The sequence below is a fragment of the Leucopleurus acutus genome (assembly GCF_964270905.1).
Source record: "Leucopleurus acutus genome assembly, chromosome: 15".
Taxonomy (NCBI): domain Eukaryota; kingdom Metazoa; phylum Chordata; class Mammalia; order Artiodactyla; family Delphinidae; genus Leucopleurus; species Leucopleurus acutus.
This window is the reverse complement of record NC_139157.1, coordinates 33,696,062-34,849,494: the sequence shown is the minus strand read 5'-3', so window position 1 is coordinate 34,849,494 and position 1,153,433 is coordinate 33,696,062. Positions and strand designations below refer to the sequence as shown.

The following is a 1,153,433-nucleotide window of genomic DNA, read 5'->3' as shown; positions in this document are numbered from 1 at the left end:
GAGAATAGAGCTTAATTTGTATCCATATAATCCAATCAAATGCGAAATGCTACGATTTATAGAAAGGAAGAGATCATTAGAATGTGCTGCTCCAGGTCTCCAGATTTTTCAAATTTATTATGAAAATTGTCCTTTCCACAATCATCAAAATAGATTGTTTGGTCACAGCCATTCCTGCAGGCCAAAGCAATTTGAAATTCAGGGCCAGTATCAATTTCCTTGCCTCTACCACCCCGCGCTTAACAACCAGTCAATTAGATAATAAATAAATTAAGACTAAATTAACAAAGAATAATTAAAAATTAATAAGTTTAAAGAAAAATTATTGTAGAAAAGCATCAATTGTTTCAGGTCTTAGTCCATTTGGACTGCTATAACAAAATAGCAGAGTCTAGTAGCTTATAGATAACAGTTCTGGAGGCTAGGAGTTCAAGATGAAGGCCCTGGCAGATTTTGTGTCTAGTGAGGGCCCGCTTTGTGGTTAATAGATGGAAACTTCTTGTTGGGTCCTCACATGGTGGAACAAGCTAGGGATCTTTCTGGAGCCTCTTTTACAAGGGCACTAATCCCAATCATGACGGCTCCACCCACATGACCTAATAACCCTGTCTCCTAATACCATTACAGCAGGCATTAGGATTTCAAGATATGAATTTGGAGGGGGACACATTCAGACCATAGCACCATCCACTAATTAGGTATCATTTAAATGAATAGTCAAATGATAGATTCCACCATCCTTATTGTATTGCTAATTAGCAACAGTGCTTTGAGGGGCCAATAGAGCTACCCAATTAGATTTAGTATTTCCATGTGTATAGGTTACATATTCTCTTAAAATTTTCTGTCAGATCTCCAGGTAGAGGTTAAAGCCTTATATTATTTTGTAATAATTGCTCTACAATCCCTGGCATCTATAGTAAACATTAATGTTTTCCAGCCTGTAAAAATGATAAGAAACATATTATTGCTTTTGTAGTTATATAACTTTATAAGTTTTGATACAAAAAAAAAGAAAATTTGAAAATACAGAACTCTAACTTTGCAAAGAAAGTGATTTAATTATGAGTTTGAAGGAAAAGTCTTTATCTATGAAAATAAGACTGAACTACCGAACTAGCTAGCAAAACTAAGCACTATCCAAGCAGTGCTTCAAAAGATTGAAAAAAATAAAATACACCTTTGAGTAGCATTTCAAATGGAGAAGTAGGTGGGTGTAAGATTATTTTGGACCCTCAAAGTAGCATATTGTCCTGCTTTTCCTTGTGTCACTTAATACACTATACAAAACTCAAATATTAAGTTAAAAGTGAATTGAGAAGACAAATTCATTCCCAAATCACTTCTTAAAGCTTGGAAAGAAAAATAATGCTAAAGTAGAAGAAAATAATTAAAAGTGGAATCCCCTGTACATTCTAATTTGCAAGATGAAACTTCAGTTTTACTACAAAATGCTGCATTATGATTCTAAAGACACCTCACCAGCCCTAATCCATAACTGTCCTCAGTGCTTCCCCAGCCTTCATTGGATACCACATTCCCAGCTGCTTCTTTGCACGGCGTCCAACCTGTACTCCCAGAAACTCAGTGCTAGATTTCCCAATAGAAAGTCTAAGGGATTTGCAAAGCAGAGGTAAAGAAAAGCAATCTTTGAAAAAAAATTGCTGTTTTATATTGCAAAACAATTTTTGAAGGAAAAATGCTATTCAATATTACCGAAGTGGCTGTGAAGTAGTCACAATGAGAAAAATGAGAACTTTGTGGAAATTTCTCACCCCTGTTTTACAGTTTAATATTGTTTTACTTTGCAACACATAAAGGAAAGGAATGACAGCATCGTTCAGCACAGGAAGCCTCCACAACCTTGATCCAGCCCGACTGCACAGTCATAACCACCTACTGCCCACCCTCCTCCACAACTCCCTGGTCCTAAGCCTGGTTTGAGAAGCACCAGTGATGCTATCCAAACACGAGGAACTGCTCTCCATCCTGGGTGCCTTGGGAAAATCTCCAGCTATTCCAGTTTCAACCTGGATAGGAGCCAGATTTGTAAGCAAATCCTCGAAGTCCCAGTCACCCCTTCTGCCTTGTGTTTCTTTCATTTCCTCTGCAGGATAACTGGTCCAGAAGCTCAGCTTTTCCTCCCAGGATGAATCATGTAAAACCTTACAGGACTGGAAAAGATAAGGAAAAGAAAGAAAAAACGGAAAAGAAAATTCCAGAGTCCCCATAATGAAAGAACATGAGAGGAATGAGAGAGAACATACTAGAGGTTACCAGACGCCCCCATTCTTTCTAGTGCTGGGTAGCTTTAACCCACACCCACATCAATTGTCTTTACTTCAAGAAGCTCTCTCTCTATAAATAAACTGACCAATGTATCTTTAAAACACAAATGGCTTGGACTGTAAAAATAAACTTTGCAAAATAAATACCAAATAACATCTGGAGGCACAGCTTTGGAGGGGATGGGGTGAGAGAGAGTGCTGACTTTTCTTAGTTCTATTACTAAAGTATGGGCTTCATTTTTTAAACTTAGGACATGCTTTCCATTATTAACCAAACACAAACCAAAAATGTACTAATTTTACTTTAAAATCCCAAATAATGTAATACTGTCTGTAATTATGTCTTTGAGCTGATCTTAGTGATATTTTAACTCTCTTGTTTTTTACTATCTGAAACTAAGTGTTCAGTTACTAAGCCACTTCATTTAGATATGAAAATGGTTTGTATTTAGCTCTAATTATTATTGGTGCTGGTAGACAAGAAAAATACCCCCTTTTGCCTTGGGAAACTAAAATCTCCAATGTAATGTACTAGGAAGATGCAACATTTCCATCCTAAAAGAATACAATAGTTATTATTACATTAAATTATTTCTCCTTGCAATGACAAGCAAAAAGACCATGTTCCGTCTGCTTCTCATATGCATCCAACTTGTGGGTAGTGATCCCATTCAGTTAATATTGATAAAGACAGCAACTGGTCAGACGCTCTTCATATGCAAGATAATTAAAAGGAATGCTTGAGTCTCTCCTACTGAATTTAAGGGTTATCGTGTGGATACTTGCCCCAGAGTCACTCTGCTTATTTTGTGTAAAGCTCTCATAAAATTTTTGTAGGTGCCATAGGCATTGTATGTCCAATGCCAAAGAAAAAAAACATTAGAAACTTCTGTAATTTTGTAAGTAAATTGTAAGACCTCCAAAAACTATATATCTTCATGCCTAATTTATAGTGAATAATAATCATCAGCTTAATCATTCCGAACGTATATACCCTCAGTTATTTCTTCTTCCTAGTTCATAAATCTTGATTTTTTTAAAATAATGAAACAAACCTGTTCATTACTAGTGGGATAATAAATATTTCTCATTAGTCAAATAAATATGTAAGGATGTTTAATCTCACATAAGAGTTTTTTAAAAGTGCACTCATTTCTCTTTCCATAGGGACTAGAGCTTGGCAGAGGATGTTGTTGAGATATGGCCTGAGATATCATCTCATCTGCGAACAGTCTGCTCCTGATGACACATATTCTATTTTTCACATATGGCCTAAACTATACCAGCAAAATGGGGAACTCAGTTTTCCTATCTAAAAAAAAAGACCCCATTTGACTGCATCACGAAACACTCCAAATGCACTTCAGAAGAAACAGCCAAGATGAATAGTTAGATGGACTCGCTGGAGAACACTGGGCGATAAGTCATCAGACATTTCATTACTTTTTTTTTCTTTCTTTTTCTGATTAACCAAAATGCCAGTTTTAGGCAGGCTGCGTAAAGGACGTTTTAAATTCCAGTCTCTTCTATCAGGAACTGTAAATGTTGGCAGTAGGTCAAATTTACCCAGGCTACAAGTTGTAATAAATTTAAAAGACTCTTCCTCAGCTTTGATGATTAACCATTTCCTCTCTTTCAACAAACAAAACTTCAGCAAACAAAAATAAAAAGGTATTCATACTGCAAGTTTCAAAAAGAGCATTTGCTTTTCATTCTACAAGTTTTTAAATGTCACAAAGTAAAACATATTTAAGCAAAAACAAATATCCCATAGCTCCACAGAAGGGAAGAGGAAGTGCAAACATGGGGGGCACAGTGCTGGCCATTTTTCCATCTGTCTACATCCACTGCCCCTTGACTGCCCTCTTCAGTGACTCCTGGCTCCTGTTTCTCTCCCGATCAATAGACATCCACTTGTTGGCATCAAGAAACAATCCAAATCTGCTTCAGAAGAAAAAGCCAAGAAGAATAGTTAGATGGAATCATTGGCGAACACTAGGAAATAAATCTGGGGTTACCTTTTTGAGTGAAAGTTAATGGAAAGGGCACAGTCTTTGGAGAGTGGAAGAGTTACCATTAAATCCCTCCATCACAGACTAACTGTGCAATCCTGGAAAAATAATAATTTAAGTTCTTTCATTCTCATTATCCTCTTGTATAAAATGAATATATTATTCCAGACTATACAGACTTGTTGTGAGGATTAAAGGAAGCAAAGTATATGGCTTGCAAAATAAATAAATGAATTAAAATAAAGTTTTAAAAAAGTATATGACTTGCCAGGCACATAGTGGGTACTCAGTAAGTTGTTGCTGTTATTGTAAGATCTTATATATGCTTTGTTTAAAATATTTAGAATTTCCAAATCACTCGAAACGGAAGTTCTTATATATACAGGCATGTTCTATTGCACTTTGCTTCACTGCAGTTCACAGGTATTGCGTTTTTGGTTTTTTTTTTTTGTGGTGGCCTCTCACCGCTGTGGCCTCTCCCACTGCGGAGCACAGGCTCTGGACGCGCAGGCTCAGCGGCCATGGCTCACGGGCCCAGCCGTTCTGCGGCATGTGGGATCCTCCCGGACCAGGGCATGAACCCGTGTCCCCTGCATCGGCAGGCGGACTCTCAACCACTGCGCCACCAGGGAAGCCCAGATATTGCGTTTTTGACAAACAAGGTTTGTGGCAACCCTACTTTGTCAGATGATGGTTAGCATTTTTTAGTAATAAGATATTTTTGTTTTGTAGATATCAGCAATGTATTTCTAAATATTCTTTTATTTTATTTTTTTATTGAAGTATAGTTGATTTACAATGTGTTAGTTTCAGGGGTACAGCAAAGTGATTCAGTTATACGTATATATATATTATTTTTCAGATTTTTTCCTTTATAGGTTATTACAAAATATTGAGTAGAGTTCCCTGTGCTATACAGTAGGTCCTTATTGGCTATCTATTTTATGTGTAGTAGTGTGTATACATTAATCCCAAACTCCTAATTTATCCCTCCTCCCTTTCCTCTTTGGTAATTGGTAACCATAAGTTTGTTTTCTATGTCTGTGGGTCTATTTCTGTTTTGTATATAAGTTCATTTGTATCTTTTTTTTTTTTTAGATTCCACATATAAGCGATACCATATGATACCTCTGTCTTGGTATCACAGTGCTTATGTTCAAGTCACCCTTATTGTACTTAATAACAGCCCCGCAGCACAAGAGTAGTGATGCTGGCAATTCAGATACACCAAAGAGAAGCCGTAAAGTGCTTCCTTTAAGTGAAAAGGTGACAGTTCTCAATAAGGAAAGAAAAAACATTGTATGCTGAGGTTGCTCACTTCTATGGTAAGAACAAATCTTCTACCTGTGAAATTGTGCAGAAGGAAAAAGAAATTCGTGTTAGTTTTGCTGTCCCACCTCAAACTACAAAAGTTATAGGCACAGTGGGTAATAAGTGCTTAGTTAAGATAAAAAAGGCATTAAGTTTGCACAAGATAAAAAAGGCATTAAGTTTGCACAATAAGATGTTCAGAGAGAAAGAGGGAATAATCACATTCATTTAACTTTTATTACAGTATATTGTTACAATTATTTGACTTTATTATGTTATTGCTTTTAATCTCTTACTGTGCCTAATTTATAGATTAAACTTTATCATAGGTATGTATGTATAGGAAAAAAACATAGTATATATAGGGTTTGGTACTATCTGCAGTTTCAGGCATCCCCTGTGAATAAGGGGAGACTACTGTAGTTCTTTGCCAGTGAAACAAGGTAGGAGAGAAGTGATGGAGTCACAGGCCATGAGAAGAGTCTGGCATAAAAGAGCATACCTATGCTGTTTGCAGAAATCCAAGTAGCTCTTGTGTTCCCTGGCAAGAGATTTGGTGGGTGTGTGGGCAGGGAACAGGTGACAAATGGCCTTATAAGCTATGTGAAAGACTTAGGACTTTATCTTGAAAAGAGTGATGAGTCTGGGAAGGGTTGTAAGAAGGGCAATGGAATGATTCTATTTGGCTTACAAAGATGCCTTTGGTGACAAAGAAAGGATGAACTTTTTAAAAGAATGAACAAAAGAAGACTCAGATGAGCCGCAGTTTTAAGTATGGGGTATAAAATTATATTACTGAACTCAAAAATAAATAGAGCCTGAATTAATGAAGAGAGAAAGGTGAAGGAGAGTAGGGAATAGATATCAAATATCATTTGAAAGTAGGAGCTACAAAATGCAGTGACCAGTAGGGAGAAGCTGGTGAGTGAAGTGAATCCCATGTTTCTCTTGGTGTGTCTGAGGATAGAGGTGTCACTGCCCAGAGAATTGATCACAGGTAAAAGTGGATTGCTTCTTTGCCTTGTTGATTTTGAGATGTGTGAGGCATTCAATAGGGATGAACTCAAGGTAGTCTGAAATACAGGTCTGTCTCATTAAAATGTATAAAATGTAGAATTATCGAATTAGGAGTAATTATCAAATAAATAAACCAGAGGGCATGAGTGAGTGGATCTGAGCAGAATACATTAAAAGAAAAGAAAAAAGATTGAACACACTCAGCAATATTTAAAGAGTGAGTAGAGAAAAGGGAAGTTATGAAGGGAACTGTGAAAGTCAGTCTGTGAGGTAAATAAAGAACAAAGAAAGTGACAACACAGAAACATTTAGGGGTGGAAATCAAAAGAAGCTGTGATAATATCAAACGCTGCAACAAAATCAGTTAATCTAAAGGCCCCATGTTGCCAGGGATTGCAAATCTGGTAATCTTTCAACTTGTTTCCTCAAAGTTGCACGGACAGAATTCAGATTCCAATGTGTTGAGAACAGAATGGGAAGTAGGGAACCGCAGATGTGGAAGCAAAGCAGTGGGGAAGCTCTCCTCTTGGTGGATGAGAAAGGGAACCCAGAGTAGGGCCCACACAGAGTCAAGTTATCTTTTACTTGGGTCTGCTTTCAAAGAAAGAAATTGGACTAGAGCATGTTCACCTGCTAAAGCAAAGGAGAAAAAGGGTTTTCCTGGCTTAACAGACAAGGAGTACAATTATGCTAACCTGTAATAAAAGTAAAAGTGCAACAAAAGATATTGTAATAAGCATGGAGGACAAATAGCAATTTAAACAGTATTTCCATTTTAACATCCTTCTCCCAACACATCTTCCAACTCTCTCTCAAATCCCCATATCACTTTGTAATTCTCAGCAAGATCTTTTTTTTTTTTTTGTCTTCTCCTTTGTCTCTTTTTCCACAAAAATGCATTTGGTAATGCTATTTCACCTTAACTGATTTTTCTATCCAAAATCAATCTATATCACTGCCCTCCTTAACACCCAGGTCAAGTTTCTCAACTTTTAGACAATATTGCCTACTCAAGTTTTTGCCCAAAACTTGTATATACTATATCAATTTCTATTTTTTGTATGTTACTTTATAAATGAATTACAAGTAAAATCAAAAAAGCATGAGTCCTTTTAAAAATATAAAAGACTGCAAAACTTAAAGTATAATAATAAAGTATAATATATTATTAGTATCACTTTAAGGATGCCATATCTCCTCCTCCATCAAATCGTAAGTCAGTGTTTGAATCATGAGTACAAGTCATTGACAAGAAGGAAAGCTGTCCAAGTCAACTTACCACTACCTAGTAGAAAATCTTTACAAAGAAAAGTTTAAACCTACTAGGTATAATATATAGTCTACGAAGCATAAATTTTTGGCTCTATATTTGCTTTCCTTTTTTCAAATACATGCAGCAGCAGTCCAACGTATGCAATCCTGTTTAATGAAACCAGTTATATTTTGTTGCAGTTTGTAACTGTCTTTCACATATTGGCACAGTTTCATCTATTCAATTAAAAATTAGATGTTTTACTCATGTGCTTAGTTGCTGAGAGGAAGCATCTTGTGCTCAGCATATGCAGCAAAAAATCGGGCTAAATTGTCTCCATTAACTTATTTGATGTCTAGCAGCAGAAACCTAATGTAATGCTTATTGTATAGATCCAATGGTAAGTACAGAATTCTAGTTTTCTGCCTGATAGAAACTCAGATAGCCAGTAAAAATCACATATCTTCACAGCTCCTCCTAAATAAAAAAGAGAAAAACTTGCTTTCAAGTCAGATTTTAAGAATTTTCTTAAATCTGTTGTACATTCTTTTGAAAAACAACATCAATTATGTTTTATCACCTCCTCAAAACAGCTCATTTTTAAAAATTACTTTATTTTCAAAACATATTTTCTTTTGCCTAAATAACAGGGCCTGCCCTGAGGAACAAATGTAGATTCTGAAGACTACACCAAAGTCATGCGTTTATATCTAACAAGATTATAAAACTCATGTTAAGCTATTGACGCAGAAGCAAGAAGACCAGACATTACTTTCAGGGGAGACTGTACAGGCCACCGAGGAATTACCACAGCTCCCAGACATCAGGCTCTGCCTTACAAATCACACTTTTCCTTTCCTGTCATGTTTTATAGTGTAGGAGATTTTGGGGGGTTTTGTTTTGTTTTGTTTTTAGAGTTTATAAAGTAATAAATTAGGGAAATTTCAAACACTGTCTTGAATTTCAACAGAGTTTCTCTGGATATTTTCATGAATAAATTTACAGAAGTGGCTACAATTAGATGGACCCATATCTAGCTGAGCAACGTTATAGAAGGAATATTGGTAAAATTCTCTGTGCCAACCTGCAGTTTCTACGATGGTGCACCAAATCTTTATCCTTCATCATTTACTGTTATTTCATCTCAGTTGGATGAAGCTAAAGAAATTTGAAAAAAAATATAAGAGAATGCTGGGAGAAATAACTGATGCTTCGGATGAGAAAATAAGAATTGGAAAACAGCCAAATAAACTGCTATGTCAGTCTGGCACCAAAATGATAAAATCAAGAAGAAAAGAAAGCACAGACCTACATTAAAGTACAACAAACTAAAAAGGAGCAAGGGAATTAATAGCCATTGGCATGGAAAAAATCAACCCATAGAGGTTCTAGTTGACCACAAGCTTCATAGGGCTAAGGGTTTGATATGGTATGTAAAGGAGCTAATGAAGGATGGTACTGTGGACCAGCCATCCCTCAGGGCTGCTGCTATTTCCACCTCAAGGGCAGGTCCTGGGAATTAGCCAATCTGAGTGTCTGCACACCTGGACTAGAATGTCTTCAGAGACCCACAATAAAATCCCCTTATCAGTTAGCTTAGAATCTTGAAAAGTGACATTTCACTCATGTCCTCAAGCCACTGCCTGTTCAAGTTCACCCCTGAGCTCTGTGGGGAAATGGGAGGTCAGCGAATCCCAGAACATAGGTGGGACTTTCTCAGGAGGGGAGAGGATTCAGGTTTGCCTGATTAAATACCAACTCTCTCTCTCTCTCCAGGCCACCCCTGTCTTTGAGAAAATTAGTCAGATTTCAGCTAAAGCAAAGAAATGGAGAGCTCAATTTATGAAGAATTTGGTAACATGTTGCATTCTAAGTATGGGGTTGGGAGCGATGAAAGGGAGGAGTGGATAATTCAGACTTGAAGCAACATAGATTATACAGAGAAAGGATCCAGTTTGGGGGAGGTGACCAAGGATAAGAGGGATGTGCATGAAGGAGAAGAGCCAGAAAAATGAGATTTCCTGTTACTTTTTTTTTTTTTGCGGTACGCGGGCCTTTCACTGCTGTGGCCTCTCCCGCCGCGGAGCACAGGCTCCGGACTCGCAGGCTCAGTGGCCATGGCTCACGGGCCCAGTCGCTCTGCGGCACGTGGGATCTTCGCGGGCCGGGGCACGAACCCGCGTTCCCTGCATCGGCAGGCGGACTCTCAACCACTGCGCCACCAGGGAAGCCCCCCATCCATTTTTTAAAGTCAGAAATGGCATTCAACCTTCACATTTATCCAATGATTAAGTCCTCTCAATTTTTTTCTTAATGTTCCTTAAAGCCATAACTTTGTTATTATTATTACTCCATGATTACTGTCAAACACTGGCCTTCCATGTGGTTTTCTACAAGATGTTCCTCATCATTTCTGCTGAAACTCACTGGAGCCATATTCAAATAAATATTGCTATTTATCCTTTCTTACTTTTCTAAGTAAGTAGTTCTGGGCCCCTTTGCCCAGAAGCCTCTGGAGAGTCTCATCGTGTGAGAGACTTCCCTTCTCATGCAACCCTGTCCAAGCACTGCCTAATAAATCTTGCCCTGTGTTACTGTCTCTCGTGAACATAGTTTTTTCCTTGATGAGCGCTAAATTCATTTAACCTGGGCAATGGCCATATTATACTTCTTTTAGGATAAAACCCAATATTTTTAGCAGAGCATATCAGAGAACTCACCATCTGGTCTATTTCTCCCGCCTCACTTCTTGCAGATACTTTTCTTTGTACCTGCTACAATCCAACAGTACCTTATTAACTGCATTTCCTCAAATGGCTGTATTCTGTCTCATGTTGGTTCTATGATAAATTCTTTATTGGGATAATAAAATAATACCCAAATATCAGTAGAAAAATTTAAATCAACCAAGGTTAATAAAAGGTTAGTTAACTGTTTATGCTGTATTCTTCAGAGGCTCAAGTCAACAATCATTCATTTATTCCTTCAACAAATATTTAGCATATACGTACCCTGTGCTTGGCATTCTTCTAGGTACTCAAGGTAGATCAGTGAATAAAATGGACACACACACACACACACCGATACCTGTGAAGCTTCATTCCAGAGGGGGATATGGTGAGTTGGCAATTTTAAATAGATTTCAGAGATTTCAGGGCGGAGACACATGAATGAGTTTGGGATTTTACTCTAGGATGAATGGAGAGCCAATGGAGGGAGTGAGCAGATACGTGCCATGATCTGACCAAAATTTCAACAGAATAACTCTAGCTTCTAGGTTAAGAATAGAGTTAGACGATAAAGAACAAGGGAAGCAGCTGAGAAATGATGGTGTCCTAGAACAGGGTGATACCCATGGAGCTGGTGATAGAAGGACAGATTCTAGAGTATTTTGAAAACAGAGCTACCAGATTTGCTCATAGGTTATAAGTAGGGTGTGAAAGAAACAAAGGAGTTAAGAATGACTCCAATATGTTTTGGTCTCAGCATCTAGAAAGATGGAGTGGCCATTAACTGTGATAGGGAAGACTTTAGGTAAGGTCTTAGCATTTATTCTTTCTCTTCAAGCTTAACCTTTCTCCTCAATGAACAGTAATTGTTATTGTGTACCAAAGCTTTGAAAACATACCTTGATCCCCGCAGAAAAAATAATCCAAACCAAGCATCTCAAATTATACAGTGAAATAATTACAAGTTGGGTGGATCAGTGTGTTCTAGATACTCTGATATTCCATATGGTCTAAAGCACAGTACAATCCAAATTGCATCCATAATAATGAGTCACAAACAGGAACTGTTTAAGACTTGGAAAAAATAAAATATAAATACCAGAGTGGATTTTGAGATTTATTGTGAAAAATCCATTTTTCTTTAATTTTGTTTTATAACCTTCTTTTTCCTCCTCATCCTCTCTTCTATTACCTTCTACTTTGTTATTCTTTTCTCCTTTCTAAAATTGCATTTTTTTCTTGGATTCTCTTTGATATATTAAATTTTCAAGGCATTGGTTTTATACTTAAGTTAAAATGTGATTTCTGAAACATGTGTGGATTAGAGTTCATCCAAATCATCATGTTTTATTTTCATCAGCCTCTTTCTGTTAGCGATACAAAAAGACCCAAATCTACTACAAAGCCTAACTGGTAACAGAGGGGCACTGATGATTCTTTTCATTGAGAGTAAGCAGAATATGTACTTGCTTTATTATTTGCTCAAGCAAAATACACACACTGCTTTAAAAATAGAAAGTCCCAGGATGAGGATAATCAAATATTGATGTCAGTCTGGAAAAAAAAAAGCATAAATTTTAAAGTCAGAAGACTTGGGAACTGCACATTATATCTTGTAACCTAACTTTGGGCAAGTCATTTAACCTCTCTGAGTCATAGCTTCCTCAGCTACAAGGCATCATTCTATAGTTTTTGTCTTTTTTTCCTTCCTGTTTATCTTATTTATTTCTTCCATTCATCTTTACTTTCTTTCACTTCCTCTCTCCACCTCTTCTCTTTCTCTCTCCCTTCCTTCCTTCCTTCTTTCTTTCTTCTTTTCCTGCTTCTTTTCTTCCTATTATACTTCATACTATATAGAATTTGAGAGAGATTTCAATAAAAACATGCCCAATAAAAAATAGAAAAATGAAAATAGGAATAGGAAGCCAAGAGTACAAATAAGTAACCTAAAAAGCACCAACAGAGCTGTAATAGTTGATCTCTAAGCAATTAAAATTGAAAAGATTTAGCTTAGGTTACTATGCTTCGATTAGAATAAAGATATTCAATCAACACTGTCAGCTGGAGAGAAGCAACTACACCACTTTATGGAGGTGTTTGCAGCCTCAGTTCTCAGTCTACTCCATCACTTGCACACATGATGTAAGTGCTTGTTTCCATTCCTAATATGGTCTTTCTAAAACTCTCCCTATCCTTCCACACACTTATGAGGTCGGTAAACATTAAGTTGTTTAACCTCTCTGAAATCAGTTTCATTATCTGTAAACACTAAAATAAAAACATAAATCTGGGCATTTCTACAAGAATGAAATAACAGATGTGAAAGTGTTTGTAATAGTTCTCTATTACTATATAACCATATCGCCACAAACCTAGAGGCTTAAAACAACCCAAATTTATTATCTCAAATTCTCCAGGGTGAAGTGTCTGGGCATAGCTTAACTGGATCCACTGCTCAGGGTCTCATAAAACTGTAATCAAGGTGCTGGTCATGATGCTGTTCTCATTTGGAGCTCAGGGTTCTCTTCCAAGCTTAGTCATTGATGAGAGAATTCAGCTCCTTGCAGTTGTAGGACTGAGGTACCCATTTTCTTTCTAGCTATTGGCTGGTAATCAAAAGCCACTCGAAGTTCCTTGCCATGTGGCTCCCATAGTCAGTTCACAGCACAGAAGTTTGCTTTCTTCTAAGTCAGTAGGAGTGTATTTGCTGATGCTTCTTATCTCTTTTATGAGCTCACTCAGTTAGGTCAAGCTCACTGAGGATAATCTCCATTTGAGATTGATCAGTCAACTAGTTAATAACCTTATCATAGGAGTGATACCCCATCATATCCACAGCTTCACCCACACTCATGACCCATGACGATACAAAGTCATGGGTCATTGGGGATTAGCCTAGAACTCTGCCTGTTGTACGTAACATATCATAACACCCACTCCCCACATATAAAACAATTAAAACAAGTTTTTATAAAAAGTGCAACTTGGTTTAATCTTTTGGCACACCAGATCTTGACTGGTTCAGTCTGGGTACCACTATAGAACAATATTACCTTAAGGATTTCTCCAATTCCTGAATTTTTTGCTTTCTTCATTCATCTCTGTCATTCATTTAGCAAATAATTGTTGACTATCTACTATATGCTATGCACAGTGCTAGGCACTGGTGTCATAGTAAGACAGGCATAGTCTCAGCCATCACGGAGCTTATACTTAGTCCTGAAAGAATAAAACAAATAAACAAAACAAACAAACAAATAAGGAAACAAATAGATACAATCTTTGCAAATTATGGTAAGAGCTTTCAGTCATTAAAGGGATTTTAGCAGAAAAGTGACGTTATTCAGATGGCATTTTTGGAAAATGACACTGAACATTATTGAGATTAATGTTTATTGAGATTGACTGGACCCATTCATGAAATGAGAATTTGGGATTATTTACCCCAAATAAACATAAATATGTTGGCCTTAGGGAGAACTCAAGACTCTTGCATAAGCCTACCTTAAATTCTACTCACAATGAAGAATAACTCTAGTCTAATTTTATTCAAGCCTCAGAGCACTGAGCTTGGGCCACAGTCCTAGTAAGGGGATTAAGACGTGTCTGCCCCAGTCTAGTCACTCAAGTCCCTTCTTTAATCTCTGTATATTTTTGCCAGTAAATGTGATCTCAATTAGAATTTTCTCCAACTGCAATGGCTCATCATTTAGGATTAGTTTGGCTGCATATAACATAATAATATTGACTTAAAAAAGAAATACATTTATTTCTATCCTGTTTTTAAAAAAGCCTGAAGATATGTGCTCCAGGGCTGATACGGAGCTCCATGATATCATAGACCCAGGTTTCATCAACTTCAGCTCATGCCTTCCACCTCATGGTCCAAGGGAATGAGTCAAATTCCCTGGGAATTGGTACAAGGGAACAGCCAGTTGAGAAGAAGGAGGCATGAAGAAGAAATGGGCAAAGAGCACATGCCAGCTGATCGTGAAAGAAGGTTTTTGAGAAGCTGTAAAAACAAAAACAAACAAACCAAAAAACCTTCTGCTTACATACCATTTACCTCAATTGCATGCCATACCTAGCTGCGGGGAAGATTAGAAAATGGAGCCTTTTTTTCCAGGCAGTCATATTTCTAAATAAAATCCAGGGTTTCCATCACAGGAAGAAAAGGGAAATGAAAACTGGAGTAGGCAACTAGCAGTCTCTGCCATGTGGTCTAATCCAAGACATGAATTTGAGTGGAACAGGCAAAGTCCTCTGCTTTGGGCCAGTTTTATTTTGGGCCACTCAGGCTAACTCAGTCTAGACAAAAGGGGTGCTCTACCTGGGCCAGCCCCATCAACTAGCATTCTCAATATAGAATTTGAAGTTGAAGCCCAACTAGGACTGATAGAGCAACTTTTTATGTAAAAAAAAATAGAGCAATTGAAAGTCTTGATGTATTAGTCAGGATTCTATCACATATAAGTGACAGAAACCCACCTTGAACTAGCTTAAGCAGAAGGGGAAGTTTTATTGGAAAGATATTTGTCTAATGTTAGGAACTTAGAAAAATACCAAACAACCTAGACTTTGGAAGAATAAGGGTTGAACTTGCCTCAGGAATAAACCAGATACTGGAGGACTCTTCTGTATATGGTAATATTCTCAAGACATTCTCCCTACTTCTCACCTCTATTTTAGGGGGTGGGAATTAGCTTTATTTTCCTGGGTTTCTCATTATGATCAATATGTAGAATGCCTCCTGACTATTCAGTCACATCCTACAGTTTCTGACTAGAGAGGAGATAGAAAGAGATTAAATTCCTAGAAAGAGCTTCTGATTTGCCCAGTTTGGGAAATATTCCCATCCATGGACCAATCACTCTCAGCCCCCAAGTGAACCAGGTAGATGAAAACAGGAATGAATGGGTGCTTTACATGAAGAAGGAGGAAAGCAACAGAGCAAATAAACTCAACAAAGGTCTGCTGGACTTGGAGCTGATATACTAAAGTTTTGGAAGTCCTGAACATCAGTTCAGGCAAAAAGAGGCAAAAAGAGAATAGATGTTTCTGTATATAGTTTAGAATTTTAATATTTCTTCAGGAGTAAATCAAGAGTAAGACCTATTTAAGGGACTTTTCATTTCTCTGTGGGAACAAAGGGTGTTCTTCATTAAGAGAAGAAGTTCATTTTGCTTAGTCTTATAGAAAGAAAACAGTTTTCAGACACTTTATATTTCTGGCCTCATGTAACTGAAATAAATTAGGCTTTTATCTGGTGTATGCTGCCTAACTGGTTAGTTCTTCCACCCAGCTGCATAAGAAAAACCAAGGAAGGGATCTTCCTTGAGTTCCTCTCCCAGCCAACCCAAAATAATGCAGAGGGAGGGAATGCAACCAGCTCTGCCCTAGGCCTTGGGCCAAACATTTTCTTGGCTTTTGCGCTTTCTTCCTGTTTGTTGCTTGACGGTATGCTTTCCTGGACTCAGAGTGCTGACATTCAGAATTCAGATCTGAACTTTGGAGTAGAAGCAAAGAAAACAAGTAGGTCTTCTGCTGGACTTCGTCACTGAGGACCAATTAACCAAGTGCAAAGAATTAGAGTATGGTCTAGGCTAGCCCAGCCACTGAAGCTCTACATGGGAGTTTGGAATCAACACCAGATAGCAATAAAGTGTTCCTTTGTTTGTTTGTTTCTGTGCTCGATTTTTCATTTGTTTGTTTTTGTTTTGTGAGTATGGGTACCTGTTAAGAATAGAATCAAAGCGCTTGCAATGCTCTGTCATGGCTAACCTTATCTCTTTCCATAAAAGTTGCAGTTCACACATACGTATATTATGCACACTCACACACTCATATACCTTTTTACAACTATATGTATGCATACATATGGGATTCTGATATACTAATATAGTAAAGTTCTAAACTAGACGTTTAATTCCTTTTTACTAAGGAGCTTATGAGAGCCCTTTAGCCAGTGTAGATGAGAATATACAGTATATGTACTGCTTCAATCTGGAATCCTCTTATATTCTCTTCTACAGCTGTGATAGTTTTTATCAGGCCACCTACATTGGGATTTGTGTTTTTCTTATTTAAAAGCCCTCATTACTATTTTCAGAGTATCCTTTTTTATATATATCTACATGCTCACATTTTACTACCAGTTGATTTCTATGGAGAGTTGATTCCTCTAATTTGTTCCATAAAATACTTTCAGCCTGTTTTACTTCTTAACCTTGAAATGCTCCCTCTCTCCCTCCCTCTCCCTCTCTCTCTGTCTCTTTTTTGGATGGATGAATGGATGGCTCGTGGATGGATAAGAAGAAAGGGAGGAAAGGAGGGAGGGAGAAAGAGAGAGAAAGAAAGAAAGAATGAAAGAAAGAAAGAAAGGAAGGAAGGAAGAAAGGAAGAGAAAGGAAGGAAGGAAGGGAAGGAAGAAGGAAGGAAGGGAACAAAGACAGTAACAAAGAAAGAGAAAGTTCTCGGAAAGCACTGGTATTATGTTCCAAAGACATTGGTAAGAAGGGTTATCTCCAGATGGGTTGATAACAACTTTGATATTGACTAAAACATGAATATCATATATGACATGTCCTATGTCAACATGGACTACAGATTTGAGCATGTGTCTATTTAACAATTTCACATACAACACTATACAGGTTAAACATAGTTAATACTCAGTTTCCTTCTCTGTTGGTTGAGGATAAACACAAAGGTGATAGATTCACAGGAGCCCCAGCAGTGGCAAAAAGAGGCTCAGAAAAAGAGACTGAGGCTGCTGAGTACAAACTTTACTGCCTCACTACTTGGCCTTTTCAGGACCTTAGGAATGAGTCGGGGAAAGGCTTTGCAGGACCTAGGAGTGAATTTAATGGTCCATTTGGCACCTTTGAAATCAGGGAATCAGTAAGAGATGGCGTCTCCCTTAACTTCCATTGTTTCATGGTGGCCTGGGTCATGTCAGCAATCCTAACACAGTGAGAACAAGTTAGCTATTGCCCGCTCATTTAGAAGTCTTCTTGACCTGAAAATGTCAATGAGCCTGTGATATGTGTTAACCTTGGAAAACCTCTTCTCTTTATTACATCATTATTACTCGTGCCAACTTGTAAGTATAATTAGAATGTAAGAAAAATGAGATTGAATTAAGTTGCAGGCAGACAATAGCTACTATTCTTAAAAAAATGGACAAACTAGTGTCTAATCTAGTTACATATAAACTGTGTCGTCATGACACAAGAAGTAGAGCAAACAGATGTGGAAAATGCCACCTGCTATCTGTTAAAGCACCAACACCTATGAGGGACTAAAATTTAAATGTAAATTTGAACCAATTCAAATTTTATTCCTAAAATGTTATCACTCCCATTTCCTGCATTTTGATATGTGCAGGGCTGGGGACACGCTCAGTGTTCTGCCCAGAGCGCCTTGGATTCCCCATTACCTGCCCTCTGCCAGTTTCCTGTCTGTACCTCAACCTCTTTTGGAAACTGCCTAAGGCCAACTGAAGCTGCTTTGCCCACAGACTTGGAGCAAAGGAGCTGAAGGTGCCTGAGAGCTTATGTACCTCTCACAGCCCCAGCCCTTGGCCATTTACTTACTGACACAGCACTGTGAAGGCCTAGCTCTTTCCCCTTCCAGTCAGGACATATGTCGAGGTGAATTTCACCTTCCAGAGAATTTGACATTCCCCCAGATCAGGCTAAGGCCCCTCCCTGGCTTCTTTTGCTTCCCTGTCCTGCTAGCCTGACTCTCTTCCCAGTGTCTCCTGAGCACTTCCTGTACAAATCACATGGCTGGGGCTGCTATACTTCAGAGAAACCTAGCCTTAGACAATATGCCGTCTTGAATAGAAGAGAAAATGATAAACATGGAGATGGTCTGTCAGAAACTGCACAGGGCTCCAAGTTCACCCACAGAACCGTCCTTCATAGAAATGCCATCTGTTAGATGTGTCACTCCAAAAAAAAGGGTTGAAATCCCTCCACAAATTAAGCCTGGTTGAGGAATCTTTTTATATATTCAGTCTTTGTGCCTCAGAAGAGACAAAAAAAGTTAGTGTCCATATGAGCTTAAAGATTCTTATATCAATTGAATTTTTGAAATTTTGAAGAGAGAAAAATGTATCACAATCTACTTATCTTTTAAAATTATTAATGGGAATGTTGAATTCTATGGATTTATTCTGAAAATAATTAAATTTCCACTTCAGTTACTTTCTAGAGAAAGGTGAAAAACAGAGGAGGAAAAGAGCAGAATACAGGGAATGCAGACAAGGAGACACAGTGAGAAACAAAACTTATAATCCTGCCTATGCTTAGAGAGTGCTTCTTGGGGACCAATTATCATTTGCATATGCACACACATTTGTATGTGTACACAGACACACATATACTTATACATATGTATGTGTGTAGGTACATATTTATCCTCCCAACAATTCTTTGATTGGGCACTATTATCATCTTCATACTTCAAATGGGAAAACTGTAACTCTGAGATGTGAAGTTATTTGTCCAAGGTCATCGCTCAGTATAAGGCAGAGCTGAGGTCTGGTCCCAGGCAATCTGGCTCCAATGGCTGTACTTTAATCTGCTATTCTGTACTACCTGTCCTGGGAGAGAGTGAGAGAAGTAAGTAGAAAGTGGCAGAGACAGAAAAGGAAAAATGGAAAGTTAATTAAACATGTAAAAATTGACCCATACATAAAGGATTGTGCAGAAAAGTATCAACAGAGAGAAACACACACACACATCCCACAGAGGCAATGGGAAATTGATATAAAAAGATTCATACTGTAACACAATCACAGAGAGAGATCCATACACACAAAAAAGGCATGCAGACTTTATAAAGACAGACCAATACACAAACCAAGGGGGAAAAGGCATGCATATAAATAAGCAGGACTCAGGAAGAATGGGATGGACCAGCTGAAGGAGACTGGGAACTGGAATTCAGGCAGAGAGACCTTTACCCATTGCAGGAATGGCTTTGTTGGCGTGATTTGAAGGGAATCATCCATCTTCCTGGATAGAGAGAGGAGAAGAACTGATATTAACTATCCTAAAAAGGAAAATTAAGTCCAAGATTCAGAATATCCATTATCTACTGCTGTGTTAAAAATGACTCTGAAACTTAATGGCTTAAACAATAACCACGTTGTTACATGTCATCATTTTGTGAGTCAGGAATTTGCATACACTCAGCTGAGCAATTGTTTTGCTCCACAGGGTGCTGACTCACGGGTTTTCACCTGGTGCTGTGCTGGGCTGTGCTGGAAGGTCTAAGGTAGCTTCACTGTCACTCTTAACATCTTGCCACAGTCAATGGGAGGGCTGGGCTCAGCTAGACCCCTCTGTCCCTCTCCTTGCATTCACAGGTTTCGCCATGTGGTCTCTCCAGCAGTGTAGTCTGACTTCTTATTTTGTGGTCTGGGGCTTCAGGAAACCAAAGCAGAAGCTGCTAGCCTCCTAAAAACAAGGTCTAGAATGGCCATAGTCTCTCACTGAAGACTGTTAGTCAAAATAACCTCATGCCAGCCCAGATTCAAGAAGAGGGCAAGTAGAGCCTATCTCGTGATAGAAGGAGGGTCAAAAATTTTGTGGCTGTCATTCATCTGTCACACCATCCAAGCAGAAACAGGCTAGTGATGCACAGGTGTCGGAGAAACCAGCAAAAGCTGAAGCCTTGGACATTTTGCAGAAGGAAGTGTCATGGGAAGCTAGAGTTTAAGAGCAGAAAATGTCTCTGAGGCAAACTGAGGGTTGGATAATTATGAAAAAAGAAAGAAAAAGAAAGAAAGAAAATGACAGACTATGTGGTTACAGTCCCATACTTCATCTAGAACTAGCTAAACATGCTGCATTACTTGGCCCAAAAGGTTGTCTTCAGGTCCTAAATCACATGTTTACATTGTGCGTATTGGCTTGACTCCCTACATAGCTTTCTCATTCAGACTTTACAGCCATGTTTTTAAGATTGTCAGTTCTGGTATGTTTCATCGTCCTTTGTATTTCTGATACATCTTCATTCTGTAAATATATCTGGACCCATGCGATTCATACTAGTACATAGCACCATCACGAGAAGACACACACAAAGCAAGGAGTGGATACGTGCCTGGTAACAGGACTGACCGATAAGTAATTAAATGAGCAGAATTTTCTTCTTCCAAGGCAAAACCAGAATAGGTCGAAATAAAGTAATTGATGTGGGCAAAGTACTCACTCTGGTGTCAATTATAAATCTACCACACCCTTTGAAAGGTGACTTGTTTATTCCATATTTAATATGACGTTAGTACTGCTTATTTTCTAGGATTGTTGGGATTATTCAAGAAAACATATATTATGTGGATAGCACATAATAGTCATTCAACAAATTATAGCAATCATTATGAATATCACCACAATTTTTAAGATCATAAAGCAAGTAGAGAACTAGAATAAAAGAATAGGGGCTTCCCTGGTGGCGCAGTGGTTGAGAGTCCACCTGCCGATGCAGGGGACACGGGTTCGTGCCCCGGTCCAGGAAGATCCCACATGCCGCGGAGCGGCTGGGCCCGTGAGCCATGGCCACTGAGCCTGCGCATCCGGAGCCTGTGCTCCGCAACGGGAGAGGCCACAACAGTGAGAGGCCCGCGTACCGCAAAAAAAAAAAAAAAAAAAAAAAAAAAAAAAAGAATAAAACTCATAGGTGCAGCCCTAGGATCTGGTTGAACCTCTTTGCCCCTAGAACCTTAATTTCTAAGTATTTTATTTATTTTATGTGTGTAACTCATATAATTACACAGATATTATGTGAATAGTTTATATGTATAACTCATATGACTATGTATTATATTAAATCAGAAAATATATGTTACCTTGTAGTGTTTACCAAAATTTATTTTTAGAAATATCGTTCATTCTACTGTAAATTTGATTTGGCCAGTGTCTGAGTTGACTAATTATGTTTGCTTATCCTCTTCATGAACACGAAAATTTAGAAGATATTATTGTTAATGATTTAAAATCTTTAAATCTTTGTAATAGATTTAAAAGTGACTTTTTATGACCGCAATGACTGCTTGGTGTTATTTCTTAATTTTTCCTAGTGTATTTAAAAGTAGTACACTTGAAAAATGCATGTAGTGCTGCAAAAGAAAGTTCCAAATATATTAGTTGTCTTCTAATATAGAAGAGAATTTAAAATAGGTCCCCATATCTATTATATAGGTTCCCTTAGTCTGGCAGCTCCTATTTTCTTTATTAACAGAGTCTGGTCATCAGGTCATAACATATTATTTGTTTCCTCCTCTCTGTACCCTCCAGTTAGAATTAATCTCTCCTTCATTCTCCCTTGTTTGTAAGGGGGGGTTATGTTGTGTTTTCTTAAGAACTATTTTGACATCTTAATTTGATGCTTTATTTAAAGTTGTTTGTGTTTTTGCCTGCCTTCCCCACTTGCTAATGAATTCATGAAAGATAGAAGACCCTTAACCTATGTTCAAAATACAAACCAAAATACAAATCAAAAGACTTTGTATATAAAAGTTATTCAATAAAAGAGATTAATTTTGCTAACACATACAAATAAACCAATCATGTACTTCATTAACCAGACAAAACCAGATGATAATATAAAACAATAAATACTGATTTTTTATAGCAACAGAAATATTTCTTTATGATGGACTATTTAAAACACATATCCTTACTAAAGTATTTCTGACTAGTTTTAATCCAAAAATATATCATCTAGTGTCTTGAAACAGAATTGCAACTAGTATAATTTCTAGAGTTTAGACAAGAGTTACTTCAAGTGTAGTCTGAAGACCAGCAATAACATCATGACCTCAGAACTTGTCAGAAATACAAAGTATCTGACTTCACCACAGATCTACTTAATCAGAATGTCTGTATGCAGGAATCAGGAATCTGTGTACAAATTCACTGGGTGATTTTGAGGCATGCTAAAGTATGAGAGATACTGTTCTAAGTACTTATTAAAACAAAACAAACAAAAAAACAAAAAAACACCTCTAACCTGGAAGAGAATTAGAGGGTCTTTTAGTCTAGCCCTTTACTTATTTGTTGGGTGAGAAATTGAGGCCAAGAAGGGATAAGGTAATTGCCTAAATGGTGGAACCAAGACCACAATCAGAACTTTTGATTCCAGACCAGTGTTTTATTATTTTTTTCATGGTAACCTCCTTAAAAAAAAATCATTTTCTCTTAAAACAAAACACATAGGCTTTGGGATAATACTACATGGAATTTGAATCAATGCTAGGTAGAATTTGGGATACAAAATATATTCATCATTTGTTACAAATTGTCAAGTTAACCAAAAGTTATTAAATAAAGAGAAGCATGGAAAGGTTGTATTCCTTTTTTACATATATACATCTTTATTGGAGTATAATTGCTTCACAATGCAGTGTTAGTTTCTGTTGTACAACAAAGTGAATCAGCCATATGCATACATATATCCCCATATCCCTCCCTCTTGCATCTCCCTCCCACCCTCCCTATCCCACCCCTCTAGGTCATCCATCGCAAAGCACCAAGCTGATCTCCCTGTGCTATGCTGTTGCTTCCCACTAGCTATCTATTTTACATTTGGTAGTGTATATATGTCCATGCCACTCTCTCACTTCGTCCCAGCTTCCCCTTTCCCACCACCCGTGTCCTCAAGTCCATTCTCCATGTCTACGTCTTTATTCCTGCCCTGCCACTAGGTTCATCAATACAGTGTTTTTTTTAGATTCCCTATATATGTGTTAGCATACGGTATTCATTTTTCTCTTTCTGACTTACTTCACTCTGTATGACAGTCTCCAGGTCCATCCACCTCACTACAAATAACTCAATTTTGTTTCTTTTTATGACTGAGTAATATTCCATTGTATATATGTGCCACATCTCATTATCCATTCATCTGTTGATGGATATTTAGGTTGGTTCCATGTCCTGGCTATTGTAAATAGTGCTGCAAAGAACATTATGATACATATCTCTTTTTGAATTATGGTTTTCTCAGGGTATGGGATATGGCAGTATGTGACCTTTCTATTCATTCTATCACTGAGCAATAAACAATTAGGCACTTGCATGTGCTCTCACAGTTATAAATGAGGGAAATTTCACTCCAGATATGCAACTCTGTCATGATGTAGCCCTTCCTCCCAATGATGGATTTAGGAAGAGCCAATATTTATGTCTTGTTTCTGACTTTAGAGGGAAAACATTTGTTCTTTTACCATTAAGTATTATGTCAGCTGTATGTTTTTATGGATTTCCTTTTCAGGCTCTGGGAGTATGCTAGTGTTATTTCTTTGCTGAGTATTTTTATCAGGAATAGATGTCGAATTTTGTCAAGTGCTTTTTCCATTTGTTTAGGTGTTTTCGATATGAGTTTTCTTTTTTATCTTGTAATTTAGTGAATACATTGATTTATTTTCTGTTAAACCAGCTTTATATTCCTGGGATAAAGCCCACTTGATTATGATGTATTACCCATTTAATATATTTAGGGGCTCAATTTGCTAAAATTTTGTTTGGATTTTTTGTATAGATGCTTATGAGGCATATTGATGAGTGTTTTTTCTTATTTGCTTTGGTTTTGGTATCACTTTAATGCACAAGTTGGAAAGTATTCCTTACTCATTAATTTTTGGAATAGTTTGTGTAGATTAATGTTGTTTTTCCCTCACCAGGTAAGCAAGATGAGGCTGGAATTATCTTTGTGGGAAGTGTTATAACTACAATCTGTCTCCTTAACAGATACAGAGGTATTCAAATTTATTCCTGCTTGAGTGAGCTTTGGTAATTAATGTCTTTCAATTTAAAAATTTCCTCCCTTCTTCATGGCCTGGAAACTGCTCCCCCCAGCCCTTTGGGGTTACTTTGTCCCCAGGCTCAGCCCCCATGTGTCCCTGCATGGCATATGGTGTCCACTCCCAAGCTGTGAGTATACGTGGCCAATAAACCTCTGCCAGTCTCCTCTGTCCATTGTTGAGTGCCATGTGTTTGGCTACCTCATACTATTTAGAGTGAAGGATACTGTTGAACAGTGTCCAAAGCAGCCTTCAGTCTAGGGCTAATGTAGTCCCACTAAGGTGATACTCTTCTGAGAATTCTTTCTGATGAACTCTGGGTTGTATGGTGTTTACATGTTTGTTGATATGAACATGAACAGTTCCCAACCCTGAATGATTTCTAGGAATTATTCTGCCTACTCCTTCATGGTGGTTCTCTCTATGTTCCTCAGATAGTTTTTCTCTGAGAATCACTTCTCAGCTAAAGACTCAAGAGATCCCTCTGAAAACCTCTGGAACTCTTTTTGCAGTTTTTTTCTCTTCAGAAATTTCACGAGCAAATTCTAGCCAACTCAGCCCCCCAAACTTTTACTTTTTTTCTCTTCAATTTAGCAAGACACTTAGGCTGTTCAGGTTCCTATAACTTTATTGCAGCATGAAACTGTCTCTGGGCAATAAGCTGGTAAAAACATAAGTCTTGCACTGCTTATTTCCCTTCTCTCAGGGGTCATAGTCCTGTGCTATTTGCTATCCAATGTTCAAAAACTTACATTTCCTGTGTGTCTCTTTTTGTAGTTGTTTAAGACAATAGATGTGGGTAAAATCTGGCCTCTATTAGTTCATCTTGACAAGAAGAGGAACTTCTAGTTAAAAATTTTAAAGTGTATTTTTAAACAAATAATTATGTGCTCATAAACTTTTAAAAACATAAATAAAAGCTAATTTCCCCTTTTAAAATTCTGAGAATTTATAGACACATGAAGGACTTAGCTTTTAAACATTTACTTTGAAACTCTGAAAACTGTTAATTTTCACCAAGATGTATGTGATATTACATTTGCAAACAAAGCAAATGACAAGGGATCAATCTCCAAGTGTACAAACAGCTTATGTAGCTCAATATCAAAAGAAACAAACAACCCAATCAAAAAATGGGTGGAAGATCTAAATAGACATTTTTCCAAAGAAGACATACAGATGGTTAAAAAGCACATGAAAAGATGCTCAACATCACTAATTATTAGAGAAATGTAAATCAAAACTGCAATGAGGTATCACCTCACACTGGTCAGAATGGCCATCATCAAAAAATCTACTAAGAATAAATAAATGTATGGAGAAAAGGGAACCCTCCTACACTGTTGGTGGGAATGTAAACTGGTACAGCCACTATGGATAACAGTATGAGGTTCCTTAAAAAACTAAAAATAGAACTACCACACGACCCAGCAATCCCACGCCTTGGCATGTATCTGGAGAATACCATAATTCGAAAAGACACATACATCCCAACGTTCACTACAGCATTATTTACAATAGCCAGGACATGGAAGAAACCTAAATGTCCATCAACAGAGGAATGGAAGAAGATGTGGTACATATATACAATGGAATATTACTCAGCCATAAAAAAACAAAATAATGCCATTTGCAGCAACATGGATGGACCCTAGAGATTGTCATACTGAGTGAAGTAAGTCAGACAGAGAAAGACAAATATCATATGATATCGCTTATATGTGTAATCTAAAAAAAAGCTACAAATGAATGTATCTACATAACAGAAATAGAATTGCAGATGTAGAAAATAAACTTATGGTTACCAGGGGGTAAGGCGGGGGAGGGATAAATTGGAAGATTGGGATTGACACATACACACTACTACATATAAAATAGATAACTAATAAGGACCTACTGTATAGCACAGGGAACTCTACTCAATACTTTGTAATGGCCTATATGGGGAAAGAATCTAAAAAAGAGTGGATATATGTATAACAGATTCACTTTGCTGTACACCTGAAGCTAACACAACATTGTAACTATACCCTTATAAAATTTCTTTTTAAAAAAGATGTATGTGATATTTCTTGGCAGTGTTTCCTTTTTCTCAATTCTGCCTTGCAGCTCTCTTGTCATCATATACCTCTAGATTAAAAAAACAGATACAGAAGAACAGACAAAGAGCAATGTTACAAATGGAAACTAAGAAAATGATATTCAAGACATATACCTCTCCTTAAAAAATTCCTCATAGGGAAATCAAAACTCTTGAGTGTTTTCACAAAATTAGTACAAAATAATGACAAGAAGATAAGGGTCCAATCCAAGAGATTAGAAAAAAGAATATAGTAAATGAAAATAAGATACAGAGGAAAGGAATTAATAAAGATAAAAGTTGGAACTTTTATCTTAGTTAAAAGAAATTCAAGGCAGAGTTGGAAAGCAGAAGAGCATGAACAAACACGGTGAACTGAGCTGGCACAGATGGCTTCCCTCTGACTATAAAGAAAATTCTGAATGAAATATTTTTTAAATCGCTTAACACGACTCTCAGCTTGAAAGGAAGACAAGAAGACTCCAGGAGCCATAAACATAGAACTAAAGCAATAGTAGAGAGGGAAGTTGAAGCTAGGTCTTTGCCCATGGAGTATTCAACGAGATATATCATAGGGGCTGGGATTTGAAGGCAAAGAGGAAGATTGAAGTGTGACAAAGTGTTTCACAGTGGAAAATTTTAACACCCTCCTCCCAGAAACTGACAGTTAATGCATAGTTACTGATAGTTAATGTTAAAACATTTTTTAAAGTGAACAACATTAATAATTTAGACGACAATTAGGGAATGCACATTCTTTTTAAGCTCTAATAAGACATTTTCAAAGGTTGATTAGGCTTCAGACAACCAAGTATTCTCAACAAATGCCCCCAAAATGAATAACATATACCACATTCCATAACTACTCTGCTACAAAATGAAAAACCAACAATGTATACCCTAAAAAATAAACAAACAAATCAAAATCATAGTAGCAAATATCTGGACATTTAAGCGAGCACAATTGTAGATAAGTCATGAGTCAAAGAAGAAATAATAACGGACAGTATTTATTATTAAGTATTAAGTCATGAATTACAACTAGACTCCCATATAGCAAAACTTGTGCAATCAAAACAGTTTTCAGAGGAAAATGTATAGGCTTAAAATGTATATATTACAAAACAAGAAAAACTAAGAATTAATGAGCCTGTCATCCTTCCAAGAACAGAAAAATAATAACAGGATAAGTCCTAGAAATAGATAAGGAGAATAATACAACTAAGATCAAATATCTATTAATATAAGAAACAAAAATACAAACCAGAGAATCAAATAATTCAAAAAATTATTTTTTGATAAAACTAATAAAATAGAAAAATATATAACAAGTTTGATGGAAGAGAGAGAGGACAAGAGGGAAAAAGGGAGAGAAGGGAGTGGAGAGAGAGAGAAAGAAAGAAAGAGAGAGGGAAGGAGTTATGCTGGTAAATCAGCTCTCTCTGGGGTGGAGGTAGGCGCTAATTTGTAAGATTTCTGATTTCCATAGTTTAAATATTCCCACTATTTCTGATTTTAATCTACAGACATGATGTCACAGTGCACATGTTGGGAAGAGGTGCACATGTTGGGAAGAGATACACAGAGTTGGCTCTGGGAAGCTGGTACAATCCAGCTCCAGCACACCACTGGAGAGAAGTCACAAACAAATAATATTAGAATTGAAAAACAGAGCACAATGTACTAAAGATTTAAAACATTGTAAGAGAATATCCTGAATAATTCTGTCAACATAAGTGAAAATGTGGACAATTTCTTAGAGAACTATAACTTACCAAATCTACCCAAAAGGAAACTAGACTAGAATTAGGTCATTAAGATAGTGAATTAATATTGATAGTTTCAAATTCACCCATTACTTAAGAAAATAAAATGAAACAAACAACTTGGTCCATGAGATTTTATAAATTTTACCAAATACTTAAAGCAGTAGTTTTTAAAGTCGAGCCCTCAGAACATAAGCATCAGCGTCACCTGAGAACTTGTTAGAACTGCAAATTCTCAAGTTCCACTTCATACCCACTAAATTAGCAATCCTGGGTAGGAACCGATGAATCTGTATGTGATGCATGCTGAAGTTTGAGAATTTTGTTTCAAGGAAAAGATCAACCTAAAATTATACAAACTATTTTAGAGGACAGTAAAAACAGAAATTCCTCTCTAGTGATTTCATTTTATAAAGCCAATAATGCCTTCACTCCAAAATCAGATATAAACACTACAAGAAAGAACAATTATAAGCTAATGTCACATGGGATAAAAACTCTCTAAACAAACTATTAACAAATGGAATCCACCAATGTTTGTGTGTGTTTGTTTCTGTGTGTGCCTTGACTAAGTTGAGAATATGAGGAAATCTGTTACTCTATTTGCCACACTGATGAATTAAAGGAGGAAAGTACCATATGATGATCTCTATAGGTACAGAATGTATTTTTGATAAGTTTAAATATCCACTCATGATAATAATAATTAACTCTTAACAAAGTAGAAATAGAAAATTTTTAACCTGATAAGAATTATCTATTAAAAATCTTCAATAAACATAATAGATTGATAAAATTATAGATTTTAAAATATCAGGAACAAGATAAAAATACCTGCTATTGCCACTTCTACTCAGCTTTGTATTGGAGATCCTATCTATGCAGTAAAATAATAAAAGAAATAAAAGGATATGGATTAGAAAGAAAGAAATAAAGCTCATTCTTTTTAAGTGATGTTATTGTAAATACAAAAATTCAGGATACTTTATAGACAAGTTAATTAATAAAGTTCAACAAGGGTGCTAAATATGAGATCACTACACAAAAATCAATAGGATTCCTCTGCAATGACAAATTTTCTCGTTTACAATAACTTAAAAATGTTTAACTCACTTAGGAATAAATCTAACACGATAAGCCAGATATACAACCCTAATGATTTAGTGATATAAACACTAAATAGATGGAGAGGATAGAGTGTTTGTTAAAAGGATGACAATATTTAAAGATATCATTTCTTCCCAAATTAGGTTGCCAGAGTTATCAAATTAAAATAGAAAATAATTAAACTTCAATTTCAAATAAATAATTTAAAAAACTCTTTTGTATAAGTATGTCCCAAATATTGTATGGGATGCATTCACACCAAAAAAATTATCACATATATATAATAATTATACAAATATATATATTTGTTGATTATCTGAAGTTCAAATTTACTTGGCATCTTGGATTTTATTGGGTAACCCTATGCTATTGATGCAGTATAATACAAACAACCCCAACAGGTTTTTAATGGAATTTAGAAATAATCCTAAAAATCATATGGAAGAGTAAAACATGCGATATATAAATATGAAAATGGCTTTTCCAAGAATAATGGGTAATATAAAGAAAACCTATATTACCCCTGTGTTTCTCCTTTACTCTCACATTACTATCAGACTCACAATACTTCTGACATCAGCTATGGGGGGGTTTCCACACACCAAGCAATTCTGTGACACCAGCTGGGTGTCCTACAATTTAACTCAATTCTGACACTATCTACTAAGAGATAGCATCTTACGCCACAGGTTAAAGGCTCAGTCTCACAAGGCTGCCCCCATCCTCAGAGGCCAATAGCAAGTCTAGGATACAGGTTGTTACCTGTACTTCTGACTGATCAGCTGTAAACTGGAGTTCCCATAACCACCTCCTCAGGTTCAATTAATTTTCTACAGCTGTTCACAGAATTCAGGAAAACAGTTTACTTACTGTTTACCAATTTATTATAAAAGAATATGACAAAGAATACAGATGAACAGCCAGATGGAAGAGATGCATAAGGAAAGGTATGTGGGAAGGATTGCGGGGTTTCCAAGCCCTCTGCGGGCACACCATTCTCCCAGCACCTCCACTTTGTTTAACATTCCGGAAGCTCCTTGAACCTGGTACCTTTGGGATTTTTATGGAGGCTTCATCATGCAGACGCGATTATCATCGACTCAATTCCAGCCCCTCTCCCCTTCCTGGAAGATAGAAGGTGAGGCTGAAAATTCTAAACTTCTAATCACGTCTTGGTCTTTCCAGTGACCAGCCCACGTTAGGCAGTCCACCAAGAGTCACTGCATTAGAATAAAAGACACTGCTATCACCCAGGAAATTCCAAGGGATTTAGGAACTCTGTGTCAGGAATAGGGTCAAACACCAAATATTAGACAAAAGGACACTCCTAGTTCTTTTAACTCTTAGGAAGTTCTAAGAATTTTAGGAGATTTGTGCCAGGAATCCAGGGCAGATATATACATATGTGTGTGTATATATATATATATATATATATATATACACACACATATATATAATTTTTTTCTATTGTCTCACAGGCAGCTTTCTGCTTTAGACCTATGGTTAAAGAGATTAAAGAAATACTTAAAGAGACAGTTTTAAGAAGCCTAACACAAAACAAGGGAGTGTCTTTCCCAAAGATAAACTCAACTTTTCACCCAGAAGTAATAAACCTCAGCCCTGATTATACCTGCATTGGCCTATTCCTTCCTGCCAGGTGGCAAGGACAGGGGAAAGGAGACCCTCCACATCACTGGTCATTACTTTCATTCATTTTCTTCTCTTTTCTTTAGGGACTCAAAGAGTGCATTTGATTTGAGGCAATGAAAAAGCAAAAAAACTATTATCATTTGAAAATGAGTCATGACAACTATTTCACCTCAATAACCACATTCCAGGCATGATCTGATCTTAGCCTCATCCTGGGATAGATCCAGCATCTCAAGAGAAAGTAGACCAGATCAGTGAATGGTGTTGGTAAGATCAATGCAGGATTCTATCCTGGTAGATAGATGCAACTGAGTAACAGGAAATGTAGAGAAAAAGTACACTTACATAAAAATGTTATCATGAGTAGAACTTGTATCACTTAGACTTTTAGGTGCAAGAAACAAAAATCAACCCAGCCTAACAAGCACAGGGGGATATATTGGAGGATGGAAGAACATGGGACATCTTTACACAAACTGAGTCAGTCTTGGAAAAGTCAAAAGCCAAGGTTTCTATGGGGAAAATGAAAAGGTATGGACAGTCACAGCCAGATGGAGTTGATCCACTCCAACTGCTTTTTCTACCTTTTCCCACATTCCACATGAGCTTCAAATTCCAAGGAGAGGAAAGGATCTGATTGGTATAGCTTGGGTCACATGTCCATCCCTTGGCCAGGGGAAATAGGGACATCTTGATTGATAGTTCCGTGGTTGCATCCAATAGTGAAGGAGTAGTTTTCCCAATGTAAATTCAGGGTACCATTTCAAAAGACGGGGAAGTAGATTTTTGGCAGCCTTATACAATAGATGTCCAGTGAATGACTGAATAACACAGGTTTTGAGAAATGTACCAATGTAGAACAGCACTGTGATTACAAGTTGAATCTTGGTGCAAGACCATGATTTTTTAGCAAGAGAAAGGATTTTCTCAAGATCAGTCATTCTAGGAAGTGGTTAATGCTAGAGGAGGAAATGAGATAGGCCTCTGTCTGGAAGAGGAAGGGTCTTCACTCTCTGGAGCTGCAGGCATCATGCTGATGCCAAGATGTTATCCTAGAACTACTCCTGCCTGTGGTGGCTTCAGGGAATCTCTGTGTGCTATGCGAGGTGCAATAGCAACAATGAAGAAAGATAAGCTACTTTCTGGAGCTTCCTGTATCCGTGACAGTGGTTGTGGAGTCCTTTCATTTCATGGATGGTACCTCTGAGTGAGTGGTGCATAATTGGTGCATGGTAAAAAACCAAAAAACAAAACAACCCTCCCCCCAAAAAAACTGCCCTCCCCAACAACAAAACAAAAAAAAACCCAGTTATTTGGACTGCAGGAGTTTCTTCTTTGCTTAAGATCAGGATGGGGTTTCCTCAATAGTGACCAATAGAGGGTCTGTGGCCAGCAGAGTAACACTCAAGAGAATCAGCAGCGGCAACATAGCATAGAAGCCAGATGAGAATGCTGGAGTGAAAGAAACAGCTTAGTCCAAAGCAAGCATTTAGTGAAAATCCATGTAACCATATCTTGCATAATGAGATTCATATAAAAAGACAAAGAGGAAGCTAGAAACACACACATATATATGTAATACATATAAATGTGTACATTTATGTATGTATAATAAACACAATACATATTTCACTTAGGAAATAACTACTCTAATATTTCCAACAGTTTTCATTCCCCTCTTAATTTATGGTATTTTTGATGTACAGAAACTTGTCATTTTTATGGTATCAGATGCCTTCCTTTTCCACTGTAATTTCTTCCATTTCTTTTATGCTTGGAAAGTGCTTTTCTGCAAAATGCCAGTGTTGTGGTATCTATAGTTCACTTTAAAGAACTTGAGCATAGACAGTGTGCTACAATGTATGTGCTACTTAGCTTAAACTACTTGTTATGTGTAGCTATTTGCCCTAATTAGAATTTCCCATCCAAAGGGTGATCAGCTAGCACTCAGTCAGAAAGGCCACACCCCAAAGAACCCCAATGCTTCAGCTAGCTTGTCTCTAATCACCACCAGAACTTTTGCTAATCGATCTACAAATGGTAGAAAAGGATTTTTGTTGGGGAGATGAGTTCTTATTGGTGAAGCTAATGGCATTTGAGATATGTATGTTGGATAAAAAATTTCAGAGACACTTCCTACCCTTTCTTAAATAGTATGTAAGAATTTAGGGAGCCCTATATCCTGTTTGCTTAGGGATGACACCAAAACTTGATCCCTGAGATGTTTTGCCTACTTTCTAATAAAAATTGGATAAATGGCTGCTTGTGGGGAAGAATTTGGTCTGAGACTTGCTTTCTCTATAATGTGATAGAGGGGTTGTGACGAAATAGTTAACCTTCACTTACCTCTAACCCTTGGAGGTTACCGTTCTTTAACAAAAATAACCCAAGAGTTAGGCCAACTCACAAGAACCAGTTAAATATCCACCTGTGTTTTCTTTTAATTTATTTCATGGTTTTATCTTTTATATCTAACTCTTGATCCATCCAGAGTATTTCATCTCAAATGGCTACAGGACTGGAGCCACTCGTCTAAATGCATGAGGCAAGCTGGCATAAAATGGGAGGCAGGGGATTCACTGGTGGCACAGTGGTTGAGAGTCCACCTGCCGATGCAGGGGACACGGGTTCGTGCCCCGGTCCGGGAAGATCCCACATGCCGCAGAGCGGCTGGGCCCGTGAGCCATGGCCGCTGAGCCTGTGCGTCCGGGGCCTGTGCTCCGCAACGGGAGAGGCCGCAACAGTGAGAGGCCCGCATACCGCAAAAAAAAGAAAAAAATAAATAAAAATAAAATAATAAATGACTTTGCCAATAAATAAAATAGAGCATTTATTCAATACAACGCTCAATGAAGTCATGTCCAATGAAACAAGCATGGACTTTGGAAATAATATAATAGCTAATATTGTCAATATAAGACATCTAAAAATCAATACATACATTCATGTACAGATACAAAAAGGGTTAGGAAAGGCGTGCTTGCCTTTACAAACTATAAAATCTGACTCAGTGACTGTTTCGTGTTGGGCTATTTCCCAGGCATACAATTGTCATAACTCAGTTGTAACTTCCACGGCTGCTGTAGAAGCACTAAGAATGAGCCAAAGAGAGAGAACTGATTATCACATTAGGTGAAGGACGAGCACCAGCAAAACTGTCTAGTCTACTACTATTTACAAAGGAATTCTAGTAGAAAAGTACATATTTTTGATAACTGAAGAACATGTCAAATGGTAGGACAGAGAGCAAGATATATATCAGCTCTTGGAGCAAAATCTTCAACTGAAATGGAAAAGTTTGCTTTCTAAAACTTCCCCTTGGCTTTATTTCTATTCATCTGCTAGCTATAATGACTAGTACATTCCTGAATCTGGTTTGTTCTGTTTCCAGAAACATGAGAAAGTTGTGTCCACAGTTATCAGATGACTGCTGGCATGTGGGAAGAAATCTAGCTCAGGGTTGGTGCACAAAATAGTCCCAGTCTATTTTACATTACACTAGAACTAGTGTTCTGAAAGTTCTTGGTCTTGGGACCCCTTTATACTCTTAAAACCTATAGAAGGCTCAGAAGAAGTATTGTTTATATATGTTAATTTATCAATATTTACCAAACTAAAACTGAGAACTGTTTAAAATATTTATTAATTCATTAAAATTAATTCATCAATTAAAATTAATTCATTAAAAATAACCCCATTAATGTTAACATTAATAACCCCATAAATATTTCCTGATAAATAACTATTTTTAAAACCAAAGTTAACTTAGTGAGAAGGGCAGTATTATTTTATGTTTTGCAAATTTATTTAATCCCTGGCCTAATTAATACAGCCAAATTCTAGAATCTGCTTCTACATTCAACCTGTTGTTACGTCACATATCATGTGGCCTCTGGAAAACTCCACTGTACTAAAGTGAAAGGGGGTGGAGGAGAAACAAGGCAGCTAGAGTCTTTGTATATATTATTATCCAAATAATTTTTACCTCTAGGATCCTCTGAAAGGATCTCAAGGACCCCCAGGGAACACTGGAAAACACTCTGAAAACCACTGCCCTAGACTAGCCATATCAATTGTTTTCAAAACATTTTCCACTGTGACACATACAATTTTCTCATGCATGTTTTCATGGATGTCTTCAGATGTTAACTAAACAGAATATTTTGACCATTAAACTAACAACATCAAACATTTTTATATGTTGGGGGGGATAGTATAGGGAGGAGGGGGTACCTGAGACATGTGGTATTCATGAACACATTTTATATGCTTGTGGGAAATAGACAGTCAGTTATGAATAATGAGCAATTCCTAGCAGTCTTTTGCAACTTCTTGATTCAATGAAGCAAAATAGAATGAAAATGATAACATTATTACAGAGATACCTTGAATCTGTTGGGCTCTGATTTATTTCTTTATGTAAACCATTTGAAAGTTTGGGCATCTTGACAATTACTGGAAACCAATTACTTTTCAAATAATTCTGTCCATGTTGAGAGGTGCCCTCCTGTATTACTCATAGAGAGAAACTCATACTCTTTCAGGTGTGGTGAAGGTGGGGTGCATAACATTCCATACACTCAATTTTCCTCTCTATATACACCCGCTGACAAATAAGTTTTTATTCATTTATATATTATTTAGTATATAAATGTGTGTGCACATATTCATTCAATCATTCAACATATATTTCCAGAGAGCCTCTCTAAGTGTGTTAGGTACTATTCCTGGCAGTTAGAATACAAAATAGAACACAAATTCTTGACCCCGAGAGACTTATGTTCTAGTGTGCAGAGACACACAGTAGAGATAAACAGGTAAACTAAGTCATCCTTTACATTGTGCCAAGTATTAGAGAGAAAAAGGTGAGAGGAATAAGAAATATTGGGAATGGGGGAATGTCACGATTTAAAATAGTTTGGCAAGTAGAGGCCTGACTGAAAAGATGGCATTTGAGCCCAGACAGAGGGAGAAAGCCACTATGGTGAAGAGTTTTCCAAGCAGAGGAAAGAGCAGCTGCAGAGACCGAGGTTCAGAGACTTTGTAGAATCTTCTTGGAACTCAAAGCTAAACAAGCAGTTTGTGAGGTCAGGGAGGTAATGAGGGGAGAGTCTTAGCACCACTATTAAGGACTTTGGTTTTTACTTTGTTTGGGGAAGCTAGGGGAGACTTCCAACAAAGATGTGGTATGACTGGCTTCCTTTTTAATAAGTTTACTGTGGCCTCTGGGTGGAGAACAGACTCAAAGGAAAGCAAGGACAGAAGTAAGAAAACCAGTCCCTGGTCTAAGAGATAATGTAGGTTGTAGTAGAGGCGGTCAGTAGTCCAATTCAAAACGTGTTTCGAACGAAGAGCCAGCAGGTTATTTGAAAAGTGGATATGGGGCATGAGAGAAAGAGAGAAAGTACAGATAGGTGTGAGCAAGGAAAGATGATGTGAGCAAGAGCTATTCACTGAAATGACTAAGACTATGGCTGTGGCTGAGAGTTTGAAGCCTGTAATGGCGTTTTAGTGAGACTCCTGTTGATTAATTCCTTTCTTGCACGCAGATGGATAGACAAGACAGATCAGCAGATAGGTAGACAGACAGAATAAAAGAAAATACACATATATATAAACTCTGAAAAATTTCCAACCTTGAAAATTAACCATAAACAGTTAATGAGAGTTCAAAATGCAACAGCATTGCAAATTAAGAAGATGCTGGCAAGGAATGTTGAAACATATATTCTTTTAAAAATAAAATAGCATGCTCTTCCACCTTTTTCATTTTACTACAAATTAAGAAAATACAATCAGTTCCAAAAAAAGATGATGTATATGCTAAATTGAAATGGAGGGTACTGCCAGGATTCTGATGTTTGAAGCCAAACACGTGCAATAAAATAAAGCCATTTCTTTAGTTTTAGATTCTTATGCTGATTAATCTCTTCCTCCAGCTTCCTGCGCCCTGGTCTAAGAAAAATGAGCCCAAAGGAAAGTAAGATTTTTTTTTCCTATTAAATTGCTCAGTGGTTCAAAAGATGAATAAATTGGAACTTCCTTTTTTTGAAAGAGAACAAGTAGTTTTGCCAAGGACTCTTCACCCCCAAATCCAGCAAGGCGCCCAAAGGGCTTCTCCTGGATCTCGAAGCTGGGTTTCTGAGCAGCACCACCTGCTGGTTCTACACGTGTCTTACTTCCTCGGCCCCAAATCTCTCTCTGGTGGACTTGCATTCTTTCAGAATTCTTCGGCACCTAACTACAAGTAAAGCAAAATATAAAGCAGTTAGAAGCGGCGAAACTGCAGCTCCCCAAAGATAGGAGAAGGTAGGCAACCTGCGGCGTGCGTCAGGAACGGGGCGTGGGGAACCAGGGCGGAGCTGGGCTTGAGCGAGCTCACGGGTGCGCGGCGCTGCTTCCGCATCGCGCGGCCCCGCCCCCCGCGACGCTACCGGCGGTCACGTGACGGCCGCGCGCGCGTCCGCGGCCGCTGCGGGCCCCGAGGCCGAAGAGAAAAGACTGCGAAGCGACCGCGGCTGTGGCCACAGAGGTGCGAGTAAGGGCGAAGCCCACTTGAGGGGCAGGGTGAAAGTTAGCCGCTCCGGGATCCTAACTTGGGGAGAGAAGTGATGGCCCGCGGTGTCACCTCCAACGGCGACACGCTCTGGGTCGGCCCTGCGCTCCGGGCCTGAGAGGGGCGGCGGCGGCGGGGTCAGGGGCCGGTACGTAGGTGGACGCCCTTGGGCCGGGGGGACCGCGGCTGTTGCGCCGAGCCGGGGTGGGACAGCTCAGCCCTTTCCGTCCCTCCCAGCTTGGCTGCTGTCACAGGCAAGAAGACGGTGACGGGCTCTGCGTTGCCTGGGGCCGCCGCAGCCCCTGCCCTGGGCGACAGCCTGGAGCTGGTCACGGTCCGGGTGCGAGAGGCGGAGCAGCGGCCATTACTGTGCAGCCTCTTCCGCCGGGGTCCTCGTCGCTGCCTTTGGTGGCAGCCAGGTCCCTCTCCTTTCCCCTCATCGGTGGTGTCAGGCCTCTACACGGGGACTTTGGGCCTCAAGATTTAGGGGCGGCAATGGTTTGAGGGGTATCCTACTCCCAATTTCCCGTGCGGAGGCTTCTACCCGGGCCTTGGGTCAGGGCGTAGAGTTACTGCATTTTGTCTTTTTCCGGAGTGTCTTTGGCTTCTTTCTCTTCCCTCTTTCCCTCCTTCTCCGGTTCAGTTTCTGGGTATTGCCTAATATGACGAGCAGTCCCTCGCCTTGCTCTCGTTAAGCCCAGCGCTGTTATTAAAGCATCAGAATCATTAAGAGATTTCTCAATACCCGTTGAGCCTCCAAAAACCTCGGTGCATCTTAACAGCGGAGGCTGTTGCTTTGTTCTTCTGGTTGCTGGGTGCGGAATTCTCTCCCTACCCCCCATCCCGACTGAAAGAGTACGGGTCTTATATTGTTGCCGCTGTTTTATTTTCCGTGGGCATCTAGAGAAAGGCTGAAAAATTGTTTTGAGTTTACACACACTTCTGGCAACTAGACCTTTTCCGCTTGATATCGCTTTTAATATGTTTTTCTTTTTTCTAAGTGCCATTTTAGTGAGCACTTATTTCTCAAGTTTCTAAAGTACGTACATTTTGTTTGTTAAGTAATATTTTGTTTATTAAGTAGTATTAAAACTGGAATTGAGAGAAGAAGGCCAAGAAATGATAGAAAAACGCGTTGTCTTTGGATGATTGACATTTCAGGTACCCCTCCAATGTGTGTACTTTTAAAATAGAATTTGAAAGTATGACATTGGCGTTAAAAGCAGTATATACTTACGGAAACTGGAAGACTTAAAACTGTTTTTGTTTTTTTAATAAGTGAATCTATATTTAGACCTTGAAAAGACGTGGCATATAAGACCCAGGAGGAAAATGACCTGCACAAATAACAGGATTTATGATGTTGGCTTTGCTGTTTTTGTGACCAGCAAATACTGTTGGTGTTGAATGTCTGGGAGTGCTCTAAAAATCATGAAAATACGTCAAGTAATCCAATTTTAAAGAGCAAACCGGAAAAGTGAAAAACCACTTTAGAAATAGATTTTGGATGTTTGTTTTAGCTTGTACATCTTAAATTGGAGCATTTTGTTAAGCCGAATCTTTGATTTAGAATTTATGTTTCAAGTGGGCCAGTGTAAATTGTGGGCAAAATGAAAATAATGGTAAGCATTTGTAGGATTTTGTTATTTACTCGGTTGTTAAAAACTTGGTAGAATTATAATCATCAGGAAAACTGTTTTTCCAAATAGCTGATCATGAGACAAGAGGAAGAAAAAAAGAATTTTTTTTTTTTTTGTAGGAGACATGTGTCAACTGGTAAAGTATTTTGTTTTTGAGTTGTCGCAAGGATAGGGCAGATTTTTTTTTTTTTTTGAAAAGATCTAAAAATGATTTCTTGACTTAGTAGAAGAAAAATATAGTATTAAATTTTTTCTTTTCACAATATTGATCTGCATAGAGAATATTATCTCATGTATTAGCAATTTACTAGCATAAAACACCTGACACACTGTCAGTTGGGTATTTGAATGCTTTTTTTCCCCCAGTGTTAGTAACAGAAGGTGAACCTTTTCCATCCTCTTGCCTGGTTTTTGATTGTGCCCAAGGAACCTGATTTTGTGCGACCAGCTGGATTAGAAACAGTCTTTGTGGGTATGGAATCCATCTTATTTACATTCTGCTACAACCACCTGTGCAATTTATGGACTGTTGAGTGGTCATGGCTTATTACCCTTTGAGTTAGTTAAAACCCGTTGTTAAATCGTATTAATTAAAGTATTTAGAATTATGGAAGTGTAGAGTAGGGTGAAATAACAAAGACATGGGAGTTGTGACTTGACCAAGGTCACACAGATAATTAGCAGCAGAGCTTTTCTTATTTACAAAATGGTTGCAGGCTATGCAACTTCTGGTTTATGTGATTAAAAGACAGTATTTGTTCACATTCACATTTAATGTTTTGTTAAAATAAAATGGAAAGCCCACCTTTTTGGGTGGAAAATATAAAGATTTAATTCTTGGGTATGAAGATTGTGAAGGCCGGAGGTTGTCATACAGTAATGTTTTTTATGGGAAGTGTTAAACGCAGTGGTGGAAATAATTCTTTAACATAGAGTACTGTAAAATATTGGACCCCATTTAGTTGAAATGAGTTTTGACCGAAGACTTTTGTCTCCCAGTATGACGTGTGCTTTCAGTAAGCTGAGTTTTAGCAGGAGATGAGAAGGAGGCTAAAAATGGAAACATTAGGGCATTTAGTTACATCTCTCAATTTGGGACTCTTTCTTAAGAAATATTAAGATGTATCTGCTGAATTACACCCGATCTCTCTCTCTCTGTTCCTTCTTTTACTGGTTCTTGCTTTTTGTTCTTTTTTCTTTTTTGACTTTGTATACCAAAAGTTGTAAGATTTGTAGTATTTTTCTTTTCTGTCACTGATACCTTTTATATAGAACATTTCCTGTTTTGTGTATTTTGAATAAAGAGTAAGAACTGTTTTATTAAACATTAGCTGTTAGTATAATTGGAAAAATACAGGAAATCTTCAGATCTTTGTAATTTGATATTTTAACTGTTACATGCTTATCTTTTTCTTTGATGAGTTCTTTAAAAAAAGATCATCATTTATTTGAATCTATAATCTAAAAAAAACTTTTTTTTGACTCCATGACTGACTTGAAAAGTAGACTTGTAATTAAGCCTGTTTTCAGAGAAAATAACAGTAGGTGCAAATAATAGCATGAATTTGTTGAGTGGTCACAAATTATAAATAATACAATATTCATTTTCAGTTATACTTAATTGGTTGAATGGGTAGATGATTTAAATTAACTGATACTCTCTAATCTCTTTTATATATTTTTAAATTCAGTCTGCCACTTTTTTTCTTTAGAATTGTTAAGGGGCAGAAATATCTCATTTAGTTTCATATGTTTTCTCTTTCTATGTTACCCTCCTAATGGTTCATTTCTGTATAAGTTTGCACCTTAAGAAGGAACCTTAACCCATTAGCTAATTGGTATTTGCATGTCAAAATAGTGTGGCAAATTTTACTGTAATAATTCATAAATTGTGTTGACTTTGGTCATAATTTACAAATCATTCGTTGCAGAAGGAATTATGTATGTTTGCCAAATTAATTCTGGCCTGTAGTTAGAATTATACTATTCTTTTATCTTTAGTTGAAAGTAAAAGCCTCCCCCTCCTTCCATTAAAGAAAAAATATTTGGTTTCAAATGTAGAAGTTTTCTGAGGGCTACTTTACATGACTGTTCTGAATATTACTGATACATGCCATACCCTATGTTGTGCCCAATTGGCATTGTAATTCTCAGAGGCTAGAGTTGATGGATCTATTTGGTAGAATTGAGACTAGCTAAACCAGTCAGTTTTGATCACAGCAAAATATGCAATTTTCTTTTTCATCTGTGCCAGCAAAGGTGTGAGTAAAGTAACATGGAGTTCATTTTCTTTATTCAACAATTCTTGTACTAAATTGCCAGTTTTGTGTTGGAAAAAACCTGTTGGTATGCAAGACATTCTAAACCTGCTTTGCCAGTAGCCACTAGCCACATGGAGCTATTGAGCAGACTGTGTGGCTAGTCTGAATTGAGTTGTGCTATAAGTAAAATACACACTAGATTTCAAAGAGTGGACACACACACACATGAGTGTAAAATATCACATTAATAATTAATTTATATTAAATACCAGTGGAAATGGTAATGTTTAGAATATATTGGGTTAAATAAAATATATTCTTTAAATTAAATCTACCTGTTTTCTTATTATTATTGTTAATGTGGCTAATAGAAAATGTGAAATTACATATGTGGCTTGCATCATCTTTCTATTAGACAATGCTATTCTAGACCTTTTCTTTGAGATACAGCACATTGAGGAAAATATTTTTTTTTAAGATATACTTGAGCTTGAATCTCATCTCCCAGTATTGATAGTTTCATGATTTGCGGTTAAATCCTTGTGGGCTTGGGTTTCCTCGTTTATAAAATTTCTCACAGAGTCATTTTGAGGATTCAATGACATAATGGGTCTACTAGTGCTTCCTGAACTTTAATATGCATATGAAATACCTGAGATCTGATTCTCTTGGTAGGGAGTGGGGCTTCAGATATTTTGTTTGTAAGGAACTCCCAGGTAATGCTGATGTTGCTAGTTGAGGACCACAGTTGTCATAGCTAGGATCTAGATGACTACATAGGTTTTAGTTCATTTTCCTCCCCTCAACCATTATCCATTTAGAGTCAGCTTTGAAATTTAGCTGTGGGATACAGGAATTGGAAAAGTCCCCGTAGCTTGCAAGATTTACTAAAATTGGTTTTATTCCTAGATTTTTATCTGCATTCTGTAGAATTCATTGCCAGCAAATAAAGCTGGATAAATGATGTACTTGTCAAAAGATATAAAGATGGCATGAATTTTATATTTGTAAATGTAGTAACTCCCTCTGTTAGATTTTAAGTTGTTTAAAGAAAGGATTAGAGCTTAGATATCTTTATGTCTTTTGTGGTTGGGTGCCTATTCACAATTAGAATGCAAATGTTGTGTTATGTTAGTAAATAAATTTAGTTTTTCATTCATCCAAGAAATACCAGTTCAAGTTGTCAACAACTGATTGGCAGTTTACTGGCCGCTTAGAGATATAAATTGTCCTTGTCTTCAGGGGGCTCATGGTTTACTAGAAGAGTCAGAAGCGAACAGATGATTGCAGTGCATATGATAAATTCAGTAATAGAAGAATTACAAAATAGAGGGGAGGGAACAGTTTTTTGGAGGTAGTCAGAGAAAGGTAGTAGCATTCTTTTTAGCCTTAAAAGAGGGAGACTGTACCAGGCAGGAGGAAATACAGAACTACAAAGGGAAGTTTGGAGAACTGAGTAATTAGGTGTAAGTAGAGTATTAATTTGTGAGAGAGAGAGATAAGACTAGAGAGTTATTTAGGTTTCAGGTCTTTAAGACTTGAATATTGTTCTAAGGAGCTTTACCGTTGTTGTATAGGCTGGAGAGCCCATATAGGGCTTCGTGTATGGAAGGCTTCATTTTTCTTTTTAAGTCTATCACACTCAGAGACTTGGTGAATAAATTTAAGGGGTGATATTGAAGCAAGATAATCAGGCTGAACAGTAGTCCAGGAGAGAGAGGATAAAATTCTAAACTAGGGGACTAGCAATGGCAAGAGAATGGAGGATAGATTCCAAAGGTGTTAGGGATGAAAGTTGACAGAATTTGGTGTGATGTGTTAGGAGGGGAGTGAGAAAAAGAATTTTGTTTTTCTCTGTCAGCACTCATTGGTTAAGGCATGGAAGCTGAGATGTCACATTGTTAGATATATGCAGAGATGGGGGTGTGTAGAGTATGTGTAGATGAGAGACAGAGATATGAGAGAACCAAGCATTCTCTTAAGAAGTTAAAATGGTTGGGCTCCAGATTGGGCAGGAAAGGAAATGAGATCAGGTATTGGAGAAAGGAAAGGAGGTGGTCAAGAGACTGGAGGGCCCCTTGAAATTAAAGAGTGGGTGTGGGAATGAATAAGTGAGCTGAAAGGACCGGAGCTTGTGATCTGAGAGTGAGATTAAGATTTTATAGAGGCAGTAGTTTTAGGAGGCATCTAGTTCCAAATGTGGCCATCATATTTTTTTTGGGGGGAGAGGGGTGATGAAGTTCATTGAATTTAGGATTTTAGGAATTGAAAAACAAGGACAGTGTTTCTCAAATTGTATTCGATGGACTACCTGCATCAGCATCACTTGAGGTGAGATTCCTGGGCTGAAACCCATCTCTACTGGCCTACAGTATCTCGGGTTAGAGCCTGAGAATGTGTATTTCTAACAAGCCACCTCTGTGGGGCAAGTTCAGGAACCTCTGAGTTAGGTGTTGAGTGGTTTATTCTCAAGGATATTTAAATAGGTTCATAGTGAGATGTCAGGAGATAAGATGAATAGGATGACCAGTAGTGAGTAGATTAAGTCAGTACCTTAAGGGTTAAGAGAGAACAGCTATAGGGGATTATAGCCAATGGTTGGAGACTTCAAAGAATAAGTGGGGTTTTTTTGTTTGTTTTTAAGAGTAATGATGTTACAATAGTAGAGTGTTTCCTGCTGTCCTGTGTGTGAAACTGGACAGTTTCAATTTTGAGAAGGCTACAGGAGGGAAGTGAATGATGGAGTATTCTTTGGTGCCATTGAAGTTGTAGGCTCTTGGAGGGTAAAGTGAAAGCGCTGTGGGGAAAAGTCAGGACAGTGGAGTCCTTATCATGTAAAGACTAAGTTCTAAAGTCAGAGTAAAACAAAAAGTCATGTTGTTTAGAAACCCTTTCTAGTCAGTTACTTTTGAAAGTTCTCCAGTTTTGAAACAGATTGCATACTGTTTGGTCTGTTAAACATTTGGTGAGATAGGCTGGCTTGTATTCAAAGGCCATATATCGTCTTAAATACTAAAATTACAAATATTTTAGGGAGATGGATTCCCACACTGAGCGGCACATGGAACTGAAAGAGTATTTGTCTCTCCTGTCTTGTGGTTATTGTGAAGCCCGTCATCTCTTTAGTCATCATGTATGCTTGATTCTAATTTCTGTGTGGTAAAATGAGCCTCGCACAGTGGGCATGATGAAGTGGAAGGAGGAAATACTAAATGGAAAGAAAGAGGATTAATGGCTGAGATGATGCTTTAGTTGGTGACTCTGGACTTCCTGGACAACAGGCATCTTGAGAGAAGGTTGGCTTAAACTTGGACATACATATAAATACCAGGAGGTCCTAGTTAATGTGATGATGACCTTGCCTTCCCATACATTACCTTCTTGTAGGAAGGCAGTGGCTATGGAATACATTCCATGTGGGCTACTTTGTCCATGATATTTCTGGACTCTCTCTTCTGTTGGTATCTTTGTCTGTCCTTATGCCAGTACCACCCTGTCTTGATTACTATAGCTTTGTAGTAAGTTTTGAAATCGAGAAGCTTGAACTCACCAACTTTGTTCTTTTTCAAGATTATTTTTGGCTATTTGGGGCCCCTCACAATTCCATATGAATTTGAGGATTTGTTTCTTCATTTCTGAAAAAAAGGCTCTTGGAATTTTGATAAGAATTATGTTTAATCTGTAGATCACTTTGGATAGTTTTGTCATCTTCATAGTCTTCCAATCCATGAACACCAGTTGTCTTTCCATTATTTAACTCTTCTTTAATTTCTTTCAGCAGTGCTTGTAGTTTTCAATGTACAAGTCTTTCACCTCCTTGGTTAAGTTGATTTCTAGGTATTTCATTCTTTTAGATGCTATTATAAATGGAATTGCTTTCTTGATTTCCTGTTTGAATTGTTGACTGCTAGATACAGAACTGACTTTTTCGTGCATTGAACTTATAATAAACTACAGTTTTGCTGAATTTATTAGCTTTAGTAGCTTTCTTGGGGATTCTCCAGAATTTTCTATATAGAGAATAGAGAAAATTTTACTGTCTCTGCAAATAGTTAATGGCTTTACTTCTTCCTTACCAATTTGTATGCTTTTCATCTCTTTTTCTGGTCTAATTGCTCTGGCTAGAACTTCCAGTAAAGTGTTGAATAGCAGTGGAGAAAGCAGGCATCCTTGTCTTGAAATTTTTCCACTTTTGAGATAAAATTTGCCAGTGAATTTTGTTAAATGAAGAATCATACATAATTGACTGAAATTAATTTTTAATGTTGTTGATCTTAGTCTGTAGAGAAGTTGATGTTGAAATTTTTCTTTTGCAGCACAGGATGATCCAGCAATGGAGGAGAAAATACTGCAAACTGGCTGATTGCTCGTGAAGAAGATGTTTTATTTTTGTGACAGTCATCTGTGGGATCTGTAGTAGAAATGTAAGTATGGCATCATGTTTGTTCCAAAGCTGCAGTAAATTAAGTGGACTGGTATAAAATGTAATAAATCAAGTATCTGTCATAGTTAGTTTTAATTATACAAAATGAGCATTTTATATAGACTTTTAGATCTTTGAGTTGACAATTTTATTCACATTAAATTATTATTAATGTAGATTTCCAAAAAAAAATCTCTTCATAGGGAAAAATCTCTATTAAAAAGTGGAACTGAAGACAGAGAAATTTGCTCATAGAAGGCTAAAAAAAAAACTGGAAAGATCTCCAGGTCTTCTAGGTTCTACTTTTTCTTTACATAATAATTTACTTAAATAACCAAGCTAAGGAGATAATATCAGGCTTTATAAATAAGAAAGACTTATGGGTTATAAAATACTAGTTATTAAAAACATGTTTCAGTAAAATAAATAGGTTTTTTTAATTAATTGGTTCTTTTAACAAGTTAGTACATGCATTTTAATTCCTATTGGAGTCACTGTAGTCCCCAGTTTTACCAGTTCTGTTTTCCTGTCAGTTTCTCTTTGTGAAGTATGCTTTAAAATGTTACTACTACCTTGATCTTGCCCATATTGAACTTCATTCTGTTATTGATGAAACTTTTTCACACAATGAACATCATATTTCTGTCTTCCAAGTTGATATGAAAAATATCCAACTTGAGTCATTCATGAAAAATGCAGTGAACACTTTACTTTTACAGTTTTGGTGATAACAGTGTTTAATATACTTGCAGAGAGTGACCCTTGTAGGTACTATTTCATATGTTCTCCCAGTTTGACATAACTATTGTTATCTACTTTTCCAATATGGTGCTTTGATTATATATTCCCATATATATTCCCATATATATATTCCCATTAAAAGTATGGGAATATATATATTATATATTCCCATATATATTCCCATATATATATTCCCATTAAAAGTATGACCATATCATTCTTAGTCAATTTGATAAATTTGATAAAAGACAGTTGAAACCAGTAAGCATTTTTCTTTAAAATTGGGACAAATATATTTTTTATTTAACCTTGTTCGTGTATTGTCTATCTATATACATATGTATATTTTTTAATCCTGTAGGTCAGATAGTCTGACCATCAGACTATCATGGCCATCAAGGAACTAGACTGTGGTGTAGTCAGTAAGACACATATGTAATTAATAATTATATAGTGGAAGAAATACTGTATTGAGGCAACAATAAAATGCTTTCAGAACTGAGAGGATTTATTCCATCTGAAGGGTTCAGAGTGAACAGGGAACTTTTGGTTTGGTCTTAAAGAATGAATAGAATTTTAACAATCTGAGAAAACTAGGAATTATTTTTTAAGCCAAGGGAATGGGGAAGGGCACAGCTGCCTAAATATCAAGGTATCTTAGGGGAGTCGGGAGCAGTCCTATGTGTGAAGGTGGAGTGGGAAATAGAGACTTCACAGGGAATGAGTGTTTATTTAGTGCCTACTTATTGCCAGGTGCTTACTGGGTATTTTACTTGGATTACTGAATTCAGTCACAAGATGGTAGTAGCCTTATTTACTGATGAAGAAACAGAGATGAAGTCATTTTCCCTGGGTCAGTGTTTACCAAATATCTCTGAGAATAATCTACTAGGGCACTTGTTGAAAACTGAGTTTTAGACTCTAACCCAGATGTGTCCAGATTTCCAGGGGAGAGCACACCAGCTAATTCTTATCTTTAGAGAAGTTTGGGAAACACTGTTCTAGGTCAACGGTAAGAATAAATGATAGATTTTAACTAAGTCTGTTACACTCTGAAGGATATGTCAGTGTAATTGAAAGCCAGTGTTTAGGAATTTCTGTGGGATTATGTAGGCAATAGAAAACTATTGAAGATTGAGTGGGGGGGAGACTAATTAGACATAATTGAACTGAGGAAAGATGAAGAAGAAAGGACTGAGGTCAGGAAGGCCACTTGGGAGGTCAGTATTTTGTACAAGAGTGTGTCCAAGAGGCCAGAATTAAGGTCACAGCTTTAAAGGGAACACATTCTAAAGAAGTTTCTGTTGCAGAAAAGCAAAGTGGCCAAGGAATAGGGGAGCACTGAGGATGACTCCCAAGTTTTATCCAAGATAGAGACCAAAGGAAGAGGGTGTAGGTTTAGGGGAGCAGATAATTTTGGTTTTATTAATGTTTGGTTTCAGGTGACTGGAGATACTGAGGTAGACTTTTTGAATACAGAATTGGAAATACAGATTTTAGGTATCCAGAACAGTTCTGGATATTAGATTTGGGGACTCATGGGGGTTTATATATATATACTATATATCTACTGAGTATTCCAAACTAATACATATATATAAGTTTGGAATATTCAGTAGATTGTCTAGGCGTGGAATGTAGTATGAAAATTTGGTCACCCACAGAGCCCCTGTGAGGAATACTGGTATTTAAGGGAAGCTAAAGAAGGTAGAAAAAAAATGATACAGAACGGAGAATTAGGAGAGAGTACCATCATGGAAATGAATAATATAAATTTTTAGAAAAAGAGTCGATGGTTAATAATATCATTTGGTTCAATGGGATCGAATAGATCAGACTGAAAGAGGTCATTAGACTTAGCATATTAGTTGATTTTGAAATTTAGGGATGGAGAATATTAATCGAAATCTTGGAGGAATTGGGATGGTTTAGCTTTGAAAACTAGCAGTACCCCATCCTGAGCCAAGAGGAATGATGATAAGGTAGAATGAAGATAAAAATAAATTTTGAGGCGTCATTCATACCTAATTTCTTAATAAGGGAGTCCAGAATATCTCTTTACTAAGAGGTTGGAGAAGTTTTGTAATAGTCTTTGTGGGAATAGGGAAAGAAAGATGTCTTAGCTGAGTAAAAAGTAATTGATAGCAGGCTTGATGGATTCTGGGAATCAAAATAGCTAATCAGTGTATGGTGCTCACAATTTTTGCACCATATATTTCACTACAAATATGGAAATTTTCATAAGTTGAAGAGTAACTTTTATAAGTTCTCTCCTTGCTTGACCCTTCTTTTTTGCAAATATCTCCCCTTGTGGCTTTCGGGGTGGCAGTCTTACTTTATTCCCCATTCCTCTCTGACCATTCCTCCCATCCTTTGCCTCACTTACAAATGTTGGAGTAATCCAAGATTCTATCGCTGGCCCTTTTGTGTGCTCTCTTTAACAGGTTTAATTTGGGCATTCGTACATTTTCATGTCCCAAGAACCGTGTATGTGTTGGTGACTCATGAGACTTCTTTCTGCTTAGATTTCTTCAGAGCACCTACCTAGTAAACTCAACTGTCATCTACCTGTCTTCATCTGAAGATATAAATATCTCAAAGTCATTATGTCAGAACTCGCCTCAAGTTCCGAATCTTGATGAATGATGCCATCATCCACCAGTAACTAAATGCTTTCATTTCTGTTTCCTTAGTATTTCTTATATTCTATTGTTGGAACCTTACATTTGTCCCCCCCCCAATTATCTTATACCTGGATTACTCTAAATTTTAGTTTCCTTTTAGCCCCATGACACCAAGTCTTCCTCTAAACTCCTGTCTAAATGGTCTTGATAAACTACTAAACTGTAACTTCCTAACATAAAACCTTTCAATGAATTCCTGTTGCCTCCTTAAGGGTTCATATATGGACCAGCTTCATAGAGATCCTTGAACTCCTTGATGTTATATGTAAGATTTCCTTAATAAGACTGTGACCTAAAAATGTTTAAGAACCATTTGTATTTAAAATAAGTGTTTAAACTTACTAAGATAGCGTAATGTACAAGGTCTTTGCAATACTTCCTGCATAGTACATTTCATCCATTCAAAATGTATCTTTCCCGTCCCTGCTAGTTACTGGGGAGTACAAAGGAAGAAATGGTATCTGTTACACTTATCAGAAACCATTAGGTAATGTAGTGTTCTTCAACTTAACTTTGATGGCAGTTTTATTATCCATTTCTCTGCTAGCGCCATGGGCATGGTAGATGCTCAGACACTTTCTCTGTTCAAAACTGAAAAGGAGTAAGGAGAAATACGTGACAGCTCTTGCAGCAGGTGATAAAAATGTCATTCCTTTATCAGTCTGTGAAATTTCTTAGTAACTTCCTGAAGTCTTTCCTAAAATTATTGATGGTGGTTCTTATATTTGGATAGTCATGATTATTTTAGAGGCATTCTGTAACAGTTAAGGGTAAAGACTATGAAGTCAGATCACCTGGATTATGAAACCTAGATTTGAGGCTGGCTCCATCACTTAATGAACTTTGGGTATTTCTTCACCTGAACTTTCTGTACCTCAGTTTCCTCATCTGTAAAATAAGGAAAATAGTGGACCCATTTCGTAGGGTGATAAGAGGATTAGATATAAAGTGCTTCGCAAAGTATCTGCCACATATTATGCAATCAGTAAATGTTAGTTGTTATATTTTAATGTAATGAGATATGCATCAACAGACATCCAACAGAAATTAAACACCCACCAATTACAACACACTGTACAATAGGAAAAGTTAAGAATTTTGTCTTAAGGACTTAGGAATGGTCATTGTTAAAATTAAAATTTTAATGTTATATTTTTAACTTGTATTAAACCTCAAACTCTTTATATTCCCGCAGAACTAAAGATTTGAGGATTTTTTTTTTTTTTTTTTTTTTTTTTGCCGTACGCAGGCCTTTCACTGTTGTGGCCTCTCCTGTTGCGGAGCACAGGTTCCATATGCGCAGGCTCAGCAGCCATAGCTCACGGGCTTAGCCGCTCTGCGGCATGTGGGATCTTCCTGGACCGGGTCACGAACCCGTGTCCCCTGCATCGGCAGGCGGACTCTCAACCACTGCGCCACCAGGGAAGCCCTTGAGGAATTTTTTTTCTTTTAAAAAATAGTCAGGGCTTCCCTGGTGGCACAGTGGTTGGGAGTCTGCCTGCCGATGCAGGGGACGCGGGTTCGGGCCCTGGCCCGGGAGGATCCCGCGTGCCGCGGAGCGGCTGGGCCCGTGAGCCGTGGCTGCTGAGGCTGCGCGTCCGGAGCCTGTGCTCCGCGACGGGAGAGGCCACGGCAGTGAGAGGCCCGCGTACCGCAAAAAAAAAAAAAAAAATAGTCAAAGTTTTGGGAAGGAAGATGACATTCTTTTTTGGTAGGTCTGCGCAAAAGATGTTGCAGTACCTTATTCTTTATTCCCTTTTTTATGTTTTTAATTGGATTCTGAGCCCAGAATTAAAAACCTGACTTTTAATATTTGTAGTTTTTAATTGCTGGCAGAAATTTCTTCAATACTATGTAAGCTAAAGGTCTTTTTCATTTATAGTAATTTTACCTTTCTTTTGACTAATGAAATGTTTTTAAGAAGATTAAACAAAATCTGAATACTTGGAGATTTCCACTGAATCTGCCCATATCCCTCTATATTTGGTCTTGTTGAAGAGAGAAGCCTTACTAGCATTAATAGATGTTTATTTGTCTTCCGGAAATATTTTACATAGTTTAGACGAAGAATGGGATTTATGCTTAAAAGTCATACCACACTAAGAGTTCAGTTAGTAAGAAAGTCTTGGAAAATGAGTGAAAGAAACATTTACTATGTTCTTCAGCAGAGTTGGACTAACGTCATTCCAAATTTCTACATATTATTCTTAATTTAGTAACCAGGAAATAAATTCCCTTTTTCAAAATGATCTCTGAAGTTTCCTGAGACATTTACTAGTTAGGGAATACTACTCTTTGATTAGCATTCTCTTTATCAAATCCTTGCTCTACAAAAAGGAAAGGAAAAAAAGCATTTCTTACACACCAGTATGATCCTCTGAACATACTCAGTCTCCAGCCTATTTGAAGATCATTGAAACTATGCAAAGAAAAAAAATCTGTTTTGTAGAGTAGATTAAAATGGTAATGAAAATTACCTTGAAGTATGTCTATAGATAGGCAGGCTGGTGGGTTGCTTTGTCTTTATCTTGTTAAATATCTTAATGGTATCTTGTCCACTGTGTGTGCCTCATCCAGAGCTATGTAAAAAGTATTTATAAGTTCTCTCCGTTTCTTAGTTGGTGATAGACTAGGAGTGTACTTGGTGAGCTAAACAGAATCAGAATTTGATGTTTGCTATGGCAAATTGATAGTTTAAAGTGCTTTAGGTGAATGAAACTTTAACTATCTCGTGTCTCTCTGTTTTCTGATGAAGTTTATCCAATTTTACTTCATTCTAATGAGGGAACCAAAATACCTGCCCCAAAAGAATTGTTTTGCCTTTCTAAATAAGCATGTTGCTTTCACAGTTCATGTCTTCCCCTGGGATGGCTGTAATTGCTTTTTTTAGTTTGTTAATTATATGTTTATGTTTATTTGTGCATGCAAGAGTAAGAGTCATATAAAATATTGATCATGTTAAACAGGATGGAGAGTAATGTTTTTAGGTTGAAAACTTTCTTTTTGTAGATAACTGCATCTAATGGAAGATCGACTTTTGGGTTAATTTTACTTAAATACAACAGGGTTTGGGATTATGTATCTTTTAAAAGTATGGCATTCATCCAGGTTACACTGTTGGATATTTTATTTACATTTTACTAGACATTTTCTTTTTAAAATTTAAAATTTATTGGCCTGTCCTTTGCCCAGAGGGTACCTAGATAGTTTAGGATATGGACTTATTGTATATGAGATGTTGCTATTGTTTTTTCAAAGTACTGATGAGCATTAGCCCATTTCAACATTTTGTCTTCCGAATAGAATCAAACATCTGTCTTACTCAGTTAAATGATTACTTGTGGATGAAGGGCGTCCTTATTTTCTTTTTCTTACTTGGGCTTCAAATAAATATGGAGATTTAAAAAAAGATTTTCAAGAATTTCATTGACAACTGATTTCTTTAACTTAAATTGAAAGGGATGAAAGAATATATGTACTAATTGTTCACCCTTTCTACAGCTGATTTTAGTTCTTTTTGTTATGAAAATGTTTAAAGTTATCCTGAGATTTAAATGTAGCGATAGGACCTGATGAATTAAAACTAGGTAGCCAGTGCCTTACAACTGTTTTCAGAGTTCTTTTCCTGAGCACGGCCTATATATAGCTTTTGCCAACAAACAGAAAAGTGAGAAGCTAAATTCAGTTAGCAAGTATTTATTATGTGTGATGAGCATGTATTAGATATCTTAGAAAACGGAATTTTGAGTCAAAACATGAATTTTTCCTGTTTTACTGATGAGAAAACTGAAGTCCCAGAAGCATGGTGTGAGATATTTTTTCTTTTAAATCTCTTAAAGGTACATTGGGCACTGAGTATAGTATTTGGCCAAATTGAAAGTAGTGTACATAAACTGTTACCACAGTGTAAGACTACCTGGGGCAGACAAAAGTATTCTGAATCGTTTGCTAAATGACAAATGAAATATGTGGTATTCTGTCTCTTGCCATTTTGGAAAGTAGTTAGATTTTGTATTCAAGAAATACATACGAGTTTTTGAGAGCCTAACAAAATATTCTGTGTACAGCCAGTTCATTTTAGGGGAAATAGGTGGGGGATATTAATTGACCGGTTGAGAAGCATGTGCTTTCACTTATAACTCAGATTGTTAAATTACAACATCTTTGAAGGCATAAGTGTATCTCAGAATACTCTGAAGCTCCTGTAGTGCCTAATAACACATATTAAGAGGTCATATTTGGTTGACTTAGAATTTACCATAGGTTAGGAAAAAGTTGTATTTTACTAGGTTCTGTAACTTAGAATTTCTGGTAAAGGAGTTGATTGGAAGTGAAATTAAAGGTTGAAAAAAAAGATTGGAAATTAAGCATTTCATGGAGATCAGTTCTTTCCCTTGAGACTGTGTGTTGCTTCCTTTTCTAGATAAGTGCAGTCTTTTCAAAAACTTACTATCATTTTGAACCTTGCCTGTTGAGGAACCAAGGACACAGAAAAAGCAGTAAGAGAATGTATTTTTGTTTGATTAGATGTACTGTGATGAAAGCCTAAGAGATAAGTGTAAACATTTTTACTGACTATACCTTTTGTAACCATTGAACCCATTTTTGAGAACTTGATCTTGGGAAAAAAGCACATATCCTTATGGTGATTAAATTCTAAATATTCCGTATTTAAAATGGTAGAACCAAATAGTAGAGAGAGATTGCCACTCACTTTAAGCAGCAGTTAATTAAGGGTTGCTAGTCTCTGTAAGGTCTTCACCTCCATTTCTCAGTCTTTCACTTATCACTCATATACACCCTCTTATCATTTTCTCCCCCTTTAAAATATCTGTGGTTTCCTATTACTATGGGATTAAACCAAATCAGATGTTTCTTTAGCAGGGCACAATAAGGTTTTCAGGTTGGGCATCTGGTTACCTTTTCAGCTTAATTTCCTGCTGCTCCATTGCTTATGACTCAGTGCTTTGCACATGTCTCTGCCTTGAATCTCTTCCACTCCCCAGCCTCCTGCACCCCAAATTTTCTAACCTATGTCTATCCTCTCATCTCTCTTATCATTGTTAACTTTTAATAAGTATCCTAACACATTTCAGTTATTGCAGGAATCAGGTCACATTGTGAATATCTGCTTGTTTGCATGTACGTTTCTATTTAACAGAGTAGGTATGTGTCTTATTCATCTTTAGATCCATCAATACTCAGAATTGTATACGGACCATAGTAGTAGTTTAATAAATGTTTATCTGAATCAGTAAGGTGGAAATTCCAAATTTTATACCAGTGTTTAAGCTTTATACATCCAGTTTGACAAATCTTTTTTATTTTTTAATTTTTTAAAATTTTTATTGGAGTATAGTTGATTTACAGTGTTGTGTTAGTTTCAGGTGCATAACAAAGTGAATCAGTTATACATACACATATATCCACTATTTTTTTTTTTAGATTTTTTTCTCATATAGGCCCTTACAGAGCATTGAGTGGAGTTCCCTGTGCTCTACAGCAGATTCCTATTAGTTACCTATTTTATATATAGTAGTGTGTATATGTCAGTCCCAGTCTCCTAATTTATCCCTCAAACTTATGGTACCTTATCCCCTGGTAACCATAAGTTTGTTTTCTACATCTGTGACTCTACTTCTGTTTTGTAAATAAGTTCATTTGTACCCCTTTTTTTTTTGGATTCCACCTATAAGTGATATCATATGATATTTGTCTTTGACTTCACTCAGTATGACAACTCTAGGTCCATCCATTTTACCACAAATGGCATTATTTTGTTCTTTTTTATGGCTAATATTCCATTGTATATATGTACCATATCTTCTTTATACATTCCTCTGTTGATGGACACTTAGGTTGCTTCCATGTCCTGGCTGTTGTAAATAGTGCTGCAGTGAACATCAGGGTGCATGTATCTTTTTGAATTACGGTTTTCTCAGGGTATATGCCCAGTAGTGGGATTGCTGGGTCGTGTGGTAGTTGTATTTTTAGTTTTTTAAGGAACCTCCATACTGTTTTCCATAGTGGCTGCACCAGTTTACATTCCCACCAACAGTGTAGGAGGGTTCCCTTTTCTCCACACCCTTTCCAGCATTTATTGTTTGTAGATAGTTTGACAAATCTTTGGGTTTTTTTCCTCTCTCCTTCCTCTTCAGGGCAACTTCAGTATTCATGTCATTTTCTCCCATGGTCTTATATGATTGTAACATTTGTTGAGCTTTGTTTTTTTTTTTTTTTTGGTGGGGTGGTTTCCCACCTAAGTTTCATGAATTCATGGAGGCTTTCTCAAGAGAGATATAAGATGGGTAGTAGTTTGTCCATGGGGGGGCATGAGAGGCAAGAAATGAAGAAATATTCCGTATAGAGAAAACCTATTATTGGAGGGAGTAGCCACTGTGGCTGGAAGCCTGATCAAGGGGAAGTTTGATGTGAGATGAGGCTGGCGTGGGAGCTGGCATCCAGACCATGCAGGGCATATAGATCCTGGTCTTTAACCTAAAATCAACCTTTTAAAAAGGGGTAAGGCTGGACCCATTAAAAGGCATATGCAGTAATTTAATAAATAGTGTTTGCTTGGTGACTAGGGAAGGGTAGAGGTGGATAGTAGATGGATTTAGGGGATATTTAGGAGATAAAATATAAAACTTGCTGATGTTTTGGTTGGGGAGGGGTTAGGAGAAGGACAGCTTCAAGGATGGATTTCTGGCTTGAAAAGCAGATGAATAGAGGTGTCTCCAGAGGGGCATTTAGGGAGTGAGTAAATAAGGAGGAAGCAGATCATAAATTCAGTTTTTGTGCCTTCAAGACATCCAAGAAGAGATCTAAAATAGGCAATTAAAAGTATAGGTATAGGGCTGAAAGGAGAGACCTGGGCTGGTGATTGTCAACTTATGAGTCGGTAACAGTTGAAGCCATGAATATAGATGAGATTATCTTGAAAGAGTATAGCAAGAAGAGCATATATATGGTTTAGAAAGAGGCAGCAACAACAGAAAAGGTCATAAGAAGAGAGTGTTTCACAGAGGGGGGATGAAATGACTGGTTTAACCAGTGTTTTTAGATTATACAGCAGAGAAAGGGAATTTCTAGAATTTAAATTCTGGTATTGATTTCATATGGTCTCCTTGTCAAGTACCAAAAGTACATTAATACATGGCAATATTTGCAAAACTGCACCTAGTAGTATCCTAAAAGGCTACAAAATTTGTTACTTTCTGCAATTGTAACCTGAATTACTTTTAGCGATTTTCTGTTTCTCTACTTTACAGACTGATTGTAAAAGTCTAGATGGGTTGTATTGATACATTTTAAAATCTTTGCATTTAGTTCTATCTTGTAAGTTCTGTGAATAAACAGAAATGGTGTATTTATTTGAAATCTGTACTTTGGTTGTATGTTTTTATTCTTAGCTTAACATTTGTGTGCCTCATTGCCACCCACAAGTAAAAATTAATACAAATCAAAAAGATTTTTCTGTACAAGTTAGAGTTTTTTCCTCTACTTTCATTTTTGTATCCCCATTGTCTAGGATGTGGCTTGCATGTAACAGGTACTTAATGTTTTCTGAATTGTTGAATTAAGATATTGGAAGAGTTAAAACAAGATTTTAATACTATATATATTTTCTCTCATTTTCTCAGGATGGCTGGCTGTGGTGAAATTGATCACTCAATAAATATGCTTCCTACGAACAGGAAAGCAAATGAGTCCTGTTCTAATACTGCACCTTCTCTAACTGTCCCTGAATGTGCCATTTGTCTGCAAACATGTGTTCACCCAGTCAGTCTGCCTTGCAAGCATGTTTTCTGCTATCTGTGTGTGAAGGGAGCGTCATGGCTTGGAAAGCGATGTGCCCTCTGTCGACAAGAAATTCCCGAGGATTTCCTTGATAAGCCAACCTTATTGTCACCAGAAGAACTCAAGGCAGCAAGTAGAGGAAATGGTGAATATGCATGGTATTATGAAGGAAGAAATGGGTGGTGGCAGTATGATGAGCGCACTAGTAGAGAGCTGGAAGATGCTTTTTCCAAAGGTAAAAAGAGCACCGAAATGTTAATTGCCGGGTTTCTGTATGTTGCCGATCTTGAAAATATGGTTCAATATAGGAGAAATGAACATGGACGTCGCAGGAAGATTAAGCGGGATATAATAGATATACCAAAGAAGGGAGTAGCCGGACTTAGGCTGGACTGTGATGCTAATACCGTAAACCTAGCAAGAGAGAGCTCTGCTGATGGAGCGGACAGTGTATCAGCACAGAGTGGAGCTTCTGTTCAGCCTCTAGTGTCTTCTTCTGTAAGGCCCCTGACGTCAGTAGATGGTCAGTTAACAAGCCCTGCAACACCATCCCCTGATGCAAGCACTTCTCTGGAAGACTCTTTTGCACATTTACAACTTGGTGGAGACAGCATAGCTGAAAGGAGTCATAGGGGGGAAGGAGAAGAAGATCATGAGTCACCATCTTCAGGCAGGGTACCAGCACCAGACACTTCCATTGAAGAAACCGAATCAGATGCCAGTAGTGATAGTGAGGATGGATCTGCGCTTGTTGCGCAACACTCCTTGACCCAACAGAGACTTTTGGTTCCTAATCCCAACCAGACAGTATCTGATCGATCTGATCTATCAGGAACTGATCGATCTGTGGCAGGGGGTGGAACAGTGGGTGTCAGTGTCAGATCCAGAAGGCCTGATGGACAGTGCACAGTAACTGAAGTTTAAGTAAAAAAGTTTTCAGATCCATGCTCAAGGTAAAAATGGTTATCTGTAAATTTCTGCCCACATAACATTATACTCATCCCTAGTAGTGCATTTTGGGAGTTGGGGTGGGAAGGGGTATGGTAAGCATAGACCTGTAATTAAAATGTCTAACATGTCTCTGTTGAGAAATTTATTTAATATAAGGAACTTGGGTGTTAATAGTTGAGAGCTGTTTAGTAGTAACCCAGTTTTCTTGAGGTCTGTTTATAGTTTTTTTAAATATCTTCAGTTCTTTTGGCCAGCGTGTATTATTTGTGCATTAACGATCCTCATCTGACTCTTGCATTGTCATATTTTTCTGCATGGAATGACATAAAACCATTACTAAATTTGGCACCTATGAGATGTCTGGGATCAGTATGAACAAGCAGCTTAATTAATGTGAGCATAGATGTGAATTTGGGGTTTTAAAATAGATGAATAACAACTATTTAATAGTAAAGTTACTGAAATGGAAATGTAAAGAAAACAGCTTATAACTTATGTTTCAGAATCTCGTCTGTAACACACTTCATGGCGTTCCCATAGGCTTTGCAGTCTAGTCCTTGTAGTTTGAGGTGTCTTGATCCACATTTTTCTTTTTGATTACAGACTTTATAATTTAATAAATACTAGAGTTTATCAAAATTAATCTGTCTCTTGTTTGAGTCTGGAAGGGGATGGAAACATTTTGACATCTGTGGCCAAAAGGTCAGTAAAAAGGGGGTGATTTGAATTGGTGGTGTATTCAGCTTACATAGTCACCTGCTCAGAAAAGTTTGATTTCTTCATAGAGAATATTTAAACAGAGTCTACAGGGAATGTTCATGGAATAAATATGTATGGAAATAAACCTAAAGCCTGTCAGACTTAAAGGCCTTAAATAACTGATAGTAGAGACCGTGTATATATATTAGATTTTCTTTGCCAGTATTCATTAATGGCTAACCCTAATCTGAATTAAATGGTAGGCCTATTTTTAAACAGCATTAGTAGACACAACGTGATTCAACACAAAATGTTGTACAATCTGTATAGCAAGGTAGAAAGCATTGGGTTAACTTGGTAATCCAGAATTTGATTCTGAAGAAAAGTAACGTGTTTCCCTTCTGTATTTTCCTAAGTAAAACAGTAGGATCACAAAGCATACACAAGTTGTCTTTAATATGATTTTTCAAAGGTGAATTGAATGTTACAGTAGCAAATATAAATTGTCATTTATTTTTTTACATATTTATTGGAGTATAATTGCTTTCAATGTTGTTAGTTTCTGCTGTACAACAAAGTGAATCAGCTATATGTATACATATATCCCCACATCCCCTCCCTCTTAAGCCTCCCTCCCACCCTCCCTATCCCACCCCTCTAGGTGGTCACAAAGCATTGAGCTGATCTCCCTGTGCTATGCAGCAGCTTCCCACTAGCTGTCTGTTTTACATTTGGTAGTGTATATATGTCAGTGCTACTCTCTTTGTCCCAGCTTCCCCTTCCCCCACTGCATCCTCAAGTCCATTCTCTACATCTGCATCTTTACACCTGCCCTGTCCCTAGGTTCGTCAGAACCATTTTTTTTTTTTGTAGATTCCATGTATATGTGTTAGCATACATATACAAATGTGTTAGTATTTGCTTTTTCTCTTTCTGACTTACTTCACTCTGTATGACAGACTCTAGGTCCATCCTTTTACCTCTTGTTGTGACAGGTTAGAATTAGGAATTAATTCTTTGACTTATGTTTTTTAAAGTCTGTATTACTGAGATCATAAAAGTTTGAGTTGCACATTATTAACTTTACTTTTAAAAGACAGCTAGTTACAAAAGAAGAAACGCTAGCTACTTTTCAGAAAAAAATAGAAATCTGATGTAAAACGCAAATGTATGTTACAGGATGCTTCCTCACTCTCTGCAGTCTTTGGCAGTTTTGATCAAAGTTCAATTTGATTACTACGTAAACTACAGTACTTCTTAACTATTGGTTTGGAAATTCTGGAGCACACAAATGAATTGGCCAATTTTGTAGTTAGTAGACTTTCTTTATGGTGGCTATCACTGTTTCGTAGATAATTTAAAATAGAAATCTAATAATTATTTAAAAGATCAAATAAGGTCCAGATTTGTAGAGAGTTGAGGTGAGGAGCATCTTTATTTAAAAGAAGGGCTGTTACCCATGACTTCTTTACTGCAGCTGCTTGGAGCAGAAGAGGACTAATCATACCTTTGCGTATTTTCCTGTCCCTGACCCCTCTCCACTTTTGCTAAGTTTCATTAAGCTATTTTTGTAAATAATTTACAGGTAAGGCAAGACAAAGACTTTATGAAAAATAACACAAGAGATTTTGTGTAGTTTTTTCTTTTAAAAACTGGTCTTTGGTTATAGCCTAAGAACTAATATGGGAATTTGGGAATTGCTAATAATTTTTAAGCTGAAAGTGTTGCATATTTTAGTCAGATGTTCAAAATTACTTGGTAAGTACCCAGATAGACTGAAAACTAGGCCAGTGAGTTCAGGTATTCAAACAGTTGTTTAAAACTGAAATACTAATAGTAGCCTTCAAAGTAGTTCTGACATTCATATTTAATATCATTTAACTTTTATACATATTAATCATTGGAGTTTTACCTGTAGTACATATTTTTTTAAACTATTTATTAAACTTTCCTTTCCTAGCAATAGCCTCTAAATTTGCGGGTCCACCCCAAACTGTTCCTAAAAGATCTCTTTCAGTCTGTAATGCCTCCTCTAAACAAAGCTCTTTGCTTGAAGAAACAGATTTTTTCAAAGCTCTAATTACTTCTGGTGGCCCTTTGATAAACTGCTGCAGCCACTCTTGTGCCTCTCTGAGACATTCGGTTTCATCTGAAGACTGCAAGACCTCCTCAACCATTCCTATTTGTAAAGCCTTTTTTGAATCCAGCTTAAGGGCCCCACTTAACACTTTGAGGGCTTGTCTACTGCCAATTATTTCAACTAGCCGGGTAGCGCCTCCCCAGCTTGGTATTACACCCATCTCCTTGTGGACAAATCTGATCTCACTCTCGGTAGTCATTAATCTGCAGAAGAAAAAAGAAAAAACTTAATTGAAACTATATATGCTTTAGTCACAAAGTACTACCTATTCATATCTGATCTGAAATCTCCATAGATCTTTACAGGTAGATGTGTTGTATTAAAAACAATGTTCAAAAAATCTGGCTACGTATAGAATTCAATTTATTGCACAGTATTTAGCACTTCCCTTTGAAAACATGGTCAACATTCTTGTGCTCGCTTATCTTTTACTTTGCATATAAGAATCTAATCTTTATGTTTACTTCTAAAAGCCCAAAGTGTATCTTTCTCGAGTGGTGGCCTACTGAGAAAACCTGGATTAAAGTGAAAATATGGGAGTAAGGAATGTTAGGTGCATACCATGAAAAAAAATGCATAGTAAGTTAAACTCAGTAGTCCTCAGGGGAAAAAAAAATGTTTGGTTTTTTCTTAACTCGATTGAGCCACTCCTCCAACAGATATTTCCTAAGCACTACCAACGCTAGATGCGGAACTACAGGAATGACCAAAATAAAATCCCTGTGCTGAGTGTACATTCCTGTTAGGAGAGACACTGGACAATATAATGTCAGTGGTGATAAATGCTATAAAGAAAATGAGGCAAGGAACTAGAGAATGAGGCAATGTGTGTTGGGTGTGTGCTATTTTAGATGGAGCCCTCTGAATATTTGAGCAGCTACCCAAGTGAGTGAGCGATGCAAAATTCTGGGAGGGAATTCCAGGAAGAGGGAATTGCAAGTGCAAAGGCCTTGAAGTAGAACTGCTTAGTATCTCTGGGGAACAGGCTAATGTAGCTTGAATAGAGCCAACAGAGAGTAATGGGGGATGAAATCAGACAGGTAAGCTTATAGGCACTCAGGAGGTCAGGTTTTATTTTTTAAGTGTGAAGCTCTTTAGGAGGAGGCTGACCAAAGGAGTAGTATCTGATTTGTTTTGTAAGAGTAGCCTATTTAGCATTTAATAGCACACCAACTATTTAAGGAACTTTATGTTAACTAATCCTCAGAACAACCATATGAGGTACAGTAATATGCTCATTTTACAGAGGGAAACAGAGGCAACAGCGATTAAATAAATAGCACACCCAAGGCCATGCAGCTATAGCAGGACCAGAATGTTAAATCCAAGTAAGTTAGCTTCATTATGTGTGCTCTTAACCTCACAGTACATAAAATAGTTAACTAGATGAGTGGAAGCAGGGATACCATTAAAGTTGACAGTGGCTTGGGTTGGACTTGAGTGATTTCCTATAGCAGGGATTCATTTCCCCCAAATCTTGGGACTTTTATGAGTAGGGGGATGATTAATCAAGTGGAACAATAAAAGGGAATAAACACAAAGAGATTAGTGGGCACAGTAGTCACATTTGCCAGTTAAATATGTGTATAGTATTAATAGGCTGCATAAAGCTATACTGTTTAGAGAATGCAGTGTATGAGTTTTATTTGGACTGCATTCTTCAATGCATTCACTATGTTAAAATCTCTAATTTGGACCAAAAGTCATGTCTGAATTTTAATTTTTTAAGAAAAATTATTGCTTTCAAACTACTCATTACAAAAACGAAGACTTTAAGATAGTTCTGGTTTTCCAAAGAGTTCAATGCTTAGCTGCAGGTGGTTTGGTTCTTTTAGTACCAAGAACAATAGACTTTCAGTCTCTGACCCTTTAATCAAGAGAAATATTCCAGTAGAGAATTCTCACAAAAGCCTATTTACTAACCCACTGGGAAAGAGAACTTTCTCTTCACAGCTGTGAGTTCCTGTAAGAGAAAATCTGCCTCTATTACGGACAACTGCTATTAGAAGCAAATAGCCATGAAAATAGTAGTTTTCAATAAATTATTTTTAAATGGGAGGGAAGAAAGAACAAGTGTCTTAATCTGAATCTAGCCCCAAGTTGTGAGAGGAGTACTGTCTTATAATAAACAGAAATCAAGGTCAAAAGTTAAGAAAGTAGACTAGACATTACAATAATGTCTAATAGACTTGGAAATAGGAATATTGTTAATATTGAAAATCCTATAAAGCTTTTCACAAAATAAATGTGTCACAGTTCCTCATTATATACTGGAATTGACACTGATGGCTCAGATCTATGCCTACAGTACAGAAAAGGATTATGTCAGGGAAAAATTCATTTAAAATCAGCTGAACATAAAAGTTGGTTAAAGTTCTAGATGTTGGGATAATGTAGATGAACTTATGACAACAAAAGTTATTATATATGTAAGCATATTTATATTTGGAATTATTTGCTTCTAAAGAAGAATGTTTATTACCATCTTTATACCATGTCTGGTTTTTCCCTTTTGCCTTATTTTATAAGGTGAGGTATGATTTTTTGAATCATATTTTATAACTCTAACAAATCCTGAGGTGATCTTTATAAAAATACCTATTGTGATCAAACTCTGACATCCATTCTTTACATGTCATGCCTAGGGTGTACTTGTGTACTGATGTACATATTATCAATACATTAGAAAATATGACCAAAAAATGTATTAGTGACAAAAGAACACAAAGTAGTTCAGTCTAACAATGAAAGAAATATGGAACATTCAGATGATAACCTTCCACAATACTCTTTATTAACCTAAAAGTTAAATATAAAATCTTCAATGGTGATAACCAGAATTTATGAAGAAAACGTCATATCAGCAAGATGCATCCAAAAACAGAAACTGCTTCCATCGGCCTTATAGGATTATACACTAATTACTGCTAGAGTTTAGATGCAGTTACCTGTATGTAATGTAATTTATTGCAAGGGATAATCTATTAATCTATGTAGAAAACTGGAAGACCTGAATCTTAAGATTCTGAAGCCTTATAGCCCGACTCATTTATAAAACCATATTAAACTCTCTTATTTTGAAAAGTAAAAGAATTGTAAGTATCTGTTTATTAGTGTCATTATTATTAGCAAAGTTGAAAATTTCCTGTGACACCTTGGGAGAGGGGAGATGAGGAAATTTAATCAAATATGGATATATCTGGTGTTACAGTATGGATGCATCAGTGTTATAGGAAAAACTACCCATAACTTGAGGAAGAGTATCACCTTTGACAGGTGTTGCAAAGTCAATGTTGATACCTGAAAGGACTGTTCATTGTGCTACTACTTTCTGATGAGTTAGCTATAAGTTGCAGGACTTTGGACAAATGTATTCAAGAAAAACAATTTTAAAACAATTACCAAATTTTACTAAAACAGGAAGATTTTTAGTAAAAGTTATAAAAAAGTTTTTAAAAAATGTTTATTATTAAAGAAAGGTACTTTTAACTGATCTCTGTGGCAAAGAGTTAGAAACACATAAATAACTGCATTGGGATAGAGTAGGAGCTTTGATGTGAAGTGCATAAATGTAAACCAGACTGACTGCCTGGCTTGGCCACTAGACCGGCTGCATTTTACACCTCATAAAATACAGCAAAGAAAAAAGACACATGGTATAAAGAGGATGAGGAAGAGTAGATTACTTAACATCCCTGGGCCTCAGTGTGCTTGTTTATAAAATAGATATAACAATAGTACTTATGCCATAGAATTACCATGAGTATTAAATGGTTAATATATGAAAGTTACTTAGAACATACATACACCACAATTCTTTTAAACAGAATCTTAGAGGAATTGTGTTTATATATGTTTAAAAAAAAATTAGTGTGAAATTTTCTGTCTGAGCCACATCTATAGAACACAGTATTATTTATACTTTTATTTGGAATATAAAAATTGTATGTATTTTGTAGCCTCACAGTGTACATATTAAACTGTGTACTAGCTTTTATTATTATCAAGTTGGTTACATTAATAGATAAGTCACTACAAATACAGCAGTGTTTCTGCTAGAAAGACATCATAAAGTTGTTTCCTGGACTAAACTCACTCAGTCCCTAAAGTAAGAGCTATACTCGCACTGAAGCCCAGCAAATAATGATATACTACCTTTCCTCAATATCTGTTAATGGAGAATACAAAATATATACAATTTTTGATTTCCAAATAAAGGTAGAAATAATACTGTGTTCTGTTATAGATATGGCTGAAGCAGAAGATTCCAAGGTGATTTAAAAAAAGAAAAATAGACATATCTCTCTCTAAGACTAACTTAAGGAATATCATACAATATAAGTAAAAGCTGAAATATTTAAAAATTTTAAAGAAGGCAGTCCTGTTACAAAATTAAATCACGTAATATAAATTTGAAGTCTGAAATCATTGATTTAAATAAACTGTAGGGCCAGAAATTGCTGGTCCTTTTACATGGTATTAAGAACGAACCAGGCTTCCCTGGTGGCGCAGTGGTTGAGAATCTGCCTGCCAATGCAGGGGACACGGGTTTGAGCCCTGGTCTGGGAAGATCCCAAATGCTGTGGAGCAACTAGGCCCGTGAGCCACAACTACTGAGCCTGCGCGTCTCGAGCCTGTGCTCCGCAACAAGAGAGGCCGCGACAGTGAGACGCCCGCGCACCGCGATGAGGAGTGGCCCCTGCTCGCCGCAACTAGAGAAAGCCCTCGCACAGAAACGAAGACCCAAATACAACAAAGCAAACTGGTGATATGGGGAAATATGGCACATAAAATTATATAATAGCAACAACATATCTGACCACAAACAATACTTTAAAATCATGCTTTGAACACTTATTTGTTTGTGCATGTACTTTCCTGGCACCTCCTTCCTCATGTTTTCTACCTGCCATCACAACATAAGACAAATTATGGAAAACAGAAGGAAAGACTCCAAAGATTCTCCCCATAGCTCACTGTTCTGATTTCCTGCTCTCAGCTGATTGTTCTCATGAGGCTCTGTGTATTTTATGCAAAGAGACTGCTTGACTAAGAGGGTATGTGGTTGAATGAGTGAATATTGTGTGTGTGTGTGTGGTGGTACAGTGAGATAGAAACAGACAGTAAAATGTTTTGGGAATATAGTCTGATTTTAATACTCAGTAATCCTAGCATGCTCAGAGGTGCATTTTCTTGATATCACAGGCTCTAAAGTCTTTCCGCATAATAGTGATAACTACAAAACAAAGCAACATGCGTGGGCAGCGTGACTGCTTCCTAAGGTGGACAGCTCATATTTAGAGAACAGGCACTGCCGCAGCAAAAATGAAATTTGTGGGCTTCCCTGGTGGTGCAGTGGTTGAGAGTCCGCCTGCCGATGCAGGGAACGCGGGTTCGTGCCCCGGTCCGGGAAGATCCCACATGCCGTGGAGCGGCTGGGCCCGTGAGCCATGGCCGCTGAGCCTGCGCGTCCGGAGCCTGTGCTCCGCAACGGGAGAGGCCACAACAGTGAGAGGCCCGCGTACAGGAAAAAAAAAAAAAAAAAAGGAATTTCTTTTCTAATGACTCTGGGATGTGCTGGTTGGTGTGTGTGTGCACGTGCACATTTGTGCAAGTGTGTATGTGTATTTTGTGTTTTACTTATTAAGTTAGTATTTTAAGAAAAGAGCTACCTACAGTAGCTCCCTTGGGACAAGGCTGTTTATAGCTCCCTTTCTTTGTAATATACTTTGAACTAATGGGTAGCAGCTGGAAATGCTAATACCTTTGGCTGAGAGTTATTTATATTCATGAAAGCAATGTTAGAGATTGAAAACAAATTAGATAGGCAGGCTCTAAACTGCATAATTGAGAATCTTATTTCTCTAGGGAGATGAAGGAATAAAAATGTTTTTCATCCAGTGTATAAACAGCTAAATCTTGGATACTCCAAAGAGCAAAAAGAAAATGCAGACAATTCACACACACACACACACACAGATACACATCAATGAACATGTGAAAATTTATGCCTCACTGAAACCTTTAAAAATTGCAAATTAAAATAAAATTTAATTTTTGATTATCAAAATTAGAAAAGATCTTTTAAAAGAGTAATACTCATTGTAAGAAAGGATGCTCTCAGACAGACACTCATATACTGCTGGTAGTTGTATAAATTGGCAGAATCTTTCCTGGAGGATAACTTGGCACCATATATCAAACACCTTAAACATTTTCACATCCCTTGACTAAGTACTTGAAGTACTTAATAAGTACTAGGATTTATTCTAAGGAAATAATCCAAAAGGACAAAGCCTTATTTATAAGGCAGTTATCACAGCATTAATCATAATAGAGAAAAATTAGGAACAACCAAAGGAGGATATTTTAGTAATCCAAACTGATGGAATATTTTAAATTTATTAAATTCATGTTTTCCAAGTACATTAAATATAAACTATATGTCATATGATCCTAATTTTTAAAAAATAGTTATACATCTGTTTTAAAAAGATGTGAAGAAAGCACACCACAGTGCTAATGCTAATTATCTTTGAATGGCAACAACTTTAATTTTTAGTCTATAACTGTACATTAAAAAAATTTTTTTACTGTACAGTAAGGTATATTTTACAATATGTAAAATATTTTTGAAATAAGTGTTTTCAAAATAATCTAGAACCTTGTTATTCAATGTGTGGTCTGTGGACCAGCAACATCAGCATCACCTCAGGCTTCACCCCTGAGATGAAATCAGAACTGCATATTAATAAAATCCCCAGGTGATTCATATTCACCAGCATGCACACATATCCTTTTACAACCAGAAAGCACAATAAACATTTTAAAACTATCATCACCTGTATTATTTACTATTGATGTTATAACACAAACTTATTGGCTTAAAAATAAATTATCTCAAAAATAAATAAATAAATAAATAATCTCAGTTCTGAATGTAAAGAACTCTGACAACTAAGTGCAGTACATGATCTCACAGTGGAGGAAAAGTCCAGGAGTGCTATACTGGGTATTACTGCTGAATCGACACGACTGGAATATGGATAGTATGTGAGATAAAAGTATGGCACTGATGTTAAATTTCCTGCATTTGACAACTGTGCTGTGGTTAAATAAGGAAATACTCTAGTTCTTAAAAAATAATACATATTTATGTGAGTAATGTGTGTTTAAAGGAGTAAAAGGGCAAGATGTTTGCAACCTACTCAAATTTCTCAGAAAAAAATTATATATATATATAAAACATACGTATACACACACACACACACACACACACACACGAGGTGAAAAACAAAACAGCAAAGTGTTAAAAATCGGTAAATTTAAGTGATAATATGTTATAGGAAAATTCTCTGTTCATTCCACGATTGGTTCCGGGACTCCCCACATATATCAAATCCTCAGATGCTCAATTTCTTCATATAAAATAGTGTAGTATTTTCATGTAACCTACACACATCCTCCCATATACTTTAAATCATCTCTAGATTATTTATAGCTAATACAATGTAAATGCTATGTCAACAGCTGCAAGTACGTGGCAAATTGAAGTTTTGCTTTTTCAAACATTCTGGATGTTTTTCCAGAATATTTTCAATCCTTGGTTGAATCCTTGAATTTGGAACCCGCAGATACAGAGGGCTGACTATATTTCCAAACAAAAAATGCAATTCCAGTTTCTCTCTTATACCAAATTAAGTAGCAAAAACTAAATATTAGACATGTAATTAAACTGTTTACATGCTTTTGACTGCCAAAAGTTGATGCTGAAAAGCCAAGCAGTCTGAGTTTGTCATTTTCTATTTTCTAGGGTAGTTCTGAGAGATTTTCTTTTCTCTCCCCTTTGTCCCACCCCGACCCCCTTTTTCTGAATGATATGGAATAAGACAGAAAGCAGAATCAAGGAATGAGTGTTCTAAGTACCTCCTAAAATACATTCTGGAAACTTGAGGTTGAAACCAATCTAAGACACCATACTATAGTTACACTTAAAATAATGTTTATATCAACGAACCTTTATTAATTTGGTGTATATAGGAACTCTTATTAATGTTGTCTAAAAAGTACCTAAATAAAAGTTTAGAAAGAGTTACAAAGGTAGCTTAGAGTAACAAAGTTACCAATTTTAATTGGTGATCAAATAGGAATATAAAAGCAAAAAATCTGGCAATATTCTCTATGCCAAGCCCATTCGATGTAGGTAGAATGGTCCCACAAAGATGTCCGGGGCCCTAATCCCTGGAAGCTGTGCATAGTAAACATAGTAAAAGGGACTGTGCAAATGTAATTAAGGTTATATACACCAAAATAGGGGCATTATCCTTGATTACCTGAGTGGGCCTAATCTAACCACATGAGCTCTTAAAAGCAGAAAACTTTCTCCAACTGGAGTCAGAGAGATGCAGCAGAGGGGAAAGTGAGAAAGATTCAAAGTATGAAAGGAACTTAACCCACCACTGCTGAAGGGGGGCCACATGGAAAACATGAGAAGGAATGCAGGCATCCTCCAAGAGCAAAGACTGGCCCCTGGCTGACAGGCTGACAGAAAAACAGGGACCTCAGTCTTACAAGTGCATGGGGCTGAATTCTGCCAGCTGTAACCAGGATGGACCTGGAAGTAGATGATCCCTCAGAGCCCAGTCCAGCCAACATATTGATTTGGGCCTTGTGTGACCAGGTTTAGAGAACCCAGTTGAGCCCAGTCAGATTTCCAACCTATACATCTGTGAGATAAACTGATGTTGTTATAAGCCACTAAATTTGTGGTAATTTGTTACGGCTGCAATAGAAAACTAATACTCAAATATTTTCTTAATTTATATTTCATTCTAGATATTTTAATTAATCAAGACAAATTTAAAAATTTGAAGCAAATGATTTTAATACAATTCTAGCTTTTTATTTCCTCATCAATTTTGTCACTAAAGGGAAAGATAATGTTAGAGTGACGAGATTGTGAGCACTGTAGAATGTCATTTTTTAATTCATAAGTTAATGTTTTGCTTTAGAAAATGTTTTTAAAAAGCCATTTTCTCTAAGAAAGTTTAAATGAAAATTATGACTCAATTGAAGGCAATTTAGTATGAGGGTTTATATATGCCATGTAGACCTGTTTCTGACATATTAATTCATTACATGTATTATCAGCTGGTGCTTAAAGGGTTTGGGGGCAGCGAGTAGGATAATGCTAGAATGGTGCATGAGCTCAATTCTTTGGAATATTCATATTAAGATTATTTCTCTTCTTCTTCTGTCAGTTGAGTGAATTCCAGGCAACTCTCCAAGGTAAGAAAGTTAAGCTAAAAAGAGCCAACCTACGGAAGGAACTTATCTTTTTAGCAGAATGCTATGAAAGCTTTTGGTGTTTTTTTAATAACAAGTAGGTATTTTTATAATATAATTTGTCATAGAAGATAACTGACAGGGTACTGATCAAGTTGGGGGGAAAATCAGCTAGAGTAATTTGTATTGATTTATCACTACCTTGCAACTGTGGCTAGTAATGTACTTCACTATACAACCCTCTCTATTAGCCTTTATCTTTTAAGAACTCTTGCATTTAGTAAAAAGATTTAAACGGGCTGAATAGTCTAGGACAGTGCTTTTCACACTTCTATTGTGAAGGATCAGTTTTTTTTTTAATTTCTTATCAGTTGTGAATCAGAAATTTTATAAAATGTAATAAAACTGTATTACTAGAAAAACTAAACAAGAACCCAAAACATACAAGTTTCTTAAATGGCAGTGCCTAGATAGCCATGGTGCTAAACTATGTTTAATGAATGACTCTACTGAATGCAATTTAATATGAGGGTCTGTATATGCCAAGTAGTTGGTCCACAAATGAATATGTCTTCATTGGAAAAGTGACTGTATCTGGTTATGTTACTGAATATATCTGATGAGGGCAGTACCCTCAGACAACTCATAATCAAAAAAACTAAATATTTTATGAGGCTCTAGGAACACATGACACTTCATTTAGAGAATAACATAGCAAGGTAAATTAGCAGTATTAAAGGACTAAATAATCTCTATTTTTTCTGTGATTTTGCCTTTTGGCCTAAACCCTAACTACACCCAAACACAGGTCAGGAATGAATATAAAGGATGATGCAAAAGTCTAATAAATGCTTAAAGATGAACACCAGACTATGTTAGAGGGTACACTTTCTCCAGAGTGCATCTATAAAGTTTTAACTTGCACTTACTTTTATGCAAAGAATGTTTTTTTTTATGTAGAGAATTTTTAAGTGTAATAATGTATACTCACATATACCTTAGGATTCTTTAAATATATTAAATTATACTTAAATATATACTTTATATCTTATATATATTATATAATTATATATTTAAATGTTATATTCCACAAGTACCTGTGTTTCAGGGTAAAGTGAGAAAGCATTTAATCCTTTCACACACAGAGCATTTATATTTAGTCTCATACTGTCCATGAAGCCAATAACTGCTTCCTCCTCACAGAATGAAATGTAGCTTCCTGATGCAATCTGCACTGATGACAGCAGGGGTCACTGTCATGTGAAATCGCCATTTTTCGTTGTGTACAAGAATCCTCCCCAGTTAGTAAGTACTAGTTTTCAGAGAGACTGGGATCTTTGTAAATTGTCTTATACACCAAAACTATTTTAAAATCCCGACTTATGTGAATACAAAGTGATATATTTCAACTTACAAATTGAAACCTGTCATAAACTTTAAAAAGAAAAATTAATATATCAATAAAATGTTACTACTTTGCATGAATTAGCTTACTGAATCTTTCCTCATAGTATTTCTATTAGTATATGATGCCATTTATATTAAGTTCAAAAAGAAAAAATAATAGAATATATTGGTTACGGAATAGTTAACTTATAAAACTATACAGGAAAGTAAGAATGTAATTATCATAAATTACAGGGTAATAGTTTCCTATAGATGGAAATGAAGGGTCTATGACTTAGAAGGTGCATGTATGGGGGTTCAGGAGTGCCGGTAATCTTTCAATTTTTTTTTTTTTTTTTTTTTGTTTGCGGTAGGCGGGCCTCTCACTGTTGGGGCCTCTCCCGTTGCGGAGTACAGGCTCTGGACGCGCAGGCTCAGCGGCCATGGCTCATGGGCCCAACCGCTCCGCGGCATGTGGGATCTTCCCAGACCGGGGCACGAACCCGTGTCTCCTGCATCGGCAGGCGGACTCTCAACCACTGCGCCACCAGGGAAGCCCCAATCTTTCAATTCTTGACCTATAATATGGTTACATAGGCTCCTATTTTGTAGCAAGTCATTAAACTGAACATTTATGTTTTATACACACAAAACCAAAATATAGAAGGCCTTATCAAAATTGTGTCATTCCTATAAAGTACAGCTAGCCAATACTAAAAAGAATTCTAAGGATTGAAAGGTTAATTGGTCCCGAATAACTTTCTCTAATTGAATTCCCTAATCAGCCCAAAATCTCCACAAAGTTACTACAAATCACAGTAAAGATAGGAAATAGTTCTCAGAAAACCTCCTGTTATTTGTAAGAGGAAGACTTAAGCAGTCTCTTTCTCTATTCTCTTTACTTTATTTCTCTGGGTTTTTTTAGTTCTTTACTTTTCTTGTATAATTCTTGGGAATCTTAAAGTTTCATATATTTTCTTGGTTTCCTTCCCCAGGGACTTTGCTAATATGGATGTGATTTATTCAAATCCTTTTGTTAACTTTTTGAAATGCACAGTAATGAAATATTTATGGAGTTATACTAGACTGACTAAAATTATCTACTTGAATGATTGGCAAAAAGAAAATATTCACAAACTGATTATCCTCTTTAAGAATAAATAAAATATTGATATTCAGGCAAAAAATGAATTTGAGCATGTTAATTACACCTGTGCAAGGAGTCATACAATTCTTACCCTACCTGAAATCACATGCTGTAGTAACCTCTGCTCCTCCACCCAGGGCCCGACCTTGAACTAGTGCAACACTTATTAAAGGAAGTCTGTATATTGAAGGAAAAAGGAAAAATGGATGTTAATATTTTTAATTTTGATATTAATTTACAAATACTTTTAAAACTTAAGATGCAGTAGAAACAAAATTACTGAACTATGTTTATAAAAATAATCACACCTCAAAGTATAGGACTATTAGCCAATGTATCATGAGCAAAACAGTATAATAATGAAGATAAAATAATTCATACTAAATGCTACGTAAGCTTATCAAAATACCTCCCTAAATCATTATATATTTTTAAACTATAGACATATCAACTTTCTTCCAAATAAATGGATGTTTTTGTATAATGCAGGCACTCCTCATTTCATTGTGCTTCGCTTTATTGCATTGGATTAGGCTTTGGCTAACAGTTAGCCAAGTTGTGAATACAGAGGAAAAGTTCTTGAAGGAAATTAAAAGGACTACTCCAGTGAATATATGAATGATAAGAAAGCAAAACAACCTTACTGCTGATAGGAAGAGAGTTTTATTGGTCTAGATAGAAGATCAAATCAGCCACATTTCCTTACGTCAAAGCCTAATCCAGAGCAAGGTCCTCACTCTGTTCAATTCTATGAAGACTGAGAGAGGTGAGGCAGATACAGAAGGAAAGTGTGATGCTAGCAGAGGTTGGTTCATGAGAATTCAGGAAAGAAGCCATTTCCGTAACATAAATGTGCCAGATAAAACAGCAAGTGCTGATGCAGAAGCTGCAGCAAGTTATCCAGAAGATCTAACTAAGATAATTCATGAAGGTGGCTACACCAAACAACAGATTTTCAATGTAGACAAAACAACCTTATATTAGAAGAAGATGCCATCTAAGACATTCATGGCTAGAGAGAAGTCAATGCCTGGCTTCAAAGTTTCAAAGGACAGGCTGACTCTCTTGTCAGGGGCTAATGCAGCTGGTGACTACTAGTTGAAGCTAATGTTTATTTACCGTTCTGAAAATCTTAGGGCTTTTGAGAATTATGCTCAATCTACTCTGTGCTCTATAAATGGAACAACAAAGCCTGGGTGACAGCACATCTGTTTACAACATGTTTTACTGAATATTTTAAGCCCACTGCTGATTTACTGCTCAGAAAAAAAAGATTCCTTTCAAACTATTACTGCCCAGGGCTTCCCTGGTGGCACAGTGGTTAAGAACCCACCTGCCAATGCAGGGGGCGTGGGTTCAAGCCCTGATCCAGGTAGATCCCACATGCCGCAGAGCAACTAAGCCCGTGTGCCACAACTACTGGGCCTGCTCTCTAGAGCCCGCAAGCCACAACTACTGAGCCCACACGCCATAACTACTGAAGCCCGCGCACCTAGAGCCTGTGCTCCGCAACAGGAGAAGCCACTGCAATAAGACAGCGCACCACGACAAAGAGTAGCCCCTGCTCACTGCAACTATAGAAAGCCCGCACACAGCAACAAAGGCCCAATGCAGCCAAAAATAAATAAATAAATTTATAAAAACCAAACTATTACCGCCCACTGACAATGCACCTGGTCACCCACGAGCTCTGATGAAAGCATGCAATGAAATTAATGCTGTTTTCATGCCTGCTAACACAACATCCATTCTGCAGTCTGTGGATCTAGTAGTAATTTTGACTTGCAAGTCTCATTATTTAAGAAATACATTTCATAAGGTTATAGCTGCCATAGACAGTGATTCCTCTGATGGACCTAGGCAAAGTCACTTGAAAACCTTCCAGAAAGGATTCACCATTCTAGATGCCATTAAGAACATTTGCGATTTATGGGAAGAGGTCAAAATATCAACATTAACATGAGTTTGAAGAAGATGATTCCAAATCTCTTGGATGACTTTGAGGGGTTTAAGACATCAGTGGAGGAAGTAACTGCAGATGTGGTGGAAACAGCAAGAGAACTAGAACTGAAGCCTGAAATGTGACTGAGTTGCTGCAATCTCATGATAAACTTTAACAGATGAGGAGTTACTTCTCATGGATGAGCAAAGAAGGTGGTTTCTTGAGATGGAATCTACCCTGGTGAAGATGTTGTGAAGACTGTTGAAATGACAACAAAGGATTTAAAATGTTAAATAAACTTATTTGATAAAGAGCGGCAAGGTTTGAGAGGACTGACTCCAATTTTGAAAGAAGTTCCTCTATGGGTAAAATGCTATCAAACAGCACTGTATGTTACAGAGAAATCATTCATGAAAGGAAGAGTCAACTGATGCAGGAAACTTCACTGGTGTCTTGTTTTAAGAAATTACCGCAGCCATCCCAGCCCTCAGCAGCCACCACCCTGATCAGTAAGCCACCGTCAACACTGAGACAAGACCTTCCACCAGCAAAAAGTTTACGATTCACTGAAGGCTCAGATGATGGTTAGCATTTTTTAGCAATAAAGTATTTTTAAATTAAGGTATGTACATTTTTTTAGACATAATGCTATCGCATACTTTAATAGACTATGGTAGAGTGTAAACATAACTTTTATATGCACTGGGAAACCAAAAACTTCTTGTGACTTGCTTTATTTCGATATCGCTTTATGCAGTGGTCTGGAACCTAACCTGCAATATCTCTGAGGTAGGCCTGGATACAGCTCCTGGAACTTTTCAGCAGCTGGCAATCGGGAATAATTCAATGTGATACTGTCTTAGTCCATTTTTATTGGTATCAAATTATGGATTGGAAAATTAAGGCTGTATCCAAAAGGAAGAATTGTGGTACAGAAGATTGAGCTCCAGAACTGTTATTGAAGGTTCCTATCAAAAATGTTTTCATTACTCACTAAAATGATCCAGAGACTGATCCTATATAAAAGAATGGTTCTGAAGTAAAAATACGTCTTGGGCTTCCCTGGTGGCACAGTGGTTGAGAGTCCGCCTGCCAATGCAGGGGACACGGGTTCGTGCCCCGGTCTGGGAAGATCCCACATGCCGCAGAGCGGCTGGGCCCGTGAGCCATGGCCGCTGAGCCTGCGCGTCCGGAGCCTGTGCTCCGCGACGGGAGAGGCCACAACAGTGAGAGGCCCGCGTACCATGAAAAAAAAAAAAAAAAAAAAGTCTTAACCTTTTGTGTTTGCAAAGACCCACTTTGCAAAGTGTGTATTTAAAAGGTGAATTTAAAATGTTTTGAAAGTACAGAATTTTTTGTAGGTCTAACCAAAATGAAAAGGTGCAGGTCTAAAGTAATGGCAAATTTCTTAACACACACTGCTTCCAAATAAAAAGGATTTTTTTGGGCTTCCCTGGTGGCGCAGTGGTTGAGAGTCCACCTGCCGATGCAGGGGACACGAGTTCGTGCCCCGGTCTGGGAAGACCCCACATGCTGCAGAGCGGCTGGGCCCGTGAGCCATGGCCGCTGAGCCTGCGCGTCTGGCGCCTATGCTCCGCAATGGGAGAGGCCACAACAGTGAGAGGCCCGTGTACCGCAAAGAAAAAAAAAAAAAGGATTTTTTTCTTTTTGGCTGCATCAGGTCTTACTGGCGGCATGCACGATCTTCGTTGAGGCATGCAGGATCTTTCGTTGCAGCATGCGGGCTCTTCCTGGCAGGGCACGGGCTTCTATTTGTGGCATGTGGGTTTTTTTCTCTCTCTAGTTGTGGCACACGGGCTCCACAGCACGTGGGCTCTGTAGTTTGCGGCACGCAGGTTCTCTAGTTGAGGTGCGTGAGTTCAGTAGTTGTGGCACATGGGCTTAGTTACCCTGCAGCATGTGGGATCTTAGTTCCCTGACCAGGGATAGAACCCACGTCCTCTGCATTGTAAGGTGGATTCTTTACCACTGGACCACCAGGGAAGTCCCTAAAACGGATTATTTAAAAAAAAAAAAACCCAAGTTTTAAGATTTATTTAAGAAAAAGTCAAATGTAATAGGGAGAAGTAGGTGAATAGGAGCTAAGACAATGAAGAAGGTATTTTAAACAGTAATGTTGATTCCACTTTTCTTTCTAGACTCACATACAAAGAGTACCAAAAATACAGTGATGTCCAATAAACAAGTATGCTAAATAAATAAGAATTTCCTTAGTTATAATTATATTTAAATTGTTTACATTCAGAATATAGAAGTAGAAAGCTAATCAGCCCAATCATTTCACAGTTTGTAACCCCAAATACAAAATGACAGGCCCAAAATTTTCTCATTTTTCTTCCTCATCTAGGTGCAAAGTGAATCCATCTTCCTCAGAAATCTGTAAAAGCCTTCTCCAATTGGGAACTCTTTTTCTATCTCCTTGCGGATACAGACCATTTCACTATACATTCTACTAATTTTGAATATTAGGTAATCTTTATGTGTCATCTCTTGACCAGTGTCTATTCTGCTCTAGTAACAGTATTTAACCTTCCCATGTCTATACCTAAATATAACCAGATTATACCTAAATATCAGCTCTTTAGGGAAAAGTGCTGTCTTTAATTCTTTTTATCTCTCATCTCTTATTTTTTAAGAGACATACTTGTATGTCCTTCAGTAACATTTAATTATATGACAATCCTTGATGGCACAAATAGTTCATCATTAGAATAAATATGGTTAGAAAGTCAGTGACTGCTTTTTATCTACTGCAAATCACAGAATGAAGAGCTATTTTTGGTTTATTAGAAATTATATTTTAAAAACAAAGATACATTACCTCATAAATCTTGTTAAGGTGTTTTGCATGAACATGCATACGGCCATTCCATCCTTTAAGTAAGAATAAGCACAAAGATACAATGCAAATGTATTATATAAGAAATTATTAAAAAACACTTTCAGGATTTAGAAAGTAATAAAGCCAAAAATATACCAAACTTTATAAAATGAGGTTATCATTTAAAACTCTTTGAAGCTGTCTGAAATGCAAATGATGCAGTATTTAGCTGTGTAGATCTTCTAGGGTTCCCTGAGCTCAGCTTTGCATGCGCTATTAGTAAAGACTTAGGTGTGAGAGAGAGAGAGTAACTCTCACACCTAAGTCATATACCCCAGAAAAGAGGGTAGTTCTACTCAGGGTAATTTGGAGGGAAGAGGCATAAGACAAACCCACCTATTATCCCAAACTCTGATCCCCTAAGAATATAAACATAAAAAACAAGTTTCCTAATAGTAGTGTAAACTCACTGCCCCTTCTTTTTTCCCTCATATACTTTCTTCAACTAGTATAATGTGGTCTTCAGCCTTCTCTCAAAAGATTCTCCTCAAAGGTTTCTAATAATCTCCTAATTGTTAAATTAAATGGCTTTTCCTTATCCTCATCTTCCTCTGTGTCTCCGTAGTATACATAGCATCTTGCTTTGACCAGTTTCTGCATTTTGATATTCTCAGTTTCTAGCAACATCTTCCACTCCTGATCCCCTTCCTATTTCTTTGATTGTTATTTTCCAGTTTTCTTCTTTCTCTCTTTTTATTCAGCTAAATGCTATTACCAAAGATCCAATCCATGATTCTCTTTCTCTCCTTTATCTACAATTTTTCCCTTGGAAGTCTCAACCATTCCCATTGCTTCAACTACTGTTTTCATGTAGAGTCCCAAAACCTGCTAGAAATTTCACATTCTGCTAATACTTCAAATTCAGCATGGCAAAACCAACTGGTTGTGAAAAAGCTGGGTTTTAATCCTAGCACTGCCACATAATAATAACATAAACGTGAGCAGGTCATAACTATGAACTTCGGTTTTCTCATCCATAAGGAAGGAATGAAAATTTTAAAAACCTGTTCTATTTGACTTAAAGAATGGTTGGAAAGATGAAAATGTACCTAGATACTCTGTAAAAGATCACAGAGTGAGTTCTGAGTTAATAGGAAAGGTTTTCTGGTCCAAAAGGCTCAGAATTTTGGTATTATCTTTAACTCTTCCATTTCACAGTTCTCCCATGCTCGATGAGTTAACAAGCATGTCCCCTCAATCCTTCCTCTGAAATATTTCCAATGCAAATCCCTTCTTTTTCTATTTTCTCTGCCGCAACACTAGTTCAGACTTGTGTTACTCATGCTTAGATTATTACCAACAGCCTTGATTCCTAACTGGTCTCTCTATATTTAATTTCCTTTTCCTCTGTGATATATCTTGCATCCTGCCTGAAAAACCTCCCTGTAGGATGATAATTTCATATCACCAATAAAATGAAGTCTAAATTCCTTGGGAAGGATTAATCCCAAACTACTTTACCAACTTTATTGACTACTGCACCCCTCATCCAAGCATCTTAACTTCTGCAACGACAAACTATTTGTCTTTCTTTTAACACCTTGCAGTTACGGTTGTTCCTGTGTCTTTGCTTACATCATTCCCACTATTTGGAACAGCCTGTCCTTTTCTCTACCTATTTCAAGGAATGCCCGGATCAAATATTTTTCCATCAGGAGTTTCTAAATCCCACAGTAATAGTTTTCTCCTTTGTGTTTCTGCAGTATTTTTATTTTTCTAACTTAACTACAGAATTTATAGATTGTATACACTGTGTTTGGATTTATTATCAGTCACATCATCTCTACAAAATAAGGATAGGGAACATAATCAGTAGAATGTGGTCCCAGTTCCCAGTCCTCAAAAATCTTGTGAGAAATAAAGAAATGCAACATGCATCAAGGTATAGTATAAGTATTTTAAGAAATGCTTGAACAAGCTGAGAACAGTGGCAAATAGGAAACAATTCATTTCAACTGGGTTGGGGTAGTTGAGAAGGTTTTATAGAGGAGAAGGGGAGATGGCATTTGCTAGGCCTAGATAATAAAGTCTTTGAGGCTAACAAAATGCCTTCTTTATCCTCAGAAGCTAGTAGTACAATGTTCTGCATATAGTATGTGCTTGCTGAAGTTAACTGACTCAGATGAATTTAAGATGGAGAACTATGTTGATTCATAAAACAAAGGCAGTCAATGAGTGGTAAAAACCAGTATGATACAAATTTCCTAACTGAAAGCCTTTATCAGGAAGGTCAGTCTATACAATAAAGTGATGAGAAAATTAACACAAGCACAAAGAGCTAGAAGGTTTAAAACTAGAATAGTTTATATTCTATTAAAAATCTGTCCTATAAAGCCTGTTAAATTATCTCAACAAAGTAATTTTAATAGGCTTATTTTCTATTACTAGATTTTAGAGTACTTAAAATACTGATGGAATTATTTAGAATTGGTAGAAATAAAAGTGAAGCGGGTATTAACCTATGTACTATTATGCTTCTCATTCAAAAGATAAAAGTCACACTAAAAATGTTTAAAAGCAATATGGAATAATAGATAACAACACAGACTCTAGAGCTAAACTGCCTAGGTTTGAATCTGGGCTCTACCACTTAATAGCTAGTTTGAATTTTGGCAAGATACTTAACCTCTCTGTGCCTCAGTCTCCTCACCTGTAAAATGGTGCTAGTAATAGTACCTATATCTCATTAGGGGAATTAGTAATAAATAAGTTACAACACAGAAGAGCTTAGAACAGTGCCTGACATACAGTACCAGAACAAGAATGTTATCTATCATCATTATAATTAATATCAGTAATAGCAATCAGATAATAAGGTATGCTTTGGCTTTAAATGTATCATAGAGATTACACTGCACTAGCCAACATGACCTAGGGAGAAGAAATATTTAATTTATTAAATTTATTCCCCAAAGCTATTGAGCCAACAATGACTAAATGTTCAGGCTTCTTCCTAGGGTACAGGATGAAAATAAGCCAGTGACAGAGAAACCCTGACTTGTGATAGAATAAACTGAAAGAAAGGAACCAATGAAAATCTAGACCTACTCTGATGAATGAAAGTTGGGAGCCTGGAACTTAAACTTAATAAAGGTTTTCAGAGCTGCTGCAGAAGGGGATACTTCCATCCTATCTGGATGATACCCTGAGACCCAACCCTCCTCCTCCAGCTCCTCCTAGAATTAACAAAGATGAGACGCACAATGCCCAGCCTAAGTGCCAAAGGGAACTATCAACGTCATATTTACTCTAAACCACATGTATACTGAGTGGAAAAATGCCCAGCCTGTAAACATATCTTATCCTAGAACTGTTTGGGAACCACTGACAGAAATCATCTGCCCTGGCCAGGCAGGGTAATAATTGCTTGAATGAATTATCTCACAACAGGAGGTCCTGATAAGGAAAACAGAACTGACAAGCTACCACCAGCCGGAAGAGAGGCCAAAATGAGGGAGGAGATGCCAGCCCATAATATGTCCTGCCAACCTCCCAGAAATCCTCACGCTGGAAACCATCTTGACTGAGAGATGTATGAGCTGCCAGGAAGTGGGCCAAATATGGGCACAAGCAAGACGATCATCCAGAGACAACCTGGAAAGCTAACCCCATTACCATAAAACCTGAGATTACAAGCCACGTGGCAGAGCAGTTCTCCTGGGTTCCTTATACCTGGCTGTTCTCTGCCCAGGCACCCCTTCCTAGTAAAGTCTTTTGCTTTGTCAGTACAGGTGTCTCCTTGGACAATTCAATTCCGAGTGTTAGACAAGAGTCCACTCTTGGGCCCTGGAAGGGGTGCCCCTTACAGTAACATAACCATAAATGAGCCTCTTTTTTTTTCCCTAAGCGCTTGTTGTATATATTAATTTCCTCAAAATACATGGAAGGGTTTCAAGAAAATTATAATAGCTTGTCTACAAATTAATAAGGCTACAATGGAACTGTACAACAGTCATAGCAAAAGCAAAGAAGTTAGACAAGAACTTTGAGGTCGCTGTGGAAATTTAAGCAACAGAGAAATAGGGGGCAACAGACTGGTAGAAAAGTAACAAGGGAGGTCAGCGGACAAAGGAGGATATTATCTTCCAGCTAGATTAAGAGTATAAAGGTTTCTAAAACGCCAGACTTTTCCTTGAGGCATTAAACCCATTCACTGCAGAGTAAGCAGGTTTTTATTACCCCAAATCTTGAAGCTTCTAATTGGATTTTGATTATTTCTGCCCTCTGAAAAAAGACTTCTTTTAGTCTGCAGAACATTGATAGTATCAGTTCAAATCTTATAAATGGGTTAATACTTACACTAGATTTTTTCCTATTTTATTCTTTTTTTCTGTCCCATAACTTTTCAGGGCTAACGCTTGTGTTATGCTAATTCATCTCCCTGCCTGGACCTTCTCAACCAAGGATTAACTGCCTAATAGGAACAATTAGAGCTCTTTTCCTGCTCATTAAACAAAGGGTACCAATATGAAACCAACCTCTTAGGAGACCACATACATAAAGAAAAAAAAACTAGAATGACAGATAAGCAAATATAATGTTGATGACTGTTGATACTATTATGAGTACATGAGGGTTTCAACGTATTAGTCTGAGAAGAAAAATATTGCCTGTCATATCACTAAACAAAGGATGTCACAGCCATCAGTCACAGCAGCCACTGCTGATGGTGAACCCTGAGGGAACTCGGGATGGAAACAAGGAATGCCCCCCATCTAGCAGTCATTAGACTGCAGCCACCCCAACACTGCAGATTTAAGGAAACTCAGGATGAGAAAACACAGAACACTGGCCCCAGATAGCTGAAGTGCCTATCAAAGGAATGATTTCAATGAGCCTAGACTCTTGCACCTCCCTATACATAGAAAAGCAGTAAATTCCTTAACTTGAGATATCTGGTTTTCTTTAATTAACAATAAACTTTTGACATTCCGACTACCTGCCCTTTGCTGCAAATACTCCTATATATTCCGGTTCCCCCTCACCTCCTCGGAGCAGTTTCTCAGGGTTATTTGAGATGCTGTCTCCAGGCTTGAAGTCCTAAGAATGTCGGCTGAAAAATACATAACTCTCAACTTTTAGGTCATGCACTTTTTTTCAGTCGACATGTCTACTTTTGTTTATATTTGGTAATTTTCATTAATAAAATATTTTTTTCAAAACTGAAAACATACAGTGGCAAAAACATCAACATAATTATCTTTTTTAAAAAAGCCATTTAATAATCACTTTCATGTATCTTATTATAATGAGAAGGGAAAGTAACCCAATTACTAAAATCATCTATTCTACTTATCTCATCATCCTCAGAAGAGCAAATTCACCAAATAAGCAGATGCAATGACGCATTTGCAACAACAAAGAGTAAGTATATTAGATAAAGAAGAGCTTTGTTGAGAGAAAGGCTGTTTATACTTAAAGTCATGTTAAGCATCTCAGAATCTCTCAGCTGTGAGGGACAGATGCGTTTATACGTGCAGCTGCAATTCACAAACATGCATGAGCCTCAAAAGTCCCAAGGCCATTGAAAATTTCAGTTTTACACACATTTATAGTTACTTCTCAGGCATACAGGAATATGTTCTATATGAGAAATGGAAACAGTTAACAGGAACTTCATGTAAACTGCTTCCACTTATTAATTTTAAAAATCATCATGTGACAAATACACCATACTTTATAAATATTACTGTATTTCTTAATATTATCCATAAAGAGAATTTACTCAAATTGTTTATTTCCATGCTATATATTTCCTATAACTATGACTAAGAACGTTTCATAAAAGTACAATACAGGAACCATCTACACAAAAAAATGCTTTAAATAAAATAAGGTATTTTAAATACCAATCTGGGCTTGAAGCATACACACTGTAAAGCAGAATCACAATTCCAGATTTTTTTTTCTAATGAGACTGGCAGATGTGCAGCTACAAGGGACGAACACCGGCAGTGTTATTTAAGCATTGGGGTAACACCACCCGAGTTCTCAGCTGTTGATCAAAAGTCAATCTTACTCTACTGCAGGCGTTCAAGACAGCAGATTACTTGGAGAATGTCCTTACTGGAAAGAATAAACTTTATTTAGTGATCCCTTACCTGAAGTCTGAAAAAAAAGGATACATATTTTTCTACATGATTTACATCAGGCTGGCTACATATATGTGAAACAATTAGCATGTCTCCACTTTTAGTTTTTACATTTATAGGGGAAAAATTCCTGGCCACATGATCTAGTTAGACAGCAACAACCTTCTAACTAGAAGAAAGCAAAATAACCTTTCACATTTTTAGGGGTGTTTTCCTATCTGACTGGAAGGTCAGGCCACTCAAGATGGCTGTTCTCTGGCTCTCTATACATTCCCTGCTCCACCAGTGCCTGTTTTACCTACACCCTACTCACATGACTGACCTTCCTACATACCTGCCCCAGGCCCCAGCTAGTGACTGTTCTTAACAAAGGGGTGGTGAGGGGCGTGCCCCTCTGCTAGTTTCCCTGGTAACCAATGAGCCAACCTGAGGTTAATTCCCCTTAAAACTGGCAATCTCCCATCTCCCCTTGCCCTTGGAGTGAAGACTGTCCTGCCCTGTCCTACCCGCCATCTGCTGCAGATGGTGAGGTGTTGCTCCAGGACCTTGCTTCAGACGCTCCCCCTATCCACTGAACCACTGATGTCTCTGTCACTGACTCGGGGCTCTTTCTTAGGTCTTAAAGCTGGGCAAATACAGGCCTTGCAGGCCTGCAGGGTGCAGCCCAACGCTGACAACACACCAGACCCACAGTAATCTATTATCTCATTCTACAATATCTTTATAGTATCTTTTGTGAACAAAGTAAAGTGCTTAGCAATACAATTATTCTAGAAATGAAAAATTATAATCAAATGACTTGCAGGTCACATAGTTAATTATCAGTAACGCCTGGGCAAGAATCCATATATTCAGATCCGCAGCTTAGTGCTCTTGATAGGGACAGATTAAAGGGACAAAGTAGGTGATTAAATAGTTAATCCCACTAGGAGATTGTAAGTAAAGACAAAGCATGGGAGACCCTGTAAGGTAATGATCACTCAAGAAAGCAGGTTTGCTTCACCACAAAACCAAGCAGGCTTGCTTAGCAACAAAATCATGCAACAGAAGCATGAGACATGCCCCAAACAATAAAATAATGGTGGATTGAGACCCACATCCTGTCCAGTGAGGTCAGTAAGTTAATGATTTCTAGGACATGCTTCTCTGCATACACTGAAAATAAAAATATAAGGAAAAGGTGACATTATACTGAAAGCTGAGATGATTTATCATATTTTAGTATATGTTACCACCTTTTTGCTCATTTCCATTACACTATGACAGCCCCAGTTTGACCATGTAGGGACAAGAAAAATCCCCCACCCAACATGGAGGAGGAACCAATGTTGGAAGTGTGATGTCTACTCAAGAATGAGGAAGAAGGCGGTCTTCTCCCCCTCCCCACTTTTCCTTTGATTATAAAACTGTAGCCTACTAAGTTCTCAGGGCAGCACCCTCCTGCCTGCCTGCTTGTAAACCTATAAGCATCCTATTCTAATAAATCATTTCTTATCTATCACTTTGCCTCTTGCTGAATTCTTTCCAATCTGAGACATAAAGAACCAGAGCTCCTCGGAGCCCCCCGCCCCGAGATGCATTTCTGCAGTTTCACTCTAACCGTTCAGAGGCATTACAAATTTAAGGCTAGTGCTGCTACAAATTACGGATCATTATGGATGACGATCTTTGAAATAAAAATAATAGCTACCTTTTTCAGACACCATGCTAGTAGGCACTTTATATATATTATCTTAAATCCTCACGATAGCTCTGTGAAATATACAATTCTTATTTATAGATTAGGAAAATAAGACTTAGAAAGAGTAAGTGATTTACCCAATCACTTAGCCAGAAAATGTTGAAACCAGCATTCAAATACAAATCTATCAAAATTTCCAAAAGAGAGATCCTTCCTCATATATTATGCAAATAGAGATCATTATACTACATAGAGTGGTATGAGAGTTGTGCAATAATATTAAAACATTATTACCTACGTACAGCTCACATCTATAATTAAATGGCAACAGATACCTTTTTTTCTTTTTCTTCTCTCTCTCTCTCCTCTCTCTCTCTCTCTCTCTCTCTCTCTCTCTCACTCTCACTCTCTCTCTTTTTTTTTTTTCCTGCCTAGGGGATGTTAGTGGACAGCTGAATTCAAGAAAAACAGGTTGCTCGGAGGACAGATAATGAGAGATGATTCGGATTCCTTTTCTGTAATCATAATTCAAAAGAAAATTTTTTAACTGTTAGCATTTTTTGAAGTCTACCATGTGCCAAAGCTATGCTAGGTACCTCATGGAAAACTCCTTATCATGAGATGCTAAGGGACTTCCACTTAAAAAATTAAAATCCTTGCTGGCTTTAATAATGAACTTTTTATTGCTAGTCTTCCTGTCCTTCATTTTATTCCTCATTACTTCACACTATTACAAGCTAATCTTTACTTTAAGAAGCAAAACAAAAACTCGGATCCTTGGAAAGCTATTAAAGAAAAGCTGTCATGATAATAACCATATAAGTAGAACATAAGTATCTTAGCCCAGATGTCTGACAAACATGTAGAACCTATTGCATAATTCATACAATACTTGCCTCTGGAGTTCCTAGTGCTTTCACAGCATTCAGATCAGATCCTGAGGAGAAAGTATTTTTTGCTCCGTGGACAATGAGACCTTTCCCCTCTGTCCAATTTTCCAACTCAATCACTTTTTCCAGAAGTTGTAGCATCATAACACCTGCCAGAGGGGAGAGGGAGTCAAAAACACATAAAATATTGGACAAATAGAAATAATTCAGAAACTGTAAGGTGTCAAACAAGACTCTTAGGTCACAAATTTTACAAATATTTACTGAATGTCTATCAAATGCCTATCATGTTGGTACTAAGGAGTATATACAAAAGAGGCAAGCATGACAGTCTCTGCTTTAAAAGTTTACAACTTGATAGTGACCTCTTTCTCTCTCTCTCTCCCTTAATTAAGAAGTCACATAAATATGTGGTTAGGTAGAAAAAATAATGCTGGCCCTAAGTATGAGAAATCTGTACCAGTAGTTAAAATAATCTTTTTGACTTTGTAAAATAAACGTAAGAGTTGAAACAGACCTTAAAGAGTATCTGGTTGGCTGCATTTTCAAACAAGGGCCTTGAGAGTTGTGTGGTGTGGGGCTAATTCATCATCTCACAACCCAACCCAACCCAACCCAACCACCATCATCCAAATCAAAGCAGTTCTGCTTGTATTAGTTTTAAATATTAGGCATCAAATTAATACTTGTTTCCGTTTGAATAAGAAGTTTTACTAATATAAATTATAAATTGTAGCTATTCAGTAGTAAGTTAAAACAAGTATTTATCTAGTCTAAATCCCTAGAGCAGTCTTACCTTTCTAATTTTATTTTTCCTAGGCTAATATAAAAACTGGCTTTTATTCTCTGAACCAGTTGAGGGTATGCAGCTGCACTGTCCAGTAAAGTAGCCACCACGCACATGTAGTCATTGAGCACTTGAAACATGGCTAGCCTAAACTGAGATGTGCAGTAGTGTGAACAGCTTTGGGCAGGAAAGGCCTCTTTGCAGGAAAGAGCTCTCTACAGGAGGCCCCTTTTGTCTTGTCACTAACCTTAAGCCAGGCACCCCCATCCTCTACTCATCTCTGGCCCTAGCACAACTTTCAGATCTTTTGATCACACAATACGTTGCCTAACCTGTTGGCTCTTTCCGTAGATCAAAGAAGTAGAAATGAAGAATAAGTAATTAAGACATGACCAGATCTCTTCCCTAGCTTCCCCTTCAGAAATCTCGAGAACAAATCTGTGTGAACAAGATAGCATCTAAAGAAAAATCACAAGAAGTCAACAAGCCTGCACACACTCGGGGATGGCGACGATTCTGACCCCTTATCTCAACGACTGAGATTACTTCCCCTTTTCCCTTTAAAACTTTCATGGCTGAGCAGAATCTTCAGAGCTGGTTTTGGGGGGACAACTGAATCCAACATCTCCCCAGATTGCCAGCATTCTGATTAAAAGCTACTTTCCTTTCTACCAACATCTGTCTCTTGAGTATTGATTTTTGAGTGGCAAGCAACCAGACCTGATTTGGTAACAGTAGTGTAAAATACATAACAGATTTCAGAGAATTGGTATGAAAAAAGAAAAGAGGAAAATACCTCATTAATAATTTTTGTATCAGTCATTTGTTGAAATATTTTGAGTACACTGGGTTAAATAAAATATGTTATTAAAATTAATTTTACCTTTCTTTTTCCTTTTTAAAAATATGGCTACTAGGAAATTTTAAATTACATATGTAGCTGACACTTGTGTCCTGCATTATACTTCTATTGGTTAACATTAATAGAGACATCTCTGAATTCTGCTGACTGTAAAGAAAAGTCATCTTGTGTTTAAAGACCCACCACTAATAATTTACAAAGTTTACCGTCTACTGAGTTATGTGTATAAGTAGGATTATATATAGACACAAGAAACTTTACTGGGATATTTTTGAACCCAATATTTCAAATGCTACTATAAAATATAATTCGCTCCCCCCACAATAAGTATGTAACTAACAAACAGAGATTGCCAAAATCACCTGGAAACACAAGTGCTGGGTAGTCAGGAAGGTAACTCATGAGCTCTTGTATAACCTCATGGTAGGATAATTCAAATTTGAGCTTTGGCAAAAAATTACAAATTATCACAGGTCCTGGACCTTGAGGTCTCTTAAATATAAAATTCTTATATGCCAAGAGTGCTGCCTAGTAAATAAAAGGTATTTACCTGTATCTCAGAGCTAGAAAGGGGCAACAAGTAGGCAAGTGCAGTGTTCTCAGTGATTATTGGAACTACATGGTTAAAATGACAGTCTTATTTCAGTTCATAGAAAAAAAAATTTAAGCTAAATAATTTTTTTCTCATTTTAGGCTTTTCTCTTTAGGTTGTAAAATCTTTGAAACATCCTTCCCTTTGTCTCCCAGTGACGTTAGCTGAACACAAACAAATGAAGTTATTAAGCACTTAAAATTTCAATGGAAAAAAAAATCAAGATTAATTTGATGGTTTCCTTTTTACCAACATCCATACTCACGGATTTTTTAAAAACATTAAAATATTCACAATTAGTAAAAGAGTTCCTGGTTCAGGTGATTGTTTTGTTTTGTTTTCTCATGTTCTACAAAGAGTACCATGACTTTCAAGAATTCTTCAACAGATTTAAGGATAAAAGCATGGGACAGCAGGTTAGATTTAGTGTCATTTTTTAACTAACAAAAGAAAGCTCTCTATACCTGAGAAGGCATTCATTTTACTTGGATTGTTCAGAGTAAGAATGCCAATGCCACTGTCTTCCTTCTGAAGGTCAATGGATCCACCAGGAAACTGCTCAAGTGTTCTTTTCACTTCTTCCTCATGGAAGCCATGAGAGGTACTATAAAGTGACAATCCTATTTGATGTAGCAATTTTGTCTTCATAGGGATAGGTGATGTCTTCAAAACATGTCTTGCCATTTCTGGAAAAGAAAGATAAGTATGCAGCAGTCTGGATAAACAGACACTTTTAGAATATTATACATTAATAGGCTTTAGTGAGAGACCTTTCTGTTTATTGGGAGGACTTCCCTACTTCTCAAAACACTCTCTGAGAAGTGTATAGGATTGCTTCCCTTCCCCCCCGCTTCTCAAACCAAAGGATATAAGTTACATTATTTCAGTATATCATCAGGAGATGATGACGTAGTTATAGGGCATTTACTGAGATCCAACACACTAGGAGGATTTAGAAAAATGTTGCTGTTCTGTAGTTAGCACCATCTCCTGCCTTCAGGGAGTCTTCCTCATGACAGCAGTTCTTCTTCCTTTAACTCTAAATCTAAGAATAAATTCAGTCCAGAAGTTCCCCTGGAAACAATCTCTATGCAGAAATGCTACAGAGCAGTTCCAGTCTCTAACAGAAAATTTATTTTTAGCATTATCCTTACCTTATGTAATGCTTTATAGAAAAAGCTGGAATGGGTCCTGAGGAAAGTGGGCAAAGAAATAGGAATGTATGTGTGTGGTTTCTGTATTCCCCAAACTTCTGTCACTCTTCTCACTTTATATATCTCATCTCTGGGTAATCTCCTATCTGCCCAAATGCTTTTTTGCCCTATGTAAGTACTTTTGTTCACATAAAAAAATACGTTCAGAAAATTATACAAATCATAGGTTACAGTTCAATGAATTTTCACAAGGTAAATACATTCAAGTAAATAGCACTCAGATCAAGAAACTGAACATGACTCCAAATAAAAATAACAACTATCTTGACTTCTAATAACCAACATTAGCTTGCCTGCTACTGAACTTTATATAAATTGAAAAATATAGTAAATATTCTTTTGTGTCTGGTTTCAACTACGTTTGTGACACCCATTACTATTATTATGTGTACTTAGATTCTAAATAGTCCATTCTTTTCATTGTTGTATTTTATTATATGAATATATCACAATTCATCTATTCTAATGTAAATAGTCATCTGGGTTGTTTCTGGGTTTTGGCATTACAAGTAGAGCTGCTGTGAACATTTTAGTATCTGTCTTTTGGGTCAACAAGTATGCCTTTCTGCTGGCTATATCTAGAAATGGGATTAGTGGGTCAGGCAGCAGCTGGCTAAAACTGCTTGTTAAACACTGAAGAATTTTGCAAGTTGCTTTTTAAACCATAGGTAGCTTGAAATTAACCATGGTGAGAGTATTAGCAAACTCTACATATCAATCTCTCCCCGCCCCCCCAACAGCCATTTTCCGGGTACACCACTGGTCATAATGATCACATCTGTTCATTTATTTCACTTTAAAAGATACTGCCTAAGAGTTTTCACATCCACAGCTAGCGAACGTTCCAGTTGTTCCACAACCCTGTTATCACTTGCCAATGTCTTTTTTTTCCTTTCTTTCCATTTTAGGCATTCTAGAGAGTGGTATATCATTGTGGTATCACTTTGCATTTCTATGATGTCTCATGAAGTCAAGCTCCATTTTCATATGCTTGTTATTTGCATATCATCTTTTATAAAGTGCCTCTTCAAGTTTTCTTGCTCATTTTTTTGCCTTTTTAGTACTAATTTGTTGGAATTCTTTTATTCATTTGCCTACAGTTTTTATTAAAACTCGTAAGACAACAAATTCTACATTTCCATCTCTAGTTGAGACCTTATGCCCAAGTCCTCCTAAATCAAACAAAAATCTACTTCCTTACTCCTCACCTCTAGATGTACCACAGGTTTCTCAAAAATCACTGTTTAAACCTAACTCACACTTTTAAAACCTGTAACTACTTTATTCCTTCCCTAGTATCCTCAACCCAGAAAGCCACAGCGGAAAACCCAATCTCCTTCCCCACCTTCATTCCTCATATGCAACCTTTTGTATTTTTCTCATCCTTTACTTCTTCTATGACTAACATAGTTCAAACCTATGTACCTGGATGAATACAGTGGTCACCAATCAGTTGTATACTACATCTTAAGATCAGAGCTATCTTTCTACTGTATGCCCCCAGAAGTACAAATCTTCATATACATTTTCAAAGAAATTGAAAAGATTTAAAATTAGTCCTTCTCAGGACTTGAGCATGAACCTAAAAAATGAACCTGAAGGGGAAATAAAGTGATTAAGGTGGGAAAATTTAGGTCTATGGGAAATGAAAGGGATGGGGGGGGGAAATACAATGTTTTTACTAATTAAAAAGTACGAAAGAGTTATGAAAAAACACAAGGATTTTGGAGGCTTCCTAAATTATCAACTAAATATAAGTATCAAGTTCTCTCAAGATTCTCTTAGCTAGCAGAGGAAATCTACACTCAAAATTTCAGGAGTTATTGAGAAATTACAAGCAATGGGGCTAGAAATAAATTAAATTAGCAAAACTTATATTCTCAGGACAAGATATATATGTATATTTATATGTATGCTCACGACTCCAGCAATGTGCAAAAAAGCCCTCTCACCCCCAACCACTGTTCTTTCTTTTTCATCTCCCCTTTCACTATCCCTAGATTCAAGTTCAGTGATCAAAGTCTGTGGGAAAAATAAGGTCAAAATATATCATTCAAAATGAGCTTGGAAGCCTTCCTTGCTTTTTAAAAGACAAATTGCAAAAAACATACATAATAACTAGATTAGCAATTAAGATAAATCTTTTAAAACAGGACAGTATTCTTTCTTGGATTATTTAAAGTAAATAGCTTCATTCTAAGAATAAAAAATGGTTGAATAGTTTCTTTGCATAAAAGCCATTAAGTAAATTACACCATGTGTATATAGGTTTTTATAGCCAAGAAGTTCAAAGGACTGGGATCCTAGTATATAAACATACATGCATATGATAAGAGCATTTGGTAAGATATAATTGGTAACAATTCAATTGGTATTTATTGAGTTCCTATTTAGTGATCTCCCCTTTGCTAACTAGCTATTTCAGAGAGAAAAAAAAAGTATTTTTAGTTTTATCAAAGAAACAAAATACATACACACTCAGCAATAATATTCAACTCTCTAGTTGAAAATAGAACAAAATACCTCCTTTTATTAAGCTCTATTAGAGACCTGCATCAAATTTAAAATATAGCCATAACTTCATAAAAGGATTTTTTTCTCTTCACCAATAAACTTTTATCATGAAGTCTAAGAATTTTCTATAGGCAGAAATGGATCCAAAGACATTAAATCAGTGCATGGGATTATACTTTATTTCCCTTCATTCTTTCCAAGTTTTAACATTCTAAGCAGAAGTAGAACAAAAATCAAGCAACATTCTAGTTCTGCTGGGGAGTAACCAAAGAAAGAAGTAAACTCAGATCAGCTCTTTTTTTGCAGTGTCTTGTGGCCAAAATATTGGCAGAGGGCTCTACTTTCAAAATACTATCATCTTACATATTTCCAGAGTATCAGTTCTTCACCTGATTACGTTAGCACTAATATATTAGAATGAAAATTATATAGTCCCACTACCCTCACAAAACAAATCTAGAAAACAGACAAACAGAAAATAGGGCCCACATTTCCATTTTACAAGTAATGAAAGCTTACCTTTATGTGAAGCTTTCCTCTAGAGAGTGACCTGCTTGCTGTCAAATTCTGAAACAACAGGAAAGCTCTTGAAGTTCTCACTCTGCTTTTTCTCCAAATAAATACATGTCATTTTTTAAAACAAATTATCAATTTATAAAAACCTTTAAAACTTGAGACACTATTTTAGGTAACTAAATAGCCGCCTAGAATCACAAGTCTTTTGAATAGACAAGAACATACTTTACATAAAGGCTATCGGATGAAATTAAAACATTTATGAGGTTATATGAAACTGTGTGACACTACTATTCATGTATTACTTCTATAAAAGATTGCTTTCATTTACTTACTTTGAAATCAGGTTGTATTACAGTTAGCCAGAATGAAAATAAATGTAGACATGAAGAATGAAGAAAGCTAACCTAACATACTTTTGAAAAAGTAAGGTTTCAGAATGAATGTGTTGTAGTTCTTAACCTAAGTAATGGATACACAGGTATTTCTTTTTGTTGTTGCCTTTCTTTAAACTCTTCTTATGCTCTTTTCACTATATGCATGTATGCTACATTTCTCACTAAACATTTTTTTAACTGAAGGATATCATTCCAAATTTAGAGGGGATGGTCTCTACCTTTGCTAGTAATCTCTCCCAACCTTCTAAACTGCCAATTTCAAGACTAGTTTTCTAAGTACTCTGTTTTTTGCATAGAAGATATTTAATAAAGAACACAGATATTGCCATTGGTGGCCACATAGGTGTCTGAAGGTTCTGGCAGGTCTGACAACTGAGCAAGTGTCCTTATTAAAGGTAATGATATTTCTTAAAAATTGATGTACAGCCAGAAACCAGATAAGAACGAATTAGAGATGAAGCTCCTGCCTCCAGTAAATTCAAAAACTCTTACGGGTAGGGACCACATCTTATTCATGGCTTTAGCATACAGAGCTTTACATTTAATATTTGCGGTACTAAATGATACCTAACGTGGTTATTACCATACAGGGATTACTGTACCTAACCATCATTCCCCAAACTAAATAAAAGATCTCTATTTGCCATATAGAAAAAGTTTATTCCATTGTTGGAATTCTAGGAAATGCAAGTCCAGGATATGTAGCTACAAGTGCTCAAGGGTATTACAGTCAGCCAGAGGAGATCTCCTTTTCACTGGCCCCTGGTCAGTTTGATCCAGGACCACGACTCCACCGTCAGTCCTAGCTTAGGAGCCCCTGCTCCTTTTCACAAAACAGACAAGAGCTTTGGGTCTGATATTTTTTTTCTTTTCATGTTTACAAATTGGGTTTGCATACAACACAATCTCTATTGGATCATTAATGAAAATACTAACACTTTTTAAGAAATGATGGTAAGTAATAGATAACAAAACATCGCTCTACCTATTTATAATGTCTGTAGTTGGTAATACATATTTTACAAGGGTCTGGTTAGTAGTATTCTTCATACTTTAACTATATAACCAGATTTCCCTCACAAGGGTTAGGACTAGCCTGTTACATTCTCTAACTTCCTAGGAATGAAAGGCAATTTACCCAGTGAGTACTGAGGTTAAGACCATGTCACAACTAAGACCCGGTGCAACCAAAATAAATAAAAATTAATTAATTTTAAAGAAGACCTAGTAACTGTTCGTGGCAAATTTAAATGGGGAACCCATGACTTGACCTATTTTGCCCTACCTTCCCCACTCCTCCTTCAAAGGAAGATGCTATCGGTTTTGAGCCAACGACATTCAAAGTACCACAGCTTTCTGTAGAAGGCAACAGAGTGAAACTGTTTCCGTTGGCACTGCCGCCACTTTGGATTTCTTTGTTCTCATCTCCCTCCTTTCCTCCTTTTCCTCTCTACTGGGTTCTCTCTCTCCTCTCCTCTCTTTCTTTTTCAGCTTGTGTGGTACATGGAAGCAGGGGCTGCCTTTATCTTTGGAAGGCATCTGAAGAAGGTTAAAGGCAGTAGGCTCAGGGTTCCTTAGGCCTGCTTCTAGTCTAAGAAAAATAAGCTCTCAAGGTCACCTGCCAGATCAGTTCACAAAACTGAGAGGTCTACATAGAGGGTCAGAGCAAAACACAATATGACCAAGCTTGCTTTCGCCTAGAATATGCTCTATGCATGTTTTGCCCCTGGGGATGAGTCATATATAGAAGAGACCACTCAATGGAAAATTCAGTTGGGGCAGAGGTCTCTTCCACATTGACCATGACTTCAGTATAAAAGAATTGTGCCAAAGAAACTTGATGAGAACTTAAATGGCTATTTAAAAAAATAAATAAATTTCCCTGTTTTCCATAGTATTCTGTTTAGGGAAAGAATAAGGAGTTAAACTAGAAAATAAGAAGGGGTAAGGTTTATAAAATCATTAGCATTTTTAAGTATTATGAAGGGATAATAGATTCAATAAACGTTATCTTCTTTCATTGTAAGGAGTCTGTCTGTTCTGTCTTCACACACTTCCCTACCTCCAATAACCAAAACAAGGGCAATTAGTATAGACATCATCAGATCTGTATCTCCTCATACTTAAATCATTACAAATTTAAATATTCATGTTACTAACATTTTTGCCTCATTGGATAACTCTGATATGCTGATTTTTCCATGGAAACCTTATAATAAAAACCTCATTATCCTTTTTTCTCTATTGATTCCATATTTTTTTTCTTTTCCCCCCTCACTCTTGTCCCCCTTGCACTAACTCTCCTTTGTTTTCTCTCCTCCCCTCATAACCCCTTGTCTGTGCCACACACTAGTACCAGAGAAACTCAAGGGCACTGCTTAAGCCCATTAGATTTGCTGATCTCAAGTTTAGGGATCCAGTTCTTGACATTTGAAATAGCCTATTATGGATACTTTCATCCCAATTCTAAACTCAGAGATTAAATTAGACAATAGTTCAGTACTTAGAAGATGACAAGGTGTAAACCACTATTAAACTACCATATTATCTGAAAGTATAAGTGAACAAACAAGGGCTGAGATTCTGGTCTTTTATAAGCATGTAGTTAAGCAATCGGCATTTTGGATTTGTCCCAGGATCAGAGGCAACGAAAAGGTTCGGAGGCATTTTTGATTTTATAAATTTTCTTCAGGACAAAAAGTATGTTTAAAACTCATCCTGCAGGATGCTTTGCTGTCCTACCACAAGCAGATTCAGCCCAGCTGAACAAGCTCACAACCATACCATGGGAAAAGGAAAAGAGAAGAGAGCCCTGTGTACATCTGAGATCAAAGGTTTCACTTTCTCCACTTTTGTTTTAAAGTTCTTCAAAGGTGATCAAATAGCTCCCTTCCCTGCACAGGATCTAAGCTAGCTGTTCTCTTAGAAGGCATAACCCGTTTTACCTTGTGTTGAAACTGCTAAATCTAGACAATAAACACAAATGCATACTTAATAAGAAAACAATTAGCTTAACGCAGGGAGTAAACAAAAAATCAAAACTATTCTACTTTAGACTGTCAGTATATGACCCGTTTCTCGTATTTTAGTTTGGTTTTAGGCTGTCATTTATTATCCTACCTTTCAAGGTTAATTACGTGCCACACATACCCTGCTTCCTCTCAGCCAACATGAACTTCTTGCAGTTTTTCAAATCCTGCAGGTGTTCTCTTCATTCCAAGCCTCTGAATATGTGCTTCCCCCACCCATCACACTCTTTTCTTCCTCAGACTCCAAGTCATCTCCTTTAATACTCTAAACTATACCAAATACTTTTACTCTCTGTTCTCACAATATTTATATCCTTTATTAACCCTCACTCACGCTTTCCTGTAATTACTTCTTTAACCAAATCTTCCCACTAGATTTAGCTGTAAGAAGGCACTTGCAGTGCCTAGTACAGTACTTGACAAATACTATTCACCAGTAATAATTTGGCACACAATGCTTGAGAATCCATAATGCCATACAAGGCTTAAGAAGCTGTCCACAAACCAACTCTACCTACCCTGTTTATTATTCCCACCATTCACCCTGTTTCGGTTCCATTCTTCCTTGCAAGCTGGTCTCTCTTCTTGGAATGCTGATCACTGCCTGTGCCCCAACTAACTGAGATCTGCTCATCTTTCAGATCAGACCAATAAAATATCAAGAAAAGATCCTCTGTTTTATTGCCATGCTCCTCGCTCCCCCAGCAGATTTTGCAGTTATATGTGTGTGTAGCATTAAAAGGATTAATGAGGCTCAAAAGAATTCTAGAATGAAAGAACATTTACCAAAAATGAGTTAGTCATTTTTGCTGTTGTCGAAAAGTTGGCTGCCTGAAACGAAGGATGCAAATTTTACTTAAGCAAGATAATTTAATACAGGTAGTGAGAAGGACAATTACAGAGTTCCCACGGAACATTACCTACTGTTGAAATCAATTTCTAGGCCCAAAATAGAGCTGTTCCTGCCATGGGTCCCAAATCAGCAAACCAAAACTTAGACAACCTCCATTAGATAACTTTCTGTATAAAGGCTTTATCCTTCCTGTGAGCACTCACTCACTCAGCATTTAGCCCAACTCGTTTGGAATCAGGCTGTTCCTATTGGAACTGTGCTGGTATTTGACCTGCAGACTGTTTAGGAATTTTCTTTTGCTCTAGGAAAAAAACCTGAGAAATGGGATCCCAGTAATCTACATGTTGGAGTTCACCCCCTGCCCTTTCAGGGACTCCGGACAGTACTACATTTAAAAATTGCAGTCCTACCTCATGCACGTTTCAAATGAAGAAAGAAAGACGTGTCCTCTGAGGTCTCTCTCTCCCCTCCTCCAATTTTCTTTGTCTCAGGCCCTGCCTCCAGTGCCAGCTTCCTCCTTCCCTTCTCCAAGACGGGTACTAACACGGTTCAGATAGTGGGAGTCTCTGCAACAGGCCTTTTTTTAGGCCTTTTGAGAGATACCCACTCTTCCCTCCTTAACTTCCTCTGCCCCCTATTCATTTACTAGGCCAAGACTTTTTAGAAAAGTATCATGCTGGGATTTCTTTCTCCCCAAAAAGGAAATAATAATTCTAGAATTTGACAGTAGATAAATAAGCCTTCAAAGCAATTAACTCATTCCTTGTAATACCCCTAGTTTACCTGTGAGAAAACCCGAGGCCAGGGATGGAGCTTTGTCCAGAACCTCTGAACAATAAATAACACCGTTATTCCTCAGTACCCTATTGTTCCTAATCCCTACAAGCTACTGACATCCATTCCTACTGAGATCTAATTTTTCGATAAACTCTTCTATTCTCTACTTTGTTATACTATGTAGATAATCTGTTTCTCTGCCCCCCTTCTCAAATTTCTTCACAGAAAAACAGCATCCACCTGTTAAAATGTTTGACCTTAAGGGGATGTAATGTCTCCAAAGAAAAACTGCAGTTTGCTCAAACCCAGGTTCAATATTTAGGACACCTGATCTCGAGGACAGTGGAATGCATTCTTTAATAGGTATGCAGAAATTTCTAAAAAGACAAGAGGACTCCGAAAAGACAGCTCTAAGAGAATCCTTACAGTATGCAATTAAACAGGTTAACTTAGTCCATCTGCCAGAGATACAATTTGGATCCAAATATTCTCTTTGAGTTTTGTACCAGGCTATAAGATCTCTGTGTCTGTCTGTATGTTATGTGTGTCCATATATGTGTTATAGATATGTGTTCTTTTTATACCTCCAGATGGTACTGCCAAAATTAATTTATAAAAACAGTTCTATTTAACTGGCCTAAAAAAATTAAGTACTTATATAAATTAAATTATCAGAAATATAAGAGAAACTCAAACAGATGCTTTTGTGGTTCATGTGATCTGGGAAAATATCGGGCATTAAAGCTAGTTTAAATTTGTTAGTCTAATTGAAACAGGCATGTCTTTAGAGTTATCAGCATTAAATATTATACTTTTATTCTACTTGGGTTTACTAGTCAAATAAGTTCATGTTATCTCTGTTGCAAGTTTGTTAGAAAAAAAATTTGCTTGAGTTGATGGCTGACTTTGTCTAATGTCTCATGAAGTTTTTGTGAGTAATTTAAACATAAATGCTGGGAATAGATAATTCAGATAGATGAAAATGGGGTAAGAGTGTTTAGGTGCAACAATTATGTTTTATGATATGTGTCCTTAAAAAAAAATAGCATACTCAAATCTTTATTGAATGTCTGGATCATTCTCCAAACATGATAAATTACTAAAACATTAATTACCGAACACAGATCTATTGCTTTTGGCTTTCTATTTTAGAGAAACCAAAGATAAATTTTTGTCTTTTAGTAACCATGTCTTGTGTCACACTGAAAGACTATTTAAAATGGCATATACCTTTGGAAACTAGAAAATACATTTATAAATTTGCTACTCTAAAATTGCTTACTTCTTAGTTTTCACTAGAAATCAAAGTTTCTAAGGGTTATATATTCTGATTAATAAATATGATTAAAGCTACTAGAAATGATAAGGAAAACATCACTGTATGCAAAGGAAGTAGTTCTGTCGTGAAGTAAAATAGTTGCCAGAATAAAAAGGTAAGGATAAGACAAAATCTGAATGTAAATAGAAAACTGTAGAAGGGTTTGTGAAACAAGAATCTTTTGAAAGAAATTTTATATGCAATAAAGTAGGATAAGATTAAATATACTTGCTATAAGGGTTTCAAAAGTAAGCTTTAATATCAATAGTGTACTTATGTAAAACTGGAACTTAATTTTCTTTCAGCTGCTAAAAGGACACAGTTTGCTTGGGCTATTGGTCTGCTCCTGATAAGAGATTGCGAAAGGTTTTTCCTTACTTTTTTGTGTTTTATCAAAATTATTTCCTGTGCTTTTCTAAAAAGCTGTCTTTTTTATAAAGAAGAGCTAAGGGTTTGGTTTGTTTTTTTTTGTTTTGCAGCTATGTAACCTTCTCTATTTGTCTTTTGAAATCTTTTTGTCATTTTGATTAAATAGATACTTGGTGTTTTGTAATCTTCAGTAATCTTATTTGGTCAAATGTCCAAAACCTTTTGATATTTTTGAAACACTTCCCCAAAATCAAACTCTAAATTAAGTCGTTTTGACCTGAAAATAACTTTGGGAATCTCCAGACGGCCCCTGGGACTTCTCAGAGGACTTGTTCTCTCTTCTTATAAAAAGGGAGATGTTAATCAGGTTTATCTGATATGTCAGATTATATGGGAAGCTTTGTCAAATAAATGATGATAAACTTTCTTAGGTTATGTTGTATACGTGAATGTTATTAAATGTTCTAGAGATTGTATGAAAATTCCTATGATTCTGATGTGTCCTGGCATAATGTTATCAGCCATGATTTTAAAGATGTAGTCATAGAAATAACCAAATTGACTTGTCAACTACATCATAATGAACCTTCATCAGATCTTTAATCATTACTATTTTTAAGTCTTTTGTCAGTTATAGACAGTTGTTGTTTTACTCTGGTGCTTTTGCAAATATCATGTCTAGTACCTTTCATCGCAGAAAAGATCCTGACAAATACTCTAGAAGGCAGGTGTTAGATAACTGTAAGATACTACACAGAACTAGATTTAAAGGACCTTTTTCTTCCTCTCCTTTAAGAAAATGTATCTTTGGGCTTCCCTGGTGGCGCAGTGGTTGAGAGTCCGCCTGCGGATGCAGGGGACACGGGTTCGTGCCCTGGTCCGGGAAGATCCCACGTGCCGCGGAGCGGCTGGGCCTGTGAGCCATGGCCGCTGAGCCTGCGCATACGGAGCCTGTACTCCTCAACGGGAGAGGCCACAGCAGTGAGAGGCCCGTGTACCGCATAAAAAAAAAAAAAAGAAAGAAAACGTATCTTTGTAACAAAGGTTAAAATATTTATTTTTTTTCTCCCGTCCTGATCCCTCCAGAATTCAAAAACTTAAGTATGTTTTTCATGACAATATGTGTACTTGCATAAATTCAATGAGAATCTGTTCTCCTCATAACAAGACACAACTGGAAATACTGGCTATATCACCAAGGCTTTGGCTGGATTATCATATTCAAGAAAGACGTACATAGACAGATATGACCAGACAGCTTTAAGGAACTTCTCAAAAATAATAAATAAATCAGCCTGGTACCTTGCTTACAAGATTCCAGCAAAACAATTTTGAAAAAGAGCTTATATGGTCAATCACCATTCTTGCTGCATTTATGTATATAATCAAACCAAGTTTAATACCAACAAATTAGTTTTACTATGATTATCTTTGATAAAAGTGAGGACAATCATAGAGAGAAAAATCATGTTTGCACTTACGTAGCTATCAATTATCTCCAAGGTTTTGTCATATACCTGCACACTGGACTGGATCCTAAATTCTTCTAGTCTCCAATAATGTCTGGCTACTCCTCTCCAGACTAATGTTTTCAATTTTCTTCCACTCTTCTGATTTGAAATCAGTAAGAACAAAGACTGCCTTGAATCCTCTTGGAAGGGACTATACCAGGTCCTCCTCACTACCTAGAAGGCAGCCAAACTTCAGCGACTCGAACCTTGAGTACACATCTCACAGCTAGAGAAGACCGCACCTGACATGTGGTCCTACACAAACACTGGAAACCTCCAAATCCAAATGACTAGGAAGAGAAGCAGCTGACAACGGAGGCATACAGCTTTCCAAAGATGACCTGACCAGGCCTGTATACCCTTTTTCTCACTGTTGCTTTTTTTTTACTCTCTCTCTCTTTCACAGAAAGACAATGCCCTTGTTTGTATCTCCCAAATCCTCTTCTTTTGATTATGGCCTTTCAGAAACTACCTCATCATGACCCCATAACAAATTAGTCTTTTCACCTGCATTTTGGTTTTTTTTTTAAGAGTTAGAAGGTTCAGAATTCACTGAAGTCTTTCTTTCATCTGGACTATTAACTGTTTCGGGATTCTTACCTAGATTCACGGTCTTTGAATTTGCAACCTTACAGGCTATCTTACTGGATAACACACTTGGTTCTAAACAGCTCTTTTGGGATAACAATACTGTTTTAATACGTCTTTGAAGTTCTGCTGTTTTTGCAAAGAGCTCATAAGCTATTGCTCCATACTTATTCCTGCCCTGTCTTCCCAACATGCTCAGTTAATTCTTTCAGTTTGTGCTGTTGCTGTATTCACTGTTCTATTTTCTCTTCAATACAAAACAGAAGCCTCCCATTGATCCATTTTACTAAGCCTTCATGGCCACCTTGAGTGGGAACTTCCAGGACGCATACATGACTCCATGTCTGCCTCTGTAGGAAGGGCCTTTTTTCCCTCAGGTCCGAGTAAGTGCCAAAGAAAACATGATTAGAGCAGCAGAAACTCAACTGCATGGAAGAATTGAGGAGAAAGAGCACTGGATGCAACAAGTCTCACCTGACCCTCCATGATTTGTTCAGCTGGCTACCCGCAGGCCTAACGTCCTAGTTTAGACCATCATAAAATTTGGAGTTATGTTACTTTTTTTTTTTTTTTTTTGGCAGTACGCAGGCCTCTCTCTCACTGCTGTGGCCTCTCCCGTTGCAGAGCACAGGCTCCGGACATGCAGGCTCAGCGGCCATGGCTCACGGGCCCAGCCGCTCCGCGGCATGTGGGATCTTCCCGGACCGGGGCACGAACCCGCGTCCCCTGCATCGGCAGGCGGACTCTCAACCACTGTGCCACCAGGGAAGCCCTGGAGTTATGTTACTTTTAATTCCGGTTTGTATAACTATTTTAAGTTCTGTAGTTTCTTTCCTGTAACACCTTTGTAAAACTGATGTGTCCAACAGGTAATGCTGGCTCAACATTTCAAAATGATCAGAATGGTCTGCAACGCTTATGACCTTAAGAAGACACAGACTTTAGATGGTAAATGCCTGAGATTTCTCCCTCCTACTCCTCGTTACTTGAACATGACCTCAGTCGTTTCCAATCTGTGCACTTTCCCTTTAAGGTGGGACACAACACCCAGGAAAAGTCCTGGCACCAAGGGACAAAGGCCACTGAAGATGGAAAACCTGACTCTTGATCAGCGATGCTTTCAGAGAAAAGCAGAAAATGTCAAATTGAATAGAGGAAACCTCATTTAAAATAGCTGGGAGTCCAGAAGGGGGAACCCTCACACACTACCACAAGAAGCATCAACTACTCCCGTTAATTACATACTCCAACAGCAAAGCATCATTCACAGACCTACTAGGAGGGAAGATTTCCTGTTCACCCAGAAAATTTGCCTAGGAGGAACCATCACCACCTGAACTCTCACTTTCTACCAGGGGACTTTCTTCAGAACAACCCCTCCCAATTTCCCCCTTTTTCTCTGTAACAGAATGGGCCTCTCCTTTGTTTGCTGAACTCATCTATGGCTTTTCCTCTAGTTCGCTTGTCTCGAATTGCAATTCCTCTGCTATTCCCAAATAAGCCCATTTTGCTGGTAAAATAAACGGCTGTTTTATTTTTACCTTAAAAGCTTCATGCCTTCCACCTTATTTTGCATGTCTCCAAAAGGAGACTGCCCACTTCATGTCAATGTGAACTTAAACTGTATCACCTAAATTATTTTCTTTAGTCGTTTTTTTTTTAACACTGCTGAGAAGAGGGCCTGGAAAGTATTCAGCATTTAAATTAGTGCACTGAAATCAGGTCTCCCTATTCTTTTGAAAACGTTTACGTCAGCTGTTTCTCCACTCTCCCAGGAAAGTTCGACTCGTCTTTTCCTATCACCCTCCGCTCACCTGGCAAAGGCCTCTGCGTCGCTGTGCGCTGCGTCCCCACGCCCAGCAGAGGGCAGCGGGCCTGCGGGGCGGCTTCACACGGACCGCGCCGCCGAACCCCCGCGGCTCGCCGTCTGGAATCCCTGTGGAGAAACACTAAAGTCCGTTACGCAGAGACAGCTAGAGTCCTCGCCTAGACGGTACTTACTTAAAGTGAAGCTCCTACGGCCACAAGGTCCCGCAGCTCCCAGAAGCGCCGACTTCCTCTTCCGCTCCGCCGCGCCTCCATTCCGCTCCGCCCAGATCCTCTTCCGTTTCCCCGCCCCCGACCTGCAGCGCCCGCTGCCCTCTGATCTTCCGCGGCCCGTTACCTATATTACGCGTCGGCTCTTTCTCCCGGCGATCCTGTGCCGCTCCAGGGCAGGCACCCCAGACCCAGAAGACCCCGTTGTTGGCCGGGTGCTCGTGTCGTGAGTGAGCCCTGAAAGCGGGCTCCTATCTGCCGAGCTTCGCGACGCAGGGCCGGGGCTGGTGCCCGGAAGCCCCGAAGTCCTGCGCTGTTTCAGGCTCCTGTGTAAACGTGGAAAGAGTGAAGGAGAAGGACCAATTTAGGAGAACTTCGAAACGGGAGGGGAGAGGAAGTTATCTAGGCTGTGCCTTCTTACACATGTCATCTGTGTTATTGAGTGGAGAGAAGGCATTTTTGTGTTTTTTGTTTTTGCCAGAAAGCATATGCACCGCGTGTAATAGCGTCATTGTAACGCTCAACAAGCTTAAAATTATTTGTCAATCCGAAGTGCTTTGGAAGGTAGCTGAAAAGGTGCTCAGGAGTTTGGAGGAAGGGGAACAAGTTTGGCAGCTAGTGAAGATTCATGGAAGGTAGCACAGAAGATGACAGTTATGCATTTAAGTACAGTGACTGATACGCTGGTAGACCAGTATTTCTTTTCTGTAATCGCACTTCACCCACAGACGTGCCTCTTCACCCACAGCTATGGGCATATAGTTAGAGTAGATGGGAATCTGCAATGACGTGTCAGTGGTGGTAGGCAGTGGGCCTAAATAACGAATTCTATTGATATTTACTTGAATTTCATGTTGAAATTCCCTCACACCCCCTGCACACACACACACACACACACACACACACACACACACACACACACGTGTACATTTGTAATTAGCCTTGATAAATTGGAATCTACTATGAGGCTAAGCCACAAAAAGTTTATTTATTTAAGTGTCCTGAGAGGACAGGAAGGTGGGAGCTGGGAGGGCTGAGACCAGGATATCTGATACTTGCTTCCCATATCCTGTAGAAAAAGTTTTCTATTAAAAGAGCTAGTCTTTCACATTTTTTTAATTTTCCAGTAGTGTTCTGGTTGCCCATCTGTATGAATAGCATTTCAGTGTATATTTACATACAACTTAGTGTAAAAATACCGTTTACTACAATAACCGTTGTGCCGAACTACAAAGTTAATGTGCTGTAATATTAGCATGTCAGTGCCTAGTCTAACTGCTGGCTCAATCTGCAAATATTGGATGGCCATTTCTTTAATCATTTGAGTTTTCATAAAATACATATCCAGTTATTCTTCCCCTCCTTCACTTGACTTGCTGTTAAACTGCGTTTCTTCCTTTTACTCCATCTCATGTTCTACAGTCAAGACTTTTCAGTATCTACTCTTCTGAGAGATTGGCTCAAAATAGCTTTCAGTCTTGAGGCACATAAAATTTTCTATGTCACAATTAGTTTTTTTCTGCATTTTTATAACAATTCCAAAAGACTTTTTGGACCTTAAAAAGTATTATGACCCAACTTTATATCTGGATAGGTCACCATTCATCCCTTTCTAAAGAGTTTGGATGTCCAAGAAAAACCCAATTGAGAGATAAAAGTAGATATTTTTATCAAATATGAAAAGCATCAAGTGACTATAACTTCTGTTTCTTTGCGATTTTCTTCTCTCCTCTGTCTCTTCCATGCCTTTCCCCTCTCCCTCTCTCTTTCCGACACTTCCTCACTTCCTAGATAGTAAGAGATATTCCCTCCCATCTATTTTTAAAAGAGTGTAATTCTCTGTTGGCATTAGAAAAAAATATGTTTTTTCTATTTAGGAATATAATGTTACTGTGCACATATGAAAATTTTAAAGAACAACAAAAACCTTCCCTAGTCCCATTCACAGAGATAACTGCTAATATTTGAATATATATTCTAAAAATATAAATTGATATAGTCTATCTATAGCAATATCTATATCTGATGGCCATATATATATATATATATATATATATATATATAAAGGAATGTTATTCAGCCATAAGAAAGAAGGGAAGTCCTGCCATTTGCTACAATATGAATGGATCTTGAGGGCATTACAGTAAGTGAAATAAGTCAGAGAAAGATAAATACTCTATGATATCACTTATTTGTGAAATCTAAAAAAGCCAAAGTCATAGAAAAAAAGCCAAAGTCATAGAAACTGAGACCAGAAAGGTGGTTACAAGGGGCTGGGGGATGGGGAAAATGGGGAGATATTGGTCAAAAGGTACAAAATTTAAATTACATAGGATGAATAAGTCCTGGAGATCTAATGTATAACATGATGACTATGGCTAGTAATACTGTGTTGTATACTTGAAATTTGCTAAGAGAGTAGATCTTAAGTGTTCTCACCACACACACACACACACACACACACACACACAAGGTAACTGTTAAGTGATGGATGTTAATTAGCTTGATTGTGGTAGTCATATCACAATGTATACATATATTAAAGCATCACATTGTATACATTAAGTATATACAATTTTATTTGTCAGTTATACTTCCATGAAGTTGGGGGGGGGAAGGAAATAGGTTAATGACACCTTCAACTGTTGCTGTTGAATTGTGTTTTTCTAAGTCTGTTTCTCCCTTCAATTTTGTAAATTCTTCCTGTATTTTCTGGCTCTAACTTTAGGTAAACATGTGGTTATGAATGTTTTATCCTCCTAAGGGTGACACTGTTATCATTTTTAAAGTCCCTCTTTGTCTCTTGTAACATTTTTTAAAAGTCCAATTTGCTTTATATCAGCATACACATTCCAGCTTTCTTATTGTTACTATTTACATGATATATATTTTTCCATCTTATTACCTTCAACCTATTTGTATCTATAAATACAAATTTGTCCACTCTCACAACATATACTTGGTTCTTGTTTTTTTTTTTAACCAGTGTCACAATCTCTGTCTTTTTACTGGATTGTTTAATTCACTCACATTTAATGTTATTATTAATATAGTTGATTTACACCTGCCATTTTACCTTTTTTTTTTCTGTCTCATTTCTTTCTTTCCTTTATTTTTCCTTCACTTCTTAGTTTTGCATTAATGATTGTTTTCTCTTGTTACATTTTTTTTTCCTTTTACAGTTTTTCATTATCTGGGGGTTATTTTCTTAGTGGTTGTTCTGGGTTTTGCCATATACATCTTACCTTATCAGAGTCTACTTCAGATTTATACTAACTTAATTCCAGTAACATATAGAAATGTTACTCCTATAGAGTTCTTTTTTCTGCCTTTTGGTGCCATTATTATTATACATACTGCATTTATAAATGTTACAAACTGCACAGTACATTGTTATAAGTGTTAATTTATATAGTTGTATATCTTTTAAAAAAACTGAGAGAAGAAAAGAGCAAATGTATATTTATAGCATTTATTATATTAACCTTATTTATCATTTATGGTTCTCTTTAAGATTTGAGTTACCATCTAGTATCATAGCCTTATTCCAATACAGCTTTGCTCCCACCAATCTCCTCTGTGCTATTATTGGCAAATACATTACATTTCTATATGTTATAGACCTACTTCTATACATGCTGTTTTACATAATTGCTTTTTAAATCAACTAAGAGAAGAAAGGAGAAGCAATACACATGCAATGTTTTATCATTACATAATTATTTTATCAGTATCTTTTTTCTTTTTTTCATATGGTTTCCAACTACTGTCTGAGGTCACTTGCTTTCAGCCTGAAGAGGTTCTCCTAGTATTTCTTGTTAGTTGGATTCACTTACAATGAATTTTTTTTCAGTTTTTGTTTACCTGACATTGTCTTTATTACAGCTCCATTGTGCTGCTTTCAAATTTTTCTCTTTAGACAAAGATGTCTTTAGACAAAAATGTCTTTGAACATTTAACTATCATGTTGCTGGGTAGCTCTCTTTGTGTTTTTCCTACTTGTAGTTTGTTGAGCCTCTTGGATGTGTAGATTAATGTTTTTTATCAAATATGAGAAAGTTTCATGATTTCTTTGAATAAGTTTTTGCAGTTTTGTTTGCTTGTTTCTTTCTCTCTCCTTTCTCTGCTCTGGTAATCCTATTACGTGTATGTTGGTGAGCTTAGTGATGTTATGCATTTCTCTTAGGCTCTGTTCATTTTTCCTTCATTCTTTTTGTCCTCTCTATTTTTTTGGATTGTATACTCTCTATCAACCTTTCTTTATATTTGCTAATTTTTTCTTCTGCCAGTTCAATTCTACGGTTGAGCCCTGTAGTGATTTTTCTTTTTTTGGTTATTGTATTTTCAATTTTAGAATTTCTATTTGTTTCTTTTTTGTAATTTCTCCTTTTTGATATTCTCTCTTTGGTGAGGCGTTATCATTGTACCTTCCTTTAATTCTTTAAGCATGATTTCCTTTGATTCTTTGAAGATATTTGTGAGAGCTGCTTTGAAGTCTGCTATGGTCAACATCTGGGCCCCCTCAAATAAAGTTTCTATTGCCTGCTTTAAAAAAAAAAAACTGTGTATGTGTCACCGTTTCCCATTTCTTGCGTGTCTCCTTTTTTTTAACTTTACATTTTAGATAATATATTGTAGTAACTCTGCATATGATTCTCCCCCACCCATTTGGTGCTTATCATTGTTTACTTGTTTATTTCTTTAGCTACTGGTGCTGCTATCTTAGTTTGAAGGCTCTGATGTTGCTCCTGAGAGAGTACTGCAAAGATTCCTGGGATGATAGTGGTTTTCGCAGGGCTTTCTTTGTTTCTTTCCCTGATCACACCCAGATGTTAGACTCCTTCAATTTCTGGCTGATCTGCTGTATTGTTTTATAGTGCCCTTGGGCATAAATTGCTCCACAGTTTGATGCAATTAAATTTGGGCCTCATTTTAGGGGTAGTGTCTGAAGCCAGTGTATGAAGATTGCTCTGACTCCAGGAGTGATTTTCTTGGGCATATCTTTCCCTGTTTCCCTCTAGCAAACTTGCTGGCCAGCCTTTTAGCTTGGCATTCTCACTCCCAACAAACAGTTCCATTGTTTCTAAGAGCACCCTTAGGTTTGACCTTTCCCACACTCTGTTTCATATAAAGTTAGATCATCTGGTAGAGCTTCAGAAATTTCTGTTCTAAAGGGCCATCTGTCCTCCTGAGGAAAAAAAATCTCTGACTTCTCTATGTATGGTATCTTTCCCTCAGGAGGAAGGCGCTAAGTGTAGGCAGTAGCCTCTGGTCCTCTTGGCTTGCCTCTCCTATAGTGAAACCTCCACCTCGAAATGAGCTAGCTTGAGAGAAATCAAGGGCCCAGTCTTCTCAGCCTACCGCACTTGTGGTAGAGCCTCTGGCCTATGAATTGAGGCTGGGTGAAAGAAGAGAGCCTCTGACCTCTACTGCAGTCACCTGGAATTTAGCCTCTGCAAAATGTAGCTGGGGTATTTGATAAACACTGGCAGCCTGTCCCTTGCACAGCACTTAAGAGGAGAGGGAACCCTATGTTCTTGGTTGCACTTGTCTGGAATGAACTTTCTTTCATGCTGATGTGGAGCAAGGGACAGAGGGAACAGGTTGTGATTCAAATGGCCCAGATTCTCACTGTTCTTACTGAGTTTTAGTAGATTTTCTTGAATAAATGTTTGTTGTATGTCCTTATGCCAATTTCCATATACATTAAAACGTCATGTTTTTTTAAAAATAAGTTTTACTATTTATGCTTATTTGGTTGGGGACTGGGTCCATGGAACTCCTCATGCTGCCATTCCAGAGGTGGGACTCCTGAAATAGGTCACCTTTGAGAGAGCAGCTTTAATTAAGGTGGGAAGAAGCAGTGCAAATAATTAAAAACTCAAAGGATGGTAATGAAGTGAAGGCAAAGGCTGGCTAGCAACTACTCTTTTAGATGTTTTGATGCAAGGTAGGGTAGCTATAAAATCATAGACAAGAAGTACAAGGGTGGAGAGGTTTCTTTTTGTTGTTTTTTTTTTTTAATAAAGGCAATCTCTTAATAGTGGATTTTAGTGTTGAAAGTAGATAAGAAGTAACATGGCTTGACAAGGAGAAAAGACAGCTTTTCTCCCAGGTCAACAAGAGTGGAAAAGTTAATTGTGGAGGTTACTGAATATTTTTTGATGAGGGGAGTCGTGTGGCAATGTGTCTTGAGATGAAAAACAGGAAAGATAAAATAAATTGATGAGAGCTGGGTTTGATCTTCTCACTAAGGCACTGATTCCCAAAAGTGTATGCACTTTAGAATTTCCTAGTGTCTTCTTTTGCCTCCATCAGAAGCATACCTTAACCCAAGGATTCACGTGCAAGCAGTTTATTGAAAGTAGCCAGGAACACAGGTGAGGTGATAACAGAGAATTGAAGGAGGAGTAATTAAGCATGATACCACAGTGGGGGAAATGGAGCCTAATCCCCAGGGAAGCTCTAGAAGACAGTGTAAAACACGTGTGCAAAATTGTCCCATCCAGGGAATGTTGAGAGCTGGAGTATATGTATTCCCACACCAGCGAGTCATTTTCCTGGCGCTTCCGGCCTGCTGTGATCTCCAGCAAAGTGAGTTCAGGCAGCCCAAGATGTTGGAAGCAATCATGGTATGCATGGAAGTTATGGATATTGATAGTGCCTCCTACACTAGGGAGTTTTTCAAACAAACCAGCCTGTGCCCTCTCTTCCCTTCACGCACCACCTTGCATTCTGACTACTCTTGTATACGGCACAATTGGGAGAGGTGCATGTAAATGCGTCTCCTTCGTAAAGATGTCCCAGTGATTAATAGCCTAAACTTATTGGTTCAAGACCATAGAAATTAAATGAGAAAAAGCTTCCATTGAGACTGAACAAGGCCGTGGTGGGACTGGGAGACAAGGGGGGAGAGAAAAATACTCTCTCAGAAATATGATTCTGAATCCACAAGAAATGAATTAAAAGATTTCTGGGGGCTTCCCTGGTGGCGCAGTGGTTGAGAGTCCGCCTGCCGATGCAGGGGACACGGGTTCGTGCCCTGGTCCGGGAAGATCCCACATGCCGTGGAGCGGCTGGGCCCGTGAGCCATTGCCACTGAGCCTGCGCATCCAGAGCTTGTGCTCCGCAACGGGAGAGGCCGCAACAGTGAGGGGCCCGCGTACCACAAAAAAAAAAAAAAGAAAAAAGATTTCTGGGGGACTTCTCTGGTGGCCCAGTGGTTAAGACTCCATGCTCCCAATGCAGGGGGCACGGGTTCGATCCCTGGTCAGGGAACTAAGATCCCACACGCTAAGATCCTGCATGCCACACCGCACGGCCAAAATAAACAAATAAAAAATAAATTTAAAAAAAAAACAGCAAAAGATTCCTGGAATTGAGGTAAAAATTGCAAGAATTCATATGATTCAGGATCATATTTGACATACAGGAACATTAGGCATTCTAAGGAAAAGAAGGGGATGAGTGTAGCAGTTACCAAGGTTTATGACCTGATTTTGTAAGTTGGTGGAAGGTTAGAGTCTAGGGACTCAAAAGTGCTGGGAAAAAAGGGCAGAGTTGAGATGTGCAAGCATGGAATTAGGCTAAATAGAAAAGTAAGAGAAGCCAAAAGGAGCTCTAATGTACTGAAAAGATACAGAAGGGGAAAGGACACCAGAGGTCTTCCTGAAGAGTAAATGCAACAACTATGAGAGGAAACAGAGCAGGAGGAAAGGATTAGATAGAAGTGGAGTCTTGAGATTTAATCTTCGAAGGGGAGCAATTCAGAGCTGTAAGACTGACTGAAATGAAGTGGAGATAAAAGGTTTTGGAAATATGGAGCTTGAGAAATTATGAGGCTAGACTTTCTGATGAGTCATTTATATACATATATAACAGCAGGAGATGAAAGGAAAAAGAAAGTTCTCAGCCTAGTATTAAAGGTGTGAAAGGAGATGATGTGGGATGTTGGGATGTTTCATAACCAGGAGATGTTGCAAAAAGATTCAGAAAATTATGCATCACATATCAAAATTATTTTGATATTTGACACAGAGACATAATCTGTCTTATTTAGTATTACCCACAACATTAGTCTTTCTGATTCACACAGAAGAAATTCAACCAAGAATAAATTCTTTAGTTTCAACCATTGTTTTAAGATTTACTAATTGGAATAATAACTTTTTGAATTTTATAGTCGGCTCCCATAAAGCATTTGCTCTGATATGGAAACAGTAGGTTCAGTCTTCAAACTGTGAAGGCATGTCGGGAAGTGATCTTTAAATTTCAGTGGTTGCTTTCAACAACCTAATTATTTCAGAATTACCAGTTAAGCAATCAATTACTAAAGTGGAGCCTGCATACCAACATGATTTCAGGACCTTTCACGTCCTAAGAGGCCTTGTTCTAGGCACTGAAGATCAAATAGTGAACAAGATAGACATGGTGTATAGGAGGAGAAGGCGATGACATTGAAAGAAGAAATAGGAGTTTCTTTCTATAGAAGTTTCTACATCGGTTTATTCCAAATGGCTGTAAAAAGATGAACACGAAGATTGAGATGAGAAAATAAATAATTTTCCTTTCAACACCTACCTGAATTCCAAATGAATAAACTACACACAAAGTTTTACTTAATGATTTATAAACATAATAAAAGTCACTTTTTATTGAGCACCTACTATGTATCCAAGAGATTAACATGGCATTAACTAATTGGTGGCAGTATCAAAGTGGGCAATTGCTGCTTTCTGTGCAAACATGAGTTTAGCTCTCATTCTCCCACCCCCAACCAGCTTGCCACCCCTACGTCTGATATATGGAAATCCTTGCAGCAACCACTCAAGGTAAGTATTGATATTATTAACTTCATTTTATAGATGAAGAAACTGAGGTCAAATTGGTTAAATAAACTGCCGAAGGGCTCATGGCTTGTAATTGCAAAAGATATAATTTGAACCCAAATCTTGCGGAGGGTTTTCTTTATAGTGCTTCAATAATGACTACGTTTCTCCTTTGTATCTATACTGAGCTGCATATATATAAAACTCCCCCTCCATTTGGTCTCTTATACCATTTTTAGAGCTTCCTCCACCTCCTTTTTCTCCTTTCCTCAGATCTATGTCTGAGTAAGTAGAAGGAAGAGAATTTTAAGACTGGCAGTGAACATTTCTGATTGTGTGGCTACATAGCCAGGCTGATGTAGAGGTAGGAAGTGAGTAGAGGGTTCAAAGCTGATATCACCAGTACTACATTAGATATTTCTAATTCTCTATATTCTCTGTGCAGGTCCTGGGTCAATTTGTCCTCAAATCTCCTTCTTGGTCTGCTCTATTTAGCAAAAAGATAAACTCCCATGCCAGTTTGTTTACTGCCAACGATGACTACTGTAGAGAAACTGAAGGGTGGGAGGAAAAGGAAAGCCATGGCGTTTCCACATCTCCTGGCCCGTGGTGTCATAATTGATGGAAGTTGTGTTTCCTAACGTGGCTCCAGTTCCCACCAGGTGACCCTGGCCCCTGTGCTCTCATAATGCCACCTCTGCCTTTTGTCCTTTCAGACTGAAGTGAGGAGATAATGGGTCCCTATTGTTGCCAGCCTCTAGATAGCCTCAGGGTCCTCTGTTGGACTTCTCAGTTTTTCATCACCTGTGTCACCATTGCTTTGCAATAAATTTCTGCTGTTTTAAATACTCAGTGGTTTTTGTTTTCATGATCAGCTCCTCACACACACCCAGTATACTTTATACTTTATTCTAAGGTTCAGTGTGCATGTGAATATATATTTAATAAATGTCTTCTTAGCCAAACTCTAAGTTTCATGAGGACAGAGACCATTACTATCTCCTTTAGCTCTGAATTGCCATGATTACCATATGAGAGGTGCCGGATAATTATTTTTGAATGAACGAGTGGACGAATAAGATGCGCAGTAGTTTTTCTCTCCTCAAACTATCTCCGTCACCTCCTCATTTCTTATTCTTGCCTTGGAAAAATGAGGTAAAATAACAGACAAAGCAAAGTTCTTCTTGTTCTGTACTTGCTGACACTTCCTCATGTCTTTCAAGCACCTAGCAAAGTCAACTCACACACAAAAATCAAGTAACATCTGCCCAAATAATTAAAATAAGAGTGGACTGTTTGAATGTACCAAAGGAAAAACTTTATGAAACTCACTTGAGAAACACAGAGAGAGAAAGCTTAAGGATGTAGCTTTATAGAACCAGAAGAAAACCCAGTGAGCACTGCACTAGTTTTATTTTAACATGGAACTGGTTTCTTCCTGTCATTTTTACCTGTCAAATAATTTGGATTTGAATGAGTCATACCAGTGATTCAAACAGTTTGAAACGATATTACTATTTACGGAATTTAGTAGGAAAGAGGGGAGAATTTATTTTGAAATTTCAGAAATCTTAAAATATGTTTTACTTGGTCAGAGTGCAAAGTCATGAGTTCTGCAGAAGTTGCAGTTTGGACAGTGCTTGTGGATTTTTCAGATCTGTTTTCATCTCAGCAGAGATCACTGTGTATCCTCCTGACATTTTTGGAGGACCTTCTATCCTCCCTTCTTTTCCTTCTTTATGAGAACAGCAGGAGGGGATCATGGTGGGAGGAGAAATGTAGTTGTCAGTCAGTCTTTTTCTTGCCATGATTTAGAGAAAGTAACCCAGTTCCTGCAAAAATTAAGTGGCAGAAAGTGAAGCAGTACTCAAAGTAAGCAAAACTCATTTGGTCAATGTCAAAAACAACGAGCTGAAAATGTTCTTTGTGTAAAGAAATTGCATGTTAAATATCCCTCTGGAATTCAAATTCTCTTATGTCAGTGATATGTCTGAAATGCTACTCTTGGTGTTCTTATGCTCGACTTAGGGAGAGGTAAAGAGAACTTCCAACTGTTGTCTAAATGTAAAATACAGGCATATCGAGAGAGTGGTTCAAGATGGCAGAGTAGAAGGATGTACGTTTACTAACTGCTGAACATTCATTGAGAGGAAGACACTGAAGCTCACCAAAAAAGATACCCCACATCCAAAGACAAAGGAGAAACCACAATGAGACAGTAGGAGGGGCGCAATCACAATAAAATCAAATCCCATAACTGCTGGGTGGGTGACTCACAGACTGGACAACACTTATTCCACACAAGTCCACCCACTGGAGTGAAGGTTCTGAGCCCCATGTCAAGCTTCCCAACCTGGGGGTCTGGCAATGGGAGGAGGAATTCCCAGAGAATCAGACTTTGAAGGCTAGTGGGATTTGATTACAAGACTTCAACAGGACTTGGGGGGACAGAGACTCCACTCTTGGAGGGCACACACAAAGTAGTGTGCGCATCAGGACCCATGGGAAGGAGCAGTGACCCCACAGGAGATTGATCCAGACCTACCTGCTAGTGTTGGAGGGTCTCCTGTAGAGGTGGGGGGTGGCTGTGGCTCACTGCAGGGACAAGGAAACTGACAGCAGAAGTTCTGGGAAGGACTCCTTGGCGTGAGCCCTCTTGGAGTCCACCATTAGCCCCACCAAAGAGCCCGGGTAGGCTCCAGTGCTGGGTCGCCTCAGGCCAAACAACCAACAGGGAGGGAACTCAGCCCCACCCATCAACAGACAAGCAGATTAAAGTTTTACTGAGCTCTGCCCACCAGAGCAACACCCAGCTCTACCCACCACCAGACCCTCCCATCAGGAAGCTTGCACAAACCTCTTAGATAGCCTCATGCACCAGAGGGCAGACAGCAGAAGCAAGAAGAACTACAATCCTGCAGGCTGTGGAATGAAAACCACATTCACAGAAAGATAGACAAAATGAAGAGGCAGAGGACTATGTACCCGATGAAGGAACAAGATAAAACCTCAGAAAAACAACTAATTGAAGTGGAGATAGGCAAGCTTCCAGAAAAAGAATTCAGAATAATGACAGTGAAGATGATCCAGGACCTCGGAAAAAGAATGGAGGCAAAGGTCGAGAAGATGCAAAAAATGCTTAAAAAAGACCTAGAAGAATTAAAGAACAAAACAACAGTGATGAACAATATAATAACTGAAATGAAAAATACACTAGAAAGAATCAATAGCAGAATAACTGAGGCAGAAGAACGGATAAGTGAACTGGAAGACAGAATGGTGAAATTCACTATCACGGAACAGAAAAAAGAATGAAGACAACATTTTTCTGAGGAGAGCCCTTCAAGATGGCGAAGGAGTAAGACGTGGAGATCACCTTCCTCCTGATAAATACATCAGAAATACATCTACATGTGGAACAACTCCTACACACATACTGAACACTGGCAGAAGCCCTCAGCCTTCCCAAAAGGCAAGAAAATCCCCACATACCTGGGTAGGGCAAAAGAAAAAAGAAAAAACAGAGACAAAAGAATAGGGACAGGACCTGCACCTCTGGGAGGTACCTGTGAAGGAGGAAAAGTTTCCACACACTAGGGAGCCCCCTCACTGGGGGGGATGGGGGTTGGGGGGGGGAAGCTTTGGAGCCACAGAGGAGAGTGCAGCAACAGAAGTGCAGAGGGCAAAGTGGAGAGATTCCCGCACAAAGGATGGGTGCCAACCAGCACTCACCAGCCTGAGAGGCTTGTATGCTCACTGGCTGGGGCAGGTGGGGGCTATGAGCTGAGGCTCGGGCTTCGGAGGTCAGACCCCAGGGAGAGGAAAGAGGTTGGCTGCATGAAGACAGCCTGAAGGGGACTAGTGCACCACAGCTAGCTGGGAAGGAGTCCAGGAAAACGTCTGGACCTGCTGGAGAGGCAAGAGACCTTTGTTTCAGGGTGCGTGAGGAGAGGGTATTCCTTTCCAGTGTGCCCACAGAAGACAGAGCACTGCCTAAGAGAGCTCCAGAGACGGGTGCGAGCGGCAGCTATCAGCTCAGACCCCAGGGACAGTCATGAACCACTAACACTGCTGCTGCTGCCACCAAGAATCCTGTGTGCAAGTGCAGGTCACTATCCACACCTCACTGGGAGCCTGTGCAACACGCCACTGCCAGGGTCCCATGATACAGGGACACGTTCCCTGGGAAAACACACGGCATGCCTCGGGCTATTGCAACATCACACCAGCCTCTGCTGCCTCAGGCTCTCCCCACATTCCAATTCTGACTACTGATCCTGCGGCCTGAGTGAGCAAGAGAGCCCTAATCGTTGCTGAATGAACCCCTTCCTCTCTGGGCAAGGAACAGACTCCTGAGGGCAGCCTACATGCAGAGTCAGGGCCAAAACCAAAGCTGAACCCCAGGAGCTGTGTGAACAAAGAAGAGAAAGGGAAATTTCTCCCAGCAGCCTCAGGAGCAGTGGATTAAATCCCCACAGTCAACTTGATAAACCCTGCATCTGAAGAACACTGAATAGACAACAAATGTTCCCAAAATTCAGGTGGTGGACTTTGGGAGCAACTGTAGACTTGGGGTTTGCTTTCTGTGTCTAATTTGTTTCAGATTTTATGTTTATCTTGGTGTAGTATTTAGTGCTTATTATCATTGGTGGATTTGTTTATTGGTTTGGTTGCTCTCTCCTTTTTGGTTTTTTTTTTTTTTGCCATATGCGGGCCTCTCACTGTTGTGGCCTCTCCCGTTGCGGAGCACAGGCTCCGGACGCGCAGGCTCAGCGGCCATGGCTCACGGGCCCAGTCACTCTGCGGCATGTGAGATCTTCCTGGACCAGGGCACGATCCTGTGTCCCCTGCATCAGCAGGCAGACTCTAAACCACTGAGTCACCAGGGAAGCCCTCCTTTTTATATATACATATATATATTTTTTCCTTTTTATCTTTTTGTGAGAGTGTGTGTATATGCTTCTTTGTGTGATTCTGTCTGTATAGGTTTGCTTTTACCATTTATTCTAGATTTCTCTCTGTTCATTTTTTTTTTTTAATCTGTTCTTTGTTTTTGTTTTTGTTTTCTCTCTCTCTTCCATTTCTTCTGAGCTGTGTGGCTGGCAGGGTCTTGGTGATCCAGATGGGTGTCAGGCCTGAGACTCCGAGGTGGAAAGGGCCGAGTCCAGGATACTGGACCACCGGAACCCTCCCAGCCCCATGTAATATCAGTCGGCAAGAGCTCTCCCAGAGAAATTCATCTCAACACTAAGAACCAGCTCCACCCAACGGCCAGCAAGCTCCAGTGCTGGATGCCACATGCCAAACAACTAGCAAGACAGGAATACAACCCCACCCATTAGCAGAGAGCCACCTAAAGTCATAATAAGTCCACAGACACCCCAAAACACACCACCAGACGTGGACCTGCCCACCAGAAGGACAAGATACAGCCCCACCAACCAGAACACAGGCACCAGTCCCCTGCACAAGGAAGCCTACACAACCCACTGAACCAATCTCACCTACTGGGGGCAGACACCAAAAATAACAGGAACTACGAACCTGCAGCCTGTGAAAAGGAGACCCCAGACACAGTAAGTTAAACAAAATGGGAAGACAGAGAAATATGCAGCAGATGAAGGAGCAAGGTGAAAACCCACCAGACCAAACAAATGAAGAGGAAATAGGCAGCCTACGTGAAAAAGAATTCAGAGTAGTGATAGTAGAGATGATCCAAAATCTTGGAAATAGAATGGAGAAAATACAAGAAACGTTAAACAAGGACCTAGAAGAACTAAAGAGCAAACGAACAATGATGAACAGCACAATAAATGAGATTAAAAATACTCTAGAAGGAATCAATAGCAGAATAACTGAGGCAGAAGAACAGATAAGTGACCTGGAGGATAAAATAGTGGAAATAACTGTCACAGAGCAGAATAAAGAGTGAAAAGAATTGAGGACAGTCTCAGAGATCTCTGGGACAACTTTAAATGCACCAACATTTGAATTATAGGGGTCCCAGAGGAAGAGAAAAAGAAAGGGTCTGAGAAAATATTTGAAGAGATTATAGTTGAAAACTTCCCTAAAATGGCAAAGGAAATAGTCAATCAAGTCCAGGAAGCGCAGAGAGTCCCATACAGGATAAATCCAAGGAGAAACATGCCAAGATACATATTAATCAAACTATCAAAAATTGGGCTTCCCTGGTGGCGCAGTGGTTGAGAGTTCGCCTGCCGATGCAGGGGACATGGGTTCACACCCTGGTCCAGGAAGATCCCACATGCCGCGGAGCGGCTGGGCCTGTGAGCCATGACTGCTGAGCCTGCGCGTCCGGAGCCTGTGCTCCGCAGTGGGAAAGGCCACAGCAGTGAGAGGCCCTCGTACCACAAAAAAAAAAAAAAAGTCACATGTACTGCAATGTTCATTGCAGCACTATTTACAATAGCCAAGACATGAAAACAACCTAAATGTCCAGCGACAGATGAATGGATAAAGAAGATGTGGTACATATATATAATGGAATATTACTCAGCCATAAAAAGGAACAAAATTGGGTTATTTGTAGAGATGTGGATAGACCTAGAGTCTGTCATACGGAGTGAAGTAAGTCAGAAGGAGAAAAACAAATACCTTATGCTAATACATATATATAGAATCTAGAAAAATGGTACAGATGAACCTGTTTGTCGTTCAGGAATAAAGATGCAGAGGTAGAGAACGGACATGTGGACACAAGGGGGGAAGGGGAGGGTAGGATGAATTGGGAGATTGAGTTTGACATAAATACACTACCATGTTTAAAATAGGCAGCTAGTGGGAACCTGCTGTATAGCACAGGGAACTCAGCTCGGTGCTCTGTGATGACCTAGACGGGTGAGATGGGTGGGGGAGGGAGGTCGAAGAGGGAGGGGATATATGTATACATATAGCTGATTCACTTTATTGTACAGCAGAAACTAAAACAAAATTGTAAAAGCAACTATACCCCAATTTTTAAAAATTTAAAACAAAAACTGTTTTAACTTCGAGAGTTTTGTAATTATGAGGTGTGAGGTCATGTTACCCTGACTTTATCTGCTTGACTTTTGGATTTCTGAGAATCCAAGGTTTAACCCACAAATCTGGATTAAATTTATGCCCTTAGGGAGTATGTTCTGCCAGACACCCAGGGCTCTGCCAATGAGGACCAGTGCAAGTATATTTCTCAGCTTGGCACTTAACCACCCAGGAGGTTTAAAATAAAACCCTAAGACTATGCCTGTGTTACAAATTCTCAAGGGAGATTTCTTTCCTCACTCATAGCTCAAGTTAAGTCAGACACATTTTCTGGTTGTATAGATTTTGCCTCATTTATCATTTTTCAGAAGGCACAGCCCTTCAAAGGTCACACCTTTGTGCAGGGGTGGGAGGGCAGGACTCAGTTTAACTCTCCACCTGGAATGGCCCCAAGGTCTTATTTCTTTTTTGGCTCCTGAATTTAGAACACAATTAGAACACAAACTTCTAGATAACCTAGATCAGAAAATACCCTGAAGGCCACTTTAACTCACCATTGTAAAGCACACAGAACAGTAACCAGCAGATAGAAAGCATTGTATATAAATAGAATTAAGTAAATAAATAGAAAATATCATGTAGGAAATCTTTGATGGTATCAGGAATAGGTAACATGGAGAAGTTGTGACATTTTGTCAGGATTGGGAAGGAGTGGACAGATCATCTGACAGCTCTCTCTACCTAGTTTCGAATATTTGAAAGGTGAAGAAGTTGAAATACATTTGTTCTATGTGACTTAAATGAGCAGGATTAAGACTGACCCCCCATTGAATATTACAGCTATTGTTGCCTGGCAGTGGAAAATATAAAGAACTGAAATATTATCATTTGATTTACTTTCTTTTTTACAAACTTTAAGGGTCACATATGTAAAATTTTACTCATGAAATTGCAAAAAAATTAACATTAAATCATAAACCTTTAAAAATAATACTAAGTCTTCAAAACATGGTTATGGGCTCCACAATATTACATAATGTGGAAATGGCATGATTTGTTTAACCATTCCCTTGTTGTAGAGTTAATTTTTGCTCTTAAGAAGAGTACTGTGCAAAACGTCATATTCCCTTTTTAAAAGATCACTGACAAATTCCTTAGATAGATTGCTAGAAGTGTTAAAATGTCATGAATAAGTTTTAAAGGCATTTGATATTTGATTCCAATTTGTTTTCTAGAAAGGTTAGACCAATTTACTCTTCCACCAGCAGTACATGATCATGTTTGTCTCATTTCTGTAATTTCTGGGTGCATTTACTTCAATTTTAAAAACAGAAACTCATGTTTGCAACCTGTAATACTTAAAGTACAGGTGTTGCTCATAAAATATACACTAGATTTGTGTTGTAACAAGACACTAAGATAGTTGCCAAATTGATGGACATGCACGTGTTATTGTTTTAATAACTTCCCATGTCCTCATTCTGCTGTTTCTGTTGAATTATCCCCTCATTTCTTTTGCCTGGAGGAGACTACTCACAGTTCCAGATGGTATCTGTTTGAAAGCTGTGTGGTTTTTAGATGCCAACTGTAACTGTCTTTTGCAGCAATAGACATAGAATCTAAAAGTAAATCCATTTTAGATTCTTTCTCATGTGACATTTTCTCTTCCTAAAATAGCATGAAGTCCTTGATATCTAAGAAATAGTGCTTATTAAAGATCAGAGACTATACTCTTTAGAACTGGAAATTTTTTTTTTTTTTAAGTTTGAAGGCCTTGGGTTACAATTTAAATTTTACTCAAAACACAGATTCTGTTGTTTTGGGTGGTAGGAAAATCTGAAGCTGCATTTGCTAATGTATCTTCAATAAGTTATTTAGATAAATAAATAAGTGATCCAGAGTGTTTACCGCTATTCCACACTGTACAGAGTATATAGATATACTATGCAAACTTACCCTGGGCAAAGAGAGCTGTGATATGTGGTCAAATTATCTCATTAGATCAAAAGTGAGTATTCATGAGACTGGCATGACTGAATCAACCTCATTCATTTATATCTTCAAGCAAATGTAAACCAACTCCTTATATTGCACAGAGTATCTTCACTTAAAAGTCCTCTTTTTAGAGAGAATGAAAAGACATCAGAAGTCAGTCTATAGACAGGGGAGTTGTTTTGAGGGACAGGTACCTTTTCTGTTATCCCTGAAGGAACATTGCCTAGGCAGCCCCTGACTCTTCAGACAAGTAAGGGTGGCTTTGACATCATGGCCTCTTGACCTCATGGCTAGAACACTTTTGGACACACAAGCCATATCCCACTGGAACTCATTTGCTCTTACAGTTAAGTTCAGTAATCAGTATGCTTTTTTTTTTCTCTACTGCAGTCATCATTTACATTTTAGAAATGCTTCCTTTGAGATCTTTAAAAATTGAATTTCAGGAAAGAAAATGTCACAACTGGAAAACAACCATACTTGTAGGGAAAAATATTTGCTCCATCTGTCTTTAAATTGATCACCAACTGTTTGTGTTTAGGTGAATGTAGCAATTTATATTTTAGAAGACGGCAAGACAAACAGAAAATATAACTACCACCCACTTTGAAATTTAATTAATTGAAATATTATCCTTTATGATCTTTCAGAAGTGCCAGCCTAAAGTTTAAGTCCTCAGTTCATCAGCCTCCGAGACTCTATCTCAAGTTACATGGCTGTAGAACTGGGGCTATTACCCACTGTGCTGTGCTCCTGTCCACTCTGCCTCCCCCTTGCCTGGCTTACAATGGCCTGTGATTCCTTGTTCCCTGATATACTTCTCAGAGAGACTACTTTCCTTCTTCTCTCTCCCCTGTATATTCTCTGTTCATCCTGTTCTCCCAACCAGAGAAGTCTCCCATCTTTTTACTATCAATTAAAATGCGACACTGTCTGACTAATGCCAAGTTATCCATTAACATTTTACTTGATGTGTCCGGAAACATACCTCTCTATCTTGCTTATATCATATAACTTCACCTTTAGAATTATATTCAGGTTGTTTATTTTTGTATACTTTTCATCTGTATTGTTTTGAACTTATCTATTTATTGCTTTATTAAATTTCATAATATCTAGTACAGATATGGATACAATAGGCCTTTAACAAATACTAGTGATTTAGAAATAAATAATTTTAGTTCATTCTAAAATATATACATTTTGCAATGATCAAAGAGTTGAAATGTTATCAAGATAAAAGATTACAAATGGGATAATAATGACAACAACAAAAAGCATAATTTTCTTTCTTGGCTTTTGGCAACATTTGAGAATTTTTTTTCAACAAAGATTAAATAAAAGATGGTAATGCACACCCTTTGGGTCTAATTTTTCAAGGGTGGATACATATAACTGTGCAAATATAGGGGGGGATGGTAGGTGGTGAAAAGAAGGTTCCTTGCTACCTGTAATGTTTAATGTCTGAGCCTAAGAGAAACACAGTAAACCACACTTCTGTTGGGAAGTAAGTTGATCACATAAGTTGTCTGCAAACTCCTCAAAGACTGAGCCACTGTTATAGTCAACTAAAGGCTGAAGATGGCTTCTGAAACAAAAAATAATAATTTTGACTGAACTAAACTGAACTTGCCATTAATGTTGAGGCAATGAATATTTCTCATACCTACCACATTAATTTGAGTTTTTAAAGATATCTTGCCTACATTATAAAAATATTTGAAACTCTTTAAAAGTTAAAGGAAATATAAAAGTAAAAGAATTAAAACAGTGCAAAAAACACTTGACAAAAGCAAATTGATATTTATTACCAGGCATCTGACTATAGTTTATTATGGCAGGTAGATATTCTGTTTTACTTTGAGATTTCTGACAGATAAGATACAGAGGAAATCAGATGAGGTGTTATAATTCTAGTGACCTTATAGCAGAAAGCGTGTCATTTGGATTATAGTGACAACCTTTTTCTTACGCTGCATTTAAAGAGAAATTTTCAAGTCAGTTGTTATGTAAGGGAAATTAGGTACTATTCTGGTAAATAATTTCATGCTTTGTTCAAATCCTTTTGGAATTTCGATTGAGCAATCCTGAATTTGAATCCTGGGTCCTGCTAGTTGTATAACTGTTACACACATTCTTTAAGTTTGAGTTTTCGCATATGTAAAATAAGAATAATACCAGCACCTATCTTGTAAAATAGCTTTGAATCAATATATAGGATATAGAAAGTGATAAATAAATGATAGAAATATAACACTGCTATGGTTTCACTGAGGGCTAATTTATAATATAGATGCAGACTAGAGATATTAGAGGATTTGGAAAATGAGCAGGCCCACTACACTCCCTTTGCAATTTCAGATATCCCAAATAATCTTGTGATAAGTGTCGAATCGCAGTCAAGTTGGGGTGATTTTTATGCTATACTTCAAGTGTTGGTATTTCACATTTCTCATCACAAATACAGCTAACTATGAGAAATCACATTGATATCCCATTGTAAAATTTTAAGAACAAAGCTTATTCTTACACAAGATAAGCAAGCAATAAAAATCTATCAAGAATAAACAATATTTGGAAAACAGAGGTAAGTGAAGCTTTCAGAAGCAAAAAAATGTATTTGTTAAAATAAAACCGAAATGGATAAACAGTAAATTAGAAGAGAATTGCTTAAATGGAATTTATAACTGAAAAAAAAATTATGGACTATAGGATAAAGGGAAAACAAATAAAGAGTTTTTAAAAGAAATGCATGAAAATGTCTAACTTTCATCTAATTGAAGAGCTAGAAAAGATAGACTTGATAGACTGGAGGAATAACAATGTTCAATGAGATAACGACTGAAAACATTCCAGAACTATTGAAAAATATGAATCTACAGATCCTGGAAGCAAAAAAAAATTCAAGATATACAGTAATTTATAAAAAATAAATGCATACATAGCAAACCATTGTGAAACTGCATAACACCAAAGTCAGGGGGAGTTCTTAAATTAGTTGAAGAGGAAGAACAGATACCTGTGCATAATCACAGACTCAAACTGTTTAACAGACTCACACAAAACACTGAAGTGTATTCAACATCAATATCCAGGAGACCCCAAACTGTCAGACCCCATTTTCAGAATCCCTTTCCCTCACCAGTATGTGGTTGCTTTTAGAGTGTTGAGAACTGAGTATGGGCCAAGTTAGCACAGGAAAGCCACTGTACACACCTTCCATTCTTCAGTGCAATGGCAGTATATAAATAGCAGGTTATTTACAGTGACCAATCTGCATGGAACAGATCCGCCATGCTAAAAGCATTCCTAGCTCTGTAATCAGCACATCGAAACCCCTGCATAACCCTCATGTATTTCTTAGTCAGTAAATTCCACCAGTTAACATTTGCAAGGAGTTCTGCTCAGGGTCAAGCTTGCCTCTGGTGTCCTTGTGGAGCAAGGAATGGCTTCCAGACCCATTGTTATTCTTTCCATTCCAAACTACAGAGGAGTCACGACAATAATAGGATTACAGCAAACTTTTCAACAGCAACAATGAAATCTAGAAGAGAGCGGAATAACATCTTCAAATTATTGAGAGAAAATAACTCTCAATTAGAATTGCATGTTCAGCAAAACCTTTTAGAATGAAAGGAAAATAAAAATATTTACAAGTAAAAAACTGAGTTTACTACCTTCCCAGAGTCCACCATAAAGCAGCATTTAAAGACACACTTCAGAAGAAGTAAGCTCATCTTAGATGGTCTGGAATGCAAAAGGCTTGCTGAACTAATAAAATGGTAAGTTTTATTATGTGAAAATTATATAAATTAATATGACATTTTTCAAAAAGCAAAGCAAAGAAGAATGTCTGACAGAAAGATAGACAAAGACTGTTCTAGTATGTTTCCCTTCAAAAAAGTGATATGGAAATATTCAGTACCACTTGAATCCAGAAGAAGAAAGCCCAAGTTTCAGTGGCAAGAAATGGGCATTTTAAAGGAGTTTCAAGACGCTGTTAGAGCAGAGCATGGATTACACGGTATGTCAGAAATGAGTGTAGAGAGACACAAAGGGGCCCCGTGACTGAGGTCTTGTGGCTTATACCAAGCTGTGTGGATCTTATGCTTTTTATATGCCATCACTGCTTCTAATATCCACTTCCATAATTGTACTTATACCAGATTATGGTCATTTATTTACTTATCTTTCCTGCTATAATGTGAAGCCCTCTAGAAGTATCTGCCTTTGTATGATCAAATGCTTAGCAGTTCCTGGTAATAATCATTGCTAAAAGCATGCCCATTAAATGACTAAATAGTTAATATTATTTTCCTTTGCCTCCTCACATAGATTTAAGTACTTTCTTGTTTGTGCCCCCATATAGCCTGTACATACCTCTAATATTACCTGTTATTGTTAAAAAATTTGTCTCTGTTAAACTATTAACCCTTAGAGGGTAGAGTTAGTCTTTGTATCTCCCATTTCTGTCACAAGACACTTCATAAGTGTTAGTTTAGTAAATGAATATAAGTATGCATGTGTCAGTTAATGAAACCAAACACCATAACGGACTGAGGTGTGTGATAAACACCCTCCAAGGAAGAGGATTAGTGGTGTGTTGGAGTTTACCTATACCAGCTCATGAGAGTCAACTGATAAATATTCAGGAATTTTGTGAGCTACTTGATATCACACTGGTACCTGGAAATTGGCCATGTTAGAAGCAATGTACACCGTGGAAATCAGCAAACGCTACAATCACCGCGTTTTTTGTTTACTTTTCCCCCCCAGAAAACCAGTTGTAAAACATTTACCAGCACCCACGTTCGGAACCCTAACTCTTAGGTCAGATGTTTATACATGTTATATCCTGGAAGGAAGGAAAATTTTGTAAATAGGCAGGATCTAGTTGCTCTGCAGCTGTTTTGATCTAGACTCAGATCGCTCACCAGACAATAACCTCCCTCACTCCTTTCAGCTAAGCCCAGGATGTGAGGTTTCTGCTTCTAATGCTTTGTAAACTGCATTAGCTTCACTGGATGCCCACCAGCCCACCAACAGATGACTGACTTTCCACTGAACAAGAGAATCAGATGGAGAGGGACCTCTCTTCTTTCTTACATGAATGAACGGATCAGAAAGAATAATCTGTTGGGTCAGCTGTTTGTAGTTCCTTGCAAGTACATTTTTTTTTTTTTTTTTTTTTAGTCAGCACTTCATCTTCATCATTTTTCATGTTTGAAACTCAGTTTCTGAGTAAAGTCATGATCTTACACTCATGAGTTGAGGATGAACATAACTCTATAAAACAAAGGAATTGACCTAGGTTTAAGATTTAGTAGTAGAAGAAAACTGTATGCCAATATAAACGGAAGCCCTGCAATAAAAGAACATAGTATTAACAATTATATGGTGGTAATAAAAAATGAGCTTAGCCAATTTTGCCAAATGGACCATGGCAAGGATGATAAGGTGCCTAGATCATTAAGAGTTTCACTCAATAATATTGGCACGACTATGAAATGTCAGGCCCTGTGCTAAGTGCATGGGATTCATTAATGTGCAGGTCACTAATGTTCCCTTCCTTTGTGAAGCTTACAGTCTAGTGGAGAATCTAACAATGAAGCAGGCAATCCAAGTATAGAGTATGGTTAGGTGCTCTGATGGGGCAGCACACAATCACTGGCACAAGCTTCCACTGAAAACCAGAGAATACCAATTCTTCCATGCAATCTCCTAGGAATGTGCCTTTCTTGAACTTCAAGTCATCTCTATTTTAAGAGCATTCATTACATTCTTTTGGTTGGGAGCAGTAGGAACCAATTCTGACTAGCATAAGCAAAAACAGGGAATTTGTTGGAAGACAGACATATCTCACAAAATCAAAAGAAAAATGAAGATGCAAGAAAGGAAGGAAGAAGGCAGATCCAGAAACCCAGTAGCAGGAGACTGTAAACATTGTGGTCCAGACTCTCCCTGCCATTTAAAGAACTCAGCTCAACTAACTCCCAGGCTCTCTAATCTTTCTTCTGATTGACCAGTTGTTTTGTGCCGATCCCAGCCTGTCAACAACCAATGTTGTGGCTGGATCAGCCCTGTGGTTCTTATTATTATTGCAAGATGCCTTTCAGCAATAACCATCAGGAAACTTTGAAAAAAAAAAGAAAAAAGGTTTATTACCCACAGGTCCTGGAAAGCACATGGCACACCTGGGGCCTAATGGTGAGGTTGTTTGGGGGCGGCGGGGGAGAGAGAGAGAGAGAACAGGCCTGGAGTTCTGCTTTCACTGGAGTCAAGGATGGGGGCCTAGGGTTTCAGGGGTGCACTCTACTCTTTCTTGGTGAATTTAAAGTATAGGAGCTGGAATTTAAAGTTTGGGAAGAGAAAAAACAAGTGGTCCAACTGGTCAGTTATTGAAATCAACAAAGGTCTCTAAAACAAAGGGGTCTCAGTGGGAGAAGGTGACCTGGCTCTTTATCTAGTCCTATGGCTGGCAAATTTATTCTAGAAAGCCATCTTTGAAGTGGATGCCTCTTTAAAGTAGATGCCTCAGCGATCCAAGCTTAACTCAGGCAGTTGTATTAAAAAAAAAGGAAAAAAAAAAGTCAGGTTTTACAGGACATTCCAGATAGCTCTGGAATCCATCCTTGGATCAAATAGCTATGGCTATGTTGACAATGATATTTTCCACAGATAAGGGTCCTTAGGAACCCTTACTTCCTGGTGTTGGGGTTGGTTCCCTGAGAAAGGTGGGTTTTATTTAACCACAGAAAGTGCCAAAAGTACCAATGCTACTAGAAATGCATGTAGCAAAGAGGCAGATAAACCGATAAGCTAGTAGAGGTTGAAGCAGCAGAGTAAAAGTAAAGGGCTCCATGACCAGCACTCTCATTCCTAACCCCCCCAGAAGGATCTATTAATTAGCCACATTCAAGGACTTTGTTACTGAGGCTTTACTTTCTGATGCCATTTTTTTTGGAATCAGGATGCAGCATAAGCTTACAGAGTTTACTGTGTCTTCTCCTTAATAGCAGTTGCGTTCTTTAGAATTCAGTTCATTCGGTCAATTCTTTTTTTTTTTTTTTTTTTTTTACAGGCTAGTGTAGTTCACACCAGAAAAGAATGCTTGAAGAGAAGAAAATAATAAAGACAACAACTTTGTGTAGAACACAGGACTCATGTCTGTTAATAGATTAAACCCAAGTGGACCATGGGGTGTGAATTATTTGAATCTGCTGTAAAGACCTTTGCCTGTGCTGTCATTCTAGATAGTGCAGTGGGCCAGCTAGTGACCACTCAGCTAATACCCAAGTCCTTTCGTCTGCGTCGTGTTGAGGGTCAGAAAAATTCCTCAGACAATCAGGGGTAGTGTGAAACTTTATCTCTTCTTCCTCTCAGAACTCCTTTCTTCCTAATATTCCCTATATCCTTCCAATGGAAGTTGGGTTCTATTCTCCCCATTGTGAAACTGTCCTTACTAATTGCTAAATTTCTTTTGGGTGCAACTCTTCCACAAGGCTCCATTACTAGTTCTCTCCACCTTCACCCTGCTCCCTTTTTTTAAATACCATCTCTTTCTAGGCAGTTTTACCTGCAACATTTTATCTTCAACATTTGTAGATTATTTATAAATATTCTCACCTCTGTACTTGTAGTTCAGACATCTCACCTTAGTTCCAAAGAGCCTATTAAATATGTCTTCCTGTCTGTTTGCCCCAACATTTAAATGTAATATTTCCAGATGAAATTTCATCTTGCCTTGAAAATCTACTTCACCTATTTTCTTCTCCAAATCTGCTCTTGAGTAAACATTCGTCATCTGTAGTTGGCCAACTCCTTTGAATACCTCCGTTTATTTTTGTAATTCCTCACACTATGAGTCCTGCCTTCTGAAGGTAGAAGTCAGAAAATTCACACCCACAAACTCCTTTGTATCTACAGTACAGGCATATGAACTAGGTTGGACCAATCAGATTTTATGCATTTTATTTTATATATAAAATAACAGAAACGTTGGGGATGTCTACAGAACTGATTATCCCTTGTTAAAATAGTCAGATATCAGATCTGTCATGTCAGATCTACACTGTGATACTTAGTTGTGTCTCCAAAGGCTCTCTGCTCCCCTCAGGATAACGTACAGTGTCACTAACATAGACTTTATTTAATCCGGGCTTACTAGTCTATTTAACTCAGGGTTGCATCAGTCCACTTACCAAGAGCAAGGAAATATTATCTTGCATATAATGCTCACGTGTTAAGAAAAATCTCAAGATACATCACTCAAAGGCAGGAAACATTTTCAACATTTACCCTTATTAAATTAAATATAAATAATTACCTTAATTTTTTAGCATGTCCTATTCCTTAGGTACAGGTTAGTTATGATTTGACAGAAAACTGAAATCACCATATTTCCATATATGTTTTATATCACATACGCATATTTTTGGATTTACAAAATTTTATTTTCTATCCTCATTTAATAGACATAAATATATTTTAAAGAGAATTTAGCTGAGACAAGTTAGAGCTCCCCCTGTTATTCAGGAGACAATCAGAAAGTTTGGGCGTTTAATTGTGAAGTGCAGAGAGAGCTCTTGCTTCCTGGGTTGAGTTAATGAATTACCGCATCAGCTGGGCATGACTTGCATCAAGAATAGTGGTAACAGGGAATTCCCTGGCGGTCCAGTGGTTATGACTCTGCACTTCCACTGCAGGGAGTGCATATTCGATCCCTGGTCAGGACACTAAGATCCCACATGCTGCAAGATGAGGCCCCAAAAAAAAGCAATAGTGGTAACAGCAGAAGAAGCAGGAATAGTCTCTCTTCCTACCATTACCTACACACTCTATCCAAATGGTCACTAATCTTTCCCTGTAGAGCTGAGTATATCTGTGTCGACAAATAATATCCTTCATATTCTATCATCCCCAGGTCAGAGCTGGATTGAGAGCAGAATTGTATAAAGAACACATTGTATGGAAGGTTGAATGAATAGCTTTTGAAAGAGATTCTCACTTAATAAGGTAATTAAATCATAAGAAAATGGCTTCACAGAGCTGTTGGCCAGAAACCATAACAACAGCAACTTTTTAGGGAAAGCCTCTTATTGTACAGCTGCACATCGGGACTGTGCAACTCTAAGAATCCCTAGCTTCATCTCCATTTATGAACTGGTACAGAGCAAGTTCTCCACAGAATGGTGACCCAGTGTTCTCTAGGCTCAACTGCTTGGCACCTACTCCAAACCAATTTCTTCTGTGAAGCATTTTGGAGCTGAATAAAATAATAGGTACAGTCTAGAAACAATTAATATGCTACTGCATGTAGAATTTAAAGGGATAGAAGGTTTGTTTTTTTCTTAATAAAATCTAATGTTACTAAGAAGGAAGGAGTAGTAGATGGGGAACTAACATTTACTGGTGGCTAGTCTGTGACTCACTGTGCTAGGGGCTGGACAGGTTATCACATTCAATTTTCAAAAAGATATTTCCCAAAGTATTTTCTTATTTCAAAGGTGAGGGAACAGACATTCAATTCTTCCCATTGCACAGAACTAGTAAGCAGCAAACTTAGAATTCAAAGCTAGAGATGTCTGGTTTTAAAATCATGGTCTTTCTATCATATGCTTTTCTTACAACATTTCTGTCTTAGTTCTGGTTTTAGTTTCTTTCAAAATCTAAAAAACTCACTTAAAATGAATCTCCAGGGTTCATAAGTTACCAATTCACTGGTAATTCCCTATATGAGGCAAATGCAAATTAATAAAGCAATATTTTTAAGAGCTGCATTTTGAAGCCATCAGTGGCATAAATTAATAAAAATAAAGAAGAAAACTTCAACCAGTTTTTTAAAGATGTTGAAGAAAGAGATATATGGCATCCTAATTTATTTAATATTTCCATTACATAAAAATGTACTAATAACACTTCCCTTAGAATTTAATTCAGCATATCAGACAGATTTTGATATTCTATTCTTTACTAGAACTAATAAAATAAATGAACTCAGAGTACCTTTTGTGAGAAGAGGACAGAGACAAGCCAGAAATTGTGTCTGGATGAGAACACACAGTTTATGAGGCCAAGAAAACTCTGGGCACTTTAATGTGACTGAATAAGACCAGAAGACACTAACTATAGTGTGGGGTAGAGAGTATCACGCATTTTTGCAATGCTGTAGCTATTTCCATGACTAAGAATGCAATGTCTTGGAGTCATCGTGCACTTGGCAGGACAAGTGTGCACTGCATTGCAGTGGCTGCCTGATGTAAGCTAAATGAAAACTTCATAGCAATAGGGTATGTATAAACAATGCGACCAGCTCAGACAACACATTCACCACCCTGTCTCCCAAAGCTCATAATTTTCTGAGCGGTTCACCTCTGACAAAGCCTGAGGCCACATCTGTGTAATGTCAAGAATGATCTGTGTGGATCTGTAATATTCCATCACATTATAAGCTATTTTGCCTGTATAACATCAAGCTGATAGGCATTCATTCATTTTCCCATTCATTTATCACACAAAGATTGCTTTTCTTATTTGGATGCGTGATATCATTTAAATATGGTCCAGGACTTATTCAGGAATTAAAAAACATTCTTTTCTTATACAACTAAAATGACAAACATGATATTATGGCCCAGCTATAAATAACGGGCATATCAATTATCCTGTTGCCTCCCTCAGGCCAGGTGGATGACAAACTCCTACCCCATCTCTACAGTGGAAGCATGTGTTTTGGTATTTCCAGTTTATGGTTTATAAAAGACCTAATACACAATGTTCTTCTATTTTTACATCTACAAAAACAGAGCCTAGGAGACCCAGGAGCTATTTAGGATTTTTAGCTCTGCTCACCACGTGGACTCAAGGACATCTGAGAGGCTAGTCTTCTGTAGTTAAAGCTCAGCACACTGTTGGTGACGCAGCTGCCTACCTAGGCCAGGTGGCTCACTAGGAGGGTGGCTTCTCTCAGCTCAACCACTGCAAAAGTCTCCTTGAGTTATTATGTCACTCTCAACCTCAGAGCCTTCACCCATGGGATGGACTAGTGATTTTCAGCTGGCAACATACCAGATAACCTGTGTTACTAGTATAACCTGATATTATCATTAGAATCACACAATTTTCGACCTAGAAGGAAGCTTCTGGACTAGTAGAGTTCCTCTCCCTTATTTGGATAGGAGGAAGCTGAGGCCAGGCCGGGTGTTGGTGAGTTACAAGACTATCCCATGAACCAAGGTGAAGTCGTAGGGTTTTATACAGAACAAGGCCATGTAGTTCTTAGGTACATGACTCAGAGTAGTAGACAAAGAATGATAAAGACAGAGAGATGACTTGCCCCATAAAAATGCATGAAGACTAAGAATCGTCACAGGCCAAAAGACAGCTCACAGCAATTTGCTGTGCAAGAGGGGTGTCATCCTTGAGAGGAAGGCCTTTCCTGCTCCTGCCCGGACATGATTGGCAGATTTCACCTTGTCGTGAACCAAGACTCTCAGCCCATTTTTCTGCCATTGCTTTGAGTCGTTTCCAAGTTTGATCTAAGAACTCTTCTTTTGGACCCCAGAGAACTTCCATTCAAAAAAATGCAATATACATATGACCAGACACATATGTATATTGATATTCTGTAAATTCAAATGACTGAACATTCCTAGCTCTTTATTTCCTAAAACGTCTTACCTCTTCCCTGCTTCCCCCAGAGATGTTAGCTTTTTAATTTCATTCTATTGTTATTCATCCATTTGTTTTTTATTTATTCTTACATTCATTCATTTCACATTTGTTGAATACTTGCTTTTTATGATGCACATTCCACATCCTGAATGAGATATAAAGATGTATAAGAGATGTTCCTTATTCTGAAGGATTTCATAGTCTCCTGTGTCAGACAGGCCTGTAAACACATAAATTAAAATACCAGAATACCACAAAAATGATAGAATTGCTACTGGAGCGCAGGGGAGGGCGCTGCTTAGCATGCTTGGGGACATTTGAGACAGAACACGAAGGATGAGAAAAGTTGGGCAGACAGAAAGAACAATACTTCCTTGCAAGTAACAGCATGTACAAAAGCACAAAGTTCTAACAGGAACTTGTGATGTTTGGGAAATGATGAGCAGTTTCATGTGGGCAGAATAAAGAGATACATCTGATGTAACCAAGAGATTTGACTGGATGGATGTTGGATAAAGAAGCTCCAAGTTTTCTAGCTCAGGAAATAGAATAAATACTGCATATAGTAGAAATGTGTTAAACAAGTCTAAGAATACACATAGAGTTCAGTTTCGGACATCTGAGACTGTATAAAACCCTGAGGTCACTTGTAGAACAATTATTATTCTGCCTTTCCAGTAGTTAAAAAGTTTTCACTAGTATAGATGGTCTTGCTTTGCTCTCAATAATCAGCAAATAAAAGAATAGGTAAATATAGTGACAGCTACTAGCTTTAAAAAAAAAGACTTTATTTCCTGCTATTGATAATATTGGAAAACTGGACCATATTTCTACTGCACTTATTTAATTAACCCAGGGGGCTTAAATAGAATTGTGGTCCAGCTTTCCTGTATTATCTATTTTTCATTACTTGAAACAGTAACACAGATAACTTGCAATGCTAGTTACTAAAATAATTGAAATTAGAATGGATGCAGATGGATAGGACCAGAACAAAGTTGTAATGTACATATTGAAAATAAATTAGACCCTCTTACACTGTTGGTGGGAATGTAAATTGATACAGCCACTATGGAGAACAGTAGGGAGCTTCCTTAAAAAACTAAAAATAGAACTACCATATGACCCAGCAATTCCACTGCTGGGCATATACCCTGAGAAAATCATAATTCAAAGAGTCATGTACCACAATGTTCACTGCAGCACTATTTACAATAGCCAGGACATGGAAGCAACCTAAGTGTCCATTGACAGATGAATGGATAAAGAAGATGTGGCACATATATACAGTGGAATATTACTCAGGCATAAAAAGAAACGAAATCGAGTTATTTGTAGTGAGGTGGATGGACCTAGAGTCTGTCATACAGAGTGAAGTAAAAAAGAAAGAGAAAAACAAATACCGTATGCTAACACACATATATGGAACCCCCCCCCCAAAAAAAAAAGGTTCTGAAGAATCTAGGGGCAGGACAGAAATAAAGACAGACGTAGAGAATGGACTTGAGGACACGGGGAGGGGGAAGGGTAAGCTGGGACGAAGTGAGAGAGTAACATTGACATATATACACTGCCAGTGTAAAGTAGATAGCTAATGGGAAGCAGCTGCATCGCACAGGGAGATCAGCTCAGGGCTGTGTGACCGCCTAGAGGGGTGGGATAGGGAGAGTGGGAGGGAGATGCAAGAGGGAGGGTATATGGGGATATATGTATATGTATAGCTGCTTCACTTTGTTATACAGCAGAAACTAACACACCATTGTAAAGCAATTATACTCCAATAAAGATGTTAAAAAAATAAATTAGATCGTGATGGGGGAGATAAATCCATTATATATATTAAAAAGTTAACTGATTTACACCACAAATTTGGTTTTCTGCTAATTTGGTGTAAATATGTTTGTTTTATATATGTATCTACATGAAGTAATCTATTATAAAGTACTATGAACTATTGGAATAGAATAATATAACACATTTCTTATATTTTTCTTTTTTTCAAAATTTTATTTTAAAATAGTTTCAAATTATAGGAAAGTTACAAGAAAAATTTGAATAACTTACACTACTGCAATATCGCACTCAGTAAGTTTAGCATTGATACAATAGCTTTATCAAATCAACAATTTATATTACCATTTGGACAATTTTATCATAATGTTTATGTAGTCTTTTTTTTCCATATAAAACTAGTCTAGGCTCACACATTGCAGGAAGTTGTCACGTCTCTGTATTCAATCATCTGAAATAGTTCACCAGCCTATGAGGTTGATATTTTGGAGACTATGATCAAGTTATTTCATAGAATATTCCTGAATATTTATTTGTCTGATGTTTTTTTCATAGTTAGTTACAGGTAGTGCCTTCCTGGCCAGAATGCTACAAAAGTGATGTTGTGTTCTTTTTAGGGTGTCATATCTGGAGTCACAAGATATCCACCAACCCTTTCTTGGTGATGTTAATTTTGATCACTGGTCAGTATGTTGTCTGGTTTCTCCACTGTATCCTTGTTAACTTCCTCCTTGAAACTGATAAATAGTCTATGGGGTTAAAACAATTCTGCTATTCAACAAACTCATCAAACTTAACCCTAGCCCCTGCCTTCATATCCATCTATTGACTATTCTTCCCCAAATCAATATTTACTATAATGGAGGCAAAATGATTTCACAGCTCCAGTGCTCGTTCCACGTGTATTAGTTGTCATTCTACTCTAAGTAAGGGCTTCGCCTCTCCTCTATTTATCTATCTGTAATGTGGACTCATGGATTCCTATTTTATTTGATGATATTACCATCTTTATGTATTGGAATAATTAAAATGTCTCAGATTGCCAAAGTGGAGACACTTCAGGCTGTCTTCTGTATTACTTATTTATGCCCCCATTGTGGGTTTTTTTTGTTTTGTTTTGTTTCCTTTCTGATGAGTACTTCCTTAATTTCTGGCACAACAATGGGTTCCAGGCTCATCTTGTACCTTCCTTGCCCCAACTCTGGAATCAATCATCTTATTTTATCAGCTTTATGGAGCCATTTAAAACATTTTACTTTTTAACATTTAAAACATAAACCAAAGATTTACTCTGGCATTCTGGATCTATTCCTCATTATTGCTTACTAGGAAGAATATTAAAAATGTTCTCTTTTTAATAGATGTGCAGCTCATTTAAAAATATAATCACACTTCTGTGGATTAAAAATATCAACACTAAGAAATCTCTGCTAGAACTTGTAAATCAGAGAATATCATGCTGGATTAGAATATTTTCCTTGGCCTCTAGGGCATGTTAACAAGGACTGGAGGTGCTAATCACACAATTAAGTATTGCTCAAATGATGGGAGCAACTGTGGAATCTATGTTTGTCTGCCCGACATCTGTTGCTTGTTAGCCCGGTACATCTATCAGTTCTGGTGATGCAGCTCTTTGCATTCTGCCAAAACTGTCAGCAGTAAAAATTTGCTTTCATGACTAATTTTTAAACAATTTGAAGCACCACCTGTTATTTTTCTTAATATGATCTTTTTATCACATGATCCAATAATGACTTTCTGCTTCTCAAAATGAAATACTGTATATTCATCGATCAAAAATATCTCAGTTAAGTAACATTAGAATACAAAGATGGGGTAAATTTGGGAATAGAGTAATAGACCCTGATTCTAAGACAAGCTATTGCACAATGAAATGAAATTGCAATCTGACCCATTTCATTTCTTTAGTGCATTATGCAAGTTATAGAAATCATACGCTAGTACTTTAAGTAATGCAACTTATATAATGTGGGATGCACATCTGAATAAAACCTTACTGCAGACAAAGGAAGAATTTTGAAATTAGTGTTCTTGGGCTTTTCTGTGAGTACTATTTTTTTGGGAGGGGTACGCGGGCCTCTCACTGTTGTGGCCTCTCCCGTTGCGGAGCACAGGCTTCGGACGCGCAGGCTCAGCGGCCATGGCTCACGGACCCAGCCGCTCCGCGGCATGTGGGATCCTTCCGGACCGGGGCACGAACCCGTGTCCCCTGCATCGGCAGGCGGGCTCTCAACCACTGCGCCACCAGGGAAGCCCTGTGAGTACTACTTTTCCTTCTAGAAGCTTTTTTATATTTCTGGACCTGTTTGAGAGACAGCAAAGACAAAGAATTATCCTATTATTTTTTTCATTTTTAGTATTTTAACCAATATTTCTAAAGGGGAGAATATGATATGGTATGATATTATATGATATGAGAAATATTTGATAACTTTTCTGTGAGTACTATTTTTTTTTGGGGGGGGGGTACGCGGGCCTCTCACTGTTGTGGCCTCTCCCGTTGCAGAGCACAGGCTCCGGACGCGGCTTAGAAGGCTTTTTCTAAGCTTTTGATGTGGCATCAGCAACTTTGGGGATAGAAGACCCAAAGTTTCCATTTCATCAGTTGAATTAAAAGTTGAGCAAGGCTTGACTGACTGCGTATACAGTGGTTTTCAGCGTTGCCTTCCTAAAGATTACTCCCAACATGTGAGACACTTGTTCTGTGATAGCAGAGGGTATGCCAGCATGTAGTTGTCAGAAAGCATGAGACTGGGAGCCAAATGGGTCTCTATTTGAGTGGTGACCACTTCAAAGCTGTGTGAATTTACAAAGGACACTAACACTCACAGATTTCACTCTACAAATCTATTGAGTGGGTGATGACAGTAACCATTTCATAGGATTATGTGAAGTTTAGGTGAGATAAACTAATAAAAGTGTTTTGAATATTTTGAATTGTTCCTTCTTCTTCTTCATGTTAACATTGTAGGCTTGTCTTCATCTTCTCTGGATTGTCAATAAATTTGGAAACAATGCACTTGGACAAATACTAAACATATGAAAACCATAGTAAAACACCTCTACTGAGAATTTTTATTACATCAAGCACTATCAAAATACTTTTATAAATACTCATTTATTCTTAAATATCCTATAAATTATAACTTACTTCCATTTTGCAAATGAGAAAAATGAAGAATGGAAATGTAGATAATGTGCCATAGGTCTTTAAGTGACAAAGGTGGTGTTTGAACTTAGACCTGCTGGACTTCTGTCTTCAATTTCTATATTCAGTGTTAACTTTGTTATGTGTCTTGCTAATTTTCATTCACAATCAGAAGAAAGATGAGATGTTATAAGAGGAAAGAAATTTCCATGGGCTGTAATGAACTCTGAGTGGGACTGGGAGTGCTCATCTGTGAAATTCATTGAAAACAACCAAGAATATCATCAGAGAACATCACTATTAAAAATGAAAGGCAAAGGAGAGCCAGAAAGAGAAAATTTGCTTTCTGTTTCTTCAGATGGTAGACTTCATCCAAGAAAGAACTGTGAGAAGAAGCTCTGTAAAATGTTTTTTATACATCGGCGAGGAAGAGAAGCTTTTTTTTTTAAATTTTGTAAATTAAAACAAAAGAGACGCATCAACCAACAACAAAACCTAGAATCAAACAGGTACGAGTTACTCTGAGAACAAAAGAAGCGGAGTACCTGAAATCTAAAGTACGGTTCCTCCTAAGAGAATGAATCACAAAAGGAGATTAAGAGGTTAATTCAGAATTGGCTTACTTTCACATACTATCTTGTCTTAAAGAACACTTATCAGATCAAACGAGGAAGAGAGACAACATACATGGTTATGGTTGAATTTGCTTGACTTGCTTTTTTCATTTTTATTTCTTATGCTTAAAATGTTAATTTACCGATTATATATGTTGGATTTCACCTCATGGCACACTACACCAAAACTTAGCTCCATGAAGCAACAAACATTTATTTGGCTCATGAAATTTTGTTTGGCCTGGGCTCCACTGGTCTGAGTCTGCAGGTCTTTTTTGATGTGTCTGCAGTCAGCCCAGGTTGGCTGGCGGTTGGTCTGGGAGGCCTCAGCTGGTATGGCTTGTGTCTTCTTTATGCGATCTGTCATCCTTGTCTTGACTAGCCATGTGTGCTTGTTCACATGGTCAAGCTCTAATGTGCAGCTGCTTGTCAAGCTTCTGCTGCTCGTGTCTCCTTTGCTAATGTCCAAATCAAAGGTGAAAAGATGCCACCTATTAATGGGAGGACCTGTAAAGTCATATTGTAAAGACATGGGTTCAGGGAGAGAAAGAGTTTGTGGCCACTTTTAGAATTCATCACGTTGGTCTACATTTTAATATGAATCATATAAAATTATAAATAAATTATTAATTATAAATAATTATTCTTTTACATAAATACAGATAATACTTCCATACTGTTCTAAGTTTTCAAGAAGTGAAGCCTCTTTGTACCTATACCTTGTTGTCTATTATAGCAGTTAATTAAAGGAAGAGACACTGCATCATGGTAAAGTGAACACAGTTGTTCTGCCGTTTCTGTGGGGAATTGGTTCCAGGACCTACCACCCTCCTTCCCCACCCCACCCCGGGCCCACAGATACCAAAATTTGAGGATACTCAAGTTCCCTATATAAAATGACATAGTATTTGCATATGTCTCATGTACATTCTCCTGTACATGTTAAATCATCCCTAGATTACTTATAATACAATGCAAATGCTAGTTAAACAGTTGCCAGCATGTGGGCAATTTCAAGTTTTGCTTTTGGAAATTTCCTGGAATTTTTTTTCTGAATATTTTTGATCTGTGTTTGGTTGAATCAGAGGATGTGGAACCTGTGGATATGGAGAGTCAACTGTGTGTTGGACATCTGTTATTTATTGCAGATGTTCCCGTGTCAGCTGTTCTGGTGCCTGTTAATAGCACCTCACTTTTCCTTTTGGAAGTTGTCCCTCCCTCATTCCAGATTCAAAGGGGTAGAGGGCAAGCAATGCATGTATTCCAATCTGTGCTAATTGTCATCTCCTAAAAATCTCAATCTGAAGTGAAGCCACACAAACACAGAAGGCAGGGCCCTAAAAAGACCATCTGAGAGTTTCCATGGCTGAGATCCCCAGTTACCCTGGTTCCTATACTTCTTGGAATCTGATTGTTCAGCATTTCCTTCAAATCTGTGAGTTTGTATATTTAAAAATGTTCTGCTTTGCATAAATATATATTTAATACATATGTATAATTTACTATATTATATATAAACTATATGTGAAGTAGGACATTTATGAAGATCTCAACATATAAACCTTAGACAAATATGTATATTTGCTGTATTTTGCCAGAATTTTTTTTTCAGGCAAAGTAGGCTTAATAATAAATTAATATAACAATTCCAGAACGACTATTACAAATCCTGAATCCCAAAACCTTACTGAGGGCAGTACATTCTTTCATTTAACAACTATTTACTGAGCACCAGCTATGGCCAGGTCCTATTTTATGTGATAGGGATAGATCAGTAAAGTCAGCAGATAGTAATTCCTGTCCTCCTGAAGCTACTGTTCTGACAGGGAATGACAAGGCTGCAATGGCCCTAAGAACTCACAGAACTGTAAATCACTGAGCCCTGAAATGCTCAAAGAAGGCTTCATGGAAGTAAAGGCGAGCTGTGCATTCAATGGTGTGGGATTTAGATAACCAGAAAGAAAAACCCAAAAGTAATGTATTCTTGGAATTTAATATGCATTTTATGGGTTAAAATAGTAGTGTTTTAGTTGGTGCTGGTAACAAAAAATCTGAAATCTACATTTAAAAACAATGCAGATAAGGCCAATCGATTTAAATCCTTCAGTGGCTTTCCATTGCTCCCACAGGATAAGATCATAGGATAAGACCAGGCTCCTCCAAGATCTGGTCCCAGCATACCTATGAAGCTCCTTCTTTACCCTTTCTTCTCCTTGGTCAATAAACTCTAGCCACACCGACCTACTTTCAATTTTCATAGCTTTCAAATTTCATGCCAGGCTTTATGATCACTTTGCCTACAAGGCCCTTTGCCCATCAGTTTAACTAACTCCTACTTATCCTCCACCTCTCAATTAACTGACATTTTCTCAGGGAAGGCTTTTCTAATGCTGTAGTTTAGGCAAGGTCTCCTGTTATATACTCCCAACATCCTGTATCTTTCCTTCAGAGCATTTAATAGAATATAATTAATGATCTGTGTAATTACTGGCTTAATATGTTTCCTCCCTATTGACTGTAAACATTTTTGAGGACATTCGACATTTGTTAAATAAATTAAGGAATAACACGAAGGTATTGTACCTATTGAGACCCTTTCCTGATCCAGTAACTGTTTACTGCAGGTACTACTCATGTCTGGGAACAGATGACCCTAGATTTCCTCACAGTTGGATTTGCTAACAATGAACTTTCCAGCAGAGAGTATAACCTCTACCATCTCCCTTGTCAAGAACAGGTTAGAGACTGAAAAAGAGATTGTTTTTATTTTTTTTATTTTTTAATTTTTTGTGGTACGCGGGCCTCTCACTGTTATGGCCTCTCCCGTTGCGGAGCACAGGCTCCGGACGCGCAGGCTCAGCGGCCATGGCTCATGGGCCCAGCCACTCCGCGGCATGTGGGATCTTCCCGGACCGGGGCACGAACCCATGTCTCCTGCATTGGCAGGCGGACTCTCAACCACTGCGCCACCAGGGAAGCCTGAGAGATTGTTTCTAGAGCACCAGGAGAAAGAGCCAACCTTTGAGAGGAGGAGGGAGTGATGGTGTGATGTGGAGAAAGGTGACACTGTTCTTGCAGAATGATTTCTATTTTTCTTTTCTTTCAGTTAAAAATAAGATAAACTGTTGAAAACAAGGAAGAAATATGAAATAGAGGGTTGTGGGAAAATGTAGGACTGAAATACCCATAAGGCAGTAGGAGAGAGATGGCTTGGGAAAAATAAAAGAGCGGCAGGCACTGAGGCCCTGATAAGCTTGACGGTTGCCCCTTGTGGCGACATACTAACTTTCAGAGGTGTAGGATTTCCTCTAGTTTGCTCAGTAGATGAGAGAAAAGAAACCAACAGGTTGATATAAATCGGAGATTTTCCTAGGTGAATGTCATGGCTAGGTGCAAGAACCTCCCCGTCCTCCTAATATGTGTTATTTAAATCATAGAAGAAAGTCTAAAATTTAGAAAGCAGAGGAACGAGGGAAGAACACACCTCATCGCATGAACACACATACCAGTAGCACTTTAGTATAATTATTTACGCCCTTCGAATACATGGTTTTATTGTTTATATAACGAAAATCAATGAATCTATAAAAAGGTATATTTTTTTCATATGTAAGATAACCTTTACAATAATAAAACTATGTCTCAGGCATGTGGAAAATTTAGATTTACAATACTTTAGTGAAAATGATTGGTAGGTGCCCCTGATCCCTTCCCTCCTTTTGATAATATGCAGAATGCCCTGTCTTCTTAACCTCATTCCTCTCTTGCAGCCAGTTTGAAAATTATCAAGTATCTTTGGCCCAGATATGATCTTGTAAGTAAATGCTTTTAGCACAGTTTTCAAAATTGCCCTGTTGGACTGGAAGAAAAAGCAGAGTAAATATTCTCCATGTTCAAAGCTTACAACGTGCTCATTCAAATATCACCTCTTTGAGAAATGTTTAATTAGAAGAATTATTTTAAAATTATGCCATAAAAAGATATGAGTCCAAAAATTAGAAAGTTTCTTGTTTTCGTTTTTCACTGTGAGCTAAACCAGAAGAAAAAGACCAGTGAATATTTGTCGAATAAATAATGAAAAAAGGCAAATATCAACATAGCTTAAAGATGCAAAACCCATCTGACAGACTATAAGTCACTTACAACTACTTTTCAATTTCAAGGTTATTTCTGGGAACTTCCTAAGTCCTTGATTTCACAGATACTCTTTGACTTACATAAAACATGAAATACAGTTTTCTGGGAGGTAGTTTGGATGCTATCCCCTTCCTCCTGCGACTTTAGAAAGAAATTCTTTCCAGGATTTCAAGTTTCGGTGAGGAAGGAGGTTTTTCTGGCTATGGTTTTCTGGGAGCTGTGAGAGCATGCCGTCCTCCAGGTGCTGCAGATTCTTCCTGTTCACAGAGCCGATATTGTTCAGTCCTCTCCACCTTCCCTCTGCACTAATGATCAGACTCATAGTTACTCTCTTGTAACAAGGCACAGCATGGCCAAAGGTGGACTTGGGCTGAGTCAGGTTCTTGAGCTCCAGCCCTTGTTCCTGCCGTGTTCTTCTTATGTCTGTTCAAGGAAAGGATTGAAGGAGCAATGATCACTATCATCTTCCCTGCCTCAGAAATAAAATGAAAGGGGACTTATCCCAAATTAGCGTTAGACTGCTCAGTGCCTAGTTTTATCAAAAACATTTGAAAGTCAATACGTACTATATATATATATATTTTTTTTTAAAATTTCAATAGTGTTTTACTTAATCCAATTTTTACAAAATATTATATCAATATTTAATCCATACAAAAATTAATGAGATATTTTACATTCTTTTTCTGGGGTAGCAAGTCTTCAAATTCTGTGTGTATTTTATACTTCTAGCACAGCATTAGTGGTTTTCTCAAAATGAAGACAAGAAAAATAAATTTAATGGAATATATTAAGTTATTCATTAATTATGCTTGCCTTTGTTTTATTACTCATCACACCACCAGTCTATAAATAGAATCCTGGACATGTGTAACAGTAATTGAATTCAGCCAACTTTGGTGCCTCTCAGATTTTCAAGTTATATGAAAACCATAGTTTTACAGGTATTTTGCAATTTTGTTGTTATGAAGGTATGTGACACACAGAATATGGGTTTCCATTTTGTACAATTGCCCCAGGCCCCATGAGGGTTAGGGGTGGGACTATTTTCTCTCCACCATATGACTAGGTGCAGTGGAGGAGAACATCCTTAGGCAGCCATAGACCCCCTCTGTGACAGCACTTATCACTGAGCTTTCTTATTCCTAAATTCTTCCTACATTCCCTCTATTCTCTTCAATCTGTCCCCTTCAATGAAATAAATATTTATTGACTAAATAAATTCATGGGATGTTTTTATTTTGTAATCTATAAGGACTTTCACATATATCATCTAGTTGGCATATAACACACTATGTGAGGCAAATAAGGAAATGGGCTGAGGAAGTTTAAGAGACGGGGATCAAAGTTTAATAGTTAGTCACCCAGGCTCCTCATTTTAAGTTCTTGCTCTTTCAACTTCATTTTGTAGCTTCATTTTGGATCAGGAGAAGTGGGAGTTGGGGAAGCTTTTCGGGCAGAGCAAATAACATGAGCAAAGGAGCAGAAAATGGCTGTTTGGTTTGGCTAACGCTCACTGTGTGTGTTCAGAAAAGATAGAAGATGGGAGACAGAGCAGGGCTGTGGTGATGAGGCCTTGGATGTCAGGTTTGGTATTTTGCATTTTACTCCGAGGATTGTGTGCTGTATATATATTTTTCGAGAAAGTAATTGAAGTTAAGAAACCTTATTTTTATCAGTAAAAATGCTGTTACTTTGCTCTTGAGATTAAGCTGATTTTCATCTTAGTAGGAACAGGAGGAGAGAGAGAAGTCGTTCACTTTGCACTTGCCAATGATAAGCTCCCAAGGCCCACGCCTTCCTTCATTCCCTGTGTGGGAGGAAGCACCTAATCCTGGCCAGCTGGCTCCTCTGTGTGCACTGGGCAGGAGAGTGACAGGCTTAGACAGGGTGGATGCATCAGCTCCAACTTTACCACCATTTTTCTGCCAAATGCCCAAACGAAGGATCCACATCTTTGTGCAAAGGACAAGGCATTTCTTTTTTCGATCGATAGATACTTCTATGGACTCCTTGTTTTCAAGGCAAAGGAGAATTATTTGTTTAGTTTTTTCTTTTAAATTCTCAGCAGAGCATCAGAGCCATGCCTTTAAAACACGTGTAAGATCATGTCGTTCCTTTGCTTAAAGTCCTGCCAGGGCTTTCTATTTTGCTTGGAGTGGAAGTGTAAGCCTTTAAAACATCTCAGGCGGCCTTACACAACCTGGCTCCCCATGACCTTTCCGGTCTCTTCTATTTTTCTCTCTCTTGCTCGCTCTTCTCCAGCCACACTGGCCTCTTTACTGGGTCTCTCACTCACCAGACACTCTGCTGCCTCAGGACATTTGGTCTCGTTATTCCTTCTACCTAGAACACATTTCCCCCAGATACCTACAGAGTTCACTCCCTTGCCTTCTTATGATCCTGGCTCAAATATCCTCTTCCCAATGAGCCCTCATTAATCACTCTGTTTAAATTGAATCCCCATTCCAGCACATTCTGTCTTCTTTCCAGTTCATTTCCCAACATCTTACTTCCCACCTGGCATCCAAAATCTTTTCTCTGTATGTTTTTTCTTGGTTTTTCTTCCTTCATTAAACTGTAAGCGCCAAGGGAAGGGATTTTATCAGCTTGTATTCACCCAGACCCACAACAATGCCTAATACGTAAAGGTGCTTGATAAATATTTGTTGATCGAAATAAATGAGATCTTTTATTCTCTGAATATCGTGCATAGCATTTCTTTGGGTCTTCTAGCTTATTAAAATGACCTCTAATCTTCTTATGGATTTCTATGAATCTAGAGGAATTTCTTCATCCCCCTGCGTATTTTGGGTTACAGTGTTAGAAGCTTCATTCTTGTTTTATATTCAGGACTGGCAATGTCATCAGGGTTTTAATCAGATGGAACAAAGATGACCTATTTTATGTAGGTCATAGAATGGGGTTTGGCAAATCCTGGGAACTTGAAAAAAAGTCTCCATCTGCTGAGTGGGACAGAGGCACCATATGTGGTCAGAAATACTATTACTCAATCTGTCTAGTTTGTCAGAAATATTATTACTCTGTCTAGTCTGTCATTTCTACATGTACGCATTTAATTTGTGCTATTACAGTATTGTTTTATGCTTACTGACTGCTAACTTTGGAAATGCTTCAAAGCATGTCTGTTTTTCTCTATAACCATGTTTTAATACTTGAGGGCAAAGGCCCAGGTTACTATGATGTCTAAAATGGTGGTGTGTGCAGAGGCTCAATAAAATATAGGTTAACCCATATTTATGGTTCAGTGATGACTGTCTTTTAATTCTGAGAGTCAAATAATGCCATAAAAATTATAATCATATTCCATGGGTATCAATTATGCCAAGCTATTCAAGACATACATAAGAACAAATAAATCTTGCATGTTTTTAAAATATCAAGATATGTGGAATCAGGGAATAGAAGAAAAAGAATAAGTGAAAGAATAACTTTCCCTTATGTTGCTTCAACTTTTATCTCCAATTATTTAAGCATTGAGAACATTTTCAGAACGCTAATTAATCTTATCCATCCTGGTGTGTCTTGTTTCCATATAGTGTTATAAAATTAACAGGCATAGTATTCATAAGAACAATTTTAGTGAATCCTTCAGACTCATAGATTCTCCCTATGCTTCACTGACAAAGAGTTTTAGAAGAGGGACAAAGTTGTGTTTGAGAAAGAACCAGTGTTATACACCTTTATTCTATTGCGAGATGGAAGCTAGTCAGCTCTGACCTGGAAAAGAAAGACAAAGAAGCAATGTCCCCTAACCCCAGACTGGAATCTATTGGCTGTCTTAAAGCCTCACCCAGTAGACTCCAAACCCATGTCACTGTTGTGCCATTCACTTCCTCTCTGCCATGCCTCTTCCCAGTTTCCTGGAATCTCAAGGATTGAGAATCAACACTGCCTCAAAATATGTTCAAAGTCCCTGAAAACAAAGTCTATTTATTAAGATAACAATGACCTAAGTTTCTTAACCAGAAAAATGGTCCTCAGAATCTTGGGGCATTTCTACAAAGAAACAGTTGACATGAATGGATATCCTTTAGCTACTATCAAATACAATAGGAGCATCTGGGAAGGGATTTTGACAGTTGATACCTATAACTTTTTTGCCAAGTTTAGTGGTCCGAAAATATATACTGGCATAGTATGGCAGTCCCGAGTTCCTAGAAGAAATTTCTTAAAAATATAAAGAACTTTTTTTACTCATATACTTTATTGAAGCCTACTGTCATTTTCTTCAAAGATAAAATGTCACTGGCTTCTTTCAAAATTTTCATTAGTACCCATTGGTTTACTTAATAAAGTATAAACATTTTAGCCTTATTATTCCAGTCTCTCCTGAAGCCTCCCCTCCAGGCAACCTGGTCCACTCACTGTTTTCCAAATTCCAGTGGAGGCCTCAGGAATTCCATTTGTCATGCCTTTGCCAACAAAGTTGTCTTTCACTTAACATGACCTATGTGCTTAGGTCCAGTCAAATCCAGCATCTGTCATAAATGCTCCCCTCCAATTTTGATTTTCTAGACATTTAATTGCCTAGAATATTCAGAATCATGAATTTGATGTCAGACTTTATCTCTTACTAGAATTGAAATCTTAGGCAGGTTCCTGTCTCCCTAAATCCCAATTCCTTCATCCATTGTATGGTGGTAATAATAACAAATTCAGAGTTTTAGTGAAGGCCAAACTTTGTACACTTTAATAAATTATAGAAATATTGAGTATATCATAATTTTTGTTTAATACCATGTATTGTTTTAGTTATAATTTTATGTATTGTATTTTTGTATTGTATTGTATTGTATTTTTTCCTCCATCTACATCCTGAATTCTTGAGAATGCTGTATAGTTCTTATACTTTGTCTTCTCAATACTCCTGGCCAAGTACTTTTCTGTTCTATATAAACAAAGATATTTGTCAACTAATGGGGTGGATTTGATATGGTGATAAAATGCTTCCAGAGTATCTCATGTTAAATATCTTATTAGTTGGTTAGCAATATGTGAAAATAGCGCTTAATTCTTTGTTGTTAGTTACAGGGGACGTGGGGTAATTTAAAACAGAATTGTGACAAAGAGGAGCTAAGTTCTGTATATTAATTAAAAAATTATATATCTCTCCATTTTATCTCTCTGCCTGAAAACCGATGCTGAATTTGATCAAATGTAACTTATTACTCACTGTTTTAACTTTAAAAGCTAGAACACTGACTTGAATCTCTGACTACAGAATGACTTGTAATTCAACCTGCTGGGGGCTGGCTGTGTATCAAAACACAGTGGCTTTAATTAGATCTTTCAAACAGCTGACAAAAGTGGAAAAGCTGGGGGTGGGGTAGGGAGAGAGAAAAGATGCTTTGTTTTAGGGACCTATTTTTTTTTAATCCATTGATCAAAGGACCTCAGTGGCTGCTTCAGAGACTCAAGTCAGTGGAGTCTCCAGGGTTTACTTTAGTCGGTCTCTAGGGTAAACAGGACAGCCTGCAGCAGAGAAAGAAAAATATGTAATGCAGCCAAATAGATTATTCCAAAGTCACCTTTCAGTTATTAATTTGAAGTTGAGCAATCTGTTTTTCTATATGAGGATACAATTATCACAAGTGTTCATTAAGGCTTCAAACCATGGTCAAAGGTAACGTGAGATTCATCCAGTATTCCTTCTCCTCTTATCTTCGGTAGCTTCTATTGACTTGTCAGAGATGGCTCACTGTCAAGTGATGGCTTCCAATGAGGGCAAAACGTGTGGGCTCTCTCTATAAAGAGGGAAAAACATAACAGGACTATTTTTTTCATGATTCCCAGTAGTTCTAAATGCGTTAGAGGATTTAATTGGATTAAGGAGAAGGAATTGTTCAAGTCACTTTAAAAATCATAGGAACTGCGCAGTTAGTTGCTTGAAGAATGAGGGAGAGAAAAACTACTGGATTAAACATACTGTGTTATTTAGAAAAGTAATTTTTAGCAATTCAGCAACATCTATCAAAAGATTTAAAAGGTTCATTCTTATTTACTTAGAAATCTTATTCCTAATAATCTTTCTTTTTAAAAAATATTTATTTATTTATTTAGGCTGCGCTGGGTGTTAGTTGTGGCACGCAGGATCTTCGTTGCAGCATGTAGGATCTTTTAGTTGCAGCATGCAGTCTTAGTTGGGGCATGCGGACTCTTAGTTGCGACATGCATGCTGGATCTAGTTCCCCGACCAGAGATTGAACCCGGGCCTCCTGCACTGGGAGTGCAGAGTCTTACTACTAGACCACCAGGGAAGTTCCTCTGATAATCTTTCAAAAGAAAATAATGTTAAATATGCAGGAATAAAAGTTTTATCCACCAAAATATTAACTGCTGTATAAAATGAACCATAATGTAACAATTAAAATATTACCATTAAAAGCGATACTTGTAAATAACATACGATAACGTTAAGAGAAAAAAGTCAGACACAAAATTATGTTTATATGGTACAATTAAAGCTATAGAAACAAAGTGACGTATAAAATATTATAAAAGAAAATATACCAAAACGCTAAAGGGATTATATCTACGTATAGGTAGTATCAAGATACCTCCTTAACTTTTCTTATAATATTTAAGGGAAAATACAATTTAAAAATAAGAGGCTTATTTCTTTTTGTTGAAAATAAGGGAAGAAATCTTCCTCTCTTCCTTTTTCTCAGAGCATTTACTTTAGAAAACTTGTAACTGTAATTCCTCCTCTTTTTGAAATATATGTAAATCCTTTTGGAGACTAGATAGTCCTTTGTAAGCTTTATGAACCAGGAATGTATTCTAGCAAAGATCTGGGAACCATCTCTTTGAAATGTAAACATCAAACTTTTCTGCCCTGTGAGGACACAGTGAACAGAATGAACCTGGAAGTCTATGAACCAGGAAGGGTCCTCACGAGATACCAAACCTGTCCAATCTGTCGGCCGCCTTGATTTTGGACTTCCTAGCCTCCAGAGCTATGAAAAGTAAATGTTTTAAGTCTTCCTGCCCCCTCCACCGCCCCCATCACACACAACAGGAAACATAAACATTGAGGAAGACAGCATCCCTATCTCCCAGTCTCTGTGGATGGGCAGGAGCCTAACTTTAGTGGGCACCTGGCTCCAAGTTGCAAAACTACCTTCTGTCATAAGAACGTGAGAAGTTTGTTTTCCCTCTGGATAAGTCAGTTAGCTAACACAGATGGCCACCCCCAATTACCAGGTGAATTTAGGATGAACTCTACGTGCCAGGCGGTGCCGCCCGGTCCTCCCTTTGAGGATTAGTTATTATTACCTTGAAAATAGATGTTCTAGAGTCTGTCATACAGAGTGAAGTAAGTCAGAAAGAGAAAAACAAATACCGTATGCTAACACATATATATGGGATCTAAAAAAAAAATTAGTTTTGAAGAACCTCGGGGCAGGACAGGAATAAAGACGCAGACGTAGAGAATGGACTTGAGGATGCGGGGAGGGGGAAGGGGAAGCTGGGACGAAGTGAGAGAGTGGCATGGACATATGTACACTGCCAAATGTAAAATAGATAGTGGGAAGCAGCCACATAGCACAGGGAGATCAGCTTGGTGTTTTTGACCACCTGGAGGGGTGGGATAGGGAGGGTGGGAGGGAGAGGCAAGGGGGAGGGGATATGGGGAGATATATATATATATATATATATATATATATATGTATAGCTGATTCACTTTGTTATAAAGCAGAAACTAACACACCATTGTAAAGCAATTATACTCCAATAAAGATGTAAAAAAAAAAAAAAAGAAAATAGGTGTGCAATGGACTGTATCAGCTTGGCTATATAAGAGGGTAAGACTCCTTTCTGTCTTCGCAATCTCTTAGCAGGTTACCTGTGATGTGCATTATAGTCTGGTTTAACACCTATTCAAAAACAAAAGTGCTGTCTTTCTCTATTACTTTTTTGGGTTGGGAAAACATAGTGTTTTTAATTATATTTCTCTAACAATTTCAAATTTTATATAATAAGCATTATTATGAATACAATGGAAAAAATAGTTTATTTTGTAATTAGCTTCTATTTTATAATTGATTTCTTAATCTTTTTGTTAACAGTTTATAACTACTTTATTAGTGGATCCTACTCTAAGCTATAAACTCCTTTTAGCTCCAGACTGACTTTTCCAAGTCAAAAGAATTCTTTTGATTGTTCCATTTTCTTCTGAGCTGCATGTTGTAGGGTTTTAAGCTTGAGAAATACATATCTTGCAGCAACTAGGAGCTCCACCAGTCTCCCATGGAGATCAACTTAAAACCTCCTCTGCTTTTCAAAGCAACCAGTTTATTGTTAGTCTGGTTAGCCCTTCCCTTGGTCTCTGCTTTCTGGTTTAAAAATATTTCTTTTTTCTTTCTTTCCTCTATTGAGAATCAGAAAACAACAAGAAATGTTTTAGCATGTGTGTCCCAAATATTGTGTTCTATCTATCTATCTACCTACCATCGTCATCCATCATCTATTTATCTATCTTTGTGTTAACAATCGGTTCAGAGTAGAATAAACCAATAAGGTGATTATGAACCGATTGTTGTTGATCTGAAGTTCAAATTTAATTGGGCATTCTGTATTTATAATTGTTAAGTATAGCAACCCCACATGTATGGTCATCATAAATATGCTTATTGGAACAGTTTTCCTCAGGATGGTAATTTCTTAACCCGGGTAAGGGTCATTAACTCAGTATTTTATAGTCTATTATTTAAAATAAGTTAATAGATTAAACACAATTCAGCTAACAGATAATGCTTATATAATTTAAATGAATACAAAGTGATTTATTTATAAGATAAAAATATTTTTTCTTATACTTTAGGGGAAAATTAAGTTAATTTTCTAATTAGGACACTAGAAGATAAAAATCATTTGAAAGACTAAATAAAATAAATCATATTTTGTTTATATATTTTAAAATTTGTTTCTCTTTACACATATCTGTTTCTATAAAATTTTGAGTAGAAAATACAAAGGTATTTGTTATATATAAGTGAAATCCCATTACATTTTTCCATTCTACAGTATAACAACATTTTTTCCTACAGTCAAAAGATTAAGTGCCTATTTGCTACTAAGTCCTCTAAACTTCTCTAAATTTTTCTTTCTCTTTCCCTGGCTGCTACAGTTCACAATTATAAGGAGAGACACCTTGAGATGGCTGGTGTCAGTAGCTCATTTCCTCCCCCTTTTGGTAGCTAGCTAGATTCTGGTCTGAGTCAGCCTGATGAAAGAACAAGCTGACAGCAGTGCCTGAGCTCTGGGGCTCCGCCTTTCCCACAAGGCTGTTTTTAATGTCCCATGACATTATTAAAATAAGCTCCCCTTGTTACACTTTCAAAATCAAGTGGCCATTTCCTACCCCTCTTTCTCTATTAATATGTAGAATAGTAGTATCATGTGAGGTCTTTCTCCTAGAGCCCTTTCTATGATGAGAGAGTCCTGCTCTGCCCTCCTCAGCTTGCCTCTGTGAGCTACGCAGGGTATGCAGGTCAATGGGATCGAGTGTGCCTTGCTGTTGTTGAGTGTGCCTGACTGTATGTTTCCCCAGGACAACCACTTTACCTTTATACCTCTGGTTGCTAATGTTGTGTGTGTCTGTGCCCCCATTGCATGACATGCACTGCCTGAATTTGGGGACAGTAACAGTCATGTGATTTAGAACCAGATCTGTCTTTTCATTTAAATAATTATGGAAGTTTTGTTTAATAAGCCATGAACATTTTAGAGTGTAAATTACAGAGTTGGAGAAGAGATACCAGGTGAATGAATATATTTTCAGGTTTTGTAAATTAAATTAGGATGACCTGGGTAAGAGGTGCTTGCTTAGGGCACAAATGTGAAATGCAGTTTAAAGGCTGATCCTCAGTGATTTATTAATCTTCTCTTTTTTTGAATGGATTAAATACTTTTATGGTGTTCAATACCATAAAAGAAGAGCAGACTTATTCCTTGCTCTTCTCCTTCACACAAACAAGTTAATATCCTGAGTACAATTTGGGAAAACCCCCCACAAATTTCTTTGTTCTCTTACTAGCAGTTTGAAATTTCTATGTGGTACTCTGCGCCAATTTAAGCCTATAAACCCTCTTTGTCACTTTTACTAAAACCTATAAGTAAATGATCCTGCTACATATTGGTGATAATTTCATTTTGCTCTAAAATATTGGGGTTAAAAAATAAAGTTTCCCGACAGGTGCCATGTACTATCATTTTTCCTGTTAAGGTACTTTAAATCAAATGTTTAATTTTATAATAAGTTCTGCAGAAGCATTTTGGATTTTCCCACTTGCCTTTGTACACTCTGCTGTGTATGGTCAGGGCTGGGAGACTACACATCTTAAGCTCCTTTGATACTGGCAGGAGATCAGGATGATAAAGGGAAAGAGAAGCTTCTAGCTCCCACCCAGTGGTAACTGCTGGTGTCATTGTAATGGTAGTGGAGGTGAGGTGATTTCAGACTCGACAGTCCAAATGGAAGCTGCACTTTTCTATATGAAATGGTCCTTATTTAACATCCTAGAATCAGCCCTGACAGAGCTTCCAACAGCAACAGCGCAGCATCAAGTGTGTGCTCCAGGCTAGGAACATTAGCTCTTAATCTCTAGATATTACATCTCCTTTCTTGCTCCTCTAGGCCCCATCATCAGTTGTTCTTCCAGAAATGCCAGTACCTTTGTTATCAATTTCCTGTTCTTTTGTGTTTAGATTCCTACCATTTTTTCTGTTTTCCTGACTGGCCCCTGACTGATAAAGTACTGATACAAGCCACTAGAAATCCTACACTACAAAGAGGACATCTGTCTTTGACACCAGAATGAAGAGGTACCTTAAGAATTATGCTCTTTTCATAGCAAGGTATATGGTTTTACAAAAGAATGATAAAGTACATTCATGCTTTGGAAATGTAAATAGAAGTTTATATTATAAACTCAACACAGCTTACTGGAATGTATATTTACTTTGAGATTTGTGTTTAAAAAGACAATATTTTCTTCAAGCTTAAAAGTTTTGGGCAGAAAATTTTATTAGTGAATTCTACCAAACACTTGAAGAAAAATTAATACCAATCCTTCACAAACTCTCCAAAAAATAAAAGGAGGAGAAACACTTCACATCACATTCTATGAGGCCAGTATTACCAATATTACCCTCATACCAAAACAATGTATAAAGATATCACAAAACATCTACAGACCAATATCCATTATGAATATAGATGCAAAAACCTTCAATGACAAAATACTAGCAAACTGAAGCCAGTAACATATAAAAGGGATTAAACACCATGACCAAGTAGGACTTATTACAGGACTTCAAGTTTGGTTTAGCATATCAACTCAATCGATGTAGTCCACCATATCAATTGAATAAAAGACAAAAATCACATGATTATTTCAACAGATGCAGAAGAATCATTCAGCAAAAGCCAAACCCCTTTCATGATTAAAAAACAAAACAAAACACTCACCTAACAACAACAAAAAAACCCACTCAACTAAGAAATAGAAGGAAATTTTTTCAAACTGATAATGAAGAACTGTGACAAGCCTATAGCTAACATCATACTTAGTAATGAAAGACTGAGGCTTTCCCCCTAAGATTAGAATAAAACAAGGCTGTCCACTCTTGCTGCTTCTATTTAACATTGTTCTGGATATTCTATCCCAGTCAATTGGTGAAGAAAAAGAAATGAAAGACTTCCTGATTAGAATGGAGGAAGTATAACTATGTCTATTTGCAGATGCTATGATCTTGTATGTAGAAAATCCTAAGGAAACACCCCACCATACACACACAAATATTAGCACTAACAAATGAATTCAGCAAGATTGCCAGACACAGGATCAATATATAAAAATAAATTGTATTTCTATACACTATTAATGAGCAATCTGAAAATAAAAAGAAACAATTCCATGTACAATAGCATCAGAAAGAATAAAATGATTAAACCTGATTTTAACAAAATAAGTGCAAAACTCATACCCTGGAAATTACAAAACATTATGGAGAGAAATTAAAGAAGATAGAAATAAATGAAAAGATATCACATGTTTGTGGATCAGAAGACATAATAAAGGTGGCAATAGTCTCCATATTGATCTACAGATTGAATATAGTCCCTACCCAAAACCCGGCTGCATTCTTCTGTTGCAGAAAGTGATAAGTTGATCCTAAAATTTATATGGGAATGTAAGGAGCCCAGAAACTTACTCTAAAGCTACAGTAATCAAGACAATACTGTACTTGCATCAAGATAGACATACAGATTAGTGGAATAGAACTGAGAGTCCTGAAATAAATCATTTATTTTTATCAGTTATGCTGGGGAAATTGGGTATCCACATCCAAAATAATATAGTTAGAGCCTTGCTTCATGTCATATACAAAAATTGACTAAAAATCGATCATAAAACTAAAAGTAAGCTAAAAAGCAACATACTTCTAGAAATATAGAAATGAATCTTGATAACCTTGCATTAGGCAATGGTTTTTTAGATATTACACCAAACGTGCAAGTGACAAAAGAAAAAATAGATAAATTGGACTTCATCAAAATTAAGAACTTTTATGCTTCAAAGGATGCCATTAAGAAAATTAAAAAAAAAAACAGAATAGTAGAAAATATTTGCAAATCATGTATCTGATAAGGAACTTGTGTCCAGAATATGTAAAAAATTTCTAAAAGTCAACAAACTTAAACATTGGGAAAGAATTTGAATAGATAGTTCTCCAATGAAGACAAACACATAGCCAATAAGCACACATAAAGATGCTTAACATCATTCATCATAAGGGAGATGCAAATCAAACACACGGAGATACCACTTCACATTCAGCAGGACAGCTAACATAAAAAATCCTGACAATATAAAGTGTTACCAAGGATGTGAAGATATTGGAACCCTCGTACATTGCTAGTGAGATTGTAAAATGGAGAAGCCACTTTGGAAAAATATTTGGTAGCTCCTCAAAATGTTAAACGTAGACTTACCACGTGAGTCAGAAATTCCATACGTAGCTATCTGATCAAGAGAAATGAAGCATATATTCTCACAAAAACCTGTACCTGAATGTTCTGAGCAGCATTATTTATAATAGCCCACAAACTGAAACAACCCAAAAGTCTATCAACTAATGAATGGTTCTACATTGGTTACAATGTAACCAATGAATGGTTCTACATATGGTTAGAACACAAAATGTGTTCTAACCATACAATGGAATATTACTGGGAAACAAAAGAAGTGAAGCACTTATGCATGCTACAATGTGAAGGAACCTTGAGAAAATTATGCTAGGTAAAAGAAACCAGTTATAAAACGCCATATATCATATGATTCCATTTATATGAAATTTCCAGAAAGCCAAATCCATAAAGAAATTAGATTAGTAGTTGCCATGGGCTTGTGTGGGGCGGGGGAGGGGAAAGGGGAGTGTAGGGGATGAAATGGAGAGTAACTATTACTAGTACAGGATTTCTTTTTGGGGTGATGAAAATGTTCTACAATCAGATGGTGGTGATGGCTGTATAATTCTGATAATAAACTAAAACCCACTGCATTATGCACATTAAAATGATGAACTTTATGGCTTATGAATTACATCTCAATAAAGCTTTTACAAAAAGAAATTGCTTGGGGAAGACTTCTTGTTCTAGCCAACGTGAAGTAGCCCAATTCTTCCCAGGTCGTTTTTCTTTAAACACACTGGACATAACACAGTAAACAAACATGAGAAGTCTCTGAAAGCTGGGATAAAGATGGAAGAGGGACCAGTTACCCCAGGATGTGAGGCATGGCGCGGGATTCAGTTCCTTGGTTTTTCTTTTGGCCTTTCATATAACTCAGACAGGGCACCGGGGAAGCCTGCAACCTGGACCACCAACAGGCACAGGCAAAACGAACTCCAAGCAAAGCCTATTTGTTCTGGTCAAAGGACCAGGAAAAAGGCAGCCTAACAGAACATAAAAGCTTCTTGACAATACCAACTGTACTCCAGCAAAATACCACTACAGTACAATACACTGTCCACCTCACTGACTGCACACCCTCCGTGGTTTTGGCAAAGATAAGTGGGGAGCCAATCTACCTCTTACTCAGTAGAGGAAGGTGGCAATCCTCTGGTGTTTCTTCCTGGGTAGTAGTGTTAGTGGAGTCCAGCTGGAAGCTGAGCCTCTACCCCACTACGGCATCAATGAAGTAGAATGAGGAGGTGCAAGGTGCGCTAGTCTTTAGTCTGCATACCTGTTGTCTCCAGGGCCAAGTGGAGAGCCAAGTCTCCATCCTTGTCTGGCATCAAGATGGACAGGTGGTATGAAGTGGGCTGGATGGCACTCTGGTTTCCTCCACTCTGGTGGAGGAAAATGCAAACAAAAACCACAGGGAAATGCAAACAAAAACCACAATGAGATATTACTACCTATTAGAACATTTAAAATAAAAAATATAATAATAACAAACATTGGGGAGGGTGAAGAGAAACTGGATTTTGGATACATTGTTTTTGGGAATGTAAAACAGTACATCCACTCTGGAAAATGGTTTTCCGTATTTTATAAAACTAAAAATACACTATTGTACTACCCAGCAATTGTACTCTTTTTGGGCATTTACCCCAGTGAAATGAAAACTTATTTCACACAAAAACCTGTGAATGTTTAGATCAGTTTATATAGCATAATACTGAAAACTACTCAATGTCTTTAAGTTGATGTATGGTTGAACAAACTCTGGTACATCCATGCAGTGGAATACTACTCAGCAATAAAAAGTAGTGAACTAATGATATATGCAACAAACCAAATGGACCCCCAAGGACATTACGTTTAGTGAAAGAAGTTAATTTCACAACATTTCATTGTATATGATTCCATTCATATAGTGTCTTTGAACTGATAAAACTAGAGAAATGGAGAACAGGTTAGTGGCTGCCAGGGCACAAGGATGGGTGTAGTGCAGGAAGGAGGGAGACACAAACATGCAGAGGCAGCAAAGGATGTTCTTTTGTGATGATAGAACAAGCAATTATTTTGATTGTGGTGGTAATTATACAAATTTATACATGAAAAAAGTGCATAAAACTACACACACACACACACAAATGAACGCAGGTTTTAAAACGGTAATATCCTAATGTCAATTTCCTGGTTTGATTTTACACTAGAGTTTTATAAGATATCATCATCAGGGGAGGCTGGGTAAAAAAGGATGCATGGGGGATTCTTTGTTCTATTTTCTCAACTGCCTATGAGTCTATTATTACTTCAAAGTAAAAGTGTAAAAAGCTGTGTTTAGTACATGCCAACTCAATGAAAAGTAGATAATCTGATTTTCTTTGTTGGTGAATATTTCGCTGCTTTTATGTAAGCCTAGAAAGCATAACCTGCTTAGGCACGATTGTTGACTGGAAAATTTGGTACTCCCGTGCTGAGGGAATAAAGGGCTGACAACATTACCGTCCCAAGAAATTAATCTGAACATGCTACTAGGGGAAGAACAGAGTGTGCTAAGGCACTGGCTGCTAGAGCGGAAAAGATGAAAAGCGAGATTTCGTCACGTGTCTTCAGAGACCTGCACAGCCAGTCTTTAGAGAAATTATTTAGTTACTGCAAGAGTCAGTGTTTTCAAACTTTAGATTACATGCCATGTAAAGTCATTGATTCCAAAATGGAATTTAAGAAGTTCTAACAATTACTGTCATTGTGTATTTTGTTTACAAGTGCTTGATTCCTTCTAAGTTCTACTTCCTGCCAATAGCAAATATATATACTAAAAAAATCTGTACTGTGTGTTCTCATGTTTTCACTTATACATTTAAAATGTAGTAATTTTAAAATTGTATTCCCTACAGGAAATACACTTTGTGATTTAATACAGGAAGTTTGGATCACAAGCTGAATATTGAGTAAAATAAAACAGATGATTTAAAATTTTTAGTACATCCAGAAATCACCAAAGTTCAGATAGATGAGTTTTTCCAGTGAAAATGATGGTGAAAAGGTCATAGACCATTCTCTTTACTGCTGAACTAGTACTAGGTAGCTGCCATCTAAAAATAGTAGGATGTACTTAGAGGCACATTTGAAATAGGAGCTATAATATCGTGGACCTGCCAAAGGTCTAGTCCTTTATATCTTTCAGTGGATAAAACCCTGAGAATAATTGCATAAACCATCACTGTTCTTGTGGTTAATATTAAAATGAACTGTTCAAACAACCAGAAAATGTCACACCAACAGAGAAAAAAAGTATTAGGTAGGAATGAAAAGCACAATTGAAAAGTCAAGATTTCCTGATGATTAAAGTCTATTTAAAGAAAAATATCCCCAACCTTGGTGAAGCTCCATGCTATAGCTATGGTTATACCTGTTTGGGGCTTAAAAAGAAACTGACAAGGTGAAAAAGATACAATTATTAAATGATGTTCAATAGTCCTAACACACCAGAAGTATATCCTGGAATGACTGATTGAGAGACGAACATTAACTTTGCTCTTTATTTTAACTGAAATCATGGACACTAATAATTTGGCAATTTAATTAATCCTTGCCCATTAATTTTATATGGATGATTTAGAGTAGAATAACAGTAAAAATAAATTTTAAACTATATATGAGATTTATTTTTAATGAATGAAAATACACATTGATGAGTGTAAGCAGAGAAACGAATCTATGATGTTGACATTGATGGGGAAGGTCACTTTTTATATCCTGCATGAATCAGCAGCCCTGAAGCCGTGCATCAATAATACCTCCTTTCAAAGAGTTTGTTTTCTTTGTGTATTAGTGGGTTGGGAATAAATGCTGAATTTTGTTGAAAATTAACAAAACTAATTATTTAGATGCTTATCTTTTAGATAAATTTATAAGGAAATGGGAAATGAGTCTGAAAATGCACTTTGACATGTATATGTGCTGGTTTAGACAGAGAAAAATGCTGATCAGATTTTCAATTTAGTAGAATTACTCTTTTTTAAATGGAGAATTAAAAACTTGTAAAAATGGCTAAAATATGGGTTAAAATGATGAATCACTGCTTTGGCTAATGATAAACAGCAGTTCTCAGAGTTGGCTTATTTAGCAAAAACTTGTTAAGACTGAATTCTTTGTGCAAGTGAAATTGTGAAAGCTTTCACTGGGCGTGATAAGACTGCAGCAGAATTAAAGTGTGAGAGTTGTAAAGAGTTGACCTTATCGACAATGAAATTTTGGAAATTTTAATTCAATGACCTGTGATAAAAGTTAGTCCATATACTGTTTTTTTTTTTCCTTCACAAAGGCCCTTCAACTGTTTTTCTCCTAAGACAATAAAAGAGACAGCCTTACAATATTTCATATAACATGTCAACTTTTCAGCTAAAAGATACTTAAAATTTCTACCAGTAGTCAATTCAAACATAGAGGAATACTATCTCTTTGGTAGTGATTTTGTATCTTGCCTCAGTGATTATGCTTATAAAGTTTACAGAAGAGTGAAAAAAATGATCTCAATTTGTATGCACATTTTAAGTGCTAAAAATATGGTGACACTATGACAAGAAGAGAAATGAATATACAATGTAAATTCAGGTGGCTTAATTTTAGGAAATAAATAAATTCAGTCCAGTGGTAATTAAATAAGGAAGCAGACAGGAAAACCTATTTTGAAGTTCCTGATAGGAGGTGATTAAAACACTTCATTCTGTTATTGTTAAACAGTTAACAAAAATTTTTTGTTAATTTATTCAACAAACATTTATCGAGCTTACTCTCTGCTGGCACCTTCCTAAGCGCTTGGCAAAGGCAAGCAAACAAAATTCCTGTTTGCTTAAGGACTGTAAAAATTTTCAAGTTACAACCCCCCAAATTAAAGAATTTTAGACAACGTCAGAGACCTTTGGGTAGTGATTTCTTTTCTCTGCTCTTAGAGAAGACTTCCTGGAAATAGTCAAAGAACACCAGTCTAGATGCTCTCTTACTTCTCTCAATATCTAGGTCGTTAATTTGAGAATCAGAAGGGTGCTTGAGTTAGTGTGGAAAAGTGAGCTGATGGCATTGGGTGACCTCGTGGCACAGATCAGTGTGTGGGAACCTCTTCCTCCCGAGACAGAATGGAATAATCCTGTGGTCAGAAACTTCATGTTCTCAGACCCCGGCCTTTTTTTTTAACTGGACAGCAGTTGATCAACACTGGATACTCTTGCTCTCAGGTACCTTTGCCTCTGCTCCATGAAATCTACCTCCTTTCCATTCAGAGAGAGCTCAGAGAAGTTGATTACGTTTCACCTTCTTTAGTTATAACAACATTGCATTTCTTTTTCTCCAAGACTGTATTCTATTCTCAGATGCAATCTGGGTGTTACCTATGCTGATCCACTTCATATATACAGTAATTTTCTAAGAAGTTCTTCTAAAAATGGTGGGACTCTTTGATGATGTGCCTATTTTTATTTTTTATTGAAGAAAAATGTCACTTTCAATTTCTGGGGTACCTAGTTTTGCTCTTATGGTCTATCATGTGAAGATACAGATGGCTTATTTTATTTATGAGATTATCTAGGTAAATTTTTAGATTCTGGCAGCAGAGTCACAGGAAAATGACAATAAAAGGAAGGTGAAAAGAAGAGAACATCAGTCCATACCTCATCACCTTCACTTGTCTTGCAAAATCAGAGCTCAAGTTGCATTGATCCTCCATTTATTTTAGTTTCTGGTGGTTACACTCTTAATTCCCTACAAATGGGTCCTTCACTTGCTACGCAAGTCTTCTTGGCTCCCAACTTCGGTAAAGATCTGGTACACTGGTGAAAACCTCTCCGTTCTTATTTCCATGGAAATTTCCCTCCAAACATCTAGTTTTATCTCTCAAATTTCCTACATGCTGGTTCCCAGGACTAGGCTTCTTGATCTAGTATCTTGCTCTTGCTATTTGCCTTCTCTGGACACTTCATTCCTACCCTGGCCCTGGACTCAGTGTCAGGTCTCTGATGCTTTATGAGGAATCTCCATGAAGATGAACACCTGTCTGACTCCTGAGCACATCCACCCTGGAGTCCTTGATATTGTACTTTTCCCAGGCCCTCAGTTTGCCTGGGAAAGCCTAGTGGTTGCTTTTGCTGTGTTGAAAATGTCATGAGTTCATTTAGCTTTGGCTCACTGGGCTTCACCACTACCAGTTTCCGTCATAATGAAATGGTGACAAGCCTGGTCTCAGCTCCTCTCTCCTTGCCTGGGATTTCCCTGGAAGAATCTTTATTCTCAATGATTTACCTCCTGAATTTAAACGTATAAGAGACGGAATATTGTCCCCTTTTACTCCTTTATATAACTTCCTTTTAAAAATAAGTTTTTCTGGCTTTCATTGCAACTTAACTCTTCTACTCTAGGTATCATTAACTCAGAGAATGCTTTACTGGGTTAGTTTTAACACAAAAATTTCTTGCAAAGACTGAAATAAAAAATTTTATAGTTCAGGTTGTATAATTTGGTGCTACTTTGAGGCTGAATAGCATTATGGGGAAAAAAAATGCAGATCCCAAATAGCTGGATTAAATTTGTTGTGATTTTTATAAAATTACATGAGTAAATAATTTAATTGGAGAATAAGGCCTCAAAAAGAAATTGATGGGACACAAGTAATTTTAGAGTGAAATTATAAATTGGAAATAACTCCATGCAGCAAGGGAAATGCGTGCATTTATTCTGGAGTACACATAAGTCATGTAGAGTGAACATTTTCTGTGATTCTTTTGAAGATTGAAGAGGTCAGGATTCAATTGCTGCTATAGATGAGAATTGCTTTGGATAGTTATTGGGATACTTACTGGTTTTTACCTTTAACATTTTGACTTACATACAAAAGTTATACAATATCAGAGCATAAGAATCAAAAGTTAAATTATTTTCATAAAGTGAGATTTCATGACCTCTTGAATAATATCTCTTGGAAGAACTGAAATCATACATATCATGAATGATGAATTTTGGTTAAGATCACTGGAAAACAAAATTAAGAGAAATTCTCAGTCACAATTAAAATCCAAAAGGAGGGGTTTCAGAGAGCTTCCAGATTGGTGCAGCAGAATGCCTCCACAGGCCACAATTCTGGGCTCCAAACTACAAGAGGACTGAAGTTTCTTTTTTCTCGACCTCACCCTATGAATCTCTTCATCTGGCTGTTGGTTCCTGTGCTTCGGTATCCTCGGTAATAAACCATTCATCTGCCGTGTGGTTGACAGGGCCTTGGTACTCTGGCCGGGTGTCAGGCCTATGCCTCTGAGGTGGGAGAGCCGAGTTCAGGACATTGGTCCACCAGAGACCTCCTGGCTCCATGAAATATCAAACAGCGAAAGTTCTCCCAGAGATCTCCATCTAAATGCTAAGACCCAACTTCACTCAACAACCAGCAAGCTCCAGTGCTGGACACCCTATGCCAAACAACTAGCAAGACAGGAACACAACCCCATCCATTAGCAGAGAGGCTGCCTAAAATCATACTAAGTTCACAAACACCCCAAAACACACCACTGGATGCAGTCCTGCCCACCAGAAAGACAAGATCCAGCCTCATCAACTAGAACACAGGCACCAGTCGCCTCCACCAGGAAGCCTACACAACCCACTGAACCAAACTTACCCACTGGGGGTAGACACCAAAAACAATGCGAACTACGAACCTGCAGCCTGCGAAAAGGAGACTCCAAACACAGTAAATTAAGCAAAATGAGAAGACAGAGAAATACACAGCAGATGAAGGAGCAAGGTAAAAACATACCAGACCAAACAAATGAAGAGAAAAGAGGCAGTCTACCTGAAAAAGAATTCAGAGTAATAATAGTAAAGATGATCCAAAATCTTGGAAATAGAATGGAGAAACATTTAACAAGGATCTAGAAGAACTAAAGAGCAAACAAACAGTGATGAACAACACAATAAATGAAATTAAAAATACTCCAGAAGGAATCAATAGCAGAATAACTGAGGCAGAAGAACGGATATGTGACCTGGAAGGTAAAATAGTGGAAATAACTACCACAGAGTAGAATAAACAAAAAAGAACGAAAATAATTGAGGACAGTCTCAGAGACCTCTGAGACAGCATTAAATACACCAACATTCGAATTATAGGGGTCCCAGAAGAAGAAGAGAAAAAAAAAAGGGATGAGAAATTATTTGAAGAGATTATAGTTTAAAACTTCCCTAATATGGGTAAGGAAATAGTCAGTCAAGTCCAAGAAGTGCAGAGAGTCCCATACAGGATAAATCCAAGGAGAAACATGTCAAGACACATACTAATCAGACTATGAAAAATTAAATACAAAGAAAACATATTAAAAGCAGCAAAGGAAAAACAACAAATAACATACAAGGGAATACCCATAAGGTTAACAGCTGATCTTTCAGCAGAAACTCTGCAAGCCAGAAGGGAGTGGCAGGACATATTTAGAGTGATAAAAGGGAAAAACCTACAACCAAGATTACTCTACGCAGCAAGGAACTCATTCAGATTCGACAGAGAAATTAAAACCTCTACAGACAAGCAAAAGCTAAGAGAATTCAGCACCACCAAACCAGCTTTACAACAAATGCTAAAGGAACTTCTTTAGGCAGGAAACACAAGAGAAGGAAAAGGCTTACAATAACAAACCCAAAACAATTAAGAAAATGGTAATAGGAACATACATATTGATAACTACCTTAAATGTAAATGGATTAAATGCTCCAACCAAAAGACATAGACTGGCTGAATGGATACAAAATCAAGACCCGTATATATGGTGTCTACAAGAGACCCACTTTAGACCTAGGGACACATATAGACTGAAAGTGAGGGGAAGGAAAAAGATATTCAATGCAAACGGAAATCAAAAGATAGCTAGAGTGGCAATTCTCGTATCAGACAAAATAGACTTTAAAATAAAGACTATTACAAGAGACAAAGAAGGACACTACATAATGATCAAGGGATCAATCCAGAAGAAGATATAGCAATTCTAAATATTTATGCACAATATCAAAATAGGAGCACCTCAGTACATAAGGCAAATGCTAACAGCCATAAAAGAGGAAATCGACAGTAACACAATCATAGTGGGGGACTTTAACACCCCAGTCTCACCAATGGACAGATCATCCAAAATGAAAATAAATAAGGAAACAGAAGCTTTAAATGATACATTAAACAAGATGGGCTTAATTGATATTTATAGGACATTCCATCCAAAAACAACAGAATACACTTTCTTCTTAAGTGCTCGAGGAACATTGTCCAGGATAGATCATATCTTGGCTCACAAAACAAGCCTTGGTAAATTTAAGAAAATTGAAATCGTATCAAGTACCTTTTCCAATCACAAAACTATGAGACTAGACATCAACTACCGGAAAAACAATCTGTAAAAACTACAAACACATGGAGGCTAAACAATACACTACTAAATAACCAAGAGATCACTGAAGAAATCAAAGAGGATATCAAAAAATACCTAGAAACAAATGACAATGAAAACACGACGACCCAAACCTATGGGATGCAGAAAAAGCAGTTCTAAGAGGGAAGTTTATAGCAGTACAAACCTACCTCAACAAACAAGAAAAATCTCAAATAACCAACCTAACCTTACATCTAAAGCAATTAGAGAAAGAAGAACAAAAAACCCCAAAGTTAGCAGAAGGAAAGAAATCATAAATATCAGATCAGAAATAGATGAAAAAGAAATGAAGGAAATGATAGCAAAAATCAATAAAACTAAAAGCCGGTTCTTTGAGAAGATAAACAAAATTGATAAACCATTAGCCAGACTCATCAAGAAAAAACAGTAGAAGACTCAAATCAATAGAATTAGAAATGAAAAAGGAGAAGTAACAAATGACACTGCAGAAATACAAAGGATCATGAGAGATTACTACAAGCAGCTATATGCCAATAAAATGGACAACCTGGAAAAAATGGACAAATTCTTAGAAAAGCACAACCTTCCAAGACTGAACCAGGAAGAAATAGAAAATATAAACAGACCAATCACAAGCACTGAAATTGAAACTGTGATTAAAAATCTTCCAACAAACAAAAGCCCAGGACCAGATGGCTTCACAGACGAATTCTATCAAACATTTAGAGAAGAGCGAGCACGTATCCTTCTCAAACTCTTCCAAAATATAGCAGAGGGAGGAACACTCCCAAACTCATTCTACGAGGCCACCGTCACCCTGATACCAAAACCAGACAATGATGTCACAAAGAAAGAAAACTACAGGCCAATATCACTGATGAACATAAATGCATAAATCCTCAATAAAATACTAGCAAACAGAATCGAACAGCACATGAAAAGGATCATACACCATGGTCAAATGGGGTTTATCCCAGGAGTGCAAGGATCCTACAATATGTGCAAATCAATCAATGTTATAAATCATATTAACAAATTGAAGAAGAAAAGCCATATGATCATCTCAATAGATGCAGAAAAAGCTTTCCACAAAATTCGGCACCCATTTATGATAAAAACTCTCCAGAAAGTAGGCATAGAGGGAACTTACCTCAACATAATAAAGGCCATATATGACAAAGCCACAGCCAACATTGTTCTCAATGGTGAAAAACTGAAACCATTTCCACTAAGATCAGGAACAAGACAAGGTTGCCCACTCTCACCACTATTATTCAACATAGTTTTGGTAGTTTTAGCCACAGCAATTAGAGAAGAAAAAGAAATAAAAGGAATACAAATTGGAAAAGAAGAGTAAAACTGTCACTGTTCGCAGATGACATGGTAACTATACATACAGAATCCTAAAGATGCTACCAGAAAACTACCAGAGCTAATCAATGAATTTGGTAAAGTAGCAGGTTACAAAATTAATGCACAGAAATCTCTTGTATTCCTATACACTAATGATGAAAGATCTGAAAGAGAAATTAAGGAAACACTCCCATTTACCATTGCAACAAAATAAAATACCTAGGAATAAACCTACATAAGGAGACAAAAGACCTGTATGCAGAAAACTATAGGACACTGATGAAAGAAAGTAAAGATGATACAAACAGATGGAGAGATATACCATGTTCTTAGAGTGGAAGAATCAGCATTGTGAAAATGACTATACTACCCAACGCAATCTACAGATTCAGTGCCATCTCTATCAAACTACCAATGGCATTTTTCACAGAACTAGAACAAAAAATTTCACAATTTATATGGAAACACAAAAGACCCCAAATAGCCAAAGCAATCTTGAGAAAGAAAAATGGAGCTGGAAGTTCAGGCTCCCGGACTTCACACTATACTACAAAACAACAGTAATCAAGATAGTATGGCACTGGCACAAAAACAGAAATATAGATCAATGGAACAGGATAGAAAGCCCAGAGATAAACCCAAGCACATATGGTCACCTTATCTTTAATAAAGCAGGGAAGAATGTACAATGGAGAAAAGACAGCCTCTTCAATACGTGGTGCTGGGAAAACTGGACAGCTACATGTAAAAGAATGAAATTAGAACACTCCCTAACACCATACACAAAAATAAACTCAAAATGGATTAGACCTAAATGTAAGGCCAGACACTATAAAACTCTTAGAGGAAAACATAGGCAGAACACTCTATGACATAAATCACAGCAAGATCCTTTTTGACCCACCTCCTGGAGAAATGGAAATAAAAACAAAAATAAACAAATGGGACCTAATGAAACTTCAAAACTTTTGCACAGCAAAGGAAAACATAAATGAGACGAAAAGACAACCCTCAGAATGGGAGAAAATATTTGCAAATGAAGCAACTGACAAAGGATTAATCTCCAAAGTATACACGCAGCTCATGCAGGTCAATATCAGAAAAACAAACAATCCAATCCAAAACTGGGCAGCAGACCTAAATAGACATTTCTCCAAAGAAGGTATAGAGATTGCCAACCAACACATGAAAGGATGCTCAACATCACTAATCATCAGAGAAATGCAAGTCAAAACTACAATGAGGTATCACCTCACACTGGTCAGAATGGCCATCATCAAAAAATCTACAAACAATAAACACTGGAGAGGGTGTGGAGAAAAGGGAACCCTCTTGCACTGTTGGTGGAAATGTAAATTGATACAGCCACTATGGACAACAGTAAGGAGGTTCCTTAAAAAACTAAAAATAGGGCTTCCCTGGTGGCGCAGTTGTTGAGAGTCCGCTTGCCAATGCAGGGGACACGGGTTCGTGCCCCGGTCCGGGAAGATCCCACATGCCCCAGAGCGGCTGGGCCCATGAGCCATGGCCGCTGAGGCTGCGCGTCCGGAGCCTGTGCTCCGCAACGGGAGAGGCCACAACAGTGAGAGGCCCACGTACCACAAAAAAAAAAAAAAAAAAAACTAAAAATAGAACTACCATACGACCCATCAATCCCACTACTGGACATATACCCTGAGAAAACCATAATTCAAAAACAGTCATGTACCATAATGCTCATTGCAGCTCTATTTACGATAGCCAGGACATGGAAGCAATTTAAATGTCCATCGACAGATGAATGGATAAAGAAGGTGAGGCACATATATACAATGGAATATTACTCAGCCATAAAAAGAAATTAAACTGAGTTATTTGTAGTGATGTGGAGGGACCTAGAGACTGTCATACAGAGTGAATTAAGTCAGAAAGAGAAAAACAAATACCGTATGCTAACACATATATGTAGAATCTAACAAACAAACAAAAATGGTTCTGAAGAACCTAGGGGCAGGATCAGAATAAAGGCACAGAAGTAGAGAAGGGACTTGAGGACACGGGGAGGGGGAAGGGTAAGCTGGGACAAAGTGAGAGACGGGCATGGAAATATATACACTACCAAATATAAAATAGCTAGCTAGTGGGAAGTAGCCGCATAGCACAGGGAGATCAGCTCGGTGCTTTGTGAACACCTAGAGGGGTGGGATAGGGAAGGTGGGAGGGAAACGCAAGAAGGAGGAGATATGGGTATATATGTATATGTATAGCTGATTCACTTTGTTATAAAGCTGAAACTAACAGACCCTTGTAAAGCAATTATACTCCGATAAAGATGTTAATAAAAAATTAAGAGAAATTCTCAATGAAAGCAAAATAAACAATTCCATTGTCATGCATAAAACATAAGTGAAAAGGAACTATTCACTCTTTGCCTTCCTCTTCTCTTCTTTGGGAAAAGAATCTGAACTAAGAGTCGAAGAGCCACCTATTTATTTCTAAACATTATCTTGGGAAATATTTATTCTATTATCTTGGCTATTTAATTTTTCCTTCTGTAATGAGAAATCACAATGGCTGCCTTGAAGCTTGTTGTTAAGAAGTAAATAAGTCAAGGCATATGAATGTGCTTTGCAAACCATCAAGTCCCAGATGCACATGGGTGTACAAGGAGGCAAACCACTGGTGTTTGAATCTGGCTGGGTTCCTGGTCCTATAACCCTGGCAGCCATGGAGACCTCTCCAAGTTTCGGGGTTCTCTCCTCTAGATGAGAATGCTCTGTGTGGTTTCTAAGGTCCTTCCTATTCTAGATTCTTCTCTCATTTCTAGACTCCATCACAGCTTCATATAAGCAGAATTTTTTTTTTCAGAATTTGCTGGTCTTACCTGTTGGATTCATGAGATCATTGTAATATATGTCGGATTTTAAGTCTTATGATTTTTTTTCCCACTGAGACAAAGATGAAAAAATGTTGAGTAGACACTTGCCTTAAAACTCCTCCCCCAAGTTTTTTTTCTTTGCTTTGATTTTTTTGCTTCATGAAGCTCATTTTTTGAAGGAGCATATCTTCTGAGCTATAGTAAAATGAGTATAAGTCATGGTTCTAGATTCTGATAAAGGTACTTGTTATTTAAGAAGAAATGTGCAGAATTTGAAGTAAAATCGTACTATATTAGAAATTGTAATATGCCTAAAAATAATTTAACTAATTTCATCATGTAAAAGAAAATTTCAGAGGAGTATTCCTTTTTCAAACAAAACTTAATCGGATTCAATAAGCAGAAAAATGGGCAGAAAATGGTATCAGTACATGAGAAACTAGATGTGTTGGCCTACGGCCGGGTGTCGGAATCAGGCAGGCTTTGTCTTTAGACTCTACTATCTAGAAACATTTTAGGAGAAGCTAGGTTGAACTGTGTACATATTTGAAATTAGACTTTAAAAAACTCTCAGCTGGAGTTTCACCAGAAAAGGAGGAAAATAAAAATGTTCCTCACGTACACCGATGCCACAGCAAGTGTTTCCCCACCTATTTTACTTGATAGCTTCCAATGACTGAAGAGATTTTATTATCAAGTAGTTGTTTGTCAGCGAGTGTGCCTCAAAATAATTTAAAAAATCTTTGTAGGAAAGCAGATTCTCCTTTTTTAGGTCCAGATGTTTTCTCAGGATGACATGGAGTCTGGCTAAATCCTCTATGTAGAGGTAAATCACGTTTTGTGCATGTTAATATCTCATCATCTTTGTTGTCTATGTAAAAATAAATGAAAGTTACAGATAATTTTTGATAAAATGAATTATGCAACATCATTTATATTTGGCTTCGGGCATAAGGGAATATGGAGAACTCGGGCAAGGGTTGTGCACGCGTGTGCACACATGCACACCCACAGAAACTCAAGCACTCTTCTCTGCCTCATTCTTATTCCTTTCTGAGATCAACCTATAATATCAATAACCCTCTATTGAAATAATATAAGATATCCCACCCCCAAAAAGTCTGCCAGGGAAAACTTCTAATCAAGTGCTCCTGAAATGCTTACAAATCCCTTAAATCCAGCAATGATGGCATAATAAAGGGTATGTTGGGAAGAAAGTGCCCATCCAAAGTAGAAAAACTACTGGTTAAAAATCATGATACATCAAACATGTATTTTCGAGGATAATTTCCATTTAACTCTTAGGTTTTTCCATAAAAATTGTAAAATATTTAAAGAGAGAAAACAGAACATTCAAATAATCTTTGTTTTAGTTTTTCTGTCTTTACAATCAAGGAGTTGGACTAGATGCTAAGTTTTTTTCGGCTCTAATATTCTATGATTTTTGTCAACACAAGATGTTAAAACATGTTCCCCTCTTTCATTCAAATGGTTAGAACAAGTGGCATAAAATTGTGATGCCTGACAATATTACCCTTTTAATTTACAGATAACAAAGGCAAGTTCCAGAGAAGTAACATGACTACCTAATGGTGCCCATCCACTGGGGTATGAATCAATGTCACTGCTTCCAAATCTCCCTAATCATCAAATATTTTGCTTTGTTTCATTAAGGACTCAAGATTCCCTCCCCACCCTTGGAAATTCTGCTTTAGTAATTATGGGGTGAGGTCAGGATCTAATTTAAAAAACAATCTTCAATATTCTGACTTGTAATTCAAGTTAGGAACCACAGATCCACATCAGACTACCTGGAATGCAGTGAAGGAGAGGAGCAGCTATGTCACACAGCCCTTGGGCAGGCTCTCCAGTGTTACACAGCAGAATCTTCCTACCAGGTCCATCATTTTATGCCATAGGCTACCACCTCCCCAGTGTTTTCTCCCTTCTAGATGAAAAGCATATTATATGAGTGACATCATTTGATGTCTAGGTTACTTTTCTCTGATAGTCTTCCTATGGAAAAGGATATTCCTGAAAGAAACAAGAATTAAAAGACTGGATCTATAGCCTTTACTTATCATCTGCTCCAACCTCACATTCTAGAAGTTTAATTCTGCTCAACTCCTGGAAGCTCTCCTATTGGTAAGTATGAATCTGTCCATCACCATGCAACAGTCTTGAGCCTTTAAGGCAGTCTGGGATTTGAAAATTAATTACTTTACCTCAAGTCATGGTATAATGAAGTGAATCTCTCTAAATTGTTAGAATGTATCACAAGGAGAAGGTTCTTTGAATACTTTTGCCATAAGAATTCCTTAACCTTTTTGCTAGTAAAAGAAAAGCTTAAATAGAATTACTATCTAATAATGTAGCTGGTTTTACATAGAGACAATGGAGAGCAAAGTTGCTTCTAAGATCTTTCATGTAGAATTCCAAGCACCTCAACATTCATATTTCTGTCAGTTCTCAATATAGATATAATATGCTCACTGTTCATGAACTGTGGCCCAAAAAAAGTTTCTGCCCCTTATGCTGCCCCATGGATGCCAAAGGTTAGTTTAAGGCTTTTTTAATGTAGTACACTATAAGAAATATAATTCAGCTCTCAATGAAATATCATTCCTGATTTTCTTTGTTAATAAAAAATTGAATTAGTCTCTTATCTACTAATTTTAGGGGAAAGGTTAGAAAAAGGAAAAAGTGAATAACTTACCTCTCAATATGTAGGACTCCAAATAAAGTAGCTGAACAAAAATTTACTATAATTTTACCAAAGAGTAGAATTCAGCATAATTGAATTTCTTTTTATATCCTATTTAAGGTATTTTGTTACTGAAGTTGCCAAAATGAATTCATGGTTTAGTCACGTCGTTTATAAAGCAGTCTTAGGATGCTGGCTCTGAGGATCAAGTATACAGGGAAAGCCGCAACAGACTGCTGAATGATATATCAAAGCTTTTGTGAACATTTTATGTTTGCTTTAGAGGCTAATCTGTTTAAACCTGTGACACTTTTATTTATTTAAAAGAGTAAACAAGGAGATCAATGGTATTAGTCTATCTTTATATGGGTTAAGGAACTATGAGTCGTCTGTAGAAATCTACTAACGTTAGATATATGTATAATTAGTTTTGTATGTAGTTGAGACCAAGGAAGTGGTTAGTTAATATAGGTACCTCAAGAGCCTTAAGTGGATACCTATTAAAAGGTATAAAAAATATAAATAATACTGTATATTTTTAAAAATTTTAAATAAACACAAAGAATATATAGGTATACATGTTATAATTTCAAAGTCAACACTAGCACATAAGTTTTTCTTATCTAAATACATACTGATACTTCCTATATCAACACATGCACCTACAAAACACACGGCCATGCAAATAACCTTGCTTTCTGCCACTTGCAAGAAAGTTGGAATATACAATATAGTACATTGTTTCAACTTAAATCATATTGGCAAATTAATGCGGATGGCATTAAAAAATTCTGATCTAAAAAATCAAAATACAGGAGGATAACTGTTCCATAGATTAAAAACACTGAAGACTGATGGGAAGTTAAGATTTCAATTGTCCCAGTAATCTTGAAAAATACAGAAGAGACAGAATTGGTTGTAAACACTCAGAATACTCTGTTTGGCAACTGGGACTTTTGTAATCCAGCAATCCAGGCCAGAGACTCAGACCATCGACGCTTCTGATCGCAGAGAAATGGGAAAGTTGTGGACAGTTCTCCGCAAGGCAGGGGGTGCCGATGGAGATCTGGATGCCCACCTGGATGGGAGACGGCGATTTGCTGGTCTAGCAGGTCGGGAAAATCCTTTTCCATGTGAGCATTTCACTGCCACGGATTCCTTAAGACACAAATGAAGACATTCATCTCACTATTCAGGCACCAACAATGAGCTTGATATATTATGGATCCCAACTACAGGATTAATGTATTGTATTACCGTGTTTACAAGCAAGAAAAAGCATTGAAAATTAAAGAAGCTATTCCTGGTCTTGAATGTTTTAATCAAAACAATTCACTTTTAGTATGAATATGGCATTTGATAATCTTGTAGATCTCCACACTGACAAGTTTTAATACAACCGATTTCTTTTTAGAACTAACTATGAGTTAATGTTATGTTAGAACTCAAAGGTTCATGTTAGATAAAATTGATATGATAGAACTAAAGTTTTCCTTAGTGGAGTGTTAGGATATTTTACTGGGTTTTTTTTAAAGATAATAATTTAAAGAAGCATTAATTTATGTCCAGTTATTTTATGTCAAGTTGATACTTTTAGAGATCATAAGCAAGAGACACACAAACCATCAGATGATTTGTCTGATGCTATCTTTTTTTTCCACTAAGAACCACTGTTACTATCTCTAAAAACTTTCAAAATTATCATCAAAATACTTTAAAATATAACTTCATTCTATTTGCTAAGAAAGAGTTGCGATCTATCTTGGGTATCTTCCGAAGACTGAAAACTTTTCCCTTCTCTTCCCTTCGCTTTCTTTCATTTCTTCCTACTTCTCTTTCTATTTTAATGGAAGAAAAGCATTCTAGGACTCTTGCCATTAAGAAACAGTTAAAAAGCTTTCATGACACATTTTGTACTTTGATTCTTATTGACCTTCTTAACAAAGCCTGTGCTCTTTCACCTGAGACGGGCAGTAAGGACAACCTTTATTTCTATGAAAGTAACCTGCATTTGCTTTTTCTCTCCTTGGAGTGTTATTTTTGTAAACCTGCTCCTATCGACAGCAGAGGACCCTTCCCAAACCTCCTATCAGTACAAAAATAGGAGATATTTAGTAATATTTGTTCATGAGAATTTTGGCTGATGATTTTATATGTGCTTTCCTTTCCCATCTGAAGCCACAGGACCTTACAGGTATTTATGGGCTCAACTAAAAAAAACAGAAATAGAAAAGCAGGATTAATTATTTGTACTTTGGGCAAACAGGCAAAGTTTCTGATAAACTATATGTAAACTGATACTTTTGTAGGGCTTGAAAGCCTCATAAAAATAATTTCTTACACAAGAAGGAGGCAACCTGCCTCGTTTAAAACAATGGTGCATATACATCGCACTATGTAAAACCAGGATTTTCAAAGCATTGGCTAATTATAACAGTATGTCACCTTGTAACTTTTTATAAATTATGCATAAAATGTGCTGATGGATAGCTCTTCATTGTAAATACAAATCTCTTCAACCTCTTTTTCTCCTCTAAAATTATACTCTTTTGCAAGCAAACTGGAATAAAGAAAGGATAACAGTTTATTTAAATACCCATTTTTTTGGGGGGCAGGCAATTTCCACACAAAGAATTTATACAAATAATAATGACCTTAAATTTTTTTACGCTATACTATCATTTTTCTTTTCACATACTGCCTTTTAGCTCCACAATAAGAGAACTGCATAAGGCACTATTTTAAATGATTTTTTTTTCACCCAAACTCATATTCATGTGACTAATCCCCTGAGGAAGAACACGAATCAAATTCTGGGAATGACTGAACCAACCATAGCTAATAACCGAAAAGTGCAGGTTATTTATAAATACCTCCCATGTACTTTTAAAAATATAAACACTTTAACAGGATAAGATTCTATAAATGAACAGATGCACATTCAGAATGTTTTTTCAAGAAAGAAACACAGCAAACATTTGATCTTTTTGAGGTTCTTAAGAATTTAATTTATTAGATTGCGTTGTGCCATTTCAGAATTTAAATAAAAGTTATAATGTGCTAAACCCAGACTTAAAAACTATGCTTTTAAAAGTTCATGTTGAGTTACAACTCTAAGGTTTATATTTATTCATAAATGAAGGGTCAAGGAACTAAGAAGATGTCAAAACACGTGCCTACCTTCTATTTATATGAATGGGCAACTGACTGAACTCTGAGCCATTGCTAAATATGGATGCAGTTCTACCAAAATATGTTACATTTCTTTCTCACCTCAGTTACCTTTTTCCGATCTGCTCCTTGCTTCGCTTGCTGTGCTCCACACATAGCTGGCTTTTGCTGAAGCTCTTGTTCTATTTGGAGCTTTTTAAAATGCTGACTTAATGTGGCTCCACCACTGACATCAGAATTACATTTGGTCCAATTAGCCTGGAAGCATTTAGAATTTTGCAATGCGGACCCCGCTGATGTCTCATAGGTTTTCAGCAGCTTTTCCACCACACCATAATTTGACCTGGGATCAGCTGACCTTGGTCGGCCAGACAAGTTACTTGGTCTCCAGTCATGCTCGTGGAGCATATTCCGGTAACTGCTAGGGCTTATGTGTTCCTGCATTTGTCTGAATAGGCCTGTTGTGGGTTTTTTGGTGGAATTATCATGCACATTTTCCCTGGGCACAGGCATGGGGGCACTGGTTTTCAGAATGTCAGAAACACTGTCACTTTCTGAGATGTTATCTGTGCAAGAAATTAAAGTATCACAGGGCTGAAGATCTTCAGATGGTTCTGAGTAGCTTTGACTTTGCTGTACTGCATGACAATTTCTATTTGTTCTAAATACGATTCTGTTAAATTCATCAGTCTTTGCTGCCAGCTTTTCATTCCTAGTAGTCCTTTCAAAGCCACAACTGAAACTTCTCAGCGGGCTGCTGCTCTGTGTCACCAAGGAGCTACAGACATTGCTTACGTGAAGGTCAGGATGAGATTTAGCAGGGTGATCTGGAATCACCTTTTCATATTTTGGCTTATTGGGAATAGAGCAGGTTTTCTGAAACCATGGTGTAGAGGGGCTATTTTTTGCACCAATCCCAGTGTCGCATGACCACACGGTAAGTCCAACATTTTCATTACATGAAGGCTTTTTATCTATTTTGGTTTCTGGTGCCAAAGAAGAAACTGTGATACCATCTTTCAAAGTCTTCCTTTCATTTAGACACAGCGTAGGCATCTCGTCGTGCCTCCACAGGAAATGAGGGTTGCAGTTCTTTTTGCCTTGACCTTCTTGGGCCACCCAGCCATTGTGGTCTGAACTTTCCTTCAGACTTTCATGGGCTTGTGCAGAACATGAGCTGGGAAAATTTCGAGATGTACTTCTTGGAGGAGGAACTGGTGGGGTTTCATTTCTTTGCAGATCAGTTTTATCAATTCCACCTTTTTTCTTAGAATTGTTTTGGAAAACATCAGTACAGCTCAGATTCTTTCTATTTTTCTTTTTCTCTTTTTCTAAACTGGTTGGAGTAATGCACTGGTTGTTGTTGATTGTGTGATCTCCATAAGGCATATTAGTTACAACTGGTGTTTCCTGGAGAAAAGAATCTGACTTCATCCTAGACAATTATAAAACAGGGTATATTAGTGATGACTTTATTTATGCTAAGCTTTTTTTTTTTTTTTTTTGCAGTACGCGGGCCTCTCACTGTTGTGGCCTCTCCCTTTGCGGAGCACAGGCTCCGGACGCGCAGGCTCAGCGGCCATGGCTCACGGGCCCAGCCACTCCACGGCATGTGGGATCTTCCCGGACCGGGGCACGAACCCGCGTCCCCTGCATCGGCAGGCGGACTCTCAACCACTGCGCCACCAGGGAAGCCCTATGATAAACTCTTAAAAGACACTGGGGCTAAAGCAATGGATTCTGTTATAGGAAAAGGAGTCACAACTTCCTTAAACATTATTTTTATATAAATCCCATAGTACAAAACTTCAAGTCCCTTTACTGCAGCATAAAGGCCACCTCTCAGTGTTGTATTCAACACTATATACATAGTCTGACCCAAGCTACCTTTTTAACTGTGTCTCTCATTTTTTTCTATTACCTAAACTTCACCTACACTCAGACTCGACTGTGTGTAGTCTCTTGGGTGTCTGCTATTGGCGTTCCCACTTCTATAGGTTTTCTCTTGCCATTTCCTTATATCCACTTTGCCTACTGAATTCCTATTTATAACGTCTTCTGAGCTCAAACTCCTCCCCTTGAATTTGAAATAACATTCTAAGTAGTGTGACAGAAATCTGAATCAAAGTGCAAACAGACATGAGCAATACCAAATGGAAGGTGTTATTTGGGCATAAAAGAAAAGTGATCATCTTTTTAAAAATTTTATAAAGGACATATAAGCAAAAGAGAGCTACAGTACAAATAGTGTGGCTATTCAAGGAACAGTGAGTACTCTGGTGTGGATGGAATATAAAAAAGTGGGAAAGATGACGGCAAATAAAAGAGAAATATTAGGTCAAACTGTAATGACTTTGAATTACATACTAAGGATTTTGAGCTTTTCTTGAAAGGCAATAAGTGGCAGTGAGAACTTTATACCAGGTGTGGTTTGTAAAAACAAATTGGCAAGTAAGAACTATTGAAACAAAAACCTAAATATTGCAAGAATGTGGGTTCACAAATTAACATTAATTAATCATATTGATACATATAAATCATATTTATATCTCTTCAATTTATATTACGAGATAGCTTACAATAAAGTGCAGACAAATACCCATTAGCAGAGAGTAGTAGGCAAAAGCTCAGTGGAAAAGTGGAAGGCAAAATTATGTAAAAATCATGGTTGGGTAAGAAAATCTGTTGCAAGTCAGTACAAAAATTCTCTCTGAGCTTCCAAAACGCTAAAGAAAAATAAGGGTCCACATTCCTATAGCTTCTAAGAGAAGTATACTGCCCCACTAGGAGATAAACGGTGATCTTAGAACAATCCATCTTTACTTAACTTGTAGAGAATTCCAATTTATTTTTCAATTTGGCTAAAACCTACCCTTACAGTTATAAGGGTGCTTCTGAACTGAAAGAGCATGTTTTACAGCACAGTATAAATATGTATGTGTGTACATATTTATAATATGTTATTCTGAAAATTATGAATGCTTCCATTATATATATAATAATGTAGAAAAATAAATGGCTCAAAATGTTTCAGTAGAACATCATTATATAATTAAAACACCATTGTTAAATTTGACATAGTTTAAAGATGTATTTAGCTAGATTAAGCCAGTATACTCTTCCACTGGCCAAATACTCAAAATAAAAAAGAACTCCATTGGAGTATACTTGTTAATTTATTATGGTTAGTATAACTTCACTAAACACCAAAAAAGTAAAGTATGCCTAAGAGTCAAACTACAAAGAGAACTAGAAGATTTGCTTTAAGAATTAGTGAACAGAGAAACATACAATTTAAGTTTTTATCTCCTAAGATAACGTATTTTAACAGCATTATTAATTCTCACTAACAAAGTGTTAGATGCTAAAGGAAGTTTGGATTCATTAACTAAAAACAACATTCTTTTTGATTTTCCAACATAAAAATCATCATAGATGTACCAGCCTACCTTCTGTGGTTAGAACGCTTTCGAATTTCCTCTTGAAAGCTGCATAATTCTTCACTAACTTTGGCAAGTTCTTCAAGAGCCTTTATACATATAAGCAATAGCATGTTAGCCCTTTGAAATGTAAATATGTCTTTAGAAACAGTTCTACGCCAATCCTGGCTTACTTACTGTGTTGAGGGCACCAGAGCACCTCTTGTTCTCTTCCTCAGAAGTCCTCAGGTCAGGCGGGGTCTCACATTCCTTTTGGTTGTCTGTGGCCACAGAATCCATTAACCCTACTTTTGATTTTTTGATTGTTTTTTGTTCCTTACACATTTGATTTCTTTCACTGAGTAAGCTCTGCTCTGTTTTACCTTTCTTCCCCAGACCATCCCTGTGATTCATCCCTGTAAATTCACATTGTCTTGAATTGGGATAATTTGGAGAAGATTCCGTCATTTTGTCTTGAATGGCCTTTTCACGATCAAGATCAATAATCGCACGTTCACTCATGTTGATTTTCCTCCGAAGCTTTACTTCATGGCAGAGCTGTAAAGAAAACAAAGATAAAAATTTCCCCCTAATCCACTTTCTCAATATTTTTGATACTAAGCATACTGTTCTGAGTTCTCTTTGCCATATTACTATATACTACCCCATGGTATTAATGCTTATGCTTCCAAATAACATTTCTAAAGTCTGGATTAGCAGGAACAACTTTGAGGAACCATAAAGACTACTTTCAGTAGGTCAAAGCATGGATGGTAATTTCTATTCTTCTGAGTAGAAATCAACCCATTCAAAAATGAAACAAACCTGTGTTTATATATAGATATCATGATGATACAGAAGCACTGTTAACAAAATTGGAATGACTCGAATCAATTACTGGCAATGCTCTCTAACTGCTTTCAGAGAGAAGCAAGAGTTTACCTAACATTAAGGTCATATTTTAAAAATATATGATCCTATATGCCAACATTTAACTATCTAAATAGGTGACAATCTCATACAGTAACTCAGCTAATTCTGTCCCTAAGTAGACATTTTGCAATCAAAATATGTTACTTTTGGAAGTTACATTGTTGAGGGACAGGTAATTCTGAGACTTTTTTTTTTTTTTGGAAGGCTACATACATTCAAAAAATGTTTCCTGTCGTAATTAAAACAAATGTGACCCTGTCCTAGGTAATACAATAGAACTCTAAGGCGTTGATCATCTATTAGTCTATGCTAAAGTGGGCCCCAAATTAGTTCTTGAGAGTTCAGTTTAACATGCAGGCTATTACTGGCTTTCTCTTCAGGCTTGTGTTCTGGGAAAGCTTGTCAAATTCCAAAGACATTCAGAGAACTATTAAAGCAAATGACTCTACGTTTTACAGTCACAATGTATATCTGCACTACATCTATTATTCAAAGAATAACAGAGAACTTCTGCTCCCAGATCCTTATCCTGGCCGTGAGCCCCAGCCGAGCCCTAGCCACCCCCCACCTCTGCAGGAGACCCTCCAGCACTAGCAGCTGAGTGGCTTACAGGGTCTTGGTGCTCCGGCCAGGTGTCAGGTCTGAGCCCCTGAGGTGGGAGAGCCGAGTTCAGGACATTGGTCCACCAGAGACCTCCCGGCTCCATGAAATATCGAACAGCGACAGCTCTCCCAGAGATCTCCATCGCAACACTAAGACCCAGCTCCACTCAACAACCAGCAAGATACTGTGCTGGACACTCCATTCCAAACAACTAGCAAGACAGGAACACAACCCCACCCATTAGCAGAGAGGCTGCCTAAAATCATACTAAGTTCACAGACACCCTAAAACACACCACCAGATGCGGTCCTGCCCACCAGAAAAACAAGATCCAGCATCATCCATCAAAACACAGGCACCAGTCGCCTCCACCAGGAAGCCTACACAACCCACTGAACCAAACTTACCCACTGTGGGGAGACACCAAAAACAATGCGAACTACGAACCTGCAGCCTGTGAAAGGGAGACTCTAAACACAGTAAATTAAGCAAAATGAGATGACAGAGAAATACACAGCAGATGAAGGAGCAAGGTAAAAACCCACCACATCAAACAAATGAAGAGGAAATAGGCAGTCTACCTGAAAAAGAATGCAGAGTAATAATAGTAAAGATGATCCAAAATCGTGGAAATAGAATGGAGAAAATACAAGAAACATTTAACAAGGACCTAGAAGAACTAAAGACCAAACAAACAATGATGAACAACACAATAAATGAAATTAAAAATTCTCTGTAAGGAACCAATACCAGAATAACTGAGGCAGAAGAATGGATAAGTGACCTGGAAGGTAAAATAGTGGAGATAACTACCACAGAGCAGAAAAAAGAAAAAAGAATGAAAAGAATTGAGGACAGTCTCAGAGACCTCTGAGACAATATTAAACACACCAACATGAGAATTGTAGGGGTCCCAGAAGGAGAAGAGAAAAAGAAAGGGACTGAGAACATATTTGAAGAGATTGTTTCCTATATTCCTCCCCTAATATAGGAAAGGAAATAGTCAGTCAAGTCCAGGAAGGGCAGAGAGTGCCATACAGGATAAATCCAAGGAGAAACATGCCAGGACACATATTAATCAAACTATCAAAAATTAAATACAAAGAAAAAATATTAAAAGCAGCAAGGGAAAAACAACAAATAAAATACAAGGGAATCCCTATAAGTTTAACAGGTAATCTTTCAGCAGAAACTCTGCAAGCCAGAAGGGAGTGGAAGGGCATATTTAAAGTGATGAAAGGGAAAAACCTACAACCAAGATTACCCAGCAAGGATGTCATTCAGGTTCCACGGAGAAATTAAAACTTCTACAGACAAGCAAAAGCTAAGAGAATTCAGCACCACCAAACCCGCTTTACAACAAATACTACAGGAACTTCTTTAGGCAGGAAACACAAGAGAAGGAAAAGGCTTACAATAACAAACCCAAAACAATTAAGAAAATGGTAATAGGAACATACATATTGATAACTACCTTAAATGTAAATGGATTAAATGCTCCAACCAAAAGACATAGACTGGCTGAATGGATACGAAAACAAGACCCGCATATATGCTGTTTACAAGAGACCCACTTTAGACCTAGGGACACATACAGACTGAAAGTGAGGGGATGGAAAAAGATATTCCATGTAAATGGAAATCAAAAGATAGCTAGAATGGCAATTCTCGTATCAGACAAAATAGACTTTAAAATAAAGACTATTACAAGAGACAAAGAAGGACACTACAAAATGATCAAGGGATCAACCAAAGAATAAGATATAGCAATTGTAAATATTTATGCATCCAAAATAGGAGCACCTCAGTACATAAGGCAATGCTAACAGCCATAAAAGGGGAAATTGACAGTAACACAATCATAAAAGGGGACTTTAACACCCTACTTTCACCAATGGACAGATCATCCAAAATGAAAGTAAATAAGGAAATACAAGCTTTAAATGATACATTAAACAAGATGGACTTAATTGATATTTATAGGACATTCCATCCAAAAACAGAATACACTTTCTTCTTAAGTGCTCGAGGAACATTGTCCAGGATAGATCATATCTTGGGTCACAAATCAAGCCTTCGTAAATTTAAGAAAATTGAAATCATATCAAGTATCTTTTCTGACAATGCTATGAGCCTAGATATCAATTATAGGAAAAAATTTGTAAAAAATACAAACACAGGGAGGCTAAACAATACACTACTAAATAACCAAGAGATCACTGAAGAAATCAAAGAGGAAATCAAAAAATACCTAGAAACAAATGACAATGAAAACATGACAAAGTTTATAGCAATACAATCTTACCTCAAGAAACAAGAGAAATCTCAAATAAACAACCTAACCTTACACCTAAAGCAATTAGAGAAAGAAGAACAAAATAACCCCAAAGTTAGCAGAAGGAAAGAAATCATAAAGATCAGATCAGAAATAGATGAAAAAGAAATGAAGGAAATGATAGAAAAGCTGGTTCTTTGAGAAGATAAACAAAATTGATAAACCATTAGCCAGGCTCATCAAGAAAAAAAGGGGAAGACTCAAATCACTAGAATTAGAAATGAAAAAGGAGAAGTAACAACTGACACTGCAGACATACGAAGGATCATGAGAGATTACTACAAGCAACTATATGGCAATAAAATGGACAACCTGGAAGAAATGGACAAATTCTTAGAAAAGCACAACCTTCCGTGACTGAACCAGGAAGAAATAGAAAATATAAACAGACCAATCACAAGCACTGAAATTGAAACTGTGATTAAAAATCTTCCAACAAACAAAAGCTCAGGATCAGATGGCTTCACAGGTGAATTCTATCAAACATCTAGAGAAGAGCTAGCACCTATCCTTCTGAAACTCTTCCAAAATATGGCAGAGGGAGGAACACTCCCAAACTCATTCTACGAGGCCACCATCACCCTGATACCAAAATCAGACAAACGTATCACAAAGAAAGAAAACTACAGGTCAATATCACTGATGAACATAGATGCAAAAATCCTCAACAAAATACTAGCAAACAGAATCCAACAGCACGTTAAAAGGAACATATGGGGCTTCCCTGGTGGCACAGTGGTTGAGAGTCCGCCTGCCGATGCAGGAGACACGGGTTCATGCCCCAGTCCAGGAAGATCCCATATGCTGCGGACGGGCTGGGCCTGTGAGCCATGGCCATTCAGCCTGCGCGTCCGGAGCCTGTGCTCTGCAATGGGAGAGGCCACAACAGTGAGAGGTCCGCGTACCACGAGAAAAAAAAAAAGGGAACATACACCATGATCAAGTGGGGTTTATCCCAGGAATGCAAGGATTCTTCAATATATGCAAATCAATCAATGTGATACACCATATTAACAAATTGAAGAATAAAAATCATATGATCCTCTCAATAGATGTAGAAAAAGCTTTTGACAAAATTCATCACCCATTTTGATAAAAACCCTCCAGAAAGTAGGCATAGAGGGAACTTACCTCAACATAATAAAGGCCATATATGACAAAGCCACAGCCAACATTGTTCTCAATGGTGAAAAACTGAAACCATTTCCACTAAGATCAGGAACAAAACAAGGTTGCCCACTCTCACCACTCTTATTCAACATAGTTTTGGAACTTTTAGCCACAGCCATCAGAGAAGAAAAAAAACAAAAGGAATCCAAATTGGAAAAGAAGAGTAAAACTGTCACTGTTTGCAGATGACATGATACTATACATAGGGAATCCTAAAGATGCTACCAGAAAACTACCAGAGCTAATCAATGAATTTGGTAGTGTAGCAGGATACAAACTTAATGCACAGAAATCTCTTGCATTCCTATACACTAATGATGAAACATCTGAAAGAGAAATTAAGGAAACACTCCCATTTACCATTGCAACAAAAAGAATAAAATATCTAGGAATACACCGACCTAAGGAGACAAAAGACCTGTATGCAGAAAACTATAAGACACTGATGAAAGAAATTAAAGATGATGCAAACAGATGGAGAGATATACCATGTACTTGCATTGGAACAATCAACATTGTGAAAATGACTATACTACCCAAAGCAATCTACAGATTCCATGCAAACTACTCTCAAACTGCCAATGGCATTTTTCACAGAACTAGAACAAAAAATTTCACAATTTGTATGGAAACACAAAAGACCCCGAATAGCCAAAGCAATCTTGAGAAAGAAAAACTGATGGTGGAGGAATCAGGCTCCAGGACTTCACACTATACTACAAAGCTACAGTAATCAAGACAGTATGGTACTGGCACAAAAACAGAAATATAGATCAACGGAACAGGATAGAAAGCCCAGAGATAAACCCACGCACATATGGTCACCTTATCTTTGATAAAGGAAGCAAGAATGTACAATGGAGAAAAGACAGCCTCTTCAATAAGTGGTGCTGGGAAAACTGGACAGCTACATGTATAAGAATGAAATTAGAACACTCCCTAACACCATACACAAAAATAAACTCAAAATGGATTAAAGACCTAAATGTAAGGCCAGACACTATAAAACTGTTAGAGGAAAACACAGGCAGAACACTCTATGACATAAATCAAAAGCAAGATCCTTTTTGCCCCACCTCCTAGAGAAATGGAAATAAAAACAAAAATAAACAAATGGGACCTAATGAAACTTACAAGCTTTTGCACAGCAAAGGAAACCATAAAAGATACGAGAAGACAACCCTCAGAATGGGAGAAAATATTTACAAACAAAGGAACTAGCAAAGGATTAATCTCCAAAATTTACAAGCAGCTCATGCAGCTCAATATCAGAAAGACAAACAACCCAATCCAAAAATGGGCAGAAGACCTAAATAGACATTTCTCCAAAGAAGATATACAGATTGCCAACAAACACATGAAAGGATGCTCAAAATCACTAATCATTAGAGAAATGCAAATCAAAACTACAATGAGGTTATCAACTCACACCAGTCAGAATGGCCATCATCAAAAAATCTACAAACAATAAATGCTGGAGAGGGTGTGGAGAAAAGGGAACCCTCTTGCACTGTTGGTGGGAATGTAAATTAATTCAGCCACTATGGAGAACAGTATGGAGTCTCCTTAAAAAACTAAAAATAGAAGTATCATACGACCCAGCAATCCCACTACTGGGCATATACCCTGAGAAAACCATAATTCAAAAAGAGTCGTGCCCCACAATGTTCATTGCAGCTCTATTTACAGTAGCCAGGACATGGAAGCAACCTAAGTGTCCATCAACAGGTGAATGGATAAAGAAGGTGTGGCACATATATACAATGGAATATTACTCAGCCATAAAAAGAAATGAAATTGAGTCATTTGTAGTGAGCTGGATGGACCTAGAGACTGTCATACAGAGCGAAGTAAGTCAGAAAGAGAAAAACAAGTACTGTATGCTAACAGATATACATGGAATCTAAAAATATATATATATATATATATATATATAGTTCTGAAAAACCTAGGGGCAGGACCAGAATAAAGACACAGACATAGAGAATGGACTTGAGGACACAGGGAGGGGGAAGGGCAAGCTGGGATGAAGTGAGAGAGTGGCATGGACATATATACACTACCAAACGTAAAATAGATAGCTAGTGGGAAGCAGCCGCATAGCACAGGGAGATCAGCTCAGTGCTTTGTGTCCACCTAGAGGGGTGGGATAGGGAAGGTGGGAGGGAGACACAAGAGGGAGGAGATATGGGGATATATGTATACGTATAGCTGATTCACTTTGTTATACAGGAGAAACTAACACACCATTGTGAAGCAATTATACTCCAATAAAGATGTTAAAGGAAAAAAAAAAGAATAACAGATCTACTGCTGCTCGATACTTACCCAAATCTCAGATGAGTGAAGCACTATAACATAGTTAATGCCTGAAGGATATGCCATGCATTTATGCCCTAAATACTTATAAATCTGTAGTTGGATGAAGTCAGGATAGCATCAAATTGCAGCCATGAATCAACTGCTTTGGCCCCTGTAAAATTATCTGTACTGAACAGTTGTGGCCATTATAATTTTGGCTGAATTTGAGGGACATTATAAGAAGCAACCCTCAAAACACCATGCTAAATCTAAGGATGCTATTGGTAGCACTGTCCTCTTTTAGAGGAGTCATGGGTGGAAACAAAATTGCTTTAGTTGCAAAATCAGGGACAAAAGTGTTATTTCTGGGAAATAGGTTTGCTTTTGTTTTCTGAATACTGAGAAATATGCATTTGATCATTTTTTGTTACTTACTAGAAAGACAGATTTGCTGCATGCATTTCACAAAGGATCCTTCCTCTTGTCTTCATCTCATCTTTCTCTTCTAGTTTTGGAATACTTTACCTTACATAGAATTTTATCTGACATCCTAAATTCTCTTCGGGACTTAGGTGAAGTATGAATAAACAAATATCATTATATTATTGATGGAAAACCATTTATTTTATAAAAGGAAATCTGTGTTACTTGGTACCTAGCTGTTTTCAATGGTTATCTGATCAATGGAGACAATCAGGAAAGATGGCAATGTGATAAAAAAAAAATTGCCAGGCATCTATTAACTCTATTAAGGGTATCTATCTGGATTAGTCTAGGTTTCAAAGATCCAAGTACGTACATCTTTGTTTTGTAATAGCAAATGCAATGATTGTGGATAGTCGCTGAACAAAGAATCATTAGCATCTTAATACCCAGCACTGATCCTCTCACTAAGGACATTTTTACTTGGAATCACAGAAGTTATATGCATGCACCGGGAAATGTATAATTTTCTAATATATGGCTTAATAAGTTGTGTCTGATTTAATACACAGAGCTTAGTGATAGATACGAAAGAAATACAGTCTATTATGCTTGTGGCATGTTACATTTTTTCCAAGTGTTGATTTTTAATTTTAGTTAAAAATATTGTCTTGATTTTCTGTGATATGTGAAGACAATGTCCTCCTGTTCTCTACTCCCAGCTTTGTAGCCTCTAAGAAGGTACATTCTTACAGGTACAAAGCTGGGAGTGGGAAAAAATACATACATACCATGCCATTTTATATAAGAAACTTGAGAGCATCCATGAATTTTGGTATCTACGGGGGCTCCTGGAACCAATCTCCCATGTATACTGAGCGGCAACTATATTAGTATGATAAGGGGAGCACAGTGCTAGTATTCAGGTATTGAACAGCATCATCTCTGGGTGGGTAGTTTGGGTAAGCACATTATCTAAACATATTCCCAGGTATGGTGTTGTATACTGCAGGCAGAATGACATAAACAGCAGCACAGCTACTATCCAAGATAAAGAAAAAAATATTCCAGCCCTTCTGTCAGTATTTCTATGGACTATCACCTATGTTTAACGCCTGCTAATTGATAAGGCTAATATTTTCCATAGATGGAATCTACAGAGCTGTCAGAATAATTATTTGACAATAACAAAGTTAACCAGACAGCAGAACATCTTAGCTACATGGCTTAAACAACTGGCTAGACTAATCCTGACTCCCTTAATTATTTTGCTTGGATGCTAGAATTATCTGAGATTGTTACTAACTGGACCTTCCAAACCTTTGGAAGCCAATGAGTTCAGGTTTCGAATTGAAGTTGTGGATTTTGATTTGACCTAGCCATCTCCCTGTTGATCCAATCTGAGCCTCTGGGTGGAGGAGTTAAGAGAGCAAGCAAAACGCATTTTCCAAACTATAGAAGGATGAGAAGTAAATTCTCCTTTCAATCTGTAATCATCTGCTACAGGCCTGCCTTCTCAGCTCTATTTTAGAATAGTCACATGGCTATCCTTTTTTGTTTTTCCTTTTAGCATGCCAATTTGTATTTTATTTATAACCAATTATAGGGCTGTTAATAAGAAAAATATTTGCACTATAAACACATAAAGCACCAGCTTTGATTGTCTGTGAATAAAGGCCAAGGAGTCTGTTAAAACAACTGCCTTGGCAATGTGCACAAAACCATGTAAGTCAACAGCAGGGAATGTTACAAGAAAGCAAGATAAGTATAAATAATTTTCAGTTGGAACAAGCTTGAATATACATCAATGCAGATACTTAAAGGAAATATTCTGGGCCAAACAGCGTGAAGGAATAAAATTATTATTTGTATCAGAGTCTCGGCATGTCATTTTTTATAAATTCTTTCCAAATAAATGTGCCAATAAATGTGTCACACCTTGCCAGGATAAATACCATGTCCACCTCCATTTTCTTTTTGATATATGATGCTCTTTTTGATTATACTGAATTATCTAATACATAACTGCCTTTAGTAGACATTATTCATAAGTCATCTCTGAAAAGATCTGTGTTTTAATGCCCAGTTATAATTTTACTAAAACATGTTCCACCAATTATGTTTTTCTTCTGTTTTCATCCTGGGCCCGGAATTTGAAAACTTATGCAAAATACATACCTCACTTTTGATACCACAGCACTCTAGTCAGAAAATAATAAATTGATACACTTTAGAAAGACATTTCAAGTTCCAATTTGCATGCAAAGCTATAAATTAGCATAGTCTCTACGGTAACATTGGGTTAGGTTATGCTATTTTTGGTCTAGTAAATATCACTGAGACATGCATCTTTTAGGTGAAATTGGAAAGTAAAAATAGTTTCCAATACAAAACAAACCAACAGAATTTTCATTCTGAGTTTTAAGTTTCCAGTGCATTCAAAACAAATCAACCTGTACCTCTTCTATCTTCTTCTGCATGATCTTCCATTGACTTTCCCATTCCTTTCTTTCATTGTCAAACTGGTCCAGTAATTCCATCTTTTCCTTGCGCCAGTTAGTCTCTGTGTTCTCCCACTGCTTATGTAGGTCCATGGCAACCGTGTGAGTGTTAGTGAAGGGGTGTTTCTGCCCGTCTCTGCCTTCTCTTAACTGTTTCTTGGAAGCTTGGAGTTGTTTTATTTGAAGCAGTCTCACTTGCCTTTAAAACAAAGCCTAATATAAACATAACAAGAGAGAGTTCCAAATCCATGTGCTTTCTGGAAACATTTTATCAGTTTGTCAAGAGCCATTGACATAAACAAACTTTAGGAAAATTGGACTCAAAAGAAGAGATGACAAAAATATCTGCCTAAGGAGAAACTAACAGTCAAAGAAAAAAGTATCATCCAAACTTTTTTTCTGCCCCTTTCTGAGACCAGACAGTAAAATTACAGTGGACAGGATGGTTAAATGCATGTGTGAGATAGTTTTCCTTTAACTAACCACCTTATCTAAACATAGAATTTTTCATGAATATGTAAGAGTGGACGTATGAAATTCAACTGTTTAGTCACGTCTACACAACTGTGGTAGATTCTGCTGCAATGGAATTACTCCTTCTGTTCTGATGCAACCAGATTATACATTTCTGTGACTTAAAGTCCTGAGGTGGTATTGGGCTACAATCTCAATTTTACACTCATAGAGTTCAAGCTTGTGGCAAACATGATTACTGTATCAATAAGACCCCAATGTTGGTAGTAAGTCTGGGACTGATGTATCAGTAAGAAACCAAACTAAAGCATAAAAAAAAATTGTCATTATTTTATTTCATCAAGTAAAATGTAAAAGCAGCAAAATTATCCTGAAAGCCATATGTTAACACTTATCCATGCTCTTTTTTCCTTCTAATAGACTATATATCAGAACCTATCTTCTGATACTGAATACAGAGAAATGAAAAAAATGTTTTCATCAGTTTGCAGGGAAATTCTTGATCATATTAAGGAGTGACTGAAATAATTAGATTTCTAGCATTTAGGGCATGTGTTCATTCAGGATCTGAAGATGCACTTTAAAATACCTGATTGGTAACTCTGTTATAAATCACCTAAAATTTCTGAGATTTATTTATATTAAAATGGGGGATATCCACAGGGTTATTACGAAGATTAAATGACATATGGACTGCAAATTGGTTTGAGAAATATAAAATTTCCCCTATTTTTTGCTTTAAAAAATCTTGTGCTGACATCCACTGAAAATATTTTTATTACTAAAGTCAGATACATTTTTTAATGGGTAGAAAAGCACATTTAAAATGTTTGAATCTCCTTCTAAGATAATCACGCCTATAAGAAGTCTTAACTCTTTAGCTTTTAAAAAGCTGAAGAGTTGGCCAAAAAAAAGCCAATTTGGCCATGACCAAAATGCCTTAACTTACCAGGTGGTAGCTGATGCTAATTTTGAGCAAAGTTCTCGAGACTCAGTAGCTGCCTGGGTTCTGGGATTGTCTAATGAAGCCCACATAACCAGGAAGCAAGCCCCATGCTGCAGGCATAGAAGACGGCCGCATATTTTATATCCCAAATATGATAAACATAGAAGACATTCGATTTTTGTCAGACTGCTCTGAACATGCATATCCAAGTGGTAAACTGTTCCAAACATGTATTTTTGAGTTGCAATCTATTCATGAATTATAATAGACTAATAAGGATTTTAAAATGTCAGTGCTATGCAGGGCTCCACCCTCAAAAACACCCTAATATTGGGATCTATATGGTTACTCTTCTCTCAAAAATTTTGCTACAGATACTTTGATCATCCTTACCTATTTCTTTGGCACTCACAAAACTATGACTAATTCAGCCAAGAAAAACAAGTCATTTCAGATTTAGCCATTAAAAACACTATCACGTCTCATTTTATCCACTCAGCCATGTCTTTTTTCTAATCTCATTTTCCATCCTCTGTCATCCTTCCTTCCTTTTGCTACCCTCCAATCCTGTGAGACAGTGACCACAAGTACCTGCCACAGCAAATGCAAGTTGCCCCCAAATAAATGTGTCGATGGAGACATAACAAAATGAAGATTGTAAAGAATGTACAGAATTTTGTGTTTTGGTGAATCTGTTATTGATCTTGATTACCTATTAATTTCTAGGTTCATCTAATAACTATTCACAGGAAATGCAGACGGTGCTAATTTTCAGAGACTGTAGACTGCTTTAAACTATATGTAATTAACTGAGCTGAATCTATCTTGCTGACTAGCAGGTATTTAACATTGAAACTTCTTAGGAAGAGTGAAGTGGTTTAAGACATCAGGAGGTAGTTGCAGATAACAAAGGGCGTTACAGAAAGAGAGCAGACTAATTTCAAGCTACCTGGAGAAGAGGTGCTATGATACTCCATGTTTCATTCTGTCTTTAAACACTGTAAATGTTCAGAAATCATCATGAAGTTTCTCCTACAATTATGTAGCAAAGGGCTCCAATTTTTCTTTTTATTTCTAACTCTTCTTGAACCACTTCCAGGTCCGGGTGAAAGGGCACCAGACCCTTTTCTTTTTTACCTACCTGAAGAATATCATTCAGGAAAACCCTCAATCAGGCTTGCTCCTGGTAACAGGACTATACCTGAACCCAGATAATGTTCCCGAAGCAGACAGAATCCTGCACTTAATTGCAAAGCGCCAAATTCATCACTTAATACGGAAAAGGGCCAATCTACAGGGCTTCCCCTTTCCAGGACCAGAGCAATATCTAGTGCCTTAAAATGTAATGGTTATGGATAAAAAACAAGCCTTGGAAAGAAAATTCCTATAGGGCAATATCTGTGCCAATTTCTGTGGGAGGGTTTATTTCACCTTTCTAGTATCTATGTCTTGTCATAAATGTCAAATGTAATACGGTTGAATATATTGCTTTCTCCTCTAAAAATAAAGTGGGGTCCATAGAGTTCTGGGAGAATTAAATGTGCACGAAAGAGAATGCTTAATCCAAGCGACTAACACTGTTTTGGATCATAATGCTCAGTAAATGCCTGTTTCTTGGTTTCTTCCTTCTGTCCTTGTCTCCCTCCCGTTTTCTGTTCCCCCTACCCTCCTTCCTTTTATTTTGTGTTCCCCCTACCCTCCTTCGTTTTATTTATCTTCCTCTAGAATAAAACTGATTTTGATTTCATTAGAAAATTCATAGAAGCAAGTGTAATTGTGTGAACTCATATTTTTAACAGTTTTCCTTTGCCCTCAGTATTTTTCAAGTATTTTAAGAATACAAGGCAGGTTAAATATTTAGGAAATGTTTTTATTGTTAGCAAAAATTTGAATAGACAAATCTTATATAAAACTGTTTTTGTTATAATTCTCCCTAAATGTTAAAAAAAATCCAACTAATAGAGCAATCTTGTAGGGACATAACGTTCTGTAATGAAAAGTTATGGGGTAAAATGGCTCAGCCGTTCAAAAACTCAATTTCAGTGCTTTCTGCTGAGGCAAATATAAAAGTTCTCTTTGTTCCTAGTTGTCACTTGTTTTCGCCCACAGATATTGGTATCTCTGTGGGAGATAAGGAAGAATTTCTGCAATCTGCACCCTTCACTCTCCATTTCATTTCACTCCCTCCAGAATTTCATTCAGAATAAAATTTGATTAGAGCAAATATAAAAGGACAGAGGGAGCTGCACTACTTAGTCATGCACACGTTCTTCCCCCAACAACTCTAAGTGAGCATTACATAATCCATTTTAACCTACTTCCCCCTCCCCAAGGCCGGAAGCCAGAATTGTAGAGGGTTGTGAGTGGGTTGCATAAGTACGGTGATGGGAGGAAAACAGTTCTGCTAACCTTCCGGCCCTACTAGGAAGCAAAATTTAAGATTAACACAGGAGTTTCACAATAAATCATTTCTATTTCCCATGTTAGCCTCAAGTAGGTCATGGTAACACTTCTTCGTCTGAGGGGTGCTCCCTTCTTACTACACCTTGGTTGTTACCATTTCAACCTTCATCTCCCCCACTGAAAACTGGACTTTAGCCAAACAAATGAAACAGCGTTAGGGGAGTTGACTCGATTGCAACTTCTCTCTTCTGAGAGTTTTGTTCAGAGTGTTTGTTTCTTGCTCTCTGCTTTCCTTTTTACAAACATACTGCTTTTCATATAATTGAAAAATGTTCACTTGTAGGAGGTTACATATTCCAATAGGAATGCCACACACAGTAGGTACTGCCAATCTCACAATTCCTAGAACCATCATTTGCCTTGGAGATGCTTTGCTTCCTCTTAACTTTGAAGAATTAGGAATTCCCAGGTCTATACCCATCAAAGTTATGCACCATTTGCCTCCAAGATTCTCTAGCCCTTTCTCTAGGCTATTATGAATCACTTGCATCATTTCAACTGATTATAAGACCTTATTCCTCCCCTACTGTTCACTGGCGAATGCATTTTTGCAAAGAAAACTATGACTTGATTTTGTTACAAAGCAAAAGGGAATTTTGAGAAATTGCTACTTCTTGCTACTTCAGCATCGTTCCTCATGTTCCAATAAGGTCAAAGGAATACTACCACGTGCAATTCTGAAGAAATCAATTTTGCCTTTTCATTTTATTATCTTCTCCTTGTTTTCTCTCCAGTTATATATTCAAACTAGAAAATATCCAACATACAGGGGCACCGATTTTACTTCTCTTAGCTCATAAAAGCTTTGAAAGACGCATTTGGCTTGGATAAACAAACACCTAAACTTAACCAGCTTAAACAGTAGAAGCTGTATTGCTAAGGTTCCCTCCTAATTGCCGATTAACCCATTATGAATGGCATGCACTTCAACTCAAACCACAGAAACACTTATCATGCAGTAAGCAAACCATCAACTTGGATGAAATTTCACTGACTTATTTTTCACTGCAATTTTTAAATACCAGCAATTTCAAAGTAAATTTCATTTACTTTGCAAATGTTAAAAAGTCTTCATCCTAATGAAAATAGTGTTCTAAAAAATAAATTCAGTGAAATCTTATGGTAGGGAAAGTGGTGTTCAAAGTACTGAGAAGCAGTGTTTCAAAAACAGTCTCAGAGAGCATATGGTACCATCAGTCCGGAGTCAGGAAATCCACTCACAGCAGCTGGACCTTCTCTTCCATGGGAGTCAGTAAAATCCGTTACACACCCTGCCCCACTGTTTTTAAGCCAAGACACAGACACTGAATCAGGCAGATGTTGAAATCACCCTCTACTTAAACAAGTATCTACAGTTTCAAATATGTCAACAGCGGCCCCTCTATATTTTGCCACAATTAGTCACTTGCTTTCAAACTGCCAGAAAGAAACATACCTTTTTGCTCCGGGGAGAAATCCTATGGATGTCCGACCACTGGTCAATCTAGCAATGGGAGGACAGCCGGTTGTTTTAAAAGAGAAAAGTCTCAGCACGGTGACTCTTGCTTCTTTGCACAAAATGGGGATGCAAAATGAGTCCAACCATTCAACAGAGAGATACTGACAAGTCCCTTTGAAACCTCCACCATCTCACAGATCAAAAAGCTGCTCAGCTAATGTCACAGCAGCAGCTGAGGCTACTGTGACGTCAGTTTCTCGGAGGCGGCCTTCAAGCCATCTCTTCCAACCAGAGCTCTGTAACTTTAGAGCAGCTCCCACTCTGGGTAAACAACTCCAGGTCCAGGACATTTTTAACTTTTATAAGGGAGCCCAGTATTTCCAAACTTGCCAAAAGAGCTGGTGTTAATATCACACAATGACAATGGCCAATTTTACATTCCATTTATTTGGAAAAGTTAACTCCTTTTTTACAGGCAAGAATCATCTCTTTGCCTACCTCTCTCTTTCCCCTTTTCAAAATGTACTTTGCGGTGCCTTTGGAAGTTGGTCTCTGGATGTGGCAGAATATGTGTAGAAATTTTATGTATATAATCGCAAAAGATTTGTGAAAAGGTATCAAACTTCTGTCTTGAAATAAAGTAGAAATGGCATATATGAAGACCAGCCTTCTAGTTCTTTGTGATTCTGTGGCAGTTTGCTGCTTGTATCTATAGTGATGGTGATGTCTTTCTGCTAGTGGAAATCAGAGCCCGTGGGAAAGGATGATACGTATTGTGGTAAGGAAAAAACCAATGAGATACCCATGTACTTGTTTTCAATGAAGGTGTGCTGCAACCTAATTCAGCAAATAAGCTACATAAAAGTTTAAATAATAAGGCTTATCCTCAACTCTAAAGTCTGTGTGGTCATTAAAGCATTTAATAATCCCTGTCACATTATTTTTGCCTGCTTCCAGATTCCAGATAAATATTTCATGGGGAGTTAAAAAGTTTACTAAGAATAACCTGCTCATAGTAGGACTTTAGTACATGTAGGACAATTGAATGAAATCATACTCTGTGTTTTGAAAGCCTGGCATCAAAAGCAAAAAAAAAAAAAAAAAAAAAAAGCAACCCCCACCCCCCATCCCCAAATCTCAAAAGCAATAACAACAACAATAATAGGGTAATAATAGTGATGACTCATGGAGAGACAGCTCTCTGCAAGGTTCTGTGCTAAGTACTTCTAATATCTAATGTATCTTTATCTTAGCTCACTCTCACAGAAAATGTGTCTGTAGATATTAACCCAAGTTTACTGATAAAACCAAGGTTCAAAGAGGCAGAGTATCTTGCCAAAATTCACAGAAACTTGACCACGCAGAGAAGTAGGTCTTGGAACCGGTTTCTCTAACTGAAGACCCTGGAATTTTGTCACAGAGATATTGGTTTCAAATTATTGCCACTACTTATCAGTGTGAACTTCGAGTTTGTTACTTCTGTAAGGGGATAATTATATTTACTTTGTAAGGATGTTGTAAGAGTATGAGGGGGTACTTACAGTGCCAGGCACTTAAGAAATGTTAGTTCATTCTGCCTTTGCCCTTATCAGGACACTCCGGACCTCTCTTCCGCTCCAGACCTCTTAATTTCCATGTGTCATTGGTAAATCAAATTAAGACTGTTTTCTACACCCCATCAGAACTTCAGATAATCTGTAGCTAATTACAGGAGGAATTACGCTGTGCTATCCTCTATACTATCCCTCAATAGTACCTGTTTCAATGCCCTTTTTCATGGATGTCCCAGTAATTATTTATTGCAGGTGCTTCATCTGCTTCTTGTCATGGTAAAGTTGACCTCAAATTATATCAAAAATAGAATAAAAAACTAGGCACAAAAAACTTTGACAGAATTTCTCCCAAGTCTACCATTAACTGTAGTTACCAACCCTTTCTGTTGAATAATTTTTATGTATATTAGCTAAAATTTCCATGCTATATTTCATACCCCAGAGAAATAAAGCAATGCAATTAGATGACTGCATACAAAGGCAATAAATACTCAGCTCAGGTATTTCTGAACCTTTCCACTAAAAACTTCTAAGAAAGCTTTGTTTTAAAAAGTTCCTGCTGTTATGTACATAAAACGAATGGATTTTGAAAACAGATGCTGGTATACCCAGCCCTATAGTGATATTCAGACATCTTGAAGCGCCTGACATTTTCAAGCAGGTGTCAAATGGCTGAAAGCCTTATGGTAAAAAATGCAATTTGTTGCACAATCCAGGTCACTTTTAATCCATTTAAATATTTAAACCTTCAAATATGAAAGTGACTCAAATTATTGCTCTATATATTAGAGAGAATTTGGAGGAATCATTCATATCTGATGTCATACTAATCCTATTTCAGTGTATAACAAATATGTAAAGAAATGCATGTAACAATTCTTAATGTAAAGTAAATGTAGAAACACGAGCTGCTATCAAGAAACAAAAAAAGAAAATCCTGGAAAGGGTTTGAAAAGATCTATATAAATGATGCTATTAAGCCACAAACTAAAACATTTTGGAAAGGGGGAAAGAGCAATGAGTGCATAAATGTCACTAGCAGGTGTTTCCAGACTTACAGAATTTTAGAGCCAGAAAGAACGCCTGAAATCATCTAGCCACGCTTCTAATTTTACAGCTGAGGAAAGAGGCCCTGATGTTAAGCCATTTGCTCAAGGTCACAAAGGCACTAACTAGCAATGCCAGGAATAGAATCCAGGTCTTCTAATTCTTGGAGGAGTGCCTTAAAGTTTAAAATTCCAAGGAGCTCAAGGAAGGGAATAGAACCCAGGGATAAGAGTTTGGGGCGTGAGACATTTATTTCTGGCTTTATTAAATCTTAAATTCAGTTCTCTTCTAAGTCCCAAATGAGGGAGCTAATACTTCATCTTCCAAGTATAACATAGGAGTCATATAACAGAGTATTTATCTTCATGGCCATTTATTTAAAGAGGTTTGTATCCTTCAATAATGTAAATCCTCGGTCGGAATACGAAGACAAAAGAATTTTAAATTAGTGATGGAAGAAAATCTAGGGATAAATGCACCAACTTTGCCTTTAGTATCCCACTGCACATTTAATTTACAGTTTTCTGTCTGAAGGATGATCTTGAAGCACAACGAAGCAGTTATTTATTTAATCTCTTTACACTGGGTGGCTTCTGATTTCTTGCTTGTATAGTTTTTCAGCCCCTTCTTCTTTTACTCTTTAAACATATTTACCAGTTAAAGGGGTATTGTATTTCTATTTTCATTGTAAACGATATGGAAAAAATTGGAAAAGAGATTACTTTGAAAAATGGAACTCATTCTTATAGCATATTATAATTTAGAAGCTAGGGGACTTCGCTGGTGGCGCAGTGGTTAAGAATCGCCTGCCACTGCAGGGGACATGGGTTTGATCCCTGGTCCGGGAAGATCCCACATGCTGAGGAGCAGCTAAGTCCGTGTGCCACAACTACCACGCCCGTGCGTTCTAGGGCCCGTGCTCCGCAATGAGAAGCCACTGCAGAGAAGCCCGCGCACCGCAACAAAGGGTAGCCCCTGCTCGCTGCAACTAGAGAAAGCCCGTGCAGCAACGAAGACCCAACACAGCCAAAAAGAAGAAGCTATTACATGTGGCATTTACAATTTTCAAAGCGCTTTACGATACATCTCAGTTGTTTAGCAGAACTCTCTTGAACATTAAACGATCTTCCATTCTTAGGGAGAGGTCTTGGGCATTCCAATTAACATTCCACTTAACAAATATTTGTGAGCACCAGCTCTGGGCCAGCTGTAGCGTTAGATCCTGAGGACCGTTAGAAGAATAAGACAAATCTTTGATCTCAACAAGCTCCATCAACTCTGAAGATCCCTGAAATGTGACCTGCAGCATGACTGTCCACTTCCTGAGTATTCCTTGAAACAAATTTATATGCAAATGTGGGGTGCTTCTCCTGGTAATCTCCATAGCGTTCCACCAACGGGACCACAGTTCCGTGCTGTGTTACTCTCAGGCCTTGCTGCACCCTGCAATCGCTCAAAGAATTATTTAAAAGTTCCTAAAGCTGGAACTTTCCTCCACTTTCTGAACTGGACCATCCAGGGGTGAGGCCCAGTTTTCTTAATTTTTATAAAGTTCTACAGCTGAGTCTGTGAAACTTGGTCCTGTGTTATTTGTGTCCTAGAATGACAGAGTTCGGACTCTGTGTTAGTAAAAGAAATAGGTTGACACTTATCAGAATCTTTTAGATTATAAAATGATGAGAGTCACACACAAAGTATTTATTATCCATGGAAGTTACATGCTTAGGTTGTTGTGTTTCAGCTAACGTGCTATTTTCCCAGTGCTGAATGTTTTTCCCTAGAATCACGGGATGCTGGCTGTCTCTCCTATTCTGAGGGATGGTGACAAGTCAACAGATTTTTTAGCCAAGCAAATCTGTCATGGGGATTATGTACAGGCATTTCCAGATGACAGAAATATTCAAAAGAAACAGTTTCAAACTATCTGTTTTATTTTATTTTTTAAAGTACTGGTCTATATTTTGAAGAAACAAAACAATAAAACATTTTTTAAACGTGAGCTATTTAAGACTAGAGACAGATCTTCCTTACAGTTTTCAAATTTGTTTTTAGCATCTCACTATATTATTTCCAGATTCCTTACTTGGGAGATATTGATAATGATGACAACAAAAGCTAAGTGATACAGGAACTGTTCTAGGGCTACCTCTCATTTCATTCCAGAAAAGGGCCTTGGGAATGCCTTTCCACCACAAGAGGGCCACCCTGAGTCACTTCTGTTAGGAAGTTCTAGCAGGAGAGCAGGGCTGAGAGAGGCCATTTAGGGAGTATAATTTGAAGGACAAAGGAACTGATCTGTATTCTCCCCGTCCTGCCCCATCCCAGGGTGTTGCTACCCCACCTATATCTTCTACCAGAAATAGGAGACAGCATTATATTTTTAGTAATTGTCTAATCAAATGCCATTGACAAAGGAAGCGATTACTGGCTAGTCACAACTTTGCTCAGAAAAGGAGAGCTGCTACTCCCAATTAAAAGAACAAGAGAAATCCCCTGAAAGAACAAACAGTGAAACATCTCTCCAGACTACTAGACCCCTAGTTCAAAGAGGAGGTAATAAAAATGCTAAAGGAGTAAGAAAGATGATTGATAGAAGTGCAGAGCAGTGTAACAAGGAACTAGAAACTCTAAAGAGGAACCAATCGAAGTTTAGATAACTCAACTGCTGTGATTACAAACCCATCTAAAAGAAAAAAAGGAACAGCTAACACACAAAAGGGCTGGAAGGAACAGTCAATATAGGTAAGTAGTCTTTTTCATTCGTGGGCCGTGGAGCAGGGAGAGAGACGGAAGATCAAAAAGAGGAACTGTATGAGTGGTGCTAGATTTTGAGGGGCTAATGTGAGAGGTCTTGGTGCCCAGGTGCAAAGGAATATGGCATCATGATGTGAGAAGGCTACGGTAAAGGATCTGGAGATGAGGGTCCAGGAAGGGAGGCCCACAGTCACACTTCAGTGTAGCCTTGGGTCCACTCCAATCAGAGGACTTCTGCAGAGACAGCTGGACCCACTCTCTACACCAAGATCTCTTAGTTAAGTCCACAGAGACTCTAACAATGCCCTGACGCCTATGCTTGGCCCTTACACTATATTCTTTTGTTGTTGTTGCCACTGAAATATTTTGCACAGTAAGATTCTTTCATTCTTTCTTTTCCAATTATTTTGCATCTACCCTACTGTTTTTAATCCATCTACTTTCCACAAATGTGAGTCCTTCAAACAAACAGCTACTTGGGAATAAATCACATTCCCTCGAAAGTGACAAGTGTGACCAGAGGCATGAGTTTCTCTTCCTGGAGAGCTTTCTCACTCCAAGATTTGAAGGTCCATTGCTGGGGGATCCTCATTTTCCTTCAACTACCTCCTCTGGCTGCTTTCCTGGGGCTTTTTCCACTACATGGAGTCTAAGCAGGTAGAATAATGCTAAGACCTTCCATACAGTGGTTCTGGTGCTTCTGCAGATACACATTTCCTTTCAGGTAAAGGAGCTCAGATTCCAAAATCCAGAATAAATTAATTTTGCTGACTCATTATGTTAACCACCATCCCCTCCCCCCTTCAAAGTTCTAAACAACTGATCTAGGCTGACACATAGGATGTCTATTTAAATAGTCTAAGTCTGTTTTATCTGTCCAGGAGTTAATAATACAGAGGGAATGACAAAGGGAATGGATTGTACAAAAATCGCACATGTTCATGAAAAAGAAGGGAATTACAAACTAGATGCTAAACTGAGTTTTCTGACATTAACAAGTAAAAGACACTATAAGGTATTTTTTTTTAAAAAAGCTCTTAAATTCTCTTTCCTTACTAAGCCATTTGAGGCAAGTGGACAAACGGATGAGCTTCTCTCTGCCCCTCAGACTCTTTAAATTTTCAAACATGTAGGTTAAGGCAGGAACTTTCAACATGAACTCAAAGAGCTGACTTGCTGACTTCACAGGTACATTATGAAGAATCTCAGAAAGGAACAAATGTTTGTCAGCCTTCGATGATCACTTATGCCTCTTGCTTGTTAACACAGATTTTATAAGCAGCTCAACCCAAAACACTCAGAAGAGACTACAGAAAAAAAACATGTAAAGACACTTTTTCAGAATCAATGATTTCCAGAGTTCCATCTTTGGAGTCGGCAGTATAACAAAGCTCCCGAAATAGTCATCTAATTCCTCAATACTTCAGGGTCCCTTCCCATTTTGTGAAATGAGTAACTCTTCTAAACGTTTCTGAAAGGCTCTAGTTTTTCAATTAGTGCAATTCTCCAACATACTGTTTATTTAATATCTATCTTGGTACAAGATAAAACTTTTAAATTATTTACCTAATATGCCTAAAAATGTTCTGATAATTTAAAAGAAAAAGAATCAAAACAAAAGCAAAATATTATGAACTGAACTTGAAATACCCTAAACAGAAATTTTGGTTTAGACAACATTCAAAGAAATATTCTCATCCACAAGTCAAAACAGTTACATGAATATTTTTTGAAAGGCTGAAAAACTGCTGAACACCACTGATTATATACTCTTATAGTAAATTTTATGAATTTATAAAATCTTACAATTTTATCTTCAGATGTTGGATTTTCATGGTATTTGATTTAGCTATAGGAAAACTCAGATAACTATGAACTAAAAAAACCTTTTATAATTGTAACAATGAAATTGAATAATCAAGAAATGTCACATTTAAGCTTAGTAAACATAAACATCTGAGTCATAAGATAAGGTGAGGTTCTTTGAGACATCACAGCCTGGTCTGACAGTGGAAAGTGAAAGGTGGAGATTTTTCCTTATTTTTAACAGGCAAGTGTTGCCTTTGCTGCTCCTGTTCTCTGATCAAGCGAGATGATAACAGCACTCTACTTGAAAGTGGTTCCTGAAAGTGCTGTCAACTTTTCCCACTTTCTGATATTACCCTCTACCACTTTCTCTTCAATCCTTATATTCAATTAGAGCACCTCACCCAAAGCATGACTCTACCAGAGGAAAGTGGGCTGTGGTTCTACAAGAATATAGCTACCAACACTGCATGAATATTTAGAGTTAAGGCTTAGCTACCAAACTGACATTCCAAACTTCATCGGCAGCTGATGAAATAACCACATCCCACTCTACCACACAGATTGAAATGAAGGCTGGAGAATGCAAGCCAATACACATTCCAGGCTGAGCACTGGATTTTCCCTTGTTTTATGAGTTTGAGCCTGTTCTGCTTAAAAGTAGCCAATTGAATTTTTTTTCCTTAAATCTAGGCCAAATTACCAAAGACACTCCTTCCTACACCCAAGAATGTGCACACAAAGGAATTTTTTGTTTGTTTGAACTTATTTTCAGTGTGATGTTTAAATAGCACAGATTCAAAGCTGCAAATATGAGAAGATTCCTTGTCTCAATAATTGGAGGATTTTGTTTTCTTCATGAACAAAGAAGCCTGGGTGTTCCTCTTTTAGAGCTAGCTGTATACAACGAAGATAATGCAAGGAACAGGATCAAAGGGGAGGGGAAGGAGATATTGGGGACTCTCTTTCTGAGGTCTTGGGTGCCATCTTTGTTAACTTTTCTTCCCGTGACTATGCCCTGTGGTGTAAGGGAGAGATGCACCCTAGATCCTTGGTGCTCACACAACAGCCTGAAGTGCCAGGGAGAAGAAAGCAAGGGACAAGGTCACCTTGTGCCCGCTGGCAGTCTGCTGAGACCACCTTCCAACTACCGGCCCCTAGCAGGCCCCTAAGATAGATGCAGGTCTGAATTCTCTGACACTAGGTGCATTTCCTATTGTACACCACAGTGTGTAGAGGTGTGTGCACACACACAGGCACAAACTGAGAAGCCGGCTTTGCAGTGGGTAGAGCACAGTTGGAAAGAGCCTCCAAGTCTGTCCTGTTTCCCCTCATCATTATCTTACTGGGGTTGCATATATATGAAGAGCCTGGATGGAATTCAAAATTGTCATGAAATTCTTCTTTAAAGTCAATGCCTTAGGAAGCCATAGGTAAGATTAATACCCTTGTTGCCAGGATGACTTTAATTCCTCACAAGAGATCTGAGGGCAAGGCTGGTGTTTTGGTTAGCCCAGCCATCCCTCGGTTAGCATCTCCTTTCTTGTCCAGGTCACAAGATATTGTTGAGGTATATGTACCAGCCCTGCATTGATTTATGGTATTATTCCATCCAAGAATGCCTAGGGATTTTATTGTGCTCTCTTAGGGAAATCTAACATGCTCTCAGGTATGCAATGAACAATAAATTGCAACCACAAACCTTTTCTTGCACTTCAATAATAGTACCTGTCAGAGTTAGCTGTTTACATGTCTGTCCTGGTCAATCAATCAATTGAAAGCTGTGAAAAAGTAGAAACTGAACCTCAATTTCCTCTATACCTAACATAGGGACACTTCAAAATGTTTGTTAAGTAGGGGCTTTCCTGGTGGCGCAGTGGTTGAGAGTCCGCCTGCCGATGCAGGGGACGCGGGTTCGTGCCCCGGTCCGGGAAGATCCCACATGCTGCGGAGCGGCTGGGCCCGTGAGCCATGGCCGCTGAGCCTGTGCATCCGGAGCCTGTGCTCTGCAAGGGGAGAGGCCATAACAGTGAGGGGCCCGCATACCGCAAAAAAAAAAAAATGTTTGTTAAGTAGACAAAGGATCCATGCTCTATCTTTTTGCTCCGTTCTCACATCTCTTTGTGTATGCTTTCTCGTCTGGGTTTGGAGGGCAGAATCAGTTGGCATCCATCATTCTTGCTGGGACACCATATCCTCTCTGTGGATCACACGGGGAAGCTTTGTAGCAGAGATGACTGTATAATGACAAAGTGGTGGTTTGTTAGGGTGTGTGTGAGATCATCTTGAGGCTTTAATTCAGCATTCACATGTGTCTGTATCTCCGAGTGTGTGTGTGACCCTGCACATACACAATATTGACCTCGGTTCTCCTTTCTGTCATGTATTATTCCTATTTGTCTTCTCTGATATTGTTTGCTTTAAACACCTGTATGAATTAAAGGGGAGTTTTCTAACACTATCACCAGTGTGGAAAGAGAACTGCTTTGTCATTAGAGGACTTGTGGCAAAGGCCATATGACAAAGGTGGAAATGCCCTAGAGAGGATGTGGATATCCAATGAATGCCTGGAACTTTAAGGTCTACTAAAACCTAGACAACTGATGATTCTATACAGCTATTATCACATGGTTTACTATATAACCTTGGTATAAGCTGTATCTACATATTTTTGATAATTCAAACAACTTAAGAATTAGTTCTTGGGAGTTAAAAAATATATATATAAATGCTTGGGCTCATACATTCAGTTTCAATTAGTGTGAAGTAGGGTCTCAATTCTAAAAGCATGCCAGGAATTCTGATGCATGGCTAAGGTTGAAAACCACTGATCTAGATATTTAGTTCTTGATTCTCCTTGTGGTAAAGAAAGTTTCAATTCTAAAGCCAGTTTCTTAAAGCCACACAGGGTACTGAACATCCACGATCCTTCTGAAGTGAACAAGCGCACCGCATGCCACGCTTCCCCACAGGGATAATGTTAGGAATCTGGGAAGGACAATTATTTGAAATTCTGACCCCTTTCCTCTAAATGCCAACAAGCTTCCAGTCATTGTGACTGGAACTGGCAACACCTCCATAAGCTACCAAATCCTCCATAGGTAGCTGAGAGTCATTGCTTAGCTGGCTGTATCTGGCTCCCAAGGCAATCAATATTTCAGATAAATTTCAGTCTCAAACATTTACCTTCAGTTCCACTTCCATTGCCAAAATGGTTCCTCTGAGATGGTGGTCTAGGGGTTGACCAAGGATCTAACAGACAAATTTTGATTTTTAAAGTGGTTGCTTTTCCTAAGATGAAAATTTTTAAAATGTAACACTTGAATAATTAAGTATAGCATTTATGTTATTTCATTTGTTCTTGTCATGACGTTCTATCTAGCCATTTGAATCTCTAAGACAGAAAGCCGCAAGTATGTAGTGACAGATTTGAACTGTTGGTCAACCACTCCTCACTCCCGGTCTCTCCTCCCCTCAAAACAAAACAAAATGAAAACCAAAATTAAACTGAAAACCATGGAGATTAAGAGCAGGTATTATAAACTAAATTTTAAACTATTATGTAGTTTTTCTTTTTATTAAATTAATACTCAAAGGGAAACTGACGTGCTGGGGGATGAGGACTCAAAAGACTGTTGCCAGTACCAAATTTTGTATTAGAGCAAAGATTTTCCATATATTATTTTTTATGCTGAGGGCAAGATACTTCACTTTACTACAGATTTGCATATCCACCAACCAACATACAAGTGTCTCTACGTCTGTGACGTCAACGAGTGCTAGTATTTCTGAATCTTGGTGACAGTAGTGCAGTCCAGCTTTCCACTCTGTAAATTGCCAATGAGGTTGACAGAATGGGACCTTCTGGGTACAGGAAACCTATCCAGGCCACTTTAGGTAGGAGGAGAAAGGGTAATGTTGAGGTTCACCAAAGTAAGTTTGTCTAGAGAGCAACTCCCACTGGAACTATGCTACTGGCTTTGGACTGTGATTTAATGAAATTCTACAGAATGACTATTCTTTTCCCTACTCAAAATATTTAATATACTGTATTTCTAGCATATTTCCTGCCCCAGAAGCAGTTCTGTGTGGTAACCTATTATAGAGGACAGGACTCCAGGCAAAACCTTGATTGGCAATATATGGCTCCAGGTATAACAGGTAAATGCAGAAGTGGTTGGTTTGGTTGGAATGGTTGAAGCTGGTCAAATGTAGTAGGATGAAGATAATTACTTTCTCAATGGACTAAGGCCTAATCCACTCTCATGCTTCCAAACACATCTTTTTAGACAGAACACCATCAGTATCACAATAAATAGTTTAGTTCCCATGATGGTCACATTTCATTTGTTCACCATAATTTTCATTGGTATTTATTGGTTATCAAAATTATGTTGTTAGTCTGTTGCAACCTAGCAAAAGTACTTTATAAGTCTATATATTTTCTAAGATGTGACCAACTTGTGAATGTCCAGCTTTTGAATTATCATAGTAGTCAAATACTGAGAAATAATTGAGAGACCTAGGCAATTTTTACAGTCATTCTTACAGTGATTTAAGAAGAGTGCAAATCAAGATGTAAAAGAAAGAAGTAAAAATTAAAATGATTTATAAAAAGAGAAGTCATACTTACTCCCTTACCTGAAACATTTAATGCTCAGGCTTCTTATTGAATTTAGTAGTGGTAAGATGTGTCTTTTTAAAGAAACAAGCAGTCTTCAGTGTTTTTACAGCATTGGTTACTACAGAAATTATACTTCTTTTACTTCTTGTCTTGAAGGGTGAACAAAACAAACAAACTGAAAATACTACAATGAATGGTAAATGATGAGAGATTTACAGTACAAAAAACAGTGTAAAAAGGAAGACAAGTTTAAATATTGTTGTGTAAGAAAGTGATGAAAATAATACAAGAATGAGAATAAGTAAAATGATAGGCTGGAACATCTGGGAAGGTAAATGCAAAGACAAAAAGAAGAATTCATTAATAATAATTTTTAAAACTTAAGTTTATATCAACTAATCTAAGCATTCATTCAACTTACAATAGAGAACCCTCCCTTATATACATTTACAAAGTCTGAAAACCTACTATTATGTACGGTACTTTCTCTCACTCTGATTTCTCTCTCTTCACCCTGAGAGTATAATTGAAAAGCCACATACTCAAAGTATTCAAAAATCTGAAACTAGGAAATTAAAAACCAGCTATGTGATATAATACATAGAGGGAAAAAATCTTTAATATTTTGAAATTCAACAAGTTTTATTATAAAAGTTTGTTTGTTTTTTTTAAATAGCAAAGCAAAGCAGCATGCGAGATAAATAAGCGATAGGGTTGCAATTTTTCTAGTTGTGACTAACAGGCAGTTAATCTAATATCATGCTTCTGTGTATAAACTGATTTTTAAGTTTAACCCTCTTGCGTGTCTTAAAAGCCATGCATGCTGTTGTTCTTCCGTGGGTTCTCCAACGGATACAAGATACCAGCCTTGCTAGAGGAGTAGCACTGCCTGTTTGTTTTATAAACTCCCTTCCGTGCTTAACCCTGACAAAATGCATCAGTCTTTGGCCACCATACCTGGCTAGAGCAGATCAGTCCAACTCATCGGGTGTGCCTCTACAATTAGGATGAAGGAAAAATCCTGGTTTTCCCTGTTCGGGAATAGTTATTACTATTTCTCTGAATTAGTGTTGCCTTAAAGCTAAGGTATAACACTCCTTCCCCAGTCCTGAGATTCTCCGTTATGGAGCCGACAGTGATTTTCTCTAGAAATAAAGATCATGTTACTTCGACGTGTGGTAGGTACATCAGCGGCTCCTATTTGCTCCTCTTGGTAGGGATCCAGACACAATATCACCTCTCTTTACCTCTGGTTTCTACATTCTTTCCAGGAGTTATGCATCAATCCTGATCATTTAGTGATTTGAAAATATTTTAAGCTTAATTTGAATCTCGGCTCGAAAACCACAGATGAGCAATTGAAGATTTCTATTCGGAATCTTCTTGCAGCTCAATCTAATAGAATCAGTAGAGTAATATTGAAAATGTCGACCTTTAATAATCATATATTTTAGAAATCCTTTCATCTTGACACAAAAACTGGGGGTGGGGGGTGGAGAGAGGGGGAGGCGGGTAAATTTCCCTTTTAAGCAAAACAGAGGGAGAATAGTTGCTAAGTGATTGGATTACGAAAACCTCAGGCCTGAAGAAGGACAGTGTGAAAGAACAAGTGCGCCATGGGGCTTCCAAGCCCAGAGAGGCTCTGAGCTGGGACTTCCCTAAAGCGGGGCTTGGAGGTCGGTGCGCGGAGTCGCCCCTCCAGGGACCGCGGCTCCGCGGACCAGCCTCGCCATCGCCGTGGCTCGCAATAGGCAGAACTGTACCTGACTCACGGATATGGGCTCCTCGGCGCCGGCGTCGTCCGTGGACTTGGGCACCTCGAGGCGGTCGATGAAGGTCTGCAGCTCCTTGCGGAAGGCCTTCATCTGCGCGTTGATGCGGTAGAGCAGCTCGTGCTCGCGGATGCGGCTGCCATCGTCCTCCTCGTCCATCAGTCCGAACAGGTCCCCATTGGCCACGTAGATGCGCGCCTCGGTGATGATGGTGCTGGTGTCAGCGATAAGTCGGTCGATGGTCTTGCCCAGGCGCTCGGCCTCCGAGCGGATGTCCTTCATCTGCTGCCGGTCTGAGAAGCTCTTGGGCCAGGGCCCGGGCGCGGGGTAGAAGGAGCGGGTGGGCGTGAGGCAGCGGATGTTGCGCACCTCCTCCGAGTCGCTCTCGCCGCCGATGGGCCCTTCGCGCTTGCGGTGTGGCGGCCGCGAGTCGTCGTCGCTCTCCTTCTTGCCCGCATCGCTCTCGGCGTCGCTGTCGCGGGGGCTGCCGCGGATACCCAGGTGCGAGGCCAGGTCGTAGCGCTGCATGTTGGACATGAGCACGCGGTTCTCGTACTGCAGCTGCATGACCTTGCCGCTGAGCTCGTTGATCTGCAGGCGAGCCGCCTTCAGCTCCTCCTGCAGGGCCTCGGTCTTGGCACTGTCGTGGTGCCGCGCGCTCTCGTGGCCGCCCGACTTGTACTTGTACTTGTTGAGCTCCGCCGTGATGCGCTTGTTCTGCTCCTCCAGGTCGGCCACGTTCCTCCGCAGCAGCTCCGTCTCGTCTTCCACCAGCTGCAGGTGCTGCCGCAGCTCCGACAGGGATTCGCTCTGCTCCCGCAGGAGGGGGTTGGCCGAGCCGTTAAAGTCATCGCCCTTCAGGTCATCCAGTTCCGCCTTCAGGCCTCTGTTCTCCACCTCCAGTTCGACGATTTTTCTGCCGAGGATGTTGGCTTCTTCCTCCACCAGCCTCAGCCGCAGCTTGAGCTCAGCCTCTCTGGTGCTGGGAGGCCCCCCGGCTTCTCCTTTAGGCAAAGGACTGTCCAGATCCCCATAAAAGGATCTGTACTTCTGGAGCTCGTGTTCGAATCTGTCCTTTTCTTTATCAATCTTGGCCATTTTCTTTCTCATCAAAGCAGCTTCTTCCTTCACGAACTGCAGCTGGCATTTCAGATCTTCATTATCCTCCTCATTTGGGGGAAAAAAAAAAAAGGGAAGCGGACAGGAGATCATTTTTATGTAAATAAAACAACCAAAAAGGGACACCTGCAAAAATAACTCCTTTTTCTTGTAAATAAGATTTAATGAGACAGAGAGACAGAGAAGTAGATGCTGTACATTTTTTCCAAATCATTTAAATTCTTTGGCAGAGAAAAGACTAGGACAATATTACATCCTGGAAACCAAAAGAGAAGGGAATATAAAAAGAAAAACTGTGGTCATCACTATTCAGAGAATTATACGTTCTCACTGCATACAACTGTTTGGCTGTCATTTTCAACAATGTGCATTTTGTTTGTTTTGTTTTTCTCATGGTTTGAGTTCCCCTGACTGTAGTAAATATGAAACCTCTTCCCTGGAAGGAACATGTGGCTTAATATGTACTCACTGCCATTTATTGCTCTGACTCTCAGCCAGATACTGTAAAGTTCTTCACACATATGACCTAATTTAACGTGCAGAGTAAGCTTATGAGTAGGTATTAAAATTCCTGGTTTAAAGATGTTCGATAGCTTGTTCAAGGTTACATAGCTCATAAGTGGCATAGGACAAAGATGAAACTGGAATTCGGTTCTGACACTAAAGCTTAGTTTGGTACATGATCACTCGGCCATACAGCAAGCAATCTGTCCCCCATCTTTATTCAAGGGAGAATTGTTTTTAAAGGGCTTTAAAGTAGGGAAAGTTTAACACTGGAACGGTCCATCCAAGAAGAAATTGGTAAGTGTTCCATCTAGATCACTTTTAAAATTGGATTTATTTCCATCAGTCTGAAATGGATAGAACTGGTTCTGCCTGGTAAAAGGATGATGGCGTAGACCCTGTAGAAGTTCTTCTCACACATTCTTAGGACAACCTTCAAACCCTAATCATTAACTAAACGGAAAACTACAAACAGAAAAATGGAAATCGACTCTTTCTCAGAGAGCTAATATAAAAACACATTATTATATCCAAGGACATATTTCCCAAAGACAATTTCCCAAAACTCTCTTTAAAGTATGCACTTTGGGCATACCATGTAACTTCTGTGGACTTTGGTTTCCTCATTTTAAAAAATGGGAAGGAATAAAAATGCCTTTCTTTTCCAGCACTGAGTCAGCTGTGTTTGAGATGAATTCTGGTAAAAAAGTAGCAACCACTGATGGTGAAGGTGAGGAGAATAATGAGCTCCTGCCAGAGATGCTCAATAAATGTGGCCCAGAGCTTTTGCGAGAGAAGAGATGGAGAGCAGGGCACTGGGCTCCTATGCTCCCATCCACTAATAAGAATTAGATGGGGACTCCTATGCTCCCATCCACTAATAAGAATTAGTATGAGAGTTGCTGAGTGTGCAGAGCCTGAATATCACATTCCTTATATCATTATATCCTCACATGAGCCCCACGAGGAAGATGATATACTATGTCTACTTTGCAGATAAGGCAGCTACATGGTAGAGTGCAAATTAATGTGATAGAGCACATCTGTATTCAGATGGATTCCAAAAATCATATTTTTTCCACTGCACATGTTGCATGAAAAGATGCATGAGAGGAAAAAAGTAGGGCAATGAGGTCAAATAACAAAATCAGATGTGCTGGCTTGTATGCTTCCCTTTAGAAGGGGTTTAGAAGAAAAGAGAGAAGCACAGAGAACTGAGAGAACTCCAGGAGCATAGTGAAAAAGGATAAGAATGTATGTCACAGATAGATTCGATGTGAGAATCCATTTCACGAGCAAAGAAAGAAGCTGCCCTGCAAGAGACTATGTGTTCGGGTCCCTGAACTAATTCTGTGAGGATGAAACCAAGGACGTATTACAATGTCTAATATCACATCAGCAGAAGAGTCAAAGATAACCCCAATGTTTTGAGCTTGGGTGTCTTGATGGATGTGTTGCCAATGATAGGGACAGAGACTGAACAAAGAGGATCAAGTTTTATGGGAAGAATATGGATTTAAGTACATTAAAATGCTGCCTTTGAGGTGTGTCGGTGGAGGGATACCCAGTGGAAACATCTATCAACAGGCATGTGGAATCTCAGGCCCAAGGTTACCAAGATTACAGCGCTGGACCTAGAGGACAGCTCAGGCCCAGAGGGGAGGACATGAGGATGAGATGCATAGAGGTGATGATTGAAGCTATTGCAATGGCTTCAGAGGCAATCAAAGAGGAGAAAAAAAGAAAGGGAGACTGAGAAGAAATGATTAAAAGTTGGAGCACAGAGCAGGAGAGTCAAAGGTCACTAAAGCCAGAATTAGAAATCATGTTTGAATAGAAAGTTGACCAACAATATGCATATCAAATATGCTTTTATCTAGACTAGGCTCTGTTGGGAAGTAAGAGCAGGTGAGACTGGGAAGCTAGCTGGGCTGCATGTTCTATCAAAGTCCTTGATCGCAAGGCAAGGCCTTTATTTGCTAGTAAGAAGAAAAAATGTTATAATACTGCACTTTGAATCTAACCAAAATGGCAACGGATGTGATATAAATCACAGACTGGAACAGAATAACACTTCGCTGGACTATGTGAAGCAAATATAAAAGAGGAGGATATTTGATTTGTGTATGTGTAAGCTCTCCTGCCCAAAGGGATGAAAACATGACAAGTATTTTAAGAGTTGGACCTATATTGCATGTAACAAAGTCATGATAAAGAAGGAAGGAGAATGATGGGCATGATGATTATTTTATTTATTTTAAGAGAAGTCTTTTCAAGGTACCACGTATGGTAGTTTCTGCAATGACCAAGGTTTAAGAATCCTGTATGCCAATGTGCCTTGCATCCTCATCCTATAACCTAACTATTGTAGGTTCCGTTTGGAACTGGGCAGGGAAATCCCATATATAAATGTGAAATCATTAAAATCAGAGATTGTATGGAAAGTGCCTGGTTGAAATGTAACTGATCAGAAACGCTTGCTCCTGTTTTCACAGTGAATGCCAGTCAAGAAACATAACAAAGCTTTGAGATGTGAAGCAAGCTGTCTCTTATTTTTGTGTATGTTAAAGACTCAGTCTTGAGAAGATACAGATGACGTAAGAGGAAGGGGAACATAAAGATGATGAGGGCCCAAAGAAGTGAACTGAGTTTGGCTTTAACCTAGCCACTACTGGAAGCTAAGTTGCACTCTGATAAATTACATATACTAACTCATTTAATCTGTACAACTCTCTATTATGACCCCATTTTAAGGATGAGGAAACAGCTTGTCTAAGGCCATGCAGCTGGTATGTGGCAGAGATTTCCATGTAGGCAACCTGACCCTAAAGTTACTGTTTTTAACTGCTATGCAATACCATTTCTCAGTATATAAAGTCACTGTGCTGCTGGAGGAACATGTGAGGAATACATAGAAGAAACTGAACAAAATGAAATAAAAAGCCATATAAATAATAGCAGGTTGAACCATATGAAATTGCCATTCGTAGAGGTCAGAACAACAGCATGTTGGCAATTTCATATGGCTCATCTAGAAAAGGGGGACATGGGAGTATTCGAAAGTGCATACTGATCCCGCTGCAGAGTGCCAGACGCTAGACACTGATGATTGCAAGCTGGATAAGATGGCCCCTGCCTACAATATGCCCTGGCTAAGCACGGGAGATGAATATGTAAATATGAATTACAACAATATAGGATGCTTGCCCTAACGTAAGTATGTGACTCAATGGTCCTCAACCTTGACTGAGCAATAGAATCAACTATGGACTATTTTATAATTGAGATCTCCCATCTGAGACAGTCCAGTCAATCTTCTGGGGTGGGTTTTTGAAAAAAGACAGGTAATAACCTCTGAAAATAAATGAATTGAAAATGATAGCAGGGACTTCAAAGGCCATAATAGCGTCCTTGTAAATTTCCCAGGACATTTATGTGCATGAAATAAAAACTGGTGGATTGCAACATGTCTTGACTGTTTTAAGACCCCAGGTCCCACTGAGAAGTTGATGAAAGCTGCATATGCCTTTTGCAGAAAAGTGCCCCTGTACACATGGAGTGGGGGTCCACAGAGCCAGGAACAAACAGTTAAGAATTCCTGGATTAGAGAATGTTGTTGAAAAAAATAAATAAGCTTTACCATGGGAAGTATAAGAATAGGACAAACATGAGTTAAAAAAAATAAACTGTTGATTAAAGCTGACTTAAGATTTTTAGAACAGGGAGCATATAGCACCTCTCCCTCAGTGAGGTGGGGAAGAGAACTGATGCATAACATTATGGCAAAGACACAGTGGGAGAGTTGTGGTGACAGAGCATATATGAACTTATTAAGGGGATGATGAGAAAGGTGCAAAAAGGAGATGATTTTGGTAGGAGACTCTGGGATTCTAGAACTGCTATGGCCTATAAATGTTCATGTCCAGCACCAGGGGAAAAACTAACCAAGGACAGGGCAGGGAGAGGAGGAAAAGGAAAATGAACAATTAATATGTTATGCTTTTAAAAAAATGAGTGAGATCAACTTTTTCCAATTTTGAATATTTAAGTATTGCTTTAGTTAAAATTATTATCTAATGAGAAAACCCCTTGTAAGAATAAAAAAAAGTACATATGCTACAGTCCTATAGATCCCAACTTACACATTTAAAAATCAATATCTAGCCAAGTATTTTTTTTTTTTTTTTTGCGGTACATGGGCCTCTCACTGTTGTGGCCTCTCCCGTTGCGGAGCACAGGCTCCGGACGCGCAGGCTCAGCGGCCATGGCTCACGGGCCCAGCCGCTCCGCGGCATGTGGGATCTTCCCGGACCGGGGCACGAACCCGTGTCCCCTGCATCGGCAGGCGGACTCTCAACCACTGCGCCAACAGGGAAGCCCTAGCCAAGTATTTTTAACGAGCCATGATATCATAGCTGTCCCTAAATATTTCCTCTTCTGTTTTAAAATCTCCTTTATTACTTCCACCAGCACCTCTGCTCACCCTAAAAGTAGACCTAGTCTTTACTGTGGCTGTGTTTCTAAGTCTCTTAACAAGCCCATGTTGAAGACATGTTTTAAGTTTTATTTTTATTCCTTAATTTCCTTTCTTTTGCTTCCCCAGTCATTGGTAGAGAGAACTACTTCATTCTAGGACTCTCCAAAGCCATCAGGAGTCTCTCTCTCTCCCCTCTGCCACCCTTCCTACAACATTCCTTTCTTTACTCTCTCCTGATACTATAGGAATAGCTATTCTATTGTCCTTATTAATTATGAGTGAACAAGATCAGCACCATGGGTACAGTTCTTAAATGTAGCAACACATAAAGTACTAATGACATTCTGCTGTGTGCTTACAATGCAAAAGCAATAACAACAGGGATGTTAGCGCTAGCTTTTAAAAAAAAGATACTGAATGCTTTATATTGTCTCCTGAATCTACAGCTACATAATTGATATGCATAATTTAACTCTCTTTTACATGAGTGTATCTGGTTACTATGTCTACTTATAGATGTAGCTTATTATTATATACATTTAGAGATGTTTGATGTACTAGCTGAAATTTTATTTCCACATACCTCTGTGGGAGTCTGTTGAGCCTTCTTTTCAGATTTTGGCAAATCTTTGCTTCCTCTTCTCTTTAAAGATAGCTGAAATAAAGCATGAATAGATTTAGTTTGGTAAACTACAATTTTAATTCAATTTTATATTTTTAAGTATCCTAATTTCCTACGATAAAACCAAGCCAAATGAAAAGTGTTAGTTTAATAGCCATAAGGGAGGGAAAAAAAAACCAAACCAGATAGATTTAGATATATTTTACTTTGGATGGGGATACATATCACAATAGAAGAGTAGCTGGCAATTGTCAAGGTGATTTGAGAAATACAGGAAACCTACTATAAAAACGCAGAAAAGCAATTTGGAGAAAATTTAGATCGATAACTCAATATATTATATTATTCAAATGAAAGAAATCCTTGTTAGCATTCTACATCATTAAAGAAAAGAAAGGAATACGGTATTATTTGCAGTTGGACTTAGGTTGTTATAAGCTTATAAAGACAAACTTTCAGTGGATTTATGTAGAATTCGAAGAATTTCCTCACCACATATGCATGTAGACAAACATGATACACATGTTCATATACACTCTTCCACACACATGTAATACAGCAGGGAATAGTAGGGGTTATAGTAAAATGGAGATGGCATGCTCCATCTAAAGGAGCCGGCTGAGAGGGAATTAGGAATGTAGGCTTTTTCAAAAGAAGCCGGAGATCTGGATTTTTATGTAAAATCTCCCCCATTTTATTGGCTGGCTCTAATTGAAATTCAAACAAATAACACTTTGTAGGTCAAAAAATACACATCTAGTGTCAAATCCTTTCATGGACCAGCAGTATTGATCTCTGGTGCTCAGTTCCATTTCTCACCACCGTTAAAATAAAGTTCCTCTGTATGAACAGTAACTGTATGTATGAATATCTACCATGTACCAAATACTGAGCTGGATACACAATTAAATAATGTACCTACCATTAGTAAGCTCACAATTTAGCGTGGGAGACAGGGATGCAAACAAAGTACAAGTTGGCAAATGCCGTGCTTTAGGTTCTGTAAAGAAGCGACTTTGTCCTAGTGTGGCATCACCACCATGAGAGTAAGAGCTGCCACACAGCAGACGTTGAAAACAATATTTGCTGAACTAATGAGTGAATATGAAATATGAGATTCTGAGGTCAAAGAGGAGGACGGCGGTACAGGCTGACAGGAAAAGGAGGCACGGTTTCTCTAAAGAGCAGGCTTCATGAATTTGCCAAGAACTGCAAATTAAATTCTTCACATGTTAATTTCTACCCCAGTTCCAGTGTTAAAGGCTGGCATACGTTCGTGCTGCAACTGCTTTCATTCAGCATAAAAAGGAAACTACAGAGCCAAATGAATAGTCTACGTGGTTATTTATTTCTAGTTCACAGACATTCTCCATGTTGCTTGTATAATTTTCTTAGAAACAGAAGCTGTGGGGACTGATTCACCATAACCAAAAGTGATTTAGGAACCAAGCAGTAAAAACAGTCTCAAGAAAACCAAGAATATAGTGAGAGCTGAACTAGGGAATCCTGGAACATTCTGTATAGGGGCTACCTACAAAGAACCACCTAAGTTTATTTTGTTAAATATTTATGGAATGCTCTTACTTTGAATTTATCCATTATATGTTTATTTAGCACTTACTAATGCACTTCATAAGGTACCATAATAAAAACAGCACAGTCTCTGCTCATTATGAGGTTCCTGATTTACTTGGCAAATGGTCACTTCAGTGGGCAATTTAATACAGTGCGATGAAAGCAATGATAATGCAGAAGCAATATTAACTGGCATTGATTGAGGACTAATTCATGTCAAACACTTTATATACATTATCCCAACTAATTCTTAAAACACCCTTTTAGGCTCCTTTTGCAGATGGTAACACTAAAGCTTAGAGAGGTTAACTAGATTATTTAAATCAGTGGTTCTCAAAGTATGATCCCCAGAACAACATCATCAGTGTCACTTGGTAACTTGTGATAAATGCAAATTCTCGGGACCCATCCCAGAACTACTGAATCAGAAACTCTGGAGATGGGGCCTAGTGACCCACAATTTAACCAGCTCTCCGGGTGATTCTGATGCATGATAAACTGTGAGAAGCACTGGTCTAAAGTCACTGCTTGGTAAGTAGCAAAGTCAGATCTTGACCCAAGGCTTTCTGATCTTTATTATTTACTAGATCACAAAGAAGAAAGGCTTAATCCAGTCTGGGGCTGGAGATGGTATGGGGAACTAGAGATGATTTCCAGAAAGAAGTAACAGCTTATCTTGAATCTGGCAGACGAGGACTAACACAGCTAAAGATGGAGAGGAGGGCGAAGGGAAGAACAAAGCATTCCACGTAGAAAGACCATTTCTGGAACACAAAGAAATTTGGGATGGCTGTAACAAAGTGTGAGGAGAGGGTGACATGGGATTTACTATCAGATCTTGAAGGACATTGAATAAAGTTTGGATTTTATCTCATCAAGTCAAATTATTGTCCTAAGGTCAATTAGAAGTATTAAGAGGTTTAATTACTAAATTATTAATTTACTAAATTTAACTATCCAATTAATTAGAATAATTAAATCATAATGATTAAATTACATTATTAGATTAAATTTAATTATTAAATTAAGTTATTATTAAAGGAGTATCCATAATCAGATTGCCATAGAAGAAATACAAAGACACAAAGGTGGCAGTCCAAATGTCCATGAGGTAAAGGGATGACACGCAAGTGAAATGAGGGAAAGTGTGCTCTGGTTCTGAGAACTTTTGGGGGGGGGTTGTTTTTCATTCATTCCACATATATTTGTTGAGTTCTGGCATATATACGGTACAGTATGGTTATACAAATATGAGAAATATTTTACTCTCCTCCCAAAGAGCTAACTGTTTATGATGGTAAAAAGAATGCAGGTAATTAGTTAAAAGGGTAGACAGAATTAACTGCATTTATGAATAAAGAACAAACAAACGACTGCGAGAGCAAAGAAACAGCTATGGTTCCAGATGTGGGGAAATCAGAGAAAATCACCCAAGAGCGCTGACCTCTGAAGGACGTGCAACATTTCAACAGAAATAAAACCAAGTCAACAGCAAGGGCAAAGGTGTGGAGGAATAAGCATGCCTTACAGATGAATGGAGACAGAGACACTATAGAGACGAGATAGAAGAAGATGCTTCAGGGACTGAGGTCAGCTTGTGGAGATGAGAAATTTAGAAGTTATCCTGTGGGCAATGTAAAAATGAGTCCTCTAAATTAATACAGGAGAAATGCTGAAACTAGGCCATCCTTTCTTAAGAGGCATTTTCTATTTTACTTTTATTTAAACATCACTTAAGTGGTGGGTCAAACTCAAATAAAGCTCTGAGAGAAGGTTTCCCCCTAAATAAAAATATATTGCCTTTAAGGAACCCCCAGGACTACCTGTACCTTTAAGTATCACATTTAAATTTTCAATAAATATTTAATCATCTTTTCGTATTCCTGTAAGTTTTTATTAACTTTCTGACCCCAATGAAACAAAGATGAGAGATTCATTTGGGAAGAGAAAGCTGGAGAAATAAGGTAAGTCTAAACAGTCTCTCTTTCCCATGAGGATAAAATGTTGTCACCGCCCCCCCCAATCATACCATCCCACATTCATGCACTAAATCTAGGAACCTCTATGAGGGGACCAGTTTAGGAGGCTAGAACTAAATCTCACACTTTCATCTTTGTTCTCAAAGTAGGCGCTTCAGGTGGCTCTCTAGATAAATATGTTGAAAACATGTCTTGTCCACATCTTAATCCTTTGCATTCCCATCCTCAGCTATCCAAAAGAGACTGCTGTTCTTTTTATCCACGTGAAGGCCAGGAATTAGAAAGTTTTACCAAAAATTGTTTGCACAGCAATTATATAAATTGGATTTGTGTTCTAAAATGTTTTGAGACTGACTTTCTTCCTCAATTAAAATTTGGTACACTTCTTAATATGTGATCTCTTTGTGTTTTTAGCAATTAAACAACAGAGAAGAACCTGTCTAAAATGTTATTTTTATACATATTATTTGTACAAAAATCTCCTATGTTTTTAATAAAATTAAAGAGGGACCCATTTGTACGGTGATTAAATCAAGTAGGAAACTATAACTGTATTAATATAGGATTTATGGAGCACTAAATGTGTGCCATGTACTTCCCTAAGTACTTAATATGTATCCATTCATTTAATCTTACCAGTCTTAGGAGTTTGCCACCATTATCCAAAGCACACAAAGGATAAACCACTTAGCTAGCAAGTGTTAGAGCCAGGATGTAAGTTATCCAGCTTCACAGCTTTTGCTCTGAACAATTACATCCCACTGCTACTCCAAAAGAAGTAAAGTAGAGGGTTATATTATTTCTGGGCATATTCTTCTGTATGCTATTACATCATAGCTGCATGGGTTTGAGGCACTAGTTTACATATATTACACATGAGCAATGTATTTTTCTATTGTCAACAGAGAAGTCAGCAGAAGTGACATATACACTCACTGGTTCTCACAGTCATCCTGTGAATGCTTGTGACTTCAGGGTGACATTGGAAGTGACGCATGGGGATTTCTGACTGAAGGCTGGAGGAAAACTGAAAGAGCCAGGAACTCTGGCTCTGCTACCGTCTGAATGTTTGTGTCTCCTCAAAGTTCGTATGTTGAAATCCTAATGCCTAAGATGGTGGTAACAGGAGGTAGGACCTTTGGGAGGTGCCGAGATCATGAGAGTGGAGCCCTCAACAATGGGATTAGCGCCCTTTTAAAAGAGACCCCACGGAGCTCTTGAGCCTCTTCTGCCATATAAGTATACAAGTTTGTGACCTGGAAGAGGGCTCTCACTTGGCCATGCTGGCATGCTGAGCTGGGACTTCCCAAACTGTGAGAAATAAATTTCTGTTGTTTATAAGCCAACCAGTCGGTGGGATTTTGTTATAGTAACCCAGTTTGAAAGGGAACAGGAGAGGCTCTTGTCCCTAGAAGTCCTCCTCCTTGCCTTGTGTGTTATATCCTTGACACCTGGCAGAGGAGGGGCAGGTAAGAGCACCCAGAGATCTTGCCCACAACCACATTCTCCACTCTCTCCCCTCAACGTATGAGGCAGGGTCCCAAGCTTTATACAAGACATGACCTTGAGAAGCAAAGGGAATGTGGGTGAAGGAGGCATGCTAGGATGATCAGGTCTTGTTACTCTTCTCTGGCAAATCTTCCAGTGGTTTTCCAGCTCGCTCAGTCAGAGCCATGCTTTACTAAGGCACAGGAGACCTTGACTACACACTGGATTTGTCCTGGTAACATTTTAAAAAGACATGACCAGGCTTCAACCCAGACAAATTTCAATAGATTCTGGGGTTGGGATCAGGAATTTCTTTCAAGCTCCCACAGTGGGTAAAATGTACAGCTGGCTCTGAACCACAACCCTGCGCTATGTGGTCAGCCCTGCCCCCCACCCCAAACAAGCTCTCCAACCTCATCCCCACCTCACTCCTCCTCTGCTTTCCCGGCTCCAGTGTCACCAACATCCCTGTGGTTCCTCAAACATGCCAAGCATGCTCCAGGTTGGGCCTTTCCTCTGCCTGCGACACTCTTCCTTCATACACTCTCACCACCCACTCCCATAGCTCATTCAGGGTCCCTAATTAGAGAGGCCTTCCCAGACCACTTGGTATAAAAAAACAGGGAAGCCCCTATAAAATACCTCCTCTACTCTCTTCTCCACACATTCCTTGTCTTCCTAACTCCGCTTTATTTTTCTCCAGACCTCCTCTCACCCTCTGACGTGTGTATCTGTTTCATGTCTGTCTCATTCTGGGATGTGAGTTCCACCCACGCAGGGCCTTTGTAATGTTCTGTGACAGCTCTGGCTCTTAGAAATATACCTGGCACAAAGTAGTTGCTCAGACAATGTCAGTTGAATGAGAAAATAGCTACTTCGACCTTATTTTTTACGTAGCTTTGTTTTTGAAGCATCCTAATCCAAGAAATTGGTAGGCTAAAACAAACAAGTCCATTTTAAAAGTTCCATTTAAAGCTTAGAAAAACAAAGTGTCTCAACCTTTTCAACAAAAAGACTAAAGAGTAAAAAATGTATGAGCTGAAAAGTATTTAAAATGGGACATATGATACACCTTTGTTCTGTTATAATACTTTTTTTGATTTTTACAAATTCACTTTCCCAGCGTGATAAGATTCTAGGTCTCAAAATCATTTTGTAAAGGATATTTGGTACCAACACTCTTTGATGGCCTATCTGCCTTTGTGGCTTCTTCTCATCAGCACCTCTACAACAGTTTCTCTTCTGCCCCTGGCCCTGGAAGTCTACAGAGTCTCTGCTTCTCTTCCTGCCCTCAAGCCCGGATCAAGACACTCTACACCAAAGTGCATTCTTAAGTGACCTCTTCTTAGCTCTCAGTCGTGGAAGGAACCAAGTCAATGACTCTCCATACTCTTTCACTTTCCTTAGCCTTGGAGAAACATCAATGTGATAATTCTTATGTGAACTAAGTTACTTTCCATGTAATATAATTCACCAAGGATTTACAAAACATAATCTGGAAATTATGGGCATAAAGGAACCTAACCTTTGGGTTCCTACCAGTGTCTCTTATACATTAGACTTAAGACTTTATTAGTGATAAAGGCTTTCCACAGTAAAACTGTTTACAAAACTGGCTGTATTTTTCCCCTCCCAGTAAATAGTCCATTTACAATGTGCCCCATTAAGAGGCAGAGTCTTTTTCTGCACCTCTTCAAACTGGGCTGGCCTTCTGACCAATAAATACAGTAGGAGTAAAATGTGGTAGGAAAGATGACATGCTAGTTCTGACTCTATCCTCAAGAGATTGTGCAGATTTCTGCTCATTCCCTCTTGGAAACATGCTGCCCCGCGTGACAAGTCTGGGATAGCCTGCTTGATGAAAAGAGTCACATGGCCTAGTTATTCCCATTGTCCTAGCCAACAGCCAGCCAACTCCCAGAAGTAGAGCTTCCCAACTGACTGTCAGCTGACCACAAATATATTCGGGGACCCAACTGAGACCAGAATAATCCATACAGAGGGCAAAAGAATTAGGCAAATAAATGATAGTTTAATGCCACTAAGTTTTGTGATAGTTTGTTGCACATAAACAGCTATTACATTTACCAAATATTTTTCATCATTGAGTTTGAAAAATATTCAGTTGATATTTATTTTAAAAAATCCTTTATTCAAATCCCAGAAAAACAAAAGACATACATAAAAGGCTAGTAGAAGAGCTGAAGGGAGGATCAAAAAACATAGGAAAAAAAGAAAATCAATGTACTTTCTTTGTTTTTATTTTTCCCCTACTTTTGTCAATATTTTGATTCCATAAAATATTTTTTTAATAAAACTGAGCTTTAAGTAAGTTATCATAAAAGCTTACCTTTCAGTTCTAAAAGGTAGATGCTTCTCTTAAGATACTTCTTTTAATAGAAGAAGGTGTTTAATTAGCACCGAAGGCGTGATACAAGTTAAATGCTAATAAAGTTCATCCTAACAGTCAAGCTTAATACAGGGTCTGGCTCAGCACATTTTTGAAGTACTACTATTTGAACTTAGCTTTTATTCTTCCCTTTTCAGAAGAAGTGATGTATACATCTTTACAGTGCTTCCCTCGATCTAGGTTTCTAATTTATATCTGTCAATTTTATTTGTCCTTTTGTTTCTATAGTTTTCTTAGGCAAGGGAAGAAAAATAATTTTACAAAACTTCCTAATTAAGTCAATTTACAGAGTTGAAACATAAAAAATTCAAAGAAAGCTGTATTGAGAAAATTCTCAATTGCATTTTAAGGACTAGATTTCCCAAACTCCTACTGCTTGTTAGTTTAAAAGGCCAGAATTTAGAAAAGAATATTATAGAGAAGAGAGGAAAAGAAAGTTGTCATTAATAAATCTGTTCCAAGAAACAACTTTGGAAGATTTGGGGAAGAAAATTAATCAACAATTTAAATCTGGGATTTGTTCCCAGAAAATACTAATATTTATTAGTATTTATTTAAAAAACTGCATTTTTCACTCTTGGGGAGGATGGGGATCCCCTTCTGAATATTCTTACAGAGGTACATGTCACACACGGAGAGGTGTATCTGGCATACAGAGTGTGTGTCATGGAGGTGGAGACCCACATCTGCAAGAATAAATCAACCCTCTTCTGCCAGAAGGTTATCTTCTCCTTCTGTCCCATAAGCCCAGGCCCCTTCTGAGTTATGAGCCTTCAAAACTTATTTTTTCTTACCTACAGTGAATGCCTAAGTAAACACTTTTAAAAGCTGGAAAAGCTAGATTTCTGCTCTACTTCGAACCAATGCCAAATTGAAATAGCTGGGATCATATTCTTTGTTATTTAAAGGGTTTTTTTAAAATAAAAGAATCCTATGAATTTTCCTTTTCTTGGCTCCTTCATCCTTCTCCCTTTGTGCTGATGTACATATCCACAGCAGAGGTCAGACTGAATATAGAGTTGTATAAATTCTTTATTGCTAAAGAATATTAATATGTGAATTCTGTAGAGCATGCTATCAAACCAAACCACCAATGAAAGAGAAAACATTAGAACTTTTGCTTATGTGGGAGTCAGGATTATCTCCTCAGGGCCACATGGCTTTGAATGGCTCTAGAGTTGCATAGAGTCTTTCCTTTTTAAAAGTCATTCTTTGGTGCCAATCATTATTTTAGATCTCTTCTGCTCTCTTCCTAGAATATTACTTGTTACTAGTGCTTAAATGTTGTTAGATTGGAACTCATTTTCCATAATTAGTACAGTGAAATTTAGGTAAGCCAGAAACTTGAAAAGCAAAATACTGAACTTAACTCCAGAAAATCTAAAAGGTCTGAAGGACCATGTGATGTCAGAAGGGAAAAAAATGAAGGTTTCTCCCATCAGTGGGATGTGGTTGCTATAGAACTAGAGGAAATGAAATTGGGAGGAAACTGGAGATAATACTATAATAGTTGGGGCTTATAAAATCTTTGTAAAAGACATCCCTTTTAAAAGTTAGGTTTGGACCCAATAATTCCCTGCCTTCCATTGTGTGCCTTATACTATACGACCAAACACCTCCTGTTCCTTAGACAGAATTAGTCTCTGTATTCTCTAAGCTACTTGAAGATATTCAAAGGGTTCAAGGCTACTGGTGAGAGAGTTTCTGATACAAGAATCTCTTACATCATTTTAGAAATCCTCTATTGGAGTAGGGTGTAGGTTGTTAGAAGGTCTTCCAAATTATCAATAATAAACTGATCCCCAAACAAGACCACCTTGCTTTAAAAAAGCAAAGGCAACATGATAAGAGTGCTTCTCTGATATTCATATCACATATTACACTTGGATAGGTATATCCTGAAAAGGCCTCAGAAAGTCCCACACAAATGAATAGATACAGGACTGGAAGCTTTCTCAGTTGAGACTATTTTTTTTAAACCTGAGAGCCTGGTTAATGACTTTTGAAGTAATAATCATTAAAAAATTATTTTATGTCTTAGATACTTGATCCACAGTAAATGTATGCTTACTAAGCGATGAATGTCATCGGCAAATGCGGAGATTTACATTCCCTTCTAATTTGCTCTAGTTAATGAATTGAGTTCTAAGCACCACTGCATTTAGTAATTAAAATGCATTTAGAAATTAAAATGCATTTAGAAAATTACGGCTGGGCAGTGAAAGCAGTTTCTTATGGCTTTTCTCTATAATAAGGCAAAGAAAAAAATCGCAGCCAGCATTTGTACGTTAAAATAATGATTTGTCCAGTTTTTATATTGTGTATCGACCAGCTTCTACTTAATTAATGCAGTGATATTAACATCATTTTTGTATCAACTTTAGAATCTTGTAAGAAATAGGTTTGAAGTGCCATTAAAGATAACAAGATGCTAAGGGGTGGGTATTACAGGTGCTTTAAAATTATTCTTTACACAGTCACACATTTAGATATTTCGTGATAAAATTTCAAAGGTCAGAGTATTCAGTAATTCCCAAAATGCACTTCGGAGGCGGGGGAGTAGAAGCAAGTTTCTGGGATAATTCCTAAACTAAGTTAAAAAGTGATAGCCCATAATTGTGCTTTAAAAATTTTGGAATTAGTTGCTAAATTTTAAAATGTGGACAGTTTACGTTTTAAAAATTAAGATTTCTAGTTTCAGTTGAAAAACTGGAAGACCTGGGAAAGTTGGGTCCTGATTATGGCGTGGCAACCTTAGATTGGAACTGACTACTGAGACATACACAATATCCACTTAGCCCCATCACTCAACACAGATAGCCTCACTCATTCATATAACCTGTTTGACCCCTGAGTGACAGCAGAATGATCAAACTCTGCTCTGGACTGCTAAGGTCACATATATGGAAGGAGCCCAGGAAACTCAATCTTCCATTCAGTACCTTACAGGAATGCTTTCTATACCACCTAGACCCTGCCTGTGCTCTTCCAGGAGCTTGCTTCAATAGGAGGCAGGCAATACAATCCCTTTACAAATGGCTCTAATGGATAAAATGTCTTTATTTTCATCTCAGATTCACTTAAAGTAGAAATCACTTAAAGTGATTCAAAGAATAAATCTACTTTATCTTCTATATTAAATCCTTTCATTTAGAAGGGAGTGATCACATCTGTATATAATACCCAGTACTTTTAAGCATTCATCATGTGACATGGTTTCATGTCTAGCTTACAGTCAACTTAACTCCCTAAGCCTATTTTGTGTAAATAGCTATGAATATATTTCTCTCCTTTTTGTATTTCTGTAAATTTTAAAAACTTAAATTGTAAGACATCACATTTATTCATATTAAATTTCATTATTAATTTGGGTTTACTGGTCTAGTATGCTAACAATTTCTTTTGTTCTGTCCTTGCCTGTATTTTTCTTGATTGCTACAAGAAGATTCTGCCTACATATTCTTTTATTAGAGTATAATAGGTATGTACTAGACATGTAGTTGAAATAACATGAAAACATTTATAAATACAGCATGCCAATCAAAATCTCTGTAACCTCAATACATGCATCAAGTAAAATTCATGAATAAAGTATAATCATAGAATATTTTCTCACAACTCTTAAATGGATTGGAAAAAAATCTTGTTTCCATGGTTTAATTCAATGATAATCAACTTATTCCTGGGAAATTGGCCTTTTACCATTTTTAAAGATAGAGAAAGTAGAGGCAGAAGTAATTGGTTTTAAAAAAATTCACAGAGTATATTTAAAAGCACAAAGAACTAAATCCAAACTTTTAAAAGCAAATAATACATCCACAGACTGTGTTTTGTTTGCATGTATATATGCACATTCATAGAGCAAGTGAGTATGAGTGTATGTCTATGTGCATACATGCATATGTAAATATGTGTGTGTATGCATCGGACCGTGTGAGAGTATGTGCATGTGTACACATGTATGTGTTTTAGGTCCTGGAAAGAATTTCTACACATCTTAAAAATTGCTCAGTGAATTCTAAAACACAAAGATAGTCAGAATCTCTGTAACCTCTATCCATATACCAAACACATAGTTTGAAGTCTATTAGAGATATGAGAACACATGCTCACTGAAATAAGTTATAATCTTATTTTACTTTATATTAAGGGATATCTTGATATCCTTTGGAAGTGTACTGTTTTTGATCAAATCAGCTCATTTCAAAGTTACTTTGGAATAAATGGAAAATCACTAAATTTCTGAAATTTTAATTTGAACAAAAACAAGTACCATATTTTAGGCTAAATAAATTTACTTAATTCCTTAATACAATGTTAAAGAATGCACACATATTCACACACATCTTCTTTAGACATGAGAGCAACTTAACAGCTACACATACATTAGTCCCTTTATAAATAATAAGTAAGTACCTGGAAGATACATGCGTGAACATAGAGCACGAGCTATCACCGGAATAGGAAGAAAATATTCCATATATTAAGGAAGTTATGGAAAGTAATCACAGATGAACCAGATTCATTTCCTAACTTATTATTTTTTAAAGAAAATCTACCCTGTTCACATTGTTACTCTAATTAAAAGAATTTGGGATAACATGACACGAAGCTATCTCTTTCTTCCTATTAAAATATACTTGAAGGCAAAGATTAAAATGTACATGCAGTAAGACTGGAAACTAAGATTAATGGTCAAGCATTTGTCAGAATCTGAGAAAATTTTCCTTCAGTGATAGCATCAGTGGAATTCAACAAAGAAATACTGTATCTTATATGTAGCCTTTACGGTCTGAAACAAAAGAATTGGAGCTGCAAATGAATCAGGACTAGACATCCCTGTTTCTTAAAAGTTAAACACAAATTTGCCATATGGCTCAGCAATTCCACTCTTGAGTATATATCCAAGAAAAATGAAAACTTATATTCACCAAGGACTTGCACAAGAATATTGTTAAGCATTATTCATAATAGCTCAAATGGGAACAACCTAGATGTCCACCTACTGATGAGTAGATACATAAAGTGTAGTATCCATGTAATAGAATACTATTCAGCAATAAAAAATGAACTACTGATACATGATATGACACAGATGAGCCTCAAAAACATTATGTTAAGTGAAAGAAGCCAGGCAGAAATCATACACTGTATGATTTCGTTTATATGAAATGTCTAGAAAAGGGAAGTCAATAGATACAGAAAGTAGTTTAGTGGTTGGGGATTAACAGTAAATGGGCATGTGGGATCTTACCGAGGTGATAAAACTGTTCTAACACCGATTTATTGTAATAATTGTACAACTTGGAAAATTTGCTAAAGAAAAAAACATTGAATTGTACAGCTGTAACGGGTTAATTATATCAGGGGTCCCCAATACCCGGGCCACAGACTGATACAGGTCTGTAGCCTGTTAGGAACCGGGCTGCACAGCAGGAGGTGGGCAGCAGACAAGAGAGCGAAGCTTCATCTGTATTTACAGCCGCTCCCCATCGCTCGCATTACCGCCTGAGCTCCACCTCCTGTCAGATCAGTGGGGGCATTAGATTCTCATAGGGGCGCGAACCCTACTGCGAACTGTGCATGCGAGGGATCTAGGTTGCACGCTCCTTAAGAGAATCTAATGCCTGATGATCTGAGGTGGAGCTGAGGCAGTGACGCTAGCACTGGGGAGCAGATGCAAATACAGGTTATCATTAGCAGAGAGGTTTGACCGCACAGAGACCATAATAAATCAGCTGTTCGCAGACTCATATCAAAGCCCTAACAGTGAGTGGCAAGTGACAATGAAGCTGCATCTTACGGAGTAGATTGGACATAAGCAACATGCTTTGGGTGTCACTGTCTCCCATCACCCCCAGATGGGACCATCTAGTTGCAGGAAAACAAGCTCAGGGTTCCCACTGATTCTGCATTATGATGAGTTATATAATTATTTCATTATATATTACAAGGTAATAATAATAGAAATAAAGTGCACAATAAATGTAATGTGCTTGAATCATCCCAAAACCATCCCCCCCAACCCGGGTCCATGGAAAAATTGTCTTCCACGAAACCGGTCCCTGGTGCCAAAAAGGTTAGGGACCACTGAACTATACGATATATAAAACATACCTCAATAAAGTTATTTAAAAAAACCCAAACAACTAGGCAGCCAACACTTCTACATCCCTACTTTCCCCAATACATGCAAAAATATTGCACAAGCTCTACTTTACCATGTATCTGGAGAAATGGCCTGGCCCCTTTGCAATCAGCAGCTCTCTGGTTATTAAAACTCCAAAACAAGTAGGAACCAAGTAGGGAGGGAGTTAGATAATTAATTGTGCAATGAATCAAGAGATATACTCTTTCCTTATCCAGGGCATCATGGGTAGAAGCATAGACAGAAAAGCCTTGGGGGCACCTATATTGGGGTTTATTGTTTTTCTTATACTAAAGTAGGCAAAGAACAACTATAAGCTGCTTCAAATGTTTCTAAGATTCAAATTTTCCTCATGGTCAGTGTGCCTGAGTGCTGCAGTAGTAGACTTTCCTATGTTCTTTCAGAATAGGCCAAAAAGATGAATGTCTACTAGCCAACAGAAATTGGGTTGGAGTTGTGCATATCAAGTTGCGCCACAGCTTTGGATCTGAGAACAGGCACCAGGGGGACTAAGAAAAAGTTACACAGTGAGTGTCTTGAGCCAAGATTGAATTTAAAAAGAAAATCTGACATTCAATGATAACAGTTTCTAAAAAGAAACAAAAATTAGAAAAAGAGACGAAAGTGCATTGGACAAAGACACTTCAACAGGGAAAGGATAGTCTTTTCCCCAAATGGTGCTGGGGCAACTGGAACTCCACATGCAAAAAGATGAATTTAGAAACCTAACTCACACCATACATATAAGTTAATTCAAAACTGATCGTAGACCTGAGTGTAATTTCTAAAACTAGGAAACTCTTAGAAAAAAAAAACAGAATGATTTTCCGGTGGGTTAGGTGAAGATGTCTTAGATGTGACACCAAAAGCACAAGTGATAAAAGAAAATACTTTTATAAATCGGACTTCATCAAAATGTAAAACTTTTGTATTTTAAAAAGCACCATTAAAAAAGTGAAGACAATCCACAGAAGAAAACACTGCAAATCATACATCTGATAAAAGGCTTGTATCCAGAATATATAAAGAGCTTAAATTCGAACTGAAGAATATGTAGACTAATAATCCAATTCAAAATAAGCAGAAAACTGAATAGACATTGCACAAAAGATATATGAATGGAAAATAAGCACATGAAAAGATGTTCAGCATCATTGGGGAAACACAAATTTAAACCACAAAGGTATCTCGCTCAACGTTCAATAAAATAGCTATAATAAAAAAGGTAGGTAATAAGTGTTGACAAGGATGTTGATAAATTGGAACCCTCCTCCATTGCCGATGAGAATGTAAAGTGGCTGGTACAGACACTTTGAAAAGAAGTTTGGCAGCTTCTTTAAAAAGTTAAACATAAATACATCATATGACCCATAAATTCTACTCTTAGATATCTATTTAAAGATATTGAAACACAGGTCCACACAAAAACTTATATGTGAAGGCTCATAGCAGCATTATTAATAAAAATGGAAAAAAATCCAATGTCCATCAACTAATGAATGGGTAAACAATGTGATGTATATATATATATATATACACACACACACACACACACACAATTGAGTATTATTTGGAAATAAAAAGGAATGAAGTATTGATACACGCTACAACAAGAATCAAGCTCAAAAACATTAGGCTAATTTGCAGCAACATGGATGGACCTAGAGATTAGCATACTATGTGAAGTAAGTCAGAAAGACAAAGACAAATGCCATGTGATATCACTTATATGTGGAATATAAAATATGAAACAAATGAACTATTTAAGAAACAGAAACAGACTTAGGGTTACCAAAGAGAAAAGGGGTGGGGGAGGGATAAATTAGGAGTTTGGGATTAGCAGATACAAACTACTATAGATAAACAAGGTCCTACTGTATTGCACAGGGAACTATATTCAATATCCTGTAATAAACCACAATGGAAAAGAATATGTATATATATGTATAACTGAATCACTTTGCTGTACAGCAGAAACTAACACATTGTAAATAAACTACACTTTAATAAAAAATAAAACAAATCAAAACATTAGGCTAAGTGAAAGGAGCCAGATGCAAAAGGCCACATATGGTATGATTACAATTATATGAAATATTCAGAAAATACAAAGCTATAGATGTAGAAAACATATTAGTGCTCGACTGAGGTCAGGGGTGAGAAGAGAAGGTGGCTGCAAATGGCCACTAGGAATCTCTGTACAGTGATAGAAATATTCAAAAATTGATTAAGGAGATGGTTGCACAATTCTGCACATTTACTAAAAAACATTAAATTGTACACTTAAAACAAGCGAATTTATGATATGTAAATTACACCTTAATAAAGCTGTTAAAATAAAATGTATTGGGTCAATTTTAAACAACTATTCAGGGAATTCCCTGGCGGTCCAGTGGTTAAGACTCAGTGCTTTCACTGCTATGGGCCTGGGTTCCATCCCTGGTGGGGAACTAAGATCCTGGAAGCCATGCGGCATGGCCAAAAATAAAGAAAGAAAGAAAGAAAAGAAAAGAAAAAGTTCAGATAAAAAGAAAGGAAAAAAACATAAAAAGGTCTGAATATTATTTTGAAATAATTTTCAAAGTACAGAAAGCAGCTTTGAAAACTGCTTAATATGATAATAAATTCTTAATAATCTTACTCTTAATAAGATAATAAATATGGCCTCTATGAACCAAAAATAGAACGTCAGAGAAGAGATTAATCTCTGAAATAGGGAACTGTTGGGAATAAGAAAATTCACAAAGGACACTAAAATTCAATGCAAAAATTAAATTTTGCACTGGAATCTTTAAAGAGCATGACGTGACGAACACAGCAATTAACTCAGTGATATTAAGAACAAACTTGAGAAATCATCTGACACAGGTGAAAAGGATAAAAAAGGTGAAAGGATGAGAAAAATAGGTATAAGAAGTACAAAGTGAAGAAAATCCTAGGGAAAAAATAGAGCATATGTGATTATCAAGCCTAGACTACAAGAAAGTTCCTCTGAAATAATTAATAAATAGATGTTAATTTTCCAATTAAAGGGTCTATACATTTTGGGTATATTACAAAGACCATCACCTAGATATATGCCCTGGCAGTGTTTTTAAACTGGTTATTCTCCTTCAGCTGTCCAGATTCATTCTTGCCCCTTCTCTGCCCTGCTCTGTACTTTGAGAAGTTGACCTTTGCAGACCATTTTACCCAGGCTCCCTCCCCTATTAATCACCTTCTATTTGGGTTTGGCCAATTGAAGGCACTGGCAGAAATGCTGAGGGATAGAGGGCAGGAAGACAGAGTTCAGGGGGATTCTCCTCGCTCCCTCACTTTTTTCAACACCACATCTTAGTAGTAGATAAGACCCCTCCAGATGACAGCTCCCACTAGGTGGATCCTCTCCACAGTTCCAGCTTTCACTGGTCCCTGTAACACTATTTCCTCAGCAATGTCCTCATCTCTAGAGGTACTGATGGCTTCCAAGTGTTGTCGCTAGTCTTCTCTGAATGCCTCATCAGCTCAAATTAAGAGTTTGTTCCCTTAATCCTACCTACACCACTGTGAATAATCCTATTCATTTGAGCCATCTAGGGTGAATTTTACTTCCTACTGAAGGACACTGATTTATACAAAGGGTAAAGAAAAGTAAACATGCAGAGAGAAAATAATTTGATATACAAAGGACTCAAAGTCAGACCAATCACACGCTTCTCCACTGCAAACAAGTGCCAGAAGCTAATGGAAAAAATATATATAATATGAGAAGAAAAACTTTGACTCAAAAATTTCATTCTGCGTTCCTATGTGAAGTCAACCAAATGCTAACTGGTTGTATTAAAGCTGTTTGCTATGTATTAAAAAACAAAAAACAAAACTCAAAGTTAACACTAGTAGAATTAAAAATGTCTTTAAAACTTTTTAAAGATTTATCTTCTGAATCACTGTAGAACATAATTATTCTAATTTAGCCTTATCGCTAAGTAAATGAATTTGATAATTGCATTTTATCCTTGAAGGACAATACTTTCCATATAACAGATCCTCCTAAATACAAACAGATGGCTACCGTTTCATACAGTTCTATGAAAACCCTTTTTCCATGTGCAAGGAGGCGGTGGATATAATCACATACCAACATATTAGTCACTCATTATGCACTTGAATGCAATAATCAGTTGGGTTGTCTAATTATTTCTACTATTATTCAAGGCTCTTGGCCAATGTAAGAATGCTTACTTTGTGAAGGAAAGAAAAAATAATGTACTTAATTTTATTTACCACTATGATTGATGGGCTAGACAAATTAGAAATAACTGAGCTAGTCAGAAGATGAATATAGAACACTTTGAATTTTTAAGCGCTTCTGAGTTGTCATGCTCAATATGGATGGCTCCATTAAGTAAAATATATAAGTATAAAATGGAAAATGTCAGGAGAGCAGCTAAATGACATCCTTAAATGTCATCTTCAAATGTCATTTACCATCTGGATAAAGATCACTTTAACTGACCCTGAAATGTAAAAATCAGAATCAGAACAGACATCAAATAAGTGACTGTATTTCCATTAAAATGCAATCATGTATAAAATATTCAATATATGACTGAATTTTAAATTTGGAAAATACTTCCTAATATACAGTGAAATTGCATGTTATATTTACTCAAACATAACACAAGTATTGGAAAACAGAGGAACCAAGTAAATTCTAACTTTAGGAGCTAAAGCTGGGCTCTTCTGACAGCAATCATGTCTTCTGAAACACTGCTTCTCTTGCCTGTGCATTTATTGATAGCTTTTGTATGTTTAACGGTGTGTGTGTGTGAATTAAATGAAATAGGGTTCTTAAATTCAGAGAGCATAGAATTTAGCTGTGGAGTCAACAAAAGCTACAAAACAATCTAAAGTATCTTGTGCTTGAATACAAGAGCCCTCTACTCCCTGCTAAGATGTTTCTTTTTAAGAAGAATGTTTATAGGGCAGCAAAGGTAGGAGAGAAACATTTATCCAGACAAATTAGTGCTGTGAGCCCCTTTGATGGATGCAGGGGCAGACAGTGCAGCCTTGTTGTAAGCATGTCCCCAAAACCATTGCAAATGTGAGCTAATGGGTGGTGAAGCAGCAAGGACTCAGGACATGCCCCATGCCTCATACCTCAGGACAGACAGAAGTTAGAATGGTTCCATAGTGAAGCTAGATGTAAGGGGGAACTTCAGAAAGTAGCAGACATTCATGGGAAAAGAGAAAGCAAAAGTGTTGCAAAGGCCTGTATAAAAGAACAAGCACCCTAGATAGATCTAAAGTTTCAACCTCATGGACTTAAAATTTCTTTCTAGGAGCTGTCTTAATCAGCTAATCTAGAGCTATGTGATAATAATAACATTATTAACACATATTACATTCTTATACTAACAACAACACAATCTGATGTCTATATCATACCTTACAGTTTTTCAAGCACTTTCACCCATGTTACCTCCTGTTATCCTTGTGAATAGACTGGATAGGGAAAATACTTATTTTCCTTTAAGAGGTGATTAAATTGAGAATCAGCCATTAAATAATCTATCTGAAGTAACACAGGTATTAAATCTGTAAAAAGAAGAGCCAGGATCAACAGACATGAAAACATTTTTCTAGCTTTATGTTCTTAGTTATTTGTTTTTTTTTCCTCCAAAGACTCCCTTTTTGTGAGATAAAATAGATTTTTCCTATAGACACACCTTGGAAGTATTCTCTCAAAGCCTGCCCAGAGCAATCCCTAAATGTGTGCTACAGGTACAGAACTTAAAGATTCTAGGAGTACTGAGGTCCCTACCGAGGGCAGGTCATGTGTGGGTCAGGAAGAAGACGGAAGGGGCAGCCTGAGTCTGCAGTGAGGCCAAGCTGGCTAGTGGAGACCATGGGCTTGGAGGCAGATGGACTAGTGTGGACCTGGCCTGCTTTCTGAGCATTGAGTGTTCAGCTCTAAAATGAAACTATTAACAACACAATGATACATAAAGTGATTGGCTTATAATTAGTACTCAACACTGGCAGCTATTGAACAACTGCAGCCCTGGGGTAATTTTCCACATCTCCCCAGCCAAATTAACTGCTGAATTGACTGTCCCAAACATTGAAAATTGAAAGCAAATTTAGACAGTTTTTGGGAGTGAAAGGATCTGCAGCCTTCTCCCATTCTCTAAACATGCAGTTCACACTTTCTCACCAGAGAACACAGAAGTTAAACTGCAGAACTGATACCCCGGATATCAGAGTCATCCTCTTGTTTTTGAACTCCCGTCCTCATTCCCCCTCCCAAGAAGCCTATGAGATCTTGTTTCAGGGAAGAGTTGCTGCTTCTGGAGAATAACTGGGGTTTGCGAGAAGCAAGGTAGAAGCCTGGAAATTTCTAGGAGGTAGCAAAAATCTCAAGAGACCTCTAATTCTGGAAGTGGGGTGAGGCTGGAGTTAGTCATCTGCTTCCTTCTCATCTTATTTGTATAGCCTCAGCACCATGGAAAGAGCCCTGATTCTGAGTCACATTTTTTGTTCTCTCTGCAAAATAGGGCCTGAAACACCTCTCCTAATTTCCATTCACTCTCTCATTCAAAATTATTTATTGTTTGTCAAATTTTGTCAACAACTTCTGGTTGTTGTGGATACAATGATGAATAAGACAGATTTAGTCCTTAACCTCAGGGAATTTACACTCTAGTGCAGGAAAAAGTTCTAGACAAATTCAATATGAAATAGAAGTTGTTATAATATTACAGAATATATGGTCTAACTGACTACAAGCCAGGCACTGAACTGGATGCTGAAGGTGCCACAGTGATCAAAATAGGTAGGGCCCTGTCTTCACAGTGTTCACCACACTGAGACAATGAACATCAAAGTATTCAGTACTCAGTATTCAGTATTCAGCAACTACTTTGCTGTCAAATACAACCTCTACAAGGTTGTCTTTTCTATCAGAAAGTAATTAACTTTCTGATAGGAAAGACTACTACTCTCATGGCGACATTAACTGTTATTCCCTTACACACACTATACACATACTCAGTAAATGTTTGTTTAAAAATATTTGCTAAACTAAAGTCAGATCAAAGTCTTGGGATTTTAGCCTCATGGAAAAGGCTGAGACAGAGAGTAGATGCTATTTTCTGCCACTGCTAGAGGCAGGGCCGTTCTCAGGCAGCCAAGGGTGGCCGTGGGTAGAGGACAGTGGTAGAGAACAGTGTTGATAATTACTGCCCCAAAGCCTAAAAGCACCACAGGGACAAGTTAGGTCACAACTACACCCCTGAGTAAGGAAGGGACTAGGTTGTTTAATGGGGGCTGGTTCTACATGAGGTTTTTGTCTGTCATACACACAACAAAGGCCAAAGGACCTCAAAAAGATTCTTATTATGCTCTTGGAAACATAAAGACTTTCACCTTCAAAAAACATCAGAGAAGTCTCATATTATTTTAATAATAGCTAAAGACAAATGTTTGGATGTTTAACTGATGACCAGCACTCATTAACTTGTGCCACACACCATAGGGTGAGAACCTGGCAGCCTTCCGGTGGCAGATTTCACTGCAGAGAATTACACGTTTAAAGAACTAACCTCAGAGACTTTCCACACAACTTAGAATGTCTAGGTACCATCATTCAATACTCTGGTTTATTTCTTATTGGAAAAGATGGTGAATTCTTTGGTCATCATGATGTCTTATTGGCCTCCTGGGTTGGAGAACTAAGACTACATACAAAGTAGGGCTCAGATTATTCAGAAAGCTTCACTTATTCTCAGCCCTGTACATCGGGTCTTCAGTTCTGATTTCGACACTAAACCAGGTCCTTGAATGCTGAATAGTAGCAACAACCAGAGAGAGTGTTGTAGGTCTTGGTCTCTGTGGTTGAAAACCCTTCAGCAGAGCCCTCAGTGAGTGCAAACTCTCAGTTAAATGCAACATTCTGATATCTCTGTGTGTGTGTGTGTGTGTGTGTGTGTGTGTGTGTATGTGTATATATACTGCCCAGTGTATATATTCTGCCCAGTGTATATATTGCACTGCAGTGGAAGCACAGAGTCTTAACCACTGGACCACCAAGGAAATCCCCTGATATCTGTATATTTGTAGCCTCCATGGTATCCATACGGCCACATTCTAGCAGATAATAAATTACTGTTCAATAAATACCTGTTGATTGAATATACAAAAAATTACAGTAATAAAATAATAGTAGTGATATGAAGTGGCATCCTGACTATGAACAGAACTTTCAGGAAGCACAGAGATGGATAACTGATAATGTCGAAAATGACATTTTCATAGAGACCTTTGAGAGCATTCAGTTTAATTTCTGCATTTATGGATAAAGAAACTGAGGCCTAAAAATTTCAAATTATTTGCTCAACATAACAGGGAATGAGAGGTGAGACTTCAAAGCCAGTTTCTAGACTCCATGACATACGTGATTTTTAATGTCACCCTCAAATTCACAGCTAATGACAAAATGTCTTAACTTTATTTTCTGCAAAATTTGAATTCCTAATTTATTAAGTGTATAGGTGAGAACTGACAATTTTTACAAAGGCTCATCCATCCATTGGTTGCCATCCATCATCACATAAAGTCTGTTTAAAATTGTCAACATTCTGCTGTACTGTAATTGATTTTCTTCATGGTTATTCTGGAGACCTCTCATGAAACCTGGTGTTACCTCCATATTAGGTCACAGCTAGGTAAGAATTTCATTCAATATTTCTCTCCCTGACTTGACTGCTACTAAACTTAGATTAACAGTGTACATCCCCTGGACTAAGTTTTCCTTCATGTTCCCAGAATTCTTCTGTGACCAAAGTTTTAAACCCTTATTTCAATGGTTATGATTTACTAAGAACCATTTCAAACCCCTTTTTAAAGTAGGTTGGAGGGCTTCCCTGGTGGCACAGTGGTTGAGAGTCCGCCTGCCGATGCAGGGAACACGGGTTCGTGCCCCGGTCCGGGAAGATCCCACATGCTGTGGAGCGGCTGGGCCCGTGAGCCATGGCCGCTGAGCCTGCGCGTCCGGAGGCTGTGCTCCGCAACGGGAGAGGCCACAACAGGGAGAGTCCCGCGAACCACAAGCCACAACAGGGAGAGGCCCGAGTACCACAAAAATAAATAAATAAATAAAGTAGGTTGGATAGAGAAGTCAGAGAAGTAAACAACTCTTCAATAACTATGTGGCAACATGCTTCCACGAAGATACCGAAACACAGGTCAGCTGCTCAGTTTTCAGAGGCAGATCACTCAAAGTTCGGCCTACAGCCCCAGGTTCTCTGTTAAACTGGCAGAGTCCAGGGTGAGAAACTTAGCGCCCATGGATATGGTTTATCAGCAAGTGCAACAACCATTTCAAAATACATTTATCATTTATTAAACAATTTCTATGAAGCCATGGGAACTGCATGTGTACTCAATGGGAAGTGCTTAGTCCATTATTGTAAGAGTTCATCATTTGTACAGTGCCTTACTGTTTCAAGAATATAAAGTTTGAAATTCCAGCCAAGAAAAGAACTGAAATCTGATCCATTGTACAGGGTGTGTAATGCTGATGTGTACTTTTATGTAAAACAAAACCCAGAAATTTGAGGTTTATAATAAAAAAATCAATATTTTTCACAAAATAAGCCACCAACAGGGATTTTCTGGTCTGTGCACTACTTCACTTTTACTGAGAACTCGGCATCAGGGTAAAAGAAAAGTGCCATTTACCCAAATGAGTCTTGGGACTCACTTCAAAGTGCATATAATTGCATATGTAATTTCGTTTAAAAAATCCAATAAGGTTTATAATTCCGAAATCAATATATCTTTAAAAATGCAACAATCGGTAAAACCTGGAAGACAAGCTTTTCTATGCTTACCTGGAACATTATTCTTTGCTTTTAATTTAGTTTCTTTTATTCCTGCCTATGTTATTCAACAAACTACTGCCTCTGAGAAGATGTGACTAAAGTCATAGTGTTTAATTGATGCATTTCAAAATATTTACAGTAATTTCATCAAAAATATCAATGATTACTGTTCCATTTTTTCAAATTATAAGTTAACTACCAGAACCAGGGGAAAATACTTGAATGCCAAAGAAATTCCCCATTTAAACTGTCTTTTGGGCTGCTTCTTTGCTGATTTATCACTCAGTATTTCTTTTTGCACTTTATAACTTAAACATGCCCTATCAAAACCAAGTATGGTTACAATCAGTTCTTTATTTTATATAAGAAAATAAGTAGGGTGGGAGGGAGGGAGACGTAAGAGGGAAGAGATATGGGAACATATGTATATGTGTAACTGATTCACTTTGTTATAAAGCAGAAACTAACACACCATTGTAAAGCAATTATACCCCAATAAAGATGTTAAAAAAAAAAAGAAAAGAAAAGAAGTAGGTAGTTGTAAACAGTCAGGACGAGCATTTGTTTATTAAAGTGTTCTGCCTGTACAGAGTCTGAGTAAACAGATATATTCTCTATGTACTCGATAAATTTTTTTTTAAAACAGAGGCACTACTGTTGAAATTTATAGTACTAATTATTTTTGTGTTCTAGAATGAAAGTTCATTGTAATAGATAGGATATATTAACCAAGTGCACAGAAAATAGAAGTCCCAAGATACATGGTGCTATTGCAGTAGGCCAGTTAACAGCCCCCTAGAGCAGAGGCCAGTAAAGGCTAAGAAAATTATTTTCTTTTAAGATTCTTGGGTCGGGGTGAGGGATGAGACGACACAAAGAGATTCTGAACTGAAAAAGATCTAACAAAGAGTTCTCATCATCATCATCTCAGTTACTGTTACTCTTTTTTCCTTTTCCATCTTTAAAGACCCTCTGTTGGTTCATTCTTTTCTCAAATATCTGTCAGCAGTGCTTCTCCAAGTACCAGACTTTAAAGGTGACATGAGAAGACACCTTCCTCCTGAAGAGCACAGGGCTTTCAAAGCTTTGAAAATAAAGGTTGTTCCCACAGCAGTAGGACTTCAGAAAGGGCAGTGATCCTCAATTAACTGTAGCAGAGACTCACCCCTCACAGAACCTCCTCCATACTGTATATAGCCTACTCTATATTCTCACTATGTGTGCATTAACCCATCCTGGCATTCAAAGAGCTAGTTGTAGTTTCCATAAAATAACTTTTACAAAAACCTCTGTCTCACTGTTTGTGATGCTGAAAGATAGAAAAGCATTTTTCCCAGGTTACATAAAGGTAAAGGCATTTTTCTACTGCAAGAAAGCATAATGCCAGTAGTAATCAATGTTTTATAAGTGGGATGAGAATGCCATTAAGGTTCTAAGGCAGCATCCTAAGAGATCCCTCTTGTTTACAGGTGGCAGAACATCAGCTGTTCAACACAAGCAATGAGTAGTAGTAGAGTCAACTAATTACCTCCATCCTGCCTCTGCTCAACTCTTCTTTCCCCCAGTACCGACCCCCTACTCTCAGGGGGAGAAGATAAGCAGATGGATGTGAGCAGGTGCACAGGACCTTGTGCAGCCACCAGCCCTGAGAGCAACTGGGCAACACCCTTGAAGCCAGTTAAACTCTTAGAAAATGGTTTCCAAACTCCAGCAGATGGCCTACTGTTCCCAGTTGTGCTGTTCTACATCTATATGACTCCATACAGGAAACTAAAATCTGCGAGTTGGAGGATTGCTTCTCTGTAGTGTATTCTATTGGGCATTTTATGATTTTACTCCATAACTAGTGCATTTTCTTCATAATGGAAAGCTTGGCCTGGTTATGTTTTCTCCACTGGTGGAACGCCTCAAAGTGATAAAAGTTGTGTGGTTAACACTCACCAAGGACTTGAATATATTTTCATTTTACAAACAAGAAAGCAGATGATTAACTGAAGTTGTTGAAGTTAGATGGGGACAAGTCAGGCTTCAAACTCACAACCTCTACCGCACAAAGTAAGCCAGTTATGATTGCAATTCAGTTTTTATATTTATTTTTTTGGAGAATAACAAAATCACCATTACAAAAATCTTAATTTTAATGAAACATTTCTGATTTCTAAACTACTTTTAAACTACTTTTTCTATTTCTGACACTCTTCTGAACACTATGAAGGTCAACCTCTAGTGAATGATTATGGAACTTTTCTGCCAAAATATATTTCATTTTCTTTTTATTGTACCATTTAGAATCCTTCAGATATTTAACTTCTGCTTTCTCTCCCTTCTTCTCTATTTCCATTTCTTTTCCCTATCACCACTCACCTACTCAAACTGTGAATGCTATTTTAGAGTCCATTTTAAAAATAAAAGGTCACTTTTAAAAGCCAATGTCCTGCATACCTGCTCCTAAATTTTTTACACTTTTATTGTTGTAGTCTCTAATTAGGGATTGGAGTTTGGCTTTTGTAAGTCCAAGGAGGATGAGAATTTCTTCTTTGGCATGAACATATACCCACACTGCCTAATGCAGCAAGAGTATCTTCCTAATTCAGAGTTAGAACACTGATGGGGGAAACAGTTACAAGAAAAAGTGTGGAAAACAAATGGAAATGCATTTTTACAATGATTCTCCTGAGGACATCCCCAGATTCCAGTCATTTTTTTCTAGTAGCCAGATTATCTTGGCTTTTATTTTAAGATGGGAAAAGTCTCATCTCTCTGGCTAATGGACAGCCAGTCTATAGGAATTTCCCCCTTTCCTGGACACAGGATGAAAATCAGAAAGCTCTTATGCCATTCTTAAATCCAACTTTCCAGATATCCACTTGAAAAACATTGATATAATGCCAAATCACGAGGCATTTTTTTACCCCTTATAATCAGTGAAGTTTGTTTTTACTTGAATTTTTTTTTTTTTTTTGCGGTGCGCGGGCCTCTCACCGCTGTGGCCTCCCCAGTTGCGGAGTACAAGCTCCGGACGTGCAGGCTCAGCGGCCATGGCTCACGGGCCCAGCCGCTCCGCGGCATGTGGGATCTTCCCAGACTGGGGCACGAACCCGCGTCCCCTGCATCGGCAGGCGGACTCTCAACCACCGCGCCACCAGGGAAGCCCTGAATATTTTTAATTGGATAAACAAAGAGTATGGAAGAAGGCAAGTGAGGTCTGAATATGGAATGGAGCCTTATGGAACTGACAATGAGCTTTCTTTTTGCTTGTCCATAAGAAGGTATTTAAGAGCTATTCTTATAGGTTGAATTGTGCCCCTGCCCCAATTTACATGTTGAAGTCCTAACACCAAGCAAGTACCTCAGAATGTGACCTTATTTGGAGAGAGGGTCTTTACTGAGACAATCAAGCTACAATAAAGCCATTACAGCAGGTCCTAATCTAATTTGACTGGTGTCTTACAAGAAGGGGAAATTTGGTCATAGACAGCTATGGGGAGAATGCCATGTGAGTGTGAAGATGCATATACATAAGCCAGGAGAGAGGCCTGGAATAGATCCTTCCTTCACAGCTCTCAGAAGAAACCAACCCTGCCAACACCTTGATTTTGGACTTTTAGCCTCCAGAACTGTGAGAAAATAAACTTCTATTGTTTAAGCCACTCAGTTTGTAGTACTTTCTTATGACAGCCCCATCAAATAACAGCTACCTACTTAATTTTTTCAAACTTTCAATTTTTCACAAACTTCAACTGTACATTATTATCGAAGAAACCTATCCTTATATTGATATTAATTTAATATTTGATCTCTCAACTTTAGAATAAAATCTATGCTGTTCTTTAATGGTAATGTCCTGGACTTCATGATAAAAGTCATGATAGCTGCAAGACGTACGGAGATTCATTGAAAATAACATTTTATAACTGAATACACTGAGGCAAGCAGAAGTTAGAGGACTTTTAAGTCAGCCGATTAGTTACTGGTGAAGATAGTCCCACGGCTCCCAGTCGCCATGTTTTTCTGCTGTAGCACACAGCCACCCTTAGGTATTAGCTAAGAATCACCTATCAGTACAATGATTTTTTTTTTTTTTGGCGGTATGCGGGCCTCTCACTGCTGTGGCCCTCTCCTGTTGCGGAGCACAGGCTCCGGACGCGAAGGCCCAGCGGCCATGGCTCGTGGGCCCAGCCGCTCCGTGGCATGTGGGATCTTCCCAGACCGGGGCACGAACCCGTGTCCCCAGCATCGGCAGGCGGACTCCCAACCACTGCGCCACCAGGGAAGCCCCAGTACAATGATTCTGCCCTAATTTGTCATGTTAAAAATGTTTAAATTCAGGATAATATAAGCAGAAACTTAGATTACAAAACAGGTTACCCCACTGAAACAGTGTTCTACAAATTCCTGCCACACATTCTTAATTGACAACTGATATTTTCACTGTTACACGGTAGTTATATTTTTATACCATTTCGAGATAAACACAGCAATGGAACATGCCAATATCTCAGTTAGTCTATGGGAAGATTAGGATTTTCATTTAAATTCTGCATATTTAAGCAGAGGAAGTGTTCAGAGGACCACATGTGTATTTGCTAATTCTCAATAATGGTTTTCACAAGTTGCTCTGTACATTTTCAGGCAGTTTTCAAGGAAGAATATTATTTCAATTCAAACTGTTACTTATCACAAAGCTATTTCTTTTTTTTTTTTTAAACATCTTTATTGGAGTACAATTGCTCTACAATGGTGTGTTAGTTCTAATTATTTCTTGATACATCTTTCTGTTTCTTTTATTCTCATTATTTTCTTTGATACTGATTTTGTGCTTTGAGAAGATTCAGGGGAAACATGGTAGGAATTTTCTAATAGCTGATGTGGAAGAGAACTCTGACTGTTGTACTCGAAAGGGTAGGACTGAGATGAATTTATTAAAGTTACAAGTAGATAGATTTCAACTCAAAACAAAGAAAACCTTAAACAGAGCTATGCTGTGATAAAATTGGCTGCTGGAGACGATCTTAAGGGCTAGTCACTGGTGAAGTTCTAAGTATTAGACCATTTGGGGGGGCTTTGTTATAAGAAGGAATCAAGCAATGATTAGATTAGATTGAATGGCCTTTATGGTCTTTTTCATCCTAAAAGTCTGTGCTTCTATGAACTCAGTAGTAATCTCACAGGATTAGCACTTCCCCTCAACTAACAGAAGGCTTATTCCTTCATATTCTTGATATCCTTTGTGTTTGGTATAGCTGTGTAATTTATTTAATTAACATCCATTTAGATATCACACACGAAGCATCCGTCACAGCCCATATATGTCAAGTCAGAGGCAGGGTAGAGGTCAGAATTTCTTCTTTGCTACTTATTTATTAGTATGAAATCATGTATCTGTTACTATATTGGGTGAGAACAACAAACTGTCCTATAATGATAAAAAATTTAATTATTTTAACAGTCATATTAGTCTTTGGTACGCTCTATAAAGAGCTAAATATATATAGCACGCCATGAGATAACTGATTACTAACCTCCTTCATTTTTTCCAGTTCATTCTGCAGAGCTTGCTTTGCTATCTCAACTTCTATAAGCTGTTGCCTCAGTTTCTCATTTTCATCTTCTGTTGTTGTTCGCTTTTCTTCCACATTTTCCAATTCATGGTGAAGTCTCACAGATACATCCTTTGCTACCTAAATTAAAGTGTTTTTAACAATAAAATGTAATTAAAGACAATACAACAAATGGGCTAAAGTTATATTAAAAGTACTAGAACCAATATGTATATAGTGTCTACCATATGCCAGACATCATTCCAGATGCATTACATATAAGCCATTTCACATACATAAACGATTTAACTCTCTCAACAATCCCATGAAATAGATCCTATTATTATTCCTGTTTTATAGATGAGGAAAACTGAGTCTCGTGGAGGTAAAGTAATATGCTCAAGGTGACACAGCTAACAAGTGGCTAGGTAGTCTGGCTCTCCACTCTGTTCCCTTAATGTCTACATGACATCATGGTTATAAATGTTCAATTGTGTTTTATCATGTGTAGAGATTTCACAAGTCTCTAATTCCACAACAAAACTATGAGGTAGATGCCTCCATTATCACTTATTTTAAAGACTAGAAAATAAAATATTCCCAGGTAGGGTCTGGGGCTTGAATTTTCATCCTAACATTCCAGGTGCTTAGTTTTAAGAAATATTTTAGTCTTTGAGAATTTTGTTTGTTTGTTTAAATTAGTGTGTGCATTTTTGCCTCCTGTTTTAAGATTACCTCAGAAATTTTAGGGTTTGGAAGAAAAGTGGGGCAGTCTGGTGCTGTAGCTCAGGACACAGGCTGTGGTTTTGGACTAAGTGGGGAGCCAGCCTGACCAACTGCTAGCCAAGTTCCAGGGCTAGGGGCTGGGCACTTAACTTTCATAAAAGGTTCATTGTGGGCACCTGTAAAATGATGCTATTGATAATCCCTTCCTTACAGGTTTTTCTCCTTGAGACCTAAATGAAATAATAACATGAGTAACAATGGTTGCCACAGTGCCTGGTGCCTAGTCACTTGACAAATGTCAGAAAAAGGAAAAAAAGAGAAATGATACAACAGCTTTCATAAAATGTTTTCCCATGGCTTTCTTTTTAAAAAAAATACAAGATAATTACACTCGGCTTTTAAATCTTCATGAAATTAATACAATTAAAATTATATTTCGTTTGCTGTCCCAGACCATGAAGGTAACATCTGATTTGCGTTGTCAGTGAATCTGCCTACAGTAAAAGCGAACGAACAGACCACACCTATCTAAAAAACGCACTTCAAAGTTGAAATTTCTCCACTGGGGAAGACTCTGAAGAAGCAACCTCCCTAAGAACATGGTTCTTTCATTTAGCGCCCTCTCCCTTTACTTTTCCAAAAGGGACCACAAGCTGGACAGTTTTCCTTTCTGGGAGTTATCTAAGTGGTAATTACAGAAAGGAAGGAGTTCTGGAAGAAGGCGTTGGGGACGGGGGCGGCTTTCAGAGAGAAATCTTAACTCTAATATCTTTCCAGTGCTGTTCCTATTCTGGGCTTCAACTCCACTGAAGGAGTCTTCACCGCGCTGCTCCAGAGGGCCTGACTCCATCTGGCCTGCGCTTGGAGGACAGTCTCTGGAAGTCAGATCAAGGCCTGCGCTCGGCCACGCCGTTTCCGCCGCGTAAGGAGGCGCCCTCCTCCCACCACCTCTGTAATCGTCACCGTGGCTCCCAGGGCAGCCCGCAGAGCTCGCTCTCTGCAAGACCCTCCCCCCACACAGGACTCTTCAGACCCACCTGTCCGTTTTTCCTCTTCCCTTTCCGGGACCTTGACATTCTGTGATTGGCGCTGCGAAACTCCGTGTCCCTAGAGCTCTTTGCCAATCACCACTGAAGGCCTTTCAACGCAAAGCGCCCGTGACCTGAGTCCCCACCCACTGCCCCTGCCGCGCGCCCCCCGGGCCCCGGCGCCGCAGACCTTGAGGTCCTGCTCCAGGCTGCGCAACAGCTCCCCGTCGATCTCCCCGGTCTGCGCGTAGCGGAGCCTTTTGCGCTCGGCTTTGCGGAGGCGGTACTGCAGGATCCGGCAGTTTTTGTTGGCTCTCTCCAACTCGTGGCGCATTTCCTGCAGTTGGCAGGCATCCTCCTCGAAGAAAGTGTCCCTCATCTCGTCCATCTCGGTCCTCAGTTCATCGATCTCGTTCTGAGGTGGTGACAGGCCGCGGGTCAAAATTAGCTTCGCCTCCCACCCCTCGGACATACACCGTCTACACCCCATCCCAGCTCCAATTCTCAGCTTTACTGCTCCCTCTCCATGAGACAGGAATGACCCGGAGCTGAATGAACAAGAAGAAACTAGAAAAAACGGGCCCTCTTTAGGTCTTCCCTCGCTCTCCTACTCCAGCTCTGTCCGTGAAAAAGTGAGCCAAACCATAATAATCGGAGAAACGAAGGCCCAGATTTGGATCTAAATAAAAACCTAACGCTGCTGATCGCAAAGCCCTTTTGGATCCGGAAAGGGCCTAAGGACCCCCTCCCCTCATTTCCTGTTCCCCTCCCTCTTGAAGGCTCCCTAACAGGTTAGCAGCCTCTCACTCCCGCCAGGACACGCCCTAATGCTCCGAGGCCCACACCTCCCCTCCTCCAACCCGTCCCCCACACCCTCCTCACCTTGAGAGTCTCGTTTTCCTCCCGCAGCTTCTCCATCTCCTCCTGCATTTCCTCCTGCTCCTGGAGCTGCTGCGGGTGCGGCTGCGACGAAGGGGGCGCCGCTGCCTGCATGCCGCCGCCGCCGCTCGCGCTGCCCTCTGCGCCCTGTTGGGGGCCCTCTGCTGCCGCCGCCATTGGGGAGGTGGGAGGGACTGCGAGGGGCTCACAAATGGCAGGGGCGCCAGCGACCGGAGAGCTGCGGTTGCTGCCGCCGCCGCCGTTCTTACTGTGCATCTGAGCCGCGGCCGCCGCCGCCGCCGCCCGCTCTTTCTTGAGATGGAACTGGATGAGCTCAGACTGCAGACATCCTTCCTTCCAGTAGCTCCCTCCGCCACCGCTGCCAGGCCCCACAACGCCAATCCCAGAGTTTCTGCTGCCGGAGCCTGGGGTTTTGCCCGCAGAGGAGGTGGATGGCGAGGGGGAGGCCCCCTCCGCGCCGCTGCCGCCCCTCGGCTGAGCGCGTACGCTTTTCCCTCGCCAGCCCCTGGGCGGCGGCGGCGGCTGCGGAGCGCCCCCCTCCCTTTCCCCAGAGCCGCTGCCGGCTCCTCCTCCTTCCCCACCCCCTCCTCCTCCTTCTCCGAGAGGAGGGGGTTCCCCGAGTTTAGAGGACGCGGGCTCTAGCTCCCGGGGCGGCTCCTCAGACGCGCCAGGCCTCCTGACACCCGCCGGGGCCAGGGTCGCCACGGGGGCCACTTCAGCACCAGCCAAGGACTGGACAGCTCCCGGCGCGGCCCCCTTGGGCGCCAGGGGCGCGGCCTTCTCCGCCCCTCCTCCGCTTCCTCGGGCGCTGGCCGGAGGCGCCGTGCGGCTCCCGGTCTTGTTGCCCTGCTGCTGCTGCAGCTGCTGCTGTCGAATAGAATTGAGTTTAGTGCCAGCCCCTACCGGGGACCGGGTGGCCGCGGTGGTCTGTCGGACCGAATTGTCTCTCGGTCTAGCGGGTGACTGAGCACGCTGCTGCTTTCTGCTGCTGCCCTCCGGGTGCAAGCGAGCCTCAGTGGCAGCTGTGGCGGCAGAAGCTGCGGCTGTGGCAGGGGCAGCGCCCCCCGTCGGTGGCTGACTCATTGCGGTCTAGGAAGAATCTATCAGAGGCGATTTACAATAGTCTATCACCAGGTCACTCTCTTCCCTCCTCACTGCCAGCAACCTTCCTTTCTAATCTGGGACAGAAACAAAAGAAGGAAAGCACACAGCGTGTCTGCATTGTTACAGAGCAAAGAGTGATTTTCCGTAACAAGAAAAGCCCTAGAAAATGAGATTTGGACGGCGCTTAATAGAAGACTAGACTTTAGAACTAGGATGTAGAATTGTCAATTCTCATTTTGCCCAGGGAGGCGCTATCTCCATCTCACGCCACCTCAGTAAAATGAAGATCTGAAAGCCGCTGAACCTCCCATTCTCACGGTAGCAGGTTATGGCAAGGATGGAATCAGAAAGGAACTGATGGGAAGGGAGTTTTTTGTTTGTTTGTTTGTTTAAGAAGATAAGGTCAAGAAGCCTCAGAAGGAAAAGAAGTCCAAAGGCTAGAACTGTCAATACGCTGATTTTTCAGCTTTGGTTTCCTCACTATCAAATCTGCGTTTCAAAGCCTAATTTCATGGAGAAAGTTTTAATTGATATTCCCAAGTGTCAATTAGATGAAAAGAGTTATGAAAGGGTTTTTCTTAGAGAACACGTGTTATGGATAAATGATATTTTTCTCAAACAGCTCTAGCCCTTAATGTTGCATTTTGTGAGAGAAATACACCCAATTTCCTATAGACTAGAATTAAAAGAAAATATAAATAATGAATGACTTTAAGCCAACTTCAGTTTCAAGAAAATATGGCATTAAAAATCATCTATGTGGTTTAGTCATTAGCAGCGCTGAAGGGATTTTTCTTTTTCTTTTAATTTATTTATTTTTTAGTTTTGAGAAATAAATTAAAAATCATTTGGAAAAATTTATTGGTGGCTCTGCACAATTTCTTAAATTACAGGTGATAACTTTTTCTACACTTATCTAAATTTCAATGTTCTTGTGAATTGCTTTAGTTTTAAGTGTAATTGCTAAACAAAGTATTTTCATTTATTAAGCACCTTCTCAGATGGTACATAACAGGCAAAGGTGTACTTTTAAAGTGCCCAGTCCTTTCCATGAAGCCAAATGCTAAAACAGAATGACCCTGCACCCAAGAAGGCTGGTGCATCCTCACTCACGGTGGTAAGATCAACTTCTGTTTTGTATTTTTTCCAAGATAAATCCATCACTGGCTTTTAAAATCTGGAAAATAGCAACTCAAAACCCACTGCCTCCTGGTTTTTTCTCCCTAGTGATCCAGCTGCTTAGCTAGTCAGTTAGGTGCGTTTTCCTTGAAATATAATTTCTCTCTAAAGGGCATGACTGAAAAGGGCATGACTAGGCAGAAAGTTCTGCTTAAAAAAAAAATCCTCCTATTAGGGAGGGAGATACTTGCTAGTTACTTTACTAGCATTAGTCCTGTTATTGTCTAAGTATCATAGCTTAGTCAATGTGTAGTAACCCCTCATTTTATAAAGAAATATTACTGGCAGGCTCCTCCACCTCCCTTTCTCTTTCTGGGATCTCCTTCCAACTCAATTTGGAAAATAACAGTGAACAAAGAAGACATGGGGAGGGAGAGGGAGGAGTCATCCATCAACTTATTTTCTACGTGTTCTCCCAGAGCAACATGCTCCTAGAATATTTGGTCTAGTTCACTAGTAGGTCACACTAACCGGCATCACCCAAATAAGTTATATTGCCAATGCAAACTTATTTTTGTTTCGAATTAGGCAGAACCACTCTGAAGCTGAGAGCCACCAGAGAACGCTTAATTCGGCCCCCATACAGCTCTATCGCAAGAGAAAGCTCGAGTTCCAGGAACTCGGCTCCCACAATCAAAGGTACCTGGCTGCTGTCACGTGGTTCTCACAAAGTACCAGGATGCTGTGTCTCTTTGAGGCTTCTCCTATGAAATTCGCCAACCCAGCAACCCCAGCACGGCCTAAACCAACAATTTTAATCTCAAGTTTTATCTGCCCACTCACCCTCCCCATCCCTTTAGAAAATCCAGAACTGCTCACTTCTTGGCAGAGGCGATGTTTTGAGGCTGGAGCAAATCAACAGCGCTTTCCTTCTGATCTTCCGGGGACCTCAGGGTTCTTACTGTGTCTTTTCGGAGACGAGGAGAGTTTAACTTCGTAGTTTTATATATGCGACTATCTGGCTGAGCACTTTTGACTTTGGACCGGTTCGCCCCAGTTCCACACCCACTCTGTTTCTCCAAACAATGGCGTTAACGTGGAGGCTCAACGGCCGGAAGAGCGGATTACTCCTTGGCGGCCCGTGGCTGGGCTGGAGATGCGGCTCTGAGCAGGCGAACACGCAAGGTACCAAGCCGTGCCAGACGCTCCCCGGGAAGTGCACTGATATTCGTGAGCTGGCCTCACCGGACTGGGCAGGGGAGGGGGCGGGATTGCAAGGGAGGACTGCGTAGAAGTAACCAAAGAGAGGCTACTTTCAAAAGGGAAGAGAAGAAGGCGGAGTGCGGAGGCGGAGGGGCGGGCGGCAAGAAGACAAAAAGGTCAGAGCCACGCCCGCGATGGAAGACCGGTAGCCAAGCTCACAGTCCTCGCTGCACTCGCATACCCCTTACTCGGCGGAAGATTCCCAAACCGCTCGAAATCGGATGCACTGGCTTTCCTCAAAGCTTTGTCCTGGACCGCGTCAATCGCCATCAATTATTTACTTGAGCTTTTCGCAGGGAGGTGGATTCCAACAGCCTTCCGGACTTGACTGACGTCTCCTGATGCAGCGGCAAGGCGCTGGTGGGCGGCTGCTGGGAGTTCTCTTTGTTCGCTCCCTTTAATTCTCAGTCGAGCTCTCCACGCGGCGCGCCTTCCCCACCCCCAGCCCGGGCGGAGTCTTCAGACGTCTTTTCCACGGGTAGATAATGGTTGCCAGACCAACGGTCCCACAGACAAAGGGTTCTTGTCATGCCACGACTAATTTAGTACAAACCGAATAAATACCGTTTACAGCGATCCTTTACAGATGGGTTTGCCTTCGGTACATTTTCTTCTCTCCTTTATTAAGTTCCAGTTTCCACTGTGAATACAAGGAACAATTACCAGGATCCATAATCTTTATAGTAGTGCATGCGGGTAACAGGAATCATCTAATATATTTATTATAAGATAGGCATTTAAAGGAAATTCAGGGGGAAAAGGGAATTCAGAATATGTGCCTTTACGATGTACAAGAATCCATAATACTTCCCAGTAATAGTATTTTTAAATGACCAGAAAATTCTCTTTTCCCTTCTAGTTTTGTTTATTTTTATTTTTTGGTGGTGATGGGAGGGGGAGTGGTGTGGAGGAAAGTATGAAGTTCTTCTTACCTTTAAGAATTCCTTGGTGAACTTGAAGACAAGAATGAAAATAAACACTGTTTTAGAAAGGGCATTTTATTTATTTTAAATTTCTCTTACATTAATATTGTGGTTTTGTATGTAAAATGAGGTCAATATCTTGAATAATTTTTAATATTAATATGAATTTTAGTGTAACAGATTTTATTTTCCAAGTGTAATATCTTGCATTAAAAATGAAATAACACAATTTAGGAGTGTTTTGCATTCAAACAATATCATTACAGCAAAATAAAAAGATGTTCAAGCCCTGGTGATTAGTATCTCCAGCAATATATAAGACAAATATAGCAGCAGGACAAAATCATTCACGTATTCATCTGCTCCCAAATAGATAAATGCCTAGTTTATGCCTGGCACTGTCCAAGGTCCTGGGTATGCAAAGATAAGAAATAGTTCCTGTCTGGGAAGGCTTAAGCATATTGATGAGAATTGGGATAATTTCCATATAATCCTTTAAATACTTTTGGAAGGTGGAAATGTGATGTCTGTGACTCTATAATGAATAGCTCAGACTTTGGCTAGCATACCAAAAATACAGAGAAAAAGGCAAAGTAAAATGTAATCACAATTTACTTGGAATTTATGCTAAATAATAAATTGTCATTATGTACTCAAATTTGAGTTGCAATTTCCTTAAGAAATACTAAGATTCATTTAACCAAAATGGATAAAAAATTTTTCAGGTTAATCTTTACAAATCAAATATTATAAACATAGTCTGTGGACAGAAAACCTACCTGGTCCTGCTTCTTTAAGAACTTGTACTCTGTTCAGGCATCTATGTTTCAATTTTTCCTAAGGCAGTATTATTTATTTCAATGCAATTAGTAACTTTAAGTCTAATAAAAATCAAGAATTCATTATCATGCATTCTTAAGCACATTCTTAAGCACATTATCATGTGCTTAAGTGTGTCATTTTATAATATAATATTATGCAATTTCAAGGTTTAAAACTTTTTAATAATAAAGATTAAGTATGAGCAATATTTAGGATGCTTCTTTACTCATGTAAATATGCCATAAGAAGAACTTTTGAATTGGAAATTTATCTGATTTATTTTATTTTCTAGTTAAAATTATATTTCTCCAATTAAGCAAGCACCAAAGATGATTATTCAAAGATTTTGTCAGAATTTAGAAAGGCTTAGGTATTATTTTTACTGTGTTTCAGAAGCAGACTGGCCAACTGACCTTTTAATGTGTGTAATAATAAATCATCCACTCTGTAGCACAGTAATGTGGATCTTTGATCAAGGGAAGGCTAAGGTCTCAACTTCGAAGCCCTTAAGAAATACGTAGCTTAAAATATCTACCTTTTGATTCTCATGACTTTAACTATATAACAGCTCTTTACCTACATAGCTTTAGTTTGCAAGGGCATTTCACTTTGTATGCTCAAAATACTGTGAAGTAAATACTATTTTCTCCATTTAAAACCTGGAGTAACTGAGTTTCAGTGATGTTAAGTGACTTACTCAAGTTCAGTTTCACAATCAGAACTTGAACTTAGGTCCTCTTCCATTGTCTCCTTTTTCATATTTTTCCCACATGTTTTTCATACCATAACTTAAAAATCTTAATCTCTAAGCCTGATTTTTCACCGGTATCCTAGTCTGATCTTTTCACGTATGCACAGGCTCTCTACATGTGGAAATAATACTATCACCTCAAATGTCATGTGAATTTTTCCTCTTTCCCCTAACTAGCATCGATTTCTATTCTATTTTTCTTTTAGTTGAGAAAAACTGTATTCTATATCTTTTTTTCTTTTAGTGAAATCATCATTTTATATACTTTCCCACTAAACACTGAGTTCTTCATTGCTTAATATTTTTCCTTTGCTTCTATATCCATTTTTTTCTTTCAAACTATTTCCTAGGCTTATCTTTTTAATTAAACTTCCTGTGCAATCACTATCAAAACCCAGATCCTAAACTACTGCAAATACTTTCAATATTAGATAGATTCTTTTTTTTTTTTCCGGTACACGGGCCTCTCACTGTTGTGGCCTCTCCCATTGCAGAGCACAGGCTCCGGACGCGCAGGCTCTGCGGCCACGGCTCACGGGCCCAGCCGCTCTGCGGCATGTGGGATCTTCCCGGACCGGGGCACGAACCCGTGTCCCCTGTATCGGCAGGCGGACTCTCAACCTCTGCACCACCAGGGAAGCCCTAGATAGATTCTTTCTGCTAAATCCACACTGTCCAATGCTGCCAGTTTACACCTTTATTAAACAAAATTTTCCTCATGTCACTCTTATAGTCACTGCATCATGTTCAAACTCTTCTTCTAAGACTTTAAGGGGCTGCACTGTCCCCATCCTATGCCAAAATGTATTCCCTAATACATATTCTCTGTCTTCTTAGACTTATTGTCTCTTTTCCCCATAAGTATGTGGTCTTGTTTTGCTTGTGTACTTTTCCTCTTGTCATTTTCCATACTTGGTATGTCTGTCTTCCTTTCCTGTCCAAAAGTTACCCATGTTTTAAGGTTTAGTTTAAGTTTCAAATCCTTCTTTCATATGAATTTAGGCAAGTTATTTAAAATTTCTGAACCTCAGTTTTTTTCACACTAACTCATTCATTCATCTATTTATAAATTTAACATATATTATTGAATTTATTTTAATAGACCTAATTTATGTGATAATTAATACAATGGTGAAAGTAATTCATATCGCAGTGCATGAAACATGCACTAATTATAGCTAATGATCAGTGATAATTACTATGTGCCTGGCACTGTAAGCTATCAATAAATGTTAGCTATTATTGTCAATTAATACTTTAGGAATATAATTATATTATACCAAATTCTACTATTCTTGAATTTCCACAGAACTAATAAACAGTGTGACACTGTTAGAAACGCTTGGTTAATCTTGGATTATTTTATAATTGTCCACTCAGATAGTAAATATCTTAAAATTATACTCTTGTTTCCCTCATTGTCTTCAGCAGAGAGCTGGGCACATTGAGGCTGGTTAGTATAGAGATTGGATTGGTTGGTAAATTTCTAGTGACGGAGAAAAGCTGATATTTTCAGATCCATCCTCTGTTTTTGGAGAGTAATTTAGCTTGGATATATGCCATTGTCTTGACCTTTACTGACATAGGTATGCAGCCACCTACCACATTTGTTATCTGGATTACATTTTAGATAATAATTTAAGAATCATAGACTCTTTGGGTTGTAAACACCATGATTTATCTTTTTATCTCTAAGCAGGCTACCCACACCATATAATACTTTGGGTTTAGCCTAATTTCAGCCCTCTCAATAAAGTCTGTTCTACAATCTCTTGGACTAAATATACACATATTTTAATTTAACATTAGGACCAAAAACCTATGGTTTAATTCGTATACTGGATTAAGATTGCTACTTGTGAATGGCAGAAATTGCTACTCTACCACAGAGGTTTTATTCACTCTTGCTTTTTGCTGTTGTGGAAGTTTGCAGTTGGGTATTGCATAGCCAAACTTCTGTTGCATTACTTCTATAAATGCTCATGAATATCAACCCTTGATAATTCAATTTAATGTCATTATAGCCAAAGTATTATCAGGCATCTGATTTCAATCCCATTCCATATTCAGTCTTAATCTTAGTGGAGATTTTTAACAAGTCTAGTAGTTATTATGTAAATGTTATACACATTTAAGTTTGTTATTAAATTTCCCCTAATTCTACTAGTTTAATAGCTCAGAACTGTCAAATTTCATATAGCAGTGCTTTAATAAATTTTTATCTTCTTACCCTAAATCCTCCTTCATCAATAATTAAATTTCCCTAATATGAATATAGTAGCCATCCTAAGTTACTCTATACTTCACTGGGAAATCTTAGTACAACTTTTTCTATATTCTATTTGTAAAGATTGTCTCCAGAATGTCTTTTGCCTTTTGACTTTATGGTGTTTTGCACAAAATTTTTAATTAATATGTGGATACATTTTTCAATCATTATATTTATAGCTGTTAGTCTTTATATCTAGCTTAGAAAGGCCTTCCCATTACAAAATTATAATTATATCTTATGCATAGCTTTAATTCAGATATCATTTAAAAAATTTTAAAAATTAGTTGTTTCAAATAAATCTGGAAATTATTTTTGTGAATGATGTGATATAGTAATTTAAGTCTGGTTTAAGTAAACGAATAATCAGTTATCCTTTCTCCACTGATAATCATACTAGTTGTTGTTCTTTGTCTTACTGTGATGATGAATGTTATAAATAACATCTTTTGATTGCTGATGAAGGTAGTCCAACCTTTCAAGTATTTTATATGATTTATCAATTTAATCCTAAAAATACATAGGTACTGATACTACCCCCATTTTATACATTAGGATATCAAGGTTCAGTGAGATTAAATAATTTTCCCAAGGTCACAGTTTAGTGTCAGACTCAGACTTGAAACCAGCCATGCTAGCTCCAGAATGCATGCTGTTAATTATCATACTATTTTTATAATATTCTATATTCCGATAATAATGTTGTCTTTTCTGCATACCCAGTCTGTTCATTGATCTATTTCTATGCTGATATATGCTACTTTAATTATAATAAATTCATAAACCATGTTGCTTTCTGGTAGGGCTTGTCCCCTCTTATTCGTTTAAATCTTTTCTTGTTTCCTTATTTCCATTTTCTCTCTCATGTGAACTTTAGAATTAGCTTATCAAGTTTTATGGAAATCCTGCTGTGATTATCTAGCTTTATACATTTACTTGGGAAAATTCATGTCTTTATAATATTAGAGTATTTTTGCTAGGAACATAATCTACCTGTTGATTTTGATTATTTTAAGTGGTCCTTAATAATGTTTCTTTTTTGTCGTTGTTATATAGTCTTGCACTTATGTATTGGCCTTATTTTCAGGTATTCCAAAATATCTGTTTCAATTGTAAACAGGATATTTCTCAACTATATTTTCCAATTATTTGTTGCTATGTATGAAAACTATAATTAGTTGATTTTTGTCTCTGCCATGTAGCTGAATGATGTTGTAAATTTCGTTTTTCATTCACTATTTTAAATGTTTTGTAGAAATGAAGAATATGAAAACCTTTTGAATTGCCTTTAGAAATGAAGAATGTAAAATCGTTACACAAACGAATAAACATTCCCTGAATCTACCCACTAAAAGTCAGTAAATTTTATGGATTTTGAGCTAGTCGATGTGCGTGTGAACAAATTTTCTTCACTTGAATGATTTTTTCTTTGCTGTCTTTTTTTTTCACTTTTTGTTTTTCTTTTGCATAAAGAAGTCTAAGAAAAAATGATATGCCTGTTTACATTATTAAGATAATCTCAAGTCTTGCTTAACCAACTACAGAGTGCTTGACAAAGTGAAAATATCAGTATTGTGCAGTGATTTCTTTCACTACGTTTTGTCAATCTCAGCACTTTTAAAAGGCAAAAACTTCATACTATGAAGGTCATTGATGGTCTGAGACAACCTGAAGAAAATTTTGTTTAAAGAACAAACACACACACACACACCACATAAAAGTATACACCTCTGAAGTGTAAAAAAAATCATCAACGCAACAAACTAGTGTCAACCATTCTAGATGAAACTCCCCATTTGGACCAAAAGCATCTTGCCAAAGATGGACAGAACTAGCATAATAGCAGGTTTTAGTAGTTTAGAAAAATATGCTACCTTTACAGAATGCTTCAAACTCTATAGTGTTTCCATACATTATTTCTTTATCACAAAGTAATAGTGCTTTAAATCAGAAATATTTCAGAGGAAGTTAAAGTAACATGCAATGCCTGATGAAAGGAACCTTTAAATCACACATCTCATGATTGATAGCAATTGTACGGAATATGTGGAAATAGTGCAGTTGCTTGATTTAAAGTCTAAGAACTAAAATTAGGGAACAAGCATTGTACTAAGTCTTTCAACATTTAGTGGATTCCTGTTTGGGATGATATATATATATTAGTATATATAGACAAATATATATATATATATTCAAAAGGTGGAAGTTTTCTGGACTTTTGGGAAGACTCTCCTACCCTTCCACACTCCTTTTCCAAAAGCATTTTAAAGCAATATAAGACATTTTATAATATTCAGGTATATTTTGTAATGTTTTTACAATATTTAGTGTTCACAAATTTCAAAGGAAACTAAATAAGATGAAGTTCCTGCTTTCATGTTTACATTCAAGAGTATAACTTATGGATACTTCTAAGAAAATATAAACCTAAGCGAAAATCGATGAGTGCTGATTTTATGTAGGTGTTCAGGAAACTTATTGGAGAGACATTTAGTTAGGGAAAACCTCATGGAAGGATAAAACTCAAGCTGGCCTTGAGAGAACTGCAGGTTTGACCCATTTACTGAATTCCCCTGGCTGACAGTGATCTATTTCTGCCTTAATTCTGTTTCATTCTTTCCATATTTTTCATTGAACTTTCACTGAACTTTCAGCATATGTTATAAGCTTCTTGAAAACGGGGGCCATGTCTTGCTCATAGTTACATCCCTACTGCATATGTACCTATTCACTGTTCTTTGCTCACAGAAGTTTATTTATCCATAAAAATGTGAATATTTGAATGATATTGCTGTATTATCACAAATGCATGTAATATTCCTCTCATATAGATTGGGATGTGTGAAGCCACATCTTACATATTTTATACCCTTCCCAGCTTTTAGACCAGGGTTTGGCCAATTATGAGTGCTTCACAAATATTCTCAATTGAATGGGAATGTTGCGAAAGGGAAGAGGAATCTAAGCAAAGGAAATGAAACATATAGACTAAGGCAAGGAAGGAGGCCAAAGTGAAAGATGTAGAATCTTCCTGTCAATGACTACTCAGGTATCTTCAGCAGTTTTCCAACAACAGTAATAACTCCACCTTTCCAGTTATTTAATTCAAAATTCTTGACTCCTTTCTTCTTCCCTACACAACCCCTTAAGCAATCAGGTAGTCTCGTCAGCTGTAAATACAAAATAATTTCCATATAGTCTCATTTCTCACTATTCTCACTGCTACCCCCACGGTCCAAAGGAAAACGATCACTTCCCTAAGAGCATCTCCCTGCTTCTACACTTGCTCTCTTTCCTATGTAAGTAATGTCCACAGGGTGACCAGAGTGATATTTTCAACTGCATGTCAGAACATGTTGCTCTTCTTCTCAAACCTTAAAACGACTTGCCATCTCTCCCAGGGCAAAACCTACGGTACACGTATGGCTCACGGAGGCCAGGGGGTCTGGCTCCCTCACTCTCTCTGCCCTGGTCCTGTCCCACTCTCCCCTTTCACACTGGACTCCTTGCTTTTTCCTCAAACACTACATGCACACTCATGACTCAGGATTTTTGAAGCATTGTTTCCCTTCCGTTAAGAATGTTCTTCTCTAAAATAGTCACTTGCCTCACCTCCACACCTCCTCTGGTCTTTTTTCAAATGTCACCTTCTCTGACTGTCCCAATACCGTAATTTCTTTGTACAAACTTGTGCCCATTCAACAATCTCTATCTTCCTTACCATGCTTTTTTCCCCCTTCATAGCACTTATCTGCATTTAACATACTCTATAGTAATTGATTTTTCCTGTCTAAAATGGGAGCTACAAGACGGTAGAGCTTTGGGTTTTTTCACCGCTCTATCTCTAGGACCCCAAACACAGGACATTAGTAAGCACTCAAAAATGTTTTTATTTATTTGAACAAATGAACGAATAAATACAAAGTCAGTGCGTAAGTAAATAAGAATTCATGGAGGTTTCAAATGTCAAAACAGAGTTTTGCTTTGATATACAAAGAAACAGAGATATACTATGGATACTAGAAGAAAAGATTAAAGATTACTTGCAGTCAGAGAGAGAATAAATCTCAGGAAGACAGAGTAAGGAAGAGATTACTGTAATTCAATCTGAGATCGCTGGAATGTGGTTTAGGAATGGTTATAGAACTGGAGCAAAAGTAATGAATTCAAAAGGGACAAGAAGTGAACTGGTTGAAATAACTACAGTGGGTGGAGGGAAGTGGCATTTCACAGATATTCTTAATAATACTGTGATCTTCAAGAGCTGGAAACTGTTGGGCCACTTTCAACAAGAAAGAAGGTGGGAAGGTTTGGAAGAATGACACTGCTGTTACAGAGGAAGAGTGATGGTTTATTGAGTTTTTTTTTTTTAATCGTTTTGAACCCACAGTGTTCTTTATTGCAATGATGTAGAGGATGAATGAAAACAAACTTTTTAAAGTCATAAAACACTTTTTTAAAAGCATGTTTTTACTTTTTATGTTTTACATTGCTCCTCCATACATCAGACAGCTGTATTTGACCTGCATACTAATCAACAGAGGAGTGATTCTGTACTGCTCCAAGTTAATTTAGGGTATGTTCCTGCTGGGTCTGAAAAAGGCATGAAACAATAGATGAGTCCCCAGGTTCTTTCTGATCCTGTCCCCCAGCAGTGTCCCCATCTTAAGACTCTGCTTTCAAAGACATTAATAGATCGCAAGATACTACATTCTTTTGCCGAGACAGAGAGAGCTGGAGAAAAAGGGAGAGGGAGACGAAAGAAAGAGAAAGACAGAGAGATCTACATTGGTTTATTGCTTTGAGGTTCTGCACCAGAACCCTAGTACCTTCTACTATTTCCTTTAGTCTTGAATTTCTGTGAATGTAAGTACTGCGAAATATATATTTATTCCATTAGTTTTTAAGAGTAGAATCAGGACCACTATAAGTTAACAGAATAAAGTTATGCCACTTACCTACCCTCCAAAACTATTGATCTTCCCAGTAGCAGAATATTTGGGAAAGCTGAGCCATTCAGGCTTTTAGGACTGAAGTGATGGTTGTAAGAGTTAACATCCATTTGCAAAGTGCTTGGTATTTCTGGGGAGGCACTTCCTTTCAAGGTTCTACTCATATCTAATGGGTCACAAGTTTGGAACTTATTCTCCTTATTTTGCCTTTTGCCGTCTTTGCACTTTTTCTCTTTTGGTTTTATTAAATACGATGGGAGTTAGACTTGAACAGATTATGGGGTTCTTAAGGACTTAAACTGCTTGCTATACTTTTTTTTTTTTTTTTTCTGCGGTACGCGGGCCTCTCACTGCTGTGGCCTCTCCCGTTGCAGAGCACAGGGTCTGGACGCGCAGGCTCAGCGGCCATGGCTCACGGGCCCAGCTGCTCCACGGCATGGGGATCTTCCCCGACCGGGGCACGAACCCGTGTCCCCTGCATCGGCAGGCGGACTCTCAACCACTGCGCCACCAGGGAAGCCCTCGCTATACTTTTTAATGAACAGAATGAGTGACCACCTGGATTAGTAAGAATTCCTCTGGCTAAAGTGATGATAACCCAAATCAAACTTCCAAGGAGGCACTGGCTGGCTTTTCCTAATTCTAGTTTGAAAAAAACCCAGGGAAGGATTCTGAATCACTCTTTTTAGGTCATAGGCTCACCCTTGGTGTATTCTGCCACGACCAAGAGGCCATGACGTGGGGTCCTGCACGAGGAAAGACTCTTCTGCCCATTTCATGGATGAGGAAACTGAGGCACAGGGAGGATAACTGACTTGTCCAAGGTCATTCAACTAGTACAATGCCATTTGATCACTATCTATAGAAGTCGTTAAATAAATATTAGTTAAAATTGGACTTGCAATCATTAAAAAGCCATCTGGAAGGAGCCTAAAACAGAGAACGGTGAAAACAAGGTGGTAGGCTATATTTAATAGGTTATATAGCACCATCTAGTGGTTATCCAGAGAATTTCATTATTCACATTTCACTGTAATAACTGAGGAAGTTTTGTTTACTGTCATCTTTAAAATGGGATAATAAATTAGAAATATATTTACATTCACAAATTTACATACTTTATGGGCCTAGTCATAAAACAGTGCACATTTAAAGGATCATTCCAATTAATATTTAAGAAACCAGTCTTGTAATGCTGATGTTAACAATAACTTTGAATTGAAAAACAAATTAGAATGAATTCTCTTTCAGAAAATAGTCATTTGTTATCAAATGCAGTCTAAAATGAGTCAGATTTCAAGGCTGGCAACCAACAGTCTAGTAAAACAGATAGTCTTCTTTCTGGGAAACAAACAGTTGCTACTATGAATGAAGTTGAAAAGTAAGTGCTAGAGGCCTTTCCGGAGATGTGCCTGCTTATCCTAGAAGCGAGCACTGGCCCTGCTCTACAGTTTGCTGCTAGGATAGGAGAGAAGGAGCTGTAGGGTGCTGAGCTGGCCAGTCAGCCAGGTTCTGAATCCATGTATCCACTCCGGTGCAACCAAATATGTGATTTACAAGAGCAGGATTCTAGCATTTATCATTTCTACATAGTACAGCACAATTTTTAGGTAAGGGAAAAGTGATTTCCTTACACAAAAAAACTGACCACTTGACCGAATATTTTTAAGGTTACATTTAATTCAACATCATTTGATAATTTTTTAGTATAAACTCACATTTCTATTGCAGAAATGATATTTCATACTGTTGCCGAAATACCAGCTTTCCTGTGCACCAAGGCCAAACAGAAATACGGAGACAGGGATTTTGGAAGAAGAGAGAGATACCATGCTCTATAAGACTGGAATCAGGCTAATATTTATAACCCTCCAGTTATTTGATGAGGTCGTTCAGATTATGATATGATCCACAAAGGGAAAAGAAAAAATCATGAGTAAGAGGTAACTTGAACGTGATATTTTCTTCCCTTGAGGCAACTAGATTTCATGATGTGTGGAAACATCACTCCATCCTTCCCTTAGGTAAAAAAAGAGCTGCCATTCCAGCTTGTTAATTAGTCTAATTTTCAATTTCTGTATCTACTGCCATCATGGGAGCAGTTTCCAGGGCCCTGGTATACTAAGGTTTGGGCAAATGCAAGGAATTGAGGAGTAAGATATAAAACTAGATACGTTTTGCATATAGATCTCTTTTATGTAGAAGCAAAGTTGTCTTTCCTTTTTAACGGAGTCTTAAAATAATAAAATATATATCTGTAGTCATTACTATATTTTATTTGGAATTAATGAGTGGGTAATTTTTTTTTTTTTTTTTTTTTTGCTGTACGCGGGCCTCTCACTGTTGTGGCCTCTCCCGTTGCGGAGCACAGGCTCCGGACGGGCAGGCTCAGCGGCCATGGCTCACGGGCCCAGCCACTCCGCGGCATGTGGGACCTTCCCGGACCGGGGCACGAACCCATGTCCCCTGCATCGGCAGGCGGACTCTCAACCACTGCGCCACCAGGGAAGCCCGGGGATAATATATTTTACTAAGTATATCTGGAATATTTATTGAAACCATCTGGATTCCTAGTAGTTATTTTAAGTATCATGTTAACCACAATTTAAAAAATGTTTTACAAAGCTATAGAAAGCAGCATGTCCTGCAGTAGCTCCCCCTCTACCTCATTCCTTCCTTGTAGAGAAATTTGGAGGTGACATAGGAATTGCCTGGGATTCCTCCGGAATCAACACTGGTATACACGCTCAGGGCTCAGAACCTCGGGGATCGGCATTCGGTCATGTTCCCAGACTGGGAAAGTGTACTGGGGAGCATTTCTGTATCCAAGCAGGATGCAGGATTCCTGGCCATCCTCTAGGCATGGTCCACAGCCCTGCACATTAAAACGAAGCGAACGCTATTAATCACCAATTCTCCATGATAAGACATAACTTAGCCTGTTCTTGGCAGTGACCAGGAACAGTTTTGCAAATTATTCAGTGACACTAAGAGACAAGTCAGGTCAGGTGTGGCTAGAATGGGATCCAGGCAGGTGTGTTTAAGGGCTAGGGAGTGTCTGCGCATCTTCAGCACACTGTCGGAGGTCCTTCTCCAAGGCCTAGTGCAGTGGACTTGTCCTTGCCTGGGTTGGCTGTGCCTGGACCTGCCTCTAACCTGACCTAAGGATTTAGAAGCACAACTGCCTCCATGACTCTTCCTAAGGTCAATCTTTTTTTTTTTTAAGAAGATGTTGGGGGTAGGAGTTTATTAATTAATTAATTAATTAATTTTGCTGTGTTGGGTCTTCGTTTCTGTGCGAGGGCTTTCTCTAGTTATGGCAAGTGGGGGCCACTCTTCATCGCGGTGCGCGGGCCTCTCACTATCGCGGCCTCTCTTGTTGCGGGGCACAGGCTCCAGAGGCGCAGGCTCGGTAGTTGTGGCTCACGGGCCTAGTTGCTCCACGGCATGTGGGATCTTCCCAGACCAGGGCTCGAACCCGTGTCCCCTGCACTAGCAGGCAGACTCTCAACCACTGCGCCACCAGGGAAGCCCCTAAGGTCAATCTTTAAAAGGAGAGGTTCGTTGGGCCCATCACTAATGCTGACAGGACTTCAGGCTTTAGCTGAGTTGGTTTATGATGGAAACCAGATGAAAAAAGAAGTCTCTTCCCTGGAGCCTCTGAAGGATTATTCAAAGAGGGGGAATGGGGCTCCAAAGAAGGTGTGTTTTAATCGATTTTGTGACCAAGTCTCTGGTTCCATGTGGTCTTTTTAGCCCCTCCAGGTAGGACCATCCCAAGTGAGCTGATTCTCAAAATGGGTCCCTTCCGATGAGGGCCCTAATATTGATGAAATCCTTCCCCTTCCTTCCGTGGGCCTTGAATGAGAATCAACTCCAAATTGCTATGTTCTCTACAAATATTTCCCACATTCTCCTCAGTCCTCAGTTTCCTGCTGGAAACTCACAGGTCCAAAACCCCCAGGAGAACTTGCAAATATTCTTTTGCCTACATCCGCCATGATTCCTGCAGGCCCACAATTTTCTATCCCACATCACTACTCATTTCCCCTCTTCCCTCATATTAGGCACCTGGGTGCCTTTCTAAGCATACCATTTACCAAGGGGTGGGAAACTTTTCCTCACCCAGGGGGTGTGCAATAGGGAGGCCAGCCCTCTATTAGACTGTTGTTCTCACTCCCTGAGCCTGAGATTGGGGCTTTTGCAACAGTTGGCGACCATGGTTCCTATACCTACCCTTCTTTCCAGGACAAAGTATGAGGCAAATCTTGGATACAAAGTCACCTTTTGGAAATGCAATGTAAAGTAAGGGAAGGGGGAGAGACAAATTCAGCAAAATAATCCTAAGGAGACATGCAAGGAAGGGGCCCTTCTTGGTTCTTAAATGCTTCCCACTGCTCCACTCATTACTCCAGGTCCTTAGAAATGGATGAAACGGAGGACGTGACAACCTGTACCAGGGCAGGATGAAGAGAAGAGGCATGAACCTAGGTGAGAGCAAAAGGATCCCCCCTCCTACCTTTTTCCTTCTTTTATTTCCTTCTTCCTTCTTTTCTGTCCTTCCTTTCTTTCTCCCTTCCTCCTTCCTTCCTGATTGTGTTTTCAGATCTTTCTGAAAACTGTCCGTCGACTCTCCAGGTAAGCTAGAGAACTGCTGGGTGGTTTGTCTTCACCAAGTTCAATCTCACTGTAATCATGTCTTCCAGAAATTGCTGGAAGTTATTTTACTCTGATTGCTCTTAATTTAAAAAAAAAATTTCTTTACAATGTCAATGGGTATAATGTAAATAAATCAGCTCAGCCAACAAACTTGAAATGGTAAATGGCTCTTTCAAAAATAAAATCTACTATTTTCAATTCTTAAGTGTCAAAATGTAAGTGAATCTTTCTTTAAGTATTAAAGACGGATGGAAATAATATATTAAAACTCAGCTCCAACCATACACCAGTGGTGGTAGCTGTCTAAAAAGTGTTATCCTGGGCTTCCCTGGTGGCGCAGTGGTTGAGAGTCCGCCTGCCGATGCAGGGGACACGGGTTCGTGCCCCGGTCCGGGAAGATCCCACATGCCGCGGAGCGGCTGGGCCCATGAGCCATGGCCGCTGAGCCTGCGCGTCCGGAACCTGTGCTCCGCAACGGGAGAGGCCACAACAGTGAGAAGCCTGTGTACCGCAAAATAATAATAATAATAATAAAATAAAAAGTGTTATCCTGATTAACTTAATTAACACTGCATTAAGAACTGTGGTTCCAAAGTGAAAATATGAATATAAATAGGTGTCTCTTTCCAAAAGAAGTGAAAACTAAGCACATGTGTTGAAAACATGTTTTTTATTTAAATTATTCTATGAAATATTTTCCTTTTTTATATTGGCAAAGAACCTTCATAGGAAATAAGGCTGAATTTTAGATCAACACTGTGTACTAATCAGGGGAAAAAAAACCTACTCTCTTATTATTCTCTCTGAATAACAAGTATTTTTCCAGTGGGGCCACTATAGGTTTGAGCATATCAATGCCTGATTTTTCAAAAGACTTACTACTCCAATCAGTTGATCGATGTTTTTTGCAGTGGTAGGTTTTATTGCGTCTTTCACAGTGAAATGTCGTCATTGTTTGAATCACACTTTTTGGCAGGATGGTGTTCTGTTACAGTCCATGGGGAAAAAAACCTTCTGTGGTATATATATATACACAATGGAAGATAATTCAGCCATAAAAAAAAGAATGAAAGAATGCCATTTGCAGCAACATTGATGGACCTAGAGATTATCATACTAAGGGAAGTAAGTCAGAAGGAGAAAGACAAATACCATAGGATATCACTTATGTGTGGAATCTAAACTACAACACAAATGAACCTATCTACAAGACGAAAACGGACTCACAGACGTAGAGAACAGAATTGTGGTTGTCAAGGGGGAGGGGGGTGGGGTAGGGAAAGACTGGAAGTTTGGGATTAACAGATGCAAACTATTATATAGAGAATGGATAGAAAACAAGGTCCTACTGTATAGCACAGGGAACTATATTCAATATCCTGGGCTAAACCACAATGGAAAAAAATATGATAAAGAGTATATATGTGTAACTGAACCACTTTGCTGTACAGCAGAAATTAACACAACATTGTAAATCACCTATACTTCAATTAAAAAAAAACTTCTGTGATGCTTGATTTAAAAAATTAGTTTCTTGCAACAAAGGGATGCCACTTAACACCAAAGCCCTTTTCTCAGTTGTTTGTATGCTTTTAAACTTAGTTCACAATTCAGAAGGAGTGTTAGTGCCGCCTCCAGTCTATGCCACTATACCTCACCTTCATTCTCATACCCAGACATCTTCAGACAATTTACATCCTCATTTTATTTCCTCAGTGGAAAACAGCACTTTGGTCCCAAATCAAACCTGTTCTCTCTGTCCGCACTCCATGCTTGGGATCTCTTCTGTTTCTTTATTTAACTCAACTAGATCTCTGACATCTATAATCCAGTTCGCTGGCTGATCTGTCAAACTAATTCTAAATCTAGCCGTAGTTGTCTTCATTTTCTCTAAGATGTAATCTCATATTAACTCATTATTGTGACTCTATTAAAGATACCATAGGACCAAGGGCTTGTGTTATTTTTTTCAGGGACTGAATACTTGGCTTGACAACTCTCTGCCCTCAGCCTGGATATTTACAATAATTCCCATGCTCTCAATCATACTGAAGCTGATCCACAACTAAGGTGTCCTTAAAAAAAATGTCATCTCACTCTTCCATAGCTGTCAGATTGACATAAGTTAACATCTCAAAATTCTACAAAGTCCCGAAACAAGTTGTCTTCAATGACACAAACTGTGGATGGTAAGATTTATCTTCTTGGTAACTTCTTAGGAGGATTGAAATTTTTTTCAAGAAGGTGGCTGTGTGCCCCTTGCTGGAAAGCTGTCTCCTTGGTATGGCAACCCTGCGGAAACGCTCCCCTGTTCCCAAGAACTGTTTGTTCTTCCATATGGCCAGAATCATCTCCAGCTCACTCTCTTGACTGGTCCATTGTTACAACCTTCGAAAGGTAGGGCACACCTCTTGCAAATAAATGTGCCAGATGGAAGAATTGTAACAGCTGGGTTGTAGGCCTGTTTCTATTCCTGATGCAATACGTGATTTGGGACAAATCAATGTCTCTGGACTGGACCTCAGTTCCTTAGGACATAAAATGAGTGTTTTGGATTTTATGATTTTTCATGTTTCTTCCTGTTCTAAAGTTTAAAACTCTCACTCATCTCAAGGTGCCACCCCTACTTATTTATTACTTACTATCACGGTCCACTGGCTCCTGAGAGGGAGAATGAGGCAGGTATGGTAATTGTTAACTCAAAATTGCTAGGAAATTAAATCCTAGCCCATACATGTGTTTTATTTTTCTCTTCTATAGACCTTATAATTTATCGCCACATCGTAGTTAAAAGTTAAAATAGAGATCCATCCTTCCTTCAAGAGGATTTTATTAATCAAACCCAAATGATAAATTTCCCTAAGAGAAATGATACACGATCTATGCGTGTTTCCTAACATCAGATTCTGGATGGTGGTTAGCACGTTTGAACCGTAGGACCATCCTCTTCTTATTGATCCTGCATGGGAACAAGGCCTGGAGTTACCAGTGAACCTGTTGGCTTTCCTTCATCTAGATCAGGGTTTCTCAACCTTGGCATTAATTTACATTTCTGGCCACATAATTATTGAAGTGGCTGGCATGTGCGTTGTGGGATTCGTAGCAGCATGTCTGGCCTCTGCCCACTAGATGTCAGTAGCATGCTCTCTTCCAGGTATGACAACCAAAAATGTTTCCAGACAGTGCCAAATGTCCCCCAGTTGGCAAAATCGCACCCAGTTGAGAACCACTGGTTTAGATCAACACAGGGCCTGAAGCGCTCGTGATCGGATCTCTTGAGTCTATGTTCCTGGGGAACACAGTGGTGAGTAACTATGACAGCACAGTATTTAATGCTCTTACTGGTTTTTGGTTTGTGTCCTGGCCAGCAATCTTCTGTGAATGGCACATAATGTCACTATGTTGTGACTTTAGAGTTTGTTGATGGAACACCCATCGTTGGTTTATGGTCTGTTTGTCCATTAAATTTCTACAAAGAGAAGTGTTTGTCACCAGGATTTGGAATACATCATTAGTGCCTCGTCTATTTGCTCTTTGTATCTTCTCCCTATCTCCTTCACCATATAGACCATCATTAGCCAAAACATCGACCAAAACTCTGTTGCCCTGTGTCATTCCTTGTATATTACCCTTGTTATATTTTGCTACTCTCCTCTTGATTCTGTTAAACAGGGTTTCCCTGAGTTTGAGAGTCAACAATCCCTTGAAGGAAATCCCAGTTCCTAAGAGCAATATGTATTGTAATTTTAATTTCTGTGCTGATACTTCTATTTCTCCCTCAGCAGCAAGTAACCTTTTCCTGGGACCTTTTCCTGGAACCAGGAAACAACAGGTTTTTCTGTCCTCCTGAAGCATCAGAGAGCTTTTTGTTTCATATGAGAGAATGGTCCAAATATTGCACCTGTCTCTTAGCAGCAATCATCTATGGAGGGAACTCCTGCAGGTCTCCTGACCTGTACCAGATCTTTTTCATGAGCCACATGATGCAGCTCAGGAAGAAGAGCTGCTGAGTAAATCTGTATTCCTATTATGTCTTGGGATCCCAGGGATTCTAAACTGTCATATTAGCCCACACACAGCTTTTAAGAATTTGTTAGAATTTCAGTTGCTTTCCTCTTACCCATATTATGGCTGCCACCTCTTTCCCTGTGCTTTGCCAAAAGCAAAACTTCTCAGGGCTCATCTCTCTTGGAAGGGCTTGATGTTCTCTAGAATTCAGCTCACCTTTTTGCCTTTGATTGCATTTCTCCACGGGCTGAAATAAATTTATGATTTTGAATATTACATGACTTTTTTTTTCTCAGTATGAGAGTGATATTCTCCCACGGCTTCTGCTTAAGCAGAACTCCTTCATTTTTATATACGAAGTGCCTTGATCACTTCTGTTCATTGAGTTGCTAAGTAGTGTAGAAAGGACACCTCTTTTGCCATGTTATCTAGGATATAACAGCACACAATGTAGAAAAAGTAAAAATCCTGTAGGCTTTTTTTTTACTTACCCCAATGTGTGTTTGGAAAAGAAAAGCATAGCAATAGGAAGTCATATGCCCTAATTCTTGTTTTCCCTAACTTTTATGTTTTTAAGGTCTACTGAAATATTCAATAGACCTGGGCAACCAAAGAAACTCAGAAGGAGAGCCCTCTCTAACACTTCAGGAAAACTGACTGCAAGTTCTGGAGGAAACCTCATCAAGGGCCCTTCCAACATGGTGTGGTGTGAACGAGGCTAAAGACATGAGCCTGAGGCAGCAGTCATGCTTCCCACTGGGAACAGAAAGAACGATTACTGGATGAGGAGACATCCAGCAATAAGATAAATCATCCATAGTATGGAATTACATAACTCCTAAAGGTCAGACAGCTTCCTGGCATTCACTGATATGGAAAGGAAGGCCTGCTGGCTACTCTGGCAGAACCAATGACTATCTCTGGGCAAGTAGAGAGGTGAGGACCCTTTGCCATCCTACTTCTTTCAAGAAAGAAGAGTGTAATTTCAAATAGATGCTAACAGCTTATTTCTCTACAAAATACTTTATTTTCTGATTCATAGGTAGGTGTAGTAAGGTCCAAAAAAATGTCTCACAGCTGTAATAATTTTAAAATAAAGGCATTCTTACTTAGGCTTTATGCATGAAAAAGGCATTTTGGGCAGGATTTAGTTGAAATAAGTACCCTCTACAGATGGAGTAATTTGAAACTATTTTGAGACCTTGGGTAATTCAGAGCAAATAGCACACTCTTTTACTGATGCATAAGCTGAAAAATAATCACTTCTAAAATAAGCTCATGCACATATTCAGACCTCTACCAGACATCAATGACATTGTGCTCTCAATATTATTTATGACCCACAATATAGTCTTCTGAGTTTGAGCAGTAATGACAGTAGGAAAAATGAGAAAATAAACCAAAGGCTGTAGAGAAGTTACTGAACCAGAAACAGAGATGGCTCTTTTTGGCAGATTTTATATAAAAACTGAGCCCCACTGAAGCTGAAGAACAGGTGGGATGACTTTAAAAAAGGAAACCATCAATACGATAAAGAAACAAACATAGAGTGGTATATTTTAAAATGAGAGTTTAAGTGTAGTGCCAGCTTATAGTAGAAGTGAGAAAAAAATTAAAAATAATAAATACAGTACAGCTGAGAGAGGACAGCTGATAATCAGAGGTGATACAAAGTGGGGGTCTGAGGATGCACAAAGGATAAGGACTCAGAGTAACATAGCAGCCTGGGTGTAATCAGTGAAAGATCTGAAAAGTTTGTCATAACATTTAAATAGTCCTGGTCTGAAAATGTGCCATCACTACCCCATGCTTGAGGCATCAGTAAGCAAGCAGAATAAATTGTTCTCCATATAATAGTTCCTCACATCAACAAGGTATTTCAGGTAGTGCAGGCTATGAAACTGTGAACACTACAACAGGCCATGGAAGCATTTCCTGTGACATAAGGAAAATAGGACAAAATACAATGAGGCACTGTTGCCTGGGCAGTAGGGTGTATAGAAAATGATAGAACATAATAATGTAAGGTAAAGTTACAATTAACTTAAGCAAGAGAAAAAAAATCTATGCTCAATTTCAAAGTCAAGCAGAGAATATTTCCAACGGGTCAATTCATATATTTTTTATAAATGAAGACTTAATAGGGTATCTGGTAAAATCTATTTATAGAACATGAACAAATGTTTTAAAAAGAGAAAATATTAAAAAAACATTAAAAAATATGTTTCTATTTAAGATGAAGGACATTTCAAAGTATTAGACATTCTCGATGTTGCCATATGTATTTTGCTGCTAGAGAGTTGTAGAGATATATCTGAAGAAGCAGAGAAATTATCAAGTAATATTACTACTTTTAAATTTATTAATTAGAAATTAATATTAATTAATTCATAAATTAATACTATTAATTCAATAAGAAAAAGGTAATACACCCAAAGAAAAAGTGGGCAAAAGATGTGATGGGAAAATGCAATAATAAAGAAATACAGATGGCTAATAAATTTATAAAAATATTTACCAGCACAAAGATAAAGCTTAAAATTAAAACTATGACTTATCAAATCAGAAAAAAAAATGTAGATACTATCAGTCCAGTGTTAGCCCTAGACGGAAAATAGACTCTCATTAGCAGCTATATCATAAATTATTGTAAATTTTTCATCGCCATTTGGCAGTATGTATCAAAAGTCTTAAAAATGTTCATATCCCTGGGTTCAGAAATCCCAATTATAAAAATATATTTAAGAAACATAATTGAGCAAGAGTGGTAATATAGAATGACATGGAGGAAAACTGGAGAAAGTTCCAATTGGATTTCAGTTTTGTTTCCTCTTTCTATCAAAATGCCGATTTAGAATAATTCCTGATTCCCTCCTCCAAGATTAGCCCATAGGAAAAGTACCAAGAAAAAAAACAGAAAATTACAGAAATCCCTGAAGTGACTGTGTGAAGATGGTGGTGGCTTTCACCTGGAACAGGATGCAGCCAGGCAGTGAGAAAAAATAAATAAATAAAACGACCGCATTTCCTGCTGCTTTTAAAGGAAGAAAATCAGGGCAGTATAAAAGACCCCTGTTTAGAAGTAGCTAAAGAAAACAGGAGATGAATTAACTTCTGGAAGTCACATCCTCACCTTTCCTCTTCCAAACTACCAGGGTTGATGAACTACAATTGCCCATTTGGAAGGTTGGTGTCCCAACCAGTCTTAACCTACTCAAGCTCAAACTGGACACAGCTGATTCCAAGTTCCTGAAAAACAGCTCAGATAAACATCTTACTGTTTAGGCTGTGAGATGCTTGGAGGACATCTAAGTTTTTGTAAAAACAATAAGAGTGAGCTTGATCAGTGAAAGCAAGTTACAGTTCATTATCTATTAAGCAAGTCATAGCTGAATGGATCTAACTGATGACTACCCTCGATTTTACAATACATGTACTTTATATTTGGTATTCTTCTAAGACGAAAAGAAATTTTATCAAGGTGTTTAGTTTTATTCATTTGACTGCATAAACTTCATAGATCTCTTGCAAGATCTCGTAGACTTCTTTCTCTTGTTTAGAATACTTCATTCAAAACTCATTCAGTCTTCTGAAATCTAAGGCCTCAGGTTGCAGTGAATAAACTTTAATGTGTTTGATTATGGGATTTGGTTCAGACTCTACTTGAGGTTATTTAATGCATATATTTTCTTATGTCCTGAAACGTAAATGACAGTTTGATAGGATATAAAATCCTCGGATCTAAGGTTTTTTTCCTTCAATGCTTTGAAAATTCTACTCCATTGTCTTTTTGCAGTTATTGGTGGAATATCTAAGTCATTTGATTATTATGTTTCTCTCTGCAAGTTTTTAGAATGTATCATGATTTTTTATATTCTCAAACTTACTTACCTTTCTAAAACCTGAAAAACTTTTGCATTCTAAATTACTAGTGTATCTGTATCAGTTGTCTATTTGCTATGCTACAAATCACCCCCAAACTTAGCAGCTTATAACAACATTCATGCATGAACTCACCGTCTGTGGGTCAGCAATTTGGGTTAGGCTCTGCTGGCAGATTTTCTGTTGCTCTTGCCTTGGCTCACTAATGTGATTTTTTAGTAATCTCGGGGCTGGATTGAAGCTGTATGATATAGAACAACCTCAACTTTGGTGATTGGCTTCCTGTCATCTGATTCTCCACCATGTACCTCTTCAGCAAGCTAGATGGAGCTTGTTCACATGGTGTGTGCTTTCTAAAAGGGCAAGGGCTTCCCTGGTGGTGCAGTGGTTGAGAGTCCACCTGCCGAAGCGGGGGACACGGGTTCGTGCCCCGGTCCGGGAAGATCCCACATGCCGCGAGGCGGCTGGGCGCGTGAGCCATGGCCGCTGAGCCTGCGCGTCCGGAGCCTGTGCTCCGCAACGGGAGAGGCCACAACAGTGAGAGGCCCGCGTGCCGCAAAAAAAAAAATTACTAAAAGGGCAAGGGCAGAAACAGCAAGGCATCTTAACGTCTAGGCTGGCAAGTTGCTCAGCATCACTTTCACTGCATTCTATGGGCAAAGCAAATCAGCAATCATCTCAGTTGAAGTGGAGAAATACACTCTATCCCTTCATGGGTGGAACTGCACAGATTTTGTGGCCATTATATCTAACACAGTGATATTATCCATACAGGATTATGGACCTACTTTATCACAAGAGGGTGAGTGTCAAAACTATCAAGGAAAATATTCCTGTTTCTACTGGAGTGTCTAATTCTGAGAATTCATTTTGACATAATGAATGATAGAAAATAAGGAGAAACACAACAGGTAAGGTTTTAAATAGAACATTTAAACAAGGAAGAATTATTGTTAAAAATCCACAGCAGTCACCAAAAGAATGGAGAAATGGAAGTGAAAGTAAATGAAATGATGATGTTATAGGAATGTGTCAGTATGGTGTTCAGTGGGGTAGTTTCCATCTTGGTGACTCTGCCTGGTAGTTACGAGCTGTAAGTGAATAAGGATGCCCAGGAACTATTCTCCACGGAAGACAAGTGTCGAAGGAAAGACAAGTGCCAGTAAAGACAAAGCAATGGAAATGGAGGGAATGTCTATGAAGGGAGTGAGGATTATATTTGTCAATTATTTAAAATGGAGCAACTACCAAATGTAAAATAGATGCTAGTGGGAAGCAGCCGCATAGCACAGGGAGATCAGCTCGGTGCTTTGTGACCACCTAGAGGGGTGGGATAGGGAGGGTGGGAGGGAGACGCAAGAGGGAGGGGATATGGGGACATATGTATGCATATGGCTGATTCACTTTGTTATACAGCAGCAACTAATACAACAATGTAAAGCAATTATACTCCAATAAAGATATTAAAAAATAAATAAATAAAATAAAATAAAATGGAGCAGAGGACACAATGGAAAAAGCTCAAAGAGGATTCAGTGTAGCAAAAGAAAGGTGAGCCTAGGTTCAAGTATTTTGAAGGAAACTGTTTGTGCTTGAGAATATTTGCTACAGTTATCCCCCCAAAATCTCATTTTTCTGACAGAATGACATGTCTCTAGCTGTTGATTGTGATCAACAAAGGATGTGAAGGCCTGGGGAAAAATTTTTATTTGGATAATAAAGAAAGGACAGTCAAAGCATCACTGTACATAAATAAATCAACTCAATGACCTGGCAACTTAGAACTGGCAACATATCAAAAAGGAATAATAAATATTAATCTATCTTTGTACAAAGATGAGTTGCATTGAATTCTGAGTTATTGTGGTTTAGGTAATCTCAAGGCAAGAACACACTGAAGCTGGAAAAAGACTTAAGCTCAAGTCTTCCATTCCAAGGGTGAGTCTGGAAAGAGTTAAACCTCTTGCCTAAGACTGGATGGATATACAGTGGCCTTGGGGATTCTACCCGTATGTGTCTCAGGCCAAGCCAAATATCTGGGAGTCACCCTTCAGATTCCTCTTTCCTTTCACATCCCATGCTCTTCAGCAAAAAACAATATTATTTATTACAAGGAAGACCACAGAGAGTCTTGAGAAAGGTTCCTCCATGTGCAAACAGAGAGGGGGAGTAGCTGCTTCTGGAGAAGGGACAAAAAAACTCCTTTTGGCCCCTTCTCTCTTATTATTTCATGGAACAAAAGCCCTAATCTCTGTGTGTGGGAATAATATGTCAACAAACTGTCACTCTGAGAACACTGGGAGAAGGTAAGATATAAACTGTGTAAACATGGGGAAAGGGGAATACATGGCAGAAGGCCTAAAACTAGAATGAGAGAAGGGTGAATAGCACTTTTCCACCTAGATGACCTAAGTTCCAATAGCTCAGAATTCAATGTAGCCTGTCTTTGTACAAAAATAAATTAATATTTATTATTCCTCTTTGGTACGTTGCCATGTTCAAAAAATTTTTTGAAGCATATGAAGTCAAAGAAATGCATGTACTTCCAAGCTGGAAAGAAATTAGCACCAGACTCAGATATCGAAGATTGATATGTTAAAGTCCCTAATGGAAGAGGTGGTCAACATACAAGATCATACAGCTAATTTCAGCAAAGGGATAGAAACCTTAAGAAATAAGAAATGGAAATGTTAACAGAGATGAGGAATGTCTATGAAAGGTATATCAATATCTCATTAATATACCTTGCTGAGGCAAAAAAATATTGGTGAACTTGAAAATAGGCGAATAGAAATTACCAAAACATAAATGAATAAAAGATAGGGAAAAATAGAAAAGAAAAAAGAGAATGGGCAGAAGAAATATTTGAAATATTAATGACTCAGAATTTTCCAAAATTAATGACACACATAAAACTACAAACCCATGAAGTACAGAAAACACCAAACAGGATGCATAAATTTAAAACAATAATTAGCATATTATATGCAAACAGCTGAAAACAAAGAAAACTCCTGAAAGTATCCAGAGGAAAAAAAGAAACATTTCGTACTGTACTCTTCAGAGTAACTGAACTCTTTTTACATTGGCCTATTCAGAATATATTCAGAATACATCTCATTTCTTAAAGGCAAATGAAATTAAGTCCACTGAAAGTATATCTATTGCATGCAAAGCAAGTTGCTGAATCATGGAAGATTTGTGAGAATAGAACTTGAGATGATTGAGTTAGGTAATCAAAATCATGTGTAGATGTGATTTATCTCGCACTTTCTTCTCTTCTGGGGTTTCAAACAGGGTGTCTAGTGATATTCTCCTCTTGTGGCTCTAGATCTCACAAGAAGTTAATGTTTAACCTGCATACCAGGTCAAGGAGTTCAGGGTACATCTTTGTTTTAAATATGTTTCTAGTGTATAATTTTCAAGTATATCCATGTCCTTGTTCCAATGAAGATGCAGTTTTGGTGTTTGTTTTTTTTTTATTTTGGTTTTGGTTTTTGCTTTTTTCCCTTTATATTTCATTCCATAGTAGAGGGAATAAAGATAATTTTACAAAGGAGTTAATGATAATCCATTTTAGACAAAAAGTATAACCGAGGAATATTTAATCAGGAAAAATATAGCCTATCTGCTATACTATTACACTTGTATAAATATATCACCTGTAATTAAAATATTAACTATAAAAGTATTTTACATGCTCTTAAGTATAAACCAGTTAAATATTTAGGGATACCTTATTTTATTTGTTTTTTAAAATTAATTTTTATTGGAGTAGGGATAGTTTATTTTAGAAACCTTGACTATACCTTCTGTTTCTGACAGCTCAAAAAATTTTATTGATTACTAGGACTCTTCATTTGTGAGCATAAAGCCATGTGCTTTGCATACAAAAAAACTCTAAATCTTTTTACTCTTCGACCAAGGGTGGGGAATAGAAGAAGGATGAAAGTATGGCTCCATAATTCTCTGGCATCCAGCTTTGCATTCTACCATTCCCAAGATAGTATCATTGTCCTTAAGTGTCGAGATGGAATTTTAGCCATCACTTTCACAATCCAAACCACAACACAGATGAAGGGATAAGGAAGTGGCATGTCCTCTTCTTGTAAGGGACATGTGGGCACCATTTCCATTTATGTTCCAGTGGCCAGCAATTAGTAACGTGGTTGCTTGGGCCAGGGATACTGGAAATGTAGTCTTAATTCTGGTTGTCCATGTTCCTAACTAAAATTCTAAGGAAGAGGAAAATTGGAAATTAACTAGGAATTTTTGCCAACAAACTGGCTTGGTCTGTTGGATACACAGGCACACTTCAAGCTTCTCCCTTGCAACAGAAACTTCTATTAAGTGGATCTTTCATATATTTTTCATAAATTCTAGTATATCAACATTCATATTTACTGTGCAATATATTAAAGCTTTTTTTTTGAGAAGGAAGTACTCTAATATCATATGTGATATATTTTTAAATCATAATTTAGGCTTGGGAACTCCTGGAAGGTGTCTGTAGCTTTATCTATAATATTATAGGCCATCCTAACCTAAGCTATTCTTTAGGTTCTGATGCAGGAGTTCCAAAATTCAACTATTTTATATGTTAGCCAATATATCAATTTCACGTACTTTACCCCCGCCCCCGCCAGCAAACACTAGTTGAATAGCTTTTGCATGGAGAAAACTCAGCCCTTTTAGAGGATTCCATTCCTTTATAACGAAATTGTAGTTACCAGGAATTTTTTTTTATATTAGTTGAAAATTACACCTGAAATTAGAATCGGTTAGACTTTGTCTTTCCCTCTGGAATCTAGAGATATGTGATTCAGTATGGGAGCTAGTAGTTTTCATATTCAATAAATATACGAACTAAATGTATAAAAAGTTTTTTCTTAGTCTTTGGTGAGAGATAAACTAATGGGCATCTGAAGGTTTTCCATCAGGGACCTATAATCAAACATTCTCTAGAAGTACTCACAGGACTCAGCATGTAGTTATACTCATAGATAAGATTCTCTACAGTGATGTAGTAGGATATGCAGCAGAACCCTAAGGGAAAAGATGCAGGCAGAGTCTAGAGGAATGCATGTGTAGGTTTCCAGATATGCTCTCTCCCTCCCATGAGAAGTCACACAGGGCACACTTTCTCCACAGCAACAAACGTGCAGCAACATATGTGTGATGTTTCCACCCAGGGATGCCCATTAAAAGCTCAGTGCCCAAGATGTTTATGGGGGGCTAGTCATACAGGCATCCTCTGGTTTACTAGGGGCCTGGTCACATATGAAAATTCCAGACTCTACTAGGAAGCAGGTGTTTCACACATACCTCATTGTTTGCACAGTCTAGGTAGAGTTAATCAGCTTGTCACTTAGCTGTAGATTGGGAACTTTGAGAGCTAAGTACACAAATGCCAGCCAAGGTCAACCTTGCCAGCAGGTTTTTCTTATAATAGCAATCTCAGGTTTGCTATGTAAACTCTTTTCTGCAAAGGTAAGTAAATTCCATGTCTTTATATTTCCAGATGAATAAGGTCAAGACAGATGTGTAGGAGTGTGCTTAACTTCATAGGCATTAAAGGACAATGTAAATATAGTAGCAGTTTCCTAAAAGTGTTTAAAATATTGACTCATTCAACATTAAAATTTTCAACAGCTTTTTTCAACTGTCATGTGAATAATATATTGATGATGTTATTAAACAAGGGAAGCCCCCGATTTGCTTCATTTCCTTTTTTTAAATTGAAGTATAGTTGATGTACAATGTTATATTAGTTTCAGGTATACAACATAGTGATTCAACATTTTTATAGATTATACTCAATTTAAATTTATTACAAAATAATAGCTATATGTATATTGTGCTGTAAAATATGATCTTGTTGATTATTTATTTTATACATAGTAGTTTGTATCTCTTAATTCCCTACCTCCAACTGCCCCCTCTCTCTTCTGGTATCGTCTCGTTTGTTCTCTTTACCTGGGGAAGCAACCTGTTTTCACTGGTAAGACTTTCCCAGGGAAGGACTGTGATCTCTGGGAAAAAGAACAGAGATTTGATATGCTAGGATGTAAGCAAATACCATGACACCTTCCTCCACTTCCCAATAAAAGCTCTGCCACAATCTCCACCCCCAGCTCGGGAGTGATGGCTTTCCTTCCTCCTTGGGCCTGTGCACTAGTTGGTTGCATTTCTGTTTCTTTAGCAGGAGCTTTCAGTCTCTCAGATCTGTATCCCCCGCTGTGGAATGAGAGTCCTGGTCAGTTCAGTGACTACGGGGTGGAGAATGGAAAGTATGTTATTGATCCCTGGGTATACTCTAAGAGAATGGGGATGTATAAAATCCTCATGAACAAAACAGCCAGTTATTTTGAAAAATTTGCACCAGATAATGAACAAAATTTTTTATGGGGATTGCCTTTACAGCATGGCTGGCAATATACTACAGGTAAGAATGACCCTTGTTTTTATTCTAATGATCTTCCAATCTAACCATGTTGTAATTGGGAAGTGGAACTCTGTATACACCAAAGCATGTCTTTGAAAATTGATTCTTTTATTTTTCCTCTTTTCCCCTCATAACTATTATTTTTCTACTGCTTTTCCTTCTCCTCCATCAATCTTTCTGTGTTGCCTGATTTGACTAGAAACTGCAATGGGGCATATGGCGTAGTTGCCAAACACAAAAAGACTTCATATCCAACCTATTGGCCATTCTACAAATATTTATTGAAGTCCTACTAGGTGCCAGACTCTATTTTAAGCACTGGGATGAACAAAACAGTCAAGGAGATATGGACTAAAAGCAGAAGGTGATGTCAAATTAGTTTGAATTTCGTAAAGTTCTAACTATGATAACCTATATATGGAGATGGAGAGAACAGGAGTGGCACCTTGTTCATGAGGATGTTTCTCTGCAAAAGATTGATTCCTTTCAAAAATAAAATACATTCTAGTGTTTAGTTAGAAGATATGTTTGGGCCAAAGACTCACAAATGATAAGATATTTTGGCTGACGGAGAAGCTCATGAAACAGAGTGGGTGCTTCCTTCACTCCATACTGATAACACCACCAATAAGGAAATTTGTTCTGTTCTGATGGAAAAAATATAGAGAGAAGAAAAATATAGAGAGAAGATTAAGGTTTATCTAAGATCTGAGGAGGAGTCACATACAGGAGCTACCGAAGTTGGCAATTCATGCACCTTTGTCAGGTGATGTCTTGAGACTCAAACCAACTCCTATTTATCTGGCTTTCCTCAGAGTCCAAAAGATAGAGATCCAGGAGAAATTATTAGCACGTAGTCCACCATGGGAGGCATGCCAGACTCCGGGGCCTCGGGGGCCAGCGGTAGATGGAGGCTGAATGCTTTTCTTATTCTTTCATTACATTCACATATTATGATCAAGCCTGACTAAACTCATCCAATGATGGGCTTATATGTCTCCAGCATTTTCTAAAAGCAGCTGTGGGGTGCAGGTAAGTAAGTATTGCAGACAGTTTCCCTGCCGTCAAAGACCTTACAACACAATTGAAACAGGAAAGGTATTAGAAATTAAACAGAGAACAATAAATAACAACTCTTTGTTAAAAATTAAAGTGCAAAACAAGGGACACAGTGGAGTCAGCTGGAGTAATCAGAAGAAAAAAATGCATTTGAACTGAGATTTGAAATGTGGACAGAATTCCACTGTGGAAAAAGAAACAAAATCTACTAGGGAATAAAAGAATGAACAAAAGCAGAGGTTCTCGCGTGTAGCTGCACGTTGAAAACAAATACCTAGTTTTTAAAAATATCAATGCCTAGGTCCACCACCAGAAATTCTATTCTGATTTAATAATATGGAAAATTAAGCTACAGAACAGAGCCTGGAAATAGCATGGCATAGGTATACGTGACTGAGTGCAGGTGTGTGTGCACGCTCACGTGCGTGTGCAGTCTGAGGAATAATCAATTAGGAAAACTCACACTTGTAATATTCATGCAGGTTAACAGCATTAACAAGTTCTTTATCAATCATTGCTTTGAGAAGGATTACGTTAGGAAAAGGAGAATAATTACAAAAGCAAATAATATTCAAAACAGATAATCCAAAAGTGGAATACTGCGGTGATGTTAGATCAAGGAATAGAAATTGGTTCTGAGATGGGAAATGAAGGGTAAAGAGCGATAGGAAGATAAACACAAGTCATCAACAGAGAAATGTTTGTGCATCTTTGCAAACAAACTGCGCCAGTAAGAAACAATTATTACCAGCTTCAAAATGTGCATAATAAATAATCCGTGCATCCTCTCTCTTCTAGGCAGATTAGTTGATCCCAGCCGAAGGACAGACTGTGGCTATGAATATGGAGATCGTTTGTGCATCTCTGTGGACAGCTGGTGGGCTGGTATGTTCATTTAATAGAAAAATAGGTAATAACCTTGCCGCAAAGAAAATATTCAACCTAAAATCTGAGGGACAGAGACAAAACAAAAACAGCACTATTCCTCTGTAAAAAGGAATTTACTTCATCATGTACCTTGTGGCCTTTATGTCACATTCTAGGATTTATGGCCACAATTTTAATAATGATTCCTTAGGACATATTTCACATGGGGACTGAACTGAGGAACAGCAAAGGACGATGGCCTTTGAATGACCAGCATTGGCAGTTAGATGGGAGGTTCCACTAGCCAGAGGGTCTCCAAGGACGAGGAAGGATGAGAAAGGAGAGGACAAGAAAATAATGCTTTCTTCTCATTTTGCTCAGATAAAATGTGTTTAACTTTGAAACTCATAAAAATGTCAGAGATTAATCTACCACAAATTGTTCTATCAATCAGTAATCTAAGGCCTCTGTCGGATATTTAATACTAAAATAATTAGAAGGTAGTTTCTAATTCTCTAGCTTTATTTTGTATTTTAGTAGTGAAATTAATTTACACTCACTTTCTTAGAGATATTTCCCAATAATTAGAAACAAGGTCACATTAAATTTCACTTTCTTGCAGTGACACACATCATATACACCTTTACCTATTTTTCTCATAGGATACCAATGGAGTCTTTTCAAAGACTCACAAATAGTCATGACTAGAGATCTAGAATTCAGGCTTCTTTTGTCTCACATGGACTCCATAGTTTGGAGTATAAGCCTGCTACCCTGGGGCGTAGGACTGCATTCAAAATACATGTCTATGATGAAAAATGTTCTGCATCACCAGTGGGAATCAGTACAACAAGCTTTACAGTCAACTATATCATGATGTCTAAATTTGCTGGAATAGGTTCCATTTAGAGAGAAATTTTAAAAATCTTAATTCAGTGTTAATTTAATTATCCAAAGATCTATTGCCAACACTGACCCAACATTTTTGCTTTAAAGACCTAATGTAAGACAAAGACTTTGTGATGTCATGGTTGCACATTAAACTTGGTTAAATAAAATACAAAATATCAATACTATAACCATATTAAGATAATTTAGGAAAAAATCACATTTCATGGTAAAACCCCAGCTAGAGGTGTTGTATCATTCTTTGCACAAGTAGATATCTTTCTTTCATTTTTACATAATGCTTTGAAAAATGAATGGTACCAAATTCATGAAAATTACTTTTTGTTTTAAAATATTGTAGTCAACTATTTTAACCCATATTCATTTCTAATTGTAGGGTTATTAACAGAAACATGTTAAAGTTATGTATAGGATCCTTAGGGAGATTTTCAATATTTTGCAGTGACTTCTTTTCACGTTCCTGGATCTGTGAGTTTTTGCTTAATGGTTTACAGATTACTTTAAAATATCCTCTATCACATTTATTAGTGCTTGTGGTAATAACAAGTACTTTGCAATTACAGATATAAATTACTTTCTATGTGCACTACCCTTCCTTGCTGCGGTTGATTCTGGCATAATGGGGATATCATCAGATCAAGTCCTGCTTTTGCCACCACCCAAGGACCAGACAAAGTTTTGTCTTAATATTTCTAGTTGTCAGTCATCCTTTCCTAAGACGATGAAGAAGTGGAATGCCCTTTACAAGGTGCCTTTATTAAGTTTTATAATTTATTCTCTTAGGAGGTGGTAAGGTAATTTCTTTTCTTTTTTTTTTTTTTGTATAATGCTTTCTGTTTAGGTTTTTGTGTGCATTATATGCTATAAAAATGTAAAATTTTATGCCAGCTATACTAATGTCATTACATTACAGCAGGGCATTACATGTCATTTACATCCTCTGAACCAATGCAGCATTAACAGAAAATCTATCCACTCTTCTCACCCTAAATAAGCCATACATAAATGTGAGAGCACATGGGATATCTCACTGAATGAAAGGATTATTCTGGTAAATTGAACCTTCAAGTCAACTGAGCAATAACACTTGGGAGAAATATGATTATGGAGTTGGTTTTAGAATAGTCAATTAACTTACTTCAAGTGATTTGATAAGCGGTCACAAATAGGTATATCTAAACAATTACGTGGCAATCAAAACCAAATATTCAGTGACCAAAATAAAATACATTGGTTAAGCACACTCATGAACCAAAATCAATGCTAAAAGATAGATTTACTAGTTCTATAGATTATTAGTTCATTTTTAAAGATGTGATTAAATTAAATATTCTGGTAACTTCCCCCTTTTCTTAATGTTAAACTTTTGTGGTAATTTCAACTATGGTAGAAGAAAAACAACTGCTAATCAAAAAGTAAAGTTCTCTAGGTCAGTATAAAATGCTGACTTTCGGGAAAACACATGCAGTTCATCTCTTATAGATGCACTCAATATTACTACTACTAATAGATAATTATTATAGTCTTTACAGAGTGTTAGTCACTAATGGCTTACACAAATTAATCCATAGAAATAAAATTTTCCTGTCATGTAGAATATTGCTAAATTGTAAATGTGAACAAAATTAAATTGTAGAGAATTGTTATAGTTGCTCAAATATGAATAAATTTCTTCTCTTTACTATAGCGTTTGCAGTCACCTTCTAGTAGCTTTGATGACTTGTTGAAGTACTTGTGGGATGCACATCTCTCATCCTTGAAAGATGCTTACAAAATTTTTGAAGATAGGTAAGAATGGATCCCAAGTTATTTCTACTTAATACGGCAAATAATTTTTCATCTTATTTATGCCTTTTTATTCGTTTTCTAATATAAATCTTCCTATTAAATGTTATATTTAATCATTGGGGATTTTAATGATGATGTGTGATTATTTTAGTATGATCAGGCTTAAAAATTGTTTTATGAAGAAGGGGCAAAAATTTGAGAAAAAAAATCTTGTACCAACCAACCAACCAACCACCAGCTAACCAACCAACCAACCAAAAAAACATACAACAAATTTCTCTCTATTAAAAAAAAAAGAAAAGAAATTATCACTGTTTTTTTTAATCATAGGCACATAATATGGTGGCTACATACTTGGGGAAGAAAATTCAGTAGCATCAGGGTTTGCATACTAAATAGCCTAGAAGATTATCAAGCCACTCCACAGGTACACTTAGAAGTATTATACACCTAGATTTGAGAGTGTAAGAATGATTTGTGTTAAGATGTGAATAGCACTGTATTAGTTAGTGTTTTCCACAGAGACAGACCCAATAGGAGATGATAGATTTATAGATAGATGATAGATAGATATAGATTTTTTGTAAGGAACTGGCTCCTATGACTATGGAGGGTGGCAAATCTATAATTTGCAAAGCCAACGTCCAGTTCAAGTAAAAAGGCTGCAGCTGCTATAGAACCAGGAAGAGCCTATGTCTCAGTTTGAAGGCCATCAGCCAAGAGAATTCTCTTACTCACTGAAAGATTAATTTTTGTTCTAGACAGGCTTTCAACTGATTGGAGGAAGCTTATCCACATTATAGAGGGCAAGTTGCTTTACTCCGTCTACAGATTTATATGGTAATATCTTCCAAAAATCCCCTCACAGAAATACCCAAAATAATGTTTGACCAAATATCTGGGCACCCTGTGGCCCAGTCAAGTTGGTGCATAAAATCAATGATTACAGATACTACTTAGGGGGTGGAGTCAATCCCCAAGAGTGAAGTATGGGCTAGAAATCTGGGTATAGTATAAAACAGGAACAACAACCACCACCAAAATCAGGGCTCATTGGCATTATACAAGCAAATTTGTAAATCCACGCAAGAACGTTGGGTACCTCATATTCCACTGGTTGTTGTCTGTCTCATGAACTCCATCATCCAGTAAGGTAAATAAATCACCCGATTAGCAGATTCACAGCATATGTCCTTCTTTACCTATTGGTTTCAACAACTAGGTATTAAATTGGGCAATCCAAACAGTGATAAACTCAGTTTTCTCAACTTTGAACTTGTAATAATAACAGTACATACTACATAGGGTAATTTTGGGGATTAAATCTATCTATGCATCATGCTTAACTATCATCATCACAAGAGGCAGTAGAGGGCAGTTGTAAAGAACATGAACTTTAAAGCCAAGTTGCTAGGGTTTCAGTCCTGACTCTGCAATTAATTAGATGTGAGGCCCTGTATTGCATCCAGTTTTTCTCACACGAATGTGAGGCACAATCAACAGCCATTAACCCTCAGCGTCACATGACAGTAAGTGTTGATTGCTCACGTGCCTGAGGTTTAGCCGGGCAGCTCTGCGGATCTTTCCTGGGCTCATGTCATGTTGGCTGATTTTTACCGGCCTCACAGGGGCGAGTGGGAAAGCTCAGCTCTGCTCCACTTGTCTCTCGTTCTCCATCAGGCAAGCCTGGGTGTTCTTCACTGTGATGACAGAATAGCAAGAGAGAGAAACCAAGTGTGAAAATGCATTTTAAGCTTACGCTGTGTCAAGTGGGCTAATATTTAATTTTTAATTGAAGTATAGTTGATTGACAATATTGTGTTAGTTTTAGGTATACAGCAAGGTAATTTGGTTTTATAATATATGTATATAAATATATATATTTATATACATGTATATATACCTACATATGTATCTATATTATTTTCCATTATAGTTTATTACAAGATATTGAATATAGTCCCCTGTGCTATACAGTACATCCTTATTTATCTATTTTATACATGGTAGTGTGTATCTGGGGAAGGGGCACTGGAAAATGACAAGCCAAAAAACAGGGACATAGAGAGTATTGAAGAATTGAGGCCATGTTTACAATCTGTACAGCCTGGGAACTTCCTTAAAACCTCATGAGTTACTTTCTTTAGGTAAAAATAAATACTAGTTGTTTCTTTACATGAGACAATACTGAACCCTGTGTAGTCTACATATACTTAAATAAAACTGTGGTCCTGGATCCGCAGATTGGCTGGTACATGTATATATTTTATGTTTTAAAATATATTTTAAATTAAAATGAGCCTTTTAAGGTGTATTTTTCTTTTTGCTTGGACATATTTTAACTGACTTATTGGTTCAGTTGTTCAATCGCACATTCAATAGAATAATGTGAAAGGCTTCCATTGAATTTCACTTGTGCTCCTATGGCCTCTGTGTCTTGATCTGGTGCCCACATCCCTTTCCCCCTTTCCTAGTGTTGCTGACTCCCCTGCAATTTGTTTAACCCATTGTTACTAGGGACATGTGGCTATTGGTCAAAATCCGTATGAATTAACATTTCCTTTAATCCTTACTTCATAATCAGCTGTGATGTGACTAAAAATTGTCAACTGTGAATCTAAACCAAACTCTTCTCTCATTAAGAGTCCACTGTATGCAGTCTTCCACTTCTGGGTGTTAGAGGCAGGGAGGAGCCTGTATGCATGTGAATGAAACACAGCAAGGTTTCTTCTCTGGGCTATGTCATGATTTGCTTAACATTGACAAACATGATGCAAATGTTTTCTGTTTAATAGACCCTACATATGTACTTTGGAAACAGAAAAATTAGGATATAACCTAATTACTAGAAAATTGAATATAATCTAACGAGAAAACATACTTTTAAATATATGAGTAGTATAGTGCTTTGGGAATATAGTGGAGTAGGAAATAGTTGATTCCACCTCAGGTGGGATGGCAAACTTTGTGAAGGAGGTGACACCTATGATGAGACTTAAAAGAGAATGTAGCTGGTGAGCAAAGCAGGGAGTAGACAGTGTTTCAGGGGGAACAACTTCGTTCAAAACCTGCAAGTTGTTCAGCAGTGGGTGGGGACAGGAGCCATGAATTATATCGTTATAAAACTAATTACTACACCCTAACCTTTCCACTGTAATAACTTGTTCCCCAAATAGCTGAGAGTTTGGTTTCCCAGAAGATTTCCTCCACTAGAATAAAACCCACGTATTCAGAAAATCAGACCAGAAAATCAGACATCTGTCTCTCTAGGGTGCTCAGTGTTTTAGGGGTCTCCTGACGCTAGGAAATCAACAGTTTTACTAAGGCTGTCTGAGTCTAGCAGAGATTTTACCTTGGAAACTTTTATTTTTATCTGCACATTTCTACTACTTAGTCATAGTCTAACACCTGGTTATATGATTCCCAAGGTATAAGGTATCTGGTTAATAGAGATAAAAAACTCAAAATAAAATATAAACAACTGATGGGATGGTCCTTTCCAAATTTAAAATTTTAACTAGTTATATCTTCAAAGGCAGGCACTCAAGCCATCACATTCTAAAACTAAAAACTACATTCTTAGTTTGTTGGCAGAAGGTGATCTTTCCTAGAAAATGACGAGGCTGAAATTCTGAGTGGAGTAATTATAATTGTACATGTTTCCACTTGTCTTTTAGGTTAGAATATTATTCTAAACCAGAAGCAGATTTTGGAAGAGATTGGTGTGTGGCTTTGGACTATTTAGCTGCAGCCAGCTTTCCTACAACCTTTATTCAAGTATCTGGGTTCCAGAAGGGCCTGCCACCACGAGTGCTTGTTGATGGGGATAAAGCCCCCTTCATCAGTGACTTTACTGACTTTCAGAACACAGTCCTGCTTGGTCTAAATCTTCTTCACCAAGTGGATAACGCTACAGGTAAAGGCCTTATAAACAATTCCTTAAAGAAAATCAATATTGTGTTGAATAGATAAAGGAAGAAATAATGATTATCAGAGATATATGTTGTTAAAGCACATACTCTGAAAGAAAGTCATGTTTCTTAAGGGTATCCATTACACACATTTTGGTCCTTGCATTCATGGCTTGTCCTTTCTTATGGGTCCTGTTAGACTGCACCCCACAGTCCTGCAATCCTTGCAACAGCCCAGCCATGTCAGCTACAGAGACTTCAGCCATTTACCGGACAGGAAATCTTACAAAGTCAGAGGGAAAGGGCCTGGAGCGACACCCCACGGTGGTACAGCCAATAGCCGGCAGGACACAGTAACAACCTTCGCTACACAGGGGAGGAGGAGGCTATCAGTTATAAGGGACGTGACATCAGAAGGGCTCCTTGGTTTCCAGGGGGATTGTTGGAATATGCCTCCCCTCAGCTCTTTGGGTTAGAAACTTGCATGGGCCACTGTTTCCTGTTGAGTACCCAACATACTGGAGCCGTTTGGTCCGAGGACTAGAACAATCATTAGCTGAGGGTTGAGCTGATCATGAAGGTAGCTACTGATTAAAGTTTCACCTTAGGAGGGGGAGGCAATCATGCGCATAAATTAAGGGTAAGGCAGTGCCGGGTGGAGTAAGGCATATACAGACAGCAAGAGAGCAGCCATCTTATGGGGCCTGACCATACAGGTCCTTATTTACCCATGAAGCTACCAGACTACTTCGTGTACTTTATTCATCTACAAACACAGATATATTCTTTTTTTGTTGTTGTTGTTATAGTATTTTTTTTAAAGAAAATCCTTAATATCACTCTCAGATTTAGGAAAAAGAAAAAAGAAAACCTGCCGTGATTAATGAGAAAACTAGCAAACTGACTTACGTGAGTTCCCTCCATCCAGCCTTACTAGTCATGGCAGAAGTATTCTGCTTCAGCCCCTCAGTTGTAGGGTTTCCTCGCAGAGTGAAAACCAGAAGAAATCTTTAATTGCAAGTTTGACTCACTACATCATCCTAATTTTCCAGACATGCTCTTATGCAGTGAACTAAACTTAAAACATAATTAAAATATTAGTATTTTAAAAACAAAAAAATGAATCTGAAAGATTTAAAAGACATAAAAGCAAAGAAAACATTAAACTATAAGTTTTTGAACTCTTATTTGCATTAAGTAGAGTAAAAAACCCAAATGTCTTAGGGGCTTCACACAACTGAAGTCTTTTCTTGCTCCAGTAATGGTTCCAGGGCAGTGTTCTCAGTCCGTGGCAGCTTTCCTTCACACAATGAGTAGCAGACTGAACATCCTTACATCTGTGGTTCTTCCAGCCTCTGGCCTCTATATTATTCACATTTCACCAGCAGAAAGACACTATAGTGTTGGAGAAAGCCTGGATATTTCTCTCACTTCATCTCATACTCTATTGGTATGAAATAGTCACATTGTCCCATATCTGGACACAAAGGGGGCTAAGGAATTAAATTGTTGCCCAGGAACCACTGTTGTGTGACAAATCTACACCATGAAAGGAGATGCATGAATTTTAGGAGTCGCCTAGCCATCTTTGCCAAATTATTACATAGTATAATTGCATTCTAGGCCTGGATGGTATAAGCTGGCTCTTACCTGTTAACATGTAAAGGGTAAAGAATTGAGTCAAGAGTTCAAAGTCCTTGAAAGCTTGGAAGGCCCATACTACAATATTTTATTACAAGATTCAATTTTATTGAAATTTAGCTTTGGATTTAATATGTGGTTTTGAGTTACTCTCACAAGAAAATAATTGGTGATTAAATATTGAAAACTACTGATTTAAAAAAATAAACCTTGATAGCATAATTGTTTAGATATCACATAATAAGGCATTTATTATTATCTATCCATTATTCTCATGGCCAACCACTCTCCACATTCCCACTGACACTCAGACTTCAGGAACAGTGCCAAAGGCCTTGGAATTTCCAAATAAGCAGAGGATAGGGAAAACATATACTAAAAGCAAAGCATAATTAAAATACAAATAGTGCCATTTAAAAATGAACATTTTAAATTAATTCAATAGAAATACATATTTACATTCACAAAAATACTTTCAAAGTATCATTTAACACTTTTTAGTCTCCAGAAGTATTTTATGATGTTCTTCACAAGGAACCTGAGTTAAATTCATTTGAATAAATAAGTAAAATCAAACATTTCAGGCCTCAAGTTAGCTCTTTAACATTTTCACTGATGATAAGAATTGGCATGGAGGAGTTTTTTTATTTCTAATTATGTAAAATTCTCAACAACCTCTCCATCTTCAGTGGCAACAGCTTTTAATCCTTGACTACACATATTCTAACACTAGAGAACTCATATTAAAGCTGAGAAATAATATTAGGTAATAAATAAGTAGTAAGAAAAGAAAGCTTGCATAGGTTTTTTGTTTTTTTCATGGTGATATTGAAAATAAACAATGAAGACTGAGTGAAGGTTCAAAACTGTCAGAAGCTAGATTCAAGGTAATGAAATTCAAAGTGCTTTAAAAACTTATTAAACTTTACGTTTCAAGGCTGAGGCCAGCTGACCCCTTCACTGCCCCCATCCTGACCAAGAAGGTCATTGCCTCATCCTCCTTTCTTTGAATGGGGACAACTGTTTGCTGAAGTGTGATGCGTGAAGAAGTGGGAGAAAATGAGCTTGGGCATCTCAAAAGCTTCGATTCAGATAGCAACATAGGAGGCTCCTGAGCTTACCTCTTTCAATAGACACACCTAATCTAGGGCTACATACAAAACAATTCCTTCTGGAAAGAATCCAGAAACTAGCTGAGTGACTCCTACACATCAGGCGAATGAGAAAAAAAATCCCGCATTGAAACAGGAAGGAGGATCTGTGCTATAAACCCCCCCACCCCCACCCCGGCACAGTGACACATGCCTCCGAGGAATCTTACAACTCTCAGATTCTCCCTGAGTAGTGAAGGGTTTGGATCTGCCATCTCCGCTTTTAAGACTTCTACCTGAGAGACGGGCCGCCAAAACATCTAGCTTTGAAAGGCAACAGGGATGGCATCCGTGAGACCCAGGAGGCTAAAGTAAATGAGAGATACTTCTCAAAGGGCTTGTGCAAACTCACTGTGGCAAGCCCCTCAGAGCCCAAAGCAGAGGCAGCAGACTGAAATGGGCCCAGTCTTTCCATGAAAGAGGCCTATTTGCTTATCTTAATAGCTGCAGACTGAACGGCAGTCTTGTAATTTAATGCACATCAAGGGGCTGGCTACAATATTCTCCAGAGACTGGAATCCCATTGGTGCCATATGCACGCTCTTCCTCTGTCTCTCTCCAGATTGCTGATATATCCTGGAAAGGAAATTGTGCACACATTTGGTGCCCCACTTTTTTACAGCTACCATGCTAGGGGATACCCCTTGAGTGCCTGGCTGCAGTCTCCAGCAGAGTTTAAGTTCATGGGTTCCACAGGACTGTAACAAACAAAAGCTATTGCCTGAGGATCCAGCTTACAATCAGCCTACATCTAGGTGCTACCTGAGATCCTCCCCTTTGGGACACTGACAGGTCTTGGCACACCCTCAATTACTGGAAGACACTAAGAACAAAACAAAAAAATTGCTTAGACAATCACAAAGATTGAGAAACAACCAAGAACTGGGTCAGGGTTAAATGATAAATTTCATGTCCTATACAAGGCCACTCCTTCAAGACAGGGAGGGATGGCTGTTTGATACAATGCATAGAAATCAACACAGAAAGTCAAGAAATGTGAAGAAAAAAGGAATATGTTCCAAATGAAAGAACAAGATAACACCTCAGAAGAAAACCCTAATGAAACAGAGGTAAGTGATTACCTGATAAAGAGTTCAAAATATTGGTCATGAAATGCTCACTGGGGTCAGGAGAACAATGCATGAACACTGTAAAGTAAGAAAGTAAAAGTAAAAAAATTTGACGCAGAGAAGATACCAGATAGAAATCGCAGAGCTGAAGAATACAATAGCTGAACCAAAAAATTCAATAGAGGGGCTCAGCCACAGACTGTTGAAGTGGAAGAAAGGATCAACGAACTCAAAGACAAGGCAATGAAATTCATCCAACTAAAGAAGCATGGAATTCCCTGGTAGTCCAGGGGTTAGGACTCTGCGCTTCCACTGAACTGCTGGGGGCATGGATTCGACGCCTGGTCGGAGAACTAAGATCCCAGTGTGACCAAAAAAAAAAAAAAAAAAAATTAAACAGAGTAAAGATAGCTTAAGTTCCACATAAAATGAACCTAAGGAGACCCACACCAAGACACATTATAATTAAATTATTCAAAAGTTAAAGACAAGGAGAGACTCTTAAAAATAACAGAAGAAAAACAACTTATTATGTAGAAGGGAACATCCATAAGACTGTCAGCAAGTTTTTCAGCAGGAGCTTTGCAGGCCAGAGGGAGTGGCACAATATATTCAAAGCACTTGAAAGAAAACCCTGCCAGACAAGAGTGGCAAAGCAAAGCTGTTTGTCAGAATTGAAGGCAGATTTTTGAAGAAAAGCAAAAGCTGGAGTTCATCACCATGAAGCAGCCTTATAAGAAATGTTAAAGGGACTTTTTAAAGCTGAAACAAAAGGGTGCTAATTAGTAACAGGAAAACATATAAAATATGTCTCATTGATAAAGGTAAAATACAGTTAAATTCAGAATAATCTAATGTTGTAATGGTGGTGGGTTAATCATTTATGAATCTAGTATGAAGATTAAAAGACTAAAGAGTAAAAATAACTATAACTACAATTACTTGTTAATGGGTACATAAGACAAGAGATGTCAATTGTGACACTGAGAACATAAAACTTGGGGGGTGGGGCGTGAGAGTAAAAATGCAGAACTTTAGAATGTCTTCAAACTTAAGTTGTAGGCTTAAAGTAGACTGTTATAAATATAACATATTTTATGTTAAGTCTCATGGTAACCACAAAGCAAAACTCTATAGTAGTTACAAAAAAAGGTAAAGAGAAAGGAATCTAAGCATATTCTACAGAAAATCATCAGTCACATAGAAAGAGAGCAAGAAAAGAAGAAAAGCACAAAGGAATTATAAAACAACCAGAAACAACGAACAAAATGGCAATAAGTCCATACCTATCAATAATTACTTTAACTGTCAATGGACTAAATTCTCCAATCAAAAGACATAGAATGGCTGAGTGGATAAAAGGTAAGACTCAACTGCATGCTGCCTACAAGAGACTCACCTCAGCTTTAAGGAAACTCAGACTGAAAGTGAAGGGTTGGAAAAAGATATCCCATGCAAATGGAAACCAAAAGAAAGCTCAGGTAGCTATACTTATATCAGAAAAAATAGACTTTAAGACAAACATTGTAAGAAGAGACAAAGAGGATCAGTATATAATAATAAAGGTTCAATTCCACAGGAGGATACAACATCTGTAAATATTTATGCACTCAACATAGGAGGACCTAAATATATAAAGCATGTATTAACAGTTCTGAAGGGAGAAATAAATAGCAAAAAAATAATACTAGGGGACTTCAACATATCAATAGATAGATCATCCAGGGAGAAAATCAATAAGGAAACATCTAGGATTGAAGAGTATTTTGGCGATTATTAGAGTTTGCAAACCACTGGCCCAATAATGGATCAAGGCATTTTCGTTTGGTCTACAAATATAAATATTTAAAATATCAAATTATTTGTGAAAACATAATAATGATAAATTTCATGAAAAGAATCTAAATTTCTGAGACTCTCCTAAAAACATTATAATGCAGGGTATGGTGGGCCCATATTTCTGCATGTCACCAAGTTCCTGAAGTTGAGTAGGAACTGCCTCTCCTTGAAATAGTTTTTATAGCTACCATCACTACTAATTTTCTTTTTTATTTTCTCTTTATTATTCTCCCTCTTTATTTCCACCCCAGATTTATCTTAAGGTGAAATTCCAGGATCCCTGAATTCCCTCCATGGGTTTTCACATGGCTAGGTCTGCAAACATCTGGCCCCAGTGAACAGCGTCCCATGGACACAGCAATCCTTGGGTGCACAGCTAGCTGCACAGTGCACAACTCCCACTACTAATTTTCTATATTTATCTAATCTCAAACATTTATGTTACCTTCCTAGTCTCTGTGGACATTAGCTTTTGCAGCCTGCAATATAAGTAATGACTAGTGTTATATATATGAGTTAAATCCCTCAAGGAATGAGTACTGGTAATTGTGCAGTATCAATAGATCACATTTTTTTTGCCCCTATGCAAAATCAAAACCAGTTGAGACAAGCAAAGGAATGAGTGAATGGAACCTCAGCTTTAATGCTGGAAAACAATTGAGGAATATGATTTAGGCATGCAGCAACAATGTTCTTCCTACTACATACCCTTACTCTAGACCTGGGAAAGGGCACCCAAAGGAAAGTTTGCAGAATAGGTCAGTATCCTAGTATCACTTCCTCACTAGTCTAGATAGGAAAAAGAGAAAAAGAGCTATTCCTGGATCTTAGGACTTAATAGATTAGCTCTAGCCAATTGAAAAGCATGAACTGAAGGCTCACACCCATTAATCAGGTAACATGCTTTATCTCCATGGAAAGGAGCAAAGGATGTTCATGAAAATAGCTCTTAATGGAAATTAAGCATTATCCTCCTATCCCCAAAGAGCCTAGGAAAAAAAAGAAGTATACCTGGGACCAAGTATTCTGGATACTGCCAAACTGTTACCTCTTATACAGTAACAGATCTAACCTAAAATATTTCTTCTTTTCAAAAACTGTTTTTAAAACTCTAACTTATTTTCTCTTTAGTTAAAATGCACTTTAATTGCTGTACATTTTACTGATTTATTTTTAAGTATATGTAATATATTAAAACTTAAAAAGTCTAAGTGACACATCAAATGAAAACAAAGTCTTCTTTACCATCTTTCTTCACTTGTATCTCTTGGTCTTCCACCTAATTTTAAAAAATCAGTCCTTGGTGCAAATTTATTGAATTTTAAAAAATACTTAAAACAGTGCAAATAAATGAATAAATAAAACCTATGTTGTCTGTAAGAATGAAATTATACTCACTGCTCTGCACTATACTTTTTACTAAAAAATCTTCATGGAGCTTTTTCTGTATCAGGACATATTGATCCAACCCACTCTGTTTAAATGATATGTAGTGTTTCATTTAATGAATATACCATAACTGTGGACATTATTTTCCGTTATAAGCTGGTAGCAATAATGTAACAATGGCATTTTATGTATACATTTCTTGCCATAATTTATTATTTTACCAATAAATGTGTAGAAAGGAACTGTATTCAATTTGATGGGTCATATATTGCCAAATGGTATTCAAAAAAATTTTCAGGAGTTTACATTTTTGTTATAAAACTATGAATTAAGGTTCTTATTTTCTCCAACCTACTATCATATAGCAATTTCTATAATTTGTGTGTAATGTAGAAAGTGCTACTTCACTCATATGAATTTACAATTCTTTGACTGTGTTTGTGTGCTTTTCCCAGTTTTCTGGTTAATTGCTTATATTTCTTACTGATTTTTGTATGAAGATCTGGTCAATTAATTTTAAATTAAAAAACTTTATCTGTATAATTATCATGTAATGTACATATATATTTGTATCCAAAATACATAGAATTAAAAAAAAATAAACATTTTAGCAAATGCATATACATTTAAATTTACATATAATTATTTTATATTTTTCCCAGATTCACTATCTTTGACTATATGGAAAATTTTAATGAAGACACAGGTTGCAAAGAAGCTAGCTCAAGAGATTTCTGAAGCAATCCTTGCAATCTTTAATCCAACGTTTCTGGAAATGATTAATGAATTAAAATGAACAATTCTAACAAATTGAACAACAGTAATTTCAAAATTTAACACAATCATAATCATACAGTTTTCTTGTTTTTGGTGTTTTTGACTTATGCTCATTTGTTAGGATTTTGTCCATGCATTCCTAACTTTAAATTCAACTTAATGCAATGATTATTTTGCTCAATTAATAATTCTTGATTTTTGAATTCATTAACGCTTAAAATGTTTAGGATCTAAAGAAAATTGTATTAAGCTATCACAAATCACTAAGAAATTAATAAACAGACAATAAACTTGTATGGCTCTTCTGTTGTTATCCTATGTAACCCGATTTCATGAAATTTAGAGCAATGTCTTGCTGATTTATAACCAAAGTCCAGAACATTTTAAAATGAAGTACTGACATTCAATTAAAGTTTTAAAACTCATAAAACTGACCTGGCAAATAGAATATATAATTAGTTTGTTAGGGTTTTTTTGTGTGTGTTTTCACTGACAACAAGTGTACAGCAATTAGGTAAGTTTCCCCTCCTTTGGTTCACAATTGATAATGACTGCTTAAGGATAAAATTTCTCAAGGTTGCTCTCGTAGGACAGTATCCACTGGCTAGGAGGTGGTGACTTATAGAGCCCCATGAAGCTTTCATATAAAGGTTTTCCCAGTGATAGGGACAGAGTAAAGGAACAAAGTAGGTCAGTTTCAGGGGGCTCCAAGGAGCTCCAGTTCTTTATGGCTCAGCGAAGAAAGAATTCGGTGAGAGGCAAAGTGATAAATAAGAAGTGATTTATTAGAATAGGACACTTCTGAGGCTTTCAGGCAGGCTAGCAAAAGGGTGCTGTGCCCTGAGAACTTAGTGGGCTACACTTCTATAATCAAAGGAAAAGCGGGGAAGGGAAAAAGACCACCTTCTTCCTCATTCTTTTTTTTTTTTTTTTCCCCGGTACGCGGGCCTCTCACTGTTGTGGCCTCTCCCATTGCGGAGCACAGGCTCCGGACACGCAGGCCCAGCGGCCATAGCTCACAGGCCTAGCCGCTCCGCGGCATGTAGGATCTTCCCGGACCGGGGCACGAACCTGTGTCCCCTGCATTGGCAGGCGGACTCTCAACCACTGCACCACCAGGGAAGCTCTATCTCTTCTTAAAGGAGAGAAATGTTGCCCTCTGTGACCCTGAAGTATTCCATAAAAATGAAGTATCCCATAAAATATGAACTAAAAATTTCTGAACATAATTTTTAAATTTTTTCAGAGAGAACATTGCTAAATCAGGTAATACATTCTAAACCAATAGTTCATTTTTAAGCATTTTAGAAATTCAAATTCACTATTCAGATTTTCATTTAAAATATTCTGCCTCTTGACTACTGTCCATGAAAATCTGTTCCTCTAAATTTCATGAAATTAATTTAAGTAGAATAATATCCCAAAAGTCCAATCAGCGTTTTATTACCTTTATTAACTTACCAGCATTTGCCAGTTATTCAACTGAATCTATACTGGACAGTTAACATTTTAGTTATTATTGGAGAACACTGTTCCTTGAAAATTTATCATTGTGGATTTTTATTTTATTATACATTTCCAGGAGTATTTAGTTAAAACAATGAAGAATGAATTCCAAAATCTCTAGAAACAGTTTTCTTGTAACTTCATTAAATTTTTCCATATAACGAGAGACAGTTTTCCTAGAAAATTTAAAGACATTTAAAAGTTGTAGGTAAAATTTTAACTTTGATCCCAAAAGATGAAATTATTTAAAACAAAATTCAATTTAACAAAATTAATTTCAATTAGTATAAAATTAGCATGTTTTCATATACATTTTAAAATAAAACATGTTTTGCTCTTTAAAATTATGTTATGCCTTAATATTCAAATTTATAAGATACGTAAGTAACTGAAGAGAATAGTGGATACAGCAGTGATTAAAAGAATAAGACCCATAAAAAGTGAAGTGATATTTTTTGCATATTAGACTATTGCAAATTTTAAAGTTTGCTAATACTCATTTTTGGTGTCTATGCAGAATTATGAATCTTAATAAACAGTTTGTGTGGGGTTTTTTTGTGTGTGTGTCTTTATTTTGATAAGAACATAATCTATACCACACTCTTTCACTGCCATTTGGCAATACCTGATCATACATTCATTCCCAGCAATTTAATCTGTCACCATTCCAACAAATTAAATTAATGAAAGTAGACATCAAATGTCGCTTTGCATTGCTTAAAACTGGAAAGAATATAAGTCCATTCAGTGGAAAGTTATGTATTATTTAAAGAGAATGATGTCTGTTAATATTTGTTAACTTGCTAATATCTAAAATATACATGATTAGTTAAAAATATATAGCATAGAACAGTTCCATTCATATAATCTCTTTTATGCAAATACAGAGTTTTTATCAAATAATTTATTCATTTATTTATATTCACTAGTTCATATAATTATTTTTGTAGAAGTGGGCCCAAAACTTAAATATATGTAAGTATATATATCAGGCAAGAAATCATGGTATGGAGGTTAAGTGATGATGATGGAGAAGGTAAGTTTTATTTGCATTTAATAACTTTCTGTAGTGTTTGAATTTTAAATAACAGACATGTTGAATATATTTTAAAAATAAGGAAAATAATAGTCATAAAATGAAATGTTATTAGGAAATAGAAAAAAAGTAGTAATGGTTGTGAATTTTGGGTGGACCAAATATGTCAGAATGGATTGATCAGTTAATGAACAAGAAAGAGGATACAGAAGACTTGAGCTTGAGCTACTGCCCTTTTTTCTTCTACTAGTTCTCTGTTGGGAAAATCATATTTATTTCCCATTACTTTATTTTATGAGCAGTTATTTCCATTAACATCCCTGGACTCTTGCTCTACCCCTAATTCTTCTACAGGAGGTCCTTGACTGGGATTGGTTAGAACTTACACATCAAAGTCTCAGGAGTCAGGAATCACTCTTTTCCCCGTATTTTTCCACACTAAGAGTGAGGCAGGAAAAAAAAAAAAAGAGTGAGGCAGGGCAGCCACACAAGCAAGTGGTATAATCTGCAGACTATACTTTCCCTTGCATGACTTTTCCCAAGTTTGGTTAAGATAAATAAATAATTTTTTTTAAATGCCAAAGTAATGGAGACTTGAAGTCACAAAAATATCATGGCATAAAGGCTAAAATACAAGAAAATTTACTGCAGTTGCTAGTGTAAAGAAAAATCTTAAATTTTTTTATATCAAAAATGTAGTTGAATATAACGTTAAAAAGTTTAATATATGTTAACTATGAACCAGACATGTTCAACTGTAAAAATATTTTGATTAATGATATTCTATTTATTATTATTTTGTCTATACTTGAATTAACTAAAAACATCTGCCAGGGTTTTCAGCACGGTTTCTGAATTCTGAGCAGCAGCGGGAGCACGCAATCACTAGAGGAAGTGAGGAAGCTAGGTAACTCGTTTAACTATGTTCCAATTTACTCTTTCTTTTCTGCATCTTTTTCTTTTTTATTGTAGCCTACAGTGAATTCAAAACTCCTTACTAAATCCAAAGCTAATTTTAGTAAAAGTAGAGCTTACAAAAATTTAGAAATTTTATAATTTTTAAATGAAATAAACTCTAACCATTCATCTCATCCCTCATTCTTTACATACTGGGAAGTTCAACTTTGTTAAATCATCTTGGCCTAGATTTTACTTTCTGTATCTGACAATGTGGCAAAGATGACTGGCAATTCAACAGATTTTGTGATTCCCCTATCAGTGGGGCTCAGACAAGAATGAACTTTCCCAAGTCCCTCCCGTCCTCCATCCAGTGGGGCTGTATTTTTGCCAAAGTTATGTGAGATAAAGTTATGCTTATCTCTTCTAGTCCTAGGCCTTTAAAAGGGGGTCTCTCTTTAAGCTCTCTAATTCTTTTGATTTTTGTACTGAGCATACAATGGTGAAGCTGTAAAGATTGACGGAGCCACAGATTAAAGGATCCTAAGTCCCTGAATTACCATGGAAGAAAGCCTCCTTTCAATTGAGTAAACATCCTGAATCATTATGCGAGGGAGAAATAGAATCCTATTGAGTTTTGCCTTTATAATTCAAAGTTTATTTATTCAAATATCGTGTTACCCTAAGTAAGGCATACACAATTTTAAATTTACAATGCATTCATTTTTATTTTCACTCATCTTATTTCTGAATTTGGCTTTAGGGAATAGAAATTATATATATATATATATATAAATATATAAAAAAATATATATATTTTTTTCCTCAATAGAACAAGGGTAAATGGTAAATAGTATCTGGGAAATTGAATGATACAGTAATTTTCAAATTTACCATTATGTGATTTCTTCTGTTTTCCACTATTAGTAAGCCTAGGATTTGGAAATTTTGGAGAAATATACCTCCTCCAAAACCAGAAATTTAGGGGATCAGATTTTTTTCTTTATGTCTATAATCTGTAGAACTGGCTGAAGAAAGTTCACATAAAATTATTTCATGGTTCTGTTAGTCATGGCAAGTATCATTATTATATTTTTCATTTTAAAACAAAGTAAAATAAAACAAAATAGCAAAACTTATCCAAGAAATAAATAGAGGTTTCTCTTATCTCCTTGTCAAACTAAAATGTGGTGGTACTGATCTGCTGTTTTTGTGCGAAGACCCCAGAAGAGAGGACATGCTAAGTAAGGGAGGGCCTATAATATGTCCCATTAAATGAAACCCATCATAAGCCCACAAAGAGGACTTCCCTGGTGGCTCAGTGGTTAAGAATCTGCCTGCCAATGCAGGGGACCCAGGTTCGATCCCTGGTCCAGGACGATCCCACATGCCATGGAGCAACTAAGTCTGTGCACCACAACTACTGAGCCCACGTGCCACAATTACTGAAGTCCGCATGCCCTAGAGCCCGTGCGCTGCAACTACTGAGCCTGCGTGCTGTAACTACTGAAGCCCATGCGCCTAGAGCCCGTGCTACACAACAAGAGAAGCCAACGCACTGAGAAGCCTGTGCACCGCAACGAAGAGTAGCCCCTTCTCGCCACAACTAGAGAAAGTCTGCAAGCAGCAACGAAGACCCAACACAGCCAAGAATAAATTAAAAAACAAAGCCTACAAAGGTTATTGTGAAAACTTTGAAACAGATACGTACAGGAAGTCAACATTTCTTTCTTTAGACGATCTGTTGTAGTGATTCATAATTATGATTCTAATGATATTTCATTACCTATGAAATCAACACAACATATAGAATTTACAAAAAAATAAAGTCTTTGTGTCACTTCTCTGTATACTTATACACTTTGTGGAGAAAATTTACACCAAGCAGGACTGTGTTCTGAAAGCCTGTAAAGTCACTGATGAAGGGGGCTTTATTCCCACTAACAAGCATTTGTGTTGGCAGGCCCTTCTGGAGTCCATATGTTCTAATCAAAGCTGAAGGGAAGAGGGGTAGAGCTAAATAATCCACAAACAAAGCCCTGCTGCTTTCAAACTCTGCTTCTTGTTTAGAGTAATGTTGTAACCTAATAGACAAGTGAGGGGGAGTATGCATTTAGAATTAGTGAACTCAGAACTTTGCCAACTGAACTTACAAAACAGCTAATTTCTTCAAAACTACATTATTCTACTTTTTAGATTACAGACTGTAAAAACATGGTATTGATTTAGCCCCTAGATTTGAAACTTTGAAGAGATGTTCTTAGAATTTAAATCTAGAAATTATCATCCCAGAAAATATGTACTTTTAGTCAAATGTTTTGCCTTCTTCATAAAACATGCTCTACTTGTATAAACTCTGGAATGTGACCAACTCTCATTGTTTCAAAATGTAAAGATATAAATCAAAGAGGATTAGCAATTTCAATTTCTGCTGGATTTGGATATCTCTTTAAGAACACATGATTTTCATTTCAGGTAACCACTGAAAAATGAAATAACCTATAGAGAATTTTTCCTGATTTTCAGGTAGTTTGATATTTTTTCCTAATGATATATACAAGACAGACAATTTTTCTCTTTTTTTTAGTTGTACAACATAATGATTTGATATTTGTGTATATTGCAAGATGATCACCACAAGTCTAGTTAACATTAGTCACCCTACACAGTTACAAATTTTTTCTTGTGATGAGAACTTTTAATATCTACTCTCCTAGAAACTTTCATATTTGCAATACAATACCATTAACTATAGTCACCATGCTGTACATTATGTCTTCATGACATTTATTTTATAACTAGAATTTGTACATTTTGACCCCTTTCCCGCATTTCACCTACCTCCCACCTCTGGCAACCACCAATCTGTTCTTTGTGTCTATGAGCTTGGTTTTTGTTTTTTTGGGGTTTTGTTTTTGTTTTGTTTTGTTTTAACGATTCTACATATAAGTGAGGTCACACAGTATTTGTCTTTCTCTGTCTGACTTATTTCACTTAGAGTAATGCCCTCAAAGTCCATCCATGTTATTGCAAATGGCAAAATTTCCTTCATCTTTATGGCTGAATAATATCCCACCGTGTATATATACCACATTTTCTTTATCCATTCATCTGTCGGTGGACACTTGTTTCCATGTCTTGGCTAGTGTAAATAATGCTGCAATGAACATGAGGGGTGCATATATTTTTTTCAAATCAGTGTTTTCATTTTTTTTTTCAGAAAAATACCCAGCAGTGAAATTGCTGGATCATATGGTAGTTCTATTTTTAATATTTTGAGGACTCTCCATACTGTTTTCAATTTACATTCCATTTTCTCTTCTTATTGACAAAGAAATTTTCATTTTTAATTTGTAATGAATAATGTTATATCTGTATTATCTGTATCACCTGGTCTGGAAATATACCTACTTATAAAATACTTTCAAGTTTTATCCAGTAAAATTTTTTCTTATCAGTTTTATCTTTATCATAATACTTCCTGATGGTTGACATATAGGTAAATTGAAAAACATTTCAGTGAAAAAGATAGTGTAAGATAGAAAGATAGTGTAAGATTAAAAAAATAACTTTAGATCCATTCTTACCTACTAGGAAGTCAACATTTCTTTTTTTAGACGATCTGTTGTAGTGATTCATAATTATGATTCTAATGATATTTCATTACCTATGAAATCAACACAACATATAGAATTTACAAAAAAATAAAGTCTTTGTGTCACTTCTCTGTATACTTATACACTTTGTGGAGAAAATTTACACCAAGCAGGACTGTGCTCTGAAAGCCTGTAAAGTCACTGATGAAGGGGGCTTTATTCCCACTAACAAGCATTTGTGTTAGAAATTTTTCATGAACAACCTTCAGGGATGAGACATGTGCAACCCATAAGTACTTCAAGAGGTCATCAAAGTTTCTAGAATACGACTTTACCTGCTATCCAAGAAGGAAAATGTTATTAATATTTACGCAATTATAACAATCTCTCTTTCTGAAAATCAATTCTATTTATAAATATAATTTTTCAATATTCTAAATGAGGGGAGAACATTTAAGAGTTAAAGTATAAAAAACTTAATGCTTAATTCTCCCCAAAGAGCTTAATATTAGCTATAATAATTACATTACTGAATCCATTTGAAAGAAATAAACCATATGGTTTCGAAATGCTCAGAAGTTTATAATGTAGTATTTCATTTATTTGTTTTTCTCTTGCCGTGCAATGAACTTTCCACAAAGTTTTAAAAGTCAGAAATGGGAGGAGGTATAAGAGTATTTTCACCTAATCATATGCAGTATAATGAACAAGTTCTCTAAAGGGAAACCTGATCTTTGGTCATTTACTCTCTCACCCGTGACACTTCACTTTGGACATCAACATTTGATTCTGATTGTCAGATTACCATTTTAGTCAGCGCAGGTGATGGTTTATAAAGTGAGTTGAAATAAGCTGATCAAATTCACCGCAATCTATTCCCTAGTAGTATTTATAGAGTTTACTGCTCACTTGACCTGAAAATGTGATGAACATGCACTATGAAGACATAATTTCTACAGGTTTTGAATATAATTTATTTGGTGTGAAAAGAATGGATAGGGCAGTCTTCATAATAATGTGGGTGCTAATGAGATATGATGTCATGCAGTAATCTACTCATATGAATATTGTTGTCATCCTAATAAAGATTTAGATACTAGAACTTTATTCCTTAGGAACATACTGTTCGATGCATAAAAAATCTTACATTAAATATTATTCAAAATTTACTTGACTACTCTCGAAGAGTATTACTTAAAACCCTAAAAAAAATCCCGCCAAAACCTGGTAAAATTTATTTCATTTTTTCATTGTATCTGGAAAGGATGAATAACAGCTAGAAACATTATAACAAAAATTCATCTGATCCTTGGATGGTGGCAGAAAGGTGACACTGCCTGATGATATTCCCATTATGCCAGAATCAACCATAGCAAGGAAGGGTATTGCAGAGAGATAATAATTAAGGTCTGTATAAACAAAAAGTTATTAATGTATTACAAATTCCTACTTTTGTCCTATGTATTTAAAGCAAGTTTTGAGGTTACTAGTTTTCTCTAATTGATATTTTCATAATTGGATAAATTAACTACTAATTTTTAAAATAGTGTCTAAAACCTCATGTCAAAACATTCACAATATTTGGGTCAAAGAGATTTTTCCTTTTTTTTTTTGTAAAAGCAGTAGTTCTCATTTCTATTTTTGTTTCTATAATTGGGATTCTAGATTGAATTGATTCTTTGAGGAAAGGTCATCAATTTGAGTTTTGATTGTTACCTTAAACTCACCAGCCCACCAACTGTCCACAGAGATACATAGATGATCCCCAGATTCATGGCCACAGTCTGCCCTTTGGGTGGGATCAGCTAAAGAGAAATGATCAAGGGCTGGGTCTACAAGGCTCATTTTTAAGTTGTAGATATACTAGATACATTAGGTTTACAGAAATGCACAAAATATTTTTCTTTTAAAGAATTGTGTCAGCCTTCCCATCACTGTTGTAAAAAAATTAATAAACAGAAACCCAGGGCTTCCCTAGTGACGCAGTGGTTGAGAATCTGCCTGCCAATGCAGGGGACGTGGGGTCGAGCCCTGGTCCAGGAAGATCCCACATGCCACTGAGCAACTAAGCCCAAGCGCCACAACTACTGAGCCTGCACTCTAGAGCCCGCAAGCCACAACTACAGAAGCCCGCGTGCCTAGAGCCCATGTTCCACAACAAGAGAAGCCACTGCAATGAGAAGCCCGCGCACCGCAACGAAGAGTAGCCCCTGCTCACTGCCACTAGAGAAAAGCCCGTGCGCAGCAACAAATACAAACGCAACACAGCCAACAATAAATAAATAAATTTATTTATTAAAAAAAAACCCAGAAACCCAAATTAAATTAAATTAAAATTTGGGAGACCAGAATGGAGAGCTCTCACACCTTGCAATGTTAGCAGATCCCAACAGGAAGAAGAAAAACTCCTTTTCTTTCCTCACAAGGATTCAGCCAATGAAAAGCCATGGATTCTTTGCTTACTATAGCCCTCCCAACTTCCTTTTTCTTCTATAAAAGTGTGCTCCTTCCCTTGCCATGCAGGCACTTGCATGTTGTTTTGCATGGTTGCAGACCCTGAACTGCAATTCTCTGCTGATCCTGAAAAAACCCATATTCCCTAGAGAAATATTTGGCTGTCTATTTATTTGTTTATTTGGTCAACACCTTGGCGGTCCATGCAGGGACCAGAGAAGATCCTCAAAGGCTCTGGGCTTGCGAGCAAACAGGTGTGGTACACACAACTGACCCCATTATCACTCACTGCTTTCTCAGTGACCCTGGAGTTTGAAGGTATGTCTTTCTTCTAGATCTGAGCTCATGCTCTCTTTGCATTTGATGCTCTGTAGACTTTATTTGGGATCTATTTTAAGTTTCGTCTTTCTGGGTAAGTCCTTGTTCTATATGAAAGTACCTGTTTGGAATTTTGGTCTGATTTTGAGATTAGACTGTTTCAACTGAAGCAGGCTGAAATGCCTTAGACCCATTCTTTTGGGACAGGGGAAAGAATCCCTTGCTTCACTGAAATCGTGTTGGTTTTTTAGCCTTTGACTTATTCCTTTGGAAGGGGTTATTTTCTGGAAATTGGCTGAAAAGACTTTTAGCCTGGCTTCTCTGGGACCAAGCTGTTTTTTAACATTGGCTGGTATTAGGCTTGTAAGTTGTTTGAGCTGTAAGCTCTTCAAGCTGCTTGAAAATTGTTCTTTGATCTCAGAGAGACAGCAGTTACTGGTCTTGAAACAAGATCTTAGTTCCCTGCTCAGGAATTGAACCTGAGTAGCCTGGATGAAAACCAGGAATCCCATCTGCTAGACCACCAGGGGCTAGAGGCTAGAAGCAAAGTTGCCCTGGCTCTTGCCCCCATTTGAAAGCAAGAATATTTCAAGGAGGCAAAAACTGCAAAAACAGGTACAAAGTTTATTAATAGAGACACAGCACAACATGTGGGAGAGCACACAGAGAAAGAGTTTATTTAGACAGAAGCAAAACAGGAATACACACCTGGAGAGGAATGGCGTGGGTGTCCTCCTTAATGAGGAGAAGTACAGTAAAGAGAAAGTCAAATCATTTATATAGGGGCAGTTCTTCTGAGTCTTTGTTCTCCTCTGGCCAATTATCTCATTTCTTTTCTCATAGCTGACCTATCTTAGGGCCCTAACCAATATTTGCATGCATCTTTTTGCCAAGATGGATCCCAGCGGAGGCTTACGGGAGGCTTTAAAACACCTACTATGGGATGGTGCTCCCTCCGTTTCTGACCCCCCAAGGAGCCTTCCTGTACATGTGCAGTTGGGGAGGTTTCCTTGACCTCAGGAGTGATAGATGTGGTCGTCTTATCTCTTTACTCCAGCAGGGCTCAGCTCCTGCTACTAATTTTGTCCTTGGAGTGTCAGGGAAAACAAAGCTCCGATTTACTCCACTTGACAAACCCCAGCTGCTCAGCCCTGGGGCCCATCTACCTCCTACCTCACTTTCACTCTAAAGAAAAACATCTGAGAAATGGGATACCAGTTACCTAAGAATTTTAAGAGTACCCTCCGCCCTCCGCCCGGACTCCAGCCAATTTTATATTTAAAAACAGTGGTCCTTCCTCGTGCACATTTGCAACTAAATGGATCAATCTGGCCAAACAACAATTAAAAATATCAATGTCCGGGGCTTCCCTGGTGGCGCAGCGGTTGAGAGTCCGCCTGCCAATGCAGGGGACATGGGTTCGGGCCCCGGCCCGGGAAGATCCCACATGCAGCGGAGCGCCTAGGCCCGTGAGCCATGGCCGCTGAGCCTGCGCGTCCGGAGCCTGTGCTCCGCAACGGGAGAGGCCACAACAGTGAGAGGCCCGCGTACCACAAAAAAAAAAAAGAAAAAAAAATATCAATGGCCATTATGGGGAATTTTTGAAATCTCCAAACAATTTTCTTAAAACCAAATTGGACTACAATAGCTTAAAAATTTCCAGAACTGAGTGAAATGCTTATTTCAATTGGTATTTTGAGGCTTCCCAATATTATTGGGAGTCTAAAATTGTATCTCTGCAAATTAAGATTTTAAGATGAACTGAGACAAACAATTAAAAAAAGATAAAATGTCTCCCAAAGCCTCATGCTCTTCTCCCTTGGTTCCTCCTTCAGCACCACCTGTCTCTTTCCCCAGCTCTCCCTGTCCAGACTCCACCTCTGAAGCCATCATCCCCCTTCCTTCTACACCACCCACACCTCCTCTATACCCTCAATTCCCCCATGATAAGACTCTCACCCAACTTCCCCTTTCTCTGAAATTCTCCCCATTCCCTTTTCCTCTGAACTTGTCAGAATCTGTCCCTTTATTTATTTATATTTTTTATTTTTTTAACATCTTTATTGGAGTATAATTGCTTTACAATGGTGTGTTAGTTTCTGCTTTACAACAAAATGAATCAGTTATATATATACATATGTTCCAATATCTCTTCCCTCTTGCGTCTCCCTCCCTCCCACCCTCCCTATCCCACCCCTCCAGGCGGTCACAAAGCACCGAGCTGATCTCCCTGTGCTATGCGGCTGCTTCCCACTAGCTATCTACCTTACGTTTGATAGTGTATATATGTCCATGCCTCTCTCTCGCTTTGTCACAGCTTTCCCTTCCCCCTCCCCATATCCTCAAGTTCATTCTCTAGTAGGTCTGTGTCTTTATTCCTGTCTTACCCTTAGGTTCTTCATGACAATTTTTTCTTAAATTCCATATATATGTGTTAGCATACGGTATTTGTCTCTCTCTTTCTGACTTACTTTACTCTGCATGACAGACTCTAGGTCTATCCACCTCATTACAAATAGCTCAATTTCGTTTCTTTTTATGGCTGAGTAATATTCCATTGTATATATGTGCCACATCTTCTTTATCCATTCATCCGATGATGGACACTTAGTTTTTGCATCTATGTTCATCACGGATATTGGCCTGTAGTTTTCTTTCTTTGTGACATCCTTGTCTGGTTTTGGTATCAGGGTGATGGTGGCCTCATAGAATGAGTTTGGGAGTGTTCCTCCCTCTGCCATATTTTGGAAGAGTGTGAGAAGAACAGGTGTTAGCTCTTCTCTAAATGTTTGATAGAATTCGCCTGTGAAGCCATCTGGTCCTGGGATTTTGTTTGTTGGAAGATTTTTACTCACAGTTTCAATTTCAGTGCTTCTGATTGGTCTGTTCATATTTTCTACTTCTTCCTGGTTCAGTCTTGGCAGGTTGTGCATTTCTAAGAATTTGTCCATTTCTTCCACGTTGTCCATTTTATTCGCATAGAGTTGCTTGTAATAATCTCTCATGATCCTTTGCATCTCTGCAGTGTCAGTTGTTACCTCTCCTTTTTCATTTCTAACTCTATTGATTTGAGTCTTCTCCCTTTTTTTCTTCATGAGTCTGGCTAATGGTTTATCAATTTTGTTTATCTTCTCAAAGAACCAGCTTTTAGTTTTATTGATCTTTGCTATCATTTCCTTCATTTCTTTTTCATTTATTTCTGGTCCGATTGTTATGATTTCTTTCCTTCTGCTAACTTTGAGGTTTTTTTGTTCTTCTTTCTCTAATTGCTTTAGGTGCAAGGTTAGGTTGTTTAATCGAGATGTTTCCTGTTTCTTAAGGTAGGATTGTATTGATATAAACTTCCCTCAGAATTGTTTTTGCTGCATCCCATAGATTTTGGGTCATCGTGTCTCCATTGTCATTTGTTTCTAGGTATTTTAAAATTTCCTCTTTGATTTCTTCAGTTATTAAAGTATTATTAAATACTTCATTATTAAGTAGTGTATTGTTTAGCCTCCATGTGTTTGTATTTTTTACAGATCTTTTCCTGTAATCGATATCTAGTCTCATACTGTTGTGGTTGGAAAAAAATACTTGATACAATTTTGATTTTCTTAAATTTACCAAGGCTTGATTTGTGACCCAAGATATGATCTGTCCTGGAGAGTGTTCTATGAGCACTAGAGAAAAATGTGTATTCTGTTGTTTTTGGATGGAATGTCCTATAAATATCGATTAAGTCCATCTTGTTTAAAGTATCATTTAAAGCTTGTGTTTCCTTATTTATTTTCATTTTGGATGATCTGTCCATTGGTGAAAGTGGGGTGTTAAAGTCCCCTACTATGAATGTGTTGCTGTCGATTTCCTCTTTTATGCCTGTTAGTATTTGCCTTATGTATTGAGGTGCTCCTATGTTGGGTGCATAAATATTTACGATTGTTATATCTTCTTCTTGGATCGATCCCTTGATCATTATGCAGTGTCCTTCTTTGTCTCTTCTAATAGTCTTTATTTTAAAGTCTATTTTTTCTGATATGAGAATTGCTACTCCAGCTTTCTTTTGGTTTCTATTTGCATGAAATATCTTTTTCCGTCCCCTACTTTCAGTCTGTATGTGTCTCTAGGTCTGAAGTGGGTCTCTTGTAGACAGCAAATATATGGGTCTTGTTTTTGTATCCATTCAGCCAATCTGTGTCTTTTGGTGGGAGCATTTAGTCCATTTACATTTAAGGTAATTATCGATATGTATGTTCCTATTCCCATTTTCTTAATTGTTTTGGGTTCGTTATTGTAGATATTTTCCTTCTCTTGTGTTTCTTGCCTAGAGAAGTTCCTTTAGCAGTTGTTGTAGAGCTGGTTTGGTAGTGCTGAACCCTCTCAGCTTTTGCTTGTCTGTAAAGGTTTTAATTTCTCCATCAAAACTGAATGAGATCCTTGCTGGGTAGAGTAATCTTTGTTGCAGGTTTTTCTCCTTCATCACTTTAAATATGTCCTGCCACTCCCTTCTGGCTTGCAGAGTTTCTGCTGAAAGATCAGCTGTTATCCTTATGGGGATTCCCTTGTATGTTATTTGTTGTTTTTCCCTTGCTGCTTTTAATATGTTTTCTTTGTATTTAATTTTTGACAGTTTGATTAATATGTATCTTGGCGTATTTCTCCTTGGACTGATTCTGTATGGGACTCTCTGTGCTTCTTGGACTTGATTAACTATTTCCGTTCCCATATTAGGGAAGTTTTCAACTATAATCTCTTCAAATATTTTCTCAGTCCCTTTCTTTTTCTCCTTGTCTTCTGGAACCCCTATAATTCGAATGTTGGTGCGTTTAATGTTTTCCCAGAGGTCTCTGAGACTGTCCTCAGTTCTTTTCATTCTTTTTTCTTTATTCTGCTCTGCAGTAGTTATTTCCACTATTTTATCTTCCAGGTCACTTATCCGTTCTTCTGCTTCAGTTATTCTGCTATTGATCCCATCTAGAGTATTTTTAATTTCATTTATTGTGCTGTTCATCATTGTTTGTTTCATCTTTAGTTCTTCTAGGTCCTTGTTAAATGTTTCTTGCATTTTGTCTATTCTGTTTCCAAGATTTTGGATCATCTTTACTATCATTATTCTGAATTCTTTTTCAGGTAGACTGCCTATTTCCTCTTCATTTGTTAGGTCTGGTGGGTTTTTATCTTGCTCCTTCATCTGTGTGTTTTTCTGTCTTCTCATTTTGTTTATCTTACTGTGCTTGGGGTCTCCTTTTTGCAGGCTGCAGGTTCGTAGTTCCCGTTGTTTTTGGTGTCTGTCCCAGTGGCTAAGGTTGGTTCAGTGGGTTGTGTAGGCTTCCTGGTGGAGGGGACTAGTGTCTGTGTTCTGGTGGATGAGGCTGGATCTTGTCTTTCTGGTGGGCAGGTCCATGTCTGGTGGTGTGTTTTGAGGGGTCTGTGGACTTATTATGATTTTAGGCAGCCTCTCTGCTAATGGGTGGGGTTGTGTTCCTGTCTTGCTACTTGTTTGGCATAGGATGTTCAGCACTGTAGCGTGCTGGTCGTTGAGTGAAGCTGGGTGCTGGTGTTGAGATGGAGATCTCTGGGAGATTTTCGCTGTTTGATATTATGTGGAGCTGGGAGGTCTCTTGTGGACCAGTGTCCTGAAGTTGGCTCTCCCACCTCAGAGGCACAGCACTGACTCCTGGCTGCAGCACCAAGAGCCTTTCATCCACACGGAAAAAAAGGAAAAGGGAAAAAATCATAAATCTTGCTTTCAAAGTCCACCTCCTTAATTTGGGATGATTCGTTGGCTATTCATGTATTCCACAGATGCAGTGTACATCAAGTTGACTGTGGAGCTTTAATCGCGGCTTCTGAGGCTGCTGGGAGAGATTTCCCTTTCTCTTCTTTATTCTCACAGCTCCCGGGGCTCAGCTTTGGATTGGGCCCCGCCTCTGCGTGTAGGTCGCTGGAGAGCGTCTGTTCTTCGCTCAGACAGGACGGGGTTAAAGGAGCCGCTGATTCAGGGGCTCTGGCTCACTCAGGCCGGGGGGGGGGGGGGGAGGGAGGGGCACGGAGTGCGGGGCGGGCCTGCGGCGCCAGAGGCCGGCATGACGTTGCACCAGCCTGAGGGGCGCCGTGCGTTCTCCCATGGAAGTTGTCCCTGGATCCCGGGACCCTGGCAGTGGCGAGCTGCACAGACTCCCTGGAAGGGGGGTGTTGATAGTGACCTGTGCTCGCACACAGGCTTCTTGGTGGCAGCAGCAGCAGCCTTAGGGTTTCATGCCTGACTCTGGGGTCCGCGCTTTTAGCCAAGGCTCGCGCCCGTCTCCGGAGCTCCTTTAAGCAGCGCTCTTAATCGCCTCTCCTCGCGCACCAGGAAACAAAGAGGAAAGAAAAAGTCTCTTGCCTCTTCGGCAGGTCTAGACTTTTCCCCGGACTCCCTCCCGGCCAGCCGTGACGCACTAACCCCCTGCAGGCTGTGTTCACGCCGCCAACCCCAGTCCTCTCCCGGCGCTCCCACCGAAGCCCGAGCCTCAGCTCCCAGCCCCTCCCGCCCCGGCGGGTGAGCAGACAAGCCTCTCGGCCGGTGAGTGCTGGTCGGCCCTGATCCTCTGCGCGGGAATCTCCCCGCTTTGCCCTCCGCACCCCTGTTGCTGTGCTCTCCTCCGCGGCTCCCAAGCTCCCCCCCCTCCGCCACCCGCAGTCTCCGCCCGCAAAGGGGCTTCCTAGTGTGTGGACACCTTTCCTCCTTCACAGCTCCCTCCCGCTGGTGCAGGTCCCGTCCCTATCCTTTTGTCTCTGTTTATTCTTTTTTCTTTTGCCCTACCCAGGTACATGGGGGGTTTCTTGCCTTTTGGGAGGTCTGAGGTGGTCTTCTGCCAGCGTTCAGTAGGTGTTCTGTAGGAGTTGTTCCACGTGTAGATGTATTTCTGGTGTATCTGTGGGGAGGAAGGTGATCTCCGCGTCTTACTCTTCCGCCATCTTCCCGGAAGCCCCTCTGTCCCTTTAAAATTAAGCCTTCGGAGGATCCAGAGAGCAAACCCTTAATTTCTTATATTCCCTGCACTAAATTTGAACTGCAAGTCATTGTCAAAGATTTTCCCCAAATAACTGAAGATCCTCACAGATTTGCTAAGGAATTTAATATTGTCATTCAAACTTACCAAACTGGTTTCTCTGACTTACATTAGCTAGTTCATATGCTTGCTGGTGAAGGCCAGGCTCAGCATTGCATAAAACCTGCTAATAGGGAAATCCTGAAAGATCTCTAGAATGACATCTGGGAGATCAGCCCACTAACTTACTATATGATCAGGCTCAAGCTATCTCTAGGTGACTTCATCAAGCGATTTCTAGGGTTTTTCCAAAGCCTGTTGATGGGAACAAAATTCAGGCTTGCACACAAAAATCTGATGAACATGTTTATGACAATTACAACCAACTTCAGGTTGATTTTAAAGAAAATTCTGGCCTTCCTTTAGATGTTGATTCCACCTAGGTAGTTTTTAACTCTATGTTTATTCATGAGTTGAACTGGGACCTTTCCCTTATAGTAAAAAGGACCAGGATGGAATAGGAAACTAGGTCTACTCTAGAGTCAGTTAATCTGGCAAACCAGCTGTCTCATACTCTAGATGAATCACCTCAAAGGAAGACTGCCGAAATTCTTAATCTTCAACTCCAGGAAATGAAGCCTCTTAAATGAAACAAAATCCTCCCAGTTTCATTTATTATTGCAATAAGCCAGGATATTGGAAAGAGATTATTATAAATTTAAGTGTTTTATGAGCCTTCAGTCTTCTAATTATGCTTTCCAGTGTCCTTCTGATTCTCAGTGATGGGGCTTTGAGGAATTACATTCTGTGGAAAGAAAATTTAAAATGGCCCCTATATTCAGTAATTATTGAATGCAATACTTTTACCTGCAACTTTAGCTATTATTAAGATTCCAGGGCATTCTAAACTTGATTCTGTTAGCTAAGTAAAATCACCCTGCCAATATTTCCACAAGGAATACTGCCCTTAAAGGTAGCATTAGCAGCCAAACCTCTGTCATGTTCCAAAGGCCCCCAAATGGTAACTTAGAAAAACTGGCTAGAGAAGCCCAACAGTTGGCCTCAGGAAAGGAAAAACAAGATTGTAAATTTAACAGTTGTTGGTTTGGTAAAAAAAAAAGAAAGCTCTGGGTTGACCAAACAACAACCCAGTCCCACTGGAGACTCTAAAATTCCCACCCTTCACCACTGTCAAAATGATAGCCTTCATGAATCAATATTGGGGGAGAAACATTAATAAGGCCACAAAAAGTGCCTGTCTTACTTGTCCCACTTATCTGAAGTACAACACAGAGAAGCCTGCTCGTACTGCTCCTAGACATTTTAAACTGCCCAACGGACCAAAGTCTAGAAAATGGATTTCATATAGCTTCCTTTGTCTCACGGGTAAAAATGTTTTAGTTACAATCTGTATATTTTCACATCAGACTGAATCCCTCCCTTGTAAACAGCCTACTGCCTCTTCCGTGGTAAAAGTCCTTCTGGAAAAGATTATCCCTACCTGGGGAACTCCTCTAAAACTTCATAGTGATTGAAGAACTCATTTTACTGGCCAAGTACTTTAAGTTTGTGCTGTTTGGCCAGTTTTATAACTATTTCACTGCACTTATCATCTTTAACCCTCTGGTTTAGTTGAATGCACTAATGCATTATTATTATTTCTTTTTTTTTTTTTTTTTGCGGTACGTGGGCCTCTCACTGTTGTGGCCTCTCCCGTTGCAGAGTACAGGCTCCGGACGCGCAGGCTCAGTAGCCATGGCTCACGTGCCCAGCCGCTCCACGGCATGCGGGATCCTCCCGGACCGGGGCACGAACCCGTGTCCCATGCATCAGCAGGCGGACTCTCAACCACTGCGCCACCGCATTATTATTATTTTTAAAATTTATTTATTTATTTTTCGCCACATTGGGTCTTTGTTGCTGTGTGTGGGCTTTCTCTAGTTGTGGCGAGCTGGGGGCTCTTCATTGCGGTCTGTGGGTTTCTCATTGTGGTGGCTTCTCTTGTTGTGGAGCACGGGCTCTAGGCACGCAGGCTTCAGTAGTCGTGGTGCGTGGGCTCAGTAGTTGTGGCTCGCGGGCTCTAGAGTGCAGGCTCAGTAGTTGTGGTGTATGGGCTTAGTTGTTCTGAGGCATGTGGGATCTTCGCGGACCAGGGCTCGAACCCGTGTCCCCTGCATTGGCAGGTGGATTCTTAACCACTACGCCACCAGGGAAGTCTCCACTTATGCATTATTAAGACTCAATTGGCGAAATTTGTAGATGCCCTCCAAATACCTTGGCCAAAAGCATTGCTGTGAGATCCTTTTGGAACTCACAAACTCTCAACTTTTGAGATAGTCGTGGGATACCCAACACACTTGATTCCTGTTTCTTTTGGCCCATAGCTGATGAAAAGGGAAACACTTATATATTGCAAAGGTGTAATTGTTTCTATTAAAAATAACGATGGGGCTTCCCTGGTGGCACAGTGGTTGAGAGTCTGCCTGCCAATGCAGGCGACACGGGTTCGTGCCCCGGTCCGGGAAGATCCCACATGCTGCGGAGCGGCTAGGCCCGTGAGCCATGGCCGCTGAGCCTGCGCATCCGGAGCCTGTGCTCCGCAACGGGAGAGGCCACAACAGTGAGAGGCCCGCGTACCGCAAAAAAAAAAAAAAATTAACAATGCTTCGGTAGAGCAATCTTCTCACAGTGTGCTCTTGGGAGATGAAGGCATTAAGAGTTACACTTTGCTACCAGGAAATTTTGTCTATTTGGAAAAGACACTTCTAGAAGAACTCTCTTCAGCCTCACTGAAGAGACCCCTGTCAGGTACTGTTAACCAAGAAAGTTTGGCTATCAACTGTTAACCACTTCTAATTTATGCAAAAATTTAATATAACCTGGAAGTGAAATCCACTGAAAGTTTATTTGACAATATTTTTTCTTGGTTAACTATCAGTAAACATGCATTAAATATTTTCACCCACATTTTCTTTGCTAAATCCAATGTGTCTTCTATCATTTAATCTGTTGAACTGTCTTCAAATTTACCTGAGAAAATAAACTTGGTGCTTTGTATAAAGGGATGACACAGTGATCTAAATGTGTGCTGACACTGAAACAGAAGTAGCCGAAAAATTACTTAAGGACATCATTTATAATCTTCCAGGACATGAGGTGGTTTACTACATCACAGATTGCAGGCACAAAATTAGGATTCTTGCACTTTAGTTATCATCTCTGATGTAAAATTGAATAAAGATAATATAAAAACTGTAATTAACCTGCTTCTCTTGGTGTAAAATTCTAGCGGTGTAATCAAAGGCAATATTTGTATGTGTGAAGCCTGAGTATGTGTTACCGTTTTGATATGTTATTAGGTTAATTTGTATATGTTAGGATTCAGTCTTTTGTTTTTAACCTGTCTTCATTTAATTTTATTTTTAACATAGGTTATTAACATTTTAAATATCAAAACTTTGAGAAAATATATATGCAAATTTTTATTTCTTTCCCTACCCCTTCCCAACCCATTTTTGCTCACACATCATGGGTAACCAATTAAGTAGTTTCTGGTTTATCCTTTCTCTGTGTTTTTTTTAAATGAATATATCTATATTACATCTATATTTATCTGTCTATTTACCTATCTCCATATTATTGTATCTATCTCTTATTTATTCCATACTTCTACACAATGTAGAATATTATGTTTATTCTTTGGTTTCCTGATCTTTTTCACTTAGTTTTTTTCCCTGGGAAATTACTCTATATGTCCTCATAGAGATCTTTTTTATTTAATTTTTTTTGCTAACTACTTAGCATTGCTCTGTGCAGATGTTCAATATTTTTTCAACAAATATCCTATGAGTGGTCATTTCGATTTTTTTGGCCAAAGTGGCAGGAGGCAATTCCATTCCATTTCAATTTCCGCTCCACAGCCAAGGCATGAATGTACAGTCCTACCCTCCAAAAGGACAGTAGCATGAAGCCCTGTGTCTCTATGCCTCCACACCTGCAGTTTCTGGCCCCACCTAGATGGTCACCTACAGGTGCCTCAGGGAAGTGACCTCTACCTTACAGATAGCACCAGCAGAGATTGAATGGGAGCCCAACAGCACCAGAATAACCACCAGACCAGAATATCATTGTAAGAGCTGAGAAAAATGTCATTAAGATTAAAGACTACAAGAGTAGACAAGATTCATATGCTTAACCTAAACAGGGCTATTCCCTGCTAAAATGGAAGATTTATATAGGCCTTAGAATCTTCTAACATAATAACCAAAATGTCTAAGACACAGTAGAAATCACCAGATATGCTAAGAACCAGAAAAACCACTATTTTCATGAGAAATTACAATCAATGTCAATACCAAGGCAAATCAGATGTTGGAATTATCTGTCAAAGATTTTAAAACAGCCAACATATAAATGCTTTAGGATCTAATAGACATTTATAGTACATTCCACCCAATAGCAGCAACATACAGATTATTTTCAAGTGCCTGTGGAAGAGTCACAAAATAGAACACATCCTGAACATAAAATAAACCTTAACAAACTTAAAAGAATTGAAATCATAGAGAGTATGGTTTTTGACCACAGTGAAATCAAGCTAGAAATTAATAACAGAAGGACAACAAGAAAATTACCCAGGATACAAGATTAACAAACAAAAATCAATAGCATTTCTATATATTAATAAGTGGAAACCAATTTTTTTAAGTACCATTTACAATCGCTCCAAAGAAAATGAAATACTTAGGTTTGAATCTAAGAAAACATGTAAAAAAATCTACATGATGAAAGAAATCAAAGAAAACCTAAATGCTTGTGGAGACATATCATGTTTGTGGTTTGGAAAACTCAATGTAGTAAAGATGTCAGTTTTTCCTAAATTTATCTGTAAGTTTAATATAATTGTTACTAACATATCAAAATGTAGTTTTTTTAAAATAGCTATAAGCAATCTTACTCTAAAATTTTTACAGAAAGGGAAAGACCCTATAATAGCTAAAAGCTATTTTGAACTAGAAGAATAAAGTGGGAACAATCATTCTTCTTGGCTTCCTACATAGCCACAGGAATCATGACAGTGTGGTACTGCTGGTAGAATAGACACATAAATCAATGGGACAGAATAGGGAGACTAGAAATAAATCTACACAAATTATGCACATTTTTTGACAAAGTTACAAAAGCAATGTAATAAAGGAGGTATAGTTTTTGAATAAATGGTGCTGGAAAAACTGGACATCCACAGACAAATAAATAAACCTTGATTTAGTCTACACACCTTCCACAAAAAATCTACTCAAAAGTATATCAGGGACATAAATGTAAAACATAAAACTATAAAGCTTCTAGAAAAACATAGGATAAAATATTTGGGATCTGGGACTAGGCAGAAGTTCTTAGACTTGACTTCAAAAGCACTTAAAAGTGAAAATTCATAAAAGGAAATTCGATAAATTGGACTCAGCAAAAACCCCACAAATGTCCTCTGAAAGATTCTGTTGAGAGAATGAATAAGTCTTAAAGGGAAAATTGAAAAATTGAACATAAAAATTTCAAATTTTTCTCTGTGAAAGATTCTATTATGAAGACAAGATAAGCTACAGACTGAGAGAAAATATCTGCAAACCACATATCTAAAAAGGAATTATATCTAGACTATATAAAGAATTCTCAAAACAACAAACACATCCAGTTAAAAATGGTCAAAAGAAGCACTATTTACAATAGCCAAGACATGGAAACAACCTAAATGTCCATCAACAGATGAAAGGATAAAAAAGATGTGGTACATACATGAAATGGAATACTACTCAGCCATAAAAAAGAACAAAATAATGCCATTTGCAGCAACATGGATGCAACTAGAGATTATCATATTAAGTGGAGTAAGTCAGAAAGAGAAAAACAAATACCATATGATGTCGTGGAATCTAAAGTATGACACAAATGAGCTTATCTATGAAACAGAAACAGAATCACTGGACATAGAGAACAGACTGGTGGTTGCCAAGGGGGGAGGGGGTTGGGGTGAGTAGATGTAATCTTTTATATGTAGAATGGATAAACAACAAGGTCTTACTGTATAGCACAGGGAACTATATTCAATATCCTATGATAAAGGATAGTAGAAAAGAATATATATAAAAAAAGAATGTATATACCATGTATAACTGAATCACATTGCTGTACAGCAGTAATTAACACAACATTGTAAATCAACTCTACTTCAAAAATATTTTTTTTTAATTTTAAAAAATGGGCAAAAGGCATAAAAGGACATTTTAGGTAAGAAGAGATATGGATGTCAAATAAGCACATGAAAAAATGTTTAACATCATTAGCTATTGAGGAAATTGAAATTAAAAACACAATAAGATATCGTTACATGCCTATCAAAATGGCTAAAATAAAAAGTGGTGATAACACAAATTCTAGTTAGGATGTTAGAATTGGATCATTCATATGTTGCTGACAGGAATGTAAAATGGCAAAACCACTCTGGAAAATAGTTTGACCGTTCCTTTTAATACTAAAAATGGATTTACCATACGACTCAGCAATTAACCTCTTAGGTATACATCCCAGGGAAATGATAACTTATTTTCATACAGAAAATTTGTACACAGATATTTATTGCAGCTTTATTTGTAACAGCCAGAAACCCAAGTAGCATTAGCGGATAGATGTATAAACAAACTGTACATCTATGTCAAAGAATACTATTCAGCAATAAAAAGGAACAAACTACTGATGAACAAGCAACTTGAATGAGTCTCAAGAAAATTATTCTGAGTAAAAAAGCTAGTATCAAAGAAAACGTATTACATGGTTCCATTTATATATTGATAATATTTGTGAAATAACATAAGTATAGTCATGAAGAAAGGGTTGGTCATTGCCAAGGGTTTGGGCAGGAGAAAGGATAGGGTGAGTGAAGATGTAAAGAGGTAGAAGGACGGAGTCTTGTGATAATGGTACAGTTAAGTATATTAATTGTGGTAGTAATTGCACAAAGCTACACATGTGATAAATTTGCAGAGATACACACACATGCAGGTACACAAATGGGTACGGCTGTAACTGATGAAATCTGAACAAGCTGTATGGATTGAAACAATATTAATATCCTGGTTTTGATAATGTAAAATCTTAACATTGAGGGAGTTTAGGTGATGGGTGCCTGAGACCTCCCTGTACATTTTTTTGCACTTTCCTATGAATCTATAATCATAGCCAAATAAAAAGGCTTTTTTAAAGTGAGGATAAATGTTGCTTTGTTATATATGGCCAGATTCTTCTGTGAGTCTTGTACTGCTTTGCCCTGCTACTGCTACTAAAGATTTCATGTTTTCTCACTTTGCTAATTTCGGAGTAGAGAAATGGTGTGCCAGTATGTATTTAATTTGCATTTCTCTTATTATGAATGTGTTAACACAAAGAATATAACTGTCAAAGCAGATTCACATGAATTGTAAATCTTTCCTAACCCCAAACTTAATTAATGATTTTAAGGATATAAGTAAGAAGCAGACAGAGACAGAATTTATTTTTGGAGGGCAAGAAATCTTCAGACACTGCATGCTAATTGTCTTTTTCTCCTGCACTAATGTGCAATTCAAATTCAGATTAACAGATGTATTCTGAAAAATGTATGCAAATACACTGTTCTCAAAGGCAGTGGTTTCAGTTTGCGGGCTCCCCAGTTTTATGCTGTTACTTACGCAGATAAAAAAATGCCTACAAGATTAAGTTCCATCACTAGTTCTGCCCTATAAATCAAAATAATTTATTTTCAATAAGTGATCAATAAGCAGGGACCCCTGCCTGAGCTGTTGGGGTAATGTTGACCCTCCAGAGAGTCCAGAGGGCAAAGAATCAAATCAAAAAGCATTAAAATTTCATGTTGTTTGCCCTTTTAGGTTTTAGGCTTTGGACTTACTTGGGACAAGTTACCACTTTCTTTTTCCTATTTCTCCCTTTTGGAATAGAAATGCCTATTTTATGCTTGTTCTGTCTTAGAAGATACATCATTTCTTTGGTTTCATAGGTTCATAGCTAGAGAAGAAGTTGCCTCAGGATGAATCATACCTTGAGTCCCATCCGTATTGGATTTAAATGAGACTTTGGACTTAGACTTTAGAACGATGTTGAAATGAGTTAAGACTTTTGGGGCTGTTGGAATGGAATGAATACAATTTTCATGTAAGAAGGACATAAATTTGGGAGGCCAGGGGTGAAATGTTATGGACTGAAAGTTTGTGTCCCCCCGTCCCCAAATTCATATGTTGAAATCTTAATCCCCAGTTTGATGATAATAGGAAGAGAGGGCCCTGTGAGATGTTTAGGTCATGAGAGTGGAATCATCATGAATAAGATTAGTGCCCTTATAAAAGAGACCCCAGGGAGCTCTCTTGTCCCTTCTTCCTCCTTTTGCCATGTGTGGACACAGAGAGAAGATGGCCTTCTATGAACCAGGTAGCTGATTCTCACTAGACACTGAATCTCTCAGCACCCTGAGGTTGGACTTCCCAGCCTCCAAAACTGAGAAGTAAATGCTTGTTTAAGTCAGTAAGTCTATGGCATTTTTGTTATAGCAGCCTGGAAGGACGAAGGCAACCAGTAAAGCCATCTATCCTGTTTGGGGAAGTTATTACATCAAGCATTCAAAATTTTTAATAAATAATAGTGTTATTCATTTTTCTACGTCTGCTCAATCAGTTTTGGTAAATGGTTTCTTTTCATGAATCTATTTGATTTAGGTTGTCAAATTTATTAGCATCACTTTGCTCATAATATTTCCTTATTATCTTTTTAACGTCTATAGGGTATGTAGTGATGTTCCTTCATAAAATTTTGATATTGATAATTTATGTCTTCTTTGTTTATCTGTCTAGCTAGATCAATTTTACTCATATTTTTAAAAAACTTGATACTGGCTTTGTTGATCTTTATTCTTTTTTTCTATTTTCTATTTCCTTGATTTCCATTCATTATTTTCTTCCTCTCATTGTACTTTGAGTTTATTTTTGTCTTCTTTTTCTTGATTCTTAACGTTGAAAATGATTAGTGCTTTTGACCCTATTTCTTTTTCCAATATAACTATTAAAAAGTATAAATTTCCTTTGAAGCACTGCTTTAGCAGCATTCCACTAATTTTGGACTGTCAACTTTTAATTTTCATTTAGTAAATTAAAAAAAATGTTCTTTGTCATATCTTCCTTTATTCATGAATTATTTGTTCTTTTATTGTTTAATTTCCAAATATTTGTGAATTTTACAGATACAGTTTTGATATTCCTTTCAAATTTCTTTCTTTTTATTTTTGATGAAACATAGTTGATGTACAATATTATGTTAGTTTCAGCTGTACAACACAGTGATTCACCATTTAAATACATTATGAAATGGTCACCATGATAACTCTAGTAACAATCTGTTTCCATACAAAGTTTTTACAATATTATTGGCCATATTCCTTATGCGATGTATTACATCCCTGTGACTTATTTATTTCATAACGGGAAGTTTGAACCTCTTAATCCCCTTTATCTATTTCACACAATCCCCTACACTCTCCTCTCTGGCAGATACCAATTTGCTCTCTGTACCTATGAGTGTGTTTTCATTTTGTTTTGTTTGTTCATTTGTTTTGTTTTTAGGATCCATATAAAAGTGAGATCATACAGTATTTGTCTTTCTCTGACTCGTTAAGCTTAACAGGATGCCCTCTAGTCCATCCATTTTGTTGCAAACGGCAAGATTTCATTCTTTTTTATGGCTAATATTTCTGTGTGTGTGTGTGTGTCTTTCTTTTTTGTGTATTTATCTGTCAATGGACACTAAGGTTGCTTCCATGTCTTGGCTATTGTAAATAATGCTGAAATAAACACTGAAGTGCATATATCTTTTTGAATTGTTTTTGTTTTCTTTGGGTAAATACCCAGAAGTGAAATTGCTGGATCACATGTCAGTTCTACTTTTAATTTTTTGAGAAGGCTCTATACTGTTTTCCACAGACTCATAGATACAGGGAACAGATGATTGCTGGGGGTGGGGTGGGCAAAATAGGTGAAGGGGATTAGAGGTACAAACTTCCAGTTATAAAATAAATATGCCATGAGGATATAACATACAGCATAAAAATATGGTCAATAATATTGTAGTAACTTTGTATGAGAACAGATGTTTACTAGACTTATTGTGGTGATCATTTCATAATGTATACAAATGTCAAATCACTATGTAATCCACCTGAGACTAACCTAATATTGTATGTCAACTATTTTCAATTTAAAAAAAACAGTTTTTCTGGGAACAATTCTAGAGCCACCTTTACTTGGGACTAGTTATCCTTACTACTAAAAACACATTTATGAGGTGTCTAATGAATGTTCTTCTTATTTAACAAGATCTCTTCCATATGGTTGGAGGAAACTTGAGTGAATGCTGTCCTTCTATGAACTTGGGGAATTTGAAGGCTTAAGCACCCCCAGTAATTGTTTTTTCTTTGGCCTTTTAGAGTTTCATTCTATACACACGCAGATTGCTATTTAACTTAAAGATTGGAGGAGAACTCTGCAAATTTCTGGAGTTCTTTCTATGCATGCTTCCCTTTTTTCCTGGCATTATACTTTGCAAATTCTGATAGCTTCAACTTCCCTAAAGTCCAATCTTTTTCTCCTCAAGACAACATAAACTCTGGAGTCTTTGGGGTTTTTCTTCCTGAACTTACCAAATGGCAGAAAACCATGGCTATTGTAGGGCTCATTAGATTTGTTTCCTTTTCTCTAAATCATTACTGCCCTCTTCTGATTACTTTCCCATGTCTGGAAATAAATTTTATATATTTTATCCTAGTTTTCAGTTATTTATGCAAGTGGCAGTCCAGTTGGACTATCTTTGTAACAGACAGAAGCAGAATTTCTGAAACCTATAAGATTTGAACATCTGGAATAGAGTTTCCAAGTACTTTATTCTCAGGGACTGTGGTGACAGATTTTGGTATAACAATATTCATAAAAGAGGCAAGTTTTTAGTGTTTGGGTACTATCGGTAGCATTTTTATCTTAAAACGCTAGCTCTGAATTATTCAAGAGCAAAAGGCCCCAACCCATAAATCTTTCTTGCTGGACTTGAAACCAACAACTCCTATAGGGACAGTCAGGAGGGTAATTGTTTTCCTTTATCAGGACACTGCCAACGTTAAGAAAAACAGTATGGCAGACAAAGTGGATATTCTGAAGCCTACTTAAAAGAAGACTTTGGCGCATAAAAGATATTCTAGATAGAGATGAAGCGGATGATATAAAATCTTGATGGTTAAGAGAGAGATATGGAAAGAAAGTGATAACTTTTCTAACTGCTTTAAACATGAATCACATGATCTACAAAACTTTAGCAATTACAAGTCCATAAATGTTGCCGAAGTCCAAAAATCTAACTAAGAAAGAGAGAAATTTTCAGAAACAAATGAGATTGACTTATACACGGGACCTCTATCCCTTGTTAAGCATACGCTTAAAGCTGCTGATGGAGCCCCTTTAACAAGTGAGCTCCCAATTTTGGAACACTAAATGCTTGCCAGAAAAGTGTTAAGGAATGGCAAGGAATTCTGCGTAGGTTAGTACAAAATATTTAAAGTAATACTAGGTGAATTTTGAAATGATGCCATTATTTATAAATGGGAATTCTTGTATCATTATGTTGCCATTTGATTTTTTGTATAGTCCCTGTTGAGCTTTATTGGTCAATTAGTTAGAAATGAGGAAGTAGATAGACTAGGTTTGTGAATTTCAGCCTAAAGGGCAATGAGGCCTTTGCGTTCTTTCACCCCATATACTGTTTAGATCCCTTTTAGAGTTTTCTGGGGCCATGACTCTATTTCTTAGTAGTGTTTCCACAGAATGGGCTCTTGAAGATGAAAACAAGGACTCCAGTGGATTCTGGTCTTCTCCCTCAAGAATAGAGTCCAAATTCCCTTACTGAACATAAGCAGAATTTTTAAGACTGGCTGGTTAAGTGAACAAAAAATGTTATTATTATGTGATATTTATATAATATAAATTTTTAAATATTCATGTTAAAAATATTATCCACAACCCACCACTATCCCCATTTATATTTCACTTTCCTGATATTTCTTATCTGTTTTACGTCTTTTATATACAGTTTGATTTTTTAGGATTTCTCAATTTACACTGGGGAAAGCCATATATAGATGCCTATCTTTGGATATGTATTTCAGTGCAACACATTTATGGAGCCAACCATACCTGTAAATTGGCTTCCAATTTTTCTGTAAAGACTTAAGGAATAAAAGAACTGATTATAAGAGTAGCATTAGTTCAGTGGAACAGAACATATACATACCATTTTATGGAAAAATAAAAGAACTAGTGAATACATTTTGATGTCAACCACAAGGAAAGGAAAAACATATACTTATTATTTGACCAATTTCATTTACTTTTCTTCTAATCTGTAGACTGTATCAAATTACGTTAAATACTAAAAATTGTCTGCTGGTCATATGTCTTCTTGCTCCAACTATATTTCCTCACTAGTTTGTACTGTTAAGTTCAATTTTCTAAAAAAGATTATAATGTCACAAAAGCATTTCAGAAGTGCTTTTTCCCGTATGCTGAAGTTACTTGTGAGAACATTATGATCTTGATCTGTGAGCGACCTATATGGGAAACCCACTAGGAATTCTGTTGAACTTTCAAAGTATGGGCAATATAACGCTGCCTCACAAAATTCTATGCCAAGTAGAAAGTCCACGGAGAAGTCTCGTTCAGTTTCAGAAGAATAGAATGATCTAAAGGAGGGACACAAAATTAGCAGCATGAGTTACAAAATATTTCATTTTAAATACAAATTAAAGTCCAAATGTGTGTTTTCTCCCATGTTCCTTAGGGTTTTTATGCAATTTACTAAACAGTTGACTCACCAGAATCTACAATTTCAGTATAGCATAATTAATCCTCACAATATCTTCTACATTGTGCCTGGCTAAAGAATCTCTTACATAGCAACAGAGAAGGCAAAACTTTGAATTAAAATTTTTTAAAATTGTAGCATACTAACCAACCCCTCTCTTACCTCTACCAGATTTATTCTTTGTGATTTCTCATCGTATTTCTCCTATACCTAATTTCTATGCCACTAACATCTAGCATGAGCTGTTTTCCACAAACACGGTTCAGGACTGGGTACTATGAACCAGCATAATGAACAGAAGGTTACCTAAATAGCAATTTCTGAGAATTCTTCAACAACATACATATTTGACTCTGATGTTTATTGCCTGTATATGCTTACCTAATTTTTTTTTTTTTTTTTTTTTTTTTGGTGGTACGCGGGCCTCTCACTGTTGTGGCCCCTCCCATTGCGGAGCACAGGCTCCGGACGCGCAGGCTCAGCAGCCATGGCTCACGGGCCCAACCGCTCCGCGGCATGTGGGATCTTCCTGGACCGGGGCACAAACCGTGTCCCCCGCATCGGCAGGCGGACTCTCAAACACTGCGCTACCAGGGAAGCCCTGCTTACCTAATTTTTTAATTCATAGTAAATTAGAAATGGACTAGGAATTTGACATAGTAATCAAATCACTTCTTGAACACAACAGGGCCTAAGGCCAAGGAAACAAACATATGATCAAGGTTTCTTTTGAGTTCATCTAATTTAAAGACTTAAATGGAAGCCTCAATTCTTTCTTGCAGAGAATATAAAAACTGAATGAAATATTAAAAACATGTTCTATAACATCAGAGAGTGGACAGCAATTTTGAAAAATTGTGAGATCAAAATCCAAGAAAAAAATTCAGTATTATGGACTGAAAATTTACATATTGAAGTTCATATTAAAGAGGAAGAGGGGGCTTCCCTCGTGGCGCGATGGTTGAGAGTCCGCCTGCTGAAGCAGGGGACACGGGTTCGTGCCCCGGTCCGGGAAGATCTCACATGCCGCGGAGCGGCTGGGCCCGTGAGCCATGGCCGCTGAGCCTGCGCGTCCGGAGCCTGTGCTCTGCAATGGGAGAGGCTACAACAGTGAGAGGCCCACATACCGCAAAAAAACAAAAAAAAAAACAAAAAAAAAAGAGGAAGAGGGACCAGAGCGCTCTCTCTCTGTCTCTCTCTCTCTCCAGAATTGTGATAAAATGAATCTCTGTGATTTAAGCCACCCAATTTTTGGTATTTTGTTATGGCAGCCCAGGTTTAGTAATAAGAAGGGAAGACATATGGTAAGTATGATATATGAGGACAGTTTTCCACTCAAGGCAACAGATGATTTTGAAAGCTATTGCTCTAATGTTGACACGATGAGAAGAGTCTTTGATAAAATTGTGGAGCTGAGGGAAGAAAAATTGCAGTTAATGACTAACTAAATAGGGGTCTACACACACACAAGCATACATGAAAATGCCTAGCAATTGAAGATCATGGGGTAGAATTTGTTTTAAAAACCAGAAAAAAAGGATTAAATAGTAAAGGGAAAAAAATTGAGAAATTGATCTACACTAAAAATTTTCTACATTAAGAAGACTTCATTAAAGGAGAGAACTGACAAGCATAAACTAAGAAAAGATACATTCAAGATATATAACTGACAAAGGGTTAATATTGAAAAGATATAGTTTCCTACAGATCAATAAATGAAAGATAGGCATTTCAATAAAAACCTTAAGTAGGAACTTCACAAAAGAGGACACCCATATATTTTGCTAATATCGAAAAATTTGCCACCTCATTTAGTAATCTAGTATTTGTAAGAGATACTACTCAAAAGAATGGATAAAAGCATGAAAAGTGACCATTACCAAGTATAAGAAAGAATTTGATGCAAAGGAACCTATCGACACTGCTGGAATGAATATTAATTTCTGTAAAAATACAAATTATTTTGTATATATCCACTTGGACCCAGAAAATCTCTTCATTGGAAACTTAGACATACGCTTGCTGAAAGACAAGAATGAGAATGTTGCGACAAGTATTTGTGATAGTCAAGTATTAGAAATAACACACTAGTCCTTTTACAGTAGAATGGTTAATTAAGCTGTTATATACTAATCTGTCATTATTATATGAAAAAGACAAAACTGTTGCTGCACACAACAGCAACATGGATGATTCAAGCAATTAAAAGTTGAATGGAAGAAGCCAAAAACAGTTACTGTGTTATTCCATTCATACAAAGCTTAAAAACAAGCAAAATAATCTATGGTGTTACAACAGTAGTTACCTTTGGGTAGAAGGGAAAGAATAGCAAATAAAATGAGGACAGTGGTCCCTGGAGTGATGGTTAGATTCTGTTTCTTGCCCTGGGGATTGGTAGCATGGGGCATTTATGGGGTTCAGCTTTGCTTTTGGCCCCACCTCTGTATAAAGGTCGCCGTCAGCATCTCTTTCCTCCCAGACAGGATTGGGTTAAAGCAGCGGCTGATTAGGGAGCTCTTGCTCATTCAGGCCAGGGGAAGGGAGGGCTATGGTAGTTATAATTGGAATATGGGGCCCTCCTGCGGTGGCAGAGGCCGCCATGATGTTGCAACAGCCTGAGGTGCTCATTGTGTTCTCCCGAGGAAGTTGTCCCTCGATCACGGGACCCCGGCAGTGGCGGGCTGCAGAGGTTCCTGGGAGGGGAGGTGTGGATAGTGACCTGTGCTTGCACACAGGCTTCTTGGTGACTGCAACAGCAGCCTTAGTGTTTCATGCCTGTCGCTGGTGTCCGCGCTGATAGCTGCGGCTCACGCGCGTCTCTGGAGCTCATTTAGGAGATGCTCTGAATCCCCTCTCCTTGCACACCCCGAAACAATGGTCTCTTGCCCCTTAGGCAGTTCCAGACTTTCTCCCGGACTGCCTCCCAGCTAGCTGTGGTTCACAAGGCCCCTTCAGGCTGTGTGTTCATGCAGCCAAACCCAGTCCTCTCCCTGGGATCTGACCTCCGAAGCCCGAGCCTCAGCTCTCAGCCCCGCCCGCCCCGGCGGGTGAGCAGACAGGCCTCTCGGGCTGGTGAATGCTGGTCGGCACCGAACCTCTATGCGGGAATCTGTCTGCTTTGCCCTCTGCCCCCCTGTTGCTGTGCTCTCCTCCGTGGGTCTGAAGCGTCCCCCCTGCCCACCCCCATCTCCCCCAGTGAAGGGGCTTCCTATTGTGTGGAAACATTTCCTCCTTCACAGCTCCCTCCCAGAGGTGCAGGTCCCGTCCCTATTCTTTTTTCTCTGTTTATTCTATTTTCTTTTGCCCTCCCCAGGTACGTGGGGAGTTTCTTGCCTTTTGGGAAGTCTGAGGTCTTCTGCCAGCGTTCAGTAGGTGTTCTGTAGGAGTTGTTCCACGTGTAGATGTATTTCTGGTGCATCTGTGGGGAGGAAGGTGATCTCCGCGTCTTACTCGTCACCATCTTGAAGGTACCCCTCCAATGATAAATAACTTATATACATCAGATCTCTATTTGGGGAGGTCATCCTAAAATTTTGGAAAGTCCTACCACCTCAAAAAGTGTACAATATATAATTAATTAAGACATGCCAGAAATAAAAAGAAAGCTTATGACACTTTGAAGAATTGTGTTAACAGAAGAAGCTGTATTTAGAATAATTCTGAAAAAAGAAATCAGTATGTCTCCTGTTCTAAAAAGACCAGAGGGAAATGTCATAATCTTCTTATTAATTGATCATTAAGGAAATGAGAATGCATCAGAATACCCTAGTTTAATCATACAAACCTGTGGGTTCAAGCCATTTATTTGTCCAGGTTCTCTGTCCCTGAAGGAGTTTGACTTCCTCTGGAGAGTTCTCTGCAGGGACAAAAGGTCACGCCTAAAGAGCATGAATATACAGCCATGCTGGCTTATCTGTTGTAAATATATAAATCAATCCTGTGTTTAAAATAAAGTTTTGTTTTGTTTGGCTTGATTAATGTGAACCAAGTGCCTAAGTTCAATCAATGCTGGGCATAAAAACAAAGTAAATTTTGTGTCCACAAAGAGGAACAGCAAATCCTGGGCAAGGACTAAGGAGTCTTTGCCTGAGGAACCGGCCAAGATCACTTCCATCCATTGGTTTTTAAATGTTTCCATCTGTTCAATTTCCAGTAATTAAGCAAAAATTTATTGAGTGTTTAATATGAGCTAGGTACTGTGTACGTGACTGGGAACAAAAAATTGAAAAAGGCATAGTTCCTACTATGGTGGAACTTTGTCCAGTTTAGGAAAGTGGATAAATGAACAAGGCTCATGTTGTAAATGCTTACATACATGTGAGTACAGAGTCTTCTGATAATACAGAGTAAAGGCATCTTAGTAGGAGAGGAAAGTCAATAGTTATTCTCAATTTATATCTACATAGGTTTGAAAGGAAGGGGTCCTTGCTGAGGGTGCTTCTCTTCCCTAGGGTGGGATGCTAATGTCATTCAGTATGGAGGGAAGGGTGAAAGACTTCCAGACACACAGAGGGAAATCACACACACACAAAAATGATCCTACATCCATACTCAGCTAAGTACTCATGTAGCTGAAAATAGGCAATTCTGAGCCTAGCTCTTTTTTTTTTAAATTGAAGTATAATTGATTTACAATGTTGTGTTAATTACTGCTGTACAGCAAAGTGATTCAGTTATACATATATATACCATCTTTTTTTACATATTCTTTTTTATTATGGTTTATCATAGGATATTGGATATGGTTCTCTGTGCTATACAGTAGGACCTTGTTTTTTATCCATTATATATATAAAAGCTTACATCTGCTAACCCCAAACTCCCACTTCATCCCTCCACCAAACGCGTCCTTCTTGGCAACCAATAGTCTGTTCTCTATGTCTATGATTCTATTTCTGTTTTATAGGTAGGTTCATTTGTGTCATATTTTAGATTCCACATATAAGTGATATCATATGGTATCTGTCTTTCTCTTTCTGACTTACTTCACTTAGTATGATAAACTCTAGTTGCACCCATGTTGCTGCAAATGGCATCATTTTGTTCTTTTTTATGGCTGAGTAGTACTCCATTGTATATATGTACCACATCTTCTTTATCCATTGCTCTTACAATGGACATTTAGGTTGTTTCCATATCTTGGCTATTGTGAATAGTGCTGCTATGAACATAGGGGTGTATATAACTTTTTGAATTACAGCTTTGTCTGGATATATGCCCAGAAGTGGGATTGTTAGATCATACAGTAATTCTAGTTTTAGTTTTCTGAGAAACTTCCATACTGTTTTCCAGAGTGGATGGGCCTAGATCTTAATTCCATTAAATAGAAATGATCTGTTGTACATTAAATATTCATTTTGTTTTCTGTAAGTGCCACTATGAGGTAATTCAAGAGAAGGTTGTTACAATATGTTGTTGAGTGATGAGTTTTTATAATGTTGGAAAAAGAAATCGCTGATAGAAAAGCCATTGATGGCATTTTTACTTCTAGTACAAATATATATATGGGTATATGGGTCTGCATTTATAGCTGTCATATTAAGATGATTTTATTTAAAGTAAGTGGTGTGATTGTGCTTCAGCACTGACATATTAAAATACATTTATTTATATTTCTTTTGATTTCCTTTTCATGTTTCCTGAGTTTAGAGAGTAATTGTCTATATATATAAAATATTTTTGTACTTTAAAAATGTGCTTAATTTTCCAAAAGTATAATGACCACACATTTCAAAGGAAAAATGTGTATACTTTTGTTCAGAATTGTATATTTTTATCATTTTGGAAAATGATGTCACCAAAGGCAATGCTTCCCATGCTATTTCAGTTTTTAGGAAAATACTCATTTATCAGGTTTCATTAGTAGTTTTCACAGTCATGTGATTTGTCGTACAAGTGCAAATATCTAACTATTTCAATATAATTTCTTTAATAGTTGTGTCCAGCATTTTTAAATCCAGCAATGGCAGGTGGAGTCCTTTTCATTGTGCAACCCTCTGATCCTTCCTCTGTCCTCACATCTCTCTCTAACCCAGCCAGGAAAGGTTCTCTGATTTTAAAACCTCATGTGGTTAGATTGGACCCACTGGGATAATTCAGAATAATATCCCCGTCTGGAGATCTGTCCCCTTACTTCCATCTGAAATCTTAATTTTTATGGCATACGAGGTAATATATTCACAGGTTTCATGGATTAGGGTGTGGACATCTTTGGGGGCCATTATTCAGGGTCCAGGAAGCACAACCTCAAGGTCCAATGATCAGGAGGATGCAAATATAAAAATGCCCCCTATGACCTAAGGTAACTTTTGATATTGAAATAAGTTTTTCATCGGAGAATTCCCAGAGTCTGATGCAGACCTCATCAGCAACCTGCCCGAATATCTGCCCACATCTGTAAGAGAAGAATGAGGGCTGCTGCTGCTTCTCTTCCACCTTACAAATCCTGCACGAGTACCTCTTCATGAGGTAATTGTATCCAGAACTTCCTTCACACGTGAATCAAGGAAATGTCTTCCCCTTTCAGTCGAAGGGATTAAAGATGATGATGAACTAACAACAGGGAACATATTTGTACAGTCCATACATTTGTCAACTCAGCATATGTAAGCATAATCCTATCCTTTCAAATACCCATAAAAACATCATGTTCCATCAAACATGACGGTGCCAACCTTCTCACAAAAGAATATAGGTTCTTCCTCTCTCCAGAAGGTAGGTAACCCAAGTTTTGTCATTCAATCTCTGTACCCATTTCTGATTAATGATCCTTCCCCTTCTAGTTCAATCAAACTCCTCCTTCGACATTCTATAACACAACCACTAGTATTTTAGGTCAAACTTGCACAAAATAATATGAGAGGGAATAGGGAAGAAGCCAGTTAAAATATATAAATATATAAATTATCAAGAAAGAAAAAAATATGCCTGGTTTCTATAGTAGCCATTATTACAAGTGGTCATGGGAAAGTTAAAATTTGATTTTTCCATAATCATTCAAAGTTCTGGTCTTGGTTGTTTAACTTATGGAATAACTCAAACCTGTATTCTTGAAATCTCTGAAATATAGTAGTCCTGCTCATTTTGGTTTGCAGAACTCTCCTATTAATTTTTATCACTAGTTATAAAAGTACTAAAAAGTTAACTAGATAGTAACTTGGAAAACAGACCGATTTCTCCTCATTCCCTGTGTATACCAGCAATCCTAATTCCCTTGGATAATGAACATCAGTCACCTAAGAAATACAAAATCTGTGGGGTTTTTTTGTGATTAAAAAATATAGGAGCCCAAAATGACTGGGTAGCGGTACTTCTTCTGGTTCAATATAGTTTTAAAAGACAGAAGACAGTTAAATCAGTAGAGCACAAAATTGAAGGCATGAGAACAGGAGAATGTGTGTGTGGCCCATTAGAGGAAAAGTTAAGTGGTTAATTTAAAAGTGAGTCACTTTCATTCTCCACTGCTTGGTTCACAAGTTGAGAATTCTGATGGGAGAAAAGTCACCACGTATTAAAATTGGTTCATGTTATATACCGAACCTCCTCGGATATCACCCTAACTGTATGAGATAAGGTTTAAATGGGATATACGTTCTTTCACTCTTATATCATGTCTGTTACTTCCAGTGATGGGTGTGTAGTAAATACAGTGAGTACCCTGGATATGTACTGGTGAAACGAACACCTTGATCAGAAACAATGCAATGTGAAACGTTATAACAATAATTAGGGCATGCAGCAAGTCTACAAAGTTGGTATGGCAGAAGATTTTAATTGGGGAAAGCAAATGCACTTACAGAATATGGTTCTATTTCAATCAGTAGTAACTCCTGCACCTTCCATGTTGGAGGGAAAGTACTACAAATCACTTGCTACCAGGAAGGCTGGTGATACTCTGAGGGAGTATTACCCTGTTGGGGGCTTAGAAATGTCTGCTTTTTGCTGTTTGATCTTTCAACCAGAGTAATATTCAAATTAGCTTTGTTTAGAGGAAACTTAAATTGTTGAAATCTTTGCATGATTTCCCCCAAGCCACCTTCACCACCACTGCCCTTTTTAAGTGTCTAACCACTGACAAGGAACTAGTGTAGATCTGTACCTCTGGCCATCTCTCCCTCCAAGCAAAGTGAAGAAGCAGATGCATTATTTAAAGTTCTTCCCACTGGAATATTTTCCACCCCTATTTTCCATCAGGCCCACACCTGACGATTACAGAGGTCTGTTTCTGGTTTTTGTCAGCACAACATGCAAAACTATCAGGTACTCAGTCAATGTAGAAAGATGTTTTCCCCTCTTTCTACATCAGTCTGAAATGGGAGACTCTCCATGAGGCCAGGGGTATGGGCTGGAGGAGAAGTAGTCATGCAGCAGGAATAGGTGGTTCGAACTTCTTCTTTCCCATGGTGGTTTCCACTATGACTAAATGACTTTAGAAGAAAAAAAATACAAATTAGAGTTATCACTAGGGAAACCCAGGTATATTGGTCAACAAGATGTCCACATTCAATTTCATAGGAAAGATTTTCCCAGTTATTCTCACCTCATAAATAGTCATCTCCACTAATTCATTCTCAATACTACAGTAGTGTGTCTCATTCAGATGGCCTTGTTTCAATAAGGATTGAATTAAAAGTTATTGTAGTATTACTCCACTATGCTCACCCAGAGGAATCTTTCAATATATAAATATTTTAGTATATATATATATATATATATACATATATATATCAGTAACACATAGATGCTATGTATATATTATATATATATATATATATATATATATCTTGCAGGTAAATAAATGATATCAGATATACACAGTACAACTTCCTAGATTGTCAGCATTCTTTAATATATGCCAAGATTTATGCTGCTCTTTACGATATTCAATAATACCATATAACAGTTTTTGCTACTACAAAGTGTTGCAAAAAACACCATCTTTCATGTTGCATTTCTATACTCTAACAACAAAAGATCAGAGAGAGAAATTAAGGAAACAATCCCATTTACCATCACATCAAAAAGAATAAAATACCTAGGCATAAGCCTACCTAAGGAGGCAACAAGACCTGTGCTCTGAAAACTATAAGATGCTGATGAAAGCAATTGAAGATGACACAAACAGATGGAAAGATATATGGTGTTCTGAGATTGGAAGAATCCATATTGTCAAAACGACTATACTACCCAAGGCAATCTACAGATTCAATGCAGTCCCTATTAAAATACCCAAGGCATTTTTCACAGAACTACAATAAATAATCCTAAAATTTGTATGGAACCAAAAAAGACCCCAGATAGACAAAGCAACCTTGAGAAAGAAGAACAAAGGTGCTCCCTGTTTTCAAACTATACCACAAAGCTACAGTCATCAAAACTGTATGGTACTGACCCAAAAACTGATATCAAGGTCAATGTAACAAACTAGAGAACCCACAAATAAATCCACACTCATATGTCACTTAATCTATGATAAAAGAGGCAAGATTACACAATGGGGAAAAGACAGCCTCTTCAAAAAATGGTGTTTGAAAAACTGAATAGCTTCATGCAAAAGAATGAAACTCCACAAAAGTGTACACTATATAATTATGTCAAAAATAAAAAGAAATTTTATCATACTTTGAAGTATTATGTTAACAGAACATGGAACTTTTCCCATTCCATCCATAGTATAATTCCATAAAATACCTTTAGAAAAGGAAGAAAAAAATAGTGTGTTTCTTATTCCAAATAAGACCAGAGAAATGTAATAAGAAATGTTTCTTATTAATGTATCTTCAAAGACTTGATGCATCGGAATGACCCAAGCCTCTAAGACCAAACAGTTAACTTAATTATCCAAGCCCCTAAGCCCAAATTGTTGACTCCTTCTGCCCAGATTTTATGTTTGTTGAGCAATTTGGTTTCTTCAGTAGAGTCCTCTGCAGGGACAAAATGCCATGTCCCGAGAGCATGAGTATACAGCCATGTTATCTATTTAACGAAAACTCTTCCTTCTTTTAAATGAGTTTCTCTTTGACTTGGTTAATGTAAGTGAACTGCTGGAGTTCTGCCAATGTGGTGCACAGAAACAAAATTAACTTTCTGTGTCTACAAAGATGAACACCAGAACCTGGACAGGATGAGTTAGTTGAGGAACACCCACATGAGGACTTGACCAACTTCACTTCTAACACAGTATGTTGTAACTTCTTCTTATTCATTATGTTTTCCAATAAGTCAGCTGACACTTTCTGAGAGCTATTAAGAGCTAGGCATTGTGCTAGACACTAGGACTGTAAAATTAAAAAAGACATTTTTCCTGCTACCTGGAGCTCATTCTGTGTAGAAATACTGATAAGCTGATAAGTGAACATGGCTTATACAATGAATGCTATCATCAGCACAGAGTACTATGGGAACACAGAGGAAAAACACAGCAGGAAAGGAGAGTCAGGCAGTACTTCTCACATAGAGCCACATAGTTTTGAAAGGACTTCATTCCTCACTTAGATGCTAATATTCCCTAGGACAGGGCACTAATAACATTTAGTGTGTGTGTGTTGAGGGGTGGGGGAGACCAATGTGAAAGTCTTCCAGACAAATTAGAGGAATGTTAACCACAAACAAAAAAAGTCATATATCTATGTCCTGTTGACAACTTATGTGGTTGAGAAATCTGTTTATAATTATCTGAGCCTAGATCTTAATTCCATTTTATTTCTAACCAGAATATTTTTGCATTTTTAATATTCACTGAATTTCTAGAAATATCACTATGAGGTAACTCCAGGGAAGACTGCTGTGATATTTTGTTAGGTGATTAATAGTTTATCATGTTGGAGAATGACATCATTAATGGGAAAACCATTCATTTTTTTTTTCCTGCTTTAAAAACATACAAGTGAGTCTACACTTGTAGCTGCCTTATTTAGATTATTCCACTTATAGGAATAGTGCAGTTGACCATTTATATATTAAAATACATGTTTCATTAATATTCGTTTACTTCCATTTCTCTTTCATGTTTCAGTCGGAGCATCCTGTTGTTTTTAAATTTGTATGTAGGTAGTTTATATTTTCTGTGATTTTCAATTTCTATTTATAAAGTAGGTATCATCAAGTATTTAATGTTAAAAGAGGGTCATGTTTGATATGAGAGGTATAAGAGACTACAACTCTGCTATAGGAAGCACTCTCTGCCTTGAATTTATAATAGAAAGTGACCAAAACTCAGGTAATTTGGGACCTTTCCATGCTTTCATTTTCAGAAGGAAAGTTTTAAATTAGTTATGCTTTTTCTATTGTATACGTTGTATTACGCAGTAGGAACAGAAAAAAATTTTTTTTTATTTATCATCAATTCTACTATGAGGAGTTCACCTGGATCATATTGGCAGGACCACACAGCACTCAAAAATTGTGAACACGGGTTAACAAGGTTTTAGAAGGATTTTGAGGTTGACTTCCTTGGAGAGGGAAATGGCAAGAATGTTAGACTTGTGGGGAAAGGATAGACAAAAATATTTGAGTGGATAGGAGTACAGTCGGTGGCAAAGACCTCTAGCTGCCCTCCATGTTCACTTCCCCATTATCTCACAGCAATATAACTCAATAAAGTTTTACACATAATACTGCATCGTTTTCCCCTCCATACACACACCTTGAACAAAGATTACATTTTCCAGCATCCCTTTCAGGTAGATATGGCCCTGTGACATGTGGAGTGGGACATGAGCAGAGTCACGTGTAGAATTTCCAAACGTGGAATTTTAGGGACCACTCCTTCATTCCTGTCAACTGGAATGTAAATGTAAATATTGGATGAGTGAAAGTCATCTTGTATCATGTGGATGAGTGCTAGACTGGGGGGATGAAGAGCAGCAAGATATAAGAAACCTTATTTTTATTGCAAATCTTACATACTGTGCACTGTGCCCCAACACTTGAAAAACTATGAGGGCTGTCTTACACCAGAGTTACACAACAATACCAATTGTTCTGTTTTCTTTCTTTCATACTTATATTGAAATCATTCTGTGTAAGAATAATTTTGAATAACACTTCACTTAACATCTATTTATTATCTTATCATAAAATAGTATTAATTTGATCATTATTTGTTTCTAACAGGGGATTTTGTTAAAACACAAACATAACTGACATTAAAGTTAAGATTTATGATTTAAAACTGATTATCTCAACATTTAACTGAGACGAAAACTGTGCTGAATAAAAACAATTAACACTTTAAATAGCATAAATATATATTTTTATATAACATAAAGTTATACATACATATACAAGTGAGTACTGTTCTCTAAAAATGTGGGCTGCATGCTTGTGGCAGAATATAATCTGGAACGTGTGTCTGTCAATCATAAATTGGTCAGCAAAACAGTAATCACTCTAGATGTTGCAGGCAGAAATATTAACACTAAAAATTAGTTGATTGCAGAATTATTGTTAGGGCTGGAGGAACAAAGCTCAAGGAAAGCTGCCACTGAATCCAGCAGATAAGGAGGCTGAAATATAGAGTATTTTTCTATATTTTTAGTACTCTCAGATACCTTCTTTTTTTATTAATTTAATTTATTTTTTTTGAAGCAGATTTTTCATAGGCTAATTCCCAGAGTCTGATGCAGACCTCATCTGCAACCTGCCTGGATATCTGCCCACGTCTGTCAGAGAATAACTAGGGCTGCTTCTTCTCTTCCACCTTACAAATCCTGCAATTGTATCCAGAACTTTCCTTCACACGTAAATCAAGGAAATGTCTTCCCCGTCAGTCCAAGGGATTAAAGATGATGATGAACTAACAATAGGCAAATTGTCACAGTCCACACTTCTGTTAACTCAGCATATGTAAACATCCTTCTAGCCTTATTTAATTTTCAAATGCCAACAATAAAATCAACCTCATGTTCCATCAAACGTGACAGCACCATCCTTCCTACAAATGAATACAGGTTCTTCCTCTATCCAGAAAGTGGGGAACACAAGTTTTGTCATTTACTCTCTGTATCCATCATGATCATTTCCCTTCCCTTCTAGGTTCAATCAAATTTCCCTTGGACATTCTGTAACCCAACAGTAAAATTTTAGGGTCAAATTTATATTAAAGTATAGGGAATAGAAAAGAAGCCACTTGAAAGATACAAATATATAAATAATCAAACAAGGAAGAAAATAAACCTATCCTCAATAGTAGCCATTATTGGAACTGGTTGGGGGAAAATTGTGACTTACCTCTTCTAAACCTAATCAAAATTCTTGTCCTTGTGGAATGACCCAAGACTTTAATCCTGAAGTGTCTAAGCCTATAATAGCCCTGCATGTATTGAGTTGCTGCAGAAGTCCACTTTTGACTGTTATCATCATATCTTGCAGAAAGGTCAATTAACTCAGCCCATTTTTCTTTATCTACCAATCTGAAATAGGAAACTCCTTGAAGCCATAAGCGATGATGGAAGAAGAGATAGCAGTGCAGTATAATTAGGTGTTTCTAATGACTACTTCCAAGAGTTGTTACCAGTATGATTAAACAGCTTTCAGAGAAAAAAAAATACTACTTACAACAAAAGTTATTGCAAGGGTAACCCAAGAACATTTGTCAACAAGAGGTACACATTTGATGAGTTTTTTAGCACAAGGATAAGAAATATTTGTCTATTTATTGCCCATCTCATAAACAGCCACCTCCGTTGATTCATACTTGACAGTACAGCGTCATGGCTCATGTAGATGTACCTTATTTATTTGTTCTAGCCAAGGTTGGGTTGAAAAGAAGTAGTAATATTACCTCACTATGAGCACCCACAGTGATCTTTGTAATGTATAATTCAAACCAAGTTTCCCTCTTGTTTTCAGTCTACTTTAACTTTGAATTCTGTAGAAGACTACTTAAAAAAGTTTCAACATTAGTAAATCTATAAAGGTATTAGTGACCTGCTTCTCAAATGAAAATACATATGGGTGTGTGTGTGTGTGTGTGTATGCATATATTGCAGGGAAATAGGCCATGAAATACATATTTTAAAAACATTTTTGTGACTGTAATGAACATTTAATAATGTTGTATCCACTTTTTGGCACCACAGGTCTGTAATAAATATCCTCTTTCTTACAGCTTTAGCTTTGAATATTTTAGAATGAGCTTCACTTCAGCATTCCTAGCTAAAATAGTTTGTTTTTTCTTAATATTATCTACATATTACCTGAATAGATGAGTGTAATGCATCATAATTTTTTCCCCAACTAGTTATTTCTTTTAACTTTATTTTTTCTGGTGAGTGAATTAATGGTATTTCATTGGGTTTCTTAAATTTGCATTTTCCATTGGTGTGGTTGGACATGTTTTCATATATGTACTTATTTATATGTACTAAAATTTGGGTATCATCATCTATGAACTTACTGTTTGTATTATTTACCAATTTGGGATATCTGATTGGTGAAAAAATGTCACCCCATTGCTTTTTTACTTATAATTTACATTTCCCTGACTACAAGTGAGGTTGAATACATTTTCATGTGTTTATTGACAAATTTTATCTCATTTGCTGTGATTTGACTGTTTTTGCCAATTTTCATTTTCTCCTCAAGTTATAATGTCACTTTGCATTTTTCTATACAAACTTCATTTTCTATGTGACAAAGAATTTTTAATTTTTTCTCTTTCTTTTTGACTTTTGAAATAGTGACTTTTAAAAGCAAATTTCTTTCACTTTAGTTTTTTTAACTTTTTAAAAAATTGAATTAAAGGTACTTCAAGTTCTATAGTGCTTTACAATTTTCAAAAATTTCATACACATTATTTCATATAATTCTGTAATGACCCTTTTTTTAATCCCCTACCTCTATATTGCTCCTTCCCCTTCCCTATCCCCACTGGTAACCACCAGTTTTTTCTCCATGTCTGTTAGTCTGCTTCTTTTTTATTTTATTCACTAGTTTGCTGTATTTTTTAGATTCCACATATAAGTGATATTATACAGTATTTGTCTTTCGCTGTCTGACTTATTTCACCTAGCATAATGCCCTCCAAAGTCTATTCATGTTGATGCAAATGAAATAGTGACTTTTGCCATGCACTTACCCATTTTTCAGTTTGTGAAATCTGAATATACATCCTTGATTTCAAAATTCTCTCTCACATCAATTTTATGCAGATTCACATAAGTCGTATTCTGATCATTTTACTCTTATTTTCACCACATGGTCTTTTAATCAACTAAATCATGTTCTTTACAGTTTGATCCAAGATATTAATATCATTATATTTATTAAAAAATAAAAAAAAGCATACTTTTAAAAATTTAGCCAAGAGAAAAAATAAGCTTTTTATTTTATACTAATAGCTGGGAAATTATACTTTTTAAAAAATAATTTAATCTATGAGGAGTCTATGAATACAAATTGTATGCATTTTCAACCAACATGTTCTGGTGATTACATCCTCTTTCATTTTAAATCAAGTCCATAACACTGATGGAAGAAATTTTCATGTATTGAGGTATGGGGAAGTCATTCTGGCTTATACATGATTTGGCTTGAACTTTATGTTAGCTAGGCAGCCTGTCGTATGGCCTGTCAAACATGCATTGTACATCTGCTTTAACCATTAAAGAAAAGAAGGCATTTAAAAATCAAAATGGAGTAAGAGTGGTCCAGGCCTTCAAAATGGAGGCAGGTGGCCATTATGGATATGGTTTCAGACATGTTCTTGCATCACTGAGAACTTAACTTTCCTGAACTCTGTCAAACTCATGGACACCACCAGCTGTTTTCAAAACAACATCTGCTAGCAGCTGCCAGCTGCAACCTTATGGTCCCAAAGTCTCCCGTTGCATTTATGTAACAATTTTGGACCCCAACCAATCCTTGCTTAACAAATATCCTTACTTCTAATCCTAATTCTTAACAATTTATGTAACTTTGCATTTTTGCCTTTATAAGCCTCCCCATTTTGTGGTCCCTTGGAGCACAATTTAGGTGCTTCTTGAATCTGTATTTCCGAGGCTGTGGTGCTCAGTTTGGCTCAAATAAAACTCTCTTCTATTTCTTATTATAGATTGTTTATTGATTATTTGCTTCAACACCACTATTCTATTTTTCGTTTAATCCAAGAGGACTTGATGTGTCCTTTTTAAATGCTACTGTAAATCATACAGATCAGCTCAGACTATTTTATCTTCAAATTACAATACAGTAAAATTGACTTTTTTTCCTTTTGGTACACAGTTCTATAAATTTTGAGACTTGTATAGAGTAATATAAACACGAACTATAGTCAGGACACAAAAGAGTTTCATCACTCCCAGGACTCTTTCATGATATCCCTTTATAATGACCACATCCCCCATCTCTATCTCTGGCAACCACTGATCTGTACTTCATGACTATAGTTTTATTTTTCTGAGAAAATCCAATAGACAGTATCATACAGCATGATATTTTGATACTGGCTCTTTCACTCAGGCTTTGTAGTTCACTAAATTCTTTGAGGAGTTTTGTTGTTGTTGAGTTTTTTTGTTCTGCTTGTGTTTTACTATTTTTTTGCTGAGTAGTATTCCATTGTATGGATGTGCCAGTTTGTTTATCCATTCACTCACTGAAAGATATTTGGGTTCTTTCCAGGTTTTGGCAATTATAGATTGAACTGTTATAAATAATCATCCATTGTATGATTGTTATAAACAATCATAACGTACGTGTAAACATACATTTTCATTTCTCTAGGGTAGATGCCCAGGAGTGGGATTGTAATATCAATGGCAAGTATCTGTGTAATTTTATAAGAAATTGTCCAGGTGTTTTTTAGAGTGGCTGTTTTAGTTTACTAGGGCTGTTGTAACAAAGTGCCACCAACTGGGTGGCTTAAACAACAGAAATAATTGTCTCACAATTCTGAAGGCTGGAAGTTCACAATCAAGGTGTCAACAGGGTTGGTTCCTTCTGAAGCTGTGAAGAAGAATCTGTTTCGTGCCTCTCTCTCCTAGCTTCTGGAGGTTTGCTGGCAATCTTTTGTGTTCCTTGGCTTATAGATGCATCACCTCGTCTCTCATGTTCACTTGATGTTCTCCATGTGCGCATAACTGTGTCCAAATTTCTTCTTCTTACACTGATACCAGCCATATTGGGTTAAGGGCTCACCCTAGTCCAGTAAGACATCATTTTAACTAATTACATTTGCAATAACCCTATTTCAAATAAGGTCAACTTCAGAGGTACTGAGGGTTAAGACACAATTCAACCCATAGCAGTAGCTATGTTATTTGGTATCCTCACCACAGAGTTCCAGTTCCTCTACATCCTCATCCACACTTGATATTGTCAGTAATTTAGCCATCCTAATAAGTGTATAGTGGTATTTATCATAGTTTTTATTTTCATTTTCTTAATGGAAAATTGTATTGAATATATTTTTATGTGCTTATTTCCCATCTTTATATCCCTCTTTGGATGGAACTGTCTCAAGTTCTTTACCCATTTTCAATTGGGTTGTTTTCTAAATGTTGAGCTTAGAGAGTTTATTATATATGATGGGTACAAGTACATTTTAGATACATGATTTGCCATCATTTCTTCCTAGCCTTCCTTTTCATTTTCTTAATTCCATCTTTTGGAAGGTAAACCTTTTTAATTTTGATGAGATCTAATTTATTATCATTTTATTTTATGAATTATGATTTTGGTGTCAAGTCTAATATTGTTGTCTACCTCCAGGTTACAAAGATTTTCTCCTACATTTTTTCTTTTGAAAGTTTTATAATTTTACATTTTACTTTTAAGTCTATGGTTTTCTTTGAGTTAATATTTATATAAGTTGTCATGTCAAGGTTTGATTTTTAACATACAGATGTTCAATTTTCCCAACACATTTGTTTAAAAGATTATCCTTTGACCACAGTATTTCTTTGGCTCTTTTGTCAAAAATCAGCTGGCTTTATTGGGTCTATTCTAGAGTCAGTGGGTCTGTTTCTGGAAACTCTGTTCCATCCACTGTCTACCCTTTCACCTATATCACACTGTCCTAATAACTGTAACTTTGTAATACTAAGTCTTAAAACTAGGTAATGTTATTCCTTTACATATATTCTTCTTTTACAAAATTGTTTAGTTATTCAACTCCCCTTGACATTCTCTTTGCTATTCCATGTAAATTTGTGAATCAACTTGTCTATATATTAAAAATCCTGCTGAGATTTCAATTGCATTGTGTTAAATTTTTATATAAATTGGGGAGAATTTAAGTGCTTACAAAAATGACTCTTTCAACAATAAACACAGCATGACTCTATGGTTTCTAATCTTTTGATTTTTTTTGGTTAGAATTTAAAATTTTCAGTATGAAGACCTATACATGTTTGTTAGAATTGTATCTTAATATTTTATCTGGAATAAAATATTTTCAGTCATATTAATTTTTTTTCTAATTTTTGTTTCCAATCTTACTTTGATAATATAGAGACATAAGATTAATTTTGATGTGTAGACTTGTATACTGCAATCTTACTAAGCTGACTTAATTCTTAGATTTGTTTGTAGATTCTCTGAGAATTTCTATGTAGACAAGCATGTTGTCTGTGAAGAGAAATATTTCATTTCTTTTTCTGAAAAGTATGCCTTTTGTTTCTTTTTCTTGCTCTATTGCACTAAGCATTCTGTACAATTTTGAATGGGAGTGGTGAGAGTGAACTTCCTTACCTTGTCCCCAGTCATAGGAGGAAATCTTTCAATCTTTCATCATGAAGTATGACATTAACTGTAGGGTTTCTGTAATGTCTTTTAGTCAGATTGAGGAAATTCCCAACTCTTCCTAGTTTTCTCAGAGTTTTTAACCATGAATAGAATTTGTATTTTGTCAAGTGCTTATTTTGCATTGATATAATCTTACAGATTTTATTTTTTATATTGTTAAGAATGCAGACTACATCCACTGATTTTTAAATCAGTTTTGTATGATCAGGATAAACTCCGCTTTGTAGAGGTGCATTACTCATTTTATATATTGCTGAACTTGATTTGCCGATATTTTATTAATGATTTTTCTATCAAAATTCATGAGAAATATTGGTCTCTGTGTTTGTTTTACTATCAGGGTAATAATAAACTTATAAAATGGGTTGGAAAGTGTTTACCTCTCTTCTATTTTCTGGAAGAGATATACAGAATTTTCAATCTCTTTTCTATTATTCATATGGTTAATTTCCATTGCTCTACCTTTCTTCTCTCAATTCCATTCAGCTACTGAGTTCATCTACCATGTATTTTATTTTTATATATTTCTGTGTTAAAATTTCTATTTATACATATCTTCTATTGTTTTAGTACTTTAAAAAATTTCCATTTGTTTCAAGAATGTTCATGATTACATGTTTGAGCAATTTTATGATAGCTGCTTTAGAGTTTCTGTCAAACAACTCCAACATGTATATCATCTCATCCTAAGCTTCTGTAAATTGTCTTTTTCCATGAAAATTGACATTTTCATCTCTCTTCATAAGCCAAGTAATTTTGGATTGTGTCCTGGACATCTTGACTGTTTCATTACGAGACTCTGGGCATTGTTTAAATCTCCTGGAGAATGGTGACATTTTTGTTTTAGCAGATATTCTACCCAGTAAAGTTCACACTGTGAATTTCTACCCATCTTTTGTAGGCTATGGTTTCAATGTCAGCTCGGTTTTTGAAGCCTTGCAATGCCACAGCACTACTGGATATGTGCCCTATTTAGCGGTCAGTCTGGGATCTGGGAAATTCGATGTACTTATTACTCAGTTCTCAAAATCTTATGCTAATTTGAAATAGATCTATGCATATGCAAGTCGAAGTAAGCTCAGAAGTTCTTAATTTGTGGATGGCCTTTCTGAGCTCTTCCTTCTCCATGAATCTGGAGATAGCTTGTGCTTATCAGCTGACAGTTGATGTACTCTTAGATTCATCTGAATAATAAAATACCCAACTAAAATCCTATTACAAAGACTGTTCAACTGAGAAAACTGTTAAAAAACGAAAGAAAACAAACAAATACAACACTTTCTAAAAACCAAACTGCCATATAGTTTATTCCTATGTCATATCACCACCCGGTGGTCTTTATATCCTAGGACTTAGCAACACCACAAATCAAGTTTTCCTTTAGGATATTTCCTAGTTTTCCTTAAAAGTGGTCTGTGAAACTGCACAAGATAACAGGACTCTGCAAAACTGCCAGAAAGGTGCTTTGAACCACAAGGTATATGGAACCTCTTAGATAAAGAATTATATGGAATGAGGAGAAAATTATTAGTTAGCCCATATCTAGAATGGAGACTCAATTTTCAGGTTAGCTTGATTTTTATGAACTATTTCAGATCCTTAAGTCCCTGTCTTTAGTCATGGAAATACACTCAGAAATGATAAAATCAGCTATGTGTATCTATAGTAAAAAATATTCTGAAATACCTATGAAAATCAATAGAAACATAATATCCAACTTACCCCAAATAATGGATGTTCTAAACTGGGCTATCTTTAAGTGGATATTTTAAAAATTAAATTTTGTGAATATCAAGTTCAATTATTCACAAATTATTGACAGTAATTTTATCATACAAAATTAAGCATAAAATATGAAGAAACTGTTTTACCATGTTGATAGATTAAATTTAACTAAACAAAGCACCATCCTTCAAAAAATCCTCAGTTTTACATAGAAAAGTATAAATTATAGTAATGGCTGTCATTGCTTTTACAATTATGAATTCTTATCTATTTGAATTACCCTTCCTTGTTTCAGTTGATTCTGACATAAAGAGATATTCTCAGACCAATGGGCAATTTTGATCAAGGGATCAGCTAAATTTTAGTGTGTATAACAAAACAAAATTATATGTATACAACAAAATTATAACAAAAGTTAGCTGCCATTCATCTTTCCCAACAGCAGTAAAAAATCAAAATGCATTTTAACTATTTTGGGGTATAAAAGGACAATTTTTTGTATTTAAAAATAGGTAAAGTATTTGGTGTGTTGGACTTTACATTTTTCTAAGAATTGAGATTCTTACAATGAAAATGTAAATTATTATTGTAGTAGTAATGTTACTGTAGTATGATATATCTTTATCAATTCTCTTCAACAAAGTATTGACAGGTACTCATCTATTCCTTTCTTTACAAACAAAATTAAAGATATAGTCACAACATCTTGAAGGATGGAGAAGGAGGGGTTTAGTTAACTGAAATTTCAAATCTACCAAAACTAACTCTTTGTATGGATATAATTGTGGAAATGGTCTTTACAGAGTTGATCAGGAACAATTTTGTACTTAAAACTGAGCATTTGTTGGCCAAAAGTAAGGCTTATTGTAGAAAGCAGACATGGTCTAAGTTTGATTATGGAAAACATAGGTTTACTACACTTTTATAAAACCAGGTTTTTAAAGATGTTATTAGATTAAATGTTGTATTTTTTCCTCAGTTCTCACAATTGTTAACATTCTAACAGGAAAACACATAAGCATATACCCCAAATCTGATTCTAGCCATTATGAATATGATACACTTTGAAAGCATTTCAGATCATTCCAGATGCATATCTAATACTACGTAAGCTTTTTCCTGTGTTTTAAGCATAAAAGGCTTTACATATATATAATAACCACAAATGGTGTTCCTCCCTCATTTATAAGACTGTAAAATTATATGCATAAATAAAATTGATTTTCAGTTAAAGTGATTTTACTGTTGCCTAAATATTAATAAGATCCTCCCCCTTAGGTTAGCATTCACAGGCATCTTCCAGTAATTTTGTTGGCCTATTGAAGAACTGATGGGCTGCGTATAGCTTGTCCCTGACAGTTACTGACAACATTTTAAATGATGAGTAACGTTAGATTCTTATTACTTCAAATCATCATTTCTTGATGTAAAAACACATTTTCGGTCTCATATTTTTCCTCCAGAAATATCATTAAATTTTTAAATTTATTAATATAATAATTGTTGAGGAAGCAAAACCCAGAAAATATTATATTGTGTTTATAAATTAAAATAGGCAGAAAATACTGTGTGAAAAAGCAATCATGTACCCTCCCTCCCAAAGCAAAAAATTACAATGACATTTTCTAAAAGTTCACTTATTACCAATTTCTGCTTATAACTCTTTTTTTTTTTTATTTGGGGTATAGTTGCTTTACAATGTTGTTTTAGTTTCTGCTATACAATGAAGTGAACCAGCTATGTAATGGGGAGTAAATATTTTCATATCTGAATATTTAGATCACAGAACTATACATGATCACAGCACTCTTGAATAAAAACAACTAGCAGTATGATATGACAAATGAGGCAATGCACAAGAGTGAAACAAGGTTAACTAGAAGATCACCCCCTAACGTTCAGTATATAAACAAAACATAAAGCTGCCTGTTAACATATAACACCAGAAATGTGTGTGCTATCAAAACTGGGTGTTAATAAGTGACATAATCTAAAGCCATCAACTATCCAGAGTGAGATCGATGTGTGTTAGAAATAGTGTATCCCTACATTCTTGCCTGATAAGAAGTTTGCCTGCACTTGGCTCAGTGGCAGATACTATCGAATCGTCTCCTTGACAATTAGGGAAGGTGAGAGACTCAGAGAAAACTCGATAAGTCTGCATTTACTCCTACAATTTTTTTTTAAAGTTTTGAATATTATGAAGCAAAATTTGCAAAAAGCTGGGTTTCCTTTGTGGAGTGCAGCCCTCATTCCTACAATCTTGATAAGAAATCTTTTTCTAAAGGATCTATCACAGTGGATTCTTATTACTGGAGATTAACAGCCCTTCATAGTGACTTTGCTAACTTATAGGACAGTGTTGCCTGATTTAAGTTTTCTCCACAAAGCACCTTATTCTACAGGTTCTACGAATTCTTTGATATATCTTACATTGTATGGCATGGATAGGAAAAGAATTAGAAGTTCAATCATAGATGTGTCATTACAATGCATGATCAAAAAACGAAGTGTGACTTCTAGATATCATCCAATGTTTTTGCAACATTTGCTGGGCACCTTTATGGCTCTCCCACAGTTCGCCTGCCCTCTCCATGGGGTCCTCAGATAAGAGATCCTTTGCAACATGCCCTTTGACTGACCTGGAGGCAATGTGAAGCCTCTCTGTTCCTTTCCCGGGTCTCACTACTTTTGCTTCCTTCAGTGCTCTTGAACAGAAAAAAAAACAAAAACAAAACTACAACAACAACAAAAAACATTAAACATGAAAACCTGCCCAACTAATGGAAACAATAATTAAAACTGCCTTACCAGAATTTTGCCTATCCAGTTCTGCAGTTTTCAGACATAACCGAAAATTCTTTCCCCGAATCCTAGTGTTCTGCTCCAGGCCTTCCCCAACTCCTAGGTTATATCGCAAAAGAAACAGTCTATAATTGAAAATTTGACAGTTACTCTTTCAGTCTAGCTCCAGAATAAGTGTGCCTTGTTGGACCAAATTTTACCATAACTGAATCATTTGTAGTCATTACAGTAAAAATATCTAAATTAATATGGGCATGGAAGGAGGCAGCTTATGCATTTTTAATTATATTAAGAATAACTTTTTAGATATTATAACTAAATTCTAGGTTTGGAAGGTATAACTATCTCTTACCTTTTAGAATATAAAGAAAAAAAGATTGAGTGGAGAGTTAGAAGCATTTTTTTAAAAACTTGGATGTCACAAATTTTAGCTTTTGATAAACTCCAATTTTACTGACAGTCAGCATGGGATTAGATATTGTGTTTGGAAAACATTGGTGAAGATAAGGGAGAAGCAAACTTTTGAGAAAATGGCTGCTTAGATTTATAAACTAGACAACTAGCAACATCTAGTGGTCATCCGTATGATCAACCCTTCTCTTCATTTCCATTGTTGCTTAGAATTCAGTCACATGCCAAAATTCTTGGTAGGTATTTTGAATTAGGTTAAAATAAAATAAAATAAATATAGAAAACAATATAATCTGAAATCTAAGCATCAGTTCTAATGTATAGATAATATAAAAATACGATACACATATTATTATTCACAACTGTTTGGTGTATGAGCAATAGGATTTAATACATTGAGCATTAAACAGTGTTCAGCTGATCTACTTGTCATAAGAAGGGCTAAAATTTTGCTATAAAAAGCAGACAGGACTTAATTTTACCAACTTTAACCCTAAAAGTTAAATTAATATTTAAAAACTCCTGTTATAGATAACTATTATTTTAACTGATAGAACTGGCATGGATTTTGAACCATTATTTATTTTACTCAACGGTTTGAAATAAGACAATAAGAACAACAGGTTTTAATCCTTGAATATACATACAGTGATAGTGAGGGCTCATACATATGTAAAGAAATAATAGCTAATAGTTACTTGGGTCAAAAGAAAGCTTCTTGGGGTTTTTATATTTTTCATGGCCAGGCTATAAATAAATAAGAGTTGAATACAGGTTAAAAACTCTCAGAAAATCTATGATTCCTTGGGAGAAAATATTTACAAATGATGCAACTGACAGGGGCTTAATTTCCAAAATATACAAACAGGTCATGCAGTTCAATATCCAAAAAAAAAAAAAAAAAAAAATCAAAATCAGGCAGCAGACCTAAATAAACATTTCTCCAAAGAAGACATACAGATGACCAAGAGGCACATGAAAAATGCTCAACATCGCTAACTATTTGAGAAATGCAAATCAAAATTACAATGACATGTCACTTCACACCAGTCAGAATTGCCATCATCAAAAAGTCTACAAATAATAAATGCTGGAGAGGGTGTGGAGAAAAGGGAACCCTCTTACACTGTTGGTGGGAATGTAAATTGGTGCAGCCACTATGGAGGTTCCTTAAAAACTAGAAATAGAGTTACCACATGATCCAGCAATCCCATTCCTGGGCATATATCCAGAGAAAACAGTAATTCGAAAAGATATATGCACCCCAATGTTCATGGAAGCACCATTTACAATAGCCAAGATACGAAAGCAACCTAAGTGTCCATCAACAGATGAATGGATAAAGAAGAGTGGTACATATATACAATGGAATATTACTCAGTCATAAAAAAGAATGAAATAATGTCATTTGCAGCAACATAGATGGACCTAGAGATTATCATACTAAGTGAAGTATGTCAGACAAAGACAAGTATCATATGATATCACTTACATGAATCTAAAAAATGATACAAATGAACTTATTTACAAAACAGAAATAGACTCACAGACATAGAAAACAAACTTATGGTTACCAAAGGGGAAATGGGGGGAGGGATAAATTAGGAGCTTGGAATTAACAGATACACACTACTATAAATAAAATATATAAACAACAAGGTCCTGCTGCATAGCACTGGGAACTATATTCAACATCTTGTAATAACCTATAATTGAAAAGAATCTGAAAAAGCATATATATATACACACATACATATATATATATCTGAATCACTTTGGTGTACACCAGAATCTAACACATTGTAAATCAACTATACTTCAATTTAAAAAAAGAAAATAGATAATTCCTATTAACATAATTCAAACTCTCAAAAAGATTATTTCAAAAATTGATAATATAACATATAGTATGGATACTGAAAACATAAACAGGATTGCAATCTAAAAAGAGAGGGAAGAAATAGAGGAAAGAGATTAATGTTTATTTATGCACATTGCAAGTGCCAGACACTGGGTAGTACTTCATGTGCATCTGTCATCGTAATTCATCTCCATGGTAATTCTGGAGACAGATGTCATTGGCTGCCCCCCTCCACCCTATTATATAAATAAAGAAATGAAGTTCCACTTCTGTGATCATTCAACCAGTAAGTGATGAATCTAGGTTTGAATTCAGGTCAACCTGACTCCAAAATCAGTGCTCTCAAAGTTTTACATATGATATCAGCATTTATTTTTTAGTTTTCTAAATGTTTTGCAAGCCCAGGAGAGAAATGGCTCCAGGGTCACACATGTTGTCTTGAAAGATACCCCACTGGTCAAGTGTCTCTTTTATTCATCATTGAACAAAGTCTTTCATTTCATGCTTTCATTTAACTATTATGCATTCATGATACTAGAGAAAGCTTAAAATAACAATCTATGTTGAAGGCAGCATAGTAAATTAAATTTACACAACATTAAAAATTTATTCATTTAAAAATTATGTATGACATACCTACAATGTGTCACTGCAAATACAAAGACAAATGACACAAACCGCCTGAATACCAGGAACTCAGTGAAAATATATTCAAACAAGTATTCACAACATTGAACATATGTTGTTGTATGCTATGTACTGTAGTAGTAGAGGAGAAGTGGGGATGATAGTGTCTGCTTGAATGAATCTTGCAGAATTCACAGAGGAGATGTTTGAACGCTGCAGTTCACTAGCCTGATTGAGGTGGGATAGAAGATCATGCCAGTTAGAAAAAGGAGTCCATGTAAAGGCAAGAAAGAGATGGATAGAAGTAGATGGATGTGAGACACATTTAGAAAGTAATAATACATCAAGGATAATGACTCCCCATGGCCTTAGAATAATGGGAAATATACATCATAACCAGGATGCAGGAGAGCCTGGTGTGATGCCCTGACACCGTTCCCAACAGTCACTAATTATTCATTTCCTATTTTGGTATCACTTACTATATAATATAGTTGTAACATTTTCTCTTAGTTATTTTAAAAACTGTAGTACATTTATTGCCAAAAAGTCCAACTATATACTTCCATAATTTAGCCCTCACTCCTTGCTTTACATGGTAGTAAGTAAGGGACCATAAAAATGACTGTGCAAACTGAATCTGTGCAAAGTGCTCTTAATAGTCAATGAGAACAATTAAAATTGTTCCATGACCTTTAAAAATTTTGTCTAGACATTAAATAATCATAGTCATTTATAAATGTACAAGCAAATAAAAAAGAATAGTAAAACTAATATTTATCTAGTACACTATAATTTAAAATGGAAACATTGAGAATTGAAGTGTCATGTTTCTTTGTAAAACACATCAGAAATAGTGTGAACAGTCCCTGCCTTCTTTTTCTCATGTATCTCTTACAATACAGAGCAAGCACACCTTCATGAATTGTCATACTTCTTTCTAAGTTTGGATCCAACATTGTATCCCTTCAAAGTTGTGAAATATCTCAGAGGGTTCCTGTAATATGTAAGTTTGTGCTGTTGCTACCTCTTCTGAGACGAATTCATCCTTTTTGCGACACCCACTTTCCTCATTTATGCCTTCAAGTTCCTCTGGCTGCATACTTCAACTCTCTCAAACGGCAGCATTGCCAACATTCTCACAGTGAGCTGTTCTTCCACAGCTCCATTCTCGTTTGATTTGAGTTTCACTGTCAGTGTTCTCACGTTTCTTTTATTTGCTACACTTTCATTTTGGTTGGCTTCTTTGAAACCCTCTTTGGATTATCCAATTGTGTAAAACGTCAGGTGAACTTATCACTGGGAGACAAAGAAGCAATACAACTACATTCCTTGCTGTTCTTGTGTGAACTGGGTAATAGATGTGCAGTAAGTGCCCAGTTACCAATATACTTTAAAAGAATCGATGTGATTTGTCACTGATCAATATGTACATGTGTTATTTACTCAGGGATTTGTGAACTGAAGAGCTAGAAGCCATGTTTGCTCTTTGTGAAACTGAAATTTGAACTGTGTTGTTGGGGGACTGGTGTTATTTAACTAAACCATAGACTGAAAATTGTGCATGTTGGAACTGTGCAAGGCAAGAACTGCCTGTACACACATGCACATGTGCACGCACACACACACACACACACACACACACACACACATTGGACTTACCACACCAAGAGTGTGGAACAACCGAAAATTTCATACACTGCTGATTGAAATGAAAAAATAGGACTATCATGGGAGTCATTTTGGTAGTTTCTTAAAAAGTTAAACACATACCCACTATATGACCCAAACATTTCACTCCTAGATACTTACCCAAGAGAAGTAGAAGCATCTCTCCATAGAAGGATTAGTACAGAATTGTTCATCGCACATTATTTCTATAGCCCAAAACCTGGAAACAATTTAAATGTCCAAAGACAGGTGAGTGGATAAACAACTTGTGGTCTATCCATACAATGAAACAGTACTCAGCAAAATAAAGAATAAACAATTTTATATGCAATATAACATGTATGACGCTCAGAATAATTACACTAAATATAAGAAGGCAGACAAAAAATTATATACTACATAATTCCACTTCTAAAAAGTCTGGAAAATGCAAACTAATTTACAATGATAGAAAGAAGATGGAAAGTAGTGACATAAGGACAGGGAAGAAAGACAAAGAAAAGTAAGAGGAATGGCATGTTGTTCATTATGTTGATTGAGGTGATGGTTTTATGTCTATAAATATATGTCCAAATTTATCCAATTTTCCATTGTGATTATGTGCAGTTTATTGTGTGTCAATTATACCTTAATAAAGTTGTTATAAATATTAAAATATATTTCATTTTTCTTTGTCTTTTTTTTACTGTTATTAACTTTGTATATACTTAAAATTTGTATTGCTTTACACTTGTTCAATGGTAATATAAATTAATTAAAATAAATTTGGTTTAATCTTTTTTCAAAAATTTGTTCTGACCTTTATAACATGACAAGAATTTTGACTAATTATTGACAAGATATCATTAAAGTTCTATGTCATTCTTATTGTCCAGAAAATTTCTAAAAATAGATAATGAAATCTAAAAGGTTTTTAGACTTTTTACCTTAATTATATGACTAATAGATCAGTCACATAAAAGTGACTGATTTTTTCATTAAAAGTACTTAGCATGGCTGCCAGCTGTTGGAATATGGAGGTAATTGGTCACAGAAACATTTGAAAATAGAAATTGTATTTTTTTCTTCCAATGAGTACATTTTTCAATAAATTTAGAAAAAAATAAATTAGGATAATTCAAAATATTGAATTCAATCCTGGGCATATCCTGGGCAATCCTGAATTTCAATCCTGGGCATATATTCAATATAAAAGTGTATTTTTAAAAAAATTTACTGAAATTCCTATCTATGTTGGGTTTAAATATACTCTGTAGAAATAACATAACAAATGGTTGGTATCCTAAAATGAATTTATGGAGCAAGACATTTGAAATAATATTTTAAAATATTAATAAGTTTATAGTTGCAGAAATCATGGGAAATCATAGGCCTTCTCCTTCCTTCTTCATAACTTAAACTTATGTTTTGACATTAATTGAGTCAAACTTCACGGTGGATAGGTCTATGAATCAGAACAGGAGCTTGTAGGAGAGAAGCACCACAATCTAATTGTTCATTCTTTCTTGTTGCTGTTGCCATGTTGTAACTGGGTATTTGTGGCCCCAGCTGCTGCTAATAGTGAGGTATTCTTGCAAATAAAATTAAAATTAACAAGTTTACATGCATAGTTTACTTCATACAAATTGATGAATAGTGTTCCCCAGACTATCAAGTTTCAGAAGCAAAAGAGCCATTAGTTTGGCAATTTGGACCCTTCACTCTGTGAAGTACTGTTAAGCTTGCTCAGAGGTTGGAATGCTACAGTATCCTAGTAATGTTGCCTGGCATTTCCAGTGATGAATTATTTGCTCTAGGCTGTAGCTCTTTGTAACTACTTTAACAGAAGAAATGCAAAGAGAAGAAAATAGGAATGCTGTTGTTAAATACTCTGACATGAAATCAGGAACTGACCTAAAATCTAATATAGCCTAAGCAGTATTGATTTCAATGGCAAAATCAAAATCAAGCAGACAAAATATTTTTATTGTTAAAATGGAAATGAGTCTATGGGAAATAACATGTACATTAATACCCAAACTTAATAATTCAACCAACATGAATGCAATATTTTCTACGCCTGAAATATTTTCTCAAAACAAAGATCAAGATTATGGATTGGGACAATTACTGCTTCATGTGTTGTAAAATTTCATATTAAAAATAATAACTTTTAAATAATAAATAATTGTGTTATTATCATTTAATTTTTAATGATTTTAAGATTTATTTTGTTAATATTCCCTTCTTTAAATGTTTTATAATATCAAATACCTACTTCAGTAAACAACATTTTTACATCTTATCACAATTTATTATTTCTTAAGAGAAAAACATGCATTTATTACCATATTTTATTTCTTAACTGAAAACCTCTGATGCTAAAATTCTGCGGCACAAAACGATCCACTGTTTACTATTATGGGCACTCATTATTATTTTAAAAAACATAAATAAATTATTATTTTAAAATATAAGAAAAACCTACAATTTGGAGAATTCCCCAGTTTCCCATGAATTCTAATTACCTATTCTCAAATCCCCAGTATTAATATCTATAGGGAATTTGAAAAGACCCTGTTAGCAGTTTTATTTAATTCCCACTCTAACAGTCCTGATTACAGATTTATTTAAAATCTACCTTTACCTCTAATTTCCACAGCTTGGGGTATGAGCCCTGGAATTAGATTGTTCTTGCCTACCAAGTTGTCCAGGATTTTATAAACCCATGTCCAAAATTTCACTTCTCCATGACTTTGTTGTGAGAATGGAAAGTAGTAGTATTTTGAGTACATCTTTCTATACCAAAATGATATACCAAATATATACCAAATATACAAAAATGAAATATATACCAAATATATACCAAATATACCAAAATGAAATAATTAACTCATTCATACACAAACCATGACAACAAAAACCACCGAAAGTCATATGAAACAAAATATATGGTCAAATTCCCACTCTCCTAAGGGAAACACTGATAAAGCTAATTTACATTTTAGACTTTTAGTATCTAAATGAGAAATATATATGGATACCTTTTATCTTTTAACACTTCTAATATATAATCCAGTAATCCAGATAAAGTTATTATCAGGCAATTATTTCCATGTAATGAGAAGAGAGAAATGATATAGCTTTTCTCCTCCAATAGCATACTATTGAGACAGAGGGAAGGGGGCAGGGCACAACCCTTAAAGAATGACACAGCCATTGAGAAAAAAATATGACAAAAACTGGTTAGAACCTGTTAGGCCTAAGATGGTGGAAGATTTGACTTCCAGTAGACCTTGAGAGCCTTATTATGTGCTTAATGTAATAAGCATATGTAATATGCATATGCTAAATGACACACCCACAGGTGCCATGACAGTTCCTCCTCCTGGCATTACCAACCCAAGTGCAAACAACACACTTCCTTCCATTAACATAAAGGAGTGTTGCCAGCTCTTAAATTTAATATAAAAGAAATCATGCAGCATATACTATTTCTGTGTCTGAATTCTATCATTCAGTGTTATGGCTTTGAAATATATTCACATTGTTGCCTGTATCATCACACTCATGTTGCTGTAGCTTTTTCCACAATCTAGTTGTCTATTCTATGGCTCATTGGCATGGATTATGCCCAGTTTGTATAAGGCTGCTACAAACATCTTTGTACATGTCCTATTCGTAGGTTAATGCACTCAGTTTTGTTTCATTTACACGTAGGAGTGGAAATTCTGAGTCATAGAGCAGTTATTTGTTTGGCTTTGGTAGATACTGTAGTTTTCCAAAGTAGATGTATCAGTTTAAACTCCCACCAGCAATATGTGTGAGTTCTGATTGCTCCACACTTTCTTCAAAACTTGTTCTTGTCATTTAAAAAAAAAAATCTTAGCCATCTGGTGGATTTGTAATGTTATATGTCATCATGGCGCTAATTTGCATTTTCCTAAAGATTGCTGTGATTTTGAGCACATTTACATATGCTCATTATCCATTTGGATATCTTTGTTTATGAAATGCCTGCTGAAGCCCTCTATCCTTTCTTAAAATTAGGTCCTCTGCATTTTACTTAATAATTTGTAGGAGTTATTTATATATTCTGGATATAATTCTTTTGTTGGATGTGTATACAGCAAGTACAGTTTCCCATTCTTTGAATTCTCTTTTAACGTACCATTCTTTCTTGATTCTCAGATCCTTGTTTCTGGATTTATTTTCTTTCTTAGAGTACATCCTTTATACAGTCTTGTGCTGATAATTCAATTGATTGTAAGTCCTCTCTGTTTTTGTTAACCTGTAAAGGTCTTTTATTCTTATTTTTAAAAATTATGTTGTTTCACAGTTCTTAAGAGTGTTTCCCCCAGTGCCCTGGCTTCTGGCTTCTGTCTTGGCCTTGGTAAAGTTTACTGTTGCCCCAGTTGATGTCCCAGCCTTATCTTTGTAGACATCTTCTCAAATTTCACTATTATATGATGTGTTGGGAAATTAGTTTTTATCCTTCTTGAGATATTCTGTATTTTTTAAATCTGAGAAATTGGTATAATTTATTAATTCTAGAAAGTTCTCTGGTATCATCTCTTTGAATATTGCCTCACCTCAGCCTTGCACCAGTCTCCCAATTTCTCTTGCTCTAACTCTAATTAAATAAATATTATGCCTTCTTAAACTGATCTGAATGTCTTTTAACATCTCTTTTATGCTTCCTATTGTCTTTTTTTGCTGCATTCTGGGTGATGACTTAAGAACTACTATCCCCACAATTTTTTCTTCTGCTGTGCTTAAACATTTTAAAATTATTACTTCTTTTCTAATATTTTTATGTTTGTTTTGTATTCTTACAAGGACAAGACCATTAGAATAAGTTTCCGTTTCAGATTGTCAATCAATATACAAGACACATTAGGCTTACCCAGTACCAAGTTTGCTTACCTTAGTAAAGAGTAAAAAGTAGGAAGAACCAGGTGGGGTTGGGGTCCCAGTCTGAGGTAGTGTGGTCAGGGCAGGTATTTGTATGAAACCTGAATGAAATGAGGGACTGACCTGTGTAGGTATTTGAGCAAAAAGCTTTTCCTGGTGGAGAGAAACCAAGGCAAAGGCCTGGAGGCAAGACCGTCCTGTCCTGTCTGATGAACAGTGAGGAGGCCAGCACGACTTTCGCATGCTGAGAAAGGGGATAAGAGGTCAGAGAAGTAACATGAACAGATCCTGTAGGGCTTTGTAGATCACATTAGGAATTTTGGCTTTTACTCTGAGTGAGATGGGAAGCAACTGTGGTGTGAAATAATATACGTTTTAATGGATCTTTCTGACTGACTACTGTGTTAAAAATAAACTGATTGGTAGCAAGAGCAGGAATGGGGAGAATGGTTACAGGGTTACTGCAGAAACCCAAGAAGAGATGATGGAACTTGGGTCACACTGGTAGCCCAGTAGAAAGCAGTAACAAGTGGTAAAACTGTGCAAATATTTTGATGGTAAAATCAAAAGAGTACTTTCATTCTGTTAGACTCAGTTTCTAGTATTCCAGCCTATCAGGATATATTCAGATCCTAATTCTGACTTTTCCTTCCCAGGAATTTTACATACCCTTTTCCTTTTAGAAGTAACTTGTAACTTAAGACTTTGGATAAACATCCAGAAGTTTCATTAATGTTGACTTTGATCTTAAAACAAAAACTTTTTAATATTAAAGTCTTGGTTTATAAGAGCCAAACACACCTCAAAGAACACTCCTTTCTTCATTTCTCACTCCCTTTCCATCCCCTTCCCAAAACTGTTTGATTCAGTTAGGAAGCGGGCAGCATTGATCATTGGAGGCCTTGGCATCTAGCTATGCAGCCCCATCATCCTGTGAAATCTGGTCATTGTGCTCAGCACTGTAGGTCCCTGGCTGCAGGGAACAGGGTGAGGAGGTAAAGAGGCCTCTTCTCCTGGCTTCTTTAACACAGGTAGCCTCTTCCCTAATAGTTAAGAATTCATTTCAATCCTAGCTAAAGAATATCTTAGCTGTTACAGGAAGATAGTTATTAAACATGACAGAGAACATATGCACACGCGAAAGAAAATTTATTTTCAACCTCCCAAAATCTTCCATAGATGAACATGAAGTTTATTACACCTTTCAAATTCAAGAGAGCTGGAAGCACAGTACATAAGAGGAATTACATTGTTAGAAATGTTATATATAATTTCCACTAGAAAGCTCTGGATGATTTACGACCAAACTAAGACATACATTCTCTAGATTTTCTAATCAAAGAACTGTACCTACTAAAAGCACAGATTTAATTGTTCTCATATGCCAAATAAAAATACTAGGCTTTCATTATTATTTGAAAAATAACAAACTGGCCAATGAGTTCTATGAGTTTGCCAAGGTTGTTGAGAAAGGATTCTCAGTGGACTTCAATAATCAAATATGGGGACATAAACTTTTAAAAGTTTTTGTACTTATGGGTGCAAACAAGCAAAATAGATAAAAGTTAAACCATCTCAGAAAATTTTAGAAATCATAAATAACAATATATTACCACATCAAATCCCTAAATAATCCTTAGGGTATTGGAAATCAGGGTTCATTTCCACTGAAAAAGGAAGAAAAAAAAGATACAAAAAGTAAGCTAAATCAGAAATATAAACATTGTATGAAAGATTTCTAACTGTAATTTTTTTCTGTTGAAAAGTTTTTCATGATTTGTTATCTTCAGAAACTCTTTAGTACTAAACCAATGAATAATTTCTATACATAATGTAAAATAATTATGAGATATGAGATTACGTAAATTTTTGTATAGAGTACAACCTGTGAACCAAGTCCAAAGTTGGCAATTAAATTCCTGTATAATTCTCTGTCTCTTCATTTTGTTAGAGGCAAAATAATGTTGTACCTGTATACTTAATACATAAATAATAAATAAATGAAATGGCTTTCCTACTATCCTAATAAACATTTATCTAAAGAGTTATCTAGTGTACAGTACATAAAATAATAAGGCATATTATCAGATCTTCGGTGATATTGCAGTAATGAACTCTGGTTATTAGGGGACAGGGGAGAAAGTAATGGAAAATTCCTGTAACTAACAATGGCTTTGGCTGTCAAGTCTCAAACACACTTACTCACCATGTATTTCTAAAACAAAATGAAAATGTGAAGTCACTCATTTCCACAGCTCCAAGGGAATCAGATAAGAAACCTGATTATTTTAGATCATTCTCAGATCTAATTATTTTTTTGTTATTTTTAACAGTAACGATGGTAACACTAAAAAGAGGTAAAACAAATTGAGAAAAATGAAAATATTTGGTAAGCTTTTATTTTCAACTGGTTTTACTCGGAAACTAAAATATAAAATTAATTTCCAATTGCTTAATTGTCAGCAGTGGGAATGAGAACCACAAAAAGTGTGCACATTAAATAAACATGTCCTAAGTAACAATAAAACAATGCACATAGCTTTTGGCACAGCAGAATAGACTATGTGAATTCCATATCACAGGTTGCTCTTTAAGTTTTACCTGTTAAAACTTTTAAGGTTGTTTTCTCCTTTGCAGTGGCCAGTCAAGTTTCTTCTGGGGCTCACTGGGGAATAGCCGCTTTTTCAGCTAGAAGGCTAGGCTTGCTTTTCCATTGTGAACATTTATGTTCACTGCCCAAGTGGCTTCAGTCACATCTCATTATTTTTGACGTTTTTCAGTTTTGAAAATTTCTGTAAGAAAAAAAGATTAAGCTCGGTCCATCAGAAATATGCATTAGAAATAGGAAAGACACTACTTGCTTTCAAACACTGTCTGTAGGAAACTCACATGCATATATGGTTTTTTTGGACAACTAATTGAGAACAAAATAAGAAGAGCCAAAAAAAACAAAAAACCACAAAAACCCCAAGGAACTAATGCAAACCCTTCAGAAACAAAGTAGATATTTCTGAGAGATAATACCTTAAATTTATAAAGTGTTTTTCAGTTTACAAAATGCTTTTCTTTGCATTTTAGTTTATCCTTATAAAAACTCTATTTTCTAGGTAATGTAAGGTAAAAAAACTGAACTTGAGGTGTAGTTAAGAGACTTGCTGAGCAATCACACAGCTAGTAAGAGGCTGGAGCTTGATTGTGTTCTAAAAAATGTCTGATTGCAGACCCATTACCTCAGCTGTGACACAATGGCTATGGAATGAAGCCCAAACCTAGTGGAGTTCTAAAGATGGCAGATGAGAAAAGGGTACCTATAACGTTAAACTGAAGAAAAGCAACAGGCCTCGAGCATAAGTTGTACGATCTCTAGCTTCTAATGAACATATACACAGACTTGACATTAACACATCATGTCACACTTGCAAGGAAAGCAAGCTACATTGCAGAGAGGAATTCTGTCTGTGTTCAGGGCAGACAGACATTTCTTTCCATTATGGCTTTGTGGAGCATGGGTGGTTTAAGAAAAGAACTCTAATAGCATGAACTATAATGGTCAAGAGGTACAGAAGACTGATCATTTCTTTCACTCGCCCACACCTCATTGTACTAGTGATATGTTAAGTGCTAGCCACGAGGACCTGGAGAGGAGCCCTCTGAGGCTCACACCCTTGAGCGCTCATTAGCCTATGACTTCCTCCCTGCCTCCCTCCCTTCTCCTCTTCTTCCTTCCTTTCTTCCTCCCTTCCTCTCTTCTTTTCCTCCCTCTTCCTCTTCTTCCCTTCCTTCCTTCCTTCCTTTTCTACTACACACTGGCTCTATATAACCTTAAGGAAGTTAACTAACTTTTACGTACCTTATTTCCTCATCTTTGAAAACAAGAGGGGCGAAGGGATAATAATGCTTATTTTATAGGGTTATGACAAAGATTAAATGAGTCAATAAATGTAAAGAGTTTTATATTTTACAATAAAGAGGTTTACTGTCTCACCAACTGTTAGCTATTTTTACTATATGTGTGAAATATAAAGACAAAATATACAGTTTCGTGACCTCTGAGGAGCTCATAGAATAACTGGGAAAGAAGAAAGGGGATGTCAAAGCAGAAAGAAGTAGAACTTCTCAGCACATCATGTTAATTCCCCTAAACAGCCTGAATTTACTTTCCTCTGTTAACATCTCCCCTCAGTGCTAAGTGGTGCTGGGGGCTGGGAGGTGGGGTCCAATGAGAGGAAGATCGCCTGGATCCCATGCTTTCCTTGATTTCATTCTCTCTCCTCATCATCCGCTATCCCCAACTGTTGCCTTTAGATTTTCAGGTCTTTCTTTTATCACAAACAGCAATAAAACTACACACTGTAGAATGTATATTACAGCTGAAAGAACACAGGACTTTTAGGCAGTATGCCCAGATTTAATTCCCACTTCTACCATTTACTATCTTTGTGCCTTTATCTGCATAAAGGGATAACAACCGAATTTTCCCCTCACAGCGTTGCTTTTCCTGAGGGGAGAGGTGGGGAGGGCAAATGAAATAGATATATTGTAGTACAGAAACACAATCTGAAGAACTCCATCTGACTCCTGATTCTAAGACACACTCGCTGCGCATCTTGAGGAATCTCTGAATTCCATTTTCTTACCAATGAACGAGCTTTGGTAGTAATAACTGAATCACAGAGTTGAGGAAACATCAAATGAAATAAAGGACCTGCAAGTGCTTTGTAAAACGTAAAGTGCAACAGAAATATTACTTGCTATTACTAGCTCATATTCACATAAAACTATTATAAGCCTGTAGTTTGAAAGTTCAATCTGTCATCTTGACAGTTATTAGTCTCACTCTCCCTTGTCAATAAACTGATTTAAGATAGTACAGGGTTAAGCAGAAAAATGGGAGGTGAGGGAGTAGAATAATTAGATTATCTCAATATAAAATAATAGGATTTAAACAATCTTAGTTTTGGAAGGGACCTTATAAGTTGCCTCTCCCTGCCTGATCTAGCCCAATCTTCTACCCAGGTTAGGGATCCCCTAAATAACGCCTGTGCTTTAGTGGTCAGCAAAGCTGACTTCACATTGCATAGAAACTTTGTTCTTTATTGCATTAACTTTCAAGAAATCTCAAAATGTGAAAGAACTGATTTCTCTGACAATTATTTAGGTTTTAAAATTCAAATTGATTTAAAGCCCTCAAATCTTTTGGCATTCATCGACCACTCCTTTGGAAATGTCACAAACTTAATTTGGAGGTGATGTTTCTTACTTTGAATTGAATATTGACTGATTACTTTTGAATATTCATAGTTACTTAGATGATCATATTAACTGAGGGACATGGAATCATGTACACTCAGTTCCCTGGAGATCAAGCCAAATACTTCAAAGAAGAACAGATAGAGAATGAAGTTTTATTTTGTTTCATTTTGTTTTTCTCTCTAAAATGTATTCTTTGATAGTAAAAATGTCCTTCCATAGTCAAAATCTATATCTTTGTAAGAACAGACTACTGTTTAATCCACAAAATTAAGCTTTAAAAATACCATAAAATTAGATGAGTAATTTTTTGAATGAGAGTATTAAGTCAAAGAAAATCTCCGTTTCATCTTATTTTTGAGGAATCCAGTTCAGCTATATCTAAAAATGCTTTACATTCTCTTATAAAGCTGGTGTTTCCTAAACAGTTACTTGAACCAAGACTAGTCACACCCTACATTTTCCCTTTTGGGAACTTTGAGTGCCACTGTCCTCAAATTGCTCAACCTGATGGTGAACAGTAAAACTTGCAGTAAGCACATCTACCTGCTTTAGGAAGCAGCTTGTTTGTGAAACTTCCTGAAATCTCTTCCAAACATTTTCAACTGAATTTTCATCCATGTACCCATTTTAATATTTGTACCCATCCTCTACTTTCTTTCCCTTAGCATCTTTTGTAACTTAGTTATTGGTTGAGATTGAAAAAACAAATGATACAAGTTAATAGCTGCTTTATTCTTCTTCTCATCTGTGGTGGTTACAAGACATTACATCATTTTTCAAAGATGACTCATATATTTATACCCCTGGCAACTGTTTTTGCATGTTTGATAAGTGTCATACATTATCTGTCCAGTACAGAATGGGAGTTTGGGGTTCATTTCGCTATTCAAGAAATATTTATTGAGAACCCACAGTAAGCCAGGAACTCTTTTAAATCTAAAGATAGAGCAAATGGATAAAAATTCCTGTCCTCATGGTGCCCTCATGTGGGGAAAGTGGCTCACAATCAAAATAAAGAAGCGAAGTGTGTAGCATGTTAGCTGGCATAAGGGAGATTGGTAGTCCCAGATAAAGAGATTACAATTTTAAATAAGGTGTGTATGGAAGGAATCGCCGAGAAGGTAATGGCTAAGGAAAGACCTAAATGAGACAAAGATAAAAGCCATGTAGATCTCTGGGGGGAAGACTATACCACTTAGAGAAAATAGCCTGTGTTGGTGTTGAAGATGGAGCACCCCTAGCATTTCTGAGGAACAGTGGGAAGCCAACGTAGCTAGAATAGAGAGAAAAGAGAAGTAGAGAGACCACTGGAGGACTTTGAAGAAAAGAGTTACATGACATGACTAAGGTTTTAACACATTCACTCTGGCTGTCATGTTGAGAATGGACAATACTGAGGCAAGGGCAGAAGAAGATTGACTGGTTAGAAAGCCAATAACAAGAATCCAGATGAAAAATGAGGATGGCTTGGACTAGGTTGATAGCAGTGAACAAGGTAAAAAATAGACAAATTCTAGATACTGTTTGAGGATAAAGCCAATAGGGTTTGCTGATGGAGTGGGTGTGATGAAGAGAAAGGGAGAAGAAGAGACAGGTTGTTCACAATTCTTCTACTGCATTACCTTTCAAAGTGTCGTCAAAGATCCCTGTATCACAATCACCCAAAAAACACATTGAAAGCAAGTCCTAGTTCCTTTCTCGGAACTTCTGAATCAGATTCTCTAGAGCAGAGGTTAGCAAACTTGTCCTCTAGAGGGTCAGACAGTAAAAATTTTAGGCTTTGCATATGGTCTCTGTCAAAACTACTCAGTTCTGCTGATACAGCACACAAGCAGCCACAGGCAATGTGTAAATGAGTAAGCATGGCTGTGGTCCAATCAAACTTTATGTAAACATTGAAATTTGAATTTCAAATAATTTTCATGTGTCAGAAAATATTCTTTTTTTTTTTTCAACTTTAAAAAAAACACAAATATTTTTAGCTTGGGGGCAGTACAATAACAGGCACTGGGACAGATTTGACCCACCACCAGCGATTGCCAACCCCACTCTAGAGAGCACATCCCAAGAATATGTATTTTTAACATACTCATTAAGTGAATTTTTATGTACAAGAACTTAGAGACTCACTGAGATAAATTTTGCAAGTCATCAGTTCCTTTTTGCTTTGCTTAATTCATTGGTCAAAATAAAGATGGGTCTCATGAATGAAGTAAGAACCAGAATTGACTGAAATAATGGATTAAAAAAAAGATTGTCACTTGCCAATAAGAAAAAAGTTTAGAAAAAAAAAGGGAAAGGAAATTTAAAATGATAACATTGAAGTTATTAATAAGGAAAATTAGGAAATTGGGGAGAGGCTCAAGAACTTATTATTTATAGGAAAACTCTACAGTTTCAAAAAATACGTTTACCATTAAAAAGGATCAATCAATGATTTGCACGTGACTCCATAAAGGTGAAAGACAGAGGTCACCATATCGATCCAATCCCTTGTTCTACCCAAGTTAAGATACTGTCACTGGTCTTAAGAAAAATATTATTTTGCCATGTGAAAGAATAGTACCTATCGTAATTTGCACTCCATGCACAGAGCTCCTGTCTCCTGCAGGAGCCCTGTATCAGGTCTCAGTTGTTATGGGTTTACACCATGACATCTCTTTTTCTGTTTTATCATCTAATGCTTCAATTGCTTTTCTTTCTAGTATTGCACACAAATCATAAAATCACATGGGAGAAATAAGATATTTACTTAAACAGACTTGTTAATCATAATCATACTACTGAAATAATGATCATTCTGGGCTTAAAATAATTGATTTTGTTTCTTCATTTGGTTATCTCTCAACTTTATCTCTACTTTGCTGCCACAATCTTTGCTGACAATCTTCTTTGTCTCAAGATTTAACTCACCAAAGTTTTATTTCTGAGACTGAATCAAAGAGAAATTGACAATTTTTATTTTAGAGAAAATAATTTTTAATAAACTCAAATGCAGTTTCAAGTCTGAATAGATAGACCTAAAACTATTAGCAAATAGCTTTTGAAGTTTTTAAAGAATTTATTGGTGAAAAAAATAATTTCATAAGTATCTAGCGAGCATTATGAAAAACATGAGTAGTTATGAGAAGAGAAAGGAAATGAAGGGTAAGACAAGACTTCAACTAGGCTACCTCAATAAGGTGTCTTGGTCTCATATGCCTAACTCCTAAAGCTGAAAGATATATTTCTTCAAATTTCTAATAGATTCCTTTATAAACTAATATGAGACATGGTTAATATTATGCCACAGCAATCAATATGCAGTAGGTGCTAAATGAAGGCTATAATAATAATACGAATAATTTTCTAGTGTCTACACTGTGCCAGTCTCATTATAAAATTTCATGTGAGGCAGGTATTTTTATCTTTATTTTACAGATAAAGAAACAAAATCCCAAAGAAATTCAACATTCTTTGAATTAGAGTTTGGTCTTGGGTCTGTCTGGTGGCAAAGCCTGCACATTTCCTCTATACCCCGCCATCTCGCCAAATGTTTCCCTAGGGGATAATGTTCTTGTCCAGCCACAGACTGAGGAGAGAACGAAGTGGAAAGAAAAGAAAAGAAAAAGGTTGCATTGCCTGGAGAGTTGTTTTTCCCTTTCAATGTGGTATATTGTTTTGATTTTATAATTAACATTCTGCTGATGAGATCTCCCATTGGTGAAGGCTGACGAGTCAGATTTTCCAAGAAAAGCAAGCACTGCAGGAAATAAATTAATCTCTAGGGAAGATGAGGGGCAAGGTTGTCAGTACTCACACAACTGCCTAATAGGAAATGATATTTCAGAATTGTTCAAAGAATGAAATGACTATGGTTCTTCTTCCAGCATATTCTTAAACATTTAAGCCTTCCAAAAGGAGGGAAATAGGTTGCTATAAAATGAAGAGCAATCTTATAACGTTTTACTTTAGGCTGTCAGTATTTCTAAACTGAAAACAGTATTCCTTGGAAATGTAAGGGAAATTCTACTGGTGTCATTATTTTGTTTACATTATGAAAAATCTGCATTGATGTTAGGTAGAAGAACAAAAGATATACCAGATTTTAGGATTACCAGTTTGAAATTATCCAATATCTTAAACAGTGATTTATTTAGTCCTTAGGAGTAAAAGTAATTATTGTGCTTAGAATTACACATTATCTAGAATAACAGTGAATTACTGAAGTCCACATTTTTTTAAATTGAGAAACAAGTATACATTTTATTATTTCTAAAGTACCAAACTCTTTTTTTTTTGCGGTACGTGGGCCTCTCACTGTTGTGGCCTCTCCCGTTGCGGAGCACAGGCCCCGGACGTGCAGGCCCAGCGGCCATGGCCTACGGGCCCAGCCGCTCCACGGCATGTGGGATCCTCCCGGACCGGGGCACGAACCCGTATCCCCTGCATCGGCAGGTGGACTCTCAACCAGTGCGCCACCAGGGAAGCCCTAAAGTATCAAACTCTTGATAACACATATTCAGTCATTCAGTCAAGGTCTTTAAAATAGAATATTGTCTAATTCTGAAAATAGTTTTAATAGAGAAGTGCCGTATGCTTTGTTTCCCATCATAAAGGAAAATCTGAGGTTTAAACATTAAGATTGAGAGTGCCCTTGTCCCTGTGGTGAGCCACAGCCACCCTCTGACTCTGCAGGAGATCCTCCAACACTAGCAGAAAGCAATAGATCTGATTCAGCTGAGAATCACCAGCAAAAATAGAAGCATTTAGCAGAAGAAGCTATTAAACACTGCCCTAGAGAAGGCACTAGTTAAACTAGCGTTAAAAAGAAGCCTGGGAGAAACCTTCAAGATGGCGGAGGAGTAAGACGTGGAAATCACCTGCCTGCCCACAAACACATCAGAAATACATCTACATGTGGAACAACTCCTACAGAACATGTACTGAAAGCTGGCAGAAGACCTCAGACTTCCCAAAAGATTTTTTTTTTTTCCTTTTTCTCTTTCTGTGAGTGTGTATGTGTATGATTCTTTGTGTGATTTTGTCTGTATAGCTTTGCCTTTACCATTTGTCCTAGGGTTCTGTCTGTCCTTTTTTTTTTCAGTATAGTTTTTAGTGCTTGTTATAATTGGTGGATTTGTTTTTTGGTTTGGTGGCTCTCTTCTTTCTTTCCTTTTTTTAAAATTACATTTTAATTTTTTTATTTTTAATAATTTTTTTTATTTTAATAAATTTATTTTCTTTCTTTCTTTCTTTTTTTCTCACTTTTCTTCTGAGCTGTGTGGCTGACAGGGTCTTGATGCTCTGGCCAGGTGTCAGGCCTATGCCTCTGAGGTGGGAGAGCTGAATTCAGGACACTGGTCCACCAGAGACCTCCCAGCTCCACGTAATACCAAACAGCAAAAGCTCTCCCACAGATCTCCAGCTCAGCACTAAGCCCCAGCTCCATTCAACGACCAGCAAGCTACACTGCTGGACACACTATGCCAAAAAACTAGCAAGACAGGAGCACAACCCCTCCCGTTAGCAGAGAGGCTGCCTAAAATCATAAAAAGGTCACAGACATCCCAAAACACACCACCAGATGTGATCCTACCCACCAGAAAGACAAGATCCAGCCTCATCAATCAGAACACAGGCACTAGTCCCCTCCATCAGGAAGCCTACACAACCCACTGAAACAACCTTAGCCACTGGGGCAGACACCAAAAACAATGGGAACTACAAACCTGCACCTGCAAAAAGGAGACCCCAAACACAGTAATTTAAACAAAATGAGAAGACAGAGAAACACACAGCAGATGAAGGAACAAGGAAAAAACCCACCAGACCAAACAAATGAAGACGAAATAGGCAGTCTACCTGAAAAAGAATTCATAGTAATGATAGTAAAGATGATGCAAAATCTTGGAAATAGAATGGAGAAAATACAAGAAATGTTTAACAAGGATCTACAAGAACTAAAGAGCAAACAAACAATGATGAACAACACAATAAATGAACTTAAAAATTCCCTAGAAGGAATCAATAGCAGAATAACTGAGGCAGAAAATGGATAAGTGACCTGGAAGATAAAATAGTGGAAATAACTACTACAGAGCAGAATAAAGAAAAAAGAATGAAAAGAACTGAGAACAGTCTTAGAGACCTCTGGGACAACATTAAAGGAATAAATATTCGAATTATAGGGGTCTCAGAAAAAGAAGAGAAAAAGAAAGGGACTGAGAAAATATTTGAAGAGATTATTTCCTATATTCCTGCCCTTATATAGGAAAGGAAATAGTCAATAAAGTCCAGAAAGGGCAGAGAGTCCTATACAGGATAAATCCAAGGGGAAACATGCCAAGACACATATTAATCAAACTATCAAAAATTAAATACAAAGAAAAAATATTAAAAGCAGCAAGGGAAAAACAACAAATAACATACCAGGGAATCCCCATAAGGTTAACAGCTGATCTTTCAGCAGAAACTCTGCAAGTCAGAAGAGAGGGGCAGAACATATTTAAAGTGATGAAAGGGAAAAACCTACAACCAATATAACTCTATCCAGGAAGGATCTCATGCAGATTCAACAGAGAAATTAAAACCTTTACAGAAAAGCAAAAGTTAAAAGAATTAAGCACCACCAAACCAGCTTTACAACAAATGCTAAAGGAACTTCTCTGGGCAGGAAACACAACAGAAGGAAACGACCTACAATAACAAACCCAAAACAAGTAAGAAAATGGTAATAGGAACATACATATCAATAATTACCTTAAATGTAAATGGATTAAATGCTCCAACCAAAAGACATAGACTGGCTGAATGGATACAAAAACAAGAGCTGAATATATGCTGTCTACAAGAGACCCAGTTCAGACCTAGGGACACATACAGACTGAAAGTGAGGGGATGGAAAAAGATATTCCATGCAAATGGAAATCAAAAGAAAGCTGGAGTAGCAATTCTCATATCAGACAAAATAGAGTATAAAATAAAGACTATTACAAGGGACAAAGAAGGACACTGCATAATGATCAAGGGATCAATCCAAGAAGATATAACAATTGTAAATATTTATGCACCCAACATAGGAGCACCTCAACACATAAGGCAAAGGCTAACAGCCATAAAAGGGGAAAACAACAGTAACAGAATCATAGTAGGGGACTTTAACACCCAATTTCACCAATGGACAGATCATCCAAAATGAAAATACATAAGGAAACACAAGCTTTAAATGATACATTAAAAAAGATGGACGTAATTGATATTTATAGGACATTCTATCCAAAAACAACAGAATACACTCTCTTCTCAAGTGCTCATAGAATATTCTCCAGGATAGATGATATCTTGGGTCACAAATCAAGCCTTGGTAAATTTAAGAATATTGAAATCATATCAAGTATCTTTTCTGACCACAACACTATGAGAAGAGATATCAATTACAGGAAAAAATCTGTAAAAAATACAAACACATGGAGGCTAAATAATACACTACTAAATAACCAAGAGATCACTGAAGAAATAAAAGAGGAAATCAAAAAATACCTAGACACAAATGACAATGAAAACACAATGACCCGAAACCTATGGGAGGCAGCAAAAGCAGTTTTAAGAGGGAAGTTTATAGCAATACAATCGTACCTCAAGAAACAAGATATTTCTCAAATAAACACCCTAACCTTACACCTAAAACAATCAGAGAAAGAAGGGTAACAACAACAACAAAAAAAACCCAAAGTGAGCAGAAGGAAAGAAATCATAAATATCAGATGAGAAATAGATGAAAAAAATGATGGAAACAATAGCAAAGATCAATAAAACTAAAAGCTGGTTCTTTAAGAAGATAAACAAAATTGATAAACCATTAGCCAGACTCATCAAGAAAAAAAGGGAGAAGACTCAGATCAATAGAATTAGAAAGGAAAAAGGAAAAGTAACAACTACCACTGCAGAAATACAAAGGATCATGAGAGATTACTACAAGCAATGATATGCCAATAAAATGGACAACCTGGAAGAAATGGACAAATTCTTAGAAATGCACAACATGCCAAGACTGAATCAGGAAGAAATAGAAAATATGAACAGACCAATCACAAGCACTGAAATTGAAACTGTGATTAAAAATCTTCCAACAAACAAAAGCCCAGGACCAGATGGCTTCACAGGCGAATTCTATCAAACATTTAGAGAAGAACTAACACTGATCCTTCTCAAACTCTTCCAAAATATAGCAGAGGGAGGAACACTCCCAAACTCATTCTACGAGGCCACCATCACCCTGATACCAAAACCAGACAAAGATGTCACCAAAAAAGAAAACTACAGGCCAATATCACTAATGAACATTGATGCAAAAATCCTCAACAAAATACTAGCAAACAGAATCCAACAGCACATTAAAAGGATCAGACAACATGATCAAGTGGGGTTTATCCCAGGATGCAAGGATTCTTCAATATACGCAAACCAATCAATGTGATACACCATATTAACTAACTGAAGAATAAAAACCATAAGATCATCTCAATAGAGGCAGAAAAAGCTTTCAACAAAATTCAACAGTCATTTATGATAAAAAACCCTCCAGAAAGTAGGCATAGAGGGAACTTACCTCAACATAATAAAGGTCATAGATGACAAACCCACAGCCAGCATCATTCTCAATGGTGAAAAACTGAAACCATTTCCTCTAAGATCAGAAACAAGACAAGGTTGCCCACTCTCACCACTCTTATTCAACATAGTTTTGGAAGTTTTAGCCACAGCAATTAGAGAAGAAAAAGAAATAAAAGGAATCCAAATCAGAAAAGTAGAAGTAAAGCTGTCACTGTTTGCAGATGACATGATACTATACATAGAGAATCCTAAAGACACTACCAGAAAACTACTAGAGCTAATCAATGAATTTGGTAAAGTAGCAGGATACATAATTAATGCACAGAAATCTCTTGCATTCCTATATACTAATGATGAAAAATCTGAAAGAGAAATTAAGGAAACACTCTCATTTACCATTGCAACAAAAAGAATAAAATACCTTTTGTCTACCTAAGGAGACAAAAGACCTGTATGCAGAAAACTGTAAGACACTGATGAAAGAAATTAAAGACCATACAAAGAGATGGAGAGATATACCATGTTCTTGGATTGGAAGAATCAACACTGTGAAAATGACTATACTACCCAAAGCAATCTACAGATTCAATGCAATCCCTAGCAAACTACTAATGGCATTTTTCACAGATCTAGAACAAAAAATTTCACAATTTGTATGGAAACACAAAAGACCACGAATAGCCAAAGCAATCTTGAGAAAGAAAAATGGAGCTGGAGGAATCAGGCTCCCAGACTTCAGACTATACTACAAGGCTATGGTAATCAAGACAGTATGGTACTGGCACAAAAACAGAAATATATATCAATGAAAGGATATATAGGATAGGATAGAAAGGATAGAAAGCCCAGAGATAAACCCATGCACATATGGTTACCTTATGTTTGATAAAGGAAGCAAGAATATACAATGGAGAAAAGACAGCCTCTTCAATACGTGGTGCTGGGAAAACTGGACAGCTACATGTAAAAGTATGAAATTAGAACACTCCCTAACACCATACACAAAAATAAACTCAAAATGGATTAAAGACCTAAATGTAAGACTAGACACTATAAAACTCTTAGAGGAAAACATAGGCAGAACACTCTTTGACATAAATCACAGCAAGATCCTTTGTGACCCACCTCCTAGAGAAAGGGAAATAAAAACAAAAATAAACAAATGGGACCTAATGAAACTTAAAAGCTTTTGCACAGCAAAGGAAAATATAAATGAGACGAAAATACAACCCTCAAAACAGGAGAAAATATTTGCAAATGAAGCAACTGACAAAGGATTAATCTCCAAAATATACACGCAGCTCATGCAGCTCAATATCAGAAAAATAAACAACCCAATCCAAAAATGGGCAGAAGTCCTAAATAGACGTTTCTCCAAAGAAGGTATAGAGATTGCCAACAAACACATGAAAGGATGCTCAACATCACTAATCATCAGAGAAATGCAAGTCAAAACTACAATGAGGTATCACCTCACACCAGTCGGAATGGCCATCATCAAAAAATCTACAAACAATAAACACTGAAGAGGGTGTGGAGAAAAGGGAACCCTCTTGCACTGTTGGTGGGAATGTAAATTGATACAGCCACTATGGAGAACATTATGGAGGTTCCTCAATAAACTAAAAATAGAACTACCATATGACCCAGCAATCCCACTACTGGGCATATACTCTGAGAAAACATAATTCAAAAGGAGTCATGTACCACAATGTTCATTGCAGCACTATTTACAATAGCCAGGACATGGAAGCAACCTAAGTGTCCATTGACAGATGAATGGATAAAGAAGATGTGACACATATATACAATGGAATATTACTCAGCCATAAAAAGAAATAAAATTGAGTTATATGTAGTGAGGTGGATGGAGCTAGAGTCTGTCATACGGAATGAAGTAAGTCAGAAAGAGAAAAACAAATACCGTATGCTAACACATATATATGGAATCGAAAAGAAAAAAATGTTTCTGAAGAACCTAGGGGCAGGACAGGAATAAAGATGAAGATGTACAGAATGGACTTGAGGACACGGGGAGGGGAAAGGGGAAGCTGGGATGAAGTGAGAGATTGGTATGGACTTATATATACTACCAAATGTAAAATAGCTAGTGGGAAGCAGCTGCATAGCACAGGGAGATCAACTCGGTGCTTTGTGACCACCTAGAGGGATGGGATAGGGAGGGTAGGAGGGAGATGCAAGAGGGTGGAGATATGGGATATATGTATATGTATAGCTGATTCACTTTGTTATAAAGCAGAAACTAACACACCATTGTAAAGCAATTATACTCCAATAAAGATGTTAAAAAATAAAAATAAGATTGAATTAAAGCTCAGTATGAAGACTTCTTTACCTTCCTATAAATGCATTCTTTCTTTCTAGCTTCCATCTTGACCTCGGTGAAGAGCTTTTCCATGGAACTTGTTTCCTGTTACCTGTTTAATTTACCATAATAAGAATGTCCCTAAATGTCGTGAATCATTTCTATGTGGGTCTTACAGGTGAACAACAGCGCCATGACTCTATGATATGAGAATAGGCCATGTAATCACATGCTTTCAGAATTGACAGGGCACAAAAATTTCCTGGAGTACCTCTTATTTTGATGAGGGAAATATAACTCAGAAAAATAAAATGGCCTGTGAAAGACTGCACATCTAGGATGTACAGAGCTGGGACTAGACCTTATGGTACCTGCTTTTGTTTTCTGGCCCAGGGGTCTTCTCACTACTTGACAGGTCTAATTAATGGAGGATGAGTCTAAAGATGTAAGAATAATTAGAATATAGTGGAAGCTTCAAAAGCAAGGAAATTCCATTAGAGAATGTTGATCAGGAGAGTATAAAATTTACTAAGTAGAGAACATTTATTTAGAGTAAAACCAAATAGGTATATTTTAAAAGATTATCCTTTCTGGCAAAGATCGCAGTTTCTAGATAGACACATAAAGAGGAAAAGAGAAAACGGCCTTCTATTTAGCCAGTCAGATCACCAGAAGCAATCTCTGCAATTAATGTGTGACCTACATAATAACCAGATCCTTCTCACAACTAAATGATAATCCTCTGATACCAAATGACTTTGCCCTGGGCTAAAGGAAGTCACCTTGCCCACAGTCATGCCCCCTTCTCAAAGGCAGCTGCTTCCAATGATCGACTGAAGCAGGGGCTATAAAAACCTGGTCCCCTCGCCTTAATACAAGACAACTCTGAAGAGCCACGCCAGCTCCAGAGCTCCCTGTGTGATCAGCTGAGGTCTTTCTTGTGACTCTATTATGATTTCACTTCTCCCTCTGTTCAGACCTGCTTTCGTTCCTCTGCCTTATGTGTTGTTCCTGAGAGTACTTCTCAATAAACTTTCCACTTGCAAGTTCATCCTGGGAACTGGACATAAAACAAACAGCTTAAAACAAACATTTGCACTTAACACAACATCTACCAACAATACCACTGTCACTGATTAAACAGGGAAGCTCTATGCTCTTCCTGAGCTACCGCAGCTGAGTTAAGGAGGGGAAGGGGTCCATTAGGGAGGCTCAGGGCTTCCATGTCTCTGCACAATAGTATTGTTTCTTAGACTCAGAGGACTCAGTGACTCATCTCCAAAAGATTTCTAATCACTTCCCATATCCATAGAATTCATAAAGGCCATGAAATTCCCAAGAGGATACAGTTCTCAAAGGAAAAAAGTACAGACAGAAACTCAGAGACTGCAAGAGCCACATCAGGTGGTCACAGCCAGCACTCTGCAAAATATACTGTCAGGAAGCACATTTTTCCTTGGCCATCAACTCATAAATATGCAGAAGTTAATTAGCATAGCTATGATTCAACTGGAGCTTATTACGTACTATACTAACTTTAACCTATTTTATCTAATGTAGTTGTCAAAATAGCCTATGGTGTAGCGCTATTACTAACCCAAGTTTACAAATAAAGAGATAGAGACATGGTACACAGCTGGCGAGTAGAGGAGCCAAGGTTTAAACCCAGCAGTCTTAAGTTCAGACTCCAAAAGTTAACCACTTAATCATTCTACTTTTAAAGAACTGTTCTTTTAGTAATTTATGGACAAAACAACGTGCAGACTTAATAACAATGTTCCCCAAATAAGACATGGGCCTGTTGAGCAACCAGAGTGAATCAGGGACCCAGAGAGGAAGGTCACCCATGAGATCTGGTGAAGCATTTTCACCAGCTTCTTAACTGAAGAGGAGCTGGGACTGACAGCACCAATCCTGAGGTAGAGTTTCCTGTGCTCCTGGCTTCAACAGAGCAAACTCTCATTAGATAACATGTGTTCAGCCATTTACAGCGAATCTTCTAGTTGTCTACGGTGAATTTCAAAATGAAGAATTCCCTTTAGTATAATTATTAGATACATATCTGAAATGGTTCCACTTCATCTAACTGAAAGAATAAGGTCTGGGTGTCTAGAAGGAGCAAAACTGGAGATGCAGCTCCCCTGTCTTAATACGGTTTTCTTGTTTTGTTTTGCTTTGTTTTCTCTGTGATACGCCACAGAGCCTCTAAAACTGCCATTTTCATCCAAAGAGAATTTAGGAAATGACTGACTTATGTCTCAAATTTAAAAAGAGGAGAAAGCTCAGAAAGAGTATGATTTGCTTATCCTGAACTCCAAGGTGGTTGATGAATATTCACAGATGAGCTATCCATTCCAAGTACAGTAAATGTTAAGCACAGATCAAAAGAGGCTTTTTTTAATGAAGAAAATATATAATATTTCACAAGAAAAAAATGAATTTTGAAGAATTATATTTCTGCTTTACTTTTGTATTTTTATGTATGGAATTGTCATTCAATTATAACTCATAATGAAGATAGACTCTATAATTTATTGTAATTTCAAATGGGGAAGCAAGTGAAAATATTGCCCAGATCCACATACTAGGTAATTTTTAAATAAATGCATGTTGAAATTAATGTAAGAAAGGAGATTTCACTTTACTCTCTTGAGTAAAGTTAGTAAGTCTTACTACTAACCATCACTACTAAGTGATGGTTACTAGAACCATCACTTTAATTTCAGGTCCTCTTTTTTTCTTAAACCATCACTAATAGGCAATAGGTTCAAAGCAGTTTCTGCCCTGGTCTGTAACATACTCTGCACTATTCATTCAGAGCACAAACTTGGGGCTGTCACATAGCATCCCAGGAAGATGCACACACAGGGGAAGATCAGATAATAAGTTTTTCTATGATTGAAACAAAAACTTTGATCTCCGCAATTGTATTATCTGGTACCTTTTAGGATCCATAATCTTAAGGAAAAAATAGTTTCCAATGAATTAATAATAGCCTGAGACTCAACACAGTGCAGTAATTTTCACTGCAGTAGTTGTTTCTTGTATAGTCACACTTGGTTAGTATTTGAAATTTGGAGGAATTGCAATGTGCATGGTTTTCAAAGCCCTTTACAGAATTTCATTTTTATCATTCAGAAAGAGTCAATGAAAAGGTAATAAGAAAAGCTCTATGGGATATTTTTATAGGAGTGTCAGAAGCCAGTAAGTTAACTACATGAAAGAACCCAAATTGTACAGTTTCAGCAGAAACACTTCAGAGACTTTATATGTAGTATTTTAACTTTTACATGCCCTGGGAGGACAAAAGAGTGCTGGCTACAAAATCAAATAAGGAGGGGAAAAGAACAAATCATATGCTTAAGAATAATTACAGTTTCAACTTATCTACAAATGAAATGTGAAGTTTTAAAGATAAAGTATAATGATATTGAGCTTCTTTGGTGTGTTTAAAATATTGCCAAGAAAGAAAATTCTCATTTCCTGTGCTAACTCATCCAAGATTTCCACAATATGGAAGTTAGTCTGGGTAGCTTAATTGAATGATATCAACTTCTCCACAAGTCCATTTTCTCTTGTTTTGCTTTTAGTAGAGATGAAAAATATCAGATCGCCATCTCTATAAACTAAACTATTATAATTCAAGTCTGCATTAGGTCACTCATCTGACACTTTTAAAATTAAAAGCATCTCAATTATTTTGACCTCTTCTCAAGCCATTAAACCTTCTCGTTAATTTTAGCAAACATTTAAACATATTATTGTCATGATAATAAAAGCAATATTAAAATAGAACACTTCCTTGGCCATGAAAACCATAAATGAGAAGAAAAATCTAATAACAGCAAACAATGAACAGACCTATCATCAATATGAGTGCTTAATACTATGCTTCACTTAAAACTAAATTTCAGTGAGATTCGCAGGTCAGGTCCAACATTTTGACTAAGTCATATATTCCAAATAAAATGGCAGTAAGAAGCTGTACATTGTGCATCTGTCATAAAGACAGTTAAAACCAATATCATGTGGCTTAACGGACCTGTGGTTGCACTGGTGCCTGCTACTGCAGTTTTCCCAGTCTTTCTCTTCTCTTTCTCCAGATCAGCCAAATCATTTTGACAACCAACTGGTACTTTGGAATCCAGGCCAGCTTGACTTGAGTGCAGTTTCTTGGATCTGTCTACATGGAGACTCTGAAATGACATAGGCCGGGTGATTGATTTCACAAGTAAATTATCAGTCCAAACTAAATGTTTCCCAGAGGTAGGACAAGGATAAACATTTATCATATGGCAAGTTATTTCTGTATATCTGAAACAGAACATTCTATATGTCAGAGTGAGTTACAGATTATATCTTCATCAACCTATTTTGGTAATCTAGGTGTTGAATTTTTTAGGCAATTTAAGTGACTAAAGTAAGAAGTCATCTCAGACACAGAATATCATCTTCAGAGACCATTTGTGTATATTACTTTCTTCTTGTGGAGCTTATAAAATATTTTTATTTACAACTTTTTCACTCAGTTTTTATTCTTATAGTTTAGTAATCCAGCATTTCATTACATATTACATAATTATTTATTATACAATGAACAGGATTCATTTTGTATTATCTGTACTTTTTATATTATAAAACTAATTATAATATTTACTTTAAAATAACCCACATTTTTACCAGCATTATCCAAATTTGATAAAGCTCCTCTAGTCAATTTTAGAATGATAATTCATCCTAACTATGAATTATTAAGGCAAAACATCAATGGACTCTAAAACACATCTCACATATAAGAAATGTCATAGTGTTTGATGTAGTACTGACATATTGTATTCTTCAAAAGAATCATCAGATAGGAGCAAACACTAAAGACGTAAAAAGGAAATTGAACTTTCAGCACATTGCTTCATAGCGAAATTCAGAATAGAAGTTTTTCAGTTTGAATCTGATTACAAAATATTCAGATTCATAGAGTCAAAAGTAGCCAGTGAATTTTGGCCATCCACACTAGCCATTTTGGTTCACTGAAGGATAGCATAATGAACAACTTTCCTTAAGTTTCCCTTATAGACTGTGTACAGCATTAAATTCATTAAATATTCATTAAAAGCTTGAATCAAAGGCTTTTAAAGCTTGGAAAGAGCCAATAAGGAAATTAGGGTCCAGAATGATTAAACAATTTACCCAAATTAACAGAATGAACAGTGCCACGCCTCAGGGATATGTCTCCCATCCCTTAGTCCAGTGCTCTTCCTATCACTCTGTGATCCATTTGTTCATTTATTCATTCAATGTGGTGGACCAGTTGCACCCATGGCCCCAATTCTTCACTTCTCTCTGTATACATGTCCTTTCTGTGTAATCTTGCAGTACCCTCCTACTGTGACTTTTGACTTGTCCATGTGACTTTTTCTGGACCAACGGAATATTGACACATGTGACACAGAGAGTTGAAAGATGCTTGCATAATTGGTTTTGCTCATTCTTGTCCTTCCCTGTGCCATGAGAACATGCCTAGACTAGTCTTCTGGAGGTTGAGCAGGACAGAAAACAGAATCATGTTACCCTAGTCATCCAAGCTAAGACAACCAACAGCCAGAAGAGACTCAGATATTTGGGCAAACCCAACCCAGATCAGCTAAAACTAATTCAGGTCAGCTGAACCCCAGAGCCTCATGAAAAATGTGTTTTTTACTGGGTGCCACTAAGTTTTTCTGCTGAGTATGCAGCATTGCATGGCGATAGATAACTGGCACATCCAACAACCATTTATATATAGTATCCCAGATACTAGAAGTATTGTGAGAATACAAACATAAATATAACTTAGTCTCTAAATTGTTCAACTACAATTTCTTAAACCGTTTAAGCAGAGAATTAAGAGTGTGGTAAGTCATTTGTAGATAATTCTCAAATTCCTTCTTAAATGACAAAAGATGGAATCTTGATGGTACTACCAGGGACAACTCAAAAGATCAGTTTGAATGTTGATATTAACTAGAACTAACCCACTACACTTGTTTACATTTGACTCATCCACAGCCCACAGAAAGCTAAGTCCATCACTTGATATGAATTTTTAAATTTATTGTCAAGCATGTGCTACCATATAGCTTTGAAAAAAAATACTTTTCCTGATTTTGAATTAGATACTTCGGAAAAAGTATTATTATTTCAAGTTAGTAGATGAGTATTAAATCATAGTTTCTCAATACTGAGCAATAAACTAGATTAAAGAAGGAATGTAGCTTCCTGCTTTTTCATACCAAATTCAATTGATGATATTAAGTGAGGAATTGAATGATATTAAGTGTGGAATTGAAATGTTAGAAAAAGTTCATGCAAATTATGTAATTTATAGTATATCCCAGACTTCAGAGAAGAAACGCAGAATTTAAATAAAATTGTTAAACCTGAAAGCTTAACATGAAAGGTTGAGGAGAGAAAATGAACTCTTGGGTCAGAATGGATCAAGTATTGCAAAGGCCTGGTGCTTCTTGGTGCAAACCTCTGGCAGGTTGGACATTTTATTTATTTATTTTTTCTCTCCTTTTTTTTTTTTTCTTTTTAACATGTTTATTGGAGTATAATTGCTTTACAATGGTGTGTTAGTTTCTGCTTTATAACAAAGTGAATCAGCTATACATATACATATATCCTCATATCTCCTCCCTCTTGTGTCTCCCTCCCACTCTCCCTATCCCACCCCTCTAGGTGGACACAAAGGACCGAACTGATCTCCCTGTGCTATGTGGCTGCTTCCCACTAGCTATTTTACATTTGGTAGTGTATATATGTCCATGCCACTCTCTCACTTTGTCCCAGCTTACTCTTCCCCCTCCCCGTGTCCTCATCTCCATTCTCTATGCCTGTGTCTTTATTCCTGTCCTGCACCTAGGGTCTTCAGAACCATTTTTGGTTTTAGATTCCATATATATGTGTTAGCATACGGTATTTGTTTTTCTCTTTCTGACTTACTTCATTCTTTATGACAGACTCTAGGTCCATCCACCTCACTACAAATAACTCAATTTCATTTCTTTTTATGGCTGAGTAATATTCCATTGTATATATGTGCCACATCTTCTTTATCCATTCATCTGTCAATGGACACTTAGGTTGCTTCCATGAGGTTGGACATTTTATAATATTAGCATTTAATGCTAATATTAGCCTATTAGCATTTCAACAATTAAAAATCCCACTTTGCTAGAGGTAGTCCCCACATTTTGGTCTCCTCTAGTGAAGCTCTGTCAGGCTTTCCAGGCTCTTCTTTGCTTTAGTTATTACAGCCAAGCTCCTGTTCCCAGGCCCCAGTGAGGCAGTCATCTCTTAAGCTACTAACCCTGACACGTTCTCTAATCCTTATTTCCTTAGCCCTTCCCTCCAGGTCCCTGAGTCTTCAAACCATCTCCAGGTATTGATTTTCTGCTACAATAAAATTCCCATATGCTCCATGTTTTACTGCCAATTGCTCTCCACTGAGCACCAGTTCCCCACCCCACCCCACCTCCCACTCTGCCCTCGTCTCTCTCTCCCTCTCTTCTCTCCTATCTCTCAGATTCTTCCACGGTGCCTTTGGAAATTTCACCGCATACTTAACTTTCTTTCAGAACATTTCCTCTACCTTCCAACCTTGACTAAAATTCCACTCTCCACTGAGGACAGCACTTCTGTCGCAAATGAAGATGGCTGCTCATTCCTCAACACCCTAGATACCCTCAGGCTGATGATACTCTGGCACCTACTGCTGTCCATTGCATCCTTAACTCCTTTCAAAAAATCCCTGCTGCTTTGACATTCTTGCCATCTAGCTATGCACTATCTCCTTTATTGTTGGTATCACTTACCTACTAATCTCTAGTCACAATTCATCCTTCATAAAAAGACTGGATTATTGTTTTCTCTTCTAGCCCCATGATCCTGAATGATGTTCACATCTACACAAACATTCCATTCAACACCTTGACTGGATCTCCTTATTACAAATGAACTTTCATTTCTCTACCTTAGGCTTTCACGCCCAGAGTCAAGTCTGAAACCTAACATAACCTGAACATTTTCCACTTTCAAAATCACTAAATGTCCTCCTCTCTCACCTAATCTCCTGTCCTCAAGTAGAGTGTCTCTCTCTCTACTACAGCGAATGCTCTCACTTCCTAGAGTGCTTTCACCAAGACTCTACTTGGATCTCATTAGGACCTCAGATCCACTAGTGTTCTAGAATCTTTTCCTATTTTTCTCTACATAGCATCCATCCTAGTTCTAAAACTTAAGTCTGGTCTGTAATCTGTCAGACTTTACCTTTTTCCCATCAGCAGTATATGCTGTGTCTAGTCACCTCCCTATGCTTGACTTCTGACCAATCATTCTTAGTCTTTTTTGCTGGTTCAACCTCCTTTACCTAAACATTGACTGTAAAAGTTTCTCAAGGTTTTGTTACTGACCCAGCTTTCTTTTTACCACCCCTAGGTAATCCCAACAATCACGTGGCTTAATTTACCATCTACTGTGTATGTTTATGATTCCAGGGGTGGGTGGGGAGAGATTTATGAAATGGGATGAGGCAGGGGTTTGTATGCCATGACAAGCACTCTGGACTCCAATTCTAATGTCCTTTAGCTCTACAATCCCACCCCTCTCCCCTCCTGTCTTGTGGCTCAGCTATTTCATTTGCCTAGAACATTGTTCACTAACTCTTCTTCCTTAATTTTACTAAGTCCGGGGCTCCTACAAGTTTCTCCTCAGCAATTTTCACAAATGCAATTAAATAATACCTGGTTTAATGTTTAGTGTCTATCTTCTGATTAAAATAGAAATCCACTGAAAATAAAGACTATGTCTTTCCTATTCACCATTCTTAGTCCTTATTTCAGCATTTAAATATAGTAAATATTAAATAGCTATATATTAAATGAATGAAGAAATGCATGAATAATATACAGACTTAATTTTTATGACTTTTAAAGAAAAAGAGGCCAGCTTATCAATGACCAATACATAGTCACATGTTCACATGTTAGGAGTGATAGCCACTCACTCCTAACAGTAAAACTTATTATATAGTCGAAAGGCACACACATTTTTAACTTCTTTTATCCATTAAAAAAACACATCACAAATCCCATGCTTTTAAATGAACTCATTGCTGCAACCATTGCAAACACTATGGTTATGTAATATCCCATACATATGTCTGATTCAAGTTAGACTGGTCACTATCTATGGAAATTATAAATCAAATAATGGTGATGCCAGGGAAAGTGAGGACTTAAGAACAGAGTGTGTATACACATATTCCTGAGGCATGAGATTGTGGCCTGATAATAATAGAAGCAATAAAACCCTCTGTCAGGCACTGCTGCAGTGATGTCAAGCTTTCAACCTGAAGATCAAGTCCATAGAAAAATGAGAAAAATAAGATGTGTGCAAAGAATAGAGAGGAACACAGATAAATTTGAACTGGCAGGCCTCCGACCTTTGTGACCACTCTATAGTACTTGAAAAATAGATCCTGTTCATTTTGTGTAATTTCCATTTAACTTGTCATTAGAAATGAGTCATTAACATCCTGTCTGCTAATATAAAATGACTATTAAATTATTTTTCATGTTATTCTTGGCTTGGAGTTTGAGTACGGCTTTTAGTGTTCCTGCTGAAAGCAATGATCCAATTACAAGGTACTGGATATTTTCCTCATGTACAAAGAAAGGAACAAATAAACACTGCCCCAAAAAAGTCAACCCAGATGTCTACGAAAAACATTGAAAGACTTTTTCAAATCTATCTTTCATCTCATACCTCAGGCCATGTTGTTGGGTAAAAATTACCCTTTTCCAAACAATTTATTGAGATTCCCAGTTCATGATTACATTCACTTTGTGTCTTTTCTCCCCAAGGGCAAATAAGGTTTGCTTTTCAAACTTAGAAAGCCATATAGGGACTGTCTTGGCCCAGGGACTAAACATCATCCTCATTTAAAACAACATGAAGTATCCCAGATAATGTACTTTACTTTTTACTTTGCAAAAAGTCAATCACTCTCCTAACAGACTAAAAAAAGTGACCTCCTTCTCTGCTTATATAAACAACTGCTCCTTTCCACTGCCTGTACTTTTTCATTTCAGAGTAGTGAACTCAAGGGATAGCTGAGAAGAAATTTCAAATGATATTCAGGAAAAAATTTCTCATGAACTTTCTTCCTCAGAATTAAATTCTACTTAAGACAAAAACAATAGTAACAATAATTCAGAGCCTATACATTAAAATAAAGGATCAAAATCCAAACACAAGAAATACAGGTATGCTGTGCACAATCAAATTATCATTCCGGGAGAACATGTAATCCTCTATATAGTCTTTCTAATGTGTGTGTGTGTGTGTGTGTGTGTGTGTGTGTGTGTGCATGCATGTGTGTGTTTGCATGTGTTTTCTGTTTTGTTCGTTATATGGTTGAATCACCATAAATAATTTAGAAGGTTATCAAGTGGTTTAGAAAAAGTAATAAATTCGCATTGTGCACTATACAGATTCAATTAAATGGAGACAAATGTTTGGGTTTTTTTCCTGAGGAAAATATTTAAACAAGCAAGACTATAAACTGCAAAGTAATCTAAAATGGATCAATCCATATAAATAGTCCTCTCTTTCAGACAATAATCTGAGGTTTCACACAATTAGCCATGTATACAAATTAACTGTCTTTTCTGCAAACAAAACATTCTTCATACCAACTGAAAGAGACTGCTTTTGAGCTTCTTCCGCCCAATTCCAAAGACAAGCCACCTTTGACACCGTTCCTGTCCCATCCAGCCTTAGGTTGTTTGCGGGCAGTGGGTGGGAGGGCATGGGGGTTGCCCAGGCCTGTAGTAGGCAGGCCTCATTTCTTCAGCCCATCAGAAGCCCATCTCCACCTTTCCCATTCCCAGAGCTTCAGGCTGTGGTCTTCCTGGGTGAGACCCTTTGCTGGCATCACTTATGCTCCTCAGCCAGGGCTCTTCCCCCCTCAACCATGCACACCTTCTTCTTCCATTGGGATCACACTGGCCAGGCTCTGAGCTGGCGACTGACTGGGGGCCTCAGCAACAGTCCCAGGTGCATGCATGTGGCTTGACACTTAGATGCTCTTGCACCTAATTGTGATTACCAGGTGGGACCAAGCCCCCTTTTTCCAGCCTGCTGCATGTATCATCAGAAGCTCAGACATTTATAAGAGTTGGGGTTTTCTATTTGCCTTGCCCTTTCCTTTGGGTCAGAGAAGAGACAATTGGCCCACGGAAAAGAAAGATGCCTGTATCTGCTTCCCTAGTTGCCCTGATAAGAGATGAGAATCTTCCATCTCTGCCCTTCAAGGACCTCCTCTTCCTGATGGACTTGCTGGGACCAGATCCAAAGAAGACTATCCCTTTTGGAACTGTGATTAGAGATCTTATCACCCATCATACATCATACATCACAGATTATACGATGTTTTCTGGGAAAGAAGCCCTTCATTTACTATTAAGCCTACTTTCAACCTTTAAGCCTACTTTCAAAGACCTGTTTCCAGAACATATTATGTACTAAAGGAAGATATTATAACTACTCACATACTTCAGTTGCACCGTTCTCTCTTTGCTGAAAACTGGCAACTAGACAATTTGACATCTAGAAGTCCCACCATCCTGATGTGATGTTGATTTGGCCACTGCCTTGGGAAAAATCAAATCCTAGCTTCAAATGCAAGAAGAACTCAATATAATCACACACCTTGATTGAAAGAAATTTAAGAATTTTCCTCCAGACTCTCAGGGCAGAGAACCTCTTTACACTGTTCTGTAAAGCTCAATTCAATCTACTTCTTGCCACTCTAATATTCTATGAATTTAGCCAAAGATGAAATGGACACTTGAGGTAAATGCTTAACCAACATATCTTTATTTTAAAATAAGGTCAGAAGAGACAGCTAACCTATACATTTGTTATTCTTAAGGAAATAAATGAGAAGTCTGGCTGCCCTCAATGATGTTTGCCTCATTAGATAATGGACAAGTGTGCAAAACCGTGTGCTATTTTAGAGCTGCTGTGACAAGTGCATCCCCTACAAAATACCAAGGTTGCCTTACTTATAGCGTTGCTGTTATGAACACTGGAATAGCTCTTTGTGTATAAATAAATTTTCTTCTTTTTCTTTATTTTGCCCTCCTGAAAATTTTAAAAGTATTAATTCACATGGTTATTATTTATAACTTTCATGGCTCCTATCTTAATTGGAAAATCTTAACTCTTAGACTCTGTAAGGGTAATTTGTAGCCAAAGGGCAGGAAAATTAATCTTAATTTGAATTGGAGAACAGAAATTCCAGCAACATAAATTATGTGACACACTTTTTTTGTTTAGATTAGTTTTTGGTGAAATTAGTTTTGAATCAGTAGACATATGAATAGCATTTGAAAAATGTCCAGCAGAGCAATGCTTGCTGCAGATGGCAGATGGGAACTGCAGTGTACCATATAATAGTTCTGTGTCTATAAAAAGAATTCTAAATTCATTTCTTAAAAATTACATTTGAAATCTTTTTAACCTTCTGGGTGTTAGAATACAGACTTTCACATGAGTCTTTGAAAGGCATCCATCCTGGCAACCTGATTTAAAGCATTGCTATACTATTATTTGAGCTAGCAACAATTTTGTTGAGTACAATTTACTATTTCTTCAGCTATTTGCATTATATGAAATGTTAAATGGCATTCTTGCCATCAAAGTGTTGCTAAAATGTAAAAATCCCCTGCTATCGTGAACAAGAGACCAACACAGGATGTAGTCCTCGAAGGCTGCTTCCCACCTCCTCACCTCAAGCCTGGCAACATTCCTTTGAAACCCTTTCCCATGAAGGCTGCCTTTCTGACCTCTTTCTACTCACACACCCTACTCCCCAACCCCTTTATAAAGCATTGTCTGGCACCACCATCCAACAACTTCTCTAAATTTCTACACAATCCTGGCATGACCCTTCCATCATCTCCAGGATCCTCTCCCACTTTGCTCACAATGCCCTCTTCGGCTCCTGTCCTGCTCTTTGCCATCCCTCTACCAGCATGATGTCAGAGGACTTTCATGCTCACACCTCTGTGGAACTTTATTTTCTACTCTTTTTTAACCTCTTGTAAGTACAGTCAGAACTTGGACTTCATTGTTCCTCAGAATTTCTCCATCATCAAGATCTTGAGTTCTAGCACTCTCTTCTGTGCTCACACTTGCTTAGTTAGCCCTGTTCTTTCCTCTCAGTCTTCAAGTCACTTCACTCTATCAGCCTACTCCTTGTCTCACTTGTTTTCCTACCCAAGGGGTCCTTAGAACCCACATGTTAATAGTTTTCTCACTGTGGTGTGAGATTCTCATTTTCCATTCCACTCTCTTTGCCAATCCCTAATAGTCACTTTCTGTTCTCTCACTCACAAAGAGGTAGCTCATTGCTGGTTTAAAAAAAAAGTCTTATAATTTTCCTATTTGTCTCTGATGTAAGTTCATGTTGCCTGGTGACATCGGGTCCTCAGTGTTGCTCAGTAATCTGAGGATCTCTGCTTCAGTTCCTTGTGAGGCATCCATAGATGATGTTCCAAAATATTTTCCTCCTTTATCAAGCTCACAGTTGCAACCTGGCATTCCTCAATCATAGGACGTTATGTAATCACTTAATTTATTGATATCATGGCCATCTGAAATCAATTTCCACAGCTTTCTTGTCTTTTCTTAGAAAGTCACTTAATCTCTTCTTCTTTCTGACTTACAAAGCATCCTGCCCTCTTTATAAAGTAAGTGCCTCTTCCTCTGACTGTGACCCTTTCTCTCCCACTTTGCCCTTGACTCAATTACTCTGCCCACTTCTACTGTATTCTCTGACTCTGCCTCTCCATTTCTTCATTCATTTTCTGCCAAACTTTAGTGAGACTGATCTATTCTTACTGCTCCTTTTCCTTCCCTCCCACTTACGTATTAACTGGTATTTACTGCATGGAATCTGGTTTCTGTTCCTACCACTTGATTTAAAATATTTTCACTAATAACTTTCTAATCATCAGTCATAAATCCCATGGCCTTTATTCAGACCTCGTGGTTCCTGAGCTTTTGGCTGCACATAACTGTTAACCACCTCACATTTTTTTTTAATACGTTTTCCCCTCAGTCTCCAGAAACACTGTACTCTCTTGGATCCTCGTTCACTCATCTCTTTCTCCATCTTTTCTCTTTCCTACCAGCCTCTAAATCAGTGATCTCTAAACCATTCTGATCACGTGTTCATAACAAAAAAATTTAAGTATAAAACATAAATTTGATGCATGTGCCAATACATAAAAGTACATATAGTTATGTGTATTTACTCTACTAATTCATCATATGCATTATAAAACTCAAAGTAGAAACTTTAAAAATAATAAAGTTGAAATAAAAATATTTTAAGCAAAATTTTATTTCATTTATTAATAATACTGAGAAAAATGATTGAATAGTTTTCATTATTTTCTAAATCTTGGTTTAACACTTTGTGTTATAGCAATTCAATTGTTTCCTTCACAATCCAGTTGATTTATAAACTGAGTTTAAATGGTTAAACTGAATATAAACCACAGAAAATGATGCTTCACAAAAATACATGGATCCGAATGGGAAAAGTACATTGTTAATCGCTCTCACTAACTCATGAGGCATATTTTTCAACAATGTCTACTAATTTTGCAAAGATAATGTTGAAGTTAGCTAGTAACACCCTATCTTCCCTAATGTAAAACTGTTTTTTAAAAACTAAACAGATTTGAGTTGATAGTTAATTAATATTTTAACTACTGTGTTCAAAACCCACTGAAATTCTTTGGAAGAATTAGTAAATGGTTAAAAATTTTGTTTCTAAGTTTTTAAAGTTTGTAAGATGAGAGGTTTTATATGTTGCACATTGTTTTCAGGAATGAAAGCACATAGCATTCAGAAATATTTCAAAACAATACATTTTTAAAATCTTCATTATAGATGATTCTTTTATGACAATTATTTTTTGTCCTTTTAATTGAAGGGCCAGCTCAATTGTGAACGTGTGTGTGTATTCCTCTAGGTTACAGATAACCGACAGGCACTTGGAGTCATGGATTAGGTAGGTGAATTTGAACACTTGACTTTTGTAAAATAAATCTTAATACTAATAATCTTCAATTTTGGAAAAAATAATTTGTCATAATTTATAAATAAATCTTTATATGGCACAAGAGAATGTCATAATCATTCCCCACCTCACAAAGTTTAATGAGGATACTACTATATTTTTTACTTTTGTTTCTATAAATTAACCATATTCAAAACATCCTGCAGGACTTTGTAAACTTTTGGCTACAGTTTCTTTGCTATAGTAACTTGCGTATAATGACACTGGGAATGCATTTCATATGTGGATTCATCACTCTAACCTTCCTGTAGGATCACTTTTAAAACTTCTAGACAAGGCAGCTCCTCTATCAACTAGTTGGACTTTGTTCACCCATAAATCAATGCTTTCACTAAAGAAATTATTAAGGTATAGAATCATGGCTTCTCCAATGCATCAAAAAATACTTTATGGGTTTTATTACTGAAGCACTATCTAGCAAATATAATAAACATGCATGTCAGGAAAAAACTGAACTCTCTTCTAACTTTATAGAAAATCTCCCTCACTGAGTCATTTGTTTGTACAAATAATAATAATAGCTAACATTTATTTTGTGCTTACTAAGTGTCAGGCACTATTCTATGCCTGTTACATGTATTAGCATATTGAAATCTTCAGCATTTTTTGTTTATACATCTTCTAAGAGTATTTTCATAAAATGAAATGGTTTTAATTTGTCACCATATTGTTTCTTTGTATTACATTAGTCATTTTTAGGAAGAACTAGTTTACACAGTAATATGTAATTCTTTTCTTTACTACTATTGGAAAAACTCAAAAGAGTTAATATTAGTTTTAGTGAACTTTAAATATAAGGAAGTACTGGATTTAGAATAACATAATTATAAACAGCACTGACTACAGACAATTGTCTTCATATTCTTACTGCTTAGTTTTAAAATATATTGTTAATCACTAAGGTTTCATTTTCTCAGTTGCTAATGTCACATAACACAGTACAAAATATGGTGAAGTTCGTTGTTGCTTAGAGTGGTTGTAAATCCTTATTTCAATCTTTTTGATAATTTCAATTTTTTGGCTGACATCTTGATGGGGATGATTAATTCATCTTCTTTTTTTTTTTTCCTTTCAATGTGGCTGATGGAGAGATATTAGAAGTGTGAAAATTGTCAGGTCTATTTTTTGTTTTGCTTACATTATAAGTACAATATTTTAATAAATTTATTTACTAAGGTATATAATAGTCTCAGAAAAATGCACACATAATGACAGCTCAATGACTTGATACAGATTGGATGCACCTATGTAACCACTACCACCTATGTAAGATCTGAAAATAGAATGTTAATAGCACCTCAGCAGCTCCTTCATGCCCCAACCCACTCACATTTCCAATTCCTCTTCTCCAAAGCTAAACACTATCTTGACTTCTAATATCATAGATTAGTTTTCTTTCTTGTTTGGAAACTTTATATACTGTGAATAACAGAGTATATCCTCTTTTGTGGCTGGATTCTTTCTTTTTATCCATAACTTCACAGAGTATACTGTTGTATGAATATACCAAAATTTATTTATGTACTCTACTATTGAAGAACATTAGAGCTGTTTCCAGTTTTTAGCTATTACAAATAATACTGCTATAAATATTCCAATGCATGTCTTTTTGTGCACATATATACACGTTCCTTCTGGGTGCACATATACATACATTTCTGTAGGCACATAATTGTTAGGTCATAGAGGGTGCGTATGCCCAGCTTTAGTAAGTAGATCTTGCAAAATGATTTCCCACATTCTATTCTTATAAGGAGTATATGAGTTTCAGTTTCTCCATATTTTTGCTAAGATTTGGTACTGTCAGTTTTTTTTACCACTCTGTGATTCTGTAGTGTTATCTTACAGTGGTTTTAATTTACATTTCCCAGATGACTAATGAGATTAAACTGTTCTTCAGTGTTATATTGGTCATTGTGAAGTACCTATTTTGTGAAGTAAACATTCAAGTGTTTTGCCCATTTTCTCTATTGTGCTGTCTGTATTTTTGTCATCGATTGGTAAAAGTTTTTTATATACTCTGAATACAAGTCTTTTTTACTATCCCTTATTTATTTTATAAATAGACTTCCTCACTCTGTAGCTTATCTTTTCACTCTTTTAATGGTGCCCTTAGTAGTATAATCTTTAATCTACAGTATTTTTTCTGTAATTTAAAAAAATTGTCCATTTTGTGAGATTTGGTTTTGTTTAAACTGGAAAATACAGTTTTCAAATACCTTGACCAGGTTTATCAAATCTGCAGTGTAGTGCAATTTCCTGAAATCAAGGGTGCCACTGTGTACCTAGGCAGGGTCCCATCTTAGGGATACCCACTCTCTGGAAACAGAAACAAGATCCAGTGGCCAGAACTGCTCTATAATTTGAGTTAACAATGATCATCTACAGCTGCTAACTTTATAAAAACAAAACAAAACAAAACAAACCCCCCCAAAACAAAAGACAACCAGATGTTATGTATCTCTTGCTAGAAATACGTAGCACTTTTTATAGAGTAGTCTTTCCAAAAACTCAAATCTGTATCTTTCGAGCTTCAAGATTCAACTATCAATGCACAAGAAAACACATCAGAACATCTTGAAAGGAAGCCCACTCACAGGCAAAGCAATCTTAGAATGTATGACATCTAGAACATATTTCATCTAGAATATATCACATGTGGTAGATCAGGAAAAAAAACAAACTGATATACAGAAATCCTAAGTGAAGTGTAAGAAATCTAAAAATAGAAGGTTTTGGAAAACAACAAAGGGCCCTAAAATATCACAGTTGATTCCAGTTTCTACACAAGTTGCTCTATGTAACTGGCAAAAGAAAAAGCATTTCCACTCCTGCTTCCCAGCAACCACAGGGAAACAATCAGCAAACTTCATGCTGTGGAAAACTATAGAACTAACCCAGTTTCTCCAACAAGTTGAGAAAAAAACAGGAAGAAATCTATAGATTAAAAGAGACTTGAAAACATGTCATTCAATTGCAATGTATACACCTTATTTAGATCCTGATTCAAACTGTAAGAAAACATTTATGAGACAACCAGGCAAATTTGAATTCTAACTTGATATTTTATAACATTAAGGAGTTATTGCTAATGTTTTCAGGTATGACAACGATATTGTTTGTTCTAAGAATTCCTACATTTTAGAGATATCCACTGAAGTATTTGCTGATGAAATTAAGTAAAATTATTTTTTTCCCCTCTCCAAAATATCAGTGGGGCTGAAGAGTGAGGGATATAGGTGAAAAAAGTTTTGTCTTGAGTTGGTAGTTGATGAAGCTGGGTGAGGGATACTGGGAAGTTTATTATGCTCTTCTTTCTATGTTTGCATGTACTTGAAATTTTCCAGAATAAAAAGTTAAAAAGTAGTTTGGCCTAACTTGAGATCAGGACAATAATAAACTCATGTACAATGTGAGGACACATGAAAAATATAGTGAATTTCAGAAAATAGGCTATAGTTTCTTAAATCTTCTTATCTCTCTAAAGTTGAGGTTGGTGGTTAGTTCTTGGCCAGGATGATATAGATAGGTCTCCTACAGTCTCAGAGGAGGAGAATTTCAGAGACCTGACTCTACTGCTCTAGGAGCTACACAAGAACTTGCAGTTTGGACAATGTTGCAGGGAGTGGGGGAGGGGTCAGGGAGCAAGGCTGCAATCTAACAAGGCGGAGCGAAGGAATAAAAATAGGCTGCCTGGTGGCGTGTTCAAAGTCGACAATGGGGATCATGAGAGGCACCTCGAAGAACAAAAGCTAGCCAGACAACTTCTGAATCAGGCGACACTGCGTTCAAGAGGCCCTGTGCTGTAGACCAGGGACAATCTGCCTTGCATATTGAGAGCCTCAGAAAGCCCTAAATGACAGTCACCAGGGCAGCTCCTCTGAATGGTAGGCATTAACAGGTGATGAAGCTGTTTCTTACATGGGCAACTCTGTGTCGCCTGCTCTAAGATGTGGAACATAGAGATGTATTTATTTCATGATGGTCAGTGTTTCTCCCAAGGGACTCCAGGAAAATCAGCTAGTATGCATTCTTCTTGAAGATTTTGGGGGCACTAATCTTCTAGACATTCATCAAACTGCATACAACCTTGGTTAATGAAAGAATCAGTTAGTCCAATCATATAGCTCTGGACCACCCCCGGAGGATTTGTTAGTAACGCAGACCAGATCCTCCAATATGGCCAGTTCACCATTCGTGACGGCATTTGTTCTTGGCTAATTATAGTGAATAAAGAGAGAAGAGAAGGATGTTTGGATCCAGGTGCTTTTCTACCTATATCTGAAATTCTCACTTAAAAAAACCCCTAATTTAGACATATCTCTTTTGATATTTCAGTAATTCTTGTCTAAAGTATTATACTGAGAGGAAATTAATTTTACTATGTATAATTTTTACACTGAGTGGAGAGACCTTAATTTCATACAAAGAAAATATTGAATATGGAGTACAGCTAACATACACACACCCATACATGCATACATATGTACCATTTGAAATTCTACAGAAAATGCTTCAATTCACTTTCACATTACTCTGAAGAAAGAGAAATTCAGTAGAGAGTAAAATTGATGACAAGGGATATTTAAGAACGATGTATTGATATGAGCTTTATAAAACAAAAATCTAGACCCAGCGTCATATAAGCACTTTTAAAATCTCTACACAAGTACATGATTTGTCATTATCGTGTCAAGTTGAAGCTCAGTTGAAAGAGAAGCCATGAACCAAAACTGATAAATGAAACTCAAGTACCAAAAGATTACACAATAGCCTCAAAAGCAAACAAGACAAGAGAGTCTAGGCTAAAGGCTCATCATTATGATTCAGACCTATGTTTTATTACTTGCTTTTTATTTATTCCTCTGTATTCTTCTTGATCTCTAATGCAATTGTAGTTGTGTATTATATCACCCTTATTGTCATTAGAAGGTTTGTTTCAGTTTCTGAAAATCAGAAAATGATGAGTAGGGAAAACTGAATAACCAAATGGGATAAAAGAAAAATATCTATCAGTGCCTTACTTTTTCATGTCAGAGAAAAAGTAAAAGAGGAGAACAAAAAACAGCAAGGGACTCGCAAAACAATAATAGTGTTTTGGTTATTAATTAAAACACTGCTCAGGGGGTGTTTGATTTAAAATATCATTTTACTCTTTGCCTTACTTCACTCAGTATGACAAGTCAGACAGAGAAAGACAAATATCATATGATATCGCTTATATGTGAAATCTAAAAAAAGGGTACAAATGAACTTACCTACAAAACAGAAATAGAGTTACAGATGTAGAAAACAAATTTATGGTTACCAGGGGCGTAAGGGGTGGGGGAAGGATAAATTGGGAGACTGGGACTGACATATACACACTACTACATATAAAATAGATAACTAAAAAGGACCTACTGTATAGCACAGGGTACTCTACTCAATACTCTGTAACGGTCTATATGGGAAAAGAATCTAAAAGAGTGGAGATATGTATATATATATAACCGAGTCATTTGTTGTACACTTGAAACTAACACAACATTGTAAATTAACTATACTCCAATAAAAATTTGAAAAAAAGAGCCTTAAAATTTTAACTCTTGAAAAAAATTTAAAAATAAAATAAAATATCATTTCACTCTTGCTTTAAAAGTTAGGTTGTAGGCAAATATTGATAAAGCAACAGGGAGGGAGGTTATGACTGTGTTTTAGTAGTAATTTTATATTCCCACCAGATGGCAGTCTTCCCTGACTCTTCGCAGCTACCTTCCAGAATCTAGCTGTTCATTGCTGACCAAGCAATGACATTACATCTATGTACTCGGATGGAATATGGGAAATCTGCCAGAACTCCGTGGCTCCAAGATTAAATGTCTCATTTGAAGAGAGACTTCCATGGGCAGAGGTTTTTAGTTTTTCAAGTGATATGTATATCTTCAGGACAAAGGGTAGTTACATAAACTCTAGGCTTACATTGAGTTTCTCAGGATCACAGTTGGCACCTTTTCTTGATGTTCAGGATGCCAAGAGGCTGGTAAATGCACTAGTGAAGGTTTCAGAGTATTGTATTTCTCAAAGCGGAGCCAAGTAAGAAGTGTTCAAATGCCACGCATATCTCAAGTATTCTCATCTAATCTCAGCTCCTATAGTGTTTACTTAAAACATTTTCATTTCCTTGGCAAGGAGCTATGTAAATACGTTCAATTTTACCTCTTTTATACATATGTCCCTGAGACATTTTGACTAATGTGTTAGGTTGGAGAATTTTACTCTCTACATGTGCATGAATATATCATAAACTAATTCTAGAATAAAAGGCTTATCTCAATGATCAGTGACATTTGCATTCAGAAATTATAGCAATTGAGAATTTAACCATTCTTTGCATTGCTAGCGAGAACCTTATTGCATTTTCAAACTTAATTATTTTTTATTTGTACCTATAACAAATTCACATCCCTGACAGGGATCAGTATTAGTGGACTACTTTTTCAATACGGGAATTCTCACAACCCCTATACTTTATATAGGGAATAGATTAGGAATATTCTCACAGGGGCCTTGGGAAAAGAATCTTTTCAGTCAAGGGCATGATGGTGACTGGAGAGAGCAAATCTGAGGTCGGGCTCTGTCCTTTTCTCCTTGGGTCTTTCCTACTGAAGGTAGCAGAACATGTAAATTAAATATATGACTGTAGGAGTTCAGGACATGCCACCCCAAAATATGTTGCTTTGGTATATTGATTATTTTGATCTGTGGGCACTTGAAAAGTAGCAAATGCAGGGAGAGACTGTCTCTGGACTGCCCTTACCTGACTAATAGACAGATCCTCCAAAAGGAACTCAATTGTCATAGATTTCCCTCCCTAGGAGTTTCATCAACCAGGTCGGGATTGGCTCTTATCACAGAAGAGACCAGAAGTCGACAACACATTCAGAAAAACTTTGTCACAAACTGTAATTGCTCCCATCTATTCTTCTTTCCTAAAAATCATTTACTCTCCCCTAAGGGGCCTTCATCTTTCCTAAAAATCATTTATTCTCCCCTAAAGGGCCTATGTTGCCCTCCCCTTTCCTGATTAAGATGCTATTTAAACATAAATTCTAAAGCTACCTCTTTGGGATACTGAGCTACCCTGGGTATCTCCTATGTACACATGAGGTCTACATGTTAATAAACTTCTGTTTGCTTTCCTCTTGTTGACCTGCCTTTTATTACAAGGGTCTCAGCTGAGAACCCAGAAAGTAGAGGGAAAAATATTTTTCCTCCCCTACACTATTCACACCAACAGAGAAAAGTTCAACTACTGAACAAAGCTATGGGTAAGTCCCACCCTTGCCCAGATTCTCATTCTCTCCCCGTCACCCCACTTCATACAACACAGTCTGCTGCACATCTAGAGAATTTAAATTATTTTTCATATACATAATATAAAGTAAATGTTAGATTTCAGTATAAATTTAAGTAAAAAAAAAATTCATTATCCAGAACTAATTCACAGTCATCCACAGAGAATGGGATTGTAATCAATTGCCAAACAATGTAGCATATGTGGATACTGTCATGCATAGAAAAGTCAAATTTCCTCTGCATGGGGAATTGGAGACCAAATCAAACAGGGAAACAGTGCAACGAGGAGAGGCTCTGGTATTGTTCATGAGGGTTGAAAACAGAGATATTTCTATTTTATTCAACAGTGAAGAGTCATAGGTTTCTCATATAAAATTAGAGTTTTCAATTTAACTTCTCTGGTATTTAAAATTCCTCTATAAGCGCTATTCTATAGCCCAAAGGACAAATTCCAGACTACTTTCTGTGACCTTTAAGGTTATTTCTCAGCCCCATTTCATGCCTCCTCTTCTGTGCTTTGCTTTGTCATTGCACTAGCAGGCCCTGACTTTGCTTATTTTTGAGTGCACCCTGCTACATAGTGTGCTGCTGCCAGTCTCTCTGCTTGTTCACCTTTGAAATTTCCAGTGAGTTCTTAATACATATGTGATGGATTAGTTAATCAATTAATTAACTCATGGTTGGTTTTCTGACTAGCCTATTTCTGCAAAATTCTAAAAAGCCTGGGAAATAAATGCCTATTCATTGCTCCCTGAGAAGCCCTGAGATACCTGGGTCTGATATTCATTCCGAAGCTCTGCTGTAGCAAATTTCCACAAACTGGGTGGCTTAAAACAGCAGAAATTATTTTCTGAAAGTTCTGGAGGTCAGAAGTTTGAAATCAAGGTGTCAGCAAGGCCATGTTCTCTTCAGGGACTCTGGAGGAGGGGCCTTTTTTGACAGCTGCTGGGGTTGTTGATATTCCTTGGTGTTTCTTGGCTCACAGCTGCTTCATTTCAGCACCTGCCTCCATCTTCACATTGCCTTTTCCACTGTGGTTCTGTGTGTCTAAAGTTCCTCGCTTGCCCTCTTATAAGATATGTGTGATGTCATTTATGGTTTACCTGTTAATCCAGGATAACCTCCTCCTCTCAAGATCCTTAACTTGACCACATCATTGCCATACAAAGAAATATTCATTCTTTTGTCATACAGAGTAAGAGTTAAATTATCATGTGACTGAAATGTAGACATTTTTAGGGACCACGTGTAGCCCACCAAAACCTGAGAGCAAACGGTTAACCATATGAGGACACTAAGTCCAAACTGGGTTCAGGGTATCTGTCACTAACACAATATTTTCTTGGTTACACCTAAGCCTAGATGTTTCTATAGCTCTGAAGAATAACTTTTACATATAGTACCCAGATGAATTGCTGTTGCTAAGTGAACTACAAATGAACTGACACCTCCTAGAGAACAAGAGGATGCAGAGACAGAAGTGAAGACCCTGGTGATAGAAGAGTAACTCGGGAGACAGATCTGATCGATGCCTTCTGGTCCTGTATATTGGACAGGCCAGTGCTGTGAACACCTGGGGATGGAGACCTCAAAACATGCAGACCAAAGAGAAGCATTTGGGAGCTAGATCCAAAAGGTGGATAAGAAGCCCAAGACAAAAAACAAATTTTCATTTCCATGGAACAAAGGAGTTGAAATAGCAAGTGTGAGCAAACTGTGGGACAAAAATAAATGAAAGTTACTTCCAACTAACTCCAAAGGCTAAGAATAAAGAAAAAAACAGCCAGTGGGAAGGAGGAGGTGGAATGTGAAACAGGGAGGGCCTGGGCAGCCTACTTAATGCTGTAAACCTAACAAGTTGTTCCAAACTAAAATGAGGCTTTGTATAAATCTGCAGTCTGCCACTTTGCCAATATTCTTGTACTTTATGATTCTGTTATACTAATTGTTAAAAACATAAAGTAGCTTCAATATCATTAATTGAAGCGCTCACATTCAGCTGATGTGCACTGGTACCAAGCAGATGAGCATCTCTTTTCAAGTAAGACATGGTCTGAATGGCCAGTGCCCGTGTCCATTTTCTCCAGTATCATCTCATTGTATGCATGGTCATGTCAGGACAGGGCTGGAAAAAGAATCACTGGAGAAGGGATCCTTGGACCTTGAGGCAGAGATTCTCCCCTGACTCCTTCAGGGGAAGAAATAGAAAAATAATTAGAGCTTTGGCAATAGGAACCTAATTAGGTTTTTTTTTTTTCTGCTTAATGGGTCTTTTCTGGGAAGCTGGGAATATCTTATCACAAAGGACATCTTAAAATACCCATGAAATTAGGTGCTAGAAGCTCAAACACCTTCAGAGCCCATAAAGCAGGGCTGAAGATGAACAATGGGAGAAAAAAGTAAGGACCGTATTTGTGACCGACTCCAGAGCTGAAGTTACCAGTTTGTGACCCTGTTTAATGACAGTATCTTGTCAGACAAATACTACTGAAGTTTGGAAGCCTCTAGTGAATTTGAACATTGCTAAAACTTTTCATTGGATGTAAATTTCAAGTTGTTCATAGTCATACCCCAGTGGTTAGAAAACTAGAACAAAAGAGATTAATAAGGTTATTTATTATAACCTTATTATTAATAAAGTTATTTATTATAACCTTATTATTAATAAAACCCAATTGCACAGCCAATCCAATTAATTCTCCCCAAAGTGTCTCTTAATTGGCCTAAAACCTCCCAATGGAATTTTAAAATGTTGATCATATGTAAGACCTGCCTCATTTTGCTGCATTGCTATATAAAGATATGAAGGCATAAACAACCTGACCATTTTTTTTCTTTTGCTATTTAAAAAGAGAGCTAGTATGGTTACAAATGGCTGTGGAGAAGGGGAGGAATTATTTATTGAAGCAATCTGTGATGGACATAGCATTAGACCTCCAGAGAGCATTTATGAGTTACTAGGATTCCAAAATGCAACTATAAACCATTTCCTGCAATATTTTTTAAGAAATTCTAATAAGAATTTAGGAGGTATTTTATGATATATACATGTGTATATATATATATATATATATATAAATCAAAAGCTTTAAAACATTTTTGCCTTTGTAATCATGTTTGAAAATATTTTCACCTTCTTTTCCCCTTCATTGTATATATAGACATTTGCACATATTTGCTTGCCCACACCTAAAAAGTACTGAAATTTTATAGATACTATCTATAAGAATCAATAAAACCCTACAAATACTGTAACTCTGTAGGAAAGTGAGCTTTAAATCTGCAAATATACTATCTAACCTCACTATTTTCAACAAACATGTGTTTAATGGAACAGCAAAAGATAACAGTCCACAATACATAAATTATAAACATATGGATAAGCTTACCATTTCCTTTAAACTTTGCTATTAATTTTTCTGGTGTGTTTTCAGTACTTTTAAAGGTCAAATAATCTACAGCTCATTTAAATATAAAATCATGGTTTTTATTTCTTTTGATATTTCTTCTGATCTTGAAAATAGCTCCTAGAATACCATTGTTTGCTGTTGCTTATCAAATTGCATTTGCAACATTATAGACTTAGAATCATAGAGGGAGGAAGAATCTCCCAGACATATTATGCACTCTTTTCCATAACAAAACAAAAATGCAAAATGGAGCGAATGAGGAGGATAGGCCACAAAGGATTTACAACTGTTCTAGAATAAAATTTTATGGCTTAAAGCATACAAAAATCTAGAGACACAGCAGAGAGTATTCAGCTAGGAATTTAGAAACTGATTTTACAACCAGCTTCTCCAATTCCCTAAGTGACCTGTGGAAGTCGTTTATGGTTACTCTGCCTTTCAGTTAATCCTTTGCTATGCCAATTCATTCTCATAACAGACCTGCTCATCTAGTCAATTTCTCAATCTGCAAAATAGGAATAACAGTCACTGGCTGACCAAGATAAGGGTCAAGGTTACACGAGGCTGCTCAGGGTCAATGGAACACAGAAGAAATCATTGGAACACAGATACTTTCCCATCAGGAGACAGTTGATTCCCAAGCAAATAATAAACTGACACCAGTGAAAAATGCCAAAAGAAGTGGTTGCTGCAGAACAAGTAAATGAAAACAATTTAAAGAAGTTCTTTGCAGAGAAGCCAAGAGAATTACATGAAATAGAGGGGAGAAAAGTATATGGATCACTGTGGAAAACAGCAGTTCCTGAAGAAATTAAACACAGAATTACTATATGACCTAGCAATGCAACTTCTAGATATACATCCAAAAGAACAGACAGCAGGGACTCAAATAGATGATTGTATATCAATGGTCATAGTAGCATTATTCACAGTAGCCAAAGGTGGAAGCAAGCCAAATGTCCATTGACAGAAGAACGGATAAACAAAATGTAGAATATTATTCAACCTTAAAAAAGAAATTCTGATACGTGCTACAACATGAATGAATTTTAAAGTTATTATGTAAGTGAAGTAAGCCAGACACAAAAGAACAAATATAGTATGATTTCTTATATGAGGCACCTAGAGTAGTCAAATTCACAGAGGTGGAAAGTAGAATGGTAGTTGCCAGGGTCTGGTGACAGTGGCGGGGGATAATGGGGAGTTATTATTTCATGGGTACAAAGTTTCAGTTTGGGAATATGAAAAAGTTCCTAAGATGGATTGTGGTGATGGCTGCACAACAATATGAATACACTTAATCTCATTGAATTGTCTTCCTAAAAGTCAATTAAAGTGGTAAATGTACTTCATGTATATTTCATCACAATAAAAAAATGACATGAAGAATATTTCTTCCTAAGTTAAAAAAATCATTTATTAAAAAGGCTAACAAATAAAAGATCAAATTACTCTTAAAATAATATACAGTGTGTGAAAAGATGATTCACAAAAGAAAGGAGAAAGAGAAAGTGGCTACTCTCTTGAGGAAGGTCAGCATCCTAATAAGTGGTCCAGAGGAGACTGAAGGGCAAGAAGCACCCGTAGGTGACTGTCTTCTCTAGGTTAAAATAATGATATCTCAGCTCTGGTGCTAGTTTTGCATTAGAGCCTCTTAACTTCAAGTTTGTCACTTGTATGCTAATCTGGGCACCAAACACTCCAGATATGAAGTCTAAGACTGAGAAAATGTCATCACCCTCAATTTTTCTCTTATCCAAAGTTAAATTAAATAGAAAAGTCAGCTTAACATTTAGAAATTCATGGATGTGAATGGAATGAAAGAAAGAAATTCATGTTAGAAATATGCTTGGTGTTTAAGAGGATTTAAAGAATGAGATATCTGGGAAAAGAATAGGGCAGAACTGTAATGTTCAGAGGATGAGCTATTCAGTCTTTAAAGGTAGTGGGGATGGAGTATAAAGGTTTCTCAAGATAGACTCTCTTAAGAAAGATGCAGAAGCATTTTCTAGTTGCCTTGGTAATTAGCTTTGTGGACAGATGCTGAATTCAAACAAAACTACAGACATCTTATTGTGTCCCAGGCTGCTTGACATATGTGTGATGATGAAGATGAAGATGATTAACTCAATTTCTTTCATAAATCTTAACCCAAATTTCTCAGGTACACAATGTATCATAAAAGCAAATCTTGCACTTAGAATAAGTTATGTTGAAAATATGAATAAATAGTGAAAAGTAGTGTATGTTAATTATTCTAGTCATTTCTGTATTATGCCTACAAGTGTTTCCTTAGGTAAAAGCACAACAGCTCGCTAGGCTTTACTTTTTTTTTTTTTTTTGCAGTGCACGGGCCTCTCACTACTGTGGCCTCTCCCGTTGCGGAGCACAGGCTCGGGACACGCAGGCCCAGGGGCCATGGCTCACAAGCCCAGCAGCTCCTCAGCACGTGGAATCCTCCCGGACCGGGGCACGAACCCATGTCTCCTGCATCGGCAGGCGGACTCCCAAACAGTGCGCCACCAGGGAAGCCCTAGGCTTTACTTTTAACAATTTAATATGTTACCCTTTGAAAATTGCTTTTGGCACAGAAAAAAAACCTAGATAGTAAAGATAAATAACTGAGATCTGGAAATAAAGCTTTTATTAAATCATTAAAATTGACCAACTCTCCAAAATCTGATATCAGATACAATAATCAGAGTTGCCCCTAGAACAGACTTTTCATTGCCTGCTCCTGGCAATTATTCTTCAATAAGTTACAGAAGCTGAAAATGCCTTTATTGGATTTTCGAGAATCATCTGCTCACTGACCTCAGAAAGTTAAACAGTGGTTGATCCTTCGGAAATTTTCAGCAGAAACAAAATTTGTCTTTAGTACTCTCTTTTTGCTCATTCTTCCTCCTTCAATTTCCCAACTCCCCTTAATATCCTTATATTACTCCAGATCCTTCATATTGTATTAAATGTATAACTGAAAAGTATGGGGAAAAGACTAACAGAAAGAAATAAAACACAGTGGAACTTATGCCAAGATGGCCCCTGAGCTTTAGAGATATTTAAACATAGTCCTCTAACTTCACAAAGCAATCAAGCAAGGTGACCAAAAAAGCACTCTCACACATACTAACTTGAGAGAGCTTAAATTATTCCCCAGCTCTTATGGAAAGTGATTTGGAAATAGGTATCAAGGCTTTTAAATATTACTATACCCTTGACCCATAATTCTACTTGTGGGAAATAAGCCTAAGAACTAATCTTAGATACAAAATGTTTTATAGAGAAAAATTAGAAACAACCATTCAAATGACAATTAAAATTCCAAATAATGCAGAATAACTAGAGAAACTGTGGTGACTCCATAAGGTAGATATTTAAAGTCATTTAAAAAGATGGCCTATAATACTTATAAATATCTTTACGCTATAATTTTGTATGGAAAAAACAACAGTGCAGCAGGTATGTTATACAATGAACTTGCACTACTGTGTCAAACTATAAGTACTTAAAGGTATTATGTTAAGTGAAATAAGTCAGATAGAAAAAAATACAAATATTATATGGTCTCAGCTCTAAAAAACAAAACAAAAACAAACAAACAAAAAACACCACTAAGTTCATAGATACAGAGAACAAATTGGTGGTTGCCAGAGGTGGGGTGTTACAAGTGGTTAAAATGGGCGAAGGGGGTCAAAAGGTATAAACTTCCAAGTATAATATAAATAAGACATAATTATGTAATATACAGCATGGTGACTATAGTTAATAATACTATGTCACATATTTGAAAGTTGCTAAGAGGGTAAATCTTAAAAGTTCTTATTGCAAGAAAAAAAGTTTTTAACTATGTACTGTAACAGATGTTAACTAGACTTAATGTGTTGATCATTTCACAAAATACACAAATATAGAATTACTATGCTGTACACCTGAAACTAATGCAATGGTGTATGTCAATTATACATCGATTTTTAAAAAAGAAACAAGGATGTTAATGTCAGTTCTGTTACTACTACATAACATCTAGAAAGTCACAATTTCTCAGAAACTCATTTTCCATGTTACCCTATAATAATATAATTATGAAATGCTTTACTTAATTAAACTTTGATATTCATACCTCAAATTATTTCATAGTGAAAGCAGCCTGAATTGAAAGCCAGGAGATTAAATGTCCATTCTCAGTTCGACTCCTAACTTTTTTATTGATTCCAGGCTAGACAATGTATTAGGAGCAAATAGCATATCTGTATATGAAGGAGTAGCATAAGATGAACTTTAAGGTCTCACTCAGTTTAACATTCCATGATTCTTTCAGTATGGCCTCTATAACAATTTCATATGTCAGAATATTGCCATTGGTAAAAAATTTCCTCATATGTAAAACTTGATCCAGCCCTGAGGATGTTATACCTCGTTGAATCTAGAGCTCGCTGCAGGGTGAAAGCTATCTTTCCTTTATCTGGAAAAGCACGTAATTATTCAGTCTATGCCCCTCACAGTGTGAGCAACTTCTTTAGTCTCCATTGTTCAGATATGACAAGAACATAAGGATATGTGGTGATTATAAACTGACTGCAAGCAAAGCAACTGAACTCGATATTTATTCCAACCCCAGGATTGATGCTCTCTATGTCAAGTTAATGGGGAAGAAAAGTCTTCATGAAACTAGATATGAAGCAATGCACATCAGCAGCTTACTTTGAAAGAATATTTGAAACACAAAAGAATGATTTATATTCATAAAAGGGATGTATCACATTTTCACTTCTCCCTCAGGATTTTTGCTTCATGTCCTATATGCCTTCACAGGAAGGGCATCACTAAGGTAGCAGTAAACTTAACAGGTGAGTCTGAAATAGATGCCTTGATAGGACCAGAGATTTTTTTAGAGAATTTTTGAAAGGAGGTTAAGACTCCAGTTAAGCAATCTTATTCTATAAGACCCCGACAAAGCATTACCAGGCCATAGGGTTAAAAGTTCCTGGACCTTACTAGATTGAAGATGAAGTTTAAGCTATAAAATAGGCCTTATCCCCTGGAGTGATAGCTGAACTGGAAGTTCATTAGAGCATAATACCTCATGGAGAATTGCAGCCAGCTCTCTGACCATAAAAACACCATGTTCTGAGTATTACAGAATATAGAAATAGATTTGGAATTTTGGGTAGATCAAGGTATTAATAAAAAAGCACTTTGCTTGATCTTTTCTGGGATACTAATAAAAAGCCATTCCTAACCTCTGCTCATTTCTTTATAAAATGGGAGCACTATCTCCCAGAGCACTTGGAAATACTTGTCAAAAATGTTTACACAGATAAAGTGTCATTGGCCTCATTATAAACATTGTTATTAGGAGATATTACCACACTTCTGTCCAGGTCTCAGTCAACTAACTCCATGGGACCTGGGTTGTAATGAGAAAGCTGTCCTTGCAGGGGAGAGAAGAAATTATTGGTATCCTTTCCTAAGTAATAGCATATTCTGATCACCTGCAGCTGAAAAAAAATTTTCTCTTGAGAGAAATGACATATTATGGTTTATATATCATCTTTTTGAAAAGATGAAACCATAGTTTTTCATCATAGCCTTGACCTACATGGAAAGTATCACCTCATATATATTTCAAGTACTGATTTTGTTTATATAGTCAATCTGAAAAAGAAAACACAAAACAACTCATTAATTGTAGGCACAATTTTATTTGTGCCTAATCACAAATCCTAAATCAGGATGTCAATGCATCATTAATATAAGAGCTATTCTCTTAGTAAATGTTTGGATTTAGATTCTCAAATGGTAGCACAAAACATGGTCAGACTCAATCTTTTTATCTGATTCAAGGCAGGAAAAATCTGTTTGTTCCAAGACTGGATAATTACTGACACGATTTTAAGTTAATGGTTGAAATTTATGGGAAAGTTAAAATATGATAAAGAGGCAACTTAATATTCATTGCACATTACTTAAATGCTTTACAAGGCATAGATTACACAAGCAGTCCCCATCCTACAAAAGGGTTGTATTCCTACACTTGGGTAAGTGATTCAGAGAATTTTTCTATAAAAGTATTCTTAACCATATGCCTAGACTTCTGGACTTTCTCATAACAGTTGTTTTAATGCAGCTGAACTTTAATACAAGTGATATTTTCAAACTGATATTTAATACATAATTTTTACAGTGAAATGTGTATGAAGTTGCAACTCATGATGCTGTGGCTCAGTGATGCTGTTATGGACCCAGATTCTTGCTTCTCTGCCATTCTTAGCATGTTAATTCTTCCACTGTCCAACTCTGGTCATAGTCACAAGATAACTACTAGCAGCAACTCCACAAAATGCTTCTTTGTTCACATCCACTGTAAGACAGAGACACCTCTCCCTCAACTAAGGAATATAATTTCCTCTCTTTGGTCTCACTGGGCAACCTTGAATCATGTGCCCATCTCCTGACCAATAATGGTTGATAGGAAAATTGCTTTAAATGAATCATAAAATAACCTTGGAGCTTGGAATAGAAGTTTTAAAAAGAGGGTTATATTAGGAAGAAGGAAGATAGCAATGCATTCTGGACATTCAGAATGCTGCTTTAGGGATTTGGGAAAGACAACCCTGGAGATAACAAAAACAGATGAGGAAAGAATGGCGAATTATGGCAACTGTTCAAATTAGTGAATTGTTTATAAATTACCTACTGACAATTTGGGGAATTTTCATAATGTTCATAATGAAATATGTATGTAGGGCTATGCTTCTAGCAAATATTGTAACTACCTGGAAAAATTTCCCAAGAAATCAGGTTAAGTGTTACCTTAAAACTTCATCACATTCATTCTTTTCAAAAGACCTCCTTAAAAAACTGTATGACAGCTTGTTATTTTGGTAATAGATTCTTTAAAGAAAAGTCTTGGTCTGCTGGTATGCGAGTCCTCTTTCTTCTAAAACTGCCAGCGTGTACAGAACACATTTCTTTCAGGAACACATGATGCTCCCAAACTATATCTGGCATTAGCATCATCATCACCAATTAGATGCAGGCAACACAATTCAAGGTTATAGCACATGAGAGGCATTAACTCCCTAAATGAAAAAGACCTAAATACTTTTCAAATTAAATGTTATTCTAAGAGATTGGTTAGTTCGACTTCCTAGTCTAAGCAAGTTTGGGATTTATACTGAGACAGCTATTGAGATGTCAAGGAACAAGAATTGTGAGTTTTCCAATAAAATGTTTAACATTTCATGTTGTGATCCAAAATAAACATTTTTTTCCAACACCCTACAGAATGCTGGAAGAAACCATCTGGTATATCAAGATACCATTAAAAATTTTTTCTTACTTTGATATCAACTGACTCTAACTTTTAATTGTGCATTGTACCAACAATATCCACAATCAAAGTAGCAGCAGTTAATCAGCAACATTCTCATCCTACATGTCATGCTTTAGCAATCAATAGTCAACACTAACTCATCCAAGTACAGAAAAGGATTCATGGTATGTAACTAAGGTATGTCATTAAATTATCTTCCTTTTTTGAAAAAAGAAAGACTTTATCATCGTTATCTTTAAAAAATTAGGAATTTCATTTCAATCCTGTTCAATGTAACCTCTTAAAAATCTACATATAAAACTACCAATATGCAAGCAGGTACTCATCTGTATGACTTTGTAAGAACAACTGTACAGGGCGGCTTGTCAGGTTAAAAAGGTAGCACACAAAAATCTCATTAACTTGCAGATCAATGCCACAAAGCAACTGTGAAATCCTGGACACATTTTACTATACATAATGTTATTACTAATCAGTTTCACTTTTAGAAGCACAAAAGATGGAAACTATTGTGACATTTTCTAACAGAATATTTCCATGACGAAATTCAATTTTATTCAACATGGCTGAATGCCCATTGCCTCTAATGGCTACTTTTGACAAGATGATAATAAAAATAATAAGATGAGAATGATCAGTATACAGAACATTTCAGAAAGCATTCTGGCACTTTTAAATGAAGCTTTTGGCTTTTTCCTCTGACTCCCTTAACTGTCACTCAAATGCATCATCTAGTATTTTTCACTAATTATTAACTGTTTACTAAAATGACAGCTACTTCATTTAGCTGAAGAAATAAAGTCTAGAGTGATAGCGTATTTTGTAGTATTTTAATACACTCGTCAAATTAATTCTAAAAGTGAGTTTCATCAGAGTGGCTCACTATTTAGCTCTAATAGGGGGAGTGGTAATGTCACTTTGAACTCTGAAATATGCCTGCTCTGCAGTCCAATTATTTATATCCTAACAGAAAATGCCATAAAAATTTATCTTGGGTTTTTCATCTATTAAGTGGACAACATATAATGACTTTTCATTCAGACATTTCCTCATTAAAATGCTTCTGCCAATTTGTGATATTTTGTGGCAAAAATAATAATAAAACAGTGCCATGATCAAAAAATTGTCACCACTTTACTTAGAAGGAAAAGTAGGAAATCAAAAATATCTGTACTGCAAGTAAAAAGAACATTCTTTTATTCTGTAATAGAACTTTCCAACAGAACTTTCTGGGATGACAATAATGTTCTATATCTGTGCTATCCATTACACTAGTCACTAGCCACATGTGGCTATTTGAGCACTTGAAATGTGATTAGTTGAACTAAGAAACTCTATTTTTAATTTTAGTTAATTTAAATTTAAACAGCCCCACATGGCTAGTGGCCATATTAGCTATGATGTATGGTATAATATGTTACTTGTTTCTACAATTATACTTGGAGTTACTGATGATGTATCTAGACCTTAGAAAAAATACATAAATTTATATTTTTGAATAGACAAAAATATACTTAAAATGTAATAATCTCTAAAGGCACTAATATGTTTAGGTACTTTATATGTAAAGAGAAATCAATTCCCTTATCACATAGACAGATAACAGATAAGATACACACACATACATGCATGTGTGTATGTATATATATATATGCGTAAAGTGTATTAGCTTAAATTAGTTAGTTGTGGTATCAACAATCACCAACTCTTAGTGGGTTACAATACAGGTTTATTTGTTATTCCTGTTATATGCTTTTCATGGTTCAGCTGTAGCTAAGCTCTGAGACCAAGGTGATGAGTGGCTACTACCTAGGACTTACTAATTTCTTGGCAGAGGGAACAGAACAATGGTGGAACCAAGTACAGGCTCTAAAAGCTTTTGCTTGGAAGTGGCATATGTCACATGTGTCACATTTCATCAACCAAGTCAAGACACTTGGACCAGTCTGATACCAGTGGTACCGAGAATATTATCTTCCTTCAGTAATAACCTGGTAAAGAACAATCAGATAGAGAAGGGCAGTAAATATTTTGACGATAATACAACTTATTCTCCATAGATACATATAGATGTAGTTATAGATATAGCCACAATATGTGCATGTATATACCTAAGCATATATGTATATATACATATATACTTGGCTTCATCACAAAAGAGATCTGAATTGATTACAATTATATATGAAACCAACAGAATACAAAAAATTAAGAATTGAGAATACAACAAAATTAGAGTCAAAAAAGAGTATACAAACATCAAATCATAGGTCCTCTACAGTTGAGAGAGTTGGATTGTAAAAAAGATTCTGAACTTCCTAGTATACTAAATGAGGGCAACATTATCAATTCTAACACTTATATTAATCTTAAGATAAAAATAAATCAATTTCTTAGAGAAATATATGAAAATTCTATATGACAATGAAAGAAACTAATTCCTTAACAATTACCTCGAAATAAATACATATTTTAAATATATATCACTACAATAAATAAAGAACTCAGAGCCTAGCAGGCTTTCAACAGATATTTATTGAATTTTAAAAATAACAGGAATGTCGAGTTTCCTACAGCAGCAACACAAAAAGTCACTTAATGTGTAAAAAAGCTCAATAAAGTAGAATATATTTTACAAGAAAGCAAGTATATGAATATTTGTGTGACTTGATACAAAGAAAAAGTTTAGAGTATATCAAAGAATGAATGGACTACAGATCACTTAGGTAATCATTCTTAACAGAAAGTATTACTGGATCATTTTATGAAAAATGAAACTGGCTCTTTACTGGTAACATGATCAAATTATAATAAAAGTTTACAAGACTTTTTAGTCTAAATTTTATACTTTTAAGCAGATACTTAGGTAGTTGGTGCAATTCTATGCACAATTTAAGGACGTATAAAATACTTAACTAACAAAAGAACTCAATGCTAGAGATTCAAGGAGTCTTGAAAAAGATATACTAAAAGCCTGAAGTCATATTAGGTATTCTCTTTTAAAATGACTATGTGGGGACTTCCCTGGTGGTGCAGTGGTTAAAGAATCCGCCTGCCAATGCAGGGAACATGGGTTTGATCGCTGGTCTGGGAAGATCCCACATGCCTCAACTTAGCCCGTGTGCCACAACTACTGAGCCTGTGCTCTAGAGCCCACGAGCCACAACTACTGAAGCCCGTGCGCCTAGAGCCCGTGCTCTGCAACAAGAGAAGCCACCGCAATGAGAAGCCCACGCACCGCAACGAAGAGTAGCCCCCGATCGCCGCAACTAGAGAAAGCCCACGCACAGCAGCAAAGACCCAATGCAGCCAAAAATAAATAAATAAATTTATAAAATGACTATGTGTTACTCACAGAAAATGGTTATATTTTCAGAATTTAGGAAGAGTGCCTTCATTTCAATTAGTTAAAAAAAGAAGTTTGGGCTTCCCTGGTGGCACAGTGGTTGAGAGTCCGCCTGCCAATGCAGGGGACACGGGTTCGTGCCCCGGTCCGGGAAGATGCCACATGCCGCGAAGCGGCTGGGCCCGTGAGCCACGGCTGCTGAGCCTGCGCGTCCGGAGCCTGTGCTCCGCAACGGGAGAGGCCACAACAGTGAGAGGCCCGCGTACCGCACAAAAAAAAAAAAAAAAAAAAAAAAAGTTTAATATTTAAGTATAACTTGACATAGGGTAATTAAATTAACACTTTAAAATAAAGGGATGTGATTGCAAAGAAATTTCTTTTTATCATTATTAAATAGAACATAGCACAGTACTCTCATAAATGTTAATCAAATTAATCAATGAATAATATTTATAAATAAATTTTGGGATTTGCTCAGTCACACATATATAGACTGAAGACACTCAAAATTACATCTCCAACTGTAATCTCTTCCCTAATCACTGGACTTAAATACATAATATATATTCAACTATCCTCCAATGGGTATAGTTGTATGTCCAAGGCATTTTAAACTTATATCTGAAACTTAACTGCTCCCCTCCTCTTAAACATGTTTCCTTACCAATCTTCTCTATCTCAGTAACTGGCAAGTTCTTTCTTCCAACTGCTCAAATTAACAACCTTGGAGTCATCCTTGACTCTGTCTCATATATATCAATGAATTATGATGGCTCTATCTTCAAATATATCCAGCATCTAACCACGTCTCATCACAGTCATCCCTACATCTCTGCTCCAAGCCACCATTACCTATTCTCAGGACTATTTAAAAGACTTTAAAAAATTTTTGTCTTTACCTTTTATGATCTCCTCTTCACAGAACAGCTAAAAGGATCATTTCAAAATGTAAATTAGATCATGTTACTTCCCTATTCAAAACCCTCTGTTAGCATCCTGTCTTATTCAGAATAGAAATCTAAACTTATTATCATTGCCTACATGATCTGGCTCCCTGCTAAACTTCAAACTTAGTATTCTACCTCTTATATTTACTCCAACCATAATAAGGACTTTATCATCTCAAGGCCTTTGCATTGTCTGTTCCCTTGGCCTGTTCTTCTCCCAGAAATACACGATTGCTCACTTCATTCCCTAACTACTCTAATTAATTAAAATAGCTGCACCCACCCTCCCACATCATTTTTCTCTACCCTATCTAAACAGTTTTCAATATTTATCAATCACTGAAAATTGTATTTGGCATTGACCTTTGACCTTGCTAAGTTAATCATTTCTATCATCCTTTCTACATTATCTCTTCTTCCTGCTGTTTCTCTCTTTAAGCATTTTTAGGCTAAATAAACAGAAGTAGGACATACAGTGTTGTCCATCAAACTTACCAAAATCATAACTATCAAAGAAAAACCTAATAGGCTCTTTATTGCACTGAAAAAAAAGGGATAGATAACTTCTAATGATTAGATAATCATAGAGTCCTAGAAAAGTTTGAAATATCTAAGTTGGAGGATAGGTCTTTGGTCCTAGCTTTGCTACTCTCCCTACCCATCATGACCCGTGAAAAAAAATTAGCTCATTCACTTGCAAATAATTGAAAATACATAATTAAGAGATGACTTACTTCAGCTTAGTTTATTCTGTCTTTATATACATCTGCATCATCCAATATGTAACTAATAGTCTTATTGGCTATTGAATGCTTGAAATATGACTAGTATGAACCGAGATGTGTGTAAATGTAATATACACACTAGATTTTTGAACTTAAAAAATGTAAATGATCTCAATAATCTTATATGATTACATATAAATCAATGAAATTAATATTCTGTAAGTACTGGGTTAAAGTATATAAATGAAATTAATTTCACTTTTTTATTTTTGTTCTTTTTTGGTATGGTTACTACAAAATTTAAAATGGCATATATGGCTCATATTTGTAGTTCACATTATATCACTACTGGACAGACAATTCTTAGAGGGAACATAACAGATAAATCTTATCATTCCTAAAAGCTGGCTTAATTAGATTTAATTAAGAAAGATAAATGAGAGCATAAAGTTATCAATCACCAGTTTAGAGAAACACAGAAAGGGGTGTAACATAATCTGTATCCTAAGATTGGCTGATAAAGGCGATTGCTAACACTGAGTGCTTACTAGGTGCCTGGGATTGTGTAAGCTTTATCTCATTTAATACTCACAAAACCGCTCAGGACCAAAGTTATTTGCTGCATATTTTCCCATTTGGCATATTTGTCACTTGCCAAATATTAGCTTGACTTTCTCTTTCATGTGGCTGTAGTCTACAAACTTGGGGATTTTTTACTCTAGTAGCTTCCCTTTCGTTTTGAGTAGAATTAATATTAAATAAATGTTAAAACATTAAAAAGTAAAAGTGGTTATGAAATGTATGTGTGCAGGAGAATACCGTGATCAACAAGATTAAAGTATAAAATAAACTGCTCATTAAGTGTGTACAGAGATATCACAGCCTCAATGAGGGACTGAATGGGACTCTAGTTCATTAACACCTTCCCTTGTCTTCACCTTGACTACTTAAGGCTTTATTGTCTAAAATAATGCCCTTGGTAAGGAGCCAGGACAGACACCCTCTGTCTGGCTCTACATGCTGGCTCTACCCTAAGGCAATGGCGATCATTGGTAATCACACCGTGACTCAGTAACAGCTTGTGTATTGTCTTATTCCGTACATTCTCTCATTTGATTTCTGAATATCTATATTTTCTTACTTCTTACTTAAAATCCAGAAACTGTTCCAACACTGCTTTTCCTTACGAGATGAATATAAATGTTATTGTTTGTTTTGTCCTCTCTCTTTCCTTCCACATTATAATAAAATTAGACACCCCCCGACTGCAGTAGGAATTTATACTTCATTTTGTTCTGACATCTCCATTTGTATGGGCCACCATGTGGAGGGGAAAGGGGGAACCTCATTAACTTTGAATTTCAAAGCTTCATGTAAACTACAAGTGTCCTATAAATCTATTCCTGCTACAGGAGACCCTAGCATACTCAAGGGATACTCCCTGAGACTTTCAAGAATTTTCAAAGTCAAGAATACTATTATAGTACATAATTACTTCTTTCAAAATTCAGTAATACAGAATGAAAAAAAAAAAGAAAAGTGGTTTCTTCAGACTCTTAACGGTCCTACAAACACAAGGCCAAAATCATGCATAAAGCTATTTGAGGGTTAAGAATTGCTACTTTCTTAGGTCTCTTTACTACTCACCAACATTATCAGTTGGCTATTTTCTGGGAAATATTTCACAGAGCAACAAAGTTTTCATCATGGAGTGTAGCTGTGTAGAAGATGATGAAGAGAGAACAATAAAAGCCCAAATTGAGATGGATGGTGAAGCTAAGTACAGCACACTAGCTTCAAAACATAAGAGATTCAATTTCAGTTGTGGTAAATTGCAAATTGTTAAATATTATTGTGCCTAAAGATTGTTAGCAAAATAATGAAGAGACTTTTGTAATGCCAAATAAAAGAATTACAAAAGCAGTTTAATCAAAAGTAGACTGAGTATATTTGAATGCTAACTGACCATTACAGTATTCCTTAAAAAAAATTGTAATTATCCTTAAATAAATCCTTATTGATACACAATCTAGAGCAAGGTTTTATTGAGGTGCTAATGTAGATGAAAATGGATCAAAATTTAGCCTGCAAAATTCAGAGCATCTGCCCTCATGACTTTCAATTTGTGGGACCCATCTGAAATCACTGTTTAATTTTCTCTGTCCATGGCACCTTAACATGAGAATTCTAACAAACTCTGTATCATCATCCAGTGGGCCCATTACATTGCAGTCTTAGCTCTTCTTAAGAGCGTATATCTTTATGACGCCCACCAGGAATCCCCTAAGTGAATTTCATACATTCCATATAGCTTTTATTTCTCTGATACAGTAACGAATAATTTTATTGCATGTAACATAAACCATGAATTGAGTTGTATTTGGAAATCTTTGTTGTAAAAAATGTTTAATTTATACTATTGGTAAAAATAGTAGTTATTCGATACACAGTTAGCCTCTTTTCTATTCTACTTCCAGAAATAAGAGAATTCCCTTTCTCAGGTAAGTAAAAATGTAAAATGTATTCAACAGGTCCAATAAATTGGTGAGTTATTTATTAATGGTTTATGATAGAACCCCCAAAGGTCCATAAATACATCTTCCTATTTCCTCTTACAATCTCTTTCTCTGAGCACATGAACACAAACACACAAATTGTCTATTTAGTTCTGAGTTTAGCTACTTAATGATTTTTCCATTCATACAGATTATAAATTGGTAGAGGAATATGATGCTTCTTTCATTTAATTAAAGAAGTGTACTTTCAGAGCAAAATAAATGTTAACTAACATTATTTGTATTCCAGGGATTCATCTTCCATCCCTTCTAACTAACTTAAATGCCATGCTGTGTTTCTGGATTCATTAACAACTCCAGGCACATTTCTCTCCACTTGCCTCTGTCAACCCAGCAAGCTGTTCCTTCTGACTTTAAAGTGTGAATATTTTTGCTTCATCATCAGTTTTGTAGTCTGAAGGGAGACTTGGCTTACCTAAAAAGAATCCATACTTTCCAATGAAGACAACAGAATAGGGATGCTAATCACCACTTCCTTTTAAAATATGAGTATGCCTCATCCTCCAAAAAGAAAAAAGACAAGGGAACTTTCTTTTTTTGAAGGAATAAAGGCAAAATGTGAAAGAGATCTTCAAGTAGTATTAATTACATTTTTTAAGTTCAGAATATTAAAATTACACACTATTATCAGCTGAATTATTTATGCATTCAGACAATTATTCAGATCAGAAATTTAACAGTTCCAGTAATATTATCATGTTTCTAAGCAAAAGTTCCCAAGTTAGTCATCGTTTCTACAAAGTTACTTAGATAAAGCTCAATGTTGAGTGTAGAAGTATCACTTTGTGCTCCTCTTATTGGCTTTGCTTTCTAACAGGTTCTAATAGTTTTGGCAGTCCTGGTCTTACTTAGCTCCTGTGGCACAGAATCAGTCTTTCTTGCTTATCATATGGCTAACCCTGAAGAATCTTTTAACCTTAAACCATACAAAGTTGAGCTCAATTTAAAATGCAAGTATTACAGTGTTTCAAACATATCGCAAGACAACGTTCATTTCTAATTCACTTTGCAGACCCTCCTTTACCAGGTGCCATTCTGAATTCTGGTCAGCTTATGGCTCTACAGGGACATGGAAACATTTACTTATATTTAGAAGAATTATTTGATTTGCTAAAGCTACATTTCAAGTGAAAAGTTTAATGAGGAAAGAAATAGAGTGGAATAAAACTAACGTTTTTAAGGATTCTGTTAAATTGGGTTAATCATTTGAGTTAGTGCTCCCTGGCTTTCTTCACTTTGTTCTAATCAGTGACTGAAGATGTTGTTTTAAATTTCTAAGTTTGTTTTATTTATTATGAATAAATTAAAATAGGTATAAATTTCTGAGGACTTAGGTGCTTGGCAGCATATGAAATATTTTCCTACAATATCTTCTTTGATCTCCCCTAGGAACTTACTAGGTCCATTTTACAAGTGAGGAAAGAGAGGAACAGAGGTGAAGCAACATGTTCAGTGTCACTAAGTCCATACACTCAGGCTTTGCTGTCTATTGTCTATCATGCTTATTGTTCTGGATTACAAAGATTTTATTTATACCCCACTAGATAATGGACCTTAAAAATTACATTTATATTCCATAGCAATCACTAACCTCACTTTGAAAGTTGGAATTATGAAAGTATTTGATTATTGATTGTTTACCTAAACATAGTTTAAAACCAAAAAAGGGATTCTTTCAAGTTGCACCTTAAATTTTTCCCATTTTTTATTTCTGTGTAATTACAGAATAAATATATGCAGAGCCCTTACGTCATTATTTTTCCCTCCTCCTGCCCCAGGGTCACTATACTCAGCATGGCATGCTAGTGAAGTAAGCCAGACAGAGAAAGACAAATATCATATGATATCGCTTATATGTGGACTCTAAAAAAAATGATACAAACGAATTTATATACAAAACAGAAATAGACCCACAGACATAGAAAACCAACTTATGGTTACCAAAGGGGAAAGGTGGGGGAGGGGTAAATTAGGAATTGGGGATTAACATATACACACTACCATATATAAAATAGATTACCAGCAAGGAAGTTATAGCACAGGGAACTATACTCAATATTTTGTAATAATCTATAAGGGAAAAGAATCCGAAAAAATAGATATATATGTATGTATAACTGAATCACTTTGTTATACACCTGAAATTAGCACAACATTGTAAATCAACTATGCTTCAATAAAAAAATTAAAAAGTAAAAAATAAATAAAATAAAACGCATTATGGATATTCTTAGATTATATAATCATCTCCTATTAATAGATATCTATATTGCTTCCATATGTTCATTATTTGAAACAATGCAACAATTTTTATACTTATGAATGCACATACGGAGGAATTTCTAGGCCAGATAATGGTAAGTGGAATTGCCAGGTCAAAAAGTATTCATACAGGGTATAAGAGAACCTGTTTCCTCACACTTTTTGATTAACTTATTATCTTTCTTTTTTTCCCCATTTTTGCCCCAGTGAATTAAAATATCGTATTTTTAAAGTTGCATATTTGTGATTTTTAGTGAGATTAAGAAGTGTTTCACATATTTTTTTGTCATTTGTATTTCTGTAAATTTGCTATTCATATCATTTGCCCACTTTTCAGAGAGAGTGTTTACCTGTTCACTAGGTATTTTTAAGGAAGAGTCCTTATATCTGAGCTTAAAAACAAATGTTTCTTTATAATTTAATTGCCTAAAGATTAAGCTCTAGAGGTTATCCTCTGGAAAAAACTTGGATGTGATAGTTTGTTTCTGTATAGCCAGAATCACTCAAATATTTTCCTGTTTCTGTCATTCCATTCTTCTCTTTAGTAAGTATACTTGCCAACAGATTCTAATTCATAAGGCTTTTTCCTGGAAACAACCGCAATAACTTTTAAATCTAATGTCATTATGATGTGTACACTCTCAGAGAAGTCTAAAAATGTAAAAAGTTCTAGTGAATAATTTAGAAGTCCAATCTTTTCATTTAGGTAGCTCACTTAAGGTGGGGGGGAGGTTGGAGAATACTCAGCCTCCAAGGAATTCTTGTTCTATAAAAAGTAAAATTTGTTTATTACACTTCTCTTGGCTCTTCCAGTCATGAGCTACTTAGCATAAAAATGAAGTTATGCTAAATCAAGTTGATAGTACTGGATAAATTCCAGAGTTCAATGTCTGTGTGTGTATAAAGATATGTTGATTCAAACTAAATACCAAAAGCCTCTAAGTTACTTTTTGCATGGTTTTGAGGATGAAAAATAATTAAAAAGCTAGAGGTAATCCCAAGATTTTGCTGATAAGAGAATAAAACTTTGGCCTGAAATGCAGCTCCTTGAGGAATAAAGCAAAGAATGTAGCTTTTTGTAATGGCCACCTATAATTAAGCTAATGTGGAAGCATTGAGACCTATCAGAATGTTTTTGGAGTACCAACTTATTAAAGAATCGCTGTTTCTGATCATCACACATAGTCCTAATATATTTCAGCATGACTAGTATGCCAAGTTCTAAGCTAGAAATTTTCAAAAGATTAATTTACATTTTTAGAACATGCTTGAGTCTCTTTATCCCATTTTCCATCATTAAAACAAAAACACTATTAAAAATACTTAGAGATCTCTTTAAAATACTTTATGCATTAAAAAAAACTATCTGCTTTCCTGTGACTGATAGCAGATACAAATCTAAACTTCCACTAAAGGATGTTAAAAGATTTTTTTAAAGACAACAGAAAGATTATGAATATTTTCATCACATATGTGACATCTGGTATCGTCTTCATTCCAAGATCTATAAATGGCTTAAACTTTCATTTAACTTTGTAAAAAGCAACCTTAAGAAAGAAGCTAAACAACCAAAAGCATAATAGTTAATACAGCAACAGCTGTACAAGACCCAGTGGCCATGTAATTATATACCAGAGAAAAAGAGTTAACCTTAACTCAAGTTCAAAGTGAGAAAATCATAATTAGCCAATTTATTCATTTTTATTCTATAAAATCTTATCTTTAGTGGCTTGTATGAGTATCTCAGTTATCTATTACTGCACAACAAATCGCCCCAAGATTTAGTGGTTTAAAACAACACCATTTTATTATCTTCACCATTCTGCAAATCAACTAAGCTCAGCTCTATGGGATGTCATCTGGGTCTACAGCATCCAAGGTGGCACACTATGTGTCTGACACTTTGGTGGAGAATGCTGGGCTCTGCTGGGATGCTATGATGATTGAGCATCCCAATGGGCTCTTCAACAAGACAGCCAATTTTTGTACCTGGCAGCTCAGGGCTCTCCTAAAAAGCAAGGCAGAACCTCCGAAGACTTCTTCAGACTTAGACCAGGAATTGGCTCAATGACACCTGTACTACATTTAGTTGGTTAAAGCAAATCACAAGGAGAGTGCAGATCCAGTGTGACAGAGAACTACAGAGAGACTTGAAGACCAGGATGTGTGCTTCATTGGGGGCTGTTAAGAGTATAGCTAAACGACTCCATGGTATTGTTGTCTTGGCCTCCATTTTGTTTGGCCAAGCAGCCTGTGAGGGGCTTAAACTAACATCAGCCCTTCATGTAAGCACGTGTCCTAGATGACAGCCTTCAGAGTCCCAAGCAAATGTAAGTTCCTGATATGACTTCCTCAAAGGCCCTTGTGATAAAGTCTCCTTTGCCTCCTAGGTCTTTCCCTTATGCACCCCACAGATAAGACCCCCATGGAGCTTACCAAACTTCCCTTTTTTCATTTGACCAATCCAGGATTAGATCAGAAACCCCAAAGCACCCCACTGGGACCCCAATAAAGGCATGTGCCCCAGTTCCTGCCAGGTCTCTCTGCTGCATCCTGCCTTGACCTCGCTATGTGGTCCCCCCAGGCTTGCCATGTACTTTCTCCAGGACCTGTGAGTAATAAATTTCTCAGTCTTAATTCTCTTGCAATCTTTTGTTGAACCTCAGCTCACCATCCAACTAGTTGAGACTCTACTTAACAAATGTTTATTTAATAAAGTCACAACAGGGGACATTTTGGAAAGTAGCTACCACTGTTATTCCTCTGGCCAAAGATAATGCACATTCCTCCTGCTTTCAAAAAACACTCACAAAACTCCCTAAACCCTCAAAGTTGTGTTCCATTTCAACATCAGGATCACACTTTAAATCCAGGATCACATAATGTAAATCAGACCCAGGTGCAATTGACGTTAGTCATGGGTACCTCTTCTTGATCTGTAGATCATGAAGTAAACAAGCTATATGACCCCCACATACCCAACATACAATGGGGAGACAGGATCAGGAGAACTATAGTAGATACTTCCACTCAAAAAGAGGAGGAAAAATGGGAATAACATAGGGGTCACTGGTCTGAAAAAATTCTGAGATCCAGGTGAGCACAGGTGCCATTTCACTTTGCTCAGAAGGCAAATATGTTGATTAGGACCCAAATATGTTCCCTGGTGGTGGTCTTCTTGACTACTGGCCCCATGCTCAGGACTCATGACACTACCCTCTGAGACATCGTCTTTCCTTAAGAAATGGTTCATGTTTGTCGCTGAGTAGTGTTCTCAGGCTCTTTCCTGCCAGGACAAAGTTTGAGGGCTCAAAAGCTTTTTTTGTTTTGAATAATTTGTTCCTTTCAGTCTAAGCTGGTATAATTCTTTTCAAAACCTGTGGGTTTGTTATGTATAAATTATAATCAAATTCATTAGACAAAAATGATACTCATATACTTTCTAGGTGGGATCTTTATTTTGGATCAATTATGAGGATGCAGAGGCTCACAGCAGAGAGGGTCAAAGAGGCATGTCCTCAAGATTCTTAGAAGTAATTTCTACTGAGAGGAAAACTGAGACACTCTTTTACAATTTCCTGAAGTCTCAAGAGAATTACAGTCACACCTTTGGTCTGATCTTGAACTGGAGGCCACAATACTTTACTAGCAGCACTCTGGGTTTGCCATTTTTCCCCTAAGAAAACAAAACTTTTAAGAATATTCTATCACCCCCCCAAATTATTTCACGCCTCTTTTTCAGTGAATGTCTCCCACCCCTGACAACATATGATCTGCTCTGTTCTGATAGATCAGTTTTCCCTTTCTAGAATTTTATATAAATTGGAATCATATTTACTCTCTAATGTCTGTCTTCTTTGGCTCAGTATAATGCTTTCGACATTCATTCACGCCTTTGCATTCCTTTTCATTGCTGAGTAAGGTTTCATGGTGTGACTATACACCAATGTGTTTATCCATGCATCTGTGAAATAACATTAGATTGTTTCCAGTTCGGAGTTACAGTAAATAAAGACTCTATAAATATTCTTATACATATCTTTGTGTGGATATATATGTTTTCATTTCTTTTTGGTAAGTACCTTAAAATGGAACGGTTAAGTCTTATGGAAGATTTATATATAATTTTTTAAAAACATCTGTCATATAGTTTTCTAAAAAAGTTGTTTCACTTAATTCCCATCAGTAGTGTATGAGAGTTCCAGTTCCTCCACAAGCACATTAAAACTTGATATCATTAGTCTTTCTAACTTTAGCCATTTGGAAATTCATAGTGATTTAACTATTAATAATGATGATTTTAAATGTAGAGCATTTTTTCATATATTTATCGACCATTTAAATGACTTCTTTTGTAAAATGTCTGGTCAAATCTTTTTTCTCTCTCTTTATTTTCAATTGTGTTTGTGTGTTTTATTGTTGAGTTGTAACTTTTTGGAATGTAAAACAGATACGAACACTTTGTCAGCTATAAGAATCTCTAATATTTTCTTTCGGACTGGGGTTTTTCTTTTCATTTTCAATAGAGTATCTTTAAAGGAGAAGAAAATTTTAAATCTGAAGATTTTTTCCTTAAAATACAAAACAGAGAAAAGATATATGATAGCATAACCTAATAAGGACTAAATCATCATGCAAATAAATATGTTTTTAATAAAAATAATAAAAAACAATTTTGGCTCTTTCGAGAATAGCATGTTAATTTTCTTTTAGACTATGAAAATTTATTTAGTGCTGGATCAAGAACTAGAAGGTAAGTGCTGCTTACCAGATGATGGATAAACACCACTGTGCTAGGGCTATGCTCTGTTACCCACAGATTCTTTGATATCATGTATTCAATTAATAATTATTTACATGATAAAAGGGCTGGCTTTTTAAAAATATTACTTGAACTTTCTGAGTAGGATAATTCATTAAAAATTTCTCTTTTACTGTAGAGCATATGTGGAAAGGACACAGACATCCATGAGTTTTGCAATTGTCTCTGGAGGAGCAACTAGGTTTCCTAACATATTAATTATCAGAATCTATTTGTCATGAAATCAAGACTGTAGGAATGCTGTTTAATTTACTGTTACAGAGGTGGGAACTTGACAAATACACAAATGCAAACACACTAATGGGGTGCTTTCCAGAATTTTGTTGAGTATGTACCTACACTGAATGTAGAAATTTCAATGCATTCTTAATGCTGGAGGAATTATTGAGGGAGTAAAATAATAATATATGTAATATATAATATATGTAAAAATAATTGAAATAATAATAATATAAGCTAATGATCCAAAGCAGCAAATCAGTTGGCACTATATAACAAACAGAAGCAAATATAAAAGAAAAATGCTTTCTCACAATTTTCCCTATAGCACAGAATATAGGAAATGAATTTGAGACTAAATTAAGATTTAGAAATGAGAGCACTTTCCCTTTTTTAACTGCTTCTCACTCCCAATGATGGATATTTGTATAACCAATGAATACATATTTCCATTCTTCTACTTTCAACCTGAGTTATTATATTTAAAATATATTTTCCGTAGATAATAGTTGGGTCTTTATTTTTTATTGTCTGAGAATTTCTGCCTTTTATTGGCATGTATACCCATTTACATTTAATATGTTTATTGATTATCATCTCTTTCTAGGAATCTAATTATCAGATAAAATTTGAAAATTTCTTACATGTTTAAACTTTTAAAATTTGCCAGCACCTTTACATAGAACAGGCAGAACGCTAAAGGTATACCAAGACAGTGATCTTTTTTGTCTTATATAAATCATTTTTTCTTTCAAACAAAATCACCAGAGTATAAGGTTTCACATTCTATATTGTACAGAGCATGCAGTTGCATTTTATTTTTAGTAAGTTACAGAAGGCAGTACTTCATCTAACCAGATTAGTTTTTTCTTTCTTTCTTTCTTTCTTTTTTGCTTCTCTCCACCTTTATTAAAGTATAATTGGTATACAAAAAGCTGCACATAATCAATACATACAACTTGATGAGTGTGACATAGGTATACACTCGTGTTACTATTACCACAATGACGGTAGTAAACATATTCATCATCTCTGAAAGTTTCCTTGTGACCCTTTGTTTTTGTTGCTGTTTTGTGTTAAGAACACTTAACATGATATCTACCCTCTTAACACATTTTTAAGTAAACAATACCTTATTAACTATAGGCACTATGTTGTACATTAATCTCTGGAGTTTGCTCATCTGTTTTAACATTTATCCATTGAGCAACTCCCTATATCCCCCTCCCCCATCACTGGGTAACTACTGTTCTATTATCTACTTCTATATACTTAACTACTTTAGATGCCTCAATAAGAGAAATCAAGAGTATTTGTCCTTCTGTGACTCACTTATTTCACTTTGTATGTCTTTCAGGTCCATCCATGTTGTCACAAATTCATGTATTTCCTTCTATTTTAAGGCTGAATAATATTTCATGGTATGTATGTATCTTCTTTATCCATTCATCTGTCAATGGATATTTGGATTGTTTCCACATCATGGTTATTAAGATTGCAACAAAAATGGGAATGCACATATCTCTGTAACAGCCTGATTTCATTTTCTTTGGATATATACCCAGAAGTGAAATTCCTGGATCATATGGTAGTTCTATTTTCAATTTTCTGAGGAAACTCCATAATGTTTTCCATAGCAGCTACATTTTCACTGTAATGTACAAGGGCTCCAATGTCTCCACAACTTCAACAATATGTAATATTTTTTCTTTTTTATAATAGTCATCCTAATAAGTGTGAGATGATATCCCATTGTAATTTTGATTGGCATTTTCATGATGATCAGTGATGTGAGCACCTTTTTGTATACCTATTGACCATTTGTATGTCTTCTGTGGAAAAATGTCTACTCAAGTCCTTTGCCCATTTTTTAAATCATCTTTTTTTTTTTTTTTAACTATTGAGTTGTTGGAGTTCCTTATATATTTTGGAAATTAAGCTCTTATCAGATATATAGCTTGCAAACATTTTCTCCCATTCCATAAGTTGCCTCTTCACTATGTAGAAAGTCTCACTTTTTTGTGTGTCTATTTTTGCTTTTGTTGCCTTTCGTATCGTATCTAAGAAATCATTGCCAAGACTAATGTCAAGAAGCTTTTCCTCCATGCTTTCTCTTTGGAGTTTCACATCTTACATGTAAGTCTTTAATCCAGTTTGAGTTAATTTTTGTGTATGGTAAAAGCTAAGAGTCCAATTTAATTTTTGCATGTAGATACACAGTTTTCCCAGCACCATTTATTGACAAGTAGGCAACCTTGCCCACTTTCCAGATCTCGGAGAAAAAGCTTTCAGTTTTCACCACTGAGTATGTTAGCTATGGGCTTTTCATTTATGGTCTTTTTTGTGTTAAGTTCTGACTATACTTAATTTTTTGAGAATTTTGTCATAAAAGGGTCTTGAATATCGCCAATGCTTTTTCTGCAACAACTGATACGATTATGCAATTTTTCTCCTTCATTTTGTTAATATGGTGTATCACATTGATTGGTTTGCATATGTTGACCCATTCTGGCATTCCAGGGATAAATCCCACTTGGTCATGGTACATGACCCTTTTAAAGTGCTGTTTAATTTGGTGTGCTAATACTTTATTGAGGCTTTTGGCATTCATGTTCATCAGGGATATTTGCCTGTAGTTTTCTTTTCTTGTGGTATCTTTGTCTGGCTTTAGTATCATGGTGATGCTGGCCTCATACAATGTGTTTGGAGGTGTTCTCTCTTCTATTTTTTGGAAGAGTTTAAGAAGGATTAGTATGAATACTTCTTTATTTATTTATTTTTAATTAATTAAATGTATTTATTTATTTTTGGCTGCATTGGGTCTTTGTTGCTGTGTGCAGGCTTTCTCTAGCTGCGGCGAGTGGGGGCTACTCTTCGTTGCGGTGCACGGACTTCTCATTGCGGTGGCTTATCTTGTTGCAGAGCACAGGCTCTAGGCACACGGGCTTCAGTAGTTGTAGCACACGGGCTCAGTAGTTGTAGCACACGGGCTCAGTAGTTGTGGCTCACAGGCTTAGTTGTTCTGTGGCATGTGGGATCTTCCCAGACCAGGGCTTGAGCCTGTGTCCCCTGCATTAGCAGGCAGATTCTTAACCACTGTGCCGTCAGGGAAGCCCCCAATACTTCTTTAAATGTTTGGTAAATTCACCTGCAAAGCCATCCTTGGCTAGTCCTTGCTTTTCTTTGTTGGGAGGTTTTTGATTACTGATGCAATCTCCTTATTTGTTATTGGGTTGTTCAGGCTTTCTATTTGTTTTGATTCAGTGTTAGTAGGTTGTATGTTTCTAGGAATTTAATTGCCCAATTTGTTGGTTTATAATTGCTCATAATAGTCCCTTATGATATTTTTATTTCAGTGGCATCATTTGTAATATCTTCTCTTTTATTTCTGATTTTACTTGAGCAATCACTCATGTTTTCTTAATCTAGATAAGGGTTCATCAATTTTGTTTATCTTTTCAAAAAACCAATTCTTAGTTTTATTGATTTTTTGTATGTCTTCCTATTCTCTGTTTAATTTATTTCTGCTCTAATCTTTATTATTTTCTTCTTTGTGCTAATTTTGGCTTAGTTGGTCCTTTTTATAGTTTCTTGAGGTATAAAATTGAGTGGTTTATTTGAGATTTTCCTTTTTTAGCGTAGGTGTTTTTAAACTTCCCTCTCAGTATTGCTTTTGCTGTATCTCATTTTGGTGTGCTTTCATTTTTGTTTGTCTAAAATATTTTCTAATTTCTCTTTTAATTTATTTTTGACCCAATAGTTGTTCAAGAGTATATTGCTTAATGTCCACTAATTTGTGAGATTTTCCAATTTCCTTTTGTTATTGATTTCCAGTTTATTTCCATTGTGATAAGAAAATATACTTGAGATAATTTCAATCTTCTTAAATTTGTTAAGACTTGCTTTGCGACCTAGCATGTGATCTTTCTTAGAGAATGTTCCATGTGCATTTGAAAAGAATGTGTAGTCTACTTGCTGTTGGGTGAAAAGTTCTGTGTATGTCTGTTAGGTCCATTTGGTGTTTAGTGGTGTTCAAGGCCTGTTTCTGTGATTTTCTAGTGATTTTCTGCCTGGGTAATCTATCTATTATTGAAAGTGGGTTATTTAAGTCTCCTATTATCATTGTATTGCTGTCTATTGCTACTGTCAGATCTGCCAATGTTTGCTTTATATATTTAGATGCTCTGATGTTGGGTATATATATATATATATATATATTTAAAATTGTTTTGTCTTCTTGTTTAACTGATCTTTTTATCATTACGTAATGATCTTCTTTGTCTCTCTTGTGACAATCGTTTACTTAATGTCTAATTTTTTGATATATAAGCTCAGAGAAATATATCTATCTGATATAAATATAGTCACCTCTGCTCTCTTTGGTTCCAATTTGCATGGAATATCTTTTTCCATCCCTTCATTTTTAGTGTGCCCCTCTGATGGCTGCAAAGTGACTGATTTTTAAGTCAACCACAGAGATGAGGAGAGGAGAAAGGGACTAAAGCCAGTTTGGGATGAATTTTTTGGTACTAACAACTAAAGGAGTCTAATTATCATAGGGTTTACCTATGAAAGCATTTTTCTTTCCAAACCATCAAATAGCAAAGGCAGTCACACAATATCAACATATATATAAAATATCCATGGTACACATGAAAAGATTACATGAAATTAAAAATGATTATATTAAAAATGTTGATTCTTAAGAAATAAATTTTTTTTCAGAATGATATATAATTAGAAAGTTTTGTGTGAAGTGTATTTATCTCCCCTAGATCTGATTTGATGTAATCTTTAACATATAAAAATACTTCAAAAATTTAATAAGTAAAATATCTCAGTTGAGTCTTAAAGATGAAGAACATCTGGTAAACAAACATAGGCATCTTTGCTTGCTTATTCAAAAATCAGAGCCTTGAGAATACTGACTAAAAATGTACATCCCAAAGGAAAACATGAAATGAATATTTACATGACTATTATGCTCAATATATTTATAAAATAGAGAGCAACTAACTGATGATTTTTCATAGATAATTATTATTGCTAAATATTCCAAATTATCCATTTTGATTGTATATTAAACCCACTCATGTAATTCGAATTTACTTTCTCTGACAGGCTCAAGTTTGCTGACATTTAAGTCACTGAAAGAGCCCCATCTTCTAACATCTACTCACCCTTGGGAGGAGATCTCTTAAGGAAGCATCTTTGTTTGTCATTAAAATATTTCATAAAAACTTAATGACTTGATAAGCTAGGTGTCTCATAAAATATTATAAATTTTATATTTTCATCTTGAGACAATCCTCTCAAAAAGTACAATTTTGTAAATCACATTGGAAAAACGTACATAAATAAATGTAACAGGCTTATTTTTCTGAAGTAACAAAAGGCGTAAGTACCCTGTTTTAGTGTGATTTTTCAGCCTACATATTTGAACAGTAAGTATAATCATAATATCTCCAACAGGTTGGCCATCTATTATTGTTTCAAAAAGCTTTAGGGAATATTCAATGTAATGGAATGTAAAACATTAGCAACTGCTGTGGTCTGAAACTTTGTATAATATAATCTATAAATCTATCTACCCAGATAAACGAATTCAGAAAAAATAAAATGTGATTATATTGTAAATATAAAACCAAAATTTTAAAAAGGATAAGTTTGTTAATATCTGAACTTATGTATTTAAAATGAATGTAACTGATCTTGTTGGTCAGTGTTTATTGGGTGTTATGTGCCAAGTACTATTCTCAGTGCTTTTCCTCAATGGATTTGCCTAATACTCACAACAACTTTTCTGAGGCATGTTATTATCCCTGTTTCACAAATGTGAAAACTGAGGGGAAAATGATATTAACTAATTTGCCCAAGATCAACAGTTAGGAATTGTGGACTAAGGACCTCCAAACTGCACTCATCCAAAAAAGCAATGAACACTGGCAAAAATCATCAGAATCAACTTTCTAAGAACTCTAGAGATTAATTAAATATTTTGCAAGAATCCAAGAAGTCATTATTCAAGAAAAATGACTGAATCTTGATGAGAACAGTGTGCTTTGTAGGGTCTTGACTTGCTTTAGTCCTATTTCTCTCTCCCCAGCTCTGTTGTAGCCTTGAAAACCCAGCAGCCTTGCAATCACAGTAGATGTGAAAGCCAGCAACCTTACAGCCAGCAGAGTGGCACACTGGGTTTTGAGTTCCTCAAAAAATTAAAAATAGAACTACCATATGATCCAGTAATACCACTTATAGATATTTATCCAAAAGAATTGAAATCAGGATCTCAAAGAGATATATGCACTCACATATCCATTGTAACACTATTCATAATAGCCAAGATGTGAAAACAAGCTAAATGCCCAATGATAGATGAATGGATAAAGAAAATATGGTCTATACATAGAGCGGAATACTGTTCAGCCTTAAAAAAGAAGGAAATCCTATGAAATTGTGACAACATGGTGGACCTGAGAAACATTATGCTTAGGGAAATGTCAGGCACAGAAGGATATGCACCTCATTATTCTACGTTTATGAAGTATCTGAAGTAATCAAATTCATAGAATCAGAGTGGAAAGGTGGTTGCTAGTGGAAGGAGGGGGAAATGGGAATTACTAATCAATGGACATAAGTTTCAGTTAAGCAAGATGAATTAGTTCTGGAGATCTGCTGTATGATATAGCACCTATATTCAACCATTTTGTATTATACACTTAAAAATATGTTAATAGGAAGCCCTCTTAAGTTTTCTTTCCACAATAAAGCAATTTTTTTTTAAAAAAAGAAAAAGCCTCATTCTTAGAGCATTACCACTATTACACCAATCTGGCAGCTCTCTGGAAAAGCTCCTTTTGTAGGACTTGCCATTCTTTGACCTGACTCCACACACTCTCTAGGAATAGCCCTATCACTAGGACTTTTATTGAAAACAACCATCAGCAATTATTCAGCATTGCATCTTCTTGAAGCTGTGATACCCGCTGTGGCAATCAAAATATAAGATATCAGGTTATCCCTTTCATATTCTAAATCTCCTACCTTTCTTGTTTAATTTACCTCTGGCTCTCTCCATCACCCTTGCATGCAGATACACACACATACACACAAACACATGTATACCATACATACAACATCACCTTCTTTTAACCAGAAAGCAAAAACCTTGCATAGTTACTCATGCAAAAAAAAAAAAAGCTCCAGAGATCACCAATCCACCGAGTATGCCAGCAAGACACTCTGATGCACTCATGTCACCATGTTCTTTATATGACATCATATCTATACTTAAACATATTATGTTTCAGTGAAATTTAAACTCATCATCACAGCCAGGGAAATGTTTTCACCTATCCATCTGAACAGTCCTGCAAGTGTGTGTGTGTGAAGAACTCGATATGTATACACACATTATTTCTGGGAGCACTTTTTTGAATGTATCATAGAGAACAAATGACACAGAATATCTTGACAACTAATATCATAAAATGACTCTCATTCCTCATCAATACAAACATCACTATGGCATGAGCCTCATGAAGGGAACACATCAGTGTTTAATCTGAAATTGTGATGGGTCTGAGACATTACTTATAAGATGAGAAGTCAGACTACCAATGTGATAGGTGGGTAGATAGGTAAATGGTAAGTAAATGGATAGATAGGTAGGGAGGTAGATAGATCAATCAATTGATCGATCAATAGATAGATAGATAGATAGACAGATAGATAGACAGATATCCTGACAGGAAATACAAAGTCTACGGATCAGAGCATCTTAGTACTGGCAAGGCTATGGCAACATGATATTACCCTACACATACAGAGGGATTGTACCACAGACTCACAAAAGCGTGACACTCAGAGATTTGGCTGGCACAGTGGTCCATCCTCCCCTCTGAATAGGGAGAGACTTTTACTCTGGGATATAAGCGAATATGTACAGGAAAGAGAAGTCTCATAATCCCTCTGAAGCAATATACTACCTCTATATTCCAGGACATGGTTGTTCTTCAATTATCCTTTAACCAAGTTTGCCATTGGTCTTTCCTCAGAAAGTCTGGACCCTGTGGTAGCACAATAGCATTCACAGAGAATTGCCTTCCAGTAATCAGATCTAGGGATTGAGGCTAAACAGTCTAGCGACCTTTCCTGATTTATTCTACAACTCTCTATTATTGAATAATAAAAGTTTAGGAGACTAATGTAAAGGGAAAAAAGGTAAAATGCTGTCTTCATCATTATTGACAATTTCATGAAAGAAATCAGTGATATTCATAATTATTGTCTTAGTCTGAACTACATGAACTTTTTTGAGAGTAATCATTTACTGGCAGTAACATGGTACTAAAATGTATTTTTAGACTGTAGTATCCTAATTGAAAATAAGTTCTTTTTGCATTTTATTCCTATGTCTCTTCTTGAAAAGATACAACAAAAATGATCACGTCAGCAGAGAGTCTCCCTTTTTATCACTGAATAGACAATACATTTTTGTATGTTATAAATTCTGTTCAGACAAGGCTACCTCACTTAATCCTCATTACCCTCTACATGCTTGCCCAGAATATGACAAAATATTAGAGAAATAAAATTGACTTTATTTATTTTGATATAGTAAAAATATTTTCAAATAAATTTCAAAAGTATAATTAAATGGTCATAATATCTAGGTCACACTGTAGAAACAAAGCTTTGGTATCTTGAGCATTGCTGATGTTAATAATTTGGGCCCACTCAGGGCCATAGTGATTCTTTTAAAGCATAAGTCATATCATACCACATCTCTGCTCCAAACCCTTTGGTGGTTCCCTATCTCAGTCACAGGAAAAAAAAGAGTCTTTTCGATAGCCTGTAATAACCTACATGGCCTGACCATCCTGGGTTACGGTTGTTTTTGTTTGTTTGTTGTTTGTTTTATTTTGTTTTGTTATACCTACATATTCCAACTGATAGACAGTTTGATAAATAATTGAGTATGATTAGCATGTAGTTTAGAAATAAGTCCTAAAGTTATTTAGTTTTGCACTGAAACTACATGAGTTCTGTATATAATTCAAGTGTTTTTCTCTGGTAGATATTTCAAGTGCCTTGAAAATTTGTTCTCTTGTTCAACCCTAGACAAAGACTTATTTAGCATCTTTTGAGGACAGTCATACACTCATTTGAATTATGGCATTTGGTGCACAGACTATGCCAGTCTAACAAAGGAGATATGTATATCAATATTAATTTTAGCAAGTAAAGTAGTAAAATAAAAAATAAAATGCTAAGGAATTCCAAGGAAACTATGGCCAAGATAACTTCATTACTTGGTCTGAACTGGAAAATTCTCCTAAGTAAAGTGAGGAATACCCAGAAACTTAGATCTGCTCTCTCTCAGAGGAAGATAGAACAGAATTAGAGAGTCATTAATCTTATAAAGTTCAAAGAAAAGTTGGTAGCAACGCCAATATACAATCCAAGTGTATTGGCTTACCACAGTCTTTGTTCTTCTAGTTAGCACACAGAACTACAGAAACAGTGCAGATCCAAAGAGGAAAATGGTTTACAACATCCCTCTCTCCAACAATGTGTAGCAACAGCATTTTTATATAAAAACAAATATGTGCTTGCTTCTAAATTTAAGTTACTGATGTACCTCATCACAATGCCTTTTACCTAAAGGAAATAACTTTATTTCAAATCATGAAATTTGCATATAAAACAACTGAAATTGAGCTTTTAGGTGAGGCCATAGTAAGTCCCTTTCGATATGTTAATTTTTAGACATGTGTTATTTTTTAGGATTTTGTCGTTACAATCACCCTGCGATGAAGGTACTATTGCTCTGTTTTGCCAATGATGGAAAAATCAACATGGATTCCATGCAAGGAACAATACAGCAAAAAACTGATAGAGGCATTCATACACTACCTTTCCAGGAGGCATCATGGGAACATAAGAAGCACAGGGGCTCTGCTGACAGGAGAGCAGGAAGAAAGGCTCACCCTGACACTGACTGCAAACTGGGAACCTTGGGCAAGTCTCCTTAGCTATAAAATGGTGATAATGGTACCTATATCACAAAGTTGTGTTATAGGGGTCAAATGAGATGGAATACACAAAACCACTTTGTGTTATTATTATAGTTGCTAGGAAAGACACAACTTGAAAGTTATGTAACATATTTATCGATAACCTAATGTTAGGAAAATTTTGAGAATCATCATTTTGAATTCTTTCTGGCTCTCTCAAAATGCTTCTCATTCTGAACTATTCCCTGAAAAGCCTATGTTGCCAATCAAATCCGAATTACTGCTTACCTCTACAGACCACTCTCTTGAACACTGATTACCTTTTAACCATGACTCAAGATTTAGTTTTCATAATAGGAAATAACAGTTGTACAGAGTGGTCTGGCAGGGCTTTATAGGACAGCTTCAATCAGGCTGACATGTGCTTTTGTTAACCATATTTCCTGTAGCTGCACAGACAATGAGAAATCCACTTCTGTGAGCTGAACCAATTATAACTAAGCAAGTATACTTTTCCCCTGCCCTGGTCATGATGTTAAATGTTTGATTAGGAAGGTCTTGTGCTTTTAGCTAAATGGGAGTAAATTTCTTTCCATCTGCAAGAACAAGCTATTTCTGCCTTTCATTCCATAGCCTCTTAGTGTCTTAATTCTGGTCTCTCAATGCCAAATAAAGTCACAAATGTAACACCCTTGAGATGGGGAAAACAATATTGTTATATTCCTTTGAAAACAAATTAAGTTAGCATCTGGAAGGACTAGGCTGCACCATTGCACAGAAGCAGATGCACTGCATGACCTAGGTGAGAACAAAGACAAGTTACACACAAAGAATGGGTTCTAGTGGGCAACATGGGGATGGAATTGGTAGCCCTAGAAAGGAATCTCAAGAAGGGTGTCAAATACAGGGAAACTTTAAGATGAAGCAGATAAAAAGGTGATGGAGATATTGCTGTATGAATGTCTAATGGAGTGACACAACCACAATAAAACAGGTTTTGGAAGTGCAGGACTGAAATAGGGAAGGGTGGTTCTGAAAAAGGCAGTTCCTGGGAAAATCTTCCCAGAGAAGTACAAAAAGAGAAAAGAGAAAACAGGGGCCAAATCTTACTAAATGCAGAATTAATAAGCCCAAACAGGCCCCATTAAATCAAGCATTCCAGATAAGGGCTTCTCTTATAGGCAATGTCACCAGGGAGACCACCATTCCCCCAAAATACCATAAGCTTATTTTTGGATACTTCAGTTTCTTCTCTTTAAAATTATTTACGAATGGCAAAGCAACCTGTTGATATTTCATGGAACTCAAATGAAGATTTTCAGTTACTTTTAACTCTTTACTGACCAGTGTATAAATATGGAATCAGAGATTTGTAGAATACTTCAGCTCAAAGAAATGGTACTGATTATTTGCTCCAACCTTATTGTACAGTCAAGGATGCTAAGATTATCCCAGATCACATGACAAATTAGTAACAGAGCCAGGACAAAAATCATGTTCTCCTAATTTCCAGATTTTTTTTTGTTTTTTTAAATCATAGCCATCTAAGATTAAATTTTCAATATTTTAAAAAGAGAATTATGCCCATATAAAGTCCAAGAGAAGAAAATTATGTTATTAAGAGAACCCAGGTAGAAATAAGCTAAATTTAAAAGGTCAGCAGTAGAGAAGTTATAAGATGAAGATTCCTTATTGAAAGTAAGAGGGAAAAATGCAACCCAGAAACATATTTTTGGCTTTGCACTCGAAATACTTCTAGAACTCACCATTTCTTATTACCTCCATTGCTACCACCCTGGTTCAGGACAGCATTATGGAGGCATGTCCCCCAGTTGCTCTCCCTGCTTCCATCCTTGCTCCCTTACTGTCTAACAGCATCACAAAAGTCAGAATGAGTTTAAAATGTTGTCAGTTTATGTCATTCCCCTACTCAATCCTCCAATTGTATCATGTCCCATGAAAAGTTAAGTGAAAAATTGCTTTATTGTGGTAAGAACACTTAACAAGAGGGCTACCTATTAACATATTTTTAAGTGTATAATACAAAATTGTTGAATATAGGTGCTACATCATACAGCAGATCTCCAGAACTAATTCATCTTGCTTAACTGAAACTTATGTCCATTGATTAGTAATTCCCATTTTCCCCTCCTTCCACTAGCAACCACCATTCCACTCTTTGATTCTATGAATTTGATTACTTCAGATACTTCATAAATGTAGAATAATGAGGTGCATGTCCTTCTGTGCCTGACATTTCCCTAAGCATAACATTTTTCAGGTCCATCCATGGGCAGTTATTCTCTGAGTTTCAGTTTCCTTGTCTATAAATTAGGAATAAGAGTAACACTCATAGGGACACTTAAAGGATTTAATGAGAATTAATTAGCTATTTGGAATTTAGTAAGTCCCCAATGAATAGTTGTTAAAAAAATAAAAATAATAAAATTCCATTTTCAAAGATTGGGAACTCAGGAAAGAATCAAGTCTTTGCAAACTACAAATTCAGTATGGCTGAAGTGTAAATGTGAGGCAAGGTACGGAGAGGAGGAAGGCTTTAGAAATAAAGATGATAAAAAATTCAAAGGAAAACCACAGAGAGCAGAAGAGTTACTCAGTAAGATTTTCCCTTTACAGTGATCAGTATATCAGTGATTTGTATAATATATTTGAATATAGTGTGACCAGAAATAAAGGTTACTATATTTACTGTAAAAAAAATCTGCATACAAGTGGATGCACTCAATTCAAACCTGTGTTGTTCGAGAATCAAATGTAGTTAAAAGATGGTCTCAATAATCCATACAAGAAATGATGAAGACCTGAAGTAAGGCGATATTTGTTTAAGAGATATTAAAGAAGTAGAATCTATAAAGTTAATGATTGAAAAGTGGGAAGATGAAAAAAAACAATTGTTCCTAGGTGTCTGGTTTAGGCTACTCAGTAGATGGTAGTGGCATTTGGAAAGATAAGAAATACAGAAGGAGGATTAAATGTGATTAATGTTTTTAAAGACAGTATAGTAGTCATTGTATTGTTCACTAGTATCAGGTTTCCTTCTACTTCCAAGAATAAGGGAAGGTTACACTTTCTCACCCCAATTAGACATGGACTATACTTTTCTTTGGCTAATTAAGTGTGTGCAGTGGATAGAGCTAGAGCTAGAGATCTCTCATCAGTGCCTTATTCCCAGGTCACCATTCTCTAGCTTCCTTTATTTACACAGTGACAACCCGCCATGTTCCAGGAAAGGAGCCTCCATCAGGGAGGTTCCTTAACAGAGGATGCCGTGTTTCAGAAAATTTGCCTTTGACAATTTGCAATCCCATGAAACTCTAAGTTATGTACAAATTAAGTACATGGATGATTTCTACAATTTTTTGTGAAGAAAAATAAAAGCATCAATCAGTCGTGGTTTGAATTTTGATTCTAAAATCAGAAGTACTTTCAATGGCATTGAGTCTCTTTAAATATTGTTCATTATTTCTACCTGAAGGGTAATAATCCATGCTTTTGGTCTTGGAAAGTTACACAGTGTTGATGAGCCTTCATCACCTGTAGAATTGAGATAATAATTTGGGGACTACCTTCACTGGATTTTTGTGAGAATTAAATGAGTCCATACAATGTAAAAAAGTTCAGAATGGTGACTAATTCATTGTAAGCATTTAGTTAATAAAGTTCTCCAATTGTTCATTTTTATGCTTTTTATGTACTGCTTTTGTCCCTTATATGCTGGACTTCCTCACAGAAGTCCATTTTTTTCCTCATGACCTACACACTCTCCAGCTTCATATAATCCTCTCACAGAACTTCATTTACCATTTATATTTGCTGACACTTGAATCAACGTCAGCCTGGAATTCTTTCCCAAGCTACAGACCGTTGTTAACTTCACACCAGACACCTCATCTCAGACATCTCACAGATATTTCTAACTGAGCATACTTTAAGATAAACTCTCACCTTTTCCCTGCAAAACCATCCTTCTACCTATGTCCTGTGTTCCTGAGTTAATGAATTTCATCACCATCCACTCTGATGCGTATGTCAGAAGTCTGGATATTTTCCTTACACAGTGCCTTTCTTATTCCCTACATTTCAACAATCACACATCTTACAGATAGCATCGCCTAAAATTCTCTTGAATATTTCTCTTTCAATCACAGAGGCAATCATCTTCTATCTCTTATATTAGTACTTTAGCTTTCTAAATGGTCTCCCTGCTTCTATTTGATTGGATTATTTGCTTTATAGTTAGAGTGTTTTTCTAAAATAGACATTTGAATAACTTTATTGAGGTATAATTGATGTTGTCGCCATTATAAGTGTACAATTCAAAGAATTTAATAAATTTATAGTTGTGCAACTATTGCCACAATCCAGTTTTAGAACTTTTTCATCACCCAGAAAGTTCCCCCATGCTGCCTGTTTGCATTTCATCACTACTCCTACCCCCCATCCTAGGCAACCACTTCTCTGTTTTCTGTCTCTATAAACTTGCCTTTTCTAGATGTTTTGTATCTAAAATAGAAATTTTATTGTATTTCCCAACTGGAAACCCTACAATAGCCTCCATTTTTTCTCTTTAGAATGTCCAAATTCCTTAAAAAACAGAGCAGTTTAGAAAGGACCAGTCTTTTTTTCTTAAATATGGAATACAACTGATTTTGTTTTTCTTCATTTTTTGGTATACTAAAACAATGAAATGCAGTATTTCTTTTTAACAGTTAGAAGGATAAGGAGAAAATGAGTACTAGTTTGTTTCAAGTGCTAAGATAAACATTTAAGCTGTGGGTTTCATGGGGCACCAAAGTTTATTGTCAAAGAAGAGGTGAAAGTAACAAAAAAAGTACCTCTTGGAAAAACAGAAAAAAATAAATGATTAAAGGGAGGAAAAATCAGGAATGGTGGGTGACATCTCCAAGAACATGGTAACAAGCCTTAGGAAATTAGCTAAGAAGAGAGAGGTCCACAATCATGTAATCACCTGATGGTGGAACCAGGTAATAGATAGGTCTAGTAACATGAAAACTGAGTTCTGTCCATTGGGAAAGCATGGTGTGGCAGGAAAACTAATAAGTCGGTATAGAGAAAGTCTCATTCTCCATCTGAAACAGAGTGATTAAGAAGTGAACTGAACAAATTGTGAACCCTGAGCTAAGAAATTAGGTAATGATCCACCTTTTACGTCTGACCCTCTTTGGTCTTCTACCCTCATATTAATCACTTTTTTGCTACAGCCATTTTAAGCATCTCCTAGATCCTGATAAGGTTATGTCTCCATACTATTGCCAACACAGGATGTTCCTTCTGGCTAGATCACACTAAACATCACTTTACATCTGACTATTCCTACTTGTCTAAACTTACATATTTCAACCCAGACATTAAATATCATTTTCTGAGCTCAATCCCACATTTCAATAGGAAATCTTAATAAGCTGTCTTCCAAATCCCTATACTGGCCCCCTAATAGGACTCTTCTCTCCAGTTTCCATACTGTAATTGTCTGTTTTCCTGTGTCTAATACATTAGACAGAAAGTCCACTGAGCACAGATACTGCATTTCATTCACCTAATGTGGCCCCAGTGCTTATCACAGCAAATGGCACATAACTATGGCTTTGTATCTATGGAACTAAAATAAGTATAAACAATTACAATAATTATTTTTAACATTTAAAAATAATTATTGATATAAATAATTTAAAAGCATTGTATGTACAATGCACAATTAGAGTAACATTTAAAGAAATGCAAGCCAATAGATTTTTAAATCTTTCTCCTCGATCTTTTATTGCAATTATATAGTTCTAGTTTTCCTCTATGTATCAGTAATGTGCTTTGATTTTTCTTGGCTTATTAAGAATGTTTCCATTATTCTGAGATCCTTTACCCATTAATCCTTATTAGCCTTTTTCCTTTTATAGGTCCATAGCTCCCTTAATGAAGAAAAGGCTTCTTGCTCTCTCTGGATCTGTGTTATCATTGACTTGATGGGAAATTTCAAAATTACTAGTCCTAGACCTAGTCTTAGTTCTAGTTCCTGAAGTTTATTTCAGTTCTAGTTCCTGAAGTTTATTTCAGTCTTAGTTCTAGTTCCTGAAGTCAGTGTTATCACTGACTTGATGGGAAATTTCAGAATTACTAGTCCTAGTCCTAGTTTTAGTTCTAGTTCCTGAAGTTTATTTCAGCTAAACCTGAATTGTTACTGAAGAACATTCTGCTGATGCTGGAAATGGCCTTAGACCTTCCCTAAAATTCTAACTTCTCAGATAATTCAAGGTATTCTCCAGCTTTTTCCCATTACTGGATCAGAAAAAAAAAAAAAAATCCTGAGCGCAATAAACCCACATTTACAAGAATAACATGCTAGAAGGAACCGTCTTTTTTTATGTCATCACTTTCCTGACATTTGACATCTTCTAGAGTATGTGAAAAGTGTTAACTGCTATAGACCAGACACACTGTTATAGGCTGGCATCTCTCAAAGACTGAACTTTCCTTAAAAGATGACATCCAAGCACATTTAAATAGATTTTTTAAAAAACAGATCATTTCCAGTTGCTTTCCTTAATAAATCCTTATACATGACTAATTCTACTGAGCATTCTATATGTATAAAATGAGAAATTTGTGAGTATAGATGGGAACTTAAAAAGTGAGCATGGATAGAGAAGAGGTTAAGGATTGTGTTCCAAGGCACTTGAACATTTAGATATGAGGAAGAACAGAGGAAGAAGCAGCAAGAAGTTCAAAAGAAAATTCAACCAGTGCAGCATAAGGAAACCAGGAGGGCATGATTTTCCAGAAGACAAAGAAACAATTTCATAAAGTAGGGGGTATCCAACTGTGCCATTTACTGCTTAGTATCTAAATAATATGAGAACTAAGGATTGACCATAAAATTTGGCAACCCAAGTGTCACTTGTAACCACGACAATTACATACTTCTCAGCCTCAATTACCTCCCCTGCAAAAAATAACAGGACCCATTTCATGAAGCAGTGTGAAGGATTAAATAAGACAATAATACCTGTAAGCACCTAGCATAATATCAGCAACAGAAGAAGAGCTCAGTAATGGGCAGGAGGGTTTTAAATTACTGATACAGCCCGAAGCTGTCTGTATCATAGACCTTGCAAAATTTTATTGAACACAGGATGCCTGACAACCCTGTGAGAGAGAATTTGGCTGGAGAAGAGTCCAGTGTGAATGGAAAAAGCAGAAATGATTACAGCTCAGGGAAGAAGCTGGAACCAGAGACAATGAGGAGAAAAATAGCTTGTGTAGGGCAATTCCTATCCTTGGACAGCAAATAAAGGAACACACCTCTTATGACTTTGTGTTTTATCCTATCTCACAACTGGTAATTGCATACCTTTTAAACATTAGTTAATATTTGGAAAACATTTGAAAACAACAAACTTCCCTTAAGGACAAACGGTATGTAAAGCTTAGTCATCTAAATAAGCACAATATCACAAGTTAAAATTCCATTCTTATCTCTTACACTATATATTGTCTACCTCCATAATTTTACAATCAGCCCTTTTACATTTTGTATCTGCATAAATAATGATAGACTTATTATACAGTTCTTGTGGTCTTTGATATATAAAATTATTCTATTTTGGCTAATTTTTTTAGTCAATGGCCTTCTGATTTTATAAGATTTCTCCTCATTTTTTCCTCTCCTCATCAGATTTAAAATTAGCTATGTACTTGGTTCATAGTAAAAGTCGTAAGCGATGGCATGTCTTACAAAATAACTAAAAGCAATTTGCGTTATTAGAAGTGTTTTTCATCATGATCAGCATGACCAGGACATCATGATCATATTAAAGTTAGAGTCTGGATGAGGTATAATGAAAAATAATTTAATGCTGTAAAAGGCTGGTTGAAAGTTTGCCCTCAAATAATGCATTTGTGTGAATGATTTCTTTCTCTATAAATTTTTTGAAAAAAATACTAATTTTTGGAAGCTTATCTTACGCATTCTTTCAGAACCATCTTACGCTCATTTTCTATCTTAACATTTACACAGGAAATTTGGTTTGCAGAGCAAAGCATATGTTCTCATTTATGTAGGTCTGACATCAGTGATTAAAAGTCATGGTTGACTTGCAAGAAACATATTTGCTCAAATATATAGCTTATGTCTTCTTAATTTATTTCGAGGCAAGGTTTTTATTCTAAAATAAATTCAGAACTGATAAGTATAGTAATGAAAAACTCAGATAAATCAGTTTTGGAAACTGCAAAACCAGTTGGAACTTACCTTCTCTAGCTTTCTCCAATTACTCTTTGGATTTTTAAAAAAATTTTAAAGAAAATGAAGGTAGTGAGCTCAAAAAACAGCAGTTAAATATCTAGTGAGCCCACACTCATCTCAAAGATTCTAGACACTAAAATCACTATAGGGATTATAGGAAGTTGGAAAGTCAAATGCCCTCCTTTCATACATACTGTGCAACGAACATTCCAAACTGCTGAGTCTTCTGTTATGGCTGCTCATTTCTAAACAGGTTATGGACATTTAAGAAAGTGAAAACTATTCTAACCTTTGTAAAGGCCAAAAATTAAATGTGAAATGATTTACTCCAAATTTCATTCAATGATTTTGCAAATCCACTGGAAAAATAAATACTTTTTAATTTACATTTTTTGTGGAGCCAAAAAGTAATACTAACACTGAAAATATAATAATCACATATTTGGTGGTATTTTAGTTCTTGACTCCAAAGATGGGAGAGAGAAGCAAGGAACAATATTAACTAATGTTTTTCATCAGCCCTTCCTCACTCCCCCAGTGAGAGCATTCTCAGTTGGTAAAAAGCTCAAAGACGGGTAAATTCTTGATTCATTCAAGTATTTCCAAGCAGGAGTGTATTTCAACCACCCCAGAATGGAAACAATGTTCTCTGGACAAAAGCTCTTTAGAGAAAATAAATTTTTTATAAGTTTGATAGCTTGTTCACTTAATGCTTGTAATTCCCTTAAAATCAGGCAATATTTTCTAATGTCTTACTTTAACCAATTATTTTTCATTTAAAACTCATCTAAACCATTCTTCGGCTATTCAGCTAGAAGTATTAAGGTAGTACATGTCATAACTAGAGTAAAAGTTTGAAAGTTCTGATTACCTTCCCACTTCCAAAAGCACAAAAAGAACTTATAAATATTCTGTGTTTCCCATTGGGCACAGATTTCTACCTGCAAGGTTTCAGTTGGAACTTGAGTTTGGCTAATTTTCAACTCAGCACTTCCTTTATTTATCCTTTGCCTGTTTCTCCCATCTTTTTCATTTCTTCCTACTATAGCTGGCTGTTTACAAGCTAATGCCATTTACTAGACCACAAGCCACAGGCAATTCAAAAATCATGATGTAGTAATTTGCCTTAAGAACAGCTTAAATATCTGCTAAAGTATGCTAAAATTGTATCTCAAAGTTAAAATTTGTCTTTTTAAAGTAAGATCATAGATTCCCTTAACTTTCCTTGTTATTTGGATTTAAACCCCCAATTTTTTAAGTATGTCTATGTTTCACATTCTTTGCCTTTGGTCTTTGAAAATGGCTGAAATGTTAATTTTCTCTATTCACAGGGAAACAGACTTTCAGCTTCTATGTTAGACCAAGAGGACACACCAAGAATAGACCGGCATCAGCCTTCAGAATTGCAAAGTTGGTAACAAATCCAAACATGCTTAATGTCTTTACACCACATCAGGTTAACAGAAACAAAAACAAATCACACCCTTTGGGACTATATGCTATAGACAACAAATGAGTGGATGTCTCTAAAGATCTAGATTTAGCCTAGGAGTGTGGGTATCTTTACCACTTTTCAGCCACTCTGTCACACCAGATCAGAAATGAGTCTTAGCACCCAGCAGCAGCTGCTGAAGTGTTCTCTCTCTGCACTTTCCAGAAACTATTGCTTTCCTTCTGCCTTTTTCAGCTCTCACTCTAATTCTGGTACAAGGTTTGTTTTCTGCTCAATTCACAGTACCTTCCCATAACTGCCTCCCATGCTCTTTGCCTTAATGTCTCCCATGGGTGTTCTTCTCCGACAAAATCTAGAAATTCCGGCAGCAAAGTGGACACCTGGGCATTAAATGGCCAGAGTTAGTGAAATGCAAGATTTCTGGTCCCAGATGCAGTCTCCGAAGGAGTGGAATATCTCATCTTTCAACCAAAGGTTTGTTTTTCTATCTGGTTATAGACTTTTTCATGAGAATGCGGAAGTTACATTTCTCCTGTGTGGCACTCAGAAGTCATAGCCATATATATCCACGACAGGCAAAAACCCCAGCGAGAATATGCTCTTTCAAACTATCTGAAACTAATTCTGACACAGAAACAAACCACCAGGGAAGGAGTGTTTACCCCACAACATTGCTATTTAGAACAGAATTTTAGGCCCAGCCTCATTTATTTAGTCACTTTATAATATTGTTTTCATCTGATCAAGTATCAGAATGCACAAATCTTAAAGGTACTATTTTTACATTGTTATAAGCCTAAGAGGAAATTTGAAGGGTCTCTTGGTACATTCTCATCCCTTTTTTTTAGACTGCATACATTATTTTCCCAAACCGTTAACGAGCACATTTACAAGAATAAAATCCCTCAATGTCAAACTTCATGGGCCTGGAAGTGTGCAGTCAATTCTGTTGAAATCCATCCCCCATCTCATCTGCCCCTGCTTATATCCAAACCACAATTCTCAAATTTCTACTACAGTTGTCTTTTTCTTATTTAGGTATTAGAGAACAGTTGACAATCTTACCTTGGAAAACAATTCTTTCTATTTATCCTAGTTCCAATAACCTGTCCTCAGATAGTCTTAATTTCTAAACTTCTTAGGTGAATGTGTAGGGCTCATAACCGACAATGGATACCTACTACAAGTGAATTTGTCTAACACTGAGTACATTTAGTTTCTTAATTAGACAGCCCGTACAACTATCCAGTTGTGAAATGCAAGAAATGATCTAGTAAAGCTAATGACACTAGGAAGACAAAAGTAAACTACATAATGAAGTATCTGATATTCTTCTCTACATATGTAATAAGGTATTTTAATAAGCTAAGTCAGTTTGAATAGTTAAACCCTGAATAACCCTCACAAATTGTTCTCTGAATTTAAAGCAATATTCCATATACAATCCAAAACCTTAGAGGCTGGTTTTCAGTGGCTGCTTCCTGCCTGCAAAGTGCTAAAAAAAAGTCTTATCCAACCACTTTCAAACGCATACATAAATAGAAGAGCTTTAATGTAGATATCAGAAGAAATATAAAAGAAATATATAAAAGGATGACATTGTGATCATAAGAAATGGTTGGTTGCAAGACTTTTTGAGTACACTATGCAGAAACTGACAGGGCATCTGTTTAAATTTCAAAAACGATCTACTAAGTGGAGTCCTACCTTCATGGTGAGAAAAATTGTTGAAAATAAGGAGGTCAGTAGGTCTGCACACAGGTAAATTATAGCATCCTCTGACATTTTGAACTGATTTCAGAGAAAATATAGCTCTTTATCGACCACACCAGAAATTATGAAACTTATCATAAACAAAGAATCATAGATTCTCAATCAATTGATAAACTTTTAACCAAGCAGGAACCTCCTGACACCATTACTGGCCTAGGGTTTCCTAGCTTCTGCTGAACCCTCTTCAGGGAAAAGAAATAAGTTCCAACATATTACTCCAAAATTGTCCTCCCTTTCACTCTCAGCTAGTGTTGTAATGGAAAATAAGAATGCAATCTTTGCCACAAAATAGCTCTTTAAATGTATAAAATAACTAATATCATCTAGTACCAAGTCATTCAAGTTTAGACTCTCACTCAGTTCCCTAAACCATTTACAGAAGGAAATGGCTCCTGGACTTTTTAACGTCTTAACAAACAACTCTTAATATCTTAACAAAGTTCAGGTAATCAATATTCTTTAGGAGTGGGACGCAGAGCTATACACAAGAATCCATACAGGGCCTGAAAAATAAACAAGTAGTTCGGAATTATTAAGTTGATCTGGAATCCTACATGTATGAATTTAGTCAAAGATTGCATTTGTTTTCTTTTAGTAGCTGGAGATAATAGGAAATATATGTATTGGTCTCTGGCCCTGGTTCCTGGCACCGTGCTACTGAAGCCCTTGTAACTTCCTAAATGATAAGAGCACTAGGAACATCTTCTTTTTTAATATTTGGTCTTTGACCCCAGCTTCTAATACAGGGCTCCTAAATCTCCTGGAATTTCCTGGGTGATAGGAGTGTCTTTTGTTCTAACAAGGCGACTCTGGGTGGGCTCCCGGATGGCTCCTGGATTGGGGCTGGTCACCAGAAACACTAAGCCATAATTAGAAGCTTGGAATTTTCAGCCCCAATCCCCATTCTCCAGAGAGGGGAGAAGGACTGGAAAAGGAGTTAATAATCGATCATGCTTACATGAGGAAACTTCCATAAAACTCCCAGAAGTACACAGTTCAGAGAACTTTCAGGTTAGTGGACACATCCACACACCAGGGGGGTGGTGTATCCTAACTCTATGGGACAGAAGTTCCTGAGCTCTCGGGACCCTTCCAGACCTCACCCTTCAAGTCTCTTTATCTGACTGTTCATCTGTATTCTGTATCATATCCTTTAACTGGTAAATGTAAGTAGGTGTTTCCCTGAGTTCTGGGAGCCACTCTAGCAAATTAATGGAACCTGAGGAGGGGGTCCTGGGGACCTCTGATTTGCAGCCAAGTCAGACAGAGGCTGTCGGTAACCTGAGGACCTACTACTTGCAATTGGCATCTGAAGTGGGGAGCAGTCGTGCGGGACTGAGCTCTTAACCTGTGGGACTGAGCTCTTAACCTGTGGGATCTGATGTTATCTCCAGGTAGATAGCGTCTGAATTGAGTTAAGTAACTGCAGGACACCCACCTGGTGTCAAAGAATCGCTTGCTGAGGGAAAATTTCCATGCATCTGGTGTCGGAGGTGTTGTGAGTGTGGCAGTAGCGTGAGAGTAAAGGAGAAACATAGGAGGAGGACTGAAGGTTTTTCCAAGCAGTAACCTAGATGAAACGTTGCTGTTTTGTGAGTTTCTCTAATAAAACGCGTAGATCATTTTCATTTGACATTCTTTCAAAGGGCATTTTAAATTTATTAAATTTATTGTTTTCTACAAATGGTTTCTTAGAAGTTTAGGATTTTTGATCTATTCCTTTCTGATTGTAACAGGCATCTACTTTTTTATATCTCCAGACCTTCACATACTGTTATTTGAGACATATTTCTATTATTTGAGACAACTAGTCCTTATTCCCTTCCCCACCAATCCTGGCTGTAGCTGGGGCAGCCAATGAATTGATTGAACCAAGAGATGGGCATGTGATCCAAAGTCCTTCCCTTTTTAAAAATTGGAACTAAACAAAGAGATTATGTTCTTCTCTAGTGATGAAACTACAAGATGCAGGAACTGTCAGAAGTAATGTCCAATGTGTGATGAAAAGGAAGACCCACTCTGTCTGTGTTCTAGATCCTGTTTCCAGTTGTCCCTGAAGCCTAGCTGTATACCCTGAGGTTCTCCAAGGGTACCTGAGCTACTACTTTCATTAAAAGGAAAAACGGAAAAAGAGCCACTTTGCCAGCAAAACAAGTCCTAACTTAAATACAGATTTTTCTATCTAAAGTTTTTATTTATTCCTCCCTCCCAATTTTATGTCCTATGTTAGCTTTCTACTGTTGCTGTAACATAAACTTGGTGCCTTAAACAATATGAATTTATTGTCTTGGAGTTTTATAAGTCAGAAATTCAACAGGAGTCTCATTGACTAAAAGTAAGGTGTTAGCAGAGCTGTGCTCCTTTCTGGAGGCTCTAGGGAAGAAAGCTTCCTTGTCTTTCTAGCTACTAGAGACCATCTTCATTCCTTGGCTCAATGATCCTTTCCTCCATCTTCAAAGGTAGCAATGCTGCATCTCTTTAAAATTCTTCTGTAGTCACATCTTTCTCTGACCCTGACCTTAAGTGAGAAAGATATTTTAAGGACTCTTGTGATTAACTTGGACCTACCTGAATAATCCAGGATAATCTCATCTCAAGGTCCTTAATTTTAAGTACATGTGCAAAGTCTCTTTTACTAACCAATGTAGCATATTCACAGTTCTGGAGGCTTAGGTATAGACACCTTGGGTGGGGGTGAGAGGATGGGGGTAGAGGGATGGGACATTATTCTGCTTCCCACTAAAAATGACAACAGCACTCCATCTCTCACATCATTCAATTCAGTAATAAAAATATATTAAACAGGAGAAGCCAGGCACTCTGCATATTAATAGCAGCCTGTTAATCAACATTATTTGGAAACAGTTGTTTAGTTTAGTTTCAAAATGACTCCTTCAAAATTGATTTTTCTGGAAAGGAAATTTCTGCTGGTTTTATCTTTTCCTGAGATTGAGTTTGAAGATGTTTACTGGATTTCCCCAGCATACAATCAGAATTCAATCTTTGAAATGTAGAATTAAATGTATTTCCATACCCACATCCTTGAAGCCTGAGGCTGCTATCATTCCTGAGTATAGAGAGTAAACACAGCATCTCTCTTTGTTTTACTAATTGCTTTGTTTCCCCAAGCTGCTCGCACAACATCTGCCAGGGCAGAATGCACTATTTCCACACACCAGAGAACCACTGCCTTCCAGATAAACTACTTAAGCTCCGTGGTGTAAGGGCAAGTGCTTTCCAGGCACTCAGCAGGGAGTTTTCAAGAGGCAAAAACTTTAAGCAGAAATGAAGCTGAAACGCCTCCCCTCCCATCTTTAGAGTGGTTATGGAGTTGTGGATTCTGCGATGATCTCATACTGCCTGCAATTTTATTGATTTTGTTTTTCAATAGAACTGTTAAAGATGACAGTTCTCAGACAGGCAGAATGTGGGCAGATGCCCATGTTCTCACACAGTTCTGCCAAGATATTTTTACATCTTTCCACACATAAAACGAAATGAAGACATGTGTTATAGATGCATGCTCCTGGTACCCCCGCCCCCAGAAGAAGGGAGTTGATTGTGTGCTTGTTTCCTGGATGAAGTATTAAAACAACTCTACCTAGAAAAAAGTGAACAGCACTTCCAAAACAAAAGAGGTTTGCTTCTGAGGCACCTTATAAGCCATTCCTAATTACCAAAACACACTGAAACAGCAGTTTGTAATCATGTGTCATCCCTGCTAGTTCTAATTCCTAAACTTCTTGTCACATCTACTGGTTAAGCATCAAAATACAAAACGCTGTAACAGCTTAGGCTCTGTTAATGTTCAATCATCTACTGTGCACCAGAAAGGCTCATTTCAAACATGGCATGAAAGGAAGAAAAGTAAGCAAAAACCAGACTCAGAAGAGACTTGAAATAACTTGCCCCCAGAAAAACACTCAAGGGGAAAAACTGCAAAATCATAGCCTTACCTTGGGAGACTTGGGCAGACCCACTGTCTTTTCTTCTGCTAAGTTGAGCAGGCTTAACTTTGTTTCCTCCACGGAGGGATGTTTGGGAGGGCGAGGTGGGGGGTACGAGAAAGAGTTTTCATATCTCCGCATCATATAATACTGTTCTTCAGGGATCTCTTCAACCAGAGTCTTGACTAGAAATGATCCTGGATCCCCAGACAAATTATTAACTAACTGAACAGTCATATTCACGCGGCCAGCAGGAATTTCCCAGCACTCCTTGGGGTTGGCAAAGTCACTTATGAGTAGATAAGAGTCTGTGATAGCTTCCTCCAGCCGTAATCCTGGTGTAGCGGCCAAAATGTCTTCTTCAGTGAAAAGATCTCTCACAGAAACCTTCACATTGAAGGGCAAGTGGAACTGTGCACAGAGCTCAGAAATCTGGTACTGCTTCTTATCATGAATCACTTCTACAAAACCTCCTTCCATGTACAAAGGGAGCAGTGCTGCCTCATAGGATTTTTTGAGGATTTTTTCACAAGCCAGAACGTTCACCACTTTTTTGATCCCTTCACAGAGGACTTCCGTCGTCTGTGAGTGTTGCACTAGAAACTGGTCCCCGGCAGATACAGATGACAGCTCGTCATGGGGGGAATGAAAGGCTTTGGTGGCCACCACGTGGAGAGGCTCCTTTTCACTCTTTGCTATCCCAAGGTCATAGGGGGTTGGGAACTCCCGAGGTCGCCGCTTGAATTTGCCTTTATAGCTAGGGGGGATCAAGAAGTGTCTTTTAGGAAAATTGCTTCTAATTTCTGAAGCTAAGATCCTTGATGCCTGGCACTTTTTGTGGATCACAATGGTTTTCCCAGGTTGTAAAACGTTTCTGGGTAGCTGGTTTCCTTGGGGCGCTTCTATGACTTCAGCCACTACGGGGAACTCTTTACTGGTCATTTCAAAAAGATCTTGTGTAGATAACAGCTGAAGAAACCAGTTGGAATCATAACTGTCTGTAATGTCTTTGACTTCAACATCTAAACTGGGGAGGATACGGACTATATCCTTTCTAACTGGAAAACAAAAAGACATTTTGTGTATCAAAATGTTGCTCTGAAGTAGTATTAAAATCACTCCAGGGGTACCATAAATAAATTTCATTAAAAAAAATCTCAGATGCTCATGATATAACATTTCTTATGTATGACTTTCCTTTTTTAAATTTAAAAATGAAATAGATGGTAAATAAAAACAATACCCATAAATCTGCCTACTTTTAGAAATAGACATTAACCAGTATCTTGGAGCCCCACAAACCTCACCAAAATCACATCCTCCTCACTGCAACCTAAGAGTAATCATTCTCCTGATTTTGGTGTTAACCATTCCCTTGCTTTTCTTTGTAGTTTTATCACACATAACATACAAGAATATATGTGCACGTGTTTAAATGTATATGTGTGTGTTTTTCCAGAAAATTTATTATATCATTTTAGGTCATGCTTTTGAGGTCCAGATATTGTACATAAAATTATCTTAGAAGAAAGTTTGGGTACTCCAAGTAAGATTCTTCCTGCATAAGGCCCAAGACACATTCTATATACAAATTCTATCCTGTGGGATATAACCGTATTGCAAAATCTTGGGATATAAAGTACTCAAGATTAATATATGGAAATGGATATCAAAATGCAGTCTTTTTCCAATGTGAAAACTATTTCTTTCTCTGCTGGTGCTATATTAACATCTAGTTAGAAAAGGAGTGGCATAGGATGGGTTACAGTCAAAGGAGCCACTCAGGAGCCCTAGATTTGCTGGTAGAGTGCTTACCAATGTATTCTTTGCCTAATGTGTCCCTGGGGACTAATGAATCTCTGTATTCTTTCCAAGAGCCCACTGTCTCAGAAGTCTTTCTTTGAGACTACAGAGACACTTAAAATATTGTCCTGAAATCCTCTGCTCTCCATATACTGTCCCACATAGTATCCTTATAAATGGTCTTGCATTTAAAAATAAAGTTATATGTTAATATCAACAGGATTTTATAATGGTTTATATTTTCTTGACATTTTCCTAACACTTAATGTTTTATAGCCTTTTCACAATCTACCATTGTTTCCCAGTACATCTAGCCACCCGTCTGTCAATATTCTTTCTTCCCTGTATGCTTTTGAAAATAAATAATTTGGAAGATTTAGAAGACAGAATGTTTCTCTTACAAAACATTACCTATATTATTACATTTTATATTACTGTTTATGCAGCCTCTGAAAACTATAATTTGTGTCATATTACTTGCACATGCTGTGTAACAGAGTTCCTAAAAACACAGTATGAAATTGCATTATTTTATTCTCTTGAACATAAAATAGAGAAAAGAAAAAAACCGACGGTTGCCTATAGGCTGAAGTTCAATAAAAATTATAAAGATTCTCCATTAAAAAAAGAACGGAGGGGAGGGCTTCGCTGGTGGCGCAGTGGTTGAGAGTCCGCCTGCTGATGCAGGGGACACGGGTTCGTGCCCCGGTCTGGGAAGATCCCACATGCCGCGGAGCGGCTGGGCCCATGAGCCATGGCCGCTGAGCCTGCGCTTCTGGAGCCTGTGCTCCGCAATGGGAGAGACCACAACAGTGAGAGGCCAGCGTACCGCAAAAAAAAAAAAAAAAAAAAAAAAAAAAGAACGGAGGGGGAACGCTAAAAAAAAACCTTTACCAGTTCATTTTATAAAGTTTAGCAAACCCAAACCTTTGAGATTGTTGCCACAGGTTTCCCTGAACCCCAAGGTAATTTTAGAAACTTTAAAATCACACTTGTTTGAATCAAAAGGAACGGTGTTTAAGAATTGTAGAGCTAGGACTAGATGGGTTCATAGACTCAGAACATTTCTCAGGTTGAGGGAACAACTTGACACTGGTAGAATAGATGCCATTAAGGACTTTCTGAGGGCTTTAAATTGACCATAGGGACCCTAATGCAAGCTAGATCCCAGTCTGTATTTCGGTACAATGGGTACGGTGGGGAAAGAATTGTCTTAATAACTTAGAACAACTTTATTGCCAGAGAAAGCCTCCGGGCCAGGCTATCTAACTTCTGTTAAATTTTTATGTACCCAATTCCTGACCTATCTTCAGTACTTCTATACCAAATTCACTGAAGATGTGCTAGCCTATCTCATCCTACTTGATATATCAGCAGCATTTGACAGAGTACATTAGACTCTTTGCTAGAGTTACCTCACTTATTTCCTTCTTATCTTATAATTCTTCTCAACTTTTTTTCTGGTTTCTTCTCCTCTACATACCACCCACTCCCCCCCCCACACACCTTTTAATGTTTCTTCGTTCTCCTCCTTTCTCTGTCCACACTCACACCCACATGATCTTACACAGTCTCATGTTTTTAAGTACCATCTGTATGCTGATGACTCCCCAACATGTATCTCCAGCTAAATAATTCTGCACTCCAGATAACTATTTAAGATCTCCACTTGGCTATCTAATAGACGTCTCAAAGTTAACATGCTTAAACTGAAATTCTGATCTTCTCAACCCAAACCTAATCTATCTGTTGCTCATTCTCCTTGTTTGGTGCAGAAATCTGAGACATCCATAGCTTCTCTCTCTGTTTTCCTAACACTCAACATCCATTACCTCAGAACTACTCTGATCTAAGCTACATTATTTCTTGCCTGGTTTATTGCAGTGGCTTCCTAAAGAGTCTTCTTACAGTCAAATCTTTCCAGGGAAGCCAGACAGTCTTTTTAAATGTTAAATTGATCATATCTTTCTCCTGTTCATAGCCCCACAGTGGCAGTCCTTTTCACTTCAGTAAAAGTGAAAGCCCTTACCGAGGTCCTAGGTACCACGTTGATCTCATCTGCCACTGGGTTGCCTCATTCTAATTTACTGCTCCCTCCATGACCTCCTTGCTGTTAATCAGGTTTTCAAAAAGCCTGTTTCGGGCTTCCCTGGTGGCGCAGTGGTTGAGAGTCCACCTGCCGATACAGGGGACACGGGTACGTGCTCTGGTCCAGGAAGACCCTGCATGCCGCGGAGCGGCTGGGCCCGTGAGCCATGGATGCTGAGCCTGTGCATCCGGAGCCTGTGCTCCGCAACGGGAGAGGCCACAACAGTGAGAGGCCTGCGTACCGCAAAAAAAAAAAAAAAAAATCTTCCAACAAACAAAAGTCCAGGACCAGATGGCTTCACAGGTGAATTCTATCAAACATTTAGAGAAGAGCTAAGACTCATCCTTCTCAAACTCTTCTAAAAAATTGCAGAGGAAGGAATACTCCCAAACTCATTCTATGAAGCCACCATCACCCTGATACCAAAACCAGACAAAGATACTACAAAAAAAGAAAATTACAGACCAATATCACTGATGAATATAGATGCAAAAATCCTCAACAAAATACTAGCAAACAGAATCCAACAACATATTAAAAGGATCATACACCATAATCAAGTGGGATTTATCCCAGGGATGCAAGGATTCTTCAATATACATAAATCAATCAATGCGATAAACCATATTAACAAATTGAAGTATAAAAGCCATATGATCATCTCAATAGATGCAGAAAAAGCTTTTGACAAAATTCAACACCCATTTATGATAGAAACTCCCAGAAAGTGGGCATAGAGGGAACCTACTCAACATAATGAAGGCCATATATGACAAACCCACAGCAAACATCATTCTCAATGGTGAAAAGCTGAAAGCATTTCCACTAAGATCAGGAAAAAAACAAGGATGTCCACTCTCACCACTATTATTCAACGTAGTTTTGGAAGTCCTAGCCACGGCAATCAGAGAAGAAAAAGAAATAAAAGGAATACAAATTGGAAAAGAAGAAGTAAAGCTGTCACTGTTTGCAGATGACATGATACTGTACATTGAGAATCCTAAAGATGCCACCAGAAAACTACTAGAGCTAATCAATGAATTTGGTAAAGTTGCAGGATACAAAATTAATGCACAGAAATCTCTTGCATCCCTATACACTAATGATGAAAAATCTGAAAGAGAAATTAAGGAAACACTCTCATTTACCATTGTAACAAAAAGAATAAAATACCGAGGAATAAACCTACCTAGGGAGACAAAAGACCTGTATGCAGAAAACTATAAGACACTGATGAAAGAAATTAAAGATGATACCAACAGATGGAGAGATATACCATGTTCTTGGATTGGAAGAATCAATATTGTGAAAATGACTATACTACCCAAAGCAATCTACAGATTCAATGCAATCCCTATCAAATTACCAATGGCATTTTTTACGCAACTAGAACAAAAAATCTTAAAATTTTTATGGAGACACAAAAGACCCCGAATAGCTACAGCAGTCTTGAGGGAAAAAAACGGAGCTGGAGGAATCAGACTCCCTTACTTCAGACTATACTACAAAGCTACAGTAATCTAGACAATATGGTACTGGCACAAAAGGAGAAACATAGATCAATGGAACAAGATAGAAAGTCCAGAGATAAACCCACGCACCTATGGTCAACTAATATATGACAAAGGAGGCAAGGATATACAATGGAGAAAAGACAGTCTCTTCAATAAGTGTTTCTGGGAAAACTGGACAGCTACATGTAAAAGAATGGAATTAGAACACTCCCTAACACTATACACAAAAATTAACTCAAAATGGATTAGAGACCTAAATGTAAGACCAGACACTATAAAACTCTTAGAGGAAAACATAGGAAAAACACTCTTTGACATAAATCACAGCAAGATCTTTTTTGATCCACCTCCTAGAGTAATGGAAATAAAAACAAAAATAAACAAATGGGACCTAATGAAACTTAAAAGCTTTTGCACAGCAAATGAAACCATAAACAAGACGAAAAGATAACCCTCAGAATGGGAGAAAATATTTGCAAATGAATCAACAGACAAAGGATTAATCTCCAAAATATATAAACAGCTCATGCAGCTCAATATTAAAAAAAAACCAACCCAATCCAAAAGTGGGCAGAAAACCTAAATAGACATTTCTCCAGAGAAGACATACAGATGGCCAAGAAGCACATGAAAAGCTGCTCAACATCACTAATTATTAGAGAAATGCAAATCAAAACTACAATGAGGTATCACCTCACACCAGTTCGAATGGGCATCATCAGAAAATCTACAAACAACAAATGCTGGAGAGGGTGTGGAGAAAAGGGAACCCTCTTGCACTGTTGGTGGGAATGTAAATTGATACAGCCACTATGGAGAACTGTACAGAGGTTCCTTAAAAAACTAAAAATAGAATTACTATATGATCCAGCAATCCCACTACCGGGCATATATCCTGAGAAAACCATAATTCAAAAACACACATGCACCCCAATGTTCACTGCAGCACTCTTTACAATAGCCAGGTCATGGAAGCAACCTAAATGCCCATCGACGGATGAATGGATAAAGAAAATGTAGTACATATATACAATGGAATATTACTCAGCCATAAAGAGGAATGAAATTGGGTCATTTGTTGAGACGTGGATGGATCTAGAGACTGTCATACAGAGTGAAGTAAGCCAGAAAGAGAAAAACAAATATCGTATATTAACGCATTTATGTGGAACCTAGAAAAATGGTACAGATGAACTGGTCTGCAGAGCAGAAATTGAGACACAGATGTAGAGAACAAACGAATGGACCCCAAGGGGGAAATGCGGTGGGGTGGTGGTGGTGGTGGTGTGATGAATTGGGCGATTGGGGTTGACATGTATACACTGATGTGTATAAAACTGGTGACTAATAAGGACCTGCTGTATAAAAAAAAATAAAATAAATTTTTCAAAAATTAAAAAGTTACCTAGAATTTGGAAATGACATACTTAAGTTTTCAAACTGAAACAGGCTTAATTAATTTTTATGGCAAATTTCATTATATCTAAGTATGTGTCTAAAAGAAAGATAAATCAACATTTTTTGTTTTCTTATAAAGAAGTTAATTATATAAAAATATTTTTTAAAAATAAGAGGGGAGATAAAACATTACAATCTTTATCATCTTTAGACTACCACTGCTTACATTTTGGTATATCCAGTGTGAGGGGGTGTGTGTGTGTGTGTGTGTTTATTATACATTTTTAAACAAGCATTTTTATCTTACAAGTAATCCTCCCTCCCACCACCAGAAATGAAAATGGTTATAGAAAATGAGCTAAATTAGAAAATTTCCCAAAAAAAGTTATCTTGACTTCAAATTGATAAAGAGATAAGAAGACAGCAACTCGGAGCATGAGAGACATTCCTGATGGTGTTTATTACAAGTTTTTCAGTTTCAAACTAATCTAAAGTAAAAACAGCATATATTCATGCAACATTAGTTTACACTTCCCAAATTTTCTTCCTGGGTAAACATGAATTGTTCTGGTTTGGGTAAGTTTTCTGTTTTTCCAAAGGGAGCTCTTGTGAAAAAAATTTCCATTCCATCTTCTCTAAAAAGGTAGCATTGCTTTCTTCTCTCTGCTTCTGAGTCATTTCATTAAACATTGTCTTTCTGCCTATTCTTTCAGGGAAAGTCCCTGTACAGTTAGGGTTAATGTTAATCATAATGTGATGCTTTTCTGCATTTCCCACTGCAACAATTCTTTTAGCCAAGTGGGAATTTGGGGGACCCCACTAAAAATTATCTTTAAAGAGAAAATAAAGGTATACATTTAAGCTTGGTTAATGTTAGGCAATGCATGTTTCCTTGAAGAGCTAATACTCAATTCTGGAATACTCTTTGTCTCAACTCAGCATTCAAGGACCTATCCTTTGCAATTAGGCCTGAATTAGCAGTACATGGTAGGAAATCTACTGAGACAATCTTATTCAAGTCTTGAAGCAAGATGGTTGTTTCTACATATTTTTTTCTTAACAAATTTTGTAAATTCTAGCCTGCAGTTTTTCTCAATTTCTAGTTTCTCCTATATTATTATTATTAAACAATTCATGTATTTTTTGCAAATTTTCACTTTCTAAGTTTGATTTTTTAATTTACTTTCCAAGACTATAGTTATTTTTCTCTAAAGTGCTTTCATAAATTTTGTCTCCAGCTCTCATTTATTCTGTGAATTGTTTTGTTTACATTTTTGCATCACATCATACTCTTCATTATACAATGATTATTCGATGCACTAATAATTTCTGAACTTGCCTCATTCCAGACTTTTATTTTATTTATTTATTTATTTTTTTAACATCTTTATTGGAGTATAATTGCTTTACAATGGTATGTTAGTTTCAGCAGACTTTTAAATTAAAATTTGCTTTATAGTTCATCTATTTGGTCTCAATTTTCTTTACAAATATTCTGTGAATTAATTTTTTTCCATTTATTCAGTTTCATTTCAACTTAAGAGAAGCTATACAGTGAATTTCCATTTTGTTGGGTGGTCCTCCTCTGGTTCTACTTCTGTTTGTATTTATAAATAGATAAAGTTCCTTTTGGATCACTCTCCAACATTTGTAGCAGAAAAAAAAATCATCAGGACTTTCCTTGAACAGCCTTGCATTTGATATGGCTTTATTTGTAACCTACTCTGTCTTTTACATTTTCATTTAGTTTATAAAAGCTAAGAAAAGTGAAGAGCCATTTTCTTATACTGAATGATACAACTAACATGTTTTCTTCATTGATGTCAACTTGACTGGCCTGTTGTAGCCAGCTATTTAATCAAACACTGATCTAGGTGTTGCCATGAAGGTATCTTGTAGACGTGGTTACCATCCAAATAACCTGACTTTAAGTAAAGGATGTTATACTCAATATGTGGATAAGCCTCATCCAATCAGCTGAAGGTCTAAAGAGCAAAAACAGAAGTTTCCCAGAGAAGAAGAAATTCTGCCTCAAGACTGCAGCATAAACTTCTGCCTGAGTTTCCAGCTTGTCAGCTAGTCCTTTAGATGTAGAACTTATGAGCCCCCATAATTACATTAGCCAAGACCTTAAAATTAATTAAATAACTAATTAATATATAATCATGTATAGATAATATAATACAATTATATATAATATCAATTTATATAATATTATATACTTTTTCTCTGGAGAACCCTGAATGATCAATCGTTAATTATTGGTAGTTTAAGAATAAATAAATAAATATATGTATATACATATATATACACACATATATAGTAAAAACTGTACTTTGCTTGCTGTTTGACGTTTTTATTAGCAGTAAGATTTCTGCCTAAAGGAAGAAAATGAAATGGAAGCTGGCTAGAGCATCCACGGGTTCTAAAGATCATGTTATGTCACAGTACTTTCAGGGAAACATTAGGAAAAACATCACTAATAAAAATTGAACCTGTTATATAAATATAAGTGATATCAATTTTGGTGCCAAAAAGTGAATATTCATTCTCCTTAGCTATTAAGTTCATAAATATGTCATTGTAACAAATCAAATCTGGATATGGTGGGTGAGAAAACCTTCTTGATACCTAAATAGGAACTTTGTACTGTACAACATATATAGACAGAAGCAATTATTTTAGTTGTTTCATTCATTCATTCATGTATTTAATTTATTGAATAATGAACATTTACTTTATCTCAAGCATTGAGAAGATAAAAAGAAATACATAAGAAATTGACTCAGATGCTTCCATAAATTACTAAAAATTATGTTGTGTTAAAAAAATTAAGTTTATAAATTACACTTATCACTTAGTAATATTAGCAACCAGTCCTTTCAGGGTTATACTAGGTCCAGGAAAAACTCTGGCCTAGGACCAATTTAAGTAAGTAGTGAGGTTTATGGGTAAAATATGTTGCTTTTCAACTCTTTCTTCCCTCAAATTTGCCATAGGGTAAAAAGGAGAAAAAGAAAGAAAAAGTTTCAATGAATCTAAAAGATGTCTGCAATCCTTAAACTAGATAAAGATTGAACTCAGATGGAAGAACGGTCAATGATTCGGTAGAATAGAAAAAGGAAAGCCTATGTGCCTAAGGAGTTTGAGTCCAGTGAAAAGTCAGCCTTTTTTGCCCCACACAACTCCCCAAAAGTTTTCGAATTGGAGGCATAAAGCCCCTCTGAAGATGGAGGAGAAGGTAGAGGACAAAACAAGGGATTATGTGAATGTTTGAAGCATGGTTAAACCCAGGTCTTCAGCTTTAATTTGGGGAAGACAGGTGACAACCCCTCCCACCTCTCTCTCTGCAGGAAACAGTACAGGGTCATAGAATCTGGAAAGTAGGCATAGGTGAGCAGGGGAGAAGCATGGAACTGAAAGCAAAGAAGGGAACTCTAAATCTATGGGGGAACAGTGAAAGCCTCAGCAACTTCTCCACTCAGTTACAGGAGTTTCATAACCCCCAGGAGGTATCAAGAAGATTCTTTTCAGATGAAATTGAACAAGTCCTAGAGGAAAGACTCACAGGATCTGAATTTGGGGAATTCTCCAATGAAAAAGCCAACAAAATGAAACCTAAAATTCATAAAACAAAGAGCTTGTATATCAATAGGGCCTCACTTGTAAATTAAATTAAAAATGTGTCTAACACGTAAATATGAACAAATGGGAAATAATCACCAAGAATTTGAGGAAAACATTTAACAAGAATGACAGACTAAAACTTTAAAAAAGGCCAAAAGAGGCAGATAAAATGCAAGGAACAGTAGAAAACTTTAAGAAGTAGTAGTATATTCTCAGAGAGGTAAGATATTGAGTCCTTAAAACAGGAACATGTTAACAGTTAAAAAATGGTATAAGAAATAACTCTTAGAAATTAAAAATATGATAGCTGAAATTAAAAATTCATTAAAACAGTTGGAAATGTAGTTAAGAAATTTTCCCTGAAGGTAAACCAAAGACAAAGAGACATAAAATAAAGAAAATAGTTCTACATTAGTATGGGAGCTTCAACATGAGATTAGAAGTTACAGAAGGAGAGAAGAGAAAAAACAGTTGAAAGGCAATTATCAAAGAATTTATCCTAGAAATGAAGGACCTGAATTTCCAACCTGAAAACTTTCCTCACAATGAAAGAACAGACCTACCACAAAGCACATTACTGTGAAACTTCTGAATACCATGTAATCTCTCAAAGGCAATATTGGAAACAATAAGTTATTTGGGTCCAGAAATTGCTAGTAAACACAGAAGCAAGTCAAAGAGTAACCACCAGGATGGTGTTAAATCGAAGTCCCAGGACAACACTGTAATGGACTAAATGTTTGTGTCCCCTAATATTCATATGTTGAAACTCAACTTCATAATGTGAGGGGGTCAGGAGGTGGCATCTTTGGGAGGTGATTAGAATTAGATGAGGTCATGAGGATGGAGCCCTCATCAGTGAGATCAGAGGCCTTATAAAAGTCACCAGAGGCTTTGCTTCCCCTCTCTGCTCTCTGTGTAAGGATACTGTAAGTCCGCAATCTGCAAGCTGGAAGAGTTTCCTCACCAGAATTCCACAGTGCTGGCACCCTAATCTCAGACTTTCAGCCTCTAGAACTGTAAGAAATAAATTTCTGCTGCTTATAAGCCACCCAGTTTATTGTATTTTTATAATAGTATCCCAAGCTAAGACAAGCACCTATGTATTAGTTCTAGAGAGCCACAAATACAGACTGGAGCATGAGGTTGGAGGGTTCCAGGAGGAATACTTCAGGATAAAAAAAATAACAGAAGAGGCAGATCTCCTGACAGTTTGGGCTCTGGAAAATTGCAATGAATGGCTTTTTTTGTTTTCTTTTACAAAGATGTTGGAAAATACTTCAAGACTTAGGAGAGGATTGAAGAAAACTAAGAAATGAAATAGTAAGGTCATTATTACAGAAAAATAAAGCTACACAAAAATGGAATTATGGTCATTATCTACCGCTTGATTCAGCAATGAACTGTCACAATAATGAAACTGCAAATGCTTAACCATAACTTATCATATACTGAGAGAATGGGGAAAGGGAAGAGGAAGTAGGAATATAAGACCATTAAATCTTCATCATCACACATGGAAGTCAGTAGTTGCTGTCTAAAACTGATCACTTGAAAAATAGCAGTATCCGTATATTATTGGAAATGTGAATGGATATATAAGAAAGCAGGAGCGAAATATTTAAAGGAGTTACCTCAGAGTAGCAGAATGTGGGGGAAATTTGGGAATGGTCAAGGGCACAAGGTTTGTTGGTAACTTTGTCTTTTTACTACTGTTTGACACTTTTGACTTTGATAAAAATGGAAATTATTTTTGAAAATACATGAGAGAAAGACAAAGTCTCAGAACACTAAAAGATCAATGTATTCTTTTCTTCTATTCATTTGTCACCTATTATACAATATTCAGATACTGCCTTTCTGATATCATCATTCTGCTTGTGTGATTTCAGCCCTCTGTTTATAAATGAATTATGTCATATACTTGAGCAGAAACTTTTTCCCAAATTTGGATGGCATTAAGTTTTTCTCCTAAAGCAAAACGTAACTTTCCAACTCTTAAAATTTCCACAAGTAAAGAACTACTTATCAATCAATACACCAAAACATAACTCCATTAAAAAGTTTTAAAATCAAGATTTTTTTGAAGCCGCTTTAAACGGCTGGCTCCATTTTTCATTTGCAAATATTATGCATTCCATTTGTTACACTAATATGAATTTTATCTTCCTGTTAAAGGCACAAACAGAGTTTGCTATGACTTATATGAAACCAGTAGTTAGAGGTCTTGGATGGTTATTTATATCTCTTTTCCAAAGAGAGTTAGTTTTTAAAAAATCATTAAATGTAGGGTAAGGGTTAGAGGGGGTTGGCCTGTGACCAAGAGTTCCCAGAAACAAATATTCCATTTAAACACTTTGTGCTACATTTCTTTTTTACAAAGCCTAAATTTTCCCATTAGTAACATTAAAAACTAGTACTAGGAGTAGAATATCTTATATTTCCTCTTTTCTCTATTTACTTGCTATGTTCTCTTTTCCACAAATCAATATTTCATAGCTTCCTACAGTTCTCAGTCTTTTCCATCTTGCTTTTCCCCCTAAGGTTTCTCTAAAATCTCCTACCCCTGACAGACCTATTCTTCTTCTTGTCACTTTAGAAAAGAAGGGCTCAAGTCAAGAGGAGTTTGAACTGTGCCTGACACTCAAAGTCACTGGAAAACAACTTAGCAGGCAACGTGCCCTTGACTTCAAGGCAAGTTTGAATCTTCAATATAAGAAAGAATCATGTAAAACAAGACCACAATTGATTAAAAAACAGTTTACATTTATATTTAGAAGAAAAATGCCTATAACACAATAATTTTTTAAATTTGACTTTTTGTGTTGGACACCCATCCTCTATTTTCAGGAAATATTCTGTAGTCAGTATACATGCAAAGCAGTCTCATACAGTATCTGTCCTGAAATTGCTATACAATGAGAACTAATGTTTAAAATAATCCTTAAGAAATTAAAGGTCCAAAATAATTAAAATCAAAATTCAATTTTAATATCATTAAAGAATGGATATTGGACTAAAACATTTGGGGAAGGATTTTACTTCATCTAAAGGCTTTCTTCTGGGACCTTAGCTAACATGAAACCATATTTAAGTCCATCTAAACACTTCTGTTAATATCCCTTGCTCTTCTGTCAATGTTTATATGTAATAAACTGCACCACCATTCAACCAGCAGATCAAGCCAGAAGCCTGGGAATCAGGTTAACGTCTATCCCCTTCCAATAGACCTTCAGATCTGGCTAGCCGTACTTCTGAAATACCCATTAAGAAGAGCTGTCCCTATCACTATTGTATTAACCCCCCAGTACTCTGCCACAGAACCAGTGGCCTCACTACAATTCTCCCACCTTGTTTCTCCAGCTGAAAAACCATTATTAATTTGCTCTTTGGACAAATGTTAACCCCTTAACATATATTTCAAGATCCTCCATGACTGATTCCACTACCCCATTGCATGTTTTGATATCTGTCTCAGCCTGCCTTCTCCTCTCTTTTCTGCACTGGAACCACAGTCTCTTGCTTACCTGCTTTCCTGCTTTCCTGCTTCCTCCAATGTTGACCCCTCTCTCTCAGCCTGCCCATCTCCTATTCACCCTTCAGATCTTAGTTTAAATGTAATTTCCTCAGTGAAGGCCTTCGTGATCCCTAACCTAAATTCATTAAATGCTGTAACCATCTTGTTCATGTGCTTAGGTTCTGGGTTCGCCTTCATTTGCATCTGCATGACAGGAGATGCCAATGGTTTTAGAAAAATAACAAAATTTAAAATGAGAAAATGCTATCCATTATTTAGGAAAACTCAGTTATCAATTTTGATTGTACATTTTGGGAAAACTGACAAAACACTAATGTGAGGTCTAAAGTTTGCTGCGACTTCAATATTTTGTCAACTTAAAAAAATAATCATGCTGTGGCCTCAATTTTTTGTAGTACAAAAAAAAAAAATCACTACTTGAGTGGAATTCCTTACCTACACCTTTTGCTCAAATGAATTAATTGATTTCTGGTTAAATATATGTATGTAACAAAATTTAACATAGCTCTAAAACCTACTCAAAAGGCATGTCAAGTTTTTCACAATTGCATGTGACCAACAATATTAATGGGAGCAGAGATAAATAGAATTTGAGATGTCCAAGGGGTACTCTTTGACCAAACATTTTTACATATTGCTTTTTTTCCTCGGGTGTATTACATATAGTATTTTAATAGAACCTTATTTCATTCTCAAAACAACTCCAAGTCATAGACAAAAGGGATATCATCATCCCCTTTGTATAGACGCAGTTTACATGGCTCACCCAAAGCTACCACCTGTTAAGTTATTGACCAGAGTTAGAATCCAGGACTTTTTACCGCAAATACAGAACTCTTTGTTCCATACTTGTTATGCTTATGTGCCATAATCTTAAAAAGTCAAGGTGTTAATTTCTTTAGGATTACAATGCTCTCTCCAGCTATTCCTATTTTAAAATGCAAAAATCTTATGAAGATTACATATTAAAATACACTTATGTGGGAAGAGGCAAAGGGGGAGGATCAGGATAGGGGTATGGGATTAAGTTATACAAAGTACTATGTATAAGATAGATAAGCAACAAGGATATATTGTACAGCACAGGGAAATATAGCCATTTTTGTAATAATTCTAAAGGGAGTATAATGTATAAAAATATTGAATCACTATGCTGTACACCTGAAACTAATATAATATTGTAAAACAACTATATTTCAATAGAATCCTTTTAAACCCACACTTATGTGTGAATTAATTTGTCATATCATTTTCCCTTAAGTCAGAAGGACTCCAAGCTAATAGGAGGATTTATGACCAATGAGGGATGGCTGGAAAAAAAAAAAAGAAAAAAGGCTCTCACAAAAATAGGAGTAAGGGACACATAAAGAAACTTTATGTGTCTTACCTCTTTTTTGACCACCTCCATACAAGAAAGCTTCTTTCTAGCCAATTAATTCTCTATTCTAAAAAGTAGCTCTTTTCTGATCCTGTTTAACTGGCAGTGATAAAAATAAATATTTTAATCTGTCTGTATCTGACAATTACAGCATTTTACATTTGGATAGCACCACACAATTTAAAATATTTTCTTACATACATTACTGAATTTGAGTCTTCATGATTTGCTTATTTATAGATGAGAATCTGACTCTCAGTGGGCTTAATGGGCAAGTCAGGGACAGAGTTCCATTCTTTAGACTAAAGCTTTTCTCTTTCCCAAACCCCACAATCATGTTCATAAAGCATCATTCTCAGGGGATACTTACATTTCATCACACCTTGAATTTCATAAACAGGCTTGAGAATCACAGCACCATAAAAGCCTTTAGGGAATGGATTTGTTAAGTCCCACTTATTTGAAAAGTCTGTAAGTTTCACAGTTCGTGTTCTGTTCTTGGGGATCTTCCATTGGACAATTTCCTTTAGGGTATAAATATGTTCATCATCACACTCATAGAACTCTCCTTCTTGTGACAAAGGCAAAGTAAATGAGTGATTTTGATGATTCCTTAGCACACCACAGTTCACCATTATTTCTCCATTGATCTCTTCGACTGAGTTGAGCATGATTTGCTCACCTTGCTTTATGATGAGATTCTCTAGTTTTATATCCTTCTGATGATAGAAGCAAGGATGCCCCAGTCTACTTGGTCCAATATGGATGGTTCTTGTAATTTCTTCCATAGTGAGGTATGGAGTTTTATCAGCCACAATCTTAAAAAGACCTGAGAACAGAATTCTGTGAATTAGAAAGTTCTCATAAGAAAATCACAGCGAGAGAGTTATAAAACAAGTAAAACGTAGCATTTAAAAGTAATGTACCTTTTTCAAGATTAGAGATATTAGTTTTAATCTTGAATTCTTCTAGGTAAAATCTTAATGTATTTTCTGTAGGTTACTGGATTGTCAGATCCAGACAGGCCACATAGATGGAAAGGGGAAAATAGCGTGAGATAGAAAAGGCCCACTTCTTGGAAATGCAATCTGCATGAGATACTGGCTATCTCCCAACCACATGTGTGATCTTGAGCAGGGCATTTAATCTCTCAAGATGGCATTTTTAATTTTTAAAATGAAAGGATTGGATCAATATTTCCATATATATTCTCTGGAAACACCAAAATTAAAAGATATTCCAGAAGGAAACTGTTTCGTGGTCAAATTAACGATTACAAAGCTATTACCTGGAACTAGCCCATGGTGATGGTTGTAACGCAGTGTGAATGTACGTAATGACACTGAATTGTACACTTTAAAATGGTAAATTTGATGTTATATGCATTTTACCACAATAAAAAATATCTGCATATTTCCAAGTAATTTAAGATTTCTCAGAAACTTTAGATGCACTGTGACTCACAAGAGGGGAATATAACATGCAGAATTTCCCAAATTTCTTTCATTCTAAAACTCCTGGGGAAACATTCATAAATAAATTTCAAAATAGTATGTCACGATATATTAGTGATCCACATAACTCTCCTTGAGAAATGCCAGGTTAGGTAGTTGTTCTGGATTGAATACTCTTGATTATATATCATTCATTCTTCTCATTACTTTTCTAATTTTGCCATGGTTTCACTATTTCAAATTTTTTCCTCTAATACTATTGGGATAGTCACTGACACAATGAATTTTTGTTCTTTAAGACACAGCTTTTTATGCTTGCATGTTTAAGTTTCATTCTTCTCTTTGAATTATTTTGCTTTTATTTTATAAGCACATGTGTTTTGTAGCACTTTCAGAAATTTATTTATTGAATACATTTTAATAAATTCCAGAGAAAATAAGAACAAAGGAAAAATTAGGTAATTGCTTTGTTAACCTCAAAGTAAATTAAGACAATTATTATATAATAGCATACACTAAGAAGGCAGTGTATAAAGAATCCTACAATTATATAGCTTGTAAAAGTTATTTATTCATTTAGTCAAAAATACAGTCCAATTAAATTTATCTATGTATCAAATTATTATCAACCAGGTTACAATGTCTTTTATGTGTATTTTGGGTTATAGTACAAAGATTTATGATGTTACTTTTTAGTCGATCTTTGCTCAAATGAAAAAAAATACAGGATTTTGGTTACTTTTAAATATAAATGTCCTGAAAAAGTGGGTGATACAATCCTGGCAAAGGCTGAGGAAGGTAGCATGTGCAATCTGTCCTGAAAACCTTTATAAATCGAATAGTGTTCATTCCCTGCATGGTGTGCTTGAAGACAGTAAGGCAAAGAAACATTTACTTTGAAGGAACTTCTTATTGTATTATGTCTTGTATCAGGGAAAATCCAATAAAATAGTACTCTCAAATTCTCCACAGTAACTGAATTTGTGTGTGTGTGTGCTCGTGCCCGTGTGCAAGTACATGCACATGTTTAATCTCATTTGTTTCCATGTGAAGATTTATTTCTAAGAGTCCACAGTCATCATCAGGGTATAAAAAATTCAGCAGTTTTCGTGAAATAAGTTTAAATAATAGCTACCTAGAATCTCATAAGCGTAGAGAAACATAGTTTCATTTCTATCCTCGCTATATTGATGACATAAGTCACAGAAGAATTAAGTCAGCATCTTCTTTCCTGGGGAATTGGGTTCACCTAAGGTAATAACAGACCCAAAATGTTATGAAGTAGAAAAAGCCTGAAACCCTAAGGGCCACTATTATTTCAAGTTAATCACACACTTCAGAGCTGTCTTGTTGGATGTCTCTATTGCAAGAAAAATCTATCTAAGAAATCTGTGTGTTTTCCCTTAGGAGATGATTAAGGACACAGTTTAGCATGCTAAGTGGCAGACTACAGGCAAAATATTTTATTAACATTTCTTTATATATTATTGCAGCCAGTCCAAAGAGTCCCTTCTTACAAACAGCCACTCGATACCATATAAACTAGGGCAAGTATATACAGCTATATATGTATATATACATATATATGTGAATGATGTCATATTGGAACTTTAATTTCAGAATAAACTCTAGCACCATAGATATGATCAGCTTTAAATTCAACCAATTTTTTCTCCATCTTTTTCTCAGAGTGTAATAATAGTTTTATACAAGAGAAAATATAATTTATTTTTTCAAAACACAAAACAAAACAGATTTCAGGAGCTGAGTGATCATTAGAGAGATAATAAAATAAGCCAATATGTAATCCTCACAATGTAAGTTAAAAAGCAGAAAGAAAATAGATTTCTATTTCCAAATTTGATTGTCACCTATTAAAATGGATATTAGTGTTATTTTTACCTAGGAGAAATTGTTCATAAGGAGTACGTTACTTGAGAAACAAAAATTATAAGGAAATGCAATTAGTTGATCTGTTGAAAAATAGTCAATAAGTAAATTTAGTCTTTAAGATCTTGTCCCTGAATCTCAGGCTTTTGGGGAGTTTATATTTTTATCCAATTCTTAATGATCTGCAATCATTATTATTAATAGTAAGAGTAACAATTGAAATTTGCTTAAAACGTTACAAGCTTGAATAATTTTCTTCATATGCATCATTTATATTCTTTCAAGAACAGTAAAACAAATATTATTACTGGGGGATATAAAAACGGTCATGATTTTCATAGTCGTGGCTATGGAATCTCAAGCCAGACCTTTTAAATCCAAGTCTCATAATCTTACCTCCACATCAGGCCACCTCCCTGTCACACAAATGACTTACAAGGACATTTCCTATGAGAACATGTTTATTCCAGTTCACAAGATATGTATGTGGGTCTCACAGGTTGGCCCTCCCTTTGCACTGGTCAGCCTTTCCAGACCCTCCAGTATGAGAAGAGCAAAAATAATTTCCTGGTTCAGAGTGAAGAATTTATACTCATCAGATTTTTTTCTACATTTTTCTCTATCTCATCAATTCTCACACAAATAGGGAGTAATTTAAAAAATTAAAATTTCCCCCTGTGTATCACAATACTATTTATATACATAAGATCATTGTGTATGATGTTATGTGTGAAAGGAGTTCACAATCTTTTCTCTTTGTCTAATCTCTAGCTTGCTTTCACAGTTCCAACCAAATATATTCCCTCTATCTCTGAGATAAGGAATCTTAGAGTGAACTTTATGTACTAATTCTCATCTTCCTCTCATATTATCAAAATTAGGATTATTAAAATATTAGCAGCTTAGAATGTGCTGGAAATTTACATGTCTGATAGAATTCAATTTTCCAAATTACAATATGAGGTAGCTAGAAATAAAAAACAAACACTTCACAAATAACCACAGGAAAGTTTGAAGAGATACCATAAATTCTCTACCATCACACAGCTCATAAGATACAAGTAGGATTTTGTGTCTCTAAAGCTCAAGGGCTTAATCACATGGTTACATATTTAAGCCTTTCATTATTATTGTAAATCGTAAATTGTTTGTCCAGCCTTTCACCCTCCTTTTGGGTGCAGAAATTCTTAGAACTTTTTAAAACGAGCAACATAAGAAAGTGAACTTCACTGATATTTGACATTGATTGGCACTAGCCTCATCTCCTCACAGGCACGTGGGAGGCCTGGGAACTGCACAAGCTGAAGGAGTTGACAGTGCTGTCCACAAGATCATGTTCTTTGAGTGTGCTGCAGCCCACCTGGCCATATGTAAGTGGGTTTCCAGAATACATTATCACAGTTTTTAAATAAAGTAAATCTCATAAAATGGACAAATGGCTTCACACATTTCTTGCAAAGAAATCATGTATTGAAAATAAAACTAATATAAACGCAAGTGAACAAAAACAAGGATGAAGTCGACATTTCTACTCTCACTCAATCTCTTCTTTAGCCATATTATGAAATAAAACAATGACACTCTCGTCTAATAAAATATGAAGAGTGGCTGAAACTTCTTTAACACTTTAAAGTTATCAACATGTGGATTCACATCCACTATCATCATAAAGAAATTTGCCTTTGAGATATAGATGAACAACACGTCAAATACACATGCATATATATACATAGCTGCCATAATTTTAAATAAATACATATATATTTGAGATACTGCTCAAAAATTTCTAACGGACTGAGCTACGTGAAGGAGAAGATTTAGAGACAAATCAGACTGCTACATATTTTTGATCATGTGTCTTGTCTCTCTGCCAATAAAGCAAAGTGTGTTTCACTTATTTTTGTGAGTGTATGCCTCTGCCTCTTTAAAATGGCACTTTGTCCTGCAATCAAGTTCCTAAGCATCCTTGTTATTCTATACTTGCCTATATAGGTTTCTCATTCCACATTTTCCTATTATTTTGTTACATTTCCAAGACAATTCTTAGGTCAGCACATCCTACAAAAACTATCTTCTTCAAGACTATCCCAAATCTGGTATTTTGACTAGAATCTTAGCTCAAGCATCTCTATTTAACTTCAGATTAAAACGAGATGCATGAAATACCCTATCAAAGCAGAAAACTCAAAATTCTTGAGCAAAGTAATGAAACATATAATAATAATAATGTCCAAACTGTGAGAAAATTCTCCAGATTTCTGAGATTATTGAAAATCATCAACTAATGAGTGATTCAAACAATCTTGACAGAAGTCTCCAAGAGCAGAAACAAGGAATGTGAGGAAAGTCAAATTCATAAGAAAATTTTACGTAGTAATTTAATGGAGTATTTAGGAGGGGGAGAAGACATATCTAAGATGGTGACCAAGTTTGTTAAGTGTTAGATGCTAAGTGTGGCTGTAGAATTCCTACGTGTGAATGTCTTTACATGTATAATGAAATCAGAATGATCTATAATAGCTATTAACAATTTTTAATAGTTCTTTTACCTGGCGATAAAAAGAATAAATCGTAAAATCTTTTGATTCATTTTTACCTCGATGGTTCAACCACTGCATGAAAAAAACCTTTATTTTCCCAGTAAAGACTTGAAAGGAGTGATATGCAATATCTAATACATTTGAGATATTTAACAAATAATTTACATTAATAATGTTAGACTTTGAAATCAAATGATATAATTTGATATCAATGCATAAATCTCTGTTATAATCATGGCTTTACTATTAAAAGTGCCATACATCCTTGTTCATGTTAAAGCTTTCTCTCTCCTAAGCAGTGAGAATGAGTAATAGACCTAGGATGAGGCGAGAAGATGTCAGAAATTCTTCTTCTCATAAATTTTGGCAAGAGCACATTTCTCTGGACTCTTACAGTTGTCCAGAGCACTGCCCCTTTTGTTAGGAGAAGACACATAGAGGTTTCAGGACTGGAAAGAACGCCCACAGACATTAGGTCTCCCAAATCTCTCACGAGGCTTTATTAGGAGACCGTCAAAATATCACACATTTACTACTCCTGGCTCTTGCTGACTTTAGGCAATAGAATTTTCCAGCCCAGCAACACACTACTATCCCAATAGGAAAGTGAAGTGGTTAAAAGTATGAATTTTTGATTCAAACAACCTGGGTTTAAGTTTGGCCTCAGTCCTTTCCCCACTGTGTAAACATGAGAACTTAAACTCTCAGGGTTATAATTTCCTTTTCTATAAAATGGAGAAGATTGTTTCACCTACCTCATAAAGTCATTGTGATGATTAAATGAGTCAATACGTGTAACATGCTTAGATAGCACTTGACACAGAGCAAGCACTGAAAAAGCAAAATACAAGCAATAATAGCTATTCTTTCATACCATTTTCTTTCACTCTGGAATTCTAAGCCATTGTGGGATGGTTATAACATCAGAGAGATGAATACTTACAGGGCCAAAGAGGATCCAGTTTGGATCAAATTAGATGAGACAAAATATGTAGAATCCACAGTTCAGCATCTGACACAGGCTGAGCAAAAAATGTTCCCAGCTACCATTACAGATTTTGCCAGAGTGTTTGATTATGGAAAAGAGCCTCAGGTGACCTCTTTAGGTGCACTGCCTTTGGGGAAATAGTTCCAGGTGGCTTTGAGGAATTTGTCTGACTCCAGGCTTTGATAAATTGCTTAGAATTTAACCACCAAAATTTTATGCCCATAATAAGCAGATTATAGGGAGATGTAACCACATTTTAAATGCAAATATTGTGCTGGTTGTAGTTATTCACAAGGTATACATTATACACAGTTGCTGAAGTTCCCTTGGACAAAAGAAGCAGCAAAATGCCAAGGCATTTTTGAAAATGTGTTTTATTCATGGCTCTGAAGGGTAGTTGAAGCCAACTGAGGGAGGAGTATACCCTCCCTCTATTTTAATGATCTTAATTTTGCTAATGGAATGTTAGTGGAAAGAGTTTGGGAGCCATGTGGTGCTGATTGCGTTGTTCAGTATTGATGTTGCTTGCAAATTAAATGTACCTAAGTAGCCACCTGTTTATGCCTATGATTATATAAAACCCCATATGTTTCCCTCTCTACACATGGGAGGTAAATATTGAAAAAATTATTCTGGTGTGAAGGGTGAAAACAGCAGCAATTCTTCTATAACTGTCAACATATGCTGTGGTGTTTCCTTTAATGTTGTGCTTTGTCTGACATATTTGTTGATTTTTACCATGCAGTGTTCAAAAAAATCTGTTACCCATGGTTATGCAAAACAATTAAAAATCAGTTTACATTAAATTCAAATTAGGAAGAGAGGTAATTTTCCAATGTAACCGTAAGTTTTAAATGGATTTCAGAGCTTAAGATTTAAATAGAGTTTGATTTGCACAATAAAGAAAACCAAACTTTTTTTTCCCTAAATTCGCCAGCATATATAAAGGAACATTGTCTTCCTAAGCACATCCTTTTGATCCCATATTACTAGGCAACCAAAAAACTAACTCGAGTAACATAAATTTGAAAATCCCACCTGAAACTGGCAATAACTCTTCAACTGGCAAGCCCACCATCATTTCCACTGGATTGGCTCTGGAAAACAGTTTGCTGGACCTCATACAGAAGATCTGACTGGGTATTTAGTCAGCAAGAGCTCAAGAGCAGTTTTTGAGATGTCTTGTTAGAGCATTGGGAGATCTGGCGCAGGTAACGCCTTTGGAACTAGTTCAGACTATTCAGAGATATGCCCCGACTATAGCTTGCAGGAAAGATCAGAGAGACTGGACTTGCTGTTGTTGATCACTTTAGACACTACAGATAAACAAATTGGAGCTTCATATGATTAATATCTGATCAAGAGGGATTTAAATGTCAACTGTCTAGCAGCCTAGACGTGACAGTCTCTAACTTCCCAAAAAAGTACCGCAAAAAGACACAGAATATGTTAGAAAAAGATGAAAATTTACCCCATCATCAAAAACTAAGCATAACAGATCAGCTGTCCCCAAAGGCCAGAAGAACTTATTTTCATAATAAGGAAGATAGAGCTGAAATGAGAACATTAGAGGCCTAACCATGCTGGGTCTCATGAAACAAAGAAACCTCTCTAAAGTTTTTTAAAGATATTTAACAATCACTGAGTACCCTCTACAGCCCAAAGTTTGTAGTAAGCACTTAACAATTACCTCTTTTCATTTATTTAAATTCATGTTGCTAAAAAAAAAAAAAACCTGAGACAGAGACACTAAAATCCCTTAAACTGTATACTTAAAATAGCTGAATGTTATGCTATGTAAATTATAGCTCAATAAAGCTGTTAATTTAAAAAGTGGGAGTGAGGAAGGATGGACAGTTAAGTAATAGCTTGAAAAAAGAAGGTAGATGGACCCTGTCATTAGTTCCTGGTGGGATGTAAATTGGCAAAATCTTTATTGAATGTTATTTGGTAATATGCCTCAAAAGCTTTAAAAACATTTTTACTTTTGAAGTCATAATTTTATGTATATGAAAATTATCATAATAATCAGAAATGCAGGCAAAACTTCAGTTAAAAGGCTGTTCATTATAGCATAAATTGCACAAATGACCATGTTTGGAATGGATTTATTAATTATGGTATAAGCATATGATGGACTATTATACAGAAAATAAAGATTATGTTTTGGAGAATATTTAATGACATAGGCAAGTCCTCAGAAATAGGCTTACTTCTCATTATATTAAAACATGTCTGTATGTGTGTAGGTGTACTACTGGAAAACAATAGAAAGAAACTAAATATTAATGCTAAATAGCTCTGGTGATGAGATTATAGGGAGCTATGCTCTCACCCCTGCATTTTCTTCCCTTTTCTAATTTTCTACAAGATAGATGTGGCATTGGTAAATTTGGGAAAAATCAATACATTTTATAACTTCAAAAAGTTGTGTTCCTTATGTCCATGCAAAAATCTACACATGGACGTTTATAGCAGCTTTATAGTTGCCAAAACTTAGAAGCAACTAAGACATCGTTCAGTAGGTGAATGGATAAATAAACTGTGGTACATCCAGACAATGGAATATTATTCAACGCTAAAGAGAAATGAGCTAGAAAGCCATGAAAAGACATAGGGGAACTGTAAATGCATATTACTAAGCGAAAGAAGCCAATCTGAAAAGACTACATAGTCTATGATTCCAACTGTATGACATTTTGCAAAAGGCAAAACTACGGAAACAGTAAAAAGATCAGTGGTTGCCAGGGGTTGTGAGGGAGAGAGGATGAACAGACCGAACACATAGGATTGTTAGGGCAGTGAAATACTCTGTATGATGCCATAATGGTGGATACATGTCATTTGTCTAAACCCATAGAACGTACAACAACAAGAGTAAACTACAATGTAAACCAAGAACTTGAATGATTACGAGGTGTCAAGGTAAATTTGTCAGTTGTAACAAGAGTACCACTCTGGTAGGGGACGTTAACAATGGAGGAGACTGTGCATATGTAGAGGTATGGGAAATCTCTGTACTTTATGCCAATTTTGTTGTGAAAACCTAAAATTGCTCTAAAAAATAAAGTCTACTGAAAAAAATCTTTTGTTCCAATGACAGAACCTCTAAATCTCTGATACGTAATTATGTATAAATACAGTAATGTGTTTTGCCAATGTCCACTTCAGGAAATGAAGACCGAGTAGACAATTTGGACAGTCTGGTTCCTCTCATGAGAGTTCCTCCATGGTGATACTGTTGAGGCAACACCATAAAGAGCTTTGAAGGAATTGTGCATGAAAGATAAGGAGATGGTAAGAGCAAAAAGTGATGAGATAGATTTTTAGAAGATGTGCACAAAATATTAATATGATGAGAACTTATAGAACAGTGCCAGTTGTAGAAAAGCCTATTTTAAAATGATATTTCTGACAGAATTCCGTTCTGATTCTCAAATGTACATGGGTGGGTGAAAAGAACATTTTGACCTATAACTGCAGTCCATTTGTGTTCCAGATAATATATATTTTAGTTATCAAAAGACCAAAGACTTAGAAAAAAATCTGATCATGTACTGAAGAGAATAAAACATAGGCCAATAAAAAATGGAACTAAAAATTAGTGTAAAAGTCTGAATTTTTTGTGCATTTAGATTACTCCACATTTTCTTTCATCGTATATGCAGAATACCCCTTTTTGTCTAGGAAAATATTTTGTATAATAAGCATAGATGAATCTATTTTGCTTAAGTGAGCACAGTGGGGAAGAGATGCCTTAAGAGAGGTTGACCGAGAAAACTTGGAAGAATGGTCCATGATTCCTTGAATAGAAAATTGTCCAAAAAGCAGGGAGCCCTATTTAGGGCTTTTCTGAATCATGTGTCATCATAACAACCAGATGGAAAAATAAGAACAAATTCTGCCCTGTAGCTTACTTCTTTTAACATAAGTCATTTAAAAAAAAGAAGACAAAAAGTTATTTACTATAAAGCTATCAAATATATTTTAAGTATTTTTACATAATTTTCCTATCAGGTCCCTTTATAAACTGATATTATAGTCAAAAAATAGCTACAATCACAAAATGGCTAAATGTGAAAGATTTAGTCATTTCAACGGTACATGAAATATAATAAATCACCACTGAATATAATATTACATGTTTTTGATTGATTAAGTACATAGTTTCCCAAATGAAACAATGAGAAAATTCGTTCTGAATTTTAAGTGAATTATTATTAAATATATTTAATGTATGAATGTACATACATTATGTATGTATTAGGTGTTTTGGTATCCGTGCATAAAGGAGCAAGTTTCATAAATTTTAATCATTTAACCTTAATCAATTTCTTGAAGAAATAATTATATTATTAATCCAATTTTGTCATTGGTTATTCTTACTACTTTCCTATATTTTTCACATTTATAATTAAAATGATTTTGGAAACAGTCTTACTGCTAAGGGATATAGATATGTTGGGAGATAATCCTCCACAGCATTTCTACATGCCTCAGAAACTGGAGGTAAAATATTTGTTTCCTGACCAGTATGGCAATGATAGGGAGTATCTCCTTCCTGAGAGGCATTTTAGGATACTAAAGTCTCCCTCCTCTCCTCCAAGGAGATTTTCTTACATCCCAAGGTAATAAAGACATGTTTTCTTCAAGGGCAAAGAATGGCAGATTGGCCATCAGCCTCTTATACTTCGGGGATTTCCTAAACTCAGCGTTCCTCCACTGTGCGTTGGGCACCCACCTGGTCTGTTCTATCTCACCCGTGGGAGATGGGGCTCAAGGGGAACCATTAAAGCATGATGCTCATGCTGTCTGCTGTACCATGAGGAATCAACTACTACATTCATATGGGCTTATTGTTTCATTACTAGTCTAATTTATGAAGTGTGGCAAGTCAGCCTGGCAGCTGCAAGGCTACTTAAAGATGGCTTGACCTCTTGACAGATGAAGTCCATTTTTCCATTTATCTGGTAGAAATTAATTTATGTAGGAAGCAATGCCTAAAGTTTGTCTTTAAAGCATGACTCAAATCCATTAAACATATGAAGGCAATTTTATAGTTAATAAATTTTCTAACATTCATTTAAAAATTCCTATGTCATGTTATTTAGAAGTAGCATTAATTTAGATTTTTTAACATTACAATGCTTACTGCATATGACAGGAAAGTTAGATAGGATGTCACATATCCAGGGGATTTGTGGATCCCCATTATAACACTGATGTTGGTTGACAAAAAGACCATCTCACTCTTTTCTATGATTAAGCAAGAAGTGCTTCAGAGCACAGACTCTGGAACAGTTTAGATCTGTATTGGTGCTCTCCAATACAGTACCACAGTTGGAGCACTGTATTGAGCATTTGAAATTTGGCCACTTGAAATTTGCATGGCCAGACTTGATATGTGCTGTAAGTGGAAAATACATGCTGGGTTTTAGACTTAACATGAAAAGAATGTAAAATATCTCAATAATTTTTCTATTGATTAGATATTAAAAGGATAATATTTTAGATACATATTTTTACCTAAAATACATTATTAAAATTAATTCACTTTTTTTTTTTTTTTTTTTTTACTTTTAAAAATATCTGTGCTAGGTAGCCTCTAAGATGGCTCTAATGATTCCTGTGCCTGCCACCTGGTTGTCACACCTTTGTGCAATCCCATTCCAGATTGCACCAGCATGTGTCTGTCTGATCAAAAGAATATAGCAGAAGTGATGGTATTTCACTTCTGAGATTAGGTTATAGAAGACTATGGTTTCCATCTTGGGCTTGCTCTGATCACTCACTCAGGGGAAACCCTACGGAGTGGACCATGTGTCAAAGAAGTGAAGCTTCCTGGGATAGCCACATAAATAATGTTGGATGAATACACATTATATTTCTTTTCAACAGTGCTAGTGTAGATTTAACATAACCACTTACTTAACTATGTGATCTTGGGCAAGTTACTTGACCTTTCTGTAACTCTGTTTTTTCATATGTAAAATGTGAATTCAATTAGTAACCTATATATACATAAAAGTGTTTAGAACAGTTTTATATGCAAAAGTATTTAGAACGGTGTCTGGCACATCATTAGGATTCTCATTTGAGAGTGTGATGTGGTCAGGATAGACTGCAGAGTAGTAGAGAATGTTCCATGTCTAAGCTCTACTATCACATTTCTTACACATTTTGTTGCCTCCAGCAACAAAATTCCTCCACGATAATAAAATTCATAAAATATGATCTAAAATTTCAAACAGAAAAATATCTTCAATCTAGCCTTGTAATTTTAATGGTGGTTTTATAGATGCAACCACAACCTTCCTTGAACATATGGTTTAGAGATATTATGTAAACTTGCTGTTTAGAAATAAACTCTGTCCGTCAGAAAAAAATGTATTGAAACTCTTTCAGGATATTTCTTATGTCTAAAGAGAAAGCATTTATTATTCGTGCTTAATAACACTATATAGGAGGAACAAATATTTCCAAGAAGTAATCCAGAAATTTGGAACTTCATTATAACCCAAACATTACATGATTTACTGATCTATGTAGACAACGCAATCAACTACCAAATATCAGAATATATTTTTGTTGTGTTTGGCAAGAATGGCATGTTTCCTAGCTCATAAAAGGACTTAGCTATGAGGGCTGTCTTCTAAAATAACAAATTATGCTTCTAAAGCAGTATGTTTATTTCCATAAAGAACTGAAATGATTGCTTTTTATTTCTTTTAATATATTGAACATTTTTGAGATGACATAATAAAGATATATGGAAACATAACATTAATATAGGATATGCAACCAGTTATGTATATTGCAAGTTTAGTTTCCCACTCACATTTTAGTGAAAAATCACCTTCCAGTTTGTTCCCTTAAAGAGTCCTTGCCAAATTAACAAAGCTTTTCTTTCTTAATTGTTGCTTGAGTTTTCATTTGCTGGAGCTGCATCTATAAAGCTATATTTACTGGTTGAAGGCTGGATATCTTTCTTCAGTAGAGCATCTTTATTTGCAAAGAAAGGGTACCCTAGGTACCCTTGACAAGGTTATGGTCATCTTCATCAAAACTTTTGAACTACCAATGAGAAATTAAGGATCTGTGTTCATATACTTTACTTCAGTACAGAACAGTGGATGATGTCAGTGTAATAGTGGAATAAGGACCTTTGAAAATTGTCTCCTCCAAAAAGCAGTAGAGAAACTGGTTAAAAAAAAAAAGGATTAATTTTTTCAGAATTCTGGAAATTAACCAAAGAATTGCAGCAATCTGGAGAACATTTCTTAATGAAAAAGTAGCTGAATCTTGGTAAGAACAGCAAACTTTGTGGCATCTTAACTTGCTTGTATTCCCATTCTTCCAAACCCCTTCAACTCCACAGTAGCCTTGAAAACCAACAGCCCGCAATCATGGCAAAGCCAGCAGCCTAGCAGTCACAAGATGGAGGAGAAAGAAGTTGGAGTTCCTTCCAAGATCATTCTCAGAAAACTGTCATTATTTGATATGTCTGGTGACTTCCTGGAAGATTCTATTTGTAATGCTGTCTCTATTTGATCTATTTTGAGCTCAGTGAGTGGAAAATACTTTGCCTCAGAGCATTTGTCAAAAACAATGAGAGGCAATTATTTAATTTTTGTGGCTGCCTGCAGTGGTGTTTAAGAGTTGGGGGAAAAAAAATGGGCTAACCAAAAAGCCTAAAAGGAAAAGCTGAGGAATGAGATATCCATAAGGACATTGAGAAGTTCCAACATATTCCTGGAAATCTAGAAGACCACATACATGTATATTACTGTGCACATGCCCAGAACTGTTTGCACGCTCGAGAAAGACCTGAGAAGTCTGTAAGCTCTCAAATCTGGTTGACTTTGAAGCGCTACATGAACAGGAAGTAAAAGTTAAGCAAGAGTTTTCAATTGCCCGGTTAAGTGTTGAAAGCATGCCTCCAAATGAACGCAGAACCCCTTAACAAAGACTGGAGACTTCTTGGTTCCAGCTGTTTAAGGAAATATCTGTCCAGACATTCATTGCCCACCAAGCTAATTGAGCAGAGACTTCAATGACCACACATGACTAAGAATGCAGATTTAGTTCAGAAAAGTCACTAAACAACCAGCAAAAACAAGCCCTGAGGAGGGAGGAGAATGCAACTTCTAGAGCTGATACATTATATTGTTGAAAATATCCAGTTTTCAACAACAAACTGTGAAACAGGCAAAGGAACAAGAATGTCTGACCCGTAAACAAGGGGAAAGAAAATCAATCAATAGAAACTGTTTCTGAGGAAGCCCAGACACTAGAATTCCTGGAGAAAGAATTTAAACAGCTATATTAAATACGTTTTAAGAACTAAAAGAAACTATGTTTACAAATGAAAAGGAAGTATGGAAATACTTAATAAAGTATTTTATTAAGTCTTAGCAAATAGAGAATATAAGTCAAATTTGAAAACAGGTCAATTGAGACTATCCAGTCTAAGAAATAAAAAGTATGAAGAGAAATAAACAAAGCCTCAAAGACCTATGAGACACCATCAAGCATATAATACACCCTCTTTTTTTTTTTCTTTTTATTGGCCGCGCCCCACCGCTTGTGGGATCTTAATTCCCTGACCAGGGATCGAACCCATGGCCCCTGCATTGGGAGTGTGGAGTCTTAAACACTGCACCACCAGGGAAGTCCACCATTAAGCATATCAATATGTGAATAATGAATGCCTTAGAAGGAGAGGAGAGAGGAAAAAGTGTAGACAAAATATTTCAGGAAATAATAGCAAAAACTTCCAAAATTTGATTGAAAACATTAATCTACACATTTAAGAATCTCAACATACTCCAGGTGGAATAAACTCAGAGATCCATGGCTAGACACATCATGATTAAACTGCTGAAAACCAACAGTTAGAGAATTTTGAAAAAAGAAGAGAAGAAAAGATTCATCATATACAAGGGTTTCTCATAAGATTAAAAGCTAATTTCTACTTAGAAATCACAGAGGACAGAAATCACTGGGATGACATACTTAAAAGTGCTGAAAGAAAAGGACTATTAACCAAAAATTCTCTGTCCAGAAAAAAAAAAATCCTTTAAAACTAAAGGAGAAATTAAGACATTTCCAGATAAACAAAAACTGAGAGAATTTATCACTACCAAACCTGCCATACAAGAAACACTAAAGGGGGTCCTTTAGGCTGAAATGAAAGGACACAAGTCAGTAACTCTATTCCATGTGAAGAAACGGAGTATCAATAAAAATAACTCTGAAAGTAAATTAAAAGAAAATTTAAATGTATGTTTTGCTTTCAATTTTCTTCTCATATCTTATTTTAAAAACAATTGCATAAAAAATAGTTACAAATCTGTGCTGATAGGCACACAATGTATAAAGATGTAATTTTTATAATAATAAAAATTTGAACCAAGGGGTAAGAAACAGAGCTATATGGGAGCCAAATTTTATATGCTGTTGGAATTAAATTCATTAATCCAAACTAGATTGTTATAAATTAAGACATTAATTGTAATCCCCAGGCTACCACTGATAAAATAACTAAATATATATATGGGTATTTTTTAAAAACCACCAGATTTCTGGTTTCTGGCATGGCATATAAGGAGTTTGGAAGTTGTCACTCTGTCCTAAAAAAAAAGTGAAAAGCTGAACAAACTGAAAAATCAACAACTATTCTTAGATATATCAGAGAAGTGAGATCACAGGACAAACTACTGCCTCCAAAACTGGAGAGACAGACAGGCAAGTACAGAGAATCTCAATTTACCACAAAAGAAACTGCTACAAAAACCAATACCAGGGTAGACAAATCCGACCTGTAATTGATGAATTGCTAGAGTCTCAGAGTGGACAAGTCTGAGAGTAAAAAATTCCAGGGGAACTTAGTCATAGGGGGGCCCACAATTTTGTAAGTTTTACCACCAAAAACTTAACCAGGCTCTCACAGTGAATATCAGAGAAAAGTCCCCTCATGCTTCTGGTGGGGGGAAGGCAAAAGAAACCAGTTTGAAATAGGCCAGAGCATTCTGTTCTTAATAAGACCTGCCCTCGAGAGAAACCATTGGTGTTTTATCAGGACTCATTGACCCAGAGGGATGAAAATACGCAACTAACACCCACCCTAGCCTTCCACTTAGGGAAAATACGCAACAAAAGCCCACTCTCACCTTTCCACTTGGGGAAAGGGAAATACCCAGCTTTAGCCTGCTCTGGTCTTCCACAGGGGAGAAGGGAAATACCCAACTCCAACCCACTCCAGCCATCCCATGCCACCTAAAGATGCAGAGAATGGGACTGAGAAGCATTTGTGAAGTTCACAATTCAGAGGCACAAGCTCACAAAAATACTATAACAATCATAGGACTAGAGAATGTTTCCGCTCCTGCCACAGCTTACTGCCACATTACTAAAGGCCTATTCACTACAGCTCCTTTTAACCAGTACATGATGCCTAACCATCATGAAAAAAAGTATAAGGCATACTAAAAAAAAGCAAAAAAAGACAACTGAAGAGACAAATCAAGCATAGAATCAGACACAGATATGGCAGCAATGTTGGAACAATCAGACCAGGAATTTAAAACAATTATGATAAATATGCTAAGGTTTCTAGTGGATAAAGTACAACTGGTGGGCAACGTAAGCAGAGAGACAGACGCATAAGAGAAAATCAAAATGAAGTGCTAGAGATCAAAAACACTGTAATGGAAATGAAGAATGCCTTTGATGGGCTCATTAGTAGACTGGACATAGCTGAGGAAAGAATCTCTGAGCCTGAGGATATATCAATAGAACTTTCTAAAACAGAAAAGCAGTGAGGAAAAAAATATAAAACAAAATCACAGAACAGAATATCCAAGTACTGTATGACAACAACAAAAGGTGTAACATATGCATAATGGAAATATCAGAAAGAAAAGAAAGAGAAGTAAGAACAGAAGCAATGGGCTTCCCTGGTGGCACTAATAATCCGCCTGCCAATGCAGGGGATATGGGTTTGAGCTCTGGTCCAGGAAGATTCCCCATGCCGCAAAGCAACTAAGCCCATGAGCCACAACTACTAAGCCTGTGCTCTAGAGCCCAAGAGCCACAACTACCGAGCCCACGTGCCACAACTACTGAAGCCCACATGCCACAACTACTGAAGCCCACGTGCCTAGAGTCCATGCTCCACAACAAGAGAAGCCACTGCAAGGAGAAGCCGGCACCACAACAAAGAGTAGCCCCTGCTCTCCACAACTAGAGAAAGCCTGCACGCAGCAACGAAGACCCAACACAGCCATAAATAAATAAATAAATACATAAATAAATACATAAATTTATTTTTAAAAAACAGAAGAAATAATTGAAGAAATAATGATTGATAATTTCCCCCAAATTAATATCAGACACCAAACCACAGATCCAGGAAGCTCAGAGAACACTAAACAGGATTCTAAAAGAAACTTCATAAGAACATCATATTCAAACTGCAGAAAATCAAAAGTAATGAAAAAATCTTGAAAAAAGTCAGAGGAAAAAAATCTTACCTATCATACTTGTAGAAGAACAGAGGTAAGAATTGCATTTAACTACTCCTCAGAAACCATGCAAGCAAGAAGAGAGGAGGGTGAAATATTTAAAGTGTTGAGGAAAAAAAACCCCACCAACCAAGAAATCTGAATCCTAATATCCTTTAAAAGTGAAGGAGAATTATAGACTTTCTCAGACAAACAACGACTGAGGGAATTTGTTCCAATAGACCTGCTTTGCAAGAAACGTTAAAAAAAGTTCTTCAGAGAGAAGAAAAATTGTATGTCAGAAACTTGGAATTACATAAAGGGAAAGCAGCAGAAAAGGAATGAGTGAGGATAAAGTAAAAACTTTTATTTTCTTATTCTTAGTTAATCTTACAAATTTTGTTTGCTCATAATAATAATATCAACAATGTATTCAATTATAATCTGAAAGGATCAATAAAATCTCCTAGAACTAATAAGTATAGCAAGGTTTCAAGATACAACGTTAATATACAAAAGTCAATCACTTTTATTTATACTAGCAATGAACAAGTGGAATTTGAAATTAAAGGCACAAAACCATTTACATTAGCACCAAAACAATGAAATAGGTATAAATCTGACAAAATATGTACAAGATCTATATGAAGAAGACTACAAAACTCTGATGAAAGAAATAAAAGCACTAAACAAATGGAGATATATTCTATCTTCATGAATAGGAATATATAATATTGTTTAGATGTCAGTTCTTCGCAGCTGCATCTATAGCTTTAATGCAATGCCAGTCAAAATCCCAGTAAGTTATTCCATGGATACTGACAAACTGATTCTGTGGTTTATATGGAGTGGCAAGAAACCTAGGATAGCAACATTAAAGGAGAACAAAGCCAGAGAACTGACAAGACTTACTATAAAGCTGCAGTAATCAACACAGTGTGGTGCTGGTGAAAGAATAAACAAATCAGTGAAACAGAATGGATAGCCCAGAAATAAACCCATCTAAATATGGTCAACTGATCTTTGACAAAGGAGCAAAGGCAATGGAGCAAAAATTGTATTTTCAACAAATGGTGCTAGAACAATTGGACATTCACACGTTAAAAAAAAAAAAAAAAAAAAAGAATCTAGACCCAGGTCTTAACACCCTTCACACAAATCAACTCAGAACAGATCACAGAGTTAAGTGTAAAATGCAAAACTATAAAACTCTTAAAAGATAATGTAGCAGAAAATCTAGATGACCTTAGGTTTGATGATGAATTTTTAGACATGACACCACAGGCAAAATCTATGAGAAAAATACCTGGTGGCACAGTGGTTGAGAGTCCGCCTGCCAATGCAGGGGACATGGGTTCGTGCCCCAGTCTGGGAAGATCCCACACATCACGGAGCGGCTGGGCCCATGAGCCATGGCCACTGAGCCTGTGCGTCTGGAGCCTGTGCTCCGCAACAGGAGAGGCCACAACAGTGAGAGGCCCACGTACCGCCAAAAAAAAAAAAAAGAGAGAGAGAAATAATTGATAAGCTGGATTTCATTTTTAAAAACCTGCTCAGTGAATAATATTGTCAAGAGAATGAGAAGACAAGCCACAGACTGAGAGAAAATATTTGCAAAATATTTGCAAAGGACATACCTGATAAAGGACTTGTATCCAGAATACACAAAGATCTCTTAAAAGCCAACAATAATAAAACAAATAACCTGATTAGAAAGTGGGCAAAAGACATGAACAGATGCCTCACCAAAGAACATGGCATGGCAAATAAGCATATGAAAATATATTCAACATTATACATCATTAAGGAATTGAAAATTAAAACAATAAGATACCATAATTGTATGCATATTAGAAGAGCCAAAATCCAAAACACTGACAGCATAAAATGCTGATGAAGATGCAAAGCACCAGGAATTCTCATTCATTGCTAGTAGGAATGCAAAATGATGCAGCCATTTTGGAAGACAGTTTGGCAGTTTCTTTAAACTAAACATAACCTTACCATATGGTCCAGCAATCATGTTCCTTGGTATTTACCCAAATCAGTTGAAAATTAATATTCACACAAAAACCTGCATAATTTTATTCATAGTTGCATAGTTTTATTCATAATTGCCAAAACTTGAAAGCAACCAAGTTGTTCTTCAATAAGTGAATAGCAAAATGAACGGTGGTATATACAGACAATGAACTATTATTCAGTGCTAAAAAGATATGTTACACACCATGAAAAGACAGTAGTATTTTGATATTGAGGAAGCTGTGCAAATTTGAGACAGGTAGTATAGTATATGGGAAGTCTCTGTACCTTCTGCTCAAATTTGCTAACGAACCTAAAATAGCTCTAAAAAATAAAGATTTTTTTTTAAAAAAGGGAAATAAAATTGTACACTAGAAAATATCTATTTAACACAAAAGAAGGCAAAAATGGACAAATAGAGAAACACAAAAGACCTAAGACATATGGAAAACAAATAGCAAAATGGAAGATGTTAATCTTACACTATCAATAATTACACTAAATATAAATGGATTAAATAATTAAAAGGCAGAGGTTGGCAGAATGGATTAAAAAAAAAAGCCCATCCAACTATATACTGTCTACAAGAGACTTACTTGTAGATTCATACTTCAGATTCAAAGACACAAGTTATTTGAAAGCAAAAAATAGAAGGTAGACCATGAACATAGTAACAAAAAGAGAACTGGAGTGACTACAGTAATATTAGAAAAAAAATAGATTTTAAAACAAAAATTGTTTAGAATATTATATAATGATAAAAGGGAAACTCCACCAAAAAAGGTAACAATTATAAACACATATAAACCTTACATCACAGTCCCCAAATACGTGAAGCTAGAGCTGACAGAATTGAAAAGAAAAACAGACAATTCAACAATAACAGTTGGAAACCTCAATACTCCACTTTCTAAAAGGGATAGAACTAGACAAAAGATCCACAAGGACATAGAATACTTGAACAATCCTACAAACCAACAGACATCTGTAGAACACTCTATACTATAACAGCAGAATATATATTCTTATTAAGTGAACACAGAGCATTCTCCAGGATAGGCCATATGTTAAGCCATAAAACTAGTCTCAAAAGACAAAGTATGTCTTCTGACCACAATAAAATAAAATTAGAAACCATTACCCCCCAAGAAATGGAAAATTCACAAATAAGGAAGGATGGTTTAAAAACATATTGGATTCTCTGAGTTTAAAATCTAACTGGGATTCTATTGCTATATAGGATGGGGTAATGAGGAGTAATTAGAATTAAACAAGGAATAAGATTTCAGTTGAAAGGGAAAAAATATTGGAGCACTGGAATAATCCTCTCCTCATACAGTTAAATTATTTTAATTTTCCAAACCTCAGCTCAAGAATAACATTCTCTGAAAAGCTTTCCCTGACTCCACCAATGATGATAACAAGGTTAATAATGGTAATATAAGCTGACACTTTTTTATAGCCCTTGTTATATGACAAGTATCACTCTAACCAATATAAATATATTTCAATATTTAATCCTCCCAACAACACTAAGAGATAGTATTATTATTCCCATTTTACATAAGAAGAGGGTAAATAATTTGGCAAGGTTACCTAACTAAGAAGTGACAGAGTTGGGATTCAAATATAATGATTCCAAAATCCATGTTCTGAAGCATAACCAACTGGAGTTAGATCCATCTTATCAAGACTCTCACAGAACCCATACATACTTCAGTTATACCATAAACTACATTACGTTGTAACAGCTTACTAGATTGTCCTCTTTCACTAATCATTCATTGATAAACAATTATTCAACCAACAGAAAATTATTGAGCACGTTCCCTGTGCCAGAAAATGTGCTTGTTCATAGAAATAAAGCCACATATGTCATATTTCATCTGTCAAAGAGTTTTAGTCTCAAGCAGAGTTCAGCAAACTATAGTTCACAGGCCAAATTCTGTTGGCCACCTGTTTTTGTAAATAAATTTTTATTGAACCACAACTGTGCTCATTGGTTTATGTAGTGCTCATTGGTTTATAAACCAGTTGGTTTATATTGGTTTATCTGTAGCTTCTTTCATGTTACAACATCAGAGTGGAGTAGTTGTTATGGAGACCATTTGGCAGGCAAAGTCTAAAATATTTACTATCTGGTACTTTACAGAAAAAGTCTGCCAACCCTGGTCTAAAGAGTAAGACAAATAAGAAAATCATTAATTACTACCCAATAAGGTGCATGCTATGGTGCCCAAGATACTACGGGAACATAGAGATATCTAGATTAGATTATAGAGTCAGCAGAAGTTTTCTAGGAGACCTGATATCTGACCTAATTTTTGAAGGTTAACTAGTTAAAGAAGAGCAGCCAAACTTGTCAGTAAGGCCAGACAGTGAAGTTTAGCAGTGATCCAGGGAGCTAGGAATAAAGAGGGTAAATATGTTTAGGAAATATTAATTATTTTTACATAACTTATGAAAATATATCTTTAATTTCTTCATTCCCACTATCTGGCACAACTAATGGTGCATATAGTTAAACTCACTAAATATTTGTTATCAGAAAATATTAAGTCCTAAGTAAACAATGTTTGCTGAAAAGGGGAGAAAATATTTGCCTTCTGTTAGTCCCTAAAATCACTAAACTATAAGAATCCCGATTTTTTCACCCACTGCCTTAGAGTAAAAAAAACAAAAACTACCACTTTTTCATTGTTTTCAGTTGTAGAGACGTATATAACATTTAAGAATACAGTTTTACAAATGAGAAATGGTTGCAAAATACTGTACCTGGAAAATTCATAGGCAGTTCAAATGGTTGTGGAGCCTCACAACCTTCAATGTGCTCACAAATTTCAGCTATGATCTTCTTAATTTTGAGGCCAGTAATTTTAATCACTTCTCCTGTTGACAAACAGCATTCATTTCCAAACATTTCATAAATAGAACCTGAAAAAAGAAAAGAAAAACAGCTTTTAAAAAAGGAATTCAATAATGAAGAACAAATTAGGAGTCAAAAGTCTCATACGAAGTGTTTTTATTCAGTTCCTCTCAGATACCTGCTAAACAGGAATTTAATCAAGCTTGGCAAAATATACAGCGTGTACCAGGAAAAATATTACATTTTCACTTCATCCACTGGGCAAAGTGTAAACAATCTTATTTTTGTTATTATTGTAAATTGAATTTGTGGTCCTCAGCACCTTTAGCTCATATTTCCAAGGTCAAGCTACAACCATGTCTTCCCCTGCTGGGATTTATGATCTTTTTTTGGCTAGGTCATAGAATTAAACTCACATGAGTCAACAATGATCTGAGTAAGTACTGCAAACAAGGTTGTAATACAATCTAACATCCAAAGACAGAGCATTTGTACACCAGGGCTTCATATTAAGAGCACCATATCTACTTATAAGACCTAGTTCTCTTCATCATCATGAATATAACATTTTGTCCATTTTATCTCTTGTTTTTGACAAGCTGGAAACAACTCTCAACATCTTTATGGCAATAGGGGGCAGACAAACCCAGATAAACTGAAAAGCTTCATTTTAGTTCAGGATTTCAGTCTCCTTCCTAAAAAACCTTTTATCATAGATGTCAAAGCTAAATTTTTCATCCATTTATTTCCCTTTTATATCTCCTGATGGAGGAACACTGAGCAGTGAAATAACCGAAAGATTAGCAACAGGAAAGAGGAGAAGCAAAAGTTCTGGGTAATCTAGCCCCAGTAAAAAGGAAACAACCCCAAAACTACATCTCTGGGATATTATCACTTTACAATAAAGCAGTAAACTAGAGGCTGATGTAAATAAACATTGCAGAACTGTGGGGTTTGAAACATATCAATTTTTCCTTGCTTCCAATATGATTTATACCCTCTTTACCACACTAAAATATAAATAGTATGAGCACAAGATTTTAGGTTTGTTGGTTGGTTTTCTGAATTCTTCTGTTGAAACACCTCTTCACAGAATCATACCTGATATGTAGCAAGTACCTGAAATATTTTTATAGCATTAATGGTTATCATAAAAGTTATTAAGCCCAGCATTCAATTTAGCTTTAAACAACTCTGTGGTTTTATCAGAGTCTCTACAGAGAGCAGGGGGCACACGCAAATTAAAACAATTTAAGGAGATTTTAATAAAGGGACAATTTACACACAGGCACAGACAGTTCTACGCAACACAAGAACATAAATGTCCTGATCTCACTCTTTTTCCTCCATTGGATCATCTGCCAGGGCACCCCATTGCCCCAATTCAGCCAGAAGCCAGAGGACAATGGAGCTGCTGACTCCACAGAAGTCAGCCTCCCAGGCAGAGTGGAAATGAAAATTAGCACACCAACCTTACTGTCTATTATTTAATGAGGATCATTTTTGCAGACATGCTAGTATATGAGCTCCTTGTATACTTCTAAACTCCCTCCTTTTCTCATACTATTGCCTTAACTACACATGCGTTCATACTTTTTATTAACTCCAATACATTGTGTTGTCAGCCATCTCAAATCCCTCATGGAAAAAAAACTGGTATATTAAAAAATAATAATAAATCCACAGTGACATTTTCTTCCAGTGAACTCAGAATAATTATTTTCTATGATCCTCATTCGGAAATTAATCACATAGTAACATTTTACTTCTACAGTATTATCTCATCCTGTACTTAACCTTTTATGACTTTAGTTTCTGTTACTCCCAATTCTATTTTAAGCTTCATGAAAAAAAATATTGCATTATATTATTGCATAACTACCAACACATCAACCTCCCTTCCTCATTCATTCAGCAAACTTTAATGAATACCTACTATGTGTCAGACATTGTAATTGGCAGTAGTACAAAATGCATATGCCTTCCCCATAGAAGCACTGTTTTGAAGGGAACAGACAAGTAAGCAGACAATTGGAGCAGATTATGAGAAAGTTATAATATAGAAAATACAGGGCATTGTGGGAGTAAATTGGAGGCATTTAATTAAGCAATTATATGGGAAAGAGATTAGGGAAAGATTTGTGGAGGAGATGACAGCCGAGCTGAGTTTTAAAGGAAGCATCACAAAATGTTAGGACAGGCAGAGGATATAGTATTTGAAAAGGCAGTGAGATGCGAGAGAGTCTGATACATTCTGGAAACTTCACATAATTTGTTATGTCTCAAATATAAAGTAAGAAATGGGAACTGGTAAGAAAGGAGACTGGAGAAATAGAGGGAATACAGATCGTGCAGTGTCTTTATAAAATTACCAATAAACAAAAAAGCCAATCAAAGTCTGAAGCAACCTCAGAGTCAGAGAATTTACATTTTCAGTTATCAATGTCCAGGAACTAATGCCAATTTAATGAGAGGTCATATGTTTCTGGCGCTTGCTATCCAAAGTGTGTCCTGCTGCATCACCTGGGAGCTTGTTAGGATCTCAGCCAGACCCTAGACCTGCTGAATCAGAACCTGCATTTTTAACAAGACCCCCAGATGATTCATAAGTACATTAAGGTTTGGAAAGCACTGGTCTAGACAACAAATGTATAACTGAAATAATCTCTGTTCTGAGATTGTTGCAAAACTTACCAAGAGAGAGAAGGACATGTCAGGTAGAGGATGCACTCAGCGTCATTGAGATGGAGGATGTTGTAAGTAAGGACAGGGAAAGGGAAGGATTTTAAACAGCAAAGTGACATGGTAAGATTTTTCTGTGTCACACGAAATAGAACGTAATTGGACCTATCCTGTTTCAGCAGAAGTCTGTTTGGCTTAATTTCAACGCAACAAATGTCTAATTGCAGATGTAATGTATAGCAAACTGACTCACTTGGAATGCCATCTTTCTTTCAAAGGTTCCATTGGAATTCAAAATTAAAAGATGAGTTTATGTGAGATTACATATCAGTTCACAGGGGATAGAAGCCAGAGAATTCTAAGAGAAAATTCTGTGAGTTTTAGTCACCACACAAAAGGCTTTTGACACCTCAGGTCTCTTTCTAATCATCCCTCTGGCTTTGAAAAAAGAAAACCACTTTTTTCAGTCATGTAAGGAAAAGAGCCTCATGGAAATGTTAATCTTTAACATTTATCTTTAATTCTTTGTGACTTCCAATTTTCTCTAAGCAAGAAAGCTATTAATTCATTTTAATAAAGAGAGAGGTCAGTGACACCCAACTCTAGAAAGTTATGTCCCTGATAGGTGACAAGAACATACAGCAAATCTCAAACCCCTGAAACTTGAAGAGTTCTTGTACGTCGTTATCATCATTATAGTGTCTCTTAAAATACATTTTTTTCAGTGAAAATATAAAATGGTTAATTTAAAAAACAGCCAACTTTCATAATCTCAGAACAAGCACATATAATATGCCTAATTGCCTTTTAAAAATTTGCTGAGATGTGTCTGAACTATGTGTTTGTGTAAATATAGATATAAAAATAGTTTTCATTTCATTTTTAACCACAAGACATGCATTTTGAATATGCAAATCTAGAATCTATTAAATCTTTACAGACTGATTCTTTCCAAGTCAGAGCATATGTGTTCAGGATGAGGCCAAACATCAGAGAAAACTGAACAAAGCAGCCTGTTTTCAGTGATCAAACATTGCCCCTGAAGGCTGTAATGAAAGTCACGTACCTCTGAAATCACCTTTTCTGAAATGCTACTTTGCTCAATAAAAATGACAGATTAATATCCTTTTATGAGCCCATCCCTTATTTGACAATCCATATAAGCAATGCTGTGATCACATGGAAGAAACCAAAACAACTGGCTCCATAGATTTTCTTCCTTTTCCTCTACAAAGATGAAAATGTGTGGCAGTCGGGAAAGAAGAAACTTACATTGTTTAGAGGCTTTTTTCCCTTTACTCAACATATACTCATTTCCTCCATTCCCCACCCCACCATCTCCCACCCCACCATCTCCCATCCCACCATCTTCCACCCCACCATCTCCCACCCCCACCATCTCCCACCACCACCATACCAGCCACTCATCCCATCATCAGCCTGTCAAAGTTCAACCAATCATAAAGATTCAGCTCATATTCATTTTCTTTTTTTTTTTAACATCTTTATTGGGGTATAATTGCTTTACAATGGTGTGTTAGTTTCTGCTTTATAGCAAAGTGGATCAGTTATACATACACATATGTTCCCATATCTCTTCCCTCTTGCGTCTCCCTCCCTCCCACCCTCCCTATCCCACCCCGCCAGACGGTCACAAAGCACCGAGCTCATTGTCTTCTTGAAAGCCTTCCTTTATTCCCACCTAAGTAAGAATTAATTCTTTCCTCTGTGCTCCAATAGTACTTTGCATGTATCTCCATTATGGCCCCTATGTGATCATTATCACAGCCTGCTGTTAGGGTATTATTTTCTGACCATTGATATTATGTATACTTTAGAATTTATTATGATATTCTAAAGAAGAGATATCATCTTAACTATATTTATACCCCTCCTCACATACACACAGCTAATTGCACAGTTTTGTCAATTAGTGGATCCTTAGTGAATGTTAAATTATAACTTAGCTTTACTGTAAAATGACAATAAATTATTGTGAATATAGTAGAAGTCCTTCTCCATTAACAGTTTAAAGCATAGTCAACCCAAGGCTTTGGCATGGGTTATATCTTCATTTGGTATAACTAATAACAAATGTACAAGCATATGTGAGATTAGCTGGTCACCTTGTGAATTCCCTAGACAAGGAATATTAAGGGCAGGTAATTCTATAATATGAATCTCTGCTTGTTAAATTTGCCATTTTTCATTATGTTTACCATTTTTATATTGCTGGACTTGAGGATGAGGCTCATAAAATGATCTGAGATATGTTTGGAGGAGTTAGGAATTTACTCAGTAAAGTAGGATTGATATTGTATGACAGTGTCTATAGACTGGGCTTGCTGGTAGAGATTTATCCTTGCTCCTCATAAACAATTGTGATTATTCTTTATTATTATTACATGGCCAGTATTCCATAAAGAGACTATCTCCATCTCCGGTAAGGCAAAGTCATTCCCATGCACTACATGAAGAATAGATCTAAAAATAGATGAACATGGTATTTGAATGTAGTTTGCACATAAATAAGCATAAAACAGCAAGCTTGCAGCTTTACTAGGGATGGATTCTACCAGTTAGATACTGGGTATACCACTGAGAGGTATATCTGAATATTGATCAAAAATGATCTTTCAAGGTCATAGAGACTCTCTTCCCTTCTGCCAAAATATCAATATAAAGAGGGCAAAACAGTGGCACCAAGTATTAAGGAAAATGATGGCCAACACCAAGTAGAGCTAAGGTATAATCTCTCTTACTTCTAAGAATATGGGGGTTTTTAATGTGAATTTAGGGTTTAAGTGTTATCCTGGAAATCAAGTTTAGAGACAGAAATATGCTAGAAACTATAGTGAATATTGGTGAGTCTTATAAAATTTGAACATGGGGAAGCAATGAAAACCACAATGGGTGGAAAAGGGTGGAGCCTGAGAGTCAATAAAGCAGGTTAAAATCATAGTGAGCCCAGAAAACAGAAAATGTCCAACTTTTCAACTACTCTGAGTGAAATGTGAGGCATTTAGATGATTAAGTTTTAGTGGTTGAGGAAGAAAGATTAACAGTTTCCTTCACCAGCTAAAAATATGATGTTTGTTTAATGGTGGAATCAATTTACTAGATTAAATAAAACTGTACTTAGAGGGTTTGTAAGTTGGTGTTACAATAGAAGTCATCATCACAGCTCTTTGTGTCAACAAGTGTCAGACCAAATGGATTTGAGATGTATGAAATGGATATCCCTCCTACATATCTATGAAACATTTCCTTATGATGATGGAACAAATCAGTGATTCTGCATCTCTGGACATTATTATTGGCCAAATACTCCCCACGTTTTACCCAGATTTTAATTCTCAAAATTACATCGTAAGTAATGTTATAATTTCTTATATGAACAATGTTGCATTGGGAGTTGGTTTATTGTTTTAGGAATGACTTGATTTCAAGTACATTTTTTATACTTAAGTATAAATACTTGCCTATGTTTTATATCCTAAATGTTAAATAAAGCTATCATAGACCCCTATAGCCATTTATAATCATAAAATCAATGCACTGATTGAATTGTTTACACATGGGCTCCAATGAACTATAATGTGTTTATCCAATGCATACAAAATGAAGCTTCACTATATTACAAATTTTCCCTAAGTTCATTAGTATTGAATACTTCATTAACTATTCTGCTTATGAAATATGAATTTTGAAGTTATTTTATGTTCATTGATTTAAATAATTTTTAAAATGCTTGAATTTTGTATGTCTATTTTTAATTTTATTTTTATTAATAATTCATTTGTATTGCATTTTATTAAAGTACCAGTCCATAATGGATTGGGAAAAGAAAATAAATTGGACCTTCACTACAGATAGTTTGAGAAGCACTTCTCTAAATGGTTAAGTACAAATATGACCACAGTCAGTCAGTGCAGGGAAACAGGATGTAGCCTCAGGGAGTTAGAGAGTTAGAGTAAAATTTGAACATACTGGAAAAAGGAAAGTTATAGCCTAATACACAAAATCTTAGTATTATTAACTCATCTATCTCAATGTCACCAGCAGCCTGAGTGCCCTGACTAAAAGACACAGGAAGTTTAATCAACTTGACAGTAACAGTCCTAATTGCAAATTACTACATTGGCATTCTGATTTGTACATTTTACTCTTCTGAGTTGTATGAGGCAGTGCTTGAACCTAATTGACCCCGGACACTTTGAACTGTTGGATCTACACAGTAAGAACCAAAGCCAGGAGCAGGTGAAATCCCCTAAGAGATGAATTTTGTGAGTTCTATCTAACTAACTTGCCAGGTATTCTCCATGAGAGAGATGGCAAATAAAAAACTATATTCTACCATTCTCCCTTCCCATCAGTAATCATCCATGGCACATTTCCAGCTGAATCCAGATGAGGCTGAATAATCCTCCTCAACATAAAGTTCCTGGTGACTATCCATCAATTGAAGACGGCAAGCCAGGCATAAATTATTCCAGCCCAGTCCTGTACTATGACTTTTCTTGCTTTCTTTAAGCCCCCTTGGGTGATATTTATTTTTAAAGATTTTAATCTTCAGATTGGGCTAATTTACCCTCAAAGGCTTAGTAAAAGACATCTGGCAGAAGAATACAGGGTCCCTCAATCCATCATTTTTTTCCAGACAGCTGTCAGAATTGAGGCATAAAACATCTAACTTGATAATAATCACAACTTTATATAGCCCAATGGCAGCTGTAGGATTAGTTTCAATTTCATTTTATATTTCTAAGCCAAGTGCCATTAATTCTAATGATCTCTTGAATCACTGGTCTTAGTATCAGGAGCTTAAAGACCATCACATCCTACTAACATATTAAAATGACTGAGTGTCTATACAATGTCTCTACCAACTGGTTGTCCAAACTATATCTGAATACTTTCACTGATGGAATTCCAATTATTTTAAGGTGACCCACTCTACTTTTGAGGAATTCTGTTAAAAAGCTCTACATTTTAAATGTAATATGTGTTCTTATGGGATATACACACAATTAGAACAATTTTTACCCTTAGAATCATACGGAAAACAACTATTTAATTCTTATACATAGCAGCCTTAAAATGTGTGAAGATAGCCATCACCAGTTGTTCCTTATAACAAATCAATGTGTCAAACGATTGAAATATGTTCAGGGCCACTGCTTACAGCATAGGTTGCCCATTATAAAACTACCTGAAGCACAAGTTATAAGGATGTCAGTGGCATTTTGGAGTTGTGTGACAAGGTATCATGCCCCTCAAAAAACACACATGCCCTTGACTGTTCCAGAAGAGGTTTGATAGTGCCTGTTGGGTATGTTCTAAGGTGGCTGCTTCAGCTCCTACCATCATGTTTGAAATTCAGCCAGTGAGAAAGAGAGATAAAGAGAAGGAAACATTCCTTTTGTTTCAGTGGCATGCAATAGAAATTTCACATGTCAAATACTACTATCACAACCCATTGGCCAAAACTTAATCAAGCGGCCACTTTAAGCTTCAAGAGAGCTGTGTAGCATCGTTAGCCAGGCAGCTGCATTCACAGCTGAAAGCTTTATTACCACAGAAGATGGAGAGAACAAATATAGTTAGAGGGGCAGCTAACAGTCTCTGATCCAAAAGGTGAGGGAAAGGTATGTATATTTCAGGATTTAAATTGGGTTGCATGTGCCTATAAAACTTACATTGTCTTATGAAGAAAAAAATGTATATTTTTATTTGAAACACCAAAGACAGGAGGTCTGTTGCTGAGGTTGAGACTGCAGGATGAAATTTCAGGGTTGAACTTTATCTCCCTTAAGAGATACAACTGTTAAACACACACACACACACACACACACACACACACACACACACACACACACACACTTCTCTCCACTCATTCCTAGGCATTTAATTAGGTAAAAATCACAGATAAGAATGCCTTCTCTAGAGTCAGTTTCAAAACCAGGATCTACATTTGATAAATGTGTGACTTCAGGCAATATCTTCTTCTATAAAATGGGGATAGTGCCTCAATTTCTTTATCTTTAAAATGAGGTGGTAATTTTACCTCTGATAGTTGCTTTGAGGATCAAAGTAGATAATCAATTTTTAAGTGCATAGCCCAGAATGTGGCATCTATTTAGGGTTCAGTAAATATTAGCCATTATTGGTGTCATTATTATTATTTCATATGATGTTGTTTAAGACCGAATAATTCAGTATAATGTTATACTGTTGTAAACTGGTGTGATTTTCTTGGTTAAGATGAAAATAAAGGTCTTCTTATGGATAGGGATGGGGTTTTCCCTGAATAAAAAAATTGTTATTTTCTTTGTCATCCTAAGAAAGAGAAAACTACAGAAGTGAAAATAGAAACTTGAGAGATGGACTTGGGCTGGGAATAAAGATACATCAAAGGTCAGTTTTTTCCCACCTTGTACCAACGAACCTTGGTATGCCACAAATGGGTTACAAGTATGCCAACATGTTGAAAGCCGTCTTCCTTGAGGTGACCAACTAAGATAGGTCTGGGATGACTAGTGGCTTTGGCTGGTGGCTCTGGCTGCAAGTTACCTTGTCTATTTACCCCACCCAAACAAATAGAATTGACCCTTGAACATCGCTGGGGTTTGGGGCACCTACCTTCCAGGTAGTTGAAAACCTGCCTATACTGTACAGTCAGCCCTCTGTATCTGTGGTTCCACATTAATATAATCAACAAATTAACTGAATACATGCTATGTGCCAAGTGAAAAAACTATGGTAAGTACTACTGATATAATGGTGACCAAATGATATGTAGTCTTAACCTTCGCGAAATATTTAATACACTGAAATAAAAAGCATTAATCAAACAATCATACAAATATATGATTACAAAATGATAATTACTATGAAAGAAAACTGCATGTACTAGGAGAAAGGGCCTGGGTTTGGGTTCCATGAATAGTACATCTGTATTATATTTATTTATAAAACCATTCAACAAGTATTTATTGAGTGCTAGGCGTACTAATCTCAAGTTTATAGTAAAGTCTTATTAAAAGGCTTCAACCAGGACTTCTGTTTCTGGAAAGATGAAGTAGACATACATTTTCCTTACCTCACGTATTCCAGACTTGAAGCTGAAGATACTAGCAACCTAGAAATGCCAATGGGTACAGACAAAAAAAATCTCCAATAAATTCTGTTCTCTCTAGCCAAAAATGCAGGAAAGGAACAGCCTAGTAAAACAGAAAACTTTTTGACAATAATCACTCTACTCAAGCCAAATACCACAGAAAAATGTTTGGTTCCACAACCACCTACACCAGGAAAGGCTGAGTAGAGTCATTAGAATCTCACCCACAATGAGTATAATAAGACACGCACCCACCCTTTGCTGAGGTGGTGTCAGAAAAGGCAGAGTTCAGAGATGCGACTTGTATCTTTGTGAGACAGTAATAAACTCCCATTTTCTGTCAGGGAAACCAAGTGAGAAGCCTGGACTTCCAACCCTACCGAGCAGTACTGAGGCACACTTTCTCCTCCCCTTGGGGTGATGTCAGAGGATGTCCAGTGAAAAATAAGGACTTTTACCACTAGCCAATGTAATAAGGCACCACCCCATCACAAGGTGTAACTGGAGGCCATGTGTGCAAGAGTAATAAGCACTATTATCCCTCCTATCAAGGGTGGTATCAGCGAAAGCCTAGTGAGGAGACAGTACTCCCACTCTGACCAGCAGTAAGAAGGACCCCTTCCTTTTTTAGTGTCAACAGAGGCTGAAAGGGGAAACTGGGCTTCTAACCCCATTATTATGGCAATAATGAGGCCATACACCTCACCCCCTGTTGGAGAAACAAAAAACAGAAACCAAACAGAAAACTAAATATATAATAGACTTAAGCCTTGACATATCAATAGTTACATTAAATGTAAATGATCTAAATACATCAATAAAAAGAGATTGATAGAGTGGATTAAAAAAAACATGACCCAAATATATGCTATCTACAGAAGACTCCTTTCAAATATAAAAATATAGGCAGGTTGAAAGAAAATGGATGGAAAGAGATACATCACACAAAAATTTATCAAAGGAAAGCAGGAGTAGCTATATTAACATCAGATACAGTAAACTTAGGAGTGAAGAAAATTACTAGGGTCAGAGATAGATATTACATAATGATAAAAGGGTCAGTCTACCAAGAAAATACAACAATCTTAAATATGTATATATCAAACAACAGAGCTGCAAAATATGCCAACTAAAACTGATATAACTGAAAGGAGAAATAGATAAATCCACAATTATAGCTGGAGACTGCAACATCCATCTCTCGACAACTGATAAAATATTAGATAGATTATCAGTAAGGATACAGAAGAACAAGGACACCTTCAAACAACAGGATCTAATCTACCTTTACAGAACACTATACCTAACACAGCAAATACACATTGTTTTCAAGTGCCCATCAGAACATATACTGAGATATCCTGTGCCATAAAACAAGTCTCAACAAACTTAACGAACTGAATCATAGTATTCTTTGACCACAATGAATTAAACTAAAAATAAATAACAGAAAGATAATAAAAAATTCTCCAAACACTTGAAAACTAAATACCATACCTCCAAATAATCTCTGGACCAAAAGAAAATTGCAACATCTCAAACCACAAATTTTCATAAGGATAAGGAAGTATTGAGGAGAAAATATATATTACTAAATGCTCATATTAAAAAAGAGCAAAATCTCAAATATTCTAAGCCTCTTCCTCAAGAACTTGGAAAGAAAAACATAAAAAAAGAGAAAATCAATGAAACAAAAGATGATTCCTTGAAAAGATCAATAAAGTTGACAAACCGTTAGCAATTCTGAAAAAGAGAGATGGTACAAATTACAAATAAGAGGACTAAAACAGAGAATATGACTACAGACCCTCCAGACATCAAAAAGGAAAAAAGAGAATCCTACGAACAACTTAGCCTACAATTCAACAATTGAGGTGAAACAAACCAGTTCCTCAAAAAACCACAATATACCACAACTCACCTAAAATAAAATGAATAATTGGTTCAGTCCTATAACTATTAAGAGAATTGATTCATAGTTACAAAGTCCTAAAAAAGAAATCTCCAGCCCCTGGTTGTTTCACTAAAGAATTCTATAAAACTTATCAGGAAGTATTTTCACCAGTTCTACACAATCTCTTCCAGAAAGCAGAAGAGAGAATATGTACCAATTTATCTTATGAATCTAATACTACCATTATACCAAAACCAGACAGACATCACAAAAAAGAAAACTGCAGACCAATATCCCTCGTCAATACAAAAAAAAAAATCCTTCAAAAAATTTTAGCTAATAGAATCCAGCAACATATAAAAAATTATATATCATAACCAAGTGTGGTTAATCCCAAAGATACAAGGTTGGCTCAATATTCAAAAAGCAATCAGTGTAATCCTCTATAATAATAGGCTAAAGAAGAAAAAGCATATGACCAAATAAATTGATGTAGAAACAGCATTTGACAAAGTTAAACACACATTCAAAATAATAAAAAGAACTCTCTGTAAAAGCCAGTGTGAAAATGATGAAAAGACAACCTACAGATTAGGAGAAAATATTTGCAAACCATGTATCTGATAGAGAATTTATGTCTAGAATTTACAGAGAATTCTCAAAATCAAATAGTAAAAAAATCAATCCAATTAGAAAATGGGCAAAAGACATGAACAATCATTTCACTGCGGAAGATATACAGATGGCAAATGAGCACATTGTTAGCCATTACTGAGCGCAAATTAAAACCACAATGAGAATCACTACATACCTATCAAAATGGCTAAAAAATAGTGACAACAACAAATGCCGGCAAGGGTGCAGAGAAACTGAATTACCTGTACCTCATTGAGGAGACTGTAAAATGGTAGAGCCACATAGAAACACAGTTTGGCAGTCTCCTAAAAAAAAATAACAACATGCAACTACCAGCATTTCACTCTTGGGCATTAATCCCAGAGAAATAAAAAAATATTTTCACACAAAAACTTATCTACAAATGTTTATAGTAGCTTTATTCATAATAGCCCTGAATAGGAAATAGACCAAATATTCTTCAACGTGTGAATAGTTAAACAAATTGTAGTACATTCATACTATGAAATACCCCTCAGCAGTAAAAACGAGTGAACTATTAATTCATTCAAAAATCTGGATGAATCTCCAGAGAATTATGCTGAGTGAAAAAGCCAATCCCAAAAGGTTACATACTGTATGATTCTCTTTATATAACACTTTTGAAATGGCAAAATTATTAAAATGCTGACTAGAATAATGGTTAAAAGGTGTTAAGGAGGAGATGGGGGAGGTGGGAAATGGATGTGGCTATAAAAGGGCAACATGAATCACAGGATGATAGAAATGCTCTGTATCTTGACTGTATCAATGTCGATACCCTGGCTGTGATGTTGTACTCTATAGCTTTGTAAGATGTTACAACCAGGTGAAACTGGATGAAGGATACATGGGATTTCTCTGTATTATTGCTTACAATTTCATGGGTCCACAATCATCTCAAAATAAAGGGTTTAATTTAAATGTGTGTGTGTGTGTGTGTGTGTGTGTGTGTGTGTGTGTGTATACTATGTGTGTGCTGCAGTGCAACTTCTCATACCAGTGTCAGACTGAGAAAGCCTCAGGCAAATACAGGAACACATGCAGACAAAGGGAAGCAGTAGAAGGAGCCTGAAGAAAATGAATAACCCCGAAACTGCAGTAAGTCCTTAGGAGAGTCATGATAGCAGAAATAGAGGCAGTGGGCTATACTGATACTGGAAAAGATGTGAGCCTCTTCCTACCTTTGGGACTTCCAGAGGGACTCTAGAGCAGCACTGTCCATTAGAACTTTCTGCAAGGATGGACATATAATTTGAGCTGCCCAGCACTGCAGCCAACAGCCACACGGGGCTCATGAGCACTTGAAATGTAACTAAGGTAACTGAGGAACCCATAAATTTGTTTACTTTAATTAATTTAAATTTAAATAGCCACATAATGGCTAGTGGCTACCATATTGAAAAGCATTTCCTTTTTCTACTAAAAGAAAAAAAAAGCTTATACGAGAGCCTAGGTTTTGCTATTGGTAAAGTGCTTCAGAGCTGGGGTAATTTGGGCATCCTTGTATCACCTTGATTGTCCTCTCATACTAATGATGTCAGCAACAAACAACTTATAGTCTCTTACACATGTAGTAGGTGATGTATGATTATGGCCAAACGGGGTCGATGTGGAAGGCTGGTTATTAATATTCATGGGACAGGCATTCCAGAAAGTAAAAATATCACTTTTCAGATTTAAACAAATCTTTCCAATCTTTCCAAGATGATCTGATTACAAAATAAAAAGCCAGTGGTTGGAGAGAACTTAGAGCAGATTTGAACTGTAGGCAATATATTGCTATGGTTCTAAGTAAGTTCTCCTAAGAGCTTCTTGCAGAGTAACAAAAGACAGGAGAGGCAATGAGAAGTTACCAGGTGCCATGGGTGTAAGTATGCAGCGAGGAGAGCCTGAATATAATGGCAGCTGCAAACACTGAAATGGCCCTTCACAAACTGGTTAAAGAAAAGCAGAAAAATGGGGCCAAAATGACTCCCAGACCACGATGCTGGGGCACTAAGAGAAGGCTGGTGTACTAAAATGTGGAAAAACTGGGAAGGAAACACCGTGCTCAGTTCCTGATATATTGTTTCTAACGTCAAATGGTCATCCTTAAGCAGAGATGGTCCTATCCAGTTCCTCTTAAACAACTGTTTGCCAGCAGGCTGCATCAGAATTAACTGGGGAAAATTTTAAAATACAGATTCTAGTAGGGCTTCCAAAAATTCTAAATCAGATTCTCCAGGGTAGAACCCAGGAATATGTTTTCTTTTTTTAAAGTTCCCTAGTAGATACCAAAGTTTACTTAGCTTTGAGAAATACTGTTATAAATCATGAAATAAGTAAAAGAAAATCAGGACTACATATGTCAACTGGGAAATGATACAAATTTGGGAGTTAGTTAAATCTTCAAGAATAAAAACAAAACAAAAGCAACTCTGGATAGATCTGCTCCCCTGAGAGTGAGAACAGAGTATCTGGGACACGTGCAAAGATAAATATTTAATGTTATTACCTGAAATACATCAGCATAGACAATGAAATACATATGTATGTGTTCAATACTTTTAACCTATAGCCCTGAGGAAGGGATGAGAAAAATGTTAATATTTGAAGTACACTAATCAGAAATATAAACCCAGGGTGACTAGTTAACACAAAAAAGATTAATCAGAAGTTCATACTCTTAAAACAACTATCACAAGTGTCACCTACATTTATCTCATATTAACATAGTTTTCTTAATTAGAATAATGAATACCAGTCTTAAGATTGCCTTATTGGTGAAATGAGTGGTGTTTAAAATGTGTTGATTAGTTTCAAATGTAACACAGGAGCTCCTGTTCCTGCAAAGGGGTATAAGAATCTAGTGAGCCCAGTATAGGCCCTGGGCTTCACAATCCTGGTTCAGCAGTTGATTCAAAGCAGTTTTGTCATCTAACTAGAAAGATAGCTGGAATATTGCTGCAGAAGTCTCTAATGAACCTTTCATGCAAGGTGCTGTCAGAGTATTTAAAAAGACAAATAGATGGGACTACATCAAGCTGACACACAGGTCACATAAGTGTTTTGATGCCTGCTTGCAAATAAACATCTTACATTTGACAAAATTTCATTGCATGAGACCACGTACTTCGAAGGATTGAAGGCTACCAAAATCTACCAGAAATAACCTAATAACTGTGAATGACAAAATCCATTCTGGTCAGTTTGCAACAAAAGTCATTTTCTCCAGAAAAGTTGGCATGACTTTTTTTTAATCAGTCACTGTTAATAAATAGGATGAAATTAATATTCACCATGGGTTTATTTCAATAAATAAGAGCTACTAAATTTTACTGAGCATTGAGGTTGTGGTTTTTTAAAACATGATGTTCCCTTGAAATAATTCTGCTTTGTTTTTTAGAGAAAACTGACTTAGAGAACCAACCAGCATAAAGCCCAACAGTAAAAATACAATGCTGCAGGTCATTTGTCAGATGAATGGCATCTATCAGTAGATAATTTCACTGTCAAATTTTTAATGAGAACTTGCAAATGAATGGCTTATTGTTCCAAGTAAGAAGAGAACGTTCTTAACAGCAGAAGTTTAACTTTCCATTCTTACTTCCATCTTTAGTGGTTTAAAGCACTCATTTAAACTTTAAAGCACGTTGCAATAAGAAGTAGTTTACTAAATGTCATCTTTAAAGAAGTCTTCTTCAACATAATGTTATTTCTATACCAAAAAAGTTTCATTAGGTATATTATCAGAAAATTCCGATGTTCTAATTAGTAGTTGACCAAAACTATATCATATATCAATCCAGGTGTGATCACACAACCCGTCAAGCACTTGTTAGTGTAGAGCACCACATGACACACCTTTGTAGCTGTTCTGTCTGACTTCATGAGGATTCTTGACTTCTTTGAGAGGGCTATGGTGACTTAATGAGCTTTGTTACTGCAAATTCAGCATACTGCCAGGTATTCAGCAGCCATTCAGTGAATTAGCTGAATAAATGGATATTCTTGGGGATTTATTTAATCACTTGATTATTTATGTTTCCTTATAGTTAAGTATCATTAAGAAAGATAATCGTTGATCCTGTTATTTGAAAAAGAAAGTTTTGTTCTTCTTTTTATTAATAATCAGTGGATAGAATAATTGCACAAAGACTTTGTGGATAGGTCTCTGCCTCTATAAAATAAAATTTTGTTGATCCAGAATGCTGTCTTATTCTAAAAAGAGTAGATTTACTAGAAATGCAGAAAAACACTTTTTTTTTTTTTTAATGGACAAATTACGAGAGGGCAGGGTATAGAGAAAAGAAAAAGAAAATGGATCCTTGGGGCAGTCAGCTGGTTCTCCTGTCGCGGCTCTGATGCACTGGGAGAGACCAGACCGAGGCAGCCAGCGTGGGGACGTCAGCATAGCAATCTCACAGCCTGTGGCTGACCTTCCAAGCTCGGAGCTGCCCCCTCCGCGTCCGATCCGACGCGTCTCACTAAGCTGGTCTTCCAGGATTTACAACCCTCCCTCTCCAGGCCGGTCCCGCCGTGGCGTATTTTCCTACCTGCCAACGGAAGCTGCACCTGCGTTAACCTTCCTCGGGCGGCCATGATTTACACCCGACCCCAGAGCCCGCTCCCAGCCCGGTCACTAGGGTCACAGTCACCTCCTAATCCTGATTTTTTAAAGCATGCAGTGCGTGTATAGTCGACCTGGAATTTTTTTAGGTGTCATCTCTATTATTATCTTCTTATTTGTCCTTTCTTTGAGAGAAAAACTTGATAGCAGTGGATGTTATTTTATACGCTCCCCCCCCCCCGCACCGGCTTCTGTTTTACTACAGCACATAACTGGTACTCAAAGTACATTACTGTCAAAGAGCATCTGTAAACGTATCCAGTTGCATATGACTACAGTACAAAGGAGAATGGAAGGGAGGCAGGGAGGGAGGGAAGGAAAAGAGGAAGGTCCAGCCTGTGTCTGTTCTAAGACAAGTTCAAATTTTTATTATTGTCAAGTTCCTATTATCTCTCTGAACATGCTAAATCGTTGCTGAGGTTTTTTTTAATTACTGGAATAAATACGTACACTATAATATATTTAAATAGGGATTTATTTAAATTAGTAACTATGTTACTAATATTCAAAATCAGAGTGGTCTCTGATAATGAACACAATTCAAAACTCACATGATTTGATTTCACAAGTTCTGGGAAAAACTGTTTTAAATATGTTTTAGGCCTTTCCGGATGTCAATAAAGAAGTAACCAAAAAAAGTCCTTTGGTCTGTGGTTAGAATTCACACATCGTTTATGGGGCGGGTGTTCTTTCCTTAACTGACACAAGTGCTGAATCACTAAAACCAACCCTTCTAATCTAGAGTAAAACGGTTTAGACCTAATCATAACAATCAGAAAATCAGAAAGTTAATTTCATTACATAGATTAGTAGAAGCCATCCCCATTTCCTAATAAATTATTTCCTTTAAAATAACAAAATCTTCTCAAATAATGTCTTTCGCCATTTAAAAATATTATTTCACATGAAAAAGTTCTGTTTCATTTAAGTAAATTTCATCTAACAGCTTTGCTAAAATCTTAGTTTTAAAAAGGTGCAATCTTTCCAAATATTTATTAGAAGTAGAAAAAGTAGATGTCCCAATTAAAATGTAAAGTTTTCAAATTCAAGACTTTGAATACTGCATCAAAGATAGACATTTCTAAAAATAATTTTTTAGATTTTTTTTAACACCTTACTTGCAATTACCTTCTCTCCCGTTCTCAGTGCTTACTCACCAGTCATTTAGCAGGGCCTAACAAAATTTATTAGTATTATAGTATACAAAAGTATAAACTACTACATGTAAGGCAAAGTTTTTTCTTTTCCTTTAGTGTTTTTCAGTGTTAAATAATTGACTGATAATTTGTACCTATTCAAATGAATTTGGTAGTTAATAATCCTAACCAAAATGTCTATTTCACAGCAGTTAAAAATCTAGCAGCCAATAAAAAATACAAGTTTTACTTAATTTATTGCTTACTCACTTCTTTATACTTACAAGATGAAGGAAGTATATGAATAATCTATATTTATATGATTATATGTAAAAACATAGGCTAGCTCTCCATTTTTTAATATTTTTATTGCATAGTCAAGGTTGGTACTTAACAATTAAGTTAGAAAATTTTAAGTATGAACATTCTACAATAGATGTGAATAACGTGTGCCATTGTACAAAAATGCCCACATTTTGGAACATTTCCACTTAAGTAAACAACACAAAAATTTTACTGACAGTTATTTTCCTCCACAGCTTTTGAAAATAATACAACTGATATTATCTTATCTGAGCTTCTTTTGCTTGTTTTTAATGTACCTATTTTAGGGATTTTTCCTAAAATAAGGCCTGCTTCAGCTAAGTTTTAGGGAAAAATGTGTTCCATTCAAGTACAAACACAAAATTGCCCTAAACTTTAAAAATTCTTTTACATTTTTAAACTTCAAATATTTTGATTCTATTTTTAAAAATGTAATGTTTAGTTAGACTGAAAAGGTAATTCATTGATCTGTAGTGTATGGCCTAAAGGCAATCTAAGAGCCAAATTGTACAGCAGCTACAATTTGGCTCTTAGAAGTGTTAAGCCTTAGATAAAAAATGATTCCAAAGTTTTTATAGGAAAAAATTCAACATCATTTCAAATAAGATTATGCCTTAATGAATATAATTTTTGCATATTACCAAATCAACATTTTTTCAAATAAAACTGAACGTTTAGGTTTATCAAGTTCTATTCTGACAGTCATCTTAGTGTCCAACCATATACCACTGACACAAATAGAGCAAATTTATATTTATTTAATAAATCATATTATCAATTTCAAATATTGGGATATAATGTTTTACTTAATTTTAAAGCTTAGATATAAAAAGTATTCAACTTTCACTCTCTGTGAACTTAGGTCATCCAGAATCAAGAGCAGTTTTAAACCTGTGAAGCTCAACAGAATATGTTGTAAATATGTAGCAAATTTTACTGTAGAAATGTAATTCTTGTCTTTAATAAATCATGATAAATATAAGCTCATGTACAGAAATACTGGTGCTCTGTTTTGAGTTAGCTGAAATTCTTTTTTAAGAATGTGACAGGCCATATTTCATTAGATTTTTACATAATTTTATTCCTCTTGAGTCTGTATGGACCAATATCAATATTGTGAATTCATATTAAAAAGTGAAAAAAGTTTTCTTTTGTCCTAATATTTAAAGCCTATGAAATATGAATAAATGCAAGTTGAATACAATGTTATAATTTTCAAATTTTTGCTGATTTTACTACCATATCCCTAGCTGATTAAATTAAGCTTGAAGAAAATTAAATTCAATTAGCCATAAAAGAATTATGTCGGAATTAAAATAGCACAATTTTTTGCCATATGAACTCTTATATATGCATCAAATTAATAAAAGTCATGTTCATATAATGTATAATTCACTATGTATCATTATTCAATATACTTATCTAACCGGTTTAATTTTTTAATGTCATATTTCAATACTTATCAAACTGCAATTGTAACCAGTAATCAGTAATAAGATATTAAAAGACAAAACAAATGTTTATTAATACAAGTTATTTCTTGTGTATGTTTATAACCCAACTGTATAGTCAAACAGTAAATAGTTATAAAATTTCTAAAAGCATTGATGGTTCTCTAAGGATAGGATTCACTATAGAATTTTGTAAACTCTTCAAGTAGGCAGAGCAAGAATAAACTTCACTCTAAGTTTTATCCCTGGGGCAAATAGGCAAACAGGTAACTTGAAAATGTAAATAATAATAATAATTTCAGCAGATAACTCCAAGGATTAAATATCTTTATAAATACAATTTAAAAATTTAATAAGATTAAATATATGTGTACTTGTACTAAATTTGTGTATAGATGAGAAAATATAAAGTATTATTTAAGTTGTGTTAATGTGTTGTATTAGATATATTCACATATATTTATGTATAGACATATATAAAATACATTTATACATGTATTACATATGCTTACACACCCAAATCTATACAAAGACACCTGGCCCATAATAATCCTTCAGTATTTAGAGCTATAATCATAATCACTAAGCTACCATAAACTATGTGCTGATAACAAACATTTATCTCTGACACTCTCTCATTCTAGTGCTCTAATTCATTTATTTTCATTGACAAACTAGTCCACTTTCTCCTGTTTCTCCTCCAACAGAGACTTTTTTTTTTCTTTCTTTTTTTTTTTTTTTTGGCTTGACCAACTCCTCCTCTATCCATATTTTCCATGTTGGTGTTCTCTGAGATCCACATATTTCTTCTGACCTGACACATGGACTACAGGGCAATCCCTGAAACAAACTTCTTTCATGCACTTACTATTCTGTAATATTAAATCTGAGCATTTTACTATGCTTTTTACTTCAGACATACATTTTTGTGGGCTATTGTTCATCTGCATCTGAATGTCCTACAGGAGCTTCATACTCTTTGGAATGTAACTGAATCATGCCTCTATCTCCAAAACGACTGCTGCTCTTGCAGCAAGTCTTATAAGTAATATTTTTATCACCTACCACGTTTGCTTAGCCCAGAAACCTCCAGTCTGTCATCAACCCCTCCCTCTTGCTCACAGCTTCTCATAAACTGTCAAGTTCAGAATATTCTACCCAAAAAGACCACCGATCCTGTCTTTTCCCTTCTATTTGTAGCTGCTATTAGCTCCTTGTTGTTTGTCTCATATCCATCTAGTAAACCTCTACAGGAACGGATGTCTAATCTACCATCTGAGATGATTTTTTTGCCTTAAACATTTCAGAAATTCTTTAGCTTTATCTATAATTTTCAAATTTACAATGAACATGATCTACTTTTTTACCGTCAGGAAAACACATTATAAAAATAATATCCTTTTAAAGGTTCCTATTGATTACAGCATAAATTCAATACCCTTATTATAGTTCAGAAGCCACTTAAACTATGACCACAAATTATCTGATCACCTATTATTCCCTGAGCTGTTCTTGAACCGTATTTCAAATTTCCAAACTTGTATAATGATCTAAACACTTTTCTCTCATTCTGAAATTTTCTTATTAGCCTGCTCAACTTCTATATAGGCTGCAGAAAAAAAAGTCACCACCTCTTGTTAAGTTTTTTGTGTGGTAAGCTGTTTGGGTGGTAAGTTCCCAGTGTTCTCAAAACAGTTTATATCTATTAAAGCACCTTTCACATTGTATCACAAATACTGATTTTTTAAAAATCTATCTTCCTTCACTGGCCTAAGGAGTCCTTAAGGGCAAGAATCAAACTCTATTCATTTTGTAGAAGGAAGGATAGAAGGAAGAAATGAATTGTAGATATACAAAGAATGTAGATATACAATTTAAAGGAATAATTTCCATGATTTTAACATATTTTGGCAGGAAAAAGAAATATGATATTTACTATATTCAAAACACAATATTTAAAAATATTACCTCCTCCAAATCTTACTTTTCCCAAGAGGGAAGAACATTTCCATGGTATTTAAAAATTGCTATAAGAAGCACTTTTGAACATTATATTTATGGGCTTATTTAAGTAAAACTATGCTCTGACTTCTGCAAATGTACACATGGTTTCATCAGTATTCTTTCTGATAAACAGAAGAAATGGCTAATGGAGTCTCTAGTCATAGGGAAGACAAGAGTTCTAGCATTGCTTTAGTTGTTTTTGCTAATGTAGACTGATATCTCCAAGTTGCCAATTCTTCTAAGAGTAAAACTCTTACAATATCCAAAAGGACCATATATGGTTCTCCACAATTTCCTCTCTAGTATCATTTCTGTTCACTCTCCTCCTCCTTCCAGGCTTACTGGTTTCTCACTTTTTCTGGAATATGCCAACACACTCTCACCATAACACTTCGCTAAAGATATTCTCTCAATTTGGAAAGCCATTTACCCAGATATCTGTTTGGTAAACTCCCTCACCTCTCTCAGCTAGAGAGAGCTTGCTGTACTTAAATCATCCCCTGCATGCTTTGTAACTGTGTAGAAAGTTGATTAATTCTTCTGTTACTTGGAATTAAGGTTTTTGAAAATTCTGGCTAACTCAAATGGATCTTAGATCTAAAGATAAGATAAAACTCTTGTAAAAAAAAAACTGTGCAGTAATGGGTTAACTATTACTTGGGGTGCTCAAACTCTGCACATTTCAAAGAAAGGACTAGCCCTTGCTTGGCTCCTGAGAGATAACATCTAAGCCCCTGGAATATCCTGCCAGATAGAGTGTTTCTGTATATCTGGGATCTTGGGCCACACCAGATAGTTTATGGGAACAATGTGATCTATGGTGAATGCCTGTTTTTGTTCACTTGGGGTTCTGGATCATACCACTTAATCTCTAGAGGGCCTAGAGACCCAGTAGCTAAGGTCAGTCACACAAATCTTCAACGCCTATGTAACTGCTCCCATAAAAACACTGGACACAAAGGCACAGATGAGCTTCCCTAACTGGAAATACCTTGTCCTTGCTGTGACACATCATCGCTAGGAGAATTAAGCACTATCCGTGTATCTTCACTGGGAGAGGATAACTGACAGTTCGTGCCTGTTTTCTCATACACCTTGCCGTATATGCCTTTTTCCTTTGCTGGCTTTAGTTTCTATTAGTTCCCTGTGATAAACCATAACTCTGAGTATAACAGGTTTTCTGAGTTCTGTATTTCTAGAAAATCAACAAGACTGGGAGTGATCTGGTAGGCCCCCAACACAAAACAGGAGGAAATTTTTGTGACTTTGGGTTAGGTAACATGATAACAAAAGTATGAGCCCCCAAAAAATTGATAAATGGGCTTCTAAATTTAAAACCTTTTTGTTTCAAATGATAACATTATGAAAGTGAAAAGACAAGCCACAGAAGGGAAGAAAATATTTTCGATTATATATCTGAAAATATTTGCAAATCAAATATCCAGAATACAGAAATAAGTCTTATAGCTCAATAACAAGAGGACAAAGATTGGCAAAAAATTTGAAGAGACATCTTATTTTAAAAAAGACAAATAAATTCCTAATAAGCCCAGGAAAAAATGTTCAACATCACTTGTCATTAAGGAAATGAAATTAAAACTACAATGAGATACCTTTGGCTATGATACAAAAGACAGTACCAAGTTTTGGTAAGGATTTGGAGAAATTGGAATCCAAATACGTTGTAAATGGGAACGTAAAATGGTACATTATTCATGTTATCTCCAAAAGGGAAATAATACAAATGACCTTTAACTGGTGTTGGATAAACAAAATGTGGTATATCCATACATAAAATACTATTTAGCAACAAAAACACACCAGAATATTAATATATGCTCCAACATAGAGGAACCTTAAAAACATTAAGCTAAGTAAAAGAAGTTAGTTTCAAACGACTACATACTGTGTGATTTATTTTATATGAAATGTCCAGGAAAGGCAAATTTATAGATAGAAAGCAGAGCAGTGGTTGCCTGGGGCTGGAAATGTAAGCAATAATGATTGGCAAATAGCTCAAGGGAGTTCTTTGAGGTGATGGAAATAGTCTAAAATTGGTGGTGGTTGCACAACTCTATAAATTTACTAAAAATCATGAATTGAACACCTATAATGGATGAATTTTATGGTTTAAAAAATTATACATCAATTAAGCTGTAAGAAAAATCTAATGGGAAAGCATAGAAAAATAAACAATAAATAATAACCTACATGATATATAAGAAGATAGTGTTTTGGTTAAAAAAAAATGAAGAATATAATAATGAAGATAGGGAATATAGCGAAGGAGGAACAGAAAATTTGCAGTATTAAACAGGGTGGTTAGGTAAGCCTCATAGAGAAAGGAGTTAGCCAAGTTGACATCTGGTTGAAGAGCTTGCCAACCCAAGGGAAGAGTGTGAGCAAAGTTTTAAGGCTAGAGCATATCCTCAAGTTTGAGGAACAGTGAGGAGGTCAGTGTGGCAAGAAGGAGAAGATTAGCAAACAATAAACTCAGAGAAATAATGGGAGTAAGGAGAGAAAAATAAAAAGCCTTATTATCCATTGTAAGGTCCTTATTTTAAGAAAAAATGGGAGAGCCATAGGAGGTTCTTTAACAGAGGAATGGCATAATCTGGCATACCACTTAAAAGCATGACTCTGGATGCTATGAGAATAGACTTCAGGAGTGAAAGAGAAGTAGGGAGACAAATTAGGTGGCTATTTTGATAATCCTGGCAATAAGTTATGATGATTTGAACCAAGGGGGAAGATGGAGGTTGCAGTGCGAGTGGTGATATTCTGGATAAAGCATGGGGGAAAAATTGGCATCAATTTTTCTCCTTTTAAAAGTTAATTCATACTTTTAAAAGAATTAGAAGATAATACATCAAAATGTTAATCATATTTCTCTCTATTTGATAAAGTTATTGAATATTTGTGCTTCTACTTTGTCTAACTTTCTAGCCATGTGCACGTATTATTTCTATAGAGAAAAACAGAATGTTTTTCAATATCCAGTTCATTGAACAAGATCATAATGCAAACAAACGTTGTTTTTGCAAAACTTTTAAGTCAACACCAAACTGGTTCCATATATGAAGTAAATAGTAATAGATGGTAATGTTAGCAATATGCAGAATAGTCAAAGAAGCAACAGATATTTCCTGAATACAGAGCGGCGAACTCACCTTTCCATAAACATGTGGTAACATTATTACCAACTAACTTTCCTGGCATTATATGACTCTCTCCAGAATGTCTAATGTCTAATTTTTTTAACTGATAGTAAGTGCAGTTCCAGTCATAATAAATATAACTTACATCAGTAAGGAAATTTTGTCATGCTGAGATAATGAACAACCTCAAATTCTCAGAGATTCAAGTAACAAAGGTATATTTCTCATTTCATTACATGTCCAGTTCAAGTGGGTGAGGGAAGGGTCTCTAATAATTATAGTTACTTAGGGACCCAGACTGTTGAAGGCTCCATTTTGACATGATCTACCAGGATGAAATATGTTAAATTATGAACTAGTTCTTAAAGCATCAGTCCAAAATGATACACCTTATCTCTGCTCTCATTACATTGGCCAATGTAAGTCCTATGGCCACAAAAGTGTAGGGAAGTCTAATTCTATGATGTACTTGAAAGAAAGAGAAAAATCTATGATAATTATTTTTACAAGATGTGAGATAAGAGAAGAAAATGTTAGACCTTCAATTCATACTCATTTTTATATAAACAAAATTAACCTATACTAATATTTAATACAAAGGTTTTCTAAAATTTAATTTTAAACTCCATTAGTATTTAATAATAAAGGAATCTTAATTTATTCCTACATCAGATGGTCATATGACATGTATAGTCCACAATATATTGAGACAGATTGGGAATTCCAAAAGAATAAGAGTTAAAAGAATTGTCCTAATTCATTCATATACTTGCAATACTTCCATATAATGGATTTTACATGAGTCAAGTAAGGTTGTTTTAAGAATTATTATAATCTAATTTCAACTATCACAAAATAGACAATAACTTTGTAAGATGCCTACAAAGACATTTGAGAATTGCAGACCCTATCAAGAAGATGGCAGAATGACATTTCTATTCCTAGTACAAACTTGTCATCAGCTACATACAATTGTTGTCTAAAGAAACTGCCAAAACCAGATTTATAAAGAAGGTGACTTCACATATGGATTGATGGCCACCAACATTAATGATAAATCTTCCCTAAGCATATATTTTATATGGTGTATACATGCTGTATACTGGACCTTTATAAGATATCTTTAAGAGCTATTATTTACAAGTACTGAAATAAATACATTAGAGCTATGTCTTTGAATCACTCTATCACGATATTAAATCAACATTTTTATAAATATTGAAGTATTCAGTAATGGAAATGTTTAATATTTTCAATAATGTTCAATAATAGTTAATATGTTATAACAAAGTTAACTTTTGTGAGAGAAAATGGGTTTTATTAATAAAAATTTAAATTGTTTAAAATACTATTAATTTTATATTTACTTTATTCTCTTACAATTTTAATTATTTGGTATGCCTTAGAATGACCATAAATATCAATAAAGAAACTGATATATTAAGGTTTATATTATAAACAAAAATAAATTATATATAATTTATTTTTTCCACCAAAACTCTCTCTCCCCAGATTTTCATAACTTTGTCAAATGCACAAACCTAATCATTTAGGTCAAAGTCCCCTCATGCATCCTTTAGTCTACCCCTTCCTCACACCTCATATCAAATCCATTAGCAAGTGCTGACATTTCTACCTCCAAAGCATATCCTAAATTGGTCATTTCTCTTCCAGCTGAATGAAGGCACCATGATCTCTCTTCTGGATTATTACATGGTCCTAATGTGTCTCAACCCACTTTTGCCCCACTAACACCAGAGCAGCCAATGATTCTCCTAAAAAGGTGATCAGGTCCTGTCAATCTCTTGCTGCAAACTGGTCATTAGCACTGATAAAATCTAAACTCCTTGAAATGCTCTTGCCCACTCCTTAAACCTCTTCTCATAAGATTTCCTCTCTGCTTTCTTCTGTATGTTCAACGTACAGGGATATTTTTCTCTTCCTCAGACTAAGCCCCTTTTGGTCCCCAAATGTTTGCACTAGGTGTTCACTCTGTTTGAAATACTCATCTCCTGGATATTTTCTTGTCTGATTCCTTCTAAACATTCAGGTCTCTGCTACTAAATCAGCTCTTTAGAGTGGCCTTCCCTGATCATTTTATCTTAGAGGTCTCCATTTGCTTCCCCAGCCCCACTCTGTACTAAATTATGTGTTCCATGGCCTTTAAGGCCTACAAAATTTGTACATCCCCACGTCCTCAGCCTCATCTCCCACTACACTTCCCTTCAATTGCTCTGCTTTATCCTCACCGTCTCCTCTTTGTTTCTTAATTAGATGAAGAAATCTGTTATGTGGTTTGCACTTGCTCTGTCCTCAGCAGAAATGTTCTTCCAGAAATGTGCAAGGCTCATTAGCTTAGTTTCTTCTGGCCTCTGCTCAAATTTCATCTCATCAGAGATATCTGCCCTGATCACCCTATCAAAAGATCATCTCTTCCCTCTGCTTTGCTTTACTCTCTACCTATTTAGCTCTTCATGGTACTTGTGTATATTTTAAACCTGTGGGTTGTTTGTCATTTGTTCCAGCCACTGGAACATAAGCTCCAATAGGGTAGCGGCTTACCCCATCCCCTCCATGATTCTAGCCTTTTGAATAATGCTTGGTAATGTGTTATTGTAATTTATATAAGCTAGTACATGCTGAGGCTTACTTGATGTTTGTCTATAAAACATGCTGCTATGATCATTGTAATACAATCATTTTTGCTTTTTGTAATTATATTTTAAGTTAATTTCTAGAGGTCAGATGTTTATGTACCTGTTATATGTGGATGCTTATTGCCCAGTTGAGACCTAAAAAGTCTGTAACCGTTTACACACCCACCGCCTGTGCCTCCTCTCATTTCTGCACATTCACACCTACAATGGGTTTTGTGGATCTTTTTAATATCTGTGACCTAAGAAATGATTGAGTGATTTATTGCTGTATTTTATTGTTAGTAAATTTGAAAATTCTTATATGATTCTGGCATGTAAGCTGCCTTTTATATCTTTTTCCCATTTAAAAATTTTATATTCATGTTTGTTTATTGTTATTTAATAAATTCCTTATACACTGAGGATATTTACATTCTATCTGCTATATATATTATGAATATTTTCCCAGTTTGTAGTTTGTCTTTCATCCACATTTATGCAATTTTTTTCAAGAAGGAAGTTTTCTATTTCATAAATTCGATGTTTTCATTTTTTAGAGTCCCTAGTTTAATATTCTTCTGTGGCTTCTTTGAGCATTTTTATTGTTAATATTTTAACTTTTAATATTTTTTCTCCATTTTAACTTATGTTGGGATATGCAGCAGTAGCAGAATTCAAATTAGTTTTACTTTTTAGAAATGGTTGATCAGTTTTCCTCATACTATGCCAATATTATGGTAATCACAATAATAATAGTTAAGATTTACTGCAAGATTTCTATTGGTCAGCCATTTTGCTAACTATTTTATATACAATAGCTCAATTGATCTTCACATCAAAAAAAAAACTTCACATCAATTTTCAAGGTTATGATGAAGCTTTTTTTTTCTTAAGAGAGGGACAAAGCAAATGTTGAATGTTGTAAGTTGACCATGAAATCATCTCTCATGTGTAAACAGTCAGGAGGCCAAGTCCTGAATGTATAACACACAGATCTATGCCTTATCTCATGAGGTAGGGCAATCCAATACGTGTCTGAGCAACATGCTATTGAGTGTATCATGCTGCCTATTATCATTGTTGTTGTAAACTGGGAGTATTCAATCCAGTACCACAGAACCTTACATGACTTCATGTCGCCTTCCTCAAGTTCCTTCAAACCTCCATTCCCCAAAAATCTCCTGTCATGGAGTCATCACCACAGCATGGGTGAAGCCTGGTTCCACTGCCTGCACCAACACTAGATGCATCAAGAGGAGGAAGAATATGTTTCCTTGCACTTAAAACAAGAGACACCAAAAAAATGGAAATAAATGCTTAGGAAAATATATTCCAAACGAAAATTGGAGTAGCAATATGATTATCAAACAAAATAGGACTTAATAAAAAGCTATATAGGGAAAAGGATGATAATAATAGAGTTGAAGATATAACCCTCATAGCATAAGGACATGGCAACAACTAAACCTCAAAAATATGATGGAACAAAAGATAGAAAGAAATGAGGAGTGAACTAGAAAAATGAACTGCTGAAGGACTATTTCACATAACCCTCTCAGAAAATGACAGGTAAAGCAGAAGAAAAATAAGCAGTGAGAGCAAGATCTGAACAAAACAATTAAAAACAAGCTATCTGGTATATATAGGGAGATAGTGTACTAAACAACAAAACATGCTTTTTGAGCTCACATGAAATATTTCCAAATAGGACATGTTTCATGTCATAAAGGAAGCCTGAATCAATTTCAAAGGAACAATAATATAATACAGACTATTGTTCTCTAACAACATACAATAGAATTAGTAATTAAAAGCAAAGAACAGCTAAAGGAAATTTTATAATATCAGTAAATAAAATAAATAGCCATTGGATTTAAAAGGAAAAAATGTTCTTAGAACTGAGTAAGAGTGAAAATACTACATGGCAAAATTTATGGGAAACAAAGAAATATTTAGAGAAAAATACAGGTTTAAGCACACTTATCAAGAAGCAAGAAACGTTTTTAAAATGACTGTGATTTAAACTAGGAAGCTAGAAAAGGAGCAAGAGAGCAAACAGAGGACGCAGGAAAATAATGAAAACTAAGTCAGAAATCAATGAGAGAAGCAAAACAACAGAGAATTTTAACAAAACCAAATTCTTATTTCCCTCCAAAAAATTCTATGTCCAGTAGTTCTTACAGAATTCTACCAAATTAAAGGAAGAGTTTAAAGCCCATTTCTGTTTTTGCAAATACCTCAGAAAATAGAAAACAACAAAATCTATGTAGCTCATTTTAGAAAGCTAGTGTTATCTTGAATCTAAAATAGTAGATGAGTCTATTAGCTCATTTCAATTACGATCAAATGTAAAAATCTTAAATATAATATCAAACTCCTACACTGTATTTCAAATGTATATATGTATAATATGAAAGGATCCTTCAATTTGAAAAGTCTTTAAAGGTAATTTACATTAGCAGACTAAGGAAACCAAACCATGTTATTATCTTAGTCAATGATACAGTATTAAGTTCAATACCTATTTATTATGAAAATACCTAGAAAGCAAGGAATAGATCGGAACTTGCTTAATTTAGTGATAGTTAAACACCAGTTCTAGAGCATTACACTTAATGGAGGAATTTTAGATGCATTTTCTTTATGATTCAGAATTCCCATTATTTAACACAGTACTGGAGGCCCTGGACTATACTATGAAGGTAAGAAAAAACGGACAGTTGTAGAACATGGTAGGGAAGAGACACAACTTGATATTTTCTAATGACATCAATATCTATTTAGGAAAACCAGAGAAATAAAAAAGATAAACTATGAGAATTAATGAGAGTTCATCAGTACTGCTAATAATACTCACCTGCATTTTTCCACTTCAGTGGTAACCAGTGAGACTAGAGGAAATACGACATCTATCAATATAGCAATATAGTATGTGTACGTGTCTGCATTCTAGCTTAGAATACATAAGATCTCTATGGAGACATATTTTTTAAATTCTAATACATGATCCAAAAAATGAGCTTTTTGTTTGTTTGTTTGTTTGTTTTAATGAGAGATAAACTATGCTCATGGATGGGAAGACCTTACTGTTTAAAAAACTGAATTCATAATTAAAAACATGTCTACTTTTGAAATCCCAGCTCAGAATGGCTTCATTTGGAATTCTAAAAAATGACATCTAATTTATACAATATCTTGAGAATGAGAGAAAAAGACTTAACCCAAGTTCTATAATTTCAACATAACACAAAAACCTCGGTAGGATGTTATAAGATATAAAATTTATAAGCCAATTTCATACCCTAAAAGAAATATAAAAGTTCTTTAAAACTAATAAACTGAATTCAGTGATATATCACCAAATTGATTTTATTCCACAAATAAATGGTTTAACATTCAAAAACCATCAATGTAAAAAATCATATTATCACCACAAAAGTTATAGAAAAATATTTGATAAACATACATTCATGACTTTTTAAAAAACTGGTAAAAAACTAGAAACTTCTTTAAACTAAAACAAACATTATATTTAATAATAAATTATTAAAACTTTCTCTCTATGGTTGTGAGTGGGACAAGGAGGTCCTTTATCATTACTCTTATTCAATATTATACTAGAAGCACTAGCTAGTACTTCAACTGAAGGAAACTAAAGTACAATCATTGGAAAGAAGAAATAAGATTCAATCAATATACACAGAAAACTTAAATGTGTATATAACAAATCTAAAATAATCTAAAGATATATCCTTAGAATTCAACAAACACAACAAAGAAAAAATAAAAACTTCAAAAGATACCACTTATAATGGAATTTAAAAACTCAAATAACTGGGCTTCCCTGGTGGTGCAGTGGTTGAGAGTCCACCTGCCGATGCAGGGGACACGGGCTCGTGCCCCGGTCCGGGAGGATCCCACATGCCGCAGAGCGGCTGGGCCCGTGAGCCATGGACGCTGAGCCTGCGCGTCCGGAGCCTGTGCTCCACAACGGGAGAGGCCACAACAGTGAGAGGCCCGCGTACCGCAAAAAAAAAAAAAAAAAATCAAATAACTAAGAATAAATCTGAAATAGAAATGTAAGAACTCCACAAATAAAAATTATAAAATGTTATTGAAAGAAGTGAAAAGAGGTCTATTCATATAACTAGACAGATATACTAGGTTCGTGGATCAGAAGACTTCATTTAAAATGATGTGAATTCTCTCTAAACCAATGCACTGCTAATAACAAATGGGAGAACCAATTTTACAGTAGTAGTTCCCAAATTTGGCTGCATTTTTAATCATCAGGGAGATTTTTTTAAAGCCCAATGCTTATCACTTACATAATTAAATAACTGTCTTTTGAGAAGACAGCCAGGCTCTGAAAGTTGCTAAGAAAATAAATCTTAGACGTCCCCATCACAAGAAAAAGATTGTAATTACATGTGGTAACAAATGTTAACTAGACTTACTGCGGTGATCATTTTGCTATACATACAAATATTGAATCATTATTTTTGTATTCCTGAAACTAATACAATGCTATATCTAAATTAAATCTCAATTATTTTAAAAAGATTGATAATATCAAGTGTTGTCAAAAATATGGGTTAATTAGAGCTCTCATATTCTGCTGGTAGGAATGTAAAGTGGTATAACTATTAGTACTTAGGAAACTTGTTTTCCATTACCTACCCAGGCTGAACATATACACACTGTGTGATGTGGCAATTCCTCTCATTTATACACCCAGTTGAATGCCATACACATGTGAACAAACATGTACAAGAATGTTCATGATAACATTACTGTTGACATCTCCAACTGGAAATAATCCAAATGTCCATTAGTAGTGGAATGGATAAATAAATTGTGATATATTCATCCATTGGAATATTATACACACTGGAATAAATAAGCTATATAGAAAAGCATGGATTAATTTTACAAAGATAATGTTGAACAGATATGCCAAACATAAAAAGATATATACTATAGTTTTCCATTAATATAAAGTTCATAAATGGGCAAAATTCATGATAATGGTTACTTTTGGGGAGGAATGTGGATAATGATTGAGAAAGGGTATAAGATGGAACTTCCAGAATACTTGTAATTTTCTATTTCTTGACAATGATGGTGGTTACAAGAATGTACTTAATTTGTGAAAATTCATCAAGGTGTATGTTTCTTTCTCTTAATTGAGGTATAACATAATAGTAAAGTATTAAAAGATGAAGATAGTCTGAACACATGGAGAGACTATGTTCTTTTGTAAGACTGGATTTTTAAAGTAATCAGTTGATTTATTTAAAGACATGTTTGAAAGGTCTATGAATAGCTACATCAACTTAGAATAAAGGAGTAAAAACAAGAGATTGGTTTATACATGAACTATTATTCTAGAGCCATAGTTACAAAAATAATGCTTCAACACAATTGAGAAAATACAGACTAATGACATAGAAGAGATATTTCAGAGACAGACCAACCCAGATGTGAGCATAATTTTAAGACAGCAACACAAATCAAAGGGGAAAGGATAACTAGCTTAGTAAATGGTGCTGGGAAATTGTGGTTACTATACGGAAAAAAGCTAAAATTGGATTCCTCTCCCCTTCATGGCACAGTTTAAAAATTAAATGTGAAATATAAAACTGTAAAGTTGATATAAAATAACATAGGAAAATATCTTTGTAAACCGAACATGAAGAAGAACTTTCTTATGAGAAACCTCAAAAGCACAAAAAAATGAGACAAAAAAATGACTTGGGGCCAGCTTAAGAACAAAGATACATTTCATGATATTATATATATGGAAAAATACGGTCTGATTCAAAATAATCAATTTACAAATGAATTAAACAAAACCGTCTATATAAAACTGAAGGCTGCCTGCACCAATTCATTGCCTACAGGTGTGTGTATGTGTGCTTGTGTGTGTGTGTGTGTGTGTGTGTGTGTGTGTGTGTGAACTGGGTCTGACATTTGTCAAGCTTTGTTTTATTTCATAATATAATACCTAAAAAATTATTTTGTCTATAAAAAGGAAAGATTTACCTACCAAAAATTCTTCATCTTCCCAGTAGTTTGTCTGTATTTAACTCTACTACTGCCTCAATTCTATGACTCTGGGAACCAAAAATGCTTATTTGCCCAGAAAATGACTCTGTCTTACATGTATTCAAACCACTGCTTAAATATTCTACAGTATGTGTTGTATGTGTTGTAGATCTTAATGCTCTTTTACTGAATTAATACAGTAAGTTACACCAAAGCACACTAACTTATTCAATAATCTTAGCTGAACTCTGACTTTAGAACTCTGCCATAGATTCTTTAAAAATTATCTTGTAATTAGTAAACATTAACTTCTATACCTTCAAATAAGAATGCCATTATTTAAGAAATTGGAAGTTAGGCCACTGCAGAGTGAGAGAAGCGCTGATACAAGCAACTTTTAGAAGTGGTTAAGAGTTTGGTGAATTTTTCTTTCTAAATGCTGTGCTTTTAATAGTTGCTTTTTTTAAACTGTATTTTATATTCTAGAAACATAGATATGGAAAACTTAACTTTTCACTCGAGTTACAACCAATTTCAAAGAAAAGGCAGAAATAATTCATCATTCGTGTTGAACTATTTGAAGGCCAAGAAGCTTCACTCAATTCCTAGTCCCTACCCACCCCCCAGAGTCCTATCTCATTTCTCCCTTCTCCAATACTATTGGGTCTTGACCATTCCTCAGTTAATTACTTTCTCTGATGACCACCTTTCCTCTAACAGAATTCATATATTCTGTTAAAATTTTCTACGAAAATTCCCCAGAGTATATACCTTATGAGCACTTTCTAGCCAGAGATGGGAAGGTGCTTACCTTCAAAATAGAAGCCTGACTGGACTTCTAGGACCCTGGGGAGGGTCCTGAGGTCAAGGGAGTGGATGAATTCTTCCAGCGACAATGCCATTGCTTTGGCTTGGGTCTTGTGCAGACCTGGTACTTACAGAAGCTTTTGGCTTCTGGGTGTCACTTGTCTGCAACTGTAGTCTCACTTCATCATTCCTTTCTCAGGCAGGAATGTCACACTGGAGCCCGACTTGGGTGGAGTAGCTCTGTGTAGGGAGGGCAGTGAGGAGGCAGGGGACAAAAGGTGTTACAGCTCTTTTTAGTTCTCATTGTGGCTTCATTTCCTTCTGACATTGAAGTAGAACAGGATGGGGGTGTGGTGAGCATATCTGAACAGACACTGCCAAAAAAGCGAGAATTGACAAGTAGCTCTCTTTGTCTGTCGCTGGTCCAGGTGTGCATCTCAAGCAGGGGCTAGGATGCTTGAGGTCACAGTTGCTTGTGGTTTGTCAACCAGGCAAGAACAGGAATTCAGGACTAAAGTCTAATCTTAAAAAGGGCACCGTATTAATTCTTTATCTCTTCACTTCACTTCTAAAGTTTGGCTCTGTGCTTTATTTGCATACTCTCAGGGCTTTTATACTAAATTTGGTTACGAAAATGCTTTGTGTCAGCTCTTTTCAGAAATCTGATACTCTGAAGAGAGGGGATCAAAACCACTTTTACTCTTCCACATTAAAACTGAATATTCAAGGAGAGTGGGGGAGGAGTGCACTATGCAAAGTGATACAGTAAATTAATATTAATTTTCTAATCGTCGCACTACAGTGAAAGTATCTAAATCCGTTATTAGGAAACCTGAATTTTCTGGGTTTAGCTCTGCTTTTGACTTACAGGTGACATCAGCCTTGTCTTCTCTGTCCCTCATTTGTCTCATTTATTTAATGGAGAAAAAGTTAGAGTCAAATAAGTTGTATTATTTCTTCCAAGGCCAAAATTCTACAATTCAGATCATGAGGTCCAAATTTGCAGTGAGGAGGGGTGAGGATGACCAAAGTCAAAGGCAGAAAGAAAAGCCTCATAAAAATAAATCTCTTAAAAATCTTCCACTCTCTAGTCTTTGTATTTAAACAAGACAATATTTTAGAGCTAGAGTATACAGTTCAAGGTGATATTTTTAAAGTCTCTTTAAGGGTGACTAAAAGAACACTGGTTGGTATAAATACAGTGAAAGAAGCTAAGAAGCTGCATATTCTCCTTATAAATTGGACTCCAGGCTCCCTGTCTAGAAACTGTTTTAGCCTTAGGCTGCAAAGAGCATACATAGCCAGGTAGAGAGGGTCAGGGCACATCCCAGCTCCACCTTCACGTAAATATCTAAGAAAATAAACAGCACTGCCTTATTTTGATATAGAGCTTATAAAACTCTTTCAGCTCTTAAAATCATATTTGATACTTGCAATAATCTGCCTGGCTTCATTTCTTTCTTTACAAAACTAAAATTTATAAGGCCACATCAATAGTTTTTTCACCAGTAGCTTCTACTTCCTCATTTGCAACTTTTTTGCTCAAAAACCTCCTAAACTTGATCAGTCTGCCTTCTGCAGCCCTTCTCCCAAGCTTAGGCCCTTCAATCGACTACAAAAATTGTTTACAGCCTAACTGTATCTCACATGGTTCAATATATGAAAAGAGCTGCTATGGACTGCTCCTTAAAAATCGTACATCTGTTAGAACTGGTACCACAGCAAATTTCATTTGCTATCTAAAGCAAACTGGGATTCACTTGATTTTTAAAATATTTTCCCACATCAACTTTCTACCTTACTAGTCAAAGAAGCTATTTCAAAATATTACCAATCTTTTACAATTGTCTTTGCTACTCCTGCTTTTGCTCTTTCAATAAATGATCTTCCCTTTCTGTTACATTCTGCTTCTTTCTTTCTCTCAATCTTAGTTAACGACACTACAATTCTCTCACTTTCTCAAGCCAGAAGGCTGCATCAGGGGAGATGCCATACCCAGCCTCCAAACCCCTCAAGCACTACAGGTGGCAATAATCAATAACACTCACTTTGTTCTTGCTCTGTATCTCCACTATTACTACTTTAGTTCGGATCATAATCACTTCTGACACTGTAGGCAAAGAAATCCTGACATGAACAGCCAAGATGAATTTGACAAATAAGAATAATAAGAGAGTCCCTGAACAACCGAGTAGTAAAATCAATTATTAAAGTTTAATAACCGAAACAGCAGATTACCAGTGTAATAATAGTCTGATCAATGAGAATTCAGAAATAAAGCAAAGCATTGCCAACTAAAGACGGTCCCTCACCACCCAGTTTTATAAGAACTGAGTCATTAGCCACGGCAGTTGCTGGTCTTCAACACATCCTGAAAGGAGTTCAGCACAGAGATCAGGAATGAGGCAGTCGGTGCTGCAGGAAAACTGGCAGAACAGGCCTTCAGATAGTTAGATATTCTCAGGAGAAAATTTTAAGAACTCATTTTCTTGTGTCTTCCCATTCATAGAAGAGTACTAAAATCATTAACTGAAGTATCTGTTCCTCATGACTAGCAGCAATCTTCAACTGAGCTGTGTGCTTGACTGCACGTATGCCTTCTCCAGAATTACATATATGCTAACCTCCCACCCCACCCCTTCTGAGAAGTTCCTCAGAGCTATCTGAGAGGCTGTCTCCTGGGCTATAGTCCTCAATAAGTCCTCAAATAAAACTGAAACTCACAGCTCTCATGTTTTGCATTTTTATTTCGATCAACAGTATAGGTAATAATTTACTATATGAAAAAGATGAAATTTCAAAGCACTAGGGAAAAATATTTCATCCAACAAATAGTGGTTAAATAATTTTTAAAATAAGTTTCCCAAAATTCTATGCAACAAAATTAAATTTATATCAATTGAAAAATTAAATTTAAGTAAAAATAAACCAAAGGAAAAAATAGAAAAATATCTGGAGAAGTAAGGAAAGAACTATTTCTTAGCATCAATGGAAGTCTTAAGGGAAAAGACTAATAAATTTGACAACAGACATATGACATATTTCTATAAATTAAAAATGAGCTTTAACAAAATAGAAAAAATACTTTAAATAAAAAATTAATGTCCTGGATCTACAAAGATCACTTATTATTTACGCAAAATAAAAATATTTAAGGACTTCTGCTTCTGGCTATGAGCTTGGATTTGACCAACTCTTCCACCAAGGACAACTTGAGAAGTGGATAATTTTTTTAAACCAGTTTTAAAGAACAAGAGAGCCATCAGGGCAGTCAGGACTTGAGAGTCAAGATCTTGAAAGGCAAGGAAACACAAGGTGAGGGGATTCCAATATTCTACACTTCTTTTCCCCTCAAGGCATTTGTGGATTAGTAGTTGGCACCAAGAGAGAAGCTGAGAAGCAAAGCAAAAAGTGGTAGTAAAGAGATTGGTTCAAGATGGTGGAAGAGAAGGACGTGTGCTCACTCCCTCTTGCGAGAGCACTGGAATCACAACTAACTGCTGAACAAGCATCAACAGGAAGACACTGGAACTCACCAAAAAAGATACCTGACATCCAAAGACAAAAGAGAAGCGCAATGAGATGGTAGGAGGGGCATAATCACAATAAAATCAAATCCCATAACTGCTGGGTGGGTGACTCACAGACTGGAGAACAATTATACCACAGAAGTCTACCCACTGGAGTGAAGGTTCTGAGCCCCACATCAGGCTTCCCAACCTGGGGGTCCGGCAACAGGAGGAGGAATTCCCAGAGAATCAGACTTTGAAGGCTAGCGGGATTTGATTGCAGGACTTCGACAGGACTGGGGGAAACAGAGAATCCACTCTGGAAGGGCACACACAAAGTAGTGTGTGCATCAAGACCCAGGAGGAAGGAGCAGTGACTCCATAGGAGACTGAACCAGACCTACCTGTTACTGTTGGAGGGTCTCCTGCAGAGGAGGGGGGTGGCTGTGGTTCACCACGGGGACAAGGACACTGGCAGCAGAAGTTCTGGGAAGTACTCCTTGGCGTGAGCCCTCCCAGAGTACGCCATTAGCCCTACCAAAGAGCCTGAGCCTCCAGGGCTGGGTTGCCTCAGGCCAACCAACCAACAGGGAGGGAACTCAGCCCCACCCATCAGCAGACAAGCAGATTAAAGTTTTACTGAGCTCTGCCCACCAGAGCAACACCCAGATCTACCCACCACTAGTCCCTCCCATCATGAAGCTTGCACAAGCCTCTTAGATAGCCTCATCCACCAGAGGGCAGACAGCAGAAGCAAGAAGAACTCCAATCCTGCAGGCTGTGGAATGAAAATCACATTCACAGAAAGACAGACAAAATGAAAAGGCACAGGACTATGTACTAGATGAAGGAACAAGATAAAACCCCAGAAAAACAACTAAATGAAGTGGAGATAGGCAAACTTCCAGAAAAAGAAATGGTTAACAAAGACATAGAAGAATTAAAGAGCAAACACCTAGAAGAATTAAAGAACAAACAAACAGAGATGAACAAAACAATAACTGAAATGAAAAACACACTACAAGGAATCAATAGCAGAATAACTGAAGCAGAAGAACGGATAAGGGAACTGGAAGACAGAATGGTGGAAATCACTGCCATGGAACAGAATAAAGAAAAAAGAATGAAAAGAAATGAAGACAATCTCAACCTCTGGGACAACATTAAACCCACCAACATTTGCATTATAGGGGTACCAGAAGGAGAAGAGAGAGAGAAAGGACCTGAGAAAACACTGGAAGAGATTAGAGTCAAAAACTCCCCTAACAAGGGAAAGGAAATTGCCACCCAAGTCCAGGAAGCACAGACAGTCCCAGGCAGGATAAACCCAAGGAGAAACACACCGAGACCCATAGCAATCAAATTGACAAAAATTAAAGGCAGAGAAAAATTATTAAAAGCAGCAAGGGAAAAATGACAAATAACCTACAAGGGAACTCCCAGAAGGTTAACAGATGATTTCTCAGCAGGAACTCTACAAGTCAGAAGGCAATGGCACAATATATTTAAAGTGATGAAAGGGAAGAACCTACAACCAAGATAACCCTACCTGGCAAGGATCTCCTTCAGATTTGATGGAGAAATCAAAAGCTCTACAGACAAGCAAAAGCTAAGAAAATTCAGCATCACCAAACCAGCTCTATAACAAATGCTACAGGAAGTTCTCTAAGTGGGAACCACACAAGAAGAAAAGGAGCTACAAAAACAAACCCAAAGCAATTAAGAAAATGGTAATAGGAACATACATATTGTTAATTATCTTAAATGTGAATGGATTAAATGCTCTAACCAAAAGACACAGGCTCACTGAATGGATACAAAAACAAGACCCATATATATGCTGTCTACAAGAGACCCACTTCAGACCTAGGGACACATATAGACTGAAAGTGAGGGGAGGAAAAAGACTTTCCATGAAAATGGAAATCAAAAGAAACCTGGAGTAGCAATACTCATATCAGATAAAATAGACTTTAAAATAAAGAATGTTACAAGAGACAAGGAAGGAAACTATATAATGACCAAGGAATCAATTCAAGAAGAAGATATAACAATTATAAATATATATGCAGCCAACATATGAGCACTTCAATACATAAGGCAAATGCGAACAGCTGTAAAAGAGGTAATCGATGGCAAAACAATAATAGTGGGTGACTTTAACACCTCACTTACACCAATGGACAGATCACCCAGACAGAAAATTAATAAGGAAACACAAGCTTTAAATGACACAGTAGATCAGATAGCTTTAATTGATATTTATAGGACATTCCATCCAAAAACAGCAGATTACACTTCTTTCTCAAGTGCACGTGAAACGTTCTCCAGGATAGATCACATCTTGGGTCACAAATCAAGCCTTGGTAAATTTAAGAAAACTGAAATCATATCAAGCATCTTTTCCAACCACAACAGTTTCAGATTAGAAATAAATTACAGGGAAAAAAACGTAAAAAACACAAACACATGGAGGTTAAACAATACGTTACTGAATAACCAATAGATCACTGAAGAAATCAAAGAGGAAATCAAAAAATACCTAGAGACAAATGACAATGAAAACACAATGATCCAAAACCTATGGGATGCAGCAAACACAGTTCTAAGAGGGAAGTTTATAGCAATACAGTCCTACCTCAAGAAACAAGAAAAATCTCAAATAAACAATCTAACCTTACACCTAAAGGAACTAGAGAAAGAAGAAAAAACAAAACCCAAAGTTAGTAGAAGGGAAGAAATCATAAATATCAGAGCAGAAATAAATGAAATAGAAACAAAGAAAACAATAGCAAAGATCAATAAAACTAAAAGCTGTTTCTTTGAGAAGATAAACAAAATTGATAAACCATTTGCCAGACTCATCAAGAAAAAGAGGGAGAGGACTCAAATCAATAAAATTAGAAATGAAAAAGGAGAAGTTTCAAGAGACACCACAGAAATACAAAGCATCATAAGAGATTACTACAAGCAACTCTATGCCAATAAAATGGACAACCGGGAAGAAATGGACAAATTCTTAGAAAATCACAACCTTCTGAGACTGAATCAGGAAGAAATAGAAAACATGAACAGACAAATCACAAGTAATGAAATTGAAACTGTGATTAAAAATCTTCCAACAAACAAAGTACAGGATCAGATGGCTTCACAGGTGAATTCTATCAAACATTTAGAGAAGCGTTAACACCCATCCTTCTCAAACTCTTCCAAAAAATTGCAGAGGAAGGAACACTCCCAAACTCATTCTATGAGGCCACCATCACCGTGATACCAAAACCAAACAAAGATACTACAAAAAAAGAAAATTACAGACCAGTATCACTGATGAATATAGATGCAAAAATCCTCAACAAAATACTAGCAAACAGAATCCAGCAACACATTAAAAGGATCATACACTATGATCAATTGGGATTTATCCCAGGAATGCAAGGATTCTTCAATATATGCAAATCAATCAGTGTGATACACCATATTAACAAACTGAAGAATAAAAATCATATGATCGGGACTTCCCTGGTGGCGCAGTGGTTGAGAGTCCGCCTGCCGATGCAGGGGACACGGGTTCGTGCCCCAGTCCGGGAAGATCCCACATGCCGCGGAGCGGCTGGGCCCGTGAGCCATGGCCGCTGGGCCTGCGCGTCCGGAGCCTGTGCTCCGCAAGGGGAGAGGCCACAACAGTGAGAGGCCCGCGTACCAACAAAAAAAAAAAAAAAAAATCATATGATCATCTCAGTAGATGCAGAAAAAGCTTCTGACAAAATTCACACCCATTTATGATAAAAACTCTCCAGAAAGTGGGCATAGAGGGAATCTACCTCAACATAATAAAGGCCATATACGACAAACCCACAGCAAACCTCATTCTCAATGGTGAAAAACTGAAAGCATTTCCTCTCAGATCAGGAAAAAGACAAGGATGTCCACTCTCGCCACTATTATTCAACATAGTTTTGGAAGTCCTAGCCACGGCAATCAGAGAAGAAAAACAGATAAAAGGAATACAAATTGGAAAAGAAGAAGTAAAACTGTCACTGTTTGCAGATGACATGATACTATATATAGAGAATCCTAAAGATGCCACCAGAAAACTACTAGAGCTAATCAATGAATTCGGTAAAGTTGCAGGATAGCAAGTAAATGCACAGAAATCTCTTGCATTTCTATACACTAGCAACGAAAGATCAGAAAGAGAAATTAAGGAAACAATCCCATTCACCACTGCAAAAGAAAGAATAAAATACCTAGGAATAAACCTACCTAAGGAGGTAAAAGGCCTGTACTCAGAAAATTATAAGACACTGATGAAAGAATCAAAGATGGCACAAACAGATGGAAAGATATACCATGTTCTAGGATTGGAAAAATCAATATTGTGAAAATGACTATACTACCCAAATCAATCTACAGATTCAATGCAATCCCTATCAAATTCCCAATGGCATTTTTTTACAGAATTAGAACAAAAATCTTTAAATTTGTATGGAGACACAAAAGACCCTGAATAGCCAAAGCAGTCTTGAGGGAAAAAAACAGAGCTGGAGGAATCAGACTCTCTGACTTCACACTATACTACAAAGCTATAGTAATCAAGACAATAGAATACTGATACAAAAACAGAAATACAGATCCATGGAACAGGATAGAAAGCCCAGAGTTAAACCTACTCACCTATGGTCAACTAATCTATGACAAAGGAGGCAAGGATATACAATGGAGAAAAGACAGTCTCTTCAATAAATGGTGCTGGGAAAACTGGACAGCTACATGTAAAAGAATGAAATTAGAACACTCCCTAACACCATACACAAAAATAAACTCAAAATGGATTCAAGACCTAAATGTAAGACCAGACACTATAAAACTCTTAGAGGAAAACATAGGAAGAACATTCTATGACATAAATCACAGCAAGATCCTTTTTGACCACCTCTTAGAGTAATGGAAATAAAAACAATAATAAACAAATAGGACCTAATGAAACTTAAAAGCTTTTGCATAGCAAAGGAAACTATAAACAAGACGAAAAGACAACCCTCAGAATGGGAGAAAATATTTGCAAGAGAATCAACGGTCAAAGAATTAGTCTTCAAAATATATAAACAGCTCATGCAGCTCCATATTAAAAAAACAAACAACCCAATCCAAAAACGGGCAGAAGACCTAAATAGACATTTCTCCAAAGAAGACATACAGATGGCCAAGAGGCACATGAAAAGCTGCTCAACATCACTAATTATTAGAGAAATACAAATCAAACTACAATGAGATATCACCTCATACCAGTTAGAATGGACATCGTCAGAAAATCTACAAACAACAAATGCTGGAGAGGGTGTGGGGAAAGGAAACCCTCTTGCACTGTTGGTGGGAATGTAAACTGATACAGCCACTATGGAGAAGAGTAAAAAACTAAAAATAGAATTACCATATGATCCAGCAATCCCACTACTGGGCATATACCCAGAGAAAACCATAATTCAAAAAGGCATATGTACCCCAATGTTCATTGCAGCACTGTTTACAATAGCCAGGTCATGGAAGCAACCTAAATGCCCATCGACAGATGAATGGATGAAGAAGATGTGGTACATATATACAATGGAATATTACTCAGCCATAAAAAGGAACGAAATTGGGTCGTTTGTAGAGACTTGGATGGATCTAGAGACTGTCATGAAGAGTGAAGTAAGTCAGAAAGAGAAAAACAAATATCATATATTAACGCATATATGTGAAATCTAGGAAAATGGTACAGATGAACTGGTTTGCAAGGCAGAAATAGACTCACAGATGTAGAGAACAAATATATGGAGGGTGGGGTGGTGGTGGGATGAATTGGGAGATTCGGATTGACATATATACACTAATATGTATAAAATAGGTAACTAATAAGAACCTGCTGTATAAATAAATTAATTAAATTTAATTTAAAAAATAAAAATAAAGTGATTATTGCTAGGTATGTCAAAAAAAGGGGGGGGGGTCTGGTAAAGGAGGAAAGAAGCCAAGTTTAGTCTTTAGCAGCTGCACATAGCAAGGGAGACAAAAATTGGAACTGGGGCTAGCAAGGCAGGCAGGGAAACTCAGAGGAATGAGTTGTTCAGCACATTTCCCCTTCAGGGTTTTGTCCATTCAAAAGCAGCACAGGGTTCACTGTATGAGACAGCAGCTAGAAAGTTTCTTCTGTAAGAAGTTGAACTATCCAGCAGTGCTTGTCAGAGTCTCACAGAGCTGGGAAGACAGGGCCTGCAGGGAGGGGCTCTAGTAAATGCCCTGTGTCTTCAGCAGGGGCCCCAGAAGACTGCTCCCTAAAAGAGAGAGTTGACTATGGATAAAATAGGCCTCACAAAAATCGAAGCCCAGACTAAATTGAGATCAATCCCTGATTGGATTAAAGTGATCTGCACATTTTAGCTGCCAGATAAAAGCTTCCTTAGGAGAAAAATAACGAGAACTCCAGAACTTCTAAATTTTTTAAAGATAACATCTAAGATAAGGAAGGAAGGAAGGAAGGAAGGGAGAAAGGGAGAAAGGAAGAAAGAAAGAAAAGAGAGAATAAGCATGTCAGAAGACAGGACAAAGAAAAAAAGAAGAGGCCATTAAAACAAACCCATCGGGGTCTCAGATATAGAAATTACTGCATGTGCAATTTTAAATAATTTTTATTAATATGTTCAAAACTATAAGACAAGAAGGAGGAATTTCAGAAGAGAACCACCATTCATAAAAACTATTCAATGAATATTCTAGAGTTGAAAAACACAATAATTGAAATTAACAATTCAATAGTGAAAAAAAAGAATTCAATAGTGATTTAACAGCAATGTGGACATGTATTAGTAAGAGAAGATTGTTGAACTGGAAATAAGGGGAGTAGAAAATATCTACACTCTATCTACAAAGAGATAAAAATTAAGGGACCATTAAGAATAGGATATAAGGGATATTTCCACCATATTAAAAAGGTCTTTAAGTGCATGTAAATTGAGTCATAACATGAAAGGAGAAAGAGAATAGAGGGAGAAGCAGTATTTCAAGAAATAGTGGTTGGAGAGTCTCCTAAGCTGAAAAAGACATCGATCTTTAGACTGAAGAATTGCCAAGAATACCAAAGAGGATAAATACAAAGAAAAACATACCGGGGAACAACATACTAAAACTTTTAAAAACCAAAGTCAAAGAGAATTTCTTAAATGCAATACAAGGGGAAAACATCATCACCTTCAAAGAATTAACAGTAAGACTATAGCTGACTTATTTACAAAAACCAATAAAGCCAGAATACATGGAATAGCATCATTAAAATGCTGAGAGAAAATGACTACCAATTTAAAATCCTACATCCAGAGAAAATGATCTACAAAAGTTAAAGCAAAACAGAGACATTTTCAGACAAAAACTAAAAATATTTGTCTTCAGTAGACCTGCACTAAAACAAATTCTAAAGGGTGTTTTTCAGGCAAAATGAAAATAATCTCAGACTGTAAGTCAAAAATGCAAGAAGGAATGAAGAGGGTAAATACATGGGTTAACTAAATATTGACTGTACAAAACAATAATTTTAATGGTTTAAAATTTTTTAAATATATGCAAACTAGTTATAGTTCGTGTGTATATTGTAACATATAACAATAATGCAAAAGAAAGAACTAGTAAATTAGTTTAAATATGCAAGTTTCTAGGCTTCTAGAGGAGTTGTAAAAGTAACTGTTAGCACTGGACTGAAATAAGGATGCATGTTATAATTTCTAGGAAAACCACTAAAATATAGTAAATGGAATAATAAAACTATTTTTTGATTAATCCAGAAAAAAAGGCAAGGAAGGAAAGAAAAATGACCCTAAAATAGTTGGCAAATAATAAGGTGGTAGAAATAAACTCAAATATATTCTTTGTTGAATTAATTTAAATTAAATTAATATATAAATAAATATTAAATTAACAGTGAATAATAAACTAATATCGGCAAATTGCATTTTGAAAATATATGTTGCTTTAAAAAGATATACTTTAATTGTAAGTACACAGAAAAGTCTAAAGGTAAAGGGATGGGAAAATCTATACCAAGAAAATATTAAGCAAAAGAAAGCTCAGGAAACTACATCAATGTCAGATAAAGTAGATTTAAAGACAAAAAAGCATTATTAGACAGAAAAGGTACTTAATGAAAAACTGATCAACTCACAAGGAAGATGTCAGGTCTAAATCTGTAATGCACCCAATAACATAGCTTCAAAGTATCTAAAGAAAAATTAACCAAATTAAGACAAAGAATCCACCTTCACAGTAAGAAACATTTATATATATATTCAGTAGCTGATGGAACCACCAAATATTTAACTCATGAAATCCACATTGCTGAGGGTGCAGAATATAGTCACTCACATATAATGAAAACTGATGTGATCTATCTTGAAATCCATTTGATCTAGTAACTTATATTTAAAATAATTTGACCTAGTATAATCAGATACGCAAAAAATTTATATCATTCATTGAAGTGCTTATTCTTTTTAACGGCCAAAAAAGGCAAAAGAAAACTTAAAGTACAAGAATGGGGAAGTATTATTATCCACATGACTATACTATGCTACCACTAAAAAAAACTTCAAAGAAAAAACTGCTATGAGAAAATACTAACAATATAATGCTAAAAATTGAGGATAGAGGAGAAGCAGCATAAAAAAAACAGAGTAGGTAACAAATTTTATATTCTAATGTGTGTGAATGTGTATTTTTAGAAGAAAAAATTTTAAAGATTAAAAGTCAATGAACTACTAAGGTTTTTTTCTCTTGAACAAATAAAGATTACTTTCTTTTTAAATTCTGTGGTTTCTAGCACCATTTTTGCACTGTTTTCACCCAAGCCATCTATTACCCTATTCCTCTTTATTATATCCTGCAGACATTTTTTATTCCTTATCTTACTTTCATATTCACAATTATGGCCTTTTCCTTGAAATACCCTTTTTTTGGCTTTCCTCATTTTTCATTCTATTTTTCTACCTGCCACTTCTTGGTCTTTTTTACAGCCTCCTTTCTGTCTGCTTTTTAAATATTGTGGTGTTTTCACTCACAACATTTTTCTTGGGTATTCAAATGCAAATTTTATCTTAAAAGTAATGTAAAAGGTAATATAAAGCACCAGAAGGTCTGAGTTCAAGAAAACAAGGCTGTTGCATCTCCAGCTTTTTCAAATTTTTCAAGAAAAATTTAAGATGGTGTTTTTCTTGCTAACTCACCTTTATATGTTTGCAACTAATACTCATTTTTAAAAATGATGGCCACATTATTACTTTTATGTGGAATTACCTGATCTCTACTAAATGTGTGTAACTTATTCTCAGAAAAGGGAATGCTAGCCAAAAATAAATAGATCAAAGCGTTTTCCATTATGATTTTTGATCCTTTGATCTGAACTGGTATGGTGATGGCTTCTAAATCTGTCTCTCTGGTCTCATACTCTTTTCTGAGATCCAGATCTACATAAAACCTTTTGGATATTTTTCAAACCTTAAATTCAACATGCCCCAAATTGAATGTTTCATTCCTCTTGCTGTCCCCACTCCCAACCTCCCCACCCCCCATACACACACAAACACCACCCTCCATCCAACTTTCCAAGCCAGAATCCTGGGTCTTATTAGTGACACTTTCCTCTCTGCCGTCTGCTCTACCAAATGATCACTGAAGGAATCCAGGTCTACTGCTGGGACATTTCTCAAGTCTTCTACCTCTCCCCAAGCCTACTGTGCCTATGTAATGAAGGCCACCACCATCTCCTGCCCATATTAGGGTAAAAGCTCTTAGACTATCACATTTTTAGAGCCTCCTTCCTCACTGTTAAGCCTGAGTAATCATTCTAAAGTATAAATCTCACCAAGTCATTCCCCTTATTAAAACTGTTCAGCATTTTACTCTTCAGTGGTTATTATCTGAAGTCTCTCCCTTGCAATAAATAAATTACAAGTGACAGGAACTCAACTCAAACAGTCTGCTCCACAGGACTTGTGGCCAAATTGACCACTTTATAGACGAAGCATCCTGTGCATGAAATTTGGTCCTTTCTTTTACGAAAAGAGGGAACAAATACTTGTGACTGAAAGGTTTTGTTCTCAAGTAAGCCTCATCAAATATCTAATGGCATTTCTCTCAGATAGATGCATTTCATATCATTCCAATAATTCAAACATGCTTCTAAAGTTCCTGTTGAAAAACATCTATTTCTGTTGAGAAAACTCTCTGAGTTTGCTCCTCAATGCTTTTACTAAAGAATAGAGATGGACCTGCCCATCAACACACCTCAAATGAGATACTAGAGTTATAGTTAGTGTTGTCATTGCCAATGATTTCAGCCCTAAGAAAAGTAATATTGGAAAAAAAGAAAAATAAAGAAAAAAATAAAGAAAAGCTAAAAACAAGCTTTGCATAAAATGTCTATTCTTTTGCTAATCTCTCTGTAGCTACTTTGTTAAAATGTGAGAACTACCCAAACACTAAAAAAACAAACAAAAAGAAACAAAACCCCCTCACTGCATAAACTACAAAGCAGGGATTTAATACCAGTATTTTAATACCTGAATATGACACACTATTCCTTTGGGTGAAGACTCAATCTTAGAGATTATTTTGACTGATACATAAATCTCTTCACTTTCTAAAACTTTCTCTTCATTGTTTTATTCTGAAAAATCAAAAATTTGGCCTTGCCTAGAAAAGAGGAATCACGCCCTGATTTTTGCTTAAAATGTGGAATTTATTGGTTCAAGTCACTGATGAGTTAAGAAGCAATTCTAGCTACAGGATGGCTGCTTCTGGAGAGCTACACAATATTATCAGGGCATCAGGCTCAGCTTTCTTCTGCATGGGTTGCATTTCAGGTTGTGTTGACCCCTGGCAACTCAAGACCTACATCTTCATAGATCCAAGTGCAATGGAAAGAAACTACAGTCATCCCTCAGTATCAGCACAGGATTGGTTCCAAAAGCCCCGACTGCCACACCCAAATCAGATGCTCAAGTCCCTTATATAAAATGGCACAGTACAATGAATACAGTTGGCCCTCCATATCTGCAGGTTTCCCATTCACAGATTCAACCAACTGTGGATGAAAAACCTGTGGATTTGGAGGACTAAGTGTACTTTCTTTTTATACCAGGAAAAGTCCCAGGATAAGCTCTGATTGATTCAACTTGTATTACATGTCTATCTCTAAACCAACTACTAGGACTTAGGAAATGGAATACACTAGTTGCCCAGATCAAGTTCATGTGCTCTACCCCAGATTTTATTAGGCAGTTGTCCCGGCTAAGTCACAAAAAACAGAGTTGGGAGAGAACTCTCAAAGGAAAAGCAGTGTGATATCACCCCAAATAGGAGAAATCGGTGTTCGATGGGCAAAATCATAGTATGTCTACCAAAAGTGTTCCCAGTGCCATAAATGGCTCCCTGTTTCCAGTACTTTGATCACCTTGCTTTTCCATCTCCAAGTGGAGACGTAATTGTGTACATTTTTAATTCAGAGAAATGAGTACAAATTATTTTAATAATCTAGAATGAAAATTAAAATCTGCTATAAAACAACCTATTTATCTTGTCAAAATCCACATGGGCATCTTTAAAACTGTACACCTTTAAAAGGATTGCTAAATTAAAATCTTTCACCTTCCCCAGTGACTCTCTGTGAAGTATCTCATAACCTTCATCATGGCCCCACTTTCAAAGCAGCTTATGCCTCCTAGCATTTTTATTCTCTTTTTGGATAAAGCTCAAGGCAGGGCTCATATTTCTTCCCAAGTAGGTTTATCATTCTGGTCATCCTGTTTTCTACCCTAATGCTTAATGCTTGTTCTTTCAGCAAACATCTGTTGACCCTTCCTCTGTGCCTTTGGTTATACAAGGCACTGAGAATATAAATAAGCCCTTAGATAGGTTACATTTTAGCAGACGATGCACACAAATTAAGATCACAATCCAGTGTATAAAGTTGTATAAAGTTCTCCGTAGAGATGAGGAGCCTACGTTATGGGAACACACAGGAGGGACACCAGACCCAAGAGACGTGAGGAGTTAAGACTGGGTTTCCCTAAGGAGAATGTTCCTCAGGTTAAGCCGCAGTTAGGTAGCTAAACCTGCTCACCTTGCGGAGGCTTTATTCAAATGGATGGATTTCTTTGCACGGAGTTCTGCCTGTTGCCAGACAGTGCAGAGCCGGAGCAGCAGTCGAAATATGAATCTTGGGGAGAGGAATGATGTGGATGTTGGCATCATCATATGAATTCGTCGCTGGCATTTCTCCTTGCCATAGTTCTCAACCCCTCTCCTCAGAACCATAATGACTAATCAAAAAATAAAACCCCTTCACTAATAAAAGAGACTCCATGTTTTCTATCCAAATGGTGCAAGTTCTGTGATATAACTCTAACGTTTTCTTCTGACGATATAACATTATTTAAAAACTTAACTGCAACATGCTTGCAGAAAGGATATTCCCATTTTTAACAGTTCTTTTCTCTTTTTCACAAATTTCTTATATCTGAAGGATAATCGAGGATGTCACGTTTCAGTGTGGTAATATCTTACAGTCTCTGAGAAACAATTCAGTCCTAAGCATTAATAAAAAAAATTTTTTTAAATATTTAAAATAAGTTACAATACAAATTAAACACTGATAGGTTGCCAACCTCTTTAAAAAGTCAGGACTTTTCTTTCTGAATTTGGACCTAAAAATAAAAGAATGTATTAAATATAAATTCATTATAAAAATAAAATATATTATCAAAATAAAATATTAAAATACATGTTAAATGTAAATTATTTAGCTTGGTAAATTTAACTTAGGTTATGTATTTCTTTAACCCAAGTCTGTTTTTTGAGTAACAGACCTTTCTCTTCACCTGAAATTATTCTTTATAAACAACTTCTTTTTGTACCTGGTGCTACCGGATTAAGGCTGGGTGGTAACAGGTGACCAAAACTCTGTAATATCAATAGCAAACTTATTATGGGGAAAGTGATAGAGATAGCAATAAAAACATACAAACATAAAATAACAACCCCCACTAAAAATATATTATTACTTTTTGCATATATATATGCTAAAGAGAGAATGACCCAGGATTTCTATTTCCTAAAGTATTTAAATAACTGAAGAACCTAATTTTCTCCCTTGGCAGATAAGCAATACAGACTGAGATCATTATGCTTCTCAAAGTTCTTCTATTTTACAAAGTTAGCACATGATACACAATTTGACTGAAATAATTTTCAAAGTTGGAAAAGTTACAGATTTTTGTGACAAGAAAACCCAGGGCAGGAACTACTTATGGAAAGAAGATAATTTGTTAAGAAACTACGTTCCCTTACCCCACCTCCGTCAAGTAAAAATCTCAAAGAAAGGGACTGAAAAGGTAGCAACTGGAGAGGTTTACAGATCCACTTTGTACAAAAAGAATGACTTTCAGACAGAGAAAGACAAATACCGTATGCTAACACATACATACGGAATTTAAGGAAAAAAAATGTCATGAAGATCCTAGGGGTAAGACAGGAATAAAGACACAGACCTACTAGAGAACGGACTTGAGGATATGGGGAGGGGGAAGGGTGAGCTGTGACAAAGCGAGAGAGAGGCATGGACATATATACACTACCAAGTAAGGTAGATAGCTAGTGGGAAGCAGCCACATAGCACAGGGAGATCAGCTCAGTGCTTTGTGACCGCCTGGAGGGGTGGGATAGGGAGGGTGGGAGGGAGGGAGACGCGAGAGGGAAGAGATATGGGAACATATGTATATGTATAACTGATTCACTTTGTTATAAAGCAGAAACTAACACACCATTGTAAAGCAATTATACTCCAATAAAGATGTTAAAAAAAAAAAAGAATGACTAGATTTCATTACTTTCTAGTGCATCCAATTTCTTTAAGAAAAATTTTTTCTGTTTATGTGAAATAGCTAAGAATAAATGAAGTAAAAGACTTGTTACAGATGACGATTCTTCACAAAAATTTATAGTCATAGTTCAAATTACCTTCTCAGTGACTATGTTTTCCAATTAAACTCTGAGAGCACTGTAACCGGCCTCATTATTTTGAGAGCTTATTGTTTTAGGATATGTATTTATTTCATTCTTTATCTTCAAGAGTTTGTTATCAGGGAAGAAAATTCTTAACATCATAAACAGTAACAACCACATTATGTGAGTGTTTGTTTTCTGATGGTATGTATTCAAAAGTAAGTTAATATTTTTAATCTATTTCCTGCAACACTATTCCCAAAATAAAACTGTCTGAATAGAATAAGGTGTGGGGAGCCAGTTCCTACTATCACCATGCTGCAAAGAAGATCATTAGAGGACTTCACATTTAAAATGGAGCTTATAAAGTAGAGCAACAATCATTTTTTGTACTTAATTAATTTTAGAATAGGTTGTAGATTTACAGAAAAGTTGCAAAGTTAGTACAGAGATTTCCTGTAACCTCCACACCCATTTCCCCCGTTGCTAACATTTTACATTGCTGTGGTGCTTCTGTCACAAGTTAGAAACCAATATTGAGATTAACTAAACTCTGTACTTAATTAGAATTTTATTAAATCTTTACTAACGTCCTTTTTCTGCTCTAGAATCCCATCCAAGATACCTATTCACATTTAGTTGCCATGATTCCCTAGGCTCCTTAAGCTGTGAGAGTTTCTCCAACTTTCCTTGTTTTTGATGACCTTGCAATTTGAGGAGTACTGGTCAGGTATTTTGTAGAATGCCTCTCAATTTGGTTTGTCTGATGTTTTTCTCATGGTTAGACTGAGGTTATGGGCTTGGGCAGAAAGACCACAGAGATGAAATCTATTCCCATTTCATCATATCAAGGATTTATGCTGCTAATATGACTTGTCACTGATGATGATAACTTTAATCATCTAAGGTAGTGTGTTTACCAGGTTTCTCCAAAGTCAATTTACATTTCCCTTCCTTTCATACTATTCTGTTTGGAAGCAAGTAATTAACATAGTCTACCCTTAAGGGGTGGGAATTTGCATTCCAGCTCCTTGAGGGGAGAGTAGCTACATAAATAATTTGTAATTCTGCTGAATGAGAGATTTATAAAATGTCTTATTCATTTATTTGTTAATTCAATCATGTATTTACATCAGTATGGATTCATGGATATTTATTTTATACTTTGGGTTATACTCTAATACCACTTTGTTTTATAAACTTTGTAGCTCAAATTGTTCCAGCTTTGACCATTGTAAACATACATACCTATAAATATTTCTATATGCATTTGTTTGTATCTACATAAAGCTAGACATGAATTCATACTGATGCCTCCAACTCCAAACCAGTACTTCTAGTTTATTCAGGGCTTCTCCCTTTGCTCATTTGTAACCTTCCACTCCAAACAGGAGAAATCTGCCTCCCACTATCTGCCGTTCAATTACTTACTTGTTCAATCCCAGTATACATGTACAGAGATTTCAGATACGTTAACCCATGCCCAGAACCACTTATTCTTCCAGGAACATGCAGCTAATCCAGTGGAAAAAAGATCATTATTGTGTGCTTTTCTCAGCAGTCTGGCTGGGTTATTCATCCATCCCCGAACAGCCTCAGCAGCCAGGAGACTGAAATGCTCTGACTGGCCAGTTAGGTCTGAAGCCCATTCGGACACTGAACACAAAAACACCTCGATGAACAGTGAAGTAGGAAGTGATTCCTCTCTTGAAGAAAGGCAAAGAGATGCTGGGGGAGAAAGAAATAATAATGTCTCCTACACTCATCTTTTAAGGTTCAGCTCTAATTCCTTTAGCTCTATGAAGCCTTTTCTGATATTTCAACCATTTTCAAAATCCTCTCTTCTTTCACAGAAGTCTCATTAGCCAAACATCTCTTATTAAGTGGCCTTTTGTGTACTTTTTTCTGTTTCTAGATCGTAGATTCCTAAGGAAAGTATTTGTGTCTAATTCAGCTGCATGTGCTTCATAGTTCCAAGCACTGTGCTAAAAAATATTTTCTAAACGAAGAAATGAACAGCTTTCACATATTTGTATTTAACTGAATTATCTGAAACTGAAGCAGGTTAAGTTCTACTTCACCCTCCTCTTCTTTTCCTCAAGATGACAGAGTGAGCTCAAGACCAGACCTGGTCACAGGCCAATGCTAGGGCGTTTGTCTCAAGCAGAGACTCTCAGTTGAAGCAGGACTATAAATCCAGGCTTTGAATCGCCAATGCATTATTTAATCTGTCTTTGAAGCAAATATCAACCACATTAAGAGGCTAAATATTTTTTTTCTGAATAAGATTTTATAGCTCATACCTTAGAATTCAGTCACATGTACCATATTCCTGGACTACCAGTATTGAATCGGTGGTGACAATCAAGGACTGTGTGTGTCTTAGGACCTAATCTCGAGAAAACATTTTTCTCAAATCCCTTACTGAATAGTGGAGAAATGGTAGATGCTAAGTCTTATACTATTATTCCTATAAGGGCATATCTGTGAAGATACTAAGAAAAAATTATATTCCTTTTTTTTTTTTTTTGGTTACTTTGGAAATCCCTATGGCATGAATCCCTTATGCTATATATCATTTCACATAACAATAGAATTTTAAAAGTGAAAGGATCCTTTTCTACAGTAGAGTCAGGACATAGCTGTATAACCTCTACAAAGTTCAATTTTGTTTGAAATAATTCAGTATTACAGATAAAATTCCAAGTACAATATTTTATAAATGTACATGGATTGGTTATCAGAAGAAGTGACTTGAAACACAACTTAACTTTATTTTACAATTACCAGTGAACCCAAAGAACTGCTAATTGTTGGTGCTGAACCATTTTTAGAATCAACTCTGTATTATTTGTTTCCAGCTTTATTGAAGTATAATCGAGAAATAAAAATTTAAGGTGTACAACACGCTTGATAAATGCATACACTGTGAAATGATTACCATAGTCATTAATTAACACAATCACAAACATATCCATCATCTCAAATAGTTACCTTTTTAAATTTTTTTTGTGGTGAGAACACTTGAAATCTACAAATTTCAAGTATACAATACATAAATATAGTCACCATTCTGTACATTAGGCCTCCAGAACTTACTCATCTTATAAGGGAAAGTTTGCACCATTTGATCAATATGCCCCTTTTCCCCCAACCCCCCAATTTCTGGTAACCATCATTCTATTCTCTATTATAATGAGTTCAAGTTTTCTTTTTCTTTATTCCACATGTAACTGAGATTATGTGATATTTTTATTTCTGTGTCTGGCTTATTTTACTTAAAATAATATCCTCCAGCTTCATCCATGTTATTGCTAATGGCAGGATTTCCTTCTTTTTTTAAGCCTGAATCATATTCCACTCACCATATATATCACATTTTCTTTATCTGCATCCACTAATATACACTTACATTGTTTCCATATCTTGTCTACTGTGAATAATGAGTGGAAGTACAGATATCTCTTCAAGATCCTGTTTTCATTTCCTCTGGCTATATATGCAGAGTTGAGATTGCTGGATCATGTGGTAGTTCTATTTTTAATTTTTTGAGGAACCTCTATATTATTTTCCATAATGTGCCAATTTCCATTTCCACCAACAATATACAGGGTTCCCTTTTCTCTACATCCTCAGCAGGACTTGTTATCTTTTGACTTTTTGATAGTAGTTGTTCTAACAGGTTTGAGGTGATATCTCATTGTGGTCTTGATTTGCATTTTCTGGTGATTAGCAATGCTGAGTATATATTTTCATTTACTTACTGGCCATTTGTATGTCTTCTCAGGAAAAGTGACTATTTAGGTCCTTTGCCCATTTTTTAATTGGGTTGTTTGGTTTTGCTTTAGTTATGAGTTGTCTGAGTTTCTTATATATTTTGGATATCAACCCTTATCCAATAGACAGTTTGCAAATATTTTCTCCCATTCTGTAGGTTCCATTTTCATTTTTGCTGATGGTTTCCTTTGGTGTGTGGAAATGTTTTAGTTTAACGTACTCCCACTTGTTTATTTTTTGCTTATGTTTTCAGTATCAGATCCAAAAAAAAATCATTGTCAAGACCAATATCAAGGAGCTTTTTCCCTATGTTTTCTTCTAGGAATTTTACGGTTTTAGGCCTTATGTTTAAATCTTTAATTCATTTTGAGTTTGAGGTTTTTTTTGTAAGTGTCCAATTGCATGGGGCCATCCACTTTTCCCAATACCATTTATTGAAGAGACTATCCTTTTCCCATTGTGCATTCTTGGCTCCTCTGTCAAAAATCAGTTGACTGTATATGTGTGGGTTAATTTCTGGGTTCTCTATTCTGTTGCATTGTTCTGTGCCTGTTTTTCTATAAAAAGTACCATACTGTTTTGATTACTATGTCTTTGTAATGTTATTTGAAATCAGGAGGTGTAATGTCTCCAGCTTTGTTCTTCTTGCTCAAGATTGCTTTTGCTACTTGGGTTGTCTTGTAGTTCCACACAAATTTTAATATTGTTTTCACTATTTCTGTAAAAAATGTCATTGGAATTTTTATGGGGATTGCACTGAATTTGTAGACTGCATTGGGTAGAATGGACATTTTAACAATATTAATTCTTCTAATCCATGAAGATATCTTTCCATTTACATGTGTCTTTGATTTCTTTCATCAATGTTTTATAGTATTCAGTGTACACATCTTTCAATTCCTTGGTTAATTTTTTTTCCTCAACATTCTATTCTCAACTCTATATTATTTTAATTTTACATATATTGAAGTCCCAATATAACAGTACATTACTGATGGATCCATCTTTTGCCCTATTTATAGAAAATGTACTTTTAGAAAAACCACAGAAAAACCTTTTAAAGCTTTTGTTGGGGTGTTGAATGGGGCTTAGTATTCCTCCCCTTTAGGAACAAACAAAACTGAAAGCAAACATAGGAAGCAAAGTGATGATGGCAGTATGTTATCTATTTGTTGTTTGTTTGGTACAGCTGGGGTAGAGAACAGATCTGTGAATATTGGCTAAATTAGAGCCTCCAACTACCTTCCTCCAAGTCCAGAGTTTGGAATTGACAGCTGAGAGAGTTTAAGTTCCAGATTCTAAACTTTAGAAAATTCACAACCTCCTTCACAAGTCATACTTTCTGGCTTATCTCTAGAAAACAGGTCTTGGGCTCTGACTTGGCTGTGCTTACTAATTAAAGCGGGGCAAAGAAAGATAAAGTAGCCCACCTGGGGGCAGGGGAGAAAGAGAGAGAGAGAGAGAGAGAGAGAAAGAGTGAACCACACATGAACCTTTATCCCAATCTTACCAGAAAAGGATTTTTTTCCTGTGGGAGAAGCAAGTAAGGAAGATGAATGGGCAAACTTTTTTCTAGCATTTAAGTTCCTATTTTTATGGAAATGGGCAGAGTCAGAAAATTAGCTTTATATTTGTTTAATTTAAAAATTATTTCATATTTTGAAACCTAGAGAAAGTGTTAGAAAGAATTTCTATTTTTTTAACATTACAATCAAATTCTTTTATTGGAAAAAAAAAATAAACCTAGGGAAAGAGTTAGAAGGATGACCGAAGTTAGAACCATATCCTCTCTGTGGGAAACTTAAATGTTGAGAACAATAAGATAAAGAGAGCAAGAAAAATAAAATGAATGAAGTTCATTCATTTCGGTGGTTAACAACACTAAGACAAGATAGTTAATTACTTCCTGCTGCACTGTTAGATACTAAATCTGATAATTCCACCTTCTAGTAGTCAGTGAACTCTCTAATATGCTTAAAATAAATTTCCTTTTTACTTAAACCAGATTCAATTTCTGTTGCTTGCAGCCAAGGACCTTAAATAACATACTACCAGGCAATTGTTTCAGATTGCCCCAAAGCACAAGATAGAGACCATTAAGTTGTTGGACCAGTCAAAACATCTAGGCTCAGGTTCACTGATAAGAAATTGAGACTCTCCGGTCAGAACTAGAATCCAAGAGTTTGATTCTGTAAAATCACTGGGTTTGAAATCTAGTCTATAAAGTCCAGGAAATAGAAATAGACAGAAGCAAATGACCAAAAATATTTTAAAGAGTTTTATTTCTAAAGAAAACAAAGCCTGACAAATGACAAAGTACTGGATTACTCAAACTCTAAAATAATCCGAAAACTCACAAACTATAAAATAAGGTTTACAAAAGTGCAATGGTCTCCAAATCCTCCCAAAGCTATCTGAGATGTGGTCTGGAAGTCAGTCAAGAGAGCAGAATGGAGTTGGTCCTCCAGTTATACTTTGGGACTGTAACACACAGTAGCTGCTTCTGGTACCAACCTCTGTGTCATCTAGAGTCCTTTGGTTGCAAGTAACACTTATGAATGCTAATTAAAGCAATATGGAGGAATGTATTAGAGGAATAATGTACACAGAATTGACAGGATGTTAAAAGCAAGACAGGATCCAGGGCAGAAGAATCTGGAATGTATGAGCATTCTACCTAGTCTTTCACATTAGTCCCCCAAATCGGCAGTTCTAAGTGCTTCCTTGTGTCAAAGCTCCTCAGGATGATCATCGTTTAACATCCTTTTGATCTATCTGCCAAGCCCTTGCTCTTGGAATGATTAGCTGGGGTGCCTCCCAGCCATAACTGTATTGTATGATCACTTTCTGGACCATAGTTGATTGAGGAGGGACCAACATCTGTCCTCAAGGGATGAGACAAGCTGGGTCAATCAGATTCTTTTCCCCAGAATTTTAGATTTTGGACTAAAGACATGCTGGAAATTGGGAATTAAGTGTCTTTAAAGATAGAACTTTTGCAGAACTAGCCACAAACTCCTGCTTCTGAGATCTGCCTTTCCTGGTTTCCACATTTCAAAGGCCTAATGGTTTTTAACATTTCCTTGGATTATATGGGTATCATAATATGCTTCTAATACATTTCTCCTTTCTGCTGAAGTTAGCATGACTCACCTTATCTCATTGATATCTGAGAGAACCTTGACCACTAGGCTATTAAAGTTCTCACTCCAAAGTTCAGTGGTGGTTGTTAAGAATCATGCATGACTTGACTAAACTTAGAAGTCATTCTCTATTGGCCATTTTCTTAGACAGACCTTAACGGCAGTATAGACAGTGTCTTATCATTAAATCCAAACTGGCGCTTAAGACTCCAAAGGACAGACTCCCGCCATTAAAAGTAAATGAATAAACCCATTAACACATTCCCTATGATTAGCATTTTAATCCTAAAGAAAGAGAAGGATTATCAGCCTGACTGCTGGTAATGGCAATCCTTTTTGTTAAAGAAATTCTTATCTAAACTGTGTCTGGCTACTTGAATTGGCTACTTGAAGGAAGAAAACCCTGAGACTATATATATACATATATATATATATATATAACTTGTCATAACTATGGCCCTCAAAAGTCTTATGTAGAAGGTACTATTCTGCAAAGAGGTGTACATTTGATCACAGAGGCTGATGCTAAGAATTACTATCTACATAAGGGCACTGGAGCAGCCCAGGTCTTCTCCTCTCCTGAAGGGAAGAAGGGTGCCATGAAAGGCCCCTCCCCCTCATGCCCACACACCAGCAAAGGAGACCAACTTAAATATAAACCTTGTAAAGGTAAATATAAACCTTGAGTCTTCAGAATGCTCAATTTGTGAACCTGGTATGTCTACAAAGGGGTGTGGAGCTCTAAAATCTTGATGTGGTTAAACTCAGGTTGGACCAGATTCAGTATTTCCTGCTGTGTTAGCTGAAAGTAACAGCAACCAATTCCAGTTAGATTAATCTGAAGAGTAAAATTATTATAAGCTTTCAGAATTGTTTAATGGCAAGCTTGCAGCTGGGGATCAGGTAAAAACTGGAACCACAAATCAAAAAGCCATCTGGAACTTAAAGTGTTCTCTCTCCATCTTTCATTTTTATTTTCTCTGCATGTCACAAAAGAGTCTAAGTAACCCTCTCATGTTCACTCAGCTAGTTTGTAGTAGAGGTGGAAGTGAAATCCAAATCTTTTGACTTCTGGTTTTGAGCAATTTTGTACTTCACTTTACTCTCTGTTTTGAGAGCAACTATAATCAGCTATGCAAATCTAATGTCTTCCATGTTTTACAATTGGTAAATTGCACTGAATGAATACATATCAAATGAGGTTGAATAGTTTCATGAAGGTCCACATATTTCCTTCCTCCTTCCTGTCTGCCTCTTTTCCAACACAGTGTAGTAGGTGGTACCATTGACCATGAAGTCATTTAGTTCCTGTATTGCACCTCACCAGGCAGACCCTAAGCAAGTCATTTAAACTCTGCAAGTCTTGGCTTTCTCATCTTTAAAACTCTGTATCACTCACAGAGTATTGCCATAAGAGTGAAATGACATATCACACACACCCACGGTACACCAAGCACATGGTGAACCTTTTGATGGTTCTAGAACTATTAGTATCTCTATTCCCATGTCAGCCCTCCAAACAGCTCTGCCATCTCATCTCCAGTTCTAAACACAAACACCATGGCCTTGAGCATTCTCAAAGTAGGGGTATTTATATTGATGAAAACAATCTTTTCGTGTTTTTATGGAGGAAGAAGTGAGGTGAACAGATGAATTGACACTCATTTGTGACCTATTCCACGTGTCAAAGTCTGGTTTCCCAAAGAGAACGGCCAGTATTTCTGGGCAGCTGTCAAACCTCCTTGATTTACACAAATGCAGTAACACCTGCTGAATTAACCTGTGGCATCTGTCAAAACCCACCTCTGCCAAAAACAAATCTTCCTCCTCCTGGCATGCTGAATAAGAGACAGAGAGGCATTAAACATTTACTGAGACACTTCAAGATAGTCTCGGGTAACAGGAAGTGTTGTGAGACTTACTTGGCATACTTTAAGTACATATAAGACAGCGGGAGACACACAAGGAATGTTCCTGAGGTTTTTTCTTTCAAGCAGCTTCCTCTGTGGCTTTTACACTATAATTTATTTTTAAAGAGGCATCATAGTTTTCTGGGTGCCATAATAAAATCTAAAATAAATGTTTTCACCCAGATAAGCACTATTAAAAGGAAAGGATACTGAATTCATTTAAATACATTTGCAAAAGACTGATTTTCCCAAGGGAGGGAACACATCGGATTTCTTTAATTAGTTTTGCCTATCAACTGACAATTTCCTACAGAAAAGAAGCAAAACAGCCTGCCTTTCCTGACAGCAAAGAGCTATAATGCTAGAATGAAAACGGACTTGTCACTTTCCTTATCTGTTCTAATGCCTGAGTTACTAGGAGTCAGAAATGAAATAACCCCCACTCTAGTGAACACAGTTGTTAAGAATATATTAAACTGAAAGTTAAATTCAAAGTCAACTTCTTCTAGTTTTTGAAGATCAGTGTATGCAGCCTTAACTCTAAGCAACAGGCATGATGAGTTATACAAAATTAGAGAAAATATAGTCATATTTTCTTCATTTTTCCAACTACTTTTCCTACTCTTTTCTAAAGCCCAGCACCTGCCATCACGGCTGCTAACAGCAGGGTATCTGGGTGATACATAAGCACCTGATTAAGTCCTCCACAACCCTTGCACTAAGCCTAGGTCACCAGCCCCAAATCCTTCAGTCTTAGCACAGTTCCTCTTTGGACGCTGTGGTTTCTTCCTTGTCACTGAACTTGGTTCAGGTCTTCAGGAACTGGTCCTCTGCCAAAAGCAATGATTTCTCTTGAAGAGTGGTGATCGTTATACAACATTGTGAAGGTATTCAATGGACAGCATTATGAAATGTGCACTTAAAATTGATTAAAAATGGTAAATGTTACATTGTGTATATTTTGCTGCAAAAAAAGTAATTATCTCTAACTTTTATTTCTAGGCAGCAGAGGGGGCTTGCTTCCCAGAGGGTCCTGGCCTTTTTTTTTCCAACAGGTTCACCATCTCTATATTTTTGCATGCCAAATGCAAAGGCTTTTTGTACTAATCACAGGTGTACAAAATAAAACTGTGACTTTATAGCCTTTCCCTTCTCCTTCAAAAGATGGAATGTAATTTCCCCTTGAATGTATAGGGGCTCTCGAAACCAGCTGAATATGGGAGGTACCATGCTGTATAAATTGTGAGGATAGATGCCTAAAGGCATTTCACCTTCTTTCTTGCTTGCTCAGATTCTCATGCTGGTTCCCTCGCCTACCACATAGGCAGTCCAACTACCCTGAAGCCACCATGCTGTAAGGAAGCCCAAACCAACCCACATAGGGAGACCAGTAAAGAAGCCCTAAGACCACAGGAAGACAGAGGGATGCAGCTCTCACCTTCTCCGGCTTCAGTCACTGACTGCAGCTGCATGTGGCTCTGAATCAGAACTACACACTCAAGCCCTTCCCAAGTTTACCACAGCAGGGAATAAAATTATTGTTGCTGACCCATAAGTTGTAATGCAGCAATAGAGAACTAGAACAGAATTTAATACCTGAAAGTGGGTACCATAATAAAAACCAAAAATATGTGACACTGGATTTGAGACCAGGCAGAAGTTGGAAGAGCCTTGAAGACACTATTTAGGAAAGTCTAAAAGGCCTGGAGAAAATTTTAGTAAGGTTTTAAAAGACCCCGAGGAAGCTGTCTGTGGAAGCTTGAAGGAAAGTAAGGAAAATATTATTAGAAGGTTAAGGAAAGGAGATCCTTTTATATAGTGACAGAAAATTGAACAAAGCTGTCATCTGAAATAACATGGAAAACAGAAAATGTACCTGATGAACTTGGTGATCTAACTAAGGAAACTTCCAGGCCGCATGTTGAGAGCGCTGCCTGGTTTCTCTGAGCTGCCTACGGTAAAATGAGAGAAGAGATGAACTGAAAAACAATTATTCAGGTTTTGAATTGGATTTGAAGAGTATGCAAAGGCCCTCGAAACAGTCCTTTCAGCTATCAAAAGCCTCTCAAAATAAGGAGGGGTCCCAAGCCAAAGATCAAATCCAAAATGTGACTACAGAGTATCAGAAAAACATAAGGCAGGGCCTCTTGGCATCTTTTGGACAGACAAAAAGGCTGAAAAAGACCTTAAGGGCATGCCTTTCCGTTAAACAAAAGGATTTCTGTGCACCTTAAGAGCACTGTCCCTCGTCAACCTCACAGGTAAACTGAAGGTAGAAAAGGGCTAACCTTGAAGAGATCTGTGGGTGTGGCTTTTGTCCAATGAAATAAATCAGAATTAATACACCAGAAGCCTATAATGTTTTAAAAGAATTGTGTTCGAGAATATTGAAAATTAAAAGAGTGCTTTGGACTTTTAATTTCCAAAGACCGAAAGCAGGATGAGAAAACTAATCAAATGCAAATACAGGCTCCAGGCTCATCTTGTATATTTCCTGCCCCAATCCTACAATCAGTCATTTCTCCAAGGAGTCCTAGTTCCTTTTATTGTAGGATGGTACTAGAAGCCAAGATCTGAGTACTAGGTATACTCATCGCCTCTGGGATGTCATTGTTTCTAGGCTTATTCAGATGACAGAGCAAAGAAATATGTCTATGTGTATAGAATCCCTCATGTACATGCATATTTATAAATATTTCTATATATATCTGTATTTCTATTAAGCTAAACATGAGTTCATAGTGATGTCTTCAATGCTAATCTATTACTGCGTGGATCATTCTGGCTTCCTCCCCTTGCTTATTTCTAACCTCCCACACCAACAGTGAGAGACTGGTTTTTACAACCACCTTCCATTTAGTGTTTTCCCATGGGGGTATGGGATATAATTCTGACACTGCTATACATGTATACTGGTATTTAATTCATTAAGTAAATGGATGACTAATTTTAGGATTGGGGCAAGAACTATACAGAACGAGCCTGGAGTATTTCGTTGTGCCAGAAAGGAAGTACTCAAACACAACAGAACACAAACGTACACACACACACACACACACACACACACTGATAGGGTATTTCAAAGGGACACAGAAACCAACTGAAAGAATCTCAATGGCCAAATCTAGAAATGATCTGAAAAAGAACATCAGATTATAACCCAAAGTAAAAAATAAATATTCATGAGTCCATACTGATATAAACAAATGTTTGAATAAATAAATAAATGAAGGAAAAGACAAATATCTTATTCAGAACAACTACAAATAATTTATGTAGATATATTCCCCCCTCCCCCAGGAGGTAGAGCATAATTCCCCAAGCTTTGTGTCGTGTTTATAATGACCTCCTTCCAAAAAGTACACTTTGGAAAGGGGGAAAAGTTAACTCTACAGTTGAGAAACCCAACACGACCTTAACTAGATAATCAAAGTCAACAGTGATGTCATGTGATCACATGTACCCTTGATATGATGAAATACTAATAGCACTTCACCTCTAGAGTTTTCTTCCCCAAACCTATAGCTCTAGTCTAACAATGAGAAGAACATCAGACAAACCACAATTGAGGGACATTCTACAAAATATCTGACCAATACCCCTCAAAACTGTCAAGGTCATTAGAAATGGGGCAAGTCTGAGAAACCGTCACAGCTAAGAGGAGCCTAAGGAGATGGCACAAGTAAGTGTAATAGAGTATCCTTGATGGGATTCTGGCACAGTAAAATAACATTAGGAAACAACTAATAAAATCTGAATAATTACTAGAGTTTAGTTAATAATTGTGTATCAATATTGATTTGTTAATTGTGACAAATGTACATAAGATGCAAGATGTTAATAATGGGAAATTGGACATACATAACAATTTTCTGTATGATCTTTATGATTTTTCTGTAAATCTAAAACTATTCTAAAATAAAAAGTTTATTTAAAAGAAAAGGGGGGTTTTCCCTGGTGGCACAGTGGTTGAGAGTCCGCCTGCCAATGCAGGGGACACGGGTTCGTGCCCCGGTCCAGAAAGATCCCACATGCTGCGGGGCGGCTGGGCCCGTGAGCCATGGCCGCTGAGCCTGCGCGTCCGGAGCCTGTGCTCCACAGCAGGAGAGGCCACAACAGCGAGAGGCCCGCGTACCACAAAAAAAAAAAAAAAGAAAAGAAAAGAAAAGGAATTACAGAAGGAACTGGATCATCCTAAGGGTATCACAGGGTTGCTATACCAATCCAGGATTACCTACTGCTAGATTTTTTATTGCATTGAGAAAATTTCTGTGTTGCTAATTACTCTTGATATAATTTTCAAATCCTTCCTATCAGAGCAAGAAAATGAAAAATGAGTATCCTGTGTCTCAGGTGTGAGAGAAGAATGACAGGACTGAGAGAAGGAAGCAGCATAGAAAGAACTAAGTTCTTTGTGAAGCTGGGCTATTATCTTCTAAGAACCCAGATTCTGATATCATATTTATGTGAGTAACTACACATTTTTATTTTTAACTGAAAGAATGATTTCAGTTGAAATGATTTTCTTCCACAGTTGAAGAAAGATCTGGTGTTGTGGGTTGTAATATGGGAAAGAAAAGGATATTAAAAGAAACAAACAAAACAAACAACAAAAAAAACCATGCTGGGCAGAATCTAAAAACAACCTGAGGTAGCAAACGAAGTTTGGTGGGGACCAGTGGGAAGAACAAAATTGATAGAGTATTCGGGAAGGGATTTTTAAGATGTGGTGTGTTAGAAGGCTAACTGGATATAAAAGGTGGTGTCAACTCAGTCAAGAATCCCTGTGTTACCTGTGATCCTCAGAGGATTATTCTTGTCTGGATGGCTGGAAGCCCCTACCATCTGCAGGGCAAAGCGGGTGATATACCTGGCAGTTCCTTTGAGATTTTGTATATTTCTGAGCAGGGGACACAGAGGCCCAGTTCATGAGTGAATGTCTCGGAAGACTCCCCACAAAGAGTCTGGGCCTCTTTGGTTAACTGGGTGGTTCACCTAGTTACTGTCCAAGGTCAAGGATGCCACATCCACATCATCAATTACATGGGCAATTAAGAATTGCATTTAGATTAGAAACCCAGATACCTGTAACTGAGGAGACGCAAAATCAACAAAATAGAAATATAATGAGATCAGAAATAAAAAGCAGAATGTGGTAACCAAGTAAAGCCCATGACCCCAGCAGTGGAGGTACAGTGAAGCGGAGGGGAGATTGTAATTTTTGTTCAGGGGTTATTAAGAAGAAACACCTAAAAACAAATCACTGCAAAGAGGATTTATTATCAGTTTTCTTCTGGTTATTACTCACTCTCTAGAAGCCCCTGAAGGTCATATCTACATCATTTCCCACAGGGTTTTAATGGGGTGGATATGGAGGTGAAATTTTGGTCCCCAAATTTGACAACCTAGGAATGGAAGGGATTCTAGAGACAAACTTTCATTTTATCTCCTTTCTCAGAAAATCCCATGTCTCATTTCATAAATTAAAAACTTGGCATGATATATTTAATTGTAATTTCTTCCTCGGCCCATGTAAAGTTAAATCTGAAACAATTTCAGACTGTTTCATTTTAATGACTGAAATGTGTATTCAATTCCTATAAAAATCCAAAGCTCCATTCCGAATGCAGTTGACATTCTCCAGCACATCATTTAAATTTCTCCTAGTAATTTTCTGCCTTCTGTGAGACAGTGATATTACATTGCCTCAAGGCATTTTGCATATTTTGTTGATTTTAACATTTGAAGTCCTGGTGGTTTTTAGTCTCTCATTATGTCCCTGTTCATGTCCCATATTTTTCTCTACTCTTCTCTAAGAAGCAGTGAGGAAGTTGAAATAATTTGTGCAAGTTTAAACAGCAGTTTCTCAGAGATGGGGACAGAATAAGGTTTGAGATAGAAGCATCAATGAACATATCAAGAGTCAAGGAAGTTTGTTCTGGTTATGATGGCTATGAAATAACTGAACTCTTCTACCTACCACGTAGAAGTCTTCAAAATAAAATGGAAGCTGAGGTCTACAATGACTTTCAGCATTTAGGGAATGAAAAAAATTATAAAACCACTACATTATTTGAAATTTCTTAGGCAAAAGAATAGGAGAGACATGGCGGAAAACGGTAGAGTACTCCAAGTCTCTGACTTTTCAAAAGTAAACTCTTAAGTGGAGAAGAAACACTTGAATGAAAATAGGAGAGAAGAATAAGCCAATCTGATCAAAAGACAATGCCAAGAGCCATTATGCCTATTAAAAATTTCCAAATACCTCCATTCCAATGTATTAGTATGAAAAGGAAGAACCTGTGTCATATCTAACATACGTATCTATTGTATCTTGTACCTATATATTTTCCATTGTAATATCTAGAACATGACATATGTTCCCAGGTACTTGTAAACTTTAACTAGTAGTATTCTTTGTAAATATTTTTATTTTTAATCTTTACCCCTCATTTCTTCTCATCCATTTGCTTTCTTTGGCTTAGATCTTTTTCATTTATCCATCCATTAATCCACCTATCTAACACTTACTGAGAAACTCTAGCGTGGTAGATTAAAGATGCCCACACATTCTTTGACACGTTTGAAATTGAGATCTGGTGAGGTGGCGGGGGGGTGTCTATTTTCCTTCCTTTTGAATCTAGATGGGCTCTGCAAAAGCTCTGACCAATTAGAATAATTGGGCAGAATTAATGTTGTTCCTTTCTTGAGCCAGGCCTTAAAAAACTGGTAGCTTCTACTTCTTATTTTCTGAAATGCCTGTCCTGGGGGGAAGTCAGTCACCTTGTGAGAAGGTTAATGCCCCTGAGTATCACTGTATGAGGAAGTCCAGGCTAACCACACACACAGGCCATGTGGGAGAGATGGCCGACGGGCCCTAGTGACAGACACGTGAGTGAGGAAGCTTTTTGATGACTCCAGCCACAGGCCATCTGACTGCAACCACATGAATGACCCTAAGAAACAACCAACCACGGAGGCTGTCAACACCCAGAAAAAAGATACATTGTTATTTTAAGCAACTAAGTTTTGGAATGGGTTATCATGTAGCGATAGATAACCAGAACAGCCATATCCAATGTAGAATGCTGGGAGGCTACAGGGAAAAGTAAAACAAGAATCTCTTTCTCAAGGAAAAAGTAGAAAAGTTTTAATTAACATCATGAGAAGTAGTTTAAAAGTGACTAATTCTACAGGAACATAGAGGAATAAAGGATTAATTATAGCTAGGGTCAGGTTTTGTAAATGTTCATTGAAGTAAAAGAGAGGTGATTGAACTGTGTGAATTATTTATTTTCTCTGAGACGCAGTTTCCTTATTTATAAATCTTGTAAGGATTAAGTAGATTAATCATGTAAAATGCCTAAAATATGGTCTGGCCCATGGTAAATGATCAATATATGTCAGCTGCTATTATTATTTTATTATTATTATCATCATCATCAACAGCAGCAGTAGCAGTGACAAGCATCTCCATCCCAAGATGTAACTGAAAAGACCAATAACTCTGCCAAGTTAGTTCTGCTGGCCCTTGGTGGTAAAGGAGTCCATAGTTATACTTCTGCCTCTCACACTAATGTTCTTTTGAGCATCTTTGATCCTCAACAGGCATCAAATATTTGTATTGCTGCTAGTTACACTAGTCTGTCTAAAATCATTGTTTCTAAATGATGTATAGAGGAAAGACACTATGGCATAATGTTTACTCCTGTTTTGCACATAAACTGGCTGTGTGACTTTCTGTGTTTCATATGTCTTATCCTTAAAACAAAAATAATTGTTTATCTACTCCAAGAGGTTGTAGTGAGGATGAACTGGGTTAATATATACATGTGGAGTCCTTAGCACATAGTGTTGAATAAATGTTTTATTATTATTATTATTACTATTACCGCCACTGGCAAGTGAAAATAATACAGTCCCCACTATATGCTAGCCATTTTTATATATCACTAATGAGCCATTCAACAACATATGACCATAATTGTTACCATTTCTATGAGAAAACTGAGGTTCAGAGACAAATTATTTTCCCACTGTCACCTAGCAAGATACTGATAAAATCACACTTTAATCCACATCTAGTTGATTCCAAATCTCTTTCCTTTTCTACTATGTCATTCCTTCTTGAAAAAATTATAATATTTATCATAAACAGAAATTAACACACATTCTCACTTTGTTAAGGTTGCCAGATTTAGCAAGTAAAAATTAAAAATATTCATTGTTTACCTGAAATTCAAATTTAACTGAGTGACATAATTATCTGACAATCCAGTGTCTTTATATATTTTGTATATAGCTGTTAAACCTGAAACATTTTTTCTTTTTTGCTAACCATTGAAAATCAGAGATCTAGCCTTTTGACACTTATGTCTTCATTTGTTAGATGAAGTTTAGTTGAGGGAAGGAACACATTTTTGTATTAGATATATCCTACCCTTAGACCTAGAGATTATTACCCAAACAGATAGAAAGTGCTCCTTGGAGAAAGGGACTTTGTCTAACTCGAGTTTGGGTCTCCCAACACTATATATAACATATATGGGCTCTCAAGAAAATGCTCATGGAATCAAAACAGCAGTCAAGGGTTCTTAGGAGTCCTTCAGAGGGAAGACGTGTGCAGTGAGAAAATGTTTAACAAATGGTGTGCACAGCAAACATGAAGCAGCAGGAACTTTGTGTAGCTGTTTGGCAAGTTAGAAATTGATAATAATTTTTCTTCTAATACAACCAGAAGAAACTTCAAATCCACTTATCCAAGCCTTAGAGGTAAATATTGTGACTACTCCCTTATTCATGATGAAGCTCTAAATAGACAGACTTGACCGATACTAGCATATCTGGAATATTATATACTATGGCCAAAGTTTGATTCAAAGTTGTATTATAGGAAAGTTTCTTCACCATCATCATCACGATCATCATCATCATCATCGTCATCATTATCATGTTATACCTATTTGCACACTGCATCATCTTCAGGATTACATTCAGTGAGAAAATCATAAAAGTAAGGAAACCTTTTGGAGAGAGAAAGGGAAGGCCTGACTAAGGTTTAGTTACAGGGAAGGACAATGGAGAACCTAAAATAAAACTACCACAAGAGACAGAAGCAGTGGGTTGGAATAGAAGAAAAGGAGAAAATAAAATGTTTGATCTCTGAGCTGAAAAAACTGGAAGGAGATCTGATGCAGAATAGACTGACACTCTGGGGAAGTGAATGCATCTCAAAAACTGTAGCCCTGACAGCCCTGGCCAGTTTTTGCATGGAGATCTCTTGACACAGTATCTCCGGAGGAGTGGGGTTTATCCCCTCTGCCCAGGCCAGGAATCTGCACTAGCAGCCATCAGCATGGCAAGAAGAGTGGAATAATCCAACTACATCTCTGTGAACTTGACCATCAATGATGATACTTATTTACTGTGGACAATTCTTCTGTTTTACGTGATCTTGTGTAATTTACTTAACATCTCTGTGCCTCTATTTTCTCACCTGTGACATGAAGTTAATAATAGTACCTATTATTATTATTTTGTGTGTGTGTGGTACGCTGGCCTCTCACTGTTGTGGCCTCTGCCGCTGCGGAGCATAGGCTCCGAACGCGCAGGCTCAGTGGCCATGGCTCATGGACCCAGCCGCTCCGCGGCATGTGTGATCTTCCCGGACCAGGGCACAAACCCGTGTCCCCTGCATCGGCAGGCGGACTCTCAACCACTGCGCCACCAGGGAAGCCCCAATAGTACCTATTATTAACTACATGTCTGTTATATAAGCTAAGCTTAAAAGCAATGTAATAAATTCTTACTGTTAACATTACCTGTTTTTCACTGTAAACACCGTATTATCAGTGACAACACTTTATTGTAACAAAAGAAGCTGTAGCTTTGGGAACCCAAAACAGTTTTGGCTTTGAACTTCTCTGACACTACACTGAGGGAACGAGAGGGAGCTTCCCTCTTTGAAGGCCTATCTACCTTGGACAACAGGAGAAAGCACTCAAGCCTTCCAGTCCACCCCTATAATTCCCAGGCCTACAGGTCCACCAGCATTCCAGAAGTACCATAAAAAACCAATAACATGGTGGGTGCAGACCATTCTCCAATCTCAGGGCATACACTGGGGGCCGGTAACAGCTCTGAGATCTCAGACTGAACAGCACTGGCAAACCTGGCCAACGCTAAACACACAGATTCCTGAACATGGAAGGGGAAGAGGGAGCCTCTGACAAGGGCAGGCACCTGTTTGACCTTTATGCTTTGGTCACCACCTCAAAGTAAGATACTCTTCACCCAATTAGGTGCAGAAAATACAGACATATCTCGGAGATACTGTGGGTTCAGTTCCAGACTACCACAATAAAGCAAATGTCACAATAAAGGGAATCACACAAATTGCCGGGTTTCCCAGTGTATATAAAAGTCACGTGTACACTATGCTGTAGTCTGTTAAGTGTGCAGTAGCATTATACCTAAAAACAGTGTACATGCCTTAATTAAAAATGCTAACCATCACCTGAGGCTTCAGCAAGCTGTAAACTTTTGGCTGGTGGAGGGTCTTGCCTCGATGTCTATGGCTGCTGACAGATCAGGGTGGTGGCTGCTGAGGGCTGGGATGGCTGCGGTAATTTCTTAAAATAAGACACCAGTGAAGTTTGCGACATCTATTGACTCTTCCTCTCACGAACAATTTCTCTGTAGCATGCAATGCCATTTGATAACATCTGACCCATAATAAAACTTTCAAAACTGGAGTCACTCCTCTCAAACCCTGCTGCTGCTCTATTAAGTAAGTTTATGAAATATTACAAATCCTTTGTTGCCATTTCAACAATCTTCACGGCACCTTCACCAGGAGTAGATTCCATCCCAAGAAACCACTTTCTTTGTTCATCCATAAAAAGCAATTCTTCATCCATTCAAGTTTTATCATGAGATTGCAAGCAACTCAATTGCATCTTCAGGTTCCACTTCTAATTCCAATTCTCTTGCTATTTCCACTTCATCTGCGGTTATCTCCTCCAGTGAAGTCTTGAACCCCTCCAAGTCACTCATGAGGGTTAGATCAACTTCTTCCCAACTCCTGTTATTGCTGATATTTTGACCTTTTCCCATGAATCACGGATTTTCTTAATGACATCTAGAATGGTGAATTCTTCCCAGAAGGTTTTTAATTTACTTTACCCCAGTCCATCAGAGTAATTACTATCTATGGCAGCTATAGTCTTATGAAATATATTGTTAAATCATGAGACGTGAAAATCAAAATCACTCCTTAATCCGTGGGCTGTAGAATGGATATTGTGTTAGCAGGCATGAAAACATTATTCTCATTATTCTCACCTTCATCAGAGCTCTTGGGTGACCAGGTGCATCATCAATGAGCAGTAATATTTTGGAAGGAATCTCTCCTCTGAGCAATAGGTCTCCACAGTGGGTTTCAAATATGTAGTAAATCATGAGGTAACCAGATGTGCTGTCATCCAGGTTTTGTTATTCCATTTATAGAGCACAGGCAGAGTAGATTGAGCATAATTCTGAAGGGCCCTAGGATTTTTCAGAACGGTAAGTGAGCACTGGGTTCAATTTAAAGTCCCCAGGTGCATTAGGCCCTAACAAGGGAGTCAGTCTGTCCTTTGAAGCTTTTAGGCCAGGAATTAATGTCTCCTCTCTAGCTATAAAAATCCTAGATGGCATCTTCTTCCAATATAAGGCTGTTTTCGCTACAATTGAAAATCTGTTATTTGGTGTAGCCATTCACACAGTAAAGCATGCTTTAAATTTTTAGCAACTTAAATATGGTTGGGGTTAGAAGTTTGATAACAGCATCATGTAATATTTTCTCTTTTAAAAAAATCACAGAACAATTCTCTACCCTTTGAGTAGACCTTGGTTAAATTGAAAGTAATTTATTTGGAAAAATAAAAAACCAAAGGAACAAAAATAATTCTATATTTGTCTTTCCACATTTTCTTCCTCCTGATGATTTATCTTAGTTTTGTTTTGATGACTCACCACTTCTTTGAGTGTTGTGACCTTAAGGCAACTACTTTACTGTTTTTTGCTTTTTTGTTTTTAGAAAAATCCAGTCTCTTGGTTAAAGCACATTCACAGTGGATTATTTTCTTCTTTTCCCCATCAGTTCTCAATACAAATGCAGTACATTTCATAAAATGACAGTACACACTGCTCTTTTCAACACTTTCAGAAATACATTTAGTGGTATGTTTGTGGATGACAAAATGATGTCAATGCATTTATCCGTCTGCCTTTCTACTAAACTGTAGATCAATGCAGGGCATTTGATGTATACCGTGTATTATAAGTGCTGTCCTCAACACTTCTGAAAATGGGTTATACCAAAAGCTTTAAGCATGAATTCATGACACTCTATTTAGAATTGGAAATCCACAAATTTCAGACTAGCTTATTCTATATTGATTCTCCTGTGGAAGAGATATAATGTTTAGAGACTACACTGGCCAGAATTTTCTCTCTTAAAAAACAAGCAAACGAATCAAATAGCAAAAATCATTTTTTGTTTCAGAGAAACGCTTACAAGTGTTCCTAAGAACAAATAAATAAGACTCATCAAATAGGACTTCTATTTCTACTTCTGTTTATGATGTGTGATATATACATGCATGTATATGTATATATACATACACATATACATATGTCTGTATGTATGTATGTATATACCACACACACACATACAATTTTGAAGGTGCTGGAGAACTGCTGAAGCACAGAACTTGAGGAGCCAGGTACTACAGCCACCACATAAGCAGTCCAACTGCCCTGAGGCCAGCATGCTGTAAGAAGCCCAAACTAGACCACATGCAGAATCCATATGGAGGTACTCAAGACTACATGAAGAGAGAGGCCCCAAGATTACATGAAGAGCCAGTGCCCAGCTGTTGCAGCTTCCACTGTTCTTGCTTCACATCACTGACTGCAACTTCATGCAATACCCTGAGTTGAACCTTTTCAAATTTTTTACCCACAGAAACTGTGAGAGATAACGAAATGATGATTGTTGTTTCAAGCCACAAAAAGAAAAAAAAAAAAAGGAGATGGAAAACATACTTCCTTCAGGGAATCTGCCAATTTCTGGAACACAGTGAGAGACCAAGGTTCTGGAAAATGGGTCTAGTCAGGGGGCAACTGAACAGAGGCAGAGAACCCACAGAGAACTTCTGAAAATATCAAGGTGCTGAAGAGACAAAACTCGGAGTTCAAGACTGCCATGCAGCCAATATTCAAAACTAACAGGTAGGTTTTACATTTTATCAGCTGCTGTTTTCACATAACATGCACAAAAATGGCTAAATGGAAAAAGACTGATCATAGCAAGTATTGGTGAGCATGTGGAGTGACTCAAACTCTCATATGTTTAAAGTGTTACAGACACTTGCACGTCTATTTGGCATTCAACACCTACTAGTGACAAACGTGTATATTCCACTCCTAGATATAAACTTGGATATACACTTAGGAGAAACAACTACATATGTTCACGAAAAGGCATGTACACTAGTGCATAGCAGCACTCTCCTTAATAAAGTAAAAAAGGAAACAATTCAAAGGTTCATAACAGCAGAATGAATGAATAAATGATCTTACATTCATACAATGAAATGCTATGCAGTAATGAGAGTGAATGAGCTCCTTCTACATGTAATAGCACAGTTTAATCTTACAAACATTATGTTGATTGAAATAAAGCCAAACACAAAAGAATTCCTTCTTTATGATTTCATTTATATAAAGCTCAAAAATAGGCAAAACTAATCTATACTGTGAGAAGTTAGGATAATGATTACCTTGGAAAGCATAGTGACCGGAAGTGGTCATTAGTGGGGTTCTGGGATGCTGCCAATGTTCTATTTCTTGATCAGGTTGCTGGTTATATGGGTATTTTCTCTTGGTGAAAATTTATTGAGCTGTACACTTATGATTTGTGCATATCTCTAATAAGCTATATGTCAATAATTATTCTTTTAAAAATAAGATCTTGCTCCTATACTTTCATTGGTTTTCATTCTGGGAACCCTGCAGGTTTTCAGTGAAGAGCTATGAACTATCCCATCCTGGCTCTGGCAGGCGGAGGAAAAGTCATCATTTTGAAATACACCTGGAGCATTCTCTATAACAAAGGCCTGCTCTCCAGGGAAAAAGACTCTACCAGCAATTTACCCTAGGTAGAAGGAAGGGTCTTCACCCAACTCCAGCTCCCTCTAGCCTTCCTGTCTCACCTAAGGGGGAAAGGAGAAAGCAAAGAAACACTTACGAAAGTCAAAACCCAGGGACACAGGCCCACTAAATGACTGACTTTTTTTTTTTTTTTTTTTTTTTGCGATACGCGGGCCTCTCACTGTTGTGGCCTCTCCCGTTGTGGAGCACAAGCTCCGGACGCGCAGGCTCAGCGGCCATGGCTCATGGGCCTAGCCGCTCCGCGGCATGTGGGATCTTCCCGGACCGGGGCACGAACCCGCGTCCCCTGCATCGGCAGGCAGACTCTCAACCACTGTGCCACCAGGGAAGCCCATGACTGACTTTTAATCATAAGATTATAGATCACTTTTCCACCCACACACCCTACTACCACGCCAACAGGACTCCAGTATAATAACAATAGATAACACTGAAAGAGCTGCAAGGTGCAGACTTTGTCTAAGGAGGAATTCTTAGGGAAGCTTCCAAAAACAGGGAGACAAAAACAAGTACACTCCAGGAATCTGAAGCCAGTGGCACCTACGGCTAGAGCAAACATTAAACACAGCCCAACTTCTAGCCAGATTAACATAGAACCTCACGCTAAGGGCCTGTTTATAATTCCTATTACCTCATGCCTGATCTTAAACAAACAAAAAAAAATCACAAGACAAGCTAAAAGGCAAGAAAAAGGAAGATTTCCAGGCTAGACCAATATATATTTTTAATATACAGTATAAACTCTCTCCTGAACAACTGAATTAATCTACTCGATTCAAGGTAATTTTTTCTTCATTGGGCAAAAGGCTTAGTTATCTGCTTGAGTTATAAATAGTATCAAACTTTTGGAGATTGTAATACTGAATTTAATTAACACATTTTCTGCTAACATGCTGAATAACATTCTTTACCTCAGATCTCTGTTCAAATGCCACCTCATCAGTGAGTCCTTACATCACTTAAAATAGCAGCACTTCTTCGCACTCCTGATCCGCTCCCCGTTTATTTTTCTTCATAGCAGTAATCTTTCTCTGACACATTATAAATCTTATTCGATTGTTTATTATTTCCCTCCCCCCGCTATAACATAAGCTTCACGACGGCTGATTTGTTCATTACCTCTCCCCAAAGTTCCTATGGCAGTTAAGTGGTAAATATATGTTAAGTAAATGAATAAATATACACTCCATCAACATTTATTTATAGTGAAATAAAGATACCAGGTTATACGATGGTGGCTCACACTGATTGAATTCTTACCGTGTACTCAGAACTGTGCTTGGGACGGCCCACGTGCCGTCAGGCGCAGGGTCTGTGCATCAGGCACGCGGTGGCTCCGGTGGCCAGGGGTGGGTGCAGGATGTCAGACCTGTACAAGGACATGCTTCTGAAGGACCAGTACTGCATCCTGATCCTGGGTCTGGACAATGCCGTGAGGACTACTGTCCTGGAGCGGTCAAAAACCCGGTTTCGTAAGAACTCCAAGGGGAGGAGTCTGTCCAAAATCACCACCACCGTGGGTCTAAACATCGGCACTGTGGACGTTGGAAAGGCTCGCCTCCTGCTGTGCGGCTTAGCAGGGGGCAGGAAGAGCTGCAGTCTTTGTGGTACAAGGACCAAGCAGAGGGCCACGGCGTTCTCTGTGTCATGGGCTCCACGGAGGAGAGACTGTCCGAGTACAAGCGTTGGAGAAGATGGTCACGAGCGAGGCGCTGGGCGGCGTCCCCATCCTGGTGCTGGCCAGCAAGCAGGACGTTGAGACTTGCCTCGGGATCCGCGACATCCAAACTGCGTCCAGGGACTGCACCTCCAAGATCGGGAGGGCGCGACAGCCTGACCCAGGCCTGCTCGGCCCTCACAGGCAAGGGGCTGCGCGAGAGCGTCGGTGAAGTGCGTCGTGCGGAACGTGCGCCGGCCGCCGAGCGGCAGGACGTCACGCAAGCGCAGCCGCGCCCTCTGGCGCCCACCGCTCATCCCCAGAGCCGCAGGAGCTCCTACCCGCCCCGCGCCACCCATCCTGGGGCCTGGGGTTGCTTTGCCTTTTGGTTTTTCCGTTTGCTTTGTTTAAAAAAAAAAAAAAAAAAAAAGTGTGTTAAACAGCTATCGCTTTTACATGGATTACGTTATTTAAGCTTCACAACAACTCTCTATGTAGGTACTATTATCTTATCCCTTTTGCAAATGAGAAAGCCAAAGAACAAAGAGCTAAATTATCCACCGTACCCCAGAGATAAATTGAATTTTTTTTTATCTTTTGGAATTTTGTCTAAATTACCAACCTTATACGTCACAAATTATAGGAACCCACTCAGCCTAAAGAAGGGCCAATATACACAACTCTGAGGGACTTTTTTGAAGGTATGTCAAACAATCCTGCCATCATCAGACCATCACCCACATCCAGAGAAGACCAGAAGTTTGGAAAGGGTTTCTTGGAAGTAAAAATTGTTGTCTTTTCAGATAGTCATTACTAGGTTGAAGAAAAGGGCTATGGCTTTTCCCATCTTCCTTTCTTCTTTCTACATCCCTCTTCTCCTCAAGAGCTGGGCTGCCCAAGAGAAGAATCCAGAGATGCTCATCTCACTCCCATATTTGCTAAGCGTCAGAAACACATAGACCCTCCCAAGCTCACTGCACCAAGCTGGGGTGCAGTGAGAGAATTCTCAGTAGCTTAACCTGTGTCCTCTGGAGTTTGGGAGCATACACAGACATAGAATCATATATCTACCTCGTATCTGGATAACGCTGAAGTTCAGTGAAGCAGCCCCTTATTGCAGGGCCTGAAGGTAGGGAGCCATAATCAGTCACAACTCCCAACAGTTTGCCATGACAGAGCCAGGATGAATCTATGTTGAAGGTCCCCATTTATGAAGGTGGATGGCTGGCACAGTGGAAGCTCAAAAGTTAGAGACTGTGGAATAAACCCACCAGGTGTAGGGTCTGAGTTGGGCATGACAAGATGTCAGCCAGAGAGGACATCGTCGATATCATTAAACCATGTAGTGCAGAAATCCACACAACTCCGTCAAAGAATGAAATGCAGCACAAGCTGGCATTTGGATGTCTGTCCCAGAGCAGGCAACCTATCAACAGTAGCCAAGAGAAAATAAAACTGCAGGATCGGGCTTCCCTGGTGGCGCAGTGGTTGGGAGTCCGCCTGCCGATGCAGGGGACGCGGGTTCGTGCCCCGGTCCGCGAGGATCCCACGTGCCGTGGAGCGGCTGGGCCCGTGGGCCATGGCTGCTGGGCCTGCGCGTCCGCGGAGCCTGTGCTCCGCAACGGGAGGGGCCACGGCAGTGAGAGGCCCGCGTACCGCAAAAAAAAAAAAAAAAAAATTGCAGGACCAAAGAAGTAAAAAGTCAATTAAAAGCTTACACTTTGGTTCTAATCTCTCTTCTCCTTCACCGTGCTGCTTCAGATTTCTTTCATGTCAGGTAAGAGGGAGGAGGAATAAATGAATAGGCCCTCCACTAATTCAAGACCACAAGCCCCAGGCCAGCGTGAGTTAGGATAGGGAAGGGAGTTGCTTTTAAAAACTGGATTAAGATGTAAGTCATGTTGTAGTCTGATGTGGAACTTATAACACATGAACTCCTTTTAATTGAAAGTTCTCAGGAAGCTATGACATCTGTCTGCCTTTCTTCATCAAGGGATGAAGACTAGATCTAACCAAACAGGTTGAAAGCAATAGTGAAGAAAAATTAAACTTTCTTGCTTGTACCCTACCAAGATTGGATTATTCTGTAAACATGTTACAATGATAGCACTTGTACTTTATCTAGCCTTAATATATCCAAAAATAAATAATTAAAAAGGAATATCACATAATCCTCATGATCTCTAAAAACACTGAAATATGGCAAAATCTGGACTAAGAATCCGTTTCCTATTTTGGTACCAAGGGTCTAGATTTGTAGTGTCAGTCCTGGCGTAAATGGGTTATTTTTGACACAGATTCCACAGTTAATCTCAGTGAACCAGTTTGCATCTGCCCCAACAGCAATATGCGGAATCCGAAATAAAGACCAACACAACACAATAGAGAAGACACAGTGTATCTAATCTGCTAAGATACCATAAGATTATCAGGATTATGTATGAAGGGATAGCAAAACACCTACTTAGACAACAAAATAATAACCACAATCATTGATTGAGTGATGTCAGTCACCATACAAAGTACTTTTCTTAGCTCATTTAATCCTATCAACCCATGAGGTAGGTTCATTACCTTTCCCATATATTTAAATATAAGGAAACTGAGGCGTAGGGAAATTGAAAAACTTGTTTGTCATCCAGCTATTAGGTGGCAGATAGGACTTGAAACCAAACATTTAGGATGCAGTCTATGCCTCCTCTAATTTTTATGTAAAAGAGATGTCTCAAGTGGCAAAATGCAACTACTTAAAATTCTTTAAAAGTGGTTATGAAATTATAAGAGAGTTCCCCTGTGTTTCCTTAAGAACCAGAACTCCTAGTGTCAAAGGTATCAGTTTTGAAAAACTTCCTCTGCCCAAAGTTGATTAGAGCATTATTATAAAATCCTCAGTGCTTGTCTTTTCTGGGTCTTCAAACCCGCTATAGTGGGCAGGGATTTCTTTAAAGTCAAATTTAGCTGGAGGGGAAATATAAATCATTAAAGGTGGACTGGCCCCAAAGGCTTAGGGCTTCTGTTCTTTTATCTTTCCACTTCTTGTAATACAAATATTACAAGATTACATATTTCTGCATGTTTTCCTTTTTTAAAAGCCTAAATATATATTGATTTCATATTTTGATTATTACTTTAGTAACTTTAGTAACTATTTTCACAATTTTGATTATTACTTCAGTTGAAATAGATGTTAAGGGCTCAAAACTAATGCATTCATTCTCTTAGCTACTAGGAGTGTTGCTGCCAATGGCTCTCAGCTGAGTTCATCTCTAGAATTATCCTTGGTTGAAAGAAATAGCCTTAGTCAATATTAAAACACTTCCTTGAGGGCTGCTTGAATTTAATGAGTAGTCAAAGTTGTGGTACAAAGTTCTTGGTCCTCCTGACTCAACTGAGACAATTCTGAAGGGCTATCCCAGTTCCAGAAACCTCCACAGGATCAGGTGAGGCCTCTGTTGCAAATAATCACAGTTCAGTTTCATCCTCTGCCCTATTTTGCCTTCCTCATCCCTCATTTGTGTTGTTCCCCAGTAAAAGCACTCCCCAATAAACCTGCATGCAGATGCTAGAGTCTTAGAATCTATTTACTGTGGAATTTAACCTGAGAGATTTGGTACTAGGAGTATACCTAGGAAGCCAACTCAGAAATGTGATTTTGGATCCAGATCCACTGCTGGCTATGTGGCAATAAGGACCCTATCATTTGCAGTGCAATTCTTAGAATATTTACCAATGGTGAACTGGAATGAGATACTGGTGAAATAGTGCAGACTGCCATGTCACCCATTACCGTTGCACCAACACTCTTCTCTCATCAAGTAGCAATAGCTAAGTGAGAAGCGACCATGTAAAATTGGAGGAGAAAAGGCCAAGCTAAATTCAGAAATTGGTTGACTCAGCATATGGGTATAGGCTGAAAATAGACAGCTATTTCACTACAGCCCCACTTAGTGGTGGCCCTGAAAGACAGTGGCTAGAGAAAATTATAGCACTCAGCAAAGCTTTGGGCAGTGCTCCTGGTCATTGACTTTGTATGGAAAGAGAAATGGTCATGTATGAATATACATTGATTCATGGACAGTGACGAATGGGTGGGCTATTTGTTTGGGGCCCTGAGATGAGAAAAATTGGAAGACTGCAGGTAAAGATATTTGGGAAAGATGTATTGGCTATATTTATCAAGGGGGATACGGAGTATGAAGATCCTTGTATTGTATATTAATACCAGAAAATATCCACCACAACCAAGTGGACAGAATTCAACAGCTAATTGATGCTTACACAGCCTATGTCCTTAGCCACTGGCAAATGTCCAATCTGACAGCAACTGAGACCAATACTGAGCCTCCAATGTGGTACAATCCCTTGAGGAGATGAACCAGTCATCTGGTGGCAAGTTGAGTACATTGGATTCCTTCTACACTGCAAAAACCAGTGATTTATATTGACTGGAACCAACAATTATTCTGAGTACGGGTTACCTTTATTGCTTTCAGGACCTCAACCAGTATCACTATACAAAGATTTACAGAGTTTTGATTTACCAACATGGGATCCCTCAAAACAACAAACAAAACCAGAGGAAACATTTTAAAGAAAAAGTGGTCCAGTCATGAACACATGGTCATGGGTTCCATTGGTCCTGTTACATTCTGTGTTACCCGGAAACTACCAGCTTGGTAGGGTGATGGAATGTGCAGATGAGACACCAGCTTGGATAATGGGGCACCATCCTTCATGATATGACACATCCCCAAAATCAACATCCATTATATTGTGCTGGGTCCCCAATATATAAACACCTGGACACAGGAACCAAAGGGTGCAGGTAAAAGTGTCTCTAATGATAATCAATCTCAGGGACCTACTTGGAGTTTTGCTTCCTATAGCTTTAACTCTAGACTCCATGGCTCTAGATATTCTGGTTTCCAGACAGAGAACCCCTTACTGTGTCCGCCAGAGGACACAGTAAGAGTCCCACCAAACTTTAAGTCAAAATTGACCCCTGGACACTTCAAACTTCTTGTACCCAGAGTTCAGCAGGCAAGCAATGGTGGCACCATCAATGGCAGGTATAATTGATCCTGATATTCATAGGGAGGCAAGGCTGCTGGTTCATAATTGGGACAGGGAAGAATTCATTTGGCATCCAAGTGGTCCACTGGGGCATCTATGGGTTCTCCTATATTCATTATTGACAATAAATAGTCAAGTACAGCAGTTATTGCTTGGGAAATGCACAGGACTAGGGGCTCTCATCCCTCATGGATAAGAGTCTGCATCACTCAACCACATAAGCCATCAAGACCAGGAGAGAGCTAGTTAATGATGAGGTAAATCTAGAATGAGTAGTAAAGGAGGGAGATGATGTATATCCCTGAACTTAGCTGCAGCAGTGGGGTCTTCAGTTTGTGCTGTTAACTGTTCTCTTGCATGTTTTCCTGGTAACAGAGGCCAACCAGAATCCTGGAAGAGCTGATTTCAGATAGGATGAATTCATTATGTGAAGTAAATGGATACAAGAGACACACAGGGGTAAACTGTAATAAATGCTGCGGCGTACCTCCCAGGTCCCTCCTCAGAGCCTATGTGCCCATTCCCCAGTTGTCAGAAGTGTTGACTATTGACAGCTCTTAGCTGAACGCTTCTCTGATAATTACCCTTGGTTAGTGGAAGCTTCCTCATCCAAGGTTACGTCCCTTCCCTCTGGGTAGCCTGGTGCCAGTGACTGGTTGATGCAGGGGTACAAAACCTAACCTCTTTGCCTCAGTCGGGGCAACCTGCAACTCTGAAGGGCCATCCCAGCTCTGTTGCAACTGCATGATGGTTAAACTTTTCCCTCTGCTCAGTCCTGCTTTCTTCACCCCTCTCGTATGCTGTTCTCCAATAAACTGCTTGCGTGCATGTCTCTCAAGACCTGCGTGTCAAATTTCAATTAGCATCCTTTTCTTGCCTTCTTCATGAGATAAGATTGCCAGTGCTGGATACTGAAGACACAGTCTAGGAGATGTGGCAGTTACTCATCTAGTATTAAAAAGTGCCATAACCTATTTCCTTTGAACCCCCCGCAGCGGCTCTTGTTAACATGAAACAATGTAAAGTCTTTACCAAAGCCACCAATTTCCTGTATCTTTAAGCCTCGTCTCATTTCCAGAACCACAAAAACACTATCATTAACAAAAGCCAGCAGTATTTCTCAACCTAAATTCAAATTGGATATTTCAGTTTGTTTACTACAAAAACCATCCCCAGAAGTGTCGTTATGGTTGTCTGAATAATGTTTCATTGACGACAAAATAAAATCAAAACCCTTGCAATGGTAGGTTCTCCACTTTGTCTTTAAATGAATCTCCACTATACTCTGCTCCAGCTACACTGGCTGATATACAATTCACTAAGATGTCTTGCGCCATTATTGGAGTGCCCTCCTCTCTCACCACTCTCCCACCCGCTAGTGAATCCCATCTCTCATGTCATCTCTTTCATAAAGTTTTCATGACCAACAGAGGTCATGAAAATGTCTCCCATAGTTCATGGGAGAAAGACACTAATCCTTAACACAGCCTAGAAGCTGCTGCATTATATGGCCTTTCTCTCTCTCTCTGTCCAGCTTTCTCTTGCATGTTGCTCTCGAAGTTTCAGTCCTACTGGCATTTTTCTCTTTCTAGCACCATATTCTTCATTCTAAAGTGTTATTTGCATACCAGCCCTCATTCCTATAACACTTCCTCTGGCCTGAAAGTTCCAGTCCTTTGCCTGGTTAATTCTTATTCTTTCAGATCTAAGATCAGTCTTCACTTCCTCAGGGAAACTTTACCTGATTTCTCAGAATAGGTAAGAATTCCTTTATCGTATGCTCTCACAGAACACATAATTCCAGTTATGGCAGCAGCTATGTGCTAGTTACTCTCTTTCCCTCAGTGATTCAGTACTTTTCTTATTGGCTCAGAAAGGTTTGGGTAGAAGATCAGAAATACTTAATGTAGGTACTTCCAGGAAGAAGGAATTAAATATGGGAATGCAAAGCCCGCACAAGTCTTTGGAAGGGTGGGAAGAGTGAAGCCTAGGGGAAAATGCCATTCAAATTCAGGATACGATAAAGTACAGGAGTCCCTTGTGATCTCTGCTGGACCTTTGTGGCTAATTCACAAGAGGAAGCCTAGAAGCTGCTAGTGACACCTCCTATCAGCTGTTTGCCAAAGCTCATGATGTTTCCTAACACCTCGTAGGAGAAAACTACCTTCTGCTTCTTTTCTTCCTTCTAAATCTCCTATGAGAACCTCTCATTAGTGGGATCTAATCTACTAGGAATTTTGGGCAACATAGTTTCCAGGCTTCCAGATCAGAGTCAACAAATGTTTTCTATAACGGGCCAGTTGGTGAATATTTTAGGCTTTGTCAATGTAGTGTGAAAAGTAAGTACATAGAGACACTGAAATTTGAATCTCAGATAGTGTTTGCATGTTATAAACTCTTATTTTTCTTTTGATTTTTTTCCCCCAACCATTTACATTTTTTTTTTTTTTTTTTTTTTTTTGTGGTACGCGGGCCTCTCACTGCTGTGGCCTCTCCCATTGCGGAGCACAGGCTCCGGACGCACAGGCTCAGCGGCCATTAGCTCACGGGCCCAGCCGCTCCGCGGCATGTGGGATCTTCCCGGACCGGGGCACGAACCCGTGTGCCCTGCATCGGCAGGCGGACTCTCAACCACTGCGCCACCAGGGGAGCCCTGATGGTAGACATTCTTATAGTCCATTCTTAGCGTCACGTGGTGTTCTACACCATATTGGGCTGTTCCTTTTCTATTAGAGCCTAGTAGTAAACACAAAGCAGCTTTGCCACTGGAAAATAGAGGTTGGCAGAAGAGGAAATAGGCTTCCTTCCAAAACCTCAGGGATCTGCTTTGTGATGTTATTATTGCTGGCACATACTTCATCCCTTTCTGCCATACATTTTTCAAGTACCACTTGGTGTTCTGGGTCATAGGCCTAAGTGGCAGGTCACCTTGTATAAAAGCTTGGACCTGCTGCAGACCCTCTCTTGCTCCACATATCTCTTGCAACAGGAAGCCTTACAAGTTACCTTGTAGATGGATCAGAGCAGTATGCCCAAATTTAATGCCTTAGATAAGCTGAGTCCTAGGGCTCTTTCCACTGTGGGCTGTGCAAAGTGAGGCAACTTGTCTCTCATTTAAGAGGGAATGTCTTGATGTTTTTATACCATTGTCCTACTAGAAACTTCATAACATCAGAGGTCTGTGAACTTTCACACGGTTGCCTCCCTTCCTCACTATGCTTTTTCTTCCTAAGGCATCTGGTTATTAGTTTCTTCCTGATGTCCCAACATGATATCCTGTTCCATGTCAAGGTAATCAAGGTCCCCCCCCCCCAGACCAGAATATCAGCTATTCAAAGCCATGGTCTGTGACAATGATGAAAAGAGCTTATACCAGAATGTAAATCAATGCACTGCTCCCTCATCGAAAATGTCTTGCTAAGAAAAAATTGTCAGCTGAACAGAACAGTGTACTTAGTGCCATAGTTCACATTCTGGTGCAAGCTCCCTAATTCATTGGGAACACGTAAGAAACATGGACCAGAAACCAGTTCACAAATGACACTTGGTGAGGATCACTGCTCTAGTCTAGATTATAATATGACAAAGATCAGACATTGCTTTGATAAAAGACAGCAAAGGTGTACTGCCGAACCCCTGGGCAAAGGTGAGATGTTGCAGGTTATACTTGCTGATGGAAACTAAAGGAAAGACATTTGCTAGTTCAGTAGGCACATATCACATGCCAGAGGCAGATTTGTTTTAATAAAGATAACAGCTATTGTTTGCCTCATATTACCAAGGTCCCATTTCCCCTTGGTGAAGAGTTCATCCACGCACTCATCAAATGTATAAATGACCTAATTCTGTAATCCAATTTGATGGACTGTGTCTTAGGGCAACTTCTGGAACCAGTTAGTGTATCAGTCAAGATTTGGACAAGAAATAGATGGTATAGTCAAACAGTAAATTGAAAAATTTTTTAAAAAGACTCTTTACAAGTTTTAGCAAGTTTAGGGGACCAACAAAGATTGGTAAAGCACCCAGGAAGTAGAAAGGGATGAAAGTCATTATCAGCTTGAGACCCGAAGGATGAAGCAGTGTTACTAGAATTTGGAGAGCTGAAGTCGGAGGTGAAATGTTGCCCTCCAAAAGGTTGGTAGAGGGCAGCCACTATAAAAAATGTGGACCAGCAGGGGGAAAGCACCACCACACTGTTCTCCTGCCACCTGCTCTCCCATTGGTGCCTGGCCTTGGCCAAACCCAGCACTAAGTCAGAGAGCAAGGGAGTATCAGTGATGCTCTCCTAAGAGGTCAGCTTCCCAGGACACACAGCTAGGTAGACAAGGGCAGAGGATGACTCTTAAAAGATCAGTAGAGAAAAATATGCACTCTTGAAAGGCAAATAGAGAATAACATACATTCCTCCATGAGAGAAAATTTTGATAAAATAGGTTATATATCTACAATCAAATACCATATAGAAATTTAAAAAATTGAACCAGCATTCCAAAGTAAGTAAATCTCAAGAATATAACAAGTGAAAAACAGGAAGCAGCAGCAGGATACCCACACTATAACATTTATATAATATTTAAAATCCAATAAAACCATATTTTATGGATACATAAATATGTAAAAAAGGATAGTCTAGCAGTAACCACTGCAGATGCGGTTCTGTATACATCACTGTTTTGGGATGACTATGTCTGAAAATATCTTCATTCCCCCCTTTCACTTGCATAGTTTGGCTGGGTGTGTTAATTATCTATTGCTGTGTGTTGTGGCTTGAACTGTGTCTTCCAAAAAGACATGTTGAAGTCCTAACCTCCAGTACCTCAGAATATGAACTTATTTGGAAACAGGGTCATTGCAAATGCAATTAGTTAAGTTAAAATGAGGTCGTACTGTAGTAAGGGGAGCCTTAATCCAACATGACTGGTTTCATAAGAGAAGAGACACAGGAGGAAATACCATGTGAAGATGTGGGTAGAGATTAGAGTAATGCAGCTGCAAGACAAGGGGTGTTAAGGATTGCTGATAACCCACCAGAAGCTAGAATATGCAAGGAAGGATTCTCCCCTATAGATGTCAGAGAGCATATGGCCTGGCCTACACTTCATTTTCAGACTTCCAACCTCCGGTACTGAGACAATATGTTTCTGTTGTTTTAAGCCACCTGGTTTGTGGTAATTTGTTACAACAGCCTTAAGAATCTAATACAATCTCAGGATTCTTACCCAGAGTAAGTAACATGTTTCTCGACTTTGAGTCTCTATTAGGTATAGGTGGGTGATGCCATCTTTCAGTCAAGGGCAGGCTGTTCTTCTCCTGCCCTGATACAGTTCAGGCTCCAATATGCAGACACAGTGTGGTCCAAGAGCCCACAGTCAGCCCTGTGACTTCAGTCTGGGGCTAGCCCATCTTCCCTGACACCCGCAGGTTACACAGTTTCAGCCCCTACTTGCTGCTGTTGCGTTCTATATGCCTTTTAGGAAAGCCTTTCCATTTCTGATTGATGAGATTTTCATTTCCAGTTTTCATAGTAGCCTCTGCGCTTATATGTTTATATGTTGCTGTCATTTATGTGTTTGGACTGGAATGGAGGAAGATTTCGCTTATATTCCATCAGTGATATTGAACTGGATGAATTGCCATAGTCTCCTTAGACCCAGATTTATTTTCTGTTTCTCATGGTCCAGAGTCAAATTACTCACTAAACAGCTCATTGAACTCATGAATACTACGTATGAAGTGCCAAAGTACTCAGGGAATGAGCTACTTCGTGTACTCAAAGGAAAATCCTGGAGAGTCCCCAGGAGCAGATGCCTGTGGGTTTCATTTATTTGTCTGCTTTTTTTTTTAGAATCAGAGACACTGTATGATGTTGTGAGGAAAACAGAAGGAAAACGAGGCTTAGATTCTAGATCTGGCTTAAATTACACCTAATAAACATTTATTGAAATCTGCCATGTGTAATACAATGCGTTAAGCCATGAATTTTACACTGTGAGGGTGGAGAGAATGGAGGACAAAGATGAATAATATATCCAAACTCTTGGCTCTGGTTTACTAAGCCCACGTGCCGTGGACCACTCTTGCTGACCTCACATTGTACTACTCTGCTCAGTGGGCGCCAGCCTCACTGGCCACTTTCTCTTCCCTGTACACATCCAGCTTCTTCCTATTTTGGGGTCTTGGATTGAAAGGATTCTTTCCCTTATTATCTGCAGCTAGCCAGGTCACTTGAAACATCGTCCAATTTTGTCACATATGTAGGGTCATTCACCCACCACCACAGATAAGATACCAAATGGTTCCACTACCCCAAGGACCCTTTATGTTGCCCTTTTATAACCACACTCACCTCCCATTCACCCACCACACCCACATTCCTAATTTTTGGTAACAAGTAATATATTCTCCATTTCTAAAATTCTGTCATTTCAAAATGTTATGTAAGTGGAATCATATAGTGTATACCTTATTGGGATTGGCTTTTTAGCATATACCCTACTGGGATTGGCTTTTTTCACTTATTATAATTCCCTGGAGATTCTTTCAAGTTGTTGCCTATATCAGTAGTTTTTTATTTTTTATTGCTGAGTAGTGCTTCATAGTAGGGATGTACCACAGTTTGTTTAACCACTTACTTGGTATAGGCTCTCTGGGCTGTTTCCGGTTTTGGGTTATTACAAATAAAGCTGCTATGAATATTCATGTGTGAACATTAAGTTTTCATTCTTCTGGGATAAATGCCTAGGAGCATAATTGCTGGGTTGTATGTTATTGCATGTTCAGTTTTACAAGAATCTGTCATGCTCTTCCAGAATGGCTCTGCCATTCTATCAGCTATATATGCCTGGTCCAGTTTCCCTGCAACCTCACTAACTTTTGGTGTTTGATGTTGTCACTAAGGTTTGTCTTAGCCATTCTGATGCATGTGCAGTGACGCTCATTATGATACCCATTTTCCCAATGGCTACCAATGTTGAACATCTTTCCAATAAGCTTGTTATCTGTATATCCTCTTCAGTGAGATGTCTGTTCATGTCTTTGGCACATTTTAAAATTGTGATTTTTTTTACTGTTGAGTTTTGAGAGTTCTTTATATATTCTAGATGCTGGTCCTTTTACTGGATATATAATTTGTAAATATTTTCTTCTAATCGTGGCCTTCATCCTCTTCACATGGGTTTTCACAGAGCAAACTATTTAATTGTGATGAGGCCCAAATTATCAATTTTTAGTTATAGGAATCATGTTTTGGGGGCTAAGTCTAAGAACTCTGCTTAGTCCTAAATCCAGAAAATCTTCTATTTTTTTTCTAAAACCAATACTGCCCTCTTCCGATTAATATAGCAATATAGATGCCTCAGTATTGGATGGAATGATCCCCTCTCCCACACATTTTTATTCTTTGTCAAGATTATTTAGCTATTTTAGCTATGCCTTTCCGTATGTGTTTTAGAATAAGCTTGTCTATATCTAAAAACACTTTTTTTAGAAAATTTTTTATAGAAACTACATTAAACCTATAGATCAATTGAAAAGAACTGACATTTTTACTATGTTGAATCTTCCAATCCCTGAACAAACGTATCTCTCCATTTGTCTAGGTATACTTTGATTCCTTTTATCAGAATTTTGTAATTTTCAGCATGTAAATCCTGTACATGTTTTGATAAGTGTGTATCTGTGTATTTCATTTTCTTAGGAGCAATTATAAATGGTATTGTTATTCAGTTTCATAACTTTTATTTTTAATGTATAAGAATGCAGTTGAAATTCTTGTGTTGATCTTGTATCCTGTGAATTAACTCACTTATTTGTTCTAGGATTTTTGTAGGTTCTTTGGGATTTTCTACATAATCATGCCATCTGTAAACAGGAAAAGTTTTATTTTATATTTCAAATTTGTATGGCTTTTGTTTCTTTTTCTTGCCTTATTGCAAGCTAGAAATTCCAGTACTGTGTTGAATAAAATAGTGATATTTTATTTGCCTTGTTCTCAGGATTAGGGAGAAAGCATTCAGTCTTACACTATTTTTTATGAAGTTAGCTGTAAATATTTTTTAGATGTTATCAAGTTGAAGAAGTTCCCTTCTAGAGAGTTTTTATCATGCATGAGTGTTGGATTTTACCAAATGGTTTTTCAAATTAATATAATCACATGTTTTTTTTCCTTTAGCTTGTTGATATATGATGCATAACATTGATTGATTTTCAAATGTTGAACCAGCCTTGCATACATGGAAATCATCCCACTTGGTTATGTGCATCATTTCTTTTTACATTATTGGATTCAGTTTGCTAATATTTCGTTGAAAATTTTTATGTAAAATTCATGATATATTTGTTTATAATTTTACTGTTTTTGTACTGTCTCTGTTGAGTATGGTATGTTAGCACTTAAATCTGCCTTTTTATTATTGTTTTTCTCTGGTTCTTATTCCAGTTTTGCTTTCCTTAATTTCTGTGTGTTGTGTAAACATGTTTTAAGATTTTATCTTCATTCATATATAGTGTTTTTGAGTGTGTCTCTTGGTGTAGCTTTCTCAGTGGTTTCTCTGGGCATTACAGTATAAATATATGACATTATAATCTAGTGGTATCATTATTTTACCACTTACAGTAAAGTCTGGAAACCTTACTTCTATTTAGATCCCTTTTTCTTTCCTACTTTAAAATATTACTTTCTTGAATGTCAGATGGTATTGTAATTTTTGGTTCAATAATCAAATATAATTTATAAAACACATACATGGGGAAAGGGATATTCTATTGTATATACCCATAATTCTACTCTTTCCACTGTTCTTCCTTTCTGATGCTTGAAATTTCCTTTCTTTTTTTATTATTTCTTTTTTTGTTTGAAGAATTTCCTTTAGCCATTCTCTTAGGAAGGTCTAACGACAAAGGTAACGAAGACCAATGGTGGGCAAAACTTAAAATATTTATTATCTGACCCTTTACTGATAGACATATGACTCCTCTAGGTTTTAATTTCTTAAACTTAACAATAAGGGCATTGGATTTGATAATCTCTAATATCCCTGCAACATCCATGATTTCATGTGGATTTCTTATGTGAAGGTATTTTTTTCCTCAATGACCACATTTGAGCACTCAGGCAATACAGAACTTAACACTGGAAAGCAAGCAATTAACAAATACTCACTATCATTCCAAGAATATAACATGAAGGTGAAGAGAAATCCAGTCTGCTGACTGTGCGCCAGGTAATTAGATTTATGGAACTGGAGTTCAGGTTCCCACTGTGAGCTGGCAAGAGCCCAAAATGTTTTGCACCTGCCAGGTAAGTCAGCATGTACCATCACAATCTGGAGTGTGGTGCTTCCACAGATGCTTTACTGCACTTGTGCTAAAACAGTTCAGGCTATCCCATGGCTCACAGAACAAGGGCTCCCCTTTTGAGCTCTCAGTACTATTGTCTCCAGAAGAATTATTTTCTAGTCATCATTTTGGGGGTGCTTATTAGGTGAAATGTGTGAATTACTTTCTGAAATATGCTCTTCTGAATTTAGTCCAGGTAGGAGGGAGCGGGGACATCGACCTTGTTTTTCTTCATCTTAAGGGTTAAGATTCATCTACATATATTTTTAAAACAGAAAAATATGTGAGAAAATAAGGTAAACAGGAAACCAAGAACAAGTATGAAAAAGTTATGATAGCTATTCAGAGACAACTAAAACTCATGTTTCTCTAAAACACATTTTTAGAAAGTCAGAACGGTAAAACAACAATTATTCTACAATGGAGGTCACAAACTTAGACAACCAGATGCAGCCTTCTGACAGGTTTTGTTTTTCACAGAGTTGGGCCAGAGGTATATTTTTGTTTTTGAATTTAACTGGTTGCTAATATTCAAAATTTTTAGGAGTTCACATAAAAGTTTAGATTTCCACATCCTCTTGAGAGATGAGACACTGTTGGGCCATATTCTCATGCGGCGAACACTGCTGGGAGATGAGGAGCGTTCTCTTTGGGCATCACTTGTGCTTTCGGGTCCAAGTGGGAGTCGGCCTCCCCACATCGTTGCCTCTTGTCCCCATGTCAAACAACAGTTGTCATTTATCATCAGTTTCATGCTATTGTGTTTCTTGTAGTGGAGCTGAAGATGGCAGAATATCTACTATCCATATTTCAGTCAAAAGTAGGAAAAAGCCAGGCTTCCCTGGTGGCGCAGTGGTTGAGAGTCTGCCTGTCGATGCAGGGGACACGGGTTCGTGCCCCGGTCTGGGAAGATCCCACATGCCGTGGAGCGGCTGGGCCTGTGAGCCATGGCCGCTGAGCCTGTGCGTCCAGAGCCTGTGCTCCGCGGCGGGAGAGGCCACAACAGTGGGAGGCCTGCATACCGCAAAAAAAAAAAAAAAAAAAAAAGTAGGAAAAAGCCAAATGGACCAAAAGGAATACGTGTTTTAGTAAAAATGGGAAGCAGATATATTTTTGTTGAGATGAAAAATACCCCTACTAGAAATCCATACACTGAAGATGTCTGTTGTAATAATACAACCTGAATGACCATTCTGAAATATACCTGGCCTAATTCTCTCACTCACAATACCCGCCGGCTCCGCAGGCATCTCCTCTTTCTCAACAAATAACAAGTGGATGCCATGACGATCTTGTTTTCTCTACTTTTCCAGTTTGATTTTATCTCTTAGACCGTGCAACGAAGTAGGAACACATGGCCTTTGTCCGTCTGTACATTCAAACATCTATTTAAGGAAATAACTCATTGGTGATTCAATTTAGATATTTTTATTCTTCATATTCTATATCCACATAGATTGCATCTAAGTACTGAGGGTTTGTATTTTCGTCTTAAATGCTATATTTCCTCTGTCTGAATTAAGACTGATAAAACTGATAAGACTAATAAGGCTAAGTTGAAATGAACACAACTACATCAGAATAAATCAGCACACAATTTTCTGGGTTAGATTTCAGGTGTCGTAGCTCCTTTTCTACAACTGGCAAGTGCATCACGAGAGATAGTATCTGTCATAAAATCTCCCTACCATTCCCCCCCACCCCCAAGCAGATTTGAACATTAAAGAAAGAGCTTTCAGATATTCAACAGGGACTTTATGTTTGCTTCAACAGTTTAGAAACCCCTTCCAGTGGTTTCTTTCGGGATTTGATAACAACACTGTCTCTCTGGTGTTTGTTATCTTCCAGGTTAGCATTTCAATTCACTTTGGAGGAAGCTGGAAGTTCGGAAGTGTTATATATCTACCACATTTCCATTGATTTTTGGACAATTTATATTCCAGAAGCCACTGATAGCTTACTTAAAGCAGATCCCAAGACAGAGCTTTTCTTTTTAGTTTCAGAGAGAGAATTTTCTAATACTCTGCAGACCGCTTGAATAGACCAGAGCTGTGAACAAATTCAGATAATATCTCTCCCACTCCAAGCCTCCCTAAGCTGCGGGGAGACTTTATGAAATAATATGCCGGGAACATTTTTTACGGACACCATTTTCTGGCAACAGAGCAGATTTGAGAGGGAGCAGCTGTTGATGTCTGATCTCCAGGCTTATTACATGAGGACCTGGAACCCAAGAGATCGTGAAGTGAATACTGAATGAGCACATCAGTAGAGAGGTAAACACGTCTCCTCTCCCTACTGGTCCAGTCAGAAATATCTTCTTTTTTGTTTATCTCTCAATGTCAGAGATCATTTGGCTGCAACACATTCATGCAAAATCCTTCCCTTTCTTCAAAGACTAAATATTAGAAAAAGGCTAGGCAGCACAGACAAGAAGGTTAACACTTATTTTCAAGATTGGTTAAAACTCGAATCCGCAGTTGCTGTGTCTCTGCCCACCCACTTCCAACATTTCCCTTGTGATAATACAGAGGAAGGGGATCTATAAAATTCCACGTCATGACAGCCATTTAAGGAATAAATGACATACAGATAGGAGGCCTTTAACTGTGAAAAGCAGAGCACATTTTAAGAGGTCTACCAAGACATCTCCTGCCTAAAGGGACACAGCTGAGTGGGACATGGCCATGCATGGGACTACTCCACAACGGTATAAAGTATGAATTTTTGAATAAGAGTATTAAGAAAAACAGATTTAGCATCCCACCCTTCTCCCTGGCCTCTGTGGTGGTACCTGAACAAAGCAAGCATGATATTTTTATTTTCTGTTAGAGAGAAAGAGGACTCTTTTTGTTCTTTGCTTGAATTTTGGAGGCCACACGGACCTCTGAGTTTTGTGGTCAGTGGTATTCATGGTGATTTTGGTTACGTGTGGGTTTAATCCTGTGAACAGAAATGAAATCAGGGTCATGCTGCAAAGCAGAAACCTTCAATTAACATCACGAACCTTACTGGGTAATGCAATCTTGAGTGAGTTTGTGGATTTTTTGTTAAATGCATCCGTGTTTAAATGAAAATTAGTCTTCCTAGGAAACGATAAGTTCTCTTATCTAAATTCTTACTAATGAAAGTCACAAATGTTCTAATAATGTACACAGCAAGTGGGAGTTTGAAGATACCCATAAAGATAATACTTTATGAGAAAATCAAAGGAACAAGAAGAATGAAGTGCCAAGTTTCCCTTGCCGTCAGGGAAGCAGGTGTTTACTGGAAGAGAGCGAGCTGCTAAAGCAGACTCAGATTTAAATCTGTTGACAAATCATTTACCTTCTCAGCTTCAATATTATCATTGGTAAAATAAGGATGACAATTACTATCTGTCAAGTTGGTTATAAGGAAGAAATAAGGAAATGTATATAAAGGGATAGTAACATATAAATATAGTAACTCAAAAAAAAAAAATCAATGTCAATCCCCTGGCCTTTTTTTCTTTCCACTCATTTGGAGTTTTTGAAATTCAATTTAAAGAAAAAAGTGAAACAAATTACTGCTTGGACGTCAGTTTTTTATTTTTTGTTTTGGCTGTGCCACACAGCATGTAGGATCTTAGTTCCCCCACCAGGGATTGAACCCACACCCCCTGCAGGGGAAGCGTGGAGTCTTAACCACTGGACTGCCAGGGAAGTCCCAAGTTTTACTTTTAATACATTTTATGTGGTCTACTTGTATCAATGAGAATAAGGTATTTATTTGGGAGTGAAGGTGTGAAAATTAGGGGGAGAAAATGATGTGCAAACAATAACTGTTGTAATTATAAAAATTTTATTTCACTCTTACTTTAATTAAATCTTCATAAGCACCATGTCATGAACTGGCAATCTAGAAAGAGGATACTGGAATGCTTTAGTCAATAACAAACTGCAAGCTGATGATATGAAGTTACAGCTACACGGAGCATGTGTACAAGACCACATTTAGAAAGGTTCACTTGAGAATCCCACGATGATGCACAAAACAGGATTCTGGCATCGATTTGTTCACACTTCCTATGCTCAGAACCCAAAGAAACACTGGTTCACCTTGACAGTTTACAGTTTGCTAACACTTGACCTTGAAAGCATAAATGTTGCCATCTTGATTTCTTGACCAGTGCTTGGTCATAGGCTGAAAAGACCAATTCCTTTAAAATTTAAATTCTGCTTAAAGGTTATGTTCAACATTATGCAAGTCATCAGCAAGGCCTTTGAATGTGTGCAATTCTCATATATGATCACCAAACCATTATTGGCCGAAGGAAATTGTGGAAAATTATATTTTCAGCAAAATGCTTAAATTTGGTCCTACATTAAAAGACCCAATTGCCAAGGTGTTTTACATAAATTTAATTCACAAGCATGTACACAAGAGATTCACTATAAAGAACATTGCTTCCTGGTTTATGAATAAAAAGTTTATCCTCTACTTACACTAAACATACAAAAAATAATCTACAAAAATTGTTTACAGTTGATTTTAGTGAAAGAAAAAGCTTTCTTCAGAAAAAAAAAATGATTGTGTGGTGGTAGTAGTTTAGCCATCAAAAAAGGAATGTAAGTAACCAATAAATATAATGTGCTTTCTCCATATAGACATATTTACACTTGAGTCTTTGGCTTATGTTGTTTTCGAAAAAGAACTTTAAATGATCCAGCCATCATTGCACATTAAAGGAAAATAAGCCAGTTATATATATTTATATATTTATATAGAGATCTGCTACACTTGAAACATATTAAAAAATGAACTTTCCTATGAATTTGCACAGCTTTTCTTTCTTCTTCCTTGAAAGATTTAACATCTTTTATCTGAAAAAGGGAGAAAAATGCCACATAGAAAGTATTAATTCATGCAACACGTGGTGGCTGCTCTACCAAAGCAGGAGAGAAAAGGCTGCATGTTCACTGGACAAACACTGAGAAGTTCTCATTTGAATCTGCTTCTTATTAAATAAAATTTATGTGGCACGAAATGTTGATGCTTTCATACGGTAATAGAAACTGAGTCCTTTTTATTAAGATACACAACTTCATAAGAAAAATACTTTTACCTCTCAAATGTAAAAGCCTCCCACCCCCCACATTAAAATCTTTCTGCACAGGTGTGACACGTACAACAGCTGCTGGCTCAACAGATGAATGGGCTCTGCTTGGATGCACTGTGAAGTCTCCCCCCAACTAAGATGACTCCAGGTACTCCAAAGCTACGTCGTAGCAGAAACGGTACTGCTCCTGAAAGATGTTAAAACAAAAGGGTGGAGCAAAGTTAAGAAAAAGGAGAAGAATGGAGAATAATAGCTATCAAATGAATACTTGCATTCAATTTAGATTTTTCAAGAATTACAGATTTTTTTTCTATATACAAGTTTAGCATCTAGGCATGCATATTTTACATTTGAGTCTAATGATTGCTGTTTTTTAAGAAAAAGGAACTTGATGTAAAAAGATATGTTGTCTTTGCCTCATATTTTATATCAAATTACAAAAATCTTCAGTATTATCTGATTATAATAGTAATACCTGATCAGTACAGAAAAATTTCCAAGTATAGAAAAAGATAATCAGAAAAAGTTTCTATAAATCTGTTATCAGAAACAACTGTTTAAAATACTACCTTAGTGTTAATTCAGTCCATTTTTATGCATGGTTGAAATAATAATTACTTTAGAATAAATATTAATTGCTTATCTATGTTTGGGGATATAACTTTATATTTTATTTTCTGTTGTTTAGCATTGTTGTGTATCCTTTTCTTATGTTATTCAACACCTCTGTTAATACTTCATAAAAGTCTAATATGTGGATTGACTGTAATATTGCATTTATTTTTTCTTTACTATAAATAATCCTAGAGTGAACATGCAAATATTTTTCTCCGCACTTCAGATACTTTCCTTAGTGTTATTAAAAAAAGCCAGTCATTTCAGACTGCCACTCAACAAGTCCAAATTCTTAATTTCTTCTTCCAATTTTATTGAGATATAATTGACATACAGCACTGTATGTTTAAGGTGTACAGCATAACGATTTGACTTACATACGTGAACATCCAAATTCTCAATTTTTTGTTTTTTTTTTTTTGCGGTACGCGGGCCTCTCACTGCTGTGGTCTCTCCCGTTGCGGAGCACAGGCTCCGGACGCGCAGGCCCAGCGGCCATGGCTCACGGGCCCAGCCGCTCTGTGGCATGCGGGATCCTCCCGGACTGGGGCACAACCCCGTGTGCCCTGCATCGGCAGGCGGACTCTCAACCACTGCACCACCAGGGAAGCTCCAAATTCTTAATTTTTGACACAGTTTTTGGTCTATCAGAGAATTTAAGTAAATTTTTCAAAAATGGTTAGTGGTCCTTAAATTTTTTTGAGCTTACTTTTACCAGAAAAATTTATTTCTTCTGCCTTTATTTATTTAAGACAACTTGGTTAACAAAAATTTTTGAGTTAAAACTGCCTTTCCTCTCAGTCCATCTGTGTGTCGCTCCATTATGAAGAATTTAGAAAAATTCAGACTGCATTACAAATTATTACTTGCAATATGTATTAAAATCTTCCCAATTCAGTCCAAGTGGGTAAAATTCAGGCTGAATTAGAGAACAATCTAAAACACATATTATTTCTAAAGAGAACTTCCAGGTGTCTCCAGCAATAAATGAGGGAAATAAAAACTTTCCCCAAGAGGTCTTTATCAATCCTACCCTAATTATCTAGTAGCTGTGATTTAAATTAGCCTACCACTGTGGCAAGTGCATCTCAAGAACCAAAAAGTGCTTGGGAACTGTTACATCTCTTTAATCAGTCTCTAGCAATTTGGTTTACTCTCTAAATTTTCTTACCAAACTCGTCAGTTCAATTCAACAGCACACGGAACTAATCATTAACCTTGATTAAACACAAATTGGGTGTTTAGTCAGGATTCATGGGACATGAATGTAAAGGTAAATAGTAACTCTTAAGAAGGTTCTAGAATGGCAGAGTTTAATCATAGACTTTTTTTTTTTTTTTAAGGAACAGTGAGAAATCAGAGTTAAATTTGGAAGTATGATTTGAACGCTGCGGCCAGAAGTGATCTTATTGATGATTTTGGAAGACTTGATCTGAGAGATAGAGGCAGAGTTTACATTAAAAACTCTTCAGACAGCAGAGAGTTTAAAGACCTAACCATTACCTGCCCATTTTGTAAAAAGACCTCAGAGTTCTACCTCAAAAATCCCTCAAATCTATACCCCCCTTCCTCCAGCTCCATTGCCAACACCCCAGTCAAAGCCAATATCATCTTATTGGGACAAGAGCAATACCTAAGGTATAAGCTGGAGTAGAGGGGCTCTGAGGGCTTGTAGAAGGGGAAGAAGTCTGTGACCGTTCTTCAAAGTGAAACGGTATAAATGCAACTCTTCAGATTTTGTCTCAGGAAGCACTGCACCTCTTGTGTGAACAATCCATGAGCAGGAAGTGGTGAAAATACTTTAAAGGTTTATTGAATTGCTCACTTTTGTTATCTGATCATCTTGATAAATGTAGGGCAAGCAACAATGATGTCTTGGTTTTCCTGGTTTACTTTTCTGTGAGCATAAACTACACAGCTGCCCCTGACCTTATCCTGCCATGCACATATGTGTAACCCACAGCCATCACTTTAGAAGTCGAATGTGCTAGAGAAGTTTAACTTTCTTCCTCTGCATACAGCTTCAACCAGACGAGCTCCTACATACACCTACCTCCCTGCTCTTATTTTGTAATCTGTGTTGTGATTTAGTGAGCCCTGGCTAATTCAAATAATATCACATGAACTACGTTCTAAAATTGGTCAAGCTGAAAACTGTCAAAGGCGATAGTTTAAAAAATTATAATTTGACTAGCAATGAAGAATTATAGATAATGACTAAAATAAATTTCATTTGCCCTTTAAAAACTCTGGGTGCCTAAAGTGCTAGATGCAGGGCTTCCCTGGTGGCGCAGTGGTTGAGAATCTGCCTGCCAATGAAGGGGACAAGGGTTTGATCCCTGGCCCGGGAAGATCCCATATGCCGTGGAGCAACTAAGCCTGTGCACCACAACAACTGAGCCTGTGCTCTAGAGCCTGCGAGCCACAACTACTGAGCCCGCATGCTGCAGCTACAAAAGCCCGCATGCCTAGAATCTGTGCTCCGCAACAAGAGAAACCATCGCAATGAGAAGCCCACGCACTGTGATGAAGAATAGCTCCCACTTGAGACAACTAGAGAAAGCCCGTGCACAGCAACAAAGACCCAACACAGCCAAAAATAAGTTAAAAAAACAAAGAAACAAACAAAAAAAACTGATATAAAAAGTGCTAGATGCAACCTATGAGTATATCCCTCAAAATGTTTTACCAGTTAATATTGTTTAAGAAATAAAAATAAACAAGAATAAAACCTAGATAGCAGGATTTTCTTATTATAGAACCATTTAACAAATTTTACTGTAGCAAATATTTATTGCTCAAAAGAAACGAACAAAAATCCTACACATTTCCCAAGTTAAATGAAAGTAGTTTTCTTCATCATTAGCAGCTTAGGCAATATGTGATTACGTTTATGTGGGTAAAGAGGGACACTTGGCAGTTCATCAATTAGGCAGGAAAGTCCCCACAAAGACACATTTATACATATGATTCACTATGCGTGTATCAAGTCAAATCAACAAGTAGGTATATGATTGACTAATCTCTACCCTCCCTTCTGTGTACAAGACTGTGACTCACCGGGGCTTCCACCATGTTTGGCTTGCTGTTCCTTAACGTCTTGACCGCATGGAACACATCGACAACATTTTGCCGTTTCACCATTTCAACAACGATGCCTATAGCACAGAACATGCCACTTCGCCCACCACCATTTCTAAAAGCAAAGAAAGCAAAGGCATTTTAGATCGAAGCTTTGGTGACCACAGGTCACACAATCATGTTTGGGAAAAGAAAACATTATCTTTTAAATTTTTTCCCTTTGTGTTTTAATTTTGCTTCACATGTGTGCATGTATGTGTAGAGAGCAGAAAGGAAAGATACTTGAGGATGACATTAACTTAGTAGCTTATACTTAGGGACATGTTACAGGCATAGATGGCTGCAACCTAGATACTTTGAGATTTTGATAGATTTGTACACAGTGTAAATCGGAAAAGTTATTCAGAGTAGTGTTCAAAAGAGTTTAAACTATATAATAACTATACGATAATCAATTTAAAAAATACAAAAGTTGAAGTTAGTAGTGAATCATAGAATCAAGGAACAGGAAGATTGTTTCAAAAGAATGTCTAGTCAAGGTCTGTAAGATGGGAGTCGGTTACTCTTTAACATAGACGTGAAGGCTAATAAGGAAATGACCACCAAGGCCCCACACATGGCCAAGCCAAGCCGCCACACTCACAGGCAGTGGATGATCGTTCGGCCCTCCCCGTCCTCGCATTCCTCCTGCCATTTTTCCACCTGCAGTATCAGCTTCAAAAATGACCGTTTGGAGCCAGGCACTTCTCGATGAGAAGCCCACCCTAGATACTGAAACTGCTGTACCATCAGATAACCTTCCTGTGGCTGCAGAGGGAAAAGTATTTTTATGTAAATGAGTTGGGGCTAGAATTTTTACTAAAAAGTAAAAGGTTCATATCAATTTACACCATGACATAAATGACACTGACAATGGACTGAATCTACTGATGCAAGTCCAAAATATGTACATACCAGTGCAGAAACATTCTAAGTTACATGAGAATTATCAGTTATACAAAATTCTCCCTCATGCTCCATATCCAATAATCAATTCCTATGTTTATACTTCGTAAATAACTTTCAAATTCACCTCCTCTTTATTGCCACTGACATCATTGCACTCTCAATCACAAATCATAATAATCACTTCTTAGTTGATCTCCCTGAACAAACTTCGATCTCCTTTCAAACCATTCTTACCGAAGGCATCATGATTATTTTTAAATGCAAATATGATCTTGTCACTTCCTGATTTAATGGCTTCCAAATGATCTTAGCATAAAACCCAAATTTGCTGCCATGGCTTAAAAATACCTATATGATAAGGCTCCACCTCTTTCTCTAACTTCACTTTATTCGAACAACCTATTCAAGTTCTAGACACATTGGCCTTCCCTTAATCTATTTATCAAGTCATTTCTTGCCTCGGGAACTTTGCACATACGCTCCCCTTCGCCTTGAACATCTCCTTCTTGCTTGCTTTTCTCAGTCCCAAACAGAGTGATCAACTTGTCTTGGGTTTGCCTTGGACTTTTCCGGTCTTTGCACTAAAATTCATGTGTTCTAGGAAACCTCCCTGTCCTGTGTAAACCAAGGTAGCTGGATATCCCATGCCCAAAGAGCTCCTACAAATTTTTTCAAATTTTGACTTAAATATCACTAACTCAAAGAAGTCTTCTCTGATCACCCAGCTATGTCAGATCACCCAAATCCTCTGTAATTTGTACTTTTTCTCTGTAAAATTTCATTTATTTGTAAATGATTATATAAGTTGTTTAATGTTTGTCTTCCCTGATAAAATACAAATTCTTTAAGGACAGGAAAATCTTTTTCCCTTAAAATCTCTATCCCTAGAACCTAGCAAAATACTTTCCAAAGAACAGTATTGTTGAATAAATGAATCAAGACCGTAAACCTTCATATGAAAATGTAAGGAAGAATCTGTAATGCACAAGTGAGCCATATCGTAAGGCATCAGATCTGAAGCTTCACATGGCAAGGGCTCATGCATCTTTTGGTAGGACAGGGAACTACCTAGTATAACACCCAACCTCTAGTTGGCGCATACTAAATATTTGGTGAGGTGAATGATATTAAATAATGAGAATGGGAACAGAAAGAAAAATCACGCACTAGTAAGGACCAGAATACCAAATATAGAGGAAGATAAATATGCTGACCAAAAAAAACTGTAACGCAAATTTCAGTTCCTGTTCCTAGAATATTTTTCATATAAACAGCTCAATTAACAGACAGGTCTTACTTTCTTAGTTTAGCAGCTACGGTTTCTCAGCTAAAATATTACTAGAACCATAATGTAACAGATGTGCAGACATAATGAGATTCCTTTAAATTAAAATCTAAGATATGCATGAATATTATGACATGATTGAAGTTATCCTTTTTTTCTACACTGAAATGAGCAATAGAATTGGATATGAATTTCTTCTCCACTTATACACATAGAGACGTTAAGCAGAAACACATATAGCCATTTTGATGTGAGAAACACTGAAACATGACAATTCTAATCACACACTTAAAACAAGACATATACATAGAATTGCTGCTCTAAAAGAGAGTAACCTAGCTCTTTAAAAAGACCATAATTCCATGGAAGTCACTACTGTTTTCTTTTCAAATTCTGCTTGCTATGTGGTTACATAATATAAACAGTTTTTATTAGTACTTTTTGGTTTTTTGAAGGAGAGACCCCACACAATTTGTCACTGAAGGCAAAACACATGAAGTGTCAAGGAAAGAAAGACTTCTGAAGGACACAGTTCCTACTTAGCTGCTGGGAAAAGGCACAGTGGTAGCAGCACTGGATCTAGCTATAGATTTGGGCAAAGCCAGATGCTGGGACATTTAGAAAGATGAAATCGTAGATGAGCTGTAGGAGCAGAATCAGTGATGGCTGTGATTTATCTTTTCCTTCATGCCTGGGGCCCTCTCTTATAAGCAGAACTGGAATAGTGACATGGAACCCTTCTATAATGGCTAGTCCGACATATCACTTCCTCCTGTCATCAGTATTATATTCTTAGTTTTCAATGGCATGCCTCTTCTGGGTTGGACTATCAATGCTAATAAAACATGCAGTCAACCTCGAGATAAGTCTACTTATACACAGGGGCCAGGCACAGACAATCAAACTCACTTGAACCTAGGAATCTGAATTTAGATTTCCATATAGAATACAATAGGCTAGTAACTGACCAGGAAACCTAGCTTCCAGCATTTCTGCTTTCCTGTTTTTAGAATGCATTTTTATTCTAGTGCTAAGGCATAAGATGATTACTAGCTTTGGGAATGATTATATAATGCTTATTAGCTTATTAATTTTACTCTCTCTTTTGTCTGAATGCAAATATACCCCATCATGATTATGGTCACCTGGTTCTGGATCAGCTCAGTTAAAATCATTAATGACTTACTCTTGTTAGATTGCATATCCTAAAAATCCGGTTTATCACATCACAGTCCATTGAACAAGACATACATTCCACTTGGATAGGGCCATATCGTAGCATCCCTTCTTCTGGCCAGTACTGAGGGCAGCCCTAGATGATGAATGTTTTGAAAGAAAAAGAAAATGAGCATTATTTTTTCTAAATAGGGTAGTATAAAGCAGATTTTACCATTTTATTACTACCTTATTAAGTTGTGCGTAAGTACACAAAAGCAACCTATAACCATTAACCTGGGACAAGTCGACTTCATTTAACATCACAATGGAGGTACAGCCATAATCATACACTAATCTCCAGAAGTCTTTCACAGTGTTTGGCAGAGGGTACTGTGTGACGATGAAAGCAGCTGGTTGCCTGTAGCTCTGTGAAAAAACAAGGGAGATGGGGAAACATAAGAACTTCAAATGAATAATTAGCTATACAAACAGATTCAGCACACTTCAGTGTAGGGCCAGTAAGACACAACAGCTTCATATGGAGATGGAGCCAGCCTGCTGCTTAAGCCCTGGAATAACAGGTTTGGACCACTGCAATATACTGCAACTAGTAATCAGTCAATCTGTTGTATGACTTTGATGCCTCAGCAGTAATTTAAGCCAAGAATTTGTTGTATTTTGTTGATAAAAGTAAATATAGCACAAATACCAAAAGAAAAAAAAAAAAGAAAAGAAAACTTCTTGAGGCTAACATCCTTCGTGAGGTACCTGTTGGGCTGTTTCAGTCTTCCAAAGTCTAAGAGGTTAAAGGCATAAAATTCCCTGGCATGTGTGTGTGTCTCCGTGTATCTATCTATGTCTAACTGCTATCAGCTGTGAATGGAACTGTTTGGCTCTCCTCCACTCCAAATTAGAAAAACCACATGTGCCTCAAACTCGTGTGCTTTTATATTATATCGACATTATCAACACATCTTGTAGGCAATCCACTTTCCATAGTTTTCTGGGCATTTCTAATGTATATCAATGATCAGAATGATGGTTTCAATCATTTAAGATTTTTCAAGTGCCAAAGAGTAAAACCAATGCATTTCCTGGGCCCACATAAGAGGGAATGTCTCCTTGTTTACCAAATGCCCCTTGACTGGGACACAGAGCATTATCTCTTTCCAGAAGGAGAGGATAGGCTCATCTGGCCAATCTGTCATTCTACAGACTAATGATCTGCACTAAAAATGAAATATATATTTCTATGAACTAAATTAATGATTTGTAAAAATATAACTAGACAGGTGCCTGAGATGGATTTCTTTAATGCTGATAAAAATTGTCAGTGATCTCCTAACTCATTTGTATCATACTACTCTTTAAGTCCTTCAAGTGTCTTAAACCAGTGTAGAAATTGACCTTTAAACGTCATAGATCCTATCACCATTTGGGAAATGCTGCTAACCATAGCGTTTCACTCCATGGAAGACTTCAGGATAAATCTGAGGAGATAGTAATTCACCGGCTGCTTCTACTTGACCTTAAGACCTTACAAAGTCACACCCACAGTTGGGGTGAGTACCCTCCTAAAGAGGGTATGAAAGCTCATGGGAAAGGATCAGAAGAAAGAAGTAAGCTTCCCTTCCAATTAAACGTCTGCTCCATGGGAAAGTAAGTCAAGGAAGGCTAAAAGCCTTTTATTCCTTTTCTGAGTCACAGGGGAGGGGAGGTTCCTTCCTCTCTAAGTGCAAGAGCACATCTAAGGCTTTGAAATCACAGGATCCTTGGCCTTACCTCCTGATTCGTCACAGGCATGGCACAGGGTATATGACCCTTACGATGGGGGTAGAGGGCAAGGGAAAGTGGGGAGTGTTGACCAGTGAGCCCACTCTTATTAGCCAAACCGAACCGAAATTTCTGAAGCCCTAACCACACTACTAAATCCACAGGGCAGTTTCAACTACAAAATCTATCTGTGTTGAATCACAGGGAATTAAACAGAGAATAAGAACAGGTAGAATACACGCTTCAGTCTTCATATGGACTAGAAAACAATCTGAAAATTAGGAAAAAATTTGAAAGAAAAGCCAAAGACAAAAAATGCCTCAAACACATGCCTCATCAATATTCTTTCCTAATATTTTCTTTTTCCCTTTTTCACATGGCCTTTTTTCATCCGAATCCAAACTGGCTCAGAAACAAAAAGTTCTGTGTGTTTTCTCTGTATTTAGTATGTTTGCCTTTCCAGACAATTAAAGTTGGAAGAAAAAGTACAATGAGGATCCAATGTGATTTCAGGAGATATGAGTAATGACTAGGCAAGACTCTGGTCACAGCAGGAGTGGCATCTTTCTGCTTGAGCTTGCCTTTAAACTATTCTGCACTGTAGAATAAAAAAGATCAAAGCAACTGGGTGAAAGAATTGGAATGTGGGCTTTTCTAAGTCTTACTATCAGAAGCTAATTTTGGACACACAATAGGAGCAATTACTTAGAAAGCTTCATTATTAGTCACCTAGGAGTGAATCCTGACTTCTGATTTCTCCTTACTACAGTTCCATAGCCTAAAGGGCAAAAACTAGAGACGCTTATGAATGAAGGTGATAAACTAAAAGGATTCTGAACTTGAAACCCTTCTTACTTCTTCCCAAGGTAAGCAAAACAAGGTGGCCAAAGACTAATTTAAAATTCTCTTTCTGTATTGTTCTGTCTATGGGACGCTAACACGCTGAGTACATGCTCTACCATCTACAGTGTGAAGACTGGGGTGGGGTAAGAGAGTTCCTTCATTATGATCGATGTGTTAACATGATATCTTCCATGCCTTCCTTAGTTATTTATATCTAGTCTCTATTAATTAATAACCAATGTAACAAGTTAGTTATAAATTATTGGAACAGTAAATGTCAGAGATAAAAATTTCCAAACTAACACAATTTCAGTAGAATATGGCATTCTGTGATTTTAAAACTTCGAAATAGATAAGCATGATTCTCTTTCCTGAAAATAATTAGGATAAAAACTATCACCTGTAGATATTTCTTGTACAGAAATTTTATAATAATTGACAACCAAGTGCCAAACTTATAGTCACGTCTAAAATTTATAGTGCCTAAGAATCATTGTAAGGGAAATTCAAAATCATTCTCCAAAAAAAATTCGTATTTCAATGAAAGTTTCCAATTTTCCTTTTTAGGCCATTTAAATTTTCTTGAAAAGAGAACTAGCCAGTGTTCATCAATTTTGCAGCTTTTCATGACACTTTACACTAACAAAGAGAGCAGTCTCTTACGTCCATAAGAGCAGCATTGATGTAGTTACTACTCTCCCCATCAATTGTAATTAAAAAAGGCAGACATCTGTCAGGTGGCAGCATGTCCATGAAACGGTTCTTGTCATGGTTCCTTGGCAGGCAAGCTATACTGCAGTCCTCAGCTTGTAGTCGAGGGGTGACTGAATTCAAGGTCTGAAAAGAAAAGGGAACCCAGGTTAAAAGACAGTGACCCATTTAATAGCATAACACTGATTTATCAAGCATTTAGGAGGCCAAGTAGAAAGTGAAGGATTTGTGCAAGCCAATGGCATTTGCCACGATGACACGCTGATAGACTTTGTAGTTAAAGCTAATGAAGCCAGAGAAGTGACAAAGAAACAATACACACATTGTACGATGGGCCTCTTCTTAAAAGGGAAAGGGATGCTAAACAACACAGCAACCTGCAAAATGTATTGCCAAACCAAAGAAAATGCAATCAAAGTGGCCCAGGATGATGACCCATCATAAAGTTATCATTTGTAATAACATTTTAATATGCCATATTTGAAGACATGCTATTGCATGTTGGAAAGAGCACTGGGCAAAGAATCAAAGTATTAGGTTTCTAGAGTTATTCTTGACTTCACAGTCACATAGCTTTAGGGGTGTTTTAAGGGCAATGAAAACATTGGGGATTATTGAGAGACGATATTTAGCACAAACTCTAGCTATTATTATTAATGTTCTTGATCTCACGTTGTGAGTAACACAGAAGGTTAAAATCCATAAGACTGCATTTGGAAAAAGGTTTTAAACACACCCAAATTACCACTAAATTTGACTTTTATGATACCTTTTCCCACACTTTTCCCTGAGTCTGAACTCATTTGCCCTTCAAGATACAGCAGATATGAGCTCATTAACACAAAAGTGACTCCATAATACGTATAATGAAAGAGACGGGTATTATATTATACTTAAAATAGGGTCAAAGGTTATAAATTTGACTTGAAAGATGTTTCTTAGAAGAATTAAGACTGCCCAGAATAAATTGTAATAATTTGTTCATAAAAGAGGCTGTAGAAATAGTTAATACCTGGAATTCATCTTTGAGATGTGAAGAGTTTGTCTGGGAGTCTATTCTAATCATATCAAAATAAGCAGCTTTAAATTCACAGACAGGTATGGCAGTTTCTCCACATAAGCAGGCTTCTAAAATGGCATCATGAATAAAAATGTACTGTTCCTATCAAAAGAAAGAAAAATTTCATAATATTTAATATAAATGTTCTTTCATCAAAGAATTTTTTCTATATGACTTGATGAGCTAATATCGATTCTATGTGAAAAGCACCTAGTATTTAGTTTGATAAATATTGGAAAGCAAACAACAAAAAAAGGCCACTAGAGGTTAATCAGCAATCAACACACCTCTGTCTGGACCATATTGATACGACGAGATCTTAAGGCTTTGACACAGTTGTAGATGTCAACAACACCCTCTCTTTCAGCCATGTCCAGCATGATGTCAATCACAATGTAACAACCAGTTCGTCCAGCACCAGCACTGAAAAATAAACAGATCTAAAGAACTGCAGGAAGCATGTCTATGAAAATTGAAAGATCCTTCTGATTTTCAAATAAGTGGAATCAAACTGATTTAACAAAGTATAAGACACAATTTGTACTTACTGTGTAAATGCTTATTAATGAACAAATAACTTCATGTAGAGTATCTACTTTGGTGTAAACTGAGGATTGGAACAAATGAAAAGATACAAGCTTTGCAAATCAAACTGTGTTTTGAAAATAATGTATATATGTCACTCAAGTTCCATAGCTCTCTTACAGTCTTCACTTTACATAAATTTCAAGCTCGTAGAATTGATCAAGGAGTGGATTCGTGCTTTAAACTTTCACCTGAGACTGAGAGACTCACACTCACGTGGTTGTGGGCACTCGGGCAAAATGCAGGAATGCTGTCTTAGTCAGACAGACTCTTGTCAAGGCAAAAGAACATTAATTCCAAAACCTTTAAATGGAAAATCTGAGGAGTCACAATTCAGGGGAAGTGTTAATAGTGAGGGTGGGGAAGAAAATGGCGGTTATCAAGGGGGAGGAGACCAACAGTAAAAAGAATATTTGAATGGTGATACAAAGAGAAAATGAAAATGAATTGTGAGGTATGAAATATAATTCCTAACAGGTCACAAAGATGCCACTATCTTACTGTATTTAATTCAGTAGTTGAATCATAATTCACTGTTGATTGTTTTACCCACTGGAAATATTTCTCCAATCATATATAGAAGTCAATGGAGCAAACAAGATATAGTTGGGATTTTTACAGGAAATTCACTTTGTAGTTAGCTCCCTCTTTTCCATAAATTCAGATACCCAACTGTAAGTAGAAAAATGACACTTCTGTTTCAAGAGAGTATCTGAGAATCTTGGAGCACTTCTGAAGCAAGCCATTCATAGGAAAGTAAACCTCTATGATAAGTCAGGACACCCCATAATTGAAAACCCATTTATCTCATTTTCTAAATGCATAGATAGACTATTAACATTATTTCTTTGTTGTCCAGATTTGGTCATTTCTCTTAAACTTACTGTTACTTAAGAAATTTAAGTAAAAGGTATTGTGGCTATCTCTATTTCTTTTTTTTGCCTACCATCTTCTCAATCACTGTTCCCAGGGTTTGAGACAAGAAAGTAATTGAAGAGTATATCAGATTTCTTGAGGAGGATTGAACAGATTTTTTTTTGCAAGGTACACAGTATCTGATCCTAATGGAACGCCTTACTTTTATTGTATTCTTTGTGCTTTATTTTCCCCCTTTTATACATGGTCATTTAAATACTGAATAGTCTGGATTTTCAGAAAGAAAAAAAATGCTTAAGCACAATCTATTACGTAGCTTGGAAGGGACAGTATTTGAAAATAGTGTGCAGCATTTAGGAAAAGCTTTTCAGATTCAGTACATATTTTTCTGTTCATATCTCAAAATGAGGCCATGTAATTTGCTTTTAGTGTCTCTGAATGCTTGTTTTAAGAGAAGTTTCTAATCAGAAGAAAGTCTGGATAATCAGATTTTTCTGGCATATATTTGCTGGATTTTACTGATGTAGTCTTCAAGGTTCTCTGATGGATGGCTTTTAAAAAAGAAAATTCTTAAGTAGCTGTTTTACAGCACAAATTCTTGCAATTTAAACCATTTAATAACTTTGTATGCCTCAAATTTAGTTTTTTTTTATTCTTAGAAGCTTTATTCATACTAACCAAAAATTGGCACCAAAGCCAATATTCATCAACAGGAAAATGGATAAACAAATTGTGATATATGTCATAAAATAGAATATTATTTAGCAGTAAAAGGAAATAAACTACTGATAAAAGCAACACACTGGATGAATCTCCAAAACATTAAGTTGATCAAAAGAAGTCAGACGCAAAGAAGACATAAGTATGATTCTATATATGTGAAGTTCAAGGCCTGGCAAAGCAAATTTGTGGTGATAGAAATCAGAATAATGGTTGCCTCTGTGTGGGAAGGACAATAAACTGGAAAGGGTATGAGAAAACTTTTAGCAATGATGGAATTATTATCTCCCCCCCCCCACACACACACTGTATTTTATTTTTACCAAATTTAGTTTTAAAAGCTGGGATTCTATTGGGAATTTACTAGATAGGCAAGAAATCTCTATCTTTACCTACCATTCCAAAATATAATATGGGATTTGCAAAAGTGATCTAAAAAAAAAACAAACCACAACACGCACACAGATGTTGCCACTAAAAGGCAGAGTTTCTACACTCGCAATTATAGACAGTACTACACACATTATGATGAATATATTTATTTCTGAAGTTTCTATTTTATATCTTCCTTAGAGTTAACTTTTATTTTATTACTGTTTTACCTTATCTGTAATACATGAAAGCTGAAACCTTGTAAACCAGCAGTCCCCAACCTTTTTGGCACTGGAGACCGGTTTTGTGGAAGACAATTTTTCCACAGCCCCCGGGGGGGGTGGGTAGGGGAATGGATCAGGCAGTAACTCCAGCGCTCGGGAGTGCTGGGGAGTGGGAGATGAAGCTTCGCTCACTTCTCTCTCTCTCTCTCCCCACCTCTTGCCCTACCGGCCCAGGGGGTGGGGACGCCTGTTGTCAGTATGCATTAGTTTTTGTGCTTACAAGCCTTGTCTGGATATTTTTAAAAAGCTGACTGCACACAGTCAATGCCATTTGGACTACCACTTACCTGCAATGCACAACGATGGGGCCAGCGCTGGGAGGGTTGGAGAACTTGACCCGCCGGATAAAGGAAAGAAGGCCTGTAGCATGGTAGGGTACTCCATGGTCAGGCCAGCCGGTGAAATGGAACTGTTTAACTTCACGCATCTCACTGTATCCCCTCTGTGCAAACATGTAAAGAAGTGTTTTCAAAAGGACCAAAATAGAGCCATTAAAGACAACCACGAGTACTAGACCTGATTGACAATGAAAAAAATCAGAAATTTATCAAAGACCATGCTTTTTCTGAAAAAGGATGCTGACATGGCCTAGGAGCTTACCTTTATTGTCAGACAACTGCCAAAGAAAGAAAATTAGAAGTCTTGCTCAGTTCTATAAGTCTGGGTAAATTGTATTTACCTTGTCAGTCTGTTCCTTACTTGGAATGACAACACATAAAATGATTAGGGGAAAAGGAAGAAATGGGAAGTTAAAATGCTGCCCTATTGACCCAATGCACTGAGTTCTCAAGTGGTGTATAAAAGCAACTTTCTACTTCTCACCTCACAAAGAGATTCTGATGCCTTGCTTATCCATGTTGAAAATAGTTTTGATGTATAGCATGTAGGGATTTTCCAGAACAGTACTACTCTAGATTGGTTTGTAAAAATATACAGACAGCTAAACTGTTCTTTGGGCAGACTATTTTTCTAAACTCTGTGAAAGAATTCAGCACACAGAGGATTATTTATGGCAACAAAAATACAAAATGAAAGAAGCAAAGCATCCATCGTCATGTCTCTCTCCTGTTGGGTTAATTTAAGAGAACCCTTTCAATGCACATTTCAAAGCTCTTACCTTCCTTTTCTTTTTTCCCCCTTCCTTTTTGTTAAAAGAAGCCTGTACATTGTAGTAGCAGTGCTTGGAGAATATAGATTAAATGCTGCATAATTTATTTTTAAGAATCCACATTTGTAGCCCCCCAAACCCCACTATGATCCATATATTTCCAACTCTACTGTGAGATCTGTGAATCTCAGTTTCACTTGTTCCTCAGAAAAGGTGGGAAAATTGCATGAAATAAATGAACTAAATTGAGAAAGTTTATCTTTAGATTCCATCTTTTTTTTTTTGCGGTACACGGGCCTCTCACTATTGTGGCCTCTCCCATTGCGGAGCACAGGCTCCGGACGCTCAGGCTCAGCGGCCATGGTTCACGGGCCCAGCCGCTCCGCGGCATGTGGGATCCTTCCGGACCGGGGCACGAACCCGTGTCCCCTGCATCGGCAGGCGGACTCTCAACCACTACGCCACCAGGGAAGCCCTAGATTCCATCTTAAACAGACTAATACCACCCAAACCTTGGAAGCCAGTGATCATATCTTATAATTCTTTTTCTTTCCCATTCCTAGTACAATACCATACACAAAGCAGGGCTCAACAAATAAGTATAATAGTGACAATGATAAACATCACCATGGAATTGTGCAAATAAAATCACTTTCTTAACTGCTTTTCAAGTCAGCTCCAGTGAGGAAGGCCATAAATTATTCAAAGATCTGACTTTAGACAATCACTTCATCTCCTCTGCATTGATCCTTTTGCTGGAGTTGCTGTAAGGACCTCGCTCTTTTTAGAAAATTTTAATATCTGGCAATGCATGTTCCCTTATTGTTCATTTTACTTAAATATTCCTGAGTAATTTTCAAATATGTGATGTAAAAAAAAAAATCGCTCTTTTTTCAGTGTTTTTTCTAAATAACAAGAAAATAAAATAAAAATAAAACTCCAATAATGTTACAATGTTAACAATGTTAGCAAGTCTCCTTATTTTTCTAATATAATTAGAGTATGCCTATAAATGTCTTTTAAATAAAATTAAGTGCATTACAATATCTATTAATAAAATCCCATGGTTTTGCTCCTGTAATGCACTAAAATAATGAAATAGCCTGCTAGATTTCCTACCACAGTTGTAAAATCCTTGTATTCTTAAAAAACAATCATGAAAGATCATGTTGCGATCTTTTCTTAATTCACTGCTGGATTCAAATTTTCAGCATGTTCTTGAATGAAGTTGGTCTGTAATGTATGTGTGTGTACATACTTGAGAAAGGGAGAGAGAGACTGAAAAAGAGAGAGAGACAGAGAGAAGAGCTTGAGAGAGTCCTATTTCTATGTGGTTCTGTTATCACAGTTATGCTAGCTTTTAAAATACATTTAGTTGGTTTTAATGATTTTCTATGGCCTAAATAGTTTGATTAACTTAGGCATTAGCTATTCATTAGTTATTCTTTAAAGGTTAAAGAAACCTCAATTATGAAACCATAATACAATTTTAATGGCAAATTTTAACACTCATTCTATTTTCTTTTACTATCTGTTCAGATTCCTAACTCTCTTTGAGTCAAATTTTGGAAATTATTATTTGCTAGAATATCAGTGTACCTAGACTAAAATCTGTCTCCAAGTTCACACGTCCTATTTTTTATAATTTTCCTAATAGCACTGTAACTGTAGTTATACACCTTTTGTGTTATCTAATGTTGCATATTTTGTTTTGATTGTTCATTTGGAATTGACAAGTGGTTTCGTTACTTTATTCCTCTTTTCAAGGAAATAGCTCTTTGATTAAATTTATTCTTTGTTGTTTGTGTTTTGGTTTTATATTTAATTTTTCCTTTGTTTTATTGACTTTTTTTCCTGATTTTCTAATTTTATGAATTTTCACAAGATTTTAGACTGCCTTTCAAAATAGAAATCATTTTTGAGTATATATTTTTCTCATAAGATAACTTGTGGGAAATTTTGACATGAAATTGTTTATCTTTACAATATAATTTTAGTTTTAAGGCTATAGTTCAAAGATTATTCAAAAGAGGCTTTGGTGATTTCTGAGCCTAATTTGGGGGATCATTGGTCAGTGATTTGTTTTTTATTTTCCATAGGATTTTGGAAATGTCTTGAATTTTTGTTATACATTCAGATTTCCTTTATAACTAAGTACATGATTGATTTTTTATAAAACTTTAATGAACTTACAAGAAGAATGTAAGTTCTTTCCATAATAATGGGATCTCTTTCCATAATAATGGGATCTAGCTATTCATTAAATCATGCTTGATGGTTCTTTTCTTGAAATCTCCTACATCTTTGCTTATTTTTTTCTACTTAATTTGTCTAAGAAATTTTCATACACACTTTATAGTTGTGATCATCATAATCATGTTGTTCTGTATGATGGTACTTTCCATTTAATATTTCCCCTAATTATTTTTTATGATGGTAAAATTACTTATAAATATCATTTGCAAAGAGTGGCATTTCCAGATCATAGATGTATAATTTAACTATCTATTGTGGACAGTTATGGTTATCTATAATTTTCTATGACTATATATGAGTCATTGTATTTTTAATAAATTTTTTAGGATAGATTCATAGAAGGTAAGTTTCTTGGTCAAAGGACATCAATATTTTAAAGTTCTGTAGATACACTGCTTTACTGATTTACATAGGGTTTATGTCAATTTAAGTACGATCAGCTACATATGAAAATATCTGTCTCACCATATCCTTAAAATCAATGAGGATTATAATTCTTTTTTAAAAAGGTCTGGCTGATTTGAAAGTACAAAATGGTATAGCATGAGGTTAAACATTTTCAATAGGCAGCTTAGCCGTTCCTTTTTTTGGGGGGGATTCTATTGTTTCCTTTCTATTTATATTAACGCTATGAATTAAGAATATTAAATAATCACAGATTTGTTTTGTTGCGTGTACATCTTTTAATTTAAAATTTTTTGATACAGATAATTTTACACTTTTGTGTGGTCAAATTTATTAAACTTTTCTGCAACAATGTATGTTATTGCTCCTACGTCTTACTTCAGTCTACTTACACTGCCCACTCTGCTTCAGTCTTTCTGATCCTGTTAAAAAAGTCAGATCATGTTACTCCTGGGCTTAAACCCTCCAATGGCTGGCTACTTTTACCTTTAATACAAACTAAAATCATCATAGTAGCTCATAAGGGCTCACTTATCTGGCTCTGTTATTTCTCTGACTTTATCTCGTATTTCTTTCCCCTTCACTTACCTATCTCTGAATACCCTAGATTCCTGGCTGTTTCTCATGATGACAGGAATATCATGCCTTTAGGCCTCTGAAATGACTCTTCCCTCCATCAGGAATATTCTGCCTGGGACAACTTCCCTGGGATATAATCCTTCCCTGGAATATATAATAGTTGTATCACTCACTCCCTCATTTCCTTCAAGCCTCTACTTATGTTACTTTCTCAACAACTCCTTTCCTGATCATTCTGTTAAAACTGTAGGCCATTCCTTCCTCTACCTCAGCAATTTTCCCTACTTCCATTCCCAACATTATTTTTCTCCATGGTACTTTTCAAAATATATGGTGTATTTGTTTATTTGATAATTTTTAATGTCTTTCTCCCCTCAACAGACTATAAGCTCCACAAGAGCAGGGATTTAATATGTGTCCCAAGATTTAGAAACATGCCCGGCACATGTTATGCTCTCAAATAAATATCTGTGGAATGAATGAATAAATAGATTTGATAGCATCATCAAGACAAATCTTAACATGGATTTTAAGAAAAAAAAAAGTTTCAATATACATATTTTTGTAGAACTTTAGGGTACTTACCCTTTCCAGGGTGAATGTCCTGACAACATATTCAGCAAGTGGTTCCATTTCTACACAAGTTACTTTGAAGTCACCATAAACTTCAGTATCATCAGGCCAATACTTATAGCACTTAACCTAAACAACAAAAAGTATATATAGGTGAACCTGAGTATATAATACCCATTAACCAAGATGATTTAATTTCAGTGATAACTCTTCAGGTCACAATTAAAAGACAGTGTAAAAATCTACAAGTGAGATAAAATAATCTGTTACACAATAAATAGAAAGATTTTGTGCAGTTTCATAAAAACATACAAGCCTGATGATGCAATTAGATTCTAGTATAAAATCAAAGCTTATTTTATTTATTATTTTATTTATTAAATAAGAAATAATTTCTCAGCAATCAAAGACTCACTTAGGAGCACTCACTTGAAATGGTATGCCTAAGAATTTTTTTTCAAACAATTGAATGATATTCTATTTTAAGTGTGTTATGTTTTGCTATTCAACTTACAGTCATATTCTGTGACACACAGATTTTTTTGTGCCTCTTACCCGGCCAACTTCAACTAAATTTGTAACCATCACAATGCAGGCGGACTGCTCTTGCCAGATCATTCTCCAGAAATCATATACTGTTTCATGAACTGGGCCTATAAAAAATTAATTTGAATATTATGTTATCGGAGAAATTTTGTAGTTATTAAGAAGTTTAGACAAGATAAAAGCACTATAAACTAAATGACCGAAAGAAGAAAAATTAAAGGTGTAACACAAAATGTCACTGAAAGTACTTAAATTCAGTTCATATCTAAATTCACACTAAAGGCAAAAACATAGGCATGTACAAGTTTGTTTGTTTCAGTTTGCCTTCTATGTTTTCAAATTCAGAAGAAGTCACTAGTTTTTAGGGTACTTATATCTATCTCTAAGTTACTTTAATGCATCTTCATGTACATGTCAAAATAGGAAGTCTTACACCACCATCAACCAAACAGCACATATTACCAATTAAATATACACACATCATTTATAAACAGTGCATGTTTAGGGGTTAATGAAGAACTATCATACATATAAGGACACATTCTAATCTTACAGTATCATCTCTGAACTGCAAAAGCAGCTACTGGGCTCTACTCTACCCTATACCATGAAACCAGAATATTATTCACCATGGATGATCTTTCTAACTTTAAAGAGTTTATAATTAAACTCAATTACACCAAAGATATGTGAAAAACACTTAGAAAATGACCTCTGTCAAAAGAGCAAATTAACTTTTGTTTTACTTTCCTCTTTTATAAAATAAGATGTGCAGGTTTCTCTTCTGATGGTCAGTGGTCAGTTTGGGGAGATTACTAGAGTGGTTTTGGTGTTACTGTTAGTATACTTTTATTTCCCAGTGTGCCACTATAACAAGATTTCTTTACTGTCTTCTTATTTTCCACGAAGAATGAACTCGACTAAGTTCCCTTTAGCCCTTTGTTTTGTCTTAGTCTTGACTTTAAAACAATTGTTGCAAGACAGTCCAGTATTTCATTATAGCAGTGTTGGTCTTGGGTACTATTACGTGCCAGGCCGACAGCCTCTGTTGCAAGAAAACAGGCACCTTACACAAGATGAGATCTAACTTGCTTTCATCGAAAAATAAGTAATTTCTCTGCCCATCCCTGTTGACTAGTGGTCTGGGACATCAGGATACTAAGAACCAAATCTCAAAACTACCAGCAGCTTCTCGTTTACTTTTAATTAAAAAAACAAATCAAGGTTTAATTTATATACATTTTAAACAGAGAAAACAATTTGTATTATACAAATGAATAAAAAGCAGTGTTAAGCAGAAAATCTGATCTTTTTTTTTCAGTTAGTTCAGATAAAATTACAAAAAAAATCACATGGATGACTTAAGCAAGTTTGGTTACTCTATTACATTTAAAAAGGCAAAGTTTTACCTTGAGTTGCAATGTAGTGGCTTGGTCTCTGGTAGCCCTAAAATAGGAGCACAAATTGGTCATCATTTTATATCAGCGTCAGAAATAAATGAATGAAGGCATAAAAAGATGAAGACAACCACCTGTTAAGATTAAGTTACAGTAAAAAGTCCAGAAATGAGTAGTGAACTCATAGTTCACTTCTCAAACCTAGGTTATCTGAAAGGTAAAAATAAAGCAAAAATTAAATATTTTAAGGGCTCTGATTAAAATATATATTACATAATTGAGTTTTGTTTGCTAGGAAATAACTTCATAGATTTTGTTTGGTTTCACTAAAATGTTTATGCCTTCATGTTAATCTTTAGTCATTCATTCCTGGCAAAACTGTGTTCAAAAATATTAATTCTTATTTTATCATCCAAAAGTACAACACACTGCATTACAAATAGACAACGACATATTAGAACCATAAAAAAATAACAGAACATTCCAATGTTAGAGCTGGACAATGCATGCGTGCATCAAGTCAAAGTCCTGCTGAGATTTTTTAGAGAATATTTCTGTTCTATAATATGTTCAGGAATCTGCCAAAACTATTTTGTGTGTGCTGATAATATTAATTTACACACACATAATTATAGGTACACACATATATAGGGAAAGAAATCTTTTAAAAAATGCATCTTATCCTGAACAAAAGGTTTAGTATTTTTTTCTTTCTTTTTTTAGTGTGCCTTGAGTTCTATGTGGTTAAGCACTTAATATTGTTTCAATAAAGAAATTATTCCAGATAAGGGATAAGTTGTTAGCTGCTTTCAACTGGTTTGAATTCCAAAAGACCATGAATAGCAAAAATGTTAATGGCATAATAAGGTTAAGCTTTGACTTTGTTGTGTCTTGAGCAAAGGGCTTTAGTAAAAGCCTGAGTTAGCAGACCATCTGGTCCTAACCAAAATATCCATAAGACATTTGGTCCATGTCAAGGTTCTTGATATTTACAGGATCCCTTGGTTGTGTCCAAAATGTCCATAAGACACTTAGTCTATGCTGAAAGGCCCTTAAAATTTGGTTCTATCTAAAATGTGCATGAGCTTACTAGGTCCATGCCAAATGGTTTTGGATGGCACCAAATAACAAGGACTTTTGGCGTGGACCAAAGGTCTCCATGGACATTTTGGATAGGACCAAATGTCCTGCCAGGGTCTTGGCAGAAAACCAAGGTTAAACTAAATAGGTAAGAAGAAGTACAAATTTGTCAGAGGACTGCTGATATATTTATTCTAGGAGTAGACTGTTAAGTTTAGTTTTCCATGTTGAGATGTCTGATAAATTTGAAATATTGAATGAGAGTAAAATGATGAGCAGAAATTTAACCAATATACTCAGAGATTATACTTAATAAAATTCATTCATCAAATATATAAATAATGACAATTCACAAAATAACAGTAAAACATGAGCTTAATAAATGTGATAAAAATTATTTCCTATTTATAGAAATTAGAAAAAGTTGGGTCCTCATTTTCATATCTCTTATATATCTAAAAATGTATCATATATGCTGCAATACTTGATATTTCTACCTTTTGCCTTACAATTAATGCATATTTAGAATTAATTTCAGCACACCTAGGTTTGGATTATTTTTTTAAAAAATAGCTTAAGTTTAATGAGTGCTTAATATGTGCTAGGCATTGTGCTAAATGCTCAACATGAATTACTTCATTTAATTCTCACAACAAAATGATGAGGTTAGTGGTATTATTATTACCCCCACTGTAAAGATGAGGAAACTGAGGCACAGAGAGATGAATCACATTCTCACAATTTCCAGTGTGATTTTGAACCAGGAAGTATGAACAGAGCCTGTCCTTCTTATATGTAATGTAATATATTGCCTCCTTAATATTTTATTTTATTTGATAATTACTTTCCATTAAATAAAGAATTTACATGTAGATATGTTTGCAACCAAAACTGAACAGCAGAATGTATGATCAAAACAAACTTTCATTTGTATGATTCAATATATATGTGTGATATGCGTATTTTACAAATGCAGTTTAGTAATTATTTTGCCTAAGGATTTTCAATACTTTACAAACCAATACCACACACCACAAAATAGTCTCCCTACCCATTTTTAACATCAGAAGTCAAATGTAAAAAAGTAAAATTTCAGAAACACTAATACACATCATACTATCCAGCTTCTCACATATGTTTGGGGAAGGGTAAGGAATAAAAACCAGAAACAGAAACCATCAACAAATAAAACTCGAGTACATAATAAATTGTCAAAAGCTAAAAATGGTCCTGTTTTTCTAAACATAGAAAAGGGAAAGAGGTAAAGTAGATCTTTACACATGTAAAGGAGTTACAAAAAAATGAACATAGGTACACCATATGAGGCTAATTAGGGGAAGCATGCAGAGATAGCTAGTAGTGAGCATTAGTAGTAACTGTAATTGAGCAGTTAACATTAAATATTTATGATAGGGTGCTGTTATTTACATATAGTGGTACTTACATCCCTGTACAGCCAAATCTACAGCCCAAACCAAAGTCAGGTGTGAAAGAAAGCACAACAACGTCAGTAAGTACTAGGACGTAGAACAAGGAAAAGTGTACAGTTTGTTCTTTATTTTAAAAAGCTAGCAATCACTTTATAGGTAATAACAAGCAAAAAGATTTACATATATAAGCCAACAAGTTGGGCATACTGAAGGATAAAAATACTTACATCTATATAGTTGGCATTAATGTAATCTGAAGAAGGATCATCCTCAACAGGTTGCAAAATTACTCTGGAATGATCATCTAAATTTTTTAAAGGATAAAATAAAAGCTATTAAATTTTCCCCCTGTTCTGAGACAATGACCCTAGTAGAGACTTAAAATAATTCGGTGGTTAACAGCTGATTATCCATAATATACTTTCAAAATTTCCTTGGATACCAGTCATTTGAAGAAATGCAAGAACTTTAATGAGCTCATTACTTATTACAATGATAATATTCTGTTAATAAAGCTTCAATGACTAGCATTTATAGTCAGGAAGCTTTTATGGGACATGATAATGTCTGATATATTATCATTTGAGTCATAAATTTTTCTAAAGAACTGAACTTGCCTTAACTCCTAATTTTGCTTGTTAGGCATGATTCTATATGGGTGGGATCTTTTCTCCCCATACTTTACAGAAAATGAGCCACAGAACTAGGGAGTGAATTTCGAACCCCTGCTCTCAACTTATTTTGTGAGAGTCAAGGTTAAATTCTGATGTATTCAAAAGACAGTGTAAAATAATTTAAATTGAGAATAAAGTGGTCTAAGTAAATCAGCAGTTAGTTACAAGCTAAACTATCTGTTACTTTTCTTACTGCCCCTTTGGTTTCATATGATAATCAATTTATTTATCTCATGAATACATTGTAAAGACTTCATCAGGAGGAAGTCCCTTATGATAAGTAACATGGAACACCTGGGGTTCAGGCACTGGCTCCAAGAAAGGAAATATGGTATATGGAAAGAATAACACTCTCACCTTGAATATGTTTGGTGGAAGAGTTATAGCAATTTATCACTGAAAAAATCCTTCGTATTTGTTATTCTAATATTTTCAGCTGTTAATGACATCCCCATATATTTATGTACAAACATAAAATCAAGCGGCACATTATCTCCACAGGGTGAAGAGTCTGAGTCAATTAATTAATGAGGATGATGACAATTTCTGAATCCCTGCCAATAGCCAATGCTGTTCTAATATTAAATAGATTATTTTATGAACAGATGTGTCACCCTCTGGGATTTTTTTAAAGTTTAAAACCATATAAGGAGGAATTGCAAATTACTCTTTATCTTCTACACACAGTATTTACATTCACCAAGAATTGTAAGAGAACTTACACGCTATAATGTTTCCATATCGGTTTTTTGCTCTATTTTGATCTTTTTTAGCTACATCCCAAGATGCTGACTGTCCTTCAAAGAAGCTCTAGAAAAAAAAAAAAACCAAAATTAACAAGCGCACTGAATTTAATTCCTTTTCTTGAATCAGGTCTGTTTGTTCTGAAGACCAAAACAGTAAAAGCCATCTTCTCTGGGAGGAAGGGAGTACTACAGCAGTAAACAAGTTCAATTTTCAGACCTCAAAGCTTGTTTGTTGGACTCCTACTTCCTCATCTTGGATTGGACTGAGTTTAAATTAAGGACAAGAAACAACTTTAGGGGAAAAAAAGGACCTTGAAAGTATTTCAAATTTAAGATCACTATAACTTTGTGAGATGGAACTAGAGGAAGCATCAAAAACTTCAAAACTACTTTTAATGAGCATCTTTCAAAAGTATGCTTCCTTTAGCATTTCTAACAGGAAAAAGAAAACCTGTTTTCTCCCATAATTATTCACTAAATCGTGTGCAATACACCACATTTCAGTTTCTTTGAAGATCGTGGAAAGGACTGAGTCTCTACAAGAGACCATATGGAAATTAAAAAGAGCCACTATCTCCAAGAATCTTGGAACAGATGAAATTGTTGATTGGTTTAATTACCATATGCAGCAATTTAAAATATGGGTATAGATTTCTTTTTGCAGAAAAACTTAAACTTTGCTCAACACAGGAAATGGGGTCTTCAAAGAGTCAACGGTCTTTGAAGCGAGGTACACAGGAATATACATGTAATGAACAACAACAACAAAACAAACAAAAAACACCCCAGCTCTGGCAGAATATTGTAATTCCTTGCACTATTTTGTTAACACAGCATAGTGTTTCCTGCATATATCTAAAATCAACATTCAAAATTCAAAAATAATTTTACTCATTCCTAAACTAAGGTATAACAAGTAATCTTAAATTAAAGGTAATGTTTAGAAGATTCCTTACAAAGTTAGATGTATTTTAGATGGTCTTTCAAAGTAAAGTTCTGTTTGTTCTCTTTTACTTTACATATGTGTGTGTACAGTGGTGGAGGAACTTTCTTGTACACCCCAGACTGATATTTCTCAGTAATTGAAAAGTGTCAGAGGAACTGTTTCATTTTTGCTATACTATGTTTATTGGGATGTTTAGTTTAAATCACTTCTTTTGTAGTATAATCTTGGTATTTTGGTTTGAGTAGCAAGGGGCAATAAGGATGAAAGAAGAATTTCCCATGTCCTTTTTTGGGCTTCTTTTTGTTGTCTGGATTTTCCGTGCTCTGTTTTTCTTCCCAGCCCCCCTCAACCTATAATCCTCAAAACAAAACTCAGAGTGACAAGTAGTACATTTAGGGCAAAAAGCTAGATCTTATTTCTCAACAGAGGGTCCACAAGCAAAGAGGCAGAAAAGCATCCACTGCTTAGGTCTTTCAAATAGCAGAACCTGCAATGATACAATGGGACTCAAGGTATCTTGCTATGGATTTTTGAGCGGGGGAAATATAAAGTCTAACAAAGTGGTTTTTAAGTAACAGTCAAATAAATTATGGGATCCAATATTTTTTTATTTCTTAAAATGAATTTTGACCCAGATATATCCCCAGGAAGTACCCTTTTCTTTCAATCCATCTACCCCCCTCTCCTCATACGTACACTTGATTGTACATTTACAGAGAAAGGATTAGACAGTCTACAGAGTATTCCACTGCTTGCTATGTTAAAGCTGTTACATGGCGCTGGGTATCATGGTTAGAAATGAAATTCAATATAGTATTGAAACTTTCACCTCATATTCCTCTTTGAACCCGTAGCTGTCTGATGTCTTCATGAGATTAATGTGCTGCAGTAAGTCGGCTACCCTGATAGCTGGGTGCAGCTGTCCCGTCTGGTAAGGGGATTCTGTCCCCTCACACAGGTAGCGAGGTACATCTAGAAGACGACTGGATTCTGCTGTAGCACTGTGGTTCTCATCTGCCATTTTTCAGATTCCAGAAGATTAAAAAAAAGACAAAGTTACCTTGTTTAATATATATCTATGCAAATAAGATTTTAAGATCTTATGATCTTTCTGATAGTAGGAGGAAGGGAAAGAAATATAGTATAGACCTAGGGCAGCACCCCTATAAAGACAAAGCCTTTTACTTCAGCTCAAGGTAGGAGGTCAGGGTCTATTATGTGTCTATCAGTAAGACAATACATGCTGTGAGATGTAGAGAGAGACACCTGATCCACTTTTAAAAACTGTAAGTGGGAGATTTTGCTGAGTTCTGACTTTTTCTTGTACCTGCAGTCAGAGCAGTATAGAGTGGGACCAGAAGATCAAGTTGCCAATTGGAGAGTGTTTTCATTGTTGATTAAATTGAACAAATTCTTTCCCACCCATATCCCAACCTCCCTCTAGGCAACCCATCCCCACAGGGCTGCTCTTCTTGCCCTGCGGCCGTACTATGCCCTTCCACCTCTTGCTTTTTACCACGATACACTCCCAGTCTGGGAAACATGAACATTCTACAGAATCAGCCCCTGGGCCCACTACGTCTGCTAGCCAGGTTACATGTGCATTTATACTTGATCTCCATTCCCTTGGTTTATTATTACTGTTGTGTTTTTATTGCTGATACATTTTGACTTTTCTGGCTACTGTATAAAAGAAATGGGGGTATGTCTCTGGGGCAAAATATTTAGGTACTTCCTCTGGAATTCTTCCTCGGCCCATTGAGGCTGAGCCACAAAGCACCTACTTTGTGTTCCCATGGCCTCCTGTTCTCCAACATTCATTTCACTTACAATGTATTTTAATCATTTACTTACTGATCTATTTTCCTCACTAAACTCTCAATACTTTGCATGTAGAGACAAGAGTCATATTTTTCTCTTTATTCTTAGTGCCTGGTGGAAAGCAGTCACTCAATACATATTTCAATGACTCAGTTAGTTAAAAATCCATTAAATCCCTCACGACCCACATTTAAGTATAGGCCCCATCTCAACTGTGTTGTTAGCTTAAAATGAAAAGAAACTCTTAAGTCTCTGTCATAAGAAGGAAGAAAAGAACAAGAACATTTTACCTCTGAAAAATAAATATTATTTTAATGACCACAGTACTAATCATTACAATGAGAAGAAGCATGCTTATAGTTATCACATTTAAACTTACCATGTTAAAAAAAAAACAAATGTTTTAAGGGGTGTTACTTTAGAAAACATTACACTGCCATACTCATTAACAGAGGAGAAAATACACTCTTAGGGGAACTTTTGTTTTAATGATAATCATACTGTAGAGAACGATATTTCGTTAACAGTTAAACATATTTCAAGTGCTGGTACATTTGCCTGTTCTATCACCAACTCTACAAATAGGATATGGCAAAAAATGAATTGTTGTCCCCATGATAAACATTTTTTCTTCCTGGAGAAGGAAAAAAAAAAAAAAAGAACCCCACAATCAGATTTGTATGCTTCTATAATTTAGGTTGATTGCATTTACTTTACTTTCTCTTATTAGGATGAATGCATTTTTTCTTTTTGAATTTACTTCTAAAACTCTACATTGAACTAAAAAAACAAAACTCTGCTGGATTCTGTTGTGACCTAAAAATACCCAAATGAATTAATGCTCTTTACTCTGGTTTCCCACCCCTCTACACACAAACGTTTGCTAGCAAACATGATTTATGAGAGTTTCCTGTTTTTTCTATGAGACAACACTCAATTGATGTATCTTTGCTAAAATATTGTAATCAATACACTGACATAAAGAATATATACATCTCCCCAGTAAAATTAAATTCAGAAGCCACTGACTTGGGCACTACCACAGAATATAAAGCTTAGGATGAGAAGTAAAGAGAATAATGTCAGGGAGGCAAAACGCAATGACCCAAGCTGGAATAAGGTAGTCAGTGCTCTGTGAAGCAGCCCCAGAGCACACGTTGTACCTGCTGGAGCAGTGGAATATTTACATTTGTAAAAGGCTCAGTGAGAAAAACAGAATTCACCCATATTCCAAATCTTACATGATTATCAACATGAAGTAGACAGTGCCTTTTGTTTTGCATTAAGCTTTAATACATTAGTACAATGAGCAATATTTTTTTAAATAATCACATATGAATTATTAATCTCTATACATTTCTACCTCATTAAATTACCTAATAATGTGACTAGAAGTAAGAGTACATGTACTAATCATTATCCTTATCACACATTTAAGAATAACTTCAAATATTTCCTTGACGGAAAGGTTTCCTAGAGTTCTTTGTAATACACTTACCAGTTATAGGGACTTTAACCCAATGAAGCAGTAGAACACAAAAAACAAAAATATGAATCAATACAAAAATCTCTAACTTCTTTTTAAATCAGTAAGCAGATATTAATATCAAGCAATATTTGAAGTGACTTCAAAAATTGCTTTATAAATACAAAATCAGCTGGATGCAAAACAACTGTAAACACAGTGATTCCAAGAATGATGAAAATAGGCAACAAATCATTTCTAAATCTGGTATGATTAAAGAGCTTTTTAGCTTTTAAGAAGAAACATAAAAAAAAAATCAGCTTGACCTTCAAAGTGAAATAAAATGCACACTGACTGTTTAAATGAACAGATTTTATAATTCTATTGTGTTAACTCTAGCCTTCCTTAAACAAAAATATCCTCTTTCATGGGGAAAATTGTTACAATAGTCTTTTAAACTTTATACATTATCTCCTTTTCTCTTTACTAAGCTCTGAGGAAAAGGTATGGTAAGAAATATTATATTATTTTACAGATGGAGAAGCAAAGACAAAGGTATTTTCATGAGTTCATACTGTGAGTCCACAAGAGGACTGAGACTTAGACCCAATTCTACACATCCTTGAATATTACTGTAATGAAATTTTAACAGTGAGGTAACTATCTTTTTCCTTGAGTTTTTAATAACTTAATTGAATTTAACTTATTAGTTTGATGCTGACAGCATTCTACAGCTCTCAACAGAAGATGACGTTTTCAGAGGCATTTGATGCCTCCCAAAGATCATGATTCCTGGCTCCTTCCTACATGATCAGACCATCCCTTGGGTCAAATTCCCCAGCTCACTTCCCTGCCATTACTGGTGTGGACATCAAAGGGAGAGTGCAATCAGAGACAGGTTCTTTTAGAATATATCTTTATATTATAAAATTATAATTTTTAATAATTATTTTAGTGAAAAAGAGGTATATTTTGCTTAACTGAGTTAGTTGTATTGTTCCAACATATTTTTAAAATATAATTAAACATTGAATACATGGATAATAAAAACATGCATAAGCTAATGTTTTGTGTTCAAAGAAATTTAAATATAAAATATGAGAACTGGGAACTTTTAAGATACATTTATCTGGCAATTTCTACATTTCTCTGGTTAAATCTTAAATATTAGAAGCAGGGGGGTCAAACTGATAAGACAACTTGCGAACATATGAGCAAGCTGGTCATGAATCATTGGTGTATAATTAGTCAAGGAATAGAGTACAAATTGAAATGAAACTCATTCTATTCTTAAATATACAGTTGGATTAAACATTATTTTAATTTTAGAGCTGAAAAGGTCTTATTCATCACTAGCAATATCAGTTGTCTTGGATGTTATATAGTAGTAAATCTTGGCTTATTCTAAATTTTTTGAAAGATAATGCTTACGTAAGATGCACATAGAATGCAAAACTCCATATCAATATTGTAGCAACTTTACCTGCATTTATAAAGTCTTAACAAAGACAAAACTAAAGCAAATGCACACATTCCTAATGTTTACTTGGAAATGTGTTCTTTAGTTGCTATAAAATTAGGAGGATTTAGAAAAGCCCTTTAAATCAGGTAGATTTTTATATATAAACTAATGATTCAGGTAGCACTGGCCCCTGAAATGTGTGCATTTGGGTTCATTGTACTTACTTGCATGTATAAACATTAGGTATATATTGGGGGCCCTTGTACTTTCACTCTAAATCTAACAGAACCAAGAATGAAAGAATATGTTGTTTTTAAAAAAGCATACCTTACTAATTTGAAATGCACTAGATCTAATTGTGTTGACCACAGTTGCTCTCTTTGATAAAACCAGGACTATATTTTCGAAATCAAACTGCTTCCTGTGCTGTAAATAATTACTGCGTGGACAAAGCTATAACCCATGCAAGGAAGGGTGATCCATGCAAAAAAAGATGACAAAGAATTAGGGCCTCACCTAACACAGCAGTCGGCACAAGTGGATCATTGGGCACTGTAGGAAAACAAAGTTCATGAAGGAACATATTGCCCTAAAGTTGTATTTTATGCTCTTTTTTTCCTTTAAAATAGATTTATCATTTCTAAGAAATGTATCTATTAAACTTTCTTTGATTACTATAACCTGCAAAGGTAAAATTCTCTTTTTCAAAGCTTGGGTTATCTCAAAATACCAGGAAAGGTGCATCTATAATTATATTTCAGTAGTCAGTTCAATTTCAAAAGCCAAGAAGATTCAGCATGACATTATAAAGATTATAAAATTAGGGGGGAAAAACATGTATTTTAGATTTATCAAGTGTGAGGTACATAGAGAAGTAATTATCTTATATTCATTCCAAATAAATATTTTTAGTTAACTTTGGGAAATAGATTTAATCCTTTCTCCAAGTTCATAAGTGTATATTTATAGTTATACTGCTAAATTCAAGCCTCCTAATAAGGTACACAGTCATTAGATAGAAAAGCTTTGGAAACAAAAATCCTTTCAAATCCTTAACTGATTAATTTTTAAAGCAAGTGGTTAGAGAGATGATACATCTATATTTTTAACAAAACTTACTTTCAACAATAATAAGATTTTATGTTTTTCTCTATCATTTATCTTATAGTGAAATGAAAATAAAATAGATCAGAAAAGCTCTATCATTATTAAAACTAAATCCAAAATGACTCATTACAACATTTCTAACTAATAATTTGGTATAGATATATATCAGGGAAAATGATGGCCAATAATTACTAAAAGTTTTCACCAAGCTGAACATTTCAGAAAAAAATCCCTTTCTGAAAAGCCATAAATGCATACAACCTACAAATACTTTATTTTCTCAATCTTACCATTCCATATGTTTATAATCTGTATCGAAAATAATACTTCTATCGTTTACTTCTTTCCTTATACATGTGTTTCCCAAACTGAGGTAAACATACCTCTGGGATCTGTGACAAAATGCCTCTGTGTACACAAGGCCAAGGATAAACAAAATTTGCCTTCTTCAAATACCAATTTTACTTGGGGATTTGAAGAGACAGGTAATTTAACTTAAAGTAACAAAATAAAGACCGTGCTATAGAACAAGATATAAAAATCATAGAAAATTTGAAGATAATAATATTGATTGTGAAGCAGTAAACTACTTCAGAGGTAATATTTTAAAAGACAGTATTTTAAAAGATCTGCCTTCATAGATCAACATGAGGAATTCTTAACATGGATGGGTGAATGGATGGATTTCACCGTTCCCTGCCAATCCCTCAATTCAAGTAAACTTTTGGACTTCACACCAGATACTTAAGAGTATGTAGATTCCTCTTTCCCCTGGTTAACTTTTTAATTACTGAAATGCTCCAGGAGTCTATAGAATAATTAAATAGAATAACTTTCCCATGCCAATAACTCCCAGAAAGAATTATGATATTTCTTATCTCAAAAGGAACTTTATCTTACACAAAGGAAGACTCAAATGGCAAAACAATTATAAAAAAATTCTGACATGAACTAATTTGATGTAGGCAATCAAGTATATTTTAACCTAAAGCAATAACATAAGATTTGGTGAGTGGTACATGGATATGTCTTATAACACAGTAATAAAATTCATACAGTTTGAAGTTAAACTAAATCCAATATCAAGACCGAAAGTAAGCCTTCTGATAAACTCCATACTATTCTATATCACGTTTTCTCTTTCCAGCTACTTTTCCCATCTCTCTTTCTTATTTCCACTCACTATTCAAAAGGTAATGTGTTGAATTCAGAGAGACATTAAAGAACTTTAAAAATCTTTGATTAAAAGTTTGATGAACAACTTACATCTTGGACTAAAATTATGTTGGTCCATGAAGGTGATGGAAAGAGGGTCTTCTGCATGCAGAGTGCTCTGATCAGCATAACTTCGATCCATAGCATTCACCATGTGCGTCATCTCCTGCCGGGTGTTCCCCAGAGCATCTTTGCGTTTTTTAGCAAGCTTGCTGCCAAGACAAATACCAAAGGGAAACCTTAGCGTGAGGCTTGAAGGAGAGTTGACACCAGCAGTAAATAGTTCAGGGAAGCCCGAGGATAAGAATACAGATTTGGTTTAGAAACTCTAAAAACATGTCATAATTTCAGGAATTAAGTTTGACATCCAAATGATATTTGTTGATTGCTATAAAATTGTTTTGTCATATGGATATTTCAACATTCAAGCTGTCAACCCAAATGTCTTGTATTTTATCATTAAAATAAATTATCATAAAAAAATAAATAATCATAAAGCATGACTATACTTTATTAGAACAGTAAGTAAATACTTCCTTAGTAGAGTTGCTCAAGGAAAACTTAAGCTAATGCTAAATTTTGGTTTTCCTCCTGGGTGATTAACACGCTTGAGCAACTTTTAGAAGTTCTTCTGGGGGAAGAACATGACTACTTTTTCAAGTATATTTTACTATAGTCATCCAACTAAAATAGATAAAGAAATCTCATTCTTCACTCTTTGTTCTATTGTTCAGTAAAAGTGCAACATGTAGAATTAACATATGTAGCAATATATTTATAACATTAATCCAAACCTAACCTAGAAACTTGTAGAATCAACCACAGCTAGATATAATGTAAATACTCAGGAATATATGGGAAAATTATATACTTTATAAGGAAAGTACTTTAAGAAAAGTTTGGAAAATGCTATGCAGAGGTATTATGCAAATGATCATAATACTGGATGACAAACATGGTCAAATCCTAAAAATGTGTTTCAGAACCCCATGGCAGAGTACCAACTACAGAATGGCCTTACGAATGCAGCAAGGCAAATGACACAGGGGATTTGGAAATTAGCAGAGTTAGACTTTTGAGCTACTCAAACACTGATATCTTTATCTTACATAACAAGGATGTGAAATACATTCTGGTTCTTTGTGAATGTTACACACGAAACATGCAATTAAAAACCTATTAAAGGCATATAAAACATTTATCTCACATTAATAAGGCACTCTAAAAAGAAATAAAGAAACTCGAAATGCCTGTAGTAGCCAGATTATGTTTCTAAGTTTATGGCAGCAGTTTATGGTGCTTTGGAAGTATTTTTTAGTTGTTTTAAGAGTAACATTTCTCAGCTGGATTATTAGCTAGGATAAATTCTTCTGATTCTCATGAGTATCTGTACTAGAGTAAATATACTACAAATACCTAAAAAAAAAAAAAGACTCACTTAGTAGTTGTGTTTATGTCCAAAGGCTTTTCCTTTAGAAAATTAATCTGATGATTTGAGAGCTACTCATGTGTAAGATATTTTTCTTTGAGAATTATAGTACTTGGCTTCAGGTGTACATACCCAACAATACCCAATATACTGACATAGCAGATCTGATACCTAAGTAAGATAGTCATAAACTAGGCTTTAGGGATGGAAATGGCATTAATTTTTTAGAAATAATAATAACGATAAGTATTATCAATAAGAAAACAATGACAAAACTGTAACAAGAACTACCATCACCATCATGACCACTACACCATCACAACCACTGTCACCACCACCATCACTACCACTACACCATCACAACCACTGACACCACCACCATCACTTAGTAGCAATATTTGCTCTATTCACTGAAAGATCTCTTGTCTCTTTTTTCTAGGTTAGGAGGCAAAAACCCTGTAAAACCCTTACAGGTTTCACACAGGGAATATAAATAGTGCTGCTGCCAGTGATGAGATACCACATAGTAGGGTGGGGACTGCAGAGAACTGGAGAGCAGTTTAGGGGGCAACTTGCCTAAGTGAATATTGGCATTTGAACCCAGAGCTGAGTTTCTCATTTTAAAATTATTTTTAAAGAGAAGTCATGACTCTGAATATTTATGTTAAATTTCCTTATTCTTTAAAGTGGTTCTATTTTTTGAAAGAGTGTGTGGGGCAGATTACACATCAGCAGGTCATATGTTAGTCTATAGTCTTCACTTTCCAAACTCACCTCTAGGACATTTCCAAACTTACCTCTAGGACATTTCCAAACTTACCTCTTTGACCTACAATGTTTTTTTACCTCTAGTATCTGGTTAACTTCCATTCTGTCTTGCCTCATCAGGGAGACTTCTCTGACTGAACCCAATACAACCTGTCTCAGGTTAGGTTTCCCTGGTAGGTATTTTTATAGCAACATGTTTTCTGCCTATAATAACACTCATCACATTATTATTGTGAGTATCCTTTTAATTGTTTTCCCCACTGTATGTTCCATGAAGGGAAGGACCATCTGTATATCCCTAGCACTTAGAGCAGTGTCTGGCATATAGCAAACACTCAATAAATACTTGCTGAATAGATGAATTAGGTCTGGTATATGCTTGGCGCTTGTCATTTGTTAACTCAATTAATTCTCAGATCAATGAACTGAAAAAGCCATGAGAATTCTAATTGTATAGATGAGCTCACTCAGGCTCAGACAAGTTAAATAACTTGCCCAAGGTTATTAATCTAATAAGCAGTAAAGAATGACCTGGTTCCAAGGCCTAAGCCCTTATACTATATCCAGTTACTCACTTTTTTTTTAAATTGCCACATTACCAAGTGTTCTGTAATATGAAGCATCCATTGCTCTAGGAGTTAAACATTAGTTGTTATAAATTTGAGAATAATATGAATGTAGCACAAATGTTTTGCCATTTTAAAGTTAAAAAAATAGTTTAAGAAATAACTTCCAATCTTTGTTTCTTGGATAAGAAGAAAGGATGAATTCATTCCTCAAAAAATTTGAGAGATTGAAGTGGATAAAAATAAGGCAACTTGAAATTTGGATTAAAAATAATGTAAAAAATTTGAAGATGGATATTTCAAGGCAAGTGGAAAAGATGTTTAAATTTTGAGGCTTTACTTTAAAACATAAAATTTTAAACATATTTTATGATTGAGGAAAAATAAGAAGTAATGAACTTGTCAAATGTATGACAGGTAAAAGTTTTCATGGCACTGAAGGGCTTTTCAGATTCACAAACCTTTGTTAATCGACAAATTATGGGTGAATATATATATAACCTTTGTTAATATCTGCCAACTGTACACTATCACCTTGGTTCTTATACCTTAATCCTCACAACAACCCTGTGAGGTAGGCTTTAATTCAGGTTATTACAAAAGAAATAAAAATCAGCATTAGAGTTAAGTGTTTTGATCAAGAACTGACAGTTTACTATGATGATGCCAATGAATTTTAGTTCAAAGATCACACCTGGTTTTCTTTTAAGTTTTACTCTATTTTATTTCTAGTTTTATTTTAAAAATGTCTAATTCATAGTAGCTTCACTACATCTATTTAAGCAGCTTTTAAAGATATGTCTGTGGCATTTTTTTCTAATTATGATTGATAATGCCAGTAACCCTAAGTATTACAATGACAGTATCAAAACCTACTACATAGTCTAGAATATAGAAATGCTACCTATCAACTAAAAAGGCAATCCCATTCTAACATTATAGATAAATGGATGGCTAATGGTAAGCTTATTGATGTTCTCATAATTAAACATTTATTGATTCCTGCATGTTTGATGCTCTGTCTCTCTCTGAACAACCAGCATATATAATGTACACTTCAGGACAGTTAAGCAAATCATTTTGCAACTCCTTGAGTTTGACAGATGTGCAAATGACTTTCATTATCAAAACAGCCAACAGCATAAACTTCTGCAGGTGGATATATGGGTGGGCTATAAAGAGGAAAAGTGCTCCATCATTGTATGAAATGGTACATTTAATTACCTTTGGCTTCATCAAACATGATTTAACAAGGATATTATAATTCATCAAAATAAGCTAGGAGTACTGCTAGTTTACACCTGCTTATTTTAGCAGATTTTAAGAAACCAAATGTTTATAATATTTAAAATGTTGGCACAATTCCGTTATATTCATTGAGACTCTTACCAAAATTTTTAGTAAAGCTAGCTTAAATTTACCTAGTGAAATAATATTGTGGGATATATGCCCCAAAAGTACTTAATCACCATCCTTAAGTCTCAAAATTTTGTGGATCAAATACTGATCAAGCAAAGACCAAGAAAACTTTGTTGTATCATTCCTTTGGACTGGATGAATACCCTGGAATTTAAGGTAATAAACTGAAAATGATTAGTGAAATAGAGTGGACAATACTCGCCTTCGTCATCCAAAGTAGCATTTCATACCTAAGCATAGGAATAGCTAAAACTTTGGAGGACAAAAGGAGATATGTGACACCTAGGTGTGTTTTGTGTAGGTTGACAGGTTTTCTTTTTCTTTTTTTGGTCTTGGTTTTACAAAATCATTTTCCTATTTAAGTCATAATAAACAAACTCAAAATTTCTTCTCTAAAAAGAATTTTTTATTTCTTTGTCACTGCAACATTATGCTTTTAGCAGCCCAAAAGGTGTTCTGAAGTTATAACGCATCCTGGATTCCTGGAAATGTGGAGAGAGACGTTATCACAGTAAGACCTGACCTGATTCACATTCTGTGAAGGTATTTTAAATGTTCTTCTATGAATACATCACATGGCTCATTTTGTCAAACATAAGTGTTATGTAAAGATAGGTATTAGTGAATTACAAACCCTATCTCTACTTTACCAGATAGTGAGACATCACATTGATAAGGTACAGGTTTGACTTAAGTAAATATATGATGCTTTAGGCTGTAGACTATGGCTACTTATGGAAAATTGTAAATAAAAATTAAAAGTAGCTGAACATACAGAAATACAATATCCCTTTTTAAAAAGATTAACAAAATAGGTTAATAGGTAAACTTTATAGTTTTAGAGTCCAGGAAAACATATTTTTTGAAATGTCACCAAAATTGCAAACATTCTGTTTTTTGGTTTGGGTTTTATTTATTTATTTTTTTGAAAAGGGATACTGCATCTTTAACACATGTAAAGTCATATATCACCCATTTTCTACTTACAGGTAGTAGGAGTAAGAATAGTAGCTCCTCCTGGCAAGCAAATCACAGACAGTGGAAAAAGAGAAGCAATGGTGAATGAAAAGCGTGACTCTGTCACATTCAATAAAGCAGAAAAATGTGCGTTAAAAAATAAAATAAAATAAAATAAAATTCATGTATTTTGGTTTGTATTTCAATTTGCTCATGCATTGGTTAGATATCTTTTGCCATGCAATTAAACAGATACGCGATAGAAAATAAAATATAAAATACATAATTTGGAAAAAATAACATGCTGACTTTTTTATAGCCAAAAAAATTGAAAAATTAAATGAATTGTGTATTTTCAACATGCAGTTAAGCATAATATCATCCATTACCATCTAAATGTCATGACAGATGGAACAGCTGTGTATAGAACTTCTACACTAAATTGGCTATTTTTTTTTTAGATACAAAACATAAAGATCTATTAGGTTAATACAGAATATATGCAGAATGACACCTAAATTTCTATAAATAAGTCATTATATCTTATTAATACATAGGTACATACATATATTATGTGAATATACATATGCACCATACACTATATATGCACAAAGATATTTCTACAGTAGATGTATGTGACCATGATATCACACACAAACATTTACTGTACTGAAGCATAATTTCAAATTTATGTTTGGAATTATTAATGTATTCATGCTGCGAATTTAAAATAATACATAACCAATGAAAAAATGGCATACATTTGGAAATAATTCAACAGTGATTAAATTAAAATGACATTGCGTTTTGAAAGATGCAATATCCCTTTTCTTAGCCTAAAAACTTACTTTATATACACCCTTAGCTGTAGAATTTTACTAAATTAAATTCCAAACCATTTCTTTATACAACAACCAAAAATACACAGATTTTTTTTTCAACATAAGAAATATACCTACAAATACTATTCCCAGTGAGGGATAAAGTCTTGAGAAACTTAACAATTTCCCACAAAAATAAAGATCCTAAGGGGCTAAAATAATTTGCTTTTCCATTATTTTTATTATAAATTTGTGTATTAGTATATAATGTAGGGAAACTACATTATATACTAAAATTGTTAACTTTGATACTAACCAATACTGTTATGTATCTATGCTTTTGTGTATGTATAATAAACATATTTGTGATTGTCATACACAATATATGTGTGACACACTACATACAACTAAAAGTCATTACAAAGTTTCTTAGGTAAGTAAGGGATTCTCAGTTATATTACACACTAGAAGGTAATATATCTAAACATGTAACTTCATCTATCTATAAAATTGCAACTTCTCTAGTCCTAGAGGTAGTGATGAGGAAGAGAAACAAAAGCCCTAGCATACTTTCTAGTAGAAGACAATCAATTAAAGCATAATTATGAAAACTCAAACATTAAACATTTTAATAGAAAGGCTCATTTATCCAACCATTTAAAATATGAACCAGAAAAAGAATCTGATGCATTAGGCAATTTTAGAGAGCTGTCAGAGCATTTTACCCACACAAAAAAAATCATGCTTAGAGATTGTTTTGGTGTACTTTAGAAAATTTATGTTTCAATTTTTTGGTTATTTTTAAAACAGACGGCCACAGATAAGAAAGGCTACAATAATAAGTGTTTTCAAATAATTAACCAATAAAATCAGTAAGTTTAACCCAATTCTAACTGAGTGAAGACATAACCAGAGGCCATTTTTATGTTTTCATATCCAATCTGAAGTGGCTGAGATAATTTTAACTCTAAAGCAAAGTTTAATTAACTCTCTAAACTGTTTAGTTTAACTCTCCAAATATAAATTTAAACTAAATAGAAACATAAGATCTGAAAGTTATATTCAAAGATTTTATTGATCTTGATTGGCAAATTTGTGTTAGTAAAATACTTAAATCTTCCTGTCTCAAATATGATGTATTTTCCAACCACAGAGGTAGACAACAGCAAAAAGAGAAAGCACTATTGGGGAAAGCACGTATGTAGCTAATTTAACACAAAACACTACAATGCATACCTAATGTTTCTAATGCAGATGTGTCTTCTCCAACATATATATCTCCAGGGGATAATTGTAAAGAGGCAATACATTAAAATAAACTCTCATGGAATCATTAAACATGTAGTATGAGTCTTATCTATATTATTAATGATTTATTTTGAGTACAAAATAACAATCAAAATAGTACATTATATGATTTAATATAATGTAAGCAACATCTTTTATTATATTCAATATAATTAATGAATGACAAACACTTCTATACACCAATGTATTTTAGGACTATACTCTGTAAAGATTTGTTTTTAAATCCTTCCAAATTTTAATATTATTTAAAACATACAATTGGAAAGATTGGAGAGTTGTATTAATTTTTAAAACAATGCCTTACAGATAATGACACTTTATGGAATAGGAAAAAGTTCAAGTTATAAAAACTGTATTCTTTGAAATGTTTTCTGGTAGAAGTATACCTTAATGTCCCAAATAGAATTCAATTTAAATTCCTGTAGGTCTTAATATCTTCATATAATTCCAGAAGATGGCGATATTGGTTGATATAGTATAAAAGACTAATGCTCAATTTAAAAAAATTGACTCTTCATATTAAAGTGCTGAAATATTTAGGCAGTGAATATTAATATACAATTTTGTAAAATAATGCCCATATTCTTCTTATCTTATTTGTAGCCAACATTTAGAAAAACAGAGTAAGAGTACAAAATAATTCATAGACCATAACCCAAATATCATAATAAACTCTTATTTTGCCATTCGCAATACATAATGCTTCAAAGCATAAGATATGTTAATAACTCAAGCGTTTGAGGAATTTAAATTCATACATTAATTTCAAGGTTAAACTGACAAAAAGTATATTTTATATCCAAAATTAAACTGCAAATAACCAATAAGAATTTATTTACAAAGCATAAGAAACAGACCCAGATGCTGGCAACATTGTTAAAATTCAATTCTTGTTGTGTGTTCTAATTTAAAAGCACTCAGGGAAACAAAAAAGTGCTTCAAAACTAGTGACAGTGACATATGGTAAGTGGGTAGGACAGAACAAAATCAGGTCTTACCTCTTTTTTACAATTAATATGACAACTAGAAGCAGAAGGATGAACACCAAAATCCCAGCACTAATTCCTGCTATTTTCACCACTCTGTCTGTCTGCTTGGCTGGGTCTGGAATCACTTCTGGTTCTTCTGTTGCTGCTGCTAAATGAATCAAAAATATAAGTTACTGAAAGCAGCTAATTATCACAGAAAGGAAAAAGGAAAATTATTCCCAGCTAAAGCTTACCACAAAAAGACAACTTATTTTATTTGAATAAAGATAATCTGCTAAACTCGAGCATGAGAGACTTATGGTAAAGAGAAACTTTTGAAGAGAGATTTTGTTAACATAAAAAAATAAAAACTTAGAAATAACTATCAAAGGGAACTGTTTTTCTCCAAGTATCCTTAAAAGTAAGAACACAGGAGTTTTAGCAAATAGTACAGTGGAAAGAGACAGGGTCAAATTTAGAGATTCATTCTTTTATCACTTCATTCAATAATCACTTCTCCACTAAAATGCAAGGTGTCGTGCTTGGGCCTTTAAAGCAGTGTCAACGGCATTTGTCTTGGACACAAAGGGTTAGGTTAAATAAATGCCTAGTCTAAGTGCTGGAGGTGTGAGTTTATGATGTGGTAAAAAAGATTTGAAATAAACAGTTTGGAGGAAGACAAGAATAAGCAAAGGAAAACAGATTCATTAAGTAATATTTCACATTCTCTTAACAAATAAAAGCCAGGTAATAAACTTGGGAAACAGAACTCTGAGAAGATGAATTTTTTTTTAATTCTTTATAATCGCCTCAGTTTCTTTCTTTCTCAAAGCCACCACCATCCTCCACATACATACACAATTAACATTATAAATCCTACTCAATTTACAATCTCCAGTAACCCTTGGAAGACATCTTCCTTTACCTCATTTGCCTTGAAAACTGGCAAGGAAAGCATTATTATCTACATTTTACAGATTAAAAAACCTGAGGCTTAGAGATATAGGACAGATTAGAAATTGCTCAAGAACAGAGACAAAAATCTAACATATCTTCTATCTTCTAAAGCAGCATTTCTCAGTGTTTCCAGATCCATGGCCCCTCTTGCTAAGAATCTGTGTGACGGAGGACAGGTGATTCTTAGAATTAGGCACATTTGGGAAACTCTTAAAGCAGCCATCAGTGTCAAGAGATGATGGCTGAATGAACAAACAAAAGGATCCCTAAATCCAACCTCAGACCTTCCTAATGGATAATTTGATAATTCCCTTTTAAAATTACCCATTTTTCTACATTCCAATCATTTCTTCTTTAGCTTCTCTCTCTTGGCTTCTTTACCCCCAAACCTCTGCTTTCACCTCCGGTTCCGCACATTTAAATATCCACTTCAGTTTTCCAACCAGCCACAGTTTCCTCCCAAAGGGGATGGATACAAGGTCGTTAACTTTTAATTTTTCCAAGTAGGAAATTAAAAAGAACTAATATATCTAATATCAGTGTCATTTCATAAAATGGTGCTTTAAAGGTAAACCAGTAGGAAACATAGTTTGAAGAAAAGTGTTATAGAGAACACAGTTAACTTTGGAAAATAATTCACTATAACTGTCTTAATGTATCTATTTCAATTGGATAGGATAAAATCCCCATGGACCAGTATTTGGTACCCATTATTCTCAAGAAAGAAAAACAAGCCTTCAGTTTATTTCTTCTGGTAAGCAAGGGAGTTTTCCTTTCTGACTTGACACTTTCCATTATATCCAGGCTTCAGGGAATTTCCAATCTCAAATAGAGGTAGTTCAATGCTTACCACATTTCAAACTACATATTATGTTTCAATTCATCAAAACATGCATTAAATATAATGGAGATCTCTTCTTTCCCAAGAGCAACTTTAGAAATACATACGTATATCAGTGTGTGTGTATGTATAAATGTATGTGTGTATTTATGTATGTATACATATATATTCAATAAAAACAGGGGCAGTATATTTCAAAGTTGGATATAAAGCTAAAAAGAATATATTTATTGTTTGTAATTCTCAAATTGGATTGGTTTGACACAGTTACTGCTTGAAATAGGGAGACAATGTTTGATGTAGAAATCTCTAGAAAAAACTTCAGGGCATGCAACGAATCATTATTCACTATTTAACGCTTAGGATCATAAGTTTCTGTGCTACACGTGGCTTTCAAAGGGTAATGATAATGATCCATTTGTGATTTTCTGACTTAACTCACAGAATTAAACTTTCTGAAAGTCTTTGTAAGATTATTTCTTGTTCAGTGAGGTAAATATATATATATATATATATATATATATATATATATTTTTTTTTTTTTTTGCAGTACGCGGGCCTCTCACTGTTGTGGCCTCTCCCGTTGCGGAGCACAGGCTCCGGACGTGCAGGCTCAGCGGCCATGGCTCACGGGCCCAGCCGCTCCGCGGCATGTGGGATCTTCCCGGACCGGCACGAACCCGTGCCCCCTGCATCGGCAGGCGGACTCTCAACCACTGTGCCACCAGGGAAGCCCGGCAAATATATTTTTAATATAACATTTTAATTCAATTAAACACATGCTATTATGGAATAACTTTACAAAGATATTATGCTGTAAGTAGTGTATGTTATATTTCATAAGAATCTTCAGAACTGCTAAGCTCCACCAGAAGCAGACAACCCTCACAATATACACAGGTGCAAAATGGACTATCATCACGAAATACGAACATCCAGCCTTAATAGTAACTGTGATTAATTATTATATAACAAAAGTGACATGTAGGTGATGGCTAAACAATTTCAAATACAGAAGATGAAGAATTTTTTAAAAGTCTCATTACTTAAATATAGATTTGCTAATAAATTAATCTAAACATATTTCCAGAAAAGAAAAGCCAAATCTAAAAGTAAATTTCTGACCAAGGATACTGATAACCTTGCAGGTGTATTCAGGGTGCAAAGTACTGAAACATTTATAATCTATTATGTAAAAACAGTGTTACTACTTTAAAGTCATAGAATATATGTACTTGTAAAACAATGGACTTCAATTAATATTTACCAAGTGGTTAAGAAAGAAAAAAACACCAAGTTCATTCATTTGAGTTGGGTAAGACTGCTTGTTTGTCATGATTACAACTCTGGTGCAAAAGAGTTGTTCGTCAATGCTTCAAATCATTATAAATCTTGAGCATTGAAGGCTAATCAAATTCTCCAGGAACATGTGATTTGGTGGTTGTTTTCCCCTGATTGTGAATCCTCCTCAAAGTCTTTAGCTATGACTTATTATTACTATTACTAACAGCATTTTTATTAAATGTCTGTATAAATTTATTACATTAGATACCTTAATCACATGTATTTCTCCCACTTCTTGCCCTGCTAAACCAAGGAACATAAATATCCTATTTAAAATCATTCAACCTTAGAAGATTCATTAATGGAAACACAAGCAGTAGCCCCTAAGTGAGCATTTTCTATTTTCTTCAAAGAGAGCAAAAAGCTATTATAGTGACTGCGCCCCTGAGCCCCGTTTATAATTTATGCACGTACACAAAGGCAATGTGGAGCACCTTTTTCAGAAATGCTTTCCTTTGCCATAAACCTTTACCTTTTTTATCTGCCAAAGAATATTCAAAGAGTTCCCAGTGTTCTGAGGCCTAGAGCAGCATAATTTTTTGGACAGTGGGAAAAAAACTAAGGCAGTATTTTATTTTTATGGAGCAAATTTATGAGATGCATTTTTTTTGGCAAAAATAGTTAAAGCAACTTTATAAATTGTGTCCTTGCTCCCACTACTTAAAAAGAATTTACCTAAAACATTTAGGTAAAAAATATACAAATACCTAAAAATACATAAATTTAATTAAAAATTAAAATTACATAATAGCTGCAATCATACAAATGCAATCCATCTTCATGATGGATATTAGAGATAGAAGCCTCTAAGTACAATATATTAGGTGATCTCACAGCGGCTTTAGAGACACCACCGTCCTGCAAATTCTGCATATTCTCCAGGTATTTCACTAATGCTTTCTTTCCTCTTCAGTTATAATTCTGAAAAATTGTTCACACTCACTTTCCAATCATTACTTAAAATCCTATAATCAGGCTTATGTCTCCCAATGCCACGAACCCACCATCACCACCATCTCTAATGACTTACTGGTTACTGAGTTCAATGTACAACTTTTCTTATTTCATGCAACCTCTTGATAGCATCTGACATTGCTATCCACTCTCTCTTGAAACACTCCTTTCCTAGGGCTTCCATTACTTGGCCATCTCCCAGTTTTCCTATGACTTTAGCTTTTCCTTTCCAGATCTCCTTTGTGAGTCCCTCCATTGTTTCCCTTAAAACTGGGTGCTGCTTTGAGTTCCTCAGCGAAAACTTGAACCTCTTGACACAGTTTTCTATACTTTCTGGCTTGATAATTTCATCCACTTCTGTCAGTTCAGTTGCCATCCATGCTGGTCACTCTCAAATCAATACACAGTAGTCCCCCCTTAACCAGTTTCACCTTCCATAGTTCCAGTTGCCTGTGGTAAACTGTGGTCCAAAAATATTAAATGGAAAATTCCAGAAATAAACACTTCATAAGTTTTAACTTGCATACTGTTCTGAGTAGCATGATGAAATCTTGCACCATCCCAATCCTTCCCACTCAGGATCCCCAACCATCACGTCATCTGCTCCTGACATCCAACCATCAACTTCGTCACGGCTCCATGATTCAGGATCACCTGAAGCAGACGATCCTACTTCTGATACATCGTTAGAAGGTCAATAGTAGTAGCCTAACACTAGGACACAATGCTTATGTCATTTACCTCACTTCATCTCATCAGGTAGGCATTTTATCATCTCACATCACTGCAAGAAGAAGGGTACATACAATAAGATATTTTGAGAGAGAGAGAGAGAGAGAGATACCATATTCACATATCTCTAACTAAGGCCTCCAACCTGAACTGCTGACCCATATAGTCATCTGATTCTTGTTATATGTCTGCACCTCAATGTAGGAAAGTCACCTTCAACACACTATATCCAAATCTGAACTCATAATCTTACCCTCAAACCGGTTCTTCCCCTAGTGTGTCACCTTTCAGAAAATGACACAACTTTCTACAGTGTTCAAAGCCAGAAACCTGAGCATCATTCTTGAATTCTCCTCTCCTTATCTCTAGGATTAACATATAATTTATCATCCAAGCTGGAATGCTTTTGAAAGTAAAGGGGGATACTCTTAATAACTATGACAGGACAAAAGGCAAAAACTAGAATTGTCCTGGGCAAACTGGCATGTATGATCACTTGACTTTTTTTTCCTCATACAATTAGTTGCAAAGTACTACTACTTCCTAAATATCTCCTGTCTCTACTTTTTCCATCCCCACTGCTACTGCCTTAACTCCGGTCAACATCATCCTTCACCCAAATTGCAGCTGCCACCGGTCTTATCTCCCTGACTGCATTCTCTAAGCCTAATCCACATCAAAACCAACATTGCAGCACATAGTCTTTCTAAGACTGTACCATGTCACTCCACTAATTAGAACCTTCCAACGGCTTCCCACAGCTGTTAAAATAAAGTTCATTAAAGCAGGGGCCATGTTTATTTTGCTTACCATTGTATTTCCAGTAGGACCTGGAAAGGAGCAACAGTACAAAGTATTGGTTGCATAAATGAAAGAATAAAACTAAACCTGCCTATGGTTGATTGTAATGGCATAAAGAAAATCAGTTGTCTTTTAAAAAAAACACAAGGATATATTTGACCAGACATATATCTTGTTTTTCTGGGTGTTGGCATAAGATGAACTTGGTACATACATTTCTAAATTGTCTCTAGAAATTTTGACCCCTTTGCTAGCCATTCCTTCACAAGGCTAACCTTTTCTACCGTCTGCCACATCTACCACCAAACCCAAGTGCAGGGAAATTCCAGCATCATGCGAAGTACAGGAGATTTGATATCAGCAAGACTCTATTTTAATTCTTAGTTCCTTCTCTTACTTGCTGTGTGGCAATAGCAAGTTAGCATCTCTTAGAGTTAATATCTCATCAAAAAGTAAAAATAATAACAGTGCCTATGTTATATAGCTTTTAGAAATAGTACGTGACATAATGACGGGAAATATTTTTTATAAACTGAAACACTTGTAGTGGAAAGCAGAAGTAGATGCTGCTGCCCTGGGTAGAGATGGCCTAGATGTTAGCCCTTTGGGCCTATCATATAAAAATTATGAATAGGGGAACTGACATTACTGAAAAAGTTTTAAAAAAATCTTAGCAGTCTATTGTATAAATATATAATGATGAGTTTTGTAAAGTGCATGTTATTAATTAAATAGTCTGCCACAGTGGATGTCTAAGCCTTAAGGGCATCTTGAAACATGCATTATTTAACTCAGTGATTCTTTGAAGTCACTTGCTTCATCATGTCATATGATCTTATGAAACTTGTCTTAGATTATTGAATAAAACACAGGGTCTGTCAGAGTTTTATACTGGTGAAAAGGGAAAACAGCTATATGTCACACATTTTCTTTAAATAATTAACTAGAATATAATTTTTGTTCTTGTTTAATAAAGACATGGGTATTATCTGAAAATTTCTGATGTGGAAAATAACAGTGCAGAAGTCTATGGAGGCTTTAAACAACTATGAAATTAAAGTATAGATTAATATTACAAATATTTAAACTTAATTTCACACTGCTTAAGGCAACTTTTTGTAGTCTTAGATTCTCTGAATTTGTTTTTAAAACCATAGTTCAAAATGTTATATAAAATCCTGAAGAAATAATAGAAATACTTTTTGAAAAAGCAAAAGAAATAGGTATCACATTTCAGGAATGTACTTAAAAGTCAAAAACCATGTAAAATATTATTTTTTATTTCACAGTAATTTAACGAAGGGCAAATATTTAATTTTACATATGGATTCTCCATTAAGCTTCCCATTTCAATTTATTTAATTGGGTGAAGTAGAGACTTACTGTGTTCTCTTACTTCTTAAACACAGTGGAGTCTGTCTACCAAGTTACCTCTGAAATCTGTCCTTAATTCTCCATTCCATCTTCTCACTGCCTCAGATCAAGACCCAGTCATCCTGCTTTTTCACTAAGCCTTTCTGCTTCCCATGTAGGCCTCCTCAGATTTATCCTCTATATTGCCACCAAAATGAGTTTTCTAAGATGCAAATGTGATTAAATGACTCCTTTAACTGCTTTCCATTCAAGAGGAATGGCAAATGTTCTTGGTATGGCATATAAGGCCTTTCAATATGAGGCTCTAATCAACCTTTTCAATCTCATCTACTGACAATTACTTTAGGGCAGGGGCCCCCAACCCACCCGGGCCGCCCAGCAGGAGGTGATCTGCGGGCGAGGGAGTGAAGCTTCAACTGCTGCTCCCCTTTGCTTGCATTACCTCTTAAACCAACCCCTCACCCCACCCCGTCCATGGAAAAATTGTATTCCACGAAACCAGTCCCTGGTGCCACAAAGGTTGGGGACCACTGCTTTAGGGTATCTTACAACCTGAATCAGTTAAAAGCATCAGCCATTCCCCAAATACTGAAATACTCCTCGATCTATTCCAGGGTTTGGCAAACTGTGCTCCCTTGGATTGCATCCAGCAGATTTTGACTGCAACTATTATTATGATTGCAAATATTCCACCTTACAAGATAATGCCAAATGGTTACTGATTTAACATACCCACAGCAGTGTATGTAAACTCTGTTTAAATTACATCTTAAAACTTTGTATTATCAGACTTTTGTAATTTTTGCCAATTTAGTGCTAGAAAATGATATCTAATATGCATTTGATTACTAAAATCATCTTTGAGATACTTGTTTGAAATATTTATACGTACTTCTTTTCTGAAATGCTTGGTGTACAACTTTAACCCATTTTTCCATTTGGGTTTCATCTTTTTCTTATCTGTTTATAGTAATACTTTATGTGTGAACACTAATCCTTTGTCAGTTATAAGTGTTGCAAATACCTTCTAGTGGGTGACATTTCTTTCACTTTAAATATAGTATCTTGATGAATAGCAGTCCTTAATTTTAGTGAAGTCAAATATATTAATCATTTATTTGAATTCGTAAAAACAATCTCTTCTTTTTTCTCTAAAAGTTTTAAAACTGTATATTTCATATTTAACCCTGGCTCTATCTGGAATTGCTCTCTGAGTATAATATACAGTAGGAAGGTACTTCAGGCCCCTCCACCTGACATAAATATCCAGTTATCTGTGGACAAGTTTTCAATTGATCCAATGATCTACAAAACCACTTCTGTCCTATATCCAAATTATATAAACGGAGGAATTCAGTTTCCAGATTTTCCATTATTTCCCAAGAGGCAATATTCTGTACTGACATAACACTGTTTTAAGTACTATAGCTCCATAGTATGTTATAATACATGATGGGCATGTTTCCATGCCTAGTCCTTTTCCTCTGAAGTATCTTGACTGGTCTTTATGTTTTGCTACGGGTCACTTCTTCAGATTAAAGTCCAGCTGATAAATGATCCCTTCACTTCTGTTAAAGCTGCTGTCAAAGTAGTCCAGCCACAGCAAAAGGCTTATTTTTCAATTTGAACAATTGTGCTTCTCTTCCTAAAAGTTCCATTTGGTTCTTTGCAACTGGTTCTTTGTTTAGTAACTCTTGATAGTATCTTGCTAATCTTTATGATTTGCACTTTCGTTTCTTTAAATATTTTGTACACAGCCTTTAGCTCTTTTGTATTCTGTACTTGACAATCCTAATCCCTGCGGTCCTCTGGGAATTAAGATCTGTTTTTTCTGCTATATCCCTCACAGTGAATTACTTTCATGAATGCTTGGGGACCTTTGATTGTGAGTTAATTGCTTTATGTTAGTCTGTGAGAATCCTGCAGACCTAAATTGATCATGCTTTCATCTAAAAAAGAGAACTTGCATCAGCTTCTGCCAGTAACCATGAGGTGACATAGGGCTCGGACCATCTCTGCACCCCTCAAAAGTACCAGCTCTATATTTTTGTTATAACAAAACAATTGATCTGGGTTTCAGTCCCCGCTCTGCCACTCACTAGCTGGGTAATCTTGAGTAAGTTATTTAACCACGGCATTCCTAAGTTTTCTTATCAGTAAAATAGAAATGATAAAAATACCTAGGTTCTAGGTCAATGGAAAGATGACATGTGCTAAAATACATAAAGTCCTTAGGACAATACTTGGTACATAAGATCTCAGTAAGTGTAATAATTAAATAAAACATAATTAAATTCAGATGAAACTCTTTTACCAAATCTAGATTTTTGAACCATAGCTAATACGTGTTCAAATAAACAGCATCAAATGGAGAGACGTCTAATTTCTAAAAATACAGAGTTATTAACATTACTCTTTATCACATCCCGTATTTGTCGAATACCTCAGGGGTACAAAAGACTGTATTAGGCTAAAAACCAGAAAGATGAACAAATGCTCTTCCTTTAGAGAGTATATAATCTAGAAGCAAAATGATAAGTACTTAAATAATTGTACTTATTAGCAGAATATGCCAAGTACTAAAAAGAGGAACAACCAGGGGTCCTGAATAGGGGCATAGAACTGTATCTGGTTTGCTGACATCCTAAAACATTTCTTAGAATTATTCAACATCAAAGTCCAACTCTGATTTTTAGATAAGGAAAAAACTCAGAAGAGGTGAATGGCTTTTTCATGGTCACAATATTAGTTATTGACACAATTAAAAATATAGTTCATGCTTCCTGACTCCTATTTAGCACTTTCACTTGGGAGAAATGTGATTAGCCACCTATTTTAGGCATATTTTTTGCCACTACGAACTCAAAGAGAGAGCGAGAGAGTGAGAGAAAGAGATCAGAGAGGTATCAACTTCAATCACTACCTAAACGTAAGAAAGGAGTAAAGTTGGAGAGATAAAAGTACAAATAAATTGGCAGTCAAACCAAATCCTTTCTAGAAAAAATCAGTCATGAGGAGACAGATGGATGAATGGAATCTTAAATCCATGAAGAAGGCATGGTTTTCCTTCCTTTCATTAATAAATGAATTAACTGTCGTCCCTGGCATGTACCTGGCACAGTTCTAAGCTCTGAAGATTCACCACTGAACAAGACAGAGAATATCTCTGCTCTCATGCAATTTACATCCCTGTGCTGTGAAGCAGATGAGACGCAAGTAAATAAGCATCATCTGATAGTGAGAAGTTCTACACTGAGAATTAAAATAGGGGATGAGGCAGAAGACCATGGTGACCTCTTTAGATTCAAAGGTGAGGGACGATCTCTCTGAACAAAACCTGGAGGTAGATAGTGTGGCTTTTTACTGACAAAAGGAAGACTGTACCATATCAGCAGCAAAATGTTTTGAATACCTTTTCTCTGTACTAGGTATTAAAGGGGGTTCAGAGATTATAGAGCTGTCTACCTGATTTAAAAAAAATGTTATTTTTTTAAACCTCAAGTAATACAGGTGATCAACGAATAACAGTAGAGTGAATTAAAATTAACTTGGGGAAGTAAAAAAATAAGAAGACCAATATAATGCTATGACCCTGGGGAATAATGAGCTGGCCAACATTTATGCCAAAGGTACAGGAAGTGGAAAGGAAAGTGTAAATGATAAGGAACTACACTTTCCACATACTAATTATTATGTGTAGGGCATCCAGGTAGTAGTGGCCTATTAAGAATAAAGTAGATTGAGCTGAAGATTACTGAGAAATAAATCAAAACAAACAACGCTGGATCACATATACACACACAGTGTTTATAAAAGTAGGCTACAGAACAACTAGACCTGAACCTTAAAGTGAAATGTTTATAAAGTGATAATGTAGATATCTGGTGTTGTTGGGGGAAGAAAGCTTCATGATAACGTCAGTGATATTTTTTTCTCCTATAAACTACAAGATCAGGAAAGTCTCTTCTTCAGGGAAAAATCTGGAATATTAAAATCCAGGCACTGCATTTAATTAAAAGGCAAATGCACTTGACATTTTTGTTGGCACAGAACTCAGAATGCCAGATCTGGGCCAGTCATCCCAATATGTCATTTAGAGCACAAACAGGAAACACACACATGCACGTGCGCGTGCGTGCGCACGCGCACACACACACACACACACACACACACACACACACACACACTTGAATGTAATATAATTTGAAATAATAGAGAAAGAAACAGAGACCAAAGAAAACCTTTATTAGTGCTCAAATGTGGATGTGATAAGGATGTGATGTAATCTAAAATAAATATGACCTACCTTTAACCTATTTCCATTTTCGTTATTTGTAAAATGGGGTTAAGATTAGCTGCTTTGGGGCTGCTTTTAGTTATGAATCCCACTTTCATTTTCAGCAGGTCATTTTCCACCAAGCCTTGGAAAATTCATTAATCTGGCATATCTCAGGAGAGCATGCAACATGGTTTAAATCATATTAATAGAGGTTGCAGTGCAATTTTCACAGGTGTTTATTTACTAAATTATAGCCTGCCTTAATATTGTACAGAGGAGCCAGATTAAAAAGTGATTTTATTTGAGTTCCAGCTTTTCTAAGATAATTTAGTATAAAGTCTAAATTATTAATATATGTTTTAGAACTTGAGATTGGTTTTAATCCTAAAATATCTTTTGGCTGTGAGTGAACAGTTAGGAGCCACATTTTTAAATGGTTCTTGATGGTCTAAAGTTATCTAAGCCCTGGCTATATTTCACAATTTCTACTTCTCAAAATATCTAGCAAACACTTAAATCCAAGATACTTTAATCAATTACATTTTGTACACTTCTAGATAATAAGCCTTATTTTTACACTCAAAGCCCTCCCCTTGTCTAAACAGGACCCCTTCAATAGAAAATTTCTATCTCCTCAATGAAGGCTTCCTCTGTTCTTCAATCTCACCCTCTTCTGAATTCCTATGCCCTTATAGATTCTGTTTCTTACCTGTACTGTAAATCACAGCCTAAAAGAGGTAGGGTGGAGTTTTGGGAGGAGCAAGGTTAACATTCACTGATTATATGAACTCGGAGGAAATTAGACATCTTCTTTGAATATCAATTTCTTTTATGAAATGGGGCAATAATACTCTTTCATACATATTCTAAGGAGTAAATGGGATAATCTTAAAGAAAATTCATCAAAGTTTGTTTCCTATGTGTGTTTTCCATATCTTTTCTTCTTTGAGGGCATACACCAGCATCTCTCTCTCTCTCTAGCAAATAGTAGGAATTCAGGAAATACTTGATCTCCAAATCCCTCACATGAGTTAGAGATTTAACCACCAATAATCTGCACGACACTGTTTGGGAGACAGAGTTTTATAGTGTAAATGCAAATAGGCTACCTAAGCTTTTTGCCTATTATTTTAAAAGGTATGTATTTGGTATAAATTCATTCTCAGAAGAAGAATGCCCATCAGTGGTGGCTTCAGCTCTCCCATACCCTGAGAAATATCCTCTTCTCCTTTATCCTCGCTTTATACTCCACTGTGACTAATTTTTAAACCACGGTGGGTTTTTTGTTTTGTTTTTTTTTTGTCTTTTTGCCTGTTTGCCATCCCAACTGTTGGTCCCTTACTTTTCTTCCCTTAAGAGCTAATTCTCAGAGCCCTCAAACAAGTGGCCTCCTTTTTCTTTGACCTTTAGTATATCTGCTTTTTCAATTACCTCCAAGCTCACTGAATCCACTGCTCACATACTTCTTCCACTTTCTGTTTTGAATTCCTTAAAGCTGGTTTCTAAGCACCTCACTCCAAAGGAGTCCTGCTACTGTCAAGGACTCCTAGCTTATGGGGAAAAAGAAAAATGTCATTTATTCTGAAGAGATCTCTGAGGCACGGTCCCCCAGTATGACCAGATCCCACAGCTGCGTTCCTGGTCCTCAGTACTCGCTGGCAGATCTGCTCTTCTTGGACAATGCTGAACCACAATTCTTCCATTAACCTCAATGTGAACTTGCTCTTTTTCATGGGCTTCTCTGAGCCTTAGATTTTATAAGCATATTTCTTTCCAGTCCCCCCAACCTAATACGTTTTTATATTTTGGGGATATAGAAAGCCACACGTTTCAAAGGAAAATTGTGCTCTTCTACAAAGTTTATACACACTTGGTAGATGATGTGATAGATCCCGTCTAACCTTAAGTACTGGAGATCACTACGTAAACCAACATGCTCTGACACAGAGATAAGACACTTACTTCATAAAATCCCATCCTCAATACACTTTAAGAATACTGAACTTCTCTTACCTGTAGTGAACTCAATAGTGGGATCAACAGAAGCCAGGAAAAGGGCAACAGAGGTAAAGCAAAGATTAAAGTCTGAACAACGAAGTATAACTTGAGGAACTGTGATCATTAAAGATAGTCAATAAATTATTAATAATAACATCATGCACATACTAACAATTATTCCAAGATTCTTAACTGAAGATTGATTTCTAATTGCCTTGACAAAGAACAAGGTGAAATTACAAGCAAAAAAATCAGGTAAAATCATAGGCTCTACTCTGTTTTTCTTATTGGTTTTTGCAGCATAATAATTCCTTCAATTTTGCAAGAATAAAGATTAGTGTCTGTTTTAACTCTTTCATTTCCTTCTTTCAACTTCTTTTCCTTTCATTTCCTCTAGATAACGTTCACTCGGTTTGCTCCACATCTCTTTTCCATATCATATTAGATCTGTGAGATTTCTCCAAAAGCTTAGTCTTGAGTCTGCAGAAAACAAGAGCAGTAGTGTGTGTGCATGTGTGTGTGTGTGCCTCACACAAGCTCTCCACTCTCACCTGCACAGCCATGTTGCACCTGTGATTTCCAAGCTGCATTTATAAGGGGTGAACTGGCAAAATTCCACCCTTTACTCTTTCATTACAAGTGGACACAGAATCAAAAGGAATTGAATCCAAATCGACACAAGACAGCTGGCCCCATCCCTCCCTGGTAGCAAAATGAATGAGCCTTGACAAGGAGTGTGAATTCGCTTGTGAACAGGCAGTTCCCAGGTAGCGCAAACTTTTTGCTCAGTCATGGACATGTTTACCTGCTACCAGTGGATAGTGGGAATGAGTAGGTCTGATTATTCTAAATGATGAGCCCCAAAACATGCTGATAGGAGACAAATTCAATCCTGGGTTTCAACTGTGCTGTGTTCAAAGAAAAAAATATTCTTCTCTTTGCAAGGTATCCTTTTATCACAGGGGATTTCATAAAAGGAACCAACCATGATACAACTCTCACTGGAAAGGAAACTGCACTGGAATTAGGTTCCTGCAGTCATATCATAATCCACCTGAATTTACCTTCTCAACATCCTCTAACCTGCCTCATAGGCCTGAAGAAATAGAACATCTGGCTAATGACTGGGGGCTTCATTTTGTAGCAGGAAAGAAGGATGCCAAGTGTGACACATTCTTCTGAGGACACACCTGATGGTTTCTAAAAGAAGGAGTGAGAGTCTGAAGACTCTCAGGGTAGCTTTAAGAAGGAAAGAATGGGGAAGGAAGGAGAGGTGTCCTTAAAGAAAACCTCTTGTGGAAGGTCTAAGTATAGAAGCATGCTTCTCACTGATGGTAAAGGAACTAAGTATACTTAAGTCAGCTATAATTCCCCTATTTATCCCTTCTTCACCATTACAGTCTTCCTTCAGGACAAGACCTTGAATAACCATGTTGCTTGCAGTTTGAACCATTTAATCTGGTGGAACAAAATGGGGTGGGTACATGGGTGGTAAGGGATGGGCCTCATTTGCTCCATTTCCTCGGATCTGGGAAGCCAGTTGGCTTTTAAAATGGATCAGCAAACTATGATCTTATAAATCCTCTTGTTTTCCAGTAGCATTTTTAAAGAAAAAGACAAGATTAATGATTCCCTATTATGTTTGCAATACAATAAATGTATAAATTTAGTATCAAGTTTAAAAAAGTGCTATTTTAATAGGGTATGAAGCTAGAATTACATTTTAACTAATCTCTGAAAACTACTAGAATTTATCAGAGAATTTACAAGCAATTTTACGCAGCACACCATGGTAAGAATAAACATATTTTACTGTTCTGCATAGCTAAGTGAAGAGACCCACCTCTGGACAGGAACAGAGAGGGTGCCCAGCTATACTAGTGTTCCAATTAAGAACTGAGAGGAAGGCAGGGAGCTTCTATCAGAGATCAGTGGTTACCACTCACTTGGGCATCTGTATGACTTAAACGTGTATATTGAAACCAGTACCCCTCTTTAGAGAGGACCAGACAACCTCAGACCCATTCATCTGTTCTGTAGCCCTTCCCTACTAACTTCTTATTGGCTCCATCTCTCTGGAGAACTCTAAGTAATACACTACCATTCATATTATTTCCAGCACTGAATTTGCCTCCAGTGTGTTTGAACGTTCTATATTTTGCTATGGTTTACTATTAAAACTCTTCTGGGAAGTATTCTTTTCAAAAATATGATAAAAACAAAGAAACAATCACTTCTCAAGTAGTATATTTTAAAATAGAACCATTTAAATCTCTTATTTTTGCAATCAGAGGACATCTCTAGGGCAATCAGATAATTCAGAGATTTTAGTCTCTGTCCATCCATATTTTTGTCTTCAAAACAAGCATTGAAACTACTCATGAAGTTCAAGCTACTTAAATATTCCAAGTCATAACAGTAACTCAATCCTTTAAATATATAACATTTCAAGCCATATGAGCACACTAAAATATTTCTTTGTTACAGCTGTGTAAACATCTGGATAAATCATATCCTATCATGTCACCATGTACTTTAGCAACTGAAAGTCGATTCTAAGCACATGACCACAACTACTTGCAATGTAACAGATGATGCTCTCAATATAAGACTATGTTGCTATGGCATCAGCAAACCACAATCTTATGAATCCTCTTGTCTACCCAGTACAGTTTTTAAGGGAAAAGAAAATATTAATGGTTACTATTATATGTTTGCATTTATAATAAATATAAATTCAGTAGCAGGAACCAACCATTATTATAAATTAATAATTTACTAGTTTTGTAGTACATAAAATTAGAACTACATTTGAACTGATCTATGATAATTCCAGAATTTACCAGTAGACTTTGCAGTATTACCACTACATTTTTGCAGTTCATTAGCATGTACCAATAAAATGAATATGAAAGAATAAAATGTAACAGCAATATTTACCTTTTAAAGGAAGGCCATACAGTGCTAGTTTATTTTGCAGTACAACAAGCATATCTCTGACATATATGGAATAAATTCTACAAAGCTAAAGGAATAATAATAATCTTTTAAATTAGATTATCTCAAGCTATTTCCAAACCCCCAACAAACATTGAAACAGAGTTTTGTATTCTGGGTATGTGAACTTGGCTAACAGCAAAGATTTGCATAAGACATTCTTTCCCTATGAGGCCAAGTTTTGTTTGTCTTCATTAGTTTCTATACATTCTTATTCCAAAGTCTCCGATTCAGACAGATTGTTTTCTCCAACTTTTGTAATATCAAAGTTATCTAAGCTGAGCCTCAAAGGAGACAAGATATTCTTATAAATCTTTGCTAAATTGTCTTACCTTACAGAGAAAGACTACATAAACACATTTAAATAAAGATGAAAATCAATGGTTTGTAGTTTAGAAAACACTGGTTATATCCTTGCTCAAAAAAGATAAAATGCCGACTAAACAGCTACACCTAAGATACATGTTCGTTTCCAACTGTCTCTGTAACAAATTTACCACAAACTTGGTGGCTTAAGACAACACCCATTTATTCCCTTACAGTTCTGGGGATCAGAGGTCCAAAAACAGTATAACTGGGTCAAAATCAAAGTATTGGCCTGTTTATGCTCCCTCCAAAGGCTCTAAGGGAGAAGGCCATCCTTGGCTCTTCCAGCTTTGGCAGCTGTTAGCATCACATCACTCCAACCTCTGTCTCTGTGGTCATGTTGTCTTCTCCTCTGGGTGTCAAGTTTTCTTTTGCCTCTTTCTTATAATATACACATGATTGGATTAGGGCCCATCCAGTTAATACAGGATAATCTTCTTGTCAAGATCCTTAATTATATCTGCAGATATTCTTTTCCCTTATGAGGTCACATTTATAGGTTCCAGAGATCAGGACCTGATAGTTTTAGGTGGCCATTATTCAGCCTATTAAAATCTGTATGCTTTCTAATGTGTTTTAAAGAATATTTTTCCAGATAAACGTGGTAGGTAATCAAAAGAATCCCAAAGGAAAGAAATCAAAGTGATGGTGCTGAGTGGCAGGGAACAGAGAAGACAAAGTTGACAATTTGCCACCTTTGACAGTGCTTGTCACAGGTCTGCTTCTCTTCATTCCCACTGTTTAGTTATTTGTTTTTATTGCTAACAGAACCTCTCCGCATTCTGCACATACTCATACACACAGTAGCTAGAGAAGGGCCTGTGATGTGCTTCAAAACTTTATTATTCTATGTGTACATGTACCAAAATGGTCCTTCCTTTAAATCAGGTAAGATAACACAATGCAGTCATAATAGCTGTTTCTCAAGAGCTGAAGGGCTATATTTGGAAAAGGTATGAGAATCATTCATATACACCAACCTTATTTTCACAAAGCCCTTAATATAATGAAAGGAGTATATACCCTAATTCCTACACCCTAATTCCTCTTGCTTCATCACATGTTCCAAACTCTTTGCATCTCCAGCTGCGGTCCTGCTCTATTCCTTTGTTGCAAGTACAATCTCCTTTGTCCCTTCAATGTCTATCTCAAATCCATCTTTTCCATGACGCTTCCACCACTTGCTCTGGTAACAAATTACCACTTCATATATGAAAATCTCATGATCTTTTTTTGAAAAAATCTTTTTAAAATTAGAATCTCACGGTCTTTTAAAAAAAAAGGTCTGGATTATTCCTTGTTTCATACTTCATTAAATATACATATATTTCCCCCATTACACTATGAGCTCCTTAAAGGCAAGGACTGTCTTACTCAGGATGGATGTTCTTTGACCTGATCCCCATCCCTATCCATCCATATGTTGCTAAAGAGACTTTCATACGGCTGAGGTTCAATAACTGTTCAATTAATTAAGCTTGTTCTCTACTTTGGGCAAAGTAGTTCTGACTATATGACTTTGCTTCCCCAGTCAAATTATAAAGGAGAAAGATGATCTTTTCTTAGTAAAAAGGATAGTTACTATAAGACACATAATATACATTTCTTAAGGATTTGAATGACTAAAGAGGGGCAAGATTTATACTTGAAATTGGTTATTTTAAATAGCTATCCAGAATAAAACTTATTGTTTCAAAGAAGAGAAATAACTGTTAAAGAAGTACATTATAGCATATGCTTTAGTCTTTCAAATGATATAATTTCTCTGGGGAAAAAAACCTCTTTCAAAGTGTACATTCAAATAATACTATCAAATAGTACATCACTTTTAAAATTTCAAAATATAGGAGATCATAGACAAATTTATTTTATCCAAGCCAAGAAGTATAGAGTCTTTATTTGTTCAACAAATACTTGAATACTTTTACATGCCAGGTGCTGGATAGATGCTGGGGATGTATCAGCCCGTAAGAGTTAGAACCTATCTTTTTAGCTTAAAGGGGAAAAGAGACAGTATACAGCTAATCGTGATAAATCTTCTGACATAAAAGATAGGGTATTATGAGAAGATTCTAATCTAGTTTGGGGAATAAGAAAAGGATAATTATACTGAGGCCTCAAGGGTGTGTGCCAGTGAGACAAAGATGTTGAATGAATAGATACTGCAGTCCTAGGGCTGTAACTATGCAGAGAGGTCAGAGATGAGAGAAACGGGTTTGCGAGCATCCTACTATAGAATATTAGTATACTGTAGTATAGTGACTGCAGCCATACTAAAAATCTTGTAGCAAGAGTACAAGGAAGAGGGCCCAGATCCAAGCCCTGAGTAGGGGTTAAAAACAAAGGTAGCAGGGTGGGTAAGCATTTCAGACAGGTTCAAAGGCCTTCTTGCAACAAGCAATTAGACAGCTTAGTGTGGTTAACTAGTGGGAACTGACAAAAGGCTACACTTGAGAGCTAGGTTACAACCAGATAATGCAGGGCTTTGTAGGCACACTAAAGAGTTTTTTTTTTTTTGCGGTACGCGGGCCTCTCACTGTTGTGGCCTCTCCCGTTGCGGAGCACAGGCTCCGGACGCGCAGGCTCAGCGGCCATGGCTCACGGGCCCAGCCGCCATGGCTCACGGGCCCAGCCGCTCCGCGGCATGTGGGATCTTCCCGGACCGGGGCACAAACCCGCGTCCCCTGCATTGGCAGGCGGACTCTCAACCACTGCGCCACCAGGGAAGCCCCCACACTAAAGATTATAAGCTTTATTTTAAGAGCATTTGGAAACCACAACGAGTATTTTAAACAAGTGTCATAAACAGATTTTCATTTTTAAATGTTCTTTCTGGTTAGAATATGAAGAGGCAGTAGGAAGAAGGCAATGGCAGACTGGAAGGACCAGCTATGGTGATACTACGGCGGTGCACACAAGACATGAAAGTGGCTTTGACCGAATTAGTAGCAGTGGCCATGGGGAAGAAAAAGAGACAGATTTAAGAAATGTAGGTAGTGGATTAATAATGTTTGATGATTGGATGGATAGGGGATGTTAGGAAGAGAAAAGAGTCAACCATAATTCCCAAGTATTTGAACTACTCAGTGGATGGTAGTGATATAAACTGAGATAAAGAACACTGGAATAGGGGCAAGTTGTAGGGGGGGAAAGATCAGATTAGTTTTGAACTTCTTGAGTCTATGTGCCAGTGAGAAAGAGATATTACAGCTACAGGGCTGTAACTCGGAAGAGATATCTAAGAGATACAGGTTTGAAAGTCATCCTAAAACAGAACATGACTGCAGCTATGGTAAAGTCTTGTACAGCAAATCCAAGTGAGAGGAGAAGAGGGCCCCTATCCAAGCCCCAAGAAACACCAAAAAAAGGAGTAAAAGCTGGCAAAACATGCTAAGAAATTGTGGATGGAAAAAAACCCCCAACAAACCATGATAGTAGGTTATTATGGAAGAAGCCAAGGAAAGCAAAAGTCTTGGTTTAGTCGTATTCTAAGTTTAGATAGACTGGGGAAGTATTTACCCAAAAGGTTATTTTTAATTGTGATTTTTCAGTATGAGAACTAGAGGGCAAGGAACATGTTTATTTGGACATTTTCAAATTGCACAAAAGACTTAAGTTCTTTGTAAAGTGAAAAAAATATATATATATTATTTTAAACCTCATGCATGGAATAAATGAGTTACTACGTATGATACATCTAAAGCCTATAATCCATTAATAGATAGCAACTAGAAGTTGACAAGGAGCATTTTGGGGACAAATGTGATAAAGCAGTTGACAGTATATCAACAGTTCTGCAAAAGTTTATGGTCCATGAAAATTTTATCTACATATGTGGTTTTGTATTATAATGATGAAAATCATATTATGTCTAGCTTGTATTTTTATGAGATCTCTCTGTAAATATCTTAGAAAGAGTTTACAGGTTTGTTTTACTGTTATTAGAATAGCCAAAGAACCAGGTATGACACTGTTTTACAGATCAAAAGGTCAGCAGGAAAAATTGCTGTGTACTCTGGGCAAGTTACTCTGCTTTGTTGAGACCCAATTTTCTCAACTTTAAAACGGGATAAATCCTGCTCTTTAGGTTTGTTTTGAAGATCACTGAATACATATTTAGATCATTGAATATACATCTGGAAGTGCTTTGCACATAGCAGGAACTTAATATATAGATATAAGTATCAAAATTATGGAGTAAAAAATTACTGGCATGCAACATACAACACACTTTGGCAAGATTACATAATTTTGCAAAATATTACTAGCATTTTTTTGCATAGTGTCTCATGCAAACCTTTTTCAAATTATTTTTAAAATGGAACAGGGATTCAGTGGTAGATGAGGAAGTTATTAATCATTTTATATTATTTCCCTTCCCCTTGCAATAAACAGAACACATCTTCACACTGAAATTGTGGCTTACCCAACATTCTAACCATCTCCCCATTTCATTCATTCAGTTTGTATTTGTTAATTCATTTAATATTTTTGAGCACCTGCTGTGAAAGCGGCTGAGGGCAGACTCAAGGGTGACCCAAGCCCTGCTCTCATGGAGCCTACAGTCCAGAAGGGGAGACAGATGTTAAACAAAAAATTATAACTGAGTTCAGTGCCACAAAGGAAAAAGACAATTCACTTCTTTTCCAGACTTGACTTATATTTCACAGTGCCCAGAGAAGTCTGGATTCTTGAGGGACCTCACCACTTGTCTCATAATTTACAACAATCACTAGTCTGGCCCCATTAATGTACACAGCTAACACACACTTTCACTAGCAAGAGAAGAAAATACCTAACATCACCATGTGAAGACTAAAGTATTTTCACTTATTCATCGTATCTTGGAACAGTGCATACATCATTTTTCTTAGAAGCAGACTCTACTAGCATGCTTCCCAATAGACAGAATTGTTTGTCCCTCTAGCAAATAGGTGATTATTGTCTGGCTGTTCATTAGTTCATTCATTGAAGAAATATGTACGTTGGGCAAACATGTAAGTCAAATGGTATAGTTAGCACATGAAAATGAGTTAAGACAGCGCCTGCCTTCAAAGAGTTCAATGAATCTTTCAGGAAATTGTGCACCTAAAAGCCAAAGTGACCTTCTAAAAATTTTTTTCACAACTTCCTCTGTTGAATGAATGATTACTTAAGAGCTTCTTAAATGCCAAGTTCTTTTGATATATTATTTCAATCAACTTTCACAAGCACCTATAAGGCTGGGAGGAGGTATTTGTATCTTCCTTTACAGATGAGAATGAAGACACAGAGGCTGGTATCACCTCTTCCCTGGTCTACCTGGCAGGGCTTCCCTTATTGAAGTTTCTGATTCCAAGTCCCACTCAACTCTATCTATCTCCAGCATTCATGTGTGGTTTTCCTACTATTGGCCTGTTTATTATCTTACAAAACTTTCAGAGAAAATGAAAATGAGAATGTAAATTAAATAACAGTATTTAGCCACCTAAAATGAAAACATATAATGTGGGACAAGCTCATGATACAACAGTAAGTACAAATAATAAGAAATTACAATTACTACAATTATGGAAAATATTTATGTAAGCATTTGATAAGAGGAAGGAAACAAGCAAAAATAATAATAATTCTGTAAGGATATAGTTTCAAAACATTTCATGTTATAAAATTGTTTTAATAATTTTTTAAAGCAGAGGAGAAAATGAAACCCTAAAGAACTATTGATAGCTGGCTCCTGCTCTCAAAATTAAGTTTAATCCTGAGTCTTACAGTCCTCCTATAACCCTGCATCAACATACCTTTTAGCCTAATTTCTCTACATAGCTTTTCCTGAACATTCCATTAACTTTGCTCGTACTGGTCCCTATTCTAGATAAGGTTTCTGGTCTTTCCACCAGCTGATCGCACGTGTCATTTTGTACAGCATTCTTTTTTCTGTCTTGGCACATGCTGTCACAATTATTAGCTCATCTGTCAGGCTCTCTCACTATTCACAATTCCTTGAAAGCATGAGCCACATCTTATTTTTTTCAATGTGGCAGAGGGTAGGTGTGCAACATAATTATGTTAATTGAGTATTTTTGTACACTTCCATCAGTGGGGACCTTTTGTATTTGATATGATGTTTTGACAGTTTCTGATGGCAGGTTAAGATGGTAAATTCATTCCACTTTGACATGGTCATAATTCTGCTCCCCAATTCTTCCAACTTCCTAATTCTTTTAGTGAGCTAAGAATTCAGATTCAAAGTAAGGTTAAAATTGTGCTAGACTGCTTGTGACTTCAATTATCCATATTTCACAGTGAGGACTTGGCCAATGGAAGGTCAAATGTCTTACTTTGCCCACTCTTCAAAATACTTGTGAGCGTGGTGTTCCAGATATGCTGCAGACTGAGGATGGAAGAGAGAAGATGACAGGATCAATGCTCTTCAATGCATCACTGCTTTGGGTTAGGTTCCCTAGAAGCAGAGCCTGAGAGAAGGATTCAGATGCACATGATTGAAGGGAGTGCTCGCAGGAGAAAAGGAGAGAGGGAAGCAGGGTAAGACAGATAAGACTGTGGTCTCAGCTGGAGTCTAACTTCAGACTGATCCCAAAGGGAAGCTCAGGAGCGTGAACTGCCCCAGAGCCGACCTCACCTTGAAATGAGGGAGCTGGCTTTTATACCTTCATGTCAGTTAGTTATTGGCTGTAAGCTGACAGTTGGAAGGTGAGCACATAAAGCCCTGGGAAATGTGAATGCTTTTAAACCAGAAATGATTCTGAAGAGCAGAGGGGAGTTGTGAGCCACTGGCAACTAACAGTCACAGAAACTCGGGAATGGGTCCATACGCTTGGTAAAAGACAGAGCGCCCAAAGTGACAAGAATCATACAGAAGTACAACCTTCAAGTGACAGCATAACCAGCTCTTTAAAAGAAGAATATAAAGCAGCAAGAGACATTTTGAAAGATACACATCATAGGATTTCTAACTTAGCCAGCAGTGTTTCTAGCTCAGCCAGAGCTGTTCATATTTATCTGTATATCCGACATTACCTGTAGAAGGTCCTTAAAACCTGATTCTTCCATTAGGTGACTGTGTCATGTGAGACATGGACGTTTCTTAGCTCCTGTTTCTAGCTGTGTGTCTTGAAATTGCTTCCTTGGATTATTTTAATCTTATCAAAGCCTTCATATGTGTGACTCAAACTGAAAAAGGAAGGTTTCTTCATTTCCACAGAATCAATCCTACATGGTTGATCAGATAGCGGCTGGATTATTCCCTTAAAAGCAGCTCATTCTCTGCACAAAGCACGTGCACATCAGGTTTCCTTCTTAGTTCCCTAAGTCAGAGATCAAGCTCAAGAAAAATTTCAAGCTGACATGAAAGGAGTTCTCCTCAAAAGTCAAAAATGTCATTCGCCACAGGCTACACAAAACTTTTCACATGGAAATTGTTATGAACATCTGAACATTGCATGACTGAGTCACAGCATTCATTTTTCTCCCCTAACAAATATTTACTAGACACTTGCTAGGTCCAAAGAAAGACACTAAAGATATGTCTGGCAGATAAATTAAAATAAAATGAAACTCCATGTTTGGAAGTGATGTTAGACATCACCATATCAACAAAACTTTTAATAGCAAGGAAACTTTGTAAAAATTTAAAAATCCTATGTAGAAGTCCAAGAAAAGAAATAAATGAGAGGGCAGACACAGTAGCTGAAGCAGAGATTAGGAACTTAAGCTTTGAATGCTCTGACTTCACCTTGCCCCACATCCTCGAAAACCACTCATCTAACTGGAGGTACAGTTTAGGTAACACTGTTGACTGGTGAGTTGGCTAAGGCCACACAACTTGATTCGTAGAACCCAGATTATCTGATTCCAAAGCCTGGTACATTTTCTTTCACATCACAGCTAAAGGTATAGTTCCTGTCTTCTGAAACTTTGCACCTTGTCTGGAAATAAAATGCACAAAATCACAGTACAAGTTGTGTGACTATGTAAATGCTGCAGGATAAATGTTGGAAACTCAGAAGAGGAGAGATGTGAAATTGAACTCTCCTGAGTCATTCTCAGAAGAAAACTGATGCAGTAATTTCAGTGTCGGTATAAAACTTCTGTATGTTCTATGTAAGACTAGACTGTGATAATCAGCTTTATTGTGGGGTTTTGCAGGGAGCAGACAGATAATTAGAAAAAGGCAAGTACTCAAAACTTCAAATTCCAGTTTTAAAAATCACCTATGCTTCTGTTCCCCAATAACCCATTCCTCCAAATGTTTCTGCAATCAAATTGAGCCCAGTCTTCTTTTCTCATCTTTCCTTGTCTTTTCCTTTGTCTTTCAATTTGTAGATTTTGAACTAAGTTAAGACAGCTTAAGAAACACTAAAATTTAAAGTGACTAAGAGATGAATCACCCCCTACTTTCTTTCCCTATAAGAAAAGCACCTGACCAGTTGGTCCAGTGGCCTGTCTGAATCAGTGACCTGGAGCACAGGCCCTGTCTTTTGCTGTACCCTCCCCCCAGGTCAAGGCCCTCCAGGTGTGACAAGCTACCAAGCTGCACTTGTCTCAGCTTCCAGGTGGCGGCAGTCTAGTAGCAGTCACAAGAGCAGGGACTTCCTGTGGAAGGCGGGCTTTATTTGAACAGTTCAAGCGTTTCTTGTTTGTTGTGCCTGCTCTGATCTCAAAATCCTGTCTGATTTTGACCTCTGACCTGTTCCTGACTTCCAGCTTCTGCAGAAGGCAGACTTTGGCGGCTTCCTCAGCTGCTGCCTCTCACCTCCAGCATGTAAGCTCTGCCTCCCAACTGTCTTCCCTTCAAGTCAGTACTGGTTGGTTCCTGCCCCACCCCACCCCTGCTTCTGGGTTCTGTGCAGTTTCCCAGCCTCCTTGTGGTTTTCCTCCTTCTGGCCTCTGGCTCTGTGCGATGCGTCATGCTGATTCCCACAAGCTCAGCCAGTCACCTAATGAAGATCAGTAACAGGACTTTCCCTATTTTGTTAAAGGTTTGTGAAGGCCACCGCTCCAATAGCTTCATCAAGTCACACTTCTAGGAGAGTAATTCTAAACTCTGATTATAATCCAGGAAATTTTCAATCAAATATAAAGGTCATTATTTATAATGTCTTACTTGACTATAAACTGATGATAATTAGGTTAAAAAGCCAAGCATCAAATATGAACAGTCAAACTATCAGGGTGAAAACATACAGCTCTCTAAGAGGATGAACAGATGCAGTAATTCTGGTTTCCAAGGGTTGAAAGGTTATGTAGGTTCTACAGTGTTTTATATTTTAAATCAGTCCCATGAAGAAAGGAGTCAGTAGCATCTGGCACAGATGTAGGTCTGGCTGCTGAAGGAAAATCGGCGGCAGTGAGGTTCACCAGGTGAAACGCAAAAACACAGTCATGACAGGATTGCCAGCACCTGGCCCCAGATCTTATTCCCTTGGATTATATATATATATATATTTTTTTTTTGCAGTACACGGGCCTCTCACTGTTGTGGCTCCTCCCGTTGCGGAGCACAGGCTCCGGACGCGCAGGCCCAGCGGCCATGGCTCACGGGCCCAGCCGCTCTGCGGCATGTGGGATCTTCCCAGACCGGGGCACAAACCCATGTCCCCCGCATCGGCAGGCGGACTCCCAACCACTGCACCACCAGGGAAGCCCAATAAATATTTTTTTAAAGATTGATTTTGATAACCCAGAAGTGTACCTTAAACTAGTTCTAAGCTATGTGATCTTTCCAGAAAGAAAGCAGCTCAGTTTTTATGTCTGAAACTGATGGGAATGTGAGTGAAGACAATACGGGGCTTTTGGGAAGTGGAGAAAGTAAGAGATGTGAAGAAGATAGGAAAAGACTGAACACATTTTCAGTACTTCTAAATCGTTTCCAGTTGTTTGTATTCCCTGCTTAGTAACTAAGAAAAGAACTACAGACTTTGGTACATAAGGGGAGCACTTAGAACCTGACACAGATGCCGTAGCTATTCTCTTAGTCTGAAAGTGGATTTTGCTGAGAAATGTCTGGAGATACTGAGGTATACTGGCTAAACTGTGGTAGAAAGTAGCAGTTGTTGAAGTCAGATTTAGAGCATGAAAATCCAGCTCACAAATCTCTTTCCAAAACGTTTAGGACTATATTCGAACTTCATGAGATCATAGCTATGTTCACAATTTTCACCTTGCCAGATTTCTGAGGATTTTAGAATAGAACAGCATATGTCTGCTATTACTGCATTAAGATAAATTTTTGTTTTATTTTACTGACACAGGTTTAGAAATTAAATGAAACGGTGGTTTTATATTTAATGAAAGATTTTGTATTATAAGGTAACATTGGTGATTAAATGTCAGTTTCACAAGTCAGTAATAGTACTGTACACAACATTGGATCTAATTAGGGTCCTATGAATGCCAATGAGAATTTGAACCCCTCAGGTATCACACGTCTTTACATAAAAAGAAACACTCCTTTACACATATGACCAGTTTCTTGAATCCAGATGGGTTCTCCAGTACAAGCTATGCCCTGGTCAAAATGTACACATGGTAACTAAACTATCTTCAAAATTGTGTTATCCATATTATTTTTTAATACGAAGGGCAGTGCATTAAAAAAATAAAAAACCAAAAAGAACTATGTGCACAGTTAAAGCCATTAGTCTAAATGTGTCTCACTACAGAGAAAGGCAACTAAGGCAGCCCAATCAACTTCTTTAGGTTTTCAGGAAATAATCCAACAACATGATTGAAAAGCTATAATACACATTCAAATTGATGGCCTTTTTGTGATCAGCAGCGTTTCAACCAAAGTGTTTCGTACAAGCTACCCTTTGGTAAATGAAAAGAATCATTGAAATCCTCACTGAAAAAATATATTTACTTTTTTATATTTTATATTTGCATGTTTAACAAACACATTTTAATCATTCACTCATTCATTCATTCATGTAGCTAGTACAAAAATAGTAAATATCCGGGGTACTGTAAAGTAAATGAAGTGATGTAGAGACTGATACCAAAGAAGACAAGGGATCTGGGTTTTGTGAAACCTATAGTCTCCATAGATTTTAAAACAGGCCTTCAAAAAAGTTTTTAAAATTTTAAAATGTTAACAGTTTTAGCATTTAAAACTGTTAAAGTTTTATATTTTACAATTCCTCTTTGGAGAGCAGAGTAGTTGTGTCAGATGCTATTTTTTTTGCGGTACGCGGGCCTCTCACTGCTGTGGCCTCTCCCGTTGCGGAGCACAGGCTCCGGACACGCAGGCTCAGCGGCCATGGCTCACGGGCCCAGCCGCTCCGCGGCATGTGGGATTTTCCCAGACTGGGGCATGAACCCGTGTCCCCTGCATTGGCAGGCGGACTCTAAACCACTGCGCCACCAGGAAAGCCCTTGTTTTGTTTTTAATCTGAAGAAAAAGGATTGGGAAATCAGCAGTAGATGGACAAGATGTGATGCTGAAACATGAACTGGAGATATGTAAAGTATATAATTCCTTAATATTTGTGGATTGATTTGAATGAAACGTTTAAATCAAAGTGGTATAAAGTGAAAAATTGGTAGAGAAGCACATATGTGAAGGAATGTCGTGTTTTGTGGCTAAGTGAACTGTGTGACAAAGAAATAGAAGCAAGAAGAGGGAGGAAAGTGAAGTACACATGATTTTGAAACTACTTATTTAATGTTGTTTGTGCTGGTTAAAAAATAAATTAGGGAGTTTTCATTTTTTTTTTTTTTTTTTTGCTGCTTAAAATGCTGTCTTCCCACTCAAAGGACATTACTTATTAAAATCAATTATATTAATTATCTTTTCATGAAACATTACCAAATCCTTCAGTGAGTGGTTTCTGCCAATACATCTGGACACATGATGGCAACATGGTAATGATACAAGGAAATTCAGATTTTCAATTTATAATCTACCACTTGAAGATACGCTCACTAAAATGTATCATGTCCAAGTGTGGCATGTCTGGGTTCTATTTTGGGAACTCGAAAAAGAAGATATTCTGTGATTCTGTGCTCACAGAGGTTCCACAGCAAAGCATTCCTTGGAGCAACCAAATAGAGACAAATGCCAAAAATATGCATTGGTATGGCAGGTTAAGTTCTATAACAGTGGTTCTTAGTAGGGCAACTAGTGAATTCTGGAAGCATCTAGAAAATGTGTAGGGACGTTTAGGTCTCCCAATGATTACAGTTGAGGCTCTATAATATTTAGTTGTGGGACGGCAGAGCAGTCTGCATTAATACATGTTGCAGTCTGTGATTCTAAGAATAGCAGCAAACGTCAGAGTATTCCATATGTTTTTTGTGTGGTTGTGTCCAATCATTTAGGTAATGAAGTACACACTGTCTTAAGTTATTTCCTTTAGCTTTTTATATATTAGTGTTGGGAAACTTTATTGATTACTTTTAAAAATTATGTATGTTCGTACACTGAATGGATTTTGTTTCATGACAGTAAAGAAGGTCTTACCAAATAGTTGTTATTTTGAGGACTAGTATGGTTTGGGAACCTCTGTTCCATAAAAATTCCTCAAAATATGAACAAAAAGAGGTCCAGGCAATTAAGGCACAGGGAATCCAAGGGCCGAGGGAGAATGAGTTCAACAAACCACTGAGTTTTACAAAATCTTATATTCTGTTGTGGCCACATCATGGTCCTGGGAGCAGCTCCATTCAGGAGATCTTTGGAGACAAATAGTTTTACAGATAACCAAACTCTAAGTTGGCTGCTAGTAACATAGTTGTATAAATAACACTACCTTTATAGGTAAGAAATTATTACCAAAAAAATATTTAAGAGGGGAAATGATAGTTACAAGCCATAAACAAAAGAGAAGATAAATAACCTTCATCAATGGAAAATGGCAAGAAAAAGAATGTAGAAAAGTAGGGTGTCAGTGCCTACAGATCAATAAACATATCTCATTCATCTTTGTTCTCCTGAGACTGTTTATACTTAATACACAGCATGACATGTTCTTAATAACATATTGAAATAAATATAGGAAATAAAGAATTAACAAAATGGCCAAAAAAAAATAGGTACCTCACAAAATTATAAAGCTTCCTTGAAAAGGACTACCGATAATCCCTTTTTTTTTTTAAATTAATGACCTGATTTCTTTCAGTCTTCCTCCTAACTCAGTCTTTTAGTTGTGAGTCTTATTCACAGTGCCACCCGCCCCCACCCTTTTATTTTGAGCTGATCAGATTTTTCTGCCTCCTCTCAGTAAGCACTCCTGTGTATCTGATCACTAGACCTGGGTCTCTGATGCCCATAGATCCTCTTTGGGAGAAACAAGAGACATTATATACTAAGTCGTTTAAGTCATCCCAGATAAAGACTGAATTAATTTACATCTCAGGGGAAATTTGAAACTGGAGTCTCCTATCCTGAGGTCCTTCTACTTCCTGCAGAAAAGTTAATTTAGGTCACTTCCCGATACCCATTGCATGATGAGCAACTGTTCCTGTGAATGAATCCAAATAAAAGCATGAAGAAAATGCGGGGCAAGTCAGTCTTCCGAGAGAGCTCTCTACCTGAGGCCCCAGACTTCTCAGAGTCTCCTGGACCTTGGCCTATCAAGGCTTAAGATGCTTATTTAAAATATTTAGAAAATCAAATTTAGATTTTATGATACATATGACACTAACACATGTAAGTCTAGCATAATTAGGATTTTACTACATATTTATTTCAATGAAGTCTTTATTTCGATACAGAAAAATAGAGAGAAGGAAGTCATGTTTTAGGCAACTGCAAAAATCATTTTTAGCATCATTTCAGTAAATAAATATCTTGTGATCATGACAAGAGATTAGGGAGATGAGCACATCACAGGTTATCTGGGTAGGTCTAAAACTGAATTCCTCTGAAAAAGAAGTAATCCACAGTTTAGCAGTGTGAAATATTCTTATATTTTCTCTGCAATATATTCCTTTAGATGACTGTATATATCATGGTGAAATTTCCCTTTGTTTTTTAAGAATTTTAAAACAATTATTATATTGAGAGTAAAACTGTAATTTTTGCTTTACAATAAATTTCCATGTGGTTTTAACACCAATTCCCCAAAACGTATGTTCTTTATCAACAAACAGGATATACAGCTTAGATGTTTTACAGCAATGTTTCACAGACATCATATATTGAACACTGAAAAAGATTTCTATCAAAACATCTGGTAAACACAATTCAAACTGAACTTAGCTGGTGATGTGCATATTTTTCTAACTTTTTTTCAGCTTGGATATATATCTTAAAAGAGATGTAACCACTTATTTTTTCCAGGAGAAATTTAAACTACTAATGTACTTTATGTATTTTTTTATGATTGTTGTGACATTTGTCTTGTTGTCACTCTGCAAAGTATTGTGTGACTTTTTCAAATAGCTACTTTAAACTGGATTAAAAATTTTTCTTAGCAGTGAATTTAAAAATACTCTCCACGTTTGCCTCTGCCAACCAGCTTACCAAATGAATCCCAACTTATTCCTGTGGCTACTCATGATTTCCTCCACTTTGATTATTTTTTGACACATTTTGTTTGCTTTTAAAGAATAAAGAAAAAGGACACTTTTCACAACTTCTATGAATACTGCCCCACTCAATGTGAGAATGTCTGAAGAATTCTGAAATCAGATGGTCAGTGATTAATAAAAGCGTATCATAAACCAAGATGGTTTATAATCTATTGTAGCTCACGAAATGTAACAAGACCGCTATGCACCTGAAGATATTTCAAAGCAAACTGAAGTACTTCCAGGTTTTTCTCAAAGCAGCAGACTTCAATAAAAGACTTAGGAATGTTTGTTAGTTTTTTTCATTCATCAACTTGAAACAAAATTCACCACATAAATAGTTAACTGTGTTCCTGTGATCACCCCTTCATTCTTTATGGGATGGTTTTAAAGCAACAATCAGCGGTATCATTATGTGGATCATTTAACAATAAAACCCATTAGATAAGCAAAATCCTAAAAGACTGGTATCAGTTAGTAGTGATAAGGGTATGGAGAAACCAGCATTCTAATATACTGTTTGAAATGTAAATTTATATAATTCTTTTTGACTGTAATTTGTAATATTTTAACATATATATATGACTTAGAAATATCACTTTTAGGAATTTGTCCTATAACAGAAAATATAAACATCTTAGGCAACAACATTTAATTCACTATTGTATGTAATAGTAACACTTTTGAACATCCTAAATGTCCATCAATAGGGGAAGGATTAAACATACATTCACACAATGGAATATCTGTATTTTCTAAATTGAAAATATGCCCAAGACATTTTAAGTTAAAAAATGCAAGCTTCACGGGGGGACTTTCAAGATGGCAGAGGAGTAAGAAGTGGAGATCACCTTCCTCCCCACAAATACATCAAAAATACATCTACATGTGGAACAACCCCTACAGAACAACTACTGGTCGCTGGCAGAAGACCTCAGACTTCCCAAAAGGCAAGAAAATCCCCACGTACCTGGGTAGGGCAAAAGAAAAAAGAAAAAACAGAGACAAAACAATAGGGATGGGACCTTCACCTCTGGGAGGGAGCTGTGAAGGAGGAAAAGTTCTCACACACTAGGAAGCCCCTTCACTGGCAGAGACAGGGAGTGGCAGGGGGGAAGCTTCGGAGCCACGGAGGAGAGCGCAGCAACAGGGGAGCAGAGGGCAAAGTGGAGAGATTCCCACACAGAGGATTGGTGCCGACCAGCACTCCTGAGAGGAGAGGCTTGTCTGCTCACCTCCTGGGGCAGGTGGGGGCTGGGAGCTGAGGCTCGGGCTTCCGAGGTCGGATCCCAGGGAGAAGACTGGGGTTGGCTGCGTGAACACAGCCTGAAGGGGCTAGTGCGCCACAGCTAGCCAGAAGGGAGTCCGGGAAAAACTCTGGACCTGCCTACGAGGCAAGAGACCATTGTTTCGGGATGTGCGAGGAGAGAGGATTCCTTCCCTGTCTGCCCACAGAAGGTAGAGCACCGCCTAAACAAGCTCCACAGACAGGTGTGAGCTGAGGCTATCAGCGCGTACCCTGGAGACGGGCATGGAACGCTAATGCTGCTGTTGCAGCCGCCAGGAATCCTGTGTGCAAGCACAGGTCACTATCCGCCCCCCCTCCCCCGCCACCGGAGCCTGTGCAGCCCGCCAATGCCAGGGTCCCGTGATCCAAGGACAACTTTCCCGTGAGAACACACGGAGTGCCTCAGGCTGTTTCACCATCATGCTGGCCTCTGCCACCACAGGCTAGCCTCACATTCCAATTATGACTACCATACCCCTCTCTTCCCCCCAGCCTGAATAAGCAAGACCCATCCTGTCTGGTTGGGAACAGATGCCTGAGGGCGACCTAGACGCAGAGGTGGGGCTAAAGCCAAAGCTGAACCCCAGGAGCTGTGCGAACAAAGAAGACAAAGGGAAATCTCTCCCAGCAGCCTCAGGAGCAGCAGATTAAATCCCCACAGTCAACTTGATGTGCCCTGCATCTGTGGATTACCTGAATAGACAACGAATCATCCCAAAATTGAGAAGGTGGACTTTGGGGGCAACTATAAACTTGGGTTTGCTGTCTGCTACTGATTTGTTTCTGATATTCATGTTTATTTTAGTATAGCTTTCAGCACTTGTTATCATGGGTGGATTTGTTTACTGGTTTGGTTGCTCTCCTTTCTTAAAATTATTTAATTTCTTTTATTTTAACAATGTTTAAAAATTGTATTATTATTTTTTCTTTCTTTTTTTCTGCCTTTCCTTCTGAGCCATGTGGCTGACAGGGTTGTGGTGTTCCGGGCTGGTGTCAGGCCTCAGCCTCTGAGGTGAGAGAGCCCAGTTCAGGACACTTGGCCACCAGAAACCTCCCTGCCCCACATAATATCAATCAGAGAGCACTCTCCCAGAGATCTCCATCTCAGTGCTAAGACCCAGCTCCATGCAACGGAGAGCAAGCTCCAGTGCTGGATGCCCCAGCCAAACAACTAGCAAGACAGGAACACAACCCTGCCCATTAGCAGAGACGATGCCTAAAATTGTACTAAATTCAAAGACATCCCAAAACACACCATCAGATGTGGCCCTGCCCACCAGAAAGACAAGATCCAGCCGCACCCACCAGAACACAGGCACAAGTCACCTCCACCAGGAAGCCTACACAAGCCACTGAACCAACCTCACCCACTGGGGGCAGACACCAAAAACAATGGGAACTACAAACGTGCGCCTGTGAATGGTAGACCCCCAAACACAGTAAGTTAAACAGAATGAGAAGACAGAGAAATATGCAGCAGATGAAGGAGCAAGGTAAAAATCCACCAGACCAAACAAATGAAGAAGAAAATAGGCAGTCTACCTGAAAAAGAATGCAGAGTAATGATACTAAAGATGATCCAAAATCTTGGAAATAGAATGGAGAAAATGTAAGAAACATTTAACCTATAAGAACTAAACAGTGAACAATAATGAACAACACAATAAATGAAATTAAAAATTCTCTAGAAGGAATCAATAGCAGAATAACTGAGGCAGAAGAACGGATAAATGAACTGGAAGATAAAATAGTGGAGATAACTACCACAGAGCAGAATAAAGAAAAAAGAATGGAAAGAATTGAGGACAGTGTCAGAGACCTCTGGGACAACATTAAACAAACCAACATTTGAATTATAGGCGTCCCAGAAGAAGAAGAGAAAAAGAAAGGGTCTGAGAAAATATTTGAAGAGATTATAGTTGAAAACTTCCCCAACATTGGAAAGGAAATAGTCCATCAAGTCCAGGAAGAGCAGAGAATCCCATACAAGATAAATGCAAGGAGAAACACGCCAAGACAAATATGAATCAAACTATCAAAACTTAAATGCAAAGAAAAAATATTAAAAAGCAGCAAGAGAAAAGCAACGCAACAAATAACATACAAGGGAATCCCATAAGGTTAACAGGTGATCTTTCAGCAGGAACTCTGCAAGCCAGAAGGGAGTGGCAGGACATATTTAAAGTGATGAAAGGGAATACCCTACAACCAAGATTACTCTACCCAGCAAGGATATCATTCAGCTTCAACAGAGAAATTAACTTTTACAGACAAGCAAAAGCTAAGAGAATTCAGCACCACCAAACCAGCTTTACAACAAATGCTAAAGGAACTTCTCTAGGCAGGAAACAAAAGAAGGAAAGACCTACAAAAACAAACCCCAAACAATTAAGAAAATGGTAAGAGGAACATACATATTGATAATTACCTTAAATGTAAGTGGATTAAACGATCCATCCAAAAGACATAGACTGGCTGAATGGATAGAAAAACAAGACCCGTATATATGCTGTCAATAAGAGACACAACTCAGACCTAGGGACACATACAGACTGAAAGTGAGGGGATGGAAAAAGATATTCCATGCAAATGGATATCAAAAGAAAGCTGGAAAAGCAACTCTCATATCAGATAAAATAGACTTTAAAATAAAGACTATTACAAGAGACAAAGAAGGACACTACATAATGATCAAGGCATCAATCCAAGAAGAAGATATAACAACTGTAAATATTTATGCAACCAACACAGGAGCACCTCAATACATAAGGCAAATGCTAACAGCCATAAAGGGGGATATCGACAATAACAAAATAATAGGAGGGGACTTTAACACCCCACTTTCACCAATGGACAGATCATCCAAAATGAAAATAAATAAGGAAACACACCTTTAAATGACAGATTAAACAAGATGGACTTAATGGATATTTACAGGACATTCTATCCAAAAACAACAGAATCCACTTTCTTCTCAAGTGCTCATGGAACATTCTCCAGGATAGATCATATCTTGGGTCACAAATCAAGCCTTGATAAATTTAAGATAATTGAAATCATATCAAGTATCTTCTCTGACCACAATGCTATGAGACTAGATATCAACTACAAGAAAAAAACTGTAAAATATACAAACACAGGGAGGCTAAACAATACGCTATGAAATAAACGAGATCACTGAGAAAATCAAAGAGGAAATCCAAAAATACCTAGAAAATAATGACAATGAAAACACGACGACCCAAAAGCTATGGGATTCAGCAAAAACAGTTCTAAAAGGGAAGTTTACAGCAATACAATACTACCTCAAGAAACAACTCCAATAAACAACCTAACCTTACACCAAAAGCAGTTAGAGAAAGAAGAACAAAAACTCCCCTAAAGTTAGCAGAAGGAAAGAAATCATAAATAACAGACCAGAAATATATGAAAAGAAATGAAGGAAACAATAGCAAAGATCAATAAAACTAAAAGCTGGTTCTTTGAGAAGGTAAACAAAATTGATAAGCCATTAGCCAGACTCATCAAGAAAAAAAGGGAGAAGACTCAAATCAACAGAATTAGAAATGTAAAAGGAGAAGTAACAACTGACACTGCAGAAATACAAAGGATCATGAGAGATTACTACAAGCAACTATATGCCAATAAAATGGACAACCTGGAAGAAATGGACAAATTCTTATAAAAGCACAACGTTCTGAGACTCAACCAGGAAGAAATAGACAATATAAACAAACTAATCACAAGCACTGAAATTGAAACTGTGATTAAAAATCTTCCAACAAATATAAGCCCAGGAGCAGATGGCTTCACAGGCAAATTCTGTCAAACATTTAGAGAAGAGATAACACCTATCCTTCTGAAACTCTTCCAAAATATAGCAGAGGGAAGAATACTCCCAAACTCATTCTACGAGGCTACCATCACCCTGATATCAAAACCAGACAAAGACGTTACAAAGCAAGAAAACAACAGGCCAATATCACTGATGAACATAGATGCAAAAATCCTCAACTAAAGACTAGCAAATAGAATCCAACAGCACATTAAAAGGATCATATACCATGATCAAGTGGGGTTTATCCCAGGAATGCAAGAATTCTTCAATATATGCAAATCAATCAATGTGATACACCATATTAACAAATTGAAGGAGAAAAACCATATGATCATCTCAATAGATGCAGAAAAAGCTTTTGACAAAATTCAACACCCATTTATGATAAAAACCCTCCAGAAAGTAGGCATAGAGGGAACTACCTCAATATAATAAAGGCCATATATGACAAACACACAGCCAACATCGTTTTCAGTGGTGAAAAACTGAAACCATTTCCTCTAAGATCAGGAACAAGACAAGGTTGCCCACTCTCACCATTGTTATTCAACATACTTTTGGAAGTTTAGCCACAGTAATCGGAGTAGAAAAAGAAATAAAAGGAATCTAAATCGGAAAGGCAGAAGTAAAATTGTCACTGTTTGTAGATGACATGATACTATACATAGAGAATCCTAAAAACGTTACCAGGAAACTACTAGAGCTAATCAATGAATTTGGTAAAGCAGCAGGATACAAAATTAATGCACAGAAATCTCCTGCATTACTATACACTAATGATGAAAAATCTGAAATAGAAATTAAGGAAACACTCCCATTTACCACTGCAAGAAAAAGAATACAATACCTAGGAATAAACCTACCTAAGGAGACAGAAAACCTGTACGCAGAAAACTATAAGATACTGATGAAAGGAATTAAAGAAGATACAAACAGATGGAGAGATATACCATGTTCTCGGATTGGAAGAATCAACATTGTGAAAATGACTATACTACCCAAAGCAATCTACAGATTCAACGAAATCCCCATCAAACCACCAATGGCATTTCTCACAGACCTAGAACAAAAATTTCACAATTTGTATGGAAACACAAAAGACCCCAAATAGCCAAAGCCATCTTGCTTAGGAAAAACGGAGCAGGAGGAATCTGGCTCCCTGACTCAGACTATACTACAAAGCTACAGAAATCAAGACAGTATGGTACTGGCAAAAAAATAGAAATATAGATTAATGGAACAGGATAGAAAGCCCAGAGATAAACCCACACACATATGGTCACCTTATCTTTGATAAAGGAGGCAAGAGAACACAACGGAGAAAAGACAGCCTCTTCAATAAGTGGTGCTGGGAAAACTGGACAGCTACATGTAAAAGAATGAAATTAGAACACTCCCTAACACTATATACCAAAATAAACTCAAAATGGATTAAAGACCTAAATGTAAGGCCAGACACTATAAAACTCTTAGAGGAAAACATAGGCAGAACACTCTATTACATAAATCACAGCAAGATCCTTCTTGACCTACCTCCTAGAGAAAAGGGAAATAAAAACAGAAATAAAGAAATGGGACCTAATGAAACTTAAAAACTTTTGCACAGCAAAGGAAACCATAAACCAGATGAAAAGACAACCCTCAGAATGGGAGAAAATATTTGCAAATGAAGCAACTGACAAAGGATTCACCTCCAAAATATACAAGCAGCTCAGTATCAAAAAAACAAACAACCCAATCCAAAAAATGGGCAGAAGACCTAAATAGACATTTCTCCAAAGAAGATATACAGATTGCCAACACATGAAAGGATGCTCAACATCACTAATCATTAGAGAAATGCAAATCAAAACTACAATGAGGTATCACCACACATCGGACAGAATGGCCATCATCAAAAAAATCTACAAACAATAAATGTTGGAGAGGGTGTGGAGAAAAGGGAACCCTCTTACACTGTTGGTGGGAATGTAAATTGATACAGCCACTATGGAGAACAGTATGGAGGTTCCTTAAAAAACTAAAAATAGAACTACCATATGACCCAGCAATCCCACTACTGAGCATATACCCCGAGAAAACCATAATTCAAAAAGAGACATGTACCACAATGTTCAATGCAGCACTATTTACAATAGCCAGGACATGGAAGCAACCTAAGTGTCCATCGACAGATGAATGGATAAAGAAGATGTGGCACATATATACAATGGAATATTACTCAGTCATAAAAAGAAACGAAATCGAGTTTTTGTAGTGAGGTGGATGGACCTAGAGTGTCTCATACAGAGTGAAGTAAGTCAGAAAGAGAAAAACAAATACCACATGCTAACACATATATATGGAATCGAAAGAAAAAAAAAAAGGTTCTGACGAAATAGGGGCAGGACAGGAATAAAGATGCAGACGTAGAGAATGGACTCGAGGACACAGGGAAGGGTAAGGGTAAGCTGGGACCAAGTGAGAGAGTAGCACTGACATATATATACTACCAAATGTCAAATAGATAGTTAGTGGGAAGCAACTGCATCACACAGGGAAATCAGTTCAGTGCTTTGTGACCACCTAGAGCGGTGCGATAGGGTGGGTGCGAGGGAGATGCAAGAGGGAGGGGATATGTGGATTTATGTATACATATAGCTGATTCACTTTGTTATACAGCAGAAACTAACACAACATTGTAAAGCAATTATACTCCAATAAAGGTGTTAAAAAAAAATGCAAGCTTCAGACCACTGTCTTAGGATGATGGCAAATTTTTAAAAAATCTATCTTTTGGTAGAAATAGAAATATAGATATGCCTCTATGATCATAAATAAGTCTGGAAAGAGATCCCCACTTCAGGTAAACATGTAAAGTTTTGTATCTACAACACAACCTTAGATTCATAAAATCTGAACAAAAACACCTCCATAGTTTTCGTACAGGAAGATATTTGTTTAATGGAGGTTATTAGTTAATTCTAGATTATAGCAACTCTATAACATAGACTGTAAATATCCTACCAAAATGAAAAGAGAAGCATCCTATTTCCAAGAACAGATCCTAAAAGAGTTGGGGAATCTCCCTGAAGATCATAGCTCATGATTTAAGACAGATGTGGCCAATGACTATTTTTACCTCAAACCTGCTCTGCATAGTAACTGCATACAGGTGTCCTGCTCTCCATCCCACAACCCTCTACTTGAAGCTCAATATCTGGCTGAGTGCCTGACAGAGAGTAAGCACACAATAAATACATTGTGGATGGATGACCAAATTCCCAATGTTTAGCAGACCAACAAAAGTAGTTTTTACCATGAGCACTTCTGAAAATCGATATGGTAGGAAGCCTACAGAAAAGCTAAATTATGTGAGGTGGAGTCTTAGCTACATACTTCCTAGGACCTTGAGCTTTCTTTCTTCCTTATTTCTCCACAAAAATTTTCTTATTTGCTCTTGTCTTTAGTGCACTGTGAGACCACCACCAATGAACCACGTTTACTTCAAACTATCTCCCCTACTGGCTGAATAGGTCAGAAGAATACCTGGCCAATACAAAGCAGCTTTTTTTTTTTTTTTTTTTTTTTTGCGGTACGCGGGCCTCTCACTGTTGTGGCCTCGCCCGTTGCGGAGCACAGGCTCCGGACGCGCAGGCTCAGCGGCCATGGCTCACGGGCCCAGCCGCTCTGCGGCATGTGGGATCTTCCCGGACTGGGTCACGAACCCGTGTCCCCTGCATCGGCAGGCGAACTCTTAACCACAACGCCACCAGGGAAGCCCCCGGGAAGCCCCCCAAAGCAGCTTTTTATAAAGGAGTCAGAACTGAGATGGCGGTATTAGGGAGAGCAGAGGACACTTTTACTAGTAGAGTGAAATCCTACCTCAAAGGCATAGCCTAGTTGGATTTTTCACCTGGGAAAGAATAGCAGCAAAGAGACCAAGAAAGCAGGAGGTATACAAGAATTGATGGTTTCCTCAAAGGCAAAGACTGGGACTTTAAAGGCACAGATGTAAAGCCAGGTGTTGTAAATAACAGCAACAGCCAGCAAAGAAAACACTGTCTTTTTGAATTCACGATATGGAAGGCACACCTGCACACACAAACATCTATCAGGAAGAGTAACACTGGTTTAAAAGGACAATTTGTATATTTCATGAAAGGCCAGTGATACTTAAACTGTAAACTTCCTTCTGCTACCACCAGGGATATACAAAATGTGGTGATAATCACTTTGTCACCTCTAGCATCATATTTACAAACATGAATTTCTGCATTTCCTAAAGCAAGTGGTAATCCCTTTGTCAGTAAATACAGCAGGGGCTCTTGGAATAAAGAGTAGACAATGAAAGAAGTGAACAAGGTTCTGAATTTTAAAGTTGAAATTCGTGTAAAAAACGGAAGGTGACAAATCTAGAACTATTTCGATGTTTGGGTGATAACATTCATTTTCTGTCTTTAAAATGAAAACACACTAAATTATATGTGTTCAAGTATGGGGCATTTTTTATATCTCAATTTCACAAAATCTGAGAAATTTTTATTTTTAAAAGAAATTAGAATTTTACCATGATTTTTACAAGGGTAATAGGTGCTACATAATTTACTTGAGAAAACTGATCACAAAAATACCCACTTTACTAATCTAAAAGTTTTAAACACATAAAACAAATTAAAAAATGGCATTCACTGTATTTTCCTCCTATCAATCACACATAGTGGTCACTGCTCATTCAAGAAAGAGCCAATTAACTTTCTACTCTAATGCCATTTATTAAATCAGAGAGATAATCTTTAAAGTAATCCACATTTCATTAAAAACTGAATAGAATGCATAATTTCAGACACTAAACTGATAGGGGATAAAGAATACTTTGTGTATTATGGAGCAATAATCATAAACCAATGCATTATAACACTCTGAAAATGTGTTTCAATGAGGCCAAACTGGATTTTAATCTTTTATTCCTACAATCGGATAAATACAGAAGAAAAGAGAGGCAGAGCTCATGTTACCATAATACTGCAATAAAACTAATGTAATCCTTTTGATGTGGGGATTCACTCTAAAGACCTGTTTTTAATTACTAAGAATAAAAATAATTTAAGTTTTCTATTGTTTAGCATTTGCCTTGTTCAAAATCAAAGGATTACAATAGGGAATCTGTATTGCCACTATATAAAGATAATAATGTCAACAAATAATAAATGTGTGTGTGTGTGAAGGTGTAAACGTGCAGAAAGGTTGCACCTTCAACAGTGCTTAGAAATCTCCTCACCTACATATCCAAGTTCATCGTTTACAAATTTTGCTTCCCATATAACTGCAGGACACAATTCAGCTAAATTTCTGGCACATAAAAAAGATCCTTTTTCTTCCAGTTTCCAGCAACATGTTCCTTGTTTTCTTCTGACAGTAGACACTTGTCAGTAGACACTTCAGCATTCACGTTTCTACCGACAGTCTGTTAAAGGCAATTCAAGCTTTTTCTGTCTTGCTCCTCAAAATTCTTCCAAGCCCCTGCCCCTGCCCACTTCCAAAGTTATGTCCATATTTTTAGGTATTTGCTACAGCAGGACCCCACTTCCAGGCACCAAAATCTGTATTAGTTACTTTTTATGCTGTAACAAATTGCCACACATTCGTGAGTTCAAACAACACAAATTTATTATCTATGGCTCTAGATGTCAGAAGTCCTAAATGAATGTTATGGCACTGAAATTGAGGTTTGGCAGGCCTGTGTTCCCTTCTGGAGGCTCAAAGGGGAAAATTGTTTCTTTGTCCTTTCTAGTTTCCTGAGGCCACCTGCATTCCTGGCTCATGTTAATATTCTGTATATAACAGGTGTGTGTATGTAAGCATTATTTTCAATTTTAAAAATATTTTGTTACAAAAATAGAGGAAATGCTCTTGAAATTTCTAAAATGTCTGCAAAATAAATTAGTAATATTTTCATAATGTACAACTGCTAAAAATTATAAGAAATAAGTATAATAATAAGTAAATAAAGTTCAATTGTCTTCTTAAAATGAATTAAAAATCATCACTAGCCAGAAATTTCCCAAAAACAGTAACTCTTCTGTTTTTGAAAACTGCCCATTACTTTAGCAGAATACTTACACAGTATACATAATTACATTACATATATAATTTTTATTCTATTTTTTCTAGTCTTTACTTTTTAAACCTACTCTCCTCATAAAGAAAAAAGGTAAAAATTAATATAAGAAAAAGTAAAATGAATAACTCAAGCAAAACTTTTCTTTCTACATAATTTTTTTTCCATTCTAAGACTGTAGTATAGTTTAGATGGAAGGGAATCAAAAACTGACTGGAATACCAAGAGGGCAAACTTTTTATTCATTAATTTTTTTCTTTTTCTGTAGATTAAAAAGAAACACTTCAAATTATTTCTAAAGTATGTCAGTAAAACAAAGATGCAGTAAAAGAAGACGACTAATATATCTTCAAGGCATTGAAAAGTGAAATAATTCTGGACAATTAATATTCATTCATTCCAAAGAGACTGCACTTATATTAAATATCAGGCATGGACTTCACAAATATAAGCGGATGTTACCCCTACCCTCATAAACCTTACAGTCCACCTAGACAGTTCTTCATCCTAAGAAATTTCGGAAGAATATATAATTTGGAGAATCATTAGCCTTTGACTTCACTGTAGAAATATTATGCTTTTCTTCTCTAGTTTTTTAAAAGCAAAGGAATATTTTAGTTTTGCAAATAAGTTGAAAAAACTCTACTAGCTGTTAATTTTTTGTAACTTTCTCTGTATTAAAGAATTTACAAGGATAAGGCCTTTGACAGAGCACAAGGAAATATTGCTGCCTGACAGAGGTTAGTTCCAAGCTATGAATCACTGATTTAAGCTTTATTAAAATTGTACTTCCTCCCTGCTTGGTTTCACTTAGATATACTTTCATTTTCCTCGGGCTGCAGTCTATTACTAATATACTTTCCTGCAATTCCCTCCCTTCTGAGTTGAAGAAAAATGAAACCCCAAATCAGATTAGTTTTTGAAAACGAGCACATAGATACAATAGGCAAGAAGAATGGTGCACATTCCTTTCCCTTGTGAGAGAAAGGAGTGTGAGTACCAGCAAAAGTACTTAGGCATTCAGAGGAAGAACAACAAAGCTAGTCTCGCTGATTACAATTTTTCAGAAGAGCTGGCAGCTTCCTCAAAGCTAATTCTATCCTCAGGACCAAGAAAAGCCCCACCCCTACCCAGGATTTCTTAATAGCCAGACTAAAGCATCACAGTTGACCTTAGTTTCCATCAGCATAAAAAGCGGTATAAATGGATCTGAAAATTTCTTCCTGATGCTTTACCATTTCCTTCAACATGTAGCTGGCAAAATATAAAGCATCTTCGTACAATTTAAGAAACTAAGGTTAGGATTTTAGAGCCTGAAATCCAATTAAATATATTTTTTTCTTCAAACCTCACCCCTACTTTCAAATCTCCCTTCTCTGCAGCTGTGAAGGATACTGCCCAAGAGTGCAATTTAAGAGCCGAGATTGTTGAGATGTACTCAAGTTCATGTGTGATAAATATGGTGGGAATGAATTCAGTCAGAAAGATTCTACACACATGGTACAACCAAATGGAGCTTCCATGGTATTACTGTAACTTCTTGACAGGCTAAGTGTTCTTTTACTTCTCATGCTTGTTATTTTTGAATGCCTGATCACTTAAAATAAGGCACTTTCATCCATCTGCACACTCAGAGAAAAGGGCACCAATGAAAAATTTGACAAAAGGAGCATAAGAAAAAATTAAAACTATGAAGCAAATGCTTTTTAAGAAACTATTCTTTATCCAGTAATTAGGGAATAAATAGCAAAGGAGGGAAGAAAGAATAAAGTAAATAAAATATTACCAGTGTTTGTATGCTTCCATATATATTGGATAAAATCTTCCATGCACACCTACTCTTTTGTAACAAGAGAATTTTTCTTAATATTGGAATGTATGTTTAAAATGCATGCTAGCAGTGAAGTCAAGATATTTTGAGGGGTTGGCAAAGACCTATATCATCACTGTTTAATATAAGTAATATTCTGAATTAATAATGATCTGATTTAGACCGTTCCCAGGATGGGAATATACAAAATAGTTAAACGAACACCTTTCACAATCACAGGTCAACTTTGGGTTTATCAAAAGAATAAATAAGCTGATATTAAATGAATGGATGAACGGACACATGCATGCTTTAGTGTTTGGAATTCTCTTCTTTCCATGGTTTCTAGAAGAACCATGTGGGTTCCTCTTTTCCAGCTCCTTCGAGGACCAAGTAAGGATAATCCTACCAAAGTACCTATGCCAAGGCAACAAACGGGTTCCTAATATTCTAGACTGACACCTAACAGGAGATTCCCTACTTTTAAAGGTCAATGATTGAGTTATATGGAGTTTAAGTGCTCTCTTCCAATCGTTCCATGAAATAATTGGTCCTTTATACCTCATCTTGGAACCAAACTACTATTTTTCATTATTATTCCTAAGGGGAAATAAAAATCAAATGTCAGTTCAGACATTACCTGCTGCAAGTAACAGATTACCCACCAGTAGTGGTTTTGATAATAAGGACATTTATTTTTTTCACACATCAATATTTGGAGTTAAGGAGTTCCAGCAATTGGTATCTCAGCTCAGAGTTGTTACGGCTTTGAGTTGGCTTATTTGTTTTCTTTAATGTTCTCCTCTTTTTAGCCAATTTGGTTCTCAACTTTCTAAATATCACATCCTTACAAAATAATGCTCAAAATAAGATGGATGGGTTGGGGGTTGTCTCTGCTATCTCTCCTTCCAAAAGTCAGGAAGAAAAAATTTTCTTAGAAGACCAGTGACTATCAAAGAGTAGTCACCTGAGCAATAGCATCAGTCTCAGCTGCAAACCTGTGAGAAATGCACATTCTTGAGTCCCTCTCCAGGACTACTGATTCAGAAACTGTGGAGTTGAGGCTCAACAATCCGCTTTAACAAGCCCTCCAGGTAATTCTGAGAATCACTAATTAAGACCAATCTGATTCATCCCCTGCATCTTGAGTCCACCTCCCCTGAGCAGCGAAGGTACTTTCTCCTCAAGGTCTCTGCGTGTGTTCCTTCTGCCGTGAAAGCTGCTCCCCTGCATGGGTCCCTCTCTCATTTCCTTCACCTCACCAGTGTGTCTTTCTCTGATACCTGTATACAAAATAGCGATGCCCTAGACACAAGTCCCAGCATTCCCTATCCTCACTTACTGCTTTATTTCTCGGCAAAGAATTTGTGTCTGGTCTGTTTCCCTCTACTGGAATTTAAGTTCATTGAAGTTAGGGCTTTGTCTATATTTATTTACTGTTCTATCTCCAAGGCCTAGAACGTTGTTTGGTGTAAAACAGGCATAAAATAAATGCTAAATACATGACTGGCATATTGATATCCAAATGAAATTGGAAGAAGTCAAAGAATGGTTAATGGGTAGACAAACAGCAGTTTGCCAAAGCAAACTATTTACAAATGGAGATTTGGAATAAAATCCATTCTTGACTTGAAAACTTAAGGGTTTGTCACAACATAAAAAGTAGCTGTATTTCATTAACTTAAGGAAAAAATCCTCTTTTTCACCTTAAATGCTATGTTCAAATAAATTTACTTATATTACACTTTTCTGTTCTATTAAACTTGATAGCTTTTATTGGAAATGGACAGATTTTACCAACATAGGAACCTCCATCGAAATTAAAATTTTAAATGATCAGTTTTCTTCTAAAAAAACCCAGAAATGAACATGAGGGGAAATTGGACACAATCAAAATAGTTTCAAAATGTAAACTACTTATATAAACAGATTATAATACTTTCAATTTCATATACTATTGGTCTTATTTCTTAGTTTTATTCTAGGGAATTATTTGATATCTTGATTACTTTCCAATGCTTGCTTGCCTATAGAATAATTTTATGTAAATTGAGTATGTGGTTCCATAAATGATTATTTATGTATTGAGAACATTTTAAATGACATAATATGCGAGATATTATTGACCAAGATAAAATAAAAATTCAATTGAAATACATCTCGTTAGTTTAATATGGATAAAGCATATTTCCTGAAAACTACTTTTGAAAACCCATTGAGTAATTTCTATTATAATCATATAATATTTTCATATTTAAATCTAACCATTAAAATATCACCCACTGAATATTTTCCTTGAGAAAAAACTAAAGTTATAGTGGTATACATTCTTTATGGTACCATGGCACAAGATTCTTAGCTGCTAATTTACAAATAATTTTGTGTGTGTATACCAGTTTCGAGCATTGTTATAAATTATATGTAAAAAGACATAAAGCAAACTGATATCAGTCTAAACAGTGTTCTTTCAGTGGTCAGAGAGACTTGTACCTATACATGTTGAGCACGCAAGTTGCACGATGCTCTTCACGGGACAAGTGACTTTCCAAGCTTGGCCCTTTTTCTTGATGTACGACAGAAACCTTTCCTGAGACTTATTCTCCTTTTTGCTTTCCAAAGATAGCAGCGGACTAAATTCCTTTTTGTATGTTTACAAATTTGGGTTTGGATATGCTATTTTATAAACGGTATGACTTTCATGATTTCCAGTATAATTTAGATTAACCTTTCCACTCCATTCCTGACACATATCTTCTCAGGGACTTCTTAACTAAATGGGAGTCAGAGAGCAGGACCGATGATCCCAACTGCAATGAACCTAACTCCCAGAACGCTTCTTTTGTCTCATAATGTATATTCACATCACTATTTATTTTAGACATTATGACGTTGATTATTCATATGTTTTCTTTACCAGTCAAGTCAATGTCTGTATTCTCTTTATGTGTTGGCTACCAACAGGTGTGACTTCCAAGAAGGCAGGAAGCAATCCATTACATTGGAAATTTTTTAGAATAATTTTCACAAGTCAAAATATTTTCAAAATGATCATGCTATTTTAGTGTGTGGGCTACTTGTTCTTGGCTTTTAAATTCTTTCACATTTCCCACAAGAATTTCCAGTGCCCTAAGTCAGTACAGTGCACACATTTAAAAAAAATTTATTTATTATATTTTAATTTATTTTTGGCTGTGTTGGGTCTTTGTTGCTGTGCGCGGGCTTTCCCTGGTTACGGCGAGTGGGGGCTACTCTTCGTTGCGGTGCACGGGCTTCTTATTGCAGTGGCCTCTCTTGTTGATGAGGACAGACTCTAGGCGCGCAGGCTTCAGTAGTTGTGGCACATGGGCTCAGTAGTTGTGGCGCACGGGCTCTAGAGCGCAGACTTAGTAGTTGTGGTGCAGGGGCCTAGCTGCTCCGGGGCATGTGGGATCCTCCCCGACCAGGGCTCGAACCCGTGTCCCCTGTGTTGGCAGGCGGATTCTTAACCACTGCTCCACCAGGGAAGCCCCAGTGCACACATTTTAAGTATACAGCTTAATAGGTTTTTGCCTATGTGTACTAGACACCTGTAATCATTCCTTGCCCAGAAGGTTCCTTCTTCCCTTCCTAGTCAATATGGTTATGTCATTTAATAAGTGTATCTTCAACATGCCCTGCCAGAAACGTTTTAATTTTCATACTGAAAATTTTTAGTATGAAAGCTGACCATACTTGTATGTTGTTAGTTTAAAACATAGTCAGGCAAAAAGTAATTTTACCTTAATAATGTGTTTTTTTTCTATGAAGAAAAATGCTAAGTGTCCAGAGAAGGCATTACATTAGATCTGGATAGAAATATATTAAAAATAAACAAATAAAAAATAAAAACAAAACCCCTTACTTTTTCCCCAAGTAATCTCTATCACGAAAACTTAGTTTCATTTTTATTTCTTTCATTACTACATAACACAGATTATGTCCTGCTGAAGCAAGGTACGAAAGGATTATGATAATTATGGTGATGATAAAATAGCAGTTAACTCTTAACTGATAGTTATAGTATACTAGGTACTATTCAGGCATTTTGTACATATAAATTATTTTAATCTTCACAATACTAGCAAGGGGTAGGTACTCTATCATTCTTTTTTTTTTTTTTTTTTTTTGGTACGCGGGCCTCTCACTGTTGTGGCCTCTCCCGTTGCGGAGCACAGGCTCCGGACGCGCAGGCTCAGCGGCCATGGCTCACGGGCCCAGGTGCTCCGCGGCATGTGGGATCTTCCCGGACCGGGGCACGAACCCGTGTCCCCTGCATCGGCAGGCGGACTCTCAACCACTACGCCACCAGGGAAGCCCTATCATTCTTATTTTTAGAATGAGAGGTTAAATATTTTGCTCAACTTTAAAGAACAGTAAGAAGGGGTAAAGTCAGAATTTGAACCCAGATAGTCTGAGGCCAGATTTCTTTCACGCAGTAAACCACGCTGTCAACCTGAGACCCAGAAGTACAGCAGGGCTAGATTATTAGGCAAAGAAGAAACTACCACAAATGGACCCTATCTTACTACCTCTGAGTTTCTGGCAAATATTCTATGCCACATGGTAAATCTAATTTCCATAATCCCAGCTCTCCTGCGGTCAAAATATAATATGATATTTGTCATCATAATTTTATTTGTATTGAGCGTGGGACAACATGACACTTAAGCTCATGTAAATGCAAATAATTAAATAGCCGAATAAGAAAATTTTAAATTTTAGAATCATTTATCCATATCTAAAAAACTTCTCGCAGGCTGACATGAGACCATTTTACATTTCTGGTTCTATTTCAAATCCAGAAAAGCATAGGTCCTAAATGCCTTCTGCTATTATCTTCTAAAAATGTCAACTTTAATTCTTGATCCATATGCCAAGTTTTTAAAATAAAATAAATGCCTATACATTATATGCATCTGTATATACTTTCTCTTTTCCTTCATTTAGGATTGCTTTATTGTTTAAAATATCACGAGGAATCTTAGTATTTGAATTGAAAAAGTGTATATTTTTTCTCTTCTGTGAAGCTTTTTTATTACTCCTCATGAGTCAAGGGAAGTCTTTTGTTATTGCCTTTACAAATCAAGAGTATAAAACAAATGCTTAATTGAGCAGATTGATGATTAGATGGAGAAAAATGATGAAAGGAAAGATGCCAGCACAAACAGAATATGGCCATTCATTTTTACTCCAAATGAATCAACTACTGCTCATGAATGGGGGCCTAATACTAATTCTGGCAGCAAACCACCCAAAGCACCAACCCTCTGCGGAGCCCCACCTCTGCATACGAACAGCTTTTTCTCATTTCTCTTGCTAGAATACATACACCAAGTAGCTCTCTCTCCCTTGCTGGCACAGCCAAATAACTCTTAAGTGAAAGATTATAAACATTGTGAATGCAGGAGACTTTCTCCCACTCTGAACTCTAAATATTCATTCAAAGATGAAAATGTTTTCTCTTAAAGAAACAAGGCAACTAAACTATAATATGCAATATAAGGAGGAAAAATCTTGGCTGTTCCCAGATCTAATTTCTTGGCATCAGTTGGATTAAAAAAATTTTTTAGATAAAAAAAAGTAAAGCATCTTCAATCAAACTGCACTACCAATATGGACCCGTCTCTGTCCATACCCTTGCATGTGCCTAGACCAGCTCCGTCTTTTTGTGTTTGATTGTCTACCACAGAAAGTAACAGAGGTTTTTAAATAAGGAATATGCTATTTTCAGCTGATATTGCTGAGCTTTTCCTAATATGTTGGCTGATCAGCAGCACAAGACCTTTCAGATACTAATAAATGGCAGAAACAAGTCCTTCTAAAGTTTTCTAAATCTTTCCTATTCTCAGAACAAGATTCCTCCAGTCAAATACTAGAGGATGGAAAGTATCACTCCATTACATGTTAAAGACACCCAAGTGAGTCAGAGAACTTGGCTGGCAGTTTAACTAGGCCCTACTACAAATACTCTGTAATAGACGTGCCACATTTAATTAGCCCTGAAACTGGGAACAAAGCTCTTTCATTTTAGAAAGTTGGTGAATGGAATTTGGGGAGAAAAAAAAAAAGCAAACCTCTTACCTTTGGTAGCAATTCTTACACACTGGGTTTTAGTTTCCTGAGGGAGTAAAAAAAAAAAAAGAAAATGGTAAGTTATAGATATTTCATAAACTATAACTAGTATGAAGATCAATCTGGGGTTATAAAACAGGTTTATAAAGAATAGCGGTATTAAGGACATGATTTTTTCTTTATGTTCACGCAGAGACTTTAAAAAAAATCTAAAATAACTTAAAAATTTTAGTATTTTCTAAAGGTGTAGGTATCTGTCTTCACCTTGTAATGAAACAGGCTATCTTGTCTGGGACAAGCAGTATACCATTCTATTTGCATTTATTGTACTTTCTGAACGATCAGAAAGAAAAATGTATTTGCAAAGCTAATACAAATCAGACCCAAATATAAATTTCTTTTTTTAAAAAATATTTATTTATTTATTGGGTTGCACCAGGTCTTAGTTGCAGCAGGAGGGCTCCCTAGTTGTGGAGTGCTGGCTCCTTAGTTGCGGCTCCAGGGCTCCTTATTTGAGGTATGTAGCCTCCTTAGCTGTGGCATGCGAACTCTTAGTTGCGACAGGCATGTGGGATCTAGTTCCCTGACCAGGGATCGAATCCAGGCCCCCCTGCATTGGGAGCACGGAGTCTCATCCACTGCACCACCAGGGAAGTCCCTCGAATATAAATTTCATTTTCACCTCATAGCTGTAGACTCAGACCAAAGCTGAACATTACATACTTTCACTTGGATCCCAGCATGACTAAAGAGCTAAATGATGAAAGTTAGAAAGATCATCAAAAAATTGCATCACAGTTACAGCATATTTTATCTGTTCTTTTTTCCTTTTTAATCTAGTTGTTACAGATTAAATATTTCTTGGTGGGATTATTTTCCTCCTCTAGATGTTAAAGACAGTGAACAAAACAGAGGCTATTTGTTTTCAAGGTGTATTTGTAACTCCATCTTGAGCAGTTCTATAGATTGATAAACCAAGACTTTATATACTTTTCTCTTAGGCATTTATTATTTTTAAATTAAACAAAATAAAGCATTGAGGGGGAAATTAGTAATTAAAAATGAAAATCTGCACTTCTATTACTTAATTGTGACCTGAAGCCTTCCTAGTAAGCTCCAAGAAACTGTTTCACATTCCCATAAAGGCTCAAAGGGACTTTGATTTCCTAAAAGCAATTGCTGTTAAGTCTATCAGGATTACCAGCCTCTGCTGATAGGAGCCATGTCAATTTTAAAACTTTTTTCCAAGATAACTGTGAAATATATTCTTGCTACTCTGTACTTTGATTAAACCACATGTAGATATATTAGCAATTAGAAGAGAAAATTCATATCAAAGCTTTTAAAGAGTGCCAGAGGAAATTCTTTGTAAGTAACAGACATTCATTAACACTTCTCTCATACCACAGACCAAGTAACAAAAGTTAATCTGGAATCTCTCACCTTTCTAAAGATGAATACCCAAACACAGAACCATACTACTTTATACCCAGAATGGAATAAAACTTCCATGGTTGTCTCTTTTTTGAGCAGTCCCATCATGGTAGTGGCATGGAATGATGTGTGGGTGGGAAGTGGGCAGCCAACTCCCACTTAGGTAAAAATAAACTAGAAGATGAGAAGAGCATTTTAAAACATGAGCAGCCTCTGGCTTTGAAGTACATCTTAGAAGATGCTGTGGCATTTTTCTTTCCATATACTGTAAACCAGCCATGCAGGTAAGCACAAAGATAAAGCTTTCATTCAAAAGCAGCCAGTCAATACCCTAAGTTCTCATGGCCCCTTACAGAAATGCAAATGGATTGTTATATCTTCCAATGAAACTATTCCAAGATATAATACGGCTTTTGCCATAGGACAGCACATATTTCACATCTGCCAGGTACCCAAGTCAGGGACTCAATTACCCCAATACAGCAATTTCCTATATAGCTACAAGTACATAAAAATGTCATTCTTCTATTGAACTTTAAGTTGTAAAAGGTTTCTACTCTCAACATTTTTTTTCTACACCTCCATGCAAAAATAAATAAATTAATTAAAAAAATATGTTTTAGGAAAGAAAATCTTTCAAGAGAACAGCATGAGATATGAAAGGCCAGGTTATTTCCCCACGTATGGAACCACTGGTAGTTTCTAACTTCCTGTTGCGTTTCCCTCTTCAATACTCATTTGGGATCCATGGCAGTGTTCAAAAACAACTGTGTCCAGAATGGGAAAAAGAAGGGCAGCCAGGGAGACGGAAAACAGACTTCTTTAACCGCACAGCATCCCACCCTTGCCAGGCTGCCTTCTGTTTCGGTTTTGTCACGATATACCACAGGCGCCCTATTACTTTGTAATCAGAGGACTGTTACTAGTTATTTACTATTTGGCTTGTAACCCCTGAAAAGTTTATAAGGGTTTATTAGCCTGCTGTGGAACACGCATTCTGTTTATCCTGCAGTAAATGTAATCTTCTGAAGCGTGCCACTATTGAGCAAAGAAGACAGAACAATGCCCCATATTTACTGGGGCTGGAGTCCCGGCAGCAGCACACCCACCTTTTCAAATCATTTTACTCACAATTGCCCTTGTGGGCTTTCCTGAAGAGGGCTCAAGGAGAAGCAGTTACTAGGAAACAGGAATGCTGTGCGATGTAACTGGCATGGAGCCCCAGCCCTACAGTAGGCCCCAAACTGTGCATGTTGCTGGGAACAGAAACAACACACCCGCTACACACCGATTGTTTCTTACTTTTTATTTTTTTCACCTGACAAATGTTACTGAGTATTTATAAAATTCAACAGCAGCTTTTCCTCGGGTCAGTGAAAAAGCAAAATCTCGGAGGAAGCTCACCTTCTCCACACTGCTCATTGCCTGGAAATAGATGTTGTATCCTTTGCGTGGAGCCAAAGGGGGGTTCCAAAAGCCCTGATAGGTCCTATTATCGCCCACGGTGAATGGGGCAGGTTCGGGAAGATTCCCTGGGGGTAGTTCAGCAGCGAAGTAGTACGGTGCACCCCCATTCATGGCATTTTGGTATGTGACAGGAACCTGGTAGCATTCCATGGCTCTGGCTTCTCTCTTGGTTCGGTGAGGGTGCAATTCCTCCACAACAATCTGATAGGCACTTTTTGGAAAATGAAAAAAAAAAAAAGCACACATTTAGAGATTCTAGATAGTGAGATTTCTCAAAAAGGAACAGCATACTTAATGTCAACATGCAATGTTTCAAAGTCTTTCAAGTCAGACTTATCCTCCTGCATTCTGGTTTTCAAGCTATTTTGCAGTAAAATAGAATTTCACATGGATTCTGCTTCCCTCTAACCCCAATGTAATTACTAAGGACCTGAAGAAAAAAAAAAAAAAGACGAATCACCACAGAACTCTACACATTTTTAAATGTTGAGAGATGAACCATCCTAATAAGGAACCTGACATTAAGCAGAGACACATCATACATTAAGTTCTTTGTCTGATATTTTAAAATGTTTAAACTTAACATTTTCCTTTGAAATCATAGTGTGGAAGGCCCAGCTCCAAGGCCCAACAGAGTGACTGCCTCAGGGCGGGGCTTGAAGCCCCAGTTTGTGGCTGTCATCGTGTTAGAGACAGAATGTGCTGACAGGCTTCTCCACCTCTTGACCTTGCCATGGCATCAACTTCGGCTCAGAGCTATGCAGATCTAAAGCACAAGTGACACGCTGCAATACGGGCACAGATGGACAGAAATCTGTCCTCGCCACCGAAATAGACTGCCTCCTTCTGCTAGAGTTGTTAATAATAAAATGTTACAAATTGTAGGAACAGATGGCATTTGGCCTATTAAACCTCAAACTTAAACCTTCTAATACCTTTCTTAAAAGTCTCAAAACTTTTCTCTAATAGCTAATCTTTTATAGAGGAAAGGAGAGAGAAAACAATGCAACTTTAAAATAAAGATCTGCCTCATCACTAATTAAAATTTTAATCAATTTCTGCAACTGGTATATTAATAATTTTCTTTGTAGGACATTCTTTAGGCAAACTGTTTTTAGGTAATGTACACCTGAGAAAACTGACATGATCAATATATTTTTATATATTTTGTATATTACATATATATAATGAATTTAAAAGAAATATATTTTTAAATTCCTGACAATTATGAGAGAATGCACTATGGTCACATATAAATTAAATATAAATAAGCTGTGTGTAGGGATGTGTGTTTGAATCTTGAACTTCCAGGCAAATATGCTCATTCTATATGGAGAAACCAGTTGCTATTCAAGGGATCTCCAGCAGCAATAGAATATTTTCTTTAATGAACTTCCAAAAAATAAAGAAAGGCGAGAGAGAGATAAAATTTGCATCGAAGGCAATTAGACATTAAATTTTATGCCAGTTTAGAATCTAGTATAAAACTCTAATTTAATATAAACTCTGTTATACCTAGAAACAGAAAACTTAACATAGAATAAGAGAAAGGAGCTTTGTAAATTAAAGATTTTCTTTTTTTCCTAATTATTCAAGTTCCCATTTTTCATTAAAATAATGCTAAGAAATTGGTAGGTTGGTGTCCATCTCCTTTCCTTTAGAAATAGGACAGAAATTGTACAAATGTCAGAAATTGAGATTTGGGCAAGTAACTAAGGCAGAATTCTATGTTATTTGAAATTATATATACTGTATCATTCTCTATACCTCTGCCAAGTTGGTTCTCTAAGCTCCAGGGAACCCTATTGACAAGATACATGCTCTCTGAGGGGTCTGTGGAGCAGGCACTTGTCACTTTTAAAATACAGGAAATGCATAAGCATAGCCCTTGGAGAGAAAAAAAAAGGAGAGAGATCATAGCTGACATATGGTATGTTAGGCAAACCTAGTCTTTTCTTTTTCTGTTTATTTTTAATTTAGAATCTATATCTGTATGTTATACATCTGTGTATCCTGTGGATACATACATATGTGTAGATAAACTCTCACATGCACACTCCTCAAATAAATCTAACCTTATATTCTTGCGCTAATGGGCAATAATGATAATTACCCATCCTTGTTAATTGTTTAACCTAATCTTTAAAAATAAATTCCTTGTTAATTAGTCCATACCTCTAGAAAAATCCAGAACATCTGGTGAACATTCAGTCTTAACTAATTCTATTAAAATGACATAGGTTGTACATTCCAAATTAAGGAACTTCACACAAGACAGCTTGTCTCTTCAGATCTATTAAGAACAAAAGCAAACTGCCGATGTTGGAGGGGAGTAAAGGAAGAAAAGGTACGATCTGCTCTTTGGGAACGATCTCATCGAACTTGAGATGGAGCCCCAAACTAAAAATTATGAAGTTCTTTTTAAGATAAATGATCTTACCTTCATTGTTCAATTTGTCTGAGTAGGTTGTTCTTTACCACATATTCCGCATTTTTCTAAAGTTGTTTTGTCCCTGCTACTTTATTTATCAATACAAATTAAAGGACAGAAAATAAGGAATGGGAAATCAAATTAGAAGTGATTTGACCGATTACATGTAATGGGTCTGTGCTCTTTCATCCTTGTGGGGTCTGATTACCTAATGGTACTTAACTCTAGCAAGATCTAAATATTATTTGAGTTTAGTACTCTGGCAAATTTAAATATTCCAAAGCCATCAGATAGTTCCAAAGCCATTCATTCTACCTATATTTCATATTTCCCCATTCCTTTTAATTAATTTTTAAAATATTTCTACAATTAAGTTAAAATCAATATACTGGCATCATGAATCTTTACTTAACACTCAAAATATTATTTCTTTATGTTAAAAAACTAAAAATGATTTCACTATACTGTAATTTAATTTGATTAAACATTGGTAGGTAGTCATTTTTAGTTTTTTAGGAGGCTAAATAATGACTTCTCATCGTACAACTTCCCTTCAGTTATAAGACTGTAAAAAAAATATACGCAGGGATTTTGCCATTAGCTCAAAGCAATTATATGATAGACATGGTAGATATTCTTCCTTATTTAATGTTTAAAAATGTTGGAGATGAACTCAAAGTCGCCTATAACAACCTACAATGGATTTTTTTTTTAACCCATTAGGAAGTATACCCTCTGTGATTCTGGTTTAAGTTTTAGCTTGTACAACTTCTAGGTGATACCAAATAACAAATTATACAATTGTATACTTCCTCACTTTTTTATCTAAAATGTCTACTTAAAGCTTCAGGAGAAATTCCCTAGCTCTAATGTTTTACAGTTCCTCTCATCAATAGACTTCCCAAGATCTCATAACCACCATTGTTCCTACTGACTGCCCCAATGCCAACATTTTGATAATGCACAGAAGTAAAGGTTTAATGACCATTTTGGTGCACATCATGTTTCCTGCTCTCCATTTCTTCACTCCTTAAACATACAATCCAGGTCTATCACAACTTTCCTATTTCTGTAAGAGGAACTACTAGTTTCTGAATCAACAAAGCTCAAAATACTGGCATTAACTTTAACCAATTTTATTTTTAATCATGTTTTAGCTCCCTGGCAATATACCATTTCTTTTTATACCCATTGCTTCCAGCATTAGGGAGATATTTATAACTTTATGTTCATATTACTGGTCTAGTTTTCTTGCCTTCATTTTCTCCTTCAGGTAATCTAGGCACCCACCTACCTAGCCATACATTCTGTCAATTATCTTTTGAGTATTCTCTGTACGCCATGAACTGTTCATGGAGAATGCAAAAGAGAATCATTTTGAACACTGCTGATATTTTCCTAAAACACCACTTTGGACATTAACTACTCTTCTCCAACATTCAGCTTTGTCAAAATTATGTGATGCTCTCCCATTATCAAAATCTATTCTCACTACACTGGGGTTAATATCTTACCACATCCTGGTATCTCCATCTTGCTCTCACTACCTCCTAATGTATATCACCCATCTCAAACTTGTATGACCATTGTTACCTAAACATACCAAATATACTGTCAAAGAGTTTCCTCCTTTCTCCTTTTCTAGCTTTTCTACTTCTGACATAAAGCCTTCTCTAACTAGTTCATTCAGTAATTACTCTGTCTCCTAAAGCCAATGGAAGTAATTCTTGAGGTAGAGGTAACGAAAGGGTGAACTATGGGTAGAACTCAGTCATGTGGGATGCCTTTTCAATTTAGTCCTTAATCCACCCACAAATGATAATGCCACAGATGCATTGATAGGTACCATCAGTAGTATCTCTCTGGGAATTCTGGGGTTGAGAAAAGGCCAAGAACCACTGTCTTATAATATTTATTGCTTTTATCACTACCATGCTACATTACAAATACTATCTGGTATTATACTATTATAATAGTATCCATGCACCATTTTAAGTTCTGAGGTTACAATAATGAACATAGTAGTAAAAGTCTCTCCTCTCATGAAGCTTACATTTTACTAGGGAAATATAAAAAAATAAACATAAATTTAAAAAAAAAACTACACATATGTTGAAGAGGGGATAAAAACAATAAAGAAAAATAAATCAAGATGGGGCATAGGGGATGACAGGATGAAGAGTTCTATTTTATAAGCAGTGGTCAAGAAAGACCTATGTGCCCTTTAAGCAGAAACCTGAAGGAAGAGAAAGCTTCAGCTTTGTGGGTGCTTGTATTAGTTATCTCCTGCTGCATAACAAGTTATCCCCAAACTCTGTGGCTCAAAACAACAGGCATTTATTATCCCACAGTTTCTAGGGATCAGGAACTTGGGAGTGGCTCAGCTAGAGGTTCTGGCTCAGAGTTTCTCAAGGTTGCAAAAGTTGTTGGCTGGGCTGAAGTTCTCTAAAGGCTGGAAAGAAGATTTAACACAAAGGGCACACCTCCTCATGGTTTCGGTTAGAAAAAAAAAAATCCTACCTACTATGATTCTACAGAATAAACATTAAGTTAAAATAACATCTATTTGATTTTACTTGGACCACATGACCTGTGTGCCCATAAAATGGGGCCAAAGGAAAATCAGATGCAACTATTTGATCTCTTTGTAATGAAACACTCTGCAGATCTATGAGGACGGTAGTCCTAATGTTTCAAGCTGTGTATATGTGACCAACTGACCCAGGAAATAACTCCAACATACAAGGTTTGTACTCCAACTAAACTCAGTTCTATATTCCGATCCGTATATCTGTTAAGCTAACACTGAGCATCAGACAATTTCTTTTCCTAATATAACTGTGGAAAAAATGATGGTTTTGATGGCATTTCATGACTATATCCTAGTTACCTATCTAAAAATATATGGTACTTAATATTTTAAAATGCAAGTTTAGGTTTTACCTACAAAATAAACATTTAGTTATACCTTAGAATAGATAGTTTCCTGCCAGCTTAAAATAGGTAGAGCTTATATTTGGAAAATGCTGTGATAAAACACACATTCATTATTACACCTTACAATAAACTGAGTTCACCAATGAGGAATTCTTCTCTGTGTTTTAGCAATATTCTGCTGCTATTTTCATTATATGAAAACACAGCTACATTGGGTCAATCTTTTAATAAATGGGACATTCTACACATTCTAATTTATAATTATACCTACTCAGGTTAGAATTTGAGTTCATTTAAGAAGAATATAAAATATTTCAGAAAAAAATAAATTATGCATTCTAGGGAACTGATTCCAAATGTGGGCAATATTCATTTTGAATCATAGTAATGATTGTCAAGTGATGACAGTTTTAAGGTTAGATCTCAAAAAAGTTGGTAAGAAGATTCAAAGGTCTAGTTAAGTCAACTTACAACTTTTAGAATGATTATATATTCAAAAATTAATTTTGTCAAAGAACCACACTTGCCAGAACTACATTACACAAGTTTTACACACTTGCCAGAACTACATTACACAAGTTTTACATTAGCATATGGACACCATCTTAATGAATACTGAAGAACAAAGTGGTTGGTGATACTGAGTTCTGCATTATTCAGAACAGGATTTTTCACTGGGGTGTACAAAATTTTGTACACATCATGACACCTTAGAAAGACAGCTAGGTTAAAGCATTGGTAAGATAGGCAAATATACAGAAATATTATATAATTTATAATATACCAAAGAACTCATTCCAAAGAGAGAGCACGCCTTTTGTTTGATTTGGGGTAGTAATCAAATAAAACAATAAAAATATTTGTTATTACTTGAAAACCTCAAAAAACCAGTATCTTGAATTCTTAGATGACTTTTTGCTCTGTTATCACCTCTAGAATAAAATCTACCATCATCTCTCACCCATAGTCTCCATTCTATCACTCCTCTCACCCAGCTTTATACACCCTACCACTGTAAAACCTTATATGGGAGGCATAGCCTCACCTGCATTTCCATTGCTTTCATTGTAGTGTAGTCCAGTAGCTCTTCTCATTGAGACTGTTGTGCCTTCAGGTCTGGTTTACCCTCAGTTCATTCTCCATGTTTCTACTCAGAGTGATCTTTCTAAGAATATACAATTGCTCAAGATAGTTTCCACTTAAAATCCTTCTGTGGCCACCTTTAGTTTTTAGATGGACACTAAACAGCCTCTTGCTAGGGCTCTTGCTTTTTTCTCCACTCTCAGCTCCTGTTACTTCTCCCACACACCCTTCCTTCTCAATGACCTGAACTACTTGCTGTTCTATCCATAGAACACGCTACACTATGTCACATATCCAGTCTTTCTCTTTGTGGTCATTTGGAAAGCCCATTGTCCCTTTTCTTCTGAGCAACCTCTCTCCTCTCCTCAAAGTGATCCTTGGCTAAGCTCATTTCTACTTCTCCTTCAAAACTCAGCTCTAGTACCACATTTTCTAGCTGCTGTCACTTCACTTATCATACTGCATTGTTACCATTCATTTATGAGTCTACCACCTCCACTTGAGGGTACATACTACATTTGCTTTCATGATTTCTATTCTAAGTATCCATCTCAGCTTCTGGCACATATTGAATGCTACTGAATCAATAAATTTATATGGAAACCATTGATAATTTTAGCTTTCTTGGTACAACTAAACTAAACTAAATGTACAAACTCTGCATAACAAGGATTTCCTATGCGCTATAACAGAGGCTTTGGAAATTGGAGTTTGTTTGACATTAGGTACACCAGAGGAGAAAGATTTATATTTCCACTGGAGTTGGAACAAACTGATGGTAAAATGCAGTCTGGCAGAGGCTAGTAGTACTGAAAAGTAGGGAAAGATAGAACCTAGTATTTAGGGCCTGTGAGAGCAGACAAAGCTAACAAATGGATACTCTAAGGAGGTTTAGCTAGGTGGTAAACAGGTCTGGCTTTTACCCAGAGGTGAGGTGATGGGCCACAAAGTGGAATGGTAACAAGCATTAGCAGAAAAGAGATTCTGATAGACTGACATAAATAAAAAAGAAATTGGGTAGAAAGTCAACTAGTTTCAACAATCTGAAGGGAGTGATGAGGATCCAATGAAAGATTTGAAGTACCATAAATACAGTGATATGAAAATGGATTAATCAAATTGGGTTCTCATTTTCAAAGAAATTCGAGCATTGGACAAGATGAGCCTCAAGATCAGCCTCCAGTTACTGGTAGTGGTGTTGAAGGTAGGGATGTGGTCAGAGGAAGGAAGACAAGATTACCCGACTGCGTGAGTCAAACAAGCAAAGGAGGCAGGGCTCATCTGAAGCCTAATAGCTTGACTAGACCAGTCGGCTCCTGCCACCAGGCCCCACCTATGAGTGATCCCAGGTAGCTGGGCAAGTCAGTTGGAAAACAGATTTTTTCTTGGTAGTAACATTCTTTTAAAAAACTTCTTATTTTAAAAAGTATATAATTATTTCTTCTTGTAGTATTCCTGGAAATTAGAAATTTTGTGGTAAGTAAATGTAAATAAAGTCAAAGAAGGACTTTTGACTTAAAAACATGTTATCGATAATATACTCACTAATACAATAAAGTTTGTGAACACCAACTATAAGCAAAGGATTTACAAGGCTGCCGACCCCTCTGATCGTCCATGACAAATCTGGGCAAAGGTTTGTGTTTTGTTGTGATCATTTTATCTTTGATTTACAATGCTTAGCACAGTGTCTGGCACAAAATACATGGTCAGTTAATGTTTGTGTAATAATTTGATTAAATTAATAAAGAGGGTAGTTTACATTATGTAGCACTATTGTGCAATAATAATAATATACTGTGTGTGCAGCTTACATTAAGTAAAGCTGAGTTCACTCAAATATCTAACTCTTAAAAGATAATTGCAAGTACCTGGTAGCTCATTAAACAGTAGCAGAACTGAACAACTATAAAGTAAATTTTATCACAGGTAGGAACATGTGATTGACTCTGATTACTGGTCAATAGTAAACGATGTTGAATGCAGGCATTTTCTCTTCCTCCTTTGGATCAGCAATGAGACTCACAGATCACTCATTCATGAATAGCAGTATGGACTTTGCATTTTCACGTAGCCAGTGTTTCACAAGTGTTTATATTACAAATGTATCCAATCATCTCTTTTTCTCTGGTGTGGTATTACCATGATTTTCAGCCAGACATGAGGTAAGAGTCTCCTTTATGGACTCAGGTTCTTTTATCAATTTTTTTTTAAATTAACAAAAATATTTCTTCCTTTCCAATGATATAGGATTATTTAAATGGTTAATATGTGCTCATAAGATCAAATGTATTCATTTTACACATAGAAAAAAGATTAATTTTATTTTTTAATGAATATGTAAACAACTTGATATAACTCAATTATGAATTACATGCACTAATTTCTCTGCCTTGATTTATTTCGCAACAGAAGTATGAAAACAAAGGTATCCACAAAATCTACAAGTTTCAAATGGAAACTTGCCTAAGTTTTGGACAATCTGTCTAATTACAAACACACAGGAATTAAAATCGTTAGAATGATTTGACTCAATCCCTGAAAATAACATGGCTCATAATTTCTGCAAGATGAGGATAAGGTGGGAGATTTTAATACTGGATAAAGTAAATGGCAAATTGAATATTAATATTTACTATGGAATTCCCGATAAGCAACAATTTAGGAATTAAAGGTCACATTGGCTGCATTCATTTTAACTATTCTCCTTTTATTTCCTCAAAGCTTCCTATTTTTCAATCACTCATGAAATTATTCATAACAGATTTAATGCAATGGACAGGAGTTATTTTCTCATTCTATACCTGACAAATACCTTCACAGCTCATATACCATAGATGCCAACAGAGGAAGGGAAATGAAATGGGACTAGAGAAAATAAAATCAAAGATCAAAGCTGTTAAATGAAACAGCACAGAGAAGTGAATGGTTCAGTTCATGAATATCTCAAAATCCCCTCCCCCTCTTACCTGATAGGTGCACCTTTAGCCTGTGCTGGTCTCAACAATACAGTTATTGTGGTGGCAGTTTCATTGAGAGAGGCATCAACTCCTTCATAGTCAGGTAAAGTTGGAGCTGATAAATGATTAATGAGGGAAAAAAGGTTTCAATCAATGAACAGAAATATATCATAGTTCAAGATGAATCAATGATCCTGACTAAGGGAAAAATCAATACCTAATATCTAAACTGTACCTTAACATATGCCACTGAGTGTTAACTCCAGGAACCTACAGCAGCAGAAGATATGAAGCAAAGATTTGTTGTTGAAATTTAAATTATAATCTGGCAGCTTGTGACACACATTCCAAACATTTTGTGAAGATGTTTTAGCTTTTAGTGTCCTGAGATTGTGAAATCAGCATTGATGGGATGGGAGGAAGGTGTCAACAGCATAGGCCTGGCTGCACCTGGAGATGTGGAGATAGAAATGGCAGGAACCTAGGTAAAGGGCTGCCTGGGAGAGGTGGTGCTGCTTATGACCTAATGGTTGTGGAATGACCCAGCATTAGCCTGGACTGCTTTCACCACTGTGGTCACAATAGAAACATATCTAGGAAGTATGTTGAATGGGAATGGGAATTTTAGCTGTTATTTACCATGAACTAGTGCATTAGTTGCCACATTCTTGAAAAGAAGAAACTTAAAATTTTTCAAAATATTTGACAATGCTTGGGGGTGAGAGGGCTTCCTAATCTTGTACTGGGTGAATAACCTCAAATGGCTTTTGATGCTTTCCATGCAGAAAGATGTTTAAGGGAGTATATGAACAGTGAAATGTGTGCATTAACAGAAAAACTGAGAACAAATAGTATTTAATAAAAATTTTATAGTATTTCATTCATTCATTCAACATTTACTGAATATTTATTATGTGTCAAATTTTACGAGACATGCTATAAATATAAAAGCAAATGAAGTGTGGTTTCTGACATTTATAGAATTAAAAGTAGGGATTCACATTTATCAAGAGTGAGAGTCTTATAAAAAGCAAAAAAATTATAGCAAAATTTAGGTCACCAAAAGAGGGGACAGTTAATTAGCCAACACAGTGGTTCTCAAACTAGGGAGATCAGAAGCACCTGGAGGGTTTCTTAAAACACAGATCGCTGCCCCTCTCCCCTACAGTTTCTGATTCAGTAGGTCTGGGGAGGGGCCTGATAATGTACATTTCCAGGATATTTCCAGGTGATCTGGATGCTGGGGGACCACAGCTGTCTAAACTAGTGTTGGGGACTGGGAAGATGAAACAGAAGACTTTCACTGTTTAGGCAATGCTTGAGCTGAATTTTAAAAGAAGAGTAGGGGCTTCCCTGGTGGCGCAGTGGTTGAGAGTCTGCCTGCCGATGCAGGGGACACGGGTTCGTGCCCCGGTCTGGGAGGATCCCACATGCCGCGGAGCGGCTGGGCCCATGAGCCATGGCCGCTGAGCCGGCGCGTCCGGAGCCTGTGCTCCGCAACGGGAGAGGCCACAGCAGTGAGAGGCCCACGTACCGCAAAAAAAAAAAAAAAAAAAAAGAATAAAAACTCATCAGAAAGAGAGTGCATGGAATAATATTCCAGAGAGAGGAAACAGAATATCTGAAGATATCATCACGTGAAAGGACACAGAGTGTTCTAACAGCTACAATTAGTTTGCTATGCCTGGAACTTTGGATTCATGGGTAGGAGTGGAGGATGGGAGGGGCCATAAAATGAAGGGTCATAAATGCTAATCATGCAAGGATGATTGGGCTTTATCATATTCGATATAATATACTTGATTTTGAAAAAAATTAAGGAAGAAATATATGTTGTACAAAGATGAATAGAAAAAAACACTGGAGCAAGGCAAGTCTAAAGGCAAGGATGCTGCTTCGAAAGATATGTCAATGATCTGCTTAAAATATGATCCAGATGGAAAGAAAGAAACAGTTTAGAAAGAGGCAAATTATCTGAGACTTATTTACAAGTAGAATCAACAGATACTATATAGGCATAATATGTATATGAGTATTATTTTATATGGGTGTATAATATATCATATGTGTATTATACATACACGCACACACACACATACATATAAACAATACTGCCAAGCATCATGCCTTCAATAACTTGATTTCACTTTAATTTAAGTTGCTTTTAAAATGCTGAAAGATAGAATTACTGGACTCAAGGGATAAATAACAATAAATTACCTTAAAAGTTCAAGTGAGCCTGAGAACCACACTAACCATAAATTTCATTAGCCTTAGCTTGATTACTATGTGTTCCCAAGATACAGTGATTTCAACGAAGTTTTAAAGTTCAAATCAAGTATCCATGTACATAGGTTGCTTCAAGTGAAACTGCAGTGAAATAACTCAAAGAAAATGCTAGGTGGGTGTTCTGGTCCTTATAAGTTTTTTTACTCAATAAAAAAAAAATTGTGTCTGAACCACAATAAATTTTGGCTCTCAATAATGTTCATTTGTTCAATGTTCTCAGTTTTATAAAGTTTATGTAAATTTTGTACATATCTCTGTTGAAGGATCTTATTTATAGCACTATTGCTAATTCTAAAGGGTAGGAAATATGTTTTATTATATCATATCACCAAGTCATATTTTCTAGTAAAATAATTTCAATAAATATTTAAATTGATGATTTAGAATTGTTCCATCAAGAAAAGAATTGGCAATTTTAATACCTTGCTATTTTCTAACATAATGAATACTATTTTAAAATTCTTTTTTATTAGACTATTAAGATATATCAAATGCTATGCAAAAGGAACCATAACTCATATTGGAATAATTTTTTCCATGACATAAATTTTTAAAGTTTTATATTATATTCAAAATTTCCAAATAAAATTTTAGACTTAAAGAAATTAGAGTATGTGGTTTCTTTCTGATTCAAATTATATAATTTCAGAAGAATAGCAGAGATTTTTTAATGATGTATTATGATATACCACCAATATATGCTATGTAGAACTATAATAAAAATGAACATGAAGGAACAAAAAGAATTTACAAATTCAAAATTAGTATTTTAATATGTTAAGTGGTTGACCCTTTAAAACATTTATTTTTCAAATTTAACTTTTCATTTACATAAGTAACATATATCCGTTTTAGTAATCTTAAATAAATAAGATAAAATATTAATACACATACACTGGGGTAGATATAGGGCATATTACAAAGCTAATTCCTAGCAAACTATGAAATTGTGAACATAACATAATGTGAAATTTAATTGTATTTGTTAATCAACCTAAAATTCTCCTGCACATTACCATTCTGAAATTTAGATGAATTTATGTGAGATCTCTAAGAGAAAGAAAAGTTCATATTTGTTTGTCATAAAATTATCAGAATGTCAGGGAAAAATGGAACAGAGAGACAAAGTATGTAGTACTGCAAGCATCTTCTACCATGCTTTTGATAAAATCCATTTACAGTAAAGATCAGATACCATAATAATTACCAACTCCTCAAACGTATAATAGGTTTTTAACATGAACTTTCATAATGAACTTTTAAAAATTTCTAATTAAGATATAATATAGTCTTTAAAAAGACCTTTGTCAATTAAAAAATGACAGACTTTGAGATTTGGGGGGTTTGGACATGTAACAAATAATCTGTATTCAGATAATTCTTTAAAGTGCCTTCAATCATGACTAATTATATTAAAGATTCAATAAATGAGGTGAATTACACTCAGTATATATGTGATTCTCTAGGACATGCTATTACAAACCAATTCTGTTTGCCCTGTATTCACCTGCATACCTGAGATATTGGTGGTCACATTGATGGCTGTGGCTGGCCCAAAGCCTTTGACTGTGCTGGCTCTTATGAAAAACTGGTAGGTGGTTCCAGGATGGAGATGCATGAAGACATGGTGTGTACTGTTCCATAAATTTGATACAGTCTGGGGAGGTCCAGCCACTGGAACTGCAGGATCAAATGATCTTATGCTGCTGTAACTGACCTGTTTTAAGAAATATATTTCCTATTACATATCCAATATAAGTCATAATACATTCTAAATAAACCCCCTTGAGTAAGATAGCGTTCAAGGGCATCTGTGTGGAATGAATCACATTTTTTTCACTTCTTTTCCTTCTCTTTTTAATATGGTTATTTCACTGTCATTCTGTATCTATTATCTGTCTGGCTGTCTCTCTATTTATTTATCTATTCATCCACAGATAAACCCAGAGTTATCTGACTGGATCAATATAAATCTATTTTCTTCCATCAAAAGATAAATGAATATACTTAAATATGAATATATATCTATATATAATCTTATGGACATATATAATATAATGCATATGAAACCCAGAAAGTCCCACCAAAACTGCATCAAGAAGAAATAGATAATTTGAACAGACCAATCACTAGAAGTGAAATAGAATAGTGTAATAAACTCTCTGCAAACAAAACTCCCCATTCCTGTGATGTACTCTGTTGCCACTAGAAAGTAAGTGTTTTATGCTATAATCAACACTGATTACCCAGGAACAGAACTACACATTTGTGCAATTAAAATGATGCTTTCCTTTCTTCTTTTCAGGTTCTCATATTTAAAAATAAGATAATGATTTATATTCAAGGTTGAGATGAAGCTCTGTAATAGTCAGGTTTATGATATATTTTGCTTTTCAGGTGTTTCTCCCCTACTCTGAAACAACTGACATTGAATGGCCTCTCCTAAATCATAGTGTGAAATATGAGTTTCTTAATTTTATAAAAATTTATTCTTTACAATCACCAGTAAGTCTGTTTGACAAGGCCCATCCTACTTCTCTAAAACAACAACATTTACTTAAGAATTTGAAAACTCTAGGTGCCATACAACATTTGTTTTGATGCTTAATTTTGGAATCAAGGAATTTATAAATTAAAACAGAGAAGAACTAACATTGATTTTAATTCCCAATTCTCACTTATTTCTTTTCCATTATTTTTCGCTAACATTTTCTTTTACTCTCCCCTTCAATCCATATTTCAATAAACTTCCTTATTCTCCCAGTACCTCATATTGAGTGATGATTCCATTTGGATCCAAAGGTTCCTTCCAGTTCAAGAAGATCTTATTTTCAAAGGATGTTCCTTGAAGAGAATTGACTGGTACAGGGCCAGGCACTACAAATAAATACATTTTTGGTTATAAGGATCCTTATATCAGAAACAGAAAAAGTAAACATAAGCTAAACAGGTTAAAAGTAAATAAAATAAATAAAAATATGTCCTTAAAAAGAAAATAAGCTGTATGGCAAGTTTTTAATACATGGGAATACATGGGAATTCAAAGTAAATCAATCTACAAGCTTCTAATGCAGATTATGTACAACTGCAAAGTTATTTTTATTCAAAAGAATATTCTATCACCTTAGAGAGCTGAATAAATTGTGTAGTCTAGTTTTCTCTGTTGTATATACCTCTAATGACATGAAGATCTCATTTGTAATTTGTTTCAAGAACAGAGCTTTCCCTGAAAGATTTCCCTGAAAGATTTTTTGAAGATTATTATAAGCCCCTAAAGTGTCTCCATAACAATGTTCATACAATAATAAATTATAATAATAATTAACACTCCTTAGACTCAAAAGCCAAACTATATAGTACTGAATTGAAATGTTCATTAACAGTCAATCTGACTTTTATAGCTATATTTATTACATTTCTATAACTTAAAAAAAGAGCATTGATTATTACAATTTTTAAAAAACTCCTTAAGATGAATAGGTTTTAAAGTCATTGCTTCAGTCTTTCGAATGAAATTCCCTTTTTTGAAAGCTAAGAATCAAACCATTTTATAACACCGGACTTCTTTAGAACTCAACTATCAACATAACTGGTTTTGAAGTGTCCCCAGGTATGACAAGATTTGAGAAATCATTCCAGTCCTTATTTGCAAATGCCATATAATCCAGTGGCAGCAATGAATGATGTGTCAGTTTCTATAGACAAAATACAAGATACGAGATACTTTTGCTATTGTGTATTTTCCTTTTATATATTTTATTTAAATATTCGGTTGCTATTTATTTACATAAATATCCAGTTTCTTGTTCTCATAATTCTTAAAAATATAACCTATCTATCCTAGTTTGCTTAAAAATATGCTTTCTCTTGAAAATATCAACCCAATATTGGGCAAATATGTTTTTTAATTAATATTTTTCCATAATCTAACGTTTCAGTGAACTTTACACATGACATTATCTAGAAATGTAGTTTCAGAGTACACAGCAATTTTGTGAGGACTGAAATAAATTAAAAATCACTGGATCAAAGTAAATGCATTGCAATGTGGCCAGCAGCATCAAGAAATTCTGAATGATATGTCAAAAGAGTAAGATTTATTTCAATCTACAAGCAGACGATGAATGATGTTATGACCTCTGGGAGAGCCACCATAATTTGGCATATTAATAATTAATTCATAAAGGAAAAAACCCACAGTAAACAGAAAAGAGGCCAGGACTAAACTCCAGAAGATATATTCATGCATCTAACAGCTGAGGGCTTGGGGAAAAGTTAACCTAAGGCATCCACTCCCCTCGACCCCCAGGTCCACAGTATTGGCACAGGCTATGCAGTTATCGAGGCAGAGGGGCCGTGATGGCCCCTGTGTGTAATCTGTGGCATCTGCTGAGGCTACCATGGGCCTTGGTTTGTTTCCTAAGAGAATACCTGTTGTTTCCATTCCACTCAAATGACATACATAAGCTTACAATTGTAGTTATTTGCCTCTCCACACCTCTCATAGAGGGTGGCTGTTGGGGGTAGGAGGAAGTAAAGCCTCAACTAGTGAGTAAATGTTTATTTGATGGTATTATAATTACTACCCGTGTTCACCAAACACGATTTGGTCAAAAAAATAATATGAAACGGCATGGATATGTTTCAAATTGTTCACAAATAAGGATAGGTTTTTAAAAATTTTATTATTTGAAAGCTATAGGTGGTATTTTATTTTATTCTATTATTTTATTCTATTCTATTTTATTTTTTGGCTGCATTGTATGGCATGCAGGATCTTAGTTCCCTAACCAGGGATCAAACCTGTGCCCTATGCATTGGAAGTGCGGAGTCTTAACCACTGGACCGCAAGGGAAGTCCCAAGGATAGTTTCAAATGTTTGTAAATTCTACATTGAGAGAAGGGTAGAAATGGAAAGTAGCCTTCCTGGAATTTGTGTATTTCTCTGCTCTTCTTATACATGTTCTACTTTGTCAACAGGATTCACCTCATATACTTATGGAAAAGTTTGTGGGAAAATTATAGCCAAGAGAGTTCCACACTACTGATCTTGCACTGAGACCAGCATAGTGAATGAGAGAAAGAATTACACTTAAGTGAACTACAAAACACACACATAAAACATATGGAGGAAAGGAGTGAGGGCACAGACAAACTATGTTCAATAATTTTCTACAGACAACCTGTATTCAATAATTTTCTATGATGGAAGGAAGACAATTCTTTATACAGACATCTATATGTACATATGATTTGTGCAAATACAACATGAAGTTACTAAGTTCATCATCATGGTAGTCTTCATAGTGCAGGAAATGTCCTCTCACATTTCCAAATCAACAAATTTTAATGAAGACAGAATGCTGACTTTTATTCCCCTACTTATAATTTATTTGAGAGCTGTTTCAGCTAAATTTTTTTTTTTGCACATAAAAAAGTCCCTAAAAATATAACTCTCAAAGTGGAAGAGAGGAAAATGAAATGTGGGTGGGGCAAGATTATATTAAATAAGCTTTACAGCCTTTAAAATATAATAAATGTACATTTAAAAATAGCTTTGTATTAGTCAAAAAATGTCCCCAAACCAGGCTTTTCTGCTGAGCTAACTTCACAATATTGATTTTTATGAATGCTAGAATAAAAAGTGAAAACAAAATCTCTTACACAAAATTCTACCCATGCATTAAAAAATGCATGCAATAAATGAAATATAAATTCTACCTTAAGGTTCTGGTGGGAAATCATTCTAGCTTTGCTCTCATGGTTTATGGATGTACCCAGAGTTCTTTTCATGAAATTATATTCTTTTATTAGATGGCTGATAATTTATTATTTTTCTATGTATATGGGGCAGCAATAACTTAGCAAGACTGACTTAATTAGATCATCATAATCCATCGATCTTCCAACAATAGATTATGATTTAGATATTCTGTCACCCCCCCCAATTCAGGAACATTGAGACACATCAAGTACTCTATGTAGAAGCGGAGTTTATAATGAGCAGATTTGGAGCCTGAATTATTTGCAAATACTTCATAGAAAGCTTGTACTTCAATCATTTAGTCTTATATATAAAGCAAAAAATTAAAAAACCCTTACAGTAGAAGGAATTACTTTGTGACTGTACTATAATGAAATAATAACATGCACCTCAATATCATTACAAACAATAAAAAAATTCTTCAAAATAGAGGTTAAAATAAAACAAAAGTAAGAAATATTATTGAAATTAGACCGAATAGTTAATGCCATTTTACTTTTACAAAACTATTTCTAGATGAAATAAATAACACAGTCATGAGTTTGATAAATTTTAAGACATAATTTAAATTTCCATAGCAATTCACTTCCTGATTAGTAATCTAGTCATATGTGTACCCAAAAATACATTAAAAAATTTAATGCAATATGAAAAAAGATTATATAAGCCTGACTGCATTCTTTGGTTTGTGGAAAGAAAAGCAGACTAAAAACTCATACTAAAGAATACCATCAAAATGAATTATATTGGTAGAGAATGACTGACTGAAGAACCACAAAACTCACATAACTGAGACTAACATTACCAATTAAGAAATCATGTTTTTTCATATATACGGAATCTAAAAAAAAAAAAAAAAAGGTTTTGAAGAATCTAGGGGCAGGACAGGAATAAAGATGCAGATGTAGAGAATGGACTTGAGGACACGGGGAGTAGGAAGCGTAAGCTGGGACGAAGTGAGAGAGTGGCATGGACGTATATACACTACCAAATGTAAAACAGATAGCTAGTGGGAAGCAGCCACATAGCACAGGGAGATCAGCTCGGTGCTTTGTGACCACCTAGAGGGGTGGGATAGGGAGGGTGGGAGGGAGATGCAAGAGGGAGGGGATATGGGGATATATGTATATGTATAGCTGATTCACTTTGTTATACAACAGAAACTAACACACCATTGTAAAGTAATTATACTCCAATAAAGATAAAAAAAAAAGAAATCGTTTTTTTTTTCAATTTTAAGTGCAGGCAATAAAATGTGAGTACATTCTTCTTACTAAAATCACGGATTATAAAATGTATAGTGTACAATGAACAAATGGGACCTGATCAAACTTAAAAGCTTTTGTACAGCAAAGGAAACCATCAACAAAACTAAAAGACAACCTGCAGAATGGGAGAAAATATATGCAAACAATGCGACCGACAAGGGGTTAATACCCAAATATACAAACTGCTTGTACAACTGAATGTCAAAAAAACCCAAACAATCCAATCAAAAAATGGGCAGACAACCTAAATAGACATTTTTCCAAAGAAGACGTACATATGGGCAACAGGCACAGGAAAAGATGGTCAATAACCTAATTTAGAGAAATGCAAATCAAACCCACAATGATGTATCACCTCACACTGGTCAGAATGACCATCACCAAAAAGTCTGCAAATAATAAATGCTGGAGAGGGTGTGGAGAAAAGGGAATATCTGCACACCGTTGGCTGGAATGTAAACTGGGGCAGCCACTATGGAGAACAGTATGGAGGTTCCTTAAAAAACTAAAAATAGAGCTACCATATGATCCATCAATCCCACTTCTGGGTATATATCCAGAAAAGACAAAAACTCTAATAATTCAAAACGATACATGCACTCCGATGCTCATAGCAGCACTATTTACAATAGTCAAGACATGGAAACAACCCAAGTACCCATAAACATACAATTGGCTTAAGAAGATGTGGTATATATATATACACAATGAAATATTACTCAGTCATAAAAAAGAATGAAATGTTGCTATTTGTAGCAACATGGATGGATCTAGAGAATCCTACACTTACTGATCTAAGTCAGACAGACACATACTATATGGTATCACTTACATGTGGAACCTAAAAACAATGCAAATGAATCTATATACAAAACAGAAACAGACTTACAGACACAGAAGACAAACTCATGGTTACCAAAGGGGAGATGGAGGGAGGGAGGGATAAAGTAGGAGTATGAGATTAATGGATATGAACTACTATACATAAAATAGATAAGCCACAAGTATTTACTGTATAGCACAGGGAACTAAATTCAAGATCTTGAAACAAACTATAATGGAATATAATCTGAAAAAAAAATAACTGAATCACTTTGCTGTGCACCTGAAACTAACACAATTTATAAATCAACTATACTTAAAAATGTCTAGTATAATATAGACATAATATTTATCCCACTTTATAAAATGAGATAGAGATTTTTCAGAGCTTTTGAATCCATGCTTAGACTTCCCATTTTGATACTTTATCTATGAAACAACTACACTCAACTACTGTTTCTTTCATAAGCATGTGTTGTGTGTGTGTTGTGTATGTGTGGGGGGGCAGGGGGGTAATACGAGTGTTTGTGTGTTTATGTATAAAAGCAGGGTTTGTTCTTTAAAATGTTGTTAATGTTTTGATTAAGTGCAAGTTCAAACATGATAGCTGAGGTGACTGTGTTTTATTGTCTCAAAGACGACAAAAATACATTTATCATGAATAAGTCTTAGGTTTATTCTTTGAAATTTTATGAATATGCATAATTTTAGGACAATATTGTTTCCTTGAAAATCTGAGCTAAATGAGGTTAAAAGGCTTTCACTTCCCTTTATTACAACAAAAAAACAGAACAATCCAAGATCATTTCCATTTCTCAGAGTGAGAAAGCTTGAAGTAATAAGGAGAATTTCTAGAAACTATGGAATATTGACCCATTTTATGGCAATCTCATACTTGGTAGGCATCAAAATATACATCTGAGCCTAAAGTTCAGAACTCGAGGGAAATTGGGAACACTCAGGTATCAAATACATCCTGTTTTCTGAAACCCAAATAAAAATGTAGAAGGGGGCTTCCCTGGTGGCGCAGTGGTTGAGAGTCCACCTGCCGATGCAGGGGACACGGGTTCGTGCCCCGGTCCGGGAAGATCCCACATGGGCCCGTGAGCCATGGCCACTGAGCCTGCGCGTCCGGAGCCTGTGCTCCACAACGGGAGAGGCCACAACAGTGAGAGGCCCGCGGACCGCAAAAAAAAAAAAAAAAAAAAAAAATTGTAGATGGAACCTTAGAGATCATCTAATTTAACCTTTTCATATAGAGTTGAGAAATAGAGAACTAGAGGGGTGAAAGGATTTGCTAAGGTTACAGAGTTATTAGAGCCAGGACTGAAAACTCATGATTCCTGACTCCCAGTTCGGTTTTGCCTCAATTCACTATATAGCACACTTTTTCCCCCTGCACGCTTTCATTCATAAAAGGAAATATTGCAAATGAAATGTCTTACATTGGAAGAATACAGTGTTATTATTAATCATTTTTGTCTCGGATACATTTTTTTAAATCAGAATATGTATTCAAATTCACATTAATGACATACTATAGTATGTGTGTGTAATTTATAATATTAATATAACTGTTTCTTCCTACTATTCAATAATTTAGAAGTAATACACACATAAAATTGGGCAAGTTATAATTCAATTACTTGGGTGGTAAAAAGATGGATAAAAGGTGATAGCTTGCCAATATCTGATAAGGACCTTTATTTAGACTTAAACATATAAACTTTGACCTTCTTTTATTTTTATAATTACATAAAACTATCTAAAAATGAACAGAATGTTGCTTTCAAATCTAAAGGAAATGAAAGCTATTACTACTGATCTGTAAAATGCAAAAAACTAAAATTTTAACTAAGTGCATTTCACCAATAGGTAATCGATGTAGTGCCACAAATGGTGAAAATTATTTTTGAACATTTGATAAAAACTTTAGTTAGACTTTTAGTGTAGTTGCTACTTTTCTAATATTGTATAAAAATGGAAAACAATAAAGGAATCGTTCATTTAGTATTTGATGCTACCCTGAAGAATATTAAGGTTTTTGTTAAAGGCAAATCCTTTCCAAAGTTAACCCTGTTAAAAGTATTTAGAAGATTTCGGAATCCAATTCAATTTTGGGGACTCTAGGCAAAACTGTAAGCAAGTACATAATTCTTGTCATATAATTCCCCCCTTTAAAAGTAAGGAAGTATGAGCATACCATCCTCATCAGTTTGAATAATCGTCTCTTCACTCTCCTTCCTGCCTTCTGGATTGGTTAGGATCATCTTGAGGCTGACGTTTGTATAAGGTGGCAGATGGTTCACAACATGCTGAGGGGCTTTGGGGTCCATGTCCAAACAGTCTGCCTTGCTCTCATTGTGACCACGGAAGTAATGGTAGCAGATAGTGACATTAAAAGTGTGGCAACGAGTGATGTTGTAACCCAGGGATTCCCAGTCCACAGCAATGCGTCTTGCCTGTATCTCGGCAATCTTTAAAGTCTTTGGGGTTCGCATAGGCTCTGAAAAATAAATCAAAGACACAGATAGCTGTCAACTTTACCATGAATAATCTTGAAAAAATTTAACACTGAGCATGACATAGCATGTGTAAACCTAGGAAAATCTGGAAGTCATCGTTTATTCTCATTTTCTTTATTACTCATGATCTTATTCTTAAAGGTTTCTGTTAGGGCTATGATTTACCAATGGGAAGAGAAATGGGAAGTAAAATGTCCACAATCCATAGTACTCAGGAACATGGCAGAAAAATAAAAACTTGAAAATGTGGCCACAATGCTTTTATAGTTGTTTCTGTTGTTACTGCCCTATTCCCCATCTTTCTTTGGTCATTATTGAGCAAGTGAATTAGCTAATACATCATAATGGATAAGAGTCAACATGTTCTGCTCTCTGATTTGTCATGTCACCAAGCTATGCTGTATACTAATTAGTCTAATCGTAACACTAAACTACCACTTACAAAAATGATGCAGATATTAATTAACATTTATTATTTCAGTAATGATGTTGTTCATCAAAGCAGAAAACTATCTGAGAAAAATTGCAAGAACACATGTGGATATTCACATTGTCATCTATCCTTCTTGATCTCTTTTTGTCTTTCTCTAGGAACTGCTCAGGTCTGACAATCCATCCAGTGTCACCGAAACCAAACTGGGAAGTGAATTTCCATTCAACTGGAAAATGCTGGCAGAACTAAACACTCTGAAGACTGGAATCCATCCATCACTGCTTCCCAAGTGTATACTTTTCTCATGCAAGACTAACTTTAATCATCTAACTTAATCAAAATAATTACCCTATGAAAGCCATGGCCATGGCAAAGTCTGCACAGTAAACAAACCAATACACAGCAAAACTTTAATACATTGATTTGACAAAGAGATTAAAGTCAAGGTCAAGGTTGAGGCCTTGTTGGTGCCTCCATTAACTCACTAGGGATTGTTAGTGCTCATGAAAAATAGAAATCAGTAGGGAAAAAGTGAAGAAAAATAAGTAATACAAAAAGCCCAATATGGGTGTTTTTATAAATTTTCATTTTTGAGATTAAAATCTTAGTTGTGTAAAAATAATCAGCATGGCACACAGATGGCAAACCCAAATTGGGATTCCAGTTCAATATATTTAATGTGAAATCTGAAGTACACTCTTGTGGCCATTTAATTTAAAACCTCAAAACTATATAAAAAAATATATATGCAAATTAATCTTTGGTAGAATCCAAAGTTTAGGTTTTAAATTCTGTCTGATCTTCTGATTGTTTACAATATCCAGTCCCCCTATTTTACCACTTTTGTTTCAGTGTTAAGTAGGCTGGAAGAAAGATGTGGTCTTTTAATCATTTAAAAAAATCTCTTTATATGTCTAGCACTATGTTATTTTCCCCGCCAGGCACAAGAGTGAGATGATGACATTTTCCTTTCCGTCTAGTTAGACTAAAAACACAGTGTTTGGCATCACTGCCCACAAACTGGCCAGGCACTTATAGGCAGGATCATCCAAAAACTTCCCAGATAAATTGTGACTTTGCTGCCTGTTAGGTAGCAATCAGATACAACTGAGTGGCCACATTGCAGTTAGTCCATACGTTGTTCTAAAAGTGTCTAGATTGAGAAATTTCTCCAGAAAATACCTGATGCATATGAATGCAAATATCCCATACAACAATAAAAGAAAACACCAATAAATATTTATCCCTCTGCTTTAATTTTTTTTAGGTCTAGTAGTCATATATCTGTTTTCATATACCCTTCATTTTGAACCTGACATCTTATTCCTTTATAAACTTCTCTTTTTCTGAGTGATCATTCTCTTTCATACATCTTTTCATTTTATACCACTATTCAATTTGCACTTACTCTGCATACTAATACAACTTTAAAAGACTAAGAAAAGCATAAAGAAATTGAAGAAGACACAAATGAAAGATACTCAGCGCTCATGGATTGGAAAAATCAATATTGTTAAAGTGGCCATACTACTGAAAGCAATCTACAGATTCAGTGCAATCCCGATCAAAGTTCCAATGGCATTTTTTTGAAGAAATAAAACAAATAATCCTAAAATTTGTATGAAACCACAAAAAAACTCCAAATAGCCAAAGTAATCTTGAGAAAAAAGAACAAAGCTGGAGGCATCACGCTCTCTGATTTCAAACTATATTACAAAGTTAAAATAATTAAAACGATATGATATTTGTACTAAAACAGACACACAGATGAATGGAACAGAATAGAGAGCACAGAAATAAATGCTCACATATCTGGTCAATTAACTTATGACAAAGGAGTCAAGAATATACAATGGGGAAAGAACTATCTCTTCATTTAATGGTGTTGGGAAAACTGGACAGTCATATGCAAAAGAGTGAAACACAACCACTGTCTTACACCATATACAAAAATTAACTCAAAATGGATTAAAGACCTGAAAGTAAGACCTGAAACCATAAAACTCCTGAAAAAAAAAAAAAGGTGGTAAGCTCCTTGACACAGGTCAAGGCCATGATTTTTTTGAATCTGACACCAAAAGCAAAGGCAACAAAAGCAAAAATAAATAAGTGGGACTACATCATACTAAAAAGCTTCTGCACAGCAAAGGAAACCATCAACAAAATGAAAAGGTAACCTACTGAATGGAAGAAAATATTTGCAAATCATATATCTGATAAGTAGTTAATATCCAAAATATATAAAGAACTCCTACAACTCAATAGCAAAAAAACCCAAACAAGCTGATTAAAAAATGGGCACAAGATCCAAATAGACATTTTCCCAAAGAAGACATACAGATGGTCAACAGGTACATGAAAAGATGTTCAACGTCAGTAATCATCAGGGAAATGCAAACCAAAAGTACAAGATATTGCCTCACACCTCTCAAAATGGCTGTCATCAAAAAGACAAGAAATAACAAGTGTTGGTGAGGATGTGGAGAAAAGGGATCCCTTGTGCACTGTTGGGAATATAAATTGGTGCAGCCACTATGGAAAACAGTATTAAGGTTCCTCAATTAAAAACAGAACTACCATATGATTCAGCAATTCCACTTTGGGGTATTTATCTGCAGAAAATAAAAACACTAACTGAAAAGATATATGCACCCCCATGTTCACTGCAGCACTATTTATAAGGAAACAACACAAGTGTCCATCAAGGGATGAATGAGTAAAGAAAATGTGTTTACATATACATATCTATGCATATATACCATGGAGTATTATTAAGCCATGAAAAAGAGCAAAATCTTGACATTTGCAGCAAATGTCTTCCAGGGTATTATGCTAAATGAAATAAATCAGACAGAGAAAGACAATACCATATAATCTCTCTTATGTGTGGGGTCTTAAAAACAAAAACAAAAATTAACCAAAAAAAACAAGATCATAGATCAGTTAGAACAGATTGGCAGTTGCCAGAAGTAGGGGATGAGGGGTCAGAGAAATAAGTAAACGGGGTATAATGTATTAAAAAATAAAATGAAATAAAAATTTAAAAAGAATCTGTTTTACAGATGTATGACACAACTTCATTGGTAGGAGTGGAGGAAAATTTTACCTTAGTAACTTTGGCAATGAGTAGAAACTACAAGACCAATAAAACCCAAAAAAACAGAACAAAAAAAGTGGATATTCATAGGAATGGTTTAAAGTTTACACATGACTTTAGTCATCACAGAGGGACTATATTTCTGAACAGCAAATTTAGAGGCCTCTTTTAAAAAAAAGAAATTAAAAAAAAGTGTACACATGAATGTGAAAAAAAGTGGAAATGCAAAATGGTAAAGAAAAAAAACCTACTTAACACTTCATGTACTAAAAGCCTCTACAATTTGCCTGTCAAATTACTGACTACGTATTTACATTTTCTCCCTAACTAATAATAAAATAATTTTAAAAATTAATTTCTCTATTTATAAAGTTAAATAATTATAAAAATAAATAGAAATTTTCTTCTCCTAGCTAATCTCATTATATCCAATTTCTTTTGCCTTTTGGCTTCCTTTATTCAACCCTTTTATGGAGCACTGAAAATAGGGAATATATGTGCTATTCAATTTCTGCTCAGCTGCTGCAGCTAGCTGACTGCCTATTAGAACTGCTTGACATTCTGAATAGCCCTAGAGCAAGTCAAAGTTTGGAGGAACTTAGTGTTTCTCTAGGCTTGGAAGAGCCAGAAGAGATGTAAATGTGTGCATACTGAGGGACTCGCTGTCGAAAGCAGAAGTAACTCACTACCCCCACTCTTTTTATTCTCATATTTGAAATTAAAAAAAAAAAAAGTAAAATAAAAGCATACCCAGACACTGTGAAAGACACAATAGCTCTACATGCTCAATTATTCATTTTTAAGAGTTGACAAAAGATATATTTATTATGTATTGGTAGTATGTAAAAAAATACATAGAGTTCACTTTGAGTGAGAATTCTGTTTTGGTGTATTTAAATGCTGCTAACTTTGACACTAATATAAATTAGACTTTAAAACTCTAATTTAAAATCTGGAAAAGGTAGCTTTAGAAATCCTATACGTATGTGCATAAACCACAATCATAATATCAGTTGCCCACACTTTATTAACTGGTAAAAAACCAAAGATTTGTGAAAAGAAATAGCTTTTTAATAGGCAAAGAATCTTTCTACAAGGTCAATATGGTATTTAAAATCTATATTTTTCACAATGGCTTGAAGAAATGCTGCAAAATGAATTGTTATTACTAAAATAGTGACTTAAAATATAATCTTACTGCAATCTAGGGCAATATTCAGAAACCAACATACAACAAAGTAAACACACACACACACGTATGCAGAAACACATCTAAAGTCAAAATTCAATTATTTTGAGCTCTAAGGCATCTGCAGTAATTCAGAGGAAGTCACTGTCTAATTACAGTTATTTAATTGACATGTGCTCTATTTTTTTCCAGTTTTTATTGAGGTTGGATATTCTCAGCTGTATTTACATGTATGTTATAATCACATACATGTATCCATGCATGTACATCTATGTATATATTCACATATACATATATAAGCACATACACATACATACACGCATACAATAGGCACTCTGCTATGCAACACCTCTGAAGTCTGTTAGCTCTGACATGGGCTGACCACCACGTATACATAGATTTTTAAAAATCAGGATATAAACAGCAGGGACTTGAGACTGTTCTACTACTATGAAATCCATTCAAAGAAAATTCTATCAGAATTCGACAAGAAAATTACCTAAATTCCTCAACCTGATCCATTAGTCTTGTGCCTCACCAATAATTGTGTTGTATTTCTGAGATATGAATGCATAAGTAAAAATTTAAACTTTTAAAATTGGAATAATTAACTTTTGTAGAATAAACAGAAATAGAAGGATATTGCTCAGGACTCACTATGTTATATAAAGCTGGGCATAAGTGCTGTTTTAAGGATTAAATAATTTAAAGAAATGACCTAGTGTGGTGAATGGCACATAGAGGTGTCACAGTAAACAGTATTTATAACAACATAGGTCACCACAATGATGATAAAACAATGGGGATCACATTCATCAATGCACTACTTGTCAGGTGGTTTGAAATTTACTAAATGTTCTTTCTTCTTCCCAGTTTTTTACTTTCCATTTTCAAATTTTTGTTAGGTATTCCATACATGTGTTTATAAAACAGTTCTCTTTCCTTCTGTCTCATTTTGCTTTTCTAGTAAAAGGAAATTTGGGAGAGAAACAAGGAATTGGAAAAAGTTGTGGGGCAAAATTCTGGCAGAAACTTGGGAATAAATATAGCAAGGGAGTGACCTTCATGCAGCAAAGGATCATATTAAAATATTTTGAACAAGTAATCCATCTACTGTGAAACAAAAATAGATTGCCTATTATATAAAGTGTATGATACCAGACACTGTGGAGGATTCTAAAGTGAATAAAACAATAATAGACCTCAAGGAGCTTAACATTTATTCAGTAAAGATGATAAGCTAAGAAAAAAAATTAAAGCAGTATGATATAAATGGTATATGAATGGAATAAAATACTATAGGAATTCAAGAGAGAGAAACAACTTCCACCTGTCAAATGGAAGAGATATTTGCATTTGGTCTCAATGGGTAAGGCAGGAAGATCTATAGACATAACTTGGATAAATAATAAAAATGCGGAGGAAACAAGATGAATAAATACAAACACAATTGGAAAAAATATGTAATCCCATTTGGTTGCTGTACAAGTTATCTAATAGGAGGTTATATAGGAAAAATTGGTTGGGAAAAGATTGGAAAAACTTTGGATGTCATGATAAGAGGTAACTTGATCTAAGAGCCAATGGAAATTAACTGAGCAGGAAATTAACACAATTAATTAACTACTTTAGAAAAATTAATTTGGAGGTTTTGTCAAGTGTGCAGACACTGGAAGTGGAAAAATCCAAAGATTGCAATGTGTTAGGGGAGAATAAGGGGCCAAGAAGGAGTGTGACTTCAGGAGACAATGGTTTTCTTTATTTTTCTGCCAAAAGTTGATCATTCCACTTTTCCCATTCCATTTTTCCTTTTATTGTTCACCTATTTCCTAGTTGTTACAGTGAGAAAAGCCACATGAAATCAAAAAGAAATAGCAGAAAAGTTACATATCAAATCTATGACCAGTAATATACAATTAGCAGATAAATAAAGAAATAACATATCACTGCCCTTACTTAAATTCTAAACAGATCAAGCATGGGATTTATGCTTGTAATAGTTTTTGTGTCAAATATTTAACACAACTTGATAGGATAAAATGAAGAACTACTTAATAATTCTCTGAAGATTAAGAAAAATTAAGGCAACATGAGTAAACAGGACCTGTTGACTTTGAGTCACCTCTCAACAGCAAGATGATTTAATAAGTGGTTCTAGATAACAGATAAAAGGAAATTCAATTTTGGGCATTTGTTAAACAACACATGACACGACAGGTCAGTATCCAGGTCCTTCTCTAGTGATAATCTCGGTTACTCTGAAAGAGTTGTGAAAACAAAAGCTTTAGCAGCTACAAGAGAATCGAGGGCAGGGATCACATTTCCCTAGAATCAGTTTTTAATGATAAAACTTATTATCCAGCTGTCACTCAGAGGGAAATAGAAGATGTCCCAAAGCTCATGCCAAGAAGAAAAGGAAGATGTTGTCAAAGATGTCACAAACTAAGAACACTGAAGCATGACAGGGAGCTTCTTGCTCCTGGCTGCCTTTTCATCAGAAATCTTAGAAGCTGACTGCAAAGCACAATTTCCATTCCATTTATCAAAACAAACACAAGGAAAGTGAACTTCCTGACTGTTAGAGAAAATATTTGTCGGTGTAAAATAAAAAATAATTGAGATGAAATTTCTGAACAAAGTTGAATTTTTTTTTTTTTAAAAAAGGAAGAAAACATTGGCATACCTTGGGGGAGGAAAAAACTGAAGTGCTTTGGAAGACATTGTCTTTACTTTTCTCTATTGATGCTTTGTATTTTTATTCTTTTCCTCATGGTAATGACTGAGGATAATCAAGGTTTTACACTGCACATCTTTTCAGTCTTAGAGCTTCATTAGTCTTGCCAGAAAGATTTCATCTCTGCTCCCACGGGTCAAATTGAGTTAATGATAAGTTGGTGAGATGACTTGATTAGCACTGTAATATGAGGGAGCCTTAGGTCCAGGAATAACCACAAACCAACTGTCAGCTCTTTTGGCTTTCTGGCTGTGTTGTTGAAATGACATGTTTGCCCTCATGGGATACAGAATGACAGGGGGTGCATGTCTCACTCAGCTCTCCTGCAGAGTCACAGAAATATTTACCCAGTACCATCAGAACAATACTAAGCACATCATCAAATTAAACCAAAATATGTCATCTTCACTGCTCTCAAGAATTTGACTGAAGTTCATCAGATAATTCTAATAACATTTGCATACTCTCTACAATAATGCTAAGGAAACTGTTTGATTTTCAAAAGAACTTACTACCAAAGTGACGTGGAAAAAAAAGACAAAAGTAACTATTTTTCCAATAGATAAATCTTATTGAATGCCTTATTAAACCTAATTCTCAAAACATGGGGAGTTGAAAATTTAGGGGCCCTTTAATGTTTCTCACTTAAATTTTTATCTAATAATACCAGACTGTGTTGGAAGAACCATGTAATTACAGTCAATCAATCTACTTCAATTCATCTCTCATACTGCATATTCTGCTTATATGTTATACTTTAAACAATGCAAAAAATAAAACATTTTGTATAGCTAACCACCTATACTTGGATAAAACATAAAATAGAAAGAGAAAAGGCATTTAAAAAAATTTATTGAAGGAAAAAAAGAAGAGAATAATCTACCCCTAGTGTAAAAACAAACTTTATTTTTCATAAAAATGTTTAGCAACAGCATTAATCACATACAAAAACGTACAGTGAGCTGTATATTACCCTAAAAAAGTAATATGGAAAAAACTACTTCATAATATACAGTGTATAAAATAAGATGACTGGAGAGGAGCTGCATACAGCAATGACAAAACTCTAGAGGGAATTTTCAATGCCTTCTCCACGCCTAAAAAGAAGATAAATGACACACTTCTTAGGTTGTACTAAAAAATGAGGTAAATATTTTGTATGCCAAGCAAAGTGGTTGGCCCATAGTATATGCTTGGAAACTTCATTTTCTGAACAATAAAGCAACTAATTTTAATACGTTTTATGTTCAAGAGCTAATGAAAATAGAACTTAAGAACTCAATTCTGTGATGGCTCCAATTCTTCACCTCTCTTTGCATCCACACTGTTGGCCATGTGATTTTACAACCCTTCACACCAAAGAAGTGGGGTTTATTTCCCCATCTTTTGATTTGGGGCTTGCCTCATGACTTGCTTTGGTCAACAGAATGAAGCAAAAGTGGCGGTGTGCTAACTTTCAGCCTGTATCTCAAAAAGTCCTGTGAGCCCCTCTTGCTCTTACACCTCCACCATCACTTCTGGACTAAGAAATGCATGTGGAACAGAGCTGAGTTAGTCACCTCGTCGTGCCAGCAAAGGTAATCTAGACCAGCCAATCGCCAGTCCACCAGCAGATCTGTGATCCAGACAAGATCATCAGAGGCTTTCTGCCACAGATGAGATTTTGTGGTTAGTAATTGTTCAGCATTTTGATATAATCCCTATCCCTAATCTCTTCACTTGGTAAATTACCTTAATATTTTTGTGAAGATTATGTCAGTGCTCCCTCCATAGAACAGTACTTTACAAATTTTATTTCGCTAATAATGCGTTGTGCTGAGCCACTACATGCTTATTTAGTATCTTTTAGTATTAAAGTAAACATTTATTAAGGGCCTGGCATGTGCCAAATATTGTGGCAGTATAAGATTTAAAAAACTACTTTAAATGAATATATTTTTGTCTTTATTTCCTGTATGCTCTTTGAGGGCAGGTTCATTTCTTCACTATGCTCCCACAGATACTAATATATTAAATATTGGACTAATAATTCTATGAGGTATAAGACATGTCAATACTTTATTCTAAGCTATAATAATTAGAGTCGTTTTCTAGCACCCTAATCTATTGCTGCAACACATTTATTAAAATATTTTAATTTTTATATCAATATAAGTTTACAGGTATATATAAAGTGAATCAGCAATATAATCTAAATTTCCTTACTTTTGAGTGGATAGCTCTAACAGAAAAATACATTTACATATACATTTTTATCCAAATCCCTCTAATACTACTTAGATGCAGAAATAGTACATGTTTTCCTCAACTACATAACTCCTTTGTAAACACCTTACATCTGTCCTTGAATGAGTCAAGCCAGTCAATTCAAACTCGGAAATTATTATAAAGTATATTAGTAAATGAGAGGTTAGGAGGGCCCATTTTAAGTGAGGCTATCTTATGGCATGAAGACCCGCCAAGACTGCCCAAAATAAACTACAACAATTACATTATAATGATATTCCAAGTATGTATGGCTCATTTCACTCCCAGCAAAGATTATGATTTTAATACACCAACTTAGGTCCTTCTTTCATTCCTTCTGGAAACTTACAAAATAAACTAATTTGCTTTGGATCACTTTTCTGAAGAAAGATGAGAAAATTTCTAAATTATAATAGAAAAAAGCTAGAGTAATACAAATTTTCAAAGTGATAATGGCTGTTAACACACTTTAATACATCATTTGATTTCATAAAATGAAAGTCTGGTAACATGCTTGCTTCAGGGGAACAGAAAGACAGATAAGGACTGCAGGGGTGACGATTATTTGTCCATTTCCTTTTCTGAAGCCACCATTTATTCTATGCTTTCATGCATGATTAACAGCTTGCAGAACCTTCACATGTAATCAATAGTTGTGAAGTTTTATATCAGGTTTAGAGATTAGACAGCCTTGATTACAAATTTTATCGATTTGTACAGCTTAGCTGCAGAAATCCCTGTACATTTTTCAGAAATTAAATTAAAAGGAGATACATGCTCGACACACACTAGAAATGCCAGTGTGATGATAAGGTGTGACCTCTTTACACTCATTCCTCCAGATGAATAAAACCCTTCTAGTACACTAAAACATGAATCAGCATGTCAACAAGTATCAAGCTGAGATAGTAAGGAGAGTGAAAATGTGACAAAAAGAATTACAAAACCACAAGGAAACCTGCCTAACACTACAATTAATACAGGAGACTTGCAAGAATTAATTGCTTCAGCTCATTTGTAAATTAGGAAATTGACAGAGATAAGAATAATGAACTCCTTAACTTCCACCTGGGACAAACTGAGCCTATATTACAACTGAAGATTCATGATCTCTTTTAAGATAAAGGAACAAGGACAAATTTAATTACTAGAAAAATAAATACAATCATTTTAAAGTTAGCAAATAAACTAGTGAATATAAAATTCACATCCAAATTTGCTTTATGAATATTCCTACCTTAAAAACTTTTAAGGAACTGCTGTATATTTGATGTCCACTATTTGAAGGTCTGAGATTGTCCAGAAAAAAATCAATAAACCTCTATATACTCAACAGATGCCGGGGGGGGGGGGTGGTGGTGGTGGTGGTGCTAATATTTTCCACAATAAAAATCTTACTTTTTTAATATTCTATTACAGATTTCTGAATATTATTTCAAATTTATTCCTTTGTGAAGTATCTTTTATTATTCTAATTGAGTATGTCCCAGATCTGCATTAAGTCCTATATATGATGACACATAAGGCAGAAATAAGTAAAAGTGATTCATCTTGATGGGAATCCTGAAGAATTCCTCTCCTTATATTTGAAAAGTTATTCAACAATTAGTTTTAGAGCATGGACTGCCTTGAGCCAGTCTACATGGTTAGGCAAATGTTTCAGTGTGTTTTATAATGGACTTGAAAAAAATGAAATCCCCTTAAATTGTAAAAATAAAAAAGGAACCTATTTATCACACTTTATGCAGGATAGTTGATGAAGGTATTTTCTATTAAAATTTCCTAATATTTTTAGGGGGAGAACTTCAAGATGACAGAAGAGCAAGATGTGGAGATCTACTTCCACCCCACAAATACATCAGAAATACATCTACACGTGGAACAACCCCTACAGAACACCTACTGAATGCTGGCAGAAGACCTCAGACTTCCCAAAAGGCAAGAAACTCCCCCCATACCTGGGTAGGGCAAAAGAAAAAAGAATAAACAGAGACAAAAGAACAGGGACGGGACCTGCACCAGTGGGACAGAGCTGTGAAGGAGGAAAGGTTGCCACACACTGTGAGGGCCCTTCACGGGCGGAGACTGCAGGTGGCGGAGGCGGGAAACTTTGGAGACACGGAAGAACGCAGCCACCGGGGTGCAGAGGGCAAAGCGGAGAGATTCCCGCACAGAGGATCAGTGCCGACTGGCACTCACCAGCCCGAGAGGCTTGTCTGCTCACCCGCTGTGTGAGGGCTGGGAGCTGAGGCTCAGGCTTCGGAGGTCAGATCCCAGGGAGAGGACTGGGGTTGGCTGCGTGAACACAGCCTGAACGGGGCGAATGTGCCACAGCTAGCCGGGAGGGGGTCCGGGAAAAAGTCTGGAACTGCCTAAGAGGCAAGAGACCATTAATTAGGGGTGCGTGAGGAGAGAGGATTCAGAGCGCCGCCTAAACGAGCTCCAGAGACGGGCGCGAGCCGCGGCTATCAGCACGGACCCCAGAGACGGGCATGAGACGCTAAGGCTGCTGGTGCGGCCACCTAGAAGCCTGTGTGCAAGCACGGGTCACTATCCACACCTCCCCTGCCGGGAGCCTGTGCAGCCTGCCACTGCGAGGGTCCCATGATCCAGGGACAACTTCCCTGGGAGAACGCACGGTGCACATCAGGCTAGTGCAACGTCACGCCAGCCTCTGTCGCCACAAGCTCGCCCCGCATTCTGTACCCCTCCCTCCCCCGGGTCTGAGTGAGCCAGAGCCCCCGAATCAGCTGCTCCTTTAACCCCATTCTGCCTCGGCGGGAAAAGACACCTTCAGGCAACCTACACGCAGAGGCAGGGCCAAATCCAAAGCTGAACCCCAGGAGATCTGAGAACAAAGAAGAGAAAGGGAAATCTCTCCCAGCAGCCTCAGGAGCAGCAGATTTAATCTCCACAATCAACTTGATGTACCCTGCATCTGTGGAATACATGAATAGACAAGGAATCATCCAAAAATTGAAGCGATGGACTTTGAGAGCAACGATATACTTTTTTTTTTCCTTTTTCTCTTTTTATGAGTATGTATGTGTATGCTTCTGTGTGTGATTTTTGTCTGTGTAGCTTTGCTTTTACCATTTGTCCTAGGGTTCTGTTGCCTTTTTTTTTCTTTTTTTTAGTATACTTTTTAGCGCTTCTTATCATTGGTGGAGTTTTTTCGCTTGATTGCTCTCTTCTTTTTTTCTTTCTTTCTTTTCTTTTTTTATTACATTAAAATTTAAAAAATTTTTTTTTTCTTTTGGTGGTATGTGGCCCTCTCACTGTTGTGGCCTCTCCCGTTGCGGAGCACAGGCTCCGGACGTGCAGGCTCAGCGGCCATGGCTCACGGGCCCAGCCGCTCCACGGCATGTGGAATCTTCCCGTACCGGTGCACGAACCCGTGTCCCCTGCATCGGCAGGCGGACTCTCAACCACTGAGCCACCAGGGAAGCCCCTATTTTTTATTTTAATAACTTTATTTTATTTTTTTTTCTTTCTTTTTTTTCGCCTTTTCTTCTGAGCCATGTGGCTGACAGGGTCTTGGTGCTCCGGCTGGGTGTCAGGCCTGTCAGGCCTGTGCCTCTGAGGTGGGAGAGCCGAGTTCAGAACATTGTTCAACCAGAGACCTCCCAGCTCCATATCAAACGGTGAAAGCTCTCCCAGAGATCTCCATCTTAACGCTTAAACCCAGCTCCACTCAATGACCAGCAAGCTCCAGTGCAGGACACCCTATGCCAAACAACTAGCAAGACATTAACACAACCCCACCTATTAGCAGACAGGCTACCTATAATCATAATAAGGTCACAGACACCCGAAAACACACCACCGGACACGGACCTACCTAACAGAAAGACAATATCCAGCCTCATCCACCAGAACACAGGCACTACTCCCCTCTACCAGGAAGCCTACACAACCCACTGAAACAACCTTAGCCACTTGGGGTAGACACCAAAAACAACAGGAACTACGAAGCTCCAGCCTGTGACAAGGAGACCCCAAACACAGTACGTTAAGCAAAATGAGAAGACAGAGACATACACAGCACATGAAGGAGCAAGGTAAAAACCCACCAGACCAAACAAATGAAGAGGAAAGAGTCAGTCTACGTGAAAAAGAATTCAGAGTAATAATAGTAAAGATGATCCAAAATCTTGGAAATAGAATGGAGAATATATAAGAAACGTTTACAAAGGACCTAGAAGAACTAAAGAGCAAACGAACAGTGATGAACAACAAAATAAATGAAACGAAAACTCCTCTAGAAGGAATCAATAGCAGAACAACTGAGGCAGAAGAACGGATAAATGACCTGAAAGATAAAATAGTGGAAATAACTACTGCAGAGCAGAACAAAGAAAAAAGAATGAAAAGAATTGAGGACAGTCTCAGAGACCTCTGAGACAGAATTAAATGCACCAACATGCACATTATAGGGGTCCCAGAAGAAGAAGAGTAAAAGAAAGGGTCTGAGAAAATATTTGAAGAGATTATAGTTGAAAACTTCCCTAACATGGGAAAGGAAATAGTCAATCAAGTCCAGGAAGGGCAGAGAGTCCCATGCAGGACAAATCCAAGGCGAAACATGCCAAGACACATATTAATCAAACTATCAAAAATTAAATACAGGGGAAAAAAAATAAAAGCAGCAAGAGAAAAGCAACAAATAGCATACAAGGGGATCCCCATAAGGTTAACAGCTGATCTTTCAGCAGAAACTCTGCAAGCCAGAAGGCAGTGGCAGGACATATTTAAAGCAATGAAAGGAAAAAACAATCAAGATTACTCTACTCAGCAAGGATCTCATTCAGAATCAATGGAGAAATTAAAACCTTACCAGACAAGCAAAAGCTAAGAGAATTCAGCACCACCAAACCAGCTTTACACAAATGCTAAAGGAACTTCTCTAGGCAGGAAACACAAGAGAAGGAAAAGACCTACAACAACAACCCCCCCAAAATTAAGAAAATGGTAATAGGAACATACACATCAATAATTACCTTAAATGTAGATGTATTAAATTCTCCAACCAAAAGACATAGATGGGCTGAATGAATAGAAAAACAAGACTCGTATATATGCTGTCTAAAAGAGACCCACTTCAGACCTAGCAACACATATAGACCAAAAATGAGGGATGGGAAAAAGATATTCCATGCAAATGAAATCAAAAGAAAGCTGGAGTAGCAATTCTCATATCAAACAAAATAGACTTTAAAATAAAGACTATTACAAGAGACAAAGAAGGACAATGCATAATGATCAAGGGGTCAATCCAAGAAGAAGATATAACAATTGTAAATATTTATGCAACCAACATAGGAGCACCTCAATACATAAGGCAAATGCTAAGAGCCAAAAAAGGGGAAATTGACAGTAACACAATCATAGAAGGGGACTCTAACACCCCACTTTCACCAATGGACAGATCATCCAAAATGAAAACAAACAAGGAAAAATAAACTTTAAATGATATATTAAACACTATGGACTTAATTGATATTTATAGGACATTCCATCCAAAAACAACATAATACACTTTCTTCTCAAGTGCTCATGGAGCAGTCCCCCAGATAGATCATATCTTGGGTTACAAATCAAACCTTGGTAAATTTAAGAAAATTGAAATCATATCAAGTATCTTTTCCAACCACAATGCTCTGAGGCTGGATATCAATTACAGGAAAAAATCTGTAAAGAATACAACCATATGGAGGCTAAACAATACACTACTTAATAACCTAGAGATCACTGAAGAAATCAAAGAGGAAAACAAAAAATACCTAGAAACAAATGACAATGAAAACATGACGACCCAAAACCTACAGGATTCAGCAAAAGCAGTTCTAACAGAAAGTTTAGAGCAAAACAATCCTAGCTCAAGAAACAAGAAGAATCTCAAATAAGCAACCTAACCTTACACCTAAAGCAATTAGAGAAAGAAGAACAACAACAGAAAAATAACCCCAAAGTTAGCGGAAGGAAAGAAATCATAAAAATCAGATCAGAAATAAATGAAAAAGAAATGAAGGAAACAATAGCAAAGATCAATAAAACTAAAAGCTGGTTCTTTGAGAAGATAAACAAAATTGATAAACCATTAGCCAGACTCATTAAAAAAATAAAACAAACGGAGAAGACTCAAATCAATAGAATTAGAAATGAAAAAGGAGAAGTAAAAACTGACATTGCAGAAATACAAAGGATCATGAGAGATTACTACAAGCAACTATATGCCAATAAAATGGACAACCTGGAAAAAATGGACAAATTCTTAGAAAAGCACGACCTTCCGAGAACCAGGAAGAAACAGAAAATATAAACAGATCAATCACAAGCACTGAAATTGAGACTGTGATTAAAAATCTTCCAACAAACAAAAGCACAGGACCAGATGGCTTCACAGACAAATTCTATCAACATTTAGGGAAGAGCTAAAACCTATCCTTCTCAAATTCTTCCAAATTATAGCAGAGGGAGGAACACTCCCAAACTCATTCTACAAGGCCACCAGCACCCTGATACCAAAACCAGACAAAGATGTTACAAAGAAAGAAAACTACAGGTCAATATCACTGATGAACATAGATGCAAAAATCCTCAACAAAATACTAGCAAACTGAATCCAACAGCACATTAAAAAGATCATACACCATGATCAAGTGGGGTTTATCCCAGGAATGCAAGGATTCTTCAATATACGCAAATCAATCAATGTGATACACCATATTAACAAACTGAAGGAGAAAAACCACATGATCCTCTCAATAGACGCAGAAAAATCTTTCAACAAAACTCAACACCCATTTATGATAAAAAATGGTGTTGATAAAGGCCATATATGACAAACCTACAGCTATCATCATTCTCAATGGTGAAAAACTGAAACCATTTCCACTAAGATCAGGAATAAGACAACGTTGCCCACTCTCACCACTATTATTCAACATAGTTTTGTAAGTTTTAGCCACAGCGATCAGAGAAGAAAAAGAAATAAAAGTAATCCAAATCAGAAAACAAGAAGTAAAGCTGTCACTGTTTGACAGGGTACTATACATAGAAAATCCTAAAGACGCTACCAGAAAACTACTAGAGCTAATCAATGAATTTGATAAAGTAGCAGGATACAAAACTAATGCATGGAAATCTCTTGCATTCCTATATACTAATGATGAAAAATCTGAAAGAGAAATTAAGGAAACACTCCCATTTACCATTACAACGGAAAGAATAAAATACCTAGGAATAAACCTACCTAAGGAGACAAAAGACCTGTATGCAGAAAACTATAAGACAAAAGACCTGTATGCAGAAAACTGATGAAAGAAATTAAAGACCATACAAACAGATGGAGAGATATACCATGTTCTTGGATTGGAAGAATCAACAGTGTGAAAATGACTCTACTACCCAAAGCAATCTACAGATTCAATGCAATCCCCTACAAACTACCGATGGCATTTTTCACAGAACTAGAACAAAACATTTCAGAATTTGTATGGAAACTAAAAGTCCCCGAATCAAGACCCCGAATCATTGCTAAAGCAATCTTGAGAAAGAAAAACGGAGCTGGAGGAATCAGGCTCCCAGACTTCAGACTATACTACAAAGCTACAGTTATCAAGACGGTATGGTACTGGTACAAAACCAGAAATATAGATCAATGGAACAGGATAGAAAGCCCAGAGATAAACCCATGCACATATGGTCACCATATTTTTGATAAAGGAGGCAAGAATATACAATGGAGAAAAGACATCCCCTTCAATAAGTGATGCTGGGAAAACTGGACAGCTACATGTAAAAGTATGAAATTAGAACACCCCCTAACACCATACACAAAAATAAACTCAAAATGTCTTGAAGACCTAAATGTAAGGTCAGAGACTATAAAACTCTTAGAGTAAAACATAGGCAGAACAGTCTGCGACATAAATCACAGCATGATCCTTTTTGACCCACCTCCTAGAGAAATGGAAATAAAACGAAAATAAAGAAATGAGACATAATGAAACTTAAAAGCTTTTGCACAGCAAAGGAAACCATAAACAAGAACAGAAGACAACCCTCAGAACGAGAGAAAATATTTGCAAATGAAGCAACTGACAAAGGATTAATCTCTAAAATTTACAAGCAGCTCATGCAGCTCAATATCAAAAAAACAAACAACCCAATCCAAGAAAGGGCAGAAGTCCTAAATAGACATTTCTCCAAAGAAGATATACAGATTGTCAACAAACACATGAAAGAATGCTCAACATCATTAATCATTAGAGAAATGCAAATCAAAACTACAATGATGTATCACCTCACACCAGTTAGAATGGCCGTAATCAAAAAATCTACAAACAATAAATGCTGGAGAGTGTGTGAGGAAAGGGAATCCTCTTGCACTGTTGTTGGGAAGGTAAATTGATACAGCCACTATGGAGAACAGTATGGAGGTTCATTCAAAAACTAAAAATAGAACTACCATATGACCCAGCAATCCCACTAGTGGGAATATACCGTGAGAAAACCATAATTCAAAAAGAGTCATGCACCACAATGTTCATAGCAGCTCTATTTACAATAGCCACGACATGGAAGCTATCTAAGTGTCCATCGACAGATGAATGGATAAAGAAGATGTGGCACATATATACAATGGAATATTACTCAACCATAAAAAGAAATGAAATTGAGTTATTTGTAGTGAGGTAGATGGACCTAGAGTCTGTCACACAGAGTGAAGTAAGTCAGAAAGAGAAAAATGAATACCATATGCTAACACATATATATGGAATTTTAAAAAAATGGTTATGAAGGACCTATGGGCAGGACAGGAATAAAGACGCAGATGTAGAGAATGGACTTGAGGACACGGGGAGGGGGAAAGGTAAGCTGGGACGAAGTGAGAGAGTGGCATGGACGTATATACACTATCAAATGTGAAATAGATAGCTAGTGGGAAGCAGCCACATAGCAGAGGGAGATCAGCTCGGTGCTTTGTGACCACCTAGAGGGGTGGGATAGGGAGGGTGTGAGGGAGATGTAAGAGGGAGGAGATATGGAGATATATGTATATGTGTAGCTGATTCACTTTGTTATAAAGCAGATACTAACACACCATTGTAAAGCAATTATACTCCAGTAAAGATGTAAAAATAAATAAATAAAACATAAAAAAAATTTACTAATATTTTTAAATGATTCCACAGAATATCATAAAACGGTGACAATACATAGAAACAACAACCTGGGAGATTGCTTTCTTTTGTTTCCACAAATAAGTCCTAGTAATGCTAAATTTAGAAGTATTATGAAAGTTCCTAATATCTAGACATTCACAAACTGTAAATGAAAGAGAAAGTGTGTAAAAGTGTAAAAGCACTGAAGAATTATTATTTTTTTATTTTTTATTTTTTGTGGTACGCGGGCCTCTCACTGCTGTGGCCTCTCCCATTGCGGAGCACAGGCTCCGGACGCGCAGGGTCAGCAGCCATGGCTCACGGACCCAGCCGCTCCGCGGCACGTGGGATCTTACCGGACCGGAGCACGAACCCGCGTCCCCCGCATCGGCAGGCGGACTCCCAACCACTACGCCACCAGGGAAGCCCTGAAGAATTATTTTTATGTTTTTCTGTGCATATGCTACTTTAGTCATCATATTCTTTCCACATCCAAATCCATGTGACCTGTTCCAAACCATCTCTTGGTGGCTCTGAATTTCAATTGCCTGTAGATTTCCACCTGGATGCTCAAATACAATACCTTTAAAACAAGATTTATCATCTTCTTTTCATGAGTGCCTCATTCTAACCTCCCTGCTTCTATTTAAGGCTTTAGTTCCTAGACTAAAACCTTGACCATATCATTGGCTCCTCTGTTCCTCACATAGCCCCTCATAAATTACCACATCTATTTACTACATCATTTTGTAAGACCCATGGCATTTCTCAGTCCCTCTCTTTAACCCAGGGCCTGAAATTCTTGTTACTACCAAGACTTCCCAGTGCCTTCCTCACCCAGATCTTCCGAAGTGTATTTCTAGTTACATAACTTGTCCATTCAAACCATTGTTGGAGGTTTCCTAGGTAGGCTAAACAAACAGAGTTTTAAAAAAACAAAACAAAACAAAAAGCGAACAACCCAAAGCCCCCAAAAACTTGGTGTATAACCCAAGGATCTCTCAATACAAAGTACATAGAAGTATTCCCTAATACAACTTTATATCATATACTTCTCCCAATGCCCTGCACTGTAGCCAGTCAACTCATCAGGTACCAAAGCTAGTACAGAGCTGCCCAACATATGTACTATTGTCCATTTCATTCCATCTATTTAGAATATCTTCCTTTTGTAGATCTTCCTATTGAAGTAGTTCAACGTCCAGTTAGAAATATACTATCTTCCCAGTGCAAGTTTGCCCCAGGAAGCCTGACAAAGTGATAAATGATCTTTAATTCTCACAAACTTTTACCTGTACCTGTATTAAGGCATTTAATGCATAATATCTTCCATTCATTCTGTGTGTCTGTGTGTTGAGGTTTCCTATATTAATATGGAAACTTGAAATCAGAAACTATGCCCTATATAGAAATAAATAGTACATATAAAATGGGCCTTGAAGAAATAGTGCTAAATAAATGTTAAAATAATTAATCAGCTAATACATTTGCCATATAGAGTCAATTTTTAAAACATAGAATAAACTCTAAAATCAGCTCTTACTAGAATAATTAACTTTAACAAATATTTAGCAAGTAAATACAAATGGGCCAGACTAGTTCCTTAGGATAAAAAAATAATTAAGGCATGACTCCTTTCCCTGTACAACTCACAATGTGGTAAGGTACAGGTCCACAGGCAGGTAAGCCGTATCTTAATGTGGTAAGAATAAAACACTATTGGACCAAAGAGGGAAATGAAACTGTACAACTTCAACGACAGGAACAATCAGTTGTTTCACCATAGCAGTAACAGTCAAGCTCTTTTATGGATAACTAGATATTTTCATTGTGAAGGGAGTGGATATGAAGGGCCTTCAGGGAAAAAAAAAAAAACAAATGAACAAAAATAATAACAGGGTTGCAGAGAATCCTGGCTGCCATTTTGGACAGAGAAGAACTTCCACCCACATACTTTCAGTATTTCTCCATCACTGTATTCATTCATGTAGGGAGAAGCAAAGTGTGTATGGGAAAGATAAACGCTTTTGAATATTAATCTCCAGGTGGCTCTCTCCCTGAATTCCAGATTCATATATCCAATTACCTTCCAAACATCTCAGCTGAGTGGTCTAATGGGCATCTCAAACAATATCTGCAAAACTGAGCTACTGCTATACTACAGCCTATTTATCATTAAACAATTTATGCAAGTCTTCTCCATCTCAGTAAAATAACTCCATATTCTAGGTATCCAGGCCAAAAACCTTGGAGTCCTCCTAAGGCCTTCTTTCACCTTATACTTTACATCCATTTCATCATCAATTAATTCCATTCCTACTCTCTGCAACATAATTTTAGCATCTGACCACTTATGGTTATTTCCACCACTGTTATTTCTTTGATCTTAGCCACTATCAGCTGGGGCTGCAATCAGTGAAACTGAATCTAGACTAAACTGGAATGAACTCCTACTTCTTCTTTTGCTCCTCTTTCACACAGTTGTCGGAGGGATCCTGAAAAATACTCCAGTGATACCCACCTAAGAGTAAGAGTGAAAGTCAGTCACCACAGTGGGCTTCTGGGTGCTGCACATTCTCCTACCCAGCCCACCCCCAACCTTGCTCCCAGTCTGGCCTCATCTCCTACTACTCTTGGTCTAATCTACACAGTAGACTCCACTTAAACATGTCAGGCACATTTTTTGTCTCTGGCAGGGCCTTTGCACTTCCTCTTCTCTTTGCCTAGAATGTTCTCCCAGATAGCCATTTGTCTCACTCCATCTCCTGCTACGGGGCTTTATTCAAAGGTCACATGTCAGTGAAGCTTTCCTTGATCATATTATTTAAAATCCAGTGTCTATTTACTGCTTCATTTTTCTCCCTAGTACTTACTGCCATCTAATATCATTTATATTTTACTTTTTTTTTTTGCGGTACGCGGGCCTGTCACTGTTGTGGCCTCTCCCGTTGCGGAGCACAGGCTCCGGACGCGCAGGCTCAGCGGCCATGGCTCACGGGCCTAGCCGCTCTGCGGCATGTGGGATCCTCCCGGACCGGGGCACGAACCCGTGTTCCCTGCATCGGCAGGCGGACTCTCGACCACTGTGCCACCAGGGAAGCCCCTATATTTTACTTTTATTATTTCCTGCTTTGTCATACTGAAATGCTTGGTACATAATCACTATTCAATAAATATTTGGGCTGATGAATGAATGAATGAATGATGAATTAATGGATCTTTGTATCTTCTGCAGTCAGTAAGTTCCTGGCACATAATAAATGAGCTACATATTTTGGCTGATCGAAGCTAACTTTTAATAACAGAAAAGCCACATTTAAAATTCTACATCTGAATTTAGCTATAAAATGAAATGTAAACTACTGACCACATGCATCCTCTAGAAATAGCCTAAACATGTTTTCATGCTTAAGAAGCAAAGTAAAGATTTCAATTTGAATAATAAAAATGTCAAATTACTGGGAGAAATCAAGTGACAGGAGGGGAAAACGTTCTTGCAGACCTTTGAAAAACTAAGGTGGAAAATCTTTGACAGAGGGAAGTGTTCATTTAATGTCAGAAACTTGAAAAGTACGTTAACATTTTTATCTATCATGAATATCAGGCTGGTTTAATGATATTCATTTTAAACTGCCTTCTATTGTTTTTTGATCTTTCAAGTATTTTTCTTAATTTCTCAACTAGAGAGCAAGTTTCTCCAGGGCAAGGAACATATTTACTACTTCACTTATTTCTTATTCAGTGCTAAGAATAGAATAAGAAAGCGATGAATATATTAACTTCAAGCAAATTTACCCTAAAGGGGTTGTTATGAAATCTAAGGGCTTTGAACACTACATATCAAAATAAACCTCATCAAGACAGAAAAAAAAAAAAAAATCCTTGAAGTCAATGGATGTTATTTTCAAAGCATAGGAAGAATAAATTTTTGGTATCTTAGATTATTTGATACTTCAGCTTAAAAATTAGATATTCTATATAAATTGAGCTTAATTCATAAATAATTGATTTTGTTTTAGGTTTCACTGTAGAACAGATGCTGTCATTAAACACATATTAAACATCTTTTTCATTTGCATGGAGACCTAAAGAATTAGTTCTTTAATTAGAGCCTGCCTCAGTATGGTACTGTTTACCAGGAGTTTACTGTCAATCATGCTCTCTGATTCCTGGGGCCAAGTTCCTTTGGGCACTGCTTTTATTTTATACTAGCCTGTTTATTTTAGTGACCTAGAACAAATTTCACAAGACTATTTCTTAGCCTCTATGTCTTTCTACATGTGGTACATTTCTTAAGTTACTGAATATAGCCACAATAGGAGAACAAAGACCCCTGCTCGTGAATAGACCATATACATATATGAAATAGGTTAAACGGAATGGACTGTGGAACCGGACTTCTGGTTACCAGAGTGTAAGTTACATAACATCCGTATGCATCATTCTCAAATCCACAAAATTGGGGAAAAAATAGTACCTACCTCAAAGAACGGTAGTAAGAATAAAGGAAGATGCTATATGTAAAGTGCTTAGAAAAATACCTGGCACATTTTATAAATAAAATGTAGTTATTAATTTTATTATAATTCTACATTGATGGTCTACGAACATTATCACCTGTAAGAATAAAATCCCAGAGAAGTTTGGGAAGAAGTTTTCACCCCTCCCCAGCCTCGCCCCAAACTGGATTACCTGTCACCTATGGTTATTTATCCATCTTCTACTCTCCAAAAAGAAAGTAAAAGCATTCATTTATAATTTTCAAAATGTCAAGTTAAATGAACTTTTTAAAGCATAGCTTCTGGATTACTTGGCCCATTTTCAGGTACTTGGAGAATATGTGTGTAAGGTACTGAGGAAAACACCAACTTGAAATAAAAACTAAAATCAAACAGAAATCTAACAGAGAACTTTACAAATGGATAGATAATGCTGCTGAACATAAACTAATCCCTTGAGCCTACCCACTCATTTTCACATGTGAATGCATACACTTTTTCTCTATAAGTGAAGTTTTCAATAAATAATTAAACACTAGGACTGAAAATTTCAAGAAATCTTGTTTTGAATGTAAAGCTACAGGGAGAGTTAAGAGGTTTTGCTGTTTATTTACCTTCTATCCGAATGGTTGCTTAAGGACATTTCCAGCAACCAAATGTCATGATCAAACTTTAGCTATTTTCAATATTCTAATATACGCTAATGGTTCTTGGAACATTTTAGCATGTCTTTTGTAAATGTAAAAAAAGAACTTGGCAAGCCCAAACTATCTGAGTGCTTAACAAAAGGTACTTTACTATGAATTCTTCAAAATTGGGTTTAACTTAAAGAAATATCCAAGTGGTTAATTTGGATTCTTCTGAAATTATGATAATTTGTCTTAAATATAGGACAATATATTCAGTCATCTACTAATACATTCTCATAAATAAACCACATATAAAAATTCAAATAATTATACTTCAACAATTAAGGTTACTGAATTTCACTTGCATGTAAGATTTGCTTGTTTAAAAAAAATTATACCATAAGGGAAGGGCCTTTAAAAATATATTAAAATTAAAATGTAGTACTCAGGGCTTCCCTGGTGGTGCAGTGTTTGGGAGTCCACCTGCCGATGCAGGGGACGCGGGTTCCTGCCCGGGTCTGGGAGGATCCCGCATGCCGCAGAGCGGCTGGGTCTGTGAGCCAAGGCCGCTGGGCCTGCGCATCCGGAGCCTGTGCTCCGCAATGGGAGAAGCCACAACATTGAGAGGCCCGCGTACCGCAAAGAAAAAAAAAAAATGTAGTACTCACCAACTGAGGTTTGGCAGTTCCATCTCATTCTTTTTTTTTTCCCCCTTCGAGAATGTATTTTTGTGTGCATTTTCTAAAGTAAAGCATAACTCATTTCTCTGGTTCATCAAGGAATGAAGTACATCAGAAATACATATTTTAAAGACATTTTGAAACATTTTCCTTAAAGCATTCCCATTTTGATTATTATAACCATTTAGGGAATCTTTCTTCAAGAATGTCATCCATATTTTCCTGACATCCTAAACACTATATATGGAAAATATTAACTGAAACAATTATTCAAGCTCATCATCATGGCTGTTACTCTCCTGGTAAAGTTAATAGTCTCTAATTTGAATATCTGCTGGTTTTTTAGAATGTCTTCTCTCTTCCAAGGGAACTATGCATTTTGTGAAAACAAGAGTTATGCCATATTTCTTTGCATCCATCATGGATTCAAGCAGAATGTCACATAGTAAATACTTCCCTAAGATTAACCTAATGAATGAAAGAATGAATAACTTGCAGTAGTTAACACATTAAATCTGTTTCCTTTAAACACAACCATCTCATTTTTTGATTGATGTCCCCTGAGTGAGCAAAAGGCATGTAATAGAACATCTAGTCCAAAGTAGTACAGTGCAAAAAAGTGATGGGGAAATAAGTAATATTTATTCAATATCTTCAAACTTTATGTTCAACTAAAATATATATATCATTTTAAATAAAAGAATCATTAGTTATGTTTTCAAAGACTGAAACAGAAAAGTGTTAATAGTATATCAATTTGCCTTAAGTTACATGCGTATTACTCCATCACGTTTCTTTTAAAAATATGATAAAAATATCTGTGTTAAATAATCGTACTTGTGACAATTTGGGAAAGAAAGACTTTCAAGTTTCTCCAATAGAATGTGTGATCCCCTCACTGCTGCTCTGCATCACTGGGTGAGGACTCACATTGAGAGGCACAATTAAGACAGCATTTCCTGCTGAGCAAGATGCAGCCCCCTTCCTGGGCACAGGCCACAGACCCTGCAGCAAGAGGCCTCTACTTTCTCTTTCACACAATGGTACTTCTTTTCATTTGTCAACCATCTCATCCTTGCAATTTTCTCTTAATTTTAAACGAAGCTGAAAATGATCTCTCAAGTAAAAAATTACAGTAAATTTATTGCTTCCTCTATCTGATGCTAAAATAGCAAATTAGTCATGTTGCTAAATAAAAATTACCTAAGACAATTAAACATTGTCAGTAAAAAAAAAACAACAACAAGAAAATGACAAAAGAAGCCAAACGAAATTTAAAATTTTTGATGTGGTTATAGAGCGCAGGAAAAAAATGCAGGCATCATAGCATTAAATACATACTGCATGCCATGGAAAAAGCTTCAAGTATATTATTTCACTCAATGCTCACAGCAACTCTAAAAGGCAGATATTTTTTCCCCAAAATTTTATAAAACATGAACCTGAGACTAGGAGGGATATGAGTAACTTATTGATGGCTCAACCAGAATTCAAATTTTGGTGGACTCAAAAACAAAACTAGTTTCTAACAGTGTACAGAATTTGTATTAAGGAATCTGGAAAACATAAGTAATGATATATATATAGAGAGAGTTTTCCACAGAAAGGGATTAAAATTTACTACAACATTTTAGAAATGTAAAATACCTACTATGTTCTAGTAGTTACATTTAATTTATACAATTGTGACCATATCTCTTTAAATAACATCAGAGTAGCTAAATTCAAATGAATAGCCAAACTAGCCCTCTAAATGAGCTCATCCTTCCCATCCTTGCCCTTTTTCACGTGTCAAAAGTTTGAAATATAAGGTTCATTATGATTTTCAGTGTAACCCACTTAACATCCTTAATAATTGTTACATTATTAATGGCACACACCTGCCATAAGTACTGTGCTGGTCTAGTTCTCTCATCTATTTATTTTCAAGCTGTGTGTGCTATTATTCACACATGTTAAATTTTTTTTAATTGTTAGTTTTTGTTGCTAAATGGCACCAATTAAAAATGTATTAATGTCTCAGAATTGGTTTATTGAAACCTAAAAACATAAGGAACAACATATCCATGTCCTTAAAATAAAGAGTGAACAAGATTCAAGTGTCAAAATATAATGTAAATCTCTTTGTGCTAAGACAAGCAGTGATTTAAAAAGACCAAAAACAAGTTACATACAACTTAAGTACTTGAAACTTGCAGTTTCTTACATTTCTAAATCTCACTGTACTGTCTGTAATGAAATATTGTCAAATAGTGACTTAGATCTATTGACACATTCTCAGCATTTATGAAACAAGCTCATTAATCTCTGTAATAAACCAAACAAGTTTTTACAGAGTAAGAGCAAAGTAATGCTTTCCATGACGAAGTTGATAACTTTAGTCACCAAAGATGAGACGGGACCAAAAGCAGATTCCAAGCTCACACTATTTCTGAGAGGCTCATAAAGTCACTGAGACAATTAATAATAAATATTATACACTCAAAAAGTCAGGAAAAATTATTGACAAAATGTCTACACCAATGAACATTGTTAGACATTGCAAAATGTCAACATGGAGGAACTCTATGATGTGGGAGAGCAAGACCTCTTGGAAGTACTAACAGACGTTCCATTCAACAGTTGAACAAATCACTGATGTGCAGAGGATTTGCTCTTGATGGATATGTGGAATAAACTTGAGAGCAGAATGCTCCATAAATTTGGGTACTGGTCATCTCCCCAAACCAGGACTACATACAGATGTGGGAACAAGGCAGTGAATTCAACATGGTGGAACACAGCTAAGTATGCAGAGGGGAAAGTTGGCACTCTGAATAGAGAATTAAAATAAAACTCAAATGTCAGTACAGATATTGTATTCATTGATAACAGCCAAGAGTCAAGCGTAATGCTACCAGATCTTCATTCAGTGTTGAAGGAAATAATAAAGTGGGGAATATAATCAGGTTGATTTTCTGTGTATTGAGTGAAGAAACGGGCAGTGAATACGAAACTGTCCTGCCATACTGTCAAGGGGAAAGAAGCTCACACAGGTTTTCGAAATGAAGGATGTGATAAACACATTTCTTCCTCCACAAGACCATTTCAATGATTTCAAGTGGCATGCCCAAATAACCCAATTTCCACAATATATTCAATTTAATGAATAGTCTAAACCTATCACATCAAAGACAAAATATCACCATATTTAATTCTGAGGATCAGAAAGATTTCTTAAAATGACTGAATAGCGATACAACAATACAATTGCTGCAACTTTAATCTAGTTCAACACATAATGGGTTTTTATATTTTTAGAGATAGAGGTTGGTGTCCTGTTGGTACATATATTTAAAAACATATCCAATGCTGCAATGAAACATGAAAAAAAAAAATTCTAGTCCTGAATTCAACAAGAGTATATTAATATCAATTTGGCATTATGTCTTAAGTTAAAACATTTAATTGAACATTTAACTCTCTATCTTCTGAGTAGGATACACTTGTCAACTTAGACTCTGACAATTTGCTAAATGTATTTTCCAATAAAATATCTATTCATCATCTCTGGTTCCACATTAGTTCTAAACACCCAGAACTGAGAGCCACTAAACACTTGCTAGAGATCATTCCCATTGACCTATAATTAAGAGTTAGTACTTACTAAGTTAGAGGAAATAAGGAAAAGAGAAAACACAGAATGGATCTAGAATTTAAGATGTTTCTCAGAATATTCATCTTAAATTTACATACAAGTAACAATGAAAATTGCAATTAATGACATTTTTTCTAATATGAGACAAATATCAATTTTAATTGAAAATAAAGTTTTATTTTAAAATGTACCTATAACTGTGTTAGAATAAGTTGCTTTAAACTCCCACATGCCATCTGTAGATACCAAAGTTGTGAATAACACTGACCTAATCAGTAAAGTTCAAATTCCTTGGCAAAGTACATAATACCTTCATTGATCCAGGCTCCCTTTACCTCTTCACTGTCTTCTCACCACTGTTTCCCTTTGCATGTTTCTGGAATACCAAATTATCTGTAGTTCTTCATATTACATGCATCTTTCTTACCTCCATAATTCCGTTTTGCTGTGTCCCCTAATATAACACACTTCCCTCTCTGATAGACCCTCTCTCTTTCAACACTCCATCTGGCTAACTCCTCCTTGCCATCGTTTAATATTACTTAGCTCAATATCATTTAGATATTTTCTTTTTATATGAGCTTAGATGTTCTCCAGGGATTTTTCCCTGATCCCACATCTTCTCCTTGCTCAGTTATCTGCATTTATAAGGCTTTGTGATACTGATATCATGGAACTTACACTTTTAAATTATCAATGTATATATTTATCTCTACTACTAGAATGTAAGCAACTCTAATTCCTTTTTGTTTTTATATTTTCAGAATCTAACCCAATATCTAATACACAGGAGATGTATCAAAACATGACTTACAATCAAATGAATGCTCAATTTTACCTATAAGAATGGAGGAGAGGGTAATGGTAAAGGTTTCATAGCTTTAATAAAATTATTCTTCTAATCACTACTCTCACCATCCATGTTTGAGGAAGGTGAAGTAAACCGTGATGAGCCAGACAGATGGTTACGAGGACAGTTACAGATTTACTTAACAAAAAGTTTACTTTTTATAAATTGACTTTAACTTAATATTCAAACTTTTTAATATACCTATTTAAATTGTAGCTTTTAATGATGCTAAGCCCTTGCTTTCTGCACTTAGTTTAGGTCACACTGAAAAGAAACTGAATGAAGCAAATGGGGTAAAAAATGCAAAAACAACTGCATTTAAGGCTAGTATATATGATACAGTTTTTGAAGCACATGTTATAGTTTTCTCAGATGAAAACTCATTAAAAAGAAAACTAAGGTATTGAAGGATTAGTACTTTTTTTTTTTTTTGCGGTACGCGGGCCTCTCACTGTTGTGGCCTCTCCCGTTGTGGAGCACAGGCTCCGGACGCGCAGGCTCAGCGGCCATGGCTCACGGGCCCAGACGCTCCGCGGCATGTGGGATCTTCCCAGACCGGGGCACGAACCCGTGTCCCCTGCATCGGCAGGCGGACTCTCAACCACTTGCCACCAGGGAAGCCCAGTACTTTTTAATTTAATATGAGATCTTGACATTTATTTTATAATGGAGAAAACATTTTAGTAAATTACAATGAATTCTTATTGGCTTAGCAAAAGGAAAACATTTGTTTATGGAAACTGTGGTACACAAGAAGCATGTGATAGAGTCAAGATAAAGATAAGTTATCACAGATTCAAAGCTCTGGGATGTGAGAGTTCTTGACAGGTTATCTGGGCTGGCAATTCCCTTGCCTTGGCAAGATCATTTTCAAAACAAAGCAGACAAATGCTTTTGTGTATGTAAAACATCCCTCTAGGGGAAGAGGAGTCATAATCTCCCTTAATAATTCACTAAGCCTTTTTTAAACATGGTACCTAAAGACAGTTTAGCACATTGAGTTCAGAGGCCATATTCTTTTGCTTTCACTTTAGTGGTGAATTAGAATAGCCTAATTCACTGGGTAAATGTATTTTGAGTTCTTACAAGCAACTCAAACTCATGTCAGTAACTGAACTCATCATTTTCTTTCCCTATCTCTCTTTCCAAACTGGTTCCTCCTTCTACATCACCCACCCGTTTGCTCAAACCCAAGAGTCACCCTGTATAAACTAATTGTCCCCATCTTCCATACATTCACATCAAATCCACTTCCAAGTCTTACTATTTATTACTCTAATATTCATCCCTTCCTTATTACTCCCAGATCTCACTTAGAACAATGAAAGAGCCTCCGTACTAATCTCCTTCAGTTCTGCCTTCCCTTGTTTCTAATTACACAGAAAAATATATTCTTAGTATAATAGCCATACAATGATGGACACAAAACATATCTATGGACTTGTTTCCATTAACCGTACCCAGATACAATACACATGTGTACACACAGATAGACGAAAAATATCTAGAAAAGATTACAACGTGTCAATGTTAACTTTTTCTGCACACACACAATAACAGATATACATATGTATATACATAAATACACACACATATACATACTGCCTTTATTTATATAATATATATATCCTACCGGTATCATATATTGTTTAATTAAAGTTGTGATTACTGTTTTAAAGGTAAACTACAAGGAATTATGACAACATACAACAAGGGAGCTTTGACTGGTAGTAAGGCATCAAGAAAGCTCCCTTGAAGAAGAACCATGTCACTTGCACCTTGCAGGGGTATGAGAACTGATTAATCAGTTGTTGGAGTGTTCCAGGCAGGCAGCTCAGCTTGAAAGCCCAGAGGCAGAGCATAGGGCAGCCCAGAGAGGCCATGGAAATAAAGGCAGGTGTGGTGGCGATAAAGAAACAGGAGCGGCAAGTGCAGGCGATGAGGCTTATGAAAGAGGTGGTACCCACGTTAAGTTGTGCCATAGATAAAAAGACTACAGTCTTTATGTTTTTCTGCAATCACCAGTCTGTTTATGCATGTGTCTTTAATTTGTGATTGAAAAAAAAATGAAAATACTGTTCTCAAAGGTAATATTCCTAATATGTAATGCCATCATGTCAATCCTCTACTCCCTATCACATTCAGGATAATGTCAAACAGCCCTGAAAGCACACACACTCTGCTTTGTGGGCATTTTCTGATTATTGGCCTGCACCTCTCACCACACCCACAACCATGCTGGACTCCAGCTAACCTGAATGGCTCAGTGACTGAACACAGTCACTTACTCTCTGTGTCTTTGAGTCAAACACACTTGTCCCCCAAGATCCTCTGGCTCATACATGTAGGACAATCAGAACTAAGCAAGTTCTCCAGGCAATACAACCTCTGTGCTCATGTATAAATTAGGATTCTCCACCCTGCCTCTATTTTCCCATGTGTGTTTCCCTCGCACAATTCAACATATGCTTAGGTCAAAATGTGCAGAATGCCAAAAGATATATACAGAAATGTATACAGCTACAAGAAAATGATTTATCAAGAAAAATGGATTATCAAAATAAACTTTGGAAGTATGTGGTAAATAACAGAAACTATTTAAGATTAATTAAAAGAGTGAGAGAAATTTCACACTACAATTTTATGGAAGCTTTTTTCTATCAATAAAATGGGAATACTAATACTTATCTTACAAGAGCCCTCAAGGCTGATATGATTATGACATTAAGTAATATATATGGAAAGGGATTTGAAAAAATATATATCTAAAAGTACATTTTATTATTAGTTTTGAGCTTAGAATTAAAAATCTCAATGTTCACATGTTCTTATACTGACCAATATACCTTAAAAATAAAATAGATGAGAATTAATTGAATATGTTATACAGTGAATATCCTTTTTTACCCTTGAATCCTTAATGCATACTAGCCACAAACTTAAAAAAATTTTTAATTGCAAAATAAATGCATAGAATGGTATACAATCACAAACCTCTCTCTACTCTCACACTGAATTCCCACTACTACCTTCCCCAAGCCTAATCACAGATTACTGTTAATATATTTGCAAGTCACAGCTTGTTTCAATGATCTGTTGCTTCTCAAAAGATTTTTTCTGTCTTCGTTATGTTTTTAGGGAATCTATGATGCTTTCAATTGTATCTTCGATACTTGGTGTCCTAGTCTGCCTTCTGTCTACAGAATCTGTTAACTGGTGAGATATGGCTTAAGGGTAACAGGGATATAGAACTATCTAAATTTAGATTTAGAGTCCATAACCTCTTAGAAGTTTTATATGCTTCTTGTCTTTCCTTATTTAATTTATAATTAATTAATGTGTTCGATACTTAATCTTCGAAATGTAGTAGCAATATCATCTGATCCTTATTTAAAATATCAAGTCATTTGATTTATTCTTTGATTATGAAAAGGTCATGCTACAAGTTCATGTTAATAGATTGATAATTATGTATCTGGAAGAAAATTAGGAGTCTTCTCTATAATAATCTTTCAAACAGATAAGGCATGGAATAACCAAAGAGAAACAGGTAAGATGTGGCAGATAGCAAAGCTGTTTTGATGAACAATTCTATCTGAATTCCAGATTTACGGATGACAGCATTCATGATCTCCTAAAGTTCCTCCCAGAAGACACAGTTCTATAAAATGCAGTTTGAAAACCAATTTCTGTACTAAGCTGTGTGTGATTGTAACTTGGGGTAATTATCAGTATATATTCAATAACAATTGAGCAAAAACAAATTGATTAGGTAATACTGCTAAAAGGAGTATGACATTCTTGGTTGTGCAGACTTCCAGAAAGCTTTAGAAGGAGGAATCTCAAATTAATAAGTTTAACTGCATTGTTTACAGAAATTGGTATTTCCCAAAGATGACATTTTATAATATTATATTTATATTCTGCAGCTTTCTGTATTTTATATCTCCAGTCTACTTTTTTTTAATCCATTAAGATCTACATAGCTTCTTTTTCAGTGTTATTTAGTTTGGGGGATATAGGTATTTATTGATATATTCTTGTTCCAAAGTTCTAAGATTCTTGTGTTTTCATAATTAAGCTATTTATTTGTGATTTAGCCAGAAAATGCACAAACTCCACAAGGAGGCTGCCTCAATGCACAAAGTAGAAGGGATCCAGGTGTCATCCAAAGGTTTTCTGATTACAATAACATTCACAGGCAAACAAAAATGATGCTAATAAATAATAATTATAATGACCTATGATTTAAAATAACTCCACTTATTCTTCTATCCATCAGACTTCACAGTAAAGGGATCTCTGACTTGATTTACATCCAATGGCAATAAATCTAGATTACCATGGACTTGCATCATGGCATGCCTGCATTGAGCAAATACCATGGCACTAGCGTCAGCTATCTAGTCTCAATTCAGGAATTAAAAGGAATAAGCAGTTTGCTCTAAATATAGTTTTGGTATATATATATGTGTGTGTGTGTGTGTGTGTGTGTGTGTGTGTGTGTGTGTGTGTGTGTGTGTGTGTGTGTGTGTGTGTATACACATATACATATATATATATATTTTTTTTTCCCTTACTATATTTTTCTCTAATACGGAGACTTGATGAATAGGGGAAACAGAATTCAGAAAAGCAAGAAGAAAGCTGAATTACACATCATTTCTGGTATGTTAACAGTAAAGCTTGAAAAGTTTTCTCCCATCAGTTTCCTCTGAGTCATTAATATGCATGTACAGGACAGACAAAAGTTTGGAATTCACTCTTTTGATTTTTATGTTTATAATGACCTATGAATTTTTTTTAAATGCACTTTTTCTTTAAGCTATGTTCTTAATCTTTCCCTGTTTTTATGATAAAAAAAATGATGACATTAGCAAAACTTCTCCATCTTGTCTTCTAAATCATTAATAGATTTAATACCATCAGTACTAAAATTGATCCTGAGGGCACCCACTATTAACCTCTTTCCACATGAGAAGTCCATTTATTTATGGTCTTGCTTTCTATCAATTCTACAGTTTTAAATCTGAGAAGGAAATTTTCCTGTTAATCCTTGGTCATCAGCTTTCTTTAGCTTTGTCTTGTAAAGAACTTTTTCAGAAGTTCTGAACCACACAAGCATTTCCCTTCCCTATACATAATTTTGCCAGTACACTTCATTTGTTGGATTTCTCTCAGGTAAGGGTCTATTTAGTCTTGAACAGAACAGTCAGGAACATAATTTAAATACCCTAATAGTATAAATTAGCTGCTTTGAAAAAGCCAGGCGAACAAATTAAAGTGACATGAGTAAATCCAAATTTCACCCATCTGTTAGACTCATACATAATCCATTAATTAAATGAAATCTAATATGCTAGTAAAGCATACTTATACGGGCCTGATTCTCTCTAGTAATAAAAGCGTATTTTAAAAAAATTTTAGCATGAAAATATAACTAAACAGAAAATTGACAAGCTGTGGATCTGTTAAAAACTTATACTTTTTGATTGTTATTCCTTTTAATTTCCAAAGATCAAAATGACATTCTATTTTAGATGGATTGTTTCTTAAATATCAACTTTATTCTCCAAGTGAAGAATACAAAGTCTCTTAAAATATAAAAAGGTTTTGAATATTTGCCTTCTTGCTAAAAACATTTCACAAACTTCCTTAGGTATATTTTAAAAATTCGGAACTATATAATAATGGCTTGAAAGTATTTCCTCAAAGGATTTATTTCTAATAGTGATGCTGACTTTGACAGTTTTTTCCAGGAATAAGCTAAAGCTGTCTATGAGAAAATAATAGCTAGAAAGGTAAATTTACTCAGGACCAAATTGACTTTATCCCAAAAGAGAAAGACCTCAGTTTTATATAAGTTTCTCAGTCATGGCTTTTGCCTGTTTCCAGATGAATTTTGCAACACCATGATGCACTGAAGAATGGAAAATCAGTAACTACAATGCTTATTAGAAAAGCTTCTGATGTATTGTTGCTAGACGTCCCCTGAGTTCAACTGAACTACTGAACATATTTTAAAAATTAATTAATGACAGCATAGTGGGTGTAAATCGGGAACTTAAGTGCTTTACATGTCATTCCCTTTAATTCCAACAACAACAATATGAGATTATTCCTATTGTTATATTCATATTAAAAATAAGGTTAAGGGTCTTCCCTGGTGGCGCAGTGGTTGAGAGTCCACCTGCCGATGCAGGGGACACGGGTTCGTGCCCCGGTCCGCGAAGATCCCACATACCGCGGAGCGGCTGGGCCCATGAGCCATGGCCGCTGAGCCTGCGCGTCCGGAGCCTGTGCTCCGCGACGGGAGCGGCCACAACAGTGAGAGGACCCCGTACAGCAAAAAAAAAAAAAAAAAAAAAAAAGTAAGGTTAAATGTTTCGTCCAAGGTCACAGTAATGTAGGAAGAATTCTGGTTCTTCAATATTGCAATCCAATAAAAGTTTTAAAAAATGTTAATTGAAATAAATGTTCTTAATTTATCAAAGACTTTCCAGTTTTATATTTTGTTATCATTATATAATTTTTAAACTTAATCCTACTTTCAAAGATAATACTATTAATTTTTTTTCATACCAATCCTAGTCCTTTCCTATACAAATCTCTTCTCACAGATGTGGTTAAAAATTGAGATTATAGTCCCAATAATGAGTTTGGCATTTTGCTCCTAATATTAAGAAATACTTGAAATATTATTCTTAAAAGTCTTCAATCTGGAAGTGCAAGTTTTTTCTTTTTTTTAAAACAATTTCCAACTCAGAAGCTTCTGAGCTGTTTCCAACCTAAAGCAAGAGTGTCACTGAACATAAATCTTTATCTCAATTTCAGATTATTTATCTTGAATACAGTAATTCCACTATTTGAAATCTATCAAAAAGGCACTGCATACACATTGCCATGTGGGTGGAGTGACAATTTTTTAATGCTAATGTATTACCAAAGTCATAACGTAGATACCAGGTAAGAGTGGAGGTGTGTGATAATGATTGTATTTTATATATTTAATTGCTTTTGGAAAACTTTACTTATTGACTATTCACCATGATCAAGGCAGAAAAGTAAAACATCTTTAACTTCACAAGAAGAAGGAGAAATTTAAAGCACCAGGTTTGTTGACGAATATTTTAGACAATAGAAGTCAAATCCTGCCTTTCAGTTTGATTTTTTTTAAAGGATTTCAACACATAACTTGATTTCAACTGTTATCATAGGGAATATAATGTTAAAGGAAAATTATGAGCTATTTCAATAAAATAACATTTATATTACTAAAATCCAACTTTTCATTACAAGAGAAAAAAGGAATATACCACAATAAATACATTCCTCCATACTAATTCGCCTCCATACATTAGATGGACAACTTAACTTTAAAAATGTGTTACCAAAAATATACATTTTAAAGTACTAAATGAATTAAAGGAATATTTTCCCCCTAATTTTTAGAGAAAAAACTCCATTCTGTTTTTCTTGCACAGAATTGAAAGAGAAGAAATACAATTAAAAATAGATTACTTAGAATGTTTTTATCAATCAAAACCATTGATATTTATTGATTAATAACTATTTGTCCAGCAATAAATAAGATAATTGAGAAGAGTTGTATTTATGTTCAAGGACTTTACAAAATAGTTGTGAAGCTATTACTTTGTAAAACAATAAAGCCAACAATTAGAAAAGCATAATGAAAAATTAAATGACAGTAATATAAATAAGCATTAAATGATGCTGCTGAGTATAGCTCAAATTCAGAGATTCAGTGTTACTAGAAGTTAGAAGGGAAGTGAGGTAATCTCCAAATTTTATCAGACAATATCATTCCTGGGGGAAACTGAGATTCATTTAACACCTCCTTGGGCTGATAGCTGCAACTGATGGAAATGCTAAATGGAAATGCCAAATATTTATTCTTCACAATACAAAAATAAAATTAAAATGGCAATGCTTGACTGACCTAATTTATGTATGTGTTTGTCTTTGTTTTCAAATATTTCTGGTCAAAATGATTAACAACATTAAAAGTTATATTTTCTCTTCATTCTAGTATAATACTCTTAAGGCTATAATGAAATATATACAAACTTATCTACACAGAACCTTTTTTTGAAAATAGTATTATAATATTATTTTGCATATGAAACTTAGCTGATTTTTTAAAACTCAAAGGAATACTTCATAACAGCTGCCTCTTTTTCCCTAAATGATTGCCCTTTGGACTTTGTACCTTCCAAATATTGAGTGAATTTTAAATGTCTTTTTATGCTCAGGTTTTTTTTTTTTTTCCCACCCCAGCAATCAACATTAAGATTACACCACACCTGCTCTCCTGTTTAAGTTTCACTTTTGCTGAACTTAGCACTAGCCTCCAAGAACTGAATTTAGTTCTTTGGTTCATGTCTAAAAAAATGAGCCAAAAGAATTTTTACTAACCATCAGTCATTTAACTGTGCCTCTCTAATGTTCAGAGATGTCTCATTCCATGATAGAAGGGCAGTTAACACCTGTAAGGTAATTATATCTACCAAATGCTGTTGGCCAGGAATATGAATATATAATTGTTCCTACCATCTGTTAATTGTTCTATTTGAATCACTTATTTCATCATATACATTTACCTGGCAACTACCTACTTTTATTAGCCTCTAGAAATGCTACATTTGCTTGTAGCAGAGTTTTTGTCTTTACATAATTAAGATGGAATTTTTAAGTTTTGGGGGGAAGACATGAATTAAATGGATAAAAAAGCATATGTGTGCATGTGCAGGAAGGAGGAGGAAGAAAATTATACTAGTGAGAGGGAAATCCAAATAAGAGAGTAAATCATTTTCAGAGGGAAAACTTGAAACTCCAGTTATTTACTGTTGCTACAGAAATAAGCAACTGACTATTTTATATTGACCTTATATTATGTGACATTTTTATATTTGCTATCATTTCCAAGAGATTTTTAGTAGGTCCTTTGGGATTTTCAACATAAATAATTATGTTATCTTTGAGTAAGGACAGTTTTCTTTCTTACTTTACAATCTGTATACAGGTTATTTCTTTTTCTTGCCTTACTGTACTAACTAGGACTTCTAGTACAGTATTCCCCCCTTACCCACAGTTTCTCTTTCCACAGTTTCAGTTACCACGGTCAACTGTGGTCTGAAAATACTAAATGAAAAATTCCAGAAACATACAATTTATAAATTTTAAATTGTGCACCGTTCTGAGTAGCGTGATGGAATCTCAAGCTGTCCCACTCCATAACCCCTGAGACCCCAACCATCACATCATCTGTCCTGACATCCAGCCATCTACATCAACATGGGTCGGTGATCCAGGATCACCAGAAGCAGGTAATCCTACTTCTGACACATCCTTAGAAAGTCAATAGCAGCCTAAGGCTAGGACACAATACCTAAGTCACTCACCATTTTTTATCTCATCACATAGACATTTTATCATCTCACACCATCACAAGAAGAAGAAGGGTTAAGAAGTACCATACAATATTTTGAGAGAGAGAGAGACCTCATTCACGTAACTTTTATGACATAACTTTTTTTTTGTTCAATTTCATTGTTACTGTTGTTACTCTCTTATTGTGCCTAATATATAAATTAAGCTTCATCATAGGATTGCATATACAGGAAAAAAACAGTATATATAGGGTTCTGTACTATCAGTGGTTTCAGGCATCCACTGGGGCTTTTGGCATGTATCCCCCCATAGAAAAGGGGGGAGGAACTACTGTATGTTGTTAAATAAAATTGGTGAGAAAGGATATCTTTACCTTGTTCTCAATCCTAAGGGAAGGATATTACTTTTAGGTATGTTCAGTGCATTCAATTAAATTTCAAACCAAGCTGAGGTACGTATCTTTGGCTCATGTTCTTGTCATGGTGAAGACATTTTTCCTAATTTTTACCTTCCAACTTATTATATAATTGACTTATTTACTATATTATTGTCCCCAAAAGGCAGAGATCTTTGTTTTGTTCACCAACATGTTCCAAATACCTTGAACAACTTTCTGGCACATATGAGGGGGCCAATAAATACTTGTAGAATGAATTTAAACTGTTGGGCTCAGTTGTGGGTACTGCTTATTTAAATTTTAATACTAAAATATTTCAAGTGATTCGAAAGAAGTACTACTAAAAAAATTTCTGAAGGAATCTGATAGAAGGGTCAAGGTTGTAAGGATCAATAATAAGTGACAGATCATATTTGTACAATGTAATTTTTCAACCTGTGTAGACAATATTGACAACAGTATAAAAGCAGTATATCCAAAATTATCACTCAGAAGCAAAGGTTCATCTAACATGGAAAATATTATGATTACTTCCTGCCAGTTGGGTTCACTATTTGTGGCAATAACAAGTGTCTGAGACCTCAGTGTGCAGAATGCAGTGAAAACCTAAAAAATTATTTCAGGGAGGAATCAAATTACAACATGACCATGGGATGAAACAAAGTTCTGAGTTTGTTTTAGCATATATTCTATAATGCCATGTTATTAAAAACCAACAGAATTTATGTCTGACATTAAATATGTACTTATTTTTAATAACACTGTTGACAATAATAGCTACAAATTGTTGATTACTTACTGTATTAGTTTCTAGGGCTGTTATAACAAATTACCACAAAATGGACAGCTTAAAAGAACAGAAATGTTCACTTTTGTCATTATGGCTAGAAATCTGAAATCAAGGTGTTAGGGGAGTTGGTTTCTTCTAAAGGTTCTGAAATGAAACTGTTCTGTGCCTTTCTCTTAATTTCTGGTGGCTGCTGGCAATCCTTGGTGCTTTTTCCTTGGTTTGTGTCAACATAACTCCTACCTTCGTCTCTATTTTCACATGGCCTTCTTGCCTGAGTGTCTGTTCTCCTCCTACAAGTATATCGGTGATTGGATTGAGGATCCACCCTAATCCAGTACGACCTCATCTTAATTAATATTCAAAAATACTATTTCCAAATAAGGTCCCAGTCGCTGGTAATGGGGATTAGGACTTCAACCTATCTTTTGAAGGGACGCAATTCAACCCTTTATAACCTACTATCTGCCAAGCACAAGGCTAATTATTTAATAGACGTTAGCTCTTTTAATTCTCACAACTATTATTATGAAATAGTACTAGGATTATGAAATATTACTAGGATCATCATATTATCCAGTTAGGGCCCTGAGCTATAGAGAGGTCTACTCAGTTGTCCAAGGCCACACAGGGCAGCACGTTAGGAAAATGCTATGGTATTGGTGGGAGCAAGTGCAGTGGCAGCTTGTACAATAGTAAAGGCTGAACTACGTGCAGGCAGCTGTGATGTGCTGTACTACCAAGCACACTCTGTTTAGGAAGGACAGCATCTTTCCAGACACTGTGAGATAATGGCCTACAACTTGTATTTCATACTCACGCACAGTGTTTAAATAAATTACAGCAGGGACTTTCAGAATTTCTCGTTACAAACCAAAGCTCACTGCTGCTCATGAGGCAAGGTGTTAATCAACCACTGGAAATGAGAAGAAGAATTACTTTTTAAAATTTTTTCTGCTGAGGAGGCCTTTTTAGATAAACATCTCAACTAGGACAGAGATGCAATGTTTTGGCTTGCTTTTGGCTTAGGATTTTATTTAGCTGAACACACTCACTTTCTTGATGCAGGGTCAAAATGTTACTGCCGGGAATACGTCTTTGATGAAACTAAAACTTGCTATTTAGATTCAACGTACAATGTAAGGTAAAAATGACTTTGCAAACTGGTACTGAATATCTGACTGAGCAGAACCTTGACATAATTGAGAGTATTTTGAAATGGTACCCTACAACATTTCGGTTTGCTTCACCCAAACTGAACTCTTTGCTGGTAAGCACTGTGAACAGCAGTTGAAGTCTCTTAGTGATTCTGCACTAAAACAACAATTTCCAATTATTCTTTTAAGCCTCTGAATCAGCTTTATAAGAGATTATCCTAAGATTGCAAAATAAACTACTAAAATACATTTTTTCAATTACATGAATTATCTACATGAATTGAGATTTTCCTGATACCATGAAACAAAAATAAAGTGCAGAAATCAACCTAATGTTGAGGCCAGTAAGACAGCAGCCCTCATCCCAAAGCAACAAAGTTCAATTTTTGTTTTTATCAAAATACCCTTGGTTTATAAGAAAAGTTTATAAACTTTTGAAATAAATGTATGTTTATAGAAGTATCTGTTGGGCTTTCACATTGATTTCATTTTTAAAAAATGACTTTCAATGCTGAAGAAAAACTTACTGTATGAGGACCCAAATCCTTAGTTTTCAAAGTAAGCCTAAAAGGTGGTATCTATCCATCTTCCCTTCATCTTTAGATACTCTCACCCCATCCTCCAGGCACGCTGCTTATGCAAGTGTTGGCACCTTCCTTGAGATTGGACGGTCTTCTCCTTTTCTTTTTCTCAGGGTACCAAAAGCACTCCTATCCTTCAAGGCCCTGCTGAAAAATTTCCTTCTCAATGGACACAGGCCCAGCCATCACCTCCCTTCCCAGAACTCTGAGTACTCAGAGTAAATGTTTCAAAACTTCATGGTAAAGTCCTTAAGAGCAACATCTGTATGATACCGTATCTCAAATGAGGGTATATGTGTGTGTGTCCACCAGAAACAGGAGGAACCACAAGTTAACTATGTCCAACCTTCCTTGGATTCCAAAAATTTAGGGGAGAAATTACATTAAAATGCCAGAAGAAAGAATAGAAAATTCACATGAATTTTTAAGACATAGCCAAAACTTTCAAAGGAATTGTCCTGTTGGAGATGAAGAAGTCAGGCTCTCCCAGAGGTTGTGGTCCATCTTCTCTAATGCCAGAGTTCTTTGATGGAAAAGTCTGATGGCTGAGTTAATTTTGTATATTTACAAGCTAATATAAGGTACAAAAAAAGATGTTTTTGGAATGGATGACAGATGAGAGCTATGTAAGCCACAGAAATGACACGAACTAATACTTCAATACTTCAACCAAGTACTGCAACAAGAGTTCTTTCTATCGAAGATGTTACCAGTGCCCATTTTGAAAAGTGAGGCTAAAAGGGAACTATTGATTCCATCATGAAATACTTCCACTAGCTGCCTATACTGTTCATTTGACTCATGATTTGTAGAGCCAAAGACCTTGGTTTAATATGGGTCTTCATTCTTGCTTTGAAAATTATACAATTTGCCTTATCCGTTATCTGTTTAAGTCGGCTTGGGACTTGGCCTACATCTGCTTATTTCTAGTAATTCTGATTATTCTACTCCTTGCTCAATGGCTCCACAAATGATTCTTCCATACCTCTCAGAGTAAGTCATCTCATCATAGCTATTCAAGATATAATATTTAACCAGTATTATTCATGTGTGGTGCATGTTTTCAGTAATATATTGGCTTATATGAAAAATAAAAATATATTTTTGCCTTATCACACTAGAATCCATTGCTTCAATGTAACACTGCTAGGTACTTTTTTCATTCAATCACAGATTAGCTTTTATCGCCTGGAATTAAGTATTTGCCTAAATTAGGTTGATGCTCTCAGATCCTTGTCTTCCTTTTTGTTACATTCATGCAAGAGGCAGTTTCACAGTACCTTCAACAGAGAAATTACTCAATAAATGTTTGCTAAATTTAACTGAAGGGAATAAGAAATGCCATCACTTCTCTGAGACACAAGAGTTAAGGCAGACGTGAGGTGATCTATCACTGCTAACAAAATCAGTGCACGCACATAAATGTAAAAACGTAATAGCCCATTCAATCCATTTACAAGTTGAACATCATTACCTTCAGAACAACCTCAAACTAATAGTATTTAGAAAAAAATTAAGGTAGCGCATTTTATTAGGCATGTCCCTACTCCCATGTCGTATTCTCTTCATTGTCATTTCATGACTAGATGTGTCATCAAGTCAGTTGAGAACATTCATCTTGCTTAGGCTCAAAGAAAAAAAAAAATTCCATCCAAGGAAAGCAATGAAGCATTTCTCTATATCTTTTATGTTTAAAGGCTTTCTGAGTGTCATCAGATAATGTCACATTCAGATAATGTCACATTCTTGCCAGTTCGGAATGCACAACTCTGCTCCTATTGCTGGGTGAGAAGATTTAAGAGAATACAGCAAGAGTTATAATATGGTATATTTTGTCTAAATCATAGAATATTTTTAGATGATAATAACACATAAATTAAATAATTGCTTGGGTCAAAAGATTAAGGCTTGGGTCAAAAGATTAAGGCATCTTAATGTGGAATATAATTTGTTCTAACTATTCTGGCTATAATTTTTCTAGCTCATACTTTTAAATTCAATTTCCTCACATAGCTAGAATACGAAACCTACTTCTGTAAACATTACATTACTTCTAAGGATGTGCTCTCAGTAGTAAATCTTGCAATGTACTGATTGACCAGCTTTCCTTCAATGCAAGAACAATAGGCCCACTTTGTTGCCAGGACATATACACCAGTGTCCCATCTCAGTGAGCTGTACCATCAGCCACTAAGTTACAAGTTGGAGACCTAGGAACCTGGTTCACCTTACCTGCATATTCCTATCTCATCAAGTCCTATCAATTTTTCTTGTCTGTCTTTTGAATCTATGCAATTCTCTTATCTACACATTAATCCAAGATAGTGAGGGAAAAAAAATAGGCATCATAGGGTAAAAGGGTCTTTTTGTTTGTTTGTTTTCTAATTTAGGAAATGCTGGGTTAAGCAAATTAAATACAGGTATTTACCAGAAGACTTATTGAGCACTGAACATGTCTGTTGTCATTTTAACTCTCCACATCACATTTTGAAAATTCACTTGGCAATTAAATGCTTGGGGACTAGTTGAACACTGAACTGTTTTTCCACAGACAAAAGGATGGCATTGGTACAGAACGTACATGAAAATGGGGAGATTTCACCTCTAATTTAGAAGCCCAAGATTCTGGAAACAGACACACTAACTAATAAGGAAACACTGGATATGAAACACATTCAAACAACTGAATAACTGAATTATATTTTAAGGAACTTGCTTTGAAAGCTACAAGGTTCTGGGGTCAGTCTTCCACTCCTTTGCTGTTGCATGAAAGAGCAATTGTTGTCTTCTGTCTTATAATTTCCATCCATTTCACATCCTTATGGGACTGTAAATGCCTACTTTCTGCTCCTCTTTCAAACACCTTGTGCACTAAATTTTTTTTTCTTTCTCTCTTCCATTTCAAGAGGAGAGAATTGAGGGGAGGGTGTTATACTGAAAAGAAAAATCAATTCCCTAAGATGCAGTAAAAAGTATAACTGAAATAATATATTACAGATTGTGCCAGGACAGAGTTTTGAGCATTCAGTTCATGCCGTGGCTTTATTTCAAAGTCACTGGAAGATAAAGCAGCAATTGTGACTTTGGCAATCTTCCAAATCTCAGCTGTGTGTTACTTGAAAAACTACTTCTTGGTGGCAAAACATGGTGATCAGGTGGGGGCAACAAAGGACACATGACTTAATAAAAATCTAGGGGGAGCCACGTCAGGTGAGAGACCACCACTAAGCATGCTCTAGTCTGCATCTGCTTGTGAGGGGATGGCAGGTATGCATTTGGACACAGGTAGGCTATTAACTACTGCTCAACAGTAAAATTAGCTCTTTTCTGTTCCCAGACATCTCAGCATCTCAGTATAGAATAGATATCCAACTCTCACTGCTATTTTGGCTGAAAACATTCCAGTGTCCCTCCAGCCAGAAGTAAAATTAGGATACCTGCAGAATAAAATGCCCTCCTTCAAGTCAAGTGAAGTTTTATAATCGTGCTTTTTTTTTCTTTTAATGAGACTGAGTTTTAAAAGGGATATCCCCAAACAACCGTCTCACAGTTTATAAGAAAGCATGATTAACTCTTCTAGGATTTTTTTCACTATTTTTATTTCATAATGTTAAGTTAGAAGAAACTAATGCTATGATAATATGATAATGTGATTCAAAATCTGCAAACTGAGTCATTAGTGTTTCTAAATTTTAGCTCTGATCTTTGCACTAAAGAAAAATGATACTGGTTAATAGTTCGTATACAAAATATTTAAATAACTATTGCCATTGATGTCTTCAAAGGCCAAATACATTTTTCAGACAAATAATTATAAACCACTGTACTACAAAATGCTCTACATCTACAATCAAAGCAGTGAAATAAAGTGCACAATAAAAATATTTTATAAGATAAAAGATCAAGAATAGAAATATTTACAAGCTGTGCAATTAAAACAAGAAGTAGTGTCATGAGTTACAGCTGCTTCCCTGATTCTGGAGAATATTACTAATATCAAGCTTTATCATAGGTCTTTCCAGAATCACACAGATGACACCACTACTACATGGACAAAATATTAGCGACATTAGTTAAATTTATGGCATACTTGATTTTCATTTAGTATATGAATATCATGTTTATTCTATCTTCCACAAAAACTTTCCCACCACACACAACCTGAGTTCTACCTATGCTGATTTAAGTCTAATGATAAACTAGAAAATATTAATAGCTATTCTTCATGTCATTTTCTAAAACCTGATGACATGTAAACTAGAGAATGATCATGATTTTCCCATCAGCCAGATTTGAACACCTGGATGTCAACATCTTCCATTCCAGTAAGAGAGCAACTCTCCATAGAGAGACACTCAAAAGCTACCGAGACTGTCAGAGACTGACTCACATTATCACATCACTTACAAAATGAAGTAGAACAGATACCTTTCCAACAAGGTGTCATTAGTCAAAATTCAATCTTAAGGATGAGAGGAACATGCTGAAAATTTTAGCTCAGAGTATTTATGTAGGAAGAGATTAAAACAGCTATTTAGGGCATCCCTGGTGGCGCAGTGGTTGAGAGTCCGCCTGCCGACGCAAGGGACACGGGTTTGTGCCCCGGTCTGGGAGGATCCTACATGCCGCCGAGCGGCTGGGTCCGCGAGCCATGGCCGCTGAGCCTGCGCGTCCGGAGCCTGTGCTCCGCAACGGGAGAGGCCACAGCAGTGAGAGGCCCGCGTACTGCCAAAAAAAACCCCCAAAACAAAAAAAAAACACACAGCTTTTTAATATCAAATGTTGAAAATGAACATTTAGAATTTAGGCATATAATTTACGAATGAGTTTGATATCCCTTGCTCTATACAGTAACTTTCCTTTGGACACTATGAATAGAACGATGTGATTTATAAGACATGATGATCCTGAAAACCGATCTCTCAGATCTCTTCCACTTTAAAATGTGTATCATTCTGATATCTAATGTAAATATCAGACACATACAGATGATGAGCTAAACTTAAGAATATTAGGAATCTTGGTATTTCTCATTTGCCTGGACAAAATTTGAAAAACAAAACATGCAATGACTTTAGATTTTTTTTTTTTTACTTTGAAACATCCTTATGAAGGGATTACATTTGATTCAAGTTTATGTATCCACAATTGATGAAAAAATTATAAATGAGATAACATTTTTAAACTTCATTTGGAGGATCAAAACAAGAGTTTATATTTTGAAGAAATGCATTTCACAATGTAAAAATTCAAATTGGATATCTTAATGAGTATGCTGTTAAAGGGCAAAGTCACAAGCAAGTATAAAACAGTAATACTTTCATCACTATCTGTATGGAATAATGACTAAAGGAAAATCTTCAAAGTAAAAAGTAATACACTGGATGCTGTGGATTTCAAACACTTATCGCAAGTCTACGTCCCTTCTATTCCAGAATGGTCCCAATGCCAAACATTCTAGCTTTTTTCTACCTATAAATCATTAGAATGGTATAAAATTACAACTATTTTAAGATTCAAACACTGTTCCCTGAAACAAAATTGGCAAAACAGTTTTGGCACACCATGAGTTCTGATTTTTTACTTTGAATGGTTTCAATAATAATATTATTGCAATACTCATTAATAAAACTATTCACTACTGATTAGCACAGAGTAAACTGCATTTGTGGTGATGCATATATTTCCATTTCCACAGCCAAATGCACCTCTATGATGCCAAAACAAACATACATGCATATTTATAGCTTCTCTTAAGCATGCATAACCTGAAAAAAATATTCCTGAGTTCTAGCTGCTCTTATTTCAGAGGCTTTATTTTTTTTTAAGTTGTACTAAGAATACAAGTATATTTTCCTTTTTTATTGATTGAAAAAATTTTTTTATTGACGTATATAGCTGATTCACAATGTTGTGACAATCTCTGCTGTACAGCAAGGTGACTCAGTTACACACATACAGACATTCTTTTTCTATATTCTTTTCCATTATGGTTTATCACAGGATACTGAACACAGTTCCCTGTGCTATACAGTAGGACCTTATTGTTTATCCATTCTAAATGTAATAGTTTGCATCTACCAACCCCAAACTCCCAGTCCATCCCTCTCCCTACCCCCACCCCTTGGCAACCACACGTCTGTTCTCTGTGTCTATGAGTCTGTTTCTGTTTTGTAGGTAGGTTCATTTGTGCTATATTTTAGATTCCACATATAAGTGATATCATATGGTATTTGTCTTTCTCTTTCAGACTTAACTTCACTCCGTATGACAATCTCTAGGTTCATCCATCCATGTTGCTGCAAATGGCATTATTTTATTCTTTTTTATGGCTGAGTAGTCAAATATGATATTTTCTGAAGTATTTTTTATAATATTGTCATCACTGTGCTCTCCTACTCCATTGTGAGTGTGGTATTCTTCATTCATCAAATTTGGGGAACCTTTCCTAGTCACCTGTGCTGGTTAATGTTAAGTGCCAACTTAGCTATGTTGCCATGGTGCCCTGTTGTGTGGCAAACACCAAACTAGATGTTGCTGTAAAGGAAGATTTTAGATGTAATTAACATTTAACTAGTAGACTTTGAGTAAAGCAGATTAATCTTCATTATATGGATGGGCCCCATCCAATCAGTGGAAGGCCTTAAGAGAAAAGATTGAGATCCCCCGAAAAAGTCTGCCCCCAGACTGCCTCTGGACTCAACACTGCAACAACATCTCCTGCCAGATTTTATGGTCTGTCAGCCTGCCCTGCAAGTTTTGGACTTACCAACGTCTACAACCCCATGAGTCAACTCCTTAAACATCAGTCTTTCTCTCTTTTTTCATTTCTATCCACCCCGCTCAGCAACCCCCCCCCCCCCCGCAACACACACACACATTCAAATTGCTCTGTTTTTCTGGAGAACCCTGACTAATACATCACCACATTTTGTATTTTCTTCTTTATTTAGTCTTAAAGATGAGGGGCAAGGTCTAACCATGACTGATTGTGTTCACAAACAAAGCCTGTGTGACCTCCGCTTTTCATCCTCATAGTTCATGGCAACTGCTGTTGAACTCTGTTTCTTAACAAGTTGGAGGGCTATTGAAGGAGAGTTGGAGCTCTTGGTTTGGTGAAGTCATTGTGCCAGGGTCCACCTTTCACTATGGCTTAGGCTCCCTCAGGTGGAAGCCATTGCTGAGTCTTAGCCACTTGCTGCTTCTACAACAAAAAGCCCCTGTTGACTCTTTGCTTAAACTCAGCCACGTGAAGCCAGGGTTTCCCAGCACTGCTTTTCAGTGCTGTTGAGATTCCGCCTAGGAAGTGACCTTGAACAACGTGATGCCCATCTGGCTGCTAGAACCTTAATACACTTTCAAAATGGACACTCTGGTGGAGTTGCATGAGGGTCTGCACCATCCACTTTCTTTTAGGAGCAAGGCTTTCTTAGCTAACTTTGCATCTAGGATATTGCTGTGATTTCTGAGTCTCTCAGTGCTGCTAATTTTCAAATGCTGCTGTTTTGTTACAGTGAACCAAGTCTACAGGATGTGCTCTGAGTTTGCCTCTGAGTGTTACACTCAGGTAGAGGTTGGCCATTTCTGTCAAGTGCTCAAGAAAGAACAGCATCTGGTAGAGTTTTAAGAGGTCATCAGATACCTGATTAAATATGGTGTTATGGGCTGAATTGTGCTCCCCCCCAATTCGTATTTCAACCCCAGTACTTCAGAATGTGATGGTATTTGGAGAAAGGGTCTTTAAAGAGATGACTAAGTTAAAAAGAGACCCTTAAGGTGGGCCCTGGGTGTTATAAGAAGAGGAAATTTGGACACACAGAGACATCAGGGATGCAGCAAGTGCACAGAGGAAAGACCATGTGATGACACAGCGAGAAGGCTGCCATCCGCAAGCCAATGAGAGAGGCCTCAGGAGAAATCAAACCTGCTGACACATTGATCTTTGAACTTCTAGCCTCTAGAACTGTAATAAAATAAGTTTCTGTTGTTTAAACCATGCAGTCTCTGGCATTCTGTTATGGCAACCTTGGCAAACTCATACATGTGGTATCAGAAAATGAGGAAATAGTAGAGCATCTGAGAAGGCATTACAGACAACACAAAGTTCTTTCTGGGCCTCACCTATCAAACATACACCCCAACTAAGTTCCTCAGATCTGGGATCCAAATGTGTAAAGGAAGATGTCCAACTAATGGAATGTCATGGCATCTTCAGAGTCTAACCTTTTTCATGCATGTTGTATGAGGGTGTATTTTCTAAATTCCTGCTTAATAAAAATGCCTTTTTGTTGCCTTCTCATATGAATGTTAATCAGACTGGTATAAAATTCCTGACTCACTGCTTTTCCTCAAAACACTGTAGATGCTGTTGCATTTTCTTCAGGTAGTTACTATTGTTGACTAAGTCTGTAGTATTTTTATTAAAAAAAAAAAGTTCCTATGCTACTTCTTTGTTTATGTATTTTTGGATAAGCCTAGAGCTAGACTGAACTTGGGGTGATATCTAACAAAAACAATGCATCTTTTGCTCTTTGTTCCACTCCATATGTCCTCTTGTGACGGCTGATCCCATGGCTATGTGATGGCTAGTTGATGTGCATGGTTCCTTTCCAAGCTCTAGAATCTAGCTGACTATCTCTGGTGAAGCTCCAGAGCCCTAAGGTGGATCTTATTCTTCTCCCATTCTAAGAAGTTTAATGTTCAGAACAGCTGGAATACCCTAAAAATGAGAAGCTCCTGCATAATCTGCTACCTGGGATTTTCCTCTTTTGTTTATAGTGTCCCACTTGCAGGAACTTTACCCTGCAGGGTGCAGAATATAACCACATATTCTCTCCTCCCTATTTCTCATTTATACTCTGTTACTTTCTTGAATGTACTTTTAAACCAATAGGTAGGTACTTGAAGATGGGGTTTACTTTGAAAAGCAAAACTTCTACAATATAGGAGTAGCTGCCCAGTTTTTCACTTTGAGAAAAACTTTTATAAAGTCAGGTTCAATATAGATTTTACTTCGTGCTTCAAGCAAGCTTATCCAAGCTTTATCCAGAAGTACAGCACAGGTAACCCATCAACTGCATTTAAAAATCCAGTTCCAACAACAGAGCTATGGATACATGTATGACAAAGAAAGTAGAGTAACATGATAATAGCTGGTTAGTATACAGGTGTTCACTATAAAATCACTTCAACTGCTGTACTCTTGAAGTCTTCTGCAACTAAATACAGGAAAAACATCCAGAACTCCTCCCAAATTCTGGCAACAAGCTGCCCAACAGTCTATGTTTTCCATATTGTGAACTTTCATCTTTTTCTGGGTCTTTATAGTCATTTTGGTGGGAAGTTTAGAGATGTATGTCCAGCGCTGCTAGCCAAACACTATTTAAAATAGAAATCTCAGTATCTCTTAACGGTAACAAATAGCTATTTACTGAACCCAAATAGCATCCAAGATACTCCTTTTGAAGCAAAGGGAGGCTTCTAGTTCTTCTAGTGAAGAACAGCCAAAGTAATTATACTAAATGTTCCCACAAGCTACAATAATATAGCAATGCAATATTTAGTAGATCATATGGAACTTTCCAAGCAGTAAATGCAAAGATTATATATCTCTGATGAATTATTTCCAAGAATACCAACTATTAATCAAGAAAAACAAAGGAGGATCAGCTCACAAAATTGGTTATCTCCCCCTTCAGTTTTTTTCTTGTCCATTTGAAACATAAACACCTGCTACAAATTCATTAAGCAACAAATACTTCATTTTCAACATATATAGTTTTATAAAAATAAAGGCTTATTATTATCAAGGGAACATGTGTTTCTGGATACGGGTCAAATTACTTTTCTTTGAAAGAGCTAATATATACTCAGTCCTCAAATAAAAAATGGAAATCATCTACATCTTCTTGTTTAGATAGTAAGAAATATAAAAGAGATGTTGAACATGTACTATCCCTGTAAATACCAGAGATTGACCAGATAATTTTATCTTGCCTACTAAAGATTGTTTTTTTGGCCAACTTCATATGAATATAAAGTAGGTATACAAACCATATACAGTAGTTAAATTATGTGTCTCATTTTCCCTTTTTGATTCTTTCCTGCCTTTCAGTAGGGAAGATCAGATAGGCAGTCTGGGAACAGATTCCTGAGCAGTGATCAACAAAGATGGGGAAACCTCATTTACTTGCATATTTCCATAATTTCATTTCTTACTCAAAATGATTCAATGTTTTTTCTACATCTTAGAAATTAATGTCCAACTGACTTACCCAAAACTTCTTAAACTCTCCTTGATGCCTTTACCACCTTGACTTTTTTTTGAAAGTACTAGTTTTGATTATTTTCACCTCTCTTTCAATTAAGTGAAATCATGCTCATTTTTCTTTATTACTATTTCATTTGCTAATCAATTTCATTTTTATACTGAAACAATGATTTTTCCCACCCATTACTCAGGATTTCAGGGAACTAGACACCCTGTCTTTGGAGCACCAGCAATCCTGAGCCTTTCAGATCCTCTGTTTAGTTTTCGGAGTAGAAGCATAATGGGAGACAAAGTAAGGGTCTTGCACTGGGGAAACTTAATGGACATATTCTATAATCACTTGAGTGCTTTCTCTGCAGACAGCCTTCCTCATCAGAGCAGCGATGTGGGAAATACAACAGAAATGACAAGGTTTCTGTCTCCCCAAGAGACTTCAATCAAACGGAGTGAGAGGTAGGCAACTAAGCAACACATGCAGGGGTATTTATCAGTGAAAGTTCAGAGAAAGGGAGAAACACGTGAGCTGGAGCAGTCTGGAGAAAACAGCATGAACAACCCTTGTGGTCAGGAGACAGTGCAGAATGAAAAGAATGCATCCAGTGGAAGTTTTGGCTCTGGTCAGAGACCAGTAGGAGGTAAAATTACACAGAGAACAGCCACATTATCGAGAATCTTAAATTCTAGATGAAGTATTTGGACTTTCTGCAACCAGTGCTAAGCCTTTACAAGTTTAGAGCATGGAAACCAAGTATGATAAAAAACAGTGTAAGAAAAAATAAATCTGTTGGTGTATAGAATAGATTTTTTTTTTTTTTCCTAGGAAAGCCTGGAAAAAGATAAGTCATCTTGGAAGTAGCTACGCGGTCCACATGTGAAGTGATGAGAGCTTGAATAGCTTTATAGTTATGCAGACATTTTAAGAATAAAATGTCACCAAAAAAAGTCATGTCACTAACATGTGAAATTGGAATTTCATGAAACTATAGTTTAAAGAGCTCCTATCTTCTTTTGGCTCTCAAAGGTCCCCCATTAAGATCATCATAGGAAAATAGGTTTTTACACTAATAAAGAAACATAAAACTTTGGGGAAGTCCTTTTGAATGATTAGGGTTCCTTTTGATCATAAAGTTAATGTGTCAATAAATCTCTCTCCTCTCCTGTCCTCTCCCCTCCTGTCCTGTCCTCTCCCCTCCTCTCCTCTCCTCTCCTCTCCTCTCCTTTAATGTCTCTCTCTTTCTAGCACTAATCCTAATATGTAAACATACCTAACTCCAGGTCATCCTTCATTGACAGTTCCTGGATTTGAGAATCAACATCTGGAGCTCTGGGTCAACTACGGGGTACTGAAGAGCTAAGGAGAGTAGACTGCTTTAGTTCTCCAAATTCAACTGATGTCAGATACCAATCGCTTAGTTTTAATTCTACACTTTAGGACACAGTGGTTTTGCTTTTATTTCTCTAGCAACGTTTTCTTTTAAACCCAAATAAACCTGCATTGAGTAACTAAAATTAAAATTGAGAGAACAGAAAAGACAACTCCAACAAATGCTGTGAACAACTCCGACTACTCGGACGCGATCATCCCATCACCCCCTTTTCTGCAGTGGAGGAAACATATCCTCATTTCCTGTTCAAAATGCTACTGCACACTTTTCTTCCATCCAAATGCATACGTTGCTTCCTGACTCTTTATGTCAATATGTAGAATTCATTGCACACCTGAGAATCTAGATGTATATGACTGACACAACAGCTAAGATATTGTTCACACCATTTTGAAGAATAACCCTAAACATAAGGCATCATTTAGAACCAGATAAACAAAATGAGGAGACAATATTATAATGCTATAGGGATGAGATGTAATTTGTACAAGAGGCCTTTGAAATTGGTGAATTAAAAAATATATATAAGCATATTTACCTTTAATTTCAAACATTAACTTTGAAATAAATAACTCAAAGTATATATAACAGCAGTTAAATATCTCACAATAAATGTCAAGATGCTTATGAGATCTCTATTTTACCAGTCCCATCCCCAGCCTGAATTATTGCTATGGTGTCTTTTGGTTCCATGATTCTTATAACAAACGTGATTTGAATACATTGACTACTGAGTCTTATACATGTAATTTTTCAATGATTTGTGGGAAAAATTGATTTTTTTCAAAAAGGAGTAAATTGATTATTTGAGCTACTGAATACACTCTCAAGAACTATTATGACTAGAATTTAGGATGCCCATTTTACAGGTAAACATTTTCAGGAGAAAAGACCAGACACAAATGAAGGAGGTAGATAAATGCAATTGGTCTTACAGGTTTAACTTTTTTTCTTGGCTTTTGCATTTGAAAATACTTTAAAATTCATACAAAAGCTCAGTTTTCATTTTAACAAAATAATCTCATACTGGCAGAAATAATCTATACCCCTTAAATATGAAGATTAGCTATGTAAAAAGGACACAGCATTTTGCTTTCATCAGGTAGAAGACTGTATTTAGAAGCAAGGATCATAAAGGAGAATTGTTTCCATGGCTTGAAGCTTGTTTTGGTGTCCATCACTTTTCTTCTAGGAAGCCTATTAACTGGCACTTTTACACTCAATGCATTTTGATCACCTATTAAACACAACTTGATTTCATGATTGGTGAGAAAAATTTAAGAATGTGAACGCTTGATTCTTGATGAAATTAAACTACAAAGGAAGATCTAGATTATTTTCTTTTGTGCAATATATTATTAAATAGTATGTCAATTTATTGTACCATAAAGGAAACTTTGAAAATATATAACTAACATTTACTCCCGTTATGGTTCAAGGGAAAAATCTTGACAAAGAAGCTTAAAATTTCTGTACAAATTATTGACTAATATTGTCATATCTCCAAAGATAAAATAATATTCTTCTATATGTATTGAGAAAAAGATATAGATTTTAAAAAATGGGACAAATTCTTATTTATATTTTCAACTACTACCAGAAAAGTTACAAAGAATATATTAAATAATAAGCTCTTCGAAAAGAAATAAATGTGAGAGGATGACTTTAAAATACTTTTAGTCCTTAACATATACCTTAGAACAATAAAAGCATAAACAAAACAAAAGAAAACTCCTCTACTAAAATTCTATGGTGTTTTGAAGTATGGAGTCCTCAAACAGCTAAACGCAATAGAGGAACAGCCTTTGACTACCTTTTAAAAAGCTTTCTTATGCGCTAAAGCAACAGTATTAATTCAACCTTGGCTGCAAAAGCATTTTATATTTATTTGTTTTGATTATAAAATTGTTCCCTCTCACCTTGGCCTTGGGTTTCTGATACTTTGCCCTTTTTTAAGTACTGGGAGGCGTTTTAACAATTTGTTTAAACCTTCTTTCATAGAGAAGCCAGAAGGAAAACATTTCAATGTTTTCCAATTTTACCTTTAATTTTATAAGACTGATAACTTTTTTAAGTAGAAGGTACACTATACTGCACATCTAAATTGAGAAAGTATTTTTTCTTCCAAGAATCAAATTCTTTCTGATAATCAATAACTGGCTCTTTTCCCTTACTCCTTAAATACCCCAAAGATACACTAACATAAATGTGTGTATACAGTTACATATTATTAATGTGTATCTAGACATATAAGTATATGTATATGTAAATGTATGTGTATATGTATATATAAAGACCATATAGATATAATACAGCCATTGTAAATGATAATCATGAACTTGCTTTCGATTCTTTAGTTATCATCCCAGAACCAGAGAGCCAACATAGCTCAAAACACGGGCTCAACAAGCAACACAAATTCATTCGTTTTTATTTTAAAATTCAAATTGAGAAGCCTGCAGAGAAGCTGATAAGCTGTCTAGTAGAGTATAAAGTCTACCACAGGCCTTAAGATCTCGTACAGGTGGATTATGTGTAATGAAGCAAAAGGAATAAATATCATCTAAGGTGAACAAATCCACCACAACTCTCATCCAGGCAAGTCAAACACAGAAGTACATTGAAAGTTATGAATATAACATTCTTTTGGAGGTTATGAATATAAATACCACAACGTATATATATTGCTTTCACAGACATATGTCTTGCAAATAAAAATATATTTCTTACAGAGATGGTAACATAGAGGAAACTTTTGAAGTGCTTTTTTTATACAGAAGTGGACTCAAGAAGAAAATACCGGTAAATCTTAGTCTTTAACAAAAAATAAAGTCTAATAAGGCACGAATGCTCTTCTATTCATGCAATACGTCATCATCTAAGTATCCTGATATTATACATATAAATGCATATTTCACACACAGGAAGGCTTTGGTACTATCACATATTAAGCCACAGCAAAACAGAGACAATTTGGTACATTGCTTCTTAAACATAATTTTATATTATGGTAATATAACTCTTCAAGACATTTATAGTCTCTGATCTAAAACACTGACTTATTCTCAAAACGCTTTTCAAAACCTATCCACATTAAAGATGATTCAAAATGTTCAGTATTATTTTTCCAAAGCTGATTGAAATTTATTTCAATCCTGAAATTTATTACACTCCCCCACCCATTCTCTCCTATCATGCAGATCCCTCCACTAGAAATGCCTCCTCTCCAACTTCCATACATAGTGGAGCTAAAAGAAAAAGCAAGAGATTGGTATTAAGCTACATGATATCAGACACAAAGACTGTAACTCAACTCCTCACTCTCTCTTCCCTTTCTTCCAGTATATTGACTTACCACCAAACACAGAACAGAGTTCACCTCTCATAAGACACAGAAATGGAAGGGAACTATACATTCACTTAATAAGAGCATTTGATGAAAACCTTTTTAATGATATGATTTGAAACGTTAAATGTCATTGGAACAATTACGTATTTTTCTTTTTAATGGTGACAGCTTCACCTAAAACTGTGGTAGTGTAGCGCTATGGTAGTGTAATGCTATGTTGTCCTACGTAAGTCTGAAAATGAGGCTCTTCATTAGTATTTTAGCCTATTATCATAATCACTGTGACCTCTTTCCCACCTCAATCATTACCAAGAATTGCAACATTTCCAAAACACCAATTTGGGCATCCCTCTCATTGACTATCTATTCTCACCTCTCAGGTCATGCTCTCCAGTACTCCCCTTGCAGGATTTCTTTGACCTCACTGGGACTTCTAGTCCACTGATCCAACCATTCACTGATCATCATCCTCTTATGACCTCTCTTCCCTCCTTGCCCAGCCTAGATTCCAAGAACATCATTATAAGTACATCCTTTCATAAGCTCTCAATTCTTTTGTTCCTCTTAATACTTTCCTGGAGAAATCCCAACTCCCAGTTAAATTCCATTCTCTGCCTATTCTGCACTTGTAATGAAATAGCTGAAATTTGCCCAAGGATAAAAAACAAATAAACACTGCACAACCATGATGACTGGTTTCACATTCAATTTTTGACCACAAACCTGAGGTGGGTCCTCAGAATAGCCAGGCAACTACTCTATTCCCCAATCTATTCACTCCCCTGGGAGGACTATTTCACACCTCTCTCCCCACATCTTTTCCATCCCCACTCTTACTCTTAGCTGCTTAGCTTGGTTCTTTTTGACTCAGGAGAACCTCTTCATTGTCCTATAGCAGCTCAGTGATCCAAGGTCCTCTCTCCTTACACCAGTGGTCCTTTCTCTTCCCCTAACATAGTGTTTCTCAAATTATCTTCGGTATGACCAGCCCCTACACCCCAATCTAATGGGAACCTAAACTTCTGTTGAATACAATAAAAATAAATGATTAATACTGAAATAGAAAAGCAAAGACATACACCATGTATCAAATACCAGATTCAACACACACAATTACTATATCAAATTGCTATAAAAGCTCACTCTCACGTTCTCTCTCGTCTTGTTGTACATCAGCGATAAACAGCTTGTCTCAGGCACCAGCCCAATGATCACACTTTGAGCAGCACTGCTGGGGTCAGGCCTAGCTCTGGTTGTTTCCCTTGCTGGAATATTCTTCCTCAGAATGCCACATGGCTTTATCTCCTTATCTTATTCACCTCAGTTCTCATGTCACCATCTCAGAGAGGACTTTCCTGACCATCATCTGTTATTTATCAAAATAAAACCTTGCCGACCCTTTCCATCCCCTTGCATTAGTTTTCCTCCTAGCTTTTATATTTTACTTAGCATTCTTACATGGTTATTTTTTATTGTTTGTTCTTCCAACACAAGTTCAGTTCCATGAAGTCTATAATTTTATTTTTTTGCTACTGAGTTCCCATACTACCTGGCACACAGCAGGTATTCAATGGTATTGAATAACTCTATGCATTTCACCAGATATATAACCTAAGACAACTAGTACAGCATTCTCACAAGTATTTGGATAATGGTGAAAGGTTTCTGTGGTTTTGTAAACATACATGTGCACTTTCTTTCACAATGATAACACTTTTTTAAATTGAAGTATAGTTGATTTACAATATTGTGTTACTTTCAGGTGTATAGAACATTGATTCAGTTATTGTTTTCTGATTACATTCCATTATAGGCTATTATAAGATATTGAGTATAATTCTCTATAGTATACAATAAATCGTTGTTGTGCTTCTATTTTATGCGTAGTAGTTTGTATCTGTGAATCCTATACTCCTAGTTGGTACCCCCTTCCCTTTCCTTTCCCCTTTAGTAATCATAAGTTTGCTTTCTATGTCTGTGAGCCTGTTTCTGTTTTGTGTATATAGATTCATTTGTATTATTTTTAGATTCTACATACAAGTGATATCATATGATATTTGTCTTTGTCTGACCTATTTCACTAAGTATAATATACTCTAGATCCATTCACGTTGCTGTAAATGGCAATATTTCATTCTTTTTTCTGTCTGAGTAATATTCCATTATGTATACATATACCACATCTTCTTAAGCCAGTCACTGTCTGTTGATGGGCACTTGCTTTCAGGTCTTCGCTATTATAAATAGTGCTGCTATGAACACTGGGATGCATGTATCTTTTCAAATTATACTTTTAATGTTTCTTTATTGTGTGCTCCAAAGTTAGGGAAAAAATAGCAGGCATGAGCTCCATCCCTCAGGAAGGGCAGTACCATCATGACAGGGGCTAAGTTTTAACTGTTAGACATGTTTAAAGTTTACTTCACAAAAGCTATGCAAGAACAAGTGTCTACAATTACTTTAAGATGTTTGGGATGCAATCACCTGTAACAAGCTTTATACAGAAAACCACCTAATGAAATGAAATCATGAACAATTAAATCACATTGCCTTTCAAGAAAACTATAAGTCAATTCATAACATATTGCTCCTTTACTTATGAAGCGACCTGAGTCTCTTTGACTTTGGATCAAAGCTGATTTTACTGTGTACTCATTACAGTAAACAACAAATATACTTAGGTGAGATTCAGAATATTAAAACAAATTAAAATTAAAAAGTCATATGTTTTTTATTCTTGAGGTAAAGAAACAGGAGCAAAAAATCTATCTTTTTGGAGGAGTTAAACATGATCAAAAGATTACCCTTATTTTTTAATAAACAGTAAACATAAATTCAAATTATATGGGCATAACAAATAAATTTCCTTTTACATCAGATATATCTATTACCTTGCAAACTAGATATCTCACAGTTAGCATATTAAGAGTCTTTCCTATTTAAAAAATAATTGTAACTATTTGGTTAATTAATTTTTACCAAATTAGTATAATGAATAGACATTCATTATTTTACGTTCCTAGCACTCCAAACCTGTGCCTTTGGGAAGACAAAGCATTTTCTGGGAAATGCTCTTTCTTTGATTTGGTTTGACGGGCGCCCCATCTCCTCAGAAACCCAGGCTTGGCCACAGCTGGGTCAGGTGTGGTCCTCTGCCCCTCCACATGTGGTTATGGATGGAGGGGTGGCCCCTGACCTAGGTCAGCTACTTCCACTGAATCTGGGGTTAGAGGTTTACTCCCTTTCTGGTTGTGGCTCTGCAAGAATGGAGATAGTAAAGCTACTGACATTGAAACGTGACTACAGAGGGGCATGAGGAAACTTTTGGGAGTGATGGAAATGTTTTATAACCTGATTATGGAAGTGGTTTGTGATAACTAATATGACTGTGTCTTGAAAAGGGCAAATTTAATTTTATTCTATCTAAATAATACCTCAACCTGATTTAAAATTTTAAAATTCCAATGTACTTCTTTATATAATTTGTTGTTTGTTGGAGTTGTGTTTTACCATGTGGTTTTAATATATAGATGAATTCAGCAAAATGACATTTTTCTGCAATCCATCCCGCAAACATGATATAAGAAGCCAAGACAGGTATTAAAATTAATACTTTAATATCATTCTGTGGAGCAGTGTACAATGCTCAACAATTGCATATATCACTTGAACAATCTATAAGCATCATATGATTGCTTTAACTTGGAACATGTTTTTTCTTTTTTTTTTTTGAAGTACGCGGGCCTCTCACTGTTGTGGCCTCTCCCGTTGCGAAGCACAGGCTCCGGACACGCAGGCTCAGCGGCGTGGCTCACGGGCCCAGCCGCTCCGCGGCATGTGGGATCTTCCCGGACCGGGGCACGAACCCGTGTCCCCTGCATCGGCAGGCGGACTCTCAACCACTGCGCCACCAGGGAAGCCCTGGAACATGTTTTAATACAAATGAACAGCTTGAAAAAATGGGCCCTTAAGAACGAAAGTGGGAACATTTCTTGTATTCCAATCTAATTAGCTCATTCTTCTACCTCATTTTGCTCTCCTGTTATCTTCTGAGGTATTGCTTTGTATAAAAAGAATATTACTTTCATTTTTTAACTATTTGCTTAAGTAGCAAATATACTGGTTTTCACCATATATAAAAATGTAATAGAAGTTTTAATATATATTGTGTAATATAGATCTACACATACTTTATGTGGAATTTTTGCAGTCACTGATTTAAACTCAACATATTCCCAAAGATAATTTGTTATTGACTATAATAATTAGGAATAATGCAATTTTTTCCAAAGTAATTAACAAGTGAAAACCAAATAATGCAAGTCTAAAGAAGAAACCAAGAAAAGAAAGACAAAAGAAAATAAGACAAAAATTGAGCTAACTCTACTCTTTGACAGGATTTTTTCAGGATGTTTTCTATTAAGTGGTTTGGGGTGGGTTTTTTGGTTTGTTTTTGCATTTTAAATTATTTATTTATTTGTTTATTTTTATTGAAGTATAGTTGATTTACTATTAAGTGGTTTTGAACAACCTAATTTGTGATGGCCTGTGAAATAATTGACAAAAGACAAAGAGATTGTCCAAAGATGACGGTTGCCTAGAAAAGTTCTGAGTGAAAATCATCCACATAATATTAAAATATATTTCTGTTAAAGCAGTTCGATCTGGAACTAGTGCTGTACAGCCCAGGTAAATAGAGAGATCTCCAAGAATAAACATTTCTAAATTAAAAAAAAAAAGTATGATGTATAGAACATAACGTTTACACATGGTTTATGCAAATAGGTATGGGAAACATTTATGAATAAAAATGATAACATTTAGAAGTACTTAAACATTCTAATAAAGTAATAATCTGCTTAAGGCTAAATAGTTATACTTTTTCTATAATTTTTGTATTTAAAATTATAAGAAACCAGGGACATTTTATGTTTTCAGAGGAAACATTCATCCTTCTAGCACTAAACAGCAAAACACTAATTTTTTTTTTCCAGGATGGTCCTTCAGATGGTCATCATTCAAACAAGTTAACCAGTGCCTCTCTTCCAGGGGAGAGCTATTTCCAAACATCTATAAATTTTATAGAGTCTTAAGACTATACAATTGACAAAAACATAATATCATTAGGAATAAGCACCAAAGCTTAAGAAGAAAATGGATGCACGAAATAAAAGTCAATAGCTTTCAATACTCAAACAGAAATCTTCATTGACTGTGAGGGTTCAACAAAGAGCACTGTAGTTGTGTTTTAAAACTTCTCTCATATAAATGCATATGTGTGTGCCCTGGCCCAACAACAGTTCATGTGAAAACAACATAAGATAAAAAAACAAACAAACATACAAACAATAAAACCTAAGAAATGAGACAGTGTTCTGCATAAGAAAATATCTGAGGGACAAAAACCATGAATGTAAGTTTATAGTTGTCCTTCCTCCCTATACCCACTAAAGCAAAGGCTGCTCGCCTGCTCAATTTCCCCCATTTCACTGCTCGTACAGTGTGTGGAATCTTCCTTGTGGCGGAGAAGGTTAAAAGCTCAATTTATCTAATAATCATATGATGGAGAGAAACAACAAAAAACACACAGGAATTTGAATTGGCTGCTAACTTGAGCCAAGAAACGGCTGCGAAGAATTGCAATGTAATCTTAGTGACCAGAAAAAGGGAGGCGCAAAACCTATCACCTCCAGAATTGGTTGAACCACTGAATATTTTAAGGGGGACGCTGACGAACTTGTTCGCACATCTGCAGGACCATCATGGAAGAATAATTAGGGTGTTGCTAGTTAGTGCCAGAAGGATGAATGAGAATACATTTTCCTCAGTAGGTAGATGCTGTCTAAAAATAAAAAAGGGTTGCTTTGTGAGGTAGAAAATCCTGATTATTTAAAAATATTCATTCAGAAATTTCATTAGCATATATTATCATATATTATATAGCATACACTATACAAAGGGCTATGCAAGGCAATAGGAATTACAGTTAATACTTATAACAAAACAGTTCTTCCTTCAAAGAATTTCTACTCCAGAAATGATCTGGAAGGTACCACTAACTCCTGTGTTGGATAATTACACGGGGCAACCCTCCCTTGGTAGGGAGAATATACAAATGTTCTTCTATAATCCCTTCTGACTCAGATGGTTAATGCTAACCATTAGCATTTTGTTATTCATTTCCTGAGAAGACTTGATACTCCTTAACAGGTCACCAAATATATTATTAGCATTTCTTCAATGTACCAATCAGAGCAAAAACAGAGAATTGGCTGATTGTGCAGAAAGAATGCATTAGCTTTCTGTTTCTTATCTTTGCAAGACTTCCAAAACATGTTAGTCTTATGAAAACAAAATGTTTAAAATTTTTCTGATTAAAAATATTTCTAGCTACATTGATTTACTTAGTAAAAACAATTACTAGTATGTAAGAAATTTATTTGCGTGTTAATTAACTTTGTGGGAATGAGATCTGGTTTACTCTAAGATTATATAATGTCTTTCCAGAAAAAGAACAAAGCCAAAGTTTGGGAAAATGACGGAACTTAATTACCTGTTCCCATGATTTCAAGGGGAATTCATCTACCATATCTTACATAAATGAATGATGCATTTTAATCAAAGGGAACCATAAATTAAATCTGCCTGCTTCATATTATGGTATAGGCTGTCACTGAATATCAAACACAATCTTTATGACATAGCATAGCTAATGAAATAATAAACTGATGATAATCATAAGATGAAAATAGAATATAATAAATGTGAAATGTGCTGTAATGGTGTTTTAGATTTGTCTGACTTAAGAACACTCTTTTAAACTTTTAATAGTTGTTATATTGCAGTAGCAATACAGTGTTGTGCACATGCAGTAGACAGTTTTGGAATCTGATGAGCATAAAGTCCAATCTCGATCTAGCATTCACTGTGTGACACTCGCCTAATCTTGCTAAGGTTAGAGCTTCACTTATTTTAAGTGGGGTTAAGGATATGTACATTCTGGGTAGCTGTGAGAATTTAAATAGATAAAGCATGCAAATACTTGGTAAAGAATCTAGCACTTGGTAAATTCTCAATAAAGGCAGGGGTGGGCAAAGGCTCAGTAAGTAGAAGATTATACAGTGTTGGGAGCATAACTCTTTTATTTTTCGACATTGAAGCCCATTTTTATTACTCTCATCATTCCTCTCTCCCTCTTCCATTCTGTCAAACTAAATCAGCTTTGGATATGTGTGCAAATAAATGATAGGGAAGAGAAGAAATAATCATTGCTAAATGCCTTTAAAACTGAGATCACTTTCAGGTAATTATAGATGTTTGCTATGTGGAAAGGTGCCTGGGAGTTACAACATGCCAGGATTTCATAAGAATTATGGGCTCTTCCTCAGTAACCCTAAGTGATTCTTATCATTCCACTAGGTGAAAGAGACAGAATGCATGCTCCTGGGCTAGAAGCAGGATGTAGTCTTACAACATTCAGTAGTATCAATTTGGGTTGCCGAGAATACCAAGAAGTTCAGTGAATTTGGCTGTAATTTTTGATACAATCACCGAAGCAGCAAGCCAAAAAATAAAGGCCCCAGGGGTTGGGGTGAAGATGAGGTAACAGATCTATAATTACTGCACTGGGCCTAGTGCTGCTTTTAATATCACATAAAATCATTTCTGATTTTACTCCTTTGACTTAACACAAATATATACGAGGCAATAGGCCAAATAAACTGAGTGTTCAAAAAAGCAAAAACAACTGGACGTAAGAGAGGAGCTATGTAACCCTTCCACTGTTTGTGACGCAAACAACCGAAACCAACTAAATTGGTATATGCCCTCTATTCTAGATTCACTGGACTCAGAAGGGGCTGCACTTTGCACTCACCGTTCCCTCTCGGTGATCCGAAATCCCTTCCGTCCCCTGCCTGTCTTGCTCATCTTTCCAGAGGCTCCCAAATTTCGCTCCTTTTGCTCAGCCTTCCCTGCTTCACTGCAACTTGCAAACAGTTGACTGCTACCAATGCTTTGAAAGTGTGCCTTGTTATCATATAACATAAACATCTGTTTATCTCTCTCTTTCTTCCTTCCTTGATCTCATATTTTTATTGAGGAGTCACAAGTTTATAAACATACAAATATGGAAGGAAGAAAACGCAGGCTATAAAAAAAAGGCAGATTCAAGGTCAAACCCAGACTGTGTCTATGTGATCTCGGAGAACTAACTTAAACTTTCTATGTTTATTCATCACTACAGAAGAACATAACGTCAACTTTAGTATATTATTTTGTTATATTAGATACGAGAAGAAAATGTAAATGGTAAAAGAACCCAGGCAGCGATCAATACTCATCTAATGAGCTGATGTCCAACAAGTAGCAGAAAAAACAATAAATTCTTCATAGATGAAATTTTAAAACAAATTTTAAAATACGTATATATTCAGGTGTAGCATAAATGTATGCAAGTAATATGCATATTCTATAAATTTATGCTTACTGTATTTTACACAAAATCTTCTCCTCTAGAGAGGTGGTGTATAAAAGAGATGACTTGGGTTTGCCTATTAGAAAGTTATTACAAACTTCTAAAAGGGAAGTTTCAACGGAGTGTTCAAAGAAACAGCATAACAGATGATGAACGAGTGAGTAAATAGTATATGGACAGAAAGTATAGTAGAAACAGGCAGCTCTTCTGAGAACTTTATTAGTGAAGGAAAAACAGACCATTGGGCCCAAAATAACAGGTTTTTTTCTTTGATAGAGATTTAAGAATATGAGTATTTGCAGGCTGTTTGAAAGAATCTATGTGATGAATGAGAGAAACACATAAGACAAATTATTTGAAGGAAAAGGTCTCTGGAAACATACAAGCAGCCAAGATTAAGTGGATTTGGAAAAGGGTTATTATACCTGAAAAAGACATAGGACGTACTTGCCACATGATCAGAAGGAAGGTAGTAAGTAGTAAATTCTGAAAAATGGTTACATTCAGGAAAGAAAGAGTAATCAATTGTAGAGTTGAGATCAGATGGCTTTGATTTTTCTCACTAAAATCAAAGGTAAGATTTTCAAATGAAAGTTAAGAGAGTAATTAGGTGTTTGAAAGAAAGGGCCATTATTAGGGTCAGCATTTGCTCTCAGAAATGAGTTGAATAGAGTACTGATGAATGAAAGTACTGATGGTAAACAGGGCTTGCAGTAAAGCCAATCAGTACAGTGAAAGAACTTCTGTTCACACGGTATCACGAAGGGGGAGACATGAAGGTTTACTCAACTGAGCCAAGGACTAAAGTGGTAAAATACTCAAGTAACAGAATCTGATAGAGGACGGAGGGTGTGGACAAGCTGAGAGAGACTGAGGAATTAGGGTTTATAATGGGACTAGAAAAAACAGAATGAGAGTAGTACAGAGGAAGAGGTTGAATTGATAAGTTTAATGCTAGAAATCAAAGGGTCTGAGGAATGCATGCATGGATTCATTTAAAAAGAAAATACTCTAAGAAATGAGTTACCTATCTGGCTAGTTAAGGCACCTAAAGTGGTAGTAGAGTGAAATGTGGAAAAAGCATGACCTAGGTGGCAAAATGACGATGAAAAATAAGAAAAGTTCGCTGAGAGTTGGAGGATCATGACAAACGAGAGCAGCATTTATATGTTGTGCCTCACAAAGAGGGAGCACCTCAGGAAAGACAGAAGGTGTCAGGTACCACTTAAGTCTCAGGGGAAACATCTAGTGACCTGCCTAAGACAGGTCAGGACTCAAACATATCTGAAGAACTGACCCACGGAAGACCAACTGCTCTTTTTAAAATTAAATAACTCAAACTAGAATTTGTCACGTGCCTTCCATCTCTCTAAAACGGAATACAATAAGAAATATGGCCCAGAACTAGGACAGTTTTTGCCTTCAAGGAGCACAGAATGTGTTTGGGAAAAATAAAATAAAATACATGAAGAAATTAGTTATTAACAAAACAAAACATAAATAACTAGTATACATTATATGTGAAATCAAAAGAAGATCAGAGACATGAGAAAAACAGAACTGCAATGTTAAAATGGCAAAGGTGAAAAAAAGGCAAGATGGTGAAGACTGATAAAATGACACAATTTTCTCAGCACGTTACATAGCACAACGTGCTGCAGCCACAGGGACATAGTTGAGAAAGCTATTAATATGTAGTATAAGAAAAATAATTAAATCTATTTAATCATGTTCATCTTTCTCCAGCATGAGGGTTTCCCATTAGTTAGAGCATATTATGCATTTGCTATCAGAAGAAAGAAAATGTGTTTTCCAGAATCTGACTTAGCTTACTTGGGTATAAAACCGTACTATCAGAAGGTGACTGGACCATTCAAACTACAATTAGCATTACATTTTCACCACAGCTCTACAGATTGAAATCCATCTTTCAGGCTACAATGACTATGTAAGTAAAAACACTGCCCTCCCCTTCAAGAATCAGCCAGTTGAGAAAGAATTTAAGATAAAAGCATTACATTGCTGTTCTGACAGACAACGACAACATTCTAGATACAATTCCTGCTAAATGAAAAATATGAACTTCATCAAGTCCTTGTTAATCATTTCATTTGATGGAAATGTATTCATGCAATATTCCCATAAAAATGGCCTTTTCTTCTAAATATTAAAATAGCTAAAAAGGTTTACGACAACCAATATAAAGGCGCAGTTACAGCCTCCATTTATCAAAATAAGCTTCACTCTCCATGGTCCCAAGAAAAAAGTAAAACTCCATAAATACCATCAATAATGATGATGGAAGATTAGGAATTTGGAAACATGTATTCTTTAGCTAAGAACTGATTTATGACTGAAACAGGCTATGAGTATGATAGAAAAATTCCATAAGAAGGAAGGAGAAAGAAGAGTCGGTTATTTGCTTAGACTTAACAAATGGGTCACAATTGTTATAAATAATTTAGTGATCCCATTTGCATGTCACATCTCTTATAGGCATTTGCTACTAAATGATCAACATATTAATAATTAATTGAGGTACTGTATACTGACAGAGATAACTTAATTCATAATAAATAATTGCTAAATTATGAAAGAGTATGTATTTAAGACTATAGTATTAGAATAGCAGCAGCAAAAAATATTAGTAAAAAAGAGGAGAAAATGATCAAAATTATTATTTTTTTAACATCTTTATTGGATTATAATTGCTTTACAATGGTGTGTTAGTTTCTGCTTTACAACAAAGTGAATGAGCTATACATACACATATGTTCCCAAATCTCCTCCCTCTTGTGTCTCTATCTCACTACTCTACAGAAAGCACTGAAAAGCAAAAAGCACAAAGCAGATCTCCTTGTGCTATGCAGCTGCTTCCCACTAGCTATCTATTCTACTTTTGGTAGTATATACAAGTCCATGCCACTCTCTCACTTCGTCCCAGCTTACTCTTCCCCATCCCAATGTCCTCAAGTCCATTCTCTACGTCTGCGTCTTTATTCCTGTCCTGCCTCTAGGTTCTTCATAACCTTTTTTTTATTTTCCAGATTCCATATATATGTGTTAGCATACAATATTTGTTTGTCTCTTTCTGACTTACTTCACTCTGTATGACAGGCTCTAGGTCCATCCACCTCACCACAAATAATTAAAGTTTGTTTCCTTTTATGGCTGAGTTATATTCCATTTTACATGTGTGCCACATTTTCTTTATCCATTCACCTGTCAATGGACACTTAGGTTGCTTCCATGTCTTGGCTATTGTAAATAGAGCTGCAATGAACATTGTGGTACATGACTTTTTTGAATTATGGTTTTCTCAGGGTGTATGCCCAGTAGTGGGATTGCTGGGTCATATGGTAGTTCTATTTTTAGTTTTTTAAGGAACATCCATACTCTTCTCCATAGTGGCTGTACCAATTTACATTCCCACCAACAGGGCAGGAGGGTTCCCTTTTCTCCACACCCTCTCCAGCATTTATTGTTTCTAGATTTTTTGATGATGGCCATTCTGACTGGTGTGAGGTAATACCTCATTGTAGTTTTGATTTGCATTTCTCTAATGATTAGTGATGTTGAGCATTCTTTCAGGTATTTGTTCGCAATCTGTATATCTTCTACGGAGAAATGTCTATTTAGGTCTTCTGACCATTTTTGTATTGGGTTATGTGTTTTTTTGATATTGAGCTGCATGAGCTACTTGTAAATTTTGGAGATTAATCCTTTGTCAGTTGCTTCATTTGCAAATATTTTCTCCCATTCTGAGGGTTGTCTTTTCATCTTGTTTATGGTTTCCTTTCCCGTGCAAAACCTTTTAAGTTTCATTAGGTCCCATTTGCTGATTTTTGTTTTTATTTCCATTTTTCTAGGAGGTGGGTCAAAAAGGATCTTGCTGTGATGTATGTCATAGAGGTTCTGCATATGTTTTCCTCTAAGAGTTTTATAGTGTCTGGCCTTACATTTAGGTCTTTAATCCATTTTGAGTTTATTTTTTGTGTATGGTGTTAGGGAGTGTTCTAATTTCATTCTTTCACATGTAGCTGTCCAGTTTTCCTAGCACCACTTATTGAAGAGGCTGTCTTTTCTCCACTGTATATTCTTGCCTCCTTTATCAAAGATAAGGTGACCATATGTGCGTGGGTTTATCTCTGTGCTTTCTATCCTGTTCCATTGATCTATATTTCTCTTTTTTTGCCAGTACCATACTTTCTTGATGACTGTAGCTTTGTAGTATAGTCTAAAGTCAGGGAGCCTGATTCCTCCGTCTCCATTTTTCTTTCTCAAGATTGCTTTGGCTATTCGGGGTCTTTTGTGTTTCCATACAAATTGTGAAATTTTTTGTTCTAGTTCTGTGAAAAATGCCATTGGTAGTTTGATAGGGATTACATTGAATCTGTAGATTGCTTTGGGTAGTAGAGTCATTTTCACAATGTTGATTCTTCCAGTCCAAGAACATGGTATATCTCTCCATCTGTTAGTATGGTCTTTACTTTCTTTCATCCGTATCTTATAGTTTTCTGCATACAGGTCTTTTGTCTCCCTAGGTAGGTTTATTCCTAGGTATTTTATTCTTTTTGTTGTAGTGGTAAATGGGAGTGTTCCCCTAATTTCTCTTTCAGATTTTTCATCATTAGTGTACAGGAATGCAAGAGATTTCTGTGCATTAATTTTGTATCCTGCTACTTTACCAAATTCATTGATTAGCTCTAGTAGTTTTCTGGTAGAGTCTTTAGGATTCTCTATGTATAGTATCATGTCATCTGCAAACAGTGACAGTTTACTTCTTTTTTTTCCGATTTGGATTCTTTTTATTTCTTTTTCTTCTCTAATTGCTGTGGCTAAAACTTCCAAAACTATGTTGAATGATAGTGGTGAGAGTGGACAACCTTGTCTTGTTCCTGATCTTAGAAGCAATGGCTTCAGTTTTTCATCATTAAGAATGATGTTGGTTGTGGGTTTGTCATATATGGCCTTTATTATGTTGAGGTAAGTTCCCTCTTTGCCTACTTTCTTGAGGGTTTTTATCATAAATAGGTGTTGAATTTTGTCCAAAGCTTTCTCTGCATCTATTTAGATGATCATATGGTTTTTATCCTTCAATTTGTTAATATGGTGTATCACATTGATTGATTTGCATATATTGAAGAATCCTTGCATTCCTGGGATAAACCCAACTTGATCATGGTGTATGATCCTTTTAATGTGCTGTTGGATTCTGTTTGCTAGTATTTTGTTGAGGATTTTTGCATCTGTGTTCATCAGTGATATTGGCCTGTAGTTTTCTTTCTTTGTGACATTTTTCTCTGGTTTTACTATCATGGTGATGGTTCCCTCACAGAATTAGTGTAGGAGTGTTCTTCCCTCTGCTATATTTTGGAAGAGTCTGAGAAGGATAGGTGTTAGCCCTTCTCTAAATGTTTGATAGAATTCTCCTGCAAAGCCATCTATGGTCCTGGGCTCAAAATTTATTTTTGATAATTCTATTATTAGCACCTCTAAAAGATCACTGTAACCAAAAGTGACATAGCTGACCTTAATAATATAATGACAAGAGATTGAATTATAGTAAAATATCACATTTTAAAAGAGAATGCCTACATTTCACAGTACATATATCTGTGCAAAAAGAAAAAAGCATCATTTACTTGGTTAATGAAGAAAAGTTTAATGAATTCTGAAAAGGCATAAATTGTACTATCTCATTTTGTGACCACAATGTAGTACACATAATTAAAACTAACTGGATATATGGTACAAAATAAATGATTCACCTAAGGAATTACTTCATCAAAGAGGAGATAAAAATGCAATTAGAGATAATTTCAAATATAATGAAAATGATAACCCAATTTCTAGCTATTATAAATTCTCATAACTTGTTACTTGGGTAGTGATACAAGATGAAAATACAGTTAGATGCACAAAGTTATATTTCATTTTTCTATTTATTATGGAAAATGTTAAACATATGGCAAAGTAGAATAATGTAATAAACCATCATGTACTTAGCCTCAATAGTTATTAGTTGCTTTGTTCAAATCTTCATCTAATTTTGTTCTGTGTTTCGTCATCCAAGTATTTTTCTATCATCTGTCACAGAATTGCAATGCCTAGCATAAACTAATAATGTATACATTTTACCTGAAGTTAAAACTCCAAATTTGGAATTTCCAGAAAAACAAACTAAATATAAGTTATATCAAGTTTCAACAATATTTATTAAAATAGAGAATAAAAAACTTAATTAATATCTATTAGCAACAAAATTTAAATGCAACATAAAATAGTTATTATTATAAGAATATAAGTTTTATTTAAAACAATCACATAAATGATTGGAATTTTAAGGACCCACCTCTAAATGGGTCTTGCTTGCTTATGTGTAAGTGTCCCTGTCCGTACACATGCATGCACATATGCACGTATGTATGTCAGAGAAGCAACCATAGCATCAGGGGTTACAAATATGGATTGTTGGAGCCAGGCTGCCGTAGTTTAAATCCTGGTTCCTTCTTTTAATAACTGTGTGACTAAAAAGAGGCACCTAATTTCTCTTTGTTTCCGTTTCTTTGCCTTTAAAATGGGGTTAATACCTCATCTTGATACTGTGAGAATTTAAATGAGTTAACATAGGCCTATAATTGTTTATCCAAGTTCTGAACTTTGATGAAGTAATTTATAGTGTTTGGTCATCCCCCTTCTTTTTTCTGCAGAGGTACAAATGTGTCTGATCACGGAATGTTGCTCTAGTCCCCACTGGAGAGTTACTATGCTTTCATGTCTGAGCATAGGCTATGGATTTTTCACAGTCTCCTTAAACCCCCTGAACACTATTGCATCCTTTGGACACTATCACTTTTCCTTTTAAAGAGGAAAGGTACTTCAAGACTTGTCAGGATTATCTCACCTCTTAAAACATATAAATTATATTATGTTATTTATTATCATTTTTTACATATATTTATTACATTAATTGGTATATATACATAAAGTAAACATATGAAGTACATCACATTTGACTAAAAACAACCACAAGCACTACAAAGAATGACATTTTTCTAATATCAGTGACCTGATTATTTGTTTTAGATTGTTATGACAATCACCATTGTGGAATGGTCAAAAACATTCCACAATCATCTGAATATCTAATTTTCTCTTTCATCTAAAGGCATTAAATATAAATACTCAAGCAAAATAATTTTTAAAGCATCATGATAAAATGACAACTCTTTAATGAATGGCCTCTCCGTGTAGCTCTTATTGACTGAGTTGAGTTAACCCTGGGATGTGAACACACTTAACAGTAGAGGGGCAAGGCTGCTGAGGGAAGCCTGAGTACTTTTCCCACAACACACAGACATTTCAAGATAAATCGCCAGGAGTTAACTTACAGAGGTCTACATCTAAAACCACATGAAGCACTAGTGCTCTCAAATACTTGACTATTTAAGTAACTTGAAACATATTTGCAGTGGCCACTTCGGATTTCTCTGTCTTCTTCGGAGACCTTTATCAAATAGTCATTTATTTTAGCTTTTCTCCCCTTTCTCTCCATTTGAACTGGAAACCTGTTTAATTCTTCTATTTCATTCACTTTGATATATACTACCCTTCTTTCCTATATGTATCCGGAAAATGTCACAGTTGGCAAAAGTCTCCCCTCACAAGTGATAATTTCTGAAGTTCCTTTGAACTCCTCAGGACTAATATACATGAAAATGATTTTGAGGGCCAAATGTGTTGCTTTCAATTTATTATATAGCATTCCTTTTAATTTCTGGACATAGATGGGGTCATCAATGAGGTCAAAATTAGTTTTAGGTGACAAAAGACACCGCTGAAATGCCTCTCTTAAATCTGAAGGGTTGTAAAATTCAGTACCCAACAAAATAACTTTCATGAAAAAAAGAAATGGATAGTATTATGAAAGGAAGATTCTAAAACCTAAGTTGTCAATTTCATCTCTGTGAATAATTGCATATAGAGTGTACCTCCAAAAAGGTATGAAAATGTTTCAAGATTCAGTTTTTCACTTTTTTGATCCAATGAAGTAGATCCAAGTCCCAGACTAGAAACTTTCCACAGACTACATTTGGAAGCTCCAAGTAACTTCTCTCACCTTCCGGTTTCTTGCCCAGTATAAGAACCAACCAGTGAGGTTTACTCCTAACTGCTATATTCCTACAGAGCATGATAAAGCTGGATATGTTCAGTTAGTACAGTTTCTTAGCCAGTGGTACGAGCTAATTTTATATTTAAGGTATACAATAAAAATTGTGTAAAACCAATTATTTTAATTCTTTATAAAACATCACATTCCAATGTGGTTATTGAAAGAAATCACAGAATGAAAAGCAAAGTTTATACACTTTCTGAAGGATCAATTTGTAACTCTTGAATTTTAAAGGAAAATGAAGATGAACATAAAACAAAGTACATTATCTTTAAAAGTTTGCTGGTGCCAATAAAGTCTATTTATTCCCCTGACAATCTCCTTACGAACCTGCTGTGAAGACAGAAAGATAAATGTAAGGTATCAATCATTTCTATGGTAATAGATTGTGATGTCAAAACAGAAAAGAATATAGATTTATAGTAAGAATGGGATGTCTGTAGATACAAAATTTGGCACAAGGTCTACAAAATAGACAAAAATGGCCGTATCGCATTTACTTGTCCTGAGAGGTTTTTTCCCAGTAGCACAAATTATATATTGTTAAAGAAGTATCATGTTTCACTTATGCCCTGATATTCATACAATTATTCAAAATTATTCTTCTTTTTTCAGGACACTGAAAAACTCATTTAATTTGAAAAAGGATTACTACCGATTTATTATTACTCCTCTTATAACAAATAGACGTCATTAATGTCAAGTAAAATAACTGTGCACTTATACAATCCAAGAGATAGAGTAATAGAGATGTACCATATTCATTTTCAAGGGGAGCAATTTTACCCCAAGGGGATGAAAATTGGTTCTTGGAGGGGACAAAAAATATTGCTCTTTTTTTAATATACAGTACATAAACAGGTATATAGTGTGTGTGTGGAATTAAAATTTCATGGGAGGAGATTTTAAAAATTCTAAAATGGCTCTGAGGGGAGTGGGTGACAATGAGAACGTGGTTGAGAAACATCGATTATACTCCCATTAGCTAAGGAAGGGAGTCAGTAACATGTTACAAAGTAGAGGAACCACAAAGCCATGGAAATTTAACTTAAAGGGGGAAGAAGGAGTTTGGGCTCTCACACTGAGGAGACAGTTCAGTGGAAAAGAACTGAGTCAGAAGAATTTGAATTAAAGTTATAGCTCAAGTTTTCATTGGATGTCTGTCTTGTCCACATTACTTTCCTTTGTTGAACTGGTGCAATAATGTAAATGAATACTTAGCACAGTGTCTAATGTACTGAAAATAATCAATACATGCTACTAAATAAATATTAATAAGTATGTAGTTTAACAAATTTATATTGACCACTTGAAACACTGAGGTGATTTAGTCTTCGAAAGCCTAGACAATGATATTAGAAGATGGATTTAAATGAAAATAGTTTGAATATGAGTCCCTGAGCAAACAACAGAGTGATCAAATGAGTTACTGAAGGAAGCTTTAGAACTATGTCTATAAAATTTTAGGGGACTACACCTCCATCTGTTCAAGATGACTTTTATACATTCATGAGCCTTAAGGAAAGGGGCTAGACCAGATGGTCTTGAATTCTCTTCCACCTCTATTATTTTCAAACCTCAAATAGTTTGTATTAAATATGCTAGCTTAAAACCATATATACTGGATATAATTGAAAGGATAAGACTCTAGCCCATGTTCTAAAAGACACAATAGCTTACATTTTGAAACAATTTGTTTAGCATGTGAAATTTTGTCAAAAATAACAAATGATGATTGCATTCATAATTAACAGTTCCAGGGCTTTCTTGAGTCTAAATCAGAAGGAAATAATATTTGATTGATGCATCACTGAAAGTTCATGTTCTAGTAGCCCTATGTGAATTGTCAGTGTGTATTCCATAGCTCGTTATGATTTACCTTCATCAGCCATAGGCCAAAATTACCAGACTCCAATTACTTTGCTTCCTAGATTCAAGAGAGAGGGAGAGAAATTATGTCATTCTACCACAGGAGATGGCTTAAAACGCCTGAGGTAAAGAAAGTAATCTACTGTTCTCTGACATTCACTGCCTGAAAGTCATTCACATTAACAACCATTCAAACTTGTTTAGTGCAAGCCAATTGCTTCTATTTCCCTCTTGTCAGTTACATTAGCTTCAATTCAAATTTAACTCTTATAAAATTAAAAAAAAAAAACTCTCAAAAAGCTTGACAGGGTCATATATGGGTCCTGACAGAACATAATGTTTCTGAATTTGCTAACTTTAATATAATAATTTTCAAATTTTGATTTTCACAAAGAACACTCTACCCTTTAGAATGTATGCTCATTTTTATTCTCTTATGTTTCACCCTGAACCAGGGTGTGATGATGGGCAAATAAATGTTTATCAAGATAAAAAAAAATCCTTCATTTATACTAAGTACAGCATCAGCAAAAAGAAACAAATGTTCTTAATTTCAAGCAAGACTATGTCATTATTACAAGATAGAGATTGTTACATTTCAAACTGCATAACATAATCTAATATTCTTTCACTAAGAACTATTATACTCATATAACAGACCATTAACTTCCAGACAATTTAGAGCTCACAAGGTTAACATCAGCACTAGAAAAAAGGAAATGGGGATGATATTTAAATAACAGTAAGTGAAAGTATACTATTTTACAACCTAATGGAGATATTAGTTTTGATGTTTATCTTTTATGTAGGACTGCAAGACTTCGATGTTTTGCAAGCATTTTAACTGTTTGATATTATTTAAGACATAGATTTTACATATGTGAATAAAAATGCTATATAACACAACTACCAATGAACTGAATCTTAACCTTTTTTTTTCTAATTTTACTCATTTTATCTTGTTTTCTCCTCTATGTCTGTGGGTGTGTTTGTGAGTTTGTGTGTAAGAGAGAGGAAAAAAAAGATAATGGCCTAGATCTTTTAAGCTTGACCAAGTCTATATGTGGTAAGAAAGCCAGAATGTGGGCATAGCTAATACACTCACTAAAACTGTCTTAAACTTGTTACATATAGAGAAAGAGCCTGAGGTAAAAGCAATAGATCCAATTATATTTAGAAATAATTGTCAAATCCTGGGTGAAGGCTGCATTTCAATTCTAGAATGAGCTAAATACGTTCTTATGTGTTCAGTTAGTCAATGAGTAAACTCTCTTTCCAGTTAACTCTATCTGGGTGAGGTCCATTAATGTTCAAAATTGAGCAGTGAAACAAATTACAGAAAGCTGCAAATATTAATAAGATCTGTAGAGTGTCATTCTGAGAGATGGTGATCAAGACCTCAGAAAACAATAGTATGTGGACATCAACAATGACATGCTTTTCCTTTTTCTTTTCTATGTGACTAGCACAATTTTAGGTGTTCTTATTACTTTATCACTATATCAGTAATTCTTCTTAGAATTATTTCAAACCATCAAAATGAAACCTAAGATTATTAAGGAATAGAACTGTGATGTTTCTATGCCATCATTTATTAAAACAAAATCCTTTTTTTCTAACAAGAAATTTTTGTAAATGCAGTTATCATTCTGCTTTTTCTCCACTGTGATGTTTTAAATGTCTTTGGGCTGGAACAGACATAAATAAGTTACCAATTTGTCTTTTCCCCTATTATTTGGGGTACATTTATTCCATAAAAATAAAACAATGTGATAAACAGATTGGTAGAAAAATATTTTTCAATTTCAAAGTTCAATTTCCCTTAGAACTTTATGCTTGATGGCAGAGAAAATGGAGAGATGCTGTCATATTTGGAAAAGGAAGGCTAAAAGCAAGCTGAGTTAGCTTACACTTATAGCAAAGGTTCCTACACTTTTTTATGTCACGACTCCCTTTGGCAGTCTACTAAAGTCCAGTCCTCTTATGAGAAGAAGGTTTACAAATGCATAAAATACGGAGAATTGCATTGGAAACAAGTTATAATGAATAGTATATATTATCTTTTAAATATGTAATACAGTAATAAATGTGTTTAGTAATGCATTAGAGACAGGTCTATAAACTACTGCAATTTAAAAGTAGTGGTAACAGTAAGTGATATTTCAAGTTACCTACAACATCTGTAATGTGATATGAAAATATCTGTGATTGTTAGAAATAAAGTCATCGATGTTACTAATACTATCATGGGTTGTGGCCTTTATTCACAATTAAAGGAAATACTCAGAGTTGGAAATTAGAGAAAATAAGATGTAATTTTTTTTTTTATGTACAAATTCTCCAGCAGTCTGAGTTCAATTCAAAAACACCCAGGTTAAGAACCCTTGTTTCAAAGGAATACTTTCCAGTCTCCTCCAACATCTTTCCTTACAACTCCCTCCCATCACACACACAAATCTCTCATGAATATCTCCAACCGTTGTCTTCTAGAGGACATGCCATAACCAACTCTATACATCGCCCAGTAATGGCCATCACTGAAGCTACTATATGGCACATCTTACACATAAATATAGACATCCATGTATAAAGATATTTGAAAAGGAACTTTAATGATGATCAGAGACAGAGGCAATACTCTGACACAAATGTTCAAATTCAGAAAAATTTGTAACTCTCATCATGGAGAAAGTATGGTACCTGTTCTCAAATAAAGCATGATCCTATAGTCTTAGTTATTACAAGTTGTGACCCTATGTTTATGTCTCAGCTGCTTTCTCCATAAAAGAAAATCTTTACCCACTGGTTGTACTGGATTATTAATAGCTTTAGACTTTTGAGTTTTATACATGATATTACATGAAATTGCCTAACCAGCATATTATGGTTTATTCTGGTAAAACTACAACTCTCCAGCACCTCCAACTTGTGATAAAAAATATGAGTCGGCTTTGACACCATTAATACAGAATTAATATCTCCATCTTAAAAAAGTTATTAAATACAGAACTGGGTCTTAATTTCTGCATTCTAATCATTAGTTGGAATGAACTAGTTTGCTGATGTGCATTTAATAAATACTGCTTTAAAAAGGCATAAAATAAAGATACAGTTGGGGATGGTGGAAGATTAAAAACATTTAGCAAATCACTGAAGGTGGGAGGAAGGCCAGAGGAAAGGAACATTTGTAAAAAGGTAGACAATATACAGAAAAATGAAATTAGCTGAAGGAAAATAGGGAGACATTCAAGTGATTCCATATTTTCAAAGATATTTCAGAGAATAAAAATGTTCTAGTTGTAAACAACTAAAGTTCAAAGAAGGGGCTATAAAACAAAAGGAGATGAAAATTAAGGTGCCACAATTCACAAAATCCAAATGACCAAGTAAGAAGATGTTCAAGCTTGGGTTAATTAGGTAAATAATTAAAATATGTAAATATAAATTAAAATAACATATTTCAGTTTTACACTCAGAGTGCCAAAAGTTAAAGTCTGACGATATCAAATACTAGAGAAGAAGTACAGAAGTTGGGACTCTAGTAATTGACGGTCAAAGTATTAACAAATATAAGACTTTGGAATGCAATTTGACAATTTCTAGTAAAAGTGAATATGGATATACCATATGACATTACCATTCCAATTTTAGTTATATACCAGAGGAAAACTTGTATATTCTAGAAGATGACATACACAAAAATGTTCATTACAGCATTGTTTATAATTGAAAAAAAACTGGAAATAATGTAAATGACCATCTACAGAGGAATGGTACTACATGACAAGTCACAGAGTGGAATAATTTTTCAGCCACAAGCTAATAAACTGGACTGATATGGTTCTACATGGATAATTATCAAAACTTACAACTAAGAGAAAAGGTTATTTGATATACTTGTTCATAGATTTAATACATTTTAAAAAATACCTTCAAAACACCATTCTCCAAAACAATCTACTGGGAAAATTCCAGACAAAAGGGATATATCAAATGAAAAACAAAGGAGTAGATAAATCATGGTAAAATGACTGGTTACAAGCACTTAAATGTGGAAGTAGTGTGAAAAAGCAGTAAGAATTATGGCTACAAAATGAAATACAAATGTTACATAACATCACAATGTAAAATAACAATATTTCTGATACATTACTAATTAATAATTAGTGGTAGTGAACTAGGATATTCATGTTTATAGCAAAAAGTCAAAGTTACCATCCAAAATAAATACTGAATTTCAAAAAATAATGATTTTGACCCTTTAATATTTATTTATGATCCATTTTCTTACCTCGTGTGATCTTTAAAACATACTTGACCTCATTGACTAGATTTGTTTTCCCATATTATAACAAACATAACACTGCCTCATACAAATCTCACAGATGCAATTCTACATGTTTTCATGGATATCCTATAAATTTTATGTGTGCAAGTTTATGTTTAGAATTGCTATAAAATCACCCAGGACTTTTTGGTGCATTGCATTGAATAAAACTTTTATGAAGGAAGGAACCAAAGAAAGAATGGAAAGAAACACTTGTGATGGGAAAATTTTACCTAGCTGATGGTCATTATTTTAGTTTTACCTACTTTCCTATTTTATTATATAAAAATTAATTAAATATTTATTGTTAAGAACTAGTGCATATGGAATACATTTTACAAGTTATTTTATCCAACCATTAACCCTTTCCTCTCTCTTTTTCCTCTTTACACACACACATGCACATAGAAAGTGATGCATGAAATGAAATTCACCAAAAGTTAATGATCAAATTTTTTTCCTGCATGATAGAACATTTAGGCGATTTTGTTTTCTTTTCTTGTACATTTGATTTCAACCTTTAAAACTATGATATGAATGCAATAGAAAAATCAAACTGACTTCACGGGCACTAAAAACAATTAGGAAATACAAACCTTATTTTTAAAATATCTACATACATAAAGTAATACAAAGCAGACCCAAAACCTACACACAACTAGGTAAGTAAAATAATCAAGATTTTCATAACCACTAATGAGGATATTTAAAAATTTTTTTGCATTGCCTTCACTAAGACAAACTTTCAAAAATACCTCTACCTTAATAAAATAAGTAATAAAGTTTATTATAAAGTTCATGTGGTACTGTAAATGAATATTCAAGGATTTATTAAAAATTAATGAAACTAAAACCTAATTTATCATCTTTGTAAAAGTTTATACAATAGAACAATTATAGTTCGATAGGTAAAAGATGACAAAAAAGCAAACAGATATGTAAAAATGGTTTAAAACTATGTGATATAGCATTGGATATTTATCAAAATTCTGTGTGATAGATGAATCTCTAGATTAGGTATCAATTATATGAGTATTTTTTTCTAGATATTGATGAGGAAAAAGATACTAAAATTCTGACCAGCAAGTTTTCCTGTGGCTTTAATATTAACTGTTCATAGGAGACTAGCTTTTAGAAAATCAATTTGCTCATAGCCTCAAGACAAAATAATTTGGTAGCCACAAGAGGAAAGAGATACTCAAGAGGATTGCCTGAAGGATACGCATTACAGACAGTCCTCTAGACAGGCTCCATTTTATCCTTAAACCAAGGCTGAGCTCCAGAGAAGATTTTTTTTTTTTCTTAGCCTCAGAATTAAGACAAGGTATATTTTCCTGAAGAAACTGACTTATTTATCTTATGAAACTATGATTTCTGTGGATAAGACTTTGGATCTTGGAGTCAGAAGTATCCAGATTCACATCCGAGCTCAACCAGTTAATAGCTGTGTGACCTGGGACAAAACTCTTAACTTCTTTGAGATTCCTCTCTGGCATACGTAAAATTGAACAAATCATCACTTTGTGGGGCATTGCAATAATTAAATAACATAATTATGTGTCAAACACTGAGCACAGTTCTTAGAATGCTGTAAGTGATTGAAACATTAGCTTTTTATTATAAACAAAATAAATCTGTGTTTTAGATTTTGCTTTTACTACTAATAAACACAGAACCAAATCCATGGTCTCCCTAATAACACCAGATTAGATGACACAAATGTTTGTTTACTCTTATTACCCTCTAAATCTATCTGTTTTTTTCCCCTAGTGTCCCTTTTTCTCCCAAGTTACTTATCAATTCCTTTTCTTCTGTTCAATCTTGTATATTCTAGTAAACCATCTCAAATTGTTCTTGAAATTAAGAAGGATGTAAATAACACATATAATTGTATGTAAATATATAAATAATAAAATAAAGACTATTTGAATAATGTTTTATATCCTGTAAAATCAACACTGGTATTATGTTTTCTGTTACTTAAGTTCACTTAGGTTATCAATATCATCAAACAACAACTACCCACTTCAGGATTAAAATATACAAATTTCCAAAATTAATCAACAATGATAACAAAAAAAAACTTCTTTGGAATCATTCCAGTGTTTAACCTGAGACAAAGCCTGTACTGTGCCTTATAAATAAGTATATGTTCAAACCTCACCACAATACAAAATACTATTACAACTTGGTTGGTGAGAAAAGCAAAATGGCACAGAATATGTACAGAGCCAGGAAAAAACAATCCAATTTTAATAGTAAAGATTTCATTAATATCGAGTTTGATGGCAAGCAGTCTATCAAATGAAATCAATCTTAAAGGTACAAGTTTAAATTAAAAACGATACCAAAATTTTTCCCAAAAAGTTTATTACATTGCTATTTGCTATGGAAAAAAGACTGTAATCATTAATTTCTAAATTAAAAATCATATATAAAATTATTTTTCTACTTGTTATGCTTTTACTCAATATAGGCTACTTCACTGAGAAAGAATGATAAAGAGGCTAAAGACATGAATAATTCCTTTGTAATCTTGTTTGGGGGTTTAGAAAAACTATTGATTTTAGTCTGCATTTTCTAAAGTTAATATTTCCTAACTCAGTAACTTTATTTAAAATACAAACAAATCTTACCTGGCATATTAAGTTACCAGAGAAATGACCTCTTTCTCAAGAGTGCCACTTTGGGAGTTAGCACAGAATTCATGTGTCATCTTTCAAAGTAATAATGTAATAAACCTTTCATTTCCTCTCCACGAGATATATAGCAACTAAGAAGATGTAGCAACTGAAGAAGAAAAAAAGTAAAACAACTACTTCCAAACCAGGCATGATTGCAAAGGACATTTTAGGAGTACAAAACTTGTAACTATAAAATCATCAAAGCAAAAATGCTTTGTGTTTTTGTTCATACTTCACACCAACTCAGAGACTATGAATGACTCTGAGTGGCTACGGTTATAAAAACTATACAATAGGTCTTTTTAGAAAAAAGAGCTCTAGTAAGAAAGCAAAAATTTTGTGAATCCCTTAGACTGTACATTGGTGCATGTGGACATAGATGTGCATAGACAACTGAGAAAATATAAACAAAGAAGCAAACTACGAACATCCATGGCAAGCTTCCTTCAATTTCACTGTAAGACATTTTCTGGATATAATGATATAGCTTATAAAGGAACAAGGAAGTAGGATGAATTTGAACTCAGGGCAAGAGTGAGGGTAGGCTGGGGTGGGAAGAGAAGAAAAGGAAAATGGAAGAAAAATAACACCTTAAATAAAATTTTACTTTCCTCGATACAGTTAATCCAAAGTCATTTCAGCCAGAGTGTCACAACCTATATATGTATCAACTGGGTTTGTGTGATGAAAATTTGCCAAGCCAGAAGTGATGCAGTATTTGTCAAAAAGATTGAATTGCCCTTTCCTATTAGTACAAAAAATGACAGTGCATGATTATTGCCACAAGCATGAGGTTGTTTAGGGATAATAACAGTAGGTAGTAATGGGAAATGTCTATCTCTTTTTCTTTCCCTTCAAGGTAGGTACTTTAACATGCCTTGTTACACTGCCAAACCATTTCTCACTCCAAACTTCTTAAATACTACCTCTCCAAGCCAAGGATCTATTTTTAACTGAAGACATATGCACTATTCATTGCTAAAACCATAATATAATAAATGGTTTACTAGTCCCATGAAAATTAAAATATTGTGTACTGTTTGTAATATGGGAGCATCTATGCTCTACTGTTCTGCTGCATGCAGGTCCATGTTCATTTCTCTATTATTCAGACTTTTGATGACAGGTATATTAAAAGGCTGTGATTATACCCTCTTATTTTTTTTAATATTTCTAACTCCTAAAGATGTCTGCATCAGATCAATTCATGACTTTAAATTTAAAATAATAGTAATATTACCCAATTTTAACTTTACTGTTACAAATATATGTATACATATTTCTGTCAAAATATATTTCCAGGAGCTTAATAGATTTCCAACTTTGACACTTTCTCTCAGAATCAATTTCATAATAGAGGTCATACCAACTCATCTTCTTAAAAGATAATAAAAGAATTGATTAACCAACTTTAGAATGTATTTCGAGAATCCTTTCATTGAAATTGTACACAACTAAATAAATGATTAGAATAAACAGAGGTTTAAAAAGGGCTTACTGATTACTTACAAAATTACAATTATAAAATATTGCAACTGAGAGAAAAAGTGATCAGCTAAAAAAAGTAGAAATCCAATTAACCTAGCCCATATAATTAGCATTATACTCAAAGACTAAGGAATAGTTTAAGGAATAAATCACTAAAATTTGTTTTTGTTTTAATAATAGGTAACTGTAGAGTCATTTCCTTAAGAAGATATTTGTACTGCTGTTTTACAATACAATCTCAGTCTTGCTGACCTACTTTTTAGACTACAACAACATTCCACTAAAATCTGACAAAGAAACACTTATTTTCTGCTATTCACTGAAATAGGTACTTTATTTCACTTGCTCTGGTGAAAATCCTTGGAAAGTCTAGTTATTTAAATTTGTCCTACAGAGGCTTCTGGTTTGAGGGTATAAAGAATCACAATAATTATTTTAGTTCATTTTCAAAGCACTCAAGTGTAGAATTTGATACAAAACTGAAAAAATAAGTTGTTATAACTCAAAGTTCTATTAGGATATCAGTGCAAACACAACTGTTTGTCCCATACTCGCATCCCAAAGAATGACCAAGCCTCTGCTGCTGTTAATCCCTCCTACACGTGCTCATGACCCTCTCCTGTCATGGTGTGGAGTTCCTAAGTGCATGCATTCTGCATAAGAACACCATGAATCTTTGAGATGAGGTACCAAAGGAGGTCAGAGAGCAAATGGGAAAGAGGACAGAAATGCACTCAACAGAGGGCAAGTTCGCCTAGGATCAGCTAGTGAAAACCAAAACTAAACCACATTTTGATTCTGCCTTTAGCATAATGCTCTGAGCTACTCATTACGGGGAACACTTAAAACGTAACTACGGATGTCATAATTCGACAAACTAATCAGTCTTTTTAAAGTATATACTGATCAAGTTTAATGCATTTGTAAATAAAAAACAGCCACTGTATTTTTTTAAGTTGGTTCTACATAAAAACACTGAACAGTTTCAGTAATCTGAATAGTTCATGCAAAAAGATATTAACGTATACAATATAATTCAACCCTCCCCCAATTTTTTTTAAATGTGGTTAAACAAAATTTACCTGAATTTCTAATTCAAGGAAAGCATACCCATGACTCCAACATCACGAATGAAATGGTGATGATGCCCCAATCTGTATATCCTGCTCTCTACCCTCTCTATTGAACTGTAGATCCATGAATATAACTGCCTACCCAACATCTCACTTCTAAAACTAAACATAGCAACCTCCCTTCCAACACTTTCCCAATGTTTTACCCCTTCAAGTTAAAACCTGTCACTATACCTTACTTTTCCAAGCCAGAATTCCTTCCAATGCGTCACAAAATTCTACTGATTGCAACTCTCAAATCTCTTTCATCTCTGCCTCAGCATTGGAATCCTTATCTGCACTGCTTCAGTTCAAGTACTGATCAATTTTTTGCCTAGACTGATATTAGAAGCCTTCTAAATCTCCTGAAATCTCCTTTCAATCCTTTTCCCAACAACCACTAGAGAAATATTTCTAAAAACCAAACCATTCTAAACATTTCAGTAAAAATATTCAAACCACATATTCTTTAACTATTCTTTAAAAATCACTCCCTTGAACAAAATATTCTAATGTATTAAAAAATAATGTTAAAAAGTTAAGATGTACTGATAGATGAATAAAAAGTTGGAAAGATCGATAAATATGTGATATAGGAAGTACAACAAAAGGAAAATTGTAGTGGTATTCAATGCATAATTCTTTCAGATATTCTGCATGTTAGTAATTCTTTAAATATTGGAGAAAAGTTGTTTTTAGTGAAATGGCTTGTTATGTAGAAATGGCTAATATTTACTGTGGGTTATTTCTGCGCTAAGTAAGCATTTTGCATGCATTATCTCTAGTGGTGTGCTGGAAAATGTTTAGCACTTTCAACATGGTTTTGGCTCTCCCGAAAACAGAGGAGGTGGTGAGAGAAAATAGTCCTGATTTGCAGCATTTGCCAATCTCCATGCTCTAATATTCCCACTACAGTTTTAAGCTTCCCAAGACAGAACTGGAAGAGATAAGCATTGTGTCATATCTCCAACATACAGATAAAATAGACATAGATAGTCTCAAGAACGTAGATAATAGTTCACTATATTAAAATAGTTAGGAACCTTTGAGTATGTATTACTTTTGTTTAAAATATAATTGATATAATTGTAAGTTTGTATGATTTATTCTTTAATACTGATTTTAAAACTGGCTGGCAAAATTCCTGAAAATTTAACAATCAGTTCTCAGCTTTAGCACGTGACTGATTATCTCACAAACAGCAAGTTGGGAAGGTACAATTATTTATCATAATTTTACAGATGACAATATGAAACATTAGAGAGATTCTTACTTGCCCAGTAGTAAATATTAGAGCCAGCTTTTAATCTAGATTTTACTGACTCACAAATCTCAGCTCATAATTGCTCATGATCTGCTACTTCATAAAATTCTACTCCTACTTCAAGGCTCCTTTGTGCTTCCATAAAGCCTGAAAGCACATCTATTATGCCACTTATTGGTCTAATTATTTACCTATATACCTACCTGCTAAACTCTCCGGGCAGCTCAGCAAAGATATGCAATCAGGCAGCCTGGATTTGAATCTAAGAGTTTACACTAGTGCCTGGTGCATAGTAAGTACTCAATAAATGGTAATTACTATGATCATGATTCCCCACATTTTGAGTGGCTGCAGAGCAGAGTCTTCGTTTTAGAATACCCAGCACTTAAGGCACTATCTGGCATGTAGGACATACTCATGTAAAAGAAAACAAGAAAATGCAATCTGTGGGACTTCCCTGGTGGCGCAGTGGTTAAGAATCCACCTGCCAATGCACGGGACACGGGTTCAAACCGTAGTCTGGGAAGATCCCACATGCCCCGGAGCAATTAAGCCTGTGCGCAACTACTGAAGCCCGTGCGCCTAGAGCCCGAGCGCCGCAAAAAGAGAAGCCACTGCAATGAGAAGCCCGTGCACCACAACGAAGAGTAGCCCCCGCTCACCGCAACTAGAGAAAGCCTGTGAGCAGCAATGCAGGCCCAATGCAGCCAAAAATATAAATTTAAAAAAAAAATTCTTCTTTTAAAAAGGGAGTCACATGAATGTTTAAAAAAAACAAAAAGAAGTGCAATCTGAATTATAGTTTTGGTTTTCTCATCAAATAGCTGTAAGATGTTGATCAGATTACCTCACTAACTGAGTCTCAGTGTGCAGAATAGTGATAAATGGGGGACATGGACTTGATTAATTATAAAGTACTTTCTTGTGCTAAAACTGCATGACTGAATGCATGCCCTTGCTGGTCCATTAAAGTGTACTAATACAGTACTTACAGAGTAGTTGAAGAGTATGTGTCAAGTACTTTTCAGCCACGTAGAAAAAGGACAAGTGCATAATCCTCACTGCAACATTCACAACAGCCAATCACTGGAGTTAGCCTAAACTTTTATTAGAATGGTTAAATACATTCTAGCACATATATCCAATAGAATATTAAGCAATCACTAAAGATGATGGTTAGAATGTCCTGTAGAAACATGGGAAATGAGTTAATATCACAGCAAATAAAATAAGCAGAATGTAAACTGGTATATACATCTTAAAGAAAAAAGCATGGGCATGGAGAAAACTAATACTGCATTGACAAAAATGACAATAGTTGCATAAACACTGTAGTGTTGAAAATGCTTTTTAAAGAAATTCTATTTGTGAAATTTACTGTAATGCTTTGTTATGGATAATTTATAAAAACTATTCAGGTGTATGTATTCTAATGAAGTCTTTACAAAATCTGGGACTTCCAGTAAGGCACCTCCAAAAAAATTAAGCTTAGGGATAGTTAGTGCTCCCCTAGCACATTTTCTCCTCCTAAGCAGAGCAAAGCTGGTTATTTTAGAGAGCAGACACATGCACAGTGCACACATATACCTATGATGCGGAATTCACCAGAAGAGAGAATGGAGAAACACAAAAGGGAACTCTGGAACAATAATTCTGCTTTTCAGTATTCCTCAGTTATATAATTTTTAAGGTGGTATCCAAATTGTTAAAACTGATTGCAAAAATTTTAACGGAAAACCTAAACTGGTTCATTTAAGCTGAGAAAATCAAATATTAATTTAATTCAATGAGCTTTTACCTGTTGTAAAAGTGACTGGTTCATTGATATAACTTAGCCTTACAAAAATGCATGTTTCTCTTGGTGGACAGTAAGCCAGAAATAAAGAGGAGGCAGAAATTAAAGGATTATCTGAGCAGCTGTTGCTTTCCAGAATAAGCAGAGTTCTGTATTCTACTGATGTACTTTATGTGAGTTGGAAATACAGAGGAAAATAACCCATTTAAGTAAAATTAAATAGAATGAGTCAGTTTCCACATTCTGTCACTTGTTAGAAGTTAACTAAGTTACCTGTTAATTTTACTTTTAAAAACAAGATAAATGAGAGAAGTTGTCATCTCTTCACTTTTTGCCCAGCTCTACCATAGTGCTGGTAGTAGTTCAAAATTCACTGACTAAATGAAGGACAACCGAACTGCTGGCCCAACCCATCAGAAAGTCTATGTTAAAAATCTGATGTATATAAATTGTGTTTTAAGAAAACAAAGCTTCATGCTCTACAGCATCATCACGTTTCATGCTAATGCACGGTGAAGGAACAGCTATTGTTATCTTCATATTGCAGTTCTTAAACTACTAGAGTGAGCTCCAACATATCTGTCCAAAAATCACAAATTCATCAATATACCAATTTGTTTTTAAGTTACATTTTTTCCCAAAAGCTTTAAAATGCCATCGTATAATGGTGATAAAATGAGTGGCAGCTTAAGATTATGTTGTTCAGTATTGGATAAATTAAACCTCTAAAACATGTTCTTAAACTTCTTTTATTGTTATAATTTACTGGATGGCAAAAAAAGAAAAGTTAATGAAGTATCTAAACAAACTTGTCAAAGAATACTGTCATTTATATTTCAAAACTACATATCCATTCCACTGTTCACCTGTAAGATATATCTTAGAGAAGAAAAAGGTATAGAAAGCAATATATTATGATTTCCAATAAATGTTACCGTAAGTTTTGAGTAAGCATCCTATGTATATGGTGCTCTTGACTTAAGAAATGCCTAATAATTGGCAGAGAAATTATTTCACTTTCCTTCTATAATTACTGTTAAAAGGGGATCCTATTATATATATATATATATGTATATATATAATATGTTAAAACAAAGGTATTTTGACAGTAAAGTATTATAGATTCACATGTAAGAGTACAAAAAATATGATGTTCATATATTTTAACAGTACCAGCTTAAAACTACAATAACACATAAAAATAAACTTTTTTGATGACTATTTTTTTATTATGAAGTATTACATAGGGGTAGGAAATAGTAACAAAGCCAGAGAATGAAAGATGAGCTATTTTAACTCAAACTTCACCCATATTATTTGGCTGAGACAATTAAAATGGACATCACTCAATGATTTCTAGGCCATATCATATGTAGTGACAGCTGAATTTGCACGTATCTTGCTTAGGGTGACATGAACGCATGAATTTCTGCCCTTTGAAGTTCATTTTTTGTTGGGTTCACAAAGTGTAACATAACTTACAATACTCGAGATTAGAATCCACTCATTATTTTTCCTTCAAATATGCTTTTTTCTCCTCTGTAGTTTATATACAGGTTGGTGAAAAGGAAAAAGGATGGAAGAGTCATCCTTACAGTAATTATTAGCTATAATAAGGCCATATCTTGTAGGAAGACAGTGAAGATCAAAAAATGAAATTCTCAGAGGATGATCACATCCTCAGATTTTAAGAGTAAAGTTAAATTATGAAAATAATGATACCTCTTTATAAAGTAATTTTTTCCACTCAAGAAATCGTACAGAATGACCAACACTCTTCAAAAACACTAACTAGAATGGTTCTAAATAAGTGAGTTCCAAAAATAATAAGCTGTACTCCTTCCCCACCAAACCCTGCTCAAGAAAACGGGACTGCAATTTTTTTTTTTTTTTTGCCAAAGCCTGACTTTAAGAATTTTGCTTTTTATTCCAAAGCAAAGAAAATAAATTATAATTCAAATAAGGAAGTAAACAGGCAGTGACAACTGAAGACAAAGGTAGATTCTCCGGATAAAAAGAAAGAAAATCAAGGAGAAGTCTGTGCACCAGTGTAACCACAATGGCACCATTGAAGAGGTCTGAAGTTCACAGGCTGAGTCTCTTGAGCCCATCCTTCATACAGAACACATCCTTTAGTGTTTGATCAATCTTGACCCATAGCTTCTTTTTTTTTTAACATCTTTATTGGAGTATAATTGCTTTACAATGGTGTGTTAGTTCCTGCTTTATAACAAAGTGAGTCAGTTATACGTATAAATATGTTCCCATATCGCTTCCCTCTTGCGTCTCCCTCCCTCCCACCCTCCCTATCCCACCCCTCTAGGTGGTCACAGAGCACCGAGCTGATCTCCCTGTGCTACGTGGCTGCTTCCCACTTGCTATCTATTTTACGTTTGGTAGTATATATATGTCCACGCCACTCTCTCACTCTGTCACAGCTTACCCTTCCCCCTCCCCATATCCTCAAGTCCATTCTCTAGTAGGTCTGTGTCTTCATTCCCATCTTGCCCCTAGGTTCTTCATGACATTTTTTTTTCTTAGATTCCATATATACGTGTTAGCATATGGTATTTGTTTTCCTCTTTCTGACTTACTTCACTCTGTATGACAGACTATAGGTCCATCCGCCTCACCACAAATAACTCAATTTCGTTTCTTTTTATGGCTGAGTAATATTCCATTGTATATATGTGCCACATCTTCTTTATCCATTCATCTATTGATGGACACTTAGGTTGCTTCCATCTCCTGGCTATTGTAAATAGAGCCGCAATGAACATTGTGGTACATGACTCTTTTTGAATTATGGTTTTCTCAGGGTATATGCCCAGTAGTGGGATTGTTGGGTCATACGGTAGTTCTATTTTTAGTTTTTTAAGGAATCTCCATACTGTTCTCCATAGTGGCTGTACCAATTTACATTCCCACCAACAGTGCAAGAGTGTTCCCTTTTCTCCACACCCTCTCCAGCATTTATTGTTTCTAGATTTTCTGATGATGGCCATTCTGACTGGTGTGAGATGATACCTCATTGTAGTTTTGATTGGCATTTCTCTAATGATTAGTGATGTTGAGCATCCTTTCATGTGTTTGTTGGCAGTCTGTATATCTTTGGAGAAATGTCTATTTAGGTCTTCTGCCCATTTTTGGATTGGGTTTTTGTTTTTCTGATATTGAGCTGCATGAGCTGCTTGTAAATTGTGGAGATGAATCCTTTGTCAGTTGCTTCATTTGCAAATATTTTCTCCCATTCTGAGGGTTGTCTTTTGGTCCTGTTTATGGTTTCCTTTGCTGTGCAAAAACTTTTAAGTTTCATTAGGTCCCATTTGTTTATTTTTGTTTTTATTTCCATTTCTCTAGGAGGTGATTGACCCATAGCTTCTTAATTCTACCCATGTCACTTTCTTCTTCAGATATTCTTATGTTATTATCACTTAAGACATTATTAAGATATTATTTTACTGCTATTTCTACTTCCTAATATCAAATAAAAACCTAGGACCAGAGGGGTATCCAGGATATTTAATGGAACTGATGCTGTTATTCAAATCATTTTCACCTGTCAGCTTTACTGCATATGCAAAATTCAATAAAAACAAATGAAGCCAATAAAAAGAGTACTTAATGATACTGTTAACAGACTCAGCATGTAGTAAAGTACTGTGGATAAATTAAAAGTGTCATTTTTACTGGTACCAAATGCTTTCTAGCAACGAAATAAGTCAAAAGAAGACAATTTTAAGCTGAAAGCAGCCCAACTCTACTTAATTAGTTACACAGCTATTAGAAAACGTGTCATAAACTGTACGTATGGTTAAAAGTACATCCCATGCCTGAGGCAAAAAACAAAAGGGGCAGTGGGAAAGAGGATTTCATATTTGTTTACCTTTCATGACTCTTATACTGGGGTTCCTAGCATTATAGACTACTAGGAGACTTAACAGAAGTTGCTTATATTATAAATGAATCTCTCTCTCCATTGAAATTTAGAATAACATTGCTATCATCCATGGGCCCCAGAGAATTCAAAAGCAACCACACAAATTACTTGGATAATTTAAATTAGGATGTGAGGGACTTCCCTGGTGGACCACTGGTAAAGAATCCGCCTTACACTGCAGGGGACGCGGGTTCGATCCCTGGTGGGGGAACTGGGATCCCATATGCCGCGGAGCAACAAAGCCCGTGTGCCACAACTACAGAGCCCACACACCCTGGAGCCTGCAAGCCACAACTAGAGAAGAGAAAACCCACACAGCACAACTAGAGAGAAGCCGGCGCACTGCAACTAGAAAGAAACCCCAGCGGACCGCGCGCCGAACGAAAAAAGATTCCACATGCCTCAACAAAGATCCTGCATGCTGCATCTAAGACCCGACACAGCCAAAAAATAAAATAAATAAAATAATAAATCTTTTAAAAAATAAAATAAAATTAGGATGTGAATTATAATTTCAATTTAATGCCTCCATCTGTGCATATAGTTTCCCTATGTGTTAGAAGAAAGGAAAAAGAGAAGGCAAATCATCCTTATGGTGACTACCGGCTGCACATTGTTTTATACATTATTTCACAGTTAAGGAATTAGGGATAAGGCTAACAGAAGTGTTAATCCAGCTGTGTTCAGGAAAGAATGGTTGATATTGTTTTCAAACATATTGCGTGAGAAAAATGGCTTTGGGGTCAGAAATTAACCCCCTCATCTCTGGAGTTCCAAAGTGCTTTGTAGTTTTATTATATAACTTACTATACTTTTATTGGTATTATGGTTTCTTACACTAGACTGTCAGTTCCTGAAGCGTAGGAAGCCTGTCCTACTAATGTTGTATCTTCTACAGTCCTCAGCATGGCAATGTATACAACTCCAACCTCAATAAAATTTATGAAATGAATAAATATCCCACCAAATACACAGTAGCTCTTGAATTTCTCTCCAATCCTTCATAATTTTCTCCTCTACAATAACGTATTATACCATGGATTTTGCATGCGCATTAAGGACACTGGTTGACCCACATATTTGAAAAAGAAAAGTAAATCAAACAATAAAGTAAGTTAGATCACCTATAAAATATCTTTAAAATCCCTTTAACGAAAGGAACTTTGATTATTAGAAATGACAATATTTCCAGGAATTTATAGATATCCTATTTCTGATCTACAGTAAGAGAGACATGCTATAGTGAAGATAATAGACAGCATATTTTGATTATAAGCATGATTTCATGGTTTTTCCGCTCCCAGTCTTTCCTTAGTTCTAACTCCTCTTCCACAGAGAGATGACCTTTCTAAAAGCAAATCCAGTAATGTCAATCTGCTTCTTAAAAACAACAGGATAGCAGCCTGGGCTACATTAGCCCTGGCCACAGCCCACCTGCAGCTTCTGTTCTACCACAGCCCAGAGTCAGCCAATGCTCCATCTATTTTCATAATCCAAAAAACATCAGCAATGTTAACAACTGGGATAAGCATATGGTTCCCTCTGTTTTTTATTCTGTTTTCTGTTCTTTCTGCCTTAAAAACTCATAGTCAATTTTTAAGATCCAGTTTAAAAGCCATCTTTTCCTGGTGACAGCTTCTCGGAAACACTTTCTTGAAAAACAGGAAGAGCTTCACTGCTTTCACTTTGCATTTTACTCTTTGTTTATAGGGCTGTCCCTCGTGACTACTAGGAACTTAAGTGCAAGGCACTGCTTGTATAACTTTGAAGACCTAGTATTTAACCCAGTGCTATTAACAAACAACAAAGCCAATAAAATCTCTCTGAATAGATAAATGTCTTTCAAACTGAAATATTCCCTACAGAATCTGAAAAACAAAATCAGGTTTTACTCACTAAAAAAGAAAAGAAATCTATAAGAGGGTTTTACTCTTTTAGATTTTTAAGGAAATTGAAGAACTGTTGTTTTCCATTATTTTTCTTATGGCTTTTTAGATTTAGTTTTTTTACTTCAATAATAATAGCATTGCCTTTAAAATTTTTTGCTCAGAAACAATAAAGAAGCCATGTAAAAATCATATTAATAAATTTCAAAAAAATTTTAAAACAAGCACTGATATAAGCCTTCAACTGAAATCAAACCATATGGCAACCTTATACTGTTAAACCATACCAATTCTTACAGAGCTGTTTATTTTGTTTTTTGTTTAACTGCAAGGCTGAGTTTCAATGATAAATAGTCTTTGTGATTGATAACTATCTTAGACCACAATAAAAATCAATATATGGTTCCACTTTGCTGATGATACTATAGCTAAAAGACCAAAATTTAATTCCTTACTCTGTGGTTTCTGGTGTATGCCTCGGTATTGTTTTGTTTTGTTTCCTTCCATTTTGGACTTAGGAGAGAAAAAAATGCAGTTTTAGTATATGTTTACGTTTAAAATAAGACACTCTCTTTTTCACTGCTTCATAGATCTACATTTTTCAATGAGAATTGTCAAGAGCGCTGAACTTCAATATAAGAGTAGAGAGTAGCTTTCCCAACTGTGTAAATATACTACGTTCTGGACACCCTGAACTCTTGACTTTCCCTATGAAGAAGATGCTGTTAAAATGTCAGTTAATCGTAAAGCAGTGCCACAATGGGTTACCCAGAAGCAGAAGGCAATTTAAAAGAGCAATTTTAACATGCAATTGCCAAAGCAAGCAATGCAGACAATTTCTGATGATGGCATATTTTATTTCCATTTAATAAGAGAAAGAGAAAACTGTATTTTCTTAGCTTCTGTACCAGATGGTATACCCAGAGGAAATAGACACACTGAAAAAACAAGTGTGCTTTCTTTGACTGTTCAGTGGAGTTTTTGAATTACTTCCCATTTAAGACAATGTCACATTTATACCTTTTTAAAAATGTATAAAATGCCTGAAAAAGCATTATGTGAACAATAACATGGGTCAGGCTGTAAGCTAACAACGAAGTAATCATACCCCTCAGGCACATAGAGAAGCATGAGGCAAGTGTAGGTGGCTACAGGCACCAGAGGCTGTAATTACCACCTCTCCTAACTTGAGTAACCCTGAAGCAGGTAATTGCACTTACCAAATGATTTTAATGTACTTCAGAAAGAAAACAAAGACACAGCTTTGGCAACTAGGTAGGACATTTTCAGCAAAGAATAGTGTAAAACATTTTTTACACTTCTTTAACTGTTTAAAATATTTAAGAGTGTATACTTGAGTGTCAACACACTAATCAATTGTGCTTTTAATAAAATTAAAGTTGCAAACATTAAGCTATGTTTTCTCAAGGAATAATTCAGCCATGAAGATTCAATTTTTTAAAATGTACATCCCTCCCAGACGTCATACTTTCATTTACTCAGGCTACACTCTTCTTCTGAAAGGGGGTGGGGGTGGGAAAGATCGCCTGTAGTAGGAGAAAGAGGGGAAAAAATTCAGGCTTTTCAAGTTCCAGAAAATGGGTGTGAGCCCCGGTTGCCCAGTTGGCTGAGGTTAGCCAAATCATTGTTTTTATTTTGTTTTTCTTGAATCTTAGATTCACCAGCTACAAAATTGGGATAATAATATCCAAATAATTATAAAGCAGTACCAATCAATACTGAATTATGAAAATCTACACTTGCATTTAAAATACAAAATATACTCATTAATACATAAATAAAACCATTTCATTAATTTGCTGTAAAATTATTTATTGACAGATCTCTGCCAAGAATGAAAAAGTTTACTATTGCCAGAAGTAAAATTTCAAAGGCTTAACTACATTAAAATGGAGTTTTTAAGACACTAAATAGTAACTAATTTACTCTTTGATAGGTCCCTAGTAGTCAAAAATTGTTCCTCTGTGATACACCAAAATAAAATAAGAATTTCTGAGAGACTGAAAGTAATCATCATCCCTTTGTTACTTATAAGAAATTCATGTGAAATTGATATCAGACACATACATATAGCTAAAAAAAATTTATACTTATCTTCAAAGGCTTCTTGGTGGTCTAACATGTAGAATGCATTAAAATAGCTATTTCAAAACAATAAATATTTACTCAACCAGATGATATTAATGGTAAAACACTACCCTACACCATGACATTCTCCTAATATTTGTTAAAATGGAATGGTTTATAGAACCAGTATTCAGAGTTTGCACAATTTAATAGAATTAGATGGGAACTTCTCCAAAAGTTATGTTTGGTGTCTTAAAGGGATCATTTCCCCAGACTATGAAGAATTTTTGTACTAAATATCAGATAATGTCATAGCATAAGTTGTGTTCTATTTTGTTGTTATAAAACACCAGGCTGAGTCTAGTGATGATGCTGGTGTTGGTAGGGTCTGAGGGATCTTAAACCTGGGGAAAGGAACCTTGAAGAGAAGTGGATGGACATCATAAATTTAACCTTTACTGACTCTGTATTTAGACATGCAATGTTTATCAATTATATCCAACTTCTGCTTTTCAGGATTATTTAAAAATTAATAGAATATATAATTGCATAAGCTTTCCCTCTTTTTCTAATAATAGAGCAAGATTAGTAGACATTCCTATAAAACAGTAACCAGTTTTTCTACAATCTACAATGTACCTGGAAATCTAGTTTATAAGCACTTTTTTTTTAACCATAAAACCTGCATCAAACACACCTTATGAGGACATAAATAAATTAATAAAGATATGTGACAAAGACTCACCACATGTGAAAGATAGTTTTAAATAAAACTTTTTACATTTGGAAGTAAAACTACAGATGAGTGAGCTTGATACCATTTTATGCCACAGAGCCTACAACTTAAATGTTTCTCAAATAACATATCAGAAAAAAAGACCAATATTATTTCAAAATGTCAAGACATTTATAAATTTGAAAGCAGCTATGAGTGTAAGTTATTTTTACTCTATCCCCTCCCATACAGATAAGGTTATTCTCAAAGTAAAATATCTCAAACACTTTACAGTCCTATTTTTACTTACTGCAGCTCAATATGCATTCTGAACATAAGTATTCAATAGGGATAAATCAATGCTCATCAACATGTTCTTTTCATCCACTTAATAGAGCATAACTAGCCTTAAAACACAATTTCATTATCCATTCACCTGTCGATGGACATTTAGGTTGCTTCCATGTCCTGGCAATTGTAAACAGTGCTGCAATGAACGTTGGGGTGCCTGTGTCTTTTTAAATTATGGTTTTCTCAGGGTATATGCCCAGTAGTGGGATTGCTGGGTCATAAGGTAGTTCTATTGTTAGTTTTTTAAGGGACCTCCATACTCTTCTCCATAGTGGCTGTATCAATATACATTCCCACCAACAGTGCAGGAGGGTTCCCTTTTCTCCACACCCTCTCCAGCATTTACTGTTTGTAGATTTTTTGATGATGGCAATTCTGACTGGTGTGAGGTGATATCTCATTGTGGTTTTGATCTGCATTTCTCTAATGATTAGTGATGTTGAGCACCCTTTCATGTGTTCGTTGGCAATCTGTATGTCTTCTTTGAAGAAATGTCTATTTAGGTCTTCTGCCCATTTTTGGATTGGGTTGTTTGTTTTTTTTATATTGAGCTGCATGAGCTGCTTGTATATTTTGGAGATTAATCTTTTGTCAGTTGCTTCGCTTGCAAATATTTTCTCCCATTCTGAGGGTTGCCTTTTCGTCTAGTTTATGGTTTCCATTGCTGTGCAAAAACTTTTAAGTTTCATTAGGTCCCATTTGTTTATTTTGTATTTTATTTCCATTACTCTAGGAGGTGGGGCAAAAAAGATCTTGCTATGGATAAAGAAGATGTGGCACATATATACAATGGAACACTACTCAGCCATAAAAACGAACAAAATTGAGTTATTCATACAGAGTGAAGTAAGTCAGAAATAGAAAAAGAAACGCCATATGTTAATGTACATATATGGAATCTAAAAAAACAGTACTGATAAACCTAGTGGCAGGGCAGGAATAAAGACGCAGAGTAGAGAACGGACTTGAGGACACGCGGGGGAAGGGGAAACTGGGATGAAGTGAGAGAGTAGCAATGAGATATATACACTACCAAATGTAAAATGGATGGCTAGTGGGAAGCTGTTCCACAGCACAGGGAGATCAGCTGGATGCTTTGTGATGACCTAGAGGGGTGGGATAGGGAGGATGGGAGGGAGGCTCAAGAGGGAGGGGATATGGGGATATATGTATACTTATAGCTGATTCACTTTGTTGTACAACAGAAACTAACACAACATTGTAAAGCAATTATACTCCAATAAAGATATATTTATAAAAACCCCACAGTTTCATTTATTTGCCATCTCCATTGGCCTTCACACCAATGGCCGATTTCAAATAATTCCTAAGTTAAAAAATTACATTATATTAACAACACATTGTGTGGTACTGTAAATTTTTAAGGATCTATTTTGATGAAATAAAAAAATAAGAAGGCAGATGAGATATTTAAAAGAAAGAAGTTAGGGCACAAAAAGTCACAAGGAAGATCTCTGGAATAGTAAATCAACACTTATTATTTTAATTTGTATATACCTTATAAGGATTAAATGTAGGCAGAAAAAGGTAATTTTATCAGAAAATATGTGTAGGCAATATCTTCAGTAAAATGGACATCACTATTCATCTTTTTATGTTAGCACTGGATATTAATTTTGGAAGAGTGAGCTACTTCTCAGTTTCCATACTGTCTCCTTTTTAAATTATTTCTCTGACTAGTTGAGGTTGTAGAGTTAAATTGTTTTTCCCCTCAGGAAGTTCATCTACTACAATAAGAATAATTTGTCACATTACCTAGAATGAAAAGACATAGCTGTACAACAAATCTGAAAAGGAATTTGTGTGATTTAGGCTGAGCCATGGAGACTTACCCAGTGTTTTTGAGGTTAAGCTATTTTTCAACCACAGGATAAATGTATGACACCAATCAGCAAATTACTAGACTCTGTTGTCTACATCTGAGACTAATGATGGAGCCGTTAAGCTTCCTATTGGTGAGCATTTTTCAATATTAATATATGAAATATATTGATATTTACAATTAATATATAAATATTAACATATAAAAATTGAACCAGAATAAAAAATATTTAGGGATGACAGTACATTAGGTAATTGCATGGATTTTGCTTTGATCTTAGATCAGTACTCTTGGTGGGTAGCCTCAGAATACTGTAACTGCTAAACAGATGTTAAAGAAACGAAAGACATTTTACAGGCATTTACATTTTCATAGATCCCCATGGTCTTAGTTTTCAATTTTCAGAACCTAAATCTATAAATGTTCAAGACGCATAGACCCAGGTACTAACTTTGCAGGTGTTTCAACATAATGCTTGATGGATAAAAAATGTTTCTTTCAACTGACCTAAAAAATTAAACTATTTTCAACAATAAAATAAACAGTGCACTAAAAGTATACTCTAATAACTTAGACAAACTTTTCAGTGGCTTTTAATAAACAGCTAACATTTTCTCTCATTATAACAATCGTACAATAAGGAACTAGGATGTATGCTTTTATATTACTTTTTATTTCACTTTTTATTCTTTCTTTGTGTTTTCTCCATGTGCTATTATTTTCACCACTCTGCTTCAGGCATTAGGAGGGCAATATAAGGCTTAAAAACATATGGAAAGCCTCTGTATTTTACAGCTGGGTGCCAAGCTGCTGCATTCATTCTCGACAACAGGATTTTCTGAATAGGAGGGTTATCTTACTGAGGACTGGCTCAGAGTAACTTTTCTTATGTGTATTATCAGATATGGCCACTGCACTGACCATAACAAAATTATCGAGGAAGACAATTTCCACATAGTAGAAAGGTATTCAACGTTTGCTTGAACTGCAAAGGTTTTCTCTCTATATAATACATTCACCTGCATCAATCAGAGATTTTGGACTAAATATAAGCAAGCCAAGCAAAATTACCATGCATGAAAAGACTGTGGATTCATAATACTACTGAAAGATAAACGAGAAACATTCACACTGCCCTTAAATCACTCAAATTTATGACATACTTAAGGCTACAACTGGAACTCTTAGAATAGTGTGACTAATCATGTACCAAATAATTAGTACTTTTAATACTCTATGAATATTGTATGTCTTATGCTAGATTCCTTCACTGGCAGAGTGGCCGGCTCTTCAGTCTTACCTGCACATTTGGTTCTGGTGATTAGTGGAGGTCCTGGAAGCCCCGTCCCGCCTTCACCAGGTCTTGTAAGTAGAACACGGATCTCATATTCAGTATCCGGATCCAAATGCCATAATTTATAAGTTGGAGCATTGACTGCATGGGTTTCTGTCCAGGATCCTGATGTCATTCTGTACTCTACTTCTTTCAGAATGATGGGACCATCACCAATGATGGAGTTGGCATTTAGCTGAATCAGCAAATATGTAGGCCCAACACCAAGCAGCTGCGGAGGAGCAATGGGTCTTGGTGGTTCTAGGAGAGACAAATGTGCAATCTCATTACTTAAAAATCCAAACGACTATAGTACATAGATATAGTAATATCTCTTGAAGTCTAAAGGCTTAAGGAATAATTTATTTAGGAGTTCATAATAAATGCTTAAAATTGGGAATGAGTGGTCTGGAAACTGTACTTTTAAAGAGCAAATACTTTCACAGATGGAATATGACCCTTTTACCACAAGTTTTCTTTTATTAAAAACATACCTCTCCGGGAGATAAATTTGTAAAGACACGGTTACCAAGGGAAATAAAGAGAAAATATTTAGAGATGGATAGCTCTGATTAGCAACTAAACACAGTACAGTTGATCTTTGACAGTCTTGGCGTACTAAGACCTTTACAAATCTCAAAATTAATGAATACTGCTATAACTCATTTCGTTCATGAAATATGGCCAAGTATTGTTTTTGCTTTTGCTGCTTTTGTTTTGTTTTTTTCTTTTTACTTCTGAAGACTTCCTGCAGATGAAATGAAAAGACGGCATAGCAAAGCTGAACTCAGGGGCTGATGCCCGGTGCTGACTTGTTTCCATACATCCACCTCTCAGTGTAGGAAACTGAAATGTACACGGGGGAAAATCACAAATCATTGTATATCACTGGCCTTTGTGAGTAGCATGTGATAAGGCAATGCATCAGGTATTAAACTCAAATGTCAAAGGTACACTGTAATTTAATTTTGAATAGCTTACATAATTTGCTTGAAAGAAACTTTGGGAAACATTATACCAATGTTTGAACTTATGGAAATGATGAATAATGAATTAGAGCATTTTTCCCTTTAACAACAATGAGGTGAAATTTGATACGGAATTTTATGGACCCCATAGCTCTAGCTCTGTCCATATGGTCTCCAATTAGTACATTGCTATCAGGTGGGATCTTCTTTGAATCTCTGGAAGAACATTCATTGGCGAGGCCAAAAGACTTTAAAGGAAAGTGTTAATCTATAAAAAGTGATAACTGCCCCTAAATTCTTTTTTTTCTTTCTTTTTTTTTTGCGGTACGCGGACCTCTCACTGTTGTGGCCTCTCCCGTTGTGGAGCACAGGCTCCGGACGCACAGGCTCAGTGGCCATGGGTAACGGGCCCAGCCGCTCCGGCATGTGGGATCTTCCCGGACCGGGGCACGATCCCGAGTCCCCTGCATCGGCAGGTGGACTCTCAACCACTGCGCCACCAGGGAAGCCCCCCTAAATTCTTTTGAAGGTATTTTTAAAATGAGTTAAAGCAAATTATATGAAGAAAAACTTAAATGGGAGGAGCTTCAAGATGGCGGAAGAGTAAGACGCGGAGATCACCTTCCTCCCCACAAATACCTCAGAAATACATCTACATGTGCAACAACTCCTACAGAACACCTACTGAATGCTGGCAATAGACCTCAGACTTCCCAAAAGGCAAGAAACTCCCCACGTACCTGGGTAGGGTAAAAGAGAAAACAGAGACAAAAGAATAGGGACGGGACCTGCACCAGTGGGACGGAGCTGTGAAGGAGGAAAGGTTTCCACACATTAGGAAGCCCCTTCGCGGGCAGAGACTGCGGGTGGTGGAGGGGGGGGAAGCTTCGGAGCCGCGGAGGAAAGCACAGCAACAGGGGTGCGGAGGGAAAAGCAGAGAGATTCCCGCACAGAGGATGAAGGCCGACCGGCACTCACCAGCCCGAGAGCCTTGTCTGCTCACCCGCCGGGGCGGGCGGGGGCTGGGAGCTGAGGCTCGGGCTTCGGAGCTTAGATCCCAGGAGAGGACTGGGGTTGGCTGCGTAAACACAGCCTGCAGGGGGTTAGTGCGCCATGGCTAGCCGGGAGGGAGTCCGGGAAAAAGTCTGGACCTGCCGAAGAGGAAAGACTTACTCTTGCCTCTTTGTTTCCTGGTGCGCGAGTAGAGGGGATTCAGAGTGCCGCTTAAAGGAGCTCCAGAGATGGGCACGAGCCGCGGCTATCAGCACGGATCCCAGAGACGGGCATGAGACGCTAAGGCTGCTGCTGCCGCCACCAAGAAGCCTGTGTGCGAGCACAGGTCACTCCCCACACCTCCCCTCCGGGAGCCTGTGCAGCCCGCCACTGCCAGGGTCCCATGATCCAGGGAAAACTTCCCTAGGAGAACACACAGCGTGCCTCAGGCTGGTGCAACGTCACGCCAGCCTCTGCCACCAAAGGCTCGCCCCGCACGCCGTACCCCTCCCTCCCCCTGTCCTGAGTGAGTGAGCCAGAGCCCCCGAATCAGCTACTCCTTTAACCCCGTCCTGTCTGAGAGAAGAACACATGCCCTCAGGCGACCTACATGCAGAGGTGGGTCCAAATCCAAAGCTGAACCCCGGGAATTATGCGAACAAAGAAGAGAAAGGGAAATCTCTCCCAGCAGCCTCAGGAGCAGCGGATTAAATCTCCACAACCAACTTGATGTACCCTGCACCTTTGGAATACCTGAATAGACAACGAATCATCCCAAATTGAGGAGGTGGACTTTGGGAGCAATTTTATATATATATATATATATATTTCCCTTTTTCTCTTTTTGTGAATGTGCATGTGTATGCTTCTGTGAGTGATTTTGTCTGTATAGCTTTGCTTTTACCATTTGTCCTAGGGCTCCGTCTGTCCGTTTTTGTTTTTGTTCTTAGTATACTTTTTAGCGCCAGTTATCATTGGTGGATTTGCTTTTTAGTTTGCTGCTTTCTTCTTTTTCCTTTTTACTTTAAAAAGATTTTTTTAATAATTATTTTTTATTTTAATAACTTTATTTGATTTAATTCTAACTTATTCTTTCTTTCTTTTTTTTCTCGCTTTTATTCTGAGCCATGTGGATGACAAGCTCTTGGTGCTCCAGCCAGGCGTCAAGCCTCTGCCTCTGAAATGGGAGAGCCAAGTTGAGGACAATGGTCCACAAGACACCTCCCAGCTCCACGTAATATCAAACGGCGAAAATCTCCCAGAGATCTACATCTCAACGCCAAGACCCAGCTCGACTCAATGACCAGCAAGCTACACTGCTGGACACACTATGCAAAACAACTAGTAAGACAGGAAAACAACCCCACCCATTAGCAGAGAGGCTGCCTAAAATCATAAGGCCACAGTCACCCCAAAACACACCACCAGGCGTGGAACTGCCCACCAGAAAGACAAGATCCAGCCTCATCCACCAGAACACAGGCACTAGTCCCCTCCACCAGGAAGCCTACACAACCCACTGAAACAACCTTAACCATTGGGGGCAGACACCAAAAACAACGGGAACTACGAACCTACAGCCTGCGACAAGAAGACCCCAAACACAGTAACTTAAGCAAAATGAGAAGACAGAGAATCACACAGCAGATGAAGGAGCAGGGCAAAAACCCAACAGACCTAACAAATGAAGAGGAAACAGGCAGTCTACCTGAAAAAGAATTCAGAATAATGGTAGTAAACATGATCCAAAATCTTGGAAATAAAATGGAGAAAAAACAAGAAACGTTTAACAAGGACCTAGAAGAACTAAAGAGCAAACAGTGATGAACAGCACAACAAATGATACTAAAAATTCTCTAGAAGGTATCAATAGCAGAATAACTGAGGCAGAAGAACGGATAAGTGATCTGGAAGGCAAAATAGTGGAAATCACTACTGCAGAGCAGAATAAACAAAAAAAAATGAAAAGAATTGAGGTCAGTCTCAGAGACCTCTGGGACAAGATTAAACACACCAACATTCGAATTATATGGGTCCCAGAAGAAGAAGAGAAAAAGAAAGGGACTGAGAAAATATTTGAAGAGATTATAGTTGAAAACTTCCCTAATATGGGAAAGGAAACAGTTAGTCAAGTCCAGGAAGCACAGAGACTCACATACAGGACAAATCCAAGGAGAAACACGCCAAGACACATAGTAATCAAACTATCAAAAATTAAATACAGAGAGAAAATATTAAAAGCAGCAAGGGAAAAACAACAAATAACATACAAGGGAATCCCCATAAGGTTAACAGCTGATCTTTCAGCAGAAACTCTACAAGCCAGAAGGGAGTGGCAGGACATATTTAAAGTGATAAAAGGGAATAACCTACAACCAAGATTACTCTACCCAGCAAGGATACCATTCAGATTTGACAGAGAAATTAAAAGCGTTACAGAAAAGCAAAAGCTAAGAGAATTCAGCACCACCAAAACAGCTTTACAACAAATGCTAGAGGAACTTCTCTAGGCAGGTAAAACAAGAGAAGGAAAATACCTACAATAACAAACCCCAAACAATTAAGAAAATGGTAATAGGAACATACATATCGATAATTGCCTTAAATGTAAAAGGATTAAATGCTCCAACCAAAAGACACAGACTGGCTGAATGGACAGAAAAACAAGACCCGTATATATGCTATCTACCCACTTCAGATCTAGGGACACATACAGACTGAAAGTGAGGGGATAGAAAAAGATATTCCATGCAAGTGGAAACCAAAAGAAAGCTGGAGGAGCAATTCTCATATCAGACAAAATAGAGTTTAAATAAAGACTTACAAGGGACAAAGAAGGACACTGCATAATGATCAAGGGATCAATCCAAGAAGAAGATATAACAATTGTAAATATTTATGCACCCAACATAGGAGCACTTCTATACATAAGGCAAATGCTAACAGCCATAAAAGGGGAAATCGACAGTAATACAATCATAGTAGGAGGCTTTAACACCCCACTTTCACCAATGGACAGCTCATCCAAAATGAAAATAAATAAGGAAACACAAGCTTTGAATGATACATTAAACAAGATGGACTTAATTGATATTTATAGGACATTCCATCCAAAAACAACAGAATACACTTTCTTCTAAAGTGCTCATGGAACATTCTCCATGATAGATCATATCTTGGGTCACAAATCAAGCCTTGGTAAATTTAAGAAACTTGAAATCGTATCAAGTTTCTTTTCCAACCACAACGGTATGGGGCTAGATATCAATTATAGGAAAAAATCTGTAAAAAATACAAGCACATGGAGGATAAACAATATACTACTTAATAACCAAGAGATTCCTGAAGAAATCAAAGAGGATATCATAAAATACCTAGAAACAAATGACAATGAAAACACGATGAGCCAAAACCTGTGGGACGCAGCAAAAGCAGTTTTAAGAGGGAAGTTTATAGCAATACAATCCTACCTTAAGAAACAAGAAACATCTCAAATAAACAACCTAACCTTACACCTAAAGCAAAAAGGGAAAGAAGAACCAAAAACCCCAAAGTTAGCAGGAGGAAAGAACTCATAAAGATCAGATCAGAAATAAATGAAAAAGAAATGAAGGAAACAATAGCAAAGATCAATAAAACTAAAAGCTGTTTCTTTGAGAAGATAAACAAAATTGATACACCACTAGCCAGACTCATCAAGAAAAAAAGGGAGAAGACTCAAGCAATAGAATTAGAAATGAAAAAGGAGACTGACACTGCAGAAATACAAAGGATCATGAGAGATTACTACAAGCAACTATATGCCAATAAAATGGACAACCTGGAAGAAATGGACAAATTCTTAGTAAAGCGCAACCTTCCAAGACTGAACCAGGAAGAAATAGAAAATATGAACAGACCAATCACAAGTAATGAAATTGAAACTGTGATTACAAATCTTCCAACAAACAAAACCCCAGGACCAGATGGCTTCACAGATGAATTCTATCAAACATTTAGAGAAAAGCTAACACCTATCCTTCTCAACCTGTTCCAAAATATAGCAGAGGGAGGAACACTCCCAAACTCATTCTACAAGGCCACCATCACCGATACCGAAACCAGACAAAGATGTCACAAAGAAAGAAAACTACAGGCCAGTATCACTGATGAACACCGATGCAAAACTCCTCAACAAAATACTAGCAAACAGAATCCAACAGCACATTAAAAGGATCATACACCATGATCAAGTGGGGTTTATCCCAGGAATGCAAGGATTCTTCAATATACACAAATCAATCAATGCGATACACCATATTAACAAACTGAAGGATAAAAACCATATGATCATCTCAATAGATGCAGAGAAAGCTTTGGACAAAATTCAACACCCATTTATGATAGAAACCCTCCAGAACGTAGGCATAGAGGGAACTTACCTCAACATAATAAAGGCCATATATGACAAACGCACAGCTAACATCGTCCTCAATGGTGAAAAACTGAAAGTATTTCCACTAAGATCAGGAACAAGACACGGTTGCCCACTTTCACCACTATTATTCAACATAGTTTTGGAAGTATCAGCAACAACAATCAGAAGAGAAAAAAATAAAAGGAAACCAAATTGGAAAGAAGAGGTAAAGCTGTCACTGTTTGCAGATGACACGATACTATACGTAGAGAATCCTAAAAATGCTACCAGAAAATTACTAGAGATAATCAATGAATTTGGTAAAGTAGTAGGATACAAAATTAATGCACAGAAATCTCTTGCATTCCTATACATTAATGATGAAAAATTTGAAAGTGAAATTAAAAAAACACTCCCATTTACCATTGCAACAAGAAGAATAAAATATCTAGGAATAAACCTATCTAAGGAGACGAAAGACTTGTATGCAGAAAATTATAAGACACTGATGAAAGAAATTAAAGATGATACAAATAGATGGAGAGATATACCATGTTCTTGGATTGGAAGAATAAACATTGTGAAAATGACTATACTACCCAAAGCAATCTACAGATTCAATGCAATCCCTATCAAACTACCACTGGCATTTTTTACAGAACCAGAACAAAAAATTTCACAATTTGTATGGAAACACAAAAGACCCCCAATAGCCAACGCGATCTTGAGAAACAAAAACAGAGCTGGAGGAATCAGGCTCCCGGACTTCAGATTATACTACAAAGCTACAGTCATCAAGACAGTATGTTACTAGCACAAAAACAGAAATATAGATCAATGGAACAGGATAGAAAGCCCAGAGATAAACCCACACACATGTGGTCACCTTATCTTTGATAAAGGAGGCAAGAATATACAGTGGAGAAAAGACAGCCTCTTCAATAAGTGGTGCTGGGAAAACTGGACAGCTACATATAAAAGAATGAAATTAGAACAGTCCCTAACACCATACACGAAAATAAACTCAAAATGGATTAAAGACCTAAATGTATGGCCAGACACTATCAAACTCTTAGAGGAAAACAAGCAGAACAGTCTATGATATAAATCACAGCAAGATCCTTTTTGACCCATCTCCTAGAGAAATGGAAATAAAAATAAACAAATGGGACCTAATGAAACTTTAAAGCTTTTGCACAGCAAAGGAAACCGTAAACAAGACGAAAACACAATCCTCAGAATGGGAGAAAATATTTGCAAATGAAAAAACTGACAAAGGATTAATCTCCAAAATTTACAAGTAGCTCATGCAGCTCAATATCCAAAAAACAAAGGACTGAATCCAAAAATGGTCAGAAGACCTAAATAGACATTTCTCCACAGAAGATATACAGATTGCCAACAAACACATGAAAGAATGCTCAACATCACTAATCATTAGAGAAATGCAAATCAAAACTACAATGAGATATCATCTCACACCGGTCAGAATGGCCATCATCAAAAAATCTAGAAACAATAAATGCTGGAGAGGGTGTGGAGAAAAGGGAACCCTCTTGCACTGTTGGTGGGAATGTATATTGATACAGCCGCTATGGAGAACAGTATGGAGGTTCCTTAAAAAACTAAAAATAGAACTACCATATAACCCAGCAATCCCACTACTGGGCATATACCCTGAGAAAACCATAATTCAAAAAGAGTCATGTACCACAATGTTCATTGCAGCTCTATTTACAACAGGCAGGACATGGAAGCAACCTAAGTGTCCATTGACAGAAGAATGAATAAAGAAGATGTGGCACATATATACAATGGAATATTACTCAGTCATAAAAAGAAACGAAATTGAGTTATTTTTAGTGAGGTGGATGGACCTAGAGCCTGTCATACAGAGTGAAGTAAATCAGAAAGAGAAAAAAAAATACCGTATGCTAACATATATATATGGAATCTAAAAAAAAAAAAAATGGTCATGAAGAACCTAGGGGCAAGACGGGAATAAAGACGCAGACCTACTACATAATGGACTTGAGGATACGGGGAGCAGGAAGGGTAAGCTGGGACAAAGTGAGCGAGTGGCATGGACATATATACACTACCAAACGTTAAATAGATAGCTAGTGGGAAGCAGCCGCATAGCACAGGGAGATTAGCTCGGTGTTTGTGACCACCTAGAGGGGTGGGATATAGAGGGTGGGAGGGAGGGAGATGCAAGAGGGAAGAGATTTTGGAACATATGTATATGTATAACTGATTCACTTTTTTAAAAAGCAGAAACTAACACACCATTGTAAAGCAATTACACTCTAATAAAGATGTTTTTAAAAAAAATATAAAAAAAGTAAGTGAAATCTGAAAAAAAAAATGAGCAAGAGTTTGACACTTCAGAGAAGAGCGTACCAAAATGGCCAATAAAAATATGAAAAGGATGCTCTACATCTGGTAAAAAATAAATAAATAAACTACTAAATGCAGCCACACAATGCTTCTCTTGGTGTCCTCCCCTCCGTCGCAGGTAGGGGTAGATTGGAGAAGATGCAGATAGACAGAAGCTAAGAAAAAACAGTCAATATTTTTTAAACTGGATTTTCTATCTTAATGGCAATGAATGCTTAGAATACGACAGTGCAAAAAACTCATAGACAGGTTCTACCTTCTGCTACAGGTTTCCAGCTGTAGCCCGGGATTTGCTTTTAAACTGCAAAGTATAGTTTCCATTTTATGAACCCCTGCATTACAAACACCCTTAATATAAGGAATAAGACACCTCGCCTAAATCTCTACACAGGTTAAAGTAATTTTCAAGAAGCTTCCTCCAAAATTCACATGACAAATATTTACTGAGTAGCTACTAATTGCTAAGCTATTCCACACATTGGTTATTCATGTAATATGGCAAGGGAGACATAGTAACAATAAATCGACAATTTCATTATTTTAAATTGAGAGTTATGTAAAAAAAGATACTGAGATAATAATAGATGGTGGGGGGAGAGGTATCTAGTGAGTAATACTAATTTTTTTCTCTCCAAAATCACTTAAAGAATATAAAGTTACTCCCATCAAAAAATCGTGGCTCATTATGACAACAGCTTTCAAACCAGTTATCAGTAAAATTATATGAACTTGTGCTTCACTATTGCTCCTGTTCAAAGTGGAAATAAAGCAGGACTTCCCTGGCAGTCCAGTGGTTACGTCTCCGTGCTTCCACTGCAGGGGGCACGGGTTCAATACCTGGTCTGGGAACTAAGATCCCGCATGCTGCGTAGCGCAGCCAAAGGGAAAAACTAACAAGCGAAAATAAAGCTAAGATTAAAAAAGATAATTCACATGCTATTTAAACTGTTTACATTTAGAATTATTTCTATTTCTATGGAAAAGTAGTTCTTAACACCTGATTTATAAACTTTAAGTACAAAATCTCTTCCTTATGGTTTAAAAATTGTTTCAACAATATATAGTCAAAATTGGGTAGAGGGTGAATTATTTCCAAGTTCACAACTGACTTCAACTGAGAAGTTACAGAAGAAAATGTTTAAATAATACCAAAATAGTTTAGAATTTTCATTTATCAGCTAAAGAAAGATAAAGCTAGACAATTCATATCATGAAGTTTTACCAACTAGTCTAACAACTGTATTTCAAGTTCACAAAAGTTTTGGTAGACAAACAGAACATTGATATACTTTCTGAACCTTAAACTAAAATGAAACTGAATAGAGAAATGAATGTAATAGAAAAAATGCAAATATCTTCCCAGACTATCTAAATGTTCCACATATTTTAAGAAGCAGTCTGTATTTTGCAAATAAACTGAGCTGCCTCCTATGTGCAATGTTTGTTTTCATTCCAGATGGCTCATATACTGACTAATCTAAGTAGGAAATGATGCTAAATTCACAGCTTACTGGGGTTCTAACCCAGAGCAGCAATGCCTCACTCACATTATAGCTGAACAATAACCTGAAGAGGTCTTATATTTAACATGGCAGAACAATTTGTCAAATGAATTATAAATAACAAGTCTTGGTTATTAATCTATAAATTTATGGGTATTGTGAAACCTGACCTAATAAGTGTATATTGAATGTTAAATCTCACCCATCAAAACCCTGCACATCACTGTCATGGAAAATAGGGAGAAAACAAAAGAGGAGAGCAGAAGATGGAAGTGAGAGGAGGGGGAAAGCTACAACAAAACATATGATTATAAACAAGTGGAAAAGTAAGCATAACATTTCTTCTATCATTTCTATCTTTAAAGAAATGACATGTAAAAGAAAATGAAATTTCAGGTCAAGAGATCTAGTTTCAAAAAATGCATACACTAATAGCTGAGTAAACTTGAATTTGTTATTTAACTTCTTAGCATTACAATTTCCTCATTGGTAAACTAGGCAGAATTTTAAAAGACTTTACATTTCTAAATATGTCAACAAGCCCTATATTTGATGCTATTTTGCTTTGTTTTGTTTCTGCCAGAGAGCATATAAATTTTAAAATGGAAAATTAATATTCAACACTAGTGTTTTGTGTACAAGAATAACAGAGTTTGATGTAATCAGGTTCTTGGCCCAAAGAAGGGCAACAATTCACTCTGATCAGTTTTACATCTCACTTACAGTGGTCAAGCCAACAAAAGGAGCAGTCCAGTAATCAAAGCAGTAGCTCAGATTTGGAACTGTGGCAAAGTTCCTAGAGGCTTAAAAACATATACATTGACTAACAACATGATTATAAGTGAAACCTAGCAGTAATGAGACTAATATACCAATACATATTAAAGTTTTATGGTGGAGGTAAAAAGTAGCCTCCTATTAGCATATGCATTTTGTATTTAGGCCCTTGAGAACAAGGAGGCTTATTTATAAAATCTCTCTTCATTTCAATAAATTATGCATGAATCTTAATCAGTTAGCAAATGAACAAGTAATTCTTCAGCAGCAATATTAATATTCTTCATAACTTAATACACTATCAGACCCAGAGGTGTGGTGTGAATAAATCCCAAATGTACAGTAGGTAACAACTGAAGCATGCAATCCCCAAAATACAAGATAAACTTTGCCGCTGTTACCAACTAACTTTCTATTAATGACTTATATTCATTATTCTAGAGCTAAACCTATTATAAAATTGCACTTATACATTCAAATTGCTTTGTCTTTTTTATTTCAAATAATTTTCAAGTGTCTTGAAATCAAGGTAAGTCATTATGAAAGAGTATTCTCATCCAATTATTCCTATTACAATGCTATATTACAAACATATGTGTCACTTATCAACATTGAGTTAATTAATAAAATGCAAAATCAGACGTAGAAGCTATGAAGCTAAAAAAGTCACTCAACAAAGTAAATATCAAGTAAATGACACTTCTACATTTGTCTTTCCAAATAAATATATTAAATACCTCTCAATCCTATCTCCTTCCAAATTGTTTTATTTACTTGTCAAAGAAGCCTTGACAAAAAAGTATCTCGAGATTAGCCTTCTCACTTTAGAAGGAGGCAATGACAATGCCTTTGTCTCCTAAGGCCCTGTAACAAATTAACACAAATGTGGAGGTTTAAGATAACAGATACTTATTCTCGCATGATTCCGGAGGCCAGGTGTTCCAAATCAGTATCACTGGATCGAAATAAAGGTGGTACCAGGACATACTTCCTCCAAAGGCTCTAGGGAAGAATCAGTTCCTCGCCTTTTCCAATATCTGCTAGCTGTTGGTATTCCTTGTCTTGTGGCCACATCACTGCAATCTCTATTTCACTGTTCACACTGCCTTCTCCTCTTCTCTCTGTAGTCAAATCCGTCTCTCCCCTCTACTTGTAAGGATACTTGTGATTATATCTACATGCAAGGTCCACATGGATAATCCAAGATACTCTCCCATCTCAAGACTCTTAAGCACATCCTCAAAGACCATTTTTCCAGATAAGGTAATAGTCATGGGTTCCAGAGATTAGGATCTTGTATCTTTGGTACCATTTTTCAGCCTATCATTGACATGGACTATGAACTCATCCTTCCTCCTGGGAGACATCTCAGCTCCATCTTTTCTCCAGGTAGTAGGAAGCTATGAAAATAATTCTCTTAGGAAAATTTCCTATCTAGGTTCAGAGCAGTGGAATTAAGAGACAATAATGTAACTACATTGTCTGGTTTTTGCTATTTTTTTTAATGAAATGAAAACAGAGATGATAAAAATTACTACTCAAAATGGCTATAAAGAGCCAATGTTCCCTTACTATGTCTAAATTCCTGTAAAAATCAAATTAGAATATTTGCCTTGGAGACAGATACTTTCTTATTTGCTATCATTTGTTTACTTAAATGAACAGATCACTTCAAATCAATGTTATTCTATTTCTTTATCATTCTTCTCATTAAAATTTTGATCTAGTTCCAGTTAAAAAAGAATATTCACAAGTTCATGCTTCATGTTGTTTAATCTTCTTCCTTATCACATATTAAATGCTCAAGTAAACAGAAAAGAACATTAGAGATGGAGAGCAGGAAGAATAACATCAGTGTACTAAATAATTCAAGCATTTATTTATCAGCTACCCTATAATAATTTTAAATGATCTTAAATTATGCCTCAAAAGGATAACAATATAATTTAATGGTACTTGAGTGTTTCAAGAAATTTGAAATAATAACACTGATGAATGGAAGGTGGCCTTTTCTCCCATAAGAAATAGAAAGCAGGTTATAGATAATTAGAAGTAGTGTTTTGGCACACTTAATATCATATGTATGGCTACATAATTTGTTTCATTTTTTTCCTTAGAGGCAAAAACATGAAATACATATTTGAAAATATTCAGACATATTCAACAAGGTTTCTCCTGCAGCCACATTTTATAAACTGTAATGCAGATTTATGAGAAGAGTAACAGTTCTTTCATGATTTTCAATCTGTTACCTCTCTGAAAGCTCAGATTTCCAGTCCTAACAAATTCCTTATGCAGCCAAATACCTCTCCTTTCACTCTTTTGGCTACTATCGCATAATGTTTGCTCCTATTAATTAAGTAGTCAGTAAATTCTATAAATCATCTTTCAGATAAATTATTATTTTAATTATGTTTATACATTTGTGCATTGATAGATTTTTAAATAAAAAATTTTATTTAATATATTAAAATTCTTTTAAATCCAACAATACAATGAAAGATACTTTTTTCAAATCATATCATTCAGGTGGCTCATAAGCTTGAACTGGTCAAATAAAATTAATAATAAGATATGACAAAGTTTGGACGTTGTTAAACCTGAGGTTCCTATGCCAGCACCTAGACCAAGTATCAATCAAAAGTAGCCATTGTTACCTATTATCATCTCCATGAAAATTACATGGGTGTAGACCATGGAAAGAGTGTGTGCTGTGCCCCACTGCCCATACTCACAAAATTTCACATACACAAAAAATTCTGAGAAGCATGAAGTAAGCACCCATGATTTTACAGCTATAAGTAGGCAGAAATAGTTTAAATAAAGTGAAAAAATGCAATTGAATAACAAAGTCCTTTTTTAATGATATGTATGTTTGTTTATATTATGTGTTTTTTTATCAGCATTAATTATATCCATCTAAACAAGAGTTTCTTCATTCTCTCCCAGTGATTTTCCACTGACAGTAGTTGTTCAAATGATTGAGGAGTGTCACTTGCTTTGAGTAGGCTGGGGCCAGGATTACTTGATCATGAAATACACAGGATAGTCCCACATAATGAAGAATCCTCCAGTCCAAAATACCAAAGGCTCCTTTGGAAAAACACCACAATGTTAAAAATAATCTCCCCTCAGCAATCCATGGGTAATGTGTACCTAAAATTACATCACTTACATTTCTATTTCTCAAAAGAGTACTGGAGCAGAATTTTGAAGAGGGTGTGAACCCTAAACATGTGATCATTTACTCACACAGGCTTGACCATTGTCAGTGAGGCATAGTTAAATGGGCATGTGAGTATACAACTTGCTCATCGATGGCTAAACTGACGTTTTTGGAAAACTATATATCAAGAAATAAAAACGTGTTTATAGACTAAAGTAATCCCACTTCTGGAAATTTAATGTAAGGAGATGATTAAATCTATATTTAGAAGAGCAAAAAATTAAGAAATCAAAATATTCTATAATAGGAAAATGGTGACACAAATTATGGTATTTCAATAGAATTTCACCATACAGTTCAAGAACACAAGTTGTGAAGATTATACAACAAATGTCATTTGTTTTCATTTTAAAAAGTAAAGAGTATATCCCTATCAATAAAAGAAAGAAAGAAACAAAGAAAGAAAGAAAAAGAAAGAAAGGAAGAAAGAAAAAGAAAGGAAGGAAGGGAAGGAAAGGAAGGAAAACTGCCAACCACCACCACCAGAAGGAAATACACCAAAAAGCTAATAACAGTGATTGGGGAACTGTGAGACCACGAGTGATCTTGTTTTTTCTTTTTTCTCTATTTTCCAATAAAGTTTGTAACGTGCTTATAAAAGTTTCTCACCGTTACAATCTCAGTGTCTGTCGCAGTGCCTAAATTCAATAATATAATTACAGAATGAGTGGCTGGCTCAACATTTTTTTTCTTGAAAAAAAAGTTATCCATGCCACTGTAAGAAAAATTTATCTACATAAATTCTGCCTAGTCCATACAAGAAAACACAGACTGCTACTTCAGTGTGAGAACCATAATTTGGAGATGGCAATAGTCAAACTTCGTGTATTTATCTATTAATTTGTTTATTTTTGGATGATGAAATTAAGTCCTCAAAATGTAAGATTTACCACCTTGAGCTCTGAACCATGTAGCTAGCCAATTGCTCTGACAATGATACACAGCACCTACAAAATGTTACTATTTAATTAAAGGAGTTAGTTGACTGGAACAAAGGAACACTTTCTAGGCAATTGCTTAGTGACTGACTGGCATCAAATGATTTATCCAGCTTGTAAAAAAAGGCACAGTTACAAACCCATATAATAATTCTTTTTTGTCTTTTAGTCAAATCAAATTAATTAAACTTTTAAAAAAAAAGATTTTCCATGTGAAGAAAAATTTCATATATATATACAAATTTGAACATAAAATATCAATCATTTTATCAAAATACACAATTGTACTAATAATAGCTGAATGCATACCAATAACTTGAGTTTCTTGAACAAAAATTTAATTCAGAGTAGGAAAAAATTTTGATACTAAACATGCCACTCTTCATATTAAACAGCTATTTTGTCTTTCAGTCCCCATGGGATATGTATTCATTGTTTTTTAACTGCAAGGTCTGTGGAATTACAGTATTTAATCTCTATGACATGGCTCTTTCCGGCTGCCTAAAGTGCTGAAATAAGAAGAATCATTTCAGCCACAAAACTGCAAATTTTGCATAGTGAATTTTATATCCTATACATTACCATGGCATTTTATTCATCTTGATTTGAAAACACTGCTGCAATAACTTTATTACCTGCTTGACATAAAAAGGCACAGCAGCAGCATACTGTTTTAGATCCGCCAGCAGAAACTAAAAACAAGGTTAGGTTCATATTTAGGGTATATGAAAAGGGATTTTTTAAAGTAAAGTTTATTTGCTTTTTAGCCCATGTAATATAAAACTGTGAGATAACTATACATTTTTATCTCATTTTGTCCCCAAACTGTACTCTGTCTAATTATATCTATGCAATGAATTGGTTCAGAATTATGAATTACTGTAATAATTCAACAACTTTACAAAAGACTCCATCACTACCACAATCCATATGGCATGGCAGCAAACCACATATGTTATGATGAAAATTATAGATCCATTTGATTGAGTCATTAATACAGAATATTTCTCTTATGGCTGTTTAATCCCTCATTTCAGCTTGGTCAGAGCTCAAACTGTTCATGCATTCCAGGGAAAGAACATCCAGTTGATTTCAAGAATAACAATCAGTTAAGTAGTAAAACTGGGAGAGCCTTCAACTCTTTGTTTGGATCCCTCAAGTCTAGGGTCATACACAGGTAATCACATCACCATCTCATCAGTCACCTTTATGAGGTAAGACAATAAAAAATACATGGTGGGAGAAAGGAGGGGAACTGTGTTTGGCAATGATAATATATGCCCCAGTAATATGTTAAATATGCCTAGAATTTAAATAGGCCAACGAATTTGGAGTAATACTATTTATATTCATTTTATATTAATATGTGTAAAGACACAATGGCTGACTCCATTAAATCAAAAGATAGCAATTAAAAGAAAAACTCCAGGGCTTCCCTGGTGGCGCAGTGGTTGAGAGTCTGCCTGCCGATGCAGGGGACACGGGTTCCGGCCCCGGTCCGGGAAGATCCCACATGCCCGCGGAGCGGCTGGGCCCGTAAGCCATGGCCGCTGAGCCTGCGCTCCGCAACGGGAGAGACCACAACAGTGAGAGGCCCGCGTACCGCAAAAAAAAAAAAAAAGAAAGAAAGAAAAACTCCACTGCAAAATCTCTGTAACTAGATTTTCTCTCTCTCTCTTTCTCTACACACATAATACACACATATATACATGTATATGTAACACGTATAACATAACCAAGAAAAAAGTATTATTTAAAAATATCCTGAATCTTCCAAATCTAGAATATTAAAAACATTTTTAAAAATCTCATGAATCTAAATTCCAAAATAAAAAAATTTAAACCTATGAAATTACAAGAATTTTCCAAAATTTAATTATAACCAAACACAATATAAGTTGGCCATCTTGATCGTTGAGTTTAAATACTCTGCTGTGTTGACTCATTGTAATATAACATATAATAAGCATATGTTTGTTATGAATACATACTTTGTGATTATTCCAAGTCAATTCAAAATGGTGCATGAAGTTTTTATGTATAGGTAGCCAGCAACAGATGGCTATTTTTCTTTAGTGTAATGACTTAGTCAAGTAATGGAATCAGGAGATACTATTCACTCCCTCCATTCAAGGACCCTGGTTCCCAGGCATGTAAAATCTAACATTTTATTTACCCCAAGTCAATCAGGAAACTATCATTTACCCGTTATTTCTACATGACTCTGGAAGGTAGAGAGTGACCATCTTTTAGACAGGCATATTCCTCTATGTATATAAGTGATATAGTTACTTTTTTATGAGAATTTTTGATAACATAGTAAAAACAATTAAATAAGACTTCAGTCCTATAGATAGCTCCTTTAGATAATAGGCTTTATGAATGTACTACTAACTCCAGCATAGTCATAATTTTTAGGATGCTTTCCAGTTCAAAAAGCATAAAATTTCAGACTTTCAAAATCTTCACATCAAAGAAACTGTCATTAGCTAATACGGACCCAAGTCAGTTTTGTAGTTTAAAGATTCCTAATATATATTCATTTCAAAGAACAAATGATACAAATTAGCAATTATAGAACATTTCCTCAATTCTGAGATTAAACAAAACAAAAAACCATTATGTGTCCTATGGGGTTAGATGCCCTTGATTAAATCAGGAAATCAATAACTTTTGATGTGAAATGGGTTTAGCAGATGTGGTCAGTGACTCTAGATCAACTCTTCCTGATGGCAACTTTGAAAGAGTCAGGGGACTTGAACAGAGGACCAGAAGACAGATTTCTGAACCTAGTCTCTGAACTAATAAAAGCAGGTTTTTATGGGTAACTCAAGAGTATACAAGTATAACAATGAACAAAAGGGAATGCCATAAAAATAGAGCCATCAATGTGGTCACCATAATTACAAGGACTTCTGAATAATTATTTTAATCATCCCCATTAGTCAGAATGTCATCAAAAATAAGATAACCACACCTAGTTTTATAATCAGATGGAAATAGGAGGCTGGCACTAATAATTACAGACCTATCTGATAAAGTAACAAGGTAGTGACACTTTAAAAATATTTAGCCATGTAAACAGTTACCTGCCCAAGGACGTTTTACGCTAGTGTGACAGCTCAGCCAGCAAGAGACCTTTTATTTCCATTCCATTCAACCACCCCTATTTCTACACCATAATGGGGCATCTAGACATTCAGAATATCAAAATAAAGTATATCATCTAAACATAAAATGTTGGAAGGCAGTCCAAGTTGTAAACCATCAGTGCACAGCTAGGGAAAGTTTCTAGGTGTAAAATAAAGGGTGTCAAGACCATAAGTAATGCAATTATACAGCTAAGGCGTTGGACTCTTCTTCCACAGCCGCTGCTACTAAGTGACAAGAAACCTCCCTTTTCTACTTTGATAAATATCACGCCTTTTACAAATAAGGGCATGAAATGGCTGCTGATGAAAACTATTCATATATTCTTTCTGTGAACTTCAAATTTCCCATCCTTCTGCAACGTTAGCCAGATCAATTGAAAATTTGGTAGGGAGAAGAAAACAAACATAAGTAAAATGTGCAAAAATTTTCATAGGCACCAAAGAATCTTGTAAACAGTACCTCTATCAGTGAACTTAAGATAATTAGGTATTGGGTAAGGAAGCCTACTATTTTAAGTATTATAAAAAGAAGGAAGAAGTATCATGCTTCTTTGGTATTAATTTTTGTAAAATGACACACTTAAAAAAGTAGATAGCTGAGAGATCTCCCTGTTGTACCTGAAGGATACCATTTCTTTTTCCAAAACCATACACTTATATTTTTAAATGTATGTCTATGTCCATGTTTGAGTTTTAAATTAAGAATCTGACATTGGGCAAAGGTCAAGAAAGTTATTTTGGAAATTAATCATAGAGCTATATCAGATGTATTACTCCTGTAAGGCATAATGTTATGAAAATGTATAGGCACTAATTTATACCTGTTTATTTTTCATCTTGCTTCAAAAGTTAATTTTAATATATAAATGCAAACCATGTTAAATGGATACTTTACTGATTGTAAATTCATATTCTCTTCCTTATGAAATCAAACATCAATTAGGTGATAAGGAAGAAGTCAAAGGTCAGGCCTATGCACTCTAAGCCATGGTGCCAGGTGTGGGATACAGGCAGAATGGCTAGGGGAAAAAAATATTAGTTTCTGTGATTATCACACTACTATAGATAACACACAGGAAATTTTAAAAAAAACATAAAATAACATAGTTACTGTGGTGATTTGAAAACGGCCACAAATTTTTTGAAAACCCTCCTTTTGAGAGGTTGCATCCATGTTCTATCTTCTTAAATCTGGGTGATATTGGACCTGCCTAAATATATGGAACACAGTGGAAGTGGTGGAATGAGACTTGAGGCTAGGTCACAAGAGACCATGCAGCTTCCCCTCTGTTCAGTGGAACCTGGAATATTTGCTCTTGGAGCCCTGAGCCACCATGTTAAAAGTTCAGTTAGCTGGGGAGTTATTCCAGTCCAGGTGTCAGACATGTGCATGAAGAAGTTTCTAGATGATTCTCACCTCCAGGAGTTTGAGTCACCTTCAGCTGTTCAATTTGAGTATTCCTGGCTGAGGATGCAAACATCCTGGGACAGGAAAAACCCACCCCTGCTGTGCGTTTCTGAATTTCTGGTTCCCAGAAGCTGTGAGCATTATAAAATGGTTATTGTTTTATGCCAGTAAGTTTTGGGGTATTTTATTATGCAGCAGTAGATAAATGGAAAATTATGGAAAATTATGTCTTATTAAGAGGTTGAAGGAAAACTTTGATGAAAGTTGCAAATTTCTTAACATAAAAATACTGCTCTTCCATGATCTGTCCCCTGCTTACCTGTCCAGCCTCACGTCTTACCACTCTCCAATTCCAATCGCATGTTCATATACAACAACTTGTATTTTCTATGGGAAAATTATCTTTTGTGTTCATCTACCTTCACCATTTATATGCTGCCTGAAGTGCTCTTTTACCATTTATAGACTTAGCAAAACTCCCAGCTCATTTATCACTGCCTCTGAGAAGCCTTCCTCAGCACACGCTCTCTAGCCTGAAATAAATGTACCTTTTCTTGTAAGAGATTTATTTATATATTTCTCTCTCTCTCTTTAGTTAGCGAGCTCTTTAAAGACAAACATTTTATATTGTCTTTAAGTCTGTGACTTCAGACTTCAGTGCTTAGCACATTAGGCAATCAATCGATGATTGCTGAATAAATGTATTTATGAACAAATGAAAGAATGAACATAAAAAGGTAATTTAAGGTAGGATAGTATCTAGTGTTGGTGAAGACACGGAACAACTAGAACTTTCAAGCTGAAAGGTGGAGTATAAATTGATACAGTAAATTCAAAAAACTGCTATACCTACTGAAGCTGAACATAAGTACATGCTATTACCTAGCAATTCCACTTCCAGGTAGACGCTCCCCCAAAATGAGTATAACTGTTCCTTAAAAGTCAAATGCCTATCATCAGTAAAATGAATAAATTGTAGCACATTCACAAGATAGAATATTTTACAACTATGATGTCAAATGATCTACAGATACATACAACAATATGAATGAATTTCACAATGTTGGAGAGAGAAGCCAGATGAAAGAGTATAAACTGTAGAATTCCATTTACCTAAGTTATTTATTACTATTAGAAACCAGGGACAATCGTTACTCTGGAGCAGTTGGGTTAGTGACTGCAGGGGAGTGATGGAGGCTTCTGGGGTGCTGGTAATATTCTATTTTTTGATGTGGATTCTGGGTATATTTCGTTTGTGAAAATTCATCAAGCCATACATTTATCAAGCTATATATTTAATGCACAATTTTCTGCATATCTATACTCTACTTAAATAAGAAATTAAAAAATAAGTAAAGAGAAAGGTGGCTCTGTATCTAATCTAATTCTGGGCAGACTCCTGCCCAGAAACCCCCATGCCACCACACACACACACACACACACACACACACACACACACACACAAAACTCAACACTATACAATTAGAATCTCATCCTGAGATTTGAAATTTAAAGTCACTATTTATGGCAAAAATCTAATTAGGTCAAAATTTCTCTTGAAAATTCCTGAATCACTCACAAAGACTAGTTTATGTCTTTTTCCTTATATACATCATTGTACCAGCTCTTTTGGCTTGTAAAATGTTAAGAATCTCTGAGTTCAAAAGAAACAAGAGGTATGTTTATCTGCAAAAGTTTAGGCATTAAAATCTTTCTGCTTTTAAGAGGAGTCAAGTTCATCTTGGAGGGAGCAGTTGAGTTCTTTGTATAATAAAACATATTATGTGGTGACTACATTATATACAAGCATCAAGTGAACTTTTTCTGCTTTTAACTATACGTTCTTGAGAATCACTTATTTGAATTCATCTATATATGATATACTACTTTTACACAGTTCACACATTTCCCATAGCATCTCTCTATTGAAATTTACTGTTATGTAACATTATTCTGGAATCATGCCAATTTTAGGTCATTAGTGTCTTGACGTTATTTGAACTTCGATTGCACTGTCACTGTTAGTTCAAAGAAAAACTCTGTGAGCCCATCTCACAGCATCTCTCTGGATTTTTACTCAGCAAACACAGAAATGGAGCTACCCTGCAAGTGAATAATTTGAAAAAGAGAATCTGGCTCCTGATTTGACTTTCAATGTGAAGAGCTACTCAGAGCACATCCCTACCTTGAATATAAAAATAGAGTAAGTGGAGGAGAAAACTTCCTCCAGAGCATACATTAAAAGTTTTCTAAATCCTACTTCACCAAGCTAAAAATGATCAGATGATAGAGGTAGTCTATAAAGAAAGAAATTTTAAAAAATACGAACAAGACTGAGAGTCTGAGATTTTCATCTGACTTGATCAAAGATGACTAGACCAAAGAAAAACCCACCTTACTGACTGCCATCCAGGAAGCTGCCTGAAGTTTTTAATATTCTTATGAAATTAAGGATAAGAGCTGATGGACTTTCTTTTACTACCAAGCACTGTACCCTCAGAAAGAGGACAGGCTATTGAATTTTGAATAATTTATTTTTTCCACGATCAAGGAAGCTTTAAAATCCAGAGAATCTTATTAGAGATGTAAAATATTTCCAAAGTTTTGTAGAGCTACAGAGGCAATTCATAATTCTTGATGTAAAATCCAAGAAATGTTCAGGGAAGAGGGTGAAGAAGAATGCAGAAGGAATATCAGAATAGTTAGTTTCCTAGCTTTTCATAAACCACAGATGTGCAAGATTCTGCCTAGATTCTAACAAAGCCCTCCTAGGCTTGCTGAAATTTAGCTTGAGTGAGCATGTACAATTTGACATGTGAACATGAGTGCACGCAAATGTTTATGTTAGTACATCAGAATCTAGGATAGGGACATGTGTGGTGGTCACAGTTTTTAAAATACCCTGCATTTGATTTTAACAGTGCCATACATTCCCTATTCTTCTGTTGAGAATCACTGGTATAAAATGATAGGTTATAGGTATCATGCTACTTGTCAGGGCAGGATGTAGTTAAAAACAGTAGTCAAGCATTATAGCACATGGTATAGCATAGTGTTGCCACGGTGAGGTGAAAACAGTATGAGCTCTGGAGTTAGACTGAGGTTACAATCTGGGGTCAGCCCCTAAAGGCCATCTGATCTGAGCAACTTTACCAATCAGCCTCAGGTTCCCTATGGGTAAAATGGGTATGTTAAAAGTTGTTAATACGAAATTAGAGAAATAATGCATGTAAGCCATATATCACAGCACCTGACACATTGTAAAATTATTACAAATGGGTGCTTTAATTACAGGTTATACTAAATATTTATATTCTGATTTATTAAATTTACATTCACCTGGAAAGAAGAATAAATGGCTTACCCATGTTCACCATCCCCTTTTACTTCAACCAGTTACTAAAATAAGTTTATGAGTTGGTGCTAAGCTACACTGACTACCAACATAAAAGGAAAGTGAAGAAATTTCAGGCACAAAAATTCAAGAGGAGAAACAAATCCCTAGGGACATGCTCTCCTTATTGACATATTTCAGTCAAAAGAAAAGTCACATTTACAGATAACTTTTTAATTTCCATGTACTTCTTATTAACTACATCTGGAATAGTTATTTTTTAGTTGCAAATTAAAAGGAGAGGCATAAACAGAAGTTTTATTGGCTTCCTGGACTATCATGGAAAAAAACTAGAAAAGAGAAAGGGATTATAGTATTATCATGCACACAGAAGAAGTATAATAATATGTTATAATTTAAAGACTTAGATATCCCCATAGCTACATATAGAATTATAAGACCCTAAAGATCATGTGTCTTAGTTATTTTTATAGTTATTTTTATTAGTAAAAATTACACTGATCAGCCTATGGTCACTGCTCAAAAATGTTAATCAAATCAATGAATAAATTGGAGTTTTTAATGTTTATAATAAAATAATATTTTTGTTATTTAAAGTGAATTGAAAAGAAGTGAGAGAGAAAGAATAAAAGTCTGATGGTATTTGAAACAAACTCTATTTTATTTTAGTATTTCAGAGAAATTCTCTTATAGGAATCAAAGAAAACACACATTCAGCAAGAAGGTATAGTTCTAACACCCAGCAGAAAGAAATGTGCTGCTAATGACAAAAGGTATTCATAAAAACAGTTTCAATTGTATCCTGAACTGTTGCTAAGTCATTCAATCAAGGCATTGGCAACAACAGAACACTATTTTCAGTATCAAAAGAAGATTATCAGAATCAGTTGCTTAAACCCATTGTAGATAAACAAGATAGTACCTTAAAAATATAGGCAAGTAAAGCAAGAAAATTTAAAGTGTTGGAGAATTTTTAAAAATAATTGTGATAAGCTTCTTATAAGTATCTTAAGAATAGTTTCATGTAACACCATAGGCTCAAGATGATGAAAGGTCACTAATATATTGCCAAACACATTTTTATGAGATAAATTCAATTATAATTGCTGTGACTATTCCAGCCACAATTTAGACATAGAATCCAATTATCCATTTCATTTTCATTTATACCTCATGGGCTAGATCATTTATCATGTTTCATGATAATGATCAGAAGACACATGGAAAGTGATTTCTGGAGGTAACAAATTACCTACCATATTAGCATAGCTTATAAGATCCCGTTACCAACTACTATGCATAAATATGAGGTAATTAAATTTACAATGTCAGGAGTGTTTGATATGCTACTTGCTTCCTTCAGAGCTGCCAAAAATCTGGGTTGCTAAATGCAGCAAAAACATTTGGTTGCAAATCAGGAATCATTATGCCGCAGAACTCCAACAGGTAGCTGGTATGCTGTGGCTCAAGAGGATGAGATGCGTCTTTCATCATCTGGTATTATTACTTCTTGCCACCAAACCATCCATCATTACTGCACAGACAGCTTGAAACGATAGTCCTGTACCCTCACATTACTGCTCCTTGAACTCTGTCTCATCCATCTTTTGCATCATTCTTGATTCACAGCTAAGTACCCTCTCCCAGCTGCAAAACCAAATGTGAACCTGTAATGCCTTTAACCTACAGTGCCTCTCTAATAGTAATTGATTTCTCTTTATTACAGAGCCACAGTTCAGAAAAGAATACCAATGCTTACTGATGCCGAAAGATGGTTTTTAAAAAACCCGAGTTACAGAATCCCAATAATTGTAGGAAAATACATTATTTTGTTTTGTTTTGTTTTGCAAGTTAGGCTTCAGAATTGCATTAGTATTTCTACTTGAATATTTATTCATAAGACTCAGAAACACAGATATAGACAGATATAGATGCCTCTGAGTGCAAAAGCACACAAGCCAGAAAGAAAAGATAGTCTATAATATGTACATAAATGCAGTACTTTAATCTGAAAACTATTAATCAGAGTTTCAAATATACTTAATAGTAAAAATCAGAACTTTAATGTACTTAGTAGGTTGAAACAGCAAGATGTGTTTTCATCCTTGACACAATGCAAACAAAAGACAGGGATTAAAAGTTAAATGCAAGAATATTTGTCAAAACTGCCTTTTAAAATAAATCTCTCACCTACCCATTTTTTTCCTTCCTCACTGATTGCTAAGAGAACCTTCAAAAATGATACCAGTTACACAGTGGTTGGTGTACCATAAACTATCCTAGACTAAAAGGTTTTAATTCTGCTCCATCTGAATGCTGTTATAAAAGTTTCATAAATCAAAATGATCAAAATGTTCCCAGTGGCAGATTGGGATTCGGTTTCCAATTCAAATTCTCTTTAATATACAGCTCCGCTGACATCTTGCATTTCCATCATCCAAGTTGAATCCCAAACACCCGGCTTTTCATCATTGTGATGCATCAGCCAGTCCGGTCATGGTAACTACTTTTTAACAATCCTGCACAATACAAAGAAATGTCAAACCTGGTGGGGGGTTTAACATAGCACAATTACGGCAGGTGGGAACTCTTTATCTACCCTTAAGTAAATATTTTTAAATGACCTGCTGCAGTGAATGACATTCTTTGAGGAGTGAGAAATGCTGTTGGCCAAAAGTCTTAGAAAGAAAACCTCCCCCCTTCCAATGCTTTAAAAGATTGATGTAAGAAAAAAGACATGTCTAGGAGCATTATTATCCGGGACACTCAAATTCTGAAGAGCAGAGAAAGTGAAGTCTTTGGAGAGCTTGCTTTGTTTCTATGAAGTAAAAAGTTTTCACAGAGAACAGGAAAAAGATTTCCACTTAACAGATAGTCTCAAATCCAACCAGGAATCTACATGAAGCAGCAGGGGAAAAAGTGTTTACACATGATATATCTCACATGTGTTTTTATATATGAATAATGTCAGGAATAAAGACAGACATTATATTTAACCATGTCAGGGTTCTCTTTCTAAATTTTCCATTTAACTGCATACATCTGCTTTTATCCTAAGTTTAACAACATGAAAAATTCTAATGATATTGGCTAAAGACAATGAAATGGAAGCTTACAAAATACGAAGAGTTTCTATACACTATCTATTGTTGAATTTATCTTGTGTTGAATCCCCATTTAATAACCTTCAACTAGTTGAAGCCTTTCCCACGTGCCTAAAGATTTAAAACCTGTCTCTCCAGTACCCCAATCAAGAGTTTACAACTAAAATTACCAACTATGCTCTCAAATAAGTTCTTCTACAGGCCTTCCAAATTTTTGTCCATAATACCATATTTCGCCTAGTATCCCAGGCTGACTGTTCTTTCCCCTGTCATTTCACCATGTTCTTAACAATATCTCCACCATTATCTCTCAACCTTGACTTGCCCTTTCCATCACAGTGCCCCTCAAGGATGCCTTACCATCTCAAGTTTTTAAGATTTTTAGATCCCCCTAAACTTACTCCCTGCAAACTCATCATTCTCCAAATCATCTCTCATCCTAGTTCTCTGAGACAGATATGAATACATGAGTAACCTACCGCAAAACTCCCCGGAGTTCCCAGATCAAATGACATAATAATTTATATTCCTTAGTCTGGCATTCAAATTGCTCCACAGTTAGGCCTCAAAGTACACTTTCAGGCTCATATCAGACTTTTTCCCTGGAAGACACTGTGTCACGGTCCATATTTAATACTGCTCACCAAGAGCATATGTTTTCCTATGTAACACCCTCTGCTTGACATGCCCTTACTTATTTTCAGCTATCCAAACCCTACCCGTCCATCAATGGTAAGATGAAACATTGCCTCTTCCTCAGCTCATTCCCTGACCACTAAAGTCAAGGATGAGGTTGTCCTCCTCTGTTCTACACATGAAGACCATGTCATTCATATGGCACTTTACAATCTATACTATATTTTGTGTCTTTAACAATTATTTGATTATATCTGCTGGATGTTGGCCATGGTGCTGGCTATAGAAATATAATAGTAAACAAGCAAAAAGGAAGAGTCCTTGACTTAGTCAATCTAGTGGTGGAGGCAGATGTTAGGAATGCAGTAATATATTGAAGACTTGTGAAGATGCACTGGAGACAGCAAACACCTAGGCCCTAAGGTTGAAGACAGCATAGCACGTTAAAGCAAGTGAAAGAAAGCCAGTGTTGCTAGAGTTTGGTGGGCAAAGGAGAATCTGGACTGGAGAGGTGGACAGAGCCAGATGATGGTGGGCCTCAGAGATTGCAATGAGACATCTGGGATTGATACTGCATGAACAAGAAGCCATGAGAATGGGAAGAGCACACACTGACTTACTTTGTGTGATATAGTCAGTCTGTCTACTATTGTGTGAAGACTGACCTGGAGGAGGCAAGTGCTGATGTGGGGAGACTAGTGAGCACTTTTAGTGAAGTAAAAAGCTCACAGATATAGAGAATAAACTAGTGGTTACCAGTGGGGAGTGGGAAGAGGGAAAGATAGGGGTATGGGATTAAGAGATACAAACTACTATGTATAAAATAAATAAGCAACAAGGATATATTGTACTGCACAGGGAAATACAGCCATTATTTTGTAATGAAACTGAAACTAATATAATATTGTTAATCAATTATACTTCAATAAAAAACAAAGAAATAAAGTATCAGCACAAAAAATTTTCTTAATTTAGAAAAAGTAAAAAGTACAGTGAAAAGAAGATGGTGATATGGATAAAAGCAACGGCATTAAAGGTAAAGAAAGTGCTGAGCACCCAAAGGATACGTAATGAAATTTGGAAAATTAAAGAAGCAGTCAAATAACATTCATATTTCTATCTGCTGTATTTCACCCAACAATGTGAGTGTATTTGAGACCACTTTCTTGTACAAATCTTTGTTCTGCACATAGTAATGGTAGGCATTACATAAAGATCTTTTGAAAAGTTAGAGCTAAATAACTCTGGAGAAAAAAATTGTAAAACAAAATCAATGAATTTTCTTCTGTACTAGAAAATAACTATCATTTGGCCTTTAGGTATTTTGGGAAGAAATGAAAGAAACACAAATGAGATAAGAATGTGAAAGTATACATGTATTTGAGGGAACGAAGAAAGTTCAGGTGGAGGAAACAGCAAGTGTAACAGCCCTAAGGCAGGAGTATGCTTGGAAGAGTCAGTATGCTTGCTGTGGATTAAGGAAGGAAGTGAGTGATAGGAAATAAATTTTGAGTGGTACCCAGGGCGTGTTTCATTTAAAGCCTTTTGGACCAGGAAAGTGCTGTAATTTTTCTTTTTCCTTAATGTGAAGGAAAGTCACTGGAGGGAGTAACATGGTAACATGAGAATAGCAATGGTTTCTTCCGTATGCATATGAAGATGACAGAAAATGCCAGTGGCAATTAGGAAGATGTAAATAACCATGTGGGTAAAATTTCTTTCCAACAAGCGTACAGGTTCATTCATTTGCAGTTTCTTTGTTGCCTTAACACAAGAACAGATTCTCTGCCATCGTAACTAAATCTGATTTCGAATTGCACAACACTGCAGAAAAGACAACAAAATATGTTCTTGGTTTAGGGGTCAGAAAGCAGGAAATGGAGAACAAAACAAAGTTACCTTCCAAATTATACCCTAAAGTTAAATGTAATCCTGTCCCTATAGCCCATAAGAGATGAGACCACCTCTGTAGGCCACTTCTCTAAAAACAAACATCAGAGCTAAGAGAAAGCTGTATAAGGAGAGGTTCTTATGGATTTATGTACTGAGAAAAGCTGCACATACACTCCCCAAATTATTTAACCTCTGTCCAGTCCTTAGTCTCCAAATCCTCACTGTTAACACTAAAATGGTACAATTTTTTTCTTTTTTATAAAAACTAGTAACTATGAACTAAATAAAATCCATGCTGAGGACTAACAAAACATAAATGTTTATCTGTACTTATTTGTGTTGACCTTACAATTGTTTTTATTTCTTACTAGACTAAATGTTTCTCAGAAAAGGAAATAACATGATTTATATTAACCCAGCTGGAAAGAAAAGTGCTTTCTACGGTAATACGATAGAGTTTGTTGAACAAGTTGGTTTTGACTGATTTACCTAATATTGAACTTCTACCTAACATTTCATGAGTGTTTTCTGTTTCTGTGTATTTCCTAGTTTGTACTTAGTAAGTCAAGTTCCTGATGCCATTTTACTAGTAAGCAGAATGTGTATTAGCTAGCTTTTAAAAAGATGTGAACATCTAACTGGTAAATAGTTTATATTAACTACAAAAAGCTAAACACTGAAATTCACCTGTCAGTCATACACTGGTTGGGAAGCCTGCTATTATCGACTCTCCAAGAAGATGAAGTGGTGGGAAAGTGGAAGAAACTCAAGTCATGTCCCACCACAATACTTACACCACCATCTATACACATTGTACCACTGAGCACTATGAATTATCTCTCTGCCTTGATGACTGATTGCAATCTGTCAGCTAAAGAGCTTCTGTTTATAATGGTATAAGACTCTATAGTACAACATTATTTACCAAAATAGTGCTTAATAAATTTGGTAACTACCCATTGGTATATTTTCTACTTGTTAGGGGATCTTACTTTTTCCTCCCTATGGAATTAAAAATGTGACCAAAATCAAAGTCAAAACTCTGTCAAAATATTCAAGAATTCTACATTTTCCTATATAATTAATTAAATTATAAATTGCTTGAGAGCTGAAACTATGTCTGAGGTTTCTTTGTAATTTCCTGGTGCCTATTACTTACCATTTTAAATACTCAATAAAGACTGCTAGCTGATTTTTCAATGAAGTTACAAATTGACTTCATTGCTTCCTTTTTGGTTTGGGGTAGGTAAGAGAAAGAAAAAGAATGAGCAGAGAGGGGAATATAAATTAGTTAGCCCCAAACTGTTAGTCTGGGAAGTTGATATATATCCTTTAGAACAAACGAACGCAAATTACATTTATCACAGACCCCAAGAGAACAGAATTAAGAGGCTCAGAAGGAAAATATAGTGCTCTGAAATCAAATTCCCTAGAGTTCAACAGAAAGAATTATTTGGCATGCAAATCATTCTGCTTCCTCTTTGATCTTTCTCAAATTCTTAAGAAGAAAGCTTCAACAAAAGCAAAATCCCCAAAGACACACTCCAAAAAAATAGTGACCAGCAACTCAACTGCTAAACATTAGGCAGAGCTCAAAGCGTGACTCACCAATGCAAATACACTCAGAAATCCTTTGGGAAAGAACTCTCATTGCATTTTCATTTTTAAAACAAACAAGAAAATAAATAGCATGAAAATAACCACTCAGGCAAGACAAGTGCTACACATTACCATTTTCATCAAGTAGCACGAGGAAACTCAGAGGAGGAGAAAATTAATAGCAAAAAGTATTTGTAATAATGGTACACAAAAGTGGATAGAACAGAGCTTCAGTGATAATATACTAACTGAAATAAGGACCTCCAGTATCCTTTTGCTCATTTAGAATTTAAAAATGTACCAGACATCTTGTACATTGAATCACCTGAAGACTCCAAATGTTTCTTTTATCATACTCAAGGGTAACAATGTAACATTTTTAGATATGCAACATTTGGGATCTCCTTCATATTTGAAACATTTGGTATCCTCTGACTGACTGCAGGTGCTTTCCTAGCCACGTAGGGGCAGTTGGGGGAAATTTGTATGTGGTTTATCCATGCATTCTTAAACTTTTATTAAAGTTCAGATTTTGTAAAACATAAATGTTTAAATTGAACTCTCCAAGGTAACTCTAAATTTCCTGTCAAGTTGACTAATTTTCACAATGGAAGCAAAGAAAAGGGATCTTCAAGTCACCATTAAGAAAAAGGACCTTTATATGAATTCAAGAGTCTGGCAGCTGTGCTAGTCCTATGAAAACTAGTTAAAAATCAGTAGTGTGTGGTGTTAAGCAGAATGCTGAAGGACTCAAGCTAGAAATTCCATGGCTTTTCACCACCAACTACGAAAAGTATTAATATGTCATGTTTTCCACTTCCCAAGTGTCCTTGCTTCTAATATAAAAATACTAAAATGAGACAGTCAGATCTGATTTTTAACTGATATACACACACAAAAAAAGTAGAATACAACATATTAGTTAAATCAAGATTGCTTTTCAAGTGAGAAGAAAATTCATGCTAAACAAAAAGTCACCCTCCCTAGTTCATACGAGAAGGAAAGCGACAGGTTCAGACCCTACAAAAAACACCTGCCATCATCTTTTCCTGTATGCCAGCAATCTTCCCTCCATCTGTAGGTAAGGGGGAAATGCGGTTCATCATCCATTCCCTGTATCTTTTGGGGTCAGCCCCATGCTCTGACTTCAACTACATTTTATTTATTGTCTTTGCATAAAAACATGTGCTAGGTGCTGTAGCAAGCAAAGATGAACTAGACATACTCTAACGGAACATAAACTACACCCTTCTCCCACATTACCAAGTTCCGAACTCTGCATGTCCTTCAAGGTAAAGTTGTACCTTCTTCTGAAAAATTCCCTCAATTCCTATTTTACCTGAATAGAATTAATGACTGCCTTTGAATAGCATTGTTATGCTCTGTAGTCCCATTTTCAGAAGTTCCCTACTGGCCATTCCAGTTGTCTCTCCATATGCAGCCATGCAATTTTTGATACCTGTGAGAGGTCGTAACCTCTTTATCCCCAAGTGGATGAGACCAAAGAATTATGTAGCCATATGGGTATCCTATGACCATGAAGAGACACTGGCTTAGGATAAAAACCAAAACTAAGAACTGCAGAGTGAAGAACTGGAAAGAACCTGGATCCTTCCTGACTAAATGAACCAACCCTGGAGCCTATCTCTGCACCTTCTAGTTATAAAAGTCAGCAAATACATTTTTATTTTTTACATTAATTTGTATTGTCTTACAAAGGGAAGTACCAACAAGAATCCAAAGTCCTCATGATTTTAAACACCAAAATTTGTTTTACAGGCCCACCTACACTGGTACATGTGTTGACATTCACCTCACTTTACAGCTAGAGGTCAGTGGTATTCATTAGGAATAGATAAAAATATTAACAGAATATGTATGTCCAGAGAATTTTGATAATGGTGATAGCTGCCACTAAAATTTTAAAGTCCAACCAACAACAAAGACAAACAAAATGCTATGCTTTTCACATTAAAGAACTTCAAAAATGTAATTGGAGTTTCACAGATAAAAATTTAAAAAACACAGCTAATAAATGGGAATGGAAATTGAGTGTCAGTTGTAGCAATCAGAATTTTATAGTTCATTGTGGGTCAGTTGGCTGGAAATTTAGTTGGGTCTTTGATTCAGCCAGGTGGAAAAGAAAGGAGAAGACTGCAAATGAGATCAAGATTGAGAATCTATAACATAACTTAGACTACAAAGGTGGTGCTTTTAGTCTGAAGCTTGTAAACATCATTTTAACTATTTCACATTTTTTACACTTCCATTTTGTAGAAACATGGAGCAAAACATCTGCTCTTCATCTCATCTCTGTAAAAAGTTCTTTGTCAATAAAGATTGGCTTTCACAAACAAAAGGTTATCATTACTCAAAACGATCCGGAAGCAAACCTAAAGTCGTGATAAAGTATATTCTGTTTAAGCACATTTTATTTTTTCTTCCTCTGGCTGTGGGAGAACAGGGATCAATACTCTTCAACATGAGAATTTTGCAGTGAAATTTTCATTTGTACCAAACAGCAACCAAAAAGCCTTAAGCGTGCCCTGTCACTTTCAGTTTAGGAGAAAATGCACTAATAAACTCTTACCCTTGGGTCATCTTTGACAACAGGCAATACTATGCCAGATCTTATTAAGGACTATTCATATCACTGCCCCAAAAATTTCCTTTAGAATTACCATCTTTTATATGCATGTAACAGGATGTCAGCTTTGAAAGTGCCAATGAGAGACAAGACCTGTCACCATAGTTAATTCTCAGCACTATTTCAACACCAGGAGAACTGACCCTGAAGGGTGTGTTTTGTTGTTAGCAATATTTATTCGGTGGTTATCTGGACAAACAAGAAAACGTATTGCTTTATATTAGTTTTCAAATAAAACAACAAGCAGAGTATCACCTGTAAGTATCAGATACATAACAAACTAAAATATGTTGAAAAGAAAAAAGAAAACTGCCAAAACTATCAAAATACATTTCTAAGATGTTAACACACTCTGGGTAGTACATTCAAAGTGCCATCATATCTTAAACCAACAGGTACAATATAAAACCTAAAACAAAATATAGGTTAAATGCCAGGACTTTCTTAAAAAATAAAAAAATTTAAAAAGGGAAAGAAAAACAGCCAAAACTTTCTATGAAACTCAAGAAGTGTCCTTTTATAAATCTTACTGAAATAATTATTCACTCCACAAGCGACACTCCGAGAATAGAAATAATGGAGTTTCTCCAAGTAAAGAACACCAAGCTTTGATAAAATGTACTTTTCAGATCAGGTAAACAAGAGAAATCTAGTAATCCAAAATAATCTCTTTTAAAATAAACAGGCATTGGGCTTCCCTGTTGACGCAGTGGTTGAGAGTCCGCCTGCCGATGCAGGGGACACGGGTTCGTGCCCCGGTCCGGAAGGATCCCACATGCCGCGGAGCGGCTGGGCCCGTGCACCATGGCCGCTGAGCCTGCATGTCCGGAGCCTGTGCTCCGCAACGGGAGAGGCCACAACGGTGAGAGGCCCGCGTACCACAATCAATCAATCAATAAATAAATAAATAAACAGGCATTAAATGGCTCTCTGAAAGAAGGAAATTTATCTTTAAAGAGAACACCTGGATAAAAGCTACAACTCTGCCTTCTATGAATCGTTGAATACATCGGGGGCCATTCCCTCAAAAAAATTTTATATCTATGTATTTATATCTATATTGATATAAGTATATAACTGTAAGTTATTCAGAAGCACTCTAGCTGCACTATTAAAAGCCACCATCTGCTTCAGGGGCTGCACATCGTGCACGCACATACAAGTACAGTGAAGATACAGTGAGCATGATGACTCAAGAATACACCCACCTTCCTGTATCCACAGCATCTTAATCACTCTGAAGATTACCCAAGGACACCTTCAGGCTTTTCAAAAGTACCTTCAGGCTCCGGTGAGAAAGATTCAGCAACAGGGCTCACCAAAGATGAATATACAAACATATATGAACATAAGTTAAACTGCCTCTCTATCTAAACACCAGAGTTAAATATTATCATATTTCTTATTTGTCAGTGAATTGAGGCTATGATTTCATGAACTTAAGCAGGTGATATAAGCTAACTCAGGAGCCATGAGAGAAGTTTTATTTATAATAGAGTCCTATACAATTTACAAAGATAAACTTTTTTTTTTTTGATGAGCTACAGAATCTCTCGTGACAAAAGCATTACAAGTGGCTAATAGCCTTATTTAATAATGTTAATGCGAGATAAAGCTGTGGTGGAAAGGAATGAGCCTGGCACCAGGAGTTAAGAAACACAGAATTAGGGCTTCCCTGGTGGCGCAGTGGTTGAGAGTCCGCCTGCCAATGCAGGGGTCACAGGTTTGAGCTCTGGTCTGGGAAGATCCCACATGCCGCGGAGCACCTAGCCCCGTGGGCCACAATTACTGAGCCTGCGCGTCTGGAGCCTGTGCTCCGCAACAAGAGAGGCTGCGATAGTGAGAGGCCCATGCACCGCGATGAGGAGTGGCCCCCACTTGCCGCAACTAGAGAAAGCCCTCGCACAGAAACGAAGACCCAACACAGCCAAAGTAAAATAAAATAAATAAATAAATAAGGCAAAATTCCTTTTAAAAAAAAAAAGAAACATGGAATTAAATTCTGGCTCAGCCAGTTATTAGATCTTTGTGGCTCTGGGCAATTATCAAATAGTCTGAATTTCAATTTTCTTTTAAAAATATTAAAGGTTAAAGTATTAAAATCAAGTAAATCTTTTTCTTTTTTACATCTTTATTAGAGTATAACTGCCCTACAATGGTGTGTTAGCTTCTGCTATCAAGTAAATCTTAAAATAATACATGACATCAAAATACATTTGATGTCAAGCATTATAAAATATATTAACTTGAATATGGATGTATCTCATTTTCTCCTTCCAGCCTCTAAGCATTGACACATGCCTTGCTCTCTGCTTGCTGGTCCTTCTTTCTCTTACCCCTGCCCCTCACATCCACAATCCTCATCTGGGCAACTTTTTCTCAACTTTCAGATTCTGTCTCAAAGAAAGTCATTGACAAAGGCCTTCCCTGATGTCTCTGACAAATCTCAGTCCACTTTAGATGTTTTTGTTAAAATCTGCCAAACTTCTCCTTGAAGAGACTTACATGGTTTATAATTATTTTCATTTGTGTCATAATCGATTGATGCATGATAGCCTACTCAACAAAGCTGCTTTTCCTCTAAATATTCACACGGCTGATGTCGTCATTTTTTTAAGGTTTCAGCTCAGTTGTCACGTTCTCAAAGAGGCCTTCCAGATAATCTTAACTAAAATATCAATCCCTGTCATTTTGTGTATTTATTTTTATTCATAACACATACCATGACTTGATACTACATTTTCAACATCTTCCTATATGATGTGCCTAATATACCTCAGTGTTAAGCTATATATGGGCAGAGTCTTTGTATTTTACTAACCACTGTATCTCCACAATCTAGAACAGTGGAATATATAGGGACTCAGTCAATTTTCAATGAATGTAATATACATTGAGCACTTGTACTTGTTTTGCCAGTATTCACTAAAGATATGTACTGATACATCATAATCCCTCACAATTCTTCTGGTAGCCTTAGTATCCCAGAATACTGAGGACCTCTTAGAAAGTGTAATTTTCTAAGATTCCATAGGGGGCCAGAATTAGTGAACAGCCACAACTGGGTTTTGATACCGGTAAAATTTACGGGTATACACGGGGATAGAAACTTTGACCTTGACATAATTGCTACAATGCTTTGAAAAACTAAAGTATCTAGAGAACTATTGTAAACAGGAAAAATCAATCTAAAGTTAAAATGCAAACTAGATGATGGCAATATGGAATAAAGTATTTTATATGTTTAGCCCTATTAGAGCTTTTAAAAATAGATTCCCTTCGACAGAAATCATTTGTTGAAAACTTGCCTGACAAACTATACAACTATAAACTTGCCTGACAAACTATACAACTACAGTCTTAATTTGACCTTAAGACATTTTCAGAACTTTTATAATGATATGGTTTTATAGTGACTTGAGATGAAGAGTACTTGATTTAAAAATCGATCCAAATATCTACAAAAGTTGCATTTGTTCTAATGAAGTGATGTCATTTCATAAAGTGAAAGCAATTTTACTTTACCTCTTACAATAAGTTGAGCAAAATTGGACACACCAGAACCTCGTTCTGACTGAGTTACACAGCGATACAAATCCTGGTCGGTTTTTGTCACTTCTTGCAATCTAAAGGAAGCAGCAAATCTTCTGTGATTGATGTTCTTAGTCTGGGCTACTGGTATATCTTCTCCATTTCGCCTCTGTAAACAGAAACCAATCTTTAAAAAACAGGTTCTTAACATTTCCAGAAATCTAAAGCATCTTGGCAATGAACATCTGTGATGTTATTCTTGTTTGTTAAATTAGGCGGAAAATATCTGTGTAGCCCCACAAATTTTTACCATTGTCTTTCAATCAGTTAAAGTGTGTAAGTAAACACTGCTATCCTTTAAGGGGTGAAGTGCTGAAACTATATAATGGTAATCTCAGTTTTCCATAAAATTGTTATTAGCCCAGAGTATATGAATTAGCAGGACAGTTAATGGCCCTTTGGCAAATGATCCACTGCCCCCTCCCTTCTGCCAGACTCCCTATATATAAAGTCTTCTTTTCGCCCTTATACTATACTGCATGTGCTTAATAGGCTTGTCCCCTTCAGGAGACTGAGACCATGCCCAATGCATCTATTCTAAATGTGTAGCATGCGATCGTGACTATAAAATACTAATGAATAATTTATAGTCAAACCAAAATCTGTACTCTTTGCAAATTTTTATCTCTTTGGCATTAATGACAGCCAACTTATACCATTTAAAAGAAATAATCAAAGGAACCTAAAAGTTAAAAGCATATCTGTCAACTTTTAAAATAAACTATTGGAAAAACATATTTACAGTATCAGGGTGCCTCACACAAGACCATAAAGGAAATGGTTGAAATATTCAAATATAATAAAATTTCTAACTTCTATATGTTGAAAGACATCATAAATAAAGTGAAAAAAGCAAGCCACAAACTGTAATAAGATATTTGTCATGAAAATAATCATCAAAAGATAAATAGCCAGGTTATGTAAAATTCATCTACAGTTCAATAAGAAAAAAGACAAACCACCCTATCAAAAAATGGACAGGCTATAAAAAGAGAATATGTGTATGTCTAATAACCATGAAAAGAGATCCTCAACCTAAATTTAAAAATTCTTTATGTCAAAGATAGCACAAAGGGCAAAGAAAAGCTACAACTATGAGAGAGAATTGGTCATGAGCCTCATCCTAACTTCTTGTTGGTAAAATGCTAAGTATTCCTGGTACCCTTTCACACTACTTGAAATATCATTTCATCACTAGATATGGAAAACAGAACCGTAAAATTACTAGAATTGTAAATGGTTACAGTCATTTTAGAAAATAATTTGCTACTATCTAGTAAAGTTGAAGATGCCTAAAACTTAGGACCCAACAGTTCCACTTCTACATTTCTATGTTTGGATCACTCTTCTATGTGTGATCACACAGATATGTACAAGAATGTTGAACTCAGAATCGTTTGTAATAGTTAAGTATGGGAAAGATCCACATATTCCTGAGTGGTGGATAAATAAACTGAGATTTATCCATTCAGTAAAATTCAATGTGGCAGTTAAACTAAGCAAACTAAAACCAGTAGGGTCCTGGTAAAAAAAAAAGTTGAACATCTCCTGCATTCCACTGAAATACATGTTTAAATCTAAAAAAAAAAAAAAAAAAAAAAATCCTTAACAAAAATTAAGATAGGAGACAAAAATGAAAAATGTCAACTTCTATTAAATTAGAGTGGTGGGTATGTTAGTGGTCAATTTATCTTTTTTTATAATTGTTTTTGTATGTTTGAAACACTTTGCATTTTTTTAAACAGGTAAATAATAAAGGAATCACCCTATTACTTTAATAATTTTTAAAATCCTAAAATCCACTGTACCTTTAACACTCTTCTCCATATCTGAAATGATATATATGTGCAAATTATGTTATACATATGCATATGTGCCTGAATATGCATATATACCTAAGGATAAAAAAGTCCCAATTTTGACTAAAGTCAAAATTTTTCACTCATTCAGTGTTTTGTTGACTCTTCTTTCCTGACCCACATATTCCATGATTTTTGCACCAAGATCCCCTGCTCATTCCCTTGAATAATAATAAAGAGAAAAAGCAGCTTATACTCAAAAGCCCTAAAATATAAATCCATAAAATCTAGCCTAAATTCTCTTTCCCTATAAACCACATGAACAAACAAACAAACAAAAATTTTACACATAAGAATCTCAAACAGCATGTTTTTCAATTATCATATCATTTGATACCATCTTTCTAATTGGAAGGCAGACCATGACTCAGCACTGTTTAGACAGGTACATGCCCTCACCTCATCCTCCCCTAATTTACCCCTCCAGTGGTACTCTCCATCTTCCATCACCTTTCTCAGTTCTTCTTTTGGCAAGACCAGCCAACTCCTGCTGCCCACCTTGTCTTCTAAATCATCTTGCTTGTGCACACACAACACTCACGTCTTTTAACACCATGTCTTTTTCAAAAATCTGTCTTCTCTTGTGAAGAGTTACTAAGTACCTTTAATGTTTCCCTCTGAATAATTATTATTTCATCTTTCCATCTTAATTGACATTCATCTCACCATAACACTTTCCTCCAAACTTTTCTCAAAGGAGGGCACATTTTCTTCTACTTTCTTACCCTTTATCCTGGTTCCTCACTTGCAGGCCACTCTTTCACTATCCCACTCAACAGCCTCTCAACTTCCAGAGTTCCCAGCTTGCCCAAAGAGCCTTCCAGTCAGTTATTTATCAGGTCAGATTATCCTTTCCACCATAGTTCTGTGAATATTCTCAGTGATCCCAAAACTCACTCTGGCCTCAGTGATGCCCAACAGCCTTCGTTACTACCTTGTCCCTACGCTAAGATAGTTTTCTCAGTCTGAATCACAATTGCCCGGGACATTGTCTCCTATTCTTTCAATCTTCCGCATTGTCAGTGAGACCTTACTTTCTGACCCTTTACTTTTACAAGCAGCCACTTCAGAGATTTTCACTAGCCTGAAAGAATTCTGGACTTTTAAAAACTTTCCATTGTTATACACTGCCAATGCAGGATATACACTATTTCTATGCAACAATTACAAGACCACTACTGACTTTTGCTGCAATCAGTCATTTGCTCTCATGAAAAATCTGAATTACCCAACAAGGGAGACCAAAAGCTCTTAGATATTCCTAGTTGATGCCCACAGTGCCACGAGCTATGAAATCTAACAACGTCCTCTCTGCCTCAACCTCACATTTCATCAACTTATACATACTCTTCACTTTCCATTCCCACTGAAATTACCACGAATAGTGTCTCAAAAACTCAAAGATCATCATAAAAATGTAATCACCAGCATTTCTATCTTGAATCTCTTCTACAATATATTCTATACATGTCCTTTTACCTTTTTGTGTACTGAAATCATCCTGAAGGTAGGGCTTCAAATTTTGTATTTTTTCTTCCACAGCATCATATATGTAGTATGTTATCATTATTTAGTGGGTACTCAACTTCTTTGTTAAAATGGACTAAAATCGCTGGTATTTTTAGAGACAAAAGTCATGTAAAACTTCCTTAGTTTTTCATAAATTTGTATAACAAAATATCTAAAAATCATTAATTAAAATTAGTAATAAAAGGAAGCTACAAAAATACAGAACCTCAAGGACATCTAGAGATCATTTATGCCAAGCTCTTTCTGAACTCAGAGATGTTGAGGACCATCAGGAGATCACAAAGTTGATTACATTGTGTTTGTATTTGTGTGTATTACTATACTAACATAACTATATATGCTTATATAGGATACACATTGTTTCTATAATTAATGAGCATAGTACACTTAGGTGCTATTTATCTCTTGAAATAAAATAACAATAAAAATAATTATAGAGTCATAATATTCAGATTTTTCTTCAAAAATCATTTAATAAGCATCTCCATGTACCTCATATTATATTAGCTATTACCTTGGTTCTGTCACTGTTCTCTATTACAAACCTTCTGTGATAGTCATTTCCATTTAAAGATTATAAAATCAGAATTCAGAAAGATTAAAAATGTGATACACAGCCTGTTAGTAGCAGGATTAAAACTCAAAACTAGGTTTAAAGACACAAAATCCAGTAGTATTTCCTCTAAAATAAACCAAAGCTGCTTTTTGTTTCATTCGTATCATAGGTACAGTCCAGTGAGTTGATTATTTGTTGTTGAGCCTTGATCAATGCATTGTATCAATGAGAAATGTAATCTACTATATTAGACATTGCTTTATTTACTTCATTTGCTTTATTTACTTTCAGTAAAGCATTACATTTCAAAGTAGCAATTCATGATATGTATATTTCAGAAGTCAAAAATAATAACTTTTTCTTTTATAATCCAAACTAATAGGTCTTTGCCTGTCTACAAGCTATCAATTTAGCAGAGTAGGCAGGGCTATGGAAGAAGGAAATAAGAAGTAATGGTAAATTTATCTCTTATACAGCAGTGTTTGCATATAGTTTTCTACCTTATATTCTTCAGTTCCGGGCTCTTTATCCTGCTTTGAGATTTTTATGTGATTCTCCATTTCAAAATCCCCAACCCTGAGAAATACTAAGAAATGAACCACAAAATTATATGATCCAAGGATTATAACCTAGCACTTTGTTTTTTCATTCCTCTCCCTTCCTCCCCAGATCCTTGTCATGCTTTCTTATTTATTCTGTCTCCAGTACAGGTTGCTGAGACTCGTCACTTACCAAGTAACTCTAGGCAAGTCACTGGAATTACTATTATGACTCCACTAGTAAACTAAGTAAGCTTCATCATGCAGGGTGCATGCAGTATTTATTTGACAAGTTCAGTTCCTGGCATAAAGTAGTATAGTGGTAATATTGGTTAATTCACAGTATCTATAATAAATTGTAGCATTAGGATCACCTGTCAGATTGTTACAAATGCAAAGTCTAGAGATCGCTCTAGATCTACTGAATCAAAATCTGCATTTACAAGATCCCTCGGTGATGCATCAAGATAGTTCAGCTTGAGACACTGGTTGAAAACATGATGGAGGTCCTGTTCCCATGAAAAGCTGACAGGTCTAAAAATGGGTGTGATTCTCGCCAATGAGAAATAATAGGAATAAGCCAAGTCATTTCCAGAAAGGTTTCCTCACTTCTAGAGAAAACACAGTGGGTCCTCTTTTCTTCTTCTCAATGTCGCGACTAAAATGCTGAGGACCGCACATTGAGGAGAAAGACAGGATCAGGTTCTTGATCACGTCTCTAAAACGGTGTCGGCAGCTACGCACCTGAGTCTGCCCACTCTCCCCCTGAGAGTGTACTACCACTTAATAAACCCTTACTTTGTGCTCTTGAGAAAAATTTAAAGTTGAAATAAAATAAAATGGTGTCAACAGCTCTTAGAGCCCCCCTATTTCTGGACTTCCTGTTAAGTGATGTAATACGTTTGGATTTCTATTACTTACTTTCAACTCGAAATCCTAAAAGCTAATGTGATATGGTTAAAATATGGAACAGTTTATTTCAGCTTCTCTTTTCAAAGCTTGAGGAATAGAATTAATCCAATTTAATTTTAAATTCAATAATGCAGCACTTAGAACCCTTGCAGAGATTATTTCACTCTATTGACTTGAAGAAAAAATTAAATTACATTTATTGCTTTATTTATTCTTCACTGCCTTTCCTGGGCACATAATGATACAGGTCTCCTCCATCCTCTTAGAGTTGGAGAAACTGGAAAGAGACTGTTTTCCTATGTTTGGTATTTAAGTTCCTATTGAATAATATTAAGAGGACCGCATATAATTTGTCAGTACTTGCCCTTTTTCCAAAACTAACGTCTGTAAATTTGCACACTATAATTAAGTAGGGTTGATGTGACTCATACAACAATCCAGCCAAATTAATTCCAAGGACCTGGGGGTTCCTTACTGGGGCTTGTCTGCCATAGGAAATGTTTTTCTTTCTCATAGGTATGATAAAGCTATCATCATCATCATTATTATTGAACAATTAAAGAATTTTAGAAAAATGAAGGATCATGGCAAACTTAAAGGTTTAGAAATTTATAAATTTCTAAAATTAGAAACACTGTTACTATTTTGAGAAAAGCACTCATTTATATCCGTTAGAAATTATTATATTGATTTCAATAGATTAAACCAAAAGAAAATAGCATTCCTCTAGGAGAAATTACCCTAAAATTACAATACTAAGTTCACAACATATTTACTGTACGGCAATGAAAGTACTGAACAAGGCAAATGATATTTGACACAGAAAAAGAAAGAGGAGGCAAATATTGTAATTCTGATATAACATAGGGTAAAAATGTGCTGGCGATAGCAAATTACTAGAATCAGGATAATTAAACAAGTTTCACAAAAACTGTCAGGTATTAAACAAGAAAATGAACTTTGACCGAAGAAGTGAAGGTGTTTTTGCAATATTGGCACAAGGTGAACAATACGAGGAGCCACACAAGAGGGCAGAGTAAGTAGACGGAACTATGGGAGATGATACCTACGTTCTAGTCCTGCAATGACTATTTATTAGCTTCACAGTTTCTCGTCACTTCTCAAATCTCTGCCTTTTCATCTAAAAATGGGGATATCAATTTGTAACAGCTTATTCAAGAGAGATGCTGAGAATATTAGGTGAGACAATTGTGCAAAAGTTCTAACTGCAAATCCTGGTAATAGCAATATTATGAAGATAATAATCAAAACAATATCTAAGTGAATAATATATTTGATAACTGTCATGGTCTTTTAATGTATCAACTTGACTAGGCTACAGTCCCCAGTTATTCAATCAAAACACTAACCTAGGTGTCTCTACTAAGGCATTTTGCAGATGGGATTAAAGTCCATACCCAAATGACATTAAATAAGGGAGAATAGCCTAGATAATCTAGGTGGACTTGATTCAATCAGTTGAAAAGTCTTAAGAATGGATCTGAGGCTTCCCTGAAGCAGAAGAAATTCTACCTGTGAAGAGCAACTTCAGTCTGTGCCTGAATACTCCAGCCTGCCCTCTCGAAGTGCTTGACTACAGACTTCAGACTTGCTCAGCCAGGTTCCACAATAACATAAACCAATTCCTTGCAACAAATCTCTTGAAAAAAAAAATCTATCTATCTATCTATCTATCATCTCTCCTTCTGATCTGCTTTTCATGTTTGAACCCTGACCAACAGAGATGATTTTGTTACCAGAAATGGTTCTGGAGGAAAAGAATTTTAGGGATGAGTTTTCCGATTTGGTTTTGTTCTGGGTTTTCTGGAATTGGTTCTCTAATCTGATTAAAGGTACAAAGAACTCCAGTGTCATTGGTAAAGAAGACAATGCTAGTCCATAGCATGATGTAGTAATAGAGATATGCAAAATATCACCGTTAGATAGATATTCTTGATCAAATACCTATAGAAGTTTAAGTTCTGGGTAACCATGTATTTGCTACCTTGATATAGATTCTTACAAAACTAAAATCTTTAAAGAAATAGAAAAAAAAATCCTTTGACTATCTAGAAAAGCAGGTAGGAGACTTATAAGGAAAAGAAAATTTATTATCAGACTTTGACAGCAAGGCTTATGCCACAAGAAAATGAAGTAACACATTTAAGTTACTCAAGGAAAGAAAATGCAAATGAAGGATTTTATAACCTTCAAAATTGACATAAGAACCAAGGGCACATATAAACTATTATCAACATCCAAGAACTCAGGGAATATTATTTACATGAGCTTATTCCTGTGGAATCTCCCAGAAAATAAGTTTCAAACAACCAAAATTACTAAGACATGACATACATACTGATGATGAACATTAAAAAACATAGCTACACATAGCACTAACACCAAATAAGAGCTAAATGGGAGAGAGTACAATATGCAATGGCTCTATGCTAACAATGGAGATAGGGTACAAGTATTCAAAATAACATGAGATTTTAAAATGAGTGATTATGGGATATTGTAATTGTCTCTTTCTCTGTGTCATTGAGAACCAAAAATATTAGTGTGGAAAAAAAGATGTAACTGACAAACTGTAATAAAGAAAACATTAAGTGAAAAACTTTAGGCTTGAATTTGAAATAACAATATAAACTAATAGTTATTTTACCTTTAAATATATATGTATATTTTTCTTAGTTCTGTTCACTGAAAAGATCTAGCAATGAATACCCCTCAGCATTCACATAATGGTCCTGAAATATAATTTCTCAAAATTGTAAAACAGGGCACCAGGTCTGAAAGAGAAAATGTGCAAGATGACACTGACATCAGATAGCAATACAAGAAAGCTATCAAAGATTACTGAAGTTATATCAAATGGACACTGGAGCCAACCTGGGATGATTTGAGTCTTAAAAATAGTATTAACTGCAATGAATTGAAGTCTATTAAATATGCCTAAATCCATAAGTTCTTGATATTAAAAAAAAGAGGAAGAAGAATCAGTCACCTTTGGAGGATGACAGGAACCAACTAATTATATTAAAAACCAATAATTAAAGCAAAGATTTGAGAAGTTACCATGCCCTTCCTAAAATGAACTATGACACTGGGTAGCCAGATAGGAGATGATGATAAGTGTGTCTTCATTAATTAAACAAAATACAAAAGAAATAATAAAATTAGAATATCACAATTTACAACCACCAGGAATGAATATAGGCATTAAGCATCAATTGGTATCAGAATCACAAAAAGAAACAGGAGACATTTTGTGCCTCTGGTAATCACACCATGCACCCCCTCTAGCACTGCCACAGGATCAAACTTGACTCCAGATCTGGCTGCCAATTTTCAGGAAACTCAAAGGAACATGTTGAACTGAAGAGGACATTTGTATGCAATCAGTAAAATGCAGACTGTGTGAAAACTACAAGTCAAATGGCCTGGGTTCCTCAACAGACAAATTGTGACAAACACAAGAGAGGACAAACACACAGATTAAAGGGATTCTAAAAGACATATTTTTAAAAATAGACAAGACTAATCTATAGTATCTAAGGAGACTAAATATATGTAAGTGGAAAAAATACAAGGGCTGAAAGTCATGATAATTATTATTTGTAGGGGTAGGCTACAACTTATCATTTGTAGAGAGATGGCTCATTTGTGTCTGGGATGGACCACTTGGAAAGAGCCTCTACGATGACTGGCAAAGCCTTTCTCTTGACCTGTGTGGTGGGTATCATAAAAATTCATTGAGTCATAGTTTTTCATTTTTGTGAGGCTTTCTCTATGTTTTATTTTCAAATAAAAGAATTTTATAAATATAGTATCTTTAAATCAGACTGCTTTTCATAAAGCAGAAACCCAGCCCACTGCCAGAGCCCCATGTTGTAACACTGATCACAGGAGCTCAATGGAAAGTTGTAAAGTGCTTGACGTGACCTGAAAAACACTGAAAGGGCAGCTCTGAGAACAGTAGGAGAGTGCATTATTCTTGTACAGAAAAAGCAGTAAATTGTTATTTATAGATATTGATAAGAAGAAATCCTTCAGCTTCTATGACTGCCAGGCCTTTCGAGTCATGTTCCAGGGATACATAAAGAAGATAAAGACTATTCCACACATCATTCATTTATGGTCAATTATGTAATCTCTAGACAACAAACTCAGAGTTTATGAATTATTGAAGAAGGAAAAGAATGCATCGTATCTTTAAGGCACTGAGCTGTTTATGGTAGAAAGCCACACAAAGCCAACCAAAATGACCTCAGGAATATTTGGAAGTTCTAAAACTTAAATATGATTAAACTTTCTGATGCTCATTGTTATATACATACACACCCAAAATGCCAAGGGTAAAAGATAAACATTACAATCCATGATACTTGGTCAGTGATTTTACTTCAAGACCAATGATTATAATTCTTTACATGAAGCCATGAAGGAAGAATATAATGCCATGAACTCGAATAAACCAAGGTCCTCAGGAAAAGCAGGACTGATACGAGTGATAGCCATTAGCTACCAAATAGAACATGGTCTCTTAAGTGGAGCAGAGTTAATTGTAAATCAGCATATACACAAAAAAAAAAAAATCACTAATGCTTAAACAGGATAAACAGAGAAAATTAGAATTAAGTAGCAGGCTAGTGTTCATCTATCAGTTTACAAGGAGTCAGGAAAGCACAACAGACATGGTTAATACTCTTCTCTGACACGGGTCCTGTTCTGTGAGCCACAAGATACAGAAGGCAAGGCTGAAAGCACCAACAGCCTTCCCACAGATGAATTCTCCTAAGTGAAATCGGGAACACCCAGAGGTTTCTAATTTGGCCACAAGCTTCAAACTGTCTTGGTAAAATTTTTTTAAGGCTAAAGAGTCAAAAGGAATGGGAATGTCTCCTCATTTTTCACTCCTATTTAGGAAAACTCATACGCAATTATCAAGGCAGAAGGGGCAAAAAGTAAACAAATGCGTTGAGCAGGTAAATTAGTTCCCAGACAGAAAATGAGAAAACAAATTCACAGACTGGCTGTAAAAAATAAACGTTTGAGGAAATTTTAAAAGCCATCTTTATTATTTCACTCTTCCAAATTCTTTCACCTGGTACCAACCAGACCCAAACTCTGTGTCTGCTTTCATTGGTCCCTCTCCTCCCCTCCTCACATTTTTTCCAAATCCACCGGCACTGTCCAATCCTAGGCCTTCACTACTTGATGTCTGTGCTGCCAGCAGTAGCTTCTTTCTTGCTTTTGTCTCCATCATGGCCTAGTCCCAACCCTCCCATAAACTATATTTACCTCAACTTCCCATTGTGAACCTTACACTTCGAGAAGATTCTTCTCTTGATGTTCCTACCCCACCAGCACACACATACACTAAACCGCAGTGATAACCATGCCCACTTAATCCTTGCTTATCCAAGTCCTATATGTCCTTCAAAGACTCTATCAAATCTTCTTTAATGATTTCACCAAACACTTCAGTCTGTGATGCTCTCTCTCAACTCTGAAAAAGCACTGGGCTTAGATTCCATATGATCTTTTCTCATTCGGTTATACAAGCATCTCTCAGGGCTGAAAGGATCTTAAAAAAGCATTCAGCCTCATGCTTAAATGTCCTCTACATCTCTAGCAAGTACTTAACCAGATTATGCTTGGACACTTCCCCTAATTTTACTACCTCCTACAGTAGCTCATTCTAGGTTTCAACAGCCCTACAATTACAAAGGTCTTCCTCATAATCAGCTATATCTCTCACCAAATAGCTTCAGCCACTAGTTATTATTGTACTTTACTATCTATAAAAAACAAACTAAATCCCTCCTGTATATTCCCAATATTCTAAGATTTTAAGAAACTTATCCAGTCTCCCACAAATCTCAAGATATATTTATACGATGTACCTTTAGCCATTCTGACATCACTTCTTCAACTTTACCAAATGTCCTAGTAATTATATGCTGCCTTTTGTTATTCTAATATTTCAGATATGTGTCAGCCACTCTTAGGGCCAATCTCGAAAATGTCAGAACTTTCACCAAGTCTAGACATTAGGACAATTTCACATTATCTCATTCCTTTCTCTCCCCACCCCCATGGTATCCAATGTGAGCTGATCATACATTAAATGTTTAATCAGTTTGGCTTTGAAATAGTCCTCTCAAATTATTTCTCAATGAATTGCCCACTGTAAACTGCATGTTTCTAGGCATAGACTAATTCCCTCCAACATTTTCCCTTCATTATAATAAATGGAAAATTACCAGATTTTTTTTTCTCAAAAAGAAATAGTTTCAGGGATAGTAAAATCTCTTGTGGAAATTAAACATGATACAAGGTTCCAGGCACTTCATATGACGGTATAAATAGATACAGGAAAATACTATAGCATGGCAGCATCAAAAAGAGCTTTGTGAGCAATGACTAGTTGGCCTTTGAAACATTGTGGTGATATATTTCACCAGATAAAATTTTTGTACTTTCAAATTATTCATTTTTTAAAAAATCATGCTTCTCATTTCCAATGCTACATGACGATGTTCCCATGTAGTATAGGAACAAGGCTATTACATTTGCCTGGATAGATAAAACACTTTATGGCCAGAAGTTTCAGACCAACCATTTTCATTGACCCTCAGCTGGCAACAGCTGGTACTGCAAAAGGTCAGCCTCTCTCTGGTTGTTTTTTAGAGCAATCTGCACCTAATTATACTAATTTTACTCTCAATGTATTGCTTAATTATCTATTGCTCCAGAAGGAATGACATTTCCTTTGGCTGAGAAACTAGCTGTATCACACTATATTAGCAGTGACGAGCCTCACCAAGGGCAAAGTGATGGCTGACTTTCCTGTTTTGGCAGGCCTACTCAGGAGGCACCGTGTCAGCACCTGGGGAGATTACTGAAAGACTGGCCCAACTGCCACAGCTTTGATGGCAATCTGCATAGAATTACCAGTCACACATTAAACAGCCTCATTTCAATTCACCAAAATGAACGGTGCCACCAAATCTCCCCACACAATTCCCTGCTTTCAGTAACTCCACTGTTGAATTTCTCTGTCCAACCCAATGATGCATGCCCACCAAGCTCTGTAATGATGGATGGAGTCATTAGCATTTTAGTTTCTACACTGAACCTGAGGCCAAAGCATATGGTCTGACAGATGTTCCAGCAATGGGCTCTATTTGACTTGTCATGTAGGTGTCCACTTACACTGGACCTTCATGAAAGAATACTAATTTGTAAGTTACAGTCCAACTCCTGTTTCAACTCTTTCACATCCTCGAACGTTATAACGTGTTCTGATAATAGAACACTCAGAACATGCTTTATTCTATATTTCAGTTTACACTGATGATTAAAAATCACCCTTGAACCTAATCAAATGACTTCAAATGGACAAGATGGACAAAAATGCAGGTAATGTTTGTACTAGGCTATCGCCATCTACGGCAGGGGTCCCCAATCCCCGGGCCACGGACTGGTAAGGCTTAGCTCCCCATCGCTCGCATTGCCACCTGAACCATCCCCACCATCGCTCGCATTGCCACCTGAACCGCACCCCCTACATCCGTGGAAAAACTGTCTTCCACAAAACCGGTCCCTGGGGCCAAAAAGGTTGGGGACCGCTGATCTACAGCACGATTAGTACTGCCAGTGATTTGGGTATTTGAAGAAATGTTTCATATACTCACTTTCTTCTCATTCATGGTTTATTAAAGTAAACTATATACAGCAAATTGGATAAATCTTAACTTCTGACAAACGTATATACACCCATAGACCCAAAGCCTCAATAAAGCTTTATGACATTTACCTTACCTCAAAAAGTTTCCCTGCTCACTTCCGGTTCCTAATCACCCCCCAACCCCAGTCAAATACTGTTCTGATTTCTAGCACCATAGATTAGCATCTAGAGAGTCACGCACTCTTTTGTGTCTCTTCTCTTCCAGAAAGCATAACATTGCTGAGCTTTATAAGTCCTGGTATCAGTAGTGCACGCTTTCTAATTTATTGCTGAGTAGTGTGAATGAACCACAAATTGTTTATCCATTTTCCTGTTAACGGACATTTGGGTTCTTTACAATTACTGGTTGTAATGAATAAAAAAGCTGTTATAAACATTCTTCGACAAGTCTTTTTGTGAACACGTGCTTTTATTTCTCTTATGTAACTACTTAGGAGTGGAACTTCTGTGTCATATGTTATTGTTCCCTTATATATTCACTTTTTCCTGCGATCACTTTATCTACTATCCATATTATTGTGTTGAAATAAAAAGGACGTGACTAAAATTTTTAACCCACGAACATATATAACCTATTTTTTTTCTTTCCTGTGAGAAAATTATCTGGTACCTCTCAGGAATATAAACAGACATTTTTATTATTTTATTTCACTATAAATTGAACACTGAAAAACATTAAACATTAAATTGTACATTAAAATCTCACTGATGATCTTATTTCCTATAACCTGGGTTTTATCATAAGCCTTAAGTTATGATCCACAAATTCTCTACCATTGGGGGTTCCTTAGGAACACAAAATGGTATAGTTTTAAAACTTGTTGTAAGCATTATAAAACATCTGTTCATGTGGGGAAAACTGCAAATTGTAAGCTGAAAAAAAAAAGTTGTGTTCATATCTAGAATGCAAGCTACTTCACTGAGCGTTATGAAAGAAAATGAATTTGGAAATTCTCTAGGAGCAACTAAAGACTTTATCCTAACTCCCTTATCCAATATGAACTGCATAACATACTTTTATAAACTACATCCCACAAAACCTCATGATTTCACCAGATTTATAGCTTGCTGACACCAATGGACTTTTTTTTTTTTTACACTAGAGCATGATATATTTTATTGAAGGTATTTCTTTTGGTTGTGCTATATACATTATGCATAATGCTACACCAATGGACTTTTAAAAACATTCATCCATATTGTTTTATGCATCAGTAGTTTGCTCAGCATGTGCAAGGAGGTTAATTTGGCTTATGTATTTTGTCATTGTTTTCTAAATGTCTAGAGTGAATGACCTTCTTTTAAGACTCTCTAATTTTATAATCTGAGATCTTGCAGGAAAGAAAACTCTGTAAAGGGACTTCCCTAGTGGTCCAGTGGTAAGGAGTCTGCCTTCCAATGCAGGGGACGAGGGTTCCATCCCTGGCTGGAGAACTAAGATCCCACATGCCACAGGGCAACTAAGCCCACGCACCACAACTACTGAGCTCACGTGCCGCAAACTACAGAGCCCACGTGCTCTGGAGTCTGCACGCCACAACTAGAGAGAGAAAACCTGCACACCACAACTAGAGAAAAGCCTCTGTGTGGCAACTAAGACCCAATGCAGCCAAAAAGATAAAATTAAATAAATAAATATTAAAAAAACAAAAAGAACACTCCCTAAAGATATAGCAGACCCACTATGATATGTCTTATGGACTATCCCAGATTATCTCAGGTAAGTCACTAAGTGTTTGCTTTTTTATGCTCCATTCTTTAATTTACCTAATTTGTATGTCATTTTAAACAATAAAAATGACTGAAATATCAATTGTAAGCTAAAGACAATAAACAAGTGCGAAGTTATTCTCTAAATGTATTTCTATACATAAATTACTTTGAATGTCATATACTATCAGGTATTCATGGCAGTTGTAGTGTACCATTTTTCATTTAAAATAGAAAATTGGAAGCTTTCTAGTTTTTGCTCTTTTACACCATATTCAAACATTTACCAATTGAAGCTCAATATTATTATATTATATAAATGATTTGGAGGACATAAAAAGTTGATGGCCATTTTTATTACACCTGACCATGGCAGGTGTAACAGCTACTCCATTATTCCATTACTTTTGTAATAGGATGCAAAGACCTTTCATTCTGAGTTACTTCAGAGTACATTCGTTCACAGCAGTCAGCAGAGACTTTAAGCAGTTGTTCTCACAATGATACTTAATTTGAGGAATGATTTTTTTTCCACACAAAACTAATAACTTAAAAATTTTAGGGGGATTCCCTGGTGGCGCAGTGGTTGAGAGTTCGCCTGCCGATGCAGGGGACGAGGGTTCGTGCCCCGGTCCGGGAAGATCCCACATGCCGTGGAGTGGCTGGGCCCGTGAGCCATGGCCGCTGAGCCTGTGCGTCCGGAGCCTGTGCTCTGCAATGGGAGAGACCACAACAGCGAGAGGCCCGTGTACAGCAAAAAAAAAAAAAAAAAAAAAAAAAAAAAAATTTACATTCCTCCATGAAACAAAACAAAGGTGATCAAAGCCATGTTTCAGACCATCAAAAATAATGTAGAGACCTGGTTTAGCATCTTACAGCTGGAAGGGATTTTGGTCTCTACCCACACCTCCTTTAATAGATAAAAAAATCTATGGCCAGGCAAAGTTCAATGAATTCTCTAAGCCAATATAATTAACTGGGTTATAAGAATTAAAGAGTTAGAATTAAGGTTAGAATTAAGAACTGGGCCCCTTGACCTTTAGGAAGTTGTTCTACACCAAGCAAAAATAACTTGACATCTATCTGTGTGTGTTGGCCTGTAGATGCATTGTCGAATCAAGATTCTTCTTCCTTTATTATGTTTCTACTAGTTTCAGCAAAAGATGGATCATTTTTTTTAATCATTGGCCACTTTCTGATTCACTCACTCTATAGATGTACACATATCAATTACATCTATATATCTACACCTTTATCTCTATGTCTCAGTCTTATTTATTTGAAAACAACCCTAAACCAGGCAATTGATAATCTTCAATGTTTCTTAAATATGGAGAAGAATGATTCAAGGGAATAAGTTAAGGTAATTTAAGTGGTATTATTGAAAAAGGCAGAAAAGCTTTTTCATGAATAAGCATGTAAATTGCTGAAGAATTGGGCAATGTCAAAATAGACGAGAAATATATAAATTCACCTTGGAAAATGTAAAGAGAAAGAAGAGGAGAAAAAAGAAAGCAGAACAGAAATTGAACAGAATATTTTTATCTCTCATCTTTATTTAAAAAATGGCAAGAGGAAAATTTTTTAAAACTATAATGAAATGAGCCAATTTACAAAAGCAAGAAACATACAATAAATGAAAAGTATTTTGACTGCAACCCACTCAGACCAGCGGGGCCAGAAAGTCTTTGTTGCCACAAGGCAGCTGGTGTCTAAGTACACAAAACCCTTTTTATTTCAACGTCCCATTAAATCCTGGGGCGTAAACCCAGGGGCAGACTGCAGAGTCTCTGGTTCTCCAAGACAAGACTATATAGGTAACAATAAAAATTAAATGCCAAAAATGTCTCTACCTAAATGACAAACGACTAGCAAAGTAAGTAGAAAATATATCTAAACACATTCTTAATACTATCAGTATATAGGCTGAGAGAGAAAGTAAGAGGGATTCTAACTAGATGTTTAGATGATGAAACAAGTTGTACATTATACAATACACTCTACAGGAAGAATTATCTTATATTTAAATACCTGTAGTGGAAATTAGCATAATCACAGGGAAAAAAGGAGAGAGTACATTTCCTTTTCACGTATTCAGGATGGTATCCTGATATGCACATATTAAATAAATTACAAAAGTAGCTATAATTAGATTTATATGAAATACATCTGTTATAACATCCGATTGGATGTGGGAATTGAATGAAAAAACACATTTATAACACCCAGTACAATATCAGGCATTATACTGGTATGATTTCAATAATCATTGATTATAATTATGATCCCAACTTCCTGAAACCTAATGATGATCCTTGACACTAATTTTCTCTCTCTAAAGATATCATAAAATAAAGCCTGATGTCTATGTTCAAGAAACTAAGCTAATGATTTTCCTTTTTGGTCTCTATTGGCATTCTCAGGAATTTAAAATTCTAACTAATTAAATCCCTTTCCTCATTCTGATGCAAACAGAATTAAATAATAATAATAATAAAGGTGCTCAGAGAATATTATTTCTTACATTCTAGCTTCAAATATTCTGCCCTAGGTCCAGCCTCAAGGCTTTAGTTGCTCTTAGCTCCTCCCACCTCCCCACCCACCTCTGTCCCAGGATTGACAGATATTCTCTGAGGATATGGCACATTCCTTAGTCACTGTTTTCTCACAGATTCTTTTAAAGCTCTTTGTATGCACCATTTACATTTCCCCAACATGTATGCAAAACTGCAATTCATTAAATACACATTTTTTGCGGATTTAATATGTGCAAGGCAAATATCTTGTCCTCAGATCTGTGATTAACCCTTATACACAAAAATCCTGAAAAACAATTTTAGTTGGCTCTCTTCCAATTCACATTTCCAGAAATACTCCCAAAGGTTTCTTAAAATACTTTTGAAAACTTTATCAGAGTATGACAGTTCCTGCTTAAGTACTATGCTCTTGTAAGTTGTTTTCAAAATGTTAAATGAGACATTTTTCATTTTTTTCCTATTTTGAATGGATCTAGAAAAATTGTTTTTACAGTTTGGACATAACATTAGAGAATTATGATTCTCTAAGGAGTTAATGAGTAACTCACCCAAATACTTACTAACTATACACTGTTATATTTTTATTCATATTCCAAAAATGGAAATATCTGAAATGAATCTGCAGCGAATTAAATCAAACCTACACAAAAGACAACCTGTCACACACATATTCCACCCCCCACCCCCACACACACATATACAGGGAAAAAGAATTTGTGATTTTTTAAAAATCAAGTGTACCCTTTAGTTCAGCTGCCAATGCGGCCTTACCTGCAGCCATAACTTGTTATGTACAGCGTCTCTCCCTGTAGCGATACACTGAAATGTAGCATTCTGCCCTGCATTGACCTCTACGTCCCCCAGACGGAGGAAATGAGGAGATTTATCTGTGAAGACAAGAAAAAACTTACTTTTTTCCACATGAAGAAAACATGCCGTGTTACTTTTTCCCAACAGAATAATGTTGTTCATACTTTTACCTTTGGCCAAGACTAATGTCGTATGGACGAAAATTTCAGTTTTCTCTGTGCTGAAAGACACTGTTGCCTCTCTCACGCTAAGTTCTCTTTTTTAAATAGCTTTATTACGTATCGCCCCATAATTGCTAAAGCAATTCTATACAGAGTGAGCACCCAACGATTACTGCTGGAGGACCCCTGTAGCATGTTGCATACGGGTGATAATAATAGTTACAAGTCAAAGCAAACAAAAGAGATCAAATAGGCACAAAGCAGAGCATAATAGAAAACTATAAGAAAAACACAGAATGACAGCTCAAAAACTGACATATACATGGCTGTTGAACTATTAAGTTACAATTTAAGCAGTTACATCTTTCTTTTCTTTTCTAAAGAAATTTCAATAACTATAATCCTCTAGTACTTCAAAGAACAAGGTAAGGGACTGTTTTTCTTCCTCTCAGAGTATTAGCTTAACTGTTGTTAAATCCACCTCCTATTCCTTCATAGTCCTAAGAAAGTTACCCAAAAGAAATATTAGACCAACAAAAAAGTGATGACTGCCATCAAAATATACATGAGTTACATGACTGTCAAACAAGCATTCTCTATAATTACCTTTTAAAACTGAAGCTTATTCAGGTTTTCAACTGAAAGAAAACATAAACGGGAAAAGCTAAGCCTCAGTGAGTAAAGATAGTGCATGAAGGATCGTATCACAATAAAACTACTGTTGTGCTCAATTTCTGTATTTTTTAACTTATTTACTCATGAAAGTCTTTCTTTAATATCTTCTTTCAAGAAGTGTAAATGAACAGTAGATGGAAACACCGTTCTCATATATGAATGGATTGAAGGAGTTTAGTAAACCAGCTTGAACTTTGAGTGAGATAATTTCTCCTTTTTCTTAGAATACACCACATGTAATAAATCATTTCACCTTTGCCTGCTACATCCTTCTCCAGTGCCTCACCTCAGTAGGTGCTTCAGAAAAAGGAATGCTTGCAGTAGAACACAAGCTAGAACAGTGGTTCTCAAATTGTGAACTCAAGACGATCAGCATTAGTATCACCTGGGAACAATCAGAACCCGGTGAGGGGCCAAGCAATGTGTGATTTGCCACATCCAGTTGGTGATTCTGAGGCACACTAGCGTTTGACAACCAGTTAGCAGGAGCAGGAGCCTTGGCCCCTGGTACGGTGCCCCCTGTGCATGCTGCTTACAAAGTATTAGAGAATTTCCACCAGGAGGGTTACTGAACAGATCATCTAGAATTCATGGGCCCTATAAATCACTGCTGTTGGGAGATATAGCTTAAGTCTGAATTTATACCAACCGTTTTATGCCTGGCTCTACTGAATGCATGCAGTAATTGCCTTTCAGAGTATGTGATATAAACACAAAAGTAGTTACCCCATCTGAAGACCAATCAATGTGCATCTAAGGACATACCAAACTATGTGTTAACAAATTGAGTTTCTTGTTTTGTGTGCTTTCTATTGTTTTGTTGTTTAATATGAATTAGCCAGAAATTTATTATGACATTAAAAATTTAGTCTTCAGGTTGGAATAAGATGAGTTAATTCATTTTCTTCATTTCACCCCAACTTTCAACTCAGCAGATCACATAAGTTGGTGAGGCTTCTTCTTATTTTCTTTTCACTGAACTGATTTGTTATTCTTTGCTTTCCTAGGCAATTTAATAATACCAAAAGACGGAACGAGTCCTACCTAGAGTTTCATTTACATTTTTAATTTTTTCTGTCAAAAATAATGTCAACTAAATAAACTGAAGATCTAACAGGCTTTGTTAGGGGATTCATGAATCAGGCAGCATCCCAACTATTAACTATAAGACAGATCAAAGGGGTTGTACAAAATGGAAGGTTTTTATAAGAGGAAGAGTGGGGCAAGGGAGCTACTAGCAAAAAGAAAAGAAGTAATTATTTTTAGGCCAGGACATCTTCTTTGAGGAAGAAAAGGAACAGTAAGGGTTTTATGATTCAGATCACCTCTTCTTCTTCTGGGAGATGGAGAGGGATCACAGGACAGATTATCCTACTGGTGCTTGACCATGAAATCCAGACTAGTCAATTAAGATAACATTTCTGGAAGAAACTGAAACTGCAGTTGGATCAGGTACAAATCTAGGTTTTGTATTATGAACTTTTAGCATGAGTGACGCCATTTTGGGACTGTGGTTTTCTTTTGAACAGTAATTAATTAAAAGAATCCTTTAACATGTGTAGTACAAGTCTGAAAAATATTTGATTCAAAAACTCTAGAAATATTTCAGTGTTCTTTTAAAACTGAACAAAAGGCTAGGAGTAACAACAACAAAAGAGAGAGCAATGACCAAGTGATAATCAATAGTCACTACCAATATAAGACAAGTGCTGAAAGGATATAGAAAAATAACTTCTTAATCACAACCTACCACAAGGATAACTCAGGACCTGTATGTCATCAATGGCAATATAACCACTTCTTCCTCCTGAGACTTCAGCTTCAAATATTACCTGTCAGGAAGAAATAGAAAACACTTACAACAATCATTTTTAAGGAATTTTCACAGTGAAAGAAAAATAGCTATAACACACTTATGAAAATTAAAATTTAATTTTCGTCCAATAAGAATTAAAATTTCATCTTATAATGTGAGTAATTTCCTAAACCTTGTACAGGTAAACAACATTTTTTTGAAGAGCAATTAAATTATTGAGGTCAAGCAGTTCTCACTAAATTTCTTAAGCAACTATTATTAAGTGTTGTAGATTTCCTGAATGGGCAATATACAGGCAGAATGAATAGGCAGATATAGCAAATCTCATATCTCTAAATTTTCCCTTATTGACTTTTTCCATTTTTGTTATTTATTTAACATATATTGAGCACCTACAAATGTGCCAAGCAGTATGCTAACCAGCAAAGACATCAACTGATCTAAGCTTTTAAATAGCTGAATTTTCAAAGACAGAGGTCATCAGATAGATTAGTGTTACTCCAGGCAAAAGGAACCATATACAATGGAATAGAACAGAACTCTGTGTTTGGGAAACCAAATGAATGTAATCTGTATAGCTACAAAGACTCAAGAGGGAAGAGATGAAATTAGAGAAGTAGGCATGGAAGACTTTGAATACCATGGGAGTGAAGTCAGGAGTATATCCTGTCAATGATTAATCAATTAAAAAATATATATATTAAATATATATATTATTAATAAATATATTTTTTAAAATCAATGTTCAGATATAAGCTAATGTTTTAGAATTTTGTTGTTACAGTCAATCACAGAACTTCGTAAAGACTTTCCCTTAGTAACGTGTGCTGTGACTCTTCAAGAGAAAACGGATTAAGCATGCCACATTTCAACATTTTATTTGACTATGGGTTCCTTTATTTATGGAGAGACATAGGTTATCTTTGGACTGTTTTGCAAAACGTTTTAGGAAACATATTGGAAATTGATATTTAAAGTAGGAATAAAATATAATCAAATTGGTGTATTACAAATATATTTGGCTCAGGACTTCCCTGGTGGCGCAGTGGTTAAGAATCTGCCTGCCAATGCAGGGGACATGGGTTTGATCCCTGGTCTGGGAAGATCCCACATGCCGTGGAGCAACTAAGCTTGTGTGCCACAACTACTGAGCCTGCGCTCTAGAGCGCGCGAGCCACAACTACTGAGCCCACGTGCCACAACTACTGAAGCCCGTGCGCCTAGAGCCTGTGCTCCGCAACAAGAGAAGCCACTGCAATGAGAAGCCCGCGCACTGCAATGAAGAGTGGCCCCCACTCGCCGCAACTGGAGAGAGCCCGTGCAGCAACGAAGACCGAACGCAGCCAAAAATAAATGAATAAATAAATAAATTTAAAAAAATAAAAATAAATATATTTGGCTAAAAGGTGGAGGATGGCCCCAAAGAAGGTAAGACTAGAAACAGACAAATAATATGCTAGTAACAGTGAACACAGAAAGATGAGAAGAAAAAGGAGAGATAAAAGAAATAATACTAAGGAAACAGACAAAATAGAAATTATTGATTCATTAGTTGTTTAGAAATAATAGGAAAATTCTCATTCCTGGCCTGGGCCCTTAGGTAGATAATGCTATTGTCTGTTGTCAAGAAGGAGGAAACTTCCCACAGGTCTCATAGAAATGGCACCTAAGAAGTGGCCAAAGCAGGTAGCTTTTATGCTTTTTAGACAAAGAAACAATAAATTTGTGAGGAAGTGACAGGAAATAGTTTTGGGTGCTCAATTAGTGAAGAACCTAAACAGAGTTTGGACCTGGGGTAGTGAATTAGTGAAGTAGCAAGGTTTGTTTACACAGACTTTTCAGCTCCGCATTCTCTATCTCTGCTAAGAGATAAGAGTGATAAGGGTGTTCTTCTACCTCCAGATGCAGGGGGTACACCTTTCACATGAGAGATTTATTTCCTGTTTTCAGAAAGACAGAAAGAAGGGTCAGAGTGTCCCTCTTGCACTGGCCATTTCTTAAGAAACTAATTGAAAATAATCAGTATACCGTTGAGGCACATTTTGGGGCAGCCTACCCCATGACCCAACACTATCAGGATCCCTAGCCAGATACAGAAAAAGATACAAATTTGAGGGAGAAGATAACTAAGTACATTTCAGACATTTCAGATTCCATTAGCCTAGGATACATATGGGGTAAATGCTTAGGAGATAACTAGACAGATATATCTCAAAGAGAAGAGATGGGTTTAAAATAAAGCTATAGATTTGGAAGTCATCATCATGGCAGAGAGTAAGCTATAGATTTGAAAGTTACAGGGATTGGTGAGTAAGACGGCATAGAAGATAAAAAGCAGCAAACCATGAAATGGAAGGCAAGAAGACAGCCAGCAGAAGTAAGGCCAACAAAGTACGATTCAGACAGAAGGGTGGAGGAAGGCACTCCCCCCAGTCAGGCAGGTCAACACTCCCACCAAAAGGATTAGAAAAGGCCAGATAAATTACAATGACCATAATTTTAAAACATCAGATATCTGCATAAACAATGGCATCTAGATGAGCACAAATTTTAGGAGGACAGGATCTCTCGAGTGTGATCCCAGGATCTTCTTTCCCATGGGACTATTTGCCAATTCTGGAAACAGGCTGTGGTTCTAGCTCAGCACAGATTTAGGGCCTCTATGGGAGAAAGTGAAAACAATGAAGCTTGCTGTAACTGTGTAAAAATAGAACAACAAACTAGAAATTTACGAGTCTGAATAAAACAGATGCAGACTACAGCAAAAAACATGAGCTGTAGAAGAGAGGTCAAGGAAAACTAAAAAAGTATCAATTAAAGTTAGCCATTAAGGGTTCTCTGGTAACTTCTGACACAGTTTTACTAAAGTGGAGGGGGATAAGTTTGATTGTTTTTACTGAGCTCTTACTATACTCAAGAGACTGTTCTAACTGAGCATGCTCATTCATGCTCACATCTGCTGTTGTTTCCCTCCTCTCTTTCTCTCTCTCTCTCTCTCTCTCTCTGCACACACACAAATTCATTACATCTTCACTACAATCATATGAGGTAGTTATTATTTTTATCCTCAATTTAAAGAAAGTTAAGTTACTCCACCAAAGTCTAACAGCTAACAAGTCGTAGAGTCAGGGATGGACCCAAGTCAACCTCCAGGATCTAATCTTCCATCAACTTCACTACACTTCCTCTCAAGATCAAGAAACAAACACAGTAGAACATTTAATTTAAATAGACTTTAAATTTCCTTTAAAAGTCTAATATGTTAAATTTTTAAAGTGTTATTTTAAATAGCAAACTAATTAGATATTCTATTGACTAAACAGCAGTATCATCAATCAGCATTACATCCTTCCCATTCTCATACCATATCTACATCCACCCCAAAGCCAATGACAATGGGACCCAGCAGGCTGGGTGGATGGTTCACCTCCCCTCCAATCACTCCCATCATAAGCTACCTCCTGTGTTAGTTCTTTTCTACTTCAAGTTTGCCCTTTATGACTATTAATTTCCCTGGAATAAGTTAAAGCTGAGAAGTAGGAGAATGAGGTTTTTGGGGGAAGACAAATATTTCATGATGAAAGGAGGGCTAACCTATAACGACAGAAATATATGTGTGTGTATGTGTGAGTGTGTGTATACGTGAGTGTGTGTATACATATCATTTGCATTTCATGTGAAGGTATTTGATATGATAACAACTGTCAGGTCACTTTCTAAATATTGGAACAAAGGTTTAGCAAGAAATAGAGGAGGGAAGTAGAGACTTTAATGTATAACTTGGAGCAATTGTGGTACAGGCCACTTTCTTGGGGGTGAGAAAATTTGTATTTGACACACAACTCTCCTATTTACAAATTCTTGAGCAAATCAAGAGCCAAGTCCCAACCCCATAATATGGAGATAATGCAGCTTTCATTATAAAGTTTTGTGAGGATTAAACAGTAGCATCTGTAAAAGTGCTAAATAAACCAAAAGGTAAGATTATGAACATTGTTAATATAGGACATTTGTATAAGTATATTCCAGGAAAACAAGTTTTACTTGCTCGAATGGTAGTTCAAGGAAAGGGAAAGTATAGAAAGAAAAAATGAGAATATTATTTTTGGAAAAAATACAGTCTTATGAATAGACCACACAGCTGAATAATTAATCAGTTAATTATTTCAGGTTTGTTACAGTCAGCATTAATTAAATTATTTTAATTCTATGCTTATCTTAGTTTTACTTTCTCGAATTGTTTTACTTGGTAGGTGGTAAGTTTAAACATGTTTACTACACCCCTGAGGAAAAGTTTCTTATTTGTTCATTTAAATTGAGCTTTATTCTGGACAATAAAGTTAGGCCTTGATTTAAAAGGGAGTGAAAGAATTGGTTCTTTAGTAAAGAAAATAAAAATGTTTCTCTGTTTAGTGACTCATTTTCCCTAAGTGTTGTCTCTGCCTCATTAACTAGAGCAAGAGGAAATTTCTAAGATCAGATTCCTTTACTGCTAAGTATCTAATCAGCTTTATCACTTTATCAGAGCCCTCACCTTGTAAGTCTCTTCTGTCCACTCAGGGAAAACCAATCTCAATAGCTTAATTATGCAACACTTGCTTGGGCTAATGCTCAGGTCAGAGCTAATGCTCGGTGTCAAATAGAAAACTAGGGCTTCCCAGGAGAAGACAGCAAGGGAAGCCATACCAGATGTCAACTTGAACCCATCCAGGAGGCCAGCCTGAGAACAGAATGAAAGGGCTCTGCTTTTCATGCTGTTTCCACTCCACTCTGTTACCTGAAATACTGAAGGTGATGATTCTAATCAAATTTTTGCTACTCTAGCAACATTCTTGGATTACTAACTAAATAAGTGAAGTCAAGTCAAATTAAAGGAAGGGAGGAGGCGAACCCTAAAGAACAAGAACAACTTTATCTTTTGGCAAACTGAATTAATGCAGAAGTACCTCATACAATGGAAAGCTGAACTCAAAGTAAGGAGCCTGGGCTCTGGTTGCTGGTTTGCTATCACATGTAACCCAGGCAACTAATTTAACCATGTCTTCAGAGCCTCAGATGGGCAATACTGGCCTTGCCCATAACTCAGGTTTGTTGTGAAGATTGCATGGTATATGTGAAATAATTAAATAATATATGGAATGCCATGTAAGACAAGACATTATGGATATGAGAAAAATCTGAAATAAAAACTTGCACTTAATTTTCTTTCAATATATCACAGTGTTAAAAGTGTAGGCTCCAAAGTCAGATATACGTTGAGTTCACATTCTTTAAATGTTAACTTTAACTTATAGAAAAACATATGTAAAGTTACTTAGGTAACTTTAACTGATGTACAGTCTAAACCTAAGTTTCCTTTTCTATAAAAAGAAACTATTAGTATCCACCTCAGGGTTAAGGGGGAATTAAATGAGATAACACACGTGAACCATTTAGCACAGCTCCTGGCACACGGTAAGCATTCTAGGTTAAGGGGCACCACTGCCATCATGGGAGGAAAATATCCATAAAAGACACATGTACTAAAATGAAATTTCTTCCCATTCCCTCCTCCCTTTTCAAAAACTTAACTCTCTGCCCTGAATTTGGAAAATTAAAAAAAATTTTAAAAACCTTAGAATAAACTGGTATTTCATTCCCATAAACCTCCCCAAATATGTTTTCTGTGATTTGAAGTTTTAAACACTGAATATTGTTAATGTAAAGTTCAAAGTAAATTACACATTTGCCTTCAAAGAATAAATGTAACAAAATGAAAACCTACAGAATAGAAATAGGTTTATTTCTATATGTTCCGGTCCAAATTTGGATAATGAATAAAACAGTCATCTGTAATAAAATAGTCGCCTGAATAAAACAGTCATCTTAACCAACATTACTAAAGCTGCAGGTCCATCCATATCAGTGCTCTGATGTCAATGTGAGGCCTCAAAGTAGGAGCTGTGCTTGACTCAACTTTGTGTCCTCAAAGCTTATTCTTACTACCTGGCACATAGCAGACATTCAATAGATGCTAGCTGAACAACGATAACAAATTATACATAGATATATACACACACACAATGTATAATATACATGAACATAAGTATGTTAGCATCATTAAATATAACTGACTTCTCTTTATCTCATGTAAACTCTAAACATTGGATTCTCAAGGATCCATCCCAAGCCACCGTTTCTCTTTTTGCCATACTTTTCACCCTGATAGGATAAAGGAAGATAAGCCTACAAAAAGACAGAGGAAACTGAGAAAAAGTAAAGTGTGTAGAGATAAAAAAGGGAAATGGAGGTACATGGTATCATAAAAGCCAATAAAAGAATATCTGAAGGAGAAGAGATGTCAGGACCAAATGCCGATCAAACACTAAGTAAGATGGAGATTAAAACTACCCTCATATATATCTTATAACTAGAAGTTTGTACACTGTAAACAACATATCCCCACTTCTCCCAAACCCCAGACCCTAGTATCCAACATTCTAGCCTCTGTTTCTTTGAGGTTTTTTTTTTTTGATTCCACATATAAATGATGTCATACCAGAGAACACAAATTTCTGGTTATAAGATGAATAATTTCTGCGGATCTAATGTATAGCATGGTGATTGTGTTTAAAACTACTGTATTACATACTTGAAAGTTGCTAAGAGAGTGAATCTTAAATGTTCCCACGACAAAAAAGAAATGGTAATTATGTGACAGGGTGGTGTTAGCTAATGCTATAGTGGTAATCATTCTGCAATACATACTTGTATCAAATCAGCACATTGTACACCTTAAACTTACATAATGTTATATATCAATTATATCTCAGTAAAGCTGGAACAAAACCACTCCTTATATGTAACACTGTGAGTGACCAAATAAAGTACCATCATATGAAGTAACAGAAATGGAAACCATATTAGATAATAATGAAGAGAGCAGAGGAGTGGAGATGTTTGTAACCCTCCTACAGGAAGTATGCCTGAATCGGTGGAGAAATCTAACCAAGGATGGAAGAAGATATGGGGTCAAGGGAAGCGTTCAACTTTTTATTATCATTTTTAGGACAAAAAACACTTAGATGTTTTGAAGTTGATGAGGATGATTCAATTTGAAGGGAATGTTTGAGTGTACATGAGAGAAATAACTGTTAATGTGAGATAGGATAGCACTAGATCCAAATCACAGGTCAGAGGAGGGGCTCTACTTCTTTCATAACATGAGGAAAGAAGGAGAGGATGAATGAAGATATGAGTAGGATTTGTAGGATTGGTAGATAAGGGAGTTTCTCCTGTATGGCCTCAGTTTTCTCAGCTACAAGGGATGGGCTAGTGGGAAGGAGGAGTGGTTGGAGTTTGGAGAGAAATGAATGGAGTAGAATGGACAGAAGAAGAGAAAAGGAATTGAAAAGAAAAATGTGATAGGATCTCCAGGAGCATTGTGGGCCCATCTGAAGTTAGTGACTGTGTTTTTCTAGTGATCCTGATCTACCATGGAGCGTGATTCTATTTAAAATAGAATTTGCTTGATTTTAAGTTCATAAAAAGTAGACAGAAAAAAAGGAATCAAGGAGTTTATGGAAATAGAAAATGTGACCAAAAAGAGATTACAAAGAAATCAAATTTTGATACAATGAGCAAATTGATGAATTAGCAAAAGACAGATGGTTTGATCAACGGATGCTCCCCATGAGGCTGATGGACGATCTCAGTGAAATTAATCAAGTAGAAAGAGATTAATTTATGTTATGGTCAGAAGGTGAGATGCTTACATGTAAAGCTAGAACACTTGTGAGATATTATAAGATCTGTATAATAGGAGCAGCAGGTTAAAAAAGGCAGGTGGGCTTCCCTGGTGGTGCAGTAGTTGAGAGTCCGCCTGCCGATGCAGGGGACACGGGTTCGTGTCCGGGTCCGGGAAGATCCCACGTGCAGCGAGGCGTCTGGGCCCGTGAGCCATGGCCGCTGAGCCTGTGCGTCCGGAGCCTGTGCTCCGCAACGGGAGAGACCACAACAGTGAGAGGCCCGCGTACAGCAAAAAAAAAAAAAAAAAAAAAAAGGTAGGTGATTTTTGGAGATGAGGAGGTGAAGGAACTACCTAGGGACTTTCCACAAATATACCAAAGCCATCAGGGTAATGGTGGGCCTTGGGAGTGAAGAAAGCAAGTCTGACACCAGTGCTAAAGTTCAGGATGAATAGAAGAAAATGACTTGGGATCCAGAGGAAGGCAATCATGAGGGTGATGGCATGGTTGAAAGAATTCAAAGGGGCAAGGGTGTTTCCCATCCATTAAACTGATCCTAAGTTGCAAGGTATTAATATCTGCCTTTTTAGAGACTGTTTGGGAAGAAGTGTCCTCAGTCTAGAGCCACAAACAGAGCATGATTATTATAACATAATTAATTGTCTCAATAAATTTTCAAGGTTTATCTTTACTACTGAAATATAAGCTCATTGAGGGCAGTGACCTGTTTATTCCCCACAGCATCAGTGAACCACAAGAATCCTGAAAACTGGGGCTCGGAAAGAGTTCCAACATGTTACAGAAAACAACCGTGCATCAGTTAATTCTAGCTAATAGTTTTGCTTTCAGGGGAATTATGGGATAAGGTATTTAATTCACTTTTACCTAACTCATAAAATTTTGTTGACATAATAAAATGACTCTCCCTTGAGAAAGTTTCAGATAATTTTCCCAAGCTAATTTAGAAATCATGAAAACATTAATCACTTCCCTTGAATAGTTAAATAATGCTGTGAGGAATAAATTTCTGCTTACAGGCCCCAGAAGATCTTAAACTGAGTAAGTCAAATACCTATGTGGAAACTTCAAAATATAGAATCCAGTTTCTTTTCAAGTGTGAAAATATTCTATTTCTGTTCATACTTAAAAATTAATATACACATAATTGGCAGGTGATACCAAAAGTCCAGCATACAGCTAGCCGTCACTGTCACCCACTGTAGCTTCTCTCACAGGCACTGTCAGTCTGGGGTTCTGCTTTCTCAATAAAGATTTGCTGAAAGTATTATAGAAAAGGAGCTTCTCCCTGTTAGACCCCTACATGCCAGGCTGGCTTGCCTATTGAGTTATGTAATAGTTGGTTTCTAAGAGTCTAACACGTGAAAATGTCTTTAGTAAAGGCCTGGGGGCTTTCTGAAACAAATGCGTTGTTAACAGCCCTTGCCTACTGCTTGCTTGCTTGTTTATTTAGCTCCTGAAAAAGATAAATGCCTGCAACTGCAAAAGGTACCTAGAAAAAAATACGTAAGCAAAAGAAATACTGGTATATTCTTTGGCTTTAAAGCTGCTTGCGAGAGTAATTAGAGGATTCTAATTATAATGTGTACTAAATATGGAAGGCAGTTAAGACATATAATATAGCAGAAATTGATTCTTCATCTAAAACCCTTTCATATTTCAGATTTTAGCTATCCTTAGCACCTCTATGACTTACAGGTATGTAAAAACTCAAAATCAGTCATTTTCCTTAAGATGTCCTGAGATTAAATATGATCAGTTTCTGGGCTTCCCTGGTGGCACAGTGGTTGAGAGTACGCCTGCCGATGCAGGGGACACGGGATCGTGCCCCGGTCCGGGAAGATCCCACATGCCGCGGAGCGGCTGGGCCCGAGAGCCATGGCCGCTGAGCCTGCGCGTCCGGACCCTGTGCTCCACAACGGGAGAGGCCACAACAGTGAGAGGCCCGGGTACCGCAAAAAAAAAAAAAAGAAAAAAAAAAAAATATATATATATATATATGATCAGTTTCTTAGGAGGACTAGTCCTGTCACGACTTAACATTAGGACCGTGCAGTCTGCAGAGAGTAATGAGGGTTCCAGAGATTCTACAACCTACACTGTTACCTGAATACATACAGGTTTTTTGTATAGTTACAAGGCCTACCATGCAGCAGAAGCACACACACGTACGCACGCACAGTCGTATCTTTCCACACACAATTATACTACTATAATAGTGACCTAAGTAGATTTTTGAATGCAAATTCTGTGTATAGTGGAGACACGTATTCTTGAATAAAATGTCAACGTTACAAAAATATCCTGAGGTTTAAATTGCCTAAGTGATGAGAGGGACTGCTACATTACCTAACATGGATGACAACAGCAGGTATAACAAGACCGCACTTGCATCAAAAGAAACTGCAACCCTTTCCAGAGTGGTATTGTGTTTGCCTGATAAAAAATAGAACATCACTGAAAGCACATTCCAGTGTCCAGGCAAAAGTAAAAAATGCAGGACCACAGATCAAAAGGAGAAAATAAAACCTAAGAGATTTCACACCAGAGTAGACTGTATAAAATAAAAGCCCAAAGAAGGCTGTCTGAGAAAGCTCCACGCTAAAACGAATATGCAAGCATAGTACATTCTTATGCTTCAAATTAGCCCAGGCTATCTCTAATGTAATCACCAAAAGTATCTAGAAGATCTAAATAAAGGAACTAATAATAATCATTTTTAGAGCTTAAGCCAGAATGTTTCCGTTCATATTAAAAGTCCATTAGTTATTTAATTTTCATTCCTTAAACACACACTTGTAAAAAATTGTCAATGGTCCTTTTAATTTGAAGATATTGATGTAGATTCATACGTATAAAAAACACATAACTCCATCATATGGCTAAGAGACACCCAAACTCCATCTCTGAAAACAGATAAACATAAAACTTGAAACAAGAATAAATAATACTTACAAAATAAATGCAAGAGGAATTTTTGTGTTCTTTGCATGTTCTCTATATTATTAAGATTCCTTTGGGGAGGAGGAAGGCATATACTGCTTTCTCAAAAAGGTTTTGAGGGACTTCCCTGGGGGCGCAGTGGTTGAGTCCACTTGCCAATGCAGGGGACATGGGTTCGAGCCCTGCTCTGGGAAGATCCCACATGCTGCGGAGCTACTAAGCACGTGTGCCACAACTACTGAGCCTATGCTCAGAGTCCACGAGCCACAACTACTGAGCCCGTGTGCCACAACTACTGAAGCCAGCACACCTAGAGCCCGTGCTCCACAAGACAAGCCACCACAATGAGAAGCCCACACACCACAAGGATGAGCAGCCCCTGCTCACCTCAACTAGAGAAACCGCGTGCGCAGCAGCAAATACCCAACACAGCCATAAATTAATTTAAAAAAGAAGATTTTAATATGTTTTTTATGATAATGGAGACACACACAGAGACACACGCAAAACACAGAAAAGAGCACACCAGCATCAGGCAGAGCCTCAACTCCGAGTCACAGACGTCAACTCAAATCCCTGTGCTGACCTGATGGAGCCATTGTGAGGATTAAAAGAGATTATACACAATTTGGAAGGATCTCCATAAATGTTAACCCTTTCCTCCCTTTCCTACCCTTCTCCAGTGACTGATATAATGGGCACTGCCCTAAGACCACAGCCTTTGAGAAATAAGGCAAGAGGGCAGCTTCAGGTGGCAATGATGCCGGAGACCATGAGGAAACAACTCTTACCAATTTATTTATTTATGTTTTTAAACAGCTTTATTGGAGTAAAATTGCTTTACAATGGTGTGTTAGTTGGTGCTTTATAAAAAACTGAATCAGCCATACATATACATATATCCCCATGTCTCTTCCCTCTTGCATCTCCCTCCTTCCCAACCGCCCTATCCCACCCCTCTGGGTGGTCACAAAGCACCAAGCCAAGCACCCTGGGATATGTGGCTGCTTCCCACTAGCTATCAGTTTTACATTTGGTATAGTATATATGTACATGCCCCTCTCTCACTTTGGGCCAGCTCACCCTTCCTCCTCCCCATGTCCTCAAGTCCATTCTCTAGTAGGTCTGCATCTTTATTCCCATCCTGCCCCTAGGTTCTTCATGACCTTTTTTTTTTCTAGATTCCATATATATATGTGTTAGCATACAGTATTTGTTTTTCTCTTTCTGACTTACTTCACTCTGTATGACAGACTATAGGTCCATCCACCTCACTACAAATAACTCAATTTCATTTCTTTCCATGGCTGACTAATATTCCATTGTATATATGTGCTACATCTTCTTTGTCAATTCATCTGTCGATGGACACTTAGGTTGCTTCCATGTCCTGGCTATTGTAAACAGAGCTTCAATGAACACTGTGGTACATGACTCTTTTTGAATTATGGTTTTCTCAGAGTATATGCCCAGTAGTGGGACTGCTGGGTCGTATAGTAGTTCTATTTTTAATTTTTTAAGGAACCTCCATACTGTTCTCCATACAGGAGATTCCCACCAACAGTGCAAGAGGGTTCCCTTTTCTCCACACCCTCTCGAGCATTTATTGTTTGTAGGTTTTTTGATGATGGCCATTCTGACTGGTGTGAGGTAATAATCACATTGTAGTTTTGATTTGCATTTCTCTAATGATTAATGATGTTGAGCATTCTTTCATGTGTTTGTTGGCAATCTGTATATCGTCTTTGGAGAAATGTCTATTAAGGTCTTCTGACCATCTTTGGATTCAGTTGTTTGTTTCTTTGATATTGAGCTGCATGAACTGCATGTAAATTTTGGAAATTAATCCTCTGTCAGTTGCTTCATTTGCAAATATTTTCTCTCATTCTGAGGGGTGTCTTTCTTTCTTGTTTATGGTCTCCTTTGTCGTGCAAAAGCTTTTAAGTTTCATTAGGTGCCATTTGTTTATTTTTGTTTTTATTTCTATTTCTCTAGGAGGTGAGTCAAAAAAGATCTTGCTGTGATTCATGTCACAGAGTGTTGTGCTTATGTTTTCCTCTAAGAGTTTTATAATGTCTGTCCTTACACTCAGGTCTTTAATCCATTTTGAGTTTATTTTTGTGTATGGTGTTAGGGAATGCTCTAATTTCATTCTTTAACATGTAGCTGTCCAGTTTTCCCAGCACCACATATTGAAGAGCCTGTCTTTTCTCCAATGTATATTCTTGCCGCCTTTATCAAAAATAAGGTGACCATATGTGCATGGGTTTATCTCTGGGCTTTCTAACCTGTTCCATTGATCTATATTTCTGTTTTTGTGCCAGTACCATACTGTCTTGATTACTGTAGCTTTGTAGTATAGTCTGAAGTCAGCAAGCCTGATTCCTCCAGCTCCATTTTTCCTTCTCAAGATCGCTTTGGCTATTCGGGGTCTTTTGTGTTTCCATACAAGTTGTGAAATTTTTTGTTCTAGATCTGTGAAAAATGCCAGTGGTAGTTTGATAGGGATTGCATTGAATCTGTAGATTGCTTTGGGTAGTAGAGTCATTTTCACAATGTTGATTCTTCCAATCCAAGAACGTGGTGTATCTCTCCATCTGTTTGTATCATCATTAATTTCTTTCATCAGTGTCTTATAGTTTTCTGCACACAGGTCTTTTGTCTCCTTAGGTAGGTTTATTCCTATATATTTTATTCTTTTTGTTGCAATGGTAAATGGGAGTGTTTCCTTAACTTCTCTTTCATATTTTTCATCATTAGTGTATAGGAATGCAAGAGATTTCTGTGCATTAATTTTGTATCCTGCAACTTTACCAAATTCATTGATTAGCTCTAGTAGTTTTCTGGTGGCATCTTTAGGATTCTCTATGTATATATCATGTCATCTGCAAACAGTGACAGCTTTACTTTTTCTTTTCTGTTTTGGATTCCTTTTATTTCTTTTTCTTCTCTGATTGCTGTGGCTAAAACTTCCAAAACAATGTTGAATAATAGTGGTGAGAGTGGGCAACCTTGTCTTGCTCCTGATATAAGTGGAAATGGTCTACGTTTTTCACCACTGGGGATGATGTTGGTTGTGGGTTTGTCACATATGGCCTTTATTATGTTGAGGTAAGTTACCTCTATGCTTACTCTCTGCAAGGTTTTTATCATAAATGGGTGTTGAATTTTGTCAAAAGCTTTTTCTACATCTATTGAGATGATCATATGGTTTTCATTCTTTAATTTGTTAATGCAGTGTATCACATTGATTGATTTGCCTATATTGAAGGATCCTTGCATTCCTGGGATATACCCCACTTGATCATGGTGTATGATCCTTTTAATGTGCTGTTGTATTGTATTTGTTAGTATTTTGTTGAGGATTTTGGCAACTATGTTCATCAGTGATATTGGCCTGTAGTTTTCTTTCTTTGTGACATCGTTGTCTGCTTTTGGTATCAGGGTGATGGTGGCCTCGTAGAAAGTGTTTGGGAGTGTTCCTCCCTCTGCTGTATTTTGGAAGAGTTTGAGAAGGATAGGTGTTAGCTCTTCTCTAAATGTTTGATAGAATTCACCTGTGGAACCATCTGGTCCAGGGCTTTTGTTTGTTGCAAGGTTTTTAATCACAGTTTCAATTTCAGTGCTTGTGATTGGTCTGTTTATAATTTCTATTTCTTCCTGGTTCAGTCTCGGAAGGTTGTGCTTTTCTAAGTATTTGTCCATTTCTTCCAGGTTGTCCATTTTATCAGCATAGAGATGCTCGTAGTAATCTCTCATGATCCTTTGTATTTCTGCAGTGTCAGTGGTTATTTCTCCTTTTTCATTTCTAATTCTATTGATTTGAGTCTTTTCCCTTTTTTTCTTGATGAGTCTGGCTAATGGTTTATCAATTTTGTTTACCTGCTCAAAGAACCAGCTTTTAGTTTTATTGATCTTTGCTATTGTTTCCTTCATTTCTTTTTCATTTATTTCTGATCTGATCTTTATGATTTCTTTCCTTTTGCTAACTTTGGGGCTTTTTTTGTTCTTCTTTCTCTAATTGATTTAGGTGCAAGGTTAGGTTGTTTATTTGAGATGTTTCTTGTTTCTTAATGTAGGATTGTACTGATATAAACTTCCTTCTTAGAACTGCTTTTACTGCATCCCATAGATTTTGGATCATTGTGTTTTCATTGCCATTTGTTTCTAGGTATTTTATGATATCCTCTTTGATTTCTTGAGTGATCTCTTGGTTATTAAGTAGTGTGTTGTTTATCCTCCATGTGTTTGTATTTTTTACAGATTTTTCCTGTAATTGATGTCTAGTGTCATAGTGTTGTGGTCAGAAAAGATACCAGATACAATTTCAATTTTCTTAAATTTACCAAGGCTTGACTTTTGACCCAATTTGTGATCTACCCTGGAGAATGTTCCATGAGCACTGGAGAAGAAAGTGTATTCTGTTGTTTTTGCATGGAATGTCCTACAAATATCGATTAGGTCCATCTTGTTTAATGTATCATTTAATGTTTGTGTTTCCTTATTTATTTTCATTTTGGATGACCTGTCCATTGGTGAAAGTGGGGTGTTAAAGTCCCCTACTATGATTGTGTTACTGTTGATTTTCCCTTTTATGGCTGTTAGTATGTGCCTTATGTATTGAAGTGCTCCTATGTTGGGTAAATAAATATTTCCCATTGTTGTATCTTCTTCTTGGATTGACCCCTTGATCATTATGTAGTGTCCTTCTTTGTCTCTTGTAATACTCTTTCTTTTAAAGTCTATTTTGTCTGATATGAGAATTGCTACTCCAGCTTTCTTTTGATTTCCATTTGCATGCAATATTTTTTTCCATCCCCTCACTTTCAGTCTGTGTGTGTCCCTAGGTCTGAAGTGGGCCTCTTGTAGACAGCATATATATGGGTCTTGCTTTTGTATCCATTCAGCGAGTCTATGTCTTTTGGTGGAAACATTTAATCCATTTACATTTAACGTAATTATCGAAATGTATGTTCGTATCACCATTTTCTTAATTGTTTTGGGTTTGTTATTGTAGGTCTTTTCCTTCTCTTGTTGTACCTACCTAGAGAAGTTCCTTTTGCATTTGTTGTAAAGCTGGTTTGGTGGTGCTGAATTCTCTTAGCTTTTGCTTGTCTGTAACGGTTTTAATTTCTCCATCAAATCTGAATGATATCCTTGCTGGGCAGAGTAATCTCGGTTGTAGTTTTTTCCCTTTCATCACTTTAAATATGTCCTGTCACTCCCTTCTGGATTGCAGAGTTTCTGCTGAAAGATCAGCTGTTAACCTTATGGGGATTCCCTTGTATGTTATTTGTTGTTTTTCCCTTGCTGCTTTTAATAATTTTTCTTTGTATTTAATTTTTGATAGTTTGATTACTATGTGTCTTGGTATGTTTCTCCTTGTATTTATCCTGTATGCGACTCTCTGTGCTTCCTGGACTTGATTAACTGTTTCCTTTCCCATATTAGGGAAGTTTTCAACTATAATCTCTTCAAATATTTTCTCAGTCCCTTTCTTTTTCTCTTCTTCATCTGGGATCCCTATAGTTCGAATGTTCGTGTGTTTAATGTTGTCCCCAAGGTCTCTGAGACTGTCCTCAATTCTTTTCATTCTTTTTTCTTTATTCTGCTCTGCAGTAGTTATTTCCACTATTTTATGTAACAAGTCACTTATCCATTCTTCTGCCTCAGTTATTCTGCTATTGATTCCTTCTAGAGAATTTTTCATTTCATTTATTGTGTTGTTCATCATTGTTCACTTGCTCTTTATTCTTCTCAGGCCTTGTTAAACTTTTTTTTATTTTCTCCATTATATTTCCAAGATTTTGGATCATCTTTACTATCATTATTCTGAATTCTTTTTCAGGTAGACTGCCTATTTCCTTTTCATTTGTTTGGTCTGGTGGGTTTTTACCCTGCTCCTTCATCTGCTGTGTGACTCTCTGTCTTCACATTTTGCTTAACTTACTGTGTTTGGGGTCTCCTTTTCTAAGGCTGCAGGTTCACAGTTCCCGTTGTTTTTGCTGTCTGCCCCCAGTGTCTAAGGTTGGTTCAGTGGATTGTGTAGGCTTCCTGGTGGAGGGGACTAGTGCCTGTGTTCTGGTGGATGAGGCTGGATCTTGTCTTCCTGGTGGGCAGGTCTGTGTCCGGTGGTGTGTTTTGGGGTGTCTGTGGCCTATCATGATTTTAGGCAGCCTCTCTGATAATGGGTGGGGTTGTTTTCCTCTCTTTCTAGTTGTTTTGCATAGGGTGTCCAGCATGTATTTTGCTGGTTGTTGAGTGGAGCTGGGTCTTGGCGTTGAGATGGAGATTTCTGGGAGCGCTTTCACCATTTGATATTATGTGGAACAGGGAGGTCTCTGGTGGGCCAATATCCTGAACTCAGCTCTCCCACCTCAGAGGCACAGGCCTGATACCCAGCTGGAGTGCCAAGACCCTTTCATCCACATGGCTCAGAATAAAAGGGAGTAAAAAAGAAAGAAAGAAAGAAAAACTAAAATAAAGTTATTAAAGTAAACAATAAAAAATAATTATTAAAATTAAAACAAAAATTTTAAGTAATGAAAAAAAAAAGAAGAGAACAACCAAAACAAAAAGAAATACACCAATGATAACAAGTTCTAAAACTTATACTAAGGAAAAAAAGTACAGACAGAACGCTAGGACAAAAGGTAAAAGCAAAGCTATACAGACAAAATCACACACAGAAGCATACACATACACACTCAGGAAAAGAGAAAAAGGAAAGAAATATATATATCATTGCTTCCAAAGTCCACCACCTCAATTTGGGATGATTCATTGTCTATTCAGGTATTCCAGAGATGCAGGGTTCATCAAGTTGATTGTGGAGATTTAATCCGCTGCTCCTGAGGCTGCTGGGAGAGATTTCCCTTTCTCTTCTTTGTTCACATAACTCTTGGGGTTCAGCTTTGCATTTGGCCCTGCCTTTGCGTGTAGGTCACCTGAGGGCATCTGTTCTTCACTCAGACAGGACAGGGTTAAAGGAGCAGCTGATTAGGGGGCTCTGGCTCACTCAGCCCGGGGGCAGGGAGGGGTATGGAGTGCAGGGCGAGCCTGTGGCGCCAGAGGCTGGCACGATGTTGCACCAGCCTGAGGCGTGCCGTGTGTTCTCCCAGGGAAGTTGTCCCTGGATCACGGGACCCTGGCAGTGGCGAGCTGCACAGCGTCCCAGGCGGGGAGGTGTGGATAGTGACCTGTGCTTGCACAGGCTTCTTGATGTCTTCAGCAGAAGCCTTAGTGTTTCATGCCCATCTCTCGGGTCCGTGCTGATAGCGGCAGCTCGCGCCCGTCTCTGGAGCTCGTTTCGGTGGTGGCTCTGAATCCCTTCTCCTCGTGCACCCCGAAACAGTGGTCTTTTGCCTCTTAGGCAGCTCCAGACTTTTTCCCGGACTCCCTCATGGCTAGCTGTGGTGCACTAGCCCCCTTCAGGCTGGTTTCACGCAGCCAACCCCAGTCCTCTTCCTGGGATCTGACCTCCGAAGCCCGAGTCTCAGCTCCCAGCCCCAACACGTCCTGGCGGGTGAGCAGACAAGCCTCTCAGGCTGGTGAGTGCTGATCAGCACTGATCCTTTGTGCGGGAATCTCTCCGCTTTGCCCTCCGCACCCCTGTTGCTGTGCTCTCCTCCGTGGCTCCGAAGCTTCCCCCCTCTGCCACCCGCGAAGGGGCTTCCTAGTGTGTGGAAACCTTTCCTCCTTCACAGGTCCCTCCCAGAGGTGCAGGTCCCGTCCCTATTCTTTTGTCTCTGTTTTTTTTTTCTTTTGCCCTATCCAGGTACGTGGGGGAGTTTCTTGCTTTTTGGGAGGTCTGAGGTCTTCTGCCAGCGTTCAGTAGGTGTTCTGTAGGAGTTGTTCCACATGTAGATGTATTTCTGATGTATTTGTGGGGAGGAAGGTGATCTCCACTTCATACTCTTCCGCCATCTTGAAGCTCCTCTCTTACCTCTTTAGTACGGCAGTAACACACCCACTACCTTACCCATTCTTAATCTCTAAGACAAAAAACATTTTAAACAATCCTACACCGGCATCACTAAACTACCCTTACATGAAACCTTTTTTGTCTCAATTGGAGGCCTACTATGGTGAAGCCAGCTGAGACTAGTGACCACAGTATAATGTGTCCAACTCCCTTCATTCTTTAGAATACCCAATTCCAAGACAGGCAGACAGACTGAGCATAATACTATATTCGAAATGCCTTTAAATATGTATCAGAAATAAATTGAAGTAGGACCCACTATTCATGGCACAGCCTAATTTATGTTAGAGTATGAATTTGCAATAAGAAGAAAAAGTCAAAAAGGTAATTAGAAGAGGGAAAGGAAACAAAAGTTAACTAAAATAATCCAAGATCTAAAAACGCCATTCATCACATTTTTCATCCTATGGGTCTGTCCTTAAATACATAAGCAAACAACTTACATCATAAAAGATCTGGTATAAAACTGAAGGTGGAGAAGCAAAGGGTAGCAAATTCATCAGCAAAATGTCATTTCCGTATCTTTGCTATCATAGCTCCACCATCTGGGTTATATTTTATAGTTAGTTGTCTGAGCCAGAAATAAAAGATGACTGGTTACGGTTGCTATTTCTATCAACATGACACTGAATTTCAGCACTATTTTTCCTTGCTTCTAGAGATGTGCCATTTGTCTTCCTGCAATCCACAGGCAGAACCTTTTAAATTTTAGCACCAACAGTCCAATCTCACACATAGCAGAAGTAGATCATTTCACTTGCACAACTATATCTGAAAAAAATGCTTTCAAACTAACACAGTAAGTCTTTTTCTCACCAAACATAAGTGACTCTCAAGAGCTTTAATCTATACTCATGGAGCTCAATTAAGAAAATTAAAATGAGCAGAGCAACCTATATGCATTATCACACTAAAAATCTATCAACATACAAAATCTGTTGGTAGTATGCATTTATATTATAAAGAAAAGCAAGCTTTAAGTGAACCAGGTAATTAAATACCATTCAACAGGTAGTATAACCAGATCAGACTACATCAAGGCAAAGTTCAACTGAATGCTAAACCTCACATCACAAATGCAAACATATTAATAAGTAATTGTTTTGTTACGACCACATGTAAAAAAAGAACTCTTTATTTTCATCATATTGGCTTAAGAATTAAATAATTTCAAAAGTACTACAAGTAACCTTTCCCTCTTGAAAAAACAGGTTAGGGTTATAGGGAAGGGAGAGATTTTTACACAAAGTTAATTAGTGTAACCAATTTGTGTACTTAGTTGAAGATAGGGATAAATAACTCCATAAATTTTTTTCCCATTTTATTTTGCAGGTAAATGGGCAAGAACAGTGATATCTTTGGCTCTAAGGATTAAATAGTACAGATATAACTAGCTATTATATAATTTAAGATATTAGTGGGAAACTTTAGAAGAAATCCTAGCACTATAATAATGTTAGACATCCCAGCACTGCTGAAAAATGGGTGTATACACAGAAATGTGCAGACACATATTTGCCTTGACTTTTTTATTAAAAAATTCTAAGCTTAATTAACTAAAAGTATACATTTCATTTAATTCTTTAATACCAACTAAAATATTCGGTGACATAGTTAATAAAATAATCATGTATCATACATCAGTGAAGGACACAGTCATACTTTAAGAATCTTTCTTGATAAAATTTTAAGACAAAAAGTTTTTATCTAGAATACTCAGAGACCTGAAGTTAGCTAGTAATGAAGTCCAAAATCTCAATCAAAAAAGGAAAATGGACATCCCTTTCTATATTATAAAATCAATATTATTTTTGAAGAATACTCATAACCCCTCAAGGTATCTGGAAATCAATAAAAAATAGGTTATCGGAAGCAGGGAATTTTAGAAATAACAATACTGATGAGAAAGAAATCATTGGAACTCTTTGTATAATTACAAAAGCCTAAAACTATATAAAAAATGTGATTGGTTCATAAACCATTTTTGTTACCCACAGCAGACAAAAGGAATGGAATAAAATTGGCCTTCAAAGATAGATAGTGAAAGATAAGCTCTATCTTTACTGAGAAAAGGGAATGAGAAAGGAGGAAAAGTCTTAATTTTTTTTGCAGGATTTGGTTATAGGTGAGGGAATGTGACAGTCACTGTAATGACCAAGTATGTTCTTTAATGAACAGCATAAACAATAGAAACCAACCTAAAGCGATTTAGGTGACCTGAAAGAGTCCCTCAAATGAATCTAGAAGTAGATCAGAAATTTTTAAAAATCAAAGGCCTTTTCCAGAGACTTCAGAAGATATTTAACCTTCTTAAACTTTGCCCTGGTTCTGCACAGTGACATTAATATATTAGCAAATCATACATATGTTGAAGGTTGCAAAAATACCTTGGAGAGGCCAGGCCAATGGTCCAGCATCAACAACATCTGGGGACTTGTTAGAAATGCAAAATACTTAGGCCTCACCCACAAAGTCTCTCCAGTTGATTCTGATGCAGGCTAAAGTCTGAGAACCATGCATCTAAACTGATCTACCTTGGTTTAGAGATAAAGAAACGGAGCTAGAAGTCTTTGTCTTGGTCCTACAATTAGTAATGGAAGAGTTGGTTCTAAGAACCTGTCTTCTTGCTTCAGTATCTTTCTCTTTGCATGGAAAATCAATTCATGGTTGGACTCATGGGTTTTCTGTTTCAGATATGCAGCTAAAATTAAAATATATGAATGTCTGTATAAAATACTAATTTTATAAAGTTTAAACAATTAGCTATTCATTTATTCATCAAAAAAATGTCTGCAGTGAGTAATATTTGATAGTCATCAGAAAGAAAGAAGTACCTAATGTGATTGATTTGCACCTAAAAAAGGACACTGGCAGCAATAACTAGAATGAAGGACTGGAATCTCATCAGAAGGAACTAAACATCTAAAATTGTACCTAAACATGCTTGGATATTACTCAGCCAATCAAGAAATATCTATTGCACACATGTACAACAATGTGAGACGATTTTATCCCTATATTTATATACATATTTATGAAGAGAGCAAGTATGTATTATTATATCTCCAGGAAAACGTGTGTGTGTGTAGTTTGTTTGTTTGGTTTTTTAATCCAAAATTTTACTCCCAAAACACCAGTGTTTAAAGTAAATAATCTTAGAGGCTTTACTTAAATTTAATATGAGACTGAAAATAATGTCATAAACGTTGCCTTCACTCTGAGATTTATAAAACAGTAAGTGAAGTTCATGTAATAAAACACAAAGTTTTTATTCCTTTCACTCTATGTTAAACCCAGTTTTCATAGATAGGAGAGGGATGGAATTCATCTTTAATTTTCCCTATATTGTATGTCACCAAAAAAGCAATGATTTACTGAACTAATTCAAACTCTGGACTCTCAAAAATCAGAGGGCTCTCTGAATTGTAAATAGACCTAAACTTTACTGGTGAAAAGCTTGGCAGAAAGAAAAGTAGCCAGAATGGATTTTTTATTCAGAAATGAATTAGGACCACTAAGAATTACTTAAATATGATATTTTGAGGAGATGCACCAGGAGGAGTTTACAGGAAATAAAATGATTTCCTTTTTACTTACACTATAGTTTTATTCATTTTTAAAAGACACTAGTTTAGCTGTATCTATACTGTTTGTACCTATTTTCTTCTGTAAAAGGATAAAGGTTATGGGAAATACCTTCAAATTTCTTTAATAAGATCACTGCATAATGTTAAATCAAGCAAGGTAATAACATATGATTATGCTTAAAAGATCAAAATATTTTACACATACAATGATACCACAGAGTTAATCATGCATGGTTTAATTGGCTAACAGGTTAGTGGGGTTTTTTGTTTGTTTGTTTGTTTTTGGCCTCACAGCTTGTGGGATTTTAGTTCCCCAACCAGGGACTGAACCTGGGCCCTTGGCAGTGAGAGTGCGGAATCTTAACCACTGGGCCGCCAGGGAATTCCCAGCCAAGTCTTGATTTTATATTTTCCTTTCCCTTTTCCTGAAGTGCCCATGCTAATACTAGAGATAATTGAGAAATCCAAGGCAATGGGAAAGTAAAGGAGATAAATATGGAATTAAAATACTGGCTTCATTGTCTACTGACCCTTTTAGCATAGCATATGCATTTGAATGTTATATAGCTATCTATTAACACCTAAAAGTGAACAAGAGATGAACAACATGGAAAAATTTGGTGCCTTCATAAAAAGCATTCTAATATAGAAGAAAGACAATAAGTGAACGTGTGTTATGGTGACAAAGAACAGAGGATGAGACGTGTGATCAGGGAAATCGCTGAGAAGGTAAAATCATGACTGTAATTTCATAGAAAAAAGTCTTAAAGCATATAGACCCAACCAATGGCAGTTACCTCAAGTGAGGTGTTGGGTGGAAGGGGTGAAATAATATGGAGGAGTTCCACTTTTTTATCTTTTCAACTTCTGTATTTGAATTTTTATAATTTATCAATATATTACTGACATAATTTAGAAAATCATTTTTAGGCCCATAGATTATATTATCATTCTCTGAACTACATTTTTGATGACATGGCTTCCTCAAAAATATATTTTAAAATCCGTTTTTTAAAAAAGAGATCGAATTTTATTCTAAATGTAGTAGAACAGGCTTATAGCAGAGGAGAGACTTAATCTGAATTATGATCTAAAGAAACTGATTGTGACAACTGTGGGGATAAGTATTTTGTGGGAGAGTAAGAGCCAGAAGCAGAAGCAATATTAAGGGGACCACTGCAGTTACTCGAGGAAAGGGTGATGATGGTATTAACTATGGGTATGGCCTAGGAAATGGAGAAAATGGCCCTTGTCTTTGCCAGCCTCAATGTCCAGCATAGCAAGTGGCATGTAGTATGCCTTCCATACACATGTCTTCAGGTAGGAAAAAAGGAAGTGAGAGAGTTAGGGAGGCCAGCTAGTCATAGGGCTGTAGTGTACCGCTTTTCTAATTTGAGTTGGAGAGATGGGAACACTCTCCTTGGAGATACTTGTGTAATGTCCATTTCTGAAAGCAGTTTATTAATCTCCTAAGCAATTGAAGATTTATATAACCACTATTTTAAAAAATTATTTTCAACAAATTTCATTTTTAGCTCAAGTCCAGTATTAAAGTATGCTGTCACTGAAATTTCAAATACATTAGAAGATTTTACAGAAAAAAAAAATAGGATGTCATAACAAGTTACTCTAAAGGTGCCTAAGAAACACTCCTTTAATAGCTTAACATTTAATGGTATAGTTCCCCTTTAAAATCTGAAAAACAAAATATTAACCTAAATTACAAAACTGATTTGCAATCTCTTAGCTTTTCCACTTCTCTCATTAGTTACAGGCTGAGGTCTCTAATCAATTTTTCATCCTGAACCTGTTTAGCCATAATTTCTTTTATACCCAACTTGATCTATTACTCTATCCAGCTCTGAACTTCATTTTCTATTTTACCTGCACAAATATAAATCCCATCTTGTCACAGCTTTTTTACTCTATATCAAACCCAATGCTTAAAATTAGAAATTCAAAACAAAACTTCAATTTCTTTTTCAACATATTAGATGATTCACTGTTTTATATCCTTTGGCTCATATGATCAAAGATATAAAAGCAGAAATCAATATTCACAGAGACTTTTCAATGGGTTGTCTGGATTTGAAATTTGAAGATGATGTTTCTAGAGGGGAAAAATAATGTTACAAAAACCAAATAACAGTTAATTTTCCAAGCTGGTCCTTAAGTTATTTTAACAGGTAGAACACTATGCTGTCTTTATCATAGGTTTATTTTTATTATACTTTCTTTATAAGATACATTTTGTCTCAATTTATGAATTAGCAAAATGGTTAAAATACAATATAATCTAGCCACATGTCTACAGTTATTAAAGGACAGGTACTACATAAGGGAGATGCAGAGTCTAGAGCAATACCATCCAACAGAACTGTGTGCCACCTGGAAACGTTCTCTATTCATCCTACATTGTGGCCCAGCAACATGTAGGCATTCAGCTCTTGAAATGCGTGACTGAGTAAATATATTTTTCTTTTTTAAACAAAGGAGTATTTTAATTTTTAAACCTTCCAGTTTTACTGAGATATAACTGATATACAGCACTGTATATGTTTAAGATGTACAGCATAATGGCTTGAGTTAAATAAATCATGAAATGATTACCACAATAAGTTTAGTGAACATCCATCATCCCATATCGATTAAAAAAAAGAAAAAGAAAAAAATACTTTTTCCTTGTGATGAGAACTCCTAGAATTTACTCTCTTAAAAGCTTTTATATATAACATACAGGAGTGTTAACTATATTTACCATGTTTTACATTACATCCCTAAGTACCTATTTGTCTTGTTACTGGAAATTTGTACCTCTTGACCATCTTCATCCAATTCTCCCACCCCCACGCCTCTGGTAACCACAAATAGGATCTCTTTTTCTATGAGTTTGTTTGTTTGTTTTTGAAGTACAATTGACCCACAATACTATGTTAGTTCCTGGTGCACAAAAAAGTGATTCGATATTTCTATACATTACAAAATGATCACCAAGATAAGTCTAGTTACCATCTGTCACCATACAAAGATATTACATTATCATTAACTATATTTCCCACTCTGTACATTTCATCGCCATGACTCATTTATTTTGTAACTGTAAGTTTGTACCTCTTAATTCCCTCACCTATTTCTCTAATCCTTCCCATCCCCTCTGGCAACCCACCTGTTTGTTCTCTGTATCTATGACTGTATTTATCTTTGGTTGTATTTGTTCATTTGTTTTGTTTTGTAGAATCCATATATGAGTGAATACAGTATTCGTCTTTCTATGTCTGCTTTATTTCACTTAGCATAACACCCTCTAGGTCCATCTATGTTGTCAGAAATGGCAAGATGTCATTCTTTTTTATGGCTGAGTAATATTCCAATATATATATCTATACCACAGCTTCTTCATCCATTCATCTATTGATGGGCACTATGTTGCCATTTTTAGCTTTCATTAAATTTAAATAATCACATCTACCTAGTCACTACCTCATTGAACAATAGAGCTCTGAAATATGCATTTCAACAAATTTGGAGAATAGCATTTAGGAGGTATATTAAGGATAGTGAAGTCAAAAGTAAAAAAGACATAAATGGAGTGTCACAGTAAATTTTCATATAAGAGCAATCTAAATTCCATAAGAATCAAGAATAGGCTCTACTCTTAAGGAAAGCTTTGAGTTGAGCCCTTACATGGTGGACTAATTATTTAATGGCACCAACAAGCAAGAGTAACATGATTAAATCTAGAATCCAACACCAGTAGCTACTCAGCCTGAGAAAAGTCTCTCCATGTGTACAAATAACAAAACAGGTCAAGGGTGCTTTATATGTATCGTGCAGTGCTGTATGGTTTGCTATTACAGTCAAATATTACTTTCCAAGTTTGGATTTCATCCCAATTTTACGGACGACAAAATAAGCAGCATGGGTGAAAGTTATACTACAACACAAAATTGTTGATACACCAATTTAATGTCCAATTTCCAACATGCTTTCTCCCTAGATTCAAACAGTGTGAGACAAACTCAAGATTAAATTTTTGAAACCAAGTAAGTTTATGCAGTGAAAATGTATTATAAATTGTACTCTCTTAAAAGGAGATTTGTATCTTAAGGGAATCAGATTGAGTCTTAAGTTAAAATACAAATGTTGATCACCAATATGTGTCTTACAATCCTAAAGTTTTGAACCTTTTTTTTTGGTAAGAGTGAATTCTTTGAAAAGTGTTAAACTCTCCACATACAAAGAGAATACTAACTTCCCAAGGAAAAGAAATGAGAGTGTTTATTTAAGTTTTCTTTTAAAAAGATAAACCTTAAACTATCCCCACCTACAGGCTATGGAGGGTGGTGGGGCAGAGAAGAAGGGAGACAGTAATAGACACTTTACCCAAAATCATCTAAACTGTCAGTTGCTTTAGAAAATCAGTTTAACAGCAGAGCCTTAGACAACAGAAATATCTACATTTTACTTTTATTAGTTTACATGTCAATATGAAACATCGACATGAAAAGTCTACTTTGTTAAATAACTAAAATATATAAAATACTCTGGCTCTTTTAGTCTTCTTAAAATAGCAGATTAACTGGTACTTCTTTTTTGCAAGAATTTGAAACTGCCGTACAAAACCAAAGGCAAAAAATGTTCTAAGTATACTTGACATTCTAGATAATTCATAAACAGTTAGAGCCTATCTTCCTTCAGGGTTTGCTGAACAATGGCAGGTCCAGCCCTACACAGCCCACTAACTTCACAGCCAGCTGATCTTACAAGGGAGAGAAATACATTATTGTCCATGATGGGCACGCCTACCTCTGCGAGGGAGAGGAAGCAGGGAACTTTACCCCACGGGAACCTTTCCAAGGCCAAATAGAGGGAAGTTCTAAAAGAATCACTCATCAGGACTGGGAGTACCTGTAAGAAGGCAAATGGCTCCCAGAAAAATGCTTCCTGAGAAAGCCCTTGGAAGAATTTGGTAAAAATCACATAAGAATGAAGAGGAGACTGTTAACGGAGAGACACTTGCTGTGGTGGCCTACAGCGGTAGGATCAGAAGGGACCATAACGTAGTGAGCCCAGTGGTATGTTGGTAAATGTTCAACAACTTACTGGGAAGCAGGGGAGATGACAGATCCTGGTTTGTGGCACTTATTTCAGTGGCGAAAATACTCCCACCATGGCCAATTTCAAGCTACAAATGAGAAGTTACTGAATGCAGAGTGGGAAGAGACGTGCAGTAGCATGCTATTATATAGTATTTTCCACCATAAAAAGACAACAGATGCAAACAACATCAAGAGTATAGATAATAAAATGCAGTAAATTAACTAGGAAGTGATCAGTTTTAAATATTTATTACTTTGTTTTCAATATAATATACTTGATTATTCACTTATATAATGTAATTAGTAATGACTATGTTAACAGCAAGATCACAAAATTCCTAAAAATTTAGCAATCAGCTTTTGTGAGCCAGTACAAGCCAGTTCTTGCACAGCACTAATGTGTCTGGAAGGTACAGGGGAGTTTCCTTGCTGTCCTGCGGACATGGGGGCAGTTCGCCTGTCTCCACATGGAGACTGTGCAAAGAAAGAGAGATGGTACTGGGAGCTCCAGGTCTCCACAGGCAGCAGCTAAGTGAGGGGCCACCCCAGCTGGAAAGGTCAAAGTGGTGAACCATTGGTAAAGGTTTGGGAGGGACATAGTAGCCTCTTTCCAAGGGAGTCCTTGAGGATAGAGGGGGCTGATGTGAAGCGGAATACCACGTCAAGTAAACCATCCCTATGGCAGCTATGAGGAAAGCCCACACCCATCAGTGGAGCTTTGAAGCAAAGCAAAAAGCCATAAAAGCAGCAAACTCAGAGTAAAATCAGGGGTTCCTCCCCACAACTGACATAGGTCCAGTTAAGGAAGAAGACCTCTGTCCCCTTTATGTCTGCTTCCAAACCCAGTCCTGGCAAAAAGACAAAAGAAACAGTCAGCTGTATACCGATTTCTCTCCTTCAAAAGCTCAACTGCAAGTCTAGGTGACAGTGAGTGGAGGAAAGGCAAAATTAGAGCATGTAAACTTAAACTGGGCTGACCTGGATTTTAATAACTGAAAATGACCAAAAATTATGAAATCTGTCCAAAGTATAAATGAAAATAATGGCTAGTGGTTTCCTGAAACCTCTCATCAAACTGGTTACGTATATGCTTAAGGTATTTAGAGTAGCATGCTAGGTATCCACCGCTAACAAGAAAACCAAGATTTAAAAAATAACGTTTCCTTAATAGAAAAACAACCTGCTCTTTTAAACAATGATGCCACACAGTGGTGATATATGCTGTCCTGCTACTTCTATGTGGGCATCTTTTCTCCATCACAGATTAACAGCAAATGTGAAGGGCTATAAAGTGCTCTAAATATGCAAGTCATCATTATTAAGAACCACAACATTATAGTATCTTAATGCACTACTTTCTTTTATTTGCTTCACAGAAAAGAGATGCAAGGTAGGTAGGACGGTTATTAACAGTCATGCCCTAAACCAAGTCTCAACTCAAAAGCTTTTATGTGCTTCTTGGGAACAACATTTCCAAGCATTTCCAAGTTTGTTTAACCAACAGGGCTTGCCTGTGGATATAAGTGAAAACATGAAATTGAAGTAGAATATGAAGGCATACAGAAGAGTGTAATTTTGGGGGAAAACTGCTAAGCAATCCACTCGAATATTAGATCTCACTCTGTTCTAGAGATTATCAACAAATATTACAATGAAACATTTGATTATTTATTATGAGATTGGCTATTATGTTATTAATCTTATAAAAGTACAGCTAATTAAATGCTACTCTTGATATTTAGATTTTCAGGAACAAGCAGAAACAACATATCCACATATTAATGCACACCCAGAAAATAACAAATCAATATCACTGACGAGTCTGTACAAACTAATGGGAAAAGAAGGAAAGTCTTTGATTCATCTACATGCTATAAATGCATCTTTGAACAGGCAAAAATGTAATGCATTTCTTAAACCAATTTACAAGAATGGAAGTCACTAGGTCAGTCAATAAAATATGAACTATTTTATGTTCTTTCTCTTATTTCTCTATCGTTTATTACTTCACCAAAACCTATTAACTGCTGTATCATTTAAAACTTGTGTTTCATGGGATGAAAAATCTCTCCTTTATTTATATATTTTTTCACATCTATAATAAAAACAAAGAATAAAAACATGTGGGCACATATATATGTAAAATATACAAACCAAAAATAGCCATGATTAGGTTTATAATTCAGCCTTGACCCACCTGGGCTGGTATCCTGGGTCATCATTTACTGTGTGACTCTGAGAATGTTATATGAGCCTCCCACATCCCTTCTTCATTCTTTGAAACACAGGGCTGATTTGAGGGGCTCATGTGATAACATGTGAACTGTTCTAACATGGATTCAATACATAGGCATTCAATAAATTCTTCATTTCCTATCAGAGTCCCATCAAGAAGGGTCATGGCTTCAGTGAGGCTTCCTACAGCTCTCAGCAAAGGCCTCCAGTATGTTGACAAGAAACAATTATAATGACCTTTCAGGATTTCAGGAATCTCTTGAGTAACTCATGTTATCCCCAGGAATAGAACAATGCCTGGGTGTCTTTATTCGTGTCTCTATACAAAGCTATCAACCACTACCTCAGACCCACCCACCCGTTCAACACACATAGTCCAACCAAACTTATGAACATGAGGGCAAACATGAGATGGAAAAAACAAAGAACTACTATTCATTGAACACTTATTTGCCACACAGTGCCTTAGGCCCTTCTGAAAAAGGTTGAGGTCTAGATGCCATAAATAAGTTTATAAGGAAAAAGATAGCTAGCGATTCAGCTGGGATTTTACTATAACTGGATTTAATCCTAAAGCCGATGCTTTTTAAAACTGTGTAACTCTTCCCCCAATATTCAGCTACTACCAACAATTCACAAAACATCTCCCCCAGAAGAGTTTACACTAAGTACTTGACCAAACAACCCACAAGACGCCCCAGTTAACAGCAACAACATATAAAACTCCCTCGTCTGTGGTCTTAGAACCATGGCTATGTATGGTCCCTGAAACACTGAGTAAAATGTTCATTTCTAGCTTAAATATCCTAAGAATAGTGCAAATCCACACACACAAGAATGTATATCAAAGCTGTCAGTAGCAATGGAATATAAGTTAAAATCTGAGATTTATGAAAAAAGATCTGGTAAGTATTAGGAAAGGCATGAACAAAAGAGCTTAAAAAATCTATTTTCTCTATTATATAAACTTCTTGGGCTAATGGACCATTCTGATTTCCTTGTGATTATAAGGAAATATACAGTTGAGCTGAAACATATACTGAACCATCATAAAACTACCAGCATCATATTTTAACAACATATTTTTGAGAAAAATTCCATTATTCCTCTTTCAATCTAATAGAGTAAGGGAAAAAAATGGGACAGTAACGGCAGGGAAGACTGGAATGAAGCACTCAGTTATTATGAAATAATCATCATGTCAAAGGAATAGATGCATTTGTTTGCACCTTTCCCATTCTTATGCCCAGAGGTGCGTGATTATCCTATAATCATTGCTGTTATCATTTTGCTTCATGATACAATTTTTAAAAAATGAAAAACATATTGCCAGAGGTGCTTGTTAAATTGATGGTGATGACTTAAATTAACCCACCTTTGTCACTAAATTCCAAGAGTAATCCGTTATTGAACACAAAAAGACATTTCTTACATGAGAGGAAATATAAAATGCAAAGAAAGTGAGAGAACCATTAATTAAAGTTTATATAAAACAGAGAACTATTAGAAACACTTATGCTTTCAGTCTTCTTGGGAAACGGTCCATATTCAGAAAGGCAAAGGATCAAAGACAGACAAAAAGAGTAAAGCAGTTTACTTGTATTTGCCAGCTGCATTACCAATAGAAACTATCATTATTCTGTAATAATCACTGTGCCCCACTGAACAGTAAAATTATTTTTAACAATTCATTTGTTTTACAATCTCTAAAACATAATGGCTCTAGTTAAATTACTGTACAATAATATGATCATCTACCCCTAAATCAGTCCTTTATCTGGAGTACTAAGTACTAATGTCATCTAAAGGAAACTATTTTCAGTATCTTGAACCCATCCTTAGTATTTTATTTTTTGCTACCTATATAGTCTCTTAAGACAAAATAAGATAAAGTGTTTATTAATGAGTCTACAAACAAAAGTAGAAGATTTAAGGTATTGCCTTGAGAGATACTTTTCAGATTTCTTTCCTTACCTTGTTAGGAAAGGGAGAACTGTATGCTTAACAACCTGAGGGAAATAATCATTAGTCTTATCATTTGCTTTCTGCCAATAAAATGTAAATATGAACTCAATGAAGATGCCTTGTGACTGTTCATCTATTATGTGATCTTCTTCAGTCATTTCTTGTACTTTTACCCTCATGAAAAGAAACAATTCAGGTGAAATCGTATACAATAAGCTATCTCTCTAATGTTACAGACAGAAAAAAGAGATCACATCAATCATTAATTCCCCTGTCAAATCAGACAGGAGAGCAACGTGGTAAAAGTATCCCAAGCTCACAAGCTCAGGGATAATTAGTTCCAGAAAAGTCCCAGAGGGCAGGAATTTATTCCCTTTGATAAAACAAAGGCAAACAGTTTAATAAAATGGCCTGCAAAATTCCAGAGTCTATCAATCTTATAAAAAAAGAAAATGGCATCTAACTGTCCTGCAAAAATTTGTAACTAATCCAGTCATTAAATTCATTAACTTCTCCATTATTAGAATAAGAATGAAATTGCTAATTGTAAGCCTACGGCTACAAGTAAATGCTGTAAACCTGTCACTGAAAATACATGAAGAAAAACTAAATTTCCACAATTACATGTATAAAAAGTAGTACGTGATATTTTAAGTACTAAAACTAAGAATGCTTTGAATAGGCAAATATCTGTGAAACAAAAATCATTAAATAGCATAAATCAAAAATACAGAAGTACTTAAATTGAGATAAGGGTTCAAGTGGCAATTTTTAATTTTAGCAACTAATCTTGTGCCCAGCACTGAGAAAGACAATATGGAGAAGAGAGGTTACAGTAGAATACATGAATCCTGTGCTCAGCAGCAGAAAAAGTAATTTTTAAAAGCATCTATTTATAATGTCAGGCAATGTATCAGGACATTTGGCTACAAAGCTAAAATAAAGACAATCCGAACAATCAAGAAGCCAGAGACTAGGTAAAATGAAGGAAGTTACAAAACAACATTATATGGGCTGTGGTAGCTGTAGCTACATAGATCTGCTGAAACACAGAGGAGAGACTAAAAGTTAGGTAAAGCTGGAGAGGCTCAAAAGGTTACATTTCAACTAACATGAAAGCAAAAAAGGGTATGATTAGAGGGGCCTGAAAAACAGGCAAAGGGTTTTAAATCCCCAAAGTCAGTTTGCAGGATGCCTTAACTTTGTATACTGATGCCAGAGAGGCCAGTTAATCAGGAGAATGACATATAGAAATCTAGCTAATGGTGGGAATAAAGAATGTTACCCAGACATGAAACACATTACAAAGACAATGCAATTCAAGAACCGACTTTATCATGAAAAAATGAAGAGCAGTTTGGGTCATGGTAAAGTTGAATCAGTTTCAACTGCAAAGTTTCCAACCAGAGAGATTCTGAGAATGTTGTGTCACTGATAGAAATATAGAAATCAGGACACAGTTGAAGTATAAAGAGTAAATATAAACAGTGCATGCCTAAACTATTGATAACTGAAAACATAAAGTAGCCAGCTATGTTTATGCAAAATCTTTGTTTATTTACATGCATTTCCTTTACCACCTGCACAAGTCCTAGGGATAAGAACTGACAGATGATAAGTTTGGGATCGTTGTTTTTAAGTATCTTAAAATCATTGGTGTAGTGTGTAGAAGGTAATATATTCTCCAAAAGTAACTCCTCCTGTTTAATGAATGTGCTGCAGTTTTTCTATGTAATAAGGCAAAATCAATTTAGCATTCTCTGTGGCTACAAGAAAGTCTTTAAACCAATTAAATTAACTTCCCTTCTGCTGACTGTACTTTCTAGCTGGTTATCTTTAACCCATAGCAGGCAGTCCTTACTTTTGGGCCACGATGGTTTCCTAGAAACCACATCTTACAGATAGCTGTAAAGAGGATTATGCTTTCCCATAGGAATAATGTTATAAGTTGAGTAGAGTTTCTGACAACAATAAATTATGACTATGTCAATCATACCTTATGAAAACAAAAGAAAAATGCAAATATATTCATACACAAATATAATCATTTTAACTAGTAAAATTATATTCCAAGTCATCTCCTAGAATTTCAGTACTGAGGAAACCTTAGAAAGTGTCTAAATTGTAACATCACACTTTTTTCAGATAAAAAAAGAGACACTCGTAGGTTAAATTGGATTCAAAACAATTTCAGTATTTTAGAGACAGAAACAGGACTTTAACTGAGTTCTACTGGTTCAAAGGTCAAGATCTTAAACTTCATTCCCCAACTTTACAAGACCATATACAATGGCCATAAGTAATTAGTACACATTGGCTATAAGAGGAGAACCAAAGTGCTACAAAATAAACGTATTCCACATAAAAGAGGCAATTCCACATATTCAGTTCTGAGCATTTTCCACATATGGTACAGATGTCAGAAATCTCAGAAACATCATATATACATATGTCTCTAGGGAGTGTATAGTATGAGCACCCAGGATTTTAGAATGCACTTTTGAAGATTATTCAGATAGTGCACATATGTTTAAAATGCTACTCAGGAAATTTTTAATTTATTTCTCCACCAAAAAAATAAAAATAAAACCATCTCAGGAAACAGCCTATTTAAATGTAGCCAGTGTAGCATTTTGCCACACAGGAATCAGTGAACCAGTCAGGCATCAAGAAGCCAAGATTCTAACTCTTGCTTTGTTTTTTAGTATATATGCTATATAAAACAAGAGGGCAGGACTGGGTAGCTATGGCCCTTTTTTTTTTTTAAATCTTGAAACAGCCAGGATTCTGACTTCGACTGTCAATCTGTGGCAAGTAAGACTTGCTTTATTCAGCTCCTTAACATCAAGAACAGCCCTGAAGAAATTTTAAAACAAAACAAAACAACAACAAAAAAAAAACAGACAAAAGGCTGCATGAGTGCTGTGGTCTGTGGAGGGAGGGAATAGAAACTGCAACCCTTTGCCTTGATAACAGTAGGAGAAACACAAACCTCCAAAAACCAGTCATCTGAAGTTAATCCAAGGTAACTGAGATGGCTGGCAGAAAACAGGTGCCAAAGGTGCCACAGCAGTTGCCACGTTAATAGCAAAGGAAACATGGTACCCAACTGCCCTGGAGTGAGAGCAATGATTACTAGTTAAGAGCTTTAAACTTTGACAGGGATGGAGAGGGGACCGACCAGGTGTCCACACACTGTAGACGTGGTCCTCCCTGGTTTTTAAACAAATCATGATGAAAGCACCACAGGAAGGTTGAAAGCACATGATTTTATTCACCCCCCAACACTGTTATCAGCTTTACAAGAGCTGTAACTGGAAAGTGGCTGATAAAACCAATGTAGTAATCTCCCCTGCTATGCTTTGATCTGGTTTTCTGGCAGAAGCAGTTACTATCTACTTAAAAAAAGAAAGGTCTGATCAGGTGCAAATCTCTATTGGCATCCTGGCCTAAGCTCTGAAGCCCCCCTCCTCGATCAAAGTCTAAAGGATTCAAAAAAACACGAGCACACAGGTGTTCTCAACTTTGAAGAAATCATTACTCAAACTTGGCGAACTGTGATTATAGTATCTCTGGTTCTCTTCCAAGACTATTGTTGAATAATCTCTGGCCAATGCTCTGTGCCCTTAACAAACTTGACAGGTTTATTCACTCTATTTGGGAGAGATGGAACAAATACATGTAAAATTAATATCAAACTGGGAAGTTTAATTGGAAGTTTATCAGGAAAATAAGTATTATCATATTAATAGCACCCTTAATTATATTAACAATTCAGTCTTCTAAAACAAGAACCCTAATATCAACCATAATGTTTTGCATGTGTTAATTATAATGGATTTAAACACATATGGATTAACCATGACAACGTAAGTTAAAAATAATAAACAATGGATTTTTAGTACGCTGTTAAAGAATACTTAAAGTACTTACAGAAAGCAGTGGTATTTAATCTTTGTGAAGTCCCAAAACCCACTCTGTGAAAACCACAGATCCTCTACCCTAATAGAGTATGTAAAATTAAGTTTATAAGCAGTTCAAGATCAAAACTGGACAACCTAGTGATCCACAGACCCCAGATTTTGAACCTGAGGCTTCGAAATTCCTTCAAGTTTACAATCTAACATGCAATGTCTTTGGCTGTAATCACTTCAAGATTGAACTCTAGACCAAAGGATGTTCATGCGAAATGGACCAACAGTCCTTCTATTTTGGATACAGGAATATCTAGAATCATTACCCTTGAATACATTCATGGAATTCCCAGTTAAGAAGAATTCTAGTAAGGATATGTGGAATATTAGTCAATGCAGAAGTAGCAATTTATTACTGTAATGTCTCAAGAGCCCCATAATAGTATGAATTTTACAAGCTTTCTTCTCACTATCAAAATCAAATAATTATTCAGTGAATGAAATTTAAAACTATTATTATAAAGTTATACCCCATCTCTTTCCCAAATACATACTTATATAGATAAGCCAGGGTTCCTTTTTCAATTATTAGTGAACATAGTTTATTGAATATATTATAGTAAAGTGAAAACAACATAAACCACTAGACTAATGTACTAAAAGATCAAGATCTTATTTTGTAAGGGGCAAATGTTTAAATTCTACTTTTACGATATAATTATAATTTTTAAAATGTTGGCCAATAGAAATAGCAAGTCCAAATAATGACCCACTATTTCAAATAAACAAGATTTTTACAAATTACAACAGCAACAGCAAATTGCTGTTTTTGTTGTTATTGTTTTTATTTTCCTGGAAGAAGTGCATTCCTAGGACACTGGGTACAGTCTCCCTGCCCAGACTTTGTCTCTGAAAACTGAATCAATTTTCCATCTCTTAAAGAAACTGCCATTCTATAAAAATCAGAAAACTACAACTGTAATCAAATATTTGGCTAAATAAATTATTACTATGAGTCTATAAAGATACCTCAGTATTAAAAATATAACTTGAAAATACTTTTGAGAGCATTTAAAAATTTACCATCGAGTCACAGTGAACTGCTTCCTAGGACTTAAAATCCTCCTAAGTAAATTTAAAATTATGTCACAGTCCCGTGGGCAGATATATCTGCAGAGGAAATCACTGGCATTCACACTCATATAAAAAGCCCAGGTTGTTCCGTTGGTCACCACAGAAACACACCTGAAAGCATTTTTATTCTGGGTACAGACAAATGATTCAGAAATACCTCCTAAAAGTTACAAGTAGGTTGTCTCACCATTAAATCTGTAGGCCAGCTCATGGAAGAGTGTCAAGTGAAATAGCCTGATTTGGATAAAATGAATACCTGTTTGTACCATTTTTGATTATCATGGAAAAAGTCAAAAGGCAAATTTCTGGTTTATTAAGCTAATCAACAAAAGCAATATGAATGAACATGGCCTTTTTGTTGCTGCTGAGGTCTGATAACTAAAATTATTCAACAGAATCACATTTGAAAGCACCTTGCAATACTATCAATCCAATTACACCATAAGCTATGTTAGGCTCCTGTTTCCCCAGTGAAGAATCAGTAAATCTGTGTGACTGCAATACATCAGACACTAGTATGAACACTTACCATGTGCACAAGTACCTTGTGCTTCAACAGCATGTGCAGCACACGACACTGCTTCATTTTATTCATAACAACACACTTAAGATGTAGGTATTATCCCTATTTTAGAGATGAAGATACTAAGCTTCACAGATGTTGACTAATTTCACTGAGTTCACAGTAAATGAACTCAAATGATTCCAAAGCCTGTGCTCCTACTTTGCATGCAACACTGCAAGAATTATTTCTATATATTTTTGTTTACTTTTTTCAGTGTGAAGCTCAATGCTCAGAGCCCTGAGATGGTTTACTCTATATATTTATTTATTTGTGGGGTTTTTGTTTGTTTGTTTATAACTAACAGGAAGATTCCATAATGTAACCTGAAAAGGGTAAAGAAGGAGTTTAAGTGCCTATAGCCCCCTCTGGGTCTATTTGTCTGTAAACAGAAAAGAGATACTAAATTGGTAAGTGAGAGCAGTACATTAATTTCAGGAATGGTTACAATAATGAGGGACTGAAAGGAGAAAAATACTGAACCAGGATTTGAAGTTTCTGATGGTAATCATCGGGAATAAGGATTAGACTACTCAATTCTATTGCAAGGGGTAAGCGTGGTCTCAATGAGTAGACTTTACAAGGAGATTTAATATTCATTTGAGTGTTCTGGAATGAGAATGGACAACAGCAACAGGAGACATGGCACAACACAAAGAGAACTGGTTACTGAGAGACAGGACTTGAAATCCCACTGTCAATAACCCACTGTACAATATCACATGAGTGGCAAATTTAGGACCCCAATTATTTTCACCCATAAAATGAGAAAGCTGGACAAAATGCTTTCTAAGGTCCCTTTAAATATTCATTTTTTCTGGGGCTAAAAAGATAACTTGTTATATTTGATAAATTTTAAGTAACTCTTAAGGTTCTTTCAAGATTGAGTATCTTACTTTTCTTTGCCACATGATATATTTTTCTTTGTTTTTTGGGGCAAATCAAAACCAACCAACCCTCCAAAATGGGGGTATTATATGTAAGCCATGCTTACTTTGTAGAATTTAACCAGTATAATGGTGCATGTAAACCTTTAAAGAGTTTTGAAATATGTACATAAGATAACCTTATTTAATTAAATATCAATTAAATATTAAATAATTAAATATTAAAATAATTTGTTAATATAAGATAGTATGTCTTAATTACAAATGCCAGTGTACTAAATCATTGAATAAACAAGAGCAAAAGATTCTGCTCGAGGCAACATATGTAAAGTTTTATGATGTCTGTAAGTAATTTAAACATAAATTTATTTATGTCTACTAACAGCATTTACCAGTACATCTTAAGACAGCAAAAATATTGTCTTTAAACATAGAACGGAAGTTCAAAAGAAGTTCAAAAAGAAAACAAATTTCTTTCTTTCCTAACTATTCCTTCCTGCTTACAGATGTTTTATATTTATTTATTTAGATCTGCCTCCTTTCTAGAAAAGACTAAAGGCAGCTGAAAAGATACATTAACCACAAGAAAATTCCACAAGTGTAAAATCAGAGAGAAAGAAGGAGAAAAATGAGAATAAAGACATCAATTAGAGCCAGAAATAAAGCTCAAATATGTTTACCATAAACATTTATATACTTCATATTAGAGAGCCATAAATTGCTTCTTAGCTTTCTGTCAATAAATGTAGCATGCAGCTCCCAGTGTAATTTGATTCACTAAAATAATTTCTTTGGGAGTCAAAGCGACGTGTTCCTTGTGCTAGTCTCTCAAGATCTGGTTTGATTTGGAGATGGCTTTTAGATAATATGGGAAACCTAGAGGAAAAAAGGATTGCCTATCTTTCAAGCAATCTTCCTCAAATATTGTTTCTCTGAACTATGAGCTCCAATGAGTTCAAGACTGCTCCCCTTCCTGAAAAGGGCTATGGCACAAAACTATTCAACAATGCCAATTAAATGCAGCCACATGTTTCAACAAACTCTAAATTTTAAGAAATTATGTATAAAGAGTTCATATACTTTAATGAGAATTAAGGAATCTTGCCTTAAAAAAACTTGACCATGTCCACACGGGTGCCCCTTTGTTGTTGAGGGCAACACCACAAGAATAGAGATTTTCTCAGAAAAGTTTTTCTAAGTCTTCTCTAACTAAAAGACAGTACATGATGTGCTGCCTGGAAAGTCTATTCGTTATAGCATGGCAAAACAGTGTGAACCTGAGAAAAAGTTTCACTAATGTGAAAGCAGCTGTCTGCTTCAGTTGACTGGAAAAAAAAAAAAAGTAATTCAGTAAAACAAATATAGGAAGTTTAAATTGGAGCTAAGCTTAAGAAATACTACCTATGAAGTATAACCCAAGGTAACTTATATGGGTCCTTCAAATAAATGTCAGTCACAGTACACTGACAAAAGAAAATAACACATTAACAGCTGGAGCAGTTGCCAATGTATGCCACTTTCAGATTGAGATAACAAAATGATGAAAAACTATCTATAAGAAAATGGTTATCTTTTGTCCTCTATTAGAGAACAGGCTTGTAAGAGCTCTGTCAAAACACTGTGAATCAATTTAAAAAGAGAGGTTAGAATACAATCATATTTTACCCTAATGAAATATGGAACTTCTTCTCTCAAAACAATATTCCTGCTGACCCTGACTCTAGAAATAGTAATATAGAGGCTGATTCTGAAATGAGATCAATAACTGGGGTGGAGAGTCTATGTTGAGCTTTGGCAGCCTAGCTCATAGGAGACTCCTGGCCAAAGAAGTAAAGGTTGAGGAAAGAATAGACATTAGTTTCTTTGTGGTTAGAATAACATTCTAGCATGATTTATGAAATGACCTCAGTCAATCACTTAGGCTTAAATTAATAGCACCTTGAATTAATTCCAGCCTCCTAGTCCAAACAACTTATACTCTTAAGTTATGGAGAAAACTTGGAGAAGTACATGGTCTCCTCTCTAGTACTTAAAACTATTTGCTGAATGAATGGCTGAATGATCCAATGTGCTATTTGCAAATACTGAGAATAATAAAAATGAGTGTAATATATGAACACAAGGACAAATACAGTCCCATTATTTTACAAACTGAACATTCTGAGTTAAAAATCCTACAAATCAACGTTTCCAAGTTCGCAGTGAAATTCTCTTAATATTTAAATGAGTATTTTCTGAGTAATTCCAACAAAAAGCTAGAACTACCAGAATAATAGATAAAGGAAATGATGCAGTTCATAATTTGTCCATATTTCACTAAAGCATTTTTGATAAAATCTCTTGTACTCCCCTTATGGGCAATATGCAGAAATGACAGATGCATAATAACACAGTAATGTCACTTTCTGACTCGTCTAACTTCTATACTGGAAAAAGAGGCGACTAATGCACTGTTATCAAGCAGGAAGAAGCCATCCTGCACAAAGCCACAGGGCTCAGTCTTTAGCCTTAGTCTACTTATTATTATTATCAAACACTTGAAAGAGAACATAACTAGCTAATACTTACCAAACACACACAAGATCGTAGAGAATACCTAATACACTGGCTGAGAAAATTAGGGGAAAAAAATTATTTACAGGCTGTGATAATGTGATACATCTAACAAGATAAAATGTATTAGAGACAATGTACAATCCTTGCTTCCAACACAAACTTCCTGATTTCTCAGGTTTGTGCTCCTGCTACACCCCAACATACTCATACAGAAAAAAAGAGTGGAGACTTCCAATCAGTAATAAGAATAATCCAGGAAGGGGACCTGGGCCAAGAGGCCAGGGAAGGGAATAGAATCAGACTGGTTTGTTCTGGTCTTCAGTCTACAAAGTGCTGTGTTTACCTTTCCCACTCAGTCATTAATCACCCTGAGATACGGCCTAAGCACTTATTTAGACTAGAAGTAGCTCACACTGTGAGCCATTATAAGCTGAATATAACAGAATTCAGAGCTGGAAATCACACCAGTCCCTGGAGGAACAATTCTCCCAAATTTCTACTGAGGACAGATTTTTAAAAGCTGCCTGGAAAAAACTGCTTAGGGCTTAAGTCTGTTCTTTGAATGTGTTACAGCCTGATTCCAATTAACAACAACAAAGAAATTAATGTAAATCAGACCCTACATTAAGAAAAATAAAGAAGAATTGTGATGTTTGAAAAGTGGAAAAGCAACAGGCACTCCAGCATTAGACACCTTTAATTAAAAACACAAAGTAAAATGGACTCATTCCCTGGTGAACGGTTTTCCTTAGCAGACTACAGAATTGCTTGCCAGGTAAATCTGTTACAGCAACAGTCATCTGATAGGGATTGATGCAGTTGGAAGCCAAGTGGATATACACTTTAGCAGTAAACCAAAAAGCTATTTTTTCCCCTTTTTTTAATTGAAACCAATGGAAGAAAACACTCTCAAGTTTCTTTTGAAACATTTCAGATAATTAGGCATGAAAAGGAATGCAAAAATGCATCCCCAAAGTGACTATTAAAATATTACTCATTGTATTTTGAAAAGAATAGTCATATATGATTTCTGCTACACATTTCCCTCCTAAATTTTAGTCGGTGGGTGAAAGAAAGAATTGATGGTAAACACTAAAGCCTTTATTATTAACCACTTCTCAAATTCCATCCCAAGTCATTTCTTTTTTTTAAAAAAACCAATTATTTATTTATTATTATTATTTTTTTTTTTTGGCCGCTTTGGGTCTTCATTGCTGCACACGGGCTTTCTCTAGCTGTGGCGAGCTACTCTTCGTTGCGGTGCACGGGCTTCTCATTGCAATGGCTTCTCTTGTTGCAGAGCACAGGCTCCAGGCACACGGGCTTCAGTAGCTGTGGCACGTGGGCTCAGTAGTTGTGGCTCGCGGGCTCTAGAGTGCAGACTCAGTAGTTGTGGCACACGGGCTTAGCTGCTCCACAGCATGTGGGATCTTCCCCGACCAGGGCTCGAACCTGTGTCCCCTGCATTGGCAGGCGGATTCTTAACCACAGCGCCACCAAGTCATTTCTAAGCATCTCACTACCAGCAAATTTGTAAATTATAGTTACCAGCAGTCTGGAAAAGCCCATGATCAGGCAGTAAAGGGTTTGTTAATTACTGACTTACTAGAAGAGACCCAGAGAGAGAGAGAGTCAGAGACATACAGACAAGGAGACATAGAAACAGAGAGACAGAGACAGAAGGACAGACAGACACAGACATAGAGACACAGAGATAGAGAAACAATGAGAAAGAGAGAGAAAAGCTTTTGATGATTACCTTTATTAGTAGCAGTAACTTTTTAAAAATCATGTATCTATGATAAATATCAAGGCTTAAAAACAAAACAACCTCATATCCATCTCTTAAATCAGTCTGCTCTAGCCAGTGTCCCTCTGGGCTTGCAGGATTAGGGGCAGGGCTCTGCAGATTCATCCCTAGGGGCCTGGAACCCATTGTGGTGATAGATGCTTAGTAGCTTCTCAGTTTCAGTGAAAACATTTTAAAATATATTTATATATGACCTTAGTGGCCATACAATTGTCACTGTCCTTCTCCTCTTTGTGACTGTACTATCAGGAAATTTCATCAAAGAAGAAAATAATACTACCTAATAAAACATATGTTTAAAAAATAACTTTTGGTGACACAATATTTTTAGAAAGCAATTTAACAATAATATAGCTCATGAGTCACCGTTTTTGAGGTCAAATGCCATCCTGAGGGAATTAAGATGTAAAGAAATAATATAAAATATGGTAAAATAAAAAATGTATACGCAAAATTTGAGAAAAAATATAAAATCAACTGAATTACTAAGTCAACTATAACATTTTTCTGGAGTATTATTTCCAGTCTTAAAATTATAATCATAGGGCTTCCCTGGTGGCGCAGTGGTTGAGAGTCCGTCTGCTAATGCAGGGGACACGGGTTCGTGCCCCGGTCCGGGAAGATCCCACACGCCGCAGAGCGGCTGGGCCCGTGAGCCATGGCCGCTGAGCCTGCGCGTCCGGAGCCTGTGCTCCGCAACGGGAGAGGCCACAGCAGTGAGAGGCCCGCGTACCGCAAAAAAAAAAAAAAAATTATAATCACAAAAAAATGTCAAAATGAGGTGGGAAAGCTTTATTATAGTCAAACATCTAGATTTTTAAACTGGATATGATAGCTTACTTATACTATGATCACAACTATGAAACATACTAAGAAAATTCTAGAAAATGCTAATATAGTCATCATAGTTACGTTCAATGTTTAGGACTTAAGAGTAATTTCAAAATCTATTTTCCATACTTTTTGTAGCAAATTACTTGAATAATTATTTTCAAAAAAATGCTTTGTTCCTTAAGCAAATCAAGCTTTCAAGAAAAAAATTTATGTAATAATGATTTCATATTTTGACCGTTTGAGAGAATTAGAGTTGGTAAAGGAAATCTACATTTGCAAATATTCAGCCACATTTTACAGCACAAAAGCAGCAATTATTTCTCTACATCAACACAAAAAGATAGTTCGACATGGTGCTGACCCCACTAACTGGATCCCCTCTGCAGAAGCCTGCAGAGCTGGTCAGGGATCAAATGGCCATCCAAAGCCAAGGCAGCTGGGGGGCAGCTGGGGCTAGGGTGGGGTAAATGGAGAACAGGGCCTGTCCAGACCGGGGTTCTCCAAACAAGGCAAAGACCGGAGGCGAGGACTGAGCTTTAGGGTCTAATGGCAAAGAAAACAATCTTTAGCTTTTGTCTATTCAGAAATAATCTGTACCTTAGACATATAAGAAAGATAAACCCCACTGCCCCCCACCAAACATTCCCTCCAAATGCATGTGAAAGGGAGTTCAGGAGCCCAGCAGGAGGCTCTCTGAGGCTAAATGGTTGATAAATTAGTTTTCCTTTAATTTCACTTTTACTACCCCACTCTCCCTCTTACAAACCATCAGGAACTCCCTCATGCCTGGCACTTGAGTGGTCCAGAATCAGGGCCTTATGTAAAATTGGAATCCTATTTCCCATAAGTCCTTCCCAGGAAGGAGCACTTCCCTTCAATCTCAGTGATAAGAGAACACCTCCCGATCAACCTGGAGCCCATATGCCTACACATTAAAACAACTTCTCGGACTTCCTTGGTGGCGCAGTGGTTAAGAATCCGCCTGCCAACGCAGGGGACACAGGTTCGAGCCCTGGTCCGGGAAGATCCCACATGCCACGGAGCAACTAAGCCCGTGCACCTCAACTACAGAACCTGTGCTCCAGAGCCCGCGAGCCACAACTACTGAGCCCAAGTGCCACAACTACTGAAGTACGCAAACCTAGAGCCCGTGCTCCACAACAAGAGAAGCCATCACAATGAAAAGCCTGCACACCGCAACGAAGAGTAGCCCCCACTCGCCACAACTAGAGAAAGCCCGCACACAGCAATGAAGACCCAATACATCCAAAAAAATAAATTAAAAAAACAAATTAAAAAAAAAAAGCTTCTCTCTTCACTTGTCATCCTACAGATTCCAAGCCCACAATACATCCCTCTCTATTGTAATCCTGGTGGAAGACAGAGAGGTGCAGAGTAGCAGCCATGTATCTACACACAGACTCAATTTTCTTACAGCCCCCAAGATTCTCTGATACACCCAAGAATCCCCACCAGAATTAATCTGCTACCTTTGTGTGTGTAGACAGAATGGGAATCTAAGAACAGTACTTTCCTACTTGTTCAACAGTTGCAAGAGTGGGAAGAGAAAGGCAGCATGCATAAATTGAGCAAAAAGAGAAGGGAAGAGATAGGAAGACCTCCCTTTCCAGCCCTCCCTCTCCACATCACTTATTTGCTATTTTCCCAGCGAATCCATATGATACAGTGGGGGAAATACTAAGGCACCTTAGAACTACACCTTGCTTTTAATTAAGAAACATAGTGAAGCTTCCTGCCTTAAGTCAGAAAGTCTTTAGCACGATTTTGCTTTGAAAAAAGGGTAATCCAGAGGAGCCACATCAAGCTCTATAAAAGCATAAACACCTGCCTTGGTTTCAATAAATATTATCAGTATATCAAGACAGAAATACGAATTATATAAGTCAGTTAAGCTATTCTACACATGTACATGAGTCTCACACATGGCAGAGGAGCTTGCTGTAATTTTTAAATCATGCTATCAAGAATCAGAGTTTGTCACTTGCTGGAATCCCAGTTCAGTAGCTCACTGCCCCACCTCCCCTCCCCTGGCTCCCTAAAGAGACGAGATAAAGGAAACAAATCTATCCAAAAGAGGTTCACTGTGTGGACAGGAGATAATTCTTTAAACACCAGAAGTTGATAAACCATGCTTTACAATTCCAATTTTATGCCACAGCATGTTCATATTTTTGCTAAAGGATTCGGTTTACATCAATCTCTACAAATTTATGTACTCAATATATAAACATTTTAACATAATAATCCTCTGTCATAACAGAGAGATAGCATGGTCTAGTGAATTGTGTGCTGAATACCCTTATCCAGCCCTATCTACCTCATTGAGATTCTGTAAAGATTAATTAGTAGATACCTCCAGAAAGCACTGAGTTCTTTCCCAAAAATACCTTACAAACATCATGTATTTACTATACCAGAAAAGAAAAAAGAGGCAATAATATAGCTATGAGAGTAAAACGAAATGGCAGTTGGGACCAAAGTGAATGAGATAACTGCTGAAAGAGATTAGAGGGGAAACTAAATATAAGAAATATGGGTATATTAGTCCTACAGATAAACACAACAAAGCCTGGTGCTTCTTCCATGGGCATTGCAACAAACCAGCCCACCACAAGGGGTTAAAACAGGCCACACTTTCCCTGGACAACGTGCCCCATTCCTCCTGGAAGGCAAGTACAGCCAGAACCCAGCTTGCATTCACCCCTAGGCTCCCTCCTTACCTGCCCTGGCTACAGAGTCCTGAGTGTGCAAACGTCCTTCACAGACCATTTCCTCCAAGGGTGCCCCCCCTCAGTTTAGAAAACGACAAGGGTGGTAGGGAACCAAAAAGGAGAAGGCCTAAAGTACAGCCCAATCTAGTCAGCAAACAGGAGTCAGAAATATATATTAACCTAGGAGTAAAAGTTATTTAGGAGAGCTAAAAATACAATTAGTACCTTTTTGATTTATGAGAGGAGTTTCACAGTTATGCAACCACGTAAAAGATAGTTCTTCCTTCTCATATCCGTAATATGGCTTTTGTGGGGGGAAAGCATTTTTAAAAGCATGTAGTTTTATATGCAAATCATTATTTTATTATTATAAATTCACAAACATTGCCTACTAGGTTAAATAATTTTCAGTGTTCTACTCTACAAATTAATCATTCCTAAATGATCATTTTCGGATACAGGAATATAGACTGAAAAACAATATGAATAGAAGCAATATGCATATTTACACTAAAATTAAAATCAGTAGCATTTATTAGAAAAATAGAATAATTACAGAAATAATTAAACTGCCCTTGAAGGATGCAGCAAAGCAGCAACTCATCAATCTAAGGATCCATTCATTTTGTTGTATAATATAAGCAGTTCCTAACAATATCTCTGATATCCACCCTTCACTTCTCTTTCACACTGTACTTCACTCTTTAGGCCATTAGCACACTATACCTAGACTACTACAAGAGCCCACTAACAAGTCCACCTGACTCCTGACTCCTGTGATCTAGAAATGGCAGAAACTTAAATTTCCCTAAAGCAAGGCTCCGAAGATATTCATCACAGGTAAACCTTCAGAGTGGTTCTCTATTTTTTTCCTGAATACAGCTCAAACTTGTTAGCCTGGCATTCACAGGTCTTCACAATCTGGCCCCAATCAGGCTGTTACGTTCTGGTTCTCCGTTTCAAAACTAATCTAGGGCTTCCCTGGTGGCGCAGTGGTTGAGAATCTGCCTGCCAATGCAGGGGACACGGGTTCGAGCCCTCATCTGGGAAGATCCCACATGCCGCGGAGCGACTGGGCCCGTGAGCCACAATTACTGAGCCTGCGCGTCTGGAGCCTGTGCTCCGCAACAAGAGAGGCTGCGATAGTGAGAGGTCTGTGCACCGCGATGAAGAGTGGCCCCCGCTTGCCACAACTAGAGAAAGCCCTCACACAGAAACGAAGACCCAACACAGCCATAAATAAATAAATTAAATTAAAAAAAAAAACTAATCTAAATTCTATTAGTTTGGACTTTCCCAATTCATTGAAAAAGCCCAAACACCTTTTTAAATACCACTCCCTGTTCCCAGGAGTCAATTCTAACCATTCAAATCCCTCTTTAAAATCCTTAAAATCTTTTCTACATCATGTTGATTAGATGCGCACCTCCATACTCAGCCTCCCTGCTTCACAGTCAGAGAACGTAGCCTGAGCTAATCACATGATACTTTTCATATACTGATGTGGCCATCAATACTGACCCATGTGTTTATTCTGAAAGGACAGAAACTCTGCCTTCTCCAACTCTTGGCCTCATGTGGCCCCTGCTTAAAATGTTCACTCAATGAATGGTATAGAATGTAACAATGAATGTTTCTACTTTTCAACAAGACTCCTAAAGATTTTTCTCAATTTTATATGAGTCTGGAAGGACAAAAACACAATGACCTATTTTTTAAAATCGGCATGATATTTATAGAAGAGATGCATTTACAGAACATTTTATAAAGTACATGACATTTTATAATTATTGCTCATAATACATACTAAATAGGTCAGAAAGCATCATCTTCCCTTTAAAGTTCAGGAAAGTAGACTGCAAATAATACTTCCAAAAGGCTCTACCATACCGTTATTTAACAAAACTTCAGGCCGTTTTGATTGTTCTTGGCTGGTAAGTATGTGGGATTTGTTGCAGACTTTTTTAAATCTCAGTTTGTTTCTGGTATTAAAGAATTGCCACCAATTAAGAGCGCATGGAAAAGTTCATTAAATATCTTACTAAATCCCAAGTTATGGGCCAGGCACTGTGCTTTGCCATGAGAATATAAAGTTGAATAAAACAAATGTAGTCCTCATTCTTCCTGACTTTATATACCAATACTCTGTACTCATACACAATATTAAGAGGAAAGTTCTCTTCTTCCTACCAACATTTTACGAGAACAACTGAAAACAGATTTCTGCCATCCCTGTGCAAATGTTGTAGCAAAGCACATCACTGTCCTGAGGCCACACTGGTCACTGTCTGAGATTCTTAGCCATTTCTAAGATCAAAATGTCACAAATCAAAGTCAAGAACATTGAGGCTCTTCATTACAATCCTGATACTCCTCAGACACCAGAGGATTAGTTTTCATAGTTCTACTCAATCTCAATGACTCCCTTCCCTCTCCCCCTAATCCCCCAAAAATGCTGTTCCACATGCCCTGTGGAAGATCCTGCCATTGCTAAATTCCCCTCCGTGTGGGACCCAGTCACCTAGCTCTGAATGCTGCTGGCTGTCTCAACCCACCCCAGGGTGAAAGTGAAGTCCAGCTCTATTGTGAATATCTTCTCCCCATGGCAGAGAGTAGGGTTATGCCTTTTTCCTCTGACTGCTTTTAGAATTTTCTCTTTATCACTGGTATTCAGTCACTTTACTGTGATTGTACCTTGGTGTGGTTTAATTTCCATTCATTCTGCTTGGAATTCATTGTCCTCTTGGATCTGTGAGTTTCTAGTTTTCATCAAATTGGGAAAATATTGGGCCATTATTTTCCAAATATTTTTCTGTTCTCCTTCTCTTGTCCTGTGGGACCCCGATTACACATGTTAGACTGCTTGATGAGACTCTGAGCTCACTGAGACGTATTTTTTCTCTTCTTTAGTTTTGATACTTTCTATTGCTATGGCTTCAAAACAATAGGAATATCCCTTGAAGTTCCATTTGGCTCGTTTCTGTATCTTCCATTTCCCTCCTTATCATCTCACATTCTCCTTTGTCTCTTGGGCATATGGCACACATGCATATAATAGCTGTTTAACATCTTTGTTTGCAAACGGCATCATCTCTGTCTTTCCAGGGGATGTTTCTTCAATTATTTTTTCCGACTACTATAGTTCATAGTTTCCCGCCTCTTTGTGTGCAAGATAATTTTTTTATTGAATGCTAAACATTGTGGATTGTACATTTGGTGCTAGATTTTGTAGTATCCCTTTAAAGAGTATGGCGCTTTTGGGGGGGTGCGGGCGCACATTCTTACACGTGATTCGATATGATCCCCTGAAGTGTTGGTTTTAAGCTTTGTTATAGTAGGTCTTGAGCAGCCTTCAAAATAAGGCCAATTTACTCCCTTGAATAGGCAATATCATTCTGAGGACTCTCCCTAATACTCTGTGTGTAATGAAGGCTCTCCATCCTGGCCGGTGGAAATGCAAATAAGCCTGAGCTCTGGGTGAATTCTGAGAATTACCTGTCCTACTGCTTTCCAGTGATTCTTCATTCTGCCTCTCGGAGTTTCACTCATGTATATGCCAACTTGCAAGGATCCTTCTGCAAATATCTGGAGCTATCTCTCTCTCTCTGTGCATCTTTCTCTGCACTTCCGTTTCCCACAAATTCCCACCGCTTCAGCCTCCCCAACTCTGACCTCAAGTCTCCTGAGATAAGAGACATCTCAGCGAAAGTGCTGGATTCTGTTTAGGGTCTTCTCCCCATGCCAGGATTGGAAACTACCTCCAGGCTAAACTAGGACAATCTTAGGGATCATCTCATTTGTTTCTCTTCTATCAGGGATTACAATACTCCATTGCCTGATGTCCAATGTCTGAAAACTCTTGCTCAGGAGGACAACTCCTACAGCAGTTAATCATTCATGGACAAAAGCAGGATTTCTCCCAAGGAACATAATTTAAAATTCCCCCTCACTTTCTGCTTTTACACCTAAGAGAAACCTCCGATGCGCCAGTGCTTTATTTACTTTAAACCCCACAGTTGATCATCGAAATTCCTCTCTAACTTGTAACCCTGATTCCTTTGCACTGCTTGTTTATCAACCTCACATACACAGTAAGCCTCTTCTCTCAAACTTTATCAAGAAAAATCAAAGAAATCAGACACCACTTCCTTTAACTTCTCATCAAGCTATAAATTTCTGTGCATGCCCAACATTGTTCCTGCTTTCCATCATTGTTGGACAATGAGTTCACCTCACCTTTTCATGGCCAACTCTATGCTTTGACTACTTGCTTTCCTGGATCTCATTTCATCTGTCATCAATTTCTTCTGTTATCTTTAGTATTTCCTTTCTATTTGCTCCTTTCCATTAGCCTTTTATAAATATACTCAAGTAGTTCCTTTCATTTTTAAAACCCTTCCCTGGATCATGATTATCCTGTGGCTACTGTCCAAACATACTCTTCTCATCCAAATTTCTACTCTCTACTTACTTTCTGTATTTTATAAACTCCAACTAACTTATCAACCCACTGAGATATGGCTTCTTCACCCGAAACTCTACCAGAGCCTTTTTCATTGAAGCAGGATAATTATTAGACACAAAGGTCATTCTTCAGGTGTGTGGCTTGCTTCTTGACATTGAAATGCCTTGGCTTCACAACAGTGAAAGTTTTTAGTTCACTGTACGCTCATTGGCTTATCTCATTTTGGGGTTCATTTTATTTAATTTATTTCATAATTATGGATGTTACTCAATGTTCATTTCTTGGCCTTCCCTAATGCCTCTCTCTATATATACACATGTACACATACACACACACGTACACACAGACACACCACACATTCACCTTCTATGTCAGGCTCTGGACCTTTCTTCTTCCTTTTTATCACTATGTTGGCCTTTGTCCATTTTCCATCTTCAAGGATCCATTCTTTCTCCCATCAAATCTATGCCCACCATCACTATAACCTAGACCAGTACTTCTCACAGTGGGGTCCCTGAGTAATTTGCATCTGAAACATCCAAAATAAATGCTATAAATGAGAATTTCCAAATTCTACTGAGGATCTAGTGAGTCATCATCTCTGAGTGGTGGAATCCTTTGGACCTGCATCTTTAAGAAGCAAACCAAATGATTCTTAGGCCCTCTGACATTTACAAACCACTGGTGTAGACCCTAAATTCTAGAGATTCTTGTGCATATCAGAGGTCTGGAAGCTGTGCGTCACTGAGATCTTTCAATCAATATTAATATTACAACAAATACAACTCGTTAGCAATGAATTAATGTCTATTTTAAGGGACAGTCTTCTAGGAAATGAGCCACACATCGAATTTATAAAATCCAACTCCAGTCTGAGTTCAAAAGTATTGAGAAAGAATGTTTGACTTAAATAGTTTAAATCACTCAAAAGTTCAAAGTATTTCAACATTGCATTTGATTCTCTGTTATTATCCAATCAATGCGATGACCTTAAACTTCTTAAAGAATCATGTTTTTCTTTTAAAAAAACACTTGATTCTGTACAGCTGAACTTTTTTAACAATACATGAACGTTTTAATGAGACTTTTCTGAGGTCTTTTTCCCTCTCTTTAAGATACCATTCTCTACCACATAGATAAATACAGAAAATTTGACCCGTGCCGTCGTAATATACTTTATGAAGAAATTAGTTTCAGAGACTTATTATAGGGTTCTATAGCAAAGTAAATCTGAGTTTAAACATGGCACAAATTGTTAGGTATTTTATAGTACTATAACTCAAGGACAATTTCAAGGATGTGTCAAACAACATTATTAATTTAACATTTTATCTTTCATGAATAAAATAATTTTGCCCCATGTTGCAAAATAATGGCACTATGTTTACTAACTTCAAGACAGTATTATTAAAAGACACTTGATTTGTGAAGCAGTAACACAATCAGATGGAGAACCATTCAGTTTTACGATTTTCACAATTGGAAAACTGCCTGCTAAACTAACTGAAAAAAAGATGGGAAATAAGCAAAAAATCCACATGAATCCTGGTCAGATAGTCTTCCTTGGCTAGATTTTTAAATCTAGGTCCAGATTTTTTACATCTACTCCATGGTTATAATTTGCTTCACTTCAAATAACAATGTTTTAGAGACCATATTTGCATTCCGGATTTAAAGAAATGCTTATGCATTTCCATTAAAAATTAACACTTTCCACCACCACCCAGATCTTATCAGTATTTAAGGAGCTAACAACCAAAACAAAACAAAACAGAAAACACAGAGATACACTTAGGGGCACACAGGAAGAAAGCCAAATAAACCCCATTTTCTTCATGGCTATTTTTAGAGCAGCAGTTCTCAAAAGGCAGTGGTTCCAGACCAACAGCATTCAATACCCCCCGGGACATTGTGGGAAATGCAACGTCTCAGGTTCTTTCCTAGTCCTAATGATTCTGCTCTGTGGATGGGGCCCAAAAATCTAAGTTTACCAAACCCTGCAGGTATTCTGATGCTTGCTCAAGTTTGAGAACAAGGTGTGGTTTCACAGAACAGGAGCATTAGGATATAGGATAGAGAATCAGAGGATGCTTTAAAGGATTCTACATATAAGCAATTTAATTTTTTAAGCTCTCAAAATTTCTAACTTATTTAAGCCCCTCTGTATGCTTATTAGTATGAAAGCAACGCATCTGAAACTTCTAATCATCAGAGAAAATCTGTGAAGATTGATTTTTGAAACACGGAGCACAATAAGAAAGTGGAAGCGTAACAGGAAAGGCAATGCAGGAAACAAGAAATAACAGCAGATACCACTTATTGAATGCCAGCTACTATATACCAGGCATCAGACAAGGCACTTAATACAATTTATTGTCTTTGTTGTTAATCTTTACAACAGTCTCATTTGACAAATGAAGGAACTAAAAATAAAAGGTTAGTAGGCAGAATAATGGCCCCAGAAAATATCTACATACTAATCCCCAGAAACTGTGAATATGTTGTTATGTGGCAAAGGGGAATTAAAGTTGCAGATTGAATAAAGCTTGCAAAAGGGCATTAAGGTTGTTAATCAGCTGGCCTTGAGATGGGGAGACTACCCTGGATTACTCAGGTAGGCCCAATATAATCATAAAGAGTTCTCAAAAGTGGAAGAGGGACATGAAAGTCGGAGGCATGTAACTACAGAAGAAATCAGAGTGATGCAATGTTGAAGGGTTTAACCCGCTGCTGTCCGTTTTGAAGATGGAAAGGACCAAGGGCTAAGAATGCATGTGGGTAGCCTCTTGAAGCTAGAAAAGGCAAGGAAACACTCCCTCCAAGAGCCTCTAGAAAGAAACACACTGCCAAACACATCTTGATTTTAGCCCAGTGAGACCACGTCAGACTTCTGACCTACAGAACTGTACGATCATGCACTTTGGAGTTTTAAGTCACTTAATTTGTGGTTAATTTGTTATGGCAGTAAGAGAAAACTAACACAGTAAACAACATGTTCAAGGCCACAACATTTGGAAGGGGGCTGAGCTATAGAATTTGAACTCGGAGGCTCTCCATGGGGTGGTGGTGTTTTACCATCAATAACCATTGAAAGCCAGAATTTAACAGCTCCTACAGCATACTGATATTTCTAATGCTGCTCTGGTTACAACTAGCAATCTCTTCAGGAGTACTACATTCTTTTCCAGTTGGGATCACCTAACAGTAGTCCTTTACCTGAATCAATCTGCATATGTGTTGTGATTGACTGACATGGGTGTGTTAAAAGAATACCCTCCCGGGCTTCCCTGGTGGCGCAGTGGTTGGGAGTCCGCCTGCCAATGCAGGGGACACAGGTTCATGCCCCGGTCCGGGGGGATCCCACATGCCGCAGAGCAGCTGGGCCCGTGAGCCATGGCCACCGGGCCTGCGCATCCGGAGTCTGTGCTCCAGAGAGGGGAGAGGCCACAACAGTGAGGGGCCCGCGTACCGGGGGTGGGGGGGAGAATACCCTCCCTAGTTCTCTGGTTCTGTCACTTTCTATTTTCTTACAACTGGTCCAGCTCGCACATCTATGTTATTAGGTTGGCCCTGATAAGCATTTGTTTTTATTTCTCTTGTTACAGATAAAGAGTGAGGTCCTCTCACCAGAATTTTTAACTCCTTTGACTACTTAGGGGAAATCTATGGTTTCAGAAGTTCATGCCAATGCACTATAGCATGAAAGAGAAATAAAATACAACATTGTTAGAGAGGAAAAGATCTATATGGCATTCGTCACAGAAGATGTCATTGGCTACCAATAAAATACTAAAAAAATTTGAATTAAAAAGCTGGTCAGATGTCCACAAGAAAGATTACTATATATTTTGCAAACTTGCAAAAAACAGTTGAGAATATACAAAGAAATACATTAATATACACTACAATATTTGTAGTGTATATTTGTACACTACAATAAAAAATTCACAAGAAAAATAAAACAAATATTAGTAACACATATACAAATAAGTTTTATATAATTGTGTGTTGTTGACTTCATGATTGTAATCCATACCTTTCTCATAAAAATTATGCCATATATTTTAAACATAAATCTTTTAATATTATACTTGAAAAGAAAGTTCAAATGAACTTTTTAAAAAGACTTTGAAGAATACTGGTTTACACTGGTTTATATGAAGACCAGAATATTTTTAAGCATATTAAATAACATTCCTGTTGATATTCTAATTGCAATTTAATCAAAACTAAAAATTAGTATGTGTATAAATGAGAACTTAACATATTTCCCTTTCAAAACATTGACCTCTATGTCAAGTAGTTTTATACATTTATTTTTCCCAGGCTCCAGACACAAAGAAATACAATTCCCAAAACATCTCTTTAATATTCTAGATTTATATGTGTTACATTCCCTGTCATGAACTTCCCTCTTTTCGCCAAAACAAAATGCCATGCTTCTTTCAGGACAGGGTGAGTAGTGCCTGAATATGAATTCTTTTGCCAGTCTCAGGCAACAGGTAATCATCTTGTGTTCCCTAATACACTGACAACATCCATTATAGCACTTGAACTTTACTGTAATTATTTGTTGTTTCCTTTGTATCCCCAACAAGACAGTAAACTACTCTAAGGTAACAGCATTGGGTAATCCGTATTTTTATTTTATTTTATTTTATTTTTTGCGGTACGCAGGCCTCTCACTGTTGTGGCCTCTCCCGTTGCGGAGCACAGGCTCCGGACGCGCAGGCTCAGCGGCCATGGCTCACGGGCCCAGCCGCTCCGTGGCACGTGGGATCCTCCCGGACCGGGGCACGAACCCTTGTCCCCTGCATCAGCAGGCGAACTCTCAACCACTGCGCCACCAGGGAAGCCAGTAATCCATATTTTTATCCCAACATCTATCTAAAAGAACACCTATCTGGCAGAAGGAATTCCAAAAACCTTTATTAAAAAAACAAAATGCCTTAGTGGTCAAAGAATAGCCATTGGAGTGTGATGGTTTGGGGTTCAATGCACAAGTGAAATTAACTAGCTTTGTGACCCTCATTAAGTAAAATTCACTAAGTCTTTAGTTTCCTCCTTTATAAATTGGACATGATATTTCACTTCATCCAGTTGTTGTGAAAGTCAAAGTACTGATAGATGATGCAAGTAAAGATATCAGTATAAAGCAAGGAGAGGTAGCTTGTTGTTACAAAAATGATTCTGTGTTTCAGACTTCCATAGAGCTATTCTTTGTTTCACGTGGCTGAGATTTCTAAAACCTTACCAGAAATACCAAACTTCATTCACCAGCCTATCTATGACAGAGGTAAAGTGCCTAATAAAATTTAGGGAAAGTAAAACTCAGACCTCTTCCACAGCAATATAATAGATCAAAACATTTTCCCAGAAATTATCTGAGTTACAATCTGTTGGGTCTACTAAAATTAAATAACAATAATAATTAAACAATCTGAGGAAAGAGGAGGTACCCCACTGACTGAAATAGAATTCGATTCATTTCAGCAACCTTTTTATGACTGAGTAACACAGGTAATTCATGTGCAAAAAACACAGGGTAGGTGCCCAAAAAGAAGGTAGACTCAGTTCCCTGCTTGCATTTTACATACTGAGTTTTATTAAGCTAATTTACTAAATTAAAGTTTTAGGACAAGAGATAAAGCTAATTGCATTTCATCTCTCTCATTTTGGTAGACAGACAGTATATTTGAACCCGGAGTATACCCGCAGTAACCAACAAAACTTTTAGATTTAGCTAAAAATCACATTGGCTAGGAGTCTAATTTTCACCTTATTCACTCTGATGGCTTAAGATATGCTAAATGTAGAGTTTACATAATATTTGTATAATATATACCCTGCCTCTGCTTTATCCTAAATTCAATTAAGTTTTATTAAATAATTCATGACTGTAGAAATTATTACCATTCTGCAAATATGAATAAATGACAGAGGGCTGACCAACTCAAAAAGAAACCATACACCTCTGGGAGCAAAGCTAGAGTCATTAAAAATATACATTTGTGCAGAATTACATTATGAAACAGGAAGTATATAATATCCTACATAAGCAAGTATATAACTACATATGTGATTTCATTATACTGTATGGAAATCCTTAGGTTATGAATACTGGATTTTCTTCCATAAATTAACTATATAATTAGCTTGCACTTGAGGCATAGACTATACAATAAACTATGTATTTGTCGCCATATGAATATTTTTGAACCACTGTTCTTCAAATTTAAAGTAATTTAATAGAAACTTTATGGCCCTGATTTGTCACTGTTTAAAAAGACAAAAGGAACCTTGACCAGTCCAAGAAGGATGAGATAATTCAGAAAAATAAAATGTAAAATACCATTAGTGTTATTAACCATTCAGTTTAACACAGTCATTTATATAAGGCAATTAGGAAGTTTCTGCTAAGGCATCTAAGTCAGGATAAACAGGAGTATATAGAAGATTTTATGTAGGAAGGACAGAGTAGGAAAGAAGGAATGGATATTTTTATATTAAAATACGCTCAGATCTATGTTAAGAGCACAGTGTTTGAACTAGGTCTGCTGCTTGGAGCTGGCTGCTTTAAGGTTCACCAAAGACAACCCTTTCCACTTTCTTCCTCTAAAATTGGTTAATGATTGTAAGACAGGGGAAGTTCAGCTAAGATAGGCATTAAATTCAAGAAGGACCACTTTAAGGCAATGGTATAAAATGTGTTCATTCTGTGGCCTGGCTGGATTTGGATTGCTTGAGAGTAGAATCCAGAGTCTCAGGCTCCACCCTACACTGATGGAATCAGAACCTCTGAGTGATGATGCCTGGGAACCTGGGTTTTAACAAGCCATCCAGGCAACTCTATGCATAGCAAAGTCTGAGAAGCACTGCTCTGGGACAGAGGTCACCAAACTTTTTCTTTAAAATGCCTCATAAAAAATATTTAAGGCTCTGAGGGCCATATGCTCTCTGTCACAATTACTCAACTCTGCCACTGCAGCATGAGACCATGGCCATGTGTCAATAAAGCTTTATTTATGGACAACAAATTTTGATTTCATATAATTTTCACGTGTCATGAAATAGTCTTCTTTTGCAAAAACCATTACTGGATCACGATGTACAAAAACAGGTCATAAGCTAGATTTGATCACAATTTTCCCACCTCTGCTGCAGGATATGCAAAAAACATCAGTCAGGAATGGACTATAAGTATCTATCAAGGTGCATATAAAGCAAGAATGCTTAAAAACTGATCCTGAGGAGGAAAAGAAGGATTGATTCTGATACAGTTATTAATAGGAAAGACCCAGTAGTAAAAGCAATGATCCACTCAGACCTGGACAAAGAGAGGTGTTAAAGATGCAGCAATGTAATTTAAGTGGTGAAATTGGATTAGAAGAAAATTAGTAAGGCACTGAGTACACATCTGATCATAGTAGGTAGTTTTTGGTTCTCGCTTCTAATTCTCATTTATATTCGGGAAACCTAAACCCTAATCCTAGCTCTGGCAAATCCAACTGAGTAATCTTAGGCAAATTAGTTTCCACATCTACGAATCAAGGTGATTACTTTAAATAAATCTTAATTTTCCAAAATTAAACTTTTAGGATTCTGAAAATGAGGCGTATGCAGAGCCGACAGACCTTAAACTTTAGGATGCTATAGAGTCACACAACAATTCCATACATGGCCTGTAGGCTACACTGTAGCAATTATCTATAGCACACTGTTGTAAACATTAATAAAAAAGTTTAAATTTACAATCTTATAAAGTATGTGCTAAAGAACATGAAAAACAAACTCACCAAAATCAAGTCTCTCCTCTACTCAGAAGCTGCCAATGAATCTCCACACCCTCTACCCTCTGAGTAAAAGTCAAGTCCTCCCCGGGCGCTACAAGTTTCAAAATGAGCTGACCCAACCTCCATATAAACCTCACCTCCTTCTCTTCTCCCCGGTTCACGGCCCTTCAGTCATTGTGGCCTCCACAGTGTCTAGTCCTGAACACACTAGGTATGTTTTACCATATGGCCTTTGCCCTGGCTCTTCCCTTACCTGCAGTGCTTTTCTGACAGGTAACCATAAGGTTTATACCCTTATCTTCTTTCCATCTTTGCCCAAGAGCCTACTCAGTGAAACCCACCCAGAATATGGAGTATAAAACTACAACCAGCCCCCACCATCCTGCTCTATTTTCTTTCCCATAGCTGTTACTACCTTCTAGTCTTACTTATAATATTATTATAACTGTTTACTGTCTCCTGTGACCTGTCATAATATAAGTTGCTTCAGAGTAGCAATTTACTTGTTTCTTTTACTCACTGGTACATTGTGAGTACCCAGAACAGTGCCTGACATGAAGAAGGCCCTTGAAAAATATTTGTTGAATAAATGAATTAATGTTTGCAATAATAGAAAGTAAATATCACTTTATTTTTAATATAGGCATAAAATATAGCAATTGTATGACTGTAAATAATTTTAGCATAGCTTTTAATACAATTCTACCTTTCCCGAAATAACAATGTTTTACTCACATTATCTTTTTCAGATCTTAAAATTAGAAATTTTCTTGTCAGTTTTCTCAACTGCCCTGATATTTGGTGATAAGTACAGAAACCAGAATAGTACTCTCCATCACTGTCTCAATATTTTAAAGTTGTTCAGTAAAAGTATGTTTCACATTCAAGTGTAGGTAAATTTTGTGTTTTAATCATTAGCTGCTTTAAAATAGAAGACAGGGATTTCCCTGGTGGTGCACTGGTTAAGAATCTGCCTGCCAATGCAGGGGACACAGGTTCAAGCCCTGGTCCGGGAAGATCCCACATGCCACAGAGCAACTAAGCCCGTGCGCCACAACTACTGAGCCTACACTCGCTCTAGAGATCCCATGAGTCACAACTACTGAGCCCGCGTGCCACAACTACTTAAGCCCACACACCTAGAGCCCGTGCTCTACAAGGAGAAGCCACCACAATGAGAAGCCTGCGCACCGCAACAAAGAGTAGCCTCTGCTCACCGCAACCAGAGGAAGGCTGTTTGCAGCTACGAAGACCCAAAACAGCCAAATAAATAAATAAATAAATTCACAAAAAATAAAATAGAAGATAAAACATAAGAAATGTTAAACACGAAAGCACGTTATGATTCCAAGCATATATAGTACCTACATTTTTAAAATATTTATTTAAATTTTAAAAGCAAAAATTATGTTTTCTTCTTTTTAGAAGAAACATTTATTCTACAAATGCACATCTAACTATTATAAATACAGTTTATGGAATTTTGTCTTAATCTACATACTCTTTTAAAAGGATCATCATTGCTGCTATTCTCTGATAACTAGACTGCCTTGTTTCTACTGCTGGAAAACTGTATTATTTTATTCTTCTTTTAGGATAAGGATATTATCTCAATGATCTATCTAATCTAAAATAAAACTATGTACATTTATTGTCTTGCTTGCCTCGGGTAGGTTATTTTGTAGCACATTCAGAAACATCTACTAAGAATGGTAGATGATGCTGACAGTTTCATTCATTTTAAGTTCCTACCACTAAATTAAAAATTGTGAACAAGCAAAAAAGCAAACAAAACAAAACAAAAAGAAACAAAAATCAAAATTCCTTATTTTTATAAGAAGCCAGGAAAAAAAAAAAAAAGAATATCCTCTGCCCCAGAATTATTTACCCTTCTTTTTCTCTATTTACCCAAAACATGTATTTAGAAGTTAAAAGTAAAGTCTTCCATGTTATAGTCTATAAACCCCTTTTATTTGATCTTTGAGATTTCTGCAGGACTTGATATTATCAAACTTCCTTGAAATGTTCTCTTCCCTTAAATTTCCTGTCACTCAATTTCATGGTTTTCTCTTCATTTTTTGTATCTCCCTTCTTTCTCCTTTTCACACTTGACTTGCCAGACTCTTCTACAGATTACCAATGTTTATGAAACTCTCTTACTCAATTTATTCGTCCTGGGCAATAACAGCCTCCTCTGATTTTTATCAGCATCTTCATGCTTATGACTTCCAAATCTGTTTTAAAAAGATCTTTCTCCTGACCTTTAGGATATCCAAACTATGAGTCAACTCCACATGGATGACCCACAGTCAACCAAATCAGCATCATCCAGGTCCACAACTCTCAGCATACACACACACAAACACACACACACACACACACTCAAACACATCAATCTGCCTCCTCTCAAATAACCCATATCACAACAAATAGCATCACACTCCACGACACTGGCACAATTAGAAAACACGGCATTACCTCTTCCTTCTTACTCTAATCCCACATGCCAAATCAACCTTCAACTCCTATCAATTCCATCTCCGAACCATTTCTGGGAAATCAATTGATTTCATTCAAGTCCACACTGTCAGTCTCAGCCTATTTCCGGTCCTCTGCTTCTACCTCTGACCTAAACTACTAAAAGAGTCTTCTAAATGGTAAGCGAATTCCAGTACCCTATCAGCTCTGCATTCCAGCTAGATCTTACAAAGTTAGTCCCCTTTTTCATCCACTGAACTCTACCTCTAGACTTTTTTACTATGGATCTCTATTAGTGGTCTTCCTTTAAGGAGTTAAGGTAGCTGTCAATCTATAGGAAGAGGCCCTTGGCTGGTGGAGAGGAATATGGGTGAAGGTATGCCTATGGCTCAAGATGGGGACAGTAATAAATATTTGGAGATCACATCCATTAGTGTATTTGTCCTATTATATTTTTCATCAATTCTTTTCCATGCCACTGCCTGAGTGTTTAAATATGGGTGGAATGCCATTCAATATTCACTCATATTACTTTGTTATAAATCATGTAGTCTCTAAGTAAAAGTGACTCTGTACTACCTCAAGAGATTAACCTAATCTCTCCTATAAAGTGATTTTCTTAAGCTAGAAGACTTCAGTTAAAGCTGTGGCATTAAGATTCATTACTTAATTTTATTCCATTAAAATAAATTGTTCAAGCAAATCTCTTTTTCTAAAATGGAAAAGTTTTTCTTTAAAACGCTTGGACTATTTTTACACAGAATTTAAAGAGCAAAAGATTTCCACTGTTATTGAAGTTCCAGGAGTAGATTATCTCAATTACAACACTCACTTAACAATTACTTGAAGTCTTGATACCTGTAGAAATAACAGAGGCGTTTACAGTCAAAAAACAAAAGCTGCACTGTGGTCAGAATAAAACACAGTCATGGAAGATCCAATCACAGCCCATGACTTATGCAATTCCGGAGCATTAAAACTACTATTAAGTGTGTTCTGTATTTTGCCTGTGGCTCACTTAAAAAGACTAAGAGAGCCACACCAGTGTTTTCTGCTCTTCAGTGGTCAATTGGGGATGATGTAAGAGCTCTTTCCACATAATCCTGCCAAGCAAAACCAAAGTATAATACTAAGAAAAAAAAACACAATTTCTTTATGGAAAAAAAATATTATAGGATAACCTTCAGAGTAATGTATTCTTTAATTTACATCGGTATTGAAGGTAGCAGCATTCATCATCAGGAAAGCAAAACACAATACATTTTAACTTATTTAACTATCCGTGATTCATTATATTGTATAGAACAAGTAATTTCAAGGGATGCAAATTATAAAAATACACAAAATAATCTTTGACTTTAAGGGGAAGAAGTTATGTGATTAAAATAGCTAGTTATCTTGAAAGTAGTTGAACAGAAAGGGAATCTTGGCCCACTCAGACACTTTTCTCTGTATAACACCCATAGATCACGTAGCCTCAATGAGTCTCCAAAACCAGGGGGTTGGATAAAATGATCATTAAAGCCTTTCAGTTGAAAACATGTATAACTCAACCAATTACTAAATTTAAAAGCCATCTTTATGTCTATTAAGAAATGTGACTATGCACACACACACACACACACACACACACACAAAGCATTTCAAGATTTATTTGTTTAAGAGAATTGAGAACATTAAATTCCCAGAGAATTCATTTCAACATACAATCAGCATATGTTCCCTATTACATCTAGGAGAGTGGTAACAGGCTGATAATCTAAAAAGGTAAAAGACAAGAAACATGTGTTTTATAAAACAAAACTTATGAGAAATGAATCATTCTAATCATAGCAGTTTAAGGACTGGATTGGATAGCACAGCTCTATGCCTATTTTGTTATTTCTGTATTTCTTTTCTTAAACAAAAATGTTTCTGAAAATAAAAATAGCTCTTTATTCTACCTGTCTTCTAAGCATTTTCTTCTCGATTGCTTTAGAGGAGACTTACTGTTGGAAAGAAGAGACTTACTGTTGGAAGAAAGGTTGATATGCCCTTCAGCAGATTTTTAAGAACCCCCTTTTCAAAGCCACCATTTCATTGATTTATCACTGCCATTTGGTGCAGAACAATTAACAGCTGAAATAAAATTGACTAATGCAGAGGCTTGAACAGATTTTCCATTTTCTTTCCTTTTTTCCCTACCTTGCATGAATCACCAAAAAATATTAAATTCACTGTCTATATTATTAGCATCTTAGAGGATTTAAAGTTTCCTTTTCTCCACTATCTGGCTTGAATAGTTAGTCTAGGCATTTTTCACTAGTACTTAGACTGTTTATGGAAAATAGAAAGGAAAGAAAATGTCTATTAGAATGTGGAAGGATTCTTTCAGCAGGGATACTGAGAAACTGAAGAAAGATACAGAAAAAAAGAAATCATGAAAAAAACAGAAATTAACCACTTACAGTTAGCATTACAAAATTCCTGTAATTTAGGAAGAAAAGACTCTCCATGGAGACTGAAAAATTGGATCTCTCAGAAAAACATAGAGTCTGCCACTTTCCTAAACAAAATTTGTTTGATATAGAAATTTTTAAAACCCAATTCCTCAAATCAAATAAAATTTTAAAAACTCACCCAGGACAATCCAAATACAATTGCATTGCATAAAATTAGTATCCTTCTACTAATCAACCCACCAATATTTATTAATTATCTATTACATGCTACGTATTATGATGGGTGCTACAGGGAATACAACAAAGTAATAAAAATTGGTACCTTCTGTTCAACAAAAACCTTCAGAAAGTTGTAAGTCAGTGAATCACGAATGAAAAAATAATGATAGAAAGGGTTTGATTTAGGCTTTCCAAGGAGTAGAACAATGGGTACAATGGAATGATGTAATGAATGAAAATAAAAAGCACCAGACAATTTAAAGAGAAACGAATTTAGAAGAAGAGAGATTTTGTAGAGGAAGATAAGGTAAAGCAGAGTTGGAGCTAGACATAAGAAAAACTGGAAAGCCTTAGGGACTAGACTCTTCAGCATGAGAACAACGAGGAGTTAATAAAGGTATTTTAATTGGAGAGACTCAAAGTTTTGCTTTAGAAAGATTAATACCAATATAGTGTCAGCACCCATGATTAGGTTAGGAAAAATAGAGATGCAGGGAGTCTACATGAAACATTACAGAGAACTGAGGTTTAGGTCGCATTATGAAAAGGGCAGTAGCAGAAATAAAAACAATCAGATAAAAACTCATTTTAAAGGAGACATTCAAAGAATTCAGGAACTTGTTAGATGTAGGGGTGAGGGCTGGGAAAGCGTAGGAAAAGGAATTCTGTTTTAGGTATGAGTTTAAGGTGATGTACATCAACATGGAAATTTTTAGAAGGCAGTTGGAAAGAGGGCTCAGGGCTCAAGAAAATGTATCAAAACAAAAGGCAAATATGAATTAAATACATATACACACATTCAGAGAGAGGGGAGAATGCACATTCATGAGTTCAGCACCAATAAAGATGATCATAAAAAGCCCTACTTCACACCATATATATAATCACTTCCAAGATCCCTAAATACTTAAATTTTAAAGGAAAATCATAAAATGTTTAAAAGAAACACAGACAAAAATAACCTCAGAGTTGGGAAGGGTTTCTTAAAATGTTTTTCTAATCTGTACATGAAATTTCAATAAAATCATCAACATCAAAGTTAAAATTTTGTCTACACAACTATAACAAAAGTGAAAACTTAAAGCCAAACCTGAAAAAACACAAGTTATTGTCAAATGATTAATATCCAGACTAAGTAATGTTTACCAATTGATAAGAAACAGATAAAACAGTAGAAAAATGGGCTAACGACATAAAAAGGCACTTGAAGAAAGTTGAAACACAAATACAAACATCTGAAAATCTTCTCAACCTCAACAATACTCAGAAAAATTCAGAAAAAGAATTGCAAATTTTGATTACAATTTTACACCCACTCCATGGAAAAGGAAATCTGAAAAATCTAAAAATACCTTTCTGAAAAATCTGAAAATCTAGCAATATCAAGTATAGTTATTTTTTTGATAAGAATATACAATAATAGAAGTGTTTGCACCATGCTGGTTGGAATGCCAATATTCAGTCACTTTGGCAAACAACTTAAGGTCATCTTATCAAGTCGAAAATGTATACTCCGTATGACTTTGCCATTTCACAGCAAGAGAAGAGCGTGTACCTGCGCACAAAGACAGATGCACAAGAATGTACGCACATGCACAACATTTCTTTGTAACACAGCAACTAGGAAACCCAAGAGCTACCCAAATATCCATAAGCAGAAAACTGGATAATTACTTTTAGCATATTCAAAAACAGAATACAATACAGCAGTGAAGAAGAATACAGCTACACAAAAAACATAGATGTTACGGATATTGAATGTTGTGGGGTTAAGCAGCAGTTAAGTGGCCCAAGATGCACAGAGCATGATACCATTTATATAGTATCTCAAAAATATTAAAAATTTAATAAAATGTTTGTTTTAAGTAAGTCAAGGGAAGAAAAAGAAAGTCTGAATGGAAAGAGACTCTCAGAAGGGTCTGGTGATATTACTTCTGTTGAGTTATGGGTACATGTACATTTGTTTTACTGTTCTTTGTATCTTGTGCATAATCATATTTTTATAAAATATTTCATTAAAATAAATATTAATAAAATAAAACTGACTAAATATTCAGAACTGCTTACATTTAGAAGAATGAGACAGAAAAAAAGACCAGGAAAGGATAAAGATGAATAAATGTTCAGAGACGTTTAAAAAAAAAAGGATAATATAGGCTTTTAGATTTAAGGAAGAAAAAGAGAGTCCAGGAATGTCAAATGTTACACAGAAGTCAAGGGGAATTGGAACGGGAAACAAATGTTAGAGACATCATCTCAAGACGGTAATTTTCAGATGCATGAAAGAGAGAACAACCAAGCTATAAGGTATGAGAACACCTTGAGAGGAACCTGAGGCAGCAAGTAACAACCACGCTCTGCAGAAGCTGGGCTGTGGAGATAGCTACGCATGGAAGTACAGCACACATTTTTTTCAGCTGGATGAAACTTTGCATGTTTGCAGAGAGAGGGGCAGGCAAGTGGGCACATGGGACATATTGGGGTGGGCCTGGAGAGGAACGAAAGACACAGGAGAAAGGAGGTAACTGTAGAGATTATATGTCACTTTTAAATAAATAATATTATAATCTTGGGCATTAAAAAATGATAAGGTAACTATTCCCTAAATGTCTCACTCAACAGTCAGAAAATAGTCAATAGGCTATAAATTACACCTCTGCTACAGAATGGCTTCTTAGTTCAAAGAGTTCAACTTTCTCATCATTCCTTTTAACTCACCACAAGTCCAATCCAACTGAGCACTCCCTAGACTTTTAAAATGGGTCTTATTAAAGGGTATGGCAGAGCCTCACTTCTCCCACTCCCCAATTCTCCTAGCTCCTGGTCCAAGGACAAGATTGTCTCCTAAGAGGGACATTGCTTCCGTTGGGACAGGGGTGGTAGATGCTACTGGGCCTCCGGAGCAAGGCTGAAGGCACAGAGGGGCGAGGGAATCCAGAGTCTAGGAAGAGTCAAGAGTCTCTGGGAATGACCCAAACAGTAGGGAAGTGTCAGAGACCAGATGCAGAAGCCCTGGTCTATAAGGCAGGCTCTTGGACCCTTCACAAAACAACAGCTATACAGGGATGCAGGGAGCTGCTCTGTAAAACAGCTTGAACCTCCTCTCACTGCAGGCACTGCCTCCAGACTCTTTTACATCAGAAGGTGTAATTAACTTCTCATGGCCCTAACTGTTTTGTATTGCTGAAGGAGAGAACGTGGTAACACTTAGAAATTAAAGCAATTTTGTGTGGTCCGGTTGTGATAAAAAGCCCAAGTGTCTCTCTTAATGCATATGATTCCCTCCAAATTAAAATATTCATCATTTTAGTAAATTTCTCCTTCTCCTCAAAGTTAACAAACACCATTTTTATAGAAAATTTCCCATTTGATACCAATTCACCCCCTCCAGGCAATATGATCACAAATCATGGTTTAAGTAATCTCCCTAACCACTGTCGTTTTAGTAGTGGCAATGAGATTGAAAAAATAAAATAAAAAGTTCCATTCTCTGCTTCTACAAACCAGTGTCATCCATTTATATGACAGCTAATCGGAGATGCAAAAGTAATGCACGAGGAACAATGCTTTCTTTTTCTTTCTTTTTTTTAAAGTTAAGTGTGCTATCCCATGTCTTGACTTAACAAGCACTATCCTCTACTAAGTTAGTTATACTCTTCATAGGCTTTTACTTGAAGAACAGGGGAAATGGATTGTGCCTGTCCTTCTGATTCCCAGTTAGCACATAAGGTAGCTGACAGATAAAAGATCTCACCGGGTGTAAAGATGATTTGTTAGGAAGGTTTACGTTTCTGAAGTGAGAAGAATGTTTCTGCAACGTGAGCGCTCTCTGAACTAGAGTGGGGTTCAAGGCTGAAATTCAATTCAGGGCATAACCTCTTGACAAGGTAGCCCACTGAATTTAAGGTAGTAGAGTGATAACTAAGAAGCAGTGGATAACTTTGCCTCCTCTATTACTTGCTTGACTTTCTTCCAAAAAGAACCCTGACCAAGGAAAATCCAAAAACAAACTCATTTAAAACTTCTGTGCCTTGGGACTTCCCTGGTGGCGCAGTGGTGAAGACTCCACGTTCCCAATGCAGGGGGCCCGGGTTCTATCCCTGGTCAGGGAATAGATCCCAACATGCATGCCAAAACTAAGAGTTCCCACGTCACAAGTGGGAAGCCTGACTGCTGCAATTAAGGAGCCAGCAAGCCGCAACTAAGGAGCCAGCGAGCCACAACTAAGACCCAGTGCAATCAAATAAATAAATAAATAATTTTTAAAATAAGTAAATAAAAAAAAATGAAACTTCTGTGCCTTATAACTCAGGCCCTTGACTCAATAACTCAGCTGGCTCCAAACTGAGAAATAAACAGCAATGAAAAAAAGCAGAAAGGACCTTTCACTGCATCACAAAGCCAGCACACTGACAATTCTCAGGGGCTAGCAACTCTGAAAAAGGAAATCTCAACGTGAACAAGGAGCTTCCAGCCGCCAATCAATAGGGCACTCCTGGTTGTATAGTGAGCGAATGCCATTTACTAACTGGGTTGTATTAAAACCAGCAGGCCCGCTTATGAACAGCAAGCCACTTTATTTTCCAGAGATCTTGGGTCATAGCATGCCCTTTTACGGCACAAGGAAACTTACTTTGTTGGCATATGTGACACAGAACTTGTCCAACTTGGAACCACTGGTACATAAAGCAAATAAAGGATTAGAAGCCACCCACTGTAGGAGATTAAGGACTTAACGGGCAGATGGAGAAGCATATCACCTGGACAGCCTTCATCCTTTATAATAAAGGAAAGTTCCCCTGCAATCCCAGTGGAAAGAATAAGCTTAAATGAACAAAATTTAGCAATTCTGTTGACAAAGGCAGAATCCTTGCATAGACATTTTTTTTCAAATGTGAGTTTGTCTGCCAAAATCTGATTACCTTTCATAATAAATAAATTTCTACCTAGCAGAAAGGGAACTAAATAACAAAAATATGCCTTGCCCCCCACAGGTCTTCATGCAAAAATGTCGAACATCACAACTTCAAGAGTCTGATTTGAACACATGGAGCTTGAATAATAGCAGTGTGGGGATAACCAGCAAATGCTGAGCTAAGGTCCACCTTTGATCTGCTGAGCTTAGCCTTAAAAAGAATGACTTTTAAAAATCATCACTGTCATCACGCTGCTCTGCTGATTAGACTTTTCTGAGTGGTCCACAAACAGTTAGGAGTCAAATTAACAAACCAATCTCACCACCTGGATTTGGAAACTTCTGAATAATAGGGTCCAACCGATTCAACATCATCTGTCACTCCTCTTCATGTCAAAACCCTCCACTTCAGCCAGACCAGTGTGGCTGTCCCTTCACACAATATGATCATTCTCATTTCTGACAGCAGAGGGCGCTATCTATGGCTTGCAATGAGGAAACCTAAACCCCTTTTTACTCCTGCTTTTGCATACCCAGATCCCACTCCATTTTTGTCTGACCACAGGGCCTGTGTGTTGCTTCCTTCTTGGAGCTCCTTTAATAGCATTGTTTTCTTCACTCCTTTGGCCATTTAATTAAATAACAATACAAGACCACCAATATGGAAGTTTCATCTCCCTCAGAAGATTTTTTTCCCCATTGTTTTATTATGGCATTTTCAAATATATATAAAATTAGAGATAACTGTATAACAGAACCCCATTTAACCATCACCTACCACCAAACTTGTCAACACATGGCCAGTTTCCTGACTGGACTCTATATTCCCTAAAGAAAGGTATGAAATTGTTTTCATACTTGTTTGTTTTCTTCCAGAGCCTAGATTAGTGCCAAGCATGTAGTAACAACTCAATAAATACTTGGTTATGGAAAGGAACTGAAATCCAATCCACTAAAGTTCTGAGCTGGCCCTTAAGTGTTCAGCTTACTTCATCCAATCAATTCTTGACAGACAAACAGTAAAAATATTCAATGTTTTTAAAGAAATATTAGCAAATAATAATAAGGAAAAACTTCCTGAGATACTGCATGGAAGTGAAATAACTATAACCTTACCCTTATCCCATCACTTAATATTTAATCAGCAAATCAAATTTTCTTTTGAGACAGAGACTGAAAAATCATTATCAATAAACAAACAGACAACCTGATACATAAGAGAGGAACTAGAATTTACCTTTAGAGGACCTAACTCAATTCTACTAGCAACATGACCTTAAACAAGTCACTTATCCTCTCTCAGTCCTTATCTCTAAAATAAAAATAGTTCTCCTTTTCCTAATGACCTCAAAATGCTACTGTGAAGATGAATTTTTTTTTTAATTTGTCAAACTGCTTTCAAAATATAAAGCACCACATAAATATTAACACTGTCTTTATGGCACACCCAGTCCCTTTTCAAAGAGGTTCTATAATCCACTTGGGGGCACAAAACATAAAACTCTCTGAAATATTACAAGCTAAATGTCTAAATAGCAATGTAAGCAATACAGATATAAGGAGAAGTGAAGTGACTAACAAATGCTTCATGGTAGAAGTGGGCATAACGTTGGGTCTTAAAGGATTAATAGAACCTGGGCGAGGCAAAGAAAGAAACAAAGGCATTTTAGAAGGTATATATATAGTATATAATATATATTATATAATACTTATATATAAGGTATACATATTATATATAAGGTACATAGTATATATATTTATATATTAAGGTATATATATATATATAAACATGATATATATATATATATCATGTTTACATTCACATACACACGCAAAGTGCCCAAAGAACAATTAGAGCATCTTGCAGTTTGACTAAAGCAGAGGGTACCTGTAAAAAAATAACGGTAAAGAGATTGGAGCAGTTGACTGAGGCTAAATTATGAAGGACCTCAAATGAAGGCTAAACATTTTGACTTTAAAGGAAACACTGGCAAACTCTGAGGAGGTCAATATCAGCAAAACAGCATCCCCCCAAAAGTAACTGATTTATAATAGAACTGAAGGCAAGGGAAACAGGGAACTGTTACCATTAAGAGGGGACACAAGCAGAGCTGTGACTGGAGAGTAAGCAGTGAAAAGACTAAAGAAGAATATATATTTGGAACATTTCCAAGATGAGACCAAAAATGAGTAAATAGAATCCCTTTATAAAAATCTTTTTAGAAGTGTTGAAAGTCTTTCCTTGGATGACAAAGCACCACATAACTAGAACCTGCCCATCTCATCCTAGAAAAGGTCTCCTTTGACCATTCCTCCACCTGTCCTCTGTCCCTCCACGATGCCAATCTCCCCAAATTTAGGGGCTTGAATTAGCTGTCTGCTCTGTTTCTGCTGCATTTCCCTGATCTTTGTGTGCCTGGGTCCCTTTTGCCATTCAGCTCTCCAGGTGAAAATCACTTTCTCCAGTAGTTTTTCCTGAACCACCTGGTCCAAGATCGTTTCCAGAACTCTAATTCTCACATTATTCTATTTTAATTTTTTAGCACTTATTGCATTCTGATATTTTGCTCATTTATTTATCTATCTGTTTCCCCCCCACTCCCACCCCTAGAGTAGAACTCCTGGGAGAATAGGAACCTTGAGACTTATTCAGAACTGTATATCCCCAGCAGCCAGAAGAGTGCTTGGCATAGATTAGGTTGCTTTGATAAATACTTGTGAAAGGGATAAATTAATGAGTGATTCATAGTGACATACAGAGAGAAAGTCAATGTTGTTGTTGCTATTCCGGGGCCCCTACCTTCTTCAGGCTTGGATATTCTACTTCCCTAACATGCTGTGACAGAATCCCAAATCTTTTCAATTCTATCTCTTTTTCACTTTGCTAGCTTTAGTTGGTACCTTTCATTTGTAAATAAGAGCTTTAAAGAGAATACTTTGAGGGCTTCCCTGGTGGCGCTGTGGTTGAGAGTCCACCTGCCGATGCAGGGGACACGGGTTCGTGCCCCAGTCCGGGAAGATCCCACATGCCGCGGAGCAGCTGGGCCCGTGAGCCATGGCCGCTGAGCCTGTGTGTCTGGAGCCTGCGCTACGCACCGGAAGAGGCCACAACAGTGAGAGCCCCGCGTACCGCATAAAAAAAAAAAAAAAAAAAAAAAAAAGAATACTTTGAGGCTTTCATTACCTCATAAGACACATGTATAATTAGTAGACTAGCTATCATCCCATATTGTAGGGACTGAAACTCAAAAGGTCACACAAAAGAGTCACTCAGTGAACAAGGACGTGATGATCAATGGACCTGGGATTGAACACAGACCAAAAGCCTTCTAATTTAAACCTTTACCCAATATATAAAATGACCTCAACTTTATTCTCTACCAACATAAAAAAATGAGACCATCTACTTCTACTTCTCATGCAGCATATCACAAAACCTAATGTTATAGACATACTCAAAAAATAGTTATTTGGTTATGTATTTATTCGTTTGCTTGTAACTACCCCTCCCCAAAGGAAGTGGGTGGATAATACGAGGGGAAAACATAAAAGAAAAAGAAAACAAACAGAAACCAAAACAAAAACAGGACAGAAATTCACTCTGATATTTATGGGGCTAAACTGACTTCATTCTTTCGTAAGTTTAACATACTGAATTTCACAACCAAACCAAAAGTGTCCTTTAATAAATATTAACCCAGAGAATCGCTGTATCTGTTCCCAGGCATTATATTTGTGCTGCTTTTGCAAAACTCCAGGATCTAAAGATGTTTAAGTTTGAACCAATCTTTGATCTCTAGGTGCTAGAAATTTTCCATTCTTTATTACTTTATTGAATTATTACTTGGTATAAATTTATGGCTATACACCTTATTTTTTTATTTTTGACAATATTTTATTAAATACATAAAATAATTTTAATCAATATATAGGGTAATACAAAATAACTCACTCAAAAATTTAAATTCCTGGGGCTTCCCTGGTGGCGCAGTGGTTGAGAATCTGCCTGCTAATGCAGGGGACACGGGTTCGAGCCCTGGTCTGGGAAGATCCCACATGCCGTGGAACAACTGGGCCTGTGAGCCATAACTACTGAGCCTGCACGTCTGGAGCCTGTGCCCCGCAACAAGAGAGGCCCCGATAGTGAGAGGCCCGTGCACCGCGATGAAGAGTGGCCCCCGCTTGCCACAACTAGAGAAAGCCCTTGCACAGAAACGAAGACCCAACACAGCCCTAAATTAATAAATAAATTTAAAAATAAATTTTAAAAAAATTAAAATTCCTCAAATTAAGTTAACTCAGTCAATAAATGTATTTGTTTATAATCTGGGTGTCCAGTCATATAGATGTTTTTAAAATATAAGAATGTAAATATAAGGTATATATCTTATTTTTAAGCATAAAATGAGAATTGATTTACTGCTTCCAGAAAGCTGAGAAGAATGATTTTTTTCAAAGATCATTCAAAGAATATTAAGGATCTAAATCTCATCAAGGAATTCCAGTGGTGTGCGCAGTGGTTATTTATGTAACTAAATGCAGAAATAACATGTAGCAGCTAGTTTTATAATGACAGCTTTAAAAATACCTTTTGAAAATCAAAACAGCTAAAATTAACCATAATGTCCACTAGATTACATAAGTGGATGTTTTAATTTACAGTGTCCAAAGTTTGCTTTCCTTTAAATTCCAACTTTTATTACTAACAACAGAATAATCAAAAGGAATAGTACAAATATGTCTGACATTTCCTTTATATTTCCTCCCTACCATACTCTTTCAATTGAAAAGCTTATGCTAAAATAGATAATTACAACCTTTCCTTTTTCCATTATGTTCTAAGAATGGAAACTGAAATCACCACAGCAGAAAAGTTAAATTTTAGATAAAAACATAATGTCACCCAGCTTAGTTTTGTTTTTCCCTTGAGGAAGCGATATTTTGTTACACACCACGTACAACCTAAAATAAAGAAAAATCAGTCTTTGACATGGAAATGGACAAAGAGGTCGCATAGAAATTCAGATTGTACAGAAAATTAAAAGCCCCTGGGGGGGGCGGGGGGGAATTCCAATTAACCATCAAAGTCAGCAGACAAAAATCACTGAACAAGGAATTGATTTTAAATTGTTATCTATATTTTTCTCATTGATATGGTATTGCATTAATAAATGGTACAGCATTGTCAGATTAAACGGATTAGAAGGAAATGGTTCTTACATTTTTGTGTGTTTGGCTAGGAATCCTACCCCAGTAGTATACATTTTTTTTTTCATCTTGGTATATGAAGACCAGCCCATTAATGTATGTAATCAATGGATACTGAGGTATGGAAAACAAGGAATCAGTAGTGTGTTAATTTGGATTCGACAAGCTGGGCTGAACGCAAGTGAGTGAGCAAGCGAGGTACGGGCATCTCTTCCACCCTTTGGAGCATCTGTCTTCCCCAGTCCCCTTGCATGAAATAAACCCCTAAGAAAAAGTCATAAGCTGAACAAACACTGCCTAACTCTGCTTACTGCTCATTATTTTTCAATCTGTTATTAAAAGGGAAGTGCATTAATTTCATGGAAATATTTCTCAAAAGAATTAGTGAAGGGGGGCTTCCCTGGTGGCAGAGTGGTTGAGAGTCTGCCTGCCGATTCAGGGGACATGGGTTCGTGCCCCGGTCCGGGAAGATCCCACATGCCGCGGAGCGGCTGGGCCCGTGTGCCATGGCCGCTGAGCCTGCGCGTCCGGAGCCTGTGCTCCGCAACGGGAGAGGCCACAACAGTGAGAGGCCCGCGTACCGCAAAAAAAAAAAAAAAAAAAAAAAAGAATTAGTGAAGGGACACTTGACAGCTCCTGCTACAGTAAATGAAAACAGGTATGATTTAGTAGAATAACAACAGACTTCTGTCATCTGCTTGCAATAATTACTGTGTTAACAGGCCTCTTTTTTTCATTTGTTTACATTTGTTTACACACTGTAAGTTTCATCAATGAATCAATGCAAACAGAGTCCAAAGGAACTTTTGTTTTATAATAAAAGCAAATCACTGTCGGGAAACAGAGAGAAGTCATCCTCATAGGATGATAAGTTTTAAGAAAACAATGACTATAATAACGTGAAAGTTTTTTCAATCCTATTTGGAGTACTTTAAATGAAACAAATAAGGAAACATTAAGAGTAAAAATGAGCAGCAAAAAGCTGCTTTGTTAACAGCCTATCAAACAGAAGGTATGCCAGTGTAAAAATGAGCCAAAATGCCCATGTTAGGCAATTACTGTTACCAGAACTAAAATAAGCCTACTTAGTTGTGAAGTTAGTTAACTTCAGATGTCACTGATATGGCTAAATTCCAAAATTTTAAAAGCAAGGTTAAATTAGTCAAGAGGAAAAGGGGAATAATTTCAACCACTTAATAACCAGCAACTTGGTCCATGTATGAAGATAAGAAACATTCACTTAGCACTTGATCAAATATTAAAACAAAGTAAAGATGACATATATGGAAGTATCCAGTTCAGTGTCTTATGCATGGTAGACACTCAACAAATTATCCTTCCTTCCTTCCTTTCTACTCCCTTCAGTCATTGACTCATTCTATTACAGTCCTATTTACATTTTCAGGTATATAGCTTTGTCTTCTCCCTGCAACTGGACTGAAAAATATTAATTGTTTCATTCACAGATAGATACGTATACTTTTAATTCTGCCATATGTCTCACATGTGCTATCTACAAACATGTGTTGAGAGGTGGGATTGACTGAAAGGTCAACAAAGATGTGACATGATATATTAGGATGCTTTGGGCTGCATAGGAGAATACTCAACTAAAAGTTGCTTTGAAAGTTATTATTGTTATTGTTATTGTTGCTGGTGTTATTATTTTGTCTGAGAGTAGAACCCTGGCTCCTTCTATACTTTCCTCTGTTACGCTCAGTTATCTTCTTCCTCAGAGTTACAAAATAACTGCAGTAGTGCCAAGCATCATGTTCTCATGCAACAACATGTATCTCTTTTTTAATTAGGGAATAACACCTTTCCCAGAAGTCTCCCAGCTGACTTTCCATCATAACTCATTGGCCAGAGCTGGTCACATGACCACTGCTACCTGCAAAGTAAGTTGGGAAAGTAAGTAAGGTGGGAGGGTACCTAGCCAACGTGGAAAGAAGTGAGTAGAATGACTATTCAACAGGAAATTAATAATATCTGCAATATTGTCATACAAGATAATGAGCCAGAGTCATTTATAATGGTTACAAATGAAGTTACAGCTGTAAGATATACCTAGTGGTATGCACTGAATTGTGTCCGCTCCCACCAAATTCATGTGTTGAAGTCCTAATCACTAATGTGACTGTATTTGGAGATTGGGCCTGTAGGGGGTAATTAAGGTTAAGTGATGTCAAAAGTGTGGGACCCTAATCCAATAGGCCTGGTGCCCTTATAAGAAAAGGATGAGACACCAGAGCTCTCTCTGTTCATTACGTGAGGACACAGGGAGAAGGTGGCCTTCTGCAAGCCAGAAAGAGAGCTCTCGCCAGGGAACAAATAGACCAACTCTTTGATCTTTGGCCTTCACACCATGAGAGAAATAAATTTCTGTTGTTTAAGCCACTCAGTCTATAGTATTTTGTTATGACAGCTCAAGCAGACTAGGAAAGAAAATCCATCTACCAAAGAAAAATCTTGCCACCCTCCTCTCTTCAGTGGGGCTCTACATGGTTGGATGAAGAGCAGTAAAAATTGGGAGCATTCCAAGAGCTATGGCACAGGAGTGATATCCTCTTTCCTCACTCTTTGCATGGATGGTTCATGAGCATGCTCTAACTTCAGCTCCATCCTTCAAGATCAATCTTTTAGAGACTTTTTATTTAAGTAAACAGTCATTTGGTTTAAATCCCAATCTTCTTGGATCCAAAGCAGTAGTATCTCTGGAGTGTAACAAACATTCCATTGCCAAAATATCAGTGCAATGCATGTTAACATAAACTTTTAAAAAGGAGACAAAAACAAAAGACCCCATGCTTGTCCAGTTCTTAAATTTTTTTAAACCAGTGAAAAATGTTAAGAAGAAAATGGGTGGCAAAAGTTCAGCATTTATTTCTCAGTGAATTAGGAGGTGAAGAAAAAAAAAAGGCATATTCAGCTATATTATCACTTCCCAATTTCAGGCCAAACCCCTGTAGTTTTCATCACGCAACGTTTTTGTGATTAATGATGTGCACCCAGTTAATGGAAACCAGCAGGTTAGGTTTCCACTAATAGTTTTGGAAGTTATGTCTGCCTGCCTCATTTGGTAACAACCTCACTGTTCAGTAAGAAACTAATGGATTTAATCCAAGAGCAGAATTTTAGTTTTACACATACGAGACAGGTCAGATTTCCAGAGTGGAGAAAAAACACTTTTAGAGGTATGCTGATCTTCAGTTGAAATTTAACACTGAGATAATAACTCATAATGTTTGGGTTGCTGTTTTTTTTTTTTTCTTTTTACTTCTGTTTAGAGCAATTAAAAAATTTACAGTACTTACTTAAGGCCTATAAAAACAGGAAGAATTAGCAACTTGTAACCATGGCAAATAAAATACATGTAATATGATACTTTCTATAATTAGTATACTGAGCTAAAAAGATACCTATCGCTTCTGAAGACACAGGTGAGAAACAGTTCCTTATATATTAGTTATATCATTGCAATGCTTATGTCATAAATGCAATTTACATTTGCTTGTTGTGTTTCACTATAGAAAGTGTCCATTCCAAATAATGGTGGTTTAACAAAAACAATGAGGTACGGTGGAAAGCAAACTAATCTAGGAATAGAGAAATCAAGCAACAAGAATTATAGTCCCATTTTTGCCTCAAATTACTTTGGAAACAAGTCTTTTGTTTTCATTTTCCCCACTACATTTTAGATCTGCCCCTCTTAAGTCATTTAATAATGCTACATTGTTTCAAAGTTTTATCTACATATATCTCACCTTCCTATCTGGACTAGGCTCCTTAAAGGCAGACCCTACATCTGATTTACATTTTTATCTTCTACAGGGCCAAGCTAGACTGTAAGCTTCAAGAGAAGAAGGACTTTACCTGTATATCCCCAGAGGTTAGCATGGTGTGACCTCATGCTAATAATGTGCCAAAAAATCAGATGTTTTAATAAACAAAAAACCTAAGAAAAAGAGAGTAGGGATGGGGAGGAATGAATGGGTAGAACACACAAGACTTTTAGGGCAGTAAAAATACTCTGATTCTGTAATGATGAATACATGTCATTATACATTTGTCTAAACTCTTAGAATGTACAACACCAAGAGTGAACCCTAAAATTAACTACAGACTTTGAGTGATTATGATGTGTCAAGATAGGTTCATCTATTGTACCAAATAGAGGTTCTTCTGTTGTACCTCTCTGGTGGGAGATGTTGATAATGGGGGCAGCTATATATGTGTGGGAACTGGGGGTATATGGGGAAATCTCTGTACCTTCCTCTCGAATTTGCTGTGAACCTAAAACTGCTCTAAAAAAAAAACCGTGTTCAAAAAGAAAAGAATAGTATACTTTCACAATAGAAGAAAATGCTGAGCACTTATTAAATCCAATAGAGTTCACAATCTTTTTGTTTACTCATCATAACGTCAACCTAATTTATGGTAAACCTCTACTATGTGTCAAATACTTTTCTAAACACTGTGTATTAATTCAGTACTTAGAACAACCCAGTGAGGTAGGTACTGTTGTGATCCTCATTTTTCAGATGAGGAAACTGCAGTCAAAGAGATTAAGGAATATTCCCCAGACTGCACATCCGCTAAATAGTAGAGTCAACATTTGCCCAGGAAGGGCTGGTCCCAGAGACAAGGACCCTTATCCTGATCTTCCAGGTAACCAAAATTCATTATTCAGAAAATCATTTTTGCCTTCATTTCACAATTTCATGTATTTTTTTTTTCAAATCAGAGGTTAAGTTTCTTGGGGTTAAAAACTGGCATCTCCTCATTATTGAATAGTCCACAGCTTAAGTAATTAAATTACCACATCAATCTTCTCTTTAGTCATCTGCTAAGATGGAATCTCTGGGAAGGGAAAATCACACCAAAGGTGTGCTATATCTTTTTCAGATATTTAGTTCAACAGGAAAATGGAAAAGAGAAGAGTTACTTGTAAGGAGTATTTTGTTTTCACTCCCAGGATCACGGTTTTTATACAAAAGTTATCCTATACTAATTAAAGGTAGGAGCTCTCTCAGCCTATTTTCTTTTTGATTGCTTCTGTTGTTATTGCTAAAGTTGGGTGAAAAGGGGTTGTACCAAAGGGGTGGTCAGATAAGGAATGGCTCAAGCAAAGAAGAGAAAGGAGTCTTCACTAGACACACAAAAGAAAAATGAGAAGTTAAAAAACAATGTTAAAGAACAAGTTTGAAGAGTGTAAGATCTCTGGAGAAGAGAAGCTGAGTAAACTGTGGAACCAAGGAGAACCATTTCTATGAATATCATAACTCTATTTAATCTAGAGTCTGAGAACATTAAAAATATGCAGTGTTTCTTTAAAAATGAAAGAGTAGGCTTATAACATGGCACATTGCAATGGCTATATTTTAATTTTTAAAAATCCATAAAGAGTCTGCATTAAGCAATAGTCAAAAGTTTTTCATGCTATTTCCTAATAGCAAAAATGCTACATTAATATAGTTGTTTCTAATAAACTGATATACAGATACCACTAGGTATCTAAATGACAAAATCGATGAAAACATCAATCAAGTAATTTATTGAGCACTAAGCACATGAATAAAAAATATTCTGCTCTGTTATTTGCTCTCATTGATTGTTAAGTTTTGCAAGTTAAGGAAAAGGATGTGGAAGCAAAGTAATCACTTAAGAAATGACCTATTGCTCAAATTTCAGTCTGCAACAAAGAGACATTTACCCACAGGTTCTACGTATTTAGCAATCATTTTCTCTAACAAAAGATTTCCAAAATGATCTCACTAGCCAGGCTGAAACTTGCACAGGTTCCCTTTGCACTGTTTGCTTTAAAATACCACAGGTACACGTAACCTAGGCAGCTGTGTCATGCAAAATGAGACTGAACAAAGAAGCGTTCATCCAGCTCTTGGTACTATAACTCAACATTAAAATTAACATTCCAGAAATCTGTGCCATAAGAAAATGTTATTGGGGGGGGTGAGGGAGGGATGGATTGGGAGTCTGAGGTTAGCAGATGCAAACTATTACACGTAGAATGGATAAACAAGGTTCTAATGCATAGCACAGGGAACTATATTCAATATCCTGTGACAACAATAATGGAACAGAATATAAAAAAGAATGTATATATGTATATATAACTGAATCACTTTGCTGTACAGCAGAAATTAACACAACACTGTAAATCAACTATACTTCAATAAAAAATAATAAAATAAAATAGAAACTACAATTTGGTAAAAAAAGAAAATGTGATTAATATCAGTGATTCAAAGATAGATCTTAGCAAAAAAATAGGAAAAAGTAATTACATGTATGCCATTTCTTAGTTACAAAGGATCAGCCGTATGATACCACAGATATATTATTTGCTGGATTTATCAAAATCTACTTCTATAGGTTTTATTTTCAAAGATGCAACTAACAATTTGATTCTTTAATGTACCATCTATGCAGGTAGCAAACAACAAACAGGGTTGAATATATGCAACCTTACTCCAGAACCCAAATTTTTAATAATTTTGCTAGATTTGTTATCTGAGCTTTAATTTAGTTTAAGGAGGCTGAATCTGTGGACAGTTTTATTTTGCTGAATCAGAGCTTTTTCTTTTTAGTGTTATGTTAAGCTCCAATAGCAGATTCTAAAGAAATCAGTATGATGATAATGTGCTGTAAGGGTGACCCAGCAATGACAGTTATCAACCCACTGTTGTCATAGATGCGCCCGTTAATCTTGCTTCAGTGCTTTAGCATTAGTTTCACACACCTCCACCCACTCACCTACCACATAAGCAGCCCGCCCAGAGCTATGCACCCTGAAGAAGCAGATGGCTCTCCAGGACTGAAGAGAAACATCTTTCTGTTCAGGAATAATGGAATTAACTAGTACCTAATAAAAATCCATTGAAATCTTCATAGACACATAACCCTGAATGGAGAACCTTACCTGTATGAAGTAAGAGACTTCTAATAAAATAAAAAATCAACTCAAAACAAAGCAATTAAAAGAATGCATTGATTTCCTCTCCCCTCTTCCCAGGAATAAAGATAAGCCTAACATGCTTTTTTAAAAAGCAGAAATAAAACTATTAGCTTACAAATTACTCACTGACAATAATAAAAAATATACCTTTACATAAACTCATTCCCATTAGGTTCTATAATAAGCTACGAACAGGCAAATCTTTTAAAAGTTTAAATTTCAAGATCTAACACAGAAGTGAACTTTCAGAAGAGGTAACTTTCTGTTACCAGGTCCTGAACCTTACAATGAAGATTACTGAACAACTTTCCAAACTGGTAAATGGACTTCTTTGGTTCAACCATATAAACTCTGTCACACAAATCACAATGTAGGTATTGACACTATTCATTGTCTGGTTTACTCATAATTAAATCAAACGTTTCTGGGGGGGAAAAAAGATCCAAAGACATGTGGACAACTTCTTTTGTTGCTTGCTTATTTTTTAATAGTTGGGGCTGGAGAAGCCATGATAGGCCATGTAAGGGAGACTTATGAGTAATAATAAGTAATTAGAGGCAGTCAAGTGGCAGTGGGATGGAATGAAGCATTCACTTCATCACTAGAATGAAGACTCTAAACTCTTACTGAAATTCTTCAGTGCTACCTTTAAGTCAAAACTGTCCCCCACTCAATTCTTGGTGAGGTTTTGTTTGCCTATTTTTATACTCCATGTAATTGACAAAAATATTTTAAAATTACTGAAAATGCCTCCCCCTTAGATAACATATTTCATGAAACACTATTTCATGTTTATTTTTCAAATGTTATCTTCAAGAAGCTAGTAAACCAATCCAGTCTGAATCGTACACTCAACTCAAAAAGCCTATTTCTTCCTGAACAGAGACATAGAAATATATCTGTCAATAAGCAGCTCTTTGCCAAACAACCAACAAATTTTGTACCTAAACTACATTTTTCCATATGTTGAAATATTTTCCCTACTTTGAAGATTTTGTGCCAATGTAGTCAAACATTTCCTCAAGCATAACACTGGAGGAGAGCTAAAGAAACAATCTCTCATTCCTATGGGGCTAGTATTTACCTCTAAGTATTACATACACAGTGAGATCCAATGACATCAAAGCATGAACCAGAAAAGAACAGGTGATTACCTGATATTCATTGGGCCAAAAGGTGCTCACTGCTAGCTCAGCCCGAAGCCAGTCTCTACCCGTGAATCCAGTCACATTCCATATTGGATTGGCAAGAGGTCCTTTATTCACCCTAACCAATATGTTCAAAGTGCCAGGATTCAACCCTTTCTGGCTGTATAATAGGTAACTAAAGTCGATACAGTGAGTGTCGTTCTCCTTCATTGTAGGCAGCTGAAGTCTGGCTTTTTCTCCAGGGTCATGATCTGAAGAATCCACTATCATATAGGAACCTGAAATGACATTACATAAAATAAAGCTAAATAGATATATAAGCAAAAGGGGAAATATAATAATAGAAAGAAAGCTAAAATACTAATCTATTCTGAGTATCAAATTTCATTTTAAAGGACTATCTTCCAGAACAGAGGTATAAAAAGGTATCAAACAAGTAGGTAGATGAATTGAATTTATAGTGGGTAACAGACATTGTTCAAAGTACATAACATGTACAAATTCATTTACTCTTCACAACATGTTATTATTCCTATTTTACAAATTAGGAAATTGAGGCACAATTAGTAACTTATTCTAAGTCAAAAAGACCATGTAGAGCCTGGTTCAAGTCCAGATCCCACTCTAAATAATCTCTAGTCTTGCTAAACAAAGGTCTTTTATCAAACCAACAAAATAAATAAACAAACAAAAGAAATATGTTACTGGCCTGGTTTACATAGGGAGTGTATTTTTCCTTTTCCCCATTCATAATACTAACGTAGAGAGGGGCTAAGAGTGCAGGCACTGGAATCATTTCTGATTTCAGATCCCAAGATTATCATTTATGCAAGTTGTGTGACCTTCTGCAATGTACTAGAACTCTGGACTTGTTCGGGGAATATGGATACTTTGCAGTGTAAGTGTGAGGACTGAAGTTTAACTGCCAAAACTTTTAGAGCTGAAACTCTGACACACAGTAGATTCACCTACTTGAAGTCTCCTACTAACCTGTCAGCTAACCACCATTGCTATTGTCCCCAATTCAGTAATAGTCCCTAAGCTCTTCTAGAGCTGCAAGAAATCTGGTTTGAAAATCACTAATCTACTCCACTACCTTCGGCTTAAACATTCATTGGTAATCTATCATGAGGAGGCAAAGAACATAAAGTCTCAACCTCCCAATTCCTCATAGTTCCACCCCCAAACACACACTCCTTGCATGACAGGCAAAGTCATATAGTGCTAAGTGTACATTAGCTGCTGATATTAGTCCTAGGACCTCTTCAGAAAAACAACCAGTTTTTCTTATGTCCCTTTGGATTTTAACAAAGACATGTATCACAAAAATGTAACTATTTACATTTTAAGTAATGACACCCATTTATCACACTTAAGGTAGAACACAAATTTTATTGTAAAATATCTTTCCCCAGGGTGTAATTTTAACCAAAATGTATTAGATGTAGTGTTACAGAATCCAGTGTTACAGAACCAACTGTTACACTTGGACCTCTCTTACGTATGAACTTGAAGAATTTTAATCAACCCTCTGTGTCTCCTCCTTAAAACACAGTAACTGTTGTCATGACACACTAAACACTCATTGACTACCCATCTAACTAGTTCAATTAACCCCCAACAGCAAGTTCAAATCACAGCAGATAAGAGGGCTTCAACTACTTAAGAAACTGAAATTTCAAATTTTACTAATTCCTGGTCAGTGGTACTTTACGGTTCAGAACTTTTGTGAAGATTTCATGTGATAACACTGTCAGTTACCAAGCCAAGTACAGAATAAATTTACTATAGGGATAGTAATTGACATTACTTTCACTTCCTTTTTCCCAGTACTCATCTGCTCTTGTAACCTGGAATTCTTTTCTTTTCTCCTTTGTTCTCCCCTGATTCTCGCAGATTGCACATTAACAGAATAAAATGGCCATGTATATTTTGAAGAAATTATGTCTTTCTCTTTTAAATAGGATATCCTGGATCCCAGCACAATTTATAGAAGCAGGATGTTTCTATTCTTGGTTATACTCACATTCTGAAGTCCATGGCTGAATTGCAGAGATGTCATTCATACTTACCACAGCAGAACAGATCAATTATGGTTATGGCTTTTAAGTAGGACCAGCCCTGAGATCTTGGGTAAGTTACTTCGTGTTATTGGGCCTCAGCTTCTTCACAAACCTAGTGACCTATTTCTCCACGCTATTATAACTTTTTTCACTGACATATTATGGTAGTAGTGGGTTTTAATTATTTTTATAAGTCTGCATCAATTAGGGCTTCTGATTGTCAATTTTAAAGTAGTGCTCTCTAAATGATTTACAGGCTTTCAAATAGTTATTTTCTTCCATTGTAAAATAAACTTTGAAATAAAATGTTTTGTCTCACATTTTAATTATATAGTATGATATTTACCATTAAGACCATTTAGCAATTTTCAGCCAGTTGCACTTTTAAGCTACAATAATTTTATTAAGAAAATGGGATCAGCAAAGTAAATTAATTTGTAGGAATTATCAATTTGATCATTAGAAAGACAAAAGCCACAAAATGAAACCTTGTCCAAACTATTTCGGCACTTCAAGGGCATTTGGTGCAAGTTAAATAAAATTTTAGAAGTGCTGATATTTTATTTCTATAGAGTGTTTCTGCTAAATGGGCTTCTTTCAATGCAGCCTGACTATTGCTACATTTTCTGAGTTCTATGCAATAATATGTATTTATTTCACAGTTCCAGAAAGGAAGAAGCACCAGCATCAAAAAGCCGTCTAAATCCTTCTGCCATCTGACTTCAAAGAGTGGCAATTTACCCCCTAGGCACCATGGAGGTAGCTGCCTGTTTGACACAAGATTCCCTTCCATCATCCCAAACATAGAGAACACTATGCTATTCTTATGAACTTCTAAAAATTACTTCCACAGACTCCCAGAATAACTGGCTACCAACCAGAAGAGTCAAGCAAGTGTGTAATACGTACTTCCTTCATTCTTTTTGTTATAATTTAAGCTTATTTACTATTGTTTTGTTATCAGCTAACTAATCCCTTAGATTTCTGATGAGTTTAGTTCTATTCAGTTGTAATTTAGCTACCTCAAGGCTTAATAATGAAACATCTGTGTGCATACACATATAACGTACTAATTTTAATCAATGTAACTTCTTTAGTGTGGTCTTACAAATATTCCTTACAGTCTCTTGAACAATAGAGTTCTCAAATATATCATTTAAGACAGAGGAGAAAAATGTAAATGGTTATAATTTTTTTAAAGTGTAACCTTCCTGTAAAGTAATTTGCCAATGAGAATCAAAAACCTTTATAAAAAGATACATGCCCTCTGGTCTGGCAATTCCAAATCTAAGAATGTACACTAGCAAAATAATCATGTATATGTACAAAGATATAGCCTAAAAAAGATGTCTATCTCATCATTACACTGTTTAAAATAAAGAAAAGCAAAAGTATTTAAATGTCCAATAAGAGGCAATTTGTAAAATTATGATAAAATCGTTTGATCAATAATTATGAAGTCATTAAAAATGATATTATTAAAACCATTTAATGGAAGATATAATATGTTAAATAAAATAGGCAGATTATAAGATATTATACTCATTTATGAAAATATATATTTATAGTAAATAAATGCATTTGTGTAGGTGTGTGGGTGTATTCACATATGTACACATAAATATGCATATGACTGGAAAAGAACAAAAAATACATAGCAAAATGTTAACTGCACTATCGGGGGGAAGCTGTACTTTGTCTTCTGTTTTCTTATTTTTGTTCACATATATTCACTGAATGTTCTACAATGAACATGCATTAGATTCGTATGCTAAAAAAACAAAAGACTACACGAATGCTATCTTACATCAGGAACATCAAATGAATAATGATAAATACTTAGGAAATAAACACAGGGTTGGGTTTTTTTTTGCCTTTTAAAAATAAATCCTAGTTGAATCCTACAGATTAACAGCAACTTGGCTTTCAAAAACACACAATACAAAAACCAGGAACTTCTCATTTCTTTCAGTTCATTAAAAAAAGAGAGAGGCTGCAAGTACTTAGACTAAGTAGCAGTTTTTATTTAAAAGAAGACACAAAGAAAACAAGTCCCATATTCATAAACACCACAGTCTAATATCTAGATAAACAAATAATGCCCAATTGATTTTCTGTATTAATGAAAATTTTATCTTTAAGCTATACTTCTAGGAAAAACATAGTAACACAGACAATAGGATTAATTGCTAAGAAAATAATGAATGATAAATAGGTTTCCATACTTCTTCCTAAAACTCCTTTATTGTACATTACCAATATTTTTATTAAATCACTTCTATTCAATATCCATTGAATTTTCCCTATAAAGTAAGCAGAGAGAAATTTCTACTTCTCTGCTTAGTACTGACCACACTCCATGATCTTGCCCCAAAGTACTTTTTCCACATTACCTCCCACTACTTCTCTTCACAAACCAGCTTCCCCAAACTGACAGAGCACTCACTATTTTCTCCACATATCATGCCAGTTTTCTCCTCCAGAACAGGCTCATGCTTTTATAAGAAATCCTCCCCTCATCTCGGCCCCTAGCCAATTCTTACTCACTATTCTTCTTCAGCCCCAGCCCACCTTGACCTTTCCCTACCTTCAATACACAGTTTCTGCCTTTCTGGTTCTATCCCTTCATTATACAATATAATGTTCTTATACAAATTTTAAATAATTTACATAGGAACATTTATCTCCCACAGAATAGTAATAATGTTCTCTTAGAAAGCACGTGATTCATTCAGAGTCCAATCAGAAGAGAGAAGTCACACAGTAAATGTAACAGTAAAAGTATAATATAAAGAATTATTAACTACAAGGGGGTAGAGACTTTAAAAGTATAAAGAGAACTCTAAAGGTAACCACAATACCCAAGGCAGAAAAAAAAAATGTAGAAAAGGGAGTGAGGTTGCCTAGAATCAGATCCCCTTAGAAGGTGTGGTTGCAGCCCACTCGGTGGTGAAGACCTTTGCTGGGTCACTCAGTCTAGAGCTGGTCCACACCTGCAGGGCAAGCAGGAAATGCTCCCACATAGCAGGGTTTGGAGTGAGCTATGTGAGTGCTGGGAGGACAGGACAAGGTAGTCACTAGGCCAGGGCTGGGGCTGCAAGCTCATGAGGCACTGCATGCAATGGGGACGTACAGCTACGCAGGACCAGCAAGAAGAAACTAAAATACAAAGTTCAGTCAAGAGTAGAAGCTCCAGGGACTTCCCTGGCGGTCCAGTAGTAAAGAATCCGCCTTCCAATGCAGGGGACGCGGGGGCCATCCCTGGGCAGAAAGCTAAGATCACACATGCCATGGGGCAACCCATGTGACACAGCTGCTGAGCTCACGCGCCTCAACTAGAGAGCCCGTGTTCTGCAAACTACAGAGCCCACGTGCCACAACTAGAGAGAGAAAACCCACACACCACTGCTAGAGAGAAGCTCGTGCACCACAACGGAGAGCCGGCGTGCCACAACAAAAGACCTTGTGTGCTGCAACGAAGACCCAATGCAGCCAAAAAGTTTTTTAAAAAAAGAGGAAAAGCTCCTTGCCACTAAAATGCCCCCTCAGCACCCTCTACTGACAAAGCTTAACATTGTGCTAGTTACAAAGGAGAAATGCTTAAAGGGTCAAGCTCCACTCTCATACAGCAGGTACTGCAGGGTAGATTTAGAGCAGCTTAGCAATGAACTGACATTGCATTAAACAACAACTTTGCATATAGTAGAGGTTCAATGAGAACTTCTTTGGTTAATTGAATGACTGAATGAGTGAGAAGGAGACAAACATTTTTTTTGAAATGTTTTTTGAAAAATGTTTTTTGAAAAATGTTTTTGAAATTTCTTAGTTTGAATTCCTCATATGGTCAATATTGATAGACAAGAACTCAAAGGAACAAAAGCTCTTTGATATTCTCAATATTTTTTAAGAGTGGAAAAGGGGTCTCCTAAAACTGAAATGTTTGAGAACCATTGCTCTAAGAGAAGGTTTTGTATATATACGAGTGGCTCTGACAAAACTGTTAACATTTGTTAATTCAGTTAATATTAACAGTAATAAAGCCCTTATATATAACCAAAATAAAATATTTTTATGAAAAATTACTACATTTTCCCAAAAAACATAGTATGGAGGCATATTTTTGCAAATCTCTTTAATGTATCACTTAATAGAAGATACCTAGATTCCCATTTTTACTTCTTCATTCAATCTGTTGTAATATTACACATTATGTAGCCTCTGAGAAATTCTACCATACACTCATGAGAAAATGAAAGGGAAAAAAGGAAAAGGAGTATCTTAGTGTTATTTTGACAGTAGTTTTGACCTCACAGCTCCTCTGAAATGGTCTTGGGGACCCACAGTGGTCCCTGGACTACATATGAAGAATCACTATATTTTAATATGCACAATTCTCTTTAACTTCATACTATAATGAGAACATTATCAGTGCACTTATTTATATTGAATCTACTTCCTCATTCAGTCACTGCATGGTTTAAAGATCTCTATAAAACAAGTCTTTACTGGGATGTTGGATGTCTGGAGAATAAAAAAATCAAAAAAACTGAATAGTTTTACACCAGTATTAATATAAAGGGTGTATTGATCAAGGTACATCAGGGAACAAACGAATACACACACACACACACACACACACACACACACACACACACACACACACACACAGAAAGAAAGAGGTTTATTGGACAGAACTGGCTTACGTGATTACAGAGGCTGAGAAGTACAGACCCAGGAAAGCCAATGGTATAGTTCCAGTCCAAGTCCAAAGGCTAAGTAATATTCTACCTTAATAAGAAAAGCATTTTTGTGTGTTCTGAAGACCATGTTGAATAGCTACCAAAACACCAGCACACTGTGCAAAACAGTTAGTTCTTGGCCCTGAGTGAGATTTTCCCAGCAGAAGCAAAGAACATGCCAGCAACACTAATGAACACTAATATAATTTCATGCCCAGCCAGCTTAAGAAGCCATAATCAGGACCGCTGGATAGAGAGACTAGTGACAACTGAAATAGCAATTTGGGTCCCAGTCCATCTGGGATGATCTTTTTCTTCATTGTAAAATTAATATCTCTAAGCATTTATGTGGCCGTTACTAAACAGAAGGCAATGTCTTATTTTTCACAATATTTTTCATCTTCTCATTTCCTTTAATCAACTTTTTTCTCCTCACCCCAATTTTGCTTCATCTGATTAGGTGGCAACATGATATATCAAGTAAATAAAGCTAAGAACCTAGAAATCAGTTTGATTTTTCCCTTTCCCTCACTTTCCTCTTGTAATCCACTGGCAATTCCTATTGCCTCTAAACTGTCTCCTCAATCCATCCAACTTTTCTTCAACCTCACTAGTTTATCAAGCCCCTCTCACCTCTCAGGAGGACAACTAGAAAAGGCTCCTAACAGGTTTCATGAATTCCACACCAGTAGCCCTACAGTAGTTTCCTACAGGCAGCGAGATTTTTTCAAAACATACAATCTTTTCTCATCTCCACGCTGCAGTGAGAATTAAATCCAAACTCTTTAACCTCTCAGCTTCAGTATAATCTTGCCCCTGCCTTCCTCTCTCACATTGTCTCCTACCGCTTTCTGCTTTCACTCAACATGCTCCAGAAACAGTGGACTTCTTTCTGCCTTTTTAAGATCCAAGCTTATGTCTGTGTCAGTGTTTCTACACTGGATTTTCCTCCGCTTGGAGTACTCTCTCCTCAGCTGGCTTATTTTTATCATTCAGGTCTCATCTCAAATACCGTATGTTGGTGAAACATTCCTTGGTCTGTTAAGTAGTTCCTTCCAAGATTCTTTCTAACATGCCATTCTTTGTTATTGCCTTCATAGCACTTGCCATTTACCGAATCTAATTAATTTGTTTACCTGATTGAAAAACTCCACAAAAAAGTTGTACTTCATCTATCTTGTTTATTCAAAAATCTAGAACAACATCTGGAGCCTTCAGCATGGAGTGGAAGGCTTTTATGACAACATCTGACAACCATCCATTCAGGTTTCCTGCTCTGCATGTCTGTAGCATTTCTATAATGCTCTCTTATGTACCAAATATACCATATTGGTTGGTGCATCGCCCCAGCCCCAGTGCAATCTTTTCAAGATCAGAAACCTCTTTTTCCTCCTAGCACCTAACAGAGGAATTCTGCACATATAAACTCTTGGTGAACTCCGATAGAGGTGAGCAAAAATGAAGAATTTCAAAAATTGTAGCAGTGTTGTTTTTTCAAAGAACAAAAAAGAAAAAAAATCATTGAATCAAATAACTTTAAACAATGTTCTAAAAAAAAGGAGAGAAAAAAACAATGTTCTCAATGTTGACAGTTCCCCCCAGAGATTCCATTATTTTGGTAAGGTTGACACAGGTGCCCCTCACTTTTTTCATGGTCTATTATTATTTTCTTCAAACATTTACCTTCCATTATTTCTTAAGATAATGTCTTCTACTAGATTCACCCCCTACATTACAAAGTTTGTTTCTAAAGGACAGAATGAGGCACACATTTAGAAAAAGTAAATTCGTCCCCCAAACTCCAACACAAAAGGACAGAACTTGCAACTTCACAGGATTCTATTCCAACAACTTTACTCTCTCGAAAATGTCCCTTCAACTGCCTTGACAAAACATAAAACTTTTTCATCAACATTCTGCAGGAATACAATTTCTCTTAATCCCTGAGTAAGGGCTTTGTTCTAGGTAGCCAACTTACATTTGAAAATAAAATGTATTTTATTTTCAAGAACAGCATCTGAAACTTTCAGAAAACACAGAACTGTAAGAAGGTTTCAGGTAAAATGGCACAACATTTCTCCTTCTTGGGAGACTAGTCATCTCAGGAAGTTTACCTGCTACACATTAAGATCTAGGAACGAGGGACTTCCCTGGTGGCACAGTGGTTAAGAATCTGCCTGCCAATGCAGGGGACATGGGTTTGAGCCCTGATTCAGGAAGATTCCACATGCCATGGAGCAACTAAGCCCATGTGCCACAACTACTGAGCCTGCAATCTAGAGCCTGTGAGCCACAGCTACTGAGCCCGCGTGCCACAACTACTGAAGGCCGTGCTCTCAAGAGAGAAGCCACCACAATAAGAAGCCCGCACACCGCAACGAAGAGTAGCCCCTGCTCGCCGCAACTGGAGAAAGTCCGTGTACAGCAATGAAGACCCAACACAGCCATAAATAAATAAATAAATTTATATTTAAAAAAAAAAAAGATCTAGGAACTGGGCCAAACATTGTGCTACAGTTTAACCTCCTTCCCCTACAACATCTTAGAAAGCAAAAACATGAACCTAATCGGTCCTTACTTTGACTACCTGAATTTTCATTTTCACCTGTATGACACAGAAAATCTGTGCAACATATTATCAAAAAGACCTATTATTAATAATCACCCACCCCCTCTTAAAGAGAGGCTAATTTTATAACGTGCTGTGCTTTTCTCATCTTTTAGGACTCCAGTTTTCCCTACTCCTTAACCATCTGTTGAACTCCCTAGCTTGGGCAAATAATTAAACCTTTCTCTGTCTTGGTTTCTTTATCTTGGAATGCCTAAACGCCTTAGGTCTGCTGTCAGGACTAAATGAGACTGTCTGTATGATGTGCTAAAACACACTGATTAGGCGGGTCCTTAATACGTGTTCCTTTGTCATATTCATTCCTTTCTCTATCAAATAGTACAGAGAATAAAACTGGAAAATGTATGAAAAGAACATTTTCAAAGGTGAAAAATGAGATAACAATGTTAAAGAATAGTAAACTTCCAATACAGAGGCACTCAAACCTTTCTCAACCCTTCCCTTCAAGATTCTACCTAACTCCTTTCAACCCGTGTGAATCAACCCTCCTTCCCATCTCCTTCTTGCCTATTTCTTTCTAACTCTACCCTTTTCACTTTTTATCTTTAAAATCTGAGATAAATACACACTGGAAACACACACACACATAATGTTACCAACATCTATAAAACTCATAAATCTAAGTTGAAGATCTTTGTTCTAAGATTTCTCTGATTTCTGAAATCTTGGCACTCCACCCCCATGGCTCTCCAAACTGTGTAGCTTTTGTGTTATGTGGTACTGAAATGTTTTGAGAAGCAGTTGCTAAAATGAAAAGCAACTTCAGAGAGAATAATCAGATGTTGCATTACCCCAAAAGGCAAGAGAGTCTTTATTCCGTAGCCAATTTTGTAATCATCACTTGCCTTTTCAAAGGAACCGAGACTGAAAAGAACACTGAAAGGTATGAGAAGATAGCATAGGCTGCGGTCTCTGGAAACTGCCTAAAGACTAAATATCACATTAACAATTCCAGCCTGTTGTCTGGATATAGCTTAATTCTGTTAATAATGAAAGACCAGAACTTAAGGTCAGTCCAGAATAAGCGTACAGTATTTACTTATTTCCATATAAATGGATATTCCCAAAAACAAAATACCCTACTCAGCAGTCACAGTCTGTCTAAGGGTACCAAAAATCTATTTTAAATTGTTAATATACCATATACCAGAAGAATAAGACTTTATTTTGACTTAAAATTAGTAACAAGAGTCAACAACTACTAAATAAGGAAATGGCAAGCAATGATCAATCAGAGAACAACTCAGCTTGAGCAAAATTTCTCAGCTGAGTTCTCAGGTTCAAGGATAATCAGGCTACAAGAATTCAACTGGCAACCAAGGAAGTTGCTTCTTTTAGTAAACCCTGAAGTTCCAAATTACAATAGAAGACACTTTATAAAGGATCTGAAAGGAAGGAATAACATTCATTCCACTCTCACCCAAAGGAAATCATATTCCCATCTATGAAAAGGTTAAGAATTCAGGCTCTGAAGTCAGAGACCTGATTCTGCAGCCTGGCTCTGACAGCACTCACCCCAGCCATCCACCTCTCGCTACCATTTTACTGATGAAAATCAGTCCCAAAAAAGATAAGTGCCAGAGATATAATAAAAATACTGTTTGAGAGGATTGTTATGGGGATTACAGAAATAGGAACTATCAAAGTAAAAACATATTTTTACTTTTTTATTTACAATGTATTATTTAAACAGAAAATCTGCCTGCTTGTTTTTGAAAACAGTGCCTGCCTTAGGAGGCATAAGACAAAGTGTAAAAAAAGCAAAAGGGAATGAGAACACATAACATGAGAGAAAAGTGAGAAATCGAATATAGAGAAATAAAGAAGAGAGTCCAAGTGAGGTGAGAAAAAGAGACGAAAGAAGTGCTTACACTTTAAATGTAAAATTTGGAAAGACAAAAGAGGCACGAACGCAGTGGTAGAAAAAACTGGGGTTACATTTATTTTCTGTCTTCCCAAGTCACTTCATAAACCATCCAAATATGATAAAAGAAACTGAAGTTCCAGGGAACAGAAAAGCAAAAGAGAATGATATCATCACCTCAAAGGCAGAGATTGTTGCTTTTGGTCACAAGATGATTAGTCTTCTATAATTCAAGGATGTGATATAAAATTTTTTGAAACTACAAGGCCCTTTTGAAGTCTCCTGAGCCTACATTAATTTAAGATAGCTCTAGTGGAATTAGTCGTTCCCAATACTGGAATAAAGCATAATACTGTTCTCTAGGATAAGCTATTCCATCTCCAATGCTACCAATCCAGCTGCTATTAAAAGAAAAAAGAAAAAAAAAAGGAAAATGCCCCACCAAAACACACCTGGTCAATTGTAAACTGCCGTGTTGGTCAATGGTGAGGAAAGGAAGAACAGGCAAATACTTCTCTGACTGCTGAAATACGATTAATTCAACTTCCTCTTAGCAAATATAATCACCCAAGGATATTCTTCCAACAAAACATTCCTTTTAAACATAACCAGAAAAACTGCATGATGCAAGTGAACAAGTGACCTCCACTCCAACAGTGCTCTTGTTGCCCTAAGAGCAAATAAGGACTGTATTTTGTTTTCATAAATGCTAACTGAAGGCTCAATGAGTGAACACAAACATTGAGAAATTGTAGAGTTTCAGTTCCCATGCTAACTTTTTAAAGCTTCCCTCTGGGATGTACTGTAGAAACTAAAATAGAAAATAGTTTCAGCCAAAACAAGTAACAGTGGGAACTCTGACCAACAATCAAGCACAGGTGTTTCCCAAACCACCATCCCCGCCCCCCGCCCCGCAAAAGGAGAATGTGGAGAAGGGAAGAGGGAAATTTCAATAACTTCAAAATTTTGACTCAATCTACTATTGAGATGTACTTTCAGGATTTCAGCAATATTCATAAGATAAGTGGAAACACCTTAGGCACACAGAAGAGGATCAAGTTCTTCTCCCTTGAGGATAACCAGAAGCAGGGATAGGTCTCCAACATTTTTTCCTTCTAACTAGAAAATTACCAAATATCTCCCTAAGAACTGTTTACATAACTTAAAAAAAAAAAAGTAATTACTTTTAAATGATCCTACAAGTAGTGACTAAACTCTGCAAGTACCATGAACTGGCAGTGACACTCCAATCACGGTGTTACACATCCGCTAGATGTAACCAAATGTATGCACAGACACAGATAATACCATACACTTCATCTGGTACTCAGAATCCTCACAAGTATGGTCCATATAAACCTTGTGTTGCTCATCTGCCATGAATCACCAGCATGAACTCATAGTTCACAATTCATAATGATACAACATGCTTTTTTGCCTTGTTTTACCCCTCCTTTTTGTTTAGAAGGCTTGTGGTCTCTTTTTCTCCCCTGTGGAGCCTAATCCCTACCTTCTCTAGGAATTCCTATGATTGAACATATACCTTTGTAAGTAATCAACAAATTTTACACTTCCTACCTTGGAGTTTATAATATATAGAATTTTCCAAACTCATTAGTAAACTTCTTAAAGTTAAACTCCTACTGCCTCTGATTCTGCACAGTGATCTACACATAGCAGATGATGCGCTACACATAGCACCATGATGATGGAGGCTAACTGGATTATATTAATGGAACTATTTAAAACAGTAAAAATATCTTATTTAAATCATCCAACATTCCAGTGAGAAAGATACTGAATATGTAAAGTGCTTAATGTTATACAGAAGAATGTGGGGTTTAGAAAAGTAACTTAACTTGTTCAGAACTCAATCCAAGTCTAACACTAAAACCATCTTCTTTAGCCTCTATATTATACTGCGTAACAAAGAGGATAAGAAGAAGTTCAATTTACAAAGGTAACACATAATTTAAATTTTTTTAATTGCTTGGGAAACCTAGTGAAATGTATTTAAAATGCTCTAACGAATACCATTTCAGTACTTTTCCTTCATGGGGCTTGTCTACATGGATGAAGTATCACAAAAATAATCAAAGGGTCAAAAAATATATGTCAAAACAAACTTCTGCCTCCTTAAAAAAGAGGTTGGCTGTGAGACTGTATAATGAGATCCTTTATCTCAGAAAAAGGAAAGGATGTGATATGAAGAAAGATCTGTGATCTGAAGCATGAGAGTTATAGCTGAAGAGAAGAAGGAAGATCATTTAGGACAGTAGAAACAGCTTGCGTGAAGGACCTGGAGCACGGCAGAGTATAATGAATAAGAGAGACTGAAAGTTTGGCTGGGTAGAAGAAAATGGGGGAGATGAAGATGGAGATGAAGGAAGTGAACAGCCCAAGAAGGCCTTACAAACAAAATGAGGACTTTCGCCTTTATCTTAACTATTACAGAAAGACATAGAGAAGAGTTAAGCTGGGGCAAGCAGAGGTTGCTGTCCTAAATCAGATTTACATTTTGGAAAATCACTCTGGCTATAGTGTAGAGACCAGTTAGGAAATAGTTACAGCATCCCTGAAGAGAACCTCATATTTAATTATGATAGTAGATGGTAAAGATAATGTGAAGCAACCATCCAAAACCTATATAAGAGGTAAAAATCAACAAGAATTGGTGTTGCATGAGAAACAGAAGTGAAGAAGAGACAGGGGTCCATAATGTACAACTATGTTTCTTGCTCAAATACCCAAATAAACAGTAGTGCAATTTCCTGAGTCTTGGCACACTAGACAGAGATCATTTTAGGGGGAAAGTTCAGTTCAAGATTTTTATTGTAAACAACAGAAGCTACTATATCATTTTCAGCAAAAAAGAAACCCATTAAAGAACATTAGAAAGCCCAGACAATGACCAAAATATACCCCAGGACCTCTTTAATGGAGACCCATGGTTCAGTGCAAACAACACTCCTCCCAACACCCAGGCTGAGTCCTATACATTGCTGGCCATGGATGCCTATGCTTCTACTCTCTGCAGAAGAAAACCTCATGGTGCCTCCTTTCTGTAGCCAATAGCTGCCTGATCAAACCTCCTTTGGGTGGTCTGAATAGTGGAGATTTGGTCACCTATCAATACCCTAGCTATAAGGATGGCTTAAAGGTGTTGGATTTCTTTCTGAAGCCATGAGAACTCATAAGGCAAGAAATTCACCAAATATAAGAAAGGCTGCCAAAAAGAATAATAAATATCATCTAAGGAAGAAGGAGCATTAATTTTGTTGAAACATACAAGAGAAGATGTCAAGTAGGCAACTGGATATATGATTCTGTATCTTTGAGGAAAGATCTTAGCTATAAACACATTTGTGAATTATCTCCACTTATATTTACACATGTAAGTAAACTCCATGATCCTACTGTGTTTTTTGCTTTTTATAAACTTTTCAACAAAATCTTAAATATTTTATAAACATGATACTACAAAGTAAAGTTAATCCAATTAGTGTCACGCCACATATTATTATGGAACACGGAACACAACAATCTGATTGCAAACCTTTTTATCACTAATATTAATAGAAATACTTCAGAAGACAAGAGAGAAATTCATTCTAAACCACTAACTTATATGGCTGTCTCTGATAACTACGAATGTTCTTACCATCTTTTACCAAAATGTTATTTCAATAGTGATTAGCCATTTCAGTGATTTCCAAGACCTCACAACAGATTTTGTCTGCAGCTGGATGAAAACGACTTAATCTTGCACTCACAAGCACACATAACTAGTTTGGGTATCTCGAGTATATTCACCTCTTGACCTTCACTAAACACATCTTTGAATCTGAACAGTTGTCTCCTGATTTATTTTTTTCAAATACAAAACCAAAATTCCCTGTTGAGTGTATTGTCTATTTATCCTGAGCAGCATTCATTTTAAAAGACAATGTGCTCTGGGGAAGAAAAAACTGACAAGATGCTAAAACAGACAAACCTACCTAGAGAGGGAAAATTGGAACTAATTGTGATTGAAACACCATTGTGATTATCCTCTCCACAGTAGTTTTGGCCTAAAATTGCTTCCTGGAACACAGAAAAGCACATAAATGTCCTTCTACACCTGAAAAAATGAAAATAAATAAATAAATGAGACTCAAACAAGTTTATGGATATACTAGCTGCAGCGACATCTGCTGAATGAAGAAATTCACGCTGATATCAACCTTGGGCTTCCACAAAGGACACAGGGCTCAGGACTTCCCTTAGATTTAGAAAAGGTCCCACGAGGGACACCAGTCTTACCACAGGGAGTCAGATTCTTCTTTTACAGGTAGAAATGGCCTCAGGATCAAGTTCCTTAAGGTAGTAATGGAAAGAATGGTTCCACCCACCTTTCTAGGTGCCCAGCATCATAGGTAGGATGAAATCCAAAGGTCAAAATTACTATACCAAGCCCCGTCCAATACAAAACAAGATAAAAAGGGTGGTGGTGAGAGAGATGTAAACTGTTAAGGAGGTGAGCAAAGGAGAGAGGCAGATGCCTGAGGAATCTAGTTCTCAGACCAACTACATAGATTTGCTCAGATGACCTGCAAGAAGGATAAGATTTCTCCAGTGGATACAGTTTCCTCCTAAAATTAGTCATTTTGTCTAAGTATAAACCATTTCTTGGTTCTCTATCAAATCAGTAAAAATAGCTAAGAGTTCATTGGTCTGAACGGTCAGAGTAAACCCATGTGTCTCATAACATAAATACATAAATAACATAAATCTCATAACATAAATACAGAACCAGATAGGGTTTCAAGACTTTCTCTGTTGATAAACATCTGTTTCAAGCACCAGTCTTGGTATGCCAATCACATAAGGAATCCCCTCATTCTAGCAGACCCAGCAACTAAGTAAGCATTATTACTTTTACTTTAGCAAACTTCAAATGTGCAAGAAAGCATGGTCTGTTAAATCCCTATGGGCAGGAAACCATTTAGGACTAAACCCCTAACTCTGTGTTTCTCAAACCTGAGTAAAATACTAATCTTTAAACAGGAAAACTTTCTCACAGGCCTCAGTGTTAAACTATGCATAGATAATCTCTGAGCATTAACTTATTATAACAGGAGTTTTTGTTATCATACTCCTATCCATACAAACAAATGTAAAAATCAATAAAATTTAAATTAAAACTAATTTAATGTAATAAATGATGTTTTGCAGAATCAATATTGCAAATATTACATTTAACAGTGAAAACGTGTATACGTTTTTGTATAATTACATTTCACTTTTGGATTTGATTCTTCTTTTGATTTTGATCACAATGAAACACCATTTCAGTCAGTGTTATTATATCTTTGTTATTTTTGTTTGATAGTGATTTATAGCCCCTGATTCATGTTTCTGTTGGGCCAATAATTTAACAATGCATCCCAAAATACAATAATAGAAAAAACTTAAAGCCACGTATAAAACATTTCTTTTCTGATTATTTACTATATTTATTGTTAATGAACTTTTTTCAAGCTAATATATACAAACTCAGGACCTACACAATATATATGGTAAAAAATAGTATGATATCAGCTAATATAAATGGCACAGTTTACTATAAGTTTCTCACACTTATGGTACGTATTATCTGCCACATAGTAGCTAAACGCTCCCATCACTTTTCTCTGTGTGAACTACTGTTAAACCTTCATTTGTGCCCTAAACTATGATGCAATTTGTACTTTCCCTTAGCAAAGATATAACATCAACACAAATGCCAATAATGCCTTTGAATTGTTTCTTCATCATCTGCATCATCTTAAATATGTATAATATTATTAATTTTAGACTCAAAAAAATCCCTTACAATTTTTAAAACTTTCATACAACTCAGAGAATGTACCTATAGATTGTAGTTTGAGAAGCACTGCCCTAGCTCAGTTAATAATAAACTCAGCCTCAAGGAAGATTTATCATTTACAATACAGATAGCTGTAAATGTAAATTTATCATTTACAATACAGATATCTGAAAGTTAAAGTTTCTTTAACTTTTCTAAAGAAAAACATTTTTCAAAAGGTATTCAGAGGGATTCACCCCCTTAAAGTAAGAACCACCACTTTATGTTCTATGGTTTCCTCTTTGCCCACAGCTTTAGAATTTAATACTAGGAAAGGCTTTGCTTCCCCTGAAAGCAGTAAAAACTAAATAGCTAATTATGTATTTTCTTTTCAAGTTGGTGCCAGGAAGTTTGCATCTAATTTGAAGTTCAGCTAGAACAGCAATGTAGGCCTTAGTGGCTGGAAAATTTAGGTTTATTGGCTGTGAACTTGATTTTATAATCATATTTGCTTTCTTGCATAGCAGGAGTCTTTTCTCCTTATTTATCTTGGCCATTTGGGTAATTATCTTAGAGGTAAGTCACCTCTAATTATCTGTGTAACAATGAAAGTTATATGAAAGTATATAAATTAAATAATGAATGATTAGTAAATGAAGACAACCCTGACTTGTTACTAAGGTCAGGTTTTCCATACATGCCTATACCACTTTGCCAAAAGCCCAAAAGATAATTCTACATAAAACTGTGACTGGAGAAGACAGTCAATTGTGATTTCCTGCTAAGCTAAATCTAAGAAGTAAAACCATCTACTGGTTATTTATCTCAATATTAAAACTGAACATAGTTACGTCAAGAAAAAAATGCACATAGTGTAGTTATACCTCTGTCCCAACACCACCTCATCTTCCTTGAATAGCAGTGTGCTGGCTGTAGAACAGAGTATTATAAATTGCATTAAAATGTATTATAAATTGTAAATGGATCCCCACTTAAAGCAAAGCAGAAAATCCAAATTCAGAACAAAATTTAAATGATGTTAGAACTACAGTAAAAAGTTGTAACAAATTCAAAGAAGACTTTGAAAAATCATCTTTTTAACAAGTTCATTCTAGCAAATTTTCAAAGAAGAAATCTCTTGATTAGAAGAAATCTTTCTTATCTTCAAAAGCACAGCTTACAAAACCTACATCAATCATCATTTTGATTAGTAAAAATTCACAAAGATTCCTTTTAAAATCAGAAAAGCAAGAAAGATGTCCCCTATCTTCCTAAAGAACATTGTTCTGGATATCTGAACAACATTGTAAGACAGATGCTATAAATGTCCATATAAAACACTTTTTAAAAGTCAATAGATAGGGGCTTCCCTGGTGGCGCAGTGGTTAAGAATCTGCCTGCCAATGCAGGGGACACGGGTTCGAGCCCTGGTCCAGGAAGATCCCACATGCCGCAGAGCAACTAAGCCCATGCACCACAACTACTGAGCCTGTGCTCTAGAGCCTGCAAGCCATAACTACTGAGCCTGCTTGCCAGAACTACTGAAGCCCATGTGCCTAGAGCCCATGCTCTGCAACAAGAGAAGCCACAAAATGAGAAGCCCGTGCACCACAACGAAGAGTAGCCCCCACTCACTGCAACTAGAGAAAGCCTGTGCACAACAATGAAGACCCAACGCAGCCAAAAATAAATTAATAAATAATTTTTTTAAATCAACAGATATTTTGTTATCATTAATGAAAGTCATACAAGGTTTTCTAACACTTAAATAATAAAAGTAAAATAAAGAAATAGAAGATGACCTAATTCACATAAAAGGTTATTTCATATAGGCTATCTCTATAGTACAGTAAAACTTCCATTAACAAATTCCCTTACAAACTTTTAAATAGAAATTCAGCTGTTAAATGCTTTATCCAAAAACATTTCATAAATTTATGTGAAACAAAGTTGTTTGCATTTTTAGCTGCTTAACAAAATATACAAGGGCAAAGTTCTTATTTCTCCCAAGTCCAGTTGAAATAAACAGGACAGATCTTAAACTAAGAAACATCTGCAATGTTGTCTATTTTTCTAAGCACATAGTTAAGAGAATGAACTCTGAAGTCAGATCAACTTGGTTCAAATCCTGGCTCTATTGCTTAAAAGTTAAGTGATTTTCACAACTTGCTTCCCCTTTTAGAGAACTGGGTTCCTTATCGGCAAAAGAGAGATAACACCACTTGCTTTATAGAAATTTTGGGAGGCATACATGGAATAGATTTATCCCTTTAAATGTTTCAAATATTGCATAGAAAAAACACCAACAAGAAATTTCTACGCTTTGGTTTCTTATGTCAAAAATCCTTCATCGGGCTTCCCTGGTGGCGCAGTGGTTTGGAATCCGCCTGCCGATGCGGGGGGCGCGGGTTCGTGCCCCGGTCCGGGAGGATCCTGCGTGCCGCGGAGCGGCTGGGCGCGTGAGCCGTGGCCGCTGGGCCTGCGCGTCCGGAGCCTGTGCTCCGCAGCGGGAGAGGCCGCAACGGTGAGATGCCCGCGTACGGCAAAAAAAAAAAAATCCTTCATCACTCTTCTCACCACCTGTCAAAAATAGCCAAAATCCCTCATATTGATTCTTTGTTATAATCAAGTCAGCAACTGTATTCTGATCAACAGTACCAGGCTGAATATTTCTCTTATGCCATCCTCTCTGCATCCACTTAGGGTGCTCCCTCTCTCAGAAACCCTCCTATCACCACTCAGCCAAAGAAATCACACTCATCTTTCAAAAATAAACTCAAGTTACATCGGGATCCTTATCCTGAATTTGCTAACAATTGGAGATCTGTGTTTACCAAAATATTGTAAAACATAAGATGATACAGCACAATGTAGGACATATGCAGCCAGGCTCAACAAAATGAAACTAGGATTATTCTCAGTCTTTCTTTCACTCTCTACAATCACCCCTCATTTCTAAGGAGGACTTTTGTTTGTATTCCTCAGTTTTTGTCATACCCCTGTTGACAGAGAATAAATGGGGAAATTTTTTAAATTAATCTAGAGAAACTATACATTTATTTAACAAAAGGCAGAAAGTTATCTGGGGAACAGAAAACACTGACCCTGAATGTAAAAGGTAGGTTTCTAAATACAAAGCCAATATAAAGATTTTTTTTTACAAAGATGCACAAAATTAGAGCCAAAATTAGTGATGTGGACCTTGGACCTTGGAGGAGCCATATAAAGAGGTTTTATAAAAGCAGTTTTTCCATTTATCATGATATGTATCATACACACAAACACAAATACATTGATACATAAATCTGCAGGAGTCTTCAGTGAATGCATGCATGCTATTTTAAATGCTTTTTGATATTGAATATATGCTTCTCTTTGATGTGACACCAAAGGGAATTGAGCCTTCAGGTACGGACAAGAAGGTACATTTTTGTTCCCATTATATACATGAAACACTTAACTTTGAGACTGGCACAAAGGAAGTATCGAGTGGATGGTAGCTGCTTTCATCCTGTTGTCTATTCCTTAATTATTCTGTGTGTGTCCGCCATCTCCTCAAGAAGACAAGTCATCTTGCTGATGACAATACCCTACACTGCTTCAAGCCACAGCATCCAGCACTGTACTAAAGAAGGGGTCAAGAATCAATAAGTATTGGCTAATTCAATCACTGACATTTGAGAAAATCCCAACATCTGAGACACAAATAATTAAGTTATGATGTGAAGCTCAGCTTCAGGAGAAGAAAGAATGTTTTCCAATTTATTTCTCCTCCAACACTATCTAGGATTTCTCTTCAGTACGTAAGTCAGATTGGAGAGAGAATATATGTGCTAATCACCATGCAAAGGAAGAATACACTACCTGCATTTGTAACCCTTCTCACTGATATATCTTGTTACCATGAAGGTGTTTAATACAGCCTTGCGTGTTATACCAAATGCTCTGAGATAATGAATCTAAATGTATAAGCTTTATTTCCATTAGAATTATATGTATCTAATCCTCAAAATAGAAGCACTCAATTTTAACTACAAAGGAAAGTGGTTGGTGTTTTTTTTTAATACTTACTGTATCTATTTTTTTAAGTTATATTTTAAAAGGACATATATCTCAGGCAATAAATGTCCTATTTATCTACTTTCATCTTTTTAGTGAAAAGCAGAAAAGAATGTACTTTCACCTTAGTATACACCTGCTGTCTCAAAAATATTCCGATGAATAACAGTCAGAAGCAGGAAAGAAAAGGGAGACAGAAGGGTATTATATTGCTGATGTTTCCCTGTTAGGCTCTGAGTGGCCACAATCTCACAAAATTCTGAGGTTTTAGGGACCTTAGAGATCATTTCATTTTGCCATATGTTTTATACATGAAAAATCTGAAAACACTGAATTTGAGAGACATACCTAAATGACAAATATTTTAAATAGTCAAGGAAGCAAAGGAAAACAGAAAGGTGAACACTGAGAAGCAGTCTTTTATTTTTGCCTAACAGTGAGTAATCCTGTCATTAAAAAAGTTGGAGGTTTTAGCCAATTTTCTGATACATCCTATAGTATAATAAAACTTCAATTAATTTCCTGAGTATAATGATAGTCTGCTGTGAAGTCCCAATCCAAAATATTTCATAAATTATATGAAATAGAATTGTTTTTCTTTTCAGCTGCCTGACAAATTAATCCAGTGCAGATTCTAGTTCTCAATAAACAGACAGACCTTAGGGAAAAATAAAACACTTATAAAGCTTAAAATTATTCCTAACAATTCAGATGGGGTCAACCAACTCACTTGAATACATGTTAATATGTGATCTTGAGCACATTATTTCTCTTTTCTAAAACACAGGTCTTTTACCGATCAAACAGGGATAACATAGCCTGCCTCATAGGATTGGCATGAAGAATATATGGGAGAGTATCAGCAAAGCACTCAATATGAGGCTTGCAGCATAGTAAATCTATGACAAATGAGAACCCATGCTTGTTATCCTAATAACAACAGGAAAGGAATTAAAAATTATTAATTTATATGCATCAAAACTCTGAACTTAAGTGATAATACTTTGACTCTCAAGCACATGAAACAGTAAATGAGGCTTCCTAACAAATGACTATTACAATGTTTACTATTACAATCTCACTAGGAACAATAATATAAATTACTTTTTAATCTTTGATCTGTGAGGGTGAAAGAAATCTTAGTCATTCACCAGCAAGCGTGGTGGGACCGTGGGAGTAATGGGAAGGAGAGGTGAGAAGAGGTATCATTTAAATCACAGTGGCTTTGTCTAGTGACTCAAGGGGAGGTCTGACTTTGTCTCCTTGAGACAATGAGAATAGCATCAATAGACTATACCTTCTCCCTTGTCAAAATGGTACCATAAAAATGTTGCTAATTCAGGCAACTGAAAGATGGACTAAACTCATTGCAGAGCCAATATCTACCATGCTGAGGTATATCTAAACTTGTAGAACAGGAATTAAATCTATAGTGAAGAAAGGTCAATGTAATATATTGAGATTATTTTTCATTCATTTGCTTATGTTTCTAAGAAGCAGAAAAGTCCACCCTATATCAGAGACCTTTAATTTTTTCATTTAATCTGTAAGTCTATATATGAGTATGTATGAGAGACGGAGGGGGCAGAAGGTGCATGCAAAGGTACAGTAATCTCATACTTCTTACATTTTTTAAGCTTCATTACTGTTCTTATTCTCACACAAAATACAGTTAAATATATGTACACTAATATTTAACCGTGACAAATTCAGCTAGTGAACTCTATTATCTGGAAATAAACTGTTTAAGAAATCTAAAAGTTTCCTACATTTATATATTAATAACACTTCAATTTCTACCTTGTAATTGAAATTTAAAAGTGCAACCCAGCAACAAAACATAATATTTCATGACTTAGCAACATGAATTAGCTGTTTTCATTTTTGCTCAAAATGTTGATTCTAAATTCTTGAAATCTTGCTTTGTCAGAAATACAGTAGCCATAGAAATTTGATTATGTCAATAACCCAAACATCATGACAAAAAATATTAAGACATGGCTCTCAACATAGGTCATCTATTGTAGATTTCACACAAACACAGATGCTTTGGTAAAAAGCTGTGATGAAGAATATTCAAAAGTCACCACAGCATTATTAGTATGAAAACATCAAATTAAGCTATATGATTTCCAAATATGCATTTATTTACATAATTTGCAAATAAAACTCCCAATTAACTCATTATATGAAAATAATGTAATATTAACTAACACATCTGATTAATGACAGTTCCAAGCAGTAAAACTGTGCCCAAAATGAGTTATTTTAGTCAAATGTTGATGAAGACTTCTAGTTAAACTTTTGAATTCCAAACCTACCATCTCTAGGCCAATAAAAAAGTACCCTACACTTGCAAATAAAATAGTTGTTCAGGGGTTTCCCTGGTGGCACAGTGGTTGAGAGTCCGCCTGCCGATGCGGGGGATGCGGGTTCGTGCCCCGGTCTGGGAAGATCCCACATGCCGCGGAACGGCTGGGCCCGTGAGCCATGGCCGCTGAGCCTGCGCGTCCGGAGCCCGTGCTCCGCAACGGGAGAGGCCACAACAGTGAGAGGCCCGTGTACCGCAAAAAAAAAAAAAAGTTGTTCAATATATTGAAATATCTCTTAGTTATACTAACATAACAAAACCTTTCCCCAAATCTTTAAAATGATTCAATTAAGACCTATGCTTATTGTATTTTATTCATAGTATTAAAGCCATAACAATTTATAAAAACTTTCTATGACAATTACAATCCAAATATCCATTTTTAAATTGAAATACTTCAATTTATTTTAACAAAATATACAATCAATTTTTATTTTTTCCTACTTGCATTATGTGAGAAGTTTTACCAGAAACATAATCCTAGCAGTCAAATTGAAGAGAATTACTTTTCAGTTAGTTATTAAGTATTTTTAGCTATGCCCTTAATAAGCCATGTATGAAAACTTGGAAGGTCTATAATTTAATTTCTAAATTGGAGGTGGAGCAAATCAAACATCCTGTTGAGCACTGATAAGAAAAATAATCACTAATTTGGCTACCAATGAATAAAAATATGCGGCACCACAGCACAGGAATGACTGTGTCCTTATTAAATAAGAAAGTAAATGAAAACCCAACTATCTAAGAACGATAATAATTGCTATGGGCTTTTGCAAACAGAGATTTCCATACCGTACCAACCTTCCCTTATACTACACATGAAGGCAATTACAGGTAAAGAAAGAAATAAAGGTAAATGAGAAATCATGAAGACATATGAATAAGGCATAATAGAAAATTCTTATGAGAGTCCCAAAGAACTCAAGAACGAAATCCACAAAAAGGAAAAAAAATAATGCAACCAAGGGCAATGGGAATTACTACAGCAAACCTAAAAACATGTGATGTTACTATTCCTCACACCTCTTAGGCTCTTTCATTTAGTGAAATGTAAGCAGGAAACAAAATCAGAAATAAATTTGCTCGTAAGTATTCCCTAGAGGATTTTTTTCAAGAATTAAATCCCTGAGATAGTGGTTTATAATTGAATGAATGAATATATATAAATGAATATATATAAATGAATGAATGAATGAGAGACTTTATCAACAGGAAAAAATAGAAAAAAAAATAGAAATTCATTCTAGCTTTATGCTTTCATGATCTCGGCCTTTTTATCTTCTTTTTATTGTATCAAATATAAATAAATGAAACGTGCGGTGAAAGGCCCACTGAGACAATTTAGGTAAAGAGCTTCTGCTGTTTTACTGACTTAGTAAACAACAAATAAGCGTATCTTCAGAAGCTGATTCTGCTAAGAGGGAAAGGTAACACAACTATGTTCACAGTACTCAACAGAAATCAGTGGACATCATGGGCTTTATTTGTAAAATACTTGCAGAATTTTGATGAAAAGAAGTGCTGTCGAAAAGACTTAGGTGTTATATTCTGTTTTGTTTTACTTGAGCAATAAGGAAATTTTATGCATTTGAAATTTACTTGAGTATTGGAGTTTGGGCTAGGTTTCCAACAGTGGAAACTCAGTAACGACTGTAAAAGAAAAGGCCCAGGGTGACCATTTAAGACTTTCTCCAAACAAAAACACAGAGTGAAATGGACACTATATATAATATGCGCAGGTAACTAGTATAAACCAGGACTGTCCCAGAAAAATCAGGGACAGGTGGGCAATCTACCCACCAGTTTCAGAACATGAAGCAGCATTTTCACTGTGGCCAGTACTGAGAGAAAACCATGTACCAAGTCCACGTAGGTGGACCTATGCATGCACACACTTGATGGGGATGACAGAAAGTAAGACCTAAAAACTCCAGGCAGCAGGAGAGGAGCCAGAAATAAGAGGCCAGAATGAATAGCTAGATGACCAAAGACACTAAATTTTTATGGGATACTCATAGACTAGCTCACAGTCAAGGAAGAAAGTACTGAAGGTACCAATCAGGGTCAGATATAAAAAAAGTTCTTAAACTTCAAAGGCTTCAGTCTGTTGTAAAAAAACAGCCCAGCAGATATTACATGTTTTGGGAGTGCAAAGGTGGAGGGTGGACAGGAAACTAACTTTGATAAAATTTAAGGACAAGAAAACTTATCAACAGTATCAAAATGCCCTTAAAGAAAAAGGGGGCAGAGGGTAAGGATGAGCAACCAGAGAGGTATTCATCGATTAAACGAACATTGATAAAATCCAGTAATGTGTGTTCTGGATCAAGGTTTTCAAACTGATAGATGAAGGGTGCAATCTGTCCACAGAAATGTTTTGAGTGGCTTACAGAGTGTTTTGTAAACACTTAAGCCAATGTTTTTTTAAAAAAGAAACTAAGATAAAAATCGAGATTTCTAGCTTTTCTAGAATAACTGAAAGTAATGGAAACACTGGGCCTATAATTCAGCATGACAAAAAACAAGCAAACAAACAGAAAAAAACACTGTGGACTGGAATATACTTTAATATTTAAATTTTAAATGGAAAAATTATCACTAAGCTCTTACTACCTATTGGTCTAGCAGATCTTTGAATCTGCAAACCATGTTAACTCCTTAGGAACCAGAAAGCTAGTCTTTTATCTCCAATGTAATGTAGTACTCTTTTTGCCCCTACTCTCTAATCTAGAAGTTTAAAAAAAAAAAAAAAAGGTTTCAGCTCTGTCTACTTTTTCAATTCTAGGGAACTTTACGTAAGTACTGCTAGGTATTGAATTACACCAGTGAGACAAATCCTAAAATCAGCCAGGATTCTAAAAATGGTTAAAAAATGACTCATTCAATCTTGAAGCTGTAACTTCTACCACATCCTACTAATTGAAGTCCAAGGGCCTGAAGAGTGAGGAATTTGATCAAGAGTAAGGAACCTGAGAACCTCAAGGCAATAAAGGGTAGCACCATTGTGTCAAAATGAGTGGTGACTTGATATAAATGTAGAACAAAAACATCTGTAAATCCAAAAACAACAGTAGTCCTACTTTGTATAAAGGGACTGGTGGTTTTATACCAAAGAAAATGAAGTGCAAGTCTAAATACAACATGTTCATACAGGTAGGATAGAGAAAAATCATCACTATAATTCCTTCAAGATCTGACAGAAGATCTGATAGATAACTGTAAAGGACATGGCAACTTAAACTTCAAAAATAAAAGATATCTCTGAGGACATAATTTTCACAAGTCAAATTGATTAAATGAAAGTTCCTGATAGTTCATTTTCTCACCTGGGTCTTACTAAAAATGTATCCCAGTGTTTACAACTTCCCTTTTCTAAATTAGAAGTTACCAAGGTGAATTTCCAAAACGCTTAGGGTAAGGATTTTCGAATATTTTCTTAGGAAGATTTTTTATAAAAATGAAATCATGCAATGAAATTTACACAAAATAAGTAAAAGCTAAAATGTCATGGTTGAAATGGTAAGGGGCCTCTCTGTCAGGCACTCCAGCCTACAAGGGACACTGTATTCAAGGTTTGAAGAGATGAAGTCAAGATCTGATCAGAAGCAGGAAAGGAGAATCAGGTGGTGCTTTGGAGTCTGGACTATCTGCCTCAACTTTAAGCAGAATAGCTCAACTTTAACCAGTTTTACATTTTGATATTAGGCATTTGGGTTAGTATATAATCAGTTGGAACCATTCTGCAAATAAAAATCATCCACAAACACCAAAACAAGCACAAACACTAGAACATCTCTGAATGTAAAACACTTCTATAAAGTATTAAATATTTTAGTTGTGTTGTCCTACAATTCATTTTCCATACTGTGGTCAAAGGGATCTCTGTGAATTTCAGATTTAACTGGGTCTCTCCCATGACCCCGTAAAAAAACCATGTGTTGTAACACAGATTACAATATCTTTCTGACCCTATCTCGTATCTTTGCAGCTTCTCCATAGCCCTTCTTGCACCATGCTTCAGCCATACTGGACTTCTTTTATATCCTCTAAAGTGCTATGCTCTCTCATACCTCCAAGTCTTTGTATATGCAGTTCTCTCTGCCTGGAAGGTGGCCTTTCCACTTATCTCTGCCGGGCTAGCTCTTATCCAGGTACAGATCCCAAATGAGACATCACATTCTCAAAGGCTGTGAGCTTCCACAGCATCCTGTATATCCCCCCCTAACAAACCACATATCACATTTATAATGCTACAGACAGTCCTCAACTTTGCTCAGCAGTGTGGGGCTGTAAAAATGAGCATGCAAGTTAAACCTGTGCAAATAAACCTTTATAATCAGTAAGGAAATTTATGATTATTCAAACATTCTTTAAAACTTTTTGTCAAAACTATAAAAAATTCTTATTTTCAATCATAAATTTACAGGGAAATGAACAAAAGTGAAACTAATAATTATTTGGTACACTCAAACATAAAACATTAAAAATGTTGAGAAAACGTTAATATAAAGGACATTAAAAACTCAACAAAGAGACACCTCACTGAAGACATTTTAGACATGGCAAATAATCACATGAAAAGACATTCAGTATTACTAACCATTAGAAAAATGCAAATTAAAACCACAGTGAGATCACTAAAAAACAATCAAAATGGCTAAAATAAAAACCAGTGCTAACACCCAGTGCTGGAGAAAATGCTGAGTAAAAGGATCACTCATACAATGCCAGTGAGAATATAAAATGGCTCAGACACTTCGTAAAACAGATGGACAATTTTTTATAAAACTAAACATTCATCTACCATACTATACAGCAACTGCACTCTGAGCATTTATCAAAAAATAGAAATTTACAGTTACACAAAAACATGTAGAAAAGTGTAACAACTTTATTCATAATAGCCAAATAACAAACAACAAAAATGTCCTGCAATGATAGAATGGTTAAAAAAACACTGGTACATACATACTACGGAATACTACTCAGCAATAAAAAGAAACAAACTATAGATACACTCAATAACATGCATGGATCTCAAGGGAATTACACAGACTTAAAAAAAGTACATACTGTATGTACACACACACACACACTCCCTTTATATAACATTCTAGAAATGACAAAATTACTGAGGAGAAATGTTTAGTGGTTCCCAATGGATATTGATGAAGGGGCAGGAAGAGGTGGATGTGGCTATAAAAGGGCGGCCCAAGAGGTACTTGTGGTGACAAAACTGTTCAATATCTTGACTATGTTGGTGGTTGGTTATATGAATATACACAAGTGATAAAACTGCACAGGACTGCATACATACACACACATGCACATGCACATACACGTGTGCACGTGCACACACAGAAGTTCATGTAAAACCAGCAATATCTGAATAAGGTCAGGGTGTATCAATATCATTTTCCAGGTTGTGCTACTGTACTACAGTTATGCAAAATGTAAGAGAGTATCATGGGGGTGAAATGGATGAAAGGTTCAGAAGAGCTCTATTATTTCTTGAAATTGTATATGAATCTACAATTATCTCAAAAATAAAAACTGAATTACACAGTTATCAAAAGTAGTTTGAGCAGGGCTTGCCTTCTTCATAAGTCTTATATATGGAGCTAGTGGGTATTTTATGCCTCCATCATTTGTCATATTCCTATCTAAATCTGGATTAGCTTCCAACATTTTATCCTTTGCACTCGTAATGTCGTAAAATAACTACAAGAATTCCTTTAATCTGAGTATTTTGCCAGTGTCACGTCTGGGACATCTTTTCCTTTATTGTCACAACCCCCTTCCTCATTTATGACAACATATTCTCCTTCAGTAAGTTTCTCTGTCCATATGTCTAGTCTCAAGAGCTTGAAGATCAACATTTCTATGGTCAGCAATTTCTTCTACTAACTCCATTTAAGTTCAATTCAAATTTTACTTCCAGCATTATCATTTTTTGTTTCTTCGCTGCACTTTGATCTTTGTCAGACAATTTACTCTTTAAATTACCCATTTCTAGAAAATGTCATGTAGGTTGACCACAGGGAGACAAGGAGGCAACACAACTACATGCTTGCTGTCTGCTTGAACTGAAGACAGATGAGCAGCGACCGCTTACCAACAGATTTTGAAAGAAGGGACATGATATGTCATTGATCATGATGCATACGTGTTATTTATATAATGATTTGTGGGCTGAACACCTAGTAGTAAGGTTTGCGTTTTATGCAACTACTCACAGTTAATAAACCAGAGTAACTGAAATTTGACCATGTTGCTGGTAGATTGGTAAACAGCAGGACAAGAAAAGCCTGCTTGAACTTGTCCCATATACCAACTAGTATGTGATCCCCTACTTTCCCAGGCATTATTGCCAAAAAATTCTTCATCCTATCCTTTATTTCCTCCTTATGTAAATATTGAGAGAGATTGTGATAAATGTTCCCAGTAAATGTGAACTCTCATAACATGAAAACATAAGCCTGAAAAGAAACCACAAACACAGTCATACTGATATTAATAACCATGTTAATACGGAACTCTAGTGAAAGAACACCGCCCAAATTCTGGAGTTTAAAATCATCTCATGACTATCTACTGTTAATAATGTAAGAAATAAAAAAACCTCTAGAAATAACTTAGACATGGTTTAGTGGGGTTTTGGTTTGGTTTTGTTTTTATCTTATTTTAATTTTACTCTTCTTTACCCAGCAATTTCCATGCTAAAATGCTGGTTTTCACATCTTGAACAGACACCCACTGACATTAGGATGAGCCATCTCAAAAGTGTGCTGCAGGGTAGCAAAAGAATCTTATCCCAGGATGTAAAATCTGCTAAAAGCCTCCACTTAATTACCATGCTCATTGATTAAATCCAGAAAGTGCTGCAATTTTTTAGAAGGGAATTGCATCCCAAATATAAAAAGACTCATCTTGTATTCTTGTTAAACTTTGCATTTAATCTCCAAATATTTCATATTTAGAATGATCTGTATTATTTCATAACATTTGCTACATACATTTTACAAAAGTAATGCATGCTCATAGAAAATATGAAAAATGCAAAAAAGTTAAAATTAAAAGCACTCATAACCATACCACCCAGAGATAATCACTGTTTATTTACATTTTAACATATTTGTGTTTTCTATATATGGAAATGATTTTCTCCCAAACAAAATTAAATTCCTAGGATACTCATTCTTATAAAGTGCATTTCTTTACATAATATATTCTGAATGTGTTATGGTTTTTATTCAATTATCTTTTACTACCCAACACAGGAATCAATATAAACAGCAGTAAGAATGGCTAACGTCATTAGAAAGAGTAGGGCAATGTGCTAAGCATTTTATAAATTTTAACTCATTCAATTCGTATGACAGCGAGAAGGTACTATTATTGTTCCTGTTTCATATGAAATATGAATCTTAGACAGTTTAAACTAACTAAAAATTACACAGCTGATATATGATGGAGCTCAGATTCAAGCCCAGACCATTTTCATCTGGACTGCTCTTTAATCACATGCTTTCAGTCTCTCATGGTCAGCTCTTACCCATTCAAGTCCAAATTGCAGCATGTTTTAAAATAAGTATTTTTATTTCACTGGCAAATATTTAACAGAAATTAAGCATAGTAGATGTTTTAATGAACTTAACACTTTGCTGGAGGGTTAATATTATGTTTACAGAAACAAAAGGCTATGTTTTCCTTATGGTAAGAGTGAACTCTGAAATTCTGAAAGGTATATTGACTTCATAATTGTACACTGTTTAAACATCCTCTCTTTAGCAGTGTTTACCCTCTGAATGTTATGTTGTGAAGATGAAAGAGTTTTCCTACACCTACACTCAGAACAAATGAATTCAGTAAATTATGCTGTGTCCAAAAGTATAACAGTATAGGCTGAAGCAGCTGGGCAAACCATTTTACCAAAGATAATAGAAAAGTACATTTCTATCCAGGATGTCCAAATTATTTGAAATTTAAAATAGAAGAATTGAAATACTTAAAATTTGATTCTGTCGGTCTTGTACTTTCCCTTTCCATTCTTACCCAAGAAAGGTTTTTTAATATATTTAACAAGGCACAGTCCACACATATTTGTACAGGGCCTAGAGTGTGTAGAGCAGCCGTTCTCTACCAATAATAATGTACGAGTCTGAGTGTGTATGTGTACGTATCATATTGTAAAATTCTAGCAACTGAAAAGAAAAGAATTTAAGTAAATTTTTAAAAAATATTTTCACTGAAGTTCCCAATTTTTCTACACAAAAACAGTTTTTTCTGCTGGAATTTCATAATTTGAGATTGCTGCTGAATGCGGTTTTCCCCTAGTCATTCTCAAAGCATCCGTTGTTAAACATCGGTGAGCCAACTGAAAGGCAAATAGTTTTGGGCAAAGTAAATAAAGGAAAATCAGTCCACACAATGTGTTTAACTGAGCCAAATGGAGAAACGTCTAGGCCACAGGTGTTACTCATCCTGTTCAAGGCTAAGCCTTCTCTCTAGGTGCAGGGCCTCACTCTCTTCCCTGTCCTCCTCCAACAGTTATACCCATTCTCTCCTGTCTCTTTAGTCCATCCCTCTTGACTGATTAGCCCCTGCGTACAACCTCCTCCATCGTCACAGCAACAGCAGCCCCTCACTTCGGTCCACATTCCTCTCTATCTCCTGTGTTTTCCCCATCTCCACCCAAGCTTACTGAAGGCATAATCAATGGGGTTCCTCACTTGCACAGTGAGCTCACTTCACTGCAACCTTGCTTTTGTCTGCTTCTTTGGGTAAAACTATTTCCACCAAGGTCACCAATGAGTCCTTAATTAATGAATCTATTGGGCGTTTCTCACCTTAGTATATCTTTCCATAGAAACAAGAGGAATTTACCATTCTTCTGCATTCTTTAAATTCTTGCATTTTCTGACACAACTATTGCTATTTTTCCTGCTACCTCTCTGATGATCCTCCTCAACTTTCTTATGGCCTCCTCATTCTCTGCCGATGCCTCAGTTAAAGATTTTCATCTGAGTTTCTTTCTTCACAACAGAAATTGCAATGTTTCATGGACAATCTACCACATAATCATGGCTTCAGCCATCAATCTGTGCTGACGATGCACAAATCTATATTTCTACTTCAGATCACTTTCCAAACTAGTATGGACAATGTAAGTCTGGAAATATTTCAATTTGCTCTACATCATGAAGATAAAGCAGGATCAGAGTTGAAACTATAAGCCATGATTTCTGACTCCACTTTAGTCCCATGCATTTTCTAACATGGTACATAGCTTTTCTAATTCTACAAGGGAGGAAATGTTAAATTTCAAAGAAAGAGTAGAAGAAATGTGAATTTCAGGACTTTACATAAGGGTAGTACTTCATGGTGAAGCTGGGACTTGGAAATTAAGAATGTTTAAAATTTCTAGACACAATTTAAGAATGAGGTGGAGCCCGGAAGTGTTGGGAGATGAGACAGGGTACAAAGATCCATTCCTCATAAACCAAAACACTGAGACATTTTTCACTTCCATATTTTCTTTTGCTATATTTGCAATTACAGAAGAAACAATGCAAGGTAGCATCTATCATGCTATTAAATCTGAGCTTTAAGTGTTTTCATTCTGTAGTTGTAACTTAGAAACTATTTAACCAGCTATGGATCAGAGTTCATATTTTAATAGTCTCATTTTGTATCACAATATTAAGCAGCAGGAAAAAGGCAAAGATAGAGATCAAGGACCTCTGATTACTAACTGCCTTTTACAAGTTGTATAACATGATCTAAGAAGTAGTCACTTCCCTTAGAGGGCAAGAAAGGCAGGAGTAGGAAAGAAGTATGGAGAGGGGTCTATTTTTCACTGCCTACGTGGGGAGCTCCAGCACCCAGATGCCTAGTCCCACCATGTGTGTTAAGAATTCAGCATTTCTGGCCACTGTCACAGTACACACTGTTCCCAGCCTCAGCCTATTTATATTTATAGAATAACTAGCTCTCTGTAACCAGAAAAAGAGATCAACACCACCCAAATAGTTATAAAAATGCATGCTTAAATAACTATAAATATTCATAATTATCATTCGAAATTATAATTAATTATAAATATTCAAGAGCAACTGTCTTTATTTTTCAAAATGAAAGAAAAATGATACAATATTTCCATTTCAAGCACTTTACTATAATTAACTTATTGTTGATCATATTGTATTCGTAATATGTCTTCCTATACTGGAACTATTGTTTATGTCTGTTCTCCTAACTTGACTATAAACATCTCTTTTACCAGTGCATTCTTTTCTAGAAATTTAAGATGCAGCATCACTTTTAGGAATATATGAAGCACTGATATGTTTTAACAATAACTAGTAGTGATGTTATATAGCCATTCAATCACCTCTCTTTGCCATGACTACACTCATGAAATTTCTGTGAAGTACATGAATGATTATAGAGAATAGGCCCATTCAAAGAGCCTGCATCGATTACAATATTATTTCAGACTTGTAAACTTTTCTCAAAGTTAAATTCAATGTATTTTTATCACCTTTAATACTCAAATACATCAAAACAGGTTTACTTATTCAGAAGTAAAGAGTGGTAAGAGCAGCCAGCGATAATCTAAGCAGTTGTAATAAAGCAGAGGCCGAATTCCACTTGGTCCACGATAATCACTATTTACTATAATGGTCCTTAGCCCTGAAGGAGAGGGCATATTCAGGCCAGAGCCTACAATCCCATTCAGACACCATCAGTGGAGGGAGCGGCCGGTTCTCTCTCATACTTTTCTGTGCAAGTTGGCCCTTCCTCCTCCTGCACCACAGCTCATGGCTTCTGCGTCAACTGAAGAGTTCAATAACTGCTACCTATTCAGAACAACCCAGCTATGTGTAGTTGAATGAAAACACTACTCCAACCACAGAGAAATGTTAGTAGAAAGGGTTGCACATCCCTAAGTTTCAGCCACAGCAGAAGAATGAGAAAAAGATGAAAGAAGAAACCTCGAGCACAGCTCTAGGACATTTCCCAAAGACTGGGAGGTTTAGTCTACCAAAAATTCTCACTGGACAGTGGAATAACTCAACGATACTGGGCTTTCCTCAGTAGCAGATTACCTGGAAGTGAGATGTCTTTCTCAATCTGCTGTTTCAAAGCAAATAATTATCTTGATAAATCATGCAAATAGAACTCTTGTTCAACTGAATAACAAAAATATCCAGTGCATTATCTCAGCACATGGGTAGGCAGAAAGATAATAGGAAACAAGATGCTCGTTTCAATTTTTAAATATCTGCAGGCAGCAGCTGGAAAGCAGCAATAGATTTCAGATGGGAAGAGTAGTTCCTGAAAATATAATAGACTGCTCAGATTTGAAGGCAGAAGGAGAAAAGTGGGAAGACTGATACACATATGGATAAAAGCCTTTACCTATGTGATGTTTTTGCTCATGGTTTCCACCACATAAGCTAGTTAGGAAGGATATGTGATACAGGCAATATCCTATCTAGCCTTGCCTCATTAAGATACATACTCCCCACGGTACTGGCACTCAAATATGGCACAGGATTCCAACTGGAGGGCAATCACACAACACAATGGTTGCTCATTAATAAGCACAATTTCCAGATACCACATTCTGATGTTTGGGCCCCGGAGTCTCCCAGTTAAAATAAGCACCCAAAGAAATTCTGATGTGTGGGGTCCTTGGGTCACACTGTGAAAAAGAATGACAGGATTTCCTAGTACTCTGTACCTGCTCCATCCCTGGCAGCCCAAGAAAACAAATAGTGGATAACTTAAAGGAAGCTTTAGGAAAGTCAGCTGATATAACACTAGAAAAATCACTGTTTTGCTGAATCTCAGAGAGATTTATCGAGTAAGAAACAGTTAATTTTAAGAAATGGTTTCCATTTTCCAGTTTGATAGCTACATGATATTATTTCATTTACTTTATGCTTGCATTTTGTGCCTCATGGATTACTACATTATATTACATTTTATACACATGATTAAATATTTAAGAATCATGCATTTCAATTGCCTGCAAAAATTCTTGTTTTAAATTTGCAATAGTACTTATACTCCATAAAGGTACAAACATTTTCATTTTATTGGATTTAAAAAGAATATTTTTGAGTAAATCTAATGTTATTCTCTATACAGTGGTATAATTTAATTTTCTCTAATGAATAAAATTTTTATAACATTTACTAGAAATCCGAAAGTGAAAATTTATGTGTGTATCTTTGCAGGTCAAAAAAAAGTCTGAGGGCTACCCTGGTGGCGCAGTGGTTGAGAGTCCGCCTGCCGGATACAGGGGACGCGGGTTCGTGCCCCGGTCCGGGAGGATCCCACATACCGCAGAGCGGCTGGTCCCGTGAGCCATGGCCGCTGAGTGGGATGGCCGCTGTGGCCTCGCAGCGGGAGAGGCCACAGCAGTGAGAGGCCCGCATACCGCAAAAAAAAAAAGTCTGAAACAGATCTGTAAGTGCCTCCCAACTAGCTCAGTTGATAAATGAGGAGTTAGCCATAGGCTTCACAGTAATATTTCAATAGACTGCTCAGCTGGAATTATCCTTTAGTATAGAATCAAGAGAAGGCCGGTCTCTTTCACACACATTTTCCACTGCTGTAGTTCAATTCACTACTTCCTGAGTGATGTACGTTAGGGGAAAGCCTTCTTCATTAACATGCATTTATCTAAAATAAATAGAAATTTCTAATTTCCTTTCAAATATAAGCATGTTTACATTCATTGTTACTCAAGATTAGATCCTACAAAGTTCCCGTTGCGGAGCACAGGCTCCGGACGCGCAGGCTCAGCGGCCATGGCTCACGGGCCCAGCCGCTCCGCAGCATGTGGGATCCTCCCGGACTGGGGCACGAACCTGCGTCTCCTGCATCGGCAGGCGGACTCGCAACCACTGCGCCACCAGGGAAGCCCCTACAAAGTTTTTATAATAAAAAAAAACTCTTTGAGATACGCATGATCTTTTGAGAATAAAAAAGTTTAAGAGAACATCCCATAAAATTCCCATCATTTTAATATAAATCTAAGAAAGTTTAAAAAACTTAAATGCCTCTTATTTCCCAGGGCCTGTTCACTTTACTATCAGAAAAACAACCAACAGTTATTGAACCCCTAATATGTATAAGGTCAGACTACTAAAGCTTGTCAAATATTATTTCATTTAATCCTCACTTAATCTTCGTATTTCTTTGTATTTCTTTACTGGCCCTTTGTATAAGGGCCAGTAAGTGGTACAGACAGAATTCCAAATCTTTGCTCTATTGAACAGCATCTTCTTGAAATTTCATCAGTCAGAGAACATTAAGACGTGAGGACAGCTGCTATTACATAACGTCAAGGTGAATCACTAATTAGCATTTGAGTAACACATCCAGAGTATTAACCTAATATGGATGGTAAGTACAAAGCCATTTACTCACCGCCAAATTTAGTCTATGTTTTCTACTTCCCTTGATAGAACTCCTAGACTACTTCTCCAAAATATTCATAATTGCTTGGACCCCATGTGATTCTCTTTATGTTGATTTGAGCCTTGATAAAACGTCAATGTGCTTTTATATGCTTTTAGATAAGCACAGAGGAAACTAACAGGGAAAAAAATAAGCTGCGCTGGATGGCAATGTCATTCCAACGCCCCTTATGACTAAAATTAGCCTGAGCTTGTTTTCAACATAACATTACTGTACTAAATTTGTTTGTTTGTTTGTTTCAGATATATAAATACTGCCAATCCAGACCTCTGACTAACATGAAATAACTTATGTCACAATTCTGAAATAATACAATTTCAATAAAAATTAGAGAATTTCAGTGTTGTGTTAGAATGAACAAATTTACAATGGTAAATATACAATAGCCTTTAAACTTTTTGAAATACTGAAAATGGGACATAGGACACTCACTACCCTTATTATTTCTTTCCTACACTTAAGAATTCAGAGCATATTAAGTATCATTAACTACTTGAAATGAATATGGCCAAGTGTCAAGTATCTAAATCTATAAGGACTAGCTTTTCAGTTACTTAGAATGTTTAATAATTAGCACAGTTTATAAGGATTCCACAAGTTATTTCAACAATACAATTTTTAACTCTACATATAGGTAGTCCCTGGAAAATCATTCACATAAAATTACTATCTCAAGAAAGAAAAATAATTACCTATGAGAAAATCTGCTCTCCCATTTTGTGCCTAGGAATGGTTACTTTTTCCTCTATGAAACTAAGCCTCTACTTCTCCATTAAAAAACATCAACAAAACAATATCTAGTTACTACTTTCCATTACTTTGTTTGTTTGTTTTCTTTTAACTTTTTATAGCACAGGTTTGACTCTACGAAGGCCATTAAGCACAGTGGATTATCCCTTAACTTGTGTAAAATTTCCAAAAAATATGGAACATTTTGTATATTTAAATAGTATATTAAGTTGTTTAATTCATCTACATAGAGATAGCTTTGTCAAAAAAATGCCTTGCAAATAACACATTTCATAGTTTCCAGCTTATTCCCACCCACTCATATACTATCTCAACATTTTAACAGAGTAATATATAAACCAAATTTTATTAAAATAAATCCATATTTTATATCTTAGAGCATGGAACGGAACCTTTTGTGTACTTAATTTGTAAATTTGAGTACACAGATATAACCAGGTCATTTTAAGTATGTACTACTCTGGAGAGGATTTATAAACAGAATCTAAATTATACTCAAAGTCATTTATAAAGGCAACTCTTTTGATTCCTCATTAACCATTGAGGAGAATTAAGAGAAAGAATGGGTGTGCAACTTTTTGCTAAAGAATAACAGAAATTGTGGTTTCTACATTTAAAACGACAGATTAAGGACCGTTGAATTGCCAGAGTTACTGAATATTAAATTTTGAATTAAAAACTTAAAAGACCCAGGGGCTTCGCTGGTGGCACAGTGGTTAAGAATCTGCCTGTGAACGCAGGGGACGCGGGTTCGAGCCCTGGTCCAGGAAGATCCAACATGCCGTGGAGCAACTAAGCCCACGCGCCACAACTACAAAGCCAGCACTCTAGAGCCCATGAGCCACAAGTACTGAAGCCTGCGCACCTAGAGCCCATGCTCCATAAAAAGAGAAGCCACTGCAATGAGAAGCCCATGCACCACAACAAAGAGTAGGCCCTGCTTGCCACACCTAGAGAAAACCCACGCTCAGCAATGAACACCCAATGCAGCCAAAAATAAATGATAATAAATAAAATAAAATTTTTAAAAATCTTAAAAAAAAAATTAAAAGACCCAGTATCAAACAAAACCGTTTATAAATGAGGGTAAAAACCACATTTAATGTCAAAACTGCAAAGAGACAAATTACATAGTATAAATATAAATATGTGTGTAATATGGTTTTCTTCAAGGAGCACCAAATAGAGGTCAACTCAGTAAATTTAAATTTCAGAGGGCAGACATGAAAAGCAAGAAGTACTACAATCCTGCAGCCTGTGGAACAAAAACCACATTCAGAAAGACAGACAAGATGAAAAGGCAGAGGGCTATGTCCCAGATGAAGGAACAAGATAAAACCCCAGAAAAAGAACTAAATGAAGTGGAGACAGGCAACCTTCCAGAAAAAGAATTCAGAATAATGATAGTGAAGATGATACAGGACCTCAGAAAAAGAATGGAGGCAAAAGATCAAGAAGATTCAAGAAATGTTTAACAAAGACCTAGAAGAATTAAAGAACAAACACACAGAGATGAACAATACAATAACTGAAATGAAAACTACACTAGAAGGAATCAATAGCAGAATAACTGAGGCAGAAGAACGGATAAGTGAGCTGGAAGACAAAATGGTGGAATTCACTGCTGCAGAACAGAATAAAGAAAAGACAATGAAAAGAAATGAAGACAGCATAAGAGACCTCTGGGACAACATTAAACGCACCAAGACTTGCATTACAGGGGTGTCAGAAGGAGAAGAGAGACAGAAAGGACCCGAGAAAATATTTGAAGAGATTATAGTTGAAAACTTCCCTAACATGGGAAGGGAAATAGCCACCCAAGTCCAGGAAGCGCAGAGAGTCCCAGGCAGGATAAACGCAAGGAGAAAAACGCCGAGACACATAGTAATCAAATTGACAAAAATTAAAGACATAGAAAAATTATTAAAAGCAGCAAGGGAAAAACGACAAATAACATACAAGGGAACTCTCAGAAGGTTAAAACATGATTTCTCAGCAGAAACTCTACAAGCCAGAAGGGAGTGGCATGATATACTTAAAGTGATGAAAGGGAAGAACCTACAACCAAGATTACTCTACCCGGCAAGGATCTCATTCAGATTCGATGGAGAAATCAAAAGCTTTACAGACAGGCAAAAGCTAAGAGAATTCAGCACCACCAAACCAGCTCTACAACAAATGCTAAAGGAAATTCTCTAAGTGGAAACACAAGAGAAGAAAAGGACCTACAAAAACAAACCCAAAACAATTAAGAAAATGGTCATAGGAACATACATATCGATAATCACCTTAAAGGTGAATGGATTAAATGCTCCAACCAAAAGATACAGGCTTGCTGAATGGATACAAAAACAAGACCCATATATATGCTGTCTACAAGAGATCCACTTCAGACTTAGGGGCACATACAGACTGAAAGTGAGGGGTTGGAAAAAGATTTTCCATGCAAATGGAAATCAAAAGAAAGCTGGAGTAGCTATACTCCTATCAGATAAAATAGACTTTAAAATAAACAATGTTACAAGAGACAAGGAAGGACACTACATAACTGATCAAGGGATCAATCCAAGAAGAAGATATAACAATTATAAATATATATGCACCCAACATAGGAGCACCTCAATACATAAGGCAACTGCTAACAGCTATAAAAGAGGAAAACAACAGTAACACAATAATAGTTGGGGACTTTAACACCTCACTTACACCAATGGACAGATCATTCAAAATGAAAATAAATAAGGAAAGAGAAACTTTAAATGACACAATAGACCAGATAGATTTAATTGATATTTACAGGACATTCCATCCCAAACGGCAGATTACACTTTCTTCTCAAGTGCACATGGAACATTCTCCAGGATAGATCACATCTTGGGCCACAAATCAAGCCTCAGTAAATTTACAAAAATTAAAATCATTATCAAGCATCTTTTCTGACCACAACACTATGAGATTAGAAATGAATTACAGGGAAAAAAAACAAAAAAAACACAAACACATGGAGGCTAAACAATACGTTACTAAATTACCAAGAGATCACTGAAGAAATCAAAGAGGAAATCAAAAAATACCTAGAGACAAGTGACAATGAAAACACAATAATCCAAAACCTATGGGATGCAACAAAAGCAGCCCTAAAAGGGAAGTTTATAGGTATACAAGCCTACCTCAAGAAACAAGAGAAATCTCAAAAAAACAATCTAACAGTACACCTAAAGGAACTAGAGAAAGAAAAACAAACAAAACCCAAAGTTAGCAGAAGGAAAGAAATCATAAAGATCAGAGCAGAAGTAAATGAAATAGAAATAAAGAAAACAAGAGCAAACATAAATAAAACCAAAAGGTGGTCCTTTGAGAAAATAAACAAAATTGATAAACCATTAGCCAGACTCAACAAGAAAAAGAGGGAGAGGACTCAAATCAATAAAATTAGAAATGGAAAGGGAGAAGTTACAACAGACACTGCACAAATACCAAGCATCCTAAGAGACTACTACAAGCAACAGTATGCCAATAAAATGGACAACCTGGAAGAAATGGATAAATTCTTAGAAAGGTATAACCTTCCAAGACTGAACCAGGAAGAAATAGAATATATGAACAGACAAATCACAAGCACTGAAATTGAAACTGTGATTAAAAATCTTCCAACAAACACAATTCCAGGACCAGATGGCTTCACAGGTGAATTCTATCAAACATTTAGAGAAGAGCTAACACCCATCCTTCTCAAACTCTTCCAACACACTGCAGAGGAAGGAATACTCCCAAACTCATTCTATCACCCTGATACCATCACCTGATACCAAAACCAGACAAAGATACTACAAAGAAAATTACAGACTAATATCACTGATGAATATAGATGCAAAAATCCTCAACAAAATACTAGCAAACAGAATCCAACAACACACTAAAAAGATCGGGCTTCCATGGTGGCGCAGTGGTTGAGAGTCTGCCTGCCGATGCAGGGGACGCGGGTTCGTGCCCCGGTCCGGGAGGATCCCACATGCCGCGGAGCGGCTGGGCCCGTGAGCCATGGCTGCTGAGCCTGTGCGTCCGGAGCCTGTGCTCCGCAACGGGAGAGGCCACAGCAGTGAGAGGCCCGCGTACCGCAAAAAAAAAAAAAAAAGATAATACACCATGATCAAGTGGGATTTATCCCAGGGATGCAAGGATTCTTCAATATACACAAATCAATCAATGTGATACACCATTATTAATAAATTGAAGAATAAAAACCATATGATCATCTCAATAGATGCAGAAAAAAGCTTTTGACAAAATTCAACACCCATTTATGATAAAAACTCTCCAGAAAGTGGGCATAGAGGGAACCTACCTCAACATCATAAAGGCCATATATGACAAACCCACAGAAAACATCATTCTCAGTGGTGAAAAACTGAAAGCATTTCCTCTAAGATCAGGAACAAGACAAGGATGTCTACTCTCACCACTCTTATTCAACATAGTTTTGGAAGTCCTAGCCACGGCAACCAGAGAAGAAAAAGAAATAAAAGGAATACAAATTGGAAAAGAAGAAGTTAAACTGTCACTCTTTGCAGATGACATGATACTATACATAGAGAATCCTAAAGATGCCACCAGAAAACTACTAGAGCTAATCAATGAATCTGGTAAAGTTGCAGGATACAAAATTAATGCACAGAAATCTCTTGCATTCCTATACACCAAGGATGAAAAATCTGAAAGAGAAATTAAGGAAACACTCCCATTTACCACTGAAACAAAAAGAATAAAATACCTAGGAATAAACCTACCTAGGGAGACAAAAGACCTGTACTCAAAAAACTATAAGACTGATGCAAGAAATTAAAGATGATACCAACAGATGGAGAGATATACCATGTTCTTGGATTGGAGGAATCAATATTGTGAAAATGACTATACTACCCAAAGCAATCTACAGATTCAACGCAATCCCTATCAAATTACCAATGGCATTTTTTACGGAACTAGAACAAAAAAATCTTAAAATTTGTATGGAGACACAAAAGACCCTGAATAGCCAAAGCAGTCTTGAGGGAGAAAAATGGAGCTGGAGGAATCAGACTCCCAAACTTCAGACTATACTATAAAGCTACCGTGATCAAGGCAATCTGGTACTGGCACAAAAACAGAAACATAGATCAATGGAACAAGATAGAAAGCCCAGAGATAAACCCACGTACCTATGGTCAACTAATCTATGACAGAGGAGGCAAGGATATACAATGGAGAAAAGACAGTCTCTTCAATAAGTGGTGCTGGGAAAACTGGACAGCTACATGTAATAGAATGAAATTAGAACACTCCCTAACACCATACACAAAAATAAACTCAAAATGGATTAGAGACCTAAATGTAAGACCAGACTCTATAAAACTCTCAGAGGAAAACATAGGAAGAACACTCTTTGACATACATCACAGCAAGATCTTTTTCTGACCCACCTCCTAGAGTAATGGAAATAAAAACAGAAATAAACAAATGGGACCCAATGAAACTTAAAAGCTTTTGCACAGCAAAGGAAACCATAAACAAGATGAAAAGACAACCCTCACAATGGGAGAAAATATTTGCAAACAAATCAACGGACAAAGGATTAATCTCCAAAATATATAAACAGCTCATGCAGCTCTATTAAAAAAACAAACAACCCAATCCAAAAATGGGCAGAAGACCTAAATAGACATTTCTCCAGAGAAGACATACAGATGGCCAAGAAGCACATGAAAAGCTGCTCAACATCATTAATTATTAGAGAAATGCAAATCAAAACTACAATGAGGTATCACCTCACACCAGTTAGAATGGGCATCATCAGAAAATCTACAAACAACAAACGCTGGAGAGGGTGTGGAGAAAAGGGAACCCTCTTGCACTGTTGGTGGTAATGTAAATTGATACAGCCACTATGGAGAACAGTATGGAGGTTCCTTAAAAAACTAAAAATAGAATTACCATATGATCCAGCAATCCCACTACTGGACAAATACCCAGAGAACACCATAATTCAAAAAGACACATGCACCCCAATGTTCATTGCAGCACTATTTACAATAGCCAGGTCATCGAAGCAACCTAAATGCCCATCGACAGACGAATGGATAAAGAAGATGTGGTACATATATACAATGGAATATTACTCAGCCATAAAACAGAACGAAATTGGGTCATTTGTTGAGACGTGGATGGATCTAGGGACTGTCATACAGAGTGAAGTAGTCAGAAAGAGAAAAACACATATCATATATTAACACATATATGTGGAACTTAGAAAAATGATACAGATGAACCGGTTTGCAAGACAGAAATAGAAACACAGATGTAGAGAACAAACGTATGGACACTAAGTGGGGAAAGTGGTGGCGGAGGGGGTGGTGGTGGGATGAATTGGGAAATTGGGATTGAAATGTATACACTGATGTGTATAAAACTGATGACTAATAAGAACCTGCTGTGTAAAAAATAAAATTGAAAATTTTTAAAAAATACATGTACACCAAAAAAATAAAGTAAAATAAATTTAAATTTCCATATCAAATGTACATATACTTTCCCCTCAAACAAAGATGTCAGTGTGCTAATGACACAGTGTAAACAGAAAATTGAACTATCATGAAATAGTTCATTATAAACTGAAGATAACTGGTACCAAAAAGAGAAATAAAGATAGGAAGGAAAAGAATTACTGCAAATCCAGTAATAAAAGTCAAATTTTTTGTAGTTAATACAACTCTCTAAACTTAAAAAGGTAGAAAGAAGTAGGCAACCTTCTTCTGTACCATCTCTGTGTCACAGGCAGTGATGCGCATCAAGCATTCCATCTGCTGTCCACATTTCCCATCCCACTTGTAGTTAGATGATGTAATGTGACTTTTCTGACCAATGAAAAAAGCAGCAGAATGCCCATGGAGATTTTCTAGTCACTGTCTTCCCTTACCACTGAGATAGAGAAAGTTCAGTGATCCAAACGGTGCAACTACAAACATGCAGAGCTTCAGTTAGCATGGGTCTCTGAGTTGTAGTCACTACAACTACAATTGGGTACAAAGTTCCCAATGACCTGCTATGGACATGTAACATCAATAAGAAATAAATTCCCTGAATGCCATGACTAATCAGGAACTACAACATAATCTAGTCTAGCTCAACCAAAAGACCTTCCAAAATCAAAGAGATAGTCGTAACAATGGACTGTTCTAAACTACTTGGTATAATAGTATCTGCTTCCATTCCTAACTGCACATCTGGAAGCCTCCTTCAGGTCCCTCCCTATTATTGGGGCTCATAAATTGCAGTCTCACTAGAAACAGGCATAAACACTACATCTTCTTTATATGGGGATCAGTTTCCTGATCACTCATTTCTATCTATTACTTTTACCACTGATGTTTGGTCAATCATGGGGAAGTAAAAATATTCACAACACAATTCAAACAGTCCCTAGAAAGCCCACTAAAGAGCAAATTCCCCTTTTGTAAATCCGGAGAATTACCTATGTGTTTCCTTCGGGCCCCGAATTTTAGTTTGTAACATGCTGCTTTTGATAGACAATACCCTTCCAATGATACTTCCATAGTCATATTCATGGTTCATTACCTTATCAAATTTGCAGCATTTCAGAAGTAAAAGGAACAAATTATTTAATCAGTCCCCCTCCCATTATATAGATGAGGAAACCAAATCCCTCAGTTAGTAATTAACAGAGAAAAATCCTGAACTTTTTGGTGTTATCATAACCTCCAAATTAGATATCTAGCAATTTATGCAATAAACAGACCATACTCAAATTTTATCATCTCATTATTATATAATTATAGTAACTCAAATGTGGAAACTTACACTGTGTTATATAATAAAAGTCTAACATATTGTGATTCAGAGTCACATGGGTTTGTTCAAGGCTTAATTTTTCTTAAACATTCTCAATGCTGAGTTTCAGATTTTTATATATTTCTTAGAAGCAAATGGCATTCAAACAATTACATTTTATTTCTTGTCTTATTATGGGGGGAAAATGACCCATACATAAACCTGCCAGATAGTTGCAGACGTCTGCGTTACTTTTACTGAATTCAACACATGTTGTAATACAGGATGACTGTAAAAACATATCATTAGAAACAGATAACTGATATGTCACCTGCATGAAAACAGGTTCAATTTATTCTCATGAATATCTCTCACATCTTGATAAGCTTTTGAAAACATTCAAAAAGGAAAGTGAAGCCATTATTAAGCTTTTCAAGAGTCAATAATGATCACTGACTTCTCCAAAACAAATTAAACAAATAAATAAATAATACTTCCCAAGCAACAATGCTTAGATAATTTACTTTAAAGTATATGGATAACAGTTACCTCACTTGTTTATTTCACCTATGTAAACACAGTTTACACGTGCACATTTTAATTTAAATATAGTAATGAATAGTCACATCATTTCTACCACATACTGGTTCTTCCTTTTATGGTGACCCATAGGCCTATAATGTCTTTAATATTCTGAATCAATTTAAAAAGAAAAAAACTTTCCTTTTCCTGTCATCTCATATATGCAAGTATGAGTTTATTAAACAGTACTGCTGTGATGGAATCAATGACTTCCTTTCCTAGTCACAGTGTGATTATGATGAGCTATATATCTGTACTGTTAGTGGCAAAATTGAGAACAGGTTATTATAAAAATACTGTATCAGCATATATCTGCATTAGATATATTTCAAAAATGGCAAAGAATATCTAATAAACAATGTGATTCAAACCTATCTCCAATTTCTTGGAAGCACCTTACAGAACCCAGCACAATAGGCCACAGGAAGTAAACATGGATGTGAATAAAAGCTTGCAGGTATCATAGGCCACATTCAAGCTCTAATCTGGGGTATAACCCACATGCTCAGTTTTCTTTTTCCTAACAATCTTAATCTAAATCTCCATAGCCAGGAACAATCAAATGATATTTAGTCAGTTTTAAAGTCATTTCTGGGACTTCCCTGTGACACAGTGGTTAAGAATCCACCTGCCAATGCAGGGGACACAGGTTCGAGCCCTGGTCCGGGAGGATCCCAGATGCCGCAGAGCAACTAAGCCCATGCGCCACAACTACTGAGCCTGCGCTCTAGAGCCCACCAGCCACAACTACTGAGCCCATGTGCCACAACTACTGAAGCCCGTGCACCGCAACGAAGAGTAGCCCCCCGCTCGCCGCTACTAGAGAAAGCCCACACGCAGCAACGAAGACCCAACGCAGCCAAAAATAACTTAATTAATTAATTAATTTAAAAAATAAAAGTCATTTCTGGGTTTAAAGTTTAAGGGTCTTAGTGTCATTTGAGACTTTATTTCATTTGAATAGAGGTAGAGGTGAAAGGAAAATTGAGGTGTTATTTATCTAAGAACAAATTTATTGGCAAAATGAAAGTACTTCCAGCAGATTAAAATTCAGATTATAAAAGTCCTTCCAAAGCCTTTTATAACTGACCTGAAGTGGAAATGGCTTTTCTTCTAGTCAGTGGCCATTCACACTCACGTGTACAAGTACCTCAGTGGTACATACCCACTAGCATGGTGTGCCTACTTCAGCTACTGATAGCATTTTGGCACTTTGGGACTGTGATTATGTGTTTGTTACATAACCTGTTGATATCAGTCTTTTAGAACAGAGAGAACAGGTCCCTCTCCTAGCTCCAGGGTTGGGTGTTTTCCAAGACAATTGTTCTGAGTAATGTTTAAGTTAAATCAAAAACAGGGAAAACCTGATAAGATTGGTTTAAACCCTATCAGGTTTGATATCCAAATGCCAAGCCATTCTTGAGTACTCCAAAGAGACTATCAGTAGTATCATAACCATGATACCTGTCACCCATATCTCAAGCCACAGAAAGGAGTGTTCTCCTGGTTTCTGAATCTTTTTGCAAACATGGTGGAAGAACTGAGCCAGGAGATTTCCTCTGTGTTCAAATCAGTCACAAGATATGAGTTATTTGAGTGTAAAACAGATAAGCCTTTCCAGAGTACACCTGATGGACTAGCTCTTCACCATTAGAAAAACTTGTCAGTATAGGAGTCAAAGAAGCCCAAAGTAAGCACAGAAATGAACTGAACCCTAGATGCTTCTGTGTAGCTTATCACTCTGACCAGCTCTTTAGCTGCTAAATTATAGATGTCAGGGCACTCTTCTGAAAAAGTCTGCAGAAAAGAAAGCTTGAATCACTTGGGCAAAAACATTTTAACTATCCAAAGCAGTTCTAACTAATCCAACAGATTTAGTTAAAACACTTAAACCTTAAATTAAAGGATTTATACAAATTATGTCTCACACCTCTTCTGTTGTGGTACGTTAAAGTTCTTATAATGTCCCTATTTCTCGATTTTAAGTATTAAATAAAAACTGCTGCTCCTTTCCATAATAACACAAATATTTCTGTTTACTAAGCATCTCTATATATACCAAGTACCAGGCTAAGGGCTTTATATCTGTCAAACCTGCACAAGATCCCTACAAAATAGATATCATTTTATCATATTTATGGCTGAATAAAATAAAGGCCTAAAGAAGTTTAAGGTACCAATCACTATAGGAGACAGAGTTGAGAAATGAACCAGGTCTTTCTGACTCCAGAGCCTTTGTGTCCACAGTGCCCTGCAGTTTTACAGCAATAATAATATACAATGAGGATGTGGAGGCAACTCATGTACGTACTTAAAGGATATCAAATTAACTGTGTGGGTTCAAGAACCAGGAAAGATAGTGAATTAGAATTATTAGAATTTAAATGCAGTTTGCCTGCTTTTAGATTTAATGAACATGCATGTGAGACAACAAACGTGGATCTGCTATACGCTTCATCTTGTCACTTCCTTCCTCTAGCTCACAGTATCAGCTTCTTTAGATGCAGAGGATGACTCCAGTGTAAGAAAATATGTGTCTTCATAGAAGAGGACTTCTAACTCCAAGCAAACTACTCATCTGATGCTCAGTTGTTCCAACACTAGGGATGTCAGGGGTGGGGGCATGGAGGATAGGAGCTGTGTTGGACCTACTAAATGAAAGTACCTTGGTCCTTACGCGGTATATTCCTTTAAGGATCTAAACTCCATGGGGCAGAATAGCTTACTATCTTGTTCACTTTTCTAACCTCTGTGTCTGATACATAGCAGGCCCTAAATAAATATTTGTTGATGTGATGTGTGGTTAAATTAAATGCAGTTCTATTGCACATGGTAGTCTTCATGCTGTTTTCCGGCATTGGCAATAAGCGATACTGAATTATCCAGGCCCCCCCAACCCTTCTACCATTAATTCTATCCAGTTTGACAACACTTACTTAAAGAAAAATTACTAATATATCACAGGATTCTAGAATTTTAGATATCTGTAAAACACTCAAGAGAATACCCACTTGGGCCCAAAATAGTAGACTTCTCAAATACAAATCTTGGTGAATTCAGAAATCCTCATAGTGTACCCAATATTCTCTGTCCTGACACACCTTGGAGCACTTTTAAAAACACCAACACTCTGGCCCTCTCTCTGGAGTTAAATTTCATTGGCCTCAAGTGGAACCAGCACCCATACTTTTTTTAAGCTCCCTTAGAGTTTACACAATCAGGTTTGATTACCACTGCCCTTTGCTGAATCTCTGAGTCGTGTTGACAGAGGCTCATATTAAAACAAATGGTAATAGTAAGTATGGCAATAAAGAGTGTCTCTCCTTCTAGACACTCAGAAGTTGTTTCATATATAAATCAAACCCCTAACTTGGGCCTCATGAATACTAGGTCTCTACATCAAACACAGGTCTCTCAGCACATAATAGCAGTGCTAAAATGGAAACCATTAACTACTATAAAAAACACTAAGTAGGGCTTCCCTGGTGGCGCAGTGGTTGAGAGCCCGCCTGCCGAAGCAGGGGACACGGGTTCGTGCCCCGGTCCGGGAAGATCCCACATGCCGCAGAGCGGCTAGGCCCGTGAGCCATCGCCGCTGAGCCTGCGCGTCCGGAGCCTGTGCTCAGCAACGGGAGAGGCCACAACAGTAAGAGGCCCGCGTACCGCAAAAAAAAAAAAAAAAAAACACACACAAAGTAATGCCCTACTTGAGAGTTTGAGAGAGCCTTTGGGAAAAAAATATTCTCACTTTGATGAGTTACAATGTTAGTTCAATGTTATAAAGTAATTAAAATGAAGTGAATCTAGCACCTAATTTTTATTATTTGACTCCCTAATGTGCATCCATAGCCTTCCCCACTTCCACAATCAAAACTAATGCAAAATGCATAGATGTCATCTCATTCCAGAATCGTTGTGCTTATTTTATGTCATTGGCATTAAATCTACAAATGTCAGGAAACTGTAAAATCAATTTCACTGAAATTTAGACATGGAAAAGGAAGCGTGTTGGTGATAAGGAGGGAAACAGGAAGCACAGACTGAAGGAAAGAATAACTGAATTTAGGGTGACAGAGAGCAGAGAAAATAAATTGAAGGAGGGTCTGGGATGAAAAGAAAGGGACAGGGCCATGATCCATACTTACTCTAATTACACAAACAAAAGAAAATCAATTCGTGTAAGAGCAATTCCAACAAAGGGAGAGAGGTGCCTTAACAATTAACTCCTGTTAAAAAAAATAAAATAAAAATGCAGGCAATCTGTGACAAGGCCAATGAGCAAGATCCTGTCTTTACGAGTTGCTTCCTCTGACTAGTTGGAGCTTCCTTTGAGTAATCCTAATTCTCCCCCAGTGAAGCTTTATCTTTATTTTCAAGTTACTTCCAATTTATTTTTAACACAAAATAAGTGCTACTGACCCAAGATTCCTACTAACTGGAATGAGGAGTATCTGAGTCAGAAGTTCTTTTTTTTTAACTCTTTAGGGTCACAGGTTCAGAATGAGAGACCAGCCAGGCACCCCTATTATAACTGAACTCTAAGTAGCTCTATGCTCTTCACCAAGCAAGTATGGCTAATTCTCTGGGACTAAATTTTCATATCCATAAAGTAAGGAAATCGAGCTAGGTTTCTAAATCTCTCCCTAGTTCCAAAGTACTGTAAGATTACAGACTACAATAATGGTATTTAAAATTCAGATACCAGAAAATCTTTCCATTATTCAGAGAATATGTAAGAATAAAACTCTTCACTTCTTTCCGAAAGAACAAAAGTCACCCAAAAGCTAAACTGCACAGTTGACTTAGTTCACTTTCTTTTAAAGAGCCTTGATTTTGCATGCAATTTAAATTCCACCAGCACTACACAAGTCAAGATTTCTGCCGTTAAGATATAGTAGGCATTTCACCAAGGGAAAGAAAGTTATCGTGAAAGTATATTTAGATGCCGATTTTTGCCTCCTCACTGTCCCACCACTCTTACCGAAGTTTCACTGAATCATTTTCTACTTATATACTCCCAAAGAAGAGATGCAGTTTTCGAAAGTGCAATAATGATTTTAGAAAGTAGGATCTTTCCAAAGTACAGTTTAACTTCAAAGAGCTCTGAAGAGAAAATGAAAAGGTTCCATAGTTAATAAGGTTCAAAACTGAGCATTCTAAGTAAAACCTCAGTAGATAAGCACAATATGGATAGACATCTATAAGACATTCAAAATGTATCAGGTCATGATCTGATAAATCTAGATTTAATTTTGCCTTTCACCTGGTGAAATAAAATGCTAGAGATGAAAACTGACTATTCTTCATCCTTAAATTCTTGACATAGAGGTGGATATTTAAAAGAAATTTAGTTGTATTACATGCCCAAATAATTACATTTAGTCGATTAAATTTTATAGAAATTACTTTCTTCCAAACTCAATATACATTTTTTGAGAAACTTACAGATTATGAAAATTTAATAAATCTTTTTAAAAACAAGCTTTAGAAATTCTTAAAAATTTATTTAAGTTACATCTCTTCTTTTGCATTTCAGTGTGTACCTAATGTGGCCTATGCCATATAGATGTGGATGTCGTATTTCTGAAATCTACTTCAGAACTGAGCATTTCATTCTCATGAGGGAAGATAAGTAGAAAGTAGGGAAAATGAGTCCCTTTTCTCTAAAGCCTACAGTTTTGTAGAGGGACAAACCATTCAAAATTTGGGGGAAAAAACTCAGAATAAAACAAAAGCACATAAGAGATTGAAATTTGAGGGTAAGGCACAGTTTAATCATGAAGGAAATAACAGCGAAGGCAAATAAAGTTAGGAGCTCTTGTTCAAAACAAAAGTCCCTCCTAATTCAGTTTGTCTCCCCCATACACACACACACAACACACATTTTATGTCTTAAGGTATACTTATAAAACTACATCATTCATATTTATGGCCTAAATAAACATTTGCTGATTATTCCCATGTAGAAGATTCAAAGCAAGATCTTAAACAGACAGGATACAATAATGAGTAAAAAATGGAAGCAGCATTTCAGAGGCTTAGAATCTACCAGGAAGGACATGCCATTTGGTCTCTTGCACATAACAGACCCAAAATAAATATCTTTTTAAATAAACATTTTTTTAAAAAAACAAGCAGTTCAATGATAAAAGCTTGTGCTCATATTGTAGTACTTGCCTTCCCACCTACAGAGCTTAATGTACTAAATAAACATCATCATCCAACAGGGCATCCCTGTTATTGATGTAGCTGGAAAGTATTATTCATTCTTTACCCAAATGAGGAAACGGTTTTGGAAAGTTAAATTAGTTGCTCACAGCTACAGAATTAACAGTAAAATAGGGAATAGAACTCAGGGTTCCCTAAGCTATTGCTCCAAATATTTTTTTTCATTTCCTAAATAAAATATCTCTCTTTTATAGGCCTTTAGGGGTCTCAAGTAGTTTTTCATAGTAATATTATCCATGAAGCAGTGCCTTTTTTAACATCAAGATACTTCATCCTATCAAGTTTGCATTTTTCTATTTCAAAACCTATTTAAATGGACACTTTTTTCTGATGAAACTTTTCCACTCAAGAAAACTCTTAAGTTTTAAATTCAAAATTATCACCTGGAAATAAGTCAGGTGAAAAAAGACAAATATGGTACAATTTCACTCACAGGTGATAAATAAAAAAACTAATAAGCAAACAAACAACAACACAAAATAAAATAAATGAACAAACCAAACCAAACACATAGATACAGAGAACAGAGTAGTGATAACCAAAAGGGAAGGGGTGAGGTGGGAGGGGGTGAAATGGGTAAAGACGATAAACTGTATGGTGACAAATGGAAACTAAAGTTTTGGTAGTAAGCACGATGTAGGGTATGCAAAAGTAGAAACACAATGTTCACTTGAAACTTATATAATCTTACAAATCAATGTTATCTCCATTTTAAAAATAAAAATAAAATGTTCCCAACAGAAAAATAAATGAAATACATCAGTAGATGGTTTATTAATTTGTCTATCACATTTCCAAAGTATAAACAATGATCTGCATTAAAAATTAACCAGGTGGGAAAAAAACACAAAAAATTATCACCTAAACATTTCAAATTTCGCTATAAAAGTACCACCCAAAAAGAAAATCACCATTTTGTAAACTAGTTCTAGATTTTTGTTACTATATTTTTTTTAAAAATCCATTAACTTATTAAAAAGAACTTTTATTACTTGAAGGATAAAAAGATTACCTTTGTGATTTATTACAAAAAATTCGCTGTTAAAGTCTGTTTGCCTTCGAAATAATTTTAAGTATTTGGTTCAAGGCAATCACACCAACACAGCTAAATATACACCGTATTTTCTCATTTTGCCCTTTGTTAGCACAGGCAATAACTTTATGATGTCTTAGGGCTATTGTTTCAGTATAATTGAATTCTTAGAAGATTTCATTTGCCTCAAAACATTTCAAGAGCACATTATGAACAACTCAATTATATAATCAGACAACTCAGTGAATTGAAACTGAATAAACAGAAATACTGGGATTTGTCTGTGAACTATACCATGCTCTTCCACACTCTGTCACTCCTGCCACCCCTACCAACAAGAGACTCAAAAAACATTTGCTTTCTCTTCGATTCTTGCCCCTCTCCATTATTATCCTGCCAATTCATTTTATTAGTTGCCTCTGTTTAATCAGTTAAACAGACTCTATCTGTACTACAATGTGGAGTTAGTTAGTAAAAATAAATGGTTACTTCCATATCAATCACATGAAATAACACTTTTATTGCAAAGCATTTCTAACCCAAATTGCACAGCTTCTTAGCATATGTTCATTGTATATATTCTCATAAAAATATTTTAATGCAATCTATTTAGATTTTGACTACTGTTGTAATATTGTCATTACTCTTATCTGAATGGTAGTTACTATAACAACTGTAACAACTCAATGTCTCCTCAATCTGCCACTGTCCTTCTCACACCTCATCAGCATATTTCCACCCTAGCTCATTTCTTTGCTACCCAACCTCTTTCCTCCCAAAAGGTCAAAATGGGATACTGGGAGCACTGTAACCACTAACGCACCCAACCAAACACAAACTTTTGCTTCCCTGAATAACAAGTAAATGTGTACTTAACCCCAAGAAAGACAGGCCATTCCAGATTTCATTCCTCATCCCAAGTTCTTAGCTCTTTGATGAAACTGCTTAAGCTATGAGTTCAATGGCATTTTATTGCAAGGAAAAATGCTTAGAGATTACACACAGCTGCATGGAATGAACACTGTCCCAATTGTCCTAGGTTTGTCCCTGTTATTTGGGGCCTATGCAGTTAGCACACCTTTCTCTAGCATAAATTAACTGGTTTACGTAGTCTGAAGCCTAAGTCTTCTTATTCTATGTCCAAGTTATGACTATAGAACTTTTAAACTTCTAAATAAGGTTTTCTAGGAATAGCTCTGCTACCAGGTGCCTATATCATAATAAAGGAATGGACTTCAGAGGCATGGTACAAGCATACTAGGTAATGAATGGTGATAAACACAAGCTAGAAATAAGTAAAACTGAGGGAGAGTCTGTAGAAAAGATTTTCTAATGCTCCGGATGTGGTGATTCATATACACATCCACAAGAACATCCAAGAACAAGAGAATTAAGCCAAATATTAGGTGTCAATCCATTCCCACATTCAATATATGCAGGGAAATCAAAGGAAAAGTGACAGGGGTACAGTAGGCACATTGTATACATTGTTCATTTAATCCTTGAAATGAATTTCAAGGAGTTAAAGAGTAAGCCAGAAACCTAAGGACAAATAAAGGCTATCTGGAGTTGGTCTTTTTTACTTAACTTTAAGTTACTGAGGACAGATAATGATAACTAGGACTGACAATTTTAGTTAGGCTATATTTTAAGTGCTCAAACATGATATTCTGATGACTGGTACAAATGACTACTCCATGGAATATAGAATAGACACTTCCTCTGCTCTCAAAAGAGTGTATCTAACTTCTTGGTATTTCACAAAGACATTTCTAATAAGTCAGTGTCATAAATTGTTTCAATTCCCCTTGCCAAATTTTGAATAGAACATGGAATGGGGAAATGAACAGAAAAGGCTGGTACACCTGTGTATGTGAATTTGGGTGTGTATATAGTCCCATGTGGATACACCATACACTGTAAATGTTGGAAAGTGAGACAAACAATTTCAAGGCAGGAAATGGTAATCTAAGACTGGAAACATTCTTTTTTTTTTTTTTTTTTTTTTTCCGGTATGCGGGCCTCTCACTGTTGTGGCCTCTCCCGTTGCGGAGCACAGGCTCCGGACGCACAGGCTCCGGACGCACAGGCTCAGTGGCCATGGCTCACGGGCCCAGCCACTCCGCGGCATGTGGGATCTTCCCGGACCAGGGCACGAACCCGTGTCCCCTGCATCGGCAGGCGGACTCTCAACCACTGCGCCACCAGGGAAGCCCCCTCCAATATATATATATATATATTTTTTAACATCTTTATTGGAGTATAATTGCTTTACAATGGTATGTTAGTTTCAGCTTCACAACAAAATGAATCAGTTATATATATACATATATTCCCATATCTCTTCCCGCTTGCGTCTCCCTCCCTCCCACCCTCCCTATCCCACCCCTCCAGGCGGTCACAAAGCACCGAGCTGATCTCCCTGTGCTATGCGGCTGCTTCCCACTAGCTATCTACCTTACGTTTGGTAGTGTATATATGTCCATGTCTCTTTATCGCTTTGTCACCGTTTACCCTTCCCCCTCCCCATAGCCTCAAGTCCATTCTCTAGTAAGTCTGTGTCTTTATTCCTGTTTCACCCCTAGGTTTTTCATGACATTTTTTTTTTTAATTCCATATATATGTGTTAGCATACGGTATTTGTCTCTCTCTTTCTGACTTACTTCACTCTGTATGACAGACTCTAGGTCTATCCACCTCATTACAAATAGCTCAATTTCGTCTCTTTTTATGGCTGAGTAATATTCCATTGTATATATGTGCCACATCTTCTTTATCCATTCATCCGATGATGGACACTTAGGTTGTTTCCATCTCTGGGCTATTGTAAATAGAGCTGCAATGAACATTTTGGTACATGACTCTTTTTGAATTATGGTTTTCTCAGGGTATATGCCCAGTAGTGGAATTGCTGGGTCATATGGTAGTTCTATTTGTAGCTTTTTAAGGAACCTCCATACTGTTCTCCACAGTGGCTGTATCAATTTACATTCCCACCAACAGTGTAAGAGGGTTCCCTTTTCTCCACACCCTCTCCAGCATTTATTGTTTCTAGATTTTTTGATGATGGCCATTCTGACTGGTGTGAGATGATATCTCATTGTAGTTTTGATTTGCATTTCTCTCATGATTAGTGATGTTGAGCATTCTTTCATGTGTTTGTTGGCACTCTGTATATCTTCTTTGGAGAAATGTCTATTTAGGTCTTCTGCCCATTTTTGGATTGGGTTGTTTGTTTTTTTGTTATTAAGCTGCATGAGCTGCTTATAAATTTTGGAGATCAATCCTTTGTCAGTTGCTTCATTTGCAAATATTTTCTCCCATTCTGAGGGTTGTCTTTTGGTCTTCTTTATGGTTTCCTTTGCTGCGCAAAAGCTTTTAAGTTTCATTAGGTCCCATTTGTTTACTCTTCTTTTTATTTCCATTTCTCTAGGAGGTGGGTCAAAAAGGACCTTGCTGTGATTTATGTCATAGAGTGTTCTGCCTATGTTTTCCTCTAAGAGTTTGATAGTTTCTGGCCTTACATTTAGGTCTTTAATCCATTTTGAGCTTATTTTTGTGTACAGTGTTAGGGAGTGATCTAATTTCATACTTTTACATGTAGCTGTCCAGTTTTCCCAGCACCACTTATTGAATAGGCTGTCCTTTCTCCACTGTACATTTCTGCCTCCTTTGTCAAAGATAAGGTGACCATATGTGCGTGGGTTTATCTCTGGGCTTTCTATCCTGTTCCATTGATCTATCTTTCTGTTTTTGTGCCAGTACCATACCGTCTTGATAACTGTAGCTTTGTAGTATAGTCTGAAGTCTGGGAGCCTGATTCCTCCAGTTCCTTCTTTCGTTCTCAAGATTGCTTTGGCTATTCGGGGTCTTTTGTGTTTCCATACAAATTGCAAAATTTTTTGTTCTAGTTCTGTGAAAAATGCCAGTGGTAGTTTGATAGGGATTGCATTGAATCTATAGATTGCTTTCGGTAGTAGAGTCATTTTCACAATGTTGATTCTTCCAATCCAAGAACATGGTATATCTCTCCATCTATTTGTATCATCTTTAATTTCTTTCATCAGTGTCTTATAATTTTCTGCATACAGATCTTTTGTCTCCTTAGGTAGGTTTATTCCTAGATATTTTATTCTTTTTGTTGCAATGGTAAATGGGAGTGTTTTCTTGATTTCACTTTCAGATTTTTCATCATTAGTATATAGGAATGCCAGAGATTTCTGTGCATTAATTTTGTATCCTGCCACTTTACCAAATTCATTGATTAGCTCTAGTAGTTTTCTGGTAGCATCTTTAGGGTTCTCTATGTATAGGATCATGTCATCTGCAAACAGTGACAGCTTTACTTCTTCTTTTCCGATTTGGATTCCTTTTATTTCCTTTTCTTCTCTGATTGTTGTGGCTAAAACTTCCAAAACTATGTTGAATAAGAGTGGTGAGAGTGGGCAACCTTGTCTTGTTCCTGATCTTAGTGGAAATGCTTTCAGTTTTTCACCATTGAGGATGATGTTTGCTGTGGGCTTGTCATATATGGCCTTTATTATGTTGAGGAAAGTTCCCTCTATGCCTACTTTCTGCAGGGTTTTTATCATAAATGGGTGTTGAATTTTGTCAAAAGCTTTCTCTGCATCTATTGAGATGATCATATGGTTTTTCTCCTTCAGTTTGTTAATATGGTTTATCACATTGATAGATTTGCGTATATTGAAGAATCCTTGCATTCCTGGAATAAACCCCACTTGATCATGGTGTATGATCTTTTTAATGTGCTGTTGGATTCTGTTTGCTAGTATTTTGTTGAGGATTTTTGCATCTATGTTCATCAGTGATATTGGCCTGTAGTTTTCTTTCTTTGTGACATCCTTGTCTGGTTTTGGTATCAAGGTGATGGTGGCCTCGTAGAAGGAGTTTGGGAGTGTTCCTCCCTCTGCTATATTTTGGAAGAGTTTGAGAAGGATAGGTGTTAGCTCTTCTCTAAATGTTTGATAGAATTCGCCTGTGAAGCCATCTGGTCCTGGGCTTTTCTTTGTTGGAAGATTTTTAATCACAGTTTCAATTTCAGTGCTTGTGATTGGTCTGTTCATATTTTCTATTTCTTCCTGATTCAGTCTTGGCAGGTTGTGCCTCTCTAAGAATTTGTCCATTTCTTCCAGATTGTCCATTTTATTGGCATAGAGTTGCTTGTAGTAATCTCTCATGATCTCTTTTATTTCTGCAGTGTCAGTTGTTACCTCTCCTTTTTCATTTCTAATTCTATTGATTTGGGTCTTCTCCCTTTTTTTCTTGATGAGTCTGGCTAGTGGTTTATCTATTTTGTTTATCTTCTCAAAGAACCAGCTTTTAGTTTTATTGATCTTTGCTATTGTTTCCTTCATTTCTTTTTCATTTATTTCTGATCTGATTTTTATGATTTCTTTCCTTCTGCTAGCTTTGGGGTCAATATATTTTTAATTAGTATTTCCAAGTAAAAGCAAGGTGCACAACAGCACACCATAAGTTCCTGCCAAAAATTTTGTACTAAGGCTTCTAGTCAACCAACTCAATTTGTTCCTAATGTTCATATGCTATTTTTAGAATTTTTCACCCAATGATGATATGCTTAAATACAATTTCAAGGCTTAGGCCTTAAACTTTATTCCCTGACTTTATGCACTACGCGCCTATGTCAATTCACATTTTGATGTGCAGTACATATACATCATTCAGGCACTGATGCATCTATAACAAAACAGGATGGACCACTGTAACACAAAATGCTAGAAATGGTTCATACAAAACATACACAGATAAACATGCCCTTTGCTTCCATTACTTGATGTTTATTAATTTGATGTTGTACATTAGAATCTCCTGGGGGACTTTAAATAAATATCTATGCCCTGGCCCTAACTCAAACCAATTAAACAAGAGTTTCTGAAGGTGTGGCATTGGTCCTTTATAAAGAATCCCCAGATATTCTAAAATGCAGAGAGCTCTGAGAACAAGTATTCAACAATTGCTTTAATCCATTCCCTAAATGTTACTTGAAATTATCTTCTCTTCTAATCCTAGTATCCTAATAGTCCATTATGCTAATACTAATACATTACAAATTATTAAAGGCAATTATATAATAAATACATTTGCATATATAGTGATCAAGAATGTGGGGTTTTCCATCATCCAATTGTCCTTGTGTTAGTGGTCAGTCCAAATTTATGAGACAAACCTTTTGCCGACCTATGGGTATCTCGTGGTCTCAGCACAGAAACAATCTCTTGAGTAGCAAAAATGTTTCTACTGCATGTATGATTACCTTTTATCACACTGCAATTAACTGTATTTCATTTTTTTATCTGCTGCATAAAAAAAACAGAAGACAGCCACAGAAACAATAATATAGTCCCTATCTTCCAACTTTCCAGGACCTCCCCAGTGTACATTTAAATATTAATTTCACACCTTGTTTCATATTATTTTCCTTCTTTTATTGATAAAGGTAGAAAAAGAAACAGATTTTTATAATTCTATGCTACTCTAAATTCACTTGCTTCATTCTCAGTATTTGTTGCTATATTTGTCAATATGGGGCATATTCCTCTGATGACACAGGCCATTACTACTTAGTTCACTTTGTAAATTTCTCTTCCTGTTCGATCTCTAGTCATTGGCGTAATGCTTGGTTCAGATCTTGGAACTCTTCTGCTCCCTATTCATACCTACTATTGTGATCGCATCTAGTTTTCATGGTTTCAAATATCATCTATATACTGAAGACTCCCAGATAGTCCTCTCCCCCAAATATCAGACTTGGAAAATATACAGGTATATCAAATACAACATCTCTAAACCTAAGTCCTGTTCTTCTCCAATTATCTGCCCTGCCCATATTCATCATTATCTCAGTTCACATCTATTCCATCCTTCCAAGTGCTCAGGCCGAAACACTGTTTATTCATACTAGACACAATGAATCCAATCTGTCACCCAATCCCATTAACCCTAATGTTTAAACACCTCCTTTGACTATATGCTGGTCCCAAGTCACAATCTTCTCTCACTTAGATTATCACAAGGCTCCTAACTGGTCTCCCTGTTTCTACTCTTGATCCATTCCAGTGTCCACTCTTCACATCGTTCAGTCAGTTTGACCCTATCAAGATACAAGTCAACGGATAAAGAAGATGTGGTACATATATACAATGGACTATTAGCCATAAAAAGGAACGAAACTGGGTCATTTGCAGAGATGTGGATGGACCTAGAAACTGTCGTACAGAGTGAAGTCAGAAAGAGAGAAACAAATATTGTATATTAATGCATATATGTGGAATCTAGAAAAATGGTATAGATGATCTTATTTGCAAACCAGAAAGAGAGACACAGACATAGAGAACAAATGTATGGGGGAAGGGGGGGGTGGGAGGAATTGGGAGATTGGGATTGACACATATACACTATTGATACTATATAAAAAATAGATAACTAATGAGAACATACTGTATAGCCCAGGGAACTCTACTTAATGCACTGTGGTGACCTAAATGGGAAGGAAATCCAAAAAGGAGGGGATATATGTATATGTATTCATTTTGCTGTACAGTAGAAACTAACACAACATTGTAGGGAACTATACTCCAATAAAAATTAATTCAAAAAAGAACTAATTAAAAATTTAAAAAAAGATACAAGTCGGGGCTTCCCTGGTGGCGCAGTGGTTGAGAGTCCGCCTGCCGATGCAGGGGACACGGGTTCGTGCCCCAGTCCAGTAAGATCCCACATGCCGCAGAGCGGCTGGGCCCGTGAGCCAATGGCCGCTGAGCCTGCGCGTCCGGAGCCTGTGCTCCGCAATGGGAGAGGCCACAGCAGTGAGAAGCCCGCGTACCGCAAAAAAAAAAAAAAAAAAAAAAAGATTCAAGTCAAATCACGTCACTCCACTTAAAACCTTGCAAAGTCCTGTGGATGTTCCTATACAATCACCATTACTGCCCTGACTTCATCTCCTACTACAGCCCCTCACACTCACTCTTGTTCAGCCCAAATGCTGGCATGTTTCTCCTTCAGAGATTTCCCACTCACTGATCCCTCTGCCTGGAATGTTTTTCCCCTGGATATCTGCATGGTTTGCTCCATCACAATCTTCTAAGTCTTTATTTTTCTCCATGGCACTCAGAATCACTGTATACTTTACTTCTAACTTTTTACTATCTTTCTTCCCTCAAAATATAAGCTCCTTGTGGGTAAGGAATTTCATCTATTTTGTTCTTGAATTTATCCCAAGTGCCTGGAAGAATGCCTGGCACATACGTTATTAAATGAATATTTGTAAAGTGAATTAATGAATGAGTTGCTAAGTAATAGGTGGTCATTAGAACTGACTGAATTATCTTCATCACAGTACTTAAATGTTATCCAAAATACTGAGGAAAGTCAAAAGGGATCTGAAAGTGATCAACTTCATTAAAGCAAGAAGAAGCCAAAAAAAACAAAAACAAAAACAAAAAACCAGAATCAAAGTTTACTAGACAAAGAAAATGTACTTAACTACAAAATAAATGAAAAAAATGTCCTAATTAACATGGAAGGTCAACTAAAATGAGAACTACATGCAATTTCCATTCACTCTATAGACTTTAATCCATTTCAGAACTGTTATAAGCATATAAATTAGGTTGTATTTTAAACACATTAAAACTCTTCCTTTCTTAATGTGAAAAAGAAGACTTGTTTCTTGCCCTGTTTAACTCCAATACAGTCAAGAAATATGTTTCAGATGTAATCTGTGGACACTGTATGCTTTTGAGGATCTGAAGCCTCACAAATCTTTACAGAAATACAACAAATTAACTATACATATTAAAGTGAAAGTTATATTTTAATAAATGTGAATTATAAGTTACTTTCATTTATATATATATATAAAATTATTACATTTATATAGTAGAGAGTAAATATATTAGTAAAGTAAGGTAAATAAAGCATAAGCTATGCTCTGCCTCTGGACAAGACTGAGTAGGTTCCTTTTTTTTTGGCTGTGCCACGTGGCACATGGGATATTAGTTCCCCCGCCAGGGATAAAACCCGTGGCCCCTGCATTGGAAGCATGGATTCTTAACCACTGGACTGCCAGGAAGGCCTAAGACTGAATAGTTCTTATTGAACCAACCTTCTCAAAGATGACAATTATAACCTATAGAAGTTTGGGATATTTATTGCAGCATTAATTATAATAATAATAAAAAAAGAAGGGAAGATATATATGCCTGGTATTGTGGAAATATTTTAAAATGTATGTCACTTTCATATGACAAATCTTTATATGTTACCCATTCCAAAATTATCTTGAAAGATAAGGAAATACAGATAATATATTAGGTAATTAAAAAAAGGGAAGAATCTTATATCCTATAGGGTCATTATTTCATCAGGCAAACATACATATACATACATAGAGATGTACACATAAACACTATGCTAACACAATATAATGTACATATACTCTCATTGGGAGCAAAATAAAAATAACATCAAATATTGATAGTGGTTTTTTTCTCTTGGTTATGAAACTTATTTGTGATTTTTTAATTGTTTTCTGAGTTATTTAAATTTTGGAGGATTTCCCTGGTGGTCCAGTGGTTAAGAATCCACCTTCCAATGCAAGGGACTCAGGTTCAGTCCCTGGTCTGGGGAACTAAGATCCCACATGCTGTGGGGCAGCTGAGCCCATGCACCACAACTGGAGAAGCCCACGCGCCGCAGCAAAGAGCCCATGTGCCACAACTAAGACCCAACACAGCCAAATAAATAAATATTAAATTAATAAACAAATTTCTGTACACTATACATGTATAGTTATAAGATCAGAGAAAAAATAAGCATGACAAATCTCCACTGAAAATACAAATAAAGAAGAAATAAATGTTGAGAAAAACACCCATCATGAATCTGAAAGCAAAGACTATTCTCCAAAATAATTACTGTTAATGCATATGTAGAACCTCTCTTTTTTTTCAAAGAAGCCCAAATAATTCCATGAAATGTTCTACATAACTAAAAATTATATATACTCCCTTTGGGGGAAATTTTACAGAGCAGAATATTGTCACTTCCTGATGTCTTCTATTTTCTCTTTTAAAATGCTAGTGTTACTTATGTATAACTATCTTCTACCTTTACCTCCATTCCAGTATAGTTGTTACATTATGTAAAGTTCAAATAAGATTGAAGATAACAGAACGAAATGATGAGTTATTTGTTATGACTAAAATGATCTTAGAGACTAAATTGTAAGAAGCTATTTTAATTTTTAAATATTTATCACAGTAAAGTATTACTGTAGGCACTATTAGGAAAAGAAAGTAAAACGTAGTACCTAATTATTGGCCACTTGCCTCATCTCCCTGAAAGTCTTCTATTAGACTGCCTAGCTTCTGACTAAAAGCTCTACTCTGTTCTTTTTGGAACTTAGTCAACTCCTGTTTCAGCCACTTTATTTCCACATACTCCAGTGTACCTGGTTCTTGCTTCCCACTCTCTCTCTCTACACTCTCCCATTGCTACCTACAGTCATGGGATAAAATACCATGAATCAATTATATGAAATACAATGCACTTCTGGAAACCATATAATTCACTCTCTCCTTTGAAGTACTGGCTACTAAAATGACATGGAATAATTAAAGACACAAGACCAATCCATGTACGCTACCAACACGATACCCTTAGTACTTGTCGGGGTTATTAAAATCTACTTTCACTGTTTTCAAAGTATGTTCAGAACCATGTATTATTTTGGTCCTTACAACTACCATCTGGGAATGGAAGGACAACTATTAATGTCCTGATTTTATCTTATTTTTTAAGATTTTTTTTTTGATGTGAACCATTTTTAAAGTCTTTATTGAATTTGTTACAATATTGCTTCTGTTTTATGCTTTGGTTTTTCAGCCCCGAGGCATGTGGGATCTTAGCTCCCTGAACCCACACCCCCTGCACTGGAAGGTGAAGTCTTAACCACTGGACCGCCAGGGAAGTCGCATCCTGATTTTATCTTTAAAGAAGGGACCATTTGTCCAAATCATGTAGACTTATGTCCAAGTCATAAGTGTTAGAATCTAGAGCCTCCATCTTCCAAGATAATAAGCTCACAGTAAAAACTGCTTTGATTACTTCCTTTTCCTCATAAGGTATTGGGTATATCTCCCCAAAACATTAAATCCTTTACAGGTTGTAGATATTCACAGACTCTTGGGAAATGCTTAGGAAGTCATACTGTCCTCTCTAACACTACTAGTTGGCTAGATCAGGGAGAAAAAGCTTTGAGTCCAAGGTATTGAGTCCAGGGTATTCACTTCACAGAGTGGAGAGCAAATCCCCTCAGTTTTTGTTTGTTTGTTTGTTTGATAATGTTTTGTTATTTATTCTGCTTGTTTTTACTGATGGTTTTACCTGGAATAATCAACAATAAGTTACAGGAAATGGAGAACACAATGAAGTATTTTATCTAAGCTTTCCCATGGACACGTACGTGAAAGAAAAAGTAGGGAAGGGACTTTCCAACTCCTGTTCATCCTGGATATAAACCTCTGAAAATAAGGCTTCAATCCCAACACCATGTGGCATGAAGAACATCAAAAATGGGTTCATCAATGGGCTTCCCTGGTGGCGCAGTGGTTGAGAGTCCGCCTGCCGATGCAGGGGACACGGGTTTGTGCCCTGGACCGGGAAGATCCCACATGTCACGGAGCGGCTGGGCCCATGAGCCATGGCCGCTAAGCCTGCGCGTCCGGGGCCTGTGCTCCGCAACAGGAGAGGCCACAACGGTGAGAGGCCCGTGTACCGAAAAAAAAAAAAAAGGAGGGGGGGTTCATCTAGTACAGAATTAACCTAGGAACAGGTTAAGTGGGAGGAAACAAGTTTCAGAGAAAAATCCTTTGAAAATAAAGGATTTTAAAATCCTTTAAAATCTAGATATGACTCTCTTTGAAGTAGTCAAGATAAAATTAAAAGGACATAGGGGAAACTTTGTAGAAAGATATAATCTTTGATTGAGTCAGTACAAAATAACAGAGTAGGAGAGGAGCAAAGTGCGAGTTCTGTTCCCCATTAAAAACTCAACCTTCCCCTAAGAACTGTGCCTTAGAGAACTGTCCAATTTTGGAGTCTATTAAAGAATTCTGTACTATTCTGTGTGATTTTTTCTGATATTCAGCATCTAATATTTCCCTGGAAAATCACATACATACTTACACACAGACACAAACACCATATATACAATATGACAATTTTTAAAGGTTCATAAACCCCGTAAAAATTCATTATTAATGCAATATGTAGATGAGATGTATAAAGAGCAGAGGGAATTGAACTTACCTTTCTCTCATTCTTCAAAAGAGGAAACCAAGGCATCAAAAGAGCCTACATAATCTATTTTCTCATTAGAACAAGAACTTACAACTAGCAACCTGAGCATACCTCTAGTCTCTGATAAAAGGTTAAACATTTTCCCAAATATGTAGTTGATGAGTAAGTACTTGTACAAGTTTTATTTTAAGCTATAAAAATCAGTTTGCGTGACATAAAATTCAGATTTGAAAGATAATAACAATAAACCATATCAGACAGATTCAGACACAATTTTTCAAATGTGGATATTTACTGGCGTTTGCTTGAAGATATTTGTATAGTAACAGACACAGTTTTGGTGGCACAAGACACTTTTTTTAAATGTTTCCAATTTCACAATGTTTTAAATGCTTTCACATATCTTCTTTCTATGCTTTTATGACATTATAGGCTGCAGCCGCTTTCAACATTAAATAAAATCCAAAGTAAAATGATGTATTTCATTTTTCAAATGTTAAAATAATGATCACAGAGCAATTCAGTAAGCCAAATAGAGATAGAATTATGTAGAAAGTCTTAAAAAGTTGAGAAAGAATAAACCTTTTCCAAAATTACTTCCGTATCCTAAATATCCTATCCTTGTTAAGAATAATATTTGAGAAGTTCAAGTTGACCTGCAATACTGTTCTGTGGAAATCATTTTCAGATATTATTATGTGTCATAGTGCAAAGCACCTGCATTAAGTGAACAATTATGTAGGAAAGGTAATTTTCTGAATTGGACATAAAATAATTCCTAATGAGCTGCTGAAAAAGTATAATGGGGAAAGGCAATTTATTCCTTGCTAAAAAAAGTAAGTGAAAGAAATTCAAATCAATTTCTTACAGATTAATGAGTTTACTAGCCAGCCATGTCACCTTGGGCCATAGGGAAAAAGAGAAATAATATTTAATAAGTATCAACTACATGCTAGATACTATCAAATGCTTCACAGACATTTACTTTCACTGATACTACAAAATTGAGGGAGGGAGGGAAGAGGCAGGGAGAGAGACTGAGAGAGAATTTTATTATTCCAAATGTGCTGATGAGAAAATGGAAACTCAGAAAAGTTCTGTATCATAACCAAATAGCAAGCAACAGAAGGTGGATTTGAATTCAGGTTACTCTGGTTCCTGTGTCAGTTAACCTATTCCTACACTATTCTATTTGTAAAATGAAAAGTTGGTCTAGAGACAATCTCTGAAGTCTCTTTTAGATTTAATGGAAATTCATTTGATGATGCTAAGGGTACTAGTCTGGTGTTATCACCCAAGGGTGGTACAATACACTGAATTTGGGGATTTCAAGTGTCAAAATACAAGGAAAACTGAGCACAAAGGAAAATGCCTTCTTTAATGGAATACTATTATTATTATATTATTATAGTATAGTATTACAGTAAAAACTTGTATAGTCAAGTGTCCATTAAAAAAAAAGGGTAGTGGATATTTAAAAGTAGCGAGAACCTATATGAAAATTATAAATCATTTCTGTTGACCACTCATTTCTCTTTATTCACTCCACTTAAATGATTTCTTGGGGCCTATAGGTATCCACTTCCTAAATACAGATACAGAGCATTTGAAATTCCAAACAACATTTGGATCACTGCCACTGGTCCAGTAAAAAATTGTTCAGCCTGCACAAACAAGAGAATAACATGAAAGCTGTCCTATTTTTTAAAATGGATTTCAGTACAAAGGGTTTATATAAACACTGTGACTAGAGAGAAACCTGGACTTTATGATGAGGAATGTGACATATAACAGCAATAGTCAGCTCTTCCCACTGGCTTATTGTCTTCATTGATTTACTTTTGAGTAAAAGAGAACAGAAGAAATATTCACCTCTACCAAGCTAAGAAGACCCTTTCTCGATTTCACTGACAATGAATCTACATGAGCAATTCAGTAAAAAAAAAAAAAAAAGAAATTAAAAATCAGTGCCTATCACATCAAGCAAGGTTTCATTGTCACAATTATACTCTCGGTAGCCAAGTTACACTATAAAACATAACATGAAATATCATCTTCCAAAACTGCTGCAAAGATCTGAAACTCCAAAAATTTCACATAGCATACACACAAACACAATGAAATATTATTATAGTGTTAACCATCAGAAAATAGTATAAAAATGACAAGAGAAGTACCAGAGATTATTTCTACATACAGAAAGATGAAATACAACAGGGTTGGAATTAAACCCACTCAGACCATCCTTGTAAGTACTAGATCCATTCCATTCATCCATGGGGAAATGTTTAAAAAGGCCAATTTAGCAACAGAATACATTAACAGCAGTTAATTCAAATCATTTTCTAAAACACCCCCTTTTCTCTTTTTTATCAATATTATCATTCCTTGTACTTATTTATGCAAAAATAATTTGAATTTCAAGATAATTAATATATGCGCTCAAGAAAAAATGTGGAGAAAAGCTCAATCATATTTTAAGAGATTCTGAGTCGTTCATTCAGCAATTATTTACTGCAGGTCTATGTAACAAACACAGTGCACGAAAGTGAATGGTGGTATTGTTTCATCTTACTCTTTATTTTAAGCTTCAGTCTCTTAACTATTTTCAAGAATTACGTAACTTTATGAACACTACCATATCCTTTAGCTTTGTTTTAGATATCAATGTATTAAGCCACAAAATTGAAAGTCAAGGGACTTCCCTGGTGGCGTAGTGGTTAAGAATCCACCTGCCAATGCAGGGGACACGGGTTCGAGCCCTGCTCTGGAAAGATCCCACATGCCTAGGAGCAAATAAGCCCGTGTGCCACAACTACTGAGCCTGCGCTCTAGAGCCCGCGAGCTAGAACTACTGAGCCCACATGCCACAACTACTGAAGCCCAGGCGCCTAGAGCCCGTGCTCTGCAACAAAGAGAAGCCACCGCAATGAGAAGCCCTCACACCGCAACGAAGAGTAGCCCCTGCTCGCCACAACTAGAGAAAGCCTGCACACAGCAACGATGACCCAACACAACAATAAATAAATAAATAAATAAATAAATAAATAGCAGTAGGGTTACATTCACAAGTCATTTACAGTTGGACAGATTTTTACTTTCTGTAAAATTCTAAGTTACTTCTTAGCCCTGTATGGAGTAGAGTAAAACGCTAGACCCATGAGACAAACTGCATACTAAATGCTATCTATAGTTAATACTGAATTTATTTCTTAAACATTTCAGAGAAGAATCATCTATTTGTTGAAGTAGCGACTAATTTAGGAAGTATATTCGTACCTTAACAGGTTTGCTCTTTACGAACAATTAAATCAAGACTTTCAAATTAACTTTTTCCTTTTTTAAAAATTACTCCTTTCTCATTAAAGAATAACTTTGTCGTAACAAACATGAAGATACAGAGAACAGGGTAGTGGTTACCAGAGGAAAGAGGCTGGGTGTGGGGGGTTGAGAAATGGGTAAAAAGGATCAACTGTATGGTGATGGATAGAAAATAAATGTTTGGTGGTGAGCACACCATAGTGTATACAGAAGTAGAAATATAATGTGACACACACGAAACATATGATGTCATAAACCAATCTTACCCAATAAAAAATAAATAAAACCTTTGTCCTGACAACCAGTGTCAGGTGAACTTCTGATACATTCCATACACAGGTGTTTCCACAAAATGTTTCCCTTGTTAACATTTTTATCAGCAGAATGATTCTTGGTTTAATATCCAACTTAAGAGAGAGATCTCTCAATACAAAGATTTTTGGCCAATATTTTTTCTGAAAAAATATTTTTACTTATGACTCAAAACATCAATATAGTTGATAAATAAAACTATGCATGGCAAGAGTTGTGTGTTACATCCAAATACAGTAAAACATCAGAATTATGTAAATATTTTGAAAAGCTCAGAGTGACTACAAGTGGTATGTGTGCAGATATAATGAATATAAAGCAACGTATTCCATACAAAGAAACTCTGTAATAAATTTAGTTATTTGGATCATAATAATTTTTTTGGATCAGGAAAAAGTTTTTTCAAGCATTATACCACCTACTTTGATAACCTATTATGTATGCTATGTTTCAGCTACATTTTAATTAACTGATCAGGCATTTTAGTTAGCAATCTAACACATTACATTTTTTCCCATTTAAAACAATAGGAAATTGACTCCTTGTTATTTAACATTCTCACATAGAATATCTACTTTTTGGAAACAGACTTTTGACATTAAGTGGAGATGTCTATGAACCAAGGGATGACCTATTATGTGCAAGGGAAAAGACAGAAAGTTTGTCTTAAAGGAAAAAATAAGTATAATTGTTTTAGAACGTTGAAAGAAATTAGTCCAGGTAAAACTTCAGTGGATATAAGAAACTGTAACAAGTCTGCAGAGGAAAATTTATTTATTTTGGAGTATTTTTGAAGTATAACACCTGCAAATAATGTGTCCTGAAAAGAGGCGATGAACTGTGTAGAAAACTCTGGCTCAGTTTTGACAGGCTTTTTTGTAATTTTTTCTTAGCTTTTACTGCCAAACATCACATTAATGCCAGACTAGAATTATGTTTTCTTTCTTTTAAAATAACAAATTGATCTTAGCAATTTCAATCTCCTCTTAAAAAGAGGCTGTAAAAATTATTCCCAACTTTCTGTGTAATTTGAGCAGAAATTCTGTACCTCTGCAGATAACTTCTTTTGTGCATTAAGCTGATTTTATTATGGTTTTGATTTTTAAAAACAAACACACAACTTCATTACTTCTAGAAGAGTTTTCTTATAATGACATTATATTCTATTTTATTTTTAAATACTAAATATTAATAGAAATTAATATAATTACTATGGTAATAAATATTACTATGAGCAATATTAAAATATTGATATTATTCTTTGTTCTCAGACACCTATGCTACTATCTTAGTCAAGTGACTAACCTCCTGCAATAAATCGTTTGATTCTGCCTGCATAATAAGACCCTAAATTCAGAAAAATAAAAATCTCAAAAAGCCTTTCCTCATAAACTGTGAAGTTTCCTATGGGGCTTTGGACAACCACAAAGATTTGTTCCCTTAACTTATGAGATCACAGAAACTAAAAATAATTGTTTGGTATGCTCCATATATTTCAACCATCTTTTTTTGTTGTTGTTTTTAACAAGAATTATCTTTGGAGAGTATTTACGATCATAAGGGGGAACTGTTAAAAAAGTTCCAAAACTTGCAACTAGGCAAAAGAATGACTACATATCCTTCATCCAAGAATTAGCTGATTCTTTAATTGTATGTACCTTTGTCTGAGGCACTATTCATTATTGATTAAGACATTTCATAAATCTGTGAGAGAAGATGTTAATTTGCAGAAAGCTCATGGCAATACAAACTTAAACGAGAAAAATACAAATAAATTTTGTCTAGTAGAGTGGCAAATGATTTCTGTTTGGTAGTAAAGATAACCTCAAAGGTTTCAAATGTATTGCCCTGCTAGACATTAATTTATTTAGTATAAAATTAGGAATCTTACTTCAGCGTTCTTTCTTTCAGTGACTATAAATGCCTCCCTTGTTCCTATAATCTTTTGAACCAGCCTTACTATGTTGCTGGTTCCTGAATTGATGAATTAAACATATCTTTAGCATGTGTTCATTTACATTATATAATACTTCAGACATTTTTAGGTTTTGAGTTTTTATAAACTATGTTGACTTATTTCTTCTATGTCATAAGAAAAAAGATAATATAAAAACTCTCAATAGTAACAATTGCGGTTAGAAAACAAATTTACTAAGGCGGGAAGATTTCCCATTTCTCAAGTTTCAGATACAGTAAATGCTTTGAAATCAAGGAAAAACTCACACTAGGCTGACAAGCGTTAGAGAATATCATGCTGCTATAATAACTGCTTTATTTGTTCACTCTTCTAAATATCACAGCTTCTGAATACTACTACCTATATATCTCTCCTACTATATCTGCATTAGATAGTTTTGTAATGGGCACCATTGTTTACCTCCCCAGTATCCTCCCGTCCTTACTCCATTACAACCTGGCTAGCCACATGTACCAGGAGAAACCGGCATTAACTTCAACCTCAGCTCCAATTAGGGGAGGAGGACAGGCTTTATAGTATCAGCCAATCATGTCTTATTCTGCTCATCACTGATTGGTTTAGGCATAGATATGGGACATAATTTTGGCCAGTTGGACAAGAAGAGAAATCTGTTGATGAGTACCTCAGAAAAGTTCTTTACGTTGATTAAAAAAATAAAAACAGACATAAGGAAGAGACAACCTCTTTTTCTTCATGTCTGAAATTAATACCTAGAATAGCTGCAGATCTTATACCCATGAGGGGAGCTAGCCTGAGGTTAAAAGATGACCTTAAGAGTAGAGGAGCAGAGAGACAAAAGAACCTGGAACCTTGAGGACATCACTGAACCACTTAATTAGACAATCCTGGACCTCCTGTTATGTGAAAGCAGCTTTCCTTATTTATGGTTTAAAGACATTTTGAGTTGGGCTTTCCATTATTTGCAGCTGGAGAAAGCATGACAGATTAACTTTTGCGATACTTCCAAGTCAGCCCTGAAGCTTTTTTTTCTGTATTCTCTAAAGAAGTATCTGTACTCCATTTGTTTACATAGAGTTCAAAATTGAGATCTTTCTCCTATATTTCTACATACTTGGATTCCCAATCTTGAGTTTCCCAAGACATGAAACCTCTGGAAACTTATTTGACCTCTAGGAACCTCAGTTCCCTCATCTATAGCAAGCATTAATACATACCTGAAAGGGCTTTTATGAGAATTAAGTGAAATGTCATAGGAATGGATAGAATTGGTCAGAAAAGCATTTTTTTTTAATTATCTATTAAGTCTAACCTAGCTTGGATAAAAATCACACACTCAAAACATAATTTTTAAATAGCCAGATTTGCCATTCTACTTTTCTATTTAATTCACCAACTATTTCAGAATTGGGGAAGGGAGGGAGGTACAGAAATATATAATTGACCTTATGAAATTTGTGGAACTGTCCTATTTAATTTTATTCTCATAAACAACAAGAAGCAAGTCAGCATATCTTTTTATTGTCCCGAGGTGAAGATTTCATGATGCTGCTGGCATTTTAAGTTGTCACGTGTTCTAAATATATAAAACATTCACTTTTGTTGAGAAATATTTCTCAATGAATAATTTCCTCTCTGAAGTAGGGGGAAGAGGTCTGTCAACATACCACCATACTCTCAACATACATAAGGTTGGAAAACTGACAATCTTCCAAGATTTCCAAAGTATCTTTTTATGTAATGATAAATATATATGCATAGCTCTATATTTTTCACAATGTTAACTATATGAGAAAATTAACATCACATATTTTTAAATAATCTCTAATTTAATCACTTAGATTTCATTGCCTTTTTGCATAATTATTTCCCCTGTTATTCTTCTTGTGTTTGAAGACAAAGCTTTTAAGCTGAGAGTGTCTAAGAGAGTTCTTTAGTCATCATGAGGCAAGTTTATTTTTAGAGAGGAAAGTATAAGGTCGTAACTGTACTTTCAGTCACACTCCCCCCAAGGAAAAGTAATTTTGTTTCCTTGGGCCATGTATTGATTTTATTTTAAGGCATGTTAAAGGTGACTGCATAGTCTTTGAGATTACTCTGTATTCTTAGCCCTAATTCATTTAGGAGGTTGGAAGTTCTCTAGCAGTGACACCAATATTAATTTCTTTTCTTCCTTTTTTTTTTTTTTTTTTTTTTAAATACTGGGCTGTTTTCTTCCCCTGAGATATATCGGGACATATCTAACCTAGATACATTTCATACTTGAGATAACAGGAAAATATTCCTGTCTCAGCATGCCATTTCTGTCCACTATAATTTGGATATTCTTCATGCTGCATTTATGTCCACAAGGGTAATAGTACTTACATTAAAAACTGGACCTCATGAAGTAACTCTCCCTTCACGTAGTCCTTTACAGCCTTTCACTCTCTGACCCTGCACTGCCTCCAACTCCCACTGTTTTTAATAAGCATCTTAAATGTGGTAAAAACTGTCTTCTCAGTGCCGAGGGCAAAAGCACCAACAGACACATGATGACATGGTTTTGGAAGAGCACATGGAAATAAGCCCATAATTCTAGTCCTAAAATACCCCATTGCAAAAAAAAGTCTTAAGATTATTTTCAAACCCTAACCTTTAGTCTGAGTTCTTTAGTCCAAAAATTTTTCTTCTACCATACATGCTCTAATGAGACAGCAGATAATATATGTGTTTCAAAAAGTTTGCTTAGACAGACAGCCACGCAAGCAAGTATTCATCAAATAACTAAAAATAACATACAGGTAAATCAAAAAAAGGACAAAGCATCTCACTAGGGGGTGAGAATGTCACAGAGGAAACCCTGAAGCTCGGCAGAAATTCCAAACAACAGTGAGTCTCAGATCTCATTTCATGTGATGATTAACACACAATCATTTAAAGCTTTTAAATTTTGGAAAGAAATAGTATTTTAAATGAAGTAGTAGGAAATCATTCTAGATTAAAGCTAATATATAGCTGACTTTATACAGGATTTAGAGATCTAAGACCAAGTCAAGGAAATTTATCAGCCACACTACAACTATGAAGCAGGAGGGCACTGTGGCAAGAGTAACTGTGATGTTAGACAAACAGACCTAACTTCAAACTCTGCCCCTCGGTTGCTTTCACCTAGTTATTTACTCTACTTATGTCTAAAACGTCACTAATTTTGTACGGCTCATGTGAGGATTAAAAATATATCTCATGCTCCTGGTATAGTAAAACCCAGTAAACTACCAGTAAGTCACAGGTAATGGTAGCAAGTACCCTCATTTCAGAGATGCTTATCTCAAAGTGTTTGGTGTGCATCTAACCATTGTTTGCAAAATGTCTCTTGGAGCCTTACTTCTGTAAGTATTTTTCAGAGAAGCCATCTTGATGGCGCTGGAAGGTAGAGAGGAAACGGGTAGAGGAGGGAGGTAGGAAGTACAAAGCAAGCAGGTTCTGGAACCAGTGGCTCCTTGCTATCAATTTTACATATTTGAGTGCTGAGTATTGCTTTCAAAAAAAGAACTCTACCAGGGCTTCGCTGGTGGCGCAGTGGTTGAGAGTCCACCTGCCGATGCAGGGGATGCAGGTTCGTGCCCCGGTCCGGGAAGATCCCATATGCCACGGAGCAGCTGGGCCCGTGAGTCATGGCCGCTGGGCCTGCGCGTCCGGAGCCTGTGCTCCATGGCGGGAGAGGCCACAGCAGTGAGGGGCCCGCGTAACGCAAAAAAAAAAAAAAATAGTAGAGACAAATGACAACAAAAACACGGTTCAAAAACGATGGGATGCAGCAAAAGCAGCTCTAAGAGGGAAGTTTATAGCAATACAAGCCTACCTCAAGAAACAAGAAAAATTCCAAATAAACAATCTAAACTTACACCTAAAGGAACTAGAGAAAGAGGAGCAAAACACACCCAATGTCAGTGAAGGAAAGAAATCATAAAAATCAGAGCAGAAATAAATGAAATAGACACAAAGAAAACAATAGCAAAGATCAATAAAACTAAAAGCTGGTTCTTTCAGAAGATAAACAAAATTGATAAACCGTTAGCCGGACTCGTCAAGAAAAAGAGGGAGAGGACTCAAAACAATAAATTTAGAAATGAAAGAACAGAAGTTACAACGGACACCGCAAATACAAAGCATCATAATAGACTACTACCAGCAACTCTATGCCAATAAAATGGACAACCTGGAAGAAATGGACAAATTATTAGAAAGGTATAACCTTCCAAGACTGAATCAGGAAGAAATAGAAAATATGAACAGACCAATCACAGGTAATGAAATTGAAACTGTAATTAAAAATCTTCCAACAAACACAAGTCCAGGACCAGATGGCTTCACAGGTGAATTCTAACAAACATTTAGGGAAGAGCTAACACCCATCCTTCTCAAACTCTTCCAAAAAAATTTCAGAGGAAGGAACACTCCCAAATTCATTCTATGAGGCCACCATCACCCTGATTCCAAAACCAGACAAAGATACTACAAAAAAAGAAAATTACAGATCAATATCACTGAGGAATATAGAGGCAAAAATCCTCAACAAAATACTAGCAAACAGTATCCAACAACACATTAAAAGGAACATACAACATGATAAAGTAGGATTTATCCCAGGAATGCAAGGATTCTTCAATATGCACATATCAATCAGTGTGATACAGCATATTAACAAATTGAAGAATAAAAACTATACGATCATCTCCATAGATGCAGAAAAAGCTTTTGACAAAATTCACCACCAATTTATGATAAAAACTCTCCAGAAAGTGGGCATAGAGGGAACCTACCTCAACATCATAAAGGTCACATACAACAAACGCACAGCAAACATCATTCTCAAGAGTGAAAAACTGAAAGCATCTCCTCTAAGATCAGGAACAAAACAAGGATGTCCACTCTCACCACTCTTATTCAACATAATTTTGGAAGTCCTAACCACCCAATCAGAAAAGAAAAAGAAATAAATGGAATACAAATTGGAAAAGAAGACCTAAAACTCTCACTGTTTGCAGATGACATGATACTATACATAGAGAATCCTAAAGATGCCACCGAAAATTATTATAGATAATCAATCAATTTGGTAAAGTTGCTGGATACAAAATTAATGCACAGAAATCTCTTGCATTCTTATACACTAACAATGAAAGATCAGAAAGAGAAATTAAGGAAACAATCCTATTCACCATCGCAACAAAAAAAATTAAAATACCTAGGAATAAACCTATCTAAGGAGGTAAAAGACCTGTACTTAGAAAACTATAAGACACTGATGAAAGAAATCAAAGATAACACAAACAGATGGAGAGATATACCATGTTCTTGGATGGGAGGAATCAATATTGTGAAAATGACTATACTACTCCAAACAATCTACAGATTCAATGCAATCCCTATCAAATTATGAATGGCATTTTTTACAGAACTAGAATGAAAAATCTTAAAATTTCTATAAAGACACAAAAGACCCTGAATAGCCAAAGCAGTCTTGAGGGGAAAAAACGGAGCTGGAGGAATCAGACTCCCTGACTTCAGACTATACTACAAAGTAACAGCAATTAAGACAATATGGTACTGGCACAAAAACAGAAATATAGATCAATGGAACAGGATAGAAAGCCCAGAAATAAACCCATGCACCTATGGTCAACTAATCTATGACAAAGGAGGCAAGCACATACAATGGAGAAGACAGTCTCTTAAATAAGTGGTGCTGGGAAAACTGGACAGCTACATGTAAAAGAATGAAATTAGAATGCTCTCTAACACCATACACAAAAATAAACTCAAAATGGATTAAAGACCTAAATGTAAGAACAGATTCTATAAAACCCTAAGATGAAAACATAGGCAGAACACTCTTTGACATACATCACAGCAAGATCTTTTTTTGACCCACCTCCTAGAGTAATGGAAATAAAAACAAACAAAAAAAACAATAGGACCTAATGAAACTTAGAAGCTTTTGTACAGCAAAGGAAACCATAAACAAGATGAAAAGACAACTCTCAGAATGGGAGAAAATTTTTTCAAACAAATCAACAGACAAAGGATTAATCTCCAAAATATATAAACAGCTCATGCAGCTCAACATTAAAAAAACAAACAACCCAATCCAAAAATGGGCAGAAGATCTAAATAGACATTTCTCCAAAGACATATAGATGGCCAAGAGGCATATGAAAAGCTGCTCAACATCACTAATTATTAGAGAAATGCAAATCAAAACTACAATGAGGTATCACCTCACACCAGTTAGAATGGGCATCATCAGAAAATCTACAAACAACAAATGCTGGAGAGGGTGTGGAGAAAAGGGAACCCTCTTGCACTGTTGGTGAGAATGTAAATTGATACAGCCACTATGGAGAACAGTATGGAGGTCCCTTAAAAGACTAAAAGCAGAATTACAATATGACCCAGCAATCACAGTACTGGGCATATACCCAGAGAAAACCACAATTCAAAAAGACACATGCACCCCAATGTTCACTGCAGCACTATTTACAATAGCGAAGTCATGTAAGCAACCTAAATGCCCATCGACAGACGAATGGGTACAGTAGATGTGGTACATATACGCAATGGTATATTACTCAGCCATAAAAAGGAAGGAATTAGGGTCATTTGTAGAGATGTGGATGGACCTAGGGACTGCCATACAGAGTGAAGTAAGTCAGAAAGAGAAAAATAAATATCGTATATTAAAACATATATGTGGAGTCTAGAAAAACGGTACAGATGAACTGTTTGCAAGGCAGAAATAGAGACAAATATGTAGAGAACAAACATATGGACACCAAAAGGGGAAAGTGGGAAGATGGGGGGGGGGGATGAATTGGGAGATTGGGATTGACATATATACACTAATATGTATAAAATAACTAATAATAACCTGCTGTATAAAAAAATTAAAGTAAAAAATATAAATAAAAATCAATTAAACAAAAAAGAAACACATGCCTTATTATCAATTGTCTACAAGAGGGTAATGGAAATATTAGGCAAGGTGATCCACTCATTTTAATGAGTGACTAAGGTTCCCAGAGAGACAGACTATAGGTTAGAAATGGTAAGATAACAAAAAAACTCCCTTGAAATTTCTTAGATATATTAAAATATGATACACTGGATACTAATATTATTTAGTAAATTTTGCCTAAGTCTTGTTTTAGAAAGCTAAGAGACTATTATCATTACATAGAAAAACTTAGCTGAAATTCTGTTAGTTATATATGTTACCATATAAATCAAATATTTTATTCAATTTTCACTATATAACACTCTCAGAAGAAAGCCAGGCACAAAATCATGAGACCCATGCATGCTCACTATCGAGTACAAAACACATTTAGTTTCTCCAAATAGATATTGAAGAAACAAGCCTTATTTTAACAACGTGGCTAATAATTTATGTTTAAACGCTGGGATAAAAATAAAAGAAAGAAAAAAAGGATACACAGTTCTAAAAATAATATGTAAATATAAAGGCACATTTCATTTCTTATTGTTCTCAGTGTAATGCCATTTGCTCTCTAAATTTTAGTTTGAGAATTTGATAAGGGGGCAAAATTGAGATCTAGTAGGGCCTTAAACTACTGAATCACACCTCACTAAGCTTTACAACAAAAGAGGAATGGTTTCTTACTTCAATCTTCAGATTAATTTAATGACAAAGGCCTTTTAGATACAGAGATAGATACATAGACAGAAAGAATGTCTATTCTATTCCATTTTACAGATGGAACTCTGTATAGTGATTTACATTATTATCAGTGAAAGGTACCAAATTCAAGGTAGGATACAATGTAGCGTAATTTTATGCTGTCAAATGGGTACTCTAGAGACTCTAAAATTCAATTAGTCATTTTACAAAAGCCTGTTAAAAAGTAAAAGCAGTTATAATTACACTTGAAGATAAACGTATTGAGATGTCAATCATGATCTCTATGCTCAGATCTAGGTCAGAACATGTAGTAAAATTATCCAATGAATTTGTTTCATGATGTCACAAGTATAAAGGAACAACTGACAAACAAGGTCATGAACACAGATATATTTGAGACAGAAGAACAATTTCCAGTTCCCTGCAACGTTTCTCATTCTCTATGGATTTGATTTTTATAGACTAGACTTTTGAAGAGTAGAAGATTGGGATTAATTTGACTAGCAAAAGACAAAAGAAAGAGTGAGATACTAAAAGGGAGCTCCTTCTTTAGTATTAATAACATTTAAAATTATATCCAAAATAAACAGGTGAAATCATTTATAAAGGCAAAGCTAAATATTAGTAAGTATGTGAAGGTCTTCTAACTACATTAAAATCTGAGCTGAATATAATATTGGGAAATGAAGTATTTTTTCTTATTCAATTAATTTTTTAGCAAGAGAAAGACCTTTTTTGTTCAACCTTTGACCGAAATATTTAAACCACATTACATAAGTTGACAATTTTCCTAAGTAAAATGAAATAGTGCCTTAGGAAATCAAAGATGAAAAATATGATTTATGTTCATGAGGGCATTATAGTTTAGTGGAAAGAAGAAGGTATTTTTAAAAGTACTATAGGGCTTCCCTGGTGGCACAGTGGTTGAGAATCTGCCTGCTAATGCAGGGGACATGGGTTCGAGCCCTGGTCTGGGAGGATCCCACATGCCGCGGAGCACCTAGGTCCGTGAGCCACAACTACTGAGCCTGCGCGTCTGGAGCCTGTGCTCCGCAACAAGAGAGACCGCGATAGTGAGAGGCCTGCGCACCGCGATGAAGAGTGGCCCCCACTTGCCACAACTAGAGAAAGCCCTTGCACAGAAACGAAGACCCAACACAGCAAAAATTAATTAATTAATAAACTCCTACCCCCAACATCTTCTTAAAAAAAAAATGTACTATAATAGCAATTGAAATACGTATCAAGTACAGTGGGGAGCATATCCGAATGTGAAGACAGAAGAAATATTATATAAAAGCTCCATGCCGGGCTTCCCTGGTGGCGCAGTGGTTGAGAGTCCGCCTGCCGATGCAGGGGACACGGGTTCGTGCCCTGGTCCGGGAAGATCCCACATGCCGCGGAGCGGCTAGGCCCGTGAGCCATGGCCGCTGAGCCTGCGTGTCCGGAGCCTGTGCTCCGCAACGGGAGAGGCCACAGCAGTGAGAAGCCCGCATACCTCAAAAAAAAGAAAAAAACAAAAAAAAGCTCCATGCCAACCAGGAAAATCTTCCCAAAGCAGATGGAACTTAAGTAGACATAGTAAGAATGGATAGGAGTTTGGTGAGTGGTAAGTGAACAGAGAATTGTCTCAACAGAGGGAAGAGAACATACAAAGGCTCAGAGATGTCAAAGATCATATTATCTTTGAATGTGGGGGGTCCAGGTTGGTGAGAAAAAAGGAGTTTGAGCCCATCTGAGGTATCCTATTATATATCTTTCATTCTAATCTATAATATTTTTTAATTCTTAGCCTAGTTTCCCCAAAGTATCCTTGTGAGCATTGGTTTTATTTACTCTGTTTTTTGCCATTTTCTATTAACATATAAGATACCTAGAGGAAAGTACACAGCTCATAATTGTACAGCTCAATGATTTTCAGTTTGAGTACACCTGTGAAAACACCATCCAGATCAAGAAAGACTGTATTACCAGCATCCAGAAGCCCCCTTCATGCCACCTTCCAAGCACTAACCATCCCCAACCCCTGCCAGCCCTTCCTGGAGGTAAATAATACCCCGACTTCTAACATCATCAATTTGTTTTGCCTGGTTTTGAAATTTACATAAATGAAATACAGTACATTATCCTTTTGTGTTTCTTTCCCTCAGGATTATGTGTGTGAAATTCATCCATATCATATATGGCAACAGTTTGTTCATTTATACTGCAGTGTAATATTCCATTATGTGACTAATCACCATTTATTTATTCATTGCACTGTTGACAGACATTTGGATTGTTTTCAGTTTGGGACTATTTTGGATACTGATGCTGTAAATACCCTTGTACATGTCATTTGGAAAACATGTGTACTCAGTTCTGCTGGGCATATACCCCAAAATGGATCTGTTGGGTCATTAGGCTGTATGAAGTGGTTGTACAGATTTATACCTGACTATAGTACAGTATATGAAGAGTTTTACTTTCTCCATACTCTCACCAACACTTAAATTTTGATTTTCATCTTTCTGCTCAATGTGTAGAAGTTTCTCAATGTGGTTTTAATTTGCATTCCTTTGATGACTGAGTTGAGCAGGTGCTCACACCTTCATATGATTTTTGGCCATTAGGATATACTCATTCTTGCATGCTATTTTAAACGTACTTAGCTGGCCTTTCAGCCACCATCATTGTCACCTGACAAAGGCAGTTTTGCTGAAGAACACTTTAAGCAATTATTGACAGCATTACGTCTTCAAATGAGAAGAAATAATTTTCTTCTTTTCTACCCATCTTCATTCTTTTCTTATTCTTTTCTCTCTCTTTTTTTTAATTAACTAATTAAGTTATTTATTTTTGGCTGCGTTGGGTCTTCATTGTTGGGCTTTCTCTAGTTGCAGAGAGCGGGGGCTACTCTTCATTGCGGTGTGCGGGCTTCTCATTGCGGTGGCTTCTCTTGTTGTGGAGCATAGGCTCTAGACACGCAGGCTTCAGTAGTTGTGACTTGTGGGCTCTAGAACACAGGCTCAGTAGTTGTGGCACGTAGACTTAGTTGCTCCACGGCATGTGGGACCTTCCCAGACCAGGGGCTCAAACCCGTGTCCCCTGCATTGGCAGGCAGATTCTTAACCACTGCGCCACCAGGGAAGCCCAATTCTTTTCTTATTCTAATCTGTTTATTCACCCTCTCTTTCATCTTCCCGTCTACCTTTTCATTCCAAAAAGATCAATAAACAGAAGTCAATTAACAATGTCCAAGTATTGTAAAGAGAGTTCAATAACAAGTGTGCATCACAGGCCCAGCCTTCTTACTTTCAAGTTGGTAAATGTTTGAGTTCTCTTTTTTTAATAACTGAAAAAAGTAAGCATTAACATTTACTGACTATTTACTTTAAAATAAATGTATCATTCATAAAATTTTAATAAGATAAATCTAAATGTCTCCTTTTTCCCAATTTATGAATAGATAATGTTCAGTGAGCATTTTAAAGGAATATCAGAAGGAAAATGAAAAAAACAGTATAGACTGTAAAAAGAGAACAGTAAAAGAAGAATATATACATGGATGCTTTCTTTCACCTTCTCTGAAAAACAAGCACAAATTATATTTGGTAAAAATAAAGTGGCTGTGACCTTTTTCCCTCCTCTGCATGATTAATTAATTAATGTCCTATTAATTGGAAGATGTGGCTGAATTTCTAACACTTTCATTTTCTGTGCACATCATCTCGTACTGTAACCACCGATTAAGCTGTTCATCAAAGGTGAACCAGCAAGGTCACCTGAGCAGTATCTCTTCAGCTATTCATTACCCATCTTCAATAGTAATTAACAATGGTAACATTTCCATAAATCAACATCTTTCTGATTGTTCTCTGATGATAAACAGTCAAAATATGTGCATCCCAGCCTACCCTTTTTACTTTTATATAAAAAATTCAGTCTAAATGTACCACAGAGAAAACTCAGGTGAAATATTACAGGAGTTTCTTTAATTAAAATGTACCAGAGAAATAAGGTTATGTACCTCTGACAGAAAAATACAAACCTACTTACACAACTAAATGAGTCTAAAACAAACAACCCAATCAAAAAATGGGCAGAAGACCTAAATAAACATTTCTCCAAAGAAGACATTCAGATGGCCAGTAGGCACATGAAAAGATGCTCAACACAACTAATTATCAGAGAAATGTAAATCAAAACTACAATGAGGTATCACGTCACATCAGTCAGAATGGCCATCATTAAAAAGTCCACAAACGATAAACGCTGGAGTGGATGTGGAGAAAAGGGAACCCTCCTACACTGCTGGTGTGAATGTAAGTTGGTACAGCCACTATGGAGAGCAGCATGGAGGGTCCTTATAAAACTAAAAACAGAATTACCATATGATCCAGCAATCCCACTCCTGGGCATATATCTGGAGAAAACCATACTTCAAAAAGATAATGCATCCCAATGTTCATAGCAGCACTATTTACAATAGCCAAGACATGGAAGCAACCTAATTGTCCATTGACAGATAAATGGATAAAGAAGATGTGGTATATATGTGTATATATATATACACATACACACACACAATGGAATACTACTTGGCCATAAAAAATAATGAAATAATGCCATTTGCAGCAACATGGATGGACCTAGAGATTGTCATACCAAGTGAAGTAAGTCAGACAGAAGAAGACAAATATCATATGACATACTTATATGTGGAATCTAAAAAAAAAATGATACAAATGAACTTATTTATAAAACAGAAACAGATTCACAGCCTTAGAAAACAAACTTATGGATACCAAAATGGAAAGTCTGGGGGGGTAGCGGGGTGCGGGGTGGGATAAGTGACAATTTAGAATAAAAAGTAGATTTAATTCACCCTATTCTCAAACAGCACATCACAGTGTGGACCAATAAGAAAAATTAGTTATAAAGTGCTTATAATCATGATTAAAATACTGAAAATATATTTTAAAACCTAAGTTACTAATAATAGGCAATCATCCCATCAATTATGTACGATAATATACTATAATAAAGTGATTACATATTATTAAATACTAATTAATGTATTACATTAAATATAATTATATTGTATATTATATATGTGTTCATACATAATTATATTCCAGGCTGGTTTATTTCTAAATTTTAGAAAAATAATTCATTCTCTTTAGTATTTTAAAATTCCTGTCTGCATTTTCAATTTCTCAATTTAATAAGTTATTGGTAAACATATATGCACAGAGCTTGGAATTAATTCAAAATTAATATGCAGAATTGAAGGCACAAACATTAGTCTGCTAGTGTATAAAATGGTATGTATATGTTAATATCCTATGTCAGTTAAGAGAAAACACAGTTCAAACTGGCTTAAACAATAAGAAGATGTACTATTTCACAAAACCAAAATTCAAAGGATATAACAAGGTCAAGGTAAAGAAAGTAGGGCTCAGCCCTATTTTTCTACAATCCACTCAAAAAAGATCTCTCCATTTGACAGTTTGGTCTCCAGGCTGCCTCTCCTCAGAGCCACTGGCATGCTCAGGGCCAGTGGAATGAGATAAGCTCTCTCCCTACCATGAAATAAAGATGTTTCCCTTCAGTCTGATTAGATCAAATCTTGTGGTTTAATAGAATAGGTAGTAAGTGAGCTGAACTCATTTTTAGACTATATGGTTTGTTCTTCATTTTATTTTTTTTTAATTTCTTGGTTTCATTTCCATTTTGCTTTTTTATTGAACGGGGGGGGGGGGGGGGGGCGGAAACTAATGATTCTATTTTTCCAGAGTTAGAGACAATGAAGATACAGTGAACATTCTTGAGGAAAATAGGATTATATAAAGTTATTGAGGGAAAGGCAAAGAATCCATCGAGGGTCTTTGATGGGGTCAATCAGTTTGACCACAATAGTTTATTATAATAATTAAATTATTGTACTATACCTAACATAAGAAAATGCTATTCATTCCAGAGGGATTTTTCCAACACTGGATAAACAGAAGGATTCTCACCTTGTGGCATCTCGGGTGGCAGATAATGAGGTTCTTGAGCACTAACATGAACCCATTCAAAGTCATCATATAGATCCTGGTGGTAATCACAAACTCCCGGACCATCATCAAAAGTACAGCCACCTGAAAGGGGAAAAGAAGAACTACTGTTACATTCTAAACAGTAGAATGTGCTGGAGAAGAAAACATTATACTGAAATGTACAATGTGGTACTCATAAATTTAATAATAAATGTACTCCTATTTATCACTATTTTCACTAAATGTTCACACAAAATGAAATTTCTATCCGTATCTTGTGTGAATAAGATAGTGGTTTGAGCCTCAGAAGTAAGGCTGAGATTTTTAGATATGAATAATATTAGAAGATATATGTAATAGTGAGGCTTTCCGGAAATATACAAACCACCTTCAATCTAAATAGTTTTTAACAACTTTAGCAGGGAGAAGGAGAGGAAAGAAAAAAGTGAAAATTGTCTTTCTTTATACAGCAAGTTCAAAAAGGTGAAGTTAATAATTAAATTTACCAAATTTCTTGCTTTAGAAGAACACTTTGAAATCTACTCATAATAGCAAATGAAATACTTACAGCTTTATGAGGTCTAAAGTGTTTGAGGTCAGTGAAACATGCTTCCATACTTCATTTAGATTGCTTTCACACACAATTATGACTTAAAAGTGGGAAAAACTGAACGAAGCATAAAACCGATCAGATTAGCCTACAATCACTCTCACTACTTCCACTTTATTTAATAACCTCTTTTTTAAAAATGGAGGTAGCCTTTCCCCTTTACATCAGTCATTTTTCCTGGCTTTATTTTCTGGGGTAATTTTATGGCAGAAGTAGAATAATTACTTTTGCTTCTCAGCCTACATATATAGGCACACACAACTCAACATATTTAGTTTATTCAATTCATGAAAATCAGAACTGGCCTATATGTCTAATCTTGAAAGAAAATGGATTAGAACTAATGAAAATTCAGCAGTAGGTTTAATGAGAAAAACCAATAACCTGTCTCCCTTCAAGTAGCTTATTTGTTTAGTTTCCATGGGGATCTTTGTGAAGAAACTCAGTGATTTCTCTGACCAAACAGCAGGCTGGGGGTGGTAAACTTCAGGCCTGTAAATTCTTCTCTGTAAACAGAGAATTCACTTTCCTCATCAAAAATTTATCAATCTGAATATGAAAAAGTTATATTCCTCACCAATGACAGAGACAAGCCAGCATTACATGCAAAGAAGGCAAAATCAGAAATGTCCAGATGACACTATGGCCCAAAGAACCTTTTTCAAAAGTGGAATATATATATATATGGGTATCCTTGAATCACTCTTATAACCACATCAATCCTTTAAAATAACCAAACTTCAGCAGCTTGAAAGCTTAATGTTGTCTTTTAAATACTCCTAAAACAGCCTTTATATAAATGCTCTCATGAAAAATGATTTATTTTTTAATTTAAAATTAATCAATGAAAAGAGGTTGCTAGGAAATGAATCTTGACATAGCAAGGGGAAAGTTTTTCTCAATATATAATTTGCTCTCACAATCCTAAAATAACTTACTGCTGTGCAACCCATACCTTCAGGGCTTCCACTGCCCTTTGTGAGTGACCTCTGTATATCAATTTAAACTACCAATGGAACCTACATTGGTTCATTTGGAAGACAAATGGGCTTAATTGCTGTCCTTCATAGCCATTGTTAATTTTAGCCTCCAGGATTCTTATTAGCAATAACAACTGGGAAGAGCTATACAAAGTAAGTGGGTCAACCCTGTTATTTGCTGCACTTCACTCCCGTATCAGTCAAGAGTCTTGGGGAAAGTTCCTGGTCGATCTGAGTTGAGTGATAGAAGAATTTTTTAAAGATGACTTTTTATTTTATAATTTACAATAAATTCTAATCTAAGAGGTACAATATATCTATCCATCACATGTGTAACATAGGAATAAATCTTTGGTAAAAGATGTTTATGAATCTTTTTGTAAAGAATTTTGTATTTCAAAGTTAAGGACTAATACAGTGTATCAGACTGGGTATAAAAAATACAAAAAAACACTATTATTGGCCTGATGAATGGGATAGACAGACATGCATGGGAGAGTATATATATATATATATATAATACAGTATGTTACAAGGGATCATAACAGTATGACCAAAGTCACAAAGAACACAAATGACAAATGAATTGGCTACCTATACCTGAGTTGGTTTTGGAAGGCTTCACGGAGTTAGGCCTAAAGATGAGTAAGGATGTGCCAGGCCAGAAAGGAAATTGGATTGAAATTAGAAAAAAAGCAAAAGCAAGGGCATAACAAATCTAAAGAAACATGAGATGTTGGAGAGTCTCAAGTAATCTCAAATAATTCTGTGTAATGAGCATGAAAAGTATGTAGGGGACAAAACAGAAACAAAACTTAATATGAAAGATTTTTAGATACTATAAAACATTTAGATTTTATTCTATAATTGTATGAAGCCATTAAAGGATTTTATCCAGGAGTATGACACAATTCAAGCCATATTGATAATAATAATGATAACAACAATAATAACAACAGTTATGTAGAGTTTAAAGAGTAATGGGGGAAAACGGAGGTAGATAATTTGGTTCAACCTTACAACAGATAGCACATAATATAATTTGAGCTAATTCCATTTTGCATAATCCCAGTTTACCATTTAAGGCTCACTAGAAAGCCCTAAAAACAAAGTCTTCTTTAATACATAGTCTTCTATACACATGCTCCTCTCTTCAGACATTTTTATATATAGTATTATGATCTATTTAAAAGAGAAACAGCAAGGTTCTAATTCATAAATAAAAACATAATTTATGAATTTAAAGTTTCACTGAGCTAGACAAAAGGAGGCAATATTGAAATGGTGCTCAAGAAATATCCTGAGGCAGAGGGGATGAAAATGAACAAGGAAACACCTTACATTTTCAGTTTTTGTATTTGCTACTGGTGACAGGACTACAGGGAGTACAGCAAAATCATTTCAGCAAAACGGGCAACTGCAAGTTCCTTGACCCTTGGAGGAAAATTACTTCTGAAGAGCCATTTCACAGATTGCTAATTCCTCTATGCCAGTCAGTCAGCTAAAGGACAGATCTTTCACTGCAACGGTCTGCTTCCACTATGACAACCCATTTGTGAGGCTTTGCAAGCTGTTCACCTGAAAATAAAAGTCAAGCTAATTTGGACTTGCCTGAATTTCTTTACATTCCTAAGCAACTCAAAGAAAAGACAGGTACTAAGAAACATTAGGTACAAAAAATAGAAGTATTCCTATCCCCAAAATTACATTGCCTAAACATCTAGCATTTATAGAGAGATTCTTGAGTGTTTATTTAAACAGACAGCTCTATGAGAGAGTATGGAAATAGAGATTCTTTCTGTGGAATCATAAAAGAATGAATACTAAACTCAAATCCCTTCTGATAGCAAACTTTTCAATAAAACCCAGGGTCAGGTTAATTTAGAACAAAGCTGAATTGGAGAAAAATAAAAGGTCAGTAAGGCCCTGGACAACTGTGAACATGTTATGGAGGACATTCTTTTGAAAGCTATTGTACTAGGACCTTCCACATTCTCCCCTCCAAGGCACCTATGCAGTCTTAATTTTCTGATTGAATCTAATAGCAAGAAACACACAGAATTATCTTTCATGGTTCTTTACTAGTTGTAAAGAACAAGCTTCATTTAGCTCCAAATACAGATCATTTTTGTTATTATTTTCTTAAAATGATTGGAATGTACAGGGTTTTGAAAAGTAAGAGTAAAGTCCTAGACAAAATATGTTGGCAAATGCGATGTCCTTAACACTGTTGTTTTATGACCCTCAAAAATGGGCAAATTAATATTTTCCAATTGTGAATTAAGCTGTGATACACAAATTTGCTCATGTAAGTGATCATCAACTTTGAAATAATCTTTCTTCCATTAAGAACACAATGAAAGATTAATATATGTCACATTAGGACACATGCAATACTGAATTAAACTAACTTTGAATAGAGCATCTTTGTCTATGCTAATCAGAACCATAATATAATTTTACTGGTATAAGCCCCAAAACTCATTACAAAGAAGCCGATACATTTCACACACAAAAATTTAAAAGACAGACAAGTAACTTATTACTGAATCTCTTAAATGTAATTCCATTCATAATCTGAGTCAATATTGTCTTCTCCCAGAAAAGCAGATTTTTTACAAAGTGTAAAAGTTGATGCTTTTAAATAAAGTTCATATTTCCTCTGAAATCTACTGGGATATCTTAAAATATTTTTTTTCCTTTCAACTTTTGGGACTATTGAAGATACAAAATAAGAATTGACTTATCATAGTCAATGCTTAGAAGTTTACCTCCAGTCTAAGGATAAACAATGCTTGTTCTCAATTTAAGTACTGAAATTCAAATAGGAAAACAAATCCAAGTAGATGCAAAGGACGAATGCCTTTGAGGTCATAAGTATGAGTCACTGGTCTTAATGCGTCACTCTGGTTCAATAACAAAGAAGATCTAATGAAGAAAAATAAGAAAATTTATGAATAAGAGTTCCTTAAAAGATAACAACTTCAGATCCAGAAAAAAACTCTTTTGCCCTGCTAGTAGTTAAGTAGTAGAAGAAAATATTATTTGAGCCTAGCTCCTCCATAAAGGAAAAGGAACTTGAAACACATGATGGAAATCCAAACCCAACATTTATTGATAGATACAAATGACTCTTAATGATGAGAGAAGAGCTCATTTCAAACACACCCATAAATTATCTAATTGTTCATCTCTAGAGTTCCATTTCTAGCCAAGAATATATGTTTAATACATACAATCCAAGATTATTTAGCTAGTAAGACTTCTATTCAAATTGTCTATGATTTGAAGCAAATGCTATACTCCAACTGACTGAATAATCTTCTTTTAATAAGATTAAATTAACCAGAATAGAAAAATAAGTCCAGTTTTACTCCCCTCCATCTTTGCAGAGAAGCAATATTAACATCTCCTCAACGTCAATTAAGAAGACTTAAGGAATTTTAAGGAACTGGTACATACCACCACTCAGATGGTACAAGAGACAGCATTTCTAGATGAAGCCTGGAGAGATGGCTAAGCACATATACAGCTTTCCTATTTTATTTCTTTGAGCTTCAATTTCCTTCCCAATAAAATCAAGATAATAATAGCTACAGTACAGTTGTATGAGGATTAGTGATAATGCATGTAAAGCCCCTAACACTCAACAAGTTTTTTTTAACAGCACCTTATTTTTTCATGTTCCTTTCTTAACAGTGTACTCTGTATATATGCTATACAAATGCAAACCTATGCACATATTAAACAGCAAAAGTCGAAGAAAGAAACTTATGGTTTCCATATAGTTTATCCAGAAAGACTAAAGAGTGTTCCCATAAAGACAATATTATCATATTACCATTACCAGTTTTCCCTGAACACTCATCAGATATGCTTTCAATAAGGAAACACCTTACTTTAGATCAAGGTGTCAGCAAACTTCAACTGTAAAAAGCCAATTAATAAATATTTTAGGTTTTGCAGACCATATCATTTCTATCACAACTACATAACTGTTGTCATTGTAGCAAGAAAGCAGCCACAGAGAATACCTAACAAATGGGTATGGCTGTATTCAAATAAAACTTTTATGGGACTTCACTGGTGGTGCAGTGGTTAAGAATCCGCCTTCCAATGCAAGCGACCTGGGTTCAATCCCTGGTCGGGGAACTAAGATCCACATACTGCAGGGCAACTAAGCCTGCACGCTCTAGAGCCTGTGCACCACAAGGAGAGAGAAGCCTGCGCGATGCAACTAGAGAAGCCCAGGTGCCACAACGAAAGATCCTGCATGTTGCAATGAAAATCCTATGTGCCGCAACTAAGACCCGATGAAGCCAAATAATAATAAAATTAAATTTAAAAAAAAACACTTTTATTACAAAAACAGGTGGCAAGCTGGATTTAGCCATCAGGCCATAGTTCACCAACCCCTGGGTTAGATCACTCTGATCTTAAGTATCCTTGAAAATTATAGGTAGTACACAGTCTGGTTAAAAGCTTACAAACAAGGGTCTTTGATTTCTGCCTCACCTCCATGTGACTTGATTTTCTTTCTCACATATCAAGACGAGTGGCAATAGGCCACAGCCAGGAAACTGAAACTGGAAATGGGGTCTGAATGACAGTTCTACATCTAAAACCACATCAGATGTCTGGCTGGACAGAGGTCTAAATCAGAAAGCGAGAATATGAGAGAGCTTTCAAGGTCCTGTAGTCTGGGCTTCAAGCTTTTCAGACAACAAAGGGAAATATATTTTACACTGTGACCCAGCATATATTGATACATGCATGCATGCATGCAAACAGTCAAATATACAGTATGTGTGAACACAAATACACTTATTCACTCAATCATTTATTATCTCCAACTATGGGTCACTAGTCGGGTGCTCTTTCTATAAGTGAAATAAAATTAAGAGTAATTGCGTGAATCAGGGAAGTATTGGGTTGGCCAAAAAGTTCGTTCAGGTTTTTCCATAACTAACTTTTTGGCCAACCCAATAGATATGAGAAAAAGAAAACAGGATGGCAATCCTCTGTTTCCAATACACACAAGCATATGTCCATTGTGGGAGGGTACCCAGAAGACAGATGTAAGCAATCCAAGTCTCTATGCCTAATTTTCAGGTCTCAGGTATAAGCTGTGGTCCAAAAATAAGCCTTTGAGACCTGGGCAGCCCTGACAGTACGTATGTGACTTCATCCAACCTCATTATGCAGCTAATGGATGATTACATGCCAAACAGCCATAGAAATGATTTCACAGATGAAAAGAGGTTTATTAAAATGTAGAAGGAACATATTAATAAAAAAATGTAGAAGGAACATTTCACAGATGAAAAGAGGTTTATTAAAATGTAGAAGGAACATACTAGAAAAAATTAAAATTTCCCAGAGTTACAGAGCAAGAAAGTGTCAGAGTCAGGATGTGAACCCAGGTACTATATAGGTTCTTTACTCTTGACCATGACATTAAATGGCTCCTCAAATGAAGTGTGATTAGACATCTTCAGAATCATACAGTACAGTTCCCTTCGATCAGCATAACCTCAAGCTACTGCTCAACAAAGACAGCATTCATTACCCATCTCACCCAGGTGATAGTACGGGGTGCTGCATCCTTTGTGGACAAAATGTAGTAAACTTCCAACCATATTACATGTCAAAGTCTCCTAGACTTGATGCCAGCAATAGGAAAGGTTCTTTTTTGGACAGAGCTATAAAAGCCAGGCTGATTAACTAGTAACTTCAGCAAAGAATTTTATTTCAATACAGTGACTTAAGGCTAAGAATGTATATGATCATAGCACTGTCCTATCACTCGTGCTTGGAAACCTTCACTTTCACTTCATCTCCCCTAAAACATGTATAAACAAGTGGCTTTTCTACCTTTAAAAACATTAAAATAAATCAAAAGCAATTTTGTTCTGGCAATTTTTGCATAGCCCTGACATGAATCCTAGGATAAGAAACCAGGTGCTTTTGCAAAGATCATTAATGTATTTACCCAAGTTTCTTTTCCTATTTTTCATCATTTTTTTCTATTCCAGTAAAATCTCTTTTTTGTCTAGGGTTAGATACACAATCTAGAAACCCACTGAACAAAGTAATAGAGAGTAAATGTACTGAAAAATAAAATTCACAACTGAAGCCATTATTTACATTTTGGTAAAACTGGAAACCATCCAAGCTCACATTTAAACATTTCTTTGTTTTGTTTTCTTTCTCATGGAGGGATTCCTGGTGGGCTCCACTTCACCCATATCAGACACATTCTGGCTTATTTCAGCAGTTGCTCCTGACTCAGCTCAAGCATGATGGGTGATGGATCATTTTTCATTTACGAAGGGAGTTCTGCAAAATGCTGAAGCCATGTAAAACAGAATTCCATAACCCAACCTCCTAGAGGAAGGGCAAAGATCTGCCTTGAGGTTTTTTATTCAAAATCTTATAGCAGATTGGCAAAGGAATCAAATATTCTCAGCTACACTTTAAGAAGTTCAACAGTTCGGTTTTGTAAGACTGAAATACACTTCGAAAAAAAACAACTAATTTAGGTAATTAAAATGCATCTTGAAAGTAAAAAGAAAAAATTATCTTTTTCATTAATATGAAGCCCCTTTCCTATTGAAATGTTTCTAGACTTGGTGTAATACAGAAGGTATACAGGTCAATGGTTGGGTTTTCCACAGTTCTTAAAATATATTCTTAAGAATAAAGACAGTTCTTTCTGCCATTTTCTTTATTTAGGAAAAAAAAGCTGGACATTATCATTTCTATCAGTATATTAACTACTGATTTCAGATGTATTAACCAGTTCTTTCATTCTAAGCATCATTTAAACAGTCAGTTTGGCCTTTTACCAAGTCCACAGCAAACAAGCCACTCACCCAAACACAAGGAAATCCTTACATTAATATTGAGTAATGTTAGAGACCTTATTGTCAGAGATCTCTACCCCCTTTCTCATAAAGAAAGTAATTGGGGCTTTAACCAATGTTTTGGTGAGACTTTTACTAGCCTTTAAAAACTTCGACTTCTGACCAAGTCAGTGTTGAAGGCTGAATTATAACTTTCTCTGCTAAATTTCCTTTCTCAGGACAGTGCATATGGTTACCATTTAGTGGAATCACCACATAAAATAAAGATCCCTCAACCAGCAAACACCAATGCTCAACACAGACATTTAAGTGATACGTAAGTCAACAGTCAGTCTAACCTAATGAAGAGAGTCGTAATTGGGAGAATGATGAATAAGGTTTTACACAGGGCCTCTCTGAGTGAGATTCAGATCTGGCTGTATCCTTATTTTCTCATTTCAATACAAAAAACAAAAACAACCAATTTGGCTCCACTCTCCCATTTCTACTTCCACCTACTACATAGGAATGCTGTGCCAATTAATTTTAAAAATCTCTCCACAACACCCTATGACTAGTAAAGCTACATGCTATGCACATTTAAGGCATCGAGTTTGGGTTTTAGTTCAGAAAACATCTGGGTGAGATCCTTATTATTGTTTCATATTTACATGACATTTTAAAAGTAGTATGACCAAAATTTGAAGGATTAGAAAACAGAAAATGAGCTTACCACAATATCCCATCATTCCTGGGCCTTTGTAAAAAGATAAAGCGGCTCATATGATAAAAAAAATTCCGTTATATGTCAGAAATTCATGCCACCACTGACTCTACTCCCTAGCAGAACTCCTAAAATATAAACTACCACAATTCAACTATTCTTACATAACAAAAATATTTTAAAGATGTTGACTCTGCCTGTAATAGAATTTCATGTGAAATTCAAAAATATTAAAAAATGCTTCAGTGCAGAAAAGAGGTCTGGGCCTGGAAGAATAATTTCGTACAGATAAGTTAACTTTCTTTTGTTGCAAACTCCATGCATATCAGCGGCTCTTGGCTCCCAAGAATAGTAGGTATAAAACTGTCTACAGACTTGAAATATCTTTGTCTCATCAAATTTGGATGATTGACTGAAAGCATTATATCCCATTTATTTAACATACTTACTTTAATTTTCCCTCCAGGTTTTGCTCTAAAACATAACAACCGACTTTAAATCCATTGAACTGTACAGTTTACAGATAAAAGGCAAACACATTTCTTCAGAATGAACCATGAAAACCTGGAAATTTTTTATTTTCAAATATGAGGGGTGAGAAGCTGGCACACAGATTTGAATAATAGATTAAAACCAGTTAACAGTATGGAGATAGCATTTGAAGTACGGTATCTGCTGTGCAGCAGGACAGCTTTCCTGCCTCACTTCTCACCTCAAGCCATAGCTTGTATTTTGAAACTGTCAAAGCTCTAAAAATACATAAAATAAAAGACATTATTACAGTGCAAATCTGACAAGCCCATCCTAGCAAATAATTAGTAAAAACAAATTGCCCCTAATTAATGTCTTAGTAAACCTAAGTTTACCATCCTATTACAATAAAGGCAAATTGTAACAAAAGTGAGCATTATTGTTCATATCATTTGCAAAACTTTAAAGATTAATAATATCTAGTGTTGACAGTACACGGGGTAACAACAGGAGAGCAAAAGGCACTTTTGGCTGGGGGGAGGGGGAGGGCAATTTGGTTTGTAATCACTTGCCTTTCAAACCAGCAATAACACTTCTCGAAATCTACCCTACATAAATGTTCACATACGTGCAGTCCTCAGTCCTATAAATACAAGCTAGGCCAACCAATTTCCAAAAAAAGAAAAAGCAAAACAAATTATGTATAGGTCTTCTCAATAGCATCCAAAGACAAGGACTAACTTCAAGCTTGAAGGGCACTTATAGCAAAATTATTCACAAATAAAATCACAAACTTTGTACTAATGAGCACTAGTAAGGTATTTTAATACTTAATTCACATGAGAAACGTAAATATTCAACACTATCGATTCATGAAGATAAAGATAAAGCATATATTAAGAGGCAATAGAGAATCTACAATTATTTGGTAAATGTTAAGACAATAAAAAGATGCAAAGATAGAGGTAAAAAAAACGTTGAATCAAATGCACAAATGGAAAGAAGAACATGCCACAGGAGATCAATGATATGAAAGTATCCCTCCATAGCCACCAATTCTTTCAACTGGATATTTAACCAGATTGGGAAAACAAAGAAAAACTGCTTATGAGAAGTAACAGTCTATGATAAACCATTCAAGATAAGACTGATTACAGCAATAGCATCGTCATTCCAAAATAAAATTATCTAGAAGAATGGCTTTGAGTATAACTTCTTAGTATTCTCCTGACAGCTAATAATATAACATAGTTCCTTTCCACTTATCACTTCAGTAAGTTCAGGCCTCATCTGAAGGTACAACCAGAAAGAAAAGTAGATTACGGCATAATAGAGAGCTAAACATGTCTAAAACTTTTCTGATGCTACTTTATCTGCAAAGGATGGGTTAATAACTTTGTCAGAGAACGCATACATATATGTATTTCCATATGAAATGCGTGGACTATGATTATATGACTATGTGGCTTCTTATTATTTAATTCAAAACGTTTCTAATAATCTGATATTAGTAAAATAAAACCTATTTCTAGAAAAGCACTTTCAATTGGTAGAATATAATTCAATCAGTTAGTGAAATCACGCGTTAACCTTATTAGAGGAAATAGGAAAATACCTTCCAACTTCAAGTACCTTCCTAACCCCTCCTCTTATCTCTCAATTTTGCATTTAATTTTAGACTACAAGTTAGATGTTAACATAGATTTTAGTTTGATCAAGATGATGCATGGAGGAAGTAGAACTGGAGGAACTGAGACACGAAAATCATGGTTTAGAGCAAGCAGTCAGCTGATATTCCAAGTAGTTGTATTTGACTAAGATTCTTTCAGGAAATGCTCTATGGAGTGGGTAGTAACAGGGAGAAGGGCTGTTGGGTTACAGAAACTAGGTGACAGAGACTCAGAGGAATGAAAGCATCTTTGGGGGAAGAAACAAAAGAGACTTGGGAGGGGTGGGAGTGGGGGAGCTGTGCTATAGACTAAGAGCGTGAAGGGTCCAAGGAGGTGGAGGGTAGGGGGCAGAGACCACTAAGGTGAGGCCTAGATGGATATGACAGTGAAGTCTGTACCTGACTCAATCTCAGTGGCAAAGTCATAATTCAGGTATAAGTGGCCAACCACGCATGATACCACGAATCGTATGAAGTTGCATCTCTTTAAGAACTGCCCACATATACACAGAAGTTTTTAAGACAAGTAAGAGGCATTCAGATTCTTGCTCAGCAGGTTTTAACCTCCAACCTGTTAAGGACTGCCACACGAAAGGGAAATGTGTGAGGCTAGGAATCTTCTCCTTGCTGCGATCAGGTCTACAAGCAAATATCTCCCCACAAGATGAGCATAATCCATTTACAGGATTCTGCAGTCCACCCCTCCCCCACCCCTCCGTGGTCCATAAAAGGGATTGGCTATGCTTCATATTAGGATTTGTTTTTCATGTATGTGAAGCATCTTGTAACACAGACCAAAAGACATTTTTGCTGTGGGGATACTGGCTATAACATGGTCGTATTTTCAAGAAAAATTATTTCTACCAAAACATTAAAAGTCATTAAAAGCTAGTGACTTGTTATGTGGCCTTGCCCCAGGCTGTGGCAATGTCTACAAAATGCAGTCTTGAACTGGGTTATCTGTAATTTCTTTAAAGACCACAAAAGCTTAATGAGTGAAAGACTATTGAATCTGACTCAACGACATTAATTACACCTCCAAGGGTGAAGTGAGGATTGTGTGAGTCAAAGAATAAAATTTTATAGTACTATAAAAAACTGGTGTAGAAGGCGCAGGGGAAGGGAACTGCAAAGTAAGTAATTGAACGCAGGAGGGTTGACTTCCTGCCCAATCACTAACTTGGCTGAGCCTTCAGTGGTAAAACTTTCTTCCCAGACTTAAATTTATAATCACAATAACAACCACAGCTTCCAAAGAAAACCAATGAACACACTCCTCTTCTTAAACATTTAAGACACAAAGTAAATCTCTCTAAGGACACAGTGTGTCTGGCATAGCTTTTTTTTTTTCTTTCCAAATCTCAATGTTACCATGGAGAAAAGGCAGACCTAAACCAGTCAACGTGATTGTATACATTATACACCAGAACATATAAACACGTATTTTCATACAGAGAAAGGAGGAGATTTTTCAAGTTTCCACTCCAAAATTGAGAGCAGCTTTATTTCAATCCTATGATCAAAACTATTCTCTATCTATTGACAGCTTCAAGCAGACATAAGTAATAGGAAATTACAATATGTACCATTTGGTATGTATTTTTGCAATTACAATTTTTAGATGCATTAGAATTCACAAATAAAACTCAGAAAGGCTTTATGGGTCTCAGAGGAGATTAATGAAAATATCTGATAAGAATGCAAACAAGTGTAAAGCCAACCGTTATTTTTCACATGAAAAAAAATATTTAACACAGTTCACAGCACATAGTAAGCACTAAACATCAGGTTTGTTTTTTTTGTTAATTAAAAATAATCACATATATTCCCACCAACCAGAGGTAATCAGTGCAAACATTTTGGTGTGTATTTCTTTCTAGGCTTTCCAACATTATATTATCTTACCGCTTATTGCTAAGATTTAGGAAAGCTACCACTTTCCTAAAATTTATAGTACCCAGCCATTTTGCCAATGCTGTAAATCTAATAATGTTACAATTCACGCTCCCAGGACTCCAAAGTATAAATTCATAATGTCTATATAATGCTACTTTTGTTCTCCTTTGTGTGTTTGTGTATGTATAATTATTTAAATCCACAGGAATTTCTAAAACTATTTATAATGGTGATATTGAACAGATGTTAATTTCTTGGTGCTCTTCCTCTCAGCTGGCATGTTAACTTTTTTGGTAGATTACTATCTCTCTGTACTCACCTTCAATGCTACTACCAAAAGGGGATATTCTTTATATCTTTTTTTTTTTTTTTTTTTTTTTTGCGGTATGCGGGCCTCTCACTGCTGTGGCCTCTCCCGTTGTGGAGCACAGGTTCCGGACGCGCAGGCTCAGCGGCCATGGCTCAGGGGCCCAGCCGCTCCGCGGCATGTGGGATCCTCCCGGACCGGGGCACGAACCCATGTCCCCTGCATCAGCAGGCGGACTCCCAACCACTGCGCCACCAGGGAAGCCCTCTTTATATCTTTATATTCTTTATATATATAGGATATTCTTCATACAGAAGTATAAATGTATTAGAAGTAGTAAAAGAAACACATGTCACTATAGTAGAGATGAAAACTGCACCAGCAGCAACAGCAATAATTACAGCTAACTATGTCGAGTGGCTACTATGGACAAGGTACTATTCTAAACACTTTATGTGAAGTAATTCATTTAATCCTCACAGTAACCTAAACAAGTGGGTACTATCAGTACTTCCATTTTGTAGATGAAGAAGCTAAGGTAAGCTCAGTTTACCTGAGCTTCAGTTATTAGTTCGAGGTCACATTGCTAGTAAGGCACCAATCCAGGATCCAAATCCAAGCAAAGTTGACATTTCTGAACTTTCTTCAAATGGATGGGAATAAGCATTTCAAAGGGAAGAGTAGCATCAAACTTGAGGAGAAAAGCCAACAAACAAGCCAGGTATTACCAAATCAAAATGCAGACTAAACAAGCAGCCGCAACCCATAGGCCAGATAACACAGTCATTCCTACAAACGCAGGAAAAATCTCTAGAGAAATAAGATACATTTTTGCACAAACTATGACCAATTACAAGAGGTCCCTTAGGAAAAGCAGATTTCATGCTCCAAACACTCCCATGTAGTCAAGTAATGGCTTCCTCTCGGCCTAAGAATCTCACAGACTTCTCAAACCATGAATTTTAAGTAAGCTATTGGCACGAATTCTCTTTCACCTCTTTCTTCATTTCTTCTCTTGGAGAGGGGGAAGGAGGCATAGTCTCATTTTAGCAGCTGTGACTCAGCTGTCTACTCTCCATGCCCACACCAGGAATTTGGACATCCCTTCAGAGATGCCATTTACAAGTGAGAAACTGTTGGGAGAGCAAAGATACATGCCTCTTTCAGCTAGCATCTCTTTTGTGTAATAAATATTTTTAACCCAGTTTATTTCAGCATCTACAACCCATGTATTTCTTTAGTAGTAGACGACATTTAATTTACTAGAGCTAGCTATTTGAGGATGGTGACTGTATTTAAGCCTGCCTGCATACCACTAAAGCAGGACAGGCAGTGACATTCTAACCTGACTCCTGACAGAGCTCAAAGCAATCCCATAAGGAAAAAGAAACTAAACATCAGGGATATCTGCCAAGTGTCTATCTGCATGGAGTGCTGTTTAGACCAGTGTATTAGAAGAACATTAATTTTTCCCTTACCTCAATGAAGTCCACCCTAGTTTTCTAGGAAAATGCAGGGTTCCACTTATTTTAAATGCCCATTTATTTAAAATCAAAGAATTTGGGAACTCCCTGGCCATCCAGTGGTCAAGTCCCTGCGCTCTCACTGCTGAGGGCCCAGGTGCGATCCCTGGTTGAGGAACGAAGATCCCACAAGATACGCAGCGTGGCCAAAAATAAAAATAATAAAAATAAATTAAAGGTAAATAAATGAAATAAAATTAAATTAAAGAATTTGAGAATGCGAGAAGCTGCAAAAGATCCTCAAGCTCACTGAGTACAATTCTCCACCCAGTACAGGAATGTCCTCTAGAGTCTCAGGACAGATGGCCTCTCTGCATCTGCTTGGATATTTTCACATCCAAGGCAAGGACCTCTGTGGTATCAATGGTATTGCACCATGATGGCTGTGAACTCACTTAACAATTCCGATGGAATGGTATGACACTTTTGAGAAATTTTATCTTCCCAAAGACTACAGCTTATTGTGTGTAATAGAACCATTAAACTTCAGAATTGGAAAAGACTGTAATGAGCATTTAAGCATAGGTCACTTTTTGTTTAACCTTGACCACAGTTTAGTTAAGTAGGAGGTCTACAGGTGTATATATGTGAAGCTTAGCCTATAATGATCACTGTATGAGGACTGCCCTCCCCTACTGAGCCAACTTTTCCAAACAAAGCTTCATTCCTGTTGACTTTTTCATATTCAGATTGAAGTCTATTTCTTAATTTTTCTCTTTGCATCCTATTGAATTGACCTTACAACCCTGATCCAAATAAAAAAAAGACTAATAAAAATTAATAGGTACATAAAGGAAGCAGAAACTACAGTACTGAGATTCTGATGAGTCCATGGGTCACAACCTGGGGAAAAAAGAAACTGGATCCATCCAGCCTTTAAGAGAAACTGCACGTGGAGAAAAAAATTCTATGTGATACTTCCCAAACTCTAAGGCACAAGACTGTTTGTACTAAATATATTTGTAATATTATGTAAAATGAACGCTCATAGAAAAAGACTACATTTTATCCAACTCCTGGTATGTAAGTATCAGAACGAAAAGGGACATCAAGATTTTACCTTAATCAGCTCCCTACCTCCAGGCAGGAAAGGTATCCCAGCCTCCTTTTAACTGGGGACTCTCTAAGGTTACCTGACTTTCCCAGACTCAGTAAATGATGAAAGAGACACTCTGTCCCAGGATCCCTTTCTCCTTGTCCAGCAATTCTTTTTCCTCTATTACACACTGTCCTCCAATGTTTATTGTTCAGCTTTATCAGCCAATTTAATTTTTAAAGTATATTTTTTGCTAGTGCGCACAAATGAAATTTCCTCAGAATGGAAGATTTTTTTAGATAGCAGATATTGTATATCATTCACCTAATTTTTTTTTTTAAATGAATCAAACAGAAGAGAAGTTGGATTGCTTTGCCACTATTTTCAAAACTTCATCTTCTGGAGATTAGTTCTTTCACTGCCTTGTCCCAGTTAATCTATTGTAATAAAGCCATCTGTAAGCTTTTCTAAATGTGGTTTAGAATATGAGAAACCAAACAGTTCAAAACAAAGATCAACTTTTGAAAAAAGAAAGAAACTTAAGTATTTTTTGTAAATCACATATTATCTGTCAGATACTGTAGGTAATACTACCATTTAAAATTTACAAACATTTTTAAAATTTTATATAATTAATTGAATATTTACAAATATTAACTTTCAGATTTTTTCATTTAATATGAATACTTCATTTCATTTAATATCTGCAAACAGAGTCAGTGAAAATGTTCTCATTTTCAGAAAATGAAACTGAACGGATCCAGTTTCTTTTTTTCCTCCAAGTTGTGACCCATGGGGCATCAGAATCTCAGTACTTTAGTTTCTGCTTCCTTTAGGGACCTATTAACTTTTATGAGTCTTTTTCTTTTTTTTTTTTTTCCCAGTTCAGAAAACTCAGATACAGAACAGTTCATCAATTTGGCCAAGGTCCTATAACTATTAATTGGTAAACTGAAACCTGTATCTCTTTCAAAAGCTTGTATACTTTTCAATCCATGTGAAAAACAAAAGCAACTGGGGTCTTGATGACATACAGGAGAATGAGGAAACAGCAGTAACTGTTCATAAGCACACAGTCTAGATTAGGTGTTAGTAAAGCAGGTAATCAGTTTTTCTTTGATAAAATTTCTTTAATTTCTGCTCACTTGCTCCCATGATTCAAGGGTCAGCACAAACTGGAAGAGCTATTCTCTGCATGTCCCCTTCCAAATCTCCTCCTCAACAACCTTAGAATTCTCCGATGCTAAGGCTTCTATGTGAAAAATTTTAAAAAGAGATTTTTCTCTAAGAATTTTGCTTTTTATTCTTGAGAAAAACCTGGATGAGGCATCATATAAAAACTTAATTTGTGCTTTAATGCCCAAGGCCACAACTGCCACAATTGAAGAAATCTTTTCCTTTCAATAAATAATATTTTATTATTTTAATAAACACACAAAAAGGTATTCATATTTCAGTAGTGAATAAGGCTCCATTTGAGATGTACAGTAGTGAGGAAAAAAAAACATTATTTTTACAAATCACTCTCACAAACCACTTTGGCAGAGATGACTCTTGAGGATAATTTCCAATTGTCAAGTCCCCTTCTCAATTCTGAGAGAACAGACTTGAGCTAAGGAGTTGCACCTGAACACAAGAGGCAGCAGAAGAGCCTTGTAGAAGATAATGTCATGAAAATAAAACCCATAACCCAACAATTGTTACAATTACAGTAACATTAAGTCCCCATCTATGAGAGACTGGATTTTGTTCCCTCAATCACAGTACGCTGTGTAAACATAGCTAGGTACATGAAACATAGAAAGGTTTTAATAAAAACTGTTGCAAATAATTGAAAATATAAGATGAAAAACCTTATTATTATATGTATGATTTTTAAAAAGCTTGGTTGTGTTAAGTTTGTGATGGCTGGGATTAAATGTTTGGGGCTGATAACATCTTCTCAGGTAATATCAGAGCTCAATGAATCTAATTACCAGTAAAGAACTCAAATCAATAAACACTAATTGAAGTACCAGTAGTACCAGTACTGCATTAGATAATGGACTAAGTGGCTGCCATAAAGGGAGCGGGAGAAATATAAGTAAGCGATTACAATATGAGAAGTATACAGCATACATATAGCAAGAGGAGAAGTGATTAATAAACACTATACTTGGGTAGGTAGTTAACAAAGATTTCACAGAAAATCTGACATATGAACTAAGTTTTGAAGGAAGAATGAAGACCGCCAGACAAAGAAAACAGCAGGTGCAAAAATAAGGATGACTAAAATCGGATTAGCTTTGTTTTGGGGGGGTGTCAGGTTTAAAGAGGGATCCTAAGAGAAGAGCTGGAGAGGTAAACAATGCTCAGTAACAACATGCATTGTATGTCATGCCAAGTATCCCAGACTTACCTTATTATTGACAGACAGCAGTGAAACTTTTGTTTTAAAAAGGCCAGGCTGGCAGTAGTGCAAAGGACAGATTGTAGAGGGCCACCACAAGGGAGAAAGACAAGATGTGAGGAAGTGACTGCAATAGTCTGGGTGAGAGTTGGTGAAGGTCTGAACCAACCAAGGTTTAAAACCAGATCTACTGTTACTGAAACGGAGCCAGACCCTATGGTCCTTCCCCCCATGTCCTCAGCCTGCCTCTTGTCTGTGGAAAAACTGTAGCCAAAGAATAAGTTTAATCAGAGAAGTGAGAAAATACAGAAGCAAATAATAATAGTTCAGTCATTAACCAAGTCAAGGACCTTTAGTTCCCCCTCACAGGCTATAGATGATATTCTGAGCCATATCCTGTGAGCTGTCTTATAGATACTGAAACTCCCACCAGGTGGAAGAAGTTAACTACATGATGGCCAGACTGTAGCCATGACATAAACTGCCACAGTTCCGAGAATTGGCCTCAAAGAAACAGGAACAAACCGACCCTGGAACTGAAGATTAATCGTACTTAAAACAATCCAGATGACGCTGGTCAGACCACCACAAGACCAATTTCAAGATGACTGCAGAGCTGACTGTGCTGTTTCTGCGTGCAGCCCCCTCCCTCCATCTATAACAGCCCTTGCCCCCTGGTTGTCAGTGCGGGGGAGTTGGCCTTCAGAGAGGAGCCCACACCCCACCCCCGAGGCCAGCATCCAAAATAAAGCAAACATTCCTTTCCACCAGCTTTGCCTCTTTATTGGCTTTTGAGCGGCAAGCAGCCGGACCCCACTTTCAGTTACAGTACTACAGTAGTATACAGATGTTTTCTTTTTTGCAAGCGATTGAGGAAAATAATTTAAAACTATAAATTGATAGGCATTATTTTTTAAATAAAAAGCTTACATATTCAATGTATCTTGGCTTTCCTTTAGAATTAAAATGAGAGGACGATGCATGGATACACAAAAACATACCTATGCATCCATAAACACATGCGTGCAAAAGAAGATGGAAAGGATAGTTCAAAAAAATTGCTATATTTCTTTCAGACTAGTGGGATTACAAGCTTCTTTCTATTTTCTAAATTCCTTAGTATGAATTCCTTTATCTTAAAGATTTTATAGATTTATTCTTTTCACTCTCTAAACTAATTTAAAAAAACATTTTAAGACAAATGAGAATGTTCTCAACATTCAGTAGATACTTACTAAGTAAGGACAAATCATACGTTTACATATGTCATAATATGTGTATAAATCCTGTGAAGCAGAAAATTTTATTTAAAATTCATATTTTCCTCTTATTTTTGTATATACTCTGATATGCAATGAAAAAATAATCCCATTTTTTTCCCTCAGTTTAATGTTTTTATTTTCAGAAAACAAACTACTTAGGTTTAACAAGTGTCCAAGATTACAGATTGGTATGTGTGAGGGGTAAGAAACCCTAGGAGTTAAAATACTAAGATGAGCGAGCCATTTTGAAGGTCGTACATAGGAAAACAACAGAGGGTTAACCCTAATTTCAAAATTGCTCTATAGCAGCCGCATAGCGCAGGGAGATCAGCTCTGTGCTTTGTGACCACCTAGAGGGTGGGATAGGGAGGGTAGGAGGGAGACACAAGAGGGAGGGGATATGGGGATATATGTATACATATAGCTGATTCACTTTGTTATACAGCAGAAACTAACACAACATTGTAAAGCAACTGTACTCCAATAAAGATGTTAAAAAAAAAATTGCTCTATAGATAACACAATTCTCCCTGCAACCTTACACAAGGATAAGTCATTAAATATCAATACCTCCAAAGAGAAGTTTATATACTGTTTTACATAGAAAAAATATAATGGTTAATAATGCAAATTCAAAAATATTATATTAGAAAGCATGAGAATCATTTAATAATGCTAACAGGCACAGATCACTTTAATACAAGAAAACTAATTTGTTGGCGTACCATTAGATGTTCTTTCTGAATCTAACGTTATTATAAATCACTCCAACTTCACCAACAGACAAATATTTAATAATTAGGCCATAACAATGAAGCTTCCATCTTGATCTGCTTAATAACATTTCTTTGATGACAGCAGTATTTTTGTCACACAGTCCCTCTTCCTTAATTTTCTGATTCCTAATAACATTGTCATGAATTCAGAGTTCCCCTTTCCTCCCTGAGGAACAAACTGCATCATAGTATATCTCATTTACCTGAGGTGTGAAAAAGCAAAAAGAACATGGCCCTTTTCATCTCTAATTCCCAGAGACATTCTCAGCAACTCCTCTCCCACTCTTCACAGTCTGGGGTAATGCACTGCATTACTTCCTACCCATATCCATGAGATGAAAAGGAAAGTAAAAAGGGATCAGGTGCAAGTGGCTGTGTTTTTTAACTAAGGTTTTTATAAAAAACATGCAAGATAAACGCTCACCATTCCAGAAGACACTGTATCTTGTCACAAAAAATAATTAAAATGCATTTTTACCAATACTACATTTAATGAATTCTATTTATTATAAAGTAATGACCATTTAAAATCCATTAGGTGCCATTTTCTTAACATAGTTATAGTTCCTTCAAACTCTCCCCTCAAAATTCCAAATATTCCAAATGAAGTTTTTTCCTTTAGGAAAAAATGTGGTTTGAACCAGAGACCACAGTCCTTATTAAACCTCTTAGCATGCACCACAAGCATATGTCTATGGCACCCATGTCTTGCAAACGTGTCCCTTGGGAAACAGCATGTCTCCTCCGCCGTACCAGAACACTACTAAAGAGCAGCAGCAGGTAACTTACTTGACACATCACAGTTCTTGCCAAATTTTAAAAGTTGAACAGAGTGTCCGTGATTTTTAATCAAACCATCTTTTTGTCTACACCATTCTCTTTTCCCATCCCTATTTTTTTTAACTAAAGTATAGTTGATTTACAATGTTGTGTTAGTTTCTGGTGTACAGCAAAGTGATTTGGTTTCTTTTTCCCATTCTTTTTTTTTGTTTTGTTTTTTTGGTTTTTTGTCTGCACTGTGCAGCTTGCAGGATCTCAGCCACCAGAGATTGAACCCAGGCCACGGCAATGAAAGCCTGGAATCCTAACCACTAGGCCACCAGGGGACTCCCCTTTTTCATATTCTTTTTCATTATAGGTTATTACAAGATACTGAATATACTTCCCTGTGCTATACTGTAGGACCTTGTTGTTTATATATTTTATATATAGTAGGTCATATCTGCTAATCCCAAACTCTTATTTTATCCCTCCCCCCCTTCCCCTTTGGTAACCATAAGTTTATTTTCTACGTCTGTTGAGTCTCTTTCCATTTTGTAAATAAAAGTTCATTTGTATCATATTTTAGATTCCACATATAAGTGCTATCATATGAAATTTGTCTTTGTCTGACTTACTTCACTTAGTATGATAATCTCTAGGTGCATCCATGTTGCTGCACATGGCATTATTTCATTCCTCTTATGGCTGAGTAATATTCCATTGTGTAAATGTACCACACCTTCTTTATCCATTCATCTGTCGATGGACATTTAGGTTGCTTCCATGTCTTGGCTATTGTAAATAGTGCTGCTATGAACACTGGAGTGCAGGTATCTTTTCAAATTAGAGTTTTCTCTGGATATACGCCCAGGAGAGGACTTGCTGGGTCATATGGTAACTCTGTTTTTAGTTTTGTGAGGAACCTCCATGCTGTTCTTCATAGTGGCTGTACCAGTTTACATTCCCACCAACAGTGTAGAAGGGGTCCCTTTCCTCCACACCCTCTCCAGTGTTTATTGTTTGTGGACTTTTTAGTGATGGCCATTCTGACCTATGTGAGGTGATACCTGTTTTGATTTACATTTCTCTAATAATTAGCAGTGTTGAGCATCTTTTCATGTGACTACTGGCCATCTGGATGTCTTCTCTGCAGAAATATCTTTCTAGGTCTTTGCCCATTTTTTCGATTGGGTTGTTTGTTTTTTTGTTATTGAGTTGTATGAGCTGTTTGTTTAGTTTGGAAATTAAGCCCTTGTCAGTTGCATCGCTTGCAAATATTTTCTCCCAGTCCATAGGTTGTCTTTTCATTTTGTTTATGGTTTCCTTTGCTGTACAAAAGCTTATAAGTTTGATTAGGTCCCATTTGTTTACTTTTGCTTTTATTTCTATTACCTTGGGAGACTGACCTAAGAAAACATTGGTACAATTTATGTCAGAGAATATTTTGTCTGTGTTCTCTTCTAGGAGTTTTATGGTATCCTGTCTTATATTTAAGTCTTTAAGCCATTTTGAGTTTATTTTTGTGTATGGTGTGAGGGAATGTTCTAACTTCATTGATTTGCATGCTATTGTCCAGGTTTCCCAACACCACTTGCCAAAGAGACTCTCTTTTCTCCATTCTTGCCTCCTTTGTTGAAGATTAATTGACCATAGGTGTGTGGGTTTATTTCTGAGCTCTCTATTATGTTCCATTGATCCATGTGTCTGTTTTGTGCCAATACCATGCTGTTTTGATTACTGTAGCTTTTTAGTATTGTCTGCAATCTAAGAGGGTTATGCTTCCAGCTATGTTCTTTTCCCTTAGGGTTGCTTTGGCAATTCTGTGTCTTTTGTGATTCCATATAAACTTTAGGATTATTTGTTCTAGTTCTGTGAAAAATGTCATGTATAATTTGATAGGGATAACATTAAATCTGTAGATTGCTTTGGGTAGTATGGCCATTTTAACAATATTGATTCTTCCAATCCAAGAGCATGGGTTCCTATCCCTATTTTTGATGCCTCCCCCTGCTCATTACTGCTACACTCCAATGATTCCCTCTAGCTCTGTAAAGCACTCTATTATGTCACCATCCACGACACTTCCTCAATATACTCAGTCAATTACATAAAGGCTTTGGCCTTCTTTCCTTCTGAAATTCTTATCAGGGCTTCATGGAGACATCTCCAAATGTCTACAAATAACTAGTATCCAATAACCCCAAGTAAATTATAAATAGTAGCACCAGGGTTCTTTTTGATCTTACTACATGAAGCTCAGAAAACATTTGGGAGTAAAAAACATTTGGGGGAGGGCTTCCCTGGTGGCGCAGTGGTTGAGAGTCCACCTGCCTATGCAGGGGACACAGGTTCGTGCCCCGGTTCGGGAAGATCCCACATGTCGCAGAGCAGCTAGGCCCATGAGCCATGGCCGCTGAGCCTACGCGTCCGGAGCCTGTGCTCCGCAACGGGAGAGGCTGCAACAGTGAGAGGCCCGCATACCGCCAAAAAATAATAATAATAAAACATTTGGGGGAAAGGGGCTATAACTTGAAACATAGGGATCTATTCAATTTGTGTATTACAGACCAAGAAAGGACGAAAATGGAGACCAAAAGGAGTAGCTGTGGCTTTTAGTTGCCTCTTTCAAACAATGGAAAGTAGAAGAACAGGTCATTGGAATTCAATAGGAAATAGACCTGAGAACATGCTAAAGACTTTAAATTTCCAACAAACTTGCTGCCCTGGGCACCCCTCCCTACCAGTGCTGAAGAACCAGGCAAGAACAATTCTGGGATTAAAAAGGATCACAGGGCTTCCCTGGTGGCGCAGTGGTTGAGAGTCCGCCTGCCGATGCTATGGGACGCGGGTTCGTGCCCCGGTCCGGGAGGATCCCACGAGCCGCGGAGCGGCTGAGCCCGTGAGCCATGGCCGCTGGGCCTGCACGTCCGGAGCCTGTGCTCCGCATTGGGAGAGGCCACGACGGTGAGAGGCCCACGTACCGCAAAAAAAAAAAATCTCATTGACCGATGGTGGTTGTGCTGAGTGCTATGTTGAGAATAATAAAGCTTGATCTAAAGCCAGTGAGGAAGTACAAAGACAATAGCAATATCTGCCAGGACATGGACTAGGGGCGGGGGGATACCAGCATGTTTTCCAGGTGTTTAAAAAAAAAAAAAGGATCACATGTTCTTTGTGTTTTCAACAAAAAGCTGTTAAGCAAAAATGGTGAGAAAAACATCTGTTCATCTAATATCTTCCCTACAAAAAACAAAGTACCAAAGGATCCAAAAGTGTGCTTCCAAGATTCCCAAGATCAACACTTTCCTCTTGTGGAAACTCAGGAGGCTGGTTTAGCTAGGTATGAAATCCTTCACAGTAGATGCTTAGTAAGGAAGCCCAATTAATACACAGCAAATGAATAATCATGCATAATAGTGAACATGTATAAGATCTACTTTGTCGTGAGTTTATGCCAATACATTTCCAAACACTGTTCATGTGTACTAACTCTACTTTGCCTATTGCTTAAAATATTGCTGTTTGTTCTCCCTAAAAAAGGAAAGGGCTTTGATGTCTTTGGCTATAAAGTCTATAGAAAAAAACAGTCAGCCCAAATGACTAACTCAGATTAAAAGATAAAAATATAACTTGTCCAATGAGGTTGGAATTCTGGGAATGGTCTTTTTTCCTACACATAGTGAAAGTAATCATTAAAATAAATACAAAGCTACAACTTTGCACAAATTTGCCTGAAAGTCTTCCTAGTAAAAAGCTAAAATGTATTATCTTTTTCCTTCTTTGATCTGTGAATCAACTGTTGTTTTAAATCAATAACTGTTTAATTACCACCTACTAAATCCAAGACCCTACACTAGATAAGTGGCTCCTGCTTTGATGAATGAGACCTTGCAGCAGCCCTCAGAGAGCTTAGAGTTGCATGGAGAAGCCTGGGCAAGGATAGAAAACAACAACACAGAGCAATCTGTGGTAATTACAACAGAAAGCACAAGCAAAATTATGTAACTGCTTAGAAGAAAGCAGGAACACTTTCACATTTGCCACTTATGGTCAGGATTTTATGGAAATGACAGCACCAAGACGAAGCCTTAAAAGATTCAACCAACTAGCACTGAAGGAGGACATTCAGACTGTGAACAGCATAGGACAGAAAGTGTGTGCAGCTTTTATCTGAATGAGATGAAGACAAATTAAATGGCTGTTCTTAGTATAAGTCATCCTCAACTCTAGAGAAAATGATAAAATCCAATTTTGGTATTCAGAAGAGACTTTCTTTGCCCAGGTGAGATATCCTATCTTCCTGCCTCAACAGCTCCTCTGCCTCTCTCAAACTTGCACACTGCCCTTCCTACATCAGCTTCTAGTCACTTGTATATACAAATTCATTCATTCTCAGATTATTTTAAACCAATATTCATGAAATCAGCAAGTTTATTTTTCCCACTTGTCATTTTTAAACAAATAAAAGTTTACTCTATTTTAGTATATTAACCAGTAAAGAAAACTATTAAAATATTTTGTCTTAAAAATTATTAAAGCAACAAAGGTGGGTTTTTTTTTTTGGCGGGGGGGGGGGAATCTCACCACATAAAATAAAGTTGGGGAATATAATTTTTGAGTTTATTAGTTTGGAAAGGTGGGAGTAAATGGGGGTATAAAAACAGAAAAGGGGGACTGGTTGTCAGAAATAGTCCCATTAGTATTTATTTATTTATGGCATTGGGTCTTTGTGGCTGTGCACAGGCTTTTCTCTAGTTGCGGCGAGAGGGGGCTACTCTTCGTTGCAGTGCATGGATTCTCATTGCGGTGACTTGTCGTGGAGCACGGGCTCTAGGCATGCAGGCTTCAGTAGTTGTGGCGCACGGGCTTCGTTGCTCCGCGGCATGTGGGATCTTCCCGGACCAGGGATCAAACCCGTGTCCCCTGCATTGGCTGGCAGATTAACCGCTGTGTCACCAAGGAAGTCCTCCATTAGTATTTTAAAAGGACACTGGTGTTTGTGGCAGAAGATATTAGTCAGTTTTTTTTCCCTTTTTGGATGAAAGGATAAAAAAAGTGGATTCTCACTTTTTTAATGGAAATAAGGTAAAAGTGGGGAAATAAGTATTTATTGTTTGGTTGGGTGGTTTTTTTTTTAATCTTTTTTTTTTTAATCAAACAGAACACTCTTCTGAGAGAGATTCTAAACTTCTTGAATAGTGAGAACAAGATTTTTTACAAAGCATTCGAGACTATCTTGAATACTCACGCTTCCAGAGTTACAATCCATTTCAGGAAGGAAGGACTCAGTAACTAAACAAGATAGCACCTCTCTGCTTCCCACCCCACACAATATACCCAGAATGAGTTGCTAAACAGTAGAATTAGTCAGTATTGTTCTTTTTCAGCTGGAATCACAAAGATCTTCATACAAAAAGCAGAGAGTGAGAGGTTGATTATAATGACAGAATTACCATCAAATAATATTTCTTCAAGCTCCACAATAAAACTGAGAAGCTAAAATTCTGTTCTTAAAATCCTTCTGGTATAAAATGGGCCTGGGTTTGGTTACCGTTTTGGCAGGCTTGTAAGAACACCTTACTCTTGTAAACTAACAATTCATGATTCATGAGGCAAGATCCATTTAAACAAAAAAAACACACATTGCTAAGCAACATACAAAGGCTCACCCACCTCAGAGCCCAGGCCAGCAACCAGGAACCAACAGAGCTGCTTTGTACCTCTATTCCGAGTTCCCCCTGCCTGCAGCCCTTTTCATATTGTAGATTTCCTAAGTGTGCTGATAAAAGGTTAGGTTAGATTTTCTATCATGCATTATTTTTCCCCATGCACACATTTTTAATGTTACTTAAGCTATGAATTTAATGTTGTAGTTCTTGTGTGTGTGCATATGTGTGTGTATAAATTTATTTTGATACCTTGTAATCATTCTAAAATAAAAATCCACTCCTCTCCACTTTTTCCCAACAAATACAACTCTCTTTCTGTGAAAGATGTGAAGTACCACAAAACTGTCTTATACTCTGGAAAACAAAACACGTGCCACTAGGATAATTCATACAGATACAATTACCAGTAATTTATTCAGTAAATTTCAAATCAAGTACCATGTGCAAGTCATTATTTTTGCCACGGCCACACATGGGATTTTTGCACAGCACATATCTGTAGGTCCTACAGCAGCCTCACTCCAAATCAACATGGTTATTCAGGGAACTGTAATGCCAGTTCCTCTGACCATTCCCTTTACCATAGTGAATTGGCACAAGGGTGGAACCAAACCCAACACATCAGAATTCCCTGCCTGGAATTTTGGGCCTGGTTAAGACTCACTCCGCTAATAGAAATTAGGATATAAAATTTAAGAACTTTCAATGGTCGTACTACTGTGTTGAAAAAAACACTACTGTGTTTTCTTTCTTTCCTCAAAGAAAGAAACATGAAGCCAACACACAAAGAAATAGAGAAATTAAATGAAGATGGCACGGTGAGGGGTTCTGTGTCCTGGTTCTACTTGTTCCAGAAGTCAGACTGCATGCTTGACCTCCCTATGACTTGTTTATTATTCAGTTTATCCTTGGACTTCATTAGATTCCCATGTAGTTTTCTAATACATTTCTTTTCCCCCTCAAACCATCAGATCTTTGTCTACAACCAAACGATTCTTAACTAACAAAATATTGGTCCCATTCGTTATAGCACAGGAGAATGGTTTTTTCCCAAAGATCTCAAAATAGTTTATAACATATCACAGGTGTTTTTAAAAAAATAAACTGAGCATTTCTGATCTTTAGAAATGTTAAAAAAACTGAGGTTAAAAACTTTAAGGGACTAACATAATAACCTGGGCAGTCAGTGGTATACATGCTGTGCTAAAATAAAAATCCTCAAAATTACTCTCTGTGTTCCCTAATCTCTGCGGTTCAAACTCAGACTAGCATACAGTCATCTTAAAACAAGTTCAGCTCTCTCTGGCAGTTAAAAACCCTTTGATGAGTAAAGTTGGGTGTGTTCTTTTCTGAGCACCTAAGATCAAATTAAAATGTCTGGCCAAAAAACCTTGGGAAGTCCAGCTTTTCTGATTTAAAAAGAGGAAACTGAATTTTTCCTCTTGCTTTTTTTAATGAGGATGTGACCACTGGTTAGTAATAACAGCTCTGTGACTAACAATAAATAAAAACTATTTTCAGATTCTTCTCATGACCTAGGAACACTATCAATCTAAAAATTATAAAAGGAAAAAGAAAAGCTTAACATTTTATAAAGTGACTAAACTCCATGAAACTAGTATGGACAAGTTCTGGGACTTTAATAGTTTTTGTTGTTGTTTCATTGAGGTGGCAGGGACAGGGGAGTAAGAGAAGAAAAAAAAATACAATCGTGAGTTTCATGACATTAACATTTATGCCAGTATATAGAGTCAAACAATATATTTTGGAGCAATGTAAGAATTATATATTTAAACCTTATGTCTTTTCATAATAATTTGCTAGATCGATATTTCTGTTTGGGCGAGAGGGTTGGTGTTTTCTCTTTAATAAACATTTCTTGAGTTCTTCAGACTGTAAGAATAGAATGTATAGCGGTGAACATATATTTTAATTCATTTAATCTTAAGGAAAAATAACAGATTAAATTACTCTTAAGAGAACTATAGCAAATAAAATGTGGTACAAACTTTTTATTTTTCCAGCAAGAGAGTAAAGATCTTCTGAAGGGAAAGAATGGCTACCACTGAAAAATCACTTTGAGAAGGGAAGTTTAAGCCTGTTTATCTTGTCAGATTAATATCCAGAAGACTGAGGGTAAGGTCCACACCTCTCAAAAATGCAGCATTTAACCTCAAGGCACACTATTCACAGTGGCTGGATAAAATAGGGCTTAGAAAGTAAATACCTGTGGAAGTTCAGAAGGATTCCCTCCCTTTTACTAACAGCTTGAAAAAGCCTATGGCAAAAATCCTGAGGGAATCCTGGTTCTGATGCTCAGTCACTCCTTTTCTCTCAATCAAATCTGCACTTCCTTTGGCCCAAACGACTGGAGGAGACTCTTCTGGTATCCTCTCTCTTCCAAAAAGGAGTACAGAACATTGAAACCGAGCAGGACCGCGTGGGGCTCCTGGGTACAAATCCTTTCTGTGTCCCCTACTTCTTGATTGTAGGAAATAGGCTTCATTCAGCCTTCTTGACCTTCCCTGAGTTCTGAAGGGCAGATTCTAACAGCTGTTAATCAGGGAAGGGCGGGAATGCAGAAACAAGGAAGGAGCAGTCAAGAAACAATAGTGCAGCCTTGGGGCAGGTCCTGGTTCCTCCTCAAGGAATATATATAACAATATCTTTGAGTTCTTCTGCAGAACCAAGGCCCCCCGCCCAGGTGGAGGATGGCAACTTCAGGCTGAGGGCAAGATTCCTGAAGCACCCCCTGCTACCTCACCACCAACCAATCAGAAGAAAGCCACACACCCTACAGCCCTCACCAGAAATTCTGCCTAAAAAACGTTTCCCAAAAGCCATCAGGAAGTTCAGGGTTTTTGAGCATGGGCCATCTATTCTCCTTGCTTGGCCCTGCAATAATGCAAGGCCCTGTGGCCCTTAGTCCTGTCAAGGATACATTTCCCCCTCATGGCCTCCAAAGTGCATTGGTATTTATCAATTCCAGGTTCAGTTCAAACACCAACTCATTTTTAAAGCTCTTCTTGAGGTCCCTCGTTGGAAGAAATACCTCCCAGAGAACACTGATTCTACTTTTCTTTCATTATCTACCACCTTCTACTTTCTATTAAAGCTACTTTTCTAGTATTTTATTCAATCTTTATAATCCCTTTGAAAGCAGCATCTGGGCCTTATTCACCTTTTTATTCTTCCCAGCACCCAAGAGTGGGTCTTGATTATTTCTTAAGTGAAAAATTCAAATGTAGCCTAATCCTTATAACTTCTTATAACTCCCTATGACCCCGATCACACACCATGCTCCATCGAATGCTTTCTGCTTTGAGAAAATGAATAAAAAGAGTTGGCACTTTCAATACTCACTACATCTTTAAAATTATATAGGAACAAAATCTAACATCTTCAAAAGAAACAGTTGTAGTTTTAAAGTTTTACTGAACATTTTGTCACTTTATCTTGTCATTTGTAACTAAAAAGGCTTTATAACCCATGTTTGGGGGGAGGAGGTGAAAACAAAAGAAAAGCATTTGTTCCTGCATAAGATAACCTTAAAAAGCCATTCTTTCTTGATTTACCTGAAATTAAATACACAACGTTCCAATTTCAAATTAGAACTGTCAAGGAAATGCTTTTCTGTTTTTTAATAAACTGATAACACTCTGAAGATTTCAGAGCTTTGACTTTTTCGGGTATTCATCAATTTCACCCTTCCATAGGGAGTCCTCCACTTAGCCAGCATTGCAACTGCCAAAGCACAAGTTCTCCTTTCAAAACATAAAACACCAGTAAGTTGAAAGATTATGACCATCCTTTAATGTATTTCCCCATGATGTGTTCTAATGTGCATCAGTACTGAACAGGCATGTGTTAAGGGTGTAGAGCTAGCACTGACTGTATTAATAATAACAATTATTGCCACTCATGATGTGCCAGAGAATGCTTACGTGTTTTACATGCATTATCTCATTTTACCCTCCCCACAGCTCTATGAAGAAAGCACTATCATTATCGCCACAGATAAGAAAACCTAGGGAGGTGTTACATAATTCACCCAAGTTCACACAGCTTGGACACTAAGGATAGTTCCTGGACTTTAGCCCAGGTAATCTGACACCAGAGCTCAAACTCTTAGCCACCATCCTCTCTTACTTGCCTTCTATAAAGCACACAAGAAATACTCTGCAATTACATTCAGTGGTTGGAGAACCACTCCTCTCAACCAGCACACTTCCTGCCATTACTGACAGTCTGAAGGTACATCAAGATACTGGAAAATAATGTCTGTACTCCTTCATAGACAAGTGAAATGTGTTCTCCAGGAAAATGACAGCATAAAAGACAAACATGATTTTCAAAACTTTTCATGACTTAATTATTTTTAAAGATTTAATTAATTTATTAATTACCTCTGTGTTCCTCAAAGTAAAATTTTAAAAATTTTGTCAGTCCCAGATGACTGCCACACCAGAATCAGTCCTTTCTCCTTAACCTCTCCCTCCACCAGCCTCCCCACTTCCAGTACCAACCACCACCAGCTAGCGAGATAATAAACAATAAAACATTTAGCACTGTCCTTTCCATATACAGTGAAATAAAGAATCATATAGGCATCTGTAGGCACTGTGGACTGATGAATCTTCTTCCTAAGGATTCACTTGCACTGAGTCTATTCAACAACTGAAGCTGCTTGGAATTCTACAGCAGGACTGCCCTATCACTGAGCATCATACCCCCAGGCTAGGGGAAAGCCAGCCTAGCGCTCTAAAGATGCACATCGTAGTAGACCACTAAAAAGATCCTAGGCCTAACTATCTATACAAACCTTCAACTTGTTCTGTAAATATTTATTAAATGCCAGGCACTGTTCTGAGCATTCCGAAAATAAAACACAATGAAATATTCAGAGTCTACATTCCACAAGCAATGGCAGGTAAATTCGGGAATGTAATGCAGAACAGTAGTGGGGATGCACACGTCCCGTAGGAGGAGCTGTCATGAGTGGATGAAGGATTCCAGTGTGAAGATTTGTGGTGAAGAGTCATTCCAGGCAGAGCAAACGTCAAGTACAAAATGCCCAGCTAGAAGCAATCTTTCAGGAACCACCAGGTGGTCCACCAGGTAATAAACCTATGACTTCAAATTGACTGCTACATTATTCCAAGCAACTGAGCTAATTACCAACATCAAAATCTATCTGGATTCCTGATAAAAATATTCATATTCCCTGATCCCATCCTACTAATTAAAAAATAATCTGGAAATAAGACCCTAAAACCTACCATTTTAACAGCAAGGGCTAGACTATGCTGAAACAAAGGTAACAGCACCACTTCCAGAGTAAGAGCAAAAGAAAGTCTGACAACTAAAACCATCCCTATCCAACTCATCTGTAAAATATATCCCCTTACAATGTATTCCAATGCATTCTAGTGATGAGACACAGGGGCAGAGAAGTGTTTTAAAGTAAGAGGCATCGCTGTGAATAAATAAATATAAATACAAATATATAAATGTGTATATCTATCTATCTATCTATCTATCTATCTATATATATACACACACACACACACTAGAGGCCCTTCTAGAAGTTGGCCTTAGTGATTCAGAATGTAAACTTACTCTACACAACGCAGTGTATATTATTAATTGTATAACTTCTGTCTTGAAAGACTTAAAGTAATTAAGATCAAACACAATTGAGAACATCCACTATGATGAGATACGTTTGCATAATTTTCAACGCTGTATAAAGTTAATTTTAAATTATGGGTGTTGTTTTCATTTTTTAATTCACTTCTAAGGTATTTTAGTCATAAACAATCAGAATTCAATCCATGTAAGAGATTTTACATGTGATTCTGATGATGAAAAGGTTACTTTTAGGAATAATGGAATCACCTTGATAAATGAATGGGAAATTGGGTACGTTTCTATAATATGAGCAATTTAAGTGAAGAAACTTAGATTTGAAAATAGTAGACTCTACCATCTGAGCTTAGCAATGACTTAAGAAAGAAAAAGAAAAAAGCTGCAAAAAGCTCTCTGGAGACAGCTTAATACAGCTTTGATAGGAGACAAAAGAGGAGAAAGCCTAGTTCTGTACTTGTCAGCCATTCAGTTTCCTCATTGAAGGTAAAAAGGTAAAATAGGGATAGTACCACCTCTCCCAAGATTTGAAATATTATGTGGCACTGAATTCTCAAGTAACTAATGAAGAGCTTAACACAGACTAGGCAATCAACACATGTTAGTTCCCCTTCTAAGTCACCCCCCTTTGAATCCTGTTAGATTTTATTTGACTTAACAAGCATTTATTGAATGCCAATTACATCAGGGAGTAGGTTTTGTTTTTTGGTTTTTTTTTTTGCGGTACACGGGCCTCTCACTGTTGTGGCCTCTCCCGTTGCGGAACACAGGCTCCGGACGCACAGGCGGCCATGGCTCACGGGCCCAGCCGGACTGGGGCATGAACCCGTGTCCCCTGCATTGGCAGGCAGACTCTCAACCACCGCGCCACCAGGGAAGCCCAGGGAGTAGTATTTTAAAAGCTGGTGATGTAATGATAACTAAAACATGTTACATGTCTTTAATGATGATAAAAAGACAGAAAGAACAATAACTAATGTTGCATAGTAGATACTATATAAGAGTGTAACAAAACACACATAAAATATTTAATTCTGCTGAAACAAAAAAAAGAAGGGAAACCACAAAGAGGTGACTTTTAGATTTGACATTGAAATATAAGCAAAAATTTGTCATGGGAAAAAGACAAGAAAGGCCACACTGGGACAAAAGGAGACATTAATTCAGTAAATACTGATTAAGCAGCCTAGAATGTGCCAGGCCCTGGACTGGCACCAAGTATGCCTAAGCAGAGGTCTGGAGATGTGAATATACATGGCATCTTCCAGAAAGAGCAAGTACATACTAGACCCTCCCTCTCCAATGCCTATCACACACTCCCACATAAAAATAAATATTAGTCAACATGGTGATTTTTAAAATATTCTTCATTATTATGCAAATGTTTGGATTTTGTGTTGTGTTGGGAATGTTCTTTAGAGAGGTTCTTTATAAATTTTAAATAAATATACAGTCTTAAAACACAAGTGTCTATTATATCTAAAACATATTTGGAAAACAATACAAACTGTCTTGTGAGCTAAGCATTCTGAAAAATGTTTCATTTAATAAATAAGAGAACAGATTCCAATCTCTCCAACTCAACTAGTAGTCAAGGCTGATGATACCAGAATAAAATCATTTTTTTAAATATGCTTTTAAACTTATCACATGCTACAAATAATGTCAAGAGCATATCAACCGAAAGGCAGTCCTCATTGTGAACTGGAAAAGCTCAAGACATGCTTATCTTGAACCATTAAATAGTCTAGCATCCTACTGGATCTAACTGCTTGTTTTTCTTTCTTTTTCAATGAAGCAAGAGTCTCTTATAAAACCTCATTTAAGTGCACAGTAAAACTTAACGTGAGATCTCCTTTTAAATCACAGATACCAACAGTAAAACTGTTTCCTTATAAAGCCAAGCGAAATACCCAAATGAATAAGACTTGGCCTAAGGACAGGGTAGAGATATCGTGGTACCCTGACATTTTCATTAAAAAATTTACTGTTTTCCACCCCCTATCTTTGTAGAAATAGGAGGAAAATGTATTAAGTATTTTCTTACCTTTGATACAGGAAGAAAGGGAGGGAGGGAGGGGAAGGTGAGAGAGGAGAAAGTGTTGAAAACCTAGCCGCTTACAGTTGAATGTAATATAATTTGTTAGAATTGTCATAAACCACCACAGATCACATTTATAACTACTATTTTCAAAGGATTTTGTTTTTAAAACCCCAAACGGGGCTTCCCTGGTGGCGCAGTGGTTGAGAGTCCGCCTGCCGATGCACGGGACACGGGTTCGTGCCCCGGTCCGGAAGATCCCACATGCTGCGGAGCAGCCTGCGCGTCCGGAGCCTATGCTCCGCAAGGGAAGCTGTCACAACAGTTGAGAGGCCCGCATACCGCAAAAACAAAAACAAAAAAAAACCTCAAACAGAAATTCAAAAATCCCACTGAAAAATTTTTGAATTTCCCACAGAAATTCAAAAATCGTCACTTACATAACAGGTAAATTGTGATAACATATTATTGTATGCATATCCTGCTATATTTTAAATAGGATTCAGTTTCAAAGGGAGAAAAAAGCTGCTGACATAAACTAAACTTTTTAGGAATTATTGCTGTAATATATAAAATCAAAGTGTGCCTTTGGTGCATTTGAGAATGCAATAATGTAATTGAGAGCAGTTCTTAGAGACAAAGGGCTAAACAAACGTGAGTTACTGCTTTTGTAGAACTATGGTTATGTAGCAATTTAACATGCTTTATATAAAATTGTAGAACCTATCCATTACAAACCATAAGATTATCAGCTCTCATCTGAACCCTACAAAAATATGCCTATGTTCCTATTTTCCTCCCAAAATGAAACTATTTAAGGTGGGTCATCAATTCAAGATTTCCAAAGTTGAACTAATATTCTCACAAAGGGCTCAGTTGTGTCATTTGACCAAAAGCATGAAACATGAGATTAGTCTAAACCAATGTTACCTCTAGCATATAGGTAATGTTGTGTTTCACAGATACACACACACACACACACACACACACACACATATACACACACACACATACATATCAATGTAGTTTATTCAATTTAACTTTTATATTTTTGCTATAAACTTTTATTTAGTATTTATCTTGTTACTTTAAATTTTCTTTCCTTGATACTTTCCTTAAAGTATTATTTAGCTGATTTTGTAATTTTATTTTATTCTGAGTTTAAATATTTTATCTTTTAAGTATTTAAGTCTTTTATTCTTTAATTATTCAATTTCCATAGCATTTTCTAATTTTTTTTTTAGAAATTTCTAAGAAACTTTCACCCTCTTTTGAATAGATAATGAGGAAGGCCCGAGAGCAGAGCAGATAGTCACAGGAACACGATCCATAAGCCATAATAGAGAAGACAGAAGGACAACTTTCTTTTGAGAAGTTCCATACAGAGCCACCCACAACCCAAGTCAGAGATCTCCCAGGCAATCCTGGAGACTTTGATCCCAACTATCATTAGCAAGTAGCAGCTGACACACCTATTTTTTAATCCATTTAGACTACAGTCTAGGAACCACACAGGTAAAATCACTCCTTCAGAAGGATGACAAACTAGCCTACAAAACAGCCCAGATGAATTGAAGCGACAATATTATATTAAGCGATAATATAATATTATATTATCTTCACCACCTCTCTGAGGAGACGGGTAGATATACTAAAACCCACAGTCTCTGAGCACAGTTACAGGATGTGGCTTCTTCTCCTGAGCAAACCAGCCAGGATAGACAAGAAGGCATACGGGGCTTTGCCAATAAGGTGTTTTACTTAGTTTCAAAACTACTCGTACTAAAGAGTAAGGAGATACTTCTGAACCTCCCTTCCACCTTTTTTTGGAGACATGTACAATACAGGGGGCAGTAGAGCAAAGTTGTCAGCTACAGTAGGGTAGATTTACCACTTAATAGCTATGTGACCTTGACCAAACTGCTTCACCTCCTGAAATCTCAGTTAATTTACTTGCTATATGAGTCAGGCATAGAACTTGCCATATAAATATATACATCGAAGTATTAAATGCGATTGTGCACATGGAGTATGACTGACCCTTCAAAAACTCAGTAAACGTTATCTAATTTATTTTTATATATGTATACGTATAGTTGATTCACTTTGTTATAAAGCAGAAACTAACACACCATTGTAAAGCAATTATACTCTGATAAAGATGTTAAAAAAATAAAATACAAGTTTAAAAAAATTTATTTAAAAAAAATCAAATTCAAAGTACTAGAATCTCTCTTATGCTGGTCCATTCCAAGATAAACTTGAATAAATAGAATTATTTCACTTCAAGGAAGGAATTTAAATATTCCTCATGTGTAAACCTCATGTGTCATTATTATAAAAAATTTTTAAATGCCTATGGTTGAAATTCTCCCAAATAGATTCCACAGTTGTTTAAAACAATTCCAAAGTTTAAAAATTCTAAAAGCTTGGCTTGCAATAGCCATTATGACCGGGTCTAATATTCTGTGTCCTACAAATGTGTAATTAAATAGCTTCTCCTAAAAAGCAGCTGGACTTTTGAGGATGAAATAATTTGACTGAAGGCATAATGTACATTTATCACCAATAATGATAATTAAATTTATTTTCTTGATGTAGAAATGATTTCAACATAACTATCCAATGGCTTAGGTCTGAATTTACTATAGCACCCAGGAAGAGGCTGGGCAAAGACCAAGAGTCATACAGAACAGCCTGGGTCAGCTGATGAAAGTAGAAGAAAATGATAGCTTTCTATCTCTCTAGTGGGTGATTTTAAAGCAGTTCCTTATCTGTTACTTGAAAGAGAAATGCTGACCCAAACAATGATTAGAGACTATTCTCAAGGTACAAGTCACAAAGAGTTGATGGATCAAGGGCAGGAGAGCAATCATGACTATTTGTGAAGTAAACCCCTTTTGTATTGTCACACCTCGGCCAATATGTGAAGCTGGACAAAAATTGTCAGAAACGCCAGTACTGAGAAATTAGACTGTAAACAACCTGCCTTTCTAGTCATGCAATCAAGCTCTCACATAACCAGAAATAAACATTTTGGCATTAGGACTGAATGTAGTTTAAGAAGAGAAGCCAACTAATTGGTTTGCCAAAATGAAAAAAATAAAAGATAAAAAATAAAACAACATAAAAGGCAAGAATTAGACTTCTTACAAGTTTTGGAGAGTCACAGGTAGAGTAACAAAGAATAACCTCCTAGGCGATATACAAAAAAATCATTTGTAAGTTACTCTTTAAGGTCTCAACCAACATTTTTCCAAATCATTTAAAACAATGCTTACTTTCCCAGCATAGCCCCCTAAAGATTGGTAGGCAGTTTAAATCCAGTTTTAAAGTATAGTTTTGAAATTCTGCATTTAAATTAGAAAATGACAGAAAATAATAAAGTAGCAATACTAGCAATTAAAATGGTAAAATAATCCAACTGAAGAAGGAATCTTTCAAAATATATCTATCTCACCTGCTGGAGCTTAAAGAAAAGGAAATTCGAAAATTTGTGGAGGAGGCGTATTTGGAGTTACATAAAGTTTCTGAAGACAACTTTTGACAGTTTTGCTCACTTTAGAAATTGTTGCAAAGCTACTTTCTCTAAATCACCTTTTCTCTTCCATGCTTTGAGTATATACTGACACTAATTTCATCAATTGAAATTATTTATGGCACATAAATGAAAGGGCACAGTGGCAGCTAAATAATAAAAGCTAACAATCAGTGGGTAACTTTCTGCAAAAAATGACATGCTGAGAACTTTACATGCATCATTTTATTTTAGCCTCAAAACAACCCTGTAAGGTAGGTATTATTTTCCCCATTTTATAGAAAGCAAAGACACAGAGTACAAGCTAACTTGCCCAAGACCACCAGGTAGGAAGAGGAATTAAACACCCAGGCAGTCACACTCTACAGCCTTAACCTTTAATGCTATATTGCTTTTGTGAAAGATTCTCCTAAAATTTAGCTGGCCAAATGTGGAAGAGAGAAAAGAATGGAGATAAAGAAGTTCTTGCTAGAAAGAAATTGAATGAGATAAAATTAAATGAGGCGAGTGGAGAAATTATGAAGGCACGCCCAAAAGCAACAGTACAGGCAGTGCTGTTTCCTGTTGGGTGGTGCCATAGGGATATAGCCCAAGGGCCCTGAGGAGAGTGAACGAGTGGAACTTACTGATAAAACAGACATTTCCTACCACTGGCCAGAAGGCGTCGCTATTCCTAGAAGTACTGGGTTCAATGGAATGTGTATGTTGAAGCTGATTCACTGTATAAACCACTTGACAGCACAGGGGATTCAAAAGAGAGGCTTGTCTCTGAGTGACCCCCACTGACATTTCCACCTCTGCTTAGGAGTGAAGGAATAAATGAAGATTTGGCATGCCACCTTTAAATGGCTGCCAATCCCTGGCTCTTCACTCTATCTACTCTTAACACACACATTAACACTCTAAATCAAAATGATTCTTCTACTCTAAGTTTCTTCTTTGAAATGGCAATTGCCAGAAGGGATTTCTCTAAGAAGAATGTGCTTTATCACTGCTGGGGCCCAGAGAAGTTTGAATTAAGGAAACAGCTGGCTGCTTGCCTTGCCGCAGGCAGGGAATAGAGAATAGAGAACCAGTCAGCCTTCATCCCTCTACCTCTGTCCAACTATCTACTTCTAGCTCTCTCCATCTGCCTTTATCTTACCTCCTTTGATTTGGGGATCAAATCAAAGAGCTGTAGCCCCACCTCCGATGCAATGCATTATCAACTTACAAAGAGATATAAATAGCCAACAAGGGCTGCCCCTGGTGCCAAGTTAGGCTGAGAAAAGCCTAAAGAGAAGGGAGATAAGGCTCTAAAGCTGAAATGTGAACATGTTACCAAATACAAGTACCACCTCTTAAGCTCTAAGTGATCAGCTAGCTGCTTTTGAACTAATTATCAAATAATGGCTAGCATTTATAGAGCTCCTACTCTATGCCAGGCATATAATAAACACCTCCAATCTCCGCATCAACTCTGGGAGGTAGCTTTTGCTTCCCCACTGAAACTAAAGTTCAAAGACAAATACTTAAATACGACCATATAATTAGGAAGTTATGGGTCAGTATTCCAATCAGATCTCCAAATCTTATGTTCTTTCCATTACACAATGATATATTTATAATACAAGGAGCACACCAAGATTTGCTTACAAAGTTCTTAGCAGCAATCAAGGAATTACTTTTAATTTTAATTCTCATTTTAAAAATGAGAAACATTTCTTAATAGATCAAGTCCAATAAATGGTGATAAAGTTCTTTACTAAACGTGAATTGACTACTTAAAAGAGAAACAACAGCTGAGCAATTATGCATCTTTCACCTCTCCTCCTACTTCATAATATTTTACAGTTAAATTACCAAAGGGCATGGGGAGGTGGTTATGAAGGAACAAAGTAGATAAACATCTTTTTCTATAAAACTACAAATTAAATGGCACCAAAACTCTGTCTGATTCACCAGTGAATTCACACAGCCATAAATAAATTCTGCCCATGGCAAGTGTACAATATATTTTTTAATAAAAGAATAATTATGAAAAACTGTTCACACTGATATAATTTGAAACAATCAGCCTTAGTACGTAGGGTTAATTCAACTGTGAAAGAATTATAGTAGGTTTACAATAACAGAATCTCCTTTAACATATTATCTTCATGATTTCTAGTATGATTTCAGGATTCTAAAATCTATGCTTTAGGGTAAAGAGAAAGTATGGGGGGGGAAAGGCCAAGCACCAAAGAGTAAAGTCTACAATGGATGACAGGGTCTAGGGCCCTGCAAATGATTACATGCTGTTCCTAATTAGTCTTCCAAATGTTTGAGAATTAGCTTGTTGAAAGTGAAAACTCATTGCAACCAGACTTCTAAACGTTAAGGTTCCCAGAGTAGATAATTAAATATATTTGGCCTGTAATATACCTCAACCATGTGCTAATTCAAAGCTTTGCTTTAAAACTTGGTTCTGAATCTGATTTAAATTCTGATTCACACAAGAAGCAGGAGAGGGATAAAGAAGAAGAATGTCCCCATCCTACCTTTTGCTTTGCTTGGAGTTAGTTGGCTGTAAGCAAAATTTCAAAGTAATTTAAACTAGCCTTTGGCATCCTTTTACCTCCATTTTCTTGCAAAGCTCCTACTACCTAATTTTGAGATCTCCCAGGGGCTGCAAGATGTCCCCCATTGTGGGGAATGGCGGGGGGGGGGGGGGGGGGGGGTCTCCTGCCTCACCTGAGGACTGAATGCTAGGCAATTGCCACATTCCTCCTTCCTTCCTAATCAAAACTTTTCCCTCACCTCAGGGCAACTCATTTCAAGTAAGTGTTAAGAAGGAAACAATGTAATTAAATTATTTCATACTAAAGTATTGTTTTTTTAAATTAAATCTAAGGGCTTCCTTGGTGGTGCAGCGGTTAGGAATCTGCCTGCCAATGCAGGGGACCTGGGTTCAAGCCCTTGTCCCATATGCCCGTGGAGCAACTAAGCCCGTGCACCACAACTACTGAGCCTACGCTCTGGAGGCTGCAAGCCACAACCACTGAGCACGTGTGCCACAACTACTGAAGCCCGCACGCCTAGAGCCCGTGCTTCGCAACGAGAAGCCACCGCAAAAAGAAGTCACCGCAACAATAAGCCCGCGCACCGCAACGAAGAATAGCCCCTGCTGGCCTCAACTAGAGAAAGCCTGTGTGCAGCAACAAAGACTCAACTCAGCCAAAAATTAATTAATTAAAAAAATTAAATTTAAAATAGATAATATATTTGCATGTTTCATTTTTTTTTTTAATTTAAAAGAATATAGTGAAAATTTCCCCTTCCACAGGTAACTGCATACATTTATCTTCTGGATTCTTGCTAAGTTGTTTTTTATACGCATGTATGTGTGTATGCAAGCAAATGGGAATACACTTTATTTTCTCCCTTATTTAATAGAAAAGCCAGCAAATTATACATGTTGTTGGGTATCCTTAAAAAATTTTTTTTTTATCTTTAATAAAATGTCTTGAAGACCTTTCCATATCAGTATATAAAGGACTGCCTCATTCGTTTTTCAACAGCTGGGGAGTATTCCACTGTATAAATGGACAAATTGATTTAAGTAGTTCCCTATTGGTAGGCATTTAGTTGCTTTCAATCTTTCGTTATTAAAAACATACTGCAATGAACATCTTGTACATAGATATTTTTAATAAATTCCCAGGGGAGGTGTTATTGGATATACCTATCTGTATTTGATGGGCATTGCTAAATTATCCTCTGTGGTGTGTGTTCCAACTTACACACCAAACAACAACATGTAAGAGAATGCCTGTTTCCAAATCCTCTGCTAACAGAGCATTATCCAATTTCTGGACATCTGTCAATCTGATAGGTGAAAAAAATAGCATTTCTCTATAATTTTAATTTGCATTTCTTTATTATGAGGGTAATTGAGCATCTTTTCATCTATTTAAAAGTTTGTATTTCTTTTTCTATAAACAGTTTATTCACATCCTACCTACAATAGGAACTTTGGCTAGCCACTTAAACCCCTGAAAAGCATTTGATGTTTTTTTAAGTAGACTTAATCATCCACATTAGCCCTTAAGTGGTGCTATTTCAGAAAATATGAAAATGTGAAATGAAAACTTCAGGCAGTGCAGGGAGAACATATGATTGAGCTAGGTCAGCCTGGCCTAGGTGTTCTGAAGTTCTCTTTTATGAATAAGAAAACCAAAGATTAGAAAATTAAGTCAATTGATTAAAAGCACTTGTTTTCTTGCTTGTGAGGACCAGAGTTCACACTCAAAGCTCCTCTTCCTAAGGCCAGACCTGGCCTCCCTATATTAAGGCACTTATCTTTCTCCTCTAGACAACCCAGAAGAGCACTAATCTATGTTAGCCTGGGAGTCAGACAAAACTGTCTTCCATAAAGAAAGGAAAAATAATAAATGTATAACCCAATCGGTTCCAAAAAAAAAAAATCAACAGGACAGATTCACTAATATTGCCTTCCTAAAAGGTAATCACAGATTAGTAATTTAAGCAGACATGTATAGGGTGGTTACACATGAAAGCCAGGCAGCTAGTGTTATTCACTATTACAGTAAAAAGAAAAGGATAAGAAAGCACAAATGGTCTGTACCATCATCCTAAAGAGAAGCCAGCAGAAAAGAAAGCCGAGAAACAGTTCAGAAGAAACCACAGCCACCACTAACACTCAGTAGCTACTCACATGTAAAGAACAAGCATAACTAACCCTTCAGAGTCCTCAGACTTCCAAATCCAGACCAACCAAGGAACCATCAAAAGTCAAATCTCAGGTACTAAAAAGAGATTTGAATAAATATCAAAAAAGACAAATATGAATACCAGTGGACATGTCCTCAATATACTTTATAATACTATTATGCTAGTTACAATTCTGAATAGAGATGCAGATTTGTAAAAAGTTTAAATATGCAAAAGTTAGTTCTGGAACCCTAAATAAATGAAGCAGGTGGATTTTCCTCACTGAATTCTTTCTTTCCTGCCAGATAAAATGCTTCTAGCCTTACTGCCATAGTCACCTCACTTTTCTGTACACTGTCTACCCCCTTTTGTAACTCTCTCTTTGATTACTTTATTATCTCTGTCATTTATCTCTTTATTTCCTTCAACATTGGTGGGACCAGAGTGTACGAGAAATATAAAGTCTAACCTCCCAGCCCCTCCTTTTCTCAGGCCCCCCAAATCACCTCAATTAAACCATACTCCAAGTAAATAAAAATTTGCTTGCTATGAAATGCAGCTTCATAACAAGCCCTTTGGCCTCCTGCCCACAACCCATGGCCACCCATAAGCCTCTCCCTTGTAGAAAACTGAGCCACCAGTGCCCATAAAATATACCTACTTGTTTCTAACCCCAGGTTCTTGTCCCCTAACAACCACCTACGTCATTTCTCCTATGCAGTGATGAGATTCCAAGGAATAAAAGTATGTCTTCATACATACACGGCAAAAAAATATATTCAAACTAAAGTTGTACCAAAATGGTAGGGCAGTCTCCACTATGTCCTGAGTAGAATAACTGAGGACAGTCACAGGCATACAAAGGGTTAACCGAGAGTGCTAATTCATGCGTTTCCATGGCTCTAATTAGTATAGCCAGTACATTAATACAGTATCTGTGAAGTAACAAGTGATCAGGAGCCTTAATGACTAATTGAGAAGAAAAATCAAGATTTATTGTAAAAGCAATTCAAATTCTGATAGCACTGGTGAATAGCACACAAATGTGTATTTTTAGCAGAATTGTAAAGCTCAAAACTTTATAAGTTGGTTGCAATTTTAAAATAAATCTGGCAAATCAAGTTATAAAAACATTATAACATAGCAAGAGAGGCTACATTTCACAAAGAAATAAATACGAGAAACAAATAGATTAACTTCTTTAAAATGGTGGCAGAGAAAAACATTCTGGTCATTCTAAAAAAAATAATAACAAGATAATTTACACTTTATTTTAATAAGCTCAGTCTAAGTCATGGATAAGTACCACAGTTGAGTTAAACACAGAAGTCTTTAATCATTCCATTCGCCAGGTACCTGTAGAAGGGAGAGATGAGAAGATAAGAGAGGAGGAGTGAGGAAGATTGGAAAAGAAGAAAGGAAGGAGGAGATAAGGGCAGAGTTGACGGAGTACATAGGTAAAGGAGAAGGGAAGGGAGGAGGAGAGGAGGAGGGAAAAAGAAAAGTAAAAGGATCATAATTACAATTTCAAGATAACATACTCTATGAAGAATGGATTTGAGGGAACTCTAAATAAATTAGGGAGCAAATATAGTAGTCTCAGTGGCATAGATTAAAATGGTGAGGATGGGGTAAATGTAATAAAGTAGAAAGATCTGGGGACTTCCCTGGCAGCACAGTGGTTAAGAATCTGCCTGCCAAGGCAGGAGACACGGTTTGATCCCTGGTCCGGGAAGCTCCCACATGCTGCGGAGCAACTAAGCGCGTGTGCCACAACTACTGAGCCTGTGTGCCACAACTACTGAAGCCTGTGTGCCTAGAGCCCGTGCGCCACAACTACTGAGCCCACGTGCCACAACTACTGAGCCCGCACGCCTAGAGCCCATGTTCTGCAACAAGAGAAGCCACCCAATGAGAAGCCCGCTCGCCGCAACTAGAGAAAGCTAGTGCACAGCAAGGAAGACTCAATACAGCCAAAAAAAAAAAAAAAGAAAGAAAGAAAGAAGAAAGATCTGATAATAGACTAAATAGCGCTTAATGCCTGAAGGCAAGGCACAAGGGAGAGGGAGAGATTAAGACTGACTTCCAGGTTTCTGATAGTAACCACTGAGTCAAGGCTGGCAGGGAGGGCTGGAAGAAGAAAACACAGATTTGTACAGGAATTCGACTATTTCAATTTATTATGACTAGGAAATAACCAAATGGAGACATGGAATGAGTGAAAGGAAGGTCCTGGAGCTAGACAGAGACATCTCCTTCACCAAACTTTATACAGGCTCCTCTGAGCCCTTTTCTTGACTAGGCCCCATGTTTGCCAGACCTGCATAGCCCAATCTTAGCAAAAATCCTGCACCCACCCTGGAAATCTGATTGACCTCAATATCAGATCAAATTCCTCATCTTCCACCATTTCCCCTCATGGTATCTCATCACCCTGGCCTGCCTTCAGCAAGAATCCTGCCAAGGAGGTTCAACCAGAATCCCCTCCTTACTCCTGATGTTTCCTCTTAGTAATTTTCCACCCACTGACACCCACCCTCCTCCTTGGCTGTGAATCCCCACTTGTCCATGCTGTATTCAAATGAAGCCCTGTTACATACTAAGGTCTCTATTTCCCTGTTGCAATAGTTCCTGAATAAAATCTGTTTTTATCACTTTAACTACTGTCCAACTCTGGTTTTAACAGGCTCAGAAGAGAGGTCAGGACGGGAGTTATAAATTTAGGGTAATGAATGGGTTTATTGATGGTACTGGTAACTCTAGGATAAAATGATCAAGAAGAGAATATAGAATAAAAAAGAGAAGGCCACTATGAAGCCCCAAGGACATCAAACTAAAATTGAAATTTGAAGAGATAATGGACTTCACAGTTTGAGCTAAGCAGATGGGGCTAGAAAGGTAGGAGAAAAAACAGGGAATGAAATAATGAAAAACACAGGAAATAGCTTTCGAAGGAGCTTGTTGATAAAAGAGTATCGTCCAAGTATTGTCCATTCAAAGAACAAGAGAATTTCCTCCAAAGCCAGGACTTTCACATACCACTTAAATGGGCATTTAATTATTGACAGAAAAAACAAGAACTTGAACCTCAACTCTTCATGTATAGAGAATACTTTACTGGGCTGCTAAGAAAATTTATATATAGATATATATATATAATATGTGTGTATGTAAAATGTATATATAATTTCTGGCACATACCGATGCTCAAAAATGAAAGTTCTTTTCTATTAAAAATTGAAAGGCTGAGAATAAGAATGCATTAAATGAATATAGATCTATTTACGTTATACATTTTTTTCTTTCTACCATGTGGCCAACTTGTAGGAACCAAACAAGGGCAATAGGTATGTAACATTTACATATCTTGATTTTTTTTAATGAAAATATGTCAGTTTTGTTTTTTTCTTTTTTTTTGGCCGCACAGCTCAGCATGTGGGATCTTATAGTTCCCCAACCTGGGTTAGAACCCATGCCCCCTGAAGTGGAAGCGTGGAGTCTTAACCACTGGAGGTGCCAGGGAAGTCCCTACATGTCTTGATTTTTTTTTTAATATTTTGAAATTTTTGGTTTTGCCTTAGGAATATATACTGATGTTTATATTATCAGTACAATTCTACAGTCCCGGTGAGAAAAACCAAATTAATAAGATTGTCTAATTTGAGAGAGTTCCCCAAATAATAATTGTTAGACGGGTAATACACTGTCCACAAATGCTGAATTCTTTGCCTCTCTTCCTCTGTGTTTTCGAAATTGAACAGCAGTTAACCTTGGTACAGTTGCCAGAAACCTCCATGTGTAGATGGGCCTAACACGTCCCATCTTGTCGAGGTTAAGACTGGGCCCGTTTTCTTTGCTTAGAAACCTAGGCTGGCCTCTCACCAAAAAGACATGTTAACTGAAGGATCAGAACAGAAAACAAAACAAAACAAAAAACCTCAAAGATTTCTCTACGTAATGGTGATGAACTCATGTACGACTCTGCAACCTGGGACTTCTCACTAATGTCCTGAGATGTCTGGCTGGGTAAGAGATTTCCAGATAAACAAGAGAAAGCCTAAGAAATCTCTTACAGAAAACTCCCTCAATTAGCAATCACCTTCATTTAGGAACAGCACCTCCACTACACCAGCTGCAGGGGAAATTAATTAAATTTAATAGAAGCCACGGGGGAAGTAATTAAATTTAATATAAGTCATGGATTCCAAATGAAGATAAACTGTATTTGTAATCAGACCTACTGTGTCACTTACTCATTCCCCGGTTCGTAAAAGCTTGAGCCAAACCACCTTCCACAGGAACATCAAGTTACCTGGAATCACTCCCTCATTCTCACTTCAAAACGTAAAATGATTGATGCAATAGGCTATGGAAAGCATCCCTAATTCTTTTCTTTTTTGAAGCTCTTTTTTTCAAAATAAAAAAATCTGCGCCACCATAACATGTCAATTATGTGTAAAAGAGCAGATCTGAATAGCACAGAAGCCATAGCACAGATAAGAAGTAATGAAAGGTTGGCATGTTTGCTTTGGGAAGGGAAACTAGCGGCCCATTCATCTAAATGCAGTTATGTTTCAATTTAACTAAATTACAAGGTTCGAAATTAGCAATGCTTCAAGCGCTCCAGGCTACCGTTCCCACCAGAACACTTCATCTTTAATAACCTGCTCCAGCTTGCAAATCAAACTAAGGAAAACAGTAGGGAAATACTCTCAAAACATCTTTTTAAACAAAGGCCTTTTCTAACAACTACAATCTTACCGTTTTTTACCCCTCAGAAAATCTAAAGCTTAAATGAGACAAAGCTAAGTAATAATCGATCCTTTTTTTTTTTCACTGTATGTTCTATGTCTAGTTATTTAAATACTTATCTTACTTATGACGATAAAGTGTAAGCTTCTTATGGACAAAGATAATTTCAGTTTCCAGTTTCTTACCTCTAGAATACTTAGCACAGCACTGTGTACACAGTGTGGGATTAGAAAATATTTATTATCCCACTTTAACGGAAAACAGTTGGATAGCATTACTCTCTACGAAATCATTACCAACACTAGTTTGAGCAGACAAGCTTCTCTTGGTTAGTAGCATGGGGCTAGGCAAGAATGCCAATATTTCCACCTAACCTGGGAAACAAGAAAGAAGTCTATTTTGGAGTTATTTTGAGGTCTAACTGCTATGTGATTTGTTAAAGTAGTTTAAGACAAAATAATAATTGCTAACATATAACAAGCATCTACCATATGTCAGGCACCATGCTAAGCACTGTATGTAGATTATCTCATTAAATGCTCACTAAAACCCAAGGAGTTAACTACTATGTTTACTCTCATTACAGATGAAGAAAGTACAGTTTAGAGGAGTTACATAACTGATTCAAGAACCTAATAGCTAATTAGTGATGGGATTAGGGTTTGAACCAGGCTTAACCTGTTAGGGGTGCTCGAAGGTAGTGGAAAAACCTTGGCCATTTTCCAGTGTGCAGAATCAAGACCATGTTCCTTAATGATAAGAAATATGCACAATGCAAAAGCAGAGCCTCTCTCTCTTTTCTTCTTTTTTAAATTTATTTATTTATTTTATTTTTGGCTGCTTCGGGGCCTCACTGCGCTCGGGTTTCTTTTACTTGCCTCAAGCAAAGACTACTCTTCGTTGCGGTGCGTGGGCTTCTCATTGCAGTGGCTTCTCTTGTTGCGGAGCACGGGCTCTAGGCGCATGGGCTTCAGTAGCTGTGGCACACAGGCTCAGTAGTTGTGGCACGTGGGCTCTAGCCCACAGGCTCAGTAGTTGTGGCGCACAGGCTTAGTTACTCTGCGGCATGTGGGATCCTCCCGGATCAGGGCTCGAACCCGTGTCCCCTACATTGGCAGGCAGATTCTTAGCCACTGCGCCACCAGGGAAGCCCCAAAGCCTCTCTTTTTATTTAGAAATATTGGTGTCATGTACATAAGAAAATATTCCATGACTTACTGAACATTTTTCTTTACGTTTTAGCAAACACAAATGTCTTATTGATCTGGCCAGCCACTGGCCATGTTAGATGCCCTTCTGTGTATTTCACCTTCACAGTACTTATTACTATATTAATCTGAAATTATGTGACTCTCCCACTAGACTGTGACCCAGTTAATAATAAGGACCAGGCCATTCATGCCAGCAACATTAGGGTCTGCCACATAATAGATGCTATAGATGTTTCATAAACTTTTTGTGGACTAAACTAAGAACTATTAATTTTTTTAATAACCTTGGTTCTACAGTCCTAGAGAATCAATAAATGATTCCTATTTATAATTATTACATCATTTGAGTACATATAATTCCAGTTGGTCACCTGTTCTGCAAAGACTTCTCTGGTCTCTTCGTTTCACATACTCTCTTCTCCATAAAATTAAACTCTGAGCCCCCCGTATCTATTCCTGTTATAGACCTCATAACACTTTTTCCTCACTTACATTCCCCACTGTCTCCCTCTGTTAAACTATAAAGACCTTATTATCTTGCTCCTCTTTTATCTTTAGCCCCCAGCACAGAGCATGGCATATATGAGACACTAAATAATTACTGGAAATAAATTATTTATGTGTGTGGCTCTTTAAGATGCTAGCTCTTTGCCATCAGGAATCAAAGATGTTTTACTCTGTATGTTTGGAGTAGGGTAGGGGCAAGAAATGACAAATATCATTTACAACTTCAACTGTAATCATTAACCTAGCGCAAAAAAATATTAATCAAGTACAACATTTAAAAGTGGTACCCTGACAAAATATTTTGCCATGTGTCAGTAGGAAAGATCACATCAATTCTTATGCGTTCCTTTCTTATTATATTCCAGTTTTACAAATTGTGTTTAAATGTTTGTACTGAGTAATTTTTAAACATAAACATGCATATGCATCAGGAAGAGGCGTCACAAAATTGCATACTGCACATAGTTGAAAACAGCCTCCTGTAAAACATTTTTAAAAACCTATTCCTTGGGGGCTTCCCTGGTGGCACAGTGGTTGAGAGTCCACCTGCTGATGCAGGGGACGCGGGTTCGTGCCCCGGTCCGGGAAGATCCCACATGCCGCAGAGCAGCTGGGCCCGTAGGCCATGGCCGCTGAGCCTGCGCGTCCGGAGCCTGTGCTCCGCAACGGGAGAGGCCACAACAGTGAGAGGCCCGCGTACCGCAAAAAAAAAACAAAAAAAAAAACCTATTCCTTTATCTATGTAACTTTGCATTATTTAAAACACAGACTAATATCTATATTTTATTATTTCATTAGAATTTACTATTTTGGTCTTTCCTGGTATTTGATATCAATCTATGGAACTGTTTTAAGTTCTTGTATAACTTGAAAAGAAAACGCAGGGCTTCCCTGGTGGCGCAGTGGTTAAGAATCTGCCTGCCAATGCAGGGAACATGAGTTCGAAACCTGGTCCGGGAAGATCTCACATGCCGTGAAGCGACTAAGCCTGTGCGCCACAACTACTGAGCCTGTGCTCTAGAGCCCACAAGCCACAACTACTGAGCCCGCGTGCCACAACTACTGCAGCCCATGTGCCTAGAGCCCGTGCTGTGCTCTGCAACAAGACAAGCCACCACAATGAGAAGCCCACGCACTACAATGAAGAGTGGCCCCCACTTGCCACAACTAGAGAAAGCCCACACGCAGCAACAAAGACCCTATGCAGCCAAAAATAAATAAATAGATTTATTTTTAAAAAAAGAAGAAAATGCATTATAAGCATTATTATTGTTAGAAGGACACGTCTCTCGTGGTTCTAACTAATACTTTAGTGTTGCTTTTTTCCCCACAAGGGAAACCGAAAAGAAAAGTGGGGTGGGCAGGAAACAGAAAGACAATACGATCTCTACTCCCCAGGTTAAAAGAAAAAATGGGTTTTTTCCCCAATGTGCAATTTTTTAAATTGTTAACCAAAATTAGGAATAAATATTTAATACTTGCGTGTAGATTAGACCCTATGTGAATGCAGTAACTGAAGAGTCAAACACCCTTAACTTATTACCCTTAACTTATTATGAGACTGAGATATGGGGTGAACTAGCCACTCTTTTCATAAAACACTATTTTTTTACTTGAATGAATAACTGAAGACAACCTATTCAGAATTGGGTATGACTAATATTTTCGGGAAAAAGAGCAAGTGAGCCTGTCACTTCAAGGAAAATAACTGACAGTGTCTGTTGCCAATGATAAAAACTGAACTTTTAAGTGAAAATTAATATCTTGAAAATTTTATCCACCATCCTGAGCCTGACAGCATTCCAACACTTAAACCATCTTCTGATATTAAGAAATGTTAGTTTGATTACACACATGATGAAATATACGTCCACATCCAGAAGATCTGTACAACTTACTGAACTGATATTTTCCAACTGACCAATGCATGATGTTATAAATCATGCATAGGTAAAGATCTATACAAACAACAAAAATACCAACGTATCTTACTGTAACAAAGTACAAAATGTTCACTGTAAAGGTTTTGATTCTTCGTTGAAACTAACTTTTATGAAATTACAATCTGTAAAGTTTTAGTGCAGTATCAAAGAAGAACATCTTCTAAGTCTATTAAAATACACCTCCCTTTTCTTTCATATATTCCACCAAAAGAACACATTACAAGAGACTGAATGCAGAAACATACAAAAACCTAGCTGTCTTCTAATAAACTAGAAATTAAAGAGAATTGTAGGGGCTTCCCTGGTGGCATAGTGCTTAAGAATCTGCCTGCCAATGGCAGGGGACACGGGTTCGAGCCCTGGTCCGGAAAGATCCCACATGCTGCAGAACAACTAAGCCTGTGCACCACAACTACTGAGCCTGCGCTCTAGAGCCCGTGAGCCACAACTACTGAGCCCACATGCCACAACTAGAAACAGGGCCACAACAGGGCTCTGTGTAACTAGAGCCCTGCTCCACAACAAGAAAAGCCACCGCAATGAGGCCCGTGCACCGCAACTAAGAGTAGCCCTTGCTCGCAGCAACGAGAGAAAGCCCACGCGCAGCAACGAAGAACCAACGCAGCCAAAAAAATAGATTAAAATAAAATAAAAATAAAGAGAACTGTAAAATATGTAGAGAAATGCCAGCCTTCTCACTAAATTTTTTGTTCCAGAAATGTAAGTTTTTTTCCCACAAAAATAATGCTTTATGTTAACATGTAATGGATTTTTTAATTATTATTTTTTAAACTTCTCAGTTTTAATTTCTTACATGGTGTATGGTATATATCATTAGACACAACCTACATAAACAAAAGTTCTTTTGTGTCCCCAATAATTTTTAAAATCATAAATGGATCCTTATGGATCCAAAAAGTTTAAGAACCACTGACCTGGGGCTTCCCTGGTGGCGCAGTGGTTGAGAGTCCGCCTGCCGATGCAGGGGACGCAGGTTCGTGCCCCGGTCCGGGAGGATCCCACATGCCGCGGAGCGGCTGGGCCTGTGGGCCATGGCCACTGAGGCTACGCGTCCGGAGCCTGTGGTCCGCAATGGGAGAGGCCACGGCAGTGAGAGACCCGCGTACCGCAAAAAAAAAACAAAAAAAACACTGACCTAAACTAAAGGCTCATTAACTACTTTGTAACATAATTCTCCAATAGGATTTTTACCAAACCCTTAATAAAATTAAGATACGCTTTTCCTATGCACACAACAGAGCCTATAAAATGCCAAGCACTATGTTAATTCCGCAGGATACAAGATGAAAGTGCTTAGTTCTTTTTTTTTCTTTTTTTGTGGTACGCGGGCCTCTCACTGTTGTGGGCTCTCCCGTTGCGGAGCACAGGCTCCGGACGCGCAGGCTCAACGGCCATGGCTCACGGGTCCAGCCGCTCCGCAGCCTGTGGGATCTTCACAGACCGGGGCACGAACCCGTGTTCCCTGCATCGGCAGGGGGACTCTCAACCACTGCGCCACCAGGGAAGCCCAAAAGTGCTTAGTTCTTGCCCTCCAGTTGCTTACAGTCTCACAAGGAGATGTTCTCGTCATCCCAGGACTGTTTGGGTACAGGACATGTGGCAGCTTGAACCCATGCTCAAAGTCAGCATCACTGTTCTGCCAGTTCAGAATGCAGAATGCTTCTTACCAGTTCAAGTTGCCACTATTAATTTCTGCTTATCATATTTCCTGTGGTTTTTGTTTGTTTTGGTCTCCCTTAACTTTTTCTGGATTTTCCAACTCTCATATAAAAGGTCCCCCCCACCTTTTAAATAAGCAAGGCCTCTCATCTGAGTCTTCCCTCCTTTTCACTTAAAGTATGCAAAAGTGCGTTTGGTATAACCTTGAAATCACTTTTTTCCCCGCCGAGTTAATTTGTTGCTGGTTACTCTTTACTGCCAAAGAGTATTGTAGGGATTCACTGTATCCTCTCTATAAGCTTAAAGATTTTAAAAACTTTAGATAAGGTAAAATTATGTACCTCTAAAACCTAAGCTTTAATCACTGGAGAAAATAATACAAGCATACTTTCTTAAATTTAAATTCCACATCTACAATGAGGCAAGCCACAGAAGAGTAAGATACAACAAGATCTCTTTTGAGTGCTCATTTCCAAATAATGAGAAACACCTACTGAAAAACCACAGCAAAATTCTAAGCTGGTCATGATTAGTCAACACCTTATTCCTTCACTGTTCAACACTAGGGAGTAACTAAAAAAAAATGTAAACAGGCTACAGAGAAATGACCAAGTTCTGACACTGAAAAAGTTAACTGGATCACACTATCTAAAATTCATGTTGTTCATTGCTAGGTAGGTCTCCTGTACTGGCTGAGAAACAACCTTAAATGGCTTCTGGAAAAGGTTATACGCTGCTCTCCAAACCACTCTTAATTCCTATTAACTCTTCCTCTACCTTGTCAGCATAAGGTGGTTAAGAATAAACTCTGTGCAGAGGAGCCTTGGTTCAAAGTTCACTGTGTGACACTGAACACTTAACTTCCTTAAGCCTATTTCCTCAGACATACAGAAGGACTAAACACAGCTAACCTGCAGACTTTATAATTGAAAGATATCATAAAGGTAAGTAACCACATTGTAACCATTCAAAAAATGCTACTTATAATGATCTAATAAAATTCCAGTCATCATATACAACTATACATATGACCATTTTTCTATGGCATAATCTGAAGGTTAAAAACGCAGAGTCACTTCATTTCTTTGCCACAGAATAAAAGTGAAAGAAATCCACACGAAGGATAGGATGGAATTAAACATAGGAAATATCCCACTCTGACAGGAGCAGAGAACAGGGATCCACTGCACAGGCTCTGGGTCTCCCAGCTGGCTGCACCTATCAGCCCCAGCCCCACCCTTTGCTAATCCCATGACTTTAGACAAGTAGATACATTTCAGCTTCCAGTTCCTCCTCCACTGCATGAAGAATTAGATTCTCTACAAGATGTTTTGAGGGTCAAATGGGCTAATGATTGTAAAGGGCTAAGCATAAAGCTGGGCACAGAATAAGCCTGGAGGAAATGTTAGCTAGCATATTATTATTTTCAGGTTGCCTTGAGAGTGCTTCCTCTATGGTTCATTTACTTTAGTTTGTAATTTAACAGAAATAAACAAGCAACTCCCAGAACACACCTACATAAATTGCTTTGAATGAAATTCATATGCTGTGATAAAGTTTGGCAAAAGAATATATCATGTAGTAAAAACAATAGTTATCTTGTAAGTTTGCTTTTATAATAAGCAATAAGACTTTGGGATTTGAGATACACCCAAGCTCTAGATTGGTGCTTCTCAATCCTAGCTGCACATAAGAATCATCTGGAGAAATTTTTAAAAATACGAGGCATGCTGAGGATCCAACTTAGCATGCTGAAAACTGATACATAAGAGAATTGTCCCACCTTCTCATTATGAACTGTATTTCAAGGTAACCAAATAGCCCTAGCAGATTAAAACAAAGTTCTTCTATAGAAAATATTTCTAGATAATATATGGAGAAGGAACAATATAATCAGGAAATCTCCATTTTACAACCCTAAATGGAATAAGGCAATGGTCATCAATGAATGACAAATGAATCATTAGGTATAAGGCTGATGAGAAATCCTATAATAGAACAATGAGGATTTTACCACCTGAAGCCACTGGTCAATCTTACCACCGGTAACTGTGAGGCGATCAGTCCTTATATTCCTTGAGATATGGTGCAGTAGAAGTACTTGATGGGGAAGAGGTTAATAGGGAAGGAGGAGGGGTTTGAGGAGAGGAGGAGAGGGAAAACAGAAGAGGAAAGGGAAGAGAAAGAGAGAAAAGGGAGAAGAGGAAAAATAGGTCAGAGTAAAGGCATGAAGAAGAACGAGAAAAGAGGAATAAGGGAGGTCAGGAAGGAGGGCAGGATACGAAGAGTAAGTGGTGATGGAGACGGAAGCAAAAAAGAGGGTATGATGGAAGCAGAGAAGGGAAAGAAGATAAACACACAAAAAGTGCCTGACTCTAGTTGATCCTGAAACTCACCATTGTCCCTTAGTAACTAGGCACCCCAATGTCCTTATAATGATTTTTGTTTCTTTGTTCAAAATAGCCAGTGCCAATTCTATCACTTACAATCTTCAGGGCTCTGAATACAAGTAGAATTTAGAGAACAGAAGAGGGATCTACTTTATTCCTGTCTTAAAACACTGCAATAGTCAATTACAGGGACTATTTCAGATTAAATCTAGATAGATATTCCAAATGACAAAACACTAGGAAACAAATGCAATCAGTAACTTAACCACATCCTAAAATAATCCGATCCAATGAGCATAAATTTGAATAGTGACAAGAACTTAATGAAAATTTTAAATGACCACAAAGAAAATTAAAAAGCAGAAAATCTGCCAAAGAAAAACACATTCCCTGCATACTTCATAATAAGGGAGGAAGGAAGGAAAGGGAAGGGAAGGGAGGGAAGGAGGTAAGGAGGGATGAATGAAGGGGAAAAACACAAGTTCAGATGCTGTTAAACAAACTTTGATGATAATTCAAAAATGATTGTCTAGGGCTTCCCTGGTGGTGCAGTGGTTGAGAGTTCGCCTGCCGATGCAGGGGACGCGGGTTCGTGCCCCGGTCCGGGAGGATCCCGCGTGCCACGGAGCGGCTGGGCCCGTGAGCCATGGCCGCTGGGCTTGCGCGTCCGGAGCCTGTGCTCCGCAACGGGAGAGGCCGCAACAGTGAGAGGCCCGCGTACCGCAAAAAAAAAAAAAAAAAAAAAAAGATTGTCTAAACAGTATATAGTAATGTATTGATAAGTATTGATAATAAAATGCCTCAAATGACACAGGTTCCAGACCAGGCTCTGGCTAACCAGCCATGTTGTCCTGAAGAAATCATTTTACTGTTCTCCTTTCATATCAAATTGACGTGTCTGAAAACCAAGGGTTCTTGTGAGTATTAAATATAATGCTGTATATGAAAGCCTTTTACAAAGAACTGATCTCTATGTAGAAAATATCAGAGTAATTTAGAAGGCAATTAATAGCATAAAGAAGATTGAAGATAGAGTACTAATGTAAAATGAGCTATTCTAGTAAGTAACTCAGAAGCTTAGTTTTTTCGGCTCCTAATTGATAGACTAATTATATGTATCAGAAAAATAATAAAACTTAATTTCTACAAAATTATTTTATGATTTAGACTTTGTTAATTCAGACAGGTGTTGCCCACAATTCTTAAATTGTAAGTTTTTACTGCAATGCTATTAAGCTGCATGGAAAAAAATTAAATGATCCCAAAATGGGTATATTTGCTCATTTGAAATCTCATTAAAATTCTTATCATTAAGTACACTCATTTTCTTTTTAGCCTCATGCCAATTCTCTGCTTCTGTGACCTTGGAAGCAGGGATACTGCAGGTAGGAAACTACCATTCCCACTTAAGCTCTCACTACAGTGAGACTTTCTCAGAATTTGGAAACAAGCTCACCTTCCAATACTGAAAACGATAAAAATTAACAACAATAAAACAACAAAAAAATTAGAAAGCAGCATATCTCACCTTTAAAAAAAATCTATCAATCTGGATATGAGCCCAATGGCAAGTGCCCTGACTCCAGAATCAGATTCAAATCCCAGCTACTCACTTATCCCAGGATGTGATTTGAGGCCAGTTACTGCATGTTTCTCTACCTCTTTTTTCCACTCTGTCACATAGGAAAGCAAGAGTAGTTATCGCCTAGGGTTATTAGAACCATCTGAATGTGATCACGCACATAAAGAACTTAGCACAATATCAGGTACCGAGTAAACCTTTGACATACATTGGCAGTCATCGTCGTAGAGTCCCAGAGTGTATTCTTAGGAAACTTAGAACATGATACGTAAGTGAACTATTACAAGTTTACTCACACTCTATTGTCTGAAGTAATAATTAAAGCAAGGGCGAAGATATGCAAGCCATTTTAGGGGAAGAGAAGAACATAATTATTGGTTGTTGTATGAGTCAGTATTCTCCGAAGAAACAGAACCAACAGAAATACATAATATAATATATATTATATATATTACACATAAATAATTGCACACTTATTATAGGAATTGGCTCACAAGATTATGGAGGTCAGGAAGTCCCATGATCTGCCATCTGCAAGCTGGAGAACCAGGAAAGCCAGTGGTATAATTCTGTTTGAGTTTGAAGGCCTGAGAAGAGGGAGGCCAATGGTGTAAGTCCTGGGCTGAGTGGGAATGTAATAGGGGCAGGGGTGGGAGCACAGCCGTTAGCTCAACCGTTATCGGGGGACCGTTATCGTGCGACAGCACGTGACCATTAGCGTGCAACCGTTAGTGCTGCGGTTAGAGGTCCTGCTCCGCCAACACGCAGCCTCGCAGTGGTCCTCGAGGCCAAGAGTGCAGCGAGAGGCAGATGGAGGCGGCCTTCTCACCAGCACCCCTCCAGGCCCTCTGGCCTCGGGGCCGGCCAGTGAACTGGGGGGGCCGGGGACATGCTGAGGGCTGTGTCCCGCAGAGCTCCAGAGTCCTCTTCACGGCCACCCACTGGCCAGACCCAGGCCTTGAAGCAGCAGAGAACCTCTCCCCCAGTGCTAGCTCTGTGACCTAATGGTGGTGGAAGTCTCCATGGGTCACAGTGCATGGAGGCCTCAGCAGTTGGAGTGTACAGACACTGCCATCAAGGTAAGAGCTTCAACCAGCTTCAGTCTCTCCGTGCAAGTTTCAAAACTTGGGCCTGCTTAGATCAGCCATCTACCCCTAGGAAGTGGCCAGAGGTCAGGGTTAAGGTGCAAGGACACTGCAGATCATTAGTTCAGGTCCACCTCTGTGGCTGGGGCTATTCTCAAAGAAGGGCAATTGCTTTGAGCTGGGAGTTCACCTGATTGGTGTTTGCTACATGTATTCCTATTGATCCTATACCAATGATTCTCTCCGGTTTAAATGAAAACCCTGAGAGCCGGGTGGGTCGTGGGCACCTGGCTCCCTCAGTGATGACAGCTTGGCAGGGTCTGAGGACCAGGCCCCGAGGGCGCCACCGGCTGAGATCTACCTCTTCAGCGGGGCCTGGGCACTGGCAGGAGGACCCAGACTGGGTGCTGGACAAACACTCCCGGTCAGGGTAACCGGCCCATGCAGGGACCCCTCCTCTTAGCAGGGCCTGGACCTTGCAGAGTGAAAGTTGAGGCTTGGGACCTTGCCCCTTCTTGTCAGAACAGAGAATAACATTTGTTTTGGTGGAGGTTTACAGGAACCTCGTGACCTGACCTCAAGAACAAAGGATCTGACACCAAGAAGCTTGTAAAAACTAACTATGCCCCTCCCTCACCTTTCTTATAAAAGGGCTTTGCTGAAAGCTTTCGGGGAGTTTGGGGTTTTTTAAGGCATGAGCTGCCCGTCTCCTTGCCTGGCCCTGCAATAAACCTTTCTCCACTCCAAACTCCGACGTTTTGGTATTATTGTTTGGCCTCACTGTGCATCCGGCACACGGACTTGCGTTCGATAACAGGAGGCTCAAGAAGCAGGAGCTTCTATGTCCGAGAGCAGAAGATGGATGTCTCAGCTCAACCAGAGAGCAAATTCGCGCTTCCTGTGGCTTTTTGTTCTAGTCAGACCCTCAAAGGACTGAGTGATGCTCACCAGCACTGGTGAGGGTGATCTTCTTTACTCAGTCTATCAATTAAAATGCTAAATCTCATGTGGAAACACCCTCACCATGGGTTTCAGATACACAGAAATGTTTTGCCAGCTGTCTGAGCATACCCTTAGCCCAGTCAAGTTCACATACAAAATTAGCCGTCACAGCGGCAGTGGAGTTTGTCCAGTACAGTTCAGAGTGAGAAAACTCTTTCATCCTAGAGATGGTTAGCAGGTAACTGCACAGCAATGTCCAGAGACAATTTATACAGCAACCAAAATACTCTGAACACCTAATTCACCAAGTTCCAGCACTGGTTCACCTAGAAACCATCTAATCTATAATGCTATCTCTTTCATGGACTTGGTCAGCAAAAGAAATTAATAGAAGGCTTCCCTCGTGGCGCAGTGGTTGGGAGTCCGCCTGCCGATGCAGGGGACGCGGGTTTGTGCCCTGGTCCGGGGAAGATCCCACATGCCGCGGAGCGGCTGGGCCCGTGAGCCATGGCCGCTGAGCCTGCGCGTCCGGAGCCTGTGCTCCCCAACAGGAGAGGCCACAACAGTGAGAGGCCCGCGTACCGCAAAAAAACAAAAAACAAAGTACCCACTGCCAGACACAGAGCGTAAAGACATGGTCTCTGCCTTCACTATATAGTCAGAGAGGGCAGAAGCCCAAACGAACTTGAATATGAGGCCAGCCTTATGACAAATTACACACAAAGGGCTATGGAACAGAGAACTGTCAGAAATAACTTTAGATTCAATAGAGAAGTTTGTTCATAGGGATCAAATCTAATTGTTTCCCCTGAGAGTTAGCAATTAAGAATGGGCAGAACTCGTATCTGGAATAAGTAGCAGAATGCTAAATAGTCTTCAGTGGAGCACAAAATGACACAAGAAGGAAGGCAAAGTACCACAACATCTTTGAAACTAAGCCATCCATACAGTGTGGAGGATCGTCTATAATTATGATATCCTAAACCAAAGACGAAGAGAGTATATAATTTAAGGCTGAGCTAGCACATATTGACAGTTTATATACATTACTTAACGAAAAGTAAGATGGTTTTGGACCTTTACTATTCTGTACTACTGACAACTGCCTGAGTTTCTAGTTTTCTAAGTTTTTGAGTGAACATTAAATCAGATGCAAATTCTTACTTGCAAATGTCACACAGAGAGTAAATGCCCTTCATTATGGCTTTGTATACACAGAAAGATAGAAGAGTATTTATATACTTTATGTATAGTTGTTTTTGTTTTTGTTTTTTGCGGTACGCGGACCCCTCACCGCTGCGGCCCCTCCCGACGCGGAGCACAGGCTGCGGATGCGCAGGCTCAGCGGCCACGGCCCACGGGCCCAGCCGCTCCGCGGCACGCGGGATCCTCCCGGACCGGGGCACGAACCCGCGCTCCCTGCATCGGCAGGCGGACCCTCAACCACCGCACCACCAGGGAAGTCCTATGTATAGTTTTATACTTTCCTCTTTAAAAGTACACGTACTTTTTTATATATATATATATATATATATATATATATATATATATATTTTTTTTTTTTTTTTTTTTTTGGCTGCATTGGGTCTTTGTTGCTATGCATGGGCTTCTTCTAGTTGCGGCGAGCAGGGGTTACTCTTCATTTCAGGGTGCGGGCTTCTCATAGCCTTGGCTTCTCTTGTTGTGGAGCATGGGTTCTAGGAGCACGGTCTTTAGTAGTTGTGGCACGCGGGCTCAGTAGTTGTGGCGCATGGGCTTTGTTGCTCTGAAGCATGTGGGATCTTCCCGGACCAGGGCTCGAACCCATGTCCCCTGCATTGGCAGGTGGATTCTTAACCAGTGCACCACCAGGGAAGTCCCACTTACATGTTTTAAAAGCTTAAAATTATTTGTCAAAGATATTAAATTCTCTTTCTTAAAGACCTGGGCTTCAATAAGAACTCCCAATCCACCCCTGTAATCCAAATTCTATTTGGTCCTGCAGTGAAGTCAAATGTGAGATCCTGACATCAATTTGTTGCCATGGAAATAATTGAGATGTCAATGTTTCTGCATTATGACTGTACCATAGGAGCAGATGGGCTGACAAGGGGGGAAAATATCTTTGCAAATATCTCTCTAATAATTAACCAAAGTGTCAGGTATTATTTTAAAGTTACATTATTATAAAAATTTGAGTTTAAGATCAATGTGAACAGAATACAACTAATTTCAACTTCTGAATTTTTGCTGAGGACAACGTTCAAATTATACAAACAGAAGGGCTTGCTATGGTCTTTTTATCCATTTCAGTGTGTTTTCTTGCTTGTTGTATCAGTTTTGTGCTGCGTAAAAATATAAATAACCACGTTCAGAATAAACCAGATTTGACAAAAGCAGACTATTTCACGTAGAGAAGTGGTGGCAATGTTAGATGATGAAGATACACACTCAGTCCTTGAACGTCTTTCCACCATCTACTGAAAATATTTTCCTTCTGAAGAATACTGCACTTGGTTAAGTAACTTATACAACTAATCATTTACAATATACTTTTGCTATAAAAATGTTTGTGGGGTCCTCTATTTGCCACTGTCCTATGAACTTCTTCCAGAAGACTGGTTATTTGATATAAAGACCAAATTTGTTTCTGAATCCTCCACAGTACTTAGTCATAGCTCCTGGGCTAAGCTGAATTCACTTACAGAGAATTTTTCTAAATGTAACAAGGGTTAATATACTTAAATAAAATAGGCTGAGAGATTATGTATATGTACACGTATATACATACATGCCTAAACCGTGAAGTATGAAACCATCACTCTCCTAATCTTTATAAGATATTGTCATTCGGGACTTCCCCGGTGGCACAGTGGTTAAGAATCTGCCTGCTACAATGAGATACCATCTCACACTGGTGAGAATGGCCATCATCAAAAAATCTACAAACAATAAATGCTGGAGAGGGTGTAGAGAAAAGGGAACCCTCTTGCACTGTTGGTGGGAATGTAAAGTGATACAGCCACTATGGAGAACAGTATGGAGGTTCCTTAAAAAACTAAAAATAGAACTACCATATGACCCAGCAATCCCACTACAGGGCATATACCCTGAGAAAACCATAATTCAAAAAGAGTCATGTACCACAATGTTCATTGCAACTCTATTTACAATAGCCAGGTCATGGAAACAACCTAAGTGTTCATCGACAGATGAATGGATAAAGCAGATGTGGCACATATATACAATTGAATATTACTCAGACATAAAAATAAATGAAATTGAGTTATTTGTAGTGAGGTGGATGGACCTAGAGTCTGTCATACAGAGTGAAGTAAGTCAGAAAGAGAAAAACAAATAGTGTACGCTAACACATATATATGGAATCTAAAAAAAAATTTTAAGAAAAAATTGTCATGAAGAACCTAGGGGCAAGACGGGAATAAAGACGCAGACCTACCAGAGAATGGACTTGAGGACACGGGGAGGGGGAAGGGTAAGCTGGGACAAAGTGAGAGAGTGGCATGGACATATATACACTACCAAATGTAAAATAGATAGCTAGTGGGAAGCAGCCGCATAGCACAGGGAGATCAGCTCAGTGCTTTGTGACCACCTAGAGGGGTGGGATAGGGAGGGTGGGAGGGAGGGAGACGCAAGAGGGAAGAGATATGGAGATATATGTATATGTGTAACTGATTCACTTTGTTATAAAGCAGAAACTAACACACCATTGTAAAGCAATTATACTCCAATAAAGATGTTTAAAAAAAAAAAAGAATCTGCCTGCCAATGCAGGGGACACGGGTTCGAGCCCTGGTCCAGGAAGATCCCACATGCCACAGAGCAACTAAGCCCATGTGCCACAACTACTGAGCCCACACGCCACAACTACTTAAACCCATGTGCCTAGAGCCCGTGCTCCACAAGAGTAGCCACCGCAGTGAGAAGCCCGCACACTGCAACGAAGAGTAGCCTCCGATCACGGCAACTAGAGAAAGTCCGCGCATAGCAACGAAGACCCAGCGTAGCCATAAATTAATTAATTAATTAATTAAAAAAGAAATATTGTCGTTTGGAACCTCTTACTCTACCACCCACAGAGAGCTCTTTTTATCCAAACATGAAAACGTTGCTCTTCCCCATTGTGGGCTAATTACACCATCTGTGTAGCCACAGCATTATTGATATCACTCCTTAACATTTCCACATGTATTGCCCTCAAACACCTTGTACTGTCAAATGTACAAGCGGCAGACAAGCGTCCAATTCCTATTCTCAACTTTCTCTGCTGGGGCAACACTATGCAGAAATATGGGCAGATTTCTAGCCATTTCACCTGAATCTAATGGTGCGAGTTGTAAAGATAAACAATAACAACAACAAAATCAATCCCCTTCCCTCATCAAAACTAAAAATTGGAAAAGATGTGAATGTTTTGGGGAACAGATGGAAACAAAGCCAGGAAAGGGAGGAGAGATGAAGAGTAACTCATCTGACACGCATTGCTTATCCTTGAAATTAAGCCAACCAGTTTATCGTCTTTATTATAAAATAAAGACAAAATAAAGTTAACAAAAAGCTACAAATCTCTTCACAGATTAGGAGTATGTTGCCACACACCTGCAAGACAGATAGATAGATAACTCTATACAAAGAAATTTAAAATACAACCTCCGAAAAGATCATAAATGCACTAGATATCTGAATGTTGACTAGAAATAAATGGTTACCTCATTTAAATTGTTCACAATAAAAAAAAAAAACACCACTTGAAAGAACCAGAGCATTTTTAAATGTAATCTTTTGTTAAACATATGAAAGAAATCCATTATATTCATCTTCGCCTTACTGTTCCCCACACCCATCTCTATCACCAGTAAAAAGGCAAACACATATTTGATCAGTAACTTTTCTCATGACCATTAAATAATAAACATATTCCTTTGATTATTAAAGCCCACTGAATTTTGAAAATACATGCATTTATTTTAAAATTAAATGCATATAAAAATCTATCCTCATAGCTTGAAAGCTGGTACATCTAAAGCTGGGTACTATGGGTTAAATTTATCAGGAGTGTATTATAAAGGAAGAAAGAGGATGCTAAGTGCGGTGGGATCTCCGGTAGACTCCTCATCTGGAAAATCATTATCCCTATGTTCCTTAAAGTTTTAATATCCAATAAATCAAAACATCTCCTTGTCGTTAAATTATCACACTAACTAATATACCCAGTTTCTACGAAAGTCAGGACACGGTACCAAAACATGGCAAAGTTCACCGCCCACTGTTACAATGGAAAAAAGAAAAAAGGAAAGGAAACCCAGAGCCATCAGGGCACCTTTTCCCACCTCACCAAGTTCCATCTTGGAGGCAAATGATACAGGCCATCCTCACACCATCTGAGTGCTTTCTATGGACTCTGAAAAGATGACTTTGAAACCTTTGTACCCAGAGCTGCTATTAAAAAACAACCTGACACCCACAGCAACAACAGTCATTTGGACCAGTGAAAAAACAAAGGCCCTCAGGCTGGCCCCTCCCTCTATGGACTACAAGAAGCTGCTAGCATAGGCATATCTCAGAGAGATACCAAGAGTTCGGTTCCAGACCACTGTGATCAAGTAAACATTGCAGTAAAGCAAGTCACACAAATTTTTTCGTTTCCCAGTGCTTATAAAAGTTATGTATACACCAAACTGTAGTCTATTAAGTATGCATAGCATTGTCTAAAAATGTACATATCTTAATTTAACAATACTTTATTGCTAAAAAATTCTAACCAATATCTAAGTCTTCAGCAAGTCATAATAGTAACATCAGATATTAATGATCACAAATCACCATAACAAATATAATAATAATGAAAAAGTTTGAAATATTGCAAGAATGACCAAAAATGTAACAGAGACACAAAGTAAGCAAACGCTGTTGGAAAAATGGTGCTGACAGACTTGCTCAACACAAAGTTTCCACAAACCTTCAGTTTGTAAAAACTGCACTATCTGTGAAGCAATGTAAGGCAAAGCACAATAAAATGAGGTGTGCCTATAGTCTGTTACTATAATTCTTTAAGTTTCTCCAAGCGCTAAACCTTCATGGACTACCATTTCTAATAAATAAGGCAATAATGGTGTTTATCTATCAAAATAACATTACATTGAAGATAACAGTAATGTCTCAGTCTATTTGGGATGCTATAACAAAATACCGAGACTGCGTGGCTTATAAACAACAGAAATTTCTTTCTCACAGTCTTGGAGGCTAGGAAGTTCAAGATCAAGACACTGGCAGATCTGGTGTCTAGTGAGAACCCACTTCCTCGTTCATAGGTGGTTGTCTTTTCCTTGTGTTCTCATATGACAGAGGTGGGCAAGGGAGCTGTCTGGGAACTCTTTTATAAGGGCACTAATCCAATTCACAAAATTTCCACCCCCATGACCTAATAATAGCTCCAAAGACCCTACCTCCCAATACCATCACGCTGGGAATTAGGTTTCAACATATAAATTTTAGGATAACACCAACATTCAGTCAATAGCAAATAGTCTATAATTAAAGGGAAAAGACGCAAAGAGACAGAGTCATAATACATCACTGATTATTTATTTGTTATATGGCCCAACTGTGGCTTGAAAACCATGAAGAACATCCTTTTCCCTCCAAAAGAAGCAATCATTAAGAACGATTATAGTTGCAAATTTGGGGGTTCCTTGCTCATTAAGCTACTGGCACAATTCAGGTGATTATAATATTCTTCACTTAGGAGAAACAAAGCACACCTAATGTAATGGAGACACAATTGCAGCTGATGGAAAAGATGCAAGAAAAAAGCTTCTCCATTAAAGATGTTGAACTTCTGTAAGAAATGATAAAACAGTCAAACTTTAATTTCTCCACTTTTTTCTCACTTAAGGTCAAATGGATGAAAGGGGCAGGTAGCATCTGTCAAAATTTATATTAGTTTTATAACTGTTTACTTACATATTTATTTTTGAAGGTTAGAAAAGTAAGCACCTCAAAATGGAGGACAGATATAAAATAATTAACATTTATAGGTATAAATATAAAAATAATATTTTCTTAAGATATTACAACTTGCAGCCATCTTTAAAGGAAAATGGTGAAAGAAAAAACTGCAGCTTGAAAGAAATTGTTTAAAAAATACTCTTTCAGACTAATCATTTTTCATAATGGACCAATTCAATCAAAATATTTCTCTTCAGCACACAGACCCATGTATTGTCCAGAACTGTTAGGAAAAAATACATGTTTATGCACTTGTAGTATAAAATAGATATGTGTAACAATCTTGGAAGAAAATTTTTTTTTCTCTTTTGTCACTCTTTTTTTATATATAAGAAATCCAGATGTCCTAATGAAAAGCCACAATTCATCAGACGTTGAAACATCATGGAGATATAAGGAATAAATAAAAGCTATAAGAATGCATTAAAATGATACTTAAATACATTTGCCTAACAAGTCCCCTGAGGGGGAAAACTGCATTAAAATAACTATTCTGCACACACACCAATTTTAAAAACGGACTGTAACTGCTTACAAAAGTTCCAACACATATTGACCTATTTCTTCCTTTTATAACACAAAAGCACCTGACCACTACTAACATTAAAAAGAACATACACTTAATTTCTAGGAAGGCTAAATTGATTAATAAAGAATAAGGAAAATTTGCCCTAAGAAGCAGAAAAAGGAAAGCGGAGTACCAAAAAGACCAACCTCATGACAGTATGATGTGATGAGAATGATCTAGTTTTAACAGCTTTATTGAGATATAATTCACATACCACAAAATTCATCCTGTTAAAGTATACAATTCAGTGGTTTTTTAGTATATTCAGAGTTGCCCAACAATCACCACTATGTAATTTTACATCTCTTCTCTCCTAAAAGAAAACTAGTACCTACCAGTAGCCATTCCTCACAACAACTTCCCCCCTCCCTTAGGTAACCACTGATCTACTTTGTCTCTAGATATTTACCTATTTTACACACTGCATATAAGTGAACTCATTTAGTATACTTTCTATTATGATTGGTTTCTTTCACTTAGCATAATGTTTTTAAGGTCCATCCATGTGGTAGCATGTATCAGTACTCCACGGCTTGTTATTGCTAAATAATCAATCTTTTTTTTAATTGGGGTATAGTTGCTTTACAATGTTGTGTTAGTTTCTGGTGTACTGTGAAGTGAATCAGCTATATGTATACATATATCCCCTTTTTTTTGGATTTCCTTCCCATTTAGGTCACCACAGAGCACTGAGTAGAGCTCTCTGTGCTACACAGCAGGTTCTCAGTAGTTATCTATTTTACACATAGTAGTGTATATACATCAATCCCAATCTCCCAATTCACCCCACTCCTCCTTTCTCCTCTTGGTGTCCATGTTTGTTCTCTACGTCTGTGTCCCTATTTGTGTTCTGCAAATAGGTTCATCTGTACCATTTTTCTAGATTCCACATATATGCACTAATATACTGTATTTGTTTTTCTCTTTCTGACTTACTTCATTCTGTATGACAGTCTCTAGGTCCATCACATCTCTACAAATGACCCAGTTTCGTTCCTTTTAATGGCTGAGTAATATTCCATTGTATATATGTGTCACATCTTCTTTATCCATTCATCTGTCGATGGACACTTAGCTTGCTTCCATGTCCTGGCTATTGTAAATAGTGCTTCAATGAACATTGGGGTGTATGTGTCTTTTTGAATTGTGGTTTTCTCAGGGTATAAGCCCAGTAGTGGGATTGCTGGGTCATATGGTAGTTCTAATTTTAGTTTTTTAAGGAATTATACTTAACTATACTGTAACAGAACGGTAACTATACTGTTCTCCTTAGTGGCTGTATCAATTTACATTCCCACCAACAGTGCAAGAGGGTTTCCTTTTCTCCACACCCTCTTCAGCATTTATTGTTTGTAAAGACAGTTTCAGGAGATGTGCCATTTTTCTAATTTCTGACCTCTGAGAATATTGGGAGGGGGGCAATGAGGATAAAACAGGAAGGAAGGTGTCTGAAGAGGATTAGTAAAAAAAATCAGTAGAAGGATCTAGAGAAGCACTTTCCAATAGACATATAATTAAACCCATAGACGTAACTAAATTTTCTAGTTAGCTGCATTTTATAAAGTAAAAATCATGACATTAATTTTAATAATATTTTATTTAATGCAATATATACAAAATATTACCACTTCAATATGTGATCAATATAAAAATGAAAATATTTTACACTCTTTTCTTCAAAACATATCCACTATGTAACATACATTTATCTCAGATCTCAATTTTGACTAGCCATATTTTAAGAGCTCAAAAGATACATGTGGCTAGTTGCTACCATTTAGACAGGATAGATTTAGAGAGTAACAGGAGAGGGACAGCAGAGAAAAAAGAGAATAATTAGAAACAATGAGAAATGAAGAACATAAAGTGTAAACAGAGTTGAGAATGGAAGACTATCAGGGGAAAAAAAAAAACAGACATATTTTAATTCTAAATGAAACATTTTTTGAGTCCCACATCTATAGTACTTACCACAGTGTATGACACATGGTAGAATTAACCGACTAACTGGGTTACTGGGGAGACTAGAAAGGCAATATATGCCTGTCCTCGATAAAATATCACCAAGAAAGAGAGAGAAACATTTTTTAAAACTCTAAGTTAGAAAATGATACCCCCTATATGACAAATGCAGATAAAGTGACTGGCAATGGTTTAGAGGTGATGGAATTTATTCACAACTGGGAGAATCCAGCACTACCCTTCCAAGTTTGCCCTATCCTCACTCTGTGCTCTTTTACACTTGAATTGCCTGTATTAGAACAGTTTAAAATTAAAAGCCTGCTTGATGTTAGTGTACTAATCACCCAGTAACCTCTAGCATGCGATTCCCAGGGTTAGTAACCAGTGTAAGATTTGGAGCTCTGCTTACTTACATATGCATCATGTCTGTGATGTGCATTCTCTTCTTCAAACTACTAAAGCCTCAATTTACCTATAAACTATAACTTCATACCATATGTAGCCAACATCCACCAGCCACTCTAAGAATTCTTATTGGTATGTAGTTCTACATCATTCGTATTCTACCTTAAGTTGTTTTATATACAACAAATTTACACTTTAATTTTAAATAATGTGCCCTTCTAGATAACTACAACATAAAATTAAGGTAGCTATTAGCAAAATTTGAAACATTTTAATTCAAATTTTATTATAATTTATACAAAATAATTCAGCCTTCTCTAGAAAAGTCAAACTTTACTTTTAAATAAATGATTTCACCTTTGAACTCCATGACAAACTTAGAGATAAACTAAATTATGCCTGGTACGCAAGCACCTATTCATTATTGCATAATATAGGCAAAAAGCCAAATTAAAATCAGCACAAAAGCTTCCTGTATCTTTATATAGATAAACAGTTGCTTCAACTGAAAACTCATTTGGAAAATCACAAACAATTATTAAGTCAGAGGGCCAGTCTAACCTCTAGATGGAAAGAAAATGCTAAGCCAAAAACTAGATAAATACTGGCATAGAAGCCAAAGTAAATTCCTTAAAATCACTAGAACTGTTGAGAAACAGAGGCATGCATTAATAGCCCAAAACACCCATTTGTGTGATCTGCCTTAGTAGACGTTAAAGAAAGCTAAAAGATAATTTGTATAAAATTAACAAAGCAGATCTCTGAACTCTAAAAAAAAAAAAAGCTGTACTAATATAACTCTAAATCAAAAGCAATAACTTAGCAGTCTTTGAACATCCCCTTATGTATTGCACAAAGAGCCCTTTAGAAACTTTGTTTTAGTTAAAACAACGACGACAGCTACCCAACAGCTCCAGCACAGTCCCCACCCAGTAAGCAACTTTAACACCAGCATGATCAACTCTTCCAACTCATGACAAAAGAGAAAATTCAAACAAAAACACCAATTTTTTTTTATTTAGAAATAAAGTCATTGAGGTTTGTTTCTTTTTTTTTTTTTTTTAAGATAACAACAACATGACAAAAATATTGCTGGTCTACAGGAACGGTAATAACAGGTCACACGAGCTACGGATGTAAAGATTAAATACAACTTTTTCTCTTGGGTTTGATTTTTATGCTGAAAAGCGGTTTGAGAATTTGCCATGGGCAGCCCTACACTACTCTTATGTATTAAAAGGCCTTGTCCAAAGCAAATATGACCGTCAGTAAAACAAATAAAATTTATATTTTCCATCGAAAGCAGTTTGATAACTTAAGTGCATTGAGGGTGAAAGAATGGTTGAGATGCACAATGGGGGTCAGGGAGAGGTAATGAATGATCGTGCTCAACTTAAAAATAAGTCTCCGGGCTTCCCTGGTGGCGCACTGGTTGAGAGTCCGCCTGCCGATGCAGGGGACACGGGTTCGTGCCCCGGTCCAGGAAGACCCCACATGCCGCGGAGCGGCTGGGCCCGTGAGCCATGGCCGCTGAGCCTGCGCGTCCGGAGCCTGTGCTCCGCAATGGGAGAGGCCACAACAGTGAGAGGCCCGCGTACCGCAAAAAAATAATAATAATAAATAATAAAAAATAAGTCTCCCAACACTGTCATGAATTGAAGTGCAATCATAATTAAAAAAAGATTATGAAGAAGCCTTTTTATTAAACAATTACTATCAAGCAGCTTATTTTTCAAAAAAGGGTAAACATAACTGTACAATATTTGGAATTAGTTTTGAAAATCCATATTTTAAATTCAAATTCCATTTGTTACTATTGTGAGGGTATAAATATCAGTTTCAAAAGTATTTTTTTAATGAAATTTAAACTGAAAGACTAACAGCATGATCTGTGGAAAGACAACCACTATTATAAAATATTTGGGTTCTAAGTACAATGAAATCCATTCATATGCCATGTTTCAAAGAAAACTGTAAACATACTGAAAATGTTTTATTGATAACAGTGTAACACAATAAGTTGCAAAGGTGAAGTTTGTTTCTGGGCTGTAGTTCACTATTAACAGTTGTCAGGGCCAACTACATAATTTGACCAAAGCAAAATGAAAATGCAGGATCCTTGTTCAAAAACCAGGAAATAGGGCTTCCCTGGTGGCGCAGTGATTGAGAGTCCACCTGCCAATGCAGGGGCCACGGGTTCGTGCCCCGGTCCGGGAGGATCCCACATGCCTCGGAGCGGCTGGGTCCGTGGGCCACGGCCGCTGGGGCTGCACGGCCGAAGCCTGTGCTCCACAACGGGAGGGGACGCGGCGGTGAGGGGCCCGCGTACCGCAAAAAAAAAAAACAAAAAAATCAGGAAATATTTCTTTTATCCTTCTTTCTTTCACAGTGTCTCAATATTTCATAATATTTTTTATTCGCTGTTTAATGTCAAGCTCTCTTAGACGTGGGAATACTCATGGGGTGATTACAGCTCCTCAAATGTGCCTGGGCCCCTTTACTAACTCAATAAGCAGGAGGCACACACTAGACTCAACCCTCCCTGCACCAGCACCCAAGCTCTCTTCAAGGGCAGAGGGTGAAAAATCACTGGATTGGGTGGGACAGAAGAGCACGTGGCCAAGAACCCAACCCATGGGGACAAGAGGCAATGGGAGGTGGACCACATGTGAGCTGAGGGCCCAAGCCTTACTTAATCTCCTGCTCCATTGCCCCATGGGGCTCCATTTACAAACCTCAAATCAAAGATAAAATTAATACGAATTTCAAGACAGCAATCTCAGGGCATTAAACCCCAAGTGTGTGCCCTCTTCTGAATTTGAGGCCCTGTGTGACTGCACTGGTTGCCTGCCCATGAAGCAAGCCCTGACGACTGTGATTCAGATGAAGTGAAACAGCTACTGCACCCTTCTTTGTAGCAGCTACTGCCACTTTACTTGATTCAAGCTGTCTTCATAACATCTACCTCCAAGTCTTTGTCGATGCTACAATTACAAATAGTAGAAATCTAACACAAAGAAAAATACACGGGCTATACAATATCTTACCTATTAATTCATGTGTCAGACAAACCATACAAACTACAAGTCGGTCCTGACATTTGAAGAAGACAATAGTGTGGGCAAGAATGGCAAGTATACCAACAAATAGGGTTTTTTTTTTTACCTAAAAAATAAAACAATTACAGTTGAAAAGTTTTCTATGCATAATGTACAAGACTCCTACTGGCCCTAGGTTAAGAACTGCCAGTAGCTGCATTTCAAGCCTTTGAAATATACAAAATGGCTAGAAATTTTTAAATTTTTGAAAATCTTTGAAATGCAAAGTGATTAGAAACCTGGGAGAGAATTAGTTTCCTTCCTAATAACCAGGGTGGGGAAGAGCAGCTATGGTCAGATATACAGACATTTTTTAAATAAATCATTTTTAACTGGGGATGGGAAAAAACTAATAATGACTTTGCTAGTACAGAGGAAAGGGAGTATGGCTCATTCTAACAAACAAACAACTGAATATGAGATTTAAATGAATCCGCTAGAAAAGGTAGGGTATACTTAAAAGCAATGCACACATTACTTTCTTTGAGCCAAGGTATTTACTATACATAAAATTTGAATAAAACTAAGAGAACTAAATTACACGGATGAAAGGTACCCTCAAATAATGTTGGGAGACTAAAGCTGTGAATGAACTAAGACTCCTGAGAGATACTAAAAATAACAAAAGATGCTTTTACTATTATATTTTGGACAAGAGGAACAAAGAAAAGTTATGTTCGTATCAGGGCAAATAGTGCATTGTTAACAATGGCAAATCCTATTTTGGTTTTGAGAGGGTAAGTTAAATGAAGGAGGAAAAGAAGAAGAAAGTAAACCCTGCATACAGATGAGAATTCTATAAAATAGCAAATGACCACTTCTGGAAAGTTTAAGGATCCATTCCCAGAAGAATTACAACCCACCATAAGAAATCATGCCATTGATTCCACTTTAACTAAAGTCACAGATGACTTACACATCACCCATGCAATGCACATTTTTCAGCCTTCACTATTCTTGATATTTCGGCAGAATTCAATACTGATGACCACTCCAACCTCTTCACATTCTTGCTTTCCATGATGTGTAGCTACTATTTCTTCCAACTTTTCTGGCCACTCCTAGGTTTTCTTTGCAGATTCACTGTCCTCTCACTGGCTATTAAATGTTGGAATCTCTTATCAGTATCAATAGCTTCAATTACAAGCTAAAGCAGATGTCTCATAAAGTTCTCTAATCCAAACATTTCCTTTGCACTCTAGACCTATATATCCAATTGCCTAAATCGATCTCTCAACTTGTCTGTCATAAAGACATTTTTGACATATTCATATCTAAGCTTATAATCTACATCCCCATCCTCACCCTCAAACGTGGTCCTCTTCCAGGGCTCCCTCTCTCAGTAAATAATACCTCCTATCATCCAGATTTACCCAGAAAAAACCAGGATACAATCTTGACTCCGCCTTCTCTCTCATCCCCCATCCAAACCATCACCACATCTTGAGATTTTACTTTCTCTCAAGTCCATCCCCTTCTTTCCATATCCTCCAAGACAACCAAGTTACCAACTTCTCTCACTCCTATAGTTACCGAGGTTTCAACTCCTTTTTCAGGGTCACTCCTACCTGTTTCCATTCTGCTTTCTACATTGTAGCCAAAAGGATCTTCTGAAACAGAAATGCATTTTTATCACCACCATTACCACTCCTTTTTCCAACCCTTGAATGACTTCCTATTGTCCACCCTTAATCTGAGCATCACCTTCCTCTTCATCTTCATCTCACTCAACACGTTCTCCCACTCTGTACTCTGTGGATCCCAGCACCTTCAGTCACACAATCTTTGTAAATGCTGTTCCCTCAAACTAGAACACTTTGCCCTCCAATTCATCTCTCTTTATTTATATTTGTCCCTCAAATCACAACTCCCCTTTTGCGGGAAGCTTTTCCAGATACTCATAGCAGCATGTATCTTAATAGTATATATCTTAATTAATATGTATCTTCCTCATTAGACTATAAACTCCATGAGGTCAAGGACTAAATTTGCTTATATTCAGTATCCTCCATCTACCATCTGGCACAGTACCAGGTAATTAGTAGACACTCAAGTCCTTGTCAAATAAATAAAGACTGTTCTAATTTGAGAAATCTTACTTGATAATCTTTTTTATTGGTGATTGAGTCATCAGGACAAATTAATTTGGGATTCATGCTTTCTACAAATATTAACAAGTTGATATTCCTATGTTTACTAAATATATATGCAAAACACACAGAACATTGGACAAATTTCAGTCTGGCAGCATTACACAAATCTTGAATTCCAAGGTTTTAGTTAACTATACTCTTTGGCAGGAGTTTATTAGGACCCTCATTTAACTGTCAACACCACTGCTGGACATTTCTTATTATATAAAGTGTATTTTCAAGTAATGTAATTTGTCTCTATTTAGACTGACTCCTTATTTTTTTCAGTGCTCGACTTCGTATCACTGTTCAATCTATTATCTCTAACATAGAATTTTATAACTAAAAAATTCTTCTGGAATCGGTTTAAAGAAAAGGATTTCTTAACAAACCCACCAGTAATTCCACGACTTCCAGGGACAGCATCCAAACCTCCTCATTGGCCATTCATTTATAGACATGTCCACCTACCCCGCCCAGGCACAAAGAAACATATTGCTACTAGTTCTATTTTCTCCTACCTCCCACCTAACTAGCGTTTGTCACTTTCCTTTAATCAGATATTTCTCCAACCCTTTCTTTAAAGTTGCAATTCATCTATCTCAATCAGAAATAATTTTCTAAAATCTGTGTACCAAACAGAAATACTGCCTCAGGCTGGGGTAATTCAATATACACATTAAACACCTTTCCCCAAAAAAAAGTCTTAATGTATCTGATTTCATCACCACCATGTAAGTTCCTTTCTCACAGAAGCTCCCTTTGATAAATACATCTCACAACTTTGAAACAAGGTGGTCTGTTGATAGCAATGATAAATGTACTTTTCACAGTTGTAGCAAAATAAGATCACAATATCCACGGCAAGATTAACAAAACTAGACCAGTATCTAACCTTGAAAAAATAGAAATGACTGCTATAAATGAGTGCTTTCCTCCATTTATTTTATCTACCTAGAAAGCATATATTAAGCCATCTATCAAGAAACAAAAGGTTATCTTGTGTGCTTAGCTGTAGATATATGCCAAGGGAAGTTGTTGTTACAAATTATCAGGGTAAGAATCTGCAGGAAGAGAGCTGAGTTGCTCAACTCCCAGTAACTTGAAAATACCTCCAAAATAATTTATATCCTGACCTGGAAAGCCACTTCGAATCCAGTAAAACAAAATGCTGGCCATTTCTTATATTGTTGTTATTTATTAACACCCTAGAGTACCTTTAAGGAAATGCCCTAACATAAAAGTTGAGGATATGGGAGAAACAGGAACATCAAACAATCAAATAAGTCTGTATCTGTGCCTCCAAACAAATAAGCATGTAGGTGATTCTAGCCACATTTTTATTTTAACATGAGTACTTAGATTAACACTTGTGATGGAATAATGACCCCAAAAATGTCTATATCCTAAGCTCTGGAAACCATGAATATGTTAGATTATGTGACAAAGAGGAGTTAAGGCTGCAGATGGAATTAAGGTTGCTAATCAGATGGCTTTGAGACAAGGAGATTATCCTGAATTACCTGGTAAACCCAATGTAATCATTATTGTCCTTACATGTGGAAGAGGAAGCAGAAGAGGAGAACCAGAGACAGCACTGTGGCAAGTGTGTGGCCTGCCTGACCATGCTGACTTTAAAAACAGAAAAGGGGACAGGAGCCAAGGAAGGTAGGTAACCTCTAGAAGCTGCAAAAGGCAAGGAAATGGATCCCTGCCTAAAGCTTCCAGAAGAAATCCAGACCTGCCTTGATTTTAGCCCAGTGAGACCCCATCTGCCCTGACCTCCAAAAATATAAATGAATACATTTTTGTCATTTTAAGCCACTAACTTTGTTGCAGCAACCATAGAAAACTAATATAATAAAAACTTTAAAACTAACAAAATATTTGATACATTCTGTTATTCCTAAGCATAATGGTAAACTAACCACCCCATGTAGTTAAAAAACAAAAACTCATGGTCTACTTCAGGCCTCACTAAAACAATTAGCTAAGTTACTTCTCCTTGGGCCTCAATGTCCTTATTTTTCATATAATGGAGTTTGTTGGAATGTTCTTAAGATTCCTTTGATCTCTAAAGTTCTTTGTTTCCCTGTTTCATGAATGCTAATTATGAATTGTTTGAGTCTTGTTTTCTTTTCTATGAAATCATTTTGTTAACCTCTAATGAGCTTTCTAACAAAAAGAATCATGTTAAAATAAATCTAAGTTCACAGAATTATTCATTGTAACCTACTATTTTTTACTTTAGGCCTCTAACAATTTCTTTGTTTTACTATGTCACTTCTCTCATCTTTCAAAAAGACCAAGTTCAAGCAAAAGAATGCTTCAGTTAGGAGTTTCAGTCACCTTTGTTCATTGTTGTTATCTTAGAAGAGGCAAGGCAGAAAAAAAAATCAATGAAGAATCAGTGAAGAATTTTGCTTTTAAATAATTCTTAACATACAGACCTTTACAGGTTCAATAACGCATTATCTAGAGAAGAAACAATATCTCCTTTTTTAATGTCTAAAAAGTCTTTCCTGTAAACTATTACAAGTCCTGGTTGTATTGCTTAATATCCACAGTTTAAAAAAAAAAAAAACTACTCATTTTCACTATATTTAACCGTGCAGTGAATTTCTTTCTCTTAAAAAGGAGAGTGTGCCACCAAGGTGAAAAGCAACCAGATTAGAAGAGTTAAAGCCACATTACATTAAGGGCTAACTTAAGTCTCCTTTAAGTTGGAGAGTCAAAATATCATATCGTTAGAATCCGTGATAGTGCCTTCAACAAACACTACTGAAGGACAACATTTAAAAACAAATTTTATGCAACAATGTTCTCTTGGCTTTAAATGAATTTAGTGTGCCATGCCTGAGAGTACTAACAATTGAGGCCAGAGATGAAAACAGAGAGTACGTATATATGCAACATTTTCCCAACCACTATCACAAATATGCCTAATTATAAAGGTATTTGCAGAATATCCAGTTTTCTGATAATTATGTGATTTTATGTGTATTTGGAAGCAAAAATTGGGGCAGGAAATGCATAGGAAAAAGAAAAATGAATGGGGCAGAGGATTCTAGATATTACGAAATATAAGCAGAAAAGGACGGGACAATCCTGTTCCAGAAGAAAAACAATGATGATTAAAAAAAAAAAGTGGAACCATGACCGAGAACAGGACAGTGGTTTCCAGGGACTGATGGGGGTGGTGGGAAGGGAGGAAATGGGGAGGTGTTGGTCAAAGCATACACACTTTCAGTTATGAGTAAGTTCTATGGATTTAATGTACAGCATGGTGATAATGTATAGTTAATAATACTGCATTGTTCACTTGAAATTTGCTAAGAGACTAGATCTTAAGTGTTATCAGCACATACAACAAACATGGTAACTTATGTGAGATGGTGAATGTATTAACTTGATTGTGGTAATCATTTCACAATGTGTATGTATATTAAATCATCACATCATACATCTTTTTAAAATAAAATAAACACTTTTACATGCAACAGAAAAGGAAAGACAGCTGTCAAGAAGAGTTTGGTGCAAATGGGGCGATAGAGATGGGACAGAGACTATATTAGTGGGGAAAAGAGAGGTCTTAAAGGGAATCAATTACCAATAAGTGAAAAATGGAAATCAGAAATGCACTTAATAGATACAAAACAATCTCCAACACACACACACACACACACACACCAAAAGCAGGCCAATCAATACAGAGAAAGTAGCCTGACTGTGAAATGGATCAGGCTAATGGACTCACAGTTGAACCACATTCCTTCCTATTTTTAATCACAAGCTAGAGGTCCAGCAGGTATATGTGAGTGTGTGTGAGGTTAACACTGGATATTTTCATATTACAGTTTAGGGGCTGGGTTTCAAATGCTTTGAACATAGTTGTGCTGATTATGGTTTCTCTACAATGATTTTACCAGAGTTAAGGTATAAGAATATATCAGAAGCAAATCCATGCGTTACCTTATGAGAAGGAGGTGAAAAGTAGAGGAAGAGAGGAAGAAGACTAAAAACAGGCCAACAACAGACACAAAAAGGGTGAGGTGGGGGGTGGGGGTGGGGAGAGAGAGCAGGAAAGAGAGACTGAGACTGGGAGGAGGATAAAGAAGGCAGAGCAAAAGCAGAAGCAACGCCTCCACATCTTGCTTTCTCCCCAAGGCTTTGTCCCTCAAGACAGCATAAAAGCCATGTGAAATCAGGAGGTTCTGCTGAGCCTTTGTTCTTAATTCTGTTCTGTTTTTTTTCCCCTCATGAATTCTGCCTATTTTATTTGAATAGTCCCCCAGAAGCCTGGTTTTGTAGCTTCTGTTTATTCACATGGTTCTGTATGTCACAGATGGTGCAACACAGCCAAACACAGGGAGTGGCTGTATGTGTGTGTGCCCGTGTGTGTGTGTGCCCGTGTGTGTTGACTGTTACTTTTGTTTTTTGCTTCCCTACCTGCTTTCAGTATCGGGAACTCTGTTGATTTGCTTTTACCTTTTTATTTTGAAATAATTTCAAACTTACAGAAAAGTTGCAAGAATGATACAAAGAACTCCTGTATATCCTTTACTAACCAAATTCACCAATTTTCAACATTTTGTCACATTTGTTTTCTTTCTCTTTCCATATATTTAATATTTATTCTATATAACTGTTATTATAATTTTATTCTATATAACTATATATTATAATTTAGTTATGTTTCCTAAACAATTAGACAGTAGGCTGCATACATGTCCTTTACCCCCCAGTATTTCCATGGTGTATATTTCCAAACCACAAGAATATTCTCTTAGGTAACCACAATACTGTTATCACATTCAGAAACTTTAACATTATATAGCAGGAAGACTATATAATATAATATAGGGTCCAGCAAACCCTTGAGCCTAACCTGACCTACAAGTGATTTTGTAAATAAAATTTTACTGGAACCCAGCCATGCCCATTCTTTTCTGTTTTGTCCATGGCAACAATGTAAACAACAGCAGAGTTGGGTAGTTGCTTCAAGAGAGACAATATGGCCTGCAAAGCCTAAAAATTTTACTATTTGGTCTTTTACAGAAAAAAATGTTGCTTATCCCTGATATAATTCATGCTTCATGTTCTATTGTCAGTTGTCTCAATAATGTCTTTTTACCTATATTTCCCAGTCTAGGATTCAATCCAGGAACATACATTGCATTTAATGTTCACATCTCTCTTCCTCCTTTAATCCAAAACAATCCCTCAGCTCTTCTTTGTCTTTAATGACATTGTCATTTTGAAGAAGTCAAGCCAGGTATTTCTTAGAATATTCCGCTATTTGGGTTTATCTGATGTTTCCTCATGATTAGATTCAGCTAATGCACTTGTTGTCAGAACATTACAAAAATAATTTTGTGTTTTTCTCATGGTATCATACCCAGGTGCATATGATATCTGTGTGCCCCTCCTTAATGATGTTAATTTTGATGTTCTGTTTCTCCACTATATAAGTACTCTTATCTGTAGTGATGCTTCAAGACCACGTAAACATTCTACCCGCCATCAAACTTGTTCTGCCCCCAATTTAACATCCACTAATGATTCTTTCCTCAAGTCAATTTTTACTGATAGATGCAAAATGGTAATCTCTTAATTTGTTTGTAATATCACAGAATCCAAGATGGTATCAGTTTATGATCAGAAATCAGATGTTCAGGAATATTAAATGACTCATCTGTTGCTAGTTATTTTTCAAGGAGCTCTTAGAGAACTTTAGAATTTCTAAAACTCTTAGTTTTTGATGGTCCTAAAGTCTCTCAGGCTCCAGAATACCAATTCAGGCAAATGTTCTCAACATTCAAATAATCAGAATCCCTTGCTCATCAGCACACAAAACCTATCTTGTAAAGTTCCCACTTATATTATACAAAACCTACCCTGTGAATTACCAGTTATGTTTAAAAGCGGTATTTTTTAACTTCCACTGTTTTCACTCAAAAATGAACATTGATTTCTGAAGTACAAAGTAGAAAAGAGACATCCAAGACAAAATAACACACAAAAAAACCCTCTAACATTTTGTGTAATCTCAATTGTGAGTCTGTGCATAAATCATTCCTTTCCACTTAACCTCCCAGGGCCACAGGGTTCAATTACCATTGTCTTGGGCTTGAGGAATTAGGGTACAAAATTTAGGGACTATATTAGTTTATTAAGGCTGCCCTAACAAAATACCACAGACTTGTGGCTGAAAAGAACAGAAACTTATTTTCTCACAATTCTAGAGGTAGAAGTCCAAGATTAAGGATGTGGCAGATTGTGTTCTTAAAAGGCCTCTCTCCTTGGCTTACACATGGCCACCTTCTCACTGTGTCCTCACATGGTCTTCCCGCTATATTTGTCTATGCCCTAATTTCTTCTTCTTCTTTTTTTCTTCCTAACCTCTTCTTATGAGGACACCAGTTGCATTGTATTAAGGCCCACTCATAATCTCATTTTACCTTAGTACCTCTTTAAAGGCTCTATCTCCAAATACAGTCACATTCTGAGGTACTGAGAGTTGGGACTTCAACACATGAATTTTGTAGGGACACAATTCAACCATAACAGCAACCAATAATGAAGTTCTATTTAAGATATCTGCCACTGATATTCTAGGCGGCACTAAACCATACCTATTTATTGTATACTTGGGTCTTCTAATTCAAAGTGGGACCATGATGGCAAAAAAAAAAAAAAAAACCCTGAAAGTCATGTTGTGGGAGGAACCTGAATATGTATTTAAAAGAGAGATGACACAGGGGGACATGATGGCTGTCATCTAATAGATGAAGGGTTGTCATATGGAAGATGCATTAGACATTGACTTGTTTGGAGTCATTCTCAAACGTTTGTACTACGACCGGGAAACAATACATTTTTCAATGGAAAAAATAATCTTTCTATCTTACCTGACACTAGAAGGAAAATCAGTGACCTCAGAAGACAGAGTAAATGTTTAGAATAAACTGTGAATTGAAAGAATGGTAAGGAGTTGGTAAAATGAGCCTGTATATTTGTATTGTATATTCCTTTTCTCAAATCAAACGTTAAGATAAAAAGCTTTCAATGGCTCTGTCTATCAAAATTTAAGTTTTCTGAACTTCTGCAACAACTGAAAACTCATGATTGCCTGAGGCTGGAGCAAGAAGTGAAGAATCTTCACACCAATGCTCAGTGTCATTATATTTTTCTCTGGAGCAACATGTATACCGCAAACGGTCAACTACACAAGGACAGAAAAGGACACCTCCAAAAGAGAAAAAAAAAAAAGATCATATATGAGTGTTGCAAACACACTTAAAAATGCCTAATAACTCAACTAAAGATGAAGCCATACAATGTACCTAATATTTTAAGAACCATTATTAGTTATCATATACCAGCTCTCAGACCAAGAACTATTGCCTTTCCACACTAATTTTATACCATAAAATTTAAAACAATCACCTTTATAGGAAGTGGCAAGGCAGGCCACACACACAAGTGTATGAAGATATAAAATGAGTACATCCTCTCTCCATCCACTTTGGATTTCAAACCCTGCCTTTATGAGAAGCTAAGAAGTTAGAAGCATCATAGCATAGTTTTTACAGACAGTGGGTTTAGCGTCAGGCTCCCTGGGCTGGATTCGGGCCCTGTCATTATCAGCTATGTGACCCTGGGCCAGGTACTTAAACTCTCTGTGTCTGTTTCCTCGTTTGTAAAATGGAGATAATATGGGTTAGTAAGTACCTCATTTACTTGCTGTGAGGATTATACAAGATAATATATTTAAAGAGAACCTCATACATAGAAACCATTTAAACGGAAAAGCTATATTCCTTTGGCCATAGGGAAGCAGTGAACATTTAAGAAAGGACTCACATGATCAGATTTTTGTGTCAGACAAATCACTTTAAGAGCACAGTGAAAGATGGATTGGTTAGAGGAGTTCATCTATGAAGCCAAGGCAGGAGAGCAGATAAGGAGACTACTGCAATAGTCCAGGAAGGATATTTTGAGGGTCTTCGAAAAAGCAGCTGCAATAAGCAGGAGGTGCAGGTATGGGAAAATTTAAAGAGACAGTAGAGGTTTTGGTGTAAGGAAGGAAAGAGAAAGAATCAGTTTGGTAACTGTAACTCTGAAGGACTGGTATGAAGCGTGCTTGAGAGCAAATGCTACAGCTGCTTATAAATATGTTGAGATTAAGATAAACACTCCTGAGCATCCCAGTGGGTTATTGCCTTAAGTAGATCTGAAGCATAGAGGTAAGGACTGAGCTGGGATACCATTTTGGGCGAGAGTCAATCATATTTCACTGATGAGAAAAGCATTTTAAATTTCTTTTAGAAAAGAAACAGATGGCACTTCCTAATAAAGAGGGGGTTTACAGCCACATCCTAGTACCTTGTTCAGTGTTAAGTATTTCTGTACAGTATTTCATACTTACATCAAAGTCGTTCTATCAACATTGCATCAATTCTTCAAAATTAGCACTGGTTTTGACAGACAGATCAAAAGATTAGAAAAGATGTTTTCCCAACTTAGCTTTTCTGTTATGTTTCATTCATTATTTCGATGTCATTCCCCAAAGAGATTTAATTCTGCTGTCCATGAACTACACCTCCCAATGGCAATCCTTATGTTCACCAGCATCATTTCCTCTCACACCAAAAAGCAATCTTGTTTGTACTGGGGTCATGTAAACTGAACCTCAAAAACATCTCACATAGTATCCTGGTTGTGAATATGTGCAACATGTCCTGTGCACTGGGGAGCATCCTTTTTGTCTGAGGTCAACTCATCCAAAACTATGTAAGCAGTATTGTCAGGTAGGTGTTAATCTTTGGATTAAATATGTATAAATAGTATACTAGAGAATCATAAAGTTATTTTAATAAAGCAGGTTTGGTTTAATAAGTGTATAAAATATGTAGATTTAGTTTGATTTCAACACTCTCTTTACTATGATTTGGTAGACTTTTTAAATAATTTAGTTTCACTCATGGCTAAAAAATAATAATTTCATTTTGATTTGATGCAGCAAATTACTGCGTATTTTTCAGGTTTATGGTTTATTACTTAAGTCCTGGAAACCTGCAAATAATTAATGAGGAACTTAGACCATGTGGTTTAATGTCTAGATGATGATAAATGTCAACAAACATGGGTTCTTTCTAAACTGCTTTTTAAAAAAATCAATCTTGAAATTGAAAAAAAAAATCAAATTTTACTAGGTTGTTAGTTACCACCAATATGTAAAATAAGAACGCTTCCACGTGTTTGGTTTTCCAAACACTTAATAAAGAGGCAATAAAAAGTTAAAACGTGATTTTAAAAAGAAACAGAACAGTCAAGAATGCCACATAGAATAAAAATGTTTACCCATTTTGGTGTGAAATTACCCTGCATTAAATGTTAGAAAAAGTAACACCCTTATTGACAAATACAGCAAGCCAATTTTATTTCAGGAAGCTAACAAATTCTATTAAAAAAAATACACACAGTTACACTTAGGAATCTCTTGCAGATATATTATAGCTGAGAGAGAGAGAGAAAAAAGAAAAAGTTAATACCATTATTTTCATGGTTATAGTCAACATTTACCACGAAGCTGCAACCTCTGTTTTGTAACCTATAAAGTCTTAAAGCTAAACTTCAAGAGGAGTAACCACCATAAATCAACTAATATTATTTAAAAAACACTAAAAAAAAGAACACACTTACCTAGTGCTTTCTAAAACACTAGGAGAAGAAAAACTTTTGTGTAAAAAAGCAGCCGATATTTGTGATGTAAACTTGGCACATATAGAACATATTCAAATTTACAAGTTAAATACTGCCTTTTTTTTCCATTCAGAATACAGCAAAGTTGATGATAATAAAGTTCTTATTCAAAAACCACTCTCATTTCATAGGTCTGAGGGAAGAGGCAGAGCTCAACTCTGAGACATTAATAGCTCCACTCTCTGACATCATTCTCCATATGCCATTGCCACTATCATTAAATTAAGAGAAAGAACGGGGCACTACATATAAAGGGATGTGTTGATGCTCTTTAAATAAAAGTAAATGAAAGAAGGGGCAAGGCATTCCTCCCAACTTGGAACTAATGAATGCAGGCAATCTTTGGAGACACTGTTTTGATATCAATCCTCAATGAATCAAAGATCAAAGAGTTTAAGGACCGGCACAATTTTGCTTGTGGTTCATGGATTCCTTCCCACCTTGCCAACATCTCTCCTCCCCATGCCTTTGTTTTCTGATAGCGGTAACAGCATATACATAAGAACTTCGCTTCTTCCTTCCTCACTGGATCCAGTCCAGCGCCATTACTGTGTCTGAGCTTTGGTGGCTGCAATGGGATGCATGCACCGGTCAGAGGCAAATACTTGTAGTGGTTTATTCTCCCTCCCTGTGAACTGCCTCCTACCTGAAGTACTGCTGGGTACTTTTATTTACTTATGCTGGGACTGCTCTCATGTGCCTTTGGTCACCTATCGCCTCTGGAAAGCGGAATACATGTTTTCAGGGAAACCGAGCATGACCTTTATCTTGACAAAGGCAAACAAAATAATGCTGCAAAACAAGAGTGTGGATACAGGCCATTTTCCATTTTTAGGATGCTTTTGCCACTCTAGGAAAGAGATGATCTCACATACACGTGGGGTTTTGTTTGTTTGTTTTTCAGCAAAAGGAAAGATAATCGTGCCTTGGGTTTCTGTTACTTAGCAGAACATTTTCATAGTTCTGCCCACATCAAAGAAAAGAAATATTATAGCTAGAAAAAAATTAGTAAAACAATTATCTTAAAAGTTTTGTTAATTTGCAGACAAATTAAGAAGTACATTCAGGGACTTCCCTGGCAGTCCAGTGGTTAAGACTCCACACTTCCACTGCAGGGGGCATGGGGTTGATCCCTGGTCCGGGAACTAAGATCCCGAATGTCTCACGGTGAGGCCAAAAAGAAAAAAAGAAGTGCATTCAGTTCTAGGATAAGATATACTGTTCAGAATAAAATTCCTAGGATTCACAAGTCAGCAGCCATTTCCTACAGCACTTCCTCTTCCTGGACTAATGGGTGAGTTGAGCATTTACCATCCTCCAGGGTTAATCTTCATCACCCAAGGTAGTGGGGTACCCAATCCTTCCAAGAAGGTCACAGAGAAAGCCACATATTCTCAGTGGGTAGAAGGGTGGTTCTGAGGCTGGGGTGAAGCCTCAGCGAATACTGACTATACCAGAGTGGACCTGGTATAATTCTAGATGGAAAAAAAACACAACTGCCCATTTGAGATCCAGGAGACTTCTGGTCCTGCCACAATGTTAGTGGTGTACTCAATAGTCCAGATGTTCACTAGTGCTTTACTTCCCCAGGCTCAATAAAATGTATGGTTCCAGTGCCAAGTTAGTGAAACTAATTAGATGTCTCAGATGGGGGGGAAAAAATCTGCATTTTACTTCTGAAATAATTATGACAATGAAAATTAGCTGCGGGGAGGGAGGAAGACAGTAATCTTTGCCATTCTTGGGTAGATGTTACCTACTATAAATCCTCCTTCAAGTTCTTATTTACAAACTAAACAGCATCATAAAGTCCTGTATTGACTCAATCCCACTGTCCAAATTCCACAGTAACAAAATCCATCTGAACTCACACATAGTGTTTACAGATGGGGGTGATCAAACAAAGCTGGCCCAGGGCCTCTTGGTAGTAAACAGATTGGGAGGTGGTATACTTTTAATCTCAATAGTTATGGAAGAGGATATGTCACACACAGGTTTCCTCTCTCTGCCTTCCTGAAAAGGATATGCTTTGTTTGAGTAAAGGGTAGTGCAGTTTAGGCAGGATTTGAAAAAAGGAATGATTAGAAAGGATTGTAACTGCTCACTGAAGACAGACTTAAAGGGGGGAAAAACATTTTTCTTGTCTCTTGGCACACTAAATTGAGTGTCTTGAATCTTACTTCATAATGTTTATTTTCCTACTTATTAGAACTTCCATATTCTGTCCTGTGGTTAAAATAGGGAATCTATTCTTATAATTTCTACTTCTTCCATAAAATTCGTTCTTACACTTTAATATTCTGGAAATAGTACAAGGAGACTACCTGAGGTCACCAACTGTCTCAAAACCAAACTCAGTGGCTTTCTCAACCTCTCGGGTCCCCTTGGCCTTCTCTCATTTCTCTAATTTATTATTGGTCTTAACTTCCACACCATTGGCTATAAATTACATGAAGGATTTTCCCTCATCTTCCCTCCAACCTTACATGCTCTTTTCTTCTTCCCATTTCTTCCTCAATGAGCTCATTCATTTCAGTTCTGAAGACAGTCTGTGGCTGACACCCAGGAGCCATCACCAGGCCTGACCTCTCTCATGCCTCTTTCACTCTGGTACTTCCAGATGCCTGCAGGACATCTCACTCAGATGTCAACTAACATTTGACATGTGAAAACCTGAGCTCATCTTCCTCCCCCCAACAGTAAGCAAGTGTTCTCAAATTTCCCATAACTGTCAACAGTGTTCACTCAGTCCTCCCAATCCCCTAGGCTCCAAAATGTAGAGTTATTTTATACTCTTTCCCTCTTCTTAATCCTCAACCTTCAGCTCATCTGCAAACTCTGCCATTTCTTCCTCTACCATATCTCCCGGATCTCTCCTTTCCTCTTCATTTTTAAATGTCATTCCAGCCCAAGCCCTTACTCCTCACACATAAATTAACAATAAGTCTCTAGCTCATCCACCCACCTTCATTTTCTTCTTCTATAACTGAATTGTCAGAATAACCTTTACCAAATACCGAGGACACCTGACAGATCAGTCGAACGCCCTTATTTTCCTGATGAAAAACAAAGGCTCAAAGTGGTGAAGTAACTTTGCATGTTTACATATATATCAATGGTTGGGAGATGGAGCTAAGGCTACAGAACACAGGGTTCATGACTTCCAGTCTGGTGTCCTACCCACTGTATCAGGACACTTCCCCAAATCACATCAACCACCATGGCCAAGGCCAACTCTGAGTCTTAATGCATCACGCTACAGAAGGCCTAAAATCTTACACTGGTCCATTCAAGCCCTTAAACATACTTTCATTGTTTCTCCAAACTCATTTCTCATTACTCATCATTATACCCCTCTTCTCTAAGTCACTCTTTTTGTTATGCTCATACCAACACAACTTTTAACCCCACTGCTGAGTGTACATAAAATACCCTGCAAAGGCAATCCTCTATTTTTGACCCATGCTTGTGTTCTGACAACAGTTTTAAGACAAATATGGGACTCAATTAGTCTTGCATTTCTAATTCCAATTTCAAAGAGCAAAAAAATTATTTAAGAGCCCTAATTACACCTTATCTTTTGGAGTAATTTTGAAAATGCATTTTCATCATCTCATACGAATTCTTTAACTTTGTTCTACCACAAAAACTAAATATACAGCCAATTACTTAAGTTCAACTGTTAACTGGTCACTTGCCTTACCTATATACCAATGGTTTTGTCAAGATTTAGAACATGAAATCCTTTGTCTTTTTAAAATTTTGCAATTTTGCATACCAAATGTTTTGTATTTATACTGCTTTATAGTGTTGGATGCTTACAACCTACAACAATTGCTGAGAGACTAACCAGTTCAGACTTTGAGTCAGTGGGCTGACATAAGATGAATGAATGCAGACTCACTTTCTAAGTGATGATGTGATTCATTATTTTCCTATTTCCCCATGCAACATCTGTAATATTGTACTGCAAAGACTGTGGTATCAAGCCCCCCTTTATTAAAAAAAAAAAAAAAACCCTTTCACACCTTTTTCTCTTCCAGTTCTAAATCTATCTCCACCCTTCTTGGTCAGATTCAAACATCACTCCTCAGTTACCTCATATTTTTGATCATGTTATATCCCTTCAGTTCATTTGTTTTAAACTGTAAAATTGTTAACTTAGTGTGGGCTGGTCTTCAGTTTCTACCAAGAATTTTTATAAACAGACATTTCAAGAGTTGCCAACAAGATGTACATACTTAAAGGAACCAGGTCTTACAGGTCTTTTACCTCTTCCAGGACTATATAGCATACTATTTTCCAGAAGACAAGCACTCTGTAAAGGCTTGCTAACTAACTCAAGAGTGCTTCTAAAATGGACCAACTGGCTGCTGTGCATTTTCTTCTCAGAATATAATTTTGTTCTAATCGAATCACTGTCAAAAAAGTAAAATACATAAAAATAAATGAATGAATACATAAACCCTGTTGCATGGATTTCAGGCATTAATACAAATTAGCAGTTTACAGGTATTCTTATATGTTGTTGTTTGTCTGCTTGTTTTTAACCCTCACTCCTAGTGACAGAAAGCATGTTCTTGGTGTATTCAAACAAGAAAAGGGACTGAAGAGCCCTAATAAGACCTGGATAATATTGAACAATATTCCCCAGCCCTCTGAAGAAGTGAAGTACCAAGTGAAATAGCCAGAGCTATAATATCCACCCCAGCCTATAAGTGAAATTAAATACATATTCCTTGTGATCTGGCAGTATCTATATTTTCTCATCATTCATATTACACTGCACTGTGTTTGTTTTTAGCCACAATGTATGGCTTAAACTACTCTGAAATGGAAACGGACTGAAAGAAAATCTGGACTATCAATGATGTGTGATCATAGTGATGAGAAATTAGAGGAGAAGGAGGTGGAGAAAGAAAAGAAAGACTAAAAAGAGAGACCTGTTTAAAATAAAAGGTATATTTCAGAAGAGACAAATAGAAACACACAGTAGGAGAGAGGCTCAACAGAAATGCTAAAAGTGTACTGGCAATGTGGACATTTTCAGATACTGAGTGGTTACATCACAGTAATAAAGGACAGCCAAATCACAGAAAAGCAGTATCTTCTCAAAAGCCACTCATGTGGGGCTCCCCTGGTGGCGCAGTGGTTGAGAATCGCCTGCCAATGCAGGGGACACGGGCTCGAGCCCTGGTCCGGGAAGATCCCACATGCCGTGGACCAACTAAGCCCGTGCGCGACAACTACTGAGCCTGCGCTCTAGAGCCTGTGAGCCACAACTACTGAGCCCGAGTGTCACAACTACTGAAGCCCGTATGCCTAGAGCCCACGCAGCTCAACAAGAGAAGCCACCACAATGAGAAGCCTGCGCACCGCAACAAAGAGTAGCCCCCACTCACCACAACTAGAGAAAGCCCGCGCAGCAACGAAGACCCAACACAGCCATAAATAAATAAATAAATAAATTTAATTAAAAAAAAAAAAAAGCCACTGATGTGCCCCTTCAGTTAGTCAGTCAGTGAACAGTTTCTGCTACTGGTGGGCAAACAAAAACAGAAAAGGCTGGGTACAAGAGAATACAGAGAATTCCCTACTGTTTGCAATCAACAAGACACCGATTGTTCTTGGCTGAATGGCTTATTCTGGGAATTCTTCTGACAGGAGAGATCAGATAGCATCTGTCTCTTACAAGTAAAGGCTTAAGCCAATGAACAGTTCTCATTATCCCAGACAACAATAAATGAAGTCAGAGCAAGGAGGAACCAGGTGGTATCCTGCTCATAAAACCACTTGATGCATCGACATCACGTTTTTTTCCTAACTGAGCCAACTTAGGGCTAACTTCCTTAGATGCAAGATTCTTGATAAAATAAAACTTTACTAATCTGAATATCTATTATTAAGTATTTAGACACGGGCTCTTAATAGCGCAGTAATACCACCAATACTAGGCTCAGTAATTTTTCTATTTATTCATTTTTAACGCTTGGGCAATACACTACCTTATCAAGGCCTACAAGAAAGGGATATTTTTCTACCAACATATTTTATCCTATTGACCCATTTACATCTTATTTTCCACTACTCTGAGTGTTTAAAAACAAAAAAGAAGCCTTTCATAGAATATAATTCAAAATTAATAATTCTGATTTTTCACTTCCTTTTCTTTCTCATCTTCTTTTCCTCGTATGAACAAGTGTAGTTTAAGTATAGTAATATTGAGCCTGACTTTCTGAGTAACTATTTACTCATAAAGATGAACAAGGGAACAGAAAACAACATAATAATGGAAATCTAATGTAGTAAAGGAACACACACATTTCCCTCATGTACAACTCGTGGACGCTACGCTGTGCATTCAATGTCATTTTGCATGCAATCATGGCTATCACTTGATATGAAGTCTTAAGTAAAATCTCTATACTCTATCATCTGATAGTGCCTACAACTAGTTTAGAATTATACTGTAATTAAACTGAAACTCTAATTAAAAGTACTAGGCTAATGCAATATGAAATGTCCTTGATCATCACAGACCAATTATGTCTCGGTTTGCCGTTGTCTTCGGTGTGTATAGATTTTATCTTTTCATAAAAATAACAGAACACAGATTTGATAATGACATCCTGGGCAGGATGTCCTGGTAATTTCCAGAGTCAGTCATTTCTTTTTCAATTTATTTTCTCCTCTTCATGGTTTTGTTATATATCCCCAATGTCCCTGGATTCCTCAGAAACATACCCTGACTACTGACCAAAGTGTTCTTCAAATATAGGAACTGATGATACACATATTACAATGGCCATAATGGCCACATTTATCAAATCAAAAAAAAGAAAAAAGCTGGGTTTTTTTCATGTGGTATTCATGGGCTTATCCATCACCCTTGGTCTTAAATTGTTTCCAAGACAGTATAAAACAGGTTTAATAAGCAGTAATCTTTTATCAAAGCTAGATTTTTCCCAAGAATAGTGGGTTTCAGTTCCACTAATTCTTCTTTCTACTTCCTTTTACAGAAAGAAGCCTTAACAGTAAATGCTTCCTAAGAGCAAAATTAAAATCTAAATCTTCTTAAAAAGTAATGCTTTCTACTGGTTGTTTTAATCCTGTTTATAATCTTAACTACATTTTCAAGTGAATTATTAACCATCAATAAACATCTATCTCCAAGTTTTAACAAGTTAAACAATCTAATACCAGCTTCAACAAACTTGAGTAAAACTGAATCTGTGATACAAATTTCATTGTTGTTGAGCAAGTTATCAAATGATAAGACTATTTGTTCCCAGAGTCAGAAGTACACTAGGGAAGAAAACATTTCCTGAGTAATCCTTTGTAAAGTAAACTTTTAAAATGCAAATTACTCATTTGTAAATGACTTTTGGTAATGCTCTATTTAAAAAACAAAATGTTAAGAAAATACTGAGTTATACTTCAGTAATGCAGAAAGAGGCAATGGAAAATTATCCCCCTCTATATTTTTTCTACAAATAGTGTCCTCAAAAATAAATTTACTTAGCAGAGTTTGATCAAATCAAATCACGTTTTAAAACTCAACCGTTCCTTCCTTTCAGGAAATACAGATCAGGGCTTCCCTGGTGGCACAGTGCTTAAGAATCTGCCTGCCAATGCAGGGGACACAGCTTCGAGCCCTGGTCCGGGAAGATGCCACATGCAGCGGAGCAACTTAGCCTGTGCGCCACAGCGACTGAGCCTGCGCTCTAGAGCCCGCGAGCCACAACTAATGAAGCCCGTGTGCCTAGAGCCCGTGCTCCACAACAAGAGAAGCCACCGCAATGAGAAGCCCACGCGCCGCAACAAAGAGTAGCCGCCACTTGCCGCAACTGGAGAAAGCCTGCACACAGCAACGAAGACCCAGCGCAGCCAAAAATAAATAAATTAAAAAAATACAAATCAAATCCACAACCCTAACTGCTGAAATTTTAATTTGCTTCAAAACACACACTCACCCCATAAAAATTAAATTTCCATTTTAGCCAGCAGACAATCTCAACAGGATGTTCATAGGATTTAAAGCATTAGAATGAAGTCTCTGAACCCACAATAAAAATGATCTACATATAACAATCTCAATTATGTGAAGTTTTAATGCTACCCACAAATAAATACAAGCTATATAATTACAATTCAACTATACGATTAGGAAAATTATCAGAAGTACCTAGTAGTATTCTTTGGCTTTGTTGCAATCAACCCATGATAACATTTTAAAAAATAATGGCATTCTAAATACAGAACAATTGTTTATAATAGCACACATTACACATTTATTGTCAGGTTCTAGGCAAGAAACCAGTGCTTGTGCTACTAAGTCTTCACTCAGTTATGCCACCATCAAATTTCTAACAATTCCCTTCACTGGAGGGAAAAATAAAGTGGAAAGGAGAAAACTTGCATAACACCCGATACTAATGTGATCTTATAAAGATCTGTATCATTAAAACGCTCTACCTAACAATTCATTCGTTGAAAATGCATACAGGGACTTCCCTGGCGGTGCAGTGGTTAAGAATCCGCCTGCCTCGGGGCTTCCCTGGTGGCGCAGTGGTTGAGAGTCTGCCTGCCGATGCAGGGGACACGGGTTCGTGCCCTGGTCCGGGAAGATCCCACATGCCGCGGAGCGGCTGGGCCCGTGAGCCATGGCCGCTGAGCCTGCGCGTCCGGAGCCTGTGCTCTGCAACGGGAGAGGCCACAGCAGTGAGAGGCCCGCGTACCGCAAAAAAAAAAAAAAAAAAAAAAAAAGAATCCGCCTGCCAATGCAGGGGACACGGGTTTGAGCCCGGGTCCGGGAAGATCCTACATGCCACGGAGCAACTAGGCCCATGAGCCACAACTACTGAGCCTGCGCTCTAGAGCCGGTGAGCCACAACTACTGAAGCCCATGCGCCTAGAGCCTGTGCTCCACAACAAGAGAAGCCACCGCAATGAGAAGCATGCACACCGCAACGAAGCATAGCCCCCGCTGTCCGTAACTAGAAAAAGCCCGCATGCAGCAACGAAGACCAAATGCAACCAAAAATAAGTAAAATAAATTTTAAAAAACAAAATGCATACAGATGACTATATTTAATACTGATTGAACACTGCAATATGCTAAGAGAGTAGATCTCAGGTACACCCATCACACACACAAAAAATGGCAACTATTGAGGAAATGACATACTAATTGGTTGGATTGTAGTAGTCATTTCATTATGTATTATGTGTATCAAATCATCATGTTGTACACCTTAAATACAAAGTCCCATTCTTGGAGAAGACACACAGAGATAACTCATGTGTGTTGCTATAATAAATAAAATGAAGTGAAGCAAAAGAAGAAGGAAATGGCAAGAAAAGAAAAGAGAACTATGTGGACTACAGTTGCTGTCACAGTGATGCTAGTGAACAAAGGGAAATACCATGTATTGATAGCAATCGGAAGGAGATCTTCCACGGGGACCAAGATTGGATGTAATAGCCACAGAGAGGATGTAGAAGCAGAGGAGGAAAGCTGACAAGGTCCAAGAAGAAACAGAATGGTGCTCCTGCTAGAAACATGTTATTAAAGAACAAATTAACAATAATCAGAAAAGCAATAATGCAAAATACCTTCTAGGAATGAAGAATAATCAGCAGTTCAGTGTTAAACATACTTTGAAGAAAACCTAGCTAACAGTTTTTCATTTAATCTTTATAATAGAGGCATTTTTATCCCCATTTTGGACCAAGAAGTCAAACAATGGTTTAACTAATGTAACTTTAGATAGCGACTGGCAGAGGATATGTATTCAGTTTTATTTTGTCTCCAGAGTCCATGCTCTTTCACTATTCTGATTTCTGTGACAAAAATTATTAAGTGCCTGCCCCCCAACTGTAACACTGCTGTACCACACATTTGGTTTTCTCTCTAAAGCCAACATTTCTTTGGGGACAGAGCATACTTAATGTGAATAAGGACTCTGTCAGACTATTAGAATTTAAGCATTCTAAAAATTTAATACTTGTCTCATATCTATATTCTCTTTATCAATAATCTTTATCTTCCAAATAACTGTGAACCACATGTACCCAAAAAAGGGAAAGGAGTTATATAAGGATCCTGCCTATAAACAGAAAAGATACTCCCAGGGGTAATGAAACCAGTTATGAGTCAGCAAAGAAAAATTCCCTAGATTAGGCAAATTCTAATGATTTCAAGGGAAGCATATATTTCTCATAATTAACTTACATCCTATGTGCCAGATACCGTGCTAAGTATTCTACATGCATTATACCATTCTAAGATAGGTACCACTGTTAGCCCCATTTAGATTAGTGAATTGAGAATTTAACATTTGCTCAAGGTGATGTACTTAATAGGTGATGTAGATAAAATATGAGTCGCAATGGGAGAGACTGGATACATTAAATGTTAGCTAGGAATTTATTCCAATAATACATGAGTAAATTGATAAAGGACTGAAATAGGGTGAAAGCAATAAAAATTATAAGGAAGGGACAGATCATATGGTCTAAACAAAAACTACATAGGATTTGATAAGTAATTAAATACAGAACATATTAAAATGTGTTAATTTTTAGAAATTACAATAAACAAAGCTGGTACAATTGTAGGTAAATGGTGGAAACATATATTGCTATTGTCCATACAAATGTGGAATATCCATTCAGGAATCCAATATGGAATTAAACATGTTTAAATAGTCTCATCCGGGCTTCCCTGGTGGCGCAGTGGTTGAGAGTCCACCTGCCGATGCAGGGGACATGGGTTCATGCCCCGGTCTGGGAAGATCCCACGTGCCGCGGAACGGCTAGGCCCGTGAGCCATGGCCACTGAGCCTGCACGTCAGGAGCCTGTGCTCCACAACGGGAGAGGCTACAACATTGAGAGGCCCGTGTACCGCAAAAAAATAAATAAAAATAAAATAAAATAAAATAGTCTCATCTTTTTTTCAATAATGAAGTGTTTAGAAATTAACCCAGGGAACACTATTAAAAATGTACAAAGTTCCTTGTTATTTTTAATTGAAAAAAAAAAATTTTAAGGTGTGAAAAAAACCCTAAATATTTAACATAGGTTAAATGACAAATTATAGTGAGAATTCATCTATCATACAGGTTTTTCTGACAAATACAAAGAAAATATTTAGGGGGAAAAAGGCGTTATTAGATGTATTAATTGGGAAAAAAAGCTTAAAACAAACTTGTATCCGTGCTGTGATTATAACTATTGACAATAATTTATGCATTAAAAAAGAGGTAAAACATGAACACAGACGGCTTCTCTGGTGGCAGAGTGGTTAAGGATCCGCCTGCAATGCAGAAGACACGGGTTTGAGCCCTGGTCCACGAAGATCTCACATGCCATGGAGCAATTAAGCCCGTGCACCACAACTACCGAGCCTGCGCTCTAGAGCCCGCGAACCACAACTACTGAAGCCTGCAGGCCTAGAGCCCGTGCTCCACAACAAGAGAAGCCACCACAATAAGAAGCCCGTGCACTGCGATGAAGAGTGGCCCCCACTCGCTGCAACGAGAGAAAGCCCGCACGCAACAGACCCAAGTCAGCCATAAATAAATAAATAAATAAATAAATAAATAAATAAATTTTAAAAGAAATATGAACACAGAGAAAAACAATTTGATTATGAGTTTGGTCATAAGTGACAGAAAGTGAACTCAAATTAGCTTAGGCAAAAGGAGAAATGTATTGACTTGTGGAATCAAAGGAAGTGTTGAATAATAAACCATAAGATATGCAAGGAAAAAGCTAGTTCTCATAAATAGTTGAGTTAAAAAACAAAATTCAACTGGTAAATTTTAAAGATCTTATTGACTTTATTCAACAATTCACAAATCAGCAGCACCCAATCTAGCAGATAGATAGCAACTCCAAGCTGCTGTACGAAATGAAAGACTTTCATAGTTCCTAGCGAGAACAAAGAATATTAGGCTAAAAAGTGGAATGGTTATTGCAATGTTACTTTCCTTAGGGTCTATTTGGCAGATTACCTAATTAGAGCTGATCAGGTGATTCCTGATTGACTGGTTTAAGATTCCACTTCTGGGAGATAAAACTGTAATTAAATCTTGGTTTGGTGACCTGAGGCTTAGAATAAGCAACTCCATTTGGAGCCTGCTGCCTTGGTTTTAATAGTTGGAACCAGGGATTTTTAACAGGGTGGGAAATCTTCAGTTCCTCTAATACTCTTCTACTGCTTTCTCCACAAGGCAGGAAAGATGGATGCCATGAGCTCTAACATTTTAAATCTTACAAATTCACCACCTGTTAGCAAATGACTTTCTTGTCTCACTTTAAGAAATCCCAGGGTAAGATGCTTATCTTCCTAATGTGTCTCAGCTATCCACCTCTGGATAAAGGACACCCTGACTAAAAGTTCCTCCAAGACTGCATACAATGAGGAGGTGTACTTTCACAATGCAAAATCTGGATGCTGCTCTCAGAATGGAGAATAGATGCTGGGCATCCACAAACTACAGTTGCCTACTCTAGGACCCAAAAGAATATAATATTTGGAACCTAAATAACAGCACATAATTATCCTTGAAACAAGGGTTCCACCTCACCTTCCATGTTGAGCACCGTGATACTGTGATTTATAATATGAAATATATGTTGGTCTTCAGCCCTGTTCCTAGCACAGAGCTCCTAAAACACTTGGCATTTCCTAAGTGAAAAGTGCAATAAAGGTCTTGATATTCATAACAAATCCCTTTCAACCACACCTGAGTTCATGTTAATGCGATGACCTTTGAAAAGTATCCAGAGAAGGGGGCTGGTTGCCAGGGGAACCCATCACGTGATTGGAGGGTTGGAACTTTTCAGTCCCACCCCCTCACAACACAAAACACCTCTGGGGAGGGAAGAGAGGCTGGAGGTTAATTCTATTGCCAAGGGCCAATTATTTAATCAATCTTGCCTCTGTAATGAAGCCTCCATAAAAACCCAAAAGAACTGGGTTGGTGAAAACATGAAGATTTGGGGGGAGTGGGGCGCCTGGAGAGGGCATGGAAGCCCTGAGCCCTTTCCCTATACCTTGCCATGTGCATGTTCCTGAATTATATCCTTTTTTAATAAACCGGTGATCTAGTAAGTAAAATGTTTCTCTGAGTTCTGTAGCCACTCTACCAAATTAAAGCCAAGGAGGAGGCTGTGGGAACCACCGATCTATAGTCTATCAGAAGCATAGGTGACAACCTGGACTTGCGATTGGCATCTGAAGGAGGAGGGATAGCCTTACAGGGCTGAGCCCTTAACCTGTGGAGTCTGATGTTATCTCCAGGTAAACAGTGTCAGAACTTAGTTAATTGCTTGGTGGTGTTGAAAAAAGAAAAAAAAAACGCACATTGGAATTGGTGTCAGTATCAGAGGCCTGTTAGATAATTCCATGTTAAAATTGCTTGAATGCAGAGAAAAAAAAAAAAAAACTATTTACAGTTAGTTTTGCCAATAAGTAGCCCAGATTTAGCATTTCTGGGAGTGAGTATTGAGGGAATGTCATGGAAGAAAATTGTTATACTTACATTGTTACAGTGGTATTGAAGTTTTTCAATAAATAAATTTAAATGTCATTTAATTCTTTAAAATCTGATTAGAATTCTTAAAACTGAGTTTCATCTATAATGAAACATGCAATAATTACTTTCTTTCACCTTTCACTGGCAAATAAAATGGTTTAAAACTAGACCAAGCTTAGAGACATTAAAAAAAAAAAAATTTGCACTGACATAAAGTCATTGATCTCTAAATGGGAAAGAAAAAAAAAACTACTGTATATGAAAATAATTTATTTTTCTCATAAATTACATCCTTTTATTTTTATTGTGACTAGGCTTCAGAAAAGAGCATACTTAAAAAAAAAATTCATGGGATTCTCTAATATACTTTCCACAAATCATAAGCCTAGTGTTTTGAAAATATTTCCACAGCAACCAATTTCAGTGACATAAATTGAGGAGGGTACATTCAGGTATTAAATAAGGTAACTATTTTATAAAGACAAGTATCTTATTTTGAAAATAAAATATATTTTCTACTGAAATTATACACAGAAATACAGAGATAACAAAGTGATTCCATGATAGAAAAAAGACACTTCATAAATCATTCTAAGGCAGTTTATGTTTAAAGTTTCACACTTAAAGTAAAGCATAATACCTTCTCTTGTTTCTTCCAATCTATCATAATAAAAAGTGAAGTGATATTAACATGATTTCAGAAACTAAACTATGCTTATCATGTAATAGTCAATCATATAAAATTAAGTAAAATATATTGGGCTTCCCTAGTGGCGCAGTGGTTGAGAGTCCGCCTGCCGATGCAGGGGACGCGGGTTTGTGCCCCGGTCCGGGAGGATCCCACGTGCCACGGAGCAGCTGGGCCTCTGGGCCATGGCCGCTGGGCATGGGCGTCTGGAGGCTGTGCTCCGCAACGGGAGAGGCCACGGTGGTGAGAGGCCCGCGTATCACAAAAAAAAAAAAAAAAAAAAATTAAGTAAAATATAAAATCTTAACATTAATCACTACATATAATTATTTTCATCTGTGTCTAAATATCTGTATCAAATTTTATTATATGAAAGGCACCTGACAAAGTACATAAAATAGTCTCCCTTTACTTACATCTTAAAAGGAAGATCAGGACAAGAGTCCAAGTATTCGTTTGTAAGTTTTGCTCTCCTATACAACCTACACATTTGCAAATGCATGGGAAGTGGTTAATAAGCTCAGAAATAATTATTTCCCAGACCAATCCCAATGTAGCTATGTATGTAATCCATTCTGTATGTATTTTCAGGCAAGATCCCACAATGTACCTACCCTCAATGGTCACAGCGTTTTTACAACCATACCATTTCTTTAGGTTTAGTGAGGTGTAAGTAAATATCTACCAAAAACACTATCATAGTTTAAAAACCATTTTAAAACATACAACATATTAAATGTACTTTAAAATAATTAAAAAGCGCTCAATCCATTAGTTAGACCAGTCTTGGGCATTAACATGGAGACTTTTTTTTTTTTTAAATAAATTTATTTATTTTTGGCTCTGCTGGGTCTTCATTGCTATGTCCGGGCTTTCTCTAGTTGGGGCGAGTGGGGGCTACTCTTCGTTGCGGTGTGCAGGCTTCTCATTGCAGTGGCTTCTCTTGTTGTGGCTCGTGGGCTCTAGGCACACAGCTTCAGTAGTTGTGGCACTCGGGCTTAGTTGCTCCAAGGCATGTGGGATCTTCCTGGACCAGGGCTCGAACCCATGTCCCCTGCATTGGCAGGCAGATTCTTAACCACTGCACCACTAGGGACACTTCTTAACCACTGCACCACCATGGACACTTTAATTCTAAAAAATTTTAATTCTAAAAAATTTTCCTCTAATTTCTCCCTTTCCTTCTTCCTGTCCTTTCCCAGAAATTCCTTTCCAAAAGATGGCAATAAGGGATATACTACGAAAGCATCCTGTAACAGAAATAATGAGACTAATGCTGGGAAAAAATGAAGGTGAGTTTTGCTATCATTTGAGAAGTTAATGCATGACAAGAAAAATGTCAACAGTGTTTGCTGACCCTGCTCATTCTGAACCATGAAATTGTTTGAGCCATGCAAATTACTAACCATGATAAAAATAAGGGATTCTACAGATATATCATTCCTATACAGTACAGTCCAAAGTGAACACGCCATGGATACTGTGCACTAGAAAGCAAGGAGGTGGGCAGAGGAAAGGAGGGAAGGGAAAATGCCAGAGGCAGTATGTAGTCACACAACCCAGGCCCAGTTAGTGGGAAGCTCTGTCCACATGAGAACCAGTACAGCATAGTGGTTAACAACATTGATTAAATAATCACACTTTCCCAGTGTGATTCCTGACTTGGTCATTTTCTAGCTGTATGACCTTGATCCAGTTGCTTAATATCTCCGTGCCCCCATTTCCTCATATGCAAAATTGGTCTTTATTAATCTGTAAGAGCTGCCGTAACAATATACCACACACTAAGTGGCTTAAACAACACATTTATTTTCTTGAAGTTCTGGAAGTCCAAGATCAGTGTGCTATCAAGGTTCTCCTGAGGGTTCTCTCCTTGGCTGGCAGATGGCTGCCTTCTCCCTGTGTCCTCCCATGGCCCCTTCTCTGTGCACTTGCATCCCTGGTGTCTTTCTCTTCTTATAAAGACACCAGTTCTATTGGATTAGGGCCCCACCCTTATGACCTCATTTAACTTTAATTAGCTCATTAAAGGTTCTACCTTCAAATATAGTCACATTCGGAGTTAGGACTTCAGCATATGAATGGCGGGGGGGGGGGGGGGGGGGGCGTGGCGAGGATCACAATTCAGTTCCTAAGAGTGTATAACAATAATACCTACCCTCAGATGATGTAGTGAAGATTAAATGTGTTAATTTACATAAGGTGTCTGGCACATGGGAAGTGCTATATAAGTGCTTACTATTAGGCTAAGTTCCATTAAATTTACATTTCTAACGAGTACCCACAAATCACAGCATCAGGTGGACGAAAACAGACATTAGTAATCTGTCTTTAAAATGTCTTGTACGGGAATGGTGATATCTTCAGGGGAAATGTAGGACACATTTGCTGGAAACATTTATCTCAATTCAAAACCAGGGTGGTTAATATAGAAATGTTAGTAGTTCCTAACCAGGAGCAAAACCAATATATAGGTTTGATTTTCTCACATTCCCAGTGGGACACAAAGGCTTTTTGTGTCTCAGGATTATGTACTGATAAAGAATGCGGAAAGAATGTTTATGAGGAAGCAGACAAAAGCGGCCTGGCTCCCATGTATCCACACTCGGCAGCTGTACTGTAGTTTGGGTTATACCAATAATTTCCAATTATTTTACCTGAGGTCAATTCCCAAGCTGGAAAACAGTGATGAGAAAGTCAGATTAATTTAGACAGACTCAAGTACTCATACGAACACCAAAATCTACCACCAACTTAAGTATTAGGCTTACTTTAATATATAATTTTTTATCTTGTTACTTTTTCAATCGCCCTTCATGATCCTGGTCAGGGCTCTGTGTACCACAAACATGACGGGTGCAGAAGAAAATGGCTGATAGCAGAAAGGACAAGGGTGGCAAAAATTACCACAAGCAAAGGATGCTAAAAGCTAAGCGAGGCTGCTAGGTAACTAAGAGCCCAAGCATTAAGGCAGGAAGAGTTCTAGGTGATGAAGCTTCCCCTGGGAATTGATTCACCAATGCTCCCAATTTCTTAAACGAATTTAACATAATCTTCTAATTATGGAAGTCTGATCCTATCGCTCCCCTGCCTAAAACCCTTCAATATCATCAGGTTGTCTCCAAGATAAAGTCGACACTCAAAAGTGGCACAAGACCCAAGGGTTTTCCAATCTAGCCCCAACAAATTGTCACATTCGCCTCTAGTGTCTTCAAAGACACCAGTACCAGTTCTTACTGCTTTATTTCTGGGCCCTTCACAGGCTACTCTCTCTACCTAGAAAATCCTCCTTGGCTCTCCCTTAACCTTCTCATTCCTGCACGTCTTTAGATCTCAAAGCTGCTATCACTTACTAGGTAAACTCCATCCAACCACCCCCCAATTGAGTAATCCGGCTCTTCAGTGTGTTCCCACAATGCCAAAACCTAACACTATTATAGAATTTATCATACTGGTACGCTGTAAATATGTAAGCCACTCCCCTGTTCTTCATCTGGAAACTCCAAGGGTAAGACTTAACACAACTGTTCCCTCATCTGTAGGGAGGAACACTCTTTGACATAAATCACAGCAAGATCCTTTTTGACCCACCTCCTAGAGAAATGGAAATAAAAACAAAAATAAACAAATGGGACCTAGTGAAACTCAAAAGCTTTTGCACAGCAAAGGAAACCATAAACAAGATTAAAAACAGCCATCAGAATGGGAGAAAATATTTGCAGTGCTGTTTTTCTCAACTTTTCCAGGGAGAGCCAGTTTTTCCCCAGTCTGTCCTCTCTCAGCATTTCATTCCTAAGTGAGTTAGAACGTTTCTCAACAAGTCCATTTCTCTCAACAGACTTAAGTTCCTGGAGGGCAAAGTCTAAACAGACCCCAACATAGTGCCTAGCATACACTCATGGCTTAACACGTTTGCTGTTACTAACTGGCTATTCATGAATTTGCTTGAGGTTTTGCAGACTAGGTCCTATGCTGAAGTTCATCGTGACCAGTTTTTTAAAAGCATATAATAATTTAATTAAATCAGGTGTTATGTTAAATAATAAAATAAGCTACATTCTGGTAAGTTTTGACAAAGATTTTCCCTTCAAAATACATCTCTTACAATTCGTATTATTATACTTCAGACAAGACTTAGGAAGTTTTCTGACCAGCCAGAATTACAGTGTGTAAATAAGGAACAGCCTTGAAACCGCTGCCCAACAGCTGGAGGACTCAGTAGGAGCCCCAAAGTAAGAAAACACTTGTTTCCTGGGGGTTAAAAGCTTAGAGCCAAACACAATGGTACAACAGAAACAACAAAACAAGAAATAAACGTTTACAGGATTTATCTTGACTCTTTGGGAAAGAAAATAAAATATTACAAGCCTTCGATCGAAGGGGCACCATGCCATCATGCAATCCAAAAGCATTTTAAAGTCTGCCCGTGATGTTTTCTAGTAAACATTTCCGAAAGAGCCTGAAACTTGATTTATGTGCATGAAAGGGAATGAGAGTGTACCTCCTACATTTTAAAATTCACATTAAAATTGTCAGAATGCCCTCAAAGTATGTGGGGAAAAATAAGAGTTGAACTCCTATTTTTCTGACCTTAGTAAGCAGCCAAATGGTAAAATCTTTGTTATTTTCCAAAAAAAAAAAAAGAAAAAAAAGATTCTCAGTTCTTGTATATGTCCATTTTCTAAGACAAGTCATTAAAGAAAGCAATCTTTTTAAAGTGTTCTTCCTTCCTCCATATCTTATTACACACCAACTCCATGCACTCTAAAAGAAACTGTGTATATACGTAAGGGTTGGGGCATACATATATAGATATATGTATTTACATATACTCTAAAGAAGAGAAAGGTAACAGGGGAAGAACTTCAAAAAGAGTAAAGGTTATCACTCAAGGAAGCTAAAGTATAAAGGAGAGAGAATCAATACAGAAAGGTGACCAAGGATAAGGAGCCAGTTGTTTGGAACTGAAATGGGTAATTTTCAGTGACTAAGTTTTCAACAGACACACATGTACATATATTTACACATATCCCTTAAACCACAGTAGAAAGAGAAACAATTTTGAAAAGTAAGAATATTCAGTCATGATGCCTAAAATAGAATCAAGCAGGGGAAGAGTAACATGCAAATTTGTTTTTAAATTCTTAGGGAGGCAGAGGTCCAAAACACCCAGCTTTCATGTTCTGTATCTTGGTAAATGTTACAGTTTAAACCAGGTGCTTAGGCAGCATCTCTCATCCTTTCCTCTAAATCCCCACAAATCTATCAGTAAGCTCTATCGTTCCTACCTTCAAAATACCTCTGTTACCTGTCCGTTCTCTCACCCTACCCTCATCCAGACCACTATCATCCCCGAGATTACCAGGATGTCCTCCTAACTGGTCTCCCCCAAATCCATATGGCCTTATCCAAACCATTTTTCACACTGTTCTCAGAGTGATCCTTATAAAATGAAAATCAGATGATGTCTTTCGCCCACTTTGGTTCCCCTTTTTCCTTGTAACAAAATCCTCACAATTACTTATAGCCAAGCTCCTCTTCACAGTCTCCTCTCCAACCACGGTCGGTTTTTGTCAGTTGCTACAAAATACCACCTTCTCTCCAGTCTTCATGCCTTCATGCAGGCTGTGCTCTTTGCTTGGTATCTTCTGCCCAGCTATCTTCAAGTCAAGAATTCCTGTTCACTCTTGGGTTCTCAATGACTTCAAGGCAAGGGTAATCTTCCTGAGACAACTTCTCCTTATATTTCTCCCTACATTTCTTTATAGAACTTTACAACCTTATCATTACTTAATTATGTATAAGTATCTGTTTAACACCAGTCTACCCAAGACTTTAAGGACCATGAGGAGAGGTCCATGATATAAGGGACCATGTCCTCAGTCCCTAAAAACATGCCACGGTGAAGATGCTCAATGTATATTTAAAGATTCATTGAGTGTCCTCCAAAGCCTTGGGAGAAGAAGCAGGCCTAATGAGGAAGTCTGATCTTAGATTACAGCAATGTGATAGCTGGAAAAAAACAATTTCTTAAATCTTGAGGTTGAAAAGTAGGTTAGACAGAGAGGGAGCTAGTCATAAAATCCTGTCCTGTAGTAAAGTGAAAAACAAAGAATATTAATTATAAAATTCTTCCTATGATTGTTATATACTTCATCTAGTAAGGAATTTATCATATACTTTATATCTTGAAAGTTTCTATCTAAATGCTATACATATAGTAGTATTTAATAAATGACTATTTTTAATATAAAATATTAAGTCAAAATGAAATAACTTAAATTTAATTTAGGATCTGGGATTTTGAGACCAGGTCCAGATTTAATCTGTACATGGCCTTGTCCTAGAAGATCCTAAAGACAGCAATATTTAAAATAATGTCACTTCCTTTAGCTTGACCATTAGTAACAACATACACAGCCTTTAAAATTATTATCATCCAGTGAAATTCATTATCTTCTAAACAAACAAACATTGTATAAACCAACTCTGCTTCTAAATAAATGTTACACAAGGTATGATAATGAACTAATGATGATGTGATGTGACATTTTCAGGTGCGGTTTGTGGAACTGCTCTCATTTTATAATAAAATTCTTTATAAACAGAAAAGAGGATAGTTTTCCCTCAGAAATTTTTACTCAAAATATGTTTATAATGCTTGGCATCACAGTAAACTAAAGAAGGCCAGAGGGGCTCTGGAATCAGTAAAACATAACAGGTAACAAACATTAGATTACTTATCAACTAAAAGGGATAGTATCCGAAAAGGATAACAAAATAACCCTATGCCATAACCCTTCCACACACACAACAGCATGGGACTAATCACTTATAAAATTGCCTTATGGTAATTGTCAACATTGGAGATGACTGTATTCTACACTGCCAGCAGTGAAGTAAATTTTCACTTCAGAGGTATAAAATAAACATTCAAGTGCTAATCAGTAACAGAACACTAATCTTAATATAATAGTTTTAAGCTGCCAAGGAATGAGGGAATGAATAACGTTAAACTCTCTTTTTAAATATTTTTAACTTAATTATCCCTGGCTATACTCTGAAAAAATAAAACTTGTAACACAAAGTAGACAGAAATAAAATTAACTCTAAACACTTGAGATTTTTATCTTGCTTTGAAATGAGTAAATGTAAAATGTCACATTTAACCAAGTAACATCAAAAATGAGAGTCGTACACTTAAATACTTTGGCTTTCTTGTTTTGACTGAATCCTTCCCATTTCCCCTCCTTTATTTCTCATTATTCCATCACTCTTACACATTCTCTCCCAGTATTAATTCATGCATATTTTGAGAAGCCCTGTGCTCTTAGTTTAGATCCAAAGTTTAAGTGATTATCACTTATCAGAAGGGTTTTATCCCCTCCCTTTCTGTCAGATCTAACTAACACAAAAACAGTAAAATCTCATTAATTGAAGGTGGTGTGAGGTGATTCTGTGAATCATTTTAAATTTTGAATTGCTGAATACTTTAAAAGAAAAAAATTTTTATACTTCGAAGTACTGTTTCTAACAGTGTTTTATAACATGTTGACTAACATTAAGTCCTCTAGAGGATTTTTCTCATGAATAGGTATGGGTGCTTTGCTATATTAGCATACTGTTTATATCTGAAGTGTGAAAAAGTAAAACAATTAGTTCTCTTAGGAACTGTAAATAAATCCCCTGAAACTGTAGTTATCTTATTTCCTTAACACTTTTTTTCTCAAGTTGTTAAAAAGATAAATCACAGGCACACTTGCATTCAAAGGATCCTAACTTCCAATCTAAGGACAATTCCGGAAGGCCTTCCCCTCCCTGCAGGGGCCCAGGAATCCACATTTGGGGTATTTCTTTGAGAATCTCAGCACTTGGAGTATGGGGGCTCTTCCTGCCCACTTAAACTAACCACCTCCCTCCAACCCACTCATGAGACATTTATTCAGCTCAATAAACAACACTTGGCAAAGAGCCTGCCTCTACTTAATTTGCATCCCAATATCCTCCTGTGCTTTTAGTTAAGACTAGACTCAGGAGCTGCTGGAGAAGAGAGACATCAATGCTCCTCTGTCCAGATAACTGCCTGTTCCTCTAAATGTTGAGAAATCTGTTTAATGACGATAACATTCATAACTCTAAGCCTCTGAATGTATACTGAATTATGAGTTTATTCCATACTGACATACAAAATGCAAAATATGCATGTTTTTATCATTATATCCTGAAATTAGGCCACAGAATAAATACGGAGTAAAAACATACCAGATGGCCACATAGAAAGACAGATGACTGGGGGAGAGAGAGAGAAAGAATGAAAGAGAAAAGAAAGAGACAGAGACAGGAGAGGAGACAGGCAGTAGACAACTAGCTACTTTACTGGCTATTTGTATTTATTAAAATACCTCCACTCAAAAGTTTTATAATCAGGGCTTCCCTGGTGGCGCAGTGGTTGGGAGTCCGCCTGCCGATGCAGGGGACACGGGTTCGAGCCCTGGCCCGGGCAGATCCCACATGCCACGGAGCGGCTAGGCCTGTGCGCCACAACTACTGAAGCCCGTGCCCCGTGCTCCCCAGTAAAAGAGGTCACTGCAATGAGAAGCCCGCGCACCACAACAAAGACCCAACGCAGCCAAAAACAAAAAAATAAAAATAAATTTTAAAAAATAAAGTTCTATAATCAATTGGAGGTTTTATGTTTGCTTTCTGTTCCACTGCTGTTGTTTTTCTATACATCTTGGATATCTTTTTATTTAGAACTTTTTAGAGGTTCCACTGAATATCACCATTGGTATTTCAAACTTTTGTTCAAAATCAAGTTTTATTTACACAGTCATTTTTCTTTTAAAACCAAGATGCGGGTTTATTTGAAGACAAATGTAGATAATGAGCTTGTACAGGTATGTCCAAAGTACCTCTGCCTTCTGTTGTGTTGTAAAGAGTATCACCAAAATAGGAAAAGTAAATATAAATAAAAATCATAGCTACTTTATTCACAACATCTTGTCATAAACAAGAAACAAAACTATTAAAAGTACTCGACAGGAATGATCTCTACTCATGAAACAACGAATTGGAGACTTCTGAGTTTGAAAAATACTTTAAAAGGCACTTAAATCCGACCATCTCTAGTCAAACCTGGTAGTCAATGAAGCCTCTGAAGAGGCAGAGAGCAAGTTATTGTACTACCAATACCTTATTTTGTGTCTAGCTCCTTTAAGGTTAGAAGAGCATATTTACATCAATTACCTTACTTGATCCTTACAAGCCTGTAAAGAGTTAGGGTGGTGGTGGTAGCATTCTCCCCAATAGAGGGTAAGGAAAGAGGCCTGGGTAAGTTAAATCAGTAATTTGCCAAATTAAGCAAAACCTGTGCTCTTTGTAATCTGATAGAAGTGCCACAACATAATAGCTAAAGAATGACCTTGGAGTTTATAAACTGTTGACTTTGGACACATCACAGACCTAGGATTACTTCATAGGATTGGAGCGAGCATTATGTGAAAAAGAAGTGTAGAGGCTTTCCCACTTTTTTGGTCAGAGCCACAGAGGAAAATTCATCTCACATTGTGACTCAGTACACAGAAACATAAATATAAATAAATCTATGTAATAAAGACCAAAGTTTCAAGAAACAATACATCCTCTATAAGATACATGCTTATTTTTATTATTGCTGTTATTAATATATATTCTTCTGTTTCATTTTTTAAAAAACTGGTTGCTACCAGCTAAATTGAATTTGGTACCCACAAAATGGGTGGTCACGTGCATTTTGAAACTACTGAGCTGAGGCTTATAAAGTTCTTAGCTCAGTGCTGGACCCAGTAAACCCTAAAATGTTAGTTACTGAAAATAATACTTCTAAAAGTAAACGTCAGCCATCATAGGTTAGTGGACATAAAACATTAAAAAGGATATATTTTTTGCCCTTGAAATGACAGTCTAGACATGACATGTAAACAACCCAGAGAAATATACACTAATGGCTTCAGTTAGTGACACAGAATCAGGTAAAATCCTGATGCTCAGGTAAAATCATTGTTGTGTCATGTCATCAGGCTTCAGTGAAACAGTGGCTAAATATAGTGAGAAATGAATTACAGATCTTTATCAGGCCCTGCTGAATAAACAGCGTTGAGATACAAAATAATGCAACACAGATGCTCTACAATGGGTGGTCCCAGCTAATACAATCATGTGATTAACTCAGAATGGGGGTGGGGGGAGTCTTTCATTTCAATCACTGTGGCCACTCTTGGTAAGCTTTCCAGCCTTATGAATTACAATATACCTAGCGTAATTAAATCTTTGATTATACAGCTAATTCAGTCACCTTTGTGAATATCAACTGATTGCTAGAGTATTCTAAGCTTAAAGATAAGAGACTGAGTTTAAAGTCTACTGATCCCAGGTCACATAGTAGAAACTGATTTTATAAAGTAAATCCCTGAGAGTTTATATGAACATATGCCTCTTTTCTATGACCATGTAAGTGCAGAAAACAGAAGTTTCAATTACATACTACAGGCATAACTTGTTTTACTGCACTTCGCTTTACTACACTTTGCAGATATTGAGTTTTTTACAACTTGAAGGTCTGCGACAACCCTGCGTTGAGCAAGTCTTTCAGCGCCATTTTTCCAACAGTATTTACATACTTCGTGTCGCTGTGTCACATTTTGGTAATTCTCACAATATTTCAAATTTTTTCATTATTATTACACTTGTTATGGTGATCTGTGATCAGTGACCTTTGATGTTACTACCACAACTCACTTAAGGTTCAGAGGATGGTTAGCATTTTTTTAGCAATCAAGCATTTTTTAATTAAGGTATGTACACTGTTTTTTAGACATACTGCTATTGCACACTTAATAGACTCCAGTATAGTGTAAACATAAGTTTTATATGCACTGGGAAACCAAAAGCTTCATGTGACTCTCTATTTTGATGTTCACTTTATTGCAGCGGTCTGGAACCAAACACACAACATCTCTGAGGTACGCCTGTATCTGTTTTGTTAATACTGAGTAATATTTGTCTCTTTTTTCCCACAGTGTCTTCAAGAATGGGAGACCACTAACTGAGAAGAATTAAAATCTAGATTTTGTTTTGATTAGACTGAAAACATTTTGTTATGGAATTAGTTTCAAATTGTAAAGCTTGGAATGCTTCTAATTTCTTGAAATTGTCTTATATGTTGGAAGACAGATTTTCCCCAGATATGAGATGAAAGATTTTGTATTAGATATACAGAGAGAAATCCATTTTGCCAAAATAAGTCACTTGGGCACTGTCAGCACTTTGTCATATTGCAAAACTCAATGAACACATACATACACACACACATACACACCCTCCTATCAAAAAGAAAAAAACACACACAACATATTCACTATCTGCCAATTTCAAAAAAAAATCTTGCAATATACTCTAAAGAATGCATATCTTACTTTTAGACACTAACTTCTTTGTGGGCAGAGCCTAAAAAAGACATACGGGCATGCACAGGAATTTTCATTTAGCAGGTTTAACCTATAAGACATTTTTTAGAACATGGAATATTCTTGCCTTATAGAAATAAATATAAAAGAGCATGTGTTAGGGCTTCCCTGGTGGCGCAGTGGTTGAGAGTCCGCCTGACGATGCAGGGGACACGGGTTCGTGCCCCGGTCCACATGCCGCGGAGCGGCTGGGCCCATGAGCCATGGCCGCTGAGCCTGCGCGTCCGGAGCCTGTGCTCTGCAACGCGAGAGGCCACAACAGTGAGAGGCCCGCGGACCGCAAAAAAAAAAAAAAAAAAAAGGAGCATGTGTTAAAGCAAACATTTCACTTGTATTTGACACTGGTAGAGATTAAATAATGAAAAAAATGTTTAAATCAAGTAAAAGAACCAGAAGTAACTTTAGCTATCAACTGCATAATTCATTGTATTTTCCATAATAATATAAAAAAAATTACATTATTTATAAAATTATTTATATTTTATAATAATATAAAATATTATTAAACCAAGACCTCAAATAAATTTAAGATAAGAAACATACGATTTACATAAAAAAGGTAGATTTGGTAGATGTTAATTTCATATACATCAAGAAAAAAATCCACCAAAGCAATGTAAAGCAGAATGTGATGCAAATCCATTCACTATCACTGACATTTATTCTCCAAATATTTCTGAATACACAAATGCTGGGTGGGCCACAAGCAGTGTGTTATTACCAGGATTATATAATAATTTTTGTGCTATATTGGCTGGAAACCCACTACCTACTGTGTAATATTCTGGCAAAGATGGCTTAGCATGAAAATGCACATAGTTCAAAGGCAATGACAAGCTTACTCTTTAAGTAGACTTAAAGGGCTCTACGTTAACTACCCTTAAGAAGAGCCTGGCTACTGACACCAACAACTTCCACCAAAGACGTTCACCCTGGGCAGTGAGGAAACTTGAATTAAACAGAAACACAGTCTTCTTGGGACTTTTCCTGAGATTAGGCTCTACAGTGGATGCTCCAAAGCCTCTGACATCAGCATTGTATATCGATGAACCTAAACCTTGTTGATAACCGAATCCTCACTAATGGGTTTCAAGATGGACTTAGTCTTTCTCACACTAAATTCTGCTGTTCGGAAAGAGTGTTCTAGAAAAGCCCCATAATTAAAGAGGACTCCCTCACTGGGCCCCTCACACCCATATCCAAGATTATAATGTACCGCGTGGTACGCTTGAGCAAGCCTATACCAGCACCTGACAGTCAGTTATTAAAATTTTCAGCAATTTTGTGAGCCAGTTGTTACAGCCATTAAAAAATTAAATTATAAAAACTTACATTTGAATAAATTACATTTAAAACAGAGCTATTAACTCAAAACTCTTCACTTCCTAATTATTTTACTATTACTATATTTATGTTTTGAGGTTATTTCCTTCTCTTGTGTCTGTATGGTGCAAATACTATACTGTGCTGTGCTACCATGCACCTCTTCCCAACTCTGTGTCAGTAACATTGGTAATTTGAAATCAGCCATAGGCAGGAGTATTTACATGGTGGAAATGCTAAAACTTGAATTTCGGTGGGTTCTTTTTTTTTTTGAGAGCTGATTATTAAACATTTACCACCATCACCATTACTTCCTCATTTTTCCATGAGCATTGTGTGCCCGTTCTTGGGAATTCTGCCATGGTTGGCATTCTGATCCAGAAAGGCCTAACTAATCACCCCCGGAGTGAGTGTCCTTTGCCCATGTCCTGATGGTCCTTGCCCCATGTCTCTCTCATTCAGAGTACCCCCCCTACTCTGAATTATACCTTATATATTTCTAGATCCCAGCTAGTCTGTGAGGTCCTTGAATATAGGGACTTAGTCAACTTTTTCATCTTTTTGCCCTCTGGGCTAAACACACTGCTTGGCACAAAATGGACATGCATTAAAGGCGTGGTGAACTTAACCAAATTAACATTAAAGAACTGAGACAAGCTCTGCCATATATATCTTAGTGAATCAAGAGGCCACTAGCTTACCAGCCTCTAACAGGGATCTTAAGCTATCATATGAATGCGCATAACAACGCTGCCTGCCCCAACAAGGTATTGCTAAAAGGAAAGTGCTAATAATTTAGACTGGTATCTCCTACTTTAACAAGCTCAAAAGAATATTATATTTGACATGCTGTCATTAAAGTTTAAGTTTTCTATTGCCATAATGTACAGAATAGATACATCCTTTTTGTCATTGCTCACATAAAAGACAACACTTGGGCTAGCCATAATCCCAACAACAATAGATGAGGGTGTCAACAAGTATAAGTCTCCACCTCAAAGGAAAACTCTCACTGCTTTCAAGGCATTGGCACCTGAAAAAATAAATGCTGATATGACATCCTGCCCCTCCTTTCTCTCCTCCTCTTTACTTGACTATATTTGAAAGCAACATGAGACACTCTTAATAAAATTACATGCTTTTCTAAAATGTGTCAGCAACCAGGGAAGCTTGTGGTGTAATTATGAATGAGTGATGGGGTTGGAGAGAGTGCTTCTATTACTGTCCTGATTGCAAACTGTGAGCAAACTGTGAAGAAACCAGGAAAGATCTTAAATAGATACTTCAGTGAACAGCATGTACTTGTGGGAAACCCAAAGCACTGCCCTATGGATTCCTGTACCTAAGCTAAAGAAGTGAACAACAGCCCTCAAAGCAATTTGCAGGCCTCACCTAGGATCTGCATTCCTGATAAGAGTGGGCCGGACGGTCCAGTGGTTAAGACCCTGTGCTTCCAATACAGGGGGTGCAGGTTCGATCCCTGGTCGGGGAACTACGATCCCACATGCCAAGCGTCAAAAAAAAAAAAACAACAAGATTCCTTATCAAATCCTCCTGGGTGAGGACACATAGTTTTTAAGGGCAGGAGCCCACTGTGTCCCCCTTTGCCTGCCAAGCAATAAAGCTATCCTTTTCTACTTCACCCAAAACTCCGTCTCCAAGATTTGATTTGGCACCGGTGCACAGAGAAGCTGAGCTTTCAGCATCAGGGGGAGGGGCCCAACAGTGCCCAACATGGATTTCTGTAGGAAGGATGAAGCCTTAGAGTCAGAATTAACTTGATTTAAGGAAAATAAATTTAGCAAACTAAGATTCATACCCAATATATTTGATTGTGTAGCTCCCTCCTTCTTACCTCTCCTCTCTTAAAAGTGGATTACTGGGGCTTCCCCGGTATTACAGTGGTTAAGAATCTGCCTGCCAATGCAGCGGGCACGGGTTTGAGCCCTGGTCCAGGAAGATCCCACATGTCGCAGAGCAATTAAGCCCGTGCGCCACAACTACTGACCCTGCGCTCTAGAGCCCGCGAGCCACAGCTACCAAGCCCGCGCACCTAGAGCCCGTGCTCTGCAACCAGAGAAGCCACGGCAATGAGAAGCCCGCACACCGCAACAAAGAGTAGCCCCCGCTCGCTGCAACTAGAGAAAGCCCAAGAGCAGCAACGAAGACCCAACGCAGCCAAAAATAAAAATAAATAAATTTATTTTTTTAAGTGGATTATCATTTGTATAAGCTATAATATATATATACATATTTTTCCCCTTTTCCCCCCCTCCTCACACACTCATAGCCTCCCCTACTCTCCACATCCCACACAAGCGTGGTATGTTTGTTACAATCGACAAACCACATTGACTCATCATTATCACCCAAAGGCCATCTTTACTCTTGATGTACATTCTATGGGTTTTGACAAATGTATAATGACATGTATCCACCACTGCAGTATCATATAGAATAGTCTCACTGCCTTAAAGCTCCTCCGTGCTCTGCCTGTTCATCCCTCCCCTCCCCCACTGCCCCACAACCATTCATCTTTTTACTGTTTCCATAGTTTTGCCTTTTCCAGAATGTTATATAGTTGGAATTATACAGTATGTAGCCTTTCAGATCGACTTCTTTCACTTCGTAATATATATGTCTTTTCACGGTTTTATAGCTCATTTCTTTTTAGTGCTAAATAAATATCTCATTGTCTAAATGTACTCACGTTTATTTATCCATTCACCTCCTGAAGAACGTCTTGGTTGGTTCAAGTCTTGGCAATTATAAATAAAGATGTTATAAACATCCAAAAAAAAAAAAGAATGGACCAGAAGAGGTCACAATCCACTCTCAAAATCTAAGACTTTGCCTTAAGAGCAGGAGTCAGAGCACCTGGTCCTTCAAGAGACATCTGCACCTGGTTGTGGGCTTGTCCAATTCCCTCATGCAAAAAGACTGGAAGCCACAGTCTGAACCACACTAACTAGAACTTATAGTTCCTGTATAGATTATTATATTTAAGTATACGGCCTATTATACATAGGTCTGTCATTCTCAGTCTTTTTCTGATTCAATATCCCTTATGTTTGTTATGAAATATATAAGGAACAGTCTGCTTTCCAAATAACTGGGTCATGATTCTGGAGCAGAGAACAAACAGTCAAGGTACATATCCACTTTTTTGAATGGATCTATACTTAAGATTACATGTGCTGGGACTTCCGTGGTGGCGCAGTGGTTAAGAATCCTCCTGCCAATGCAGGGGACACAGGTTCGAGCCCTGGTCAGGGAAGATCCCACATGCCGTGGAGTGGCTGGGCCCCTGTGCCACAACTACTGAGCCTGCACTCTGTAGCCCACGAGCCACAACTACTCAGCCCACGTGCCACAACTACTAAAGCCCACGCACCTGGAGCCTGTGCTCCGCAGCAAGAGAAGCCACCGCAGTGAGAAGCCCGTGCACGGCAACGAGGAGTGGCCCCCCTCGTCACAACTTGGAAAAGCCCACGCGCAGCAACGAAGACCCAATGCAGCCAAAAATAAATTATTAATTAATTAAAAAAACAAAACAACTCACTTAAGATTACATGTGCCACAGAAGTTTTGGGGTTTTTTTTTAATAAATTTATTTTATTTATTTATTTTTGGCTGCATTGGGTCTTCATTGTTGTGCACGGGCTTTCTCTAGTTGTGGCGAGTAGGGGGCTACTCTTTGTTGCGGTGCGCGGGCTTCTCACTGCGGTGGCTTCTCTTGTTGCAGAGCAGGGGCTCTAGGCGCACGGGCTTCAGTAGTTGTGGCTCACGGGCTCAGTAGTTGTGGCTTGCGGGCTCTAGCGCGCAGGCTCAGTAGTTGTGGCACACGGGTTTAGTTGCTCCGCAGCATGTGGGATCTTCCCGGACCAGGGCTCAAACCCGTGTCCCCTGCATTGTCAGGCGGATTCGTAACCACTGTGCCACCAGGGAAGGCCCAGAAGTTTGTTTTTTAATGCTCCTTTTTATTAAGACCTGAACCTGGTCATACAGTGTACCAAAATGACAACATCTTAAGAAACTTACTTTGTAAATGGAGAGGAGCTTATGAAGACACCTGCTACCACCAGAATCACAAAGACCCATGTCAGTAGGAGCATCCAGTGAGGATATAAAATTACATTATTATGGTAAACTGAATATTATAAGAGCACTTAGTTCTGCAAGATTCAAGCCTGCAGTACAAATAGCTTCTCTGATTTAAAAAAAAAAAACTGACAAGAATGTTTAATTATATCTGGAGAGCAACCATTTTCACAGATATAACCCATGGAAAAGGGAAGTTTATTTCAATTAAAACTAGAAGAGATGCAGTAAGAAGGTGAAACAGAACAAGAAATCCAAAGCTTGAATTGGACGTGAAATCCTTGTTCAAGTTTAGAAGGCTTTCCTCTGCACTGACTGGCCAAAGGGCAACTATGCAAGTGAGCTAACAGTTGTCAGAAGTTCAGCCAGTCCCAGGCTCCATACAGCAGGACTCTGAAAGGGCTTTACCCTGTTGATAATGGCCTGAAAAAGCCTGGGGGTTTAAACGGATTTGAAACTACCAAGGCTAAGGAGGACTAAACATCAACAAAAAGAAAACAAAAAAAAAAGGTTATCTAAAATTCATAGGTAAATGGCTATTCTAAATACCAGTAATGCATTTACTTACCATGTGTCAAATGCAAATGAAGCAGTACAGATATCCTTTTCTATATCCTTTAGTTAAACAACATTCTTTAGGAGCTAAGGAGCCTCCCTATCTCTGCTTAATTCTAATAATCTCATTTCTAAATCGGAGTGCTGCTCCTAGACAAGACACTAGTCTCACTGGGATGGACACTTCTTGAAGTGGTACAGACCACACAACTTTCTGGTCAATTCTCATTTTAATCTTATTCCTGAATTAGAGTTTTCATATTTTAACTGAGATTACACCTCTCCAGGGGGTAAGCTGTTTCACCGATGTCCCAAATTTCCCACCTCCTGCAAGCTCCCTAAAAAATGTTAAATGCATTTTCCACGGGTTGTTTTAGGTATTTTACACCAAAAACTTGATCCCATTCACTCCAGCTCCCCCACCCATCACTTGATAGTGTTTTTTGGTTTGTTTTGTTTTGTCGTTCTAAGATTCTGATTCTTAGGAAGCAGTGTAAATTCGCCTATTGTTTTCATAAACACTGAGTTATATTCTTTATAGTGCTTGCTGTGGTCTTTGTTAACTGGCAGATGAGTTGATCTATTTCAGGCATCCTGTTATCTACTCTCTGCTGGTTTTATTTTAAAGTAAAAGATAATGCAGTCAGAAACTTTAAAAGATAACAGCATGGGATCAGGATATTCTGCAAACATTGTTTAATTTAGTCCAGTAATAATGATGACGATGGCCTCTCACCTTCTGAGACGGCCCACATTCTGTCTATGGAGTGTGTCTCTCTAAATAAATCCACTTCTTACCTATCACTTTGTCTCTCACTGAATTCTTTCTGTGATGAGACATCAAGAACCTGAGCTTCATTAAGTCCTGAGACCAGGAACTAAGGCCCCCACCCAGATGGGGGATGGCAACTTCAGGCTGAGCACAAGATTCCTGGAACACCATCCTGTTACCTCACCACCAGCCAATCAGAAGAAAGTCATGCAGCCTGCAGCCTTCACCCCAAATTTTGCCTATAAAGACTTCTCCCTGAAAACCATCAGGGAGTTTGGGGTTTTAAGCATGAACCCCAAGGCCAAGGGCCCATTCTCCTTGCTTGGCCCTGCAATAAACATTTCTCTGCTCAAAAACAAAAAGATGATGATGATGATAATAAAAGCTAAAGTGGATGAATTTTATTAGTGTGCCAGGCACTCTTTTAAGCACTTTAACTCAGTGTTCCTCAAAACAAACATCTGAGATAGGTACTTGAATCATCCCATTTTACCAGATGTGGAAACTGAAGGAATGTGGTTGGGTCACATAGCAAGGAAATGTCGGAACCAGTATTCACACTCGGGCAGTCAGGTTCCAAAGTCTGTGATATTAAATATTATGCTATATATTCTGACTGTCCTTTGCTTAAATATGAAATGGGCACAAAAAGTGACTCGACTAAAACAGTTTTCTAAATTTCTACTTTTGAAGCTTGGGTCTTTGTAATTTGGCAACTTTGATTTTGCTTCAAAAGAATTTACACATTTCCAAAATTACTTTTCTCCTTAATTCACCCACTGCAAGTCCTGTGGGCCTCCTTTAATACAGATGTTCAGAATCTCCATTTCCTAGTAGGGCAATAGGTGTATTGAAAGGACAGTACTGTTGCTCCCCTTCAAAATGATTGACCCAGGCGCCAGGAATAGAATTTGCTCCGCTTCCAGGATGCAGGTGCAAGGGCAGTCTGGGGGATGGTCAAGGTCCACTCTCATTCCCAGCTGCCTCTCCGGATCCCCTCCCTAGTGGCCGCGCCCCTGAAGCAGTAGAGAGGAGACAGGTCAGAGTCGAGGCACCAGTGGCCGTTGATAAGCAGCTGCAGGCACAGCCAGTATGAATCTGCGGCCCAAAATCCAGGGCCTCTGAGCAAGAAGGTTGAGGTTGTGAAGACATATTTACATACACTGTCCGCTGTGAGGATGCCTCCCCACCTTCCTCATCCTGCCTCAAAAGAGAGAAAAAGTGAGCTTCCAGAAAACAAACGTGCTCTCTCCTCCGCCAGACTTGTTTACACTTCCGATTAGTCAACTTTGGGGGATTTCCACTTGGTGGAATTTTACTATCACTGCAGCATATCTCTGAAAATTTCTTTTCTCATAAGCTTCTAGTTTTTTATGTGTAGACTCAAGGGTATGGAAAGACTGCTGACACACTGCATTGTGGACCCACAAATTGTGAGAGACAGACTTCGGCTTTGAGACTTGCCAAGCCACAGGGGTAAGGTCAGTCACAAAACAGATCCAGGCTTCACCCGTGAGTTGCTAAATGCGGAGCTATGCGAAGGTTACCACTGCTTAACTGTCACAAAAGTCATATCTGTGCCCACCAGCATACCCAGGCCCTGCCACAGTACTGACACATAGTAGATGCTCAAAGAACTGTGGAGTGGAAGAGTAAATAAATCGATGCAAACCTTACAATCGTGCTCTCACCAGTTAGGCAAACCAGCTCAGAAAGCAAGAGCATTTTTTTCTCTCTTCATGAAAATATTCAAGAAGAAAAACTATACACACAACTTTCTATTTATGAACACAGTCCTTAAAACATATGTTCAAAAATTATCAGTAAAAATATTTTATAATCACATAATCTTTATTAACATATCTGGCGAAAGTACAAAAAATGTTTTGGAACACAAGAGAGTAAAACTTACATGTATATATGAAACCTACATATATATATATAAAACTTACACATATATATGAAAACTTACATAAGAGTAAAACACAGATATGTGAAAATGGGGGCTAAGTTTTATGATACATAACAAAATTACTCATTGTTCACAAGAATCTTACTGACTCTTCTTTTCCATACCACTTTCCCCAAAAGCTTAGATATGCAAACAACTTAGATGGCAATGCATAACTTAGATATGCAAATATACAAAGCATCTATTGTTTTCATTTCCGTTCTTCACCATGTATTTTGTGCCTTCAACACAATAATTTCTTTATTATCCAAGTTCCTATTCCCCCCCAAAAAATTTAATTTTTATGGTACTTTCCAATCAGAAATACTTTCACATATATTACTCATTCTACCTTTAAAAGTGTCCTATTGAGTAACTAGAGAAGCTATTAAAATGACTCTTCATTGTAATATTCCCATTTTAGTGATGAGGAAATCAAGGTCAAGCAGAAAGGAATTACTCCAAATCTCAGAGCCTGAAAGTGACAGGGCTAAGAGTGGGACACAGCCTTATAGAAGCCCAATGCTCTGTGCACTAAAATGCTCTGTACACAGACCTCCAAAGAATCCAAAGAATCCTTCTGCTCTCTCTGAAGCAGATCGCTGCTAAATCCTTCACCTCATGTACTCCCCAAGTACTTAAATACGAATTTAGATAAAGAGGCAAAAATAGATCAAGACTATACAGCACTCTGCCTCAAAGAAGCAGGGTGTTGGGCAAATTATTACAAACTTCACCATTCAGGAGTCACAGCTAACACACCTGATGAAGGTATAATAAGGGGTAAAAAAAGAGTCATAGAGAAAACAGGCAACACACAGAGAAGAAAATAATAATTCATTAAGTTCTTTAAGATAACAAAGGTGTGTGAAAGCAAACCTCCAGTGACAGAAGGAAGCATGCTGAACAAACAGCAGTCAACAACCTTCCTCCCTAACCACTGCCTTCACCCCTAAGTGCCAGGCCAGCTGCTCTGGCCAGAGAAGGGAGGACACTCTAGTCTAAACTGGCACAGCCACATTTGGGCGCCTGATCCTCAGGCACAGCCAGCGGCAGGCCGCCTATCTAACTCAGGCCCGGGAGATAAATCTCTCACCGTGAGAGGGGGAGGCCAGGCAAACAGCTGCTACTTCTCTACACTTCATTCATTATTCAGTACCTCCTCACAGCAACTCTGTCCAACATCCCATGTTTTCAGATATGCATTATAAAGTCAGGCAGCAAGAGGTGAGAAGATTAAAACTATAAACAAGTTCACCTTCACCTCCTGCGTTTTTCAAAATTTGTTTCCAAAGTGAAGAGTTAGCTAGGTTTTATTTCTCTGTGTCAATTAGTATCATTTACCATGGTAGCTTACCCTTTGGCATCTATTAAAAACAAATGCATACATGCAAACACCTGTTCACGCACATATATATGTAAATAAATCCTGCAGGATAACTGAAAAAAACAAGCAATTATCTAAAATGGTCTCTTTCTGGGAATTCCCTGGTGGTCCAGTGGTTAGGACTCTGAGCTTCCATTGAAGGGGGCACAGGTTCGATCCCTGGTCAGGGAACTAAGATCCGGCAAGTCACACGGCGAGGCCAAAAATAAATAAATAAATAAAATGATCTCTTTCATTCACAGACACACAACTTATTATCACCTCATACTTGGAACACTGGTCTAATCAAAGCCAGTCAAGTCAGGTTTGCCTTTGGAAACACTGGTTTTAGAACTTCAGAGTACAAACTAAAATAATTTTTTAAAACCTTAAATAATAACTATCTATATAAATAACCACTAAGCAAAAACAATGCATATGTTTTAATAACAGTGACCAAATAAATCAAAATCTCAAGTTTGACCTCAAGTTCTTTCAAGCTATATGACCTTGGGCAAGTTATAGCAAATTAAGAGGCATTTGTTTCAAAGGTCCCTTTTAACACTCAAAATTCTGTCAAATTTTAATGTTGGACTTATTCAATACTGAGGCAAAGAGAATACAACCATGAAAATAATAAAATGCATGCTTTAAAGCAGGGCTTAAAGACCAAAAAAGAAACACTCCCTAAATGATGAACAGCTGATCTGCAATGCACACAAACCTGCTACAATCTGATGGCCTCCTTCCTCTCTTCCTCCTTCACCTCCTTCCCCGAGACTAAGGCTCAGACCACCGTGTCTTCCTGATGTTACCACCTACTGGTTCAGAGCAGGGAACTATCTGCTCCACCTATCTTTTCCCCACCACCTCCTTTCACCCCCGCTCAGAAGGATTATAAATACACACACAGGTGCACCCCTCTCTGCTTTCACTGCTCACGACTTATTTAATTCTATCTCAAGTAACCACACTGTGGTTTGGCTGCTTTTCCAGAACCTATCCCTCTATCTGTTGACAACTGATAGTTTCATCCACAGTCCCCTCACCCCCATCAGTCCACATGACCTGGTTGGGGGATCTAGGGCTGAACCCAGAATGCTAGTAAACTCAGCCAATCAGCCTACTTCCCCTCAGGAGCTGGAGATATGATTCACCGAATCCAAGGCCAGTGAATCGCAGGGCCTTTTCAGGTTCCCAGCACATAGTGCACATTTTCCTAAAGGACCAGAATCTGGAAGCTGCCGAAACCACCTTGCCTCTACAAGAAGCCTAAGACCGAGCACACCAAAGCTAAGTTGAGCAGGCAGAGAAAGGTCACATCCCAGTGGAATTGTGTGAACTCCTAAGTAAAGCTCCACCTGAACTGTCAGTTAGGAGAGACAATAAATTCCCCTTTTGTTGCAACCAGTCTAGGCTGCATTTTCTGCCACTAAGTAACCAAAAAAATGTCTTATTGCTACATCTGTGTATATATTCAATAATGAATCTTGGCTCTACTAGTCCCTCACACTGTCACCTGAGGCAAGTTAATACTTAACCTCTCTAGGCCACAGTTTGCAAAATGGAAATGATGCTGATCTTAAAGGATTATGGTGAGGATTTTAAATTACATAAAACACCGATCATAAGGCCTGGCAGGTTGTAGGCACTCAGTAAATGGCAGTTCCTATTGTTGTTTGGGCAACTGCTTTTTGCTCTGTCCTCTAATGTGTGAGGGAATAAATGAACCTAATTTTTGCTGACAAGAATGCAAATAGAATTAGTACAAACAGCAAGAATTTGGTGTAAAACTAGAAAAGGTAACAAATCAGAGACTTTAGACTTTAAAGTTCTTCAAGATGTATGGAAGTACCTTTGAGAGTTTCTCTCCATCACTAAGTTCTCTAACACTGATCTGTCCACAATTAAACCTCTTCCTTTGAACACTAATGTCTAAATCAAGTAAATGTGGAAGCCGCTGATTTGTATTCATTAATCCAGTAACTATATTTTGTGTATTTAAAACAATACAGGTTAAGCACACTTTCACTTATATTATCAAACATGTAGAGAATTCTGCTGTGCACTGCCCCAAACTCCATCTCCTGATATCACAATACAACCATTATGGGTTAACATTAATTTATATCTCTTGTTTTCAATTAATTTCTGCCATAACCATGTCATTATGCCAGTATTTTCTGAGTCGCTAGTGAATGGCAAAAACAAATAGAGCAATCGTGATTTAATCAGAGACTTCACTGTTCAAACAGCCAGCAAAAGTAGACACATTTAGAATAGTAAATGGATAACAAAACACACTTACAGGGCTCATTAATAAGAAGGCAATTAGGTCTTCTGGGAAAATTCATTTTCTCAAAGAATGCTAAAGCAAGCTACAAAATGCAAGTAAAATTGTGTTTTGATATGAACAGTGTACACTGTCTATTACATCATAATTTTTCTCTGGAGAAAACTGACAAGAATCTCTGTTCTTAAATATGAGCACAAAGGATAGTAAAAAGAACACCAGTGATATTTAATGCATTCTACCTAACTCCCATTCATTAAATTTGACTGTCCTATAAATGAGCCCCTTATTACAAAAATCCTTAAAATACACTTCGAAGAGAAAGAGAAATATAAAACAAGAAAGTGCAGTTACTAGTTAAAAAAAGGGAATTATCATTTTCCATATCAACATGTCAATATGCAAAGTAAAAATGATTGGCATATATCATGTTTGGTTCCTCAGATAATGTTTACCTTTAAATATTCTCATATAATATGTTCACAACTAAAAGTATTTAGCCTTATTTTTATTCTCTCATGAAATATTTTTTTCAAAATTGTCTGAGTATTCTTTTCTAAAACCTGAACAGTATTGCTGTTTTGATGCATCTGGGGTGTTAAATTATAATTCAGTAAATATTGATCAGAAATATAATTCCAGGGAAATCTGTTTCATGTTGTAATTAATCCTTTCACAGTACTCTTACAACTCTACAGTAAAGAGCATGTGGCAAATCTTTTCAAGCTGATCTTTCTTTGTCCTAGAGCAGTGTTTCTCAAAAATTAAATGTTCAAGCAAATCACCTGGGGATTTTATTAAAAGGCAGATTCTGAGTCAGTAGGTCTGGAGTGGGCTCTGATATGTGGTCACAAGATCATCACAAGTTCCCAGGTGATGCTGATGCTGCTGGTCCATGGACCATAATTCAAGTAAGCAAAATTCTAGGGCATCTTACCATTGATGAATCCAATGACCAAGAAGCAATCAGCCATCAGCCTTTAAATGGGCAGTGAGGGCATTAGAAAGTCTTCCTCTCTCTACTCTTGAATTTGCTGGACGACCTAAGTCGAATCACATCAAGGAGCTGAGGCCAGTCTGCCACTTAAGCAGCTGCTAGCACCCTACCGTCCAACAAGGACTAGGGGAATTTCTGTAGCTGATCAGCTGCTGCCCTGGACTGGGTTTGGAGAATCAGCCTACAAGCAGCTGGTTAAGGCACAGGCTGCATTTGGAAGAGTTTATATAAATAGATACCAATCTATTGGAATTAGGTTTCTTATTTTCTCCTTTAAAGTACAGTACAGTGCAGTATATTATATACTATATAGTTCATAATTTTCCATTTCAGTTTCTTCATCTATGAAGTTGACAAAATAATTATCTATTTTCAATACTCTATCTAGAATATAAGTATAGGAGTTTGATCCCATCTGTAGATATTCTTGGTTTCCTTCCCACTCGAACCTTTGGACAATGATGTTCTATCACTGTTAAGATATGTGTGTGTGTGAATACACATATTTACATCTTTCAATTTTCTCAACAAAATAAATGCAAACAGTAACTCTAGACACCATTTTATTTGGATTTGTTTCTGAGCTCTTCTTTTGAAAATAATTCCTAGAATGACACCTGTAAAAGGATTCAGCCAGCACGGCTCTGTTCATCATTTTTATTAACAGAGCTCTATCTACAGTCGTATAAAGTGGAAACATGGATTATTTCATTCAGGACCACTTAATTTGCTCCTAAAACAATTGTAAGTGACAAAATAAGCCGCTTGTAATTTTTATGGATTACCAACACACAGAGGAGAATGCCAAAAAACTCAACCAGAGTTAAGTGGGGAAATGGCAATGTTCCACAACAGGATTGATGTGATCCTTACAACCCAAGCCCAATGTTTCCCAGAAGCTCAACAATCTGCAAAACCACACAAAACTTTTTTAATTATGTAAGTTCAGTTTTTATTACTAAAATACTAACTACAAATCAAAAGAATTCCCATAAGAATACTGCAGGAAAATACACATACCTTTCCCAACAGAATTTTCATGGAATTAATAAAACCTTTTATGTGGAACTATGTTTAAGAGCATTTCTCATAAAAACACAATTTCCACTAAGACGGAATTTGAAGTTTGTAAACCAACTACCTCCAGACTTCTCATTGACATCACACATTAAAACATAACTTTTAAAGTTTTCCAAAGCCCAGATGTATGTCACTATCTCAAAATAATAGGCAATGTGGCACTCAAATTTTTTCTAACCCCATTTACAAAAAGGAACTCATGGGCTTCCCTGGTGGCGCAGTGGTTGAGAGTCTGCCTGCCAATGCAGGGGATACGGGTTCATGCCCCGGTCCGGGAAGATCCCACATGCCACGGAGCGGCTGGGCCCGTGAGCCATGGCTGCTGAGCCTGCGCATCCGGAGCCTGTGCTCCGCAATGGGAGAGGCCGCAACAGTGAGAGGCCCGCGTACCGAAAAAAAAAAAAAGGAACTCAAAGTCTCTCTTCCATTGAGAGATATATAAGCACAAACAAATACTCTGTAACATTAAAAGATTATTTCATGGATTTACAAGTTTATTTCTACCTTCAATTGAAATAAAAAATTAGCTTGATTGATGTACTTACTTTGTTATCAAATACCCATTTAAGATATCATGAATTGACAAAATACCATTATTCAGAACTATGACAAACAGCATGAGTTTTGATGAAAGAAAAACAAGTCATGTTCAAAAGCAATTATAACGTTTTTAGGCAAAAAGAAACACCATTTGATAAAGGAACACAAACCAGACACATATGATCAAAGGGTAAAGTCTGAGAGGAATACACAGAGGGAAGTTTTTACATCCACAGAATAAGAAATGAATGTGTTCGGGCAAAGGCAAAGGCTGATTCCAATAAACAAATCAAAAATAGGGCTTTTTTCCCTCTTTAGAAAATTAAAGATCAAACACACACACACACACACACACACACACACACACACACACACACACACACACACACACACACACACACACGAGATCCCAGTGCTTTGTTTTGTCTTTAAGAACAATCTGTAAACTCCCTTGATGTTTCCTGCTCTCAGTCTTCCAACAATCCTCTTCCTGCCCTGCGTGAAGAGCAAGTAGGGGAAATAGGAAGAGCACAAGGCAGAGGAGGACAGCATTTTCCATGCCTCAGAGAAGCAGATCCATATTCAGCATGACTTACACTGTCTTTAACACCATCTTGAGCAGACCTAGAACACAGCACTTCAAAAGCATTAGTAGGCAACAACCTAGTTTCTCTATATAGGACCATATCACATGAATTAAATGTTTGATAAAGGCCATAAAAACGTGTAGTAAACCATCACTGCCTAAAATATGAGATTAGGTGGGAGGACTGGCATTTGCTCTGATTAATGGTTGAGTCATATTTCCAGTTTCTAAGAACATGATCAGCACCAAAAGATACCTGGTGAAAACAAAAAGGCTGTGATTTTGTGTATCTGCACGTGGGGCTTTGTTGTTGCTAGAGGGGAGTGGGAAGGAGTGTGGGAGAGGGGCAGAATGGCAGAGGGGTTGATTTATTTTTCAAATTCACATTTATGAATACAAAGAGAAGAGCTGTCAGCAGCACACATGCCAAAGCCCAAATAGCAGCCAGACCTGCCTCTTCCCGTCTGGGCTGGCCAGACACAAAACGACATCTTGCAATGTAGGAAAATCAACAGAGTCAGTTATATGGAGACTGGTGAAAGAAAAACCAGTCCCAGAAATGTCTGGTTACATATTATTAATAGTTTAGAACTTGGAGTTTTAATGAATTGAGGGATCGAGAGAGTCTGGCCAATCAAAACCAGAAAACCAACAGGCAAACCTTTAAAAAGCTGTCTCTCTGATGTATCTTCCCAGTAGAGATAATAAGTATAAGAGAAATTTAACTCACATACAGAGACAGCAAAGAGTGAGACACTGGGAAAGTGGCACTGCTTAGATGAGTTGCAAGGTTCTAAGGGATCAAGTAAGTAAACGCTTACAGTGTGACATGCCAGGAACTATATCCAAGGCAGGATCTGGAGTTGCATTTCCAGGCTCACATCATACTAGAGAGACAATAGTCCCTCTCTAGGTCACTGATAAGACTGCATCTAAAAAGCCACATATTTTTCTCCCACTGAGATGAAAAGGGTGAACAGCCAATAGTTAAACAGACAGCTAAAAAATTGACTAAAAATAAATTTCTTCTATAGTTTGAATACTATGAATGTTAATAGTGACTCTTCTACAGGTTCAGCTCAAGTAAGGATTTACAGAAGGTAAGTAAAAAAAAAAATTAAAGGATAATTTCTCTCAATGTGCTGATAAAATTATGGTCTGGTCAATCTAGGATGTTTATGTTTAACAACAATTAAAAGGAATGAATGGCTGAGTGACACACACACACACACATAAATACACACAAACACACACACTCCTGAACAGTCTGTGCTTATACCAGGACAGACTAGGGGAGCAAGAAAAGACTGAAGTCAAGGCACTTAGCTACTTTAATATATGATGATTACACCCCAGATAGCTGCATAATGTTTGACAATATACAGTTCCAGCTCATTTAAACTATTTCACACCATCCTCATAAAAAGCATGAGGAAAGTTCAGAACAGGTATTATTATCCCCATTTTACAGATGAGAAAGCTGAGTCTCCAGGTACCTCATCTATGACTGATTTTGTCAGTCATCTGAGTCCTAATACAAAAAACTTTCTCACATTATATCAAGAGATGGCAACTATACAACCCAGTGAATAAACTTCAGCACATCCTTATGCTTCTATGCCTCAATTTCCCCAGATGTAACACAGATATGACACATTTTTGTAGGTGTTAAGTGAGCCATCAAACTGAAAGAATACAAGTTGAGATTTATAAGAAGATCTGGAAGTTCAGGTTTTCAAGAGGCTCACCATGTAGCATTTTTACACCTTAACCCCAAAAGCTAAGAAAAAATTCAAAATGATGAAAATGTTCCTAAACTGTGGTTTAAACAAAGCAGACTGGATGAGTACATGATATATCAAAGATCCAACTACCTGCAGTCTTTCAAGTTTTGCTTTTGAGGCTCACCATGTTAGGAAGCACACAATAATATCTAAAAGTGGAAAATGGCCTAATAAGTGTGATTTTAAAACATACTTTAAAATTCTGAACATGTATTTGTTTTACACTTTTAAAGCATTTTTATTTAAATTTCTCAAAAGAAATAAAAGTTCATCATTTAAAGAATGTAAGAAAAAAAAACAAGAAAGAATACACCTCCAATCTCTGACCCCGTGTCTTTGCAACAAATCTGACTGCCATAAAATCTGATGACAGAAGAATAACAAATGACTTATGCGAAGCAGAAAATGGAAATTTTTACAAAACAAACGTCTAGCTTATGGAGAAAGGCAGATCCACAATCTGAACTGTGGGAATAAAAGACATTCATTTCTGGGCATATGTACAAAATCTGAATGGCAAAATTTTGAGATACAGTCCTGCCACAATTGCATTTGTTAGGACTTCACATTCTTTCACTTAACTATAAAATAAAGTCGAATGTTTTGCTTTGTCAAAAAAGAAAAGCCAGGTTTATTTAGTTAAATTACTTGGAACTGCATGTCTAAGAACATAACTGTTCATTAGAGATATCTGAACTCCAGGGATCAGAAAAGCTCATCTGTACATTCCGCTGGAGGAAATTTAATATTTATTTGCTCATTAAAGGGTAAATAACATTTGAAAAGAGAAAAAGAAAAGTTTCTTTACAGATGAAAATATATCCATCAGTTGTTGAGACATTAATAGTTGCAAATTTTGAAGACATATAAGTTTAATCATACAACTGGTAGAATTCCAACTTTCAATTAACAAACTACATGCCTTTTCAAGCGTAGGCTCTCCGTGCATTGACAAACACTGTGCAGAAATCAATACCCACTCCAACTTGCCTGCATGTAATGTCTTACATCAAGCACGCTTCCAGTACCAACGGGCATTATATGTTAGACATGCTTTCAGTAATGCTTACTCCAGAAAGAATTAAAATTAGGCTTTCATTGCACATAGCTGTTGTCCTCCGTATACATCACCTGTATACATAACTTTTCCTGTACACGCTGCATTTCATAACCTGCCTGAGTGCACAGCACATGCTGCCATCTGAATTTGTTATCTACCTCCTTTTACAGAGTTCTAAAGGGGGGAAAGAGAACGGAAGGGAAATAAACATTACTCCGGAAAACAACGATTTGAGTTTACTTCCAGGAAACCAGGCAGCCACAACAACGAGAGAAACTGACAGTGCAAAGTTCGTCCGTTCTCCGCGTCCTGTGGCCTCAGCCAGGAGCGCGGCTGTCGCTTCCCCCGTCTTGTCCAGCAGCCCTCGGCCACCTCTGCGTCTCCATCTGCATCGCGCGAACCAAGGAAGCAGATGCGCTCGCCAGCCAAGCAGAGCTGGGTGGGCTGGCCAGAAAAGTTGTCTGGACTGGCGGGAGGCTAACAATCGCCCGGGAGCCTGCTCCCCAGCGTCCACCTGGTGAAACTTCAGAGCCCCCAGAGGAGAGAACGAAAGAAGCAACCGCCAGTAAGGGTCACAGAACTGGAAGGGAACGGAGGACGGCACTGGGAGAAATGGGGTTTCACGGACTTCTCTAAGCGGTTTTACTAGGACCCAAAGGGCTAACTGGCGAGACCGCACCGGATGCCTCCTCTTGGGTTCTCTGGGCGGGCGGCAGTCGTTTGTAGCCCCCATCACGCAGGCCGGCTCCGGGAGGAGCTGGGCCAGCTTCGCGGTGGCTCTGCCGGAGGAGCGGGCTCCCCCACCACGGGTCAGGCTTCCCGGACCCGGCGCCTAGACCTCGCTGCCCAGGACTGCTCGGCGTGGATCCTTAGAATCATGTTTCAAAACATCTTACAGGCTCCGCCAACACACACACGGAACCTACTCCGCGCAGCGCCCTAACCCACAGGGCGAACCCAGGAGCAGCCCCACGCCGGAGGAGGCGAATAAGGACTGGGGGAGGGACGGGGAAGTAGTTAGACAATAGTCAGGAGAGGTTATTCCCGGGACAAAAAGCACCTGGCAAAGCGCGCCGAGGTCACTCCCTTCAAGTCTCCACCTTTCTGACAATGGCTTCCCCGGGAATTTTTTTTTGGAACGCTCTAGCGGCGGAGAGCAACAAGCCCGCACTACGAGCAAGAGAGTAGCAGTCCCCAGAGTCGTAACTACTTTTTCCTTCTCTCTTCCCCGGCGCGGTGCAGCCGGCGCCGGACGCCGAGGCTCCCAGTTTCCCAAGAAAAGCACTGTCTCGCGCACTCCCGCACAGCCCTGCCCGCCTGCGCCCGGAGCGATCCTCCGCCGGGAACAATGGGTCGCGACGAGGAAACTTACCTGCCCCCGTGGCGCCCAGCCCAGTGCCCCGCGTCCCAGCCGGCACGGAGTCTGGGGACATCTCTCCCTCTGCCCACCCCGGGTCGCGAAAGCTTCCCCCCCTTGCCCCCCGGCCCTAGAGAGGAGCCGGCTCCACCCCTGGAGAGCCCCGGGTCGGGGGCATTCGTCGGAGCTCCGGACGCCTCCTCGGCCACTCACCTGCGGAGAACTGGCCTTGGGCCGACCCCAGGAGAGGCCAAGGGGAGAGGAGCAAGAGCGCCACAAAAGCAGGCAGCGCCGCCGCCGCTGTATCCATGTCGACTTTGGGAGAAGTTTCAAGCCGCTTTGCAAAGAGCTGCCGGGGGGTATCGCAGCGAAATCCACAGCTGAGGAGTCGGCCGGGCCCGGCGGGGTGAGGGCGGGGAGTGGACAGCCTCCCGCCCGCACTTTTTCCTGCTCCGCGGTCGCCAAACTACCTCTGGGGCGCCAGCGTTGCCCGAGTCGCCGGCCGGCCGCGGCAGCAGCTCTCCATGCTCGGCAGAGGCTCTCCTGTTAGTCAAGAGTTACTTTGCTCCGGGAGGGATGGGGGCGGAGCCGGCGGTGACGTCGCCCCACGGGCTCCGGGCGCTTCTGAGGAATGCAGGCTCGGGCGCGGCGCCGCCGCCGCCGCCGCCTCCTGTCGGAGAGACGCGCGCCAACCCCGGCCGCGCGCCCCGCGCTCCGCGCCGCCTTTGTTCGCCGCCCTGGCCCAGCCGCCCGCCGCCGCTCTGGGGCAGCGGGCGCGAAAGGGGACCTGCGCCGTTGTCTGCCCTGTTTCAGAAATCGCAGTTTGAAAAGCGAGAGTTGGGTAAGCAGTGTGGCCGGACCCCAGAGGATGAACGCGGAGAAACCCCGCCGCCCAAGCAGAGGCGCCCCGGGGTTCTGTCCCCAAGGAGGAGGTCCTACCGTATCGGTGGCCGGTAGGAAGAAGGGGGAGTGTAGAAGCTCCCAGAGGGAACACCCACCTGCATCGCAAACTCTCTGTTCCCTATTCGTGTAATAAGGAATGAGACACCCCACCCCCGTAGAAAACTTATTGTTCCTTCTTCATATAAAAATAAAACTTGAACCAAAATAAATGTTCAGTAACTTCCCAGTGTGAACAGCTGGCATGTCTCATTTTTGGTTTGTCATTTGCCGAATATTTGGATTTACTCTCTGCTTCACTGACTTTGCTTGTAGTTCTGAAACCTTCCGGCCTCTTTCTACTTCCCTCCGGAAGAACCTAACAACTGCATCAGGGCTTATTATCCTTGCCTTTCACGAGGGTATGCTGGAGTAGGAAAGGCTTTTTGTTTTGATTTTAATATCTCAGAGATATTTAAGACATAAGTATTTAACAAAAGAACTTTACACGGACAATGAAAACAGCAACAAATGATTT

General features: G+C 36.7%; 7 protein-coding genes and 2 pseudogenes across 14 annotated transcripts; 3 read left to right on the top strand and 6 right to left on the bottom strand.

Annotated features, from left to right (window-relative positions):
• Window positions 1-37,476: 37,476 nt before the first annotated feature.
• RNF146 (ring finger protein 146) lies at window positions 37,477-58,723 on the top strand. 3 transcript variants are annotated; one of them, XM_082856052.1, is made up of 3 exons: window positions 37,477-37,560; window positions 45,802-45,909; window positions 56,977-58,723. In XM_082856052.1, coding segments are annotated over exons 2-3 (1,083 nt in total). In that variant the 5' UTR covers window positions 37,477-37,560; window positions 45,802-45,907; the 3' UTR covers window positions 58,058-58,723. The 3 variants fall into 3 exon arrangements, with proteins under 3 accessions (XP_082712178.1, XP_082712179.1, XP_082712180.1); XM_082856053.1 differs by having other exon boundaries at window positions 37,507-37,732; XM_082856054.1 differs by having other exon boundaries at window positions 37,509-37,560; window positions 45,807-45,909.
• A 728-nt stretch (window positions 58,724-59,451) lies between these two features.
• Window positions 59,452-103,649, bottom strand: ECHDC1 (ethylmalonyl-CoA decarboxylase 1). Of its 3 annotated transcripts, none has more exons than XM_082856112.1 (7): window positions 103,578-103,649; window positions 92,737-92,784; window positions 88,954-89,175; window positions 86,255-86,397; window positions 77,526-77,578; window positions 72,838-72,918; window positions 59,452-61,126 (listed from the first exon to the last, which is right to left on the bottom strand). In XM_082856112.1, the coding sequence occupies exons 3-7, from the start codon at window positions 89,171-89,173 to the stop codon at window positions 60,718-60,720; spliced, it is 906 nt and encodes a 301-aa protein (XP_082712238.1). In that variant the 5' UTR covers window positions 89,174-89,175; window positions 92,737-92,784; window positions 103,578-103,649; the 3' UTR covers window positions 59,452-60,717. The 3 variants fall into 3 exon arrangements, with proteins under 3 accessions (XP_082712238.1, XP_082712237.1, XP_082712239.1); XM_082856111.1 differs by having other exon boundaries at window positions 103,391-103,622; XM_082856113.1 differs by lacking the exon at window positions 103,578-103,649 and adding an exon at window positions 100,959-100,998.
• A 69,454-nt stretch (window positions 103,650-173,103) lies between these two features.
• Window positions 173,104-189,111, bottom strand: KIAA0408 (the record flags this gene model as incomplete). The annotated part of the gene is made up of 5 exons (XM_082855482.1): window positions 188,934-189,111; window positions 178,908-179,267; window positions 178,740-178,819; window positions 175,393-176,725; window positions 173,104-173,277 (listed from the first exon to the last, which is right to left on the bottom strand). Exons 1-5 carry the CDS (start codon window positions 189,066-189,068, stop codon window positions 173,104-173,106), a joined length of 2,082 nt encoding a protein of 693 aa, XP_082711608.1. The 5' UTR covers window positions 189,069-189,111.
• Window positions 189,112-206,292: 17,181 nt separating this feature from the next.
• Window positions 206,293-247,314, bottom strand: MTCL3 (MTCL family member 3; the record flags this gene model as incomplete). Its single annotated transcript, XM_082856128.1, has 6 exons — window positions 206,293-206,403; window positions 207,844-209,019; window positions 214,536-214,607; window positions 243,560-243,718; window positions 245,522-245,746; window positions 246,214-247,314. The coding sequence occupies 6 exons, from the start codon at window positions 247,312-247,314 to the stop codon at window positions 206,293-206,295; spliced, it is 2,844 nt and encodes a 947-aa protein (XP_082712254.1).
• Window positions 247,315-278,127: 30,813 nt separating this feature from the next.
• LOC309972305 (protein LEG1 homolog) lies at window positions 278,128-294,848 on the top strand (the record flags this gene model as incomplete). The annotated part of the gene is made up of 6 exons (XM_082855944.1): window positions 278,128-278,428; window positions 280,286-280,372; window positions 281,827-282,011; window positions 282,951-283,051; window positions 286,729-286,967; window positions 294,715-294,848. The coding sequence occupies 6 exons, from the start codon at window positions 278,128-278,130 to the stop codon at window positions 294,846-294,848; spliced, it is 1,047 nt and encodes a 348-aa protein (XP_082712070.1).
• Window positions 294,849-299,813: 4,965 nt separating this feature from the next.
• On the bottom strand, window positions 299,814-303,709 carry LOC309972304 (protein LEG1 homolog; annotated as a pseudogene). Its single transcript has 4 exons — window positions 303,592-303,709; window positions 303,089-303,273; window positions 302,091-302,202; window positions 299,814-300,352 (listed from the first exon to the last, which is right to left on the bottom strand). The product of its transcript is annotated as a protein LEG1 homolog (transcript).
• Window positions 303,710-360,085: 56,376 nt separating this feature from the next.
• THEMIS (thymocyte selection associated) lies at window positions 360,086-520,387 on the bottom strand (the record flags this gene model as incomplete). Its single annotated transcript, XM_082855240.1, has 6 exons — window positions 520,288-520,387; window positions 485,667-485,825; window positions 462,864-463,322; window positions 447,156-448,204; window positions 377,542-377,695; window positions 360,086-360,117 (listed from the first exon to the last, which is right to left on the bottom strand). Exons 1-6 carry the CDS (start codon window positions 520,376-520,378, stop codon window positions 360,086-360,088), a joined length of 1,944 nt encoding a protein of 647 aa, XP_082711366.1. The 5' UTR covers window positions 520,379-520,387.
• Window positions 520,388-562,224: 41,837 nt separating this feature from the next.
• On the top strand, window positions 562,225-562,932 carry LOC309972301 (ADP-ribosylation factor-related protein 1-like; annotated as a pseudogene). The gene has a single exon. The product of its transcript is annotated as an ADP-ribosylation factor-related protein 1-like (transcript).
• A 19,028-nt stretch (window positions 562,933-581,960) lies between these two features.
• On the bottom strand, window positions 581,961-1,152,565 carry PTPRK (protein tyrosine phosphatase receptor type K). Of its 2 annotated transcripts, none has more exons than XM_082855620.1 (30): window positions 1,152,230-1,152,565; window positions 1,022,622-1,022,744; window positions 937,565-937,836; window positions 855,863-855,944; window positions 853,238-853,353; window positions 834,999-835,173; window positions 798,447-798,740; window positions 698,309-698,611; window positions 691,019-691,128; window positions 689,767-689,968; window positions 685,972-686,077; window positions 676,489-676,762; window positions 673,660-673,696; window positions 623,398-623,536; window positions 615,183-615,343; window positions 608,891-609,075; window positions 607,092-607,179; window positions 605,923-605,999; window positions 603,198-603,234; window positions 601,798-601,895; window positions 601,255-601,371; window positions 596,609-596,763; window positions 593,772-593,907; window positions 593,437-593,586; window positions 592,377-592,550; window positions 589,392-589,523; window positions 589,126-589,251; window positions 586,350-586,513; window positions 585,686-585,821; window positions 581,961-582,197 (listed from the first exon to the last, which is right to left on the bottom strand). In XM_082855620.1, the coding sequence occupies exons 1-30, from the start codon at window positions 1,152,324-1,152,326 to the stop codon at window positions 582,144-582,146; spliced, it is 4,320 nt and encodes a 1,439-aa protein (XP_082711746.1). In that variant the 5' UTR covers window positions 1,152,327-1,152,565; the 3' UTR covers window positions 581,961-582,143. The 2 variants fall into 2 exon arrangements, with proteins under 2 accessions (XP_082711746.1, XP_082711747.1); XM_082855621.1 differs by having other exon boundaries at window positions 623,398-623,533.
• Between the last annotated feature and the right edge of the window lie 868 nt (window positions 1,152,566-1,153,433).

Coding starts and splice junctions, on each gene's coding strand:
- ECHDC1 (XM_082856112.1), bottom strand. CDS start 89,173: ATGGCAAGACATGTTTTGAAGACATCACCTATCCCTATGAAGACAAAA. Junction 86,398..88,953: donor TAAAATGAATGCCTTCTCAG/GTATAGAGAGCT, acceptor CCCCTCTGGCAG/GTGTTATGATGCTACAACTT. Junction 77,579..86,254: donor AAGCACTAGGAACTCCAGAG/GCAAGTATTGTA, acceptor TCTTACTTAAAG/GATGGAATGGCCGTATGCAT.
- PTPRK (XM_082855620.1), bottom strand. CDS start 1,152,326: ATGGATACAGCGGCGGCGGCGCTGCCTGCTTTTGTGGCGCTCTTGCTC. Junction 937,837..1,022,621: donor GCCACCCGAGATGCCACAAG/GTGAGAATCCTT, acceptor ATGTCATTTCAG/GTTCCTATATGATAGTGGAT. Junction 676,763..685,971: donor GCTAAAGGTGCACCTATCAG/GTAAGAGGGGGA, acceptor TTTTCCAAAAAG/TGCCTATCAGATTGTTGTGG.